The sequence below is a fragment of the Lissotriton helveticus genome, chromosome 9 (genome assembly GCF_964261635.1).
Source record: "Lissotriton helveticus chromosome 9, aLisHel1.1, whole genome shotgun sequence".
NCBI lineage: Eukaryota > Metazoa > Chordata > Amphibia > Caudata > Salamandridae > Lissotriton > Lissotriton helveticus.
In genome coordinates, this window is record NC_136070.1 from 74,953,674 (window position 1) to 76,107,106 (window position 1,153,433).

Below are 1,153,433 nucleotides of genomic sequence, written 5' to 3' on the forward strand. Positions count from 1 at the left end.
ATTATCACATTGGCCATGTTCTGTATGCAGTCATTACATGAACTAGTTGGTTGGTGTGCTGTATGACATGTCCTTACATTTCCTATCTACATATCGCATCATGCATTGGCCCTGTATATTGCTAGCAGTACTGGACTTGGGTTCACTTGCCCACTAAGAGTACAGGTAAGGGTGTTGGTATTGGGGGGAATGCAGTGCATTTGTCTTACCTTTTTTGCTTTTAGCTCTGGCCGAGCTGTCTACTTCTCCCAGTCCGCAGACGCTGTCTGGTTCTATGGTTGAGGCCACCATCTCCTCCAGGTCAGTCAGGGGGGGTGCTGGGTTCTTGCCTCCGCCTGTTTTTGATGCCTGCTTGTGATGTTCTGCCATTTTCTTTTTGGTTTGGCTCCTCAGGTCATAAAAACGTTTTTTAAGGTCCTCTGTGTCCCTGGTGGTCACCCCAACGGCATTTACTTTCTCCATAATGTCCAGCCAGATTTTTCTTTTGGCTGATTCAGCCACAGTGAGGGACTGCCTGCCAAACAATTTGTGGTGCACCTTCACCACCTCCTCCACAAGGACCTGCAGCTCCATGCTGCTGAATTTCAGTTTCCTCCTCCTCTCAGGCTGCTCTTTTTCTTGGCTGCTTGTCATTTTTCACTTTTAAAACTGCTCAAAACCCTTTCTGCTGCTCCTGCACTCTGCTCAGCTCCAACTGCCTTTCCAGAAGCTTCTAATTAGTTGCAGCTGCCTGTGTAGCCACCTCCTGGTAGGGAGGAAGAGGGTGGTAGCACCTGATTGGCTGCCTACTTGAGTTTCACTTTTGTTTGCGTTCCGATTCGATATTTACCGAATCGGTATTTACCGATTCGGTATTTACCGAATCGGTATTCCCTATTCATTGCTATGCCCATAGGAATGAATAGGGAATACCGATTCGGTAAATACCGATTCTGTAAATACCGATTCGGTAAGTTCCGATTGTCCGATACAGAATTTTACCGAATCGGTATTTTTTACCGATTTTTTTCCTACATACCATTTTCCGATTCTAAAATACCGGTTCGGTAAAATTCGGTATTTTAGAATTGGTAACATCGATTTACCTACATCTGGCCCCCAGTCTCCTATGTGCCTGCAGTTATTATTGAAGAACTTCCATGATTTTTGTGTATCTAAGGGGCTGGAAATTATTAATGCTTCAACGACAAACTACATGGTAATCAGGCCCCATAAGTCCTTTAAGGGTTCCATATCTTTGGACAAGGGGAAACTGGAGGGAGCTTTCAGATTTGAATACCTTGGCATTATGCTGGATTGTAGGGTGTCCTGGTCCCCACATATTAAAAAGCGGAGGACTGTGCTTCAGCTATTTACAAAAGACAACAGGCATCATTTACACGAGCCCTACTCCCTGCCTTGGAAGTGTACACGTTAAAGGCCCACCCTGCACAACCCTATGGTGTTGAAATCTGGGGGCATATGAAAACTAAGTTATTGACCCTGAGTGAGAATATGTTTGACCGCTCTTTCTTGCACCTCCCCAAGAGTAACCCCCTTATCCCAGTGTTTTTTGATGTGGCAGGTAAAAGGGTGGGCTGTATTGCCCGGTTAAGACCCCTTTTATGCAGTTTGAGGCTCTAGACTACAGAGGAGCTGCTGCCATATAGAAATGCTGTGAAGGTACTGCTAGACGTAGACAAGAATATCACCTTCCTGTGGTTTAGGCATATTCAACAATGGCTCTTAAGGCTGGGTCTTGGTAGTTTCTGAACAGACCCAGAAGACCTAACTGCATCTTCTAAAAAGCAATTGAAATCTATTTACTGGGACTATATTACAGCCAATTAACTTCGTAATCCCACGCTGGGGCGATTATCCGAAGAGTTCTTGTTCATAAAGGATTCCCCACCCTTTGCACCTTTTCTGGAAATACCGCAACCACAGCTGGCAAAAAGTCTGTACTTAAAGTTCAGCTATCGCTCACTAGAAATAGGGTCCTTTACATCTTTGTGGCTTGCAGGAAGGCCAACAGATCCCATTGATATACGCCCAATGTGCCGCTCATCTTGCAAGGAAAATATTAGTCACCTATTGTTCTATTGTTATACCTATGCAAATCCAAGAGCAAAGTGGATTCGACCAATATGCATTCGGCTTGGCTTTAGACACTACAGAGAAGCTCTAAGGGCTTTGAAGGGTGACACATCAACCAACACTGTGTTTCCCTTGAGCAAATATGTATATGCAGTGGGGCTAATGAGAAAGCATAAAAATCTAAAGTTTTAGCCCAACTGAAATTTCTAGTTTGGGTTTTATGCGCCAACCTTCTATGCATTAGATTTTAGCCAGCATTTTTTAGTGTCTTTCCATTTGCTTTCAAATGCTGTTGACTATTTAGAAACAATAAAGATGCAGCCACTAGACGGTACAAACTTTGCAGTCGCAGCAAATTGTTTTATGATGTGTAAGCTATTTTACCCTTTGATTAGGTTCTGATTCTAAGGGCTGCACTAGCACTTTACTATGAATGCTATTGTTTTTAAAACCGCAAGAATTTTGTCTTTTTGACCCACTTCTTGCTTGTTTGAGATTTTGTAGGTAAATACCCATTTTTGCATGGTTATTCCCTAACGTTATGGCAGATAGCTGATGCTAACTTGACTGAGTCTGTGCTGGGACCCCGCTAACCAGGCCCCAACACCTGTGTTCTTTCCCAAAACTGTACCATTGCACCCACAATTGGCACATCCCTGGGCCACATACAAGTCCCTTGTAAAAGGTACCAGTGGTACCAAGGGCATTTGACTAGAGAGGGTCTCTTAGGGCTGCAGCACGTATTGTGCCACCCTAAGGGGCCCCACACCAAACACATGCACTCTGCCATTGTAGGCTATGTGTTGAGGTGTAACTAAACTAAAAGAGTCAACATGGCACACCTTCCTGGGTGCCATGCCCGCCCACCACTGCCTGTGGCCTAGGTAAGTCACCCCTCTGGCAGGCCTTACAGCCCTAAGGCAGGGTGCACTATACCACAGGTGAGGGCATAGCTGCATGAGCAGTATGCCCCAACAGTGTCTGAGTCCATTCTTGGACACTGTATGTGCAGTGAAGCCATTTTGAGTGCCTGGGCTGGGAGTTTGTCAGCACAAACTCCACATGATGCCTTTACTGAAGACTGAGAAGTTGGGTATTAAACTTCTCAGTATAATAAACCATGGCGACATGGCGCTACCAACGATGATCTGGTACGTATTCAGTGTGTCTCCTGTGAAATACTTATACATGTCCATAATAGCCCTTACACCTTACACTGAAGATGTCCGTGGTGTTGGGGATCAATCCTCAACAGTATTTTAGGAAACACCTAATTTTTTCTGTTGTTTGTTGGAGCTTGAACCTGTAAAAGCAGTACCCATTATTGTGTTGACACTTTGCTTCCATTTCTGTTTTGATCATTGCGCAGCCACAACCGGTCCTTATTGCAGACAATTGCAGGCCTGCAGTTCATGCACACGCAACTTTACATGGCCTTACAAACGATGGAGGTCACTTTATATTTGTGGTTGAAGCCCACGATGGCTATCGCTTGATAGTCTTTTATTCACGGGTACATTTTCTGACTGTGGATGCTAATACAAATACATTTCCTGAATACACGAATGTTGCTCCACCACAAGTATCCAGAGCATATGTGCTCTTAGAAATACTATTATCACATTGGGAACATTAAAATTGGTTCTGAGGCGCACTTATACATGGCCTTGCACCAGTACACATAGGTCACCTTAGTAATGCATGGGCCACTTGGCTAGCATTAGCTGGTTATACACCAGTCCCGAATATAGCACATCTCAGTGCTCAAGAGCCACAACAATTGTACAATGGTCTAGTTAGACTACATAGATGCTTGACTCAGTATGTTTCAAGCACCTTGTTAGCTGTCCCAGCAAGGGCTTGCCTGCGAGGGCAAGCCCAGTTGCCTTCAGTGCCAATCATATTTCCTGTGATTATTTATTCAGTAATGGGCAAAATTCCCACAAATTGTGAGGAAATTCCAATTTGGATCCCCCAAAAAATCAATCAACTTGAAGCTTTGTTTCCCCTTATGGGACCAGAAGACAAGAAAAGAGTATTGACTATATGCTTACTCCATGGAATGGTTCCAGGAATAAGGGCCATGTGTATCAACCTGTTGTTTTGCGATTCTCAAATTGCGATTTTCAGCGAATCGCAATTTGAGAATCGCAAAATGCAATGTATGTGGGATTTGCTAATAATTTTGTGAATCCCACATATTCCTTATTTGCGAATCGCAAATTGAGATTCGCAAATAAGGAATACTTTCTCATTCATTCCTATGGGCTAGGAGGCCCATAGGAATGAATGGGAAGGCATTCTCAATTTGCAATTAGCAATTAGAGAATCGTAAATTGAGAATGCAATTTCATGGGTGGCAGGGTGTAAAAAGGACACCCTGTTGCACCCCTGAAATGTGCATGTGTGCACATGTGGCACACATACATGCCATAAGGGCATGCATGTGTGCTACAAGGGCATGTATGTGTGCCACATGGCACTTAAAAAAAAAGCAAAATAGTGAATTTTTAAGTGAAATCGCAATTTACCACCGACTTGAAGTTGGTGGTAATTTGCGATTCCTTAAGGCCAAATCGCACTTTCTTTTGTGCATCCTACATTGCATTTAAGGAATCGCAATTTGCGATTCCTTAACTCCAATCGCAAAATAAGGAATCGCTAAATTTGTGATTCCTTATTTTGCAAGGGGGTTGTTGTGTGCTACATTGCATACTGCTAATTTGCGATCGCAAATGCTGGAATTCTGCGAATGTCAGCGTTTGTGATCGCAAATAGGCTTCATACATATGGCCCTAGGTGACTGTACCTCTTGGGGCACATTCTTTGCTGCAGTCTATACGGTACTCCGTCCATGTCAGTCTTACCGCATGTGGTAAAGCAAATTCAGAATGAATATTGGGCAGCTGCTGCCCTGGATTTGTGGATGAAACTAATGGGACATTTTCCTGTAGTGCTGCAATGACTTTGTCTAACATTGAAGGCGAAGCAGCTTCTCTGGCTGTACGAAAGTGGCTCGTAGGGGTTGCACCAGTCGACCAGAAACGTGAGCAACCCAGAATTACTGCTGAAGTTTATACTTCTATAGGTCCCAATAATTTGGGAACCATACCTAATAAAACGCAACTTGGCAAACCTGGTTCCCACAAGGACATTGCCAAGTAGAACCCTGAGTTTGTTAAAAAACCAATGTGGCAAACCCAAATCTAAACAAAAGGCTAAACCTCGTGGAGAGTCTCCGCTACCGGAGCCCTCTGAGAGGCTCTATACCTTGTGTGATTGCACACAAATTAAGGTACCAGAAAGCTATCAGATTTCTGGTACTTGCCATTCTCGTTCCTTTTAGGACTCACCAGAAAATCAATACGAGAGAGTAGGGCGTTCTGACGGCAGGCAAGAAGAGAATGTGATACTGAAGAGGGACTCACACTGCTCGTCTGACATGAAGATAAAGAAGGAGGAAAAGCCTCCTCAATTTAAGTCCCAATTTCCAAAAAATAACTATAACCAAAAAATATGCCACAAACACTGAGAACTCTTTTCCTGGAGAGGAGGTGGGCAGTGGCTTTCTTCTATAGAGCGGCAGAAGTCACTATAGTGCGCTGGAATCTCCAGGAGTTTCTGGCAGCTACAGCAATGAATAACTTTGTTACACTTGAAACTGCAGACAGGCGCGTCACCCCTCCTGACAGATTATATAATTTGGATATACAAATTAAGGGTGACATAGATACATCATTAGGGTAATATTCTGGGAAAATTTGACAGTGCCATACGACATCCTCTTAGGGGAGTTCGATTTGCCCCTGCAGTGTATCCAAACATCCCCGCAAGGTGAGGATGTAATAATTCCTTCTTTTTCTGTGCTTGTCCCTAATCAAGTCAAACAAGCTTATGCAGCAGAATGGACTCTTGCACAAGCACCAGCTTTATATCGCAGTCATGTCGGCTGGGATAAGGACTCTCCTTATCATATAATACCCATACGGTCCAGCCCTCAAGTGCAGGTACAATATTCCATAAAATGGGATTCTAAAGCACCTGTTACAGAAATACTCTCCTAATAAGAGTGCCAGGGAGTAACTAAACCCTGTGTTTCTCAAATGAATAATCACCTTTTTCCTGTTTTAAAACCGGATCATTCATATCGCATAGTCTTAGACTGCAGACATTTAAACAGTCATACACACACATTTGCAATACAAAATACACACAATACGGCACTTATTAATAAAATAGTCTGGAAAAAATATTTTAAAACCCTAGATATTTACAATGTTTTTTTCTGCCACAGTCTAGCACCTGAAAGCAGGGACTACACTGTCATCTCAACGCTCGCTTTTCAGCGTTGCTTTTCCCGAGTTCGTATGGACAATAAGAACAGTCCTGTTTGCTGCCTGTATAGTATCAATTCTACATGGGATTGACCCGGACGCATTGTCCTATGTGGATGATATCTACCTGACGGACGATGAATTTGGCACCCACTTAGCCTGAGTGGATCGCATAATTTTGGGATTAACTCAATCTGGCTTAAAGTTCACCTTTAAGAAATCTGATATATAATTTCTAAGTGTCCTCTTTTTGAGATGTGAGCTTACTCATGAGGGAAAATGCCTTGCACCACAGAGAAGTGTGCTTTACTGCAAACTCCAAATACTCTTAAGAAGCTACAATCCTTGTTAGGATTCTTCAATTTTGGCCATCAGAACATACAGACATACTCAGATCCTTACAATCGGACTTACTTGCAACACGTCACTTACATACACTTGTAAATACTACAAATCTAGTCATCTGTATAATTGTGGGTGCTATTGGCGATACCTATATCACCTTTAATGAAGGTGAATCAGTGATGATTGCATATAAATCATATTTACATTCCAAGTGGAAATGTGTTTTGCATCCACTGAAGAAATACTGACTGCTGTGCACATGGCTATTCTTAAGGGGCGGCCCCTTGCACAAGGGAAACGCATTCTTGTCATTACTCTTGTTCCAGCTTTAGAGGCTGTCACAAAAGCTAGTGTCCCTAATGCTAAAGCCTTCCATACTAGATGGATCCAGTGGGCAACATCCTTAACAGCTACAGATATAGACTTTGTATTTGATCCGTCTTTACAGACAAAGAGTGTCTTCAATATGAGCATGTTTGTCCCTGCTACGTGCGACCGTGGGACGGGTAGGTGCTGAGATGCCTGCCTTCAGCGACGCTTGAGGAACCCCTCACTCGCTGTTGGCCCCACCTGGACAGCTCGTGAGGCTCCCGGATCAACAATAGCGGTTTCCAGTAGGTCTCCCGCCTGGAACCATTCCAGTACGATACTATTCAGGTCGTATATGGGGGTCTTCACAATCTAGCAGACACCCAGCAATTATATGAGCACTAAGGTCCTGACGAATTGCCCTTACGGCAAGAAACATGTCGACCATTTTCACAGGAAGGGTTGAATAAGGATTGGTCTCATTGCCTATCACTCCTTAATACCCCTTAATTTTAACAAAGCAGCGAGCCTGATCATTAAAGTTATTCTTAATGGACTCGACTGACTTCTTTTAATTCTACACATACACCCCCTTGCTCACTATTGCACTCCCTAGGCCCCTCACACACATACACCCGCTGGCTCGGAATAAAAGATCTCCATCAAAGTGCGGCCCTTCGGGCTGCCCGACGGGCATTGCACCGCCAGCCTGCCGCAGGAGCAGGATACCAATGATGACGCTGGACGGCCACCGATTGGGACAACAGGTGTTGGCCTGTCGGTGACATGTGTGAGGTATCCTAATATTCTGAAAAGGGTCTACACCATGCACTTGTCCCGCCACCACAACTGAGAGAGAAAATTGACTGAGCTATATCACTAGCTCTCACTGGGGAACTCTGTACAACACTCCTTGTTTGCTCATGTTTATCCCATGCCCAACATTGTCTTACCCCTTGAACAGTATAAATAGGTTATTTATACTGATGGTTTAGCTCACCCTGCTACAGGCAACAAGCACCAATATTCAGCGGTGTGCACCATAGTTTTTGCTGTGATATTAGATGGAAAATTCTAGCCACAAAAAACTTGCACAGTCCTTAGTGGACTGCACTGCATAGTTGGCTGAACTGAAAGCACTACTTCTAGCACTAGAACATACGGATCCTGTATTTCTCACACTTATAAGGTGTGATTTGTATTACTATGTCCAGTCTTTTAATGACAATTTACATTATTGGCGCCAGAATAGAATCAAAGACTCTAAAGGCAACACAATAAAGCATAAAACACTTTGGGTGAAGGTGGCAGACCTGAAAGATAGGTGTCCACAGACTCACATCATATATATGTTAAATCATCAACGTGTAGGAACACACACTGTAGGGAATTCTCTCGCTTGTGAAGCGGCCAAATCTGCAGTTGAAACAGTTGCTGTGATTACTCATTCTCATACAAGGATAGATAATGACATACTGGCTGCCGTTAATGTTGAGATGCCACCCCTTTACCTAAGGGCTTTCCAGCTAAATACACATATAATTTAAGTGAACAAAAAGTTCCCTTTGTTACGATACTAAGGGTTGGTGACAGTTTGATTCATAACCAAGACTGCTGACTAGCTTTTGTGATAGCTGCACATGATGGTGTTGCTTCTGTACATGCAGGTGTGGCAGACACAATTTGTTATTGACGGCTTGTCTTAAATCAACAGGCCAAAATTTTTTTACTTTGTTGCGACATTTGTCAACAAATTAAAGCTTCTACTGTGCAGAGGGGTCATGCTTCATCATAGGGGTGCCTCCTCACATGAAGACCTAGTCTTCACATGGGCTACAACCCCTCGCTACAAGTGAGGAGCTCAGTGATGTTTTTATTGAGTCAGGGCGGGTGTACTAAAACCCTATGTGAGTCTGGCGTGTGCATAAGAGTGCTGTGCTCTGATGTGAATAGTTAAAACTGGATACAGGGTTAGCTATGCTGTGACTTTATTCAGCTACCTGGTGTCATGAATAAAAACAGTGAATAGCCGGTGACACAGGTGCCGACATTAGAAGCAGATGTGTCGATACTAGACCAACATGTTTTGGCCAGAAGGAACTATAGTAGTGTAACGGCCTTCTTCAGGGTCAGTGGTTCAGCTACTGCAATAAATAGGTGCCATAAACGTGAAAAAAACATGAAAAACACGTGCAAAAGACAATAATGTAATACTGAACCAGTAAATTGACTGTTCAGTATACTCTGCATACAACCTATAGTAGAGACAAAAGGCAACATGTCACCATAACATACATATATACTAGGAAACTGTAGCACAAGTACAACTCACAGTTAATCCTCACCGCCTGCTGCCTTTTAATGAGGCTCTCACTGACATCCTTCTGGGCATTGGGTTCAAGCCCAGCACACATGCTCCTGTGGACAGGATCACCCACTTTCTCCTCCAACACCCTACCCCTGAGAGCTTGGTGGTCCAAGCCTCATCCTCAAAAGGCACATTCCCGACTGCTCCCCCAGATAGGGAATCCAAGAAGCTGGACCACCTTGGGAAGAAGATATTTTCTTCCACCAGCTTAGGACTGCGGTCGGTGAACACCGCATGTCTCTTGGGCCGTTACACACATGTACACACACACGGTGTGGGATACGGTTGCGCATGTGCTGCCGCAGTGCCCGGAGGAAGCCCGGGCCGTGCTCATCCGTGCTGGTGCTGAGGGGCGAGACACAGCGAAGTTCACCATCCGGTGTGGGCTAGATGCCTTCGACTTGCTGGGTAGAGTGGTTTCCACGTTGGTAGCCCTGAGGCACTATGCCTGGCTGAGAACGTCTGGCTTCTCTGGGGATGTCCAATCTATTCTTTTGGACATGCCCTTTGATGGCCGTCGCCTCTTTGGTGACAAGGCGGACAATGCGCTTGAGCATTTCAAGGACTCTAGAGCTATGGCCAGATCCTTGGGCCTCGCAGCAACTTCTCGCCCCATGCAGTCTGCCTTTCGCCCCTTTGGTGGCTACGGAAGTGGTGCCCCACCACGTTCCACCCAGAGCCACAGGGCTGTGCACGCAACCCAGCCTCTGCGTGGCCAGGTACATGCCACCCAGCGTCGTGGGTCTGGGGTCCAGCAGGTGGGCCAGTCCACCAATGTCCTCCCTGCAGCAGCCTCCAAACCTTCGTAGTCCACCAGATGCCAATGGGCAGCAGGATCTGCCATCAGCTCCCCCACTAGCACCACATCAAGTCGGACAGGTGAGTTTTGCAGATTGGCCGAAGGGGCGACTCCCTCCCCTTCGAAACTACACCTCCCTCCATGCCACCAACACTCCATCGCATTTCGGAGGCCTCAGAGACGTCAACCACTCCCTCTGGAAGGAGAAGTTCAAGATGTTAACCGTGGCTCAGGTCTTGTCTGCCCTCAACCCTGGAGACTGGATGGACTTGCAGGACTCTTACTTTCACATCCCCGTCTTGCCGGTCCCCGGCGTTACCTACGGCTCACAGTAGGCCAGGAGCATTTTCAGTTTACCGTGCTCCCCTTTGGCCTTACCAGCGCCCAACCAGTGTTCACGAAAGTAATGGCATGGTCGCAGCTCATCTGCGCAGAACAGGGGTACCATTTTTCCCCTATCTCGCCGACTGGCTGTTGAAGGCGGGCTCGACCCAGGCTGTCGTCTCCCACCTCCAGACTACAGCGGACCTCCTGCATTTGCTAGGGTTCACAGTCAACGTGCCGAAGTCGCACCTGATTTCCTGTCAGACGCTCCTTTTCATCGGGCCGGTTCTGTACACAGTGCAGTTTTGGGTCTATACTCCACAGCAGCGAGTCCAGGATATTCGGGCTATGATACAGATGTTTCAGCCTCTATCCCGGGTTTTGGTTAGAATGACCCTGAGGCTGCTGGGCCGCATGGCTTCCTGCATCCTGCTGGTGGATCATGCCAGATGGCATATACAGGCTTTGCAGTGGGACCTGAAGTTCCTGTGGGCGCAGCCCCAGGGGAATCTTTCTGATGTTGTCCAGATCTCGGAGGGGACTGCAAGTCAGTTGCAGTGGTGGCTCACAAACCAGGATTGGATCAACTGCAGATCCCTCTCCCTTCCCCAACCAGAGTTCACAGTGGTGACAGATGCGTCAGTCACTCCTGGGATGGTGCGGCCACATGGGAGAGGCGGAGGTCAGAGGCCTCTGGACTCCGGCGCAGTCCGGGCTCCCCATCAACCTTCTGGAGATTCGGGCGATTCGTCTTGCAGTGAAGGCATTCCTTCCTTCTGTCAAAGGAAGAGTAGTGAATGTGTTCCCCAACCAGAGTTCACAGTGGTGACAGATACGTCACTCCTGGGAGCGGGCGTCCACATGGGAGAGGCAGAGATCAACCTTTTGGAGCTCCGGATGATTTGTCTTGCACTGAAGGAATTCCTTCCTTCTGTCAAAGCAAAGAGTACTGCAGTTGTTCACGGGCACCGCCATGTGGCACTACAACAAACAGGGCGGGGTGGGGTCGTGGACCCTATGTCAAGAGGCTCTTCGCCTTTGGACATGGCTGGAATATCAGGGCATATCTCTGGTGGTTCAACACCTGGCAGGTTCCCTGAACGCCAGAACGGGCGACCTCAGCTGCCTGTGCATGATGGATCACGAATGGCGTCTTCACTTGGAGGTGGTACAAGGTCTCTTTCAGCAGTGGGGAGAGCCTTGGTTAGATCTATTCGCCAACGAAGAGAACGTGCAATGTCAGCAGTTCTGCCCATTAGAGTTTCCAAGGCGGCAATCCCTCTGCAACAATTTCCTTTGCAGGTGGAATTGAGGCTTTCTGTTTGCCTTTCCGCATGTATCACTTCTGCCCAGAGTGCTTAAGAAGATCAAGCGTGACCGGGCCCAAGCCATTCTTGTGGCTCCGGACTGGGCATGAAGAGTCTGGTAACCCAAGCTCTTGAGCATGACCATTCATCCTCCGATCAGACTGCCTCTTCGGGAAGATCTTCTGTCGCAGCAGCAGGGGATGGTCCTCCACCCGAACCTGTCCAGCGTCCACCTCCTTGTGTGGAGATTGAGCTGCAACAGTCGACAGCTTTCGACCTTCCTCCCAAAAACTGTAACGTCATCTTGGCAGCCAGACGTCACTCCACTAAAACAATATACGCCGGTAGATGGAACAATCTTGTGGCATGGTGCACAGCAAAGGCTGGGGATCCCCTTTCTGCCCCTCTTTCAGAGGTTCTCCTCTTCATTCTTGTTTTGGCCCAGCAGGGCTCTGCTCTGGACACTCTAAAAGACTATGTTTTGGCCATGTCGGCCTTTCTTCCCCTTCCTGATCAGCCTTCTCTTTTCAAGTCCCCTCTTGTTAACAGATTTCTGAAAGGCATTACTCATCTCTTTCCTCCTTCTCCTTTCGTAATGCCCGAGTGGGACTTGAATCTTGTCCTTACTTATCTTATGTGTGCTCCCTTTGAGCTAATACATAATTGTTATCTTCGTCTCCTTACTTTGAAAACTGCTTTTTTGCTTGCCATCACCTCTGCTCGCAGGGTGAGTGAGCTTCAAGCCTTATCTTCCTAACCTCCCTTTCTTGCTGTCTGTGCTAGGCCCTCTTTTCTGCCCAAAGTGGTTACCTCTTTCCACATAGGTCAGATCATCACATTACCCACCTTCTTCCCGCCTCTGCACCCTTCCAAAGAGGAGGACTCTACCATCTGGACCCAAAACGTGCGCTGTCCTTCTACCTTGATCGCACTAAAACCTTCCAGGTGGACGATCAACTCTTCGTGGGTTATATGGGCGCCAAGAAATTTCGGGCAGTGCACAAATGTACCATGTCTCAATGGGTCGTCCGATGCATTAAGATCTGATATTCTTTGGCTAAAAAGGAACCTACAGTAGGACTGCGCGCCCATTCTACCAGAGCGATGGCAGCTACTACTGCTTTGGGACGTGGAGTTCCACTGGTTGACATCTGCCAGGCAGCCACATGGGCATCCCTGCACACATTTACTAAGCATCACTGCCTGGACAGCCAAGTCAGGAGAGGCAGCTTTTTCAGCTGTTCTGTTCTCCAGGTCTTCATGGTGTGAACTTGGTTCGCAGACCCACCTGCTGGTATTGCTGAGGTATCTATTCTAAGGTAAAGAATCTATAACTAATAGTCTCTTTCAGATAAACAAGTTACTTTCTTTCGGTAACGATGTATCTGTAAGAGACATATATTAGTTATAGATTCCTTACCGCCACACCCATCCTCCCCGTTCTGTGAACTGACTTCTAGGGATAGGGACTCCCTTCCAGGGCCCTAATTTGGTCCGCCGAAACGCGTCGATGCAAGAATCAAAGAAGGAATATGCTATATATCACTTAGAGAATAATTCTGAAGTTTTCGCTGAATCAATTTTCTGTTTGATACCTTCTTTTTTACCAATAGGAATTCCACTGTTTCCTTATCCTATGTGTCTGTCCCATTCTTTTTAATCATTTTTAACTTTTTTTATTGTACTGCATTTGAATAAACTGTGTAACATTTTTCTCATAATTTAGTTGTTGTTTACATTGCTTTATAAGTATTGTTGTCATGATATTTTGTGGGTCTGTGAATGTATCTCAGTGAGTGTCTTCTACATTAAGGTGTCCCAAAGGGAAATTACTTGTTTGACGAAACCCTAATTTGGTGCACCAGTGGTCAGTGTCTTGCATTGCTCTGTGCTTCTGGCATGGAGAGTCGTGTCAGAACTGATGTCAGTGCGCAGGGGCGTCGTCTAAGTAGACACCGCAACGTCATCCCGGCGACCCCGACGATGGACGCGGAGTGGACCAACTCCACCTACCGACGCGCATGGGTACTGCTAAGAAACATTTCTCCGGATCCAGTCTGACGCCTGGGGGTAATTCTAAGGTAAGGAATCTATAACTAATATAAATCTCTTACAGGTACATCGTTACCGAAGGTACTTTGTTCTTTAACAAGCTAAGCCGACTCAAAGCCGTACTGTTTCAGAAAGATGTAGCATTAAAACCTGCCCGAGAAATGTTTGAATTGCAAGGACGTCCAGTGAAATACAGTCCTTGCTAAACACCAATCTCCCATAACATTTTGGCGAGCTAGTGCTCTGAATTTTCAATACGCTCAATACTGCCGGATGTAGCACAATATTTTTTAAGTTATTGGGACTGGCTTAGTCAGCTCCTTCCAGAAAATCTTTGGAGTAATACTGGCCTTAGTTCATTCAATATTTTCCAGTGTGCTTGGAAGCATACCTTTAGTGTTTCTCCTCATTTGTGGCATTTTGGTTCTATTTTTGCTTCTCCACAACGGATGTTCCATTTTGAAGCCCACTGGTAATGGAACTGCCACCGGTCCAGCTGTGCTGTGAGCGCTTGTTACTATCCTTTGGAATTTCCTTGCGCCAGGAACTGATCACGGACTGGTTAGCCATTCCGACTCGCCAGGGTTACCTGCGTACAACCTGTGTTTCATTGCCTGTGGTGCCCCTTCGAATGAGCACTGGATGTCTGTCTAGCTCTGCAAATGCCAGTTGTTTCTGTGGACATGTAGCTGCTGATGAATATGTTTGTTGAAACCCACTTTCCACAGATTATGGTTTAAACACTATATAGTTTTGTAAGCAAAACTGTATGCTAGTGGGAAAGTTTTTGCCATTTTAATGAAAAATGTGCTGTCTGGAAATGACAGTGCACTACCACCTCATGCATCAGTAATAGATTTATTTAAACTGAGCTTTTAAAGATGAACTGAGAAACATTCCTGCCCTGATGGCAATGCATTAATTAAATAAGAGGCAAGTCAAGGTTCATGTGTATCCTATTATATGGGCTAGATTCTTGTTATGCATGGAGAAAACGTTTAGTCTATTAAATCAAACCAGATAGGTTGTTTTTGTACAGCAGGAATGCTGAACTCAAATACTGGAAGGTGCTCTTGTATGTGTTAATGAAGAAAAAGATGGCTTTGCAAAATAATATATTTGCATAGGATGACATAATAACACCAGTTTATGGGTAAGGGTAGGCAGAATTCACGGAGTTTCACTTCGTGGAATTTTGCAGAGCTACATAAAAACTCGGCGATATTCCGTGGTGTTCCGTGAGCAGGCGGAATTCAGCATGTTGCGCTGTTTGTGCTGATTTTTAGCGCTGGAAGCTTGTTCTGCGCTGTAAAGTCAGCATGAACGGTACCACGCGGCGCTCCAGAGGGCGCTGCTTCTTTCTGTCGCTTGAGCAGATTTTCTACTCAAGAGTGAGTTTTCTCAATGTGAATGGTCGTGATCTGCAGCGACTGCCCGCATTGAGAAATCTCGCCTGGAGGCATTCTAGTGACCAAAATTGCGCTAGGGGATGCAAATTCTTGCTCGCTAACTTAACATTGGTGAGCGCCTACGAGAAAAAACTCTGCCATGCAGCGGATGATGAACGTGGAGTGGGCAAAACTCTGCAAACTCCACTGGCGGAGCGGAGTTTATTGGCCACCCCTATTTATGGGTCAAGTATATTACAGTTAAGTTGAGTAGATAGTTCACGTTTACAAGACCTGCAGGTCTAGTTACATTTATATGATTTTTTGAAGCCTGCATACAAGTACCACAAATCCTACAGCACCATCATTAGACTTTGTGAAGTACTAGGCAACAAGCAGGTTACTGTGCCAAGTGATAGACAAGCAATTGGGATAGCCCTTTTGCCAGACCTCAACAACACCAATGTCACACCACCGCAACTCAGTGAATAAACCATAACCAAGCAACAGACCAGAAACCAGTACCCAACACCCATTACCACATAAAAATCCAGAATCTGATCTGCAGTGGAAACTTCTAAGATCTGTTAAATACCATATCCAGACAGATAACAGAACTAGTAGACCATACTGATTGTTAGACGTGGGTGAGTCACTGATACTTTAAGCGAGGCTCGAGTCAGAAGTCTGGCTCAGCTTGAGGTCCCGATGGAACCTCAAACTAATAACGAGCTTAGCTTTCAAGCGGCTTTTGCCTGCCACTCTTGCTCTAAACACATGTACAAAGAGGTAAAACAAAGCATTAACATTTGAGGTAAAAAGGATAGACAAACAAACACCCATTTTGTGACTGATTTGTACAAAATGTAACCAGAAAACTGGGATTAATCATGGCTTCCCTACATAACCAAACTGTGTGATCTTAGGTAATTATTTTATGTATCATATCCTTCTTTTTCTTCACTATTGCATATGAAAGCACCTTCAAGTGTGTGCGTTCATACCAGAAGTACAAAAACATATTGTGTTTAATTTAATAGACTATAGAGTTGCTCTGTCTTTAAGAGTCTGGGCTGCATACAGGGTTCATGTGACAAGTGTCTTGCCTCATAATTCACTAAAGGCACGGTCACCAGGGTATAGGGCCGGTGTAGAATGGTTCAAAGTTCATGTATTGTATTGTATTGTATCTATGCTTTATATAGCGCTACTGCCACCCTACGGGTATCCTAGCGCTCAGATATAAGAACACTTGATCAACATGATGGCGAGCAGAGAGATATAACATGCGGATCAGAATTTTGGAAAGAGTCAAGTTTTCAGGCTCTTTCTGAATTCAATTAAAGAGTCAATCTGTCTGATCTTTTGCGGCAGCTCATTCCACAGCTGAGCCCCTACCACACTGAAACCCCTCCTCCCCATCCGGGAACATTTAAATCTTCTGGTTGCCAGTAAACTGGCACCAGAGGACCGGAGCTGTCTCTGCGGGAGATACCAGGAAAACCTTTCCTGTAATGGAATTGGGCCCAGCTCGTGTGCTGCTCCATACACCTGACAGAGTGATTTAAAGAGAACCCTTTCCTTGATTGGTAACCAATGGAGCTCTCTCAGTGCGAAGGTAGAAGACGAGTTACGCCGCAAATTCAGCACTAGTTTTGCCGCGGCAGACTGGACTCTTTGCAACCCCTGGAAGATGTACTGAGGGGCCCCTAAGTACAAGGAGTGGCAATAGTCCAGTCTGCTCATCACTGTGCTGCTTACTACCAAGGAGCACAGATCCTTTGGTAGAATCGGAAGTATCCGGCGTAGCAGACCGAAGCAGACACTAGCTGTCTTAATTGCCTGTGACTCCATCTGGAGGTTCTTATCTATTAGGACCCCCAGATTCCGTACCGCGCTGGCCGGAATCAACGGATCCTCCTCGGGGCTAAGCCTAAACTCCGTCTGAGTATACGAGGACAACCTCACAGGAGAGCAATATAGCACCTCAGTCTTCCCCCCCATTAAACTGTAAAGAGTTCCTCCGCAGCCAATCTGCGGTGTGACGCATGCACTCTTGGAAACGGTCCATGGAGACTGCCTGTTTTCCTTCCAATGAGAATGTCAGCTGCTTATCGTCCGCATAGTAGACCAAGTCAACCCCGAACGATTTGATGATAGGGAAAAGCGGCTGCAGATATACATTAAAAGGAATAGGACTGATGGCAGAGCCCTGTGGGACCCCATAGGTGATAGGTGATTTACAGGATGTAAATGATGCCAAGGTGACTGTCTGTTCTCTCCCTGTCAAGTAGGACCGTAACCATTGCAAGGCCCGTCCCTTCACTCCTATTCTCTCCAGTGTCTCCAGAAGGATTGAGTGTCTCACTGTGTCGAACGCGGACGACATATCGAGAAGCACTAACACTGTGCCATTCCCGTTGTCGGCCCGCATTCGTAAATTGTCCATCATAGTGGACAAGGCTGACTCCATCCCATGCCCAGGCCGAAACCCGAACTGATCCTTATTCACTTATTCAGCAAATGATGTTCCTCCAGAAAGCCGGATAAAGATCGGCTTACAACCTTTTCCAAGATTTTAATTGGAAATGGGAGCAAAGAGATTGGTCGAAAATTAGCCGGATTTGTCGGGTCCAAGGTGGGCTTCTTAATCAGGGGTGTTACCACCGCCTGCTTCCAACCCACCGGGACGGTGCCTTCTTCCAGGGACTGATTGCATATCTGTCGAAGCCAAGAGAATGTCGTGTGGTCATACGTTTTCCACACTTTCTGTGGCAGAGGGTCAAGTGGGGACCCTGAGGATATACTTTGCACCACAATGTTAAAAGCAGGGTCAGTAAGAGCCTGAAAACTATCCAAGGTTTATAGCTGACCCGGAGCCCCTTCCGTCTCCTGTAGGTCATGAATCTGGACGTCAGTGTTATTCTCCGCAAATGAGCTAACAATCTTCCCCACTTTATCCAGAAAGTGCGAAGCAATTTTATTGCATAATTCCTGGAATGCCACCAGTTTATTACTCAAACAAGTTGGAGCCGATATATCTCTGACTATCTTGAAAAGTTCTTTAGTTCCGTTAGAAGTGTGTAGGATAGAATTAGCATAAAAATGTGCTTTACATTCTAGGATCCGTAGCTGGTTGTGCCGACCTCAACTCTAGCTTATCCCCCTCTAAATATCCCTTCCTCCATTTTCTTTCAGCCTTTTTACATAGCAGGCGTAGATGTTTCAATTTGTCATTATACCATGGTGCTGAGATTTTATTTCTAGTTCTGATTTTTTTTACCGGGATTAATTGATCCAAAGCATCCACGATATATTTCTGATAGATATTATAGTTCACCTCTACCGTGGCAGAGGCGCAGAAGAGATTATCAGTTGGTGGTGTTAATAGGGCACCCAACCTGCCTAATTTCGCCCATTCCCTACCTACCCGATAGACCACAGGCATATTAAATTGGTCCCTCAGGCCAGGTATTGTGATTCGAAAATGAACTAAGAAATGGTCTTTCCAATTCTGAGGTATATTATTCTGTACCTCCGTATCCGTACCATTAGCAAATAGCAGGCCAAGAATGTGTCCTCCCCGATGGGTCGGGAATTTGACTAGTTGTTGAAGGCTAAAATTAGCACAGGTGTGATTCAAGTCTCTCAGTTGATTACCCAGGGTAGCATTCTCCCACAGGTTAAAATCACCCAGGATAATCATTCTGGAGTGCGCTAGGGAGAGATTAGTAATAGTGTTTAGAAAAGATTGATACTGAGTGGCACTCCCTGGCGGTCTGTAACAAACCAGACCCGTAAATTGGCTGCCTTTAGGTTCCTGCATCGAGAATCCCATGAGCTCCATCCCGTCAACCTCATCCACTTTTAGAGGAGCAAAATTCAGCCTCTCTCTATATATCACTCAAATCCCTCCTCCTCTGCCCTCTGTACTAGGGTTATGCAGAATTTTAAACCCCCCCCCCCCCGGGCAGGCAAGTCCTATTTCTAACACGGACTCAGCTCTGATCCAGGTTTCTGTTAAAAACAATGCATCCAGATTCATATCTTCAATCAGCATAGAGATTTCCATGTGGTGCTTAACCAGCGACCGACTATTAATCAGCCCGCATCTCAAAGTGATGTTCCTAGCAGTACTTGCTTCCTTCTCAGAGAATCCCGGATAGGTGATGTCAAAGTCTGCCCTCTTACCTAGTTCCAATAGCTGTTTCCTTGTGTAAACAATGCGGTGTCCATCGCTACCCAAACGGGCAGCATGACTAGCACTAGGCACGTCCGAGGCGCGGACGGGTGCAGACGGGCTTGCCTCTGGCGCGTCAGAGGCGCGCCCACTGCGCGCTTGCATTGCCGAAGGTTATATAGGCAAGCAAGCCTGTCCCCCCTTGCCACTAGTGCGCTCACCAAAATGGCGCCCTCGCAGTGCCAAATCCTCACCCAAGATTGCGCTAGTCGAAGTGAAGAACAGCAACAGGACCCACTCAAGCAGCAGGTGTGCAAATTCTTTTAAAGTGCGGGTATGCAAGAATACAAGGCCAGAAATCTTTAATAAACAATACAATTTTAAAACTCTATCTACGAGATAGAACTATTGTGCTACAAGCGTTCCCAGCGTCGGCTATCCTAGCGCGAACGTTCCAATGTCCCCTCTCAGCTCAGCACCAAGAGTGACCAAGCGCTATCGTATCTTATCAATTGCGCGCTTGCATTGCCCAAGGTTATATAGGCAAGCAAGCGTGTCCCCCTTGCCACTAGTGCGCTCACCATAATGGCGCCCTCGCAGTGGCAAATCCTCACCCAAGATGGCGCTAGCCGAAGTGAACACCAGCAACAGGACCCGCTCAAGCAGCAGGTGTGCAAATTCTTTTAAAGTGCGGGTATGCAAGAATAAAAGGCCAGAAATCTTTAATAAACAATACAATTTTAAAACTCGATCTACGAGATAGAACTATCATGCTACAAGCATTCCCAGCGTCGGCTATCCTAGCGCGAGCGTTCTAATGTCCCCTCTCAACTCAGCACCAAGAGTGCCCAAGCGCTATCGTATCTTAACTATCACTTCTCATTGCAGTGCTATAATGTGACGTACTTTTAAAGCTTCCACATGTAAAAGAAAAGCACATATTTTAAGTGATGGCTAGTTTATGATTTACATGGTAAACATTTTCGGGGCTTGGCTTAGGCATGGGCTCTTAGACCCTTGGCTCCCCCTACTAATTTGTCAGCTCTTCTACCCCTACTAATGGCAGACTGTGCAATATTTAAATTTCAAAAGTTATTTTATGAGGTTATCCCATGAAAAGCTGACATTTCTGAAGAGTGTGATGTGCCACAAAAAATCACTATTTGTTGAAAAGGATGAATAATGCCTTTTCTTTGGCAAGGTCTGTGATACTTATAGAGAGGGTTTATGTTCTTTCAGACGGGCTACTAATTATTCAGATTGCTGCAAGTTATCTGCAGCGAAAAAAAAGAGACCATGTGGCCCATTTCAGAAAATCCTTACCGTGGTTGTGCTTGGCACATACAACTAGAATTAGTAAAGTCAGCTTAGCTGTTCAATAGCCCCTCAAACTGACCCTGGACTACTCTCATGAAAAATAAACCTGTATATACAGTACAGTGCGTCTTGCACTCGACTGATGCTTCTCCGGGGATAGTAGGTTACCCTATATTTTGAAAACTGGTACTACTCGATCGACAGTCAATTTCTAGAAAAGTAGCACACGGGCATCGGTTTTTTATTTGTTTTTGTTTGTAAGCGACAGGTATTAAGTTTTAGATGCACGGATGATGTGTCTGAAAGTGGCCATGGAACCTCGTAAAACTTGTTCACTGTTGGGCAGCCTTGGTAAGATACAGCAGAATGCCTCAGATAGATGCAATATTCCCATTAAATGATATCATATAGCTATGTTGCTTTTGAGATGGTGGCACTTGCACTTCAGAACAAATTGTAATTGTTTCTTGGAGGGTTTGAAATAGTTGTCTAGAATTGCACAAGTACTGGATTGCATCTCTACCCTTTCCCTGCCTGTAACTCCAGCAGCGCACGCGTCCCATTTGTAATGTCATGACTCATGACAACACCGTCACGTTGCGACGTAAGGGTCATGTGACCCTGAGTTAATAAAAGTACGGGGCCATGCTCACGTCGGGCAGTTGGCGACAGAGACGAACCCCTTTAAGTAAGCCACTAATTGAGCCTCCTGTGGTTATTGTGTGCAAGGCCCCCAGCCCCCAATATCCTGGCCAGTGCGCCCGACACAACATTTGGCGACAAGGGTGGTTGTGCCCTCGCAACTCGGTGAGGCGGCTGGGAGCGTGTTGGATTCCTCGTGGCGCTCGTGCCCTGTTGGCTGGTGCCGTCTCTGCCCGGCGCGCCGTGTGGTGCTCCTGTCCCGTGCGGGGACCTGGACTCGGCGCAGCCGTCAGGTGAGGTTGCCGCTGCGAAATGGCCCAAGGTGCCGCCTGACGCATGTGCCGTCCACGCGGCTGTGTGCGGCTGCGCCCATGTGGCACTCCGGCAGCAAGCGCGGCCCCGCCCGCCCCAAACACCAGCACGGCCCGCTCCTCGAGGCTGGAGAAGTCCCAGCGTTTGTGCCTGCCACGTGGGGGGGAATACTAGGCCCCTTGAAGGAGACCGGGAAAGGCCGTGTTACAGGCCCCGCCCCCAGCAAGCTCCAAGGCGACAGTGAGGAGCGCAGAGAGAGAGGCCGCAGGCAGGCCAAGGTCCAGGCCCAACGTGCAGCGCCTTGACAAGTGCACAGAGCGTCATTACTCAGTCGGGTGTCCCCTGCCCTGACGAAGAGAAAAAGGGATTCACATTGCAGGCACCTTTATAACGGGGAGCAGGACCAGACTTCACCCAGTTAATCTGAGGGCCTGCCTTTGCTCCTCAGATACCATTCAGGAGCCCACGTGAAGGTAAAGCGCCCGTCACAGCCAGGGGCTCAGCATTGGAAGGATTTTGGAGAGTGACACCATTCAGTGAGGGCCTAGTTGCCCGTGTGTGAATCAAAGATCAAAGGCATGTCACAAATACCTCAGATAGAACCCTTCATAGTAGAAGGTTCGCCATCCTCCCTTGCGCCCAAATGGAAAGACTGGGTGGATCGCTTACAAATCTTCTTTGAAGCCACCAAGGTGCACAAAGATCAAAAAAGAGCAATGTTGTTACACCTAGGAGGAAAGGACATACACCTCATCGCCAAAACACTAGTGGAAGCGACGCCAGAGAGCCACCATACCCTAATAAATGCGCTCAATGGACATCTCGAGCCGATGGCCAACCAGGACTATGAGAGATTTATATTTCGACAGGCGCAACAACTTCCAGAGGAATCCTTGGACACGTACCATGCACGGTTGAAGAATCTGGCCTCAACGTGTGGGTTTCAGGACGAGACGGAAGAGATAAGGGGTCAAGTGATCCAGGGGTGTGCCTCCGCCAAACTTCTGGAACGCATCCTCGAGGAGTCTGGCAAACCTCTCGCCCAAATTCTGTCCCTGGGGCGCACCAAGGAGTTGTCCAAAGCCCGCGCAGCTCACATGGTGGCGGCCCTCCAAGTCCCTGTGAAGACGGAACCGGTTAACGCTGTAACCACTAAGCCCGCGACAAAATGGAACAAGAAAGGATCCTGCAATGCTGCGGCGGCGACAGCCACAACGTGTGGATACTGTGGCGGACCGCCACACCAGCCAGCGGACTGTCCTGACAAAGGGAGAAGATGCTCTGGATGTGGACAATTTAATCACTTCGAGAAAGTATGCAGAGTCAATACCGCAAGCCACGTCAGATGGTCAACGCGGTGCCTGAGGGTGACAAAACACCAAGTGATATGGACGATGATGAGGAGGAAGAGCGGGTAATTCATAAAGTGCACATGATTGGCACCGCCACCCGCAAAGCGTTACGCCTGCCCCAGTGCAACATCCGGGTAGGGGATCAAGAAGTCATGGCGGTAGTGTATACCAGGGCCACCATCAACATCATGGCCGCTGCCCTCCATCGAACATTGCGACCCGCACCCCTGCTACAGCCATCAGCCATCACAGTGTTTGCGTATGGTCAGGACACCCCTCTGAAGATCCTGGGACGTTTCAAAACATCAGTGACTCACGAAGAACGGACCGTCCACACCAACATATATGTCACCGAAGACGGCCAAGGTATGCTCCTGGGATGTCGGGCCGCAGAAGACCTTGGGGTAGTAACATTTGCCTTCAGCGTACATCATGAGTCCATACAACACCTACTCGAAGAAATCCCTGAAGTATTCATGGGCATGGGAAGGTTCAAGGGAAAAGAAGTTCATCTACATGTTGACCCCACGGTCCAACCTGTCGCTCTACGGCATAGAAGAATAGCATTCCACTTACGGCCACAGGTCGAGCAGGAACTGAAGAAACTGGAGGCCGCTGGGATCATTGAGAAGGTCACTGGTCTGACGCCCTGGGTATCCCCCATTGTGGTCACCCGGAAGCCAAAGCAGCCTGGCGCGATACGCATCTGTGCTGACATGCGCCTACCCAATGCCGCAATCAAGCACGAGCGCCATATTACCCCAACAATTGACGATATCATCGGCGAGATGGCTGGAGCCTGCTGGTTCTCCAAACTCGATTTACGATCTGGATACCACCAACTGGTCTTGATGAGGCGTCACAAAACATCACCACATTTTCAACTCATGTGGGGCTACGACGTTACACTCGTTTGAGTTTCGGAGTATCCAGCGCCGCGGAGGTGTTCCAGAATGTCATACAAGAATTAACCATGGACATCCCAGGGGTAATTAATGTAAGTGACGACATCATGGTCCACGCCAAATCGTTGCCTGAACACAACGCCCGACTCACGCAAGTACTGCGACGGCTGCGAGATGCCGGTCTCACGTTGCATAGAGAGAAATGCGAATTCTTAAAGAAGAAGCTCCAATTTTTCGGTTACACCTTCTCCACGGAAGGAGTAAGCCCGGATCCTGAAAAGGTGCGGGACATCAAAAATGCTGTTGCCCCTGCCAGCATAACGGAAGTTCGTAGTTTCCTAGGTATGATCAACTACTGTGGAAGGTTTATCAAAGACCTTACCACCCTCACACTGCCACTACGAGAGCTGACCAAGGATTCTGTTCCGTGGAAGGGGGGTCCGACTCAAGAGAAGGCATTCAAGGACATTAAAAACGCCCTCTCGGAAGCAACCACACTGGCTTTCTTCGACCCGGAGAGAATGACCCAAATTGCTGTCGATGCAGGCCTAATGGGCCTAGGAGCTGTGCTCTTGCAGAAACAACGTCAGGAGGAAGACTGGGCCCCTGTGGCATTTGCAAGCAGATCCCTCACAGAGACTGAGCAGCGTTATTCTCAGATAGAGAAAGAGGCCATTGCCATCCATTGGGGATGTCGCCATTTCCACTTATACGTATATGGAAAACCGTTCGTGGTCACGACAGAGCACAAGCCTCTGGTGGCCTTATTTGCAGGGACATCCACGAAGCCTCCGCCAAGAATCGAAAAGTGGATGCTCCAAGACTATAATTGTCGAGTGGAGTACCAACCCGGATTCCGCAATCCGGCGGACTATTTGTCCCGACATCCCCAAGCAGTTACAGACAAAGAGATGGAGGACGCTGCTGACACCGAAGAATACGTTAAATGCATCACAGCCCGGTCCTGTCCAATTCCCCTGTCCATGCAGGATCTGTCTGAAGCCACTGCCAGAGATGTGTGCCTCCAAAGAATCAAGCGGATCTTGCAACATGGAAACTGGCACAAGGCCAAAGAAGAATGGAAAATTCTGACAATTCCTGCTCAAAGGATTAATGAAAGTTTACATCATGTGAAGGATGAACTCACTGAAGACCCTACGGGTTGTTTGTTAATTGGGCATCGCTTGGTCATCCCCACGGCGCTAACGGATCGATGCTTACAATTGGCCCATGTGGGGCATCAAGGCATGGTAAAAACAAAGTTACGACTCCGCACCAAGGTGTGGTTTCCCCTCATGGACGAACTGGTGGAGAATGCGGTTCGATCGTGTCCGGCATGTCAATTCACCGGAGACCTGCCTCCTCCTGCTCCAATCATTACAGAACCTAGGCCGCAATCACCGTGGTCCTGTGTCAGCATGGACTTTGGCAGCTTGCCCGATGGCCGTCACACACTGGTAGTAATTGATGACTGTTCCAAATATCCAGAGGTGGAAATTGGGATGTCTCCTAATGCTGCTGAAGTAATACCTAAAATAGAGAAAATTATGGCCACCCATGGTTTGATACAAGAGTTACGCACGGACAATGGGCCCCCATTTCAAGGACAAGAGTTGGCCACCTACCTCACAGCCCTGGGTATACAACACCACCGAATCACGCCACGTTGGCCTCAAGCCAATGGTGAGGCGGAACGATTCATGAAGACACTCAACAAGGTTATTCGAATTGCCCATGACAAAAAACAATCCATTGAGCTGGCTATCTTCACCTTCCTTCGTAGCTACCGGCAGACACCCCATGCTACCACCGGGGTAGCCTCTGCTCACTTGCTGATGGGTCGGGTAGTCACTGATTCCATACCTTATCACCCCCAATGGCAGCCGGAGGCCCCTGATGACCCTCGGATTAATGCTCGACGGAGAAAGGCTTATGCCCAAGTAATTATAACAAAGAAATGTCTGTGGGTCAGAATGGGATCTAGACTCCAAACAAATACGGAGAGCAAACTTACACCGGCGCCCCTCCAAATTGCTCAGAGGGACGCCCGGTGTACCGACGGAAAGGTCAGTGATTAAATGGCGGGAGATCGGAACGTTTCCTTCAAAAACGCCTGAGCTCAGGATCGCCATGAGTAGAGAGATCTCCATCCTTTCAGCGCTAGATCATGGCTTTTTGTTCTCCTGGCACCATGGCCTTTTCTTGTTTTCTTGTTTTCCTGGCAACAGGGCCCCTTTTTAAAGGGGGATAGCTCAGGGAAATGGCATTTGCGTTCTTACACAACAAGTTCTGGTTGTATTGAAGGTTTGAACTTGGCATACCTTCTCGTCATTGTACCGTAAAGATGAGTGTAGCTCGATGCTAAAAAAGTTGATTTCTATTTTTCTGTTAACAATAACGAATGGGGCTGATTAATTCCTGAATAGTCGCCATCAGTTAGGCACCATAAGGCTGTGAGATCAGTAAAGACCGTCCTTCCACATAATGATCTATTTACCTGTGATTTGTGAGTGTGAGTCTTGTTTGTTTTGTCTTGTTTATTCACCAGAGCGGTGCTCCACACACCTGAGCTGGTGCTAGGTGGGGTGATGCAATTTTCTCCTACCAAATAGGTAAGCGAGCTTCAATTAGAATAATGGAATTAATTACCATATTCTTTAGATATGCTGTGTTAACGACACTCAATGGATGATCTAAATGTTAATGGTCAAACTGTTTTATTTCTTTCTGTTCCCTGAGTTTCCTGTTTGGGCGTAACTTCTTCCTTAGCCCGTTGGAGGAGACTGAGTAAGACCTGAAATTATACAGGTGATATCTTTCTTAATTTTTTGCAGTAGCTGTTAAATCTAGGTCCTGAAGAAAGCAGTGGCGTATTTATAGTCACAGATGCTGAAACATGTTGACCCTATTTGCATGCGGATATTTTGTTAAATCTGCCAGCTTATTACACATTTTTAATGTTGGGAGAATTGAGAAAAATCATTAAAATTGTTTACCTCTACTCAATTTCTACCCAATTTTAAAACACTATATCATTTCTTTTCACCACACATCTAAGCACTGCAATTCAGTTACCCAGATGTACTAACTTTTTCGGTCACCCACCACACAACTCTTTTATTCATCTTGAGTTGTTTATCTGTCATAACAATATCTAGTGACAGACCACACTCTCTCCTGGGTATGGAGAGCCCAGATGTTGAATAGGGCGGTACCGAATGGGAACTGATGGGCACTTTTTTCCAATTAAGGAATTGAGTTCTGTTTGTTGCACATTTTGCACTAATTACTTCTTTAGTCACACTCCTGTTGTCGGGCTCGGAATGCGTCCAGGCAGGAATCCAATAACCCCAGGAGCGAAGTCAATGCCTCAACGTTCCCTAAAGGTGTTTCCCTCTCTGGGTTACAAAGAACTCAGCAGTGAGGAAAAACTCCTCCAGAAAAAAGAGAGACCAAGGGCAAGTTGTCCGTAGAGCTGGGCCACCAGGAAGAAGGGCTAATGAGTTTTGGTAGAAATTATGTATCACACCTGCAGCGGGAGAGAGATTAGAGCAATAACACAGCTATTAATAACAGGAAAATACAAATGGGCAATATTCTCTTTAAAGTGTACCTATGACCGTGTGTCATCCCAGACTTACCATACACAGGTGAATGAAAGAATGCAGTTAGACAACTTGGTCTCATAAAAATGAAGGTTCAGGGTTAAGTGCACCTAAAAGATAAGTTGTAGTGTCTCTCCAGCAAAACACCGTAAAGTAAACAAAATCCTTGTATGACAAGGTCCAAGGAGTGCACTGCTACCACGAATCGATAGCTCTATGGACTCCACAATTTGTCCAATCTCAGGTTATCACAGGGTCCAGAATAAAGAAAGCAGGTTCCAACAAAGGGTTCAAAATGATCAGACCTTCAAACGAAGATTCCGAATAAGCAAAACACTTCAGAGAAGGCGATTCCTTGAAGACAGGATTCCAGGAAAATACTAAACAACGATATCTTCAATATTCTCGGTAAGCAGCAATTGCACGGACAAATGAAAACAAAGGCACAGGGAATGCTGCAGGAAGAGGATGTCCGTGAATAGAGTTTGTTGCCAATAAAGTTTTGAAAAAAGAAAAAAAAAAAGGAAGGAGCGTCCACCCGTTACACCACGGGACTTCCTCTCAACAGTAGCGGTAATGAGCAAAGCAAAGGGGACCAAACAACGAATATCGGCAAATGCCGAGAAACAGGAGCGGAGAAGGCAGGGGTCCGAAAGATCACAATCTCTCAGGGGAATTTTCCGGGAGAGATAGATAGAGCCGCAGCGTAATGAACGCTACACACCAAAACGCCTGATCCTCGGAAAACAAAGGTGGAAATAGTTAGCAAGGTCGGCAGCTTGACTCGAAGGGAACTCAGGCGGGAAACAGGGAATTTAGGAAAGAGAAGACTCCGGTCAGGGCGGGAAAGCCAAGCGCCGCCATCACTCCTTGGATAGATTAAGAACCTCCCTCCGACCAGGTGACACGCTGCAAGGCAGTATGGGACAGCACACCGTCCAGATACATTATGGGGTTTATAGTGTATGTGTGGTGTTTCTGCGTAGAGATCTAACAGTTCTCCCCCCTAAAGGTCTTCTCACCGGATGGGGTTTACTGGGGTGTAAAGCGTGGAACCTTCTGACCAACAAAGAGGCATGTACCTGTTTGGCAGGCTCCCAGGTTCTGTCCTCTGGAGGATATCCCACCCAGTCTATTAGGTATTGTAATCTACCTCTCACTCGCCGGGAATCTAAGATACGTCGTACTTCATATTCCAAATTACCATCTACATCAATAGGGGGTGGTGGTGGTTCTTGACAAGAGGGAGTCTGGTATGGTTTTAACAGGGAAGTATGAAAGACAGGATGGATTCTTATTTCTGGGGGTAGTTCTAATTTGATAGCTACAGGATTGATTATCCTAGAAACTGGAAAAGGACCTAAATACCGGGGTTGCAATTTACGTGGCCCTGCTAGTTTAAGGTTGTTAGAGGCTAACCAAACAAGATCAACTACATCATAAACAGGAGCAGGACGTCTATGTCTGTCAGCTTGTTTTTTCATGTTTTATTTGGCCTCTAGCAAGTGTTGACGGGCTTGTTTCCAGATAGTTACAAGGTGTGCATGGTGATCAGCTACTGCAGGAGTGTAAGATACAGAGGGAGGTAGTTCCAGAGATAGAAATTTAGGATGATAGCCAGAAGAAAAATAACAAGCATTTACAATGCAACGGTTTTGCCTTTGACAATGTTAGAGTTATTGGCTTTGTAAATGTTAAAATCTTTTTTTTGTTTTTTTGAGTAAACAGATAAATAAATGGCGTTGTTGTTTACTAGTAAATAGCTTTATGTGTAGCAAATGTTAGACGTATTGCATTTGCACTTATACACACACCTAGGTATATGTCTACAGAGACATACACACACACACAGAGCTCTCCTTCTACACATATTGACTGGCTTTGTATAGACAACTACACACACACAGCACGATACATACATAGTTATACAGACATACGCAGTTACACTGTATTATATATACATAGCATTAGAACAGGGACCCCCTGAGTGAGATCAAAATCCTGGATCAGGGCAAAGCAATTGATAGCAAAAGAGTATATCCAGGCATTAACAAAGTAGACAACTGGCACAAATAAAACATATATTCTAAAACACAAGTAAAGAAAAAAATGTACTAACTAGAAATCATGATATCATAGAATTTAATGACAATGATAAGAATTGATAAGCATATTCAATTAAATACACGAATTGATAAAAGAATAATAAAAAAAGAGAATGCAATATTCAATTATCATATTCTCTACAGATTAAAAAGGAGAAGTGAATGATGGTTTCCCCAGCTGATTGTCAAAGTTGATGAAATATCTGCCAACGCGTTTCGACACAGCCAGTGTGTCTTCATCAGGACAAAATCAGCACATTCTACAATTTAAAAAAACTGAATTATAGAATATCTACTTGTGTTTTAACAAAAACATTTTCATTTCTTTTTTCCTTTTACAAACTGCCAGACATGTCTTACAACAAGGACAAAATATACCACAATTATGGAGACACAAAAGCATAGTGAGGGCTAAACAATCAAAATTATAAGCAACTCTTCATTATCTTTCCCATTACTCTAGCCAAGCACTCTATAACGCATTCTTAAAAAGGACTCATAATCAGGCCTCAAAGTTATAGATCCGCCTAAACAATGTATTGAGACCATTGAAGATGATACAAAAAGCAGAGCATACAATGGTAGAGTCAGTAATGAAACCCAAAGACTAGTTAGACATTGAGATCAATGGTGCTAATTTTCTGCCTAAAAACAAAAGCCCTGTATGTTAAATAGAAGGAGGGGACCCAAAATGGGTTTAATCTTAGTTGTTACATTTCTACAAAGAAGCTCCTATTTATAGAGGTAACAGCAAACTCCTTGATATACTTGATCTATATACTACATCTGAATGTATGAAACGTACCGGTATTATATTGTTATGTTCCTTCAAACATTCATTTCTCAAGATTCATAGAGTAAAAATGCTGGTATAGCATATAATGTGCGGTACTGCTGTTACTTCGCTCTCTGCAAAAGAATTTATGGAGTTGTTAGATACCAGTAACAACTCAAATTCCTACACTACCTATTAAACACTCTTAGGTATTACCTCTTAGCATGTCATGTCACGAAGTATAGCGTCTCTATTAACTTCTGTCATGGTAAAAAATATATCTTGCTTTAGACCGTATTCAAATGCACCTTTGAAAAAAGCAGAAGAAGGGATACTCTTTAGTATTTAATCGTTGTATACATGTATCTGCATGCGAGTTCCATATTGTAGAACATTATGTCCTTACCTCAATTAGTCAGAGCAAAGTCATTCACGGCAGCATACAAGATTAATAGGGTCTGATAGCCAGAGAACGCTGTCTGCAAACGATGTCAAAGAAAGCCCAAAAAGAATAAGAATGAGTGAATATTATCGTAACAGTGTTACTTAAAACGTAAACTGGTTTAAAGTGTAAATACGAGTGGGCACTATGCTTCAAGTACACACCCATAAGGTTTAACAAGTATAGCTTACTTAAAATACGCTGTTCGAAATACTTAGACAGCGTCCAGATTACTCCGAGACAATCCTCAATGCTCGTGAAGCGTCTGAGATTACGGCGCACAAGATGTATAATTTCGCGGCTTTTGGTTCCCAATATCGAAACCTTTGAATACAAACAAAGATACCACTCACATTACCGAGGCTGTATTTTTCATGCTTCTCATATGTATAACCTAACGCTAGAATGAAACATATATTAGGGCGTGCGCCGCATCGTAATCTAACAAAATCTTTTGGTTTTAAAGCTATACCATCATTTCCCTAATGTAATCCTAATATTATTTTGAAAGCGGGAGTCCGGCACCCATAATCTTAGATTGCAAAGCGCATACCTGTTGTATACGTGGTATCGCGGCGTGTTGAATGGCGACGGTTGAATTCGTAGAGAGAAGCAAGAGATTGTAAGGTTTCACTCAATAGGTGCATTTATAGCGACTTCTCGTAGGTGGGATGAAAAAGACTCCACCCTCGCTTAAAGTGAAAGTCCATGAATTGAAGACTGTAATTAATAATCAGTGTCTTCATGAACTAGAAGCATGACAATTAACATAAAAGATAAACCTTAGTGCCAAAACGATTCTAAAACATAACAATTCTATGTGGAGTTTGGATCATAGAGTAAACATAGTGAAAAACGACGGCGCTCTCTAGTGAATCACTACATGGAATACAAACATTCACCCATTGAAATGAAGTGGTGTATTCTGGAAAGAATACACTTGTCTGATAACAAAGGAGGCGAGAAAATAAGAAAGAAAAAAGAAGTGTACTGGATCTTCATCTTGGGTACTTTTGACCGAGGGCTGAACTTGGAATTGCCCTGGGAAAATGCCATCACCTAAATGAATCCATGAGTGAAAAACTAAAGGGGGCCTTTTTTGCGTGTAACAGTTATGTAGAATCCTTGAGCGCCGTAGTTTTTCACTATGTTTACTCTATGATCCAAACTCCACATAGAATTGTTATGTTTTAGAATCGTTTTGGCACTAAGGTTTATCTTTTATTTTAATTGTCATGCTTCTAGTTCATGAAGACACTGATTATTAATTACTGTCTTCAATTCATGGACTTTCACTTTAAGCGAGGGTGGAGTCTTTTTCATCCCACCTATGAGAAGTCGCTATAAATGCACCTATTGAGTGAAACCTTACAATCTCTTGCTTCTCTCTACGAATTCAACCGTCGCCATTGAACACGCCGCGATACCACGTATACAACAGGTATGCGCTTTGCAATCTAAGATTATGGGTGCCGGACTCCCGCTTTCAAAATAATATTAGGATTACATTAGGGAAACGATGGTATAGCTTTAAAACCAAAAGATTTTGTTAGATTACGATGCGGCGCACGCCCTAATATATGTTTCATTCTAGCGTTAGGTTATACATATGAGAAGCATGAAAAATACAGCCTCGGTAATGTGAGTGGTATCTTTGTTTGTATTCAAAGGTTTCGATATTGGGAACCAAAAGCCGCGAAATTATACATCTTGTGCGCCGTAATCTCAGACGCTTCACGAGCATTGAGGATTGTCTCGGAGTAATCTGGACGCTGTCTAAGTATTTCGAACAGCGTATTTTAAGTAAGCTATACTTGTTAAACCTTATGGGTGTGTACTTGAAGCATAGTGCCCACTCGTATTTACACTTTAAACCAGTTTACGTTTTAAGTAACACTGTTACGATAATACTCACTCATTCTTATTCTTTTTGGGCTTTCTTTGACATCGTTTGCAGACAGCGTTCTCTGGCTATCAGACCCTATTAATCTTGTATGCTGCCGTGAATGACTTTGCTCTGACTAATTGAGGTAAGGACATAATGTTCTACAATATGGAACTCGCATGCAGATACATGTATACAACGATTAAATACTAAAGAGTATCCCTTCTTCTGCTTTTTTCAAAGGTGCATTTGAATACGGTCTAAAGCAAGATATATTTTTTACCATGACAGAAGTTAATAGAGAAGCTATACTTCGTGACATGACATGCTAAGAGGTAATACCTAAGAGTGTTTAATAGGTAGTGTAGGAATTTGAGTTGTTACTGGTATCTAACAACTCCATAAATTATTTTGCAGAGAGCGAAGTAACAGCAGTACCGCACATTATATGCTATACCAGCATTTTTACTCTATGAACCTTGAGAAATGAATGTTTGAAGGAACATAACAATATAATTCCGGTACGTTTCATACATTCAGATGTAGTATATAGATCAAGTATATCAAGGAGTTTGCCGTTACCTCTATAAATAGGAGCTTCTTTGTAGAAATGTAACAACTAAGATTAAACCCATTTTGGGTCCCCTCCTTCTATTTAACATACAGGGCTTTTGTTTTTAGGCAGAAAATTAGCACCATTGATCTCAATGTCTAACTAGTCTTTGGGTTTCATTACTGACTCTACCATTGTATGCTCTGCTTTTTGTATCATCTTCAATGGTCTCAATACATTGTTTAGGCGGATCTATAACTTTGAGGCCTGATTATGAGTCCTTTTTAAGAATGCGTTATAGAGTGCTTGGCTAGAGTAATGGGAAAGATAATGAAGAGTTGCTTATAATTTTGATTGTTTAGCCCTCACTATGCTTTTGTGTCTCCATAATTGTGGTATATTTTGTCCTTGTTGTAAGACATGTCTGGCAGTTTGTAAAAGGAAAAAAGAAATGAAAATGTTTTTGTTAAAACACAAGTAGATATTCTATAATTCTGTTTTTTTAAATTGTAGAATGTGCTGATTTTGTCCTGATGAAGACACACTGGCTGTGTCGAAACGCGTTGGCAGATATTTCATCAACTTTGACAATCAGCTGGGGAAACCATCATTCACTTCTCCTTTTTAATCTGTAGAGAATATGATAATTGAATATTGCATTCTCTTTTTTTATTATTCTTTTATCAATTTGTGTATTTAATTGAATATGCTTATCAATTCTTATCATTGTCATTAAATTCTATGATATCATGATTTCTAGTTAGTACATTTTTTTCTTTACTTGTGTTTTAGAATATATGTTTTATTTGTGCCAGTTGTCTACTTTGTTAATGCCTGGATATACTCTTTTGCTATCAATTTCTTATACATACATAGCATCACACACATAGCATCACACAGAGACTGCATTACTCAGCTCCTGGACATATATCTTCACACATACACAGCTACAGACACACACAGCCACACATTGCTACATAAACACACATAGCATCATATACACATAGCATCACATACACAGTATCACTTAGCTCTTGTATACATAGCTGCACACATACACTTGTACAGAGGTACACAGTTCGACCTTGCTATAGACACACACAGTATCACACACATATAGTATCACACACACATTGCATCACACATACATATAGCCTCACTCAGCTCCTGTACACATAGCTCCACACATACACAGCCACACACAGCATGACATTCACACACATAGCATCACTCTGCTCTTGTACTTATAGCTCCACATATATACAGCCACAGAGACACAGTCAGACATTGCTATAAACACACACATTACACACATATAGCATTACATATACACAACATCACACATACACATAGCATCACTCAGCTATTGTACACATGGCTCCACACATACACAGCTACACAGTCACACACTGCTACACACACACATCTTATAACACACATAGACAGCATCATATGCATACAGCATCATGCACACACAGCATCACACATATAGCATTCCACACACACAGCATTGTACACACACAGGATTACACACATACAGCATTATACAAACATAGCATTACACACATACACAGTAACATACACACACAGTTGTACACACACAGTACTACACATACAGAGCCTCCCTACACATTTTAAACACAGAGTTTACACACATACTGAGTTCTACACTTATACATAGAGTTCTACACACACAATGCAAGCTTAGATGATGGTGTCATATAGCACAGTAGAACAACATCCTCAAATAATGGGTGCATAATAAAAAGTAGAGTGCAGTTAAGCAAGATAATGCTAGGAAAGGCATATGGAATAGAAAGAAGTGAGCATTGTAAGACAACACATAGTAAAGTAGAGCAACAAGTTAAGCTAAGGTAATACAGGGTGTATTGATATTTTTCCTCCTTTACTGTTTTTGAAAGTATACTCTTGAGGCTTAGTGTTTGTTTATCAATTGTTATGGTGATTATTAGGCTTCTTTTCTTAACATTGTATTGATATACAATATTAAATCAAATCAATAGCTACATACATGTGACTGACCTTAATTTGTTTGCACTAAAGTCTACACGGAGCATCTTCCACCTACCCAGACCCAAAATACCTACATATACTACTTAGACATGAGGCAAAAAAAAACTTGCAAATCAATTAAACGAAGTAAGAATATGTCATGAAACTCGCGCTTACCTTAAAAGCCCAAAATGTATAATAAATTACAATTGTGAATAAAACATCAACTCAAAGGGAACTTTATCGAAGAAATCCACCATAACACGGACCCAATACCCCCAAATCCCACTAAAGACGACAACGACAGACGACACGAAACACGCAGCTGCTTACTTGATTCCAAACGCTACTACGAGGCAACACGGAGCATCTTACATCTACAAAATAAAAGAGAAAAAGATAACATTAATGCAAATAAACAGGTAACAGAGGGACGTAACATTCACAACGACGGAACACACAAAGAGGTGATCGCTCAACAGTCAAGACACAGGGCATCTTAAACCTACAAAAATAAAAAAGAAACAGATCAGATTGATGTAAATAAAGATGTAACAGAGAGACGTACCATTACATGGACGAAAACGACACACGACACGAAACACGCAGCTGCTTACTTGATCGCAAACGCTACTATGAGGCAACACGGGGCATCTTACACCTACAAAATAAAAGAGAAAGAGATAACATTAATGTAAGGAAACAACAGATTACAACGACGGAACACGCAAAGAGGTGATCGCTCAACAGTCAGGACACAGAGCATCTTAATCCTACAAAAACAAAAGAGAAACAGATCAGATTGATGTAAACAAAGATGTACGACAACAACAGACAACAACAACCACACGCAGCTGCTTACCTGATCCCAAACGCTACTTCGAGGCACACGGACAGCGGGAGGAGGGGGGGAGGCTGATCGCAAACGCTACTACGCGCAACACGGGGCATCTTACATCTACAAAATAAAAGAGAAACAGACGACAACGACGGCGGAAGGGGGAGGAGAGGCGAGAACGGCCAAAAGCACTCATGTGGACCAAGACTTCCTCCGGCGGCGGTCGGCCACAGAATGAACAAAAGAAACATGGACGCGACAAAAAAATAAACACCGCCCACCGCCGCATGACGATTTCGAAAGGGGCGGAAAGCCTAAAATTTGCAGGAACGCCCCCGAATCTGCTCTCAGGATGACGAGCAGATGTCTGTTCCAATGGCTAGCCTCTATTTATGGAGCTAGCCAATGGAAACAGAGGCGGGGACCAAAGCCACTCTACTCTTCTCATAAGGTTTTCCCTGCAGCTGCGCAGTGCGCAGCTCGCTAGGCAAAACCTAAAAAGGAGATACTTTAGTAGAAGAATGAGTTGAATTGTTTTTTTTTTTTTTTGAAATATATTTTTATTGCAGGAATCAGCAAACTGTTACATATATGACCAGCATCAAAAATCCACTGAAATCAATTAACTGCACCCCGCCCACCCCCCTCAGCACGTTTTCATACATAATCATGCAGCCCACAATCCAAAGGTCGGGCGATAAAATCCAGTGGGGGCTCAGCAGTAGAGCAAGGCTGGTCCGGATGATCCACTGTCCGTCATCTGCTTTTCCAAACAAGCCCCAAAACCCAAAAGAAAGTCCCACCCATAAAACACTAAAGTACAAAGAAATCCCTCCCCAACACCCCCCCCCCCCGCCATCAGTGTGCGGTAGCAGCCGCAATGGGATTCGTGAGAGGACCCAAGATGAGCGTATCAGAGACAGAAAACGCAATCGCCTATCGGGACTCAGGGCGCTCTGCAATCTCACTATCAGAATCGCTGGGGGCGCAATAGTCTCTGAGGGCCTGCACTAGCGTCTCCCATTCTAGCGCTGCCTCCTGTGTTTTTTCGTTACGCTGCCTCCCAGCTAGTTGGTATCTCAGCGTGCTTTCTATGAGTTGAATTGTTATAGGCGAATTCTGCCAAGGGTAAGGCCTGTACCCAGTCTCCTGTACTTGTAGTGATCAAACATCTCAATAATTGTTCCAGTGTCTGGTTTGTTCTCTCTGTCTGCCCGTCTGTTTGTGGGTGATAGGAGGATGACAATCGATGGTCTATATGGAGGGCTGTACATAAAGTCTGCCAGAATTTTGAGATAAATTGAGGGCCTCTGTCCGATATAATTACAGAAGGTAACCCATGTAGCCGGACAATGTTCTGAATGAAGGCTTCTGTTAGTTCTACGGCTGTGGTATCTTTTTCAGCGGGATAAAATGAGCCATCTTGGATAATAGATCCACCACCACTAATATAGTGGTGTTTCCTCGAGTCAAAAGAAGGTCCGTGATAAAATCCATACTAATGGAAGACCATGGGCTATTGGGCACGGATAAGGGTAGGAGAAGACCAGCCTGGACGCAATGTGCAGATTTCTGTCTAGCACAAGTGGGACAAGCGTGTACATAAGCGGCGATATCTTTAGTCATGCCTTTCCACCAGAACCATCTCTGACACATTAATCGGGTTTTTGCTTCTCTAGGGTGTCCGGCTAAAGGCAAGGCATGACACCATTTGATCACCAAAGTCTGTGTTTCTTTTGATGGTAGATATAACTTATTGCCAAGAATCAAAAGGGACTAGCAAAGTTTGAGAGACTCAAAGGAGTACGTGTGTCGGCAAACCAGTAGGTTTTTTCAAAAAGCCCTCACCCACCAACCTAGTTGGTGGCATGCTTCATCATCGGGCCCACCACAGTGACACCTAATGTATCCCGGGTGTGCTTCAACGCCAGATTACTGCGGAGCTGGTATACTTGCTGAGTGTGCAGTGTAGTGAGTGAGATGGTGAAAGTTAAAAAACCATACAGTGGGTCCCAGTACCCGAGGGTAAAACAATATTTTAATTTACTGGGCCCCTGTTGGTTATTTAAAAGGCAGACGGACGTATTGGAGTATGGATTATGACCTCCAGCGTCCTGTGTGGTCTACATGTTTCAGCCTGGCCTTTTTTTAATTTGAAACAGGCTTTCCTCAGGACCAAGTGAGTATGTGAAAGGTGTAAAATAAAATAAACTAAATTATAGTGGTTGTGTTGTTTTTTCTCTATGTGTAGCACTCTCTAAGGTGCTATATGGGTGAGAGGGGGATTCCCTCTCGCTTCGACAGTCTTTTTTCTGTACAAAGCTTCCTTGGGTCACCTGGCAGAGAAAAAGACCGAAATTGCCGGTCTGGTTCCTCCTTGGACCTATCGTCCTTCTGCGGCGCCCGAATGTGACACATTCACATTCACATTCGGGCGCCGCAGAAGGACGATAGGTCCAAGGAGGAACCAGACCGGCAATTTCGGTCTTTTTCTCTGCCAGGTGACCCAAGGAAGCTTTGTACAGAAAAAAGACTGTCGAAGCGAGAGGGAATCCCCCTCTCACCCATATAGCACCTTAGAGAGTGCTACACATAGAGAAAAAACAACACAACCACTATAATTTAGTTTATTTTATTTTACACCTTTCACATACTCACTTGGTCCTGAGGAAAGCCTGTTTCAAATTAAAAAAAGGCCAGGCTGAAACATGTAGACCACACAGGACGCTGGAGGTCATAATCCATACTCCAATACGTCCGTCTGCCTTTTAAATAACCAACAGGGGCCCAGTAAATTAAAATATTGTTTTACCCTCGGGTACTGGGACCCACTGTATGGTTTTTTAACTTTCACCATCTCACTCACTACACTGCACACTCAGCAAGTATACCAGCTCCGCAGTAATCTGGCGTTGAAGCACACCCGGGATACATTAGGTGTCACTGTGGTGGGCCCGATGATGAAGCATGCCACCAACTAGGTTGGTGGGTGAGGGCTTTTTGAAAAAACCTACTGGTTTGCCGACACACGTACTCCTTTGAGTCTCTCAAACTTTGCTAGTCCCTTTTGATTCTTGACATATAATATACGGGGATTCGGACTAGCTTACCTAGTCCTCTCTCTCTCCTTTGATTCAATAAGATATAACTTATTGTCATGAAAGAAGAGGTTATCCTTGATGGAATGGTTGGGGTCTGTTAACCACTCCTCTTTATCCAACGTGGAGTATACCTGTTCAAGGTGGGTCAGAAAGGAGTGTGGATCTACAGTCTGCTCACCTACTGCTATGATGCGTTCTGTGGGAAAAATGGCAGTGGGAGTTTCCATGGTACATTTATGTTCTTTGCCTAACCGTGATAAGGCATCCCCCTTACCTTGTCTGACCCCTGGACGGAAATGAATTTGAAAGTCATATTCTCCAAAAAAGGAGACCCACCGCATTTGTCTGGGTGTTAAGGCCTTAGCTGTTCTGAAGTATTGCAAGTTGCGATGGTCTGAGTAAATGGTAATGGTGTGGGGGGAGCCTAACAAGTAGTGGCGCCATTCCTGGAATGCAGGTTTTATGGCCAATAACTCTCTTTCGCCTATGGTGTAATTCTGTTCTGCCTGTGACAAGGTCTTGGAGAAATAGGCCACTGGATGTAGGATTCCACTGTTAGGTTCTCGTTGTGATAATATACCCCCAACTGCATATTGGGAGGCATCTGCTTCCACAAAATACGGTTGTGTCTCATCAGCGTGTTTGACAATGGGAGCAGAGGTAAATTTCTGTTTCAGGGTTTGAAAAGCATTTTCAGCGTCTGTGTCCCAATTAAACTCGACTCCCTTTTTCAGAAGTCTCGTAATGGGAGTGATAAGATCCGAAAAATGGTCTATAAACCTTCTGTAATAGTTAGTGAAGCCCAGGAACGACTGCACTTCTTTTACCCAGGTGGGACTACTCCATTGAGTAATAGCTGAGACCTTGGCAGGATCCATATGGATTCTCTCGGGATAGATAATGTATCCAAGAAATGCTACCTTCTGAGTGTGGAAAATGCTCTTGTCCAATTTTGCAAAGAGATGATTGTCTTGCAATTTTTTCAATATCAGATTTACATGTTTCACATGTTCTGTCATGTTCTGGGAATAAATCAGAATATCGTCGATGTAGACGATCACAAATACGTCCAGATACTCTCTAAGGATTTCATTTATGAAAAATTGAAAGGCGGCAGGCGCATTGCATAAGCCAAAAGGCATTACGCAATACTCGTATAGTCCAAACTTGGTACGGAAAGCCGTCTTCCACTCATCTCCCTCTCTGACTCGGATCAAGTGGTAAGCCCCTCTTAAGTCTAGTTCTGTAAATACGGTGGCTTTACGCACCTGATCCAAGAGGGTGGAGATGAGCGGAAGAGGGTACTTATTTTTGATTGTCACCTTATTGAGGGAGCGATAGTCAAGACAGGCTCTGAGGCCTCCTTCCCTCTTTGGGATAAAAAAAGTGGGGAGGAAACAGGAGAAGTTGAATGCCTTATGAAGCCCTTCTTGAGCATGTCCTGAATGTACTCCTGAAGGTATTTAGTCTCTGGCTCAGTAAGGGCATATATTCTACTCACTGGTAAGATGGCCCCAGGTATCAGATCAATCCTACAGTCGTAGGTCCGATGGGGTGGTAATGCCACTGCTTTCACCTCATCAAAAACGCCTTCGAATTGTTTATAATCTTTTGGGAGGGAGGCTCCATCAATAGTAGTCATAGCGCAATATAAAGGCGTAGGCCAGTGAGCGATGTCCCTATAGCAATGAGTTAAACAATAGGGTGATCTTAATGTGACCATCCTGGCCACCCAGTCAATGAGTGGATTGTGTCTCTGAAGCCATGGAACCCCCAAGATAGCCCCAAAAGCAGGGGTATCAATGAGATAAAAACGACACCGCTTCAGAATGCCCGTTATCACATAATAAAATGATGTCAGGGGTATGGTAGAGTATCAACCCAGAAGATAGTTCTGAACCATCCACCGCTCTAACCTTCTCGGGATGTTTTTTAGGAATAAAGTCCAACCCCAAGGAGTTGGCTATTTTGATGTCCAAAAAATTTCCAGTGGCCCCTGAGTCCAATAAAACCGTCATGGCATGTCGTAGTTGTGAGGGCAACAAAAATACAGTATTAATGGAAAACGGTTTTGGTGCAGGAGCCCAGGTATTGGCCAAATATTGCGAGGTCTTTGGAACCATCTGACTTGGAGAAGCGACCTGCTTACTTCCCAAGTCCTTTAGTTTTCCGCTGATCTGATTCGATTAACTTTACCAGAAACCAAACGTGAAGAACTCTTAGGTTTGACGGGGCATTCTTTGGCGAAGTGTCCTTCTTTGCCACAGTATAAGCATAGATTTAACCTTCTACGCTTTTCCTTTTCTTCTTAAGTTAAAGGACCTCGGATCCCTCCAATTTGCATGGGTTCGCTAGTGTCTTGGGGTTCTTTCTTTTCACTTTTATTCAGGAACAGTTTAGTGTAGTCTCCTTTGGTCTTTTCGCCTTTTCTCTCATTTAATCGGTGGTCTAGTTTGACTAACAGATCCATGAAAGCAGAGCATTCTTCTGGGGGGGTCTACAATTTGTGATAATATATCCTTGAGATCATCTTTTAATCCTCTATAAAACAAGGATGTACGCTTGTCTTCGGGCCACTGAGTTTCCGTTATTAACCTTTCGAAAGTGGTGATATAGGACAAAAGATCTTTAGAACCCTGTTTGAGGTTCAATAATTCGTTGTCGCTAGCTTGCATATATGTATGCCTAGCAAATAAACTCCTCATCTTTTCTTTAAACAGTGTTAAATTATACAAAACAGGGTCATCTTTTTCAACCAGCGTTACCGCCCATGATGCAGCATTACCACTGAGGTAGGAGATTATAAAGGCCACTTTAGCGGCATCATCAGGGAAGGATGCAGCTCTACACAGAAACTGCAAATGACATTGATTCATAAATATTCCGTATTTATGACTGTCGCCGGTAAAACGTTCAGGCATGGCTAGGGGTGTCTGAGGCGGAGTGACTACAGTAACATTCACGGGAGAAGAGGCAACTCCTATAGGCACTGAAGCAGCGCTAGCTGAAGGGACCTGAAAATGAGCGGGCTGTATGTAGGTACGTTTAAATCTAGGGGTCGTTTCGCCCTCTTTACTCTCTAACGGTCGCTGTGATTTAAGCACTGATAATTCGGATATCAAACGTTGATTCTCTCCTTTGACTACCTTTAACTCCGTTTGTAAATTAACTACCGCTGCCGCTAATTCTCTCAGGGTACTATCCTGTTCCTCTCCAGTTAGGGTGACGTCTATGGTTGCTCTTCGCTCAGGGGTTACATTTAAACGTGGGCTTGGCTTTCTGTCGGGCTCGGAATGCGTCCAGGCAGGAATCCAATAACCCCAGGAGCGAAGTCAATGCCTCAACGTTCCCTAAAGGTGTTTCCCTCTCTGGGTTACAAAGAACTCAGCAGTGAGAAAAAACTCCTCCAGAAAAAAGAGAGACCAAGGGCAAGTTGTCCGTAGAGCTGGGGCACCAGGAAGAAGGGCTAATGAGTTTTGGTAGAAATGATGTATCACACCTGCAGCGGGAGAGAGATTAGAGCAATAACACAGCTATTAATAACAGGAAAATACAAATGGGCAATATTCTCTTTAAAGTGTACCTATGACCGTGTGCTATCCCGGACTTATCATACACAGGTGAATGAAAGAATGCAGTTAGACAACTTGGTCTCATAAAAATGAAGGTTCAGGGTTAAGTGCACCCAAAAGATAAGTTGTAGTGTCTCTCCAGCAAAACACCGTAAAGTAAACAAAATCCTTGTATGACAAGGTCCAAGGAGTGCACTGCTACCACGAATCGATAGCTCTATGGACTCCACAATTTGTCCAATCTCAGGTTATCACAGGGTCCAGAATAAAGAAAGCAGGCTCCAACAAAGGGTCCAAAATGATCAGACCTCCAAACGAAGATTCCGTATAAGCAAAACACTTCAGAGAAGGTGATTCCTTGAAGACAGGATTCCAGGAAAATACTAAACAACGATATCTTCAATATTCTCGGTAAGCAGCAATTGCACGGACAAATGAAAACAAAGGCACAGGGAATGCTGCAGGAAGAGGATGTCCGTGAAAAGAGTTTGTTGCCAATAAAGTTTTGAGAAAAAAAAAAGGAAGGAGCGTCCCCCCGTTACACCACGGGACTTCCTCTCGACAGTAGCGGTAATGAGCAAAGCAAAGGGGACCAAACAACGAATATCGGCAAATGCCGAGAAACAGGAGCGGAGAAGGCAGGGGTCCGAAAGATCACAATCTCTCAGGGGAATTGTCCGGGAGAGATAGATAGAGCCGCAGCGTAATGAACGCTACACAGCAAAACGCCTGATCCTCGGAAAACAAAGGTGGAAATAGTTAGCAAGGTCGGCAGCTTGACTCGAAGGGAATTCAGGCGGGAAGCAGGGAATTCAGGAAAGCGAAGACTCCGGTCAGGGCAGGAAAGCCAAGCGCCGCCATCACTCCTCGGATAGCTTAAGAACCTCCCTCCGACCAGGTGACACGCTGCAAGGCAGTATGGGACAGCACACCGTCCAGATGCATTATGGGGTTTGTAGTGTATGTGTGGTGTTTCTGCGTAGAGATCTAACACCTGTACACACAGTGGAACCCTTATCCTCTGACCCACAGACATTTCTTTGTTATAAATACGTAGTATTAGGGTATGTGTCTGTTTGGGTCGTTAATCTAGCCCTTGGACCCTTCCTCAAACGTTGGTTTATTATGCCCAAGTAAGCCACCGACGGAATGCGCAGGAGAGCCGGATCAAAGAAGGGGACTTAGTCTTGCTTAGAAATCGCTGTCATGCTGGTAAATTCCAACTCCCCTATGAAAAGGCGCCCTCGACTGTGGTGAACATTAAAGGGACCAGAATCATTGTCACTAGAGGACGGGAGACCATGACCCGCAACGTGTCTCATTTCAAAAAGTTTCACCCGGAACTGCTGGCATCCCCTGCCGCCACATCAGGAACTGAGGACAGTGGCCGTGAGTCCATGGAACCTGATCCTGCGGAAGATGCATGTGGTACTGGTGACGTGGATGACTCTTGGGTTGGTGACACTTGTAGTGCGGAGAGTGCCAGCTCTTCGGCTCCGCTAGAAGATCACCGCTGTGAGGCAGTTCCGGAGACGCGTCATTTCTTCCTCTGGTCAAGGTCAGTCTCAATACCAGTTGCGGAGAAATTCTGAACCGTCGGCTAGACTGCGGGACTATATCACGCAAGACTGTTCTATGTATATTATAGTGTCTGTTGTATAACAATGCCCTGGGTGGGTTTAAGTTGCACTATGTAAAGTTTTGATTGGTTGCCAATGCAGTTTTTTTGTTGTGTTGTTTTGATCATTGTTGGAGAGGAATGTAATGTTGTGACTCATGGCGACACCGTCACGTCACGACGTAAGAGTCATGTGACCCTGATTTAATAAAAGTACGGGGCCGTGCTCACGTCGACCAGTTGGTGACGGAGACGAACCCCTTTAAGTAAACCTCTAATTGAGCCTCCTGTGGTTATTGTCTGCAAGGCCCCCAGACCCCAATATCCTGGCCCCCATCGAGTGTCGGCGCTGCCCAGTGCTCCCGACACAACACCATTTGTAAAGCAGTGCATTCTCAGCACTAGTCACTTGTGCTATCGTACGGCCACAATAGGACCTTCTCCACTAAAGACTACTCTGCCCTTAAAGGTCTTTGGTAGTTTCACCTTTCATCTGCAGTCTCTTCTCAGTTGGATATTAAACATTTTGCAGCACTACCTCTCCAGGTCGAATTATAAACCATTAAAAGTGGTTATAACTAGGCCTGGGTGAAATGTTGTTTACACAGGCATAATCTTGCGTAATTTCAAGCATGCAATACTTTTTACGTGAAATTACGAAATGTCGCATAATTAAACGTCATCAACTTGGGCAAAATCCCTATCGCTGGATCAGGTGGACCAAGCTGCAAGTGCATCACATCACATGCAAAAATGAACAGAATAGTGCATTTTGCAGGGGGGGGTCGCGCCAGATGCTGGATCAGCATTTTTACCCTCCTACAAGGGAATTCCACGCATGTCACACGCCCTTAGTGAATAATATCTGTTATTTATAGCAGTTGGAGACGGTAAAAGTCCCGTATGAGGCGCTATAAAAAGTCAACTTTCTTCTACACACTGCCAGGGCCCGGGCAGTGCGGTACTTGAAGGAAGCTGGATTTATGGTCGCTACTAAAGCCGGCAGGAGGGAGTCCTTGCGCCCACTGCCCCCCCCGTGCGCATCCCTCCTGCTCCAGCCCTGCGTGGGTCTGGGTGAGGGGCCCCTGGCAGGGCGTCGGTGCGCGCACCGGCGGGGCCCCCGGGGAGCGCTCGCGCATGCAGACCCGCTCCCGGGGCGGCTGCGCGCGGCCTGCGCGCCTCTGCTCCCCGCACTGCGCAGGCTTGGCATCCGTCCGGCGCACTGCGAGCGGCTGGAATGAGCGCAGCGCCGGCGCAAGCAGCCGCCACCGGGGGCCGGAGGCGCAGCGGGGCCCGGAGCAGCAGCAGGCGGCGGCGGCGTGACCCGGCCCCGGCCCCCCGCGCTGCGCACCCCGCATCCATGGCCGGGGAGGGCTCCCCCAAGAGGCGCAAGGCCAACTTCACGGAGGCGGAGACGGAGGCGCTGATCGCGCTGGTGCTGCGCCACGAGCCGCTGCTCTTCGCGGGGGGCGCGGGCCGTGCGCCCCCCGGGCAGCGGCGGCGCCTCTGGGAGCACATCCGCCGCCAGGTCAGCCCGCTGGCCGCCTGCCCCCGGGACGTGGAGGACCTCAAGAAGCGCTGGCGGGACCTGAAGCGACGGGACCGCGCAAAGCTCCGGCGCCTCTCCGGCGAGCTGCAGGAGAGGGAGGAACAAGCCCCGGGGGAGGAGGGGGCGCCGCCCACCCCCGGGGGCACCCAGAGCCCGCTGGGGGAACCCCACGGTGAGTGCAGCACGTGTGGAGGAGGCCGGGGCGGTGTGACGTCATGGGGCAGCATGAGGGGGGTGCACGAGGGTGGCCACACATGGAGTGGGCATCAGAGGGGCTGCAGGGTGAGGAGGGCATCCGCAGGAGGAGGTGGCGAGCTTTTTTAGGGTCACCATGGGGCAGAATATGGGCATGAGGGCATTATAAGCAGGGCGCTTTGTAAGGGGTGCCACATGGAAGAGCCCCAGAGACGTCACTAGGAGGTGCTGCACGATCGTCGTGCAGTGTGAGGTCTAAAAAGTTCAAATATTCACTATCCCAGAGTACAATTTTGCTACCGAGGAGTGTTTGCACTTGCCCATTAAAAAGTATTGCAGAGAGCTGAGAAGTGCATGTTTCGTATTACAGAAGTCCCCGCGTCATGACCTCTGAAAGAGGGCACCGCGAGGGTGGCATGACACGGAAGGAGTAGCATGAGTGGCATCACTAAAGTATCTTGGGTTATATCACCTGCTAGTTATGGATTGTTAACCTGAGGCAGCGTGGGCATTGTCGCACAGTGAGCTACGCAAGAGACTGCCAGGGAGGTTGAATGAGGTAGTGAGAAGCCTCCTAATTACAGCGCAGTATAAAGTATAAAACAACATATTTGGGGGCTCTGTGTGTGGGCGTCATGGATGCAGAGCTTCGCAAATGGGTCCATGTCAGTGGCCTGCAGCGCTCACCTCCCACGTGACTAACTTTCACCCAGTTCTAGAGTCGGTCCAAAGGTCACTCGTGATTGTTTTTACAAGTGAAGTAAGATCAGCCCTAAGCTGGTTCTAATTTGTATCTTAACGAGGCCCAGCTGCCAATGCCTGACATGGTTACTAGACCTACACGACTACTATATATTACGTGACGGGGCTTATATATTACGTGACGGGGCTTTAATCACTGCTTCACCCTCTTAATTATGCCCATTCGTATTTTGACTACCAGCTGTAATGTTTTGATTACAGTAGCCATTTTTTAATAATTACCAATGACAGTAAGTTCGTACTGCACGCGTAATGAGCATTACAGGGACTTTAAAGCGCTGCATAGCACTACACCCCCGACAGGCTCGCCCACCCTTTTGAATCCAATCAATCAGGGCATTTGTATAGCGCGCTACTCACCCGGAGGGTCTCAAGGCGCTTGGGGGAGGGGGGGTCCGCTACTGCTCGAACAGCCAGGTCTTGAGTTGCTTCCTGAAGGCGAGGTGGTCTTGGGTCAGGCGGAGGTGGATGGGGAGGGAGTTCCACGTCTTGGCAGCCAGGTAGGAGAAGGATCTTCCTCCCACGGTGACTCTTCGGATGCGGGGAACGGCAGCGAGGGCGTGGCTGGTGGAACGTAGTTGGTGGGCGAGAGCGTAGAAGGTCAGGCGGTCGTTGAGGTATCTGGGGCCTTGGTTGTGGAGAGCTTTGTGTGCGTGGGTGAGGAGTCGGAACGTGATTCTCTTGCCGACGGGGAGCCAGTGCAGGTCTTTCAGGTGTCCGGAGAGCTGGCTGTGTCGCGGGACGTCCAGGATGAGTGGTGCTGAGGCGTTCTGAAGGCGCTGGAGCCTTTTCTGAAGTTTGGTAGTGGTTCCGGCGTAGAGGGTGTTACCGTAGTCCAGGCGGCTGGTGACGAGGGCCTGGGTGACCGTCTTCCTGGTTTCGGTGGGGATCCACCGGAAGATCTTCCGTAGCATGCGAAGGATGTTGAAGCATGACAAGGAGACGGCGTTGACTTGTCTGGTCATCGAGAGGGAGGAGTCGAGGATGAAGGCCAGGTTGCGTGCGTGGTCCGACGGTTTGGGTGCGCTGCCCAGGGCAGGGGGCCACCAGGAGTCGTCCTAGGCGGAGGGTCATGATCCCAGGATGAGGCCTTCCGTCTTGTCTGAATTCAGTTTCAGGCGGCTGTTCGTCATCCACTCGGCTACGTCTTTCATCCCTTCGTGTAGGCTGGTTCTGGCGGTGGCGGGGTCGTTGGTGAGGGAGAGGATCAGCTGAGTGTCGTCGGCGTAGGAGATGATGTTGAGGTTGTGTTGGCGTGCGATGGCCGCGAGGGGGCTCATGTAGACGTTGAAGAGGGTGGGGCTGAGCGATGATCCTTGTGGTACGCCGCAAATGACTTTGGTGGCCTCGGATTGGAACGGGGGGAGGTGGACTCTCTGTGTTCTTCCGGCGAGGAAGGAGATGATCCACTCCAGTGCCTTCTCCTGGATTCCGATGTCGCAGAGGCGCTGCACTAGGGTGCGGTGGCAGACAGTGTCGAACGCTGCGGAGAGGTCCAGGAGGATGAGTGCCGCTGTTTCCCCGTTGTCAAGCAGGGCTCGGATGTCGTCTGTGGCTGCGATGAGGGCGGTCTCGGTGCTGTGGTTGCCTCTGAAACCGGACTGCGAGTGGTCGAGGGAACCATTTGTCTCGAGGAAGGCGGCCAGCTGTCTGTTGACGGTCTTCTCGAGCACTTTGGGAAAAGGAAGGAGCGAGATGGGACGGTAATTTTTGAGGTCGGTGGGGTCCGCTGATTGTTTCTTCAGTAGGGCACTGAGTTCGGCGTGCTTCCAGGTCTGTGGGAAGGTGGCGGTGTTGAAGGAGGTGTTGATGATGTCCTGGAGATGGGGTGCGATGATGGCGTCGGCCTTGTTGAAGACGTGGTGAGGGCAGGGGTCGGTTGGTGATCCAGAGTGGATGGAGTTCATTGTGCGGATGGTGTCTTTGGTGTGGATCGGGGTCCAGGCGCGGAGGGTGGTGGTGGGGGGCGTTGGTGTGGTCGTCGGGTGCGTCGGCTGTGCGTTGAAACTGTTGTGTATGTTTGTGATCTTGCTGTGGAAGAACGAGGCGAGTGAGTCGCAGAGGTCTTGTGAGGGAGTGATGTCGTTGTTTCCGGCACTTGGGTTGGAGAGCTCTTTGACGATGTTGAAGAGTTCCTTGCTGTTGTTGGCGTTGTTGTCTAGTCGTTCCTTGAAAGCGGTTTTCTTGGTGGTGTGAATCAGCTGTGTGAATTGAGTTGGTGACTCAAGTTGGTTCATGTTTTGAGTTTATTTTGCGTCTGTAATGCAATGAATACATTCGAGGACACCAACGTCCTGGATTAACTGTTTTGTAGGGATTATTAGAGGCATACAATGATTCCCAGACACACTGTCATTGTACGCCCGCCTGCCACAGATTGCAAAATGCCACTGGCAGCGTGAGGAGGAGGTCACAGCCCTATGCACAGGAGGTCACTTGGCAGTCCCTGACATGCATCCATGACACCATCGAATCTTGAAACAAAGGCCTGCTTTTTCTTTACGCCGCCCTTATTGTTCTGTCTGCCACCCTGATTGTTCTCTCTACCAGGAAGCTCTGTGTTTGGCTTCACCTTCTTGAACCCTTGACAGCCAACACAAAAAGATTCCGTATATGAGGCGAAAACAGAAACCTGATGGGCAATCCAATTTGTCAGAGGAAAAAGCCTGGAAACCAAAGGGGATGAATCTCTAGACAGTGGCAGGGTGATGAAGGTCTAAGGTCAGGAAGCAAAAAGAGGAAGGCGAGAGAAGATGTAAACAAAAGATGGAGTCCCGAGGCATCCTGAGCAAGGAACTGAAGAGAATTCAAGTGGAGATTAAACAAATACAAGGATTGCCCTCCTTTTATAGTGCAGGTAACTTGAACACTGGGGAGAAAAGTGAACATATTCAGGAAGTATTCAATAGTTGGTTTCTGAAGAAACTCATGGGAGGAAGTAGGGTTTCCTAAAGTAAGATATGGAACTGGATTGCAGGAACAGGACAACAGCAAGAAGAAACACTGCTGAGAGAAAACATGGAGGATGAAGGTACAAGCTCCCCTCATACAGTAAGTGAGAAGAATGATGTGTTGTAGTCATGTTGCTTCATGGGACCGGAGGAGGCATCGCCATCATCCACAGAGACACCATCCGCATCACGACCAACACCGACGACACCCTCACCACCGCTGAACACCTGCACTTCCAGATCCACACCAACCCGAAGACCACCCTCAGAGGCACCCTGATCTACCGACCCCCGGGACCGCGCACACGATTCAGCGAGGACATCGCCGACTTCGTCAGCCCGCACGCTCTCCCCTCCGCCGACTACATCCTCCTGGGGGACCTCAACTTCCACCTGGAGAACAACAACGACCGCAACACCATCACCCTGCTCGACAACCTCGACAACCTCGGACTCAAGCAACTGGTGACCACCCCCACCCACCTCGCCGGACACACACTCGACGCCGTCTTCTCATCCAGCAAAGACGTCACCTTCAGCCACGCAACAGGACTCCACTGGACGGACCACAGCTGCGTCCACTTCACCTTCAAAAGAACGACGATCCACCAGCTCCAGCAACAGGTTGCTCGAAGAAGCTGGAACAAGATCACAGCCGACCAGCTCACCGCCTCCCTGAGCCAGCACCCTCCCGCCAGCTCAGCGAACCCCAGCCAGGCCGCCGACAACCTCACGAAGTGGATCAGCAACTGCGCGGACGAACTCGCCCCTCTAAGGACCCCGCCCAGCAGATCCTGCAGCAGAAAAACACCATGGTTCACCGACGAACTCAAGTGCTCCAAGAAGAACTGTCGAGCCCTCGAGAAAGCCTGGAGAAGGGAACCAACGACGGACAACATGACCACCCTCAAGCTCGCCACCCGGAAACACCACCAACTGATCCGCGCCACCAAGAAAAATGCATACAAGGACCGGCTGGACAACAACGCACACAACTGCAAGGAACTCTTCAACATCGTGAAAGAGCTCTCCAACCCCAACGCCGGAAACAACGACATCACACCGTCGCAAGACCTCTGCAACTCCCTCGCGTCCTACTTCCACAACAAGATCACGGACATACACAACAGCTTCAACAACCAACCAACGCAAGCCACAACCGCAACGACGCCACCATCCACCACCCTCCGCACCTGGACCCCGATCAGCACCGAAGACACCATCCGCACCATGAACTCCATCCATTCCGGATCTCCGACTGACCCCTGCCCTCACCACGTCTTCAACAAGGCCGACGCTGTCCTCGCACCCCACCTGCGGGACATCATCAACACCTCCTTCGACTCCGCCACCTTCCCTGAGAGCTGGAAGCACGCCGAACTCAGCGCTCTCCTCAAGAAACCCACAGCAGACCCCACCGACCTCAAGAACTACCGTCCCATCTCGCTCCTCCCGTTCCCGGCCAAAGTCATCGAGAAGACCGTCAACAAACAGCTGGCCGCCTTCCTCGAGACGAATGGATCCCTCGACCCCTCACAGTCCGGCTTCCGAGCGAACCACAGCACCGAGACCGCCCTCATCGCCGCCACCGACGACCTTCGAACTCTGATGGACAACGGAGAAACAGCGGCCCTCATCCTCCTGGACCTCTCCGCGGCTTTCGACACTGTCTGCCACCGCACCCTAGTACAGCGCCTCAGCAACATCGGAATCCAGGAGAAGGCACTGGAATGGATCACCTCCTTCCTCGACGGAAGAACACAAAGAGTCCGCCTACCACCGTACAAGTCAGAGGCCACCAAAGTCATCTGCGGCGTACCCCAAGGATCCTCGCTGAGCCCAACCCTCTTCAACGTCTACATGAGCCCCCTCGCGGCCATCGCACGCCAACACAACCTGAACATCATCTCCTACGCCGACGACACCCAGCTGATCCTCTCCCTGACCAACGACCCCGCCACCGCCAGAGCCAACCTGCACGAAGGGATGAGAGACGTAGCCGAATGGATGACGACCAGCCGCCTGAAACTGAACTCAGACAAGACGGAGGTCCTCATCCTGGGCTCCACGCCCTCCGCCTGGGACGACTCCTGGTGGCCCCCCGCCCTGGGCACCGCACCCAAACCGACGGACCACGCACGCAACCTGGGCTTCATCCTGGACTCCTCCCTCTCCATGACCAGACAAGTCAACGCCGTCTCCTCGTCATGCTTCAACATCCTGCGCATGCTACGTAAGATCTTCCGGTGGATCCCCACCGAGACGAGGAAGACGGTCACCCAAGCCCTCGTCACCAGCCGACTGGACTACGGCAACGCCCTCTACGCCGGAACCACTGCCAAACTCCAGAAGAGACTCCAGCGGATCCAGAACGCCTCGGCGAGACTCATCCTCGACATCCCCCGACGCAGCCACATCTCCGGACACCTGAGAGATCTGCACTGGCTCCCGGTCAACAAGAGAATCACCTTCCGGCTCCTCACCCACGCGCACAAAGCCCTACACGACCAAGGCCCGAGCTACCTCAACAACCGGATCAACTTCTACACTCCCAAGCGCCTCCTCAGATCAACCAACCACGCCCTCGCCGCCGTCCCCCGCATTCGAAGAGCGACAACAGGAGGAAGATCCTTCTCCTACCTGGCCGCCAAGACCTGGAACTCACTTCCGACCAATCTGCGCCGGACCCAAGACCACCTCTCCTTCAGGAAGAAGCTCAAGACCTGGCTGTTCGAGCAGTAGCGGCACCCCCCCCCCTCCCAGCGCCTTGAGACCCTACGGGTGAGTAGTGCGCTCTACAAATGACCTGATTGATTGATTGATTGATTGATTGATTGATTGGGGGCCTCCAGATGTTTTACTACTGGGCATCAGCACGTGTTTGAAACACCCCGCCAATAGGAAGGTGGAGACGGCACTGCCCGCCTGCCTTCCTGATGGCGCACAGACTGAACACTGAAAGTGTAGTGCTGGCAAGGAGTGCAGCTTTGTGCAGGTTGGCCCATGCAGAACCTGCAGGAATGCATTTGCAGCTTTGCTGTCTGCGCCTTGGGCGAGTGCTGTAAAACAGTGCAGGGAGACTGCCAAATTGCATCACCAATGAACCTAAGGTTGGCTTCCTCCAGGGAGGTATTGGGTGTCCGCTCTGACACTGCCCTCCCCATTTTTCCAAATGAAAGCTCAGCTTGTCAACATGTATCATGGAAGCATCTGACGAGTACAAGGCCATTAAAGGGAAGGGCAGGCTTCTGGGTCTGGTCACAGGAATTGCATTTGTTTCCTATTAGGCAAAGAACTTGAAACAAATGATTAATGATTTGAATAGAAATAGGTGAAGGTGTTGGTTGGAAGGGAGATATAGCCGTACCGCGAGAGGATTCATTATTTTGGTTAACTCAAAAGACCCAAAATACGTGGGACTCAATTTTGAAAGCCAAATGGAGGAAAGTAAATTAGCAGCGGACAGGCATACCCTCCACTTACATATGGAGGGTGGCCACTCCCGGCACTGCCTCTTGCTGTTAGTGAGAAGGATCAGTGCACCTTGGTGGAATTCACATAGTTTCTCATGTATGGAATACATTTGGTCTTCTGTATCGTAGACTTCTTTAAATGCCACTTGGACGATTAGATAATTATTAAGATTAGCCTGTGAGACCAAAACGTGTCTCCAAAGAAAAGGCGCCTCCCACCTTATTTCTAAAGATAAACTCCATTGGACCCTGTTTGTAGTCTAGAGGCTTGTTCCCTTGCACCTGGTGATGCAAACTAGAACTTTCTATTTAATCCATGTTGTATCTTTAATGCGAGACGCATTGATGTTATAACCTGACAACGTTGCTCATAGAATAGACATTGTCCTTGTTTACTTCTCTCAAATTAAAGGCCTGCTCTTTCCCTCGCCAGCTCTGTAACCTGGGCAGTCAGCATAAAAAGGACTGAGAAGGATAAACTGACACCAGGTACACAATCCATTTTCTCTGAGGACAATAACTGGTAACCAGGAATAAATCCCCCTAGGCAGGGATTAAGATCAAAAGCCAAGCACCAAAATGAGGAAGGCCAGAGGATGACTAGAAGATACAGCATCAGTCCTGAGGCTAGCAATTAACTAGGGAGATTTCAAGTGATTGTAAGACGCACTGAATGCCAGGATTGGTTTTCTTTATAGTGCGCGTAAGGTGGAACATGGAACTAAATGGAATATAAATAGAAAGTAACTATTTTGTGTAATAAATAAATAAAGAAGGCGTAGAAAGTCATGGAAGAAAGAGGGGTTTCCTGTATTGAGATGATAATGAATTGCAGAGACCGGATAAGCGCAGGAAGAAGGGACCATCCACAGAAAACATGATGGCTCAGACTGTAAACTACATGATGCAATACCTGAGCAGACTGAGGGTTCTAGACGAAATGTTTTGTGGGGCTTATGGATGCTTAAACCTGGCTGAAGGCACATGTACAATGTCTGGGTGATGGGACAGGTAAACTGTCTGCCTGTCAGCCTTTCTGAAGGTGAGTGGGGTTCCAGCACGGAAGGTGGCTTTGTGAAGGCAGACCTTTATGGAACATACGTAGAATCAGGTTATCTACGAATGATTTAGCACCGGGTGCCCCACGAACATGCGGTGCACTGACGGCGATGGAGGCGGCCCCCTTCCGTCCGCGCTCCGGTCCCCAAGCAAGCTGCTCTACGCACCGCCCCCCCGAGAGAGGCCGGCTGTCCCCGATAGCTGCTCCGTCTCCATTACGTTCAAACGGCAAAGCTAGCCGGACCAACAAAGGGTGGGACAATGCAAGAGAGTTGCCACAGAAGTTCTACAGATGTGCTCTAGATATGTTGGATTCCTGCAAGGAAAAGAGTTTAGGTGACTGATAAATACTGTATTGAGCAGTTGTGTGGAGTGAGCTCATGCCAAGTGGCTGCCAGGAGCACAGAGAATCACTTGACTCTGATGTTTCCCTCCTTGAAGCCGTCTTCTGAACAAAAGTTCAAACACTAGTCCATCCATGGTCGGACAGGCCTATAAGGCAAACTTTTAGTGCCCTACAAACCGAAGGCGCATGACTGGCAAAAATGTGCCCAGCAGGGCAAACGAAATTGCAAAGATTTATGTTCTATGGTTAATTTTATTTTATTTTGCCAAGTCGTCTTTTCTCACTTTGCACTCATGTTTTCTTTTGTTATAGCTCGTGGGCGCTGTTCTCAAAAGATGAGGACTATTTTATTGCAAAGCGGCATTATTGTTTTTTCTTTGTGTAATTTCTGAAATGCTTTAACACATAATCGTGCACCCAGTCTACCTACACCAATCTGCCCCACTTCAATCCACCCACCCTAATCAGCCCCACTCAATCCAATCCACTCCAGACCAGTCCACCCACCCCACCCCACTCCATTCAAAAACAATCTGCCCCTCGGAACAAGTTTAAACACTAGTCCATCCATGGTCGGACTGGCCTTTAAGGCAATCTGGCAGTGCCTGACGGGCCAGTCTGACAGTTTAGCATGTGGAACGTTTTTTTGGGGTGTTTGTTGTCCTGTTTTCTGGTCTGCTGGGACGGTTTTTACTGCTGATTTTCCTGCAGCAAGGTCAAATCTATGCTCTTTCAGACCTAGCAAAACAGTCTTTACAACCTTACAACTGCCCCAATTTGCAAAAATTGGCTACTTGTTTATCTTTCAAATTCAGAAATTTGGGGTAACTTTTATTTTGGTGCCCAAGTCTATTTATTGTCTCAGTCCGACCCGGAGTCCCTCTGTCCCTGGACGAAGGGAATGGCCTGCTCCGCTGTCTTCCTGACTCCACACTGGCCCACACTTCTCGAGTGATGAAACTCAAGTGTCATCACAGACCTGAAGAAGTTCCACCACCTCTCTCCAACCCTGAAGGCACTACACTGGCTCCCTCTCCAGCCTCTATATCATCTTCAACACCAGCTTCTTTACAAACAAGGCCACCATAAAAGGCTAGAAGCCAGGACACTGTCAGGCTGGAGCCAGAAAACTGCAAAAAAAACTCATAGAATCAGTAAACTATCTTTTTGCGCCTGCACCCCATTGAGCTGGCATGACATTCCCACCAACATCCGTTCATTCCACTTGTGTTCAGTGCTCTGTTGCTCTCCAGGTGGGTTTGTGCTTCACAAATCTACAAACATACATTTGTCCTTACCCCACACGTGTTCTTATTGCTGGTGACATGTGGTCTGTCAGGCCTATGTAAAGTAGTATTTGTGGTGCTGTATTTTGCACACACTAGAACCTTTCAGCAGGTATGGAGGGAGTGCTGAGAAGACTGCTTTGGCTGGTCCAGTTATGATGGGACCAGTGGAATAGCGTCCCACAGGCTTTTGGCTATGTCAGATCCGAGAATACAGTGTGGAGGAGGTAAAAGCAGATTTGTACGAATTTGGTTGCAGTTATAGCCACACTCTAGGTTTTAAACTGTGTGTTGCAAGTTTGGTGGAGCTGCCTGTTCTAGATAGCTGGGTTGCTGGACTAGGGCTTTCCGCTCTTGCCTGTGAGCCTCTAGGGCTTTCTGCCTGTGAGTATTTCAGGTTGTTCCATGCCTCCCAGTGGTTTATATCATGAAGATATTTAAGCAGGTCGGGTAAGGCATTAGTCGCGGCTCGTTTTGTTTGTGTATCATCAGCATGATGTACATGGGAACTAGCGGAGTCACCATACAGTCTTCGGAACTTGCGTAATTATTATACAAAGTGTTCCAATAAAATTTCTATTCATTGTGCAAATTCATTTCTGTCATAAAATGTATACCAGCAAGCACAATAATCAATGCATGGATATATTCGGAAGTCCGTTTTTTGAAAAAATGAGAGAAGAAAACAACGACTGCAGGCATGTTATCTTCAATATATGGGATTGTGTTTAGAAAATTGGCAATGTGCTAATTCTCGTAGGCAGCAAGGGTGATATGTAAAAGTGGATGGTGAAAGTGCAGTGCGTATGTGAGGTAAAACCAGTTGATAAATAATGCAGTGTGTAGCACATGAAAGAAAATACAAAACAAACGGTTGTGGTGTTTCTAGAGTACAAAAGTGGGGCTCAGTCAGCTGTAGAAGTTCATGACCTCTGATGGTTATAAAACCACAGCCCAATTGATAACAGCCTCTATTAAATGACTCAGAAGGGGTTTTCTTCAGGATACAATTCTGGAGACTCTTATCTTAGCTACATTTGGGAGGAAGAACCTACATCTATAGTAAACAGATGAAACCTCACTAAGGAAAGAAAAGGGCAGATCTGTGAAATACTCCTGCAAAGTGGTGAAATGTTTATTGCACAGCGACTGGGCTCCTCCATCCCTTTCCACCTACAGAGAGGTAGAGACGGGCCTTGTGTCCAGATCAGTACAGTTATTAAACATCAAGAGATGGGGATGGAGTTGTGTTTTGTGTGACCCTGTGAGCGGGATGGTGCATCCATGGAACGGCCGGGGGTTGCCAGTTGAGCGTTAAAAAGTGAATATTTCGAGGCTGGTATTCTGAAATGAAGCACAGCGTTTAAAAAGCAGATTCCATTGTAGTCGGTGTCCGCCTTATTTACACAGAATATTGCTTTGAGGCTGTGCTCAGCGGGGCCTTGAAAGGGATAAGGTTACTGCAGCCAGCGCTGGGGCCAAGGCAGCGTGGCTGAGGTCCGAGCCTTCCTCAAGGCCTACCTCGAGGGAGCCGGGAGAGACTGGGACCGAAAGGGACTGTGATTATTTGTAGTGCCTCAAAGCTATGTTTAAACAAGGAGAGCGCTTTTACCAGCATCCTGCAGGATGCCCGTGGTCCCTGCAGGGGACCCCATAGGAGGGCAGGCCCCGTAGTATCTCGAGGACGCAGCAGCCAGCGCTTCCGGGAGGGGGGGGGCGGTGCGAGGGACAGGGGAGAGGGGTGAAATGAAATGAAATTTGATTTGTAAAGCGCATGGCTGCCCTAGAGCGTCCCAGCGCTACCTAACTGATAACAGAAAACTCTAAAGGATCTGGAAATTAAGGGGTTTTAGGAAAAAAAAGTTTTAAGTGATTTTCGGAATTTAAGATAGCATGGTCGTTTTTTGCCGCATTTATAGAGAAGCGGCGGCCTCCGGTACGGGCCTTCCTCACTCTAGAGACTATGGCAAGATTATCCCCGTCCGATCGGAGGGCCCGGGCGGGCCTGTAGGGACGAATCAAGCTCCTCATGGCCGGAGGACCTTTGCCTTGAAGTGTGTTATGGGCGATGCAAGATGATTTGAAGGCGATTCGTTCATGAACTGGAAGCCAGTGGAGAGCTCTCAGCAATGGTTTGGCCGACGCTCTTCTTGGAGCCCCCATAAGCAATCTAGCTGCAGCGTTCTGCACCCGCTGCAAGATATTAATTGTGGCTTCCGGTGCTGCCAGGAAAAGAGCATTGCTATAATCCAGTCTGGATAAAATTAATCCCTGGATTAGTAGCTTCCTGGACTGAAAAGGCAGGAGGGGGGAGAACTTTCCGTACTGCCCGGAGCAGGCCGAAGCACCCACCAGCGACTTTCTGGGCATGTGTCCTAAAAGTTAGTTCGGGCTCAAACCAGACCCCATAGCTTTTAATTTTCTCCTTTGGCTGGGGCAACTCGCCCATACAGGGCGGCCAAAAAGCTTTGGGCAGAGATGTAAATTGATGGCCCAGGATCATGATCTCGGTTTTAGCTCCGTTCAATTTGAGCTTTGATCCGGTCATCCAGGAGTAGATTGCAGTTAGGCAAGCCGAGAGGTTATCTGAGCATCCCACTTGTTGCGTCAGCGAGACGACTAGTTGGGTGTCATCTGCGTAGGTGACGGATTTAATCCCAAAAGGGGCTACTACCTCCTCCAGCGGGGCCATATAAGCATTAAACAGGGTAGGCCTCAAGGACGAGCCCTGAGGAACTCCACACTGGAGGGGAGTAGATTTAGACATGACACCATTTTCCCAAATCCTGAAAGATCGTTTGTTCAGAAAGGATTCCAGCCAACTAAGGGCTGATCCTGCAATGCCCAGTCTAGCAAGACGGTGGACTAATATTTCATGGTCCACCGTATCAAATGCAGCGCTCAGATCCAGGAGGATCAGAGCCGCTGATCCTCCTGAATCTAAGATGCACCTTGCCTCCTCAGCCACCACTATGAGGGCTGTGTCAGTGCCCTGTCCTGGGCGAAAACCCGTTTGAAAGTCGCTCAGTAGGCCATTACTTTCCAAGAACCCTGAGAGCTGTTGATTAACTATCTTTTCAGCAATTTTGCCCAGACCAGGTAACAAAGAGATCGGGCGAAAATTAGCTAAATCGGTAGTGTCAAGTCCCGGCTTCTTTAGGAGTGTTTTAATTCTGGCCTGCTTCCAGCTGGGGGGTACTACCCCATTGGTGAATGAGGAGTTTAACAACTCTGTTGCAAGGGGGGCAATGGTATCTGCAATTTGTTTGAGGATGTACATAGGCGCCGGGTCAGATGGGGTTTCAGGTATATAGGCGAGGCCCCTCCTCACACGCGCCCTCTTTGCCTGCTGCCCCCTCTCCCGCCAGGTCGCATCCTTTGCTGCCACCAGGCCCTTCCAGCCTCATCGACGGTAGCCAGTCCCCCACCCCGTCCAGGTCCCTAGATCCCCCCCCTTTTTCGTCATCTTGGCTGAGAGACATTAAGCATTTTTGATAAAGCGCAGATCTGTTATTAAAGTTTTTCCTTTCTCCAGTGGTTGCTTCTTTCTCAGCAGAGAGTTCAGTTGTGACTTATTGTGGTACAGAGTAACATGCGACATGCAGAGTAAGTCATAGCCGACAGTTTATTTCAGTGGTACTTCTCATGCCTCTATCAACCTACCGCTAGGCGCTGTGCCCCTGCGGGTCACTCCCATTGCACCAATACATCGGAGCAGATACAGCACTCAGTCAGCCACGCACCTCCCCGAGGCGCCAAGTAAACTCTGCAAGGCGCTACATTACGCGTTCCAGTTAATAGCGGTTTTCAGATGTCCCTCGTACTAAATTTCCCCAAGCTCCGGCTTCATACCTCGTGCATATTCTGCACGCTACTTGAAGGTTTATAGTTAATTGTAAAGAGAATTGGGGAATTTTCAGTTTATTCCATGCAGTACAGTGTTCAGGAACTATTGTTTATCTTTCAGTAGAGCTGCTCAGCCATGAAACCCAGTTTGCTTGAGAAGAGATTTTGCAAGCGCGGTTTTGACTTATTTATTTATTTATTGTACTTGTAGAGCGCGCTATCACCTCAAGAGGCATCTTGGCGCTGGCAGTCACAAAAGCAGAGGGGAAAAGGCAGTTAGAGGCGGCTGAAAATTAAGGCAAGCGTGGAAAAAGCCAAGTTTTCAGCTGCCTTCTAAAAGCAGGCAGGTAGTCAGTCTGCCTTAGTTCCATGGGCAGAGAATTCCACAGCTTAGCCGCAGCCACACTAAATGATCTGCCTCCAGCTCTAGATCTTTTAAACCTCGGGACAACCACCGCCCTGGCCAGGGAGGAGCGCAGATTACGGGCTGGTACATACCATGAAAACATCCGTTGAAGGCAAGCCGGACCCAACCCATGAAGGGCTTTGAAGGTCAGACATAAGGACTTAAAAGTCACCCTCTCCCTCACTGGGAGCCAATGTAGCTGCGCCAGAGCCAAAGCAGAGGAGGATCTCGGAGGCCAACCTAAGGCCAGTTTGGCAGCTGCAGACTGAAGTCTCTGAAGCCTATCCAAAAGATAGCTCGGGGACTCCAGCAGAAGGGCGTTGCAGTAGTCTATCCTGCTTAACACAGTGCAACGTACCACCTCTATCCGTGCCATAGGTGGTAACAAGGGCAGGATTTTTCTCAGAGGGCGAATAATTGCCATACAGCTAGCTACCACCCTAGAGACCTGCGCCTCCAAGGAGAGGTCACTATTGAACATGACACCCAGGTTCCGAACTACCCTCACTGGCTGGACTAATGAAGTGAAGTCCTTCGGCCTTTGTTGGGTACCAAGTTGATCTGGAGTGAGATGAGCAGAAGATCGAGTAGCAGGGGGGGCAGAGAGGACAGGACACCTTTGAAGGTTTCGCCTTGCATGGATGCAAAGGGATCCTGCATACTGTTCTATCCTAAAGAATGGTCACTGTATATGGCGTTCAGCTATGGAAGCAGCATTGTTTAGAAAAAGCTGTGTGTGTGTGTAAGTGCATACAACTTCACTGTGAGGTATGAGAATGTCTTAGCAATGTGTTGATTCGTATGGTGCATTTTGGTTTAAAAAAAAATCTGGATATTCTTTGCCTGGGTCCTGCAAAAGGATCAAAGAACATGGGCATGGCTGTGCACAAATCTTTCTTGCATTTGTGTATTGCATTTCTACAGTGTGTTGTTTTATGTTGTCTTGTTTGAGGATGGTCGACCTCCCAGTTTGCTCACACAGGTGGTTTATCATTTTTAGTCTGGTCCATTTAAAATCCGATTGTTGCTCACCGTGGGTGTATCATTCAGTCTTTTGAAGCTAACTATGGCAAGAACAAACACCTCTGTGGGTCCTTGGTCTCTTAAAGCGTTTAATGATAGTTTGAAGACCTGGTTCATCCAGAGGGGCAATGAATTCACAGATAAATGCATCCATATCCGTGGTGTTCTGCCTAGTCATAAAGTGCAGGGCGCATTTAGTATCCCACAAACAGACTAACTCAGATATGCCGCAACGACACACTATCTAAAAAATAATGGTTCTTTCTTATTTAAATGCCCTCTAGAAGGCTGGTGCAAATTGAAGCAAAGCTTATGTTAAGCCACACCCCGTTTGAAGGTTTGAAAGATTGAAGGGTACCTGGAGTGCCCTGGATTCTCCATTCATTATATGGAGAAGGAAGCATTTTCTACCTGGAATACTTAAAATCTCTGTAAGGAACCCTACAGGCTACAACTCTTTCTCTCCCTGATTTTAACTGCCTACTTACTCTTCTGGGTTCTGTACTTGCTTAGGCCTTCCTTTGTTATACGAACCCTCTATGTTTTTAAAGTTGAGCCTGCCAGCCCATGCACTAGCGCAAACGTCACGCTTGCGAGATACTGTTAACAAAAAGGGCTCGCAGCTACCAGTTGCTTAACATTTGTTGGTTTGCTTGGAGCTCTTCTTTACAGCCTCGTAATTTGTCAAGGCAGACCTAACATCATTGCCCTTCCTCTCTGAGGAGCAGGGAACAAGCACTGATTGATTCAACTTAATCAGTGCCCTTCCGATGCCCCCGACGTGATTGAGGAACTATTTTGTTCTGGTTAACTTTCAGTGCCCTGCAAACAGAAGGCACATGACTGGCAAAACGTGCCCAGCAGGACAAACAAAATTGCAAAGATTTATTTTCTATGGTTAACTTTCTTTCATTTTGCCAAGTCTTCTTTTCTCACCTTGCACTCGTGTTTTCTTTTGTTTTTGCCCATGGACGCTGTTCTCAAAAGATGAAGATTATTGTGTTGCAAAGTGGCATTGTTTCTTTCTTATGTATAATTTCTGGAATGCTTTAACACCTAATCGTGCAGTACACCCCGATTCACCCCACCACACTCCAAACTACCCCACTCCAATCCATCCCACCTCACCCTACACCAATCAGCTCCACTCAGTCCTATTCACTCCAGATCAATCCAATCCACCCCACTTCAATCCAAACCGCCCACCCCAATCCGGTCTGTCTAATCCAATCTAAAACCATATGCCCCACTTAATCTTCTGCACTTTAATCTGCCCCACTTCAATGCAAAATAATCTGCCTCAGTCCAATCCAAAACTATCTGCCCCACTTCAATCCAAAACAATTTGTCCCACTCCAATCTGCCCTGTTCAAATGCAAAACAATCTGCACCACTCTAATCCATTCCATTCCTCTCCAGTCTGCCCCACTCCAGTCTGCTTCACCTCACCCCAATCCACCCACTCCATCCTAATTCACCCTGCTCAAATCCAATCCACCCACCCATTCCAATCCATCCCACTCCAGTCCAATCCACCCCACTCCAATCCAAAACAATCTGTCCCACTCAATCAAACACAATGTTCCCCACTCCAAGCCAACACAATATTCCCCAGTCCATCTAAAACATTCTTCCTCACTCCAATCTGTCCCACTCCAATCCAAAATAATCTGCCCCACTTCAACCTAAAAGAATCTGCTGCACTCCAATCCAAAACAGTCCGCTCCACTCCAATGCACCCACTCCAGTCCACCCCAATCCAATACCTCACCCCAATCCAATCCAACCACTCCAAGCCAATCCACCCCTCCCCTCTCCAATCCATTCAAATTCAATCTACCCCATCCCACTCCACTCTAATCCAATCCACCGCACTCAGTCCAATCCACCGCACTCCAATACAGTCCACCCCACTGTAATCCAATCTACTCCACTCCGATCCACCCCACCTCACCCCAATCCAATCTACCCCTCCCCTTTCCAGTCCAATCCACCCCACTCCAATAATCCTAGTCCACCCCACTCATTTCTAATTCATCAATTCCTGACCACCCCACTCTACCCCAGTCCAATACACCTCATTCCATTTCAGGCCACCCCACTCAATCCAATCCATCCAGACCACCACATTCTAATTCACCCTACTCCAAACTGCCCTGCTCTAATCCAATCAACATCACCCCATTTCAATCCACCCTACTCCATTTCAACACACTCTAATCCAATCCATCCCATCCAGTCCACCCATTTCAACCCACTCTGCTCAATCCAACCCATGTAACACCAGGCCAATCCTCCACACTTCCTCAATCCACTCCATCCCGCCTTATTCCACCCCCCTCCAATCTACTCCACTCAACTCTACGACACTGCCCCCCCCACCCCCCACTCCACTCTACAACCAATCCAGTCTACAGCACTCTACTCCACGCCAGAACACTCCACATCACTAACTTTTAGCCATGCTAACAGCAGCCACACTGGTGTACAACATGGCAAATCCTATTTGCTTTGCCAATGCTTGTTTAAGAAATTTGGGAATTGCCCCAGGTGAATGTGGGTTGGTGTTACCAGTGTTCTTTTGGCACCAGTGGGTGGTATAGTTCCACAGATACATTTTTTTCGAAATTGGGACCTACATTGTAATCAGTCTTTCATGTTTCAGTTTAACACAATCTTTGTTTTATTATTGTCAAACTCGAGACTGAAACCAGATTAATATGCAGGTAGATTAGATGTTTTTTGATAAATAAGAATCCCTGCAATCTGTAAAATGTCTCCTATGCCGGACAGTAGTCTCCTCCCTCATGGGGTTAATGATGAGATTAGTAAAGTCTGGAAAACCGAGTATAGACTATGTTTCCTGTGTGATGAAATTATCAAAATGTTAAGCGTTGATCAGTTACCTTTGCGTTATAACATTTTCCCTTTTATTTGTAGCCTTTTCGAAGACACCTGTGCATGTAACCATGCACCACCTGAAATGAACATTGGGGGGGGGGGCGGGGTGGCATTTGTTTTATTAAGTCCATTAGGGTTTTCTATTCTTCCCTTAAGGAAATTAATTTTATCGGGTAATATCCTCGCCCACACTTAGTAGAAATCACAGAATAGGGGCTAGCTAAGTCTCTTGTGTGGGCATTGGCTGCTTCAAGACCTGTCAGTCACTATTAAAAAGTGTTAACTGACAACTAATAGACTCTTTCTGGTGTCCAAGGTGAAACAAAGAAGCCTCTAATTGGATTATTAGTCTGTTATTTAGTTGAATAGTGAGCTATTTTGGTTAGTCATCTTTAGCATATCCAGATATTATGGGCCTCTCCATTGCCATCTGCTGGAATGATCCTTTATGAACAGCAATCTCAGCCACAATATGTGTTTTGTTTTTATCGGTGTGTCTGATGGGCGGCTGACAATCAGTGGATTAAGAACTCTTGCCAAAATACTTCTTCTAGGGGTAGTGGAAGAGCAGCTTTTCTCCATAATGTAGATCCCGCTTAGTATGTTGTTAAATATTAAGGGGGTTATTTCTGAGCTGGTTTGCGTCGCTCTTGCACCACGCAAGAGCGACGCAAACCTTAGGTCCGATCTATGAAGCCGCGCGAGGCCACTTTGTGTGGCCCTTAGTGGCTCCATAAATCTGGAGTAAGGCATCGAAGCGCACATTTCTTTGTTGCCAAGGTTGTTCCCGCGTAACTCCCATGGTTTTTGAAGCATTCCCAGATTCCCCAGAATCAAAAAGATATGTCTTCCCAGGAGACGCATAACGAGGAGAAATATCTTTATTTATCCTCATTACTTCCTTCTTCAATGTGTGCTGCATTTTGCAGTACACAGAAAGAGGAAAATGCCTCTCAGGATTGCGTTTGTGCAGGAAGGTGTCCCTTTCTGCTCGAAAGCAATCCTGCATGCAACGCAGGCACCTGTGCAAGGGTGCCAGCGTTGGTGCTAGGCTGCCAAAAGGGCACCAGCACAGAGGAAAAGGCAGGAATGCACCATCTTGCCCTAAATATGGCACATTCCTGTCCTTTCCCTGTCGTGCAGTGCAGCAAGCTGACTTTCTGCGCTGCACTGTGTGACTTTTTCATAAATAGGCCTCTGTGTATACTATAGCTAACTACCTTCAGATTACTACTGTTGAACAAGTTACTTATCTTCAGTAACGCTCTTTCTGGTAGAGACTCTAACCCCAGATTCCTCACTGTTTGAATATTCCTCAGGCGTCAGACTTGATCCGAAACTTTGCAGTAGTACCTCTTTGCGTTGGTAGGTGTCGCCATGCGGCACCACATCAATGCCATTATGTTCCGGAAATGATGTGCGGAGCCTATATAGATGCCACTCCGCACACTGACGTCAGTTGCTTTTGAGACTCGGCTTTTCCAGTAACAGAACCCAAAATCACATTGGTGTGACCAGTGTGCAGATTCCTAGACTTAGGGTCCTATTAATGAATATAGTCCAGCTGCAGAAGTGGGAGTGTCGATATGGAATCTGCAGCTTGATAGAATCTCATCCAAAGAGAGCATTATCGAAGGTAACTAATTTCTTCTGATAGAGACATCTAGCCACAGATTACTCACCTTTTGAATCCATACCAAATCACTACCTATAACGAGGTGGGTCTGTGAATGGACTGAAACCAGAAAGTCCTGCAGGACCTAGCGGGCAAAATACCCCTCTTGGCAAACTGCGACTGTCCAGACAATAATGCTTTGTGAATGTATGGCGGGACACCCACGGAGCCGTCTGCCAAATGCCCAGGTCAGGGACTTCACATGCTGATGCAGTGGTAGCAGCTTTGTTTCTGGTTAAATGAGCACACAGTCCTTTTGGGGCCTTTTTTTTTTGGGCCAGTGCGGTGCAGATCTAAATGCAGAGCACCATCTCGTGAGAGATGGTTCTCTTCTGCACAGCCTTGCCTTTTTTCTCTCCAGTCGACCCCTTTAAATAACTGATCGCTCACCCCGTGATCTTTAGTACAATCTATGTTGAAGCTCAGCACTATCTTGGGGTCCAAGCAATTGAGTATTTCCTCCTCTTTAGAGGGGTGAGGCAGAACATAAAATGTCGGCAGAGTGATGGTTTGACCGACATGGAACGGCAGCACAACTTTTTACAGAAAGAATACCAGAGTACGTAGAACCAGTTTGTCTGGGGACTGAAAAAGAGTGCACTTTAGTAAGGCGAGGCCCATGTTAGGATCTCCCTGTGCCCTGACGAATGTAGAGGGAGGAAACAAATGAAACCCTTTCAAAAATCTCATAACAGGAGACTTGAACAAAGAGGACTGATCCAGCAACTGCAAAGCTGAAAGGTACCCTTTAACTGTCCCCATGGTTAGACCTTGACAGGTAAGGACAAAACAAACAAAATGTTAGATAACTTGGCCTCAAGGAGGTCAATCTGCTGAGTGCCACACCAAGCCACACATTTGTCCCAACTTCAGGTGTACACAGTCTTTGTTGAGGGATGCTTGGCTGACCAGATGACATCAACCATCTCTGGAGGAAGGTCAAAAGTGTTCAGCTGTTGCAGTTTGTTCTCCATGCATGAACATAGAGATTGCGAAGGCCCGGATGCAGAACCCAGCCCTGCTACTGCAATAGAAGGTCTTCCTGAAGGGGTAGCCTCAGCAGAGGACATATGCTTAAGCCCAAGAATTCTGAAACCATACTGTCTGTGCCCAATCCGGGTCCTCTTGCATAACTTGCACCCGGTTGGTTTTGATATTCTTGAGAGCTTCTACTCCCGGAGTGGTATCTGTGGAAAGGCATACAAGAATCCTGAGTTCCACTTAAGGTGTAATGCATCTCTGAGCGAGAAACACCTTGGAAAGTTCCCAGAAGAGCTGATATTGCTTGCTTTCGGCTGTGGCGTACAGTGCTCCCCATTCACAGAAGAGACCCTACGCTGACTTTGGCTGTAACCGACACTCGTGATCCGCTAGGCGCTGAGTGCATCTGCCAGCCAGCTGTTCCTCAGCTCTAGAAGGTTGACGTGGAGCTGGGACTCCGCCAGAGACCACAGGCCTCTGGTCTCCACCTTTCGTAGATGGCCATCCCAAACCCAGAAGCGACGCTTTGGCGCCACTGTCAGCTCGGTGTGGGCAAGGGAGAGGGCTCTGCCGCTAGCCTAGTGGCACTCCAATAACAACACTGCAGATCTTTTGCAGCTTCCGAAATCTAAATGTAGTCATAGAGGTATGCTTGATGTTGGCCCACTAAGACTTCAGATCCCATTACAGAGACCGCAAATGCCGCTTGGCGTGCTGCACCAGCAGGAGGCCATCAGTCCAGCAGCCTTTGAGTGGACTCATTCCAGGACCAAGGTTGAAAGATCGGGATCATAACCTGAATGCCCGGACTCTCTTTCCAGAGGGAAAGGCACGAAACTGGAAACAGAAGAAGGGGACTATCCTACAAGGAGCAGGTGTGACTTTGGCATCTTGATATTGAATCCCAAAGATAATTGGAGATTCAATGTAGTCTAGAGTTGGTGACAACTGCCTCTGGCGGGCCTGAAGTAGGGGAAGATTGGCACTCCTGACCTCTGAAGATGCACTGCTACCACCGCCATCACTGTTGTGGACACCAAGGGTCACTGGTGAGACCAAAAGGGAGCCCAGCAAGCTGAAAATGCTCCTGTCCCACCACATCCATAGGGAACACCGGTGGGGCATCTGGACTGTTATATGGAAATAGGCATCCTGCATGTCCCATTCTAACACCCAGTCTCAAGGGTCTAAGCCAAACAAGACTTGGGCCAATAAGAGCATTTTTAATTTTTCCTTCCGGGGAAGGCATTGAGAGGCTGCAGGTATAAAATATGCCGGAGATCTCTGTACTTTTTGGGTACCAGGAAGCAGCATGTATAACAACCACACTCTACTTTCGATGCCTCGTCGGGGGTAGTATGCACTGTATAAATGTAATTATAATGTAATACAATACTTCTGGTGCAGGCACCCTCTCGATAGGCCTTAGGCCAAAAAGGCTTGCACTTCCTGCCGCAAAACGGAAAGACGGTCCTCTGTCACTCGTTGGGGAGATGGTGGAAGTTGCAGCAGGGCAGAACCCTTTCAACAATTAGCAGAGCCCAACTGTCTGTTATGGCCTGCCAACCCGGCACAAATCCTTGTTTCCTGCCTCCCACTGGGTGGCTGTGCTCCACTAAGGGCACTCTAAAAGACATTGCCTTGAAAACTAGTGGACCTCATCTAGGCGTGGCGGCGAATGGCAACACTGGTGCCGATGGCCCGATTGATGGAATCGGTGGTGTCCAGGCCACAATTAATCATGAACCTGGCAGCATTACGGCTGTTCCGAATGGCCTGCGCAAGGACAGGTCGGAGATCTTCGGGTCCACCTGGGAGGACTTGAGCCACAGAGTGCCAAAAGGACTGAGGAATAGTGCCCCAGCAGGAACCTTGTATTTACTGTCCTTAGCACCAAGCTGGTGAAAATACTAGTTTGCAAAAGGTTTTAACACCTTTTGACTCCCTCTTTAAGGGAGTAGTTGGGTATGTGTTGGGATTGGTATTCCTAGCGGAGAATTGTACCATTAAACATTCAAGGGAGGGCGCTGAGATAGAAAAGCAGGTTCACTCGGGGAAGGGCAATGGCATTGCGCAGTTGACTGGTGGAAGAAAGCAAGTTTTGGTCCATGCCCCCAATAAGGTGTTTGTTAAGGCCTTGTTAAATGGCGGGAGGGGTTCAGAAGATGTTTGCTCCTGCAAGAGAAATTCTGTTAGTCGGTTAGTCTTTACTTCCAAGGGGGGGAGCTGGAGGTCACCGACTTCAGCCGCCCTACTGATTACCATGGTGTAGGAAGTGTACTGCTCTGTTGGTGGTCCATGGGGTGAGAGAAGGCCTGTTTCTGTGGGCGGTATCAAGACCACTAGCCTCCGACAAGTCATCACACCAGTTTTCCTCTTGATAGGGCTGAGCTAACTCATTACCCACATCATAATAGTTGTACAAGTCCATGCCAAATAGTGATGGTAGAGCGTGTTGTCTTCCCTGTGGAGGTAACCGTACAAGTGGAGAAAGCAGCACCACAACTGTTATTGGGTGCAGCGTCAGGGAGGCCAGGCCGGCGCTGTCTCAGAGTTGGACAGCACTCTTGGTCCGGAGTTGATCGACTCCATACTGGCGTTGAAGTCCCAGGGAACAGTGTGGACCACGGTGCCAGAAGCAGGTTCTGGACTGGGGCCAGAGATGTTGTAACGGAGTCAAAGGGTCCAGCTGTTGCCGAGGTAAAAACTGCCAGAGGCCCCTCTCGGCTTCTTGGGGTTCAAGCACGCGCTGGAGGGAGTCGCCAAGGATCTGTAGATCCAAGGCATGGCTGCGCAGAACTCTGATCCATCGATCTGTTGCTGAGTGGCAAATAGCCATAGAAACTCAATGTTGGATCGACTCTAAAGCCAGCAAACTCTGAGAGCGAGGTCTATGGCACCGCACCCTTGTCTGCAATTGGCGAGAGGGAGCTGAGCTTCATTCTGATTTCTTTTCTTTTTAGACTTAACAGACAATTAGGATCGCAACGAAGACCGCCCTCGCAAGCGGCTTCTGCGACTCTTTTAGCGGGAACGGGACCGAACCTTGGATTTGGATGATGACTTAGAGCAGTTTTGTCAAGGAGTCTTCTTATATTTGAAAATGTAAAACTTCACCTTGTGGTCCAGGAGAGCCATCAGGCTCATTGATGCACAGTCACTGTAGGCCTTGGAGTCTTGGCTCGACCCCAGATACCCCGATAGGGATCTCTCAGACATTTGCTTGCGACAGTCCCTGTAGGTCTTAAAACCCTGCTTTTGAAAATATCGAAAAATATTGAGGTAAAGAGTCTCTTAGAGACGAGTAGGAGGTCCAGATCCACGACAGGAAGCGCAGAACAAAAAAACTGACCTCGGTGCCTAAAGAGGCGCTGCCCACCATTCCCAGAGCGGAACGGGGCCAGTGTGAAACTGCAGAGCACCACTTTCTGGCACACAGAGGTACTGCTGAAAAGCTTCCGGATCCACTGTGACTCCTGGGGAATATTCAGAGGGGGAGGAATCTGTGGCTAGAAGTCTCTATCATAAAACAAGTGATACAATACAAATGACCAAATAGAAATGCAATCAGCATATTAAAAAAGCTATAAAATACCGAACTAAAATATCTATAACTCGAACAATAAGCATGCAAAAGAATAACAAAACAAACAAAAAATACTACTAGAAACTGTATTTAAAAAAAGTAGAATGAACATTCTGCAACCTTAGAGCTCATTGTATAGACACAAACATTGGTACATTATTTGATTCCTGACGTAAGATCTTATTGAAAAGCTGTGTGTCTCATCCTTTGGTAACTACAGAGACTTGTTGAATGAGTGAGACCGGATCTAAAATGTAATCCTTTTTGTCTCCCCAGGGTGTATTGAACAACCTAGCCAAGACAGCCAGCCCGGCTTTGCTGAGATGAAACTCAAAGAAGAGATTGTGGTAAAAATTGTGGAGCAAGAAGACGAAAGGTCTGTACACTCTCCAGAGGAGCCACCAAGCCAAGAGCATTTTCCATCAATTGAAACACCTTACTTGAGTCCCTTTGGTAAAGCAGACTATAAAACAAGCTTTCAACGACAAGCAGAGGAAGGTGACAGCTCAGGACAGGACTCCCTTTATCTACAGCAGCAGCAAGTCCGGGTGATGCAACTAGGATTTGAAAGTGTCAACCACAACTTGTGTCTCCTGCAGCACAGTGTGCAAGACTTGAACAGCAGCGTCCGGCTTATGGCACGGACACTGGAAGCTATTAAAAATGTTTATGTGAAAAACAACGGTGGGCCTGTATCCTCCTCAAATTCTTGCACCCAGACCACAGCTGGCTATCGAAGTCCTGCATCTCCAGCCGCTGAGGACAGAAGCAGAAGCCATGTAACTGAGAGCAGCAGTAGAAGCAGCAGTCGCAGCTCCAGCGGCACCTCGCAGGAACGCGGTCCAAGCCTACCGCTGAAGAACATCAAAAGAGAAAAAAACTAACGGAGACTACTACACCTTGGGAGATGCCTGATATACATAAAAACTGACACTCTTATTTTGAAGGTGTGAGTAATAAGTCATTTTTTTCAGTTTTTTAAAAATCCTTTCTAGAGCATGTGAAGCGCAAGTCGTGATCCTTTGGCAGCGGGAACGCAGTTAGATATTGGGAGAGGTAAAATGACTTACAGATAGATACACAGTAGATAATGTTTTTCCTTAATGTTTTCAGGGATAACCAAAAATAGCCCTTCAATCAGGATAATTTCAGAAATAGAATAAATCTTGTTCTGAATAAATCCAGCTTGCTTTGGAGACCTAAGAAGGAAAGGGGCCCCCTTGCAGCTAGTCAGATTGTACCCTGAAGTCTATCGGCTTCAGAAATATCCAGGTGTTAGTGCACTTTCTTAGGCTTATCTAATCAAGATAAATATTCCCACATTTGGGAACAGGTGTGGAACGACCTTATTGCTGAACCTGTATGGCTATGGTTAAGCACAGCAAATAGCAGTGGCTTTATACCTAAATAAGTTTTCATTTAGAGTTCGGATTACGACTTTGGCAGTATGATGCTGGGTCAGTCTCACCCCGCACCACCGCCGAGGTCATACTACCTGCCAGATTAAGAGTTTCCTACTGTCTGGCAGGCTTTTTTTTTGGCTTTCCCACGGCAGGCCCTCTAAAAACAGGAACCGAAATGGGAACGCCAAAAATAGTTCCTGCATGGCATGGACTTTTTAGTCCATGCCATGCAGGAACTGGTGTGTATTCACACAGGGGGCACATTTTGTGCCCCTGTGTACTTCCACAGGATGCAGAGGGCCCTGTAGGGCTTTTTTTGTTCCCTCCCCGCCAGCATTTTCATGAAGGAGGAACCGCCATGATGCGGGATTGGCGAGATTGCGGCAGTCCCACTAAGCATACTGATGCCATACACCGCAGCAACACCGCCAGGGAACGGCGGCTGGGGCGGTCCCTCCACCCAACTCTTAACGCCTTAACGGCAGCCACGATTTTGCGGAAGTGCGGCACTTCCACAAAACAGGCAGGGCCGCGTCGGCCATTGGCCGACGGCAGCACTGGGGAGGTAGTGCTGCCGTCGGCCAATGGCCGACAGCAGCACGGAACGGGTTAATAGGGCAGTGGGGATACTGCCGCCGCCACTCCCCCGCGAGTCTGGCAGTCTGTAGACTGCCAGACTTATAATCGGGGCCGTAGTGTGTTTTGTTTTTGTTTTAAGCCCTGCCCTTCATCCCTGCTTGCTGTCAAGGAACCGCGACTTTTCAGTAGATAACACCAAAGATGGAATTGTATTACTTTTGAAGATTTGGCACTACTGGTACCAAACTCCGGGGTAGTTCGGTATTGCAGTAAATCCTCCCCTTTTTTGTTAATCAGTAAAATGAGACCCACTGTAGCTGAAAGATCATACATATACTCCAAATGCAACCTATGCAAGACGTAACATCTTGACCCCCAAAAAATAAGTGACTATAACTCTCTCATGTTGAGCTATAGGTGTCGTTCACAGTCCAGCATTCACCAGTTCCTTGGTAATTTCTTTGTAGCTGTTGTGGGAAGTTGCACTTAGGGCTACGATCAGTCACTCAAACTTGGAAAATCAACTGCTTAACAATACAAAATTGGGGCTGTCAATACATACTGGAAAGCTGATGGTCAGGCCTTATTGTAAATAAAGACTTGAAACCACTGATGATCTGGTCCTTTTGGCTGTCCTACATTTATTGCAGTATTTGGTACTGCAGAGTTTGTGGTGTTTTCTTGAGGGTGAGGAACTGCAGCAGTTTTGAATTATTTATTGCCCTAAGAGAATTAGTAATTGCAGATCATGTTCACCAGTTTATCCATTCAGTGATTCAGTTCTGTATGTCCCAGAACCTTAGTGTGAAAATAGCCAATAGAAAATGTGTCCTACAGTCGAGGTCATGTGATATGTTGCTGCTCTTATCATTTTTAGATTTCAGGTGAAGACCAAATATATATTATAAAATAAACTATTGAAGCAGTATTTGTCCTTTGGATTAACCAGGGTAACCATAACTATAGGGCTGTTGTTACTGCACTCTGTAATGCTGGGGTGTCCATCCTCTGTCAGATTTTTATGAAATCCTCATATGCTTTTTTTTTATACAGTGAATAAAAGCTGACATTCATTTCTATAGTCAGTCAGTTCTATCTGGATGATATGGCCACACCTTTTTATTTCCTAAAAAAGTATTCCGTTGCTGTTAAGCTAGAGAACTTTAAACTGCCCCATCTCACGCGACATGGCATCGTGGTACTCTTGGCTATCTTGGTTGCATCTGACATCTACAAGTGGTGGGTTGAGTTTTGTTTGTCATAGCTCATCCCGTCGAAGGGAGCTTACAAAATGAGCTGTGTGTCTTCTGACCGCATTCTGAGTCTCTGTGAAGTTTGTGGGTGGTCCACACGTCTCGTCTACCCCATGTGCATGGCGTCCTTTGGTCTGCACATTGTGGGCAGTCAGAACAGAGGATGCTCCAGAGTAGGTATTGCCTGCTACCTTACTGTGAACCAGAGTGTGTGTGTGTGTGTGTGAGTGAGTGAGTGAGTGAGTGAGTGAGTGAGTGAGTGAGAGAGAGAGAGAGAGAGAGAGAGAGAGAGAGAGAGAGAGAGAGAGAGAGAGAGAGAGAGAGAGAGAGAGAGAGAGAGAGAATATATATATATATATACATACACATTTCAGTGGCATAACTAAACTTGAGGGGTCCCCCTTGCAAGGTACATGGAGAGGTCCCCCTCCGGACTCAATCGGGAGCTCTCAGGCCACGGTACTGTGCTGTGGGAGCCCCTTGCAGCTCGAGGTCCCCGTGCGGGGCCTATGTTACGCCAATGGAACATATGCACAAATATTTCTGTAAACCTAGCAATAATTACACCTTGGCAAGATTTTATCAATACCACTCAGTCAGAAGTCAAGAACCAAAACAGACCCCCACTGGCTGTGGATTGATCTGTTTATACACCACAGTACATTCATTCTGTATGTAAATCTATATGTTTCTTATTTAATTTTATTTAACTCTCAATTTCTATGGACTGGAATCTAGAGATGCTAAAGTGATTCTGGTATTTTACTGACCTTTGCTGGGATTTTTCAATCAAGAAAGTTGGATAGAGGCAGTTGTTAGAAAAATAAAAAAATAAAGTCTCTCAGCAGAAAGCAATTCTGATATTTTACTGACCTCTGCTGGTTGTTTTCTATCAAGACAGTTAAATAGAGGCTTTTGAACAAGCAGAAAGCGATTTTAGTATTTTACTGAACTCTAGTGGTCGTTTTCTATTAAGACAGTTAAATAGAGGCAGTTTGACAGGAATTAAAAGTCCCTAAGCAGAAGCAGACAAGTCCTCGGGCTGATCTCCAGAGCCCACAAAGTACATACACATATAAGTATATACTGAAGTATATACAAGAGGTCTCGAATGCTCGACCTAAAAAAAAAAAAGGGGGGGGGGGAAATCGCTTCCTTCTTTCACTGATGTTCAATAGCATTCATCATGTCAAGTTTTGCCAGCACGTTTCGATCTCATGGGACACAGGGCGTACTAATTTTTTAGGTCATAATCAGGACCACAACTGCTTCCTCTGGGGTGGGACTCGTTCCTAAATGTAGGAGAATTCTTGGAGGAGGAACCGGCACACCGTTTGTTACGTAATAACTTCCTTTCTTAAATCTCTTTTCCTTCAAATTACTACAACTAATGAGTCATCATGGCTCCGTATTACTTGGAGTCATTCCGGCACCAGGATTCTCAACACTTCACTTTGGGAAAGAGATGCTCATGAGGTGTGGAATTCCACAGGGGTCCGTTTTTTCCACCCACCTGTTCAATACCTATGTTCAGCCTCTGGGAGAACTGATTAGGTCCGTTGGCTTCAAGGCACTCTTATATCCCGCTAAAATACAGTGAGTGCGGAGGTTTGATCATTGGGCCTCGACGGGATAGTGCACTTTGGATGCTGCTGCTGTGCAGGAGTGGATGGATGTCCCAGAATGTTTTTACCCTTTCACTGCTGTAGTGTTTGTGCACCTGTGCCAAAGTTTTATTTTTTTATTTTTTGTGGCTTTAACGCAAGTACAACTTTCTTAGCTACGTGCACCCATACAACTATATGTTTTTATTTCTGGCATGTTCAGGGCTATGTATTGGTGCAAATATCGCATTGCAGCCTAACGGAAACATGAAAAATGTAAAGGTATTTTCATTTTTGTAATAAGTTAGCTAGATATTTTCTTGCATTTCTCAAATGGACCAGCATAAATCTTGGAACACTAACCAAGGAAATGTTGCTTTGAATGTTTGTAGTTGGGCAATGCCAGATATGTGTGCGTTTTCGTAGAGAAGTAGTCTGCTCAATGTTTTACGTAACATTGGTGCCTATCACAAAACTGTGGCAGAGTTGCAATTTATAGAACACTGTTCTTTTGAACACATCTTTCATACTTAGCACTATATGGAAAGTAGAAAAACTTTATATTTTCTAATTCGGTACAACCTAAAGAATATGTTGAAGAAAACCCAACCTCCCTTACCCCGATTGGCTGGGTGGTAGAACACGTAGAACAAGATGTAAGATTTTTACCATCTTTTTTCCAAAATATAGTAATTCCCTCCAGCCTCCCTCGTGTAAGAACATATCCTTGCCAAGGCCTGACCCCCCAACTTTGTTTCCAAGGGTCTCCTGGGTGAGTACTAGAAACGCATGGATTTTCTATGGATTCAGTTTGCCTAAAGGTTTTTTTAACAGTATTTTCATAATGATATGCTGCTGGGCATTAGCTTGTATCCCAGCCCTCAGTAGCCAGTAGGAATGGCCTGAGCCTGTGCTCAAAGGGCACAACACATAGCATGTGGCGGTGCCCAGTGTCCACAAGTGTGGTCCTCAGCTAAAACGTGTAGGAAGGTGGATATCTGACTATGGTTACCCCCAACTTTTTGCCTGGTGTTTTGCTGGTTTTTGACTTAGTTGGCCTGGGATCCTGCTATCCAGGACCCCAGGCTTCCTGCTCTCTCTGTTAAAATGGACTCCATGTACCCTAGGTACATATCTAATTGGATACTGAGTCACCTTATCAGTCCCTGTACAGTATACCTTAGGTATCCAGGGCATAGGTGTACCCAGGGCCTACCAGGGGCTGAAGCATGTATTATGCCACCCCTGGCTGGCCATCCAAACCTGACACAACTGGCTGCATGACAGCTGGGGCAAGGGGGTGTAAACACCCTTTGCTGTAGATATAGTATACCTATATCTAACCCTAAAATGGACACATATATTCCTATCAGTCACTCCTATGGGAGGCCTTATCAATCCTAAAGGCAGAGTGCTTGGAATTATGTGAGATGGTGCTCTGGCATGAGCTGAGCCCGTTTGCAGCTTGCGGAACCAAGTCCTTATAGCTGTTCCATGATAACGCTATACCAAGTGCATTATCAACCTCGCGGTTAAATGCTAACTCTGGTATAACATTATCAAAACATGTCAAGTAAGGTGTCATACGATTTGGAATACTACCCCCTCGCCAATTCTGGCGACGGGGGTAGCATTCCACCCTGCTAGAGGGACACGACATGTATGTAACTGTGAACCCCGGTTAGAGTTAACTCGAGCCTCAGCATCACAAAATGGATGCTGCCACCACAGACACAAGTCTGACCTCCTGCTGCTGGGAGTCCTTCCAGCGAGGATGGCTTGGACAAAGGGTTTCCTGCCTTGGGAGGTGCTAGCACCACCCCAGACAGGATTTTGTGTATTGAGGTAGGGAGGCCTGAAAGGAATGAGACATGCCTGGGGCACACAAGGTGCCCTGTGCATACACCGGTTCAAACCTGTTGCTGGGGCATCCCAGCCCCAGCTCTGGCGGGAAACCGGACAAAGGATAGGGGGTGTAACCACCCCAATTCCTGGTCCCACCCAGGGGAGGGACCTAATCAGTAGTGCAGCCCCCTTTAGGAGAATAAAGGTAGGAGCTGGTCCCATTCCAAATTAGATTATCCTGAACTATTCAACAAGAAGAAACTCTGGCCTTCGACGTTCTGCTCCACAGAAGACTGAAGAATCTCCCTTGTGGACAAGGAGTGTCCACCCTGCAACTGCAGGCACCATCAAGCGTCCAGCGGCTTCACTCTGTCGTCTTCCCTCGAGGATCCAGACTTCAGAGCCCGACGAGACCCGGATTCCCAGACCTCTCCGACCTCAACCTGCATCTACAGCAAAGCTGAGACCCGTGGGTGCGACGAGACACGTGGGACCGGTCATCTTGAACGAACCTGCACTTCGCTTCCAGCACGACTCCCGAGGTAAACTCGACCAAGTGCTTTGGGGACTGAGAAGTCCCAACCCCGAGCAGCCCCTGCACCGAAGATCAGCCCTCCAGCATCCACGAGATCTGCGTGGGCCCCTTCTGCTTTGTTGCTGCTCGACGCGTTGTCTGGTCACTTGCCGGCTGGCTAGTGGCCTCCTAGACGACGACCCTTCGAATCTTCACTGCTGGTCTGGTTGCTCCAGACTGGCCCTTGCTCCCTTCCAAAAGAGGGGCACCCCGGACTCTCCTAGTCCGCACCAGACCCTTTCTTCACTCACCGCGTGGGTTGCCTTTGCCAAGGCCTGTTGCCTCCAATCCCGGATCCAACACCGCCGACAGCGAGAGCCTGCGTGGGACAGCTCGTGCCTCCATCCTGGTCGTCGAAGACACCTCCTGGTCCACGTGGCTGCAGAGTCAAGCGTCCACTCTTCACCTGATCGCGACGACGACATCTGGTTCCTTCCTGGTTCCAATCCAGTCACTGGCTAGTGACTGTGAACATTGTCCCCTCTGCTTTCAGGTCTCCTTCTTCAACAATCCACCCTTGGATTGCAGCGGACATCTTCCTCCTGGTCACCTGCAGCATCTTTTCTTTCAGGCTCCATTGACTTCAACGCGAGAACCCGACGCACTTTGACACCTATGCACCCGCGGCCCGTGGGTGAGGTAACAAGAGCATTTCGGTGCTCAAGGGTAGTTTAACTGTCCTAGTGTCCAGTTCCACAGTCGTTGTAGTCCTACTTAGTCAGGATTGTCCGTACTCACCTTTAACTTGAACTGTACTGTCCATAGACGTTGTTACGCATCTCGTGTGTGAGTTCACACTCTGCACACGCGTTCCGTGGGCCTCCTATTACTTACCTGAAGTTAGTATAGCGTGGTCCCCTCGATCCTTCAGCCTCTGGACAGCTCCATTTCTTTTATCGACTTTCACATTCCACTTACTTAGTATATGGTTTGTCGTGCCCCTAGGGCACCATTGTCATTTTGTGCGACTTGTAGTATTTTTCGTAAGAGATTGTCATGTGCTTAGCCCTCTGACCTCATAAAGAGTTCAGAGGTGTTGTTATTAATAAATATACTGTTTATTTTCATAACAACCTGTGTGGTGTCCTTTCACTTGGTATTCAAGGGGTTATATGGTGGTAAAACAGCTGGCTTCACATGCCAAAAGAGTTTAGCCTAAGACTGCTTTGTCCATGCTACCATTAGGATAGCTAGTGTATAAGGTTGACTTACAACCAATCACCATAAGGGTTGTTTGGACTGATACAAGGTGATCACTAGAACTAGTGAGCATCATATATCAGGCCAACGTCTCACAAAACGTATGCACAGTACCTTTGTACTTATTTGGCATTATCTGTAGCCGTGCCAGCAGGGAGAGTCCATTGGTCGTGCACTGTACCCACTGGGCGCAGGCTGTGGCCTAAGGCCATGACTGTGAAAGCGAAGACTGAGAGGCATGAGATGAAGTAAAATGTCTTTATTGGAGCCTGGGTTCATAGAACGAAATCCGATGCAAGAGCCTGGGCAGATCAGGCTCAGGTCGGCAGCCGACCCTACGATCTGAGCACTACAGTAATGACGGAGCTGGAGCAGGTTCCACAACAAATGACATATTACAGTTCCATTAATGACAGGGAAAACACTACAAGACGATGCCAGGGCATGGCACCTTTTTAAAAAACTAAAAATGCAACACAAAAAAGGGCAAACCAGAACATAATTCAACCTCTTGAGGAAAGAAGTAACCGCACATTTATTCGTGCCACTTTTTTCTATGCTGCTGGGCCTGGGTATATCTTCAATAGCCCCTCTTGCAGAGATATGTCCCAGATGTTCCACTTCTGCCTCTGCAAAAACGCATTTGACAATACGCGGTTACAACACTTTTTTGTAAGGTTTATAACATCTTGTCCTGCCTTTTACTCTGCTCAGACACATATTCCCCAACAACCTGGATGTCACTCAAGACCTCTTCCACCTCCTTAAACAAACTGCACGTGCATTATGCCTTGAAAGGGAGCCATGGCGGAGATCAGGCCAAATGACATCTTTTAACATTGGAACACAACATCTGGTGTGAAAAAGGCAGTCATATGCCATGACTTCTTATACCAGTGTCACCAGCTGGTATATGGATTGTAAATCCAGCTTAGAGAACATGTGGACAGGGCCTGGCATCACCATCAGCACCCATATCTTGCATAGATTGATGCATAGGCTGACCTCTCATTTACGTTTGCGTGATACAGTAGGGCGCACACAGAAGATTCTGTGGGCTCAATCAAACCCCCATGAAGCTCACAGTTAGCATCCTTCTATTCATACGTACGTGCAGTTCTAACTCATCCATCACCAGATTTTCTCCAGTCTTTTTAACTGGATTTCGTTAGACCGTGGCAAAATCCTCGTAATGTTACGTTTTCTGCTCTCTTTTCCTCCTTTCGAAGTGTGCACCACACATAGCTCGTCATGTTTTGTTCAGCACTTTGGGTTCCCCCTGTGAGCTCTTAATACTAGTGTTTATCTCCACAATATACTAGTGTTTATCTCCACAATTCAGTCCAAGAGGTTTTTTTGCGTGTGAGGTGTTTCTCCTATAAAAACCCTCCTAACTTAAGTGGAAGCGGTGAGGTATTTTCCACACATAGTAAATACAATACCCTGGAGTGAGGTATTTACCACACGCGGTAGATACATCCTATTCCGACTTTTTAACTTTCAAATGAAGCATAACATGCTGAATCTGTATTTAACACACCAAGTTACACATGTTTTGCCTTATTTACAACCCTTTTACCCCTGATACACTCTGGCAGGTTAATGTATCAGAGGAACACTTCGAGGATGTGATAATTATGATACAACTCGTAGTTCAGATCACTGTGCAAACACGTTTGCACTGAGTGGAATTTAGCCCTGCCCCTGTAATCAGGGCCAAAGTGTTGTAATACCTCTTCAACAGAAATGGGTCATGAAATTACCAGGAGAGGCTGTGGTCAGGGAAGGCTGGTGGGGAGGGGAATGGGGGGAATGGGGGGGTGGGAGGGGTGACAACGGACAATAATAAAAATTAAAAAAAATACCTCCTACCTGCCGCATTACGCTCTTCTGCTCCTCTCCACTGCAAACACAGGATCCCAGATTCCCTACGGGCAATCTTGATGCTGATCTCATGCACGGGAGCAGCGTCAGGATTGGCTTGAGCGCCCTCGATTTGCGCTCCCAGAGAGACTGGTAGCCTGTGCCTGCACTCTCCCACTGGGCAACACAGCTCGGGTTGGAGACAGCTTCAGTGTGCTTGCCGGTTTAGCTGTCCTGAGACGGCCGGCCAAACCCACATGCGCACTGATAACAGTGCCCACCACTCCCCCTCATCATTGTTACTCTGATGGCCCCGTCCCCACAGACTCTCCCCGGGAAAGAAAAATAAAACGATAGTAAACCTGTTTCATTATTGTTTTTATTTCTCACGTCTTTAGGGAGCTGGTGGGGGGGTGAGTGATGCTCCTCCGCCAAAGGGGAGGAGCCGCCACTGGAAATACCTTGTCTTTATAAGTCTCAAATGCATAAGGTGCTACCAGGACTCTCAAAGCAGAAACATCCATTTCTACTGATGCCCCCACTTATGGTTCCCTCGTGAAAACCTGTGCATCTTCACTAGTATGCTTCCCTGTACATTGAAATATATTTCTAATTTAGCGGTTGCTTTTTGTAATTAATCCCTAATTATCTTCTCTGCCGCTGGTGTCACACATGGGTAGAATTTCGAACACACCAAGCTTTTCCATCCCCAGTGAGTATTTGAAGGGGCTTTCTTCCTCTTGGATTTTAATAATTGCTGCTAGGTATTAAGTAACACTTTCACTGACGAGGTGTTTGCGCAGGGGCGTGGCATAGCTGCCTAAGATGGCGGCAGCACTGGACTAGAGCTCCATTGGGCCATAGCTTAACCTGACAGATCGCCTCATTGGCTGGCAATTGGGCGACAGCCCTGAGTGAAAAATGAGTGGGGAGGTACCTCCCTGCAGCTAAAGCCAACATACACCCTGGACTACTGCATGCCACTCCCCTGTACCATGATGCCGAATAGAGGCCTCACAGTGGCCTACCAGGTACTGCCGACCTAGAATCTGTCCCTGCCATGCCTCCTCTCCTGTGGGCCAGACGGCACAGCGGAACAGAGAGCTTCCCGGACTATGGTGCTGAAAGTGATGGAGGTCATATCGGGCGGTTTGCGCCCATGCTGATCACGGCCACTCCCTGTGCGGGATGCCAAGGTGCACTGAGGGAGGAGCTATGGCTTAAAACCCTGCCCTTGTCCCTACAATTTGTACCTGGCTTGTTGGCCAGTTTGGCGCCGGTAGGGGAAGCACGGGCCTGGCCGGACGCTTGAGAGTTTCTGTATGCTGAAGAAGTGGAGGACCTGTGCCAGAGGTCTCTACAAGTAACCTGAGCACAACAGGAGCCGGGAAAGCAGCGAAGGCCGGGAGCCCTGCGGCCTACACCCTGCCTGCTGACCTGAGAGACACCCTGTAGAAGGCACAAAGACCTGCCCCGGCCTGAGCCAGGAGACAGTACTCGAGAGCAAAATAAGTGGAGGTTCTGCATCCATCAGGGTGTCTCTCCAGCTCTGGGAGGCCCATGCCCTGTTGAAACCCTGAAACGGAGGCAGAGCTTTGTCTTTCACCCCCTCCACTTACAGGTGAGCGACTAGACTGCTTTGGCAGGGCCAGTTAGTCTAGTTGGGCCACTAGAGAGCCCATATTGGTCATCGGTCAGTAAGGAGAGACGGGCAGATGTGTCAACCCATTGAGAACCTATTGACCCAGCACAGACCAGAGGAGACTGCCGCCGACTGTCCCTTGCTTACTGGGTAGCCCACGGAGATTGGACCTGCTTTAGCCCCCAGAGACCATGGGACACACCCACCCACCCAAGACACCGAGCAGCGCGTCCATGGCAAATCATACAGTGTTAGTGGTGGGTGGCCATGACAGGTCTCCGGGCCCCAAATCCCCCACCCCAGCCCTGGAGGGAGCATCTAACACCCAGACTAAAACTGGAACAAACTAGGCGGCCATTACCTACACCAGAGAAACCTTTGGGCACAAAATTGACTCGGTCGTGATGCATGTCGGGCTGCTCCATGACAGACATAGGAAACTCTGATAGTGTGAAACAGGCAGAGACCCGGGTGGATTCCCAGGCTACGAATTTCATCATGATCTTTACGAAATGATGGATCATATACATTTTCTGTAATGCAGAATTGAAGGCATGTCCAACCAGAACAATATCCACCTGGTAAATCACCTTGTGCTCCAGAAGAAACGAAACATAGTGTCCTACCTGGAGAACTGGATCCACAATGACCTAGCCCTGCCCTGCGCGGCTCTTGGTCATTTTTGTAATAGAACAGACCCATAGGGTACCCTCTACCTCAGATGCACAGCCGTGTCCAGTTCTACTCCGAATCCGGAGCTACAAAAATCGAGATGCCATCCTGCAAGTATCTAGGGCAACAGACAGTCTAACCGTGGGCAAAGCAAAGATGGAGTAGTTTCTGTCCTGTAACTCCAGTTCTGTAGTAGGGGTATCTCTGTTATAGTCATAATCTAGTGAATAGTCCCGCCCATGTGCGAGGACCCCGGCAATCAAAAATAATCTCTTAAGTTGTCAGAAAATTGCAGAACTGCAAAGACACTTAAGAGAAAATTTAAAGACAAATAATGCAGCCTATATCCACAGGCTACACTGTCCAGTACTTCAACTAGAAAATTCCACCAAAAATCCACAAACAGCAAAGCCTGTCCAGATTTCCCTTGCTTCAACAGCAAACACCCTCAGAAATGATAGAGAGGAAGGCATGGACAGACAAGCCCCATAGACTGCCATTATGTGGCTTAAATAGGATACTGTGCCTTTAAGAGAACTTTCCAGAACTTCTCCCAGTATCCAAGAATGCATAGCAGGTCCCTCTCACTTTCAGTTCTTTTTGAAGGCGTAACACGCCAGACCTGTCGCATTCCTTAATTGAACATCTCTCTCCACCGGGGAGGCGGGAGAGCGCTTATGACTATAACAGAGATACCCCTACTACAGAACTGGAGTTACAGGACAGAAACTACTCCTTCTGTAGTAGGGGATCTCTGTGTGTAGTCATAATCTAGTGAATAGAATGGCAAGCCAATCCCCACACCAAAGCGACGGTGGAGAAAAGAGAATTAACACCACTATTGTGCGAACAGATTTCGCAGCGAAGCCTGCCCAAGCTGAGCGTCTGCCCTGGCATCAGTGTCCAGGCAGTAATGCTTAGCAAAGGTATGAACTGACTTCCAAGTGGCCGCCTTGCAGATTTCTGCAATCGGAACATTACGGAGCAAGGCTGTCGTGGCAGCTTTGCCCCTGGTGGAATGAGCCTTAGGCTTACCTCCTAAGGTCTTATTAGCTTTTTGGTAACATAACTGTATGCAGGACACAATCCACCGAGAGATAGACTGCTTAGAGGTCGCAAGACCCGTCCTGACTGATCCATAATTGATAAACAATTGGTCAGACCTACGAATATCTTTGGTCTTATCCAGATAAAATTTCAATACCCTCCTAACATCCAGGGAATGTAACGACCTTTCCGCCGGAGATGAAGGATTCTGAAAAAACGTAGGCAAAGTTATGGTCTGGTTGACATGAAAATCAGAAATAACCTTGGGAAGAAATTTACGGTGAGTACGCATAACAACCTTAGCAGCATGAAATACAGTATAAGGTTCTTGGCAACACAGAGCCTGAATTTCACTCACCCTGCGGGCCGATGTAATGGCCACGAGGAACGCCGCCGTCCAGGACAGGTGCTGCAACGAAGCCTTATGAATAGGTTCAAAAGGCTCTTCATCAGTCTGGACAGCACCACATTCAATTCCCATGAAGGCGAAGGAAGCCTGACAGGAGGGAACACTTTCTTCAGGCCTTCCAAAAAATCTTTGATCACAGGGATCTGGAAGAAGGAAGTCTGTGAAGGACATTTCCTGTAGGCAGTCAAAGCAGCAAGATGAACCTTAATGGAATGGACATTAAGGCCAGACTGCGCCAACTGTAGAAGATAAGGAAGGATGACATCTTCCTTACATGTCGTCGGATCATAGTTCTTGGACTTGCACCAGATACAAAACCTCTTCCACTTGTACGCATAAGAAGTCCTAGTGGAAGGTCTCTTAGACTCCTTCAGTATGTCCATACAATCTGCAGGGAGATTCAAATGACCATATTGCACTATCTCAGGAGCCATGCTGCCAAACTCAAAGATGAGAGGTTGGGGTGCAACAGCAGCCCCCCGAACTTCGTGAGAAGGTCCGGCCTGCACGGCAGCCGAATGTGAGGAAGGAGAGACCGGTGAAGCAGGTCCGTGAACCACCACTGCCTGGGCCATTCCGGGGCAATCAGTATCATCCGCGCCCTGGACCGCGACAGCTTGATGAGAACCGTCGGAATCAGGGGAATGGGTGGAAAAGCGTACAGAAAGCTGTTCGACCAGTCGATCCATAATGCATTCCCCAGCGTCCCCGGCTGGTAGTACCTGGAGGCGAAGGCTCGGCATTTGCTGTTTTCTGCAGTGGCGAACAGATCTACGTCTGGAGTTCCCCACCTTGCGAAGACTTCTCCTAGTACTTCGTCGTTTATGACCCATGAGTGGTTTTCCTGGATCAGCCTGCTCAGTGCGTCTGCCTGAACATTCTGCACACCTGGCAGATGGGTCGCCGTTATCGTCAGTCCTCGAGCCAGAAGCCAGTGCCAGATCGCCTGCGCCTCCTGCGACAGAGTGCGTGACCTCGAGCCCCCCTGCTTGTTGAGGTAATAATTGTGGTCTTATTGTCCGTCTGTACAAGTAGAGAGTTGGTCTGGAAGGACGGGTGAAGGGCCTTCAGTGCCAAGTGAACCGCCCTGAGTTCCAGGAAATTGATGTGGTACGTGGACTCCGTCGGGGACCACGTCTCTTGAATTTGCAGGTCTCCGGAGTGCGCTCCCCATCCCTGGAGAGAAGCATCCGTCACGATAGTCTGAGTGGGAATGTCCTTGTGGAAGGAAACCCCCCGAGGAGATTCTCCGCTGAACACCACCACCTCAGAGACTGAAGAGCATGCAGCGATAGACGTATCTTGTCGTCCCAAGATCCTCTTCTCTGATCCTCCAAGTACTCTTGCAACGGTCTCATGTGCAGCCGTGCATGGGGCGTGAGGAAGATACACGAGGCCATCGATCCCAGAAGAGAAGACACCGTCCTCACCGTCGTAGATGGAGTGGTCATAAGAGCCTGAGCCTTCCGAAGGAGTGATAAACGTCGCTCTTCCGAAGGAGACACGCTTGCCGACAGCGTATCGATGGAGGCTCCCAAGTACTGTATGCACTGGACTGGAGTCGGTACCGACTTGGACATGTTGATGTGCAACCCCAGCTTGATCAAGAGAACGCACGTCTTCTGGAAGTGCGCTTGCGCTTCCGTGAAGGAGGAGGCCTTGATCAACCAGTCGTCCAGGTATGAGTAGACAAACACCTTGTGTCTCCTTAGGTGTGCGGCTACCACCGCCATGCACTTTGAGAATGTTCTCGGCGCAGACTTCAGTCCGAATGGCAGTACTGTGTATTGATAGTGATTGGCGCTGACTTGGAACCGCAGGAACTTCCTGTGTTTGTGTGCAATGGGCACATGGAAGTATGCATCCTGGAGGTCTATGGCACACAGCCAGTCTCCCCGTTGCAGCTGAGGATAAATCTGATGCAACGACAGCATGCAAAACTTCTCTCTGCGAATCCACTTGTTTGCTTGTCGCAAATCCAGAATGGGCCTGAACTCGTTCTTGTCCTTCTTGCGAACCAGAAAGGACCGGGAGTACAGACCTCGTCCTCTTTGAGACAGAGGTACGTCTTCTATCGCCCTTTTCCTTAACAGGATATCGGCCTCCGCCTGGAGCTCACGCAGTTGATACTGTGAGCTGACCGGAGGGATTGATGGAGGCGGGCTGGTGAACCGAAGACTGTATCTATTGCAAACAATATTCAGCACCCACTTGTCCTGAGTAATTTTTCTCCACTCTGCCAGAAAAGATTGAATGCTTCCCCCCACCGGAGCGGGTAGCAGTCGCAGGGGAAGTAAGTGCTCAGGGCCTAGACCCGGTCTGGCCTTTAGTCGCTGGAGTCGACTGATGGCCGCCTCTGCCTCTCTGGCGCTTCTGGAACGGTCTTCTGATCTGCTGCTGTTGTTGTTTCTGCTGTTGTCAGTAAGACTGACCACGCCCTCTGCCTTGACCACCGAACCGACGTTGGAACGGACGGTACGACTACTTGGTCTCCTTGGGTTTCTCCAAACCCACCGCTGTGAGCGTTTCGGCCTCCGCCTTCATGCGGGCCATTTCATCATCAGCGTGCTTCCCGAACAGGGTTTCGCCAGAGAATGGGAGATTGGCAACCCTTTGTTGAGCGTCCAGTTTCAGAGACGTAAGGCGGAGCCATGCATGTCTCCACTGGTTAATTCCGTGGCAGAAACCATGCGCCACCAGCAGAGAAGAGTCGGCTGCAGCACTGATGACTTGATTCGCCACCAACATCCCTTCGTTCATCACCTCTTGGAAGTCTTCCCGCTTGTCCCGCGGTAGGAGCTCCACAAACTGTTGAAGGGATTCCCAGAGGGCTCTGTCATACCGACCCAACAAGGCAGTGGCACTAGCGGCCTTCATTGATGTCGCCGAAGTCCCACAAACTCTTTGCCCAGACGAATCCAACCACCTAGATTCCTTATCCGGTGGAACTGTGGAGGAAGGCGTGGTGGCATGCTGTTTGCGCTCCGCCGTCACAATCACCGAATCTGGAGGGGGCTCCACCCTTAGAAAGGCCGGGTTTGAGTCCGGAGCCCGGTACTTCTTCTGCAATCTCGAGGGCGCCGCCTTAGTCACCGCAGGGGTGAGAAAAAGATCCATGGCCGGTTCCTCCAGGTCCCGCACCAGTGGCAGTAACGGCCGAGACAAATGCTTCTGGTGTAGCGTCTCGAAGATGACTGATGTCTTGGGAGTGGGCACCGTCAAAGTAATGCCAAATTTCGCCGCACCACGTAACAGCACGTCCTGGAAGGACACCAGATCATCAATCGGTGAAACCCTCGTGTCTGGCGAATCCGACAAGGTCGGGGAATAGTCCCTGGTCCCTGACGACCTGGTCCGGGAACGAGACCTGTGCCTCCTGTGGCGCCGTCTAGATCGTGTGGAAGACCTGTTGCGCGAACGGTCCCTTCTCCTGGAATGGGAGCGCGACCTCCCAGCATGTGGGCGCTCCACCGGGTGCTTCGGAGTAGGTGTCCCCTTAGGAGGTGTCGGAAGCAGAGGCAGCGACACCGACCTCGGTGGCCTGACAGGAGGCCTCTACGGCAAAGGCGCGGGCCCACGAGGTGGGACCGGCGGCAGAGGTAGCCCCGCAGGGGGTAGCGGAGGTAGCGGCGGATTAACCGGAGGAACCTCCTTCGGTAGAGGTGGGGCAGTTGCAGGCCTTGACGGTGTATATACTGCCGAGTACACCGAGCCCGGTGACTTCTTCGGGGTAGGAGCCTGTGACCCAGACCCTCCAGAGCGTGAGCGACGCCTCCGACGTCCTTCCCCAGATCCAGCGTGACTTTTCGCGCCAGAATCCCTTCTGCACCGCTTAGGGGAGGCGGAGATCCTCGGGGACGCTGACCTCTTCCTGCTCGACGTCGAGCGTAGTTTTTCAGGTGTGGAACGACGACCCCTCGACTCCGGCGTCGAACGCCGTCTCCTCGACGCCGAGTGCTTCTTCCTCGACGACGACCGCCGTCCCCTCGACGACGAGCGGTCGGACCTCGACGGCGAGCGTTGAATCCTCCTTCTCGTCGACCATTTCTTCACAGTCCTCGACGTCGAGGATCCCCTCGACGGCGATCTGCTCGACGGCGACCGGCGGTGCCGGTGCCTCTTAGACGGCGAGCGCTGGTGCCTCCGTCGTCGACGGCGATGCCTCGACGACGACGACGAAGACGCCGTCGGCGGTGACCTCGACGGCGGCCTACCCAGGCCTCTCGACGTCGATCTCCCACGCTGTCTCGACCCGGAGCCCCGGGGAGAAGGGGAACACACCGTCGTCATCTCTCTCGACGTCGTCGTCGATGCAATCGACGTCGACGGAGACCGGGACCTTTTGCTGGTCTTCCTGCCACTGCGGAGCCCCCCAGAGGCCTCAGCAGGGGCAGAGGGAGCCTTCCCAGCCTGCCCAGACCCACCTGCAGCCTGCAGTCGCCTCTCCTCCAGGCCTTGGAGCCTAATTCTCGGCCTTTCCCTCAGGGTCCTTGTAGAAAAGGTCTGGCAGATGTCACAATCTTCAGGGACATGCTCTTCAGGGAGGCAAAGAATGCAGACGTCGTGTGGATCAGTCTTGGCCTTCTTCCTTCCACATGCTGGGCACTTGTCGAATAAAGCAGGCATTTTAGGTCCCTAAAAAGCCTGAACAAACACACAGAAGTGAAAGGAAACACCAAGTAGCAACTGAAAACACTTTTAAATCCAAAAAGTGTACAAAACTCCAATAAACCCTTGAAAAAGGGAGAGCTCAATGCACCAGGGTCCTGTAAGCAGGAGCCGGAAAAAAGAACTGAAAGTGAGAGGGACCTGCTATGCATTCTGGGATACTGGGAAAAGTTCTGGAAAGTTCTCTTAAAGGCACAGTATCCTATTTAAGCCACATAATGGCAGCCTATGGGGCTTGTCTGTCCATGCCTTCCTCTCTATCATTTCTGAGGGTGTTTGCTGTTGAAGCAAGGGAAATCTGGACAGGCTTTGCTGTTTGTGGATTTTTGGTGGAATTTTCTAGTTGAAGTACTGGACAGTGTAGCCTGTGGATATAGGCTGCATTATTTGTCTTTAAATTTTCTCTTAAGTGTCTTTGCAGTTCTGCAATTTTCTGACAACTTAAGAGATTATTTTTGATTGCCGGGGTCCTCGCACATGGGCGGGACTATTCACTAGATTATGACTATACACAGAGATCCCCTACTACAGAACATGTGTTTTCATGAGTAAATCTTGATGTTGCAACGAAAGACACTAACATTTTTGAAAGTCAAGCAATGCCTCAGATCAGCAGGCATCAAGTATGACCTAATTTTCCTTATGAAACCAAAAAATCATACATGCAGGAGATACCCTGTTCTTGGATGCTGCGGAGGAAGCTTAAAACTGGACCAACAGCCTCACAGGAGCCAACCTGAATGGGCTACCGCGGAGCAGGGTACTTGGGTGCCGAGATCCACCCGGCCATGAGTGAAGAGTCGACAATTGGCTAAGCATTACAACACAGCACACATGCTTTATATGCCTAACTGCCTGGAGCCTGGACCGGCCCAGGCACACACGAAAGATACTCCAGTGAGTCTGATCAAGCCTTCCCTAGTACTGTCAAGTCAGATACGGATTGGCCTTCATTGACGTCCAGAACGGCAGATAAACTGGGGTAGATGGTGCCCCCTACACCTTCCTTCCCTCCCTCCTGCATGCATAGCCATGCAAACTCTCCTGGGCTGTGTCCGCAAGAGAGAGAGACCACCATCCTTCCTCAGGCGACAATCACCCTGTGCACAGGGAATGCACTGTGTCAACCACCGGACTATGTTATTCCAACAGCATTTCCGTTTAGCTTCTCACTCCCCCTACGCATTACGTTGAGTTAACCCATAGGTTTTTACACTAATGGGATTGAGTAAGTTTTGAACGGGCAGGTTCCACATCCCTGTCCCAGGCTTGGTAGTTTTGTTTAGGAGCTCACCTAGTCAACTGTTTCAAACCGGCTACTACGGGATCTTGGGAGCGTTGGTGGGATCTCAATGGGCAATGGGGGAACGGATGGCCTGGGGAGGGTACACTCATGGGCACACATTGGAGGGCTGGCCCTCTCACTCCCTCTCAGCCACCACACAATGGTGCCCAACACTGACCCCAGGGTGGAGCGGTTGTCCCACTACTTAATTCTAACATGACACATGAGCTGCCTCAACAGGTTCCCCAAGCAAAATAATATATATACTTATCTACCTCGGAAGGCCATAGAAATCGCCCTCCGACAGGAGACACATGTTGCTCTGTGGGAACTCGCTAAATTTCGCTGTCGGAAGAGAAGCTAGCTGTTTAGCACCACTGTTGGAAATGGGGGTTGCCCAAGTCTCAAAGGGGGTAGCATGGCATCAAGCGGGCAGGCCAAACTTCGAGGACATGTGAAGCACTCACGCAGTACCCTCAGTCAACACTCCAGGCACACCACAAAAGAGGCAGGACACCAGTTTGAGTTGGAAAAAGATACGTCGTTTAGTAGGGTTTCCAACCTGCAAGGCAAAAGAATGCAAAACAGTAGTGTCACACAGGACGCCAAATGGCGCCAGAGCCAAGTGAATAAAGGGGGGAATTATTTACATAGGAAGTAGTCCATGCTGAAAGAGAAAAAGGATGGAATAAAAATGTCATTAGATCTGGAGCCCAATCTGGCGTCCTGTGTGACACTACTGTTTTGCATTCTTTTGCCTTGCAGGTTGGAAACCCTACTAAACGACGTATCTTTTTCCAACTCAAACTGGTGTCCTGCCTCTTTTGTGGTGTGCCTGGAGTGTTGACTGAGGGTACTGCGTGAGTGCTTCACATGTCCTCGAAGTTTGGCCTGCCCGCTTGATGCCATGCTACCCCCTTTGAGACTTGGGCAACCCCCATTTCCAACATTTGGTGGCAGCGGTGGGATTGGCTGCCGGCCGGCAGCCCGGAAAGAGGAGCGTGTGGGAGCCCTGGGTCCCTGTGAGGAAAGGGGGGGGGACCCAGGTGAAGCACCGTTGCGGGGCCCCCGTGCCAAGGAGGGAGCCCCGAGAGGAGCGACCGGAGCGGGAGGCCACCCCGCCGGTCTGTGGCCCCACGCGAGGGACCATCGAGGTAGGCGGGGCCGGGGCACACTGTCGGTGCCAGCCCCACCTCCCCGACCTGAGGCGGTCAGAGCAGTGTGCCGGCGGGGCTCCCGTGAAGACGAGGGAGCCCCACTTGGACCGCCCAGAGGTGCAGTGATCCCCCCCGGGCCCCGTGAGAGGAGGAGGGGCCCGAGTGACGCCGCGGGAGGGAAGGGGCTTCGAGGTACCTTACCAGTACTTGCCCCTCCCCTGGAAAGGAGCCCTGCGTCCTTCAGTGGAGAGCCCGAGACCAGCAGGAGTTGTGTAGCGGGGCCCCCATAGTGAAGAGGGAGCCCCGGTTGCGACGCTGAGGCCTGAGTGAGGCCTTGTGGGCCCGAGTGACCACGAGTGACCACACAGATCACCGGAGGGTCCCACGACTCGAGGCACATTGTCGGTGCCTGGACCCCCCCCCCCTGCAGAGGAGACCCAAGAGGACGCCTGCAGAACCTACTGAGCCCCCGCAGGAGCCATCGAGGAGAGCCCGGTGAGTGGGGCCTACATTTAACTGTGTGGGGGATAAAGAGGGCAACGGGGTACATTGCCGGTGCCCGCCCCGGGGACTGTGTTACTTTATCAGGCGGCCCGTCTGGCAGAGGGCACCTGCAACCTGGGCACGAGAAGTATTGAACTGCCCTACATTGCCTGTACCTAACTGTCCTTCTAGACAACTCAGGAGCAAGCCGGTTGTCCTTACTGCATATTTTGGGGTAGAGAGTTTTATTCTCCCTTAGTGCAAATATAGGTCCCTGCTGTACGGGTTGCCCTGAGGTCCCCAGTTATTAAGGAACCCTGAGGAAAGAAATGTCTAAGGGAGTCCCGAAGTAAGGAGGGTTGACTGCTGTGTACACCCTGATGTTGATACCCCTTAGTTGATGGTAAAGGGAGCCTAGTTGAGTCCTGACAGGTGTTCCTGATCTAGGAGGAGGGCCCCCATCTGATATTCATGCTGGGTGAGGTATGTTCTGCATAATGTTGGTCAATGGGTTGGCCTGATGTGTTATTCCAGGCCCTTGTTTATGTACCAGATTGATGGGCCAGATAGGCTGATTTATTGCAGGTGTTCCTGCCCATGTTATGCCGTGATGCCCTAATGTTTTCTTTCCCTAACAGGGGTTGGGTTGGTGTTAATGTGCATGATGGTTAACTATGCTAATGTAGAACTTTTACATTTACAGCCTTCCCTGTAGGATGAGAGTCTGAGTTGGCCCCGCCAGATTGGGCTCCAGATCTAATGACATTTTTATTCCATCCTTTTTCTCTTTCAGCATGGACTACTTCCTATGTAAATAATTCCCCCCTTTATTCACTTGGCTCTGGCGCCATTTGGCGTCCTGTGTGACACTACTGTTTTGCATTCTTTTGCCTTGCAGGTTGGAAACCCTACTAAACGACGTATCTTTTTCCAACTCAAACTGGTGTCCTGCCTCTTTTGTGGTGTGCCTGGAGTGTTGACTGAGGGTACTGCGTGAGTGCTTCACATGTCCTCGAAGTTTGGCCTGCCCGCTTGATGCCATGCTACCCCCTTTGAGACTTGGGCAACCCCCATTTCCAACATTTGGTGGCAGAGCGGTGGGATAGGACTTGTGTTTGCGCAGTACCACAGCGGCCACAGGTTACACCACAGGTAGAGCCTTGTGGTGGGGATTATTGTTTGAACATTGTTTTTGATTGCTTCCTCCTGAAGAGTATTTTGAATTGTCCCCTTGTTCCACTGGGAGGGTGTGTCCCGGGTGTACCTCGCCACGATGGGGTTGATTTACCAGGAAGTGGAACTGATGGAGTACACCGAACAGGAGGTGATAGACTTCCTCCTGGAGAGAGGGATACCCCCAGTAGGGAACATTAGGAGGAATTTGTTTCTCTATGAGGCCCTCAAGAGGGGAGAGCCCTTAGAGGTTAATGGGGACTTGTCTGACTACCCCCCCGAAGTGTTGAAGGGTCAGTGGGTTAGAGACCAGAGTGAGGGCTCCCCATCCAGAACCCTGGGAGGTAAATGCTCCGATGAGGAGGAGGAAGAGTCTAGCAGGGCAGAGACGCCAGTAGCTGTGGAGGACACCGAAGATAGGGAGTCTCGCACTGGGTCCAGTCCCGGGGGCACTGCCCCATCCCTTTCCCTGTCCCCAGAAGAGTGGGTAGATAGGAGGGAGGAAAGGGAGTATCAGCTGGCGCTGGCAAAGCTCAGGCATGCCGAGGGCTTAGCGCAGCTGAGGGTAGAAGAGCAGCGACTAGAGACTGAAAAAGTCCTAGCGCTGGAGAGGATGGCAGAGGCGGAGAGGGCCTTCGCCAGAGAGAGATCAGCTCAGGTGGGTAGGTTGTCCCCTGAGAGTGGTTTTAGGAGTCTGGATTCACCGAAGAGGGTGGGATCCAGTGGTGGCAGCGAGTGTAGGTCCAGTGCAAGGAGTCCCACTCCCGAAGCCCAAGAGACTGTGCCTGATTCCCCGGAAGAGGAGGACGGGTTAGTGTTTAGGGGCAGGGGAAAGCTGTTCCATCAGTCCTGGGGAGAGTTCGAGGAGGAGTGTTGGACTGTACTGGAGGATTGGGTGGTGAGGAGAGCAGTGAAGGATTGGGAAGGGCTGTGCCATGCCGTTATCCGGGAGCACATGCTAAGGAGTTGTGTCCCAAGACTGCGTCACCATCTGTTGCGGTGCGGGTTCTCAGACCCCAGGGAACTTGCACGGGAGGCAGACTTCTGGGTAAGTGCCAGAGCGTCTGGGAAGACATTGGGGAGTGATCCAGAAAGGAGAGGTGCAGGGATCTTCCGACCCAGCGTGGCGGGAGAGGTGAGAAGCCCAGCTAGGTCCCAGGATAGTGGGCGGGTTGTAGGGCCTCACATCCCATCTAAAGGAGGGAGTGAGACGGGGAGGTGTCCCGAGATGCCCCAACTGCAGTCACAGGGACTGGAGAGTTCTTTTAGGGAACCCCAGGTTGGGAGTCTAGGCTGTCCCGGTGTGCCTTCTCGTGGAAAGGATCCCCTCATGTCAGGAGGACCCGGAGCATCATTAATTGGAGCTCCAGTGGTTCGGGGGTTTGACCAGTCACAGGGTTTAGATCCTGGACTGGGGTTCCAGGTTAAGGGGTTGCCTGACCTGGAGGGTGGGGTACCTGTAATTCAGGTCCCTACCAATTTGACTCCCAGGGGTACTACTCCCAGTGGGAGGGTGCGGAACTCTGGGAGGGGGTGCAGAGGGAGGAAGGTCTCTTCTCTGTCACCAGCTCAGCCACAGGGCGCAGATCCTGGGTTGGGTGGCCAGGGACAGGGTTTGCCTGCCCTGGTGGGAGGGACCTCTGTAACCAGAGTCCCCCCGGAAGTGACTCCCAGGGGTACTTCTCCAGTTAGGAGGGTGCGGAACTCTGGGAGGGGGTGCAGGGAGAGGGAGGACTCGTCCCTGTCACCGATTCAGCCTGTGGGTTTTGGCTCCAGGTTGGGGAGAGAGTTATGTGAGGGTGTCCCCCAGCGTAGGAGATGGAGGAACCCTTGGAGGAGAAGTAGGGGGAGGAGAGCCTCGCCCCTAAGGGCTGGTCAGTCTGAGGGTGTAGACCCCAGATGGGTGGACCAGTGGCAATTTGGAGAGAGAAGAGTGGTCCAAGAGAATTACAAGCCTGAGGCTAGAGCCTCCCACTCTAGGAAGGAGAAACGTCCCACTAGGGAACACCAGTGGGGTGGTTTTGTTGGTGAAAGGAGGGATGCGAAAGAGAACCATTGGGTTCCAGAGTGGAGGAGAGACTGCAGGTGCTCCTGTAGTTGCAGGCCTGCGTCCACCTTTTTCCGCCCCAAGCAGGGAAGCCCATCAAGGCATTGATATGTCTACCCTGGCTTGTGGCTGGGGGGGAGTCGTGTTGGACTTGGCCTTTTTCCCCCAAAATTTTTCGCTTTTGACCCCCTCATCTAGATTGTCTCCCCCATGGGATTAAACCTGTATAGGCCATGAGTGGTGTGAGACACCTTGTGAAAATGTAATTACCTGACATAATGTGAGCACTTGTAAAATCCCCCATTTTAAAACTGCACCCCCATTTTGGAAATGTACCTGACTGAAATGTATTGTTTTTAAAATGGATGCCATGGCCATGGGTTTTGCCACTGGACTGACATAGGTCAGCGGTCTAGATAATATTACCCAGCTACCCCTAGTTTTGGAGGGAAAGCCTGGCACCCAGGGTGCTCACCCCCTCCCCTAGAACCAGTTTAGGCTAGATGTGCCAACATTCTAGAAGGTCCTGGCACTGCCTGGGAGGAGGGTATAAATAGGGTGAAGTGTCACCAGAGAGTCAGTCAGCGCTGGGACAAAGAAGAGAGGGGACCTGCTGTGAGGTGCTACCGCCACATGGGCCTGTGAGCTGGGCCCTGCACCCCTATAAACCCCCCCCCTCTGCTGTCCCCCATGGGCCCCTGACAAGGGAGGGCCCCTATCCAGGTCACTGACGCTATTTGACCGGGTACCACGCCAGCGCTGTGTGAAGAAGCGCCCAGGAGGTGAGGAGTGTGCCCCTGAGGAATTGCTGTGGGACTGTCTGCCCCTCTGAAGCACCCTGGGGAAGATTGTGCCCCCAAAGGAAATGTTGCTGGCTGAGGTGGTGTGAGGCCCTTTGGAAGCGCTGGGCTGTGAGGTGCCTAAGGTGAAGGGCTGCGGACAGCTGACTGGCGTAAACTGTAGTATCGCCCCCTAAGCGCTGGGTGTCTAAAGACTGTTGCTGCCTGGGGAGGATTGTGCCCCCAAGGGATTGGTGTGGCCCCCGAAGTGCTGTTGGCCCTGAGGACTGTGTGGGCAGAGGGAGGAGCAGTGCGCTGTGAATAGCGCCATTCTCCTGAGGAGAATCATGCTGGAGGAGCCTACCCTCGTGTCAGCGCGCTATCTGCTATATAAATAATTAATTTAAGAAGGGAGCCTACCCCGTATCGCAGCCGGAGATCACCGTCACAGCCCGGGTGCTGAGGAGACTGTGAGGAGATTGTGAGGGGACTGCTTATCAAGAAAGGGAGTCTACCCCTTGTCCTGTCCTCGCGCTGTGTGGTAGCGCCGAAAATCACCGCCGCAGCCCGGCGCTGCGAGGAGACCCCCCACTGCTGTGGGCATCGTTGCGGCGGCCCCCGGTGCCAGGAGAGGGCCGCCGAAGTGGAGTGAGGGCCGCGCTAGGCCCTGAAGCCGCCGTCTACCTCGTCACGTGATGGGGGCCTGACCGCGTCATCGGCCCGCCCCCGCCACCGCCGCGAACGGATTGGCCTGCGCGGCCGTGCCCTGAAGGCCGCGCAGGGATTGGCTGCCGGCCGGCAGCCCGGAAAGAGGAGCGTGTGGGAGCCCTGGGTCCCCGTGAGGAAAGGGGGGGGGACCCAGGTGAAGCACCGTTGCGGGGCCCCCGTGCCAAGGAGGGAGCCCCGAGAGGAGCGACCGGAGCGGGAGGCCACCCCGCCGGTCTGTGGCCCCACGCGAGGGACCATCGAGGTAGGCGGGGCCGGGGCACACTGTCGGTGCCAGCCCCACCTCCCCGACCTGAGGCGGTCAGAGCAGTGTGCCGGCGGGGCTCCCGTGAAGACGAGGGAGCCCCACTTGGACCGCCCAGAGGTGCAGTGATCCCCCCCGGGCCCCGTGAGAGGAGGAGGGGCCCGAGTGACGCCGCGGGAGGGAAGGGGCTTCGAGGTACCTTACCAGTACTTGCCCCTCCCCTGGAAAGGAGCCCTGCGTCCTTCAGTGGAGAGCCCGAGACCAGCAGGAGTTGTGTAGCGGGGCCCCCATAGTGAAGAGGGAGCCCCGGTTGCGACGCTGAGGCCTGAGTGAGGCCTTGTGGGCCCGAGTGACCACGAGTGACCACACAGATCACCAGAGGGTCCCACGACTCGAGGCACATTGTCGGTGCCTGGACCCCCCCCCCCTGCAGAGGAGACCCAAGAGGACGCCTGCAGAACCTACTGAGCCCCCGCAGGAGCCATCGAGGAGAGCCCGGTGAGTGGGGCCTACATTTAACTGTGTGGGGGATAAAGAGGGCAACGGGGTACATTGCCGGTGCCCGCCCCGGGGACTGTGTTACTTTATCAGGCGGCCCGTCTGGCAGAGGGCACCTGCAACCTGGGCACGAGAAGTATTGAACTGCCCTACATTGCCTGTACCTAACTGTCCTTCTAGACAACTCAGGAGCAAGCCGGTTGTCCTTACTGCATATTTTGGGGTAGAGAGTTTTATTCTCCCTTAGTGCAAATATAGGTCCCTGCTGTACGGGTTGCCCTGAGGTCCCCAGTTATTAAGGAACCCTGAGGAAAGAAATGTCTAAGGGAGTCCCGAAGTAAGGAGGGTTGACTGCTGTGTACACCCTGATGTTGATACCCCTTAGTTGATGGTAAAGGGAGCCTAGTTGAGTCCTGACAGGTGTTCCTGATCTAGGAGGAGGGCCCCCATCTGATATTCATGCTGGGTGAGGTATGTTCTGCATAATGTTGGTCAATGGGTTGGCCTGATGTGTTATTCCAGGCCCTTGTTTATGTACCAGATTGATGGGCCAGATAGGCTGATTTATTGCAGGTGTTCCTGCCCATGTTATGCCGTGATGCCCTAATGTTTTCTTTCCCTAACAGGGGTTGGGTTGGTGTTAATGTGCATGATGGTTAACTATGCTAATGTAGAACTTTTACATTTACAGCCTTCCCTGTAGGATGAGAGTCTGAGTTGGCCCCGCCAGATTGGGCTCCAGATCTAATGACATTTTTATTCCATCCTTTTTCTCTTTCAGCATGGACTACTTCCTATGTAAATAATTCCCCCCTTTATTCACTTGGCTCTGGCGCCATTTGGCGTCCTGTGTGACACTACTGTTTTGCATTCTTTTGCCTTGCAGGTTGGAAACCCTACTAAACGACGTATCTTTTTCCAACTCAAACTGGTGTCCTGCCTCTTTTGTGGTGTGCCTGGAGTGTTGACTGAGGGTACTGCGTGAGTGCTTCACATGTCCTCGAAGTTTGGCCTGCCCGCTTGATGCCATGCTACCCCCTTTGAGACTTGGGCAACCCCCATTTCCAACAACCACATATTCAGCATTCGCATGTGGACGGCTGATCTGTATCAAATCCATCATTCCAATCCATTTAAGCATCACTCCATAGACCCAGAGGGGCAATTCATCTTCCTCCTAGGTCTTTTTCAATCGGTTAAAGTCCTCTTAGGCAGCATTTAGGCCCTGAACATAGGACCGTGGTTTTACTATTCCTTTTCAACCGCATTGGCCCTCTATCCAGACTCCCCAATGATCCTGGGCGGGAATTACAACTGGTGGAAGACATTGAGCTTGAGAGGTCCCAACCATCCCTGACCTTGGCCCTCACAACCAAAATAGCCTGAGCTCTTAGACCCTGGGGAAAGCTTCGGCATGATCAGACGCCTGGTGCAATAAAAAACCCAGCGCTGGTTGAACATTCCTTTTACTATTCAGGGTTGCAAATTGAGGACACTATGGCCAGGCAACTGTAGTGGACCTATATGTCAATGACCACCCAATGACCTACGAGGAGATAATGTACGCTTATGGCTCACCTGCTCTCTTTCTAGCATATGGCACACCAATGGTTACAATTCATAATCTATGGGGCCCAACAGCGCTCTGAACCACTCAACACGCAACATTGACCATGCTACTCACATTGGGATCCAGGAGGAAAGATGTTACCATCCTGTACAAGGCACTGCATGAGGTCCTAGCTGGGACCCTCAAGATGCTGTGGGATAAATGGACCTGAGATATAGGTCAGGACATCACTAGCAAGGAATGGGCCTCAGCATTAGAATACCCCGCTCAAGTCTGCAGGAACCCGAGGCTCCGCTTATAGCAATTCACCTTCTTACACACAGCCATCCTCACCCCAAAGAAATTACTGCTAAATCACCACCAGCCTATTCCATCATGGCGCAGATGACACAGGCTCCCCCGCCACATGGTCTGGTCTTGCCACGTAGTACAAACCTTTTAGGATGCAGCTATAACTCACCTCAAAGAAACAACAGGTCGCACTACTTTACTGAACTGAAAAAGCTACCTCCTGGGTCTATTCCCGATCCCAAGAAGGTAAAGATGGACACCCGGTTTATTAGTCACTAGCTATTATCCTAGCTAAAAGGAGTATACATACACTAACTGGAAATCACCCCAAGGCCTCAGTAGTCCACAGTGGATAGGCCTAGTGAGCTAATGGGTGCATTAAGAACTAGAGACCCTATGTAGAGAAAGCTGCAGAGGCTTGGGAACACCTGAACACATGCAAACGTAGGAGACCTAACTTATGAGCTTCCTACTCCCAGCAGACACCACTGTGTCCCAGCGCGACACCAACAGCAGCCCCACAGACTACCAACACGGGAACCCCAGATCATACTTAGCTCCCATAGTACCACCCCCCCCCTCTACAACCTAAATCCCGAACAAACATACTGGTCCACTCTCGCACCAGAGGATGGAATATGCCCCTCCCCCACGTTTCACTCCAACATGGGATGGCTTGGCATGCCCCGAGACAAGTCTGGGTCGGGTTACCCCACCACTCCTTCCCTACCCCACCCCATGCATCTCAAAAAACATATACCACCCTACTAACTTGAGGAAGAAACACCTATGACCATGATAGGCCCTGTGGGTTCCCCCAATAAACAGTTTCAAGACAGATTTTTATAAGATATTTTATGAAGTTGTATGTCAGTTTTGTTGTGCCCTGCAAGTGAAAATGCAGTAAAAGCAAATGTCAACAACAACAAAAAAAGACAAAGTGTTTGCGCTTTAGGTTGTTTAAACACATATACCTCTTTAGTCTCTTTTTGCACCCAATACAAACTACATGTTTTTTTGCTGGCATGCTCAAGGCGGTGTATTAGTGCAAACCTAGCTTTAAAAGATGACAGCAGCTGGAACATAAAATGAAAAATATCTCCATCATATTTTCATTTTTTTTAAATGAATTTGCTCGTTATTTTGTTGCATTTCTCAAATGGACAAACATGAATCCAGTAATGCTAAGCAAGGAGATGTTGCCCAAAATGTCTGCTTCCCGCAGTACTAAATATGTGACAATACCAACTATGTGCAGTCTGCATAATCAATTATGTACTGGTAGCACAGATGATTAAATTGTGGCAGAATACATTTATGGTGCACTGTTCAATTGATGGCATATTAAACTTGGAAGTATATAGAAAGTATAAAAACTATAGATGTTCAAATCCAATGTGCCATAAATAATCTATTAGTGCTAGCCACACCTCCCTTACCATGCCCATCTAGATGATAAAACAAGTGACTATGACATTTGTCAGTTTTTTTGCAATTTCCTTTCCAGTCTTCCTTGCATATAAACACATCACTGCCAAGTCTTGACCACAATTTGTGTTCTCATATGTTTTCTAATAATTAGGGTGCTACACATTAGTTTTGTATGGGTTTTGCTGTAGTCGCAGGCAAATAGACTGCATACACTGTATTCAGAAATGTGGGAAGGAACTGAAGCCACTTTAGGCTACCTCTCTTTTGGTACCAGGTATCACTACTGGGCTGTATGGAAACAAAGCTCCACCACATAATTTTTAGAATCTACACATCCTAATATTTCAATCGCTGGGTGCCAGCCCTCCCATACCCTATTGGCTTGGAGATCACTCTAAACAAGTCGTTAGTCAGATTTTTGGCATTTTATTTGCAAAATATGGTAATTCCATCCCATCACCATTGCGCATAAACATATCCCCTTAGCGTGTGGGTTTTAAGGGTAATCTAGAATTCAAAGTAGTTCCAATGAATCCATATGCCTAAACTCAGATACTTAGGGTAATTTAAATCATACATTTTGGTTCACCCTCAATTTAAGTTCATTAGAATTTGGATCAAATGATGCGTGGTCAGTACACGTTGAAAAAATTAAACCACAGCTTGATTGTTGACTCTGGGTATTGGAGGCTTTTGAACAAACTACAAACCCCATACATGTCTGCGACGATCAGACCAAATAGTATATTGTGTTTGAAGCTTCTGTGCAACTGATGAAAACTGAGTAAGCCGTTTCCCACTTGCAGTTGATATTTTGTGTTCTCAACAGTTAGTTTATTTGAGAAATACTTGATGAATCTACACAAATGGTACCTTGATTACTGAATTATATCTATTTTTCAGCAATGTATCGCTTTCTCGGCTCTCCCATGTTCCCCACCTGTTTCCTCCACTAATGGCTGTAAAGAGACACAGCTCTTTCCTATCATTCGCTTTGTGATTGGAAGGCCCGGTTTGTACCTGTGCTCCAGGAGGAAGCCAGGCACTGTGTGGGGTTGATGTTTCGGTGACTATTTTTGTGACACAAAAAAGAGCCAGCCGATTACTGGATTGTTGCTTAGGCTAATAAAAATGCAAACAGTTTCTGCCTTTTTGCTGGCGCACGGCGTCCTGTGCATGTGTTCCAAAAAAGGCTATTAGGCTAAGAAAAAAGTATCTTGCTCATTGTTAGAACACAGGTATGCAGACAGATATCCGATTGTGTGCATTCCAAAATACATAATGTCGCTGGGGAACAAAAAACAAACATAGTTGGTAGTCCGAGACCTTCCCTAGATAGAAATGTCATGTACCTGGCCCTCGTGCCTGGCTTCCCCAGTAACACTAAAGTAATTTTTTTTTATCACTTTCCAATGCTAACTCATGCCAGAAGTTTCCTTGATACTATGTTCACCTTTAATAATTGACGTGGAAACTAGATCCAGGATTGCTACCCATCGTCTGATTGGTAACGCGGGCACCCGGGCAAAGCCCGAGGGGCCGGTGTGTCCAGTTCCAGCTGTGGGCTGCTTTTTTGAGCAGTCTGGGGGCGATTTGGCGGTTTCTGTGTTCTTCGGATGCCACCAGTGGTTGCTTGAGTGGCCTTTTGGAGGCAAATGGGCCTCAATTACTTTCCTTTTTATCAAAGGGCAGAGGTTTCACTCCCTTTCTATTGCTGGGGGCGGCCCATTAACATAGGCTTATTGAGTGGGGGCAGGGGGCCTGAGCAAAAGTGGCCTCACTTGTATTCAGGGGTGTTTCACCAGTGCAAGCTAATCTGTGCATTTTTGTTTACCCCCCCCAAAGCAGTGTTTTGCAAAGGCAATATGCAAATGTGGGCCACTTTTTTTTATATCGTGCCCGGGCCGATTTTGAATCCCAATCCAACCCTGTTGCTACCTCATATATTACACCAAACACATCGTGTTTTTGCTCCTCAGCGCCAGTGGGCCCAACACGTGATACGTGCTTCACGGGGAACATTTCTACCTCTGCTGCAGCAGAAACTGATCAGCGGAAAAACGCCTTCTCCGAGCATGTTTAAGAACATCCTGAATACCATTACTCGAGGCGTCTCAGCCTTCCTCACTGCTCTGCAAGGTTATTTGGGTTTAGAAGCGGGCTGCACGTGCTGCCAGTGAAAAAAGGAAGGCTAGGAGGCATCAAAGTAAATTCACTTTAAACTTCTCCAGTGAAGGTTTTGGAAAGTATCATGGAGAGTCATCACCCACAGCCAAAGTTACAAGTAACCCAGTGCACACTTCTCATGGCTGCAACACTAAATGGAAGTGGAATACATAGCATGTTGGGTCATGTGCTGTGCAAGTTAGTAGCAGCTCACATTGAGTTTAGCAGAAAAAGATTGGACCACAAATCAGGAGAGTGGAAGAGAGGGAGGGAGAGAGGGAAGAGTTTTTTTCCTCCAGTATTGGATCTTTCATAGATTCACATGCTTGAATCATTCCCCGTCATCGAAGTGGAAGTCCCACAGTACCATACTAAAGCAGTATGTATCACTGTCATAGCCTATAATGGCAATGGAAAAAGTCAGTTTAATAGCCTATGTCCTTTTTAAAAAGGGACCAAACTTGAACTATAACCAATCAGGCGACAGCACCCTCTAAAACACTTCCAATAGAGGCTGAGTCCCTCAGATGTTTTACCACACATTGTGTGAAGGACGTCTTCCTGAGCTCTGCTCAGTTTCTTCAGCTATTACCTCTTTTTGGATCACTCAAGATTATATTTCATGTTTAATTTCTCTGATCCTGGCACTAATATGTCAGAGTAGCAGAAAACAAGGTAATAGGCTACAAAATATGTCTAACCTGGTCTCAAAAACTCACATTCAGAGAGATGAGGCTACATTATTGGGACTACAGAAACTTACACCTGTCACTTCTGCTGAGGACAGTGAGGATTCCTTCACCTAGTAGGAGAGGTCGAAGGGGGAAAATTGCACCAAGGGTCTCCGGAGGGCGCGCAGAAAAGCCATAAAAAGACTTAACACGAGTCTTGATAAGGCACTTCTCAAAGAGAGAGGGAGACAATTGGAAAAAACGTCCTCAGAGGAAGACCCTACATCTCCCTCTTCAGCCCTGACACTACATCAGGGAAATCCTCTTCACCTGACAATGAGGCGTCTGTGGCAAAACTGCCATGAAATTCATTGTTAACTACCATGTCAACTATTACTGCCTCACCAATAATGGCCTCATCTATGACGTTCGTCTACAATGGTCATCTACAACAGCCTCGTCTTCGACAGTTGTCTACAATAGTCGTCTAAGACAGTCGTCGACGAGACCCTCATCTATGACGGTCGTCTACTATTGTTGAAATTTAAAATCTGATTTTCTCGTTTTTTGATTGAGCTATGCATCATCCATTTTCACCCCTGCCCTATTTTCAGCCCCGGCTCTATCCTTGGCACCCCACTTGCATAAACATTGGTAAAGAATCTAGATTAGGGTATTGTAGACTATGTATACATGCGGAGTCAGCGCAAAAGAACAGCTGGCGTCTGCTTAGGGTTTTTCAGACAATGGTAAAGCCTCAAGTAAAATGTACCCAGATAGCATATCTTGTTGTGCAGCTTTAGGATGCGACGATTGCACAAGGCACCAAGGCTGGCGATTCTTACTGTTACCTCATTTGTGTGTTTTTCCCAAAGCCCTATTTACCTCTGGGCATCACTTGTTTGTGATCTTTTGCTATAAAAACCCGTGTAACAATCATTCAGTGTGCTTCCTCCTTGAATATCTCTATGGTGCTTTCCGGATGAGGCCCCATTCATGAATGCTAATAAATGATCTTTGGTGGTTGTTCACTCCAGTGTCGATTCCTCCTTACTTGTTTAGAAACCGTGGACGAAAGTGACCCTGCATCAGTGGGTTTTAAATAATCTGCTTTCACAAATCGGCGCCCAAACGTAGGGCCCCATCGAAGGCCTACAGTCAGACCAGGGAAGGAGATTGTGTTGGTAAGACGAACTTCACTGAGGAGCTCACCACCTGAAGTGACTAGTTCTCATGTCCAAGGTGATTTTTCAGCTCTTCGACTCCGATTTTCCCGGCGGCTGCTAACCGGGACTGAAGCCCTCGGACACTCATTCTTCTGGATCAGGGAGGATCAACAGGTGGGAGTTGACTATGAATAAGGTAGATTTGTATTGAACCGGTTCTTTAGGTTATTTGGAATTTGTCTGGAACTTGTTTGGCATTTATTTGGAATCTCTTTGTAACTTGTTTGGAATTTGTTTAGAACCTTTTTTGGAACTTGCTATTTGCATTGATTAACATATTTTCTTACAGGCAAGGGGAGATTTTTTTTTTCTCTCTGTTTATACGTTTTTTTAATATCTTATGTAACATGCCTGTAATGAGTACACTTTGGAAGTTTTGTTGCTGCTTCTGCGATAAGCAGAGCATTTTGGAAGCAAGTCAGCCGGCTCCACCAGAAGGTACGCCGAATTTTGAGATGTACATCAAATATGGTATTTGTCCCATTATGTATAATGCATTGTTTAACAAATATAGAAAAGGGGATCCCCAATTGCAGAGGCCATTAGAGGGAACAATGGACCCTCATAAACTCTAGTATTTAGAAAAACGATTGTTCATAAAGAAAATTAGGCCCGCTATGTTTGACAGTTTGCGTATGTGGAAGAAAGAAGTGAAGGAGCAGCAGCTCAAGGCAGAGAAGGTACAAAGGAAACAGGAAAGGAAGACAGAGTATCAGAAATGTAGGGAATTGAAGGATAAAGAAGTCCAGGAGAAAAAGGAATGTTTAGATCAAGAGCATAGATTTCTAGTATCTAAGGAATATATAGTCAGACCGACAGTAGCAGCTCAGATTCACCAAGAAGATGTGGATTCAGATATTGATGGATTATTGATCGAACGACCCCCATATGTACCTTTAACACCCCTTCTCCCTGGACCACCAAATGTCATTCCCCCTGTACCTCAGGCTCCACCACCTTTACCTGCGGTTGCCCAACTCCCTATTTTTCAACCAGTACAGGTACATCCTTTACCCTCTCCATCCCAGGCCACTGCGCCCAAATTGGTTGATGATTCCGTACCTCCTGTACCGGTCCTGACCCCCAAATTCTTCGTTCTACTGTACCTCAGTCACATCAGGACGCAATAAGGCTGATAGTATTAAATTGGTGAGGGCGAGCTTCTTTGCCTCGTGAATAAGCTTTCTCATCAACTCATAGCCTCATAATTGGGGAGAAGAGTTGGCCTAACGGCTAGGGCGGTCAACCTCAAATCTGGGGAACTGGGTTCGAGTCTCAGCTATGACACTGAACATCCTGTGATTCGGGGCAAATCACTTAATCTCCCCGTGCCTAACAATAATGAACGTGTCCTCATGTAATGCAACTGGTGATATGTAAAGCGCTCTGATACCCGATTCGGGTCAAGTTTGCACTATATAAAACTTTGTAAAATAAAAAAATAGTCCAATGGGAAATGACTACAGAACAGAATGGTCCCGATAATGTTACAGCCATTAATCGACAGTGTCAGATAGGAGCTTTCCCTGTAAGTAGAGTTAACACCGCCATTACAACAATGATTGGATATCGTAAAGAGGGAATGCAGATAATGATGACCCCAAGAGTACAAATGCTAGAGCCCACTTTATGTACAACTGGATATATATACCCTGGAAAAGGACATATGTACTCACTTTAAAAGCCTCCCTACCGGACTTACGGAAATACCCTAGAGGATTTTATGACAACCTACAGGCAGCTATTGAATACTGCGTCATGAGCTTAGCTGATATTGATATGTTTTTTGGTATGATCCTACCACCGGATATGTGGCAACTTACTCGAAAACAGGATCATGCTATTGACTTACATGCTGTTGAAACAGACTATTTGAGACGTATGGAGGCGAGACTGTTCCTATATATTTTTCAACATTTCTTTGATGTCTCTGAGCGCATGACACCAGAGTTGGTGTGACAGCACGCTGTGCCCACCCCCGATTAGTATTTATGAGCTACTCACTAGCTATATGAGGAAGCCATTCAATAGCCATCTAATCATCTGATTGGATTCCATTCGGGACCATATTCACAAGGCTTTACACAGACTACCTTTTCTTGTCCCGAGGAAGACCCTAGTTTGATGCTCTCATATTACACAATAATTTAAGGGTTGAAACGTTGACACATAACTAGAAGCACTATAATCCAATCTGACCATCACAAATAGAACAAATATAATTCCAGGTCATCTTGAGATTATCACTATGTTTCCACGCTGTGCTTAAATGTAGTTGTATTCATGTATTATACTACATTGTGACATATGTATAATTCACCTCACTTTCCTTGTTTCACTTTCATATTTACATCTATATGTCCTGTGCCGCACTGATACATGTTTTTTTCATATAAAGTGTAAATACACTTCTAAACAGTACAATTAGTTTGTATCTTTTTCAATAATATGTGACTAGACAGATTTGTTTAAAAAAATCACAGACTCACACAACAAAGCACACACAATACACAAGGAAATCCTACGTACATTCAAAGAATTCTTCCAGGAACTCTATAGAAACGATCAGACCCTACACCTGGGGGAGTGCGCAAAATACCTGGACAGACTTGACCTGCCGAAATTAACGAATGAAGAAGCACGGAATCTTGGCCAAGAAATCAGCACGGCTGAGATTGAGATGGTGGTCAAGTCGTTGAAAGACAACAAAGTACCAGGCCCTGACGGATACACAGCCACCTTTTATAAAGCCTTTCTCTCTCACCTGAAACCCACCATGAAAAAGGTATTCAACCACTGTGCGGAGAATGGAGTAGTATCCCAAACCATGTCTGAGGCCAACAGAATTGTAATCCCAAAAGAGGATAAGGACGCACTACTGCCAAAAAACTACAGATCCTTATCGTTAATTAATGTGGACTGTAAAATTTACTCAAAATGCTGGCTACAACCCCTTCCTGTCCAAACTAATAAGTAACTCACAGGTAGGCTTCCTAAATACCCGTATGTCAAATGACAACACTAGGCTCCTATGTCATATACTGGAGCATACCAACAAACGAACAGAACCGGCGGTGGCTATCACCTTAGATGCCGAGAAGGCGTTCGATAGAGTCTTATGGGCCTTCCTGGAACAGTGCATGCACACATTCAACCTTGGGGAAGCATACATACGTAAGGTACTGGCTATCTACGGAGACCCCAGAGCACGCATTGTTGTTAATGGGTCACTCTCCGAACCCTTCACACTACAACGCGGAACGAGACAGGGCTTCCCCTTATCCCCCTCACTATTCCTCCTGGCCATGGAGCCCCTTATAAGAGATATCAAATCCAACGAAGTAGTGAAGGGGGTCAGAATTAATGACGTGGGAATCAAATTAGCCACCTATGCGGATGACATACTGATCGTGACAGAGCAACCCGGGACCTCCATTGGAGGCCTGATAGACACTATAGATACATACTCAGGATACAAACTCAACAGGGACATATCTGAGTGTAAACCCCTCAACATCCACACCACCAGAGACATCCTAGGGAACTCAGGCCTGGCCTGGCCTGGCAAACAGGTTTCATCAAATACCTAGGGATCCATTTTGGAAACGACCTTAGACCCACGCTAGAACAAAATGAGAAGCTTTTACTAGGGAAAACAAAGACTCTCTTGGAGTCCTGGTCCCCCAAGTTCATAACCTGGTGAGGCAGAATAGAAACGATCAAGATGATGATTACCCCAATGATTAATTACTTACTGAGCATGCTACCACTCCTCCTCACAGACGTATTCCACCACAAAATGGATAATCAGATTAACAAATTCCTATGGCGATGGAAAAAAGCGCGTATAAGTATAAGCTAAGGCTAGACAAAAATCTGGAAGGATTAAACTTAGCAGACTACAGAACCTTTCGAACCACCTTCCTAGTCAAGCAGGGAGCTTACTGGTTGACATCCCCCCCAAGTGTACACGCCAGTATGGCTATCAATCGAGTGAGCCATCATAAAAAACCTCAACCCACTGTCTCTACTAACAGCTAAGAAACACACACACGCCTCCAACCCAATTTTTAAAAACACAAAAATTGCCCTACTCAAAATAGACAAGAAAATGGAGGCCAGTGTAAAGAACTCGAAATAGGAGTCCCTATGGGACAACAGCAAGGTTAAATACAGTGCCTGTCCATGGACGCATGGAAAATGAAAGGCATCTCCTGCCCAGCCGATCTGGAGGATGAAGGAAACCCCGTCACTTTCTCTACGCTAAAAGGCAGACATGGGTTACCAGATATCGAGTTCTACAATTTTCTAAAAATCAGAACAGCGCTTACAAAAGCCAAACTAGCACAGCACACACCATCAATTATCCAATACATGACAAAACTCAACAGATTCGGCCATCAAGTGTCGCACCTGTATAAGCTGCTACGGCCAAGCGCCACAAAAATTAACGATAAACAATCAAATTACTGAGCAAAACAACTCAACACCCCACTAAGCGAACAGGACCTGGCTCAACTCTGGGCCTCTCCCTCACATAACAAAATCCCCCCAGTACTATCCCAGACAAAATGTTGGCTTCTTCACAAGACCTACTGGACCCCGGCACGGCTAGCGGCGATAGGCCTCAGGGAAAACGACACTTGCTGGAACTGCGACAGTGAAAAGGGGGACCTAGCCCACCTCATCTTCTACTGCCCCAAAATAAAAAATGTCTGCGACAAAATATTCGTTTTCATAAAAAAAGCGATGGGGTGCACACTCAAGCCAGAGTTCTCTACCCTTACCACCGCATTCATGACCATGACACTTGATTTTCAACACGACAGGGACCTACTATTGACCTCGGCAGTGAAAATGGTCCTATTCAACTGGAAAGATACAGTAAAGACATCTTTCAAGGGCTGTCTCAATTGGGTGACATACCTCAGGGGCGCGGATAGCATCGCACTACAAAACTCACATTGGAGACCAGCCTCTAGGGGGATGTGGAAACTGCTGGACGAGTATCTGGATACCTATGAACCCGGTGAGACCCCTTGGAGGGGGGGGCGGGGGGGAGGCTGGTGCCCACAAATCAAAAACGATACAAGCCCTGTGTAGGCCGTTGCGAAAGTAGTCTTCTTGTAGCTATCTTCTCCCTCTCATCTCTACTCTCTCCTTCTATTTCAGCTGTCCTTAATCTTCTAACAAGACATCAGAAGGGGGTTCAATCTAACATGTATATCACCTACCTGTAACCAAACAGCTATAACAAAGAATGACTTGTACCCTGTAACAGAAAAGCGATTTTACCTGTATGAAAACTCAATAAAATACTTTGAGATAAAAAAAAAATTACGTTGAATTTTAGCAAGTGTGATCTGGATAATTTCAGCTGGCTTAGAAGGCAGCACTGGTAGTGACTCGGCCCTGACACCAGCTCTGGAAGCAACATTAAGGATGGCACAGGGTCAGCAAGGGATGGGCCCACAGTCCAAGACTTCTTAGGTGCTAAAGCCAGAGCCTGAGGAGATGCAGATTCAGGAGTTAAGATGGAGCAACCAGAGTCTCAAAGCCCAAAGCAGTGGGTCTGTCCTTGGGGAATGGCTCAGAGGGTATTAGAACCATCCACAAGCTGTCCAGCATGGCGTGATGAAAGACTTCAACCTGCGGGGGTCAGAAGATGCAGTTGAAATTCCATCTGAATCCTCTGCAGGTTCAGAATTGGCTCCAGTGACATCCCTGGCATCCAGGAAAGGCACCGAGACTCTGAATCTTCCTGGGAATGGGAATGCAAGGAAGAAGAGGATTTCTCCTTCCTATGGGACTGTTTTTTTTTTATAGGGATAAACTTTCAGGAAATAATTCCCTCACAGAACACTTACATGTAGGAGAGGGTTTATGCTTTGGCATGTTCTTCCGGTTCTTGGCCAAGAATAAATTGGCCTCCTGCAGCCCGACAGCTTTCAGGTGTACCAAGGGACACAAATCTCAGGCCTCTGCTTCATTTTCGGATCCAAGACACCAAATGCAGTGTCATGAGGTTGTCATAGAGACATCTGATTGCAGCATTTACAACAGGACTTGAACCTGAAACCTCAGAGAGAGGCATCTGACCTAGCTGCTGCTGAAGAGGCGTTGGTGAATATCATATCTTAATTAGGCAACAATCATGCAGTTGAATAAGATATCCATGTCTTGGCACTGGATATTTTCCACTTTGACAATCACTGTAATTTAATCTGACATTCCACCCCTTCCTACTTCTGTTCCTAGAGGCAGGGGCATTGCAGGCAGAGTAGCACATCATATTCCAGCCTCAACCCAGCACATCACACAGAAAGGGACAGATCGTGATAATGCTGTGCTGGTCTGCTAAGTCTTCAAGCATAAAGGTTTAATAATAGACAGAATCCTGAAAAAAAAAAATATTTATAAAACATTTACCATACGAGTCGCTGTTACGGAACCAATGTTGCTGTGAAAAAGTGGAGATGCTGTCCTGGCCCACAGCAGTGCCACATATGACAAATCCTTCTTCGCTTCTGGTGGGCTCACATCCGGTGCCCCAGCAATCAAAATCAATACGGAATTACCATTTTGTAAAAAATCTATTTTTCAGCAATTGGTAAATTTCTCAATGAGGAATTTAGCTTCTTCGTATCACAAGAGTCCAGGGGTATGACATAAAATTGGTCCCTCGATGTAATCTGCATGCCTAACCCTAGGAATGGAATCCCCTGCCGAATACGTGAACCCACCCCAAGATTCTTCTGTGTTAAAGATATCACTGTGGTGCTCTACCAGTGTCTGAAATGGTCATGTCTACTTGACATAACAAATTTCACACTTTAAGCCTTTAATGCAGAAAATATCGGGAGAGTGAATATTAGTTTCTTCTGATATTCCCAAGTATTAAAATATCAAATTACTTAATTGAAGAGTAGTTCAGAGTTTTCTTAGAGATCGGGGAATATACACAACATGAAACTTTAAGCAGGAGGTCTCTTAAATGGATACTATTCAATATGTCTGTCCAAGGACCAGTATTGGAAAACACAGGTGTGATATGCGGTATCTCTTTCCCTTCATAGATGTACCCTTGTCCCAGTTTACGATTATTGCATTATTCAATCCTTTGTCTGTTGCTACTATATTCTCTGCTGCTGCAGAGAATTCTATGTGGAATGAATATAGTTGAATGCCTTCTGGGGAGTGGCAGTTTATTCTGGATGCTTCCTGTTCCTTTAAAATGGTTGTCCTCCAGAGCATCTCCCGCAGCTATAGTACTGCGACATGATTGCTTTTCTAACAGCACTCACTTTGTCAGAGGCACTCACGGCACTCCTGCATTGCGCCTTACAACCATTAGCTCTGCCTTAATCTGTCCTGTAACATTCTTCCTGTTTTAGTAGTTAGGTTATGACATGGGGTCCTCCTCCTTTTCTTTACAGTAAACTACAACGCAGCAAGTGAACCTCCTGGTCTATGCTAATTGGTTGATATTGTCTCGGACTTTTACAGGCCAATCAACTCTATCCTCAGAAGGTTTGAGGTCTTTCATGTCTTTACTTCTTTTTTCATCCTAAATAAGGGTGACTATCTCTGATGGTACTTTATTCACATTACAGGTGCCAACCCTCCGCTCTCAACCAAGGAGAGCCTACGGGCCCCTTTTCTTTTCGAAACGTTGACTGTGTTGTCGTTCTATGCCAACCATTAGCAACAGAGATTTGTAACTGTGATACTTTCCTTGTTATGGCAATGTTAAACAGACTATTACTCTTTGTGGCTTACACATGCCACTTTTATTGCAATTAATTTCATAATTATGACGATGTCACCATCCTTTTCTTTCACCTTTATGACCCTCACTTGATGCACTTTTAACTCACCTTTCCTTTCTCCCACTGCTGTGGGGCACTTGTGCAAAGTGTTTGGAATTATATACTCACTAACCAATACTTATCACTGTTCAATGTGATTAAATAACATTGAACCAATTTCTTTCTAAAGCACCAGTTAGATTTTGTTTAAATTGTTTTTAATGTGTACTTGTTCCTAATGTGTTTTCACTGGGACCGCTCACTTTTGTACTGTTTGATACCCAGGTCCAAGTGACTGTTTTGGGTCTACCCTTCGTTTATAACAGCTTCCTGTGTTCGTGGCTGAAGTTTCTTCATTGAGAATAAAACTTCGTTTTCAAGAGTACTATACCTTATGGATTTATGAGTGTACCAACTTCACATTGGCGACGATTGTCTCTTCATATCCACGTGTTCCAGAAGACACTTCAACACTTGATTGCTGGTTTGAGTAAACTTATCCTCACTATTGACTTTCTACAGGGGGATCCGGCTTATTGGGCGCTTTTACACTTTTGGCCCCTTCCCCCTACATCATTGACATTTGCAAGCTCTGGCTACCCTTGTGCTCTACATGTTTTGGCGAGAACTCTACTCTGTTGATTGCCATATTTACTGCTTTGCCCTCCTCTGCTCGTCGTGGAACATTGTTTTTTTCCTCGTTTTATTTTAACCTTATTGGGCGATTGCTATTTTTTTCTTCTTCTATAATTGGTGCCGTTACGGGTGTGTACTTCAATTGCGCACGGGATTCTCTCTCGAGATTTTCCTCGAGTCCCGCATGCGATATCAATATTGGTTGGCTTAAGCCTCTCTTTGCTCGCATCTTCTATTGCCAGCGCGCCCGAGCCTCTCGCAAGCTCATGACAGCTGAGATACGCATTTCCCTTCACGTGTTTCTGCTGCTTCGCCCGAGTCACTGAGCCACTAGCATAGCAGTGCTCATTTACGGGCTTACCTTTATTCTGGTTTTGGCTGCCTCCTGGTTCGCTTCTTCACTTATCACTGGCACGTTTTCTACTGGATTCTCCTTCAACATCGGCATGTCTGCCTCCAAACGACTCTAACCTACTGTTGGAACTTGGAAGCGTGGAAGTACTGGTTTACACATCACAGAAATTGAAAGGAGACTTGGAGTACAACTTCTTTCCACTTCGTGGAAATTAAAAAAGGACTTCAAGAACCTTCAATGCCCATGATCCTTTAAGAAAGGAAAAAAAGAAAAAAAAACGTTATTGATTTTCACTTAAATGTAATACTGTTTCTTTCTTATCTTTCTCTATTTTTTACTCTTACTTATTTCTCCTTGCTATTTACCCTGTCTTCTTTTTGTTTTTTTCTCTCTTTCTATTTTATCTTACAGGAGGATTCGGGTATCACTTCGGATACCGGTGTGATTCAGTTATTTGTACGTTTAGACACCATTACAGTTACATTTGCTATTTAGTTATACAATTTCTATTAAGTGTGTCACTATGCAACATATATCGCCTCCTTCTTTCTTTCTTTCTTCTCCCGGTAACCTGCCTTTGATATGGTCCAAGTGGAAAAAGGTATTTCTAAACTATGTAAAAGCAACTGGACTAAATGTGTTGTTTGAAAGGAAAACTTCTTTATTGCTCCACTGTTGAGGAGTTGAAGGTCAAGAGGTTTACGAGAACCTACCTGAGTTAGTTGGAGAGGGGGTTGGTGATGGTCTGAGTGAATTTGACAGTGCTGTAAAGAAATTGGTCAAACACTACCTGCCACAGGTTTCTATAATATTACAAAGAAAACAAAATGATGGGGAGTCTGTTGACGATTTTGTTACAGCTCTTTGAAAATGTGCTGCTCTTTGCAATTTTGGGGAGAATACTGAAGAAAGAATTTATGATCAATTAATGTTGGAATGCAGGAGTGATAAAGTCCAGGAAGAATTATGGGGTAAGAATGATCCAAATCTTATTTAAGTACAAGTTGAGCATTCTATGGAGTGTATACTTGAGCTGCAAAAGTCCCAAAATGAGGGTAAGGGTGAGGCTAAAGGTGAAACGTCCGTTGTTATTGTGGTCACATCCTCCAAGAATAAATTCAATGTATCTTCCAGGCCCACGGGGTGTTGTTATAGGTGTGGCAATCCCAATCATATGGCAAATTCCAAGGACTGTCCGGCTGTGGGTGTGTGCCGGTTGTGTGGGAAGAAGGGACATTTCGCGAAGTGTTGCAAGTCTCCTAACGGCAGTAAAGAGATGGTTAATGTCGTTGGTGAACTTGAACCTGACATTTTGTTGCAGATTTCAGATGTCGATGTCAATGATTTGAACTAAGTGGCTTGCTCGCCTCCTTCTGACGTGGATGGTGTGAAGGGTTTGAATGTTGTGATGATGATGATGATGGACTCGGGCCAGGCTGTCTCTAATTTCTGATAGAGGTTTTGATAGAATTTTCAGGTGAAAGGTTTCTCTTGTGGTACCTGACGTCACTCCGTACAGCTATGGTGGAAAACCTATAGTTACATGGGTATTTTGAGGCCGATTTTGAATTTCGAGGCCACAATGCTATGGGAAAGTTATATATACACCTGTGAGGGGATACTCCATTTTGAGCTGGCAGCAATAGAAAATGTTGGGAATCTATTTAGATCCGAACCTAGATCCCATTGTACAGGTCAGGAAAGTAAATACTATGGCTGAACAGTTACAGAGTGAATTTCCTAGTGTGTTTGCGGACAAAGTGGGTTGTGTAAAGGGGAATGTACATCGTATTAGGATCAAGGATGGTACTACAACAGTTGTGTGCAAGAGAAGGAATGTGCCTGAGTCTTCATGGCGCTGTGCAGGAAGAGTGTAAAAAGACTTGCGAATGAAGGAATCATTGAACCTGTGGAGGCCTCAGAATGGTTGAGAATACAACTTAGTTTTCAAGAGCACTACGCCTTATCGATTTTAGTGTACCAACTTAACAGGTCCTTGGTATATTTAGACATAAATGAATGTTTATTTCAGATTAAAGGTCGAGCTCCAGTCAAAGGGGTGGGCTGGATTCAAATAATATTTCTACTGTGTGACTTATTATTATTCTTGAATCTAGCGTATCTAATGTGGCCCACTCGCACTAGGAATATGTGCTATAGAGTTATGACAGGTAATATTGGGTGCTTCCAACGAATGAAAATGTAACCTTATTTTTATAGTTTATTTTTTATGGACAATTTGCAGAACACCCAATTGCTCATTTTGGAGTAATGTTTCCAATAACTAATGTCTAATCTGCTCCACCCCCCTTGGAGGCAGGCAGGTTTACAAACAAGACCTGTGCCCACATACCGTTAAGAGTGCCCAACAGTCCTGCATGTATCTCAAAGGTGCACGTCGCAGGATGGCTTACAGGAATTTACTGTCACCACCTGCCACAATATCAAAGGATAAGAGGTTCTAAGAAGGAAAACTTTGAATTCATCCCTTCGATCTCACCTAAGACTGTATATTTTTGTCCGTCTTTGCGATCCCAGGTGGCATGTGTGACCTGTCGTAGATTTTAGTTTATAGTGTACAACACAAACATGTAAAATGAAATTAAATGAATGCATTTAATATAGCCCACAACTACTCGAACTAGAGTGTCCTTTTGCAAGTAAGCGGGAAAAGTGGTGGAAAAGTGAGGAAGGGCTAGTTTAAAAAAAACAGGTTTTAAGATACTTTCCTGAAAGTTAACAGGTCTGTGGTTAATCTCAGAGGTTCTGGAAGACTGTTCTACATCTGTGCAGCAAGGAATCCAAACGATCTCCCCCCACACGAGCAATGTGTGTTTTGGGAATGAGGGCAAAGTTTTCATTTGAAGATCTATGGGGCCTAGTTGGAATATAGCGGTTTATGTGTTTGTTTAAATAGCTGGCTCCTATGCCATAAAAAGCTTTGAAGAAGATCACCATAGCTTTGAAATTGACCCTTTCCTTCATGTGCAGCCAGTGCAAGGTCCTTAAGATGGGGGTCATACTAGATCTCGGTTTGGGTCTCACAATAGCTCTGGCAGCCTCATTTTGCACCACTTGCAGGCGCTGAACAAGACAATTGGGCAATCCGAGGTACAAACTGCTGACATAGTCTAGTTTTGATGTCACCAATGCTTGCACCACAATCTTTCTACTGTCTGGTGAAAATAGAGGCAAGAATTTTTTTTAGTATGCGTATTATGCCAAAACAGGCGCCTGTTAAAGTTTGGATCTGTGAATGCATGGAGAGAGTATGTTCGATGACAATACCTAGGCTTTTTACTTTCTCCTTGGCTGAAGGCGGAGGTGACAAGTCTTTTGGCCACCAAGTGCTCCAGTTAAACGTTTCAAGTTGTCCAATGAATACGACTTCTGTTTTATCTGGGTTATACTTCAAATGATTTATCTTGAGCCAATTGAATATCTTTGAGAGGCAGGATCTAATATTTACTCCGTCAAAGTCAGTTCCTTTGTCACAGGTAAAAATCAGTTTTGTGTCATCCGCATACGAGACAATTTTAGAGCCTTCTTCTTCTACCAAAGGTGCAAGGGTTGATATATATTGAATAGGGTGGGACTGAGGATAGAGCCCTGGGGAACTCCCACATTCATAGCAGATATGGGCGATGAAAAAGGGGGTAGCCAGATGTCCTGTGATCTATTTTCCAGGAAGGAGGACATTCAGGTTATTGCGGTCCCACCGAATCCGATGTTCAGTAGTCTACCAAGAAGCCTCTCATGTGTTCATGTATTGCAGTGACATAATGCAACTTCACCAGAAAAATAACCATTGAGGACTTAAAGGAACACATCAGTCATACAATGAAAAACCGATAACCACAGCCAATTTTCCTTTTCTTTATTAGTACACATTTTCAAAAACAAAGTAGGTACCTGAATTGATGGCACTCTTTGCATCTGCATAAAGCGAGTGCCCAAATGTAAACACGCATTTGTGCGTGCCATTCGCACGCCCAACCACACAGTAGCTGGAGGACCTAACTTTGTAAAAAGAAGCGGGGCCAGATGGGAACAGGGCGTTACTGGAATCACATTAATGTGGCTGCCGGTGTTTTCATCATTCTGAACTTTAGACAACAGGGTGGAAAGAGAATACAGACTACAATAATGGCACAAGTAAATGCTCATGCGTAAAATAAAGTTATTTTTTTCAGCTATAGAAAAACTAAAGCCCATGAAAACTTAAGAAAGGCCTTCAAATGTTCAAATTGGGCAAAAAAAACCTTAAAATACTGCAAAATATTTGTCCTGTGATGTAGAAAATAAACTACTGAAGACAGAACTGTGCTGGTATACCAACAGTGGGGTGGGTAGCACAAACAAGGGACTTCACAGTGGCATTGGCCACTCATTTGCAGCAGGATACACCTGCAGGGAGTAAGAAAGGGGCAAGAGAACAATGAATAAATTTTTTTTATAAAACTCATAGTCAATTTGTTTGGTTTCTGGGTCTGCTCAGCAACATTCATGAACACAGATGCAGCTTTTCAAGTCACAATCAGATTTTGACAACACTAGAACAATCACAATCAAAGGTGCAAGCTTTATTTTTTAAAGACTGTTCCCTTTGACCAGATTTCAACTTACCACAAAAAAGAAAACACAATAAATATTATTAAATTAAAAAGGTCCATACAAAAATAAGATACTGTAAATAAAAAGCTGGCTTGATGAGAAATGACCAGCCCTTCATCTGGTCGATCTACACCGCTGAAGACAGTTCCATCTTCTTATGAGGCATGACGGACGGACAGTTCGGTTGACATGCCAGGAAAATACTTGAAGGAAATGAAGATGCAAGGCCAAGAGTATTTCAGGCACACAACAGAAGTAATTCCATAGTCCTCAATCCATAAATTCAATGCAGAATGAGAAATCGTATGTGAATTCATATATGCATATGTATATATATATTTATAAATATTTATACTTTATAATTTACCATCACATGCATTTATTGGATAGCACCTATTTTACAATATAATACAGAGGAAGATAAGTTTCCAATGCTACAGTTTCTGAACGATCAGTTAACAAGGGTGCCTGATTGCATCCTTCTGTAGAGCTTGAGTAGCCCAGATTCAACAAAAGACAACAATTCACCTTTGCATATGGGATGTAGTATTCACGCTAACGGGTAGCCCAGAGTGACTGAAGAAACAGGTGCAGATCTGGGCCAATTCCCCGTGTTTCCATGGGTCGAAGGGGTGCGGGCGTGTCCTTTGAAACCCAAAGGAACTGCTTTGGCAGCAAACAGAAAAGCTTAACAAAACGCACAGGCAACACTGGCCAGAGAGGCAACTGACTGCAGCAAGCAGATCAAATCTTCCAACCGACCCAGCCTACTTGTAGGTGTGGGAGATGGAATTCAATTCATGGGTTTGATGTTCGCGATATGTCTACTGGCCCTGCTCTTGACCACACACGGTAAATATATGTGCAACACTTCCCACAGGTGGCAGTACTTTACAGCCAACTGGGATGTAGGTAAGACGGGGTGCCTTTTTCAGAGGTGCACTGTTTTTTTCTTCTCTACTGGCATTATCATAAAATGAGATGGACTATCCCTTCTCTTTATAGACACTGTTGGCAGTGAGTGTGGGGCCAGATTTTCTTTTTTTTTTAAACTTCTACTGTGTTTTAGTAGTTAGTCAAACCGGCCATTCACACATCTGGATAGTCCTAAATTCCAGTTAGTGCCTTAATGCCAAAGCATGCTGGTCAGCTCTATATTTTAATGGCAGTTCCGGGATTGTGGCCACCTAAAAATGTAAATTGTACAACTATAAATAACCAAATAGAGGGCCAGGCTGTTTTTCAATTGTTAATTTACCTGCTGCGTAGCTTTCTTATACCCTAAAGGCATTTAACAGAATGGAGCAGACCTAACAACCGCAGCGAGTTATAGGGTGCACATGCGGAGTGAACTGAACATTAGAGATTGAAGGAAAACCACAGAGGGTAGCTTGCCAAAGATGAGCCAAGAAAGAGTAAACAGCACCTTTATGAGCTGAATACATTTCAAACAGAAAAACCAGGACTAGACCAACTGCCCTCAAAGATCTCACACAGACACCCACACGTTAAAACACACACTCTCCCTATCTACTATCCTCTGTATCAGAGACCACCACTGAAACACAACGTGTTGTGCAAAGAATGCAACTGGGACAGCAAAGGTCATAATCACTATTACACTTTTTTAAGGACTACTGGATGCAAAAGTAAGGGGAATTAGAACAGCAATTAGGTTTATGTACTTTGGGTGTGCAGCAAGGAACTATAAATATTCTTAATTATGATACAAATACTTACTCGGTATAATAACATATAAAGGGGTGTGTCTGTCCAAGTGGGGGAGTCTCACGTACAAAAAGCTCCGAAGAGTAATAAGAGAACCACATAGGAAGAAGACCTACATTCTTCCAAGATTCACACCACTTCTCATAGCCAACAATTTCCAAGTCATCAAGGGGACAACTTCTGAGGCAGTGAGTAGTTTGTAACAAAAACAAAAATACTCATGTCCTGGTTTCCTTTCTTTACAGCGGCCTTCAATAAGTGGCCGGTATTAACATACCAACAAGCAACAGAATTCTGTAAAATTATTATTGGGATGAAAATATTGTGCATTATTTGTACTTTTGGTGAATCACCACGCTATATACTCTTGTACAAAACTGTAGTGATCTGCTTGCTGCTTTCTTTTAGGCAATTCTTGGCCACTGGTTTACAAGTTTTAACAAAAACAAAAGGTTAGTGTAAGCGTACTTTCTTTTGATTGTGAAGACCAACACTGATTTTTTTCCAGGAATACAGTATAAAGACACAACATGCTTCAGGGTAGGTGGCTTGAACGCCCCATGGTATATGAATCAGTGCCTAGCTACTATCTGCTGAGTTTACTCGACACTTTAGTCTCCCTTAAGGAGGACTTCCCACGTGTGGCTTTACTACTTGTTGAATGGTGAGGGCTGCCAGTCCCCTTCAAGCCATTTTTGTTCTGTTTGCTGCAATAGTGCTCTTGTTGACAGGACCGTCTGGAGGAAGATGATCCAGAAAAGCTGGGAGGTGATTTACTCCGTCCAAGATGAGGGGACGAACTCCTCTGGTCATGATGAGGCCGCCCAGCTCGCGATGGAGATGAGCTGGCAGTGCGTGGCAGGGAATTGCTTCTTGGAGAGGCACTGGGGCTGCGTCGCGGGATAACTGGACTTTTGGGTGGTGTTTTGGGGCTGTGAGATCCTGGACTTTTTGACTGGGAAGAGCTCCTAGTCTTTTGCGATCCATTCTGAAGGATTTGAGCAAGGCGAGAGAAAAGATCTGAGTCCGAATTGCCACTTCCCAGAACTTTGTATCTACGTAACCTTAAGAAAAGAAAACATAGTCAATTTTTCCCATACAGATACAATGGAGCCAATAACAACATTCAAATAGATACATTTAGGCAAGACATATATTTTTTTTAATTAATTAAACGCAGTCCTACAATCTCTTACTAGAATTTGATGTTAAGACAATCTTTCAGTATAACAATAAATGCCTATTTGGCAAACATAGTCCTACCCTAATGTGACCATAACTGATCATGAGCGTAACGCTGAAAATAACCTATCAAATGTTTAAATCAACATATCGTGAGCAGTCTCATGCAATAAACATCTATATTCCCTTTCAAAAGCAATACAAAACATACAAAAAAGTTTATGTTGTAGGTGCCTTTAATATTAACTATTGGTAATGGTGCATGCTATGTCGGATACCTCAATCCGTCTATAACCCCTTCGCTGCGGGGTGTTTCCCCCCCACTGTGCTGGGGGGGGGAGGGGGGGGGGGGCGCGTGCAGCGCCGCTGTGCTTGTGACGAGCTCGGCTCGTCATGAGGCACAGTGCAGCTGCACTCATGACGAGCGAAGCTCGTCACAACTACACCCGTTTTGGAACGTTCAGCACAACAGAGGGGAAATTATCCCCGCGTGTGAACATTCCAACGGTCATGACGAGCTAAGCTCGTCATGAGTGCAGCTCAACCGTGACTCATGACGAGCTGAGCTCGTCATGAGCATGGAAGAGGTTAAGGGCATCTGTATACTAAGCGGTTAATCAACAAGCGCTATATACAAACCTTTGTCCTCCTCTATCCTTCTGCTATCATTCCAAATCCCTGACTAACCTACCCACCACTTAAAATGTACTTGCATGTTTCACTATACTAATTCAACACTAATCCTCTATGGGTCCCGGAGTGGCGTGCTACTCGCCAAAAAAGTGCATTGACGCCTCGTCAGGGGTAGTAAGCGCTATATAAATGCAATTACAATACAATACAATACTAAGAAGGCAAGAAAACAAACAAGTGTGGTCATCTTATAATATCTAGAGGTGACCAAACAAGATCCCCAGAGGAAAAAAAAAAAAAGAAGTGCAACAACAGTAAGTCTTCCTCACACATCATTAACTATTCATTCTGTGGTCCATGACGAAACTGTTATGGAGATACAAGCAAAGATGAAACAGCGATTGATAATAGTAAAACAAAAGCCTAGATACTGTGGTGAACCAGTATCACAGGCAAATGAAGATAACAGTTAAATGGATCGCAATAAACATTAATGGCAATCTGGTGTGTAAAAGAAGCCTGAAAAAGAGAGAATATGGAAAGCTGTTGATTACTTTAGCTGTGGGTTGCTAACTCCTTAGAAATTTGCAAATTCAAATAATTTGATCGCAAATTCTTCTAGCGATGATATGCTTCTCGTACTGAACTTGCAGATGAGATATAAGTAGCAAAATGCGGAGGGAAGCTCATGAGGACAAACATAACATGACAAGATTCTTCTGGGATTCTGCCGAGGATAGAGCTATGTGTGATGTCTGAAGGCTTATGCGTTAAAAGATGTATAATCTGGAAGCGGGATCAAGGTTCCTGTGCAAATCACGATGAAGACTGTAACCACTTTTTTCTTTTCCACCTAAGATTTTCTAGTAGGGAATTCTACCTAACCTAATTTAGAAAATCATAGGAAAGTTCAGCTCTTTAAATCATAGCGTTTCAGAAGTTCCTACAACCAAAAATGTTAGCTACGAACATAAAAGTCTGCCTATTAATACTGGAAGAAAATCATAACATACTAGACAGAGAACATCTGGTCATAGTCAACAGCTTTCAGGATCACCTGGGAAAGGCTGTCACTGACCTTCCTGACCACCATGGTTATCATGGGCAAAGGTAAGCAGGGGCATTGTAACTAAAGGCGGCAGCAGAAAGTTCAGACCTCTCCTCATCTGAGAACAGCGCAGATGCTCCTTGGCATCTGCCATCCGACTAGTCTTTGCTGGGATGCTCAAGCTTGAAGTTCCACTTGTAGGAGTTCTTTACCTTGACTCTGAGAACCCAACTGTAATTTGTTAATATCTATCAGATGAACAATAAGAAGGGTACAATAATGCTCCACAGCTTAACCACACCTGAAAAATCAACACCATACACAGAAACTGGGTCTTGACCCCCGCCCTTTAACAAAAACCATACGACTAACTGATATCAAGACATGCGCTTTTTCAGCCAAAGAAGTAAAAGGCTGATGAGAGAATAACTCTGAGCACCAAAATCCATACAACAATACAATTGTGAGGTTTCCTTGATGAATTTGGGCAGTATTAAAAGAATGTTTCCCCAGACTTTCGGGCCACAACATAAACAGTGGAATCCTTCGCTGATTGTGTATTTCAACAAAGTGAAGGAAAAACCGTATCTACTACAATAGTTCTCCTGTCGGGAACCAATTCATATATGTTGAGCAAATCCCTGTAACGAGACTAGTCTCGGGAAGCTTTATTAAAATGTTTTTACCCTTATTTTAATTTAATGAACTCAAAGAATGAAAGGGAAAACTCACATTTAGGGGTCTTAAGAAAAATAGGACTCAGTCACTTTCAATTTCAGAGTACAGCTGGCTACCAAGAAAGCTCATGATCAGTTTGTTTTTAATTTACCTCTGTGGTACCACCAAGGCACCAACCGATAGGCGGTAGAAAGGGTCATATATTATCTGGGGATGATACCATCAATGGTAAGTAAATGTTTTTTCTCCAGCAATGGGATCTCCTCAGGTTACCCATTCCATTCCATTTCCATTTTATTGTTTCTAGAGCACAAACATTCACTTTAAGAAGCTTTTTGACACTGAAGAGGCCACGACTGAGCACCGGGCACAGCGATTAAATAGGTGGATAGGGCTTTACATAAGATAATACGGTTCTCGAATTTGGAGCAGAAAAGCAAAGAAGAAAGATCCACAGTTTGGGCCCTAGATGCGAGGCCGGATTGGTCAGTTATTCTATCCGCATTACCTCTGGGGGATCTATTGAATGCAGGTTTTTTTTTTGGAAGGTGAATGTCCAAAGCCTCCATTTCTAGCTACCCGGGTTTATGGCAGTACGCACAAAGAGATTGGAAAGAAACAGTCTGGAAAGGAATGTGGGCTAGTTTGAACAATTTAGTGGTGGCTGATTTTAACTTTTTTTTTCACAGCTGCTTTTGATTCCTAGACCGGCCATGCCTACATAGGTCATCCGTCACCCATATTGGTTAAGTTCATATGACTAACATACAAAAAGCAGGACACAGACTATAAAACTCTCACAGGAATATTTAGAAAATATTTGCACAAGGCAAGAATCATCTGGCCAGTAGAAACTGTTACGTGTACGGCAGGCAACTTTGAAAGCTATTATTGGGTTCACTGGACACCAGTGGAGAGTCAGCATGGTCTGCGTTACATGATTGCATTTTCTCAACCCAACTGCTTCTCTGAACGTGAAATATTATACATGCCGAAAATTAAATAGTGCGGATTCTGAAACACGCATGTAGATGTGGTAAAATAATTGATTTTGGTGAGTACCGAGGCTGATACAGTTTTGCAGTAATGGAGCTAAAGGAGAAATTGTACAATCTTCCATAGAAGGTGCGTAGTCTGAACTCAAACTGGTGAAATGAATGGCAGTAATCTGGGACATAACTGATAAATCTTCGTCCATCCTCCCACAAATATAACCTTAGGAGATGGAGTGGGTGAAGAACTCAGAAAAGTGGGCCAGAGAGCCTTTGCCATAATTTGTTGTTTTTTCCGTTTAGTCAGGAGGGTTGTAGAATTAGCAGCATTTGGAAGACCGTATCTAAAACAGGAGACTTTCTTCTGTGAATCGTCAAATGTTTTATTTCACTAGTAAAGGAAAATGTATCATTCCATTTTCATGTAAAGTTAAACCCTGTTGTGGGATAGAACCTCAAATAATGAACCACACAACAGCAATCCGCCCAGTCGTCATTAGTATAATTGAAAGAAACAGCATCTTCATCATCCTCCTCTTGGGACTCAGTTCTACCTTCATCTAATCATCCTTCTCCAGCTGCGTCTTACTGCTCCTCATTTTTCAGAAATGTTGTGCATAATCTAGGAGCTAGACAAGAAAAAGCTTGCTTAGATGTTTTGACTTTTCTAGCTTCAGGAGTTTCCACTATTAGAATGCGAAGTTGCAGTCTGTCATTCAGGTGAGTGATAGGCCAGTGTGGACTGCTTAATGAGTTATACAAGCCGCCCTGAAATCAATTCTTACATCTAGCAGGAGTCAATGAAGCGGTCATAAAATGGGAGTGATATGGCTGGATACTTGGCTCAAGTAACCTTGAGCCAAGTATCCAGCAGCATGGCGGATGGCTTTTAGGGGCACCATCACAGATATGAGAAGACCAACCACTGTTGCACTGCCTTCTTTAGGACGGGTTAGGACAAGGCATGTACTGATGATCTGTAGTTGAGTAATGGCTGTATTGTTTCAGCTTTCTATGTAGATGAAGCTGACAGGTGCAAGATTTTCTCAGTTTGGCCTGATGATCAGTTAGACCCAGGTTTTGTAAATAATAAAGCCAAGTGACTTGTTATGTTGGACCAGTGTTTTTCGTACTTCTGCTTTATTAGTGTGAGATGGAATAGGACAGCAGAGGCATGCTGACCAAGCATTTACCCATGAGTTGCTTTGGGTGGCTAAAATTAAGATTACATCTCAAATGCTCCGAATTCCACGAACTTACTTGTCCTAGGTAAGTACGCCTCTTGCGACTCTCTTCGCTATCATACAATCTCACCCAGCCACAGGGCCTCTAATCCCTCAACTGTAGGCTCTAGACACTTTCTTGGATATAACAGGGGTGTGTGGGGGAGGTGGGGGAGGATGGGGGGAGGGTAGGGTCCAGGGGAGGATGGTGGTGGGTTGTTTCTTTTCCCCTTGTTGATATCGTTGTAAATGCACTATGTAGCTTTTCATCGAGTATGGCCCACAAGCCGGGCTCTTTGCAAAAAGCATTTTGTTCTGTCTTGTTTATTGAACTAATAAAAATATTTAAACCTAAAATGAAGATTCCAGTCCTCTTGGGCACATTAGGAAGGGCACTCTGGGCCTAATATTAGGTTGGAATATGGAGAGGCTGCACCAGACTGCAGATGGTTCTGCAATTCATTATCCAATTTTGCAAAAAATACTTTATTGCCGCACATCATCCCCCTTCGGGCTGCGTAATTCAGAAATCAGACTGAAAGTAGAAGGAGTAAGGGAGCGGCTGAAAACTACAAAGCACTGAAAAAGTAACAAACACCAAAACTGCAATATGCAGGGGTAAACATGTGATGGCAATTTTTCATAGAAGCTGCTCTGATAGAGTGGAGATGGCTTTCTATGTGCCAAGCATTCTTCGGAGCCCTCGGACATAGACCCTCAAACTTAAAGCAGCAAAGTCCTCTCCTCACCGCTTTTTTGATCGGATTAATAACGAAGATTTTGTTTTTGTTTTAAGTAAGCGCTTTAGTAAATGCAGGTTATGTGGAATTACTCACCACTTAGGAATTTTGGGAAGCTGCGTAAAGGGAGAATTCAGTTTGGAAAAGCATGCAATTAAATTGTAGAAACATTACTTACCTTTGGTAATTGTAGTTCTGGCAGATACATAATCATCCTGTAGATTGCTCACCTTATGAACAATCCTTCCCAGCTTAAGAATGATCTGGAAATGTTTTCGCTAGCAATATCTCCATAGTGATGTCAGGCAGCGCCATACAGCATCAATCGTAACTTCACCTCTGAACAGGAAAATGCCAGAGTATATTAGGTGGCAACCGCTTCTGTGATGTCAGTTCCAAACCTTTTTCCATGCCCCATCAAGGCATGCAGAGAGGAACCGAGAGAGCAGCGACAGTGAAAAATACAGGACATAACATGTCTGCATACCTTTGAATCTTAATAGTCACTGCACTGGCTCATCAGGGTAGATGAAGACGGGGTGGAGAAGAATCTGCTGGATGATTATGTATCTACCAGAAATAATGCTACTGAAGATAAGTTAAATCTCCTTCTTATGGATACATGATCCTGCAGATTCCTCACCTCATTGATGAGTCTCAAAGTAATACCTCCCAGGGAGGTGGGACGAAGTAATAATGGTTAACCAAGGTTGTATGACAACTCACGCATAGAACCCATCAGTGAGTCTATGAGATATGAGGCAGCAGTGTTTGGCAAAGTATGCAAATAAGACCAGATGTCTACAATCAGAACACATCTGGGGAGAACTACAGAGGCAGCCATGGCTCCAGCGGAGTAAGTACAAATGTTCTATCGAGGATCTTTTTTGGCTAAAGCACAGTATATTTTGATACAGAGGATGACCCAACCTGAAATAGTGTGAAGTATAGTATATTTTAGATAAAGAGGATCACCCAACCTGAAATAGTGTGAAGCACAGTCTGTTTTGATAAAGAGGATCACCCAACCTGAAATAGTGTGAGGCACAGTCTGTTTTGATACAGAGGATCACCCAACCTGAAATAGTGTGAGGCACAGTCTGTTTTGATACAGAGGATGACCCAACCTGAAATAGTGTGAAGCACAGTCTGTTTTGATAAAGAGGCTCACCCAACCTGAAATAGTGTGTTTGGTCACCACCTTGCCCTTCTTGGCTCTGGCAAAACCAGCACACAGTTAATCATACACTCTGTTCTGCTGAATACAGTAGAAGTGGTATGGCTCACCACCTTAAGGCAGAAAGATGGGCAGGCGAGGACTAACGTATCTTGGGAGAAAACCTGTGAAAGTAAGTCTAGCTGAGAGGGGCCTGAATTTGTTATGTAGTTATTGCTAGAATCAAAACTGTTTCCTGAGATAGAATAGGCAAGCAGCCGTGTTTTGCCTCGAATCATTACCAACAAAAAAGTAAATACAAGATTCAGATACCACTGAGGTAGAAGAAATAAACCTTTCAAAAAAAGCACCACTAGTGGTGATCTAAACTGGGAAGATTGGCAGGAAGACGCAAGACCGCTAGACATCCCTAGACTGCGACCACTGCCCGACCCCCACTGTGTTAAGGACAACATGGAATTGCAAAAAATTGAGAAGGTAAGTTTTAAAGAGGCCGAGGCCTTCTGACTCGCACCAACGAATTAACTTGTTCCAACAGCCTGGGCAGATGGATTCGGTAACAGGATTCCTGGCTGCCGAGATGACGTCTACAACTTCACCTGGAAGACATGACTAACCGGTATGGCTCACTCTCCACACCTGTAGCTGCAGCTTTTATGCTTTGTTATGGATTATCAGATCATACTGCTGCGCATAGGATCCTATGTTTAGGAGTAATTAAATGTACCCTATTGTGAATGCTTTGGATATCTGTTCCTCCACATCACACTGTCTTTTGAATAGATTGCTCACATCTGGCCTGGAACTGAGCACTGATACTCGCATACTGGGAGGAGGTTTTCCTCAGTCTAAACTCACTCCGACCCAAATGTTGGCGTTATTAGGCTATGTTAAACCACTGCCTGCGGGAAATTGACGCTATGCAGTTATTGCATTCTTTTTGGCTAAACATCAGGTGTCCTTGAATTGGGGCAGCACATCAAACCCAACAGTGAAGGGGTGGATCTGGATTTGATGTACTGCGACACCACTAATGACACTGATGCTACATTACAACCACCCACTTCCAGACCCAAAAACATATGGCAACCACTGTGGAACCAAGTACTGGTCTTTCCGATCGAGAGGGACATGGTTGAGGTTCACCTCATTACATTACATGTGTCTGCAAACATACTCTTGCGCTTCATAATGTCACTATTCTTTACAGCACCAGAGTCGCTATCACATATGTCCTTGCGGCTGGAGTCACAGGCTTGCAGCTTTTTTTCCTTCCTGCTACGCCTCATTTTTTTCCCTTGCTTTATACTCTTTTCTCACTGGTGTAATTTATTTCATTTCCATGTTCATTAATGTGAATTATTTCCAGAAGTGTATATGCTGATCACAAATTTGTGTTTCTTTTGATCCCCTGTGCATGTATATCTTTTTAGATTCTCTTCTGTGCAATTTTCTTATAATAAAATCTAATAAAGTAAAAAAGAAACCTCAGATTATCTCCTTAATACCTGCGGTCCACTGAGGAGTGGGGGTGAAGACCTTCTTGCAGGTCCTGTCTAGTACGGTCCTCTAATGAAGATCAGCCTCTGTATGGGTATGAGAGGTGGGACTTTGGGATGTTGATGCTAAAACCTAATTTGAGAAGGCGAGTCATTGTCTTCTAAAAGGGTTTTCACTTTCACTAACCAGTCATCCAAGTATGGAAATACATGGTCTCCTGACCATTGCAGTGAAGCAGCTACAACCACAACCACCCACAAGCTTTTCAAAAAGCTGTGTGGAGAGGTCGGTCATCAGACAAAACTGTAGAATGTGAACTGTTGGTGCTGGGATCCCACCGTATGATCATATTTCAGTGAGAGGGGTAACTGAAAGATGTAAATAGGTGACCTGAAAGTCCATGGATGCCAACCAGACTTCTGCATTCAGGGCCAGTAAGACAAAGGGACAGCATTTTGAACTCGTTCTCTTGAACAGGTTCGAAAGGAGAAGATCCAGGACAGGTCTAAGACCTTCATCCTGTTTAGGGAGCACTAAGTAGAGGGAAACAAATCATGTGCCCCTTTCTTCCAGAGGCATCATCTCTCTGGCCTCCTTGAGCAAGGGTAAGGACTTCAAAACTGAGTCATGTGCTACAAAGCACGTACTGGTGGGCAGTCCAGAAAGAGGGACATGAACGTCAGGGTGCAGATTTTCTGGATGACCCATCTGTTGGTTATGATCACCTCCCAATTTGTGTTAGAATGGAATAAATTCCCCTGCAGCGGAAGAGGATGATTTGATGGGGAGGAATGGAGTGAGATATTTTGAGGCAGCAGGCATGGCAGAGGATGGCAAAGACAGCAGCAGTCCGCAGAGCTTAGGCTGCACTTTAATATATGTTTAAACGCATCCAAACCATCACTGACCAAGTCTGTAAATGGCTTTTTCATGTGGTATAGCAAACTGATCACTGAAAGTTTCATCAGTTTCCACAAGGCATAAACATATCGGCCCATGAGGCAGGTGGAATTGGCCGTATGGCGGGCGAAGCTGATAGAAGCAATTACTTTTTGGCCTATAGAGTCCAGTTTCTTTGACAATCGGGAGGTGCTACAGGGAAGGCTTTCAGTTTCGCTTCGAGACAGATGTTTAGATAACCAGAACTTATGGTGACAGGCAAGAGGACAAAATGTAGGTGTCATCCAGAGTAGCCGTCCTATAGCATCTGCCTATCCTGCCTATCCGCCTGTGGACTGCTGGGCGCAGAAAGAGTTTTTCCCATGCAGCCTTGACCAAGAGAGTCAGTCTAATTGAATGGAAGCAAAGGCTCTGCCACTGAGGAGGGTTGCAAGACCTCCGTCAAAATGTGATTTTCATACAATAGTTGTAACTTAGTAAACTTCCACTGAAGCAAGGCAGAGGTGTATGGAATGTCCCCTTCTAGTGAAGAGTCGGGCCACTCGCATTTTATACGGCCAGATGTAAGCACACATCAGTATTATACTGGATCTTCATACTTTGCTCAGTCATAGTCCTTATAAGGCACTACTGTGACGGCATCAGACTGAGCCGAACTACTCCTCCAACTGGGTGAATCATTGGCATTTGTCTTAACCTTCTCTCTTGCCACATGAATAATTTTATCAGACGTCAAAGACTTCGAATGGCGTCATAGTCAGCTTTGTAATGTTGGAGGCCCCAGCCAGAAAAGGAAATACACTTGAGAGGATTCAACTTCTTCATCACCGTCCCCACCCCAAGAGGCAGTGCATGGGGATCAGAACCCCCATGCGTGCAGCAATATGATTCCCTTTGGGTGGCTGTCCAGAGGCTATAGAAGCCGTCTTGAATAGATCCGACATACACAGCTGGCAGGCCTTGACCTGCGCAGGGTCATCCAATGGTCCAAAAACTCCAATCTAATGTTTGTGAGGGTCTGGATCTAATTTGACGATGAGGGAGTGTTTGGTGTCAGGGATCAGCACCAAGTTGGAATGGTGCCGGGAGCAAGCATGAACAACACTTCTTCCTATGGGTCTTTACTTGTGCTCTGTATGCAAAGATCTCTTTGGAAAGCATTCCCTGGCAGGTGACTTAGCTGTGGGCGAAGGAACTTTGTTGGGCATCTATCTGCAGACCTTAACCAAAACTAGCCTGGCTTAAACTCCCTGATTACCTGAGGTTGCATAGAGGCACAAGATTTTGCTGGCTGGAATGTTGTGCTCCAATCCGAGTCACAATACACAGATGTTGTGTGGTTCTAGAAGGGACATCTTTTTGTGGCATATGAAACAAAGCTTGAATCCTGATTCTTCTGCAGGAGACTGACCTAGTTACTGCTGAAATGTTGAGGAAATGTATTGGTAACACACAAAGAGAGCGTGAGAGAGAGCGCTCTGGACCCACGTCGATGGGCTGAGGAAAAACAGGAACTGATGCCAACGCACCCATTACCGCCCTAACATACTCCAGGGACATCCTGTCTGGAGGCAGAGTCGCGGCTTGAGAGAGATTGCAGGGGAAAAGCTTTTCCAGACCAGTATCAAGCCTGGAAGGATGATTTATAATATGAGGAATATGCTGGAAAATATATCCAATAGAAACATTGCCTCCTTGTCACTAGTGATCCAACTTGCTGAAGTGGTATGGTTATTCCACATATACACATATTGCAAAGGTCAATTTGTACATGAAATCTCTATTTGTTCTTCTCTTTTTCCAAGAGCTCCAATCTATGCAGTGAAATGGAAACATTAAAACATGGTATGTTATCAAACAGCAAACATATGGCAAAACTGTAGAGGGGAGCAATACATTTCTGAATGCATGGCAGCATGGGAAACACAGCAAAGCAAAGCAGGACTTAATATGACATCTACGCAGAAGATGAAAGGTGCAAAAGCAGAAAAGCTATTTGTCTAGTGTGGTGCAATATCACAGTAAGCAAATATGTTACACTCAAGTTACTTTGTGCCTTTTAGTCAACAAAATGTATTACTCAGTTTTTGAGTAGCCCTCTGCTCTGCGCAAGTGTTGTGGAAGCCTGCTTATACAGACAAATATTCTTTGGATGCAGTGCCTGGCCCTCGGTCCTTCCCAATATCCAATGCATTTTATTGCCTCAGTTTGGACAGTTGCCCTCTATCTCACGAGGGTTTCCAAAACAGTGCATTTTTTACATGTTACATATTGTAGAGATGCAAAACTATATAAACACCAAGTTCTTGGTCAACTAGAATATTTTAACTCTGTTTTCATATATGCATGATGTATATCATTTTGATCAAGTACAACTATTTACAACGAAACAGAAAATAAAATACGCCTTACTCTACAGGCTAAAATAAGGTGAGAGAAGATGTGTGGGTAATCCCATTTTGCGCAGGCTGTGTCATTAGGACATCACGCATTCATTATAGATACAACTGTGACCAAAGATGATGTGCAAAGTGTTTAGGTAGTAAGGTTTGGTTCCCTTAAGCCGGAAAGTTTGAATGATTAACCTGGACTAGTAGGTTGCGTACAGTCATTACCACCATTCTCTGGGGCCCCTACACAATGAATACTAATCTAGTTTTTATCCTTCAGATTTCACCTTAAAGTCAGGATTGATACACTGAAGCTCCATGACATACACACCATGCATGTTTATCTAGTAACAGGATATCAATTTCCCAAAGGACACAGATGGCATCCAGGGATAGGTGGTGCTGAAAAGAGATTGACGCTGTCATTCTGAAATTAAGGAGATCATCAAATGAATAATTAATATTCTGGAGGAGTGATGCCCAGAAGACAAACCGCCTGCTGGATAGTCTAATGCTCTTACTCTTGCTCTGGTTGAATGTAAGGCAATGTTTAACATCCAAAGCACAACGAGTCCTCGGAGGATGAATTGGAGAACAATAAAGGAAAAACAGAAACCTGGTTGTCCTGAAAATCTGAGAGGATAATAGGGTGGGATATGGGGGTTAGAGGAAACGACACATTTATCCTTATAAAAACACCATAGGGCTCAGGACAAGAAAAAGGGAGTAGGTCACCGACTTTCAAGGAAGTACCAAAAAACAAAACTTTCATGGTCATCAGACGGGTCTCACTGATGGCCAGTGGTTTGAAGGGCTTATAGGCCTTTAGTAAAAAGCAAATGAGTCTGTATGACACTATATCAATGCGATATAGGTAATATATTTACTGTTCCTAACTTATCCTGACATAAGCATGCAATATAGTGACCCACATCTGCAATGAAGGGCCCCAGCCAATGATGTCAATTCACCTTGATGACATCCCAGGTCCCATATCACTAGTCCCTGAACAGTCTCTTATTTGCTACTGTGAGGCTGGAGGACATCCAAGGTTTAGAAATGACAGATATTAAACGGGACCACAGAAGCCTAATCTGTAGCAGACATGTTTACTTTCTATAGTTTCAACTGCCTTCATAACCCCAAAATCAGAGGGCAAGACAGAAGTATCAGCTGCTGTGGCCTGTGAACTGCAGGAAACAAGTTCAACAGAAGCTGAAAGTCGTACTTAAAACAGTGATTTACTGGGCTGTGCTACCTTAACATCGCAGTCAGTGCATCACAGGTTTTACATCAAGGTTGAAGATTGTTTTTTGAACCTTTTCATCATGGTCCTGTACATCGCAGGTAAGTAATTTTTTTAATGTTTTTAAGTGATATAATGTTATATATTTAAATATATATCACCCAGTGGCAGTCGCCGCTGGGTAATTTTACTTAGGTCAGATGTTCTTTGGAAAAGCTTTTTATGTGTTGCTAATAACTTTCGCTGTGTTTGACGAACCTCGACAAAACTTTCCAAAAAGGTGCTACGTTTTGACTATAATGTGCATGGAAAGTTTTGGGTTGTTCCGTTAAGCAGGGGCCGAGAAAAAAGGGGTGGGGGGGTTTCCAAATCGCAAACACCACATGCATATTTCATAGGACTTCTTTAAGGAGGAATGATGCAAAAACTGCTAAACGGAATAATACCACATTTGGCAGGAAGCTAGACCTTGGTCCACAGATTGTGCTTTCTGTGATTTGGTGTAAATCAGTACAATCGTTTCTAATAGAAATTAAAGGTAAAACATATTTGATATCTAGACGTTTGGTTCAGCTCGAAAAACTTCTGTGGGAGCACCAATTTAAAAATGGAGCGTTCTGATTGATCCAGGGACCTTTTTTCCTTTGGGCCATTTCGCATAAGAAAAATGTTGCTGGCAGCAATTACAAGACTTGGGGACCTGAGTCCTGATGCAATAAATAAAAAATATATATAAGAGGGTAGGGATACCCTGCCCATCTAGGCTCCAAGGGGGGGGCCCCAGATGGGACCCCACCTCAGCCCCCGGGTCCAAAATCCTCCCAAACAATTGCCAGTTTCTGTCATGATCCCACAGGAGTCCCTTTTTAAATACAAAGGGTTCCGGGGCTGAAAAAGGCTTGGGAGGAGGAACGTGTACCCCTATCTGACTTACTGAAAGTATTTATAAAGCGCGCTTATGCCGAGGTGTCTTGGCGCTAGGTGTAAAAGATTGATATGTCTGCGCTAACATTAACCTTGTAGGAAAAGCCTGGTTTTGATAGCTTTCCTAAAGATGGTACGAGAAGGCTGGAGTCGGAGCGTTGAGGGGAGAGAATTCCATAATTTGACAGCCAAGAATGAAAAACGTTTACCTCCCCATCTGACCCTTTTTAACTTAGGAGGAAGAACCAGCCCAGTGTCCAATGACCTAAGGTAGTGCGACGGAATGTAACAGGGGAATAGTGATCGTACATCGTGCGCACCACCCCCATAAAAAGCTTTGTGTACTAGACATAAGGCTTTAAACTCCACCCGACGTCTCACCGGTAGCCAGTGGAGTTGTTTGATGGTAGCTGAAGTGGGGTGATGCCTAGGTATATTGATTGTTTATACGTCACTAGGTCGCCTATTTCCAATAAAACAAAATGTAAAATAGAAACCTCCTGTTTTCTATACACTATTACTTCTCACTTTAGTAGTATAGGTTCGTTTTACATATTCACTTGGGACACACCATCACTTTATTATTTGTATGTATGTAATATTGCAGAAGCTTTGTAAAAATTGTTTACTTATATTTACATAAACTATGCGAATTTATGATCAGATTCAAAAAGTGTATATACAGCTTCTTTCCTTGACATCCACATACCACCCACATTGCCATTGTGCTTCATACTTATCAAAAAAGATATATATTTATCCACAGGAGCCGCTGTTGTTTTCTTAAAACTTTATACCCAGGCTCCTAGTGAGTAGGGTTCCCTTGTTCCCTATCCCAGTAGGTAGGCCACACAGCACTCGGGCTGCTGCATTTTGGAGGGACTGAAGTTTGCTGAGTTGTTTAACTCCAAGAGAAAGTGGGATGAATGGGAGGATTTTGCGCAGTAGTTTAAGTGTGAAAAAGCAGGTGGAAACCACTTGATTGATCTGAGGGGCGCAAGTAAGCTCTTTATCGATGATAAAACCGAGATTTCTGGCCTTCGGTACTGGCTGTGGACATATTCCCGCTTCAGGAGGCCACCAAGACTGGTTCCAGAAGGAGGATTTCTTGCCAAATTCCAGAATCTCGGTCTTCTCAGTGTTGAGTTTTAAAAAAGTTGACATGCATTCATGCTATTACAGAGGACAGGCAGTCCCGAAACCGCTCTGCTGACGTACCAGTATTTTGGTTCAATGACACTATCACTTGCGTGTCATCGGCGTAGGATACAAGCGCCAGGCCATTGCTTTTGATTAATCTGGCCAGCGGTGTTACGTAAATATTAAATAGAGTGAGCGAGAGTGCCGAACCTTGGTGGACTCCTCCAGGGAGGGTAAACCTTTCAGATCGGACTTTCCCAGTAAATTATTTGCTCCCTGGAGTCGAGAAAAGAGGAGAGAAGGGACAAGGCCTTACCCTTGACACCCACGGACTGCAATCGATTTACTAACACTGTATGGTTTACAGTGTCGAAAGCTGCCGTGAGGTCAAGCAGTATTAAGGCCGTCCTACCCCCCTCGTCCAAAACCCTCCGTATCTCCGCAGTGGCCATAATCGGAGCTGACTCAGTTGAGTGCCGAGCTCTGAAGCCGTGCTGAGTGGAGTCAAGAATATTGTTGGCCTCAAGGTAGGCAGTTAATTCCAGATTAATGGCTTTCTCCAAGACCTTGGAAGGCAGAGGTAAACAGGAAATAGGTCGATAGTTTTTTGCCTGCAGGGGACTGAGTGAAGTTTTTTTTAGGATAGGCCTAATACAGGCCAATTTCCAGTCTTCAGGGAAAATCCCTGTACCTATTACCAGATTTAGTAGCGGGGTCAGTGAAACACCTATCTCCTCTTTTGCCAGATGTAGAATGAATGGAGGACAGGGGTCGAGAGGGGACCCCGATTTGGTTTGGGAAAGTAGATCTACCACTTGCTTTCCGTCCAGACTGGAAAATTGAGTGAGGTTACTTTGACTGGAATAACTTTACCATGTTTTCAATGGGTTAGTGCTATTAGCCTCAGCTACAGTTTGAAGTTCATCATAGACCAATTGAACCTTAGTTCGAAAAAAAGATGCCAAATTGTCCACGAAAGCTTGGTCCGGGACAAAGACAGAGGCTCTAGAGCATCGGGACAGAGCTGTTACGGTTTTAAATAATTCTTTTGGGGAGTTTGTGGTCTACAAGATCTCAGATGTAAAGTATGCTATCTTGGCTGATATTATTGCTACCTTACATTCTTTTACCGCTAGTCCATATTCGATCTTATGATCTGAACTGTAGGAGGATCGCCAGATACGCTTCTTAAGTCTGCATTTGATTTTTATTGTTTTTAGCTCCGCAGAATACCAAGGAGAGGAAACCAGTCTTTTTCTAGGCGTCTTAATAGCTACCGGGGCTAACGGATTAATTGCCTGCGTTACCCAGTTGTTAAAATCGGTAGCAGCCTGATTAGGATCTGTACTGCAGTTCAGGTGTGATTTCAGGGCCATAGTTGGCTCTTCTTGTGATATTTTCTTCCAAATCCGTGCTTTACTCGAGGGAGGTCGGATTCTACGTAATGTGTTAATGTATGAAAGATTGATCATGAAAGTAACAGCATAATGATCAGACCAGAGTAATGGCAACAAGCTGGTGACTTCGATGTGAGCACTATTGGTAAAAATACCATCCAAGGTATGGCCTGCCTGATGTCAATTAAACTTACGGTGTCTGGGTTACTCATCATCTCCAAGTGGAAATTAAAATCCCCCAACAGCGAAAGGAGCCCTCCTTAAAGCATGACTCCAAGTGAGTTTGTAGCATGGTAATAAAGGCTTGTCTAGGGCCTGGGGGTCTATTGATTAATATTCCTTGGAAGCATTCAGTGTTGTTAAGTTTCATACTTTGAGACATTGCCTCTGCGTTCAGTTGCGGCTCTAGTGTCATGGTCACCTTGTAACATGCACAATATATCAAGGCTATCCCTCCCCCTTTAGACCCCATCCTATCCTAGTTAATGACAAAGTAGTCAGATGGAACTACATAGTTCCAAGCCGGGTCACTGGAGTTATTTGCCCATGTTTCCGTTAGGAAAATCAAACCTGGATTGTCGAGTTGGATAAGGCACTCCAGGTCAGTTTTGTGTTTCATTACTGACCTGGCATTAACCAGAACGCATTTGATGGCCTTAAAATAATTAGCAGTCTGCTTTTGTAGTTGAGCATTATGGTACAAGTCCAACTTGTCCTGCCCATTAATTAGTGGTTTGATGTTATTATATTGACTGACATACCCTTAGCGTGCTGGAGTTAGAGGGACTTGACTTTACCTTACAATAATTATTAGGCTGAGTTTTAGGTATCCGAGCAGAACACTCACCAAGATTGAAACGCAAAAGCTCGTCGCGGTAGTAGGTTATCCTGGGAATTTGTGCAGGGGTCCTGGAGCTGGACGCGCTCCAGGTACCGACGGGCTTGCCTTTGGCGAGACGCCAGCGCGCCCGTATCGCGGACGCAGCATCCGGGGTTTTATAGCGGAATTCAATATTATAGCAGCAAAAACGATATAACAATTAAAAAGTCATTTTTAAAACACACAACAAGGTGAGAAACAAGTTCATTCGTGCTGCAGCCCAATCTTTACACTAGGCGCGGACGTAGAATCCGGTGTTTTATAGCGGAAGTGATGTGCAAGGGAGAGAGGAGAGGCTTGAACGCTAACCACTGCACGGGTCCGCTCTAACAGACGGGCACCGTGCTTAGCGGGACCTATCAACAACAGTAGGCAAAGGGATTCTTTCCTAACTCGCAATTCAATATTTTAGCAACAAAAACGATATAACAATTAAAAAGTCATTTTTAAAACACACGGCAAGGTGAGAAACAAGATAATTCGCGCTGCAGCCCTATCTCCATATTAATTTAACTGGGCCCGGGAGAGGGGATCCCCAGAACCAAAAAGAGCTTGGGGAGGGGACTGCCCTCCCAGTAGTTAAAGTTGCCTTGGAGGTGGGCTTCCGGGGCCTATAACAGCTCAAGGAAGGTGACGCGCGTCTCCCCCTTCCCTTATAAAATGCAGCTCCGGAGTGGGCTCCCTGGGGTTTATAATGGTTTGGGAAGACGTACTTTATGTAGAGGCCCTGGGTCATGGAGTCCCCAGGTCCATTTCAAGGGTCGTGGAGCGCGCCTGCAAGGTACTCCTTCCCCTAAGCAATGTTTTTGTCCCTAGGGGATAGAGTGCCCAGGGCTGAATACAGGTCGGGGAGGGGAAAGGGGGTGGGCACGTGCTTCCAGGTGGGTTGACCACAGGCAAGGCACTGTAGTCAACCCCTTGCTTTGCACAGCTGAAAGATGTGCGCACCTAGGGGTTTGTTTATGTATGGTAATAAACTACTACTTTATGTTAAAAAAAAACAAACTAGAAATTCACTGAAAAAAACCAAAGGTTAAAGTAACGTTATAGTTAAGTGAATAGGTCAGTGATAACAAACAAGTTACTTACCCTCGGTAACAACTTAATTGGTTGAGACTATCTAGCCGCAGATTTCTTATTTTAGAATTATCCCCAGGCATCAGACTGGATCCGGAATTTTTTTCAGGAGCAGTATTCTTGCGCGCCAGTAGGTGGCGTTTTTCAGCTCCGCGTGGCGTCATCCATGCCGGAAGTGACGTGTGCGGTACCTATATTGGTGGAACCTAAGCATGCTGACATCCGTTCCTTTCTCTCCGCGCCAGTCAACGCAGATTCGGAGAGAGCTTCCCTTCAGTCACTTTCTGACTGCTTTTACAACACTTTCTCAAAGCTATTTTGAGAATACTTCTCTTGGTGTGGCAGGGATATCCACTAGGAAGACCGGCTTCAAGCTCTGTGGCGCAGGTAATCAACAGATGTCGGTGACGGACCTGCACCTTGTATGCTTCTGGTACTTGGGACGTGACCAAGACACAAAGACCTGCACCGATTGCTCTGCTATGAAAACCAAGGCCTTGAGGGAGGGGTGCCTCATGTTCTTTGCCGCCCGACAAGCGACGCCGTAATGCTCTCAATCCAGCTGGAAAGAAAGGTCCCAGGATCGGTCGTGGAGTCAACAATCCTTGTTGCACTTCAAGTCTTCGGGTCACTCGGGTAAGTCCCACAAAAAGAAAAAAAAGTATGAAGTCGAAGAGGTCTTCAACATCACTGTGTATGTTGGCCGACAAAAAGAGGGAGCGTAGACACTCGAAGCCTGGTTTCACGGTTAAGCCAGTGCCTGCGTCGGCTCCGCGTTTTCCCAGAGCGACACTTGCCCAACTCCATGAGTTTTTTGAGGCCATGCGCCTCATATTTGAATGGCTGCTCCTGCCGGGGCGCCTTTGGGCCCCATGGGTTGATAAACATTTTTTGAGTTTGCCATGCTACTAATCTCTATCTCTACCTTGTTTCCAACCCATATTTCTCCTTGCTTTGTTTCCAATCTGTAGAAAATACTCCCTTGTCCCAGTCTGATGGTCAGACTGACCATTCTGATGGTAGACTGACTTGCCCCTGTAGAGCAGCTTTGCCAGTAGTCTTCTGGTCTATTTGCATTATCACTGGCCTGCAGTATTCCCTTTGTTGCCTGGCATTTTCTCATATTTGCCTCCAGCTTACAGTTTCTGGCTCAATTCTATGAACAGTTAGGCCTCTCGTCTCTGAAGCTAACTCACCTTAAATGAATACTTCATTTGCAGCTCAAGAATCCTTTTTACATCGATTTGTCCACCACTGAGTAGATCTAAAATCTGTTAGTTTGCTCTTTATGTAGGGTTCTTTTGTTTGTAAAATATTACGGATGGACATCTACGTATGTCACCTACTCAATTTTAGGGAACACATGGGAGCAACCTGCACATTATTAAAGTCACCTAAGGGCCAACATATTTTGTTGACAAAATGCATTATAAAAAGTCAAAGAAAAATTGTTTTAAATTTTAATACATGGTAATCAATGGTATAAGGAACCAGGCTGTTTGTGTTTCACCAAGTTAGAAGTGGTCTGCAAAGGCAACCCTTCAGGAGAAGCTGTTAGAGGTGGAGGCAGGGAAGAGCCTCATGTTATGTCATCATCCATCTGATCAAGTAGATCTCATGAGCGAAGAGTGCAAAATGCAAAATCCACCTGATCAAGTAAATCTCATGAGCGAAGAGTGCAAAATGCAAAATCCACCTGATCAAGTAAATCTCATGAGCGAAGAGTGCAAAGTGGAAAATAAAAAAATTAGAGGAAAAAACTCGGAGTTAAAACAACAAAACAGCAGTGTCAGCTTAATAGAGGCTGGGCAGAGGTGCTGACATTACTCCTCCAAAAAGTAAAGCTATATAGGCAGGCTTCGGAGTGGTCTGATCTGGCCGGATATATCCCAGAAAGATCAGAATGTGATTATGTAACACATGAGAAGAAATACTATGTACAATGCCTGGATGATTGAAAAAACATGCAAAGCTTGATGGCAAAGAACTGCTCATGCAAGGTCGAGTGGCATGCTAAGCTGCGCAAACAGGATCTAATGTCAGAGAGGTAGTACATACATGGCCCGACGACAGAGAGAGGCAGCACATACATGGACTGATGATATAGAAAGACAGCACATACAAGGCCTGATGATATAAAGACAGTGTATATTGTTTAAAACATCACTGTTAGATTCCCTCACCCTAACAATAACATTTTAAGAAGTAAGACATTTAGGTTCCCCATGTCAGGGGTGGCTTGGCAACTTAGACATGCTATATTTTGAAAATACATATCGAATGATCTTATTTTAGTAATTAATTGTGATTTGTGTGAAACTGTCTGCTTGACACAAGCAGGGAAATAGTCACTGTATGAGGTGTGCACTTGTGCTGATGACAAGAAGAGCAAATGCAATGGTTTGTGCAATTACTGTTCAGGACCTCTTCTAAAAGCCAAAGAACAGACACATGGCACAGTTGCCCCACAGTCCCGAGGACAGTGGACGAACCCAAGTGCTACTTCAAACATTTATAAAACGTAATGAGCTAACAAAAAGAGGACATAGAACCATGTAAAAGTGCTCTAGACACACAATTAGTTATAATGCTTACTAATGGAAGAATTTTAAAACCAATGTTTATAGAGATCTACATTTTGTTGAGTTTTGTTCAGTGATGAAAGGAAAATGAAAGGGAACAGCTGCATTGTTGAGAACTGTTACAATTGTGCAAAAGTAGAACGAGGAACAGTGAAAAGAAAAAGTTGCCCAATTTTAGGTTCTAAATAATCGGCTGATTTAGAAGAGGCAAACAGGGATCCTCAGTTGCGATCCAGAAAACTTGGCTCCATCTGAGCCATATGCTGTGCATGCATCAACTGTTAAACAATGAAGGCCTTTTTATCCAGATGACTTGAAGCACCCTGTCCTCGGGACCCCAGTTGAACCCTACCCAGGTAAGAGGTAAGGGGTAAGAGGGATGACACTGAAACACAAAGATGCTAAATGTGTTGCAGAAGACCCATGATCCATGGCACATCTCAGCGGTCCAGGCCAAGTTGGGAAAGAGGAGAATGCAACACTTCCTTCCTGAAGATAGGTGGGTAGAGAAGCAATCCCAAAAACTGCAAATACTGCAAGACTACAGCACTGTAGAATACAATTCACCGACTGGCCATTCAATATGACCCAGGGACAGACCCAAAGAATTTTAATGCACAGCATCAGGTCATTCTAGTTCTCTGCAACTCGGTTGCTCACTGGGTTTTCAGTACAGTAAGATACTGAATTTAATGGTAAGAGCCAAGGTTCATTTTCCAAAGAAAAGACCCAAGGACTAAACACATGCTGATTTTTTGAAGCCCCAAAGACCCAAAAGGTAGAATGGACTTTTCAGGGCTAATACACTTGATCCTTCACTGCCTCATCTGCATCGGGGAATTTAATTATGGAAATATTCTAAAACATTGTATGAACTGCAATTACGATTGATGGTATGACAAGGTCTGTCACACCTCCTCTCCTGATCTTTAAACACCACAGGGTGCCAAAACCAAAAAGGATAGGACTAAGCAATAAAGAACTCTAAAGTGAGGCATTTATGGACCAAATGGAAGGAGATAAGACATCAAATTAAGACTGTCATTTGTACAAAGCAAAGCAAACACAAGGAGATGGCTGGGTGTGAACTGGGGTGGCAAAGTGAGCTAAAGAACGATGATGGATTCAACCCAGATCTGTGACTGGGGGCGAGTGTCTGAAAAGTTTCAGCACTCTGGCCATCATCTCCTTGTGTTTGCTTTGTTCACCCTAAGTTGTCAGGGTATGTCAAGATGTGCTCCCTTTGCCACTGGATTCAAGCTAGCCTGGCTGATAAGTGTTAGCCCGAAACCGGTCCTAGGATGCTTGATTCCAGTCCAGGAAAGACCTAGCTTGGCAGTTCAGGCTGGCCTGTTTCCGTGATGAACAGGGTCAAGACTGATTTGCATATGGCTGGGTCTGAACTGGGGTGGCGAAGTGACCTAAAGAACGATGATCGATTCAACCCAGATCTGTGACTGGGGATGAGCATCTGAAAAGTTTAAGCAGTCTGTCCATCATCTCCTTGTGTTTGATTTATAGAAAACACTCATCGCAGTTTTCAGTCTCCAAAATATATATACCTTATTTGCATATTCAATTCTCAACAAGGCCAACCATACAAAGCCTGCCATACACAGACATTTTTCCAAGATGCCCCAGTTCTGTTTGATGGATTAACTAATATCAGGGTGTAGCAACACTTTAATATCCTTTCTATAAGTCACTAAAAGCACAGTTACACACACACACAATTGTTTGATTGCTTTATCAATCAAACAATCAATAGGCATGTGTAAAGCACACAGCTACCTCAGCCAGAGGTGTCCAGGTGCTACGCAGGCTACAGCAAGAGAATAGCCAACCAAACAGAAATACCCCTGCCGAAAGAGCCAGGTTTTTAGAATCTTTCTAAACTCATGTTCCGTTTCTATCTGACGCAAATGAATTGGCAGAGAGTTCCACAATCTTGTGGTCCTGACCGAGAAGGACCTGCCACATCGTCAAGTCTTGGCATATCGAGTGACGCAGAGAAGATGCTGGTAGTCGGATCTCGGAGTCGGTTCTTGTCGATATGGGCTGAGCCTTAGCTTAAGATAGACTGAGCCCATGTCCCACATGGCTCGGAAAGCGAAGGTCAGCGCCTTAAATTTTATCCTCCAAGCCACCGGGAGCCATTGTAACTGTCTCAAATGGGGGGAGATATGATGATAGAAGGGAACCCGATGAATTAGCCTCGCCGCCGCATTCTGACCCACCTGTAGTCTATGAATCAGGTAGGCTGGCAGCCCCAGATATAGACTGTTGGTGTAATCCAACTATGAGGTCACCAGAGCATGCGGCTCTCCTCCGGTGGCAAATGTAGAAAATCGATTCAGTACTAGTAGTAGGAATGGTGTTAGTAGCAGAGTAGCTGCAGTAGTAATGGAGTGGTGGCTAGCAGAAGAAAGTGAGGAAACCATAGCAAACACTAGAAAACTCTGCAGCACTGGCGAAGAATTTGGGTTTTGCTCATGACAAAATATCTAGTTAGTTATGGTTAGTAAAAGAGTGAATCGAAGCCAATGTGGAATGCTTGATCAATTATAGAATGCGCAAGGATACTTACACCAACCTCCTCTGCCAACTCACAGTAGGTTTTGATGCGTAAAACAACTCATTTTAAAAGTGGTGCCTATTAATCAATTTTCCCCTGCTTGGATCAGCAAACACTGTGAAATATTGATCGATCCCCTCTAGCGCTGTGTTGCAGTTTAGTCAATTACATTTCTTTATCTTAGAGAGTCGAGAGGGAAAGAAGATTGGTAAATTAATCTTTTGAAACAGAAATCCCTTGATAAGACTTGCTGGAAGTACTGGTCTTCATAGCTCACAATAGTAATTGGCAAGAGTGGATTAACTGGAAGGGAGCCATAACAAGAAATGTAGCACCATGTTGAGGGTGCAAGTGGGAACAATAAGCAACTTTGTTGGAAACATGTTGCCTTTAGAAATGCTAACACTGTTTGAAATGAAACATAAGCCTATTCAAACATTCTCTTAAGGAACTGGTTGCCACATAATCTTTAACCATATAACATTACGGGTTCTCAGGCTACTGACACTTTAGGACTGCCCGTTTAGTCTTCAGACTAAGACATTATGTTGGTTCTCTTACCCCCTGCAAAAACTATAAACCTCTTCCAGCAGCTGGAGCAATTCACTTTTGAAAATGGCCAGCTTTTTGGACAAGTCACTTTTCTGGTATATCATCCATTCAACAGCTAGATCAAGTGGGACAATCTATTCTTCTGTCTTCTCACTTTTTTGAATGCATATGATGGTTTCTCAAAAATCGCTAAGATGAGAATATTAGCAAGTACACCGTCTATAACGGGGTTCTCCAGTGGATAGCTGGACAGCCACTGATAGCTCAACAACTGTCAATATTCAGGATCTTACAGACTGCCCACATTGTTTTACTTCACTTGAGTGCGGATCTAGAAGAGAAAGAATTCCTCTAATTCCACATTGGGCGGGTAAGAGAGATGATACTGAAACACAAAGATGCTGAATGTGTTGCAGCAGACCCATGATTCATAGCAAATTCCAAAGTCAAGGCCAAGTTAGGAAAGAGGAGAATGCACACAGCAACATTGGGTTTTTGAGGTCAAGTGGATGGAGCATCAATCCCAAAAACTAGCACTGATGAAATGGCAAAATCAGATAAACATAGTTAAGTACTAATGCAGCCCTATTTACAATACAGTACACGGATTGGCTGTTCAATATGTAATGTAACGTGCACTTGTATAGCGCTACTGTCACCCTAAGGGTATCCTGGCCCCAGGGCAGACCTAAAGAATTAGGTATTTCCGGTTGTGTGCAACTCAGGTGCTAACTGGGTTTTCAGAATGGTAAGATCCTTAATTTAATGGTGAGATTCTAGGTTGCTTTTCCAAAGAAAGGACCACAGAGCCCAGTACAGTGCATGATTCAGAGGGTCTGGAAAATAGTAATGCTGCCTCATGCGTATGGAAGGAGATAGCACTGATGCGCTACAGACTCGGATAGTGATAGCTAGCCAAACCAATGGCAAAGCCACATGCTTGAACACGTATACAGGGACCGACAGCTGACAGGTTACTAAGCTGACCTGCGTTGCTAGTCACACTTTATGTATGAGCACAGTGCTGGGAAGAAGAGCGGAGTAATAGAAGTGCAGGGCTGTAGACGCCTGAGTGAGCTTAATGAAGAGCACAATCTGAAGACCTTGTCTCAGGTGGTATTACTCTAACAGCTATTATATTTGTTAGTAGTTCAGGATAAAGTTAATTGATCAGCAGTAGCTCTCACTACAGCAGAGGATGGAGGCCGCTGCTTTATGACTTTATTCCATGTAACGACCCCGAACTTTCTGGTGGGGAAATTAAATGGCCATTCACAAATATATTCATGCTGTGAAAGTTTTCCATTGCTGTATGCTAATTCTGATTTGCATGCATAGACTGTATTTATGAATACAAATTTACTACATTAATAATTTATCATTATTTGGCTCCACTCAGCTATATGTAAACGCCTGCTAATCAATTTATCATGTGTAAGAATAACTGTATCACATTGTTCTTTTAAATTCTGTAATTTTCCCAATACTACATGACTGAATTCTGAACAATGGAATGATATAGGGTACACTCAGCAATGCTCACATACAGAGAGGTATGAAAGGGTGTACATTTCCACTAAATCGTCAGATATTTAAAAGCAGGCTCATTGGCTCTTAATAAAACTGTTAGGTATTTTCTATTTGTTTCCATTTTTAATTTTCGCTGGTGCTAACTTGGTTCTAATATTTACTATAGCATTGTCTAGGATAGCATGAAATAAAAAATAATGTACAATATAATTACAATTGTGGTTGCCTTCCACTTCTCAGGGCAAAGTGTGAACTCCACAGTTCTAAATGTACCCTGCAGAGTTCCTGCCAGGTCTGAGGGCATGTCAGTTCTCATCTATCCCTGTGACCTGTGCCCACAGCAGGTTATTTTTCTCACTCTGGATTCACAGTCTTGCTACAATGTTCTGAGGGCTAAGGCAAATCTAAACAGGTGGACTAGGAGCTCTTTTGGCAGGCATCTGTGGGCTCAAGTAAGGCTTTGCTGAAGGATAACAGGAGAGTGCTTTCAGAAAATGATTCAAGGATGAACTTGTACTGCTGTTTAACCATAGGTGATTCTGAAACCGTAAGGGTGTTTTTCGCCATTCCCAAGAATTTCTGACAAGGTGCCAAAGTCATCTCCTGGTACCTCAACAGTGAAACCTAAAACAAAACCCACACAATTACAAATACTGACTTTAAACAAAAAAAGCCACTTCCAATATTGATTGGAAGTGGCTTTTTTTAAAGGTGTTTCCTGCAAATGGGTGTAGAGTTGAGGTGGGTGTTATATCGTAAGTGTATACCTTTGAAATCTCTGTCTGTGGTTGAGTCAATTTGTTTACATCATTTCTTCAGACCTTTAGACCACACATTCTTGGAGCAAATACAAAATCATGGAAACGGTGAACAACTAAAACCTGCACCAAATTAAATATTTATACACATAGCTCTTCTCTCCCACTTAAGCATAAACATCTTTTTTTTTTAAGCAAACATGGATGACATTATGTACTCCTTTTGAAAATCAAGAAATAGCAAGCATCTCTCCAAATATCTTACCTGGCTTCTACCCCAGGACGAGTCGGTGGTTTGCCTGGAGGGGGACGAGGGAAGAACTGCGCTCCAGCAGAATTGCCCACTTGGTCACTGCTAGTCCAGGACACTGGTCTTGGAATTTTACTCTTTCTGGACTGAGGGCTGCCCGGTGACAAGGACACATCCTCAGCCTGCCTGCCATTGAGTTCTGCTGACAATCTTGAACATGAATGCATCTCCTCTTCAGACAATGGTACACCTGCTGGAGGCGTCTTTTCTTGCAGTGACTTGTCCGAGGCACTTGGGAGGTCACCAAGGAAAGATTTTAACTGTCTTTTTTCACCAAGTAACCTAGCTAAGTCTGTCTGGTGAGCCTTTTTCTGGAGAAGTTTCTCTTTTGCAGAAACTGGAGAGGAAGACTCAGATGCTGAATCGATCTCTTGTGCTAAAACTGGGATACGGCTGTGTCTTACTGAAAAGGGTGACCGTATAGAGTCCTTCTTCAGCTGTAGTGAACTATCATTCTCAGAAGGGCAGTGAAAGAAATCTCCATTTTGCTGAACATGCTGCTGGTGCTCTCCTCTGTCTTGCAGTGGAGTACCCTGGTCCTTATGCTCACCTGGAAACTTATCATCAAATGCCTCACTACTGTCATGGAAGCCATTCTCGTGCACTGCCACTACTTCTCCTTCTGATAAAACAGCATGACTGCTAAGGACTCCTGTTTCAGATGCTTCAACATTCACTTGCTTCTGGGCTTCATGATCAGACCTATTATTTGGCACCAAATAGCATGTCCTTGGCATGGAATCTTCACCCAATCTGCTGGCAGCTGTGGACTCCACCTCTATACATTTGAAGTGTTCTAGGGAAGCTGAACTCTCTATTAAATATTGGCTTTCATTTTGATTCTCAATGGCACTCTCCGACATTGGGTTGTTCATTTCAGGTTCCAATGGAGTTTTCTGATGTTCTTTTTCCAGCTTCGGCTCACTGCTCAGATCAAGTAACACTTTTTGGCCACCATTTTCGTTTTTGACACATTCGACTGCCTGAGCTTCCTTTTGCAGCATCTCCGGGTTGAGTCTGTTAAACTGAAGCACCAAGTCTGACTTCCTGGCACTGCTTGGCAGAGCGGCCTCAGATGACACAAAGCCTGCCAGTTGTTCCTGAGGAGATGCAAGCTCTACAGTAAGCTCCATGGGTTGAAACTCACGGTCTTTCTTCTCCATATGCAAGCCATAATGAAAGCTTTCAGAAGCAGACTGTGTAGACATCACCGAAGGTCTTGGTATGGTCATCTACAATGATAAAAGAGGAATGCACATTAATTCGCGAAGGAATAAACAGAAGTACAGTATCGTATCTTCCACGCATTCAGTACCTGCGCCAATTGAAGTGGCACAGTTCACCGAACACTCAGATTCATTAAGCATCTGAGTAACTAATCCATTTATGAACTGTAGGTTCTTGAAACTGGCCACAAAACATGTAAATAAATATAAATTGCTTTCGGGCACTAAAAAACATAATGGCAACAACCTAAAATTATTTACTATTTCAAGCTAAAGCTATCCAGACGTTATCTTATGAAAGTATATTTGAAGGAACAGTTTCAGGGATAATTAAGTGGCAATGCGGTACACCCATTCATCAAGATTTATTTATTTAAGGTATTTATAAAGTGAGGCCCTAGCCACTGCGGCGTTTTGACAAACCATTATAGAGACATAATACATCAGAACACAACAGAGGAGTAGAGGTACCAAATGAACTGGAAGGGCTCAGGAAAGATACGGAAGCTGGAGTTTAAGAAGGGCATTTTGATCTTGTTGTGGAAGGTAAGTAGTTCAAGGGTGGTTCTTATACATTTATTCTCAACGTTTACGTGCTATGCATGAGAAGGAATGTCTTGCAGTTTTGCTTTTATTTTGTTTAGCAGTAGGAAGCTATAAGAAATGTCGTTCTGTCCCACTTGTTTATTTCTTAGGGCTCCAGATGTGTCCAGGTTGTAATTTAGGTATGACACAATCTCTGTGTGAACAACTTAGTAAGCTATAGAGAGAGTTTTGAAGGTTACACATGTTTATAAAGGGTACAAGTAGAGTTGCTCAAGAGACAGCATAACATGGTTCATGTTTCTGGAGTTTGCTACCAACTAAGCTGTGGAATAAAGAGTAGCTTTGAGAGGGTGAGATAGATGATTTAAGAAGACAAAGTAGGATACTGTTCCTCTGTCAGTGAGAGAACTATTCCTTCTACTGCAGGTCTTCTGGCAATATGGACCTTTTCATTTTAAGAAGGTACATTGCCCCTTTTTTAAGATTTATGATGTGAAATATTAAGATTAAATAAACATTTATTTCATCAGTGTCAATGTGATTTTTTTTAAACATCAATTATAAAGGTAAATTGATATTATAGGGAACATATATGTGAATGGCTGTTTAGGTGGCAGAAATGTTAAGTGTTGAGGGAATGAGTTAATGCTTCAATGCCCAACTTAAAACAAGAACTGTGCTCCATTTGAGCACAATGTAACACAGAATACTATGCATATGGCAGTCATACAGACCTATAGATCCTTCCTCTATGAATAGCTTAATCCGTAGGACTAACGGGGAGAAGCATATGTTACAAGTAACACTATCTAGTCTATGCCTACCATGTACAACTAAAAAGTCAAACATAAGGACACGTGTCCTAACAGCATGTTTTCTCAGTGTCAAAGCGTGACATCTATTTAGCTCAGCCACACTGAACAGCACGTTCTTGACTGTAATGCAATACATACACAACACTTTTACAAGATGTATACATGTAAACAATGTGAAACTCACGGATGTGAGGTAGACTCCTGTGTTATGTGCATTGTCTCTTAGTTTGAGAGTCAGCCCTGAGGGCTCAATGACTCAAGTTTCAGTTCGGCTTCAGAAGACTTGAACATTGTCTTCGTAAATTCCCACTTGACACTCAGCCCATGGAGGGAGTAACCTTCAATAAAATGTCATAGGAGGCTATCTGTAAGTAGTGCTTTACTTCTAAAGCGGAGGACAGTCTGATAAATATGAGGCTGGTAGATGGCAGCCAGATGTCTCTTTTGGATCAAAACGTGTGTGTGATAACAGTGAACCTTCTTAAGGCACATATACTCGAATGGACAACACATCGTCCGAAGTCTTGTCAAAACATCCATATGCAAAAGCCCAGTTCTGTGCAGTCTAAAGAATCTGTAAATTATTACAAACATCAGACACTGATGTTTCTATTTGACTGACCAACATGGCAATTGGATATACAGTAAGAAATGCCTAGATTTACACTGATCCTGGACTGGCTTAGCTGTTTATAAGATAGTGGATTTCCTTTGGTAGCCCTTGGATACTGAATACTATATTTGTCTTCCCTGACCTTTGGACTGTGCATATGTCTTATATGGCACAGGTGTACTAAACTGCTAAGACAGCCTTGAAATATGGGTTGGTATATATGGTGATAGGAAGTTGAATTTGACTTAGAAGGTCTTCAGATATTAGATGGGTTTAGATAATCATCAGTATGTAAAAGGCAGTCAGAAATGTCTTGGAAGACAAATGCTAAAGACCAGAACAATGAACCCAATTGCTAAAAGTTACTATATGAAAACATCGACTTGAAGGCACACACTGCAGGTTGAAAAGTATTGATGTCTCTGTGCCTGACCTCGTTTCAATAAAGACTTTATGGTCCGGTTCAAATTTATTTGGTACATCCTCCATGTATTCAAGGATTTGTGGCACCTCCTGCATTCAGTGTCAATGTATATACATAGCAAATCACAACTCACATATACAACAGGGGTATTGTAAGAGTTAGTAGAGTTGGGAATAAAGCTCATAGTATAAATATCAAAACTGCAGAAAGCACTTTCATTGCTATTACGTTTCTGGAGGGTGCAGAAAAGACAAACTGAAAGGGCTACATGAGGACAAGGATACCAACCTTGTGCCTTAAAGACTATCACTATTAGGCTAGGTACTGGAACTGGTACCATTGGTATCTGAACTATATAAATAACCTATGCAAAGCACTGCATGTTGTCAGTGATAAGTCAGTAAGTATATACCTTTGCACTCTGGGGTCTTTGTGAATTTAGAAATTGAAGATCTTTGTTAGTATTGCTTACTAGTTAAAATATGGGTTCTTTTTAACATCGGGTCTGCTAAATACAACACGCTCATGAAAAGGAGTTCCCTTGTTTTGTGCATGGCCAGAGAGATGGATTTTAATGTTACACAAAGAAATGTAAATTAAATAAAAAGTCTGTAACAATTAAACATTTAGGAGCAACTGTACATTTTCCAATAATTGTATTCACAAACAGAGATGATCTAATAAACTTCATGAGAAAGGTAACTGTGTAATGGGGTGATGTAAACATCAGGTGGTGCTTCTTCCAACTAAGGTACAACAAAGAACAGTTGCCAGAGTGCTGGCTAAGCTGCAGTTTTAAGGCACTCATAAGAAAAAGCGAAACTACATTTTCGTTTTTTCGCCAGGGATGGTCACAGCAGGAAATGTCAATCTACCACATACAAAGATCTTCTAATTTCCTGAACGAATTAACCATCTAAAGAGGACCGTATTTACATTGTGCTCTCGGGCTGATCTTCTAACCATTTACACCACTATTGTTTTTATAAATCTTGGGATATGAAGCAATAAAGTTCTCCGACCTTCCCTTTAATAATAAACAATCTCTCTAGTATTATTCTCAATGCACAAGCTGCTTCGTAGGCTTCCATTGCTAGAAGGTTAAACTGTTCTCAGGCTCCACGTTGCTAATCAAATAGAACCCAAGTTTCCAGAAAAGGTGCAAGGAAAATGGTGGAGGAGAATTCAGCAGGGTAGCAGCAATGCACATCAATATGTTGTCCTTTTCATCAGTTTATTATGCGAAAGATAATGTCATCCTCAAGGCACAACAACCAATGGCATCAAACAATTGCCACTCAATTAACTACAGTTACACTAAAATGTAACGCCTCTTTAAAAAAAAACACACAAAATACTCTGTTCACCATCAGCATACATTAAATGCCATGTGTCATTTATTCTAATTAAAGAGGCAAAGGATAAGTTGACAAGGAAAAAAGGCTGCACTTTGGCGGGCTTCAAAGGGCGTCAAGCTATAAGAGGCAGAAACTGGCCTTATGATCTTCCTCCTCCATCTCAGAGCCTTACCGATTTTCTGTCTCTTACAAATGACCATAGACAATATTGGTGTAAATGCCAACGGATTTAGTAATGTTTGCAATGCTTGCTATCATGAATGTGGCTGTTTTCACACCCATGAAGTATTACCACCATTCAGGACAAAAACCTGATTGTACCTCCAATAACTAGATATTGGTCACCTGCGCTTCCATAATTCTTGCAACAAATGGTAACCAGGAGTTAAGCTTAAAACAGTTTGCATTTAGCGTAACAGCTGCTGGTGTTTTAGGGAAAAGACCACATCGCCTCTTTGCAAAAAAGACATTAATAATGCAGCAAATATATCTTCAGTGCCACTACATTCGTCGTGGCCACAGACGCCGGCCATGCACCTCGATGGGTGCATTACAACGGCTACATCCACCCCAACTTGTTCTCACACAAAAGCAAATTTGCTGAATTAATGTTCTTGTAATAGTTATTTATAGAAAATCTACCAAATGGAGCACTCCATTCTCAGCAATTTTCTGATATCTGCCGATTTTTAGGGTAGAGTATATTTTCAAATACAGACCCATTTATCATCATCTCGTTCAATACTCCTCATCAATACTCCTCATAAAAAGATGTGTTTGTTCCCCCCCCCCCTTTTTTTTCCTTTTCTCTTTTCTCTCTTTTTTCTCTCTTTTCTTCTTTCCACTCATGTATAAGCCTCTTCCCTGTATGTAAAATTATATTTTTATATATACAATAAAGAATTTCGGAAATAAAAAAGATGTGTTTGTTACTAATTTATGCCCTCTAATTTGCTTTCAACTGTATATGTTTTCTCCAAATATACACTTAGATTACAACCAGGTGTATGTGTTGTCACCATCAGGAGAAGCAACAGAACACAAACTTGGAAAGATGGAGAGAATATGTAGGCTATTGTGAAAATGACACTGCAATTTACTGTTCGATGGCTAAACAAGCAAACTCACAGCTGGTATAGATCTCGAAGGGTGGTTTTGGTTGGTTTCCATTCCAAAGTCCTTAACAAACATTTGGATTACCTGGATGTCACATCAGAACTATATGTAATCCAAAAAATCTTGCCAGGCAACAATAAAGGCACACTGTGGCCAGATGCTCCCTATTTGATGCACGTCTAGGCAAGATATATATATATATATATATATATATATATATATTGTAAACACCGGAATCCCCCAATCCTCGGGATACACCTTCAACGAGAGCACACAGAGCCAGTATCTCGTGGTTAAGCCAGATTTATTAGAATTTCTCTGCAAAAGCAATGAGCTCACAAACGCGTTTCGGCGTTGCCGCCTTCGTCAGTGTGAGCGCGCGTTGGCATTACACCATTTTTTAAACACCAGCACAGTAATCATCTGTCACGTGTTGATCACTCAACAACACAAAAGAAGGCACATGAAGTTCGCCGAAAATTACACGGCGGCCATCTTATAATGGTAACAAAAAAAATTGTATGGAACCAAATTATAAGACGATATCCATAATACCTTGGATAACGCTGTATGAAAATAACATTCAAATTATTTATATGTTAAATTCAAGCTATTTACAGATCAATTAGAGAAGTATTGCAAATTCATTCATTCTCTTTGAATACATTTCAACTCATAATATAAAGTATACTATGTGTGTCACATAAGTAGGTTCTGATTACACCTTAGATGCCTTCTCAACTCATATTAAACCATACATCGGTATACTCAGGAAAGGTTCACACATCAAAATTTCACGTGCGTAACCTGCACCGTTGTCATGCCCTGAATGGGCTAAGAATCATAACAAATTCATTCACAAAATATATTTACAGTGTAATGGAGAGAAGTAAGCATTCCTCAATGAATATATACAACATCCAGGATCCAAAATTCTAAGAAAACAACACCTAGAGTAAGGTGGGGTGATTAGATATGTGTCCACATCTCTTCCTCATTATTCATCCCACCCGGGGCCTTGGTCTGAAGCTGGATAATGAATCTTGATTCCAAGGTTCTCAATTTTTTCACCCAATTGCCCCCTCTCTCTGTTCTGACCAACTGATCCAGTATGAAATATGTCAGTAGGTTGCTGTTGCTATTGTGTTTCTGCTCGAAGTGACGTGCTACAGGGTAATTGGGGTCTTTTGTTGTAATCGCCCTCATATGTTCGAGAACCCTCAATTTAGTAGCTTTTATAGTGCTGCCTATATATTTCAGTCCACAGGGACAAATCAAGCAGTACACTGTGTAGTCAGAATTGCAGTTGAGTAATTTGGTGATCTTACTCTTTGTAAAAAAAAAAAAAATATATATATATATATATATATATATATATATATATATATATATATATATATATATATATATATATATATATATCTAGTTACTCATATCATACATATGTAGTCTGCTTGTACACAGCAATCTTCTGAATGTGTCTGAAGTATCATTTGGAAAGTGTAGGTTTGAGTTCATTTTCAGAAATTCCTTACTCAGAAATGAATCACAATACAAAACAAATAAGGTACTTCCCTTAGAATGCTCTTTCAGATGGATACTCTATCTAATCACAAATTCCTCATTTTAGAATAATCTTCAGGCGCCAGATTGAATTTGTAATCTTTTCTCCAGCAATGCTACTGTTCGCCACTAGTAGTTGCTGTGCAGCTCTGCGCTGGCTTCACACCGCCGTGCAAGTGGCAGAGCCGCACAAGCACCACCTTTTCACACAGACGTTAGCTTCTTGTCTTTTCCATATCCACGATCTAAGATGCAGAGCATGAACAGTTGCTGGTACCAGTTTGCTAATTCCTAATTTGGGACTTTTCTAGAAGGTAAAAAGAGACCACTTTACACAACAGGAAGATTGGAGGCCAGTGAGGAATCTGCAGTCAGACAGAAAGAGCATAATCGAAGGTAAGTAATTTGTTCTTCCAATGGATACTTCTAACCAAAAATTACCAAAGCAGTACCTAACCAGGTGGAGGGTCTATAGAGTTACGGAAGTAAAGCTTTGTGAATGTATGCACTGACACCCACTTTGCAGCCAAGCACTCTGTGTGCCAACACAGTGACAGTAGTCTCAGAGATGGGAGATGGGCTCGCAGAGCTTCAAGAGGCTGCTTCTTGGCCAGTGTGTAGCAGATCCTAATGCAGAGGACAATCTACCTTGACAAGGCCCTCTTCTGCACAGTCCTTCCACTGTTTATGCCAGAGAACTCCACAAAAAGCTGATCATCCACAAGGCATGCTTGGTACATTTCTATAGTGCAACTGTGACCTAAAAGGTATCATGGCACTGAGAGGTAAGAGACTAATGGCACCATCATAGTAGCAGTAGGCATCTATTGCGAATAGAGCCAGTTTTTTATGGCTTTCGTAAAAGAAAAGCAATTATGGGTCTTGCACAAGGATAGGGGGATTGAATTTGAGCGGGAGACCACTCCAAGAATGACTGGGGGGCACCAGGCAGCCCGGCTGTAAGATGGCTGCCATGTAGTGAGGCTCTGCGGGCTGGAACAGTTATTTTTCATTTATCTGCGCCCATCGGAGAGGTTGGAGGTGGCCGAGCTGTGGAGAGGCTTCCGCTGTTGGAGTGCAATATCATCGGTGGAGCATGCGCGGTTATACAATGGCGCCATTGCTGCCTGTGAGTTGGATGCTGGGCCGTTTGCAAGTCCCTACAGCACACTGGGTGAGTGCGGCTTCACCAGCCGAGTGTGAGGTGGGCAAGGTGGATGGCGTAGGATGGCTGAGGAGTTGCGGTCCGCTGAGACGGCTGGTGACAGGCTGGACAGTACCTGTGAGTGAGATCGACACGCTCCAGGACAGATTGTTGCTGGTGCTGAGACTGGGTTCAGAGACTGCCGGCGGAGCTGAGCCTAAAACAGGCGGAAGACTAGACTGCAGGACGGCGTCGTACTACGGGGGCTCTCTTGTATGAAGCAGTGACCGTGGAGGCGGGCAGAGGTGCCCTGCAGTGTTGACTGTTGCGTTAGCCCGCCCTCGATCCTGTACCGGGCCCCCTCTGCAGTAAGGAAAGGGGTACATGGGCCTGTGGAGGCCAGGGAGCCAAAAAACTGGCTGGAGATGCTGCTACATTATGAGATTGAATGCCGGCCCCCTTGAAGATAAGAATCCATGATTCACGAATGGTGCGTGGAGCTGCTCTACCATGCTCCACCGTGTGTTTAGGCCTAGTGAGGAACTCCCGTGGGAGCACTGTGTAAGACACAGTGGAGAGGGAGAGCTGCTGGGGCCGGAAAGGCTGCATTTCCTGGGAGTCTGATGTTGAGTGGCAGAAGGAGGCGACCCTGAGCACCCGCTATCTGGAGTGGGGTCAGCGGGGATTGTGGACTTCCAGCAGGGCTGGGCCTCGGCGCACACCATGCCCTACCAAGGGAAAACGGTATCCTTTTATCCAGATTTTATGCTTACTCTTCAGTCTGCACAGCGCTCATTCACCCTGTGAAAGGTATCCTTAAAAAAACAGTAACCAAGTACTCCCTGCTCTATACCGCGAAGCTGCAGATCTTTCATGCTAGTTAGACTATATTTTATGGATCCAAAGGCGGCTTCAAAATTTGTGAAGGGCTTACCCCTGGCCAGGATTGAATCAGCACAGACCGAGGCTGATGAGGAAACAGGCCGTACCAGTAATCAGCACTAACAAATTCCCTTTTCACTTATGTTTACTAACCATAAGAGATGCTGTTTACAAAACGGTAGTAAAAAGGACCAACCTATTACCTAGAAGACACAATTCTGTGAAATGCAATTAAAAAACCAATTCTATAAGTTAAAATAAAAACAATAAAAACAAGGGGACATTAAATTACAGTAGTTCTAAATAATAATAATGAAAAGCCACTTTTCACATGACTGTATAGGCATATATTTTATTCTTTAACAATTAAAATCCCATTGATACACTGAAGAAATGTATACAGAATCACAATTACATTCTATCAATGTGAGGTAGATTGCAAAAAGTGCATGTGCATGTATTTAAAATCTTGGACATAACACACTACTGCAAAGAACTCATATATATATATATATATATATATATATATATATATATATATATATATAAATATATATGTATATGTCATTCATATTGCAACAAAAACAATAGAAATCAATTATCACAAACTTGTATAGAAGAAACATAACAAATTAATCAAAACGGTTGTTCAAAACCAAACTACTTAAGAGCTATCTGCATCAGAACTGTTGACGCAGCGTTTCGGTGAAAAATACAACTCTCATCATCTTCTTCAGGACAGATTTAAAGTGTTTCATAATGATCACTGTTTTGAACAGGATAAATCCTTCTTGGACGGAGCAAAAGCCTAAATGGCATCCGTTGTATATTAAAGCCAGTAAAAATCTTGGTTGGAGCAGTGTGCTTTCCAAAGATTTTATAAAATTACAAGCCAACTGGTCAATGCAGAGTGGTTTAGAATTTGGAGGTCTGCTAGCGGATTCATGTCAATCTTCCGTCTACAAGTTATCCTAGTAACACGGACCAGGCTATAATAAAACTCAGAACTCTATTTCTGAATAAAGATGATAACTGAACCATGCGAGTACCCTCAAGTTGCTTTTAGCAATCTATGTAATTGACTGGATATTACTTGGTATCAAATTGGGACTCTTCCGTATTAGGGGCCTCCACATACAATCCGAGGTCATAGAGGTACCAGTGATAATGACTAAGGATATAAGTGACAACACTTATTTATTTAAACAGTTTTATATAGTGCTGGCTAGACCTAAAGGTATCCGAGCACTTTACAAGCGTTGGGGAGAAAAAAAATTACAGTATAACATTATTACGTGGAGGTAAGATGCAAGACAATGATAATAATAACAATATGTCAATGACCATAATTACATTAACACGAAAATAAGGAATACATTTAGGCAATAACCGATCTTGAATAATTAAGCTAGCTTGGGTGATCAGGGCTGAGGCGGTGAAAGTGTGGGGGTATGGAGGAAGTGAGGCGTGTGATGGGAGAGGTGCAAACATGAAGGCGTAGGCAGTGATTGAAAGAGAACTAGTAGGGGGAGGGTGGGAGTATAGGAAAGGAACAGAAGAGGGGGGTAGTAAGTTAGGTCTGAAGTGGCGGGAACATAGCACCATGATGGGCAGGTTTAGAAACCCAGATTGGTGGCAGGATTAAGGACCCCAGAATTTGTTTAAAAGGTGCAGCTTGAGGTCTTTTTTGAAGCTGAGCTAGGAGGGGTTGCAACGTAGATCTTTGGGGAGTGAGTTTCAGATAGTGAGAGCATTTCCAGAGAAAGAGCGTGACTGGGTAGCTTTCTTGTTTACCAAGGACGGTACTAGCACAAAATGATTTGTGCTCCTCAGTTCTCTAGCACAACCCGCTTTGTGGAGTTTGTCTGAGAGATATAAAGGGGTGTGCTGATACAAGGCTTTATGCTTAACGCAAGCATTCTTGTAGGTGGATCTTTCTTCGATGGGAAGCCATTTGAGTTCTTTGAGGATGGGGGAGATGTGGTCGAACCGCTTACAGCAGAAATAAGTCTTGCCACAAGGTTAAGGTCACATTTGATTGGGGCTAAGTGGGCTTTCGGTGTTCCAGAGAGGATGGCATTACCATAATCCAATCTAGAAAGTACTAGTGATTGAACAACTAATTTAAAGTCATCAGCAGGAATGAAGGGTTTAATTTTCTTGAGGTGGAGAAGAGTGAAGGGAGCGCTTTTGGACGTATTTTTTATGTGGGGAGAAAGGCTGAGTTTGTGGTCAATGCTTATTCCAAGGGATTTAACTGAGTTAGAAGTGGACAAAGAGCAGTTGAGAGCTTTAAGGTCAGAGATCCAGAGTTGGATGGAGAGCTGGTTATTTTTAGGAGCGAAGAGAATAACTTCTGTTTTTTAGGGTTGAGTTTAAGGTGATTATGCTGGAACCAGTGTTGAATCTTAGTCAGGGCATCACTGAGGTGCAAAATGTCAGCTTGGGAATTGATATTGTAGTAAATCTGGGTGTCGTCAGCATAGAGGTGGTAGTTGATACCTGCTTGCTTGAGAATGAGGAGCAAAACACACTAGATGATGGACGGAATGTTGCATAATGGCAAAACATTCACCCCCAGTCACAGATCTGGGTTTAATCCATCGTTATTTTGCTCACCAAGCCACCCCAGTTCAGACATGGCCATATGCAAATCAGTCTTGACCCTGTGCCTCATGGGAACAGTCCAGACAGAACTGCCAAGCCATGTCTTCCCTGGACCGGAATCAAGCATTCTAGGGCCGGTTTCTGGCTATCAGCCGCCTTCAGCCAGGATAGCTTGACTCCAGTGGCGTAGTGAGCACGGGACCCACGTCTGGGCATACCCTTCCCACATAGGGTGAACAGCAAAACACACTACATGATGGACGGAATGTTGCACAATGCCAAAACATTCACCCCCAGTCACAGATCTGGGTTTAATCCATCGTTATTTTGCTCACCAAGCCACCCCAGTTCAGACATGGCCATATGCAAATCAGTCTTGACCCTGTGCCTCATGGGAACAGTCCAGACCGCACAGAATCAGTTTGATTTTTGATAATGCTGAAGAGTTCCCTAGAACGATTTTTGGTCCGGTCAAGTTGAGAGCAGAAGAAGGCGGCGTTTTCATTGAGGATGTGCTTTTTATAGTAGCCCTTGCTGTTCTGAGGAGAGCTAGATTCGGGGGTGGTGATGTCTCCACGTGCGTTCAATCAACCTAAGAGAGCGTCTCTCATTGTTGAGATCAGCATTAAACCAGGATTTGGCTGGGTTATTTTTATGCAGTTTTAATTTGGCTGGGGCAATATTGTCAAGGACCTCGATGATGGATTTGTTGTAGTGTTCGGTAAGGTCATTGGCATTTTGTGAGGGAGGTATAAGTTGAAGTTTTGCTTTAATCTTGGTCTCCAGTTCCCCTGGCGGAATAAGGTGATTTCTGGTTAATTTCCTATGCTTGTTGTTCCTAGCGGATGGGGGTGGTACAGAACAGGTAATCATGAGGAGGATAAGGTGATGGTCCGACCAGTCAATGGGGAGAATGCGGGAAAGAGAAGCCAGATCTTTGCTAGTGATGATAGCATCAAGCGTAGCCCTTTTGGAATGTGTTGGCGAATGGCAGAGTTGATTAAAGTCAGAAAAGTCAAGTCATTGAGGATGTTAACCGAGGGGTCATCTTTATTGTTTAAGTGAATATTAAAGTCACTGAGGAAGAGGTTTTTGGAGTTGGAAATCGAGACTTGGGAGAGCATGTCAGATAATTCCTCCACAAAGGGCAAGGGGTCCCCGGGGGGATGGTAGATATTATGAAGTCTAATAGGAGGGGAGCCCTGAACTTTAAGATTGGCTCCGATGTGTTGGAAGATGGCTCGATCCGAATTCTGAACAAGGGAGAGTTGAAGTTCATCTTTAAAGATAATGGCTAGGCCCCCTCCAGTTTTGTCAAGCCTGTCTTTTCTGAGGATGGAGTAACCTGGGGGTGAGAGCAGGTCAAGAATACATGAAGAGTGAGCCTTGAGCCAGGTTTCCATGAGAAAAGTGATGTCAATGGCTTCTCTAAGGATGGTTTCTGAGATTTCAGTTGCATGTCGTGAGGCCGAACGACAGTTGACCAGCATGAAGTTGAGGGGTTGAGGGCTAATTTTAGGGAGGCTGCAGGCATGCATTATCGTGAGTTGCGGCGGGGGTCTGGGCGAGTCAGGGGAGGACGGGATACAGCTTGTTCCCAGGATCACCAGAATGTTGGAGTGACGTGTAGGCGGGTCAGTAGTCATGTGGAGTTGCAGGGGAGGTCTGGGTGATTCCGGAGGGGTGAGTGAACGGCTACTCCCAAGGTAGTGGAGTGCAGTGTGAGAGTATCAATAGTCCTGGAAATAGGGGGGTAGGGGATGTTTAAGTCCCTGGGACCCGGGGAGGAGAGATGGTTCAGGGGTTGGGGTGGTATAAAAGGACTGTTACCGGGAGGTCGACTGGTTGGACTATCGGGAGGTGTAGTATTCCCATGATGAGGGGACGTTGTGTTCGTTTATACGGAGTCTCTGGATAAGGAATAGTTGGCAAGATTGGTTTCACGGAGGGGAAAAAAGTCTTTCGTGAGGGATGAAAGTTTCAACGTCAAGATAGAGAGGTGGAGTTCAATGTTAAGGAGAGAATGAGTTAAGAGCGTGGAAGAAAAAGAGGCAAGGAGGTCAGGGGAGAGAGTGGTATGTTCCACATTAGACAGGGAGAGAGGAATAGGAAGAAGATGCGGAGGGAACCTCGGTGGTGGGCAGTGAGGGGTGTTCAGGATGTTAGACTGAAGATGACTTGTGGAGTGAGAGCCATCATTCCCAGGGGCCTGGTAGGTGCTATGAGAGGAGGGGGTATGGGGCGAGTGAGGAGGGGGGCCATCTTGTCGATGGAGGTCAATTAGGTTGTGAGAGTTTATTGTCCTGAGTGGAGTCGTGAGGGGGTCAGAGTTAGGGAGCGCAGAGTGAATGGGGGTCGGAGTGGGAGGGATTAGGGGGAGGGGGCTGGCAGGAAAGGGAGGAAAGAGGTAGATTGGGATTGAGTGGGAGAGAGTCAAGCATGGGGGAGAGGGTTTGGGAGGACGAGTGTGCCGGAAAATCAGGAGAAGGTGCAGAGGCAGATGAGGCAAAGGGATGATGTGGGAGTGTCAAGCGCAGGGGAGGATGTTAGGGAGGCAATGGGATCAAAGGACGGGGATTGTGAGAGATCAATGGTAGTTGCAGAATCAGTGAGCAGAGGGGTGGTGTCAGAAGAGGCGAAGCCTGAAAGACTTCCTGAGATTGAGAGGAGGAAGAGATGTAGGAGAGAGAAGTTAGTTGATCGGATAGGGAGCTAAAGTGGTGCTCAAAAATGGCAAGGTGGTTCTCAGAGGCTGGAATCAGGATATTTCCGGACTTAAAGATAGAGATGTCAATGTCGCCTAAAAAAGTAGAGGAAGGGGTGGTGGGCATTTTCAAACCATATGGGATTTTGCAAGATTTCGTTATGGGGAGGTGGTTGAGGAAGATACTCTTCCATTTAGAGGGGCTTCTGGAGTAAAAGATGTAGTTAGTGTTAATGATGGAGGTGAGGCAAATATAATTATCGACAAATAAGGTTTCTTGGTTACGAATTAATAGTTTGTGTTTCAAGTTTTTCTTCACATTTTTAGAGAGGTTGGGAGGGTAACGGATGTTCCAAGAATTGGGGCAATGCCTGTTGATGAGTATCCGGAGCTGTAAGGGAACGATTGCAGGGAGGCATGGTACTTAAGCTAGATTGATCAAGGGGGGAAAGAGCAGGTAGTACAGGCGGGAGATTGGAGGGAGGCGAAAGGTGGGGGGAGAGTAAGAGGGGGGTAGGAGAAAAGTCAGAGAATAGGAAGTTAGCCCCGAGCACCAGGGCAGGGGCCTTATAAAGAGGAGGCTTGAGATGGAGAGGTGAGGGAAAAGAGGGGAATCTGACGTTGGGACCGTAATCAAGTCAGCCCGAAGGAGAAGGAGTGGATCTAACATTGAGAAAAATCAAGGCAAAAACATCATGTTACAATTCCACCTAAATTACAGCTAGACTAACACAGACAAAGGCAACATATGAATTATACTACATAAGAATGAGGTAGATAGATTTGGGTGCACATAGCGTAAAGGTTAGAATTATCGATAGGTTAGCAGCGGGCACTATAATCTTTGAAGTATAAAAGCTTCCAGCATCTAACAGTGACATAAATCAAGGCAAAAACATCCTGTTACAATTCCACCTAAATTACAGCTAGACTGACAGACAAAGGTAACGTATGAATTAAACTACATAAGAATGAGGTAGATAAATTTGGGTGCTCATAGCGTAAAGTTTAGTATTATCAATAGGTTATCAGCAGGTGTGCAGCACTACTGGGGCGCGCCATGCTCCACCAGAAGGATATGGTGGGAGATACTCCTTATGAAATTTTTTACTCTAATGTCTTGGACGTGTCATGCAGTGAGGCGCCTTCGTTTGGCCGATTCTAATGGTTGTAGGGTCTTTAATTGGTCCGGCCAACCGATCTTCATCGACTGGGTAGTGCTGGGGGACTGGTGTTCCCCCAGGGGATGACTCCCTTTCTGTCATGCTTTACTAGTATTGTGGGGCTTTGGTCGGGGTAGGTGGCTAATATTCAGCAGGATTGGGGGGCTGTAGTGGAGGGGGATGTGGCTCTTGTTTTTTCTTCCTGTTATCCTTTATTTATGGCTTACTGGTAAGGCTTCTACCCGGATGGGAGGGTTTCATGGCACTGTTTTGCAAGCGCTGAAACTATCCACATGGCCCCCTTGAAAGTTATCACTTGAAACACACGCGGCTAAAATGACAGGCATAAAGCGAGGCTGGTGCTGGCGCACCTGAAGCAGCATGGCGCAGATGTATGCTTCCTCCAGGAGCTACACTTGACCAAGCAGACTATTGCGCACTGCAGGCGGGATGGATTGGAGAGGAGTATATAACATGTTACTCTAATTATGCAAGTGGGGTTGCTATTCTTATCAGAAAGGGACTGCACTGGCGCACACGGATTGCTATGTGTGACCAACAGGGGAGATTTGTGATGGTGGCGGGTACCCTAAAAATGCCGGAGCCGTGCTTTCACTTGGCGATTCCCCCCTGGAACTTTGCAGGACCAGGTTATTCCGTGAGGCTATTCATGCTGCGCTGGCTGACTTCTTCAGCCATTATGTGGGCACCTTGGAGTTTCCTTTGGTGCTTCGGGAAGCTTGTAAGTCAGTTATACAGAGAGAATGCAAAGCTAAGCAGGCTGGTATTTTACTGGACCTTCAAAGGGACTTGAAATGCTTGGAGGGTAAAATTCACGCCTATGAAACTGAATATTTCGCTACACGAGGTGCGCAGGTGTGGGTGGAATGCATAATAAAATATATGATTTTGAGGAGGCTGCGCAAGACACACTATCTGGGCAGGGATGTACAGGCGAGGAGATATTTGGAGGGAGATAGAGCCGGGAAGACACTTGCTGGCCTGCTACTGAAGCCCTGGGCTGCTAATTATATGGCTGAAGTGCATACTAGTGGGAATGAGTTCATTATTGGGCAAGAGACGGTACAGAAAGAAATGGTGGCATTTTACACCGCTCTGTATAGCACTATGCAGACTCAAACTCCCCCTGATCTTGCAGCATGTTTCGAGTCGATTCAGCTGCTGTGGCTCGAAGAGGGTCACCATAGTTTTCTCGACAAACATTTCACCGAGGATGTCATTGGTGTGCTCCTAGCAGTTAAAGCCCTGGATCTAGAAGGGCTATATTTTATAAGGAGTATGTTTCCTTTCATGCTCCGCATCTTCTAGATATGTTCAATAAGTCTTTGGAGAGGGGTAAATTACCCCCATCGCTTAGAGAGGTGTTAATTGTCACTATCTTGAAGCCGGGTAAGGACACGCAGTATTGCAAGTGGTATAAGCCTTTATTCATGATAAATGTGGATAATAAAATCTTGGGCAAAATAATTGAATCAAGGCTCCTCCCAATGCTTCCTCTTATTGTGCGTACGGATCAATCGGGCTTTGTTCCAGGCAGAGCCACCACATATAATTTGAGCACCTTTTTGCCATTCTCCATGAGATAGAGCCCTCGATTAAAGCAGCAGCAATTTTTCAAATGCCACCAAGGCTTTGGATTCTCTTGATTGGTTGTACCTGCTTGCCTAGCTGCAGTGATTGGGACTCAGCCCTAGGTTCCTCCAACTGATTGACCTTCTCTATGCAAACACTTCGGCCAGACTCCAAAATAATGGAGTGGTTTCCCCTTCATTCCGAATTTCTCGAGTAATGCGGCAGGGATGCCAGCTCTCCCCTAGACTTTTTTCCATTGCCATGGATACTTTGGCTGCGCAGTTAAGGCAGCATCATGCACTACGTGGCCTCGCCTTCAGCCTCATGTGTTACTGGTTTCTGTGTATGCTGATGACATCACCCTGTATGTTAAGCATCCAGCTAGATCCTCTGATTAGGGAACTCACTCGCTTTGGTGGGTTTTCTGGAATTTCCATTAATTGGGATACGTCTGTGGTGTTTCCTTTAACGGAGGCGACCAAGGAGTTCACCTCGGATTTCCCCCTTTGGTGTGTGGCAGAACCAGTTCAATATTTGGGCGTTTGGTTGAGTCTGGATGTGGATGTACTATGGTGGGCCAATTATGGATGTTAGATGTGGCTGGAGAGTAAGGTGGCTGCTTAGTTGCGCCTCCCTCTGTCTATGGCAGGTTGCTGGCTATTGCCAAAATCGTTATCTTGCCTACATTTCTTTACTTGTTTCACAATCTCCCCCTCCCGCTCACGAGCAGCTTCAGGCAGAAGATGAGGTTCTGCCTGGTGTCCTTAGGATGGGCTGGCAGGAAGGCCAGAATCGCACCCGAGATCCTTACCTTACCATTTGAGCAGAGTGGTTTGGGCGCAACAGATTTCAATCTATATTACAGTTGAGCACAGGCGCAGTTTGCATTCTATTGGCTGTACCCCACACAGTTCATGGTGCACACTGTGCCAGAGTATGATCATACGACACCTCATCCACTGCATATGGTTCTATACAGACCATAGACACAGCTGAGAGCGACCCTTGACACGATTGCTTGCACTGTATGGCCTTGGTATATGAACTGTGCAGATGCGCTCAATAGGAAGTCATGTATGCCCCCTCGGTGCCATTGGCCAGAAATCCAGCCCTTCCTTTCACCCAGGATGAGGGCACATGTGACCTTCTGGGGAAACTTCAGCTAGCTAATATGGGGCAGCGTTTCCAGATGGGTTCTTCATAGACCAACAACAAGCTTTGGAGGGGGGAGGAGAGGGAACAACATTGCTTGACCGGCTCACATATTTTCAACTTGGGAATTTCTGCTGCGTACAGGCAAGGGCGCCATCACCCAATTACAGGCTGAGATTGATTCATTTTCATTTAGTGCATATATTGTATCGTACACCGGAGTGGCTGTGCAGGAGTGGGGCTTGCGGAGGAGGTGCGTTGTGTCTGAAGCTAGGATCCCTGCGCAAGTTTTCTCCATCTAGCATGGAAATGTCCTAGCGTTAAACGATATTGGGAGGCCATTATAGATGCTATAGAAGAAATGCTGGAGTTGCATCTAGAGCGACGCCCGCTCACGGCCCTATTCTGCTGTGTTAGAGATGCCCTACCGAAGTCGCAAACTAGCTGCACTACTATTGCTGCTGTGAGAGCAGTGAGTTGTGATGTGCTGGGGCCGCCTTCCTAGTCCACGCATGGATGATTGGCTAAAAGACTCTGCGTATTGTCAGAGTCAGCTGGCAGGTTACTTGGATTTAATGGCCCCTGGTCTCGCCCCTGAGATGTGGGGGCAGGATGGCTGGTGAATTTTGATAACTGTTTTGGAATTTGAGACAACCCTTCTGGGTAGCTGTTGCCAAGTTGAACTACTGCTGCCTGACTCTCCCTGACTGAGATTTGCGGATGCTTTTAGGTTCTCATCTCAGTCTTTTCCTTCTTTCTTACTTCCTTTTTTGCTCATCTATCTTTGTTTTTCATAATTTGTGTTGCCTCTGCTTTAGACGGGTATTCTGTACTGTACAGCCATCAGTGGCTTATGTAAGATGTACTTGATTTGCATCGATAAAGGGTTGTCAAGTTGCACAATGTAAGATCCTGTTTTTAGTTGAAGGAATACGCAGGACTCAGATTTAGATGGTTAAATCCAAGGTTTAATCCAAGGCATAAAGAAGCACATCCAGACCTCAGCCTGAATAGGATAAACTGTCAGAGGTTTCAAAAGATACATTCCAACCCACAAACTGTGATGTCACACATTGATGTCATAGAAAGAGACATAACTAGCAGTAGAATAAATGCAGAATACCACACACCTTCCCCCCATAAGAGCAAAAACAAGGTTAAAATATAAAAGCAGAAAAACAAAATTACAATGTAATCCTTCAATTGTAAAGGTTTCTTAACAATTCTAGTAAAACAAAATCACAAAATGTAATCCTTCAAATGCGAAGGTTTCTTAACAATTCTAGTAGAAGAACGTAGAGAAGAACCTCCCTCCAGACCAAGAGAAGAGCTCTCCTTCCCAATAGGATCCTTGGTCACAGACTTCTGAAAATCACACAGACCAGAAAAAACACAAACCCTGTTCAAGTTCCAGATTCTGTGATCCAAGGTCTTGACCGCATTCTCAAAAACCTTAATGACCTTGATGGGCGAAGAATATTTCACCTTAGCACCAGGAAGCCTCACCACAACTAAATCCCCAACCTTCACAGGAGTCTTCTTAACAGAATGTCTGGAATCAAACTGTACCTTCCTCTCCAAACATTTTTTCTCCTCCTGTTCTCGCCAACTCAAGTCTAGCTTCTGAGGAGAATCAGCATCAATGTCAGAGCCAACAAAGCTTTTGCTTAAGTCTCTAACCCAAGTTGGTTCTAAAAACGTACAAGGCAGCCTACCTTTAAAAAGAACAAAAGGGGACTTTCCAGTCGAGGAATGGGGAGTAAATCTATAACACTCAACTTTTTTCAGAACTTGCTCCTTCCAATTTAAACCCGCACCCTTAGCCCACGAAATGGTCTCTTTTAACACCGTATTAAATCTTTCCACCATTCCATTGGTTTCAGGGTGATACAGTGAGGATTTTTTATGTAAGATACCTCTTTCCTTTAGAAATGTCTCCATCTCTCTAGAGACCAATTGCACACCATTGTCGGTAAGTATAGATTGTGGAAGACCCTCCCTTGTAAACACAACTTCAAGGAATTTTATGACAGAGCGAGACTCTATACATGAAGTGAAATGTATTTCAGGCCACCTTGAAAACAAGTCTAGTAAAACCAGAATGAAGATCTGCTGCCCATCAGAATAAACCGGACCTAAAATGTCAAAAGAAATATCGGTCCAAGGACCAGAAGGAAGATCCCTAATGCACATAGGTTGGACTCTTACCATCTTAGACTTATCACTCAGACTGCAAATGCCACAATCCCTGATTATTCTCTCTACATGCAAATCCAACCCAGGCCACCAGTATGAGGAACGAATACGTTCCTTGGTTTTCGACATACCGGAGTGGGATTCATGAGCAAGATCAATGATATTTCCACGCAGTTCAGAAGGAGGTATGAGTTTAGTCCCCCGGACTAGCAAGTCATTACAAATGGCTAATTCATCTTTGACACCCCAAAACTTAGCACATTCCACAGAGGCTTGTTTCTTAGAATGCCAACCATCACGCACAAGAGCAGAAAGCTCACTCAAAACAGGATCAGAGTCCAGTTTAAGTCTCCATACCGACTCCTCAACACCTACTACAGAGACTGGACAAACCATAAAATTATCCATTTCACCATCCTCAACATCATCAACCTCATGTGAAACATCCACCAATCTTGAAAGAGTGTCAGCAACACAGTTGTCAACACCAGGAATGTACAATATTTCAAACTCATACTCTTGCAAGGCAATGACCCATTTAGTTATTCTGCTGGAAATAAAATCAAGTCCTTTCTTTGTAAATACCTCACACAACGGTTTGTGATCAGTTTTAATCACAAACCTGGTGCCCCAAAGAAATTTTTTAAATTTCCTAATCGCCCAGAAAACCGCCAAGGCCTCACGTTCAATCACCGAATAACGTGTCTCAGGATCTTTAAGACCACGTGAAGCAAACAATATTGTTTCTAGTACCCCATCTACATGTACAATATTTCAGCATTTCCTGCCGACTACGCCAATGTAAGATCCTGTTTTTAGTTGAAGGAATACGCAGGACTCAGATTTAGATGGTTAAATTCAAGGTTTAATCCAAGGCATAAAGAAGCACATCCAGACCTCAGCCTGAATAGGATAAACTGTCAGAGGTTTCAAAAGATACATTCCAACCCACAAGCTGTGATGTCACACATTGATGTCATAGAAAGAGACATAACTAGCAGTAGAATAAATGCAGAATACCACACACAATCTGATCCAATGTCGATGTATGCGTCTCTATGTATGGACCTTGTGTTTCTGTGAAATATACCTTATAAACAGATTTTTTTTTTAAAGTGCAAGAAAGAAACTAAGAATGACCTACGCCCTAGTCTGACCCTCTGAAAGATGGGAACTGCAGCTATATGGACCTCTGACAAACGCAGCTCATGTGGCAGAGCCTTGCCAGCAGACAGAGGAATAGAGAATTGCAATAATTTAAAGAGCTTAAAATTGTCGCCTCTGCCACAAAAGGAGGTGAATGTTATAGTTTAAAGCTCTTTTGGGGGGTTTAGCTGATGGAAACTCTTCTCTTCTTTCGAGAGAAGGATGGGGGGCAAAGAACGCTGGTAGGGTGATCGATTGCCCAATGTAAAGCGAGTCACGTATTTCGGCAAGAAGGTTGCCCAGGTCTTCAGCATCAGTTTGACTGAGAACAAGATGGTGTAGGTTGGTTGCAAAAACAGTGCCTGAAGTTCACTCATGCGACAAGCTGATGTAATCACAATGAGGAAGATGATCTTTAAAGTCAGGATATGCTGCAAGCAGCTATACATCGGTTAGCAGGGTGTGTACATGAGAAACATCAAGACCAAGGTACGGTCCGACTGTGGCACTACAAATAGGTTGCAAGGAAAAATGCATGTCAAACATTTTATAACTCATCGCAACAGGTGAGTTAAACAAAGGCGGTTGGACCAGCAAATGTAGAAAGGCCAAAGGGCTGACCAAGTGCCAAAAATAACCTTGTCCACTGCAAAGCTTTGCCTATCAAAAATAAAACCAACAAAAGAACATCCACCCACTTTGGTTGTAATGGGTCAGTCTTCTGGATACAACACCAGGCCACATATTTTTCCCAGAGCCTGGCTATAGGGAGTTTGTGGAAAGGAGTGTGGCAGCAAGGATGTCATCCACTACTTCAGTCGACAGATCAAACACAGTCAACTGCCGCTGCTGTCTTGCTGTGACAGAAGATCCTCCTGAAGTGGTAGTCTAATTGGAGGATGGATTCTCATGTTTAGAAGTTCTGGATACCACACTCTCCTGCTCAAATCCAGAGCTACTAGGATAAATTGAGCTTAGTCGATCCTGATGTTTTTCAGATCACAGGCAGGAGAGGTAGGGGCAGGAAGCATTCATGAGTCTTCTTGCCGGAATGCATCTCCAACTTCAACTCTAGACTCTGCATTCTTAACTGTGGTAAAATGATTTATCCAAGGTTCTCTCCACTGCGGGAAGGTGTCCTGTGCCACCTTTGCATGTAGACGCCATTCGTGATCTGCTAGACGCCATCTGCTGAGAGCATCAACTCTGGCATTCAAGGACCCTGCCAGATGGTTTCCGATCAGTGAAATGCCTAGACACTCCGCACAACTAGAGGTGCAGAGACTCCTGGCACAAGACCCTGGACTTCACTCTGCCCTTGTTGCGATAACACACAGTGGTAGTCCAATGCAGGGCCTGCACAAGCCACCTGCCGCAGCTGACAAGGAGAATGCAGGAGGTTAAGAGGCAAAAAAAGTCTTTGAGCTGCTCTCACCATGATCCAGGACTGAGGATGAAACATCGGGATCATAGCGCAAATGTTCTAGACTCATTAGGGTGAAGGGAAGGCCCTGAACTTCTCTGTGTCTAGGACAGATCAGAAGAACAGGAGCCTCTGCAAAGTAGTCAAGTGCAACCCCAATGTTGTCAGAAGGTTCGGCGTCATCTGGAGGTGGTCTACGACTTGAGTGTGGTGAGCCCAATTTCAACAGCCTTTTGGAAAGGTAGGGAAAAAGTGGTATCTACGAGCTCCAAGGTTACTTTCATTAACAACTGAAGGGTACTGATGAGGTAGAAAGAAGTAGTGCAAACTGAAAATAGTTCTGCCAAACCCTGAACAGCAGATGTCGTCTCTGGGACAGCAGGATGGGTACATGAAAACACACATTCTGCAGATCCAAAAACATTTGCCTGGGTCGAAAGCACGCAGAATGTGGGCCAGCGTGAGTATTTTGAACTTGTCCTTCTGTAGGAAGGCATTCAAAGGTCCAAAATAGGCTAGAGACCCTCTTAACTTCTTCAGCACAAGCAACTAGCGAGCATAGCAACCCGCTCCTCTTTCTGAATCTGGAACCCTCTCAATAGCACCTATGGAGAGTAACACTGGCACCTCTTGTAACAGAAGGAAGAGGTGTTCCTCTGAAATTAGCTAGGGAAAAAAGAAAGGGGGCATAGCCATGCCAAATGATTTGCAGGACCCATCTGTCAGATATGATGGATCCCCATGCTGGAACGGAGTACTGAATTCTGCCCCCCAAAGGATAGGTAGCAAAATAAGGAGGCTTGGAGGCTGTTGCTGCAAGCAAAGCAAAATAGGAGGATTGATGGTCCTAGCCAGTTGAAAATATTGGATGCAATGGTGACAAATTTCATCAGCAAAATGTTCAGGGCTGTGTTGTTGGGATTTAAGGAGGCGATGAAGGCCTGCCGACATATGCAAACTCCCAGTTTGTTCAACTCTCTCCATAGACTGGCCCAGCGTTTGTTCACCAGACGCATATGACATGCTTGAATGATTCTTCGCAGCCACCTGCTGACCTGTACGCTACCTGCCAGACCCACATCCACAGCCTTGACAGGACTGCGGTGACTGGTGTACTGTTTGGGGAGACTGTCTTGGCCAAAACGCCAGCCCTCTGAAGTAGGGTCACAAGCAGCCAGTCTGTGACGCCTGGCCATCCGAGGGAACAGGGATTTAACTAAGTGCCCATCAAGGTATAATGAGGGCCTTGTGAAAGGGGAGCAAGGGCACAAACAAGACTGGCCCAGTCGGCAACATTTTGGTACAGACATTTGTTTTGGTGTCGACTGAATGCATCAGTAAATCTAGGACCTGAGCAGCTCACAGGACCATTACTGGAAATAATGTGCTGTCTGTTAGTGACCGAAGTGGAGACTCAAACCCTACAACAGGGCAAGTTCCAAGCCCATTGACCTCTTGTAAATCCATTTAAAAGTTAGTTGTCAGTGGTGTAGTGAAGGGTGAGAAAATCATCCCTGTCCTGGGGTGTCCCATATTCAGAATCAAAGCCAAAAGGTAATGGAGCCTCTCCTGGCTTGTCCACCCAGGTAGAGACAATTTGCACCAGATCACAGGCTATATGGCAAACGTTTGCACATTTGTAATCTCATAAGGCAAAATCTGTCTACATCAAGCCAAAGTTAGTTCTGTGTCTCACATCGGAAACCGCACCAGATCCTCTTAAGGTGCCAGTGTTGTCAGTACCGGCATCATAGTGAAAGGGCTCAACACAGGTCTTGGAGAGCCTGTACCGAAGTCGGTATGAGGACCAAAGCACATCCCAAGAGGGTCAAATGGCACCACAGATGGATCTGTCTGCGGCAACCCAACTTCTTCTTTGACACAGACGTCAGCACGCAAGTGTGGCGCTTATATGTGGCTCCTCTCCCTAATTTCTAGGGCAGTAAGGAGCCAGTGCAGAGCGGCACAGCACGCCCAGAGGCGTACAACAGCATTACTGAATACAAGTTTACAGATCCAGTCTGGTGCCTCACAAGTATTCAAAAGTGAAGAATCTGCAGTTAGAGGTATCCATCAGAATTTCAGGGTGGAGGTGAAGCAGAGCTGAGTTCAGAAGGTGTGGTGCATCTTGCTTTTACTTATTAATTGTAGAGAGACCCACATCCTGCAGAACTTAGGGGTCTGTAAAAGAAGTTACCCAATAACTGCTGAGACTATTGATCAGATGTGGTAAGAGATTTCGAGTAAAGTTTTTGCTCAGTCTACTCTAGATTCTAGAGCAAGAAAAATAAGCACTGGCAAGCCAAGAGGCCTGGCTTTACTTAAGAATTGCTTCTTTGTTCTTTTACAATTTTTGTATGTTTGAGAGGATTGGTGAGTGGGAAAATATGGGAATGAGTCCGTGAATATTTAACGAATGGATGGATGACTGAACCCATGGAAGAATGAATGGGTCTGCAAATAACCCATTGGTTAAGGCTTACATTCCTACAGTGTGTGATTAAGTGCAGTGTGATACTTTTTTATCAACTACCTAAAACACTTATACAGAATGATATTTTTCACTTGGATGGGAATGAAACAACTGCATGATGCATAAAACGATGTAGCCCCTCAGAGACGGTAGGTTTGAAAGGCTTTAGCTGTGTTATTAAAGTGAGCGAATATTGCCAGGCATATCTGTACTGCTTACGGCATACCTACTACTGAGATGTCCTGGCTTGCATATAAGCGAAAATCAAAGGTGCCTTTATTTGGGGCATCAAGTCTCTAAATTGACTGGGACAAAAAGACAGAGTGCATAAAAGCACAAGTTACTTACCTTCGGTAACAATATATCTGTAATATACATTAGCAGTGATAGATTCCTTACCTTAGAATTACCCCCAGGCGTCAGACTGGATCTGGAAAATTTTTGTCAGCAGTACCAATGCGCGTCGGAAGGCATCGTCATGTGGCTCTTCGTGTGTCGCCATTGCCGAGACGACGTCGCTGGAGCTACTTAGACGCTCCCACACGCGCTGACGTCAGGTCTGTACACGATTTCTGCGCCAGGAACGCAAAGCCACGCAAGAAACGGACCACTGGTGCCTTGAAACTAGGGCCCTGAAAGGGATGACCTTAACCCTAGAAATCAGTTCGCAGGACGGGGAGAATGGGTGGGGCACTAAGGAATCTATCACACCTAAAGTTTCTGACAAATATATCGTTACCAAAGGTAGGTAACTTGTGCATCTGAAAGAACCACGTAGTGATAGAGTCCTTACCTTAGAATAGATACCCCAGCAATACCAACCCCGGAGGTTGGTCTGCAAACCAAGATCACACCAGAAAGTCCTGGAGAAAAGAACGGCAAAAGAAGCCGTCTCTCCGGACTTGGCTGTCCAGGCAGTAATGCTTGGTAAACATGTGCAGCGTGGCCCACGTAGCTGCCTGACAGATGTCATGCAAGGGAACTCTCCATCTCAAAGTAGTAGTGGCTGCCGTCGGCCTGGTAGAATGGGCACGCAGCCCTACCCGAGGCTCCTTTTTAGTCAAAGAATAACAAGCCTTTATGCACGGAACCACCCACCGGGATATGGTCCGCTTGTGCACGGCCCGAACTTTCTTGGCCACCACGTAGCCACCTGGTCAGCCACCCGGACCTGTTGTGTGCGGTTCAAATAGAATGAGAGCGCACGTTTTGGGTCCAGACGGTGGAGCCTCTCTTTCTCTTTCGAGGGATGCAGAAGCGGAAAGAAGGTGGGCAAAGTGATTGTCTGTCCGATGTGAAAGGCAGTGACAACCTTTGGCAGAAAAGAAGGACGAGTCCTTAGAACAACTTTGTCCAGATGGACAGAGAAAAAAGGAGGTTTAAAAGAAAGAGCCTAGAGCTCACTCACTCGTCTGGCAGAGGTGATGGCAACCAGGAAAGCTGTCTTTAAAGTGAGAAGATGAAGAGGACAGTTTTGAAGTGGCTCAAAGGGAGCACACATCAAATATGTCAGAACCAGGTTCAAGTCCCACTGAGGCATTATGAAAGGAACAGGAGGGAAAAGATGAGTAATGCCTTTTAAGAATCTATTTAAAACAGGGGACTTGAAAAAGGAAGGCTGATCTGGAAGTCGTAAAAAGGCTGAAATGGCCGAGAGATAGCCCTTGAGAGTACTCAGAGCAGAGCCCTGCTGGGCCAAAGACAGGAGGAATAGAGAGATCTCTGAAACAGGGGCAGAAATGGGATCCACAGCCTTTGCTTTGCTCCATGCCACAAACGTATTCCACCTGCAGGCGTATACCGGCTTAGTGGAGGGACGCCTGGCTGCCAAGATTACATCACAAACTTCGGGAGGCAGGTCAAAAGACATCAACTGCCGCCGCTCAATCCTCAATCTCCACGCAAGGAGGACGAGGCTGGACAAGTTCGGGTGGAGGACCATCCCCTGTTGCTGTGACAGAAGATCCTCCCGAAGAGGCAGTTGGATTGGGAGATCGATAGCCATGCTGAGTAACTCTGGATACCATACTCTTCGAGTCCAGTCCGGAGCCACAAGAATGACTTGGGCCCGGTCGCGCTTGATGTTCTTCAGCACTCTGGGTAGAAGTGGTATAGGCGGAAAGGCGTATAGTAGATCGCAACTCCACTCGTGACGAAAAGCATTGCCTAGGGAGTGCTGCCTTGGAAATTTCAAAGCGCAGAACTGATGACATTGCGCGTTCTTTTCGGTGGCGAATAGATCTAACCAAGGCTCTCCCCACTGCTGAAAGAGACCTTGCGCCACATCCGAGTCCAGACGCCATTTGTGATCCTTCATGCACTGGTGGCTGAGTTTGTCTGCCCTGGCGTTCAGAGAACCTGCCAGGTGTTGAACCCCCATGGAAATGCCCTGATGTTCCAGCCATGTCCAGAGCGGTGGTGTTGTCAATGAACACCTGCACTACCCTTCCCCTGCCTTCAGTGCAAGCTGGATCGCCTGAAGCTCCAGAAGGTTGATGTGGAGCCCGGACTCTGCCGGAGACCAGAGGCCTCTGATCTCCGCCTCTCCCATGTGGCCACCCATCCCAGAAGGGACGCGTCCGTCACAACTGTGTGTTCCAGTAGGGGAAGGGAGAGGGATCTGCCATTGACCCAATCGTGATTCGTGAGCCACCACGGCAATTGTCATGCAGTGCCCTTCGAGATCTGGAACTGATCGGACAGGTTGCCCTGATGCTGTACCCACTGGAACTTCAGGTCCAACTTCAGAGCCCGCATATTCCATCTAGCATGATCCACTAGCAGGATACAGGAGGCCATCAGGCTCAGGAGTCGGAGGGTCATCCTGACTGAAACCCGGGATAAAGGCAGAAAGATCGGAATCATAGCTTGAATATCCAGGACTCGCTGCTCGGGAGGATAAACCCGAAACTGCGCCGAGTTCAGAACCGCTACGATGAAGAGAAGCTTCTGAGAGGGAATCAGGTGCGGCTTCAGCACGTTCAAGGAGAACCCAGCAAATGCAGGAGGTAGTTCGTATTCTAGAGGTGGGAGACGACTGCCTGGGGTGAGCCTGCCTTCAATAACCAGTCGTCGAGATAGGGGAAGACTGGAACCCCTGATCTGCGCAGGTGAGCTGCGTCCACCGCCATCACTTTCGTGAACACCTGAGGGGCGCTGGTAAGGCCAAGGGAGCACAGTAAACTGAAAATGCTTGTGGCCTACCGTGAACTGCAGGTAACGCCATTGGCCGGCAGGACGGGGATGTGGAAATATGCGTCCTGCAAGTTCAACGCTACCATCCAGTCTCCAGGGTCGAGGGCAGACAAGACCTAAGCTAGGTCAACATCTTCACCTTCTCCTTCCGGAGGAAGCGGTTGACGTTACTGAGGTCCAAGGTAGGACGCAGGCCCTTGTCCTTCTTGGGGACCAGAAAGTAGTGGGAATAACAACCACTGCCTACTTCTGGCCCAAGAAGGCGCTCAATGGCCCCCTTGGCAAAGATGGCCATGACTTCCTGCTGCAGAAGTGCAAGATGGTACCCCGACATGCGGTGGTACTGAGGTGGCATGGCTGGAGGGGTAGTCTCAAAGGGGAGGGAGTAGCCCCTTCGGAGTATTTGCAGCACCCACCTGTCCGAGGTGATGTTGTGCCAGTGGGGTAGATGATGGCGTATTTTGACGCCAACTGGCATTTGATGGGCCCGAAAGTTCGAACTAGGAAGGCTTCGAAGTGGATGTTGCGTGGGTGGAGGAGGACTGACCCGCCCGCTGGCCCCCAGAACCACCCTGGCAGTTCCCACGTTCGCAGCCGTGCTGAGATTGTTACTGCGCAAAATTAACGTGTTGGGTCACCCCTTCCGTGGCCACGAAAAGAGCGAAAAGCAGAAGTTGGAGGAGGCCAAGTGGCCGACAGGCCCAAGGACTTGGCCATAGCCCGTGAGTCCTTAAAGTGCTCCAACGCACTATCCGCTTTGTTGCCAAAAAGGCGAATGCCATCAAAGAGCATGTCCATCAAAGTGTTCTGGACATCCCCTGAGACGCCAGTTGTTCTCAGCCAGGCATGGCGCCAAAGCGCCACCATCATGGAAATCGCCCTGCCTAGCGAGTCTGCGGTATCAAGCCCACAACTGATGGTGAACTTAGCTGTGTATCTCCCAGCTGCAATAGCCTGGGCGAGTACTGTCTGGGCCTCCTCCGGACAGTTGGGCAGCACCTGTACAACCGTGTCCCACACAGAGTGGGAGTAACAGCCCAAGAGGCATGCAGTGTTCACCGACAGCAGCCCTAAGCTGGCAGATGAAAACAGCTTCTTGCCAAGCTGCTCCAGCTTCTTGGATTCCCTATCTGGAGGTGAGGAAGGGAATGCGCTCTGGACAACTAATCTCTCAGGAGTGGGGTGTTGGGAGAGAAAGAGGGGGTCGCCCGGAGCCGTGCGATGGAGTTGGGACACGTTCCTGTCCACAGGAGCCCCTGTGTTGGGACTGGACCAAGTGCCCAAAAGAACGTCAGACAGTGCATCATTAAAAGGCAGCAAGGGCTCCGAAGAGGTTGCCGCCGGCTGAAGCACTTCAGTCAGGAGGTTAGTCCTGACGGCCACTGTAGGGAGTTTGAGGTGGAGGGCCTCGGCCGCACTACGCAACACCACTGTAGAACTTACTCCCTCCTCCGTAGCCACAGAAGGAGGAGACAGCATGCCAAGGTCAGGCGAGCTGTCTAGACCACTGGCAACACCCAAATCCTCTGCCCAGTCCGGTTTGTAACCACACTGTTGTGTGATAGGGTCCTCAAGCCCCTCCCAGTCCTCCCCTTCCTCCGAAGTCTGTGAAACAGGCTGAAAATAAGGAGGACGGACGTAGGGGTAGAAAAGCCCCACCGGCGTCTGAATCAGCATTGAGCGACGCTGTTCCGGCGCCGCGTCCAGCTCAGGGCTGAAACCGGGGACGACGTCGACGGTAGTACCGGACGACGTCGGAGGTGGTGCCGGAGGAGGGGTCGACACCTGTGGAGGTGTTATCAGGTCAACCGGTGTCACCCAGGATGCGCCGCCGGAGCCACCGGTGTCCGAAGGGCAGGGCGATAGTCAGGCCCGCGGTGCCCGAAGGTGTACCGGTGGGGCCAGACGGCCCAAAGAGTCAGGCCATAGCAGCAAGAAACTCTTGCACCTGAGCAGCATCGCCGATGGACCCAGGCAGGGCAGAAAAGGCAGGTAGGCCGGCGGCGACGTCGAAGGCTCCGCCAGAGCCGCAACGTGGCACCACCCGCACCTTAGCCACAAGGGGAAGTCGAAGAGCTTAGACTTCTTCTTGGAATGCTTTGACTTACCTGACCCTGAGTGCGAAGATTTAGATCCAGAGGAACGATGGTGACCGGCTCTGCGACCTGTCTCTCGACCACCCCCCGGGACCTTGAGCGGCGCGGAGCCGACTGCCGGACTTCCAGCAACTTTCGGGACCGCTCCTGCAGAGTCTTCGGCGCCATAGCCCAAAAGTCGGGGCGCGACTTGGAGTCATGGTCGCGCCGCAGGCAGTAGAGACACACGCGGTGCGTGTCCGTCACCGACATCATGCTGTGACAGTCCCCGCAGTTCTTGAAGCCGGGCATCCCTACGACACCAAGGGTCGATGGACTCAGAAGAAATGAGGTAAAAGACCTAAAAAAAACTCAGTCAAAAAAAGACTGGGAGTACGTGCTCTTCCCGGAGCGGAAAAGAAAGAACTGACGTCAGCGCGCCAGAGCGCTTCTAAGTAGCTCCAGTGACGTCATCTCGGCCACAACGACGCAAACGGAGCCGCACAACGACGCCTACCAACGCGCAGGGGTACTGCTGATGAAAAACGTCTGGGGGTAATTCTAAGGTAAGGCATCTATCACTACATGTTTCTTTCATATCTCTACATTTAGGAAGTACTATTCCCAAGCTATGATGGGAATTCCTTTTTAAGTTAAGCTGGCGAGCTGTTCCATCAATCAAGACATCTGCTGGGGGAGCAGTCACAGATCCTAGAGAAACTCCTGCTATCTTGGAAGTACTGAGAGAACCACAGGAAGTTTGCACAGGCTTCAGTTAGCCTTCGAAACCGCATAGTGTGCCAGTGATTGTCCTGAGGCGGAAGCCGGGACTTGTGTGCTCGTACTGCATTGTCTGCTTATGTATTTTAAACTTGCACCGTTTATTTTGCTTTTGAACAAACCTTGTTTTTAAACTTGTGGCATTTGTAAAATTGCTAATTATTCTTGCGCAGCACTGACCTGCCTTTCCTTGACCGGCTACCCGGTCTCTGCTTCCTTAGCCCCACTGCAGCCGATTAGGCGCTGCCTGGGGTTCGGTCCCTCAGCGCCCACCATCTTGGGTGAGGAGCAGGCGAGCGGACTAGGCTCGGCCCCTCCCGCATCAGCAACTATAAAATGGTTCCCCCTCACAGGGAGCGCAGTGGACGGGCGCAGCGGGCATGACGGTGGCGAGCCGAAGGCGCGCCAAAGGCAAGCCCGTCTGCGCCAGGCCGGGCCCAGGGGTCAGTGGCGCTGGACGATTTCTCTCTTATCCTGCTAACATCCTTAGACAGTTACAAACCACGCACCCGCCGCTCTCCCCTGGTGCAGTGGTGCGTATCAATTCCGCTGGCATCGCTTGCAGGGCGCCTAGCGCCCCTGATAGCCGCAAGTATGCAGCGGTACCCGTAAGGAGTGACATCCGTGCGTGTGATTTACTTGAACACACGCTCTTTGGTAAAACATCAATTAGACATCTTCATCCTTCTCACCACAGAAAAACCCGATGTATTACTAATTACGGAGACATGGCTCACCACTGACTCCCACCCAGACATTCTGGTGGCCCTCCCCCCCAGATTAATACATCCTCCACGCTGACCGCCCCTCAGGCCATCCTGGGGGCGGGGTGGCAGCCATTATACTGAAACAATTAAAATTTATCTCCACGGTCTCCCTTGCCCTCCCAGAGGTGGATAACCTGGTCATCAGTCTGGAAACGGAGGCTGGCGCCCTTACGCTTATACTCTTATATCGACCCCCTCATCCCATGTCCTCGTTCCCTATCTCCTTGAGTGAACACATCACGCCAGAATTGCTCTTTTTGGTGACTTTAACTACTGGTTTAATGATGACAAAGCTGGCCCTCATGCTACGGAACTGTTTGAAGCCCTAACCAGTCTTAATCTTGTTCAACAAATCTCCGTGCCCACCCATATCAATGGTCACACCCTTGACCACATTTGGACTCATGACCTAGCATTATTCTGCCCAGTTATCTCCCCCAGTATTTGGTCGGATCACCATCTTATCGACACCACCATTACTGTCAGTGGCAGGGTCAAGGTCCCTACCCTGGCAGGTGGACTATCGCGTAAATGGAGTTCTTACAACTCCCAAGGCTTCCTTGCTTCCCTGGCCAATACTCGACCCGCCACCGACGTCGATGCCAGTGTCGAGGCAATGGAAGGCGATATCTTTAACTGGCTACAGACGGCCAGTGACCAGTTTGCCCCTCTTACTAAATTTTCACGCACTAGATATAGCAACTCACACAGATGGTTCTCCAGCGACCTTAAAGAACAGAAATTGAAGGTGCGTCAGCTGGAACGGATTTGGAGACGCAATTACTCCGATTCCGATAAACTGCTCTTTGTGGCGGCCCGCAAAGACTACAAAGGGGCGATCTCCTTGGCCAAGTCCACATACATCTCTGACAGAATCCTCTCTGCTCATAATAAATCTAAGGAAATTTTCTAAATCATGAACGAGCTTACCACGGACGACAGAACCCTCCCCACTCAGGCTCCAACTCAAGAAACGTGCAAAGTCCTGAATTCCTTTTTCAGCGAGAAAATAGTCAACATCAAGAACTCCATTCCTCCCCTCACCCCCGTGAGGCCATTGGATGCCTCTCCTATCAATCAACTGTCCTTGACCCAGCTTCCTGCCCTTAACCCCAGCACGTTGGCCGAGCTCACAACCCGTATCAAATCAGGCTCCCCCAATGACTGTTGCCCTCCCTCCGTTCTTCGGGACGTTTGTCTCACTCTACCGGATTGTATACTACCCTTGCTGAATGCTTCCCTCAACATTGGCACGGTCCCCAGCTCTTTTAAGGAGGCCATCTGAGTGCCCTTGCTGAAGAAACCAGGAGTGGACCCTGCTGATCCCTCCAATTATCGTCCTATCTCCCTCTTGCCCTACCTGTCCAAGCTACTTGTGGCCCACGTTACCTGATGTCTCTCAAACTTCATCGAGAGCTCCCGCTTCCTTGAACCTAATCAAGCTGACTTCAGACCAGCCCACTCTACCGAGGCCGTCATCTTGGCAGTATTGGGCGCCTTGAGGGGGAACGCAGACAAAGGGACTCCTCAGGCCCTTGTGCTACTGGATCTATCTGCTGCCTTCGACACGGTGGACCATAACAACCTTCTCCACCGTGTCGAACAGGCTGGCATCCAGGGCCCTGCCTTTGAGTGGATCGAGTCTTTTCTCTCGGGCAGAGCACAAGCCGTTCGTCTGGGCCCTTTCACGGCAGCCAAAGCACCCACGACTTGCGGAGTCCCACAGGGCTCCTCTCTCTCCCCCCTTCTATTTAATTTATACCTTCGGCCACTGATCCACTCGCTAAAGAGGTGGGATATCACAGTGTTTAATTACGCTGATGATTTACAGATTATCTTGACTCCCCTGATGCTGCTAACAGCTTTCAAGCTGTTATGATCCACATACAGCAGTGGATGAACCATAATCAATTAAAATTAAACCCAGGAAAAACTGAGCTAATTCTACCTGGAAACAGCCCGGCACATTGGGGTCCCCAGTTTTGGCCGAATGAGCTGCCCCCTCCTCCCCCCCCCGGTCCCTGTAAGCTCGGTGAAGAGCCTAGGGGTGGTCATTGACGCGGAGCTTTCTCTCAAGGCTCAAGAAGGGGCTGTGATCTCCTCCAGTATGTTCCAACTGCGCAAAATCCGTAAAATAGCCCATCTACTATCGTACGCGGCGCTGGTCCAGGTTGTGATCTCCCTAGTACTATCCCGCCTCGACTTCTCGATCTCCCTTTACCATGGACTTCCACAGTTTCTGCTTCGCCGTCTCCAAATTGTACAAAACCAGGCTGCCAGACTCATTCTTAAAACCCCGAAGTGGCAATCTGCGAAACCTCTGCTGCGCAAACTGCACTGGTTACCAGTCGAACAAAGGGCGGCCTTCAAGATCGCTGTCTGATTTTCAAGGCTCTTCACTGTACCAGTCCTGACTTCATTAAAACCCCGATTATGCAGCACCGCCTGGTGCGCAATCTCCGGTTGGCTCATCTTCACTTGCTGGTCGCCCCTACAGTAAAACTCAAAAAGTTTGGCGGCCGCAGGTTTGCCCATCTGGCCCCTAAACTCTGGAATCTTCTCCCCCTGCCAGTTAAGTCAAGTCGCTCTCTACTGAACTTTAGGAAGCTTCTAAAAACTGGGCTTTTCACTCAAGCCGGTTAGCCTGCCCACTCGCAATCCCTGCACTCTTTTTTTTCAGCGCCAGGAAACTTATGGTGTCAGTGCGCTTTATAAATTGCGCCTAACATAACATAACATAACATAACATAACATAACATAACACTGAGCAACTTAAGAAGTTGTGTTAAGGGGGGTAAAGCTGGCAAGGCACCCTGCCTAAGTTCTTAATCTTTCTTAACATAAACACAGCCAACACTCCACTGACACGACTAAACCACCTCAAAAAAGGAAAACACTAATCTTCCATGTTCAATGCTTTTTTATCATCATTAGAAGGCCATACAGATCATCTTCAGACACAGCACCTCCAAAAATAATTGAAGATATGTCTTGAACAATCAGAGCATGGGAGGTAGCTAGGAGCTTACTCAATAAGTCCCTAGAAGTAGGTCCTGTCCAGCTCGAGTTGAAAACCTCCTTAGACCACTCAAGAAGAACCACCTCAACATATCCAGCCCAGCAAACAGACAAATATCTAATGGCATGTTTCTAGGTAAAATGTTTGAAGGATCAGTTTTTACTACGCTTTCCAAGGTTAGTGAGGGAAATGACGAAGTCAGACCAGCAATCTGGATTCCAATTAAGTACAGGCACATATTGAGCCCTAGTATCCATATGGGGTGGCTTAAAACTCACTGTGTTCAAGAAAGGGGTGCTTGACCTATCAGCCTCATTGCCTCATAAATCCAAGAGAGACGAAGCTTACAAACTTTCTTTTCAGCCCCACACAGTCAACACAATGGCATTCCTCAAAGGTCCAGCATTCTATATGCATTCTTCAATCAAAGTGGCCCTCACAATGCAAAGTTTGAAACCTCGCATTGTGAGAGCCCATTTGATTCAAGAATGCACGTAGAATGCTTTTGATGCCATATGAAACTAGGGGAGCTGAACTCTTTGAAGTGGTTTTCTGTATTTGAAAATTGATAATGAAACTGAATTTAGCCACGAAAAGAGGTGGTGCCTCAAAACGTGTTGGCTTAGTGGAATTATTTTGTTTCAAGATTGATTTTAAACTGAAATAAAGGTAAGAGAAATTTGAAAATAATAGAGCACATTGTGGTTGAGACCTTTTTTTAATCATAATTAAGGAGTATCTTCCTATGAACATAAAATTAATTTGGAGTAAACAAATGAGGGTTTGGTGCTGGAGCAGTGTCGCGCCAGGCAATTTTCTCCTGAATCTCTTCATTTGTCGAAGTTGCAATGATAAATTTACCCTTTAAGGTAGGCGGTTTCTGCAAATGACACTGCTCTGATGTAATGCATAGCAAACGGCCTCCAAAAGCTATTGGGGGCGTTCACTTCTTGTATGAAAAACATAGACCACAATATTAGCTTGAGAAAGACTTTTACAATGGTCTATGGCCCTAAAACTACTACGTCCTGTACATATTGGGTAGAGGATGCAAAGGTGGGTAGAATTGCAACTTGTTTGTACTTGGATATAGGACTCTGAGCTTGGTACTTGGTCAAACCTAAAAAAGATTAGAAGCTAGTTTGAGATAACTTTTGATCGTTTATTTAGATTTGCATCCAAACTTGGTTAGAAGCCAATGAAAAGCTACGTATGATTCCTGTAGCAAACAGAGGGGCTGTTTTACGGGGATATGTGGGTTATGGGGCCCTTCAAATTGTGGAAAATGCTTTTATGAAGTGAATATCGTCTCTGAAGCTCCTAATATGCCAGGAGGAATTCGGCAAGGGGTTTATGGACCACAGTATAATGCTTAGTCCCCTTCTTTTATGGCATACAGTTGAAAGGAACTACATTCAATAGAGTGATTTTACAAGATATTTTAACTTTAGAGAACACTAGTTGCATTCTGTGGATACGATCTATGAAAATGAAGTGCACCTATTTGGGCAGAGCAGACTTATTTAATAACCCGGACCTACTTGGGAGCCCTTGATTTGGTGAAGAATGTGAAAACTATGTTTTTGACATTCTTCTTGGAATCAAGAACTATGTTAGAGTTGTAAAAGAAAAGTGTATCAGCCTGCACACAATTTTTAATTAAGGAGGGTTTGCTTTTTCACTTACAAACCGTGACTAATGCTAATCATAGAATTTTGGTGCCACATGTTTGTTTTGAGTTGTTCATTTTTGGTTGCCATTCCAAACTAGAGTGTCTAGACAAGGAAGGCACCAAGCTGCCCATTTTATGGTATTTCAGCTAATTTTTTTACTCTGGAAAAATTAATATGACTTCGAGGAAATTTTATCTTAGTCTTCCTCTAAATAATTCCAACTTAACCCCTTCGATGCTGGTGACGGAACCGTTCGGTCATCAGTCACGGCTGAGCTGTGCTGATGACGGAACGGTTCCGTCACGACCGCGCCCTGTTCTGGAATGTCCAGCACAGGGGCGGAATCGGCGCCGCACGGATGCGGTTAAGGAATTGCAAGCCTACACTTTTCACTCACAGCAACTAGACTTAGTTGAAATGTCTTGTGGTTGTAGTGTTTATCATATATACTATAACGATTCGAAAATTAATTTGTGTAGTAGAATGACTGATACCGTTCACTTAAAAAAAATCTATTTTAAGGAATTATTTAATTATGTCAGATGCTGTTAGATACTGTGTTTTTAATAGATGTTTTATGGCCTCACAGTCACAAGCAGCACCCTCTACAAAATAAAAACACTGCAACACATCTTCTCATATGTTGGATTCCAACAAAAGCTACCTTCTATCCTCACATTTGAAATATGCAAGCTCTGCTATGCCAATACCCTATACCTAGGGGTCTCAGTTTCCTAATAGAAAAATACAACTAATCGAAAACACTGCACAAGATTCCTTCTCTGTCTTCACCCCACATAAGTCATGACACCAGTCCCACAAGAACTCCACTGGCTACTCGTAGCGAGACAGGCAATGTTCAAGGCAGTTTACATTGACTACAGAGCTTCCCAAAAAAAAGGGCCACTATAAGCACAACATAAATTCAACCTGTAGAAACAAAATAGGGCACTCTGCTCCAGGCTTGAACCACAGAACATAATACAGCTAACCCATAAGAAATGCACACTCTGCACAAGCTGCCAACAGCTAGAACTCACCACAGCCAGATGCTTAGCACCTAGGAGCATTTACAGTTCAGAGGAGAGGTGAAAACAAGGCACAGATTCACAACAATAATTTCTCTATCAATTACATTCTACAGATCACAGAGAAGAAACACCCTGAACAGTAAACAACGTTCTATGTCCAGGTAAATTATGAAGAGCTGACCGGTGTCTAACCTGGGTACTAGATAGTCGGGTAAATTCCTGCATAGCCCTTCTGGCTCTCACTAATACTAATATTATATTGCTCAGCGGTCACATAGTCAATTGTAGTTCAAAGAAGCAGCATAATTATTCTTTTAAACTGACTGGATCTGTTAAACTCACGTAAGACTGAGCCACACTACAGGTCATGTCTACCACCCTCATCAGCTGAAAACGCATGGAATAACTGGAGTTCTGCCACATAAGGCTGGACATTGAAGGACTCCAATTTAGCCCACTGCTGACCGTCCCAACTTACTACGACTGCTTCTTGACTTCACCCAATGACAATCATATAAAAGATGACTGTAACAAAGTCCACCTTAGTAGATCTCCTGACCACCTCTCACTCCAATCTATGCTTGCTCACTAGCATAAACAAAAATCCCAGAATTGACAATCCAGTTCAGTAACCAGCTTAGTGGGCCACGGTCACAGGAAATACCATAAATGGACCCGCAAAGCTCATCGACACTGCCAGCTTACTGAAAAACAAACGCTGTGTGTTTCTCTTACACACTTCTGCATCCATCTTACTGCTAAGGGCTGCATCCCATAGCACAACAGCTGCACTTCCAAAGACAAAACCCGTCCAAACAAAGTTTGTACACAGTGTACTGTGCTACCCATGTTGTCAAGCACCTCAGTACGCAACACAGGGGTAAGTAGGTGATGTATATATGGACATGTTACTCAGGGAGCACCTTTGTGATATATGAAGCGCAGCATAGTAGCAGTTACTCTGGCATCTGACAGTGTGCCCTGTTGGCTAGCTGTGTTTGTCATGTATACTGCACCACTAGAAGCAAACACCATCTGCTTCAGCCTGGCAAAAAATATACCACCATTCAAAGTGCTACTTAGCTCAAAAGGCATGACTAGCTGAAAAGTACCACACCTTATATGAGGCCGCTCCAGCACTGCTGCCCTGTTACAGAAAGGGATGCGCGCAGGTGCAGTCTGACACATGAGCAAAAGAACATGCAAGCTCTGGAAAATAAAAGCTGGCTTCATATGTCATTTCTTTACTGGAGCTGAAGAGACTGGTGTAAGGTACCGCTATATTTAATACCCAGCACTTAGCCTAGCTCCTGGTAGGCTCTAGATGGCACTGCTACTTTGGTGAGAGTTACGTAGCTAGCTAGCAACCGTTGGGCGATCTGTATATAAGCTGTTTTCAGCCCTTGCTGCCATACAAATTAGCAACGAGAAGAGCCATGGAGGGGAAACACCACACTGCCCTGAGTCTCTGATATGGCTGCCCTCAGGCAGGCTGTGCCAGTGGTCAGAGAAAGCGCTTGATGGATGGAATGGACTCATCGCAAGCTGAGAAATGGTTTCCCTGTAAACAGGCACTTAAATGAGCCAACATGAAATGGGCACAAGCTAAATATTGCCACTCACAAAGGGGGCGGGGGGGGGGGGGGGGAGGGCAGAGGGAGACAAATGGGGCTGATGTACAGCCTTATCGTATATGTTGTGGTGAACGGAAACAACATTTCAATACCACTGCAGACTAATGGATGGAGAGGGTTGACTGAAAGACCTCTAAGCGTGCATATGTTTGTATGTTTTTAAAAAATGTGTTTAGAAGAAACAAAATGGCTAATGGAGACCTACAAATCAATCACAGAGACCTTTTTCAATGCTTTCAAGACCCAGCATGATCAACTTTTTAGAACAGACGAAGGTAGACCCGCTTTCAAATCTTAATTTTCTTTTTAATTCTCTTGCTAATTGGGGATGTTACTGATAAATGTTTACATTTATTCCGTTTGAATCAGCTAAATAGAGTTCCATGCAAGAATTGTTTAGCTCTGTCAGTGTATAGTAGAGATGAAAATGATATTAGAATGCTGTTCACTATTCAGTTTTATTTAGTGTTCATGTCTACAGCTGAGCACATGCAGAATGCTCCCTCTCTGGTTTTGATGAGCTAATGAAAGGACCGCTATCCCTTGGTTATTTACATATTATCGTAATCCAGACAGCCCCACAACACCTAAATGCTACATTTTTACTGGCTCCTGGCTGGTAGATATCTACTCAGGAGACTCATCGCCAGGCGCAGAGACAATTCTCAGTACAATATCAACCCACATATTACACCGTCTTGCTCTCACAGCAGTTGCCTGTGAAGATCATAGAATACTAATAAAGAACTAGTGAACTCCTACACCTCACATTATGGGTCAGCACTAGGAGGTACCCTCTGGTTCAGACAGCAGTAGAATCCTTCATCTTCCTGTGCGGACGGGTACATATATGGAATCCCTGAAAACAGTTTTTCCCTTTCCCAATCTTCTATGCTGAAAGTGCTCCCAGTCTCTGGAATCCATGACCGTAGCGTAGCACTTAGGACCTCATTATAATGTCGGATGGTCGGACCGCTGGCAGCTACTACGGCGGTTGGGAGACCACCTGACGAGCATGCAGCGGTCCAACCGCCGTATTTCAATGTGACCACCTGGCTGGCGGTTAGTAAGTCGTTGGAACCATGGCGAGGGCATGCTGCAGCCCTGTAAAAGGGACGCAGCACATGTCGTCTCATGCAGCATCTCCTCCACGTCTCCACGCACCATGTCGTGCATGGCACAAGGAGGTAAGTGGGGGCACTACATGTGGCCCCAGGGACACTTTTCATTGGCCTACAACAGCTGGGGGCCTTTTATGGGTACCCTGATCTCTTTCCACCAACCTTTTCATGGCGAGGTTCACGCCATGAAAAGGTTATCAGAAAGGAATATTGCAATCCCGACGGCAGTGACTGCCTCGGCACCGCCGCCATCTGGGACGCTCCTCCGGCTGCTGCACAGTTGGGATCTATGACAGTGGCAGAGGTGGCAGTTTTGCGCCTGACAGCTGTGGGTCTGACCATCAGCATTATAATACGGCTGTCAGACTGAAGGGCTGTCGGCGGTTGGACCACCACCAACGGGCTGTCGGTGGTCTGACCGCTGACATCGCAATCAGGCACTTAGTGTTAGAGATTGTGGTCTTAAAAACATGATTTAAAAAAAAAAATTACAACATCTTTCCGTTACCTAGTCGAAGCATACTACAAATTCGGAAAATAGTAGCATGTACACAAGTATCGAGATATTTACAATCTTGTTAAACCAGGAGCATCTTTAGTGCTTAACAATGTATGTGAAGATAGCAGTAAATGTAGTCAGCTTGGTACTATGAAATACAAAACAGTACAGCAGGAAGGAAAATTAAACTGACAGTGTTAAGGATGACATTTCTACCGATTGCTTGCAATGGAGTCAAACCAGAAACAGCTTCAGGCCAAACCAGAAACAACTTCAGGCCAAATCAGAAACATCTTTAGTGTTTAACAACCAGAAAAAGCAATATTTATGTGTACTAGTCATCTTAGAACTATGAATTACAAAACAGTACAGCAGGAGGAAAAATAAACTTACAGTGTTACGAACAATATTTCAACCACTATGAACAAGTACTTGCAATTGAGTAAAACCAGAAACATCTTTAGGCCAAATCAGAAATATGTTCAGTATTTAACAACCAGGGAAAACTCTGTTTATGTGTAGTAGTCAGGCTGATAATGTGAACGATAAAATAGCACAGCATGAGGTAAAATAAATCAGACACTGGTACAAACAGCATTTCAGCTTCTATGAAAAAGTACTGGCAAAGTCATAAACTCAGAAGAAAATAGTTACTTACCTGTAATTGCAGTTCTCCAGTGTTGGGATTTTTCATAGATTCACATGCTTGAATCATCCCCGTCTTCGAGCTGGGAGTCCCACGGAAACCTCTCAATAGCAGTTCTATGTTAATGTAATCCTAGGGCTCAAACACAGACTGTTTAGTAGCCTAGTCAGATCATTCAAAAATAACCAAACTTCAACCAATCAGATAATCACCCTCACGACAACACCCTGAGACCATATACTTCCTTAAATTTGCTCAGCTACCACAGCAGAACCTACAGCTCACATCCTGAGACAGGACAAATGTGGCACCTCTGCCAACAATATTATGCCAGGTAATTAGAGGCTACCGGTGTCACCAAGCAGTAGTTAGTATGATGAGACCGAAGGGATTTCAACCTCAGGTCTCAGCCCTTTTTCAGTTGTCTCACCTGAGAGCCATCCAGTGCGCCACTGCAACTGAGCTGGTAGGTAGCGCATCTAAAGATCTGGTGCATCCCAACCCACTCTTAGCAAACAGCAAGCCTTTCCTTGGATTGAGAGATGTGCAGAGAAACACTGTTTCGAGTCAAGTGTAGGCAACTACACACCCCTATGGTGAGGTGGATGTCCAGATCATATGTAAAACCCTGCTTGTTCCTCTAACCATCTCAGACATTCTCCTGCACAAACCTGGAAAATCATGCTTAATTTTACTAAGGTCAAGAAGACTCCGTGTAGGCAGTTTAACTGCAGTAGATTGAACCTGGCATTGCTGGGTATTTGTTTGACTTCAGGGCAGGCTTTCTCCCATTCCATGTCGGTGGGACAGTCTGATTGCCACTTATCTTTGGCAGTCAGGGATTCCCCCATTTTGTTTTCTTTTAACGCTCTCCATACAACATGGCCATCAGTTTGCTTCCACTGCTGGTTATCAGCTTTGCCATCAGAGCTAGAATTCCCCCCCACAGCAGTAGAGAAAGTGGTTCAGATTTCCCTAGCATCTGTGGTGAGTGTTACAAACTGTAAGAATTGTCAAGGACGGACTCCAAATCTTTCTTGAATTTCCATAAAGTTAATGAATATGACATTAAGGTACAGCTCTACACTTGTTTTACACCTTTTTTTTCATCCTCTTGACTACTGTCATATACTATTTGTATTTGTATTTACATTTATAAATCCATCTTGATGGCCTGGAGCCACCACAACTGCATTGCCAAAGCAAAGGGAGGTTGTTTCAAAACTGTGTTGTTGCCCTTTCCCCGTATTGTCGCTATTTGTTGAGTAACAGGGAATTTCTGCCATGGTGTTATTTCCTGAAAAGAGTGATATAGCAAGCTGCATAACCTTTTCCACTTGAAGTCAGATGGGAGAGACATTGGCATCCTTTAAAATGCCCAGTACTCCTGTGGCAGTTTTGGATGCACATACATGAGGCTTTGTAGGGATCTTGGCAGGTAAGTTCAAGGAGGATATCATGTGGTAGAAAAACTGACCCTGAAGAGGCAATCTGCAATGCTGCTTCTTAAGTGGTCTCTTCAACATGTGGACCACCACTATTGTGGCAACTCTGGCGCTAATGGGATCATCTTGCATTTGGAGCGCTTCTTCTTAATAAAGACTGTATGAGTGGTACAAGGAAAAAGGTAGCAAAATCTCACTGACCATTTGGTCACATTGCCACTAGCCTTGTCCCAGATTTCAGGGACCTAGATGCAAATTTGGGTCATTTGTTATTGAGAGCGAATATCCACATCTGTGAACTATATTTTGCAGAACTTTGGCATTTAGAATATTGTTCTTTTGATAAACTCTTACTTATTGTCTCTGTCTCAACACTGTCAACATCTAGCAGGTGGATTGCAATGAACTTGAGGCATTGCACAAGTATCCAGGATTAAATTATCTGTACGGTGCTCGAACAAACAAGCAGTCACATTGGTATTGTGTCTTCTGTTTGAATCATGATGGATGCTTTCTTGATTGATGGGTAGAAGGACTTTTTGGCCAAATGCACCACTCTTGAGTTCCAACAAATGTATGTGCACAAAGCTTGTATCGGGAGCTGTCAAATAAAGTCAAGGGTCTATTACGATGATCTGTGATCAATTCTGATGGAAGATGACCCCCATCATGAGATTTTCTACTGATATCACCAGACAAATAAGTGATGCGTTCAGGGGACAGAGATGAGCTGTCTTCTCAGTTTCCCGAGAACTTACTCTACTGGTCCTCTAGAGACTGCAGAACAGCTTGTGTCCAAATTGGTGTTGAAAACAATTGTTGGAAGGCATGTTGTCTGAAGAACTTGATCGGTTAGGTAAACAGAAGACAGCCTCATCTTGGAAATAATTTTCAATTCAGAGTAGGGAAAATTACTGCAAGAGAAAGAATGATTTCCAGTGCAACTAGGGTAGACTTGGGACGATTGATCTAGAACCCTAGACTTCCTTGGGTAGAGTCTGTCTCTTGAAAATCCTATGGTACCGTTTGGAAATAGGATAAATATATCAGTCAACCACCCGTAGGTGACAGATTAATATTCTTTTTCTTTTTAGATGTGCTTACTCACTGCGATGCACTTGAAGAAGGTGCATGAATTTTAGACAGAATAGAAGTACACTGCTCTGGCGATAGCTTTGGCCAGGAGGAATACCAGGAAATTGCAGTGCATCTTTGCAACTGTAGATGAAAGTACAAATCTTGGCAATCAGTTGTGGCTGTTCAGTAGTCCTGCAGGAGCAGATGCAAGATTTGGAGATCAACTAATATTCACAATTTGTATGCAGCATCCATTTGCTTTCTGGGCTTGAACTCCTGCTTCAGGCATTCCTTTCATACCAGAAAGTAAAGGAATAGATTCTTTTGCATTTCTGGCACGAAGGGGGTGCCTCCACCACCTACTTCTATAGTATAAAATGCAATTTAGTTCATAGAAAATTAGGCTAGTTTTTCAGTGGAATTTCAGGAAGTGCCTTTAGACTTGGACTATTTTTTACTCTTAAAATTGAGATGAGTTTATGGCAGGGTAGTTTCAGAATTCATACCTTTTTGATGTTAATGATTTTAGGAAAAGGTAATTATAAAAAAAGAGACTGTCTCCTACCCCACCCGTCTCACTCTTTGTCATCCTCAATTAATCCTGCACTTTGTCAATTGGCTGTTAACATGCTGCCTACCTCATTTTGAAAAACAAAGGGGCAAGATGGCTTTCTAATCCGTCTTCTTTTTCCATTGGCATGGCTAGTGTTTGGTGTGAATAACAATAGTAAAGTATCTCATTATTTGCTATTCCCAAAAGAGGCCACTGATCCTTTTATAATATGTTTGTGGCTGAATGATCTTCTTTTCATACAGAAATATGTCTAAAGAGTATTACTATCACTCTCTAACATTGGTAAAAAGTAGAAAAGATGTTAGTGCAAGCGTCTCTATACAACGTTCATTCACATATTACACAATGGTGTGCATTCAGCACATCAGTGCTTGTTGTCCACAAAAATAGAGCTTGCAAGTTTATCTAGGCTGCAGGCTGATCCGTCTTCAGTACTCAGTGGCTTTTGTCATGGTTGCCTTAAAAGAGTTAGTGAACGTCTGCTGCTCTAAGCTGATACCAAGCGCCTTCTTTGTGATAGTGAGAAAATGTTTTGAAAAATACCTGATGAGTGGAGTTTTTTTGGGCAAGGAAAATCCTTAACACCACAACTACTATTAAAAAACTCAGTTGTGAAGGAAAAGCTCTTGGTGATAAAGCAAAGAAACATAATCCAATCGTTCATACAAAAAAATTAAATAAAAGAAGTCAAAAAAATCCAAGTATGTCAGCTGACACAGTCTAATGATGGGAGCAATACAAGTCAAGAAAGGCACCATTCTGGCACTTAGAATGAACGGAGGGAAGACTAGAAGACGCTCTGTTTTGATGTTTAGAATGAGAAATAACATCTAGAATTTGCAGAGAAATGTTATTTAATAACTGTTACCCGCCTCCATATATCAACTATGATCTGTACATGCTGATCATTTAGGAATGTATTTAATTATTTCTCACAAAAAAACGTTTACACCATCACGTCAACAACTTAACACCTTTGTCAAAGACACACACACACACACTTGTCACGGCTGAGGACGACACACATGTATTCACCTTCTGCAGTTGTGCTTTTGATATGCGAATGACAGGGGGAAACTTGCTGCCACCAGGAATGACAGGAAGCTGCCTACGGCCAGTTGAGCGGGTAGAGGAGGACAGACTCTCAGCTGATTGACTCTTGGGGCAGCCAGTCTCCTTCTTTTGCAGGGGATCCGAGTGACTACATAGAAAGGCTAAAGGGCTCTGGGTTCGGATGATGGGACTTGGAAGTCTTGAGGTGTAGGAATGCGGCTTGGGATGTGTGTTGAGCTGTGAGAAGAACATGATGGGGTGGGGGAGAAAAAAACATTTTTGGTTTACTTCAAAATTGAATGTCCTGTTTGGGGAACAAAGTTTTTCATTTATTTTCCATGCCTGTTTTCATTCATCTGCAATTTAGCATACATTCGTCCCAGGTTCAAATATTGCTACAGTCCAAACAGTTGCTACACGTTTCACATTGCTCACACTCGTCTCTTCAAATAAAACCAATCTTTGTGCTTTTCACGGTTTTCAATTTGCTAGGAGGCATACTTCTTACAATCTTGGCCAAGATTTTAGGTCTCCCATCACTGGTTCTTCTTTAGTCTTATTTTAGTTCCAGATGCTACAAAGATACTTTTGAGCCTGGATGGTAACAGCATCAATCGGGATAATCACACTGAGAAGGATGCAGGCATACTTAAGAAGTGCTCTGGTATGTATTCCAATTAGCTCTATATTTGACTTTCAACGCACAGTCAAACATGTCCACAAGCATTTTTACATCATGTACAGTGAAGAAAAGAAATAATTTCCCAATGAGAAAATCTCCAGCATCATACATCATTGTCTAAGTATTTGCCTTATTTTGAGCTATTTATCCACAGAAAAAAGGAAAACCTAATAGTAACAAACTTCACACGAAAACAGATAACATAGAACACTGTAAGGTAATTCAGGAGAGAATATATGTCAATTACAGGAACTTCTGACTCAATGTATTGGTCCTATGGTACTGCAGAAGCAGCATTCAAATCAATGCTTGCGAGTGGCCTTAAATCATCAGAACAATTTGATCTCTACGATCTGCAGCAGCATAAGTATCTTTATATTAAACCAAGTCTCCCTAAAGAGGAGACCTAATAATAAAGTCTCAAGACATAGCTGATGAATCAGTCTTCAAGAGGGACTTTCGTCAGATTTAGCATCCAGAGCTTTGTAGACTGAAGTCTGTGCATGAAGAAATCTCATCAGTTTACAGAAATACCGAATTGTTACTTGAACAGGACTCCAAGTTTGGACGCCTACTGAGATGAATGAGTGGGTGGTAGACTTGAAACCAAACCATGAACATTTGTCAATGATACGGTGGTAAGGTTTAAAAATATATACATTTCAATTAAAATCTGACTGAAAGCGAACCTTGCACTTGTCTTGGGAAGCTGTAATGTTAAATCTCAAGAGCAGTCGTTGACATAAGCACAAACTCTCTACAGTTCAATGATCTTGACCTGCATCGAATGACTGGCTCATGGCCAACTTAAGAGCAAACCAAGAAAACCAGTTCAAAGTGCCTAATTACAGCTGTTGACATGTTTAAGGAGGCAGTGAGGTGAAGGCAACAGAGACAGGAAGCATCCAGAGAAAGAGGGAGATGAACCTTTAATAATTCTGTTGTGGATTCAACTTTTAATTGTTTTAAGGGTAAGTGCAACCCGTTTTGCTCCAGTCACTAGCCTATATCATCATTTAAATGAAATATATTAATTTCATCTTGTCCTAAAGCAGAATGCCACATGGCAGAGCTTTAAAAATAAAATTTAACAAAAAAGACTTGAATGAATTCTCTTTCACATCTAGCCACTTGATTGGGTAATATAATGCAGGTGTGCGCAGACATTCACGCAGGCTTACAGACTTCCAAAGATATTTTTTCTGCTGGAGGGAACATGTGAAGTAGGGTTTAGGTAGCAAGCTCCTTTGCAAGCTGCAGCATCTACTGACACAATTTACCATCATCTAGAGACATTATCCGTATGTATTCCAATTAGCTCTATATTTGATTTTCATCTCATAAACATGCCCACAAGCATTTTCACATCATGTACAGTGAAGAAAATAAATAATTTCTCAATGAGAAAATCTCCAGCATTATACCTCATAATCTAAGTATATGCCTTATTTTGAGCTATTTATCGACAGAAAAAGGGAAAACGTAATAGTAACAAACTTCACAAGAAAACAGATAACATGGAACAATGTACGGTAATTCAGGAGAGAATATATGTCAATTACAGGAACATTTGACTCAATGTATTGGTCCTATGGTACTGCAGAAGCAGCATTCAAATCCAGGCTTGCAAGTGGCCTTAAATAATCAGAACAATTCGATCTCTACGATCTGCAGCAGCATAAGTATGTTTATATTAAACCAAGTCTACCTAAAGAGGAGACCGAATAATAAAATCTCAAGACATGTACCAGATGGGGGTGCGCAGCTTGAAAAAGTCCAATAGGCCAATGTAAAAAGAAAAATACCTTCTTTATTTGAAAATGTTTCTTATAAAGATCATTGAGTTTAGACAATCCAGCCAATGCATTTCATTCCCATATAGGGAACTTCCTCAGGGCAAATGACGTATCATGGGTAAAAGTACACTGCGCAAGGTGTATCAGCAATGGTTGATGGAGCTCGTTGTTATAAAACGGTGGCCCTTCACAGAGAATAATATACTCCTGTGTAATCCTGTTTAGTATAGAAAAGAAGTTCCAATCAAATTCTCGATTAAAAAGGAACGGGATCAGACCATAATAAATTGATCCCACCGGTAAGAGTCAACGAACAGGAGGTAGCTGCCGTGATCACGCTCGGCACTTCAGGGTTGGGAGGAGTACCGAATCGATATGGCGAAGATGAGCCACAGGTCAATTGGAAAGTGCCTCTTATGGTTTCATCTACTTATAAATAAGTTGTCCCAAAAAAAAAAAGAATCTTCTTAGAGCCAAGTGTATTGCATCATGACCCAAAGTCTAGTAACTCGAAACGCCGTGTTCCTCAACGTCTAGAAATGTATCGTCTGTCTTATAAGACAGACGATGTTCCTCAACGTTCAGAAATGTATCGTCTGTTTTATAAGACAGACGGTACATTTCTGGACATTGAGGAACACAGCGTTTCGAGTTACTAGACTTTGGGTCATGATGCAACACACTAGGCTCTAAAAAGATTCATTTTGTTTGGGACAACTTATTCATAAGTAGATGAAACCGTAAGAGGCACTTTCCAATTGCATAAAAATCAGCCTGGGGCTTCCAATGTCGCTGTCGGAGGCTGCTGGTCATATCCTGACTATTCTGACAGTAGTCAAGTAAGTCTGGTTTAGATAATTAATTTGTGTTTACTTGAGCTGTTGATTCTAATTGATTATCCTAATTTATTCGAGCATCCAGTACCCTTCTTCATTGGAGGCTAGTCTCCCATTTTCTCTTCACAACCTCAATTCAGAATAAATGCCAACACTGCTCTCTTACCTAACCCGTTACTCAGCAACATCAGGGCATCATTCCTTTGCGGATCATCCACTTGGTTGCCTCCAAGCTATTCTCACAGCACTCGTCAGGGACCTGGTCCCAGAACCTAGGTCAACTGCACTTGCAGCGTTTCAAGGAGCAAAGAGCCCCATCTTTATATCACACGGAGGGTAACCCAATAACCCACTAGGAGCTTGGATATCAACCTAACTGAAAGTAATATGCCAACAAAAGTATCTTTTTGAAAGATATAAAAAGGTAAATCTAGATAGAAAGCCTCTGAATGGTGACAGTATAGAATGAAACAAGAGGCAGAAGTGTCATGCGACTGATCATATGAATTAATCAGGCAGGGAAAAGGAATATGCAATATTTGATTTAACAAAATATATATATATATATATATATATATATATATATATATATATATATATATATATATATATATCATAGAAATAGGATACATGAGATATAAACCTTGTATACATCACATAACACTTCAGTAGAATTGCTTAACTATAGGAGTGTTCTAAAGATGGGGAAATCGCGATATAAAGGACGGAGCAGAACCGGAGCTCTCACCATCAATTCCACAGCAGACATAGCTTCGTCTGAAATTACGTCCCCATCAATTAAAGTGAAAATCCCACAGGACAACTGGTCGAGCGACTTGGATTTATAATATATATTAAAGCTATCATTTAAGGTTAAAACTATAATGCACAATCAGAAGCCTCCATCATCGCCATTAAGGGTTTTTTCAAAACAATGCTAAGAGTAATTTTAAAACCCCCCACATCTCCAGACACAGAAGTACTAGTAAGGTCTGTTAATGCCTTCCACCAACAGACAACTCAGGGAACTGCCTAATCATACTTGCCTTAGAACTAACCCTAGCCTCAATGCAACACAAGTACACTGGTTTCTGCAACACAGAAAGTGTGGGAAATAGATGGCTTTTTCAATTTTAGCACAGCTGAGTTGTACTTCTTAGAAAGCAAACTATCTCACCGGGGAGAACACTGTACTCAGTGCCTTTGACTCCTGAGCAGAAATTAAGTAAAAATACTTAGGGTTCTTTTATTATGACATTATTGTTTCAAGTTGAACGGTATAGTAAAATCCAGTTTCAGAAGAAGCTGGAAAAAAACTCATACCATACAAAAGGCCAACAATTAAAATGAGTAAAGAAAAAAACCCACAAAGAATAACATGCAAAACAGAAAATGGGTGAGCAAACAAGTTCTCAATGGAAGGAACCTGAACATCATCTCTGAAAAATATTGAAAACAACGTGGTAATTACTGCCCATAGTGGAGGAAAAATGAATTATGGCTATTTTCCAAAGTCATACTTTAATAGCAATGGAAAGAGACGAGAGAAACCACATTTTAGGGCATTTCAAATGCACATGATGTGGAAGTTAACAATGAACAATCCGCAAAAAGGTTTTCATTTATTACGGTTTCCTCATATAAGTACTTATTTAAGCAAATGAGACTGAGAAAACATGGTGTGTATGCACAATGTGGAAGTGGAAGCTAACAGGAGACACAATGAAAATTGATCCAGTAGGTCGGAGCAGAAGAAAAATGCTCATTAAAGACTCAACAACTTAAAGTTGAGCAACTACAGCATATGGCAGACCACCACAAATAAAGGACGATTCATCACAGAAATAAATAACTACACATTTCGACAAAAGAATAGAGGAAAGGACCTCACACATCAACAATTAGCAGGAAAGAGGATTTACCTATCATGCATACACTAGTGCGGTGCCCTGCCTCGACAGAGTGATATATAGTTATTTATCATTCTGCTGCATATACAGCTTCCAGTCACATTGCACCTTAGTGAAGAGTCTCAAAAGTAAAGGGATGACATAAATCAAAGAAAGAATGTGCTGCTGATTTACCTTACCACATCTTATGACTGCATACTTAGCTTCCAAGAAATTCTATTCAGAATGTTTATTAAACTTCATTTAAAAGCCAACCTCCTACCCTTATTTTTTATCCAGCTTAGAACATTCATTCAAAATGTTATTCTCAATCCATTAAAAAATCCCAGCTTGATATGTTTAGCCTTAAATTTGCTACCAGGTTTGTTAAAGCATCCTAAGCCCCCCACACAAATATACATGGATATACTAATAACAACTGCCTTACCGGTGTGAAGGCTCCTTCTGCTTGTGCCTCCAATGTACTACTTGGTGTGGCTGCAGGTAGCTGTCCAGCAGCTCCAGCTATGGGGTCCAATCTGCCTGTACTGGGCTCAGAAACAACTTGACACCCAACACCAATTTCTAAAATGGCTCCAGACTGGTCCTTCAAATGCTGCCCACTATTTGTCCAAGTGTTCAGTCTACATTGCTCTTGTGGAGACTCTTCCAGCCCTTGCAAGACCTCTGGCTCCTCCTCAGACGGGCTTCCAGTTAATTTTTGGCCTTGAATCCCACTGCTTCTGAAATCCTTCAAGTCATGTTCCTTATCCACGACGACCCACTCCTTAGAATCAACTTCTTGCCGACTAGAGCCCAAGTTAACCGCCACAAATCCATTGCTAACCACAACATCAGCATGCTCTGGAGAGCTAACGGAGCCAGGTTTGGATCCTTCTGGGGGATATTCCTCATCATAATGCCAATTGTGGTCAGTTGCGGGGAGAGCAGAAACAGGAGCCCCAGTTTTCTGTGGATGCGAAGGGAAAGCTGGGCCAGCAGCAACAAAAGCAACAGCAACAGCTTCTTTCTCAAGACCCTTGTGAATCCTCTCAAGGCTAAACAAATCAGGAAAACAGAGCAGCGATTACACAATGGAGTTATTCTGTCACAAAGTCTAGGATCAGAACACAATCAAATAAGACTCCTAACTCTTAAACTCAATTAAATACTGTGTAGAAAAAGCAGCAGCAGGAAATGCTCAGTTTGGGCAGGATTAATTACATACTCATGTTACATAAATTCGATTTTCATTAGAGCAAACTACTGTCAGAATATATGTAACACTGAAGATACAACCTTTGATGATTAAAGATTACTTCCTGGTTAGAAACAGTCTCTCAGGATAAAAGCATGACCCACTGTCACATTCCTCTAGTGTTTTAATGCGACACTGCAACATTTTGACAGTGTACTAGTTCAGTACTTGTATTTTACTAATATTTATATTTAAAACGCTTGGTAAAACTGAACATGCCCTTCCAAGATCCACTTGACTTGTTGATACTATCAACAGGATAGTATGTTGGAACTTTGGACTTGGCTGTCAAAAATGTGACTGCGTTGCAAGTGAGTCACAGTTTACTAATGAACACATATTTTGCGGATTTGCAAAGATGAATGTAAGGTCGTGAAAGGTCTACAGAAACATAATAGAAAATGACAATGTAATGTTGGCGAGCAATTGTTTTAAAGATGTAACTTTGTCTCTGAATTCCTTACTTTAAAACCAATCATTACCTGCTCATCCATCCTCGTCCCATTTTTGACTAGTAGAGGTGTCTTCACCTCCAATGACAGAAACCTCCTTTTCCATTCTCCCTCGGAGCCCAAAGGACTATCCCCACTCGAAGGTCCTCCTGGTTTTTTCTTTGCCGGTTCTGCCAGAACAGATGGCTTGCTTCACACCGAACTTTGGGGGGAGGGATAGAAGAGTCAAAACAGATTCTACCCTCTGTAGGATTGTCTGGTTTCTTTTTTCAGGGTAGCACTGATGAGCACCTCTGGTGGCCCCAATTCAGGTCCAGGAGGGTTAATTTAATGTGCTCGAGTTCCCGAAGGTGCACTATTTTTCCACACTCCCTGAGCTCCACTGTGCCGCCTGCGACCATGACTGGACAGACACGGGATTGCTCCGCAATACCACATTATTGCATGGAATGGGCCGGGTATAGCCACTCCAGCCAAACGCTACTGCATGTATGCATATCTCAAACGTCGACGTGCCCACATTGCCGTGCTCCAGGAGACTCACCTCACGGCACTTGTACTAAATGGAGAAGGAAGATTTATGAGACCACAGGGTATTCTCATTTGGATTGTACTAGGGGTCCCCTTTACTCTGGGTACACAGCGGGTGGACGCAAATGGGAGATAAGTCATACTGGAGGGACACCTGGACTGGGTTCCCTTAACCTGGTGGCTTAGTATGCTCCCAACTCCAATCAAGCGGAGTTGCTAGATAGTCTTACCTCAGTGCTCCTTCATGACCCACTCAACCTGGGATTTGGGGGGGGGGAGGGTTATTGTAACTGTGTGCCTGATTTATACATCGACCGTTCTACTCTACCCTTACATGCAGCAGTCAGCATCTTCACCACCCGATACTTTGAACAAAGGTGCACGTGTATGCGCCTACGTGGCGCATGGGTTATCCACATGACAGCGAGTACGCTTTTTATTCCATCGTACATGAGTTACACACCAGGATTGACCTCTTTTTGTACACCGCTCCTCTGAGCTCACAGGTCTGCTCGGAATATCTAGCGCGCTTTCTGTCGGACTACTGCCCATGATGCTCACATTGAGCTGGGGCAGGCAGCGCACCACTATACCTACTTGGAGACTGTAGGTTGAAGCACGTTCTGATCCTCCCTTTTGGGATGATCCGACACTCTGCCTCACTAATTATTTTGCAGAGAACCAAGGTTTTGCCTCGTCACGCGCCCGGGAATGGGATGCACATAAAGTTGTGGTCCGTGGACACTGCTTGGCAGCCTCCTGGGGCATCGGCCGCGGTTACTCTAGGAACTTGTGTCCACTGAATAAGGTCTTCGCTGGATGGAAAAACAGGTAGCCAACTGGATAGCATTGCCTACCTGGCTGAGGCAATTGCATGCACAGCGTAGTGAGGTGGAGGCGGCATTGAGTCGCCATGATTATCGTAAGAGGACAGCCCTGGAGCATGCCTACGGTGATCGCTCCGGCAGAATGAGGGCATGGCTTGCTTGTGAGGAACAAAAATGCACCCCCATTGCGGCACTTCGTGGCCATGATGGTGAACTCATTACTTCCCTGACAGCCATTAATGCAGCTTTCTACGATCATTATTGTGGACTGGATTCAGCGCCTGCCTCTCAGTTCTTGCAAGGACTCTCTCTCCCTAAACTCAACCCTCTGCAGCGGGCTGATCTGGATGAACCCCTACAACTGGAAGAGATCCACGCAGCTATCTCTCAGATCACCCTGAATAAGACTCTGGGGACAGGCGGCCTGCCGAACGAGTATTATGCCACCTTCTCCACAGACTGCCCACCATTTATTGATTATGTTTAATGAAGCCAAGGACTGTGGCGAACTCCTGAATTGCCTTCGGGAGACCCTGAGCTACCTAGCCCAGCCGTGGCCCGCTGGATGTTAGGTCATATCTCCCCCTTTCGTTATTGAACCTGGATAGCAAGATTTTGGGTAAGGTCTTGGCGAAACTCTAGCTTCCAGTCATCCACATGCTTGTGCATGATGACCAGTCTCATTTTATGCCGGGTTGCAGGACGTTTGTTAACGTACGTCGATTACTGCGTTTCATGCACAACACCCCTCCCCCCCGATGCTTACAATCAAGTGGCTGTATCACTGGACATAAAGGAAGCCTTTGATTTTCTCTTCTTGACTCTCACCACTATGAGGTTTGGACAGGGGTTCTTAACCCCATCCATGCTGATGACGGCCCCCAGCCGTCATGGCACACAGTGCTCGTGTGCTGATGACGGCTGTGGGCCGTCATGACCACGCCCACGATCGGAATGTCCAGCACAGGAGCGGAATTCCGGCCGCGGGCAAGGGGTTTAGCTGGGTAAGCACTCTATATACAAACCCAACTGCAAGGGTGAAGACTGGTCTGGTGATATCAGACAGTCTTATTATCCAACAGGGTACCTGCCAGGGTTGCCTGCTGTCCCCACTCAGTTTTGCACTAGCAATGGAGCAAATTGCTAGCCGCCAGCTGGGTAGTGCACGTCTGTGGGTGAACTCCACGTCATTTCGCTATAGGGAAAAAATATAGTTGTAAATGGATTAAACATGGCCCTTCCTCTTAATTCTTTGCCTGCCACAAGAGGAGCTGAAGGCATTATCTCAGAAGGTTAGAACCCTGTGCCAGACAACTTCTCCTCAGAGGATGCAGTACTTCTAGCATCCTGCACCAACTTCCTGTCAGAAGGTAGAAAGGGGATGCATTCCACTTCTGTGCGGTGCCTACAGAGTTTCTCTATGTACTCCTTCCCTTAACCCTTATTCTTTGGATATTGTCCTGCAGCAAGAGGCAGGCACTACTTGTGACTGCCATATATAGAACTTCCAGATTCTGCCCCCACCACCAATAGGCTGCTACTGTCAAGTGGATCATTGCATACCCCCTTCCCTTCTCAGCTTCCCTCCTCCACCTCTATTTATCCTTAGGAGAACACACACACCTTTTGGTGTTGAAGTTAAAATGCTAGACCTGTTGCAATAGTATCTCCTCCATGGACTGGCCTCCATCTCTCAACTACTCTTAGACACACCATTGAATGGCCACATCCAGAGCTAGTGGAAGCAGAAAAGCATTCATCACTACTACGATAGTCATTCAGTGGTGCATTATCATCACCTACCCAAGTCCACTGGTGATCATTCAGAGACTCGCAGAGTGGTCTAGGGTGTTCAAAAATTTCCTTGCCACACTCCTCCTGAGATGTTTCCTTTCTCACCCGGTGGTGTAGTGCGAAATCTACAGTATTGATTTCTCAGGTCTTGTGGTTTCTCCTTTTGATCCTTCGCAGGGGGCATTCTTAAATATGCTTATGAACAAAACAACTTTTTTATGGTGGTTATGACTTTGTCCAAGAGGATGAGTGATTTAGTTTCTTTGATCACCAGCCCGCCTTATTGGCATATCTTTAAGGACCGTATGGAGTTGAAATTAGGACAGGGTGTGTATATCCAAGACCGCTGTGAAATTCCATAGGGAAGAGAATATTGTGCCACGTTCTATTATCTTTCCTCTCCTGGGAAATTGTATCTGCACAGGGGATATGCACTGCCTCTTGTTTAATTTCTTCTGGCAGCAGCAAAGCTCGTTCAAGTGTGTCCTCCAATAGTAAGGACGAAATGTTTTGATTCCTCACCACTAATCCCAGAGCTTCAGATCCTATTTACTCTCAGTACTTACTTTCCTCTACTCATCCTGGACAGGTTGCAGATTTCAAGACAGCTTGTTTAGTTTTTGCAGGAAGAGCATGGAGCATTCTCTCTTCTTTTTGGACAACCATTGTCTGTCATTGAAAGTGTGGACACATCTAACAGTATGTACTAGGACGAGGAGTAAAAATCAGAATAATGATCTAGCTGATAAATAATCAAAATATTTATATGCAAATCCAAGCTTACACATTCAATATTAATTCTTCTACTAACCACAGTTAGGCATATAATGGTGCTAAAGATAATTAGGAAACATACAAAATAGTTATTAAAATGTTTAAAAATAGTTTTGGAATAGGAGCATAGTACCAGTTCTCCAAAAACTTGTCAGTATCTGGCTTTGATTCGAGTGTTAGACGTTTCTCCAGTTCAAAACTGTGAATTGTGCGTAGTTTCCGCAGCAAAGGGACATCTCTGTCAGGCTGGAGGGCCTCTGAACGCACATGAATTGGAGAGCCAAGACTTGGCACATTGAGGATACCATTTGCTGGTCCATTACTATTCTCCTCTTCTGTAGCAGCCTAACAACAGAAAAACAGAAAATATAGATTACTCACAAAACCTCATTATTAAGATTACAATTAGTATTATTACTAGCAAGGTCTATGTGTTAGAAGTAATCTTTCTCTCAAGTACCATTCTCCATGGATACATATTGATCTGAGAAAACTCTAATACTCTTTTGTAAATGACTACAAAAAGCAAAACAATACTGAACATGGGCACACATTTTTCAGCACTATGAACTGTGTTTTACATACCATTAATGGGGAGTTCAATTCACAAAATCGATGTCTTTGATTTACATTAATTTTCACAATTGGAGGCACTCTGAATCAGTATATTTATATTTATATATATATATATATATACACAGCGATACTTAGCAGGCAAATGGAAGTTTGCTAAAAATGTAAGAGGCACACGCGGAGTCTGGTTTTCAAAGCAAGGATGCTTTATTCGGTGCTCAAGTGTCCTCTCCCCTCCAGTTCGACAGACGCGTTTCGCCTTCGCGGCTTTTCCAAAAATATATAAATATATAATATATATATATATATATATATATATATATATAAATATATATATATAAATATATATATATATATATATATATATATATATATATATATATATAGTTGCTCCCAGGAATACACCAGCCTGCTGCACTCGCGAGCGGGTGCTCTTCCAGGTGGGGGTGTACCCACCTAATAGATTCTCGCTGCACAATCCAATCACAATCCTGTGAAATTAGAAACGGCACTCACAGGGGGGTATAAAGCCAACACTTCTTTATTTGGCTACCAGCACAGACAAGACGCGTTTCGGCGATGAGCCTTCGTCAATTGCAAATGTGAACGCGCCGCCATTGCATTTAAAACACACAGTGCAATCGTCACAATGAGTCATGGCATCAACATGGACAAAGGACTAACTGATGGCTAAAATCGCGCCATCTTGAAAGTACTTAACATATACAGAAAACGAGAAAATATATATCATTTCATTTTCATGTGTAGTTCGAAGTCCGGGTACAGAGAGTACAATTCATTATTGACTCAATTGGCTATATTCATATGCCAAGAAATCTACCCATGCATTCAATATAGCCCTGGATGGGCACATTGTCTCACCAATTTATCTTGCCCTCAGATGGGCTCTGTCATGACAATGTTCATTGTGACATGATTACATAGTACAACTTTAAAAAGCGGTTCATGAAGCAGATATTTGATATAATCAGCAAAAAATGTTCAAAAGTAAAGTAAAGAGAAAAGAAAAGAAAAAGGAAAAGAAACGCAAACCAAATCATACAGCATATGTTGATCAAAGATACAGCACGGTGGAATATCTGCAGCATATTAATATCCCAAGTGGACTGCTAAGTCTTCATGTATATTGAGTCCCAAAGGACTCTTGCTCTGTAAGTCTATGATGTAGCGTGACTCCAGCCGCCGTAGTTTTTGTAAGCGGTCACCACCACGTGGTAAAGGTGGCACACTATCCAGACAAAAATAGGCCAACAGATCCCTGTTGTGTCCATGAAATTTGTCGAAGTGTCTCGCCACAGGGTACGATTCATCTCTATTGCTGATGGCACGCATGTGCTCCAAAATACGTAATTTGACGGGATTGATGGTACTCCCGACGTATTTTAGTCCACAAGGACATATCAGACAATAGATGACATAAGGTGTTGTACACGTCAGAAACTTTTTTATGCTTTTAGGGATTTTTAGACCTGGAATATCATAGGTAAGGGTCCTTTTACTGATTTTACAGGCCTTACAACGACCACATGGGAAGAAGCCATTTAGGGGGATTTTATTGGATACACTGGATTTCACCGTGAGATGACTATGAACTAGATCATCTTTCAAAGCTCTCGCTTTTCGGTAAGTTATCAACGGATTGGAAGGTAAATCTTCCTTGATGACATTATCCGTTAATAATATGTTCCAATTCTTTTTCAGAATTTTACGGACCTGTTCTGAATTCTCAGAATAGGTCGTAATCAATCTGAAAGTTTTCTGATTCTGTCCCTTCGTCTCTTTAGATTTCAACAATTCCAGTCTAGGTCTTTTACTGACTTTATTCAGGGCTTGTTCCAGCACTCCCTCTTTGTATCCTCTCACCTTGAATCTGTTCACACACAGTTTAGCTGCTTTATCAAATTCTTCATCGGTGGAGCTATTTCTTTTAAGTCTTAAGAGTTCCCCGTATGGAATACTCCTAATAAGTTTCTTGGGGTGATTGCTCGTTGCGTGTAATGTGCAATTACCCGCTGTGGCTTTTCGATATAATTTTGTGTGCAATTGCCCCTTTTCCACAAATATGGTGAGATCTAAAAAGTTTACCACAGAGTCGCTTATTTCACCGCTAAATCTCAGATTCATGTTATTGTCATTCAACACACCCACATATGTTGTAGCTTCCTCTACTGTCCCTTCAAAGATAATTAACAGATCGTCAATGTAACGATGCCAGGATTTGATTTTACAATTCCACATAGCATTCCTGTCATTCCAGGCTACTTGTTCCTCCCACCAGCCCACGCACAGATTAGCGTAGCTGGGGGAGGAGCAAGAACCCATGGCTACACCTGATTGTTGTTTGTACAGTTGTCCTTTAAAGACAAAAATGTTATTATTGAGGCCAAAGGTTATGAATTCCATGAGCATCTTATTGTGCTCAAAGTATTCCACATCTCTTGTTTGTAGAAAACTATGTATGGCCCGTAAACCATCAGTGTGTAGAATGCTAGTGTATAAACTGGTGATGTCCATCACCATCATACAATAACCTGGTTTCCATGTAAACTCATTTAGTACATTCAAAAGATGAGTAGTATCCTTCAAGTACGATTTCAATGCAATAACAAAAGGAAACAAGCATTTGCAATGCATAAGGTCTCGCATTAGGAAAGTTTGAGCTATTGGTATTGTAAATGACACATTTGTTATATATGTGTTGGTTTTGAAAATAGCAAAAATAATAGCTTTGTCATTTACAATGCCAATAGTTATAACTCGTGACACCTATAGCATTTGTAATGCAATATGTGTTGTATTCACGTGACTTAGATGTATTGATATTACAAATAACAATGGCTTTGAATTTTTTTAATAATTAATACTTAAATTAAAGTTATTGTAATTTATAATGGCAATAGCTTAAACTTTTGTAAATAACTTTTGTGAAGAATATGTTCAGTGTATTTTATTGTGACGAAAATCCAAGAACAGAAGTGCAATACTAACCTCTTTTTGTGACATTTGTAATAAAGCTTGAAACATTGAGAGATCATATTTGACCCAGTTGTTGTTGAATGGTTGCACAGATTGATGCTGTGGTGGCGCTGAGTGATGTTGTGGTGGCGACTAGTGATGCTGTGGCATTCAATGATCCTGTGGTAGCGCATAGTGATGTTGTTGTGCCCCTTAGTGATGCTGTGGTGGTGCTGAGTGATGCTGTGGTGATGCGATAGATAGAGTGAGTGGGATAGATAGATAGAGTGAGGGCGATAGATAGATAGAGGGAGGGCGATAGATAGGAGTGAGGGCGATAGATAGCTAGACAGATAGAGTGATGGCAATCAGTATCTAAATAAATAGATAGAATGAGGGAGATAGATAGATAGATAGAGTGAGGGCGATAGGTAGATAGATAGAGTGAGGGCGATGGGTAGATAGAGTGAGGGCGATGGGTAGATAGAGTGAGGGCGATGGGTAGATAGAGTGAGGCCGATAGATAGATAGCGTGAGGGCGATAGATAGATAGCGTGAGGGCGATAGATAGATAGCGTGAGGGCGATAGATAGAGTGAGGGCGATAGATAGAGTGAGGGCGATAGATAGAGTGAGGGCGATAGATAGAGTGAGGGCGATAGATAGAGTGAGGCCGATAGATTGATAGATTGATAGATTGATAGAGTTAGGGCGATAGATAGATAGAGTTAGGGCGATAGATAGAGTGAGGGCAATAGATAGATATAGAGTGAGGGCAATAGATAGAGTGAGGGCGATAGATAGAGTGAGGGCGATAGATAGAGTGAGGGCGATAGATAGAGTGAGGGCGATAGATAGAGTGAAGGCGATAGATAGAGTGAAGGCGATAGATAGAGTGAAGGCGATAGATAGAGTGAAGGCGATAGATAGAGTGAAGGCGATTAGATAGATAGAGTGAAGGCGATTAGATAGATAGAGTGAGGGCGATAGATAGATAGAGTGAGGGCGATAGATAGATAGTTGTGTGTGGTTGTGTGTGCGTGGTTGTGTGTGTGTGGTGTGTGTTATGCTTTGTTTTGCTATGTTTTGTTATGCTATGCTATGTTTTGTTGTGTTTGGTATGCTATGCTATGTTTTGTTATGCTATGTTTTGTTTTGTTTTGTTATGCTATGCTATGTTTTGTTGTGTTTTGTTGTGTTTTGTTAAGCTATGCTATGCTTGGTTAGGCTATGCTTGGTTAGGCTATGCTATGCTTGGTTAGGTTATGCTCTATGCTTGGTTAGGTTATGCTCTATGCTTGGTTAGGTTATGCTCTATGCTTGGTTAGGTTATGCTCTATGCTTGGTTAGGTTATGCTCTATGCTTGGTTAGGTTATGCTCTATGCTTGGTTAGGTTATGCTCTATGCTTGATGCTTGGTTAGGTTAGGTTATGCGCTATGCTTGGTTAGGTTAGGTTATGCGCTATGCTTGGTTAGGTTAGGTTATGCGCTATGCTTGGTTAGGTTAGGTTATGCGCTATGCTTGGTTAGCTTAGGTATGCGCTATGTTATGCGCTATGCGTTATGCGCTATGCGCTATGTTATGCGCTATGTTATGCGCTATGTTATGCGCTATGTTTTGCGCTGTTATATGTTATGCGCTATGTTTTGCGCTATGTTATGCGCTATGTTATATGTTATGCGCTATGTTATGCGCTATGTTATGCGCTATGCGCTATGTTGCGCTATGTTATGCGCTATGTTATGCGCTATGTTATGCGCTGTGCTATGTGATGCGCTATGTTATGCGCTATGTTGCGCTATGTTATGCGCTATGTTATATGTTATGCGCTATGTTTTGCGCTATGTTTTGTGCTATGTTATGCGCTATGTTATGCGCTATGTGCTATGTGATGCGCTATGTCATGCGCTATGCGCTATGTTATGCGCTATGCGCTATGCTATGCGCTATGTTGCGCTATGCGCTATGTTATGCGCTATGTTATGCTCTATGCGCTATGCTCTATGCGCTATGTTATGCGCTATGTGCTATGTTATGCGCTATGTTATGCGCTATGCTATGCGCTATGTTATGAGCTATGCGCTATGTTATGCACTATACGCTATGTTATGCGCTATGTGTTGCGCTATGTTATGCGCTATGTTATGCGCTATGTTATGCGCTATGTTATGCGCTATGCTATGCGCTATGTTATGCGCTATGCTATGCGCTATGCTATGCGCTATGCTATGCGCTATGCTATGCGCTATACGCTATGTGTTGCGCTATGTTATGAGCTATGCGCTATGTTATGCGTTATGCGTTATGTTATGCGTTATGCGCTATGTTATGCGCTATGTTGCGCTAATTATATGCGCTAATTATATGCGCTAATTATATGCGCTATGTTATGCGCTATGTTATGCTGTGTTTTGCTATCCTACGCTTTGCTGTGTTTTGCTATCCTACGCTTTGCTGTGGTTTGCTATCCTACGCTTTGCTGTGGTTTGCTATCCTATGCTTTGCTGTGGTTTGCTATCCTATGCTTTGCTGTGTTTTGCTATCCTATGCTTTGCTGTGTTTTGCTATCCTATGCTTTGCTGTGTTTTGCTATCCTATGCTTTGCTGTGTTTTGCTTTGCTGTGTTTTGTTATGCTATGTTTTGTTGTTTTACTATGATATGCTATGTTTTGCTATGCTATTTTTTGTTTTGCTATCCTATGCTTTGTTTTGCTATGTTTTGTTATGTTCTGCTGTTTTGTTCTGCTGTTTTGTTGTGTTGTTATGCTATTCTATGTTTTCCTATGCTATGCTATTCTATGTTTTGCTATGCTATGTTATGTTTTAAGTTATGTTATGCTATGTTTTGCTATGCTATCCTATGCTTTGTTTTGCTATGTTTTGTTATTTCCTGCTGTTTTGTTCTGCTGTTTTGTTGTGTTATGTTATGCTATGCTATGGTTTGTTTTGTTTTACTATGCTATGTTTTGTTTTGCTATTCTTTGTTATGTTATGTTTTGTTTTGTTATGCTATTCTATGTTATGCTATGGTTTGTTTTGTTATGCTATTCTATGTTTTGCTGTGTTATGCTATGTTTTGTTATGTTCTGCTGTTTTGTTATGCTATGTTTTGTTATGCTATGTTTTGTTATGCTATGATTTGTTATGCTATGTTTTGTTATGCTATGTTTTGTTCTGCTATGGTTTGTTGTGTTATGTTATGCTATGTTTTGTTGTTTTACTATGATATGCTATGTTTTGATATGCTATGTTTTGTTTTGCTATCCTATGCTTTGCTATGTTTTGTTATGTTCTGCTGTTTTGTTATGCTATGTTTTGTTATGCTATGTTTTGTTATGCTATGATTTGTTATGCTATGTTTTGTTCTGCTATGTTTTGTTCTGCTATGGTTTGTTGTGTTATGTTATGCTATGTTTTGTTGTTTTACTATGATATGCTATGTTTTGCTATGCTATGTTTTGCTATCCTATGCTTTGCTATGTTTTGTTATGTTCTGCTGTTTTGTTCTGCTGTTTTGTTGTGTTATGTTATGCTATGCTATGTTTTGTTTTACTATGCTATGTTTTGTTTTGCTATTCTTTGTTATGTTATGCTATGGTTTGTTTTACTATGCTATGTTTTGCTATTCTTTGTTATGTTATGGTTTGTTTTGTTATGCTATTCTATGTTTTGCTGTGTTATGCTGTTTTGTTATGCTATGTTTTGTTATGCTATGTTTTGTTATGCTATGATTTGTTATGCTATGTTTTGTTATGCTATGTTTTGTTCTGCTATGTTTTGTTCTATGTTTTGTTGTGGTATGTTATGCTATGTTTTGTTGTTTTACTATGATATGCTTTGTTTTGCTATGCTTTGTTTTGTTATGCTATGGTGTTTTGTTGTGTTTTGTTATGCTATGCGTTGTGTTTTGCTATGCTATGTTTTGTTGTGTTTTGCTATCCTATGCTTTGTTTTGTTATGCTGTGCTTTTGCTATCCTATGCTTTTGTTTGTTATGCTATGCTATGCTGTGTTTCGTTATGCTATGCTATGTTTTGTTATGCTATGCTGGTAAGGGTGTGTGTGTGTGAGTGTGTGTGAGGGTGAGTGAGGGGGGTGAGGGTGAGTGAGGGGGGTGAGGGTGTGTGAGGGTGAGGGGGGGTGAGGGTGAGGGGGTGTGAGGGTGTGTGAGGGTGTGTGAGGGTGTGTGAGGGTGTGTGAGGGTATGTGAGGGGTGTGAGGGTGAGAGTGTGTTAGGGTGAGAGTGTGTGAGGGTGAGAGTGTGTGAGGGTGAGAGTGTGTGAGGGTGAGAGTGTGTGAGGGTGAGAGTGTGTGAGGGTGAGGGGGTGTGAGGGGTGTGAGGGTGTGAGGGTGAGGGGGTGAGTGAGGGTGTGTGAAGGTGAGGGGGTGTGAGGGTGTGAGGGGGTGTGAGGGTGAGAGGGTGTGTGAGGGTGTGTGAGGGTCAGTGAGGGTGTGTGAGGGTGTGTGAGGGTGTGTGAGGGTATGTGAGGGTGTGTGAGAGTGAGGGGGTGTGAGGGTGAGGAGGTGTGTGAGGGGTCAGGGGGTGTGAGGGCGAGTGAGGGGGATGAGGGCGTGAGGGTTAGTGAGGGTGAGTGTCTCCAATGAATGTCGCTGCTTCGCCTTCTTTGAAAATGTTCAGTGCTGCAAATAGAGCATGCCGCCCTAATTATCACAGCATGAGGCCCCAAAGTGATAATTATCACAGCATGCAGAGAGCCGCCCCACACTGCTGGAGCACTCAACTGCACATTAATTATAGTTGAGTGCTCCAGCAGCCTGGGGCGCCTGTTGACATGCTGTGATAAGTGGGTCTCATGCTGTGATAATTGTTGCAGTGCCTGAGGAAGTGGAGACTCCTGCTGGGATAATTGGTGTTGTGGCCTCAGGAAGTAGAGTTTCATGCTGGGATAATTGGTCTGGCGGCGCCTGACGTCCAACAAACGTGCACAAGCTGCTCAACCTTGTAGCGCGTTCACAGACCTGGGTCGGCTCGTGCCCAGGTCTGTATCGGGCTCGTTCACAGCTGTTACTCCCTTGACAGGGATGAAGGCGGCTATAAGTCTCGTTGGCGGCAGGGCTTCGCCCTGCAACGCCAGCGAGACCTAACAAAAATGAGTTTACATATATCGAGAGATGTTCTGTAAGCCCCCCTAGAGAGGACACAATCGGGCGTCCCGGAGGGTTTGTGCTGTCTTTATGTACTTTGGGAAGATGGTAGAACGTGGGTGTAATAGGGTTCATGCAACGAAGGAACAAAAATTCATCACTGTTCAGCATGTCTTTATTGTACCATTTAGTGATGGTGTCATGATAGTCTCTAATACTGTGTTGGTAATCCATATTTGTGATTTTAAGGTAGCATGTAGTATCATTTAATTGTCTAAAAGCTTCCTTTTCATATTGTGATACTGTCATGAGTACTATATTCCTTCCTTTATCAGATGGTTTGCATATCAAGGAGGAATCATCACAAAGTTTCTTAAAAGCCATCTGTTGTTGTCTACTAAAGTTAGTGTTTCCATTTTTCTGATTTTTTTGATACTGAACATCATGTCTTAGTTTTCTTAGATCTCTAATCACTGTTTCCGAGAATATATCTATGGCATCCGTCATTGTTGGGGGCATAAAGACCGATGCTGGTTTGAAAGAGGAGATCCCTCCTTTCAGTTGGACATCCATTGCAGAAACCATCTGTGTATTCGTCATATTAATACTTTCTTCTCCCATGCTTTCTGCTCTTAATTCTTCCATGGTGATAATACCACTTAGATCTTTGCATAGAAGGCCTTCTGTGCACTCTTGTCGAGCTTTTTTGGTATTGGGTTTGGTTAGTGTAGGTTTCTGTTTGTAAAATTTATGTAGTTTTAACTTTCTCACAAACTTGAATAAATCAATACGTGTCTGTGCAAATTCAAATTTTCTCTGCGGACAAAAGGAAAGACCTAGTTTTAATATGGTTTCTTCCTCCATTGTTAGGGTTCTCGTAGTCAGATTAATGATGGATAAGTCTTCTATCCCCTTTAGTTCCTTTTGTTGAAGGTCTTTTTGCTCCTGGTTACTGGGGGTGAGCTTACTACTTTTCTTGCCCCAGCCCCCCCTCCGCGTTTTCCTCGTGGCGCTCTTTGTTCTGGGGGTTTTCCTCTGCCGCCTTCCTGTTGTTTCCTCAGGACTTGGAATTCCACGTAAAAATGGGAAGAAGTGGAAGCTCCCATTCCTTCCTCTATGGAATCCTCGTCAGGTGTCACTTCAGATTCTGAGGTTTCTTGTACTGTCGGCGGTGGTCCTGTCTGTTTTTTCTGAATTTCTTTTCTTGGATTATCGTATTTTTTTGAAAAAGTTAGAACTCTGCCCAATCTGTAGTCCTTTTCATCTCGATCGAATTTTTCTTCTTTTCGTTGCTTGATTTTTTGTTCATATGCTTTTAATCGTTTTTTCATTTGGTCTCGCTTTTCTTTTATACTCTCTTGGTCCCGTTCCTTCTGCAGTTCCTCTTGCAAATCTTTTATGGCAGCTAGTGCTTTGTCGCGGTCACTCCATGCGAAGCGTATCAATATTACTAGCATTCCTTGACAGGAGTCCGCTATGTGTTCTGCCCAAGCATCTAGCAACAAGGGATCCGGGTTCTCGTAAGCAGGTATAGTGTAAATCCTCAACCCTCTGGGTACACGCTTTACCTCCATGTAGTTTTGCAAGGAGGTGGCCTCCCACCACTTACGAATTTCACGTTCATATAAGCGTTCAAGGGAGGTTAACTTTGCGTTTAACGTGGAAGTCGTTTCGCTAGGACCCGCTTTGTTAGAACCATTATTATTCTGCTTCTTTTTGAACATGCCTTGCGCGGCTTCTTTACGTTCTGTTTCGCAAAACATGGTTGGAATATAGGATGCCGCAGCCGCAGCTCCTTCGAATGTAAGTGCCTAGCCCCTTCGCTCTATGTATTTGAGAGACGTGATAACTTTTCTGAGTCAAAATGTAGGGAAGAAATGTTTGTTGCCGCTTACCGGAATCTTCGCGGTTTTTCCACTCGTCGGCTGTCTTTACTCACAGATGATACCCAACGTGAAGGCAGAAAAACAACAATCCCGGTGATTTCAATCTTTGATCAACATATGCTGTATGATTTGGTTTGCGTTTCTTTTCCTTTTTCTTTTTCTTTTCTTTTCTTTTCTCTTTACTTTTGAATTTTTTTTGCTGATTATATCAAATATCTGCTTCATGAACCGCTTTTTAAAGTTGTACTATGTAATCATGTCACAATGAACATTGTCATGACAGAGCCCATCTGAGGGCAAGATAAATTGGTGAGACAATGTGCCCATCCAGGGCTATATTGAATGCGTGGGTAGATTTCTTGGCATATGAATATAGCCAATTGAGTCAATAATGAATTGTACTCTCTGTACCCGGACTTCGAACTACACATGAAAATGAAATGATATATATTTTCTCGTTTTCTGTATATGTTAAGTACTTTCAAGATGGCGCGATTTTAGCCATCAGTTAGTCCTTTGTCCATGTTGATGCCATGACTCATTGTGACGATTGCACTGTGTGTTTTAAATGCAATGGCGGCGTGTTCACATTTGCAATTGACGAAGGCTCATCGCCGAAACGCGTCTTGTCTGTGCTGGTAGCCAAATAAAGAAGTCTTGGCTTTATACCCCCCTGTGAGTGCCGTTTCTAATTTCACAGGATTGTGATTGGATTGTGCAGCGAGAATATATATATAAAATATATATGTAAAAATATATATATATTTACTGTATTTACACACACACATTATGGATTTCAATGCCTATACATGATCGACTATGCATATTCTAGTAGAGTTTCTGAATGGCAGGCATGTGGAAAAGTATAATTCATTTTAATAAATTTCCCTTTGGGTAAAGTATAGTTTATCATGGGAAAAGATATCTTCCTCAGCCCCCATGCTTTTGAAAAGTATTCCATGGTGGAAAACATCTCTGAACAGACAAAAGATTGTTAGGTTGGGGAAATGCAAACACTTCTGGTTGGAAATCCAAGTTCCTTCTTGGACTTTTTTATGCACACAAGTGTAAATGTGATCCGTGGGTACAAACCTCAATTGCCCTTAATTTTGAAACCCACATTTTGGTGCACACAAACACGTGCATTAGGTTTGTGAACTGGGTCCATTGCTGTGCAACTCACTCTCCTGTTTCCTCAAGAACTGATGATGTGAGCCCACAATCAGAAGAGATGGTAAAGTTTGCAGCACCCAGCTGTAAGAATAATAGCTTTAGGACATTTCCCAAAATTTTTCATTCCCAGGTTTTGATGGCGTGAAATCCACCTCGATGCAGACCCGCATTTAGAGACGATTCTTTCAGTGTGGTAAGCCACAGAAGTGTACTCCTCAACAGAAGCAAACTGACAATGCTTTACTGGTAATCGTTTTAATTCTTTCTTTCCGTCCATTACCATCTCCAATTAGATCATCACCTTCACTCTAATATTCCAGGAAGTGCCCGGCCTTAAAAGTGCAAATTGTACAATATCTATAATTCAGTGGGGGTATTAGCGACATTTGCGCTTTAGGAGACTTAAAGTGATTTAGTGCTAGATAAGCGACAAATTATTATCATGTGTAAAACAAGCCAAGAATGAAGTAGACAAAAAAGTGTCTTTATAACAAATTCAATTTAAAAACGTTCTGTTGGGCAATTTTGAGAAAACATGGCCACCATTTCCAGAACTATAAAGGTAATATTCATGTAGTAACTGACATATACACAGTCTATCTTTAAAGTAGTTTTTGGATGAACACGCCATATTGAGTTATTTGAAACAACATGCTGTTACATCCCAGAAAGATATTATAGTGTTGAACATATCAGTGGAAGAGTGTTATGTCTAGTTTTATATGTGTTTGTATGTTCTATTTTTTTTAATAAAAATCTATTTATAAATATACCTTTTGTAGAGCACCTTTATATCAAAACAATGTAGAATTAAAGAGAACAAGCCTAGTTTGGAGCTTCTATAGATCCTGCGTCTGAAAAAGTCACTTTAGGAGCCTTGTGTTTAACTGCAAAGCAAAGCCACCATCATATGGAGTCCTTTGACAATTCAAAGGAATTCAACATAGAAGGCAGAGAGCAAGAGAGTGAAAAAAGTTGAAGCACAATTTATTCAGCAAAGGTAACAAATTAGAAGTACTTTCTCAGTGTCACCAAAAACTACATGAGTCAAAGTTCTTTCTTCATCAAATGCATAAAAAACATTTTCAGCAGTGAAATTTTGCAACTTAATCAAGGACCATAAGAAATACAATTATCTTTAAAACAAGCATTCACTGCAATCTTAAGCAAAAACCAGAGAATAATGCAAAGCCCCACTGCTTGTAATGGAATTAAGAATAAGGTAATCCGACTACTTCCGGACCCTCTGGGAACAATGGCAAAGAGATGTGGGGCCGCTGGACCAAGACGACTGGCAAACGGCATTAATGTTCCCCAGGGAAACAGCGATAAATCATCGCTTTCGCCTCATCCAATTAAAAATCCTTCACTGGGTCTATGTTTCGGGGGTACTTCTAGCTAGGATAGGAAGTCTGCCTTAGGCGATGTGGATAAGATGGCACCTTTTATCACATATTGTGGGAATGCCCCGAAGTTCGCCCTATATGGGATAACTCTACCCGGAAAATGAATGATACTTTGGGTAAACAGCTTCAACTGTCGCCAAAGTTAGGAATACTGAATATATATGGACTTCACTGACTTAATAGATATCGAGCAACAATGGGTGGCACTGGGGTATTGTATTAGTGAAAAGGACCGTAGCTATGTTCTGGGGATCTGATAAACGACCCTTGACGATTGGGTGGGTAGCAGAGATGGCCCGCTGCATGATAGCAGAAAAGGAGGTCTATAAAATGCGGGGCTGCCCCAAGAAGTGGGATAAAAAATAGGGGGGGGGGGGGCGATGGAACACATTCAGGGGGGAGATCTGTACATCACCTACGGAAGATGGAGAAGTGTGGCTCAGGGGTTAGAGGCAGCAGACCCGGAAGCTGAGATCGGTCCTGGACCAGGGTTCAATTCCCCGCCTCGGCGGGGTCTTGGGCTAAAAATTCCACGGACTCGATAATTCTCGCCCTGGTGCCTCCTCGACTCAGGGGTTCACACTCTGCGACTCTGGGCAATAGCTTGCTTAATCTCCACAACGGCCCCTCGCGGCGGGATGCCTGACTTTCACCTTGTGGATACCCTGCTATCTCACAGGGGAATACCAGGAAGGGTTCCCTAAGCAAGCGCCGGGAAACCCACTGCGGGTAGCTGTGCGCTATATAAGCTCAACTACAACTACAACTACAAGATATGGCAATGCACAGACGGATTGACCTATAACTTTTATGTGTCTGGATTATGTACCAAATGACCATTGATGTACTGTGGTTTACTATGTTTGATGTGTAACATGATATTGCCAGGATGGCTCTGTACTTTCAATCTAATACAAATTATTATAAATCAGCTCATAACATTCTATTGACCCCTAATGTTTTGACAAAAGACAAATTCATTTTCCAGAGTTCAAAGTTATATATGCTCCTTTAACAAACTATGCAAGTGGGGATGTCATGTTCATTGCACTCCTCCTGGCCGTTGATGACCAAATGTCACTGATTTGAGATTTTGTGGTTGGTCTCCTGACAGGCCAGGCAGGTTTGAAAAAAAAACATCAGTGGAAGGCTCCACAACAACTCCTAAAATTGAAGTATTTCTGCACTCCAGAGTCTACAGGGTCACAAATAAAAATATGGTAGGACTAGTTCAGCTTGGATAGAAACCTGCTCAGCATCAGACTATATATTTATGAAAAGGATTAGATACAATCTAGTGGAGGTTTCTTGGACAGCAACCCTTCACTTTCTTTAATTATCCCAATCAACTTCTTCATTAATCCCGGCTTATCCCAGAGGTGACTAATTACCAATTCTGAGGCCCATTTATGATATATTAGGTTAACTTTATCTTAGACAGCGCACTATAGCCTAAAGGCCTTTTGCCACTGAAACTCAGTCATAACAGTCATAAGGAGTAGTTTCTTACCTGTAACTCCACTTCTGTAGTAGGGGTATCTCTGTTATAGTCATAATCTTGTCCTGCATAGACACTTAAGAGAAAATTAAGACAAATAATGCAGCCTAACATATATAAGGCTACAAAGGCCACCCCTTCATCTAAACAGTGAAAAGGATAGCCCACCATGTCCAGTTTAACACTATTTTACCAAGCTTTCCTCACAGGAAAAACTCCCCTTCACCAAAATCCTTGAAATGATAGAGAGGAAGGGTTGGACAGACAAGCCCCCATAGGCTGCCATTATGTGTCTTGAAAAGGGATACCACGACATTAAGGAACTCTCCAGAGACCCTCGGTTTCCCATAATGCACAGCCAAAGTCCTTTTACTTTCAGTTCTTTTTGAAGGTGTATAAAGCAAGGCCTGTAGCATACAGTACAGTACCATTTTCTCCACCGGGGAGGAGAGCGGGCGCTTATGACTATAACAGAGATACCCCTACTACAGAACTGGAGTTACAGGTAAGAAAAGGGATACCGCGCCTTTAAGGAACTCTCCAGAAACCCTCGGTATCCCAGAATGCACAGCCAAACTCCTTTTACTTTCAGTTCTTTTTGAAGGTGTATAAATCAAGGCCTGTAGCATACAGTTCAGTACCATTTTCTTCACCGGGGAGGAGAGCAGGCGCTTATGACTATAACAGAGATACCCCTACTACAGAACTGGAGTTACAGGTAAGAAAAGGGATACCGCGCCTTTAAGGAACTCTCCAGAGACCCTCGGTATCCCAGAATGCACAGCCAAAGTCCTTTTACTTTCAGTTCTTTTTGAAGGTGTATAAAGCAAGGCCTGTAGCATACAGTACAGTACCATTTTCTCCACCGGGGAGGAGAGCGGGTGCTTATGACTATAACAGAGATACCCCTACTACAGAACTGGAGTTACAGGTAAGAAACTACTCCTTCTGTAGTAGGGAATCTCTGTGTATAGTCATAATCTAGTGAATAGAATGGCAAGCCCATCCCAACAACCAATCCGGCGGTGGAGGAAAAAGATAACACCACTACTGTGCAAACAGATTTCTCAACGAAGCCTGCCCACCCTGAGCATCCGCTCTGGCATCAGAGTCCAAACAGTAATGCTTAACAAAGGTATGGACCGACTTCCAAGTGGTAGCCCTGCAGATCTCTGCAATGGGAACATTACGAAGTAAAACTGTTGTAGCTGCTTTGCCTCTGGTAGAATGAGCCTTAGGCTTACCCCCTAAGGTCTTGTTAGCCTTCTGGTAACATAACTGAATACAGGACACAATCCACCTAGAGATGGACTGTTTAGAGGTGGCAAGACCAGTCCTGACCGACCCATAATTGACAAACAATTGGTCTGACCTACGAATGTCCTTGGTCTTATCCAAGTAGAATTTCAACACCCTTCTGACATCCAGGGAATGGAGAGACCTTTCCGCTGGAGTGGAAGGATTCTGGAAAAACGTAGGTAAAGTTATGGTCTGATTGACATGGAAATCAGAAATCACCTTCGGAAGGAACTTAGGGTGAGTACGCATCACAACCTTAGCAGCATGAAATACAGTATAAGGTTCTTGGCAACACAACACCTGAATTTCACTCACCCTGCGGGCTGATGTAATGGCCACAAGGAAGGCCGCCTTCCATGACAAGTGCTGCAGAGAAGCCTTATGGATGGGTTCAAAAGGCTCCTTCATCAACCTGGACAGCACCACATTCAGCTCCCATGATGGCGAAGGACGCCGAACAGGAGGAAACACTTTCTTCAATCCTTCGAAAAAATCTTTAATCACAGGGATCTGGAAGAAGGATGTCTGTGAAGGGCATTTCCTATACGCAGTCAACGCTGCGAGATGAACCTTAATAGAATGAAAATTAAGGCCAGACTGAGCCAAATGCAAAAGGTATGGAAGGATGACGTCTTCCTTGCAAGTTGTCAGATTATATTGCTTGGAATTGCACCAGATGCAGAACCTCTTCCACTTGTAGGCATAGGAAGTCCTAGTGGAGGGCCTCTTAGCTTCCTTAAGTATAGTCATGCAATCTTCAGGGAGATTCAAGTGTCCATATTGCACTATCTCAGGAGCCATGCCGCCAAACTCAACGGTGAGAGGTTGGGGTGCACCATCTGCCCCCGAACTTCGTGCGAAGGTCCGGCCGACACGGCAGCCGCATGTGGGGTAGGAGAGACCGGTGAAGCAGGTCCGTGAACCACCACTGTCCGCCACTCCGGAGCAATGAGGATCATCTGTGCTCTGGATTGAGACAGCTTGATGAGCACCGCCGGAATCAGGGGAATGGGTGGAAAAGCGTACAGAAAGCTGTTCGGCCAGCTGATTCATAGCGCATTCCCCAGGGTCCCCGGTTGGTAATACCTGGAGGTGAAGTCTCGGCATTTTCTGTTTTCGGCGGTGGCGAACAGTTCTACGTCCAGAGTGCCCCACCTGCCGAAGAGGTCTCCTAGCACTTCGTCGTTTAGAACCCACTCGTGGTTTTCTTGCACCAGCCTGCTGAGTGTGTCCGCCTGAGAATTCTGCACACCTGGCAGATGGGTAGCCGTTATCGTCAGTCCTCTGCCTAGTAGCCAGTGCCAGATCGCCTGAGCTTCACGTGACAGAGTGCGCGATCTCGAGACCCCCTGCTTGTTGAGATAATACATTGTGGTCGTATTGTCCGTCTGCACAAGCAAGGAGTTGGTCTGGAAGGATGAAGGAAAGGCCTTCAGAGCCAAGTGAACAGCTCTGAGTTCCAGGAAATTGATGTGATACGTGGATTCCGCCGGGGACCACGTTCCCTGGATCTGAAGATGGTCTGAATGCGCTCCCCAGTCGTGGAGAGAAGCATCCGTGACGAAAGTCTGAATGGGAATGTCCTTGTGGAATGGAACCCCCTTGAGGAGATTCTCTGCGGAGCACTACCATCTCAGGATCAAGCTGTCCCTCCATGCTCAAAAGTCCCTGTCGTCCCAGCTCCCCCGCTTCTGGTCCCACTGATCCTCCAGACATTCCTGCAACGGCCTCATATGTAGACGTACGTATGGCGTGAGGAAGATGCAAGAGGCCATCGACCCCAGTAGAGAAGACACCGTCCTCGCTGTTGTAGATGGAACAGCTATGAGAGCCTGAGCCTTCCGAAGGATCGCTAAGCGTCTCTCCTCCGAAGGAGACACGCTTGCTGAAAGAGTACCAATGGAGGCTCCCAAGTACTGCAGGCACTGGACAGGCGCGGAACAGACTTGGACATGTTTATGTGCAACCTCAGCTGGTTCAACAAAAAGGCCGTCCTGTTGAAGTGCAGTTGCGCTTCCTGGAAGGTGGAGGCTTTGATCAAACAGTCGTCCAGGTACGGGTAGACAAACACCTTGTTCTTTCTCAGGTGTGCTGCCACCACTGCCATGCATTTTGAAAACGTCCTGGGTGCAGACTTCAGTCCAAACAGTAGTACGGTGTACTGATAGTGATTGGTGCCGACTAGAAATCGCAGGAACTTCCGGTGTTTCTGTGCAATGGGCACATGGAAGTACGCATCTTGCAGATCTATTGCGCAAAGCCAGTCTCCCCTTTGCAGCTGAGGATAAATCTGGTGCAAAGACAGCATGCAAAACCTTTCCCTGCGAATCCATTTGTTTGCTTGTCACAAATCCAGAATGGGCCTGAACTCGTTCTTGTCCTTCTTGCGCACGAGGAAGAAGCGAGAGTAAAGACCCTTTCCCGTTTGAGACAAAGGGACGTCTTCTATTGCCCTTTTTCTTAACAGGGTATCCGCCTCCACCTGAAGCTCGCGCAGTTGGAACTGCGAGTAAACCGGTGGAATCGCTGGAGACGGGCTGATGAAACGAAGACTGTATCCATTGCAAACAATATTCCGCACCCACTTGTCCTGAGTAATTTTTCTCCACTCTGCCAAGTAATGTTGTATGCTTCCCCCCACCGGAGCGGGTAACGGACGAGGAGGAAGTAACCCCTCAGGGCCTAGACCCGGCCGGGCCTGTGGGCGTCGAGGAGGACTGTTGACCACCTCTGCCCCTCTGGCGCTTCTGGAATGGCCGTCGCTGGTACTGCTGCTGCTGTTGGTGCTGCTGGCCAGCTTGACGACCTTGCCCTCTTCCCTGCGCACCAAAACGTCTCTGGAAGGGACGGAAGGTCTTCTTCTGCTCTTTTGGCTTTTCTAACCTGACAGCCGTCAGAGTTTCTGCTTCAGCCTTCATGCGGTTCCATAAAGGTATAACACCAACAACAGTTACCCTCATTACCTAACAAAGACTAGGTGAGAACACATTTCAAAGTTCAAGCTATAATCTTTTTTACCAAAGGGATACTCACTAATGTGACCTAAACTACATTTTTGGATGAATGAGAACGTATTGTGAAATATCTTTACTATATTAGATCTGTACCTCACAGCCTGATTACCTATGATGTAAGGTGGTGCCTCACAGTAAATGTACGAAATTGGTATGATAACAAGAAATGTAGATTATCGTAAATGACCTTCTTTTCCAAATTAAGACTTAGGTATATCACACTTTGTTTGTAATTTCAGGTACCCTGTATACACACAAAGAGGAAGGATTAAAACTATTTACCCTGGTCCTGAGGAAGGCGGTTCCAATCCGCCGAAACGCGCGTAGACCTGGCGTTTAACCACACATAAATAACAACTGTGTTTCCTCAATTATAGGATTTGTTTATGATTGGGAGAAGATTGAGAGGAGTACAAGTGTGATTTTGTATGATTGTGGTAGTGTGAATGGTGATTGATGTGTATATATCAGGGTCATGTTTTGCATTTTAGATTTTGATACATGTAGACATTACCAATGTCTTTTTGATTAGATAAATTGCACTTTTTATAAATTGATTCAATCTTCATTACAAGTCATATCACTATTGTATATGGAAGAAAATGTACTAAAATAGAAAAAAGGAAAAAAAATATAGTTTTTATACACTACAGAAAAAATATAAACTAATAAAATGACAAAATGAAAATTGTGGTTGGTGTTATACCTTTATGGAATAGAAGGTCAATGTAATAATTCAATGAGATTGATCGCATGTTAAAATAATTTGTGGCCACGGGGGAATTCTTCATAAGTTGTGTTATTTTTTCCTCTCTTTTCCCTGGCCCTGAAAGTATCCCTAGAGGGGGTCCCATTATCTATGCTATCAGCCTTCATGCGGGCCATCTCCTCATCCGCATGTTTACCAAAGAGCGTCGCCCCAGAGAACAGCAAGTTGGTGACTCGCTGCTGCGCCTCTGGTTTCAGTGATGTCAAACTCAGACATGAGTCCCTTGCTCACTGCTCCATCAGGATTCAAGCAAGCCGGGCCGACGAGGCTGAAATGCCAGAAACCGGTCCCCGGTAGCTTGTCTCCTTTCTGGTGAAGAATTGGCTTGGTAGTTTGGTCTGCCCTGTTCCCATGATGCACTGGGCCAGGGACAGACTAATTTGCATATAGCCAGGTTCTGAGCTGGGATGGGGCAGTGAGCTAAATAACGGTGATGGATCAAGCCCTGATCTTTGGACTGGGTAAGAGTGGTCTGCTTAATTCAGACACTCTGTTCATCACCACCCCCTTTTCTGAATCGTTTTTGGCCACTATAGGTGTGGCAGGGTATACTCAGACATGAGTCCCTTGCTCACTGCTCCATCAGGATTCAAGCAAGCCGGGCCGACGAGGCTGAAATGCCAGAAACCGGTCCCCGGTAGCTTGTCTCCTTTCTGGTGAAGAATTGGCTTGGTAGTTTGGTCTGCCCTGTTCCCATGATGCACTGGGCCAGGGACAGACTAATTTGCATATAGCCAGGTTCTGAGCTGGGATGGGGCAGTGAGCTAAATAACGGTGATGGATCAAGCCCTGATCTTTGGACTGGGTAAGAGTGGTCTGCTTAATTCAGACACTCTGTTCATCACCACCCCCTTTTCTGAATCGTTTTTGGCCACTATAGGTGTGGCAGGGTATACTCAGACATGAGTCCCTTGCTCACTGCTCCATCAGGATTCAAGCAAGCCGGGCCGACGAGGCTGAAATGCCAGAAACCGGTCCCCGGTAGCTTGTCTCCTTTCTGGTGAAGAATTGGCTTGGTAGTTTGGTCTGCCCTGTTCCCATGATGCACTGGGCCAGGGAAAGACTAATTTGCATATAGCCAGGTTCTGAGCTGGGATGGGGCAGTGAGCTAAATAACGGTGATGGATCAAGCCCTGATCTTTGGACTGGGTAAGAGTGGTCTGCTTAATTCAGACACTCTGTTCATCACCACCCCCTTTTCTGAATCGTCAAACGCAACCAGGCATGGCATCTCAGATGAATCCCATGGCAGTATCCATGACCCGCCAAGAGAGAGGAATCTGCAGCCGAGCTGATAACCTGATTGGATACCATCATGCCCTCACTGATGATTTCTTGGAAGTCTTCCCTCCTGTCCCTTGGAAGGTGCTCCAGAAACTGCTGAAGGGTCTCCCACAAAGACCGGTCATACCGACCCAAGAGAGCCGTGGCACTAGCGGCTTTCATGGACGTAGCTGCCGTACCACAGACTTTTCTCCCCGCTGAGTCCATCTGGTGGCTCTCCTTATCCGGAGGCACCGTAGAAGACGGGGCAGTAGCGTACTGCTTCCTGGCCGCAGTGACGATCACTGAATCCGGCACTGGGTCCGATCGAAGGAACGCCGGATCGGAGTCTGGGGCCCTGTACTTTTTCTGCAGCCGGGAAGGAACGGATTTCGTTGACGCCAGAGTCTAGAAGAGCTCCATCGCCGGTTCCTCCAGCCCTGGCACCAAGGGCAATAAGGGTCGAGACAACTGCCGCTTGTGTAGGATCTCGAAAATCACCGATGTAGAAGGTGTGGGAACCGTTACCGTAATCCCCAGCTTCGCTGCCCCTCTCAATAACACCTCTTGAAAAGACACAATGTCATTGACCGGAGACACCCTCGTACGGGGGGAATCCGATAAGGTGGGCGAGTAATCCCTGACACTGGAAGAATCCGTATGCTGAGACCTTGATCTGTCCCTCCGGTGACTGTGCCGGGACCGTGTCGAAGACCGACGGTCACTCCTTGACCAGTGTCTCCGCCTGGACCGTGACCTCGATCTCATGGGCCCCGGGCGATCCACTGGCCGTACAGGAGGCGGAAGCTGCAGAGGCAGAACCGGAACCATAGGTTGTGGAGGCCTCGTGGGTGGTGACGGGAGGCGCGGCAGAGATTGAGACCGCGGAGTAGGCCGCGGTGGAGGAGGAGGAGGTTGATGAGGGGGAATTGGAGGAGGAGGAGGAGGAGTAGGAGGACGAGGAGGAGTCTCCTTAGGCAATGGAGGAGGCGTAGGCGACCTGGGCCTAGAAGGCGAGTAGGTCAGCGAATATTCAGAGTCCAAAGACCTCACCACTCTCCTCTTTTTCTTCTGCGCAGGCCTTGACAATGGTGTCTTCGAGGCCGACCTCTTAGCAGCCGAGCGCCGGCGCCGCCACGACCGTGGGCTCTGGGATGCACAGGACAGGCTGACGCTGATTCGCCCTGGGACGATGGGGAGCATATGGTGGTCATTCCTCTCGACGTCGAGGCTATCGACGTCGATGGAGATCTGTACCTTTTCCTGGCCTTATCTTGACTGGGGAGCCCCCCAGAGGCCGAAGCACGGGCAGAGGATGAAGTCCCTCCATACCCAGACCCACCATGGTCCTGATGTCTCCTTACCTCCAGGCCTTGGAGACGGATTTTCTCTCTGTCGGTCAGGGTCCTCTTGGAGAAGAATCTGCAAATCTCAGTCTTCAGGGTCATGAGAGGATGGTAGACAGAGGATACACACTCTGTGAGCGTCCGATTTAGCCTTCTTCCTGGAACACTCAGGGCACTTGTCGAACAAGGCAGGCATATTCGACAGGAGAGTGGCCAAAACTGGATAAAAACCCCAGCAAAAGGAAGAAGAAGCAGTCAGACTTCGAGTGAAACACTCCAAACACTTGAAAAGTGCCAAAAAATTGAAAAAAACACCCAAAAAGGGAGAGCTCAATGCTCCAGGGACCTGCTAGCAGGAGCCGGAAAAAAGAACTGAAAGTAAAAGGACTTTGGCTGTGCATTCAGGGATACCGAGGGTCTCTGGAGAGTTCCTTAAAGGCACGGTATCCCTTTTCAAGACACATAATGGCAGCCTATGGGGGCTTGTCTGTCCAACCCTTCCTCTCTATCAAGGATTTTGGTGAAGGGGAGTTTTTCCTGTGAGGAAAACTTGGTAAAATAGTGTTAAACCGGACATGGTGGGCTATCCTTTTCAGTGTTTAGATGAAGGGGTGGCCTTTGTAGCCTTATATATATGTTAGGCTGCATTATTTGTTTTAATTTTCTCTTAAGTGTTTATGCAGGACTGCAATGAAGACAGTTTAAGAGATTATTTTTGATTGCTCCGGGGTCCACGCACATGGGCGGGACTATTCACTAGATTATATACACAGAGCTACCCTACTACAGAACAGTAACAGTCACAGTAACAAGTACAAGAAAACTATCTGCAGTATTGCTATACCAAGATAGTCTGCAATTAGAAACATTTCATAGTTGTGTTTTAAAGTTAGGAGGGCAGAATATTCCAAATTGAATTGCTCTGAGAGGCCCTATATGTCTTTGTTTCACCACGGCTGCTGCTGCTACACCTGTGTTTCCCTGACAAGCAGCACTGAGACCATCAGGGCCTGCGTACCTCCTCACCACCCACTCCAACAGTTTTCCTATGATGAGGGAGTCAGAGAGTGATTCATACCCACCTATGCACCTTTGCTCAATAACAAGCAGCGATAGACCTCAGTTTGTGCCTCATACCAAGGTCGCAATTTCAAACTCTACACTGGCAGTGGAGCACACACCCTGAGCTAAAACGAAATTGAGATCAGAAGAAAGCACAGCCGACCCCCAGGATAGATGGTGCTCGAGTAGCAAAGTTCCACTAATGCTGCCTGACAAGAATAGTGTGTTCCATCCGTAGAACCAAGAGAGATATAGCCTTATAAAACCGTGCCCTGAAGTTGTGCTTTGACACAAAGTAAAAGGTGCCATTAAAGCTGGATTTCTGTCATAGATGCTCAGACAGCCTACAGGCTAGTTTTAGCTCCAAAGTAACCAGATTTAGTAGTCAGGGTTTGCACTAGTCATTGCATGAATCCAATACAGTTCTCATTTTATAGCCTCAGTCAAGGGACGTACAGCTTTACAAAACTGGGCACTAGCTTATCCTAGACAGTAACACCCAAAACAGAGAACTAACGAGTCTGGAAGATAAGAATCAGATGATGCTAACAAACTAGCGATGGAAAACAAAATTACACCACAAAGGCAGGAAAGGAGATGTTGCCCCAATCCACATGAAGGAGACAAGGATGAAAATAAGTCATCTAAACACAGCCCCATCTCCCAATATTAAGTATCACCAGAAGGGACCCTTGTGGTACAAACAGAAGGCACGACTATCTGCCATACAATGAAGTTTCAGCCATCCAAGAACAAAAGGAAACAGAAGAACCAAATGAATGAAGGACAAATGAATCAGTAAACCAATAAAAGGGAAATTAAGGATCATAATTAAAACCCCATGCAGCAATGATGGAAATAATCACGGAGCTAGAAACTGAAGCATTCAGCAGAGGCCAGAGGCACCAGGCAGATCAGTACATGTAGGCAGAACCTGGGACCTGTTATTAGGGGCTGGCTGATTGTTTTTACATTATAATTGCTTTAGAGCTGGGGCTGCTAAGGAAGGGCCAGGTTCCTGGTTTAGGAAGGCCACTCTGAGCATGGGCACTCTCTGAAACAAGGAAATAAGATAAGACCTTGAAGGCATCCCAAAGGCAAGCCCTTCTACGCCCTGTCGCACCTGGCCAGGACCAGAAGGCAGTCGTTATGCTGGTTTTGGGTCATATTACTATGAGGACCTTCTTTCTATGAGAAATGCATACTCTAGTTTGTCAAAAGAGATAAGTGTTACCCTATAAAGGAATGCTATTTTTAAAGATTATGCTAACGAAGGTTAAACCCTAATTTAAGGACTGAACTGTAAATAATGACTTTAACGATTTATTAAAATTCCTTCCCGAGATGTGTTTGAGATGAATGATTTTATGAGGACTAACAAATTAAGGAACCAGATGTGCAAAACATTATTGCTATCGGGCCGTTTGCATTTGCGAAAAAGCATTTTCTATGTGCAAACAACAAATTGAGATTCAGAAACAAGCTGTTGAATCGCAATTTGAGTTTGTTACTGAAACAGTATTTGGAAAGGGCGTGTTTAGGGCATCCCTATCAGATATTAAATCAGATTAGAATCTATTCATGTTTTGCAACTGAATTCTGGTTGCAAAAATTGTATCGTTCACTAACTCCTCAAAGGCGGTGGCAAGCCTTTGTGAATGTAGACAAAAATATTTTTAACATACTGCCTATTACTGAAAAACGAAACTTTCAAGCTTAATTTAAAAATAAAAAAAATGTATCCAGTTTTTCTTTATGGAAAACGGGTTGCATTTTTTTTTAACTTTATTTAAAATGAATCATAAACATGGTGATCAGCTGACCTCACCAGGCCACCATGCCTGTGATGGCTGTGATTTTTAGTGGGTCGCAATTGGCAACCTACCTCGTTAATATTAATGAGGTAGGTTGAATTGCGAGGTAGGTTGAATTGCGAGGCACTAAGAATCGGTAATTTGTGAACCGACCCATCAGTACATAGGTCAGTTTGCAAATTACCACACTGGTCGTAAAAATACTGGTCACAAATTGCAACCTATATTTTGCAACCATTGCTTTATACATTTGGCCCTAGATGTTTTGATCTTATAAGAAGCTTGGCTATGAACTACGTAGGGCCCAGATCTGATTAATACCGTGCCAAGAGGATATAAATCTGCCAGTCAGAATCACAAATCAGACAAAAAAATAGAGCAGGTGGCGTTAATTTATAAACCGGATTTCGTAATTAATGTCCAGTATGACATTCATTTAGGAGAGTGTGATAAAAAACTATATTTGTTTTATAAAGATTGTTCAAAGCAATGTCTTACTTTTAGCAACCTATCATCCTCCTGGACATTCTTCTAATTTCCCTATAGATGTTTTTGAATTGATCAATTAAATTTAATTAGCGTCTATATGATTATTAATTGTGGGTGACTTTAATTATTGGGTTAATGATCTAAGAGTTTATGCTAAAGCGGCTGAATTTCATTACGTTTTCAGTTCATTAAATCTAATTCAGCACATTATCACCCCTACCCATGTCCAAGGACATTAGATCAATGTTTGTGTTCTGTCCTACAACCTTTTGATATTTTGGTGGAACCATGTCATTCCTCAGATCACTTCTCCATTAAATGGAATTTAAGATCACTGAACCTTCATATGCATACCTAAACATAAACCAATGGTCACTTATTAAAGAAAAGCACTTAATAGAGTGGAAATTATTCAAGGCGCTTAGAGTCCTACACTACTCAGGCCAATCAATGTAATTCCTCAGTCAGTTGGATTGCTAATTCTTTTATTGATTACCTGCCAATAAAGACTAATCCAGTTTTGTCTAGGACAATGTTTGCCCCCAGGTTTTTCCCAGGATGAGAAAGAAACAAACTAGATTGAGGCGAGCAGAATGTAAATGGTGCTCTCATCCCTCTAATGACATGGAGTAATACTTTAACATTCTATTCAAATTATATATACAAGGTACTCACCTTCAGTAAGGCTATTTCTATTGGATACACTATCTAACAGTGTATTCCTCGCCTTTAGAATATCCCAAGGCATCACACTGGATCCAGAGGATTTTTTAGCATAGTCCTCCGGCACCACTGGGTGGAATTGTGCTGCTCCGAGTCGACCTGGCTCCACCCTGGAAGTGACGACTGGAGCTCACTAGAAGTGCCACTCAAGTGTGTGGACGTTTCTTTCTTGACACAGTCCGTGCCTCTCGGAAAAGAAGCTCAAAGGGTCACCACTATGCAGATCTCTAATTTGGAAACTTTTTAGATGTGAAAACAGTCCATTCCTCAGAATAGGGGAGGTGAACGGTTATTGATTAATCTGCAGTTAGATAGAGTATCCACCAGAAGGAGTGTTACCAAAGGTAACTTGTTCTTCTGAAGGATACGTCTAAGTGCAAATACCTCACCTTTAAAATAGGTACCACAGCAGTACCTCCTCAGGTGGTGGGTCTGTGGAATGGCTAAGGCTCAAAAGTCCAAAAGGACCGAATGGCCAAAATGCCCTTCTCATCAGACCTGGATGTCAAGGCAGTAGTGCTAGGTGAAAGTATGCAGTAATGCCCATGTTGTAGCCTGACAAATATCCAAAACAGGCACTTCTTGTGACAGTGGTAGTAGCCTTGACCCTGGTGGAGTGGGTTCTCAATCTTTCTGGTGGCTGCTTCTAGGTCAATACATAGCATATCTTAAATCAGACGACTATTCACCGGGAAAAAGTCCTCTTCAGAGCTGCCTTGCCCTTCTTTGCCCCAGAGAACCCCACAAAGAGCTGATTGTCCACCAAATAGTCTTTGGTATAATTGATGTAAAATCTGTTTTCTTCTGGGGTCTGAACGATGGAGTCTCTACTTCGCTTTCAAAGGTGAAGCAGAATAAAGAATGTTAGAAGTGCGTTAGGCTATCCAAAATGAAAGGCAGTACCAAACTTTGGTAGAAATGCTGCTCTAGTCCTCAGAACTAGTGTGTCTGAAAAGAAGGTTATTTAGGGTGCTGGACAGACAGAGCTTGAAGCTCACTCGCGCGTCAAGCTGAGGTTATCATGATGAGAAAGACTGTAATCAGGGTCAGTAGATGCAGCTCAGCATGTTAAGCGGCTCAAAAGGAGTGCAAATGAGACAAATAAGATCCAAATTTAAGTCCCACGAAGGGTTTAGGAGGAATATGTGGATTAAACCTTTAAGAAATTGCATCACAACAGGCGATTTGAAGAACGACGACTGGTTCGATAAACGCATAAAGGGTGAAAGGGTTGCCAAATAAGTTTTAACCATGCCCAATGCAAGTCCTTGTGGGCTAAAGACAACCGTTTGGCCTGCAAAAGGTCCCCATTATAGGTGCCAAACTAAGCTACAAACTTACCCCAGTATCCAGTGTAAACAGACTTTGTAGACGTATGTCTTTCTGCAAGAATTACATATAGTACTTCGGGAGGAAGATCAAATGCAGTTGCCTGAATCTGCTCTATCCTCATGCTTGGAAGTTTAGCCTGCAACGACCTAAATGCAAAACCTTGCTCTGCTGATGCGGCAGAAGACCCTTCTGATGCGGCAGAAGACCCTTCCAAAGCAGCAGTCTGATTGACCTAAAAAAGGCTCATGCCCAGATCTTTCAGGTACCATACTCTGCTGGCCCAATCTCGAGCCATGAGGATGACTTGGGCCCAGTCATTCCTGTTCATCTTCAGAACTTGGTGCAGGAGAGGTAGGTGGGAAGGCATACAGGAAACTTCTTCTCCACTCTAGGTGGAATGCTTCTCCAAGAGAGAGCCATTCTCGGAACTCCAGTGAGCAAAGGTGTGGATACTGCATGTTCCCTGTGGTGAAGAGATTGAGCCAGGGTTCTAACAATTGATGGAAGTCTCCCTGAGCCACCTCTGGGAGTAACTGTCCATCTTAATCCACTATACGTCTTCAGCAGTGTTTTTCCACCCAGGTGTTTAAAGATCCTGCCTGGTGGTGAACGCTTGTGAAGCGTTCACCACCTGCCAGGTCCATAGGCACAGGGCCTCCTGATAGAGGCCCCAGGAATCCACCCTGTCCTTCTTGTTGCAATACCACATGGCGTGGTGTAGTTCATGAGGACCTGAACCAGCTCCTTTTATGGGCACTTGGAAGGCTTTCAATGCCAAGCGAATGGCACACAACTCTAAGCCTCTATCAGAAACCCGTGACATCTGATCTATACCTCCCACAGATGACATCCCTAACCTAACAGGTGTCCGTTACCGCTGTCACTTCTGATGGGGTAGGGAAAGAGGGCCAGCCACTGGTCTAATTGCAGTCAAGCATCCACCACTGCAGATGTCTTGCAATCTCCTCTGAAACCTGGATGGCGTCTGCCAGGATACCTTGCTGGGCCCACTGATACTTCAGATCCCACTGCAGAGTCTACATATGTCACCTGGGTTGGTCAGCAAGCAGGATGCGGGAGACCAATAGTGAAGAAGCCTCATAGCCACCTCACTAATACCCAGGACCAAGGCTGAAAATCAGGATTGTAGCCTGAATGTCCTGGACCCTCGCATCCAGAGGGCCGCTAATGCACTAAATCCAGGATGGCTCAGATAAAAGGGAGATTCTGAGAAGCAGTCAGGTCTGACTTCAGCATGTAGGAAGTGAACCCTAACAATGTCCGGTTTGCAGGCCCTACTTGTCCGATGTTATGGTATGCCACTTGTGGCGAAAATGAGTGGTCACATCTACTATGGGCAAACTAAATTGCTAGGAAGTTGCTGCCAGGAGTGTGGGAGACAGGGAGGTTCCTAGCCCTGGTAGCACACTGTATTGAATCCCCTACCATGACCCTAAAAGGACTGGTATGCCTGTCACTGGGATGGTGGTCCTTTGCATTGTCAATAAGCAAAACCACTGCCTATGCCTCAAAAGGGGAAAAACTATTAGGGATACTGCTTTGCGGAGGCAGAGAGCCTGAATAAGCATGCAGTGGCCCTACATTATTTACATCACTCTAGGGTGGAGTCTGCTATCTCGCTGTCAAAGGACCTATCTATGAGTGATGCCTGAACATCACTTGAGAAGCACATGGGTCTCATCCTCATATGTTGTCAGAGCACCATGCTAGTCCCGAATTCTCTCTTAAACAGTCGCCCGCATCCGGGCCGTCCTGAATGATCTGTGCCAAATTTGCTCGTAACTCCTCCGGCCACTGGCAAGAGCTCTGCAACAGAGTTCTATAATGCATGGGGCCAACCAAAGGGTGAGGATAGTTGAAGAAAACACTAATTTACCCAATGGACTATTGGGTAAATTAGTGGAGTGGAGTGAAGGGGTCATCAGAAAAGAGTATCAGTTGATCCTGCTAGTGGAGGCATGAACTATTAGGGTCTCCAGGGTAATATGCTGATTAAAAAAACAGGTTTACTTGAATCATGTCCCTGGTTGGGTGCTACCTATCTATTGACAGGTGGGCGGGCAACACAGTTTAGCATGAATGCCTATGAGGTTATCAGTGGGAACTTCACTTAAGAAGCAGCAAGAGCTCACATAAGGTCTGCTCAGGCTGCAGAACTTCAGTGAGTACACAAGTTTTGACGTCAACAGAAGTAATTCCAGATCATCTGCTACCTGTCTGATGACCATGGCAAATGAGGCTGTCTTTTCTAGTAAAGGACCGGGGTACAACCAAGACCCATGTCAGTAGAAGTGTCCAGTCCATTGGCCTCTTTTAGAACCAGTTGGAAACTGTTGTCGTCATATTGTGGGGAAATTCATCCCCATCATGTCCATCGTCATCAAACGTTTGCCGGCCTTCGTCAGAATTTTTGGTCAGAATCCATTCTGAAAAGTTATTGGAGCTCAGGAAGTCAGTCCCTAGGCAAAAGTGCAGTTTTGTTTAAGTTAGAAGGAACACAGGTTGCATCTGGACTGTTCCAGGATGCAACGGGTTCTGTTCGGAGTCGGACAGGACAATAGGATCGGTGTCCTACTCTGGTTATGGCAACATTGGTTCCAGAGTCACCAAGGCAGGAATCGCCATAGATGTTGGTGTTGGAAATGAAGTTAGCTCCAGAGTCAGAGTTGAGCTCGCCACAGGTTTGGGAAGCACAGATGGTTCAGAGGGAGGATCTGTAGCCCGACTGAAAGGCCTACACGGATCCTTGCGGCACAAAGGCATGCCAGAAAGAGCCAGAAGGGTGCCAAAGATTATCAACATGGCTTCCTTGAAGACCTCAACCTGTTGTGGCATCTCCGATGGACCCAGCAGCATCAGGATCAGCTGTGGAATCTTCTCCTCACCATGAGACTGCGCACGAGACTGCGCAGGGGCACCTTGAGATCCTTCTCAGAAGCTCAGATTGAGAGTGGCCACATTGGGACGAGGTCGTCATGGACTTCCTGTATTTCTTTTTAGACTTACCCGAATTCTTGGACAGCAAAGAAGACTGGTAGTAAGAGCGGCCCTAAGAGCTGCAAAGGGTCGGCACTCTTGACTTCAATCGGGAACAGGACGTACGCAACTTCCTCTAGTGTTCAATGACCTACAGCTGGACATTGTGTCCCCGAATCAAATTTAGGTGCATAAGGGCACACTCCTTGCACAACTTTGAGTCATGACCCATGCCCAGACACCAGAGCCATACTTCGTATGGACCAGTCACAAACCTCTTCTTACGACATTCCCTACAAGGCTTAAACCCTGTAGTTTTAGGAGAGGGCCTGTTCTCTTGCAAACTGGAAAGAAATGAGTCATATAAAAACACTTCAGACAAGATGAAGCCTGGACCTCTAATATCACAATCACTCCCCCGACCATCTCTCCTTGTCCCTGGTCCGATCACTTTATTATTTCCTTTGTTATTACCCAGATCCCCTATGTTCCCCCCACTCCTGTCAACAATTTTTTAGCTCGCAATTAGACACGAGTGAATGAGACTGAATTTCATAGTCTCTTGATCTCCTCAGCTCCTAAGGAATTGCCGTCCACTTCCGCCCAAGCCTCTAATATCGTTAACTGGCTGGAATCAGCATGTGATGTAGTCGCCCCAATGAAAAAAATAAAAACTAAGTGCCCCCACGACGCTCAGCACTGGTTTTTCGAGGACTTAAAAAAGGAGAAACTGGCCCTACGGCAGGCTGAGCTCCGTTGGCGGCGCCAGTATACTTTTGAGGAGAAAAATATCTATATTTTCTTACTAAAACAATATAAAAACTCTATTTTACAAACTAAATCCACATACTTCTCGCAAAAAATCATTAATTCCTCGTCTAAATCAAAAGATGTTTTTTCCATCGTTAATGAGCTCTCCCTACCTGATCGGGTTTGAGCCAAACCGGCTCCCTCTCAGGAATTGTGTAATTCATTAAACACCTTCTTCGTCGAAAAAATTGCCCTCATTAAAAATAATATTTTGCCCCCAACCCCAGGTTCGACCCCTGTTTCCATTTCTGCTAATCCATTGGTGTTAGACCACATCCCTCCTATATCTAAACCAGAATTTCTGGCCCTCTTAAATAGAGTAAACTCTGGATCCCCAAATGACAGCTGCCCCCCTAAGGTCTTAAAAAAAGCCTTTCTAGCCTGCCCTGATCCCCCTCTTTCTCTACTTAATAGTTCTTTGACCTCTGGTATTGTCCCTGATTTTTTTAAATGCGCCGCAGTAACGCCGATCCTTAAAAAACCTAATGCGGATCCTCTAGTACTGAGCAACTTCCGCCCCATTTCCTTACTCCCCTTTCTTAGCAAAATTTTAGAGGCTCATGTGACCAATTGTCTTAGTGCCTTCATTGAGTCCTCCCAATTCCTGGACCCCCAGCAGGTGGGCTTCCGGCCGGGACACTCGACCAAGGCGGTTATTGTGGCTGTGATGGACGAGCTCAGGAAGGGGGCCGATAACATTCCCCAGGCGCTTGTGCTCCTGGACCTGTCGGCTGCCTTCGACACGGTCGATCATAATCTTTTGATCGACCGTGTCGATAGAGCCGGCATCCGGGGCGCAGCGCTAGGATGGATTAAATCCTTCCTGCTCCACCGCTCCCAGGCTGTTCGCCTATCTTCCTTCTCGGCCACCCCTGTAAAACTAACCTGTGGGGTCCCTCAAGGGTCGGCCCTCTCACCGCTGCTATTTAACCTGTATATGCAACCCCTGATCCAATCACTACATAACTACCCCGTCACTATTTTCAACTATGCTGATGATATTGTGGAGAAGTGTGGCTCAGGGGTTAGAGGCAGCAGACCCGGAAGCTGAGATCGGTCCTGGACCAGGGTTCAATTCCCCGCCTCGGCGGGGTCTTGGGCTAAAAATTCCACGGACTCAATAATTCTCGCCCCGGTGCCTCCTCGACTCACGGGTTCACACTCTGCGACTCTGGGCAATAGCTTGCTTAATCTCCACAACGGCCCATCGCGGCGGGATGCCTGACTTTCACCTTGTGGATACCCTGCTATCTCACAGGGGAATACCAGGAAGGGTTCCCTAAGCAAGCGCTGGGAAACCCACTGCGGGTAGCTGTGCGCTATATAAGCTCAACTACATTTACATTTACATATTCAAATGGTTTTCAATCTTAACTCTACACCTACATCGCTAACTTTCAGTCCACCATGTCCTTTATTGGAGAATGGATGTCCCAAAGCCAATTGAAATTAAACCCCAACAAAACGGAGCTGGTTTTAACAGGAGGCCCTCTCAATCCCTGGAACTCCAACTTTTGGCCTCCATCTTGGGGCACCGCTCCTTCCCCCTCTGAATCTGTAAAGAGCTTGGGGGTTATCATCAGCAGGGATCTCTCATTGGTACCCCAGATTAAGGCAGTTTCTTCATCATGCTTTTTTCAGTTACGACGAATTTGAAAAATCTCCAGGTTTTTGACCACTGAGGCCCTTATACTGGTGATTATGGCTCTGGTCATCTCCCGTCTTGATTATGCCAACGTTCTTTACGTTGGCATCCCGGCCTACCAACTCCGCCATATTACAACTGGTGCAGAATCAAGCGGCGAGACTCGTATTTCGTCAACCTAGACATCAACATGTCTCCCCCATACTGAAAAAGCTTCATTGGCTACCAGTGATGAAACGTGGTCTTTTCAAACTTGGTTGCACCGTCTTCAAATCCTTGACTGGCCATGGCCCGGGTTTTATTACTTCCAGGATTCATCGCTACGTTCCCTCCCGTAACTTGCGCTCCCTGCATCACAACCTTCTGTCAGTCCCTTCCTTTAAGCAGAAAAAACACGGCGGCCTCGGGTTCTCTTTTCTGGCCCCTAAAACTTGGAACTCTTTCCCCCACGAAATTCGATCAACCACCTGTTACATGCCCTTCAGGAAACTATTAAAAACCCACCTGTTCCGACAAGCATATAAGGACTGATCACATGCTCCTTCTCCCTGTCTCTCCCTCCTGAGTTTATCTGCCCTATAGCGCCATGAAACCAGTGGTGTCCGAGCGCTCTATAAATAATTTTTACAATTACAAGATAAAGCTAGCTCCAGATCTATGTAGGAAGACACTGGAAGAATAAAAATGACATCCATGCTCTTATTTAACATCTATGTCATTCTTCTAACTACCCTTTTTGAAAAGAGAGGGGAAAAAAGCTTAAATGTATGCTGAAAACACTATTAATAGTGCATCTAGACAACAACATCCTGGCTCAATTGGAGTTCCATCATACTTTGCAATTACTTTGGAAGTACATCCCTAGAATCTGCAAAGGATGAGAAGAACTGCCATCTAGATACGATACCGATCTAGCTTTCAAATGTTTTCATTGTCTCTCGAACTGTAACTACTTCTTAAGGATACCTGCTGGGGAGGAGATCTATTCCTGGTATTCTACTGACGGAACAGCCAACACCTGGAGAACCCTGCAAGGGTCCCAATAGCAAAACACTGGTCAAGGACATCAGCAGCAGAAACCTCCTACAGAGGGGAATATGATGGGCCCAGAAGTTCCTTTGGGTCCTAAAGTTCATCAGAGAGAGTTGGCGGGAGCTGAACTCTAGCAAGCAAAGCCAAGGTGAATAATGCTATTTGAGCTGGGTCAGCACATGTGGTAGATAAACTGGGAACTGATCTGGGAGTACCTGGCAAGTTGCTGAACAAAGCAGAGCTCTGGTGCTGTGTCTCTGCCCAACATGGCAGGAGCAGAGTCCAAAGAGGACTATGACGTTCAGGTCAAAGTCAAGTGGGTACTCCAAACAAGTGACATGCCCTGAGAAAGAGGTCAGACAGGAGGAGCACCTAGCAATCGGATTGATGTAAAGGGTCTTAGGGAGGGTGACTGGCAAAGGACGAGTCTTCAAAAATACCTTTGGAGCTAGATCAAGAGGAAATAGCTAGGCTGGTAGAATCCTTGCTGGCCTATGCAGTCCATCAGTGGAAATAATTTCCGTCCTCCGAAGTCTGTGGAGATGAAGGTCTCAACCAAACAAATTCAGAAATCAGATAAACCTAAAGATACCAAAACTGTGCCACACCAAAAGGGGGTTAAAACGCCCAGATCTACAGCACTGCAAAAACTTCTACAGAGCAGAAGAAAACTGCAGAAGAGAGCACATCAGATCTGTGTTGAAAAGCCTGTAAAGACAAAACTGACATTAGAACCTCAGGTGGCACCATATATGGCTCTGTTAATCACATCCTGGAGAAATCTGAGCCGACATGGAACCATGGTGCCACCTATTTGCACTGGAGAGGTATTGCAAATTTTACGGATCCTGTCTGGTGCCTGGAGGATATTCAGGAGGTGAGGAGTTTGAAAGTAGAAGTTTTTATCAGAAGTAAAGTTTAGGGTTATGGTCCAACCAACTGTGACTTTAAACTGAAACAGTTCTGGAACCATACGGGGAGAGGAGTTGGCCTAACGGCTAGGGCTGTCGACCTCGAATCTGAGGAACTGGGTTTGAGTCCCCGCAATGACGCTGAACATCCTGTGATTCTGGGCAAATCACTTAATCTCCCCGTGCCTTACAAAAATGAATGAGTCCTCATGTAATGCAACTGGCGCTATATAAAACTCTGTAAAATTAAAAATTAAAATAAGGCATAGAAGGATAGTTCAATTGGTGACAGAATAGGGACAGTTGACTGTAGTCAATGGAACGTAAAACCAATAGTAGTGTGGAGTGTAAAGAATAAAGAACGCCATCACCTTCTGGGGCTGGAGTGAGGTACAGCACGTAACAGAGTGCAGGCTCATCACAGACAAAGGCAGAAAAGACCCTATAAATATACATGACCCTGATGATAAGCTTGAGGTACTTCAATTACTAGGCAGCTGAGCTTCAAAGATTTTATGGTGGCTTGGTCCACTGAGGCAATCTGTCAGGACGATCTGCAGTTGGGCCTTGTGCAGGTCTTGAAGCTTTCAGCTATGTTAATATCATCTCAGTATATAACAAACCACTTCTTACAATCCCCAGTGTGTTTGTATCTGCTCCTCTTCGTTTACTTGTGTGTCAATAGAAGACAAAATAACCTCTAAGTATGTTGGGCACTCAACAACATGTTGACACTGTCTGGTAAATCATTTTAGGAGTGTCAGCAGTACTGTGTGCCCAGTAGAAAATGTTTGGTGTGCTGGAGTTTGGCTTGCTGAAGTAAAAGATAGCCACTTCTCTGTGGAGGTCATATAACCTGTTCCTCACCTTTGCCTGGCAGTGCGTCCCAAAGGGCATGGAGAGATGAAATAGGCAGAAGAAAGGGTACAAAGTCACATAATCATAGTAGAATATTGAAATCAGCTTCTAACTACAGCCTCTCCACCCCTACACATCGCCCATCCTAATCTAATCACTGGAAACCGCAGAGTGGCTGTCATAGGGGGGTTACAGAAGCACATAGACCAATTTAAGTTATTCTACTTTTATTCTCACAGCCAATTAGAGAGAATATATAATATATACAAGAAAACAGTTCCCCAGCTATGGTCTTCTGGGTCCAGACATAGAAGGGCATACTTCCATCTCTATCTTCCAGAGTCGTAGAAGACCTCCTAGCTCCTCCTTGATCATCCTCAATCATTTACGTTGTCCCTCGCCCCTAGGAGAGAAAGGACAGAATTTCCAGAAAACAGCCTCTGCATGTTGCCAGAGTCTCTACCCCGCTTATAACTATGTCTTAACTACATCTGTTATAGGGTTTAAGGTTTTAGCAAGTCCCCCAATCACTTCATCTCCTTCTCCTTGGGGCCCACCCAGAGTTCTCCGGTCACCTCTTTTGCCCATACAAGAAAAAAGTGCTCCACCAATATATTTGTCTTAATGATACCGATATAGACTTACCCATTCCTACTATGAAGAACTACCCAAATCCCAGAAAAAAGAGGAGTAAAGGATCTACTGATGCATTCAGTGTATAAAAGAGATGCTTAGGAACTGTGCCGGATGTTCTGGAAGCTACCCAAGGAATTGCAAAAGAATGGAATGGGAGTTGAAAAGAATTAAATGAATGATGCAGACACAGTGGTATAACTGAGCGGTGACTGCAGGAGCTGTATAAAAATGATTTGGGTGTGGGTGACTGGTGCTGCGGTATATGGAGGCCAACCCTTATATACAAGTTTCCACCCTCAGATTTGTCACCTCTGCGAAAAAACTGAAAATCTCCTTCACAAGGAATCTACCTTGGTTGGCAAATTATTTGTACCAGCAATAAGAGAGTGGCAAGTAAAAATTAGGTATGTACCAATAACAGCCTTGATGATACGACATGCATGCCAAAAGAGCCTGGTCAAATTATGATGAAAAAGAATCCCTCTATGGGCAATATTCCGAAAGATTATGTGGCCCACTTGCAGCCTTCCGATGACTGAGCAGGCACTTTCCCTCTGAACTGTATTTGGCTTGGATAAAATATTAGATCTTCAACCCTATCCTTTACTTGAGAGTGGACTGCCCTGTCCCTTATTGGAGCCATCTGTTTCTAGCAGTCAGGCAACTAAAAAACTGGCGACATTCTTTGCAAAAAAGCAACAAAAAAAGTTTAGCACATCTTAACAATTATTTTGCACTGTAGAAGCCAAGCGAACATTGCTAGCACCTTTCGTTTGCATTCAATAAGTGAGGCTATGCAGAGTAGTTGGCCAGGTGGGGAAGTGCGGGATAAATTGAAGAAAGGATCAGACAAAACTTACAATGACATTCAACTTCTTTTCTGGGTTTAGTCTTCAAATGTAGTATCATACGTTTTCCTGAGCGGACAACTTTCCTATATTTTGGTACTAGTGAGAGCCTTTTGGGACGCCGTCTGTATGGAACTCCTGCGAGTGACGGGTCAGAAACAGCTGAACACAGCAGACACCTGCGTCTTTGGTCTTCATAAGGGGCATCAGGCGGGAGCAATCACCGCTCGATTCATGAATCTGGCTCTAGTGTTGGCTAGACGTGCGATTGCAATGCGCTGGTAGGCAGCATCACTCACAAGGTTCACACATTGGCAGGCCAAAATGATTAAATGGGCAGAGGTAGAATCTGTGGCATTGAGGCGGGAGGAAATGCATGGTTTGCCCAGACGTCTCATAGAAGCGACATGGGACGAACTTATTTATGCACTCCGGACAGATCCAGATGAAGATACCTAGCTACTGCTTTCGAGATGGGGTCTCCCCCACCTCATCCCCTCCTTTAACGCGGTTGTGCCTCGCTAAGGACATGGAGTGGAGGTGTCCCTTACATCATGCTTTAATTTCTTCATGTTATTTTCACAGGGGTGGCACTCATCTGGGATACTGGCACTCATCTGGGATACCAGTGATAGCTACATATCCCATATTACGCAAACCCACATCAGGGTATATCGGCTCTAATTTGTTGTCTATTGTTTTTTTTTTATCTTTTATGGTATGCCACCTCCATTCTCAGTATACTTTTGACTTATTTGGGGAATCTATGATGGACAGTATGAGAAAGTACACAGTTACAGTGTGTCTCATGTTTATTGTGATGTAACAGCATCTTCCTAACCTCTCAATCAGATCATCATGTCTTGGCATGGAAAAATGGCTGAATTAACATATAGCATATATCACAGGAAATATGTGCCAAGACACATGCTTATGCATGAAGCTAACAGATTACTTCTAGTCACTTTGTTATTATTCTAGAAATGTTAGTCTGCAAAATTATCTAAAGGTCCTGTTTTACCGCTAATAGTTGAGGTAGATGTGGAGTCTATGTCGAACACTTATTCATTTTGAGGTTTGCATATCATAGCATACTTTAGCTGTCCAAACCCAGAGGTAATGAAAACAAATAAAAAAGACTTTAGCCAGTGTGTGAGCTACTGATTTTCTTTGGACTAGCCTCTGAACAAGTCTAGAGCAGATAGGGATATTTGGGTGTATTGTTATCCACCTAGCAGGTGAAGAGAATATTCAGTTCCTCAGGACTGTTCTATGTCAAGAGATGATTATATCTAAAGTATTTGCTCACACCGCCTGCATCACTGTGCCAATCTATACACACCGCAGCCATTAGATAAAAAGCCCATCCACTCAGCTAGCAGTTTACTGGCAGTGATAGGCAGCAGAACTGACACTTCTACCAGCAAGGGAATCAATAATGTCCCATTAAATATTGTTCTATCAGGTACTTTGTGTACATTTTAAATTTGCTCGTAGCAGAATCCTTGCTTTGGGCATTTTCTCACAAGAAGACTGCACCTACGGTACACTGTATTCTAAACAGCGTATATCTTTTCTCGTTATTTTGTTTTCAAACCAAATGAAGGCCAACTCCAACTTATATGGATAGCTGGGCCCACTGTTTGATAGCAACCAAATCCAAGGAAACCACTCCTCCCAGTGACTTCCTTTACATTTCAGTAGAAGTCCTTGAATAGTAGTAGCCAACTGGACAACTACCTTCATTAGCCTAAGCCAACCAAGCTTGATGGCTTTGCAATGCACACTATCTAACATCTTTGAGGATTTTAAATTAAGTTACTCTTATGGCTTAAAATATCCACACTAGCTCAAAACAATGCTGACAATTTCATTTAGATTGCCTCAGAGCCAGATTGATCAGCATCTTTGTTTTTTTACCTTCTTAGGTTGGGTGTCTAACATAATACTAAAGTTTTGAGCAAGTGTGCAAACATTCATAAAATTTTTACGGCCTAAATTTAGCAGAACAAAATATTTTTTTCCTCTACAAGTTGATAAATTCAGGGATTTCCAGCTGTGCACGACTGAATGGCATCTCTTTTTTATTACTCTCTGCAGCCTGGAACAAAGACATTGCCAGGGAAACAGGGCATTGTGATGAGAGATGGATATGGGAGTGTTAGAAACCATCACATGAATCAAACATTTCCATAATTCTCTGCGATTCTTTCAAATTTCCACATGTGAACTTCTTCTGATTTTACAGGATACCCCACACTTTTGAACACTCGGAGAAAATGTAAAATTAAATTTTCTTCGCCAAACAAGACTTTCTACAAAAAAACTTGCATAAATAAAAAGGGTCCTGCCCCCAACAGGGAGATCGTATATGCTAGAATCCTAAAAAGAGCCTAGAATACAATGTAATGCAATTAACTTTGCACTAAAGTAGGATCCCTCTGCCCAGAGCAAAAGTAGCAACCCTGCCCACTACTGTTATGCCAGATTTAAATAATAATATAGCTAAACTGTGGGAATCCTGTGCACTCAGAATCTCTGGAATGACATTTTCAAATAATTCCCCATTGTTAAAAGAAATCATTGGCTTTACACCCTTTACAACAATCTGCTGTCTATTTAGTGAATCCTGTGAATAATAAGCATGCTACAATGTTGTGGAGAAGTATAATGTGTAAATGAGTGTCTGAGTGAACAGCAGGAGAGACCTGAGTGAGAACAAAGGATTCCAAAGTTGTATTATTGTAACATGCTTGTTCAACCCTTTTAGTTAGGAAATGATTTTCGATGTAGGGCCAACCCTCGTCAGAGCCCCATACTTGAGGGACTTCCAATCCTGCGCATAACCTCTCCCCCAAATGAAGTTTCGCCATCATTTTTCAGCTTTTGTTGCTTTAGTAAAGTTGCAAGGGCTTCTTCCTGCCCTCAACCTTACCTTTTATTCGCACTACAGCGCGGGTAGAAGGCCAAAACACAGCAAAGAGAGCGTGAAAGGACAAAAGCTGGGGATACCATTAACACTGGACACTAGGCAAGGATCTCTCAGAAGGTTTTGAGGATGAGAAGACACATGTGAACTGAGTGAAAATGGAGAAGTAAATATACATTGGTTGGAATCTAATGTCCCCTTCAAAGTGAGCTTTTGTGCATCGCTGCCATGAATTACCCGCTTGCAAGTAAAACGCTAATCTAGCATGTGCTCGGAGGACAAGGCATGTCCATGGTAATTCCAAGGTCTAAACCCTGTTCTAACCTAGAGGGACACACCACATGTGCCCTCTTTTTTGACATTGGTTTGCCCATGTCCCGGGTCACTGACAAAGTGGTTATGGCAGCCTAGCAACATTTTTGTGGTATGATGAATAAGTTACTTACCTTCGTCAACACTCTTTCTGGTGGATACTCTAATTTCATATTCACCACCTTGTGAATACCCCCAGGTGCCAGACTGACTCTGGGAATTTTCTTTAAAAATTCCTATGAGTGCTGGCAGGGGGAGTCATGTGGCTCCTGTCAGATCTATTCCACTATGGATATAACATGGGACCCTACATAGTCATCACCTCCATGTGCTGACGTCTCGGTTTCAGAGAAACATAAAAAGTTGAAGCACGGCTGAAATTGTGCCAGTGTCCAGATCTCTAAGATAGAATCTTATTAGCATGGACTAAAAAAAATCTGTGGTTAGATAAGAATACCCATCGAAGTAAAAGGTTACTTACGTTTAAAGCATCTGCTCATAGTGTGTAGTGCTATAGATTCACAATCTATGCATACTCCTGCCATCTAGTGTTGGGGTTGGATGTGTGCAAGTTGTTTTTCTTTGAAGAAATATTTTGAGGCACAAGGTATACAACGACTCCTCAGGCCTCATGTTAGATTGTTTTCACAAAGCAGGCAAGAGTAGCATGGAGTGGTGAGTAGACAGTGTGGTGCATATGTGTGTTGAGAAAACACGCTTAACTTGTAAGGTGAAGAGATCTGTGATCAGTGCCACTAGTTTCTAGGGAGGAGTTTGGGCATATGTGAAACTACAGTGTTACCCTATAAGCATCTGTTCTTAGCATGTAATTAATATTTTCCATTCATAGCACGGGTTGCTGTACACAAATGTATGATGTTACAACGCATACATTTACAATGCATGCCTTCACAACACAGTTTTTACATCGCAACATCCTTTACAACGCATTATTTTACATTGCATGCCATTACTTTGCATTTTCAGAAACTACCTTTACAATGCATTCCAAGTCAAGTCAATATTCTTTATTGCGATTCTTCATCATAAAAGTCATTCTAAAACAGTAATACAAAATCCATACAGGATAAAATCCATCATATACAAACTATGAAATTAGATTTTACTTAAAATCCAGTGATACAGCGGTACTTAAATATTTAAAATATGCTAAAATTGAATTAAATGTGCAAATGGCAATAGACTTAGACAGAGCTAAAATATCTCGGATTTAAAATCTCAGTGTGGGTCACAAGACCTGTAGTAATGCCCAACTATAGTTCCTACTTCGGATAGGCATAGAGTCAATCAATCCTACATCTAAGCCCCACCCATTTTGATCCGAAGAACCCATGCCCAGCTCAAAAAGCTTGCTACACCAATTACAACTGGGTTGGCGGTATCATTTTTCAGTATTCTGCTTGCAACCTGTGCTGATCTTGTTCCAATAGCATACAAACAGGTTTTAACCATACGCGCCTGGGTTGTTGGTACGTGGGGCAAACAAATAAAAAATGGTCGATTGTTTCAATGTGATCTAAACAGAATACACATTTATTACTGCCAATAGGGTTCCATCTACTGGATAAACAGTATAATGGTAGAGTGCCTACTCTGAACTGATGGTACAATTTGCGATCTAGAGGCTTCGTAATGATATCCCAGTACTCCTCCAGGCAGGGTTCGTCCTTAATATCAAGAAAGATTTAAGTCAAGGAACTACCTATCTGGGAAGAGTACCTCTTGGTTTTAATCATGTCCCAGTACACAGCACTATAGATCTGTTTAGATGGAAACACAGCTGTATCCGGTTTAGCCCAAAGTTCCCCCATCCCCGTATCTGTCAATAATTACTTAATTTCGGCGAGCCAGGAGATCTTATGGAAACCACCCTGCCCTTTAACTTCCATCATGGCTTTAGCATATAAAAAAAGTTCCGGTGTGGTCCAAAGACGTCGCCAAAACGCCAAGGGTCTGTAGTGTGCCACATCCTCGACTGCCTGACAACCAAGATCTAACAGTAGGGGAATGCGCGGGGAAGATTGGGGCAAGCCTACAGCTAACCTCAAAAATGTATTCTGTGCCGCAGTAAGTGGGGACAGATTACTGAAGCCCCACAATTCAGCACCATACAAAATTGCGGGCAAAGTTTTAGAGCCATAGATTTTAACGAGTGGGGCAATTGGCTTGGTTAGAGACTGCCTATGCTCTTTGATCATAGCACCACCTAGTTGGGTGTGTTTTAAAGCTAGCATGTCAATTTGTGGCTTCCAGCTCATTTTATCACTATAAGTGACACCTAAATACGTGCAAACAGGTGTCTGCTCCAGAGGGTCACCTCCCATATGGACACTAGCTCTAACCAGCCTTGACCCATGGAGCACCATGAACTTAGTTTTCCCCACATTGACCTCCAGCTCATGTTTGCGGAAAAACACCTCAAAACGAGACAGTGCTAGTTGTAATCCCTGTCTCGTCTTGGATATAAGCAGGGTGTCGTCCGCGAACATGAGCAGTGGGACTTTCATGCCAGCAAGTGTTGGTGCGTCAGTCGGGTAGTTAGCAAAGTACTGGACCACCCTGTTAATATATAAAGAAAACAGGGTGGGAGCCAGCACACACCTCTGTCTGACTCCTTTGCACATCTCAAACCCATCGGTTACCTCCCCTGGTTTACCCCAGCGAACCTGAGCATAGGTACGTTCGTGGAGTTTGACCAAGATTGCAACCAATTCCTTGGGCATCCCCTGCTCCATAAGTACTTCCCAACGTTTTGCCCTTTGCACAAGATCAAAAGCAGATCTTAGATCCACAAAGGCCGCAAAAAGCATGCCCTCTCCTAGAAACACATCCTTCCAATACAAAAGCACAAATCTAAATGCCTGATCCAGGGTCCCTATATGTGACCGAAATCCCGCCTGAAGAGGAGTTAAGATATCAGCTTCGGTCATCCAGCACTGTATTCTCCCCAGTACTAGTGCTATTATTTTCTGCACTGCATCGATTAAACATATTGGTCAATAATTGGCCGGGGAAGAGCGATCGCCTTTCTTAAAGATCGGTAAGATCTCTGCTCCGAACCAGGAATCCGGAACCGATGTGCCACTAGCTAGGGCATTTGCCAGTACAGTTATATATGGGACCCATATTGCATGCTCGTACTTAAATAGATCTGCAGGAATGCAGTCAGGCCCGGGGGCTTTCCCACATAGAATCATTTTTAGCACAGTCTCCACCTCACTATGTGCAAATACCAACGAGGCATCACATCTGGGGGGCAAAACAATCTTGGCATTTCCATCCAGGATCTTAAATTGGTTTTCAAAATAAGTTACCCACTGCTGAGGCTCAACGTGGTTGGTGGGTGTCAATAGTTGCGGGTACTTCCCCCACTTAAGTAAGTGCCAGAAGTTGGTCATATTACGCCCTTCACATGCCTCTAGCAACTCCCTCCAGCGATATTCATCCCACGATTTCTTGGCGTCAATCTGCGCTGCTTTATAGATAGCCCTGCATCTCTTGATAGTATCAGATGATCTAGATTTAATAGCTACCACCAGGGCTTGTTGGGCCTGCCTACAGTTATTATTATACCATGTGTTAGGCCTCAGCACCTTATCTTTGGTGCATGGTAGATTTTTAATAAAATACTTTTTGAGACCCAAAAAAAGATCACTGTGGGTGCTCAACATTTTGTCGTTGAGAACCTCTTGTGATTCACAGCTATTAAGTTTGCACATGGAGCTTGAGCCCATGTCCCGGATATCGTCCCGGATCCTTTCATTAGTGGCTATCTTAGGCCACCGGACCCTTCTTTGATCATTGGTAATGATTACCCTCTCCTGGGCTATTGCAGCCTCACATGCAGGGGAACTACTAAAACTACTACCAATAACTGACAAAATCAAGGGGTTGTGATCGCTTTCCGGCCTACTCACAACCACCATATCTAAGATATCCAGCCACATCTCCACATTAACTATGATGTAGTCAATACGGCTACCAGATCTACCATTATTAAACGTTTGCTTTCCCAGCCTATCAGACTGTGTCCTACCATTGACTGCCCTCATACCCTTATCCAGACACAACCCCTTCAGTTGTAGAGTAACCATGGACCATTTCCTTATGGGCTTTAAGTCCAGCTGTGGAATTCCCCACAATGCATCCTCAGCTTCGGGTAACACGTAGAGCAAAAGCAGAGCGTCCCGCGCTGCGGGAGTCCGCCGGTCTATTTGAGCGCCTTCTGGCGCTTGAACTGTGACACGCTTCTCGCGCGCCACCAGGAAGTCTGGGAGCTGTAGTCTCCCCCGGTACAGGCAGCAGTGGCGGCGCGGCAAAAGCGGCAAGATGGCAGGAGCCGCTTGCGGGCAACAGCAGTCCCCCTCCAATGTCCCAAGGTGAGTGGGAGGGTGTGCAGTGGTCCAAAATAAGGTAACACGTAGAGCAAAAGCCGAGCGTCCCCCAATACATTCCATTACATCGCATTATACCTTTACAACGCATACCATTACATCGCATTTAAGGTAAGTGTTGGATAGTATAGGGGTAATAATTACTATTCTAACTCCAGTGAGTGCAACAGTAGGGCAAGTGTTGGATAGTGTAGGGGTAAAAATTACTATTCTAACTCCAGTGAGTGCAACAGTAGAGTAAGTGTTGGATAGTGTAGGGGTAAAAATTACTAGTCTAACTCCGGTGAGAGTAACAGTAGGGTAAGTGTTGGATAGTGTAAGGGTACTATGCATTGTAATGGTATGCATTGTAATAACTTGCGATGTAATGTCTACGTTGTAGTGACATGCGTTGTAATGACATGCGTTGTAGTGGCATGCAATGTAATGGCTGCGTTGTAATGACATGCTATGCAAAGGATGTTGCGATGTGTAATGACTGCTATGTATATTTAGTGCGATGTAATAACTGCGTTGTAAAGCTTGTTTCCCACTGTACACACATGAAGTGGCGTAGCAAAGTCAGGTGGTACCCGGTGCGGAACATTTCATGTCACCCCCGGCTTGCCAAAATGGCAAAAATATGTGTTTAAAACACATATTTTTGCCATTTAGTCACCCCCCTCAGTGATGACACCCGGGGCGGCCCACACCCACCTTCCAACGCCACAGCACACATGCTCTGCACAGATTGTATAGTAGAACCCTTCTACAAGTGTGGCTAGTGTGTGGATGATGCAGGTGTCTGAAATAAGGTCCTTAGGAATGTCTGCCCAACAACAGCCTGCTGTCCATCAAGGATGTCCACATACTAGTGTTGGATGAACATATGCGTTGTTGTCCAAGTGGCTGCTTTAAATATATCAAACAGAAGGAGATGAACGACAGAGGGCTGAAACTTTTCAGACAGTCACACCCAGTCACAGATCTGGGTTTAATCCATCATCATTCTTTAGCTCTCTTCGCCACCCCAGTTTAGACCCAGCCATATACAAATCAGTCTTTACCCTGTTCCTCATGGAACAGTCCAGCCCGAACTGCCAAGCCAGGTCTTAAGTGAAACGGAAATAAGCATCCTGGAACCCGTTTCAGGGTAACACCCCTCAGCAGCCGAGCTTGCTTGAATCCAGTGGCAAAATGAGCAAAGGACCCACGTCTGGGCATACCCTGCGAACTTAGGGTGAACAAAGCAAACAAAAGGAGATGATGGACGGAACGCTGAAAAATTTCTGATGCTCACCCCCAGTCACAGGTCTGGGTTGAACCCATCATCATTCTTACCTTGGATTTGGAATACAATTCAATAAACTGACAAGACGTCTATGGTTTTTGTCTACAAATATGTTCTAACTGGCAGCTTTCATTTTAGTGGCCCAATTCAAACATTGTCCTTATATCTGGACTGTTTTTTGATTCCCTGACAATTTTTCAATTCCTGTATCAGCCAACAGGTCCAGCATGTGTTGTGGGAAATGTGTGTATTTGAGTTTCCCCCCCCCTTAAAATCAGGTGCAGATTGAATAAGTGCTTCCAATTCTTTGGACTGATCAGTCAGTAATATGTTTTTCAGGTTCTGACACTCTATGGATGCACCAAAATCTAGGTGGGGTATAGGTACTATAATCCTTGGTCTAAACTATCCCATGAAGATTTTTCAGTTGAATATAAAGAATCTGTTCTCTCAGAAATTGATGACCCTCATACGGGCACATCTCTAGAACACTTGGTTTCCAGTAGCCTTTACTTCAATATTACCCTAAAAGAACCATCTACCCTGTGGTTTACCCAAGGCTTTCACATTTAAAAATATGCATTTTTAATGATGAATTCCAATGACCCAGTAGCTTCGATCCCACCCTTAAAACTAAATATAAAACAGTCAAAGGAATACAAGAAACTTCTGTTCTTTTCTACATGTAATCTAGATTTATGATTGCATCTATAAGGTACCCAACAGCTGCAAATCAAATTTTTAAGTAGTAAATTGACTTAGCAACCTGACCTATCACATCTTTACAATCACACAGTCTACGTTCAAATGTCTTATTACTTCAGCTTCAAAGCAACAAGCTACTTTCGCTAACGTTCTTTCTGGAGGATACTCTAACTTTTTCCATAGCAGTGCTCCTGCATGCTGCTAGGTGGGGTCATGTGGCTCCATGCAGACTCCGCTCTGACCCGGAAGTGCAGAGCCATATATAAGCGCCACCCCTGCGCACTGAAGTCAGTTTCTTCCCTTTAGTCTTTTAGTCCCTCAATGAGCAGTGTGTAGTTGGGAGTGTGCTGAATACTAATGTAGGACGTTGTTAGATGTTAAAAAGTGGTCACTCCACAGAACAGCAGATGGGAGGGCAGTGAGGAATCTTCAGTTATACTGACTATCTACCCAAAAGAACATTAGAAGTTAGAAGTAACAGTCAGAAGAACCGCTTAGCTATCTTCTAACCGCAAACTCCTCACCATAGCACAGATACCAAAGCAGTAACAGCCCGAGTGGAGGGCTTTGGAGTGGACTGGATATTTGCAGTACCGAGTGGACAAAATCTTCCCGCCAGATCTGGCTGTTCCAGACAGTAGTGCTTCTGAATGTTTGCACTGACACCCATGCTGCACCCTCGCAAATGTCAAGGACAGTGTGTTAGAGTGTAGAGTTAGCAGCCTGTGCCATCGTAAAATAGGCTCTTAGGCCTTCCTTTGGGGGTACACACAAGAAGCATCAAGACCAAGTTAAGACCTCACTGTGGTATCACACATGGTTTGAGAGGGTATATGTGCACACCTTTAGTATACTTAATCACAACAGGTGGTTTACACAAGGGTAGTTGGTCCCACAAACGTAGAAAGGCCAAAGGTCTGACAAATCCCTTTAATTGTATCCATGCTGGAACAAAGATAAAAGAAGCATAAGTACATCAGACAGCTTTGCTTGTCACAGGTCAGACTTGCGAACAGCACACCAAGTCACAAATTTGTCCCAGCGCCTGGCATAAATGAATTTCATGGAAGGGCACTGGACAGTAAGGATGGCATCCACCACTTCAGGTGGCAGCTCAAGCACAGTAAGTTGCTGCTACTCAATCTCCACACAGGTAGGTGCAGATTTCACAGTTTGTGGGTGACCCTGCCTTGTTGCTAACAAGGAGTTCCTCACAAAATGGCACCGAGAACGGAGGAGAGACGCTCATGCCCAAAAGGCCTGTGTACCACACTCTCCAGGGCCAATCCGAAGTCATTAGGATGACTTGAGCCTAGTTGTTGCTGATCTTTTTTTTAACTTTGGGGCTGTGTAGGCAGATGCAGGAATGAGTGCAGAAGTTCTGCGTTCTATTCCAGCTGCAATGCATCTCCTAACGAATGTTCTTGCAGAAATACCAATGTGCAACGATTTCAACACTGTGTGTTGTCAACAGTTGCAAAAAGATCTAACCATTGTAAGTTTCTATTTTCTTGGTGTCTGTATTCGAGAAAAGTCTGGCGGAAAGTTGTTGAAGGGTACAATGACTGTGAGAAGCAGGACCTATAGGTCCGAAGTCAGTTGTAGCCTGTGCTCTAAAGAGGTCATACAAGTGATTTTCTTAGATCCAAAAACATTTGTGGTCTTTCTCATGTGTTTCTTCCCTTTTCCAAGGCATTTGTAAGGAAGATGTCTCTGAAATGTTTGGTCACCATCAATTGAAGGTTATTATGGAGCTTAAGGTATTAACCAATCCCAGTCCACTTGAACCGGTTTAACTTTTATAAAGGTTAATTCACTCCATCATATCTAAAGGTTTAGAATTGATGTCAGATGATGACCATGACAGCTACACCACAAAACATCTCATCGTAATAGAAGAGGTAGTCATAGTGCTTGCATACGAATATACCAAGTTCAATCCGGACAGTCATTACTTACTACTGGGGTTTCTGCATGCATATGATCAATTGCATTCTCAACAAACTGCTATGGTAAATATGGCCAGTTCAATCAAGAACTTCAAGGATTCACTTTGCCATAGCATAAATTTGCTTAAACTGCCTGCCTAGTGTCAGAGTCAGTAGCATTACGCAACCCCTGTAGATTGCTGCATGGTTAGAAAGGTAGAAGATATAATTAGCTAAAGGCCTGTAAACCGATAAGGAGTCGCACATGGATTCTACCAAATATTGGTAAAATGTTTTTCAAAATGATGAGCAAAAAGCAAAAATAATGTGGTCTCCTCATTTGGTCCTCAGTATAGGACGTTTGGAACTTTATCATGCACATTCATTGCCTTAAACAAGAGGTTTCAAACTCAAGAGGAAGATGTTCTCTACGGAATAGTATATATATATATTTTTTCTTTATTCGGTTTTACGAAATAGAAAACCATAAAAGCAGTGTTACAATCAGATAAAAAAGCTTATTAACAATTAATACACAATCATTACAATTTAAAAATAATCTTTCCACACTAGCATTGAAGATCACAGTTTGGACAATGATAAAAAAATTATCCAATTCATAAGTCGTAAGAGTACTCTACAGATTTGTTATGTTTAAAAATACATTTCAAAAAGTTGACGACATGATAACAAATGCATTCAGACTCTTAAAACTGTAGTCGCAACATAGCTGGGCGACATTGCCTAAGACCCCACTGTTTTAACAGAGGTAACAACCAAAGTCTCCGATGAACATGATAAAATTTGCAGAACAGGACAGTGTGTATAGTCGTCTGCTCTGATGTATCATCGCAGGGGCAAGGCATGAGAATCAAATCCCAGCTATTTCTCATTGGGAATGCTACTAAACGATGGAAGAGATTTAATCTGAATCTCGTCAAAAGAAGTCGCTCGAATACTTTAAACTCATATGTTAAATAGGGCTGAATAGACAGGTTGATCTGAACAGCAATTACATGTTGGGCGGAAGGTTTCGTTGCTTCACTAGCAAGCCTTAAGCCTTCTAGATGGCTCAGTGCCCTTGCTTTCAGGTCCTTTTTCGAGATTTCACAAATCTTCTCAGGTGTTGTATAATAAGACTCAAACCCTAAGTCAGTAAATAAGTTTTTCACATAGAGGAGCCAACTAATATTCAATGAGTAGTCTAATTCCATGCAATCTGCCATGATTTTCTTTGTTATTAGGTTCTTTTCAGAAATCCATATTCGTCGTCAAAGTAAAAGTGGTTGGATTTTTACCAAGTCCCCTAAATATGGTGTCCCCAATTCCAAATGACAAGCTAATGTGGAAATTCGTTTGGGTGCCGCTAAGAGAAACCTTACAGAATAGTAATGAATAAAAAATAATAATCCAAAGTAGTTGTGGGATGTACATTAAAGGGCACATTTTTAGGGGTATATCTATTCTACTTGCATTCTGTAAATCCTGAGAGCAGCATTCACTTACACACCACTTTAAAACTCGGTAAACAAAAGCCTATTTCCCGAAAAATGAGTCCTTCATTACTAATGTCAACGTAGTCTTTTGGATGAGAAGTAGTACCATCACACCATTTTTTTCCTCTCTGATTGCAGAACATCTGGCACCGATTTGCCGTCAGTCATGATGCATGTCACGCCAGGGCCCTGGAACCACATAATTAAAGTTTAAAGAGGCAATCGTTTTCCCCCTCTTGAAAAAGCCTAGTGCGGATCCGCAAACTTTAACAAACTATCGACCAATCTCTCTTTTTCCTTAACTAGCGAAGGTTTTGGAAGCTTATGTCACGAGATGTCTCACTGATTTTCTAGAAGAATCTGAATTCCTCGATTCTCATCAAGCGGGGTTCCGCCCGGCCCATTCTACCGAGGCGGTGATCCTCACAGTATTGGACACTCTCCGCGGCAGGGTCGATGGTGGCTCACCGCAGGCCCTTGTCCTGCTTGATCTCTCCGCGGCCTTTGACACGGTCGACCATATCTTCTGGTCGACCGGGCTAGAGACGAAGGAATCACGGGCCCTGCCCTGATTGGAGCACCTCCTTTTTAGAAAACCGATCGCAGGCAGTCTGCACAGCATCATTTACCGCCCCAAGAATCAGTATTCCTTGTGGAGTCCCTCAGGGTTCCTCACGTTCTCCCCTGTTATTCAATCCCCCTTGTCCGAGCCCTGAAAGAGCGTCAAGTATGCACATTTAACTATGCTGATGACTTTCTACTCATTCCCTATCAGCAACTCTCCCGAGTCGGTCTACGCCTTTCAGTCCACCATGCTGTTCATCAGTCAGTGGATGAACAGCAACCATTTTAAGCTCAATCCGAACGCGAGGGAGCTGGTTCCAACCTGTGGTATTACCAAAAATCCCTGGGGCCCTCATAACTGGCCCCGGGAATTGGGCCAGTCCCCTTCTCTATCAAACTCGGCAAGAGCCTTGGGGTAATCATCAGTCAGGACCTCACAATGAAGCCACAGATAGGGTCAGTGATTTCTACCTGTTTTTACCAACTCAGGAAAATAAAAAAGATCTGCAGATTTCTCACCTACGAAGCCCGGACTCAGGTGATTATCACCATGGTCATGTCCCATATTGACTATGCCAATTCGCTTTACTTCGGCATTCCCCTCTATCTATCCAAACACCTACAGCTGGTTCAAAACCAGGCTGCTCGCCTGCTTGCTCATCAACCCAGGCACCTCCATGTCACTCCTCTCTTGAAGAAACTTCACTGGCTTCCGGTAGTCCAGCGCTGTGCCTTCAAGCTTGGGTGCCTTATTTTTAAGTCACTCAATGGGAGAAGTCCTAAATTTGTGAACCTGATTAACAAGCATGTTCCCACACGCAATCTTCGCTCGGCACACAAGCTACTTCTGTCCACCCCCTCTCCTAAATTGATGCGCACTGGAGGTGCCAGGTTTGCCATTCTGGCCCCCATGTTCTGGAACTCTCTTCCCTCTGAAATACGCCTCTGTACCAATCTTCGCAGTTTCAGAAGTCTCCTTAAGACCTGGCTTTTCCGTCAAGCCTTCTAAACGTGCATTAGAACTTGGGTATCAAATGCATCTGTATATAACCTGAAAGTATATATCTTTTTTTCTCCTCTATGTTTTTTGATTACCACAAACCTGGGGTGGGGGAGGGGTGGCTTGGTTGATGAAGTGGTAAAACCTGATTTTGTAAACTGTTGGAAGATATAAAATAAATTATAAAAAAAAAAAAAAGAACTTGGGTATCAATCAAAGTAGCGCCATGAAACCTCCTCAGTGTATGTGCGCTTTGTACATTTTTTAACATAACAAAGTTGTAAGTAAAGGCCTCAGTGCCAAGATCTTCCCTGAGTCTTGAAGATCCAGGTATTTCACCATGAAATCACTCACAGCAAAACAAGCAGCTTTTAAAAAAACTCAGCAACAGTAGTGGACTTGCTAGCCCAGATCTGTGCACTGAAAGAAGCACGCTGGGGACAGAGGAAGTATAGGCTGATTCCTATTTATCATCATCTGCAAGATATCACCTTAAAAGTTTCAAACTGCCTGAGAAGGTCTATCAGAGCAGCAGACAGAACAGTTACTCTGGAATTTGCCGTAGTACCCAAGTGTACTTAAACCGTACTCAAAGCCATTCTCTCAAAATTTGCCAATTCTGTTCTTTTTCATTTTTTCAGATTCCCAGGAGTGTAGCATCATAACTTACTTGAAAACCTATACCATTTCTTGTTATATTTTTAGTGTTATTGTGGTCTTGTGACTGGACAGAACAAGCCTAGCTCTAACTCAGAGAGGTCGGTCGGGTACCCAGGGTTAAAATATGCTAGGCATCAATCTTTTCTTTATGTAATTAAAAAACATTTTTTATTATTAAGGTGACACATTCTAAAGCCAGAGAGAGAAAAAGCTTCACAAACAATATTATCACATAATTAAAAACCTGTCCCACAGAACCGTATATGTAAGACAACAGACAAGAACTGATACAGTTCTTGGACTCACGATAAGGTAGGCTCCTTGTTAGAGAAACCCATGATCATCAAACAGATCCAGGGAGGTAAAATGTAGGATTTTGTACCCTCCGCACTACTTTCAGCTTGACTGGTTCTGCCCATATACATATGATCAAAGGTTCCTCTGAACATACAACAGCTTTCTCTTAGGTTACAAGTCCAAGTTGAAATCGGGGAAAATGTAAAATCGACTTCTTATTCTCTCAGAAGTCAGATTTCCATGAAACTGATTGTTTAAAGACTGGTTTCTGCCATTGTAAAGCCCTCAGTATCACCATGACAGTATTATTTGTCAACTCAGTTCATGGCCTGTTCTCCCTACAGGAGATCTTGAGAGCCCAGAGAAGGTAAAAAACAAACTGCATCACCTAAGTAACATCCTTGGCACCGTCAGCATGGGATTTTTATATCAAGCTCATTTTCAAGTAACAAATCATCAGATGTCTTGTCCCTCTTTTTACCCCATACTGCGCACCTCTCATTTCTCTGCATTCCCGCCTCAACCTCTATTAACGTGGCTTGCATCCTTGACAGGTTCCATCTGCACCATGGCACTGACAGGTTTTTCTATTTTGCTTAATTTCTTCACCATGACATACAAAGCTGCTGGCACCTCTTTACTTTTTTTCCTCTCATCAGCAACTGCACCATTTTCACCTCACTCCTGGACACATTTTTTACTCCTAATGAGGAGGTGAAAACCATCTAGTTTCTCTATTCTGAATTTCTCATTGCAACTTTGTCCCTGGCTAGATGTGGCGCCGCTGCCGCCTCAGGGTCAAAAGCCACAGCATATCTAGCCAGACTGCTACGTTTGAGAATAACTTTGATCCTCTTCACCCCCTCACCACTGGCTGGTCAATGCTGGTCCCACTTAAGTTAGCACTTTCCTGAGGATAGTGGGAGGGGCCTCCTTCTCTCTCTCGCATGATCACCAGCATGTCAGTGCCTGGATACTTGTGGGGTGCTGCTCTCACTAGCAGTGCTTAGGCACCAGGACTTCCTCTACACTGCACCTGCCATTGTGCTGTGTAGTAGCTTCCAAGAGGGTTGACTCTCTCCACTTCTTGCCTGTTCACAACAGAATTGCATTTCCTTTATATGGTACATGTCACCACACCATCAGTTGCGCTTTCAGAGGTGAACATTTCATGTCCATTTCATACCTGCTAGCATCAAGGACAGGGAGGTGAGAGGAAAAGTCACCATTATGCCATGAAGAATAATTTGGAGCTCCGCCCAAATAGTATTGTAATTCAGGCTGTTATGACACACTTCCAAGCAGCCGATACAGTGGCGAACATATGTGTGGTACTAACGCAAGTCAATCCTAGCTAGAAAGCAACAGTGATGTACATGAGTTGGAGATATAAACAATCAGATAAAAAACAGACTTAAACAATAACCTCAATGTAGGTGACATGTATTTTTGCTTAGTGCACAGTAGCAGGGTGCAATTAGTCACTTATTTGCAGCTGAGATGTTCCTTAAACAGATGTGCCTCCAACGCTGCCCACCCACAGAGACCTATAGCAGTTTCTCAATGGATGCAAGTAGAGTGGAGTGTGGGTCCTAACCGATCCTACAAGAAGAACAGTCACCCAGGCCCTCGTCAGCAGCAGACTCGATTACGGAAACGCCCTCTACGCAGGAGCCCCGACCAAGGTCATCAAACGACTGCAACGCATCCAAAACGCCTCGGCACCACTGATCTTCGATGTTCCACGCCACGGCCACATCACCCCCCACCTGAGAAATCTACACTGGCTGCCCGTCAGCAAGAGGATATCCTTCAAGCTCCTCATCCACGCACACAAGGCACTCCACGAGACCGGCCCAGCCTACCTCAACAGACGACTTTCCTTCTACATCCCTAACCGCCAGCTCCGCTCCGCCGACCTCGCACTCGCCACCGTTCCGCACATTCGAAGAATAACCACTGGCGGGAGATCCTTCTCCCACCTCGCGGCCAAGACCTGGAACACCCTCCCACTGAGCCTACGACAGACCCAAGACCTGTTGACCTTCAGGAGGCTTCTCAAGACCTGGCTGTTTGATCAGTAGAGCCCCCCCCCTCCCCTCCCCTCCCCAGCGCCTTGAGACCCTCACGGGTATGTAGCGTGCTCTACAAATGGTTGATTGATTGATTGATTGATGGACAGCAGAGTTTCAAAAATCTGCATGGCCACAAAGTCTCTACTGAAAGCAGAGCTTGGCCTTATAAAATATCCTTCCCAAGATAGTGGTTAGTTTATTGGGAATTGTGGAAATACCTCATTCCAAATTGTGGCAAGGGAAAAAGGAGAAGGGGTCCCAAAAGGACCCCTTCCCATTTGCGAATCGGTTACCAGCAGATTGAATCTGATGGTAAACTGCAAATTTTTTGTTACTGGTATTTGGTCACAAAACATTCATACATACCACTGCGATTCGTTATTTGGAAGCGCCTAAACACGCCCCTTCAAAATACTGAATCTCTAAATAGAGCTTGGTACATTCGAAAAGCCTTTTTTGTGCTCCCAACGGGGTAGATTCTGCAAATCGGCCTGTTGCGTAGGCAAAATAGCTTCATGCATGTGGTTCGTAGTGTGTTTAAAAACGCCACCATGAAATCACTGACTTGCAGTGGTGAAATTGATACCATATGTAGGTAGTAGTGAATACCCTGGACTTGCCGATCGGGAGGATGAGCCTGAAACTGCACAGTGCCCGGAACAGCTCAGAAGAAAGGGAGCATCTAAGATGGGGTCAGGTGTGCCTGGGACGAGCCCGCCTTCAAAAGGCAGTTGTCGAGATATAGGAAGAATGGTTAACATCCGAGGGGTGCCGGTAAGGCCCAAGGGCAGCATAGTGAAATTAAATTGCTCATGGCCTACCGTGAACCACAGGTAACATCTGTGGGCAGGCAGGACAGGGATGTGGAAGGGTCCAGGGCAGACGCGACTAAAGTGAACATTTTGAATTTCTCCTTTTTCAGGAAGAAATTGAGGGGGCACAGGTCTAGGATAGGACTACGGTCTTCATCCTTCTTGTGCACCATAAAAAAGCTAGAATAGCAATCACAATCTACTTCTCATACTGGCACCTTCTCAATGGTTCCCTTGGCCACCAGAGAGCCACCAGTTCCTGGTGGAGTAAGGAGTTTTGCTCCTCCATCAGCCTGTCGCTAGTATGCGGCATGGGTGGATGGGTAGTCACGAAGGGGAAGGAGTAGCCCCTTCAGATAATCTTGAGAACCCAGCAGTCGAATGTCATTAACCTCCAGTGGTGCAGGTGATGGCGTATACTGCTTCCCACTGGGTGCCCATGATGGGCGGAGGGCAAGCTTGGAGGCTGCAGCTGCCAGGGAAATAGTGGACTGGCCTGATCTCTGGCTACCTGACCCACGGGATCTGTGGGTACCGTGTCCTCCGCAACACAGGGGCTGGGAAGCTTGCGTGCTGTGGAGGGTGGGTGGGTAAAGATGCAGCTGGAAGTCCCTTCAGTCCCTTCACGCCACCGGACTACACTGGACGGACCACAGCTGCGTCCACTTCAGCTTCAGAAGGACCACGCTCCACCACCACCAGCAACAGGGTCCCCGCAGAAGCTGGAACAAGATCACAGCCGACCAGCTCGCCGCATCCCTGAGCCAGAACCCTCCCGCCACCTCAGCGAACCCCAACCAAGCCGCCAACAACCTCACTAGGTGGATCAGCAACTGCGCAGACGACCTCGCTCCACTGAAGACCCCTCCCAGCAGACCCGGCAACAAGAAAGCAGCCAGGTTCATCGACGAACTCAAGAGCTCCAAGAAGACCTGCCGAGCCCTCGAGAAAGCCTGTCGCAGAGACCCGACACCAGACAACATGACCACCCTCAAGCTCGCCACTCGAAAACACCACCAACTGATCCACGCCACCAAGAAAACCGCATTCAAGGAACGACTGGACAACAACGCCCACAACAGCAAGGAACTCTTCAACATCATCAAAGAGCTCTCCAAACCCAGCGCCGGAAACAACGACATCACCCCATTGCAAGACCTCTGCAACTCGCTCGCCTCGTTCTTCCACAGCAAGATCGCAGACATACATAACAGCTTCAGCACACAGCCGACGCACCCTACGACCGCACCAGCGCCCCCCACCACCACCCTCCGCGCCTGGACCCCGATCAACACCGAAGACACCATACGCACAATGAACTCCATCCACTCCGGATCACCAACCGACCCCTGCCCTCACCACGTCTTCAACAAGGCCGACTCCGTCATCGCTCCCCATCTACGGAACATCATCAACGTATCCTTCGACACCGCAACCTTCCCAGAGAGCTGGAAGCATGCCGAACTCAGCGCCCTACTGAAGAAACCATCAGCGGACCCCACCGACCTCAAAAACTACCGCCCCATCTCGCTCCTCCCGTTTCCGGCCAAAGTCATCGAGAAGACCGTCAACAGACAGCTGGCCGCCTTCCTCGAGACGAATGGATCACTCAACCACTCGCAGTCCGGCTTCCGGGCCAACCACAGTACCGAGACCGCCCTCATCGCAGCCACCGACGACATCCGAGCCCTGCTCGACAACGGGGAAACGGCGGCCCTCATCCTCCTGGACCTCTCCGCGGCGTTCGACACAGTCTGCCACCGCACCCTAGTACAGCGCCTGCACAACATCGGAATCCAGGAGAAGGCACTGGAGTGGATCATCTCCTTCCTCGCCGGAAGGACACAGAGAGTCCGCCTTCCCCCGTTCAGATCAGAAGCCACCGAAGTCATCTGCGGCGTACCACAAGGATCTTCACTCAGCCCCACGCTGTTCAAAATCTACATGAGCCCCCTCGCGGCCATCGCACGCCAACACAACCTCAACATCATCTCCTACGCAGACGACACCCAGCTGATCCTCTCCCTCACTAACGACCCCGCCACCGCCAGAACCAACCTACACGAAGGGATGAAAGACGTAGCCGAGTGGATGAAGAACAGCCGCCTGAAACTGAACACAGACAAGACGGAAGTCCTCATCCTGGGATCGTCGCCCTCCGCCTGGGATGACTCCTGGTGGCCCCCTGCCCTGGGCAGCGCACCCAAACCAACAGACCACGCACGCAACCTGGGCTTCATCCTAGACTCCTCCCTCTCCATGACCAGACAAGTCAACGCAGTCTCCTCGTCATGCTTCAACATCCTACGCATGCTACGTAAGATCTTCCGGTGGATCCCCACCGAAACCAGGAAGACGGTCACCCAGGCCCTCGTCACCAGCCGACTGGACTACGGCAACTCCCTCTACGCCGGAACCACCGCAAAACTACAGGAAAGACTCCAGCGCATTCAGAACGCCTCAGCACGACTCATCCTGGACATCCCCCGACACAGCCACATCTCCGCACACCTGAGAAACCTGCACTGGCTCCCCGTCAACAAGAGAATCACGTTCAGACTCCTCACGCACGCACACAAAGCTCTCCACAACCAAGGCCCAAGATACCTCAACGACCGCCTGAACTTCTACACTCCCACCCGCCGGCTTCGATCGACCAGCCACGCCCTCGCCGCCGTCCCCCGCATCCGAAGAGCCACAACGGGAGGAAGATCCTTCTCCTACCTGGCCGCCAAGACGTGGAACTCCCTCCCCACCCACCTCCGCCTGACCCAAGACCACCTCGCCTTCAGGAAGCAACTCAAGACCTGGCTGTTCGAGCGGTAGCGAACCCCCCTACCCCAAGCGCCTTGAGACCCTCCAGGTGAGTAGCGCGCTATACAAATGCTTGATTGATTGATTGATTGATCAGTGGGCCCGAAAGGCGGGCTGGGGTTGGCCAGGGTCCATGGAAAGGCATAAACACCTGGCCGCAGCTCTGCTATCTTTGAAGTGCTCAAGCGCGTTGCCTACAAAGAGACGGGAGCCATCAAACGGCATGTCCATGAGCGAGGCCTGGACATCCCCTGAAAAGGTAGTGGTTCTCAACCAGACATGCAGCCTAAGGGCCACCGACAAAGATACTGCTCTGCCTAGTGAGTCAGTCGTATCCAACCCACAGCGTATGGCGAACTTAGCTGCGTCCCTCCCATCAGCAACAGCTGTGGAGAGTATGGCTCGGGCCACCTCTGAGACCATAGGCAGCATCTGCGCCACAGAGTCCCAGAGCGAGTGAGAATATTGGCCCAAAAGGCATGCTGTGTTCACCGATCGCAGTGCCAGGTTGGTGGAAGAAAACAATCTTTCCTAAGGTATCAAGCCTCTTGGATTCTTTGTCCGGTGGAGTGGTAGGGAATCTGCCAGGATTTAGTTTGGAGGTGGAGGCTTGGACCAACAAGCTCTCCGGGGTGGGGTATTGGGTGAGGAAGCTGGGGTGCCCTGCGGCGGGGCGATGGTGGCAGGCAATTGTCCTATTCACAGGAACCCCTTTATAGGGCTTGGACAAGGCCCAGAGTAGGCGTCCGTGAGGGCTTCATTAAAGAGGAGAAGCGGTTCAGTAGGGGTGACTCCCGGAATCAGCTTCGGACGACATCCATCCAGCTCTGTGTCGGAGTCGGGAATAAGAATGGGGGCGGCGCTGGTAACATAGGCAGTGGGGCCGGTGCTGGGGAAGGCCGAGGTAACTCGACCAGCATCGGTCCTGATCCATCCATAGTTCCAATCGCTTAACTGGCTCTGGGGGCTAACCCGTTAGCTAACCAGTAAGGGCCCCTCCTAACCCAGCAGGGCCGAGGGCTCTCTAGCAGAGATGGGCTGCCCAAATGGGAGGTGTATGGCCTCATAAAACTCAGAGTTGGGCGGGTGAAGCTCTGGCTCCAGGAGCTTCAGAGAGGCACTGGCTCAACTGTGGAGCCAGGCCATGAATGCCTACGTTCCCTTATCTTGTCAGTTTACTTTGACGGACGGGGCGAAGTCAAAAACCTCTTTGACTTCTTGTTTTTCTTCTTTTTGTGGGGCTTATCCGAACGTCCAGATGACGTCCTGTGACCGATTCCAGGACCTTCTGCTCGACCAGGATCAAGACTGTCGCAGCATCGCATGTCGAGCGGCAAGGAGCTTGAGGGACCACTCCCTCAAGGCCTTGGGGTGCACGGAACCACAATCGACGCAGGTCTTAGGGTTGTGGTTGCGCTCGAGACACCAGAAGCAGACGAAGTCTGGGTCCATCACTGACATCTGCTGGTGACAGGCGCCACAGGACATAAAACCAGCTTTCCCCATAGACATACCTGGCACATCCAGAGACAATGTCCCAAAAAATCTTTGACAATCTTGGGGAGGGGAGAGGAGGGGGGGGGGGCTGTTACGAGTTATACATTGCATTGTTCAACAATAATGACATTGTGGTAGCCTCCTAAGAGTGACCTGATTATGTATCAATACTGTGTCATTGTTGAATTACTAACATCAATTAAAACTCCAAAATATATACATTGACAAAGCCAGAGCAGCGAAACGCGACATCAACCCTGAGGGGGGGGGGTCTAGAAATGAAACAAATACATTTTTTCACTGGCCTTCTTTTGAGTGTGCTCCTGCTTGTGTCGGCTGACACAGCAGTGGGCGTCTCTCCGCGACTGGCACAGCCGCTAAAATTCCACAACAAAAGGTACCTGCCTGTGGCGTCTCTCCTTGGGGCTACCTTTTGTTGTGGAATTTTAGAGGCTTTGCCAGCCGCGGAGAGACGCCCACTGCTGTTTTGCGCGCCTGTGCTGAAACCAGGAGGAGTCGGCACTGGGGAGGCAGTATGACGGCGCCATGCCTGTGCTGTCAGCATGTTCGTGTTTTGGCAGTTAAAAAGCAGGACAGACTTTACAGCATTGACTGTCACCAACCCACTGAGGTTTTGAACATTGCTTATATTTTGTGCACACAGGGCAGACCCACTTGGTGAAAACTCTGGCATACTACGAGAACCAGAAGGCCATGAGGCCACGCCCACTGGGGCAGGTACTTTAAATACACGTGCGCTAGATATCCTGCTCTGTTGTTCACAGCATTTGACCCACTGAAGAAAGGAAGTGTGATTCCTGAAACGCGTTTGTCTATCTTCACGAAGCGCTGCCAGTCATGCTGTTAATCTGTTTGCAAGCTGCAGAAGAGAAATAAAAATGAACGAAATTTACCTGCCTGTGGCGTCTCTCCTTGGGGCTACCTTTTGTTGTGGAATTTTAGAGGCTTTGCCAGCCGCGGAGAGACGCCCACTGCTGTTTTGCGCGCCTGTGCTGAAACCAGGAGGAGTCGGCACTGGGGAGGCAGTATGACGGCGCCATGCCTGTGCTGTCAGCATGTTCGTGTTTTGGCAGTTAAAAAGCAGGACAGACTTTACAGCATTGACTGTCACCAACCCACTGAGGTTTTGAACATTGCTTATATTTTGTGCACACAGGGCAGACCCACTTGGTGAAAACTCTGGCGTACTACGAGAACCAGAAGGCCATGAGGCCACGCCCACTGGGGCAGGTACTTTAAATACACGTGCGCTAGATATCCTGCTCTGTTGTTCACAGCATTCGAGCCACTGAAGAAAGGAAGTGTAATTCCTGAAACGTGTTTGGCTATCTTCATGAAGCGTTGCCAGTCATGCTGTTAACCTGTTTGCAAGCTGCAGAAGAGAAATAAAAACGAACGAAATGTACCTGCCTGTGGCGTCTCTCCTTGGGGCTACCTTTTGTTGTGGAATATATATAACCAACAGACTCCGATGGGAGTGGACTATCACATATTTAAAACAGGCCCCCAGGTGCAATGTGAACACGGAAGTGAAATGGGCACTGAAGAAAGGCGATTGCCTGAAACGCGTCTGCCTAGCGTTTCGCTGCTGTAAATACTTGTGTTGTGCGCTGATGGAAACTGGCAATTAAAAGTCTCTTACCTCACCGAGCATGTGTCGGCCCCTTCTGTCAGAGGAGAAGAGGATTGGTTTTGGTGTTTAGCTCGTGGTTGCAAGCACCGAGCACCTGCACGCCCTCTCGTTCAGGAGCTTCGTGACAGCTTGCAAAACTTTATGGTGATTTACTAAAATACAGCGCGACGCCCCCCTGGCAGGAAAGAACATCCACTGTGATCGTAATCACTGTTGGGGAGAGAGGAACCCGAATGGTTTGGGAATAAGGTGTGTGTTTTAGAGACTTTCCAACAATGCCTCCCAGTGAAGCTGTCCTGCGAGTTGTGTGTCCGTGGCCAGTAAGGTGGGGCACCACATGGTGTTCGGGAGCCTAATCACTGTATATAGGTTCCTGCAGCGGTTTCTACAAAACCCGGAGTGGACAGGATCAGGGACCTGCGCTTTTTGCAACCAAGAGCAGGGGGCGTTTCCAACAGACTCCGATGGGAGTGGACTATCACATATTTAAAACAGGCCCCCAGGTGCAATGTGAACACGGAAGTGAAATGGGCACTGAAGAAAGGCGAATGCCTGAAACGCGTCTGCCTAGCGTTTCACTGCTGTAAATACTTGTGTTGTGCGCTGATGGAAACTGGCAATTAAAAGTCTCTTACCTCACCGAGCATGTGTCGGCCCCTTCTGTCAGAGGAGAAGAGGATTGGTTTTGAGAGAGAGATATATATATATATATATATATATATATATATATATATATATATATATATATATATATATATATATCTATATATATCAGGTATCGCCGGTCCGAAAAACGAAAGTTGACCCAGGCTGAGGTGAATAAATATTTTATTTAGATTTTCAGAATCGCCACCAGCATAACGTTTCGGCCTTCTCATATATATATATATATATATATATATATATATATATATATATATATATATATATATGCGCCGATGCGGTGAGGTGTGGGCGGCTTATTCATTTGTTGTGCATCAGTCCCCTTCAACCCTGAGTTTGTACCTGTTTTAAGCTGATTTTTCATGCTGCTGGTTAATTCTGACATTGGAACTTCAATCTCTGGTCCTGGTTTAATTCATTCATGGCACTGACTTTGTGCATCGGAATATTCGCTGGTGAACATCCACGGAACATTTCTATCATCATAAGGCATTATGGGATTGGTAGTCCCTTTGGTTTTCAAGCATGCGCTTAGAGTTTGACATTAAAGTCATTTAGTTCAAAAATGGTGTTTATTCTAATCCCGTGGGATAACTACCATTATTTTCGCAATGCCTTTCTATATTTGCTAAGGGATTGTGGCATTCCCAACAAGATTGAAGTTAACACTGCTTCCGTGCAGAGGTCAGAGGTCGTAAACTGGGAGGATTTGCCAGGAGCCTCGGCAGACATCTCGGGTCAGAGGCAGTTTTTCATTTTGACAAATTAGTGACTTTCAGCAGCATGCAGTTTTAACACATTTATATATTTTGTTTTAATAATTCAGGTGACACGAGATAAAATGTTTGGCATCGCATTTAAATGTATATATCTTCCCTTGAGTGTTGAGTTATACAAGTCATGTATGCAATCCAATTTTAGTTATGCTGGTTATGGCAATAGTACATTTTGTCAATTTATAGTTGCATTATGCAATTTATTAACAATTATCTTTACCTGCAACTTTGCTGACACGTAATTGCTGAGAGCTTTCATATGCCATATGGGTTGCATTTTTTTGTTACGTACTTGACAGTATGTTTTCTCTGTCTATGTATACCTTTCAAGGGGGAAGGTCTCTATATAATGCTGTAAGTTTTGGCGCCAAACAGATTGATAAAGGCTTCCAGTAAGCCGAAACGCGTCTCTTGTGTCAAGGGTTGAGGGTGACCTATGACATTAAACTAATGCCGTATCCTGACAGCCTGAAGTCCGTGCCTGTTTTCATGGATGTTTCTGTGTGAGCTGGATGTTGTTCTCATAAATATATATATCACCACAAAATAAACGCCTATTAGAGGAACCTCAGGGGATAGTTGGTGCCTTTATTCACAGGATGTTGGCAGCACAAAACAGCAACAGGGTCCCTCTTCATTAATCAAACCCAACACGTTTCGAACTGAAAAGTTCTTGCTCATGGGCTAGGGCAGTGCTAATGGCAGGGTTGATTTGGAACTCCGTAATAAGTAATCCTGGCTGCGCCTCCATTCTCGAGTGCTGCTAGGCATGCTGGAGCCTGTAGCTCCACATCATTTTCCCAAGTGGGGACTGTCCTTAATCACCGAAGTAATCCAAGTTTAAAAACCTAAGTAGGTGAAGGTAGACTCCGAGGTACTTGGGCTGCACTTTATTTCAGGCCCGTGCGCAGCCTATCCTCCCTGTGCGCTCAAAAACTTCCCCGCACTCGATCTGCCCCAGATTCAGCAGCAGGCTTCCTCGCTTTGACAAAAGGTCAGTCAAAAAGTGATGTCTGCATGCTGGGGAGGTGCCTATATATACTGTGGACGTTGCTTACGCAAGGACGACAACACTGATTCCATGCGGAGCTGAACAACGCCACCTACAGGTGTGTAGGGGTCCTGCTCACAAAAAAAATTCCGGATCCAGTCTGTCGCCTCGGGATAATTGTAAGGTAAGGAATCTGTGGCTTCAAGTCTCTATCAGATTCAATAATTTAAAAAAGGTTGGGTTTTCAAAAGGCTCTATGTGACCTTCAACTAGGATATGCTTTGTGATTTTAGAGATAAGTAACCTTGTTTTATCCTTTCACAAGGAGGAAGGCTCTGTGTTAGCTATGGGAGTTTACATCTTTTCATACTGGACTCTTAACCCCTCGGCTGCGCTGCCGTTTCCACTTCCGCAAAACGGGCGGGGCCGACGGCAGCACCAGCGAGGTAGTGCAGCCATCGGCCAATGGCCGACGGCAGCATGGAAGGGGTTAAAATTTCCGGCTATAAAACAATAACCAAATATATTACTGTGGTGTAGTTCCTACTAATCGGTAGGATCAGCGCATTGTTTGGACAACAAAAACTATGGGCCTGGTGCCAAGACTGATTCCGGACACCCCAGCAGGATATGTTGGCCTATAGACCAGCTAGCTCACAGGGTCACTGTATGACCCCCTAACATACCAGGAAGCATATGGTTTCTGACACCCACTGAACATGACAACCCTGACCCCTCAGAGATCGTGTAAACAGTACTGATCCTTTCGCTCAGTCACTCCTACTCACTTATTATCAGAGTAATATAGAGAGAATACAAAATGGGACATCAATGAATGTATTGAACCAACGTTATTCTTACATAAAATACATGTGCTGCAATGATTAACAGACAGAAGCAGATAAACGTGATTACATGCACCAATAGTGGAAATAGTAGATATAGTTTTACCATGGTGCTAAACCAATGTATATAGGGAGCAATTGAGTGTACTCCTACTATGCAAACCCTACTCTAAGTGTACCTAGAGTGTGTGTGTAGGTGTACAGCCATGAATCCCCCCAAGGGATGCTACAACATTGCCTGATGGGAGAGAATGAAGGACCCCGTCTTGGTCATGAACTGGACACCCCTCACGAGATGTCAGGCAGCTACATGGTGAATTCTCAGCATGCAAGGACCCTCTGTGTCGGCTGAAGTGCCTCCTCTACTAATCCATTGGGATGCTCATTATTTATAATAGAAAGCAGTCTTACGATGAAAACATTAGATTAGCAATGTTATAGATATGTAGATAGCCCTGTTGCCCAGTGAATTAAGTTAGGATGACTTTTGTACATAGTGCATGAAGAGTCCTAGTACAATTGTTCAAGGCATCGTGATAATGTTGTGCAAAGCTAGATATGTAAACAAAGTCGTTTTAGAGAAATTAATCCAACTTTGTCACGCATGCAAATGTGTGCAAAAGTTCACAGCTGAAATGTTATACTCTAGGACAATGTAAGATATAAGCTGTCTCGCTACATGGGCCCAATCCTGGAATATAATATCACCACTAATACAATACATTACCAAGAATTACTATGGGAACCTGCAGCTAGTTTCAGAGTAACCACAAAAGCACATATGAGAAAGTAACTCTGGGACATTATTTTATTAATGAATTAAAGACAAACCTTTGCACATATTGACAGTATCTAGCAAGACAGTATAATATAATGAATTTGTAATGTATAGATGAAGAATTTAAATAAATCTGTGTTAGGTGGTTGTTCGGGAGGCATTTGGCTAAATGGGAACCAGAGCGATTAGGATTTAGAGGGAAAAAAAGGCTGACTGCTATCAAGCAGATATTTCACACTTCACAAATGGGTGGAGTTAGAGTGGTGGAAGTGAGGAATTCACAACCAATCTGATGTTTACATTATTAACTTTATTATGTGTGCCGAGAATTGCTTAAGTGTACTGAACAAGTGTTAAAAAATTTCTGAAAGGGAAGACAATAACGAAAACACTGTACTGTTTGTGAGTTGCCTACCTTACACATCCCTAGTTTGATCTTGTTTCTGTTGGCATCCATCTCCTCCCAAACATCTCTTTCTTGAGGTCGCAGATGACCAGGTGACCCAGGTATCTTCTCTGGAGAAATTCCAATTGGGATGCCATTATCCCCATCACTAAGGTGCTCATCAGGAAATACTTCATCTGTGTTCTCTCGCAATAAGTCTCCAGGGATGGGGGTGGCGTTGGCAATTCTGAATCAAAACAAAGTCGTGAACAGTGAAATACTGCAGAGGGAAACAATTTGGTAAGTTTGTACAAAAAAGCTAGCAACATGAATAACTAGAGATTGTATATTAGCATCGTACTTAAATATAAATAGTAAACAAACACCTGGTTTACAAAATATTTACATCTTTTGTTGTTATTGATAGCCCTTAATTTAGCATGAAAATATTATTTGAAGAGTCATTAAATTCTAATGTGTTTCCTTGAAAGATGTTTCTATAAATTCACAAATATGTCTCAGTATAATTAAAGGAATACTGGAGGACTTGTCCATTAGAATAAAATGTGTGACCATTTCGAGGCATTGATCCTGAACGTTTAACTACATTGCAAGACATATAAAATGAACGGTCTATTCCTTTTTTGGAGAAAGTCAAAAGAGGTGGAAATAAACCTAGTCAAAGAAGAGAGGACCACACAATCAACAAAGAGGCCAGTGCTGAAAATGTTTAAAGAGGAAAGAATAATATTTTCTTCTGCATCACTTGCCTAAAACAGTTCATGTTATGAGAATCGCAACTCATTTAGTATGGAGGAGAACCAAGCCTGCTAAATGAACATGAACAACCAGTATAATTGCAACTCAATAAGAAAGTAGCCACAGCCCTCACGGGCTAACACCAAGTTTTCTATGAAGATAAAGTAAAAAAGTAAAGTCCACATTTGTAAAGCGCACAATCTGACACCGAAGTTTCTACGAAGGTGCCCTTGCAGGGTACCACTGGCCTCACTCCAAGATGTCCGCATATTATTAAATTTGTACTTTTGCCTGTGGTACTCGTTGATGCAGTTGCAATCCACAACAAAAATGCAGAGCAGTTTTTGGGGCCCTCCAAGAGCCTCATGTATGTTCGTATATTTAATTATTTCTCTATGGATTTGTTGCATATGGTCCTGGATTGTCCCATACCAGTATCAAATCCCAGATGATATACAGATTTGTAGAGCACACTATTACCCTGGATAGTATCCTGGTACTGAGCAGACATGAGTTTAGTCACACCTAGGGCCTAGTGGGCCAACACAAAAAGCCAGGTCTTCTGCTTCTTGCTGAATTCAAGAAGTGAGGAGGAAGCTCCTATGTGCGACGGCAGGTTGTTAATTGCTTTAGGAGTGATGCAAGAGAAGGCTCGACTGCCGGATCTGGTTTTCCATATGCGTAGGATTTGTGCAGGTTGGAGTCCGAATGAGCAGAGGTGCCTGGAAGGTTTTTGAATGCAGATGCGATATTTGAGGTATGCTGGGCCAGTGTTAGTTATGTAGTGCCTTGAAAGTGTGAGAGAGGAGTTTGAATTGTGCTCGTTTGCTAATGGTGAGACAGTGGAGATCATTCAGGTGTGGAATGATGCAAGTGCAGCGTGGGAGGATGAGAGTGATTCTGGCCACAGAGTTCTGAATGGTCTGCAGCTTTCTGCAGTTTTTTTTAATCCTGACACAGAGTGTTTTCACATAGTCCAGCTTGCATGTGACGAGAGAGTGCATGACAGTATTTCGGGTGCTGATTGGTAGCCATTTGAAAATCTTCCTCAGCATCTTCAGGGTGTGGAAGCATGAGTCGAGGACAGCACTGACGTACGCAGTCATGTTGAGTATGCCGTTGATGATGATAATGGGGTTATTACCAAAGGTGCTGGGGGTTGTTCCTAGCTCTGTTAGGCAACAGGTGGAGTCCTATGGTGATGTGCTCTTCCTGAAGATCACGATTTTAGTCTTGATGGTGTTCAGATATAGACAGTTGGTCTTCATCCACTGGGTGATTTTAGTCATGCGGGCACTGAACTTGATCCAGGTAATGGGCGTCTTGTCAGTGAGGGACAGAATGAGTTGCATGTCACCGGCATAAGAGCGGATGTTGATATTGGGAGAGGAGATGAAGCTGGCTAGAGGGATCATGTACGCGTTGAAGAGAGTGGGGCTCAGGGAGCATCCTTACAGAACTTTACATATGAAGTCATTAGTGTCGGAGTTGTGTGGTGCCCGGCTGCTGAATGGATTCTTCCAGTCAGGAAGGAGTAGATCCATTAGAGTGTGTGTCCTTGGATTACAATGATATGTAGGCACTGGAAAAGGAGAGGAAGGTATACAGAGTCAAATACTGCGGACAGATCCACAAGGATGACAGATGCAGTGACTCCTCTGTCCAGAGCCATGTGGAAGTAATCTGTGGTAGCAATGAAGGCAGCATCTGTGCTATGGTTTGGTCCGAAACCAGAATACGAGGTGTTGAGGAGTTGGTAGTCATTGAGGTATTTGGTGAGGTGTCTGCTGATGAGTTTTTCTAAGACCTTGACCAGGAATGGTAGCATGGAGATCAGTTTGTAGTTGGCAAGCATTGATGGGTCTGCATGGATACATTTTCTTCGGCCATGGAAGGATGCAGAAGAGGTGGAGGCATTCAGAATGGGCGTGAGCATGGCGCTGATGAGTTGCAGTCCTCTGAAGTAGGCGTGGTAGGGGCATTGTTCCGATGGGGCCTGAGTGGATGGACTTCATGGTGGCAGAGGTTTCTTCTGGGGTGTGAAGGGCCATGCGCTTATCATTTGTTCTTTGGATAAGATTGGGAGGCGTTTGGCAAGGTCTGTGGGGTCCGGTTGGGAGCTGAAGTTGCTGTAAATGGTGGTGAGTCTGAAGAATTGAAAGAGATTGTTACCGAGGTCCTGTGAGGGGCTAATTGATTTGGAGGCAGCTGATGGCGAGATAAAAGCTTTCAAAATAGCAAAGATTTATTTGCTTCTGATGGTGATGCTATCTATGTGGTGTGCTAGATTGGTGAGTCTTAGGGCGGATATGAATGTGCTCCTGTTTGCATTGTCCTGGCTCAGTCTCCATTTGTGTTCCAATCATTTTAGTGGCGTTGTATCAGTCTGAATTCCTCGATTTACCAACTGGCTAGGTGATTTATTGTTTTGCTGTTTTAGGAGGGCCAGGAAGTCAGCACAGGTGAACCAATTGTTGAAATTCTTGATGGCTTTGGGGAGGCTGTTGCTGTGTTCGAGTCAGTGGGTGTTGACCGCGGCGTTCCAGTTCTGGTCAGTGATGCGCTTCCAGTTTCGTTGGGCTGGTCTATTGGTAGTGCGTATGCTTTGGAACAGAACAGGGATGCAAACTTGACGAGGACATGGTCTGTCCAGGGGACTGGTGTGGACTTGTCAACTTGGATGTTCTCGAAGATGTTGATAATAGGGTCCAGGAAGTGTCAGGCGATGTGGCAGGTCCCTTTACTAGTTGGATGAGGCCCAGGCTCTTAAGGTCTTCAAAGTGTGCTCTTAAGTTGGACTCAGGGTGATCTTACAAGTGGAAGCAGGTCTCCGAGTAGAATGTAATTGCTAGGATTGAAGGTGAGTGGCTCGACAAAGTCCGTGATGGTGCCGCTGAAGGTCATGCTTAGTCCTGGTGGTCTGTCGATGAGAGTGCTGCTTAGGGTGAATTTGGCTGTGACGTGGAGCTTGAAAGTCAGGTGTTCCATGTTGGAGGATGATGTGTCCGTGGATGTGGGACAACTGATGGTGTTCTTGTGGATGATGGTGATTCCGCCTCAAGTCTTGTGAAGTCTGTCTTGCCTGGCAATCTTGTAGCTGGGGGACGGCTGTGGCGATGTCAGGTGCCGATGAGGGGTTCATCCAGGACTCTGAGGGAAGAGTAGTCAGGGTCATTGTTGTACAGCAGGTCTCGGAACTGATGAGTGAGTGGGTGTTGAGGAGCATGCATGTCAGTGTAGTGTTGTGTGAGTGGTGGAAGCGCTGTGCGAGAGAGTGGGGTGTTGTTTGCTTTCAGCGTTGGGAATAAGTGCATTAAAACTTGCAGAAAGCTCAGGAGCATGCTTTCTCTGTGTTGAGTGGTGAGGCAGTAGCATGTGGAACATCTGTCAGGTTTGCGGGCACATAGGGTCACAGCATGATAGCGACAGGAGAGCTGAGGACCAGAGTTCCTAGCACTGGACAAGGTCTAGGTACGGATGGCCACAGATGTGCTTGCCTTTGGGGCACCTACTGAACATGTCCGTTTTGCGGCAGCCATTAAGTAGGTTCTGAGAGGGGAGTAGAGTGATGTCACCGCCTGTGCAGATCGATGATGGAAATGAGCCCTCTTGCTTGGCTTATTCTTTTAAAGACCTTTATGGTAGAAAACTAGTGATGTCCCTACCTGTGCAGCTGGATGATGGGAAATCCAGTGATGTCATTTCCCGTGCAGAAGGATAATGGAAATAAGTCCTCTTGCTTGGCTTCTTCTTTTAAATATGTCTACACATTGAGTGCCAGACCCTAGCTTTGACAATTTTCACCCTAACACATAATTTTGTTTACTCTGTAGGTTCTAAGAAGGGCCCTAAAAATAACTAATCTGTTTGTGCCTGGACATTACTGATTATTTGGAAGAAACTGAAGCTGCCAGGCTTTGGTGCACAACTCAAAGCCTCTTAAGCATTCAGTGACTGGAGGTTTTGACTAGAGGGTACTGCCCTGTTCACAAGAGGTCTCGACAACGACTCCACAAGACCAATGTAAGTACATCCATCCCCTCATCCGAGAGCCAAATTTGTGGGTCTGTTTGGCCCATTCTTGTTATATGACAGATTCACTTCTGGAGAGGAGCCTCATACCTCAAGTCTCTTTTTTTGGTAAACTCAAACCATTCTGCCTTCTGTGTAGGCGGTTGGAACCTGGAATGGTAACACCAACAGCGATTCTCAGCTCTTGCTGCCATCCCTAGTTCCTCAGAGCTGCTATTATCTAGGCTCAGTGAGGCTGCTTGTCGCATCTTCATTGCCTTCTTATTGGCTACCAGTGTAATCTCCTCACCCAAAACGACTTTTTGGAATGATTTTTCGAACAGCCATATATTCCTATAGGGCCCTTATGTAGAGGTACCTGCTTGACCTCCTCTTCCGACTCCAACCAGCCTCATGCTTTAGCACCAGGATGGTTGAGGACCTTGACCACTGAAAACTTTAATTTGCCCAATTATGACATCCTGAATGCTAGATCTAGTTTTCAAAAAGGTCTGTGGAGAATGCATTTAACACAGGAATGAAGGCCAATGTAATGCGAGATCACATTATACTTTTTAGCAACAGACTATTCAGCAATTCGTAAGAAGTCTAGCCAAGGGATTTTTTAACATTCTGGCTGAAAAAGGAATCCCACAAATAAGAAATGCAGGGTGTCATTAGACACCAGGCAATCTGGCCAAGACCGAAGCCAATCAACTTCAGAAAAATGGAATCCTCAAAGCTTAAACTCTTTAAAGCACGTGCCCTTTGGCACAAGCGAGCATATAAAATATTAGGAAGCTGTAAAAGTACAACTGAAGCAGAAGAACAATCTGCAAGAACTATGCAAGCTGTTTACATTTCTACTTTACTGCTGTGGAAAGACAGCTCTGATGTCAGAGTAACCTGGCAGGCATGTAGACTGGTGGTTTTCAGGCTGGGTCATGCAAGCACCCAGGCATCAACATTGATATTCTACATTTCACTGTGCAAAGTACTCATGTCCCCTTTCAAGATAGAAGACATTTCCCAAAAGTGTGGGTGAAGTGAGTTTGAACATAGTACTATGAATATGTTAAAAAAATAAACAATAGAACCATGGCTACAAAAAAATACTTTTAAATTACAAGAGTTCCCTTGCGCTGCACTCCAGTGATCCGCATTTTATGGCACAACCTACCATCAAGCTGTGGTATTAAAACACTTATATTTCATATTTAGGGTTATAAAAAAGCAAAGGCCCTGTATTTTCAGTGGGTATAGGAAAAAGTGGCACTGTACTTCCTCAAATGATGTTCCTGTAGTGCAAAACTTGTCTATTGATACTAACCCTCTCCTAGGTACATCAGGCCAGAACCGCTCCTTAATCCCAATTCGAAACTGACAGTCACTCTTTCATGAAATGAACTATCAGTGTGTCCCATATGGTGTGCTCTCTTCCAAGCACAAAACATAGCATTCAATAGTAAGTGGCTGCAGAATAGCCGTCTCTTATCATTTGTCTACAAGGTTCTGATCCCTCCTATACAGCCCGACAATGTGTTTTCTAACTTTACAAAACATGGTTTGTCTAGGGTATTATCCATGTGGTAACAGGTTTGCCCTATTTGGAAGTATAACCAGTATGTCTCACAGTGCAGCAGTCTATGGAGGCGTGAAGTTTGTAATGTCTTTAATCTGGGCCTCTTCTCTGCTCACACTAACAGCTTCACCATTGTGGATAATTCTGTTAGCATTTTCCTAGGGATATTGAGGGGCAACATCACAAAGACATAATTAAGACAGGTTGCTATGTTACTTTTCACTACTCTGGCCCTTCCGCAGAGCAATAAGTAAAGGGTAGAGTCCTTTTCGGATCAAAATAGCGACCACCTTCTTTACAGTAGGCCTTGGATGGATGCACTACTCCATGCTACTTGTTGGTAACTTTTAACATGCAGAATATTAATAACAAACTAGCCCCCTTTAAGCTACTCCATTCTTGTTAGTTTGGGAGGTTTGTCTTATAAATCAGTGCGATGTCCGGCTTGGTACTGTAAAGTAACTATGGTATTTGTTTTTAAATTTTATGTAATGGGTAAGCCCATTGACATTGAGAACGATAAGCACTAAGTCCCTTGAGGTAAGCCTGGTGGGGAAGCAGTGGCTGTTGAGCTTATCCAAGTATTGTTAGTAGGGCTGTGCAGCCCTGATGGACCCCCCCCCCCGGCCAATAAATAGTAGTTGTATGCCTGGTATGGGGTGTTGTAAAAAGCCAAACACTTTTACACTTAATTGTCTGGTGCACGGGGAGCCAGTGAAGTTGTTGCAAAAGGGGAGAGAGGCCTTCCTGGGTGGCATATTCTGGACTAGCTGGGTAGCTGTGTTCTGTACCACCTGAAGTTCATTCAGTAATGATTAATTAGCTGCAACCAAAAGAGCATTACAATAGTCCAGGCGACTGATGACCAAAGCCTCAACCAGGGTTTTGCGCACACACAATGGAAGGAGGGGGAATACTCTATGCAAGGGACTCATCACATGAAAGCAGGTGCCAGCGGTAGCCACTACATGATCCTTCATGGAAAGGGCTGGATCCAGTCGCACAGCCATATTTATTTTACCACTGTAATAGGGATAGGGACTTTGCCCAAGTCACCACGCCACAACTCTGCAGACCAAAGTGTATTGGAACTGCCAAAGAGCATAATCTCAGTCTTTCTAGCATACAGATGGAGACAGTTTTCTGTCATCCAAGAGGAGATTGCTTTTATGTCATCCGAGAAACGGGTTCTAGTAGACAGAGTGCTATTATTAAAAGATAGGACAAGTTTGGTATCGTGGGCATAAGAAATGGGGGTGGGACCAAATGCTCTGATAATCTTAGCAAGGGGGGGCACATATATGTTAAACAAAGTAAGGCTAAAACAGGAACCTTGAGGCACTCCTTTGGTGAGTTCAATGATACAGGATCAGAAAGGTCCTAGATTAATGTGCTGTGTGTTAGAAAGCTAGTGAACCATTGTAGAGCTCGTCCACAAATTCCTATCCCCTCCAATTTTTGAAGGAGTGTACAGCGTGATACTGTATCGAAAGCTGCAGACAAGTCTAGCAACACAGCCTGGTTGTTATTAAGAGAGTATCTGATATGATCTGCTACCATAATCAGTGTTGATTTAGTGCTTTGCATAGGTCTAAAACGAGACTGTGAAGGCACCAGACAACCAATAGATTCTTTGTATTCTGTGAGTTTTTTGTTAATATAGCCTTCTAGTAATTTGCTCATCAGAGGAAGAAGGGAGATAGGGCGGTAGTTGGACAGATCTGAGGCTTGGAGATTCGCCTCTTATGAATAGGGATTACCTGAGTGACTTACACTCTAGTGGAAGTTGACCTTCACATAGAGAGAGATTTAATATTGGGCAGATAGATGGGGCAAGCAGAGTGGTTAGCAGCGAAGAAATCTTGGCTGGTACAATATCAAGAGGCGACCCAGATTTAGCAAACCAAGGCTGCCTCTGCCCCAACTCTGCATTGTCGAAAAGGAACATCCGTTTAAGGAGCTGAATTCAAGTGGGCAGGGGATCCAGACAGATATTGGCATGGTACGGAAATATACCTTAACCTCTTCCATGCGCATGACGAGCTGAGCTCGTCATGAGTTGCGCCGCTCGCATGCTCATGACGAGCTCAGCTCGTCATGTAACGCTGCTTTTGTAAAAAAGCCGCACAGCGCGAAAATCGCGGCCGCACGCATGCGGTTAAGCAGGCATCAAGTGGAAACAGTATGGCCCCAAAACAGCACCCACAACTCTCAGCAAGCAATGAAGAATAGCTATTGTACAAAAGTAAAAGTCAAGAGGTGTCTTCTCAGAAGGTATTGTCTGAGTAGGTTTCTGATTATGGCCAATCTTGGCATCAGTGACCTGAAGGAGGCAGGTGGCAAATACATCAGTGCCCAATCCAAGATAGCCACCTCTGTTTTCACTGTATGCACACAGCTAAGGAAGCAAGATTGAAAAGTCTGAAGGTGAGAGCTCGATGAGAGTTAGATTTGTAAATAGGGCCCTGAGTGCATTGCTGCTACTGTGCACTGAATGGAGCTGAGCAGTGTCTCAGCATTCTTGTTCATAACGTTTAATATCAGTGGTATTACAGATACTCAGTGGCCCTCACCACACGGGGGGAGGAGATATCAAGAACCTCAATTGGCTAGATATTCCTGCAGTAAAAGCACTGTGAGCCAGAGCCGTTTCGGAGCACTAGAATGCCGCCATTTCCTTAGGTGCCATATATGGATAAAGTGATAATTTTTGTGTGCAGATAAACACACATCCCTAAACATAGAGAGCAGCTGGGCTGATGTGTCCATCTTTGGGTCATTGGTGCTTGATGCATTTTCCGCACCATATAGGGAAACAATAGGGAGAAAGCACAAGCAAATATCCCAACCCCACTTTTCTATAGAATACTTCTCCGTGCCCATGGGCATTGGTACCTGGAGGCAAAGCAACAGCAAAGAAGTACATTGCTGGAGTTCCATAATGGTGGAATTACAGACTGAGAATATGGCATCTGATCTTCCGTTTGTGTATTTCTTCTTCTGTGCTGAGGAAGTCAGCAAAGTCATTGTCCACGCCATAACTCCCAATGCCAATTTGTTAGGGCAAACCTGGACAGGTGTGGAGACTGCATTTCTGTATGTTTTACATGATGGGCATATTGTCTGTTTAAATTATGAGAACTTTCTTTAAAAGTTTTTTGGGGGGGAAAGCCCAAAGTGCTAATTGCAGTTCCATGAGCTCCAACACATTGTGGAGGAGTTGCTCTTGTGGAAAGCACTGAGTCTGTGTGTCGAGAAACAATCTGCCCAGTGATAGTTTAGCCTCAGCTTTGCCTTTTGTGCTTCACACTGCCCCCCCCCCCCAACACTAGATCCTCCTAGTTCCAAGTTGCTTGTGATCACTGTGGCTATCCAGACACACTAGCAAAAGGATGCATGTGTAATCTTGCGTAGGGATTACAACAATATATGATGCCATTATTCCCAACAGTTTAATTGTAATTTCTCTTTCAGAGGATACAACATCTGGTAAAGGTATATCAGCCAATATAATGCTATCACACTTGCTTGGGTATGTTTTTCCTGCGATTGCATGGAGTGTGGCCCTGGAAAGCCTGGGTCTGTTGTGGGCTCAGGTGTATTTTTGAATTTTATGGTGAATCCTAATTCGTGGAGAAGGGGAATGACCTACTGAGTATGGCTAAGGCATTGGGGTTGACTTGTCCCCTTTACTAGCCAGTCATCCAGGTTTAAAAGCATATGAATCTGGCTGTATCACAAGTGCACTACCACTAAAGTTAGACATATTTCAACTACTCATGGAGCTGTAGGTGGCCTTGGAATTGATGTGTTCCACCTAAAACAAACCTTAAGTACTGTCTAAGTACCTGATATATGGTGATGTGAAAGGCAGCATCTTTGAGGTCGAATGTCACCATGTATTCTCCCATAGCCAGCAGTGGGATGACGTCTTGCAGGGTGACCATCCTGAATTGATTGGAAGTGATCTAGCGGCGAGGACTCTCAAGTCAAAGATCGGGTCATGGTTCTGTCCTTTTTGAGAGAGTCTGCTCCTTTTCCCCTCTGACGTGTTGGCACTATTTATATTGCCTCTTTTTGTAAAAATGCCTGCCCATTTTCCATCAAGAGTTTGAGGTGGACCTTGTTGATTTTGTGAGAAGTGGGAGAAGGAGATTAAGAGAGAGGTATTGTGAAACGCCAAGCAGTAGCTGTGGGCAAAGATGCATAACACGGACTGATCCAAGGTTATGACATCTCAATGCAGATGGTATAACCTCAGCCTTCCCCTAAGATGTATAGAGTGGTCAGTGGCCATGAGAGAAAGGTCATTGTTTGGTGGCTGAGGTGCCTCTTCTTGTGCACCTCTAGCCTTGAAAAGACAATTACAACAAAACTTTCCTTCAGAATACTACCCTTGCATGGCACGCTGGTATCTAGACAGGACTGCTGTGGATGGTGTGGCAGCCTGGCACTGTACAGCTGATTATGTGGGCAGATTTGTGCTTTGCGGAAACCTGCTGCATGTTGTTGGTGCTTTAAGACACCTATTGCTTTTGCGGTGTCAGTGCCCTTCATTATTTTGCCCAGTAGGTCATTCCCCTAAGGTCCTAATATATGATGTCCACCAAACGGCAGACCATGGAGGTGCTGCTGGACTTCAGGATGGAATGCTGAGGAGCATGAAGCTCGCTAATGTGCCTGAGTGAGGTGATTTGTGATCAAGAAAGCCACCTTCTAAGACCAGAATGGCAGTTAAGAGGAGTAAAGGGGTTCAAAAAGAAGACCCCATGAGTCATGTGAGGACTACATTGAGGTTCCACACAGGTGCAAGAGGTATTTTTGGAGGTGATACCACCTAAGAAGGATTTAATGACTGGTATCTTAAACAGCAAGGAGAGTTGCCTGTTTTGAAGATATGCTGCAAATGCAATATAAGCATATAGAGATGTAGGCATGGACTGCCTTGTATAAATGTAGAAAGAAAGAAACATACTCCTGAATAGTGACTGTGGGAATCAAACTGCTTGTAAATGCCGTAGTACATGAACCTTTTCCACTTAGCAGCATAACAGGCACAAATAGAGGGCTTGCAGGCTCCCCTCCCCCAAGTAAAACAATGCATTCCTATAACAGACTGAAGTAACCAACTTCTAGGAACTCAGGTGCCAGATTGCAAGGTTCAATTGTTTGGGACCTGGGTGTCTGAGCTGACTTTGATGCTGAGTGAGAAGATCTGGCCTGAGCAGCAGCTTTGCCTGAGGACTGACTGACATCTCTAGGAGCACTGAATACAAGGGATGTCTCACCCAGGTAGGTGTCACTGGGCTGAGGGTCATGAACACCTATTTTATCCTCATCACCACATAGGGAATAAAGGGCAGAGGCAAAAAAGTGTAGCAAATTATCCCAGAATAGTTCATCCAGACTGCATTGGCAAAGGACTGTGGGTGCGAGTACCTGGAGGTGAAGTTTATGTATTTTGTGTTTTCATCAGGGGCAAACAGGTCTATTGTTGGAGTCCCCCACCGTTGGAAAAAATTGTGAAGGGCTTGTGGGTGGAATTGCAACTCGTGGGCTTCTTGATTTGTCCTGTTGAGCAGGTACGCAAACTTGTTCGCCACTCCCACCAAATGCTCTGCCAACTGATTAATGTTGTCACGGGTTGCCCAGTGTCAAATCTGCTGAGCTAACACAGAGAGCTAGGGGGGAGCCGGTGCAGCCCTGATTTAGGAAGCAGAACATGGCAGTAATGTTGTCTGTCGTTATTAGTACTGTTTTCCCCTTCAGAAGTGTGAGAAATGCCGTCATGGCTAGCCAGATAGCTTGAAGCTGCAGGTAGTTTTTGTGGCATCCCTGGTGCTGAAGGATCCAGTTGACTTGGACAGTTATCTCGTGGAGGTGAGCTTACCACCCCAGGTGAGACGCGTCAGTGGGGATGGTCATCTGCGGAACGGGTCTAGAAAGAGCCTGTCCAGCGACAGGTTGTGTCTGTTTCACCAAAGCAGAGAGTGCTGAGCCATGGTCATTACCAGCACTAGATCATGCCAGTGCTCTTCCGCCTGTATCTGCTGCCTTGAGAGGCATTCTTGTTGAGGGTGTACGTGTAACCTGGTGTGTGGTTCAATCATTATGTATGAAGCCATCTTCCTCAACAGTTTCATGACAGTTTAAAATGTAATGGGACGGTGTGTCTAGAAAAAGGCAGCAGCATTAAGACTGAGCCGAAGAAGGGCTGAACCTGCTGTGGCTAAAAATGTGGGATTGTTTTTTGCATAGATGGTGAATGCTAGGCTGTGAAATAGAGACACTTCTATTTGAGTGTATGATGATGTTTGCTGCTTATCTTGATCTGTCATCTAAATATTGGAAAACATGTATGGCATATCTGCTCAGGTGTGGTGCTACTGAAGCTAGGCACTTTGTAAACATTTGTGGAGCTGTAGTAACTCCGATGGGTAAGACTGTGAACTGGTAGTGCTGTCCACTTACCATGAAACAAAGATATTGGCTATATGTTGGGTGCACATCTTTCAGATCCAGCACTGAAATGAAGTCCTCTTAGTGTAGCAGCGCGAAGATGACTTGTAGAGTGACCATATGAAAGTGTTCAGAGAGAATAAACCTCTTCCACAGCCAGTCATTCTTCTGGGGATCAAAAAGTACTGGGAGTACACCCTACACTGCGTTGGAGTGCAGATACTGGTTGATTGTGCCCTTTGCTAAAAGTACACAAATTCATTCCTTCAGAAAGTGAAGGTGGAATGAACTCAGTAAGTGACGGCGGGGTGAGACGTTGGGATGGGGTGTGTGGAATTCAAGGTAGTACCATTTACACATAAAGCAGAGACCCCAATCGTCTGTGTTTTCCCACTGTGCTAGTAAGTGCCTCAGTCTTCCCCCGGCTAGCACAATGTGGTTGGAGGAGGGGGGGCGTTGGAGTCTCTAATCTTCAATTGAGGCGCCCCTTGCGGAGCCACCTCCACTGTTTCCACACCGATTTTCCCTATTGTCCCCCCTAAGTTGCTGGGGGTCTTCAAAGGTCTGCTGGTAAGGGGTTCTTTGACCAGGGCACCTTGGTTTTGCCCCTTCGCTGCTTTTCTGACCGCAGAAGGAAATTTTGGGAATGTAGGGCACACGTTCATTTGTGGCTGTCGGTGTACTTACTGATTTTCTTCAAGCATCTGGGTGACTAGGAAGCCAAACAGATCTCCCCCTCAAAAAGGACATTCAAGAGGTGCTGTTTCATCTCAAGCGAGAACCCTGACAGGTATACCTGTGAAGGAGAATGCAGTATTAATACACCTTGTGGCCTTATCCTCCGTGTCAAGGACACATTTAATGTTGGAATTGCTTGTGGTTTTCCCCTCGGCATCCAACTCTTGTTGCCTCTTAGCAATGGCCATTGGAAGGTGCTTCACAAGCTCCTCAAACCTCCTCTCAGTAGCACCTGTCGCACCTGGAGAGTTCAAAATGCACCAATGCATGGCTGTGCCAAGCACTATCAGCTTCCAGTGGAGTTAAAGTGCTTAGACTCCTTTTCAGGCACAGGGGCACCTTCTGTGGTCTTTTCTGAATCACTTTTATAGGTGGTGTGAACAACAAAGGAGCCCGGAAAATAAAAGCCACAGCATCATGGGCATGGTGATACAGTTCTTTCACTCAGGGAGTAACCAACCTAGCCTTTCCTGGCTCCTTAAAGTTATCAGTGGCATTCCCGTCAGCATGGAGAGTTAATGCAGCGCATGCTCAGTCTTCTATAGGGTTTCAACCAGGAAGTTATCTTAGTCCTGCACTATGTATAGTTTCACCTGACGATGTTGCGCAGCCCTTTGTATTACTGCATGACAGTAATATCATCTGGTGGGAATGGTGTGGTAGAGTCTGCCACATGGTCCTCCCAGGGAACCTCTACTTTCCAGGGCCTAAATTGCTTGTCACTGAATTACTGTGGATTGCAAGGACTTCCTGACTCTGAGTCAGTGTCCTGTGGCTCAGGTGGAGGAGAGTGTTGGGGTAGTAGAGATGATGGTGAAAGCGGTGTAGGTGGCTGTGGTGGGAATGGTGTAGGGCTGGTGGTCGAATCCCTGACCACCATTTTGGGTTATGGAAGTGTGGAAGGGTCAAATTGTGGTTTCTCTTCCAAGGCCAACAGGCATTTTTTCTGGAACCAGTTGAGTCCTTGAGCTTAAAGTTTGGCAAGTAGTTTGCTGTTGTCCAGGTAGATGAAGAGCTTTTTCTGCTTTCCATCCAGGACCTCCAAGAGTTTTTCAAAGATGGACCCCTCTGTGGTATCAGACTTCAGCTTCGAAGGAGCAAAGAGTAGGTGCTGGTTGCTGAGATGCATTGTATGTCGATTTCGCCTCTGAGTGTGGCTTTTCAGGACCTTGGGGCTGATGTAGTGACGATTTTTTGTAGTGTGCAGGTTTTCATTGCCTCAATGCAGAGACAGCATGGAAGCGTGGTGGGATTTGGATGGGGACTTTGCAAGCATCGACCAAATCTCTTGAGTTTGCGGCACCCCAGCTGGAGGAGCAGAACCCCCAAAGGTTTGTGTTGTTTCTAGATTGATGCTCAATCCCTGCTGGTGTGGGGCTCTGCATACATCAATGTGCATTTTGGAGCTCGAAACAGACCTTGAGGTTCTGTAGAGTAGTGTGGCATTCAGCCCTGTGTGCCAGACTGCTCGTTTGAGGAACTCAAACTACAATTTAATGTCAGAAACCTTGGAAAAGACTGCTTCTGGGCTCTCCTCTGCCTTATCTGTCAGAATACCAGGATATAAGAGGGCCTGGTTTCTTCTTTCTATGCTCCACGAGGCCCCGATGCAGAGCCGAAGTTCTGGTGCCACGGACTGCTAGATTTTCGCTGTAGTTGTGCTTTTAATGCTGTTGAAAGGTAAACTGCTGGGAATGGTTTGAAAGAAATGGTGTATAATCACTTGGCAACTGAAGTAACGACAGAGGCCTATTGCGGAAGAATACAATCAGAGGTGGGACCAGTGTGTGGGTGCATTGTCGACCAAGAGTGAAGTCACAACAAGTCAAGTGATTCTGTTTTTTAGAAGAAAAAGAAGTTGCAAACATCCAAGCTCAGCACTAGATGGCAGGAGTATGCAGAGCATGTGCATCTCCAGCCACATACGCGATGAACATATCTTTTTTTGGTCTACCCTCTGGCTCTTCAGTATCTTCCTGGTGCAGCATTGTGGGCTGGACTTCTTGGAAACCGATTTTGGCACCAATGTGTGATCTGCTTCTTCTCGGTTTTGAGAATTCTATCCTTGACCTTGAGTGTCATATTGCAAGCAGCAGCACTGACTGTTGAGCTTTTTTTCTGAGGAGGTTCTTTGGACAAGGCATGATGTGTTCCTTTCTGTGGAGTAGAGACTACGTTCTAAGTCGATCTCTGGAGGACATATGCTTTGTAAAAGTAGGTGATGTGTCTTTTTGAGACTGGGATTTTTGTGGCCGGTCCTCAGCATCGATCCCTGAAACCTAAAGCATGGATTTAGCGTTGGGTGCAGGTTTTATTTGGGTGCCTGGACCATCTGTATATACCCAGTAGGAGTCCTTTGGAACTATAGAAATGGGCCTCTGCTCTAAATGATCCTCTGGGGCTACTGTAAGGCTTTCCTGCTTCAGCAATGTGCTTAACGAACCTCGGACACTGCGCCAGACTGGGCTCAGTAGACTTGTGGTACTACATCTCTGTGTAATGGGACTAGTTTATGTCTCATAAGTGCTGAAGAGTTTTCTTGGATTTGGTTCACCTTGAAACCGAAACACCTTCTTTGAAGAAAAACAAATTATAACGTTACAGGTCCATCTCAAGATGGTAGGAGTGCGTACAGCATGTGATTTACAAATACACATTCAGCAAACATATTTTACTGAGGGCTATTGCTAGACCTCCATGTCCCCAACATTTCGATCTTACCCCTGGCAGGTGCCACTACGATGAAACTAAATATCAATTTGTGGTACCTTATTCTCAACACACATCTTCCTAGAAAATGATGTCTTGTGAACAATGTAAAAAATGCATTATTTGATATACTTTGCAAAGGGTTTTTGTATCTTTAACATTTGAAATTCTCCAATGAGTAGTAATCTACAGTGCTTTTTAAGAGAAATGCAAAACTTAAGTGTAGGCCCGATGAATGGTGAGCGTATAGACTAGTTTTGACTGTTAGTATATTAGTACCAGTCACCTATTGGCATTAGACTGCATCTGATCTCATCTGTTTCAGAAAAATCTGGTGTGGTGGGGAGTGGGATTGTCGGGGGTATCAATTTGTTAGAAAGGACATGTAAGAAGTGAAACCCTTTTTTAACTATGTGACTTGTGCAAACTTGTACTTTAATTATGCAGCTAAAACATTTTGGAGGGCATACCACTTCCATTGTTAACTGCAACTTGATCAACTGAACGTATAACAATACATGCCAATACTGTACTAACAGAAAGAAATGTCAATAGGATACTGGGGGTTGCCTTCTTTCTAATACACATTTTGAACCCCTACAAGGCCTCTTGGATGGCTTCTCCATGGAAGAGGATGGTAGGTGGCCGGTTCCGCCTGTAGTGGCACCGCCTCCGAGAGCCTGGTCACCTCTAGCCTTACAGATTACTGCCCTGACCCTTAACCATGGAGTTAGAGCTTGTAATGGGTGCATTAAATCTGGCATACCGAGCAGACACACATACAACAGAGTGGGAAGGGAGTCCCGCTTGGATTATGTCCTTGTCCAACTTTCCGAATGGTCGCACATCATAGACTTTAGGGTGGTGGAAAGAGTGGACAGCGACCATAATGCTCTTGAACTAGATTTTGTCCATCCTGGTACAAGAGTCGGTGACCAAAGCATGGCGGCGACCAAACCAGAGCTTCTCCTTGAAAACAACAGAAGGAGAATTAGGTGGGAAAAACTTGTGGGTAGCCGAGAGAAGCTTCCAAAGCTCTATGATGGAATAATTCCAATTTTGGAAAAAGTGGGCGTTCTAACTGATGAAATCCGCAATGAGGACACCCGCAAATTAATATATCAGGCTCATGAGGATCTTACTAGGACCATGGCGGATGATCTCTTTTCCAAACCCCAACGTAAAAGGGGGGGACCATACTGTAAGTCCTCATGGTACAATGCTGCATGTCGTAAGGCAAAGGGAGAACTCCTCTTATGTATCAAGGAGGGCAAAGGCAGAGGGGAGGTACAGGCTAGTAGATGGGCGTATAAGAAACTGGTTGCCCAGGCCAAGATCGAATGGGAGGAGGGCCAGTGGGAGGAACTCTCTAGTTCCCTAGCTACTAGGGATTATCGCAAGTTTTGGCGAATTGTAAATGGGGGTTCCGAGAACTTACCATCAGCAATCGAACCAAACATTGCAGCGGGGGTGTGGCAGGCGCACTTTCAGTCGCTCTACACTTCAGACACCGGGGATACTTGTAATCTATTCCTAAGCACGTCCATTCATTGCAGGGGCGACTTGTTTACACTAAAGGAGGTGTGAGCAGCCATTGAAGGATTGGCATCTGGTAAGGCCCCCGGTTTGGATGGCATTCCGGGTGACCTGTTTAAACAGGAGCCTGACGTTTGGGCCCCCTATCTGGTCACAATATTCAACGCTGTCCGGTTGGGCATGGAGATTCCCAGTACTTGGCTGGGGGCAGAGGTGGTTCCCATATTCAAGAAGGGCTCGCCTCTGCTCCCAGCCAACTACAGGCCAATTAGTTTAATAGATGTGTCCCAGAAGCTTTTTGGTAGGATTGTGCTGGATCGCCTCCAGGCCTGGCTGGTGGAGACTGACACTCTTAGTCCCTACCAGGCGGGATTTAGAAAGGGGGTGTCCACAGTGGATCAGATCTTCCGTTTAAGTCTCATCTACTGGAGGACGGCGTTACTCGAGGGGGGCAGCTTGTACACGGTTTTCGTGGACTTGCGAGCCGCCTTCGATTTGGTGCCCAGAATGAAACTGTGGAGTGTGCTAGCTGAGATGGGGGTTCCACCTGACATTCTTGAAATTCTGCAGAGACTCCACCAGAACAACTTTGCACGCGTCAGGTGTGGAAGAAATGGCGAACTGACAGACAGATTCCCCGTTGACAGAGGGGTGAGACAGGGCTGTGTGCTTGCACCGACCCTTTTTTGCCTTTTTGTCAACGGGGTAATCGCCTACCTGAATGGGATTGAACACACCGACGCCCCCAAATTGGATGGCAGCAGGGTGCCAGTAATTATGTTCGCGGATGACACCCTGCTGCTGTCCAAAACCCCAATGGGGATCCAGCGAATCCTTGACTCCTTCTTGGTATTCTGCACGGAGAGGGGCTTGGAGATCAACGCATCAAAAACTAAACTTATGATCCTAAACCCCACTCCAAGGACTCGTCCAAATTCATTGCTTGGCACATTACGATTAGAGAGCGTTTCCACGTTTGAATATCTAGGTGTAACTTTAAATGAGAACATGACATGTGGGGAACATCGGACTAGGGCCAACTTGAAATTGGTCCAAATTGCGGGAGGCATTTCAAGGATGATGACCAAATCAACACATCGCCCGTTGGGCCCAGTCATCCAGATCTACAAAGCCCAGGCCCGGGGTGCTGTAACTTACGGGGCTGAACTCTGGGGACATACACCAGCCCCAAACCTGATGACAACCGAAAACAAATTCATCAGACAATTGGTTGCACTTCCACCAAGCACGCCGCTGCTCCCCTTGAGGTTAGACCTAGGACTTAGACCAATCACAGAGGAATTGGGTCTGAAACCTTTAACATTCTGGAGAAAGATATGGAGTAGCGAGGATCTTATCCAGTACAGGTCCGAGCTTAAGGAGTTTTTAACCCAACCAAAAGTTATGCAGATTCCTTGGCTGAAATACATAAAGTCATCGTGTGAGAGTCTAGGGTTCTTAGAACTATGGACCGACCCAGCCAATGCGTCTGCCAGGATACCGCGTAAAGTTCTGTCAAGGGCGTATTATGACCGAAAACTTGCTATTGCTTTAGATAGCAAGCGTGAGGGTTCCTTGACGTCTTTATTTACCCGAAGCAAAGACTCCTACTGCCTGGAGAAGGTTCTAGATGGGATGACCCCCGTGTTGACCAGGAAGCTATTTCTCCAGTGGAGATATGGCACATTGCCCCTTAGGTCTTTCACCAGCACTTGGACAACGCCACCAACTACAAACCAATGCCCGGCATGTGCACTTGCCGTGGAAAGTGACTTACATGTGGTTTTATTTTGCAAGGCTTACCAAGACATCAGAAAATACTGGCTTGTCCCCCTCATCAGAAACTTTGGTTGCAGACAGTTTTCCCCCATGTACAGAATTTTAAAAACCGATGTTTCACCTTTAACTGCATTGCACTGGCGAAATACCTCACAGCCATGTGGTTTATTCGTACCCGCATTTTGAAAGCGGAGTTGGGCTTATAATAATTTTATCACTTTTTTATCTTACTTTTTTAAACCATGGCTGATGGACTACTCTTATATTGTCTGGCCTTATTCTTAATCAATGTTTTAAATGATTGTGTTTATTTGTATATCTTTGATGGTCTAATCGATCGAAATAAAGATTGAAACTAAAAAAAAAAAATACACTCAACATCTAAACCAGAAAAATCCTCATCGCATTTATTGTTTGTTTTAGTATTGTCAGAGAAAAACATTTCCAAACATTTACAACTTCAGCTTAGCATTATGACTTAGCTATACATTTTAAAAGAGAATCATTTGCAAAACAAACACTTTTCCTCTGTAATGCTAATTCATAATTATCGGACAGCACAGCAACTAAACACCAGAAAAGAGGTGGAGCAGTTCATATACTAGTCATCCTTAGCCCATCACAAACCAATTGTAAAAATAAGCTTTCGCATTCAGTAAATGGGCCTTTTCAAAGCACAGAACGTTTTCCTAGTTCCCCAAAATGTATAAAGAAATTATTTGGCAGTATATTGTATCACCTGCCAGTACTCAATTAAAAGCAAATCACGTACCCAATGGCAGCAGGGGTCAAACGGGTATGCAGCTGAGGGGTAGTAGAAGTAGTTGTTGTTGTTAGAGAGCCATCTGTTCCACTCTTCTCCCAGTCAAAAGGATCACTGTCTATTACGCCAAATGTCTTCATGCTGCTGTCAAACACCGAAGTGAGGAGCTGTAGAATAGACAGGAAAATAAAGTTGAAGAAACAAGTTACTTACCTGCAACTTAGGCATTTTTCATAGATTCACATGCTTACATTATTCCCCATCATCAAGCTAGAAACCTTCATTAATCACTGCGAAAACTGCCCATACACTCATTTAACATTTTTTTAGCAAACACACTTACATGCCCTCTCTCCACATCATTATATGGCTGGAACTCTTGTGAATGAGGTGAACATAAAATGTAAGCTCTATTTTCAACAGAGGTACAATGAGGTAATGTCCCAGCTGTTCACCGATCTTGCCAGAAGCCAGAAGCCACACGTTACTCATCAACCTGGGCCTTCCATTTTGAGTACTTCAATCATCTTTAAGACGTCTGAAAGCCTACAAGCCCAGCTTTTCTAATTTACAGCCAGAAGCAATATAGCTGTTTCTACTGGTGCCCACTCCCCTACCCTCACCGTGGTCCTGATGAAGACCCCGCCCAAAATGTGTGAAATTGGCTGTTCCGATTAGGGGTCGAAACATCAACACCTCTATATATATTTTTGTCTGACATTTATGAAGGAGAATGTTTATCTGTAATTGTGTTATGACTTGACATTCAATGAGTTGACAGTAAAACTGTTGTGATAGTTTGCAATTATTTCACTGATGTTGTATGTACGTACTACTGTACTTTTTCACAATCCTTCCCATACACCTATCACCTCACCCCTCTGTGCACCTGTTTTTCAAAAAATATATCCATTTAGGATTTGTTTTGTACTTTATAAATTGATTTATTCAAATACTATGATGCAATTAAAACACATCCATTGTTGGATATACTGTATGGTGGGTCTGACTCTGATTAGATACTATTGATTAATTCCTGTACTGATTTATCTGTTTCAATTGCTCTCCACTAGAACATTACCTCATTGTACCACTATTTACCCAGGCCCAGTGGCTTTTGGGTCGCCCCATTGCTATATAACTATTTTCAACAGAGACTTCTGCAATTCAAATTTTCTAAGCAACAAGTGTAAACATAAGGTAGCCTCAGAGAAAAGGGGTAGAAGAAGGGGATCCATGTGAATCTATAAAAGAATCTATAAAAGAAAGCTAAGCTGGTGGACTCATCTACAGACGAGTAACTTCTTTCTTTTCTAATGGCTCTTTCATAGATTCACATGCTTGAATTACAACTACAAAAGCATTATCACGAGATACAGAAAGTGCAAGGTTTGTATGGGTCTCACTAGCATGATCTTTCCCATAACAACTCAAGCTGTTGATTGGGTATTAAGAGTGTAGTGATTTGTAAATATATGTGGCCAGCAGCAAGTTGCTGCCCTTCATATTTCTGCTGATTGGAGATCTGCAATATGGGCCATAATAATCGCAATGCCTCTGGTGGAGCGGTCACCTACTCTTCCATAGAGCAGCCGACCTGCAATGGAGTGACCGAGGGAAATGCATGTTGCCAACCAGGGAGTTCCTTTTTGTTTTTAAAATGGCTGTCCCTTGTTAGAAATGCCAAAGGTAATGAGCAATTTGTCAGTGTGCATAAAACATTTGTTTCTATCTACACAGAATTTTACACAACACTGTACATCCAGGGAGTAAAAAGATCTCTCTACCAGCAAATGCTAGAAGGTGTGCTTTTTCCTAAAGGAGAAATGCCCTAGATACTTTAGTTAGGCATGACGTGTGGATTTCGACTGAGAGTAGCTTCATATTTATATAAGTGCATGAACAGTTTACTAATGGAAAATGCTTGAATTGCCCCAATCTGCCTTTTCAAGGTAATAGCCAGTAAGACTGCAGTCTACCATGACAGCATCTGCATTGAGTCATAATGAATGGGTTTGAAAGGTCTTTATGGGTTTTCAGAAGACTGCAAGGAGCTCCCACTGGGGGCATGAGGTTAAAGTCAAGTATGCAGGACCATTCTGAAAAAGTTCCCTTTATAACTTCTGACCACTCTAGTAGTGAGGAGGAATCATTGCCTGCCAAGCATAATTATTTTAAGTTTGCTGCTAAGTGTACTCAAACAAAAATAGTTTGAAGCCTCAAATCAATAGGTGTAAGAGATAGCGTTGTATTTCATATGGCTGCATGCACATGTTGTTGGTGTCTTTAGATCTAGTCCAGGTGATAAAAGTTTCCATTTGAGTGCACAAGTCAGGGTAAAGGTGGATGCAAATGTCCTCAACTGAGGAATCAGAAGAACTTCCCTTTGCATTTCTGGGTATCACTACCTGCTTCCAAAGGACTTGCATTTCCTCCTTCTGTGGTGCGTGTCACAGACAGGCTAAGTAGGGGTGCAGTAGATCTCCACTTCTGGAACACCAGTTGAGGTTGCATTGATTCCAGCTCACATTTATGCCAGGTAAAAGTCTCTTCACCTGAGGAAATATATACAACTATTTTCTAGATGCGGCATATGCTCCACTGTCAGGGTAATGTTGTGAGTTAACAGTGTCAAAGCTTCTCGGCTTCTTGTACAGAGGTGGCCACTTCATGCTCCCTCTCTTCTGAATATAGAAAATTATCCTTGCTGTTTTGTGACCTACACCTGGTGGTCCCAGATACCTATAGATGGCATCCAGTGACAGTCTAGATCCTCATAGAGTGACCCATCAAAGACAGCTTAATGGAACAAGACTGTAGGAGGACAACACCAAGCGGGCCTTTTAGTCTCGAATTGTACTCTCATTCTTGGACTTTATCAAGGCCATCAGAATTAGAAGTCAGAATCCCCGCTCATCAAAAGGCTATGCCTTTAACTGCATAGCTCATATTTTGGCTACCAGAAACACAGTCTTACCCCCGGCCTAGAGAACCTCACGGGTAAGTAGCGAGCTCTAAACCCCCTGATTGATTGATTATGCTGGGAGAAAGAAGGGACCCTGGCGTTCTAGCAGCTAAATGCAGGTCACTACCACTTGTGAGATTCATGCAGTAGAGTGATCCTTTAGTGAGACTTGAGCACAAGAGCATATGGATAACAGCCAGTCAAGCACGTACTTGAACATACTTGCACTTAAATAAAAATGGCTGCCACTGGAGCTATTCACTCGGTGAAAACATATGGCGATAATTTGTGGCCAAAGGGAAGTGCCTTGAGTTGTTAGTGTTAGGCATCTACCACAATCTGTAAGCACTGCCAGTGGGAAGGGTGCACATGCATATGGAAATAGTCATCTTCCAGATGAATGGAAGTGAAGTGCTCAGAATTCATTAATAGCAAATGTGTAGAGAAATCATTTTGAAGCCTTTCTTCTTGACGTACTTGCCGAGGGTCTCATGGTCCAGCATAGATGGCCAGCGCACAGATGTTTTCTTGACCAAAGAATTGAAACCATTGTTTATATGGGCTTTGGACAACATATCCATACCAGTCTATTGGAGCCAGTTCTGGAGTGCTTTGAGGTTCAAGTCATGTTCACCATGAGGGATATGATAGAGGCGTTTGAGGAACTTCTACAGAACGCCCACACTAGACTATGTTTAGTGGTGTGATATGATATGTTGTCAAGCTGTGATAAGAGTCTGGATCCTGCCCGTCTGGTATGGGGGCCACCAGGGGAGACAATGGGCTAGGGAGTGAGATTTGTCTTCTTTGGTCTTGGCTTAAAGAGGAAGAGGCTCCCCTATCCTACACCAGGTCCTAGCATTTGGCTGATGCTGTTGCCGTCTTATGTGTGTAGGACTGGCCCTGGCTGTAGAAACCCTGTTGTAGGTAGGGTTAAAAAACATTTACTTCTTGCTGAAGGGGCACACTGACCTGGCAGTGTCAGTTGTATTCGTCTGTAAGGCCTCATACACACACACTTTCTAAACTAATTTTGGCCTTATAAGGACATGATTAGACAATATGACTGCACTTCAGAGCAATGGACGTACTTTGCAGCCAGCCATATCTATGCATCACCCACTCCACTGGACATCTGTTAAAGCCAATGGTATCAAGAGATTTTGCAACACAGTAATATAAATCTGCTCAACACCCTTCGAAATAGCATTGATGTGTGCTTGGCAGTATCCTGCTAGTTCTTTCAAGAGAGAGAGGGTAAGCCATGGCAGAGTTGCCTACTGAATCGGACTAAGATGACCATAGCATAACACACCTAATGTGCGTTATGGGAAGTGATCTTTTTCCTCATTCTCTCTAACTTCTGGCTTTCATGTTCTGATAAACCTGTATATAGGAATCAAATCTCCTTTGCACTGTAGCAGAAATCCCAGGGTCAGGTTTTAGCTGTTACTGAGGCAACCAGAAATGAATCTTTGTCCCATAACTAAAATTTCTTATGCAATTAAGGCCCTCTCACAGATGGAGAAGCAGTGGAATGGACTTGGTAAATGTGTGCAATGCACCTTTGGAATTGACAAAAATACATGCCTTCCTGGTGTAGGAAATAGGAAGGGTGAACTTCAGTGAAGAGTGGTCAATCAGTGTGTATTTTCACCATATCACCCCTGGAGGAAATCCCTTGGCAAGGGATTAATCAGACTATCATTCATCAGCAATATAAGCATCCGATTCTGGAGACGGAGTCTCCTGTTTGGATTCATTTCCGCCATTTAATAGTATTGCCATCAATGTCACAGGAGGAGGTTGCATGGCTGGAGGATGTATAAACAGAACAGGAGAAAGAACAGGCACTGGTTGAGACACAGTCACTGGAGTGCCTGGAAATTAAGGCACAATAAGTGGTGCACAGTGGAGGCCAGTTATGTGCATAGGGGATGCTGGTGGCAATACATGTTAGACCCCTTGCACTATATCTTCTGAGTCAGGCTCGAAATGTATGTCGTGGTTTTGAGGACCATCTTGGTCACTAGATAGCACCTGGGGTCTTCCCCTGAGCCATCATCATCCTTGTCCTCATTATTGCCAAATACCGCTCCCTTTTTGACTAGATGAAAGCTCCTCCAGGATTTCTGTAGGATATTTTGGTGCCACTTTAAGAGGTGAGGAGTGGTGGGAATAGACGGTGGTTCCTCTATGTCAAAATGACTGTCATCAATGAGACAGGTATGACAGATGTGGATGACATCAAGTTCACTGTTGAAGGGGAAGTAGAGGGTATGCATGATCAGAGCTTGGCAAATGAAATCTACTAGCCTTAGCCATTGACAAGAATAATGAGAAGAAGCACCTCAGAAACAGGCACTGAGGGCACATAGATGAACACCTACTTCAAGATCATCAATGGGGACTTCACTATTGATGGCTATGGTGCAGTTTTGGTCACTGGTAGATATTTGGCGACAGGCAGGGGTTTGGCTGGAGACAGAGGTGTCACCTCTACCGAGAAGGAACACGACTTAGACGTTTTACTCTTTAGAGGTTTTACCTTCAAACCAAAAGTCTGCTTCTTTAAATCAAGGACAGAGGGTTTGAAAAATGAAAGTGCAAATGTTTCAGAGGAAGATGCTCTAGTTGGATCCTTTGAGGAAAGCATCTCAACTTTTGTAAAAGCCCTCCTGGCAGACTCCGCCCCTGACAAGGCAGTCTATAAGCAACCTCTCAGTTTTGTAAGGTCTTTCTAGAGAAGAATTTACATCTGCCCATGTTTTAGCTGACTGCTAAGATGTCCTATTAGTGGGATTGTTGGCAAAGATCTTTTTTAACCCACAAGTCTTGCATGTCTTGAGGAGATGCTTCTTTTTGGATGCACTATCATTCAACTCTCGCTCTTAGGACTCAGCTACCCAGACACAAAAGGGTAATCGTACCTACTACACATGTAGTGAGATATTCTAAGGGAAGAACTGACTGAAATGCAGATAAAATCAAAAGATAGAACAGAGCTCGATAATTCCTTCTTGGCATTCTGTAGAAAAGTTGGGCTAAGGAGAGTTGAGCTTAAAGTCTCTTAATCTCATTGGCCAGTGTTCAGCAACATAATGAGGTAGAGAGACTACACTTAGTAGATGGGTAAAACAATGTTTAAGAAGTGAATGCAAACAATACTTTTTAAACAGATTAACTACTGAAATAAGTTAGATGTCAAATCAATGAAAAACCTAGTGCTGGAGATATGCTGGATATTCATTGAAATAAGAGCATTCTAGGAATCGTAATCCTAAATCATATTACGATCTTCTGACTCACTCAAAACTTGTCAAAATAAACTTGTTGAAAGATGGAAAGACAAAAGATCTTATGCTTTCAAGTACTTTACTTTTACATTAGAATTACTAGAGAACCATGAAATCTAACTACCATCATACCTGGATTACATTAGACAAATAGAAAATGTGGTATTAATGGCTGCGGGAGCTCTAGATCAGCTGCCAGAAACTGACACTCCAACTAGTTTTGTTTTCATTCTTTTTTTGATTTTCCAACAGATTTGGTGCCTCACTAAGTTGGACCATCTACTTTGCCTAAATGAATTGGCCACCCCTTATCAATGGATCCACCTAATTATTATGGCCGCAAATAAGTACTATTAAAACAACTCTCTAAAAGCCTGTACACTTTAATGCCTTGCCCACCACCCCCACTGACAAAAAATGTGTTTCGAAACATACATTTTGTTTGTAAATTTCTCTTGGGGAAGGAGGATATGGGAAAGCCAAACAACCACGATCTTCATAATAGGTTCAAAACATCAAAGCTTTAGCTATCTTGATTTTAAAATATAGCATCAAGCCTATTCTTTAAGAATAATCTATTAACTAAGCACTCACGAACAGATGGCTGAGTGATAGTTGCGCAGGGTAGTAATTAGTAGGTCACAATCTCCAAGCTCAAAGGATAAGGTGATGGCCATCTACCATCAACCAAATAGCCTGGAAAAATCTACTACTATAAACAACAACACTCTGATATATCCTGAGCTAAATTCCACAACAATCAATGTTCATAGTAAATCAAAGTCGACGCAATCTTCTTGTATCCTTCATTTATTTTTCTTATTCAATGATGATCTTCACACTCGAGCCTAGCCAACAAGTGTTTCGTCTTTCATGGTAACAACCACAGACTTCGTCAGGGCTAATTGTTTCAAGGAGTAAAATCATTAAACAGAGACCATCCCAGTCGTCACGATTTTGTACTATGCCGTATTCACGGAGAAGGTGTGTGGCCTCTCCTAGTAGTATTCTCTCGATATCAGAGTCAACATCGGACCGGTGAGTGTCCCGTTTCCAGCATGCACGTGTGAATCGGCGTCTCGAAAGACGAAACACGTGTTGGCTAGGCTCGAGTGTGAAGATATTCATTGAATAAGAAAAATAAATGAAGGATACAAGAAGACTGTGTCGACTTTGATTTACTATGAACATTGATTGTTGTGGAGTTTAGTTCAGGATATATCAGAGTGTTGCAACCTATTAACTAGTCAATAATGATTAGGATGGTGTTAGTACGAGTGGTGAAGGAGCAGCAGTAAGGCTTTGTTTTAGACCCGTCAACAATGATGGTCGAATTGAACCCTGGTGCTGCTGCTTCTGAAGACTTGAATACTTTCAAAAACTGAGAAACGGGCTACGAAGCTTGAATGTGAATTACTTGTTAAAAAATGCTCTCCACTATGGAATAATCCTTCCTTTGAGACAAACAATAGGAGGTAATATTGGAATGCATGGCTAAACGTACGTATTAGGAAGATGGGTGATCTTTGGGCTGATGTCTGATGGATGCATAAAAACAAGAAGATCAATTCTGAGCAAATGTCCCAACTCCTTGACCGGTTTACTAAGTGCCTAACAAAAATGAATGTGTCCTCATGTAATGAAACTGTGCTATGTAAGCGCTCTGATACCCAATATCTTCGGGTCTAGTGTGCGCAATATAAAACTCTTTAAAAAAGAAAGTGGTGTGTACCGAAATCTCGGAAATCTCCATTGCTCAAAGCTTTGAGAGAAAAATGCTTCCTCATTATTAGGAATACCAACTATCAAATGTGTGTAGGGATGGGTAAAAACAAATATAAGTGAATAAAGGATATGGAGAATGAGAATTTTTTTTAAAGGAAACATACACCACATAGGATCTTATTTGAATGTAATGGTCTCCACTGCAATTGTTTTACTGCACACTGGTTGACAGGCCAAATTCTGCATTCAAACTGCATATGAGCTCTTTGGTCGTGTCAAATCGTTCAGCAGTTTGGGGATTAAGTAGCCTTGGGAACCCCTTTATAACTGAACTAATTCTTCACAAGTCCTCTCTGGTCTACATGTACAGGTAGGAAAAAGCTACTTACCAGTATGCATCTGTTCTGGGCATGTAGGGCTGCAGAACTACACACTATTGCATTAGATCACCATCTGGTGGTGGGCCTGGATGATTACACTTTGTTGTTGTCTTGGAAGAGTCTTTGTGTGCTGAATGACTCCTCCCTTAGATCGTAGTGCGCATGGGCATCGACTCCATCTTCAGATTGTTTTCGCCACCCGGCAAATGATGGAGTTGTATGAGTACATTTAGAGATGACCATGTGTTGTGTATCTAAATAAGATAATACTGGAACAGATACAGGTAGCCGGGGAGGTGGGTGGGCATGTGTGGTTCTGCAGCCCTACATGCCAAGAACAGATGCATACTGGTAAGTAGCATTTTCCGTTCGAGGCATATGGGCTGCAGACCACACACTATTGCATAGATCGCACAGCAGTTTCTCCCTCTGCGGCGAACACCCGTATCTCTTGCAGTAGTTTGAAATAATGTTTTTAGTACAGCCTGGCCCACACTTGCCTGTTGTTTTGCCTGCACATCTACACAGTAGTGTTTTGTAAATGTGCGCGGAGTAGACCATGTAGCTGCTTTACAGATGTAATCTAATGGTATATTTCCTAGGAATGCCACAGATGCTCCTAACTTACGGGTAGAATGAGCCCTAGGAGGAATGGATAGAGTGTGTTTTGCTTTCTGGTAACAAATCTGAATGCACTTAACAATCCACCTTGCAATGCCTGATTTAGAAATAGGATTGCCCTTATGTGTAGGTGAAAAGGACACAAACAGTTTTTTACTTTTACAAAATGGTTTTGTCCTATCAATGTAGTAGAGAAGTGCTCTTTTTACATCTAATGTATGTAGAGCTCTTTCTGCAACTGTTTGCGGTTGGGGAAAAAATACTGGCAACTCAATAGATTGGTTGAGGTGGAACGGTGAAAATTACCTTTGGCAGAAACTTTGGATTTGTTTTAAGAACCAGTTTATTGTGATGAAGGTGTATAAATGGTTCTTGAATTGTTAATGCCTGAATCTCACTTACTCTCCTTAGTGAGGTAATTGCTACTAGAAAAGCAACTTTCCATGTAAGAAACTGTAATTCACACTTATGTAACGGTTCAAAAGGTGGACCCATAAGTCTGGTGAGGACAATATGATTCTTTGGAGTCCTTCCATAAACGCTTTGATTGCAGGTACTCTAAACAATGACAGATGTTGTCTGTTTTGGAGATATGTTGCTATAGAAGCAAGATGTAACCTGATTGAAGAATACGCTAAGTTAGATCTTTGCAGATGTAACAGGTAGCATATGATGTTTTATATGGAAACATCAAATGGGTTGACGTTGTTATTTGTGCAATACACCACAAACCTTTTCCACTTTGCTGCATAGCATGCTCTAGTGGTAGGACGTCTTGCTTCTTTAATGACATTCATGCAATCAGGGGGTAAATTTAGATATCCGAATTCTAAGACCTCAGGAGGCAGATAGCTAGATTGAGCTGCATTGGGCCTGGATGCATAATCTCTCCATGGTTCTGTGTCAGTAGATGTGGGGAGCGTTTTAATTTGTGATGTGGTACTACTGAGAGGTCTAGCAGTGTGGTGTACCACGGTTGTCTTGCCCACGTTGGTGCTATGAGAATCAATGTGAGAGAATGTTGCTGTAGCTTGCGTACCACTAATGGAATTAGTGGGAGAGGTGGAAAAGCGTATGCAAATTTGTTTGACCAGTTCATCCATACCGCATTGCCTTTGGATAATGGGTGTGGGTATCTGGCGGCGAAGCTTGGGCATTTGGAGTTGTGATGCGTAGCAAACAGATCTATCTCTGGTTGACCCCACATTTGAATAAATGGCTGAAGACCTTGACGATGAAGTTCCCATTTGTGTATCTGTTATTTCTGACGACTTAACAGATCTGCCACTTGATTGTGAACTCCTGGTAGATGTTCTGCTAGCACAAAAATGTTTTGAGGAATGGCCCACCTCCATATGCTCTGCGCCAGCCGGGAGAGCTGTAGGGAGTGTGTCCCTCCTTGCTTTTGAATGTAGTACATTGCTGTCATATTGTCCGTTCGGACTAGTACAGCTTTGTTTGACAGGTAATGTTGAAACGATTTTAGAGCTAGAAAAATCGCTAGTAACGCCAGATGATTTATGTGGAGTAGTTTTTGTTGCAGTGTCCATGTACCTTGTACTGTGTGTCTTTGTAAATGCGCTCCCCATCCTGTGAGAGATGCGTCTGTGGTTAGTATCATTTGTGGAACAGAATCTATAAACGGCCGGCCCTTGGAAAGGTTTTTGGTGTTCCACCATTGGAGAGAGCGATATGTCCAGTCGTCTACGACCACCAGATCGGTTATTTGTCGCTGAGCCTGATTCCATTGACTTGCCAAGCATTCTTGTATGGGACGCATTTGTAGTCTTGCGTATGGCACTATGAAAATGCAAGATGCCATCATTCCGATTAGTTGCATGAACACTCGAGCTTGTAGTGAGTGTTGTGGCTGGAATCTTTTGATGAGATACTGCATATATTGCATTCTTGTTGGGTTGGGGTATGCTATTGCTTTGGAAGCATCTATTGTGGCACCTAGATACTGTTGAGAGAGGGACCGTTGGAGATGTGACTTCTTTTGATATACTGTAATCCTAATATGTGCAGCAGACAGATCGTCTGATGCGTGTGTTGTACACATTGGTTGTACGATTTGGATCTTATTAACCAGGCGTCCAGATAAGGTAAGACATGAATGTTGTCCCTTCTTAAGTGTGCTGCTACTACTGCTAGACACTTTGTAAACACTCGAGGTGCTATAGTTACTTAGAAAGGGAGTACCTTGAATTGGCAGTGCTGACCTTCTAGTACGAACCGTAAGTACTTTCTGTGAGATTGATGAATGGGAATGTGAAGTAGGCATCTTTAAGGTCTAATGTGGCAAGGAAGTCGCCTTTCTTTAGCAACGGTGGAACCTGTTGTAGTGTGACCATATGAATTGGTCTGATTGTATGTACAGGTTTGGGGGTCTTAGATCTAGAATAGGTCTGAGGGACCCGTCCTTTTTGGGTATGAGAAAAAAAAAGGGAGTAAACCCCTGTGTTTTGATGCTGTTTTGGGAATGGTTCTATTGCATTCTTTTGCAGTAGAGATTCCACCTCTTGTCTTAATAGTATGAGGTGTTCCTGTGACATGGGACGCTGTCTGGATGGTATTGTTGGAGTGGAGTGGAAGTGAGCTCCAGGCGATAACCTGACTGAATTATTTGTCTCACCCACCTGTCTGTGGTGATGGAGTTCCAGACAGGTAGGAACTGTTGTAATCTCCCCCGACAGGAGTGGAATGGTCTGGGGGGATGGGAGGGAAGTCACTTATTGAGGGTAGAGGAGTTACGATTGTTGTTGCCTCTACCTCTGCCCTTATTGTTGTTTCCTCTATACCCAGCTCTCTAATATCCCTTACTGGGTGAGGTTTGGTTGGGCGCTTTGTAAGAAGAGGAGGTGTTATCAGTTCGGAAACCTTTAGAGGCGCCCCAATATGAGGAGCGACGAAAGGAAGGTCTATGGGCTTGCGTCTGTAAAGCTCCCATTGATTTTGCCGTATCCATATCTTTTTTTCATCTTTTCTAGTGCACTGTCCACTGCTGGGCCGAAAATATGCTGTTGGTCGAATGGTTGGTTTAAGATACTGGCTTGTACTTCTGGTTTAAACCCAGAGATGCGTAGCCATGCATATCTGCGCAACAATACCCCTGTATTTACTGCTCTAGATGCTGTGTCTGCAGTGTCTAGTGCACATCTTATTGTTATAATCTTGCCTTCCTGCATTAGGTCAGAAGCCCTAGTCTTATATTGTTCTGGCAAGTGTTGCATGAGTGACTGTAACTCATCATAATGAGCTCTGTCATATCGTGCTAACAGGGCTAGTGTTAGCAATCCTCCATATATTGGCTGCTTGTGAGATGGTGCGTTTTCCTGAACCATCTCAAAGCTTAGACTCTTTATCGGGGTGGAGCATCCCCTGTTGTCTGCCAGTTAGCTCTCTTTCTCGCATTTGACACTACCAGTGAGTCTAGTGGCAGCTGTCCTTTAATATATGCTGGGTCAGTTGAAGCCGCTTTGTACTTCTTTTCTAGCCTGGGGTTAATTACCCTGGCTCTGACTGGGTCTTTAAATATTTCTGGTGCGCGTCTTACCACTCCGTTAAGTATTGGCAATGTGGTTGTGGTTTTATGTGACGATAACAGTGTGTCCATTAGGAAGGCTTCTTCTACTGGATCTGTATGTAAGTCTACTCCATGGAAAGTAGCTGCTCTATGAATGAGCTGTGTGAACCCAATGGTGACATCTGGGGAAGATGGCCTAGACGGGTATGCATTGTCTTGTGGTAGATCTGATGCATCTGGTGCATTATAGTCTTCCCATGGGTCACCTGATGGCCCAGCCATATCATCTGGATCATGAATATCATCCATTTGATGTTCACTCTCTACCTCTTGTGAGTAGGTATCTCCATAATCCTTATCTTGCGGTATAAGGCTATGTGTACTGACTGGAGAATGTACAGGAGAGATATCTACTGTTATTTCTACTTCTGGTGAAGGAATTCTTATAGGGGAAGTTTGAACATGCTTTTTAAGAGGAACTGGCGGTGGTTTAGGATAGTCCATTTTCCTCTTTTCAGGCACTGTGTATACATCTTCAGTCTTTGGATGAATTTTTAAGAGTCTTTTGCCTTGCATCAGGTAGGAAAAGCTCTGCTATTGGCAAATCTTTTTTCGGCGCCGATTTATCTTGTTTGGGGCTGAAATTTTTAGACTTTGCAGTGTCTATTGTCTTCGGAACGGTTCTTTGTTTCGGTTTCGAAGGCTTTTCTTGTCTTTTCTTTGGATCTGTGCTTTTTGGATCCGAAGCTTTTGTTCCTGTGTGTCTAGATTCATCTGCCCTTGGAGCCGAAACATGTTTCGATATTGGAACTGTTTTCGGGTCCACTTTTTTCGGAACTGGGGTCGTCCTCGGTTCGGTAGCTTTGGGAACCTCTTTGGGGGCCGAACTTAGTTTCGGTCGCCTGTTTTCGGTACCGATGGATGTCTCGGTGCCGGTGTTGACTTTGGTTTAAGCACCTTCTGTTTTTCGGGATCGACAGACTGACTCGAGCCCGAGTCGAATGGAGGCTTTTTAGTACTCTTCGCTGCCGAGCCTGAAGGCGGGGCGTCGGAAGGTTTTGTTCGGTGTGCACCTGGACCCGAAGTTGGAGGTGGAATCAAAGCCTGTCCCGGTATGGTGGGGTGAACAGGGTCGACGCTCTTACTCACGACATTTTGACCAGCTGGAAGAAGATCGTCATCTTCGGATTGATCCTCGGCTCCGGAAGCTGAAACCTCTGCTTCTGAAGCGACGTCTTCTTGCTGCTCTTCGACGTCTACCTCGATCGGCGCCTCGTCGATGATGAGGTCTGGTGTCGACGACGATGACTGCTTCATTGCTCTTCGAGCTCGACGGTCCCTGATTGTTTTCTTGGACAGTAACGAAGCGCAGGCCTCACAGTCTCGACTCTCGTGCTCTGGAGACAAGCACATGCTGCAAACCTCATGAAGGTCAGTGTGGGGAAACTTGTGTCCACATTGAGGGCACTTCTTGAAGGGTGTTCTTTCCATGAGCCAAAGGCACAATGGTGCAGTTGGGCCCGACGGCCCGACGAACTTTGGAATCGAGAAGTGGAGCCTTTCTTCGACGCGGGTAACCTGAATCAGTGTCGAAGACAATGTCGATGTTGTAGATTGATTTATGGATTCGAAAAGAGATCGGTAACGGGACCGAACAATGAACACATCGAGCGCGATGGCGGAAAAAAACAATCTGAAGATGGAGTCGATGCCCATGCGCACTACGATCTAAGGAAGGAGTCATTCAGCACACAAAGACTCTTCCAAGGCAACAACAAAGTGTAATCATCCGGGCCCACCAGCAGATGGTGATCTAATGCAATAGTGTGTGGTCTGCAGCCCATATGCCTAGAACATAACTGTTTTCATGAAGCTTTGTTTGGAATATCTTAGCGATTCCTTTGTTTATCCTGTGATTTACTTTTATGAAGAAATATATTAATACTTAAGTTCTTGAAGTTATGCTATAGAATATGGTCCATGAAGTAGTTTGTTATATGTACATTCCTCAAAAATTTAATTCCAGCAATATGCAAGTCTCTACTTCTCTGTATTAGCATGATTTTAGATGTTGAACAATAAAGTATTTCAAGTGCTATATGGTGGAATTTAACACTTAGGATGACCCAAAGATTGAGGTTTTGGCACACTACGATTATAGTGTAATATTTAGAATTCGCCCACATATTTATTAAAAGCCAAATCTTAAAGTACAAATAAAGCAGGAAGTCAATGAGATACACAGGACACAATAATGTATAAGGATATTTTAGAGTGTCCCTTCTATGGTTCTGTGAAAACATAAGACCCATTCAACTATTACCTCTGTGAAGTCATAGCCAGGTTCACAACTGTTTCCAGATATTTCCTAGTTCCAACCACGCACACCACTTATCATAACCAGTTAATCACAATGGTTTCTCTCACAAATCAATCCTCTAAGGATTCCTAAAACCTGCTGTACTTACTCAAAAACCTTTTCCAGGTCCACAAGACATAATGTTTATTAGAGCAAAATTGGATGAAATCATTGTCTTACCTGGTAATCGGGTTTTGTAAAATAATCCAGACTGAGGATATGATCTAAGAAAATGTTGAATTCAGGAGGCAGGTGTTTCAACATGAGCCGATGTTCATACCGTTCTTTAATAGAGCCCACTTGTTCCTAGAAAGAAGCACATTGTGATGAGCATTTATAGCTGTATGCCATTAGGCTTGCTAGACATCTCTGCGCTTTTAAATGTTTAAGGAGAGCCATAAAGAATACAGAAGAGTTAATCTTGTTGAGAAAAAGCTAGGAGAAGCTTTTCTACATAGAGAACTTTATCGTAGAAATTATTTAAACTGGTCATTTTTATGGCATGGTGTTATGTACATTAAGACAAACAAAGTTAACAGAACAAATCAATTTTCGTAGGCTAAATATATTTGTTTAACAAAACCTTGATAAAGAGAGAGAATTTACATTATGATGCTGCCGTGCATCAAATAGGCTGAGCCTTTTGGGAAGCATTTTACCCAAAAAATCACTGGTAAATTTGATATACCCCTAGTTCACCTGCTTAAATAAGCATGATAGCCTGTTTTTACCACCTCATGATTGCATAACTAAAGGAAAGGTGAGGAAAACGAACAGCTGATTGAGGTAGACTAGGGATGTTTTTGGATTAGTATGACCCATTTATGCTTTTTTAGTGCTAATGGTTCAGGCTGCCGCAAACAATCCTCTTATATAAAAGACCTTGTCATCCCAAGTGGGGGATCGTCATATCACTCTGAAGTAAGCCAGACATCAATCAGATTTATCAGCAAGGTCACTGTGTTAAGCAAAACTCGTAATGGCAGAGTGAGATATATATATATATATATATATATATATATATATATATATATATATTTATGTGTAAAGAAGAAGATGCAGAGGCCTCTTCTTTCAGGACAAACTTGTGCTTTATTCAGCATTAAAAGCGGCAGGATCATTCTCCATCCTGATGCGTTTTGGCTTTCCTGAAGCCTTTTTCACAGGTGAGCCATTTATATAATGCCATGTGACCTCCTGCCCAAGTGGGCGGACTGCTTGATGATTCCGTAGTCCCTTGGTCATTCGTTTACCATAATGCACCTCGTTAATCACAGTACAATACAAATCCAGGCAGCAGTGTGATATGTTTTAAATCACTGTAAAATAGTTCAAAGCACCGTAGTCTCATATAGTTCATTCTATTTCAGTGCATTGTGCTCAATATATACAGAGTGCTCCCGCACTCATTTCAATGTCTCTTGTGGCACCATTGTCCTGAACTGGCAAGAGAAGGTATAATACCCCTCTCGCTCCCTTGCACTCCACCACTTACTGTATTTTTCTCAGGTTAATCCTCTTTCTGAGTTGAGGAGGTGGGTCAGTCTCCAAAAACTGTCTCCACAGCACCAAAATCCCCCACAATGAAAGGAGACCAAGACCCTGTCAGGGCAGCATCAGCCAGTGCGGGAACAGAGCCTCCCGCTATTAAACATAAGAAGAAAATGCTGACACCTCTTCTTTCAGGACAAACTTGCGCTTTATTCAGCATTAAAAACGGTAGCACCTCTCTCCATCCAGATGCGTTTCGGCATTCCCTGAAGCCTTTTTCACCGGTGAGCGTTTTATATAATGTCATGTGACCTCATAGTATATATATATATATATATATATATTCGGTACGTGGACGTCCTTCAGCAACCAATCGATCGGTCAAGAACGAGGCAAACCCAGAATCTGGTGCATGTAAATTTATTTAAAACCCAACACCACTGCTGCCATATATATATCTCAATGGAGGGCATGATTATATCAATGTGAATTAGTCTTTCCTGCCAACTTTCCACCATTTGTTCCACTTTATAGTAATTTAAACTAAGGTCCACTCAGAAATGCACCAATAAACTATGGATGTGGCCATACTGCAATCTCAACCAATATAAAAACTCATACAAGTTTACCAGTTTACCTTGTCTTTTATTTTTCTCCAAGGCAGCTGTCCAATAACAAACTCCACCAGCATGTAAAATAGGGACCAGAGGTCATCGTGCCGTCCCATTTCCTGTATTAAAAAAAATAAAATGAATTGTATTGTAAAGTTTGTACTGACTTCGGCTGTTAATAACTTATAAGACCTTTTAAATGCTTTTTGTACAAACCAGAAACTTGATTCATAAAATAAAACGTTAAAAGAACAGAAAGATATTTACATCTCTGAAAAACATGCTTTAATGGTTTTCTTTCAATTCACAATCTACGCCTGCAAAGTTATACCAGGCAGAGGTTTCAAGGCGTACTAGTTGAATGGAAGGAAGTAGTCCGAACTCCAAATTAATTTTTTTTTACCCCCTCGGCAGAGAAAACATTTTTCCCCTTGGAGAAAACCCTTCTACAACCGCACCAAATCTGGAGGTGATCCATTCCAATTCCCATTCTGTAAACGTAGTTACTCTAACACATGCCTGGAGTAAATCCCTGATGATGTCCTCGGTGAGCAGCGGTTGGATCAAAGTTTGAGAAGGCCTATGAGCATTTCCAGGCCTCCAAAGCGGGCACGCCTTGAGACACCCATTTTCACACTCATGTCAGAGATATCTGCAGTGCAAATCCATTGTCTCCTGCCAGGTATCCTTTTGTGAGTTACTGGCAATGTAAATTAGGTTTTCTTTCTTTTTTGATTTTTTCAAAATATTTTATTTGCAGTTTTATTGCTGCATTTGTGCAACTGTGCAACCATGCAACAGTGTTTCATACGTTAACTGACATTTGGAAATCTAATCCCTTCTAAAACCCTTAACGCCACCTTGCCTACATTTCCCCATTTGTGAGATCAGACAGAGAGCGTGTATTACAGTTAGTTTAGTGATATTCCGATGCACATCCCCTTAGCGTAACCGGGCATTATAGGTGACGGTGCTTTGATTGTCTACTGGTTTCTTTGCTATTGCTTTCTATTCGGGTCTGTGGTGCTGTGCCTAAGCAGGTATGACTGTGGTGGACCCCAGAAATCCTTGGATCTCTGTCAGTGCTATAGTGGTGTAATATAGCTCCAGTTGTAGGACTTCCCCCAAACACATGCCACCCTTTGATAAGCCAACAACAAAGCTACAGATATAAATCTTCGCATCGGGCAGGCATCTCCTTGGTATATCCCAGCAGTGCCAGTTTTGGGACGGTAACACCTGTTCCCTGGTCATCTTGGCTAATGCTATAAATACCTCCCCATACAGTATCTGCTGGTTGGTGGGCAGAGCCATGACAAGTGCAGGAAGTCGGCGGATGGCGTCGAACATCTTTCGCTCATAGAAGTTGAGCCTTATAGAGTTTGCGTGGGGTGTAATAGGTTTGGTGTAGGTATTTGAATTGTACCAGCCTTAGCCGGCCGTTGGGTGGTAGGCGACCTTGCCATTTATAACAGTAGTTCCACTGTGTGTTTGTGATATCGCTACCCAAACCTAGCTACCAGCGTTTCTTGGCCTGCGGCGCTAATCCAGAGTGCTCGTTATGCATCGCGTAATACAGTTTAGTAACTATGTGTTTTTGTGCGTCTGTGTTGAGGCATAGTGTTGATTCTTTACTAGTGACAGGTTCCTGTGGAAATGTTGGGTAGTGGCTTATACAGTGGACTCTGGAATATGCAACTGGTCCCGAAAAGTTGAATATGGAAAAAGATCACCCATCTTGTGTATACCCAACTGTTGCAGGGTTTTCCCACTACTTTTTCTGCTGTTATGTTTGCCAATGGATATTGTTTGACTGATTGTTCCGGAGTATATACTACTAGATGACATAGTTTTTTCTGAATCCAATCCCATGCACATTGCGACAGAGTTAATATCCGACCTGCTATGCTTGGGCCAACTGCAAGACTGCAAGATAAGCCATATATGTGGGTGAGTGAAGCCAATAGTGGGCACAGTTTTAATAGAGCTGAAAGTTTGGTGCGGCCATACTTCCTCGCTCATGTGACAGAATGAGGGTTTCCCTGCGCACTCTGGGCTGCCTGCCCATCCAAGCTATTTTGCTGTGTATGGAAAAACTGTGTTACGCACTATTCTGATATTTATTAACAGGTAGAGGAGTCCAGGCAGAACTGCCATCTTCATGAGCATTGTACTTCCCATTAGAGACAGGGGTAGATGTATCCACCTGTTTACCCGGTCTTCTATGTGCGACATAACTTTCCTGTAATTTTCAGTTATCACCTCACTTCTGTCCCTACTTATCCATATACCAAGATATTTTATGCACCTTTGGCACTCGTGTCGCCTGCATTAATGGAAATATGGTGGATTTATTATAGTTCATGATTATTCCTGCCAGCGCTTTGAAATTGGAGAACTAGCATGTCACTGGGCTCATGTTATTTGAGGGGTCTCTTAAATGTAATAACATGTCATCTGCTTACAGTGCGTTTGTTAGAGTGCCCATTCGGTTTAGGACCAAAAAATAAAAATTTCTCATTCTAGAGAATCAAACGCCTTGGTGGCATCCAGGAGGACTGCACCACCTCTAAATCAGGCCTCAATTGGTGCAGGACCATAAATATGGTCCTCAGATTGTGGGCGGTAGAGCGGCCGGGTATAAAGTCCGCCTGGTCCAGTAGCACCAGATTTGGTAAGAGGAGAGCCAGACGGTTAGCCAGGACTTTGGCTACTATCTTGGGGTCTATATTTATAATGGACTAAGGCCTGTAAGAGTTGCATTGTGTGGGCGCATTTTATGGGGTTTCAGCAGTGCGATTTATATAGTTTCACTGAATGAGGGTGGCAGCATGTCGTGCCAAGGCTGTCACTCCCCGGGGCTTTAGATGTGAGAACGACTGATGTTGTTCAGCGATCTTGTCCAGAGTGATAGGTGACTACAGCAGATGCGTCACGGGCCCCTCCAGCTAGGCCAATGCTATACGATCAAAGTATGCAGACAGATTTTCTGCATTGGGAGACGTGCAGGATGTATATAGGTGTGTGTGTAGCAGCTTACAAATTCGAACAATATTGCTTCAGCTTCATGTTTACGTTCCTCATCAATTCCACGATGTTCTGTGGCGGACGCCTGGGACAGTATTATTGATGCTAGTGTTCTACTAGGTCTATTGGCCGCGCCATACGCCTGGGTCGCAGCGTATTTATCTGAGTGTTTGGAGTTTATGAGGGTTACTTGCTACATATGTGTACTTTAAAAAGTGTGTAACTGCTGCTCAATTTTGTTCAAGCACAATCCTAGGGATCAGCGAACCCTTGATAGCTTCTTAGCTATACAGATTCCTCTCATATATGGTTTGTATGCCTCCATACTATGCCCACTGCCGTCACTGACTGTTCGTTGGTCTGGAAGTACAGCTCTTTTTCCATCCGAATTTAGTCTCTAAAAACGGTGTCGAGTAGGGCAGAGAGAGGCAGGTGCCACATGAGTGCTCTTTATTTTGGTGCAGGAAGTTCAACCTCCAAGCACACCGTCGAGTGGTCTGATAAAGTGCGCTGTAAATGGCTGAAAATAAATTTCTAAATGGTGCTCAAGCTGTCTTCTTTACTATAGGCCCACAACAAAAAACTAAGCAGACAATACAAGATAAGAAAAGACAGCATATTCTGAAGGATTTATTTTTTACATCGGTCAAAATAAAAATTAATTAATGAGAACAAATAACAGTGGAACAGAACCAAAGAATCAAATAATGTTGATTTCATCCATTCTGAGCCCATTAATGACCTAATAATAAAGATGTTTCATTTTAACCTGGCAAGAATGTATTCCTCCTAAACCAATTGCACGTAAACAACCAACCAGCAACTTGAAACTAATTGAAACTAATTATCTGTCAACTGTCGATTTTGATTGTGAATTCCCTTACTAAAATTTGGAAGCAAAAGTTCTCAAACTTGTGTAATCTAACAAATAAAACAGAAGCACCAACAAAGAGGGCCCTCAAGACTGGAAAAGAGGCAAGCTAAAGACTAAAGAGTTATAGAAACAATAAAATGAAATAGAACTCCTTAAATGATTTTTTGTTTTCCCTACTGCCCATCAAGTGATATTTCTCTACGGCTACTAACCTGATCTGCTGAGTCCCATAGGGATCCTCACTCAGCCAGACGCTATTCAAATATAAATGACTCAGCTCACTAGCATCATCCAAACCCACAGAATCAACATCACACAGGCAGACAACACCCAAATAGTCCTCTACCTCTGAGATGACCTGCCCAACATTTGAACCACCTGCATGTCCGAAGTTGCCTAATGGGTGAAGATCAACAGTCTTGAACTCAACTCAGACAAGATGGAGGTGGTACTCTTCGGAAACGACATCTCTTTGTGGTCTCTGGCCAAGTGGCCAGCTGAACTGGGACGATAACCCAACTCCGCCTATCAAGCCAGAAACACTTGCATACTGGTCAACCAAATCAACTCGTGGCATCATCCTGTTTCCACACCCCCCCAAGCTACTCCAAAAGATCTTCAAGTAGCTCCCTCGCGACACCCGAAGAACAGTCACCCAGGTCCTGATAAACAGCAAACTGAACTAATGCAATGCTCTCTATGTTGGCATCATCGCTCACTTCATCGATGTCTCCAGGTCATCTAAAACAGAGTAGCCAGACCCACACTGCAACTCAACCGCCATGCACACATCATCAACCACCTCAAAAACATACACTGGCTCCCAGTACACAAATGTGCTCTCTTCAAACTACTCACTTAAGCATACAAGGCGCTACGCAATTTTGTCCTTATCCACATTAACAGCAGCATCCGCTTTCACACTCTGACAAGAAAGCTCCACTCAGCCAGTCTCCTGCTAACTCACATTCCCCACGCCCGGAGAGCCAGCGCCAGCGGTCGAGCTATCTTGTATCTAGCTTCTAAAGCCTGAAACAACCTCCCCTTGCAAATCAAAGCTGCTAGCTGTGTCCTTGTGTTTCTCAGGAAACTGAAAGCCTAACTGTTCAACTAGGCCACAGCCAGGTTATGGCACCCCTACTTCTTCAGGTGCCTGGATACCCTTCCAGGTGATACGTGCGCCATACAAATACACGTAACATAACATAACACAATAACAATGATCTTAGATGATATTTATATGGAAATCAATCCCTTAATCATACAGGAACAATCAAGCAGTAGTCATTTCTAATCATATGAGAACATTTGTTTAAAGTGGAGGCGTGAAATGCAGCATGAAGGTGGAAGTTTATGGTTCTGTGTTACCAAAGATAAACAACTGTAGTTGTGGCAATGTTTAAAGTACATGGTCCCCACTTCTCTTATATATCCCATACAGTTTGTTATACATGGGACAAAATACACTCTGCTGACGTTATAAGAATACTGCAAGTATTGAAGGAGTTCCAGTATCAGACAAAGGAACTCGGCTTTGTGATATACTTCCTTTATAAGGTCAAGGAATTCTGAGGTCTTCTCACGTCTGCATCTACCACCAATGGTCCACAATTGGGTGTCTTGAAAACCTAGCCACATAGCACATTTCACTCAGCATCACATTCTGAATCAGCTCATCTTTCATTCTGACCTAGCTTACACTCAGTATCATATATAACACTTTTATAGAGTATGCATTCATTCCCAAAGGGGTCCCATGGGGTAACCTGAGAGATAACAGAAAATGATTGCTATCCATATAGATGGTACACGAACTAAGCAGGAAGAAAGGCTGGGTGGACCGGGTAGGATTAGAACATGTGAGCATAGAATCAAGCTCACATCCCTGAAGTGGAAACACCAGTTCAGTGAGAACCTAGACCTGGTCCTAGCAAAAAACAGAAAGAAGATAATTCCATGCATCCCAATCCACATCAACAAATAGTTTGATTTTGGGCAATACACTAAACATCTGGAAAAAAATACTTCAGCACAGCATCCCTAAACCTGGCACCAGTCAATGCAACAGGTCAAGGAAATGTTACCAGCTGTAACCAACACCCATGTCCTGAAAATAAAACACATGCACAAACATAAAAAAATCTGATTCCCAGCAACTTCTGCTCAGGAATCATCACGTAACAAATGGGTGCTCCCACAACAAAACAGGTACATAATTGCATAGCTGCATTTCAATTGTGCTTTCTTACCCTTTGACAAGACTCTGAAGCACTTTCTAGATGGTCAAATAAGTACCTACCATGTTTGTTCTGTCAGGTTGGAAGAGGGAATTGGTCGAGGTGTCAAATATAGGAAGTATACTTCAGACTAGATGAATAGCCTGTAGTAGTGGCTTATGCATGAAATGTTATGCAAATATAGTGTGAGGCATAATTTAATGAACTACGTATATAAATCATATACAAGTAGTATACGGTCTGAGAGGCTTTGCTTCAAGATTTTGAGAACAGTCAGATCCTTTTTGCTTTTCTGAATTATAAAAGGTTGCTGATGGTCTTATTGTTTTAAGAAGCATGTTCCAGAGCTGGAATCCCTGAAGAGAGAAAGATCTCTTTTAAATGTGTATTTTTTTCAACTGGAGGGATGATCAAAACGGGACCCATTTTGGATCTGAGGTATCCCCTCAAAGTGTATAGCTTGAGTGTTGACTGCAGAAAGATAGGTCCTGCCCCCAAGGATCGCCTGCTGTGCGATACTGAGCACTTCTGCAAGAGATTCTTCTTGCTGTTGGTAACCACTGTAAAGTTTTTAGGGACATCGTAACATGGTCATGTCTACTATGATTAAGTTGGCTGCTGAGGTCTAGATGTGTTACAGGTAGCCTTTGCTGTTTTTCTTTAGATGTGTGATTTAGAGGAATCATCAAGACATGGTGACATTAGGGTTACTGATGGCTGAAAAGATTTTTGGCGCTGAAAGTCAAAATAAAATTTTACAGCTGAAGATCTCCACATTTTCTAATCACAAGTAGCTTTTGGTGCCTTTTCTTGTTATTTTTTCTGCTTATTCGGAGGGGGCATAACTTCGGGGGTGGGGGAGTGCGGGGTGTGACACCCTCCAAATAAATACATAATTTGCGTGGTAGTTGGACCTGGGGCCCTGAGTTGGGTTCGCTAGGTCGGTTTTGGCGTTTCTTGTCATCCAGCTTTCACTATAAGATTTTAACTGGTTAGTATGTGGATCAGGAATGTAAACATATTCATGGCTAGATTTACAGAGATTTTGCTTTGGGGTTGTGTAACTTTTTTTAAAGCAACCATGACGCAACCTTTTTGGTATTTATAAAGCCAAGCAAATTTCAATTTGCAGCCCTTTGTAATATAAAGTAAAATAAACCAGCGCATTGGCTGCACTGAATTACCTTGCATCAAGTAGGCGTACCATGGGTGGTGTACAGGTAATCCATTTATGTCAAATTATATTTTTGTGGCAGACTATCAGTTCCTGGGTCTGTAGGTGGGTATTCTCAAAATAACCCACTGTTTCAGCTTCATACACGAGTTCCCCAATTTATACAGAGTTGCAAAGAAATGAGTAAATAAATGGTTACCTCTACGTTAATTTAGTATTAACGTTCCAGGTGCTCCAATGCTAGCCAACTCTCAAGTGTGTTGCCCATTGCAGCTGCCTGTAGTCAACCTTGCACAGTATATCTTGAACTTCCTCATCCTTCATTTTAGCAGCATGAAGCTATTCGGTGTTGGAGGGGGTTCTTGATGGTGCTCTCTCCAGGCCCTTAATCTAATTTTCTAGAACAGTAAGATTACCTTCCAGTGCCAATCACACTACAGGAGCAGTAGAATTACATCATCCCTTATCACCACCTTAAACGCCTCCCACTCCTCAATTCTGCAACAAGCTGTACCCCTGTTCTCTGCAAAATAACTTTTAATTCCCTCCCATATCTTTTCCCTGTATCTACGGTGTTCGAGCACTACAGTCCTCATCCACTAGTGTTGGGATGGCTGTGTAAACCCTTCCACGTTGTGGTGGCAACACAAGTGGTTTATAATCCGACAGTTTTACATAGGTGATTCATGATATTCAAAATATTCATGATTGTGGTAAGCACACAAAAGAGAAGACCAAACCTCAGATCACTGAAAGACTCATCCATAGGCAATGACGCCAACACCCTTCCACACAACTTCAACACTTTTTGTGGAAAATGTTAACATCCACATCCCAATTAAAACAGATAATGCAAGCCAAAGCCTTCAGCATCCGACGTTTCCATGAACAGGAATCCATCTATCCATCCATCAGGGTACAGGAATGCAAATGAAAGAAAAACAGAACTCATAATGACCTCATGATACAGAAGTCCCTCGCTCAGACTGCTCAGCACAGTAGCAAAAGCTAAGTACTATACCAACACCATCAATGAAACCACCAATAGAAGCAGACTGCTTTTCATGACAATCAAGCACTGCTTCAACTCCCATGCCAGACTAACCTATTCCTCACTCCACAAATGCCATTTTCTTCAACCTCTTCTTCACCGAAAAAATACAGATGATCCTACAGCACATTAACAACATGAACACTGCTTTATCACTTACCCCCACTCCTCCCCAGAGTATTCCGCACCAGGCAGCCTTCAAAACCTTATCTTTTGCAGATTTCACAAATTTCTTCATCAAAGCCTTTTCTTATGAAGATTAGGTCTCGCCCTCATCCTTCATCACAGTCCTCACTAAGATGATCTTTCACTTCTTCTCGCCATTGTCACTGCCTCCATCTCTCAAAGAATTTTCAAAACATTTTCACAGAAGCTCTCAAGACAGGCCAGATCCTCATGCTCCTAAAGAAACCTACACTAGACCCTAATGACCTTGCCAACTACGGCTGATCACTTTTCTACCATTCATTTGCAAGATCACTGAAAAAGCAGTCCATGTTCAAATCCAAGATGACCTCCATTTTCACCATCTCCTTCTCGACTACCATTCTGGCTACAGATCAATCTGCAGCACAGAGCCTACTACCTTACACATCATAGATGATGACCTCTTGACCACAGAAGATGACCCCTATCTACTGACTTTTCTATCTATAATAATAATAATAATAAAGGGGTTTATAAAGCGCCTGGTGACGCCATCCCGGCGTATCCCCGCGCTGTGGAGAGAGAGTCAAGAGAGCAGAAAACAGCAATCCCTAGAGGGCAAACAAATGTGTTTTTAAAAAAAGCAGCAGGCAAGCAGGCTCTGAAACAACATCCCCATATCCATCAAGACTGTCCCAAGTCTGCTCCTACTTAGGAGAGAATTAGGAAAACTCACCAGGTGTAAACTTCACTTCTTCATGAGCTTATTCTGCAACAAGGCAAAGAGAGCACTATTCTTCTTTGAATAAGAATTTATCCTGTAATGCTTAGCAGCATTATTCACTCGCCTTACATTCCAGGGAACATACTTTCAACTGTTCATGGCCTTTGCCCTTGATAAGTGCTAGTGTGTGCCTGGTTAGATATTCTGTTACTAATCCAGTCGTTCTTTCTTAGCAGCTGCATAGTGTCACAGTCACCCTCCCCACACCCGCATGCCCTCCTAGCACTCACCTACTTTCCACAGCTTTCAGTGGCTCGGCTCCCCTTGGAACAATACCCATTACTCCCCTCCCTGAAAAGGTCAGGGGCATCTTCCTGACCAAAGCCACTAATATACCTACAAATAGAGCCAATGTACAAACAAAAGTGAGGGACGGCCCCCAGCCTGAGGCCCTCTATTCGCAGCCCCTGCATCTACTGGGATGTCTTTCTCATCATTTGGAGTATCTCACTGTTAGACCTGGCACCTTGGCGTGAGTCTCCCTTCCACTTTTTGCTGATGTGCCTCAGATGTTTTGTTGGTGTTAGCTGCTCAGGGCACTGCGCCACTGCCAATCAGTGCCACAGTGCAAGTCCTCCCTATGAAAAGTGTACATCTAATTGGTTTCCATGATTGGCTTATTTGATTTACTGTCAGTCCCCAGTATAGTGCACCAGGAGTGCCAGGGCTTGAAAATACAAATGCTGCTAGTGGGCCTGCAGCACTGGTTGTGCCACCCACAGAAGCAGCCTCTTAAAATGTGTCTAAGGTCTGCCATTGCAGAACCTGCGTGCAGTCTGGTACTGTCATGCTGACTGCGCACGTACACCTACTTGCCAGCCCCTAAACCTTCCCTTAACTTCATATTAGTCACCCCTATGGTGGGCCCAAGGGCAGGATGCATTGTAAGCATAAGGTAGGACAAGCCCCGATGTGTGTGGCATGTCCTAATAGTGAATTAGGGGTGCCGCTCGTAGGCTTGGACCTTGTGCATTCCTGCCATTTCCTCGCTCACGGACCTGCGGAACAATCGAAAGGATAATCGAGCGCTAGAGGGGCAGACCAATTTGAAGTGAACAGCCGGGTCGGGACTGCGAGGTCCAGCGGGCCTTGCAGTGACATCATTGCCGCAGCTGGGGCCTCTTCCCGCACCCTCCCCCTACTGCACATAACGCCTCGCGGCCCCCGCTTTGCGGGGGCCGCTCGTAGGCTTGGACCTTGTGCATTCCTGCCATTTCCTCCCTCACGGACCTGCGGAACAATCGAAAGGATAATCGAGCGCCAGAGGGGCAGAGCAATTTGAAGTGAACAGCCGGGTCGGGACTGCGAGGTCCAGCGGGCCTTGCGGTGACATCATTGGCCGCAGCTGGGGCCTCTTCCCACGTCCCTCCCACCAACTACTTTAGGCACGCCCATCAACGCTCTAGCGGGACGCGTGCGGGACGAAGACCGGGGCGAAGTCCGGGCAAAGGGCGGGCCGTCTAAGGCCGTCCAAGGTCGTGTAGGCCTGGCTGGGCCTCCTCTCTTTCACTGGTAACTCGTTCAAGCTTCGTAGGTATTTGCTCATCTAGTGAACTTGAGCGCAGAACTGGTACAATTGAGATATTTGTTGTATAGCATCTACGGTAGATTGTGGCTGTATTCACCATGTCTTTACGGTCCGGAAAGAATCGACATATCACACTCTACCTCTGGTGGGGTGGCCACAGGTACTCTGGATCACTTTTTTAAGAGAGCGTCCACAATACTTGAAAAGGAGATCGCTTATGCTGAGAGGCGATTGTCTCTGGATCTAATAACGGGGAAGCGTTTGTCCTTAGGTCAAATAGGGTCGGCGGCTTCCCCGGTACCCACACATGCTTTAGGGGATGAAATTAGGTTGGTGGATATAGGTGAAGATCTAGATAGTTCTAGTATAATCTTGTCTCCCTCGAGTCAGACTTCTAGTGGTAATACTGGTTTATACAATTCCACGAGGATTTCTACCATATCCCCCCCCACTCAGACCCAGGGGACATTAGTTAAGAATAAACCCAATAGTAAGAAAAGAGGGGGTAGCCCTTTGAAGGGCAGTCAAGCTAAGTTACAAAAGAAGTCTTCTAACTCGGTCCCTTCAGTTGCTGCCCAGCCTTCTATTCCGCTTAGGGCTCCCATAGTAGCTACTCACACCCCTAATTGTCCTATTGATGAGGGTGGATTTCTGGGGAAAATCGAAATCTTGGTGAAATCTTTGATGTTGCCTCTTTTAGAGAGAACCAGGATGATCAATTCCAAACTAGACCAGATTGAGAAACAGGTCGGAGGCAACTCACTCTTACTGGCCGACCTGGTAAAAAGTACGGCCAGCCCTAAAACTACGGATACTACCACAAAAGGTACGGGCCCTAGTACTATCGTTAGGGCGACCACTGAGGTATCAGGTAAAACATCCAATGGTCTAACGATACAATCATGCCCGAAGATCCAACCAGTGGGTTCTTCTAGACCTGGTGGGAGGGTGACGGAGTCGGTGCCTATACCGAATCCTGCAACTAGTGGTTTACCAGCTGGTAGAAGGCCGACCAGGCAACCACAGCAGGATAAGGAAGTTTGTAAAGATCACCTCCCTAGATTAGACCTTCCTCCTGAGTCAGCTCCCTATTCGATCGTACTGGTGGGTGTACGAGCCCTAGGGGCAGGAAAATCGGAATCTTATAGGGAGTTGAAAAATAAGGTGATTTTTTGGTTAAATAGGAAAAGGACCCTTCCCCCCCCTCTTCGAACACAAAGATTTTGGGAGTCAGAAGGGTGAACTGGGTGGGTAAAAATCCTAAAGACCTAGAGGGGGACTGTATTGTAGTGAATTTTAGGGACCCCTGGGTGGTAGATCATATTTGGAGAGTAGCTAGGTTTGGTCGGGAAGGGGACGTTCAATCTTTGGGCCTTGATTATTTTTATTCAGGTACAAATGTTGGGCGCTACACTCCCAATCCTAACTCTCGTCAGAGGTCTAATGGGCCCAAATCTGCACCATAGGATTGTGTATCCCCTCCCAGTGTTCAATAGGTTTGACCCCCTCACAGATCTGGAGGGTGTAGATTGACTTCCTAATATAGCTGGCGCTAATAAAGATGACAATGATCAGTTAGAATGTCCGGGTAGTATACATTCAGAGATTGAAAGTCAGGGAGAGTCACTTATAGCAGGCGGTAGTAATATTGTGCGGTCTGGTAGTGGTATCTCGAAGGAGGTAGTTAGTAACAGTGATTACAATGAAACCTCTTCCCAGTTGACTAATCCGGTCGCCCCTCTCAAAATAGTCTCATGGAATATCGCCGGGTTGAATAGCAGGTTGGATATTGCTGAGTGGGAGACCTGGGCAACAAAACCCCTATATCGCCTAGGCTATCTGAACTTTCATAAACCCGCTATTAGGATGAGTAAAGGAAGGGCCTCAGGAGGTCTTACTATTTGGGTAAAGCAGACAGTTAGTCATAGACCCACTGAGGTGACCGTGTATAGCCCTGATATTATTGGGTTAAAACTCACTAAATCAAACCATAGAGATATTTTCATTATTTATGTTTATGCCTGTGGGCTACCAGTGGGGCGGTGCCCGACGATTATCTTAAAGGAGCTTGATTCCCTTCTTAGTGTAATAGGGAGGGAAAAGTTTGTTATTGTGGCGGGGGATCTTAATTGCACCTTTGAGCCTTATGTGAGTGGTGGGGTTGTTTTAACTTCGGATGAAGATAAGCTCTGGAACATTCCTCCCCTAGAATTGTCACCAATCAAAAAAGGGACAGAAGCTGCCTTACATTGGTTGGGATTTTGCCTAGAATGGGGGTTGAGAGCTGTAAATGGTCGATCACTCTCAGATAAAATCGGTAGAGTTACTTTCGACAATAATATTAGATCAAGTCGAATTGACTATATTCTACTAAAGGTTGAGTGTTGGTCATCCCTGGTGGACATGTCTGTTCATACCCGCCCGGAGAGTGACCACAACCCCCTGGTGCTTACCTTGAAGCTTGAAAGCAATCCAGTCCACACTTCTGATTCCGAGTGTGTTACAGCTGAGACCCTTCTTACTAATGACATGAGACGGGTGAGATGGAGTAGGATACTGGAAGACCAAGCAGTTTTGGCCAAGATATCCCAGATAGTCCTAAATACCTTACATGTTATGCAAACTCTGGTTGATTCTGTGGATAATTTGGAGCAACTAAGTACACTGCACGATCAACTTTTTAGTTCCCTGAAAGCCCTTTTCACAAAAAAAGTCAAACCCATAAATACCTCGATAGTAAAATCAGGCCACAAATGGTATACGAAACAGTGCCGTCTGGCACACAGAGTCCTGATCTCAGCCTTAAAAAATCTTGTTAGCCTAGATATTAGGAAGGCAAGGACAGACTACAAAAAGTCATTGCTTGAGGCAAAGAGAGAGTGGGACGATCGCCATTGGCAGGACCTATACGAGGCTAGTTTGTCTACTGACCAGATCAAGTTTTGGCAGATTGTCAAATGGGAGAGTGGTCTAGAAATACAAACCCCTACTAACCATGTTGCTCCAGATGTATGGGTAGACCACTTTCAGTCGCAGTTCAGGGGTCCTGATATTGCTGCCACTGAAGGCCCGGAGAATTGTGCCCTTTTGCCTATGGTTCTGGGTCATCCCGTTGTTGTTTTTGAGCACAGGGATGTTGAGATTGCTCTGGGGTTAACTAAAGGTGGTAATGCCCCAGGTATGGGCTGTATCCCGGCAGATTTATTCAAGCATTCTCCCGGAATATGGGTGCCATACATATCCATTCTTGCGAATGCAATAGCAGAGGGGGCCCGATCCCGGATTCTTGGCAGGGGGCGGAAATTCTTCCTATATTCAAAAAGGGGGACTGATCAAACCCGGGGAACTATCGTCCTATTAGTTTGATAGACGCCATCCAAAAAATCACATCTAGGATGGTGTTGGCTAAAATCCAGGCCTGGATGGACACTGAGAACATTCTATCTCCTATGCAGGCCGGTTTTAGATCCTGCGTCAGTACTATCGACCAGATTTATCCTCATCTATTGGAAGGTGGTTACCCTGGGTGGAGGAACTATATATGCGGCGTTTGTAGACTTAAAGTCTGCATTCGACCTTGTCCCCCGTGCCAAGCTATGGGAGGCTTTGGGCAACATGGGTATGCCAAGTGATCTTTTGAATCTGGTCATAAGGTTGCATGGAGCGAACTTCGCTCAAATCAGATGGGGTAGGCAGGGACAGGTTACCCAGAGATTTCCAGTGACCCGCGGTGTCCGCCAAGGGTGTGTCCTCGCACCCACTCTCTTCTTATTATTTATTAATAGAGTGGTGCAGTTTTTTGAGGACACCCCGACGGATGCTCCGGTGCTAGGAGGTACAAAGTTCCCTCTTCTTATTTTTGCCGATGACACCCTCATCCTGTCCAAAACCCAAAAGGGCTTACAACTAGCATTGAATAAATTTGAGTTATTTTGCAAGAATAATGATCTTCAGATTAATGTCAGCAAAACCAAATTTATGGTGCTAACCAAAAATAGACCTAAGGGGGGTTGTGTTAGCCTGAATGGGACAGGACTTGAGGAGGTGGAATCAATGACCTATCTGGGGGTTGTTCTTGAAAATAGAGCTAGCTGGAAAGCCCAGATTGATGTACTTTCCTTGAGGTTTGCCCATTTGACTGGCTGTCTTATCAAGGAACAGAGAGCCTCTTTAACAAAACGAATTGGTCCAGCACTTAAAATTTATAATGCAAAAATAAAGTCGGCAATTTTGTATGGTGCGGACCTATGGGGTCACTCTGATTTGTCCCCTCTAGTCAGAGTGCAAAACAAATTTCTACGTTGCTTGGTTGGTTTGCCCCAATCTACCCCATTGAGACCTCTGTTATTAGATCTTGGTTGTGAATCAATTGAGGATGTGGCACGCTTTAGGATTGTTGCACTTTGGAGGAGGATTTGGACAACCCCAGAACTTGCTTCCTTTGCAAAGGAAATTCAGGATGTGAGATCAATAGTGGGTTCTGGAAATATACTGTGGTTCAAATGTCTTAAATCTACATTGGAGTCCATGGGCTTAAGTGAGCTGTGGCTGGACCCCGGAACAAATGTTTTTCCTCCTAAAAAGGCATTTATGGAACTTTACTGGCCGGCTCTAAAAAACCAACTTGTTGTCCAGTCAGATACTGTTTCCTTGACTGGTCGGTTTTTATTACACAAGCTCGATCCCCTGTTTGAAAAGTACTGGGATACTATTACCAAGAGTTTAGATAGGAAATTGTATCACCAATTCAGAGTTGGGGCATTACCTCTAAGATCATTTACACATAAATGGGGGGGGGTGAGTCTATGGCCTAGGATGTCTGTGGTGTTGCGACGAGATAGAATCGACAGGCCATGTCTTTTTTGTTTGCCCAGCATACCTGGCCTCCAGGAGAAAATGGTTAAAACCGATTTGTAAGAACTTGAAAACTCGGGTGGGCCAGGAAGCGTTGTGGAAGCTGAGCTCTTTAACATCTATTCCGGTGGCTGTAGCGGTTGCCAAATTTTTGGGTTGGACCTGGGTTATTAGAGCTAGGCACCAAATCATTACTTGAGAGTTAACTAGCAATGTGATGTTATTAATTGCACTGTATTTTTAGAACGTCTATATATGCTAATTTAATACTGTTTTATGTATTTAAATTAATGTGTGTTTTAAACCAGTATTATTCGGATGACTATCTACTCTATGTTGTAAAGAAGGATGTTGTATGTAGTCTTTTATGATGAATTTTATCGTAATAAAGACGTATGAACTGAACTGAATTACAGCCATTTTCGTTTTTCACTATTGTAAGGCTACCTGTTCTCATAGGCCAGAATGGGCTGCTGGAATTATTACACTCTATAATCCCAGCAGGCTCAGGGAACATGGTAGAAAGTCAAGTCTAGTATGCCTGAACTCAGAATAATAAAATACTTCTTTTAGTAAAGTCTATTTTAATATCCTGTGTTTGCAAATGCTACTTTTAGAAAGTTAGCATTTGCTTGCCTGACTATTTCAGCCTGCCTCTGCTAGGATGTGTATCTGCTGTCTGGTTTTTGTGAGTGACAGGGCAGGGGAATTCCAGGAGACAGTCTGGGCTGCCAGGTGGAGAATAGAGGGATTACCCCCAGGATAAGTGGGAGGAGTGCCCCTTGACTCTGAATAGGGCTGTGCTCTGCCACCTCAATGCTGGCTCCACCTCCTGCGGAGCGTCTGATGTCTCTGCCCTGCACACTGAAAGCAGAAGGCAGCTTCCTGTAAACAAAGTGCTCCAAAACTGGGTTGAACCAGGCTCAGGCCCCCTGGCCTGCAAAGACAAAAGAAACTGTGTATAAAAGTAGGAGCCCTGCTCCTAAACATTAGATCCTGCTTGTGACCCAAGAAGAACTCTCTGCCCGAGGAGGAGGAACCAGGAAAGCTGAAGGAGGAAGACTGTCCCTATCCTGGGGGACTGGCCTGCAGTGGTTGCCTTGCTGCCAAAGGAGAGGGGGAAAACCTACAAAAACTTGCTACTTTTGAAAGACTTGCTTTATGTGCTGCTAGAAAAGAACTTGGACTCAAAAGCAATCTCCAAAGGCCTGGGAGCGAGCTGGCCCCCTGACCGGAGACCCAGGAACATTGGACTCTGCCTGCCTGTATCCGGGCTGAGAGAACATTGCCAAACTCTGCCCTAGCTGCTGGAGCCGCCAGCCAAGTGCGTCCCGCATTCCTGGACCGATGTGAAGCTGTCCCTGTGGCCGCCCGCCCCGTATGAACCGCTCTGACTGCGCGCCGTATCCACACCGTCCCGCTGGGCCGATCACACCCGCTTCGCCCTCCTCTGCCGCACCGCTCGCCGCATCCCCGCTGGAGGAAGAACCTACAAAGGGAGCGCATCACACATTCGGCCCGTACAAGCGTACCGGCCTCCCCTGTGCGATGCGCACCTAAGACCAGCAGCCCTTTAAGACCGGAGATGTCTCGTACACCGAAGCGTACCAAGCCCCGAACATCGCACTGCTGAGAGAAAGGATTCCCCGCCCGGAGAGGTACGCCCCGAACCAACGCCACGTACGCTGAGGACTTCACAAGGATTTCGCCCGCTTCCCTCCCCGGGGGCACCCCGCTCGTACGTCTCAGACGGAGACGCCTGCACGAGCCGGACGAGCCCCATCGGGAGGAAAGCCGCCAGATTGCCCCAAGGAGCCTTGCCTACGCTTGCCTCATCGCGTCTACCGCCCACATACAAAGGTACTGTAACGCTGCATTTTGACCTGTGCGCACCGGACTCGAGAGTCCGCACGTGGCCTACCCCTTTCTTTTGTGCAATCTAACCCCGCCACGTCCCGCACAATCAGTACGCTGCGCATGAGAGCAGAAGAGACGCTTTGCTGTTAAGAAAAACGCATATCCTCGCCTAAAACGAATTGTTGGCATTTTAAAACGTTATTCATGATCTAGAGACACTTTTTAAGAAACAGCACCTATCCCAACATAAAAGTATTGTGTGCCTGTAAACCACGTTATTTATGGTCTTGTAACTAAGCTTGAATAAGAGTTTATATTTTACATAAAGCCTACGTATTTTTATAAAACCTAGACTGGTGGGCAGATTACAGGGGCCTTCTTTTAGACCCTCTGGCGCCACGAGCCACAGACATGGACCACATCCGTACTGCCCCTAAGTGAACTGAAGCACAGGCTGTTACTATGCTGCTTAGGCTACTGTTTCTGACAATGTAAACACCGTGCAGGGTGGGGGGTGGGAACTGGGTTGGGTTGCGGGGGGTGGATGTAGGGAAATGTTGATTGAATATCTCGACCTTTATATGCTCACTGTCTTTCTGCCACTATGGAAGCAGTGTTTCTTTTGTATTCTGTCAACTACCAAAACCCAATAAAATTTTGTTCTGAAAAAAAAAAACCTAGACTGGTGTCCATTTGTGGTGCACTTTTATATTACTGTATGTGGTCATAAATGCTTAACTAACTAAACGCCCTGAAGATTAGCCTTGTCTGCTCGCGCCACACTACCTAGAGGGTGAGCAGGGGTTATTTTTAAGGAGTAAGTCCCTTGTCCTGACTAGAGGAGAGGGTCCCTGTTTGTCACAAGTGGTATGCACCCGTTACAACGCAACTTTTACAACGCATGACTTTTACAACGAAATTTTTACAACGCATGATCCATTACAACGAATACCATTACAACGCATTTTTTTACAACGAATATACCTTTACAACGCATACCATTACAACGTAAGTATAGGTAAGTATGGTTTTTGGGTAAAGGGGTATTTTTAGGGTTCAGGGCTAGGTTTGGGTTTTTGGGTAAAGGGGTATTTTTAGGGTTCAGGGCTAGGTATCGGTTTTTGGGTAAAGGGGTATTTTTAGGGTTCAGGGCTAGGTATGGGTTTTTGGGTAAAGGGGTATTTTTAGGGTTCAGGGCTAGGTATGGGTTTTTGGGTAAAGGGGTATTTTTAGGGTTCAGGGCTAGGTTTGGGTTTTTGGGTAAAGGGGTATTTTTAGGGTTCAGGGCTAGGTTTGGGTTTTTGGGTAAAGGGGTACTTTTTAAAAATTACATTAAATTAAAAAAAATTAAATTAAAATTAAATAATATTAAATTTACTAACTTACATTTTTTTAAAAATTATATACTTACCTATACTTACGTTGTAATGGTATGCGTTGTAAAGGTATATGCGTTGTAAAAAAATGCGTTGTAATGGTATTCGTTGTAATGGATCCTGCGTTGTAAAAGTTGCGTTGTAAAAGCATGCGTTGTAATAGTATGCGTTATAACGTCATACATCCGTCACAAGTGCATACCTGTGCCAACCAGAGACCCCCAAATCTAACACTCACTGTTTCTCGCAGAGCTGAGAGGGAAGTAGCACTATCACAGGCCCATTCAATGACCAATCCAACCCCATTCTTTTGACATCTTCGGGATCACAGGCAGCAGTTCCTCTAACATTGAGTTATGCTCATCTGTGAGCACTTCTGAGTTTAGTATACCAATCATCATTCAGGCCTGAGCTCGCCTTCCTGATAAGTGGCGTCCCCGCCATCAGTGCTGTCTCTCTTTCCTGCTAAGCATAATATATGCTAGTCTTCCTCCAGAGGCTGGTCCAGTTAATCTTCTTTCTTCTCCTCTTGGCTCTGCCTTGCACTTCATTGGACTGGCTGGCAGAACGTTCAGCAGTATCGGCCACAGTTTCAGGCCTGTTGTGATTTCACTCCAAACATACCATGTGCCCTAGCTCTCTGCTGTATTGAGTGTATCACGAGAATTCAAGAATTTTGCAACAACAGGTCTCAGTGGTGCTTTGTGTGTGCGTTTGATGGAGAAAAAGTCAAATAGGCCCGATAGCGCCACAACAGTAGTACAGATAAAAGCTTTGGCCCGCCACTTTCTCTCACAGTCCCACTGTAAGCACATTGTTCCTCCCCGCATAATCCGCTCTGTACTGAAAGAAAAAGCTAATGCATTCTGTCAGTGTACCATGGAAAAAAGGAATAGCCCCCTATCTAGATACTAACCACTTAAGGCATTAGCCAACTGCCAGTGTTCAGTTGACTCCCTTAGTATACTTGCACCACTAGAGAATTGTGAAGTGGTAAACATGATCTCTTTAGGAAAACATCGGCCACACAGCTGTAGCCTCATACAGCCTTGGGGATGCCCCTTCAGAGTGCTCTTAACATAACATAGACCTTGTCAAGTCATGATAAGCCTATTAGGTTGCTTGGACGGTGTGGTTATAGCATAATTTAAAATAGCTCAAGTTCCATCTTAATAAGCTCATTTGGAGATGGGGTGGCGGGAACACAGCCCATGTTATGCGACAAACTTTTGAAGTTGCCTAAGGATGAGGTACTCATAACATAGCACAGCTTTATGCAATGTCATGCTAAGCCTATGGAGTCATTGAGGAACGGGGTGGTTGTAACGCAATATACCATGGCACATGTTATAGCATAAGCGTACAGTCATTTACAGATGGGTTGCTATGCCTTATGTCTGCTATCTCTTTAGCAAAAAAACCTGCCTATTTCCATTTTTCTGCTAAAAAATATATCCTCTTACACTGTACAGCAATTATTTATATTTCTTTGTGATTTTATACAAACCTAACTCACAACGTCGGAAAAAGCGCCCTTCTTTTCTTAAGGGTCGACATCGTTGCTGCTATGCTACCATATGCCACCATATATTTATAACACTATATTTTATTCACACATCGTTTCAAAATTTTGGTATGAGATCTAAGGTAGGAAACACTGCAGGCTACAAGGTTTGCTAGCAAGACCTGATGCTGTATTTGACGTTCTTGCTAGTGGTAAAAGGTGATTACAGTAAAATGGCAAGAGCTTTTAAAAGTCACCAGGATTACACAGTGTCGAACAATGACAACATTCAGTTTGCTGTAATGCAAGAGACAGGTACTTACTCGGTTCCTATGAGCGTTGACAGATGCGTACCGTACTGTTCCCCGAAAACCAGCTACTGCTCGTGGCTGCAACAAAAGCAAACGAAAAATATACCAACTATAAACAGAATCATGGTTTCAAAATGTGTAAAATCTAGTCAAAAATGGAAAAAAAATGAATAGTTTAATATAGCATAATCGGATATTGTTAAACCATATCTAGCACATAGGGGTCGCTCAATTTTGTTTATCCAATTAAGTAACAATGCAAATCATCAACACAGTTTAGACATATTAAATATATATATTAAACAAGCTGAAAAAAGGATCTCCAAGATTAGCAGAGCAGAAGCTCTTTTCAACCCACTCAAGAAAAAGAATAAGAAAGGGAAATACAACAGCAATCCCATTAGAGTCATCACCAAATTCAGCATTCAGGCTAATGATCTGAGAAAGATTCTCAAAACAAGCATTTACAATGCAATGGTCTCGGCATTATTAAAGGTAGAGCTATTGGCATTGCTCATGACATTTTTTTTCCATTTTTTTTTAAAAACATAAATAAATGGTATTGTCATTTACAATGGCAATAGGTGAGCATTAGAGAGTAGTAGAAGTATTCGCGGACACAGAGCCACACACACAGAAAGCCACACACACACGCCGAGAGCCCCACACGCAGAGAGCCCCACATACACACAGAGCCCCACACACACACACACACACACACACACACACACACACAGAGCCCCCCCACACACACAGAGCCCCCCCACACACACACACACAGAGCCCCACACACACACACAGAGCCCCCCCACACACACACACAGAGCCCCACACACACACACACACACACACACACACACACACACACACACACACACACACACAGAGCCCCACACACACACACAGAGCCCGTCACTGACCCAATTCAGGAAGGGTGTCAAGACCTGGCTCTGCGATTAACCTCAGTGCCCCGAAGGAAATGTTGCCCCCCACCTCCTTGAGACCCTCACAGGTGAGTAGTGGCGCTTAACAAATACTGACAGATTGATTAAAGAGCTGAATGGAAACTGCATAGTACAGGTTAGAACTTCAGGTTTCCCCCAGTCTTTCGTTAGCCTAATGTCGCAATATGTTCCTACATTATGTTGTAATCTGTGACGGAGGGAAGGTACATAATTTACAAAGATATATCAAGTTCTGTACAAATCCATAAGGCTAAAAAGACGGACCCCATAGCCAGTGTTTGGCTAAGAACCAAAATCAACACTGAGGAAAACGATCACTCTAGCCCTACCCCGCGGGAGGTTGCTGCTAAAATAAGGCCATGGTTCTCGGGAGCTCTTCCACCTCTGAAAGCAACCACCTAGCCTGCTGTCTGACGTTTAAATACCAGGGCAGCAAAATGGTCAGTGCGGATCTGCCCACATAGTCAAAACACATCTAAATTACAAAACCCGACTCCGGCTGTCCGAAAAAGCCGCCACGCCTAGTCAGGGACGATGTTACAAAATGACTTCTACTTGAGCGTACACAGGACTTAAAGGTCCATGGCAGCTGACAGCACGCCTGACCTTCTCGTGTGACTCCACTTTACCCCCAGAGTTTGCCTGCATCTTAGTCTTAAACTTGAGTCAAGCCAAGGATCAAACAGCGTGCTGTACATGCGCCGGATGTCAGGACCGCAACCAGCCCCTGTGGCTTCTGAACATCCTTCACAAACGGTTGTTGCTTCACTGTGGTGCGGAAACATGAACTCGGGGGCAAACCTGAGTGGGGGCAGAACCCAAACAAACGACAGAAAGGGTGTTGCACGCCTCACAAGCGCGGGATTTGCGTTCAGGAAATGATGAGCCTCAGAGGTCACGAGGGCTAATCACTACAAGTACGGCATCAGGGAGGGGCCAGGGGGCGGTGACTCTGCTGCTGCCAATGACCTCCTGCTCAGATCCCGGTTTACACTAGGCCGCGCCGCCTGCTCGCCTGCAAGGGGCTGGCTTTAATTAACGTGAGAGCGCCCGGACCACTGGGGGCCTCACACTTGTTTTCAGGTCATCCTGCCCTAATGGGCTCTCGCTGGGAGCAGTAAAGACCTCAAAAAATTGCTCCACTACTTGCCTACTCCACCAACAAGCAAACAACCTCTTAAATCTCCATACAAGCAACGTCTCACTCTCCACCTACGGAAAGTGTAATGAGAAATTATAATGTTAAGTTGGACACTCTTTTAGGTGTGTCCCTGGGGAGCCGCAAGAGGACTCTGGGCTGTAGTTGTCCTGGTGGGTACTGTGCCCTCTCCATGCCATAGTGGGTCCTCGCTTACTCCGTTCACTAAGTGCCAGTGGCAGTAACCATGACCTCTGTTCCTTTCTGTTAGGCTCAGTGCCCTTGTTAATACTCGCTTGGAAGGCTCGGGGACCCTCGCCCTCCTCTGGCATGAATTATGCTCCAGACTGACCAACTGATGTGGAGGCAGGCTGTACCACCTGCTCCCCGGCGCTGTCCTCGGTGCCTCCGGCTTCCCCCATAGTTGCCTCCCCTCCCGTCCTCGGGTTTGGCCTGCTCGCAGAGTGCACCATACGGGACGGCCGTGATGGTAGCGGCGGGGCCAGGCAGACGGGGTGCTCCTGGGGGCCGAGCAGCGCAAGCAGGGCCGCAGCCGGAGGGACAAGCGCAGCATGGCGAGACAGGGAGCGAGACGCTACCACCTCTCCTTCCCCGGTGACCTCTCCAGCTCTTCCACTCATTCTCCTCTGGGGGCCGAGCTGCCGTAAACCCGCGCAGCCGACGCGCTCTATGGCACACTTGCATACTAGCAATAGCAAATGTCGAAAAAGTACAGACGTCCAGGCAACACAAACGAAGGACAGGAATAACGGGACTGGTAGTACTAAACCAGCAGAGACCAAAGGCGGCCATATTAGAGTCAGGCAGCCGTAAGCCTGCTAGTGCCAACTCGAACGGGGGACTAGAAATTACCCTTCACGATTAGATGACAGGGTCGATTATGAACCGACTTGCCTTTGCCGACGGTGGTGGTGCCAGGTATAACATTCCTGATAGATGAGAAGGCGGGAATGGCTTGACACTAAGAAACGAGAAAAAAATAAAAACTTACCTGGAATGGCAGCGGGGCTGTTCCTGACGACAACAACAACAACAACAAAAAACGGCTGCCGCAAAGGTCCGAAATTTTCGGGATCGGGGGTGTGTTTTTTGCTGAGTGACGGATGATGTCACAGATAGAAAGACCGCAAAAAACACGCCGCCGAATCCGAAAAAGCTGGTGCTTGAACCGAGTGACGCCTCTCCCCTCCAATAGCTGGCCAGCATTTACTAGACCAGCCAATGGAGAAGAGTGGCGGGTTCCAAGCCCCCTCTAAGAAACATTAAATCTCGGGCTCCGCCCACTGCTACGCAGTGCGACGGTCAGAGACCTAAAAAGATGGGACATATTAAGACAAGATCATATTTTAAGAGACAAAGTAGGACAGACACCGCCCATTACTTATCAAAAAAATGTATCACTTAGAGACATGTTAGTGCACAGCCATCTTGCACCCAACAACACAAACTGGCTGAGACAAAGTAAAGGTTTCTTTAAGTTTGGACGATGTAAGGCCTGCAAGCACAGCGATTACATAATAGAGGTGACATTGAAACGAACAAATCAAAAATAGCGAGTCCCCAAGTTAATCAACTGCAACACAGATTTTGTTGTTTATGCTGTCACATATCCGTGCAGCAAATGGTGCATCGGCTCAACGACGTTTCCAGTGAACAAACGTATCCTGGAACATTGGATGGCCATTTCCAATCATGACCGTACATAGACTACAGCTAAGCATTTTCAGGAGACAGTTCAGAGTGACTGGACTAAGGCCAAATATTTTGACCTAGACTCAGTACAGAAGCATCCCAGAGGTGGTGACCGCATCTCCACTTTAAGAAGGATGGAATCCTTATTCATCTCATCTTAAAAGCAGGGTCCATGTTTCCCCAAGGGATGAATAATGATGAGGAGTTACACTCACACCTTTAATAATGATAAAGCCCTCAGCCACTCAGCCCTTAGGGTCAGTATTTAGGTCTTTTATAAGTACATTATGCAATTCATAGGTTTAACAACTATCTAAGATTAGTAGGGTACAAATATGCTTTTTCAAGTGTTATACAAACATGCAAATATTAAGAAAATGTCTAACTAATGTTTTTATGTCATTGTTGGACTACAAGAAATAGACATTAACGAAGAGTGCTGTATGTTTCCACAATTAGCCACAGCTAACTTAAGAGTTCCGGAGTACGGCAATGTTCTACGATCACCCCTCCTTTTATACATTTTGCTTATCCTTATTTGATAGTGATACGTAATGCTTCAGATTTAAAAGTCCTGGAAAAACTACTTTTGAGTGTAATTAACTAACATGTTTAAAATGCTAAACAATGATCTATATATATATTTTCCATTCAAACCAAAGCTAACAATAGAGCATGCATCAATCAATATACACAATTATTTTGTAACCTTCTTAATGTTTTGTCTATTATTTGGATATCAGATCATTTGTTTTAAATGTCAGCATCTTCATCCTTGGTTAGCATATGTCTTGAGGCATTCTAAACTAAAATTAATCACTCATTTGGTACTATACCACAAGAGTTTTATAAATCAAATCGAATGTGCAGTACTCCCACAATTACCCAATATCAATGGGAGTTAAATCAATGATAAGTATGGCATGACAAGTATGGCATGAAAAAAGGATTTGAAATGAATTAACCACTTGTATGGTACTATACCATGATTTTCTGATAATGAATTAGAAGTGTATCACTTTTGCAGTAATTCCAAACAAGTGAATTGGCAAAATGACGGGTATAAAGCAATTTTTGTCCCACTGAGTCACTGATTCAAAGTATACAATTTGATGGAACCAAAATTATATAAATTGCATAGTGTCTTTTTAATTTAATGTTTCGAATTGTCACCTTTGCACTGTATTATAAACATTACACTGTTTTCTACTTCCTTTACACATCATGTCATTTCCAATGGGTATAAAAAGACTGCAGCAGTTGTAAGTGGTCATGTGACCAAGACCCGGTGTGTGGTCGAAGCTTCTCTTGTTTCGTTGATAAAATAAACTTTTGTAAGCAGCACTAACTGGTGTGGCTCCTTCCTTACCATCCAGGGAGAGGGTTGTTGATTGATTGATATATACATATATGAAATCGCTGGGGGGAGCATGAATAATTTTTGGTTACAGTGTGCAAAATACTATTGTGTGACTTTTTCAGATGTTAAAAAGAGACCACTACACAGAACAGGCAGTGAGGAATCTGCGATTAGATAGAGCATCCCACAAAAAGCGTATTACAGAAGGTAAGTAACTTGTTCTTCCGATGGATACTCTAATAGATTTCTGACCTTAGAGTAGATACCAAAGCAGTAGCTCACCAGATCAGTGGCGTGGTCTCAAACCAAAAAGTCTGGCAGAATCAAACAGGCAAAGTGTATGTCCCACTGACCTGGCTGTTAAGGCAGTAGTGCTTTGTGAACATATGCACTGAGGCCCACATTGTAGCCTGACAAATGTTAAGGACACTCTGTGTGTGACCGCCATGGTAGCAGCCTTAGCAGGCTCACACACATTCCGGAGGCTGCTTCTTGGCCGGTGCATTGAAAACCTTAATGCAGGAGACAATCCACCTTGATAAGCACCTCTTCTGCACTGTCTTCACTTTCTTTGATCCAGAGAATACCACAAAAAGCGGTTCACTTGATGGACCTTAGTATTATCAAAGTAAAATCTTAATCCTCTTTTGAGGACCAACCTATAGAGCCTTTCCGCCTTTTTTGATAGTTCAGAGTGTGCAAAGAACGTGGGAAAATTGATGGATTACCCAGCATGGCTGGGAGTCACGAATTTCACCGGAAGGCGGTCTGAGTCCTCAGCACCAATTTTCCAGGCAAAAGGTGATGTACAGTGGTTGTCCTCAAAGTGCCTAAAGTTCAGTCATGCAACTAACTGACGTAATCCCAATGAGGAGAACAGCCTTCAAGGTCACGAGAGGCAGTAAGCAGCTACGCATAGGCTCAAAGGGTAATACATAAGAAATGTCAAGACCAAGCTTAGGTCCCATAGACCCATCACAAATGTCTCAGGTGGAAACGTGCGCATGTCCATCAGGGAAGATTAGGCATCCCCTGAAAACCTGGTCAAACTCAGCTATGTGCAGCAGCAGAGTGCCACTGTGAAGACCCTGTCTAAAAAGTCAGTGACGTGCAGTCCACACCGAATGGTAAACTTCCCCTTCTTCGAGATGGCCCAGCCCTCTTCCATGAGCATGGGCAGCAGCTGTGCAACCAAGTCCCACAAGAAGTGAGTGTCCACAATGCCAGACTGGTTAAATAAAAGGTCCTCTTTTCAAAGGTGGCTGGAAACTTTGATTCCCTATCTAGTGGGGTGTTAGAGAATGCGATCGGGTTCATTTTGGCCATCGAAACCAGCACATCAGGCGCTTAGGAGAGAGAGAGAGAGAGATCCTAGTACAGAAAGACCGGGTCTCCGAGGGTGGGGCGATGGTGGCGGGCAATCATCCTGTGCATGGGAGCTCCTGTGTAGGAGTTTGGTCAATGCACACGGAGGACCGTCGGTGAGGGCCTCATTAAAGGGGAGTAGCGGATCTACAGAACTTACCAGCGGCTAAAGCACCTCCTATAAGATGTCTTGACCTTGACTTAGGGGAACTGCAGGTCGAGGATCTCCACTGCCATTCGCATCAACATAGCAAATACCACGTTCCTTCCTCTATGGCAGGGCCTGGGGGAGCAACCAAGCCATGTAACCGTAGGAAACTCCAGTCAGGAGATGTATTCAGACCACTAGCGCCCCCCAGCTCCTCATACCAGTTTTCCTACTAGCAGGATTCATCCTCCAGAAGGCCATAGTCCTCCATCATCAGAGAGGGTGGGTCTGTCGAAGCGTGGCAGGTCCATGGCGGGTTGACACAGTCCGGACGGTGCCAGTGTAGACATCGAGTTGCACTGCGTCGGTGGAGAAAACGATAGGTTCCTCTTTATCACATGGCATTGGTGGCGGTGCAGAGGGGACTAGAACAGAGGTGGGTGTTTCAGTCCATATACAGGAGAGGATCAAAATGGCTCACTGTGTTAAGGGGAGGTAACTCAGCAGGGTTCTCTTGGCTCTGTGGGGCCAGAAGGCACACCAGAGGGAGCCACTGGCTCAAGTATGGAGTTCATGGCATTGTAAAACTCCTTGAGTTGGACAGGGTTGCTCCAGTTCCAGGAAGCTTGGGGGAGCATGGAGCAGACCCGGCTCCGTAGGTGGAGTGCTTTCTAGGAGAAGCCAAAGAACGGTTCACCTTCTTCTTGTGCTTTTTCAACTTATCAACTTAGACAACAACTTGGAGTGGAATGAAAATCACCTGCAGGGAAGGCTCCGAGAATGGGCCCAGAGATCTCACCCGGGACAGAGACCAAGCAAGGGCACATAGCCTTCTACATCCGCACCGCCAGGAGCTTCATTGCTTGCTCGCGAATTGCCCTGGGATGCATTGACCCGGAGTCAGCGCAGGCCCTGGAGTCGGGGTTTGACCCCAGGAAACACAGGCAAATAGAGAAGGGATCATATACAGATATCTGTCCATGACATTCCTCATATGGTTTAAATCCTGTGGGCTTGTTGGGGAACATATTACTCACACACTGGGAGCAGAGCTCAACAAGAATCAACAAAAGGTTATAAAAAGTGGTCTCACAACAAGCGTTTTTAAGGAAACTCGAACATGCAAAATTGCTGACACAGCACATTCTTGATGGTGGCTAAAAAAGCTAGCCAAGGTTACGGCCACTGTTGGAAGACGCCCTGCACCAACTCAGGGTGCAGAAGCCCCTCGTGTTCTGGCAGATTACTACTGCTCATTTTTTCTGCTTTGGCATTCAGGGACCCTGCTAGGTGATTCACAATAAGGAAGATGCTGTGGCACTCAAAACAACTCCAGAATCACAAAGCCTCCTAGCACAGAACCAAGGACCCCACTCTACCCAGCTTGTTGCAGTAGCATGTAGCAGTTGTGTTGTCCATGTGAATTTGCACCAGTCTCCCTTGATAGACGGCAGGATGGCCTTCAGAGCCGGAAGAATGGCCGACCGCTACAGCAGATTTATGTGGAGTCGGTCTCCGCAAGAGATCATAGTCCTCTGATCTCTACTCCCCACAGATGATTTCCCCAGGCCAGCAGTGACTCATTCGTCGTTACCTTCAGCTCTGGATGGGGAATGGAATTGGGTCTGCCATTGGAATAATTGCAATTGAGGAGCCTCCACTTCTAATCTCAAGCCGTCTCGTACGAGACCTAGATGGTGTCAGAAAGGTTGACTTAATTCTGGTGCCACTGGAACTTCATTTTCCATTGCATTGCACTCTTGTGCCAGCTCCCATAGGTGAAGAGGTGGATGCACGAGGCCAAGATGCCTCAGGGCTGCTCTGACCGTGTCTCAGGACAAAGCCCGAATCTTCAGGATCATCGCCTGTATATCCTGGAGATGTTGCTGCAGAGGAAAAGCCTGACTCCACTGAGTGCAGGATCACCCCAATGCATGGAAGCCTCTGCAAAGGACTCAGGTGGAACTTTGGCTTTTTCTAGTGAACCCCAATGAAGTCAAGGATTGTGCTGTCACCAGAAGTGGTTTATGTCTAACTGCGGTAAGCAAGCCTTCAGCTGCCAGTCATCAAGGTACAAGATTACAGATATTCCTGAACTCCGAAGAGCCAGCAGCGACCATAGCCATCACTTTTATCAACACTTAAGGGACTCTAGTGAATGCTTATGGCACACTTTGAAAGGCAGATAACGTCTGTGGAACTGCAGGACTAATATGAAAATATGCATCCCACAAGTCCAAGAATATCACCCAATTGCCAGGGTCAAGAGCAGACAGGATCAAGGTCGGTGTGAGCATTTTGAATTTGTCCTTTTGCAGGATGGCCTTCCGGGGTGGAAGGTCCAGGAAAGCCATGATGGGACTAATCTGTCTCACCAGGCTAGGTTATGTGCTATTATCATCAATGAAAAACAAGCCGTTTCACAGGGAAAGGTTAAGGGGACAACTTACATCTTCTTACGATAAACAATCCCAAACCCGGAGTAACAAATGAGCATAACCAGCTCAGATCGATGGCAGAAAACATATAAAGAGATGCCATGGTCACTGCCCCAAGTGAAGGTCAGATTTAGACTAGGGCCAGGCCTCCTGTAATTTATCAATACTGTTCAAGAAAAACCCATGTTCACACAGATTTTAACATCCCTCAACATGATGAGGAATAACATTGCAGATTTTACTTGGCTGAAATTAAGACCTTTTAAAATTGGTAGTAAAATTGTCCTTCTTGGACGAGTATATAGTGAACAAAACAAAAAATGAGCCACGGGTTGGGCCGAAAAATTGTCATACTCACAGCGAACAAGAGTACCCTGTTCGGCCCAGCCTTTTGGAAAACCAATTGGCAAAAGGAGGTTCAATCTAAACCTGGTAAGAACCTGGCGGTGGTATGCGTTGTTGACCCAGGTCGAATAAGGCTCGATTGAGGGGACAGTTTCAACCAAACAATAAGCGCGGACAGTCGGTTTCTGTCGTTCGATCTCTTCTCTATTATCCATACTGTGCCCCAGGAAATTCAATTTTACCCAAGTGTAGTCAGCTTTGACAATGCTTTCAGGGCAAAAGATCAACCTGGGTCGACCCAAGGCTGTCAGTTCGTGCTTAATATATTTCAGGCAGGAAAGCACACTCAAATTATCAAGGAAGAGACAATCCCTAATGCTCAGCCTATTCAATATTGGCTCGTTTTTATACCAAACAGAAATCCAGCACAGTAGGGGTCTCGGTTTTATGGTGTTAAAGATATTTAAGGCCAAGTTCTTCATGAACAGTGTAGGTGGGGGTGGGTGTGAATCAGCCAGAAAGCGTCTGACAATTTTATTTTCTTCAACCTTAATAGCAACTCAGTCCTGATATCCACAAATGTCACTATCATAGCAAGTAGCCGAGACACATTAGGCTTTATAAATGTGGAGCAAAGCCTTTAGTGGTTTCCCATCAACCTGAGCACTAAAGTCCATAACCGTCCGACATGATTGAGCTAACATAAGCCTTTTGGAAAAAATTAAATGTCCAAGGTGTTCTGATCATCAAGGAGAATACCTAGATAATTAAAGGTGAGAACATGACTAATCTTAGTGTTATTGCAGAAATTGACTTTTGGTTTGGATGTTTTGTCTCCTGTGACCAGGATAAAGGATTTTGTGTTAATTATTGACAGGTCCAGAGCAGCCATAAAATCTGCAAAGGTGTCAAGCAGCAGTTGGAGCCTTAATGTCGTCTTTGACATAAGGGCGGCATCATCTGCCATAATGGTTGGGCCCCAGCACAAGGGCAGTCCGATTATTCACCCCTGAAACTCAGCCTCCAGGCCATTCACATAGATGGTAAATGAAAAAAGGTCCAGGAAACACCCCTGCCCGACACCTTGAATTAATGAATGAATGAATGAGCGCATTTATAGAGTGCACAGCTACTCAGCAAGTGTGTCCCGGCACTAATGGTCTCCATCTACCTTTCCAGGCACCCTTAGTTGCGGCATAATCAGGCTTTAAGCAGTTTCTTAAAGACAGCCAGGTCCGTTACAGATCTGAGGGTCGCCGGGAGCAGGTTCAAAACTTGGACTCCCAGGAACCTAAAGGAACTTTTTCCAGATCGGGCTCGGCGTATTCTTGGAATGGAGGCCAGTCCCATAGAAAATGACCTCAGAATTCTGGCAGGCATGTACCTTGAAGAGCTTTGAAAACACCAGAGCCTTAAATCTTACCCTCATTTCCACTGGAAGCCAGTGTAATGCCTTCAGGTGTGGGAACATACAAGTTCTGGGCTTAAGCATAAGTACCAGTCTTGCTGCTGCATTTTGGACCTCCTGCAAGCGGTTGAGAAGACACTCAGGTAGGCCTAGCTAGAGGACATTAGCATAGTTCAATCTAGAAGTAACCAACACCTGGACCATGGTTTTCCTCGTATCCAGTGATAGTTGGGGAAGACATTTTCTCAGCATTTGCAGTAGGCCAAAGCAGGTACTTACTACCGACTGGACTTGAGATCTCATCGGGAGAGCACTATCAATAGAGATGACCAGACGTTTTACTGTGGTTTGCGCTGAGAGTGGAGGTGACATATCCCCAGGCCACTAACGTCTCCACTCTTCCGAGGGCGGGGTGCCAAAAAAGATAATCTCCGACTTCTCTGGATTACATTTCAATTGATTACTCCTTAGCCAATTGAACATCTTAGTGAGGCATATTCTAATCTTATCACCCTCAAAGTCTGCTCCCTTATCACAGGTGAAAAGCAGCTGGGTATCATCGGCGTATGAAATTATTTTTGCCCCGCATGCTTCTACCAGTGGTGCCGGGGGGACATATATAGATTAAAAAGAGTAGGGATCAGTACAGAGCCCTGCGGACCCCCACTTTCAAACTGGGGAAGGAGGACACAAAGGGAGGAGTCCAAACTTCCTGACTTCTGTCCTCAAGAAAGGAGGTCAACTATTCTAACGCAGAGCCGCCTATTCCAAGTTCCTTCATCCTGTCCAGGAGCCTGTCATGAGGGACGGTATCAAAGGCCGCCGACAGGACCAATAAAATGAGAATGGCTCTACCCCCCTGATCTAGCTTCTCTTCAATTTGTTCAGTAACATCCAGCAGTGCTGTTTCTGCGCTATAGTTAACCCTGAAACCTAACTGACTACTGTTCAAAACGTTATTTTTTTCCGCATAGTCAGATATATTTATATTCACATATATCTCTAACACCTTAGAGAAAGACGGCAGTAGCGATACGGGCCTGGAGTTAGCTAGCACATTAGGATAAGCTGAAATTTTTTTAGTAGTGGAAGAATTTTTGTGTGTTTCCAAAATGGAAGACATACAGCCAGATGATAGAGAGGTATTAAGAACCTTATTTACCACTAGGTTATGGCCGTGGACACCAAGGCCACCAATTTTGTTGGGCAAGGGTCAGCAGGAGAGCCAGTCTTAAGACCATTAATGATATTCAGGGATACTTCAGGCTGCAGCTGAAGTATCTGCAGGAGAGTGGGGATTTCTCCTGTTGGCAGCTCCACATCAGGGACTAACAAGTCTGAGTGGTCATCAATAGGCCCCCTTTAGAAGGAATTCTGAATAGTAACGATTTTTTCGTGAAAGAAAGTCACCAAATGGTTAGTCCATTCTGTAGAATGTGGGAGATCCCTGATGACGGCCGGAGTAGCGAAAGCTTTCACAATATTAAAACTCTCCTTTCCTTTATTGTTGAAAGTCTTAATTGTATCTTCCAGATAGCTTTTCTTTACATCATTGACGTTAGTATAGTAGGACTTCATGGCCGACTTATACTCAAGTTTGTCATCCAGACTATAGTTTCTTCGCCACTTTCTTTCCAAGCGTTTACATGCACTTTGACTAGTTCTCAAGAGATCATTGAACCAGGGGGGCGAGGGCCTTGCTTTCTCAGTAGTACATATCGTCAGCGGAGCGAACTCATGGCCATTCTGCTTCAACCGAGCTTCTAGTTGAAAGGCATCCCCTTCTGGGTACCCTTATAGAAAAGGGACAGAGGATTCAAGGGCGTCCCCCAGAGCTGACGGAGAAACTCTTTGAAAGGCTCTGTACTTACTATCCACCCAGGTACAGTAACAGATAAATTATTGGTACTTGAGCCATTGACCCCGAATCTGACTGAGGTGGGCATATCCTGGTGAATGCACGCCAATAAAGATACCAGTGCTGGATCAACACCAAGAGACATCAGCGTTGCCTAAAGTTGAGATCAATTCACCCTGTCAAATGCAGACGGGAGATCCAAGAATCCCAAGAAGAGGATACCCTTCGTGGCTATGGTATACTTCTGGATTAATAAATGCAGGTTCAGGCCCTGGTCGATGGTACTGAGACCAGACCTGAACCCGTACGGTGAGTCTGCTATGATCTTATTCTCCCTAGCCCACTGGATTAACCTCCCCAGAACCACTTGGCTCAAGACCTTCACAGTGTGGTCGATCGATCAAGGAAATGTGCTTGTAGCATCTAGGATCGGCCCATATCACACTTTTTAAATATTGGGACAATAAACGAGTATGCCCATGAGCTAGGAGAGCCTGACAACAGAGCAGCATTTAAGATGTTAGACAAGAAACCGGCCCAGGTAATTACATCACACCTGACGAGGTCTGCTGGTACACCATCAGGGGCTGGGGCCTTGTTGCAGACTAAGCGCTTGATGGCGCATCGAACTCTTCGATTGAAAAGGAAAGACTAGTGCCACCTAGACCTCCCTCGCAATATAAAAAATTGCCGGTTCAAAGCTGCCTATGAATGAATAGATTTGGGAAAAATAGTTATATCATTTGTCTTCTCTAATTACGGAGGATATGGTTGGACCAGCCTCGCCAACTAAAAAAGCGTGGTTAAGGACTTTCCAAAAAGTGGCAGTATTGTTACGGTCACTTGCTCTCAATAGCTGTTCCCATGCTTCATCTTTGAGAGACTCCCTTTTCTCCCTGGTGGTCTTCTTATAAATAGCACTGAGGTATTTACTCTCCCATTTGACCACAGGAAAGCGTTTAAGGGCCACAATGAGAGCCTGAGGAGCTTTCTAACAGATCTCATCAAACCATGGGGCCTTCAGCAATAGACACTCGACTAGGTGAGGAGAGAACAAATCTCATCCCTGCACAGAAATCAGAAAAAGCATTAAACATCAATAGGGGCGGAATTGGGGTTTCAGGCAACATTCCAGCTCAGACAACAAGGCCAAGTCCTTAATTTTAATCACCGGACGGAAAAATAGGAAGGCCCCAAGCTTTTATATAGATGGCCAAAAGGTAGCTCAAATTGATGCTTTTTCTTATCTGGGGTGACTTTTGATAGACAACTAACTTGGGCTAATATGATTATTACAAGGGGCTTAATCTCAGAAAAAAGTATAATCGCTCAATATTCTTTTATAAAAATACTAGTAGGAGTGAAATTGTTGATATTGTGAAAAAAGTCTACATTGCTAAATCTGTTCTGGTAGCAACTTATGAAGCAGATATCTGGGGTTATTCGAACTCCTCAGCTCTCAGGTTATAGAGGATATCTTCTGGAAAAAACAAGTAGGCCTCCCTATACGTTGCTCAAACTTTATATGTCATGCAGAAATTGATGTTCCATATCTAATGGACATAATTAGCCTGGCGTGAATCATTTTATTGCATTCTATCTGGAGAAGAGAATCTGTTCCCATTACTCAGAAGTTCTTAGAAGACTGTATCTCTCTGGAACATGCCCACAGGATCCCATGGACAACATATATCAAAAATAGTCTCTCTTCCCTTGGATTAGCGCACTTATTTGTCTCGCCAAGTGACTACTCTAAAATTTCAAAACAGGAGACTAAAACCCGTTTTCTCACAAAGCGGGCAAATGACAGATTTAAAACTAAGTGTCTAAACGTATCAATACACTCTTATTTAGAGGGACCGATTGTCCAGGTAGGAACATCCTCATATTTATTCACACTGACAAATTTACGTCACAGGTTTCTCTTACTTAGGTTTCTAATTAATCGTAATCCCTTGTATGTTGGTCCATCCATTGGCAATGTTTTTTATCCATGATCTTCCGTTCCGTCGCTGTGATGGTGTCTCCGCTCATTCAAACTTACCAAAAAATTTCTTTTGTAAATTATATGTAGTACACCGCAAAAAATTCATATTTCCACTCAGGCGCAAATATAATTTTACTCAATGCTATATAGGAATTTATTTTTTACAATCACCGCCCGATCCCCTTGTTTTTTACCCCGTGGCGTCTTTGTTATCCTTATCATGGAAAACTAGGCGGCTGTATAATACCAAAGAATGAATTACATGCTATGTTTTTAGGAATTGCTTTAAACCAATTGTTCAGTCATCGTGAATGCTTTGTATGTTTTAATGGATATTTTTATATGACTTAACATTTTGTACTTGGATGGATGTTTTTATTTTCGCACATTTGTACTTCTATGATCTTATAATATAAGTATTGAATAAAGTGAATTGACTGATTGACTAACTAAAGAACTAAGATGGGGTAGAAATTTAGTCCACGAGTGATTCCGACCCTCTACCCACATAAGTGGGAGTTATCTGCACGCTTGGTATAAGCAAGTTCGGTGACTGAAGTAATAGGTTTGCCAGGTCCCCCTAGGCGGAGTGCTCGAAGAGGATGAAATGAAAATCATCAACAAGAGCAGTGTCCTGGATAATTGGAGATGTTGCTGAGCAGGGAACTATATTAAAGTCGTCCAGAACCATGATCGGGAGGAATGAGGTGGGGGCTTATGCCCGGGGCCAAGGAAGTCCTGTGCTACTCCGTAAACGTGCCTAACATAGAGATCATTTCAAAATTGGAAATATAACTATTAGGGTTGTAGATATTTATATTCAACAGTTCAAAGATAAGGATATTAAAATACACAGCCCCATTTTGACTCGCCCTGAGGGGGATGGAATGAATCACTTGGCAAAAAAAGAGGGCATATTCATCTAAAAAAAGGTGAGGTTTTGATTGACGAGCTTTTCCTGAAAGGTAAATATATAGTACGATGTGATAAACTCTCGTCATGACAATAAACATGGAGGGTGAGCCATACAATAGAATATTTTCCTTGATCCATGATTTTAGTGGAGGGAAGAGTGTACTTCATGGTGGCCAGGGTTCTCTATTCTCTATGTATGGAGAACAGCAAACTTTAAACTTTCTCAGATTAAAGTCTAGTTGTAAAATCAACACTCCTTTGAATAGGAAAGCTTTACTATGTTGCTATGTGTAACAAATACCCAAAACTGTGTCAATCACACAACAACATAACATTTCCTTAGGAGAAACTATGCAGCGACTGTACACGCGAGGTTCTTCATAACCAATGCAGCTCATTGAGAGACTACTAAAGAAAAAAAGCAGTTTTTAAAGGTGAGACTCACTTCACCTTGATGTTAACCAATGAGAGGAAAACAACTGGCCCATGAGCACTAAATCCTGGCGATCCAAACTGGTGACATGGAGTCTGCGTGTACACAAACGCCTTTCACTTTTGACACTGCTCAACATATGCATGGAAACCCAAAGTGCTGCCCATGCCTTATACTTGATAGGTAAACTGCTAAAGAAAGGAAGGTTTGGAGCTGTGTATGCTCAGGGGACCAATTACAGACTGGTTGCTGGTAACTCAAGGGATTAACTTACTCTCTCGGAGGAAGCAAAACAGCATGCACCCTTCATCCCAGAGGACATATGTTTCCAAACTGCAAACAATAATACGTTGCGCTCATCATTAGCAACCACTAGGCCATGGGAAAAACGTGCAGAACTAATACCATTACTGGTGTTCCTAGAAAATAAAGATGCTCAAAGAAGCTTATTCCAATGCTCTCCTTCATACAATATTCAGATACATTTAGCGACTCAGTAATTGTCTTGCACTGGGCAATCCAACTAATTGTTAAATAAAAATAAATGAAAATTAATAAACTACCAAAAACTGGTGGGAAAAAGGCAGAGAGTTAAAGGTTTTATGCTAGTTATCCCGGTGAAAACGGGAAGAACAAGAAATGATTTCTAGATGTCACTTTAATTACAATGGAAGTGAAGTATTACCTTCAAATGATGTCAATCAGTGCCTATAACATGCTCTCTTACATCTGGTCAGTGCTTTTAATGGGCTTAATGTAATTTGCATATCATAACAAATCTGTTCATTGTTTAATAAGCATTTGGACTACATGCTTTATTTTCACACTCTATTCTGATTTAACTACAAAGCACTGACTTCTTACTATTTTACAAAGATTAAAATGCAAAGATCAAGCGCACTATGCAAGGAGCGAAGCCCCTTCACATACCAAAGCTGGTATCATCCAGTACACAGGTTCAGCCTTTCTCCCCTCTAAAGATTAGACTCTGAAGATGGCAGGGAAGGAGGGGAGGTTTCGGGTGTGAAGGGGTTCCTGAGTAGTCTTATGATGATCAATAAAAGACCACTGCTCAAAGATCACTGTTCATTTGGTCTGCTGTTTATAACTAGATTAACACAAAAGTCTTCTCCTGAAATGTGACTGTCTGGAGACACATGCAAAAACAATCCATCTTCTGAGGTCCCTGGATGGTAAGTGGACACTGGTTCCAGTAATCCAGAACACTGGCACCAGCTACTGTTTGTCTGGTTCTAGGTTCAGTAGCAATGCCTAATAACCTGTGTGGGGTGAGATTAGGGGATGGGTGTTAGTAGCCTTATTGCCCTCATGTCGCCAGGACTTAACCGCGGTCCCTTCATTAATCGGCTAATAACTGCGGGTCTCTGTGACGCTCAATAACACTTAGATGGTTACTCCTCAATTAAGCACAAAGTAAATGTTCTAGACACTAAAGTAGAAATTCCTTTTGCAACTGTGACCTTTCCACGGAGGATTCCCCAACAACATGTATAACTAGGCGGTGCTCTATAGACACTGCCAACGTACCTAAAACTGAAGAGTCTGGCACATATTGAAAGTAGCAACCACATGGAGATAATGGACGGAGCACTGAAACATTGCAGACACTCACCCCCAGTCACAGATCTGGGTGGAATCCATCATCGTTCTTTAGCTCACTTCGCCACCCCAATCAGACCCAGCTATATGCAAATCAGTCTTCACCCTGTGCCTCATGGGAACAGTCCAGCCCGAAATGCCAAGCCAGGTCTTCCAAGGAGCAGAAACAAGCATCCTGGGACCGGTTTCTGGCTAATCAGCCGTCATCAGCCAGGCTAGCTTGAATCCAGTGGCAAACTGAGCAAGGGACCCAAGTCTGGGCATACCCTGCCAACTTAGGGCTAACAAAGCAAATAAAGTAACCTCTTTCACTGTGCATTCTAATGTCATGTTCCATTGCCTCGAACAATTGAGTTGACAAGCCAAACAAACAACAACCCTCACCCAAACTAAATCTAGTTACTCAAGTTTCAATTCTACTAAGTACTGTATCAAGAAAATTGGGCACTTACACAAAGCAACGTTACTTTGTTAGCACAGGTACAAAATGCCTTATTTATAGGATATACAGAGAGAAGGGGGAGGTTTTTAACACATTGCACATACTGGCAAGCCTGATCGAAGAGACGCAGTTTAGAACACAGGGAATCCGTAAAATAAATGTGGATCTACTCTCTAGTATATTTAAAATGTATCAGAGCAAAAACACTTCCTGCAATTATAGACTCGTGTGAGAAATAGGTCTCAGGAAGGAAGACTGTCTGTAACCGCAGAACCACAAACAGGACCCAGTATTCTTACAGTAGAACCGGGGACCCAATGGTGTGTCAACCAAACAAGATGGGTCAGCACCAATGATCCAGATGCCTCTCATGCTGGAGCGGTAAACCCCGTGAAGTGACGGTTTAATGACTGTTTAGTTCCCGAGTTAGTCACTGACAAAGGATCACAGTTGATGGTGTATTAAAGTAAATTAAAGTAGCTGCTGCGCTAACAACTGGAAACTGTAACTAAAATAGAAGACAAAAGTAGGGTGCAATCTTGTATCTTAAAGAAAGTGTGTGGCTTCACTTGAGCAATATTAAAAAATGAATTGAGAGTGTGGCTGTGGATGGTGTAGGAAAGTGGCTGTTTTTGACATGGTCTCCTCCACTATTTGCCACTTGTGCGGATGTATTACGACTGATGTGCACTGGGTCCTTGCTAACTGGGCCTCAGTGCCCGTTCCATAAAACAAACCACATGTTCAATGGTAAATGTTACCACTGGCACCCAGAGCATGGATACTAAAGAGGATCCCCAAGGGCTGGAGCATGTATTCTGACACCCTTAAGGGTCCTCACACAAATTGCATGCAGGCTGCGTGAAATTGTGCAAACCTTTCGGAAAACATAACACTGCACACTTCCTGGGTGCCATGCCAAAGTACAGTGCATATACAATATGTAAGTCACCTCTACAGCAGGCCCTAAGGCAGGGTGAATGATATTACAATGAAGGTCATATCTGTGATGCCTAGTTCCATTACTAAGCATTGCGAGTGATCAGGAATCCATCTTAAGTACATGTACTAGGCACTGGTCATTCCGAGATACCCGGCTACATAATGGATTCATTGAAAATAATGGTGTTTGGTATCAAACACCTCGTCTTAATAAATGTGTACTGATGCCAGTACTAGATTTAGTATGACATGCACCCAGAGGGCACTTTAGAGGTGCACCCTGAATCCTACTGGTCTTTTAGTGTGCTGGCTGACGACTATCTTCCAGCCTGCCACCACAGACGAGTTTCTGACATCTTGCAGGGCAGAGCTTGCTCTCTCCAAGGTCAGAAACAATGCCTGTCGGTAGCAAGGCGATCACACCTCCTCCAACAGGATGGCTCGCAAATTTAGAATAGCAAGGCCAGAGGCTTCAAAGCCTCCGCTGCCTTTGACGTTGACCCTGGCTTCTCCCCTGACCTGGGAATGCCACCCCATGCCCAGGGGCTCACTTGGCACCAAAGTTGGAGGGAAAATTAGTCAGGAGGCGTGTCACACTTACAGGCTGGTCACACAACTAAGGTGGGCCACCTGAAGTGGACAGTCAAGGAAAGGTTTCACTATCTTGTTTTTGGTGAAACTAGGAACTCTGGGTCAGGATTATGTCCACTCTCCGCAGGAAGTGGTCATATAGGGGGTGTAGTCACTCCAGAGGTAAGTAGCCCATTGACTACTACCCGATACTCCCCCTTAACGCCCCTAAATTCGGTTTTAGGGGCTTCTCTGACACCAGGAACTCAGATTTATCTACCTGGGAACGGAAGAAGGACTACGAAGAGCTGACAGAACTGTGAACCAGTTCCCAAATTGGCAACAACCCCTGCCTGGCTGCTGCTGTCCTGACAATTGAAAAGACCCGACTCCTCTAGCAGCTGTGCATTCTCTTGAAGCCTTGGAGGGCTGTTAGCACTTTGCCAACCACTCAGCATCTGCTCTGGAGTGGAGGAGCCACTTCCCTGCAGCCTCTGACCGCATTTGCCTGGTTCACCATTTTGCCAATCATCTGGTCCACTGAGGGAGTCCAGGAGGTGATCACCGTCGCTTCTCCAAGTCTCAAGACACTGAACCTTCCCAGAGCCTCCCTGCACCAATGCTCAGTGTACCAGAGGCCTTGCAGCAACCAAGAGTTGTGAAGTGTCCCGCCCAGACACCAACACCGCCAAAACCGACCTACCGACAAGGGACGTCAGCATCAATGAGGCCATCACCAAGAGTGGACCTGCTGTCTTGTTTTCCCCCTCACCAGGTCAACCCCAAGAAGTGAGAGTCTCCAATGCAAGCGACCCACTGGAAAAAACACCTCTGCACCCAAGCTGAAGAGCCAAACCCCTATTTGGGTTCTGGTGGACTGCTCCCCCAGACCCCACTTGCAGCCTTTTTTTGTTAAGGGTAATCTCAATTGACTTTACCGCATAACGCTCAAGGCTACCATAGTGAGCAGCACCTCTACACCCGGACACACCAGGGCAGGTGAAACCAAACTGCTGGCGGTTCTATCCACCTTGGCGCCTCAACACCTTAAGTTCAAGAGATCAACTGTTTGCAAGTATTGCTATGCAGTTTATGTTTCTCCCATAGGATAATGATACAGCATTAGAGGCTCATACCTCAAAACCCTTATTTCTGCATTTTTTACGGTTTTTCTGTAAAAACAATAACTCCAAAAGTACTTACCTGATTCCGATGATCTTGGGATCTAAATTAATTTAAAAAATAAAATGTATCGGTGTTATTTTTTTTAATTGCTCTTGAATTTCTTCTTGAGTGTGAGTCTCATTTATTGACTCTGTGTGTACAACAAATGCTCTCTGTGTGTACAACAAATGCTCAACACTCCCCTATGATAAGCCTAAGCTGCTCTTCCACACTACCACAAATAGAGCACCTGAGATTTTTAAAGAAAACCCCTGTAAATCAATACAGATCGTCTGGACTATTTGCAAGGTGTACCCCTACATTAGTACGCTGCATAAATAGCCAGCTTCCTAGAGATAGTCATTGAGATTGTCTCCCGCACCCTTCCTCCCGTACTTCCTCCTTTCCGCTTCCCTTTTCTTTGTTTCACGTGTACAAAATATATGTTAAGTAGAGCATTAATAAAAACAAAACCTACACAGCTCCAGCACTCTTTCACAAACCAACAAGATTAAGGGCCTGCTTACGATCTTGGCGAATGGGATACTCAGTCACAAAAGTGATGGATATCCCGTCCACCGTATTACAAGTTCCATAGGATATAATGAATTGTAATTTGGCGGACGGGATACCCATCACATTTGTGACGGAGTAACCCGGTCCACCAAGATTGTAATCAGGCCCCAAGTCTTTTGTCATTCTGTATTATCAGAGGGCAGCAAGAGTTATTGACCAGCTTCCTGTGTATTACTTTGTAAGTACTGAAGCCCTGACTACAATCACGTATGCTGCCCATCGAATGTTCACTGTTGAGAAGTCATGGTGCATACTGAAGGGAAGTGGAGAACTTGATGTATGCAGAGCTGCACAGACACCTGTCAAGCAGTAGGCTGGCAGATGCTGATCTGCTTCCTCCACTCCCTTCTCCTGCCTCCTTGGAGCTCCACAGTTCCAAAGAATGTGGGGGAACCATGACGGCTCCTTTTCTCAGCTGGTGTCTAACCGATCTGTGACAAGCAGCACACCTCTGCTTCCTTCTGCAGCACCTCTACCCAAGCTGTCAAGCCAATTGGCTGCTCTCTCCTAGGGGAAGCAAGGGAATAACATTTCCAGAGAGTGAAACGACAAAGCTAGAGGAAGGTGGGGTTGAGTGGCAACACACTAGGTCATTTTCACACATTTAAATGGAAGGCGATAAAAGGAAGTCTCAATGGAGGTCAGACCAAGCGGCAGTGTGCAGGTAATTATTTATTCTGAGAGGTGGTAAGGACAGCGATGGTTGGGTATTTTTGGCAAGAGCCTGATTTTGTACGAGTCGCTCATGCATGCTATCCCAACTGGTCAATCACATCACTTTGGGGAGGGAGACATCAACATTCACATACACAAGTTTTCCACCTTCAGGCTCAAAGTGAGACACCTTGAGCTTCACTCTTGCTGTCTATGGTGTTACTTTGAATATTTTTGTGAATAACAAGCCAGTTCATTCTTACCCATCTACAGCTCCATGTTTTTCAAAGACTAACTTCCAGATAGCTTTACTAGACAGCAGTGTGTCCTAATGATGTCTGTCCTGCGATCTTTCGTTTGTGGGAGAAATGCAACTAAGGGCAAAATATACAAGAAAAACTCATAAAAGAAAAAGTGTGAAACTAATGATTTATCTTTTTAAGAGTATTTAAGTATTTCAGGTACTAACAAGCTGCTGGTATGTGCCACCAGCTGGGAGAGGGCAGATGTCAAGTAAAGGTGCATACTGCTTTGTGTTACTATTGCTGAAACATTTTCTTCACTTACTTTTTAAAGGTATTGCACCCTACTTATCTTTTGCTGGCTACGTTCAAGGAATATAAGATGTAAATTGTGGCAATTGCATTAGCAGAGATATGGTTCAAAGATTGAAATTGAGACTGAAAGCACTGAGACCATCCTATGACTTTAATTAGTTTATCGGTAGGAGTACATTAGGTAAATAAATTATCTCCCAGAGCTAGCCACAGTGAAAGGTGAGGTTTCCTTTGTCAGGCAGAAAACAGAATCTCACTCACCTCACTCAAGAAAGATGGAGGATTCTGCCATTCAACCCTTCAAGGGAAAGGAAGGAGTTAGGCAGTTATTCAAATCAGGAAACTTCATAATTATGCTAGGAACCTGTACATAGTGTTTCCCTACGCTGCATGTGACAGAGCTGAGAGGGGGTAAAATTGAATAACACCATTTCAAAACAGAATCAATTCCTTCAAGAGTCAAACACAACACACACCTTCAGCAAGCTAACGGTATTTATTAATCTGAACAGAATTTCGTTGAAAAACAAATTAAATTAACTGAATACCAAACTAAATATTTTACGTTCAAAATCAGGTTGAGTTGGGAAGGGGAGTTGAGAGATGCCTGTTCATCGACCAGAGTTCTTTCGCAACTATACGATGTGACGCATACCAACAGCTTGCGATTGTGGGGAGGCGTGAATGGGGAGAGAGGGGCGAATGTTGCTAATTGCATGACTGTACTGTTGAGTTCTAAACAAAATGCAAATAAAAATATTTTTTAAAAAAATTTCAGGTTGAGTTTTTTTGATGGAGTCAAAGATTGTAGACCTTGATTTGGTATACAACTCAAGCCTTTGCTACAAATCAAGCATTTTAATAAATACAATTGCAATAATGATAGTGAATAGCTTTCTTACAGGTCTAACATCTCCACATGAGTTGGTGAACTGTCGAGCTAGGCCAAAATCGAGCATGTAACACTTCCGACACGTGCTTGGAAACCGACCCATCGCAAAGTTGGACTAGAAGACAAGAAAAATGCATATAAATACAAATGAATCATCTGTTTTATGGCTACATATTAAGCACTTCATTTCAGTAGATGTGGCTACGGTCACAATGTTTAAATTTGCTAAGACAGTGTTTTCACAAAACTTTAGAACGACTTCCTTTACCCTCTGATTTCTAAGCGCTACATAAATAAATATAAGTAGAAAAGTAACAAATATACTGAGTATGCCACAACAATACATAGAAAATAACAAGCTACTTCCCTTCAGTAATGCGGTTTTTGGTGGATACTCTATCTAACCAAAGATGTCTCTCCTTTTGAATATCCCCAGGGGACAGACTGCGTCCCTAAAATAATTCTGCACAGTCCAGCATGCAGGAAGGTGGTGTTGTAAGGAGTTACTTCAACTCCACCCCAGACTCCACTCCATCCCAGAATAGAAGACTGGACGAACATGTAGGCACCAATCAAGTGTACGGATGTGAGTTTGCGCCCTTGGACGTGGAGCAAAAAACGCATATTCTGTGCCAGTGTGCAATTCTCTAATTCTGCAGTTAGAGTATCCACCGGAAACATTGTTACCGAAGGTAAGTAACGTGTTCTTCTGCTAGATATTTCCAACTGCAGATTCCTCCTCTTTAGCGTAAATACCAAAGCAGTGAGGTAAAGTCCCTAGGGCTAGACTCCATCTTGATCAGCCGAGACTACATTTTCTCTATTTTTGCAGAATCATCATGTCTGCCTTTGACGCAGAGATAGTCTATACTTATCTTTTCAAGAACCTGTGAAAGTGTCAAGTCATTCAGACAAGGAGATTGATAAGATACCCGATGCGCAGACAATTACCTCAACAAGACACCTGATGCGACATCAGTCTGGAACCAGTACCTTGTTATCTCCATCTCAAGGTCAGATAATAATGACAAACAGTGTATTCTGAATCAACATGTTTTTACCTTATATCTTTATAAGAATATGTCTAAGACTAGCATGTTGATGAACATAGGTTATGTCAGATATTCTTAAGGATAGGTCAGAAATTCTGATCTCAGATAGAACCACTTGTCAGGAGAGGTCCTTCGCCCTAGGTTATTGCCCAACATACTGCCAGAAGACCTTCAGATTGCTGTGACGCTGCTGCATCCCGTTCTGCAGGGAAAGCGGATTCTAAGCCAAGTCTGAGAGGAGAAGAACTATTTGCAAGGCATGTTTTCCTTTCAAGGGAATACTTGCTCCAGACTGCTGATAACTACCGTGTTTTGCTGTAAACAATAGGATCCTACATTTGAAATAAAAACTTTTTAGTTTAAATGTATTTTTCCTGGTGCAGTTCTTGAGTGGGATATTGTAAAGAATGAAACTGGGCTTCTAAATTATCACTCGGTACCTAAATACCTGTTTAGGGACTGTTGGCAACCTAAGACACGGACATCGCGTCAAATATGTATCGAGTGAGGATGTGTGGGGCAACAACAAACAGTTTTTTCCCATTCGATCACTAGTGCATTGAACTTTTGCTCGTGACATCCATGGGTGTGAAAGTAAATGTTTTAGAGATAAAACAGAGTCTTAATTTACATAACAACAGTACTTCTCCAGTTTCGAGTCTGCGGGATGACTGTAAAAAGACTGCCTTCCGGGTTAGGAAATGTAGGGAACAACTGTTCAACGTCTCAAAAGAAGTACACATAGGGAAAGTTAAGGACTACATTAAGATTTCACTATGGTATCAAAAAAGGTATATGTGGGGGGGCGTGGCTAGCAGCCGATCATGGCGGCAGCATAAGGGACGAGCTCCGCAGCTGAAGCGGCCTCTTCAACTATCCGACCCATCATTCGCCACACTTTTCGAGCCCTACAGGAGGGTTTCAGCACCCAGGACCGGGCGGAGCAAGTAGCGAGAAGCGGCGTTCGAATCCGAAGCCCGGGAAACGAGGTACGCCGCAGCTACGGATTGGCCTGCCTCACTCGCTTAGACCGGGACCTTTCCTGAACGAGTGGCCGACAGGAAGTGCAGTTGATCCGGGGGACCTGGTCCGGAAGTGCCCGCAGGCTGCGTAGACCGGCTGACGACACGGAAGAAGCACGGCCAGACTGAGCGCCGCTGGCGACCCGGTGAGAGGTGACTGGCCGGTTGCGCTGTGAACGGTGAATCCGGCACGAAAATCGACCGGCGGCCACAGCGAAGGGGGAGCCTAAGAGGGCGAGGGGCAGCCGCCATCTTCCGAGCCTGCCGCGTAACTACTTTACCGCCGGCATACTCCGCCCTGCGGAACATCCTGCAAGTGCCTGAATTGAGGGGGTGTGCCCGGCAAAAGTCTTCACCCGGTCTGGGGCTCAGACCCGATCCCCTGGGTGCACGGAGGGAGTCACCCGGTCCTTATCGGTGAGTGCGTGGGGGACGCCCCGGGTTGGCCTCAGAGTTGAGGACTCCGCCACCACTCTCTGGCCGACGTGGGTGAAATACTTCGGACAACCTGGAGCTGAGAGGCCTGAAAAACGAGAAACCCACTGGCATGGCAGGAAAAGGAACCAAAGGAGGGGCCACCCAGATCCGTATGGACCGGTACACGTCCGAAAAATCGCCCGCCTCCCCAGTGACGGGGAGAGACGCGGGGGGCAAACCGACAGATACGCCGGGAGGTAAGAGGGCGACGTGGAAGACGTGATGCATGCACTGGCCCTGCTACAGACGACGGTGGGGTCAATCTCCACGGATGTCACTTTGCTCAGAGCCGACCTTCATAAGATGTCGGAAAAGGTCAAAGACATGGAGGTGGTTACAAAATCCCTAGTGGAAGATGTCTCAGTACTTCAGCAGGCGATGGGGAAGCTGACACAGGACAACAAACTGCTGCGTGGGAAGCTTGATGAGCAGGAAGGGCGTTCTAGGCGGAACAACATCCGTATTATCGGCGTGCCGGAATCGGAGGGCACAAGAGCTATGGACTTGTTCGTGGAGAGCTTAATCACGGGCGAACTTCAACCGAAAGGATTGTCCACCTTTTTCTCCGTGGAAAGGGCCCACCGCGTGCCGGGTTGTCAGCCGAAGCCAGGGGCAGCCCCACGACCCATTGTGGCCCGCCTATTCAACTTCCGCGATCGGGATGTCGTCTTGCAGGCAGCAAGGTCATCCCCTCCCATTAAACTCCAGAACTCTACCATTGCCTTCTTCCCAGACTATACGGCAGACGTCGCACGCAGGCGACGAACCTTTTTTGAGGTCAAAAAAGAACTGAGGTCACGAGAACTACCATACTCCATGCTCTTCCCTGCGAGACTCAGGGTCGTAGCAGAAAACAAAACTTGGTTCTTTGACGATCCAGAGGCGGTGCAGGAATGGCTGGAGGGGTGGAGACCGGGACGCCACCCTCGACGGACCAACCGGGTACCAAAGGGCCACAATGTGGGAAATCATCCGGACTCCCAGATGGCGAGTGGGGACACAGAAAGCGGCGCGTCTCGAGGTGCAGAGGGCGGACTAGAGGAAAATGAGGACCAATAATTTCCTGGCTTCTATAACGTACTGGACTAATGATGCTTCAACGCTCTTCCCGCCATTGGACACTGGGTGATGGACCTCCGAGGGTGTGATTGAGAGGCCGCTGGCAGCGGAGAGTCCCTCACCCCAACGCGCAAGTATACTGTTTAGGGGTAGGGATAAGCACTCTGCTCAGTTGGGGGGGCGGGCAGTTTGGAGTCCGTGTAGCAGGGGGGCAGGGAGGGGGGTGGGTGGAGGTTCAAGACTGGTTACAGTTTGGGACCACTTGGTCCTGCATGTTTTAGTACTGTACGCACACATATTCATTGGCATGACGCAACACATGGGAGGTATCGCACGACACCGGGACAGTCACACGACGGGAGGGTGGGAGAGGTCGCTTCAGCCACGCACTCGTCCACATACGCCACCTCACTCATAGAGCGAAAGCCCCGCGGTCTATAGTGCTCCCTCCGTTACAATGGTGTGGGACCTTGTCCGACGGGCTCCCCTGGGCCCACCCTCCGACCCTTCCTATGGCCGGAACTGACCAACACACCACGCCAACCCCGCTGCAAATCATGTCATGGAACGTTAGGGGATTGGGCGATAAGATCAAAAGGGGCCTGGTTTTGCAAGGCATTAAGAGGCGGGGACCCACCCTGATTCTCCTACAGGAGACACACTTGTTGGGGGCGGCCACGCGGGCAATGGATAGGAGGGGGTACCGAATGATAGCACACGCTGACTTTACCTCAGGGTCTCGGGGCACAGGCATATTGCTAAGGAAATCGTCCCAAAACATAGTGAAATCGACAAAAATAGATGATCAGGGCCGCTTCGCGGCCGTGCATGGCCAATGGGAGGGTAGACTGCTAAATGTGGTCTCAGTTTATATTCCGCCGGCGCTGCACTCAGTGGCCCTACCGGACCTCGGCAAATTCCTGCTGGAGCTCCCTGAAGGGAACTTGATTGTGGGCGGAGACTTTAACATGACACTCACAAATACCCTCGATCGGTTCCCCGCACGTCCGCAAGCACCTGGCCCTAGCAAACTACAGAACTTTCTAGAAGCACAGGGTTTGGTGGATGTATGGCGTGCACTACACCCAGATCAGCAACAATACTCCTATTACTCAGCGACCCACAACAGTCTCTCCAGAATAGATTACTTTTTCACATTGAATAACGGTCTCCTCAGCATTGGCGAGGCAGCGATACAGCCGAGAGGCATCTCGGATCACTCGCCAATCACACTAACCGTAACTTGCGAAGGCATCAAACACAAGCGAGTGTTTCCGATCTTCCCGGGTTATCTCAAAGCTCCGCTGGTCTGTAAAGACCTAAAGAAAGCAACCCGGCTTTACTTTGAAGAGAATCAGTCCTCGGTGGACTCCCCCTCAATATTGTGGGAGGCCTACAAAACAGTGTTCAGGGGTCAGGCTATTGCAGCGATAACGAATAACAAAAAAACGCACAGGAGGGAGGCATTGGAACTGGAGTTGGGCCTCGAGAGGGCCAACACTGCCCATATGGCAGACCCATCGGAAGACACACTTCATGACCTGCAGATACACCAGCGTCGCCTCAAAGATCACTTGAGGAGAGTGACGATGGCGGACATTGCTGCGACCAAGCATAGGGTATATGACTTAGGGGATAAAGCTAGTGTACTCCTGGCATGGCTGGACAGGACACATGGGGGGGGCAGAAACATACTACAGATTGCAGACTCTTATGGCAACGTGCACACACGACCGGAAGATATTGTGGAAACCCTGGCTGACCACTTTCATGAAGTGTACACTCCAACGATAGAAGTGTCGGAGGATGAGGCCCGAGACGCCCTCGAACATGTGCCTCTGCCGTCCTTAACGACTGAGGCGGCAAAGGATATCGATGCACCCTTAACGATTGACGAAATTAAATCGGCCATTGATTCCCTCCACTCAGGTAAGGCTCTGGGTCCCAATGGGGTGCCCATTGAATGGTTTAAGACCATGTCAGAGTCGCTGAGTACGCCCCTTCTTCACATGTATGAGAAGAGTAGGATGAAAGGGATTTTACCCGCAGACCAACGGATGGCGACCATTGTCGCGATCCCGAAACCGGGAAAGCCGCCCAACGACTGTACATCATACAGGCCTGTCTCCCTTCTTAACCCGGAGGCCAAAATAATAGCGAAAGTGCTGGCAAACAGACTTATGCCATGTTTAACTCAACTGATCCACCCGGATCAATCCGGCTTCATGCCGCATAGAAGCACGGCCCTTAACCTTCGCAGGGTACACGGAGTGGTGGCACGACTCTCACTGTTACAAGAACCGGCAGCGATACTATCGCTGGACGCCAAAATGGCGTTCGATTTAGTGGAGTGGGGCTACCTCTTCGCGGTGCTGGCACGGATGGGCTTTGGCCCCGTCTTTATCTCCTGGATAAGGATGCTTTATAAGGATCCTATGGCCAAGATATTGGCGAATGGCCACACTTCACGGACCATATGTCTAAAACGGGGTACACGACAGGGATGCCGACTCTCACCTCTCCTTTTTGCTTTGGTCCTGGAACCGCTGGCGGTCACTATCCGCACTACGCCACTTCTGAAGGGGATACGGTGGGATTCGCAATGGGAAGACAGAGTGTCCCTTTATGCGGACGATATGTTGATATACCTCACAGACCTAGAACATAGTTTGCCCCACCTCCTAGCAATTTGCGACTCGCATGGGCGAGTATCAGGATATACCATCAACTGGGCGAAGTCGATACTTTTTGAGCTCAGGGGGCCGCTCCCGCCAATGCCGGACTCTTGTCCACTGAGGATAGCTCCCTCTTCCTTCAAATACCTGGGAATCCACGTCACTCGAGATGAAGCGGAGTTCACTAGACTAAACTTGTTACCTCCCCTGTCCCGACTCCGTAGCGATGTGCAACACTGGAAAGAACTCCCGCTGACATTGCTGGGCAGGGCAGCATTATTTAAAATGATGGCCCTGCCGCGATTTCTGTACGTTCTCGAAAATGCCCCGTATTTGGTGCCTGACGGTTACCTGCAGAAAGTAACAGCGCAGATCTCGAGTTTGCTCTGGGGGAACCGGCCAGCTCGGATTTCGCACGCAACGCTGAATAGGGGCTGGTATGATGGGGGCATTGCACTGCCTAACGTGCAATTTTACTATTGGGCGGCCCAACTTAAAACCTTAAACCAATGGCTGCACGCCCCACAGGAGGACCCGGCTTTCAAAGCAGACAGGGTACAACTGGGCACAAATAGCTTACTGGCACCTCTGTATCACCGGGGCATTGCGGCGCAACTCATAGGGCCCACTAAACACACCGTTCAACTGTGGTACAAGGCACAAACGAAGTTACAGTGGGGAGGGATCATCACAAAGCTCACGCCTCTGTGGGACACCAAGGCACTGGGTCATCTAAGACACACTAAGGGCTTCACTCAGTGGGACAACATTGGGATTTCGACCGTGGGAGATATGTGGACTGGAGAGGGAGTGGTCTCGTTCGCGACCCTACAGGAACAGTACGATATGAGGGATAGCGAACTGTATAGATACATTCAGATCAGACACGCCCTGCAGGCGGCATTCCCACCTGATACATCTCCACCTGAATCCTCCCCATTAGAGGACCGTCTCCTCACAGATTTCATGCAGGAAGGCGCAACCTCATTAACATACCGTAAAATACTCAACAATGTACCTGACCCGCTGCAGAAGTTGAAGGACAAATGGAAGACTGACGTCGGAGACTTAGATGAGTCTGACTGGAACGCAGCCATGGCGTCTCCACGTGAGGCGGGTATATCATCTAAATTCCGCTTGGTACAATTAAAAATTTTACATAGGATTTATTACACCCGCACAACATTACACAAACTGCAGAGAGCGGATCATCCGTACTGTCTTAGGGGATGCGGGGACGAGGGCACGTTCATACACACACTATGGGAATGCCCGCGCATTGTTGGTTTCTGGCAGCGAATAACGCGCACTATCGCACAAACACTCCACACCTCACTTACAATGGACCCAAGGTTGTGCCTACTGAATGTATGGGGACCTACAGATCTTACTTTCTATGAGAGGGCGTGGACCACAATAGGATTTATCACGGCCAAACGAGATATCGCTCAAAAATGGGGGACGGCGGAGCTCCCCACGCTGGCACAGTGGATCAAGAACATGGATATGCTTATGTTGACAGAAAGGGCAGTCTATAAACTAAGAAATAACCCGCGCAAATGGAATGGGGTTTGGCAACCGTGGAACTCATATAGGGGGGATATCTGTGAGCCACTGACAGATGAGGGCCTCGAAGGATCTGATGATGAGGGAGATACTGATTAGAGGTTGAGATCAGTGGTGGACGACATACATGCACAGGGAGAGATTGACCAAATAGTGGTGGGACTTGATGGAGGAGGGGGGCGTGGGTGGGATGTGACTTTGAAAGGTTCGTCAGATTGGTCCCTTACAAGAAGTCTTCGAGGCTAGATAACGTGCTGAGAGTAACCCATTATAATGCTGAATCTTGTGTGCAGTATTGTATAGTTCTAATTTGGTTTTTGTTTCTTGGTTTAAGTTTACGTTGGTAACAAACACAAAAAATATAAAAAGCAAATTATGTTTTAATTGTGAAGTACATTCGGTCTAAGCGATCGATCAACCTGTTGATTGAAGCCGTCTCTACAACCGAGCGAGGCTATAAGGTCTCAGTTATGTTTTCCTTTGCCCTATGATGCAAACCGGCCTCAGGGTTGTAGGTGATATACTGTACTGCGATGATAAAGACATATAATTTTGCAATAAAAAAAAAATAAAAAATAAAAAAAAAAGGTATATGTGGAAACAGTATCACAACAGATTATTTGAACAAGGATGGTTGGCCTGGTAAACACAAAAAGGCCTGACAAATAACCGCTGACTGTGCCTATTTTAAATACTTGCTAGGCTAAAGACAGAACAATAAACAACACATGACCGTTTAGCGTGCAGTGGGTCCTTGTTAGAGATGCCACACCAAGCCACAAACTTGTCCCAGTGTCCTACGTAAACAGATTTTGTATAAGGATGGCTGCCCATCAGAATGCCATTTATTATTCAGGAAGTAGACCAAATGCAGCCAACTGCCGCCACTCAATCACCATGCATGAAGGAGTAGAATGTGCAGGCCCCGGTGCAAGACAGAAGTCTGCTGTGACACAAGTGGCAGCATGATCAGAGGACAGATGCTCACAACTAGAAATTCCAGATACCACACTCTCCTGGTCCAACCCAGTGCCACTATAATAAGTTAGGCCCAGTTGTTCCATGATCTTCTTAAGAACTCAGGGTAGAACAGTCAATTGCAGAAACTCATGCATTAGTCCCGTGCTCCACTCTAGGCAGAATGTGTCTCAAGAGAGAGGGTCTTCTTGGGAACTCCAATAGGTAAACACGTTGACACTCCACATTGTTGGCAGCAGCGAAAAAAAATCAAGCCAGGGCTCTCCCCATTGACGCCCTGCGCCAGCAACCTCCAGGTCTAGCTGCCATTTCTGATCCGCAAGGCGTTAACAGCTAAGTTTGTCTGGACTGGCGATCAAAGATCTTGCCAGTGGTGTACGATAATGGTGCAGGGTCTCTTGGCACAGAACCCATGCTCTCACTCTACCCTGCTTACAGCAATTTCATATGCTGATGCTGCTATCTATGAGGACCTGAACTAGCATTTCCTTGATGAACAGCACAAAGGCGTTCAACGGCAAGCGAATAGCTTGCAACTCCTAGAGTTTGATGTGGTGGTGGGTCTCTGCTGGAAACAAGATAACCCTGATTTCCACCTAACTCAGAACACATCCCTAACCCAGCAGTGATGTGTCTGTCACCACCATCAGTTTGGGGTGTGCTAGTGAGAGGGGTCTGCTGCACGTCCAATTACAATCAAGAAGCCACTCTACAGATCTTTTGCTGCCTTCTCTAAAATCAGGATAGAGTCTGACAGATTCCCTTTGTACTGGGTCCACGGACACTTCAGATCCCACTGCAGTGCCCACCTATGCCATTTGGTTGACGAACAGGACACAGGAGGCAAGTAGGCCAAGAAGCCTCAGAGTCTCGATCTCAAGGACTGAGGCCGAAATATAGGGATGTTAACCTGATCGTGCTGGACTCGTTCCAGAGGGAAGGCCTGAAAATGCTCTATATCCAAGATGGCTCCAATGAAGGGGAACCTCTGCAAAAGAGTCAGATGTGACTTCGGCATGTTGATCATGAGCGCCAATTATATAAGGAGGTTTGCCGTCATCTAGGGGTGGTCCATGACGGACTGGTGAGCCCACCTTCAACAGTCAGTCAGCAAAGGAGGACCCCTGCCAACCTCTGAAGGTACACTGCAACCACCACCATCATTAGCTTTGTGACCGAAAATCTAAAATAGATCTAAAATATAGCAAAGGTCTCCACACTTTTTGATAGTAGCTAATTATGTTCCAATCTCTGAGGTAGGAACCCTCTATATGGCTTCCTTTTCCAAACGAGCCTAAACTTCCCGTAGCAAAATGGACAACTGGTCCTCCAAAAGCTGCTCTGATGTAGGTGGAAGAGGCGGCGACATGAAAGGAATGGTAGGGCGTAGCCCTATTGGACTATCTGCAGGGCTCACTTGTTAGATGGTATGGCTTGCCACACAAAGAAAATGAGTGATCCTGCCTCCCACAGGCTGCTCGTGTACTGCGAATGGCAAATAAAAGCAGCTTGGATGCTGGTGTGGTCTTATGGAAGGTGTCTGCTGGATCCCCTACCCTGGCCCTGAAAGGATCAATAGTCTTTTGGGGTGGTCTCCTTGAAGCTGTCTGAATGTGAAAACCCTAGCGATGCTTTGAAAGTGCTTGAGGATGGAGTTAGTCTTCTCGCCGAAAAGGCAAAACCCGGCGCAAAGCATATCCATGAGCTACACCTGAACCCTATGAATCTCATCTTCCCTCTGGTGGCACTGGAGCACCACACTGATGCTGACTACTCTGCCTCTCAATAACAACAAATTGAGAGAGAGGGAAGGAAAAGGGACACTCTCAGTCCCCCGGGTTAGTATATGTCAAACAACAGAGGAGTGTCGTGAGAGGTAAATGTTTCAAGCACAGTAGCAGAGAAGTTTGTTTTGGGTATTTCCACTTAAAGTGGGGTCCACTTTAAGTGGAAATACCCAAAACATTGTTTGGTAGATTTCCCGACACATATATTTTAATCATGTCTGGCTGCCCATTGAATAAAAATTTTGTCTGGTACAGCTTTCAGACATTTTTAATCCACATTCTTTTCACACTATTGTCACGAAGAACCAGCTCCGCAGTTTTCTGGCGTTGTAGCACACCAGGGAGGCATTCGGCTTCTCCTGGTGGGCCCGATGATGAGTGAGGGCTTCCTAAAGAAATCCCTAATGATTTCCAATGTAAATTAATTAGGTCATTTTCTCCTTCTCTGCTACTGTGCTTGAAACATTTACCTCTCACGACACTCTTCTGTTTGACATATACTCTGCCTCTCAGTCTGTTGTGTCAGGCCTGACCAAATGATGTACTTGGCAGCATTCTGGGCATCTTGAATAGTGTGTACCAAATTGGGACAAAATTCTTTTGGGACTGCATTCTGTAACATACAGGTTGGCTTCGCGTTTCCGGATCACCTTCATGTGCATCAGGGCACACTGCTCAGACAACTTAATAGTCATGCCTGACTCCAAATACCAGAGACTCGAGTCATTGACATTTGTTTGTGACAGTCACTATAAAGGCTTAAACTTATTCTCTTGCACACTGTGAGAAAGTTTGAGAGAAAAATCTCTACAACTCACCAGAAAAAGTTAGGAGTTAGCTCCTGATTCATGCACAAAGACAAAGAAAGAAAGGAACCAACGTCAGTGCGCATGGGTGGTGGCTATATGTGGCTCTACTCAACAGCCGTGGAAGAGCGGAGTCGACGCGGAGCCGCAAATCCCACGCAAAGGGGCTATACTGAAAAATCGTCCAGATCCAGTCTGGCGCTTGGGGATAGTCTAAAGTTGAGAACACGGAGTTTATAAGTATCCATCAGAAATAATAATATTGAGTCATCTGCAGTTTCTCTTCATTTATTGTTATATCTTTAGAGACAGGATTTGACATGATTTATGGTTAGCATAGAGTAGCCTGAAGAAGGCACACAAAGAATTATTTTGCACTGGTAGAGAAGCAAAAAAATTTACCGGACAGTTTTACAGCTTCTCCGCATCACATTATCAGTAATATCATCAACTCTAACAATAAGTATTGCCTACGTTTTGCAGGACCTGAAGTTTGCCAGTAAATACGTTAATTACATTTGGAATTGCTCTTTCTACAAAACCAGGTGGGATGGTTGCCTCTGTAAATAAGCCAACCATGTGGAGTAATCTCTGAACTTATAGACCTGGTGGGGAAATTGTTTTGCTGAGGTCAACATTTCTATGAATCAAGTCATGGCTTGACGGTCTTTGAATCTCTCTAGAGTCAAGTCTGCCTTTTCCCCAGAAAGTATGGACCCACCAAAAGGTATGAACACTAAGAACCATGGTACATCACCTATATATCCAGTAAACCTCATACATGTGTCTCTCCTCAAGACTACGCTGGCACCAACAGTTCTACCAATGCTTCCTGTTGGACCAGGTCTGCATGAATCAAAAAATTCCAGCCTTGTGTGCTGTTTGCATTAAACAGTCTCTAAGATCTTCTGGGACTGCCAGTAAAATCTCACTGGCTATGTCCCAGAGAGCATGTGTGTATCGGCCAAGTAAGCAAAATGTATTTTAGAACCTCAGGGCAAAACTTGCACATGGAAACATCCTCTTGCCGAAAGCATCAATTAATTTGGATTTCCTGTCCAGGAATTGGTCGTAAAAGAGTTAAGGTTAACCCTGCTAGTGGAAGCCTGCACAAGGAGGCTTACTGATGTTGGGTGTTTAGTCAAAAATCTGGGTCACTAGATGAGGCACAGGTCTATGTCAGCAGGATACTGTTGTGCTAACTGGTGGGTAAGAACAGTGTTTTGTCAATATGGCCATTGAAGCGATGTTAAGGTACTCATTACAACGCAACAGTGGTGTAGGCCCTGGCAGAAGAATCTCTATGAGAACACTTGACTTTCTGTCGACAAAGGGCAACTGCAATTCTAGCACTTTATCTGTTGTCCTGAACCTCTGCGCAACAAACAAATTGTGTTGTTGCACTGTGTAAGGCAGCAGCAGATATCAGTATCAGGCTCCCAATGACCAGCAGCATATTAAGAACTTGTGTAAAGCAGCATGTCAAGGTCCCTGTTCCTACTTGACAAAGGATTCAGAGTGTGGCCATTTGAAGACAGTTCCAATTACCTATAACACACTAGGTATGTACTGTCACAACTAGGAAAGCTGTATCCCTGACAAAGGTAGGACACCTGCGTGATGACCATGAGACATATGACGTTTTTTTCAACAAACTGAGCCCAGAAAAAACACGCCGAGTCAGTCTGAGCATGCCACCTAACTGCCACATGAGGGATGCAAGAAAATGTATCAATGGACAGAGTCAGCTTCCCCGGATGAGGAGAACAGCACCTAGAGCCCTTGAAGGCCTCCTTTCCACTTTGGTTTGTGGCATACAAAAACCTGAATGCATTAGCTTGGTGGAACATGTCCACAGGATAAGAGGAAATCTCAAAACGGGAGAGGATGCCAAGAAGATGTTCTACGCTTGTCAATCATGCAGCATCAGCATTTTGCTGTTCTCAACGGATGCGATCATTACAGACACCCACTGTACGCTCTTTCACATGTTCCACTGGAACAGGCTGATGCACTGCCAGATGTTATGAATCAAAGAGACCCACTGTATGTCATGGCGGCCCCCTTCAACATTTGAAAGCAGGGTTTGACCATCGACCTGTTCACTACCACTTGCAAGTACTCTGTTTGGAATCCTGCACCCACAAAAACCTCCCTTTGCTTGACTAACATGTGTGGGATTACAGGAAAAAGAGCTATATTAAAGCAGAGCAGCGCTTAGGCCAGGATCCTCTTGCACTACCACTTTCCTGCACTGCTGGAGCACAGTTATGGGACAACTTGTGAGACCTGTGGATCAACTCACAGCTTACTGGTGCACAGCAAAGCTCCTAAGAAATAGAACATTGCTTCATGAACTACTGATACTTCAGTACCAAAGCAGATGCTTTGCTAACAAAATACAGGACAAGGATGGGGTACACCGCACTTTTGTAGGCAATGGGGAGTTGTTTGGGCTTTAAGCAAAGAGCTTGCTTTATAGGTAGCAAAAAAGTCATCAATCTCATGAGTGAAGACCTGTCTTCACAGAACGGGGATTTGTCTAAAAGATGGTACAGTAGTATTTAAAAACATCAAGGATGCCCAGCACAGTGAATGCAATTTTCATTAAATCCCTTGACTAGAGCCTCTGATTTGTTGGCACTCATCATCAGCTCAATTTAAGGAGATCTGTAATTTTTCATACAGGGAAAAGAACTGTCCCTTACGATCTCCAAATAAGATGCTTATGTACTGTGTGCAACGTTCACCAAACATTTGAGGGTACTATTTTCTATGCCGCAGTTGACAGCCATGCAAACTGATTCTCCAAAATTTCTATTTCTTCTTTCACTAGTTGCTTGCACTAAATATTGCAAACAAGCTAACTAATCAGCTTATATTTTAAGTTTTCCTTAATTTATTAGAGCCTGTATATCTTTCTTTACCCTTATGCCCATCTACTCTGGCAACTCTGGTTCAAAGGAAATCACCAATGTAATTTCCTAATTAACCCATGGACATGCCTCCTTTTCTTCAGGGTAGAACTATGAGGGTACGAGAATTCCAAAGACTGACCTACCATGCCCCCTTCAAACCTTCAGACTTCTTCAGTCACATCTGATGGAATAGTTTCAAATGCAATAATATAATCTTTGGAAAAATAAAACTGAACCACCTGTGATAACTTTAATTTGTTTTGTGGACCCTCTTGAAAGCCCCTGTGTTAAGTGCTCATTACCTACCATCCATCGCAGTATGCACAATGTTGAATCCTTTGCACTTACACCACGCTTGAGTAATTCTCTGATAAAAAAAACACTTACAATTTAGACACTTCACTTAAATGAAATGTGTAACCGGAAACTGAAGAAACTCCTGCAAAGACACCTTTATTCCTTCCACTGAGACATTTACATAGTTTTGCTAATATCTTCTGTCTAACATTGAATCCAAAAACAATTGATCTGCACTGTGCAAGATAATATCAAATTCCCTTGTACATTCACCCACCTTCCATTCATTGACGGGTTTTGCACTGAAACTGCTGATAATTTTGCACCGATTTATTAATTATGTTCTGACCTGTGACATGCAGCAAATACACTTCAGTCCTTACCACTGACTTCACTGTCATGAAAATTCCCCATTCCTTCACAAAGGTTGAAAGTAGTTTTCTAACCAAACAGACTTCCAATAATGATTCTCATTGACATCAACATAAGTCATTTAATTACGGTCTTGCAGTACTATACTACACTTTAATCTAGACCACAGGAATGTTGTGAGTTCCACTGAAGACAGCGAAGTGGCTCAGTACCAATAATGGCTGGTAGAGACCATTTCAATGTTTGTCTTTCTGTTTCTCCATTATTAATTTATAATTGTACCCCCAATGGATGGAATGTCAGAATAGCTTTACAGACGTTCTGTCTCGATCTATAAGGGTTGTTAAAAGACCTCGCCCTTGTTATAAGCCATCGCCTGCACTTTGGGCCTCTAACTCGAATTCAAGGCCTTTAACACAGATTATTGCCCAAAGTAGAACGTCTGTAAAGTTAATATGACATTCCATCCAGAAGGCTATAGTGTTTGCTTAATTATCTGTCCCCAGCTCATTTGAATTGAAGATTAAAGTTAGAGTTGTGGTGGCTTTCATTCTGACTCAAGGACATGCTCACTCACCGGTTTAATGTCTCGGTGTAAAAATCCCACTGAATGAATGCTTTCAATAGACTCCAGGATCTGTTTTCCCAGCCGCAGAGTAGTACTGATGGTGAAGGTTCCTCGAGACTGACTTCGACGAAGATCTGCTAGGTTCCGGCCCTACAGAAAAACAATGGGACTTAGAAGGTTTCATTCTAACTCATTTTTTACAAGTGTTCCCATCTAAGCACTTTAATTTATATGGTATACTTTAATTGCATCAAATTGAAAAAATACTGGTACTTCTTCAAAACCTTGTATGCCTTTGTGTATAGACAATACCAGATATACGCAGAGAGATGAGCACAACAACGCCTCACCGTTACAGTCAGATATTGGTCCATTGAACAAATGAGACACTACATGCAAACTGTGCTAGATGTTACTCTGAACGTTTACAATCAACATTACATGCAGATTATTTGTTTCCTTTATGGGTCAGAGCATGCAATTCCTTAATCAATACACCATAGTGCACAGCAAAATAACATTATTTTCTAATGCAGAGGATCTGACCTCCTCAATGTGAAACAGCCATGGAGAAAGAGTGTTAAGCAAATCAAATGACTGCAGGAAATTTGTGATGGCAGTATTTGCAGACAAGGTACACAGGGTATACTCTGTTTATCCTTTGAACTCCCATATCAAACACTGATATTGTATGCGGTTAAATGTTGCTACTAGAAGAACAGTCTTCTCTAAACGGTTTGATTTTATGCTAGCAAATTACAAATTATAAACTCAGACACCTAAATGAGGGCGCAGTTGAGAACTAACATGGGAAGCAACCACATGGCCCCTATGTACTTTTGGTCATGTTCACTGGCAATGTTATCTGTGGATTCTTGATGATCAAGCTTCGACAAGCGTAGTTTAGGCATGGTTTGACCAGGTAGCTATTAGGGGGGAAGTTATTAGACACCTGTTTTCTTTTATACTCACTTATGTGGGTGAAATAATAAGTGACCAGGCACCTCAAGTTACTTGATTGATGTACGCTGCTTTTGATTCCACAAGTGTGGAAATCTCAAGATGGTAATATTCACTAATGGCAGCGAGATGAGGAAGCGATTGGCACTAAGCAGCTTGCAATTCGTCTAACCACTGGCAATCTCTCAGGATAGAATCCCAACTCACTGTTCTTTTGAACACCATGCCACCTTAGTTTGGACCCATCCACGTGCAAATCAGTGGTGACCCTGCTCCACACGGGAGCAGTACAGCCCAAAACTACTAGGTCAGGTCCTCCCTGAACTGGAACACAAGCAACCCAGAACCAGTTTCGTCCTAGTTATGGGCTCATCAGCCAGGTACAGCTTGAGTCCAGTGAGCAGGGGACCCACATCAGTGTATACTCATACCACTTAGGGCTGGAAATGAAACACAAAAGGTGATGGGAGGAATGTTTGCAATCTGTCTAACCACTGACAATCGATTGGGGAAGCATCCTAACCCATAGATCTTTTGCTCCCCATGCCACTCAGTTTGGACTCAGCCAGCCGGGTACAACTTGGTTCCAGTTGCTCCCTATGGGCCTATGGCAGTAAAGAACAAGTTACTTACCCTTGGTAACGCCTTATCTGGTAGAGACTATCTAGCCACAGATACCGTATCTTAGAATTATCCCCAGACGTCAGACTGGATCCAAACATGTTTTTTGTGAGCAGTACCCCTGCACGCCAAGAGGTGGCATAGATTGGCTCCGGTTGGCATCATCCGCACCAGACGTATCGTGCGTGGTGCCTATATAGGCGCCACCTCAGTGTGCTGATGTCAGCTTCTTTTCAGAAATTTCCACGCAAGGAGCACAGAGCCACGAAGAACACTGACAACTTGTGTGCAAAGCTAGGGCCCTGAAAGTGGAAAAACCCTGTCCCTAGAAATCCGTTCGAAGAGCAGAGAGGATGGGTGAATCAGTAAGCAATCTGCGACTAGATAGAGTCTCAACCAGATAAGGCGTTACCAAAGGTAAGTAAATTGTTCATCTGATAGAGACTTCTAGCTGCAGATTCCTTCCCTTAGAATAGATACCCAAGCAATATCTTCACACCAAAACGTCCCGCAGGTCTGAACAGGCAACATGCCCGTCCCAACAGACCAGACTGTCTAGGCAATAGTGCTTTGTGAACTTGTAAAGAGAAGCCCACGTTGCTGCTTGGCAGATGTCCAAAACCGGAATCTCAATCAATCAATCAAAGCATTTATATAGCGCACTACTCACCCGGAGGGTCTCAAGGCGCTTGGGGAGGGGGGGTCCGCTACTTCTAGAACAGCCAGGTCTTGAGCTGTTTCCTGAAGGCGAGGTGGTCTTGGGTCAGGCGGAGGTGGGTCGGGAGGGAGTTCCAAGTCTTGGCGGCCAGGTAGGAGAAGGACCTTCCTCCTGTGGTGGCTCTTCGGATGCGGGGGACGGCGGCGAGGGCGTGGCCGGTCGATCGAAGCTGGCGTGTGGGATTGTAGAAGTTGAGGCGGCTGTTGAGGTATCCTGGGCCTTGGTTGTGTAAGGCTTTGTGTGCGTGGGTGAGGAGCCGGAAGGTGATTCTCTTGTTGACCGGGAGCCAGTGCAGGTCTCTCAGGTGTCCGGAGATGTGGCTGTGTCGGGGGATGTCGAGGATGAGTCTTGCTGAGGCGTTCTGGATCCGCTGGAGTCTCTTCTGGAGTTTGGCAGTGGTTCCGGCGTAGAGGGAGTTGCCGTAGTCCAGTCGGCTGGTGACGAGGGCCTGGGTGACCGTCTTCCTGGTCCTGGTGGGGATCCACCGGAAGATCTTACGTAGCATGCGCAGGATGTTGAAGCACGACGAGGAGACGGCGTTGACTTGTCTGGTCATGGAGAGGGAGGAGTCCAGGATGAAGCCCAGGTTGCGTGCGTGGTCTGTTGGTTTGGGTGCGCTGCCCAGGGCGGGGGGCCAGCAGGAGTCGTCCCAGGCAGAGGGCGAGGAGCCCAGGATGAGGACTTCCGTCTTGTCTGAGTTCAGTTTCAGGCGGCTGTTCATCATCCACTCGGCTACGTCTTTCATCCCTTCGCGCAGGTTGGCTCTGGCGGGGTCGTTGGTGAGGGAGAGGAACAGCTGGGTGTCGTCGGTGTAGGAGATGATGTTGAGGTTGTGTTGGCGTGCGATGGCCGCGAGGAGGCTCATGTAGACATTGAAGAGGGTGGGGCTGAGCGAGGAGCCTTGAGGAACGCCGCAGATGACTTCGGTGGCTTCTGATCTGAACGGGGGGAGGCGGACTCTCTGTGTCCTTCCGGCGAGGAAGGAGATGATCCATTCTAGTGCCTTCTCCTGGATTCCAACATTGCAGAGGCGCTGTACTAGGGTGCAGTGGCAGACAGTGTCGAATGCCGCGGAGAGGTCCATTAGGATGAGGGCCACTGTTTCTCCGTTGTCGAGCAGGGCTCGGATGTCATCGGTGGCTGCGATGTGGGCGGTCTCGGTGCTGTGGTTGGCCCGGAAGCCAGACTGCGAGAGGTCGAGGGATCCGTTCGTCTCGAGGAAGGCGGCCAGCTGCTTGTTGACGGTCTTCTCGATGACTTGGGCCGGAAACGGGAGGAGCGAGATGGGGCGGTAGTTTTTGAGTTCGGTGGGGTCCGCTGATGGTTTCTTCAATAGAGCGCTGAGTTCGCCGTGCTTCCAGCTCTCCGGGAAGGTCGCGGTGTCGAAGGAGGTGTTCATGATGTCCCGCAGGTGGGGTGCGATGACAGAGTCGGCCTTGTTGAAGACGTGGTGAGGGCAGGGGTCGGTTGGAGATCCGGAGTGGATGGAGTTCATCGTGCGGATGGTGTCTTCGGTGCTGATCGGGGTCCAGGCGAGGAGGGTGGTGGTGGGGGGCGTAGGTGCGGTCGTGGGGTGCGTCGGTTGTGAGCTGAAGCTGTTGTGTATGTCTGCGATCTTGTTGTGGAAGTAGGAGGCGAGGGAGTTGCAGAGGTCTTGTGAAGGGGTGATGTTGTTGTTTCCGGCGTTGGGGTTGGAGAGCTCTTTAACGATGTTGAAGAGTTCCTTGCTGTTGTGTGCGTTGTTGTCCAGTCGATCCTTGAATGCAGTTTTCTTGGTGGCGTGGATCAGTTGGTGGTGTTTTCGGCTGGCGAGCTTGAGGGTGGTCATGTTGTCTGGTGTTGGGTCTCTGCGCCAGGCTTTCTCGAGGGCTCGGCAGTTCTTCTTGGAGCTCTTGAGTTAGTCGGTGAACCATGGGGCTTTCTTGCTGCCGGGTCTGCTAGGCGGGGTCCTCAGAGGGGCGAGGTCGTCTGCGCAGTTGCTGATCCACTTCGTGAGGTTGTTGGCGGCCTGGCTGGGGTTCGCTGCGATGGTGGGAGGGTTCTGGCTCAGGGAAGCGGCGAGCTGGTCGGCTGTGATCTTGTTCCAGCTTCTGCGTGCAACCTGTTGCTGGTGGTGGTGGATCGTGATCCTTCTGAAGCTGAAGTGTACGCAGCTGTGGTCCGTCCATTGGAGTCCGGTGGCGTGGCTGAAGGCGATGTCCTTGCTGGATGAGAAGACGGGGTCGAATGTGTGTCCGGCGTAGTGGGTGAGGGTGGTCACCAGTTGCTTGAGACCGAGGTTGTCCAGCAGGGTGGTGGTGTTGCGGTCGTTGTTGTTCTCCAGGTGGAAGTTCAGGTCCCCGAGGAGGATGTAGTCCGCGGAGGGGAGGGCGTGCGGGCTGATGAAGTCGGCGATGTCTTCGCAGAATTGTGTGCGTGGTCCCGGGGGTCTTTAGATGAGGGTGCCTCTGAGGGTGGTCTTGGGGTCAGTGTGGATCTGGAAGTGCAGGTGTTCGGCGGCTTTGAGGGGGTCGTCGGTGTTGGTTGTGATGCGGATGGTGTTCCTGTGGATAATGGCGATGCCTCCTCCCGTCTGGTTGCCGCGGTCCCTCCGGGTGATCTTGTATCCGTCCGGGATGGCGATGGCGATGTCGGGCGCTGAGGAGGCGTTCATCCAGGTTTCCGTGAGGAAGGCGACGTCTGGAGATGTGGTGTCGAGGAGGTTCCAGAGTTCGATGGCGTGTCTGTGGACGGAGCGGGTGTTGAGCAGGATGCACTTCAGGTGGTTGCTGATGGTGCTCGACTTTGTGGGTGCGGGTGTCGTGCAGGTCCGGATGCAGGAGAACTTGCAGGAGTGGCAGCTGAAGTGTCCGTGGGTGCGTCTCGGGTTGGCTCGGCAACATCCCGGCGTTGAGTGCTTTGAGGTCGGTGGCGTCGTAGGTCCGGCGGGTGGGCTGGTGTCTGCGGGGACCAGGGGTCCTGGCGCTGGGCGCGGTCCAGGCGCGGACGGGCGCAGACGGGCTTACCTTTGGCGCGCCTTCGGCGCACAATCGGCGTTAACGCTGCGCGTGCGCACGGTCGCCATTTATGGCGAAGTGCGAGGGAGGGAGGAGCAGCTGGGAGGCGGGAGCGGGGAGGGCACAGAAAGAAAAGGGGGCGTGTCCGATCTCTCGGCGGCGGGAAGCGGGGAGCGGGGCGGGAGGGCACAGGGGGCAACAACGGTGAAAGACAACACAGGGGGGGCACACAGAAAAGAGAAAAAGGGTCACAAATGCCTAAATATGCAGTAAGGCAACAGAAAATCAGCTCAGCACACACAGACTGCAGGAGACCACGCCGAGCGACGGCAGGGGGCGTGGTCAGCAGGCAGCAGGCCGGCTCAGTGAGGCAGGCGGGGAACACACGCTACAGCTGCATGTCAACGCAGTGGTCACAGACTTTGATCTGGTAGAATGAGCATGCAAGCCATCTGGGGGTTGCTGCAGATGTAAAAGCAGAGCATGCTCCATCGGGAGATGATCAATTTCTGCACGGCCTTCCCTTTCTTGGCTCAGACATACCCCACAAAGAGTTGGTCATCCACCCGGAACTCTTATGCGGTTAAGGTAGGATGACAAAGCTCCTCCATTTCCAGATCCAAACTAGCCCCAGGACCACGCTATGCGGCACCCTCATGTACAAGCTGCCAGGACCTTGCACACACCACGCAACCACGATCGCCGAGCTCACCACACCCCACGCCATCACCTCTACGGACTACATGCTACTCAGGGACCTGAATTTCCACCTCGACAACAGCAACGACCCCGACTCCACCACTCTCCTCGACAACCTTAGACAAACAGCTCGTCAACTTGCCCACCCACAGAGCGGGTCACACCCTCGACCCAATCTTCGCGGGAGGAACTAACATCCGCTTCAGCCACACCACCCAGCCCCACTGGACGGACCACCACTGCATCCATTGCACTTTCAACACCACCACCGCACCCAAACCCGCCCTGCGCCCACCACGACAGAGCTGGAGCAAGGTCACAGAGGAACACCTCAGCACCACCCTCCATCAAACCCCCCCCTTTGCTACGAACAAAACCAACTCTGCAGCCATGGAATTTCACAACTGGATCTTCTGCTGCGCCTACAAACTTGCCCCCTAGCCAAACAACGCCCTCTAAAAGCCGCCTGGTTCACCACAGAACTTCAAGAGGCCAGACGCTCCTGCAGACGCTTAGGAAAAAACCTGGCGAAACCTGAAAACCACAGAATCACGGAACAACCACAAGAGCGTCCTGAAGGAATACCACCAACATATAAGAGACACCAAACGGACCTTCATAAGGGACAAGGGCCAGACCAACGTAACCAACACCAAGGAACTGTGAAACATCATAAAGCAGTTCGCCAAACCCACCTGCGAAGCCACGGGCGTCACACCCTCCAGGGAACCCTCCCAGGAACAAGCTCAGCTCCTACTTCCATCTAAAGATCAAGGCACTCTACGACAACTTCAACAAACCAAAGACGAACACCATCCCCCTACCGACCAACCCCGACAAGCCTACCATCACGTCCTGGGACCCCGCCACCATCGAACTCATCACCGCGACCATGAAGAAAACCCACTGAGGAGCCCCGATGGACCCCTGCCCACCGCACATATTCCAAAGGGCTGCCACCGTCATCGCACCCAAACTAGGGAGAACCATCAACGCCTCCCTCAGATCAGGCATCTGCCCAGACGACTGGTAACGGGCAGAAGTAAAACCCCTCCTCAAGAAACCTACGGCCGACCCTACAGACCTGAAAAATTACCAGCCCAACTCTCTCCTCCCCTTTGCGACCAAAGTCACTGAGATAATCGTAAACACCCAGCTGCCCACCTTCATAGAAGAGAACTCCATCCTGGACGCCTCCCAATCTGGATTCCGTAGCAACCCACAGCACCGAAACCGCTATTCTCGCCACCACCAACAACATCCGCATGCTACTGGATCAAGGACACACCGCAGCCCTCATCCTTCTAAACCTCTCCGCAGCATTCAACACCGTCTCACACCGCAGGCTCGCAGCCAGACTACACGGCGCGGGAATACAAGGAGCCGCCCTCGTCTGGATCCAAACCTTCCTCTACGACGGAACCAGAGGATCCCACTCCCTCCCTTCCTCTACAAACCCATGGAAATCAGCTGCGGAGTACCCCAGGGATCATCACTCAGCCCCACACTCTTCACGATCTACATGGCCCCCCTCGCCGCCATCGTCAGACAGCAGGGGCTAAACATCGTATTCCACGCCGACGAAACTCAGCTCATCCTCTCGCTCACGAAGAATCCTGAAGACGCTAGACTATGCTTTCAGGAAGGAATGAAGAACATGGCAGCCTGGATGAAGGACAGCTGCCTGAAGCTCAACTCAGAGAAACCGAGATTCTCATCCTCTGACCTTGCACCTCCACTTGGGACAGCACCTGGTGGCCCTCGGGAGCCCACCCACCACTACAGGCCACGCTCAAAACCTCTGCATCATCCTGAATTGGCCTACATGAAAGGCCAGGAAGGAAGAAAGCCTTAGTGTGAAGGACCAGCTTGATGCTGAGGTACAGAGATTTAGGTGACAAAGCCTGAAAATACCTACCGCTCCAGGCAGATGTTATGGCCACCACAATGGCGGTTTCAATGGTAAGAAGTCCAGCTGGTGGAGTCGCACCTCTTCCTTAGAGCAAAACAAGTAGGCAGGGTTATGAATTGGCCTACATGAAAGGCCAGGAAGGAAGGAAGCCTTAGTGTGAAGGACCAGCTTGTCTGCTAAAATGCTGAGGTAGAGAGATTTAGGTGACAAAACCTGAAAATAACTAACCCTCCAGGCAGATGTTATGGCCACCAAGAAGGCGGTTTCAATGGTAAGGAGTCTGGTAGGACTATTGTGTAGCAGCTTGAAGGAAGCGCACATAAGAAAAGTGAGTACCAAAGCTAGGTCACACTGAGGCATGATAAAAGGGTGAAGGAGGGAACATGTGTTAGAGACCTTTCAAAAACCTATGTACAATTGAGGATTTGACCAGAGATGCCTGCTCTGTTAACCACAGAAATGCTGAGATGGGAGAAAGATAGTCTTTTAAGTTGTCCGATGCCGAGCCCTGCTAAGCAAGAGAAAGAATAAACAGAAGAACTTGAGAGAGGGGAGCAAAAGGGGGATCAACCGGATTCTCTGCATACCATGCCACAAACTTGCTCCAACAACAGAGGTTTACCATCTTGGTGGAGGGACGCCCGACAGCCAAGATAACATTGTTGACTTCTGGTGGAAGGTGGAAGGGATCAGCCAGGCCTTGGTGCTCCTAGATTTGTCGGCTGCCTTCGACACGGTCGACCATGATATTTTGGTCGGCCGTGTCGGAGACGCCGGCATCCGGGGGCCGGCCCTTGGGTGGATCCGCTCCTTCCTAGGCAACCACCATCAGGCTGTTCGCCTCTCCAACTTCTCAGCGGATAAAGTTAAGTTGACATGTGGCGTCCCCCAGGGTTCCTCCCTCTCTCCCCTTCTTTTTAATCTATATCTGACCCCCCCCTCATCCAGTCTTTACCGGGTAACAATGTCATTGCATTTAACTACGCTGATGACATCCAGCTAGTCTTTGACATTGACTCTTCCGACCAATCAATTTATAATTTTCAGTCCACCCTGTGTCTTATTAGTAACTGGATGGAGGACAATCACTTAAAGCTCAACCCCGACAAGACCGAGCTGGTCTTGGTCGGAGGTGCCTCCAACCCGTGAAATTCGAATTTCTGACCCTCCGGCTTTGGTTCCCCCCCCCGCCCTGTCAACCCAGCAAAAAGCTTAGGAGCAAGGACCTTTCCATGAAGCCCCAGATCAGTGCCGTGGTATCCTCTTGCTTCTTCCGATTTTTAACCACGGAGGCCCTGACCCTGGCTCTGTTGGCCCTTGTAGTCTCTAGGATTGACTATGCCAACTCACTTTATGTCGGCTTTCCAGCATACCAGCTAAATCGCCTACAGTTGGTACAGAATCAGGCCGCAAGACTAATCTTCCATGAGCCCAGACATCTTCATGTCCGCCCCTTGCGCCCTTCATTGGCTCCCAGTGGCTAAACGCAGCGAATTTAAACTTGGCTGCATCATCTTTAAAGCCCTGGCTGGTCTTGGCCCTGTCTTCATCTCTTCTCTTCTTCACCGCTATCTTCCCACGCGAAACCTTCGCTCTTCTTACTTGGCCCTACTTACAATTCCTACCTTCAACCGCAAAAGGCATGGTGGTCTTAGATTTTCTTTTCTTGCCCCTTACCGTTGGAATGCACTACCCTTGGAGCTGAGACTTACTTCCTCTTACCCCTATTTCAGATCCCTCCTGAAAACTTTATTGTTTCGCCAAGCCCATGGATAATCACTTTCTTTCTTAAACTATCTACACTGCTGAATGCCTGTTTACCCTGTGCTCACAGCGCCATGAAGCCGTTGGGTGTAAGTGCGCTATAAAAGTATTTTTAACATAACATAACATAACAAGGTTCAAAGCTGTCAACTGCCAATGCTCAAGCTCCATGCAAGAAGGCGGAGCATAGACAGGCTCGGGTGGAGTACCCTCCTCTGCTGCTGGGGCAGAAGATCCTCCTCAAGTGGCAGTCTGATCGGAAAATTGATAGCCATGCTCGACAGCTCAGGATACTAAACTCTCCAAGCCAAACAAAGGAGCCACAAGGATACATTGGGCACTGTCATTCCTGATTTTCTTGAGAACTCTGGGCAGGAGTGGTATGGGTAGACAGGAGTACAGGAGGCCTTAGCTCCACTTGAGATGAAACATGTCTCCAAGAGAGAGCCAACTTGGAAACTCCAGCACGCAAAAACGCTGACATTGTACGTTCTCAGCGGTGGAGAATAGACCTAACTAGGGCTCTTTCGACTCCGCTGAAAGAGACCTTACAACACCTCCGGATGGCGATGCCATTCATGAGCCACTAGGCATCTTGCGCCTGAGTTTGTCCACCTTGGCGTTCAGAGAGCCTGCCAGGTGTTGAACCACCAGGGATATGCCCTGATGTTCCAGAAATGTCCAGAGGCGCAGAGCCTCTTGACAAAGGGTCCAAAACCACACCCCGCCCTGCTCGTTGCAGTACTATATGCCGGCGGTGTGGTCTGTGAACACTTGGACTAGCCTTCCCATCGTAGAGGGTAGAAAGGCTATCAATGTCAGCCGGATCATTCTCTCTAGCAGGTTGATGTTGAGTCTGGATTTTAATGTAGACCATTGGCCTCTGATCGCCACCTCTCCCAGATGGCTGCCGCATCCCAGGAATGACATATCTGTCTCCACTGTCAGATCTGGTTAGGGAAGGGAGAGAGGTGTGCCACTGACCAGATTGTGGTTTGTTAACCACCACTGTAGATTTTTTGTAGTACTCTCTGCGATCTGGACCATGTCGGAGAGATTCCCCTGATTCTGTGCCCAATGGAACTTCAGGTCCCACTGCAGAGCGAGTATGTGTCACTAGCAGGATGCAGGCTGCCATGAGGTCCAGCAGCCTCAAAGTCAGTCTCACCAAAACACATAATAGAGGCTGAAACATCAGTATCATAACCTGATTATCCTGGACTGGCTGTTCAGGAGGATATGCCAAAACTACACAGTGTCCAGAAAAGCTCTAATGAAAGGGAACATCTGAGAGGGAGTCTATCGTGACTTTAACAGGTTGATAGTGAACCCCACCAAATGCAGAGTCTATTGTGTTCCGGAGGTGGGAAAAGACTGCCTGGCGTGAGCCTGCCCTCAACAGCCAATCGCTGAGATAGGGGAAGACTGGCACCCCTGATCTCCGCAGATGAGTTGCAACCAGCACCATCACCTTGGTGAACACCCAAGGGGCACTGGTAAGGCAAAAAGGGAGCCCGGCAAACTGAAAATGCTTGTGGACCAACATGAACTGCAGGTAACGTCTGAGGGCAGGCAGGGCGGGGATGTGGGAATATGCGTCCTGCAAGTCTAACATTACCATCCAGCTTCTACGGATCTGCTTTGACTGGCACGGAAAGAAAAGAACCGACGTCAGCACACTGGAGTGGTGCCTATATAAGCACTGCCCAAATCACTTTCTGCATGGACGACTCCACGTAGAGCCAAATAACTCCACCTACCGTTAACATTTCCGGATCTAGTCTGATGCCTGGGGATAATTCTAAGGTAAGCAATCTGCAGCTACAATTCACTATCAGATAGTGCACATATACTAGTGGCATTGTAATTGTTGCAACCATATTAGTCACACAGTTATGGCAGCCTCCAAATGTAAGGATGTCCTTATTTTTAAAGCTGATGTTTGATTGCACCTGCACCACTCAATGCAGGCACACAGTATTTTATACATACTCTAAGGAGCTTTCCTACAGCCGCTTTCTGCCCTCGCCTTTGGTGCAAGAACCTGCAGACATTGGCTTGGCAAACTGACAACTACATCTTCAATCAGCCAACAGGACAATTGTAATTTCAGCATGTTTTCTATTGGCTGAGTGGGTGTATCCATTCATGGTAGCCATGAGTTTTTATTTATTGGTTTTAAGGTATTTATGTAGATTGTATGTATCTACTGCGATGACTTTGGATTGGCAGCAGTACTTTGAAGCAGCCTTTCAGATCTAGATATTCAATCACACTGTATCAAACCTAAATCATTTTTAAGAGGGCTATATTAACTTTAGAGACTATGACAACTCACTTGAAAAATATAAACTGAACAAGGCTAAAACAAACTCTTTAAAGTGGATTACTCGTACAAAGCAAAAGAAAACCCTCCTTCATCCACAGGACTTTCTAGAGAGGAAATCTCGCCTGAATGACATCAGAAGGAAATCAACAACGGCCAGAGAATCAATGGATGGTCGACTGTGCCTCCCCATGAACCTGTGTGAGCGCCTTTTACATCCAACTGATTTTTTGGTAACAGAAATAGCTAAAGATTTTCCACGCAATTGGCTACTTCTACTTATTCAAATTCTATGCCTTATGCTCAAATTGTCTGCCAGTAGCTTTTCTGCTATGTCACAGGAAAATAAGAGCACCACTTGGTGTTGGGCATCTTTCGACGGATACTTGGCTCTCTACACAACAGTCATATTGGAGTTTAGTTCTTCCAGTTGTTACTCAATGTTCACAATCACAACTTAAAATAGATGATTTGATGCCTTTAACTCCTTCGATGCTGATGACGGAGCGGTTCCGTCATCAGCATCGGTTGGGCTGTGCTGATGATGGAACCGCTCCATCATCGGCACAGCCCTCGGGGGGAGCGCTGGCGCTACCCCCCCGCCGGGGCATCGATCTGTGTATTTCAAGCAGGGGTGGCAGCGGAAGACTTTCCGCTGCCACCCCCGGGTCCCCCACGCTTCCTGGTGACGTCGCGCGCGCTGAGGTCATTAGGAAGTGCTGGACGCGCTGGAAGCCATTTCTTTCCAGCGCGTCCAGCGAACAAATAAGGTTTGTGCTCTCCGGTGGGGCGGGGGGGGGGGGGCGTTTCTCGGTGCCTTGAGGCATCAGGGGGGAGGAAACACTGTTTCCTCTCCCCTGATGTCCCAATGCAGGGCATTCCTGGTTCAGGCTCGCGCACAGCGTCGCGATCCTGAACCAGGAGTGCCCCCACTAGACAACAGGGATGTTTTTTTTAAAAAAAGGAAGCGACCCCTTGGGCAAGGGTCGCTTCCAGGGGGACAATTTAATTCTTCAGAGGCAGATCGCGCGTTTTTTCGCCGAATCTGGACCCCGGGGGGGGGGGCGGGGGGGGGGGGGGGGGAAGAGAACAGAAAAGCCCACTAGACACCAGGGATTCTTGTTTTTCTGAAAAGGGTCGTTTCCTGGGGGAAAAATTATTATTTTAGACTTTTCTCGCCCGTTTTTTTGGCCAAATCTGGACCCGGGGGGGGGGGGGGGGGTAGAAAAGCCCAGTAGACACCAGGGATTGTCTTTTTTTTTGCAAAGGAAGCGACCCCTTGGGCAATGGTCGCTTCTTGGGGGCAAAATAATTGTTTCAGACTTTTCTGCCCCCCCCCTGGGGGCAGATCGGCCCCTTTTTATGCCGAATCTGGACCCGGGGGGAGGGGGGGAGGGGGGGTGGGAAGAAAAGCCCACTAGACACCAGGGATTGTTTATTTTTTGCACAGGAAGCGAACCCTTGGGCAAGGGTCTCTTCCTTGGGCCCATTGTTTTTATTGAATATATTCTGCCCCATAATTCTGCCTTTCTGCCCTCAGGAGGGAGCAAAAAACCCTACTAGACACCAGGCAAATCTTTTTTTTTTTAAATGGAAGCGATCCCTTGGGCAAGGGTTGCTTCCAGGGGGTCCAAATTTAAAAACCGATTTATATTCTGTCCCCTATTGGGACAGACACCCCATTTGTGACATAACCTGTGACATAGCCTATTGTAATGTGTATTGTTTTTGTTTTCTAAAGTGTAATGTTTTCTTTTCTCTTTAGACTGTTGCAGTGTGCGGTTTCATTACTGGTGGTTCTGCTGTTTGTGTAGTTGCATGTGTTTGGTAAGAGACCTTTTTTGTACAATTTTAATGTAAATGTTTTTTTTGCAAAGTGTGTAGTAATACGAGTATGTTTGGTTTCTGTTTTTTGTGATTGTGAAACATGTTTTGCATTTGTGCTTGATGTGTATTTTGCTTTTTGTAGATGTAAGTTTTTTTTTCTTCTTTCTAGTGGGATATCGTGGACTATTTGCTGTGTCTTTGCAGAGTAGGTGCTGGTGAGTGTGGCTGTATTTTGTAAGTGAATTGTATAGTTATTCAGTTTATAGATCTTTGTGATGAAGGCTTACATTTTTTTACCTACTTTGCACAGTGTTGGTTGTTGAGTTGTTTGTGCAGTCTCCTTTCTTAGTGAGGATAATGGCTAGCCGCCGGATTACCGCTCAGCAAGTTGTTGGAATGCTTTTTGATTCTTCCTCTGACCATGGTGCTGAGACTGACTCTGATTCTAAGGCAGAGGTGGGAGGTGAAGATTCTGGTAGTGCGTTTTCTCTCCACATGGCATCGTCTGCTGATGAAGCTACTTTTGGTGTGGATGAAGTGCCTGTGTTAGAGGAGGACATTGCTGTGCCGATAGTGCGGCAAGAGGCATCTGGGGTGCAGCCGGGGGCTGCTAGACTTCACGTTGGTTTAGTGAGACAAGAGACAGCTGGGTGGCAGCCTGGGGCTGCAAGACTTCCTGTTGGTACAGTGAGGCAAGAGGCAGCTGGACGGCAGCAGGGGGTTGCAAGTCTTCCAGTTGAAAGTTCTGACCTCTGGGTTGCCCTAGGCATGGTGCAGCCGGCATTGCCAGACTTTACTGGTGTTCCAGGGTGTAGGGTGAACACTGAAAACTTTTTGCCGATTAATTTTTTTCAGTTGTTTATGGATGATGTGTTTCTGGCAGAGATTGTTGAGCAGACTAATTTGTATGCAGAACAGTTTTTGAGGGAGAACAGTGCCAGCCTTAAGCCCCACGCTAGAGCTACTCGGTGGACTACCACAAATTTGGAAGAGATGAAAAAGTTTTTGGGTTTAACTTTTTTGATGGGCTTGCTTAGGAAACCATCAATGGCTTCATATTGGTCTACTAGTCCCTTGATGGCAACAGCTATATTTCCGGCAGTCATGAGTCATGATAGGTATTTGCTTCTGCTTCGGATGATGCATTTTGTTGATAATGGTTTAGCTTTGCCACGAGATCACCCTGATTGTGACCGTCTTTTCAAGATTCGGCCTGTCATTGATCACTTTGTTGATCGATTTCCTGAGATCTTTAAGAAATTGCAGTGGATGAGTCTTTGGTGTTGTTCAAGGGCCGCTTGGTATTTAGGCAATACATTCCTAGTAAGAAGGCACGCTATGGTATTAAGATTTATATGCTGTGTGACAGTCGGAATGGATATGTCTCTAATTTCAGGGTGTACACCGGTAAGGAAGACAGGATTAACCCCCCTGGTTGTCCGTCCACTTTTGGAGTGACTGAGAAAATTATGTGGGAACTTGGTAGAGGATTTTTTAACAAAGGCCATCATTTATATGTAGATAACTTCTACACTGGTGAGCAGTTGTTCAGGGAATTGGCCAAAGTGGACACTGTTGCTTGTGGCACAATCTGCTCTAACCGTAAAGGTTTCCCAAAATAACTTGTTTGTCAAAAGCTTGCTCGGGGACAGTGCAGTGCATTGCGTTGTGAGGAGCTTCTAGCTAAGAAGTTTTCAGACAGGAGAGATGTCTACATGTTGACTTCCATACATGCTGAAAGCACTGAACCGGTGACTGTTTGGGGTCAGGTTGCAGAAGCGCGCAAACCTGTGTGCATTTTAGACTATAATAGGCACATGGGTGGTGTTGACAGAGTAGATCAGAGGTTGGAACCGTATGCTGCTCTTCGTAAGGCTTACGTGGAGAGGTGTGGCGCCGCGGCCAGGGCGACTGACGCTGGGATCTGGGGACCACGGTTCGATCCCCGGCTCCGGCGGCAGGTTAGCCCAGCACCATGTGACTCTGGGCAATAGCTCGCTTAATCTTCCCGACGGCCCCCAGCGCCTAGAGACCCTTACGGGTGATTGTGCGCTTTACAAATGTGGACTTTACATTTGGTACAAGAAGTTGGCTATCCATCTTTTCCACTTGGCAACCTTTAATGCTTTTGTTGTGTTCCAGCAATCTTGTCCTCAGTCAAAGATGACTTTTGTAAAGTTTCAGGAGTCTGTAATAGGCAGCCTTGTTTTAGTGGAACAGGCAAGTGTTCCTAGAGTTGGAGTGGTGGAGGATGTTGCCAGATTTAAAGATCGCCACTTGGGGGCGTGGCCAAGATGGCGGGCTGAGAGGACGCTCTCCTCGTGTGCTCCCGAGACCCCGGAGCCCCTGTGCCGCCTGGCACCGCTGATCTCCCCCAGATCGAGCGGCGAACACGGCCGGAGCGAGCAGACGAGCGACAGCCCCACTTTGAGCCCCGGTGTCTCCTTGTTCATAGCGGCGCTGTGCCGGAGCGGCCCCCGGAGCTGGGTTGGCCTACCACGCGGCGGAGGGCTGTGGAGTCGGTGTCCGGATCCAGTCGGGGGTCCGACGTGGAGCTTCGGTGACGACACGAGGCCAGGCGCATCAGAGACGCACCCTTTGCCAGCGGCCGGTGAGACGGTCGGACGGAGTTCCCCAGCCGGTCGGCGACGCGCCGGCTCCCGGACGGAGGAGGCGGGTCCAGCGAGGAACAGCTACGACAGCCTGGGGACCGGGCGGAGCGGGAGGCCTGGGCCTGTGCACCGCCCTTAGTGCCTTCTTTCTGGAGCCCCGCAAGATCGGAGGTAGGCGAGCCGCAGTCCGGCGGTCCAGCGGAATCCCCGGTGACCCCCTGGGCGCAGCGAGGTTGCACAGGAGCGGCCCCTGGGGCTGGGGTAGGCCGCCGAGCCAGCAGAGATCGAGGGCGGCCGTGGACCGGGGCCCACTGGTGGTCGGAGGTGGGGCCCCGGCGACGCTAAGGAGGGCAGACAGACTTGGTGTGCACTCGGCACGCGCTGCCAACGCGGCTGTGAGACCAGAGACCCGGCGGGACAGCATCGCGCTGACCGACGACCCAGGGGGCTGGGCCGGAGGGAAGCTCCTACGCCAGTCCGGGGATTGATTGGGCCGGAGGGCCTGTACCTACGCGCCGACCTCGGTGCCTCCCCCCAGGGCCCCACGTGACTGGGGGTGAAGACAGGAGGTGGAGAGACGCTCGGAAGAGCCTCGCTGTTTCTGCAGGCGACCAGTGACCCCCACCCCTGGCAAAATTCCGAAGAGATCCTTGCTGGGCCTGTAGCGTGGAGGTGACGAGCGGCCTGTGGCCCTGGCCGGGGGGGAGCCCCTGCCTCCTCGTCCTTCTCTACACGGGCACGGGGGCCGACTGCTGCACTGGGCGCCCCCAGGGGTGGCACCCTTGGAGAAGCAGGACCCGCCTAGCCCCTGCATCGTGTGCCTTTAGACTGTGGTGAGGTCCGCTGACCTCGTGGGGATCAGGCCCGCGACGCCTTTTACTGTGGTACGGTGGTAGCGATCTCGACCCCTACAGACGTGCTGTGCAGCGGACGCTGGCCCAGAGGTGAGGAGGGTGCCCTGACAACGTGGTGCATTGGTTCTGCTAGGAAGGGGCACATCACACAGTCTTCCCCTGTGGACTTTTCCTTTTGCTTTACGGAGAAGGGGGGGTGCCCTGCGGCTGGAGAGGGACTGCTGCGCCCATCCTAGAGACGACACTCCTGAGACACAGGTCGCTCTCTGACTAGGAGTTGACCGTCACGAGCCGCAGCGGAAGGAGCCTTTGCGTGACTCTCGGCCAGACAGCGCCCAGCCGTTCGGAATTCTATAGGTGCCCTCCCTGTTGCGGCAAGCACCCCCCCTCCGCGATGGCGGGCAACAGAGGGGGAAAGAAAGGTGACCGCACCTTGCCCGAGATGCTGAACAGGGGCGCCCCGAGGCAGGACAGATCCCAACCAGTACCGAGCCCCTCGACCGGCTCTCGTGGAGCAGAGGGGGGAGAGCCCCCGGTCACCAGGTCCTTTCTGGAGTCACTGTTTAGCACGCTCAGGGAGGACTTTCAGGCGCTGAAACAGGAGGTTGCTGGCGAGGTCCGAGAGGTGCGGAGGGAAGTCGATTCGCTTGGAGAACGGGTCGCCACCATTGAAGACGCTCATCAGGCCAGGGACGAGGAGATCACGCAGCTGCAACAGGAAGTACTACGGCTCAGGGATCAACAGATCGACCTGCAGGCCCATGCCGAGGATCTTGAGAACCGGTCCAGGCGCAACAACATCAGGGTCAGAGGCGTCCCGTCCAACGAAGAAGGGGAGGACGTCGCGGCCTACCTGCGGGGTCTGTTTCGGGATATCCTTGGAGAAGCGGAGGACTTTCCGGTGAGGATTGACAGAGCGCATAGGGTTGGGCCGCCGCGCCGAGCTGCGGCGCCGCCTCCGGATATCTTGGCCTTTCTGCCGGACTTTCCTCTGAAGGAGAGGATCCTCCGTGAAGCACGTCAGAAACAACCAGTGAGCTTCGGAGGTCACCAAATTGCTTTATATCACGATCTGTCCACCATAACGTTGCAGAAACGCAAATCCTTCAAAATCGCAACGGATTTCCTGAGGGAGCATGGCACGCAGTACTCCTGGGGGCACCCCTTCAGGCTTATTTTCCGGTGGAACGGAGCGCTGCATCAAATGAGATCCCTCCAGGACACGTGTGGAGTGCTGGGTATCACCGATACGGATGAAGACACACCAGCGCCTCGCCGACGCACTTCTAGGGAGGGCTGGCAGACAGTTCGTCGGCGCCGGACCACACCTCAACCATCTAGGCCGGACTCTCCTACGATCAGGGCGGACATGGACAGCGCCATCAGGGAGGTATCCGGCTCCACTTCGCCTAGCGGGGTGGCCTTGACGGCCTGAGCATCATCCGGGGGGAGATCATCTTGGCGTCACCGGCGCTGCAGGTTTGAGGGTTCCGGGGGGGGGGGGCTCCGGGGGAGCATTGAAGGTGGCTGGACGTCCACTCGGACACTTTACCACAGACTTGCCCGTTAGGGGCTGGACTGGGACACTGGGGATTTCCGTGAAGTTGGGGTTGTTGTTGTGGGGAGTGGGGGGGGAACTGGGTAGGTCTGAGGGGGTGAGAAGTGGGGAGTTGGGGTGTTTGGGGATGGTTTGGGGTGTGGGGATGGGGGGGGTTCGGGGTTCGGGTTGTGCCTCAGTTGTCTCATGTTGTGCTACTTGTGCTCTTCTGCCGCTTCACAGGGGTGGGGGGGGGTCCACTCGGGTGGGGATTCGGTCTGGAGGCTGGGTGCCCGCTGAGGTTCCATGTAGCTGTTACTGTCTTGTCCTTTCCACGCTGGGCCGATGGGGGAGCTGTCGGGCTGGCTCTGCAGGGCTTTGGTTCCATCACGTGCTGCCTAGCTGGCTGGGACCTTCTGATGCTTCTGGCCCACCTGTCACCGACCTGTTGCTGCCCTTGATTGGTCCTCTGGGGCGCTTGTTTCGACCTGCTTTCCCGCCTTGTGAGGTGATAATGCATTCGGGCCCATTTACCGCTGTGACTCCACTGTTTGTTCATGGCCCTGAGGATTGTGACCCTTAATGTAAAGGGGTTGAATAACCCGGTCAAGCGCAGGGCGATACTGTCCCTCCTTGAGAGCACCCAGGCGGATATCTGCCTTTTGCAGGAGACTCACCTCTTGGCCCGTGACTGTCCCAGGTTGAGGTCTCCGAAGTTCCCGGTTCAGCTTTTTTCCTCTGGGGCGTCTAAAACAGCGGGGGTCGCCATCTTGGTGTCTGGGAAGTTCAAAGGGGAGGTACTGCACAAAGTGGCGGAGCAGAAGGGGAGGCTCCTGGCTTATAGGGTTAGGATAGGGGGTTTCTTTTTCACGGTGGGCTCAGCATATAGCACTAATGATCGCCAGGATTTGTTTTTGCAGTCTGCCTTAGCTGACATCGCGACTACCCCAGACAGGCACATACTTATTGGCGGCGACTTGAATATGGTCTTTAATTCATCTTTAGATAGGTCCGCGCAGCGTCACCCCCAAACTGGGGAATTCTCGCAGCTTAGCGCCTCACACTTGGGGGACCTGGACATGCACGATTTATGGAGACACCTACACCCCACTTCTAGAGCCTACTCCTACTACTCTCACGCACATAGGACTTACGCCAGACTGGACTACCTCCTAGTGTCGGGACCGCTGGCTGCGCTGGCAACTGCTTCTGACATAGGGGTTCTCACGCTGTCGGACCATGCTCCGGTGTCGGGCTGCTTCCAGCTGCCGCCGGTAGCTCCTTCGCGCGGGGTCTGGCGCCTCCGAGATACCCTGTTACATAGGCGAGACGTACTGGCTAAGATTCGGACTGCGATTACTGGGTACCGGGAACACAACGAGAACGATGATACCTCCCTGGCGACGCAGTGGGCAGCCCTGAAGGCGGTGCTCAGGGGTGAGTTCATCTCTATCTCCTCGGCTGAGAATAGGGACAGACAGCGGAAGAGGGACGAGCTTACTAACTCGGTTCGGGAGCTAGAACTGGTGCACCAGAGGACGGGGGCCCCCAGAGTCTGGAGGCAGCTCAAGGCGGCGCGGAAGCTTCTCTCTGCCCTGGACTTGGACAGGGCGGAATATGCTGCGCTACGCCTGAAACACGCATATTATACTGGTGGAGACCGCTGCGGCCGGTTGCTGGCGAATAAACTTCGAGTGCGACACCAGCTCCAGAAGGTCAAGGAACTGTCAGTGCCCGGGGGAGGGTTGGCCTCTGAGGACAGCCAGATTGCAGACGGCTTCCGCAGATACTATGAGGAACTATACGCCGGTGAGCCTCCCTCGGCCCAGGCCGAGACCGAATACCTCGCATCGGTCGACCTTCCTATACTCACGCCGGAACAGGCGGATCACCTGGAAAGGGATATCCGCCCGGAGGAGGTGATCGGGGCTATTTCCCGACTCAAACATGGGAAGGCCCCGGGACCCGACGGTTATACTCCACTCTTCTACAAAACATTTTGCCAGGAACTATCCCCATTACTGACGCACCTTTTTAACTCCTTTGCAGAACCCGGGGCTATCCCCCCGGACCTACTGGGGGCGACGGTTTCGGTTATCCCTAAACCGGGGAAGGACCGTACTGAATGCGCGTCCTATCGACCGATCTCGCTGCTCAACGTGGACCTCAAGCTCTACACGGGAATTCTGGCGGCGCGTTTAGCGCCTCATCTCCCGGGATTGGTGGACCCGGATCAGGCCGGGTTTGTCCCGGGTCGGCAGACGGTGGACAACACCAAGAGGGTGATCCACGTTTTGGAGAAGGCCTCCCGGATCCCTGGGGAACGTATGCTGCTCTCGGTGGACGCGGAAAAGGCGTTCGACCGCGTGCACTGGCCCTACCTTGAGAGGGTGCTTGGCAAACTGGGGATGGGTGAGAAGTTCCGTACCCTCATCTTCAACTGTTACAAATCTCCTACTGCGACCGTGAGGGTCAACGGTTGCAACTCCGCCCGATTCGCAATAGAACGGGGAACCAGACAGGGGTGCCCTCTATCCCCACTGCTCTTTGCTCTGTACATGGAGCCGTTTGCTCAGAGGATTAGGCGGAACCTGGCAGTGACGGGTGTCCGGATGGGGGGTTACATTCACACCATCAGCCTGTATGCGGATGACGTGATCTTCATGTTGGACAACCCGAAAGACGCGCTCCCTGCTTGTCTTACTGAGCTGGACGTTTTTGCGGCAGTGGCGGGGTTTAAAATAAACATGAGCAAGTCTATGGCCCTTGACGTCTCGCTGGCCTCCGCTACCAGGCTGGAACTACAAGAAAGATTCCCCATGCAGTGGTCTAGAGACCTGATCCCGTATCTGGGAGTACTGCTGGCGCCATCCCTACCTGCCATGGTCACCGCTAACTATGCGGCCCTAGGGAAGAAGCTAAAGGAGGAGTTGCTCCGTTGGAGCAAAGGTACGCTCTCGCTGTTGGGGCGCATCGCTGCTGTAAAAATGACTCTCCTACCGCAGGTGCTGTACCTATTTCGGGCCTTACCGCTGCAACCGCCGAAAGGGTGGATACGGCAGACCCAGGCCGACATCGCAAGATTTGTTTGGCAGGGTCGTAAGCCCAGACTCCGGAGAGCCCTTTCCACGCTGGCGCCTGAGTCTGGTGGCCTTGGCATCCCGGACTTGCACAAATACTTCCAGGCGGCGCAGCTGAGATACTTGGTAGAGTGGAGTAAATGGGAATCGGACAGACACTGGCTGTTTCAAGATCAGGCGGTGGCGGGTAGGACTCTACAGGAGATACCCTTCCTGCGCCAGACTCATCGACCCCCTAATCTCTATGCGTCCTTAGTCACGCAGACCACGCTTCGGGTTTGGGATGTCGTGAGTGTTAGGAATGAGCTCACCACCTTCCCGTCGCCGCTCACGCCGTTGGCAGGGAACCCCGACTTCCGACCCGGGACGGAACCTGGAGCGTTTTCGCTCTGGCAAGCGGCCAGGTGCTGTGCATTGGTTCATATTTATGGCTCGGAGGGCGCTGTGCCGTTTGATGACCTGCGCAGGGAATACCATTTGCCCGAGACGGAACGTATGCGTTACATGCAGGTCCGCCATTGGGCGCTACAGCCGCAGGTGCGGGAGCTGGCCGATCGCAAACTCACTCCATATGAGATGTGGCTTGCGACACGTTCTTCGGACGCCAAGCTCATCTCGGACATTTATCGGCTCCTACAACCCCCCGCACACCACTTTTATAACCCCGGGAGGGCTCGCTGGGAACGTGAGCTGGGGAGGGCGTTGAGTCACAAGGAATGGGACGACATCTCCTATAGAGCACGGCACTCGGCATACCACACTGGTCTCACGGAGACCTTTACGAAGGTATCCACGTACTGGTATTACACGCCTCAGAGATTGCATGACATGAACCATAACATCCAAGACACGTGCTGGCGCGAATGTGGGCAAACAGGTACACTCACACACATTTTATGGGATTGCCCGTTGCTGGGTCCGTACTGGCAGGAGGTCCTAGATGAGCTGGACCAGTGCTTTGACATCGAACTGCCACGCCTTCCTGCCTATGTTCTACTGGGGTTACCCAATGGTTTGATGTACCCACTGCGATCTAGAAGGGGGAGACACATTGCGATCGCTTTAGGCTCCGCGATCCAAAACATACTGATATTCTGGCGCACCACCACTCTTCCCACTATCACGGGCTGGCTGCACAGGTTGTGGCATGTTTTGGGGATGGAAAAGATGTCCCTCACGGTGGCGGGGGAGGTGGACAAATTTGACGACCTGTGGCAACCTTTTAGAGTCCTGTTACAATCAGAGTTCAAGGAGATCACTTGTCCACGATATCTCAGGCTGATGCGATTGACTGCCCCGATCCCGTGATTGGTGAGGGGGGGAGGATGGGATGAGGGCGGGGCTTCTTGGAGGGTATGAAGGGCTATTGGACACTAGCACAGGCACGGGGAGGGTGGGGGGAGTTTGGGCAGGGGGGGAAGGGAGTTGGGGGGGTGTTTTCTACTTTAGGTTTGGGATGGGTACATCATGTCACTTTTGCTCCTGATGGGGCTCTGTGGGGGTATAGTTGGTCATATTTTATTGCTGATGGCGTCTCTGATGAGAGTCTTTGCTTTGCATTATCGTGATTACCGTATTCCTTGTATGTATTGTTTTTCTTTGTTGTGGAAACGATAATAAAATGCTTTAAACCTAAAGATCGCCACTTTCCTGATCAAATTCCTCCTACAACCTCAAAAGACTTTCCCAGGTGGAGATGTAGAGTCTGTTGGCGAAGAGGTTTGCGGAAGGAGGTTCGTATGTACTGCCCCGACTGTCCATCTAACCCTGGGCTGTGTGTACCTGCTTGTTTTAGAATGTACCACACGCAAAATAATTTTTGGGAGCATCCATGAGTGGTAAAGTGAACTGGCTGGTCTCTATTCTTTAAAACCTATTGTTCAGTTTCAAAGTTGGCATTTGTGTAGTGTATTTAGTTTTAGTTGTTGTGTTAGTAGATTTGTATCAATTTGCAATTTGTTTTTGTTTTTTATTTATATTGGAAAAAAACGAAAGTATGATGTTGGTTTGCATGTAGTGTCGATTGTCTGACGGTGTGCATGGTTTGGCGATTGGCTGGCGGTGTCTGTGGACTGGTGCTTCGCTGGCGGTATCTGTGGACTGGTGCTTGGCTGGCAGTGTGTGTGGACTGGTGCTTGGCTGGCGGTGTGCGTGTTCTGGTGCTTGGTTGGCAGTGTGCGTGGTCTTGCGCTTGCCTGGTGGTGTGTTGGGATTGGTGCTTGGCTGGTGGTGTGCCTGGGCTGGTGCTTGGCTGGCGGTGTGTGTGGAGTGGCGCTTGCCTGGTGGTGTGTGTGGACTGGTGCTTGGCTGGTGGTGTGCGTGGTCTGGTGTTTGGTTGGCGGTGTGCTTGGTCTTGCACTTGCCTGGTAGTGTGTTTGGAGTGGTGCTTGGCTGGTGGTGTGCCTGGACTGGTGCTTGGCTGGCGGTGTCTGTGGACTGGTGCTTGGCTGGCGGTGTGTGTGGACTGGTGCTTGGCTGGCGGTGTGCGTGGTCTAGTGTTTGGTTGGCGGTGTGCGTGGTCTTGCGCTTGCCTGGTGGTGTGTTTGGATTGGTGCTTGGCTGGTGGTGTGCCTGGACTGGTGCTTGGCTGGCGGTGTGTCTGGAGTGGTGCTTTCCTGGCGGTGTGTGTGGACTGGTGCTTGGCTGGCGGTGTGCGTGGTCTGGTGCTTGGCCGGTGGTGTGCGTGGACTGGGGCTCGGCTGGCGGTGTGTGGGAAGTGACTTAATGCTGATTACTACACAGTGCTAGCTGAGCGCCACTCCATGCAATCCATGAGTTTGTGTAGTTGCTGTGTCAGGAATGTGGACGTGTGAAAGTGATGGGCCCTTGATTGGCGTTGTCTGCTGGTGGAAGTGTAGTAATGTGATGGGTCCGCGGCTGGCGGTGTGAATGTTTTGTATGTGTCACATGTATGAAAGGTGTATGAATGGCCTGTAAAGAGGTTGGTGCCTTGTCGTGGCTTTACAGCTCACGAGCTGTGAGTCAATGGTTCAGTTTCTCATCCTTTCCATTTTTAACAGTGTATTTCATTTTTTGTGAAATCACTCGCTAATACAATAGTATACACTGAACCATCACTCACCCTCGTGCCAAATCCAACCAGTATGTGTGTGTGTTTGAGGACTTGATGTCTGTGTAGTTATTTTATTATTATTATTTTTTTTGAAGCAGGACGCACCTTGTCACTTTTTTTGTAAATGTTGTGATGTGTTGCTTTTGTGCCTGTGAATGGTCTTCTGTGTGTCAGGTATGAAAGGTGTGTGAATGGCCTGTAAAGCGGTTGGTGCCTTGAAGTGGCTTTACAGCTCACGAGCTGCGAGTCATTGGTTCAGTTTTTTTTGTCCATGTAATTGACAGTGCATTTCATTTTTGTGAAATCTCTTGTTAATAAAATTATATATACTGAACCATCACTCGCCCTCGTGCCAAATCCAACCAGTATGTGTGTGTGTTCGAGGAATAGATGGCTGTGCAGGGATCTTGTTTTTTTTAGTCTCTCTGTCAAGGTGTACATTCCACCTACGAATAACCTACCAACTGTAGATATTGTTGAAAACCCAAGGGACAACATGGTGATGTCTCTCTGCTGAAATCTAACAATTAATTTTATCCACAATATCCTGCAAAACTCACAATGTCCGTCATATTTTCCTTGCAATATTGCGCCCAAATTTTCACGCTGCACAAGTAAACAACTAATTTTGTCAAAACTAATTGGTTTAGATAGGGGGGGTCACATGGGTTTTTCACACCTTCCTCGGTTGCCATCTAGGGAAACCTAGCAAACCCACACATTTCTGGAAAGTAGACACCTGGGGGCTTTCAAGGGGGTATGGTTTGCATGGATCCTCCAACGTTCCTTTTCCCAGAATCCCTAGCAAACTTTAAATGTAGCTGAAAAAATTTGTTTTGTCAAACATTTTTGTGTGTAAAAGTGTGGCATCACTGGGCTCATACAAATTTCCATCCACCCAGCGTTCCCCCAGGTCTCCCGATAAAAATGGTACCTCACTTGCGTGGGTGATTCAAGGACCCGCAACAGGCAAGGGCCCAAAACCTAATGAGGCAACATCAAAATTACCTATCACAAAGCAATCTGGTTTTGCAAAGGGGTTCCCATGAGTTTTTGGCCCGGGGCTCGGCGGCCATGTAGGGAAACCTACCTAAACCATACATTTCTGGAAACTAGACACCCGCGGGACTCCTGCGAGGTATGGCTTGCTTGGGTCCCTCATCATTCTCCTACCCAGAATCCACTGCAAAGCTAAAATTTCACCAAAAAAAAGCTTTTTTCTCACATTTTTGTGTGGTAAAGTTGTGGAATCTGTGTGGATCCTCAAATTTCCTCCCACCCAGCGTTCCCCCAGGTCTCCCGATAAAAATTGTACCTCACTTGTGTGGGTAGGCAAAGTGGCTGTAACAGGAAAAGGCCCAAATTGTACGGTGGAGACTTAAATATTACCTATAGCAAAATTACCTTATTTTGGGGGGGGGGGGGACCTGAGTTTTTTGCCCCGTGCTCCGCGGCCATCTTTGGAAACTACCAAACCCAAACAGGTCTGAAAACTAGACACCCGGGGGAGTCCAGGGAGGTATGGCATGCGTGGGTCCCCCAACGTTTTCCTACCCAGAATTCCCTGCAAACCTTAAAATTAGGTTAAAAAAACACTTTTCCATACATTTTTGCGTGGGATCTCCATGCCGGCACAAATGTCCTACCACCCAGCGTTTCCCTTGTTCTCCCGAGTAAATGATACGTCACTTGTGTGGGTGGGCCAAAGCAGAACAGGCCAAAAATGTATTTTTAAAAAATTGTATAATTCGGTATTTACAAGAAAGCACCGAGAATTCTACTGTTTTTGGGTCATCTTAGTCACAGGCCTTTGGCCCACCCACACATGTGAGGTATCATTTTACTCGGGTATTGCTTTCAAAGAACAAACAAAATTACAAGAAGTTACAGGTGAAAACGTTGAGACAAAAGGTTGTTTTTTTCAACTAATTTTCAATTTTTCCAATATTTAACTGTCAATTTCTATAAAGAAACCTTCATGGATTTAGACAAATGACCCCTTTCTGAATTCAGATTTTTGTCTACTTTTCTAAAATGTATAGCTTCCCAGGATCCATTATTGCTTTCGAACTAATTTCTACCATTAACTGGAAGGAGGTTGAAAGCACTAAAAATAGCAAAAATAGTCTATGTCCCAGGAAAATGCCAAAACTGTGTGAAAAATGTTAGTTCTCTGACAAAAGACTGTCATTTCCTAAAAGCTGAGAAAATGCTGATTTCAGCCCCAGAAACCCTTTTTTGATAACATTTGCAGGGAAAAACCCAGAGGCTTTCATTTGCAACCCGTTTTCCCCATTTTTTTTTTTTACTGTATTTTGCTTAATTTCTGGGACCCCTCCAAGGGAATCCACAAACCATGGGTATCTTTAGAATCCCCATGATTATTGGAAGAAAGGGTAGCAAATTTGGCGTGGATACCTTATGTGGTCAAAACATTACATGGGCCTAAGGGCACACTGACCCAAATCGCCAAAAAGTGGCTTAGCACAGGAGGGGAAAAGGCCTAGCAGCGAAGGGGTTAAAGTCAAGTGCAAACAATACAATAATTGGTTGTGATGCTCAAGATATGATTTTAGTTGATTACTAAATTAAGTAACTTAAATTACTTAATGGCAAAGCAATGTCCTTTCACCCTAGAAATGAATGTGCTGGGATCGGTCCTCCTCTGAAGACTGAATTCTTCCTGGAGTGAGTTCCACAACCATCGCATAGGCAAATTTAAACTTATTTGACCTGGGTGTCCTGAGACAGTGCTTTCTCTACCACACCAGGGAAGACATTGGTTGATTTGAAATCAAGATTTTTAGACTTTGATAATGTATTTCTCAGAACTAACTAAGCCCATGGTACCACTTGATCTTTCAAATCAGAAGCAAAATTGAAGGTGGCATTAAAACCAGTAATCTAAGAAATGGTAGCACTGTCATTTAGCTTACTCCCCAGTTTCACCTGTAAGTGGATGAAGAAAGTAAACTTTAAACCTTGAGCAAAGGGTCTTGCTACTTTTATGTGTAGCAGAATCCTTTCACTCCACCTCACATAATATGGCCACAAGGGCTAGACCTACCAAGAACACTGGGGTTCCTGTACCACCAAAATATGCTGAAGGTCTAGGTCCTGTCCTGACCTTTAATGAGCTAGCCATCAAAGAGGTGCACTGTACGCTTCACTGCAAAGCAACAACAGACACCACCAACGCCAGTGTACTTTGTGAATACAATTGGACCAATTCAGTAATAGATTTGGTCTATCTTAACCCTTTGCATATTAATGTTGGACTAAAGAGGATCTGAGGTAAGAACCCTTCATTTCAAGGAAGCACAACTGGTTTCCTATTATTATGACCAGACTCACCATCCTTAATATTCATTTCATCGAAGAATTGAGATTAACCAAATGTAGAGTAAGCATTAAAAAACTTCTACATACACACTAACAATTAGTGTCCCCATAATTTACTACTCTATGTGGATGTGCTCTGAACAACAATGGGTTCCAGTGGTAAACAAGCATCGACAAAGCCAATAGGTCTCACCTATGCAAGAGCTATTGGCTTTGGCAATGTGTTTTAGCCACATTGCACACCTGTGTGGCTGCTGTTCAGCATGGCTAAAGGTGAGTGGGTGTGGTGGATTTGAATGTAGTATACTGAGGTGGGTACACTGGGGTTGGTAGATTGGAGTGGGGTAGGTTGGGTGGGGAACACTGTGGGGGGCAAAATGAGGCTGATGGGGTAGGTTGGGGTGGAGTCGATTGGAGCAAGTTGCGATAGACTGGGGTGGGTTAAATTAGGGTGGGTACATAGCAGTGGGGTAGATTGGGTGGGGTAGACAGGAGTAGATTGGAGTGGGATACACTGGATTGGGGTACATTGGATTGGGGTACGTTGGATTGGATTGGGGTACTTTGGAGTTTTTAGAGTGGGGTAGACTTGAGCAGGGTAGATTGTTGTGAAGTAGACTGGAATGCAGTAGAATGTGGTGGATTGAAGTGAGGTAGATTGGGGTAAATTGGAGTAGGCTAGATTGTGGTAGACTGAGGTAGGGTAGGTTGGGTAGAATGGGATACATTGGAGTGGGGTAGATGGGGTAGACTGGAGTCGGGGCCACTGATGTAGGATTGGTGTGGTAGATTGGGGCGGGGTAGATTGGGGAGAGGTAGACTTTGGTAGTGTAGATTGGAGTGGAGTAGGTTGGATAGATTGGGGTGCGGTAGCCTGGAGTGTCCTAAATTGGGGAGGGGTAAATTGGGTGTGGTAGATTGGAATGTAGTAGATTGAGGTAGGTGGAGTTGACTGGGTGGGGTAGATTGGGGCAGATTGGGGTAGGATGGTCGGGGGTAGATTGGAGTGAGTACATTGGAGTGGAGCTGATTGGAGTGGGATAGACTGGGGTAATTTGGGATCAGGTAGATATGAGTAGAGTAGACTATAGTGGGGTAGAAAGGGATAATTGGAGAGGGGTCGGTGGGGTAGACTGGAGTGGGTGGGGTAGACTGGACTGGGGTAGACTGGAGTGGTGTAGATTGAAGTCGATTTTAATGGAGAGGATTGGTGTTGTATAGATGATGGGTTAGACTGAAGTGGGGCAGATTGGATGGGGTAGACTGGAGTGCGGTAGACTAGAGTGGTGCAGATTGGGGTAGGTTAGGTGGGGCAGATTGGAGTAGGTAGACTGTGGTATATTAAGGTGTGGCAGAGTAGGATAGATTGGAGTGATTTGAAGTGCAATGTGATGAAGAAGAGGAGCAATACCATATGGACGAAAGGGCAGAACCAGTCCATGAAGAGATTGTGAGACTGAAAAGCCGCAACATAAATGTGGGAAAGGAGGAAGTGAAAACACAAGAACTGATATAGAGTGCATAAACGCAATTCAAAATGTTACTCCAAAAAACAGGAGTTGTGGATGTACGTAAGTACCGTATTTTCCGGCGTATAAGATGACTTTTTAACCCTTTAAAATGTTCTCGAAAGTCGGGGGTCGTCTTATACGCCGGGAACCACATTTTTGGGAGTGGAAACAATGCTCCACCGACTTTAAAATTGGAGCAGAGATCAACTTGGACCGAGTCAGCATTGCAGTTGTGCCCACAGCTCTCGGTATTTTGCAACGTTACACCTCGCAGGCCCCAATAAGCTGACTCCGAGTCTCACGAGCCCTCCAATATGGCCTCTGAGCTCTTGCTTCACTCTGCGCGTGTTCGCACTCCCTGTGCCGTAGCAGATTGGGGCTCGGTATCGGAGTGCCCCCTGTCAGTGCCCCCGCCGTGTGTCATGGCTAAGTCATGGCTAAGTACCGTAGGTACCGTCCCTGGGTTCAGCTTTTCACTTACCGGCTTTCACGACCCAGGCGCTAATGCCACTCAGCCGGGCCACAGGATATGGCTCCGCGTCGGTACAGTCTCTTACAGCCCCCGTAGTGCCGATGGGGGCAGGCTCTCACGGGGAGGCCCTTGTTCAGTCTAGAGCTGACAAAAGACACAGGGGGCAAATGTGTGGATCTGGCGTCTCTCTCTCCTTCCGATGTGGCCATACATCTCATGTTCATCGGAAGGAGAGAAGCGTCAGTACGTGATCTCCTCATGGCCATAGAAAGGGGACTGTAGAATGTTCCCGCCGGCAATACAGTATCGGTACATTCATGTTTTGCTGCAGTTACCGTATTTCAGAAGGGTGATTACGGTACATTCCTGATGATCACAAACACACTGCATTTCTTTTAAAGATGTTGAATTACACACCTTCTTTTGATACACTCGCATAATACCTGAAATGCACTGTTCTGCATGGCTGTTTAATAATGAAAGGAGATGCTTGGAGAGGGCCTGTAGTGTGAGCACATAGTAAAGATGACACTAACAACACGTTTTAGAACATGAGAGGTACTACAAACCTCCAAATCCAAGCAGAGTTTGTATGCAGTGTGCACAGGAAATACCGGTACCAGTACCAGTACATCGCTTGCCGTGATTGGCTGGTTGTTGTAACAGGAAAGGCAGTCAATCTGGTGAGCAGATACACGTGGTGGTGAAGACAGTACAGCACAGCACCACTATCTGTACTGGTTCATACAGTACAGCACCAGTACATACGGTACAGTATGCAAATGGCTAACAGTCAAGAACCCATCATGGCTCCAGCAGCAGCAAGAATAAAGAAATATGAAGCCAGTTACAAACTTAAAGTTGTAAACTTTGCCATGGAACATAATAACTGTGCTGCTGCAAGACAATATGGAGTAACAGAAAAGATGGTTCGGGACTGGAAAGCACATGAAAAAGCATTAAGGAGTATGCCAAGGGGTAAGTGTGCATTGAAAAGAGGCACCACACATTGGCCAGAGCTCGAAAAACATGTAGCAGACATGGGTGAATGAGCATCGCTAAAGCGGTTATGTAGTGACACAAAATAAAATCCGTTTGTTTGCACTTCAGTGGGCCAAATCTAACACAGATCTCAGCAACAGATTTAAGGCCACTGTATCCCGGTGTACTAGATTCTTGGGAAGGCATAATCTGGTATTGAGATAAAAGACGAAAATTGCACAAAAATTACCTGCAGATCTAGATGCCAAAGTACATAGTTTCCATCGCTACGTAATACAGCTGCGCAATAAACATGGCTATGCGTTAAGCAGCATCGGAAATATGGATGAAACTCCAATGAATTTTGATATGGTTGCAAATAAAACTGTCCATCCAAAAGGTGAAAAAACTATTCGAATAAAAACAACAGGTCATGAGAAGTCCAGTTTTACAGTGGTACTAGCATGCACAGCTGATGGCGCCAAACTGAGACCAATGGTTATTTTTAAAAAAAAACAATGCCGAAACTCAAGTTTCCTGTTGGTTGTTTTGTACATGTGCATGAAAAAGGCTGGATGGATGAAGAAGGGGTAAAACTATGGCTTGATAATGTATGGAGCAGGCGACCAGGTGGACTTATTCAAAAACGTAGTCTACTGGTGTGGGATATGTTCAGGGCTCATTTAACTCCCAACACCAAGGAAAGGCTGGCAAGAATAAAAACAGATGCTGCAGTTATTCCTGGAGGATTGACATCGTTGGTACAGCCACTGGATGTGTGCCTAAACAAGCCATTTAAAGATCGCATTCGAGAACAGTGGAATGAGTGGATGGTTAGCGGCGAAAAGTCATTCACAAAAGGAGGAAACATGCGTGCTCCACAGTTGGATGTTTTGTGCAAGTTTGTCATAAAAGCCTGGAATGATATTGATGCTGAAACAGTCATCAAGTCTTTCAAGAAGTGTGGCATATCAAATTCATTAGATGGTATGGAGGACGACTACTTGTGGGAAGATGAATAGGAAGCCGAAGCCGGGACCACTCCATCTGATACGGAATTAGATCCATACGATGACTGCTTTACAAATGTACCACAAGATCTCATTGATTTACTTATGATATCAGATGACGAAGAGGAGGATTTTGAAGGCTTTTAAAGGGAAACGGTCACACCAGGAAATCCTGTAAAAATAGCTTGGAGTTATGAGTAATCCACTTGCAGTGTTTTATGTTTACCGTACATGTTTGATGACAAACAGCCTTATGTTTATAAGTGACTGTTTTTCATATGGTTCTAAAACAATTGTGACTAAAGCAATATTGTTTATACAAACAATTGGTTTGAGTTCAGTCTTTGAGTGTGTACAATAAATGCTTAACACTGTCCTCTGATAAAGCCTTACTGCTCACCCACACTACCACAAACCGAGAATAAGGTGCTCTCTACTTTTACCTCTGCCTACCCTTGGGGTTCCACTGGAGACTGTGCACACTATACCTCACTTTGGTATAGTATATACAGAGCCAGCTTCCTGCAATTGCATGTCCATCAACAAGACAGGATTGAAAGACAAGATCCAATGACACACGGTGCTAAAACTACGATAACTCCAGAGACCTCCTTCACCCGCTTTCCAAATCTCTTAATGCTAGCAAGATCACGGGTAGGAATTTCCTCATGAAGGTTCAAAAATAAGGGCCATAATCAGAAACATCCATTGTCCCGTACTAATAAGTCCAAAATAAATTCTCAAAATGGCTATGCAGGACTGCGTTGGAAGAGGGGGTAGTCTTATACGGCCAGTATATCACAAAACCTACATTTTATCAAGAAAAGTAGGGGCTCGTCTTATACGCCCAGTCGTCTTATACGCCCGAAAATACGGTACTTGGCTCAGCTTTAGGGCAGGGCTAAAAACAAGAAAAGGCATGACGTATGCATGTCATGGCAAACTGCAACGAAGGATATGACAGCAAAGTTGCAGCTAACAAATAGTAAGCCTGTGGGTGGGCTGTAGCCCACTGACTGCAAACAACATGTCTCGAAGAGACAGCGAATGTGCTGTCTAGCTGAGACCTAAAAAAACCAGACATTTAAAAAAACGGATAAGAAAAATAGTACCAAGCAGAACCAGGCCTTTCCCTCTTGAGTTCCCCATCTAAAATCGTGATGTAATACCACACATTCGTAACTGGTATTCGAACCAGAAGCCAAGCAATTCAAATTCAAGGTATATTGGGGTGGTCGGAGTAGTATATGTTAGCTGAAATTTTAAATAAATGGTACATTATCAGTACCCAGAAAATGAATATACTTTCTTCGCTGTTTGATGGACTACTGATTTAACCAGATGCCATATGTTAATTCGGAAGCAATTAAATGTTCAAATTTCATCTACATGGTTTGTATTTTGATGGTTTGCGTGAATAGATTTTTTTGCAAACATAACCACAGAATACAGAAACTTTGGAAATGAGTGATCTACATTTGGTTAGAACTCAGTCTCTGTTACCCCTTGGTACACTGTATGCTGACAGAAAAGCTCAAAGTCCCACGTGACCTGTATTGCTTCCTATGTGCCTATCAAGTGCTATTTGGTTCTTCCCCCCCCCCAAGCAAAATTAATTTCAATGTATAAGTTCAGTTATCAAACATAATTTATTCTTATATCATATTTTTTCATACTTGATATTACCATTGGACATACACAAAACTAATCCAAAATTGATTTCACATACTTTAGACAAGTTTGTACCGTAAATTACTTTTTTTTTTAAAGCTATTACAGCTATTACCACCTGAACAACCACGACGACCCCAACACCACCGCCCTCCTAGAGAAATTCACCAACATAGGACTGAACTTGTCTCCGCCCCCAATCACACAGCAGGACACACACTCGACCCAGTTTTTGCAGGAGGAAACAGCATCTTCTTTAGCCACACCGCAGAACTGCTCTGGACTGACCACCACTGCATCCATTTCTTCTTTAGAAAACCCACCGCACATAAGCATGTGCGCCATCTCTTACGCAAAATCTGGAACAAAGTTTCAGAAGAATATCCTCACCTCCGCCCTCACCTGCACTCCAACACCAACTACGACAGACCCCAACACCGCGGCAAGCAACCTCCACCAATGGATCGCCAACTGCGCCAACACACTCGCCCCTTCCTCGAAAGGACTACAAGACAGCGCAACAAGAAAGCAAACTGGGTCGCCACGGCACTCCAAGAATTCAAGCGCTACTGCCGACCACTGGAAAAGACATGGAGAAACAGCAAAACTCAGGAAACACGCACCGCCTACAAAACAGCCACCCCGGCACACGACCAACTCATCAAATCCACAAAGAAGAACTACCTCCAAGACAGAATCCTCTCCAACGCCCACAACTCCAAGGAACTCTTCTCCATCATTCAGGAATTTGCCAAACCCAACACCTTACTTGGACCCCACTCATGACAGAAAACACCCTAAAGACCATGAAGAGCATCCACTCTGGAGCACCTTCAGACCCCTGCCCGCCACACATCTTCCACAGGGCAGCCACAACCATTGCACCCGAGCTATGCCGAACCATCAACTGCTTCCTCGAGACCGCCACATTACCCGACAACTGGAAGCGTGCCGAAGTCAACCCCCTCCTAAAGAAACCTTTAGCAGACCCGACAGACCTCAAGAACATTAGGCCCATCTTGCTACTTCCTTTTGCAGCCAAGGTCATCGGAAAAGCCGTCAACACCCAGCTGGCATACTTCATCAAAGCCAACAACATCCTAGATACCTCCCAATCCAGGTTATGTAGCAACCACAGCACTGAGACCATCCTCCTTCCCGCCACAGACGACATCCGCGCCCTCCTGGACCAAGGCCAAATGGCAGCCCTTATCCTCCTGGACCTATCAGCAGCCTTCAACACCGTCTCCCACGGCACACTAGCCACCAGACTCCATGACGCCGGTATCCAAGGAAAGGCCCTAGACTGGATACGCTCATTCATCATGGGCAGAACACAGAGAATAAGGCTCCCGCCCTTCCTCTCAGAACAAACAGAGACCAGATATGGAGTAGCCCAAGGATCCTCCCTCAGCCCCACCCTCTTCAATGTCTACATGGCCCCCCTCACAACCATCATCAGAAACCATGGGTACTACATCGTCTCCTACACCGAGACACGCCGCTCATCCTCTCCCTCACCAAGGAACCACACATTAAAAGTCACAACTTCCAAGAAGAGATGAAAGCCGTTCCAACCTGGATGAAGAACAGCTGCCTGAAACTCAGCTCAGAGAAAACAGAAGTCCTCATCCTTGGCTCCACCCCCTCCGCATGTGACACCTGGTGGTCCCCCACCCTTGGAAACCCATCCACCCCAACAGACCATGCACGTAACCTCAACATCATACTGGACTCATGGCTCACTATGAATCGCCAGATCAACGCGGTCTCCTCTGCATGCTTCAACACCCTTCACACAGTATGCAAAACATTCAAATGGATACCCTCTGATTCCAGGAAAACGGTCACTTATTCCCTTCATCACTGGCAGACTGGACAACGGCAATGCCCTATATGCTGGAATCAACAAAAAACTCCTCCCCAAAATCCAGACCGTCCTGAAACGCCGCAGCCAGACTACTCCGCGATATTCCGCGGCACAACCACATCACCCAATACCTCTGCGACCTCCACTGGCTCCCCATCGAAAGAATAATAATTTTCAAGCTGCTCACGCATGCTTACAAGGCCCTCCACAACATCGGACCACAATACCTCAACAACTGCATGCCCCCAAGAGAAACCTCCGCTCAGTCGACCTCTCTCTTGCCACTGTCCCACGCTTCTACAGGAACAGAGCGTGTGGAAGGTCCTTCTCTTACTGCGCACCCAAGACCTGGAACAATCACCCCCTTCACCTCCGGCATAGCCCGACACTGCACCAATTCAGAAAAGACCTCAAGACCTGGCTCTTCGAATTACCCCAACAGAGCTGCACACCCCCCACCCGCTCCTCCCCTGCCCTTTCCCCCTCCCCCTTCCTGCGCCTTGACTTGAGACCCTAATGGGCGAGTAGTGCGCTTTACAAACCCCTGATTGACTGATTACAATCAAAATATTGGATACATTATATGCAAAAAAATAAAATAAGCGATACTCCCACACGTCAATCCTCTCACTCCTATACAGATCCAGAATCACCACCAATCATACTTTACATTCAAACCCAGACCCAGCCACTCTACACATAAACAGCATGAAATCCAATGAAAAAACAGTTTTGATTTTTTAGAGTATGCTGGGTGGTGATTCTGGATGTGTGTAGGAATGAGAGGATTGAAAGACGCTAGAAAACACAGTAGCATAAGTTCCAACTTGTTTGGGGGCATTATGGAACATGCTGGCCAGACAAACCGGTGAAACTACATACAACCATGACCATACCACCAACAGCCCCCTGAAGCCAGCATGCTGAAGCGGCACTAAACCATTATTACATCCAAACAAGGACCTATAAAGTACTAAGTACTTTTGACTGGTGTTTAAACAAAATTGAATGTTTATCCTTAAATATAATGTTGCATATATAGTTCTTCAATACAGGTTTAGAGCCACTGCTATTGTTTTAAATGTATCCCTATTGCGATGCAGGGTCTGAAAAAGAGAAATAAAATGTGAATAGGGATGATCAACGAGCTTGGACAAAAACAATGATTTCACAAATCTGTTGTCTCAAAGTGTAACTACAAGACCGGAAATGTACTTTTAGTCATATGTGTTTCTCAATTCCCTCTCTCTACACAGTTCTTGGAATTCTCTATGAATCACAACTAATGCAGGCTTCTTTTTCTGCTGAACAATTTGCAATATTTCTGAATTCATTATTATTTTTTGGTACAACCAAAATTATTGCTAAAATCTTTGCATGTTCTATCTGAAGAGTAATACTGTGAGTAATAATCTTTTTAAATACATCAGGCTTAGAATACAATAACATGTCTGACATTGCTTAAGGCAATTTTAGGATATAGGATCACGCTAGACGTGCTGCCGAAGGGAGGTGTGTTTGGAGAAGACAGCGAGACACTGTTTCTCTGATGGCTGCAATCATCTTTGATGGTGGGCAGACTATGCACTGGCTGGCATCCAAGTCCCTATGAGCTGAACATAGTGAGAGGACTGCAGGAAGAATTTAGATTACCGCCAGCCAATGTCTAGGACAGCAAACAAACGTCTGTCTCCCTTAAAGCTACATTTGAAGCCCAACTTTTACCACACACAGCTTAAGAAATAATTGCAAAAAGACTTCACACACAAACCTTAGCAGGATCAAAAAAAATACAGCACAGAGTGAGACATGAACATATGAGACAGTAGCATGCAGGAAATATGAGCCATGTATTCTCTGGAAACAAAATGTTTTAATTTCTTAGTAATTCTTCAGTTTCTGATCTTTTGGAAGGCAGAACCGGGAACACAATCCCTTTGCAAACTCTACCTTTTCTAGACAAGCCATCACAACACTATAATCTGTTCAGAAAGGACAGGATTTAAGCCATAGCAATTAATGCTATAATTACAAAAAATAAGAACACAGACCATAAACAGTAAGTGAAAAGTAGGTAGTGCACCTCACCTGCAACTGCATGACGACATAGTTGAATCGGTCATTCCTTCCACACCCTATGAATCTGCAGACATGGTCTTTCCCTGTTCCAAAGACATATAACATTAGCACTGAGAGCAGCAGGAATACAAACATTTACAAAGTATCAATGTACAAAGGTAACATGATAACAGCTAACGTTTTCATTGTTACAACTATTTGCATACATTTGCTTTATTAATCATAAAAAACGTATGTATAATGATATGCGAGGTAATTAGGTTGTTCGGTACATTTGCTGCCTATTTGCTAGAGTTGTTGGTGCAATTTTAACATCTTCGGTATACCGACTGACATTTTAACAGCTTTTTAGACATTTACTGCTATTTTATGTACCTATTGTTAAAGTGTTTAGAGGCAGATGTACCAAGCCTTTTCCAATTTGTAAACATCCCGATTTGCAGAATAGGGTCGTTTGCAACAGCAAAAAGGCATTTTGATATGTAAGAAAGCCAAATTATTATTCAGTAACACATTACTGAATCGCAACTTGGGTTTGTGACTACATAACTATTCGGTATTTGGAAGGGGCATCTTTAGGGTGTCCTGTTCAAATACTGAATTGCAGTGAATGGTTTGGAACTGAAATCTGGTTGCAAAACAATACCATTTTCCTGACTTCTGAAAGGAAGCGGAAAGGCATTCGTAAATTGGACAAAGTCCCAAAATGAACCCTTCCGCATTGTGAATGCTAAAACACATATTTAAAAATATATATATATGTATATATATTTTTTAAATGTTAGAAGTTTTGTCTTGCTTTTTTAAAGGCATCCCGTTTTCCTTTAAGGAAAGCAGGTGTCACTTAAAAACCAAATCTTTAAAAGCATCACAGACATGGTGGTCAGCTGACTTCAGAAGGCCCCCATCCCGGTGATGGCTGCAATTTTGCAACCTTCCTCATTAATATTCATGAGGTAGTTCGAACAGCGATCCACTACAAATCATGTCATTGCGACCCACCTATTAGCACATGGGGGTCAGTTCGCAAAAACAGAATGGATTCAGTAAAGGACTGGGTGCCGCCTGCAAGCTCCTTTACCAAATCCATTCTTAGTACATCTGGCCTTTAATATCGTCTAGGCTCAAAGGTTGAAGATAATCTTTATTTGGTGAAAGAAAAACTTTAAAAGCAAGTTAAAAACAATTACAAACAGATCAGACGCATTGAAATCACCAAAGTCAATTGATGAAATATACGTCATCATTGCCCTTCCATGGCATCAAAGCTGAATCATGCTGCATATTTTTTCCCTAAGATCCTCGCCTGAGTAATACAATTCAACACTGCATAACAGATTATCTAGGCATTGAAGAGACACAGCAAACACACACAGTGATGAAAGGATAGCTTGCAATAAGTCTAACCACTAGCATTCACTCGGCGTAGGTGCTAAAGGTAGGGGTGCAGGGGGTGCTGCAGAACCCACAAAATAACCATACTGGAGCTCCGAAGCGGAACAAGTTTTAAAAGCTTACCTAACATTTTGTTTTTATCTTGTCACATTTGCTTTGCGTTCAAAGACAGGTCAAATGTCAGTCTAGTCTTCTGACAAATTGCTGCTTATTCTTTTAACAGGGAGCCTTGGTGTTTACTAGTCTTTCTCTTACTGCTAAGTGTGAGTATTTTGTAAAGTGTACTAAGGTTGTAGGTTGTCATTTTCTTCTAACAATACAAAAAAATGTAAACCCCTATAAAAGAACTGTACAAATATGTCAAAATATATAAACAGTTAAGAAAGCGCAATTCAATTCTGAGCTTCTAATCCTGAAGTGTGATGGAAACAAAGACTTTAATACAATCAAAACAAATCACAATACTTTACGTGGTGATACAAAAATGACATTCACTGAAACCAAAATATTCAACACATTATCGTTTGTGCACTATTCGATATAGTTTTATCAGTAAAACTGCACGTCTGAGCAAATGTAGGGGTCATTTCAATGGAAAATGTACTGTCTGTAAATGACAATATGCTGTTACACCACGCTCATGTAATATATTTGTGACACTGTACTCCTAAATGCAACACCAGTTACATATTACACCCTTTCCACTCTCCTGCAGACTGGGCGTGGCTCATTTGCAACACGTGTTCTTTGTGTGATGCTTGAATTTTCAAAACCTCTAGGAGTTCAGAGATTTAACTTTGATGGTAGTACCCTCCCTTTGAAAATGGGTCCAGCACCACTGTACTCGGGGTGCATTTCACCCCATCATTCTTTGCCCACCACGCCACCTCAGTAGGATCACTCTGGCCTTACAAAATATAGAGAACAAACAGAGGCACACAGGGTTTAAAGGTCCATTCCAACCTGCTTTTATGTTAGAATACCCTTATTTGTGCTAGGAAAGTCACTTCTATGAAGGAAACTTGAGATGGCATGGCTGAAAGCTTAAAGTGGGTTCGACAAGAAATATAACAACATTTACGAACCAAGTGAGGAGAACAATGGATGAGGCAGGTGTTTTTTTCTGAAATAATTTCTAGTACTGGTAATAAAAGGTAAAAGAAATAAAGAAAGTAATCAGGTAAGATGCATTCTGAAACAGCGGCTAAATACCATTTAATCATACCCACAAATGTGGCACCTTGCTGCTTAAAATAAAAATATGGACTGTTTGCGCGTGAAGTGCATCCAATGAGTTACCGTCTTACTGAGTCTACAATATGGGTGCTCTATTAGAGTAGGCTGCAATCACAGAAGGTTTTCTGGCAGCTAAAAGAACTTCTAAAACTTCAGAGAGAAGATAAGGTCCCTGCGTGATGTGCTCCTTGACACCAGGTGTTTTTCTTTGAATTCTGGGTCTTGTAGCCCTATTTCAGAATGTAATAAACAAGACTGCAAGTCCCAGAATTCCAATGAAAACGTCGGACGAAAGCAGCACATCATGCATGGACCTGGGAAACATGGCAGGTCTGGAGTAATGTGGAAACACATTATGCAGCCTGAATCTGTTCAAACAAGTCTCATAGAGAGCCCCTTAGAAAAATGACGCCTTGAGCACAGGAAGTGACACTTCTTGTAATAACCTGTGTCACAGAGAACTATTTCCAGGATCTAAACTAGGATTCCCGCAGGAAGTCCCATTCATGGTTAAATGAAGATGTTATGCTCAGCAAGATCGCTTTTGTATCACACTTTCCAGCTACCCGAACGAGTGATAGAGCAATTCCTCCATTTATGGCTATGTTCTAAAAGGATAACGTTCTTGCAAAGATCTATTGCCCCCACCCTGCCCTGTTTGATCACATAAATCATGGTTGAAATGTTGTTCATTAAGACCTGAACTGGGCAGCCTTGTAGTTGAAGGAGAAAAACCTTCGAGCACCAAAACCAACATAAAGCTCTCAATTACAGAAGACTGGAGAGGATTGATATTCAACACTGTACACCTTTAACCCCTTTGACGCTGATGACGAGCTGGGCTCGTCATGAGGTAGCCTCCTGCTACGCTGATGACGAGCCCAGCTCGTCACGTAAAGTGCGCTTTGAAAAATCTCAGCGTACGAGCGGAATTCCGCCCGCACGCATGCGGTTAAGAAAATGAATGGTACACTAAGTAGAGTCAGTTCTAGGAGAATATAAATGACATCCATTAGACAGCCATACAACTGGCTCCACTGGGATCTCAGTTACAAATCGAGCTGAGACATACAGCTTGACGTGTGGGACTAGGACAATGTGGGAGGGCAGTAGCTTTACAATGGAACAAGCAAACACGGTGGGAAACTGATATGAGATGGCCGTTAAGGGGAAAGGAATGGGAGCAGGCCAGGCAACGGGTCCACAGTGTGCCACGGAACACACGCTATAAATACGCACAATTCAACTTTTTACACCATACCTACTTCACCCCACATAGATTAACTATCATGATGCAATCCAACGTCATGCTTTGCAAACTTTATACACATGGTGTGGAGCTGTCCTATAGTGGTGAGATTCTGGAACATGGTGGTGAGAGATATGGAGCGTACATTAAACAGACGCGATCTTCAAACTCTTGAGACTGGCATTCTGGGCATTTACACAATGCAGACAAGCAAAACAAGTTGTCAACAGATTCCTTGATTTGGCTCTGGTAATTGTTAGGAAGAACATAGCACGACAATGGCAGTCTCCGGTTGGTCCACCCTACAGTAGGTAGAAATATGAGCTGGTGAACTGGGCAACGGTCGAGAGGGCCACCAGACAAGCTAAGAAACTGAGGAGGGTCTGCAAGAAACCCATCAACCTTTGGACAAAAGTCCTCATTGCCTTGTCAGAGGTAGACTGCTAAAGACCTCTGCGACGCCTTGCTCCACAACTCCTGCAGAGACACACTCCTAACAGACTCCATACTTCTGGGATGATTACCAATCAAATAAAAAGTAGTTGACCCGTGTATCTGCCATACTTAAAATAACCCTAGCGGGTGGGCAATTGTTATTAACAACTATATTGGAATATGTGGGCAGGCAAATTGCTCTGGTGCAGTTCTAAGTTATTGAAGTGAGATCATCTTCAGCCATACAACTAGTAGGCATTGCTATTTTATATCATGTCTATACACTGAACTCCAGTGCATGAAACACAAATATGTACTGCTTAGTATTTTGTACTCCACTATGAAAATGTTTGTTACATAAGCAAAAGGCTAATACAAACATTAAACAAGCATTTACAATGCAACTGTTTCGCCTTTGCCAAAGTTAGAGCTATTGGCATTGTATCCCCAGCTACTATAAGTGATGTGATAGTCCATCAAAGACTGTCAGCAATGGTCGGTTAGCTTACTGGAGGATTGGCTTTGACATATACTCTGGTGATATGCAGCTCGTGCTTTCTTTGACTGGAGATTACCAGGCTGGTGTTAAGCATCTGACTAAGCTATTTGAGTACATTTCTAATTGAATGAAGGAGAGTTAGCTGGCGTTTAACACCAACAAATCCCAGCTGTAACCAGTGCTTTCAAGGTCCGAACCAAAGGAACTGCTGGTTACCCATAAAGTGATGCCGATAAGGATTGCGCAAACTGTGCTCTTCGAAAAAGACCATGTCAACTATCTTACAAAATGTTATGGCTTTTATCTTCACGTATCCAAACTTTAACTATATCCGTCTGAAAGCATCTGCGAAGCTCTGACTTGGACTGTATTACTGCTGCTCTTGTTCTTTTGACCTATTAAGAAAGTCTTCAGAAGACTCCCAAACTTTCCACACTGCTGCAAGACTGGTAATGGATGCAGGTGGGTGGGAGCTTATCAGCCCTATATTAAGCAGTTTACATTGGCTCACAATTGCTGTTTTTTTTACTACAAGCTGCATCAATGAAGTGCAAGGAGCTCGTCAGAAATCGTAATGGAGTGGTTCGCTTACATCCTGCATCAGTTCATGCCATGCAGAGGGCCGCATTGATGACAGCACACATTAGCACCCTGTGCAGCGCGAATGTAACAAGACCCGTTATTCTGTGTAGCCCAGACCAAAAAATACCGACATGCCGAAAACCATTGACAAAGCCAATGAATTTCGTATAGGCGACACCTACTGGCTTTACCAATGCATGTTAAATATAGCGCAAACTCGACCGAGCGATTTACATGAGCAACTGTTATGTTAAACAAGGTCACGAGCATTATTTATAGGCGAGGAGAGGCTTAAATTGTGGACATCGAGCCAACCGGCGGCTCTGATCTTAAGGCCACACGTCCTGGATAGAGGGAGGCAGGCAGAAAGTACACGAAAGCTCGGCTCGTTATGGAGCCAGAGACAGGCTCGATGTTTCATGGGTTCGCGCAGCTCTAATCAATATGTTAGAGGAGACACTTGCATGTTGATCTCCTAGAAATCGTTTTTCCAGTCAGATACTGTAACAAAATATTGAAAAAGGTTACCACAATTTATTATTTATTTAATGCGTTTTTATATAGCGCAGACTTTACCCGAAATCTCAAATATATTAGATTGTTGGGGGTTGAAGTCACGGTGCACCTCCGGCGAGCTAACACCTAAACACGATTTGACCCAGAGCAGGGAGACCATATCAAGGGAGTCACCTACTAATCCATATTTAAACCCAACAAAATCCTGCTCTTCAGCGGCATACAAATTAAAAACGTAATTAGAATTGTACACAGTGGTATGCGGGGAAGCAATAGAAACCTGCAAACGGTAATTCTGTACGGTTACAGAAACGAGGTTGCGCACGCAGAGGCAAGCTCTCAATATAACTCAAACGCCGGGCCGGCAGCCAATCACAGCGCGGCCCGGGACAAAAGGTTACCACAATTTATTATTTATTTAATAACAGCGCGGCCCGGGACAAAAGGTTACCACAATTTATTATGTATTTAATGCGTTTTTATATAGCGCGGACTTTACCCGAAATCTCAAATATATTAGATTGTTGGGGGTTGAAGTCACGGTGCACCTCCGGCGAGCTAACACCTAAACACGATTTGACCCAGAGCAGGGAGACCATATCAAGGGAGTCACCTACTAATCCATATTTAAACCCAACAAAATCCTGCTCTTCAGCGGCATACAAATTAAAAACGTAATTAGAATTGTACACAGTGGTATGCGGGGAAGCAATAGAAACCTGCAAACGGTAATTCTGTACGTTACAGAAACGAGGTTGCGCACGCAGAGGCAAGCTCTCAATATAACTCACACGCCGGGCCGGCAGCCAATCACAGCGCGGCCCGGGACAAAAGGTTACCACAATTTATTATTTATTTAATAACAGCGCGGCCCGGGACAAAAGGTTACCACAATGTATTATTTATTTAATGCGTTTTTATATAGCGCGGACTTTACCCGAAATCTCAAATATATTAGATTGTTGGGGGTTAAAGTCACGGTGCACCTCCGGCGAGCTAACACCTAAACACGATTTGACCCAGAGCAGGGAGACCATATTAAGAGAGTCACCTACTAATCCATATTTAAACCCAACAAAATCCTGCTCTTCAGCGGCATACAAATTAAAAACGTAATTAGAATTGTACACAGTGGTATGCGGGGAAGCAATAGAAACCTGCAAACTGTAATTCTGTACGGTTACAGAAACGAGGTTGAGCACGCAGAGGCAAGCTCAAGCCAGGTCCCGGGCCGGCCAGCCAATCACAGCGCGGCCCGGGAATGACGTCATGGGGGTGTCCCGGGCCGGCAGCCAATGGCAGCGCGGCCCAGGACAAAGGGGCGGGACTTAAAAAAGACAGAGAAACGCCTCCGAATCGCGTTTTCACGAGAAAGCGTGATTGACAGCCTCCGTCTCCCAATGGCTAGCCTCCATTTATGGAGCTAGCCAATGGGAGACAGAGGCGGAACCAAAGTCCATATGTAGGATCATGAGGTTTCGCCGTGGGCGGAGCAACTGCTACGCAGTTGCAACGCCCAGGGCGAATCCTAAAAACAATGGTATTGGCAGTCTGTTGAGGTCTGTCTGCGAAGTTGGAAATCATCACCTGAATGCTGTACAACTTTATTATTTTTAAATCAGATAGGCTCACATCTGACATTTTCTGAGCCCTTCCTCTATCAACTGAAGCTTCTGTGCAAGTACTAGATATAACTTCTGCTTGTTCACTGAGAACCCCAGATTGCACAAATGATGTAATGGTCTTTCTGTGGAATTTCTAGGCTGAATAGGGCAAAGACAAGTCATCCAGAAAAAGGGTAAATATTAGTGCTCTTACAGTGCAAATGATGAACCACAACCACCAGCACTTTGGTAAAGACTTCAGATGCTGTAATGGGACCGAAACAGACGAGAACTGGAAGAAATCCTACAGTGAGCTTCAATTCTTTCCTGCGTTTCATGGAAAGATATGACATGAAGGCCCGAGGAAAACATCCTATCCAGCGTTTTCAACACAGAAACGATCTGTAGTGATCATCTGAACCAGTCGTACTAGAGGAACTTGATTAGGAATCTAAGATAGAGTCGTCCCTCTTTTGTTGGCTCTTGGAGATACCTGGAATAGCAATCCTTTCCTTTCAACAAAGAAACCATCTCCACTGCTCCCTAGCAGGCAGGAAGTTTACCTTGCTTATCAAGATGTTTGTGTAGGGGATTGACAGATAGGGTGAGGTGGGACAGTGTGAGGATCTCTAGAAAAGGCAGGGAGTATCCGGAACGTGTTACCTAAAGGACCCATTGGTTTCAAAAAAGGTTTTAAGGATGTAGGGGTGGAGGAGGATAATGCCTCCACCTTGCTATTTTCCCCCTCTATTGCTAAAAAAGTGGCGGTGTTAGCTGTTACTGGAAATGATGAACATATGGTGACTATTGACAGTGCATTTCCTGCATTACTTGTAGAATTTATTGGAGGGAGAAGCCAGGACAGAGTGCTAACTGTGCCTCTATTCTGTTTGTTTAAAGCACTCCAATGAAGAGTCTCTTTTCTCTCCAAAAAGGTATACATCCTGTGGAGGCTTCTGCAGTGTCTAGTACCTTTTGCAGAACTTGTTTGGCAGCATCCATCCTATCCAGTAATAGCTCACTGAAAGGGTACCTCGTGTGCAGTTAACCAATAAAGGTCATGTGTGTATTAGAGAAACACCGACAGGCTTCCTAAAGCAAAGCCTTTCGGGCCTTTTTTGATTCCCTTATGTAGTAATTCCAGGAAACAAGTAGTTGAATCAAATTGGATTTAATTCTCAAAATCCTACACAGCTCATCATCTGCTAGTCACATCTGTCTTAGTCAGTTTGCCCTCTGTATTGAAACATAACATTCTACAGTGGACCAGATGTGATGACCTCACAAATGCAGTGGCAGCAGAACATAAGAGTTTGATTAAAGATACAGTACATGACTTAGAATGTAGCATACCTCCCTTTCCTCAAAAACATAATAAAACAAAACAAAAACAAGAAAACAAACTTAATACATTGTACCTAAACTTAAATATAACATTGCATCTGTAATAATTTCTGTAAACAAAAAAAATACATACCAAAGCAGAAATACAACAGTACTTAATCACGATATCTACGAGGTAAAATGGAAACTCTAGTACTCTTCCTACGGGATAAATTCATGTTGCTATCCCGTCCATTAAGATTATCAGAAAAGGATCTTGTTCTCACTTTGACAACTTTTGAAAGATTCCACCAACACCCACCTTCTACCTGGACAGCATTGTTACCAATTCTTGTAATTTTGATAGGTTCACTAAATGTACACTTCTCTTTCTTGGTGTGTACAGACTCTTAATTTTAACAAAATCACCCACACACAGCGAAACAATCTTTACATTTTTTTTTGTCAAACCATTCTTTCTCTTTAACTTGTGTGATTTCAGAATTTGTTTTAATTGTCTCCAAAAGTGATTCAACATCAACCAACGAATCAAACCACTTGCACATCCATCCAGGTCGAAAACTAGTATTCGCTTTTCTTCCCCTTAGCACTTCAAAAGGCGAAACCTTAGTGGATGAGTGAGGTGTTGTTCTGTAGGACCAAAGCATGCTTTCGATAGATGCAAAAATATCATGCCTACGTTTTACTGCCCACCTAATGCAATCACCAATAACTCTGTTCATTCTTTCCACAAGACCATTGGTCTGTGGATAGTACAGCGAGCTTCTAAGATGCTTGACACCACTGGACTTAATAAAAGTTTGAAATTCATCACTTAAAAACTGAGTCCCATTATCTGAGACAATATACTGAGGAAATCCTTCCCTTAAAAATACCTCTTTAAGAAACTTGATTACACTAGATGAACTAGCTTCCTTGACAACTTTTATTTCCGGCCACTTAGATGTGTAATCTATCAAAACCAAAATAAACTTCATCCCCAATGGTAAAACTTCATAAGGACCCATGATATCAATACCTACTTTGAGCCATGGTCTAGATGGACATTCAATTGGAGACAGAGGTGGAACAACAACCTTCAGTGTTTTTTCAGAAAAACTGCACACAGGACAATTCTCAATAAACATTTTGATTTCACTGTGCATACTTGGCCACCAAAAGTCTTGCCGTACACGACGTATAGTAAGGGAGATACCTAAATGCCCTTCATGAGCTTCTTTGACAATGATGGATGTAAGAGAATGAGGTGGAATTAATTCCTCACATCTCATTATTAAACAAGTCCTCAATTGAAATTTCTGATTCAACCTTCCAGTACGGTTGTAATTCAGAAGACAAAGACTTCTCTTTTGGCCAACCATTCTTGATAAAGTTTAAGACCTCTTGTAACACCCTGTCCTTCAAAAGAAAAGCTCTCCAATCTTCCTCAGACCTAACTGCTAAAATGGGTACATCTACTGATGCCACAAAACAATCCTCCTCATCTTCATCATTTAAATCTTGAAAGCTTGTCCCTTCACTCAGATCACCACTCTGGGGATAACGCGATAAAAACTCAGCCCGTGTGTTCTTCCCACCAGCAATATGTGTAACTTCAAATTGATATTGAAGCAACTTACTAACAATCCTAGTGATCCTGGGTGTACAACATTTGCTCGGTCCAGCAGACAAAATAGATACCAGTGGCTTGTGATCTGTGATTAAATTAAAGTGTCTTCCCCAAACATAAGGTCGATATTTATCAATGGCCCACACACACGCCAATAATTCTTTCTCAATAACAGAATATTGAGTTTCAGCACTCCTAAGAACCCTAGACGCAAACACAACTGTGTGTTTTTGATTACCAGAACGTTGAGTGAGAATAGCTCCTAAACCAACTTTGCTTGCATCTACAGTTATGAAAAATGGTAAGTCAGGATCAAATGGTGTAAGTGCATCACTTTTCTTCAAAACATCCTTGACCTCCATAAATGCACGTTCACAGTCTGTTGACCACAAAAATTTGGTTGAAGTCTTGAGAAGGTTGCTAATGGGTCTAATCATTGATGCATAGTTAGGAACAAATCTAGAATAGTATTCTAACAAACCTAGCAATGACTTAACTCCAGATTTGTCTTTAGGTACAGGTGCATTCATGATAGCATCAATCAAACCTTGCCTTGGCTTGATCCCTTCACGAGAAAGCAAATGACCAAGGTACTCTATTTCATTGCATCCAAACTTGCACTTTTCAGTTTTCAGTACAACTCCATTTTTCTTGAATATTTCCAAGACCTTTCTAATAATCTGATCATGTGTCTGATCATCTTTGGCATAAATCAACACATCATCTTGGAAAACAAGAACACCTACTACATTCCTCAATAAGTTTTGCATAACCCTTTGGAATACTGAAGCCGCAGAGGCTAAGCCAAACGGCATCCTTTTGTAGCGGAAAGTTCCAAGTGGAGATACAAAAGCCGTCAAGGAACGTGATTCGGGGTGAAGCTCTATTTGATGATAGGCGCTAGCCAGGTCCAACTTTGAAAAAATGTTTGCGCCCTTGATACTGGTAAATAGGTCCGTAATTTCAGGTAAAGGGTGGGAATCAACCCAAATCTCCTTGTTCAAAGATCTGAGATCCACACACACCCTTAGCTTACCATCTCGTTTGTGTGCAACCACAAGGGGAGACAACCATAATGATGAATCAGTGGGTTCTATAATTCCCTTCTCACATAACATTGACATTTCTTTGTTAAGATCCTCCCTGATGCTGAAGGGTACACTCCTAAGTTTATGCTTAATAGGAGTTGCTCCATCCTTAACTATGATTTTATGTTTGAACCCAGTGATCTTTCCTAACTCATCACTGAAAACAGAAGGAAATTCATTGATCCACTTAGTGCTTTCTTCTTCACAAGAGACCAGCATTACCTGTTCTTTGGTGCCTGGTTTAAGTTGCATGCCAAACAGGCCTTGATGAAACCACCCTAGTATATTCAATCCTTTGACTGCTACAGAAACTTTCCCCCTAATTTTCCTAGGGGGAAAGTTTACCTGACCCTGACCCTGACCTGACCCTCCTGGAGATAACGAATTGATAGATGAATATCAAATTACGGTCACTAAAATCAAGCTTAGATTCGATAAGCAACCTAATTTAATTGTTCTCAGGCACAAGTTTTTCAAGAGAAAACAATCTGAGAGTGAGGATGTTGATGCTTATATTTCTACTCTCGGGAAGTTAGCTTCTGTCTGTCTCTTTGAGAATTTTACCGAACAATTAATTTGTGACCAATTTGTTGGCGATTGTAAAGAGAAGCAGATTAGACAGAAGTTACTTTCCATGGACAATCCCCTGCTTGATGAAACCATTAAAGTAGCAAAAAGCCTTGAGACATCTCACATTTCCCTTAAAGAGCTGGAAGACAAACCACCGGATAGCATCAATTTTGTTGGTACTTCGAAGAACTTTAAAAAAAAGTCTGAAGAACGGGAGCAATTCTTCCTCAAGATTAAAAAATGCTAATCCATTGTGCTTTGCACGCGTGGGTTTGTATCCCATCCTCGTCGCCAAAAATATGTAGTAATTCCAGGAAACAAGCAGTTGAATCAAATTGGATTTAATTCTCAAAATCCTACATAGCTCATCATCTGCTAGTCACATCTGTCTTAGTCAGTTTGCCCTCTGTATTGAAACATAACATTCTACAGTGGTCACAAATGCAGTGGCAGAACTTAAGAGTTTGATTAAAGATACAGTACATGACTTAGAATGTAACAACTATTCAGAGGAGCAGACATGCTATTATTCTGATTTAGCAGGGTGAGGCCTGCAACACTAAGATTTCAGATCATAGCAAAGCAACAAATATTGGGGCGCGGGGGTTTAGAAGGATGGCCCTGCATTTTTGGTAGACATCAGAAAAGTTGGTGTCTGTTGTGCTATATCCCAGGCCCCACATACTCCTTTCATTAAAAGCTTCAGTAAATGACAATGCCATTTGGAAACTGCTATGTGTCACAATTACTGTAAAGATGTTCATTTTTAGGGCTTTGCTACCTTTTCAATCGCTGCAACATAGTGAGGCTGGTTTAGTGTAAAGGGACCTTCCGCACTATGGAATTCTGCTTCTGGCAAGGTGCCTAGCTCACACCCGAAGATGTGTATTAATATCAAGAGGAGGCAGCAGGCTATGAGGTCATACTCATCTACTGCCAGATGGATGCAGGAACTGAAGTGCATCAGAATTATAACCCAACAGGCCTGGAAAATGGGAAACTCCATCCAGTATCCTGAATCCAGGGAAAAGGAATCTGTAGATATTATTATTCCCTATGGTAGTGCTCTGTTTAAGCTCTGGCAGACTGAACAAACGTTTGATGAGACATGGAGCATGACACCAAGAAAGTCGGCTGGCATCGTCATGACCAGAGTGGAGCACTGCAGTGGGCTTTCATCTTGGTTTTGGGTCTGCAGTCTTACTCTGTTTCAGGGAGCTTGAGACGATGGGCTTTTAAAGACTCAGAGTCAGGACTGCAGTTGCCGAAATTAATGGACTTATGGGAAGATCCAGTCCAACTTCAAGCAGACTAATAGAAGGTTTAATAGCTATCGGATCGCAAGGTGGAGCAAGCACAGATATAACCAGCGGATGCGGCTTGTTCATCTATTGGTTTTGAACGTGCGGTTTGAGTTCATTAACCAACAATACAGACACTGGTTGATATAACCGTCATTCACCATCATAACTAGAATGCTAAAATTAATCTATAAATCTTCAAACACAGTTTGCTGCAAAATGATCATTACACATAAACCTCAATCATTTTATCACATTACAAAACATACCTTAACTTAAATGAAATATAGATCCAAACAGCAATCACTTCCACCAAACTGCAAGTCAGTTAATTAAGGATTAGTTCCTTTTCACCAGCATACAACTATTTCAGTGGTAGATTATCTGAAACTAGCAAGAGCCCCCATCCTGAAGTAAGAAACACAATAACCTACACTCCTCTGCATGGATGGCCGACTTACTTTTTTATCAAATAAAACTCAGATAGTCTTCTTTTTAGCGAGGAAGAAGTGTCCCTCTCTCTCTTTGCAGACTCACACCCTGAATGGAAAAGTGAACTCCCAGGAAAAGGATATGTTTCATCTTGAATGGCCATTAGAAAAAACAAAACCTGGGGCAAAGGAAGTATGTAGAAGCCATACTATCTTTTAAAAGGAGATTATTTCCAAATCGGGAGACTTGTGCTCCTAAGGGCACTAAACAAAATCTTCAGTTTTCTGAAAAGCCCCACAGGACCTGAATATCCTGCAAAGAGAGCAGAAGTGATGATGAAAACGCTGGCCAGTCTGAGAATGAGCAGGCAGAATGCCATCCACCAAAGCAGCAGCATGTGAAAACAGGACATGCTTCTCGTTTGCTTGATAACTGGCTCCAGCAAATTATGCTGGACCTATTCCAGGCTGATAAACAACACGGGGATGTTCTTCGTCAAACAGCCTTGGGTGTACCTTAGGGTAGTTCCCAGAGCCCATTGCCACTGAAGGAACCTGAAACCATGATCTGGGAACAAGGGAAACATTAGGGGGTAAGGCGATACTGCACACCTTGGCATGATGGCTTCTGACTTTATCCCTGTAAAGCACTGGGGAGATGATCCATTAAATTAATATCTTGTTCGCAACTGGGAATGTGAGGCCATTCAGGAGACTTTGTGGGACCATAATTAGAGGTGCTGTCCTTGCTTTAACACTGAATCTGTTGTCCAAATAGAGCAACTCATCCAGTTGCAGAACCCACTGAAGAATGCTTTGGAGTTAGGTGAGTTGAACTACAGCATACACAGATTCCCTGTGAGGTGTGCAATGATGCTGGAGAAATGGAAAACTTTGTATGCTGGAAAACGGTATCTCAGCGCTAAAAATCAAAAGTGCAGCTGAAGCTTTGGAACTGACAAAAACAAAGCAAACGTCGGCCGAAAGGAGTGAAGAGACTGGGCAAACAAGGGATCTGCCATGGGAAGAACGATAAGCGTGAGTGCAGCCATACTTGAAAATGACCAATGTTTATGCTTGGTATAAATGCACTATGACAATCTTACCCCCTATATCCAATGAGAGTGCCGGGTGGGAGATAAGATGTACCTGTAAGAACCAGTTACTAACCAGTTACACCAACCCACTCTTCATACCATGCTCCCTCTAAATACGCCTTCAACAACATGATTCAAACTCAACTGGGATATCCTCCCTACGGCATGGAAATCGCAGTGGGAGCAGGACCACAATCATCTTCGAGGAAATACGTTATCAGATTATTGATGCTGCCTGCTTGACATTTGGCAAAAGGTCTCCTTTCCCTCACCAAGGTCAACTTAACCAGTGAAGGAGTTCCAAGCGTTTCAAGTGAAGGTGGGGTACGGTGCTCCTGCGGTTAAGTCCTAACCTGCTTGGAAACTTGCACTACTGTGGAAGATCTACACCCAGAAGAATCTTGAACTCCTGCTGTTCATGTCCTACGTAACCCAAGGGTGTAAGAGAAGCCTGTTCTGCTCTTTCCTGTGCATGCATAACCTGTGTGTACAGGGAAACCTGCTGCCTGTGATGTGCCTGCTTTTTGTGTGAGGGAAGCTTTCATAGCAGCTGGCTGTGTGTGTGTGTGTGTATGCATGTGTAAAGGGCCCATCTGTGTGCACGTGGCCAAAACCGTTTGTATGTCTGAGGTGCTGTCTGCGCAGTAGCTAATATGTGCGCCTTAAACGGGCACTGCAGCTGCTTTTGCAGTACCTGCAATGCTGGTGTACATGTATCTGTAATGTATGTTGGTGATGCGTGAGAAAACTATTTCAATATTCAGTAGCCAAAACCAGTGGTTTTATCACCCTTAGCTTGGTGGGGTAGCTGACTGGCAGTCAACATGCCCAACAGACTGTAATTTCATGCTTGCACCAGCCTTTCCATGAATTACTTCCTTATATTACTCACAAGGCACAAGCAAAGTCAAATAAAGGCCAAAGCCAAGGTCGAACAACAGCCCTCTATGGATAACCACGCGCAATCACGTTTAGTGGCGCATCGCCATTGAGCGTCAGCGCCATATGCTTTTTGTACTTTCTATATGACACGAGGTGTGCTGTACATGTCTCTGTCCAAGGGAGTTCTGCGGCAGACTGTCAGGGACACCAGACTGCAGCAGCAGCAGCATTCCCTCCACTAATGAGGCTGCAGCTCACACATTCATGCCAGGCTTTATTACTGCTATGACATTTGAGAGGAACACGCCTCCAGATACGTGCATTACTGCAGTCTGCTCTGCCAGCAGCACAATGAAGCTGTCCAAAGCCCTGGAAGCGCGGGGAGCCTGTTTAATTGAAGACATAACTCACTTGCAGCCAGCTTGACACAGCATTTATGCAAGGACCTTTTACAGCACTGTGGGGAAATACAGTGCAGCTCTCCTAAACAACAAGCAACTTTCAAAAACTCTTAATGTGCTGCTATAAAGGAGCAGGGTGGCTGTCCTAGTTTACCCTCCGCATTTATATTATTCTGGAAAATATCAAGAGCTTGTTGTCCCTGAATCTGAGCAGCCCCTCTCCAGGCCTCAGTTGCCACCACCACTGTAAGGGCAGGTTGTACCACTCTTCTTACCTGTGGCTTCAAAGATGTAGCCACATGGAACAGAAGTCCTGCACTTTGTACCTTTTCGTTTTCTGCTGGCGTAAACTTTAATCCACGTGAGCTGGGAGGTTCAGGGGCAGCTGAGTGATCCTTACTGCCAAAGATCATAGGCTGGTATAAACTTTAATCCACGTGAGCTCGGAGGTTCAGGGGCAGGGCAGCTGAGTGATCCTTACTGCCAAAGATCATAGGCTGGTATAAACTTTAATCCACGTGAGCTCGGAGGTTCAGGGGCAGGGCAGCTGAGTGATCCTTACTGCCAAAGATCATAGGCTGGTATAAACTTTAATCCACGTGAGCTGGGAGGTTCAGGGACAGCGGAGTGGTCCTTACTGCCAAAGATCATAGGCTGGTATAAACTTTAATCCACATGAGCTGGGAGGTTCAGGGCAGCTGAGTGATCCTTACTGCCAAAGATCATAGGCTGGTATAAACTTTAATCCACGTGAGCTGGGAGGTTCAGGGGCAGCTGAGTGATCCTTACTGCCAAAGATCATAGGCTGGTATAAACTTTAATCCACGTGAGCTCGGAGGTTCAGGGGCAGCTGAGTGATCCTTACTGCCAAAGATCATAGGCTGGTATAAACTTTAATCCACGTGAGCTCGGAGGTTCAGGGGCAGCTGAGTGGTCCTTACTGCCAAAGATCATCGGCTGGTATAAACTTTAATCCACATGAGCTGGGAGGCTCAGGGCAGCTGAGTGATCCTTACTGCCAAAGATCATAGGCTGGTATAAACTTTAATCCACATGAGCTGGGAGGTTCAGGGGCAGCTGAGTGATCCTTACTGCCAAAGATCATAGGCTGGTATTAACTTTAATCCACGTGAGCTGGGAGGTTCAGGGGCAGCGGAGTGGTCCTTACTGCCAAAGATCATAGGCTGGCGTAAACTTTAATCCACGTGAGCTGGGAGGTTCAGGGACAGCGGAGTGGTCCTTACTGCCAAAGATCATAGGCTGGTATAAACTTTAATCCACATGAGCTGGGAGGTTCAGGGGCAGCTGAGTGGTCCTTACTGCCAAAGATCATAGGCTGGCGTAAACTTTAATCCACGTGAGCTGGGAGGTTCAGGGGCAGCTGAGTGATCCTTACTGCCAAAGATCATAGGCTGGTATAAACTTTAATCCACATGAGCTGGGAGGTTCAGGGGCAGCTGAGTGGTCCTTACTGCCAAAGATCATAGGCTGGTATAAACTTTAATCCACGTGAGCTCGAAGGTTCAGGGCAGCTGAGTGATCCTTACTGCCAAAGATCATAGGCTGGTATAAACTTTAATCCACGTGAGCTCGGAGGTTCAGGGGCAGCTGAGTGATCCTTACTGCCAAAGATCATAGGCTGGTATAAACTTTAATCCACATGAGCTGGGAGGCTCAGGGCAGCTGAGTGATCCTTACTGCCAAAGATCATAGGCTGGTATAAACTTTAATCCACGTGAGCTGGGAGGTTCAGGGACAGCGGAGTGGTCCTTACTGCCAAAGATCATAGGCTGGTATAAACTTTAATCCACGTGAGCTCGGAGGTTCAGGGGCAGATGAGTGATCCTTACTGCCAAAGATCATAGGCTGGTATAAACTTTAATCCACATGAGCTGGGAGGTTCAGGGGCAGATGAGTGATCCTTACTGCCAAAGATCATAGGCTGGTATAAACTTTAATCCACGTGAGCTCGGAGGTTCAGGGGCAGGGCAGCTGAGTGATCCTTACTGCCAAAGATCATAGGCTGGTATAAACTTTAATCCACATGAGCTGGGAGGCTCAGGGACAGCGGAGTGATCCTTACTGCCAAAGATCATAGGCTGGTATAAACTTTAATCCACGTGAGCTCGGAGGTTCAGGGGCAGCTGAGTGATCCTTACTGCCAAAGATCATAGGCTGGTATAAACTTTAATCCACATGAGCTGGGAGGCTCAGGGCAGCTGAGTGATCCTTACTGCCAAAGATCATAGGCTGGTATAAACTTTAATCCACATGAGCTGGGAGGTTCAGGGGCAGATGAGTGATCCTTACTGCCAAAGATCATAGGCTGGTATAAACTTTAATCCACGTGAGCTCGGAGGTTCAGGGGCAGCTGAGTGATCCTTACTGCCAAAGATCATAGGCTGGTATAAACTTTAATCCACATGAGCTGGGAGGCTCAGGGCAGCTGAGTGATCCTTACTGCCAAAGATCATAGGCTGGTATAAACTTTAATCCACATGAGCTGGGAGGTTCAGGGGCAGATGAGTGATCCTTACTGCCAAAGATCATCGGCTGGTATAAACTTTAATCCACATGAGCTGGGAGGCTCAGGGACAGCTGAGTGATCCTTACTGCCAAAGATCATAGGCTGGTATAAACTTTAATCCACATGAGCTGGGAGGTTCAGGGCAGCTGAGTGATCCTTACTGCCAAAGATCATAGGCTGGTATAAACTTTAAACCACGTGAGCTCGGAGGTTCAGGGGCAGATGAGTGATCCTTACTGCCAAAGATCATAGGCTGGTATAAACTTTAATCCACGTGAGCTGGGAGGCTCAGGGACAGCGGAGTGGTCCTTACTGCCAAAGATCATAGGCTGGTATAAACTTTAATCCACATGAGCTGGGAGGCTCAGGGACAGCGGAGTGGTCCTTACTGCCAAAGATCATAGGCTGGTATAAACTTTAATCCACATGAGCTGGGAGGTTCAGGACAGCTGAGTGATCCTTACTGCCAAAGATCATAGGCTGGTATAAACTTTAATCCACATGAGCTGGGAGGCTCAGGGACAGCGGAGTGGTCCTTACTGCCAAAAATCATAGGCTGGTATAAACTTTAATCCACATGAGCTGGGAGGTTCAGGGGCAGATGAGTGATCCTTACTGCCAAAGATCATAGGCTGGTATAAACTTTAATCCACATGAGCTGGGAGGTTCAGGGGCAGCTGAGTGATCCTTACTGCCAAAGATCATAGGCTGGTATAAACTTTAATCCACGTGAGCTGGGAGGCTCAGGGACAGCGGAGTGATCCTTACTGCCAAAGATCATAGGCTGGTATAAACTTTAATCCACGTGAGCTCGGAGGTTCAGGGGCAGCTGAGTGATCCTTACTGCCAAAGATCATAGGCTGGTATAAACTTTAATCCACATGAGCTGGGAGGCTCAGGGCAGCTGAGTGATCCTTACTGCCAAAGATCATAGGCTGGTATAAACTTTAATCCACGTGAGCTCGGAGGTTCAGGGGCAGCTGAGTGATCCTTACTGCCAAAGATCATAGGCTGGTATAAACTTTAATCCACATGAGCTGGGAGGCTCAGGGACAGCGGAGTGATCCTTACTGCCAAAGATCATAGGCTGGTATAAACTTTAATCCACGTGAGCTCGGAGGTTCAGGGGCAGGGCAGCTGAGTGATCCTTACTGCCAAAGATCATAGGCTGGTATAAACTTTAATCCACATGAGCTGGGAGGCTCAGGGACAGCGGAGTGGTCCTTACTGCCAAAGATCATAGGCTGGTATAAACTTTAATCCACGTGAGCTGGGAGGTTCAGGGGCAGCTGAGTGGTCCTTACTGCCAAAGATCATAGGCTGGTATAAACTTTAATCCACATGAGCTGGGAGGCTCAGGGCAGCTGAGTGATCCTTACTGCCAAAGATCATAGGCTGGTATAAACTTTAATCCACGTGAGCTCGGAGGTTCAGGGGCAGCTGAGTGATCCTTACTGCCAAAGATCATAGGCTGGTATAAACTTTAATCCACATGAGCTGGGAGGCTCAGGGCAGCTGAGTGATCCTTACTGCCAAAGATCATCGGCTGGTATAAACTTTAATCCACATGAGCTGGGAGGCTCAGGGCAGCTGAGTGATCCTTACTGCCAAAGATCATAGGCTGGTATAAACTTTAATCCACATGAGCTGGGAGGTTCAGGGCAGCTGAGTGATCCTTACTGCCAAAGATCATCGGCTGGTATAAACTTTAATCCACGTGAGCTGGGAGGCTCAGGGCAGCTGAGTGATCCTTACTGCCAAAGATCATAGGCTGGTATAAACTTTAATCCACATGAGCTGGGAGGCTCAGGGCAGCTGAGTGATCCTTACTGCCAAAGATCATAGGCTGGTATAAACTTTAATCCACATGAGCTGGGAGGTTCAGGGGCAGCTGAGTGGTCCTTACTGCCAAAGATCATAGGCTGGTATAAACTTTAAACCACGTGAGCTCGGAGGTTCAGGGGCAGATGAGTGATCCTTACTGCCAAAGATCATAGGCTGGTATAAACTTTAATCCACGTGAGCTGGGAGGCTCAGGGCAGCTGAGTGATCCTTACTGCCAAAGATCATAGGCTGGTATAAACTTTAATCCACATGAGCTGGGAGGTTCAGGGGCAGATGAGTGATCCTTACTGCCAAAGATCATAGGCTGGTATAAACTTTAATCCACATGAGCTGGGAGGTTCAGGGGCAGCTGAGTGATCCTTACTGCCAAAGATCATAGGCTGGTATAAACTTTAATCCACATGAGCTGGGAGGTTCAGGGGCAGCTGAGTGATCCTTACTGCCAAAGATCATAGGCTGGTATAAACTTTAATCCACATGAGCTGGGAGGCTCAGGGCAGTTGAGTGATCCTTACTGCCAAAGATCATAGGCTGGTATAAACTTTAATCCACATGAGCTGGGAGGCTCAGGGACAGCGGAGTGGTCCTTACTGCCAAAGATCATAGGCTGGTATAAACTTTAATCCACATGAGCTGGGAGGTTCAGGGGCAGCTGAGTGATCCTTACTGCCAAAGATCATAGGCTGGTATAAACTTTAATCCACGTGAGCTGGGAGGTTCAGGGGCAGCTGAGTGATCCTTACTGCCAAAGATCATAGGCTGGTATAAACTTTAATCCACGTGAGCTGGGAGGTTCAGGGGCAGCTGAGTGATCCTTACTGCCAAAGATCATAGGCTGGTATAAACTTTAATCCACATGAGCTGGGAGGTTCAGGGGCAGATGAGTGATCCTTACTGCCAAAGATCATAGGCTGGTATAAACTTTAATCCACATGAGCTGGGAGGTTCAGGGGCAGATGAGTGATCCTTACTGCCAAAGATCATAGGCTGGTATAAACTTTAATCCACATGAGCTGGGAGGTTCAGGGGCAGCTGAGTGATCCTTACTGCCAAAGATCATAGGCTGGTATAAACTTTAATCCACATGAGCTGGGAGGTTCAGGGGCAGCTGAGTGATCCTTACTGCCAAAGATCATAGGCTGGTATAAACTTTAATCCACATGAGCTGGGAGGTTCAGGGGCAGATGAGTGATCCTTACTGCCAAAGATCATAGGCTGGTATAAACTTTAATCCACATGAGCTGGGAGGTTCAGGGGCAGCTGAGTGATCCTTACTGCCAAAGATCATAGGCTGGTATAAACTTTAATCCACATGAGCTGGGAGGCTCAGGGCAGCTGAGTGATCCTTACTGCCAAAGATCATAGGCTGGTATAAACTTTAATCCACGTGAGCTCGGAGGTTCAGGGGCAGCTGAGTGATCCTTACTGCCAAAGATCATAGGCTGGTATAAACTTTAATCCACGTGAGCTGGGAGGCTCAGGGCAGCTGAGTGATCCTTACTGCCAAAGATCATAGGCTGGTATAAACTTTAATCCACATGAGCTGGGAGGCTCAGGGCAGCTGAGTGATCCTTACTGCCAAAGATCATAGGCTGGTATAAACTTTAATCCACGTGAGCTGGGAGGCTCAGGGACAGCGGAGTGGTCCTTACTGCCAAAGATCATAGGCTGGTATAAACTTTAATCCACATGAGCTGGGAGGCTCAGGGACAGCGGAGTGGTCCTTACTGCCAAAGATCATAGGCTGGTATAAACTTTAATCCACATGAGCTGGGAGGTTCAGGGGCAGCTGAGTGATCCTTACTGCCAAAGATCATAGGCTGGTATAAACTTTAATCCACATGAGCTGGGAGGCTCAGGGACAGCGGAGTGGTCCTTACTGCCAAAGATCATAGGCTGGTATAAACTTTAATCCACGTGAGCTGGGAGGCTCAGGGCAGCTGAGTGATCCTTACTGCCAAAGATCATAGGCTGGTATAAACTTTAATCCACGTGAGCTGGGAGGTTCAGGGGCAGATGAGTGATCCTTACTGCCAAAGATCATAGGCTGGTATAAACTTTAATCCACATGAGCTGGGAGGCTCAGGGCAGCTGAGTGATCCTTACTGCCAAAGATCATAGGCTGGTATAAACTTTAATCCACATGAGCTGGGAGGCTCAGGGCAGCTGAGTGATCCTTACTGCCAAAGATCATAGGCTGGTATAAACTTTAATCCACATGAGCTGGGAGGTTCAGGGCAGCTGAGTGATCCTTACTGCCAAAGATCATAGGCTGGTATAAACTTTAATCCACGTGAGCTCGGAGGTTCAGGGGCAGCTGAGTGATCCTTACTGCCAAAGATCATAGGCTGGTATAAACTTTAATCCACATGAGCTGGGAGGCTCAGGGACAGCGGAGTGGTCCTTACTGCCAAAGATCATAGGCTGGTATAAACTTTAATCCACATGAGCTGGGAGGCTCAGGGACAGCGGAGTGGTCCTTACTGCCAAAGATCATAGGCTGGTATAAACTTTAATCCACATGAGCTGGGAGGTTCAGGGGTGGCTGAGCAGCTCCCTCGCCCCCTTACTGCCAAAGATCATCGGCTGGTGAAAACCTTAATCCACATGAGCTGGGAGGTTCAGAGGGTGGCGGAGCAGATCCCCCCCTTACTGCCAAAGATCATCGGCTGGTGTAAACTTTAATCCACATGAGCTGGGAGGTTCAGGGGCAGAGTGGTTCTCCCCTTAGTGCCAAAGATCACCAGCTAGTGTAAACTTGTCTTACCTATCCTTTCTAGGTCGAGCCTACAATGCAGTGTAAGTTTTCCAATTGGACCATCCTATTGCCGCTCACCAGATCCGACAGTGGATAAAGCCCACCCATTGCTTACCACTGGTTGGCATTATGGTCTCTCTTATTTGCTTGCTTCTTATTCGATGGCTCGCCTTGTCCATCTTGAGTCTGTTCCTCCCCTGCAGCATTAACCAGTGTCCTTCCACAGCTTACTTTCAGGCAACTATTGACTTTTTTCTTTTTTCATAATAACTCCATGAGAGAGCATGCATTTTCTAGCTGTCTACCTCGTGTGCTTCTCTCCCCCACTCCGTGTTGCTCTCTCCAATCGATGTACTTTTCTCCCCACTACCTTGCACTGTACTTTCATTTCCTTTTTGCGTGAGCACTTTACGGGCGCATGTTTTCCAGCAGTCTCCCTTATGTGTGTATCTCCCCCTCCTGTGTTGCTCGTCAGTGTGCTTCTCTGCCATCCCTACACCACGCTGCCCTCTCTCATCCATGTGCTCAGTGGCGGCCTCATGACATCTGGAAGTGGTGGGGCATAAAATTTGTGGTGGAGTGCACAGTGGCGAGCGAGCGTGCCCGAACACCCTTATGGGTGTTCGGAGGGGATGTCCGACTGAGAATTTTTTTTAAAAAGAGCAGGCAAATGGTGCATTTTCAGGCAAATTTGACAAAGCAAGGTTAATAAAGCAATTCAACTGTTTGTCTGCATTAAGAGCCACAAAGTTGTAAAAGTTTACTTATTTTACAAAAGTATTTAATCTGCTTTTTTCCCAAAGCACTAGATAGAATAAAGAGCACATTAACATGAACAAATACTTATACACATGAAATTAAAGGACAAAAAAGTGTATTATGCTTTTGCATAGCCACAGCCTATGCATGGCATATAAATTGTTTACCTAAAAAATGACACCAGCTACTTTTACAGCAGTTGCAACTTTTCTAACCGAAGAACGCATGGATGTTGAGCCACAGACTGATTGACATTAACAGAGAAAGGCAATTCACCCCGTTGGGCCGTCAGCAGACAGAGGAGTTTGATGCCTGAGAAGACACTTCCTTTGTTAATTAGTAAATCTACTATTATGTGCGTTGGGGCAGGCACAGATCTGCTAGCTGCTGTCTGTATTCAGACCGGCACCATTTTTGCCTTTCCTATCTTCCCGCCGAAATCCGAATTAGTCTGTTTTTGTTGTTTGAAGAGACGTGTTAACAGCCTGAGGTTTTCTGCCCAGTAGGTCTGTCCACTTTGCAGGAAATGTTTCCGGATCAGTCAATACAACTGTAGGGTTTTCTGTACAGGGCAGGGATTTCATTTCTTATTATTCAAATCTACAAAAATGGGCATAAAAATAGAAAAGGGGATACCATTTTAGGAAATGAAAAACAGCGGTGTTGAGACCTACATAACTAAACAAAAGTCCACTATATTAATCAAAAAGTAGTGCTGAGCACATACTGTTGTGGATATGTCTCTCACAAAAGAGGTGAAAAATCGTGAAAGATATTAAAATGGACAGGATTTTCGGTTGTCATGTTCCCAATTCCGAAAGTTCAATCCCTTCGGGAAAAATGTGTGTGTAATGACAAAGGCCTTGAGGAAAAAGGCAAGTGTACAATAAGCTCTCAGTGCCATGGGAAAGTTGATGATAGTGGGTAGGAAGCAAATGGGCGATCCAGGGCATATTAAACCAGTTTTTTAATTCTATGTAATTCTATGTGGTAAAGGCATGCTCTGTGTGAAACACCATAAAAAGTTGCAATTTTCCAGGTCCAGCCTTCGGAAAAAAATGGGTTGTTATTATTACATAAGAATGTTAACGTTTTTCAACACAAAATCAGTGCTTTACCACATACAAGTATGAAATCATCTTTAGTAAGGGTGCTGCATCCAAGTGTAATGAACTCTGTTGAATTTTCTGTCCCTTTAGATTAATGTCCTCCTCGTCACTGCTCTCTTGTATCTGCCCCATGGCCCTTGCCTGGCTCTACTCATCTCTTCCCAGCTCGCTCCTCCTTTAGCTTTTTCCATCCCATGTCTATCCTTTATTCCCCACCATTTCCCCGCATGTCTCCCTTTGTTTCACCCATCTCTGTCCGTTTCATTCCCTTTCCCACAATAAGGTCCCCCCACGTCAGCTCCTTTCTTGATGCCCTTCCCCTGTCCCATTTTCCTCGATTTTCTAATTCTCAAGGTTTCTGAGTCACTTCCCTTATTCCGATGCCCTTTATCTGCCCATCCCCCCACCTCGTATATACGCTTCTTTCCCCTACTCTCCCCGTCAGCACCATGCTCCTCCGCCGCCTTATCTTTTTCCCCAGCTCTGTCTCTCTCTGTGCCTCCTGCCATGTCTCCCCCTATCGTTCCCCCCTTCGTCTTCATAAGTATTACCTTCCTACTCTCCTCCTTCTCCCAAAGTACTCTTACTCCTTTCCTCCCCTTGTGAGCAGGGGCGTAGGAGACACTAAAATTCTGGGGGGGACAGGGACAACCTTGTGGACTTCCCAGTGACCCTATACAAAGCATTATGGTTTGAAAAATACCTGCTGCTGCATTCCTGGTCTCCAGCAATTTTCAGGCAACAATAAAAATGTGAAGATAACTTCGGTGATTAATGTTCTTTATTGAGAGAGATCAGAGGTTTGTCTAGTGGACGTTTTGATTCTTGGTAAGGTAGCCACAGTGGGGTAATATGCCTGCGCAAAGAATGTGTACCACGCAGATCACAAAATGCATATCATGTAAATAGGTCAGTGAGTTACTGCTGTTGTTCAGAGCTTCACGTCCCCGATGGCTCAAGCAAGTGTGTCGCTATCTTCACCTTCTTGGTGCAACACCCTTTCCTGCTGTTTTAGGTATAAGATTCAGGCTATCCAAGCAGCATTTATTCCTCGCAATAGTACTATGGAGATACCTTTAGAATGTCATCTGCTGGTCTAGTTCCCACCTGGTCCGTATTCAGCACAGTGGACCCATTGGTGTGTCATAAAATTTTGAAGGTTCTGAAATCAGGCTTACCTTCCGACCCCTGCCCAGCAAGGACACTGGCAGCAGTTGTCGAGGTTATCAACACTGAGGTTAATACCATTATCAATCTGTCTCTTCAGAAAAGGGTGGTCCTGCGGACTTGGAAGGAGGCCAAGATCCTTCCTTTTCTAATAAAAAGCCGTTGCTGGACACCCTCTGCCTAGGAAATTACCGACCTATCTCCCTCCTCCTTGCTGTGGCGAAGGTGTGTGAGAAGGTGGTCAATAAGCTGTTGACAGGCTTTGTGGAAAGGGAGTTGCTTCTGCACCCTGCTCAATCAGGGTTCAGGGCATCCTACAGCACAGAAACTGTGCTGGTGGAGGTGGCTGAAGCCATCCGGGAGTGCTTTGTTGCTGGCGGGAGAGCAGCATTAATTTTGCTTGACCTCTCGGCGGCTTTCGACACGGTCCCACACGTTCTTTTCTCTCATGTCTGGCTAAGATCGGTCTGTCAGGCATCGTGTGGGACTGTTTTAGGTCATTTCTGGATGGGTGTGCCGAGCAGATCTGGATCCCACCATCCTCCTCCTCCCCTCAACCGGTAACAAACGGTGTTCCACAGGGTTCCCCACTTAGCCCCCTTCTTTTTAACATCTATGTGACCCCGCTGGTCTATTTGGCAGAGGAATTGGGGGCTAAGGTGATGGCATATGCAGATGATATCCAGCTGCTTTTTACCTGGGACAAAGAGGCGGACACGGTATTACCGGTTCAACACTGTCTGTCCTCGATTTTTAAATGGCTGGCTGAGGCGCAGCTTAAATGTAATGTAGAAAAAATCGGAGGTTCTGCTCTTTGGCAAATTTCCCCTTAATTACAGAGAGCAGCTCTGGCCTCCTGAGTTTCCTTCACCCACCTCATCAAGGAAAGCAGCAAAAAACTTGGGGGTTTGGTTTAATGAATGTCTTTCCTTCTCGACACACATCAACAAGCTGGCTGGATGTTGTTTTCGGCCTGCTTAAAACCCTCAGAAGATTTTGCCCACGCCTCCCTCTAGCAGCGAGGAAAGCTGTTGCCTGTGCTCTGATCCTGTCTAGGTTGGACTATGCGAATGCCCTCTATGCTGGTGTTTCTAGGTACCTGCTGAAAAAACTGCAAGTGGTTCAAAATACAGCAGTCAGACTTTTGTTGGGCATTCCGGCTAGAAACAGTATCCGACAACAGCTATGCTCTCTTCACTGACTGACCATATTGGAGCGAGTCAAATTTAAATCCTTGATTTTGGCCCACCGTGCCCAGCATGATCGTGGTCCTCTCTATTTACAGAGCCGCTTTTCTTTTTATGTTCCTGCACGTCCTTTGTGGTCCTCGTCCCTTTGCTATGCTCTGACCCCTCGCTTTAAGCTTCAGAGAATAGGGGGCAGTTCTTTTACGGTGAAGGCGGCGGCTGCCTGGAACGCCCTTCCTCTTGCTTTACGCACTATCCAGGACCCTGCTGTTTTCAGGAGGGAACTGAAAACTCATCTATTCTCCTGCTAGTACTCCATCTCCTCCCCTGCCTGGCTCCGCGCCGGGATACTCATGAGTAGCTGTGCGCGCTTTAAATTTATGTACCATAACATAATAGAGATTCTTTTGGTATTTGCAGTTTATAAGTTAAAATCCTAACATTGAACAGTGAGCTATTAACCGTCATCAAAGAACTGCATGAAAACTTCAAGGTATAGATTAGAACGTTTTGATTTTTCCCCAGTCTTTCCTCATCCTAATGTTGGAAAATTGATTAATTAGGATAGAAATCATTTCTGGTTAATAAAGAGAACCCCCCAACCATGGTGTTATGTTTTAAATTCTGAGTTTGTGCTTCTTTAGTGTTGCAAAGTCATCCTGTGCCCTGTACACTCCCCAAAGTTTTGCTGACTGGTACTGGTGGTACCTGACTGACTGACTGACCCTGGCCTCTGCCTGAACAGGCACAGGGCCAGTGCTATTCTGAAAGAGACACTTAAAGATACTGTGAAAACACCTACATACACTAGGGTGCACTATGGGTTAGGGTACCTGTTAGACGGGGACCTGGAGGGTCGGCCGAGCACAAGGGGAGAGGCCTCCGGTGAGGGCCGTCTCCAGCGATCGTACAGACCAGTAACTTCCCCCCCACAGATTGACACCACACGAAGATCAGAGTAACACCTTTTATAGGCAGTTCTTAAAGTAAGGTAGTACGATACAAGGAGATCAGGACACGATGATCCTCTCAATTCTAGTCTCTAGTAGGGAAGGGGGTAGCGGGACAGTCTTGGTACCTACGGGTACTGAGGTGCAACGGCGGTGGCTCACAATCCTAGAGCTCGGGGGTCGGACGGGTCGGACCGCGGGAGCGCCAGCAGGTCCCGAATAGGTCGTAGGTGGCAACGGGCCGCGGCAGCGCCAGCAGGTCCCAACGAGGATGGAAGTTACAACGGGCCGCGGCAGCGCCAGCAGGTCCCACGAGGATGAAGGTTGCAGAAGGCCGCGGCAGCGCCAGCAGGCAGGACGATAGTTCACAAGGCAGGGCTGCGGCAGCGCCAGCAGTCCGTCAAGGATGAGTTCTTCTCTGTGTCTCTCGACTCCAGGATACAACTGCCTTCCTGCTCTGGGGCTGCCTCGGTTATAGGTCTGGCGCCCTTTGATGTCCGGACCCTCGCACTGGGAGGTCGGGAGGTCCGGGATGAGGGAGTCCAGACACCCAGCAGGGGGGTGGAGCCAGCACCCGGGGAGGCTGGGGGCGATCGGCACCTGGCGGGGGAGAGCCATCGACACTTCTTTCTCCCATTAGCCTGCCAAGTGGTCCGTTCATCTCCTGGATGGATGGTGGTGCCGGGATGGCGGGGCCTGGCCGGGCCCAGGGTTGGGGTCGAGCTGAGGCCACGCGGCCGCGTGGTGCAGTGTCCAAGATGGCGGCTGGGCCGGGCAATGGGGCTGACGGGGGCCCGGGCCCGTGACACAGAGATATCCGGGAGCAGGCGTCCCGGAGGGGACGGGTTGCGGGTTGCTTCTGCGGGTAGCCCTCGGAGAGCCGGTGTCTGGGCCCTGTCATGCGGGGAGGGAGCGAGCCCTTCGTGGGGCCTGTCCAACATGCGTCCCCCCCAGCTGAAGGCGGGGAGAGTCACCCGTCCTCTTGGGGACTCTCCTCGTCGAGGCGGAAAAAGCGGGACAGGACATCCGCGTTGGCGTGGTCTTGGCCAGGGCGATGCTCCACAGTGAAGTCCATCCCCTGCAGGGAGATGGACCATCGCAATAGTTTGGGGTTCTCCCCCCGCATTTGCATTAGCCATTGCAGGGGCCGGTGATCTGTTTGTACCCGGAAGTGGGTTCCGAAGAGGTAAGGCCGGAGCTTCTTGAGGGCCCATACTACTGCGAAGGTCTCTCGCTCAATGGTGCTCCAGCGCTGTTCTCGGGGCAGGAGGCGTCTGCTGATGAAGGCCACTGGTTGGTCGACTCCCTCGGGGTTCAGTTGGGAGAGGTCGGCCCCGATGCCATGGTCTGAGGCATCAGTCTGGACGATGAACTCACGGCTGTAGTCGGGGGCCTGGAGCACAGGAGCGGTGCACATGGCGGCCTTCAGCCTCTCGAAGGCCGCTTGACAGTCGGGAGTCCAGTTGACTGTTTTTGGGTTGGTCTTGGATGTGAGTTCCGTGAGGGGCCCCACAATGCTGCCATAGTCCTTTACGAACCGCCGATAGTATCCGGTGAGCCCCAAGAAGGCTCGGACCTCGGTTTGGGTTACGGGGGGGTGCCAGGACTGGATGGCAGCGATCTTGAGCTGGAGGGGGGCCACCAGACCGCTCCCCACTTGGTGTCCGAGGTAGGTCACGGACCCCTGGCCGATTTGGCACTTGCTGGCCTTGATTGTGAGGCCGGCCCGTTGGAGGGCCTGCAGGACCCCTCGGAGGTGGCGGAGGTGGTCTGACCAGTGGCGGCTGTACACCGCGATGTCGTCCAGGTATGCGGCGCTGAACTCTTCGAGGCCCGCCAATACCTGGTTCACAAGTCGTTGAAACGTGGCTGGAGCGTTTTTCATGCCGAATGGCATCACTCTGAAATGGTAGTGTCCCTCCGGGGTGGAGAAAGCGGATCGTTCTTGGGCCCTGGGGGTGAGGCCGATCTGCCAGTAGCCCGCCGTCAGGTCGAAGATGCTTAGGTAGCGGGCCGCCCCCATGCGGTCAACTAGGTCGTCGGCTCGGGGGATGGGGTGAGCGTCGGTTCGGGTGACAGCGTTCAGACCCCGGTAGTCGACGCAGAACCGGAGCTCGGGTGTGGTGCCCGGGGCTGCAGCTTTGGGGACCAGTACAACCGGGCTGGCCCAGGGGCTGTCCGAGGGTTCGATGACTCCGAGTGCGAGCATCTTGGAGACTTCTTCTTGGATGCAGGTGCGGACCCGATCTGGTACTCGGTACGGCCGGTGTCGGATAGGAGGACTGTCGCCAGTGTCCACGTCGTGCAGACACCAGGGGGTGACCCCGGGTGTGAGGGAGAATAGGTTTGCAAATTGCAGCAGGAGGCCCCGACAGTCTTGGCGCTGCTCCGGGGTCAGAGCCTCGGAGAGTTGGACCCCGTCCACTGAACCATCTTTTTCCCCGGCCCCCAGTAGGTCAGGGAGGGGCTCGGAGTCCTCTTCCGCCCCACTGTCTGTAGCCATCAGCAGGCTGAGCTCCGAGCGCACGAAGTGGGGTTTGAGTCTGTTGGCGTGGAGGACCCGGAGGGGGTTCCGAGGGGATTCCATGTCGATGAGGTAGGTGACGGGGCTCTTACGCTCGATCACCTTGAAGGGCCCCGTCCATTTGTCCTGTAAGGCACAAGGTTCGATGGGGGACATCACCCATACCTGCTGGCCAGGCTCGAATTCGATGGAGGAGGCATGTTGATCGTACCACTTCTTCATGTCCTCCTGACTGGCTTCAAGATTGGCTTTGGCGAGCTCTCTGAATCGCCGGGTCTGATTACGGAGGGTCAGGAGGTACTTGTAGACGTCTGGAGGGGTCTTCAGGGGGGCCATTTCCCACTCTTCTTTAACTAGGCTGAGAGGCCCGCGAACAGGGTGTCCGTACAGGAGTTCGAAAGGGCTGAAGCCGAGGGACTTCTGGGGGACTTCTCGGTAGGCGAAGAGGAGGCACGGTAGTAGCACGTCCCACTGGCGGCGTAGGGGTTCTTCCAGCCCCATGATCATCCCCTTTAGAGTGCGGTTGAATCGCTCGACCAGTCCGTTTCCTTGCGGGTGATAGGGGGTTGTGAATTGGTAGGTGACTCCGCACTGTTGCCATAGGGATTTCATATATTTTGAAATAAAGTTCGTGCCCCTGTCGCTGACGACTTCCCTGGGGAAGCCCACTCGAGAGAAGATCCCCATTAAGGCTCGACCCACCACTGGTGCTGTTACAGTTCGAAGGGGAACCGCCTCAGGATAATCCTGCAGAAACATTCAAAATAGGGATGGGGACAGTGCGGTCTCTGGTAACATTTCGTTCGATGAAAATCTGAAAGTATTGAGTGGCATTAAAGTCTTTAAAATCATACAGTTCATCTTGTAACCAAGTTTTGTTCATTGCCGCTAAGTACAGCTGTATACAACCTTGTGGGTCAATTATCACCTTATCCCCATGTCCTGTTCTATTATAAGCATAGTGTGTTCGAACATAATCAAGAATAATATTATGCTCATTGACATCTAGATCCCTGAAATGCTCACTCCCATGCCGGTATATCGCCAGAAACAGTTTGTACCATGCTTCACAACTACCTAGATAAGACAGAGGGCGGGAGAGAAATAGATCATGATTGCGCACTACAGTAGGCAGGAGTCCACAAACCCAACAATCCGTGGCGTTAGTAACATTGTGCGTCTGATGCAACATTTCTATGAATACATTTTTAGCATATTTTTGGCGATGCCTTTCTTTGTGGGGCGCTAGGGTAAACAGGAAATGTTCGGGAGGTGCGGCAGTAGTGGGCAAAAACCTTTGTAATGGGTATTTATGTTCTAGGTATACAAACAGACTCATGAACACAGCTACTATAACAGTTATAGTTACAACAAAAGCTATTTTGACCTTCGTGGTCCATGTGGAAAACATTGGCTCATAAAAAGGTATGCGTCTAGGCGCGATAGGAAACTCTTCTTCTAGGATTACGCGACCAAAAGGGTACATTGCTAGCTAAAAGTCCAGAAATAGGCCTAGCAGTCCGACCTGCCAGAGGGTTTCTTCGTTCCTGCGTCCGTCAGAGTCTCACAGGCAGACTCGTATCCCTATTCCAAGGTAGAAGCCATATCCGTTTGAACAGAATCTTCTTTCTGAACAGAGCACAATGATTGAAAAGTTCCAGCTCTCAACGAGTTCAGTCCAGTGTCTTGCTCAGCGCTCAGACCGGTAGTCTAGCAAACCCTATCTTATGCAATGAAGTCCTTCCCTATCTCCTGACAATGTGGTCTGAGGCGCCGTGTGTCGGCCTTCTGGGCCGAAGATTGTATCGCTCACGACCCAACACTTCAGGGTCAGAAAAGAGCACACCCGGGGCTTTCCGTACTGGTGATGTTTGGTCGTCTGGGGTACTTGAAACAGAATTCAACACTATTGCACGCTCACTTGCAACTTCAGTGGAGACCAAGTCATCTGATCTCGCCGATCCTTCCTGTAGCCTCCGCTCAATCTCGCAGGCGTCAGAAAAGGGCACAAATGCATCAGCTCTTTCAGTTTCCTGTGTTAGAATTTCCCCTGGACGTGACCGCTCACCAGGGAGTGGAAGTGGTAGCCGTTTCAGATGCGAAACATGTATCCAATGTTTGCGGCCATCCACTTTAACCGCCGTCCGGGTGGCCAACAAAATCTGCCGTGGCTCAGACCATCTAGGAGCCAAGCTGGTGTCCCGCTCGAACTTTTTGACCAGGACCCACTGGCCGGGCTGTAAACGATGACCGGGGCCCTCTGGCAGTGGCTGCAGTACAGAAGCTACCTGCTGATGAACAGAACGAAGGTCTTTAGTCAAAGCATACAGGTAATCAATCAACATAGGATATTCAATATCTGCAAAAGAACGAGGTCGAGGTACCCCCCACACGTTAGCAGGTCTCCCAAACAGTATCTCATATGGAGAGAGACCCGAACGTGAGTGCGGGGTGACACGTAAAGACATAAGGGCTAGAGGTAAAGTGTCAGGCCAGTTCAACCCCGTACTCTCCTTTATTTTTGCCATTTTCAATTTTAGAATGCCATTGTACTTCTCCACGAGCCCTGCTGATTGGGGGTGTCGGGCAGCATGGAATTTTTGTTGTATGTGTAAGCCCTCGCAGATATGCCGCACAAGGGCCCCATGGAAATGTTGCCCGTTGTCCGACCAGATCAAGCGAGGCAATCCGAAGCGAGGCACAAACTCTTTCAGGAGAGCTTTTGCAGTTGCCAATGCTGTGTTCTCCTTAGTAGGGTATGCCTCAACCCATTTGCTAAATGCACAGACTACAACCAGTACATATTTGAGATTATTGACGCGGTCCATATGAATATAATCCATTTGGAGCACTTCAAAAGGCAATGCAGGTGGTGCGAAATTCCCGGCCAAAACAGTTTCTCCTTTTCCTGGATTATGCTGCAAGCAGACCATGCAATATTGGACCAAACGGACAGCCGTCCGTTGGATATTCGGATTATTCCAAACTGGATCTAAGATCCCACAGATACCTTTTGCTCCTATGTGTGCTGGTCCGTGTGCCATTGTTACCACAGCCTGTACTAATGCATTGGGCAGTAGCCATCTTTGCTTTTCAGTCAAGTCGATCCAACAATTATTTTCATCCAATCTCCCTATCTCTTGTTCCCATTTCTCTAGTTCCGCTGAGGTGGCTTCCTTCTGTAGTATTCTCACACTTTCCATAGTATTATCAAATAATCCACAGTCTCCCCCCACCCATCTAGTAGAGGAATGGACGTACATGGGTGACATCAGCGACTGTGCTGTCTGCTTGGCCACCTGGTCTGCAAAAGCATTGCCTTCTCCTACCTCATCCACAATCACTTTGTGAGCACTGCATTTGATAATAGCCACTTTCTTGGGGAGAGTGAGAGCATCCAACAACCTCAAAACCAGCTGCCCATTCTGTATTCTCTGACCGTGTGAAGTAAGGAAGCCCCTTTCTTTCCACAGCCGCCCAAAACTATGGGCTACGCCAAAGGCGTATTGGCTGTCCGTGTAAATGTTGACCTCTAGTCCCTCACTCAGCTCACAGGCTCGTAACAAGGCCATAAGTTCAGCGGCTTGGGCTGATCGGTGGGGTAGTCTAAGTGTTTCAACAACTGTTTTCAGGGTCGTGATCGCATATGCAGCTGTCGTTGTGCCATCTGTTAGTTTGAAACAGGAACCATCCACATATAGCTCTCCCTGGGGTTGATCTAAGGGCGTGTCTGTGAGGTCAATTCTACCCTTGGTCTCTTCCTCTGTGCGATATATGCAATCATGTAAATTAGTGTCCTGTTCACTCGTATGGAGTGGTAACAATGTGGCTGGGTTCAGTGTTGCACATCGAGTAATCGTAATATGTGGTGCAAATAAGGTCAGCTCATACCCAGTAAGGCGTGCACTCGTAAGATGCTGCGTTTTTATTTTATTTAGCAAGGTGTCTACTGCATGCGGCACCATTACAGTCAAATTGGAATTTAAAACGAGTCCTTCTGATTGTCGGATGGCCACTGCTACTGCAGCCGTAGCCCTCAGACAGCTAGGAAGTGCTCTTGCAACATTATCCAATGTTGCTGATAAATAGGCGCACGGTCTTTGCTTACCTCCAAAGGCCTGCGTTAAAACAGATAATGAACAACCGTCGACCTCGTGTACATATAGTACAAAAGGTTTACGATAATCTGGAGTACCCAGAACAGGGGCAGAGCATAAAGCAGTTTTTAGAGAGTCAAAAGAGAGCTGACATTCATCCGTCCAGGGTAGGGGTTCATGCACATCTTTGGTAGTCAAATGCAACAAAGGTTTAGCCAGAAGTGAAAAATTAGGTATCCATTGGCGACAGTAAGATGTGATGCCAAGAAAAGCGCGGACTTCACGCTGCGTGCAAGGTACAGACATGTTAGAAATGGTAGCAATACGTTCAGGTGTTAGTCGTCTACCCTCCTTCGATAAGAGATGACCTAAGTAGGTCACCTCCTTTCGACAATACTGAAATTTAGATAAGGATACCTTGTTCCCCTTGACAGCCAAATGGTGCAACAATTTAACCGTAGCTTTTTTACATCCATCCTCTGTGTCAGATGCAATGAGTAAGTCATCTACATATTGCAAGAGGACATTGCCATCCGGCAATTCTAAGTCATCCAACAGAGCCTTCAGAGCCTGGCTATATATACTCGGACTTTCAGTGTAGCCTTGAGGAGCGCGACAGAAGCGGAAACTGCGTCCGGATATTGAAAATCCGAAGATCTGTCTGCTATCAGGGTGGATAGGAATGCTGAAGAAAGCATTTTTCAGGTCAATGACCGAAAAGTACTGTGCAGTCGGAGGGATCATGGTGAGAATGGTAGTGATATCGGTCACCACAGGATACTGTGGCACCACAATTTTGTTAACGGCTCGCAAATCAATCACAAAACGATAGGCAGCACCCATCTCCCCTTGGTCATGGTTCCTCTTCAAAATCGGGAGGATCGGGCTATTGCAAATATTGGCGTTTGTTTCTTCTACAACCCCTTTGTCAATCAGTTCCTGGATGATGTGCAATAAAGCCCGTTCCCCCGCCGGTGCTATTTTGTACTGTGGGATGCGTGGTAGTTTAGCGCCTTGCTTCAACGTGATGTGAACTGGGGGTATGTCCAGTTCACCCACATCTGCGTCCCCTATCGCCCAAAGGGAGGTTGGGACGCCATCGAACTCCGGTGGGAGTCGTTCATTTTTCGTAAAACATTGTTTAACAGGTGTTACAGAGGGACGTATAGTTAAATAGACCCCATCCGCAGAACAATGTATAGTAGCATTCAATCTTTTCAGCATATCCAATCCCAACAGATTCTCTCCACAATTCGATGTCAATAAGAAAGGAGTGTCCATAGTGGCTGGACCAATCGTAAAGGGGATAGGTTTAGAGATGGGGCTTACAACGGGGACTCCGGAAAAACCCACCGAAACATTGTTTTGCCCGGACAGAGCTGCCCCTGGAACCAATGATCGAGCAACGGAACTGTTCATTGCTCCTGTGTCAATTAGAAAATTTTCAGATGTCCCCAACACTTCCCCTCTGATGTAGGGTCCCCTCTGATTGACCGGAATTGACACATGGCCCCCCCTCTGTCCCTGGCTATCCTATGCTGGGGCATATTCATCATCATTCCCTTCGGCATAGTCACCATGGTAGTATTGTCTGCGTTGGGGGTTATCAAAATGATTCCTTTCTGACCTGTCTTGTTGAACGTCTCTGTGCTCGTCTCTATGCATATCACCTCGGTCGGGGCCCCCTCGTCCTCTACCTCGTCCGCGAATCGCTGCGTTCTGGGCGGCCAAGTATGGACACTGAGCCTTCCAGTGTCCCTCCTCTTTACAATAGGAACACTGGTTGATGCCGATTGACGGGGCTCCTCCTGAACCCCTTCCTGTCCCCGCCCCTCTCGTCATTGGGCCCCGACCACCTCTACCTCCTCCTTGCCCTCGAACCACTTGCTGTAACAGTACTCGAGTCTTCAGATCCTTAACCTTTTTATCCACCTTATCCTTATTTTCATTTTCTCTATGCTCGTAGTACTGGGCCATGCTGAGGATTACAGACGGGGAAGAGGTAGTCCAGGTACTCTCTGCCGCCTCCAGTCGTGCTGAAATTTCCGGAGCCAGGTTCGTAACGAACCTGTTAACGAACAACCTTGTGCCCCCTTCTGTGGCCAAATCTTGCCCACTAAAATCAATAAAAACCTCTTCGAACCTGGTAAAGAAGTCGGACACACTTTCGTCCTTCTTTTGTCTACAGGCGGACAGTTTATCCCAATCGACTTTTCGGGGTGGGATCAGAGTATGCATAAAAGTTATTATTTTCGCTGGAAGAGAAGTTATTTCCACTCTTGGTTTGTCCCCTGGTTTGCGATCCTGGTCCCAGCCCCTTAACTCCTCCCACGTGCCACCAAATTCAGCATGATTAGAATCGTGCACCTGTCGCCATATATCAACCGGTACTAGTAGTCCGAAGAACAATTCAACATCGGCTAAAGTCATTACAGCGGACGCAGCTGCTTCGGTCAATTCTTTGTAGTACGCAGTAGGATTCTTTCGGGGATCTGGCAGCTGAGATTTCAACGCCAGTACTTCACTTCTTTTCCATGGGGTATAAACCCACTGTTCCTGGAACCGAGCCGCCACCCCTTGTCGTATGATCGCCTGATTACCATCTCGTTGTTCGGGGATTTCGGGATGATAGATTGGGTGTACTTCTCGCATAGGGTGTTGCGTAGTCCACTGTGGACTTTTCAAGAATAATCTGTCGCGATATTGTACCAAAGTGTCTACATTCTTAAATACTTCTTCCGGTGTTAGGCTAAATTTATGGGCCCAATCTCTGATAGTATACAGGATCTGGGGGGCTGTCCCGTCCCTAAAGTTTATTTCCCAAGACCCAATGAGCGAATTGGACATCTCGTATAGCACATGTTGTTGTATGACCGGCTCTAAATCCTTCACAGTACTCCATATGTCAATCAGGGTATATACTTCATTCCGTACCCACTTGATAGCCTGGTCTCCTAATGCTTCTTTTTCGCCATATTCTACAGATGCTCTAGTGAACAAACGCTTGCTATCTAGGCCCCCTACAGCTCCCCTCGGGGTCGGGTCAAACCCCCTGGGTGTAATACAAACTCGGGGGGAGGATATCTCCGGCATAGGGAGACTCAAGTGCGTCTGAGGGGATGTGATCAATTGTGTAGACTCGGGGACAAGCGTAACCAAGGCCCCACCTTGAGGAGAGGAAACACCGTTATCTTGTTCATGGGTAACGGAGCCCCGTTCCTCGGGCGCAGATGCCCGTGGTCTAACTTCTGGCTGGACAGGTATTGCAGGGTATATACGCTCTGGGGCATATGGTGGGGGAGGCCTTGCATTTAACAATTCCTCAATCTCATCTTCCGCCCCTTCTCTGGCTACATAACATTGGTCTACCTGAAGTTTAAACCGCCTGTCTGCAATTTCAATATTTTGTTCTACCTTATTTTTATCATATGCGATAGCCTTCTGGGTAATAGTCTGTCCCTGCTCTATCTTCATTAATTTTTCAGATCGAATGCGTCGTCTCTTTGCTTCTTTCTGCCATTTGTTAAGGGTGTCGAACATCGACTGCCGGCTGCGTTTAATAAAAAGACGTTCTTGTAAATATGCCAGTTTTTGTTCATCGAAAGACCCGGTTTTTGGCCATTGCAATTCTATATTGTCCTTAGTGTATTTATGCCACAAAGAGTTAAAGATGAGGGGGCCAATACCATGCTTACAATACATAAAGTGGCTAGGTGTCCCTTCTGGTGGGTTCGGCTGACTCTCGTCTAACCTCCCCTCGTCGCTACGGACACAACCAAAACACAATTTGCTAAGGCACGGCATATCGTATTATCTCGTTTCTGGCTGAAAAGGAATTTCTCCGTTAGTACAAATTCAACGAACTTAAATATCACGTTATCCTTGTACTTTCATTCTCATGGCCATGACACCCATCATCCTCACATCCGTATTTTCCTTATACATCAGACAAACGTAAAACGTAACATATAAATTCCAGCAATTGCAATCAAAGAGTGGAGCCCGTCGGCTCCCACTTGTGGAGAACTCTTCTGCTAATTTATTCAAAAGGCTGCAAAAACACGTCCAACAACAGTCTCGTCCTCAGACTGCCTAAAGATAGTTACACAGGTTTTAAACCACAGACCGGTCTACAGGCCATCCGACAGCATTCATGGTTCACCTCCCGAACTGTTCTGGCTAAGCCCGCGTTTCAGCGCCGCTCCAGATTTGTCCGGGTGCTACCCAATCTCAACCATCGGCTTTCCCGAGAACAGTCCGGCCGAGCAGGAACCGCAGTTCCCCTAGGCGTATAATCCTTATCTTTAGTGTACCCAGAGCGTTCGCACGTGCAGTTCCACACTGCCCCCGTCGAACCTCCGACCAGATCCTCTCTGTGACAACTAATGCAAAGTCAGAGTTCCTCCGTGACCATGGGCCACCAAATGCTTAAATCCCGTTATTTAAATCTGCATATGCAATTCAACATATAACGAGACACAACACTCACCTGGTGCACGCAGGTTTGCCGGAACGTTCTTCACTGCCGACGTTTGCCCAGTATCAGCGCTGCAGGTTCTCGGGTTGCACCCGAAGGACTCCGGCGTGGGGTTACTAGCAGCTGAAGCCCTCCGGACCGGGAGGGCAGAGCAAAACCCCAATTTCTTATGCGTCTGGTCTGCAACTCTCCCGATCAAGAGGACCCCTTTCGATGTCGCCTGTGGCTACACAGGGACGACCCCAACGCGGAGTCCCGGCGGAGTCGCCAACTGAAGTACCGAAAATTATATGATCCCCTCCCAACAATAATCATTACATTACCAAATCCCCTTACCATTACCAATAAGCAGTCGGTCGGCAGTGTAGAAGGTTCAAGCGTTTATTAGACAAACACAAAACTCTGCCAGAGGAGCTCCTTGCGACCTAACCCAAAAGGTCCGCCAAGAAGACTGCTGGCACATTGTCAGCACATCACATATATACAATTGCGTTGGCACCGGCATGGCCTAACATGGAAAAATACAAATTGGTACAAGCTAGTACAGTAATAGGAAAACCCATATAAGGCACACAAAGAGCTCCTGATTTCGCTCAGGCAGCAAGGTCAGACGGGTGACTCCCTTCTGTCTTCTCAGAGACAAACCACCCTGCACCCCTCCCGGAATGTGCTTATCGGCCCTTCCTCGGCTAACTACGACCTTGCCGAGCCTACCGAGCTGAAACAGCAGTTTCTGCAACAGTTGGTTTCTTTCCCAGGAGCAGGGCTTTTAGAGCTAAGGGAGAATAAGGCCTGTGCATGTACGATACAAAAGAAGGCCATAGTATGGTATTCATATAGCGTAACGTGGCATGAAGCTAAGTGAAAGTAAATACCGTAAATACTAATTATGCATGTCTACAGTGTGAGTTTAGTGACACCATGCTAATCCTAACATATCGATTATCAATACTACGTGATCAGGAATCGATTCTGGTACCTCAGCGTGGTCCACCAGGACCAGGATGAATCGATGCCCTTGTGCTGTTCGGGGGTCCAGGGGCCCCACAATGTCTATTCCCACCCTTTCGAAAGGGGTGGTCACAACGGGGAATGGTTGCAGAGGGGCCTTGAGTTTGCGGCCGCTCTTCCCGCTGGCCTGGCAGGTCGGGCAGGACCGGCAGTGGGTGGAGACGTCATTTCTCATTTTCGGCCAGTAAAAGTGAGTCACCAGGCGGTTGTATGTTTTGTCTTGCCCCAAGTGTCCAGCCAGGGGGACATCATGGGCCAAGTTCAGAAGGAAGTCTCTGAAACGGAGGGGCACCACCAGCACTCGACCGGCCCCCAGCTCCGCTATTCTTTGTTCGCTGTACAGTAGGTCATTGTCCCAACAGATCCAGTGGGCCCCTGCGGTGTCTCCTGCGCCCTGGGCGAGCGCTTGCTGTCGCAGTCCCTCGAGGGAGGGACATGTCTTTTGCTCTTGCCGGAATTGTTCTTGGGTGGGCCCCCCTTCCTGACGCCACTGAGCCAGGTCCGGGAGGTCTTGGGGCTGAGCGGGCTCCTCTGGGGTTTGTTCCGGGGTGTCGGTAGGGATGGAGTCTCCCTCTGGAGCGATCGGGGGAGGAGGTGCTGGCCATTCGGGTTCTTCAGATCTAGGGATGGTGTCGGCGGCCATGGACCGGGTTGTTACGCACGCCCAGCCCGGGAGGCCTAACATCCCCAGGTGCTCTCTTCTTTCAACGGCTGCCCACGGGGAACTCTCGAGATCGTTCCCCAGGAGGCAGTCCACGGGGGCATCGTCGCGGACAGTCACTTTTAACATACCGGAGACTCCTCCCCATTCGAAGGGGACGCAGGCCATCCGACACAGGCTCTCCGAATTGTCGGCCGATCGGACGGGGCAAAGAACGTTTGGCAGAATTTGTTCTGGGGTCACCAGGTGACACCGGACGGCCGTCACACTGGCCCCTGTGTCACGCAGGGCTTCGGCCTTACGCCCATTTATGTTCACCCACTGGCTGTATTTCCGGGTGTTGGCTGGTAGGGGAGCCCGCGGGATCAAGTCTCTTCCCCCTAGGCAGGCCAGGGTCATGGCGGCAGGTTCCCACTCGGGCTGCTCCTGCTCATACTCTTCAGGCTCTTCGGAGACTTGCTCTTCTCCTAGGGCGGCGGCAGCCACCTGGCGGGGTCCGGAGGTCTGGTTCTTTGGGCAGGTCGGGTCACTGGCATAGTGGCCGACTCGCTGGCATCGATGACACGTAACGTTGGCTCGGAACCCCGAGCGTATCGGGGGGTTGCCCCGGCCGGCCGGGGGAGGGGTGTTGTTGGCGGGAGCGGCCGGGACAGCGTCTCTGCCCCGGCCCTGTCCTCCTCCTCCTCCTCGGGGACGATGATGCCCTTGGTTGGTTCTGTTCTGCTCGTTTGGCCCACTCCGGGTCACTCGGGTGCTCTCCCATCGGTCAGCCTCGGCGGCGAGCAGCCGTGGGTCAGTCAATTTACTGTCGAGGAGGTGCTGCCTGAGCTCGACGAAGCAGTTGTTGGAGAGGTGCTCCCACACAATGAGGTTGAAGAGTTGTTCGTAGGTTGTTACGTTGCTACCCTTGATCCATCCCTCGAAAGCTCGGCTGAAATAGTTCACATATTCTATCCAGGTTGTACCCGGGACCCGGGTGCAGTTTCGGAACCTCTGGCGGTACATCTCGGGCGTCAGCCCATATTGACTGAGGAGGGCGGCCTTCATGTGGTCATAGGACGTCATTTGATGGTCCGGAAGCTGCAGCAGGGCATCCCGGCCTTCATTGACGAATCTCGTGTAGTCTATTTTTCTCTCGTTCTCGGATCTCTTCCCGGGAGAGATCCGTTCTCCTTTCTTCTGTCAGGGTGGTGTTTGTTTCCGGGGCTTCGAGGTCCTGGGGTCCGGCGGTATTTGTCTCTGCCCAGGATTCTAGGGCGTGTTTGAAGTCCTCTTTCGTGCTCAGACCGGTGGTAGCAATGCCTAGTTCTATGCAAAATTGTTTTAGCTCTCGGTGGTTGTACTCTTCCAGTTTTTCCATCTGGAATTTCTCTGCAGTTCCGCTCTCTCTGGTCGTCATTGTGGATTAGTCATAGGGTGAGTTACTCTCTGTACGGTACGCGTTGGTTCGGATCGCGCCGCTGGCCACCAATGTTAGACGGGGACCTGGAGGGTCGGCCGAGCACAAGGGGAGAGGCCTCCGGTGAGGGCCGTCTCCAGCGATCGTACAGACAAGTAACTTCCCCCCCCACAGATGGACACCACACGAAGATCAGAGTAACACCTTTTATAGGCAGTTCTTGAAGTAAGGTAGTACGATACAAGGAGATCAGGACACGATGATCCTCTCAATTCTAGTCTCTAGTAGGGAAGGGGGTAGCGGGACAGTCTTGGTACCTACGGGTACTGAGGTGCAACGGCGGTGGCTCACAATCCTCTGGGTCGGACGGGTCGGACCGCGGCAGCGCCAGCAGGTCCCGAAGAGGTCGTAGGTGGCAACGGGCCGCGGCAGCGCCAGCAGGTCCCAACGAGGATGGAAGTTACAACGGGCCGCGGCAGCGCCAGCAGGTCCCACGAGGATGAAGGTTGCAGAAGGCCGCGGCAGCGCCAGCAGGCAGGACGATAGTTCACAAGGCAGGGCTGCGGCAGCGCCAGCAGTCCGTCAAGGATGAGTTCTTCTCGGTGTCTCTCGACTCCAGGATACAACTGCCTTCCTGCTCTGGGGCTGCCTCGGTTATAGGTCTGGCGCCCTTTGATGTCCGGACCCTCGCACTGGGAGGTCGGGAGGTCCGGGATGAGGGAGTCCAGACACCCAGCAGGGGGGTGGAGCCAGCACCCGGGGAGGCTGGGGGCGATCGGCACCTGGCGGGGGAGAGCCATCGACACTTCTTTCTCCCATTAGCCTGCCAAGTGGTCCGTTCACCTCCTGGATGGATGGTGGTGCCTGGCCGGGCCCAGGGTTGGGGTCGAGCTGAGGCCACGCGGCCGCGTGGTGCCGTGTCCAAGATGGCGGCTGGGCCGGGCAATGGGGCTGACGGGGGCCCGGGCCCGTGACACAGAGATATCCGGGAGCAGGTGTCCCGGAGGGGACGGGTTGCGGGTTGCTTCTGCGGGTAGCCCTCGGAGAGCCGGTGTCTGGGCCCTGTCATGCGGGGAGGGAGCGAGCCCTTCGTGGGGCCTGTCCAACAGTACCCCTATGACATCTCCTATATGGCCTTAGTACATAATAGGGCACGGGGATTAGAACTACCTTTAAGTCCCTAGAATATAATAGGGCATGGCAGTTTAGAGGCCAGAAGCCCTTTCTGCGTTTGCATGTGTGCAGTGCTGAAGCGAGAGGTCAGTTTAAAAGTAGCCCTGTGTTGTAGGACTGCTTTTAAAATGCAAATTGTGTCCAAACTCGACTTTTGGGTTTGGCGTACTTACAAATTGATCAACTACAATGCTGGAACAAAATTCAGTTAAGTGGAAAAATGTTTTCCACTTAACTATGGCTGTGTCATATTTGCCACATAATACATCATCTGCTGCATAATCTAACGATTTTACCCAAAACAATTTTGTAGCTCAAACGGATCAAAAACTACTAAAAGAAATGTGACTTATGTTGCTGTGAAGTGTAGGGCCCTTTGCAAAGGTTGACTGGTCACCTTTCCCACTGCTGCATTTGTATGTTACACAGGTACTAATGATGCAAAAGCTTTGCAGAGGCTGTTAGTATGTATAAATATATCAAAATAAAGTATCATAAAATGCACCACATTACGCTGCAGCCTTTTTATTGTTGCATAATTTAGTCAACACTGCAACATCTTTTTGGCCTCCATTGCTGCATAACTCCAGTGGCGCGAAAGCAGGCTGCACATGTTAAAAGTGTTTGTGAATGAAGCAGAGGCCATGAAGTTTGCAAAAGTAGGGGCTGATTACGATGGCAGGCGGACTTCAGTCCATCCGCCATCAAATCGGGGAATGGAACCGCTGGCCTTCAAGGTGGCGGCCCCACGATAGTAATTACAATGCGACCGCCAATATGGCGTTTGCAGTGCCTATCTTTTACATTGCAGCAGGTGCCGCTGGCTGCATCATCCGCTTGCAATGTAAAAACTGACATGTTACATATATCACTGCACTACGTGGCAGGCACAATGTGGTGCCAGCCACATGGTTCAGTGATATGTAGGGGGGCATCTTAGATGCCCCCGGGTCCTATGCCTGGGGGGAAAGGGGCCTGCTATGAGCCCCCAACGTCCCTTTCCGGCTTGCGGGTAAGAGGTATCGTAATCCCTAGTGCGGTGCCTGGTAGGCACCACTAGCATTGAAGGAACCACGAGCCCCTCCGCCGCACTGGAGGGCCCACTGAGCCAGTCGGGTGCGTGGCGATTGGTCTTTCCAACCGCCAGGGAACCACCCACCATTGTAAAATGGCTGGTGGTGATGCAGTCACCGATGGCGGTGGGGCCACCACTGACTGGGTGACATGGCGGTCCCACCTCCATTATAATCACCCCCTAAGTTTGGTGTGCATGCAAATCCTTCATTGCCTTTTCCTGGTGAGTTGCACTACTACTGCTGAAAAAGGCCAATGAAGGTACCAATGGGTGCGGTGGACTGGCCTCAAGGATCTTGTGACCTCAGTGTCACTGTCGATCTAGGGTGTGCTTCTTCGTATACCTGCTCACAAGACTGGCGGTGAACTGTAGTATGGAATGTGGTAGACAGGCCTTCAAGGTTAACTCACACTTGCCACCGTTAGGGTCCACCTGCGGGTGCTAAGACACCAGGGCTTCTAAGGTCTATTGGGCCTTCTAAGGTGTAGCATCAGAATCAGTTCTCTCAGGAGTGCGGTCTGGTGGACTGGTCATGAAGGCTGAAAATGGTGCGCCAGTTCCAAATTCAGCAGCTCTGGCCAGAGTGCCACATCCTCTCCCACACTGAACACCATATTGCCCCACTGAGAGAAGTTTGCACTGCCTTCAGCTACAACTCAATTGTGCTGCGACTAAATCCAAATTATGCACTAGACAACAGTAAAATGCTGCCTGAAAAAAATGAATCACCCTGGAAAAAGTAAACACTCATAAGGAATGCAAGAAGAAGCAAAGCATGTGAAATGTATTCAGGAACAACATGGTTACCGTAACAGTTTTAAACTCATTATTCAGAAATCAGTAAGTGATTTTGCTTGAAAAATTCAGGACAGGACTACAGGATTAGGAAGGGACCCATTTCAATGTCAATTGCTTAAGTCCTTTCAAAATGTAAGCAGTTTGGTTTAAAAAGGACCACATCCTCGGGCACAGAGCCGCAGTACACATTTTATAAGCTAAAATAATTAAAATAGTTGAAAACGATCATATTAAACATTTCCACTCCACCCATCAACCAGGTATTGCAGTCCCTTTAGGAATGGTGCACTTACCCACCCTGAAAAAACAATGTTGTTCAAAGAAAGAAGAAAAAAAAAAGAAAGTAGCGTTTTCACTGGCAAACTCTGTAAAGTGGCTATAATGTGTGTAAATAACAATCTGGTCTGTCTACTGACCACTCTGTGACGCTTTCTTTAGATATTTAATCATTTTTTTCTCTCTGTCTGAGGTTTTTCATTGGAATTATACAACAGTCAGCAAATGTGGACATTTCCAGCCAAAGTGGTCTGCTCATTTTTGGATCCATTTCACAGGGAAACAAATAAGGAAAAGGTGAAGCAAGAGAGAGTACTTAAGAGCTGTCTCTAGAAATCAGAACTGAAGGAGGAGGGAGACCGAGACAGAAAGAGATGGAGGAATAAAGAGAGGGAGGGGGGCGGAGGGAAGCTGCCAGAGGCAGATCAGGAGTGGGCACTGTCCTTGCCTTCCCTGGGCATGACGGAAAAGAGACAGAGTTTTTTTTCCTTCTCTGCCCTTCCCAGACCGCAGAGCCTTCATGCAGCAAAGGGCAGAGGGCGGGTGGCCTCTTTGAAGACTTTGACTCCAGGCAGGTCAAGTGCAGGGCCATTAGGTAGCACTTACACGTGCTAATGGCCCTGTGAATAACAGAAGGCAGAGGGGAAAGTCTTTTGTCGCCTCGTTCCCCCACCCTTGTCCCCCGTGTCCCCCCCACTCCAAAATCTGGGGGGGATATATCCCCCGCGTCCCCCACGCTTCCTACGCCCATGCTTGTGAGTGCAAGCAATAGTCCATATCTTTAGCAGAAGTGCACCCTTCCGATAGCCGTCATTGCCTCGAGGCGCAAACAATGCGAGTGACGCTATAAAAGCAACGTATTATGGCTTCTTATTTAGCTTCCCGATATCTGCACATTTCTCATTTTTTTCAAATAATCCCATCTCGTCTCTTCCTCCCATTATCTCCTGTATTTAACCCGTGCCCAGTCCCCCTCTTCATTTTTCTCGCCCCATACTCCCTCTTCTCTAAATGTCTAAAAATCGCTCTCCTTATTCTTAAACTCCCAGCTCTCTGGAAACGTATCTAGTTTAAAGATCTTTCCAAGTCGCCAGTGAAAAAACAGCAGGGGAAGATACGTAAATAGTGTAAAATATATTTCAAGCAATTTCTGAAGTTTCCAGTGCGGTGTAACAAAGAAAATTGTATCCATCCAATCAGCACAGTAGCATTTGATGTAGAATTCCGCGGACATAGCTCAGAAATCAAGGGCCGAGTCCGACTGACGGAATATTGGATTACAGGCCAAGGGAGATGGGATATGAAACTGCACTTCTCTGAACCCTCCTGGTAACAGCGTACTGCTGACATTCCAGTTTTTGTCACCTTCTCTTAACGCCCAAAAACATTGTCGGCCTCTTCCTCTGTCCACCCAATTTGTATCAACCATTTACACAACTGATCCATCAGGTAAAGTTTGCTCATGATTTGGGTAACTACCACAGTACAGCAAGTTTGTAAAGGTGTAAAAACAGCAAAAAACAATAGTAAATAAACAGGTTAAGTACCAGAATAGGCCGTTTTATAACAGATCTCTACTTTTATACACTTGCCTTCTGAGGGAGGTCTGGCATACAACAGCCTGCAGTAGCTGATCGCTCAGTCTGGAAGTTTAATCGGGGCTCCAGGTTTGGCGGTATATTTTATTAAAAGCAGGACGGGAGAAGGGGCTAATAAGTCGGGGCTCTTCGGGAATAGGGGCTCTCCTTCGGGGTGGTTAGTATGTAAATAATGTTGGCAAACCACTCTGGGCAGATGAGCCTGCGGGAAAACAAAGGTGCTCCGAATACAGCACATTGGACGGATTACCGCCAGCAGGTGCCAGGCGTGAATATTTAACGAGGGCCCACTAGTGGAAGATGAGTCACACCCAGTCACGGCTCGCAATTCACGGGGGCGGGTAACATAAAAAACTTACCTGATCCCGGTCTGCACTGCCTCTGCATCCAGTTCCTGGGCCGGTCGGGACTCTGGAGCAGGAACAGGTCTGGGCCCATCCGGAGGAGGATTCAGAGATTCACAACTTCAAACTGCGCGCCCTGTGTTTCACTCAAAGCCAATCCAGACGCTGCATTAGCAGCGCCAGGATTGGCTAGGGCATGGATACAGCCCGCCCACTAGGAGACCAGGGGGCTGCGGCGGCCTCTCGGGTTCCCCCCCTCCCTCGCTCTCCTACTGAAGGCATATTAGTGGCTGGACGTGCGCATGTGCAGGCTGGTCATAAAAATGACCAGCCCAAGCCCAAACATGCGCACTAAGCACGGCTGTCAGTGACAGTCTGACTGTCACTCAAACCCCGGCGTTGAGTGCTACACCAGCCCCGCCCCCACCCCCTTCAGCGGCCGATTGCCATGTGCGCGTGCGAAAATGTAGGAGTTGGGAACTCAATTGCTTCATTTGCTTGCAGGACTTTAGGGCGATGTGGTTAGTGGGGCAACGCCCCAGCGCCCCCAATGGACGAACCGCCACTGCGATGTGCTACTCTCCCCTTTACTCCGTGCTCCGTGCTCCTCTCACTCTCGACTATGTTGACCTATCCCAGTTGGGACTCCTCCCCCTCCTCGCCGTCGGTGTGCTGCTCTCCCCCCTCTTTCCACCAGCTCCTCGTTTTCTCCCCAATTCCTCCCCAGAAAACCCACAGTTCTTTTTTTGTTTTATTTGGTGCTTTGTTTTAATTAGTGCTTTTGTGCTAAAATAACATGTTTTTATTTACCGGTCAAAGTGGAGTCTCCCATCTTGGATCTGTAAATAAAATATAAAGCAAATTGCGCCTACGTCATTCTGCTGCAGCGCTCAGATATTCTGATGCATAAACGAATCAAATGGAATAACATCTGCCATCACACCCTATTTTTTGTTTTTGACTGTAAACAGTAAAAGCAATTGACAAAGTCAGTAGGACCCAATGACAAAACGTATTCAATGCTGATTGTTTTATTTATTTATTTTAATGTTTTGTATAGCGCGAACATGACCCGTGGGTATCAGAGCGCTTTACATTCAGAGGTAGGTAAACAATTAACAAAACTAGTAAACAGTTTGAAAATAAGAAGATATGAGGTAGGTACTAAGCAGCTATAAGGAGGTGATACCAATATATCTATATACCTTAACGTGAGCGCTAGATATTAGGAGGTAGGTCAATGATTAACGTATATATTATATAATTTAAAGGTAACACACGTGAGGTAGATAATTCTATGGCATTATATTGTTGCGTAAATATATATATAAATTCAAATTAACAAGAGGTAGCAGTAAGGATACAGCTTGGACTCGGTAGTCACGTTTGTCCCGAATCATCGTTCATCCTATATCTTTGTTCATGTCGGCTGTTTTTCCTTATAATGATCTTGCTGCTCTAAGTCGGGGCAGCAGACGGGTCAAATCTGTGCTCAGTAAACTTCACTATGCAAAGTATTTACTCATCATGAGGCTCTTCACTTCTCTCTTAAATGATACTGTATTTTTAATCTTTCTAATGTTTAATGCTTTCAGGTGAGGAGAGATATGGTCGAATTTCCTGGATCCAGTGATCAGTCTTGCCGCTGCGTTGAGGCATGCTTTTAGCGGTGCTGTGGTCGTTTTTGGTAAACCGGCTAAGGTGGTGCACCCATATTCAATCCTTGAAATTACTAAGGACTGGACTGCCAGTTTAAGATCCGCCTCTGAGATGAAAGGTTTCAATTTTCTTATGTAGTTCAAGTGGAACCGTGCACTTTTAGCCATTGATTTAATGTGGACTTGCATGTCGAGGTTCTCATCTAATGTGATTCCTAGCGATTTCGCTGAGTTAACTAGGGTTGGGGTGCAGTTTAGCTCTGTCAACAGCTTGGTCCATTCCTTAATTTCCGTTTGGCTCCTTGCTGGTGAGATTAGTAGAAACTTTGTTTTGTGGGCGTTTAGCTTCAGGTGATTTGTTGTTAACCATTTCAATGTCATATTTAATGCCTCATTCATCAGTTCAATGTCTTCCAGGGACCCGATCTTCATGTATATTTGCGTGTCGTCCGCATACATGTGATATTGTATCTGTGCGTTTCGGAGAATTTCTGTGAGCGGTTCGACATATAAGTTGAATAGTGCTGGGGATAGTGTCGAACCTTGAGGTACTCCAATTGAGTTAGGACATGATGGTGATAGTTATTGGTTGACCAGGAATCTTTTTGTTCTGTTCCGCAGAAATGATTCGAACCATTTCAAAACAATTCCAGACAGTCCCATCCTTTCCTGCAGCCTGTTCAATAGTGCTTCATGATTCACTGTGTCAAATGCTGATGACAAGTCTCGGAGAATCAGTAGGCATGCTTGATTTTGATCCAGGGCCTGTAGCGCGTCATCAGCAATATGGAGGATCGCTGTTTCCGTGCTATGCCCAGTTCTGGATCCTGATTGGCATTCATCTAGTAGGGAGAAGTTGTTGATGTGTTGGTTCAGTTGGCTTTGCACGCATTTCTCCATTAGTTTGGCCAGTATAGGGATGTTGGTCACTGGTCGAAAGTTATTCGGATCTGTTGCATCCGCTGACGTTTTTTTGATTAAGGGGACAACTTGACCTGTTTTTAGGCAGTCTGGGAGGCTCCCTTGTGCTAGTGATGCATTTATTATTGTGGTCCAGATTGGAACCACAATATGGCTAATTTCCTTTAGGCATTTCGCGGGTAGAGGGTCCTGATAGTGGTTGTTTGGTTTGATATCCGAGAGCGTTTTGGCAACGGTATTTTGGTCATATAGTTTGAAGTTATCCCAATGTGCCTTGTTTTTAGACTTATTTCCTTCTGTTTTTGAGCTGGTATCGAGTGTAGACAATGGCTGGTTAGTTAGATTATCCGCTGCACTTTTGAGCTCTTTCTCAAGCGAGTTGGCTTTCTCTGTGAAGAATGTCGAGAATTGTTCGCAGCTTAGTGAAGTTTTAGTGTTCTCTTGTGCAGATTTGGCTAGTTTATTTGATTGTTGCTTTTAGATTTCAAATAGTTTCCTTGGTCTGTTTTTGGCATTGTCCAGTTCTGATCTTATAAATTCCTTTTTGGAGTTAATGATCTTTTTGTTATATTGGTTTCTGATTTTTCTGAGGGATTCCAGCTCAGAGGGTGATGGGTGTTGTCTCCATTTTCTTTCAGCCGATCTCAATTTTCGCCTATCTTCGTTCAGTGCCCCACTAAATCATGGATTTTTTGTCTTCTCTGTGACTCTTTTCCATTTTAGTGGCAAGGTGTCGTTGACAATATTCGCAACTGCCGTTGTGTAGTGATCTGTCAACTCTTTTACATTCTGCAGGTTGCTAGGTAGCTTCAGGTCTCTCTCACATCTTTCTACTAGTCGCCCAATATTCTCCTCTTTTGTGTCGCGCATCCATTTTTTGACCTGACGGGTTGCGAGGTCTTGCTCTTTTTCCATGTGGGTATCATGAATGTTATGGCATGATGATCTGACCAGTCACACGGTGCTATTGAGAGGATTGAAGTATCTTCTTTTCTTGATATTATCCAGTCTAACGTTGCTCCTTTCAAGTGTGTAGGTTGCGTGCATGCTTGAGTGAGGTTTAGCTCCGAGAGGAAATCTTTAAGCGCGTTGACCACTTTGTCATTGCAGTCATCCCAGTGTAAATTGAAGTCACCTAGGTAAATGTTCTTGGTATCGGTGTTATAGTTGGCTGTTATGATCTCCATTAAATGTTCTGTGAACTTGGCGTTCTCTCCCGGCGGGTGGTAAAGCGCATGCAGGTTGCATCTTTGATTGTCTGCTGATCTTATATTAATGAAAGGGGGTGGTGATGGACAGAGCATCTGAATTAAACAGAACACTCATACCCAGTCAAAAGATCAGGGCTTGATCCATCACCGTTTTTTAGCTCACTACACCATCCCAGTTCAGAACCTGGCTACATGCAAATTAGTCTGTCCCTGGCCCAGTGCATCATGGGAACAGGGCAGACCAAACTACCAAGCCAATTCTTTACTGGAAAGGAAACAAGCTTCCGGGGACCGGTTTCTGGCATTGCAGCAGTCTTCGGCCTGGCTTGCTTGAATCCTGATGGTGCAGTGAGCAAGGGACTCATGTCTGAGCATACCCTGCCACTCCTATAGTGGCCAAAACGATTCATGAAAGGGGGTGGTGATGGACAGAGCATCTGAATTAAACAGAACACTCATACCCAGTCAAAAGATCAGGGCTTGATCCATCACCGTTTTTTAGCTCACTACACCATCCCAGTTCAGAACCTGGCTACATGCAAATTAATCTGTCCCTGGCCCAGTGCATCATGGGAACAGGGCAGACCAAACTACCAAGCCAATTCTTTACTGGAAAGGAAACAAGCTTCCGGGGACCGGTTTCTGGCATTGCAGCCGTCTTCGGCCCGGCTTGCTTGAATCCTGATGGTGCAGTGAGCAAGGGACTCATGTCTGAGCATACCCTGCCACTCCTATAGTGGCCAAAACGATTCATGAAAGGGGGTGGTGATGGACAGAGCATCTGAATTAAACAGAACACTCATACCCAGTCAAAAGATCAGGGCTTGATCCATCACCGTTTTTTAGCTCACTACACCATCCCAGTTCAGAACCTGGCTACATGCAAATTAGTCTGTCCTTGGCCCAGTGCATCATGGGAACAGGGCAGACCAAACTACCAAGCCAATTCTTTACTGGAAAGGAAACAAGCTTTCGGGGACCGGTTTCTGGCATTGCAGCCGTCTTCAGCCCGGCTTGCTTGAATCCTGATGGTGCAGTGAGCAAGGGACTCATGTGTTCTGATTAACTCAGATACTCTGTCCATCACCACCCCCTTTTGAAATTATTTTGGCCACCATAAGTGTGGAAGGGTATGCTCAGATGTGAGTCCCTTGCTCACTGCACCATCAGGATTCAAGCAAGCCGGGCCGAAGACGGCTGTAATGCCAGAAACCGGTCACCGGAAGCTTGTTTCCTTTCCAGTAAACAATTGGCTTGGTAGTTTGGTCTGCCCTGTTCCCATGATGCACTGGGCCAGGGACAGACTAATTTGCATATAGCCAGGTTCTGAACTGGGATGGTGCAGTGAGCTAAAAAACGGTGATGGATCAAGCCCTGATCTGTTGACTGGGTAGGAGTGTTCTGATTAACTCAGATACTCTGTCCATCACCACCCCCTTTTGAAATAATTTTGGCCACCATAAGTGTGGAAGGGTATGCTCAGATGTGAGTCCCTTGCTCACTGCACCATCAGGATTCAAGCAAGCCGGGCCGAAGACGGCTGTAATGCCAGAAACCGGTCCCCGGAAGCTTGTTTCCTTTCCAGTAAAGAATTGGCTTGGTAGGTTGGTCTGCCCTGTTCCCATGATGCACTGGGCCAGGGACAGACTAATTTGCATATAGCCAGGTTCTGAACTGGGATGGTGCAGTGAGCTAAAAAACGGTGATGGATCAAGCCCTGATCTGTTGACTGGGTAGGAGTGTTCTGATTAACTCAGATACTCTGTCCATCACCACCCCCTTTTGAAATTGATCTTATATTAAGACTTAGGTATTCACAGGCCTCTAGTGGGTCAGATTGTATTTGGTTAATCTCTATATCCGATTGGTGAATGCAGGCTATACCTCCACCTGACTTTTTTAGTCTATCTAGTCGCACAATGTTATACTGAGGTGGTACTAAGAGATCCATGTTTGGAGAAGATGACTCCGATAGCCACGTTTCTGTCAGGATTGCCACATCAATACCCTTGTTGATGATGAGGTCTGCTATGTCCGATGCGTGTTTATTTGCAGATCGACAGTTGAGTAGAAGGCATATCAGTGGTTTCCCCGAGTTGCTAAGGTTCAGATCAGTTGCATCCGATGTTAGCTGGATTTGTTGTAAATTGTTGAGGTTAGATTTTCTTTCATTCCGTCTGAAAGATCTATTGGGGTCAATCGGTACTGTTTTGATTCTCTCCCCTCTCTTGCGGTCCGTTGGTTCGTAAGTTCTGAGTATGGCTAGGGTATCCTCATTCAACCAGGACTTCGTCCTAACTGGTCGGTTGTGCCTGTTTGATAGTGGCATGGCCATCTCGTTGCTCTTTCTTTGTGAAGAATGTACCAGGTTTTGGATATGTGTGACCTTGGAGTGGGTGCTTACCGTCATTTCCAGTATTTTTTCCATCGCTAGTAGGGTATTAAGTGTGTCTTGAGCCATGATGCCAATTTGTTTCTGAATCTCTTTGATATTTTTCTGGTTATTGTAGAGTGTTCTCTTCGTTATGGATAGCCTATCTATCCGTGCTTTGCATTTTGCTTTTCTATGTGTTTGATCTGATCTTTTTGCCGAAATATTTTCCTTTTTACCCACTGTTTGGTTGTTATTTACGATTCTATTTACGATGTGGTATGTGTTATCTGTGTTTAGAGATGTTAGCAGTGCATTTGTGGGTAGGGTTCTAGGTGACTCTTGCGTTGTACTAGCGAGCTCTAAGGATTGGTCGATACCTTCTAATATATCCGTGTCCCTGTTATCATTGAGTGGCTCACTCAGAGGAGATGTCTGCGCTGAGTGAGGTGTCTTTTCATTTGGAAGCCGCGTCGTCTCTTCCTTTTGTAGTTGGTCCTTTTCCTTGTTCGCCTGACTCGTTAACCTCTTTAACCCTTCTGTCTTCTTCTCAAATGTTGTTACAGACAGCTGGATTTTATCTCCTGATCTTGTAGCTTGATCCTGCTGACCTCCCTTTCATTTGACGTCTCTGGTCACAGATTTTTTATTGTCAGTACTGTCTGCTGGTGGAGTCCGGTGTAGTTGACATCTTGGGCCCTCTAACTGTGTCTCTTCATTTGGGAGCGGTGTCGTCTCTTCCCTTTGAGGTAGGTCCTGTTCATTGTTCGCATGTCTTTCCGGCCTCTCTGTCCTTTCTGACTCATTCTCCAATGTTGACGTTCCTATTTCGATAGTGTCTCCTACACTTGTAGCTTGTTCCTGATGTCCTCTCTTCCGTTTGATGTCTCTGGTGGTTGTATTATTAATGACCGGATTGACATCTGGTGTAGTCCGGTGTGGTTGACTACTTGAGCACTATAATGATTCCTTTAAGGACGGGAAAACATTGTCAAACTTCTCTAGTTATTGTTATTATATAATGCTTGTTATTATTAGAGGTTCTCCACCTGAGGGTATACACCTCCACTCATGAGGGAGAATATTTAGGGCACACCCTCATAATACTGGAATTACTTACTATGAAGCTGTAACTGGGATCTATAGATAATTTTCGGAGACACCCTCAGAATTACATTTATGACAAATGCAAGGGTAGAAGAAGGCTTATTTTGCCTCGAACTGTTAACTCACCCAAAACTTCCATATTTATTTATTTATTTATAATATTTCTAGAGCGCACTGTTACCCGGAGGTGTCCTGGCGCTGGCTGATTGCTAGTGGGGGTGGGCGGGGGCATTAGTGAGAGAAAAGCCACGTTTTGAGAGCCTTCCTGAATTTGAGTAGGTCAGGGATCTGTCTTAGATTGGCCGGCAGCGCGTTCCAGGCCTTGGCGGCGCCTAGGGATAGACTTCTGCCTCCCCAGCAAACCTTCCTAAATCTAGGGATGACAACCAGCCTCTGCTCGGCTGATCGTAATGCTCGGGTTGGTGTGTACCACTGGAAGAGAGGAATCAGGCAGTGGGGGCCAGCGTTGTGTAGTGCTTTAAAAATCACGCAGAGTGATTTAAACAGGATTCTTTTCCGCACTGGCAGCCAGTGTAGTTTGATTAAGTCATGGGAGACTGAGGCGAACCTGGACGTGCCTGTGATCAGCGAGCTGCTGCATTTTGCAGGATCTGAAGTTTGTCTAGGAGACCCTGCTGAGCATTTAGAAGGAGCGCATTGCAATAATCTAACCGAGACATCACTAGTCCGGTCACTACTGTCTTTTTATGTTCTATCGGAAGGAATGGCAAGACCTTCCTGATAGTTCTAAGCACAAAATGCGTAGCAGAGGATAAGGCATTGATTTGATGCCTGAAGGAAAGGGAATAGTCCATCAGGATCCCCACATTTTTTACCTTAGTTACTGGGGTAGGGGGAGGCCCTATTTCTTCTGGCCACCAACGGGGTGACCAAAAGTTGTCTTTGATCCCAAACAGTAACACCTCTGTTCTTGTGGAGTTGAGCTTAAGGCAGTTATCTGCCATCCAGTTGCTCACTTCCCGCATGCAGCATCTGAACCGATCTGCGGTGGTGTCTAGTCCTCCCTGGCGCAGCGACACCACAATCTGGGTGTCGTCAGCATAGGAAGAAAGATTAAAACCGAAAGACCTGATAACTGGCGCCAGGGTGGAGACGTAGGCATTAAACAGAGTTGGACTCAGGGAGGACCCCTGGGGGACCCCGCAGGGGAGCACAAATGGCTCGGATTCGAAGTCCCCCAAGGCCACTGATTGAGTCCTCCCAGCCAAGAAGGCCTTTAGAATATCGAGTGCCTTTCCCTGAATCTCACTGGCCCTCAACCGGTCCACCAATAATTTATGGTGGACCGTATCGAAGGCCGCTGATAAATCAAGCAGGATCAGGGCGGCTCTGCCCCCGGCGTCCAGCACCATTCGAATCTCTTCGGTGGATTTTATCAGAGCCGATTCTGTGCTGTGTCCGGCTCTAAAACCGTGTTGAGATGAGTCCAGCCCTTTTCCAGAACCTAGAAAGTTGCTGAGCTGAGTGTTCAGTATGCCCTCCATGATTTGGGCGGGGAGGGGGAGCCTGGCGATGGGACGAAAGTTATTTAAGTCCGTGTGACGGGGTCCCTCCGCAGGACAAAACGGACACTGAACTATTATATAATTGGTGGGACGCCCCCACCCTTTTACCTCCTGCCTTTGGTTCTCAACAGCTGCCGGTACACGCATGGACAGAAGAACAAGACTCCGGTTGGCCGAGCGAGAAGGAGGACGACGGTCCCTTTAATTCGGCAGCCTGGGTTGACGACGCCCGCCCCACACCCGGCCGGAAACAGGAAAAGGAAGAGCGGCCCTGTGGAAGACGGACGGCGTATCCCTGGAGGAGCGAGAAGGATCCAGAGCCGACAGCCGAGAAGAGACCCGGAACGACGACTGAAGACGGGAGGAGTGGAGTGGAGAAGCAGAGACGAAGCCCGGAGGCCAACGGACCCACGAGTCGCCCTGCCACGCACCCAGGGGAGGGGCGTGGCTGCAACAGGTACGGGGCCGGGTAGCGGGTTGGGTGGCCCAGCACGTATCTCCGCCTCCGCCTCCCTAGCTTGCACAGACCCGTGTAAATAACCCTCAGCCTTACCCTCCCTACACGAACACACCTTCACTGCGGGTAGCGAAGTGCACCTTCACCTGTTGTGTCCCTCACCCCCGGCCCTATCAGAGATTTGTATATATGGATGCCTGACTCCCGTTTCTACTTTGTTTTTGGGGCAACTGGAGCGTCGAGAGAAGAAGAGCCTCCGGCTGTCCCGTGGGTCCGGTGAAGCAACCTGGAGCCACCGAGGAAACCGCCCTTTGACCCCGCCGCATTTGCAAGGGAGCGGATAACCAGTAGACAGAGACGTTGTTACACTAAAATAAAACCTTCCCTAAAAGCATTAATTAAAGACTCTGGCTCTATCGTTCCTTCTGCTCACTTGGGTAGTACCTCCATACTCGACGCTACCTTTGAGGGTTCCCCTGACCTGGGACACGTGGTGTCAGAAGTGGGATCGGTTACATCCCCCATCTGTGATACAAAGATGGATACCCTAATCGAGCACAGCATCAAGGGTCAACAGAAACTAGAGTGGGCAGTGGAGCAGCAGTTATCCGCCGCTCAGGCAGACCGCGAGTTATTCAAAACTTCAATAGCTGCCCAGATAGAAGGGCTAAAGAGTGTGCCGCCTCCCCCTACACTGTTTTCCGGAGACGCTCGCCCTCACACCCCGCATCCTTCTGGCATTTCCCTACAAAAATACCTTCCAGGGGAAGACCCGGATGCCTTCCTGTTGAACTTCGAGAGAGCAGCTAGGGCACTGGGATGGCCCGAGGACAAATGGCCGTTCTTCCTTGCCCCCCTCCTCACTGGGGAAGCCCAGTCTGCTTACCAAGCAGCGAATGCTCTAGGAAATACTCCGTACACTGTGGTGAAGGAAGTCATTCTCGACCATCTAGGCCTGGATCCCGAAGCCTATCGAGTGAAATTCAGGAAAGAAAGAAGCCTTCCTGGAGAAAACCCTAAAACGCTGTTCTTCCGGTTAAGGATGGCTGCCAACAAATGGCTTAAACCAGAGACCTGTAGTAAGGAGGAAATCCTCAATAAAATATATCTGGAACAATTTATGGACGCTTTGCCATATGCTACTCAAAGGTGGTTGCGCCAACACGTAGGATTGGAGGTAGACCAAGCAATTGAGATGGCGGCCCAGTATGCCCGGGCCCAGCCCCGCCTCGGTACCGGAGAGGCAGAGAAATTTAGCAAAGGACTGCCCCCACCAAAGAACGAAAGGAAACCAAGGCCTCCAATAGAATTGCCCAGAGCACGGCCCGGCGGATCGCTTCCCCCTATGTTTAAGGGACCCCAGTGTTATGAATGCGGAGAGTGGGGACACATAGCCAGGATGTGTCCCCGCAAAAGACCAATAGAGGAACCGATGGAGGTGGGATACCTCCCAAAGACAGTGATGTATTCCGCTGAGTTGGGCAGCTCCTTCCACGTGAGTATGGGGATGAATGGTTTCCAAATCAAAGCCCTCCTTGATTCTGGGTGTAAGCAGTCGGTAGTACAGGTGCGATTTGTCCGGCCCGACCAGTACCTACAAGAGACCCAGGTGTACATCCGTTGTGTCCACGGAGATGTGAAACCCTACCCTGTGGCTTCCGTCCCTGTGGAACTCCCGAATGGGGTGAGAGGTAGGGTAAGGGTAGGGGTGGTGGACAGCCTACCGGAGGAGATGATATTGGGTACTGATAACCCGGAGTTTCTATCCCTTTTTAAAGAACAATTAAACCTGAGTACCTCCAAAAGGGACAGCTCCTCCCCCCGCATTGCTAACTCCTGATCCTTGGGTGATAGACAGGAGCTTTTGGTTCGCGCAGGGCGAAGATAGAACTCTCATGAATGCGTGGGACAGTGCCCACCACACTCAGGATTCTCCCTCCCTCTCGTACCCCAGATTCCTGATTAAAAATGACCTGCTCTATAGACAGGCCACCGGAACCAGCTGCTGCCAACTGTTGGTACCTACTTCTTTCCGAGACCAAGTGTTGTTTTTCGCACACACCCATCTCACGGCAGGACATGCTGGGAAAGAGAAAACCACCGAGAGCATAACCCGCCATTTTTTCTGGCCTGGGGTCTATAAGGATGTGCAAGACTATTGTGCCAGATGCGAGGTGTGCCAACGGAAAAATACCCATCGACCCGGAGCAGCCCCGCTACAACCCTTGCCTATAATAGGGGTTCCCTTTGAGCGCGTAGGCATGGACCTTATAGGGCCCCTACCCCGATCCACGAAAGGAAATATATATGCCCTGGTCATTGTGGATTACGCCACTAGGTTTGTGGAGGCGTTCCCCTTGAAGTCCACTACCACCGCAGCCATTGCAGAAAGATTTGTGGAACTGTTTGCTCGAGTTGGTTTCCCGAAGGAAGTCTTGACGGACCAGGGTACCCCTTTTACGTCCAAACTCATGAGGGAAGTATGTAAGTCCCTAGACATCAAACATCTAAAGACATCAGTGTACCACCCTCAGACCGACAGTCTCGTAGAGAGGTATAACCAAACATTGAAATCAACGCTGAAAAAGATGTTATCCTCAGAAGGCACGAACTGGGACCGATTACTACCTTTGGCTCTTTACGTGATAAGATCACAGAAACAAAGTAGTCTGGGGTGTTCCTCATTCGAGTTATTGTACGGACGTCTACCCAGGTCCCTCTTGGAAATTACCAGAGATCTGTGGGAAAACGAAGAGCTCCAAGAACAAAAAGACATGCTGGAGTACACCACCCAGCTACGGTCCAGGCTGGGAAAACTACAGAACCTGGCACATACCAGTCTAGAACACCACCAAAATCGTCACAAGAAAAATTATGACAAAGGAAAAAGACTAAGAACTATTGCCGTAGGGAAGTGGGCGCTGGTACTTCTCCCCTCCATCAGCAGCAACGCAAAGAATGAATGGAACGGACCTTTCCAGATTATAGACAGCATAGGCCAGACCACCTACCGGTTACGGATTTCCGCCAACAAAACGCAGACGTACCACATCAATTTATTGAAAGAGTGGTTGGGGCCCGTACCCCAGGTATCCCATTGGATGGAAGCCGCTTCCCACCAGGAAGCGTCCACGGTGGATCAGCTGGTAGTAAATCCGGATGTGACTCCTGAGATGCAGACAGACCTAAGGGCGGTCCTCACGCCTTATTCCGACATCTTCTCAGACCTACCTGGGAGGACCAACAGAATAGAACATTGTATAGACACTCCCGCAGGGAAAACGATAAGACAAAGACCCTACAGAATTCCTGCGGCTCGCAGAGAAGCAGTACAAAAAGAGGTACAGGACATGCTACGATTGGGGGTGATACGCCCTTCCACAAGTCCATGGTCCTCCCCGATTGTTATGATACCCAAGCCGGACGGATCCAAACGCTTTTGTATGGATTTCCGAGCCTTAAATGCCATCTCTACTTTCGACACCTATCCGATACCCAGGGTTGATGAGATGATCGAGAAAATCGGAGTGTCCCAGTTCATCACGACCATCGACCTCACGAAGGGGTACTGGCAGGTGCCTCTTTGTGAGGAGGACCGCAAGAAAACGGCCTTCGTCACCGACAGCGATCTTTATGAGATTACCGTGCTTCCCTTTGGCCTTCATGGAGCTCCGGCGACGTTCCAAAGACTCATGAACTCGGTCCTGCAGCCCTATTCCGCTTTCAGCTCGGCCAATTTGGACGACATAGTGGTCTACAGCAAAGACTGGGATACCCATCTGGAACACCTACGACTCATATTTGAAGCCTTGCGACAGTCGGGATTGCACATCAACTCCAAAAAATCAAGCGCAGCGTTCACTAGCGTCCGGTATCTGGGGTACCTGTTGGGAAAGGGAACTATAGCTCCCCAAAGTGAGAAGGTGAAAGCCATAGCCGAGGTCCCCTTCCCTAAAACCAAACGAGACCTCAGAGCCTTCTTGGGGCTGATATGCTATTACCGCCGTTTCGTCCCCAATTTCGCCGAAAGGGCCGCCCCTTTAACGGATCTGTTAGGGAAGGAAACAAAACCCCGAGAGCTAGTACACCCCTCACACGCAGCTATGCAAGCGTTCCAACAGCTGAAGGAAAACATAACCACAGCCCCAGTACTTAGGTCTCCCGACTTCAGGAAACCATTCATCGTGGCTACTGACGCCTCTAATGTAGGCATCGGGGCTGTATTATCCCAAACAGGGGCAGATAGGCAAGAACATCCCCTTCTGTTCCTCAGCAGGAAGTTGTTTCCCAGGGAATGTAGATATTCCACCATAGAAAAGGAAGGCCTTGCTATTAAGTGGGCGGTGGATAAACTACGCTATTATCTAGAGGGGAAACCATTCATCCTGCATACCGATCACGCCCCATTGAAATGGATGTACCAAAATAGCAGCAAGAACGCTAGGGTCCTGAGATGGATCCTGTCGTTACAACCCTACTCATTCACCGTCCAACATCGGAATGGACGGGATAACGGTAACGCAGACTTTCTGTCCCGTGTCTTTCCTCTCCCCGAACGGGAGAAGCCATGGGGGAGGTATGTGACGGGGTCCCTCCGCAGGACAAAACGGACACTGAACTATTATATAATTGGTGGGACGCCCCCACCCTTTTACCTCCTGCCTTTGGTTCTCAACAGCTGCCGGTACACGCATGGACAGAAGAACAAGACTCCGGTTGGCCGAGCGAGAAGGAGGACGACGGTCCCTTTAATTCGGCAGCCTGGGTTGACGACGCCCCGCCCCACACCCGGCCGGAAACAGGAAAAGGAAGAGCGGCCCTGTGGAAGACGGACGGCGTATCCCTGGAGGAGCGAGAAGGATCCAGAGCCGACCGAAGATGGGAGGAGTGGAGTGGAGAAGCAGAGACGAAGCCCGGAGGCCAACGGACCCACGAGTCGCCCTGCCACGCACCCAGGGGAGGGGCGTGGCTGCAACAGGTACGGGGCCGGGTAGCGGGTTGGGTGGCCCAGCACATATCTCCGCCTCCGCCTCCCTAGCTTGCACAGACCCGTGTAAATAACCCTCAGCCTTACCCTCCCTACACGAACACACCTTCACTGCGGGTAGCGAAGTGCACCTTCACCTGTTGTGTCCCTCACCCCCGGCCCTATCAGAGATTTGTATATATGGATGCCTGACTCCCGTTTCTACATTGTTTTTGGGGCAACTGGAGCGACGAGAGAAGAAGAGCCTCCGGCTGTCCCGTGGGTCCGGTGAAGCAACCTGGAGCCACCGAGGAAACCGCCCTTTGACCCCGCCGCATTTGCAAGGGAGCGGATAACCAGTAGACAGAGACGTTGTTACACTAAAATAAAACCTTCCCTAAAAGCATTAATTAAAGACTCTGGCTCTATCGTTCCTTCTGCTCACTTGGGTAGCACCTCCATACTCGACGCTACCTTTGAGGGTTCCCCTGACCTGGGACAGTCCGTAACGTCCAGGTTGTTTTTTTTTAACAGGGGCAGGATAGAGGCTTGTTTCCAGCGTGAAGGAAATTCCCCCTTGTCTAGCATGATGTTGAACAGGGGAGCGAGTCCAGATGCAATAGTGACATGGGCCATTTTGGCAATTGAGGCTGGGCAAGGGTCATGGGGGGAGCCGGATTTTATTCTTATTAGCCGACTTGATACCTCCTCCTCAGTAATGGGGGAAAAGTTGTTTAATAATTCAGAGTTCCTGCTGGAATCTACGTGCGTGGTAGGGGTGAGGTCCTCCGAGACTGTAGACATAATTTTGCTGTTTAGCGGAAGGAAGATTTTTTCTACTTTGCTCAGGAAAAAATTGGCTAGGTCCTCACATAGTTGGCGACTAGGAGGTATGTCTATCGGTTTAGGGGCTGCCAATGAAGACAGTGTGCTAAACAATTCTTTAGGGGAGTTAGTAGCTTCTTTAATGCGATTAGAAAAGAACTCGCATTTGGCCTGGTGGATCCTTTCCTTATAGGCTCTCAGTTCTGCATTGAGCAATTTCTTGTCATCCTCCCTATAGTTTTTCCGCCAAGTTCTTTCTAATTTCTTACAGCGTGTTTTATGGTCCCTGATTTGTTCCGTATACCATGGGGCCAAAGGGTTGGAACGGGCGGAGCTAAGCGTGACTGAGGGTGCCAGCTGCCGACAAGCATCATCTAGCCATCTGGAATAATCTGCCGCTGCTTCCTCTAGATTGTTTGGGGGGGCTTAAAGGATGATGTCAGCAGGTCTGTAAGCGTTGTGCCTTCTATTTCTTTCCATTTCCTGATCTTTTTACGTATGGTTTTGGCCTGCATGGGGTTGGCACTAGGGGCTGAGGTGATATTAAAAAAGACTGCCGCATAATCCGACCAGGAGAGCGGCTGGACTGCCGTCACATCTAAATTAGGAAGGTGGAAAAATACCGTCCAGGGTGTGGCCTGCCTTATGGGTCGGGCCGTGGACCAATTGTGTTAAATCAACCCCCTGTAGTGGATCTATGAGTGCCTGCGTATCCGGGTCAGAGTCCTTTTCGAGATGAAAATTAAAATCTCCTAAGAGTGTAAAGGAGTTGGCACAGATGGCTTCCTCTAATAGGCTGCTCAGAGCTGTGAGGAAAGGTGCTTTCGTGCCAGGTGGCCTATAGAGTAGGCAACCTCTAAGAGTGAGGTGGTCAGAGAGGGTAAAGTTAAAGATCATTGTTTCTTCTAGATTGGCCGCCCCAGAGTTTATTGTCGCTCTGAGGGATTTATGATAAATAATGGCCAAACCTCCTCCTTTTTTCCTTTCTCTGTTCATGGTGAGACAGATATAGTCCTGGGGGGTAGCCTTAACGATGTCTGGACCTGAGGCCGCATCTGTCCAAGACTCCGTTATGAAGGCGATCTTAACTTTAGAGTCCTGTATGAGTTCCGCCAATTCCGTGCTGTGTTTTACCAGGGATCTGGCATTAAGGAGCATACAATTGTTAATGATGGATTTTTGTAGCTGGGTCCGTGCGGGTGGCCTTAGGGGAAGGTAGGGCATGCCAGAGTAGCTTGGGAAGAATTTGTTTGCAATTGATGCAGTGATGGGGAAGGGGCTGCTGGTCGTCCTCTGGTGCAATGGTGATGCACCCATAGGTACCAATATGGCCGCCCAACGACAGCAGAGTATTACGGTTGTAAACTCGCCGAAGGGTGGACGATGAGACAGTATGACCAGGATCTCCTGCACTGGGCGCGGGTCCGGCGCGGACGGGCGCAGACGGGCTTGCCTTTGGCGCGCCTTCGGCCAGCTCGTTTTCTTCACCAGAGATGGCGGGTTTGTGCAAATGCACGGTTAAAGTTTTAAAATCACCATAAGACACACATAGGCAGTAAAATGATATTAGCAGCAAGATTAGCAGCAAAGTTTAAAACATGCAATTCACGAGTCCCGGCTTCCGCCTCAGGACTGAAAACACACCCTCACTCGCAATCAGCGGGGATGTGATTGGCCAGGGTTTTTATGCAGGCGGGGGGCGGGCGGGGCGGAGCACTAGACTGCTCGCCCAGCTCGTTTTCTTCACCAGAGATGGCGGGTTTGTGCAAATGCGCGGTTAAAGTTTTAAAATCCCCATAAGACACACATAGGCAGTAAAATGATATTAGCAGCAAGATTAGCAGCAAAGTTTAAAACATGCAATTCACGAGTCCCGGCTTCCGCCTCAGGACTGAAAACACACCCTCACTCGCAATCCCATAGAGCTCTTGTCAATAATAAATTGATTTTGCAATTCTTCTGCATCAAAATCGGAGTCCTCCTTTTCTAGTGCTCTGTGAGGAGCTAGCCCAACTCTTTGGCAAAGTAGCTGGTATTAGATCTTTGCTCACCCTAGAATAAACTGCAAAAACGATGGCGGTCCTCTCATAAGTCAGTAGAACTCCATTCAGGGCAGTGTGCTCCTACCCTGCCCGGCGCCTGTCCTCTCTAGTTTAAAGATTTTGCGAAGATGTTGACTTCCATTAAAAGCTCGGTTCCTGCACGTATTTCTATATAAACTGCTTTTGATGGTCTGCGGACCTGTATTTCGCTCATCTATATCGCCAATCGAATACATCTTCAAATTGGGCCTTTCTCTCGGATTTCCTTAAAACCGCTGTGGGTTCACACCTGCTGGGATTTCAGGCCACGGCTGAACATACCTCTCCGGCTCTTAATCAGCTTCTCGGGCTCCCGGGGAGGAAACGCATCCAACTATGCAATTAACAAACAGAATTTAAACTTCTAGCCTCTGTCCAGAGAGCGCTGTTTGATACTATTCCAAAGATCATTACAAATACATTTAGAAATTCTTCCCACTTGCGCTTTATGCTCGTTATCAGGCATTTCTTCTACTTTGTAACAATTATTTTTCATTTGCGCAACTAGTGTTTCAAATGGATCAAATGCTTCTCATAGGTACATAAATGACGTTCATCTAAGGAGAAATGATGCTTTTAGATTCCATCTCGGGCCCTGAAATATTAACTTTTTCCAAGAGTTCCCTTCAGAATGGTCTTTAAAACCCCTGAATTACCCGGTCATTCGGCTTTTTTATCTGAATCTCAGCCTGCACAATCAGCCTTTCCTTTCCACAAATCAATACCAACAATGTCATTGCGAGGAGTGATGTTAAGCATCTTTCATTTGCCAAGAGACCCAGGTTAAGAGTTAAGTAAAGCAGGCTTGCTGAGAGGCGTCAATATTGTAATATTCAATATGTGGCCTGCACTATGACAGTGGTTGGCATTAGTGTCCGAATGGCACTTTACAACTATGGCAGCTGCCTGTCACAGTGACCAATGGAATGTACAAAGGAACACTTAACTTCAACTGCAAGCCTTACATTGCGAGGTGTGCTAACAATATTTATTTATTTATTTATTTAACTTATATAGCGCGTTATAACCACCGGGGTCTCTAAGCGCTGTTTGTCCAGATTTACATGATGAGGTATAGCATTCACTTGATCCCATTTCTGCACCTAGGAACTGCTCCATGCTTGTTTAAAGAGTACAGTTTTTAATTTTCTCCTAAAGGATAGTAGATTACTTTCCTTCCTAAGCTCTGGAGCCAATTTGTTCCACAGGGCTGGGAGGGTGTTAGAAAAAGCACGACCCCCCACCGTGGTCAATTTAAAGCGGGATTGGGACAGAAGGGTAGCATCCGACGAGCGCAAAGTCCTTCCAGGTATGTAAGGGAATAGACGGGATTTCACATAACTTGGAGCTTTGCCATACAACGCCTTGTGTACGATGCACATTCCTTTGAAGACGACCCTCTGGCGGATCGGGAGCCAGTGTAACTCCTGCATCAGGGGGGAAGAACGGGCAGATCTGGGTTTTTTATAGATCAACCTGGCTGCATCGTTCATAACCCCCTGTAATTTGTCCAGCAGCCGCTGGGGTAGGCCTATGTATAAGGAGTTCCCGTAGTCCAGCCTAGCCAAAATTGTGGCTGAGACCACGTGCCTCAAAGTGGAAAAAGAAAGTAAGGCAGAGATCTTCCTTAATTGTCGTAGCAGGCCAATGCAGGTGCCCACTACCGAGGTGACTTGTTTGTTCATGGATAGTTTGTCATCCACGTAAAGGCCTAAACTTTTAACTGCGGACGCCGGTTTCGGTGGCACACCCAACTCCACAGGCCAAAATTTCTCGCTCCAGGGGTTGCCCGAGATGGAAATGGGCAACACTTCCGTCTTGTCCGGGTTGACTTTTAGATGGTTCTCGGACATCCAGTTGACCGTAGCTTTTAGTATATCCTGCAACCTGGTGGACGCTCCCAAACCATCGTCCAGCCGAACGATTATTTGAGTATCGTCGGCGTAATTATACACCAGGCAATCCATCTTGTTCAGGAGAGCGATTAATGGCTGCAGGTAGATATTAAAAAGTAGGGGTGACAGGGCAGATCCCTGTGGAACCCCACAGGTGATCGGAGCAGAGGTGGAAAGTAAATCTCCCAACTGTACTCTTTGCATCCTGCCCTGCAAAAATGATGTGAGCCAAGCATGTGCTGTACCCCTGACACCAAAGGATCTCAACCGCGACAAAAGTTGTTCATGACACACGGTATCAAAAGCCGCGGAGAGATCCAGTAGTATCAGGGCGCTCGGTGTTTTTACATCAGCCCGAATTCTCAGCTCATCCAGGATGGACAACATAACATGTTCCGTGCTATGATTAGCACGGAACCCTGCCTGATTGGTCTCCAGCAGGTTGTTACTCTCTAGATGGCCCGAGAGTGATGTTAACACATGCTGCTCAATCACCTTAGCCAAGAAAGGCAACTGGGAGATAGGCCGGAAGTTTTTCAGACACTTCGTGTCTGATCCAGGCTTCTTTAGTAGGGGGATCAGGCAGGCCTCTTTAAAAGCTAAAGGGACCTGTCCTGTGCGAAGGGAGGTGTTCAATAAATGCAAAACCTCTTCTTCAATTCCTGGTACAGCCAGCTTAAATATATCAGGAGGGCATGGATCCGCCCAGGAACCTGATTTAACTCGGTCCATGATTTTAGATAGTTCCTGTGTAGAAATTGGGGAAAACTCCACTAATGGTGGAATATCTAGCGGAGCAGTGGGGTCCGGTGGACAGGGACATTCGAGAGGTATAGTCGCAGCAATGTCGCCCAGAATATCGGAGATCTTATTTATAAAGAAGTCCCTACAATACACAAAATAATAATACTTCTATTGTGTCCTAAGTGATATTTTCTACAGGACAACAGGATTTCAATTGATAAACCACTCGAAGAACAAGTTACTTACCTTTGGTAACAATGAATCTGTAAGAGACATACATCAGTTATAGATTCCTTACCATAAAATTACCCCCATGCATCAGACTGGATCCGGAGAATTTTTCTGTAGCAGTACTCATGTGCGTCGGTAAGTGGCGTCGGTCGACTCAGCGCCCGTCGTCGGCGTGGTGGTCGCTGGGATGACATTGCGGTGTCTACTTACATGCCACCCCTGAGCGCTGACGTCAGTTCTGACACGACTTTCCAGGCCAGAAATGCAGAGCCATGCAAGACACTGACCACTGGGGCACAAAACTACGGCCCTGGAAGGGAGTCCCTATCCCTAGAAGTCAGTTTGCAGAATGGGGAGGATGGGTGGAGCAGTAAAGAATCTATAACTAATGTATGTCTCTTACAGATACATTGTTATCGAAGGTAGGTAACATGGTCATCTGAAAGAGACCATAAGTTATAGATTCCTTACCTTAGAATAGATACCCCAGCAATGGTAACCCCTGAGGTGGGTCTGCGAACTAAGTGCACACCAGAAAGTCCTTGAGAACAGAACAACCAAAAAAGCAGTCTCTTCAGACTTGGCTATCCAGGCAGTAATGTTCTGTGAACCTGTGCAGGGATGTCCACGTGGCCGCCTGGCAGATGTCAATCAACGGAACTCCATGTCCCAAAGCAGTAGAGGCTGCCGTTGCCCTGGTAGAGTGGGTGCGCAGTCCAACTGGAGGCTACTTTTTCAGCAAAGAATAGCAGATAGTGATGCACAGGACAACCCATCGAGAGATGGTACGTATGTGCACGGCCCGACCTACCTTGGTGCCCACATAACCTACGAAGAGTTGATCGTCCACACAGAAATCTTTAGTGCGGTCAAGGTAGGAGGACAGCGTACATTTTGGGTCCAGACGGTGAAGTCTCTACTCCTTTTTGGAAGGGTGCTGAGCCGGGAAGAAGGTGGGCAATGTGATGGTCTGATCTATGTGGAAAGAGGCAACCACTTTGGGTAGGAAAGAGGGCCTAGTGCGAAGGACCACTCTGTCCAGATGAACTGCAAGAAAAGAAGGCTTGGTGGAAAGAGCCTGAAGCTCAATCCCCCTACGAGCAGATGTGATGGCAACCAGGAAAGCAGTCTTCAAGTTAAGAAGACGAAGAGGACAATAATGTAGTGGCTAGAAGGGAGCACACATAAGGAAAGTAAGAAAACGATTGAAGTCCCACTAGGGCATTACGAAAGGAGAGGGAGGAAAGAGATGAGTAATGCCGTTTAGAAATCTATTTACAATCGGAGACTTGAAAAGAGAAGGCTGATCAGGAAGGCGTAGAAAGGCAGAGATGGCCGAAAGGTAGCCTTTGAGTGCCAAGAGCAGGGCCCGGCTGGGCCAAAGAGAGAATGACGTGGAGGACCTCTGAAAGAGGGGCAGAAAGGGGATCAACAGCCTTTGCTATGCACCATGCCACAAATTTGTTCCATCTACAGGCGTATACAGTTTTAGCGTAGGGACGACTGGCTGCCAAAAAGACATTATAGACTTCGGGAGGAAGGTCAAAAGCTGTCAACTGTTGCCGCTCAATCTCTACGCAAGGAGGTGGAGGCTGGAGAGGTTTGGGTGGGGGACCGTTCCCTGCTGCTGCGACAGAAGATCCTCCCGAAGAGGCAGTCTGATCAGAAGATCGATGGCCATGTTCAAGAGCTCGGGATACCAGACTCATCGTGCCTAGTCCGGAGCCACAAGAATACTTGAGCCCATTTGCGCTTGATCTTCTTCAACACTCTGGCCAGAAGTGGTACAGGCGGAAAAACGTACAAGAGGCCGCAATTTCACTCACGAAGAAAGCATTGCCGAGCAAGGGCCGACTTGGAAACTCCAAGGCACAGAACTGCTGACATTGCACGTTCTCTTCGGTGGCGAACAGATCTAACCAAGACTCTCCCCACTGCTGAAAGACACCTTGCACCACTTCCGAGTGAAGACGCCATTCGTGATCCATCATGCACCAGCGTTCAGGGAACTTGCCAGTTGTTGAAGCACCAGGGATACGACCTGATGTTACAGCCATGTCCAAAGGCAAAGAGCCTCTTGACATAAGGTCCATGACCCCACCCCACCCTGTTTGTTGCACTACCACATGGCCGTGGTGTTGTCTGTGAACACCTGCACTACTCTTTCTTTGACAGATGGAACGAATACGTTCAGTGTAAGACGGATCGCCCAGAGCTCCAATAGGTTGATGTGGATACTGGACTCCGCCGGAGACCAGACACCCCTGATCTCTGCCTCTCCCAGGTGGTCGCTCCATCCCAGGAGTGACGCATCCGTCACTACTGTGAACTTTGGCTGGCCCCAATCCTGGTTTGTGAGCCACCACTGCAATTGATGTACAGTCCCCTCCGAGATCTGGACGACATCGGAAAGATTACCCTGAAGCTGCGCTCACCTGAACCACTGCAGAGTCTGCATATGCCACCTGGCAACATTCACAAGCAGGATGTAGGAGGCCCTGAGGCCCAGCAGCCTCAGGGTCATTCTCACCATTATCTGGGATAGAGGCTGAAACATCGGTATCATAGCCAGAATATCCCGGACTCGCTGCTCAGGAGGATAAGCCCGAAACTCTCCAGAACTGCTCCGATGAAAAGGAGCTTCTGAGAAGGAATCAGGTGTGACTCCGGCACGTTGATAGTGAACCCCAGCGAATGGAGGAGGTCCCCCATAGTCTGGAGGTGGGAGACGACAGCCTGGGGCAAACTCACCTTTATGGTTCAAATGTTTTTATTGATTTGATTTAAAACACACGCAAAGAATGCCATTTGCATTTAGTCATTATCGAGCTGGCTCACTACCGAAGAGTCGGAAGGTGCCAGTCGAGAGCCCGAGGCCAGACCTTAAGCCAATATCCGCTCATTTCGTGTGTCTAAAAGCAACAACCTATAAGAAAAAACAAAAAGTACCGAAAACCCTACCCCTCCCACTTCCCCCTCCCTCTCCCCATCCAGTGCTCCCAACCTCTCACCCAACTCTTCCCCTCTCGTTAATCCCTCAGAAAACTTTCTAACAGTCTGCCTTTCGGGGTTCAGTGAGGCGCAACAGCCTTAGGTTCCGGGGACACGTAACTTCTCGGAATTCGGTGGCCAACAGTGATAGGAAAGGCTGCCATAAGTTATCATAGGTGGAACCCTCTCCTGCCATAGTGAGCGACAGTTTTTCCATCCCAAGTACATGCCATAAGCGGTGGAGCCAGCCCACAAAGGAGTGTGTAGTGGAGGTACGCCAATGTGTAAGGATATTCTGAACCGCTGAGCCTAGCGCAATAGCCATCAACCTGCCCCTACGGGATTTTAGTGGGTACGTCAGGGCGTTGGGGAGGCCCAGAAGCACATAGGCTGGGAAGCATGGGATTTCCGTTTCGAAGTGTTTGTCTATTTCATCCAGCACCTGAGTCCAGTATGGTTGGATCTGCGTGCATTCACACAACAGGTCTACTAGGTTGCCAATCTGTCCACAGCCCCGCCAACAGGTTGCTTTTCGGTCTATCGCATGTAGTCTGTCTGGGGTATAATACCAATATGTCACAATTTTCGTGAATGTTTCTGTGAGCCCCATGTGGCATGCCGAATGTTGGGCTCTATAGTAGATCTCCCCCCATTCTTTGTGGCTGAGGGTCCTGCCCAACTCCCTCTCCCAGCGCTCTCTGCCTGGGTTGTGAGTGTGTGTCTGTGTGTTCTGTAACATCTGGTATAGATCGGATATGAGTTTGGAGTCCTTTGTGCATGTGATGAGCCATCGCTCGTATGTAGAAAGTCGTCTATCTGCGCTAGCGCGGACCTGAGAGTGTAGTGCCCAGTGACGTACTTGTAAGTATCTCAATCGCTCAGTCTCTGGGAAGCCGTACTCTTGCCAAAAGTGTGAAAACAGGATAACCCCCTCTGTCCCATATATGTGACTCAAAACTCTGCAGCCCGCCTTCTGCCAGTGTGTAAAAGCCCCCCCTTCCGTGCCTGGGTGGAAGTCAGGATTATCTACCAGTGGGGTGAGGGGTGACGGGAAAGTTGTATGGTCGTGTGTGATGTTGGTATCATCCCATACCTCCAAAGGGACCCTAGTTATGTGGGAGGCAAACAAGTTGGGGGGGTCTATGGGACTTGCGCAGGAAAGGGATTTCCTGCAGTGGTCGCGCCACCACTGCCTAATCTTGAAACAACCAATGTTTCTCGGATTCCCATCTGCTCCATTCAACTAGATAGTGTAATTGCGCCACTTTAAAGTACAGGTGAAGGTCAGGAACACCTAGTCCCCCCATTTCTGGGGCAAGCGTTACCAACTCTCTTCGCATTCGCGGTTTCCGGCCATTCCAGATAAACTGGGCCAACTCGGATTGTGTCTGACGGATCCAGCCAGTTGGTGGTCGGAGAGGGAGGGTGCGGAATAGATATAGAATCTGGGGCAAAACGGTCATTTTTACCGCCGCAATCCTGCCTAACCATGAGAGAGGGTAGTGCTTCCATCTACCGACCTCGCGTCGAATTTTCCCACGCAGGGTGGTGTAGTTAGCGGCTACTACGTCAGGGAGTGAAGTAGCTAATTGGATCCCTAGATACTGGACTGTGTCAGACGCCCATTGTAGGGAGAACTGGCTCTGCAGGAAGTCCCGAGTGGTAGTGGACAGTGAGAGGTTTAAAGCTATTGATTTGTCTGTGTCCATTTTAAATCCAGCCCCTTTGGCAAAGGCGTCCAACTCTGCCATGCATGCCGGCAAAGCCGTCTTTGGATTAGTTAGCGAGACCAGCACATCGTCGGCATACAAGCTAATTTTGTGTATATAGCCCCCAAATTTGATCCCTTCAACTGCCGAGTTCTGTCTGATCTTCTGGGCTAGAGGCTCCATGTAAAGTGCAAAGAGAAGGGGCGATAAAGGGCACCCCTGCCTCGTGTCTCTCTCAACAGCAAAGCTAGTGGAGGTGTATCCATTTACCCTGACCGTGACGGTAGGGAACTTGTAACAGTTTAAAATAAAGGTGCGAAATTTCTCCCCCATCCCCGCCCTCTCCAGTACTTGTTCTAAATAGGGCCAATGAACACGGTCAAATGCCTTTTCGGCATCCACGGCTAACAGCATATACTCCCCAGATACCCTAGAGGCTTTCTCTATCAAATGAAGAATTATTTTGGTGATGTCGGCTCGTCTGACGTCCGCAAACTCACCTTTAAAAGCCACTTGTCGAGATAAGATAAGAAAACTGGAACCCTTGATCTGCGTAGATGAGCTTCGACCACCGCCATCACTTTTGTGAACACCTGAGGGGCACTGGTAAGGCCGAAAGGGAGCACAGCAAACTGAAAATGCTCGTGGCCTACCGTGAACCTGTGGCTAGCAGGACGGGGATGTGGAAATAGGCGTCTTGCAAGTCCAACGCTACCATCCAGTCTCCAGGATCGAGGGAAGACAGGACCTGAGCCAACGTAAGCATTTTGAACTTCTCCTTCCAGAGGAAGCGGTTGAGGGCCCTGAGGTCTAAGATAGGGCGCAGGCCTTAGTCCTTCTTGGGTACCAGAAAGTAGTGGGAGTAACAACCACGACCTACTTCTGGCACAGGGACCCTTTCGATATCTCCCTTGGCCAAGAGAGGTGCAACTTCCTGGCAGAGAAGGGCCAAGTGATCCTCCGACATGCGATGGAGTGCTGGTGGTATGGATGGAGGGGTAGTCTCGAAGGGGAGGGAGTAAGTAGCCCCTTCGGACTATCTGAAAAACGACGTGATGTTTTGCCAGTTTGGGGGTGGGGTGATAGCGAATCCTGCCGCTCACTGGCCTCTGGTGGTCCTGAAAGGTTGGACTAGGAGGACTTGGAGGCTGCTGCAGGGGGGGCATGGGTAGACAGGCTCGCCCGCTGGCCGCCAGACCCACGTCCGTGGCCACGCAGATGCAGGGTAGCCTGCGCTGCCCTGTGGCCTAATTGGGTGGAATGTGGTGGGGCACACCTTCTGTAGCTACGAAAGGGGTGAAAGGCGGACTGCATGTGGCGAGAGGTTGCAGCAAAACCTAACGATCTGGCCGTAGCCCTAGAATCCTTGAAGCGCTCGAGCGTGGAGTCTGCCTTGTCACTGAACAGGCGACCGCCATCAAAGGGCATGTCGAAAAGGGTGGATTGGACATCCCCAGAGAAACCAGTGCATACTCAACCAGGCGTAGTGCCTCAGGGCTACTGACGTGGAAACCGCTCTGCCCAGAGTCTCGGCGGTATCCAGCCCACACGAATGGTTAACTTAGCCGTGTCTCGACCCTCTGCCACTGCGCGGGTGAGAATGGCTCGGGCGACCACCAGGCCCTGTGGCAGCACTTGTGCAACCATATCCCATACCATATGGGTATAACGGCCCAAGAGGCATGTGGCGTGCACCGACCGCAGCAATAAGCTGGCGGAAAAAAACATCTTCTTCCCAAGGTGGTCCAGCTTCTTGGATTCCCGAGCAGGGGGAGCAGTAGGGAATGCCCCCTTAGAAGACGAGGCTTGGACCACCAAGCTCTCGGGGGTAGGGTGTTGGGAGAGGGAAAGTGGGTCGCCCGGGGTCAGGCAGCGGCGTCGGGCAATCATCCGGTCCACAGGAGCCCCTGTGCTGGGCTTGGACCAAGTGCCCAGAAGAACGTCAGTGAGGGCTTCATTAAAAGGCAGCAGGGACTCAGAAGAGGCCGCTGCCGGTTGAAGTACCTATGTTAGGAGGTTAGTCTTTACTGCCACCGTAGGAAGCTCCAGGCCCAAGGCCTCAGCTGCCCTATGCAACACCACTGCATACGAGGCTCCCTCCTCCGTAGCTATGGTGGTGGTGGGGGTGGGGGGGGGGGAGAGCATACCAAGGTCTGGGGTGGTATCCAAACCACAGGCATCACCCAGGTCCTCTCGCCAGTACAGCTCTTCAAGCTGGTCAGCTAAAGGGTCTACAGAACCCTCCCAGTCCTCCTCACCCTCCTCTGGCTGACACTCAGGGCAATAGGGAACGGCAGGCATGAACAGCGGTACAAAAGTACCCTCCGGCGCCGGTACCGACGTCGGTCTGGTACTCTGTCCAAGTCAGGGGTGAGTCTGGGATCGACGCCGGTAAGGGGAACAACAGACGTCGGGGGCGTCATTACTGGAATTGGCACCCGCGGAAGGTACCGCGAGGACAACAGACGTCAATCCAGACCCAGGCCTGGATCCTCGGGGGCTCTCTGGCACCAGGTCCAGAGCCACCAGCATCGAAGGCCCAGGGGTCCCAGCCGAGTCCGCGGGACCCGAAGGCGCACCATTGGAGTCGGGCTGCCCAAAAATACTATGAAGTGCTTGTAAAAAGCTCGAAGCTGGGCTAGGGTCGCTCCAGGAAAGGGAGGGAAGAGCTGAACCATCCCAGAAGCGGGCTCCGGAGAGCGACGATGCTCCGGGTCCCTCGTCACGTCAGCCGATGGACGTGGAGAAGGCGAAGAGTGACAATGCTTCTTCATCTTCTTCTGCTTCGACTCACCTGAGGAGTCCTAAGACTTCAATGACGTGGTGGTGGCTCTGGGACCGGTACCGAGACCTTACTCTCGACCGAGACCTTGAATGGCGCGGAGCGGACTACCGGGTTTCCAAGAGCTTTTGGAACTGCTCCCACAAAGACTTCAGTTTTATGGCCTGGCAGTCGGAGCACGACTTCGGGTTGTAGTCGCGCTTCAGGCACCAAAGGCACAGTCACAGACATCAATTTGTGACAGTAGTCACAAAGTTTGAAGCTGAAATGAAATGAATGAAATGAAAATAACTCTTTTATAGCGCATGGCTACCCGGAGGCATCCCAGCGCTTGCAGCTACAGAAGATGGTCCGACGATGGGACATCCCTTGTGCTACCAGGAGTTAAAGACTCAAAAAGACATCGAAAAAGTTTTAGTCAAAAAATGACAAAGGGGCAAGCTTCTATCCGGATCTAAAATGGGTGGCACGCAGGGTCGACGTCTAAGTAGACACTGTGACGTCATTCCAGCGACCACGACGCCGATGACGGACACATAGTCGACCAACGTCACCTACTGACGCGCAGGGGTACTGCTACAGAAAAAAATCTCCGGATCCTGCATGATGCCTGGGGGTAATTCTAAGGTAAAGAATCTATAACTAATGGTCTCTTTCAGATCTATAAATTAGAATTCTCACTATTAAATACAGACACCAACATTCTAGCCAAGGCTTTGGCTAATAGGCTACAGGGAGTGATATTGGACTTGGTCCATCTGGACAAAAATTGACTAAGCTCTATCTTTGTAGGCTCTATAATAACATAGCTGTGGCAAGGGGAATGTCAGTGCCACTCAACTCTGTGGAATGGCTCTTTCAGTTCACAATCCTGGGTAAAATAGCTATTGGGCCTAAGTTCTTGGCCTGAGTCCAACTACTATACTCTAACCCCAGGTCAGGACGGGATCAAAATAAACTAGATTCTCTGACAAGAGTTCCGGATACGAAGAGGAAGGAGGCAGGGCTGCTCGCCATCGCCAATGCTATTTGCGTTGATATTTGAACCGCTGGCAAAATGGGTACAAATTGACATCCAAATAGAGCACTGGAGTTGGGAATATATGTCGGAAGACCGCATATCTCTATCTGCCGATGATATTCTGTTTTATCTGGCAACCCCTGTCCGATCTTTGGTAAGACTAGGGAAAGTATTAGGAATCCATGTGAGGAACTCTGGCTAAAAATCAACTGGGAGAAGTCACTAATATTCTAAATGGGTGTATGGATGGCACACACACATCTCCTCTTTATTAGGATCCTTGCTCTGACAAGATGGCCCACTGAGGATAGCACTACCATCCTACATAGCTCCACTAATGAGGGGGGCATATTGCTCCCAAATGTTCCAAAATGCTATGAGGCGGCAGAGGTCAGCATAGTTAACGAGTGGGCGTTTACACCGCTTGGCGGCCCAGCATTCCAAATTGATTGGGTGGCATTAGGGGATAAATGGTACCTATAAGATATATATGGAGGCAAATTAACCACAGATACCCCATCAGCAACTGTAACTGTAGTCACCACCTGGCATACACTAAATACAGCACTTGGATGGCCCAGGCGTCTCAAACCAAAACCCCTTTATGGCTGGGCACAAAGCTTGGCCCAGTGACGAAATTACTGGGGTTAAAAAAATTAAACTCCACTGGCAAGTGGATGTTGGAGACTTAAGAGGACGATGATTGGAGGGAAGCATTACAAATCCCCAGAGAGGTGGCAATAAGAGTAAGCTATCACCTAATACAATTAACTACGCAGAGTATATTATACCAGAGTCCTTCTATATAAAATGGGGAAACTACAGACAAGCGGTGCTTATGCCGGAGTAGATTAAGGGGAACATTCTACCACACATTATGGGACTGCCTGCAACTCTATCAGTTCTGGGAAGGGGTTGTACATAGATTGGAAGATGCCACCGGGACACGCACAGAGCCTAGCTTGTCTCTGATGCTGCTGGGGATATGGAGCGACTCAGATTCTACCTCTTATAAGAAACTCCTTATTAAGTTGGGCTTTCTAATTATGAAGGGGCTCAGAAGACAGAGTTCAGAAGGCTGCCAGGGCATGGGAGGCTTTGGTGACAGCATTGAAGCACCCAGATTCCTCCTCCCTTGAAGAGGCGCTAAATACCCACTGATATTGTACATAAAACATCTATTCCCTCTGTTAAATCCTGCTCTGCAGCCACATAGTTTGCTCTCAGCATGCGATGTTTGAGGGGGGTCTACAGGACTAGAAAATATAAGTCAGCATAGGTCACTACCTCACACCACAAGTATGTTGCATCTCATACAGTGCCATTAGACTCAGCCATGGCACACCTAGAGGGAGGGGGGGAGGGGGGGGAGTTTAACCATTAGTTTGATTTGCAATATATGCCACAGAGAATTTTTACCTAGCTATGGATGGAAGGGTACCTTCATATGTACCTAGATTTCATTATACAGGATATGTATTCATGGATGGACTAACACTTCCACATACCCAGCCTAGCCTAAAGGAGGCAGCCCTGTCCATCGGAGGATTGGAATCCCATATGTATTATTGTTTGATTGTGCATTGCCACATTTGTGACTTGGTCTCGTTTTGTAAACAATAAAATCTGTTTAAAAAAGAAAGTTGGCCTTTCTACTGGCTAAATACGAACTTGCGCTTAAATGGGGCACCACTACGGCGTCGAACTTATGAGACTGTGAACAAGAAATTAATTTATGCTGTGTGAGAGAAAATGTGATATATAAAGGTAGAGATTGCCCCAAGAAATTTGACAAAATATGGAGCAGATGGGTGCGAGAAGTCCAACCGGGGTCCCGTCATTGAGGGATCTTGCAGGAATCAAGCGGGTGTCTAGCCCGCTTGATTCCCTATTCTATTGTATGATCCTTGACTCTGTAAAGATCACCGTGTTATAGTTTTCTTTTTTTTCTTTTTATTTTGCCAGCCTCGTAATGTAAAGCACCCATGCACTTTTCTCCCTAATGTATGACCATATATTCTGTAAAATGTTCCGATGTACCTTTTCACCCCCTCCCTCCTTGCACATACCCCTTTGATTCCCTGCCTACCATATGACCCTTGTTTCTGCATATCCCCCCGATTTATTGCTATTATTTGTCAACTGATCTTTCTGTATTACTCTTTGAACCTGTAAAGCGCTCTGATACCCTCACGGGTCAAGTCCGCGCTCTATAAAACTTTAAAATAAATAATAAATAAATAAATAGCAGTGCAGGTGGTGTGCCATTGTTGCTACCTTCCCCCCCCCCTCCACCCCCCGAGACCCATGGTGTAGTTATTGATTGCACCACAAAAGAAACTCTGTTCCTCTCAACACGAGGGATACCAGCTCTATTTTTAATTTTTCACATTCATAACCTCTGGTTAGGGTGGGCCTTAGCGCGCCCACACTGCCGAGGTTTACACTGTCCTTACGGTCCTAACGAATGCCTGTTTAATTACAACACATAGGCTGAAACATGTTGACCACATCCTAGTGGAATCTGCTGAACAATTTATTCAGTTTTAATGTCCTACACTTTGTTTTTATCCATGTCTGATTGTGTCAAATAATACATTTTATTAGGAGCCAATCAAGAAATTTTTAATAAATCACTTTCACTATTCACAGAACACAAACTACCAGCTCCACAGTAATTCTGGCGTTGAAGCACACAAGGGTGGCATTCGGCCTCTCCTGGTGGGGCCCGATGATGAAGCATGTCACCAACTAGGTTGATATGAGAGGGCTTTATTAAGAACCTAGTTGGACTCTACTGTTGTGCTCCATTTCCAAAAAAAGGCACACTCTTTCGTTGTTATGATTATTGAAGTCCAGCTAAAGACTAATTCATGAATGAGGGCCAGGGATGGCACACAGGAGTGTCACCGTCTGCACATTGATATCTAGGACGACGATATGGACATGCGACAGCCAAAATCAGACTTGCATAGCAGTTACTACCAAGTCATTGGACATTAATAAGGTAAGAGGTTATTATTAGGTGGGGGGATGGGGATACATGGACCTTTTGTATGGGGTTGCCAGTGTGATACAAGGGGTTATGATAATCTCAATAAAACAATATACAAAAAAAGAAGATGGGATAATACTCACAGAAAATGGTTGCTGTGTGCTTGGTGATCGCAGGTAATCTTTCTTTTACATGTTTGTACCGTATGCTGAAGAATGTTGAATTCTATCAAGAGATCAATTAAAATCCGCTACGAGTCTGTAACTCGGCCCACATTTTCTAATTATCTCCAATTTGGATGCTCTCTGCTTCTATCTAAAACAATTACAATGGCTCTGGCTGATTGCTTCCAGCTAGAAGCCTTGATGTCTCTCTTCGTCTTTGGAACACAATCTGTTTGCAGCGCTCTTTGGGAGACAAGTGGGTGCTCTTCACATATCAGTATTGCGATCACATCCAGATCTCCCAGTCATTATGACGCAGACCTTAAAACATATTCCCTTAGCAGTCACTGCAGTCGCTATTCGCGGCCTCTGTTAAGTGAAAGCCGCAGAGGCTGCACTACATGGTAGCAGGAGGCAATGCATAGCATCATTTTATTTTATAGCATCATCTGCCTGCAACGAAGGCAAATAAACTGAGGTGTGCCATCTAGGTTTTTTGATCTAATCTAACCTTTAGGTTTACGGAGCCTTCACTATAAAGATGTCTGATGATTTTGAGCGAGTTGCTAGAGTGAAGTAGAACGCAGACAAAAGGTTGCTCTCCAATGGCGATGCCACTATTGTATAAACAGCAGGTAGGATAAGCCGATATATAGATGGAGGACAGGCGGAAGTGAGAGGTTACGCACCTGTACCTAAAAGGTAGGTTTATTACTTCTGTAGAGGCGCAAGAATAGTTTGGAACAGGAGTAGGTCAGGGCTTGCAGTATGCATGCATAGCTCACGGACACTATGGTAGCTATGATCAGAGCTTTAAATATACAAGTACTGGTACTCACAATCTAGAGCACATGTCTGCTCCTGCGAAGTGTTGGTACTCTCCACTGAATGTACTGCAGCAGTGGAGGTACTCTCCCTTTCACATTAAAGAGGTGTCGCTACTCCGTAGCGGACAGTACCTGCCCATTTCAAGCACTGGCTATGATGGACTTGGAGCAGCATAGGAGCCTAGGGTGAATAACATACATAAGGATAAGGGGAGCAACAATGACAGGAAAACAAAAATGGGTTATTGAATTACTGTTCAGAGCCACTCCCAGATGAGGGGTTAGGCGGGGCTTGCGTCCAAAGAAAGAAAATATCAAGCAACACCAGGTTCAAGGTAATCCAATAGCACGGAAAAACCATGTTACTGCTCAGTTAGATGCTGCTGGCAATGATTCTAAAGTTTTATATCAAATTGTCAACACGTTCATAAAACCAACAGCTTGTGAAAGTGCTGACATGGCTTCACAACCCCTGTGTGATAGTATTTCCTGTTTTTTCTCAGAGAAAATTGATGCCATTTATGATAAAATAAAAGCACTGGGTCCTGACTTAACTAGTCCAGATACTTGGACCCCTATCCTGACAGCTCCTATCAATACTTGTGCTTTTAACGAATTCCCTGAAATAACATTGTTGGAAGTTCAGAAACTATTTTCTGATATTAAAAGTGGACGCCCGGCAGACTTATTACCAGCCAGACTTATGGGTCCGCTGGGGAGTTTACTAGGTCCTGATGTGCAAAGACTGGTGAACCTATCACTTGTATCTGGAGTGGTCCCATTGGCCTGGAAAAAAGCCCTAGTTAGACCTATTAGGAAGAATACATCCATTCCTTGGTCTAACATGTCCAACTTGAGGCCCATTTCCCTTCTACCTTTCCTAGGGAAAATCATCGAGAGGCACACCAATAAGCACCTATCTACCTACCTAGAACACTCTGGTAGTCTCGATCCCTCGCAGTCAGGTTTCAGACCTAAATTTAGTACTGAAACAGCTTTAATGTCGGTAACTGACGATCTACGGTTGTACCAGGACAGAGGTTATTCTGTTGTCCTGGTGCTACTGGATTTATCGGCAGCGTTCGATACGATTTCCCACACCATCCTGATCGAACGACTGTCTGCGAGTGGAATCGGCGGAAGGGCACTGGACTGGATCAGAAGCTTTCTCTCCAATCGCACCCAATCTGTCACCATGGGCGACTTTAAATCGGAGGAAGTTAACATTTCCAAGTGGGTTCCACAGGGCTCATGTTTGAGCCCAACGTTATTTAACACCTATGTGGCCCCCTTGGCAGGTGTTACTAGAGCTTTTGGTTTTTGTCCAGTGTCCTACGCAGACGATACGCAGCTGCTCTTCCCTTTTAAAACTCTTACCCCGGAAATTTTACAATCCTTTTCCGATGGGATGAAGGCAGTTGCAAGGTGGATGTCATCCAACTTTTTACAATGCAATGTTGGAAAGACAGAGGTGATGCTCTTTGGTGAAGCCAGGATTCAATGGTGCCCTGATTGGTGGCCCTCTGATCTGGGGCCGGTCCCTGTGCCAAAAACAATAGTCAGGAACTTGGGCGTCAGATTGGAACCAGAGCTAACCATGAAGCAAAACGTTAACATCACTGTAGGATCTTGCTTCCATGTGATTGGCCTTCTTCGTAAAATCTTCCCTTTCCTCCCTGACTCTCATAGGAAAACCCTTGTTCAGGCTCTAATCATCAGTCGGCTTGACTATTGTAACGGGCTCCTGGCAGGTGCAAGTGAGGAGGTTTTGGACCGTTTGCAGGTGGTGCAAAATACGGCAGCCAGGCTGGTGCTAAATGCACCCCCTAGATCTCCCTCCAGACCGTTACTTCTTAAGCTCCACTGGTTGCCAATACGTCAACGAGTGAAGTTTAAGACTTGTTGTACTATCCATAAGGGCCTCAACCAATTGGGACCTGAGTACTTGGCGAACAAATTTATTCCTTATGTTCCCATCCGTGCCCTTAGATCCAGTGACCAATTGTTACTAAATGTTCCCAAGATCACTAAAACCAGGTTGGGTGGTAGAGCCTTATCTGTCGTGGGTCCCAAATTATGGAACTCACTTCCGTTGTCATTAAGGCAATGTAATGACCACCGTCAATTTAGAAAACATTTAAAAACATTTCTGTTTGGTTCATTTTAATTGTTTCCTTGCTCACAGTATTTTAATGATCTGCTCCTTTTTTAGTTCTGTACCGGCAGTTACAGCGCGGAGATACTCCCTTGGGAGTTTATTCAGAGCGCTATATAAGCCTATAAATAAATTATCTGCACAGTACCTATTTGACGACACTGCACCTAGCTGAAGTTGTCCCAGAGTAGACACATTATGGAAAAACATGAACAGCTTCAACCTACTACAAGGGCATCCCCCAAACTCACTCTCAATCAATGCTTTTTAGGAATAGTACATAAACCCAGAAGGTAAAATTACACATACATTTACTGCCTATGGGGTGGTAACAGCAAAAAGCAGCATAGCAGTTCACTGGTTGAGACCCCCAAGCGCTGCAGCTAAGCAGCTGGATAGGAGGTGTGATGGAATGGGCTATTACTGAGCAGTCAGATGAAACGTGCAGCTACATAGCTGGATAACAGGCAAGATTAAGTGAGCTACTGCTGAGCAGCCAGATAAAACCTGCAGCTGGATAAGAGGTGTGATGGAATGGGCTACTGCTGAGCAGTCAGATGAAACGTGCAGCTAAGCAGCTGGATAAGAGGTGTGATGGAGTGGGCTACTGCTGAGCAGTCAAGATGAAACTTGCAGATAAGCAGCAGGATAAGACATATGATGGAGTGGGCTACTACTGAGCAGTCAGATGAAACGTGCAGCTAAGCAGCTGGATAAGAGGTGTGATGGAGTGGGCTACTGCTGAGCAGTCAAGATGAAACTTGCAGATAAGCAGCAGGATAAGACATATGATGGAGTGGGCTACTACTGAGCAGTCAGATGAAACGTGCAGCTAAGCAGCTGGATAAGAGGTGTGATCGAGTGGGCTACTGCTGAGCAGTCAGATGAAACATGCAGCTGGTTAACAGGTGTGATGGAGTAGGTGACTGCTGAGCAGTCAGATGACACATGCAGCTAAGCAGCTGGATAAGAGGTGTGATGAGTGGGCTACTGATGAGCAGTCAGCAGGCTAATACAAATAGAGTTGGCTACTGCTGAGCAGTCAGATGAAACATGCAGCTAAGCAGCTGGATACGAGGTGTGATGAAGTGGGTTACTGCTGAGCAGTCCGATGAAACTTGCCGCTAAGCAGCAGGATAAGACATATGATGGACTGGGCTACTGCTGAGCAGTCAGATGAAACGTGCAGCTAAGCAGCTGGATAAGAGGTGTGATGAAGTGGGCTACTGCTGAGCAGTCAGATGAATCGTGCAGCTAAGCTGCTGGATAAGTAGTGTGATGGCGTGGGTTACTACTGCGCAGTCAGATGAAAAATGCAGCTAATCAGCTGGATAAGAGGTGTGATGGAGTGGGCTACTGCTGAGCAGTCAGATGAAACTTGCAGCTAAGCAGCAGGATAAGACATATGATGGAGTGGGCTACTGCTGAGCAGTCAGATGAAACGTGCGGCTAAGCAGCTGGGTAAGAAGTGTGATGGAGTGGGCTACTGCTGAGCAGTGAGATGAAACGTGCAGCTAAGCTGCTGGATAAGAGGTGTGATGGAGTGAGCAACTGCTGGCCAGTCAGATGAAACTTGCAGCTAAGCAGCAGGATAAGACATGTGATGGAGTGGGCTACTGCTGAGAAGTCAGATGAAACGTGCAGCTCAGCAGCTGGATAAGAGGTGTGATGAAATGGGCTACTGCTGAGCAGTCAGATGAAATGTGCAGCTAAGCGGCTGGATAAGAGGTGTGATGGAGTGGGCTACTGCTGAGCAGTCAGATGAAATGTGCAGCAAAGCAGCTGGATAAGAGGAGTGATGGAGTGGGCTACTGCTGAGCAGTCAGATGACATGTGCAGCAAAGCAGCTGGATAAGAGGTGTAATGGAATGGGCTACTGCTTCTGAGACTCATGAGGAGGGATGACAAGTTAACAAAGGACCTGGAGGGTTGGGTAGCATTGATCCAAGAACGTTCAGACCCCTTGGGCACAAGATGGCCATAAATGCACGCAGGGTGTTATCTTGATGTTGTTTGGAGGGAAGAGGCAGTGGTAATATTAACTTGTAAAATGGGGAGATAAACAACAGAGGTGTAAGTCATGGAGGGTCTATAGAGGTAGACTCTAGGCTTGCATGCCTGTACATGTGGTGGAATGGTGCTAATAGAAGGATTGGACGAGGTGGGCTCACTCGCGTAATGTCATATGCTTCATCATAAGCCACCTTGTCTCACCCTGGTAGGACAATACCACCAGGAAGGAATCGACCCCAGGTTGGACTGCCCCAAGGGAGTTCTTACATAGTCTTCTCTTTTCTGGATAACGGTGATCCTATACTAACTAAAAATATCTCAGGGTATACCACTAAGTATCCTTTTATTAGGTCTCGCTGGTAAACTGCATCCGAAGGATGCGTGTCCAGCTGGAGACGTATAGTTGCCTGTCTCGGGGGAAGGAAGGACAAGAGGGTGCCACGCGCTTCTCTTGTCCTGGATTTCACTGCATGCACGCGCACCCACACTCACGCATGCGCACATCACAGCCACACGCATACACAGCCAGACGCACACACACACACCCCCCCCGTCGCCGCACCTACACACACACCAGCGCACCTACACACACGCACGCACACATACAAAAACCCCCCTCCCCCCGCCGCCGCCACCCCACTCACCGGCTACGCAGGATTTCTCTTTTCTGGGGCGGCGGTAGCGGGGCTCTCCCGATCCCTGGGAGCCCCGCCCGACAGCGCCTCTGTTCACCCGGTCCCCCATCTCGGGACCGGGACTCAAGGTCGGGACCGGGACTCAAGGTGGGGCGGCCCCGGGGCTCTCCCTAGCTCACGGGAGCCCCGGGCCGCGGGAGGACTCGGCTTCTTTGCTCCATCCCGGCGGGCAGCCAATCATAGCCCAGCAGCAGGCGGGACTTCCTTCTCTCTTCTGGCCCGGGCCACGTCTTCTCTACCGTTGCCTGGCTTCCTGCCTCAGGGGTCCGCCAATGGCAGCGCGGCCCCGAGCAGGGAGGCGGGCACAGCGTTTCCTCGGGAATCCCGGGCCCGTCGGCGGTGATAATTTAATTGGGGCAGCAGCCCCCCCCCCCCCCCCCCCCCCTCCCGCGCTGAGCAGATGAGAGTTGCTTGGTGGAGGGGGTGTCTTGTGGAGGGTGGGGCTGCCAGTAGTATGTTTTGGAGACAGCTACTAACCTATTCCTTGCAGACTGGCCTCACCCTACTGCTTTCAGCGTCACCGCATTTCAGAACCACAGGGGCCAGTTTGGAACAAGGGCGTATTGCAGCCCCTGTGGCGCAAAGCGAGCCAAACTCTTCAGGTGCTCCACAAGTCGGGGGTTGGGGGGGACACCTCTAAGCATGCTGAGATAGCTCGGTGGGTTAACGCACACGCTGCGCTGAGTTGAGTACAAGGTATAAATACAATCGTAATTCGTTTGTCGTTCTATCGACTGATGCCAACAGAAATCAGTACTGTTCAGATACTTGTAGCATTTGTTAAGCAGCTCCGAGAGCACTGCAACTTCATGAAAAGCAATTATTAACTGAGTAGCAGATACAGAATTTCCGTATAGTAACAATGAAAGCAATCCAAGTTCCTCAACTGATTTTGTCCCGGGTACCTGAAATCGTGATAAATAAGGCATCCTATTCCAGGCCTCTCCTTAAAAGTCTATTGTGCTAAAATAGCGACCTGGCTCTGCCGCCATCTGAAATGTATGAATATATAGGTTTGTCAATGAAAGAAACTTGTCAGTTGCTTACTGCACCGGATTTATGATGCGATGCGATGCGATGTTATGTCTTTTTTGCTCCTATTTGTATAGCACATATATTGGTATGGCCTCGCAGCGCTGTGCGCTGACTGGAATGTGCGTCTTGTATGTGAAGAGCTGTCAAAGCGCCATGTTCATCTTTCTGTAATTCGTGGTAACATTTTGCTGAAGTAGCTCACGGTGTCCATTAATGCGCCTCTAAGCGCTCTACTCCCAATCAGTGCGAAACAATATACACATTGCTGTCCAGTGTAATCGTGCGGGCAGGGTGGCGTGCTGGCGCCGCTTTTAAAAGTGCGTCACAGTGCCTCACGCCCACGTGACTGGACTGGGGGTGCCGACACCCTCTGACAGGAGGAATCCCAATTCTAGGGTTTCTCAGACTATGCGGCATGGGAGGACAGTGTGCAGCTACCGCATGGGCGCCCTGCCTTGTTTACATAGTTACTCAAATGTTGTTGACAGATAAGAGCCGGAAGCCATTGCCGGTCTGCCAAATTTCATGCTTTTTGCAACACGGCAGTCCATGTAAGGCCTTCAGCGCTGTCTTTGCCCTCACACCATGATTACATTATATACATTGAGCAAACCTTACCTACTCGAGGAAGGGGGTGCTCAAATGCTGTAGTGCAAATCATTTCTTCTCTAGGTCTATCTATGTGTCTCATATTTCGTGGCTCTGTCCGTTGTATGCAGGCACTGGTGTTTGTGTGCGCGTGGTACAATGTTTATGTGGCATTTTCTAACAAAGTTAGGCCTTTTAATAGCGTTGCATGCAATAAGGCGCTACGAAGCGCTAGGGACCACAGAAAAGCGATCTCAAGCGCTAGGGGCAAGATAAAGCGCTCCCAAGCGCTAGGGCGACCACCACCGGGTCCACGCTCCTGCAGCCATTCAGCAACGCCGTGCAGCTGCCCATAGACCAGGTAAAGACCCCCTCATTGTGGGGCTACAAGGCTCAGCCTAAGTCGATTGTTCTGCAGGTCTCTCAGATAGGGGGCGGGCTAGGGGCAGACAGCGAAGGGCGACCGACCTAAGCGAAGGAGGGAGTTGGCTCTGTAGAATGTCATCAGGGAATGTGACTGGGACATGAGTGTACATACATCAGGCGATATGCATACCTCGAAGCTTCTCTTCTCGAACATTATTAGTATGCTGGGGCATATGTGGGCCGAGCCATTCAAATCTCTGCAGATCTGTTGTCAGTCACTAATAATCTATACTCTGATTCGTGCTGTGGGATGAGTGTGTTACAAATCACATGCGAACATAACAATAACGGGTGCATTCGAAAACAAACAAGCACATCAGCACACACCCTTTTGCATTATTCAGCTGCATGCGCTTTGTAGTGTGAGTGTGTTACTGCTGCCTATAAGGGCATCCGAGTTGCTTCTAAGCTTATGCATTGTTCGGCCATTGCATAGTCTCTTTTACCAGTCAAGTAAATAGTTTGACTACCTGTAGCATTTGTGTTCACAGGGCAAGGATTGAATGACTTTCCGAACTAATGCTTCTTGTAAAAGGAGTGTAAATGTTTAAAAACAAAAACATAAATAAAAGGCATTGCCATTTACAATGCCAATAGCTCTAACTTTAATAATGCGAGACCTATTGCATTGCAAATGCTGGTTAGTGTGGTACCTTGGATATAGATACAATAAATGACTGTAAGGTAATGGAGGGGTATGGCCTCGGATATTATGAACCTTGCCTCCCCATAGTTTTTACCAACATGTTTGTGCCATTCCTAAAATCCTAACAGGTCTTGGGCATTCGTCTGGGTAATGAACTTTACCCCTACCCTATCAATAGGTGAATGCCAAGGAGACATAATTACACAACAAAGAAAATTAAATCATAATGGTCTATTGAGGGGGCACCTCCTGTAGTCATACATTCGTCAAGGAACAGTGCCCTAGAGGTGCCCCCCCCTCAACAGACCATGATGCTAGAAGCTACAAAAGTATAGGTGTTTACGTCAGATGTCTTGATCTCAGAGAGGTAGGCCCTCCCTGGCTTGATTTTCTTTGCTGTGTAATTACGTCCCCCTAGCCCTCACTTACTGATAGGGGTAGGGGAAAGCCAGGCTATTTTAGTCTCTTTGGGGCGTTATTTAAATGGCCCAGGGTGGGAACAAAACAGTGTCATTAAACTAAACAGCCGGGGCAGGGCAGGCCGTGTGAACAAAGAAGATGTGGGTGTGTCTCTGACCTCTGCCCCCTTCATTGCTACCCAGCAGCTACTGTGGGCCATGACTCGCATTTGATTCGTGGCTTGGGCGGGAGAAAGGGAATAGCTTCCTTCCAGCTTAAGTAACCGGGTCGGAGGTGGTATGCTCACAGGTCTGAAACTATTTATCTTATTCTAGTTCACGTCCCCTGAGCTCTTGTATCCGGGCCAGCATGTAGTGTGTGATCCGTGCTCTAAACCCCAGAGCTCCGAAAGCAAAACTACAGAGCAGCAGTAAGGTGAGAGCCTTCCTTGCAGTCTTTGATGTGAAATGGTTTTAATGGATTTTCCATTTGCAAGGCATGACGCGTGTTGTGTTTGCGAAGTTACAACATATGGAAAACTAACAATGCTGTAGTGTGTGAGGCACACACCTGTCATACTGCAGGTCGAAATCATTCCCTGTGTCTGCCCTGGTGCAATCCAAATCTTGTTCTTTGAAATTCCTAAATGCTGAGAACAATGTTCTGATAACTCGTTTAGCTTTGTTGGTGCTCTAACCGAGCCGACTGTGGCTCTTACATTCCACACTCGCCCAATACACAATTTGACACTGTACTCTGATAATTTCCTGTAACGTAAATGCCAAACAGCACATTAAAATGCATTAGATTATAATCTCGCTTTGGAGAATATTATTATGTAAACAGATGCACCTATTTAAAATATTCAGAAACACTTTCTTGGAATATATTCTATTTACAGTACTATGGCTGTTTATTTTGTTATTGACAAAATATCTCCGTCATGTCCAAATCATCTATGTGATCACATTCTAAGATCACTCCTTACATGAGAGAATGCTTAACACACTCGGAGAATTCCCCAGTCTTGATCTCTGGAGGGCAGGAATATGCCACTTTTCAACTGAAAAATACAGGCATCTGTTTGGGATTTAAAAATCTGCAAAGCCTTGTACCGGACTCTTAAGTAGAACTGTATACGAAATAGACTGTATTACTTTTTAAAGTGATTGGACAACAAAGGGGAGCCCCTCCCCCCCCCCCCCCAAAAAAAAAATTTATTCATACAGGCATAGGACCGGGGGAAGGAAAGAGAACACTAAGCAGTACAATAGGGCCCACTAGCATGTTTAAGTATTCACAAAAGGAATAAATCCTAAGAGAAAAAGACCAGATTACACTCTATAACATTTTCAATGTTTCATCATTTTTACTTTTTATTTGTATTACATACCATACTTTTTTTACTCTCCTGATACAACTTATATTTAATTATTTCTATAAACTTATTGTCACAAAGTACAAATTTACATAAATTAACACACATTTGTTATCACAAATACCATCTGTTGTATGAATACAGCAAACAGATCGGCCGCATACTGGCCTTGCGAACAAGGCAGGAGGCTACAAAGGGCGACATTGCCGAGGTAATGCTTCAGGATGGCAGTATGGTTACAGCACCAAGGGATATATGTGTCAGATTTCAAGAATTCTATCAATTACTATATAATCCTGATCAGGGGGGTGGGAAGTATGAGATAGAGGAATTTTTGGAAGGAGCTAATTTAGAACAACTGGGAGCTGCTGACAAAAGAGCTCTGGAATCGATGGTTAGTCGAGGGGAAATGCATAAAGCAATTTTGGATCTTCCAGCAGGGAAAGCTGTTGGTCCTGATTCTATACCACTAGAATTTTATAAAATCTTTTTTCCTGAAATAGAAGAGGATTTTTATAATTTAATAATTAATATTCAAAAAGATATCCCTCCCCCTGAGTCATGGAGTGAAGCAACTATGATAGTGTTCATAAAAAAAAAATAAACCACCAACTAATCCTGGGTCATGCAGACCAATAAGTTTAATGAATAGTGATGCGAAAGTATATTCGAAAATTATGGCAAATAGATTAGGGAAAGTAATAGGCAAGATAGTATCCCCTAGACAGCATGGGTTCATTCCTGGGAGAGGCACCACAGAACATATCAGGAGAGTTGTAACCCTGTTTGATGGAACGGCAGCCTCACGAGACCCTATGTCATTAATATTATTAGATGCAGAGAAAGCATTTGATAGGGTCTCGTGGGGATTCCTCTGGGCAGTATTAGAGAAGGTAAATCTAGGGAGTGGTTTCATAAAGGCTGTCAGGGCTTTATATGTCAATCCAAGAATTAAACTTAAAATTATGGGCGAATTGAGTAAAGAGATAATGATTGGGCGGGGAACTAGACAGGGATGTCCTTGCTACTCTTCGCCCTATATATAGATGCATTTATTAGGAAAATAGAACAGAATATAGATATAAGGCCAATAGTCTTGAACGGACATGAAACAAAAATTTTGGGGTATGCGGACGATCTGGCGGTTACCTCTTGCGATCCTGAAACCGCATTACGGGCAATAGAAGCAGAAGCAGCTATATATGGAAGATTATCTGGATATAAGCTAAATGTAGATAAAACACAAGTTGTAATAAATAATAAAATAACGTTGGCAGATCAAAGAGTCACTGAGACTGCGATATATTTAGGGGTTTCAATTTCCTCCGATTGCACAACTATAGTAGAGAAGAATTTAGAACCTATAATACGTAAGGCTAAAACTGATTTTAACCGATTAAACAACCTACATTTGACTACAATCGGCCGATGCAACTTGATAAAAATGTCCTTTCTGCCTAAAGTGCTCTATCTTTTTAGGTCCATTCCCCTACTATTCGACAATAAATGGTTCAGAGAGTTAGAAGGGGTAACAAACAGGTTTATATGGGCAGGAGGAAGAACGCGACGCAGCCAAAAAATTTTGACGTTGGCCCGAGAACGTGGTGGGCTGACACTCCCTGACTTCAAAACTTATTATTGGGCATCAGTTTTACAATTTCTAAGAGGGATGCTGGGGGGAGATATAACGGACAAATGGAGAGGGAGGGATATGATTCCGGATGTATACGAGCTTTTGGTCAAGGATTCGGATAGCTGGCTGCTCAAATATGATGAGAAAAGCTATTACAAGAAGGTACGATTTAAGACCCTGGGGGCTGCCATTACCATATGGTCTATCCTTAAAAAGAAGCTAAAATTGGGTAGAATGAACTGTTATACACCACTATATGGGAATCCATCGCTTCCAGGAATATTCCATGATTCCATAATGAAAGATTGGGACAGGCAAGGGGTAAAAACTATAGGAGATCTTGTAGGGCCTACAGGGGTAATTATCACTTACGAAAACGCGCAAAGGCTTTATAATTTAAGGCACAGAGATTTTTATAAATATTTACAAATTAGGTCAGTCCTATCAAGAAAGAGGGGCGGGGAGGTTGATATGCAAAAGGTAGATTTGATGGAAGACTTAAGAAAGGAGTCAGGTTGCTCCATATCGCAGCTGTATGTCGAAATATGTAAATTTAAGAAGGATGACTCTGAAAAAATGTTTGAAAAATGGGGAACTAAACTAGGGTTGATAGGGAATGAGGCTGAGAAGTCGTTAATAATGTTAAATACCGTGTTGAGAACAACAAATTTGCAAACACAGCAATATAAAACATTGTATGAATTGTATCATACCCCCCACAGGGTGGCACAGTGGGGTGGAACAAGCGGGATAATCTGTCCAAGATGTCACTCTACCCAAGCTGATACGATTCACATGTTTGCTTCATGTCCCAGTTTAGATAGTTATGAACAGGATATGGAAAAAAAAAGCATAAATCACTGGGAATGAATATTTCACTGTCAGACGAAGTTATGATTTTAGGAGTAGCTAAGGATGGCGTGGTAGTTCCTCACTATGAGTTTTTGTATATAGCCATGGTATTAAGTAGATTATGTATAGCATTGCTATGGAAAGATCCTAGTCCACCGACAGTACATCAATGGGTTTCTAGGTTGCTGGCAATCTTTACCTTGGAACAGGCTCTATATGAAAAAAAGGGAAGGGTAAGAAGAGAAGTTGCGAGGCGAATATGGGCTCCAATAATAGTATGGAAGCAAAAGCTGGGGGAGTTATAAGCATACAGTAAGACAATTAATAATCTGTCTTAGGTATTAAACTGAATTTGTAAGAACTATTATGGATAGAATGTATTAAACGTAAGTACGAATTAAAAAACAAAACAAAAATAAATAAATAAAAATACCATCTGTTGTAGAAAAACCACTGGTTATCGCTTCAAATAAATACGTTCTGCCGCATGCATCCCTCCTTTTCCATTCTCATTTCTATCACACCACTCATACCACATACACACAGTCTACAACCACCACTTCAGAAGAGTCGTACACCCCCTCCCACACACACAAGGGGTCATGCCTTCTCTCTCCCTCCGATATGATGTCACTGAACTGGGTACAACAGCAGTTAATGCACGTTTTGGTGGATTTACATTGATTTAACCACCTTCTTCAGGACCATAACACCGTTATCTACGTATAAAACCAGCAGGACAAACAAGGATATATTTTAGCACTAATTGAAAGATTTTATCAAAGGAAATTGTCTTGGGCGATATGTAGTAGCACTCTGCTATAGCGGGCACCGTCCCAAATGAGGAAAATACTTGTCCTAGCACCAATACCTTTGTGTACTGGCCTCAAATGTACCAGTTATAAATGGGAGTATGTTTCTCTGAACTTTCCTTCTGGAGCTAATTCGGTGCCTTTTCTGCTCACAAGCTTAACAGTACAGGCCCCATCTCCAATGGTCCTCATTGTACCGGGACCACCACCACGGTATGGCCAAATCCAAGCACTATCCACAGCTGCCTCCGACTTCAGTCCCACATTAACAAACAGAACTCCCTCTTAGGTAGGATTCATTCCTTCTGTGAATACTTCAAACAGGCTAGTGGGACCTCTTGTTTTGTTTTTTAATGTGGCCTTTCTGTCTTGGTTTACTTTAATTATCAGCCAGGGTTCATTAGGCGACTGTAGAACACATTTTAAAGTGTTTTCTTCTTACATTTACTGTTTAAAGTATGCACTGATAAGAGGAACAAAAGCAGCTCGAGGAGATTTTCCTAGTTTTTGTACTGGTAGGTAATTAAAATACTGGTCGCGTTGCTATAAAACCAGCCAGGTGGCCACCCTTTTGGAGGGGAGGGTGCTTTAATCAGAGCTGTGCATGCATGCCTCATAGGTTGATGCATTGTGGGCATTATAACAAAGGCATGACAGGCCACTGTTTGGTAGGGAATGTTAAGGTGGCAAAGTTATAAAGGAAAGAGGATAAACACTGTTCTGGAATTGTCTCTATTAAAAGGCAGATTTAAAGAGCAATGTTTGCACATTTTGCTAAAATGTGTGATCTCGGTGTTTATAGAGTCAGGAATGTGTTGTGAATGAAATGCTTTACAAGCTAATCCCAATCCTCTGAAACCTTAATGTCTCCGTCTAAGCCCTGCAATCAAAGCAAAACCCAATATTGAGGGTAGTGGGGTTTGTCCTCGTTTTTCCAACACTAGATGCACCCATTCCTTGCCTTCCAAACTTCCTGAAGGTATCTCAAGAAAACACTTGAGGTCTTCAGGTGTGGCAAATGTGATCTTGCACCTTTAAGCTGAAATTCAATTTGGCTACGGGTTATAGTTTGACGTTTGTTCAATATTAAGGCTGGTAGGCCCACATAGAACACCTTTCTAAAGCGTGTTTGCAAATGAATTTAGAATGTGACTACTGATGAATGAGACTGGTTAGCAGAAGTGGAGTGCTCTCTTAACAAATCAAGACATTGTCTGGGGCTGTCTTCCTAGTTTCTGGAACAGTCAGAAGACTCCAGTTATAGGCAAGGGATCTGGAATCTACTTGGCAGGGCCACGAGGCAGCATGGGAAAAGAAGCGAAAAACATTGTGATGTTGTTGCGATTTAAAACAAAATTACCTGTAATATGTATAGTCCTTTATCAAATCGTTACGAAAATTATGCTGCAAAATTCACTTTTTCATCACCATTTTTTCATAGTTTTCTTAGAGAAGATAAAGGTCACCTTTTGGAGGATAAGACGTGCCTAGCATACCGTAAAAGTATTGCATTTATTTCATTTGTACCCTTCAGCAGGAACCCTACGGATTTTTGTATAAGTTGTGTTAAATATAGGCACCAAAATGCACCATTTGGCCATGCAGTCTTGAAAATGTTCTCTGAGAGGGAAAATTCGTCACTCAAACCCACCTAATGGAAGACAGATTTGCTTGTTTCACTGGCTTGATCAAATTGGATGCAGACCAACATGGTGGTTATGATCCACCGTTTTCAAAGTTCACCAGCCACCGCTGAGAATGGTATGACCAGAGAGTGAAGCAAACTGATAGCAGTAAGGTCATGGGGTGTTGGTGCTGAAACCCATTCATCCTAGAGCTTTTGAGGATAAGTGATATCAGGGATACACAGTAGTACCCAGCATTTCTGAGATTAACTACTTGAAGGGCACAGGTGGCTCATCAGAGCCAAAGAGTATGTTCCATGTGAACTAGCTAAAGCCATACCTCCAGAGTTTACAGATAACATCTTGGTTATGACAGCAGAGGTTGAGGAGGATAGAGAAGCCTTCCTTGCCTATTGACAGTACTGAGAAACATGGTTCTGTGGAAGGGGGTATAACTTTCCCCTGAACTGACTCTTAAATAGCAAAAACAGCGTTGAGAGGTGCTGAGGCAGATTTCCCAACTCTTTTCATTGACCCGAGGGTTTACACCTCTTTGTGTGCCTTACAAGAGAAAAGGGAGATAACATGCCAGTGAAGAGCAAGGTTTATAGGATGTCAGACCAAGTACAGGAATGCATCAAAGCAGTTTCCGTAGTTCTTGGGCCAGTAGTATTGGTGTCCCAGCATAGATCCACAGACTGTAACTTTTGTGCGGACTACCAGGCCCTCAAAGTGGTAACCAAGACCGAAGCACACATGACTCTCCGAGCTGGTCGACTGGCCTGTGTGCTGCTCGCTTCTGGAGTACTTTTGATCTGGCCAGCGCTACTGGTAGAACGCATTGGTCCCTAAAGCCAAGAAGAAGACAGCATCTGCATTCTCTTGGCCACAGGGATTATACCAGTTAAGGCAATGCCTCTTTTACTCAGGACAGGAATGCACTGACACTTTCAGCGCCTAACAAACTATGTTCTCTCAGGGCTGGATGAGGTGTATCTGGCCTACCTTGACAACGCTACCAACTTTAGCTATTGATAGGGCTACCATTTAAGGTACCTTGAACAGGTATTGAGCTGGTAACAGGGAGCGAAAATGACCATCGAGAAAATCAAGTGAAATCCTCTGTAGTCTACCATGGGCATAAGGTGGGAAACAAAAAGATCCGCTTGTTGGATGTGAAGATTCAGTCTGTGTTGGAGAGGGAGGTTCCATCACTCAGACTCAGGAAAGAGACTTTTTTACAACGCCCTGGATTTTACAGGAATATTGTGGCCAACTATGAGACCTCAGCTCCGACCTTGACCGCCCTGATCTCCAAAAAGAAGCCTACAAAAGTGATTTGGACTGAAGTTCAACAAGACCTTTGAGGATCTGTAGGCAGCACTATGCAAAGCTTTTGTGTTGAAGGCACTTGACTATGGTCAGCCTTTCATTATGCACATTGACACCTCAGATAAGAGAGCTGAAGTAGCGTTGGCTCACCTTGATGACAATGGTAGAGGGTGTTCAGATGCATTTATGTTGCAGACTGAGCCTTAGGAACCAGAACTTGGCTGCCACTAAAAAAAAAAAAAAAAAGGATGCTTTGCGATAGTGTAGGCCTTGAGGAGGTTCCAGCCTTACTTGTTTAGTACCAACCCACACAGATCCCAAACCACTCAAGTGGATGATGGCAATGAAGATTGAGATTCCCAAGTGGCTGAGATGGTGTGTCTCATTCGAGGGCCCAGATTTCAAAGTGGAGCCCAAAGCCGGAATGCAGACGATTTTTCCTACTGGTTTTGCCAACCCCCTGACCGGATTCCGCCAATGGTGGAGTAAGGTTCTGAGGAGTCTGATCTGGGAGGGACTTCTGTTGGGACAGGAATGTCTCCTACTAGGTAAACGGGAGCATACCACTACCCTGAGTGCCTGACTATGTGTCAAAGTGGTATGCTGGCTTGATGTATGAATGAATGAATGAATGAATGAAGTTGGATTTATATTGCGCAGACTTTGCCAAGAGGCATCAAAACGCATAGGATGGAATAGCCGAAAACAGTGCAAAAACCAAGGGGAGGCCTATAAGTAGGCTTCTGTGTAGAGCCAGGTCTTTAAGGCTTTGCGAAAAGGAGCAAGAGACACAAGACCCTTGAGTTCGTTGGGTAGTGAGTTCCAGAGCTTCGGGGCAAGGGGCAAGGGCGAAGAAGGCCTTCCCTCCCCATCTGGCCTTCATCGTCCGCGGAACTGACAAAAGGTTCTTGTTGGCAGGGCGCAAGGCCCTGCCTGGGGTATAGAAGGACACAAGAGACCTGATGTCTTTCGCACCGGATCCATGAAGGGCACAGTGGGTGAGACAAAGAACCTTAAAGTCTATCCTGGACTGCATCGGGAGCCAGTGAAGATGTTTTCTGATAGCAGAGCCAGAGGATCGTCTAGGGGCATTGACTACAAACCTGGCTGCAGCGTTCTGCACAACTTGCAAACGTTGAACCAGCCTTTTGTTTATGCCCAGATAAAGGGTGTTACAGTAATTTAGGCGAGACGAAATAAGGGCAACCGCAAGTTGTTTTCTAGAGTCCAGGGAGAAGTAGTTAGAGAGTTTTCGCAAAATCCTTATGACCCCACAGCAGGTGGAAACGGTTCTATTTACTCGTTTGTCGAGGGAAAGTGTAGTGTCAAATATTACACCCAAGTTGCGGGCTGCAAGAGTGGGTGTGGGGCAGGTTCCAAGGGCAGATGGCCACCAGTCAGCCGATCTCATGTTTACCTCCGAAAACAAGAACCTCTGTCTTTTCCCCATTTAATTTGAGGAAGTTTTTTGTCATCCAGCCTGCTACAGATTCCATGCAGGTCCTGAAATTAGATGCCTCAGTCTCCACAGATTGAGTGAGGGAGACCATGATCTGGGTGTCATCGGCATACGATAGTACTTCCAATCCGAATGATCTTACTAGCCTGGCAAGTGGGGCCACATATATGTTAAAAAGGGTAGGGCTCAAAGATGAGCCCTGAGGGACCCCACACTGCACAGGCTTAGCGGGGGAGAGGAAGTCACCCAATTTAACCATCTGCTTACGCTGGTTAAGGAAAGAGGCTAATAGGCTCAGGGCGGGCCCATCCACTCCCATCTCACCAAGACGGGAGACCAGGATAGAGGGGGACAGGGTGTCAAATGCAGCTGTAAGGTCGAGCAGGATCAGAAGGGTAGTCTGACCACTGTCGACCTTAGCGCGGATGTTGTTTGCCACCACTGTGAGTGCTGACTCCGTACTGTGCGACTTCCGGAAGCCATGCTGAGAAGAATCTAGCAGGCAGAAATTGTCCAGGAAGGCGCTAAGATGAGAGTTAAGGTGGGCCTCGAGCATCTTGGCGGGAGCAGGGAGCAAGGATATCGGACGGACGTTTTTTAAGATGGTAGGATCTAGGGAGGCTTTCTTCAGGAGTGGCTTGATAGTGGCCATTTTCCAAGATGCGGGAAAGACACCCTTGGAAATTGCGTGATTCATTATCTCCAGAAGAGGAGGTAACAGAACCTCTCTACACTCTTTTAAGGTTTTTAAAGGACACGGGTCCAAGGGGGATCCGGATTTGAGTTTATCGAGGAGATGGTTGAGAAGTTCCAGGGTAAGAGGAGGAAAATGTGTCATACTGCCGTGAGGCGAGGTCGCAGGGTCCTGACACGGGAGGGTGATAAGGGGGGGGGGGGGGGCATGGGGGGGCAGCCTCAAGGTTGAGGTTGCAATCTTCTAGAGCTGTGTAGATATCCATGATCTTAGTGTGAAAAAAGGTGGAGATCTGATTACACAACTCTTGAGTTGCTACAATGGGGTCAGGGAGTTGAGCAAGGGATAAGGCATCAACGATTTTAAATAACTCTCTAGACGAGCTGAGAGAGAGAGGCCGTCAAATTGGTAAAGTATGACATCTTTTCAGCTAGAACAGAAGCTTTATATCTTTTAAGCATGTCCTTGTGTTTAGATCTTTCGTAGGGATCAAGATGGGACCTCCAGAGTCTTTCTTGCTTCCTGCAGTCCTGCCCGAGTAGTCTGAGGGAGTCAGAAAACCAAGGGGCCGAGGGGCGTTTCCTGGCAGAGTAACGCAGTTTAGCCGGGGCCAAAATATTCATGGCATTCGAAATAGAATTGGAAAGCTCCAGAGCAGCCAAATCAGTGTCCGATATGGAAGAGAAATTCAGGTTGCAACAAAAGGACCTAGGGACTCGTTATCCAGGCCCCTGTCGTTCCTTTTAAGGGCCTGATGGTTAATGTTTTTAGAGGGTATGGCAGAGGGGCACAAGGAGAGCTCAAAAGGGACTGCCATATGGTCCGTCCAGGATAGAGGGAGGGGAGGGCCAGTATATAGCCTGGAGTCATTAGAAAAGATTCCGTCCAGAGTGTGTCCTGCAGAATGGGTAGGACCTTCCACTTTTTGTGAGAATCCATAGGATGCTAGTGAGTCTAGCAAAAAGGTAGTATCAGCCAAGCTGGAGTTTTCTAGATGAAAATTAAAATCACCTAGGATGGTAAGGTTAGGTTTATCAATAAAAGGCTCTAATATTTCTAAGAGATCAGGACTAAAGGCAGCCCTAGGGCCTGGAGGCCTGTAGATAAGGATGCCAGCAAAGGAGACCGTGAGGGTGGGGTTTAGCATGAAGTGCAGAGCTTGGAAAGAATCATGCGGGGAGGGGAGGGGCTCAATACGGTATTTATAGAACATTTGTGTAAAATGCCAATTCCTCCCCCTTTTGCCTTTCTCTATCTAGTCTCGCGAGGGCATAGCCCTCGGGGATGGCATTGGCTAGCTCAGGGCCGGAGGAATCAGAGGGCCAGGTTTAAGTGATAAAAACCCACGCGGGCTTCCTTTCCGAGATGAAATCTCTGAAAGTGATGTTATTTTTAACTAAGGATTGGGCATTAAATAAAAAGCCCGATTCCTTATTAGGGGAAGGAGACGTTTTTATATCCTTTTTAGCTGAAGGTACTCGCGGGATGCCTTTGCTAATCCCCTCTGTGCTACAGCAGTTAAAAGAGTCTCGGAGCCTTTGGGGGGTAGACCTGTGGTGACAGGGCTTCCAAGATGGTCTTAAGGCTAGAATGTAATGTAAATGTAATGTAAATTGATACTTGTATAGCGCACTACTCGGGAAACATCCATTACAACGAAACTTTTACAACGCACTTCCATTACGACGCAACTTTTACAACACAAACCATTACACCGCATAGCGCTGGGGGGCGCTCTAGGATAGGGAATGTATTTAATATACTATCCAACACCTTCCCTACTATCCACGGGGACTCGAGTTGGAATAGTAAATTAAATAAATCACTATCCAGCGCCTAAAAGCATTATGCGTTGTAATGGTATGCGATGTAAAAACCGCGTTGTAAAGGCATGCGATGTAAAAGTATGCGTTGTAACGTCATACATCCCACTACTCACCCGCAAGGGTCTCAAGGCGCTTGTACGAATACCGCTGTGGAACCCATCCTGGCTTTCCCTGTGAGGTGTCCACTCCTGGGCACCCCCAAGGTGGAGGCCAGGCATCCTTAGCGTTGTGGGGGCCGTTGTGGAGATTAAGCAAGCTATTGTCCAGAGTTGCAGAGTGGGACTCCATGATTGGAATAGGCACCGAGGCGAGAATGATCAGGTCCGTGGAATTTTTGAGCCCAAGACCCGCCGAGGCGGGGAATTGAACCCTGGTCCCAGGCTAGACCTCTGCATCAGGGTCTGCCGCTCTAACCATTGAGCCACACTTCTCCAGGAGTGCATTCTGGGAGTAAAGAGGGGTTACGGAATCAGGAAGGTTTCTATCAGCATTTTCCCTAGCCCCTGGCGCTTCCTTGGCGCCTACGGGCGCAGACGGGCTGGACTCTGGCGTGACTCCGGCGCTGATGCGGCGCGTCCGCTGATCGCGTCCGCTGCGCGGAGGCATGCCCGTATTCTTAAGTAGGGAGGGCTAGAGCGCTAAAGGTGCTGGCACCTCCCACCCAAGATGTCCGTGCCGGAGTTCACCGCCCTGGTCTCGGTAATCAGCCCCAAAATCGGCTGGAACCGTCCAGTGTGCGGGCAAACGGGAACGAAACAGCCGAAAGATCAGCAGAGAATAATGGTGAGTAAAAGGGGAAGTGAAATTAGAGTTTTAAAAATCGCCGCTTAAAAGTGCAAATCACGCTAGTAGTCAGCACAATACACAGAATATACAATATCACAGCAGTCTACCTCCCGGCTTCCGCCTCAGGAGGGAACAGCCCTTACAGCAGTGTTACAGCAGAAATCTCGCGTCTGCCTCTAGCATGCTCCTTAAGTAGGGAGGGCTAGAGCGCTAAAGGTGCTGGCACCTCCCACCCAAGATGTCCGGGCCGGAGTTCACCGCCCTGGTCTCGGTAATCAGCCCCAAAATCGGCTGGAACCGTCCAGTGTGCGGGCAAACGGGAACGAAACAGCCGAAGGATCAGCAGAGAATAATGGTGAGTAAAAGGGGAAGTGAAATTAGAGTTTTAAAAATCGCCGCTTAAAAGTGCAAATCACGCTTGTAGTACGCACAATACACAGAATATACAATATCACAGCAGTCTACCTCCCGGCTTCCGCCTCAGGAGGGAACGTATGGCCCTGGAATCATGCTAATCTAGTGTGTGCAGAGTTCTAGGCCTGTCAATGGTAACACAATGTCCGGAACCTGTTGTGTGACCCAGAAGACACAATAAATGTGCCGTCATGGTAAGGGTAGGACAAGTGTCCGTGCCTTAGGCAAGTCACAAAGCAGTAGACGCAAAGTACTGATGTTTTGTGAATCTTTAGTTCTACCAGACATTTTTCTCTACTTAAGGAGAGAGTGTGGTCTCTTGACAGCTCCTGTGTAAAGTTTAACTTTAATATGAAGCCCAGACATTGGACTTACAGTCTGTGCATGCTGAGTGTGTGTATTTGCTGCAGATGTACAGCAAGTATATGGTAGTAGGACTCTGTGTGCTGAGAATCAGTACTGCGAACAGTAGGATTAATTGTAAATGTCATCTGGATTAGCAAGGTACAAGATGGAGGGTGAATACAGCTTCCCGCATCAGTGGATGCATTCTGTTAACAGAGGGGTGAATACCTTAACTCTGAAGTGAGGGAGGACGGAGATAGGGCTACCCTTAGAAATTCACTTAGGTCCTTATTAACAGAAGACTGCTGACTTGTTCTTACTGAGCACTGCCGTCTGGTAGATGGTAAGGGTGAGGGGTGGGGCAGAATTTTCTGTTGTGCAAGGTGATGACATTTGAGGCAGGGACTGTCATTCTGTATGTCCCGGATTACTAGTTCAGAAAGGTTTAGGACAGAGATGTAGAGATCTCACACTTCACTGTGCCCTGGTTTTCGATAGTCCTGCTTCGAGCCCGTATCATTGCTAGTAGCTGTAAGAGCCATCACCTTGCACAAAGGTTGTGCCCAAGAGGTAGCCAGAAAATGTCATTTGAAAGAGAACTCAAATCAGTTCTGAAACCGTGGTTCCACATGCCTGTCTGGAAAAGGAGGATAAAAGTGGGCTCCAAAACACCGCACTGTGTTCCAGTTTGTTGTTCTTCTTGAACAAAGAAGGAAGTGCTCAGCAGAGTACTCAGAATACGGTGGGACCAGGGATGGTGTCTGCATGACAGTCAATCTTGTAGCGGTGAGGGGACATCACCTGAAGTCTGCCCTTTCTGATTAAGGAGCAGAGAGGGTCTGCTTAGAGCCTAGAAGCCTGCCTACCTGCTTCAAGGAGAGTGACTGGCAATGCAGGAGGAAAGACTATCTAGGATAGGGGAAGAAGCACAGAATATTGTCAGCATTAAGAATACCCACAGCGATCAATGCTATAGGAGTGATGCAAGGAGCGACCAGTGTTGTGAAGGGGGATTCCCTAGTTCCCATGAGCAGTTCCTGCAGTGAACTGTGCCTACACTTGCCACTGTGCCAGAGAGACTGGTGCTGCCACTGCCGATGTCTAGCCAAGGATCACACGTCGCTGTCGATGCAGAAATCCTGACGAGCTAGAAGGCTGCAATTATTGAAGAAAAAGACACACAATTGATGGAAGGAATGCATAAACAATCAAAACATTCACCCCCAGTCAAGAGATCTGGGTTAAGTCAGTCATTCTTTTGCTCACCATGCCATCCCATTCAAGCCATTGAAGCTAGCCTGGCTGATGAAGGGTGATACCCTGAAACGTTCCCAGGATGCTTGTTTCCGGCCCAGGGAGGACCAAGCTTGGCAGTTCAGGCTGGACTGTTCCAACAAGGAACAGGGTCAAGACTGAACTGCATAAGCTGGGTCCAAACTGGGGTGGTGTGCATCGGATGTGTCCACGCCCTCTCTCCACAACTGGATAGGGAGGTCATTATTTCTGAAGACAAGCTTTACTGTGTAAGCATGCTGCGGTGCTTCCGCTCAGTGGCTTGTGGTCCGAATGAGGTCTGTCCTGCAGCCCTCCGAGCGGGGCGTGACAGAGCCTTCGTCTGCTCTGCGAGCGGGGCGTGACAGAGCCTCCGTCTGCTCTGCGAGCGGGGTCTGACAGAGCCTTCGTCTGCCCTTCGAGCGGGGTCTGACAGAGCCTTCGTCTGCTCTGCGAGCGGGGCGTGACAGAGCCTCCGTCTGCTCTGCGAGCGGGGTCTGACAGAGCCTTCGTCTGCCCTGCGAGCGGGGTCTGACAGAGCCTCCGTCTGCTCTGCGAGCGGGGTCTGACAGAGCCTCCGTCTGCCCTGCGAGCGGGGTCTGACAGAGCCTTCGTCTGCTCTGCGAGCGGGGTCTGACAGAGCCTCCGTCTGCCCTGCGAGCGGGGTCTGACAGAGCCTCCGTCCGCTCTGCGAGCGGGGTCTGACAGAGCCTCCGTCCGCTCTGCGAGCGGGGTCTGACAGAGCCTCCGTCCGCTCTGCGAGCGGGGTCTGACAGAGCCTCCGTCCGCTCTGCGAGCGGGGTCTGACAGAGCCTCCGTCTGCCCTGCGAGCGGGGTCTGACAGAGCCTTCGTCTGCTCTGCGAGCGAGGCCTGATGGCTGAATAGTTATTACACTTACAGTGCCCTCCGTGACGTAAACACAGATCCGGAGAGGGCAGCAAGGGTTAACTATTAGAAAGTTTACGAGGCTGCGAGTATTTAGAGATAGTCCAGCTATGACAGACTTACATGAAAAGAATACCAAGAGAGAATCTAATGAAATACAAATACCTAAAGTAGGGCCATTATGAGGTCGTGCCCCTTCCTCTTAGCAGGCGTCGGTGGCTCTGAAACGCTGGACAGCATAGATGGGTTTTGTAGGGGAGGGGTGCGCTTACTGAGGAGAAAGTAAAAGGAACTCAGACACAGATCGTGGATCGGTTGGACAGGAAGTCCCGAGCGACTTCCTACCGTTTATTTATAGCCTTCCGGCCACGCCTGGCCAGAAGGTGCTACATTGTGTGCAAGTGGTTCCGGGGCTCAGCCGAGACCCTCGGACCACTAGAACGCTACATCCCTTCCCAAGTTAGTTCTTGTTTGCTGTGTTCACACATTTTCTTATTTTACGAGTAGCACATATATTCTGCTAGTCTCTGACTGGGCTTAGGGTTAGGCCGGAGATGGTACATCTGTCTTCCTCTCACTGGCGTTGCTGTTCGCACAGGCGATTGCACTGGTGGTACTGGTGCCAGTGGAGTCGTTTCCCCTTCATGTGGTGTTGTCCTGGGTTGTTCTTCACATCGACCAGCTGGCTGGACATCATTGTGGCTTTCAAAGCTTTCTTCAGCTTCTTCAGCTTCTGTTGATTCCGCTGGGATGCGTTTAAACCAGGATACATTGCGGGTCACTTCCTCTCCATCTCTGTGTGCAGTGACTGCAGTGCCTTTGGTGTCCTTGATGACCCATGGTTCGGGCTCATATGGCGTCCTGAACTTGCCCCCTGGTCTTCGTGTCCTCAGTAACACTGTATCTCCCGGCGCTAGGTCTCTACTCTGTGCTCTCCTCCTTTTTTTGATCCGTTCATTGTTCAGTCTTCTCCTTTGCTGGGTCTCACTGGACTTATAAGGTTCTGGTGCCCAGCCTTCTGTCATCGGGAGACTGTCTTGCCGATTCCCTGCGAACATCAATGACCACGGTGTTCTCTGTGTTGTGCTGTGCGGCGTGCTTCGATATTCTCCCAGGAACTGTTGTAGTGCTGATTCTGGGTCGCTTTCCTCAATACTTGCTATCCTTAATGCCTTGTTGATGGTTCGCATGAATCTTTCGGCTTCACCGTTGGCTTGCGGCCACTGTGGTGTTATGCGGTGATGTTTGATCCCTAGTGCACTCATAAAGTCGCGGAACTCACTCCCCTGGAAAGGAGGCCCATTGTCCGTCTTGAGGATCTGGGGGCGACCAAACATGGCGAATATTTTGCTCAATATGGGCTGAACAAGAGGAGGAGCCTAGCTCGCGACAGAGATGGCCGCGCTTTAGCTCGGCTCCGTTCGCCCGCCTGTGTTTTCACATTTATCCTGCTGTAATCCTGCCCCGGGAAGCCCTGTTTGCTGAGTGGTAGTGCTACGACGCCTTGCAGGCACTTACCTCTTGTGCCGGTTATCCTGGCTGCTGTGGATCCGGTGCAGTGGCCCCGATTGTTTTGGGGTGTCGGAGGCGGACTGGCCTGGATCTTCTTGCCGGCTCCCGGGCCGGACGGAGCCTGCGGATCTACCCTCCGGGGCGCGGAGGAGGTGGTCGGAGGGCCGTTGTTCGTGTGGGCCGGAGGTCCTTCCTGGCTGATTCCTGTGGGGAGGAGGCCTATGGTGGAGGCGCTGCCTTCCGTGGTCGGAGCTCCTCGTGTGTCCGGCTTGCTCTCCCTTTGTTCTCCGGTCCGGCCATTTTGATTTTGCCGCCCGGACTCGGAGAACGGGACCGGCGGCATTGGGTGGCCGGCGAATCCCTCTCTTCTGGTGGCCCCCCTTCCTGCCCGGGGTGCTCTGTTGCCGGTCGGCGGGACTTTGTTTGCCTTGCTGCCGCCCCGGCGGAGATTTACAGCCGCGCTGCCTTGTCGGACTCTCAAAATGGCGACCGACCCCGGGTGTCTTGACCGGGCCTGGGCGAGCGCTGGAGGCCCGCCGCATGGCCCGGGTGCCGGATACTGTAAAGGTTTTCCTACACTTAAGGAGGTACTGGACACCCTGCTCTCCTGGCGGCTCTGTGTGACCGCGCCTGTCCTAGCTTCGGAGATGATTCCTCACGGCGGGCCTCCTGGGCCCCCACGGCCAGATGTGATTGTGCCGCCGCGGGGTGCGGCTGGAATTATCCTGGCGGAATTGGCCCCGGCTCCGACCGCGTCTGCTGCTGTACGGAACTTGATGGCGCCTCCTCCTCCTGCGCTACCTTCTTTTTCTCAGGCCCGGGAGCTGGATTTTGCTTGGCCTGGCCTTCATGACTCTCCCGCTTCCTTTCGGTCACTGCTGCCCGGCGATGTCTCCTGTGCTGGCCCAGATGGGTCGGTTCTTCTGGACATATCCTTGGACTTGTGCCTGCATCGTTTGCTACACTTCGTGACTTTCCTGGATCTTCCGTGTTCCACTTTACGTGCCTTTTCCGGACTGCCGTTGGATCTTCCTGCTGTCTGTCTCCTGTTCTTCGTAACCTGGTCCTCGCTGGATCGGACCGTTTCCACTTTGGACAGACAAGGACAGGGCTGATGTATATTGGCATCTGTGTGCGGTAGTCTTGCACTGGTTTGGATGGTCAACCTATCCCGGTATGGTTCTGTGTGATTGACTGGTGCTTCTGGACTTTAACCCGATGTTCTTTGGCTTCCCGGGGACTTGGCTCCTCGACTCAGGCGGGTGGCTGGGTGCGTTTACTCCTGTCTCCCGGCCCTCCCCCGTGTATGTCTGTGTGTGTTTCCCATCCCTCGTTTCCTTCTCTTCCCTTCCCATTTTTGTCTTTGTTTCCGACTTAACTTTGCTCCGCTATATTTCGGGTTCTAATTAGGGCGACAGGCACGCTGCGGGGGGGTAGGCCGTAGCCTTCTGCAGGGGTGCAGGGTGGGCTTTAGGGGTGGGTTGGGGGGGTCTGTCCGTATTGGGGGGTCTTTTTCCTCCCTTATTTCCTCTTTTTCTGTTCTATGGCTCTTGTGTGTTCACTTTTTTCGGGACTCCGTCTCCTCCTGTACCCCCCTGGGGAGTTTCTGTGACTTTCGTATTCCGGTGTGTATCTGATTGTGGCTCGCTGGGTAATTCGGTATCGATTTTTTGCTATGTCGTTGCCGGACTCTATTATCCTGCTTTCACTCCTGGGGGTGCGTGGTTTGGTGGGAGTCCCTTCTTTCGTTCCCTTTTTCCCTCTCCCCTTTTTCCTCCTTTATGGGGGTCCTTTATTTTTGTTGGGGTGCGTATCGTATTGTCTTTTATTATGTGGGCCTTTTTGATCATGTCTCCTCAATTTGGGCGGGGGCGGCGACGGGTAGGTGCGGTTTGATTGATGCCATTGTCGTTTCTTTATATTCCGATTATGTTTATACTCTTTGATAGCTATGTTGGTATGGCCTCTTTTGTCATTCTGTGATCGTAAGATGGCGGCTTGCCGCGGCCCCTCCCTGGTTGTTTTTTGCACGGCCCATGATTCTTCTGTTTCCCCACCCCGCATTAGAAAATTAACCTTTTATTGTCCTGTTCTTGCTGATTGCTCGATGCCTTTTATTGTTTCTCCTGTGCTCCTGGTGACATATCCTGTTGAGAATTTGTTTTTCGTTTATTACGTTATCTACCATGTGGTGGCCAGCCCTCGTGGGTTGTAGGCCCGTATTTGTGAGCTTTCTTTGTACAATAAAGGTTTTCAAAAAAAAAAAAAAAAAAATATGGGCTGAACATTTCTGAAGCTGGTGGATTCAGCTAACTCCACAATGGGATATTTGGAAAATGAGTCTATTAGAACAACCGTTGTTCTCCCATCTGGGAAACTCCCAAAGTCCATGCTTACCCATGACCAGGGTGTAGGGGCATGTTCCTCCGTGATGACAGGCGCTGGGTTTTCAGGAGTGCTGGTGAGTTGGCACAGTCTGCAATTCTTTACTAGGGTGTCGATGCTGTTCTCCATCTCTGGGAACCACACCTGCTCTCTCATTCGGCTCTTCATCCGCCGCGTTCCTTGGTGTCCTGCATGCGCCAACATTGTGGCTTGTTCTTGCAAGCTGAGGGGTAGTACTATGCGGCGTCCCCTGAGGATCAGTCCGTTTTTTGCCATGCTTAGTTCGTTGTGAATTTTCCATATTTGACCTATCCCAGAGCGCTCATTCTCTGACCAGTCATTGTTGTCCTTTAAAAATCCATTCCATGTTCCTGTTCGGATGGTGTTTGCCACCTTTTGTAACACTTTGTCTTGAAGGTAATGTTCGATTATCGCTGGAATGGACATGGCCTGAGGGCATGCGCTCTGAGCCAGGAGAATGATTTCTTCTTCAAACAGGGTCTCTTGTTCTTCGGGTACCATTCCATCTGCGGCCGGATGACGGGACAGAAAGTCGGCTGGGTTCTTTTCTCCAGGTCTGTAAATTAGGTCCATTTGATACTGTTGTATTTGAATTGCCCACCTCTCTATCCTAGGGGGTGGATGTGGAGCGGTTCCTCTGAACAATGGTATCAATGGCTGGTGATCAGTGACTAATCGAAATGGGCATCCCGCCACATATAAATGAAAATGGTTACATGCCCATTTTACTGCCAGTGCTTCTCTTTCAATTTGTGAGTACCGGGACTCTGTGGCTGTTAGTGCTTTGCTGGCAAACGCCAATGGGGTCCATACACCTAGCTCTGCTTCCTGCGTCAATAATGCTCCGAGCCCCACCGGGCTAGCGTCGACTAGGATCTCCGTTTTTCTGGAGGTGTCAAAATATGCAAGCGTTGTGGTGTCTAACAGAGCTGCCTTAATTTTTGTAAATGCTTTCTCTTCTTCTGTACTCCATTTCCACGGTGCATCCTTCTTCGTCAGGTTGCGAAGCGGCTCTGCTATGGTGGCTAGGCCTGGGATGAATCGCGCACAATACTGCGCCATACCTAGAAAGCTCCTCACCTCCGACGCTGTGGATGGGGCTGGTGCATGTTTTATGGCGTGTGACTTGCGGGGATCCACCTTTACTCCGTTGTTGTCGAATATGTACCCAAAGAATTCCACTGATTTTTGGAAGAACTTGCACTTTTCTTGATGGAGTGTGACTCCATGCTCCGACAGCCGTTTGAGTGTTGCACGTAGTCGCTGATGGTGTTCCTCACTTGTTTTTGAGTGGATGAGAATATCATCGCTAACGTTCAGTACGCCTTGCAATCCCGATAAGATCTCTTTGACAGTGTTTTGGAAAATCTCGGCAGCTGACGAGATGCCAAAATTCAGGCGTTTGTAGCGTCGCAGGCCCAGGTGCGTGGAAAATGTTGTGATATAGCGGCTTTCCTCCGCTAGCCGGAGTTGATGATACCCGGCATTGAGATCGAGCTTAGAAAACCATTGTGCTCCGTTGAGGTCAGCTAGAATGTCATCGACTGTCGGTGTAATATGCCTCTCTCGTTTGATTGCCTTATTAGGCATGCGCATGTCTATGCAGATGCATATTTTCCCAGGCTGACGGGGTTTTTCAGCGATCACCATTGGTGAAACCCATGGGGTTGGGCCAGTGACTTTTTCTATTACGTCTTGCTTTTCCAGGTTTTCTAGCTCCTTTTCTACTGCTGCTCTGAGATGGAAGGGTATTCTTCTGTGCCTGAGAGCGATGGGTTGTATTGTTTTGTCGATATGTAATTTTATTGGCGGTCTTTTTATCATGCCCAATCCTTTGAACAGCGATGGAAATTGCTGTAGTAACTCGTCAACTTGGATGCTTTTGACGGCATTTGCGAATGCAATGAGGTGTAGGTCTTCGGCCGTGTGGCTTCCAACAAGGTCGGCTTCTTTGTTCACCACGTGGAATGTTGCAGTGACTTTGTGTTCTTCCGCTTTCACCTGTACTACCATCTTGCCTCGCAACGGGAGTGGCTCCTTCCCGCCGTATGTGAATATTCGTACCTTGGATGGAACTAGTTTCGGTTTAGGATCTAAAGCCTTATAGTGCTGGATGCCCATGACATTCACTGTGGCGCCTGTGTCAATCACCCAGGTTGCCGGGGACCCATCTATGAGTATGTAGCACTTGGGTTGCGGCCGTCGTCTTTGTTTCAGCTCATTTGTGAACGAGACGAAATAGCACTCACCATCTTCATCTTCCGAGGATTCGTCGAGCCTGTCGTATCTTTGGTATGTTGATTTTTCGCTTCGTGGTGATTGTTCTTCTTCAATTTCTAGCTGGCGGATCGCTCCAGATAGTGATTTCTTCCTGAACGATCCCCTTCCTCGGCCTCTTCCTCGGCATACGCTGGAGAAATGATTCGGGATCCCGCAGTTCGAGCAGGTCTTCCCGCGTGCTGGGCAACTCCCTGCCTCATGTGCTTCACGCCCACAGTAGCCACATTGTGGTTGTCTCTGTGTTCTGGTTGGCCATCTGCCTCTTCCACCTCGTCTGGACTTGCTGATTGCATCAACCTTCTCTGCCTTAATTGTCGCACCGTTGTTCGCGTTGGCGTTCAAGACTGCTTCCATTGCTGAGGAGCGTACATCCGACAACTCATATGATCTTGCCAGTAGGAGGATTTCCTCTAAGGTGATCTTCGGTTGGCGGAGGATCAGCGTCCTTAGGGGTTTGTTTCTGCACCCTTGTATGAGCTGGGCTGTGACTTCTTTATTCGAGTCATCCTCTGTGCATGTGCTGACGAGTTCGCGTAGGCGGGCGTGGAATGCATCCATGCTTTCACCTTCCCTTTGCTTGGATTGCCTAAATTTGAATCTCTCATAGTGTGGGTTAAGTTGAGGATCAAAGTGTGCATTAAGTGCTTGCACTGCGGCATCGTAGTTGTTCGATTCTCCGGTGTTCGGGAGGTGTGCAAATACTTTGTATATTTCCTCACCACCAAAGTGAAGTAGTAGTGAACGCTTCACTTCATTGTCTTTTTCCCTGGTGGCTATAAAATAGTTATTTAGTCTCCCTAGCCATATAGCCCACCTAGGTGCCGCCGTCGACGGGTCTGCCAGTCCACTGAATGGCGGTAATGCTTGCACCTGCGCGTGTGACGAATGTTGGGTTGATATTGGCGCTAGCACGTGTTGTTGGGGTGGAGGCTGCACTGCTGCATTTTGTGGAAGCGCAGCATTATCTGCATTACTTGGAGGGCTTCCTCCCGCGTTTTCCCCTGGTTGGTTAGACATTGTGGGTGCTGATGGTCCCTTTTGGCTTTAGTATGATGTCTTTCAGGTGATTGGTGATGCTTTGCCAATGCTTTATTGTTTTAGTATTATTCGTTTTTTTTTTGTTTTTTTTTTCTTCCTGTTATGTGCCTGGGGCAGCTGGGCCTTCTTTACGCTTGAAATCGGCTTCGCCGATGCTTTTTCCCGCTTGCTGGTGAGAGCGCTGCTCTGCGCTGCTCTGCGCTCGTGTTTCTGTCAGTTTCTGCGTGTGTGAGGCCTAGTCGGGCGTCAGACCCGCTTCTGCGCATGCGCAGGCTCTGCGCGGCTCCTGAGGCGTTTCTGGGCCTCGATTTCGCTTTCTTCCTCCACCCGGTGCCTGACGCAGCTCCCGCTCACGCTGCTTACCGGGATGTCTTTCTCGCGTGCCTTCTTCCTTCGTGGGCTGAGGAGCGCCACACAGCCTCAGGTGGGGACAGCTTCGACGCCCTCAGGGAAAACTTCGTGTGCCACGCGTCGCCCCGGTTGCGGACTCGCCACAGACGTCGCCTGCTGGTAAGGATATGTACTATCCCACCCTCGTTCGCCAAAATGTAGGGGAGGGGTGCGCTTACTGAGGAGAAAGTAAAAGGAACTCAGACACAGATCGTGGATCGGTTGGACAGGAAGTCCCGAGCGACTTCCTACCGTTTATTTATAGCCTTTCGGCCACGCCTGGCCAGAAGGTGCTACATTGTGTGCAAGTGGTTCCGGGGCTCAGCCGAGACCCTCGGACCACTAGAACGCTACAGGTTTCACATGTTGACCATCGCGACAGCACATGTTCATGCAGATGCAGAAGCCGGCCTGAGCGTGTCCTCGGGGGATCCTATACTCACCGGGGGGTTCAGGCTGTGACAGGGAGTGGAGCCCGAAGAGTGATTGATGCCGGCCCGGACAGCCGTGGATCGATGCCTTGAGCGCGCATGCTCGGATTAATCACCCTAAATGCGAGCGCACGTGAGTCTTCGCGGCAGCCGGGCGCTCCATCAGGCAATAATGCCCGTCGAGGCAATAAAGCGCTCGAGCCGGCATAACGAGATGAATGATCCTATCTGTTCTGGACGTCTGTGTACAGCGAGCGGTCTGAGGCATGCGGCCGTACAGACAATCCGTGAAAATAAAGATAAAACAGAACCCTCTATCACATGGCAGTCATTGCTGCTTAACACCACGGCCTGCAGATTGTGATGGAGACAGATTGCGCAGCATGTGACTGCACAATGAGCACCGAGTGGGCCCGTTTCCCCAAGTGACAGCAGGTGGCGCCCTCACATGGCTGTCACATACCAGCAGTGCGTGAGGCATCAATCTGTGCTCTGCCAGGGTCCAATCACCGCACAGATTGTGTGCTCATCCACATGTTCGCGCTATATACAACTTTATAAATAAATTACGCCCCGGCGTCATCAGCTTCTGTGGTTCATAGGCGTTAAGTCTCAATCAAAGCATTTGCAAGGCTTGTGCATGCTGTATTTCTTCTCTATAACCTATTAATAACTTAATCTAAAATATATCCTCCTGTTAAACGGATTACGTATAAACAAGCTCATCCAGCCCAGGAAGACGATGCTGGGTAATGTTACTTACTCGTGATCAATACGGTGATTACCATGCTTTTAGAAAGGGACCAAAAATCAATAGTTTCCTTCAGCTAAGAGCTCGGCGTTTTGCATATGCTGGGAATAGTATTCGAAGGATGTCATCCAATCCGTCCCTCGACATTCGGCCTTGTCCCACCACGGGGCGTAGAAACTCCCAAGCGAGAAGCTGAATTCATCCTTGTGAAGCACATCACCCTGTGCAGCCCCAGCCCAGGTGCCTGAATGATACATTTTCTAGATAGGAAGCTGCTGTGTGAAATTCAGCATGACTCGCCAAGAATGTTTGCAAGTATATTATTAAAAACAGGTTCTGCTATAGTCATCTGTGGTAGAAATATGGTTAAGAAATACATTTACACACATTTGTACAAATTGTGAAAATACGTTTTAATAAAAACTATCTTTAAGTTGTCCGAATGACCTCTTCTAGGATAATTAACGGCTCCAAAATTCAGATAACGCACAGGACACTTTAATATTTAATAAAAATAATCGGAATATTGTACACGCCCCCAGTCAATCAGGGCTACGAGAATTGAGCGTCTGGACAACGCATTCACTGCATTTCCAAGAGGAGAATCTATTCTCACTTTAATGTATGGTGAAGTTTCTGAGATCACTTATGCAAAATCTCGCCCCAAGTCCTTCTTTTGGTAGCTATGCTCAGTGCGTCACATCCGGCCATGACGCAACACACACATCATTCAATTACAAATGGCCACCGGCACAGGACATGGATTGCGCAGAGAGGAGCAGGGCCGGGTACCAGTACCAGCAGGTGCGGTGTGTGTTATGTCATTTCCTGCTTGCATTACAGAGAACGCCAGTCTCATGGAATGACCCCTCATTACACGCTCTCTTCTTCAGACGTGTAACTCAGTGGGCATCAGACACAATAACTCGCTTGGAGTGGATAGCAATGCTCGATTACAACGCAAGCCAGAAACCGACGATATTCAATCAAGTTTATCAAAGGGATTATTCTCGTTCAGGGCTGGCTCTAGGGCGGTGCGACCGGTGCAGCCGCACCTTGCCCTAACCTCATGGGCGCGGTGCTTAGAAATACCCAAGGTTTAAAAAATATCTGCTGCAGAGTTCCTTGTGTGTCCAGCAGTTTTCAGGCAGCAATAAAAATGTAAAGATAACTGATTAATGTTGCTGCTGCAGGAGAGATCAGTTCTGTCTAGCAGTTTCCACTCACGATAAGGTAGCACATAGTGTTAATATGCCTGCTGCAAAGAACATGTACCACGCAAATCCATGAACTGTATTTTATGTGGATCACTCAGGTTTATGCTTTTGTCACATAGATCTATTGTTATTTGCAGTTCATAGGTTAAAAATCCAATATACCAAAGTGAGCTTATGCACCGTCATCAAAGAGCTGCATGCAAACTGCATGGTATGGGCTAGAACGTTCGGTCTTCCCCTTAGACTTTCTTTATACTGCTGCAAAAAAAATAGGTAGAAACACAACTGAATTTTCCTCCCTCGCCACCGCATTCATGACCACAGAACTAAGAACAGAGCATGACAGAGACTTACTAGACTTGCTGCTGACCGCGGCGGTAAAAGTGGCACTGGCCAATTGGAAAGACACAAGTCAGACCACATACAAAGGCTGGGCCACGCACCTCAGAGGGCGGGTAACATTGCACTACAGAACTCACCCTGGAGGCAAGCAACCACGGGGATGTGGAAGTCACTGACACGTACCTAGACTTACGAATCCCCATGAAACCATTTCCTCTTGAAGACACTTCCCCTGCCCCCCTTGCCCCCCCCCCACCTCGCTGGGCGGTGGGGCGAGCGAGATAGAGCGCTACTAACATGGCCCTGCGGGGCGTTGGGTGGGCTGACTTGGCTACCAATCTTGCCACAAGCAAGCCAGTGCGGTGCCGGCTTTGTCACGCGGCTTTAAGTCCCACGAGTCTCTTTACTACACAGAAGCTTCTATCACCCTTTGCCTATTTTCAGCCAGTCAAGTCAGAAGGGATTAGTTTAACATATATTTCAAAGTGCTTTAAACACTGCCCTACAAACCACGTTTCGGCTAACCCTGTAACAGAAATGCTAATGTATTTGCTTATAAAAAATGTATTAAAATACTTTGGAAAAAAAGAAATACATTCTTCTTAGTAAAGCCAACCTTAACCCTTCTGTTCGGTTTTAAATCCAGAATTTGTGCTACTCCAGACCAAACACTCTTTAAGTACACTGCCTACTAGTATGGATGCCATGTGACTACTACACCTGTAATCCTCATTGTTTTATGTAATATTTCCCATACACTGATTTACACACGTACAGTTCATTAGCTCTGTACAATGTGTGTGTGATGTAAAGTGCTCCGACTCGTAGAAGAACACTATAAAACAAATTAAATGCATTTGAGAAAGGGGCTATTGAGAGATGAGGGGCACTGATGGAGCGTGGTAGTGACGGAATTCATAAAGAAGCCGGATTTTTTTTTGGGGGGGGGGGGGGGTGAAGGGGAAAGGGACAATAAAGACTATCCCACTGGGCGCCACCAGCACTGAAGCCGACCCTGTTGTCGCTTCTCAACTAACTAGGAGGGGGTATTAAGGCAGTAGATGCGTAAGACTGCACGCGAAGACTTTATGTTCAGTGATAGAAACACAGTGCTTCATTTTATAAAAAGCATAATATGCTAAGTGTTTAAAGGGTTTTTATGATATACGGTACTTTTGGAAATAGCCGAAAATCATAAAATATTTACAGCGCCTGACAAGATGGCCGACAGGCTGTGAAATCTGCAGCTCAGCGAGCCCTTATAATAGCCTGCATTGCATCATGTTCGTGCTGCGGGCGGCATCAGCCAGGTTAAATGGCCGCTACGGGTAGGAAGCTATCCCTGGGCTCGGGTACAGTCTGCAGCTCTGGAATTTCATCCCGTCATCAGAGATCGACGTGTGCTTGGCCGTCCTTGTGCAAGCAACATACGAAAATGGCAGCCATGAGATAGCGGCCTGCACCACAATGGCGGAGGGGAAACATACTACTAGCCTAATATTTGGCACGAGGGGTGGACATGCTGCTCTGGTGCAATAAATGCTCAATTGTGTGCAACCAGAGTGGTGGCTGTGCCAAAGTGGCCCCGGCCGATGCTAGCTCCCGGATGCGCAGATCCAAAGGGTGAGCGGAGATGCAAACGGTCGCTCCAGCGCCTTGAGTTGGCACGGGGCTCTGGGTGTGGTGTGGCACTGGCAGACATGATGCAGCTGTGATGCGTAGCCGCGAGTGGGTGCAAGGTGACCGAGTTTTGTGGCAGTGCCGGAAGACAACAAGAGTCTAGTTGGCAGAACCAGAAAGCCATTTTGAAGTTGCTCCGCTGTGTGGCGGCTGCATTTTGGAGATTCTCAGGCCTTAAAACTAAATGTGCCAAATCCTGTATGATCCTGCTTGGTGCGTTGGTCCATTGATTGCAAGTAGAGTGGACTTCAATCTATTGTGGCAGCGTAAGGCACCTAAATACGCTTGTGATCCATTTTGTTCATAAAAACCTATGTACTAATGTTCTATTGAGTACTGTTAGAGTGCTGGAGGAGTTTGTTAAAGTGTGGTCATGGTTAAGATGGCGGAGCCGACTCACCACCTTTAAGTGCTTCAGGAAGCATTGTGCCACGTCCAAAATTCAGAATCATACAGGTTGGTGTCCTTTTTGATACGTCAGCACATGCCCCAAGATCAAATTGGCCACACTCAAGCTACCTTATGATTGGTATGGTCTGGTACTACTAGAATTTTAAAGTTACTGTATCTCAGCTCAGCTGCAGCATTTCCCTTAGGAGTTAGAAGAGAGATCAGTATCTGTTGGCTGGTTGTGCCAGTGACTCCTTGAGCACACTGCACATGACCACAGCAGACATGCAGAGAGAACCCGAGATTTAATGAAGATGATGTCTCAGGTGTGGAACGTAATGTATAAGAAGGCGATACAGCCTGCGCCCTTCATTGAGGTGGAAATGTGGGGGATTCCATGTTTTGCATCCCTGAAAAGTGAGAAAAGTGTCTGGGAGTGAATTATATGTAGTTGCCACAATATGACTGATTTATATGCTGGGGATAGGCGGAGGAAGCAAAGGATCCGTTTGGGTTTCATCTGTTCCTGGGCTATGCCAGGACTGCGTGACCCACTTGGGGACGAGGTTCACTGGCAACCTGCACTCTAGTGGCGATACACACCCTACGAAATGGAGGGAGGGTTATTTAAACAAATAGGCTGTGCTGCAGAGATCAGCCTGCCTGAGTCAGACCTACACATTTAAATCAAATGGAAGAGATATTTGGGAAAGAATATTGAATTTTAAAGAATGCTTGTTTATAATAATGCAGCAACCAATAACGCATGGTTCTGATAGGTTCTGTTACATGCACCATACATTCTTGAATAGGACCTAACCTACTTACTTGTGTCCGGAGTAAGACCAACCCGACTCCAATGGATAACTTCCCAAGATGTTTTGCAGATAAAGCATATTAACTACACATGATTTCGGGGTATTTGTACAAAATATCAGATTAGAAATATCAAGTTGCAGAAATATCACAAAACAAGCATTTGCAATGCAATAGGTCTCGCATTAAGTTTGAGCTATTGGCATTGCTAAATATTGCAACACCAATTGCAACAAAAGTCTATAAATTGTGGGCCAAAAAAAATTGTATTTATTTTTGTAGCAATGGTGGCATGCTGCGCTTTAGATAAATATGTTTAAAAGTGAAGTGCGCCATACTGGGATTGCTACAATAATAATTGTGGATGCGTTAACAATTGATGTGTGCACTGATGGCTGGTGGTGTATGTGTCTGTAGAAATTGTGCAACGATGACTGGTGGTGTGCATGCCTGGTGGAAGTGTGCACTGCCGGCTGGTGGTGTGTGTGCCTGGTTGAAGTGTGCACGGACGGCTGATGGTGTGTGTGCCTGGTGGAAGCGTGCACTGACGGCTGGTGGTGTGTGCCTGGTGAAAGCGTGCACTGACGGCTGGTTGTGTGTGCCTGGTTGAAGCGTGCAATGACGGCTGGTGGTGTTTGTGCCCAGTGAAAGCGTGCACTGACGGATGGTGGTGTTTGTGCCCGGTGAAAGCGTGCACTGACGACTGATGATGTCCAATACGGTTTCAGATCCAAAAGAAGTACTGTGGATCAGTGTCTTAACTTACAATTGTTAGTGGACAAATATACCGTTGCCATGGATGGATTACTATATCTGGGGTTTATGGACCTTTCGTCTGCTTTCGACCTTGTAAACCGATCGAAACTGTGGAAGATATTAATCGGTTTGGGTCTTGATCCAATCTTGGTAAATTTCTTGGCAGACTTACATACTGGCCTACGGGCCTCTGTCAGAGTGAACCTCAGCGGAACGTTGTTCTAGCCATTTCCACCCAGAAAGGGGGGTCAGACAGGGGTGCATTATGGCCCCTCTCTTGTTTACAGTCTATATAAACGCTCTTGAACCTGTACTCAGGGAGGCCATGGCAGACATACCGCATATAGGAGATCTGGGTATACCGGTTCTCCTGTATGCGGATGACGCTGTGCTTCTATCACGAACTGGGGTGGGGCTTCAATGATTGTTGGACGCATTCGGTCGTTTTATGAATTCCCTAGATCTTAAAATAAATGTAAAAAAATCACAAATAATGATAGCTGGGAGAGGATCTCGAAAGAAAAATATAAAAACTTTTTTCTGTTGCAATGAGGAACTTAGCAGAGTCCCCACCTTTCCGTATTTGGGTATTATTTTTGAGGAGAGGGGGAATTGGGGCCCACAGATTAAAGCAAGAAATATTGCTTTTGCTAGAACCTCTATGGCAATCATGGCCTTTAGCAAAAAACTTGGGGCTGGGCCCATATCGGCTCTGTTAAACATCTACAAAGCCAAGTGCTTGGCAGTAGCCACGTATGGCTGCTCACTTTGGGGACACAGTACCACGGACTGCTTGCAAATCACCGAAAATAAATTCATGAGATCAATCTTATCGGTGCCGCAGTCAACCCCTTCTTTTGTAGTGCATTCAGAGTTGGGTGTTGGTTTTATTACAGACATGTTGAAGGTAGCCCCACTAATAACTTGGCTGAAGACTTGGTTGAACGATGAAATCTCCCTGAATCATACCATTCTTAAGGATTGTCTTAGTTTAGACAACCTAAATAAAATTAAGTGGTTATCCTACATCAAACAGGGTTTTCAGAAAATTGGAAGACCTGAGCTTTTTCACTCCCCAGAAAGCGTAACTCGTAGAGACATAGCATTTACGAAGGGGAATATGTTACAGATGCTATCTCTCGACAGGGAGGAAAGGGAGCTCAGAAAAACCACTGTTAGATCCTTCATTATGGTTGCTAATCCCCCTGGTCCTGAACTTTACTTGGTTTTAGTGAATCGACCCTATCATAGGTTTCTTTTAACGCGTTTTCGTTTAAATTTGATTTATTTAACATTGGGCCAACTCACGGAATAGAACACTTCTGATCAGGCACCGCCGTGTTCCTGCGATAATTTTTCAAAGCAGGACACAATGCATTTTGTAATGTTCTGTGGCCATTATATGGCCGCAAGGAGGAAGTTTCTTGTGCCTATCCTTAAGGAGGCAGGCTTCGTTCAAGTGAGGCCCGCACTCCTATACCTGCAACTACTAGACAGTCCGAGGGTTATTTCTCATGTCGCTAGTTTTTTGGTGGGGGCAGCTCGGGAGAGAAATAAGATAATGAAACTTCGTGCTAAAATGTACTTCTATAAAAATGCATTTTCTGTATATATTGTCTTTTTTTAAACAAATGACCTATCATGGCAGCTACCATTCTGTGAACTGATCGTTTTTAATGTTTTTGAATTTTTAACGTTTTTTTAGATTTGGCTGGATTTTTAAGATATTTAAAATGTGTGATTGTAATTGCGTGTTTTCTTTTTTAAAAGTAATTGATTGTACTTTGTTCATCATTGTCTTTTTATGATATTGAATTATCGAATAAAGTATTTTGACTGACTGACTGACTGACTGATGTTGTCTGTGCCTGGTGAAAGTGTGCACTGACGGTGTGTTTGTGTGTGTGTGTGGTTGTGTGTGTGGTTGTGTGTGTGTGTGATTGTTTGTGTGGTTGGTTGTTTGTGTGGTTGTGTGTGTGGTTGTGTGTGTGGTTGTGTGTGTGGTTGTGGTTATGTGTGTGTGGTTGTGTGTGTGTGTGGTTGTGTGCGTGCTTGTGTGCTGTGCGTTACGCAGTGGTATAAATACTGTGAATTCATGAGCATAACCTCTGATGTACGAGTTATGTGTTGCATGGCTGTTGTGCGAGTTATGGTTTGTACAGCTAACCATAAATGGTGAATTTCAATGGTTTTTAGGTCTTGTCTACGGCAATTTAGAGATTTTTTGCTAATATATATATATAACCACACGAGGTGCCTGTTGTAGGAAGAACCTCTCGACAGGTAGTTGCTTTGCCAAAATTATTTATTTGCAGGGAACAGCGTTAGTCGAACCTCATAGCCAACAACATGATGAGTCCCAAATTTTCCTGACGCGTTTCGTGGACGAACCACTTCTTCAGAGGTGCAGGACTTTTTGAAGCAAAGGCACAACAGTTTTTAACCACAGTAGTCCCGCCTCTGTGGGCGTGGCCACTCACGTGGCATGCTGGTTGTTGAAGTCTCTCACCTTCATAGCTTCCGTGTTTAGTTTTACTCCAGTGAGTATTCATGCCTTCGCATTCTACTATGAATTATAAATCCCATGTGGGTCGTGGTCAATGAGCTCCACATTCGCTGCCACTTGATATCTGCAAAAATTCAGCGCCTGTCTCTTATGCAGCGGCGCCGTTTGACGTCTCCGCAGAAGCACTGCAAGCAGCACCGGGGTTCCTCCTGCGGCTCAGGCGAGACCGCTTACACATAACCACACGAGGTGCCTGTTGTAGGAAGAACCTCTCGACAGGTAGTTGCTTTGCCAAAATTATTTATTTGCAGGGAACAGCGTTAGTCGAACCTCATAGCCAACAACATGATGAGTCCCAAATTTTCCTGACGCGTTTCGTGGACGAACCACTTCTTCAGAGGTGCAGGACTTTTTGAAGCAAAGGCACAACAGTTTTTAACCACAGTAGTCCCGCCTCTGTGGGCGTGGCCACTCACGTGGCATGCTGGTTGTTGAAGTCTCTCACCTTCATAGCTTCCGTGTTTAGTTTTACTCCAGTGAGTATTCATGCCTTCGCATTCTATTATGAATTATAAATCCCATGTGGGTCGTGGTCAATGAGCTCCACATTCGCTGCCACTTGATATCTGCAAAAATTCAGCGCCTGTCTCTTATGCAGCGGCGCCGTTTGACGTCTCCGCAGAAGCACTGCAAGCAGCACCGGGGTTCCTCCTGCGGCTCAGGCGAGACCGCTTACACATAACCACACGAGGTGCCTGTTGTAGGAAGAACCTCTCGACAGGTAGTTGCTTTGCCAAAATTATTTATTTGCAGGGAACAGCGTTAGTCGAACCTCATAGCCAACAACATGATGAGTCCCAAATTTTCCTGACGCGTTTCGTGGACGAACCACTTCTTCAGAGGTGCAGGACTTTTTGAAGCAAAGGCACAACAGTTTTTAACCACAGTAGTCCCGCCTCTGTGGGCGTGGCCACTCACGTGGCATGCTGGTTGTTGAAGTCTCTCACCTTCATAGCTTCCGTGTTTAGTTTTACTCCAGTGAGTATTCATGCCTTCGCATTCTATTATGAATTATAAATCCCATGTGGGTCGTGGTCAATGAGCTCCACATTCGCTGCCACTTGATATCTGCAAAAATTCAGCGCCTGTCTCTTATGCAGCGGCGCCGTATGTGTAAGCGGTCTCGCCTGAGCCGCAGGAGGAACCCCGGTGCTGCTTGCAGTGCTTCTGCGGAGACGTCAAACGGCGCCGCTGCATAAGAGACAGGCGCTGAATTTTTGCAGATATCAAGTGGCAGCGAATGTGGAGCTCATTGACCACGACCCACATGGGATTTATAATTCATAATAGAATGCGAAGGCATGAATACTCACTGGAGTAAAACTAAACACGGAAGCTATGAAGGTGAGAGACTTCAACAACCAGCATGCCACGTGAGTGGCCACGCCCACAGAGGCGGGACTGCTGTGGTTAAAAACTGTTGTGCCTTTGCTTCAAAAAGTCCTGCACCTCTGAAGAAGTGGTTCGTCCACGAAACGCGTCAGGAAAATTTGGGACTCATCATGTTGTTGGCTATGAGGTTCGACTAACGCTGTTCCCTGCAAATAAATAATTTTGGCAAAGCAACTACCTGTCGAGAGGTTCTTCCTACAACAGGCACCTCGTGTGGTTATGTGTAAGCGGTCTCGCCTGAGCCGCAGGAGGAACCCCGGTGCTGCTTGCAGTGCTTCTGCGGAGACGTCAAACGGCGCCGCTGCATAAGAGACAGGCGCTGAATTTTTGCAGATATCAAGTGGCAGCGAATGTGGAGCTCATTGACCACGACCCACATGGGATTTATAATTCATAATAGAATGCGAAGGCATGAATACTCACTGGAGTAAAACTAAACACGGAAGCTATGAAGGTGAGAGACTTCAACAACCAGCATGCCACGTGAGTGGCCACGCCCACAGAGGCGGGACTACTGTGGTTAAAAACTGTTGTGCCTTTGCTTCAAAAAGTCCTGCACCTCTGAAGAAGTGGTTCGTCCACGAAACGCGTCAGGAAAATTTGGGACTCATCATGTTGTTGGCTATGAGGTTCGACTAACGCTGTTCCCTGCAAATAAATAATTTTGGCAAAGCAACTACCTGTCGAGAGGTTCTTCCTACAACAGGCACCTCGTGTGGTTATGTGTAAGCGGTCTCGCCTGAGCCGCAGGAGGAACCCCGGTGCTGCTTGCAGTGCTTCTGCGGAGACGTCAAACGGCGCCGCTGCATAAGAGACAGGCGCTGAATTTTTGCAGATATCAAGTGGCAGCGAATGTGGAGCTCATTGACCACGACCCACATGGGATTTATAATTCATAATAGAATGCGAAGGCATGAATACTCACTGGAGTAAAACTAAACACGGAAGCTATGAAGGTGAGAGACTTCAACAACCAGCATACCACGTGAGTGGCCACGCCCACAGAGGCGGGACTACTGTGGTTAAAAACTGTTGTGCCTTTGCTTCAAAAAGTCCTGCACCTCTGAAGAAGTGGTTCGTCCACGAAACGCGTCAGGAAAATTTGGGACTCATCATGTTGTTGGCTATGAGGTTCGACTAACGCTGTTCCCTGCAAATAAATAATTTTGGCAAAGCAACTACCTGTCGAGAGGTTCTTCCTACAACAGGCACCTCGTGTGGTTATATATATATATATATATATATTTTTTTTTTTTTAAATGGCTTAGACCCCACCAATTACTTACCACAGGTTAGCTTCAAAGTCACCAATTTGTTTTCTTCTCATAATCAACGCCTAACAGTTTCATATTCTCTTCCTGCGTTTCTGCTTTACCTGTAGGTACCTTCATTGCGGAGGGTCCTTCCACTCACGCTTTTGGAGGTACTTCTTTTTAATATAGGCATAGCACTCCATAAGAGTGCATGTCATCTCCCAAGCTTCATGTCATTGGTTGGCCCGCCCCTTCCCACAGCCGAGTTGCTTGCCACCCTCTCCAGCTCTCAGTCATCGAACTCCTGTCTCCCACCCTTGCTCCCACTCTCCATGCTTTTGTGGTCCCCTCCTGCCCTCTCCTCAATCGTGGCCTTGCTGATCCCTCCCGTCATCCCCCCACTCTCCATGGTCTTGCGGACGCCTCCCATTCTACCCCAGCTCTCTGTGGTCTTGCTGACCCCTCTGCTCTCCCCACGCTCTCTGTGGTCTTGAGGGTCAAGGCCCTCTGTAGCCTTGCTGTTCCCTCCCCCGCTCTCCGTGGTCTTGAAGACCCCTGTCTCTGCTCTCTGGTTTTCTTGAGCACTCCCACACTGCCCCTGCTCTCTGTGGTCTTGCTAACGACTCCCCACTTCCCGGCCCTGCTGATCCACCGCCATCTCCAGTTCTGTTGACCCCTCCCAATGTTCCTCTCATTGCTTACACCCTCGCACAGTCTAGGTTGGTCCGCCCCCAACCCCATAACAAAACAAGTATTGGCAAAACCCATAGGTCACTATTGGCTTTGTCAGGGGCCTGCAGAGCAGCTCAAAGTTGCCAGCTACAGGAAAATCATGAACAGCACATCCCTCTCACACTAGTAAGCACTGCACCCCATAACAAGATAAAAGCACCCCGGTGCGCCCCATAACACGATAAAAGCACCCCGGTGGTCATCACGCAAGGCATGGAACTATTTCCCACACAGAATCAAAACAAAGATAACCTAGTTCCAACAACACACCTGATAGGGCGGAGCATGCTGTCCATGTACGCAAGCTTTTCAGCATCCCATACAGGGGTAGCAAACGCTATATAAATGATGCAATACAAAGAAGTGACAGCAACAAATAACACCACCTCATTGTTGACCCAGAGCATGTCTATTATAAAATGTAAACATTTGGACAGACGAATAGGTTTCGTGATCGATAGGCTGGAGACACCGGCAGATAACATAAATAATTACGCAAGTGGAGCTATTTAAGATAAATATAAGCGAAGAGACACAATGGCGAGCTGTCCTGTCAATGCATCTCCCTTTCTTTTACCGGCTGCGAAGTGCAGAGGGGTGCTCTTCCTGCCTGCCATATCCTTGGCATTTACTTTGCTTGTGTCCACCAGTCGCTTAACTCGGGACACATCCCCATTCCTGCAAGCTTCGAAGAGCTCTCGGAAGGGTCCGGACACACCAGCGGCCTCGGCGGGGCTATCCATAGGACTGGAGCCGGAGGAGGGGCAGCTGGTACTGCCGCTACTGCTGGAAGACTAGCAAGAGCCTGAGGCGACCCCCAGAGGAGAGGGATCGGGGAGCCTAGGGCCGCAAGGAGCACCAACCAGGACGGCGCTAGGGGCTGATCCGCTGGCCTCCCCCTCGGGCTCTGCGTCCAAGCCGCGGCGCGGGGAGGCTGGGGTCCGCAGCGGGGACCCCAGCCCCCCCAGCATGGGCAGCTGGAGGTACCACTGGGGGCGGCGGGTGGTGCTGATGCTGAGCGCGACGAGACGCCACCATCTTCCCACTGCCCAGCACTTGTCACTGCGGCAACGCAGCCGTGACCGCTTCCTGCCTAGCACTGAACACGGGTGAACGTACAGCATCCCATCCGCTGTCCAATAGGCGCTGTTCGCAGTCTAGTACTTTTTCTCTGTCAACTAGCTGTTATGTACACAACGATGCGCCGACAGAAAACAAGCGGCACTGGAAAAAAAAATAATACACGCCCGCGAGCGGTGCGCGCGCGCCACAGCTAGCCATATGTGTTTTCAATTATCGCGCCCGTGTGGGCACGATAATTGAAACCACATGGGCTTTGGTGCGCGTAACAGACACCAATAGGCAGTGGGCGGAGCAATGCACCCGCCTTTGGCCTATTGCGTGCTCTGTTATCAAAATACACGCACGCAAAACCCAATGTCAGAAGAGCAGACAAAAAACACACGCACAAGGTTGTGTGATTCCAGGGTCCATTTCTGAACCCCGGACAAAAGGACTCTTGCCTGTGAGAGCACTGCTGCGCAGTGCAATGCAGGTCGCGAGACCTAAAAATATCATGATTCAAAAATATTGTGACGCAGAAATACCGTTGTCAAGAATATCGATTTTCAGTTAAATAATATTGTTTTAAATAATATAGTTGTACTTAATATGGTTTTCAATAATATAGTTGTAAAATATATCGTTTTTTAAATGATATTTATGTGTTAGTCCACATATTATTTCATGTTATTATTTGCATATTGGTTAATAATATTTTGAAATATAGTTTGTAATTTTAAGTGACTTCTAAGTTTTTTATTCAATTGCTAATAGTAATTTATATTGTCGTAGCGGGTTGCTAGGTTTGAAGGGGTGTAGGGTGGGAAGTTAATTACAATTAATAATTAAGTATTAATTTATTATTTGATTAATACATATGTAAATTGTGTAATAATTATATGTTTTAAGTTATATATTAGGTGCGGGCTGCTGGGTTTGTAAGGGCACAGGGTGGGAAGTTAATTAAGTAATAATAAACAATGAATTAATTTATGAATTATTTAATTGATTAATAAATATGTGAATTGTGTAATAATTATATTTTTTAAGTTATATATTAGGTGAGGGCTGTTGAGTTTGATGGGCAATAGGGTGGAAAGTTAAATAATAATTAATGAACAATGAATACATTTATTAATTGATTATTAATAATCTAAACTGTGTGATAATTCTATGTATTAGGTTATATTATAGTAGGTGCGGGCTGATGGGGTATTTAGGGGTAAAGGGTTGGAAGTTAACTATTAATTAATTCAGAATTTATGGCGGTCGGAAAGTGTATTTTTTCTATTATGGCTTATGGTGCCGGCTGCATCACAAGCCGCAATAGGAAACATACACTTCTAAAACATCCATGCACCGTGTGGCAGGCATCATGCAGTGCCTCCCACACAATGCATGGATGTTTGGGAGGCCGCAGTGGAAAGGGGACCCTGCTAGAGGCTCCCACAGTCTGTTTCCGACAGACTTTTGAAAGGCTGTAGGAAACGTGCATCGTAATCCCCATGGCGGTGCCTGAGCAGGCACCACCTCCATTTTTGGGGATTACGATCAACCCTCTGCCCCGAATGTCTCCTTTAGCCTGTCGGAGGCGGAGCGGACTGCCTCAGATGTCGGGCGGAACACCACAGACGAGCTGTCGGATGGCCTTCCGTCCGACACCGTAATGGGGCTCTAAGTGGTTGAGGATTTAGAAGATTTAAAGGAAATGTACTGGTGACAGCTGGATGTTCAATCATAACAGGAACAATCTTTGTGATGGGTGGGGTGATAGTCTGGTGATAGAGGGAATGCTATCTGGTTGTAATATTTATGAAAACGCACTGTATACCCACTTCCACACACTAAATCACTGTTTTCAAGTCATGTTTTATTGGACCTAGAGTGTCCCGATGACCACTATAGTTGAATTTCTTAAAAACAACAACTATTAAAATGTTTTGAAAAATATTTACAGGTGGTGTTCCAGAGGTCTAGAAAGTCCCATGATCACACATGGAATCCAGGGTAATTGTAAAAATACTACAATGGCTAGAAATCAAGGGACTTTAAAGCATCTCATAACACGGACGTACATCAGCATTTCAAAAACAGGATCACATCTAAATGTAGGTTATATTATTTATTTTTTTAAAACATTTTTTATTGCACACACACAGAAAGATACCAGTAATCAATCAGTATTCCAGCTATTCACCAGTAATAGTGCACCGCAGAGTCGGTAGAGCAACACACGGCCATTTAGCCCACAACCCGAAGGTCGGGCGGCAAATATCGTTAAGGCGCTGGAAATACAAACTCAAACAAGGGTGAGCATCCAATGAGCGTTCAGAGTATCTGCTTTTTTTTTATCCCTTCCCTCCCCCCAATAAACCAACTAAACAATACGCAGAAGAAATTAACATAAACAAGACAGTCACGAAAATAGCAGCAGTTACACTTCCAATTCCCCCCCCCCCACCCCCTTCAAAGCCAGTAGATTCTTTCACAGTTCGAAGCCTCAAATGTCCAGTGCCCCATGGCACCCTTCGAGTTCATCTTGTCTCATCTCATCCATATTAGCAGTGTAAAATGGTCTCTGTGTGTTGGCCTATACCTCACAGCCCCCCATCCAGCCCGTGATAGTGGCGCCATTTGGACCAAACTCTCCGGAATTTTTTGGGGCACCCCCTTGCCTTATAAGTAACTCTCTCGGCTGCCATATAAAGATCCAGCCCCCTCCTCCATTCTTCCAGTCCTGGAGGTTCCGGCGCCCCCCAGTACTTTGCAATGTCCCTTTTTGCTACAACCAGTGCAAGAACTAGGAATGTAAGAAGTGGGTGAGTCAGGTCTACCTCATTGGTCATGCCTAGCAATGCCAGCTTGGGCTCCTGTTGGATCGGAACCCCCAAGACCTCCTCTAGTTCCTTGAATACCTGTGTCCAGTACGTTTGTATCGTGTCGCATGCCCAGATAGTATGATAGAAGTCCCCATCACATTGGTGGCATCTAAGGCACCGTGAGTCTTCTACTTTTCCCCTTTTACTAAGTCGTACTCTATCGTAGTAGGTTCTATGGAGCACATTAAATTGAATGAGTCGCAGTCTGGATTTGATTGCCACCTCCCGGGGATGCATCAACACTATCTCCCAATCCAGGTCTTCCATCTCTCCCACCTCTGCCTCCCACGTGCCTCTGAGTTTTGCCAGGTCCCCTAGCATATTATTAGTTAAGGTTTTATAATTTAAGGAGACCGCCTTCCCCGTTATCTGCTCTTGGAGAAGCCGCCCCTCCAATGATGCATATTCTGGGATATCAGTGAGTGTGACGTTTTGGGCTCGCCAAGCGTGCCTTAATTGGATGTATTTGAACTGCTGTGTATTATGTAGGCCGAACTCTGTTTTAAGTACTTGAAAAGATTTCAGCTCCCCTTTGGCTATCACATCTCCTATAGTGGAGATGCCGATATCGTCCCACCTTTGGAAACCTCGTAGCTTGTTGAGTTCTGTCAACCACTTGCAGTGCCACAGTGGTGTCTGGCGTGTAGGCTTCTTTCCCCAACCCATGCGTCTTGTGGCCTTAGTCCATGCATTAAGTGTGAGAGACGTTGCCGGGAGGAGCATTGCCCTGCTAGCGCCCCCATGGAGAGAACACAATAGGTTTTTGGACGACATTTTAACTCTCTCCAAGGCATAAGTCGGGTGGTCCGCTGGGGCATGGAACCAATCATTAATTGGCGTCAGATGTTCCGCCCCGTAGTAGGCCTCCAGGTTAGGGAGCGAGATCCCCCCACTGTATTGGTGTCTCTGGAGCGTAGACAAGGCCACCCTAGCATGTTTGCCTAGCCAAAGAAAGGATCGCAGGTCAGCATGGATCTTAGCGAAGACCGCAGTCGGTAGTGGATAATATTCGTTTTGTAAGGCATAGAGGAATTTGGGTAGAGTGATCATTTTGTACATGGCCGCTCGGCCTAGGAGCGTGAGTGGGAGCTGTCTCCAGCGGTCCATATCCGCCCCCGCGTTCAGTATGATCCGTTCCAGGTTTCTTTGGAACGAGAGGGTCTCACTCAGGGTTATATAGATCCCGAGGTATTGGAAGCCTTCGGTAGTCGTCAGTAGTCTCTCCGGTAGCCTTCCCCACCTGTCACATCCCCCAGGGTCATAGAGAATAGACTTGTGGCAATTTATTTTGTGTCTGGCCTGCCCGCCATATTGCTCTAATTCCCTGAATAACTCCGGGATGGTAGTCTCTGGTTTAGTTATATATAGCAAGACATCGTCTGCATAGAGCGAGATCTTTTCTTGCGTCGGATCCGTGTCATTGCTTGTAAAACCAGAGATGTCCTTGTTCTGCCGGATCCTGGCTGCGAGTACCTCAATAGTGAGTGTAAAGAGGAGGGGAGACAGGGGACAACCCTGTCGGGTACCTCTCTGAATCCGGAACTCACGCGACATTGTCCCGTTCACCCTCACCTTGGCTCTCGGGGAGGTGTAGAGAAGCTGGACCCACTTCACGAAGTTTGGTCCGAAACCAAACCTGTGGAGCACTGCATAGAGGAATGGCCAGTGTACCGCGTCGAATGCTTTCTCTGCGTCTAAGGAAAGGAACCAGTGAGGTTCGCTCCGCCCACGCACTTCCTGCAGCCAGTTATGGGTTCTTCTAAGGTTCAATTTAGTCGCCCTATCTGGTAAAAAACCTGATTGGTCTAGATGTATAAGGCCTGGAATAACCGCTCTTAAGCGAACCGCCAAGATGGTTGCCAACAGCTTTACTTCCGTATTAAGTAAGGAGATGGGGCGGTATGAAGCACAATTGTCTCGTGGCTTGCCCTCCTTGTAGATTGGTACAATCGTTTCCATAGCGAGATCTGGGGGGAGTTCCCCCTCCTGGTAGGCACCCGTAAAGAGGCCTTTAAGATGGCGTGTCAAAAGGTCCGCCGAGCGCTTGAAGAACTCGGACGGGAAACTATTCGGGCCTGGGGTTTTGCCCGGTCTCAGCTTGGCAATGGCTTCCGCAATGTCATCAGTCGTTATGTCCGCCTCCAAGTCCACCAGGGCCTCGGGGGGGGGGGGGGGGGGGGGGGGGGCAGCACCGGCAGGTCCGTCTGTTCCATGTATTGTAATGCTTCCTCGCAAGTGACAAGATCACGAGCTGCGTAGAAATGTTCATAGTCCGTAGCAAAGGCTTCAGCTATCCCGGTGTCGGTGTTAACACTAGTCCCGTCTGCGGTATAAATACTATCTACCCATCTAGCCGCCCGCTCCTTTTTACTGAGCCACGCTAAAAGTTTGCCTGACTTGTCACCCACATCGTATAGGCGGTGAAGGGTGGCGAGGGATTGGGTCTTCGCCTCATTAGTTGCCAATTCTCTGTATTGTCGCTGGGCATCAAGTAGCCTTCGAAGAGTCTCGCTGTTTTTATGTGTCTGGTACTCCCTCTCCCATCCCAAGATAGCCTGTTCCAGGGCAGCAACCTCAGCCTGGAGTTTACGTCTTTCCTCATCCAGTCTGCCTTGTATCCTATCTCGCAACACCGGCTTTAGGGCTTCCCAGAAGGTGACACTCGACTCCACCGTACCCTCATTTTCTGCGATATGGTCCTTAATGTCTGCTCGAATGCCTCTCAATATGTCCGCGTTTTGAAGGTCCCAGGCCGCTAAGCGCCAGGAGCCTGTGCCCCTGCCCTGGTTGTGTCCCACCCTTACGAACAGTGGCGAGTGATCCGATATGCCTCTGGCCTTATACTCTGCAGTATCATCCACCCTCAGGTACTGTCGGGACATGAAAACATAGTCCAATCGCGAGAACACCCTGTGGGCCCCAGAATAATAGGAGTAGGCTTGCTGTGTTGGGTGTAGCCATCTCCAAATATCCGTGAGTCCTATATTGGACATCTGACTGAACAGTGTGGTCTGGTGCCCTCCTTTCCCTGCTTCCCCGGAGCTGTCTTGTTCTATATTCATAACATCATTGAAATCGCCTCCCACCACTTGTATAGTGTCTGCTGTGTCTAAAAGGATGTTCGCAAGCGCTGTAAGCGTACGGGTCTGTAATTTGGGCGGTGCATAAACCGAAATTAGCGTGTATGTGCGTCTATTCCAGGTACCCTGTACTCCAGCGTATGTCCCCTGTGGATCTGTACAGGTGCGTGTGGTGCAGAATGGTGAGGACTTTTTAATGATGACCGCTACCCCTCTGGAATCCGATGTGTAACCCGCATGAGCCAGAACTCTATATCGACCCCTAGCGATGAAGGTACACTGTGTACCCTTGAGGTGTGTTTCCTGTAGGAAGGTAACATCCGGGTCCACCCTTTTGATGTAAGCGTTCACTAGACCTCTCTTGACTTTGGAGCCTAATCCGTTGACATTCCACGTCAGGATGCTCATTCCCTTATCTCCCCAATGTGGAGTGCCTAAGGTACTCGCCACTCAAAGATGTGGTGGCTGTATGGGGTTAGTCTCTGGCACGTATGCGTGGTGTGGAGGTTCAAAGTGCCCTGCTGTATTATCCCAACTGTTGACCCCCCCTCAACTCTCCCCATCCGTTCCCCAACCTGAATGAACGAAAGCAAAAAAGAACTCCCCTACCCCACCCCACCCCCCACCTCCCTCCCCTTCCAGCCGCATCCCATCACAAGACAGAACTGGTCATAGGAGAAGGCCTGTCGCCCTCCCTTGTACCCCCCTTTAGTCTGCTCTAACCACTGTTTCTCAAAACATGCAGCGCCACTTTCCCAAAACAGACACTGCTATCAACAATCCAGGAAGTCGTGTGGATGGGAACAGAACCAGTGGGAACAGGAAGTATAAAACATAACATAAAGGGGCGTGTCAACTTGCGTGCTCCTCAGCGGCGAGCTGCAATAACCGTAGCCAGTTCCACCAGTGGTCATGAGTGGGAGTCTTGAATGTCAGTATCAGGGACACTATTGCTCCCCGGCATGTCATGTTCCAAAGTCCAGATCGCCTCTACCAGCGGGTGAATCGAGCGCGACCCCCCCTCTTCCTCTTCACCTCCAGAAGTACGGCTCCCCACCTCGTCCTCATCATCTCCCTCCGAACGAACGTGGCTTCGGAGACAGCTGTACCTTGATCCCTTCGTGGCGCCCCCCCTTGGCGAGGCCGATCGCCCCTGTCTTGAGCCTCCCGAGCCCTGTCCTTGGTAAGGTGTAGCCGAGGTTTGTCTCTTTATCCGTCGGGACTTCAGTCTCTGAGCTTTCGGCTGTTCCCTCTGGGGTCTGCGTGACGGCGACCTGTCCATTGCCCTGCGGCCAACAGTCTCTCTGCTATTGAGTATAGGGCGTTCTTCTAGCCATTGCCAGGCGTCCTCCGGATGGGTAAAGAAAATTGACTGGTCTTTGTAGATGACCTTTAGTTTCGCAGGAAAGAGGAGCATGTAGGAGATATGTAGGTCCCTCAGTTTTGCCTTGACTGCATCAAAGGAGCGACGTTGCTTCTGCACCTCCTGACTGTAATCCGAGAATATCATAATGTTCGTATTTTCCAGCCGGATCTCCCCCAGTTTTCTCGCTTCACGTAGGATCAAGTCTCGGTCCGCAAAGTTGAGGAAGCGTGCAATAACCGGTCTGGGTCTCGCCCCCTCTGGTGGCTTTGCCAGGAGGGCCCTGTGCGCCCTTTCGATGATGAAACAAGTGGAGAACTGCACCGTTGGGAAGGTTTTAGTAAGCCAGGAGTGGAGGAATGCTGCCATGTCCGCCCCTTCAATTCCCTCTCTAAAACCCACAAAGTGTAGATTGTTGCGTCGCGCCCTATTCTCGGCATCATCCACCTTCAACAGTAGTTGGCGATGAGAGGCTTTAAGTTCCGCCATGTCTTTTCTCAAGGTGGAGATCGAATCTTCGGCTTCTCCTATCCGCGTCTCAGCGGTGGTCACTCTGTCCGATAGTTTGCGGAAGTCCTGCCTTAATAGTGTCACCTCCGATCCCACCTCGCCGATTTTGGTTTCTAGAGCCGCCCTGGATTCCTGGATATCGGTCCGTGATGCCTGAATGGCGCCCATCAGCAGCTCAGTGTCCAAACGCGCGCCAGAGGCAGGTGGGAGGACGTCTGTTAACTGTCTAGGTGCTGCGAAGTTATCCATAGGCCCCTGTTTTGCAGGTTTAGGAAGAGGGTCTTTCTTCCCCACGGCTTGCGTGTCTGTGGATGTTAGCCCTCAGGGCAACTTGAGTTTCACCCCGCCGCGGGCTATCTGGCTGCCGTCCGGGACCAGCTATCTTCATAGTCTGTAGCAAGGTAGGGCGATCCCGTCACCCCTTGTCGCGGTCGCCGTGGGTCAATTGCGTCGCTCTCCCACTTCCCGAGGGGCCTCAGTTCCTATGCTCAGCAGTGGGCCGGTCTCGGACAGCGGTCCTATGCTCGCCTCATTTCAGGGGTATGCGTCGTGCCGGCTGTCTCATCCAGCTGCCAGGTCTGCCGTCCCGTCGATTGTTTTTTTTTTTTTTTTTTTTTTTTTTGAATATAAAGGAGTTAGGCCCATAAAACTGTGGGGCTGGCTGGACCATATATTCATATATTATGCAAAAATGCCACCCCACCTTACTTTTGAACTCTTACTGATAAGCAACACATAAATCTTAGTTAGACATGTGCGGTATATTTATTTACCTCTTTTTTAAATGTTTTTGGAAGACAATCTTTAGTCATATGTCAGAGTAAAAAACACAACATATATAATATATATACACGACAATTCGACAATTAAACAAAAGAAAAAAATCACTAGTACATAAACAGTGCAAATTACTATATGCAATCACTATACACAACAACACATATAATTCTGTTACCACTCGTTCAAAAAGGCAAGTGACAATCCATTGCCTAAATAGCCATAAATGAATAGAATTGAATGGAACAATAGTGGAAAAACACAGTTAGAAGGAGATATCAAGCCTTATTATTTCTGGGATTCACTAATTATTAGTAAAGGATTTTTAGACTCCTTCTTTGCCGACGCGTTTCGAACTCCATACAGCTGTTATGGGTTCTCTTCAGGGCCTTGTCACTTCTATCTGTATGTGTGTAAGACAAAAGAACACTCTTTTAGTGTCTATTTCTATAGCCTCGTGTTAGCATTCCGCTTTAGCCTTCTTAAAGGTCCATATTACCTTCACTGTAGCCAGTTTGGATGTTCCTATCTCTGGGGTTTAGTTTTGCGCGCTGCAATCTAGGGGACATGTAAAGATCACATTTAGTCTCAAGTCCCACTAGTCAGCCCACAGTTACTTTCAACAATAACACTGCAAGACATACCTTCAATATCGTTTATGGGTCCGGACCCGGACGTCTCCCTATGGTGCGGGGTTGTTTAGACCTGCGGAGGACGCAAGATCCAGTTAACACTAGGGGCATGGGTAGGGTGGTCACTCATAATCGTTATCCCTTATTCCTTTCTCAAGTTAGTACCTTAAGGCGCACCCCGCTTGCTTCGGGGACGGTTTCAATCTCCGCCTCGCTGGAGATGTCTGTCACCGTGCGTTCAACGCACTTAAGTCTGTGTGGTGACTCCGAAAGTAATTCTGCCCCCCTCGCTCGTGGTCTTAATCACGCGCTCTGATTCCAGGTGCTGTCCGGGGAAGAATTAAACAAAAGCGAATTTTAGTTATCTTGCATATAAGTCCGGCGGTGAAAGCGTCTCAGCGCCCCCATCCCAGCTTACCCTCTTTGGCAGCAACCTTCGCTCGTCAGTCTGTCTAGTGTCTCTAGTAGCAGTTCTGTCCCCGCTCGTGGTCCTAATCTCGCGCTCTGACTCCGGGCGCTGTTCGGGGAAGAGTTAGACAAAAGCCGGTTTTAGTCGTTCTGCATGCGAGTCAGGCAGTAAACGCGCCTCTGCGCCCCTGCCCCAACTTACCCTGTTTGGCAGCAACCTCCGCTCGTCAGTCCTCCCGTAACTGTGGAGGATGACGGCTGGTATGTCAGATGGTTTTAAACGGTCACATGATACTTTGCCTTCTGGGATTTGTAGTTTTTGAGTACAGGACATGAAGAAATGCTTTGATAGAGCCTCTTCTTCTTACAGTCTTGTCACCTCTGACAGGGCATTCAGCCCGTTTTGAGTACTATTAAATTTCAAGATGAGGTACGCCTCTTTCCTGAGTAGTGTATCCTCAATGTCAATAGGACACTTATTGCTTGGTTGCACCACAGTACATAACACGGTCCATTTGAAATCTGTTTCACTATGGTTTGAATCAATGAAATGTTGGACCATTGGAGCGCTTATGACCTTTTTCTTAATCCTGGACCAGTGTTGGGTGATTCGACTGTTCACCTGCTGCGTCGTTTTCCCAATGTATATTTTTTGGCAAGCGCAGACTACTGCATAAACCACATTACGTGTCCTGCAGTTCGAAAAACCAGTGCTTTTGCATTTCACTCCCCTGTGCTCAAACCCTGATCCTTCAATTGTGGAGTCACACGATATACAGTTTCCACACTTGTGGTGCCCCTCTATTGGTTTGAGCCCCCATTTCGAGAGTAAATCGCTCTTTGGTTTAGGTGTTAAAACATCAGCTCTTATTACACATTGGCCAATGCTCCTGTTTTTCTTATAAGCGAACAAAGGTCGCGGAAATGAGCAGTCCAGTTCCTCTAACAGGTGCCAATTTTTGAGGACCATTTGCCGTATTTTATGGGTGTCCGGTCCAAAGGTCGTGACACAGACCAACCTGTCCATGTCTTGTTTCATTTTTCTTTCAAGTAAGCACTCCCTTGGTGTATAGTGTGCCCTTTTCTTGGAGTGACTTAATAGTTTCTTGGGGTACCCACGACTCTTCATTTCCTCACAAAATCTAGTTGCATGTTTCTCGTACTCGGACATTTTATGTACTGTGGTGCAACCAAGCAATAAGTGTCCTATTGACATTGAGGATACACTACTCAGGAAAGAGGCGTACCTCATCTTGAAATTTAATAGTACTCAAAACGGGCTGAATGCCCTGTCAGAGGTGACAAGACTGTAAGAAGAAGAGGCTCTATCAAAGCATTTCTTCATGTCCTGTACTCAAAAACTACAAATCCCAGAAGGCAAAGTATCATGTGACCGTTTAAAACCATCTGACATACCAGCCGTCATCCTCCACAGTTACGGGAGGACTGACGAGCGGAGGTTGCTGCCAAACAGGGTAAGTTGGGGCGGGGGCGCAGAGGCGCGTTTACTGCCTGACTCGCATGCAGAACGACTAAAACCGGCTTTTGTCTAACTCTTCCCCGAACAGCGCCCGGAGTCAGAGCGCGAGATTAGGACCACGAGCGGGGACAGAACTGCTACTAGAGACACTAGACAGACTGACGAGCGAAGGTTGCTGCCAAAGAGGGTAAGCTGGGATGGGGGCGCTGAGACGCTTTCACCGCCGGACTTATATGCAAGATAACTAAAATTCGCTTTTGTTTAATTCTTCCCCGGACAGCACCTGGAATCAGAGCGCGTGATTAAGACCACGAGCGAGGGGGGCAGAATTACTTTCGGAGTCACCACACAGACTTAAGTGCGTTGAACGCACGGTGACAGACATCTCCAGCGAGGCGGAGATTGAAACCGTCCCCGAAGCAAGCGGGGTGCGCCTTAAGGTACTAACTTGAGAAAGGAATAAGGGATAACGATTATGAGTGACCACCCTACCCATGCCCCTAGTGTTAACTGGATCTTGCGTCCTCCGCAGGTCTAAACAACCCCGCACCATAGGGAGACGTCCGGGTCCGGACCCATAAACGATATTGAAGGTATGTCTTGCAGTGTTATTGTTGAAAGTAACTGTGGGCTGACTAGTGGGACTTGAGACTAAATGTGATCTTTACATGTCCCCTAGATTGCAGCGCGCAAAACTAAACCCCAGAGATAGGAACATCCAAACTGGCTACAGTGAAGGTAATATGGACCTTTAAGAAGGCTAAAGCGGAATGCTAACACGAGGCTATAGAAATAGACACTAAAAGAGTGTTCTTTTGTCTTACACACATACAGATAGAAGTGACAAGGCCCTGAAGAGAACCCATAACAGCTGTATGGAGTTCGAAACGCGTCGGCAAAGAAGGAGTCTAAAAATCCTTTACTAATAATTAGTGAATCCCAGAAATAATAAGGCTTGATATCTCCTTCTAACTGTGTTTTTCCACTATTGTTCCATTCAATTCTATTCATTTATGGCTATTTAGGCAATGGATTGTCACTTGCCTTTTTGAACGAGTGGTAACAGAATTATATGTGTTGTTGTGTATAGTGATTGCATATAGTAATTTGCACTGTTTATGTACTAGTGATTTTTTTCTTTTGTTTAATTGTCGAATTGTCGTGTATATATATTATATATGTTGTGTTTTTTACTCTGACATATGACTAAAGATTGTCTTCCAAAAACATTTAAAAAAGAGGTAAATAAATATACCGCACATGTCTAACTAAGATTTATGTGTTGCTTATCAGTAAGAGTTCAAAAGTAAGGTGGGGTGGCATTTTTGCATAATATATGTCCCGTCGATTGTAGCACCTCCTTATCTTTCTTGATCCCCGACGTTTCCAGTTGTCCCTCTCAGGTGGGGCAAGGGTCCAAACGCAAAGCCCGGGCCGAAGGAACACCACCAGGAGATCCACACGCAGGCAGGGGCGAGGCAGGGCCGGGGGCGTTAGGTTGCCGCTCTAGGCAGGTGGCCGTGGAGGATGTAGTGGGTCGCAGGGCACATGTACAGCTGTGAGCCAGGAGCAGGTCTACAGGATTCTCAGGCCCCACTATACCCGTGGCAGTTCAGGAGCGCGTGGCGTTCCGGCTAGCTCCTCCGACAACCATAGGTGCCCTCCTCTCTCAAGGTCTGTGGGTCACGGGTTAGGACTCTCACGCGTCTTCTCGACCCCCGATGTTTCTGCGAGTCCCCCTAGGGGCGGCGGAGGCTCCCCAGCAGGTTATGGGGCTTCAAGGACACCCCCGAGAGACCCCCACACCGTCAGGGCAACGCAGGGCCGGGGGGGCCCGATTCCAATCCCAAACCGGCGGCAGTAATATACCTGGAGGGCTGCGGGGCATAGACACAGCTGGGGGGCCCGGAGCAGTCGCGGCGCTCTCAGGCACTACTTTGCGGCCCCGGCCGCCATCTTGGTAAAGTTCCCGGTGGCCTAGGAGGTCCCGACGTCTCCTTAGGGGGAGGCCTTCCCCGCTATCTCCGCACCCCACAGGGCCCTCCAACTGCTCCTCACCGTCTCTCCTCTCGATCGGCGGGTCCGGTGCGGATTGGTCTCCGTGGCGGCCTCAGCCTCGCAGCGCCGCTCCGGCCGCCATGTTTGTTAAGTGCGCTGGTCCTGACGAGGCCCCCAGACACCGCACCGCAGTCTCCAGTCAGCCCGTCTCCTCACAGGGGCTCCTGTACTCGGGCCAGACACCGCTACTGCCCACCACCGGACCCAACGTGGACCCGGTCGCCCAGCTTCAGCGCCAGTCCCGGTTCCCTGTCGCAGCAGCCGCCATCTTGCTGCCGTCGGATCTCCCGATGCCTGGGAACAAAGTCAGTGTTGTGGTGTCTATGGTCGTGGAAATTGCGGTAGAATAGTCTCCACGGGGTCCGATTGCTCCGCGGCGGCTTTTACGTTATTTTGGTGGTTCTGGGGTAAGTATTTTGACGGATGTTGAGGCAGCTCGCCGGGAGCTCTGGAGAGTCACGTCCTAGCCAGTCATGCTGCTGGCCACGCCCCCCCAAATGCAGGTTATATTCAATCTTGGAGCGTTGATCAGAAAGCCATACCTTCAAAAAAGCCTCCAATTCCGGCTGCTGAGTCTGCAACATATTTAACTATCTGATACCGGTCATTGTGATTGCAGTGTGTAAAGATGCTGAACGAACAGCCTCTCATCTATGATCCCGCTTTACTGTGTGACGAACACTAGCCTGCCAGGGTGGTCCACCAAGGATTTACATTTTTTGTGCAGTATATTTTTATTCCCGTTTGATTTATGGTCTACAAATGTATTATATTTGTTTTAAATCTTTTTTCGGGAGCACTGACATTGGTTACCCAAGAAAAACTTTGAGTAGACAATCTACTTTGAAGAATAATGCAGTTAACGAAGGAACATCTGAGACCAGCTTTTTGTAGACGGATGTGGTGCACGCTTTATTAAAATGGATCTGCTTTTTTTCTGTGTCAATAATGTTTATTAAGGAATAACAGCCATAAAGGTGGTCATTCTCACTTGAGGCCTTACACATGCATACTTCATCACTCATCCATCAACTGTACCTAAACACATATTTAACATTTCCCAGTAATTATTTTTTTTAAACATGAAGACACCTTCCCATGAAACCAGAAGCCAAAAAGACAAGTAGGATGATAAGTGGGGACAGCAAAGAGACCAGGGGCACATAACAAGGAAACATCCCATCACAGCTAACTCCAGTCTTGTCTACCAAAAACGGCACCACCTCAAGTACAGGCTAGAATCGATCCCCACATCCACACAAATATAGGACCCTACATTGAGAAGAAAACAGTCTGACCCATCTGATATTATCCCTTGCGCTTCCAAGTTCTGCAAAAAGGAACATACAGTGAGTGGCACTTTAGGAGAAACACACCATTTGCCCATATAGTATACTTTTAGTTGTACTTGGAACACAACTGTAGTTTCAATGTCCTTGCCATCAATTATTTCCAGATATCCATAACCCCTTCTTTCCTCTCAAAGTAGTGGGGCACACATCTGGAAAGAAGAGAAGACCGCGATTGTCATACACAACTATTTTTCATCTAATCGCTGTTCCAAGCATTTTCGATCTACTATCTGGAGAGTTTGGCACCACACTTTCCTTCAATTACCTACTTCCCCTTGGCTGTCAATCTGAACAGCTTACATACTGCCCTGTATATATTGCTGCTTGAACAGCCCATCAGGTCACTCAATACCATCTTAATTGATGGTTGCAAGTCATCAACTGCTGCCATCCGAGCAACTATCAACACTTCTCCTAATGCTGTCCAACACTTCACAGAGTTTTGCAAATCTCACAACGCTGTTAATGAAGAAGTCTCGGAATTTCACCAGACTGCTCAATATTATATTTTCAAACACTGACACATCTTCAAGTTCTGTACTGCACATGCTGCACAAGAGTTGCTAAAGATATTCTGTCAGTTGCCAAAAGTCCTTTCAAATCTATTTTAGGAAAGATAAATTGATATTAAAAATTCATAGCAGAGAAATCATATTACAAAGTTCTTTCATTCACAGCGCCTTGATGCCTACGGGTTAAGTTGCGCTTTATAAATCTCTAAATAAATAAATAAATAAATTCCTGTCAATGCCCGTTTCACCCCTGGGATGGCCATTCTTTACAGTTTCACAAGAACACAAGCAAAGCTCCTTTCCCTTTTCAAATAACACTTGGCAATTTAGTGTTGATAGTGACTTATATGGACACAGTCATCTCTTTTTTTGTTTTTAAACGGCCATTGCTTCATTCGAGAGTGCAGCTTCATCACACAAAATGGCAGCTGTTGCAGGGACCAACAACAACTGCTCTACTACATATGCAGCACGTGTTTAGGCACTCAATATCAGAAAGTTCCTGTGCTTAACATCCAGTCCAGTATTTACAACGCATGTGCTGACGTCAGGGCTGAGGCAGACGCAAGCATCCGCAGATCAAGCACCAGCACAATTTGAGGCTCTGTTTTCTTTCTCTGCACGAAGATTAACCATTGACATGAGGCAATTATTGAGTGAAACGAGCACAGAGTACACATTTTAGGGCTTTTTGGAGGTGGCAAGTTATATTTAGCATTAAAACTAATGATGAAGCTATTATGCAATACTTGTAGGAATTATAAATCGAAATGAAGCATTATGCATGGAATTATGCCCACTTTCTTTGTTCCATATTAAGATGTAAGGGGAATACTGCAGAAGTGCGTTATCTTTCTAAAACAAACGTATTGGGATATTAAATCTATGTACGATTGTACTTTCTCACATAAAAGTAACATAGGAGGACATGGGACAGTGTTGCCGCCCAATGGCCCACAGCTGGGAGGCTCTACTTTCTTGAATGATCAATATGCCCCTAGACTCTTCATGGTATGTTATAAGGTTTTTTTAGGCGCAATATCACCCGGAGGGGTCTCAAAGCGCTGTTGCGGATTCAAATGAAGGTAAAGGTTCACAAAATAAGGAGAAGACCAAACGTTCAGAAGAGTCAGGTTTTAAATTTTTTTTCTGAACTGTTTGTGATTAGTGATCATTTGGAGTTGTATGGAAGCTCATTCCAGAAAGAGGGGAGCTAAATGGGAAAGGATTTGCCATAATTTCTGGCAGTACGGATCCTGAGAGGGGTGAGTAGACGTTTTGTTCCATACCTAAGATTCCTATTTGGTGTGTACCAGTAAAGTTGCTTGGTCAGGTAGCAAAGCTCATTTCCATGCATGGTCTTATGTACCAGGCAGATGATGTTGAAAGGAACGAGTTTCCTGACAGGAAGCCAGGGTAGAACTTTTGAACTGGGGGCAGACTGAGACCGCAATGGAAGATTCAGCACCAGTCTAGCAGCGGTGTTCTGTAACACCTGGAGTTTGGTGTAAAGCTCTTCATTGATAGAAGCCATCAGTTTATTTCCATAAACCAGACGACTGATTATTAGACCCTGGGAAAGAGTGGTTTCCTTGATTCCACTGGGATCCAATGGAAGATTTTACATAGGGTTCGCATTGTACCATAGCATGTGCACAGGACATGACTTACTTGGTCTTTCATGGACAGTTTGTCATCTATTTTTACTCCAAGGTCACGTACCATGGGCTTAGGAGATAGAAAGGGGCCAAGGCTCTCAGGCCACCAGTCACTGGACCAGAGTTCTTGTGCTTTCCCAAATAGTATTACCTCGGTCTTACTGGCGTTGAGCTGAAGGTAGTTAGTTTGCATCCAGGTGTTTATGTGTGTCATACAGCTTTTAAATCTGATTCTGGTATCTAGTGGGTTTGGTCCGAGAGTGATTAACAACTGAGTGTCATCTGCATATGACACTACATCAAACCCACAATATCTAATTACCTTGGCCAAAGGTGCCACATTGAGGTTGAAAAGCATTGGACTAAGTATTAATCCCTGGGGGACTCCCTTATCTACCATCCCACTGAAGGAAACTATCGCGCCCATTTGTACAGCGGTGGGTCAATCTTTTAGGTAATTTCTCAGCTAGTTAAGGGCCTTTCCCCCAGACTCTCGTCTCCTGTAAACTTTGTTCTAAAGTTCTGTGGGAGATGGTGTTGATGGCTGCCGACAGATCTAATAGGACCAGCATTGCTGACTTCCCGATGTCCTGGACGAGTCTTATATTATCAACTACCTCTACCAAGGATGTTTCGGTACTATAGCCAGTTCTAAAACCTGACAGAGAGATCTAACAATTGATGGTTTTCTAGATAGGTTGGTAATTGTTTATTGACCAGCGACTCAAGTACTTTCCTAAGTAAGGTAGTAAGGAAATTGGCCGACAGTTACTAGGCTCTTTGGGATCTGCCAACTGTTTTTTAAGGATTGGTTTGACCTGCCTGCTTTCAATTTAATTAGAATGGTCGCTAGATTTAAGCACATGTTCAAAAGGTCAGTAAGACCATTAAGGAGAGCAGGGGAAAGGGCTGACAGAATAGAAGGTGGGACGGGATCGACAGAGGAACCAGATTTGGTCCCGAGGAGGGCTGCCCTAACATGTTCCTGGGTAAATTTAGTAAACTCTTTTAGAAGTATTGTGGCGGGTATCTGTGTGAATTCAGACTTGTTACTTTGCTCTACGGTGTTATGTTTAGGGAAAGTGTTATGAATTATGTCAATTTTTTCATCAAAGACGGTAGACAATGTGTCTACCCAGTCTTGTGAAGATGGGTTGTCTGTTTGGTAGGAAGAAGGGTTTGTAAATCCTTTCAGCATTTTATGTAGTTCCTTGTGTGAATTTGCAGCCTTGTCAATTCTGTTAATGATATAGTTTTTTTTAGCTATCTTGATATTATCTAAATAATGTCTATAGATGTGATTGTAGGCTAGTCTGTCCTCAAGACTTTTAGTTGTTCTCCATTTGCATTCTGCTTTCCTGCTAGCTAGTTTCTCAGTTTTTAGAGATTCAGGGAACCAAGATGACACTTTAGACTTGTGTTTGACTTTAGACAGGGGTGCGATAATGTCAAGGGCCTCTATAATTGCCTTCTCAAAGACGTCCACTACATGGTCAATATTACCTGAGCCTGTAAGGAGAGGAGGACATAAATTGGGAGAAAAGGCTGCTAGGCTGACCTTTCTCTAGGGCCTGGTCCATTTCTATTCGATACTCAGATTTTCAAGGGTGGTAGCTGTTTGTAAATGGAATTTTAATAGACTGTGGTCCGACCAGATCAGAGGGATAGGAGGTTTCACCATAGAGTTGGCTTTGTTTATGAACAGGAGACCCAGGGTGTGGACAGCCAAATGGGTGGGTCCAATCACTTGTACTAGTCCCAGTGTGTTTAAGTTAGAGATCAGTTGACTGGTATCTGTGTCAGAAGATACTTCGGCATGGAAATTAAAATTGCCAATGAGAAGAAAGTTGTCTGCCGCTAGTACACATGGGGCAATGATATCAGTCAAACGGTAACCGAAATTAGTTTTAGGACGAGGAGTACCTATCTTAGATCTTGCCCTAAAGGCTAATTAGTTGATATTCAGGGGTGAAAGGCAGTTGCCACATCAGGAAGGGCTGACTCGTGAAGCCAGGTTTCAGTTATAAAACATAGGTCTGGCTTCTTTGAGTCTAGAAGACTTCTTACCTCAAGTGCATGTTTGGGGATTGATCATGCATTAAAATAGAGTCCCATTCTTTCTTCTGCTCAACAGTGTTCCCACCTCCAGTGCTTGTCGACTATGGTATAAGGTGGGAGGTGGACTCGCTTTGACTGCTTTTAGTGACAGGCTTAGGAGTAGATGCTAAAACAGAAGGTGCCTCGGGAAGGTGAAAGAATTTGGCAGTGTGTTGGTTGTTTAATAGCTTAAGCTCTGCACTTGAATAGTGATAACCAGCCATAACGCTGGGTAAATTGACAAATTATTAAAATACATGTGAGATAAAGAAAATGGGCAGGGGTCCTGGTGGCTGGCGGTGGTTAGGCATGGACGGATGCAGACAGGCTTGCCCTTGGTGCGCCGCTGCGCGTGTTCCTGCCTTTTACTGCCCTAAATAGGCTGGGGGAGGTGAAGGAAGAATCGGCAGCTAGAGCGCTGACCCGCCAACCGGGAAGGAAGACTGTACTCAAATTCCGGTTATAATGAGCAGGTCCCTCCGCTCAAACTGCACCAGCGTGGCGGAACAGGGACAGCTCACGAGTGAAGGTTGAAAGGGTAAGGGAGGAAGGTATTGCTGTGCTAGGGTTAAAAAGCACTGACGAATGCCATAAGAATAGCAGCAAAGAAAATAGATGCAAAGATTAAAAAAACACATGTCATGAATAAAAACAAGGTATAATCTTCTCTTAATTAAGAAATAACCGTTGCCGGTTAGGCCGTTGAAACTGGCCTCCTTTCTAGAAATGGAATCCGCTCCGACTCGAACTGTGGAAATCCAGCACCCGCCTCACGCTGCAGGGTGAACCCACCACACCTTCCCACTAGGCCTGCCACTCACAGCAGGCATGTACCAGAGATCATCCCCTCCAGGCCCAGCCACCCACAGTCCAATACTGAGGACCCTGTGCCCAAAACCTCCTTTGACCCCTCCTGGTTCTCCCCTCCCTGCACCGCTCCCACCCTTACACATTGTGAGCAGACAGAGTTACCTTGGTAATCAGATGTTTCTTTTTCAGGGAGTTGTAATAGGCACGCAAAGCATCAGTGGTAAGACAGCATTGCCTGTATGCCGGATGCCTATTTGCATGTCTTTGCTGCATTCATGTTTAATAAAAAAATGTAAAACTAATAAATAAACGTGTTAAAAAAAGTAACATTTATATTTGGCGAAGGATTGATTTAAGCTTTTAATCAGCTGCAATATCAATTGTTGAGGAATGATTTGTATAGTTATTTTTTTGGTAACCCTGGGGAAGCTAAAGATGTCAGGCGACGTGTCCCTGCAAAAAAGTGAGCTTTGGCTACAAACTTACTCTGTGTTCGTATTTCATATTGAATATTATCAACATCTGTATCAATTTAATAACGACCTTTGTTTACTAAATACTTAAATTGATACCTCTGTCTAGAGAACATTTACGCACAATTGTATACACAATTGGAGACTACAGAAAGCATAAATAAAGAAATACATTTATACCCACGAGCAAAACCTCTATTTGGCATCTAATTCTTTCGAGGCATATTCATTAATATAATTAATAGCACAGCACATTTAAAGGAGGCTGCTGCCTTCACTCATACTGGTCTGAACTAGGCATTAAAGCTCATTAAATCAAGCCATCAAACATAAAAAGAATTCATTCTAATTGAGAATATAATACATATAACAGAGCTAGGTGAACAAACCCCAACAAAAAGTGCCTAGGACAAAAGCATCAAAGGAGAGAACACACCATCCAAGAGAAAATGCAGTAATAACATCACAAATAATTGCAGTGGACTGAAATACTCCATTGATGAAGACACTGGAGTTGTGTTCTTTAGTCGTAGACATGTAAATGTTTGTAGTGATATAATGCTGAAATGCTATAGAACCTCTAATCACCCCAGACTTCCATGTAATTAGAGTTATGTGGATGTGAGTACAGTGCATGCTGACGGCTGTACCATAAAGTGATGTTTTGCTGGTTAGCGAACAGCATGTAACTTTCCAAGTGACTGCTTTCTGATCATTGTTTACTTATCAGCTATTCTCGACTTACAGCTAGCTATGATATTAGGAAGCCAAGGCTTTCATTCAGGCAACTCTATCAGACACAAGCATCAGGCCTAATTGTTGTGCACGTAATCTGCATGCTGTAACTGTGGAAACAGTTTTACAACACTGAATATATCTGGTGAACCAACATCAATGAAAACAAAACTATAAAGAGCACAGGAGAACTTAAAGGTTTTTAATATTCCCTATGCCTCCTAATGTTGTATTTTGTCAACATAGTATTGTACAGTTTTGTATTTTCTAAAATGGAGTCTCTTTCAGGTCTTCTGGGCAGATCCACAGGTCCAGAAGTGTACTAAAGAGTTGGTGTCTGAGGTCCAATATTTATACTTGGGTCTTCCTTTGAGGAGGGAGAAGCTTTTGAGGTTTCCCATTGAAGTGCACGTTTACTGCCTCCCCTGCCTTCAGACTAAATAAAGGTGGTATATAGTCCTTTGCGTAGAGGCAGGCCACAGCCTATTCAAGTGTAAGAGGGTCTGAGCTCAGCACTGCCCTTCCATGCTGCCAATGATGGCCCATCCAGGTACACCTAAGCTCTCTATGGTATGTGGCTATCTTGGAGGAATACAAAGTCTGTCATCTACAGCCAGTCATGTGACCCAGAGACAGGCTGCAGGTAGGGAAAGGCCAACTTTTTAAAAGTGGTATTTTCAAAACTGTAATTTAAAATCAGACTTCACCACGAGAGATGATTTTTCATAACAATTCCAAAGACACCAAACATGAACTGATTATTTGCTCTCATTTGGAAATGATCACTTATTAAATGTAATATGGTAACTCCAATGTTATCCTATGAGAGAGGCAAACCTTGCAGTAGTGAAAAACAGCAGGCAACGGAGGTTTCAACTACCAGGACAATTAGAACCTAAAACATGTCCAATTGTTTAAATACACTGCACCCTGCCCTCTGGGCTGTTCAGGGCCTATGGTAGCTGTGGCTTATATGTATTAAAAAGGAAGGTTTTGCACACACTGGCTGCAATGGCAGGCCTGACATGTTTGAAAGGGCTTCGTAAGTGGGTGGCACAATCATTGCTGCAAGCCCACTAGTAGCATTAACCTTAAAGGCCCAGGGTACAAGTATTACCACTTTACTAGGGATTTATTAGTAAATCTAAAGCACCATATGGGTGTAAGCCAATTCTATCACATTCCCCCCACCCCTCCTAACCCCCCGTTGCTCAAATTGTTTTCCCATCTATGTTGTCCCAAATGAAATACGGACTTTGTTAGCATTGTATACACAATTAAAATGGACCTATTCACTAGTCTATAAGAGTACTCTTGTTGTGAGAATGTGGGTATTATAGTCCCTATGCCAATATGTTCCTACAAAGTTATACATATCTAAAGAATGAAAACCTAATTCAAATGAAACCTCATATGTCACCCAGTCTGTAAAACCGAGTCCTATTTCAGAAACTCATTAAACTCTAAGACCCTAAGTCTGCATCATATCCAGAGGGGGCTTTTGTCTGGTAATCTTCCATTCCAACTTATCATGGGGATGACTGCCATCCAAGTCTCGTTATCAGTGAGTTCTGGGAACTTGGCAGCAAACTTTCTATTGTCTGACAATTATAGGTGCGTTTTGTCACCCAATGTCAGTCTGTTCAGCTTTTATGAGAGTTGTTCAGTTGGGCAAATTCACTTTTATTTAAAAGAGCAAGCTGTAAGATCCAGTAATAATTCTGAACACGGGCAATGTTATGCCCTGTCAAAAAACTTCTGTAGTGCAACGCCTAAAGTTTTCTTCCATCCCACACGTGTGACCACAGGACCTCATTTGCCTTGTAGAACGATTCTCTTAGGAGCCAGAAAGAAGTACTTTGTAGAACATGGAAAAAACAGAACCATTATAATTTCGAACAGTGTAACCTCCCTAGTAGTAAGATTGGAAGCTTCTGCCAGTGTTGTAGGCCATCCCTGAAGGAGAGTAACAATATCTTCAGATCACAGGGCCCTTATTTTGTTTTCAAGTGATAACACTTCCCATATCTGAAGCCCCCACTTGCTATCTGGTTGGGTCAATCAATATGTGGCCTCCTTCTTCATCCTCAGACCGTGAAGAGAATCCATTTCCTCCAACGGATCTGCTGTCTGTAATATCGCCTATGTTTCCTGAACATATACAGCAACCTTAGCATTGTGTTCCAGAGGTTTTACCACATATAAGGAAATGTAATCAGTATAGAGCTGGATCTTATTATCCTGTTGTCTGAACCAGTGAATTTTACAAAGATACGATTACCCCAATCCAGCAGGCCAAGAGGTCGCAGGGAGATGAAAAATAGCATTGGGAACGGATGTAGACCTGTCCCATTGGAAAGGGTTCTATTGGAAACTTTGCAACACCACCCATTTACTCTCACCCCTGCGATGGGGTCAGTGTATAACAAGCTTTGCCCCTTGATACTGCGAACTGAAACTCATTGGCTAATACTTTTTTAAAAAACATGCCACTTCATGGAGTCAAATTACTCTCATTAGCAAGACACGGTTCTGATCCGGTGGTTCAGTATTTTTGGTAAAACCCTTGGTTTAGCATTCAAAAGGGATATTGGACAATATGAGGCACATTCATCTGTCGACTTCCCTTTTTTGCTTCCTTCAATGTAGATCCAAACATGGTTAGCATATGTGTCACACATGAGTGCCCAGTTTCTAATATATCCCAGCTGGCAGACTGTTACAACCAGACATTTTATCAACCAGTGTGGGTCAGCGCCACAGTTATTTCCCCCTCTGTGATGTCCTCATCTAATGCCTCCCTATTTGGTTCACTTAAATTGGAATGGATTGTTCTCTCATAGCTGCTGAATGGACCTCCTCATTTCTCTCCTCTTGACTTTGAGATAGACTAAGAGCACTCTTCAAAACCATGAATAATTACTGTGCCTCCCTACCGCAATCATTCCTGAGTTGTCTTCACTTGTCGCCACTTACCTACAGGCCTCGTCCTGCCAATCTATGATGTTCACGGCATTGTTTTTAGGCAGAATAGTAGCCAGGCTTTACTAGGCCTTTTCTTGACATTTAATAATCTTTTGGTAAGAATGAGTTTTTTGGTTCATTTACATTCCTGATCTCTCCCCCTTTACACCCTCAACCACTTTAAGGAAACCGTCTTGGAAATCACCTAACTCTCGAGCAAACAGAAGGATTTTTTTTAATTACAGCATGGTTTCTCATTTAGTACAGCTAGTCAATGCTCTGTATAAAACTGGCGTGCTTTAACTACTTCAGTACACAGGAAGAACAGTGCAAATAAACAGAACGTCGACACAGCTTACTCTTGACATATTTTTGCCCAGCAGGTCATCTAGGAAACATTAACTTGTAGAATCATGGGATATAGGCATGAGTAGAGTATCAAGTATGGTGAAATACCTTAGTAGACAGGTAGGTTTTCCAAGCCACTCTTAAGAAAAAATTGGACTAATTTACAGTTATCGAAAAATGTAACAAACAGTTCAAAATAAGAAACGTGTTAGGGTGTATGAGTATTAACTCTTACTTAAAAGGTTTAACTGGAAAATGTATAAAACTAAGCTTAAATGGTTATTATGATAAGCTTAGAGTTAACTCAAGGCATGTAGAACAATATAAATTGTATGTTTAACAATAAATCAAGATAGCCAAGACAACATAAGAAATGACTAAGGGTTTAAAAAATGTTTGCGACATGAAAGATCTGAAATACTGTGGATCAGAGAAGTGGTAGGAAACAGGACGTGAGATTTGGTAAAGAGGATAACCAAGGGTTGATTACCAACACCACCAAAAGCTAATTTTCGTATTGCATGGTTTTCTCTAAGCTCATGTTCTTTCGTTGAACACTCAGCTAAGAGCAGCGCATCCAATATATTCTTATTGTAGTGCATACACAAATACTTCCAAACGTACTTCACCAACTATGCGAATCAATCTAACACTTGGTTTCATTCGTAGCCTAACATCTCGGCACACAGCATTAGTTTTAAGTAAACTACTGTAAGCAAATTAAATGTTTATTGCACATTTAGTATTACTTCATTTACAGATTATTTTTGTGGTGCACTAACCTAGCCAATTCAGTGGGAAAAGTCATATACGTTAGCAAGCTTTGCAGTAAAATTCTTAATAAGTTAACATGCAATAAGACTACATAGCATTACAAAAGGCAAAGTTAAAACAAACTAATGAAATAATTTTTTACTCAAAGCACATCTATACAAAATCTGACACCCAGGTATCAGGAATAGTAAGCAATACATAAAGCCTTATATTCCAGGCAGACTATGCTTTTCCCGCACATGTTCCTCTCAGACATAGGCTGTTTCGTAGTTGTCACGTCTAAGTACTGAAACGAGATGGGTGGGGGGTGGCGGGTGGAACTTTTTTTCTTTGTTAATATATAGGATATGTCACATGTACGATAAATCATGGTCTTATTATATGAAAGATTGAGAAGTTCCTACACTGTCGGTTTCACATATGTACTACTACGAATTGATCATGCTGTAATGTCTTGTATCCGTCTTTGATAATCTCAAATTTTGTGGCCCCCCCCTCCTCCCCCCAAAAAAGCAATACAGAAAGCCTCAGACTGCAATATACACTTGTGCTCCACGATGCCATCAAGGGGTCTGAGTAACAATAAAAGAACCCTTCCCACTAGTTGATAAAAACATTTGTTAAATGAAGGTTTTATAAAAATAGTGTGTCTTAACGAACCGCTGGCCACACACACAAGAGTCAAGCGTCTATGGTGGTATACCACTAAACCATAACATGAACACTAACAATCTCATCAAAAGGAAAACTAGCTCGAGTTGAAACAGGGCAATGATCCTGTGTATTGCATGTGCATTTCATACAGCACCAAGATACCTTCTTCTGGTCAATGCAGAGGGTAAATTCATTGATAAGACTAGGATGTATAAATATAGGACATATAACTGGATACGAATTACAAAAATTGAACACAATAAGGGTCATTACCCTTCACATGAAACACACTAATGAGGATAATGTGGTGCGCGGGGGAGGGGGGGGGCATTTATACTGAAATAATGTCAATGTAAGTCATCCTCATAGCTAACAGATGATGTTACCTACATCATAGTATTTAATGCAAACATTATATAGGCAAGTAATCCTTATTGATAACATAGCCCCCTATTAGTCAATAACATTGTTCAAGTGGCTTCATTTTACCTTGCAGTTTTTTTAAGACAGCAACTTCCATTTTCAGCACCTGCTTTGGCTGCTGAGCAGATTCCACTTTCAGTGCAACATTTTCCCTGGTGAGTAAATCCAGTGCATCGTAGATTTCTCCAAAACCTCCACCGCCTATCTTCCTTAACTGCAAGGGGGCATGTAGATGAGCAGAGAAACACAAAAATAAAACGGTTACTGATCCTGCCAATTTATTGCTCTCTAATCAACAAAGTATAATCCCACAAGGTGGGACAAACAATCACAGAAAATCTATGTTCTTATGCCAGGGAAAATACAATTTAAAATTCGGGACACCGGTAATGGAGGTCACTAATTAATAGAAGGACAAAACTAAGTGCTGATGTCCAAAGGTGTCCTTCAATACTGTGTGCATATATTATTGATCACTACTTTCAAACACTGCCATGCAGGGGATTTATATTCCAGTCCATACATGTCAGATTCAAGATCCCAAACCTCCTTGTATGTGGGATACTAAAACCAAATAAATGTTCAAAGGGGACAAATGTATTTTTGTTATTTGGGCGAAGTTTATGATTTCTATATTTGCTACATTCAGAACATCCCAAATCAATGCACGCACATGAGATTAAGGAATATTTTTAAAACAAAATGAGTAGTAAAGCACCCGAGAAGGAGAAGAAAGACATTGACTTTACTTGGGTCTGAAGAGGATAGTCAAAAAAAACAAATAGGACATTCCGACGAAATAGACATTGCTGAAATCCACAACCTATGAGAATGTTACACATTTGCTTCATACAATTATGGCCAGTTTTTTGCAGTGCGATCCTGGTGAAGTCAGATATAATTGTTAGCATGCCCAACATGACCTCTGCGCACCCCTGCAGTCGCTACCTTTTCCCTTTATGCTTGCCTTTGTCTGTTCTTGTTGAATAAAATTCAGACTATCCACAACTTGTAAATATTTCTCTAAACAATAGAGCCCGAGGTCTGCAACTACGACCTTCATTTGTTCATTGCTTGTAATTGTTCATTGATACAGATTGATCATGACACAGTCAAAAGTGTAGTATTATTGGCCTTTGTTTGATACCTAATCACTAGAAAAAGTCAGTACCTTAAAAAATGATCTGGGTAGAATATGTCACTACAATCTGTTTTACATGAAGATATAAACCGTTAGACAGAAAAAAATATTAACCACTAATCTATAGGCCTTGAGGTGCTCTGCTGACACACTGCACTACACAAATATGATCAACAAAATAAATAAAATTGTTAAGAAGGACATCATTTAGTGATTGGTCGACGGGCCATAAAAGCAATGAGGAATCACTTCTTCTAACTCAGGGCAGCCCACTTACCAAATCAAGAATTTAGTTATTTGGGTGGAGATCTTTTTTGACCAAAAATTATACTACCAATAAAGCAACAGCAGTTTTGAAAAAAATGCACAACACCAGCCAGACCACCATCCCATGACAGCATTTTTTCTTTTTCCAAAGGCAAAACTTCAAAGGTGGGTTTGATTTTGGAAAATGCTAAATCAGAGTGCATGACAGACTGGGAGTTTTCAAAAAGTGTTAGAGTGGCGTTCTTCAATATGCAGGACGACCATGGTCTAGAAAAATAATGTCGGACATGGAGCCAGAAAGATCATTCTAAGTAGGGCAAATATTCCATGCCAGGTGTCATCCGACTTCACTAATACTCCCCTCCCTCTGCCTTGGACGGACCATTTTCTTATCTCCATGCGTCTTGATAAGGCAGGCACTACCTTGAGGTCCCCTATGAAGCGTCCTTGGCACAAATTGGATGAAACTACTTTTTTATCTGCCTTAAATACGTCCCATCCAGAGTGGCCTACTGACGCAAAGCAGGTGGTGATCAGTGGAGTGTAATGATCGCGATGGAACATATGAGGTGCATAGTCCCAAATCTGGCAGGGACCTCATATGTTCCATCGCGATCATTACACTCCACTGATCACCACCTGCTTTGCGTTCCACTGGTTTGCCGGTGTAGAGCGAGGGAGTCGCTCCTTCAAAGCTCAGGCCCCTGCGTCATGAAACTGATTAAAACTTGGCTTTTTTCCTCTATCTAGCCTATTTCTTCTTGTCAGCTGGGACACCCTGTTGCTGGTGCAGCCATGCGCTTTATAAATGACCCTAACATAACATAACATAACATAACAAAGAGGGTATTTCACGATTGGTAACACACTGGTTTTAACACCTTTTTCATTATAAAGGCCTCAAAGCCCAAAACCGAAACGTTCTAAAGAAGGGTGGAGTAAGGACTATAATCCAGGAAGTAAATGTAGTTCTATTGAGGCCGGGAGAAAATATTAAAAAATGTTATTAGAGAATCTAAAGCCACGTTTTGTGCCACCTGAATTACTGGGGTGAGTAATAAATCGGTCAGAAGTTTTCAAGAATTAAGAATGAATTATCCAGGGAGGGGTGTGCCTAGGTGCCAGGGAAGATGACAGTGTTCTGAAGAGGCTCTGCTAGGAAGTGCCCTCCTCTTATCCTTGCTGGGTGCACGGCCTGGGGTGAGGATTTCTGACTGTCTCTCGGTCCCTGTCCCTGGGTCTCCCTCCTCTCCTTCTTTCTACCATACTGAACCATATACTTTAGATACCGGATCGGAATTCACATTCAAGAGGCCAAAATAGACAGGCCAGAAGGCTATGGCCTTTTGAGGTAGGCTGTGAGGAGTAACCCTAGCAACAATCCGTTGCACGAAGGAACACATAACCTACAGTGACAACTGCGACCCTCTTGTGGGTGGATATAGGAGGGAGTGTACTATCCACTCTGCTGGGGGCGGGAGAAGATCCAAGGAGTGTAATATGGGCCAAGAACGAGAAGCCAAGAAGTTCCAACAAAACAGCTGACAGAGCCTTCAGGGGCTGGATTAACAACACGCTTGACCATTGCATCATGAAGAAACTGACAGGGGCTAAGAGCACGCAAACGAACGCTTGGTACAATGAGATCCTCCGGGCGTAAAAGAAAAAATGTAACATTTTGGAACGAGCTTGGAGGCATACTTATGACGCTACTGCTAAGAATACCTATAGGAAGGCTATAAAAACCTACCACGGCTTAGTTCAAAAGACCAAAGCTTCGTTCTACGCCAACACGATTTGATCAAGCTCCAACCCCTCCAAAACCATTTTTTCTCTTATGAAAGATATGTTAATATCCCGGACAGGTACCAATGTAACCATATCTTCCAACACTCAATGTGATTCATTGGCAAGGTACTTCATTAATAAGGTAGAATGTATTTACAACGCACTAGATTTGAGGCCGAGTACCTCTGAACCTATGGTGACCCCTACCTCAAGAGCGCCCCGCCCCCTTAGTCCGTACAATTTCTGCCACCCATGTCTCCTGAAGACTTAGCTGTCCTGGCAGCTAAAGTCAAATCAGGCTCTCCCGACGACCCTATAAAACCGGACATTTTTAGGAAATGTTATAACTGTCTTATGATTGAGGGCCGGGAACTCATCAATTGTTCTCTCCTGTCGGCAGTGATTCCCAAGTCATGGAAGCATGACAAAGTCGTTCCATTGCTGAAAAACTCCACACTAGACGCATCTTTGCCGGAGAACTTCCGATCAATCTCTCCGCTTCCTTACCTGGCCAAGATTATGGAGTCCCATGTTAACATCACTCTGACCAAATATCTGGAGGTTAATTAGATTCTAGACAGATCCCAGAATGGGTTCCGCTCCAGACACAGCACGAGCGGCTGTGGGCAACTCTAGATGAGGGTAATACTTCAGGACTATTTCTACTCGATCTTAGTGCGGCCTTTGACACGGTCTCCCATAAGATTCTTCTCCAACGGCTAGAGGAGATCGGGGTAAAAGGTAGGGCTCTGGCCTGGTTTGCCTCGTTTCTATCAGAGCGCTCCTTTTAGGTACATGCCCCCCCTTATCTGTCTAGTAACTACCCCCTTAGCTGTGGTGTTCCTCAGGGCTCTGTCTTGAGCTCCACGTTGTTCAACGTGTATATCCGCCCTCTAACCCTCTTAGCCAAAGAACCGAACATCAAAATGGTATCTTATGCGGACCATACCCAGTGGGTATTCATCTTTTCCAACAATCCTGCTCAGGACCAACTGAAATTTCGTGCGGATGTTTTGGCCATTTCAGACTGGATAGCAGACAATTATCTACAGCTTAATTCTGCCAAGATGGAGGTGCTCTTGGTAGGCCGTAATACCCATAAATGGGGCTAAAAATGGTTGCCCGCGACCTTATGCACTCCTCCCCAACCGAAAAGCGCAGTCCAGGATTTAGGGATCTTGATTAAAACTTCCATCTCTTTTGAACCTCATGCAAAAAAAATGGCCGGTACATGTTTTGGCCTCCTGTGCGGCCCAAAACCCATCCTGGGGCTCTTTGATGCTCCAATCCGCCAACTGATAGTTCAATCAGCTGTTCAATCGCGCCTAGACTACTGCAATGGGCTTTTGCTTGGGGTATATAAAATAGTTACTGCAAGACTCCAACGGGTACAGAATGCAGCAGCACGTACTCTTTTTGCCCTACCAAAGCATTGCCTTACTTCCAATCTTCATCATCATCTTCATTGGCTGCCAATTAAACAGAGAATCCAGTTTAAAACTCTCTGTACCACACATAAGATTTCACATGGCCAGGGTCCCCAAATCTGGCAGGGACTATGCACCTCATATGTTCCATCGCGATCATTACACTCCACTGATCACCACCTGCTTTGCGTTCCACTGGTTCGCCGTTGTAGAGCGAGCGAGTCGCTCCTTCAAAGCTCAAGCCCCTGTGTCATGAAACTGATTAAAACTTGGCTTTTTTCCTCTATCTAGCCTATTTCTTCTGGTCACCCGTCCGCTAGCACTGGGACACCCTGTTGCTGGGGCAGCCATGCGCTTTATAAATGACCCTAACATAACAACATAACAAAAAGGGTATTTCACGATTGGTAACACACTGGTTTTAACACCTTTTTCATTATAAAGGCCTCATAGCCAAAAAACAAAACGTTCTAGAGAAGGGTGGAGTAAGGACTATAATCCAGGAAGTTAATGTAATTCTATTGAGGCCCGGACAAAATATTTTAAAAAGTTATTAGAGAAACTAACGCCGCGTTTTGTGCCACCTGAATTACTGGGGTGAGTAATAAATAAGTCAGAAGTTTTCAAGAATTAAGAATGAATTACCCGGGGGGGGGGGTGCCTATGTGCCAGGGAAGATAATAGTGTTCTGAAGAGGCTCTGCTAGGAAGTGCCCTCCTCTTATTCTTGCTGGGTGCACGGCCTGGGGTGAGGTTTTCTGACTGTCTCCCGGGCCCTGTCCCTGGGTCTCCCTCCTCGCCTTCTTTCTACCATACTGAACCATATACTTTAGATGCCAGATCGGAATTCGCATTCAAGAGGCCAAAATAGACAGGCCAGAAGGCTATGGCCTTTTGAGGTAGGCTGTGAGGGGTAACCATAGCAACAATCCGTTGCAGGAAGGAACACATAACCTACAGTGACAACTGAGACCCTCTTGTGGGTGGATATAGGAGGGAGTGTACTATCCACTCTGCTAGGGGCGGGAGAAAATCCAAGGAGTGTAATATGGGCCAAAAACGAGAAGCCAAGAAGTTCCAACAAAACAGAATGGACAACTACTCCTTCCTATGGGTCAAGTCGGATGGGGGCGGGACAGGTGTGGATCAGGGTTCCCACAACAGCATGGAGGAAAAAACGACAGCAGATGATAAGCCAACACTACTGGATCTCATGTTGACACATAATGACACTAAAATCATTTGGGGGATTATGACTGACTTAATTGAGGTAGGGTTGGTTCTCACCAATCTCAGAAAAGTCTTTGACAGAGTGAAACAGGCAGAGATTACTGTCATAACACGGCTGAAGGCAGGGGCATTGTTGCGATCCATGGTGTTTAATCTCAAGAAAGACAATGGGGTGACGTAGACCAGACTTGAAGATGCGGAAGGATGTTCATGCCAGAATAATATTAGAGTGGTATGAGTCCCCGAGAGAGAGAGGAAGGGCCAAGCGCAGATCTTTTCATGGAGGACTGGGAATGCAACCACCTGAAGCCAAAGCATATTTCAAAATTCTTCTATGTAGGAAAGGCACATGAGGCTCTGTAACCCCACCAAAGCCAGTACAACCTGCCAGCCCCCTTGCACAATCATAGCACAAATATTTAAATTTCAGGATAGGGAGGTTATCCTACAAGCTGCCTGAAGCCAATGAGACTTTGTATATGGAAATTCTGACATTAAAATATAACCTGACTTCACGCTGGCCATACAAAAGCTAAGACACACCTTTGACCAGGTAAAAAGACTCCAAGATGCTAAAATACTGGCACCAGAGGAAGCATGGGATCAGCACACATCCAATAGACACAAGGAGCGCGGAAAGCCTATACAATGAGACAGCGTAACAGTGACAGGGAGGGTTACCCCATTAGGGGGGAATTTACAGCCTTAGCCCTCCCGACAGGTGGAGGACACATGGAGTACTGTCAGAAAAGGCTGCTTACAACTCCACTGACATATCAACAGCCTCATCGGGTGCGATGAAAATCAGGATATTAGCAGGGGCAGCACCTCCAGCCTGAAGAAATACAGTTTGTTGATCATGTGTTGATGTGCAGGTGGGGAGGATGTCATGCCTTCGTTGGTTAATTTGCTAAGGTCACTGGATGTCATTGTTCATAGGACTTAAATGCTCTGCACAGATAACATTATAGAGAATGGGGATACAGAACACCATTAATATTTTGCCATATTCATTTGATCTTTACGGAACACCATTATTATTTTGCCATATTCATTTGATCTTTAAGTGTTGCTATGGGTTGTTTCAGTGAGAGTGAGTGGGAGAGAGAGCGAGACAGAGTGAGAGAGAGTGAGAGTGAAAGAAAAATATACATAGTTTTGGGGGGCACCTTCTTGCAGAGAATATCAGACGCTCAAGCCCCATGCAGTGGTCCATGCCCTTAGCCCATGTTTCCAGCAGAGGGGCCGATGTGTCCTTCCAGGCCCTCACAATATCTTGTTTAGCAACAATCAAACCTTGCCAGAGAAAGGTTCTATAGAATCCTCCGACTGTATGAGAGTGAAGAGTGTGCGCCGAAGTTGCAAAAAAACAGTGTTCGATGCAGCTCATACTCACGCTGAAAGTCTTCAAAGGACTTCAACGCCATTCCCGTGAAGAACATCCCCCAATGTGGAAATGCAGATGGTGTCCCCGGTAGAAAACCCCCGAAAGGCCATGACCCGGGGAGCCTGTTACCCCGCCACAGTGGAATATCCAGCATTGGCATTCCAGCCCAGCTGTGGCCTTCAGTGCAGTCGTCCAAACCACAAACACCACAATTGTAGCAGAGGATAGAGCCTGTGGCACGGCGCCACCATACAAAAGATGCAGAAGGTTCTGACGACCCATCTCCCACCCCTCTGCTGCATATGCCAGATTATCAAATCCCCTGAACCACCTGTCATTTACAACTAGGAGATGCGCCGACCAGTGATACCCAAGCATGTCAGGAGTAGCTATACCTCCCTCTTGGACCAGGCAGCAGCATTTTTCCAGGGCTATTCTTGAAGGTCCTCCGGCCCAGAGGTGGTCTTAATTCAAGACACTCCTCTCATGGCGACAATTGCCGAATATGAGGGAGTACTGACTGGCTGCTCAAGCCAAGTTTACGTTCAACTGTAGGGCGATGGCCATACTACTGAAGAGATCATTTCAACAAAGTGGATTGGGTAAGGAGGGACCAGAAGGGAAGTTATGTGATACTGGTAGGCAATTGGGGAAATACATGTTACATAATTGGGTCTGTTTACCTAATACTCTACCTACAGATTAGGGGTCCAGGAGACTTTGAAGCCGAAATCCTTCAATTACTAGACATAATATCATTCATGGGGCGATTTCAATTTCCTTATAGATGAGAAGATGGATCGGAAACATCATAGAGGAAACAATGGAAGAAAGTCTACGGAGGTAAACGGATTGGTAGATATTTGGAAGCGCCATAATTCGGGGTTGACAAATTCTCCTTCAACTCAGGAGCCCATGGCTGGGCTGGACTATTTGAGCACTCAGGGTCTGCACATATATATTGTTGGGGCTGCCAGATTCCATACTAGGAGGAATTTCTGACAATTCTCCACTTCTGGTAGAAATAGTAAATCAGAAAAAGAAGGATTATCACAGGGTGGAGTATGGACAACCGGCAGCAATGGCAAAGGGAGGTGGTGAAGCGGATTCAATGCACCAAAGAAGATTACTTTAAAAAAATGTTTTAAAAACAGACACAGTTGATTCAGAGGTGGTTCTATGGAAGGCATGTAAGACCATCCTATGAGGTCAAGCAATCTCCTTAATGTCCGACAGGCATAAGAAACTGTTGGAGAAAATACAAATGGTGGAAGCTCATAGTCTAAAATTAGATAAAACATAACACAAGTTGACACAGACCTACATCATCAATTGAAAATTAAGAAAGATATGCACTAGCTACAGGAAAGGCCATAAACTCTATATTTGACGATCCAGCGGAAATTGTATGATGTGTGTAATAAGGACGAAGAAACGAGATGAGTGACTACTGTTTAACATCGAGGTGGGTGAGATGGTAGCAGGGAATGAACTCATAGCAGAGTATTTTCACACTATTTACACTTCCTATGGGGAATGGTCGGAAACTGATGTGAGAATTGTTGGCAGACATCCACCTACCATGTCAGTGAAGCATAGATAGAAACACCCAGAAGGAGAATACCAGGGAAACAGAAATAAAAGAGGCTATACTAGCATTACAATCAAGGAAAGCTCTTGGGCCTAATTGCTTAACAGTAGAGGTCTATAGGAGTCTGTTTTCCAGTTATCAAAATATCTACTTGAATAATGGAGCAAAACATGACTGGAAACTATCTGATGACCTTAGGCAAGCCATGATTGTCAAATCTAATAAACTCTCTGAGGCCTGCCCACCGTACAGAACGATCCATGTTAAATATTGAAACTAAGATATTGGCTAAGGTGTTGGCGATCAGACTCACACAGGTGATCAAAAGCTTGGTCCACATGGACCAATCAGGGTTTGTTCCAAGGAGAGGTACACAGCTGAATCCGAGGAGACTTTATGGCTGCCTGGCACATACTGAGATGCTGATGGATCTAGCCGTAGTGTTGTCATTGGACCCTTCCAATGCCTTAGACTCCTTGGAATGGCGATATTGATTTCTGGGTCATGGAAAGAACAAACTTCGGGCCTAAATACCAGACATTGGTGAGTTTACTCTATCGGAATTCAGCGTCCTGCTTTAGGGTCAACGGGGTATAATAAAGTCCTTTTCCACTGGGTAGAGGCACATGAGAGGGATGCTCCCCATCCCCATTATCTTTGCCCTGGCAATAGAACCATTTGCCTACGGAGTATGAGAGGACCCCCTGGTAAGGGACAGTGATTGGACATAGGCTGGAAGGATCAGATCTGAATGCATGTGCAATAGAACATTCTTCATAAGGTATACTACACTAGGGTACTGATGGCAAGGATTGGATCGGCTAACTCTGATGATTGTCCCTGGATGAGGGCTACTGGAAACGTTCATAAATACCATATGGGAATGTTGGAAGATACGAAGATTCTGGGAGGAAGTTATCAAGCGCATCTCTGAGGTGACTGAGATGCAATCAGTCTCTACCAACAAATTATGCGTCCATGGAATATGAGGGTGGAGGGATGAAAGGTGTGGCAGGTACGGTACCAAAAACTGTTTCATAATGTGGGTCTTGTAGCACGAAGAAATAATTGCCCAGTTACGGGGTGTGCCCTGTTTTCTCTCCCTCGAAAGTGGGAAGAAGATATGGAATGGCTTATGGGTGTAGAAAAATCTGTATATGAGGGGAGTGGATGTCCCCCATAAGTTTAAAAAGGTCTGGAGTAAATGGAGAAGACACCATGGGTATATATATTTGGTGCTCAACTTGATTTTATGTCCCTCTTTGTGGTGAAAAAGGACTATGATGCCTAGGTATGGTACCTAACGTGCAAACTTTTTTGTGGAACACATTGTGTGCATATAATCAGATACGAAGTTGCATGAAGAGGGATACGTCTCGCTGGCTGTGTTATTGCCTCTTTATGACTTGTAGTTATCATAAATCCAATGAAGCATTTAAAAAAAAAGTTAGCCAGAACTAACTGCTGTATTGCTCCAATTATTTCTAAATTAGAACTATGTTTATCATTGGCTGAGCATTGCTCTTACAAGATTAAAACAATCTATGATACTTTTCAAACACCTACAGTTGAGGCTAATGCTTTGCTTGGTTACAAGTCTCCTATAAATGCAGAAAATAATGAAATGCAGATGATACAATTTGCCTCAGCAACAGAAGGCTTTTAATGCTTTTGGAAGAAGGCTATTGTTAGACAGCTGTTCGAGAAATCATCTGCAAATCCTCTAATCTTCAGCACTTTCCAGCCAATCTCCAGGCTCCCGTTTATGTCAAGTGTCACTGAAGCTGACCAATAACCAGCTTTTAAGGCTCATCAGTAACTATGCTACACTTGATGAATTTCAGACTTTTGGCCGTGATGAACAAGCTACAGATAATCCAAGATAGGGTTTGAATGTCTGCTCTCATCTATCTGCAGCCTTCGCCATCATGTCACACAACAAATTATTTTCTCCACTTATTGACATAGGACTGAAAAATCCAGCCTTGAAGTGGCTGAAATAATTTTTTAATAAATCAAAGAAAAGCAGTTATGTCGCCACCCTAGAAATCCATGTATACTAATTCGGAGTATCATGTCTCGCAGGGGTCTTCCTCGAGTCAAACTTTTTTCGGGCTGTACGTGGCCAGTCTGATGATCCGTCTTATTAGATCTTACAGATCGGACGTCATAACTTATATGGATGACATTCCAGTAGGAATATACAGAAATGGGAATGCTTCCTTGGCGCAGACCAGCTTCAATATTGTATGAAATATGAGGCGAAATGGCTGAAAAATATTTGTCTAGAACCTATTCTAAATAAGACAGAAGTGCTGAATCTAGGCGGTACTCTGCTGTTTTGACAGTGGTGATGTTCAACTTTCAACATTAGGAGAGTGTCCATCAAATGTAAGCTCAGTTCCAAACCTTGGGTTTACTTTTGATAATAAACTAGATTGCTAAATACAGATTACAAAATTATCATCAATACTCCCATTACTGCAAGGAGATCAGAAATTCACAGTGATCTGAGGCTAGTATAAGGTCCACCTTGATTATTGCAATCTATTATAATGGGATCCTTCTAAAAATACTATAACGAAACTTCAGCTATTCCGAATATGGTAATGATAGTTCTGCTGGACCTCTCAGTTTTTCATAATTTCACACAAGTATATAGTTTGGCAATTGAGAAACAAATCACATATAAAGAACTCTGTATCTGCCACATTGACAATTATGGTTGACTTCAGCTTTTATTAACTTCTTAAGGTAGGGGTGTTGCCCAATGGCGAACACTAGCACTCCTTCCCCAGTGCACTGCCGGCCATTGGCAGAGACTGGGGAGGGCTTGAAAGGATCATCTGGTGCTTGTACCAAAGAAATCCTTTTTTTTAAAACAATTTTTTAAAAAAACAAGGTTGAGTGCGAGTTCGACTGGCTTCTGCTTCAGCACCAGCACACTGTGACGTTAGCGAGCGTCCCTATCCCCCACCAAAGCGGCGAGGAGAGCGGAGTGTTCGCCACGTCCAGTGGGGATTTTAGCCCTAAAGAAGCCTCCCCAGTTTTAAGGTAGGCATCAGTAGAAAGAGGGGAAAGTCATCCCTTTCCTGGGGTGCCCTTCTCAAACTATTTCCTGCTTGAGGTTCGCAGATGGGCAACGATCCACAAGCAGGAACTGCTAGACCTCAGGGATTACGGATATGGACATTTTGGGGCTCAGGCACATGGGCTGACTCCCATTGGGAGGAGGTGGGGGGATATATCTTTTTAATGTAAGGATTTTTTTTCCGTGATGGGTGCAATCTTTGTTTTGGGGGTCTGCCCGCAGTATAAACGCCAACCCCCATGGGGAACATTTATTTGTTAAAAAAATTAATTTGTTTTCACCAGGGTGTGAGATTGTGCCTCCAAGGGAATAACAAAATGACTTTCATATTTTAATGTTCTGTGGGGGTAGTCACTCCCCGTCCATGTGACATTGGTAGACCCCCACTGGGTGGATTTAAAAAAAAATTAGAGAATTTCTTTCCCCTGGGTGGTGCAATTGCGCTCCCATGGCTGGCACAATCTTGAAAACGGAGACAAAAATGTCCTTGTTTTGGGGGTCGGGCCCCTATTTGGGGGGGTCATTATTTTTTTATGGAAAACAAGTTTGTTTTCCCCTATGGGGCTTGATCGCAACTCCCAGGAAAAATTAAATAGCTGCCATATATTTATGAACTTTGGGAGGGGGGGTGTGGAAGGGGGGAGAGGGGTCGACCCCGACAGGTTTTGTCCTGTACTAGGGGCGATAGCGACTCCAAGGGAAAAAATTGGAGACAGAAATGTCTTTGCTTTGGGGGTCAGGTCCCCTGGAATAAAAGCGAGCCCGATGAGGGTCATTACATTTAATAAAAAATATGTTTTATTGGTCTTTATTGGACTCCACAGGAAAAGTAGTTGGCAGAGTAATTCTGGATCAACTCCAGCAATGGGCTGATGACAGTAAGATCTTATCGGACCTTCAATTTGGTTTTAGAGAAGGGTTTGGAACGGTGGAACAGGCTCTCAACCTAAGTTTAATTATATCCAAGTATATTCACGCAAAGCAGGGGACAATGTACATGGTATACGTGGACTTGTCCTCTGCTTTCGATTGCGTTTCTCATTCAAAGCTATGGACTCTTCTGCAAAACATGGGGGTAGATCCCCCACTATTGGACTTTCTAAGGGAATTATACACGGATGCCTCTGCGCGAGTGCGCTACGGGTTAAAGGGAGAGCTTACTGCGTCATTCAAGGTAGAGCGAGGTGTCAGGCAGGGGTGTGTCTTGGCCCCCTTCCTTTTTTCCCTATATACAAATGGGTTGGAAGAGAAGATGCTGAGAGGGGGGCAAGACCTCCCAAGACTAAAACAACGTATGATCCCGGCACTGCTATACGCGGATGACGCGGTAATCTTGGCTCGTACCCCCATAGAACTCCAGAAATCCCTAAATAAATATGCTGGTTTTATGGGTGCACTAGATTTACACATAAATGTGAAAAAAACGTTTACAATGGTGGCCGGCGGAGGGAAAAAACGAATTAAGAACATTACCCTAAATAATCAAAACCTCGAAAGAACCCCACAGTATCCTTATTTGGGAATAATGATCGACGAGAAACTAAACTGGAAAGCGGCTATTGAGTCGAGGAAACATTCTTTCAGGAGAGCTAATACTGCCCTGATCAGTTTCTCACAAAGACTTGGAAAGAAATCACCAATGGAGATGTTACAAATCTATTCTGCAAAATGTCTGGCCACTGCCTTATATGGGGCCGGCGTCTGGGGTCATGCTGACGTTGGATCTCTCCAAATAGCTGAGAACTCGTTTATAAGATTTCTTCTATCTGCCCCCAAGTGTTCATCAACCTATGCATGCCACATGGAACTAGGAATCCCCTATATTGAGGATCTAATAAAAGTCCAGCCACTGCTATTATGGAGGCGCATATGGATATCCGATAAGAACATGCTGACCAAGGCCATTTTAGAGGATTCAATGGGCCTGGACTATGCACACAGGATAGCTTGGCTTACTTATGTTAAACGATTTTTTACGGATATGGGCCTAGAAAGATTTTATACTACTCCACAAGCTTTGATTGAGATAAGCAAGAAAGAACTGAAACAGAAAGCAATGAGCCATTTAGAGTTACTCAGAATCACCTTGCTATCAAATAAACAATCTGTACAACATGCAAATATGGTGCAGCTTACCCCACGAATTCAGCCCTATCTTGCATTAGAGATTAACTCATATGAAAGGATGCTTCTGACCAGGCTCAGATTTAATTTGTTTCATAGACTGGTAGCCTTCCCGCAAACGAACACCTGGGATAGAAAATTGATTTTATGTCCTTGTGATGAGACCTCGGAACAAACTTGTATGCATACGATACTGTTTTGTAAATATCACCTCCCTCATAGAAAAATCTGGCTATTTCCATTACTAAAAGCTTGGGGTTTCAGACAATGCCGTCCGGCCATGATATCCTTGCAGATGTTGGACTCTGAGCGCACCTGTTACCATATATTGAACTTTTTAAAATGTATTATCAGGCACCGAAGGAATCTGTAAAAACCTTAATGTGTGATCTATTTTTATGCTGTATAATTTTACACCGTTGCTTTTATGGTTTTTAATGACAAAAACCGAATAAAGAAATTATTATTATTAATAAAAAATATGTTTGTTTTCCTCTTGGGAGTGGTGGTGAGGGGGTGGGAGAGTGTGTGTTCGCGCCCCCATGGAGGCAGGGGAAAAGAAAATGACAGCCAGGTCTTGATGCACTTTGCGGGAGGGTCTGCCCTTGTGTGACGCAGGTTGACCCCAGGTAGGGGGTCCATAAATACATTTCTAAATAAATGTATTATTCCCTGAGGGTCGTGATTGACCATCCCGTGGGAAAAGAAAATGGCTAATGATAGCAGGCAAGTTTCCCTGGTCCATACATGATGTGCTGCTCCAGTACAGAATACTTTGAATTTTGGGACTTGCAGCCCTGTGTTACAATGCAATAAACAAGACTACAAGCCCCATAATCCAAAGAAAAAACATAGAACAGGAGCTGCACAGCACAAATGGACCTTGGAAAATTGGCTGGTCTGAGTATGCATTCTTTTGATAGGGATAACAAATTGCCAGGGGAAAATAATGTTTAATGAAAGAAATGTGGTCTCTATTATTTAGTTGGGGGAAAAAAAGTGGAGGGCGACATTTACAAATCAGGACACTTTGTATGTGGTAAATAGAACCTGTATGAGTGTTTAGCAAGGTATGGACTCCATCTGTGCCGTTTTTGGTAAATTTAGAGAAATCAATAGTAAAAACAAGCCCACAAGCAGAAAAAAGCCAGTCAACATACCGACCTGTCAGACCACCCCTTGGACATGCCAGATTCCCCTATAGGCCAGTCCGTCCATGGCACTCCCACATTCTGGGGGTGGCTCTTCCAAGACTTGCTCCAACCCCCCTTTGGGGCAAGTATATCTTTAAAAAAGTGATTGTTTTTACCTGGTGTGAGGCGCCGAAGATGTTGCAATTCCTCCCGCTAACCCTTCCCCACACCTCAAGGAAAGAAAAATGGCCCTTTATCCTCTGGACCTCTAGGGAGTTTGTGGACATACGTGATAACCATGTTGTTAGTGTTTATTTCACCTTACAACAAATATTGCCTGCGCAAGAACGGATGCTTTCAGTCTTCTACACCTACACTTCTCATCTTCAGTAAATAAATATGGACCAGACATTCAGAGAAAATAAATATGGAACAGACATACAGAGTTTACATCGTGTTTGTGTGACTTTGTTCATACTATGTTCGCCCTAGGTGGCCAGGGTATGCCCAGACATGCGTCCGTTGCTCACTTTGCCACTGGACTCAAGCTAGACTGGAAAATGAGGGGTGATACCCCAAAACCGGTCCAGGGATACTTGTTTCCGGTCCAGGGACGACCTGGCCTGGCTGTTAGAGCTGGACTGTGCTCATGAGGAGCAGATTCAAGGCTGATTTGCACATGGTTGGGTCCTAACTGGGGTGGCTCAATGAGCAAAAGAACAATGATGGCTTCCACCCAGATCTGTGACTGGGGGTAAGTGTTGCTATGTTTGCCCTAAGTGGATAGGGTATGCCCAGATGTGGGTCCCTTGCTCACTTTGCCTCTGGATTCAAGCTAGCCTGGCTAATGAGGTGTGGTACCCCGATACGGGCCCCAGGATACTTGTTACTGGTCTATGGAGGACTTGGCCTGGCAGTTCGGGCTGGACTGTTCCCATGAGGAGCAGGTTCAATACTGATTTGCATATGGCTGGGTCCATACTGGGGTGGCTTGGTGATCAGAAGAACGATGATGGATTCAACCCAGATCCGTGCCTTGGGGTGAGAATCTGAAACGTTTCAGCACTCAGTCTATCATCTTATCGTGTTTGCTTGTTGCGATTTCGCAAAGCAAATGGTACTTTGTGCTGCTTTGTAAAAAAAAAAAGATAACTAAATAGCACAACGCAGTGTGCTGCCCTCCAGTACCGTTTGTCTGGGACGTGTTCTGTGGGTGGTCCATGAGCATTTCCGTGCAGCTACCCTTGTTTTTTGTGGCACATCCATATCTACAAAGACTTATAAATGGACTTGGGGCAAAATCTGGCGCCTATCTGAGGCTGGCGTATGAAGGAGAAATATCTTATTGTTTGAGGAGGAAGGCTTAAAGGATACTTTTTATGCAAGTAAAGGAACAAAAACCATCCTAACCATAATGCAAACACCTATGCATTACTGCACAATGATGCCGCCCTTGGTGCAGTGCAGCATTTAGTGAGCCAACACATGGAGAGAGCAGAGCTGTGCCTTTTTTTAAGATATGGTGTAGTTCTTGTCTTCCGAGGGGACACAGTGGAGCAACTTTGTTTGCTCCGCTACAATATTTGTCCCATGAAGTATGTTGTAGTACTACATATGTGGCACGTTGAAGTGTTTTTTTTGCGTATTAGCTTTGCCACACACCTCTCACAGATGCACACAACTGGTTTAGAAACATACTTCGATCTTCTACGTAGGACCAAGAGTTTTGAAGAAAGGTTTCACACAGGTTTTAGGGGGTCAGCTGAGTTGATTTCTTGGCGGATGATTGCGGCCCAGGCCTTAACTGAAGTTAAGGATGATAGCTCTGAGGCAGGAACAGAAACTGAGTCAGCATCTAAGGGAGAGGAGCCTGGAAGCAATTTTTCCATCAGCGCAGTTCCATCCGGTGACTCACCTAACAGCTATTCTGAGGAACATGTTCATGACAGTCATGATGTCCCTTCGCAAGCACAGTCCGTACAGCAGAGCGACCACAGTAATGTAGGCCAAAACAGAGAGCAGACAAATGTGGCAGCAGGGATAGATGGAGTGCTCTCTTGCCAGTCCCCTAATTTAGAGGAGCTCCAAATTCCACTGTTCCCTGGAGACGCAGGAAATTATTTGTCAACTGTCTGCGTCCATCTCTTTTTGCATGACAACTTCCTTCAGGAAATTCTGCAGGAAACAAATCTGAGGGAGCAGAAAGGCACTCATGGTCTCATTCTAGGGTACACCGGTGGACTCCCACTTCACTTGAGGAGGTGAAGGCATTTCTGGGCCTTACTCTCAAAATGGGGTTAGTGCACAAAACAAGGTTTCAGTCTCACTGCTGTGCTCGCACGCTTTGGGTAGCACCTATCTTTGCACCGTACATGAGAAGAGATTGCTTTTTTGCTACTGCAGCAGCTGCTGCAGTTCAATGATAATCCTGCTGCATTGCAGTACAACAGCAACAGAACGGGGCGAAAAGGGATACAGTGCGCTGGGAGGAGAAATAAAAGTGCAGTCACAATATTTGGTAAGCTTCAAAGGATCAAAATTCTGGTCACCCCACCAGAATCAAAAACTGTGACACCAGGGCGCCACAGTTAGTCAGTACAAACATAAGCCAGATCCTGAGCTGTAAGAAAATTTAAATCAATTCAAATCAGCAAGTCCCAATATTTTAGGTGCTCTTCATTTATTCTTCATAGAAAAGTGTTTCATTCCTTCATATCCTGCTGCATTGCCCCAAATCCATCCAGACCATGACCGGTTGTTCAAAATTCGGCCTTTTGTGGAACATTTGTCTGCTCGGTTTCCAGATATATACGCTCCTGGAAAGAATATAGCCTTTGAGGAGTCCTTGACACTTTACAAAGGGGTGGCTGCTGTTCAGGCAGCACACTGCAAGCAAAAGAGTTTGCTATGGCATCAAGTTGTATATGCTACGCTCAGCTGATTATGTTTGCAGCTTGAAAGTATAAACACTCTACACCCTGTAGCATACCCTCCCACACGAGGCATCACGGGAAAGATTTACGAGAACTTGTCTAGCCACTCCTTCATAATTGTTATAACATTTATGTGGACGTCTATACAGGATTAGAGCTGTTGAGTGAGCTGTACAAAGCCTGGCACAGTGGCATGAGGTACAGTTTGTTGTCACCGTAAAGGATTCCTGAAGGAACTTGTTTATAAGAAGCTCCCAAAATTCCAGAGCACTGCGTTGTGTTCCAACTAACGGCTCGCATTCAAGTTCTGTGAGAGGCGGAATGTGTATGTGCTCACTACAATTTATGATGAGAGCGCTTACCACATCATGGTTTGGGGTAAGATGGGAGAAGTTCACAAGCACACCTATAGACCGGAATATAATAAGTACATAGGTGAAGTGGTTAAGAATGACCAGGACCTTCAGCCACACAATAAGAGTTGTAAAACTCACACTTAGTATAAGAAGCTGTTTACCCACCTTATCCAGATGGTACTATACAATGCATAGGTCGTTCACCATCAGATCACCATGGGAAGACCCATGCCTTTTTGTGACTTTCAGGTGACTGGCAGTGAAAGTCTTACTGCTACAGAAACAGCATCCTCCACTTCACATGCTGTGGAGGACGGGGCAAGGCTGCAAGATCGCCACTCTGCCGCCCTCATTCCTGCAACGGTGACAAACACTTGACCATGCCCTTGTTGCAGTCTGTTCTCAAGAAAGGAAAGAGGCAGGAGAGTTGCTGTTACTGTCCCTAGTGCCCATCTCAGCCTCAGTCCTGTATTTTTCTAATGTTGTACCATACAAAAGTGAAGTATTGGGAAACTGACTGAGGTGGAGCTGCCATAATATGTACCTTTCAATTGCTATGCACGGATCTATACCTCCCAAGGGCCCCTTATTCACTAGACAAGCAGGCGTAGAAATGTTTTCCTCTACTTGAGGAAATCATAAACTTGCTTAGGGCCCGCTATTCACCTTTATCCGCCATCAGAACATGGTTTGCATGGGTTATTCGGTATCTCTCAAAGTAGTGCTTTAGGAACCATTTGGGGCTTTTTCTTGTCGCGGGTACCAGGCCTACCCACACAAGTGAGGTAACATGTTTAACTGGGGACTTGGGTGCAATGCTAGGTGGTGAGTAATTTGTGGCTTCCCCACAGATTCCATACATTTTCCTCACAGAAATGTGTGTTTTTAGTCAAAGTTTGAGGTTTGCAAAGGCTTCTGGTAAAATTACCTGGTGAAAGCCACACAAGTTACCTGGTGTCTAATTGCTAAACATGTACAGGTTTAATAGGTTTCCCTATTTGCTGGCTGAGCCAGGGACCAAAATCCAAAGCTACCAGCACTGCCCCAAAAAAAGGTCATTTTAAAGTGGAAAAATGTGATGTGTTCATGTTGATTTTTGACCAGTTTCTTCTCGCAGATACTATGCCTACCCACACAAATGAGGTACCATTTCTATCGGCAGACCTGGGAAATGCTAGGTTGGAGGAAGTGTGTGGCTCCCTGAAGATTACAGAACTTTCCATCACAGAAATGTGAGGAAAATGTGTGTTTTGTTATTCAAAGTTTGAGATTTGCAAGAGATCATGGCAAAAAAAAGAAACAGCTGATGTGAGCCACACATGCCCCCTCACAATGGATTCCCACAGTTGTCTAGTTTTAAAAAATATGAGGGTTTGAGCGGATCAAATTTGGGTCACTCTGGGCCTGATGTTGGCAAAGCGTAACATAGCATGGAGCTAGGTGGCTGAGACTGCATCAACCCTTCAGGATAGGAAGAGAGACATGGAATGGTGCATGGTGGCGAAAAAATCAGTCTATGTAAACAGAGGGTGTCCTCAGAAATGGAGGAAAGTTTGGGACAAATGGAAAACATATAGAGACCGTTGTCTGTGTGTTGCTCAGAGGATGGGAGCAATTCACTCCCGGACAAAAGAAGACAAGGAATAAAAGGAACCCCAGAGGGGGGAAATGTATGGTGATATTCCCGGTTAAACTCAAGATAGCCGATACTGTGCAATTGCTATGTAATCTTGCTGTACGATTAGAATGTACTGTATTGTGGTGCAATGTTTTCGCTTTACTGTCTCAAGTAAATAAAAAGATATTTACGAAAAAAATGTGAAGGTTTGCTAGGCCTCCCTAGTTGACAGCTGCCTGAGGCCCAAACTCTATGGATACCCACTTTGCAAAAAAATTGTAATTATTCTGTGACAAACTGTGGTATGTCCATGTTGCATTTTAGGCCATTTCCTGTCACAGGAACTAGGCCTACCCACACAAGTCAGGTACCAGGAGACATGGGGGAAAGCTATCTGGTAGGTCTCAGCAGATTCCCCAACTTTACTCCTAGAAATCAGAGGAAAATGTGTTTTTTAGACAAAGTTTAAGGTTTGCAAGGGATTCTGTGTAAGAAAACCACAAGGGGAGCCATGCAAGTCACCCCACCCTGGATTACCCTAGGTGTCTTATTCTGAAAACTGTGCAGGTCTGCTAGGTTTCCCTAGGTGCCGCCAGAGCTAGAGCCCAAAATCACCAGCTATGCACACTGGGGAAAAAAGAGTCAGTTTTCAGTGGAAAAATATGACGTGTCCATGTTTAAATTTGACTAGTTTCCTCTTGTGGGTACTAGGCTTACCCACACGAGAGAGGTACCATTTTTTATCAGAAGCCAAATGGAAAATCAGAATAGTAGAACATGTGTTATTACAAACTGGAATTCGCTCGATTTTTGTAAGCCAATGTAATACATAGAAGATATTTTGAAAGATGCCCTCTGATTCACATGCTGGTATGGGTACTAACAAATTTAGAGATATACAAATGACCACTGTTCCTAACTCCAAATCTGGTGTCCATTTCAGAAATACATAGGTTTCTTTGATACCCATTTTTCATTCTACATATTTCTTCATATGTATTGGTCTATACCATTGTAAGGTGCAGCTCAGTTGGTGGCTTTGGGTACTTCGGGGTCATGGACAACCTACAACCCCTATCTATCCCCGCAACCAGAAGTGCCTAACAGATGTAATGGTATATTGCTTTTATAAATCTGCCATCGTGACAAAAAGTTACAGATGACAATGTTGTGACAAATGGCAATTATTTCCTAAATATTTCTTGATGTCAACAGTTCATTTCTTTTAGAAAAGCTTAAGGGATCTACCACACATATGAGATTGTTTTACACCACAAACTGGAAGTAGATTTAAATCACAAAAAATAAAAGGATGCATGTAGGCAGATATCAAAGGCAGTGCATGAAAGCATCGGATATAATAGAGTATGTTAATGTCATAAAACCTTTAGATATTTCTACTGAGCGCACTCTAGACCACTTCAATTACTGTGATCACTTCAAACAAATTCATATTTTGAATCATGAAAAGTATGCAGTATGTTGATTACTTTTGCATTTTTGTTCACCGCTAGCACATTGTAATGCAAAATTATCACTTAACAAAGAAAAAACAGTTTACAGTTAGAAAGTTACCATAAACTAATTGGAGAGAAAACATAGAACATTTACTTTATTAACCGTCTGTCATGTTTCCAGGATGACTAGTGTCCTGAATCACAACAAAAATCCCTTGCTAAGTAACTCAAGATCACTTTACTTACAAGCCCCCCTATCATAATACATATATATAGGATGGCCTTTCCCTGCTGGCTAGAACCAAATCATAAGTCACAGTACTGTAAATTATTTCCATGTGGGTGCTCAGGCCCAGTGCAGACATCTACTGTCTTCTCCTTTACCGTGAATCTTGGGTAGAGACAATGACTGACTCTGCAAGAGGAACTTGCATCCAAGTGAAAAGATATGCTTTTCAAAACCAACGAAAAAAGCACAAGGTTTGGTTGATTCCTCAAGGTAATTATTTATTCCATGCCTTATTTGCAGTATTATAAAAGGTTTTCAGTTTTTTAAAAAACAGATGAAGAGCGCAAACTGCGCCTAGGAACATTACTATGGGATTTAAACCACAAAAAGGCTGGGGGAGGCCATTATACCACCCAATAACGGATCACAAGGCATTTAAATAATGACCCGTTAACAATAGGAAAACAGTGCCAGTTGTTTTAAACTCTGTTAGAAAAAAAACCCAAAATAAAGCATACTGCAGAATTAAGTATTAAATGTTGCCATAAATGTTAAAGTCCAAGCGAGAAATTACTAATGCAGCAGTGGAAGAATTTTGCATTCTTTTAGCATTAAGAAGCATGCTTATAACTGCTTGTTAATCAGAGGAATTAATGAGAGATTTGAATCAATAATAAAACCCAGATTATATACCAACGTACTGGTGTCTAATCCCATGGCAGCGGGAAATATACTCACTGACACAGATTAAGGGACAGACCGACACAACAAGTGACAGAGTGACAGTCCCACGTTAATCAGACAGCAAAGTGCATGAAATAGCAGAACCCTGTGGAACTTCAAAATCTATATAGCCTGCAGCACCGTGAAGCAATACCAAGAGCAGAGGCATCTCTTGCAGAATTGTGAGGCCTTGTGTATCTATAGCAAGGTTTGAATTTGTGTCATTATGGTGAAAAGAGAGGCAGGGCTTCGGATAGGATATCACGCCTCAAGGTATATTCACTGTTGCCATCTTTGTCAGGAAGGACTGTGTAAGAAGATGTAGCGGTTTGTTGTGCCTTTGCCCAGGGCAGCAGACAAAATTGAAGATTAAACTTGAAAGTATAAAAGGTGCGGAATAGTTCATCTATGGGGTCTACATACATGGGAACTATTAGTTAGATAACAACGGTCAAATATTTTCAGAAAACAAATTTTGCCATGAATTAGTAAATGAAAAATACATCTATAAAGCACACAGGAATGATCCAATTAACTCTAGGTGCTGATCACCACTGCAAGTCAGTTTTTAAAATCAATGAGAATGGCTGTGCTTTGCACTGTTTTTAGAACATTTAAATGGTTTGAAAAGTGGCAAAGGCAGAGCGCCCCATATGAGGGGCGCTGAAAAGAGAAAAATCAAAGGCATTATAAGAAATGTAGTTAGGGGTCCAGTAGGTTTTGTGTAAAAGCCAGAATTTTGTCTGGGCCTGTGCTGGGGTGATCTTGTTCCTTGAGGGGGAGGCCCAGAGGAGCTCCAATTCATGCTCAGTGTGAAGCCATGTTGTTTTGTCCAGTATTCTGCTGGTTTGTCAGTGATTTTGGTGGCGCTAGGGCGTAGCAGCTTGTAGAGGTGAGATACCTGGTGCCCTACTCTGTTGAGCCTTGTCATGTATTGTATGATTGACGGGTTGTGTTGTGCTAAATTTGCCTTTGTAAGAGCTGTTCTAATTTTTAGGAAGTTGTAAAGCTCGATGTCTGGTAGGTTATGTTTCTCTTTTAGCGTGCTGAATGTGGTAGGGTTGCCTCCTGCTTCCAGCTGGGCTGGGTAGGACATTCCCATTTACTTCCAAGTCTCTATGGATAGGGGTTTCCCCCTATATTTAATCTTGGTGTACAGCTAAGGCGACATTCAAGGGGTGGCTCAACTGGGTAACGTACCTCAGAGGCGCAAACAGTATCGCACTGCAGAACTCACCCTGGAGATCAGCAACCACGGAAATGTGGGCATCACTGGATGAATACTTGGACCCCTACGAACCACTAGGAACACAACTGAAGAAGGTCGATTGCTCACAACGCACTCTCCCGCAGGCCAAATTAGCCCCACAAGTGTGAACAACTTCTTGTGCACTATCCTCTTCCTTCTCTTCTCTTCTTTTCTTTGTCTTTCCCCTCTCACTCTCTATCATTCCTATAGTAAGACAGTGGAAAGGGGAACAGCCGAACATGTGCACCACTTACCTGTATCATTGGCAAGTACAGCCAGTTTGTGTTGTTAACCCGCGATGGTAAAGCGACGATAATTGTATGTGTAAAAACATTTTCTTAATAAAATACTTTGAAATTGAAGAAAAAAAATGACGTTTGGTCTGTTTCCATAAATGGCCTTGGTTGTCAAAACAAGAATACCTGGGACTTAACAAGGAGGCAAGGCAGTGCTGTCTGGAATGTTGAAACCGTATCACACATCAGCAAGGCCCCAACCATGAATAAAGTTAGACAGAATGCCAGTCAGTAAAACAGTGTAGTAGTCTATATGTACATTTACAGTAGTTCCAATAAACATGCATCTGTTCTTCGAGAAAAAAGGTGGAAAGGTCCTTTTCAAGCAAAGCATAGGTGGATTAAGCATCATCTTAATATCCTAGGTAAAGTGGAGGTTTTTTTTTCATTCATTAAGAAGCATGCTTATAACTGCTTGTTAATCAGAGGAATTAATGAGAGATTTGAATAAAAAATAAAACCCAGATTATATACCAACGTACTGGTGTCTAATCCCATGGCAGCGGGAAATATACTCACTGACACAGATTAAGGGACAGACAGACACAACAAGTGACAGAGTGACAGTCCCACGTTAATCAGACAGCAAAGTGCATGAAATTAGGGTTCCCCATGCAGACATGCAGATGGGTGAAATACATTCTGGGGAGGGATCCTAACTTAAACAGAATGATGTATTTGTGGTACTGAGCTGGATACAGATTTTTCTCATCCGTAACAATATATTTCAGAATCACTTTCTGTCAACACCTAATGCAAATGGAACCTAGCTATAAACCTGAAGAGTGAAACCAAATTACAAGTTACAAATCAAGACCATGAAGGAGTCCCACATGGCAACTGGAGCCTGATGGCAAGATGGGAATTAACCTGAGATAAGTAAATATATGCATTGTCCAGAAAGGGGAAGAGTTACAGAGGTTAAAAGAGAGAAACGGTATACAAGGAGACATTTGTATGAGGTACAGAGAGAAACGGCAGAGAGTAAGCAAAAGAGGCTAGTCCAGGTGTACTTTAAATAGACGTTTACTCCTTGGCAGAACTGAAGGTCTATAGGGCACTCTGATCAACTGCCTACAAGTTCCAGATGGAAGGGGCTGCTCCACATAAGGGCTGTGTGGTAGCTTTTCGGGATTTTAAGGTTTAGATTTCTCGTCTGAGCTTGTCAATACTCATCAAATTCATGGTGCCACTGAAGAATTTGAGAGCGACTCCGAAGCAATCCAGGTGTTGATTGTGCATGACCTTGAATGTGATGCACACAAACTTGAATTTGATTTTGGTTTTATGGGGAAGGCAGGGAAGTTTTTTCTTTTTTATTATAGGCGATATTTGGTCCAACTTTCTGGCTAGTGAGATCAGTCTGGCTGCTGAACGTTGAATGTTTTACACAGGCGTTACGGAGGAGCTAGGAATTTCTGGGAGACTAGAGTTGCCATAGTCCAACTGAGCTAGAACAATGGCCTGAAGAGCAGGGTGGAAGTCCTTAGGATGCAGGAGGGGTTTACATTTTTAGAAGAGTGGAGGGAGGCTCTTGCAGATCTAACATAGGAGTAATTTGTGCGTTCATGGACAGAAGATTTATTGATCCACCAACAAGTACTTTAACTTCATCCACCAGTATGGATGAGATGAGAATTCATCGCTGATCAGCTCAGCTAGCCTGTGCATTTCAGATTTGGATTTGTGAGGGCGTCTAATGAGGATCACTTGGTTATTCTCTGGAGTTCGTTGACAATACAGTGCCTTGTGGGGAAGATATTTTTAAATTCAATTGTGAATCATCTGATTACTGCTGCATTGCAACACTTTCTTCCGCCATCAAGATTTGTACCACATCCATGTACAAGTTTTACAACATTGGCACTATGATAGATCCCCACGGGACTCCCTAATTGAAAGAGGTAGTGTTGTCATGAGAACAACCCAAGGACCTCATTCTCGAGGTCCATGCAGGATGTAAGGAATGAAAAGAGCAGGTTCTAGTCTATTGTGTTGAATGCTGTGAGTAGGCAGACATTGCTATTATCCAACATGCAATGAAATTGAAGTTTGCAATTTAGGTTCTACATCATTTGTAAAAGACGGACTGGTAAGGACCAACAATTTCACATATTTCTACAACTTTGCCCAACCAGGGTAGATTAGTTGCAGGACAGTAGTTAGAAAGTTGGTTAGCATCATCCTGGATTTCTTTAAGAGCGGAGTGATTGAGCCAGTCTTAAGCCCTGGCGGTTTAGAACAGTTGTGGGTTAGGATTTTTTGACGGATGAGAGAATATTTCTAATCTATAATGTACTGTAATATACGGTCTGTGTGCAGGGCTTATAGCACAGACACCAGCAAGGAGAATGTATTTACCAGTATTAATCCAGCAAAATGTAAAGACTCAAGGAAATACTCACCACTTTCCATCGTTCTTTAACCAGGATACCCACACAGAGGATGTCAGGCTGCTCACCTCCCCCACTCATCGCAATCTGCTGTGGCAAAGCCCCTATGCAGAGCACGCGTCAGTGGAGATCACCCGGCTCCCAGGAGTGGCTTCCATTTAACCCGAGGCTAAGAAAAAGAAAAAGAAGAGAGGCATGTCAGATTCTTCTAATTAAAGCAAGATCCGCGTGAACACAAGAAACTGTTGTACTCCTAATCTTATAAACTAATTAGGATTCATGTGTTCGAATGAAAGATGGACAACCTGACAATTAGACTCTTTCTTACTATACACATAATTGGGGACTGGAAAACTCTAAGCACCTTTGTAAATCATTTCTGTTGGAAGCAAAGTGGCATATGTGAAAAAACCATGGACTCCCCTCTCAACTGCAACCAGCTAATCTGGGATCAAGCATGATATAATTAGATGCAGCAAATAGACATTACAGGTTCCAAATTGCATTTGGTTATCAACCTTATTACATTTGTTGGTTTCTATGTCTGTTTTAAATGATGCATCAGGACTGTGTTTAACATTTGATAGAGAATCAAAAGTTATATGGTCAAAAATTGGGATGGGAGATATTTCCACGTTGACTTAAGTTATTAACCTTGTAATTATCGCAGTGTTGCAATACACTGCATGTTCATGGGGGGTGCAGCTAAATTGATGAAACCCCAGGACTTCTTTACGTTGGAAGACTTTCTTCCAAATTGATATAACTGTAACAATGCACAGGACAACTGACTGATTGAGAATGATAATCAGTGCCTGAAGCTCAACTCGGAGAAGACGGAGGTCTTCATCCTCGTACCCTCCACCTCCACCTTGGACAACACATGGTGGCCCTCTTCCCTCGGGAGCCCACCCGCCCCTACAGACCACGCACAAAACTTTGGAATCATCTTCGACTCCTCCCTCAGCATGACTCGCCAGATTAACTCCGTCACCTCCACCAGTTCCAACTGTCTTCGCATCCTCCGCAAGACTTTCAAACGGATACCCCACGAATGCAGGAGGACCGTCACCCACACACTCATAACCAGCAGACTGGTCTACGGCAACGCCCTCTACGCCGGAATCAACAGAACTCTGCTACACAAGCTCCAAACAATCCAGAACGCCGCAGCCAGACTCGTCCTCTGGACTCCACGGCACGAGCACATGACAACACCTACGAGACCTCCACTGGCTGGCTCCCTGTCGAGAAGAGAGTCACCTTCAAACTTCTCACCGACACCTACAAATCCCTCCACATCAGACCCAAATACCTAAACGAAAGAGTTTCCTTCCACAAACCCAAGAGGAACCTCTGCTCCGCCGACCTTGCCATGGCAGAGACCCTCCCCGAATATGCAGGATGAGGGCAGGCAGAAGAACTTTCTCCTACATCGCGGCCAAGAGCTGGAATGAGCTCCCTTTGAACATTAGACGCTCCCCAACCCCGCACGCAGTCAGGAAGAACCTCATGACCTGGCGCTTCGACTGACCGGAGCTGCACCCTCCTACCCCTAGCACCTTGAGACCCTCACGGGTGAGTAGCGCGCTTTATAAGCACCTGATTGATTGATTGATTGATTGATGAGCTATGTGATATACTAGGGCAACATTATTCTTACTTAAATCCTTTAAAAAATTAATCCAATATATTGTAACACAGTCTATGGTGTTATGGGCTGCATGCACTATAATAAAACAATCTATTGATTTTAATATCTGGTGTGTGGTATCGTTGTTGGTTTTTAGTGGTACATGTCTTTTGCGAGCTTGTGGTTTCCCCTCCTCTCTATCGCTCACTCTCAATGTTGACCTCTCTCATGCTCTCTCAATTCTGGAGTCAGAATTAATTTGCTTTCCAGATGCCTGGTTAGGTTTTCCACTTATTTTGCACAAGTTTTAATTTTTCTGAATCACTTCTTCTAACTCTGCACAGTTACCAAATAAAAACCAACCACAAGAAAAACTGTACTTTAAAAGCTGATCTTACGTGCAGTGAAAGAAGGAAAGAGCCAGGCAGCGATAGAGAATGACTAAAATAAAAATAAATGGGTATGGCAGAATCAAGAATTTTACAGTAGGACATTGATTAAGAAATCCCAGGAGCCTCTTTCTGAGCATTGGAACCCATTTGTACTTATTAGAATCTAATGTAATCAAGTGCAAGACATTTTCATGCACAGTCTTTCACCAACAATTTAGATTATAAGGTTTTATTTCAATACAGAAACTTCTAAGTGCCAACAGTCAGCAGATTGAGCCATAATCTCATATTTAGAGAAAACATTGTATACATAAACCAAAAAAGAAATAAAAATGGCCAGAACATCTACGACGAATCTAACTTTCCCTTCACTGCGATGTAAAGGGTAGTAACCACAATAAAACAAAAATAACACCAAACCTGAATGAAATATACTACTTAAGTCTTAATAATTTGAATGTGCAATCCTAATGAACCAAGATTCTCAAAAGAAAGAAAAATTATCATACATTAAATGGCTATTACAGCAAGACCAGAAAACAGTTGACGAGAAAATGTGGAATGCGGGCGTAGTTTTTTGAAGGGCGGTATGATGTAAGGTGAAGACAGTTAGGTATTCATCAACAAGAAAATACACAAAATGTGATCCTGTTTTCGAGAGGTCCACTCAATGTTCTAAGTAGGTGATATTTAGATCATTGCACATTACATGAATATGTTCCAGTTTTTATGAGTATTACATTTCAGTGATCCAATCATTATATCAGTGATCAGCATTATACCATTTCAGCTTAATATTCTTTTAAGCAGTCAATAGAACTGTGTAATATTAAAACCAGCAGTCAGATTAATCGTTAGTGCAAACAAGGCAGTGTATGGGGGTATATTTGGCACTTTACCCATGTGCATTGCGTATACTCTTCAAAATAAATTGCTAGTAATTTTGAAGTTGTGGGCAGAGCCCCAGAAACACCGTTTTTTAAATTCCCTACAGAAGAATCACATCAGAATTGCCTGAATGACATACTCCACTGCAGTTTAAACAGTGTTAATTATGCTGTAAAAGTTTGCAAATCATATTCATTATTGACAGAGCTAGATTGCTTATGCACTCTGTCAGCCATATTAGACTGTGCCTGCCGTAGATGTTATTTGGGGCCTCCTGCAGCAAACGTACTATCAACTAATGCAGGATAGAGAATTAAAGTAACACATGCTTGTACAAGGGCTCACATTTAGATTTTCCAAGCATTAGATTTTCTAAGTATTACATTTATCATCAGTCATTTGCTGTAACCTACCTGAACATAATAAGAACATTCTTGTTCCAATATGTTTCATTAAAGAATGCTTGCCTCTAACAGCCAGATAAAATAGTGCAAGAGCTGCTAAAGTTGCCTGCTTTAATGTAATTTTGATTTTCCATATAAATAATACCAAAGATGAACTGCGTACTGGCCTTTTTTACACTAATAAAAGCCAAAAGTATTCCCAAGAGAAAAAAAAAAAAGAGTAAAAAAAATACACCAAAGTCAGCAACACCTTATATGTGCATCCTCCTACATCTTCAAATCAGGAAGATGTGACATTAATGGGCTCTGTTGCTTCCTGTATCAAACAACAAGCATTGGCAATGTCAATAGGTCTGGCTTTTACAAATATAAATGCCTTATGTGTCATTGATTAATTTTGGTACTCAATACATTATCATATGAGTACTCGGTCATTCATCTTTGCACTAATACATCCATTCATCCACTGACTCATTCTAGTACATCAGGTACAACATAAGAAAATTACAAATATGTAAAACATTACAGCTGTCAAAACAATTCAAAATCCCCAAGGGAGCCTAGCAAGGATTATCGTTGGACCTCATGTTTTTTTCGGTAGGATTCTGCACCAAAACCCATGCCTACTAAGGTAGTCTGTGAGATTACTTGCCACAAGTAACCTCTTTATAGCCTGTCACACAATGTAATAACCACCCACTGTTAAAAGCCTACAGGCTTTAACATATGCTTTTCACAGTAACTAAGCTTGGCATAATTTTCATAATTTCCCTAATAAGCAGAAATATGACATCAGATATAACTTTTTCCAGTGCACCAATCCCAGGCCTATACCTTGCCACCATAAGCAAATCAGGCCTACTGTTTTGAGCGTAAAAAGTCCAATTTGGCAATCATCAATTATAAAATTACAATGGTAGGGGGGGCGTGGTTTGGACGCCGAGAGAGATGGCGGCTCTGTGATTCTCTCTGCCCGTGCGGAGATCGATAAATGAAGGTGAACGCATCTTACCGCTCCAACACCGATGCATGTCGTGGAATCGGTCTCCGGAATGTGAGGGGAGCATTTAGAGAGTATGCCCGTGGATATCTGTGGCTGGGAAGTGGTGTTTCGGCTGCTCCGAGTGCTCCGTCCCGAAGGCTGCAGCGAGTGAGGCGGACGAGAAGACCACGTGGCTGCCCAGAGTGTCGGCGGATGAAATACATGATCCTGACTGGAGTCGGGAGTGATCACTGGGAGCAGCGGTGGAAAGGCTGAACTCAGGGGGAATCGTGAGTAAATACAACCGCTAACGGGAGACATTAGACCCGTGAGAAAACGCTAGCGCTACTCGCGCACACAAAATGGCGGCTCACATTACTTCTTGAGCGAGGACTCCCTGCTCTTCATGGGTATGCATCGGCACACGAGGAATAGACCGTATTTAGCGCCGATCTGCAGCCAGGGAGCGAAATAACAGCTGTGGGCCGCTAATGTCCAAAGGAGGGTGTCCTAAACGTGGGAAGGATAATGTCTGATTTTGGCGCTGCTGTCTACCGGCGCCCGCTGTGAGGAGAGGAAACAAGGTCGGCTCGCCCTTCCGATCAGTAACGGCTGGCGCAAACACATTCATCGCAATGCAGCAGTGTGGTATTAAAATGGAAACGGCTCCATAGTAAATGGCTGTGATTGTTGTGGCACATGAAAGCAGGGTCTGCCTTGCTGTATAAATGGTTGCTGAATCAATGATTGGGAACCTGTAAACCTATGTCAGAATCCTGGGCTGCACCATGAAGTTATAGACTTAAAAATCAAGCTCTTCGTGCCGCAATTTACGTTAATTACAATAAGGGAGCTGATAGCGTGTCTCCATTAGTGCAAGGCTCCACGCAAATGGTGGCTTCCAAAATGGCGGTGCAAGCTTACGGCATCATTTGAATGTGCGCACTTCCTCACGGCGATTAGCAGCCACTGGAGCGAACAGATAGAGCGACCATAATATCAGCTCTTAGGCGGTTTTATCTGGTAACTGTTCATCTAATTGTATTAAGCTAGAAGAAGGTATCGGAGTGACCAGCGAGTGTAAACAATCCATAAAGGGCGGCTGGCAGTATAGGAAGACCAACCACTACGCTTAAAGGAGTCTACGCCACAAACAGCCATGGCAGATAATAAAAAGCTAGCGAAAAGCTTTAAGAGGCTTAAATCTGACCAGTCGAATCCGAATTCGCCCAGCAAAGGGGGAAAGAACAACCCTGATCCGATTGATCTGATACTCAGCAGATTGGATGAGGTAAGGGACCTGGCAAAAGCGACCAAAGAGGAAGTGGCGGCGATCAGGCAGGATAACCGAGACACCAATGCAAAACTGCTGGAAGCAGAATCGAGGATTAGCAAACTCGAAGACATGGAAGTCAAGTCATGTGATGCCATCAAACGTCTGTGCATAGCTGTTGACCAAATGACACGGAAACTCGCGGAGTTGGAAGACAAACAGGAGGGGGAATCTACGTATTTTTGGGATTCCGGAAGGTTCGGAGGCTGTGTGGCCTTCTTAGAATCCTGGTTCACCCAAGCTACGAACATGACCTTTGTTCACCCGTTGGAATTTGATAGGGCGCATAGAGTGCCGGGCAGGATAAATAAGACTCAAAAAGGCCCTAGAGCTATTGTATGTAAGCCACTACGCTACCAGCATGTAGAGCAAATTCTCAGCTTCATGCGGGAAAACAACCATATCCTGTGGAAATTAGCTAAAATCTACATCTCGCAGGATTTTAGCAAAGAGACAGTTGATGTTAGGAAAGCGTTCTTGGCACTCCGACCGCTGTTGAAGAAAAGAGGTTTTGTGGGCCCAGCTAAGTATCGTGTGATTATCCAAGGTTCTCCACACATCTTTTCAGACCCCTTAAACTGAAACGCATGTTGGATGGCCCTGGAGACCTAGACATGGAAACGAGCAACCCCGAAGGCTCAGCAGACCAGGCTTCGGCCTCAGGTTACAAGTGATCGATCTTCATCCACGTTTTTCCATGCAACTTTCATATGTGTTCCTTTCCCTCAATATGGAGGGGTATTGAAAGTACTACATTTTGCTTAAGTTCTCTTACAACTTAGTGGCTTTTGCGATGTTTGCAATTGCTATTGATCTTTCGGATAAAGAGAATGTTCTATCAATACCTGCTAGTATAATGTTCGTCAGGTAATGAATATCTGCTCACAAGTTGGTACGCTTACCATTTAGTATTCCGAAGGGCTATGACAGTTGATATTGTTGTTGTTTTCTTAATTCGCCCTAAGATCAACAGGTAACTAGGATAATCACGCTTCTTTCTCAAGAAGTCCCTAGTTGTTGGTCCCTAGACCGTTGCTTTGCATAAATTGCCATAGTTAGTAGCAATCCGCAGTTCGGCTGTGGGAGTTAATTTGTTCCATACTTGTTCTGAAATGTACACGCACGGAGAGGAGGCACTGCAATCTCTCTTCAGTCACCATGCCTACTACGTACAGGTGGGGTGGGGAGGGTGGGGGGATGAGGGGACTCTGGGTTGGGATGTGTGTTCTATGTTTTTTGCTTTTGCTTCTTTGTGCTTGCGTATTTTTTATTGTCTTAATGCTTGGTGGTGGGGAAGGATGTGGGCTCTATTATCGCACTATTGTATATATGGGCCTTATAGACCTTGAGGATCTCTGTCTCTCTGTCATGCTACTGTTTGTACCATGTGAGATATATAATTTTCACTATGATGGTACGACCTGCTGATGTCACATAGTACAATTAATACTCCGTTGGGGGTATGTAATGTGGACAAGCTGAAGATATTATCTCTTAATGTTAAAGGACTGAACCAACCTGTCAAGAGGCAAAAGATTTTAGACTATATACGGAGATTGAGAGGTGACATTGTTTTGTTACAAGAAACGAAACTTGAATCTAAGCAGTTTTACCACCTGAGGAATAAGTTTTATAATGAGGTTTTGGGTGCAGAGGCTGTGCACAAAAAGAATGGTTGTCTTGATACTTGTGGCAAAGAAATCTAAGATAGAGCTTTTGTCCTCCGAAGCGAGTGATGACGGGAGGTGGGTCACGGCCAAGTAGGGACAATACAGAGTTTTATGTCACGAACATATATGCTCCTAACACTAGCGACCTTACTTTTTGGGAGGTTCTGAATAAGCATATTGAAAATATCCCGGATAATGCTGTTCACATACTGGCCGGAGATTTCAATCTCCCTATGGATGCAACGTTGGATAGAGACTCCCACTGTCCCTTCAAAACAAATAAATCACATAAAGCCTTTATCAATTTATGTCAACGCTTTCACTTGGTAGATGCGTGGAGGCTTCAAAATCCCACAGGGAGAGACTACACTTTTTACTCCGCACCACATGATTCGTACTCCCGAATCGATTACATCCTCATATCACAGAACGGAGTCCCTAGAATTGAGTCTACTACCATAGAACCCCGAGTAATGTCTGACCACTCTTGCATCTCCTTATCCATAGCTAATGTCAAACCCTCCTCTCGTCAGACGTCTTGGCGCCTGAATGACAAAATTCTCAGTAATGATCAGCATCGGGCCACAATACAAGAGGCGATCTCTTCATATCTGCAGGACAACAAAGAGGGGGACACATCTGATCTCATTAGATGGGAGGCCTTGAAAAGTACCATATGGGGGGTCTGTATCAAAATCAGATCAGCAATGAACAAAAATTACAACGCAAAACTGGAGTCCTTGGAGAGTGAAATTGTAAACCTAGAGAGTAAACATTTGACAGATAGAGATGATGTGTCTCTTCATGCTTTGGCAAATAAAAAATACGAATACAATAAAATAGTTAGCGAGAGAGCGGGAGTCTGGCTTGATAAGAGAAGGAGGTTTAAGATCTGCGATTCTAATAAAGCTGGTAAGAGTCTAGCCTCATACTTGAAGTTTAAAATCAAAAAAAATTCGATTAGTGTCATTAAAGATACCTTAGGATCCTCACATTCGGATCCGGATAAAATAACAGAGGTGTTCAGAGTATTCTATGAAGACCTTTATGCGAAGAATAAAACAGTGGAGGAAGACAAGATTAAGTGTTACCTAGATGAATGTGATCTTCCACGACTCTCTGCTGAGGAACAGACCAGTCTTAATGGCCCGATTAGTGCTCTAGAAATAGGAAATGCAATTAAAAGTCTGAAATCAGGGAAGGCACCAGGTCCGGATGGGTTCACGGCTAAATTTTACAAAACCTTTCCCTCCCTACTAGTGGAGCCCCTCCTACATCTATTTCAAGAAATTAATGACTCCGGCGAGGGCAGAGGCACACTGGCAGAAGCAATAATTGCAGTAATTCCCAAAGATGGGAAAGACCCGTCGCTCCCGAAAAATTATAGACCTATTTCACTGATTAATATAGACTGTAAGATCCTGGCTATGATACTGTCCGCCCGCCTCCAGAAGGTCCTTCCCCAGTTAGTCCATCCATCTCAGGCAGGCTTTCTTAAAAATAGGTTGTCCAGTGATAATACAAGGATTCTGGCACATGTTTTAGAAAAGGCGAAATTACTAGGTACACCCACAGCAGCAATAACACTGGATGCTGAAAAAGCCTTTGACAAGGTTGACTGGTCCTTCCTTGAAGCAGTCCTTCACAAGTTTAACTTAGGGGAAACATTTACAAGACTAGTAATGTCCTTATACTGCTGCCCGTCAGCGAGAGTGAGGGCTGGTGGATCTTTCTCTTCCGCCTTTTGTCTGAAACAGGGCACGAGGCAGGGATGCCCCCTATCTCCCTCATTGTTCTTATTGGCAATCGAGCCGTTCTTATATCATATAAGAAATGACCCTAACATCGTAGGCATTCCATTTGGAGACTGCACGGTTAAATTAACGGCATATGCAGACGATGTGCTTGTCCTGTCCGAGAGAGCTGGGGAGGCAATACCTGCGCTCATGTCTGACATTGAAGAATTTTCCAAGGTTTCTGGGTATAAACTCAATAAAGACAAAACGGAGGTTAAACTCTTGAACAATATTGGTGATAAAGGAATCATTGGGGATTCCGGTCTTACATGGCAGCCTAAGTGTTTTAAATATCTGGGGTTAGACTTTGATAAAGATTTGATCTCCACCCTGAAAATAAACGAAGAACTGACTCTTAAAAAGATATCCACACTACTCGAAGGGTGGTCTCCAAAATTCCTCTCCTGGTGGGGTAGAGCGGAGAAGCTTAAAATTATGTCTACTCCGTTGGTTAACTATCTAGCCAGCATGCTCCCTATGACGTTCTCGAACAACTTTGTCACTAAGGTAGATCAGCTGTTTCCTGTGGCGGGGTAAGAAAGCCAGGGTATCATTAAAGAAATTGCAATTAGCCAAAGACAAAGGAGGCCTGGGTCTGCCTTCGTTCAGGAACTATCAGACAGCCTTTCTTTGCAAACAAGGAGCTCAATGGTTAACTAAATCACCAATCTACAAACCAATATGGATTAATATTGAGGAATCACTAGTGAACCATGCTCCACTTGAAACCCTTCTCACTATGGACCTATCGCATTTACCACACTCCAAATACATAATGCTAAATACTAGGCGGGCTCTGCTTAGACTTGACCAAACACATAAAACTAAGCTTACATTCGCTAAGTCATCTTTTATGTCCCTATGGAGAAATCCATATCTCGAGCATAATGGCAGTAGACTTTTTTGGGAATCATGGTCCAAGAAGGGCATTAACTTGGTGGGGGATTTATACGAAGAGAAGGATACACTCCCGTTCTCGACTTTGCAACGGAAGCATGACCTCACTCCGATGGATTTTTATGATTTCTTGAAAATCAAGGCGATACTAACTGCACGTAACTTCTCTCCCTATACACCATGGTTAATAACTCATCTTCCACGTCTTATGTATGCGGGTCACTTCATTTCTAAGGTGTATAAACTTTTATTGCCCTTGCCCAAGAAAGCTCACAGAAAGGTGGAATTGAAATGGGAAGCTGAACCAAATTTAACAGGCATAGATTTTGACTGGGAGGTGATTTATAAGACGGCCCTTACCCACAAAGTCTCACCCATCCTATTCCAAACAAAGTACATGCTAATTAACAGGGCATTTTGGACTCCAGATAGGCTCTTCAAATGTAAATTGAGGGATTCGCCTACATGCTGGAACTGCCAGTCAGGCTCGGGTGATCTTGCCCACATGCTTTTCAATTGTCCTTCTCTACGTATATACTGGGGGAAAATATTTGACTGCATTTACCACGTATTCAAGATAAGGCCTGTACAGGACTTCGTATATGTAATCTTAGGGGCGCTTGACCCACAGTTATCGAATGATCAAGACCGCCTGCTTTTGGACTTAATGCTAACACTGGCGTGTAAAGTGATTCTATGTAAATGGAAAAGCACGAACGAGGTAAACTTCAAAATCTGGCAGGAGTGGTTATCATTCCTGAGAGGTGCCAATAACCCAGCGCTACAAGCAGCCTCATGGAGTCCGTCTAATAGAAAGATGTGGAAATCGCTAGATGCATCCTCATTTCAATATGAGCCGCCTTGATGCACTATATGTGATCCTGTTACATTGGCCTGTGTTATCTGAGAGTACTTTGTTGTCATCCGCTAGAGCCTAAACCGCTACCTCCACGCACTGAGTGTTATGTATGTATCTGTTTTACGATGATGCAAGCAAGAGTTGATTTATTTTTTATTAATTTCATTTTTGTAAATGTCTATCAATAGATGAATCGAATAATTTATGTAATTGAAGAATTACTGTACTGTCTTTCCTTTTGTTTTTCTACTTCAATAAAAATGACTTGAATTAAAAAATAAAAAAAATAAAAATTACAATGGTATACGAAATTACAGTTGACAAAGCAAAAGACTATCTCTCATAAGAAGCCCTAATAAGGATTTTCACAGAGCAAATCTTTTATATCCACAGTTTGTCAAAGAGGGTAACCAACACGAAAAGCCTTGCTTACCACAGTAATCTGTGAGATTCTATTTAACACAAGCCTTCACTGCAGACTTTCATAGAGTAGCAACAATCCAACCTCAAACTGTTGGAGGTTAACATGTGCTTTTCATAATATTTAGGCCAGGCCGACTGCCTTTATTGTAACATTTCATAATAAGATCAGGCCGTTAGCCATGATAAGTTGCTTGGCACCATTTAACTGGAATTGAGTACACACCTCAGCTGGTGTCAGATGCAGAGGGGAGTTGAAATTCAAAGAGGAGTACAAGCAGGGTTTCGGTGCTTGCTGTGGCCAGCCAGAGTGACTGTGGCCAGGCGGTGACTGAAGCCCAGGCACAGGGAAGGTCGCCAAAGACGCCGGAGCTGTGCGGCGCTTGCCGCAGAAGGTCAAGCAGCGATACTGTTCACCCGCAGCTTCCATCCTACAAGCCCACAGCACCCTTAAGACACGCTTGCTCCTATTGTGCTCACCGTTAGTTTAGTTTTTCGGAGTGCCGTCAGCCCACCAGCCAGCTGAAGAGCCCACAAGGAGCTCACGCCGTTGAGAGCGCATAGCCTGGCGCTGGTTACTACGCGGGTACTACTCCGGGTACTACGCGCAAGTAGCATGAGCTACTGACACGGTAAACACCGCCAGCGGCTCAAGGCTTGTGGCTCAAGCCACTTTTCACTACCAGAGAGATATGGCAAGGAGCATGAAGAAGGCTCTAGGACCACAAAGACAGAAAACCACACTGATAACCTCTCCGGGAACTGGCAATTTCAGCAATGACCCCTTAGAGTTGAGCAGTGAGATGCGGAGTGCCACGGTCATGAGGTGTGGCTGCTGTGTTAACACTGCTGCAGCAGGGTTGAGACTGAGGGGTAGCAGAGATGGTCAGAATAGGTTCCGGTGCGGTTTGCCTCTCTCCGTGTGCTCCACCGCCTTCACTATCCGACGCACCATCCACTACTTCGACCAAGGAGCAAGTGAAGAGTAAAGTGGTCGTCATTGTTATTGTTATTGTTATTTCCGGTTTATATAGCGCCAACTCACCGGCAGGTCTCAAGGCGCTTATGACCGAAAGGCACAGCTACTTATTTGGCAGGATGAAGAAAATACCAGAGTAGTTAGACTGAGCTCAACGACTCCCTAAATAGAATTGTTTTTAGGGTTTTCCTAAAACGAAAGAGGTTACCTTCTTTATGGAGGGGCTCAGGTAGTTTGTTCCAGATTTTAGTTATCAAAACAGAGAAAGATCTCCCGCCTTTTGTGGCCAATCTGAACCGGGGGCACACCAGCAACTGTGCATCTGAAGACCTTAGTCTTCGTTCCGGTTTGTACACCTCCAGGCATTCCTTAATATAGGCAGGTGCTTGCCCATAAATTGCCTTATGGGCTATACATAGGCTTTTGAAATCAGACCTTTGCCTAATAGGCAGCCAATGTAGGCTCTGTAGCAACAGAGAGGCATGGGATCTTCTTGGGAGCCTGAAAATAAGTCGTGCAGCGTCGTTTAGGACCACCTGCAATCTGTTGATCAGGGTTTTTGGAAGACCTAAATAAAGCGCATTTCCGTAGTCCAGCCTCGAAATTATTGTAGCAGAAACTACAGTGCGAAGCATGGATCGGGAAAGAAGGGGGACTAATTTGCGCAGCTGTCTGATTAGACCGGTACAGGTCCCCACTATGGAGGAAATCTGACTGACCATTGACAGTTCACTGTCAATCTTAATACCCAGGCTTTTCACCTTATCCGCTGGTTTAGGGGTTGGACCTAGTTCCTGGGGCCAGTACAAGTCACTCCGTGGGGAGCATGTAGATGATACAACTAAAACCTCTGTTTTTTCAGGATTAATCTTCAGAAGGTTCATGGTCATCCAACTGACTATATATCTAAGAACATCCTGCGCATGGTTCTGCGCCGGCACTGTGTTATCTATGCTCAATAACAACTGGGTGTCGTCAGCATAGTTAAATACACGACAACCCATCTTTGCCAGGGAGTTAATTAATGGTTGCAGCTACAGGTTGAATAGGAGTGAGGACAGTGCAGAGCCTTGAGGGACCAGGCATGTCAAGTTCCCCACCTCCGATACCTTATCCCCCAGCTGAATCCTCTGTGTCCTCCCTAACAGGAAGGATTCCAGCCACCGGTAGGCTAAGTCCCGAATCACGAAATTGGCCAATCTATCCAAGAGCAGGGTATGGCTGACAGTATCGAACGCCGCTGATAGATCTAAAAGTATCAGGGCACTCGGCTTCTTACTGTCAGCCATCCCTCTGAGCTCATCCAGCACCGAGAGCATCACCAACTCGGTGCTGTGATGTGCACGAAACCCCGCCTGCAGTTCATGGAGAAGGTGGTGTGACTCCAGGAACGAGGCCAGGGATTTCAGCACATGTTGTTCAAGGATTTTGGACAGGAACGGGAGTTGGGAGATAGGCCTATAATTCTTCAAAGTCTTAGGATCGACTCCTGATTTCTTTATTAAAGGCTTCACTCGAGCTTCTTTGAAGCTGGCTGGTAACCGCCCTGTTTCTAATGAATTATTCAGAAGAGAGGATATGGTCTTCTAAAGTAGGGCGTGCTAGGCGAAAAACACTAGGGGGGCAGGGGTCCGCTGGAGATCCTGATTTGATTTTGCTCATGAGTTGCTCGAGACTCATCACGTCAATCAGTGGGAAATTTGAAATGTGGACTTCCGCAGGGATCAGGGCAACCTGTGACTTGATGGATCCAGTCACGGTACCATTCCTAATATCCCGTAAGATAGTATCTACCTTCTCCAGAAAGTAGTTCTGGAAGGTGTTACAGCTAATTGTTGTTTCCATATTTTCGTTTTTTTTGCTCAATTCGGTTAATATTTTGAAAGTTTCCTTCTGGACATTTTCAGCCTGCTTTATGCGATTTTCATAGTATTTTGCTTTAGTGTCCAGGATGAGCTGTGAGGATTTAGCTAACTGGTTCCGTTTGTACTCAGCTGCTCCCCAGCGTCACACCTCAAACTTCCAACAGTGCCTATAGTGCCTCAAACAACTTGCACAATTCGTAATAACCCTCAACAGCAAGCTATAGCAGGCAACAGAAATTTGGTAGCTGTCAAAGCCTGCTGGGCATTGCAAGCCTCCCAGCCACACGAAGCATGGGGGAGCACAGGAAATTAAATTCCAGCAAAATGCAAAGAAGGAAACTCTTGACTTGGTCAAAGTAAGCAACTGAGGGGAAAGCTTTTGCCACACCGACAACCAACCAGAGCACCCGGAGTACAGAGGAGTCCCAGCAATTTAACAAGGAACACAAGTCTCCTCATCAGGCAAGCCTAGCCACTAAAACAGTGCAACTCTAAGACAACAAGCCTAATCACAAACTATTTTCAGGCTTCACACGCCACCCAAGGCAACTCAAGCTCTTCAAGTAATGCAGTTGGTAAAGACGCAGTGACGCTAAACAAAAAAAGTCTGAGCAACTCCTCAGCATTAAGCAGGCAACGAGCTCCTTCAGGGAAACACAAGTTGTGTTCTGCCTTAACACCTTTTACGGCAGTCCCCCAATATTTATGGCCATCTCATTGATCTAGAAGTTCCAGGTCAAGAACAAACCCCAAGAAAAAATAACACCTGATAAGGTGCACACCTTTGATGCCCCAGCAAAATTTGTGCACACCTTTGATGCCCCAGCAAAATTTGTCAAAGTTATTGCTGCACAAATCCACTCGCCCTGCCTTCCTGCATCCCATGACACCCCACTTGACTTGATTATCCCAAATTCGATCATGAAGAGCACAACAGAACATAACAGAAAAACCGATTGAGTCCATGCCGAAGCTGCCCAGAGAACCGGACGCAACAAGAAAAGCTTCTCCCAAAGCTTATAAAATGGTGGATCTGCAAATTACCTCTATTTGTGCGTCACAAAACGCAATGGGTAGAACACAGAAATGGCAGTCTTCCGAAATGGAACAAAAGATTGACCTTTTACAATCGTTTGCACATGGTCTTGAAGAACTGAGTGCCAAGATGGATCTCATTGATGCCAAAATCCAAGGCAGCTCAGAAGACTGGTCGTTTTCATGCTTGTGCGCACCTATCATTGACAAGATGCCCACTCTTCCGAGGATCTTAATAGAACTCGTTGGCACAGTCACTTGCAAGGTCGACCCCTTCGCGGATAATAGGCACTCTTCACATGCTCATAAAAAGAGCGCTGTTAAAGAAATAGACATGACATCCCACAGTACACCAATAAACACAGCAGAAAGGCCCTGAACTACACTCCTGCAATCAGAGCCCAAAGTTCCCGCAAAATCAACTACCTTCTAACATCCCACAACTATGGTTAGTCAGCAGTAGAGGACACTAAGGAGGCAGCAATTCGGTCAATACAGCCAGCTGTGCCACTCTCCAGGACAACGTAGAAAAAGCTAAAGAAACAGCTTAACAGGACCTCAAAAACTGAAAAAGCAGCGTCATTGATAACCAACAACAAAAATCGGAATCCTTCTGCTGAACGTGACACTGTCCAGTGGTATCCGATATTCACTCCCAGAGTGGGCGCTGACTGCATGAAAGAGCTCGCCGCAGCAAGATCAGTCCTTAAGACAACTCCTCCTCTGCCAACAAACAAGGAAAGAGTGGACACAAGTACCTAAGCTGCACTGAACAACGAGCTATGCACACATCCCATCGGGCACCCAGACCAGCTCTCTAACAACACAGGCTCATCTTTAAACTGTGAGTCCACTGACCTGTCCAACACTGAAACCATTCAAAGCGTGCCCTTAACTTTGGGAATCGACCTGCTCAATTCTTCACTTGCACCCTGTACCAGAACACCGGAAGCAAACCACACAAAGGTTAGAATGGGCAACTAAGAGACAGTGCTAACTCCCCGATATCACATTAACGTCCAACATGATATTCTAAACAGAGGCAATATTCTTCACCTACTCAAACATGTACTACCTTTAGCGCACATACGCTCTGAAGTCCTAACATGGGGTTAGGTTTCAAAGACTCTCCTGCGATACTCATGGTGAGTCAACAATAGTGGGCATGCACCAACAACTACACCACCAGGTGGCTATGCTTAAGGAAGCACCCTTTCTTTCGGAATGGGAATAGATATTAAAAAGAAAACACTGGGAGAAATACCCATATGTGCTCCAGGCAGTCCAGAACCCCCCTCACTCCCCCTCCCGAAGCAAGGGGTCAAATCCGTACTTTGAGGGACAAATAGCACCCACCAGATTCACGAACATCAAGCCGAACTTGATAATTATATATTCAAAATATCATGCACAAATGAACAAAGGGCGGTGCCTCCTGGCTGCTAGTGAAGAACGGGAACGGCTGGCACCATTCACACCAAGTATCCCCCCCAACAGTACTTGCAATACGACTAAAATCAAGACGCAAAGCAATAACTCAGAGGAGTCTTCCTCCAGCCCTCAGCTAACAATCATAATGTGGCAGGCCTCAAGAAAATCAGAGAGGACAACTCAGTTCTTGATTACCTCCACACATGAGATATCCTATGTTTACAGGAGACCTGGGCCACAGGAACAAGTACACTGCCAGGCTATAATGAATATCATTCTCCAGCAATAAAACGTAATATCTTTGGACGTCTGTCAAGAGAGGTTTCAATTTATATTGAACAAGACCTAGACATAGAGGTCAATGCAATAACCACTAATTTGCATACACTTCAAGCACTGCTTACGAAAGTCCTAAAATGCAATCTCAAACCCTCTCACTACTGCTAATTAACTGTTATTTCAACGCTGCGCAGCATCAGAAAAAGGCCTCAAATGCCCAGATTACTGCATTTGAAGAGCTGCTAAACAAATACTACACTTACCCTCTAACCATGGCTGGAGACTTCAACAGCCAGGGCTTGGGCTATCAAACGCAAACAACCAGTTTAGCCAGTGAGGCTGCTTAGTTTCAGAGCCTTCTCAACAGTCAAAAGTTAACCTCCTTGCAAACCCTAAAAGAATCATGCGAGCCACACTGCGACATTCTTCCCACATTCAGAAATATATCGACTATTGATTATAATTTCATCAGCGAACCTTTGACAGCTAAAATCAGCACACTCCAAGTAGACGACGGGGCAGAAAGTGGCCACAGTTTTTTGCAAGTGATTCTGCAATTAGCCACCAAGGACTCGCCTCAGTTACTCCTTTTGGACAAACCAACCAGGGAAGAACGTCACAAAGTCCTCCCCAGAATTAAATGGAAAGACAGTCTCAGAAAAAAGTTTAAACATTTGGATCGCATCAAAACAGGCCACTGACATGCCATCTAGTGCAACTCCACTATTGAAGCACTGAGACGAATTCATGGCAGAGCTTCGTACAGCCCTGAGGGGAACTGGGGCTCGCTCCCATAAAAAGCCATCCTACTCGACCAACAGCCCCAGAGATATCTTCTGAGAAACTGGTTATAAGCAAGCGTAATCTTCGAAGAACTTGAGTAGGCAACAGACGAGGCGAGAAAAACACCCTGTGACAAGTGGTCACCACATACAGAGCCTGGAAACAACAAAAAAACAAAAATAATATTTTATGAAAGTCAAGGTATTTACCATTCTACAAGAGAGTTCAATCCCTCTTCTGGAAAAATATATACGGCCTCAGCAACTTTGCACAGAAAAGGAAGGCAGAAAGGAAGTAGATTGCTTATGCAAAGTTACTATACACGGATGATCAGGTGAACAAAATAACGTCCAGTCAGACAGTTCCAGCATTAAACAGCCATACACAGTCATGCTTTCCTCTCTCCGAAGCCTCCGTTGTGACAACTGTAACACGGAAAATGAGGAGAAATGGTGGCCCTGAACCCAACCGCCTTCCAGCATCCGTTTTTAAAGCAGCACAAGACTTCTAGGCCGAGATATTGACGCTGCTCTTAACCATGCTTTCACCATTGCCACGATCCCGATCTGGTGGAGATGGTTCATCCTCTTTCCAATTCATGAAAAGGGTGATTGTTCAAACCCTGCAAACTACTGGCTTATTGCCCTTCTAGTCTTGGAAGCAAAGGGATATGCAAAAACCCTACTAGAGGACTTGGGCGCCTAGGTAAAAGAAAACAGCATTCTTCCATATTTCCAATCAGAATTTAGACCGGCAAGCTCCACAATCAAAAACATCACGGCATTAGTCTACTTGCAGCACCGTGCAACATGGAGAAAGCAGCTACCGTTGTTCAGTTTCTTAGTCGATTACAGCGCAGTTTTTGGCAGGTTGGTCCGCGGCACACTGGGGGGGAAATAGAACAGCACAGGGGTCCGCCCTTGCTTCTTGAAAGCAATAACCTCCTTACACCAGGCGTCTAGGGTCCAGATAAAAACAGGCCCCATCACAGCGACTGCCAAAGCCCCAACCAATAATGGCTTCATACCTGGCTGAGTGATGCCCCCTCTTCTTTTCAACCTTTACACTGCCAGTCTGGACAAAGCATTAGAAGGTGCCAGCCTAGTTACACCAAGGGTAGGACTGTCACGATTCCCAATCCTGTGGTATGCAGACGACATAGTGATCATGGACCACAAAAAAATACAAGCCTACCGAGAGCCCAGTGAACCAGGGCAAGACTAAAATCATCATTTAGGGAAAATATCCCCACAAGAAACAAGCACACTGGTAGCACGGGGAGCTATAAATAACACCAGTCCCATACTACAATAACTTAGGCGTCTAGTTCACAGAAGGGTCCAAACCAACGGCTCACCTGAACCACCTCAAAACCAAGAGCGCAAGAGTCGTTCATAGTCTAAAATGTCTCAACAGTTGCCTGCAAACCCTAAATCGATGAAACCATGCTGAAAGTCCTGAAAGCGAAACTGATCCCAGCACTAAATTACGTCACCTAGCCTTTCCAGCTGCATTGGTAACATAATTAAAATTCATCCAAATCTCAGTATATAAAAAAGAATGGAAAGAGAAAAGAGAATGAATCTCAAGTCTCAAGGGAACCTACTAAAATACTATATTAGGATTCTGCGGGCCCTCAAGAACACATTCAAGGCACTACTCAAAGCAGTCTTCAAGGCAGGGGGACACTCCATGGCAAGAGTACTTAACTCAGGCAATTAAGAATCTAAAAATAGAAGCCACCAACCTTCACCGTCCTGACATACCTTGTAAAGTCTGGAAAAAGATAGTGAATTGGCAAGTCAAGAATATCTACCCAGAACTAGATACCGAAAGCCTCTGCTGCTCTTTGATCACTGAGGCACTAAATGCTTCTTACACGACTGGGAAAGCGCAGCCTTATTTACATCAAGCCCTAGCAGCTCATACTCTCAGGAAAATCTTATATATTGGGCTCCGCGTCCCACCAATTACAGTCTTCAACCCCTCTTGGGCAAGGCAGTGCGAGGCAAGAACAGGCAGACTGTGCAATTACCACAATGAATCATGGCTTCACTTATTGTGTTGCTGCCCTAAACTTGCCAGCGATCGTCATTGCCTGTCAGTTCCCTAACTTCTAGTCCATGGAATAAGAACTTGCAGAAAGGCCTCAGACTTTTGCTTCCTTAACAACACCTTAATGATCCTTGCAATGCTGGGGAAATTTACTGACGTTATCCATTCTAGGTCCAAAGACTCTGACCGTTTCCAGCCAGCTAGATCCCTGCATTAGCATTTTTCATCAATGGGTCCACTTCCTACGTTCTTAAAAACTCATGTAATGAAAATGTGGACTCTGCTGCCCACTAAGACGTTTCAACAGCAGTTTGCACTTTGAGATGCCACCCCTTTCATTTTTTAAGTATATTTAACTTTGACAGTTTTTATAACTCTGATTTTATACCTCTACGTTTGTATTCAGAAAATAGTGTATGCTGCTTTATTTAATGATTTTAAGTAATTGATCATGAATAAATTAATTTCATATCCAACTCAGTCCAACTGCAGTGAGTTAAAGTGTTGCCACAATTCAAAAAGTGAAATGCAAGTATTCTTCTCAGTTTAAGCACACACACAACTTCAATCCCATCAAATCCTGTATTCTGAAAGACCCACTTGTGGGTGAAGCCTAAGTCTCTCCCTCTCTCTCTTGAAGCTCTTTTTTGTTGAAGTCATACGGTTCAACAGCTGCACTTTCAAGACAAACCTAAAATGCATGCAGGTTAGTGTAGCCCTAGAAATCCCAAGCTGCTCTTAAACACACATGTGTACTCTGAAGAGTAAAATTAATGTTTGAAAAGGAAGGGATTTGGGTCTGGAATTCAACAATGCATTTTTCTTGAGTGCCATCCTCTCATCTGTGCTGCTGCCAGGGAAAGTAAAGTAAATTATCTACTTATCTTAGACACCTTCATGGCATTACAGTACCATGTGTGTGCCCCTAAAATAGGCCTAGCTCCATTACACATACGTTTGATACGTTATGTGTGTTAGTGAGCCTTCTCTAGGCAGTCACTGCTGCTGGCTCAGGCAGCTAGATAAAGAAAAAAAGAAAAGCAATTGCATAGAGGTGAAGTTCTTTTTCTGTCAACGTTCACAACTTCTGCTCAATCAAAACAAGTAATCCTCCCTGAAGTGCCATCTCTGTTTCCACTGTAGAAGATGGGGTCCTCTGCACAGCCCTGTATTGGTTATCATCACCCCACTGAGGGGGTCTGGTCCATGGGACCCTGTATTGTTAATGTTGCTGAATGTGGAGTTGAACCTTGTTGAACTTCAGAGAACATTCTTCAATGTACACTCCTCGTTGCATTTCTTGTCCTTTCGCTGGCACTGTACAGGTAATATTCAATAAAAAAAAGTTGCTAAAAAACCCTGTCCACCAACATGTGGGTGAAACCAAAGTCTCTTTCTGTAGTAATCCTGAAAGCTCTTTTTTAGGTTGATCACATAAGGTACAGCAACAGCTTCACTGTGGAGCAATTCCTGAAAACAAGCTTTCAAAGGGAAACATATATTTTCATTTCTGAGTGCGAACAATAATGTTAGACGGGGACCTGGAGGGTCGGCCGAGCACAAGGGGAGAGGCCTCCGGTGAGGGCCGTCTCCAGCGATCGTACAGGCAAGTAACTTCCCCCCCACAGATGGACACCACACGAAGGTCAGCTTAACACCTTTTATAGGCAATTCTTTGAGTAAGGTGGTACGATACAAGGAGATCAGGACACGATGATCCTCTCAATTCTAGTCTCTATTAGGGGAAGGGGGTAGCGGGACAGTCTTGGTACCTACAGGTACTGAGGTGAAACGGTGGTAGCTCACAATCCTCGAGCTCGGCGTTCGGAAGGGTCGGACCGCGGCTGCGCCAGCAGGACCCGAAGAGGTCGTAGGTGGCAACGGGCCGCGGCAGCGCCAGCAGGTCCCACGAGGATGAACGGTGCAGAAGGCCGCGGCAGCGCCAGCAGGCAGGACAATAGTTCACAAGGCAGGGCCGCGGCAGCGCCAGCAGGCAGGACGATAGTTCACAAGGCAGGGCAGCGGCAGCGCCAGCAGGCAGGACGATAGTTCACAAGGCAGGGCTGCGGCAGCGCCAGCAGTCCGTCAAGGATGAGTTCTTCTCGGTGTCTCTCGACTCCAGGATACAACTGCCTTCCTGCTCTGGGGCTGCCTCAGTTATAGGTCTGGCGCCCTTTGATGTCCGGACCCTCGCACTGGGAGGTCGGGAGGTCCGGGATGAGGGAGTCCAGACACCCAGCAGGGGGGTGGAGCCAGCACCCGGGGAGGCTGGGGGCGATCGGCACCTGGCGGGGGAGAGCCATCGACACTTCTTTCTCCCATTAACCTGCCAAGTGGTCCGTTCACCTCCTGGATGGATGGTGGTGCCGGGATGTCTGGGCCCGGCCAGGCCCAGGATTGGGGGTGGAGCCGAGGCCACGCGGCCGCGTGGTGCAGTGTCCAAGATGTCGGCTGGGCCGGGCAATGGGGTTGACGGGGGCCTGGGCCCGTGGCACAGAGATATCCGGGAGCCGGCGTCCCGGAGGGGGACGGGTTGCGGGTTGCTTCTGCGGGTAGCACCCGGAGAGCCGATGTCTGGGCCCTGTCATGCGGGGAGGGAGCGAGCCCTTCGTGGGGCCTGTCCAACATGCGTCCCCCCCAGCTGAAGGCGGGGAGAGTCACCCATCCTCTTGGGGACTCTCCTCGTCGAGGCGGAAAAAGCGGGACAGGCCGTCCGCGTTGGCGTGGTCTTGGCCAGGGCGATGCTCCACAGTGAAGTCCATCCCCTGCAGGGAGATGGACCATCGCAATAGTTTGGGGTTCTCTCCCCGCATTTGCATTAGCCATTGCAGGGGCCGATGATCTGTTTGTACCCGGAAGTGGGTTCCGAAGAGGTAAGGCCGGAGCTTCTTGAGGGCCCATACTACTGCGAAGGCCTCTCGCTCAATGGTGCTCCAGCGCTGTTCTCGGGGCAGGAGGCGTCTGCTGAGGAAGGCCACTGGTTGGTCGACTCCCTCGGGGTTCAGTTGGGAGAGGACGGCCCTGATGCCATGGTCTGAGGCATCCGTCTGGACGATGAACTCACGGCTGTAGTCGGGGGCCTGGAGCACAGGAGCGGTGCACATGGCGGCTTTCAGCCTCTCGAAGGCCGCTTGACAGTCGGGAGTCCAGTTGACGGTTTTTGGGTTGGTCTTGGATGTGAGTTCCGTGAGGGGCCGAACAATGCTGCCATAGTCCTTCACGAACCGCCGATAGTATCCGGTGAGCCCCAAGAAGGCTCGGACCTCGGTTTGAGTTACGGGGGGCCGCCAGGACTGGATGGCAGCGATCTTGAGCTGGAGGGGGGCCACCAGACCGCTCCCCACTTGGTGTCCGAGGTAGGTCACGGACCCCTGGCCTATTTGGCACTTGCTGGCCTTGATTGTGAGGCCGGCCTGTTGGAGGGCCTGCAGGACCCCTCGGAGGTGGCGGAGGTGGTCTGACCAGTGGCGGCTATACACCGCGATATCGTCCAGGTAGGCGGCGCTGAACTCCTCGAGGCCCGCCAATACCTGGTTCACAAGTCGTTGAAACGTGGCTGGAGCGTTTTTCATGCCGAAGGGCATCACTCTGAAATGGTAGTGTCCATCCGGGGTGGAGAAAGCGGATCGTTCTTGTGCCCTGGGGGTGAGGCCGATCTGCCAGTAGCCCGCCGTCAGGTCGAAGATGCTTAGGTAGCGGGCCGCCCCCATGCGGTCAACTAACTCGTCGGCTCGGGGGATGGGGTGAGCGTCGGTTCGGGTGACAGCGTTCAGACCCAGATAGTCGACGCAGAACCGGAGCTCGGGTGTGGTGCCCGGGGCCGCAGCTTTGGGGACCAGTACAACCGGGCTGGCCCAGGGGCTGTCCGAGGGTTCGATGACTCCGAGGGCGAGCATCTTGGAGACTTCTTCTTGGATGCAGGTGCGTACCCGCTCTGGTACTCGGTACGGCCGGTGTCGGATAGGGGGACTGTCGCCGGTGTCCACGTCGTGCAGGCACCAGGGGGTGACCCCGGGTGTGAGGGAGAATAGGCGTGCAAATTGCAGCAGGAGGGCCCGACAGTCTTGGCGCTGCTCCGGGGTCAGGGCCTCGGAGAGTTGGACCCCGTCCACTGAACCATCTTTTTCCCCGGTCCCCAGCAGGTCAGGGAGGGGCTCGGAGTCCTCTTCAGCTCCACTGTCTGTGGCCATCAGCAGGCTGAGCTCCGAGCGCACGAAGTGGGGTTTGAGTCTGTTGGCGTGGAGGACCCGGAGGGGGTTCCGGGGGGGATTCCATGTCGATGAGGTAGGTGACGGGGCTCTTACGCTCGATCACCTTGAAGGGCCCCGTCCACTTGTCCTGTAAGGCACAGGGTTCGATGGGGGACATCACCCACACCTGCTGGCCAGGCTCGAATTCGATGGAGGAGGCATGTTGATCGTACCACTTCTTCATGTCCTCCTGACTGGCCTCAAGATTGGCTTTGGCGAGCTCTCTGAATCGCCGGGTCTGATTACGGAGGGTCAGGAGGTACTTGTAGACGTCTGGAGGGGTCTTCAGGGGGGCCATTTCCCACTCCTCCTTAACTAGGCTGAGAGGCCCGCGAACAGGGTGTCCGTACAGGAGTTCGAAGGGGCTGAAGCCGAGGGACTTCTGGGGGACTTCTCGGTAGGCGAAGAGGAGGCACGGTAGTAGCACGTCCCACTGGCGGCGTAGGGGTTCTTCCAGCCCCATGATCATCCCCTTGAGAGTGCGGTTGAATCGCTCGACCAGTCCGTTTCCTTGCGGGTGATAGGGGGTTGTGAATCGGTAGGTGACTCCGCACTGTTGCCATAGGGATTTCATATATTTTGAAATAAAGTTCGTGCCCCTGTCACTGACGACCTCCCTGGGGAAGCCCACGCGAGAGAAGATCCCCATTAAGGCTCGCCCTACCACTGGTGCTGTTACAGTTCGAAGGGGAACCGCCTCAGGATAGCGGGTGGCGTGGTCCACCAGGACCAGGATGAAGCGATGCCCTTGTGCTGTTCGGGGGTCCAGGGGCCCCACAATGTCTATTCCCACCCTTTCGAACGGGGTGGTCACCACGGGGAATGGTTGCAGGGGGGCCTTGAGTTTGCGGCCGCTCTTCCCGCTGGCCTGGCAGGTCGGGCAGGACCGGCAGTGGTTGGAGACGTCATTTCTCATCCTAGGCCAGTAAAAGTGAGTCACCAGGCGGTTGTATGTTTTGTCTTGCCCCAAGTGTCCAGCCAGGGGGAAATCATGGGCCAGGTTCAAAAGGAAGTCTCTGAAGCGGAGGGGCACCACCAGCACCCGACTGGTCCCCAGCTCCGCTACTCTTTGTTCGCTGTACAGCAGGTCATTGTCCCAATAGATCCAGTGGGCCCCTGCGGTGTCTCCCGCGCTCTGGGCGAGCGCTTGCTGTCGCAGTCCCTCGAGGGAGGGACAGGTCTTTTGCTCTTGCCGGAATTGTCCTTGGGTGGGCCCCCCTTCCTGACGTCACTGAGCCAGGTCCGGAAGGTCTTGGGGCTGAGCGGGCTCTTCTGGGGTCTGTTCCGGGGTGTCGGTAGGGATGGAGTCTTCCTCCGGAGCGATCGGGGGAGGAGGTGCTGGCCATGCGGGTTCTTCAGATCTAGGGATGGTGTCGGCGGCCATGGACCGGGTTGTTACGCACGCCCAGCCCGGGAGGCCTAACATCCCCAGGTGCTCTCTTCTTTCAACGGCTGCCCACGGGGAGCTCTCGAGATCGTTCCCCAGGAGGCAGTCCACGGGGGCATCGTCGCGGACAGTCACTTTTAGCATCCCGGACACTCCTCCCCATTCGAAGGGGACGCAGGCCATCCGACACAGGCTTTCCAAATTGTCGGCCGATCGGACGGGGCAAAGAACATTTGGCAGGATTTGTTCTGGGGTCACCAGGTGACAACGGACGGCCATCACACTGGCCCCTGTGTCACGCAGGGCTTCGGCCTTACGCCCATTTATGTTCACCCACTGGCTGTACTTCCTGGTGTTGGCTGGTAGGGGAGCCCGCGGGATCAGGTCTCTCCCCCCTAGGCAGGCCAGGGTCATGGCGGCAGGTTCCCACTCGGGCTGCTCCTGCTCGTAATCTTCAGGCTCCTCGGAGACTTGCTCTTCTCCTAGGGCGGCGGCAGCCACCTGGCGGGGCCCGGGGGTCTGGTTCTTTGGGCAGGTCGGGTCACTGGCATAGTGGCCGACTCGCTGGCATCGATGACACGTAATGTTGGCTCGGAACCCCGGGCGCATCGGGGGGTTGCCCCGGCCGGCCGGGGGCGGGGTGTAGTTCGCGGGAGCGGCCGGGACGGCGTCTCTGCCCCGGCCCGGGCCTCCTCCTCCTCGGGGGCGATGATGACCTTGGTTGGGTCTGTTCTGCTCATTGGGCCCACTTCGGGCCACTCGGGTGCTCTCCCATCGGTCAGCCTCGGCGGCGAGCTGCCGTGGGTCAGTCAATTTACTGTCGAGGAGGTGCTGCCTGAGCTCGACGAAGCAGTTGTTGGAGAGGTGCTCCCACACAATGAGGTTGAAGAACTGTTCGTAGGTGGTTACGTTGCTACCCTTGATCCATCCCTCGAAAGCTCGGCTGAAATAGTTCACATATTCTATCCAGGTTGTACCCGGGATGCGGGTGCAGTTGCGGAACCTCTGGCGGTACATCTCGGACGTCAGCCCATATCGACTGAGGAGGGCGGCCTTCATGTGGTCATAGGACGTGATTTGATGGTCCGGAAGCTGTAGCAGGGCATCACGGCCTTCATTGACGAATCTCCCCCATAGACCAGCTCCCCAGTCACTTCGAGCGATCCGGTGGGCAGTCATGGCGATCTCGTAGGCCTTGAACCACTGCTGTATGTCGTCGTTCCGGACATATTCCCGGACCACATCTTTGGGGATGTGGACCTTCTGTTCGGTAGTACCTGGGGGGCGCGGTTGCTCGGGCACCCCTAGGTCTTTGTTCTGTTTGCGCATCTCTATCTCCGCTAGCTTGCACTCGTGTTCGTATGTCAGTCTTTTTTCTTCGAGTTCTCTCTGTCTCTGCTTCTCCTCTCGCTCTTCTTGGAGCCGTAAGTGTTCTAAGTTCATCTTTTGTTCTGCCAGTTTCAATTCTCCGTCTAATTTGAGCCGTGCCAGCTCTAACTTGTGAAGTCTATTTTTCTCTCGTTCTCGGATCTCTTCCCGGGAGAGATCCGTTCTCCTTTCTTCTGTCAGGGTGGTGTTTGTTTCCGGGGCTTCGAGGTCCCGGGGTCCGGCGGTATTTGTCTCTGCCCAGGATTCTAGGGCGTGTTTGAAGTCCTCTTTCGTGCTCAGACCGGTGGTAGCAATGCCTAGTTCTATGCAAAATTGTTTTAGCTCTCGGTGGTTGTACTCTTCCAGTTTTTCCATCTGGAATTTCTCTGCAGTTCCGCTCTCTCTGGTCGTCATTGTGGATTAGTCGTAGGGTGAGTTACTCTCTGTACGGTACGCGTTGGTTCGGATCGCGCCGCTGGCCACCAATGTTAGACGGGGACCTGGAGGGTCGGCCGAGCACAAGGGGAGAGGCCTCCGGTGAGGGCCGTCTCCAGCGATCGTACAGGCAAGTAACTTCCCCCCCACAGATGGACACCACACGAAGGTCAGCTTAACACCTTTTATAGGCAATTCTTTGAGTAAGGTGGTACGATACAAGGAGATCAGGACACGATGATCCTCTCAATTCTAGTCTCTATTAGGGGAAGGGGGTAGCGGGACAGTCTTGGTACCTACAGGTACTGAGGTGAAACGGTGGTAGCTCACAATCCTCGAGCTCGGCGTTTGGACGGGTCGGACCGCGGCTGCGCCAGCAGGTCCCGAAGAGGTCGTAGGTGGCAACGGGCCGCGGCAGCGCCAGCAGGTCCCAGCGAGGATGACGGTTACAACGGGCCGCGGCAGCGCCAGCAGGTCCCACGAGGATGAACGGTGCAGAAGGCCGCGGCAGCGCCAGCAGGCAGGACAATAGTTCACAAGGCAGGGCCGCGGCAGCGCCAGCAGGCAGGACGATAGTTCACAAGGCAGGGCCGCGGCAGCGCCAGCAGGCAGGACGATAGTTCACAAGGCAGGGCTGCGGCAGCGCCAGCAGTCCGTCAAGGATGAGTTCTTCTCGGTGTCTCTCGACTCCAGGATACAACTGCCTTCCTGCTCTGGGGCTGCCTCAGTTATAGGTCTGGCGCCCTTTGATGTCCGGACCCTCGCACTGGGAGGTCGGGAGGTCCGGGATGAGGGAGTCCAGACACCCAGCAGGGGGGTGGAGCCAGCACCCGGGGAGGCTGGGGGCGATCGGCACCTGGCGGGGGAGAGCCATCGACACTTCTTTCTCCCATTAACCTGCCAAGTGGTCCGTTCACCTCCTGGATGGATGGTGGTGCCGGGATGTCTGGGCCCGGCCAGGCCCAGGATTGGGGGTCGAGCCGAGGCCACGCGGCCGCGTGGTGCAGTGCCCAAGATGTCGGCTGGGCCGGGCAATGGGGTTGACGGGGGCCTGGGCCCGTGGCACAGAGATATCCGGGAGCCGGCGTCCCGGAGGGGGACGGGTTGCGGGTAGCACCCGGAGAGCCGATGTCTGGGCCCTGTCATGCGGGGAGGGAGCGAGCCCTTCGTGGGGCCTGTCCAACAAATAACTACAACAAAATCATGGACTACAGAAAAAGGAATGGTTTCAAATTAGATTAGGTTTTTATTTTTAGCCACCTAGAAACACCCGTATCAGGAATGAGGATTCACTTTTCATTTCCCAACAATAATTGTACTCCAACTTTAAAAAGTGATGCAGTGTGTTGGCGTGCATCACTTTACCACCATTCTGTGCAATCACCCAAATGCATATTCATTCTTTGATGTCAAAATAACCGTAGTTAAAGAAATATTAATTTGCTTGGTTGGGTTGGTATAAATCCAGAACATTTATCACTCTCATTCAGTTGCCTGATTATGTACTCACTGGAGTTTTCATTCCTGTACCTTTACTTTGCCAATCTGCTATGGAACGCCCATCTCTATGATCTTGAAAGTTGTCTCATGGTATCTCTCTCCAAAGACTGCTGGTGTGGGTGATTTATGTTTACTGGCAATACACAGGTCTGGTATGATCCCAGCTGGAGCCAGACGTGTGAGTGGCATGATGGAAACCAACTGAGAAGAGCAAGCTGAGGTTAGTCCCAGATACACTGGCTAAAGGCAAGAAGCTTGACGGTCACAGCACTCTGACACTATGAAACCCCTTTAAGAATCAGGAGATGCTTTCCTGTGGAACCCGCCATCGCTCCTGGATGGCAAAAACTTGAGACACAACCCTGCAAGGCAAGAGACCCACTGACCCTTCGATAGAAACTGGTAAGGAAAAGTCCAAGAAGTGTTTCCATCCCTTCACCAGGAAAGTGAAGTGGAAAATGTAAAAAGGGAATGAAAAAGTAATTTTTGTTTAATTAATCCAATAAATGTAATTTTAAATTCATTTAATGTTTAGTGGTTGTTTTATCTTTAGTCTTTGTAACCATACGTTTCATGGTCTTGCAGTTGTGCAGGTAACGTCACCCACATCTCAGCCTAGGGACAGCAAATCAGATCATGCGTTTCATCCATTAGGAACAACCTACAGTCAAATACCAGATAGCATACAACCATACAGAGTAACAGTGAAGAGCTGGGACAAGAGACAAAGTTCAGTGCAAAGTGGTGGGTTATGAGACTTTCAAATTATGGATAGGAGTGAAGAAGAAGTGAGGAGTGGGAATTCATAAGTAGGACATGACCATGGTTAAACAAATGCATTTTTTATTTAGATGCTTTGTAAGGCGCCAAGTTCCATCTTGTAACAACTGTGAAATGCTGAAGAAGAAATAAACAAACAGGGCAAAGAGTTTATCATGTGTGTCTTGTCAGTTACCATAGATGGAAAGAAATGTTTAATGCATGAAGCAACTTGTTCTGACTGCAAGCCTAATTGTTTCTTCTTCTGTCAGTGATTGGTGTAGGATAACTAAAACAGAGTAGAGCGGAGAAGGTGATGGTTGAGGATTAAAAGTGCAGAACAAATCTTTATTCTCAATTAAAATCCGAAAATCTTTACTGTGTTAGGGCATTAGTACTAGTGCTGAATTGGTCACCTACACAGGAAACATGTAATGTATAGGAACTAGTTAGCTGGGGGCGTGGTTAACTGCAGAACATGGTGGACGGATAGTTACGGAGCTCCCGGCCCGGATCCCGTTACTCCTTCCAAATTATCCATAAATGCACAATATCGGCCACCACTTACTAGCGCGATGACCTACAGGACTCAGAGGATTGCCTGGGATCACCAATAGCGCCAACATCCATCGCCACACCTAACTCCATGGCGTGGCACTGAAGACGAGGAGGCAGCACAATGGCAGACCCCTTCCTTCCTGAAGCGCAAGAAATACTAGCGCTGCGCTGAGGTACCCGTAGGGCCCACAAAACTTGACAAACTACTCACTGCACATACCGCTGTAGCGCGGTGTCAAAGAGGGAGTGGTGCACCCCTCGCTGCTGACTTCTGCTGGTTTGGCTGTATGGGGGGCCCGAAATAAGCACCCCTGCACTCGAGCGTGGGGATCATCGCGCTGCTGGACTTGTGCTGCCATCTGTGATGGTGGAACTGCTGCATGGCCTAACGCGACTTGGATGGCCTGGAGGTGCAGCACGAGTGGTCCAGTCAGACAGACGGATGGCTGACTACAATTGCGGAGACCTGCGTCACATGACGATCACCGGAAGTCTCATCAAAGCGGTAAGGGGGTGGGGTAGCCACGTATACTGGCTGACGGACGCGAACCCACCCAGAAAATAGGAGCACAATAAGCGTTGGGATACCCCTGACCAACAAGATATCACTGGGAACCAGGAAGAGAGGCCCAGATAGGACGCACCAACTATAATTCCTACCCCCGCACATAGAATATAAACTGCGCATTGATCGGTGTAACTACGCAGCAGTGTCGGGCGCGACAGGGACAACACGATTAATGAACAGTGAAGAGGCAAGAGAGGGGATGAGCTGCGGCCGATTTCCGTAACAAAAACAACAGGCATTTACAATGCAATGGTCTCGGCATCATTAAAGGTAGAGCTATTGGCATTGCTCATGACATTTTTTTTTTCTTTAAATCATAAATAAATGGCATTGTCATTTACATTGTCAATACACACCACTCTGCACTCAACTGCACTCACCTGCACTGCACTCAACTGCACTCACCAGCACTGCACTGCACTCACCTGCACTGCACTGCACTCACCTGCACTGCACTGCACTCACCTGCACTGCACTGCACTCACCTGCACTGCACTCACCTGCACTGCACTGCACTCACCTGCACTCACCTGCACTGCACTCACCTGCACTGCACTCACCTGCACTGCACTGCACTCACCTGCACTGCACTCACCTGCACTCACCTGCACTGCACTCACCTGCACTGCACTCACCTGCACTGCACTCACCTGCACTGCACTCACCTGCACTCACATGCACTGCACTGCACTCACCTGCACTGCACTGCACTCACCTGCACTGCACTGCACTCACCTGCACTGCACGCACTGCACTCGCCTGCACTGCACTCACCTGCACTGCACTCACCTGCACTGCACGCACTGCACTCACCTGCACTCACCTGCACTGCACTCACCTGCACTGCACTCACCTGCACTGCACTCACCTGCACTGCACTGCACTGCACTCACCTGCACTGCACTCACCTGCACTGCACTCACCTGCACTGCACTCACCTGCACTGCACTCACCTGCACTGCACTGCACTCACCTGCACTGCACTGCACTCACCTGCACTGCACTGCACTCACCTGCACTGCACTGCACTCACCTGCACTGCACTCAGCTGCACTGCACTGCACTCACCTGCACTGACCTGCACTGCACTCACCTGCACTGCACTCACATGCACTGCACTCACATGCACTGCACTGCACTCACATGCACTGCACTGCACTCACCTGCACTGCACTCAACTGCACTCACCTGCACTGCACTGCACTCACCTGCACTGCACTGCACTCACCTGCACTGCACTGCACTCACCTGCACTGCACTCACCTGCACTGCACTGCACTCACCTGCACTCACCTGCACTGCACTCACCTGCACTGCACTGCACTCACCTGCACTGCACTGCACTCACCTGCACTGCACTCACCTGCACTGCACTGCACTCACCTGCACTGCACTCACCTGCACTGCACTGCACTCACCTGCACTGCACTCACCTGCACTGCACTCACCTGCACTGCACTCACCTGCACTGCACTCACCTGCACTGCACTGCACTCACCTGCACTGCACTGCACTCACCTGCACTGCACTGCACTCACCTGCACTGCACTCGCCTGCACTGCACTGCACTCACCTGCACTGCACTCACCTGCACTGCACTCACCTGCACTGCACTGCACTCACCTGCACTGCACTCACCTGCACTGCACTCACCTGCACTGCACTGCACTGCACTCACCTGCACTGCACTCACCTGCACTCCACTGCACTGCACTCACCTGCACTGCACTCACCTGCACTCCACTGCACTGCACTGCACTCACCCGCACTGCACTGCACTGCACTCACCTGCACTGCACTCACCTGCACTGCACTGCACTCACCTGCACTGCACTCACCTGCACTGCACTCACCTGCACTGCACTCACCTGCACTGCACTCACCTGCACTGCACTCACCTGCACTGACCTGCACTGCACTCACCTGCACTGCACTCACCTGCACTGCACTCACCTGCACTGCACTCACCTGCACTGCACTGCACTGCACTCACCTGCACTGCACTGCACTCACCTGCACTGCACTCACCTGCACTGCACTGCACTCACCTGCACTGCACTCAGCTGCACTGCACTGCACTCACCTGCACTGCACTCGCCTGCACTCACCTGCACTGCACTCGCCTGCACTCACCTGCACTGCACTCGCCTGCACTCACCTGCACTGACCTGCACTGCACTCACCTGCACTGCACTCACATGCACTGCACTCACATGCACTGCACTGCACTCACCTGCACTGCACTGCACTCACTGCACTGCACTGCACTCACCTGCACTGCACTCACCTGCACTGCACTCACCTGCACTGCACTCACCTGCACTGCACTCACCTGCACTGCACTCACCTGCACTGCACTGCACTCACCTGCACTGCACTCACCTGCACTGCACTCACCTGCACTGCACTCACCTGCACTGCACTCACCTGCACTGCACTGCACTCACCTGCACTGCACTCACCTGCACTCGCCTGCACTCCACTGCACTGCACTCACCTGCCCTGCACTCACCTGCACTGCACTGCCCTGCACTCGCCTACACTGCACTCACCTGCACTGCACTCACCTGAACTGCACTCACCTGCACTGCACTGCACTCACCTGCACTGCACTGCACTCACCTGCACTGCACTGCACTCACCTGCCCTGCACTGCACTCACCTGCCCTGCACTGCACTCACCTGCCCTGCACTGCACTCTGCACTCACTACTCTGCACTCACTACTCTGCACTCACTACTCTGCACTCTGCACTCACTACTCTGCACTCTGCACTCACTACTCTGCACTCTGCACTCACTACTCTGCACTCTGCACTCACTACTCTGCACTCACTACTCTGCACTCACTACTCTGCACTCACTACTCTGCACTCACTACTCTGCACTCACTACTCTGCACTCACTACTCTGCACTCACTACTCACTACTCTGCACTCACTACTCACAACTCTGCACTCACTACTCACTACTCACTACTCTGCACTTACTACTCACTACTCTGCACTCTGCACTCACTACTCTGCACTCACTACTCTGCACTCACTACTCTGCACTCACTACTCACTACTCTGCACTCTGCACTCACTACTCACTACTCACTACTCTGCACTCACTACTCACTACTCACTACTCTGCACTCACTACTCACTACTCTACACTTACTACTCACTACTCTGCACTCACTACTCTGCACTCACTACTCTGCACTCACTACTCTGCACTCACTACTCTGCACTCACTACTCTGCACTGTGCACACCACTGATATCATGGAATCTTCCACCACACTTTCTAAAACTCTATAGTCCGAAGCATAATAGGCACAGAACCAAAAGAAGGGTAGACATTGCTTAAAATAATCTTATTGTATTTATGAGAAGCAAAAGCGAGACTGTGAAATGTGCTGAATATCAGTTTGTTACGAATCAACAGAGTGGAGTTAGAGAACCAAGAAATAGTAATTTAGAATCCGGGTTAGAAGGAGTAGTAATCACAAACTGAGGATCAACGGGCGCGAAACAGTGTGGTGGGCGCGCAGGAGACGCAGCGTGAGCGTGCACATCAGCTGAAGATGGCCGGAGAAGACACCGAGCCTGCCTGCTGCCGTGACTGACCCGCTGCAGAGGGAAAGAGCCCGGTGAGTGGGGGTAGAGGGGGGCGGCAGAGAGGGAGTGGGCAGAGAGGGAGGGTGTGTGTGTGTGTGCGTGCGTGCGTGTGTCTGTCTGTCTGTGTCTGGTGTGTGCCTGCCTGCCTGCCTTTGTGTGTGCGCGTCCACAGACCCTGGTCGGCTCGTGCACCGCTCTGTACTCCCTTGCGAGCTTACTCGGCGACAATAGTTCTCGTTGCCGAGACCTAAAAAGGTACTTCATGTAACAAAAACACGCCTGCTTGTTGCAAGTGCTTCGGTGTGAATGCAAAAACGTCACCCCCTACGGAGAACGATCACCAGACAGCTGCCTCCACGACCTCCAAATATCCATCCACAATTTGCACTGCAACTGATCAGAAGTGCAATATCACAATGGGACGATCAAAAGGAGGGAAAAAATCTTGAAACTGAAGAGACCAGCGCATCCTCAAGTGCTGCATCTACGAATACGGTCCCCCCTACAATAGAAAATTCACAACCAGATAAAACTGGACATTATTCTTCAAGAAATACGACAATCCCGTACATCAATGGAGCAACAAGTGGGTTCACTTGCCACAGAAATCGCTCTAATCAAAGACGACCACAAAAAACTCTCAGATAAAGTAAATACTAATAAAGCAGCTCTGCAAGAATTGATCCCGAAACAGAAGGAGCACTCTGCTTATTTGGAGCGTGTGCAGAACCAGATCACAATCCTACAAGAACAAGTAGAATATGCAGAAGGGCACTCATGCCGTAATAACATTTGCATTATAGGAATGCCTGAAAATGTTGAAGGACAAAAATCGAAACATGGTTAAGCTCACTGATGCCAACAGGAACACTGTCAGACACCTTTTGCAGCGAGAGGGCTCACAGAGTTCCCACCAGGCGGAGAGTGCCCAGTGCACCACCTCACCCAATTGTTGCCAGTGTGCCTAATTATAGAGATTGACACCTAATTCTACAAGTGGCACGTGAGAAAGCCCTGAGAATGAAAGACAGTGTGCGGATGCACTCCAAGTTCAACAGCAAAGGGCATCATACCAAGGGGTTAAGAAACACTTACAAAGCATAAATCTGAAATATGCCCTTCTATACCCCACCAAACTCAAAATTTTACATGATCAAAAACACCCCGGACGAAGCGCAGGAATGGCTTGAACATACCTTCCCTGACTTCCCTATTAACTCTGTGCACTGACGAAATGAAGATTTACTGCCCAGAAGACGGACGCAACAACAACGCAGGAGAACAAAAAAGCCAGAAGAGGACCCAACACCGACACCCGCACAGGTACTGGAAGCACAACGACGAACCATAATATCTGCAGCCACTTTAAATGAGAACAGAGCAATAACAGATGAGGAACTTTCCATGGCTGACATAGTACACTCGGAGCAAAACAACAGCCAACTGCTCTTTTCATCCATATCTTCTCAAACAATCACTGACTTGCTTAATTGAGGACTGGGTTACTACAAACGTTTGTAAGCTCAGCAGCAGACTAGTATGTTGGCCATTGGAAGCACAGGAACGGGTGGCTACTCAAGACCTCAGCAGCCACCCATGACACTGCTTAGCACTTACCTACTGATGGAAAGAAAGTGAGATACCCAGTGAGCTGTAAAATGAGCCTCACTGAGATAACCAGATGCTCATCATACAGGTTGCAGGAAACCCGCACCAATTAGGAACATTACACAGGCCCTTTGAAGAATAAACTGTAACCCACGGCCTAAAAACTTGAAATCTGACAAATGGCAGGGATCGGACGGGTGTCCGGGTCAGGGGCCCACACTCCTAATAAACAAACCAATGGGATTTAATGAGAACCCAGTATACCATGACATCACCATGACCCCTAATGCAATAGCAACATGTTTGATTGTAGAGTTGTTAGGATTGGTTTCTACAGTTTGGTTGAACAAAGTTCTGAAGTTGGACCGAGTATTGGGTAATTTTACAGGGAAGCTGACAAGCTCTAATTTGTTTATTTATAGGCTGGATAAGTGATTATTGTGGTACAACAACACACAAACTTAATACAACACTAGAAATGTCTCACCAGGAACATAAGGGGAATGGGATCACCACACAAAAGACACAGAAAACATGCCCAATTAACTAGGTGTAAAGCACAAATAGTGCTGTTACAAGAGACGCATTTATATGCAGGAGAAGCTACCAAATTACAAAAAAGTGGAGTACAAATCTATAGTACAGCTTGCTCAGCTTTTGCCCGAGGAGTGACAGTGTGGATAGGATCAGGAGTGCCCTTTGTATTTCAAGAAAAACAAATAGACAAAAAGGGCAGATATGTTTTACTATGAGGCACACTAGACAGTAGTCCTGTATTGATAGGAAGCTTATATGCCCCTAATTCAGACCAAGAACCCTTTTACACTCAGGTGAATTCTGTACTCACAGGATGGACCAAATACCCCTGGATCGTAGGCTGTGATTATAACACAATCCTAGATATCACACTGGACCAATCTCATCCTCCCCTGGTCGGGAACCACACAAAACGATTATCTAATTTACTGCAAAATTGGGCACAGGGCTGGTCACTAAGAGAGAGATGGCGAAGTCATAATAAGGAGATGCAGGAATATTCTTATTACTCACCTGCACACAACTTACACACTAGGATTGACCATATATTTTGCAGTACATCACTGATAACACAAACCACACGCTCTGCTTATGTGGGCAACACAAACCACACGCTCTGCTTATGTGGGCAACACAATCTCAGATCACAGCGCACCAGAAATTGCAATTGGGTAGGGTCATGTCTCATCTCCAGTACCCACGTAGAGATTGAATACACAACAACTGGAGAATGGAGTGTTCAAAGATAGGATGACTAATACCATTATAAATTATTTTACAGAAAATGCAGGCATGGCCACTTCAACTGAAACAGAATGGGAGGCATTCAAAGTGGTGCTGTGTGACGCCTCCATCAACACCACTCCAGGAGCCCGTCAACAAACCAACAGGGATTTGAAATAAATTGAAGATAAATTAGGCACACTGAAGGCAAAAGCGGCGCTTGATCCTGCTGTAAAACCGGCATTACAAGAAGTCAGCATACAATATGCAGAACTATTAGATCAATTATGAGTCATAGAGTATCGTTCCTATATGCAGAGAGTACACACAGAAGCAGATAGACCAGGCGCACTGTTTGCATAAATCATTAGAGATGCTCCCCTTACAACACCAATAGTAGAAATTATAACCCCACACAACACCCGAGCAATGACACAGGCAGACATTAATGAGGTCTTTTATAACCACTATTAAGCACTATACACGGCTCCACAACGAGCAGACCCGCAAGAGTCCCACTCATTTTTAGGGACAGTGAAACTACCCCAAATAACTGAGGATGCCCAAAAAACTCTAGTTAACTTCATTAAAGAAGGAGAAACACAAGCAGCAATAAAAAGCCTTCCTAAAAATAAGACCCCAGGATTGGGTGGCCTACCAGCAGAGTTCTATGTTGTCTACATGCAACAATTGACTCCTCAACTTAAGAAATAATATATGCAGCAGTATATGAAACAGGTACCTTATCCCCCTCAACTGCACATGCCCTAATAACTTAGTTACCCAAAACTGGAAGCGACCAAACTAAATTGAATGCATATCGCCCATTTTCCTTATTAAATACTGAATATAAAATCCTCAGCAAAATTTTAGCAAACCTACTACAGCCCCTTCTAACAGGTCTAATTCATGCTGAGCAATATGGATTCGTCCCAACACATAATACATCCCTCAATATACGCAGACTTTGCAATATAATGTTTCCTGTACCAAGGACCTACCAGAGGAAGGGTGTATTTCAGTCGACATAACCCAAGCATTCAACACTTTAAGCTGGGAGTACATGCTAGCCACGCAACAGACATTCGGAATACCCTAGGAACATATAAAATGGATAGAAATTCTTTATCACCTCCGACTGCCAGGGTGCGCACCGGACAACACATATCAAAGCCCCTCCAAATACGAAGAGGCACAAGACATGGCTGTCCCCTCTCATCTACGTTGTTCGCACTAGCACTAGAACCATTAGCTCACAAGATATAAGCAGAATGTGCTGAATGGGACATTACGCTCAATTATACACATCATGCCATATCACTTTATGCCGACGATATTATACTTTACACTAGCAACATGCCGGATAACACAATCAGCGCAGCACAGACCTTTGCACAATTTGAATCTATTGCAGGACTGGCCATAAACTATGAAAAATCCTACGCATTCCCTTTTGGCAACAACGTTGACGCGAAGACCATCCCTTCCGGAAGCAGGAACATAGCAATAGCACACATCACCTTTAGATATTTGGGAATACAGGTATATAGGGACCCACAAGACATTACTGAAGGGAACCCCCAGAAGGCAATAAGCCCACTAAGAGCACAAATCTCATTCTGGACTTCTCCCTCTCAGTTGCAGGCAGACTGGCAATATCAACAATGGTAATGCTACTGCGTATATTATATTTTTTCACGAACCTGCGAGTAGTGTTCCCCAAAACTATTTTTTAAACCCTGAACACATTATTATTTAGGTTAATATGGGGCACAGGCAGTTGACGATAGACCTTAAAGAAGCTTCAACTCCGATCAAACGCAGGAGGGATGGGAGCAAAGGGCTTTTATGCATATTACCTTGCAACACAACTACAATGTCTCTCCTATTGGGTAGAAGGTCGAAATTTACATGAAATAGCATATACACCACAAATCCTTGAGCAAGGTAGATTGCACAGTTTGTTATGCCTGTATGCAGCGCCTCCACCCTTGTCCCAAATGTTCCTAAGAATTGCAATAATTACTGGAAATGAGCATTAAAGTACACAGCAGACACACCAGCCTAGGCGCCCGACATACCATTATTAGGCGTCCCCACCAACACTGGAATGTTAACCAAGCAGCAGCTGGAACCCTGGACACAGGCTGGAGTGAACACATTAGGCGATCTATTTGGAGAGGGTACTTTTAACACATATCGATTTCACTAATGAACGAGTAGTGCCAGAAACACTGTTCTTAACTCATGCAAGCCTAGTAGCTTATATTAACAGAAAATGGGCTCCTCATGGAACAGAACCCACAACAAATGAACTAGTTCATTTAATGTACCTTATGGGAACAGGTAGGCGCCTTACGCGATGGTTTTACCAAGTGTTACACACACACCAACCATCCCCACTGAATTCCGTGCGCAGTAAATGGCAGCGAGATATAAACAGACCGCTACTGGACAAGGAGTGGAGTACTGTACTAGAATACCCACAACGAGTATCCCGCAACACAAGTTTTACATTTATCCAATATATAATAACCCTAAGGGCATATTTAACACCACATAAAATAGATTCCATATATCCAAATGCCACAGCATCATGTCCCAGATGTGTTAAACAAGACGCAGACCATATCCACATACTATGGACTGGGGACAAACTGCGTGGGTACTGGGAAGGGATATCCACTGTACTGGGAGAACTATTGGATGATAGAGGATTCTAAACAGTTAAAGCTTGTATTTTAAGGCTATATAAACGACGAAAAGGTCATGAGGTACAAGCTAAGTTTGCAGACCTGGCCCTACTATTAGCCAAGTGTGGCATAACTAGGAGATGGAAATCACCAACAGCCCCTACATTACACGACTGGAAGGAGGAAGTGGAAAAACAGGGACTACCTGAAAGTGTAGCCATTCGCAGAAAGTATTGTAGAGGACTATGGAAAAATCCTATAGCAATGTGCTAGGACATTATAGTGACGTCCTTTAAAGCAACTGAGGCCCCCAATCCTGGAAATTATTACACCGCGCAGATAATAGACGTGGCCACAGAACTTAGTGACTCTCCAAAGCACACACACCAGGGTAACCCATATGAATCTACACAATACTCTACAACAAGAATGATATGAGGATTTGCATATGGCTGGGCCCAGACTGAGTTGGCACAATGGTGAAAAAAACGATTGGTTGTGGTGCTACACCGAGCTATAGCCAGCAGTTAAACAAATTACACGCATTCCTCCTATCACTTTCTGTGTGTTTGATATACTTCCCTAACTGACAACAGTATGCCCAGACGTGGGTGCTGTGCTCACTGTGCCACTGGAATCAATCTATACGTGGCTGATGAGGGTAAATTCATGTCTACATTGTTTGTGTTCCGGTTCGTTGACGACCTGGACTGGCAGTTCAAGCTGGACTGTTCCCAGGAGGAGCAGGGTCAAGGCTGATTTGCATATGGATGCGTCCAAACTCCGGTGGCATGATGGGCAAAAGAGCAGTGGTTTGGAATGCTACCCCAAGCAATTGACAGTGGTTAGGCAAATTGCAATCATTCTTGCGATCACCTATTGTCTGTTTGATAAACGAACAATAACAAAGCCCATAGATCTCGCATAGGCGAGACCTATTGGCTTTGCCAATGCTTATTTTCCCTATGCAACTACATAGGAATTCAATGTAGCTTTAAAATGTACCAGCCAAATGGTGCACCTTAGTTCAAACTGCGGACTGCATCAAAATTATTCTTGCAATATTATAAATTGGCTTGTATGATTAGATGGGCTTCCTCTTTAAACAAATGCCTATGAAAACAACATTTCTTAAACTACACCAGATGTAGAAGCTGAAAAGACTACTCTGTAGAAAATAGAACTAATATGGCATAAAAATGAATACCCTTAAATTCCTGGCTGCCATACATTGCAACCTTTGTTACACAGGTGTGAAATATCTTGCCCAAATTTCCAACTCCAAATTACAAAATAAAAATGACCTCTCTAGTGAACCCATGACTAAACCAGCACTGTTCCCAATGTACACAGAGCCAGACACTGTAAAACCGTTTGGTAAATCCAAGTCCTGAAAACAGCAGAATTGTTGGTCTGTCAGTAAACCACAGACGTTCATCCAGTGGTTCTCGCTCCTGTAAGATTCTTCTTATGATAAAGGAGGAAATGAGTCCACTGCTACTAGAGTAGTGTGAATTTACTAATGAATGAATCTTTGTTGGATCCTAGTAAAATGGCCAATATTAGATTATATAGTTTAGCTGTATGCCTATCGTCTAGAATGCTGGAGAGAGCAGCTGCCATAAACCTGCAAACCTTTGCAGAAAACAGTGGTTTGTTAAATAGTTATCAAGCAGGCTTTTGTCTATAAATTGACACAGAGGGATCTGTAGATCACTTGCTAACGTGTATATATATATATATATATATATATATATATATATATATATATATATATATATATATATATATTGTTCTGCGAAACAATAAGTGTTGTTTTAAGACGGTACTGTCACTTGTGTTGCCTTTTTACTTTTCTTCTTTTTTTTCTGTAGTTGTTGTTCACCAATCAATGTTCATGTTTTAATTGGGACAACAGCAAAACATTGTAAGAGCAAAGAGGAAGCGGAATCCTCTTATCAATCAATAAACTCATTCTGAACAGAATACATTTAAATAATGTTGATGGTAACGTGTTTCTAGTGTGAATTTTACAATTTAAGAGACTGGGACAACAAATTGATCGTTTTCAACATTCAGGAAAGTAAAGAGAAGGGGAACTCTTATCTTCTTCAGGCACTTTCCTATGATAAACTTTCATCTAATTATTTTTCTCTCGTTTGATCTATTTTAGTAAAATAGGCATGAGTTAACAGCAGCAAGAAGCACACAGAGAGGCAAGGAAAGGGCACAATCTGTAATCAGGCCTGTGTCATTGTTCAAGCGTTCATGGTCTCCCCGTTCTAATGGTACATCTTTAGCATCTTGATGGAACACCATCAAACTAAATAAATGATGCCTTTTCCATTTGAGAATATTCGGTCAATTTCTACAGGCCCACACTGCCCTCATCACAGTTCTCTTTCTCAGTAATTAGATAACCACGGGGCACCAGTGTGTCTGGAGACAGGACTGAGCAGTCACAAAACAAGTAATTCACCAAAATGAGCGAAACCACCTCATATTTTCAGCAACAATTACACCGGACTTAAAATCTCAATCATTTCAAATGGAAGGCGATTGATTTGGGATGCAATTGAGCGTCAGTCCTTTTTTGGCTGCCTCATTTTTGTATTATAGTATAACTTTCAGCGAACAATGAGCTGCATGCAACAATAACAGAATTTACACAAGGCAGCAACCCGAGTCAGCATTAATATCCCCAGGAGACAGTACCCTGTCCTGTGAGTGTGCTCAACTAGCAGTTTTGGCCTCTGCGTCGAGGCTGATTCAATAATTTAGAAATTGATTTTCATCAAAGCTTTATTTCGATATGCACAAGATATCATAAAAGCACATACAAAGATTAAAAGAAAAACCACAATTCATAAATCTTACATTTTGCGGGGTTAGTTACAGTAAAAACATTCATGTTACAATAAATAGATTAAGAGGCATATTAAACATTAGCAGCTTTGTGGAATTAAAAAATTTGATTAAAAACTAAGTCATCTCATAGATTTTGCTCTAATTACCCATACCCAGCTCAGAAATTTGGCAACCCCACAGACTAAGCATGTGCTAGTGTCAGTCTTAAATATTCTCAAAGCTACGGAATGATTCCTGGTTCCGAGCAATAGACATGCAGGTTTTAGCCATTTCTGTCTCGGTTTTGCGTAGGCTGGGCATGCAAAAAAAAACATGAGGTATGCTTTCAGTGACGCCTTCACAAATTGGGCAGTCAGGTGTGGTTTGGTACGGGGCTTCCACCTACAGGTGTAATCGTGTAAGGGTAGTTTTCCCAGCCTGAACTGGATAAAAAGCGATCTATCCCTTGGTTTTTTAATGAAATCCAAGTAAGGCTCCAAGCAAGGCTTGGGTTTATGCTGTTTAAACTCTTCGGTCAGCCTTCCTTGGTTTGGGTCCCTTAGATCTTGCTCGTCCACCCAATTCCAGTAGACTCGCTTAAGTTCAGGCTTGGATAAGGGGACTCGAAGCTCCCAATTAATTGGCAAACCAATGTTGTTCAAAAGCTTCTTAATGTTACGGATCCAGCTGACTTTGTGGGAGCCATTAAGATTCATAACCTCCTTCAAACCATCAAGGTACTTAGAGAGCTCGGGGGTCCGCCATAGCCTAGCCCAAAATAAAAGAGGTCGTAGCCTGGTTAGGTCCCGGATAGAGCGGCGACCCAATCGCTCAATAATGGTTTGATGGGGGTGCCCATTGGAAGAGATACCAGCTCTCTAAGAAACTTATTCTCAGAAGTGGTGAGGCCGCTAATGCATTTGAAGCCCCACAGCTCTGCACCATAGAGGGCACTGCACACAGCCTTTGCAGCATATATATCCAGGGCAGGGGCAACGGGCTTAGAGGTGGACATACGATGTTCCCGCCCCAAAACACCAGCCACCCTTTTATGGTTCAGAAGCATTTTATTAATATGGGGCTGTCACTTCAAGTTTTGAGAGATTCTAATTCCCAAGTAGTCAAATTACACACTCCAATGGTTCTCCATCAAGAAGGAGCATAGACCTGGAGGACTTACTGGGATTGAAATAGAGAAGCTTAGTTTTCGAGGTGTTAATCACAAGGCCCCTAAGTTCACAAAAAAGACTGAAGCGATTCAACAACTTTTGCAGGCCCACCGGGGTTTTTGAGACCAACAACGTGTCGTCTGCGAAAAGTAAGGTGGGCACTTTATCGCCCGCCAAGACCGGGGCGTCTGCGTCTATTTCAAGCAGAAAAGAAACCACACCATTCACAAACAAAGAAAAAAGTGTTGGGGCTAACACGCACCCCTGTCTGACCCCTCGCTTCACAGGAATCCTATTGTTTTTTTGTCCTTGGGAGCCCCATTTAATACGGGCGTAGGTACCATCGTGCATACGTGCCAAAAGGTTTAGGGTTGGAGTCGGAATCCCCATCTCCCCCAGTGTAGTCCACAGGCGGTCTCGGGGTACCAGGTCAAAGGCGGTCTTCAAGTCAATAAATGCCAAGTAAAGACCGCCTTTGCCAATGGTGACCACCTTCCAGTGAAGGAGTAACAACCTAAACGCTTGGTCAGTTGTACCTGTGCATGCCCTGAAGCCAGCCTGGTGAGGGGAAATTATCTTGTTTTCCTCTGCCCACGAGAGGATCCTTTCAAGGAGAACCCTGCCAACCAATTTCTGTCCAGCGTCTATTAGACTAATTGGACGGTAGTTGGCAGGGTTTTCCCTATGGCCCTTCTTATAGATGGGAATGACCTCGGCCGCCTTCCAAGAATTAGGGACCGGTGAGCCTGCCATCAGTGCATTTATCAGGGTGGCGAAATACGTTGCCCAACCATCAGGGTTAGCTTTAAAAAGATCACCGGGCACACCATCCTGTCCAGGGGCTTTGGCAGATACTATTTTGGCTATTGCAGCGAGAACCTCTTTCTTATTAACTCTAGTTTGCGCGAGCTGCCCGGAACCATCAACCAGAGCACCGCTCAAATGCCCAGGCACTCCGGTCAGATCATTCCCACCATAGAGTTTAAAAAAGTGTTCAAACCAATCCCTGCCCGTGATATGATTTGAAATTTGGTTCGAGCTGCACCCAGAGGTTACCATCCTTATTTCGGCTTGCATCTCTAAGATTTTCCCAATGGGACTCTTCCCAAGCCCTTTTTGCGGCTATAATTGCCTTTCTATAAGACAATCTAGCCGAACGTACAGATACTGGAATTGAGGATTTGATAGCAGAAATTAAATCAGTTTTCCTCCTTCTACAATTACTATCAAACCAGTCCTGCAATGGCTTGGTGGTTGCCAGGCTCTTCTTTACTGGAACCGTAAACAACTTGCCAATCAGATCCATAGTGGCAGTATAGATGTTTTCTACCTCTGCTGACCCAGCCACCTGATCGCAAGCTACAGATAGCCTTGCTGACTGTTCTGCAAGGATTCCATCCAGCTTGCGCAGACTAGACTCATCTTTAAATGCGTTTCAAGGGATAAGAACCTCAACACACCGAGTACCATCATCTACAATGAGGTAGGTGCCCCAAAACCAAGGTTAAATTACTCTGCTTTGTGAATAGGTACTATTCACCCCTGAACCCCTCTGGCCCTCCCCCATCCAGAGAGACACTGGCCCTCCCTACTCCAGAGAAACGATACAAAATACAACCACATGACAACAAAACAAACAAACAAAGTCAACGCCAAAATGTCCTACCTTGGCTAGGCCAATGGTTATTTAATGTAATATTTTCTTATTTTATTGAACTATATGCCACAAAAATAAAGGGAAGGAAAAATAAAATATCCCTTCTCATCTGGAGGTAGACATTCCCTAAAGATCTTGATACCATTAAAGTAAAACTTGCTGACTTTTTTTTTACATCCAATTTAGAGTCTAGCCTGGAAAGCAAAATAGCACTTTCCAACTCCTGGTTGACAGGAAACACTCTCAGGAAAAAAAAACTGGTAACTCAAGATCACTTTGAGGGATTTTACATCACACAGAGGAAACGACACTGTTTCAGTGATGGACCACAAAAGATCATTGGAGGATGTTTCAGCCTCTTGTGTATGAGGAGGCTCTGGTACCAAGTGAACACCCAAACTGAGGTCATATCATGCAAAGCTATTTTAGCTAGTCCTGACTTTATAAGCAATCATACCATACAGTTTGGGCCGGTTAGCTTCCAGTGGTGAGGGTTAACGTGCTGGCATGAAAAGCATTGTTGGCTAAGAAGCTAGGAAATGCTGCCGGTGTGACAGACAATATGTGGGTCATAGTCTGCTATGTCAATGAAACAAACTTCAGCTCACAGGATATTATTGTTGGTTGGAAAGGATACACTAATCTTAGAACATTAAAATCCATAGAAAATGTTAATTGTATGAAAAGGGAGAACCAGTAAGAAGTTCATCAAAATCTTATCTTTCTATATCTGGCCTTTTCTGTTAAAAACGTTGGTAGGCATTTACTTGCATTCCTACTTTAATCACGTAACAATTAAAATTAAGATACTAAACGTACCTGTAATGATATATTCCAGACCTCTGTTTTTCGCACTGGCTGTCACCATCCTGAATATATACCCTGTTAAAAGAAGGAGAGGTCAGTAAAAATTCCAAAACCGATCAAGCCTTACTAGACTCATTCTACTCCACCCCTATTACCCTCCTTTCCCACATAGATTTATGAAACAAGCCACCGTCACCAAACAGAATTTAGTGGTGCCCACAACAGGTGTCAGACAGATGCTCATCATAGCCAAGGTGGAGACAGTGGGAAAGATACGGTGGAAGGAAGCACAGACAATAGAGGTCGAGGATACAATACAAAAATTAAGTTCGATTTTTAATAAGCAAGTTATATTAGCATTTTAAAAAATAAAAACATAATCGACTTATTTTCAAATAGTGACATCATATTATCGCAGCAGAATTAACTATCTTATCCTGTCCTACATCCCAAATCACTGAGTGGAACGTACAATCATTGGCCAGAAGCGTGGCGAGGCATTTTCAGGCCACACTTCATTCCTCAAGACACAATACCTCTATATTGATTTCACTCGACCACACTTTGTGTTGTTTCTGTGGACCACGTCTGGCTTAATAAATTGGAATCTCCAAAGCAATAAAATAATACATTCCCCGGTCCCAGGTCCCATGGCGTGATGCTTTGTCATTTTCTAGCAATGTCTCTTTTAGGGACTATGAGGCCTAAGTGCTGGAGAGGCTAACATAACAGGTGTATTTGTAAATCACACATTCACCCCAGCACCCTCAAGTGTGTCTTAGCGCTGACTGAAAGAAGAGATGTATGTTACCAAACTCAATGGTACTCGTGTTAGTGCCCTCGGAAGTACCAAAGGTTGAATGGATCCATCAATATTCTAACCTGTGACAATGTGGTCAAACAAAGGTTCCTGAAGTGGATGCATTAGTCCACCAGTCCCAAGCGTCTGTGCACAGCATTTGGCATTCAAGGTTAGCGAGATTGTTAATCAAGTTTCAATCACCCATGCCACCACTGATGAATGAATAAAATGTATAAAGCACAATAGCTGCTCCAAAAGGAGCGTTCCGGCGCAGGTTATAGTAATACGCAGACCGGCCCATATTAGGTCTCTCTAAAGAGGTGGGTCTTCAGTAGGGTCTTAAAAGAGTCCTCTTAAGTGGAGCACCTAATATGCTCAGGGAGAACAATCCAATGTTTTGGGGCTAAATAAGAAAAAGAGCGACCTCATACTCTTGCTTTGTTGATCTTAGGAATAAATAGCAAATTGTGATTGGCTGAGCGAAGCGTTCTGCGAGGATGCGATCTTTTAATTTTATTGCAGATGTACGTCGGGCCTTTTTTTTGGGGTAGTCCTAAACGTTATTCTCAAAGCTTTATATTTTATTCTTTGGTTAATGGGAAGCCAATAAAGTATTTTCAAGGCATTTCTAATTGAATTCCGTTGAGGAATATTCTAAACCAACCTGGCTGCTGCTTTCTGAACTCGCTGCAGTATATTTGCCAATGCTTGAGGAGATCAAAGATGCAGCACGTTGGCCACATCGAGTCCTGATGCAACCAGCGCATTGATGATGATTTTTCTAGTGTGTTCCGGTAGGAATTTTAGTGTCTCTCTTAGAGATTTGAACAGAGAATAGCAGACTCCTGCGGCCGCATTGATGTGTGGCTTAAAGGATGGTGCATTGTCTAGTTTAACCCCCACATTTCTGGCAGTAGTGGAAGGTGCAGAAGATTGGCAAAGTTTGGTAGGCCAAGGATGAGAACGGTTTAATATGGGGGATAAACCAAATGTTAAAACATCAGATTTTTGCTGAATTTAAGAAAAGACAGCTTACATGCATCCACTCTGCCACTGCTGACTAGCAGGCCTGAAAATTCCCTGAGAACAAGACATCCAAATATTTGAAGGCAAACCTCAACTGGTTGTCATCAGCATAGGAGACCACATTGAAGCTCCAAGCTTGAACACTGGTAGCAAGGGGAGCCGTATAGATGGGAACTTGGGCTCAAGGTTGAGCCCTCTCGTACTCCACAATTGACCTCTCTGTAATCAGAAGGTAAAATGGGGGATATGAATTGCTTGTCTTGGTCTCAGCGAAAAATATGACCTGTGCTTTTTGAAAAAATGAACTTAAAGCTGTGAACTACTGTGAAGGAGTCAACAAGTTAATAGTAGCTTGCGATTAACTGGTTGGAGACACCTGGTGTAGACTACACATTTCAATGCCGGAGGAAGACTGGAATGATGTACTGGAGGACCACAATAAACTACTTCGGGAATCCAGGTTGACATTTAGCTAGCTTAAGGTTCTCCAACAAGAGCAACACTTTAGGGCACACATGCAGGTGAATTCTAAATGTTGGAGGTGCAATTCAACCATTGTACGTGTCCTGTGGGATTGCCAGGCACTCTCGCACTATTGACGTTAGGTTTGGGACATGTTGAAGGGCGAATTTGGGGTTTGCAGTGCACGTTGTCGCACGATGTGTCAATACTCCCAGACCTGTCCCATATTGAAGAACACTGGCAGCCCAGAGCTTTGGAAACAGTAAAGGTGGAGATCCTAAGAAACTGGAAATCTGCCATACTGCCATCCTACGATACATGGCTGTCCAACCTGCATGTCATGGCTACTTATGAGCAAATGATATATAAATCCAATTACCCAATGCAGAATTCTGAGGCAGTCCGGGGCTCCTGCTTGTGTCTGTGACAGAGCTAGCCCGATCGATGGGCGGCACCAAGGAGAGGGCCTACAATATTGCAATATATTCTTTTACAGACATAACTACACTTGGGTCATAATAAGAGTCTCTGCCTCTCAAGACGTCGCACATACATGTCAGAGGTCATGGACTGGATTTGTGGTTTCTTGCTTGGGGCCCTCAGGTAAAACCAATACACACGTGCATGCATATGGGTTGAGAAGGATGCTGCCACACTCCGCAAGACATCCTTAGACTAGATAAATCCAAGTTTAAAGTGAGCCACTACAACAGTGGAGTGAGTTAGGACTCCCAGTAGTGGGAAACAGGCTGCACTTCTACCCTACCACACAAAGTAGGCAGACTTTACAGACACTAGAGCATTTGGGAAATATTCCACAGTGACTGACAGGGGAACCACCCCTCACCTTTCCACCCACTCTATCACCCCCTCCCCAGCACCCTATTTGACCCAACCCTCATTTGCTGTGTGATAGGTCATTTGCCTCACCTCCCATTCTCCAGTGGGCCCGCTATTTGAGTTGATACTCATTTTCCCACACGCAAAAGTTTGATGTTAATAATGTGCATGTATATCTTTGCCTTCAACACGGTTGTAGATGTGAAAACCCGATATGGAATTGAAATACAAAAAAAGGGAATTATTTGGCACTCTTGCTGGAGTACAGGAAATGTGAAAGAAAGGGCTGTAGGAAGTCATTATTTTTGCAACACACAATAATATTTAAATACCTTTAAATGAATTGTATGCATTCAGCAGTTAGGAAAGCAAAAATAAAGCTTTTTTTTTGTAATTCTGAAGTGTTCTAGAAATAGAGGACCACAGCAAATCAAGATATTTTACTTGGTGATGCACACATGATAAATATTCACAGAAACCCAATTTCCACACATTATAATTTGAGCCCTGTATTGTTTTATCAGTAAATCTGTATGTCTGTGTAAAGGCAGTGGCCTTTTGCACTAGCATACAATGCTTTAGTTACAGAAGTAAAACTCGCCCCTCCAGATGTCCATTAAAGGTTGGTGGGTTGGGAAAGTTTGTTGTTCTAAAAGGTGGGTTGTGGTTCCAACAAGCTTGGAACCCACTGAGTTACAGGTTCATTGGGCACGCCTTTGCTAATATCCATACAAGAAGTAGCAATCAGCAACTGTATATTAACTCCTGCGAAAAGTGAACATGCTCTCCCCGGAGCCCCTTTAACAGTTAGGAACATGAAATATATGTTAGCTGGGTGTAGATATCTTCCATGCACTGTCCACAATACATAAAAATATATTACACCACCAATAAAAAAAAAGTACAAGCAACATCCACTTTTCCCCACATTATCCTTAACAACAAGTAAAAGGATATCTATTGTCAAGGCCCATTCATGGTTTGCATTGTGGTTGTCCCCCAATCATCAACACAGGGATGGGGTAGCTTCTCTACATTGCCAAACCATGCAAGTCCCTACAGTCGAAACAAGATCTATTGTCAACTATCAATTCTTGTGCCCACACAAGGAAGCCACTCATAAGGTTCTATCCAGTCCCACCATTACTAAGATCCAAGCTGGATATCGGGGCAGACCGCAGGATTATGTCACAAGTCAATTTAATGCATTTTTCCATGGCATATTATTTTTCTTAAGGACAAGCACTATTTCAGCAGTGTCGAGGCCTTTTTTTCTGATCAGAGCAGGCCAGGACAGAGTTTGGCTCGAGTTTGCGCTTAGGTGTCATCAATTTTGTCTCAATCACATCTTGTCCATTTTGCCCATTTACCAACATGTCACATCTCTTTGGGTCTGGCATCAGGTATACAAGTCTGGTCCAAGGGGTACCGCTGAAGGGAAATTTCAGCTGACTAGTCCCACAACCCTTCTCCAAGGTGTCAAAGAAAAGTTTTATCCTTGGACTTTGCAAGACATTGGAGCCTAAATTCGATTTTCTTGGATCTCAGTTTTTGGTTTATTCCACTGAAGGTCTTACATGATGGCTGTACTTGTCTTGTGTAACCTGGGAAGAGGAGCGTGCTTGCAGATTTAAAAAGCATGGGTCCCTTACTTTGTGCAGCTTGAGCAATTGCACATGTGACAATGATTTATGTACTTTTGTTCAAAATGTTAATAAATATACATTTAAAAAGAATTTGGGGAACTGAACCAGAAGTTGGAGAGGGATTAATAATAGGAATAATAACCTTATTAACAATTGGAATTCCACAATGAATGATTTGAAATGGAATGGGATTACTGGGCGCACCTGATTTACACTTCCTATTCAATAAAGATATATCTTAAAATGTTAAGTTTCAAAAGTTATTGAACGAAATTGTAGAAGTGCATTCATTACTGAACGGATTATTCAGTAACTGAGAACGGGTTTCAATGGAGAGGTGAATAACACAGATTTTATCTAGAAGTTTTGGGCCAAAGAGAGCTGTTAAATATAGAAGAGCAGGGATTGTAAGGGCAATAGTAAGCTACTTTGTTATTTCAATTGCTTCACTTTGGTCTTCTTTTTTATTCTTTATTTCATTACAACCATAAGATTAAAAAAAGACAGCAGAGAGATTACAGGCATATATTTCTTTCTATTAAAAATTTTGTGAGAACGAACCGCAAGGCAGAAAAACATATTACATACAGTACCGATTCCATGTCGGGGAAGGAAACGCTATTCAAAGAAATCAGCAATCAAGGTAGGAGAGGAGAGGGGGGAGGGGGAGAGTAGGACAATAGTAAAGCAAGTATAGAACAACGAGCGGAATGTGGGGTTAGGGGGAAGGTGGGACGTCAGGGATATCTACAACAGGCGGTGTACATATATCTCCACGATAGCCATTCCAGGGTCCCCTTATTCTGCACCATTTCCGAGGTCGGCCTCGGGCCAAATACACAGTCTTTTCTCTAAACATACACCAGTCCATGTTTTCTTTCCATGCCAAGACCGTGGGCGGCCTCGGGGACCCCCACAATTGAGCAATGTCCCTCTTAGCAATCATGGCTCCCAGGGTCACCCACTGAGTTTGCGCTACATTTTGGTCAGTAGGCTCCCACACATTCAATAAACAGCGTCTCGCCTCCGGCAAGAGGGCAATCCCGGTCACTTCATTCATCACCTCATGCACTTCTTTCCAGAAAGCCGCGACCTCACAACACTCCCAAATAATATGGAGGAAAGTCCCCACATGCCCATATCCTCGCTTACACAGACCATCATCAGAATAACCCATGTGGACAAGACGAGGGCCCGTGACATAAATCCTGTGCAGGATCTTCAATTGAACTAACCGGAGCCGAGCTGGGATCGCGACCTCCCTTGGAGAGGAGACCACAGATTGCCAGTCCTCGTCATCCAGTTCAAGACCGTCACGTGTCCACAAGTCTCGAAGATGTAGCAGGAGGTCCGATCTATCATTAATTAACTTTTTATAGACCAAGGAGATGGTGCTATCAGGCACGTAGCCATCCAACAGTCTTAACGGCATACAAAATTACAGACTTTCTTCAAGACCTAGCTGCCCCTCTAACTAATAACCTCCTAGCTCAACCACCATCACGTGCTAAATGAGGGGGTTGAAAAAAAGAGACAAGTAACCCGATTGTCTGCTTATTCTGCTCTAACTATATGGGAATATAAGTAATTTTGCTCTGAAAAGCACAAATTGCATCAATGTGCTACAAACAGAGCCACATTCTTGTAGGTACGAATGAGCCGCTTAGCATACCTAGCACGCTCACACACCCCATACAACTGAACACACAACAGAGTGTAGAGCATCTTATTATTTCATAGCACTCACCTATCCTATTTTCATTTCGTACATCGTCAGGTGGAAGTAGGCAAGCTGCTCGATGTTGTTAGATTATCTTACTGTATGGCGAGAATAGATTGTTTTGCAAAATTCGGCTAGTCTTGGAACAGTGAATTTTTCACACACCCCTGGTTTCAGCAATGAATCGTCATACCTCCTTACAGGTGGTGCCATACAGGAACCTTGTGTAGCGTTCCCCATTGCTGTGCCCTTTTAAAAGGCACCGCAGCCTTTTAAAGGGCATTGCAGGGGGAACAGCCATGCCGCCCGCCTGTCAGACCACTGTAAAGTCATAATCTGGTGGGCGTCCTTCAGCGGAACGGTGGCATGGTAGTTCGCACTGCCACCCCACCACTCTGCTGGAAGGTCGTTATCTGGCCCTTAGTGTCACAGCATGTTCAATTTCCCTGAAAGCAGATTTGTTTTATGGAATATTTTCGGTCTCAAAATTGTGTACACAAAGGTTTGCCATACTTGGGAACAGGAACTGCCCACACTATCTCCCTGGAGGAAGATTATTTTCTCAAAATGGATATAGTTTTAAATAAGAATGATGGTTGAATATTCAATAGCTAAATTTGGCTGAGTGTGATATGGAAATTCAGAATTTCACGAAAGAGTTTCTATTATCCACATAGTTGCTTCTTAATGGAATGTTAAAGTGCAATGCCTTCACATTGAAAGATATAAGTATTTGTGATCCTTGCTCAAGCTGTATGCCTGTAAGGAGGATGAGTTTTCTTAGTATATTTTAGAAGCTATGGCATTTTTGTCACTAGAGGTCGTAGACAACAAAATCAAAAATGTGTACAAGTGGTTCCAAAAGGGAACCACTGCCTGACACTTTAGGCCTATCACATGTTGATGGATTCTTCCTCTTCTGGGCTTTTGGTAAACTGTAAAAATATTGCAATTTGAGGAAATTCTACTATTCAATTTCTTGTTTTGATCTTCACTACCAATGGCACTATTTGTCACCTAATATTTTCTGTGGGGCACTCTTAGCATCTTGTAACTATTTATATTGCATATAGTCTAAGACACTTATTTTAAGTTTAAGCCATAAGGTCTTATATAATTATTCCCCCTTTGTCAGCTTACTTTATTATAACCGGATCACTGTTTGCTAGTTCTGTAAGCGCTAGTCTTTTTCTCCTTTGTCAGATTATTATAATGAGTATTTTTTGTTTCAGCTGTTTCCAAAGTTTCCAGTATTGCCTTTTTTTAAAAACGAAAATCCCAGGTGGTGTATTAGCTGCATGGGGATAGATGTTGGACTTTTTCTTAACCCCTTCCATGCTGCTGTCGGCCAGTGGCCGACGGCAGCACTACCTCGCTGGTGCTGCCGTCTGCCAATGGCCGACACGGCCTCACCCGTTTTGCGGAAGTGCCGCACTGCTGCAAAACGGGCGGCGCAGCCGAGGGGTTAAGGCTCTCTTCATTTTGTAAGCAATCCTTATCAATAAAAACATATTTAGTCTTTAGTTTTTCTGAAGAACTGATGTAATTCTATTTTTATTCGAAATGGATCATGTCCATTAGTAGAGACAAAGCACGGTCCTTTATACAAAACTCTTATAAATCTGCATGGCCCAAACTAGATAGGTTGACAATTATATTGGGGTTGGATTTTCCAGTTACCTCCCACAATTACATCTCTTTTACTTGGGCAGCTGTCTACCTATGGGTCTTTTTTTCTTACCCTGTGCAACCTCTTCAAAAATAAAATGTTGGTAACTTGTATCCATTGCTCTTACTGGGAACATGTCTGGCCAAAACTGATGAAGTTGATATAAGCCCAATTGATGGTTTGGGCCCTTGTTGCTATTATTATTAATTACCCTTATAAAGCGCTCAGCTACCCAACAGGGTCTCCTGGCACTAGACATGTGGAGGCCGACACAGCTAGACAAAGACAACTACTCATTTGCTACTCATTTCCTCTCCTGAAATAAAGGTCCAGTTTACCCTTTTCCTTTCTTTGAGTTGCTTGGTGATTAATTTAGAGTTTGTGTAATAGCTATCCTTAGCAAAATGTTAGGTTGTTTTTGCAACTAAACACATCTAGTTATTTTAGTATTAGTCAGGTATTCTTTAAAAATCTGAGTTTATTTATTCAGGCATTTTGTGTGCTGGCTAATAAGTTGATGCCGCTTTTAAAATGCTTTCCTCTTCCACTATTTCTATCTACACAGCATTAGAAACAATTTTTGTGGTATTAATTATTACAATCAACCAATCTCTGGTACACTTACAGACTATTAAACTCTATAACCTCTGCAACATTAAGTATTCTTGAAAAATGCATGACTTGGCCTTATCCATCAGGTCCCATGGGGCTGCCTTTCCTTTAAATTGTTAGGCCATGACAGCTCAGTGTAAGACACTTTCACTTGATACTCCTTTCAAAGTGATAAGGCCTGGCAATCATCAACATATGTCACTGCTTTTAATGTTGGTATTTCACAACAATGATGGTCCAGACAGAACTGTTTCCACCATTTCATCCATAAAAGATGGGGCATGCTCTTCTGCCATAGAGCAAGGGATGGGAGCTGTGTGGATTGACTGTAGAAGTCAAAAGCCAGATCTGGTTCTTTAAATGTTGTCTGAGGGTATATACCTTACTGTCAGTTAAATGTGGCTCCCCTGTCTTTTTTCCAGTAGGCCGTAAACGTGCACAGTTCTATCACGAATGCTGTTGTTAGCTGTCAGATATGCAGTCGGGAAGGTCTGTCTGCATAGGCAGGAGAATTGCTTGGAGGTGTGCATTGGCTGCACAGGATTGTATAGCTGCCTCAATCGAGCACTAAAAATAAGTGTTCATCATGTGGACCACGCCTCCCAAATGTGATTTTTAACTTCCCAATTCAGTGTTGATTTTCACTGTCTTGAAAGTTTAAATGGAAGAGGAAATAAGTAAATGCAGAGGTGGAAAAACACAACCAACCATGTACCCAACAGAGGAGATTGCAAAGGACTACCCTGTTAAACCTAGAATCAGCAGTCTGGATATGTTAATCCACATATCATTGTGAAAAAAAGTTCACAATCAAGTCCAAGTGGCTGTAATCACATTTTCAGAAGTTGGATTGTAATAGTTGCCTTCAACTCGGTACAGTGGCCCTTAAAACGTTTAGGGGCAAATATCTTTTGGAAAGGCTTAACAATATGATTGCGCTAAAAATTCCCAAATTCTTAGAATTGGCCAGTAAGAAACACAACCTTTTTTGACCCTGCGAATAACCTAGAAATGACTATTTATGCAAGAAACAGATCATGGCTGTTCTGAACCAGAGGAGAAAGGCCTGAACGACCACCATGCCTTATATTGAGCTATTGCACAATAGAACAACGCCTTTTCCACTTGTCACAGGGAACAACCAAAAAGGCCTTCAAAGGGGAAGCCCGTCCCAGCTTTCATGTTGGAAAAATCTGCCATCAGCAACTTCAAAACAGGCGTTTTTACTAGAAAATAAGATGGCCCTTTGAGCACCACATCAGGGGATTAACTGGCTCTGGAAACGCCATAATTGTGCTCAGATTATTTCACTTCAGGGACCACCTTTTGCAGAGAAACTATAAACGCTGACCCATATTCTGTGTGGTTGCAGGTACCGGGCTACATACAACGAAAGGTCAAACTTGAACAAAATAAATCTTTCTGCCAAACTGTACAGAGTATAGACCCTGGTGTACTGAGAGCATGCGGCAGGAGTCAATGAGAGGCTCTCATGAAAATTTAAATCATATTTTCTTGGCCACTTTAAAAAAAATGTTAGTCTGGTACAATTTGCTGTCACAATGCTATGCCGAGTAGGGCTCCTTTTCACCACAGTTGTATGAGACATGTATTTGAGATCAGTCAATGCAGGCAATCACTGCTGGCCCGAAGAGGCAAAGGGTGGATGGACAGAGCAAAAGCTTATGGGCTGGGTAGGTGCAAGTCTCTGAGGATACAGGACCCTTTAGGAAGAGTAGGAAGAAAATAAATCCTGGAAGAAAAGTGCTGCTGACTTTTCCTTTAAATGAAAACGATAGAGATAGACATGGACTCTTGATATAGCAATGGAGCAGAGAGTGAATCTTTTAAGCAATCTCTCCACCCCAGGATACTACTGGGGCTTGCATTAATAACGCATGCAGTGTTGTATTTCAGTCCATGCATAGAACTCGCCATTGCCCGTTGGTTAAATCCGGAAGCTAACTGAAGCATTTTAAGGTAGACCAGTTACATGAGCTTTAAGGATAGGACGATATTTCCACCATGCTTAGAGAGATGTACAGAAGACAAATAACTTTCGTGTGTGAGTCTGTACACTTTTTTCATGACCTTTTGTACTATTACATGTTAGAGTGAAAGTAAACATTTGTATAGCAACACAAATAAACCTTGCCTCTTGGTGCCACACAGCCACACTGATTTTATTTTTGTGGCTAAAACCATATTGTCGCCACAATTATAACATGCTTCTTCAATCGAACGAAAAAACAAGCATTGGCAAACCCAACAAGTCTGGCACTGGCTGCAAGCGTATGGCTTTGTGAAAGTTGTTTTTTCATGCCTGTTTGCAAAATGTTATTGTTGGGGAAGAAGCTAGGCCCTTGTCCATCAAAAACAAAACAAAATCAAAAAGACATTTGTTAAAAGTTTTTTGGGCCTGAAAAAGCTCACATTGTCATAGCAGTCCCTCACACGTAAAGGTGTGTGTGAAAGGGAAAAATGCCGTCACTCACAATGAAGTTAGCCAATGGCTGATGTGAGCTAACTGTGCCTCATGCTGTAGCGGGTGGAAGAAGAATGTGAACGACAATAACAGATAAGTGGGTGAAGAGCCCTATAGCCAAGTATATTATACATATAGTTTTAGTATAACCAAAACGTTTTAGCTAATGCCAGACCGAATTTCTTTTTTAAGAAAAACAATTATAATTTTATAAAGTGAGCAAAAGTGTAAAAGTGAAAATAAAAGAAAGAATTAGTCCTACCATGCTGTACTGCAACTGAAGTTGACTGATTTTTGGTTCAACGATTTCCATTTGAAAATCTACCACAGTCATCAGTTTGAAGTTAAGCACTAAAGCAATCTCTCAACATGCAATAACCCGTCCGACAAGACTCACCTATCAGCACTTGGCGGCAATTAATTTGCCCCTCCAATGGTTTTTAAGTTGCAGCAGCATGCACCTTCGGTGATGTATTTCTGCATCTTGTCAATGTGGCAGTGGAAGATCACTATAGGTGCCAACTGCAAGTCCCTGGAGTTTTATGAAGCACGCCGTATACAGAACACCTCTCCTCACACGGATCAATGCGTGGTCATTTCCATTTCTCAATAAATAAGATTTCCTGATGTCGACCCAGTCTAAATAACCGTTGCACTAGCTATTGGTGTAGTTATTGCAGTTAAGATACGTTTTGTTGTAAAGAAACAAAATGGGGACTTAGACGCTCAATTGGTTTTTGCATCCGTTTTGCACAGTCAAATGCTCAAGTTTTAGATGTGCATTGACAGCACAGCTATCGGTCTTATGTGATAATACAGAAAAAACGTGTTTTGAGGATTACTACAGAGAGGGGGCGTGGCTCTGCCCACATGTTGGGTATCCTGAGTCCAGATTTTGGTAGAACAGAAGTTGTGTGATTTCGCTCAAAAAGAGTGGTTGTATTGCAGTTTTTGCCATGTTGGAAAACTTATCCTCAACATAGCAGGACTGAGTTGGTTATTGTGACGAGCCAATGATCAAGGATGAAGGTCTAATCTCTTTATTATAAAGAATTCAATTACGCCAAAGTCAGCAGGCCTGACATATTTTTGTGAAAAGTATATGTAACAGGCAATAGGCCTTTGAGGTGGAATGTCATTACACCACGTTAAAGCTTGTAGGTAGGTATTTTATTACATTGAATCTAGCAGATTACTGTAGTAGCCACAGGTTTTAGTTTTTGTTATCACCTCTGACAAACACTTAGAGCTGAAGATTTCAATTTCGTTATTCTTGTTACACCCTTTTCATAGGGGTTGGCAACTGTCATTTTGCATATATTTGTTATTTTAGAACTGTTCCTCATGGTTGTTAGATTATATGCCATACAGATGGTCTCAGGATGCTATGGCAACGGGGGCTGTAGTGCCCGATTAGTTAATTGAATTGTAACTAGTTATGCCAGATGCCGTAAACCCAATATTATGAAAAGTTACATAATATCTGAATGCATTTATTTAAGTGAATTGGCCCTTTGGGGTGAATTGTTATTAAACTGTGCTGAAGGCAGTAGACTAGTGTTTTGTTACACTGCATCTCACAGATCCACTTAGTAATGATGGGTTTTAGTGTTGGGGTACCCCTTCTGGTATGAAAAGTTGTGCTGCGTTAATCCTTGTTAGACCATAAGTGGGACAGTGTCTGCCAGACTCTTCTTTAAACCCCCCCCCCCGATCCCCTCCCCCCACAAACAAAAAAAACTCTACATACCCACAAAGGGGCACCGGGTTATATATATGCCCTGTGAGTAGTGGCATTTTTCCTGATGCACATCTGCCTGAAAATGAGCAGGCTTCACTGTCTGGGCTCGTGTCCAGTCATTAATTTTTCATTTTTACCTTTAATAGGTCCCCTTTCATTTTTTTGTTTTGGCGTGTCCTGCAGTTTCTCAGATAGCCCTTCTGGGCTGCTCACCTGCCCTTCATTTGATCTGTAGTGTGCTGCATCCTTTGCAGTCACTATTTTTAAACTGGATGGCCATTTTGGAACGGTATTGCCTATTATGTATCATTGTTTTCTGTTCCTAGATGGCCACCATGTTTAGAAACATTCTGTTGGCCACCCTGGCTTAGTACAACAGGAAATAACTTTAAACTTCAGCATTTGAAGACGGCTGCCCAATGTGAGGTCTACTGAGCGCCTACCTTGGAATAGTATGGCATTGACATAGTATTGTGCACATTGTCTCATTGTTTTTACCACTCCAAAGTGAGACAATTACCATTTCTAAATGTGGCACCTTCTCTGGAACTTTAAAACACTAAAACAATATGTACAATATGTAAAACAGCTATCCACTACAATGAGTATTTTTTTTAGAGCAAGCATACGCCTGCCAGTAGGTGGCAGCATGTTTTCTCTTTTCTATATGTATTCTTTAATGTATCTTCTGTGCGTGTGGGAGTTTGCAAATCTGTTTTGTTGTAGTAGTGTCAAAGGATAAACTAAACCAGTGGGTTGATGAATGGATGTACGATTGCAAGGATGAGAGAGAGTGCATGCATAATGATTTACTGAGTGCCTAAACTCGCCAGAGACTAGAGACACTTTCGGTTATATGCCAGTTCTAAGACTTTTTTGGGTAAATGTGCACTTCTGGATAAAATGTAACTCGCCCGAGGTTATCACAACATCTATGATTGCAATAGGGACTCCATGGGGAAGAAGGGAATATATATTAAATGGAAGATAAATGGATATCCAAAAGCATAGGGAGAAGTACATTCTGCAAGGGAACAAAATCTATTCTAATTAGAGACTGGAACTTCTGAAGAAATCGGCTTAGTGAAAATCAAGGAACAAAAAGACATGCTAGAATTCAAGACTTCGATATCTCCAAGAGCCCAACACTGTAGCAACGACGTGTTTTCAATATTGGGCAAATACCAGGACAAATTTTGGCATGGACAGGACAAAGAAGGTAAGACACAAGGAAGCTTAGAAATAAAGGGGGTACAAATTTCTGTCACCACACGTGGTCACACTAGGGACGGAAAATGGTTGCAACTAATAACAGGCTAACTACAGTACAGGATTCAACACTCGGGAGTGTAGAAGAAACATATAACAGACGGTAGACACGATGTTAAATTGAAAAAAATGTGGGAATATCTTGAAAACAAGTATAGTAGATTGAACCTACAAATTTACAGAGAATCAAATCTACATTGCTAAAATAAATGAACAATAAGTATGACTAGAGAAAAGTAGTGAAAACGTTCTTGCAACTTACTATACAACCAAGCAAGAGCCCACAAGTAACAAACCCAAGACCAACATACACATTTTGGGATTTTTACATTAAAGAAACAGTCCAGACCTAATAAACCCATACAGTGAGAATAACGAATATTTGTACGATATGTTGTTGTATTTACTTTATTCGATATAAAATATCATAAAAGTATGAACAAGAGATATTTTGGAAAAAGAAATCCAACAATTCATACGATAATGGCCCGATAAATTAATACAACAATTACAGGATAAAAGCGTCTGAAAGACTGTTAAAAAGAATTTTACACTATTTACAATAAAAACAATTGCATATACAGTTGGCATATGGACAGCATAGGGAGCCTATAGGTGCTAGTTCTTGCTATTTTTTAACATCTTTGAGCGTGACAGCCAGGCATTACCCATGTACTTTGCTACCGTACAGATCATACTGAGAGAGGAAGTATCAGGTTTGAATATGCGTAGTGCAGCCCTATAGTCGGTGAACCCAAGATTTTTGCATATAGGCTTCAACCATTTCCTCCTTGCAGCCCTGTAGGCGGGGCATGCAAAGAGGAAATGTGGGAGCGATTCAGATGGTGCATGGCAACCTGGGCAGCTCACAGAAGCCAAGCTATGCTTCCGCCAACCTGCTACCATAACATTAAGTGGGAGCGTTCCTAGCCTAAGCTTCATGTACAGCAATCTATCGCGGGAAGATTGTATAAAATCGAGATAATGCTCGAATTTACCAGCTGGCTTATGTTCTAGAAACTGAGCAGTAAGGGTCCCTCGTTTAGGATTTCGTGCCTCCATCCCTTTTATCCATTCCCAATATGCCTTCTTTACAATTTGCTTGGCAGGCACATTCTGGGTTACCCAAGCTTCTTCCAGCCCTATTTCTTTTGCCAACTTTCTTAAATTGCAAATCCACTTGATCTTGTTTCCTACATCTAGGTTAATGATCTCACTCAGTGCGGCCGCGTAGTTTGCCAGTTCAGGTGTCCTTCTTAGGCGCACCCAGAACAATAAGGGATGTAGTCTAGCAATGTTTGTAAAGGACTGTCTTCCCAAATCGCTACGAAGTGGGGTCAGAGGGGTGGGGAGCGGCAAAGATACCAAGCCCCTAAAGAACGTATTTTCAGATTTCTCAAGCTCACAGACATCTTCGAAACCCCATAGCTCCGACTCATAGAGAGCCGAAGGTAGTGCCTTGCCCTCGTAGACCATGAGGGCCGGACCTACTAGTCTGCTAACTGAGAGGCACTGTTCCCTTAATATAGCTCCCTCTACCCTTCTGTGGTTAAGGAGCATTTTTGCTAGGTGAGTGTTTCATTTCATTTGGTTGTTCATCCTAATCCCCAAATAATCAAACGACTCTACGGTTTCCAAAGGGGTACCATTCAGGTTAATACTAATCTTCAAGCGTTTGCGAGGGGAAAGTGCCATCAATTTCGTTTTGTCAGTATTAATCGATAGGCCCCGTAAGTTACAGAAAAGGCTACACCTGTCTAAACGTTTTTGTAGGCCTGCAGGTGTTTTTGCGACCAAGAGCGTATCATCTGCGAATAGGAGGGTGGGGGTTTTCTCCCCGGCCAGGGTTGGGGCATCAGATGGAACCTCTCTCAAATGGTCCACCACCCCATTTACAAAGAGAGAGAACAAAGTTGGAGCCAAAACACAACCCTGGCGTACCCCCCTATTCACTGCCACCCTACCTGGTAGCTGGCCTTGGTCACCCCACCTAATTTTAGCATAATTTCCCTCGTGTAGACGCTTGACAAAGTCAAGAATCATGGGGGGAATCCCTAGATCATACAGGACTTGCCATAGCTTGGCCCGGGGAACCAGATCGAATACGGTTTTAAGATCGATGAAAGCCAGATATAGGCTACCCTTCCCAATGGATACCAATTTCCAGTGTAGAGTACAGAATCTGAATACTTGGTCAATCGTCCCTACTTTCTTCCTGAATCCCGCTTGAAAATGCGAGAGGACATTAGCATCATCCATACACAACCTTACTCTCGTTAGGAGGACCCTGCCAACCACTTTTTGTATTACATCAATCAAACTGATTGGCCTGTAGTTGGCAGGATCCTCCCGGTTGCCCTTTTTGTATATCGTGACCACCTCTGCCCCTTTCCAGGAGTCCGGGACAGGGTGGCCTCTGGCTATCAGGTTCATTATGAGGAGGATGAAATCTGCCCATACTTTAACTTCGCGTAGGAGTAAATCACCAGGGAGGCCGTCAGGACCAGCTGCCGTTCCAGGTGCCAGCCCAGCTATGGCAGAAGAAAACTCACTGAGCTCAAAAGGTTCATCTAAATTAGCCCCCTCTATTCGGTATTCAAGGCTAGGAGTCCTGTCAGATACTGGGATAGGTCCATTAGACTCTACTGTAGCTGTTTCAGCATCCCAGTACAGGGCAAAAAAATGGGCATGCCATTCGTGTTCCGCGATGTGGTTCGGAATCGGGTCAGTCCCCTTTCAGCTACCTTTGTTGAGTATTTCCCAGAATACTGCAGGGTCTTTTAATAGAGAAGCGGCTTTAAGTTCTTGCCAATGGTCTTCTTCCCAGATACGTTTGGCTTGCTAGACTGTCCTAGCGTACTCCCTTCTTGCTAGTCTTATCAGGAGGGGGTTGTTCCCTTTTAAAGCCAGGGAAAGACTCCGCCTCATTTCCCTGCAAACGTCTGAGTACCACAAGTTAGAAGACCTGGAATACTGTTTCCTGTTGGTACTCTGATTGCTAGGGTCCGGAACGGTGAAGAACTCCCCCAACCCATCAATTGTCCTTTGATAAAAATCGGGAAGGGGAGAGGGCACGATGATCTCCGAAGCAGCAGTAATCGCCCCAAGCTCCAATGATTTCTGCTCGACAAGTTTTCTAATGTCGACCAATTTAATCTCCTTATTCGCAACTTTATGCCATTTAAGGCGTCGGTTAGAATGGGAGGGGACTAGCTCTTTTGTCGTGGTCCTCACCAAATTTGCAGACTTAGAAATCGTCCAGGTGTTTCTTAGCTGCATGCAGAGTGGATTGTGGTAACTGTCCTGGGTTGGTTTCACCTCTATATCTATTAGATCTCCCCAAAGTTAGATGTCTAGAAAAATGTAGTCAATTCGCGATGGGCAGCTATGCCTGTTATATGTATTAGCACCTTTGAGATCAGAACGTGTACGCCCATTAACAGCTCTCAAATTGAACTCCACGGATATGGCGTTCAATTGAACGGCTCGTTGTGTCCACTTTTTAATTGTGGGAGTGGGGGGCGAGGTTAAGCAATGGAATGGCAAATTTACTATCCTGCTCCCCGGTACCCAGCACATCCTCCTAGCTAAGCGGCTCGAATGTGCAGTTGAAATCTCCTACCACTATATAATGACTGAGTTAGGGGGTAAGATGGACAGTTCAGATTCAAGAGCTGCAATATTAGCCGAATGGGCATTCCCCGGTGACATACACATTAAATATCTCCAAGTTGGGGCTATTTGGTGGGCCTTTCACTGTCAGATGTAAGATATCATTAGATGGGGTAGTATGCACAGTTGTACACCAATTTAGAGCGATGTTAAGCCAGATATGGAGACCCCCAGAAGGTCGGCCCCTCCTTGTGCCTAGCGCTAAAATGGAGTATGTTGCAAATCCTGATTTGTAAAGAGGGACCAGGCTCCAGGTCTCTTGGAACAAATATATATCTTGTTCCTGAATAAAGTTTTTCCATTCTGGTAGAAGCATTTTTTTTTCTAGCCCTGCAATGTTCAACGAAAGGAGTCTGATTGTGCCTATGGTACTTCCATCCACCCTGTGTATGTCTTCAGCCCCCCCCCGCAAATTTACCCATCTCTAGAACACTGGGGCAGGCAAGCTCGTCCTCGCTTGATCTATCATCTGCTTCCTGGGTGGGAACCATAATGCGAGGCTCAACTAGTCAATCAACCAATCCTAGGCCAGACTCTATTCCCTCCCCCTCTGTTGACCATTGGGGGGAACAGCGAAACTGGATTGGAGAATGGCCTGGAGGGAGGGTGCGAAATTCAAGTTCCACTAGATTTTTAGCAATGACGGCACTGAATAACTGTATCTCAATACAGTCTGTCTTGGAGCTCCCCAGGCTGACCCTACTTACCCTTGCCAGATCCTCTCTAATCACCGACCTGCAGCCCCTAACACGTCTCATCCAATGTATCACTTTGTTTTTGAGGGAATCTCTGCTCTCATAGATGTTGTTACATACTAACCTTGGAACCGGAGTCATATATATCTTGGGAAGAGGGTTCTCTATAGGAGTAGTTCCCATGCGTAGGCCTGGTCTCGGATGGCTCCCCTGACCTTCCCTTATCGGGGCACTACTATGGGCGTTATCTGTAGGGGTCTATTTTTCTGGTATTGATCGCCTAATTCCTGGAGATAAATCTCTGATGTTCCATGGAATGGCACCAGATTTACCGGGGCAGTTAGGTCTATCCTGGTATGCCTGTGCTTTGATCTTGTGACCTGGTGCTGACCTCAGCCCCGCTCCCTCAATTGCCCCTGACCGCGGTCTGTTGTTTATACTATGGGGCGTGGGGAGTGAAGAGGGGACCACAACTGTATGGGGTCTTTGGCCATCTCTAAAGTCAGTTACTAGGGCGGTGGCTGGAAAGTTAGTTCGACTGTATCTTAGAACCTCCACCTCCTTACTGAGTGAAGCTAATTCTTTTTCAAGAAGAGCTACTCTTTGCAATATGGTGCTGATGTTGGTAGAACAGGCATTACAAATCTCTCGATTACATAGAGGTTGCATTTCTTTACCTTTAGTCGGGGGCTTAGGAAAATTATCCTCACCAATAAATTCTAAGATGTCATATCTATTGGTACACGGGATTTGGGCCTCAGCTAAGTCCGCATCTAACCTTCCTTTGGGGGTATCACCTGCAGCTGACAATCTGAACTAAGGGGAGTGGAACTGGTGTATCCTCCTCTGACCTATGTACCTCTCCGATGGCGCTAGGTAAAGTTGTTCTTTTACTAAACATTACTGGGATTACTTTTCTCTTTGCTCCGCCTGGGGCCTCGTCCGGTGGCTCATTAGTTGCGGCTGGGGGAATGAACTTGTTAACCCCCAAAACTTCCTCGCATTCACTTACAATTGCCTCAATCCTTGTTAGGACGCAATTGCTGGCCACGTGTGTAACATTCTTAAGTTTTTTCCCTCTTTTTGGGGTAGGGCATAAAGGGAAATGCAATCAGCATAGAATCACAGTTCAGAAACCCCAAAGGTAGATGCCAATATTAATCAATCCAGTCTATTGTAGCTCAAACATTGTCCCATATTAAATACTGCTACAAGTATTGTCCAGCACCCCGCTGCTCAAAAGTAAGGGGGGTGGCCCAGCCCAGCCTCCTTTGGCCCCCGACATTGTCCCGGGCTTCGCCTGGACGATACCCGCGCGCATCCCGCGTTGCGTGGTGCGGGAGCGCTAATGAGGGAGATCCCGGGCAGACGCTGGCGTCACCTCTCAGCGCTGCCTGGGGGTGCTGGGAAATGTAGTCCTTGCCTTGTTGATGGCCGTTCCCCTCACGGCGGCGATGCTGGAAAGTCGCAAGCCGTTTCCCTCACGGCGGCATCCGGGGCTGGGGAGAGCTCACGCCGTTTCCCTCACGGCCGGTAAGTGGTGGTGCCCCCAGTCAAGCGCTTCCACAATATGACTTGAGAGGCAGCATAATGGTGGGAAATTAAGCCATTTTTCCACTTGTAGAGCTAATACGAACTGTGGTATTTTTATACGGCCCCACAGGACTGAATATGTTTTGGAAATGATGACATTCTGCACCAAAAGAATCCATACAAACAAAATATCTCAGATCTAATAGCACTAAGTAGAGATCGATGAACAAGTCACAATGGACTAGGTAGATGAAAAAGCTTCAGAAAAAACCACAGTATGAAACCGCCCTCCTCGCTGCAACAGACGACATACACACCCTACTGGACAAAGGAGAAACAGCAGCCCTCATCCTCCTTGACATCTCAGCGGCGTTCGACACAGTCTCTCAGTGCACCCTAATACGCAGACTGCACGACACAGGGATCCAAGACAAGGCCCTCAACTGGATCTGCTCCTTCCTCTCTGGCAGAACTCAGTGGGTCAGACTCCCCCCTTTCCTCTTCGACCCTACAACTACCACCTGCGGAGTCCCCCATGGGTCCTCCCTCAGCCCTACACTCTTCAACGTCTACATGGCTCCGCTCGACCCCATCGTCAGAACCTATGGACTCAACATTGTGTCATATGCAGACGACACCCAACTCATCCTCCCCTATCCAACGCACCCAATACCGCCAGACAGAATTTTCGAGAAGGCATGGAAGCCATCGCCAAATGGATGAAAAACAGCTGCCTACAACGAAACACCAACAAAACAGAAGTACTCATCATGGGCCCAAACCCCGACGCATGATCGACACCTGGTGGTCCCCCGCCCTCGAAAACCCGCCCACCCCCACGGACCACGTCGGCAACCTGGGAATCATCCTGGACTCCGAGCTCAAAATGGACCACCAGATCAACTTCGTCTCGTCCTCCTGTTTTCACACCCTCGGCCTCCTACGTAAGACCTTCAAATAGATCCCCCTCAAACACAGAAAGACCGTCACTCACGCCCTAGTCACCAGCAGACTTGACTACGGCAACGCACTCTACGCTAGAATAAACAAAAACCTCTCCTGCCAGCTACAGAACATCCAGAACGCCGCCGCAAGACTGGTCCTCGACCTGCCAAGACACTGCCACATCTCCCAGCACATGCGCACACTCCACTGGCTCCCCATCGAAGCTAGAGTCACCTTCAAGATGCTCACCCACAAGGCCCTCCACGACACCGGACCAGCATACCTGAACAGACGTCTCAAATTCCACGCACCCCAGAGGACCCTACAATCTGTCCAGCTCTGTGGTCCCCCACACCAGTAAGACCAGGTCGGGATGCCGCTCTTCTCCTTCCTTGCGGCCCGAGCCTGGAAAGCCCTGCCGCTCCACCTCAGACAGACATCGCTCCCCATCTTTGCAAGAAACCTCAAAACCTGGCTCTTCGACAGACCCTCCCTTGATGTACTGGAGCCTGGAGCCTGGACCCCCCCCCCCCCCCAGCGCCTTGAGACCCTTACGGGTGAGTAGTCGCGCTTAACAAACGCCTGATTGATTGATTGAAAAGCGAAATGTCAGATAATATTTACATTTTTTAACTGAATTAATTAGACAGAGAGAAGTACAAGAAGCAGTACACAAAAGACACTAGATCTGTTCAAGTAATCATAAGCAATAATCCATAGTCAGAGCATGGTGTAAAAAGAAGACGATAGATTAAAACATGACGCTTCAAAGGTAGGTTAGGAATCTAATGTCTGAACCAAGAGGCCTGATTGACAAGTTATTAAGATCAGGAACCTCAAAATAGCTGCAGAAATCCCTCCATCAGAGTGAGTGGACTCCAATAAGGAAAGGAGAGTGTTGGGGAATAGAGAAAGAGAAAAAAAAACATCAAAATAGAGGAGGAGCTTCGCGCGCAACCGAGATGGTCGCGTGAGCGCAGGGCTCCCGGACCTTCGCCACCTCCGGCACTTATCCTGACTATAATCCTGGATATGACTACGGACCATCGCAGATGAAACCCAGCTGATATGATAGCTGCTTTCAAAATTTGAATTGGTCCAAGAAAACCGATTTTATGGTGATTTGAACTTTCCTGGCCTGCTCCACGGTCCTGCCCCGGGCTCGAGTTGGTGAACTGCCTGGATGGTAATTGAACAACAGCGGCTTCCCTGGTCCCACTTTCGACCCTGGACTTGGCTTTCGGTTTTGCTTTTGGCCCAGACCCCTTTATGCAGCAGATCTGGCCCCGCCGCTCCCGGATCACTTCACTTCCCGGTCCCACTCAAGGACCGGGATTGTATATCACCGCTCGGTGTGTGACTTGGAACACGCCGTCCTTTGGTTGAGCGTCTGTGGGTGATTTTGACGTAGCCATTTTCACCAGATCTCAGGGTCCCCTCGGTGGCGCAGCGTCCAAGATGGCCGGCAAGCCCGAGGTTGACAAGCGAAAGACCAAGGCTGTTCACCGTGGGGGCTCCGTACAATCTAATGTCATGGACCGATACACTCATCCCAGGGGGTCCCCCAGTGGAACAGGCAAGCCTCCAGCGGACAAGGGAGATGACCTTCCGGCGGACGAGGACCCGACTCTGCACGATATCATGGGCGCCATTGCGAGTATGCAGGCCTCTATCGGTGCGCAGTATGAAACTCTGGCGCAAAAACTGGATACAGTGACGATCGATGTCACCTTGATCAGGGCGGATTTGGCTAAGACGAACGAAAAAGTCAAATCCCTGGACTTGAAGACTTCCAGCCGCACGGCGGATGTCTCAGATTTACAAACGGAGGTCTGCGATCTACAGTCCTCTAATGACTCCTTCTCCCGTCGCTTGGAAGATTTTGAAAGTCATTCTAGGCGGAACAACGTTCGTATTGTGGGTGTCCCTGAGAATTCAGACAACTTAAATGTCGATCTTATTGTAGAGGACCTCATCGTCAACCATCTTGCACCCAAAGGCCTGAGTAAATTCTTTGCAGTGGAGCGGGCTCACAGAGCGCCAGGCGGTAAACCTAAGCTGGGTGCTGCCCCGCGGCCCATCATCGCCAGGATATTTCATTTCCGTGATCGGGATGCTATCCTGCAGGCATCGCGTTTGGGTGGCCCCATGAAATTTGAGAACACGACGGTGAGTTTTTATCCCGACTTCACTCAGCTGGTACAGAAGCAAAGAACAGGGTTTCAAGGAGTGAAGAGACGATTGAGAGACAGGGACATGAAATACGCGATGTTATATCCAGCCCGACTGCGTGTGGAACATGGGGATCGGACGTTCTTCTTCGATCGCCCTGAGGCTGCAAGTGACTGGCTCGACACGCTGCCCAGGCAGCAGGAACACCCTGAACATTCTGGTGGAGCTGAGGGTGGACTGATGGACCAGGAATAGTACTGTGACTTGGTTCGCTGGACTGCACATAGATCTTTCGGCATGGTTTGCGGATCCTTTAACTTTCTTTAATTGCGGTGGCCCTCCAGGGGTGGCGGGCGGAGTGAGTCTCTTCCTCCTCTGGGGTTTCTTTTCGTAGATTAGTTATTTGCTAGGGCGACAGGCACACTGCAAGTTGGGGGGCCTTTGAGTCTAACGCAGGGGTGCAGGGTGGGGGGTTCTGTTTATTGGGTAGGTTTGCGGGTGGGAGGGAAGTTGTTCTTGTTTTGTTCCCTTCAAGGCACTATATTGATGGACATTTGGACTTGGCTGCTGCGACTAATGTGGTGTGGATGCTGCGACTACGTTTGGGATGGGGGGTAAGGGGCTAAAATTGCTTTGTTGGAATGTTAACGGGTTGGGGGACAGGATAAAACGGGGCGTGGTGTTACAACTCTTGAGACGTCTTTCCCCTGATGTGCTGTTGCAGGAAACACATCTGATGGGCAACACATGCCAGGCTATGAACCGTAGGGGCTACCGTCTCCTGGCACACTCCGGCTTCACCACTGGCTCTAGGGGGGTGGGTATCGTGGTTAGAGTTTCCCTCCCCCTTGAGATCGATGCTGTCATCCTTGACGACAGGGGGAGATATGCTGCCATTACGGGACGGTGGGAGGGAAAGGTCGTCACTTTGCTTTCCGTTTATGTCCCGCCTGGCCTTCAAACTACGACCTTTGCTGACCTGGGGAGGGTGATACTGGGGCTCCCGGAAGGCATCCTTGTGGTGGGTGGCGATTTTAACTCTGTGGTCTCCGGACATGTCGATCGCTACCCACCCAGGGATCTTGGGAGGTCACAGTTCTGGCTGGGTGGCTTCCTTGACACTCTGGGTCTAATAGACTGCTGGCGGCTGCTGCACCCTGGACATTTACAATACACCTTCCACTCTGGTGCACACGGTAGTCTATCCAGACTTGACTATATCCTGATGCCCGCAACACAGGCCCCTCTTGTTAAGGAGATCAGACATTTGGCTAGGGATATTTCAGATCACTCCCCCTTATGGCTTGTAATGGAAACAGGTCCGGGAACGGAGGGCCGGGTAGCCCCGGTCAACCCTTAGTATCTCCGTGACCCTAAGATCCGTATGGAACTGATCAAATCACTCGACCATTATTTTGTGGAGAACGTGGGGTCTGTGTCATCGTCCGTCTCGCTATGGGAAGCCTATAAGGCGGTCGTCCGCGGCCAGGCCTTATCGTTAATTCATAACGCTAAGAAACGTAAATGCGAGGCAGTGGTCCGACTTAAAACTGAGATATCAGACATAGAAAGAGAGCTGATGTTACCCAGGACAGGTTACACCTTCTTTGCCTCAAACAAACTGACTATAGAGCATTGGTCACTGATGCCGCCAAGGTGATGAGTAGAGAGCAGCAAGGCCGCTTGTATGATGTGGGTGAGAAGGCCGGAAAATTGATAGCTTGGTTGGACAAGAAGGAGAGGGCTAGTCGTGTGGTTCCTTTGATTGTTAGGGCGGATGGAATGAGAGTGACTGACCCGGTTGAGATCGTGGAGTGTTTTTCTGAGTATTTCTGAGTATTTTCAAACCGTATACTCCCCTGTATCGGACAGACCGAACAGGATTCGCATTTGCTTCTGAGAGACATTGCTTTGCCCTGCTTGTCAGATCTGGATAGGGAACTGATGGACGCGACACTCTCTGTTGAGGAGGTCGCGACCGCAATCCGCTCTGTGAGATCGGGAAAGGCCACGGGTCCGAATGGTCTCCCCATCGAACTCTATAAGCTGCGCCCAGACAAAATAGAACCACATCTTCGCTCGATGTTTTTAGAATCGCTTGACGCGGGTACCCTTCCATTTGATCAGAGGCTTGCGTCTATCGTCGTGATTCACAAGGAAGGGAAGCCGCGAGATTGCTGCGCGTCGTACAGGCCCATCTCGCTTTTAAACGCTGAGCCTAAGATCCTTGCAAAAGTACTTGCGAATCGCTTGATCTGTCGTCTGCGACCTGATCCATCCGGATCAGTCCGGGTTTATTCCGCACCGGAACACGGCGCTGAACCTTCGGCGTCTACATGGCGCCCTTGCGAGAGCGTCTTCGCTGCGTGAATCGGCCATTTTGGCTTCTTTGGGCGCCACAATGGCGTTTGATACGCTGGAATGGCCATATCTCTGGGCTGTCCTTGCCAAGTTTGGTTTTGGCCCAGTTTTCATCAGTTGGGTGAAACTATTATATCAAGACCCCTTGGCTCAGGTGGTTGTTAACGGTCGTGTTTCTGGCTTATTTTCTCTCGGAAGGGGTACTCGCCAGGGATGTCCGTTGTCTCCGCTTCTTTTTGCTCTTGCTTTGGAACCTTTAGCGGCTTGGCTGCGCTGGGAGCCGTCAATGAAGGGAATACGCTGGACCCCTGATTTCGAGGACCGGGTATCACTTTACGCTGACGACATCCTGTTATATCTCATGTCGCCTCGGAAGTCGCTGGTGGTGCTATTCGATGTCTTGACTTCCTTCGGTAAAAACTCTGGCCTTGTGATCAATTGGTCCAAGTCCTGCATGTACGTTCTCTCTGCGGATCCTCCTCTCTTGCCGCGTGGGTGCCCAATACAGGTGGTACACGCGGGTTTCAAACATTTGGGGGTGTTTATCACCTTGGATCCTGTAGTTCGCTATGAACGTAACCTGCTGCCCCCACTTCAGCGCTTGCGATCCGATGTTGTGGCATGGCGTAGGCTTCCGTTGTCCCCGCTCGGGCGTGCGGCTCTATTTAAGATGATGTCATTGCCCCGATTTTTATATGCCCTACAGAATACTTGCGATACCATCCCGGCCAGCTATTTTCAGGAGATTGAAAGCTTGCAGCGACAACTGATATGGGGTGGACGGTCTCGCATAGCACTTGCCAAGTTGACACTTCCTTGGTATGACGGTGGAATTGCTCTCCCGGATATTAAGCGATACTACTGGGCCTCCCAACTGGGGGTGATTAATCACGGCACGTATGATCCCGCGTCGAACCCCGCGTTCGAAATGGATAGATGGTTGCTGCCTGGTGGTGACTACAATAGGGCGCTTTATACGAAATCTGCAGGGAGGCTGCTCACTGGCCCTACCAGGATAGCGGTTCAAGTGTGGCATCGTGCGAATGATGCCATGGGATGGAAGAATAGACTTACACGCGCTACTCCGCTTTATGCCTCTGAGAGGCTGGGCTCCCTATGGCAGACGAAAGGCTTTGATAGATGGGACGTGATTGGTATATGCAGGGTGAATGATGTGTGGACTAAGGGTAGGGTTAAAACCTTCGACGAGTTGAGATTGGAGTATGACCTGAATGACAGGGAGTTTTTTTAGATATGCTCAGATCCGACACGCGCTGATGGCGGTTTTCCCTCCGGGTACTGCTGTTCCGGAGGCGTCACCACTTGAGGATCGGGTGCTGGATGGGCACGTTCCCGACAGTACGATATCGCTTATTTATAAAAAGTTGATAAACGATAGGACTGACCTTTTACAGCGACTCAGGGATGCCTGGACTGGCGATGGTTTGGAGTTAGATGACGAGGACTGGCAGACGGCCATATCCTCGCCGAAAGAGGTCGCAATTCCGGCCCGCCTTAGGTTTGTGCAGCTTAAGATTCTCCACACGATCTATCTTACTGGTACGCGCTTGGTCCGTATGGGTTATGCTTCGGATGGGCTGTGCAGGCTTGGTTGTGGCCTTCCGGGCACCTTTCATCACGTACTCTGGGAATGCCCGGCGGTTGTTCGTTTCTGGAATCGAGTGCATGCTGTAATGGAAGAGGTCACGGGTGTCGCGTTGTTGCCTGAAGCTAGACGATGCTTGTTGAATGTGTGGGAACCGAATGACTATGATTTGTCACAGACTCGGTGGGTGACCCTTGGCAACATGATTGCCAGGAGGGATATCGCCCAGTTGTGGGGCTCCCAGAGGCCACCCACAGTTCTGGCATGGAAGGAGAATATGGATTGGTGTATGTTCAGGGAAAAGACGGTGTATGTGGCCCGTGGCAGGCCCCGCAAGTGGGGTAAGATTTGGGGTCAATGGAATTCCTACCGGGGAGATATATGTACACCCCCTTCACACACTTGGTGGCGGATCCTCCCTCCCCTTGACCAGACATTCCTGCTATCATGTTGCTTTGATTGTCTCAGGACTTGCTGTATCCCTCAATCCTCCCATCCTGCAATGTCATTGATTGTATTATGATCTTATGCTTTCCTCCCCGCAGGACGCACCGCCATTCGATTGATTGTACTGCCTTGATTATTTCTTTTTGTTCCTGTTAAAAGTTTCAATAAAAAGAAATATAAAAAAAAAAACATCAAAATAATAAACAAAATAAATAAAAATGAAAAACACTGAAAACAAGACAGGAAGGCAAGACAAGAGGAACAGGAGTTATAGGGCATAGCAGAGGATGACAACATATCTCAACAAAAAAATAGAGGCAAACTTTACCAATCCACTACTTAACCACTTGGATGCTAAGGCCACCTCTGGCTCTTCAATGTTATTTCCATTGAAATGAATGGGCACTCCATGACGAGTTACCCTTGTCATTAGCATCCAAGTTTTAAGGAAAGATTACAGGCACCATGGCCAGAGAACATATTTCACACATCGGAAGTATGGGTATTATGTCTTTTGGAAAATACATTCATATAGCAAAATCATCAGGAGAGAAACAAAGGGTTCCAGTATTATCAAGCATTTGAACTAAAGAAATGAGAGGAGCTTCCGGCTATGGTCCATGTGTGAATGACACAACCGTTTGAATGAGCTATGCGTAGCAACACCGGCATTACCGGTTTGCCTGGTTTCCTATATCCTGGCAGGAAGATGTATTTCTATAATTATACCAGTTCTAAGTAAACCAAGATACTCAAAGAAAGACAGTATTAGTAGAATATAAGGTCTAAGAAACAACTGCACAATGTCCGCAGTATGTAATCTCCGTAATATTATCAAAACCTCTTTAAAGGCACCATACTGAAAAACAGCAGTGATAAAGTGATCAGAAACCATGACATGTGTTGGATTTATAACACCAACTTTAAGTATATGGAATAAGGAAGTGAAAACTAGATTGACTTTGATTAAATCCTATTACGTGATTAGTTTTGTTAAAAAGAAAAACAGAAATAGAAAAGAAAGACAGTAGATTTATTTGGTGTAATCCTACATTTAAGCCTCCACTAAACTGTATGGGTACATGCAAAGTCTATAAAAGAGTGTTGATTACAATCTATGAAACTGGAAAGGATGGGAACAAAGAAAGAATAAGAGCGGATTCACTCGAAGGAAGACAGCGGATTTATAAAATTAACATGTAAACTACCATGCTGTGAATGATCAGCAAGTGGTTTGAAGGAAACTATAACTAAAAATACTGTGTTTACTTTAGGAATGGATCTTAAAACATAGTGAACATTCTTTAAGAACAAACATCAGAAAAATATGCCGTAACTAATTTTAAGAAGAGGCACGCAAGTGGCTCTATACTAGTATGGAAGGAAATTACAAATCACTAGTATAATGGGCAATTTGATTATTTTCTGATATGTTTACATGGACAGACATGACAACAGGCGCATTTGCATACTTATATAAATATGTGTAGAAGGAATAAATCTGAGATCGAAAAGTTTCTGAGCCTGCGAGAACCGACTAAACACACCTGGGAGGAAGGACACATGCTAGAGGCACAATTCAATTAAATGCAATAAAGAAAATTTTAAAGAAAGTGTAAAAGAAAAAAAAAGAATTCTTGAAACATATGATCTGCTCTCAGAAGAATATAAAATGTTTTGCGTTCTCTTGAACTGCATTTCACAAACAAACATCTACAGGATTACTTCACTAACAAAGCCTCCTAATAATGAGATGCCATATTTAGGGTAATACTTGAACCTTAGAAACCAGACATTTAGGGTAAATGCACACCTGCATCACTCAAACTTTGATAGGAATGTAAATGGGAATTTCGATTACACCGGAGTAATTTCGCATTATCCTTGCATAATTAGGAGTAATTTGGGGAGAAAAATCCTACTGCAGGAGCACATTAATGGAGCGCGAGTAGCCGCTCGCTATTTGTGTTCTGCTGCATTTAGCGCTATTTTTTTCCCGAAAAATGCGACCTTGCATCCATTTGGGATGTGGAGAGGCCATTTTTGCTCTATGAAATAGCGCTAAGAACAGAATAACTCTACTTGCTAAATCTCACATAATTCTTGTGTAATTCTGCGTGATCACTGTACACAGACATAGAGAAGTTACGCCCAACCCTAGTTTCGATCCACACTGTTAAGATAGCCACATTTCCCAGAAAATAATACAGGCTCATTTGTTAAAAGTATTACAGTTCCAGAAAGGCCCAGATAAGATGCTTGAATAGAACTTTATAGTAATATGTCTGCATTCATACTTATCATGAACTTTCTGTCTTCGTGTACTTTAATTGTCGGACAGGGGTCATTACGACAGCTCTAGAACAAACGTACAGTGCTTTAGTTTGATATTTACTGCTTAAAGCATGTTTTGCTAAGTGGAAAAATACAGGTTGTAATAGACTGTATTTAAAGCATCTCCAGCTTCCACCACAAGGTGGATGGGGTACTCACAGGTTGATAATGGGAAAAAGACCAGACTAAAGAGTAACAAGCATTGGCAAGCCAATTGCTATTGGCTTTGTCAATGTGTTTTAGCCATATTGTACACCAGTGAGACTGCTATTCCAATCCAATCCAAAAATTCTTTATTTCGGCCACATGGGCCATAAAAGAAGCAATAAAATACAATACAGATAAAAGGCAATATGTACAATAAAAACCCAACTGAACCTGCAGTCTTTTTGGGAAGCGTGGTAGAGGAAATTTAGCCAGACATTTTCTTTCTTATTATCCATGCTGCCATTAAGAATTTGGAGACCGCAAACACAATGTGGCCCTGGGTATTAGTTTTCAGCACCCTGTAGGCTTGTGGGTAGTTGTTGAAGCCCAAGTTTCGACATAAAGGGGCTAGCCAACGCCTCCTCGGGCTCCAGTAAGCTTGGCAACAAAACATTATGTGCAAGTCATCTTCTTCCCTAACTTTACAGCATGGGCAAAGCTTATCGCCCCCTAGCGACCACTTGTAAGTAAAGACTTTAGTAGGGAGCGTGCCAAACCTCCATTGCAGGAAGAGTTTCCTCGCCAGAAGGGGATGAATAAAATCCATAAAAAGTTCAAAAAGATAAGAATTTTTGGATGCAATAAAACGATCCGTCAGGGTGCCACTATCATGTGCGCTGTCCATGTCAGCAAGGGTTTTATTCTTGTAGAGCTGTGCCAAGGTTTTACGTGGGATCCTTCTACAGGCCTGAGCAGGGTCATCCCAAAGGTCTGGCAAGTTCAGGCTGGAACACTCCGATTTGATGAGCGCCAGCCAAGGGATCTTGCCGTTAACATCCAGCCTCAGGACATGTATGAGGTCCTGTCTGTAGTGGTGCAGCTCCTCAGTTGACCATAACCGGTGCCAGTACTTCACCGGCTTCGACCGTAGATCCTCTACGATTGACGGGAGGCCCAGGTCAAGTCTGAGGGGGAGGAGTGGTGTGCCTTGCGGGAGAGCAAGAAGACGTCGAAGGAAACAATTTTCCACCCCTGCCATGGCCTTCCCAGCTTTGTGGCCCCACAGCTCACTGCCATACAAGGCAGCTGCCTTCGCCTGGGTCCTGTACATTTCCAGAGCCGGGCTAACAGGCTTAAAGGTGGACTTGTTGGATACCCTCAGGAGTGCGCCCGATATCTGAGAGAGTTTCAGCCTAGATCTTGCCACCTGGGAATCCCAAGTCAGATTTTCTTGGAGTGAGACCCCCAGGTATGTAAAGGTAGAAACCCTTTCCAGGCTGGTTCCCCCCAGTTTTGGATTGGGTCTGGTCTTGGCCGGTGGGTTGAAGATCATGAACTTAGTTTTCTCCGTGTTCACCTCCAACCCATGCTGTCTACAGAAGTGGCCAAAACCATCCACTATCCTCTGGATCCCCATAGGAGATTTGGAAAGAAGGAGGGTGTCATCGGCAAACATAATTGCCGGAACCCTCCTTCCTGCCAAAACCGGGGCATCGTTGTCCCCGACAGCGTCAAGATGTTCAATGACGCTGTTGATGTACAGACAGAAAAGTGTCGGAGCCAAAACACAGCCCTGTCTGACACCTCGGCGGACCGGGAATTTCCCCGAGGGCCTGCCATTCCTCCCACACCTCACTACCGCAAAGTTGTTCTCATGCAGTCTGATGATGATACCAAGGAGATGGGGGGGAACTCCCAGCTTCTGCAATACCTCCCATAACTTCCCCCTCGGGACGAGGTCAAAGGCTGACCTCAGGTCCACGAAGACCATGTACAATCGACCTCCCTCCAGCGTTACCGTCTTCCAGTACAGAAGAAGGAGGCGAAAGATTTGGTCCATGGTCGACGTGTTCTTTCTGAAGCCAGCCTGTAAAGGGCTCAGGATGTTATTGGCCTCGACCCAATCTAGGAGATGATCCAGAATGAGGCGCGCAAAGATCTTTTGGGGCACATCTATGAGGCTTATAGGCCTGTAATTGGAAGGGAGCAGAGTGGAGCCCTTCTTGTGGATGGGCACAATCTCTGCCCCCAACCACGACCCAGGGATCGCCATACCTCCAAGGATGGCATTAAATAGAACAAGAAGGTATGGGCCCCAGATGTCCGGATGGTGCCTAAATAGATCCCCGGGTAACCTGTCCAGGCCTGGCGCCTTCCCCACTGCTAGACGTTCTATAGCAAGCTCCACTTCCCCCAGGGAAAGTTCCATTCCGAGCTCCCTGGTACCCAAAGGCAGATGCAGCTCCGCGGCCGAACAGGAACTGGCGTCTAGGTAGAGAGCCCCAAAGTGGGACTCCCATACTTCAGGGGCTATATTAGGCTCAATTGCTTTGGATAGTTCCCCTGACCCATTGTTAACAAGGGCCCAGAATTGCCGGGGGTCCCTGGATTTAAGGGCATCGTGGAGGTCATGCCAGTGCTTCCAGTCCCACTCGGCCCTTGCAGCCGCCAGCACTGATTTATGGTGGTTCCTTAGGTCACGCACTTTGGCCTTGTCTAACCCCTCCTTTATGGCTGCAATAAGGTCAGATTTTGCTGCCCTGCAGTCTGGGGTGTACCAGGTGGGGAGGGGGGTCCTTTTCTTTCGAATTGGGACCTCCGGATGAAATATCTCGGCCAAGTCCCTCACTAAGACCTGGTGGACGTTTCCCAGTTTCTCACAATAATCAGCAGTTCTTGGTTCGTTCAGGAGAGCCTCCACCTCCATAAGGCTTGGTAGCGCCAGCTCATATAATTTCTTAATGGACTCTTCCGACCTCACAAGCTTTCCCCACTTGACTCGGCGCCTGTTTGTGGTCAGAAGTAAGTCCCCCATTTCAGTCCCTTGACCAGCTGGGGATGGGTCCGTCAGGGGCGATGGGCACACAATATTTAAGCAAAGGGCGTTGTGGTCGCTGTCTGACCTCTTAATAACCCTAAAATCCAACACTTTAGGCCAAAGTGAAATGTCCACCATAATATAGTCCAGCCTCGACTCATGGCCCCTCCTGTTGAAAGTGCACACCGAGGGGGTGTCGGAAGGAGTACGACCATTACACGCCCTCAGCGCGCTATTCAAGGTAAGGGACAGGAGTTGCAAGGCTAGAGGGGACCAGGCCTTAGGGTGAGGAGAAGAAGAGGGTGGAACCCCCCAATGGTCGTCCTCAGCCGTAAGAGCACCATCAAGTAGGCCTTCCAGGGGCTCAAAGTGGCAATTGAAGTCTCCTCCAAGTACCACCTTGTAGTCACCCGGAAGTTGGCCCAGGAAGGAAGCCAGATCATTTAAAGTTGGTGATTCACTCGGCGGGGCAACCGGGCGCGAGTAAACGTTGACAATGGCCCACGGAGTTTTGCCAGGCCAAGTGAGCCTCACACACTGGATGTCCTGCGAACCCGTGCATACTTGCTCCGCCTGGCACCCAATGTGACTCGCAATCCAGATTGCCAGACCACCAGATGGCCTCCCCCTCCCAGCCCATTTAGCAGGGATTTCAAATACTTCAAACCCTCTCTTAACATGAGCGGCCCTCGCCCAGGTCTCCTGAAGAAGAAGGATGTCAGATCCACCTACCAGGGAGTCCCAGTCAGGAGAGCCCTCCTTGTTCGCAATTCCCGCCACGTTCCAGGAGAGAATTCTCAATCCTGGATCAAGTGGCAGGCTGCCCTGGTCTCCAACATGAGAATGCGCGGTAGCCATGGGGAAACCGACATCTATGGCGCCAGTTCCGGTGACAGCGGCGGCAGCACAGGGAGCCTGCTCTGCCGTCCCTGTTTGCGGATTATGGACTGGCCCGATATCCAGAGGGGGACTCAACTGGCACAAATTGTCAGTTGTATCAGGCCCGCGCTCATTAACAGCCTGGGGCCGGGTTAGTTCCAACAAAGGGGTCACCCCCAAACCCACAGGGCCTTGCACCACAACCCCCCTATTCTCAGGGCGAGACAAGATTGGCCTAGTTTGTGGTCAATCGACCTGATCCAGACAGGAAAACCTATTATGATGTGTGAAGTTTGCCTGCACAGTTGATAGGGGAGGCCTTGATCTGTAGCGTGAGCCATCTACTGCAAAGCCCACCCTAGTCCATCCCTTCTCACTCTCTCCCACCGTGTTGCTACCACTAGGATAGAAGTAAGAAAGGGGTACGAGTTCTATTGCGGACTTGTCAGGCCTTACAAGCCAGTTGCAGATGTAGTTTGCAACATGTGGGCTCCTAAAGCTTAGGACAATGCAGTCCCCTGACCTGTTCTTTTTGGTCGGGCCGATCCACGGGATCCTCCTTACCATCAGAACCTCACCCTTCAAGTTTGGGGGCAGCGGTCTGTTGATATTGAGCCAGCTTACAACCTTGTTGCGTAGGGAGTCTTGTGACTCCCTTCCACCACCCGCTAGCTCAGGGACTCCCACCATAATTGCCGTATATGGAACGGCTTCTGGCGGCAGATTGACCACCCTACGTCTGTCTGGGGGAGGAACACCACCATCACTTGGGGCATTTTTTGGACCCATTGTTACCCCTGTCTGCGGGACAGGCCGCGGCACAGGGGGTGGCTTAGATCTCCTAGGGGCCGGAACAGGGGGACCAGGTACTAGTGGTAGCAAAGTGAGCGTCTGGGGGATAGACGCACCATTTGCACTAGGCACTACCCTGCTACAAGCCTGGGGTAATGTGGAAAGAGGTAAGCTATCCCCTATTAATTCCCTGGAGGTTACAGGAACGTTAGAAGCTACACCAAGGCTACTCCTAGCGAGGACATTTTCCCGGGACTGGAGTAGGTTCTCTATAGCCTCTAATCTAGCTGTGATGGGGGTTAACAAGTTCTTAATAATAGCTGCGAGGGAATTAATTACTACATCTGAAGTATTTGAGGATGACCCACCTAAAATAAATGGGCCTGCCGCCACTGGTGATAGCACAGGAGTTGGCGAGGCCCCAAGATCCAACCCAGACCCAGATGAAGTGAGCTCGGGGGAGGCCGAAATATCAGTACTATCTCCGAGGGATGATGCAGGTGCAATAAATCTTGCCCTTTTTGCACTCTCTATTTCAGCTGGCCTTTTCCTTTTTATGGGCTGAGACACACCACTATCTGCAAGGACTGTTGGCAGAGCCGGTTGGCCTGCTTCCAGCGTGTTTATGCCCATATTGTCCAAGACAGCAGAGTGGTCGGCAACCCCCGATGACCCTGGGGAAACCCGATCCCTCTGTGTAACCGGAGTTCTTAACTGCCGGAGCACCGACTCAATAGTCTGATCGATACTATCCAGCAGAGACATGTGGGTAGCGTCCGTGGTAATTGGTGTACTGACATCATTAGAGGCAGAATCTCCAAGTTCCAGGAACACGCTTTCAGGTTCCATCTCGTGGTGAGAGTCCGTGGATGAGTGGCACTTGCTGATTTGAGAGCATGCCTTGGGAAAGAATTTTTCCAGGGTGCTTGCGCCATGTTGCACCGACTTGCTCCTTAATGCTCTGGATGCCATGGTGAGATGGGTGTGGGACAACTTAGCGTGGGTGTTAGAGGGGTGGCCCGGTCCGGTCTCTCCCGGCCTCTAACGGCCTAGAACGGCCCGCTCTTTGCCCGGTCTTCGCCCCGGTGACCGCCCCGCGCGCGTCCCGCTGCGCGTGTGAGGCGATCCTCCTAAGTATAACAGGGGGGCGTGGCACTGGGAGGGGGCGCGAGGCGCGGCGGGAAGAGGAACCAGCTGGCGCTGCCAGATGGACTGCTGGTCCTCGCAGTCCCGCTCGCCTCCGCCTCTCACCTCCGCTGCGGCCGGTCGGTCCAGACAACAGGAATCCCCGTGGTAAGAGCGCCCAATCAGTCCTGGTGCAAGGGAAGCAGGCAAACAGTTCAGACTCCTTGCGCGAGCGGCTCCCGCGAAGCGGGGGCCGCGAGGAGTAAAGTACACCTTCAGGCAGGGGGGCGTGGCACTGGGAGGGGGCGCGAGGCGCGGCGGGAAGAGGAACCAGCTGGCGCTGCCAGACTGCTATTCAGCATGGCTAAATGTTGGCGGCATAGAGGAGACTGGTGTGGAGTGTTGTAGAGTGGAATAGCGAAGAGTGGAGTAGAGTGGCGAGGTATAGAGTGTAGTGGCATAGAGTGGAGTGGCATAGAGTGCATTGGTGTAGAGTGCTGCAGAGTATAGTGGCGCAGAGTGCAGCAGCATAGAATTTAGCGGCACACAATGCAGCATCTTGGAATGTAGTGGCATAGATTAGAGTGTTGCAAACTAGAGTGGAGTGGCGTACACTTCAGTGGTGTAGAGTGCAGTGGCCCAGAGTGCAGTGGCGCAGAGTGCAGTGGCGCAGAGTGCAGTGGCGCAGAGTGCAGTGACGCAGAGTGCAGTGACGCAGAGTGCAGTGACGCAGAGTGCAGTGACGCAGAGTGCAGTGACGCAGAGTGCAGTGACGCAGAGTAGAGCCTAGTGTGCAATGGCATAGAGTGCAGCAGCGTTGAGTGAAGTGCTGGAGAGTGCAGCGGCATAGAGTGGAGTACTGCAGGGTACAGTGATGTGGAGTGATGCAGAGTGGGGTGATGCAGAGTAGAGCGTCAGAGTTCAGTAGCGTAGAGCAGCGTACAGTAGTGTGGCGTTGACTAGAGTAGCGTTGACTGCACACTAGAGTGCTGTGGCATAGAGTTGATTTCTGTAGAGGGATGCAGAGTGAGGGCGATGGCGTGGAGTGGCATAGAGTAAAGTAGGTTGGTGTAGAATGCATAGAGTGTTGCAGAGCATAGTGGAGGAGAGTGCAGAAGCATAGAATTCATTGGCGGACAATTCAGGGTCGCAGAATGCAGTGGCGAAGATTGGAGTGATGCATAGTAGAGTGCAGAAGTGCAGAGTAGAGTGTCATAGAATGCAATGTTGCACAGTGTCAGAGTGCAGCGGCATAGAATGTTGTAGTGGAGGAGAGTAGAGTGGCGTGGAGTAGAGTGGCAAATTAGGTAATGGCAGAGTAAAGTGGTGCAGAGTACAGTGACATAGAATGCAGTGGTGCAGAGTAGAATGGAGAGGCGTAGAGTGTTATGGCATAGAGTAAAGTGGTGTAGAGGGCAGTGACAGAGTGCAGTGTTCCAGAGTAGATTAGAGTAGCGCACAGTGGATTGGCGTATAGTGCGGGGCATAGAGTTGACTAGTGAAGTGCAGTGGCTTAGAGTGTACTAGTATAGAGTGCAGTGGCGTACAGTGCAGTGTTGCTGAGTGGCATAGAGTGGTGTAGCAACTCCGGAGTTGTGCAGATTGGAGTGGCCTAGACTGGAGTAGTGTAGAGTACAGTGGCGAAGAGCGCAGTGGTGTAGAGTACAGTGCATTGTATAGATTGGTGCAGAGTAGAAAGGCATAGAGTGCAGTGGAGTGGAGTGATCTACAGTGGAGCAGAGTGGAGTGGAGCAGAGTGGAGTGACGTAGAGTGGAGAATGCATGGTATGGAAGCACATTACAGAGAACCCAGTTTCAATTGAGATGATCATTACATTTGCTCAGACATACAGTTTTACTAATAAAACTATACAGCGCACAAACGTTGTTTGGAAATGGCTTCACCTAGTGTATTGATTTGTTTTGATTATATCAAAGTATTTGTTTCCAACACATTTCAGAATTAACAAAAAATTTGCTTTATTTGTGCTTTCCTAATTCGGATATATTCTGAAATACTTGCAGTTCATTTAAATGTTGTGTGCTTGGGGGGCCCAAAAACTTTCCTAACCCCAGTATCCATCATGGTTGTCGCATTAATTCTCTCACTTTTAAGCCAGAGAACGAAAAGTAAACACCAAGCTCCCTCGGAATACAAAGCCTGACGTTTAGACCCCTGTCTTTGACTGCACAGCAAATGTCGCAAGAGAAGAAAAAGATTTACAAGCCCGTTTACAGAAGGAAGTAATTGTGGAAGAATACATGGAGAGATACTGTGAAAAGACTAACCCTGGGCGGAGTTCGCGGAGTTGAACTACGCGGAACTCCGCAAAGCGCAGAAAAACCCTGCTGCGCTACGCAGAGCTCCGCAAGTGGCAGAGTATGATAGAAAAATGCCGTTTGTGGTGATTGCACAGTGCCGGATGCTTGTACGCACTGTGCAATCATTGTGAATGGCATCATGCACAGCGCAAAAGGTCCCTGCTTTCCTTTTCTGCCGCTCAAGTACATTTTTATTCGAGCTGCAGTTTTCTCAACACGAAAGGACTGCTTCTCAACGCGAGCAGTCGCGTGCATACGCGACCACTCGCAATGAGAAACCTGAAGTCCCGCGTTGAGAAATCTCGCTGGGAGGTTTATTTTCCACACTCACACTTGCCAACTTGATGTTGGCGATCGCAAATGAGGAAAAATCTCGAAGGGGGTTGATTTTCCTCGCTCGCAGCAGCCAACTTGACGTTGACAAACACGGGCGAGGTCAAAAACTCTGCTCCGCATTTTTCGGAACTCCGTGTAACGCAGGGGGCGCTACGCTCGCGCAGTTCACCGCCCAGGATTAGAAAAGACTTTGCTCCTTGGACAGGGCATACTCACGCTAGATAGCCTAAAACAAATAAATCCAGCAAATAGAAAGCCAGAAAATGTGAGTTACAAACCGTAAAAGCCAATGCTAAGCAACAGGTGAAATGCATTCCCAGGGAAGCTTTCCGAATGTCCCCAAGATGTGTCTGTTAGGCTTTGACGTAAAAAGATGGTAGTGCTACTTAAATGGTTCTTTTCACATGATGGATAGAACATGGTGAAGTTTCACATTACATGCATACAAAAGAGAGCGAAGCATTTTACAAATGACTACTGTTTTGTTCTCACCAAATGTATGCTATCTGGCAGCCGAGACTATGATGTCCGGATCAAATTATAAATATTTTCACAGTCTACTGTCCACGTCCGAACAACTAAATAGCGACTGTTTAAAGCAGACGTTTTAACTCTATAGTAGTGCTATACAGAATTATAGATGATTATTGAACCCATGCCATGAACAACTCGGGAATAAAATTTATAAAAATGTATGTTAAAAATAAGAAGTAACTTGAGATAAGAAAAATGTATTACAATATAATTTATATATGTCATTGTCACAAGTTTGTTTGAAATTCCCATGAAGACGGGACAGCATCCTAAGGCTCAAATTGTTTTTGCTGGTTTTGTTACTGTAGTTTGGCCTCGACGGGTGCATTCCGTTGGTTTCAATGTGAATATCTTCCAAGGCTCGTCCTTCCTCTAACTTTGACGATGCACCTTGGTTTTCACAACATGGGTCTGGTAATTCTGGTTAGTTCAGACCGGCTACAATTAACGGCTTGGGGTCTTGCCATGTCTGTCCAGTCCAAAGCCTTAGGGTTAGTCCGAACTGGAATCTGAAGTACAATGGGGCCACTCATGTTCAGTAGAACTTAATTGTCACGTAGGGCTTCCTTTTGAAACCAACAGAGACAATAGCACAATATGACTCTTATGTTATTCCTGTGATGTCAAAGTAGTGAACATAAATCATGTTTTTTTAGAACCCCACTGACCCGAATAATGTGAAGTGCTGGGGGCTCTGTCTCCAGGTCTAAAGCCTGTGTGCCTAAGAACTTAGGGAAGAAGTTTAAACATGCAGTGTAATAGGCTGCCCTTCAGGCCTAGCCTATATTTCATAGGTCTCCACACATACAAAGGAAGCTACAGACTGCCGGCCATTCTCTGGTATCATTAGCCACCAGCTCCAATGCCAGGTGCTGTACAAACTCAAGTAAAGCAGCAGATTTTATGTGCTCGTAAGTAGTCTAATTTGACAGTGCGGTGAGAGCAATTAGGGAGATGAGGGGGGTAAAAGCACTCTTGGTATGCACTCCTTCAAAACGAAGTGCATTTCTGCCTTCTAGTTTCTCTGATTTGTACGATAGAACCACCACTGCAACGCATGTGTTTAACCAATTTCATAGCAAACAGTGGATTTCTTTTCTGCAAGGCAAACAACGTGCAAAATGGGTGTAAACCTCCAATAGCAAATAGAGAATGCTGCCCATGCTGGGAGCCAACCTGCAACATGGCTAAACTATGTAGGGGAGGAAAACAGCTGCCTACCATCCAGTTACACAAGCAACATGACTCAAAGGCGTGGAACGTGAGCTGGAATACCATGGTAGCAAGAATGATCATGTATTGCTGGGAAACAGACTGTGGTGTGCCAGCTCCCTGGGGTTCTTCAGAACATTAGGACAGTAACTGGGTCCTGGGGTCTCTGACAACATAACATTGTACCAGTCCTGGTGAGACTGTACTGCCAGACCCACCCTGAAATGGTGACTCAGGTTAGTTCTGGCACCATAGCAGCTGGGGTGGCCCAACTGTGGAAATTCAACCCTTGCTGATACAGACCTGGCCTGTTATTATCGTACTAAACACTAGTAACACAATAGAGACGTTTAATTGTCTTGACATCGGAATTAAACAAAAAGGTAATCACATTTTTTAACATATAATGTGGATTAATTCTAGGTGTACAGAAGCAGGGCGATGAAGGCGGACCCTGAATAACCATGTGTCTATGAGAAGGCGAAGATGAAGTAAAAGGTTGTCAAACAGGTTGTACCACCTTGATGGCAAAATTAGTGAAGTTTTAAAATACTGCAGTCCTATTGATTTTGTGGAGACCCATTTCAGTGAGAAGACTGAGTATCAATTAATTGTTGGGTGACGTAAAATAACACATACCAGGAAATTTTATATTGAAGATATTGGAGGCTAAACAAGCAAAGACAATAGAATGATGCTACAGGGTTCTTACCACACACCATCTAGTGAATCTCAGTCAGAAAGTCTAGCAACATTACAGAAAGTACATGGATTGGTGGAAGGGAGCAGTGTGGTTTGTAACATGGACTTGAGGCAGCTCATCCTTACCACAGAGTAATGAAAGAAAAGGTATATATATCAATTTTTAAGTGATACTTTTTAGCAAGTCATTTGCATGAACATATGATTGAGTTGAATGCTGGAGCGTGATGGTCAGATGGCTGAATAATCTGCCCAAACAGAAATGGCCCAAGATGAAAGGATACAAGGAGCAATTTTTCAAACTTGGAGGACAGGTCAAAAATGAATAATGTGCAGCCTCTGGGGTAGCCAAAATGTACTGAAGAACTCCTGATAGAAGCATCTTTGAAAGGAGTTATACTTTAGCAGTTCGAAGACCAAAATAAATTGAATGATATGCAAGTACAGATTAGAACACCGTACTCCAAACCAATGTGAATCTCCATCGACACTGCAGAGGATTATCATAATTCATTTGGAAAGGTCTAAGAAGAAAGTAAAAATATAGACAGTAGCCAGGCAACACTGAAAACTAAAACATACATGCAATAATTGTATTTCTACCCGGGCTCAATCGTGGAAACATAGAATAAATTATACTGCTGTGATAACAAATGTCATCTCAGGGAGAAGAAAAATGCTGCCTATGTCCCTCTAATGCCAGCTAATTTACTCTAATCAAAGGCAAGAAACATATTTTGAATAACCAGAAATGGCAATTCCCTACATTAAAAACAAGCATTTACAATGCAATAGGTCTCGCAATGACATTATTTTGAGCTATTGACATTGTAAATGGCAATGCCTTTAAAAAACTTAAAAGCCATTGTTATTTACAATACCAAAAGCAACACCTATTACATTGCATAGCACGGTGTCCGTGTACATTGCATAGCGCTTATTAAAGTTAACAAAATAATAATAATAGAAAGTGCGGTTTTTCCCACAATATCTTGTTTGAAAGAACGATGCAACCCACCAATGCTTTGCAAAATGACACCACTTTCTGTGTATTTGTACATACTCTTTTAGGACAACACGGTCTACGAAACTTTTTGTATCCACACATGACCTGTACGACTCATGTTCTACTGGTGCTGTGGCCTGCACCTGGTTTTACTAGCGCACAAAGTCATACCTGGCACAGATTCGCCACTGATGTATGTAGACTGTTATGGTATGTTACTAATGCAAATTTTGACACCCCATTGCATCCATCCCGGCAAGGTACCATGGAGGTCAGAACACCTGTCTGACTGGTTAGAATACAAAGACTACTATAAACCAGAAAAACACCTCTATTCAAAGTGAGAATCTGTCTCGCTTGGGGAGAGCATAGATGAAATTTGTGATGGATTTGGTGGGCCCACTAGCTGTTATGTTATTGGTTCTGCTCTGGTATGGCGCTCTCTGCTCATTATTGGTGAGAACTCCAAGGAAGTGAACTGCAATGTATGTGGTTCCCGTTCTTTATTGGTAAGAGTGCCTCTTGTTGATTTGGTGCCACAGGAGTAAAAGACCATGCAGCTTGAGCTTCCGTATTTGCTGCAGCAGCTTGATCCACACTATTCACCAGTCTGAGAAGCTGTTGTTGCGGAGAACTTCAGGCTTCAGTGCTGACACCACCTGCCTTTCAAGAGCATCAAGACCAACTCTTGAAATCAACACAAGACAAATATCATGTTCTTGAGTGAGAAATACTCACCGGAGGCGCCTTTACAATTTTTGGAAGTAAGAAGCAAATTCTTCAGGGCTAGACACCTCGTCACAGCACCCAAGTTGGACACACCGTTCTACAAGGACCTCACTCAGCTTGTGTCTTTCATACCAGCTTGTGAGGGGATACTTAAGTCATCCAAACTCCTTTTGTGAGTCCTCCTTTCCAATTGACCTTTCTATCGTAGTGTCAATCGGTTAAGGCCTCACGGAGCGCAGGAGTTTGGATGACTTAAGTATCCCCTCACAAGCTGGTATGAAAGACACAAGCTGAGTGAGGTCCTTGTAGAACGGTGTGTCCAACTTGGGTGCTGTGACGAGGTGTCTAGCCCTGAAGAATTTGCCAAATAAAGCAGGCAATGAAACATGTTGGCATGTGATATTGGCATGCATGAATAGCAACCAGCACACATTTTTAATTTGACTGTTCACTCCTAGTAAATAATAAAGCAATTGCGAGAAAGGTGTGCCTGTCAATTTTAACCACACTCTGTCACCATTATAGAGTGGATTTTCTCGTCACTCTATCACTTTCACACATTTTTGTTTGGACACTTTCTTTAGGACAAAGTAACCACCGATGATGAGAAAAGTGGGCTAATCTGGTGAGTACCTGCCAGTTACCCCTTGGGTTGTTCGCCCGTGAGGTGTTACTTTGTCCTCCCACACTTTTTTCACACATAGGCGGTGGTTTTTTGCTTACTAAGAAGTTTTCTGATGCACTGGATAAATTGTAAAATATTGTAATTCAGGCATCGTTTTTCCTTCTGGTGGACTGTCAGTGGATTAAGGGCAATTTTTAAGTAATAGGCAAGAGAGTGTTGCAAATAACCACGAAAACAGAAGACGGTTTTTGCGACGTGATAGTGATGTGTTGTGTACACTTCGCACAGTATAAAACCAAAGCGACTATTTTACTCTATGTGAAAACATTGTTGCCTTAGAGAGCAGGTTTTTTTGTGTTGTAGACTCCATGTAGCACCTGTTGAATTATATAAAATGTAAAAGGAGTATCCGACTCCTAGGATGCTAAAAGTAAATAATGAGGGGCTGCACTATCTGGCACCAGACATCCCGGAAGGATCTAATGGAATGCAAATCCTATACACCACTCTGAAAGATAAATGTTAAAAATAATATATAGCAGGCATTCTAAAGTTACTTTAATTAATAAAGATCAACCAGGTTTTTCCTAACCCAGTACCACTACATACCATAAACCTGCAATGCACTTCAACTGTGGCTACTCATGGATTATATGAAAGGTAAACATGAACCCTATGCCTTAGCAAGTATGGCACAGTAGACTGCCAATATGGGAAAGAAGAATGCAAAATGTTATTGCATTGAATACAGGGATCACAGCAAGGGCCGAAAAAAACAGCTTGATATATGGATCATGGTCAGTGCATGGCACAAGAAAGGACTGAATCTCTCTCACCTCAGATTTTTCTATTAATATTTAGACAGATGGCACGGCTCATGACGATTTGACATACGCAAGAAGGACAGTAATAATGGCGCGTCACATGTCATTTCCGTAGAAGAAATGTAATCAGGATCCATTTAATTAACTGGTTACACAGATCAAATAAGATAAGGCTAAAATGTGTATAAGGAGGATAGAAGGGGCCAGGTGATGGTCCACAAGAAGTTAGTTACCTTCTGGCTTAAGTTCCTCGTGTCAATAATGTTATGGGTGAAGCTATCAAAAATTATTATGGTACCGAAGATTATTTTACAGAGTAGTTTACAGAATATGTTTATGCACAATCCAGGCCTTAAGAAGGGGAGGCAAGATGGCGCCTGTGTAGGTGCGCGACTAGTCGCTCTCCTCTCCCTGCCTCTTTCACCAATAAGAATTCGGACAGCAGCTGCTACAATCCAGGTCTTAACATATTAAAAGGATACCTGCGAAGGATGAGGGGAAAGTAGCAGTTCTCCTGCATGAGCGGACCCAAAGGGGACGGATTGGCACGGCGGCTCTTCCTCAAGCCTGCACGTCTCGGAGGAGCGGCGGCGCGAACAGCAATTGGGCAGATCTGCTTGACGTGCAAAAGAAAATCCTCAGCACACGAAAAATAATGTTACAATAATGATCACAGTGCAAAGTGTGAGAATAAAATTCAACACGAGAAGGTATATTCTTGTCCTTTTCTTTATTCCTTAGATATTCAAACAGCCGACACGTGTTTCGTCGCTTACATGGGAAATAGTACAGCGACTTTATCAAGGCTATGTTCTTTGTATGATTTCCTTCTATTGTGGTGATAATTCCAACCCACAATGGGGTTCTGTTTCTCGCGACATCTACTATAATCTTGCTTATATCCAAACTGTCCAAGTCTGACACACCGTCTGATTTGTGATGAGTGGTGATTAGTCTTAAAACGTCGCTCCTCGTGTCTCTCGGAGTACAGAGCACGAGCAAGACTTTACGATAACTGCCCTAATAAGCCTATATCTGCTCGACGTGTTTGCCGGAGTGCTTCTGCCGGCAAACACGCCGTTATGGCCCCCAAAGCCTCCAAGCTACTCCGGGAGAAGTTAGACGCAGTATGTGGCACGACACACACTGTGGCAGCTAACAAGGGACAAAGACCAGAATCACCAAAAGATCAAACAGGCAATGGTGCAGGTAAGCACTTAGTTCCTCGACCTGCTAAACAACTGCCTGATAGCGTTGTGGTAGAACGGAGGAAGAATTTGTCAGACTGCGCAGCCAGTACAGCAAGTAAACCTCGGTTTGTGGCTACTGTAGTGCCAGAGGATGCACCTCTTCCCCAGGCTATACCACAACTAGCAATTACTGAATTTTTTTAAGTCAAAATATACGATCTGGTCCCGCAAGTCCACCTGAACACCCGGGATGAAGGAGAATCATGCTCGGAGATCCTGGAGTCTGGCCAGGTGCCGCACGAGTCTTTTCCGCAACCGCATAACAACTTTAACAGCTGGCCTTCAGTCACATCTGGTACATGTGAGCAGTCCAGGCCTCCCTCCTACGAATTATTGAAACATTGTTTATGTGTACTGTACCTTACTATGCTCTTGTATCTGATGCAACTTGTAACGCAACAGTCCTAAATGTAAAGCACTCTGATACCCTCTTGGGTCAAGTTCGGGCTATATAAAACTTTATAAATAAATATAGGGCCAGGAAATTGGTGAGATGGTGCAATAAAAGCCCCAGTAAGGGACACATGACCCCACCACAGTCTAGCACACTAGGAAGAACCAGGGCTTGTCCCGGCTATAAAGCGGAGTATGGGGCTTGTGGTTTGTTGGATGCTACAATTGAAGGGGCTGATAACTGTTTTTCCCGTGACGGATGGCTCGGGCTCAGAAGCCTTCAATTCATGCCTGAGCGATGTTGGGCATACTGCTTCTCGGTCTGATTCAAGCACCTCAGAAGCAACAAAGACAGCCCTTAGGCGCTTAAAATCTCGCAAGGCCAATTCCGATCATCGCAAAAGCTGAAGCAAACTCTTATCGGGGGCAGGATTAAAGTGGGAATAGTCAGATACCAGGATAATTTGAGAACCTGAGAACTCTGCAAAATCAGGGGTTTCAGTCTGACAGACGACGGTCGGAGAGACCCCAACAGCATCATGCCGGGCATACAGTGTAAAAGCAAGGCAGGTTTTGAAAAAACTTGAAGGGGCAATAAGAAAGGTTGGCAAATCCTGCATCGAGATTGGGGAAATGCTTAACAGTATAGAGAGGACCCCGGCTGTTGAAAACTATATCACTATGAATGAACACAAGGCGCACAATTGTTGGGTGTTATGTGGAAATTTGAGGATTTGGAAAATCATTTGAGACTAAATAATCTTTTCTTCCTTGGGATTGAGGAAGGACTGGAGGGGGTGATATAAGAATAATTATGTTGGACCTTCTCAGGAGCGCATTTCCTGAATTATCATGGTGGAGTTGAGAGTCAGAAATACAGAGGGTACATAGATTCCCAATAAATCAGCATAAACATGGCATGGCTAATGGAATTCAGAGTCAGCCAAGGCCCATATTGGTATTTAATGGCAATTTTTTGCTTTGGCAAACCATATTTGTAAAAAAGCCCGCCCTGAGGCTAGGAGAAAGTATAGGGAGTCTTCTTTTATTGTACGTCCAGATTTTTGTCATACAAACTGTTTAACACAGATGGTATCTTTGTGAACTAATTAACCCTTTCAGGATGCAGGGTATGAAGCCTATTTGTTGGCTCCAGCTCGGTTAAAACCCCTTCTCAAGGGTACCATTAGGTTTTTTACCTCAGAGATCAAAGCCAAGGAATACCTGTGTGATCTGAGGGTTAATAAACATAATGTATAAGCTATAGGCCTTTTGTTGAAGTAATTTTCTCTGGTTTGCTGATGTTTTACTTCTTTTCTGTATTTTTCCCTTACATTTTTTTTTTCTCTGGGAAGGTCAGATAAGGCCACTAGGTATAGTAAATACTCTATAATGGCTTGGTAGTGTCTTTTTGGTGGGGGTGTCGGTGGGAGGAGATGAGGGATGGCTGCATCCTGACATACGTCATCACACAGACCATGGGTGGTCTGGCTGCCTCTATTACGAAGGGGAGGGGCGGAGGGTGGTTTTTGGGGGCGGTGCTTAGGGGGGAATGGTGAGGCAAGCTTTCAGCATGGTGGAAAAGGGGCAAGTATGCACACGGAGTGTAAATTATGAAAAATGATGGTGAGAAAAATGCAAAAACTGCTGGGTTACAGGCAAGATGAGTCACGAAAGATGAGCTATACAAGGAGTGGTATTAAGTACTTAGGTTGTGTACCGTATATGGGGGAAGGCTAAACATCGTATTGAAACTGTTAATATTCGTGGGCTAAACAATATGACTAAAAAGAGAAGGGCACAATAGGACCTGACATTTTTATGAGCAGATATCTATTGTCTGCAAGAAACCCATATTGCCTGGAACGATAGAGGCTTGCTGGAATCCTTGGCATTAAATGTTCTCAGCTGCACGACATAGGATACCAGAACTAAGGAGGTGACCATATTAGCCAACGAAAAGACCATTATCCATGGCTGGAAAGCAGTAGATAAGTATGGGGGGTGGGCAACTGTGGAATGTAAATATTATACGGGTCTTTTAGGCTTTGCTCGATATATGTCACTGTCGTGGACAACCCAGCGCTGCTTAATTTTTGAGCAATAGAGTTACCAACTTGGCCAGCCTCGTATATATTGCAAAGGGGACTTTAATCTGAATAGCTCCAGAGGAGCGTTAAGTGATAGGGAAGGGTGTCATACGGCGGGGCGTAAAGCATAGTCTTTTAGATCCTTTAAGTATCTCGTAAAAGAAATAGGGCTAATAGATATCTGGGTTAATTTGAAATCTCCAGACGCTGGTAACACTTACTATTCTTTCCCCCCGGCACATTTGCAAGACTGGATTACTTCAGACTGATTTGCATATGGCCAGGTCTGAACTGGGGTGGCGGAGTGAGCTAAAGAATGATAATGAATTAAACCCAGGTCAGTTGACTGGGGGCGAGTGCATGCAATGCTCCACACTCCGTCCATCATCCCCTTTGGTTTTGCTTTGTTCGCCCTAAGTTGGCAGGGTATGCCCAGACGTGGGTCCCTTGCTCACTTTGCCACTGGATTCAAGATAGCCTGGCTGATGACAGCTGATTAGCTAGAAACCTGTCCCAGGATGCTCGTTTCTGGTCCAGGTAAGACATGGCTTGGCAGTTCGGGCTGGACTGTTCCCATGAGGCACAGGGTCAGACTGATTTGCATATGGCCATGTCTGAACTGGGGAGGCGGAGTGAGCTAAAGAATGATAATGGATTAAACCCAGATCAGTTGACTAGGGGTGAGTGCTTGCAAAGCTCAACACTCTGTCCATCATCCCCTTTGGTTTTACTTTTTGGTGATGCCATCATTGGTTAGGGTACTCAGGTAGAGCTTTTTCCCAAAAGTAATATCGGACCATAACCCTCTTGTTTTTAGATCTTTCCATTGAGGGACTTAGAAGAGTGCCTAGAAGGTGGTCTTTTGAGAAAAGCCTCTTGTTGTATTGCAGAATTGTTTGAACTTAGTAATGGTAGTGCTTCCCCTGGGATAGTTTGGGATACCTCTAAAGCAGGCATAAGAGGGGAAACCCTTAGGTTTAGCATTGCTAAACAGAGGCATTGCCAACTTATGATTAGAGAACTTTACCAAAAGATGGGTAAAGCAGAGGCAGACTTAGTTGTAGCCGTCTCATCTGAGTAAGAAAGAGCGTGTCCCTGTGCTTAATGACTTAGCCATAACTAGAACATGTCTGAATGAATTTACAGTTCAGAAGACTGCCGGGAAAATTGTGCCTAAAACGCAAGAGTGTTCTGAATAGAACAAATGGGTGGGGCGTGTTTTAGCAGTTAGGGTGAGGCAAAAACAGGCAGCAGGGCATATTAATAAAATGAGGAATGAGCTTGGTGGAAGTGTGACAGATCCGGTTGAGGTTAGAGATGCCTTTCCAGTATACTATACTGGTCATTCCCAAGCACCAGCAGATGACAGCCCGAGGACTTAGAACAGTATTTGGCTACAACAATATCTAATAAAGTATACCAGGAGGAGCTTTTACTCCAAGGGGTAGAATGTTTCTCTGGCGGAAAGCCAGCTAGCCCTTCAGCACCTCCCCTCTGGGAAGGCGGTGGGAACGATTCGATACCCATGGAGTTTTATAAGGTTTTTTCATTAGAACTTCTGGGTGAGCGGTCTGAGATATTCAGGCAGGTTAGAAATGGAGAGCATCCCGCGAATTCTTGGGCTACAGCCAATATAATAGTTTTTTTAAAGAAAGGAAAGAACCCTTATAACCTGGGCTCCTATAGGCTGATCACATTGCTAAACAGCGATATTAAACTTTATTCTAAGACCTTGGCAAGTAGGCTGGGTGGCATTATACATAGATTAGTACCGGTTTGGCAGCATGGGTTTATTCTAGGGAGGGGGACCTCGGATCATGTGCAACGTGTACTTTGCATTGTTTGATGCTACCGAAATTGGGGAAGAACCTATGGGGGTTGCCCTGGAAGATTCTGAGAAGGCATTCAACAAGGTGTTCTGGGGGTATTGTGGAAAGTTAAGGAGGCCTTTGGATTGGGGGGCATTTTATTCAAGCAATCCGGATGATGTATTCCAACCAAGTAGCTTGATTTCAGATTATGGGTAATGAATCGGAGCCCTTCCGTATAGAAAGGAGAACGAGGCAGGGATGTTCCTCCTCTCCCTTTCTCTTTGCCGTGTATATAGATCCCCTTCTATGGAGATTGGAAGCCTCCATTGATGTCATACCAATCCATCTGCCGGGATGGGAAACGTAAACATTGGCTTATGCAGATAATAGTCACAAGAGATGCAGATAATGCTCTTTGTGCCTTTGAAAACATAACTGAGGAATTTGGGGTTTACTTCAGGTATTAGCTAATAAAAAAGGCAAAACGCAAGTAGTGGTGAATAGTTATATGGCTTCCCATAATTATCGGGTGGTATAACACAACCTCCCACCCTGCCCATGGCCGGGAGACCAAACAGAGCGGAGAAAGCCATGACCAGGGAAGAGGCGCTCGAAACGGCTGCCTCTTACACCAACATCCCTACCCGGCCCACGCCCGAATCGGCTGCCTCTTACACCAACCTCACCACCCGACCCTCCCAGTCCTCTATTCCGGTAATTACCAGTCTAAGAAACGATAATCCCCCACGCAGACCCCCTAGACCCCCGATCTTCCTCATCACCGTTCCCACCGAACCTACAAAAAAAGACCCCCCCGGGACCAACTGCCTGCTCATAAACTGCAGATCGGCCACCAAACACTCCACAGAGCTAGCAGAGACCATCCTCAACCACAACACAGACATAGCATTCATCACGGAGACATGGCTCAATGACTCTTCACCACCTACCCTAGATATGCTTGTCCCACCAGGCTACTCCATCATCAACAAAGATAGAAAGAACCATAAAAAAGGCAGAGGCGTGGCAATCATCCACAAGAACGACCTCTCGGTGGCTGAAGTAAACGCCTTTGACTACAACTCCTTTGAATGCCTGACAACTAACATCAAAACCAGCGACAACCATTTAACGCAATGCCACCTACTATATCATCCCCCAGGTAACAACGCCACATTCACGGAGCAACTTTCAAACCTGATCGCCAACTGTTCTCTCAAAGATTCCAACACCCTCATTCTGGGGGATCTTAATCTACACTGGAACAATGAGAACAATGCCACTATTAAATCCCTAAACGATCTTCTGCACTCCAACAACCTCTCCCAACACTGCACAGAAGAGACCCACTACAAAGGGGCGATCCTAGACGCCATCATTGCCCGCCATGATGCAATCTCCATCGACCACATCCTCCCGGTAGACTGGTCGGACCACCACCTAATCCTATTTCAACTTTCCCAAGGGATCCAGTCTTGTCCCCCCACCGAAACCCCCCCACATGGTCCAGAAACCTATCACAAATTAACACCTCGGAACTAGAAGAAAGAATAGCCTCCGCCCTACCAATCTCCACAGAAGGACTATCAGCTACCGAACTCACCTCACACTACAACACGACCACGTCCAACATCCTAAACCAACTGGCACCCCTTAAACGGAAAAAACAAAGGAACACTCCATCAAGAACTTGGTTCAACAAGGACATCAATAAGGAGAGGAGGCTGCTCAGAGCCACAGAACGACACTGGAGAAAGAACCCCTCCACCATCCACCGCAGGGAACTTAGGGAAGTACGAAGAAGGTACAAAAACCGTATCAACAACGAAAAAACAAACTTCTTCTGCAATGCGCTGGACAAGGCTAAAAATAGACCCAGAGAACTCTTTGACATCATCAAAAAACAAACATCCAAGCCAACAATTGCCCTTGTACAGCCCTCCAAAACTCTATGTGACAACTTCGTCACCTTCTTCAACGATAAAATAGACAGGATCGAACTATCACCAAACACCAGCACTCCCTTGTCGACCAGCATGATTCCAACTACTACAGAAACCATCTCCACTGACCACACCGCTAACACCTGGTCTTCCTTCGACCTTGTCCATGAAGCCGAGATCCTCAATCTAATCTCATCCTCCAAACCCTCCTCCCACAACCTCGATCCCATCCCCTCACAAATGGCCAAAGACCTCAAACGCACTCTCGCGCCACTTTGGTGTGATATCATCAACAGCTCCCTAAAGACTGGCACCATCCCGGACTGCCTCAAAGTCGGCCAGGTGACTCCCCTCCTGAAGAAACCAGGCTTAGACCCCAACGACCTCAACAACTTCAGACCAGTCTCAAGTCTGCCTTTTCTAGCCAAAATCCTAGAAAAATGTGTACTACGCCAACTCAACAACCAGCTTGATAACATCAACCTCCTGGACCATAATCAATCTGGCTTCAGAAAAGGATATAGTACTGAAACCGCAATCCTGAACATAGTAGACGACATACGCAACTCCCTCGACGCAGACCAGTGCTGCCTACTCATTCTCCTCGACCTGTCAGCGGCATTCGACACGGTTGACCACAAGCTCCTCATCAAGTCCCTCAAGGAAAGAGTAGGTGCAAACGATATGGTCCTGCAATGGTTTGACTCCTTCCTCCAGAACCGCTTCCAAAGAGTCAAAATAAAATCCTTCACATCCGACCCCCTCCCCGTCACCAGAGGGGTTCCCCAAGGATCCGTTCGCTCCCCGCAAATGTTCAACATATACATGGTACCCCTCACCATCATACTGAAGAAAGAAAACATCCCCTTCCATCTTTATGCAGATGATACACAGATCTACATAGAAACCACCTCCTTCAACGACATTCGAAAGCTCAACAACACGCTCAAAGAAATCCAAGCCTGGCTTGGGAAAAACCATCTCAAACTCAATCAAGGAAAAACAGAACTCCTCCTCATCTCCAACAAGGACGACAACCCCCAAATCACAGAATGGATGAAAGCTATCAACGCTCTCAGTGGGAATCTCACTCTGACTAACTCAGTAAAGTCTCTCGGAATCACCCTTGACCATAAACTTTCAATGGCAAACCACATAAAGAACTCCGCAAAGAGCGCCTTCCTTAATCTGAAACTCCTCAACAAAATCAAACCTCACATCCCGCAGAGGGATCTCCAAATAGCCACCCAATCCCTGGTGCTATCCAGACTGGACTATGGGATCGCAACCTTAACAGGCACAGCCCTATCACACCTAGCGCCAATGAAAACAACCCTCAATGCAGCCGCCAGAATGGTCTCAGGGGCAAAGAAATTCGACCACATTTCCCCAGCACTAAAAGACTTAAAATGGCTCCCAATGGAAATGCGCGCCAGCTTCAGAACGGCTTGTCTGACGCACAAAGCCTTGCACACAGGGAAACCGGAATACCTAGCCTCCAAGCTCAGGAAAGCGGGCCAGTCCAGAAACCTCAGAAGCTCGAACACCCTACTACTCATCCCCATGAAAACCCGGAAACAAAAAACCGCAACGGGCTCGTTTGCCGGCAACGCTCCAAAAATCTGGAACTCCATCCCAGTTGACATCAGGACTACGACCTCATTTCAAGATTTCAAGAGACGCCTCAAAATCCTCTACCTCAACCGTGCATTCCCGAACTCTATCTCAGCAGCTCACCCTGCAACTATGACTAACTCTAACCCACTACCTCAAACTCGCCACTCAGGCGCCAATTAACAATGTTAATCCTTGATCTTACATGAATCTCTTTTCCTTGATGTATTACTATGCAACCGCTCCCTCCAGCTCGATTGTAAAGTGCTCCGATACCCTCGGGTCTGGCCAGCGCTATAGAAAACTCCAAAAATAAAAAAAAAATAAGTATAACAGGCTATTTGGGGGTTATTATTACTGCTAAAGTGAAGCATTTAGTCATTATAAACCCCTCCCCAATCATTGAAAAAGCAAAAAAAGATTTTATCAGATTGGTCAATTTACATCTCGCTACTATAGGGAGATGTAACCTCGTAAAAATGAACTTCCTCCCGAAGCTACTGTATATGCTCCAAACAATTCCTCTGGAATTTCAAAATGCCTGGTTTAAAACAACAGATACGTTGGCAGCCAGATTTATCTGGTCATATGGGAAAATCTGGAGGGCAAATAGGTTTTTGAGTTTTCCTAGGGAAAGGGGGGTGGCGTATAGGCACTGCCTAATTATAAACTATACTACCTAGCGTCCGCTTTGCAGTATCTTTACCCTCTCAACAAGGGAGAAGAAGAGGGGAATAGGGTAATGCCCCATCAATATTAGAGTATGGGATTGGGGCTGCTGCAAAGGGATGCTTGTTGAAAATCTTTAAGCTGAGTAATTAAAAAAAATAGGTTTCAAGACTCTGATTGTAGCGTTTAAAAACTGGTCCTGGATACGCAAGAAACTGGGATTAGGCAGTATACTCCTATGCATCGGACTAGTCAACTACCTAAAATATTCCACGATGGTGGTTCATCTAAATGGGAATGAGTTGGCTTAGGAAGGATAGGGGATCTGCTCTCGGGGTACCATATGGCATCATTTGAAGAGATTCGGCCCAGACTCATCATTGGGATCCGAGATTTTAAAAAATATTTGCTACTTAGGGATTTTCTGTTAAAAAAGGAGGGGGATAACAGGCTTTTAAAAAAAATTGAGCCCATGCCCGGAGGTCAAAAACATTTGGTAAGCGGGAAGACAGCCTTATTTGTACCAATTACGTCTGCTAAAAGAATATGTCAATCAATCAATCAATAAATGGTGTGTGAGGTACAACTACTCACCCGGGAGGGTCTTAAGGCAGTGGGGCTGGCGGGGGTAGGGGGTGGGGTGTGAGGAGACTACAACATTGGGTGCTGTGGTCATCTGAAGAGCCAGGTCTTGAGGTCTCTCCTGAACTGGATCAGTGTCCAGCTTTGCCAGAGGTGGACGGGGAGGTTGTTCCAGGTCTTGCCTGCGAGGTAGGAGAAGGACCTTCCCCTGGTTCTGGTCTTGTAGAGGCGTGGTATGGTGTCATCGCCACCACAGACAACATCAGGATCCTACTGGACAACGGCGAGACGGCGGCCCTCATCCTTCTGGACCTCTCCGCCGCCTTCGACGCCGTCTGCCACCGCACACTACGCACACGACACAGGGATCCGAGACAAGGCCCTGGACTGGACCTCCTCCTTCCTCAGAGAGTCGGCCTCCCCCCGTTCTGATCCGAAGCCTGCGAGATCATCTGCAGCGTCCCACAAGGATCCTCCCTCAGCCCGACGCTGTTCAATGTCTACATGGCGCCTCTCGCATGCATCGCCCAACATAATCTCCTACGCCGACGACACATAACTGATCCTCTCCCTCACCAAGGACCCCCTCAACGCCAAATCCAACCTCCACCAGGGAATGAAGGCCATCGCCGACTGGATGGAGGATAGCGGCCTTAAGCTGAACACAGACAAGACGGAGATCCTCATCCTCGGGCCCAACCTCTCAGCATGGGATGACTCCTGGTGGCCCGCATCGCTGGGAACACCCCCCTCACCTACCAACCACAAACACAACCTGGGAGTCATCCTCGACTCGAAACTCACCATGACCAAACAAGTCAACGCTGTCTCCTCCACCTGCTTCAACACCCTCCGTATGCTCCGCAAGATCTACAGATGGATCCCGACATACACAAGGAAAACAGTCACCCAGGCCCACTAGTCAGCAGCAGACTCTAATTCCTTAACACCCACTACGCCGGAGCCCCGACCAAGCTCATCAACGGACTGCAAAAAATCCAGAATGCCTCTGCACGCCTGATCCTCGATGTCCCACGTCACGACACACATCACCCCCTACCTGAGGAACCTGAACTGGCTCCCCATCGACAAAAGAATTTCCTTCAAGCTCCTGACCCACGCACACAAGGCACTCCACAAGACCGGCCCAGCCTATCTCAACAGTCGACTCTCCTTCTACGTACCCAACAGGAATCTCCGCTCCGCAGACCTCTCCCTGGCCACCGTCCAAAGCGTCCGTAGAACCACAGCCGGAGGCAGATCCTTTCCCCACCGTGCCGCCAAGACCTGGAACACCCTCCCCTCAACCTACGACAAACCGAAGGCCTTCTAACCTTCAGGAGACGACTCAAGACCTGGCTGTTCGACCAGTAGCAACGGCACCCGCCCCCCACGGGTAAGTAATGCGCTTTACAAATTGATTGATTGATTGTCCAGAGAGAGGTTGGCTGATCAAAGGTTTCTCTTGGGTACGTGGAATGGCGGCGGTTATTTAAGTATTCTGGTCCGATGTTGTGGAGGGCACTGTATGCGTGCGTGAGGAGCTTGAAGGTTATTCTACTTTCTATAGGGAGCCGGCGGAGGTGTTGGGTGATGTGGTAGTGACAGGGGATGTCTAGGATCAGTCTGGCTGCGGCGTTCTGGACAGTCTTGAGCTTTCTAATGAGTTGTGTGTTGATTCCGACATAGAGGGGCGTTGCCATAGTAAAGTCTGCAAGTGATTAAGGGCGGGAGCGAACGTTTTTCTGGATTCGGAGGGGCTCCATCTGAACTTTTTTCAAGAGTACAATTTTTAAAAATATAATTGGAGGGGCTGTAGCCTTACGGCTAGAGCGATCGACCTCGAAGCTGGGGATCCGGGTCGAGTCTCTGCAACCACACTCAATATCCTGTGATTCTGGGCAAATCACTTAATCTCCCCATGCCTAACAAAAATGAATGTGTCCTCATGTAACGAAACTGTTGCTCATGTAAAGCGTTCTGATACCTGAAGGGTGTGTGTGTATGTGTATGTGTATGTGTATATATATATATATATATATATATATATATATATATATATATATATATATATATATATATATATATATATATATATATATATATATATATATATATATATATATATATATATATATATATAAAATCAGAGCCACTCGGCGAGGGATTCCACAGCACGGCAAGTTTCTTTCAAATAATTATTTCCTATCTGACACCATGTGCAGAAAACAAAAGGACGGTCGACGCGTTTCGGCAGATGCCTTCAACTGGACCTTTTGGCAAAAGACTTTGTTAATTTCTATCACGGCGTGGATAGCACTGTGCTAATCCTATGCTTCAAAACTTTGATAGAAAAGCAGACATTTGAGGTGAGCAGATCTAGAGTGTCGCTGGTGTTGAGAGTGCTCTATACAGGAGCTGCTTTCCACCTAAACTTGAGAACTCCCAGAGTTCTCTGCTTCTTTTTTGCATAATTCATTCGTCACTCTATGCCTGAAAGGGTATTTTTTTTAACTTATACTGGGTGCTCCCTTGTGTCTGGACAAAGCTATACCTCTCTGAAGAGCTCTAATTAAAGCGAAACATTGTGTCACGGGTTGCTTTTACTCATTTCAGGTTGGCTTGGTTAGTATTTTACCAATTCAAAGCTGTTATACTGTGCCTGTATTGGTAAATGGCTTTTGTCATTGTACAGCTCGGCAAGGACAGCACTGTGCTAGTCCTATGCTTAAAAATGTTTCTGTAGAAATGGCAAAAGACTTTGTTCATTTCTATCTCGGTGTGGATAGCACTGTGCTAATCTTATGCTTAAAAACTTTGATAGAAAAGCAGACATTTGAGGTGAGCAGATCTAGAGTGTCGCTGGTGTTGAGAGTGCTCTATACAGGAGCTTCTTTCCACCTAAACTTGAGAACTACCCAGAGTTCTCTGCTTCTTTATTGCATAATTCATTCGTCACTCTATGCCTGAAAGGGTGTATATATATATATATATATATTATATATATACACACATATACATGAGATTCAGGAGTCTCTAAGACCACTTCAGTGGTGTGAGATGGTGGGTTCAAGGAAAAGTATTGAACTAGATGACTATGGGGCAGATGTCCCTTCCTGTCTACCCCTACCCATTTAAATTGTAGCCCAGTTGGGATTTCCTCAGATGTATGAAAAATCTCAGACTGTGCAGTGATGCATACAAGACCAAAGCTCTTCAGACAAGGTTTTCACCAGCAAATCATCTAGGTTGCAGATGGGTCACCCAGACTGTTTATTCTTTGTATATTCTCAGGTTAAATGCTTTAGGCCAAACTTTGAACATCCATGATGGTAGTTTTGTTTTTCAATGCTTCAATTTTAAATGCTGTTCCTTGAATGGCATTTAAAGTATGCATATTGAGAATCCACAAATGGCCTCCGGCCTCCTGTTTGCCTGGACTCCAAGATCTGTGTTAATGCTAGCATGTGGAAGAACTCCATTTGTAAAATTCTAGATCCACTAAAAGCCCCGGATTTTCTTGGGCATAAGAATAAGGGGAAAAATCATAGACCTTATTTGTTTTCTAGAACCAGTTTAATCGCTCTCAAAATATATTTCTGAGTTTCCTATAGAAGCTCTAGAGTTGCTTTGGGACTATTTCTGAGTTTCCTATAGAAGCTCTAGAGTTGCTTTGGGACTATTTCTGAGTTTCCTATAAAAGCTCTAGAGTTGCTTTGGGACATCTTGAAGGACAGTCTGCAGGTAGATTCAAACATATCCCTCCTTGGCAATGTTTAGTGCACATTGATCTGGGACAATCAGTGCTTACTGATTTTCTGAAATTGGGTTTGAACTCAACAAGGACTAAAAACCTTCTTGCACACCTAATGAGACGTCAGTCTGACATCTTGGAGGTGTCAAACTGTGTGTGAAGAGAAGATTAACTACTTTGGGCCATATGTATCAAGGTACCCTTTTGCGATTCTGAAATAGCGATTTTTAAGAAATCGCTATTTCAGAATCGCAAATTGGTATGCATGTACAAATTAGCATTTTTTTGCGAAGTCTTAGTCTTTCTTAATTGCGATACTTTCCCATTCATTTCTATGGGCCAGGAGACCCGTACGAATGAATGGGAAAGTATTCTCAATTTTGCGATTAGCAATTTGCAAATCGCATATTGAGAATAATTTCAAGGGTGCAGGGGTGTCCAAAGGGCACCCTGTTGCACCCCTGAAATAAGCATGGGTGCACATGTGGTGCACATACATGCCCTAAGGGCATGTATGTGCATCACATGGCACTTTGAAAAATGCGAAAATGGGCATTTTTCAAGGAATTCGCAAATTACCACCAACTTGAAGTTGGTGGTAATTGCTATTCCTTAGGGACAATTTGCAAATTTTTTTGCTTCATACATTGCATTTAAGGAATCGCAAATTTTGAGATTCCTTAAATGCAATTGCAAAATAAGGAATCGCAAATTTTGCGATTCCTTATTTTGCACCAGATTTTCCTTTATACATACCATTTTGCAAATTCGCAAACAGCGAAATTCTGCATACGAATTTGCTTCATATGTATTATGGCCCTTTATTTTTAAATGAAAATGTATATTTAGAAACAGACTGTGCCATACTTATCACGTGGTCTGGAATTAAAAACCTATGAAAGCTGGTAAAAGCTTTGCTTCTGAGAATCTGTGGTGTCGAAGTAATTTCACTTGGAGAATTTCCTGATAGCACCACCAGTCTTCTATTGAATCAACCATGTAGAGTGAAAACAATGTCTTCCTTCCAAGCATTAGGGCCATAACCTTTTCCTATATATATTTATGGAAATACGATGCACACAATGATACAAACTCTCACATATAAAGCATTCCATTCATTGTTCGCAGCATCATGTCCACCAAGACCGTATTATTTGGAACTGTTGTAATGCAGCTTCATGACACGCCTACAACCAAACAGAAACATTTCCACAGCATCAGAAAGGAGAACCTCAGCAACCAGGATTTCCCTGTGATGCTAGTTATAAACACATAGTCAGAAAATAAGCATAGGCCAGCCCAAGTGAGAGAGTGAGAGTGAGAGTGAGAGAGAGAGTGAGAGATGTGGTTTGAAAATAGATTCTCCTAGGCTTCAGATAAAGTTAGGTCTTTTTCTTTCCAGAGGACGGACCTCACAATCTCAGACTGTGCTGTATGTTTTTAATTACAATGCTATGTTCATCTGCTCAATCAAAGGCTATTTCAACAGGTTTTACAGAGATAAACTGTCCTCAAAAAACACAAAGCTTCTCAGAAGAAAGAACATCCAATGCATCGATTGTCTTCATCACAACCAAGAGGAACTGTTTAAGCTATGTAGAAGAGGGTGCAGGTGAAAATGCTGGCGGCAGCAAAAAGGCATCTTGTCTAATACATTCTTTGGAAACTGGACCGACATGATAGAGTTGCGGACTCTTTCAGCCTTGTTCCTACTCAGATGAGTACACACACAGGTCCTGGCAGATCAACCTTCTCTCCGGAAATGCTGCATTACTGTGGTTACAACCCATTTTAAAGTAACAGGTCTAGGTTCTTAAATCATTTTTAGAATGGTTTTCTAGGTTTGTAAAAGAAGGGAAGGTACAAAGAAGGGGAGGACAGAACTCTGCTAAAGAAATAAGGACTGTGGCTCAATTGTGGTGAATATCCTAAAACATCTTGCATAGATGGAGACTTTGGAATTTCAGTGGCAATGCAAATAACCAGTCAGGTGGCACGTAGATGGTCACCTAAAGAATGTATTATGTATGGTAACATATTCCTAAAGAGAAGACACAGAAGGTTAAGAGAAGGCATTGGAGGGTGAGATAAAAATTGGGACCACAGAAAGCGCACTTAAAAAAAGTTCCACTGGTTCCAAATTAGTTTTCTAGTCTATATTTCTACAGCAAATTCCGTGTTTTACAAAAAGGATGCTACCAAAATATGTCTGTACATCTGAGGTAGCTTTGATAACTTTATTCTTTGCTCCCTAGTTGGCCTGGCGGCAGGGATGTCATTTTTCCAATCAAAGTGGTCAGTGCAATCACACTATCCCTATGCAACACTGATATGGATGACTGCTGCTGTATCCAAAACCCCGGAGAAGGAAAAGAGCCAGGGTGGACTCCTGACAGGAGAAAGTATTGGTTTAGCTACATATTTGACGGATTTGTCTCGGAGATGCCATCATCCTTCCCAGAGCTGGAGTGCTCACATTTCCCTCAGAATATGTGTTCCTTTACATGAAGCCTGTGGGGCAGGAGAGATTGTTAATTAATCTTGAAAAAGATCGAAGAGACGTCTCAGCCAATCACATATTAACTTGGTTAATTATTTGGGAACCAGTTCACAAACCCATCTAACAAGAAAACCATTAAAATAAAAAAATGGATATCTAAGAAGTACCTTAAGGCCAGGTTTTGGCTAGTTCAGTCTAGCAGCAGTTAAGCAAAACAAGCCCCAAGTTGGTTTCAATGTAAAGTACACACTTTAGGGAGCTCAGATACCAAATTCCACCAGGTATCTAAGGAAGCATTTCAAGATTCATCTCGTGTGCATGTGTACCGAGGAATGTGTTTACACAATTGACAAACAAGAACAAAGGCATCCACAATCGAAAAGGTATGTTTCCCAGTGCGCTTAATCATAATTAGAGCAATTATCGAGACTCTTAGACACAGTGGACAGAAGTCAGCCATGGTGATCTGACTAGCCCATGAAACAAATGTAGGTAGTAATTTTTAAATGAAGAACATAAAAATATATGTATGTAAATTTAATTTAAGGAGCCTTTTCAAACCTTAATTGTAAAATGTCACTGTTCTCTAATGAATGCTATGCCTGTTTCAAGGTTCAATAACATTTTCCGAAGCATATTACACATAGTTTTCATTTTTTCCAATCTCATCATTTTTATCATCTCAAGAGATCTACATCTATTTGTATAGTGTTGCACTTATTTTAAGTACAGCTGTTTTCTTGTAATAGGAACCGCGGTGTCCCACTGTCTGGGGCTTTTCTTGCACTTGTAGAGGTGAGAAAAAGCTCAGAAGCTGCGAGGAAGCACCTCGCTCTCTTGTGACCTAAGAGCAGTGTACGTGCGTGCAGAAGGTTTAATTGATGCCATCACTTCCATTGTTCACTCTTCACAGTAAGCAAGGTGATAATTTAGTCCATCACACTACTTAGATTTGCACAAATGATAAGTGGGGTAGAAGGACATTCTGTGGAGACTTGAGCACTACAGGAGACGTCAAATTCAATACTAAGCAGTTCCCAACAGACATGACTTTAATTGGAAAGAAGATTAGATGGGGGGGGGGTCTACATGGTGATGCCAAGGTTGTTCGAAAATGCAGTATTACAGGTACAAGAACCACAGGGGAGGTTGAGCTCTAATCAAGAAGGAAAGTGCTTCCCTAGTAAAATCGTTCAGTTTCAACCAAAGGCGGAGGCTACGCAACACTGAAGATTGTGATAGAAGAATGGACAACAGTAGGGTGATCCCCAATATCCCTACAGATTATGAACTATCCAAAGGGGATAGTACAATCTTAAAATGGAACCCCTTTGAGTATGTATAAGGCTTTTCTGTCTTATAGATACCAACTTGTTGGCGCTTCAGTACAAAACCAAAGCATTCTGTTTCTGAAGAGTGGTAGAGAAGAGGTCGATATCAACAAAAATCATACCTCAAGCAATCAAGACCGGGGGAGGTGGTTCCTCTTAACTCAGGTTTTGTCCCGAAACTGTGACAGGGACAAACCCTACTAGACCTAAGATGGGACAGCTCTGGCTTACTAGCTTTTGCTACAGATCAGGTGGTTTGCCTATACTCTTATTTAATCACATATCAATTTTACAAATGTGTATATAGTGTGCTTACTGGCACAACTGTCACTGGAGATGTCAGGCCTGCATTTACATTTCACACTATTGCAGAACACTTTGTTTCAGGTCTACTGCTGTTCTCACGTGCACATAAATTTGCTTTCCCTGAACATGTGATGTAGGGAAGTGTTTTATCTCCAAGAGATATAGAGATACGTATGTGTATATTCATATACATACACACACGTATACATGCACATATAAACACACACATGTAAGTTGCACGTAGCTTTCTACTTGGAATCAATTAATCACACTCATTGTTGTTATTATAAATGTAATATGGTTGCAATTATATGAAATAACTGAGGTGGAACTTTAATTGGATATATATAGCGCTTACCCCTGAACCCAGCAGGCTACCATCCCTGTGATGGTAGCGAATCGTAGTGGGTCACTAATTGCGACCTGTCTCATTAGTATTCATGAGATAGGTCTATTTGTAACCTACTACGAAGCACTATCGATTAACAAAAAGGGATTCGCAAAAAACTATTTTGTAATCGCTATAAGTATTATTCGTACATCTAGCCCCATATGCAGTAGTTTGTTGAACTGTTTAATTATATGGTACCAAACTAATGCATGCCTCTATACGACTAAACTACGTTTCTTTTTCAGATCACAAAATGGTGTTCAAAAAGGAGCAAGAAGAGCCTAATCCATAATGAAGTTGTTGGTCAGGCGGTCATTGCGGGCTTAATGAGACTGGGATTAACAGAGAATTGTAGTTCACTCTTCACTCTTTCTATGGTTTGCCTTCATGTTTTAAGCAGTACAGTAAAGGACAAGGAGAGGAATCCCTTAACATAACGCCACTATTTTGATTTGGAGGACAGGGTATACAGAACCCTAAGGTGAGACAGAGAGATCCATGCGCTTCTAACCAGAGGGGAAAGAGACATGAAAATGGTCTTACTATATAGGAGCCTCCTTAAAAGCTTTTATCAAACCGGAGATTGAAATGGGAAAAAACGTTGGGTAAAGAATTATCAGATTAAGAATAAGAAAATCTTACTACTTTCACTCAAAAGTGCCTAGGAAAGTTGCTTTAGGCTGATTCAGTTGAATTATTTGGTGAATATATAGTGATGGACTGAATAATTGCCCTAGATACCGAACTCTATCTGCAGGTTAAATCGTAGGATGAGAATAGAATGAATATTATGATATATTTATAAAAATAAAATGTATTTTTTAATTTTTTATATAATATATATATTATATATATATATAATATAAATATATATAATACGCCGATTTCCTGCACATCTCCTCTAAAGGTTAGTGGTTTATTTTTATAAATATATTTTTATTTTTTTAAAAATTTAAAAAAAAAAAAAGCGTAGGAATGTTCAAAATGAATACCCTTTTGACACACAATTTTCCAGGACATAATAAGTGCAATAGGCATCACTTTCACAATAACACTGGGAAGTATCAGTTGGGAAGGTTTTCGCACTCAGGTAAAATCAAATACAAAAGTAGATTTGTGAATCTGGGTCATATATGAGCATAAAGATTACCTAAGAGTCGGAAGGCCACAAACCACCCTCATCGAGATCCTGGCAGCCAGATGTGCTCAAGTGGACAATGTCAGTGATCGCGTTCTACGCACCGCCTCTACTAAAAGGCATGCAACGCACGGCATTAGAGACTTGGGAAGACACACTAGATATCTTCATAAGCACACAAAGCAGACTACCTTGTGACAAGAGAAGTGAGGACCCCACCCCATATAATGGTATACAGAACCAAAACTGACGATACCCCCTCTTCTCCACCTCTATGTCGAAAAATTTGAGTATGTTTAGAAAGACTGTACTTTGTATACACTAGAGTTCTGCGTGCAATTAGTATCTATATATCCGAGCCATGGCCAATACTAAGCAAATGCGCATTGTATTTCTCATTCTAAATTAAACGTGACTGTGTATGAAAAGTACTTTCCGTCCATTACATTTTTTTTAAAGATTTTAATGAAATATGAATTAAAAAAAATATGCCACCATTGCTTTGATAGGAGTGGTAAAAAAAATACTAGGGGTTGAACTAATCCTGATTAATGCACAGACCCGAGATGGGTCTTCATGGCTGCAGAAAAATATTGACTGGCACAAGGGACACCAGACCCCTCCGTTATTGCTTTTAATGAGGTCAACAGGGGGTTCAAAAAAGAAATGGCGGCTCTCCTTTATCCATTTCTAATCATTTACAATATTCCAGGCAGAGCCCCCTCCCTCCCAAAAGGAAAAACTATCATAGGTGGGAACTTCAACAGGATCCTGAGGCAAGCTCCCGACAGACACCCACACTGGAGTTGCAGGCTCGCCCAGTATGGTGTAACTTTATCTGAAATACGGTAACAACAACACATCAACGTAAGGGCTATTCTTTCCTCTCGAGGTAAAGTAAATGCTTTCCATGTATAGAGTATTTCTCTGTTCCATTAACAGGTTGAGCACTTGGTGATTTAAACACATCCAAGCCGGTGATTTAAACACATCCAAGCCGGTGATTTAAACACATCCAAGCCTATGGCCTCTGTGATCATACCCCAATTAGTCAGTTCCTCCGCATGGTCACAAACAGGAAGTAAAAAATGTGGTAGCTAAATGCATGATGGCTTTTAAATCCAGAGAGAGAAACCCTAAGTGCTGAAACCACAGAATACTTCCTTCAGCTCAGCAAAGGCTCAGTGAACTCACCTATGGTTCAGTGGGAGATTCTTAAACCTTGTATTAATGTTAGAGCAATGGCATTCATTGCACATCACATACAAAGTTTTTTTTTTTTATAACTTATGAGGGCTGCACAAATGGTACTAAATCTCGAAAGTAGATGCAGAGAATTAGCCACTGAATAGCTCCAATGTGAAATAGACAAATCTAAGTTGTACTACCGAGGTTGGGTTTAGACAAACACAGAAAGCATGTTGAGCTTCTCAAAGCGTAGTCTATAGACAAGGTGAATACGTAGGCAAACTTATTTTTAGGCTCAGAAAGGAAAATGAACAATCCACTTAGTATAAACATCAATGGTAAGGAAGTCACTGATCCGGTGGCAATAATTCAAAAATTCATCCAATTCAAAAATAGTGTATTGTATCAGCAAGGACCTGTTATCACACTAAACACGCTCCAAAATTACATCTCCGAACTTCCAATCAGTTTGATACAGACGTCAGAGAACAAGTGCCTTCACCAGTAAAATATAACTTCTGAGAAAATTATTGAGGCAATAGTGCTCCTAGAATCCAGCTGCCAAGTAATCTGGTCAGTTGCCAGAAGATGTTAGAGAGACAGTAATTATGCTTATCCGCAAGAGAAGCAGACGACATTATAAGTGTGGTTTTCACCCCCCTATTTCTCTGCTGAATACAGAGGCCAAGATATTCTCAAAATTTCTAGTCAATCATCTAGTAGCAGTGATTGAAACACTCCTTAACTGAGACCAACGTGGATTTATGCCAATGTGGATTGATGACAAACAAGTCAACTAGACATCGGCTTTTTAACGTCTGCTTTGGCATATAAACTGAAGTAGCCAGCGGTCATTATCCAAATTTACATGCGAAAGTCCTTTGACTCTAGACTGGAATTACTTATTTTTGCTACTTGACTTGGGTCTAAAGCTCTTCAATTATCCTTCTACCTGTCACTTATCTACCAAACGTAGAGCATGAGAATTGGTCAATGAGATTATCACAAACCTTCCTCATTGTGCAGCGGACCAATTAGTGCCAACCAGTCAATGATTTTCCATTTGCAGTTGCAGTGGAGCCTCTGAAGACCGTTATTAAGACACGCAGTAGAATTAAAACCTTTGAGTGGAGCACAGCTTCCATAGATCAAACTTCATTATAGGCTGATGGTCTTATAAACCTGCAAGACACCAAAAAACATAGGCCAACAGCAATGAAGGCTTTGAATGATTTTGGTACTTATTGAAGCCTTTGGGATAAATGTAATTTGTATACAGGTGGTGCAAGGGTCTCTAGCGACATTTAGGTGGCCTAATACCCTCTTATAAGAGTTTCAGAGAGGGTTAGATACTGATAAATATTGATCTAAAATTTCCAAGAACATGTATGGGGCAGGAATGTCTTCAAATGTAGAAAAACTAAAACAATAACACTCATTTCAGGATGCCCCTATCGATTTAATTATTCGGTGGCTTTAATCAAAATAATAGTTTTTCCCCCCCGAGTTTTCTATACCTTAAAAATATCCCATTTAAGACTCCCAAACAAATTTTCAAGAAATTCACCTTATCAGATTATGATAAAAAGTAATGACAATGAAGGAAACCGGAACATCTCACATGGTAACGTCAATTGACTAAGGGAAGTACTTGAATAGTAAGTTTTCCCCAGCACTTAAAACCAAAACTGGACAAAAACAGAAGAAGTTCAAACTTACATTTCATTGTTATTAAATCTGTTGGTCTTATTCGTGGTCTGTGGGTAGCAACTAATGCAAGCATTTGAGCAAAGCTAGCTGCATAGCAACACTGGAAGGTCTGGAAACATCTTAGCTTGTGTCGAAGTACCCAACACTTCAAAATGCAGTTCTTATATCTCCATTTACTTTACTTAGAAGTACCTCAAATCATTCAATTCCCTTGTGGCTCATATATGGACAAAGTGTCTCTAAACAGCCATAGGCAAATGTTTTTACGTACTGGATTTACAGATTCACTGCGAAATTTCTTATTGCAGCTTAATAGTATAGATATACCATGGAGTAAGCGTTCAAGTCTAGATTATATATATATTTTTATAAACTGCATTATCTCAAATACTAAGTAAACCGATCTACACCAGACTACACATAACATTTATTCTGGTCTCCGGTCTGTGTTCAAACAAGGTTTGTTGCAAGATTATCTTCAGGACTTCCTAATTTATAATGCGAACAACTGAAACTAAGTAGACCAAGTCACTGCCGAAGTTAGTGCAGATAAGAATGGCTCAAATATGCAAAAAAGTGCATTTACTACGGAGTCACTATCTGGACCATCATTCAATACAAGCTACTGTTCTTCTGTAGCATAACAATTCATATACATACGGTCTCAGTTACAGAAAACCTCAATTGTTGAGACAGCATAGCTGTGGTTAAAACCAAAACATCAGTGAAATTCTTCAATGCCCTCCTCGTGCTTTAAACAAATGCGTACATGAGCACAACTTACGTTCACAATTAATTTAAAAAATGCAATCATAGAACGTGTTTAGAGGAGAGATCTGTACCTCCCCCACTGTGGAAATGACAATGGATAAGGCTGGATTGAGACGGTGTAATGATCTTTAAAGTGCTTTTTTCTGTATATGCCTGATATATTTGATTCTGTATTGCACTGCATGATTATTGGATGATGACTCTGCTGTTGGTCTTCCAATAAAATATTAAATAAATTAAAAAAAATGCAATAATAAGTGAGTAAACTCTGAAGTGAGGCTGTGCGTGAGAAAGAAGGATTGGAGAGTGGCAAAGTGAATTATTTCTGCTTTTTGCATAATAACAATAATTAAGTTCCATAGTTACCATACCAATAGAATTCCCTATTTGACACAAACCTTTAGCTGTCACACAAGACTCATATTTTAAGATTCAGATTAACAAACCAGGCATCAAATACCCATCAGCAATAGCTTGAGTGCGGACTTCTTTAATGGGAGATATATGAAATTGTCTTTCTCCTCAGGCTTCAGAGATACATTACAAATGTCTTTAAATATGAATGCATCTGGCGTATGCCCAATTTCTTTCCAATACTCCCTTTCCAACAATGCTACATGCCTTTCTTGACAATTCTAAACCAGGCTTCAGCAAATTCTAGTTAATTTCCAGTAGCTCCTCAAAACTCAATTCTGCGCAGGGCAGCAAAAGGTAATTTTTATGTAGCAATGGCGAAAGACTATAGCATCAAGTTCACAAAAGGTGGTGGGAGGAATGTTTGCAAAGAGTCTAACCACCCCCACTCTACACAAAGTCCCACCTTCTGCAAATAAGTACTGACCAAGCTCTTCGCGGTAACAGATCATCCAGATCTACCTTGTAAGGTTCCTCCAGAAGGGTCCAGAAGCAACTTACGACAACAAACTATAGCATGCATGATGCCATTCCATTGTCATGCACCGATGGTGATGGTGTTTCTAATTTAAAGTTATCAGTCTGAAAAGAGTGCAGTGCTGGAGATGAAGTGGCTCAGCATCTCTCTAGTAAGCCATGATCATATCAACTGAATTCCTGAAAACCTGCAATTGCTCCTTACAACAGTCAGTCAGTGTGCTATTGCACATCATCATTATGCATGAGATGAAATTATTTATACTGCTTAAGAGCCCTTTCTGAGTGCAAATACAAATTCTGCTCAGCCTTTTTAGGGCTTGCTGGTGTTGGAGCGCGAAGCGCTCCCGCCAGCAAAATGTATTGTCACCGTGACGGCTTGCAAGGGAGTACAGACCGGGCCACGCGCAGATTGTGGAATGTGAACGCGCAGATTGTCAGCTTGCGCGTGCTCCCTTCCTGGCTCCGAACGCGTGCTGCTGCTGGCGCAGGGGCTGCAATTCCACAGCCGGCCACTGGGGACAGGTCCGAGACCGTCAGGGGAAAGCTGCGTCTGAGGTAGGAGCGAGGCATCACCGCAGAGGAGGAACCAGGCCGGCTGCTGGGCACTGAGCAGTGAAAAACCCCGGAGCAGCAAGGCCCCACCTCCCCCCACACCTCCGGAGTCCACTTCGTTTCATTCTTGTTTTATTTGCATTTGTTTTAAAAAAGATATTTAAGAGGGTACGTGGGCAGTACGTTAACATCACACTGCAGTAGCCTAGTAAGTATTAGGAGAAATCTTCCCATGTGCAAAGCAATTGTAATATGCAACGTGTGAACCAGTAAACAGTGTTTTTCACAAGCCGAGGTCGCTCTATTGTGGCAATCAACCGCAGTAATGAATTTGTGTTTAATATTACAGTTGCTCTACATAACAAGTGTTATTAGGTCACATTCATTTTCACTGCCGTGGCATAACTGTAAGTAGTTATTCAATGGCACAAATAAATCGTAGGTTACAATCTATATGGTATGGACACAGCCTTTCAACCATTCAGATTTCTTAAAATGATTACCGTTTTATTTATTTATTTTTTACCATTAGCATATCTCCACATATCTTGAAGCTCAAATTATTGCATTGGGGATACATAGGGATCTTCCGGTGCTTTTCTTAAGTGAAAAAAATCGGAGAGCCACTTTAAAAAAAACATATCACTCAAACACAATGACCATATTGAAAAATGCAACAAAGAAACAGGGCTACACACGGAGTTGGCCTGAGACAGAATCTGTGGGACAGGTCTGTTTGCAGAAAAAACTAAAAAGTGATGGATGGAATAACTGAAATAATCTCTGCCAATGGTAATTGCGCTGGAGTACATTAATGCTCATCATTTGTTTGCTCATAGTGCCAAGATGAACAGGGACCATCCATGTTCAAATCAGGTTGGTCCTGCTCCAATAGGAATAGCACGGACATCTGAGTGGGAATAGGAGTAACACATGATATTGTGTCAGCACTGTCAGATCTCCCCACTTGGGAACAGTTTAAGTCCTATGGCATAATGTACTATGAGACCCGGAGGAGACAATGCAGCTGTGGCTCCTCTTTAAACAAGCATGGAAAATGCAATAAGTCTCGCCTTTGATTAAGTTAAAGCCTTTTGCTTTGCTAATGGCATCGTATAACAAAGCAAATGGCTTTAACTTAATGAAAGGCGAGACCTATTGCATTTTTAATGCTTGTTATATATGCCTTCAGATAGGAGTGTTGTAACCACATAACCATGTTTGTAGTAATATGATGGTGAAATAACTTGGTTCAACAGGGTACACTGGCAAACAGATGATTTATAAGTAAGGACTTACTAATTATGCCCTAAACACTGGGAAGAATTATGTTTTTTAATGAATCTATGAAGTTAGCTGAGACAGTCTTAGTTGCTGTCCTCCTCCAGAGCACGACCACACACAACTGTAGACCTTCCAACCATGAGAGCTTATCCCACACTTTGAAGATTACTATTGTAAAGGACAATGGCTATGTCACAGACGTCTCAGAAAATTTGGTGTATCCTGGTTAGTTTTTGTTCTACTTTATTAAGAGAACTAATGTGGTATTTTGCAGAAATATCTACTGACAAATATAGCAGAGATATTTGGTTTTGACGTTTTCGCAGGTTAAATAAATACTGGGGAGTTCAGAAACAGACAACATGATGTTAAGGAGGACAAGACAAATTAGCTTTCTTGTAGGAAACAGTATGCTCTTTAACAGATATCCTTCCACATAAAATGTAGCAAGTCAAAGATAGCACATAATGTCCTATTCTAGGAAAAATTAAGGTTGGCTCAGGCACAGTTCTGAAAAATAATTTGGAGGGATGTCCGCTCCAGAGCCTACAATATGAACAGGATTTAGCCAAGAAAATCAATACGTAGAAGGTGTAGGTTTCCAGTGGATCACTCCCACTTTCAGTAATGTATATTTTGATGTACTCCTAGGTGTGCTGCCTTTCATATATTGAGTGCATGTGAGCAATAGTATTTCTGTACCTGGAGGCAGTATGGGTGTCATGTGATCTCCCCGTTAATACCCAAATCAGGAAAGGACTGCAATCCAATCAACACCTAGAGCACTTCCACTCACACCTCACAGCATCTTATGCTAAAAGGAACTATGGCACACTGGAATTGCTAGATTAGGAAAACAACTTAAACTCTTGCTGAGGGGCCAAGAAAGTGGTATACACCTGTCTGCGTAAGGGGAACAAGATCTAGGGTCTGTGGAGGTAGTACAGAGGTTGTTGTACTTTGGGGTGGCTCTGAAAACATGAACACTATCTGTGGCTAGCTGCTGGTGTGACAGGGGAGGGGGGCAAGCGCCCCAGAAGCAAAAAACGTGGCCTTTATATAGGAGGGGAAGTGCAGAATCCTATCATCCTAGTCATTGGGAATGGATGTTTTTGCTTACCACTCCAGCACATGAAAAGAGGGGGACTGACTAGCAAAAGATCACTGCAATGTTTGCGAGGAGGAAGAGGGGACTGACACCCTGGATACGCACAGGAAAGTGTCTGGTAACATAAAGGGGCAAAGCAAAACCAAAGGGGATCATGGATGGAGTGTTGAACATTGCAAGCCCTCACCCCCAGTCAACTGATCTGGGTTTAATCCATCATCATTCTATAGCTCACTATGCCACCCCAGTTCAGACATGGCCATATGCAAATCAGTCCGACCCAGTGCCTCATGGGAACAGTCCAGCCCGAACTGCCAAGCCATGTCTTCCCTGGACGCGAAACAAGCATCCTGGAACCGGTTTCGGGCTCACAGCCCTCATCAGCCAGGCTATCTTGAATCCAGTGGCAAAGTGAGCAAGAGACCCACGTCTGGGCATTCCCTGCCAACTTAGGGCGAACAAAGCAAAACCAAAGGGGATGATGGACAGGGTTGAACATTGCAAGCACTCACCCCCAGTCAACTGATCTGGGTTTAATTCATCATCATTCTTTAGCTCACTCCCTTCGCCACCCCAGTTCAGACATGGCCATATGCAAATCAGTCTGGCCCTGTGCCTCATGGGAACAGTCCAGCCCGAACTGCCGAGCCATGTCTTTCCTGGACCAGAAACAAGCATCCTGGGACCAGTTTCGGGCTCACAGCCCTCATCAGCCAGGCTATCTTGAATCCAGTGGCAAAGTGCAGATGGTGGAGGAAGGGAAGCATCAATGGGATTTCCTATAACTGATGTATGCACTGTACAATTGCTTTGCTTGTTACACTGGCTGTATGCTGAGCAGACGTTAAAAAAAAGTTTAAAAAAGAACTATAGCAAAGAACCCCCTCGAGGGGTCCGCTGGGTGTTGCAGCGTCAGCCCCACGAGGAGCTGCCCGATGATGAAGCATGACACCCAACTGGGTGTGTGAGGGCCCTTGCTTCTGAGCAATCAGATACCCGATCTAGTTTCTCAGTTCTCAACCCGACCTCTTACCTGTTGTCGTTCCCCTACTATAGGAACTGCATACCCTTTGCATCACATCCAGATTGCAGCAAGGACCCATTGTCGACAATGGTTTCTGTCTTTTGTCTATTATCACACTATTTCGTCTAGTAGGGAAGCCAGGTTGACCCCAGATTGTCCTGTTTTGTACTGTGCAATTTAGTCATAATAGTTAGATGGACATCCAGATTTGCTGGGAGCCCTGTGTCTCACAGGGTGCTAAGCCCAAGGATTCGAACCTGGCTGGTTTCCCGTGCTGCCAGGGCACAGCACAGCCAATGGTTTCCTCCGCTTACCTGCTCCATGAGGGGTGATCAATTAACGTGTGCAGACCAGATGGGTGTCCACTACTCATCACTACATGCTTTGTCAGTGCCTTTTGATCAGCTGATCCCCGTAATGTTTCCTTTGCCAAACTCACCATTATGCAAAGTGGTCTGACTGGAGTTGATGGTGGTGGGCAACAACCACAACAACAAAGGTGGAATTACAGCCTGCCATTTTCAGATCTAGTCAGCCAGGTGAGCAAAAGGTACATATGTACTTTTAGTTTGCTCTTAATGTGCGGCACCTTACTGAACATTTTGCCCTGCACTGTCTCAGACTACAATTAATTAATGATGTTGGTCTTCATTCCAGGCAACCGTGCTGACATCACTAACGTGATGATGCACATTCATCTGGACTACGGTGGGACAGTCAGTGAAAACATGTGGACACAAAGAAAAGGGGGTTTTGTGATATGTGCAGCCGCCTGCTCATGGGCACTTATGGGTATGTGCGATATTCAGTAACCGACCTACGGTGCTACAGGCAAAGGGATAACCCTGAACCCCTCAAACAGACACAAGGCCTACAAATTAATATTTACAAATGCCTATGCACACGCTGTATTGCAACTTGCAGAAAACAGTACTGCACAGTCTTAATTCACAAATAGTCGAGTAACAATTTACTATTCATAAAACAACAAGAAAAATTTAAATAACAACCGAACACTCCAAGTGTATCATGTTCTTTTGGTTTAATGAGGATCAATTGTCCAGCCAACACGTGTTTCATCAGGGTATGAACCCACGACTTCTACAGGGCTAGAGGATGTACAATAACAAGGTTTCAAATACTAAAACCAACATATATTGCAGTTTAGGCGACAAGTGACTTAAGTGAAATTGCACCCTGGGTGACAACCCAAAATCCTGCATATCACTATTACTGCTGCGTCGGTCCTATGTGTGACGAGTGGCCCCAAGTGATGAAGGAGTGTCAGGTGACATACTTATTTAGTTCACATAATTCCTAGTGGAAATATCTCACTTCGGCTATATCTAGTATTACAGTTTGCCGACTGCCATACAATCAGCACACACATGATCAAAAAATCTGATTTTCCAGTCTCACTGGATACAACCTCACACTCATACATGATCAAGTTATTGAAAAAATACATATAGAGTGTGCCGATCAAACAACCCTCGAAGCGGGCAAATAAGGAATCGATGTGTTCAAGTATTCGGAGAGTAAACAAATCAAAAATAAATAAAATACGAAAGACGGGGGAGGGAGGGAAAAAGAGCAAAAGAGAGATAATAAGAAAAACCGATATGATGAGGGTCCTGGGGAAAAGTTAGGCATAGTACATCATTGTTGGGTACTCAAAGTACTAAGGATTTATTAATATACCAACCATCAAATGTGATGTTACAAATACCAATGTGTCTTTGTTCTCTTTATTTGTTTGTCTGACACGCTGACCTTTGCCGCATGGACGCCATCTCCTTCAGTAATTTGGAGGACAGTTACTCAACAAAGACGTCCAGGTGACATTTTTGTGTTCATTTAACACTTTAGAGTTTGTCAAGTTTTCTAACCACAATGCAGTAGTGAAGTTACGGGCCTGAAGAAAGTAGCGGACACCTGTCAGGGTCCACTAACTGCTGAAACATGTTGACCTTTTCAATCAATATAGTAGATATTTGTTTAACCACTTCGACGCTAATGACAAAGCCAGCTCGTCATGGGCGTTACCTGCCCTGCGCTCATGACGAGCTGGCTTTGTCACAAACAAGCCATTTACTCCTTTCTCAGCGCACAGCAGGTAAACGCGGTAGCGCTGAAGCAGTTAAAACTGCTATGATCCCGCCCTGGTCTTTTAGTTTTGGAAGTACGAGAGGCATCTAATACATTTCTTTAGCTCTCTACTATCCAATTTTATATTATTCACCTTTTCACACACACTTTCACGCACTGCTTCTCAGTCATCACAAGAAGGTTACCCCACCCACATCTTCAGTCACATAGGGGCATCCACTTACACACTTAGCACTTGCAAACAATGCAGCAGCTCCCTCCTTGGTGAAAGGAGTCCCAAATGATGACAAGGGCGGAACGGAGAGATGACTGATGGGTACTTTTACATCTGAGATGTATCACGCATTTTAGTAATTCGTTTTTGAGATTATGCTTTAGTAGGGATAAGGTTGGCGGTCAGACTCTTTCAACAACACATTTTTAGACCCACAGTCACTCTGTGTTTTTCATGTAGTACAAAAGAGAGATAGCCAGAGCAAGTCCAGAGTAAGGATCCCTTGATCTACCTTTAAAACTATCAATAAGATAAATAGTCGTACCTCTTTGGCAAATACAGTGAAAACAACGTCCTGAAAAAACAAGGAGTAAGAGGGTGTGGAACAAATTTGAATCCAAACCCCTAGGCTATAGTTAAAGCAAGGCTAGTGCCTGCACAAGAACTGAAGATCAATGTGAGGGTGGCTTATCACTCCGCCGGTTGTACTTCCGTGCCGGCTGGCAAGGGAAGGAAATCAAATTCCCAAAGACACTCAAAATATAATGTTCAACTCGAACGAACCACACATTGTGGACAAAGGAGAATAAAAGTCTAATACAAGGAAAAAAATCAAATGATGCGTGCATAAGACCTATTCGAACACTTTTAGTGAAGAGAACCTGTGCACACACATAATATTCAACATATAATATGACAATTTGCGAGATTTAGAACAGAAAAGCAATTGACGCATGTAGATCTCGTAGTTTTTAATGCGCCAGCCGACACGTGTTTCGTTGGAGTACAGTACACTCCAATTCTTCAGGGCTAGATCCTAATAGATAAGAGAAATCAATCCTCCAAAACTGGTGATAATTCCAACCCAGTCAGGGTATCTGTAGATTGTCCGGCAGGTGAGGAAGAACAGTCAAGAAAGAACTCTGTAGCGGTGTAGTCGCTAAATCAATGCCGATATGATAGGCCTAGACAGACGTGGCTGTAACGCCCACAATTGGTATTATATACACTAAGACTTGAGTAAAGTCGCTCGAAAAGTTCAAATCGCTCTACAATGGCCTGTATGTCTGTCCAGTCCCAAATACGGCGTCCTCCTCGAGGTGAAGTGAAACCCCGGTGAACACTGTACACTTAGCAAAAAGGGTCAAACATCGATAATGACCTCATGGGGCTAAACCAATTGCAAGAATCCTGGGTATCTAGTATCACAGTGGGCCCCAAACTACCAAGCCATTCAATATTCCCAAATACAATGAACATTCTCCATTAGAGAGTCATCAGTCCAAAATACAACTTATCTAGTGTCCCAATTGAAGCCACATAGCAAGGCAAGTACAGCGTGTCCTGAGGATACTTTCTAAGCACACTAAGTCAACCTCAGTCTGTTAAAGTCGTCATTATACAGACAAGGTCAAACACATTGACGTGATCGGCAACACATTAACGTAAAAAAAACACCCACAGGTCCTTATATGTTTCTGTGGAATGCTATATTAAAACACAATATTAAGTTACCTAGGAATAATTCTGGCGGTGTGACGTGGTTCTAGAAAGAAGAAAGGGATGTGTTCGGATCTATCCAGCGTCCGTAAAGCTGTGTAAAAAGACATGCAAGGTGCCAATAAGTAAGGGTACCCCGACCTTCTACATGTATAATGCGGCAAACTAGGTGAAAGTTATTCTTACCCCACGGGGATTCGTAACACCACAGCCGAGTACGCTGCTTCCATATGTGACTTGCGGTGAACACCAAAAGTAAGGTGACGTCGTGGATCCTGGGTTAAATGGGCTGCGCAGATGCACTCGGCAATGGATCGCTTACCCCCGTCAGTAAGTATGTGTGCGCGCGTCGCCCCATGTAAATAACTAGACTGTCAACCTCACAAAATATAATCCTTTAAAAGACTACACTCTGTCAAGGAAACTCCATACGTGTACGCACAAAACACAGTGTGACCGTTAGACGCGTCTGCTAATAAATGCAGTTATACATTAATGCAGCAGATATTATTTTTAAAAAGGAGACTGTTGGACCCGGCCTCGTGGCGTCGTCCTACCCCTCCCGCATGGCGGGCCCCGGACGACATCGGCCCTCCATCCAGCCCTGGTCTCCCTCGGGCACACCTCTGCACGCCCTCCAAACCACCAGATCCGCCACCCGGCGGCCCACGACCACCGACACGGACCCCTCGGGCCGCCCCAGCAATACCGGTCCGGTGTCCACCCCGGACCCTCATTCCAGGCCCGACGCCATCTTGGGCCCATCACGTCACAGACACGTGGTCCCGGACCAGCCACGGCCCCAGCGAGCCCGCCATCGAGGCACCAAGAACCCTCCGGGTGGTAGAGTGGCCACTCCACCAGAGACAAGGAGAGGGGAGTTTCGATGGCTCTCCAACCATCCCCGGATGCCTGGTTTCGATCACCCTCCGGCCTCCCTGGGCTCCGGCTCCACCCCCCTGCTGGGTGTCTGGACACCATCATCCCGGCCCCTCTGACCCCCAGGCGAGAGGGTCCGGACATCAAAGGACTCCAGACCTATATCTGGGCCAGCCCCGGAGTAGGACGGCAGTTGTATCCCGGAGTCGAGAAGCCCTGCTGACGCTGTCGCGGCTGACCCTGAGACGAACTCCCCTTGCTGCTCTACCTGGAACCTGCTGGCGCTGCCGCGGTCCCTCTTCGCTGTAACCACCTTGGAGCCTGCTGGCGCTGCCGCGGCCCATCTTCGCTGTAACCACCTTGGAGCCTGCTGGCGCTGGCGCGGTCCATCTTCGCCGTAACCACCTTGGAACCTGCTGGTGCTGCCGCGGTCCACACTCGCTGAACCATCTCGGAACCTGCTGGCGCTGCCGCGGTCCATCTTCGCCGTAACCACCTTGGAACCTGCTGGCGCTGCCGCGGTCCACACTCGCTGAACCATCTTGGAACCTGCTGGCGCTGCCGCGGTCCACACTCGCTGAACCATCTTGGAACCTGCTGGCGCTGCCGCGGTCCACACTCGCTGAACCATCTTGGAACCTGCTGGTGCTGCCGCGGTCCACGCTCGCTGAACCATCTGGGAACCTGCTGGCGCTGCCGCGGCCCAACCTTCCGAAACCCCCCAGCTCGAGGATTGAGAGCTGTGCGTAGGGTCCCCTTGCAACCGACCATCTATAAGACTGTCCCGCTACCTTGCCCCTTGCCACGAGACTTTCCAGATCTCTGGATCTGCTGTATATATTGAACCGATACTTATTGCCCGATAAAGATTGAAAACTCTATCTACGTGTGGTGTATATTTGTAGTGGTGTGGTTACTCTGCTGTACGATCCTAGGAGAGGGCCCTCCCGTCGGAGGCCTCTCGACATCGCTCGGTCCCTTCTCGGAAGGAGGGGTAGACCTAGGGGTGGTCAGTCAGACACCTTCTGCCTCCCCCGGGTTCGCCTTTCTAACAGAGACGGATAAACATTAAAAGAAAGACTAAATACAGGAGCAACTGGAGTAAAGAATGAGAAGAGTTCTCCAATGAGTGTGCAGGGAAGACAGACATGAGGGTAATGACATGAGTTAAGGACCCAACAAGGGAAATTATACTCTTTCAAGTCAGTGCGTACTAACGAACAATTATAACAACGTTGGACTAATATATCTAAAGTGAATTCATTGTACGATAAAAAACAGTAAAAAACTAGCATATTTCAACAGTGCAAATTGTGTATACATTCTGATGTTATGCAAAAGGCATTTGGGAAAATAATACCCGTCATGTTTCAAAGACAAGAGATCATGCTTATAGTACACTTCATTCTAAACCACAACAATATATGATCCAACTCTTTGTAACATGGCACAGAAACATTCTCAAGTGCATATTACAGTTGGAGGTAACCACACATCAATGCTACTAGTCCCAACATTCCAGAGAATACTATGTCACATCTGGATAAGAGCATATCTTCACTCTATTTATGCGCGATATGCCATTCCGTCGTCTATCATATACCTTGGGTAGATCAAACCCAAGTATAGGAAGTGGCTAATAGAGCACATCACAAAAGATATATATAACAAAAGATATAACACCCACTTTCTTTACTTGATGCCAAACACCACTGTCAATCTCCTAAAATGAATTGTAGCTCATGGTCGGTAATTAGCCCGATCTCTACAGATTTCAATCTCATTATCCAGGTGGCTTCCACCCGGAGCAACATGAGTTTCCTATTCCTGCCTCTCGAATTTTGTGGAACATGTTCTATCCCATAAAATGCAAACTGCAAACAGTTGAATGCATGGGTGGCCCAAGGGGTATCTCGCATCCCCCTGTTTCAGTGCCCGTGCGTGATCGCTAATCCGTTCTTTAAGCATGCAAATAGTACTGCCTACATATTTCTTCTCACACTTGCACACAATTATGTACACAAGGTAACATGTCATGCAGTTGATATTCCGTCTGATTTTATATTCTCTCCCGTCTGGACCATGGAAAGATGTGACATTATGGCAGGCCCATCTACAGACCCCACAACTGCCACACTTGAAGAAACCCAAGCTGCGGTGCGTTAACCAGTCTGTGTCTGGACTATTTGTGAATTAAGACTGCGCAATACTGTTTTCTGCAAGTCAGTGAAAACATAATAGCAGCCACCCGAAGGATAGATACATTTATTTTTAATAAATATCAGGCCCACTGTCAATGGAAGAAAAATGTTAGAGCCACGGCCCTGTTAAATAAGTGATGATGCTGAGCACCGGAAACCACCGGCACAAATTAAAATCTGTATCACTTGTAAATTGCAACTGAATCGATAATTTAATGTGAACTTACCAAAAGCAAAAGGTAGACCTACAACACAGTAAAAAAGTTATGGGGACACGCTGTTCTAAATTACAGTCCAGTTTTATTTATATGCAAACACAATCAGGGACAGTAGTCAACCACTGAGGAACCTTAAAAGGTTAACCCTTGAAGAATCATAAGAAACTGTGGCACTTGCTGCCTCTGATCAGCTGTCTGCTTTGGTCTGAAACCCTATTGCGCTTGGTGTTCCTGGAGCAGGACCTATGAAGATCAAATACCAGGCTAACTGTTGCCCGATGGCTAGCTCATGATGTAGCCTTCTACATTCCAAACAAATGTTACCTAACTGTTAGAAGTAGGCTATATATGGTTTTTTTTTGTTTTTTTAATCAAAGCAAACAGCAAAAATAATCTCTAGTAGTCTACCCACAAACTTTGCTTTTTTCCCAGGATAGGTTAGGAACTGTTTCATAGACATCAAGTTATTACTTCTAAAATGTTTAACAGAGTTTTTAGGTTTTTTTTCCAATTACACACCATTTAGGCTGTCATCCAGATAGATTTCTTGCTCAACAAAGGGCCATAAGAAACTCCACCTAACCTCATTTTTAATCCCAATCTCAAACTATCTTGTTTCAAGTGCCGCAAGACTCATCTCTCCACTACCTTTTCTTCAATATTTACTTGGTTCCCTCAAACTGATTTAGTCATGTAAGCTCAAACTGATACACTTAAGCAGATGACAAAGCTCTTGATAAAACTCCAAACTCAAAGCCAAGGCAGCATATGAGGATTCAGTAGCCTGCTTGTTAGCAACTGTATGCCAGGACAAACTCAACAGGGGGGGAAACAAAGACTGAGATAATTGTGGTCATAGCTCCTCGGGGCTTTTGGGTACAGAACACTTGGCCAAATATCTTAAGGCAGTATTTGGTGGATTGTGAAAGTCCAAGCAATAAATAACAAGCATCTGCAATGCAATAGGGCTCGCACTTATGTGAGTTTGAGCTATTGGCATTGTAAATGATAATGCCTTTTATTTATGTTTATTTATGTTTTGGTTTTAAATAAAAGGCATTGTCATTTAAAAGGCCAAAAGCATAACCTCTTGCAAATGTGAGACCTATTGCATTCCAAATGCTTGCAGACATTGCAGAGTTGCCCCTACTGTCTCCCATGGCCCCAGTTTGCTAAGAGTTAAATAAACAAACCGGTGGTTAGAACTGCGCACAATAGACCTTACTGCATTAAGAGAAATACATTAAAGAAAATAGTGCTTACAGACTAAAGATGACGTACTGTATAACAACCGAAGTAAAAGGGCCAGTCCTCATGGGAGGTTACAAATGAAGACAAGGCGGTACTAAGGAGGCACTAACAAGCCAAATAACGAATCAGAAACCAGCATTTACAAAGGACAATGAACAAGCCAATGACAAATATGGGCAGGGAGTGAGCAGGGCTTCAAGTACATATTCCAATACAGCATGGCTCGCAGAACAGTGCATGTGCTGACCAGTCTCGATCTAAAAATGACTCAGGGGGGGGTGGACTTTAATAAAATATCTACTTGCTCATGAGACAGGTTGCTTCATAAATCTACTTGTCCTGTAAAAAAGTCCACTTGTCTCTATGGTGCCTCGTAGGTTGGTGACAAATTATCTCAGTATTTTGGCAGCAATCACAGTATATAAGAGTTATGATACTAGCCTCTCTGATTATGCCAGGGTTCATACCATAGTAGGATTTGCATACTAGTAGTTTCCTAATTTTGCCATCTTTCCACAGATCTACATACTGGTGTTAGATATAGCAGTAAGCAATAGTTCCAGGGTTGAAATGCCCTTTTGAGTATGTGCAAACCTACTAGCTTGCATGTTTTGTGGGTTTTACTAGCTCTTCTGTAATCTGGTCGCATGCTTAGAAAAGCTGGAACTTTACTCCTGGCAAGGGGAGAAGTGAAACTTCATCTCTGGGTGGGAAAAAGTAGTTGGAGGGAAAGTGAACTTGTAAACGCTCAACAGATTTACACAGATGTGAGCAAATTTACACATGCATACTTGTTTGTGTTAAAAAATGCAGTTCGCAAATGTTTTCTAGGAGGTTAAAAATGGTCTACTTCTGTAAATTCTTGTGATTTCATTAGAGCAATAAATCTGTACTAATGCAAGGACATCTACTTCGGGTGCACTTTTGTGACGTTCTTTTAAAATTGGGCCCCTAGTTAGGTCTGGCATTAACCAAGACCATTTGTTTTTCATAAAATTGTCTCTTTCTCCATCTATTTATTGACTGGCTTCATTGTGAGTGACAGCATTATGCTCTTTCACAAGGAGCATATCGGCACATAAGTGCCAGAGACTACTGCAGCAATGTGTGCTTTTTGAGACAAAAAATATTTTTACCATGGTTTGTTATAATAGCGAGGACCCAGTAGCTCCCACAACAATAAAGTTTTACAAAAATCATGTCAAAACAAGACATGTATTGGCAAACCGAAAAGGCTGACCTTAAATTTCTGACCTATTAGCTTTGCCAATGCTTGTTTATTTTCATGTTTCCCATAATCTTGTTGAAAATGGTTACACTGATTTTCTATTTTGAATATTTCAGAGAGCATTCTGGGATCATTATACGAAGAGTCATACTGTTAACCCCTTCGACGCTCATGACGAGCTGGGCTCGTCATGGCGTAGCCTCCTCGCACGCTCATGACGAGCCCAGCTCGTCACGTAAAGTGCGATTTTAAAAAACCCAGCGTACGGGCGGAATTCCGCCCGCACGCATGCGGTTAAACTTCATTAACGTTTATACACATTTTTACACTGGAACCACTCAGTAGTGCAGTTCGAGCTTACATTTTATTAGAGCGCTCACTCTAATCATTAAGGCTTTGTGTTAATGAACCATAAATACAAGTTCCAACAGCATTAACATGTGGACACAAATATCTTAATTGACGGCAATGCCTTTCCCTGATGGATAAACTGGCAGCCAAAGGGTTTGCACTGCAGGGGGCTGAGCCTACTTGTCCCGAGGACAAATCGAACATGAAAACGTGTTGTCCCTGACCGCAAACAATACGTCTTAGGTGTCCAGCTATAGGATTTAAAACCCTGTGACTTTAAATTCTGTTATCATCTTGTCCCATTTGTTGTGATTCAATGACAGAGGTCAAATGTCAGGCTGTGTCATTTGGCAACCTGCTGCATGGAGATTGGCATTTACAAACTCCTCTCACTTTGCAGGCAGAGGAAGTAAAGTGAATTGTGTGACAATCTTGCTGGAGTACAGCGAGTGTGAAAGCAAAGGCTGTAGGATATACTTTTTAAGTCTCGGCCTGCGTAGGCTGCGCTTGTGCAGTCTCGCTGGCGAGATTATATGTTTTCTAGTACGGAGGTAAACAAGCTAGCTCCCTAAAAGCCGGCCAGACATTGGAGAAGAACTCTGTCACTTTAAGCCCCGTCCGTTTTGGATTGAGGGGCGTGTTTTTTGCTGTCCTTTCTCTCCGTGACGTCTTCAGCCACTCAACAAAAAACACGCCCCCAGTCTGAAAAGGATGGGGCTTACAGACTCCGGCTGCCCGTCTCGCTAAAGCCGTCCTCTACAAGGAACAGTAAACCCCTGACCCGGCCTCCATTTGGCAAGAAGTATTGTCCGAATTCACCGCAGCGGGCCAGGTTCGTGAAGGAGACAAGAGCAGAGAAACATCACAGCTGTTGGCCCGGATTCCTACACCGTCATCGGTGTGCAGCGTTGTGGTTGATTCCTGCCCTCAGGCGTCATCGTCCTACCGCGCTGGGATTGGCTCCCACCTGCAGGGACTCCGACCACATCATCGTGGGGCCGCGCTGGGATTGGTCCCAGCCTCCGAGGGCTCCCCCTCGCTCATCCAGCAAGCGGAGCTGCTGCCAGAGGCCGGGGAGCGTCCCGAAAGAAAAGCCGACCGGGACTGAGACCGCCTGAAAGCCTCGCCTGCCAAGCAGATTCCAAGGTAACCGGCGCTAGAGTGCTCTGCTTTCATCACTGAGGTCTAAACTTATCCATGAACTTTATATGAGTTGGTAAATATTTCCACCGATGTTTGAGCCTGCATGAAAACATAGCCGTTTTGGCTCTGGTGGAAGCCCTTCTTCGCTATTTTATCCCGCAGGTTTCCTGTCCGCCTCAGCCAGAGAGGTCCCCATGCAGGAGGAGGTGGCAGAGGTGGTGGCGGCGCCGGGGCCCGGCTGTCAGATTAGGGCCACGGACAAGAGGCAAGCCTGGGCGCAGAGCACGGACTCCTGGCAGGCCTCAGAAGACCCGCCCGCTGCCTCGCTGCACCCGTGGGAGCTGGCTGGCCTGGCTGCCGAAGCAGATTCCATCCACCCTCTCGGCCCCCCTCAAGCACTTCCTGTCACTAATGCCCAGCTCTTTCTCTCCAAAAGGGCACGTACCCAACGAGAAGATCGCGACCTGGCTAGAGGACTGCAGGTAAGTCCCGACTTTGGAAACTTTTTGCTGCGCAACCCTTACGCGCCAGTGTATGGGGACAGACATCCTTCCATCAGCAAAAAAAGAGGAAGACATGTATTGACACGTGCTTTGCAAGACATGTATGCAAGGAGGAGGGAATGAAATGCAAATGGCCTTCAAAGTTTTGCGTAAAAAGAGTGTGTGTGGGGGGGGCGTGGCCAGCAGCCAACGATGGCGGCAGCTTAGAAGGCAAGCTCCGTGGTTGAAGCGGCCTCCTGGACAATCCGACTAATAATCCGTCACAAAATCATCGCAGGCGGATAGGTACTGAAGCCCAGGACCGGGCGGCACAAACGGAGACCGGCGGATTTTGGATCCGACAGCGAGAGGTGGAGTTGGCGGAATAACCCGACCAGGCCATTGAAGCAGACGTGAGCCGGGGTGTTGACTGCAGCGGTGAGCGGGCAGGAAGTGCGGCGAGCGGGGAGAGATCACACCGGAAGTACCCGCTCGAGATCGAGGCCCGGAAAATACAAGACCCATCTAGACGGGGCCACCGCCGGAATAGAGGTACTCAATTGTGGAGGACAGGGGATCGTAGGCGAAGGCTTGAGGAGATTCGGGAGCTCACCTGATTCACCCGAACGGACCTCAAAGGCGGAGATATCCAGGCGGACGCGGGGATCGCGGGCGCCATCTTGAAAACGGAACGTAGTGAGGCCCGGGGACCCAGAAGGTTTGGCGGCAGCACGGGCCGCGGCGAGAACCGGCCGTCGTTCTGGACCACAAAGAACCGTCCAACAGAACGTGGCCTCCCCGGTGGGGAGGAAGGCCGATGCAAGAACGCTTACCAGCCGGCGGGGGCACGAGCAAGAGGAGAGACGCACTGCCGCCTGGCACTTTCTAGTCACCAAACGCAACACACTGTCCTCCGAACCCGGACCCGATATCTTGGAGCCCCACATCACGTTGGGAGTTAGGGTGCGCAAATGTGCCTTTGCCTCGACTGCCGGGGTGGAGGTGTGCGCAACACTGCGCTTTGGCACATCGTAGGGTGCGACGCACCTCGCAGCACGGCTTGAATAGATTTGTGGTGGCATCGCGGTGATACATGCGACACAAACAGTACAACGGATCCTACTGTTAACAACGCACGACATTGGGGGATAGGAGAAGAAGTGGCGACCCGGGCTGCACGCCCCGAGGGAGCGAGACCGGAGGGGTCACAGCGGCCCACCGATTGATGCCACCCCGCCCTCAGAACCTTCCACGCTAATTTCATTAGGTGAGGCGAGAAGTGAGGGCTTCACCAACCGCTGGTTCAACGGAGCAGTAGTTGTACAGGGGCGACCCACGCAATTCCAGAGGGGTCTACGCAAGGGTGGTCTCCCATTAGCCTTCGTGCCTACAAAGACATTGCGCACTAAGAACTTACCCCTGAACACCAGAACGAGGGTAACCACCAGGATGGCCGGGAAGGGGACGAAAGGTGGAGCCGCACAAGCCCGGCTGGAAAAGTATGCCTATGATAAGGCTCCCTCCTCTTCACCTGATGCGAAAACGATGCAGGGCAAAACAGTGGAGGCGGTGGGAAGCAAGAAAGCGACAATAGATGATGTCATGAAGGCCCTGGCTCAGGTGCAAGTGACGGTGGGATCGATATCGACCGACATCACACTCCTACGAGCGGACCTCCATAAAATATCAGAGAAAGTGCACTCGATGGAAGTGGTAACTAAATCCTTGGTGGAGGATGTCTCAGAACTACAGATCAGCATGGAGCGGATCGCAAAGGAGAATAAGGATCTACGTGCTAAGCTGGACGATCAAGAGGGACGCTCAAGAAGAAATAACATCCGTATAATCGGGGTTCCGGAATCGGAGGGCACGAGAGCCATGGACCTCTATGTAGAGGAGCTAATCAAACAACACCTGCGACCAAAAGGCCTCTCTGACTTTTTCACAGTCGAAAGGGCACACCGGGTTCCCGGAGGCCGCCCGAAACAAGGCGCGAACCCAAGGCCGATCATCGCTCGCCTCTTCAATTTTAGAGACAGGGATGCGATACTACAAGCTGCGCGGAAATCGCCACCAGTTCGAATCCAAAACTCCACACTGGCGTTCTTTCCGGACTATACGGCGGAAGTGGCACGGAGGAGAAGAACCTTTTTTGAGGTAAAGAAAGAACTCAGGGCTAGAGAACTTCCTTATTCAATGCTCTTTCCAGCCAAACTCAGGATAGTAGCAGACAATAAAACATGGTTTTTTGACACTCCGGAAACGGCACAGGATTGGCTGGAGGGGTGGAGAACAACAGACCGACCGTACACAGCAACGGGGAATCTCACCCGAGCTCCCAAGCGTCAGGAGGGGAAACAAGCCAACGCTCACCTCTGCATGGAATTCAAGAAGCGGAAGATACGGAAGAACTATGATTTCTCCAGACTGCCATTATGGCTCATGTGAAGCGCTGCCCGGGCGTGCCGCCATGGACACTGGGCGGAGGACCTCCGTGAATGAGAAGGGAGGCCGCTGACTCCGGAGGGTCCTTCACCCCAGCGCGCAAGTACTATGTTTTGGGAAGGGTTCAGGCACTCTGCTGAGTTGGGGGGCGGGCAGTTCTGAGTCCGTTGAGCAGGGGGGCAGGGAGGGGGGGGAGTTGGGGGATGGGGGGTTCTGCATTTTAAGAACTGTTCTATTGGTATAGATTGGACATATATGGCATGTTCGCACCACATAGCAGGGATCAGGCACAACAGTCGAGCTCAGTTGGGGCGACACAATGATACATCCACGCACGGCACCTATGGCACACACAACGTGAATTGAGACGGAGAGGGAGGATCAGGGACTGAAGCGGGTATCACCATTGTGCATTATGACATGGAATGTACGGGGATTGGGGGACAAGATTAAGCGGGGACTGGTACTACAGAGTATAAGACGTTTTAATACAGCCTTGGTCCTATTGCAAGAAACACACTTAACGGGCACAGCTACACGGGCCTTGGATAGGAAAGGATACAGTATGATCGCCCATTCAGAATTCACGAAGGGGTCCCGTGGCACGGGAATCCTCATGCACCGTTCATCAGGGTTCATTGTTCAATCCACAAAAACAGACACACAGGGTCGTTTTGTAGCTGCACATGGTCAATGGGAGGGGAGGCCGCTGAATGTAGTCTCGGTATATGTTCCGCCGGCACTGCATGCAGTGGCTCTCCCTGAATTGGGGAAGTTTCTGCTAGAGCTACCGGAAGGAGATCTTGTCTTGGGGGGGGACTTTAACACTGTGGCACACAACACACATGATAGATTCCCGGTACGAACTCAAACACCCGGGCCCTCACGCCTGCATGGCTTCTTGGAGGCACAAGGTTTGGTGGACCTATGGAGACAATTACACCCGGAGGCTCGGCAGTATACCTACCACTCGGCGGTCCATGACAGCCTGTCACGGATTGACTATTTCCTAACACTAAGACACGGCCTCCTCACTATCGATGACGTACAAATTAGACCTAGGGGTATTTCAGACCACTCTCCGCTAACACTGACTCTCTCCAACCCTGAAAGGACAAGAAAACGTATCTTCCCGATTTACCCGGGCTACCTTCAAATACCACAGATAACCAAAACACTGAAGGAGGGAACGAGGTCGTATTTTAACGAAAACGAGGGGACGGTAGAGTCTCCCACTATCCTACGGGAGGCCTATAAAACGGTTCTTCGGGGGCTAGCTATCTCAGCGATTGCGCAACATAAACATACACAAAAACAAGAACTTTTAGACCTCGAAAACAAATTGGACAAGGCCAATAGAGACCATGAGGACGAACCGACGACGACCACACGACACGCACTCCAACTGTACCAGCAGAGTCACTCTGACCATATACGCAGCAGGGTGGTAAATGATATAACAACCACGAAACACAGACTGTATGATGTGGGCGACAAGGCGGGTAGACTCCTGGCCTGGTTAGACAGGAAAAGGGATGGACAAAGGGCCATATTACATCTAAGAGATCATACGGGTGTGTTGCAGACCCACCCATCACTGATAGTTGAGCTCCTAGCGGATCATTTTCAGGCAGTATACACCCCCGATACCGAGGTGACTCGAGGGATGGCGGAGACATCTCTCGTAGACATACCCACTCGCGCCTTATCGCAGGCCAGCATCGATGACCTAGAAGTAGACTTAACCGCTGAGGAGATTCAAATAGCTATAACAGCATTACACTCAGGGAAAGCCGTAGGACCTAACGGAATACCGATAGAATGGTACAAGACATTGTCAGAAACGCTCTCCACACCCCTATGCAACATGTTTAAGGATAGCCTAGAGCAGGGACAACTGCCGCCCGACCAGCGTGCGGCGACTATAGTGACGATCCCAAAACCTGGCAAGCCACCGGAGGACTGTGGCTCATACCGCCCAATCTCCCTCCTCAACGCCGAGAACAAAATCTTAGCGAAACTACTGGCAAATAGGCTACAGCCCCATTTGGTGCATCTAATACACCCGGACCAGTCAGGGTTTATGCCACATAGGAGCACGGCGATGAACCTCAGGCGGCTGCATGGGGTGATGGCACGGGCTCCGCTGTTAACGGAGCGGACGGCAATCCTCTCACAGGACGCCAAACTGGCATTTGATCTGGTAGAATGGCACTATCTTTTCGCAGTTTTGGAACACATGGGTTTCGGCCCGAAATTCATAGCATGGATTAAGCTGCTGTACCAAAAACCGACGGCGCGAGTGACGGCAAATGGCCGTATCTCAAGAGAAATATTGTTGAGGAGGGGTACGAGACAAGGCTGCCCGCTCTCACCGCTACTGTTCGCCCTGGTCCTGGAACCTTTAGCTACTGTCATTAGGACTACTCGGTTGCTACGAGGAGTGCAGTGGGGTGATGGTTGGGAGGACAGAGTCTCATTATATGCCGATGACATGTTAATCTACCTGATGGATTTACCGACGGGGGTGCCGGCACTGCTGGCAGTGTGTGAGAGACATGGGCTGACCTCGGGTTATAAAATAAATTGGGCGAAATCAGTGCTCTACATGATACACGGCGCACCACCGGTTCTGTCCGCTGACTGTCCATTGCTAGTGGGAGACGTCTCTTTCAAGTATCTGGGGATCCATGTTACACGAGATCACGATACATTTCAAGAACTGAACTTGCGACCACTGCTCGAGAGACTGAAATCAGACGTGCGGCACTGGAAGACTCTCCCCCTGACTTTGCTAGGCAGGGCAGCACTGTTCAAAATGATGGCACTGCCCCGCTTCCTCTACGTCTTGGAAAATACACCGGCGACGGTTCCACCACCATTTTTCATACAAGTCTCGGCGCAGCTGTCGGGCCTGTTATGGGGTAACAAACCAGCGAGAGTGGCACATCTAAAGTTGATCAGGGATTGGTATAGTGGAGGGATAGCTCTCCCAAACCTGGAACTGTACTACTGGGCGGCGCACCTTAAGGTGATCAACCAATGGTTACATGGGCCACGTGATGACCCGGCATTCGTGGCGGATAGGCAGCAACTAGGCACTGCCACCCTTTTGGCTCCGCTCTATAACAAAGGGATGATTAGGAAACTGAGAGGCCCCACTAGGCATACCGTGACAATATGGCATAGAGCCCAGACGCGACTGAAATGGGAGGGTGTGATTACACGCATGACACCTTTATGGGACTCCAAAGTCTTGGGTAATCTAAGGAATAGCAAGGGCTTTGACCAGTGGGACACCATAGGGATCTCCACGGTTGGGGACATGTGGACAAGGGGTGGAGTGGTGCCATTTGAGACCCTCAGGGAACAATACGAGTTGAGAGTTACTGAGACCTACCGTTACATACAGATCCGGCACGCATTAATGGCGGCATTAGAACCTGGGATGACGATCCCGGAGTCGGCTCCGTTAGAAGACCGACTATTGGCAGAATACATGGAGGCTAAGGCCACTTCTCTCACTTACCGTAAATTAATAAATAACATGCCAGACCCGCTGCAAAAACTAAAAGAAACTTGGGAGGAGGAGCTAGGTGAACTGAATGAGGAGAGTTGGAATGCCGCACTGGCATCCCCCAGGGAGGCCGGCATATCGACACGATTTCGGTTGGTGCAGTTTAAAATACTGCACCGAGTCTATTATACACGTGTTATGCTACACAAAATACATAGAGCTGATCACCCACACTGCCTGAGACAATGCGGAGCACAGGGTACACTATTTCACACTTTGTGGGAATGCCCTAACATCATGGTTTACTGGCGGAGGATAACACGCACGATGGCTCAAACCTTACAAATCCCCATCACACCTGACCCCAGGATCTGCTTATTGAATGTATGGGGCCCGAACAACTTGACGACATATGGGAGACAATGGGTAGTCGTCGGAATGATGTTGGCGAAGCGCGACATAGCGCAGAAATGGGGTGCACTGGAAACACCTACCCTGACACAATGGTGTAGGAATATGGACATGGTAATGATAACGGAGAGGGCAGTGTATCAACAAAGGTCTAACCCACGTAAATGGAATAAAATATGGCTCTCATGGAACACATATAGGGGGGAAATATGCGAGCCTCTACCGGAAGGAGAAGAAATAGATAGTGAGGGGGAGGGTGAAGAAATAGAATAGGGGAGGGAAGGGAGGAGAGTTGATGCTTGGCGTGGGAACGCTATAAAATGAACACGACCTCTTGCCAAGGCCACGGATTACGTAGGTCGTAGTATGATACACACATAATGTGGAGTAGTTCCTAATTAAGGTGATGATGTCTATGATGGTCAATGCCAAATATCCATTCAATGAAGTTCTCAGTTACTAGTTAATGCAATAAAATGAAAGTTGCGATATCGGAGGAGCGTGGCTGAATGTTGAAGCTACACTTAAGAATGTATATGAATGTAACCTTGATAACGAATATGCAACAATAAAAACAAGTTTAAAAAAAAAGAGTGTGTGTATGAAATAAGTTTATAATGCAGTCGAGGTTGTCTTCTTTCTTCCGGCATCCTTATGGGGTGCAATGCGTTTACACGTTTCAGCTACCTGCATCGTTGACTTATGGCTCTTCGGCTAATGTCAGGAGCATACTCTGGCTTCTGCGTGGGTTACTCACGAACAGCTCTATCTGCTTGCGTAGAGGCTTGCATTGGAAAAAGTAATCTCTCGCTAACCTGAGAAGTAACATCGGCTTCCTTAGAAACAGTCAATTTTATGTTGCAGTCCATAGGCTGACAGATGCTTCCACGGCTGTTTTTGAAACCATTTATGAATGGCATTTTTGTAGAAAGTCTTAGCTTCCGGAAACGTGGGCTTTCGAACTGTGATTTCGCCTTAGGTTTTGTTTCCTTAGATGTGAGGCGAGGTTTGCTGGCATTAGGCCTTGCTTAAAAGGAAGACCATCTAATCTAGATGGGTCTAATCTAGATGAAAATGCCGATATCTTTCAACCAAAAAAGGTCAAGTCCGGAGAGAGATTCCAAGCCAGAAAAGCGGTTTTACCTGGGGCAGGCGCGATTAAAGGCACCCAGTGTTTAGTTCTGCATGCCTTGACTGCAGACCAAGATTCCCAGGCAGAATATGCACCCTCCCCCCATAAGCCCTGATATCACAGCCCTGCTGTTGGCTCACACACCTGAAAGGCTTCTGTCGACTGTAGTGTTACATTTGTTGCGTTCTAGGGTCTTGGTAGGTGGTTGCAACCAACGCACGGCGTCACACAAGGATGCCCTGAGTTGTTACTCTGAGACCGATGCCGTTCTAAACGTGTGTGTTTCAGTGTCAAGTTAGTTTTGTGGGTCTGCGTCTGCCTTTTCTGTGTGTGCAAGAATCTGCTTGTTATTGTTTTGCTTTCAAAAGCCAGGCTTCGATCTAGCTGCTCTAATTTGGACCATCCCATATATTTATCTGGGATTTACATGTTACTTATTTCAAGGTTACAATCCACCTTCCTTTCCACTGAAGCAAATGTTTCCTGGTTGGGCGCATCTAAACACAACAAACAAGAAAATGGCCGCCACTTCTCCCTCCTTAGGATTGTTAATGAAGAAAGCAGTCACCATCCTAGATATACATGGCTTGGCCACCCTTTATTTCAACATTGTGAGGTGCTTTAGGAGTATTCCTTATTAAAGTTGAGTTGTAGCTTGTACACTATAGGCTGAATATTCTCGGAACAGGTAAGCAGAATTTGTTAGCAAAACTTCTTTGCTTTAAAATTACCGACTGCCTGGTTTGTATCGTTTTAATGTGTTTTTACTTGTAATTGATTTTCCTTATTTAAACAGTAAAATACAATCGTTTGCATAGCGAATATACAGCCAGCAATAAATGTCACGTGATTTACAAGTAATCAGTTCCTCCAGGCCATTGCATGCGTCGGTACATATAATTACTGGGCCGGAAGGAGGCCAATTTTGGTAGTGTTAGAAGCTTTATTAGCCAGCTATATATATATATTTTTAATATCTTTATTTATAGTAACTTGCAAATAATCATAGTTTACAATCATGTTCCCAATCAAAGTCAACACCAAGGTACAATTTGCTGTCTTAATGGGCTCTGTATATAAAGCAATATTAATTATACCATGACATGCAAACAGAAAGGTATTCGTGGCTTTATAGGGTTCTTCTCATCCCAGGCTTAATAATAATAGGTGCCACTGGAATCAGGCGGCAAGACAAGACAAATAATGCATCAGAGTTGAGTAAATTATGCTTGTTTGGGGCACCCAATCCGGAGCACCCCCCTTCACTTTTTGCGGGCTTGTGGGGTTCCCCCCCTTGGGAGGCGTTTGACACAGGACCCTATTGGGTCTGGATACACCTCCCTGGCCAGTGTTTCCATGATGCACTTCTAATATGGTGTCCAGAATTAACGTAAAAAGTCTGAACAAGTCAGCAGACTCTACTGTTTGCTATTTAAAGCAGTGCCGGACTACGAAAGAAGTTTTCTAGAGGTTCTGAGGCAGTCATTGGTTACCATGCGTGCAGTAACCTCTGTCCGTGGTACTGTCTCTCCATGGTGTCCCACAGTACTGGCGCTCTCAGGTGCGTAGCTGAGTGACTCACCTTTAGCATTTCATTTACTCATGTGTTCAGAGTAGTAGTAAGAGTGTCCATTATTAGTACAATTAGGCCGGCTCTGTCTGTGTGTTTGTGTGGCTCTGTCTGTGTGTGTGGCTCTGTCTGTGTGTGTGCGTGGCTCTGTCTGTGTGTGTGCGTGTGTGGCTCTGTCTGTGTGTGTGTGTGTGTGTGTGGCTCTGTCTGTGTGTGTGTGTGTGGCTCTGTCTGTGTGTGTGTGTGTGTGTGTGTGGCTCTGTGTGTGTGTGTGTGTGTGTGGCTCTGTGTGTGGCTCTGTGTGTGTGTGTGTGTGTGTGTGGCTCTGTCTGTGTGTGTCTCTGTGTGTGTGTGTGTGTGTGTGTGTGGGGGGGGCTCTGTGTGTGTGTGTGTGTGTGTGTGTGTGTGTGCAAATGCAATAGGTCTCGCATTTGCAAGAGATTAAGCTATTGGCATTGTAAATGACAATGCCATTTATTTATGTTTTAAAAACAAAAATAATGTCATGAGCAATGCCAATAGCTCTAACTTTAACAAAGACGAGACCATTGCATTGTAAATGCTTGTTATTGTCTGGCTTGAGAGTGTGGTTGTGGCCAGACAATTATGTGAGCATTACTAGAGAGGAGCTTTGGCTCCACCCACAGGTTGGGAGTCAGGTGTACATCCTTTAATTGGGCAGAAGTTGTGTGTTTCCACAAAAAAAAGTGATTGCCCTTCACTAGATAATTGATGGTGTTGATCTCTGGCAGCAGGGTGGATGAGAGCAGGGCAGCATTGCCAATGTGTGTTTAACGTACAGCAAAGTGTATATACCTGTAAATTAACTGAACACATTCAGCAGTTCAGAATTACTAAAAATGTACTTCCTTGTGCTTTCTGAAGTGTGATGAAAGCAAAGATTCTAATAGGATGAAAACGAACCAATACTTTTCTGCCCAACACATCATAGGGCATGGTGTAAGGGGTTAACCCAAACAAGCCATTGATCTGTTATTGTGATATTGACATTATGCTTCCCCCACCACAGCATCAGGCAGTGGGTCAGCCCACTTCAGCCTTCGATGTTTTATTGACCTTCACATATTTCTTCTGCCCACCACGTCAAAGGGCATGGGGAATTGTTCAGCCCACTAGAGTGATTGATCTGTCATTATGACAGTCACGTTATGCTTACGCCCACCACATCATAGGGATAAGTGTCAGCCCCATCAGCCACTGATGTTTTTGCATCATTCACATTTTGCTTTCGCTCACCACAGGATACATCACAGGGCAAAGGCTCAGTGCACTTGAGCTATTGGCTAATTTCAGTTTATATGATTGCATTGTTCTTTTTTACAAAGTGAGTATTCTCACACAAAAGTTGTTCCCTTCAGTGTCAGAGACTATTACGGTACTGATCTTTACTCCTGAGGCACAGCCGGGAGCGTTTGCTATCGTACTTTGTGTTTTTAAAAACATTGTGTGTGTGATTTGATCTTTTAAAACCCACCACCCTCCCTTGCCTGCACTCTGTTTGGGGCACTTTCCTTACCTCGTGTGATCCGCGCAGCTGAGACAAACGCTGCCGCGGGATTGCAATTGACATCGCCGCCATCAGCGAGTGAGTCGGTCTTGTGGCCACGCCCACTCTCTCGAGGCCACGCCCCCACCGCCTACATAACCGAGCTGATTGCTAGCTCAGTTAGATCTTTACTCCTGAGGCACAGCCGGGAGCGTTTGCTATCGTATTTTGTGTTTTTAAAAACATTGTGTGTGTGATTTGATCTTTTAAAACCCACAACCCTCCCTTGCCTGCACTCTGTTTGGGGCACTTTCCTTACCTCGTGTGATCCGCGCAGCTGAGATAAACGCTGCCGCGGGATTGCAATTGACATCGCCGCCATCAGCGAGTGAGCCGGTCTTGTGGCCACGCCCACTCTCTCGAGGCCACGCCCCCACTGCTTACAAAAAGATGTGCATTCCACGTACGCGCAGCGGACGGGCGCAGCGGGCGCGCCGGCGGCGCGCCTAAGGCAAGCCCGTCTGGGCCCGTCCGGGCCCAGCCGGACCCAGGCCCAGTTACTCTGCCCATTTCTGCTAATGACCGAGTGGTCTATTCGAGGGACAGGCTCCTAGCACTCCATTCGGCAAAAAATCCGGAGTGCAGTTACTTATACGCAGAAGACAAACCCTACATCAAGTGTGAACTATGTAACCCTGACACCATCACCGCAGGTAATTCCGGATTACAGATGGGCCTTCTCAACTGTCGGTCCCTTCCTAAGCATGCTGATGAAATTAACCTGCTGATTCAGGATCAAGGCTTGGACATTTTGTTCCTCACAGAAACATGGCTTACTGCTTGGTCAGATGCGGATATTAGTAACACCTTACCCCCAGGATACTTAATCCAAACCTTACACAGACCCCTTGGCAGAGGGGGTGGCCTTGCGATTATCCACAGAGAATATTTCGCTTGCAGATCTGGTAATGCTAACATTGAAGACTGTGAAAGCTGCCACTTTGCTCTTCAAATATCCCCTGCATACTCCCTCTCGGGGCTGCTGATTTATCGCCCGCCGGGTACTCCTGGGAAATTTATAAGTGCTCTTATCGACAATGTTTCTCAGACAGCAACCTCCTCTCCCAATTTTCTTATCGTGTGTGACCTCAATCTACACCTTTCAGACCCTAAAGATCTAATTGCGTCTGAACTTCTTCTTGACCTTATGTCTTTTGACATTCGGTTAGTCAACACAGGACCCTCACACAATAAGGGGCATCTCTTGGACCCGGTCTTGACCAACATCACGGACATTACGACTTGCTCCCCCGTTCCCCTGCCTTGGACAGACCACTTTTTAATACCCATTTCTTGGCACCTCCACATTCTTCCGATTCAACAGACCAAAACCCGGGTCACCGACCGGCGCTGGCACAAACTTGTGCCAGATGAATGGATCACTATTCTTAGGACAGCTCCTCCCTCCCCAATCTCAGACCCAGCCAATGCTGATAAACAGTTCAACTCCTGGCTTACCTCATCATTGGATAAACTTCTCCCTAAAACTACCATCTTTAGGCGAATCAAAAGAGTGAGCCCTGCCCCTTGGTACACTCCTGAGCTTAATCTTTTACGGAAAGAGTGTAAAAGAACGGAGCGCTCCTGGAGAAAGGATAAATCGACAGATAGGAAGGATGTCTACCGTACCTCCTTAAAAAATTACAAGCTCGCTCTTCGTAATACTAAAAGTATATTCTATCAGGAAAGGATAGAAAACTCTTCTTGCTCTAGCAAGGAAACTTTTCTCATTTTAAAAGAACTACTTAAAGCCCCTGACCCTGGACCAAAGATTCCGCCAGACCCCAAAGCAGATGAAGAAAAATGTCTTAAATTGGCCAAATTCTTCGAGGAGAAGGTTCAGAAAATCCTTGCCTCCATTCCACCCATTAATCCTAGCGTGGAAGATGGCACTAATACGAATCTTACCTCTCCCCGTTTAACTTCTTTGGGACCAGTAACTGCCGAAGAGGTCGCAACCACGCTAGACACCATCAAAAGCGGATCCCCCAGGGACCCTGTTCCGCTTCGCATCCTTGAGAAAGTTGCCACTTCCATCGTTCCCCCACTCACCCATCTCATGAATGCCTCTTTACTACAGGGAAAAGTTCCCTCCAGTTGGAAGGCGGCCGTCGTCAAGGCGCTACTAAAAAACCCTCTCTGGACCCCTCGGATCTGGCCAACTACAGGCCAATCTCTCTCCTCCCCGGAACCAGTAAAATCGCTGAAAAGCTAGTGAACAAAAAACTCTTGCAGTATCTGGAAACTAACAATCTACTCAGATACTCGCAGACTGGATTCCTTCCAGGGCAGGGCACTGACATCGCCCTTCTCGCAGCGGTGGAGGAGGCCAGAGCACTTTTGGATGCAGGAGGATCAGTGGCAGTGATCCTCCTGGACCTTAGTGCGGCCTTCGACACCGTTAACCACCAGGTCTTAATCCAACGACTTAAGAACATCGGTGTGGAGGACACCTCGCTGACCTGGTTCACCTCCTTCCTTGGCGAGCGCTCTTTTCAGGTCTGGGAGAATGACACCCGTTCCCCCAAATTCCCCCTCCAATGCGGCGTGCCCCAGGGCTCATCCCTAAGCCCGACATTATTTAATGTCTACATGTCCCCATTGGAGGAGGTTGTCAACCCGTTTGGAGTGAATATCATCAGCTATGCTGATGACACGCAATTAGTGGTGTCTCTATCCCACCCGAACCAAAAACCATCTGATCTATACAACTGTCTGACAGAAATACAAGGATGGATGAATTGCTCGTCTTTGAAACTTAATGGCTCAAAGACAGATATTCTCCTCCTTGGTCAGAAGGGGCTTTCCCTCTCTCAGAATATCTGCCCCCCTTGCTTGGGCGAACCCCCCGCTCCTAGGTCTGAGATCAAGAGCCTAGGAATCTGGCTTGAGAAAGATCTGTCCTTCAGGACGCAAGCCAAGAAAATCGCAGGTATTTGTTTTGGGCTCCTCAAATCGATCAGGAAGATTCTGCCCTTACTCCCTCCGGCCTCCCACAAACTGTTAATCCAAGGCCTTATCTTATCAAGGCTGGATTACAGTAACACCATCTATCTGGGCGCTCCCGAGGCAACCCTTAACAAATTGCAAAGGATCCAGAATGCCGCGGCCCGGATCCTTACTAACACCCCGGCCAGATCCTCGGCCAAACCATCCCTGAAACTCCTTCACTGGCTCCCAGTGAGAGAGCGGGTGAAGTTCAAGGCTCTCTATCAGTCTCACAGACTCCTACAAGATAAAGGCCCCCCTATTTTGAGAAAATTCATTAGGCCCTACAAAGCCCCAAGATCCCTCCGTTCTGATCAGGAACACCCTATCATCATCCCCAGAGTTAAGAAGGTGCGCACGGCGCTTTTCTGTTAATACTGCCCGTCTTTGGAACTCCCTCCCCCGTGACCTTAGGACGGAACCAGACTATCTTCGATTCAGGAAGCGGCTGAAAACGCACCTTTTCCCCCTCTGCCCTGGTTGACCCTCTGCTGTTTGGATCTTAGCGCTGGGATACTTACGGGTGACTATGCGCTTTATAAAATTTATTAATAATAATAATAATTAATATGTACTTTTGCCTTATTGCATGAGTTGAAAATTGAACCAATACCTTTGTTCTCTTTTCTCTTTAGCTTCTTTGGAGAGAGAAGTGCCTGGTTCCTTTTTATTGAGCTGGCTCGTTTTCATTGCTTCATTTTAACATGCACTACATTTCACACTATATCTCACACAATATTCTCTTCTAAGAGTCCCTCTGCATTCTACCAAGAGCATGAGGAGGAAATTCTTACACTTAACTGAGATGGTATCTTGGTCTATTACTACTAGTCACGCACTATCTCAAATAATGGAGGAGAGCTCTAAGGCAGGGTCTGATACAGAGACAGCACCAGATGGAGAGGATCATGGAGTAAAATAGGGAATTGATTTTCAAGTTGGTCTAGTGCCATCCAGTGAGAACTCATCTTCCAGTGACACTGAAGGAACATGCCCATGGAAGGTGTGATGTTCCTTTGCAAGCACACACTGTGCAGCTGAGAGACAATAGTTAGAATAGCCCAATCGGTAGTGCAGGTAGGTACTGCACCGAGCACAGGTAGAATGCTCACTTGGCAGCTCCACAATTTAGTTAAGTTACACATTTCCTCACTTACAGCAGATGCTATATGTACAGTCCATACAGAAACTATTTACCTATTGACTACTTCCATCTTTTTCAGCATAATGACTTCCTTAAGGGGATTGTGCATAAAGTAAATATGAGTGCCTAACAGTTTCTGAGGCAGCATGGAAGCACTCTGGCACTTCATTCTACGGCACAAAGGCGGACTCCAAATTCAACATGGAAATCATGCACAAACCAGTCCTATAGATAGTTCTACTGGTTTACTTGTACAGCTTAGGCAACACCCAGCTTCGCGCCAATCTTCTCACCAATCATGACTTGTGGCACGTTTTTGATCCTGCAGCATTACTTCGGGACAATCTAGACCAGACAGGTTGTTCATAATCCTGCCTCTTTTAAAACATCTGTCCACCTAGTTTCCAGATATTTATACACTTGGGAAAACTATAATGCTGAATGAGTCATTGATCAATGCAAAGGATGGCTATTGTTCAACGAGTATTTATCAAGGAAAAAAGCTTGTTATGACATCAAAATGTACATGTTGCAGGAGAGCTGCAATGGTTATGTATACAGCCCAAGAGTATATACAGGAAAGGACTCCACTGTAAAATCTGCAAGTTAGTAGAACACATCAGGATTTTGCTAAAAGACTGTGGAAGCTCACACAATCACTCCTTCATAAAGGTGGTCACCTTTGTGTGACAACTTTTATACAGGACGGCCGCTGTCCAGAGATCTGTATTAGCAGGACCAGTAAGTAGCTTGTGGTACCAGCTGACGTCATTGGTAAGGATTCCCCGAGAAGTGTATTTGTAAGAAGCTCCAAAGAATTCAGAGCAGTGTGTCGCATTATAATAAAGTGCTAGTTGTCAAATTCTTAGATAGATGGGATGTACATGTGCTTACTACAATTCAAGAGGGGAGCCCTCCTCTACCCACTGTTTAGAGTCAGTTAGCAGACGTTCAGAAGCCCAGATGGGCTGAGTGGATAAAAATGAGCAGGTACTTCAACCATATAATGACATTTGTAAAACTCGCACATGGTTTGTTTAAGAAGTTTTCAACATACAAGGATTATGTTGTCTATTATCAGACCACCACGGAAAGACTACTGTCTTTTTTTGATTTTCATGTGCCGTTATTGAGAGTGCTACCACTGTAAAAGTAGTACTCTCTACTTCATCTGTTGTGGAGGACATTGCAAGGCTACAGGATCAACATTTTGCTGACCACTTTCCTGCACGTAAGAAAAGGAGTAAACCATACCGTTAATGTAGTTTACTAATGCAAAGGAAATAGTTGGAAAATACTTTTTACCATTGTGGGTCCATCACAGCCAAGGCTGTGTTTGCCAAGTTGCTTCACTTTTATATCCCACTAAAGTAATTCTAGGAAACTAATTGAAGAGGGGTAGTCAAATTAATAATTATGTGCCTTTAAATAGCTGTGCATGGATATATAACTTCCACAGGCCATTTATGACTAGCTAATCAGTCCTTCAAATTGATCCATGTAATTTAGAAAATCTTTCTATTAGTTCTCCACTAAAGAAGATCCATAATCCAAGACTGTTTTTCTTCCTAAATTAGATTTCAGTCAGTCTGCCTTTACTGACGCTAGTAGTACGTAGGTACAAATTAGTCTTGCCGAGGGCCTACTTGACACCTTCATAGTCAGTTCACATTTGGTGGATGTTTCATCCACCCTATTACCAGTGCAGTACAGTCAATGCACTACTTATAAAGATGCATGAGATATACAACATGTACCCTGTCCTCCAAACCCTAATGCCCTTAGTCTTTCTGGATGTGCTCTTTGGGAAACTTAGGTGAGTCTGCCCCAGCATATTCACCCCAGAGTTCAAAAGAAGATATGTTCACACAGTGTGAGGAATGGGCCACAAGTATATCCAGAGATGCCGCCTGGCTTACTTACACACACACACTGGAAGGAGTTGGAATTAGCACAGTGAGTGTACTGAAGGAGCATTAAAGACAAGTCTTTCTCAGCATAAAGAGGCTGCCATGGGGAGGTGCTAGGGTGGAGCTCCTAGCACCTGTACAGTATTAGTCAGAACTCCCAAGTGAGACAGCGACATGAACTAACAGTCAAAGCTCGTTTTCATAGGGATCTCATGTGGGTAGAATGCAGATGGTCAAGATAGGAGTGCCATGCAGAAGGCAGCTTCAATCACAACATTTGGAAAAAGGTGAGGGAGTAGTGGTGATAGACTGTTGGCTGCTGGTATGTGTAGCTGCTGGCTGGGGGGATGGGTTGTTAGCAGAAGGTATAGGAGGCTGTTGCCTGGTGGTATGTGTGTAGTGATTTGCTCAAGGTGTGTTTGTATGAAAGCTGCCTCCTGACTGGGTGAGTGGCAGTGTGACTGGTGTTTCAGTCCTGTGTGCATATGAATGTGATAGGCCCTTGAATGGCTGCAGTGTGTTGATGTGAGTGTTGTACTGTCCCCATGGTTGGTGCTGTGAATAGCTGTGGGTGGAAAGTTGTGTGTATGAATAGCAAACAGTTGATGCCTTAGTGTTCTTTTATTGCTCACTACCAATAAGTCATGGCCTTAATATCCTGAGATTGTTATTAATATTTACACTTTGAATCCATAACTACTGGTAAAGCCAAAATCAAATGGTTTGAGTCTGTACTTGAGTAGCAGGTGGGCTCCAAGAACAATAACACTGAAGACCAAGAGGAGTCCAGGATGGTGGCCCTCCAAACCTTACACTTTGGCAAAAATCATTCATTTTCCCTCACATTTCGGTGACAGAAATGTCCACAATTTGCTGGGAGCCATACAATTCCTACCACACAGAGTTCCTAGTCTTTTTCCAATAAATGTGACAAACCACAAAAGCATAGTATCATTTTGACTTTGAATGTACGTTTTTAAAATATCTGCTGGCCTTAACGGAGCAATACATTCAAAAATGGCCACCGATACATCAAGAGGCATGCATATGCATTGGCAGCCATCTTGGAATAGCTTTTCTTTATATAACATGCATTCCGAGATGGCCGTCCACGCATCTGGATGTGTGCACAAGCGTCATAATGCACTGGCGTCCATTTCCGTTAACACCAGTGAAAACAACCATTAGCCAAGTCAGTTCAGTTCAGTTAGTTTTTATTTCGACAATTAAAAATCATCATAAAAATACATCATATCAATACATTTTAAAAAAAAAAATACACCTAAAATATCATTAAACTCTATTTCTGAACTTACAATAGTGTTTTAAAATACAATTAGATAAAATTAGATCAAGTTGACTCCCAGTAGCGGAACATGTAAATCAGAGAGATAAAAGTGGGCATTAGTTTACATTCACAGTTAGATCAGTTTCTTGTGTTTCTCAGTCTAACCGCTACTTTTAGGAAACTTGAAATGGCACACAAAGTGTACACATCACTTGCTTTCTGTAAAAATAGGAGGGCTGCTTTCGCATGACGTAATTTCTGTTTCCTCAAGATGTTAAGCAAGAATTGACGCCTCGGCAATTGGTAAAATGGGCATAAAAATATAAAATGAAGGGTGTCCTGCGGAGACCTATTGTCGCAGCCGCAGGCACCCTTCTGCTCAATCGTTAAGGTAAAACCAGAAGGATAAGCTAAAATGTTAGGTAAAAGATTGAGCCTAAAACGCAACATTAAAAATCTCGCATGTTGGTTATGCATCAAGAACAAGTACGGTTCCATGCCTACCCCATTAGCTACTATATCATATGCCATTACTGTCGTTTTAGCCTTTGCCGCTTTAGCTCTGGATCTATGAGATTTTTCTAAAAGCAAATTCTTAATCATAAATTTACAATTGGTCGTGATTTGCGAGACGTCAAAGAACAAGTGGGACTGATCAATCTCTGTCAAAGTGTTTTTAACATATCTTAGCCAGGGGATTTGCATGGCATTGTCCCTTTGCAAACAGTCTTTGACAATTTCCCTTGTTAATTCAGCCTCAGGATTGGTCCATATTCTGATCCAGGCTGTGATTGGCTTGATGTTAACTTGATCCGTAATGTATTGGATCCCCAGTTCTGAGTGGGCTATCTCAGCGGCAGTGGAGGGGGGGGCTTTCAGAATTCTCCGAAGAAACTTGTCTTCTTCGATTTGTAGTTTTTTCCCGTCCCTGAATCCCCACACCTCTGCACCATATAGTGCCTTTGGCATTGTAACTGATTTGTACAGGGTCATTATTTGTTCAGGGCACCATCGACCCAATCTGTGGCAAAACTTAGGATGGCTCCATTTGATGCGACCAATTTAGAACAATGATCCTCCAGTAATGGTTTAAAATGCATGTCGCCATCCAACAATAGGCCCAAATAAGGAAAGGTGTTCACTATTTCCAGCTTGTGTGTCCCAATTTTAAAAATAGGCTTCTTGGTTGGTTTCTTGCCAGCCATCATGACAAATGATTTTTTTAAATTTACAGACAAATCCAGGTCGGCCATAAACTTCACAAACCCGTTCACCAGATGTTGTAAACTGTTCGGTGTTCGGGCTAGGAGGACCGCGTCATCAGCATATAACAATACTGGAATCTGGCGCGGTCCTACTCTCGGGCAATCCACGGCAAGGGAAGTAAGATTATTTTCTAAGTCATTGATATATAATGAGAAGAGAAAAGGCGCAAGGATGCATCCTTGCCTTACACCCTTTGAGCAGGGGAAAGATTTCAGTTTGCCCTCCATCATTGCTGTAACGCACCCTAGCCGTGGTTTTCCAATGGAGCTCCTTTAAGATTTCTATGAGCTCCCTCTCAATTCCCATTTTATACATCATAGCCCATAGTTTATTTCTATTAACATTGTCAAAGGCAGCAGCCAAATCCATAAATCCCATGTATATGGTGCCACTACTTGCTTTCGTATATTTAGCCGTTAAAAGGTACAAATTCAAACACTGGTCACTGGTGGATCTGCTCATTCTGAAGCCGTACTGTGTCTCCGCTAGGGTGCCATGTTCCTCTGTCCAGTTCATTAAACGATTTAGGATCACCCGTCCCAGTATTTTCGCGGAGACATCAATTAAAGAGATTGGTCTGTAACATTTGGGATCTTCTCTGCTACCCTTTTTGAAAATGGGCACAATCAGGGCGGAGGACCAAGAACGTGGTAGACCTGACCTGATCGCTGCGTTGAGGGCCATTGTTAGAATTGGTGCCCAGAGATCTAGATTACTTCTGTAAAAGGTCTGGTGGTATACTATCGGGCCCTGGTGCTTTATTGGGGGTGAGACCTTGAATCGCCGTCCTTATCTCTTCCAGTGTGAGGGTTACTTCTATGCTCCTGTCTCCCACCCATTCTCCCTCCTGCATGCCCGTGTTAGTGTTGTTATATAGGCCCTCAAAGTGGGTGACCCAATCTTCTGGGAGGATTGTGAAAGCAATGGTTGGTGCTATATTGTCGTGGAAACAAGGTCTATTCACAATTCTCCAAAATTCCGAATAATCCCTGTTTTCACCTGCCTCTATTAAATCTGCCCAGACTTGTGCTTGCAATACTGCTTCCCTTGCCCTTACAGAAGCCTTGTAACTTTGTCTACAGTTAGCTACATGTACCATGTTCCTAGGTTTGGATTTGAGGGCTTTTTTTAAATTCCTCAATGCCTTAGAGCAGGTGGTGTCAAACCATCGTGGATGGTTCACTTTTGGCTTGGCAGAATCTTTCACTTCCAGTAATTTATCTGCTAAATTTGTTAAAGCTTCAAACGCTGCTACTACCTCTATGGCTTCTATTTGGGTGTTCAGGCATTGATCTATGTATTTCTAGCCTTTTTGGACTAAGGCTTTATAAAAGTCATGGGGGTTTATTTTTGTCCATTTTAATCGTCTCCCCTGGGCTATCGGTTGCAACCTACCCTCCCTTTTTGTGACCTTTTTCCTATAACCCATATACCTTAGTTCTAATACTAATGGGTTGTGATCACTAAAAGAACTCCACTTTGTAATAACCTTTGTGATGCGGGGTGTTGCAAAAGCTGATATAAACATATAGTCAATTATTGATGAACACCCTCTCCCCTTAAATGTGGGGACCAGGGTGCCCCCCTTCTCCCGTCCTGCCATATCCATAGTGTGGACTAGTGCATGAGTCTCTATTATTGTGGATAAGCTTGTACCTTCCTGGGTATGCTCAAAGTGCGGCCCCTTTTGTAATGGGCATGCCTCCCAGTCTGGTAATATAGTGGGAAGGTTTGGGCAGAGGTGGGAGTTAAAATCACCCATCAGGAGTATTATTGGGGTCCCCGCCTCTTTTCTCTCATCAACCTTTTCACTTAATCTTTGACTTAGCTCTAATATAGCAGCGTTCTCCCCTTGTGAGGGCCCTGGATTTTAGATGTTAAAAAGTTCTAGTTTCAATCCTCTGCTTTGGAGTGTTACTAACTGCAGGGTATGTGACACCCATGATGGGACTACCCATTTCCCTTCAATGGATAAGTGAACATAAACAGATAAACCTCCTTTCGCTCTCCCTGATCTGCTTTCCTGTGCTGGGACAGCAAAGCACTTGTAACCCTCTAGCTGGTACAATGCCGGGTTCAATGCCCAAGTCTCTTGAAAGGCAAGTATCTGGTAGTCTTCAATTTCCTTCCTCCATTCTGTATTTTCAAACTTAGCAGCTAACCCTGCTACATTCCAGGATATAATGTTTATCTTGCCCTTCTTCTCATCTTCTTCAGTGGGGACCTGGGAGAGTGGTTTGCTCTTGCTCACTTGAAAGTTCCTTTCCTCGTTTCTTCCTCTATCCCTAGGGTGGGAGCAATCTACTTCATTAGGTGGGGTGCAGTCTACCTCAGTAGGTGAGGTAAAATCTCTCTCCCTATCTATAGAAGGTACTATATCTAGCATTCCTTTGCCCTCAGTATACTTACTTACTCCCAAATCCTTATTCGGGGTCCTGTTACTCTTGACCGGTTCAGTCTTATCTAATACCGCTAGTCATTCATTATTGTCTAGGGTCAGTAAAGGGCTAAATCTATTGGTCCACTGAGGGTGTGGCTGATATTGAAAATTCTGGGTAGTAAGATCATTGTACCTAACCCAGTGGTCATCTACTATTCTGCCTCTGTTACCCTGTTTGGGGGGTATGTATCTGGTGTTCTAGGGTAAAAGTAGCATAAAGGCATGGTCCTAATTGTGCTTGTGGTGTTTCTGTTTTGGTTTTCTAGAATATATTGCACTAGGTTTGTGTTTTTGAAATTTACAATGATACAATTGCCTTCTCTATCTTTTCTCCTCCTCCCTACCCAGCTTACCCTCCTTACATTTAGAATTTCCCCCTGTTCACCCCCCTGCAATGGTCTATGAATATTTAGCCATTGGATAATCTTGCCTTTTAGTTCCCTTTGCGATTCTCTCTGCCCTAGTCTAAGTTCAGGAACCCCCGTGAATATAACTGAAAAAGGACTGGCTTCTGGCGGTAGGTTTACATAAGGCAAGTGGGCTTGGTGTCTTTCATACTGGTCATTACCCGATTGCGGGTTAAGCTGTTTGGAGCTAACCAATAGTCCTCTATTCGGGTGTTCAAAGTCTCCCTGTCCCGGACCTTAAGTGTGTTCCCAGTTCCCCGGGTGTTTTGTTGTGCCCTCGTGCCCCTTATTGGCAGTAGGCGTTGGTTCGGGATGCACCTCCGCTATGATGCATTGTTCATTACTCACGCAGTTGTTATTAGCCAAGCGAGTTAGTTGGGGCGGCACAGCAACTTCAGGGTTTGCCTTAGTGACCGTTTGCACCTCCATAACCTTACCCAGTTTCGATATTTTATGCGCCATTTTATCCAGTTTACTAGTCAATGGTTTGATTTGGCTTATGATGAAGGTTTCCAGATGCTTTTGAAGATCTAAAATGATATCATTTACCCATCCCGGCGGTATAAAACGACCTGTCTTTTCTGTTGTATAGACCTCTTCTCCCCTATTTACTGGTTTTTCGCTCCTAGTGGGTTTCTTCCAGTTATGCATATTTGGGTACTTCCGCCCCCCTTTTCTGCTTTGTTTGTTAGATTTTTTGGAAGTTCCTACCATACTCGGGGATTTGTCTTCTATCGTTATCTGAGGACATGGAACGTCATCGATGGAATCGTTTTGGGTGTCATTTAAAGACAACAAGGTACTGTTAGTGTCCTCAATTGGCATGGGCGAGAGCGGGACAGTGGTTAATGTCATAGAAATACGTCTTTCAGTCCTTTCTATCTCGCCCGCCACCTTTTGCAGCATTAAGTCTATTGCCGTTGGGGTGTTTTTATGGGGTGCCATATTAGTAGTCAGCGTTCCTGGCTTTTTTGCAGTCTGAGGAGTGTCTGACTTGCTTTTAGTGGAACGAGTTTTAGGTCTTGTAGCCATGATATTTATGTGGTTTTTCGTTTACTACTCGTTCCTCTTCAGGGCCAGACACCTTACTCCGCTTTGCTATAGTAGTAATCAACTCCTTTATAGGCTTTAGCTAGGGACACTATTTGTATCGTCTACTGCTTCACAACCCCAGCGTGTTAGGTCTTAAGTGACAATACCTTATCGTGCAGCCAAGATGTGTTGCCCGTCCCGTCCCTGGACGTCTCCGGACGGCCACAGACGGCCCGCCCTCTGCCCGGGCTCAGCCCGGCGTCGCCCGCGCGCATCCCGGAGGGAGCGTCCTGTTTTTGTAGCGCCTCCGGGCGCGCACCGTCAGGCAGCAGGAAGTGGGCTGAGGTGTGCGCAAGGCTCCCTGGGAGCTGTGGTCTCCAGCCGCAGGCCGCGCGATGGAACTTTGCGGCACGGCGAAACCACAGCGTTGGAAGCCCAGGAGTCACGAGCGCGTTTCAGGCAGATGAGGGATGTTGCAGCAATGCCCGTGATTTCCAGCTATGGACCCCCGCTCCACCGAGGGTGCGTCCTGTTTTTGTAGCGCCTCCGGGCGCGCAGCGTCAGGCAGCAGGAAGTGGGCTGAGGTGTGCGCAAGGCTCCCTGGGAGCTGTGGTCTCCAGCCGCAGGCCGCGCGATGGAACTTTGCGGCGCGGCGAAACCACAGCGTTGGAAGCCCAGGAGTCACGAGCGCGTTGCAGGCAGATGAGGGATGTTGCAGCAATGCCCGTGATTTCCAGCTAAGAACTACTTAGCCAAGTCAATTGTTTGCCTGTTTACAGAGGAGACGTTTCGGTTTTAGCATGGGACAGTCTCGTTTCTGGTTGAGTCTTCAAGTGCCTGATCCTTTCTGGGCACCTGAAAAAGCCACAACCCGGCAGGCCAGTGCTCACTTTCGGGCCGCCTCACTGATAAGCGTCCAACATCATACACATCTCAAGAACCTGGGACGGACAAAACAGTACCTCTCATGTGCGAGTGGACCTACTGTAACAGACTGAAACAAGCAAAAACTGGGACCACTTGAAGTCAACAAACTGTCAATGTGGTCAGTATTTTTGTCTATTCTTGTCTACGGCAATAGGTTTACAAATATAAACGGGCCAGCGTTTTTATCAGGAAAAGTGCGAAACATCGGAGAGAATAACTTTTGCCATCTGCAGGAAGTTCTGGAGTGTGCTGTCGCCGACAATTTAACAAATTGTAAAAAAAAGAATTGGCAGCGGCTACTCACAACCACCTTCATGGTCTCCCATTCTACCTGGTACAATCCAGCCATGCCTCAGTTACCCTCCAGAAGTCCATCAAAGCTTGTGATAGTGTGTCATTGCCCACTGCATCTGTCAGGAAGGCAGTCAGAGCCACCATAACCCCAGCCACCATAACCCCAGCCAGCCGTGCTCCCAAGAGCCATCTCACAACTCACTGGTGAATGATCCAATAGAAATCGTACCAGCATAAGTCACTCGCTGGAGATCCCCTGACTGCACAGCTGCCAGCAAGATCCTACCTGGCCTACTATAAGTGTGAAGTGCAGGTGAGTAGCAGGTGAAGCCCTGATCATTTATCCAGCGGGCCCTTCAGGCATCCCACAGACCTAAATTATCCATCACCTCTTGCAACACCTTCGACATGCAAGGTTTCGTGTCAAGCTTAGGTGCACATCGGTCTTCCTCTCCATCCAGGGCACAAGTATAATCCCCTAACCACAGTATCAGACCCTCCAGCCCCAGCCCCGCCCCACAGCTTCCTGAACCTTATAGCAAAATTTGGGATCGTCTACATTGGGGGCAGACAAATTAACCAGAGAGACAGGCCTTGCATCCTGCCTCCCCTGCAGACCCATGTATTGCCCCTCGACATCTGTGTAAGTAAGTGCCAAGGTGGTCCCCGAGGCCACCCATGTCAGCACCCCCCTTGCATAAGTCAAATAGGAATCGTGGAAAACCTGCCCCTTCCATTCCCTCTCAAGACCCTCTTCATTTAGGTGCATTTCCTGAAGGCAAGCTATGGACACCCCATGGTGTTTCAAAAAGGTCCCCGGACATTCCAGGTCAAGATTTTAAGAACCCCCCCCACTCATACATGCATCCCATCTGTAATCTGCTTGTTGCCCTGCAGCGACATATGCAACAATCTGACCATGCATCTATGCCAATAAGAACCAAAACTACCAGAACAAATCAGGAACAGTTCACCCCTCCTCGGAAAACCATAGTGAAAACTTTTTGCTACTAATGTTCACCTCACATGTGCCAGGACCACATATAGGTATCCCAAACTATCCAACCAGGATGGCAAACTCCACACCACCTATGTCCTAGGAAAACATGGAACCGGAGTTCCATCTACATGACCACAAGATGATCAGTTTTCTGCAGCCCGTTCCCAATCAGGCCACAACACAATAATGCGGGATCAGTCTAGTCCAAGTCCACCTGAGTGTCCGACACCAGGACCTCCATTGTGGGCAATTGCTGACTCAGTTCTGTGACCTGCCAATCTCCTGACCCTGCCACCTGCATGGTACCATCTTCCTGGATCATGACACTCTACACAGTCGACACAGGATCTGCCAGTCCTGAAGCAGCCCTTCCAATTGCCTGCTCCAACTATGACCTAGGACGTCCCTCAGTGCCCGCACTTCAAGCAGGAACCTTGTCCCACACTTCTAACCAGTCCCAGACCTCCTCAGGTTTACTCTAAGAAGCGCGCCTTTCCTTTGGCTGGGGTCTTGCATTAGGAAGGACAGAGCATCAAGTATTTACAGTTTACGTTACACAGTTTCTGCTTAACCTCCAAAAACTATTTGCACTGTTCCTGCACCTTTCTTGTGTAGTCAGGGAAAATAGCGATTGAATGATTCTCAAACTTCAGGACTACCAGTTCCCGGGCATAAGAATCCAATCCCTGTCCCTATAGTTGAGGATCTTCTATGAAGGCACAAAGGGGAGCCCCAGATGGTGGCGGAGGCACCAGCGCCCAGTGCGCTCATTCAATAACAAAAAGATCTGATAGGTTCTGCTGTTTCAAACGCCATTGTACCAACTTTTCCAGAAGCCTTCCAAGTATGCGCCTTCCACCCTCTCCGAAACCACGAAGATACAAATATTGCTGCGGTGGGAGCGGCCCTCCACATCTTCCACATTAAGCTCCAGAGCCCCAGTTACCATGGTCATTCGGGCCATCTGCTGCTTATGAACTGCCACCTCCCCACGGAGCATCACAGTGTTTCCCTTTGCTGTGGTCACTTTATCCGCTACCTTACTGAGGTCCACCCTGAGCAAATTGACATCAATGGACACGGTCTCGACCTTATGTTCCAGGACGGTGCGTTACCCATGAATGGCCACCAGCAGATTGGAGTGAGAGGGATCCCCCTTGTGCTCTGGCGAAGTAGCCGCGGACTCCACCCCCACCTGGTGGGCAACACACTAAGAGTGCTGTCATGCGTGGTGTATTAGGTGATAGTATTAGCGGCTGCCATCCTTATGGGCCTGTTCTTCCCCATCAAGAAGATTTGCCCAGGGCCTTTGGCTCCTTCTACCTCTCAGCGGCCCTTCACAGTTCCTCTTGGGCACTCCTCCATCACCATCGCCAGGCACACACACACACCCACAAGAGCCCCCAAGGGAAAGAAGGGACCAAGAAAGCTCAGGACTGACCCCTCCCCTCCCCCTCCCCCTCCACCTCCCCTTCCCCCCTCCAGTAGCACAGCACACCAGAATGTGCCCAGTCAACAAATGGGAGTTCAGGGCACTTGCCCGCCCTGCGAGGGCCTATCACTGAAGGTTCTCCTGCGATCCATGTCTCGCTGATCAAAGGCTCCAACAGTGTGCTCCTACAGCACAGCACCTCAGCTATCTATTCCAACCTTCCCAAGCATGCCCACCCCCACCAGCCAAATCGGAAGAGCCCTCTGGCACCACAGCACTCACCGTGAGAGGCAATCGCTGCCCCCAGTCGGGCTGCATCCCTGCGCCCTAGCACTACCCTCTCCGAAGGCCTCAGTGGTCTGTGCTGTTGGGCAGGCACCCCCAACTTTCCATGGCATAGGGGAGGGGCCATCCTCACTCCAGTCCGATCGCAAGATTCGGATGCTGCCTCAATCCACCTAGGCCCAGCACTCCTCAGCACAGTGTCACCCACCTAACCCTTGCTCAGTGTTTGCTATGGGCAGTAGAACATCAAGACTCACTGTGTATTACCTTAGGGGAGGTCAAACATGCAGAAGCACTGCTGAGTGTCCTCAGCAGACCACAATGGACAGAACGGAGCAGCGGAAGCCCAGGCTAGTCCACTCAGGCTACTTAATCTGGGGCAGTCTTACGCCATGCCGCCGCTCAACGCGATTGCCCAGGGAACAACGCAGGCTTCAGATTACACGACGGCCCCCCGGACATAACCTAGCATGGACCAGGGATCCCCGGCTTTCCTCTCAGGACCCCGCAAGGTGCCTATGCTGCCAAACTCCTCGGGGTCCAGCGACCTCCACCGCCGCAGGGCTGTCCAAAATCAGTTGCCCCCACTCAGCCGGCTGATCAAGCGGACTGTGTCAGCCCCACATGCCTCCTCTAAAGGGCAGCCACTGCCCCCCGACCAGATCCCCCCGCATTGGGGCCACCACATTAGGGCCTCTCAACTCCCGATTGCCCGCCGGGGATGCCTCCGCCCATTGGCGTCCCTTTTGCTAGCAGCACCCAGGCCCAGCTTGAGTCGCTACAGCCACCAGTTCCGGAGCTGCTGTGTTCCACCTTGCTGCCCCCAATACTCGATGGCTGCCGCAAGGTTCAGGCACGGCACCACAGGGGCTCGCAAGGCAGATTTTTACCCTTTAAGGACTACAGCAGTGTCAGGATTGAACAGGATTCCAGGCGGGTCGGCCTTGCCAGGTCACGCCCCCCAGGTAATACATAGTTTTATGCTTTCCATAGAATTCTGAATTTGATATCAATCATTAAATGGCCAGCACACCATAAAGAGTGACTGCCATAATTTACTAATCAGCTACTATATTATCAACTGAATGTAAGGAGTACATTCCCTACACAAACCCACATATATTTTGTATTGCCAGACTTCAGACATTATGGCATTCAGCTTTGTCTATTTCAGAAATAGAAAACAATATTGAGCATGTTTATTAAAAAATGAAATATAGCTAGATTTTTCAAATATCTTTCAGCTGCAATGATAGTGATGTGAGGTTTACACTGACACATAGCCCTGCGTGTGTCGAAAAATTACAGATTATGGGCGCACAAAGAGGTGTATATGATGTAACAACTTAAAAACTATTCTTTTAAAAAGTTCTCTGGCAGAGGTATGCAAACATCCGAGAAGTTAAATGATAGCAGGTCATCAACACTCTGCATACGATGAGCCTCAGAATATAAGAGTGACTTATACAAATTATGTTGATGCTAATGAGATGTTTAGCAAAGCAAATGATTGACACACTGGACTTTGCATTTGTTGAATGGATTTAAAATCTGTACATTTATGTTGCGTGGGCCTTCTGCAGCATGCATTTTTTAGTGGCCCCTGTCCAAGAAGGGGGCGCAAGCAGTTCAATTCTGACATTCCCGCTTCAAGTGTATCTCGTGCTCCATTCTTTAATGCCAGAAACAGTATACCGATTAGCTTCACTCCAGGCTAAGAAATATTTTGCAATTGGAGCACGGAAGGTATGATAATAAAAATACAGTATATCTGGTCTTTACTTGTAATTTGCCACCACCTAATGGCAACACACTAACCTTGCTGCCTGACCTTCCCCTCTTAACTCCCCCAACCCCCAAGAAAAAGCCATCCCTCAGATGTGAAATGATTAACATTTATAGACTAGAGATATCAGGGTCTTCAGAAAGTACACCGAATGCAACTGTTAAGTGACACCATGTTTTGTCACAACCTCAGTTTGTTCTAGATTGTTAGAAATCCTTACACTGCATGCTCACACTTACAGTAAGAAAAAGCTAAACAAATGCTGGAAAGCTAAGTGCTGCTGGAGAAGACGCCAAGAGTGCTTGAATGTAGTATGCACAATGCACATTATAAATGTAGGTTAGTGAGTGTTGTAAATGACTTTATTCAACGTACATTTGTTTTGGAATACCAGTACTTGTATATCACTTCCTGTGGTGTCATGGAGATCAGTTCCAACTGGCAGGAGGCGCTAAAGGAGGCGCTAAACTGTATTTACATAAAAGGAACCATAAAGTGTGGAGTCGGCCCATCATCCAAGGTGATTTTGTGAAGGAGTTGCAAGAGGGGTGCGGCAGTCCCTAAAAAAGGAGGATATAATAGAAAAGGTCTTGGTGGATACATGCAGGTTTCACACTTTTTGTGTTGGCATTGGAGGTGCACCCAGTAAGCCTAAATAGATGGATGGGAAAGGTGTCAGTACATACCGGACTCCAAAACCACGTGTCCATTTTCATTCATTTGATGCAAAAGAGATTTAACTGCATCCATTGCTAAAGGTGGAACATGCAACTAGCTGCTTTGTACTATTTCCCATGTTCCGCACCCAGTTTAAAAGAGAATCTAAAGTTAATCTGGTTACATGTGGAAGGCAATGGTGCAACACTCCAGGACATGGACAATCACGGTGGAAGGGCTGATCCCTCTAGAACCCCGACGCTAAGCGGGGGAAGGTTCTGAAAAGAATGGTTATCAACTTGATTTGGAACACGAGGAAGTATATCTGTTTTGAGCAATTGATAATGTGAGAACAAACCGATCCTCTCAGTTCAGTGCTACTGATTTTAGATTGCTGTTGAATGATTTTATTGTACCCCAATTCTTAATGTACGCCGACGACACCCAGCTGATCCTCTCCCTCACCAACGACCCCGCCACCGCCAGAACCAACCTACACGAAGGGATGAAAGACGTAGCCGAGTGGATGATGAACAGCCGCCTGAAACTGAACTCAGATAAGACGGAAGTCCTCATCCTGGGATCCTCGCCCTCCGCCTGGGACGACTCCTGGTGGCCCCCCGCCCTGGGCAGCGCACCCAAACCAACGGACCACGCACGCAACCTGGGCTTCATCTTGGACTCCTCCCTCTCCATGGCCAGACAAGTCAACGCCGTCTCCTCGTCATGCTTCAACATCCTGCGCATGCTACGGAAGATCTTCCGCTGGATCCCCACCGAGACCAGGAAGACGGTCACCCAGGCCCTCGTCACCAGCCGACTGGACTACGGCAACGCCCTCTACGCCGGAACCACCGCCAAGCTCCAGAAGAGACTCCAGCGGATCCAGAACGCCTCAGCAAGACTCATCCTCGACGTCCCCCGACATGGCCAAATCTCCGGACACCTGAGAGACCTGCACTGGCTCCCGGTCAACAAGAGAATCACCTTCCGCCTCCTCACCCACGCACACAAAGCCCTACACAACCAAGGCCCAAGATACCTCAACAGCCGCCTCAACTTCTACACTCCCACTCGTCAGCTCCGATCAACCAGCAACGCCCTCGCCGCCGTCCCTCTCATCCGAAGAGCCACCACAGGAGGAAGGTCCTTCTCCTACCTGGCCGCCAAGACTTGGAACACCCTCCCGACCCAAGACCACCTCGCCTTCAGGAAGCAGCTCAAGACCTGGCTGTTCGAGCAGTAGCGGACCCCCCCGCCCCCCTCCAAGCGCCTTGAGACCCTCCGGGTGAGTAGTGCGCTATATAAATGTGCTGATTGATTGATTGAATGTTAGTTGGTTTGCTCCTTTTTTTTAGCTGCATGGGTTATGCTTAACTGGTGTACTAGAGGCCGGAAGGGCAAACTGTCCTTTTAATAAAATCCTAGGTACTTAAGGTGTGCTAGCAAGCCAGCAAAAGAAGAGCGCCAAGTACCAGAGACACCCATTAAGGTATGGGGAGACTGGGTGAAGGTTGCTTTGGCCGCAAGGAGGACTACCTATTCCAACTTCATGAGCATGGATTCTACTTACATTATAAAAAGTACTTGGATGAAAAGAATGGGAGAGCGACTTTTGCTCATTTCATTCACTCCAGCCAACTCAAGGGAATCGTCAAGTGGATATGCAGTAACAAAGGTAGCTAAACTTAAGAGCGGTACAGAATAAAACAGTAAACAACCCACCTAAAGAGCCGTGAGATGCATGCATGAAAAGCAGTTATTCTACTTGCGCTAGCTAGAGTTTTTTTCAAGAGAAAAATGTTAGATATAAAAGGCATCAAATTAAGAAAAAGACAAAAAACGATTACAAGCTCCTAGATTAACCATTTCGATCGATCGCAAATTTCCAAAATTACCAAAGTCTAACACTGTTTAAAAAATGAAAACATTTAATTCTCTACAGCTCGGTTGGAACGATGAATTCAGTATGGGACAACAGTAAAACATTATCTTTTGTCAAGAGAAAACTCAAGACTAGCTGCCAATACAAAGATCTCTTATTATGCTTTTTGTCATAATCAGCAATCCCCCATTCGCTCTGATCTACCAATTCAAGCCAATTTGCCTTTTCAGCGTGCAGCACGCGGAAGTATAACACATAGTATTCGACAAAATGCCATCACTGCTTGCGATGCTTGTTTGGTGGAGAGTACTTTTTTATCTACTTTGACACTTGAACAGCACCATCACCTTGGGAGCCGGTTATCAAAGCAAAACATTTTCTTTCCATTGTGCAAGGACACACCCTATCAGAATATTGCAGGATGGAAAGCTTGCATGCATGCCTGGTACGTGCAATATGATACAGCAGTCTCAAAGCAGCGGCTCAGAATAGGCAGCGAGACAAATGCTACAGCACCGGCCTTGGGTGTGTGCTCTAAATCTGAGAACGAAGGCCTCGATCGTGGATCAAATACAAAAAATATAATTTTATAACAAGGCACAAAGACATTTCCAAAACAATATTGAAGCATTGTTAGTTTTCCAAACGACCACAGGCCCTCGTTTAACCCTGGGCGTTGTATATCACATGCAGGGATGAACCTATGAAAATGGAAGCTCGGCACACGAAGGACGGCCTCGTGTTACTACGGGTTTTTTCAGTCCCCATGCAGAGCAGCGCATTTAAAGAGCCCGTTCTGCAGCCTCTGCACACAGCTAAGAGCATCTGACAGCAGCGTTCACCTGATGAGCCCAGAGTGACGGGTGCAGGGAGGGCCACCGCTACACTGTCCTCGCGGGATGACTGACCTCAGTCACTATCCGCCAGAGATGTACCAAACACTGCCCACAGGCCGGGAGATGCCCTCCGCAGACTGGCGCACTGCCAGGTGCCAGCGATGCTTCCGCACGCGACTGATACGAGTCTAGATTCTGACACAGGGACAACACAGGCAAGGCACAGTCTGCACGGGGGCCATATCTGATCGAACCCGTCTCCGTAAACTGAACCTGCAGTCGAAGTGCGATGGACACACGTCTAACTGCAGAGCAGCCTCAGACAACCGCAGCGCCCAGCTCGGATGCCCAGTCCTAACAGCGCCTCGTTTTTATTTTTAAAGATGGGGCAGCTATCCTCTTCCAAAATAACAGTCAGCCCCCTCCCCCGGGCGGATTCATAACCAAAGCAAGGACCCTCTGTTCTTTGCCATCTGTCTGTGGGTGAGCAGCGCGCTGGCTGTGGTACGTACACTGCGGTGTGTGCGTCTCTGCAGATGCAGGCTCCGCCGAGGCGCTAGCTAGCCACCGCTGCGCCGCGCACACACCCTCAAGGTTAGCGACTAAAGCCCATCTTTGTCCTCTCCCTCCTCCCACTGCCTCTTCTGACACAGACATCAGGAGCGGCAGGGGGTGGGATGCTCTCACACACACACAGAAGCCTCTACACGCACACACGCACGGCACGTTTCACTCTGACAATCCCCCGAGCTCAGCTAACCCCGGCCTATCAGTATTCGGGTGCTGATGCAGCCGCCGTGTAACATCTCCAACGTGAAAACACTCGGGGTGTCAATGGCGAACATTGCACAGAGATGGTACGCTGAGCACCTCGGGGCACACGGCAGAGGGCTGGCTCACGGTGCACGCACGCACGAGATAATTAGCCAGTGCGGATAACAACAAAAGGGAAGAGGGCGACTGACAGCATGAAAACAGGCGGCATATGCATGGAACAAGCCCCAAGTAATCCTATGTGACCCCAAGAACACCACCCATCATGGATGCTTTGATAAAGGAGCACGCGCGCAAAATGAATGGCATGTAAACAGAGGAGTGACTGAATAAACAAAAACCTTAAAAAACACATTCACGAATCAAATACATATATGCTTAACAATTACAAAGGGGGATAATGAATGCAGGAACACTGGTGTGATAGTGTGGACGAATGCGAGCAATAAGTGAGTTTATGTGTCAAACAAACGAGGACATGTTTGCAATGAAAGAATGATCTCGAGGAAGGTGTAAATGCATGGAGGGAGGTGGGCATGATGGAGGAACTGCTGGAGGGATGAACACTTTAAGGAAGACATTAAGAAGCAAGGACGAGAGGGTTTAATGCATCAATAAATAAACTGATGGTGGAAGCATCCATGAACCAAGGCAGGAAGACTGGTGAATTTAAAAAGGGTGAATGTCTGGGAGAAGGCACACGTGTACACACGAGGAAATACGTGCTCTAAATCAATTAGTGCATTAAAGAATGCAATCAATGAGAAAATAATTAATGTAGGGATGAATGCAGCAAAGGCTGCATGAAACAATAAAAGGCAGTAAGAAGTTAACGCATGTAGGGAAGGAATGATGACTGCATCCCAGAAGGAAATAAGAAGTAGGGCATCAATAAAGGAGTGCATGACGAGGAATTATGGACTGGATGAAGAAGCACTGAGTAAACGAAGGGGTGTGTGTGTGTGTGGCAGTGGTAACATGAAAACTGCTAACATTACATAATTAATCGCTGCACGAAGAAAGAAGTAGATTAAGTGAAAGCATGAAGTAAGGAGCGACTGCAAATTGAAGTAAAGCATGAAGGGAGCAATAAGGGTCATAAAGAAGGGGTGACTGCATGAAGAAAGCAAAAATACCAGAAGAAAGGGAAGTAAGCACTCAGAATGGGGAAACATCAGTAATTCACTCTACAAAGGATGGGGGAACTACACGAATTACTGTATGCAATAATGAATTAATTACTACAAGAGGGAAGGACTGCGAGAATTAAGGGATGCATGTAGAACTGCAAAGCACGGGAAATCAATGCATAAAAAGTAGACACACTGCACTAATTCAATGCATAGCGAGGGGAGGAACTGCATGAATGGCTGAAATCAAGGATGAATTAATGGCTGCATGAACGAAGGCCAATGTGAATGAATGACTGCATACAGGGAAAAAAGACTACATAAAAGAAAACTGAATGAAGGGATGCAAAGCCTCAGATATACAATAGTGGAAGAATTGCATCAAGGGTTGAATGTAAGGATGAATTCATGATTGCATGGAGGAAGAACTGCATGAGGAATGACAAGCCTGGGGAACTCAATGCATAGAGCATGGAAGAATCGCATGAAGGACTGGATGCAAGAATGACTTAATGAAGGAAGTAATGACTGCATGAAGGAACGCAAAGCCTATTGTTTTCAATGCATAGTGAGTGGAAGAACGGCAAACAGTGCTGAATGCAAGAATTAATGAAAGACTGCCTGGAGGCAGGCATGCATCAAGGGGAGGCATGCATGAAGGGGAAGCAGTGCACCCATGGAGGACAGGCAGGGGGTGCAGAGGTGAACTCGTCTGAATGACAGCCTCCTGGTCCCCGGTCCAAGTTCAGTGCTCGTCACTTCCTCGGCACAGGGCATCCACGCCCATGTGATTTAATTCTAGGACCTCCGAGACCGCTATCACACTGTCGGCCTCCCATCAGACACTCTCTTGTGACGCTGCGGCTTGGGTGTGTGATGCAGTCGGGGGTTGGGGGCTATGAGGGGGCCTGATAAAGAGATGTCCTTACCTGGAGGTGGGCAGCGCATCCCTGCGCGGAGCCTCAGTCCACACAGGCGAAAGGGCAGCGGCCCTTCATTGCCCTCCGTGTCGTTCGGGAAGGCAGAGCTCCCTGGTCCTTCCAGATAATTCTCCGGTGGATATCCCTCTCCCCATTTAACCCCGCTGCCCCTGCCACCGTCCCTGCTCCATCACTGCGGTACATGCGACGTCACTAGCCTACCTTCGCAACAAGACTCAGCGCAACCTACCCTGATGCGCCGCCCACCTCCCTAGCCACGCCTACGGCCACTGCGTCTCCTGCCCGGTTCCGCAACCTGATTGGGGCAAAAGGCGGTCCGTCACTGTCTGTCAATGGTGAGGCTTCGCGAGGCATTTGTTCCCCACCCTAAATTTCTTTGAATGCTGCTGGATTCAGGGTTGGTAGAGAGTGCGGTTACCTGGGTAAAGCGTCACAGTGGTCAGTACACATGCGCAGTAAAGGAAAAGCGATAGACATGCCGGGAATTGTAGTTTTACGTTCAATACGTGAAGGCGCCGCTTGAAGGTATCCGAATCCTGTCATTCTCAAATTGGTCAGCAGTGATTTGTGATGTTGATAGTGCCTGTCTGCGTGAGCTTGTTTTCTTCTTTTTCAAACATGACCCTTTTTTCGTTTTAAGGTACGGGTCTTGTAAGATGAGAGCGTCTAACACTTTGCAGTTTAATTTTTATTTTGTACGCTTTATAATGTTAATGTCCTAAATAATTTTACTTTCCATAAACACACCACACAATAAACGATGGATGACCCAGCCAAAACGTGGTAACAAAGCAGCATTTATGCATGCCAAGCATTAGCATATTAAATACAGACCTTTTGGTTAGTTTAGCAATGTTTGTCTTATAGCAGTAGCTCCTTAATTAGAGGAGGTCCGATGATGTAATTACTATTCTTAAAATTTATTTTTTATAGAAAACAAGTTATGGTGCCAGTAGAGAGAACCACGAAAATGTAAAATATGATGAGACAGGCAGGATCGGACTGGGACAGAAAATAGGCTGGGGCACCAAAATAAAAGCAGCCTCCGTTGGTGAAATAGAAAGCTACAAAAGTGGCCCAGGTTTGCAAATTAGTGCAGTTTTGAACATGACAGTATAGGGGGTTTTCAAGATAGGGAAGAGGACTGCATAGCTTTGAGCTTGATGCAGGCAAAGTTTCTTTTAATATCAAGAAAATCAATAATAAAGATCGTCCCAGCAGGCCATAAAGCAGGGTTATAAACATCCAAAGAACTAGCCACACTGACCTGTCAGATCAGTATATTGGGTACTGCCTGATTGCTCTGTAGGCCAGTCCGACCCTGGAGGCACGCTGGAACCAGAGCAGGGGGAGTCATATTTTTTGCATTGGTGCAGTTGTGGAAGAGGGACTATGAAGAAGACAAAGTATTTACACTTCTTTATCAATGTATTGCACTGCCAGATTCATGATAAATAAGAATGTTGAACCTTTTTAATCAGAGCTACGGAGCATAGCACTTAGAGCTATCAAACTTCGTAGAGTCTAATTTAATTCATGGTAATCTCACCACTGTCTTCCTTCAGTGCATTTAAATGTTCAGTTATATAGCACCCAATAGCAACAGTTAGCACTTAGCTACCAATTTTATCAGGTAATGTTTTTTTTAAATACAATTTTATTAACTTAGCACAGTTAATTAAAACCACTTCAATAGAGTGTCATCATAGCGCAGTTACCACGTTAAAAACAAAAACTAAGAAAACCATCAAGTTTAAGTTCATATACATATAACTAACAAGACAATCTTGTAGTTACCATTATAATCACATAACAGGTTTCCAGAGCCAATAATAACATTAATTAGTACAGGAATACTAGGACAGGGGGCGAAAAAAGTCAGTGATAAGTTTTTTTGGGGGGGAGGAACAGATGGGCAGGAGCCAGAGAGGGTAAAAAGAGATTGTTCAGGAGTCTCACATATTTTCCAGTCCTTGCAAGCACTTGAGGGTCTAAGGAAGTAAGGCAAAGGGCCAATGCCTCCCAACATGTTCTGATGCCCCATTTTAAATATAAGGGTTTTAAAAGAAGTCTTCTGGGAGCGTCAAGGGCGGAACAACAGCACAGAAGATGCAACCATGATTCAGACCTTTAGTTGCACAGTCTGCTGGCCCCCTCTTCACTTGTTGGAGCCCATCGGTTGAAGGCAGTGGAGCGCAGACCTAAGAGACGCATGAACATTATGTTTTTCCGGGCCACTGCGATGAGATTTTCCAGGAGGTAAGATTGAGGTACCCCAGGGAGCTATGAGTTATTCAAGGGAAGCAGGATAGTTGATGTTTCTAGAACCTGGATGTCCATCCGGTAGGAAATTTGTCTGACCTGCTTATTGATAACCCTTTTTCAGACTGTGTATGGAATAGTGTCTGTGGTTAGTAATGCGTTGTCGATGTCTATGATTTGACGATTCCACGGATTCCCGGAGCTGGCAAGAGTTCTTTTAACCGGGCTTTTAGGGTGTTGTCTGCGGCTTTTAGTGTCCTTATAAAGTATTTCAGGGTATCAGCCTCACAGAGAATAGATTGTCTTTGAAGGCCCAGCTCCAGTCGTAGACTTGCACTGTGGATGAAATTCGGAAGATGGAAGATTTTTTTATAAATGAAAACTTGGGCGTGGTTGAGACTGGCCGAGCATGCGCCAGGAAAGGCCTGATGCCCATAGTTTAAGGCGGGGAGAAGAGTGGCTTTAATCACCTTCAAAATGGGTTCTGCAGAAGGACTACTCAGGGACTGGTTGAGTCGGGTCAGAGAGTATGTTATTGCCCCAGCTCTCTTTTTCAAGGCGGCTAGGTGAACTGATGTTCTGGAAGACTCGCTAAACCAGACCCCCAGCTAATTGTATTTTGATGTTGTTTTGATCTTTGCGGGCCCAATGTTCTACCTTAAACTTTTCTTGTTCTTGCAACAGCCGATTATCAAAACCTTCATCTTTTCCTGGTTGATTTTTAGAGCGTTAGCAGTATTATATTTGTGGAGCGTGCATAAGGCTCGTTGGAGGCCAGATTTTGCCTGGTCCAATGTAACAATATCGTCGGCATATTGCAAAATGTGCAGGTTCGTTTTTGCGAGGCCCAGTTTTGGTAATGGAACTAGGCACAGGCAAGTAAATGGTATGTTCAGAATTATACAGTGTATTCAAGAGCGGAAATCCGGTATTTAAATATATCTCTTGTTTCCACTGTAATGTGTTTCTTTTTTGTGGTGATTAACACCTCAACTATTTTGTTTTCAAGTACAGTGGATGATTCAGATTTTCCACAGCTAGGGTGGGTAGAAGATCATGATTTTATGGAAGACACAGAGGCTGATATTATGCATTCCTCTTTAATAGCAAATGCACAGCAGCAACATCACAATGAACGGAACTTAGAACAAGAATCCTTTAACGTTTGTGACGGGCGCAGGAGAAATAGGTAACCAGCGAGTCTTTGTTAAAGTAGGTTTTATTGTACTATAAAGAAAATCAGTACACGTTTTTCTTATAGGTACTGTCCGGCGTGGTGAACGACTCCTTTCGGACCTCCGAATACGGGGTTTTAGGTGGTCAGCTCGACGAGGTCTTTCCGGGCTCCGTCGGGGAAGTACTTCGTCCGGTTCCGTCTTGGCTCTCGGAGCAAACAAAACAAAACAGCGTTTTGTGAGTGGAGTATTCTGTGAGATATACCGATGTCGGGGAAAAGGAGTGAGGAGGCAACAACCCGTGGAACATGTCTATGTACAGTGACAATGTGAGGGGCAGTGCTCGGGGTAGGGGTAAACCGGGACAGGGGCATACCAAGATTAAACAGTGGAACCGCCCTTACGTCCGACCCAGCTCCTGATCTTGTTTCGTACCTGGGTGAGCCACACACCTCCCCCAGGTGTATGGCTGGGCGACTCGTGAAGACGTTGGCCTCCTGGCTTCTCCTCCGTCGCACACGCCACTCCTCCTCCGGTCTCAGCTTCCTCGTACTCTCTCAGGTCTTCCTCCGTTCCGCTTCGCTCCTCCGCTACGCTCCACTCGCCAACTCTCTCCCTCTGGGTGAACAAGCACACGTCTGATTGGCGTTCGTCCGTATAAGACGTCTCCACGTCCTGGGATAGCCCCGCCCACTCGTCTGCCGTGTCAAAGTTAAAGGGCCAGTTTATCATATCATTCTCTTGAGCTCGCAAGTCATTATCGATGGGATGTGGGAAGCAGAAAAGAGGGGAGGAAGGAGGTGAGAGCTGATGAACTGTCCCCTGGTCATGAATAGGAGTATACGGCGGTCCCACGCCGTTACACACCCCCCCCTCAGGACACTCACGATTGGGGAGTGGGTGACGGGATAAGAAATCAGCCCCAACATTATCCGAACCCTTTCGATGATGTATTGTAAATGCATAGGGCTGTAGAGACAAAAACCATCGCAAAACCCTGGCATTGTTCGATTTATTGCGTGCCATCCATAGGAGGGGAGCATGGTCAGTATATAGGTCAAAGTGGTGTCCTTCTAGATAGTAGGCCAGTTTTTCGACAGCCCATTTTATGGCAAGGCATTCCTTTCCGATCGTTGCGTATTTAAGTTCACGAGGAAACAATTTGCGACTGACATACAGTGTTGGATGTTCATGGCCATCTGCCGCCACTTGTGAGAGTACAGCCCCAATACCATAGTCCGAAGCATCAGTGTGGAGAGAAAAGGGGCGGGAGAAATCGGGAGATGAGAGGACTGGGGTAGACGTGATGATGGACTTCAAGTGGTGAAATGCATCGAGCATTCGCTCCGTGGGTCGAATAGGAATGGAGGACTTCCCAACGTTTTTCAGGGAATCTGTAAGAGGGGCAGCCAAGTGTGCGAATTGAGGGATAAATCGGCGATAATATCCGACCAGACCCCAAAATGACCTCATTTCTTTACGATTAGTGGGAAAACAGGTGTCAGCAATGGCACGAACCTTCTCAATCTGGGGCTCGATAAGTCCGTGTCTCAGAATGTAACCCATATATTTCACTTTTTGGAAGGCCACCTTGGATTTCTTCGCGTTTACCGTGAGACCAGCTTTCTCAAGAGCCTCAAACACTGCATTCAAATGACAGAGATGGGTGGGCCAATCGGGGCTATAGACGACTATGTCATCAAGGTAGGCGGACGTAAAGTCCGATAAGCCTGTCAAGACTGTGTTCATCAGGCGCTGGAATGTAGCGGGCGCCCCGTGCAGCCCGAAGGGTAGTACGGTGAATTCAAAATGCCCCTCGTCTGTGGAGAAAGCAGTCTTTTTTCGATCTTCCAGTCTGAGGGGGACCTGCCAATACCCCTTCGTTAGGTCCAGGGTTGTGATATATTTCGAGTCCCCCAATTTTTCGATAAGCTCATCCACTCTTGGTATAGGATATGCATCAAAGAGCGATATTTCATTCAGTGCTCTAAAGTCCATACAGAAGCGCCGGCTCCCGTCGGGCTTAGGAACCATAACAATGGGGCTAGACCAGTCACTTTTTGAAGGTTGTATCACCCCCAGGTGGAGCATTTCGCTAACTTCTTTCCTGATAGCTGCTCTTCTAGCTTCTGGGACCCGATATGGTCGTATTCTAACTTTCTTGTCGGGGGGAGTTTCTATACAGTGTTCAGCGAGGGATGTTCTCCCTGGTATACTAGAAAAAATGTTGTCATGCGTCCTCAACGTTTCCTGAAGTTCTTTCTGTTGCTGTGAACTCAATTCATCGTTAGTAATGAGCTGGTTTCGTGTGGAAGTGGCTGGTTGAGAAGCCGTCGCAAGATGTACTTCGGATGGGGGAGGACCCAACCACTTTTTCAGGAGATTAATATGATAGGACTGCTGTTTGTGCGCCGCTATTTGTAGCTTATAGCTAGTCCTACCTATTGTCCCGATCACTTTATAGGGCCCCATCCACTCCGCTCGAAATTTTTGGGTGGAGGATGGCAGAAGGACCAAGGCCCAGTCATTAATCTGTAGTTGCCTCCATTTCTTACCTCGATCATATGCCACTTTTTGGCGATTTTGGCTCGCTTCAAGGTGGGTATACGCCAGTTCTCTTAGTTTCCCGATTTATGATCTGAGATTCCTAGCGTAGTCGAGTGTCGCAGCGGTTTCTTCTGGTGTTTCGTTTTCCCAGGCGTCTTTAGTCATCTCCAGGAGGGAGCGTGGTTGCCGTCCATATAATAACTCAAAGGGTGACACTCCCATACTGCTTTGTTTCTGGGCCCTTATGGTATATAGTGCCAGTGGTAACATTCTATCCCAGTCAGCCCCACTGACTTCCATCATTTTTCATAGAGTCGTTTTCAGGGTGCGATTATAACGCTCCACCAGACCGTCCGTCTGAGGATGGTACACGGAGGTACAGATCTGGTGGATGTTTAGGGTGTGACATATGTCTTTCATGAGCTTTGAGACAAATGGGGTACCTTGATCTGTTAAGATCTCCTTAGGGAACCCCACTCGACTAAATAGTTCCACCATCTTTTCACCGACCTGTTTTGAGTTAGCGGTAGTTAAGGGGAAAGCCTCTGGAAATCTCGTGGCATAGTCGACAATTACCAATACGTGTTGGAACCGCTTTCGGGTTTTAGGTAGTGGCCCAATGAGATCCATGCCGACTCTCTCAAACGGCTTGCCAATGATGGGCAAAGGCTGAAGCGGGACTGACGGTGGTTTTGTCATGTTCTTCTTTTGGCATATCTCGCACTTGCTACAGTATACTGAAGTATCTTTATATATCCCTGGCCAAAAAAAATGTTTGAGGATGTTCTGGGTAGTCTTTTCGGCCCCTGCATGTCCGGCTATTAAATGGCTGTGGGCAAAAAATAGCACCTGTTCTCGAAAAGAGACGGGCACTAGGAGTTGTGGTGAATCTTCCTGTTTTCCCTTTGGGTAAAGCAGTTCATCTTGTATCAGAAACCTAGGATAATTGTTGTTATCATTTTGCACTTGGTGGGCTTGTTCCCATGCGTTGTAGAGCGTGGGATCGTTAGTTTGTGCAAATCTGAAACTCCTGTCCATAATCCAAGGATCTGGTGAGAGCAGGGCGGGAAACGGCCCGTTGTATTTGTCAGTGGACCCAAAACCTCCAGAGCCACATTCAGTATTGTCTAACCTATCTAGTTCTTCTAGAGAGGGGTAAGATATGCGCTCACAAATTAGTTGGGCCAAGCGATCTCCTTTTTTACTTGAAATGTTTCGTTTCCTAAATTGAAAAGGACGATTCCTACATTCCCCCGGTAGTCTTCATCAATAACACCGGCTCCTACATCGATGAAGTATTTGGCGGCTAGACCAGAACGGGGTGCTACTCAGCCATAGCAACCTGAGGGCACAGCTATTTGGATGTCCGTTTTTATTAAGGCCTTCTCTTTTGCAGGAATTTCGTAGTCATAGTTACTATACAAATCGTACCCTGCTGCTTTCGTGGAGCCCCGCGTCGGTGTAGTGGCATGTTTTGAAAGCTTGGCGAATCGTAGTACAAGCGATTTCGTGTGGTTATTGTCTTCCCTGACTTCTATCTCTGAACGACCATTACTTGGGGATTTGCCGGGGGGATCCTGTTCTAATGTCTTTTTAAACATTTGTAGAAAACCTGGAATGTCCGTCCCTATGATTAGGTCTTCGGGTAGAGAAGAGAGCACCCCCACCCTTATAGTATGGAGTTTTCCTGAGGCAGGTTTTATGGGAACGTTGGCCAGGGGGTACGGTTTGATATCTCCATGCACACATCTAATATTCACTTTCTCCCGGGGAATATATTGTGACAAGGCCACATGTTGTGATTGGATAACTGACTGACGACAGCCGGAGTCTAATAAGGCATGTACCGGGGACCCATTTACTCTAACACTTACTCTGTAAGAGCTTCCCATCTCAGCAGAATAGAGAACGGCTTTGGGGAGGTAACCGACCTCCATGGGTTCTTCTGTGTTTCTTCTTTTAGGACACATTCGAGCTATGTGTCCCCAATTTCCACAATTGAAACACTGTGGTCCTGATGCCCCCCCATGTTCGGTCCTCCATGTACGGAGTCGATGGGGTTCTACTAATCTAGGTAAATTTTTCTCAGGCCTTGGAGCTCACTTAATAGATTTCTCAAAATCCCAACTGGGATTCTTGGGTTGAGCTCGAGCAAACGAAGAGGCCATTTCTACTGCCAGAGTGGTGGTAAGGTTGTGAGGCTGTCTGAGCCATTTTTGAGTGGCATAGGGGAGTGCCTCGAGGAATTGCTCTAGATATACACGGTCTAGGATTTCTTCCTTGGTGCTAGTCGAGGGAGTAAGCCACTTGTCTGCTGCCATTTTCAACCTTACAAGTAGTGTTTTAGGGTTTTCTCCTGCTGTGCCTCTCTCTTTGCGAAAGCGCAGTCGATACGCTTCGGGATCCAGTCCCAGATGATCTAATATAAAAAAAAATTATGTCTGCATAAGGTGTATCTCCGGTAGGGTTGGCTACTTGGTACGTGGCCTGAGCTTCACCTCCTAGTAATGGTGCTAGGAAGAAAGGCCACTTACTTATGGGCCACCCGCAGGCTCGAGCGGTCCTTTCAAAGTTTAATAGGAAAGAGTCGGGATCCTCTCCTGGCTGATATTTCTGGAGGGAAATAGCTGGTGCTCCGTGTGAGATGGGTCTTTCTATTGCTCCTCCCCTAACCGAGGGATCGACCCATGATTGCTCAGGCTTTGCTTCTAAAGCTTTCTTCAAGATTTCTCTGTCGGCTTGTGCTGACGTCAAGTGTTGTTCCATAACCCATTCAAGTCTCTCCTGGCCTTTCACTAGTTGTTCAACGGCAGTTTCCATCTTTTCGGCAGAGATGGTGTTTATGCCCGCATTCTCCACCACTGTGACGGGCGCAGGAGATATAGGTAACCAGCGGGTCTTTGTTAAAGTAGGTTTTATTGTACTATAAAGAAAATCAGTACACGTTTTCCTTATAGGTACTGTCCGGCGTGGTGAACGACTCCTGTCGGACCTCCGAATACGGGGTTTTAGGTGGTCAGCTCGACGAGGTCTTTCCGGGCTCCGTCGGGGAAGTACTTCGTCCGGTTCCGTCTTGGCTCTCGGAGCAAACAAAACAAAACAGCGTTTTGTGAGTGGAGTAATCTGTGAGATATACCGATGTCGGGGAAAAGGAGTGAGGAAGCAACAACCCGTGCAACACGTCTATGTACAGTGACAATGTGAGGGGCAGTGCTCGGGGTAGGGGTAAACCGGGACAGGGGGATACCAAGATTAAACAGTGGAACCGCCATTATGTCCGACCCAGCCCCTGATCTTGTTTCGTACCTGGGTGAGCCACACACCTCCCCCGGGTGTATGGCTGGGTGACTCGTGAAGACGTTGGCCTCCTGGCTTCTCCTCCGTCGCACACGCCACTCCTCCTCCGGTCTCAGCTTCCTCGTACTCTCTCAGGTCTTCCTCCGTTCCGCTTCGCTCCTCCGCTACGCTCCACTCGCCAACTCTCTCCCTCCGGGTGAACAAGCACACGTCTGATTGGCGTTCGTCCGTATAAGACGTCTCCATGTCCTGGGATAGCCCCGCCCACTCGTCTGCTGTGTCAAAGTTAAAGGGCCAGTTTATCATATAATTCTCTTGAGCTCGCAAGTCATTATCGATGGGCTGTGGGAAGCAGAAAAGAGGGGAGGAAGGAGGTGAGAGCTGATGAACTGTCCCCTGGTCATGAACAGGAGTATACGGCGGTCCCACGCCGTTACACGTTCTAGTCACTTTATAGTTCCCTGTGTGGCAGCCATATTCCTTCTATTGCTGCGAACAACCTTAATGGTCCAACTTAAAACAAATTTTATGGCAAGGCATGGAGGCCAATATTATGCAAGTTTAAAGCCATGCCATAATATTCCTCACAGCACATTCCACAGGTTTAAAATAATATTTCTTAAATATTGACTCGGATGACTAATCTGCAGCCACTCAAATTCCAGTAAAGCCTTCTCCTAACAAATAAGCTTTGGAAGCCCTAGCAGCCCTAGCAGAATGCTCCCCAAACTTAGAGATATCTATTCCTGACCCTTTCATTATCTCTATTACCCATCTAGCTAATTTGGGTGTAGACACTGCTTTGAACGATTTCTTGAAAGAAATGATTAGTTACAAGTTTGTCACATCTCTTAAACACTCTGTCCTTCTTTCATATTCTCTCAAACATCCTACCACACACAGCTTCCTACATTCATCCGAATTCCAGTAACAAATCGTGTGTAACATAGTCTTCGTTCTCCTTTTAAGGTGAAAACATACGGCTTCTGGTAGATATCTACATCCCGTGACCTACAGAGCCTTAACATCCAAGACCCCCCTCGTACGATATCAGGCAGAGAAGTATCACCAGCTTCAGAGAACGACCTTTTAAATCTAGGAACTCATTCTCAGACCAGGATGCCAGTTCCTGCAGAACAACATCCACATCCCACAAAGACAAATATTTAGCTCCTGGTGGGACCCTTAATCTTATACTCCTCAATAGTCTCTTCACTACCTCCAGTTGTACTATTGGAATACTACCTACCAATTCATGACTAGTTGAAATTGCTGACCTACAAATACAGCACTGTAGGACCTGCCAAACAAGAAAACCTATGTTAAAAAGTTTACCACCTCTACCACAGGTGTTGGTATGGGATCCAGACTCCTCGAAACACACCAACAAGCCCATCTTTTCCAAGCCAATCTATATGCCTTTGAGATTCCTGGTGCCCAGGACTCCTTAATGAGTTTTGAAGCCTCCAACGATAATCCTGACACTGCGATGCTCTCTCAAAATTAACCAAGCCATCAGTCTCAGTTGACCTCGGACTAACCAGTGCCTGTCCCCTGCTGTATTCACGAATAGATCTAGGAAACTCAGAAAAAGTACTGGGTCAACAATTCCATCACATCTGGATACCACACCTGAGATGCCCAAAAGAGGGCAACCATCACCATTTCCGCCTTGTCCCTTTTTACCTTCAATAGTACTCTCTGAATCAAAGCAAATGGAGGGAAGGCATATCCTCGAATTTTGCTCCAATTCTGCAGGAATGCATCTACTGCCTCCGCTTCCGTGTCCGGCCTCCCACTATAAAACTGTCTTAACCCTTTAGGTGCTGCCGTCGGCCAACGGTCGTCACGGGCACTACCTCCCCAGTGCTGCGTGCGACCGCTGGACGTCCAGTTCAGCACTGGATAATGGACAGCGCAGCACTGGGGAGGTTTGTTTACGAAGCTCCTAAGGTGTTAATTGGGCATTCACTCTGTTTGCAAACAGGTCTACCATGAACGGACTCCATCTCATGTCTATCAAATCGAACACTTCTTTGCACAGTTTCCAATCGCTGAAATCTTTCAACTCTCTTGAATTCCAATCTGCTATTGTATTGTTCATTCCTGGAATGTACTGAGCTTGAATCCTGATATCCCTGCTTAGACAAAAGTGCCAAAAATCCCATGCTAGATCTGCCAAAGCCTTAGAGCGAGGGCCTCCTAACTTGTTGACATAACGCACTGCAGAGATGTTGTCCATCTTTAAGAGTACACAACAAGGAATTCGATTCCTGAGGAATTTTTGTATTGCAAAGGAACCTGCCAACAACTTTAGGTAATTTATGTGCATCTTCTTCTCCTGATCTGTCCACTTTCCCCCTGTCGCCAACGAGCCACACCTTGCACCCCAGCCCTGTAGATTGGCATCCGATTCTACTATTACATCTGGAACTGGCCCAAATATCGCCCTTCCATTCCATGCTTCCAAATTTTTCAACCACCAACCTAGGTTCCTCTCTTGTTTCCAGATTTAACTGTACCTCCAGAGAGCGAGTCACCCCCCTGTGTGAGAACCTTATTTTCAGTCTCTGTAGTGCGCGAGAATGTAGTGGAGCTGGGAATACTGCATGAATAGAGGCTGACAGTAGTCCTAAGACCCTCACTATTTGTCTCAAACTTATCCACGCGCATACCAACATTCTGCAAATCTCTCTGCATATCTTCTTTACCTTTTCCATCAGCAACTTCAATGTACAATCCAATGACCAGATCTGAAAACCCCAAAACACAGTTTCCTGTGTGGGCTTCAGACACGATTTCTGTCAGTGTGAGACCGAAAGGGAGACTCTTGACTCTCCACATAACTCATTTACAAAGGAACTTTAGGTAATTCCTCTGATCTGAACACACTGGGACTGTAAGATAAACATCCTTCATGTCCAAACGTGTCAGCCAGTCCCCTTTCCTCAACAGATCTCCGAACATATGGATCCGTTCCATCTTGAAGAGACTGTACTGCACCCATTCATTCAACTCTTTCAGGTTTATTACGGGTCTCTTACCTGTGTCCTTTTTCTCTACAAGAAAAAGTTTGCTTACGAATCCCACTGAGGCACTCTCCACTCTCTCTATTGCCCTTTTCTCTTCTAACTCTTCCGCCTCCGTATCTACCATATTTTCCTCCTTTTTTGAAAAATGTAAGACCCTTGGATGCCTTACCTGTACTGGTTTCTCTATAAAATCTATCCTGTATCCCCTTACCGTTTGTAAAACCCAAGGATCTGAGGTTATCCCTTTCCACCTGTCTAAAAAAGTGTGCGAGTCTGCCACCCAATTTTTGAACAATGCACAAAGGGTCTTTTTCCAAACAAACCTTGTTGTCTTGTCCTCCTTTCTCCTCTGTATCTGCCTCTTCTCCTCTGCTTCTGGGGGAAGAAGCCGGTATTGGAACTAAATCCGTAGTTCTGGTAACCACCGGGTCTATAGCCACGAGAGAAGGAGCTTCATGTTATCCCAAATCCACGGCCGAGGAATTGACCCCGCATTCTCCCGCCCCCTCCAAAAACCTTTCTAATGTTCTGCGGACCCTATTTAATGGAGTTGAATGCCCCAGCATAACAAGCCATTTCTTTAACAAATTCCTCTCCAAAAAGGAGACCATTGGCCTCTTGGCCCAATTCTTTGCATGCCAGCGTGGCCAACTTATGGTCTATTTTCATCAGTAAATTTTTCCTGCGCTCTGCACCCAAAGCTGCATTCAAATTACCTAACAGGCACACTGCCATCTGGACCCATTGTCTCAACTCTAGAACATCTACCACTGTTTCCTGCAGGTATGCCTCCTCGCATAAGTCAAAAATCTTTGTCAATGGTCCAAAGACATTGAGTAGTCGATCTTGGCACCCTTTTAAACCTTTACGTAGTCCACGCCTGGGGTCCTTTCCAGACTTATTCTACAGAAACAATTGAGCGTGTAATGAAAAGAGGGGGGACATTTTTTTACAATTTTACAATTGTGTACACATATACAATACGAGTATTTCATCAAAATGAGGGAAGAGGAATAGGTGTCCTATCTGTTCCCCATAACTAGGTAAGTTTCATCAAAAAAGATAGGACACTTGTAACCACTTACTCCAAGAGATATATTGAAATATGATGAAAAACCCTCATAAACGTTGTGTTTTACGAGAAGCGGTATATGTTGTTCTCCGCCCCACACAAACGTTATGGCAACAGTCATTGGGTTTTTGCATTCAGTATCTTGCCAGCCTCACCGAGGCGATCTCTGGTTTTATCGTGGCAGTGTCCAGAGAAAGTTTGAGTGACCCCACTGAAGCTGAAAAAGTGAGTAAAATAGTTTCCAGGCGATACTGTATTTTATTCAAATCGCTGGTCCACTAATTAAAATGTAAGGGTATGCTCTGGGGATAATTAGGAATCCTTAGCATAGGTCATTAGGACAGAAAAAACGTCAACATGTTTCTGCTCTCTTGGCCCGTGGGTCTAAGAGCATTCGTCAGGACAACAATAAACACACACAGTTAAAAGTATATTGTCACTATTTTGTGACAATAGTGGGTCTATACAACATAATAGTCTTACCCATGTAGGTTCTGAATAGTCACCTAGAGGATTAGAAAGGAAAAAGGGGGGGTGACAGGTGGCATTTTAACAGTTTTCTGTTAAAAAACGTGGTCATTAAGAACATGCATTGTGATTTTTCAAAAGTTGTACGCTCATGTTAGAGACATATGCAAGTTTTAGGAAACAAAACAACATAAATTACATCATGGCGAGTTAAATCAAGGAGTGGTGTATCAGCGGTACGTAGTGCACAAAAAGCTAAATCATTTGTGACATTGTATAACTATTTTTAAATCATACCTCTATTTAGGGTGTACACAGAATGAACCTGGATAGGGAAAACGGAAGTATTATGAAAATACTACTCGTACCGAGTGTTTGGTGCTCAATTACCTCATGTGAGGTCTTACCTTTAGGTAATTGTTACCATGTCCCGTCAGGAGGTACGGACTTTAAGTCCCAGGCTATAAAGATACCAAGAGGGGGTAATTGTGAGGTTGCTGTCTGCCGGTGGCATTGGGGCAGCGAGCGGTAGGGGAAACACTCACCCGCGTTGGAAGCGTGTTCCGCGTCTTGTGCTGGCTCTGCCTCCTGGACGCTGGGAGCACGCTTCCGATGGCGTTTTCTTCGTTATCGGCCATTGCGCTAGAAAGAGGACTGCTTTGCAAATGATCGAGTGACCTGATTAAACTCAAAATTAAGCGGTTTTACTTTCTTCAAGTGCAATAATTTTCATTTTAGCGTTAATAGGGGAAAGTGTTTGGTAATTACAAACACTTTCCCCTATTAACGCTAAAATGAAAATAACACGCTTCCAACGCGGGTGAGTGTTTCCCCTACCGCTCGCTGCCCCAATGCCACCGGCAGACAGCAACCTCACAATTACCCCCCTCTTGGTATCTTTATAGCCTGGGACTTAAAGTCCGTACCTCCTGACGGGACCTGGTAACAATTACCTAAAGGTAAGACCTCACATGAGGTAATTGAGCACCAAACACTTGGTACGAGTAGTATTTTCATAATACTTCCGTTTTCCCTATCCAGGTTCATTCTGTGTACACCCTAAATAGAGGTATGATTTAAAAATAGTTATACAATGTCACAAATGATTTAGCTTTTTGTGCACTACGTACCGCTGATACACCACTCCTTGATTTAACTCGCCATGATGTCATTTATGTTGTTTTGTTTCCTAAAACTTGCATATGTCTCTAACATGAGCGTACAACTTTTGAAAAAACACAATGCATGTTCTTAATGACCACGTTTTTTAACAGAAAACTGTTAAAATGCCACCTGTCACCCCCCTTTTTCCTTTCTAATCCTCTAGGTGACTATTCAGAACCTACATGGGTAAGACTATTATGTTGTATAGACCCACTATTGTCACAAAATAGGGACAATATACTTTTAACTGTGTGTGTTTATTGTTGTCCTGACGAATGCTCTTAGACCCACGGGCCAAGAGAGCAGAAACATGTTGACGTTTTTTCTGTCCTAATGACCTATGCTAAGGATTCCTAATTATCCCCAGAGCATACCCTTACATTTTAATTAGTGGACCAGCGATTTGAATAAAATACAGTATCGCCTGGAAACTATTTTACTCACTTTTTCAGCTTCAGTGGGGTCACTCAAACTTTCTCTGGACACTGCCACGATAAAACCAGAGATCGCCTCGGGTGAGGCTGGCAAGATACTGAATGCAAAAACCCAATGACTGTTGCCATAACGTTTGTGTGGGGCGGAGAACAACATATACCGCTTCTCGTAAAACACAACGTTTATGAGGGTTTTTCATCATATTTCAATATATCTCTTGGAGTAAGTGGTTACAAGTGTCCTATCCTTTTTGATGAAACTCACATATACAATACGCCTATGGGCGTATTGGATATGTCTACACAACGCTCATGATTACAGTCCCAGTTGTCAGTGGATCCTGAAGCATATGTGCTAAAATAATAAGGACATTCATATTTATAAAATCTTTCTCCCCTCTTTTCATTGCACGTTCAATTGTTTCTGTATATAGTGTACTGTCCTTATCACCAATCACCACTTGTCACTTATTCACCACAGTCACGTATTTCATATTGCAATTGAAATTGTAAATTGCGACAGCCATGATTATTTGATTTTCTCTGAATACATTATTGATTTCTAATTTTGGTGTGTGTTATATCTTTATTTCTCCTTTGCAAATCATTGATATGTGTTATAAGTAAGCTGTTGCTACTTGCCCTAAGTAATGGAAAACCCTGACAGAACCATTTTTTACTTTAAATTAATTAGGGAGACGGCCGATATGAATCTGGGGTTTGGTTTGACTTCAGAATGACCTAGATGGTGACCCATTTGGGCAGCTTCATTGACTAGCACCAGGCAGTATGGGATTATTAATGAGGTCTGTCCCTGAAATAATTCAACTGTGACCCTGTGTCTTTCCCATTTGCACCTCTGCAATTGGTTTCTCTGCCAAAGGTGTGCCTTGGAGCTCCTGTTTGTTTTGGGACAGCGCGGGGAATGGAAGCTCCAGAGTCAGGGGTCACTCACTCTTTTAGGATAGGGATCACACTGAGTACAGCCGGTTGCAGTAATTAGCAACATTGGAAGCATCCTGATCACAACTGATAACTGCTCTGCAGACTCGTCTAATATCTTAGCTATTGTTTTAGTGTCCTTCTCCTGGCCTGCCAGCCAATACAGAAGTTTACCTGATATGTTGCCCAACTCTTATACGCATCTCTGTGAGTTAGTCAGGCCACATGGGCCACCTCCAGTGCTATGCTGCTCTTTAAGCTCCTGTGTTGTCACTTTGAGTTGACGAAGTGTAGACACCTACTTAGTGGCAATGTATTTGTGTTGCAGTCCCACCATTTTCCCTTTGCGTTCTACCCAGGATGCCTCCCTGTCTCTGAACTGCCCATTTTAAACATGACTGCGACCTTCCACCCAGCACACCATCTATGCCTCCCACAATTTTCTTGTGTTCAGACTGGGACTGTATGTATCTCAAAGTAGTTTTTAGTTTCCTCATGCAGCAATTTTACAAAGGCACCATTAAGCAAGCACGCTAATTTGCAATACCTAACTCCACATTTTCCACCTGCCTTAAGCCAACTCCAGTGGGGAGTGGTCAGAGATACTACGTAATGGGATCGCAATGTCCAGGACATACTATAGGTCTACAGCTGAGAGTAAAAAATAATCAATAGAGGCGAGAGATTGTTACACATATCTTCCTAATATCTTCCTAAGCATCCACAAACAGATAGATCGCATTAAGGATAGCATTACTCGCAATTCAAGATGGCTATGACTTCAGCATGAGTGGCATCTGGTCTTGGCTATGGGGAATATTTGGGAATTGGAAATTTAGAGTTTAGAAATTTTGTTTGCAGCTATTCTTGTTGTAATAACACTATTTAGTTTTGATTAGATGGAGTATGTGCATGCTTGCTGTAGTAAAGGCGTTGCCAATGCTTAGCCGCTTGATACTTTGGAGGATGATGAAGCATATGACAACAAAGAATTCAAAACTAAAGTCATATTAACGTATGAATTGTTGTAGGGGTTTCACCTCTTAGTGAAGAGTGTGATCCGTGAAGGAAATTAATGACAATGAGGGATAAGATGACAATGAGAGTAAAAAATAAAACATTGCCCTGAATCAATGTGGTGTATGTTGCCAAAATCAATATTTAAAAATCAAATTCCAAGCATCAAACATTATTCTTCATCCTGATGTTCAAAGAAAGCAACTAAAATCGTAACATACATTGAAGCCCCTGGGGCTGATGGTTTCCATGTGGTTAATCCAGTGGATCTCCCTCTGTAACATGAATTGTGTATTGTTCCGACCCTGTAGGAATGGAATTTGTTCAAGGATCAAAAAGCGACGTTGACTTATCCTGTGGTTCATAGAATTGAAATGCGCTGCCACCGTAGATTTGGTGTTGTGGGTGCGGATGTTATTTTTGTGTTCATTCAGTCTTATGCAAATTTTGCGTTACATCTTGCCAACGCAGGCCAGTCCACATGGACATTTAAGCATGTAAATTACATTCTGACTATTACAAGTTGCGTTGACTTTCAGTTTGATGATGGTTCCTTTCCTAGGGTGTCTTGTCTTGTTGTATTTCCTTTTATTATGGAATTACAGTTACCACAGTTAAGGCAAGATGTTGTTCCCTTAAAATGTAATTCTTTATGACTCATGGTTGTGGTTAACATTTGTTTCAAATTTTTTGATCGCTTGTAAGTGAATCTAGGAGGTGTATCAAATATGTTCTTGAAGTGATTTTCTGCACTCAACATAGGCCAATACTTTAAGATTTTTTTTTATCTGGTGGCTTTGAATAGAATATTTCGATATAAACACATGCCTTACTGATTGCGGTTTTCAAAACGGCATCAGGGTACTTCCGTTTCCTAAACTTATCAATGCACCTCTCTATGCTTTCTTGATATAAATGGTCACCGGACGATATCCTTTTGAGTCTAATTAACTGTGAGTATGGCAAGTGTTCCTTCAAAGATGGCTGATGGAAACTATGAAAATGTAACAGATTGTTTCGGTCTGTAGGTTTTGTGTATACTTGGGTTATTAGTGTGCCATTGTCATTAGTGATACAGGTATCCTAGAAAGTGATTTGGTCCTTACTAATGGTTAAGGTAAATCTGTTGAATATCCCCGCCATAGTACGAATATATCGTCTATGTATCTTTTGTATAGAATCAAGTGTTGTACCCATTCTTTCTGGTTACGTATGTGATCTTGCTGAAAGCGATACATAAACAGATTCGCATAAGTTGGTGCGGCGCAATTGCCCATGGATGTTCTGGAGCATTGAATGTAATATTTATCCGACCATTTAAAATAACTGTGGTATAGTGTGACGTGGAATAGTTCCATGAGGAAATTTTTTAATGATTGCTCTTTGTCACTGTTGATTAGAAATGATTCAACTGCCTTAATGCCCATATCATGAGGAATGGATGTGTAGAAGGATTTCACATCAATAGTGCAGAGAACGGTTTCCGGTGGTATTAGAGTTTTAATTGTCTCCAATATGTTAAGAAAGTCTGTTGTGTCCCTGATGTACGTCATTGATTGCACCAGTGGTTGTAAATGTTTGCCAAGATACTTGCCTATTGGTTTGTGTATGAAATTGATGGTTGAGACAATCGGTCTGAAAGGTGTAAGAGTCGCATGTTTATGAATTTTCGGGATCATGTAAATGTATGGTACTGCTGGGTTGGTTTTGATAAGGTACCTCTTGTCTTCTGGGGTAATCGTGCCGTTGTTGACGGCGTCATAGATGATTTTGGTGAATATGCGTGCAAATTCATTCGTGGGATCGCATGTCAAGGGCATGTATGTGTTGGTATCCTGTATGTGTTCCTTAACACATTTCTCGTAGAAGTCAGTGCCTATGAAGACCATTGCCCCTCCTTTATCTGCCTGACGTATGGTAATCTCTGTTCTCAGTGCAATCTGTGATAATGCTTGTCGTTCTTTTTGGGTGATGTTCGAGTTTTTTTACATGTTTTGCGCAAATATTCTCTGCAATTCTTTTTGTGTTACCATCTCAAATGCATCCAGTACTTTGTGGCTTACAGGAGATACCTTTTAGCGATAAATTTGGCCAATGTCTTATTATCAATGTTAATCATCAATAAGGGCTGTTACAACTCAGAGCACTGTGGGGGCTTGTCAGGTTTTAAAATGGTAACTATCAGAGCCTCACAAAGGGATAACTGAAGGGTCCTAGACTCTCTGGTTTCCTCATATACTTCTAGGAGAGGGACCATGATATGTGCATATTTGTTGTAGAATTGTGTAGTCAGACCATCGCAAACTGGGGCTTAATCCGGAGGCATGCTCTGAATTACTTGGACTATCTCCTCCACTGAGAAGGGGATGTTGAGATACTGCTGATGGGCATTTTCTAGCCACACAAGTGGAATAGAGTCAAGCTATTCAAGGATCTCCTATGGAGTAGGGTCGGCTATCGAACTATACAGCTTAGGATACAAGTCGGTGACAATGCACGTAACTTCACCTGAATCTGAGTGCAGGTTGTCATGGCCATCTCGTAGTTCCATGATATAAATATTAGTCCAGGGTGTAAGGAGGATGCACACTAGCATCTGACCTCTTGCCCTCTCCACAGCGGCACACTATGGCCTTATGCCCAAGATCATTAGTTTCTCTATCCGCTGCCTCTCTATATTCCTGGAGCTTCGCGCTGATGTCTGCCAGCAGCCCAGTGTTGCCAGGGGCGTATTAATCTAATTCTGGGGTGCAGATGTCTCTCTCCAGAGCCTCCAGAGTACGTCCCAGCTCTGTGGATGCCCAACTGCTTAGCAAGGCAAGCCTCTGTTATGACTACCTTGTAAGCCTCCCAGAGTGTACTGGCCCTGGCGACAGACAGCATGTTCAAGGTAAAGTATTCCATAATTTCAGATTGGATTTCTCTGCAAAAAACTGGATCTCCTTGCATCCCCAGTGGCAAACATCAGGTGAAAGCTTGATTTTGCGTGCCAGACAGGACTATTTCCAAGAGGACCGGAGCTTGGTCCGAAAGGGTTCTGGACAGATGGTCCACATTTACTGACCAGGTAAGGACATCCCTGGTAACTAACAAATAATCAACTCTGGACCAGGTTTTATGGGTAGATTTAATGCATGTGCCTTCTCCAGCATCTACGTGCTGCTCTCTCCAGATGTCATTAAGCTCATGTTCAGCTGTAAATGTGCCTAGTAGGCATGCTGCCTGTGGGTGTGATCGTCTGCACGGAATGGGTCTATCCAATGAAAGATCTAGCGTCACATTGAAGTCCTATCACCATATAACTGTCTGGGGATTCATCAAAGTTAACTCATTCCATAATTTCAGTGAGAAATTGGGCCTGTCAACATTGGGCCCATACACAAAGATAATATCACATGACCTCTGCACCTAACACTGTAAATAGCTAAATAGTTTGGTGATGGTGCTTGACAACCAGAAAGTGCACCCCTCGGGGAAAATCCCAAAAAGCATATACAAAAGAATGGAATCCGCACCCATCAAATCACAAAAAATATTTCTTAATTCCAATAAGAGCATATTATACACAGCAACTTCGGCTTGAGAATATTAATCTCTAAGGAATAAAGATGTATCATTTCTTAAAATCCAATAATAAGTGTTTTTTCTACACAAGCAGAGACGATTACCGCTGCCCACCCTGACGATTATTGATGATGTTACCTTAGTCAACATCACTTTAAGATTAATACTTCTAAATGAAAACATATGCCTTTACAAGTCCACTTATTATTGGATTTTAAGAAATGATACATCTTTATTTCTTAATATTCTCAAGCCCTAATTGACCTCTTATGTGTTTTTTTGTCAAAAACTCGCTTATCATTGGATATCAGACACGATACATCATTATTACTTAGAGCCCTGAAGAAATCTCTTTGGAGACGAAACGCGTTGGCTAAATGGTGTAATGGATTTTATGGATATTGGCTTTTGATGATGTCACCTATTTTTCAATAAAAACATAAATTCTTATCACAAAGAACAATCTGGACCAGACACCTTTTTTCGAAGTCGCTGTGTATAATTTTTGTGAATTGATGGGTGCTGATTCCATTCTTTTGTATGAGTCTCAGTTATCAGGTCTGCGTTTAGTACCTGCAGCAAGGTGGAGTTCCTGCAGTATGCCAAGTCTGTCTCAATACCCAAACACCAGTTTTACACAGGTAGTTTAAGCTACATATATACTAGGACAGGGGTCTGATCATTTAAGGTATGCCGCCGGATCGCAGCAGGGCACAGTCAGGGCAGCCTGGGGATGACTTGGGATCATGCCATTATCACCACAGTCAGTAGTGCAAAACTGTATGGTCTGGGGTATTTTAAGCACAATTTACAACTCAAATTCTGAAACAACAATCCCATATGAGATGCCGCCCCCAGCACCTACTCCTACATCCTAGACTTGTTTGAGAATTAGAAGAATCCCACTCATCCCCACAGTGAGACAACAGGGAAAGAAGAACAGATGGAGAACTGAAAGGGATCATACCTCCGGTGGCCAAGCTGCCGAGTGGCGAACTCCTCTCCGGGAGGAAGTGGGTGGGTGTAATAGTATGCCAACCAGAGTTACCATAGCGTTGGGGAGATCAAGCAACTAGCATACAGAAATGCAGCTTTAACAGCCGTGAGTACATTAGAGGGGCCTGCCAAACCAAAGCTTGAAGGGCCTGGCAAGGGTATGCCAAGAACCCCTCTTGAGGAGGGGCTTGCATTCTGCAGCTCCCCCCACTCCTCAGAACATGGAGGGTCGAGGGAACAAAAACATGGGGTCCTCTAGCATCTAGGCATATGTGTTGAATGGACTACTCATTAGTCATTGTTGCTAAGGTGGCTATTTGGGCTTTGCCCCCCCCCCTCCCGTCTTATGGCCTGAACATGCTGGCAGCAAAACTTAGCAGCTAGCTTCTGGTCATTGAATAGATGAGCCTTTCTGCCGATGGTGATGCAAAGTTTGGCTGGATAGAGTAGCGCATAGGCTATTCCTGCCTTCATGTGATCCTGTTTGATCGGAAAAAAACTCCCTGCGAGTGGCCTGCACAGCCAGTGTGAAGTCTAGATGGATGGAGAGTCAGTTGCCTTGATATGAACTCCTCCCATCTATGGCGCAAGAAGGATTGTATCTCAGTACTTAAAATACAGGAGGCGGTCAATGATAGGGCGAGCAGGGCTCAGAGGTAGGGCCATGATCCAAATGAGCAATGCGCTCACTCAACCAAGAACATTGGTGTGAAGGCCTTACTGGCAGCAACATATTGTCTACATACAGATCCATGAGCTGCTTGCCCGTGGACTCCGGGGACCCAAGTCACAGACATTATTTTGGCACAATTTCGCCTCTAAGTCCTCATTTTAAGACTTCCTTACCTCCAGGACCTGCTCCATTTTCAGCAATTGTTAATTTCTCTTGGTTGCATCATCTTCTGCATCCGACACGCCATGCTCAGGCAGGCTGAAGCAGTCATCATGCTTGTTCATATATTCCTGCATGCGGTTGTGCCTATTGGTCAGCATATCCATCTTGGAGTCGATTGTAGCAAGACAAGCTCACTTGGCGTTAGAGCCTGAGAGGAGCCTTGGCTCACATCCTCAGTCACTTATCTCGCTGGGCGCTTATTACCCAAGACCACCGTGGTTTGCTTGTGGTTGTGTTTACCTATGTCTTCACTTTTCAATGGGAAGTGTTGAAGAGATGGTTCATTGGCAGATCAACCATGTGTCTCAGGAGACAGAATACGGCCTCAGGGAATCCCAGCATTCAGGGACCACCTCTCCCCTGACATGACAGGGGCCACGAGCAGACCAGGGTTATAATGCAACACATTGTTGCACGATATGATACTCTCACAGAAAGAATGCCAAGAGTCCTTGAGTTGCAGATAAAGATAAACATACTCCTGAATGCACTGTTTTCTGAAAATCAAACATCTGATTGCCAATATTCAAAGTGAGACTACACTTCAGTACGAGATGCAGAAAATATGCAAAACTAAATAAAGTGGCTTCTCTGACTAAAAAAAGCATGAAAGTTAGCCTGAATATTTAGGCTAAAGCAGGAGCGATGTTAAAACTTGATTATGTAGTATATCATGTATTTTTGTGTACAGACGCCTTGGTGTTAAGGCAGAAAGTATATGTGGATCTGCTTTCCCACTATGGAAGGAAATGGAGTAAGAAACATCTATTAGTGGTCAAGAAGACAGAGAAAGATGTTATTGAGGTGCATGAGAATGTAGAGAAAGACGGTTAGAGCAGACTCAGGAAGGGAAGAAGATGTAAGGGAGGTGGAGACTGTAAAAGAGAGAGTGGCAGTCATTGTTGACTTGGAACAATACTAAAGAGGAAAACAGCCAGGAAGTAAGAGTGATTAGTGACACTGACAGCAGGTGACAATGGATGTAAAAGAGGGAAGAGAGCCTTTAAAGGATGGGAAATGATACAATTATTATTATTATTGCATCTTGTAAAGCGCATGGTTACCTCCAATGGAGGTGTCCCGGTGCTGACAGCGGGTGCAAAGTGGTAGTACCTGGTGGGGGTAGCTCTAAGGTAAGCCAAAAAGCCAGGTTTTCAGAGTCTTCCGAAATAGAGGCTCTTAGTTGGCCTTTCGTAGGTGCTCCGGCAAGGAGTTCCAAAGAGAGGCGGTTTTAAGAGCAAACGATCGACCACCCAGCCTGGCTTTTCTGAAGCGGGAGATGGCTAAGAGTTCCTGGTGATTCGACCTCAGAGTCCTAGTCTGAATGTATTTGGGAAGTCTGAGCTTCCAAGGGTCAGAGCCTTAAACGCAATCTTCCTTTTAACAGGCAGCCAATGCAGGCTGCGCAAGTGTGGAAAAATGTGGTGGCGGAGTGGCACATTTCTGATGAGCCTTGCGGCCGCATTCTGAATGACCTGCAATTTTCCAATCAGGTAGGCTGGGAGACCTAAGTATAGGCTGTTGGCATAATCTAGCTGTGAGGTGATCAGTGCTTGAACCACCTTGGCATAATTCCAACCCGGTCCTTGTCGGGTTTAGTCCAAGACGAAAAGCCAAAAATGGCAGACAGTGAATATGATGTGGCAAGAATATCAAGGTCTGGAATAGAGGCGGGAACAACCTGTTCCCGTATCCGGCAACACAACTCGCTGCTCATTGAATCCTCGGCTCAAAGCCCTGATCGCTCTACAGAAGGCACTACCCGCCTCTATTCCAGACCTTGATATTCTTGCCACATCATATTCACTGTCTGCCATTTTTGGCTTTTCGTCTTGGACTAAACCCGACAAGGACCGGGTTGGAATTATCACCGGTCCCCCGATACCGCCTCATCTTACACGTTTCAGCCTTGAAGAGTCACGGGTTAACTCCCGATCTGACGAAACACGTGTCGGCTGGTTTCATGCTCCTTGTGTCTCCCTTGATAGGAAGACCATTTTTTCACGTATAAAAAGCAACAGAAAGAACCCTTTGTGTGCGATCTTATCTTTATCAACATACTGTGATCACCCTTACAAAAATATTTCTTGTGTGCTCTGGACTTTGTTGGCTTAGCTTTAAACAGTTGTCAGTCATCCAGGCTGAGTTGGTAATCAGACACTGTTTGAAGTTGGTGAAAGCATTCTCAGAGTGATCCCTAAAAGAGAACACCAGCTGGGTGTCGTCAGCATACGAGAACACCTTTACACCGTATTGCTCGACAAGTGAGGCAAGTGGGGCGAGATAAATATTGAAAAGGGTCGGGATTGGGGCAGTCCTTAGGACAAAGATAGAAAATTAGATCAAGAAGGAAAGTCAAGCAGTGGTTGGGACAATCATGAGTAATAAAGGGCACTCTTAAAAGATGTGTGTGTGAGAAAGAGAACGTTTAAAAGAAAGAGATATCCACAGAGTAACACTGGTAGAAGTGAGGGCCATTCGCAGGGCATGATGGAGGAAGGAGCGGGAGGCACAGAAGACAGGTACATCATAGTGGCAGTCTCAAAGTAGAGAGGGAGACAGGAGTTTGGAAACTGCATGTTGATAAAGTCAGGAGAAGAAGTACCACAGAATTGAAAGTGGAGCAAGCAACAGGCAAAAAGATGATTGTTGATTTGGGAGTAATGATTTACAAGGGGTAGAAAAGACACCAGGAGTAAGGATGTTGAATGTAGTATGCAGCAGTGTTAGTATGGTATTTTAAATATATGCTCTATGCTCAGTAGCAGAGAGAGCTAGTCAATAATCTTGTTGATATTGGGGTTTACTGTGACTTCTTTGATGTGAGTTGCCTCAGTATTTTGTTTTGTCTGGGTTTAATGTGTTCTCCCAACTAGAGGCATGGAGCCTTTTTACTCAGTGGCTGTATTGGCACAGAGACATTTGCTTTGATGCGTTCAATTTTGTGTCACATGTTTGCATACAGGATACCATGCCTTATAGTAATTCTTTACTGGAAAGATGTTGGTTGAATGGGTATCTCCTGTCGAGTTTTTTGGGGTATTTGCATGGGCAAATAGGTGAGGGTTGTATTCTCTGAGTCGTTTGGATGTTTGCATGTGCTGGGTTGCAGATGGATTTTTAGAATGTCCAACTGGGTGTAAGTCTCGGTCGCTTAGTCCATTGCACATTTCTCAGTTTGCAATGCCATTTAATTATGTCTCTGTTGCATCTAATAGTGTGACTAGTGCCTGGTGTGTGATACAGCTTTGTGGGATTCAGGACAGAGTGAAATGCGAAGTGTCAGCAGTTTACAATAGTTTCTTACATGCCTTGTACCTTTTTTCTTGGTTCCACAATAATGGTGTTGCTCTCATTTTAAATGTATCATGTGCTGTTATGTTATGTCTATTTGCATCACGCACTAATCACCTATTAATGTATCCAGGCACTTGAGCAGGTGTTTAGGTGAGTGTACCCTCAGAATCATTCGTAGAGCCAAGCCTTCAGCTACTTGAGGAACTCAAGACGTGAGCCACTGCTGTTTCATCTTTGGTGAGGGTTGTCCATTCGGTCAGGTGAACGTCTTGGTTTGTGATGGGTATGTTGGCGATGAGATCCGCCGCGACTTAAAAACTGGGATATGATTTGTTGTCCTTGAGTTCATGTGGACTTGCCTGAATGAGACTGTCTGTGAAAGGCACACATGTTTTTTTTTACAAGCACTCTGTTGTAGTTCTAGGGACATCATTTTTAGGTCTCGCTCTCGAGACCTATTGTCACCGAGATGCCTGTCAAGGGAGACAGATCGGTGCACGAGCCGCTCAGACAGACCGGTGCACAAGCTGCTCAGGGTCTGTGCACGAGCTGCTCAGGGTCTGTGCACGTGCCTATGCAGGCCGGCCAAAGGCACGCACGCACACAGAGAAAGACGCGCAAACAGACGCACACACACACAAACATATGCACACACGTCGCCCCCCCCACGCACACACACAGACACGCAGTGTAGCTTTGAAGTGTCCCTTCTTGTCGTCCTTCCACTGTATCCGGCAGTCCAAACCAGGGATATAAGGGGACAGGCAGTTCTGGTAGGACGCAACAGTTGGAGCCGAGCAGCTCCGGCTCAGCTCCGGCGGGGAGGGCTACGAGCTCAGTCATGCTGCAACTTCCCACTCTCAGCCTCTCTCCGCCCAGCACCGGCGTGATTTTTAAGGAGGGCCGAGGGATGGTCGCATAGGTCTTCTGTGGGGTGGGCACCCTCCCTATTCAGGTATTAATAGGCAGACTGTCCCCGCATGACCTATATAAGAGCCCCGAGCCATGAGCTAGCATGACGAGAACTCGGATCCCAGCCCGCGATCGGTCAGATGGGCTACTGTGAAAGTCTGCAAAACCTCGCCCGGCCAGCCACGTACAAGCACCCGTTTCAGCAGGACTGTGCGCACTCAACGAGGCTCTCTTACCCATTTGCTCCCGCAGCCCCTTCAGGATTGTGCTCGTGTCCGCCATCTTCCGTCAGCCTGGGCCAGGCGTTCACCCGTCTCTGCAGCCGCCAGCGCTTCAGTGGCGGGTCACACTGCGCAGGAGCAAGCGGGCGCGCAGGCAGCGGATGCTGCTGGCTGTTGCCAGGTGCTGCCCAACCCCGCCTTCCCCAGCCTAGCAGAACCGTTATTCTGGAGCTGGGCCAGCCAGTGTCGTACTGTCACTGGAAATAACTTGTTTGTCGTGATTTTACCGCCGCTCTTTCCCATAGGAGCGGAGGGGTGGTCACCTTAGAAACGTATCAAAGAAAATACCTGCCTGGACCACGGAATACAGATAGTCGTTCTGCATGGGAACGGAACTTGAGAATCTTCCACAGGTGTCCTCGCAGGGAACCTCTGTCTGAGCCCCAGCGGCAAACACTTGAAAGGAGTGATGAGGAATCTGTATGAGCATGGAGGAGTCAGTCACTCAAGATTTATATGAGACTAGGAGCCCGTCCCGACGTTGTCCGGGTATGAATTGCTGCCGGCCAGTAGTATATTGTTTTGTAGGATTTCGTTTTGATAGCATTTCTTATCTGTGACAGGCCTGTGAAACGCTCCGATTCACAATGCACTGCTGATGCATTTAAGAGTGCACGTTCAGTAGTGTGTGAACTCGAGTTTCCCTACTCTATTTTTCCTTGCAATATTATATAGCGCGAACTTGACAACATGGCATGAGCACAATTTACATTACAGAAGTACACATTCATTTGTGGTAGGCAGGGGTGACAAAGCGATTTGCCTGGAATCACAGGATGTTGAGCTGATGCCGAGATTCGAACGTAGCTCCCCAGCTCTAAAGTTCGCAATTCTAGAACTTGTGGCGGGAGGTGTGTCTAAAAGTGTATGTCGGTGCTGGCCCTCAATGAGAGAGACCTGTGCATTTTCAAATCGGTGGTGAAAAAATATAAGTATGTCGCTGGAGATGTGGGCCGCCGTGACACCAATGTACTTACCGGGGGAGGGTAAACACCCATTATTCTGCAATTTTCTTTCCGCATACCATCACTCCGCATACTTTCATCACAAGTACCATGACTCCGCAATGCCATTATAACGCATGGCATTACATTTGATAGGCTTTACTACGCATACATTTACAACGAAATTCGTTGTAAATGCATGAATGGTAAAAGCATGTTTTTTTAATGTTTGGATAAGGTAAGTATGGGTATAGGGGTATATGTTTTGGGGTACTGAGGTATATGTTTTGGGGTGTTTGGGTATTTTAAGGGTTCAGATATAGTTTTGGGTTATGGGGTACCGGGGTAGTTTTAGGGTTTAGGGATAGGTATGGGTTTTGGGGTACAGGGGTATTTTTAGGGTTCAGGGCTAGGTTCGGGTTTTGGTTTTTTTTTAGGGTTCAGGGGTAGGTTTGGGTTTTGGGCTACAGGGGTATTTTAAAAGTTTAAAAGTACCATGACTCCGCAATGCCATTATAACGCATGGCATTACATTTTATATGCTTTACCACGCATATATTTACAACGAAATTCGTTGTAAATGCATGAATGGTAAAAGCATGTTTTTTTTTATGTTTGGATAAGGTAAGTATGGGTATAGGGGTATATATTTTGGGGTACTGAGGTATATGTTTTGGGATGTTTGGGTATTTTAAGGGTTCAGATATAGTTTTGGGTTATGGGGTACCGGGGTAGTTTTAGGGTTTAGGGATAGGTCTGGGTTTTGGGGTACAGGGGTATTTTTAGGGTTCAGGGCTAGGTTCGGGTTTTGGGGTATTTTTAGGGTTCAGGGGTAGGTTTGGGTTTTGGGGTACAGGGGTATTTTAAGGGTTCAGGGCTAGGTTTGGGTTTTGGGGTACAGGGGTATTTTTACGGTTCAGGGCTAGGTTTGGGTTTTGGGGTACAGGGGTATTTTAGAGTTCAGGGGTAGGTTTGGGTTTTGGGGTACAGGGTTATATTTATGGTTCAGGGCTAGGATTGGGTTTTGGGGTACAGGGGTATTTTTAGGGTTCAGGGGTAGGTTTGGGTTTTGGGGTACAGGGGTATTTTAAGGGTTCAGGGCTAGGTTTGGGTTTAGGGGTACTGGGGTATTTTAGGGTTCAGGGGTAGGTTTGGGTTTTGGGGTACAGGGGTATTTTTAGGGTTCAGGGGTAGGTTTGGGTTTTGAGGTACGTGGGTATTTATAGGGTTCAGGGCTAGGTTTGGGTTTTGGGGTACAGGGGTATTTTTAGGGTTTAGGGATAGGTTTGGGTTTTGGGGTACAGGGTATATTTATAGGGTTAAGATGGGTTAGTGTTTAAGGGTGTTGGGGTATTTTAAGGAGTAAGGGTGGGTTATGATTATGGGGTGCAGGGTATTTAAGCACACAATATGAGACATGGCATGAAGGGTGGAACGTACCACACGCCCCCAGCGTTTGTCACGCTCCCAGCACACGCCCACAGCACAACGCAGACACGCCCACAAGGGACTACTTTGCTGGCACGGTTCTTTTACCTTTTAAACATATATGGTGGGCGTCTGCATAGTGTTTGGGTATTTTAAGGGTTCAGATATAGTTTTGGGTTATGGGGTACCGGGGTAGTTTTAGGGTTTAGGGATAGGTATGGGTTTTGGGGTACAGGGGTATTTTTAGGGTTCAGGGCTAGGTTCGGGTTTTGGGGTATTTTTAGGGTTCAGGGGTAGGTTTGGGTTTTGGGGTACAGGGGTATTTTAAGGGTTCAGGGCTAGGTTTGGGTTTTGGGGTACAGGGGTATTTTAGAGTTCAGGGGTAGGTTTTGGGGTACAGGGTTATATTTATGGTTCAGGGCTAGGTTTGGGTTTTGGGGTACAGGGGTATTTTTAGGGTTCAGGGGTAGGTTTGGGTTTTGGGGTACAGGGGTATTTTAAGGGTTCAGGGCTAGGTTTGGGTTTAGGGGTACTGGGGTATTTTAGGGTTCAGGGGTAGGTTTGGGTTTCGGGGTACAGGGGTATTTTTAGGGTTCAGGGGTAGGTTTGGGTTTTGAGGTACGTGGGTATTCATAGGGTTCAGGGCTAGGTTTGGGTTTTGGGGTACAGGGGTATTTTTAGGGTTTAGGGATAGGTTTGGGTTTTGGGGTACAGGGTATATTTATAGGGTTAAGATGGGTTAGTGTTTAAGGGTGTTGGGGTATTTTAAGGAGTAAGGGTGGGTTATGATTATGGGGTGCAGGGGTATTTAAGCACACAATATGAGACATGGCATGAAGGGCGGAACGTACCACACTCCCCCAGCGTTTGTCACGCTCCCAGCACACGCCCACAGCACAACGCAGACACGCCCACAAGGGACTACTTTGCTGGCACGGTTCTTTTACCTTTTAAACATATATGGTCTGCATAGCCTATGTCCTTCTGCTGCAACTGCCCTTTCCATCGCTGTATTGGGTGTTGTGATTGGTACTGTGGTTCCTGAGATTACCCGCCTCAAAGGTTTGGGCTCTCTCTTTATTATATTAGTATAGATAACTATGCATACGATAGTATGTAGGGCATATTCACAAAAATATACACGTGAATGCCTATCTATTACACTCTTCTGTAGGTAGGGGTGTCACCTGGCATTGTCACCTGTCTGTTTTTTCCGGGTTAAGTGTTATGTAATGCGTATTGTATCAAAACTTTTTATTCGGTTATCACATAGCAGAACCATAAAAAGTACATAAATATAATTGCAATACATGTTTAAATCACAATGTTATAAAACAGATAAAAACTATTAAGCATTTAAAAACATTTCAAAAAAGGGATTGTTAAAAAATGGTGTACGAGAAAGAATGGCATCGTGTAATCAGTAGCTCAAACTTTACAACAAATTTTTAAACAGGATTTTAAGAAGCAGGCTACACATTTGGCGACGTTTTAAGAATCTAGTAACTGCAGGGCCAAGTAAGCAGGCCGACAGGTTCTCAAGCCCATTTCACGAAGGAGGGGGATAATCCAGCGCTTGCAGGGCTGCTCGTAATATCGGCAGAACAAGGTTACGTGCATTGTGGACTGGGATGATATTCCGTCACAGGGACATTGAATCAAATCATGCGACCAGTTCGATTCATTGGGGAAAGTAATAAGGCGAAAAAAAGAATTAAATCGAAACCTGGTCAAAACATATTTTTCATGGTTGGTTAAGAAAAAAGTTAAATATGGCTGAATACCAGGAGACGATTGAACCATTAGGATCTGCACATTAGATGGTTTAATTACTTCTTGAGATAGCCGCAAATCTCTGAGATGGTTTAAACAGAGATTTTTCAGGGCCTTCCTGGTGATGTCTGATGATGAAATAGGCTCAGAGAAGTAAGATGTGCAGTTCAAATCCTTGAGGAGATTGGAAACGTAGAATAGCCAAGGAATTTTACGCCAATTTGTCAGGGATAAGCAATCAGTTATTAGTGAATGGGTTAGGTGGCATTGCGGTTTATTCCAAATACGGTGCCATAACAGGATCGGCTGGCATCTGATGTTATCTGTCAGGTAGTCGATGCCTAGCTCGATGTGGCAACCGTATATTGGAGCACTTTGAGGAAGTGCCAAGATGTATTTTAAAAACCCGTTTTGAACCTTTTGTAAGTTATCTGAAGGAGCGTAGCCCCAGACATCTGCGCCATAAGTTGCTACACTATGGTATTTGGCGTGATAGATTTTAAGCAACTCGGCTGGGGCAGGTTTACCCAGTTTTCTCGAAAAGGAAACAAGAGCTGAAGTTGCTCTCTGATAGAGCAGCTTTTTACTTAACATAGCTTGTTTCCAGGATAATTGGTCGTCCATTAAAATTCCTAAATAGGGATATTCCCTGTTATGTAATGCACCAACTGGCATAAAAATTTGGAAAATCACCTACAGTAGGTATTTTTCCCACTTTAATTTTGTTTATGGAGCAGAAATAAATAAATACAGAGAGCTTCTTTGAATAGAAGAGGGAATTACATCAACAAATGTCCTTATACAGGTTGTTGTACATATATTTCAGTTATTTATAAACCCTATGGTTGTTACAAGGAGGCCACTCTGTAATATATTTGCTCTCTGGTTTATACCTCTGTGTTGTGTTTACATTCTTCGAGTTTCTAGTCTGTGATATTCTTCGTGAGGTATTAGTGGAGTTTCTGTATGTAATTGCTAGAATGTTAATTAGGTCACGAAAAGAACATATTCTTTTGTATGTAGACAGTTACAACTTATGCTGGAAGCCGGATGCATGCTGTATCTGCTCTCCGATTAAAATAAAGGAAAGTTAATCTTATTGTTCAAGAATCCTTTATTACACTGGCGACGGATTCGGAGAGAAGAGAAACCTACGCAAGCTGCCTCATTCAGAAGAAATACTCTTGTGAATTCTGGATTACAGTGCATACGTCTAATTATTGTCAGAAGTACCAAGGATCCACTCGACGATTGCGAAATTGACTTTGCTGTGAGTAATTAATATCACGAATGCTTAGTGAGTAAACAGTGAATTTGTCTATTTTTTTGGGGAGTACCGAGGTTACGCTCGACGATTCCGAAAATTGGCGTTGCTGTTAATAAGTGAGACTGCGAATCGACGCTCTGTTAATAAATCAAACTGTAAGTGCCTTTCTAGTACCTTACGAGAGACTAAGATGCTTTATCAGTGACTTTGATGCCTTATTTTTATTTTTTTTAAAAGGAGTTGCACTTTACCTTCTTTGCATCGCGCTCCTTCTTCTGCTCGAGCATCTAACTGCCACTCTCTCGACTTCTCCCTGGTTACGGTAACCAAGATCTATTGATTGGTGTGTTCTGAGCTACGTGTTCGTATGTGTACGCGTTTCGTCAAATACGTCATCACGCAGCGGCCCTTTATTAGGTCTCGCTCTCGAGACCTATTGTCACCGAGATGCCTCTCAAGGGAGACAGACCGGTGCACGAGCCGCTCAGACAGACCCGTGCACGAGCCGCTCAGGGTCTGTGGACGGGCCTTCGCAGGCCGGCCGAAGGCACACACACACACAGAGACAGACGCGCAAAGAGGCACACACACACACACACACACACAAACACACACACATATACACACACGTCGCCCCCCCACGCACACACACAGACACACATACACACACCGCCCCCCCTTACCCGCCGCCATCTGTGCATGGAATGACCCACATCTTTCTCTCCTGCCTCAATATCTTGCTCTACCTTCTTCGCCGGCGGCAGTCCCAGGGCCGGTCCTCGGCATGGGCGGTATGGGCAGCTGCTCAGGGGCCCCGCCGCAGGCCCCGCAGAGAAGACCGTAGATCAGTGGGCCCGGCCCGACATGAAATCCGGAAAGCGCTGCAAGTTAGTGGGACTAGTGGAACTAGTGCACTGTAACAGTGCACACACCTAACTTAGTGGTGGTGCCGTGCGCGGGCGGCAGGCGTTTAATGATGTGGATCCCAGGGCCGTCAATCTGGTAGCGCTACCAATGACGGACCTGGACATCATTTTGGCCAGCCCCCACTCAGCAGTGACGCAGCACGCCCGCCGCACGCGCTCCCTGACCTACAGTCTCTACTCTCTTCGGCCAGAAGCAGGGTGGAGTCGGTTCGGGCGCGTTGGTGTAACGTCTTAGATGAAGGTAAGACTACTGTAAGTTTACTGTCTGGTTCTGCGTAGGGTTCCACACTGACAGTAATCACATCAAGTATTCCAAAGTGTGCGTCACAAAGACTTAGAAGTGTACGCACGGATTATTTTACTTGAATAGGGCACACCCTTTCTAATGAATTCCTCATGCTTTGGAAGGGTTCAGAGTGTTTGATGTATGCAATGCTGCGCTCCTTCAAATATCCTCCCTTCCCCACGACTTTGTGTTTGACAACCTAATTGTTCCAAAACCTGCGCAGAGTTAGATTTTCTGATATTCGGAAAATGCACGTTTATATCTTCATAGAACATTTTCTTCTGAAATCGCACAGTTTACATATGTTATCCTCATAACAAAGTTTAGCTTTGATTGTTGGGGTGTCTTTCCCAGGTGAGTTGCATAGTGGCCGCTATAGTACTGCGTGACATGCTTATGTGTTCGAACTCCTGGTTCAGGGTTCCAAAGACCTGGTGTATTAGGCCCAGCATCATTGTGTGATCCTGGAAAAGTACTAAAATCTCACTGACCTTCAATTCCCGTGTGCCTAGAAACATACCAAAAACTATTAGTAAAAGCTATGTGAAGTACTTAAAATTGACATTTGCGCACCACTCCGACTCGGTTTATATTCAGTGCTTCCTATTTTTTTCTCGTTTGCTGCCTTTTTAGGTCTCGACCTCTGCCAATGCCTCTGGCATTGCAGATGTCGAGACATATAGAGGTGAAACTCGAAAGCTAAACCAGGCGGATTACGCCGAGTGCATGTGTGCCCGTGCACGAGCTTGCTGCCATTTTCTCCCCGAGCCGCCTGCATCATCGCATCGGACCCTCGACAGCAATGCCGAGAGCTTCACACTTCAAAGGAATGCTCTCCCCCGCCCCAATCTGCGCAATGCCTCGCTCCCATTTGCTCCCCGTCTCTCCGTGCTAATTGCATTAGCCTTTGTTCTTAGTTCATAGAGTCTAGGCTACAAATCTGTTAAAAACGAGCTTGTGGATGCACAATTGTGTTTTTGTCGGTAAATTCCCGCATTTGGATGTTTGCTAACTTGTCTGTTCATTGAGCGTGCTTGCTAGCATCATTTGGTCGGTTGCTCCCATCATTTGGTCTGTTGCTCCCAGGGTAATGTGCACTCTTGGGGATTGACAAGCAGTCTCGATCTTTGCTGCAGCCATAGGTATTAACAGGAGACTTATCCTTTCTAAGAGAACTCAGGAAGATTTTATTAGCTTGTGGCATTAGGGGTATAAATATAATGGCCTCCCTTCATCTGTCATCAAAACATGTAGTACGTTGCCATTCTCAAGAACACATAGAAAAAAGTCAACTTGCTATCTGAAATATTTCTAGGTGACCTAGCACTGGCGAGGCCCTAGAAAAACCAGAAACCAACAATGTTTAGCCCAGGCTAACACACAACAGCAGAGTGCAGTATTAAGCACTAAATAAAACCAACACAATCGCCAGCCAATCGCTCTTATTTGCTCCCCGTCTCTCCGTGCTTACTGCAATGTGTCCCCCCCTATAGCGCTGTTTTGGAAGCTTCCGACTTCAAAGGCTAACGCTCCCCCGCCCCCTCCCTACCACGCCACAGCAATGCCGAGGGCTTGTTTCAGAAAGTCGGTGTGCTTGATGCAGTCTCCCTGACGGGGTTTTTCAAGCACTATGGCATCAAAACTATTTCTCTTGATGCAAGCACTTACCTCCATTGCATACATTGCTTTCGCATGAGCATGAATCAACAAAAAGCACTTTTAAATTATTTTGCTTTACGAGGTGAGGAATGGGATGCTCGTACAATTATGTGCATTATGCATACTTGGTTGTCATGCAGGCTTGCAACCTTTGTTTGTTGAGATGTTCGAGATGGTGCATGGGTACATGGAAAGTATGCATAGATGTGATAATAAGAGGAGCTGTAATGCTGTGAGTTTTGTGGTGTTAGACATGGTGGTTCTAGCCCATATCTCATTAGAAAGTTACCAGGCCCAAATCGGCGCAGGCAGGTGATGCCCTTCTCTACACCCACCCACTTGTCTCAGGCATCTAGACGAGTCACCCAGATTGAATTGGTGAGTGAGTTGGACTGGTTTTTCCTTGGCTGTGATTGGCTTCATCGTGGCAGCCAGGTTACGTGGTCTACTGTGATCTGAGCCGCAGGCTAATTGGTGGCAAGGCTTCCTCGCGTGCCATGTATCTCTCATCTTCCTCCTCTAACTCTCTCGTCATGTATCTCACATTCACTGTCTCGTGCACTAACTTTAACAGTCTCTCATTCATTGTATCTCGCATTGAGTTTCTCCACAGCCTTCCTCTCCTTGTCTCTGTCTCTCTCTCTTCATGCATCTCACATTCTGAACGTTCCTCTCGTCCTGCAATCTCACTAGTTTCTTTCTCTCTCTCACCCTTGCTCTCATAACGTATCACAATCCTAGTCTCTCTTGCCTTCTTCGGTCTCGTTATCCTTGTATTTCACACTCAGTGACTCTCCCTCCTTACACTCTCTTTCTGTTCAGTGGCCTTCATTCATGGCCTCATGTTCAAATCTCAGGTCGCGCTACAGGTGCAAATTTTGTGCAGCATCTGCAAATTATTTGTTTGCAGAGGTACATGTAAAAGATGCTCACAGCACAAAATGGCATTCAGTAGGATTCAATATTCATATTAAAGAGGCAGAAGTGTGCTTTGTGAATCCTGCCGAATGCCTGTGAATGCAAGGATAGAAGCCTATAAAGGGCAGCAGACTTAAGTCAATTTTCAATTTTCAATCTTTATTATGTTTTGGAACTCCGTAGAGGTCCACATAAAGAAAACACATAATACAAACTCCATTCATTACAAAAAAAGAGAAAAACAAATTATAACAATTACTGCAATACAAAGTAGCTCATAGATACATACGCCATCCTTCAGTAAATATCTAAAAAGCATTTAAAAAAATTAAAAATATTAAAACAGAATCTCTCATTTGGGGGGTTATATAAGGCAAACATAAAAGAGTTAACATTTAAGATACCCATTTGCAAACAGATTTGCCTTAACCATTTACAACGATATGGACGCAACACTGGGCATATAAAGAGTACATGCATTCGATCTTGAGTGGACAGTTGACAAAAATTACAAATTGCAGGGACTCCGTACCATTTAAACAAAAGATTATTTAGAGGTAACAAGTCCTGCCTCAAGAGTAACCAGAATCTCCGGACCCCATGGGGCAAATTCCAAGTAACGTAAGGTTGCACAAATTTTCTTGCAAATGAGTCTATAAGGGGATCAACACCTTTCCTAGCAAGGATTGAGGCACTGTCTAGTCTATAGATAAGGTCCCAGGAGGCCTCTTTCAAGACAGACTTTAATTGGGATGCGGATAAGGAAAAGAGAGTACTCTCTTCCAACTGCAGAAGCGATACAGCCTTTCTAAAATTATTAACAATTAAGAAATGTTCTCTTAAACTTCCCAATAATTCTGCCTTTAAGAGGAATCTCATAGTCCCCTCTTCTCCTCTGGCTATGCTTGCGACCCAACGTACTACAGCTGCCAGGCCCTGCACCCAACTGCTGCGCAGGCCAAACTCAAGTCTGCAAGCGGCCACTGAGCAGGCGGAACTAATGGAAATTACACTTCTTAACAGTTTTCCCTCAACCGTATTTAAAAAATCCCAATGCTTTATATCGATTAATTCTAATCCATACAAAAGTGTAGAGGAAACTTTTGCCCTGAAGACCTCCAATAAATATGAAAAATGCCTTCTTCCCATTGCCGAGTATAATGCACTTAAGCTTCTCCCTTGGGATAAGGCTTTCCGGGCGTTATTATCGGTATGGGGTTTATCACTTAAGGTGTCCGAGATTAATTTTCCTAGGAAAACATAGCTCTTTACCACCTCAAGTTTATCACCTCCCACAGACCAGATAAAGTTCGCAAACTTATGTTTTTTCCGGCCTGAGATGCACATAATTTTACTCTTAGATGCATTAATTTTTAAGTAATGAGTTTCTGCATACTGATGTAGGGCATGGAGGCGTTTAGCGAGACCTTTAGGCATAAGATCCATTATTAAAATATCATCCGCATATAACAGACATGAGATGTGCTTTCCGCCCAAGACTGGAGCTATACCATCACAAGAGGAAAGAGAGGCAGATAAATCTGCAATATATAATGAAAAAAGCAGTGGGGCAAGGAGACAACCTTGCTTGAGGCCATTAACTGAAGGGATAATCTTAGATAGTCCCCTATCACCTCCTTGCAAAACCTGACACCAAGTGTCTGTATGTAATGCCTGGATCATATCTAGCAATTGAGGTGGCATTTCCAAAGCGGATAGCTTTCTCCACAGCAGCGGGCGATCAACCTTATCGAATGCTGTGGAGAAGTCTATAAAGGCCACATACACTCTTCCGCCACGTAGCCTTATGTATTTATCAGTAATAATCTGAAGGGCGGAAAGATTATCCAGGGTTCCATGCCCTTTACGAAAGCCTACTTGTTCTAGTGGTAAAATTTGTTTTAGAACCACCCAATCGTTAATTAGGGACAATAGGCATTTAGAGAAAACCTTCCCAATTGCGTCTAAGAGGGCTATTTGACGATAGTTATTGGGTAGATTTCTATCGCCCTTTTTAAACATGGGGACCAAAATGCTCCCCTTCCAAGAGGATGGAATAGATTTTTTTAATGTAACAGATCCTGAATAGAGGGAATAAAATTTTACTCCAGGATACTGGATCTTGTTTCAGGACTGATATCGGGAGTTCATCCGGGCCCATAGCACCTGATGGCACATATCCCTAATGGCCGATTCTATGGATAATTCTGAAGGGGATTCAATTGTGGAATTAGTTTCTTCCCCAATTCCCCTAAGTTCCACTTGCAGGTCATTCTTGGCATACAAACTTAGAATATAGTTGACCCAGGTTTGTTCTGAAATAGGAATTGGAAGGGGACGCACTCTTGAGCCACAACCCTCCCCAATGAGAGTCCAAAACTGTCTAGAGTTCCCTTGAACAGCGGCTTCCCGCAAACCAATCCATAACAAATCCTCTTTTTCTTTTTTCATTTTTTTCTTTATCCTACTTCTCCTTCTTTTGAGGAGAGATATTTTCTGAGATCTGTCTGCTGCTCCACATATATATTGTTCCCTCACCAATTTGTTTATTTCCTTATTAAGGGAGACAACTGCTTTAGGGAGGATATTTTTTTTCCTAATTAAATTGGATTTTTTTACAGCGGAGATAATCTCCTTCATAAAAGCCTCGAAAGAGGACAGTTCCGACCCCTGCCAATTATTTAGGTTGGATAGAGTTTTTTCAAGGATAGGCTCCAAACCCTTCATAGCTTTAAAATCCCAGAAACATCTTCCTGTTTTTTGAAAAGTGACCACGTCACCGTTAAGCGACCAAGGGTCAGAATTAGGGGGATCTACTAGAAGAGTTAACATAATAACATTATGATCACTGAGGGTTGTTTCTACAACAACCAAATCCCTTAAAAGAGAGAAAATACAGTGATCAACAATTATATAGTCCAGAATTGATTTACTGTTGGGGGAACTATGTGTATAGTTTGCGGGGACATCGGACGGAAGCCTACCATTGGCTATGAGCCCCTCCGTAATGTACAATTCCTCCAACAGTAATTTACCCCGTTTATTTGTTTTTATATTAACTGGAAAAAGGGCTTGGGGGATCAACAGAGCCTCCTCTTTTGCTTTATTTCTGTAGAGCTCCAGACTGTAATTGGAAACTTTGCAATTTAAATCACCAACTAACAAAAAATTGGAGGAAGGAACTGTCTCCTTAATTTGTCTAATAAAAGTGAAAACTTGTTTCAATACAGTATTAAAATGATCGTCTGGCGGTATATAGGCGTTTATTATCACAAAGGGGTGTCTTTCTCCCATATTATCTAGATTGGAAAGAGTCACTACCTGAAATAGCTTACTGGAGTCTACATAGTGGGAAAAATTCCACTTTATTCTATTGGTTAATAGGCACACAATTCCCCCTTTTGCATGTCCCCTACTAGAAGAGGTTGCTGCCGCCTCCAACACAAAGTAATCTCTCCCTACATTCAATTTATCAATACACCATGTTTCCTGGATGCAAATTACACTGGCATTCAAGGAAGAGAGATTCAATAGTTATTCAGGGTTATTGTTAATGCCGGCGGCATTCCAGGAAATAACAGTGAAGGAGCTGCTAAAGGTGAGAAAACAGTTTTGGGTTGTCTGTCACCTTGGACGACAAGGCACCAGGTAACCAGTTCCATTGCTGTTCATTCTCAGTTATACCCCTATTTATTGTTATTGGAGCGGGGATAACATGTGAAACTAGCCTTTTCGTTTTTAAGACACGAATCTTTAAGTCTTCGAAAGGCTGAGAAGAACCGGCTTGACCCAGGCCCCTATGATAGCCGTTCTCATAGTGGTTATTAATACATGTAGCTGTAAAGGGCACCACATCAATCCCCTGACTCTGGAAAGTTTCTGCTTTATTTAGAATAAGATTCGCTATCAGATTGGAATAGAACCTTACCCTAATAAAAGACATAGACCCTGTTCCTAGTATTGTTACTAGATCAATATCATTTGATTTGATTAGTTTCAGGCCCTCTATATCCTTACAACATTTCAACAAAAAAGATCTATTCAATACCAAATCAAGGTCAAATAATGGAACAAAATCCAAAATCAGTGAATCTGTATGGGTTTCCATCATCTTAAAAGAGAAGTTTTGACCAGAGACTACCCCTTCTGCCAGTGTATGGAAAGGAGGGGCAGTAGGGTTAAGAATGGTTGATACCACAGGAACAGGATTTCTTATTTCCACTGCAGGAAAGTGGACCATGGGCCTTTCTTTTTCTACACCCGGTTCTCTCGAAATTGGATTAGAACCACTGGTAATAATTTCATCAGTATTAACAAGAGGCACCACAGTTTCGGATGACAAAATATTTGAATCATTGCCTCGAAATTCCATAATCAATCTCAACCTTAGCAGGGGAGGAATTATGACAGGCTTGGGACTCCTCAAAGAATATTTGTCTCTGCCTCCTCTTTTTGAATCTACGGAGAGGCTTCCTCTTTTCTCCTTTACACTTTTTTTGTTTTCCCACTTTCTCCTCTAGCTCCATCCCCTTAAAATCTGGAACAAAAATGGGATATAGTACCTTTTCGGTATTGGCATCAGACAATACAGCACTATTTTCCTCTATAACAATACCTGGTTCAAAGTCACTTATACAATTATAAGCAGACGTTTTGAAAACAGAGCATAATTCCTTCATCACAGGAGCAACTGGTATATTCTCGGTTGACAAACAGGGTGCATTAGCTGGTGTTTTTTCAGGAAGTGTTATAATACAGGGATCTAAACCGCAGCTCTTTTCTGAGGTTTTTGATAATAAAGCCTTTAAAATTTGAGTAACAGATTCCAATACACAATCTGAACTACCCACACATTTACTCAGTAACGTTAGAATTGAAGATAACAAATGTTCCAAAGAGATCAGAAATTCTGATATAGGTTTCTCTGATGATTTTGAACTAGGATCATTAATAACCTCAATCCCCGTTATATTGAGCATTGGACTCTTTGACATATTAGTCTGAAAAGATAAATCTTGAGACTTGAGGGAGGGAGTACTACTATAAAGATGTAGACCAGAGGGGGTAGCGCCAATTGGGGTCTTTATAACGTCTAGTAGTTTCCTAGGATCATCTACCAAATAACGTTCACACAACTCTAAGTCAATATCCAAAGGCTGTAAATCCTCGTTAGTAACCTCCCTCAACTTGGAGTGATTTAATGAGTCATTGGGCGTAACATTTCCAGGTGTTAATGGGACCTTGGTTTTTTGAGAATTATCCAGATTAGAGGCTGTACACTTATCATTCTCAGAGAATATAGGAGGAGAGGATAAGACACCCAGACTAGAGTATAAGCTTACATTTAAATTTCCCGATTCCGTTTCCTTCTGTACTTGATTGAGCAATGGGTTATGCAAGGCAATTGAACCGGCGCCCTTATTAGAAACAGACTTTTCCGGGGGCACCTTATCCACTGTTTTCTCCCATAACTGAAATATCTGATTTTGGCCCTTCAATTGAATAGTTGAGACATTCTTGTTTCGAAGGGGGTTGGATCTAGTCTTAGCCGACGATCTTACCCCCAACAGTCTCCCAGATCTGAGCTTTTTTGCGGTCATATTGCAAGCTATGTCAATAATGAAGGGTAAAACTATATATAGTGCCAATAATCAGATTCAAATATGCTCAATACTTATTATCAAAATAAAAGGCGAAGCAGATGAGCGTGTCTGTTGAGTCACAAATATTGCAGCAATTGCCAAGGTCTGTAAAGGTTGAATGGATACCAAATTAAAATGAAAATTAAGTCCCTCAATTCATATTCACAAAATTGTGCTTTTTTTAATTTTGTTTTCTTATTGCAGTCGCTGTCTATCAAAGGGACAAGGGCTGGAAAGAAAAAGAGAGTTCATATGATGCCAAGTGCTCTGTGGAGGCATTTTTCTTTCCAATGCCAGAGCTGCCTTCACCCTCACACACCCTCTCACCCCCTCACATCCCCTCACCCTCACACCCCTCAGCCTCACACACCCTTTCACCCTCATACACCATCTCACCCTCACACACCATCTCACCCTCACACACCATCTCACCCTCACACACCCTCACCCTCCCATCCCCTCCCCTTCCCATCCCCTCCCCCTCACACACCCTCACACTCACACCCCCTCACCCTCACTCACCCTCTCACCCATACCCACCCTCTCAACCTCACACACCCTCTCACCCTCACACACCCCTCACCCTCACACACCCCTCACCCTCACCCCCCCACACCCCCTCACACCCTCACACCCCCTCACCCTCTAACACCCTCACACCCCCTCACCTCCCTCACCCTCACAACCCTCTCACCCTCACCCCTCACCCGTACAACCCTCTCGCCCTCACCCCCTCACACCCCCACACCCCCTCACAGCCCCACACACCCTCTCACCCTCACACCCTCAGTCACCCTCACTCACCCCCTCACAACCCTCTCACCCTCACTCACACCCCACACACCCTCATGTCCCCTCACCCTCACACCCCCTCACACCCTCACCCTCAGACACCTCTTCTTCCTCACACCCCCTCACTCTCACACCCTTTCACCCTCACACCCCCTCATCCTCACCCTCACACCCCCTCATCCTCACCCTCACACACCCTCTCACCCCCTCCCCCTCACACCCCCTCCCCCTCACCCCCCCTCACCCTCACACACCCTCACCCTCACACACCCTCACCCTCACATCCCCTCACCCTCCCTCACCCCCCCTCATCCTCACCCTCACTCACCCTCACACACCCTCTCACCCTCACACATACCCACTCTCACACCCCTTCACCCTCACACCCCGTCATCCTCACCCTCACACCCCCTCATCCTCACACACCCTCACACCCCCTCAACCCCTCACACCCCCTCACCCTCACATCTCCTCACCCTCCCTCACACCCCCTCATCCTCACCCTCACACCCCCTCATCCTCACCCTCACACCCCCTCATCCTCACCCTCACACCCCCTCATCCTCACACTCACAACCCTCTCACCCTCACACCCCTTCACCCTCACACCCCCTCACCCTCACCGTCACACCCCCTCACCGTCTCACCCTCACATCCCCTCACCCTCACATCCCCTCACCCTCCCTCACACCCCCTCACCCTCACACACCCTCACCCTCACACACACCCTCACCCTCACTCACCCTCTCACCCACCCTCGCGCACCCTCACTCTCACACACCATCACCCTCACACACCCTCACCCTCACACCCTCTCACCCTCTCACACACCCTCACCCTCTCACACACCCTCACCCTCACACACCCTCACCCACCCCCTCACCCACCCTCTCACTCACTCTCACACACCCTCTCACCTTCACACACCCTCTCATCCACCCTCACCCACACTCTCACCCTCACACCCCCTCACCCTCACCCTCACACCCCCTCACCCTCACACCCCTCACCCACCCTCTCACTCACCCTCACCCTCACACACCCTCTCACCCTCACACACCCTCTCACCCTCACCCTACCACTCTACTGCCCTCACTCTACCGCCCTCACTCTACCACTCTACCACCCTCACTCTACTGCCTTCACTCTACCACTCTACCGCCCTCACTCACTATACCGCCCTCACTCACTCTACCACCCTCACTCACTCTACCGCCCTTACTCACTCTACCGCCCTCACTCACTCTACCGCCCTCACTCACTCTATCGCCCTCCCTCTATATCGATAGCCCTCCTATCTAGCTATTCCCCTCCCTCCCTCTATCTATCGCCCTCCCTCTATCTATCGCCCTCCCTCTATCGCCCTCCCTCCCTCTATCTATCGCCCTCCCTCTCTTCCACCCACCTCCTTCTCTAACTCCCTGTTCTCTTTTGCTGTGCTGATCTGCTGCTCTCTTCCACGCCGCCTCCTTTAACTCCCTGGTCTCTTCTACTGTGCTGATCTGCTGCTCTCATCCACCCCACCTCCTTCTCTAACTCCCTGTCTCTTCTCTTCTCCTGTGCTGAACTGCTGTTCTCTTCCACCCGCCACCTTCTTTAACTCCCTGTTATCTTCTCCTGTGCTGAACTGCTGCTTTCTTCCACCCCACCTCCTTCTTTATATCCATGTTCTCTTCACCTGTGCTGATCTGCTGCTCTCTTCCACCCTGCCTCCTTCTCTAACTCCCTGTTCTATTTTCTTCTCCTATGCTGATCTGCTGCTCTCTTACAACCAGCCTCCTTCTTTAACTCCCTGTTTTCTTCTCCTGCGCTAATCTGCTGTTATCTTCCACTCACCTCTTTCTCTAACTACCTGTTCTCTTCTCGTGTGCTGATCTGCTGCTCTCTTCCACCCGCCTCTTTCTTTAACTCCATGTTCTCTTCTGCTGTGCTGTTATGCTGCTCTCTTCCACCCACCTCCTTCTCTAACTCCCTGTTCACTTCTCTTCTCCACAGCTGATCTACTGCTCTCTTCAACCCGCCTCCTTCTCTACCTCCCTTTTCTCTTCTCCCGTGCTGTTCTGCTGCTCTCTTCAACCCCACTGCCTTCTTTAACTCCCTGTTAACTTCTGCAGATCTGCTGCTCTCTTCCACCTCACCTGCTTATCTAACTCCCTGTTCTATTCTCTTCTCATGTGCTGATCTGCTGCTCTCTTCCACCCCACCTCCTTCTTTAACTCCCTGTTCTCTTCTGCTGTGCTGATCTGTTCCTCTCTTCCACCCACCTCCTTCTCTAACTCCCTGTTCTCTTCTCTCGTGCTGATCTGCTGCTCTCTTCCACCGTGCCTCCTTCTCTAACTCCCTGTTCTCTTCTCTTTTCCTGTGCTGATCTGCTGCTCTCGTCCACCCCACCTTCTTCTTTAACTACCTGTTCTCTTTTGCTGTGCTGATCTGCTGCTCTCTTCCACCCCACCTCCTTCTTTAACTCCCTGTTCTCTTCTCCTGTGCTGATCTGCTGCTCTCTTCCACCCCGCTTCCTTCTTAAACTCCCTGTTCTCTTCTCCTGTGCTGATCTGCTGCTCTCTTCCACCCACCTCCTTCTTTAACTCCCTGTTCTATTTTGCTGTGCTGATCTGCTTCTCTCTTCCTCCCACCTCCTTCTCGAATTCCCTGTTCTCTTCTATTCTCCAGTACTGATCTGCTGCTCTCTTCCACCGCCTCCCTCTCTAGCTCCCTGTTCTCTTCTCTTCTCCTGTGCTGATCTGCTTCTCTCTTCCACCCCACTTCCTTCTTTAACTCCCTATTCTCTTCTCCTGTGCTGATCTGCTGCTCTCTTCCACCCCACCTCCTTCTTCCACCCCCTTTTCTCTTTTCCTGTCCTAATCTGCTGTTCTTTTCCACCCGCCTCTTTCTCTAACTCCCTGTTCTCTTCTCCTGTGTTGATCTGCTGCTCTCTTCCACCCGCCTCCTTCTTTAACTCCATGTTCTTTTCTCCCGTGCTGATCTGCTGCTCTCTTCCACCCGCCTCCTTCTTTAACTCCATGTTCTTTTCTCCCGTGCTGATCTGCTTCTCTCTTCCACCCGCTTCCTTCTTTAACTCCCTGTTCTCTTCTCCTGCGCTGATCTGCTGCTCTCTTCCACCCCACCACCTTCTTTAACTCCCTGTTCTCTTCTCTTCTCCTGTGCTGATCTGCTGCTCTCTTCCACCGCCTCCTTCTTTAACTCCCTGTTCTGTTCTCCCATGCTGATCTGCTGCTCTCTTCCACCCCGCCCTTTCTCCAACTCCCTGTTCTCTTCTCCCGTGCTGATCTGCTGTTCCCTTCCACCGCCTCCTTCTCTAACTCCCTGTTCTCTTCTCCTGTGCTGATCTGCTGCTCTCTTTCACCCCGCCCTTTCTTCAACTCCCTGTTCTCTTCTCCCTTGCTGATCTGCTGTTCCCTTCCACCGCCTCCTTCTCTAACTCCCTGTTCTCTTCTCCTGTGCTGATCTGCTGCTCTCTTCCACCCCGCCCTTTCTCCAACTCCCTGTTCTCTTCTCCCGTGCTCATCTGCTGTTCCCTTCCACCGCCTCCTTCTCTAACTCCCTGTTCTCTTCTCCTGTGCTGATCTGCTGCTCTCTTCCACCCGCCTCCTTCTTTAACTCCCTGTTCTCTTCTGCTGTGCTGATCTGCTGCTCTCTTCCACATACATCCTTCTGTAACCGCACACACACATACATACAACCACGCACAGACACACATACAACCACACAGACACAACCACACAACCACACACAACCACACACACACAACCACACACACACAACCACAAACAAACATCACCCCACACACAAACACACATCACCCCACACATCACCCCACACATCACCCCACACTCACAACCACACACACAACCACACACAACCACACACACAGCCACACATACATCCAACCACACACACAACCACACCCAACCACACACACACACACACACACACACACACAACCACACACACACACAACCACACACAGAATCACACATACACACACACACACACACAACCACACCCAACCACACCCACAGCCACACATACAACCACACACACAACCACACACAACCACACACACAACCACACCCAACCACACACACAACCACACACACACAACCACACACACACACTACCACACACACACAACCACACACATATATCTATCGCCCTCACTCTATCTATCTAACTATCGTCCTCACTCTATCTATCTAATCTTGCCCTCACTCTATCTATCTAACTATCGCCCTCACTCTATCTATCTAACTATCGCCCTCACTCTATCTATCTATCGCCCTCACTCTATCTATCTATCGCCCTCACTCTATCTATCGCTCTCACTCTATCTATCACCCTCACTCTAACTATCCCCTAACTCTATCTATTGCCCTCACTCTATCGCCCTCACTCTATCTATCGCCCTCACGCTATCTATCGCCCTCACGCTATCTATCTATCGCCCTCACGCTATCTATCTATCGCCCTCACGCTATCTATCTATCACCCTCACGCTATCTATCTATCGCCCTCACGCTATCTATCTATCGCCCTCACGCTATCTATCTATCGCCCTCACGCTATCTCTCTATCGCCCTCACACACTCTATCTATCGCCCTCACGCACTCTATCGCCCTCATGCCCTCTATCGCCCTCACGCACTCTATCTATCGCCCTCACTCTATCTATCACCCTCACTCTATCTATTGCCCTCCTCTATCTATCGCCCTCACTCTATCTATCGCCCTCACGCTATCTATCTATCGCCCTAACTCTATCTATCTATCGCCCGCCCTCACGCTATCTATCTATCGCCCTCACGCTATCTATCTATCGCCCTCACGCTATCTATATATCGCCCTCACGCTATCTATATATCGCCCTCACGCTATCTATCTATCGCCCTCACTCTATCTATCGCCCTCACGCTATCTATCTATCGCCCTCACTCTATCGCCCGCCCTCACGCTACCTATCTATCGCCCTCATGCTATCTATCTATCGCCCTCACGCTATCTATCTATCGCCCTCACGCTATCTATCGCCCTCACGCTATTTATCGCCCTCACTCTATCTATCTATCGCCCGCCCTTATGCTATCTATCTATCGCCCTCACGCTATCTATCTATCGCCCTCACGCTATCTATCTATCGTCCTCACGCTATCTATCGCCCTCAAGCTATCTATCTATCGCCCTCACGCTATCTATCTATCGCCCTCACGCTATCTATCGCCCTCACGCTATCTATCTATCGTCCTCACGCTATCTATCTATCGCCCTCAAGCTATCTATTGCCCTCACGCTATCTAGCTATCGCCCTCACGCTATCTATCTATCGCCCTCACGCTATCTATCTTTCTATCGCCCTCACGCTATCTAGCTATCGTCCTCACGCTATCTAGCTATCACCCTCAAGCTATCTATTGCCCTCACGCTATCTATCTATCGCCCTCACGCTATCTATCTATCGCCCTCACGCTATCTATCTTTCTATCGCGCTCACGCTATCTAGCTATCGCCCTCTTGCTATCTAGCTATCACCCTCACGCTATCTAGCTATCGCCCTCACGCTATCTAGCTATCGCCCTCACGCTATCTATCTATCGCCCTCACGCTATCTATCTATCTATCGCCCTCACGCTATCTATCTATCTATCGTCCTCCCTCTATCTATCTATCGCACCACCACAGCATCACTCAGGGGCACCACAGCATCACTATGCGCTACCACTGCAACACTGAACGCCACCGCATCACTCAGCGCCACCATAGTATCAATCTGTGCAACCATTCAACAACAACTGGTTCAAATATTTTCTCTCATTGTTTCAAGCTTTATTACAAATGTCACAAAAAGATGTTAATATTTCATTTCTGTTGTTGGATTTTCGTCACAATAAAATACACAGAACATAATCTTCACAAAAGTTATTTACAAAAGTTTAAGCTATTGCCATTATAAATTACAATAACTTTTATTTAAGTATTAATTATTTAAAAAAATTAAAAGCCATTGTTATTTGTAATATCCATACATCTAAGTCACGTAAATACAAAACATGTTGCATTACAAATGCTATAGGTGTCACATTTGCAAAAGATAAAAGTATTGGCATTGTAAATGACAAAGCTATTAATTTCGCTATTTTCAAAACCAACACTTGAATAAAAAATGTGTCATTTACAAGACCAATAGCTCAAACTTTCCTAATGCGAGACCTATTGCATTGCAAATGCTTGTTTAAAGTGTACTTGGATAGTGCAATGTTTCTGAGTTGCAGAGGCATGACTGTTGTGCATTTTCTACTTTGTTTCTAGTGGTTTGTTTCATGCTGGATGTGCTTGTGTCCTTATGCGTTAGGAGGTGTGTGAATGTTGTGACTTCTTCTGTCATAGTTAGAGCACAAATACATCTAGAGCATCAGAGCTAGCATACCTTTGCCATAATGAGAGCCCTGGCAGCCTGGTAAACTCAGAGCTCTGAGGGAACACAAGTAGAATTCGGGCTACTGGGTTTATTCGAGCCCTGGTAACCACAGAACGGTGGCTTAGCCAGAGCAACTGCACCAGCAGAAAGCAGTTATAATTTCTCTCTAGTAGTTATGACAACTTTGCTAAAATCCAGACTATAGTATAATCAAAACAATGGCAACATATAGTCCCCAAATATGATCAGAGTAATACCATACAGCCGTGAAGCATTCCTAGTCCTGGTAAATTCAGAACCTTGCATGTTCAAGACCGATTTTAGCTGTGGAGACACAGCCCTGGACTGGTATGTTGTGAAGCTAACAGCATTGAGCTGTACGTAAATGGTTGTTAAGACAATTGGGCATATGTCGAGGAAATGCTCTGTGTGGCAAATTTTGCAGCACCATGCTGCTTCATTTCCAAAACGCAGGGATGTGCTGCATTTACAAGAACACAGCACACCCCTTTGTTTTCACTAGCACTGGTGCGGCAAATACCTGCCTAGCGCCAACAAAGACACCCTTGGGCCATAGTGCTAGGGTGCAGGCGTTGCAGGGATAATGGTTTATGAGCAGGAAGGTGGCCCTTCCTACACATAAACAATCAATTATGGTGCTGTGTTACTTCTATGTGTGCTGCATTCAGCAGCACACATAGAAGTAGCAAATCTCCATTATTTAATTATTGTTTTTGTGCACAAAACATTAATTAATGACATTTTGTACTTTCATTCTTGCAGAATGCAGCACACATAGAAAAGCAAAAAATAGGAGAAATAATAATATTTCTCCTTGTTGAACCAGTCTAATGCCTGCTATTGCATGGCGTTAGTTTTTTGCGCTGCTTCAGATTTACAGACCCTCGTAAATGTGGGTCAGCATCAAAAAGCAATGGGTGTTGCGGGGGAACGCCCGCAGCAACATCCACTGCACGCCCCTTTCACGCAGATTCCTGAAGGATAGGGTTCAATATTTACTAAGCGGCGTTAAGCAATGCGAAGTGGCTTAACTTCGCTTTGTAAATATGGAGCAGGAGATTGCGCCAAAGGAACATTGAAAAAAGTGATTTTCTGGTGGTGCAATCCCCTTGTACATATGCCCCAATTGTCATCCATCCTTTGTACGTGATACGACAGACCTTGTCTTAACCTAATAAAAGATTGCATTTTTGACACCGCCAATCGGACACAGGTGACTTTAGATACAGAGGCATTTTCTACCTCTATCTCAGAGATTGTATTGTATTGTAATTGCATTTGTATAGTGCTTACTACCCCTGACGAGGAGTCAAAGCGCTTTTTCGGCAAGTAGCACGCTACTCCGGGACTCCGGGACCCATAGAGGATTAGAGTTGAATTAGTATAGTGAAACATGCAAGTAAATTTTAAGTGGTGAACATGTTAGTCAGTTATTTGGATTCGGAAGGATAGCAGAAGGATAGAAGAGGAAAGAAGGTTTGTATTTATATAGCGCTTCTAACCCCTGATGGGGTGTTGAAGCACCTTTTTTGGCGAGTAGCACGCTACTCCGGAAACCCATAAAGGATTAGTGGTGAATTAGTATGGTGAAATACAAAAATAATTTGAGTGATGGATATTAGTCAGTTATTTGGAGTGAGAAGGATAGCGGAGGGATAGAAGGGAAAGAAAGGTTTGCATTCATACAGTGCCTGTTACCCCTAATGGGGTGTTGAAACGCTTTTCTGGCGAGTAGCAGGCTACTCCGGAACCTTTTATGGGTTCCGGAGTAGCCTGCTCCGGACACTTCAGAAGCAGTAGTGAGAGCTCTCTTAGGCAGAGCGGTTCTAAGACACTTCACAGACTCTTGTCCACAGTGTGTCGAACTTGCTCGAGCTAGAAATGTGTTTGTATTTGAGGAGCCAGTCAGTATAGCTTTATTCGATTTTAGTTTAAAATCATAAAAGCGTACAATTAAAATAGATAAAAACATACATACAATAACACATAATATCTGAAGTTAAAAAACTTATTCTCGACCTGTGGGGATAAATATCTTAATTATAGTGTATTTTCCGCAGGTTGGGCTTAAATCAAACAGTAATTAGTAGGGATTCCAATACTTAGGACTATAAAGCAGTGTTTCCTGTCTGGTATAGCTGGGAAAGCTACGGCCACTTGGTACAAGGAGACCTCTGCCCATTAACATGTTGCAGCCTACCTTTAGGCTAGATGTGGGGATGCACGGCATTCTAGGGTAAAAATCATGCAAATCCCAGACGGAGATTGGGCCGTTTCCATCTTGGGGTGCACAGGTACGCAGATATGGGACAATGTGCCTCTGCCTAAATCTAACGAGTACTAGGTCACCATCGATGTCTTTTGGGAGGGAACCCAGCCAGCCCACCCTTCTGACACTCATGATTGTACCCTCGAAGTTAGGTGGCAGGGGTCTATTTTTTGACAGCCAAAATGTAACCTTGTTCAACAGATCATGTTGTCTCTCTGTTTTCCCAGCTGTAAGCGATGGTACTCCCGCGAGGACACATACAAAGGGAGCTGCCTCCGGTGGGAGTTGGATATGGACAACTTTGTTATACTGTGCTCTAGGAGCAGTTCGCTGTAGCAAAACGGCTTTAGAAGAATTTTTGCGGGCTATTGGGGCTGATGCATTAGCGACTATTGATTGGGTTGGAGCCCTTTTGTCTTGCGTAATTGGCTTGGGGCATTTGGGGGTAGTTGGTGGGTGGGAACAATTAGGTGTTATAAGGGATTTATTGGCTAGCAGGTTTGACTTGATGGTTTCCTCCAATCCAGTCAGCCTGTCCCCTAGTGTGTTTATTTTATCTATTAGTGGTGATATAATAGAGCTGACCAGTTGTTCAATAAGGGATAATAGATCCGGCTGTGTAGGAGATGCTAGGACAACTAACCTCTCAGCAGCCTCAGGAGTCGTGGAAGGATTACTGACTGGGACTGTGGGGCTTGAACACAATTTTTGGATTTTTGGTTGGTTCCCAATGTGATTAGCCCCAGTATATTTCCTTTTAGCAGATAAGAACTGGGGAGATGCAATCCCTTGGGTGTTTTCAATGTTGACGTTTTTGGATAATGGGAGGGGTTGCAAGGGGCTGACAGAATCAGGTAATAGACAGGAGCTTTTGACGGGAAGCGGTGATTCCACTAAAACATGTTTAGTTTTACACAGGCTGTTTAAATCATCTAACCATGTAAAAACGTGCTCTGTGTCTGCTGTTTGCATGGGCTGAGGGGCTATGCCTTTAACGACTTCTCTAACAATGGACAATGTTGTACTATTGATTTTATCCCCCTTGCGAGTCATGGTGTGATTTGAATGTAACAAATTAGTTATCAACAATCGTACGCGTTGGAAGGAAAAATGTCCTTGGAGAAGGGCAAAGTCAGTAAGCGGAAGCCAAGGAAAAAGCAGATGTCTTTCGTTATCTTCTCTTAACAAAGAGCCAAGGGGGGTAGCCCCGTCCTCCTCAGGCCTCGACGCAAACCTGCGCGCGATCCCGCGACGCGGCGTCTGTGCAGGGACTTATGCGCCTCTTGGCGCGCAATTTGCAGTCGGCGGCGTCTTCCACCGCTAGGTAGTCTGGGGGGTGTATGTATGTAGTTCCTGTCCTCCCTCCACACAGCGGCCGCTCGAGATTGAAAGTGCGGCGGCGGGAGGGAGACAGGCGGGACACGACAAAATCAAGAGTTGCTGCTCCACAAGGTAACCCCCATTGCAAGGTGTGTCCCCCGCTCCACCGGGTCTGTGCAGGGACTTATGCGCCTCCTGGCGCGCAATTTGCGGTCGGCGGCGTGTCCATAGTACTCAAATAGCACTCAAATAGCACTCAGCAAGAAACAAAAACCAGAATCAAACAAAGTCTAATCAAAAAGCAAAGTCTCATCCAAAGTCCGATCCAAAAGGGGCAAGAATCCACACTCCCAGCGCTAACAAAAGCTTTTTACAGTAGCGGCATGCAGCGCTTGACTTGCTTAACTGACCAGGCTGCTTACATTAATCGTAGGTCGCCTCCTGCAAGAGCCGCCACTGCTGAGGGAGCCGCGGTCTCTGGCACAACTTCTCTCCCCGTCTCCTCTCCTCTGCTCTGCTCTCACCTGCCGTGACCCCCGTGTCAGTAAATAGCAGCACTCAGACTCCTGGGCTGGACTTCGAGATTTTTTTTTTTTTTTTTAAATCCAACAAAAAAAGTTTTCCGAGCAGCCTGTAGAGTCGATCAGCCTCGGCATATGATTCGAGCCTGAGATTTCGAGCATTTCGAGCAGAAAACGCTAACTGATCCAGGACGACAGCGGCGACTCCTCTCCCTCACTCTGGGCTCCGAGAAGTGAATTAACATCAGCAGCGCTTCTTTTGGGTTGCTTACTCAAAGCGCATCTAAGAATGGTGAAGAATCTTTTAAAACCATCTTTTAAAACCGGCAACTTGAAAGAAAAGAATCGGTATAGCATCTGCTTTGTTATCTCCGTTTGCTCCGAGCCCTGTTCGGTTTCGGCGTTTGAGGAGCAGCTTTTGGGCAGACATTTTGTATCTCGATGGCAGCTACAGTAATCCATGGCACAGATAACATCTATGTAGAAATGTGTACAAGTAAAGCAGGATGTGTGAGTCAGGCAAACATCCTACAAGGGAAATTAGCACACACAGCAAACATTGATTATCCCAATACAAAGCTTAGTAAAGCATATAAGTAAGCATTGAGCATTGTTGGAAACTCACAAACTATACTAATGATGAATTCATGGTTTTTGCAACTTTTGCAAATCACATTAGAAAGCTTATAAGAACATTATGAAGGGGTTTAGAAATAATCCCCCTCTCCACGCTTTGCATTTAAATAGGCTAGACACCATAGAGATTGGGTTGTAAAAACAATACCAACAAATACAACAAATCAGACAGGCCCAATTTTTAATCTTCGCTCTGTGATTGGCCATCATCCCTGTGTAGTTGTAAATATGTGTCCACTTACACCTTCAAAGGGAAACACCCAAACTGGACACGGACACACACAGGACACGGACACGGGGAGACAGTGTGGAGAAAATGGCTATGTTTTGCAGGGTGACAGGAGTGGGCTGATCCAAGGATAACGAATAAAACATAAAATAACAATTATAATCAGCAGGGAGAGATTGCAATAGAAATACTCTCAGGAATAAGCTAACACCCACAGTGTGAAAAGGATATGACTTTCACACTGCACCCTAAGACTTGGACACAGGGTTAGGCAGATGGTGACAGGAGAGGACACTTCTGGTCTCAAGAGAACGCAACACGCACTCAGGGACAGGGTATCTCTAGGAGAGATGGACACCTACACTGGGACAGAGTGACACTGACAAACACACTGGGACCATGTGACCTGGACACAGGGGTCAGGCAGATGGTGACAGATTAGAGGACACTCCTGGTCTCAGGACACAGCAACAATCACTCAGAGACAGGGTTGGCTCTAAAGTAGGTGAACACCCACACTGGGACAGAGTGACACTGACAAACTCCCTGTGAGCCTGAGACTTGGACACAGGGTCAGGCAGATAGTGACAATAGGAGAGGACACTCCTGGCCTCCTGAAACCGCAACAAGCACTCAGAGACAGGGTAGTCTCTAGGATAGATGGACACCTACGCTGGTGCAGTGACACTGACATACACACCGTCACCGTGTGATGTGGACACAGTGTCAGGCACACATGGATAGAGGAAGATGGCATTCCTGGTCTCAAGGCGCCAATCACTCAGAGATAGGGCAGTCTCTAGGCTAGGTGGACACTTACACGGGGACAGAGTGATACTAACATACACTGGGACCGGGTGACGTGGACACAGGGTCAGGCAGATACTGACAGAAGTAGATGATACTCCTGGTCACATAACATAATACTTGTGGATGTCTGGGCCGGGACCAGGAGGCACCTGTACGGATACATGTGGGTGTCCATGCCAGGATCAGGAGATACCATCATGAATACCTGTGGAGGTCCATGCCGGGATCAGGAGGCACCGACATGGATACTTATGGATGTCGAAGCCAGGACCAGGAGACACCTACATTGATACCTGTGGATGTCCATGCTATGACCATGAGAAAACAAATGGATACCTGTGGATACCCATGCTGGGACCATGAGACACCAACATGGACGCCACGCCACAAATACCGCATATGATGGGAGCACTCTTCTGAACGATTGTGGACACCATTTAATATGTCATTCTTAACTTGCATTTATTTTGGACTGAGACCAATACGTAGGGACCTAGAAGCGCTACATGGAGTGCTATTTTCAGTTAGATTAGGAAGTCAATAAGATATTACAAAGCCCTGACAAAGTCCTGTTCTATTGAACGGATGAAAAACGTGTTGGCATGAGGCATGAAGCTGTTGTTGACTAAGAATATGTGCAGAAGAATTGTTGCTAGGAACAAGAAGCATAATCTCCGAATAAAAGACATTGGATATCTACGTACTAATACAAACTCGTGATTTGATTTTGGAGTTCTTGGAGTTTATTGGGAAGGATGCCTGTGGATGTTTACGCTGGGACCTGGAGACACCTACGTAATTTATGTAATGTAAGGGAAACTTCTATAGCGCGGCTGCCACCCAACGAGTATCCTGGCGCTGAGATTACCAAGAAAGACACTTTATGTAACTGAGTTTAGAGAACCGGACTGATAATTAATCTCTGGGGAAAGGTTTAGTTTTCAATTCCTTCCAGAAGTGTGACAGTGTATCCATTTGTCTGAGCTCAATTGGCAGAGTGTACCAGAGCCGGGAGGCTACAAAACTAAATGATCTGCCCCCCAGTCAAACTTTATTGACATGAGGACTGCATATCAGACTGGCTGAGGATGAACGCAGACTTCTTGCTGGAGAATACCATAAAAATGTCTTCTGTAAGAGCTTCTGCCCCATTTTATGTACTGCCCTATAAACGATACAGAGCGCCTTGAACTGGACTCGCTGTACAATGGGCAGCCAGTGGAGATCTTTTAAGGCAAGCGAGGCTGATGCTCTACATCGATACCTGTGGATGTCAACGCTGGGACCTGGAGACACCTACATGGTACCTTTGGATGTCCAAAATGGGACCGGGAGGCACCTACATTGATACCTGTGGATGTTTACGCTGGGACCTGGAGACACCTACATGGATATCTGTGGATGTCCACACTGGGACCTGCAGACAGCTACATTTATACTTGTGGAGGTCTAGGCCGGGACCAGGCTACTAAATGGATACTTGTGGATGTCCAGGCCGGGACTTGGAGACACCTGCATGGATTACTGTGGATGTTCAAGCTGGGACACTGAGACACCTACATGAATTCCTGTGCATGTCTACTCACGCACCAGGAGGCACCTTCATGGATACTTGTGGATGTTCACATTGGGACCAGGAGACACCTATATGTATACCTGTGGATGTCCAGGACCGGGAGACACCTATGTGGACAATTGTGGATGTCTTCGCTGGGACCTGGAGACACCTCCATGGATACCTGTAGATGTCCAGGCTGGGACCCGGAGACACCTACATGGATACTTGAGGCTGTTCATGCCGGGACCTGGAGACACCTCCATGGATACCTGTGGATGTCTAGGCCGGGACCCGGAGACACCTACATGGGTACTTTGGATGTCTACGCTGGGACCTGGAAACACCTCTATGGATACCTGTGGATGTCCAGGCCGGGACCGGGAGACACCTACATGGATACTTGAGGCTGTTCATGCCGGGACCTGGAGACACCTCCATGGATACCTGTGGATGTCTAGGCCGGGACCGGGAGACATCTACATGGCTACTTCTGGCTGTCCATGCAGAGACCGGAAGACACCAACATGGATACTTGTGGATGTCTATGCTGGGAACAGGAGACACCTACATGGATACCTGAATAGGAAGACACCAGTGTGTCCAGTGGGATGTGAGAAACCCAAAAGCCACTGATACAAACAGATACCATCTGCTTGATTGTAAACCTAAATCTCAGTGGCTTCTGTTGCTGTTGAGGAATTTGGGCATTAGGAAGTAGTGGGCCTCCCATTGTATGCTTAACTCAGATATTTCAAAAAGTTTTGTCTTTGCTACATCTCGCTTTATTCTTTTTTTGCTTGGAACTTAGGTCTAGTTACCTACCAATTAACTGCTTTATACACCATTGTACAAATCCATAAGACGGTTAGAAGTACGTTTAAGCCTCTTTAACTTTATGATGCAAAGTACTGATGCCACCATTAGAAACCATTGATCTTGCAACACATAAGCCACTGGACCTTAGGGTCACAATCTCTGGGACCATGCACTGATTTTCCCTGCCAAGCCCGCCATGCAAGAAGACATGATATACTCATACAGGGACGAATATACAACGGCCACAACATGCAGGATTAGACTTCCTGGATGGCATGGCCTTTGTTTTTTGGGGTTTTCTCGAAGAAACTCCACCCTCTTTTGACATTTGTTTGAAAAAAGTAAAACAAACGTGAATTCAGAGAAGACAAAAAATAATGTAAGTTGTAGGCGGAGAAATCCCTGACAGGCAAGTGGGGGTCTCAAGATAAGGCGATGTCTCTACTGACCCATAGGCCAATTTCCTGGGCCTAATGAACCCCACAGCCTGATTCCAACATGAATTCTCTATTGACGTTAACTTTGAAAATACTGGGGGGCAGGGACAGAAGGGAAACAGTGATAGAAACAGAAGGGATTGGCTATTGAATGGAATCACACGAGTCCAATAAACACATGGAAGAGGACGCACCGGAAGCGTGAACAGCTGCATACGGGTTATACACATTGGCGACTCCTCCGCAGTGACGCAGGAGCGTCCCCTGGCAAACAAAAAATAAGACATGCTGTAGCAGCTTGTACGGGGGGTGGGGCCTGGGAGGGTGGAGGAGGAGTTCTTCCGCACTCCCTAAGTGCTCATGTGTGTTTGGCCGGCTGTTTCAGGCCGACCAAGGCACACATGCTCACTTAGGTTTCTCCAGCCCGTTGCAATCAGCAGCTGGGCTGGAGAAACCCTACAGACTCCTTGACCTGAGCAGGGCGTCTTTCCTGCCTGCTCAAGGCAATCCCCGTGCTGTTCTGCAGCACAGGGATTGGCTAGGAGTCTGTACCAGGGGCTGCTGGGATCCAGGAAGAGCCCAGCAGGAGCGACGCCTCGCGGGAAGTGGCCGGCGGTGTCTGGTAAGTTTTATTTTGTTTTTTATTATTAGTAACATGCTCTCCCACCCCAACACCACCCCCGCGCTCTCTCCTCCCCGCAATCCCTCCACCCGCCCACCACCCTTTGTTAATGGCAGCTGCCGCTGGTTATGCAAATGTACAGTCCTATTATTTTATTTTATTTTATTTTTGGGCTGGTGAGACATTTCAAAAAGTCCATACTTCCAATTTACCATTTGATATTCCATAATATTTTGTAGTTTTTTTCTCTCGAAACTCTCTGCTACCTAATAGGGGATCAAAGATTCCCTCACTGAGACAATCTTTTTGACTAAGGAAATATAATTAGATTTTTTTTATTCTAGAATTAAACAATATTGTTTGTTGTCACAGAACACTTTGGGTAGGAAACAACACAACCCCTTTTGCACCGAAGCCAAGACTGCCATCTTTGCCAGTGGAATCTAGTGGAAACAAGTCCTCCTGCTTTATGAGATCCTCAATGCCTTTCCACCAGGCTGAGGCAACGGTGAGACCGCCTCGATTCATAGGCGCGGTATCCAGAAGTATACTTTTTGCAACTTAAATTCATCACTGACCAGAATATAAGAGAAGTAACAAATAAATATGGATAAATAATGCAAACAAACTGCAAAAAATATAGATAATTAACATAAAACTGAGGGCCCTTGTCACAAGGAGCAAACCTCCTTCATGTCTGACTCCTAACGACCGATCAGCAGATCAGTTTTAGGCTGCGTTTCGAGACATCTTTTGGTGTCTGTTGTTGAAGACTTCTTGATAACCATACCCATTGTGGACTTTGGCCCCCTCATTGCTTTCCACTGGTTGGCTTTCATGTCACTCTCATTTTCTTGCAGTGTGGGGCATCGTCTGATGCTGAAGGGAGAGTTTGTTCCAAGTCTTGGCCGCGATGTAGGAGAAGGACCTTCCTCCCGTTCTGGTTCTGCGGATGCATAGGAATTTGGCTAGGGCAAGGCCGGCAGAGCGGAGGTTCCTCTTGGGGGCATAGAAGGAGATATGTTGAGGTATTGGGGTCTGGTTTTGTGGAGGGCTTTCTAGGTGTGTGTGAGCACCTTGAAAGTCACTCTCTTTTCGAAGTTTTGGATAGTAGAAGTGTTGTATAGAGCATAGAAGGATGACTGAAAATCTTCAGCAATCGCCATAAGCTCATCATGGGACTTACAGAGTGAGCTCACCCGAGCTCTCAGTTTATCCTTCCTCCATCACACTGCAAAACACTGCAATCCAAGACATAATGAGTGTAACTCTGGCCACTCACAACATCAAAATGTCTTCTACAAGGGCACAGAACAAGTAGAACACCCATCCAACCACACAATCCACCAAGCTGACGCATGCTACCTGTAATCTACTTTGGCTCTCCTGCTATAGGATATAAGTGACATACAAATTTAACTCAAAACAAAGGAGTATGCTGTTCCTATGGGTGGATGAAAGGAAAGAGGGAGAGAGGAGGGACGGGTGTGAAGTCCAGGCACTAAATAGAGAGTGTGTGATAGCACTGGGAGTGTTCCATTGAAGAGCAAGGGCCCTCACACACCCCAAAGTGTGTCATGCTTCATCATAGGGCAGCTCCTTGTTGGGCCGGTACTGCAATGCCCAAGGGGCCCCATAGGGGAGCTCTTTGCCGAAGTTCTTTTCTGGTTGCCGTTGTGAAGCTAGGTTTTATGAGGGAACTTGTGTGTCGTGAGTAGAAGTGGAGTGAATGTGATCTAAAAATAGCTACAAGAGACTCCAAGGGTAATTGTAGTCTATGGGTTCTTGTGCTATGTGTTAAAAAAATTGACTATTAAGTCGTGGACTGAAGGGGGGAGAATTATACTTGCTTCGGTCTAGAGTAATGTGTGTGGTGTGTGGATGGTCGACATGCTTCATACCCTATATTGTCCTCCCTGAGTGGCCTTTTGGGCATTGCAGCGCTGGCCCAATGAGAAGCTGCCCTATGATGAAGCAAGATACCCCTTGGGGTGTGTGAGGGCCCTTGCTCCTTATTGGAACACTCCCAGTGCTATCAAACATTCTCTATAGGCGCCTGGACTTCACACTCGTCCCTCCTCTCTCCCTCTTTCCTTTCATCCACCCATAGGAAAAGCATACTTCTTTGTTTTGCCTTATTGGTTGGGGGCTGTGTGCTGAACCTCCCAAGCCCCTGTCCCTCCACGTGAGATTCATACAAATTTAACTACAATACAATAGCAAAAGTTGTATTTTTTTATGTCAGCAGTTGTTACTTCAAACATGTCAAAGAAACAATTGATGGACGGAATGCTGGACAATGCAAACATTCACCCCCAGTCACAGGGATCTGGATTAAATCCATCATTCATTTGCTCACCACTACCAAGCCAGGTCCTCTTTGGACCGGAAGCAAGCATCCTGGGACCGGTTTCAGGGCATCACCCTTCATCAGCCTGGCTAGCCTGAATCCAGTGGTGTAGTGGGCACAAAACCCACGTCTGGGCATACCCTTCCCACTTAGGGCGCCATATGCAAACGAAACAATTGATGGACGGAATGCTGGACAATGCAAACATTCACCCCCAGTCACAGTTCGGGCTGGATTGTTCCCATTGAGCGCAGGGTCAAGACTGATTTGCATATGGCTGGGTCCACACTCGAATGGCATGGTGAACAAAAAATGATGGATTTAGGCCCGGATCTCTGTACTGGGGTAAATGTATGATAGTGTTCAGCATTCTGTCCATCAATTGTTCTTTTTGCATTTGTCACCCTGAGTGGGACGGCTATGCCCAGACGTGGGTCCTGTGCTCTCCAAGCCACTGGAGTCAAGCTATCCTGGCTGATGAGGGGTGAAACCCTGAAACCGGTCCAAGGATGCTTGTTTACAGTTCAGGGAAGACCTGGCCTGTCAGTTCAGGCTGGACTGTTCACATTGGGCGCAGGGTCAAGACTGATTTGCATATGACCGGGTCCAAACTGGAATGACGAGCAACAAAACGATGGCTTTAAGTCCAGATCTCTGTACTGGGGTAAATGTATGATAGTGTTCAGCATTCTGTCCATCAATTGTTATTTTTGCATTTGTCACCCCGAGTGGGACAGCTGTGCCCAGACGTGGGCCCTGTGCTCTCCATGCCACTGGAGTCAAGCTACCCTGGCTGATGATGGGTGAAACCCCGAAACTGGTCCTAGGATGCTTGTTTCCAGTCCAGGGAGGACCTGGCCTGGCAGTTCGGCCTGGACGGTTCCCATTGGGCGCAGGGTCAAGACTGATTTGCATATGGCTGGGTCCAAACTAGAATGACATGGTGAGCAAAAAAACAATGGATTTAGGCCCAGATTTCTGTACTGGGGTGAATGTATGACATTGTTCTGCATTCTGTCCATCAATTGTTCATATTTCAGACAGACCACACTGGATTACATCTGGGTCTCAATAGCCCACTTTCACACAATCCTAGAATTTGCTGTAACTCCATCAGTAATAAGCGACCTCGCAATCATCTCATGCAAAATCTTATATCCACAATGCCACCAATTTGGAACCAATTAAAAAAATAAGGTGGTCGACAGAGCATCAAAAAAAGAATTAATGAAGATATTTAATCACTCCTGAACAATGCAATCCAGGAAAATGGCGAACTATCTAACTAAGACAAAATCTTGGGGATCTCTAGTGGAAGAAATAAGAGAAAAATTAACCTTCGGGATGAAGCCAAGATTAAACAAATTCTCCTTAAAAGACAATTGTCTAAAAAAAACAAAAAGAATTAATGATACTAACAAAACGCAAATTAAACATGCTTAAAAACACCAACAACCCTTTTGAACATAGAGAGCTACAGGCAAAGGTTTCATCAATTCGTCAGAACTATAGGGAAGTAAGATTCTCCTACAGGAGAATGATGGAAGAACAACACTGGATGAAAGCACATGAAATCATAAAGTCACAAGACCAGAAGCGTTTTTGGAACTGGATGAAGAACTGCTTCAGATCAAACCTGCGACCTACAACAACTAACATCTCGCCTACAGCTTGGGAAAACCACATAGAAGCTCTCTATGTGGAGCTATCTAGTGATTATGTCGCAAAGACTGATACAAGCAAAATGAACAACATACCTAGGATCAACAAATCACAAGAGCAACGCCAAGATCGAAAAGAAATAAGCCCCGAAGTAGTTATGCACTTCATCAAAAAAATGCGGTCAGAAGGGACGCCTGGTCCAAATGGCATCCCACCCCGGTGTACAAAGGTACGGCACAGAAATGGGCTTCATTAATGGTTCCTCTATTTTGGGAGTATAGGTCGGGAGGAAGTATCTACGAATCACGGAGGGGCTCCCTCTTGGTTCCAATATACAAGAAAGGATCGCGATCCAACCCGAAAACTACCGGATGATCACACTCCTAGACGTAGATGGGAAGTGCTATGCCAGCATATTACTACAGGAACTGACGGCTTGGGCAGAAGTGTAAGTTGATCCTGTATACGCAAACAGACTTCCAAAAGGGATCTCATAATGAAGATAACTTAGTCTGTATGCTCCACCTGATTGAGACTACGATCGCAAAAAAAGAGATCTCTGTATCTAGCATACATCGATTTCCAAACAGCCTTTGACAGCGTGGCCCGTCCGAGATTGTAGTTAACATTACAAAACTGGGATTTTGGCAATACACTACTAACATAACAAACAAAAAGGTTGGGGAGGGCCTAAGGGAGTTTAGAGACCAAACAGAGACACATTCCCTAATTAGACATGAAAAACACAAAAAATGTCAAAGGGTCTAAACCAAAAACTATGTGTGGTACATTAGACTAGAAGAGGACTGTGTCAACCCATTCAAAGACTAAGTGAAAACTTAAATGAAAACATAAATGAGTGTCCTGTGAACCCTAACAGGATACCCATCAGTCACCACTCGGAACCGCCCTTCATCATTTGGGATTCCTGTACTTCATATCTTGGGTCCACTATCGGAAAAAATAAGAGGTCAGATGGTGTAACCTTTGATTAACCTGATAGTGACCGATATGTTTAGAGAGTCAAAAAGTGCCAATAAGTAGATATGGGGGTGACTGATTTGCAGTGCTAGTGAAAAAAATGTGTTTAGTGAAGATAAAATTGGGTGAGGGAGCAACAATGAAAAATATTTATTCTGTTTTCTTGCTCGCTCCTCCAACATTAAAAAAGAGCAGCAAAGGTAGATTTGAACAAATATCTACCTGAAAATGGTCAACATGTTTCAGCATTACAGAGGGACAGATGAGTCCAATGCTTTCATCAGGACCTAGATAACTAAAGATGCTACTGCAAAGGTGTAGTGAAGAAATAAATTAAAAAGTGACTATATCATCGACATACTGCAACATGAAAAAAGATCACCTGGGTTCCTAGGTGTAGAATTTGCTTGCAGGTGTATTATATGTCACATTTTAGTCGAAGTGTTTGACCCCACCTCACCTGGCAATGGCTCAGGGATCAAGGGAGGCCCCGCTCTCTCCGTCGGTACCTCTACGCCGTCTTCCAAGTTGGTTGGGGAGGTTGAAACTTGTTGACCATTTTCAGGTAGATATTCTCTAAACATATTGGTCACTATCAGGTTAATCAAAGGTTACACCATCTGACCTCTTATTTTTTCCGATAGTGGACCCAAGATATGAAGTACAGGAATCCCAAATGATGAAGGGCGGTTCCGAGTGGTGAATGATGGGTATCCTGTTAGGGTTCACAGGACACTCATTTATGTTTTCATTTAAGTTTTCACTTAGTCTTTGAATGGGTTGACACAGTCCTCTTCTAGTCTAATGTACCACACATAGTTTTTGGTTTAGACCCTTTGACATTTTTTGTGTTTTTCATAATACACTACTAACAGCAATGGTTGCCCTATACTTGTAAACCTGGCTCAAGATAAGAGTCTCCTCCGGCTGGTCGATGACCAAAAAAATATTATCAATAGGGGACTAAAGCAAGGATGTATATTGGAAAACTACTGCGAAGGGTCAGAGCTAAAGGAATCCAGCACTAAACATCACTATTGTATGAAACCGGAAGATTTGCTGAACTCGGAGGGCTACATACGCTGCCCACAACCAATGGACCGTACCTTGGTCATCTACCTATCGTGATATGAATGGACAAGGAGGGATATTCCTTGTATGAGATACAACGATGATAATACCTGGCGCCCACTCTTTTTACAAATAATTTTGAGGACGCTATTACTGACGAATTGTCTTTTGTGGACGCTGGGAAAGGATCTATGATGTTACAACGCACACTTTTACAACGCATACCGTTACAACGCATTTTTTACAACGCAAAAACTTTTACAACGCATACCATTACAATGCATGTTTTTACAACGCAAGTACTTTTACAACGCATGCCATTACAACGTAAGTATTGGTAAGTATATAATATATTTTTTTTAAATTAATTGTAATTAATATAATTTAATTTAATTTATTTAATTTAATTTTTTTACCCTGTACCCCTGTATCCCCAAAACCCAAATTAACGCAGAAACCTAAAAATATCCCTGTACCCCAAAAACCCAAAACTGTCCCTGAACCCAAAAAAAACCCTGTATCTCATAAACCCAAAACTGTCCCTGAACCCTAAAAATACCCCTGTACCCAAAAACTGAAAACTAACCCTGAACCCTAAAAATACCCCTGTACCCAAAAACTGAAAACTGACCCTGAACCCTAAAAATACCCCTTTACCCAAAAACTGAAAACTGACCCTGAACCCTAAAAATACCCCTTTACCCAAAAACTGAAAACTGACCCTGAACACTAAAAATACCCCTTTACCCAAAAACTGAAAACTGACCCTGAACCCTAAAAATACCCCTTTACCCAAAAACTGAAAACTGACCCTGAACCCTAAAAATACCCCTTTACCCAAAAACTGAAAACTGACCCTGAACCCTAAAAATACCCCTTTACCCAAAAACTGAAAACTGACCCTGAACCCTAAAAATACCCCTTTACCCAAAAACTGAAAACTGACCCTGAACCCTAAAAATACCCCTTTACCCAAAAACTGAAAACTGACCCTGAACCCTAAAAATACCCCTTTACCCAAAAGATTAAAACGTAAAAAAAACCCAAACATATAAATTATTAAATATAATTATATACTTACCAATACTTACGTTGTAATGGCATGCGTTGTAAAAGTACTTGCGTTGTAAAAACATGCGTTGTAATGGTATGCGTTGTAAAAGTTTTTGCGTTGTAAAAAATGCGTTGTAATGGTAGTGCGTTGTAAAAGTTGCGTTGTAAATGTTGTTTCCCCTGGGAAAACATCCGGTTTTAAAATTGAACTGTCTCATGGTGAAGGACACGGATTACGATAATTTTGTGATTAATACATGGTTTCATCATTGCTGTTGCTTTTTGCATGTGGCATGAACATCCGTCAAAATATAATGACCAAACCCTGAAGAAGTCCCAAGAGGGATAAAACGCGTTGGCGGCAAGCAATTCTGTGATGTTTTAAAGGAATAAAGTGTCTCTGAATAAAAAGAATAAATTATCTTCAATCAAATTTTGAGATTGCTTATCTTGGTCAACTGGGAAGCTACTTATTGTTACATTGAGCTCTTTGTTGTGACTAGACGTACTAGGGCATCTATATACATTATTTACTTGTTTACTCGGGTGCGAGGTCAATTCTGCTTTTTCAAGGATGTATATTGGCCCAATGCTCTTTTTTTAATTTTAAACTTCTTTTTTATTAAACTTTGTCAGTTCCAATATACAACATCTTGCTATGCACTATTCATTAACACATTGTTATTTCTGTAATACATTTTCTGCTACATACGTTCGTTAGGGCATACTCAGTTATTCAGTCCGGATCGCAGCCCAAAACCTCCCCTGCTCCCCCGATGCCCTTTAATCTATACTTGGCTCATTTACCTGACTTTCTGGCTGACGCCCGAGCTTTTCTCCCCAAACTTGCTGGAATTGAAATAATTCAATCGCTGCAATAAGTGGATGACACTATATTGCTCGATCAAACTCTGATTGGGCTACAGCGGCTCCTGACAAAATTGTCATCATATTGTAATGCAAACAACTTGATAATAAATATGGCAAAAACAAAGGCAATGATTATCTCGAGACAATTAAAGAGGAGAGGCTCATGGCATGTTGAAGGAAAACCAATCGAGATAGTTACTGCATATAAGTACTTGGGAGTATGGATCGACCACAAAGGAAGGCTGTCCACCCATCTCACCACAATGCAAGGAATGGCACAGTCATCAGAGGGGACCTTCTGCAGAGTAAGGAAAGCCATGAATTCACCTGATCTTACGGCACTAATTCGAGCTATGGAGGAAAAATTGTTACCATTGGTGGCACATGGCGCAATAGCCTTCAAAGACAAAATGTCACCATGGTTGGACAGGGCTCAGTCGGCCTGCTTCCGTAGAGTATTTTTTCTACCAACTTCTACCTCCCATGCGCAAATTTGTACGGAATTCAATTTGAAATCCCAAATGTGGATGTTAAAAGCCAGGTTCATGGCCTACTGCCTGAAAGCCAAACAATCACGGGACCACACGCTAAAGAAGTACATCCGGTTAATTATAAGCAACCCTGTATCAACCTGGAACGAATTCTTAACACACTGCGTGGAAGTACTGGAAGTTCGCTAAATATGGTCTGCCTCCATACCTACAATGGCAGCAGCTAAACTATTAACCAAACAAGCAAAGATAATGTCGGTTGAAAGTGATGAATTAACCGTGAAAGACATAAGTCACGGAAGTTGGGCGGCTAAACTTTACAGTAGTGGGGGCCTGCCACATTATCTGTTGTCTCCCTTGAAGCCAACAATGAAACGCCAACTAATGAGACTACGGGAAACATCCATAACAACGCGGGCATTACCCCGCACTGCTATTACAACGCTGCTATTACAACGCAAGTCGTTACAACGACTTGCGCTGGAGGACGCTGTAGGATAGGGAATAGTTTAATTTTCTATTCCAACACCTTCCCTACTGTCAACGTGGGCTGGAGTTGGAATAGAAAATTTAACTATTCCACTATCCAGCGCCCCCCAACGCAAGTCGTTGTAACGACTTACGCTGTAAAAACAGCGTTGTAATGGCATGCGGGGTAAAAGCCCGCGTTGTAATGCCGTACAACCGAGACTACGGTTTGTCTTGATTCTGCTGTTGGCATACAAGTATGGCCAAGGGTATAAAAGAAATGTAGCCACATAGTACCACGCATGCGGGCGAAGAGGAAACACTAATTCACATATTGTGCATCTGTGAGAAACTGCGCACCTTGAGAATCTATTGGCTTTGCCCCATATGGCGCCTTTTAAATGTGCGGACGTGTCAAGAAGCGCTCGTAGAGTGCATGAAAGGCGATTCAGTGCAACTGGCAGCACGCTTCATGAAATTCTGGAGAGCAGTAAAATCTATGCCGGACTTTGACAATCACACAGATCTGTAGGCATAACGCCACGGCAATTGTTTTTACCCTCACGCCTTTACAGCTGAAAAATGGTGTCCACATTTTTAATCTCTTCAACCACTGGGTGTCAAACTGTTAAGCACTTTTCTTTTTTTTCATAAAATATAGAACATTTTGCAATTGATCTTTTATTTTAAATTCAATATGATTGCAATAATTTTAATTAATTGTGCAGTAAGTCTATCTATCTATCTATCTATCTATCTATCTATCTATCTATCTATCTATCTATCTATCTATCTATCTATCTATCTATCTTTTATTTGACAGTCATGATTGGTGCAGTAAGAGTATGTAATTGTGCTCTGCATCTTTAAGTAAATGTTGTCACGAGCCCCTTTGCATCACAGAGCGGTATTTTAGTTTGTTTTTCGGTATTTTAGCATGTTTATGGGTTGCATAATCTGGAATTCTCTCCGCCTACTGCTTAAATAAGAAAAAACACTGCTCACAGGTAAATTAATTGCACAGTCAGTTTTTGTCCTCGGGCGCAGGTTTAACGAGCCCACATGGCCTGCAAATTTATAGAACATTTTGTTGCAGTAAAGCTACAGCTGTAAATTTGCAAAATAGCGCAAAATGCAAATGAGATACTTTCAGATTCCAGCCAGATAGGTTTGTTCCAGCAGTTTCCCCAGCTGTATCTGACTACCAAATCATTAGCAGGCAAATGTAAAATGAGCCAAGAGCATTAAACTCGTCACGCTGTCATGTTCTCTAAAGTGCAAGTCATGCTTGAAACACTGTTTAATAAGCACTGGCAAAACCCATGGGTCTGGCTTTAATGTGCTTACGTATGCAAACACAGGCAGAAATATAGACTTGCGCATGTGTTTCTTCGTTGGTTGGACTTTACGTCTGCCGAGGAATTTAAGATTGGCAGCAGAATGGTTGTGTGCTGCATTAAGTAGCACACATAGAAGTTACAAAACGGCATTTCAAGATTGTTTATGTGCAGGAAGGTGGACCTTCCTGCACATAAACAATCTTCCCCTCAACACAGGCACCCTTGCACTATGGTGAAGGGTGCCTGCATTGGCGCTAGGCAACTAAAGTTAGCACCAAAGCAGGGGGGAACGCAGGGCTGCACCATATTGTAGTAAATTTGGTGCAGCCCTGATTTTCTAAAGCGACGAAGCGCGTCGTTAGCATTCGTGGCGTAATGACACGCTTCGCCACTTTCTTGTAAATATGCCCCTTGGTGTTGTGCCCCTTCTGCCATATATCGGTGCTGGGTACCTTTCTTCTGCAATTATGCAGAGACATTTTAATGCATAGGCAAAGTGGACGGTTGCCCATAGTCCCCATTGTTTAAGGCCCGCTGGTAAAGAGGCCTTTTTCTAAATTTCACTTACTCTCTCACTTTTATTGATTTATGTATGATAATCTCTCTCTCTCTCTCTCTCTCTCTCTCTCTCTCTCTCTCTCTCTCTCTCACTCACTCACTCACTCACTCACTCACTCTCTTTCTCTCTCTGTCCAGTGTCATTTTGAGGATTTTTGGGCCGAACAAGAAATGAATAGTTTTATTCTTAGATTAATTAAATTCATTGTAAAACCCTATCGACCAATCATGTAGCATACAAGTGTTAAAACCGAGTCATAATATCGTACTGCAACCAAATGTAAGTTAAAGCACAACAAAGGCACTCTGTCATTACAAGTAACAAAATACATTCCACGTATCATTTAAAAACATGCTCTACTGATAATCCCTTTTAATATACAGTGCAGTTTAGTTTAAAAAATATTTTAAAAAGCTACTTCAACCAAATATCCAATTAAATTCATTTGTGCAGACTCAGGCAAAGGTAGTAAGGAATTGTAAAGTGCTACTGTGCTACCGACATCCCACCATCACAAGACCTGTGCGACTCGCTGGCCACCTTCTTCCATCGCAAGATCACTGACATCCACGACAGCTTCGACGCCATCACCACCACGGAGACCCTCGCTCCCACGACCACCACCCGCACCAACCGCCTGCTCACCTGAACCAACATCACCGACGACGACACCATCAAGATCATGAACACCATCCACTCCGGATCCCTGGAAGTCCCCTGCCCACACCACATCTTCAACAAAGCCAGCAGCACCATCTCACCCCATCTCCGGAAAACCATCAACATCTCCTTCGAGACAGCGACCTTCCCGGAGAGCTGGAAGCACTTAGAGATCAACGCCTAACTCAAGCGAACCCAAGACAGACCCCAAGGACCTCAAGAACTTCCGACCCATCTCCCTGCTCCTGTTCCCGGTGAAGGTCATCAAAAAAGCCGTCAACAAACAACTGACCAGCTTCCTCGAGGAGAATAGCATCCTCGATCCGTCCCAGTCCGGGTTCCGCTGCAACCACATCACCGAAACCGCCCTCATCGCCGCCACCGACAACATCTGGACCCTGCTCGACAACGGAGAAACCGCAGCCCTCATACTCCTGGACCTGTCAGCCGCCTTCGACACGGTCTGCCACCGCACACTACGAACACGCCTCCACGACGCCGGAATCCAAGAGAAGGCCCTGGCCTGGACCACCTCCTTCCTCTCCGGCAGAACTCAGACCGTCCGCCTCCCCCCTTCCGCTACAAAGCCACCGAGATCATCTGCGGCGTACCCCAAGGCTCATCCATCAGCCCAACATTGTTCAACGTCTACATGGCGCCACTCGCCCACGTCGTACGAAGGCTTCGCCGACGACACCCAGCTGATCCTCTCCCTCACCAAAGACCCTATACTGCCAAAACCAACCTCCATGAGGGAATGAAGGCCGTCGCCGACTGGATGAGAAACAGCCGACGGAAGCTGAACTCGGACAAGATGGAGGTCCTCATCCTTGGATCCACCCCCTTGGCCTGGGACGACTCCTGGTGGATGATGGCACTAGGAGCACCCCCCACACCCACCGACCACGCAAGCAACCTTGGGGTCAGCCTCGACTCCACCCTCTCCATGACGAATTAGGTCAACACCGTCTCCTCCTCCTGCTTCAACACCCTCTGCATGCTTCGCAGGATCTTCAAGTGGATTCCCACCGAAACTAGAAGGACAGTCACCCAGGCCCTCGTCAGCAGTAGACTGGACTACGGCAACACACTCTACTCAGGAGCCCCGGCCAAACTCCTGAACCGGCTCCAACGCATCCAGAACGCCTCCGCACGCCTGATCCTCGACATCCCTCGCTGCAGCCACATCACACCCCACCTGAGAGACCTGCACTAGCTCCCCATCAACAAGAGGATAACCTTCAGGCTTCTCACCCACGCACACAAGGCACTCTACGACACCGAACCAGCGTACCTCAACAGCCGACTCAGCTTCTACACCCCCACCCGCCAGCTCCGCTCCGCCGACCACGCCCTCGCCACCGTCCCCCGCATCCGAAGAGTGATCGGTGGCGGCAGATCATTCTACCACCTCGCCGCCAAGACATGGAACACCCTCCCCATCCACCTGCGGCAGACTGAAGACCTCCTAACCTTCAGGATTCAAATTGTGGGGATGAGATTTTTCTTTAATCACTTTTAATATTGGAGCTAGTGACTGGTTAAGTCTTTTGCATAGTAGTGCTTGAAAGCAGGGTCGTTTTAAGGCATGGGCAAAGTGGCCAATTGCCTAGGTCCCCCTACCTTCTATGGGGGCCAGAGAAAGTAAAAGTACTTCTCTCTAGCTCAACTCTGACTTCTTCTGTATCCAATCTTCTCTTTTTCTCTCTGCCTACTTCTATCTATCTCTCTTTGTGCAGTGTCTTCTTAAGGAATTGTGGGGTCCTTGAAAAGACAGATTTCAACTGTTGTCGTGCGACAATTAGCACAGAAGTGGTTGATAAAATTCAAAGTTGTTATGAACTGGTGGGCCACAAACGGGTCTCCCCCAAGGCCCCAAAAAATCCTTGAAATGACGCTGCAAGAAAGGAAAAATAAGTGAGGTAATCAGTGGTGCAGCTAGACCTGCTAGACCTGCTACCACCCGGGGCGGCCCCTAAGTTTGTCGCCTGGTGCACATAAGAGCGGGGGACGGGCTAGCTACCAACAGACAACTTGTTCCAGCAGGTAGCGGCTGATGGATGACTTGTTCTGAGGTGGGAGAGGAGGGAGGGTGGTGACCGTCAGGCAACTTATTTGCGGTGGATGGTGGTAGTCGACAGACACAACTTGTTCACCTCCGCTGCGCCCAAAACGAGTACCACCCAGGGCGCACACCGCCCCCTTGACCTCCTCCTCCCCAGCTACGCCACTGGACATAATCCTAGGTTTTAACAAATTGAGGCGTAGCAGGTAGCTCCCTGATCACGTGCCTGGCTCTCAAGCATTTGCATTTATTATTTTGATAAAGAGCTTGCCTTCCAGGTATCAGACCCCTCTCTTTTTCATCTCATTTTGTTTTGCCCAAGTTCACTGCCATTGGTTTTCTTTGCAGAAGTTGTCCAGGACCTTAAGTAGTTTTAGAAGCCCAATGCCTGTTGAGTTCAAGAGAACCACCTCATCGCCATATTGTAAGAATGTCAAGTGCTGAGAACAAATGCTGGGCACATGAGACATGCTGCATCCAACTGTTCATTGAGGCCGGAGATGAAGAGGTCAAAGGTCATCGGAGCATGCACACCCTTGCTTCAGCCGACTCTCAGGGTAGATTTTGGGTGAAAGGGCCTGGGTTGCACTAGTTTAACTTGAGCCCTGGTGTCAATTTTAATAACTTGAATGACATGTAACAGATTGGCGGGTATAGAGTTTTTTTTTGTTTATAGTTTTTTCACTAATCATTTATAGTGCATTGTCCGCAGTACTGGAGATTGCTTTAAATCCTGATGGAGCAAGCAAAATTTAATTTCCTTTATGGGGCCAGTACTGTAAATCGGCTAATATTAGACTTACAATATATTTGGGAGCAGATTTACAAGCCCCTTGCGACATGTTTACGATTACGTTGCTTCACTTCTGTGATGCAGCGTCGTCGTAAACAATTCGCCACCATGAGTCAGATTTACAACGTGACGCATCTAGTGAGAAGTGTCACGTTGTAAAGCCCCTGCGCTACATTATACCTGCGTCAGGTATAATGTATGCAGGGTGGGCGTTCCTTTGCAAGTAAGCCCCGTAAAAGTGACGCAGTGAAATCTACAAGATTTGACGGAGTCACTTTCATGTTCATGCTGCGTCAAAACCTTACGCCTGCTTGAAGCAGGCGTAAGGAGTGACGCAGCATGTTAGACATAGGGCGCCCCGGAACATTGCGGGAGTTGCATCACACTTGCGACACAACTCCAGCAATGAACTGCCCTAACGCCAGAAGATGCAACACGCATCTGACTATACTTGCGCAACGGTGTGTCGCCTTGTAAATGCGACACATCCGTGGTGGCGCAATGGTATTCCTGCGTGTCACATCTTTACTGGCGCATCCCTGCTAATATGCAAGGATGCCCAGTCCTTGTAAATCTGCCCCTTAATGTTTACTAGTGCTTATTGCTACTTGGGCAGGAGTGAGGCCCGCTGTTGTAAATGGAATGCAATTGATCACGCCTTGATGGAGGTATGTCTGTGTGGTTAGGCAAAATTTGAATAAATTGTAAAGGTCTCTGCCCAGCAATCTGGCTGTTGTGTGAAGACAGCAGCTGCTGGTCCCTTTTGTCCAGGGCCTCCATCATCTCCCCTACTTTTTCTGATGCATTCCTTTATTTTGATTTTTATGATGCTGTAGGAGTGACAAAATATGAACATACAATATACTGTTTACTTATTAAGAGCTGCTTTTGATTTTGGGCTCTGTATTGCTAAAATAAGTAGATAGAATACATATAAAAAACGAACAGGGCTGTATAGTTAGGGACCTGGGCAATAAATAGCTCAAATTGTCGTGTATTTCAATAGGTTCTGAATCAGTCCCCCTATTCCTGACCCTATTCTGGTTAAACTAACTATCAAGTTAACTAACAGTCAGCCCATGAGGCAAGAAAACCCCCATGACGCAGATACCGTTATCTGACGCAGTCACACTCCGGCACAGGAACGTGTTATCTGATTAGGTCATAACGCTTGAGATCTAATTAGACAAGCGACATTCCTCCAGCCCCTGATAAGGCATACGACGTTCTCATAACAAATCAAACCTATGACAACCTGGAAAATCCGTGCGGCCATTGTTTTGATTTCACAGAGAACTTTAGTAAAGAATGTGCTAACGAGCAAGTCGTATGACATCTTTATTGACGTATCTATGTCCATCCTTACGTCAATCTCGGCACCTTTAAGGTATAAATATTGCCGACCTTGCCCTATGCAAACACACGCGTGGTGACAAGACGGAGCAGCCATACTTGCCGAAGCCGAGAGCAGAAGCAGACCCCGCTGGCAGCAGCCCCGCCTTCCTGACGCGCTGAGAGACGCACTGCTATCTCAAGCCGAGAGACCCAGCACCGGCGTTTCTGGGCAGCCCTCGCAGGCAGCCTGGAATATCGAGAGCAGAGAAAGAGATACCATTCCTCATTCATCCTAAATTCCAGGTACAGAACTGAATAACCCCTCACAGAGAATTCTTTAGTTATTCACTTGGCAAAACCAAACTTAACTTAAACTGTAACTTTCTATTCCCGCCCACGCATTAGACTTAGGTCAGGTACACGGGGTAGGCGTATTTAGAAACACCAGTTGAGTACGTTTAGTCAAATGTATATGTGTATGTAAATATATTTTAATCATTTTAAACATCATATGGCTCAGAAACCATATCAATGTTTTTACAGTATTATTTTATACTATTGCTTTTAATGTATGCACTTTACTTAACTATAAGTATTGCAATAATATCGATCCATTTCTCTTGTACGAGAAAAGAGACTGATCAATAAATAACACCTTTTTATTGAACACGCCCTTCTCTTCCTTTTTCTCTACATTCTGATGAGACTAAGAATGCACGTACTGACTGAGTAAAATAATTGCCTTGTGCTCACACGACTCTCGAGATTGACTCTTGATTAGGGGAGAGCAAAGTTGTCATGTTCTATGGTTGTCAGAAACTAAATCCCTTCTTGTCTAATCAGGGGAGTTAATTCCTTCCTTGAACATTCGAGAAAGTTTCTAGCGAACTCTGAGCTTAGCTGGCAAACCCAAAAATTAAGTCTAGTATCGACAGTAGTAGACCTAGTTAACGTCTGGCCTAGGCCTTTACTGCTGTAGGTACTATTCCAATGCGCAGAGCCTATTGGGAAAATAGGAGCTACACTACATGGCGCCCAACGTGTTTGGAAAGGGCGATAAAACTAACGTAAGACATTTAGAGTAACTCAGTCGTGCTTTCTCACTCAGACCCCTTTTCCCAAATACTCCAAAGACGTCTGGAGTGGGTGAAAGGTAATATCCTCCAAAACCTCGCAGGAGGGAACTCCTATGTATGGTTCTTGGTCAAGTCAACGTTGAAGGATAAACAGTTCCAAAACATTGTGCATCTAATCTTTGTTCCATAAAGAAACCTGATCTGCAAATAAACATAAGACCATCCTGTCAGTAAAATGTCTGACAATGAGGATGAAAGAGAGGCAGTTAGATTAGCAACTGAACTCGCAGATGCTGATGCTACCATGCAAGCAGCAGACCCGAATATAACACTCATTCCGGTCATTAAAAGGAGATCTATAACCTTAAAACTTATAGAAAATGGACTGACACCTAGAGGTGGCACAGTCATATTCGTAATCGAGGCACACGAATATCGGCAGACAGAGGTATACTATTCATGGATACATTTTCCAGCAGCAAATGCTGTAACAAAGTACTTCCACTATTACAAAGTAGAGGAACCTCCTGAAATGTACACTCCTTTCGAGGAGGTGGAAGTACCACTCAAATTCCAAGAGCATTTGCTCTTATTTGATGGCGCCCTAAAACATAACAATCACATTACAAGGCTCGGTCCTTTAGGAAGACCAGGAGCAACGTGGCCGGTCTTAGCCGGATACACACCACATCCAGACATCGAAAGAATGCCTGCAGCAGAGCTGTTAATACAGCTAAAACAACTACTAAAAATTCATAGACAATTAGTTCAGTATGTAATGCGGACTTCAACAATTCAGCCAGCGATTAAACTTCCACAGCTGACCCCTCACCAGGGGAACACAAATAAAATTACACCACAGAACATCCAATCCTGCCTAGGTAAAGTTCCAGCTAAACGGGAACAGATACCATTCTGGTTGGCACAGAAAATTACCCAAATAGAGGCGGTGTTTCCTGACACCACCCCATTAGAAAAACACAGGATTCTGACTATATGTCTCCCAATGGGAATCGCACCACACATTGAGGACTGTGACACTTGGGGTACAGTCTTTGCTTCCATCTACACAAAAACGCACGGTGTTCCATCCATTTCGGTAATACCAGATGTGCTAAAACAAATTCAAGATGAATACGGTCCAGAACCTGCTTTAACTCTTGGTATGAAATTACTAAAAGACTTCAAGCAGGTCTCGGCTATATTATTAGCCAACATAAAAGGTGAGGCAGCAAACGTGGCGATCCGCCAGAGGTTAAAAGAGACAGATATAGCAGACCAACCAGCTGAAATTGCCAGAATCATAGAAAAATCCTATGAAGAACTAGGCAGAGATAGTCTAGGTGGAATACCAGTAAAACCGCAACTGACTACAAGTCCAGAAAAAATATTTTTTAATAATAATAATTCACCAAAAAAGAACTGGGATGGAAACAAACAATCCAATCCTAAAGAAAAGAAATTCCAGTCCCGAGGAAGGTCTCCTAGGCGAAGAGAGAAATCTCCAAACCAAAGACAGAGGTCACCGCAGAGTGACCCCTCGGGGAATAGATATAACCTTAGAAATAGGGATAATATTAAAAAACCTGATAGATATCAAGACATTGATACACGTCCCTCTCAATCTTTTCAGAATTCCTCGCAGAAATCGGAAAGAAGAGGACGATCAGAAGAGCACGCCAAGTCCAAAGACAAGGAACCTGCTCAGCTAAAAAAGAAATTACAATTTCCAAAAAAGAAGGTAGCCAGTATCAAGGTAGTTAAAAATGCCGAGAATACTGAGGACACAACTGAAAAACGGAGAATGGGCTCAGACAATGCTAGACAGCGCAGCAGAGGTGAGCATAGCTCGCAAAGTCCTTATGAATCATCTGGAGACAGTGGACACGAATGAATACCTTCAAGTGGAAACTGCAGACACCAGAGTTAGCAAGCCCCACAAGATATACGAGATAACATTACGTATAGAGGGAGATAAGACTAGGAAAATAAGGGGACTATTTTGGGATAACCTCTCCAAAGGCTATGACATCCTTCTAGCTGAAAAAGACTGGCCACCAGAGTTTGTCAGGGAGTGCCCTCATGGCGAAGAAGTAATTATGCCTGCCTTCTCGAATCAAATACCGATTCATAAAAAATATACACTTGCTAGAAAGTGGGCAGTGGCCTTAGCACCTGCTTTATATAAAAATCATGTAGGATGGGATGAGGATTCTCCTCCTCACAAAATCCAGTTAAAATCACAACCAACTGCACAAAGGCAGTACCCAATTAAGCAAGAAGCTAAAAAACAAGTAAATGAAATACTAGATCAGCTAGAATACCAGGGGGTGATTGAAACTTGCACCTCACGAATGAACAATCCTTTGTTTCCGGTCTCCAAACCAGACAATTCGTACCGTCTAGTTTTGGATTACCGACACCTTAACACATGTTGCAAAACCTTTGCAGTACAAAACTCACACAGTGCTGCACTAATGAATAACATAGTGCGCAAAAAATACAAAACTACCTTGGACATCTCCAATGGATTCTTTTGTCAAAACATAGCACCGGAGAGCAGATATTTAACTGCATTCTCAGTAAATGGCACTCAAAAACAATTCTGTCGGTTAGCCCAGGGGTACAAGAACAGCCCGGGGGTATTCTCAGCGAGAGTAACAGAATTACTACAACTATATGATGATGAAGCATTATCTTATGTCGATGACATTTACTTAACAGATGATGACTTGGAGACTCACTTGAAAAGGGTGAACACCATAATACTTGGGTTCGCTGCAGAGGGTTACAAATTCAACTTCAAAAAGTCCAGAATTGCCCATCTGACAGTCCTATTCTTAGGATATGAGTTATCAAGTGAAGGCAAAAGCCTGGCAGACAATTTCCTAGAGAAATGTGCCATAATCCAAGCTCCTAAAACACTAAAAAACCTACAGTCAATTCTAGGCTTCCTAAATTTCGGAAGAACATACATTGCAAATTACGCAGAAAGGGTCAAACCCCTTTATGATCTAATTAAACCAGACTTTAAAAGATCCAATTGGACTCAAACACACACAGAAATTTTGAGATCCTTACAAACAGACATGCTAATTAAAACAAAATTAGAAACACGTGATAACACACGCAATCTTGTGATTCGAGTCATCCCAGGGAGATGCGGATTCACATACCTGACCTCTAATGAGGGAGAAACGGTACCAATTGCATTCAAATCACACATGTACACAGAAGCTGAACAGAAATTCAGTAATACAGAAAAAATAATTCGTGCAGTTCAAACCGCAATAGCTAGAGAAAAAGACATAGCTGACGGTAGACATATCACAGTCAGAACAGCAGAATCAGCCTTTGAGGCACTAACAGCACCGTGTAATTTACCAACAACAACATTGAATCCGGAATGGATACAATGGGTGAATTCAATCACAATGGACAAAGTATACTACTTCTTTGATCCAGAACTAGAAGAATTAAAAAATCTAAAATATGAAAAGACGTATCCTCTGCCAATCGACATTCTGCCTCTACGACATTACGCCTGTGTAATCTATACAGACGGACATGCTCAACCTTCCGTTTGGGGAGAACATGCATACAACCCCACATGTGAGATTACAAAAGAAGTGTGGCGCGGAGGTAAACTAAGACCTCTATTAACAAAATCACACTCAGTAGAAACTAATTCAGAACTACAAACTGAAATAATAGTTTTGAAAATGGCGCTAGATAATACGGATCGCGAATTCCCGACACTTATAGTGTCAGATTCATATTACTGCGTCAAAGCATATAACAAGGATTTGCAGACATGGATTCAGAACGGTTACAAAGATGACACAGATGCACCAATAAAGCAGAGACTGCTCTGGGAACAAGTAGCTCTTTTGAAAAAAGAACTACCAAAGACTCACGTGACTCACTCACTGAGTCATCAACGTGATGGCGTTCACGTTGTAGGGAATTCATTGGCTGAAGCAGCCGCAGCGGCAGCCACTAAACCGGCTCCCGTAGATCGAAAAAAGCGTACATTAAAATACATTGACGGTGAAACAATGCTGGCGGTGAAAACGTCATCAAAAGGCGACTGCTCAGCGTTACCGATCAACTATCCACTCAATTATACATACATAATCGATGCAAACTCCGTCCCTTTTGCTCGAATCCCTGGAGTGGGGGATAGAGTGATTCCAAACATGGACAGGAGAAACTTGTTAATCGCAGACGCACACATGGGCGAGGGTCACAGACACCTTAAATTAAAAGATTCTCTGGAAGAATTACAATCACGGTACTGGTGGCCAGGCATGAGCCTGCACTACACCATGTTTGTAAAAAACTGCCCAAACTGCAACAGAGATCGCAGTGGGGAGAGAAGCAGTTTAATACCTCGTCGTATCAAGGCAGATAATATTACCAGCAAAAAGAATGGCTTGTGATTAACATATACAGGCTAGTTTCCACTTATAATGTAGATCACCAGCACTCGGCTGACGTCCGGACTATTATACAAGATTTGCGAGTCTAAATGGCATATACGCTAAGAGCATGCTACGTTCGACCATTGTTTTCACTCAGGCAATCCAGCCTGGGGGGGAAACATGGCCAAATGAGCACAGCCCAGCGGGAATCTTCTCACTTCCTTCCTGAGGGTACGGGATGGTGTAAAGAAAAAACCAAGGCAGAAAGCAATCTATAATAGAAAGGATATTAGGTTCGGGAGCTGGGTGGGTCAAACATCTAATAAGTGTCCAACATAGTCTAAATAACTTGCCAAGAAATTCTCTGAAGGGATTCAGTCCGTACGAATTATTATTCGGAACTAGGATGTTGATCTCTGACCTTGATAGTCAGACTTCAGTGGTAATAGAAAAAACCTTTGATGTCAAAGACCGTTTGGCTATTTTGCAGGACTTAAACAAAACAAGAAAAGACCTGAGCAACATACAGTTGAAACAACAGCCAACGACCACTGAAGAATCACCACCTGTCCCAGCAAGACCTGTCTGGATTCCAAAAGTCGGGGATCTAGTCAGGGAGAAGATCGCGGTAAAGAAGGAACGGGCCTTCATACAGAAAAGCAGTTCCTGTCTTGTCTGTCAACGGGACAAGATCAGTTGTACTACCGCCACTTGCTGGTAAAAAGGAGAACCGAGTTGTATCCATCGACCTGGTAAAACCACAACATGTGGCCGATAACAAACAGTAGGCCAAGTGGACTCCCAATAAATAGCAGAACACCAAGGTTTGCTACCAGTACAGAGGTCCTAACAAAAAGGCTCATCACATTCGAAACGCCTGCAGAAGAACAAGAAGGACTATGCAACAATGCAATAGAACTAAGACCTCTGAAAACCCAAATAAAGACATTTAGCAGAGACACACCAATCTATACTGAAGTACCAAGTGAAAATGCAAGGAACAAAAATCCTGAAGCAATTGGAACAATTGACAGAACTGCATCCGGGTACTTCATCAACTTCGATGATTCCTCTGACGGCTTCAGTGAATCAAAGACACAGCCATCATCAAAATCCTTTAAAGACAAAGCTAAGGAACTTTTGAAACAACTGAAAGAAACATATCTGGTTTCTCCATGGATTGAATTTTGGGTGGGTTTTGGTGCATTTATCCTCATACTTTGGCTCATCATGGTATTTACTTTGGGACGCTTCATTGAGGGAAAATATGCTAAAATGGACACAGCAAGTCAGAACATCAACTTGATCCTCAAACCACACACATCTTCACACGTCGAGAAAAGAGAACTTTCTTCAGAACTTTCTTCAGCCAACTTCACAGCCAATCCGATACCTGGTGGGGTAGCCTGGGACAACACTGACTATGAAATTTATGGTCGGGTCGAGATCCTGAAATATCCACACCAAATCAAGATCTCCTTGAGTGACTTTGCAAAACCAAACTCATTTGCTGATGATTGGGACTTCGAGAGTATTAACAACATGATGTCTGACTTAGTAATGTCTGCTAAATTTACAAAACATGATTATTTGCAAGGTTCTACAAATTATGATAGTATGTATTGCTATAACCATTATGGTAACCATTTTTTACATAAATCTGCACAACCTAGAAATGTTTTGAATTACAATCAATGGGAACATTGTGCTACACCTCCAAAAGGAAGCTCTAGAACCGTTTACGACAAATATTCATATTTTTCAGGTTTTAACATAAATAATGCTGAAACATTTTATTTTAAATTGTCAAACAAGACAGGGATGAAAACCATGATAACCAACACAAAATTGATATATTCAGATTCATTCTTCGAAAAAATGAATACTTTTGGATTTCATTATTGGGACAAAAATGTTGATTTAAAAAGTGTTTGGGGTACAAAAGAATGGCAAGTACAGGGTTTAGAAGCTTTGTTTAGAGCCTGCATGATCCCAGAACAAATGATATTTTTAAATGACACTGTTCAACAAACCACCTGTCTTGGCTTAGCCAAAATCAAAGATTTAATTAAACCGTCTATTCCAAAGCCAACAATGTTTAGCAATAACTCTGATACAGATGAAGAGATAGACGTAAACCATATATTAAACCAAAACAGAACACATCCTGATTGGAAACAATGGTTGATCTGGCCCACAGATACAAATTACTGTCAAGATAGATTCCTGAATAAAACACAGGGTTTCAAAATGACCAGGCCAGACCCTAGATATCCCCAAAGACATCACCCAGGGATAATAACAACCTACAGTGTGGGCAAATTATGCCTTCAATGGCTACAAACTTCCACACTGCCTGAAATTAAGCTACACCTAACTTTACTTACTGATGGTGCTGACTTGCGTGATTTCATAATGGGACCACACAAACAGCGTCAAAAGCGTTTCATAGCAGCCTCTGTATATGCAGCATACAATGAGGCCTGGAAGGTTACTCAAATTGAGACAGCAGAAAGAATACGGGAAATTGACCATATCAATTTGGAAAAATCACTTTCTGTAGTGGACAATGGGTTAATGACTCTGTCCTCCAGAATTTTTTCATTGGACAGCATTGTGTCTTCAGCAATCGATATATTATCGCAAGACTTACTGTTATTACAACATGGTCAGTCACAATTGCGTTCCATTGTACAGCTTGGCTGGACGTTACAAAATCTGCGTTCAGGCTATGTGCCTTGGCGTTTAATCAACACAACGTCACTATTCCAAATCTTTAACCTTACTGATAGACAAATCGGTATGGCGCAAAAGGGTGCTGATTATACAATCTTGAGCATTGAAAAACTAGAAAGATTACCGTTGACAATGTCAGAACGACCTGTCAGTGAATGGATAATCCACGGAATCATAAATATTCCAATCTCAACCTTCAGGTTTCAATACTGCCAAAAATATATACAGGCTGGCATGTACGAGAAATTGGGAAAGGGGTACCTTAAAACAACTTGGAACCTGCCCTATTCACATGCATGTGTCAGTAATAAAGGACAGAAAGTGTTTCTTAGTGGCAACAATTGTGCTATGTCACTAAGCGGCACGCTTCTGTGTAACGGAATTAGTTTGCATGGAGCCTGTGAAGGGAATTCATACAACCTTTCATGTCACCAGCAAGGCGCACCTGCAACTGAAATAGAACCATTCTTTCAAAGACTCTATAATGGGAGTTACATTCTTATTGTAGACCGCAGATGTTGCAGTCTTATGCCCGGGACTCCTTATCTAGTAACTACAACGGCGAAGGTCAAGTGCTGTGGACGTTCTTTATTCCCCAGCTCCTTTCCAGACAGGGAGGCAAGGGCATGGCCCAGTTTGAAAATTACTTCTATTCGAATAGATACTTTAAGCAGAATGAAAACAGTGCTTCTTCAGACGCCTACAAGGCTCACGTCATCAAAAGAAACGTATGATCTACAAGTCGCAAGGACGACTGCAGAGATACATACATTATTATCAACTAATTCCCCCGTACATTTTGCGGAAATCCTGAGCGAAATCTTAAATATTTCTGATACCAATGGGATCTCAGGGGTATTTAAGAAAGTATTTTCGATGGCATTAACACCATTCAAAGCCATACTGGGTATTTTTCCAGATTTCGTCCATTCGATTTTTGGCGGACTTCCCCTGATCCTGGGACTAATTGCAGGAATCCTATTCCTAGTCCTTATTTTTCGTTATGGCAACCCATGTCACAGATCAAACTCTCGCGACAATGGAAGATACGATCCTAGCCATTGGATACCGGGACCGGATATCAAAAATCCTGGGACTCTCCCGGCTTAGAGACCTAAACATGACTTGGTTTCTATCATTTCGACCAATGTGGCAAAGGTGTGTTTTACCTGTACTAAGGTATCTGCTATGCGGAGAAGAATGCGTGTTAGACACCTGTCTGACGCTACAATCGGATGCGCCGGTGGATGCAGATACACTGTTGGTTCCTACCAAGGTTCACGCTTTGTGCTGCCCTCAAAGGCTGCCAATCCTGATGACGGCATTCCTGGAATCTTCACCACTGCGATTGAAGAGTAGTGAAGTTCAAGATGAAAGCAGCATCGAACAGGTACGACCTTCTGTCAGCAATGCGAATCAGAATGTCAATGGAGACAATCATGCGCACGAATGCATGGTTACACCTATTTCCGACTTAGTGGAACTTTCCCATGAAGCTGTTGACAGTTTTTTCGAAAGCCTGAATGATATGATGTTCTCTCCAGAACAGAAATAGAGACTTTTGAGTAAACTCGCACACGGCGTTCCCTGAATTCGGCCTTCAACTTTAAAAATAAAGTCACATGAACAATTTCACTCCAGTTCACGGACAGCAAATTTTTCAGCATGCCCCTTAAAATATTTTTCTACATATTTTTTCCCGGGACACTGATCTTCTGCTTAAAGTAAGAAACTATTCCTAGAGAACTAAAATTTCTATTTTTAGATACTTTATAGACTTTAGCTGCCCGCTGGTAGGTTCACAAATATTTTATTATGTGATGAAATGGTCTCGGACTTCCTTTCTGTATAGCCATATTAAGAGCCATTTCATGTGTATTTCTCATATACCAATAAGCAATAATGCATAAAAATGCGTGTTTACTTTTGCATTTAATTCATAGCTTAAGTGCATACAATATATATGACTGCAATTTTTCAGTATATTTGAAAATTTCGAAATGCATTTATGTATTTTGGGGTGGTAAGGTATACACTATACTCTATAGTATGTTGTACTATGTTATACTATGCATAGATTAGTAGATATGACCATAGTTAGCGTGGAGTGGGTGTCGTGTATTTCTATAGGTTCTGAATCAGTCCCCCTATTCCTGACCCTATTCTGGTTAAACTAACTATCAAGTTAACTAACAGTCAGCCCATGAGGCAAGAAAACCCCCATGATGCAGATACCGTTATCTGACGCAGTCACACTACGGCACAGGAACGTGTTATCTGATTAGGTCATAACGCTTGAGATCTAATTAGACAAGCGACATTCCTCCAGCCCCTGATAAGGCATACGACGTTCTCATAACAAATCAAACCTATGACAACCTGGAAAATCCGTGCGGCCATTGTTTTGATTTCACAGAGAACTTTAGTAAAGAATGTGCTAACGAGCAAGTCGTATGACATCTTTATTGACGTATCTATGTCCATCCTTACGTCAATCTCGGCACCTTTAAGGTATAAATATTGCCGACCTTGCCCTATGCAAACACACGCGTGGTGACAAGACGGAGCAGCCATACTTGCCGAAGCCGAGAGCAGAAGCAGACCCCGCTGGCAGCAGCCCCGCCTTCCTGACGCGCTGAGAGACGCGCTGCTATCTCAAGCCGAGAGACCCAGCACCGGCGTTTCTGGGCAGCCCTCGCAGGCAGCCTGGAATATCGAGAGCAGAGAAAGAGATACCATTCCTCATTCATCCTAAATTCCAGGTACAGAACTGAATAACCCCTCACAGAGAATTCTTTAGTTATTCACTTGGCAAAACCAAACTTAACTTAAACTGTAACTTTCTATTCCCGCCCACGCATTAGACTTAGGTCAGGTACACGGGGTAGGCGTATTTAGAAACACCAGTTGAGTACGTTTAGTCAAATGTATATGTGTATGTAAATATATTTTAATCATTTTAAACATCATATGGCTCAGAAACCATATCAATGTTTTTACAGTATTATTTTATACTATTGCTTTTAATGTATGCACTTTACTTAACTATAAGTATTGCAATAATATCGATCCATTTCTCTTGTACGAGAAAAGAGACTGATCAATAAATAACACCTTTTTATTGAACACGCCCTTCTCTTCCTTTTTCTCTACATTCTGATGAGACTAAGAATGCACGTACTGACTGAGTAAAATAATTGCCTTGTGCTCACACGACTCTCGAGATTGACTCTTGATTAGGGGAGAGCAAAGTTGTCATGTTCTATGGTTGTCAGAAACTAAATCCCTTCTTGTCTAATCAGGGGAGTTAATTCCTTCCTTGAACATTCGAGAAAGTTTCTAGCGAACTCTGAGCTTAGCTGGTAAACCCAAAAATTAAGTCTAGTATCGACAGTAGTAGACCTAGTTAACGTCTGGCCTAGGCCTTTACTGCTGTAGGTACTATTCCAATGCGCAGAGCCTATTGGGAAAATAGGAGCTACACTACAAAATAAAGAACAATGGTTCTTCTGGGGTTCATTTTAGAGCAATTCATGCATGTAGTAGGGCAACTACTCCATACTTACTGAGTAGTAGGAAGCACAAAGCACACACTTAAACAGGACGTAACAACATAAAAAGGTAATAACTGTGTATATGGGATGGCAAAAAATTTAAGTAAATCTGATTTTGATTTAAATCAACACAGGTGCTATGTTGAATAACAAAGATAATGGCGTAGTGCTTGTGAATGGTGCAAATGTTTTTTTTTTGCAGTTGTCTATAGCGCAAACTCGATCCGAAGGTATTGGTGCGCTTTACATGAGCACCAGTTACGTTACACAAGGATACATTTATGTTTTGGTAGGCACGGGGAGATTACGTGATTTTCCCAGAACCACAGGATGTTGAGCCAACACTGAGGCTCGAACCTGGTTCTCTAGTTCCAAAGTCAGCAGCTCTGACCATTACTCCACATACTCCTCTGAAAACTAAGAGCAAACAAATATTTTCAATGGTATGTTAGTGAACAAGTTATTGGTTGTATCATTTAAGAATCAGGCGGCACAGTTCATTTACAACAAACTCCTTTTCTGACTGGATACCCCTTAAAGGAAAAGACAGTCCAACACCATAAGTATGTATGTATGTATTCCACACTTATAAAGCGCACTGCAACCCCACGGGCATCCTGGTGCTGAAACACAGTAAGTTGGAATGATCCGCAATGCTGACTACCGGTTACCCTCTGGGGAACAGCCAGGTCTTAACTTTCCTCCGAAACGACAGCAGTTCCTGTGTCTGCCTCAGTTCCAAAGGGAGGCTGTTCCATAGGCGAACAGCTGTCACTCCAAACGCTCTTCCACCCATAGTGGTTCTCTTGAACCTCGGGATGGTTTCCAGGCTAGCCGCAGAGGATCGCAAGTTACGTACATGGACATACCAACCAAACCTACCCTGAAGTGGCTTGGGCCCGGTACCGTGAAGTGCCTTGAAGGCAATACACAGCGACTTGAACAGTATCCTTTGGCTCACCGGGAGCCATTGTAGCTCAGCTAATGCCTGGGAAGTTGATGAACCACGAGGTCTCCTCAAGACCAATTTTGCTGCTGCCGCTTGAATACTCTGAGCAGTTTAACAAAACAGGGTCTTGGCTCCTACCACAGCAAGGCTAAGCCAGATATATGGAATAAACAAAACAAATGCCAATACTGCATTTTACTCTCTAAAGTCTGCTAGAACCCATATGAATAAAACATATCGGTCTGTTTAGTATAACGTCACTAGTTTATTGGTTTATTTATTCCACTAGTTCGTAATTGTTTTTGACTTTTTTTTCAAGACAAAAACTTTTTTGTGCATATACAAAGGTTTATAGTTGAATACAATCTATAATGATGACAAACAATCACTGTATATATTTACAACTCATCCACTCCGAGCTTACAATCCAGTGCATTCATTCTACAGTCATACCAACCCTCACAAGCAAAGTGAAACAATAAAATGTGGCCCTGTGTCAAAACAAACGGTTTTCTAATACACTTAATGTGCCCTAAAGCCCGTTTCAATGCAACAGTGTTACATACAAATATTCAATTGAAAAAATATCCTGAATTTTTTATAACAACGTCCTTCTAATCCTTTATTATTGACACTAGGCCACCTACAGTCGACACGTTTCGAACTCCCTAATTGCGAAGTTCTCCTCAGGACCAAACAGTTCTCATTACTAACAGGGCGCGAATCCCAGTGCGGGAGTCGTGTAGTGAGGTCACAATATTCTTATTAACGCAGTGTAGTCAAAACAGTCTTATTCCAAATGTATGGCCACGGTCCCGGTGTCATTCGTTAACAGTGAAATCCGAGCTAGAAGATTGCTGCTGTCGGCAGCTTTTTACTTGGTCATAATTCCATGGTTTCATCTCCGTAAACGGTTCCAAGCGTGAATACTCTGAAGCCTTGATGTTAAATACCTGGGGGACTCCAGCAATAAGGCATTACAGTAGTCCAGGCGGCTAAGGATGACACTCCTAACCACTGTCCATCTAGCCTGAGGGGGTAACAGTGGTTGGACCTTCCAGAGTCCTCTGATGAGCATGAAGCAGTTCCTGACTACTTGATTAACATGCGATTCCAGGTTAAGTTTGTCGTTAAAACTGACCCCCAGATTACGCACCATGCTCACCGGTCCCATAGGACCATCTGTGGGGAAAGGCCAGAAATCCGAAGGTAAAACTGAGGGCACTCTGCCCACCCCACAGTGCAGGATCTCTGTTTTGTCGCTGTTGGACTGCAGTGCATTGTCTCTTAACCACGACACCATTTCCCGCATACACTTGTGGAAGGTATCCTGGGAATCCGCCTGATCACCATCCAGGGACACTATTAATTGGGTGTCGTCAGCATAGTTAACCACACTAATATTGTGGGCTTTGATGACATCCAAAAGCGGCCGCATGTACACATTAAATAGTATCGGGCTGATAGATGACCCCTGCGGTACCCCGTGGCTATTATTAGTAAAGTCTGACTGGAAAGGAGGGAGGGCAACGGCCTGCCGTCTATCTGCCAAGTAAGACTGGAACTAGCTCAAAGCCGTATTTGTCACCCCCACCTCCTCCAGTCTCGACAGCAGCGTGACATGGTTTACCGTGTCGAACGCGGCGGACAGATCTAACAAGATCAGAGTCACAGCATGTCCCCAGTCCGCACGCATCCGAAGATTGTCCAACACGGTAACCAGTGCTGTTACAGTCCCGTGTCCTGGTCTGAACCCAAAATGTTCATCCCCCAGCTTATTATTGCCTTCCAAGAAGCTCGAAAGTGCGCGGCTGACCAGGCGCTCCACTATTTTCACCGGATATGGCAGTAAGGAGATTGGCCTATAGTTCTTAAGACATTTGGGATCTAGTGAAGGTTTCTTCAAGAGGGGTGAGACCACCTCCATCTTCCAACAGGGAGGCACCACTCCACTGCTAAGTGATTGATTGGATAGCTAGTGAAGCAGTGGAAAGACCTCAGGACCAAGCTCTTTCCAGAGTTTCTGGGGAATTGGGTCCAGCGGTGAGCCAGAGGAAACCCCCATAGCCACCTTAATAAACTCTTCTTCCGAAGGCAGTTCCCAGTGATCGAGGGTTATTTCCTGACTCCTTGATTCATCCCCCATATCCCTGATTTCACAAACCTTAGGTGTTCTAAATTCAACATTTTCGGTTGTGACCAAAAGCGTATCAGATTTAAGGCCTTCAATAATCCTATCTATCTTTTCCTGAAAGTACACTGCCAATCCGTTGCACAACTCTTGTGAGGGTACGATCTTATTCCTTGTGCACTCAGGATTGGTCAGCTCTCTCAGTATATTGAAGATACATTTGGTACTATTGGAGGACTTGAGAATAAGGTCTGCAAAATATGCGGCCTTAGTCCTGGTTATAGCTTTTTTTGTACACGGCTAGAAGTTCCCTCCATCTGATTTTAGCCTCACTGGCGTACAAGCTTCGCCATTGCTTTTCGGCGTGCTTACATTCCAGCTTAAGCATACTCAATTCATTAGTATACCATGGGGCGGATGGTTTTCCCCGCAGCCTAATATTCTTCAGAGGAGCAAGCTGATCAACCAATCAGGTTAGGTGATCACAAAAACCAGAGCAGTTCTCAATGACTGACTTCCCAGGGTCAAAAAGAGACTCTAAGTTTAAGTGCCCGACCTGAATTGGTCTTCCTTATAAAGGCCTTCCAGTCCCTGCCTAGAAAATACCTTTCCTCAATCGATGTGGGTCTGGTCCTTATAACATGGATGACTCTAAATTCGACCAAATAGTGGTCTGACCAGCACACTGGTAGGACCCTGTCCATAATTATTGAGTTTTCGCCAGCAAATATCTAACACATGCCCCTCTATATGGGTCGCATCTTGGACCCATTGTTAATGGTGCAGGTTGGCACAAGTTTGAATGAGATTAGAGTAGGCGGTGTCCAACCTCCCGTTGGGCCACAGATTGAAATCGCCCAGTATCAGCAGTCTATGATGAGTAAGGGCCATGTTGCTAACCACGGCGACAAACTGCTGTTGCTGTTGCACAGTGACATTACCCGGGGGTCTATAACAGACCATACCAGTCAGAATGTGCCCAGGCGGGTCTTTCATAGAGAACCCTAAAATCTCTATGTGAGCAACAACATCAATATCAAGCAGGGTGATGTCCCAGGAGTCCCTAAAAATGACCCCAGTCCAACCACCTCTACCACCCTGCCTTGGCTTGTGGAATGCTTTAAACCCTGCTGGTCAGGCTAGCCCTAACTCAAGCTCCATCTCTGTCCATGTTTCTGTTAAGAACAGAGCATCAAGTAATAGTCATTGTATGTTTTGACCCCTTAGAAATCGTTTGGGGGTCTTCATCAGGACAAAGCAACTGGGCCAATAAGTCATAGCACCCAAAATTCAAAAGGAACACCTGTGTATCTCAGGTATGTCACAACCAATCGATGGGAAAAGACTTTGCAATTGAATAAACAGTGGTGAATAAACATCAGCAAAACTCAGAGTGCTGGAAATGCTGGGCATACGACCCTGTCATAAGCACGTAGAAGGATCAGCTTTAAATAGATCCCACCATAGGCCCCAATGCTGATTCATCATGTCTGTTTTTTTTTTTTCAACACAAACTCAACGCTGCTTTGTCTTGATTTCATGAGCATAGCTCAAGATGCAGCCCTTCTGCTGCCTTCACTTCCATGCACCGACATGAGGATTCAAAAGGTCCCCAATGAAGGGGAGCAGCGGCATGGTGCCACGCCAGATGGCAGAGTGCCTGTGGACAAGAAAATTCAAAGCTGCCCCAGCCCTTGTACTCTTTATGGCCTCCCTGTACACTTATAATATCTCAGAATAGACTGGACATTGTAGGGGCATGTATGCTCATGCTGATATGCATTCAAATAGGATATAGTGCACCCTGCCTTAGGGCTAAAGGCCCCCAGTGTCCCTTCCTCACCACCAAGAGTTCAACTCACCTAAAGAGGCCACTTTGGCCTATGCTGGAAAATGGTGGCACGTCTGAGCACCAAGAAAGGGGGGGGGGGAGAAGTGTACTGCAAGTCCACACTGGTGAGGCTCAAGACTGTTCCTGCGATGGAGAAGATGTCTTTACACACCTTAAGAGCACCACCATGATTGACTCATACCGCTTGCTGTGAGTGCATCATTCAATTCACAAGTACAGTGAAAACAACGCGGCAAAGTCCTAGCTGGAGAACCACAATAAGCTACACACAGTCGGATCAGTCTCTACCCCTGTCTTCCCACAACACTGTTCAGACTCCATCACTGGCTGCCCCATACACTACTGAATCCACCCAAGCAGAATCACTGATGCATTTCAAAGACATTCATCCATCACCTGTGATTCTCAGGCCACCTAGATATGAAGCCCTTCGTGTTACCAACACACAAACCCTCTTCATGATCAAGAGAAAATTCAACACACCATGAAAGACCCAACTCAGATCCACAGGCAGGCTGCCCACCTCCAAGAAGTTACAAGTTGAAGTTGCAGCTATTTATACTAAAGTTTACAACAGTTACAGCTCACCTACAACGTCACTGCCCTGGCTGACCCACACCCAATTGGTCCTGTCAACATCAACTTAGAAATCATCCAAATATACGTTGTAAGGGTAACTGATCTGGCTGACCCCACTCTTCCAGTTCCTTTCAGAAATACATGGATGATGACACCTACAGGGTGACTCATGATCTGACTGGAGTCCCATCAGTACTACTCCAGGGGAGAAAAATGATCAGGGCGCTCTGAAGCAACAGCCGCCAATGATGATCAATCTGCTTCTCCCATTGGTATCCAGAGAAAGTCTTCAGCACATCTTGAACATAGTCCATGCGGTGTGCACTCACAACTCCATCGCGGCCCACACACCGTCCTCTGGCGACACATCCGCACACTCACAACCACACCACAGCCCACACACCATCCAACGGTGACGCATTCACACACTCACAACCCTCACACAGCTCACACACCGTCCTAGGGCGACACATCCAATCACTCACAACCCCACCACACCCCACACACCGTCCTGTGGCAACACGTCCATACACTCACAACCGCAACACAGCCCACACACAGCCCTGTGGCGATACATCTATTCACACACAACCCCAACACAGCGTTCACACGGTCCTGTGGTGACACATCTACAAACTCACAACCCCACCACAGCCCACACACCGTCCAATGGTGACGCATTCACACATTTACAACCCGACCACAGCTTACACACCGTCCTGTGGTGACACATCCGCACACTCACAACCCCACCACAGACCACACACCGTCCAATGGTGACGCATTCACACATTTACAACCCGACCACAGCTTACACACCGTCCTGTGGTGACACATCCGCACACTCACAACCCCACCACAGACCACACACCGGCCTGTGGCGACACATCCACACACTCACAACCCTACCACAGCCCACACACACACCGTCCTGATGTGATGCATCCACACACTCACAACCCCCACACACTGTCCTGTGGTGACACACCCACACACTCACAACCCCACCAAAGCCCACACACTTTCCGATGGTGATGCATCCACACACAACCCCAACACAGCTCACACACCGGCCTATGGCGACCAATCCACACACTCACAACTGCAACACAGCTCACACACAGCCCTGTGGCGACACATCCATTCACTCACAACTCCAACACAGCCCTCACACAGTCCTGAGGTGACACATCTACACACTCACAACCCCAACACAGTCAGCACACCGCCCTATGGTGACCAATTCACACACTCACAACTCCAACACAGCCCACACGCCATCCTGTGGTGATGCATCCAGGGCGACTACGCGAAAGGTGAAGGACACCAGATTGGAATGCGGCCCAGAGGAATGCTGCAGTAACTGGTTGAAAAGCTTGCAGGTCTCTTGAAGGCAGTCTTTGGCAGGTAAGTACTGCCACCACTGTGACCACGAACTCTCAAACACATTAGCAAGGTGAACTTCTTCCCCGGCTCACCAACAGGTTGCCCTATGAACTCTAGCCCCACGCCCAGTTGCAGCCCACATTTTTACCCAGCAGCTTCTTCTTTACTGCTGATTGACTCTGAGACTGATAGACTTTGTCCTTGTCCAGTTTGTTTTGTTTTTCCTTGTTGGACTCTTTGACCTCATGCTGGTTTTTGGGAGTTATGTAGTGTCCTTTGGGACAGGACAGCAAGCCCCGCCCTCTCCAAGGGGGCTGTACCCTACGCTTTGCCCACACCGATCCCTCACAGGCGCCACCCGCAGGGGCGTTATGCAAGCCCCTGCGGCGCTAGCGCCTCACACACCTCAAGGGGCTCCCGTTCAGACCAGGGCCAATTAATATTTGTGACATGTGGGAAACTCTGGGGGCCCTCATCATGTTTTGCGTAGGGGGCGGGATCATTTTGTGTTACGCCACAGGTCACCTGTAAGGTAACCACGCCTACTAAAGGGAGTTGAGCTAGGGTGACCAACTGGCATAGGTGCAAATTCAGGACAGTGAGTGTAAAAATTCAGGACAAAGGGACAAAGTTCAGGACAAAAGGTCAAAATTCAGGACAAAACTTTGGGACAAAAGGTAAGTTTTACAGACACGTCAGAGGTGGTCACTCAATAGTATATAAGTATGTAAATAGACAACCATCTAAGTACAAGTCAAAATAAGTTTATATTAGGTTGAGACAATCGTGCACTTCACGTTTTTTCAGTATGGTCGCAGCTTGCTACCTTGGACTATTCAAAATTCGCATCTCACTCCAGCAGGTACATTAGTCACCAGACAATGGTGAACCACGCCTGAATATAAGTGAGCCGCTTTTATTGTTGATTGAAAATAGTGGATATAGAAGGAACTTTGCAGTGCCAGCCACCAGTAACAAAACCGCTCCCCTCCCTTTCCAGTCTCCCAGGGAAACACCCGATGCCCGGTCCGGCCAGTCCTGCCTTGCTACCACCCTTCAATGGTGCCCCTCATCTTCACTTAGACCGTCTCTCATGTGTATTTAATTTCTCTTATAGTGTTACTCATCCCAATTATGTAGGGCAGGGTGTCGGAGTGCGTTACATCACACACATTATATAGAGACAATGACTCAGATTAACGTGAAAGTCAATGTATAGGAAATGTTACTTAAGATAATGGGTGCTACAAGGTGTAATCATTCGTTTATCTATCATTCAGTCTTTCACAATTCATTCTGTCCTTCCATTATGTGCCCATTTATATCCAAACATATTCAACCATTTGCAAACCTATCCACCATATATCCTTCCATCCATCATTTCACTCATCCATCCCTCCATCCACACTTTCACTCATCCATCCATTATTCATCTACCCACCCTTTATACCCCATGCATCCATCCAGTCATCCATCCACTCTTCCACCCATCCATCTATTAACTCATCCATCCAGCCATTTACCCTTTCACCCATCCATTCACTTACTCATCCATCCACCCAGTCACTTATCCTTCCACCCATTCACCCTTTAAGTCATTCATCCTCCCTTTCTCTCTCCATCCCATCCCCCTTTCACTTATCTATCCATCCATCCACCCATCTACTCATCCATTCATTAATTCCATCCATTGATCATATTACTCATCCATCCTTTCACTCATCCATCCATCCATCCATCCATTCTCTCATCCATGTACCCTTTCACTTCTTCACTCATCTATTCATCCTTTTGTCCGTATACCCCCTTTCACTCACCCATCCATTCACCCTTTCACTTATCAATTCAATCCATCCATCCTTTCACTCATCCATCCACCCATTCACTTGCCCATCATCTAAGCTTTCACTCATCCATCCTTTCACCCACCCACCCTTTTACCCATCCACCTACCGCTTTCACTCATCCATCCATACACCCTTTCACCTATCAATTCAATCCATCCATCCTTTCACTCATCCATCCACCCATTCACTTGCCCATCATCTAAGCTTTCACTCATCCATCCTTTCACCCACCCACCCTTTTACCCGTCCACCTACCCTTTCACCCATACATACAACTATTTACCTTTTCTCTCATCCATACTTCCACTCATCCATCCATCCATCCTTTCTTTTATTATCTATCCATTCACCCTTTCATTCATCCATTCATCCTTTCAGTCATCCATCCAGTCATTCACACATTCCTTCACTTATTTACTCACCCACCTTTTCACATTATGAGCTGAGCCTTTGTCTACAGAGTTGCAGACAGAAGAGGCCCATCAAGAACTTCACCTTGCTGTAGTTCCTAAAGCAAGGGGCGGGGTGAGGGAAAGTTCACTATGCCCCTGCACATAGGCAGTCTGAAAACGTAGAAGTCATGAGTCATGCATGATGCACAGTGCCGGGATGTGAGGTGACTGTGACACGGTGTTGTTTCCAAGGCTTTAAGTTGTGTAAAAAATCTGGGGGGGTCTCTTCTCTTCAAAGGGGGTGTTTGATGTAATTAAGGGTGTGGTTTAAAACACCAAGGCGGAAAATCACCGCTTAGCATAGTGTTCCGCCCGACTAGTATTATGTGGTTTATGTCATTGCATCCAGCTATATAATACTGCAAGTATCATTACACCAACAACAGGCCAGGACTATTGGCTTTGTTAATGGTTGTTAGTTGCTTAAAATAAAAAAGCAGCAACAATGGCTTTGTTGAATATAATATTTAAAATACTCCAGTTCAAAAATGATGAGACAGTGAAAGAAGATAACCTGTTCTTTTTAACTTATTTTACAGGTTTCTTTATATAAACTGTTATATAAACTGTTTTCTAACGTTGCAGCATTAGCTTTTTACCTTTTTTTCTAACAGAATGCCCTGCTGTACACTGAGGCAGGAGGAGGCAGTTGCTTTACCAGCCCAGACTGCCCCATTGTCATTCAGTATGTGGCAATCAGCCGCATTCAGAATGACAATGGGCGGGGAGGGGCTGCTCTTGTGCTCCAGGAGGAGCGCGAGGCGCCCCCATCAGGGAGGTAAGGCCTCTGACAGGGGAGCAGTGCTGCTCCCTGTGATGGCCAAAATTATGGACAAAAGGCGTCCGTAAAAGGTATCCTCACGGACAACGGATGTGAGGTCCAAATCACGGACACTCCATTCACCAGCCCAGCACTTTGGCTGCGTCATCCACGTGCAGCGCGACCTGCGCGACTCAGGACCCTTCACCTATGAATTTAATTACAATAATGCAGTTGTAAACATATAAACTGTGACGTCATTGATTAACTCAAAGTTATACTGATCCATTGTTAGGCGCTATCTAAGCAAACTGAATATATACAGTTTTTTGCATCCCACAGAATAGTCCGTGGAAAGAAAGTTTATATGGATTGTTTACTCCGATAACACAGCGAGAGAATGGAACTGGGACAAAAGCACGGTTTTGATACATAGGGAGAGGGCGCTCTCTAGTGGTGAAAGAGAAAACTGCCCGTGCAGAAATTATAAACATCAGATCAGGTTAGTGCAGCAGGTACATTTAATAATATTGTACATGTATAGGGGGGGGTGGGGCTGAACTCTTCAACCCTTCAGGGGGTCCCATTCAGTCTAAGGCCAATGAATATCTGTGGGATAGATATGGGAGACAAAGGGGCCCCTCTTCACATTCTGCCGGAGGGCCTATTCTCTTTACGCTATGCCACTGCGCACACCGCACACTAAGTTGTGTCCTAGTGCCTAAAAATAGGTGTTATTATTTTGAGAGTAAATTGGTAAAAGTAAATAAAGTATTTCTTCTCAACAAGTATTGGGGCATCTAATGTTACTGACTCTGACCATGTTCACTCCTTTCTCTTTCCTTGTCCACTCCTCTTCCCACCCCCTCTCAATCCCTTCATTCTCTCACTCCCCCTCTCTTCACCCCCCTCTCTCTCATAACTTTTAATATTCATTTTCCACTTAATTTTATCTCTCTGTTTCTCCCCCCCCTTAGCCCTGTTGAATGCATTATCATACTGTAACTCTTTTCGCTTAATTGTTAATTTGATCTCATTATGTTCACCATCCTTGTAAAGCGCTCTGATACTCTTGGGTCCAGTAGCGCTATATAAAACCTTTGAAAATAAATAAAATAAAAATCTAAGATGGCCAGGGTGGAGCCTGTGAATTTTAGCCCTTGGTAGTGAAGGGAGTTACTTTGTCTGAGGTTGTGAAAGGGAAGAATGCCGTCACTCACAGTAAAGTTAGTCATTAGTTGAAGTGGTCTGACCCATTGGCCCATGCTGTATGATGTAGTGGGCTGAAGAAAATGTGAATAAAACAATAAAAGACCAATAGCTGAAAGTCACTAAAAGTAAATATGCTATAATATAATTCTATTAAAGTCAAAAGGTCTTGGCTAATTCTGGGGAAAAATTGTCACAGATTTGTCTGGTGAAACATAGAAGTGGCCGGGCCAACAAATTAACAGGGCGACCCGAGCCATGGGTCAGGCTTGACTCTAAAAGCCTGTGCACGACCCGAGCCCTTAAAATATTTGGCATGTAAATCATTCAACAAATATCCTGTAAGAATATGACAAAGTCCAGTCAAAATTCAGAGAAGCGTATGTGTTCAACATGGAGTAGCATTCCACTTTACTTTACTACATGCCATTATATTGCTACTTTGAGATGCATTTATTAAAAGGGGTAGTTTTTAAACATTGATTTAGAAACATTCCTGCCCCTCCGCCCAGACGACAATGAACAAAGAGGTGAGCCAGTTGTCATGAGCTGGAGTCTTATTATAAGTCTAACAAGAGTATAGTCAATTAAATCAAATATGAGAGCTTTCTGGACAGTGCGCTTCCTGATCTCACATACTTGAGGATGATCTCATATGTGTTAATGAAGAAAAGAAGGCTCAATGAAATAGAATATTTGTCTAGAATCACACAATGTGGTCAAGTGGGGAAGCTGGGGTTTGAAACTGCCATGCAGCCAGTAGATGTGCATCTCGTTCTCTCGCCTGTTTTACATCAAAGGTCACTACACTACATTGTGTTTTATTCCTGGTGCATGAGATTAGAGTGTGATTGTCAGGCACTAGTCAAATGAAAGTTCTTCTTGTTTTGGGCTCCTGGGTCCAAGAGGAACATTATGTGAAGCCAGAGACAGATCCAGCTATCTGTCTCGAGCCTTCTGTGACTCGCCCACCTCTAGCGAAACATACCCTGAGGGTGAGCGACTTTCTCATGCACAGATTGTATGCGCCCAACAGAAAATGATCATAAAATCGGCATGTACAATTTATCTTATTTGCATATAAAAAATGGGAGGGTCCTGGGTCTGGAAATGTAACTGAACACCCACAAATGTGCCAATTGCACAAAGATAGAATTCTGCTGCCTAAATCTGCTTCATGAAATGGGATTTACCACTGCTTATATGTGACAGTCTTACCACCTGTATTAGCAGCCAACACCCATTATCGGTACCATGTATCACAAAGTGCGGCTGAGGTTTGTGGCCTGACTGACTTACAGCCTGATGACTCCCATACCTCGGAATTCATTTTACAGCATATTCTGACAGAGCAACAGACTTGCATGGTCAGCCACTTCTCACTGTGATGTATATTTGCAGTACGGAGGGCAGCCGCGGCCGGTAGTTGGAGTACCTGCCGGGCTGTGATGTGGGGAGGGGGAGGGGAAGGGGCAGGGTGGGGGGTAGTAATGTATGGAGTATGGAGCTTTACAGGTAAGTAAACATATAAATAAATAAAACGAATTTCGTTGCGTGCACTGCACCACCAAATGCGATGCAGTGCACACAACGAAATTAGTTTTATTTATTTATATGTTTACTTACTTGTAAAGCTCCATAATCCATACATTACTACCCCCCATCCTGCCCCTCCCTCTCCCCACGTCACAGCCCGGCAGGTCCTCCCACTCCCAGCCACGGCTGACGGAGGGGTCCGGTACCCAGCAGTGATCTTGCACTTTGAAATCCAGATCGAGATTGTGCTCTAAACTGAAGATTCAGTCTCACTGACCCGACAGGGCCACACTGAAGATTCAGCCACACTGTCTCAGCAATGCCGTACTCACTGACTCAGCACTGGCATTGTGAGAAATTGGGTTGTTGATTGACTGGGGTATGCGCCATGGTTAAGCAACAACTACAATCCCTGACAGGGTGAACCAGGAAAAGACACAAAATCAACCTGTGCTTAACCCTGGCTAGCTTGGCGCAAAAAGGCAATTAAGCTTAACTTAGTGGCAATGTGAAAAGTATTTATGTGGCAATCAAACAGTGATGAAGTGAAAACACAACACAAGAATAATCCTGCACTAATTTTGAAAAATAGAGTAGGTTTTAATAAATTATTTGACACTAAAACAACAAAAATCCAACATATAGAATCGGAGTCATGAGTTTCCAAAGTTTTTAGTAATAACTAGCAGCCAAAAAAACAAAGCACCAACCATGGACATCTGGTCGCGTGAGACAGGATTAAAGTCGAAAAATATCACTGACCGCAATGGAGCGCAATTCGGATAAAAGATGTAGATTGGGCCCGGTCGGTGGTTAGAAGAATTTTCAAGAAAAATGTTTTGAGAACGTAAAGTTCAGTGGTGCAAGGCTGCAGGCGGTGTCTGAGGAGAGAGTGTCATCGTCAGGGAGCTGCTGGACGAAGTCTCAGTAGAGAATCCTACGTTTGGCCTTTTTTTTGGAAGTTGAAAATCTCCAGCAGGACAAGGCAGACGGCTGTAGCCAAAGACAGTTCCAGGAGGTCAGATACCCCTTTGGCAAAAGAAGGCTGAACAGCGAAATCAGGCCAACCGACTTAGCACCTGGCGGATCGACAAGCAGGTGGGCCCTGGTCTTCTCTATAATTCTCTGAGCAGTTTATGGCCAACATTTTTCCACCCCAAGTTTTAGATTTTGGATATCAAGGCACCTTAAGCACCACAACCGAGCGTCTAGGACTGGTGGGAGACCACTTGGGGGTTCAGGACCAACTCATACTGCGACCAGGCACAGGTTCAAGGCTGTGGGAGCCTTTTATGTCCCTGTGGTTCTGAACAGGAGGCCAGCAATCTAGCCCTTGGAGTCATTTTGGTAGTCCTGGGTTCAGGTGAACATACAGGGCTCAAAACGTAGTGCTGGCATTTGACGGTTCAAGGCAAGCTTCAGACAGCAAAGCAGTCCTTCCAGGTGTGGCAAAGCAGTCTTGTGGAGTACACAACAGGCCACAGCAGCAGGCAGTTCTCTGAGAGTCCTTTTACAGATCCAGAAAGTGAACTTTCTGAATACCTTGTGCCTCCTTAGAAGTTGGGAGAAGTTTCTCTTTGAAGTGCTTGGTATTTATAGACTCCCCTGCCCTGGCTCCAAACAGCGCTGTCGTGACACTTTATATGTGACAAGCCCTTCGTGTGATGGCAGAGCACAGCCTATGCTGTTGCAAGTGGGGCTGTGCCCAGCTACACCCCCCTAAACTACCAGCAGATGGCTCATTCAGCATACCTAATCCCTCTATTGTGTGACTGTCTTTTAGGAATTCACAATGTCTGTCAGTTATACCCAGTCATGTGACCTAAGACAGGCTGCAGGCACTAAAAGACTCAGGGCAGGAAAATGCTCAATTTTTAAAAGTGGCATTTTCAAAATGTAGTTTAAAATCTGACTTTACAATTAAAGAGGATTTTTGAATTACAATTTTATTGATAGCAAACATTACATGCTTACTCGGTCCCTATCAAAAGTTAGCACGTATTAAATGTAATAAGGCATCCCAATGTTATCCTATGGGATAGGTAGGCCTCACAGTAGTGAAAAACGAATTTAGGAGGTTTTTTTTACTACCAAGACATGTAAAACTTAAAAGTGCATGTCCAACATTTAAATTACAATGCACCCTGCCCTGTGAGGTACCTAGGGCCTACCTTAGGGGTGACATATGTAATAAAAGGGGAGTTTAAGACTTGTCATGGTGTTATATTATTTACAACAAGGGGTGGTGAGGGACAGAGTCTCTGAATTAAGCAGAATACTCTCACCCAGTCAAGAGATCAGGGCTAGATCCAACACCATTTTTTAGCTCACTGCACCATCCCAGTTTCAGAACCTGGCTGTATGCAAATTAGTCTGATCCTGTCCCAGTGCATGATGGGAACAGGGCAAACCAAACTACAAAAGCCAATTCTTACACTGGGAAGGAAACAAGCTTCCGGGGACCGGTTTCTGGCATTACAGCCGTCTTCGGCCCGGCTTGCTTGAATCCTGATGGTGCAATGAGCAAGGGACTCATGTCTGAGTATACCCTTCCACGCTTAGGGTGGACAAAAATATTTACAACAAGGGGTGGTGAGGGACAGAGTCTCTGAATTAAGCAGAATACTCTCACCCAGTCAAGAGATCAGGGCTAGATCCAACACCATTTTTTAGCTCACTGCACCATCCCAGTTTCAGAACCTGGCTGTATGCAAATTAGTCTGATCCTGTCCCAGTGCATGATGGGAACAGGGCAAACCAAACTACAAAAGCCAATTCTTACACTGGGAAGGAAACAAGCTTCCGGGGACCGGTTTCTGGCATTACAGCCGTCTTCGGCCCGGCTTGCTTGAATCCTGATGGTGCAATGAGCAAGGGACTCACGTCTGAGCATACCCTCCCACACATAGTGTGGATAAAAACGATTTTGGAAAAGGGGGGTGGTGATGGACAGAGTTTCTGAATGATGCAGAATACTCTTACCAAGTCAAGAGATCATGGTTTTAATCCATCACCGTTTTTTAGCTCAATGTACCATCCCAGCTCAGATCCTGGCTATATGCAAATTAGTCTGTTCCTGTCCCAGTGCATGCTGGGAACAGGGCAAACCAAACTACCAAGCCAATTCTTATACTGGGAAGGAAACCACCCCTTGTTGTAAATAATTTTGTCCACCCTAAGCGTGGAAGGGTATACTCAGATGTGAGTCCCTTGCTCATTGCACCATCAGGAATCAAGCAAGCCGGGCCGAAGACGGCTGTAATGCCAGAAACCGGTCCCCGGAAGCTTGTTTCCTTCCCAGTGTAAGAATTGGCTTTTGTAGTCTGGTCTGCCCTGTTCCCATGATGCACTGGGCCAGGGACAGACTAATTTGCATACAGCCAGGTTCTGAAACTGGGATGGTGCAATGAGCTAAAAAACGGTGTTGGATCTAGCCCTGATCTCTTGACTGGGTGAGAGTACTCTGCTTAATTCAGAGACTCTGTCCATCACCACCCCTTGTTGTAAATAATGGTGTTATATTGACAAGTTAAATGGCAGTTTAAAACTAATTGAGGCTGCAATGGCTGGCCTGGGACATGTTTTAAGGGGCTACTTTTGTGGGTGGCACCATGTGTTGCAGGTCCACTAGTAGCATTTAGTTAACAGGGCTTGGGTATGTGGCATACCACTCTACCCTACTCTAACTTATAAGCAAATTAAATATGCCAATCAGCTGTACGCCAATGTAGCCATGTTTCGGGGAGTGAGCACAAGCACTTTAGCACTGGTCAGCCTATGGCCAACAAAAGTCCTATGCCAACAAAATTGAGTTACAGCACCAAAAATGGAGGTAAGTAGGCAAAGCTTTTCGGGGAAGTCTACCCCAAGGCTGACAGGTCTAACAGCCATACTGTTGATTCAGTCTCACTGACTCACCAATGCCAAATAAGCTCACTGACTATTTGTCTTACTTTAGAGTCTATTCAGATTTCTTATGGCCTTGGTCTGGCAAATAGAACCACTCGCAATAAGCCATGTTCCTCCAAGTGAATAGAGAGAATACTGTCAGCAGACATCAGTTTCACCAGCAGGAACTGACACCATCTTCCAGTGTTTCCATGAGCAGCCACCGACCCCATCAGGAGGAATCGACATTTCACTTGGTACAGACTTGCCCACTGTGCACCAACACCACCACTAATCACTGAAACCAAACAAGGAACCGGCTCCAGCAGAAGAGACCAACACACTCCCACCAGGGTCAAATTTACCACCAGGCACCACCTCCACCAGCTGACACTGACTAAACCAGGCAGTGACATCCAATAAGCAGTGACTCCAACAGAAGGCAGTGAAGCTTTTAGGTAGCTACACTCTATCACGCATCGTCTTCACCAGCAGGCATGGACTCCACAACAGGCACGACACATCCATCTGTACTGACTCTCGCCAGGCATTGACTCCACCAGGTGGCAAAGACCACATCAGCTAGCACCACCTCTACTAACATGCCCAACCTGTACCAGCGGACATGACCTCCAGCAACTGGCCCTGCTTTCACACGCTGGCACTGACTTCCCAAGCTGGTTCCACCAGCTAGCAATTACTCCACCGACTCGCACCAACCCCACAAGACGCAAAGACCCCTTTTTGGAGATAATTCTCCATTGTACTATTCGAAACTTCGCATTAAGTGAAAAAACTGATTGTAAGCAGTCTTTTCCTGGCCCTTTGTTTGCACTCAGTTCTGACACGCACTTGTACTCCAGCCTAAGTATATTCATTCCTTCTTTCTTAACCAGTATTCGTAGATTGTGCTTTTGTAAGGAAATACTTAATTTTGACAATAGGTCTGAATGCCTAAATTTCTGTCATCGTATTGTAACACTCGGCTACTCATGATTAAACTAATGTCTCAAAAGACTTTGCTACATGAGTAGGCGTGGAAATCCAGCTTAACGTACTTCATCTGAGTCGTGGAAGATTACAAAAACACTGCTCAGAAGTAATTTTTTCAACAAAACAGACTAATCGTCTTTATTTATCTAAAGTAACAATTTTCTGAATAGAGTACAGCACGTTGTCTCACAGCACCAATGAGTGTTATGCATGGAGTTGTCCTTTTTTTTGATTCATGTTTTTTTATTTTTTGGGAGGGAAGAAGCTGAATCTCTTTTCTTTTTCTTTTTTGCCCTCAGCAGTAGAGGTTGAGGGCAGAGGTAGACTCTGTGTCATTCTTTGGGGATGCGCCAATGCGATGGCCAACGTCAACACCTGGATCCAGTGCTCCATCTCGTCCTGCAAAAATCAAAATATTCATGAGAAAGTACTCATCTGTTCTTGAGCACTGAGATTAAAGATGTTTTATTTATGAACTGTAGGATATAACTGAGAGGTCTACTTCCAACATGAAAAATTCACCCAAAGTAGAAATGGATAAGCATTTGTTATGCACTTATTAGAGTTGAATTGGTCTTGGTGGCACAGTTGTGGAACATCCTGCTAATACAAGTGAGAATTTTAATGACCGTCGGTTCTAAACTGCTACCAGTGCCCGTGCTCTGAGAAGGACTTCTAAATGATGTGGGACTCTGAGGGGGGTTAGGCAATTATTTATGGTCCCCAAGGCCAGAAACAGGCTCATTCCTCTGTCTCAGTCCTCTGCAGATCTGAACCTCTCTGGAGTGCTATTTGTGCATGCTTAGCTCCAGTAGACTGTTGTTGAAAAACCACCTGGATAGTGTGGGATGCTGGTTGTGAGATCTGTACCCAGTCCGGGGTTCCCTCTAAGTCTATCATGGAGGTCTTTTGTGAACCTCTAATCATCAGGAGGCTAGGAGAGTGGGATGAAGTCTAGACATTCTCTGAACCCTCAAAACACTGCCACTGAATGAGGGGAATGCTGTTCAGACATCTTCAGGTCCTAGATCTCAAGCCTCCTATACTACTGAGTGCAGAGCAACACTAAGGAAAGGGAAATTCTAGGTGAAACTCAGGATGGAGAAGACTCAGAAGTTCCTGAGTGTAAAGTTACACTTGAGGAAAGGGAAACCCTAGATGGCCCTGAATGCATGAACCCACAGTAAGTAGAAACCCTAGGAATTTCTCTGTGCAAAGTGACACTCGAGGAAAAGGATACCCGAGAAGATCCTGAAAGCAGATGACAAGAGGAAGGAGAAACCCTTGGCTACTCCTAAGTGCAAAGTCACACTTGAGGAAAGGTAAACTCAAGCCCCTGAATTCGGGAGACTAGAAGAAGAAACCCTGGGTATTCCACAGTGCAGAGTCACACTTGAGGAAAGGTAAACTCTAGAAGCCCCTGAATGCAGGAGACTGGGGAAAGGAGAAACCTTAGGCACAGAGTGAGCCTTGAGGGAAGGAGCTGCCTAGAAGCCACTGAATGTAGAAGATCATCGGAAGGAGAAACCCTCGGTATTCCTCAAAGCAGACTGAATCTCAAGGGTGGAGGGCATCATAACTCACTTGAGGCCTCTTGTGAGCTACTCCTGAATCTAGGAAACTAGAGAAGGGAGAATCCTCAGTGCAGAGTGGCCCTTAAGCATAGGGAATCCGTAGATGCTCCTGAATGTAGAGCAGGCTTGGGATAAACTCATATATTTTTTAGAGCAGAGATAGGGAGACCAAGGTGTCCATGAGAATGGGGTAAAACTCTTAATTGGGGATGCCCCAAACATTCCCGAAAACGGAATGAGATGTGGGGAGGTAGAAATCTCAGATATAGTTTTTATGAAGCCACTCGTCAGTTATGTATGTGTGTGTGTGTGTATATATATATGCAAAAAAATTAATATATATAGATATATATATACACACACATATATATATAAAGAAAGATTCCTGGTATCGAATCCCCGACAACAAAACAGGCACGAACCACTCCGTGTAAGTTTCAAGTTTCAGTGCTTTATTCCTCTTTCACTCTGGCAGCATGACGCGTTTCGACCGGGACAACCCGGTCTTGATCACATGACATATATATATATATACACACACACATATATACACACACATATATATTTATACTGTCAACTTCCCCCCCTCCTGCCCCGCCCAACCGCGTTTACCTGTGCAGGCCGCCGTCAGCTGTAGTCAGTGTATACCATAGTAGGGCCCGGTTCTCAAATATTCTGTGAACCCTGCGATGTGCAGGTGTGTCTACACATTGCACAGATGTACAACACCTGATCATCCAGTGGTATTTTACGTACCTTTATTGCTAGCGCCTGGCTTCCCTAATCATATGGACCTTATTCATAAAGATTTGCTATGAGGAGGTGTGATGTACTCATGCAGTGCTCCTTTTTTACTTGGGGGATCTGGGACTCAGGAGTAACTAAGAGTAGGACAGGCAAAGTCATCAGGCCTTATGGGTGGGGAGTTTCTACCATTCAGGGATTTTCACACGTGAGATTCTGGGAATAGCGCAATTCTAAAAACATCTTTGTTGTTCCTACTCACCCCTCACTGTACAAATGGAGTATCATGGTCCACTTTCTCACACTGGTAACAAATTCTTAATTCAGGAGTACATTTAAGTGTGCAGGTAAGTGCGAGGTGTAATCTTTTCAAACACATTCGCATCACTGGTTTCTTGGCCTATTATGCCTTATTTGCTGTTTGCATTGATTCACAATTTAGCAAAACCTTGCAAACTTAATTTAATCAGACATTAAAATCTTATGTTACAAGTAACACATATCTTAAATATGAATTAATTACCTCATCCTTTCCATGGAACAGCCACTGACTGCCATTGTCCAGTCTGAAAAAGAAAACATGTTTTCTGTAAATTCCAGCAATCCAGCTATATAAATGTAACACTCTGTATTTAACACTGGGACTATAACTCTTCCTTCACCCATCACGGATGCCCGCTCTGTGCTCAGTGCTGGTATTCAGTACTGTGGGGTAATGCAAATGCAGTTAAAGGGCATAGACAGAGTATTGACTAGCATCAATCACCACCGTGCAGTCCAAATCTTTACATGAGGGATTGGTCCCATTCAAGCCACAAACCTTGGTCTGAGTTTGGGGCTAAATTTGAGTCTAATGCAGTAATAATATTATCTGATGAAATGTATGAATTGATATTTGTAAGAAATTAGGTTGTTGGTTGACTAGGGTGCGAGCCCTGGTCAAGTAGCAACCACAATCCTGGTTATTGCGAGGAACAAAAAAACTCAAATTAACTTGTGCTCAACCATCTGGTAGCTTGGCACAGAGCAGTCAGGATTAACTTAGAGGCAATATGTAAAGTTTTTGTGCAACACTTCAAACAGTAATAAAGTGGAAACACCACACAAAAAGAATAACATACCAAATAAAAAAATAGGAGTTCCTTTAATAATAAATAAAACAAGACCAAAATGACAAAAAATCCAATCAGTAGAACTGGAGATATTCAAGTTTAAAGATTTTAGTAAAAATAGATTCAAAAAACACAAAGCGCCAACTGGGGTTATCTAGTCGCACTGGACCGGGACAAAGTCACAAGTTCAGGTCAACCACGATAAAGCACAGGCCAGCGACAGAAACCCAGTTAGGCCCGCTGAACAAAAAACCTTAAATCCTGGTTTGTGGAGTGTTGCGAGAATCCGCATCAGAACGATGAGTCAATTCTGAGGTGAAGCAAGGTTGTGATGTGAGGGCCTGCATCATCACAAGGGTCCTGTCCATGGGGCCTGTGATGCGAAGCCCTGGGTCGAGGATGCAGCATGCAGTTGGGGCGATGTATCCTTTGCGGTGAGTTGCAATGCTGCGGTGTGGTGTCGACGAGACTCCTGTCAACAAGCGGTGCGAGGACTTGTACCGAGGATGAGTTAGGCAGCAACGGCTCCGAAAACATTGCAGACTGTGGGTCTTTCTGATGGGTTCAATCCACACAGCAGCAGAGATGTGTCGGTTCTGCTCGGGGTTGCACCGTGCAACAGAAGAGATGCGTCAATCTGTTGGATCCACATAGGCTGGCAAGCAGCTTAGGCTCACTTTCAAGGGTAGCACAACTTGGCAGAGTACACTCACAGATGGCAAAGCCCAGGTGCAAGGCTGCTGGAAGTCTATTGTGTCCATAAAGCTTCAGACCGGGAGGTCAGCGAACTAGCCCTAGGAGTCACTCTGCGATCTGGGTTCAAGAGGTGCAGGTCCAGGTCTTCTCACTCATGCATGAGGGCAGCAGGTCAGCACTGTAGGGCAGCAGTTCTTTCAGATCAGCAATGCACCAGAGTGGCAGTCTTTTCAGTAGTGGGTTAATACGGACCTCTATCCCAGATGTGCGTACCTTTATGCACTCAATCACAATATAAATCATGCAAATATTCTTTAGTCCAGTTTTTCAGGAAATTCTTTCTTTATTCAGTAGTTCAATTTCTCGATACTTTTAGTTGCTTGCATCCAATGGATGTAATCATGTGTTATTACATCATAACATTAATCATTCATGATTGGACATTTAACTCTGCACAAAGCATTTTGGGGGAGTGGCCCTTCATCAGGGGCTCCGTAGGTTTGTAGTTGAACCATGCTTGCCGAGCCTGTAAGCGTTCTCTGAAGAAGTTAGTGTCTCATATGTGGTTATCCGAGTGCACTACACTGAACGAATCCGAAGTCTTTTCAGTAGCACATCAGCCCTTCTTCCTGTATCCACAGGCCCAGAGATGTACTGAAGAGTTAATGTCTGAAGTACAGTATTTATACACAGTGATACAGAAGTGGGGAGAAGGTTTTAAAGGCTTGCCTTTGAAGTGTACAGATGCCCTGCTTTCCTGACCCAGGTTCCACACTAACTAAAGTGGGTATGCAGCCATTGCGTGGAGACAGAACACAACCTATTCAAGTGTAAGTGGTGCTGGATCCAGCCCCTCCTTCCCATCCTGTTAGTGATGGCCCATGCAGTCACACCAAAGCTTCTCAATATGTGTGGCTGTTTGGAAGGAATACACAAAGCCCAAATGCCACCTACACCCAGGCATGTAACCCAGAGACAGGCTGCAGGCACTGAATGGCTAGGGCAAGAAAATGGCAACTTTTTAAATTGTTGAATCCCACATGGGGACTGTGCCAGGGCCCCATGTCGGATTCATGAAATGTTTCATAGTTCAACTTCATGGCCAAATACAATGCTCTTTTCCAAGGGAGTAGTCAGAAAAATAATAACCCCCCTAATTTTAACCATGTCCCAAACAGCTCTGAGCGACTGGGTGAAGCAAGTGATCCAGCAGTCTTTTAGGTGATTGTTCACCTGAGGGAATTCTGAAAAGTCCTTCCTTCTCTCTCTGCTTCTTGCAGTATTTTGTCCTCCTTCATTTCCATCCTTCTTTCTGTATTTGTTCTTTCTCTCATCTTTCTTTATTTGTTCTTCTTTCTCTCCACCCTTCTCTCTTGTTTCTATCTTGATTTCCCATCTCCTTTCTACTGTTTCTGTACCTTTTCATCCATCTGTCCTTCTCTACATCTTTTTTATCCTTACTTCTCTCCATTCTTTTGTCTTATTCCTTTCTTGCTTTTTGGCCATCATCCATCCTATCATCTCCCATCCATACATCTTTCCAACCATCATTCTTTTTTCTCCATCCGTTCATCCTACTCTCCATCCATCATCTTTTATTCTCTCCATCCACCCTTCTCTTCATCCATTCCTTAATCTTCCTCTCCACCCATTGACCCAACGTCCTTTTCTCCATCATTGCTCTATCCATCTCTACATTTACTGATGCATTCTCTCACCACCTTTCTCTCTGTCCCTCCTGTCCATCCCTCCCTCCCTCCCTTACACGAGAAGATATCATGTTTATGGGCTTCTTGGACACCAGAGTCTCATATCAAAGTCAAAGAACCCGCAAACAACTTAAATGTTTCCAGTTCCACAGAACTGTCAAGTGAAACTCATCCCCTGCTCAAGCTGCAAACGTGGGCAGTTAATGATGGACCTGAACTTTTCCATCGTGATGCCTTTGCTCTCTCATCTTACCCTTCTCTCTTCCTCTTTATCTGACTCCCTATCTGGATGTAGACATGGGCCATCCCTTCACCCAGCATAGTGTCCCCAGCAATCAGCAATGCTGTTATAATACACCCTTTTTCAGAACTGCAGACCTGTAAAATTCTTTGAATACAGCATTGAGGTGGGGAGGCTTAGTAAATAGGATTATGAGTATTTTAGAAAATACACAGTTTTCAAGCTGCATTGATGATCCTTGGTCTAGCCTCATAGTAAAATGTGTTTGTGGTCAGTTTTGTTCAATGTTGCACTGTCTGAAACCCTGTGTTTTCTCAATGCATGTTACTTGTGGCCTACTTAGCATAGTAGAGTATCACATCCTTTCAACAAAACATACACAAACACTGCATCTCCAGTCTTGTGGTATGTCACCACAACCTTTCACGATAATGCCATAACAGCGCCTGCGTGTACAGTATGGCTTAAACCTCTAAATAGAACACCAGGGGAACTCGGGTTCGGTTCCCCTTCGAGCAACACAGTCTACTTTACTTGAATGAATCCAATCAATCAAAACCTTTTGTTAAACTTTCAACTTGTTCATTTTTTCAAATTACTCTTCATCTCTTTCGTTTTAATTATTTCAATTCATTTTATCCATTCAAATTCAATGTGAAGATGTTTCATGCAAACACAGGAGACAAGATGGTTTCCACATGTCACGTCTTTTATTTGAAAAACACCCGATGCATTTTGGGATTGACCCTTCCTTGGGGGTGTCTATAATACAAATAAAACAATCCATGTATGAGACCACCATCACAGTTGTTTACTCATTGAGTGCACAATTCAATAAAAATTAGCACCATTTATGAAGACGCAAAATATTTACCATATAAGAGTTAGCCATGTTGCTATTGTTACCATTTGTCTCTTAAACACTAATTATACATATCATAAACAATCGTAATCCCCTCTGCGAAACGCACACATCAATATACAATTGCAATATCACGAGAAGCGCAGGAGGGGGCATTCTGGGATGTGTAGGATATACTCAAATCACGCTATGCAGGATGGGTTTCTAACACTGAAAGTCCATTGTTCAATGGAATCTTGCAATCAAAACTCGTGACACACCACCTGGCTGTAGGAGGGGAGGAGTAACCTAAAGGTTAAATAGCATGGGACAGTTGACTAAAAGGTTTACGAGTAACAACATGTAAGCTGCGGCTATGAAGAAATTTTGACGTGATATAAAGATTGGGTGCTTGTGTAAAACGAGTTGGCACATCGATAGCCCGGGTTGTGAAATAATGGATATAGATCAGATGGCATGGTAAGGGTATTAGAAGGATGACCCATTTATGGGATTCCAGAGGAGCGTTAAATGAAATAGGGGAACAGTATGGTATTGTATATTGAAGTGTGCGTTTCGCAGAGGGGATTATGATTGTTTATGATATGCAAAATTAGTGTTTAAGAGACAAATGGTAACAATAGCAACATGGCTAACTCTTGTATGGTAAATATTTTGCGTCTTCATAAATGGTGCTAATTTTTATTGAATAGTGCACTCAATGAGTAAACAACTGTGATGGTGGTCTCATACATGGATTGTTTTAATTATATTATAGACACCCCCGAGGAAGGGTCAATCCCTAAATGCATCGGGTGTTTTTCAAATAAAAGACGTGACATGTGGAAACCATCTTGTCTCCTGTGTTTGCATGAAACATCTTCACGTTGGATTCGAATGGATGAAATGGATGGAAATAATTAAAACGAAAGAGATGAAGAGTAATTTGAAAAAATGAACAAGTTGAAAGTTTAACAAAAGGTTTTGATTGATTGGATTCATTCAAGTAAAGTTGACTGTGCTGCTCGAAGGGGAACCGAACCTGTGTTTCCCTAGTGTTCTAGTTATATTGTAAAAATGAGCGCAATGGGACGGAGCGCGAATCGGGTATGCACGCCCTCACAGTTTATAAACAAGTTTAAAACAAATCAAGTTTCAGGATTAAAGTGGGATTACTTCGGTTTGCATTTTACCCCCTTTTGATGTTCTTTAAACCTCTAAATTCCACTTGTCTTAATATAACCAGGAATATTTCACTTACTTCAGCCTGAACACATATTTCTTCTTCTTGTAATCCCTCGCTGCTTCACACGTGGCATGGGTGAGTTTGAAGGGTTCTTCTCCGTGGAATGGTGCACTGGAGTCTGAGCTCTTGGGGTCCTTGAAGAATGACAGCTCGTTGTGTTGGAGCACACAGTACAGAGTAGTCCAGGACCTACAACCATTGCAAGTACACAGCTTTGTTGAGTATGGTTGGCAGTTTTCATGATATACAAAGTTCAAATTCCTAAGTTCTTCAGCATCAATTCAAAAAAGCATCAATGAGCCAAGAACAATTCAGAGGGTCCTTCTCCTGTCGCACAATTTTTCACCCAAAAGCATACTATAAATAATACCAAAGAGCAAAGTATAATTAATAGCAAAGAGCATTGTATAATTAATTCTAAAGAGCATAGTATAATTAATACCAAAGAGCATAGTATAATTAATACCAAAGAGCATAGTATAACTAATACCAAAGAGCATAGTATAACTAATTCCATAAATCATTCTCAGAGACATTAGACAGATGGATATTTCAACTGCTTTCACAAATATATATAATTTATGTGTGTGATCAAATAATACAAAGTGTACACGAGACCTGTTTGCAGCCCTTTTGTTGGGCCCTTCAAGATCATGTTTGCGCCCAAGGTAGCCTTTCATCTGGATGCTGTGGGAACTTTCTGGGAGAGTGGACGCCTCTTGTTTTTCGCTTGTTTGTACTTGCAATGTGCTGTGATGTATTCCCCCTTCTAGTTCTTCATGACCAGTCAATCCTTCAGTCTCCATTTCAGCGTCTTCATCTGACTGGCCGAACTCCACTAGATCGGTCTCTACATCTTCTGCCTAATAGTGAAAAGATAATGGCTATTAAGGTATGAAAATAGCACCCTGTCCTGGATTCTGTGTTAGTAATCATGCAAACAAGGGAACCTAAGGAAAGGCAAGTTTGATGTGCCCACTTTGGATTCAGAAGTCAGCATCAGAAAGTAAACAGAACGCAAGTAAGATATTGTCAGGTGTCCTCTGACCACAGCTGTTGGGATTTAACAGAGGAAAAGTGTATGCACCTCTGCAGAGGTAAATAAAAGGGGCATCGGTACCTGTTGATAATCTTTTACCACAGGCACCTGAAGAAGCACAGGGCCAAAAGATGTTTGAAGGCTGCAGCCCTTTGCCTCCAACCTCTGCAGAAATGGGGAAGACTTGGGGTCTGATTTAGAACTTGGCAGAAGGGTTACTCCGTCACAACGGTGAGGGATATCCAGTCCGCTGAACTTTAAATCCCATAGAATATACTATATTTCTATTTCAGTGGATGGTATATCCGTCACCGCTGTGACTCATCCGCCAAGATATAAGTCAGACCCTAATTTTGGTATAAGTCAATTCTTTGCCACCAGGAAGTGACAGAATCCCATGTTTGTGTGAGTGGTAGTCAGGGAGCTGGAGGTATTACTAAAAGGGCCTGTCTAGAGCTGCTTTTCAGAGACTGAAACATGCTTGATGGCAAGACAACGCTACTCACCACTAGGAATCTACTAACATCAGCCTCTCTCTGTTCAGTTTCCATTAATATAAGTGTCATTGGCATTCATAGAAAATGTAAAACTACCAGATACTGAGAAAATGTGGGTAAATACAGACACTGTGCTTTATCATTTTCAATGTAATTGTTATTTTGTAATATTTTTGATAATACGGTATGATCTAACTGTGCTTTACCCATAGAATAAGTCAATTGATGGGGGACAGAAGCATTATATTTATGCTTTTCAGAGTTTCATAAAGTGTTGGTTGTCATCTTGCGATAAGATTGGAGCAAGGAGATTACAGATAACTATGGATTATATATAAGCAGTACAATAGAGGTAAATATCTAGTCACATCACACCCAACATTCCTTGCGGACCAGGTGCCGTATTAGTCAAAGGCTTTCTGAAAGCTTGCAGTTTTGAGAAGTTTCTTTAGTAGGAGGTAGCTTGGTGCAGCTCTGGGGACCAGGTCACTATTTATTTCAGTCTAATCATCAATGATAACAATTGTGATTGGGGCTAATACAATCTAGACAAAAGGGAAGACATTGAACTCAACTGCTTTCTTACTACACCAACAATGCTATAATATTGTCCATATGCAGTTTTACAAATGATATCCTGTAGCAGTTTGGGGTGGTTAGTATAAGTAAATGTCAAGGAGAGGGAAGAATTCACACATATAAGAAACCTATTTAAACCATGGAAATGACTTGCTAAGGCGCTTACTTACTGTTGGTTTTGTACCATTGTAATGCTTTTATCTTTTGTGGAAGTCATAAAACCTTTGCATGTTACTGTGACTAGCTTGGTTGCATTATGATCATTTGAGGTGTAGGCTGCTCACTCCCTGCACTCTGCTTCATTTTGCACCAATCTGAATCGATTTTGTGATATTTGTACCAATCACCATTGAAAAAGCGACTGTTTCTAAATTTCCTGGTATCATCACAACAGTGCCTGGTGCAGCTGCAATTAACGTGAACTTGGGCCCAATACTTACCCTCATTTGACAAGTGCAGACAGTTGTCCTGTAAGTTGTCCTGTAAGTACTGTACTTTATAGCTTGAAACCTTCTAGGTTAACCACACTTTTCTGGCCACAGGATGCAGCCTTGGGCTTGCAGAAGCATGCCCTCTCCATAAAATCTATTAATATTTCAGGAAGGGAGCTTTGTAGTGTCGGAAGCTAACACATTATTGTATTTTTGAGTCCATATTGTTGGTCCAGTGACACAACAATTACTTTATGCACTGCAACCCAATGATTTATGGTTATGTCTTACATTTCTCTGCCCAGCTGTAAAACAGTTCTCTTTGTGAGGGATCCCTTTTCAACAGACCCTCTTGAAATCTAGTGGTGTACCATATGCCTTGCCTCCTCGAAGCAAACTTACTCTTAATTATTTCCGAGTCCGATCCCGATATTGTATTTGAGGATGACTTTGCTTGACCTGCGCTAACAAGTATTTAATCTATCCTGGCGCCTCCATATGATGCCTGAGGACTTGGTTATTTCAATTCTGATTATTATTTGGACTTGGCATGTAGTCACACTAGTGGTTGGAAACAGATGTTGTTACTTTTTGTAAACCTGGCACTAACTGAATCTTTATGTTACTATTCAACCACTAAAACTCTGACTTGCACCACCCCGTGCCCCGCTCATGCACTTCGATGCGCCATAAATATCTCTTGATCTATCAAAGGTTTTTCTATGGAGTCTAGCGGTGTATTTTCTAATTTATCACTGCGACAGAATTAAAATGTTACAACAGCACTCCATGCACAACCAGATCTTAAAATGCCAACAGACTAGTGTATCCTCTTCAAATCCCTAAAGGACCCCACTTTCGTCAAATCAATAGAGGATATCTAGATCAATTGGGGGTACTGTTTCTGGCACAGTAGGAATGGTTACAAGAGTAACATACATGCATTCAATACTCAATTTGTTTGTAGATTCTTACAGAGGCCGGCGTTAAACTATGAGTTCTTAAAACATCAATGTGTATTTTTATACAGTGTATACTATATTTTTCTGCAAACAACAATACATTGAATTGTAATCGGAAACTAACCAGTGTGGGCAGCTCTGTTGTTTGTCGGCTATGTTGTTCTGAAGCATAAGTATCTCTGTCTTCTCCATGTCTGCAAAAACGTAAATAAAAAGAAGCATTAGTTCATATAATAAAATAAGCTATTCCTCTAAGTTCTAAATAACTCAATTTAGCAATTCAGACATAACAGAGCCATTTTGAAAGCCCCACAGGGCATAGACTCCTTTTTAGGTCTCGGCCTGCGTAGGCTGCGCTTGTGCAGTCTCGCCGGCGAGATTTTATGTTTTCTAGTAGGGAGCTCTTCTCCATTGGCTGGCTTTCTAAACGGCGGCCAGCCATTGGAGAAGAGCTGTGTCTGTCACTTTAAGCCCCGTCCGTTTCGGATTGAGGGGCATGTTTTTTGCTGTCCTTTCTCTCCGTGACGTCTTCAGTCACTCAACAAAAAACACGCCCCCCCAATCTGAAAAGGACGGGGCTTACAGACTCCTGCTGCCCGTCTCGCTAAAGCCGTCCTCTACAAGGAACAGCAAACGCCTGACCCCGGCCTCCATTTGGCAAGAAGTATTGGCCGATTTCACTGCAGCGGGCCAGGTTCGCGAAGGAGACAAGAGCCAAGAAACATCACAGCTGTTGGCCCGGATTCCTGTACTGTCAAAGGTGTGCAGCACTGTGGTTGGTGCCTGCCCCCAGGGATTCCGGCAGCGTCATCGGCCTGCTGCGCTGGGATTGGCTCCCGACTGTAGGGACTCCCACCACGTCATCGTGGGGCCGCGCTGGGATTGGTCCCAGCCTGCGAGGGCTCCCCCTCACTCATCCAGGAAGCGGAGCTGCTGCCGAGGCTGGGGAGTGTCCCGAAAGAAAAGCCGACCGGGATTGAGACCACCTGAAAGCCTCGCCTGCCCAGCAGATTCCAAGGTAACCGGCGCTCGAGTGCTCTGCTTTCATCACTGAGGTCTAAACTTATCCATGAACTTTCCTGGCCGCTCCCTTTTCCTTACTCTTACCCTCCTACTGCCCGCCTTTACTGCCCCCTTCCGCCGCCTGGTTCCCGTCTTCTTGCTCTACTTTTCCTTTCATGCATCTCCCTTCTCTTCACTTATTTTCCTCCGTCCCCCGCCCCCTCTTCCTCTCTGAGCTCTGGGTGCCCCCTCCCTCGCCCCCTCTCTGCCCTCCCTGCCCCTCCTCCTCCTGGGTGTGGTGCTGTACTTTTCAGGGTGGGGTCAGCTCCGCGCGGCTGTGAGTTAGGCGGGTGGGGCTGGGCTCACTTCCCTCGCAGACCTCACTTCCCTCTCTCCTCCCCCTGCTCTCGGCCCTCCCTCCCTGTCTCTCTCGGGCTCTCCCTCCGGTCGGTGCCTCCTGCCTCCAGACGCTGCTCCCCGGGACCCTCAGGTGAGCCTGGCCTCCGACCCCCTGCCAGCATCCCCCTGGGGGGGGCTTCACTTCCGGCCACCGTGGGAGAGTGCCTGGGTGGGATTGGAACTCGGGGTGGGTGTGTCGTGGGGGCCGCCGGCCTCTGTCACTGCTCTTCCGTGTCTGGTGATTTTGAGGTGGTGGTAGTGATGGGTGGGGGAGGGGTCGTGTTGTTGTAGTGTCTGTTCTTTTCCCAGTGGGATTGGAGTGCGTGAAGTTGCCATTTTTGTTTGCGTTCCCTGACTTGTGTGTGTGTGTAACTCTACAGGCCCGGGTGGGAACTATGGCGGGGCCTGTGCAGTTGCAAATATGTCTTTTGGGCGTGTTTGTGCGGCAAGCGTTGGCAGGGTGTCCTTTCCCAGCGTGTGATTAATTGTGTACACAAGTCAGGGATGTTTCACGAGTTAAGAGAGTTGTGTACAGTATCTGTGGCTTGTTGCTCTTCGGCAGTGGGGAGTGTGTGGCCGGGTTGTGTTTGCAGGGTACTGTGTGCGTGTGGTTGTAATGTTTGTAGGCTGTGGTGTGTGCGTGTGGCTGTAATGATTGGGGGCTGTGGTGTGTGCGTGTGGTTGTAATGCTTGGAGGCTGTGGTGTGTGCGTATGGATGCTTGGAGGCTGTGGTGTGTGCGTGTGGATGCTTGGAGGCAGTGGTGTGTGCGTGTGGATGCTTGGAGGCTGTGGTGTGTGCGTGTAGCTGTAATGCTTGCACAAAGTAATGGTGTTTTCTCAATTGCGCGTGTTCATGCTCCTCCATCGGCACCGAGTGAAACCCGCCTCCAGCTTGTTTTGGATGTGATTGTTAAAGTGGATGTTCTGGAGAGGACGCGGCCCCTGGTGCCGGCTGACAGGCGTTGAGACCTGTGCCTGTGGGTGGGCCTCGGCTGTCCTCGTTTACCCCTCAGCCTGAGGTGTGTGCTTGGAAGCTCTTTGCATGACAGCAGGACGTTGTGTCCCCAGCCTAGTGCGAGTCACGGGGCATTGCGTATCACACACTTTTTGAGTGTAAAGACATCATGGTGTTCACTTTTCGTGGGGAGACATGCGTGTATGCAGTCTGCTGGTGTCTCGTGCGCGTGTGACGATTGATTGTGGTTTGCACACCAGGCCTTGTTCTGCGCCGTGTGCTGGCCAGGGCACTACACAGCATTTCAATATCTGTGTAAAGCATGCCCCATTTACGGAAAAGCATGTAGCATGTTGTCTCCCCTGAGCCCCCAGGTTTCGGGACCCCCTCATGCCCCCCAGGGGAGAGTGCTGAGGAGCCGCAGCCGGTGCGTGAGCAGGCTCCTGAAGCCGGAGTCATAGCCCGTGATGAAGACCACGCGGCCCCGGGGGTCAATGGGGTGCTCCGTCCCGCACCAGCCAAGCTAGGGCAGGCACCGCCAGCACCAACGTGGCACACAGCGGGCCCAGGCACCAGCAGAGGAGGAGCAGGAGCAGCGGGAAGCCGGCTGGTATTTTTCACTTTTCTTGCCTCTGTTCCCTGCTTGTGCGTGATTTTCTTGCCTCTGTTCCCTGCTTGTGATCGTTTTTTCTTGCCTCTGTTCCCTGCTTGTGATCGTTTTTCCTTGCCTCTGTTCCCTGCTTGTGATAGTTTTTTCTTGCCTCTGTTCCCCGGGGTGTTACTGGGCAGAGATGGGCGTGTGGCTGACCTAGGCTGAGGGAAGCAACGGGTGAGCTCTGGGAGTTGGTGGGGGCCTGGAATAACCCATTTGTAAACAACGAGACTCCCCGGGGTGAGGGTGAGGGTGTGTGTGTGTGGCTCTGTGTGTGTGGCTCTGTGTGGATCTGTGTGTGTGTGTGTTGGGCTCTGTGTGTGTTGGGCTCTGTATGTGTGTGTGTGGATCTGTGTGTGTGGCTCTGTGTGTGTGTCTGTGTGTGTGTGTGGCTCTGTGTATGTGTGGCTCTGTGTGTGTGTTTGTGGCTCTGTGTGTGTGTGTGTGTGTGGCTCTGTGTGTGTGTGTGGCTCTGTGTGTGTGTGGCTCTGTGTGTGTGGCTCGGTGTGTGTGTGTGGCTCTGTGTGTGTGTGTGTGTGTGTGGCTCTGTATGTGTGACTCTGTGTGTGTGTGGCTCTGTGTGTGTGTTGGGCTCTGTGTGTGTGTGGCTCTGTGTGTGTGTGGGGCTCTGTGTGTGTGTGTTGGGCTCTGTGTGTGTGTGTGTGGGGGGGCTCTGTGTGTGTGTGGCTCTGTGTGTGTGTGGGTCCTCTGTGTGTGTGTGGCTCTGTGTGTGTGTTGGGCTCTGTGTGCGTGTGGCTCTGTGTGTGTGTGTGTGGGGGGCTCTGTGTGTGTGTTGGGCTCTGTGTGTGTGTGTGGGGCTCTGTGTGTGTGTGTTGGGCTCTGTGTGTGTGTGTTGGGCTCTGTGTGTGTGTGTTGGGCTCTGTGTGCGTGTGTGTTGGGCTCTGTGTGTGTGTGTTGGGCTCTGTGTGTGTGTGTTGGGCTCTGTGTGTGTGTGTGTTGGGCTCTGTGTGTGTGTGTGTGTGTGGCTCTGTGTGTGTGTGTGGCTCGCTCTGTGTGTGTGTGTGGCTCGCTCTGTGTGTGTGTGTGTATGTGGCTCGCTCTGTGTGTGTGTAGCTGACCTAGGCTGAGGGAAGCAACGGGTGAGCTCTGGGAGTTGGTGGGGGCCTCGAATAACCCATTTGTAAATAAGGAGACTCCCCGGGGTGAGGGTGAGGGTGTGTCTGTGTGTGTGTGTGTGGCTCTGTGTGTGTGGCTCTGTGTGTGTGGCTCTGTGTGTGTGTGTGTGTGGCTCTGTGTGTGTGTGGCTCTGTGTTTGTGTTTGTGGCTCTGTGTGTGTGTGTGTGTGGCTCTGTGTGTGTGTGGCTCTGTGTGTGTGTGTGTGGCTCTGTGTGTGTGTGGCTCTGTGTTTGTGTTTGTGGCTCTGTGTGTGTGTGTGTGTGTGTGGCTCTGTGTGTGTGTGTGGCTCTGTGTGTGTGTGGCTCTGTGTGTGTGGCTCGGTGTGTGTGTGTGGCTCTGTGTGTGTGTGTGTGTGGCTCTGTATGTGTGACTCTGTGTGTGTCTGGCTCTGTGTGTGTGTTGGGCTCTGTGTGTGTGTGGCTCTGTGTGTGTGTGGGGCTCTATGTGTGTGTTGGGCTCTGTGTGTGTGTGTGTGGGGGGGCTCTGTGTGTGTGTGTCTCTGTGTGTGTGTGGGTCCTCTGTGTGTGTGTGGCTCTGTGTGTGTGTTGGGCTCTGTGTGCGTGTGGCTCTGTGTGTGTGTGTGGGGGAGCTCTGTGTGTGTGTTGGGCTCTGTGTGTGTGTGTGTGTGGGGCTCTGTGTGTGTGTGGCTCTGTGTGTGTGTGGCTCTGTGTTTGTGTTTGTGGCTCTGTGTGTGTGTGGCTCTGTGTGTGTGTGGCTCTGTGTGTGTGTGGCTCTGTGTGTGTGGCTCGGTGTATGTGTGTGGCTCTGTGTGTGTGTGTGTGTGGCTCTGTATGTGTGACTCTGTGTGTGTCTGGCTCTGTGTGTGTGTTGGGCTCTGTGTGTGTGTGGCTCTGTGTGTGTGTGGGGCTCTGTGTGTGTGTTGGGCTCTGTGTGTGTGTGTGTGTGGGGGGGGGCTCTGTGTGTGTGTGGCTCTGTGTGTGTGTGGGTCCTCTGTGTGTGTGTGGCTCTGTGTGTGTGTTGGGCTCTGTGTGCGTGTGGCTCTGTGTGTGTGTGTGGGGGAGCTCTGTGTGTGTGTTGGGCTCTGTGTGTGTGTGTGTGGGGCTCTGTGTGTGTGTGTTGGGCTCTGTGTGTGGGTGTTGGGATCTGTGTGTGTGTGTGTTGGGCTCTGTGTGTGTGTGTTGGGCTCTGTGTGTGTGTGTGTGTGTGGCTCTGTGTGTGTGTGTGTGGCTCGCTCTGTGTGTGTGTGTGGCTCGCTCTGTGTGTGTGTGTATGTGGCTCGCTCTGTGTGTGTGTAGCTGACCTAGGCTGAGGGAAGCAACGGGTGAGCTCTGGGAGTTGGTGGGGGCCTCCAATAACCCATTTGTAAATAAGGAGACTCCCCGGGGTGAGGGTGAGGGTGTGTCTGTGTGTGTGTGTGTGGCTCTGTGTGTGTGGCTCTGTGTGTGTGGCTCTGTGTGTGTGTGGCTTTGTGCGTGTGTGGCTTTGTGTGTGTGTTGGGCTCTGTATGTGTGTGTGTGGCTCTGTGTGTGTGGCTCTGTGTGTGTGTCTCTGTGTGTGTGCGTGTGTGGCTGTGTGTGTGGCTCTGTGTGTGTGGCTCTGTGTGTGTGTGGCTCTGTGTGTGTGTTTGTGGCTCTGTGTGTGTGTGTGTGTGGCTCTGTGTGTGTGTGGCTCTGTGTGTGTGTGTGGCTCTGTGTGTGTGTCTCTGTGTGTGTGTGTGGCTCTGTGTGTGTGGCTCTGTGTGTGTGTGGCTCTGTGTGTGTGTTGGGCTCTATGTGTGTGTGTTGGGCTCTGTGTGTGTGTGTGTTGGGCTCTGTGTGTGTGTGTTGGGCTCTGTGTGTGTGTGTTGGGCTCTGCGTGTGTGTGTGTGTGTGGGGGGGCTCTGTGTGTGTGTGGGGGGGCTCTGTGTGTGTGTGTTGGGCTCTGTGTGTGTGTGGTGCGCTCTGTGTGTGTGTGTTGGGCTCTGTGTGTGTGTGTTGGGCTCTGTGTGTGTGTGTGTTGGGCTCTGTGTGTGTGCCTCTGTGTGTGTGTGGCTCGCTCTGTGTGTGTGTGGCTCGCTCTGTGTGTGTGTGGCTCGCTCTGTGTGTGTGTGTGTGTGGCTCGCTCTGTGTGTGTGTGTGGCTCGGTCTGTGTGTGTGTGTGGCTCGCTCTGTGTATGTGTGTTTGTGGCTCGCTCTGTGTGTGTGTGTGTGGCTCACTCTGTGTGTGTGGCTTGCTCTGTGTGTGTGTGTGTGGCTCGCTCTGTGTGTGTGGCTCGCTCTGTGTGTGTGTGGCTCGCTCTGTGTGTGTGTGTGTTTGGCTTGCTCTGTGTGTGTGTGTGGCTCGCTCTGTGTGTGTGTGTGTGTGTGGCTTGCTCTGTGTGTGTGTGGCTCGCTCTGTGTGTGTGTGGCTCTGTGTGTGTGTGTGTGTGGCTCTGTGTGTGTGTGGCTCTGTGTGTGTGTGTGGCTCTGTGTGTGTGTGGGGCTCTGTGTGTGTGTGGCTCTGTGTGTGTGTGGCTCTGTGTGTGTGTGTGGCTCTGTGTGTGTGTGGCTCTGTGTGTGTGTGGCTCTGTGAGTGTGGCTCTGTGCATGTGGCTCTGTGCGTGTGGCTCTGTGTGTGTGGCTATGTGTGTGTGTGTGGCTCGCTCTGTGTGTGTGTGTGTGGCTCGCTCTGTGTGTGTGTGGCTCGCTCTGTGTGTGTGTGTGTGTCTTGCTCTGTGTGTGTGTGTGAGTGTGTGGCTCGCTCTGTGTGTGTGTGTGTGTGTGTGGCTTGCTCTGTGTGTGTGTGGCTCGCTCTGTGTGTGTGTGGCTCTGTGTGTGTGTGTGTGTGTGTGGCTCTGTGTGTGTGTGTGGCTCTGTGTGTGTGTGTGGCTCTGTGTGTGTGTGGGGCTCTGTGTGTGTGTGGCTCTGTGTGTGTGTGTGGCTCTGTGTGTGTGTGTGTGGCTATGTGTGTGTGTGTGGCTCTGTGTGTGTGTGGCTCTGTGAGTGTGGCTCTGTGCGTGTGGCTCTGTGCGTGTGGCTCTGTGTGTGGCTCTGTGTGTGTGGCTCTGTGTGTGGCTATGTGTGTGTGTGTTTGTGTGTGGGTGCAAATGCAATAGGTCTCGTATTTGCGAGAGATTAAGCTATTGGCATTGTAAATGACAATGCCATTTATTTATATGTTTTCAAAAAAATGTTGTCATGAGCAAATCCAATAGCTCTAACTTTAACAAAGACGAGACCATTGCATTGTAAATGCTTGTTTACTTTCTCGATTGCTTTTGTTGTTTGTTTATGTGTTCATCTTTTGCTGCCCCTGTGTCTCTTGTTCCCCCTCTTTCAACCTCATCTCTTGCATTATAACTCCCTCTCTTTTTGACTCTCTCTTCTTATCCAGGTGTCTCACTCTTGCTTACTTTTCTCCCTAAGCCTCTCTATCTCTTTACTTCACTTCCTTCTTTCAACAGAATCAGTCAAATGAACACTACCAACAGAGTTACATGGACATATCTCATTCATTTGTGGAGGTTAAACTATGAAAACATCAGATTCACCCCATCTCCCCCCACAGCAGAAACCTTCATGCAACTATGAAAGCTCCTGATCCAGACATCAGCCAAAAACCTCTCTTGGCAAATATGAATATGCTCACAATTTCACTAGAACCTATCTACATGCTGAGAAAAGACAATGTTTGTTCTTCTTATTGAACTTTATTTCTATGAGTGGGCATTGGGGGTTAATTACATTAAGATAATTAACCTAAGATATTGATTTCCCAATGTTGAGCCTGTCAGCTGTGTAAAAAACATGCAACCTACTGTGTCTGATGCGAATGCCCTGGTGATGTCTCATGCTCATGGACGACACCTTGCGCCACTTTGACTCTTGCAGCCTCTTGATGTTTTCGCATTTCCAACAGCTCAAGCTGAAAAAGAACAGTGTACAATGTAATAACAATCTGAAAACCAATTTGCCCAATTGATTATGAACTGACTATACTATGTATATAATTCGTATGTGACAATTTATAGAATAGAGTAGTTACATGTATTTTTGGTCCAAGGAAATTGTCTTTTTTCTTTAGATCTTGTGACAAAAATAAATCCCTTATGTATAGCAAGCAGAATGAAGAGAATTTGTGAATTCCGATGTTTCTATAAAGTAGATGGGACAAACACTTTTTAAAAGTCGTTTTAAAAGTAAATAAAAAGTTTTGCTTTTGTGTGTTTCAACTATGTCTTCAGGTTACAGTAGTTCAGGGTCAATAGTACCCTTTCTTTCTACTGATAAGAATCATAGTTTCCTGTAATGTACATTAAAGTTTAAATGGGTGTCTACACCTATTATAGTATCCCTGCATGCTAGGAAGTACCCATACCATTCTACTGAAGTAATACACAATGATTATTATTTTTAATGCAAACCTTTTATTACAGGCACATGGCTGCCATATTTAGACAAAGATATTTTTTCTTTGTTCTTTTTGTGCTTGTGGCATATGACCCCAATATATAAATATATATGTTTTTAAGGAACCAGCTTAACAAGTCTAGACCTACAGGCTTAGTTTAACTATTGTTATTGCCAAAATAGTAACAGAATAATTAGAAAGTAAATGGTAAATGGGGGTCTAATTGGCTGGAGAAGCAAGGCACTACTTTTTTTTACAAACTCTTGTGAGATGTCTGCTTCTTGTGACAAAGCCATACTGTGGTGGATGTCAATGCCTTTGTTTCATGTTTTTACTCACAATATTAGTAGTAGAGCATATAAATGTATGATTAAAACATCTATCTTTATTTGCAGTGATCACAGGTTATGTTCGCGTTTTATAAAACTCTATAAATAAATAAATAAATGTTGTGTTTGTAAATGTAAACAAAACATGATCAGTCTGCGGAAGTCCTTGGGAATACACTTACCGTAGTGAGCCTCTCCAGAGCCGCAAACCTCTCTTCCCAGGTGGCTGTAGATTTCTCAAATGCTTCATGCCTTTTGATCAATTTCTCGACGTCGTGAACGCTGTTCCCAAAGTCGCAGCTCGCGAGGTAGGACTCTTGTGCGATTAGCCAGGCTTCTGCCACCGAGGCGTCCCTGGCAAACTGGCACACTTCCAGAACTAAAATTGAAGACAAAGCGAACTTGGATAAAACTCAAAAAACAAAAGGTATTTGTTCCACATTTTGAATCCTCCTATTAAAAAAGTAGATATCATATAGCATAGGGTCTGTTTAAAAAATCCTAAAGAGAAGGGTACAACTCACTTGATGACTTCATCACCATGTGTGAGGTCATACGCTCCAAGTGACATACATTATTTTGTAGACCACATATGGCTTCCCATCACTATGTGACATCATTATATCAAAATCACAGAGGTGGGGAAAATGGCATGGCACACCCTCTGACCTCTGGTGCTATCACATGACCTTTGACCCTGACGACTACCATTGTGCGGGAACTTATAGTCTTTCTCAAAAACGCAAGTCTCCAGCATGTTAATAAATAGAGGTAGACAACAAACACAAACAACAACATAAAGGTAAAATCATTTTTATTTCCAAAATATTAGTGGCAAGGGAGGTTAAATCTCAAGGGCTGCAAAAGAGTCTTTAAGTGTTACAGGCAGCAACAAAGGGGACCGATTTCCATTTTCCTACATTTGCTTCAACTGCCAGCGAGGTGGTGCAGGCTAGTGACTACGCTGATCACTGTGGATTCTGGAGACCAGGGTTCGAATCTCCTGTGGGCCCGAATCACATAGACTTTGGTCTGTTAAAGGATGACTTCGAATTAAAGTACTTCGAGAGTAAGTCAAATCAAAACGTTTGTGAACCTGGCCTTGTGTGATTCTAGGAAAAATGTGTAAAGTACATTATATGTTATGTACAGTCACTCCACATCCGATATATGTAACCATACCATGTTGCTATACACAGTGTTTCCGGTAGAGATGCTTAGTTTACCAATACATTAAAAAGTACTATGGCACGGGTCTCCAACCTTTTCTGTAGTGAGAGCTAATTCTGCTCAAGAAAAGTCCTGCCGAGCTACTAGCATATTTTATCACTGTAAAATGCTGATGATATGTATTAACATTACACTATGACCACCCTAAGAAAGATTTATCAGGAGTCACCACCCAAACATTCCAGATGAAGTTATAAGCAGAATGCTAGGAAAACGTTTATCAATATTGAATGCTTATAATCAAGTAAAATTCGAATCATCACATGCTGTGTGCCACAAAGGGTACTACCACAGCAGTAAGTCTCCCCAACTCAAATAGACTTATCATTCAGCTAACAACTTTAAATGTGTTTTAGAATTGTAATATTTTGTCTTCATTAGCATATTAGTTTTTAAAAATACACATATTTTTCTATCAAAACCACTTTCCACTTTCCAGCAATCAAACTCAATTTTCCAAAAGAAAAACCTTTTAGGATACAGCATAATTCCTTTCTTTAAAAATCAAATCAGTTTTCATTGTTAGACAATACACAGTCCCTAAACATCAGCTTTTCGTTTTCATTGAGTACTGCCATGTAAAAATGCCAGGGATGGACAAATTCTGCTTCAAATACTTAGGACTTGGAATCATAGGCCATGCTTGCTCACCATAGCACTATTAATGCATCTGTTATGCTAACAATGCCCACCATTAAACCGGGGCTACCACTGTGCCACAGCTGGATGCCCAACATATATCAGTTATGGACATTATTATGGGAGAAGCGGTTGCCACTCTGTCAGGAATGGCTAAAAGCAGGCCAGTCATGCTCTTAATATGTCAGTGATGGCAGCAAGTATGTTATTAGTAGACTTATATGCCCAAAATAGTCAAGGATGTAATAATATGGCAATGGCACAATTATACCATGAGCGAGCACAATTGAGTCAGAGATAATACTCTTATGATGGGGACCAGCATACATATTTGGCAGCCCTTGACACTAGGAGTAGCTTTAAGGAACCAACACTGTCCATTAGGGAAGGACACAATGTAACACACCCACACAAAAATTAATATGATGCTTCTAATTTTCTCTGCCCTGGATGTATCCCCTCTTCCCTCAGCTCTTTGGTTGATCCTACTCCCAACTAACACATTTTCCCTCTAGTTCTTGCAGTCACACACTTTGGTGGGTCAGCCCTGGTTACTGCTCCCACTATTCTTTGATGTCACACACAGTGTGACTGATAGAGCAGGGCTTATTACATGGCCAATCTCCTTCTTAGGTAGATTTAAAGTGGATAAAGATGGTTCATGTGACAGACCCATAGGCCAACACCGTAGCCTACACATGCTTCAACACCCTTCGCATACTTTGCAAGACCTTCAAATGGATCCCTCCCGAATCCAGGAAGACCGTTATCCATGCACTCATCACCAGCAGGCTGGACTTCCGGATTGCCCTCTATGCCGGAATCAACAAATCTCTGCTCCACAAACTCCAGACCGTCCAGAACGCCGCAGCCAGACTCATCCTCAGCATCCCATGACAAGACCACATCACCCAGCACCTATGGGACATCCACTGGCTCCCCTTCGAAAAAAGAATGACCTTCAAGCTGCTCACACACACCTACAAAGCACTCCACAACACCGGACCCCAATACCTCAATGAAAGAATCTTCTACGCCTCCAAGAGAAACCTCAGCTCTGCGGACCAGGCCTTGGCCGAAATCACCTGCATCCACAGAGCCAGAACAGGAGGCAGATCCTTCTCCTACATCGCGGCCAAGACCTGGAACAAACTGGCCCTCAGCATCAGACAAAGCCCCATACTGAAAGCATTCAGGAAGAGCCTCAAGACCAGGCTTTTCGAATGACCGGAGCTGCCCAAATGTCCCACCCCCAGCGCTTTGAGTCCCTCACGGGAGAGTAGTGCACTCTATAAATCCCTGATTGATAGGCCAACAGAGTGTGCGTTTGAGTGTTATCAAGAGGTCCTGCCATAGGTTTGGCTGTCTGTAACTCTTACGGGTAATGAAACGAGCAGTGCTGCCTTCTTTAATATACACAGAATCCCTGAAATCAGATTGGTTTGGCTTTACCTCTTAGAGCTACTTTGAGGGTGCTGGTGAGCTACCAGTAGCTCCCGAGCTACTGGTTGGCAACGCCTGTACTATAGTGTATAATTTCCAGCCATATCAGCCGACAAGCGTATAGTGCCAGTATCGTAAATTGGAGTGGTGTTGTCAGAAAGACTTCGTGAATTACGAAAAGCAAGGTAGCAACAAGCTCTGAACTTAGATTCTTAATCATCCAAATACACAACCTGAGTGGAGCCAAGTACTCAGCAGAAATAATAGGAATGAGATACCGACTAGAATGAAACTGAGTAAGGAAACCACATAACAAGATCAAACTGGCGTCATCTCCCAGACTGGCATCCCAGGAAACTGGAGGTTTTTAGAGTACACAAGGAACTATTAAAGGAATTTATTCTATAGTGTGTTGGGTTAGGGTGACGTGTTATTAATTTATTATATGTATCCATATCTCTGGTGGAGTGAGCTTTGTAGGCCATGTTTACATCTTTTCTTTAAATTCATAGCAAAAATATGCGCACAGTTGTATCCAATGGTTAATGAAGCATGATTAGGCCATTATGAAGGTTTCTTCTTGTTTGTTAATTGCCTGCCTTGCAATTACAAGATTGAGACAAAGGTGAGAGCAAATAGTGAAGGGAAATGGCAATTAACAGTTGCTTACACCAGGCAGAAAGTGGGAAATAGCTACAAGTACGGCCGCCACATCTCACACCCTAGAGCCATATAGATAATCCAACTTTACCTATCTTCTTCATGCCCCTGCCCTAGACTTTCAACAAACTTAGTATGCAGACAATCTCTAGAAGCTCATGCCAACATTTGAAGTAATCTGATTGGCTGAATCAATCTCCGCCTTCTATGTGTGTGTATGTTATTTCTATAGCGTGAACTTAGCCAAAAGGCAGGGTCAAAGACAAGGTTAAAATCAATGGGTAATTAGAGAGGAAATTAGGTTGTGGACTATTAATGCATTGTGATGTAGTGTTCTTTAAAAAGACGAGTCTTCAACTCTTTTCAACATTGGAGCAGCTTTGGAGTGGTCCGTTTGGATACAGGGATGTTGTTCCAGATCTTAGATGCATAGATGGAAAAGGCCCCTTGTCTTGTTTTTAGGTCTCTGCTGAGACAGGGCCTGCGCTGTCGCTTGCAAATCTATTCTTTAAAAAAATATATCTAAAAAGGGCAGACAGCCCACCCATTACTTACCATTGGTTGCCTTCTTCGTCGCTCTCATTTATCTTCTGTTTTCATTTGTCAGCGGCAGCTGGTATTATTTTACTGGTCCAAATGGCTTTGGAAGGATTTTAGTTTCATCTCTTTAGATTTGACTCACACACTACGCTTATTTAATCTACGGATCCATCTCGAATCAGTAAAGTTCATTATGCCATGGCCGGTATTTTACCATGGTAGACAATTTCCCATGGATGTCCACAAACTGACAAGAAATACCACCATTTGACGAGTGTCAGTATTTTACCAGGGGCGGGCAAAAGGTATCTTCCCCTTGCTATCATTCTGCCAGACTTAGCCTTTTACCATAGAAGTAAAGAACATGAATACCTGCAGGTTTCTACACATTATCACCATTGTTGTAAGGCCAGAATGTTTGCCCACCCCCTACTGCAGCGGTGGGCATCATGCCTTGCATATCACACAAATTGCCAAGACTCACCTCCATGATGTGATGGCCACCAGCTTTTCCTGGGTAGACCATGGGCATCCTCAAATGGATGCCCACATGCTGCATAATTTACCACTAATATGCAAGGGTTACCATGTTACCAGGCTGTGCATTGAGTATCATCATAGAACCGCAAGTTGCCAGGGATTATCTTCATTACTTGAAGTTCAACATTTTGCCAAGGGTGGTCTGTCTGGTACTATCCCACAAGTTGCCAAGAATTACCAGCATTTTGTGAGAGCCAGGATTTTACCCAAAGTGAACAATGGAGCTTCATTTCATGGATGCCCACAAGTTACTAACATTTACCGCCATATGTCAAGGCCAGCATGCACGTGCACTCTCAGACAGACAGATACACAAAAAAACATATGCACTAGCACACAAACCACAACATCAATACTTTTAATGATCTTCTGCTGCCCCAGCTCCCACTGCTACCATTTTTGTCCCTTGCATAGTTGGCTCTTTCACCTGATTGGTGACCTAGGGAGGAGTGAGAGACCAACAGGAATGCCTCGGGCAGGCTGGGGAATGAGGCAAATGGGAGTGCCTGATGGGGAAGAAGGAAGCAGTCCGGTGTGCCTGGGTGAAAAGGAGCACATGAAAAAGACTTACCTGGTGAAGGATGGGTAGGAGCCATAAGGTGTACAGGTAGAGCCATGAAAGGGGCCAAAAGGCAGTCGGGGAGACTTGGGCTCTCAAGCTTCTCTCTGTGGAGGAATTCCATTTTTCCACTTGCTAGAAAGGCTAGCAGGGGGATCATTTATTTTGTATATTTTGCTGTGCATGTGGAAATTTCCTCTACCTGCGTAGCAACAAAGTAGCACTCTTTCCCTTGACAGTGTGTGAGGAGTAGTTTAAGTAACCACAGTACATTCCCACTCAAGGCACTGCGTGGTGATACCAGTGATGCAGAAACTAAAAATGGGGCATCAAGTCAATGCTCATGCTCAATAAATAGAAAAACAAAGGGGACTCAGTGCTGCAAAAGCAAGAGATATAGCTGGTTTGTGATCCGGCAGCTATTAATTGAGCCAGGTCAGAGATCCGGACTGACCGGAGTGAAATATGCTAACTATCCCTTGCAATTTGCTAGTCAGCAGCACCCTACTTGTGTACTTTGCATTCAGAGCAGTCGCTTGCAGGGGCTGAGGAAGGTTCTTATTTTAAGTTTTCCCTAGGTTCAACACAAATGCCTCACTTTAGGGCCATTAGCACTCCTTTTGTTTGAATCTCATCCTGCTTTGGAGATAGCTGGCGCCGAAATCCTTGATACCAATGCCACATATGAACCAAAGACCACTCAGCTTGTCACTTTACAGGTGCATACGAGATAAACTATTCATTAAACTAGGAAAGATTTAGAATTTTCCAAGCACTATGCATAGTATGAATGTCAGATTTATCTGTCTATATGGATAATTAGAACATTGGAATGTTGAACACTCCATTGCAGACAATGGAGTGCTCCGTGCTTCTACGGGACGGTAAAGGCTTGCAGAGCAACATTCCAATGTTGTTTAAACAAAGGTCTCTCGGAGCTTGAGGCAATTTCAATCCCCACGGGCTCCGAGTAGCCTTGGTTTAATTTGTTAGAACATTCTGCCCTCTAGTATAATGTTATAATAGCCTTACAGCCCTTCGTAGCTGGGCTATACCGGCTATTAAAATCCCGCTCCCTTGTTAAAGGCCAGTGCCGAGCGGGCCTTTAATAGGCGGTGTAGCCTGCTACGGAGGGCTATAAGGCTATATTACACCAATAACCATGTATAAAGCACTTATAATAAGTATTTATTACTACCCAAATGAATCATATTAGCAACCATAGAATAACAAAGCGGTAAGGTTCTAAATTGATGTCTTTCAGTTTGCATGCATCTCCTTGATTACTGTTTATAACTCACCACGTTTACTGTGATATATGGTAACACAATTGTAACTTTTGACCTGTGAGTAATACAAGTATCTCTGCTATAAACGCAGTAATCCACTCAGCTACCTACATAACACAAGCCTCTTTGTGCTGTTTGTTACATGCTGTGCTTTGAAGCAGCGACAAAAACCCTCTATGCAATTTTATGATGAGTTGTACCTGTGACTTGATTGCACACAGATCTCTCCACCAAGTGCATTAATCTTCAGAGCTAACATACCTCAGCAGCAGGTGCCTTAACCCCTAAAACAATGGTTCCCAAATGTTTTATATCCACAACCCACTTTTTAGAACAACCACCCTTTGTGACCCTCCTACCTTTAATGGGCAAGAGTCGGGCGATTTTTGAATGTAACTAAATCATCGTGTGGCAGCGCATTGTCATTAACAGACAGCACACTTTCCATCGAAATAGCAACTACCTACTTTGCACAGACACACAGGTTTACTGATAAAACGAAATACAGCTCAAATGATAATGTGTGGGGACCGGGATTTGGGCATCACCAATAAAAGTGTCTTGATTTGTTTTGATGCTATTAAATACTGTTTCCAGGACACTTCAGAATTGAAAAAAAAAAGAAATGTGCTTCATTTTTCCTTTCCTAACTGCTAAATGGGTACAATTCTTTTACAGTTAATTTCGTTTAGTTGTGTGTTGCAAAAGAAAACAACACCCTAAAGCCTTTCCACACATAGTACTCCAGCAAGATTGTCACATAATTTGCTTTTAAAAAAAACCTCTAACTTTGAAGCTAGAGTAAGAAAAGTTAACACCAATCTCATCTTAAGAGAATAGATAGCAATTTGTCAGAAGACTTATGCCCTCATTAAGATCCGACCGTCAATGCCGCGGGCTGGTGTCTGGCTGACTATATGCCATTGGTCCCACCTGCCCGATTACAATGCGACCACCGTGAGGCTTTGAGAAAACTGCACTTTTCCATTGCGGAACACGGTGCATGGATGCTTGGGGGGTACCACATGTGACCCTAGGCCACATTTCGGTGGTCCACGGGGCACCGAGACCCTGCTCGGGGCCCCCAAAGTCCCTCTCTGCCTGTCTTTACATGGCGGTGCCTCCGCAAGGCACCACCCACATTGCGGCTAGGCTCCCTGAGCCTGTCGGGGTAGCGGCAGGGCCGGACTGGGAACAAAACCTGGCCCTGGCAAAGTGTTGGGGGGGGGGGGGGGGGGGGGGGGGGGGTGGAGGTGCCGCGAGCTCTTTTCCGGGGACGGTTTTCGGACGATTTTGGTACAGGGCCGATTTTGCAGAAACGGCCCTGTAACAATAACGGGGCCCAAAACCGGCCCCCACCCGTGCGGCGCACCGGGGGATTGCCCGGTGCCCGCTATGTAGGTAGCGGTCATTCCCCCTCCCCAAATCGCTCCGACCGCCGGCATTGTCATCCATTGGTCTAACCGAGATACACTAGATGTCGGGTGGACTGCCACAGATTGCCTGACGGTGACAGTCTGTCCGACATCGGAATGATGCCCTGAGTTTGATATTCAAACTCTCTTTGAAACACCAAATGAGACATGTTAAGCGCAGAATTAAAACGCATCTTTATTAATTGCTCTGATTTTTCGGACCCACCAAAAATCAGTTAGACGACCCACCGTTTAGGAACCGCTGCTTATGAACAATGAAATAAGCCAGAATACATTTATTTCCTTGTCCTTGTTTGCAATTTCATTGAGCGTTAAAAAAATAAATATATAAGATGACTGTCAGACTCTGCTCCTCAGGACATCCCCCCTTGCAAGTTTATCCGCTTTCTGCTCCCACCCCTTGAGCCCTTATTTATGGGATCCTGGAATATTGTTTTCCATTTCCAGCACAGAGGAGACTTCATTGAGTACAGCCACCACACCCTCACTGTACCTGAAGATTGTGTTGTCACCAGATGCCAAAAGTGAAGCAGCTGTGCTGTTCCTAAATAAATTAAACTTTGATAAGTAGCAGAGGCAATTGGTAAGGGAAGAAGATAGCCTTGAGGGAGACACTTGCATCTGGTTATATAGTTATGTAAATAGAATTTTTAGGCAGGCGCATAAGAACCATTAAAGGCAGTCTGTTGAGATCATTCGCACTAATTCATCTACTTTGGCCTGTGACAGAAGAGTGACTGAACTGCAAAGACAATTTCAGATAATACATATTAAGAGTTTCACTCACGCAACTGGAGCCACTCCCATCGCTTCTCCCATTTGTCTACCATTTCTGTTCTCTTCTCCATTATCTGGACAAGCTTTTCTTTAATCTGAAAGGTAAAGAAAGAGCAATAGTCAATTTTCACAGCCCCTCTTTATCTTGACATACACAAAGAGGTACATTTATTGGAAGAGTGTTGAAAACATATTTTTCTCAAGAGTGCTAACATCTGGTGCAGTGGTTGATGATATCACTTGTCTCTGCATGCATGTAAAGTGTAAATAGCAGCCTGACATTGAGAAGGCCCTTGCAGTTATCTAGCATGGGCGCAGAGACCTAGGGGCATATTATCAAGCAGGGCGATAGGCAATTATCGCAGCTTTAGCAGCCGTTTTCGGCCTCTAAGCGGCGATAATTCTATCGCCCTATTAGCAAGCTGTCGCTAACTGATGTTAGCGATAGCTTTTATGCGATAGCGAGCGGTTTGGGGCCCGCTTTGCATGTCAGCGATGTTTATCACTAATGACAGGCAAAGTGGGCGTACCCAGCCAGTTAGCGACTGAAAGCAGTCGCTAACGTCGCTATCGCCTATTAGCAAGGCAGGCGTAGCGATGGAAATATTCGCGCTAAGCGCGAATATCTCCAAATACTAACACCTGCCCATACCAGTTCTTAGCCATGTTATCCAATGGGAGGTGGATAACATGGCTAAGAGCATTTCGTAGCTAATGCGTGAATATCGCTGTATTCTCAGCGATATTCACGCATTTCACCGCTATCGCTGGATATTTTAGCACAATGGCGAAAACGTTGCTAATAGCATTATGTTCTCCGCTAACATATGCAGCGATAAAAATAAATTAGCTAAGCGCATTTAGCGATAAATATCGCTATTCCTTGGTAATATGCCCCCTAGTCTTCTCCATGGTGATACGAGGTTGAGAACCTGTTCTGTAACCTGGAGAGGTGCATAGCATGTGCTGTCACGGTGTCCAAGTCCTGGTTGTATCACATACAGTGGTTGTGACAGCATGCCATGTTATGTGAACTAATAATGTGACCAGACCTTTTTTGTTTGCGCCAGAGAGAGACAAGGCCACTAGCTGCTCTCATGTAAACTTCTGCTATTATGTGAAACCCAGAACCTTCCACCAACATCGTATGTGCATAGTGTGTGTATGTACAGTGAGTGTGTATCAAATGTTTGGTAGAACTGTGCGTGATGTGTGAGTCTAAGTGCAGTGCCAGTGGGATCTATTGTCGATGCCCCTGATTAAGCTTGGCTAAAGAGAAGGATGATGGCATCTTCCCGAGACACTGGAAGTGTATTGCCTGCATTCCTCTGGGCGGACAGTGGAGATCCATACACTTCAGAGAGCGGGGATGGAGACAGGGCTACCTCTAGAAATGCAATGAGGGCCTTATTAGCAAATGGGCGCTGATTAGTTCTATGTGACGACTGTAATTTGTGGAGAAGTGTGGCTCAATGGTTAGAGGTGGAGAAGTGTGGCTCAATGGTTAGAGTGGAAGACCCTGATGCAGAGGTCTAGCCCGGGACCAGGGTTCAATTCCCCGCCTCGGCGGGTCTTAGGCTCAAAATTCCACGGACCTGATAATTCTCGCCTCTGTGCCTATTCCAATCATGGAGTCCCACTCTGCAACTCTGGGCAATAGCTTGCTTAATCTCCACAACTGCCCCCACAACGCTAAGGATGCCTGGCCTCCACCTTGGGGGTGCCCAGGAGTGGACACCTCACAGGGAAAGCCAGGATGGGTTCCACAGCGGTATTCGTACAAGCGCCTTGAGACCTTTGCGGGTGAGTAGTGCGCTATACAAGTATCAATTTTTGTTTTTTTTGTTTTTTTAATTTGGTAGATGGTAGGGGGTAGGGTTGGAACTGAATTTTCTGTTGTTCAAGGTGAGGTCGTCTTCTAGATAAGGACTGGCTTTTAGCCTGTGTCTGATAGCTGCTTCAGGAAGGCTGATGACAACCATGTGCAGACATGTCACACTTCAATGAGCCCATGTTTTGGATACTCCTTGGAGCCAGTCCTGCTGCTACCTGATATGAGAGCCATCATTTTGCACAGAGGCTGAGTTTGAAGAATATCACGAAAATAACATCTGAAGGAGAATTGACTCAAACTAGTTTTGAAGCCTTAGACATTGGATCCACATCCCCTGTTTGGAAATTCTGTATAAAATTGGGATTTAGACCAACCCACTTTGTTCCAATCCAAATTATTCTTGACCAAGGAAGGGAGTGCTGCTCAGATTACTTGACGAACGGATGTGTAACCGTGGCTGGTGTGTCCCACACAGCTTGTCTACCAGAAGTGAAAGCACATCATCTGAAGTCTACACTTTCCACTAGAGGAGCCGATAGTCTGCCTAAAGTGCCTATGAGCCATTCTGCCTGCTGGGAGCCTGAAGGACCATGTGTGGTTTGCTGGAGGATAGACTGTACCGAAGGAGAAGCCCATCCTGTTCCCGGTACATGGAGCACCCAAAGAAAGCCGACTATTCCGGAGAAGGAGGTCAGGAGTGACCCGTGCTGTGAAGAGTCCTCCTGGTCTCTGCATGATTCCGCTGCGAGCCACAGTACGACTGTTACAGAGCAATTACCACCATGATGCCTAGCAGTCCACTGCGGCTTGTGCTGCACTGCTGATGTAACAGAGTGAAACCGCGTCGCCAAGTGGCAAACCCTGATTGGCTTGAAGGCTACAGCTGACAAAAGTCTGTTACCGCAGATGAATTTGCTGCATCTGAACCCATCTTCAACCGACTGGGAAGGCGGTCACTGCTGAAGGTGTAGATTACTGCGCTGAACTGCCTCAGTCACTTCCCACGAATGCCGTCTCGAACCTGCCGTCGCGACCTCCGCAGGAGTAGAACGATTGACACGAGGGCAGGAGCATGATCCACATACTCCACACTGCTAAAGCTGCATTGATAACCAGCAGATACACACAGTACTTACCCTGCATCTGGGACAAGAGACTAAGGTGTGCAGACGAGGCTGCCGCGTATGCTTGAGACTTTTGCAGCAGGGGTAAAAGCCACTGCACAGATGTGCATTGGACCTTTGAGAGAAGTTGTTGCTATCTGCACCTCTCCCGGAGCAGGCATAGAATTGCTCGTGTCTCCCATATTACCTCCATGAGAAGCCTTGAACTGCTCACCCTCGCTACCCTGAGAGTCAAGTGGGGAAAAGGTTGTACTTGGCTCAGTTTTCAGAGTCATAGTATGACATTGGCCACTGTGGATGGGGTCCAGTAGCATCTGTCTGCCCTGAGGCTACCAAATGGGGCAGACAGACGGTAAAAGGAACCACAAATGCCCAACAAATTGGCTATTATTTTTGACCAACCTTGGAAAAATGAAAAACCAAGCCAGCATTATCCAGCCAGAAATTTCATATAACTGTTGCAAACTGTTATACATTATCAGCGAATGCACAGTTTCAATATGCATACTTTCTATACCACTGAGTTTTCCATGCAAAAAGGGCACGTTTAGTGCACCAGACAATTGTTGAATTTCAGAATATGTTTGCATACGTCCCTAGAATCCATACTTAGTATGAGTTCCTCAAACAAGTTGTCAGGTTTCTATGATGCAGAAGTCATCTGAGGTCTCCTGCATGTGATGCAGATGTTTTTCATGCTTAATGCACTACGGCATGTCATTTTGCCAGTTTCACACTGGAGACTGGATATGCTAATGTGCTGCAAATAGGATTTGGCATTAGTGCATCCAGACAATGGTTTGTGGGATCAGTGGGTGTGCAGAAGTCCAAGCATCCTGCTGCATGAAGATGCATTGCTCCGATTGACACACACTGTACCAGAGAAACCGCCTTGAAAAGGTGGGCCCTTCTGTACTGAAACTTTTCACTAGACTGGGAACAATCACATGCGGCGTTAAGGCCTCTGTAAAAAACTGCCTTGCGTCACCACAATAGTTGGCCACAAGAGGGTGCCAGGAGCCTGTAACAAATTGCTGCAAAGATCAACTTGTTGATGGGGAGTGGAAGTGTACAAGTGGAAAAGCTTTATATTGTCTAGGACCTCAAAAATCTACGCACTTGAACTAAGGTTAACTTGGTGCCCAACGGATGCCACTAGTTTGCTTGCTCCTTAAAGAATCATGGTGCACTGTGTGTGATTTAGGTGGTGACCTATAATGGCGCTATAGTTCAGGTTAGCAGCCACGTATAAGCAGCATGATGTCCATGTACCCCAGCGGTGATCTAGACTAGGGACTTGTCAGGGGATCACTTTTGGCCAGGTTTAGGCCATTTGACCAGTTAGGTGCTAGACTTCTGACATAGCTCTTGCACTGTGATGTCAATAGTTAGTGTTAGAAGGAATTACACATTTGCTATGGGTTGAAGAGGTTGCAGTGGCTATGAAGGCTCTAAACAATAGCTTGTTTGTAGCCCCCAATTCAAGCCTCACCTTGTACTTTAAACTTCCGAATATTTCTGGCATGCACATGAATGTATAGGTTGGTATTTACATATATCAAACCTAGCTGAGAGTAATGCTGTATGTTGAGGCTTCAGGATTGAGCATTGGGAGGTTAGACAATTCAAGACCATGTACATAGCTGGGTTAGAGAGAGAGAGGGAAAAGAATTAGAGAGGGAGGGAAAATAACCCATATTCAAGCAGGGAAGGAGTAAGATATTTTCATTATATTCTCCCTAAACACTGACTGAAGAGCTGTGCCTTCAGATCTTCTCTAAATTGGGTCGATAAGTAAGGCTGCTATATGGAGGATTTCTACATCATGCATGCGTAGAGAGAGAAGACTTGGTTTTCAGTATTTTAGATTTTTTATGCAGTCATTGACTTCTAATCTGGTAGTGCCCTGGCTTCTTGTGATGTGTTGACCACATCACACTAGACATATTCAACTTTTCTCTTTGGTGGAGGGTGGATTGTACAGTTGATTTTTGCTTTATATCTGCTGAACCAGGTTTTGAAGATGGTACTGTCTTAGAACGGCAGCCAGTGTAGGTTTAAAAAAATACATTTTCTTAAGTACAAAAGTGTTCACAATGCTCCAGTTTGTACCTCTTTTCAAATCTAGGTTTCATGGGATACAGATGCATAACATAGTGTCGCTCGCCACTGCATTGTAATGGTTCAAGAAATGTTTTGTTTTGCTTACAAGTTTTTTTTTTCACAATACATTTTGTTTGTTTTTAAAGATAAAAAATGGGTGGGGCCCAACAAGTACATTACATATAAAGCAAAAGACATAATGTAAATGATTTTATCGTTCCATAACAACTTTGCCTGTAGAACACCAGGCTGGATAATTAACAAACTACACCGAACCCTGCTGATTATTCGTAATTGCGTATTTTTAAAGGCGTGTCTTTTAGCTATCAATTTTGTCTGTCTATGGTGAGTTAATATGACCCATGTTATGCCTAGCGGGATTATGAAAGATCTGAATGTGGCCGGGGGGGTGGGAGGGGGGGGGGGGTTTAGGTCGATGCCCCGATATGTCGCCCTGCGGGACCATATTTTCCTGTGCTTCTGTGGGCATCCGGTGCTTGAAAGACTATGATTTCGGCACCCATGCACCTATCCATTGCCTTTTTCCATCCCCCTAGGCTCGGCAGTCAGGTCGCTTTCCATTCCTGAGATATGTCCCTTTTAGCTAGAGTTAGGCCCAAAAACAGGAGGTGCCGCTTATAACGGGTTCCTCCAATCTCCTCTGTGCTATGGAGGAGCAGCATTCTGGTGTCAAGTTGGATGGTCCAGGCCAGCACCCGGCCCAGGCAGGACGTCAAAACAGCTGTAACACTACACAACTCCACACCGAGTGGAGAAAAGAGCCCTCTTCATTTGTACATCGAAGGCATTAGGGGGACTGGATAGCTCCCATCCTCCATTGCCGGGATCGAGTGTAATATTCCCGGTGAAGGTACTTAAATTGTATGAGGTAGTATCGTGAGGAATGTCGGGAGCTGGCTGGGGCCTCCGCCCAGTCGTCGTCTGTCAAGGTCGGCATATGGACTTCCCACGCTGCTCTGGTCTTATGTAATGTGTTGTGTGTGTGAGTGATTAATGTCTGGTAAATTAGTTTGATCTTGTGTGCCCCAATGTCCCCCATAAATAAAAGACCTTCTAGTAGGTGAAACTCTGGTAGGGTCCCCAATTGACGGATGTGATGGTTTAAAGCATGTTGCAGTTGCAGATATCGGTGGAACTGGGATTTATGTTGGTGGAACTCAGTTTGCAATTGCTGAGGACTTTAGTGTACAGCCATGCATGATGTCTCCTAAGGTGGAGATTCCAATGAGGTCTCATTTACGGAAGCCGGCCAGAGCACAGGCTGAGCGTATGTATGTGCCCTGCCAAAGGGGAGTTGTTTGTGTTAGTCTCTCCCACCAGCCCATGAAATTCACTATATGTCTTCATAGTTGTATGACGATCTTACTAGCCGAAGGGAGGGTGTCTAGATCAATCCAACTGTATAGGAATTTCTGCAAGGGGGTGTCTTTCATTGCCAGTCGCTCTACTGCATACACTGGATCTGACTGAGATCCGTACCACCACTTATTAATAACTAAGAGATGGGATGTGGAATAATATGCTTATATATTTGCTGCCGCAATACCGCTGCAGTAGGTTGATTGTGTGCACGTGTGAAGTGCTACCTGAATCGCCCCTCCTTGCCATAAAAACTTATTTAGGATCACATTTAATTGCGTCATAAATGGGGGATATTGTATGGGAAGTTCGGCAGCCGATATAATAAACGAGTTAAATACATCATTTTAAAAATGGCTCAACGCCCGTATAAAGATAGAGGCAATTGGAACCATACTGTAGTTTTGTTACGGATCGCGGGGAGCAATGGAATGATATTATGCGTCCACGAAGTCAAGGGACGCGGCGATATGAATACTCCCAATAATTTAAAACCATCTGTGGCATGGGATAGTTGTGAGGCCCAGGTCTGACGTTTCTGGTCACCGCATACGGGAAAAAGTATAGATTTGAAGGGGTTGGTTCATAGCCCAGTAGTTTCCCCAAATACTCGAAGGATCTGAAGGATGCGGATTACGGGGAACCACGTCCTTTAAGAAAAACAGGCTGCATTAAAAAAAAAGCTGCTTTATTAGAAAGCAGTCCCAGACATGGTGGTCTGCTGAGCCCAGCAAGGTACCATTCCTGGGAGGGCTGTCATTCCCAATGGGTTCGCAAATTGTGAGAAGCTCATTAATATTAATGAGCCTTGCAATTTGCGACCCCATTGGGAAGCGCAAACAGTGTGAAATATACTGTTGTACATCGGAAATTGCAACTCGCAAATTGCGCCTTGCAAAAGAGACGCAATTTGCAACAAGCAATTTTCTTGGTCGTACATCTGGCCCCACATCCCCAAGTGTAATCTCAGATCAGCACGGCCTCCATCTAGTAGAGGCTCCCAAATTCGATAGGAAAAGACTGGTGGGATCCAGGTTTGCGGTGCTGGCTCCCGGTGTTTGGAACTCTCCCGGAAAACGTAAGAGCAGCAACCTCTTATGTGCAGTTCAGAACCTTGCTAAAAACATGGGGCCTCATTTATGAGGCTGTGCGTCACTTTTACGCCGCGCCGGTGCATCACTTTTTGTGACGCACCAGTGGCGTAAAAAAAGCACCTAGTTGCGTCATATTTACATAGTGATGCATCTAGGTAGATGCGTCACTTTGTAAACCCCTGCGCCACATTATACCTGCGCCAGGTATAATGTATGCAAGGGGGGCGTTTTGACGCAAGAAAGGGTCATGGAAGTGACGTAGTGAAAACTATAAGATTTCACTGCGCCATTTCTTGGCCGCTAATGTGTCAAAATCTTACGCCTGCTTCATGGCAGGCGTAAGACTGACGCAGGCACTAACGACATGGGACTTGCCCATGTGAAAGTACACATTGCTGGAGTTGCGTCACTTTTGTGACACACTCCAGCAATGCGTCACTTTTGCGCCTACACATACGTCAGAAATACTGACGTACCTGTAACTCCTTGCGACATGATGCGTCATATTATAAATATGACGCATCAATCATGTCGCAAGGAGTGCGTACTGAGAAGTGACGCATCGCTGCTTTCACGCAGAGATGCATCATTTCTCATAAATGAGGCCTATGGCTTTTCAGACAAGCCCACGGTTAACTGCATTCCTGCTTTGCTGTTAGTGCTCCCAGCGCCATGAAACCGGTCGGTGTACGAGAGCTTTTTAAGGTTCTTATAACATACCATTATATCTTAGGGCTGTTAAATTTGATATTTTATAACATCTTAGTGCTTGCAAATAATTTTTTTTATTACATCTTAGTGCTAGTAAATTTGAATTTTTATTATGTCATTTGATTTCTTGCATTTCTGTTTCAAACATTTTCCTACAGTGTTGCCCTCTATGAGAGCTGCAAATAACTAGCAACTTGTGCCACACTTCCTGCAACACGTACAACTGGATCTCCGAAGTGTAATTTTAATGTGGAAAAGCGGTGGGAAATGCAGTAATGCTTATTTGTACCTGCCACTTTAAGCTGGGTATCTAGTCACATTTGCATAGGAGTACCCTACTTACTCTAACGACTTACCACTGGGAACACACAATGGTAAATATTAAGATTAAAACTACAATTGTTTAATCTATTTATGATTTAGCAGAATGTGTGGTTGCAATATTGTGAATTTACACAAGTATCATTTGTGAATCTAATATAAATTACAGCCGCCTTTTCCTAGTGCCTTTTCCTAGTGTAATTCAGAGAACCACAAGGAAGCTACCTCTGGGAATCAGGCTCATTTAGGAAAAAAACTCTCACCTCTTCTGAAGCCGGGTGCTTGCGAGCCAGCAACAGGTTCCCAAGATCTACGCAACTGGAATAATTCGGATTTCTTGCCTCTATCTCTGCTTTGAGTCCCTGGTGGTATTTCAATAAGAGCTCAACGGACGACACATCTCTGTTTAGAGAAAGGAGAATGTAAAATCATTGATCTGAAATATTTCATAAAAATAAAGATGACTTTTCATTGGGTCAAAAAATATTGTCAATGATCTGCTAAAGTAATTTACAGAACGGTTTCTAAACTTTAGTTTTACATGTATCATTTTCCATTTCCACAAAGAGGTTGTAGAGACATACATTTGTAAAATAAATGATTCAAAAACATTGTTTTCTTTTATTCTTTTTTTACTCATCTCACCGCCTTTAGAGCTTCCCTGCCCACTCTTGACATACGGTTCTTGTGGATTGATAAGATACTTTTGTAATAAAGGAGGCAAAATTGCAATATTTTAGAGGGTACCTCAATGACAGAGGGCGAAAGAAACACTAACACAGGAGAATTCATGTAACATTTTTATAAATTTTTGGACCAAAAGCAATATAAACATAACATGTAACCAGAATGTAGATACCTATCTATCTACATTCTGGTTACAGTGAATTGTCACTGGTTAATATTTACCAAAGGGATTTCCCCCGCTACGGCTGTAGCGAAGTACGCCCTGAGCCCATCTGGCCGCATTCCAATCATTTTACTGGCAGTTTTTCCTCATATTGAGTACCCAGATGGGTTCTAATGTGAGTAACTTCTTTTCTTCTATTTTTCCACGTGTGGCACACAATTCACGAGACTGCCCAGTTACATCCTCAGATGTCGCTTCATCGTTAGTCCTGAAGAGACCCTACATTGACTATAGGGTCGAAACGCCGTCGACACACAGAAGAAGCGAACCCTTACACAGCGCATGTCATTGCATATTGCTGCCGTCTACATAGAGATTATTCTTGTTAATGGTCGACTTAAAAAATTGTGGAAACCTTGTATATAGAAATTCACACTGTCACTTAACTTTGGGTTCCTGTTCTCACTTGGGACACAATGCACTAAAGTTTTTTGATTTTCAAATTATGTTTATATTGCTTTTGGTCCAAAAATGTATTAAAATGTTACATGAATTCTCCTGTGTTAGTTTTTCCTTCACCCTCTGTCATTGAGTTACCCTCTAAAATATTGCAATTTTGCCTCCTTTATTGCAAAGGTATCTTATCAATCCACAGGAACCGTTGTTTTTCCTTATATAACTATTACCCTGGTTCCATAGTGAGTAGGGTTCCCCTGTTTTCCTTCCTTCACTCTTCACATACAGCCCATCAATGTGGTCTGGACATACTGCTCCCGTATTATGTATACAAAGTTGGATAACTGCAGCTTCCTTGGGTGTTTGCAAGTTTTCACATTTGAAAGGGGAATAACATTGTGCAAGTGGTAACACTGTGCCATGTACCCCCTATTTTTCAAGAATTTTGGACTTTTTGTGAGAATGTTTCAACCTGCCTTTTGCAGGTGTTAGACATGCCAAGAAATACATGGACACTTATATTCCATTTTTTTTTATTTTTTACAACAAACAGGAGTTTTTCTGTCAAAGCAGCACTATATAGTGCTCCGCTCCCCATCATATGTCTTACTCCTACTTCTTCTCCGAAAGCAGAGTTCCCTCCTAAGACGTGAGAAAGAAGGGGCTCCAGAGCAGGAGTCTACACACCAGGTCTCTGGATTCTGAGAGCTGGGAACAGTGCTGTGGACTTCAAAAGGAAAGCATTTGCTTATTGTTGTGGGGTCAAATAAGGCTTTTGCACCAATCCTGTGTACATTCTGAAAACACGAGCACGTTCATCTTTCATTTGATTATATTTAAATTATTAGTATTGTTGCTTTCACAAGTTTAATAGTTTGAGGTAAAAAATCACTACCAGTTAAGACACAGTCCATGTAAACTGAATAAGGGATTATTTTTGAGAGCACCAGGATACTGTGGATATACATCGGGGTTATGATAATGATGTTCCATGTATTACACCATGCAATCTTTGCTCTCAGTTAAATGAAATGAAACAGATATGTGCGGCAAACAATTTCTTGCAATACTTGCAGTGATACAGCTGCCACATTCCATAAGAGAATAACTGTTTTCTTACAGAGGACACAAATCCTGCCTTCCCTGACCTCAAGTGCCTGTTGGTCAGCTTCTCATCTTTTGCAGGCTCAGGACTTCTTTCAGTTTATTTTGCTTTATAGCAGAAGACTACTTTAATTTGTTCTTTGACATCTTCCCATGTTGGCAGACGCCGCTCTCTTCTATGTTTTCTCTTGTTTGGAATTCTACGGATATATTTTACACTGACCGGTTCTACAATGCGTGTCCGCAAATTCTTTTTTTGGGCAATCTTTCTTCGATGACCCTTGTTCCTGCAAAGCCTGCCCCAGAGGTGGACTTTTTCTGTAATAATTTTCATCCTTGACAGTAAGCTCGCCAGTGTATTTAGTTTTAACATAAGGTCAACGCGGTTTGACCTGTCTGAGGAATGTCTCTTCCCTGCAGTGCCAATCATTGTCTTACTATTTTAAGATCATGTCTTTTGACTGTCCCTTGGCCCATCTTTCCCCTTAGCCAGCTATGGACTGCAAGAAAGGCCTTTCCACTCAGGCAGTAAATCTTGCTATATTTGAGATGACAAACTTCCAGATCATTCAACAGTCCCTTAAAAGTGTTGTCCATCGCAGGAGGAAAACTAATAATCTCTATCAACAATTCACTCAGGCTCAGCATGAATTCTTCTTAACATGGGGATTATTCAGCGCACCCAAGAGAATCCAGTGTCACTTCACTTTCCTTCACTCCGATCAATGAAATGTAGCTTCCTCTTCTCCATCCCCTCTTTTTAATTTCCCTGCCTCCAGTAGATCTCTAACAGTACATCTTGCGATCCAATATTGAGACAGTTCAATTTGATTTGCCTTATGTTGGAGCCTCCAGGGGGCTAAATCTTTCCCTTTAGGACTTTTCTTGCAGGTGGACTGTGCACCTTTTATGTACTTTACTAACCTAGATGGTTCTGGTGCAAGTGTTTCCTCTCATTGTATTTCCTTGACTACCCCCGCCAAGCTTTATTACTAGAAGGAAAGTTCTCATTACACAGCCTCAGCAGCTGTTTGTTGTACTCTCTTCTTGAGTTAATGCTGATGGTCACGATTCCCAGACCTTACAGCTTGCCTTGCAACTCTCCCCCAAAGTCAAGTTTCATGACAGTCTTTCCACTTTTGACAAGCAAATGTCTATCATGATCAAAATTTGTGAAACTAAATTTCCAGAATGGAGAGTCAGCATCTCATTTTCCTCTAACCAAGGGGACCTCAGAAGGGTGTCAAACGGCACAGCAGGGGGTTTCCTCAAAAGTGTGTCAAAGCACATCAGAAAAATGAACACCAAGAACAGGAGATGTCAACAAGCACTTTTTAAAATTACAACATTAACACTGATACACACTATGGACAGGTTGATGACCAGATAAAGCAGGAAACAAGATAATCAGGGGGCAATGAAATGATCACTGACTCCACAATGTATGGTTACCGCTACAATTTTGCCCGGTTTCACTCCTCTATATCTATGACTCCAAGAGAGGCGAGTTCTCTGTTTTCTTTTTTAAAACATGCTCGCTAGATTATCTAGGTTGTCGCGTACTGGCCAAGACGCGAGACACCCATTGAGCCGAGGAGATGCTGCTCTAGCTAGCGGTCCAACTTTGAGAGGACCTTTGAGGCACGTTGTTTTATAGTTAAAAGCATCAATACGCCGTGATTTGGAGAAGGAAAAAGTCCAATTAAATCATCCCGTGCAACCTATTGAACAGGGACCTCACCGCCTACTAAAGAGAAATCCTAGAGTGATCCTTCCTTGTGGGCGACACCACCTTGTAGGAGATAAGGAGGACACCTCATTAATTGACAAAGAAAAAAGAATAAAAACACTAGAACTACCCCCGTCGTGAGGGGTCATCCACAAACTTAAGGTTGCCCGTTGTTTTATAGTCCTGATGAAGACTCGCATGGCCCAGGCTTAATTCACCATCAGGCCCCAAGTCGAGTCGAAACGTCGACGCCTTATTGATATTTGACCTGGACCTATATATTCCAACTTTTCTGTGCATTACAATTTACCAAATATATGGGTTTCCAAATATATTAATACCATGGATGAATTGATTTATGGCCAGGTCTTACAACATGGATGATTGTTGATCCGTCTTGTAATATATAAAAAAAACAGTGGGGCATATTACCAACAACTAGCGATAATTATCGCTATGTTGGCTTAGCGGTAATATTTTTATCGCCGAGCTGCGGCGATTTTTATCGCTTAGGAACCTTGCTATTATCAAGGTTTATCTCCTAAGCGATAAAAATCGGCCGAAATGCCTGAATATCGCTGAAAAGTCAGCGATATTCATGCATTACTGAGCTAATGCTCTTAGCCATGTTATCCACCTACCATTGGATAACATGGCTAAGAACTGCTCAGGGGCAGGTGTTAGCTTTTGGAGATATTCGCGCTTAGCGCGAATATCTCCAAAAGTTGGTAATAGGAGATAGCGATGTTAGCAACGGTTTCCAGTCGCTAACATCTTGGCACGCCCACTTTGCATGTCATTAGTGATAAATTTCACTGCCATGCAAAGCGGGGCCCAAGATGGTCGCTATCTCCTACTAGCTGTCGCTAACTGGTGTTAGCGACAGCTAGGTAATAGGGAGATAATTTTATCTCCGCTTTCTTGGCTTTTAAAGCCAAAAAAGCGGAGATAAACCCCTTGATAATATGCCCCAGTGTCTTTTTTTTATGTCACCAATTTCCGTAATTCTTTTCTTCTCTTCATCACTCAACACTTTCTAATTCACATCTTCCTATTTTTGCACGCTCCCCTTGGGGCAACCACTATGACCCTTATGTATTGTTAGTCGTTTACATTTTCCAATAGTGGCGATAAATTAATAAATTGCCTTTGACTATATGTTTTGCTGTTGCGTTTTGTGATATTGATGCATTTCTTGATTTAGAGTAGATTTTCATACTCGTGAAAGTTTAATTATGAAGCACTGACTAATTGTGACATTGAGAGGTAATAGTCTATGGACCATTGTTTTGTACTACCGCTAGATTATCTGGCAGTGGTACCCGGAGTTTCTTTCTTCAGGTCTCCCACCTGCCTTGTCTCTCACTGGATTCCTTCACAGCCCTCCCTAACTCCACTGGCTCCCCCTCTAAACCAAAAACCTTCCTTTCTTATCTGACATAAGTTCATAAACTGGCTCCCTCTGATGGTTCACCAGTGCTGGTATGTTGAGTACATTTCACAGCAGTGGACAACTGTGCTGCTTTCCTTGCTTACCTTTTCTCTTAAACCTCATGACAGAGTGTTATTGGTCTTTCTTTGGCTGCTTGTCTCAGGTCTCGGTGCTACCTTCATGGGATCTGATGTTGGGTTCGGAGGTTGTACCAGGCTGGACCTCTTCAGACTCTAAGCCCTCTGTTTGTTAGGTTTCTGCGGAGATGCAAACTAAGGAATCTAATGCTACTGCGATGAGTCAAGATTGCTGAACACCCACTTGCTGTTATCGGTCCAGCAGTGACTTGTCCACCAATCCCATTTAACACATACAAGCAGAGGGCCGTATAGGTGCATGAGGAGAGTGGGGCTGATGGAGTAGAGCTCTTAACAAGTATAGTAATTAAAGGCGAGTGCGGAGGGAGCTGCATGCAAGTTGCTTCTGCCCCAACAGTTTTTCTGCAGGTTTTCCCCATATTTATCCAGAGAGAGGTGACTTGTTTTCCACCACTGCCTCACATCTCCCTACACCTCACGAAGGTTCCTTAGACCCTATTGCCTCGCCATGAAGCAGTCACTTGCAGGCACTTGTGGGATACCACTACCAGCAGCTGCATCAGCCTCCCACACATCAGGAGGTCCAAAGAGAAAGGTGTCAACGCGCCGGGATAGAAAAGTCTTGGCAGAACTTAGTTGAGTCTCACACAGATTTCATGCCCATCTCAGGTGGGCATGGAAGTCTTGTAGTTCATCAGATTAGACGGGACATCGAGTGTGCGATCAGCAGGTTGTCATTGCAGCAATGGGCTGGCAGTAAACCGTACCGCGCGTGCTCAGGTGACTACGCATGGCCGCTTCCACCATTCCAGTCGGGCAATGAACAGCTCCATCATGTATCCTCTTACCTTGTCCCTTCCCATCTTTTCCTATTTTTCTTTCATCCTCAAGTCAGCATCGACTTGGTAAACTTCATCTCCTCTTTACCATTTCGACTACAGTCTAGGGTAGACTTTAGCCTGGTCACAGACTGACTCCCCCGCACCTTGTAAATGGATAACTTTCCTTAAGCTTTCTTCTAATTTCCCACACCCACAAAAGTTGAACCATGGTGCATTTATTCTCTGCAAATCATAGATTTTAAAAGCTGTTTTTAATTTACTATTAAGCTACTGGTCAGCCTTCAGAGTAATGTTAGAATATGTACAGTTATTGTTAAGGGAATGCTCACTTTGGATTGCTATTGTCAAATTAATCTTAAGCTATTTTTAAGTAAACACATTGTTAGTCATAGGGTATTTTATAGTTGTTTCTAAATTGTAAGCTATTCACCTGAAATGAATATATTCATAATGCATTTAAAGATGACCAAGATTTTATTAACTGTGTGTTTGTTGCTTAATTGGGACTTATAACGGCATCTGTATACACAAAGAGATAAAACAGTAAACATTTCTAAACTTTAGATTAAAACAAACAAATTTACCTCGGTTTTTCCTGAGTTTCAATTTGTCTAATAATGCTTTCCATCCAAAACATCAGGTCCCGCGCCATACTGAAAAAGCGGTATTTCTCAGCAGTGGTGACGAGCTGTGCGCGACGTCCCTCACAGGCGTCCAGGAGCGCTTTCCAGGCATCAACCACTTCCTTCTCCTTATTGTGTATCTGTACGGACTGGTCGCCTGCATATGCTGCCTTGAGCCGTGCCGCGATATCCTGGTACCGTTGAACCTGTAGATATGGAAAGGTGTCTTACTGGCCAACATATTTACTGAAGCATAGTTCTAGGGCTCTTCCTACTTTATGCTTTGATGCAACAAACAATTTAGATGAACTAGAGTTGTTGAAAATTAAATGTAGATTTGGTTCTGGGTTTCCAACACACAATGGAACATGAATTATGATATATTGTTGTGTACTACAAACAATTATATGTAGCCGTATGGCTATTGAGTGGGAGAGTTTTCATAAGTTCTATAACAGTGATTGTGGAAGTTGCATATTATGAAGGAAAAAACATACACAAGGAAATGTTTTCCTGAAAAACTTTCTCAACAAACCTGTTTTCCTGAATTGTACCTAACGAATGAAATTTCAGGGTTTGTTAAATACAGCCTGGTGAATGCCCTGCATCTCCGAAAAATTGACTCCAGTCTGTTTTTTCCAAGATCACATAGATCTCTTGTTGCCTTTTTGAAGGGGAAAGACCCCCAATTCCTACCTCCATAATTCTGCCTTCCTATCTGCCCTCTCTGTCTCATTTGTGAAACATGCCCCATGGAACTCTAATCACCTACTTATCTCCCTGCCGCTCAACGGAGTACTGTCAGTGCTAATCGCTTGCACAATAGTCTGTAACTTGTTCTCTTGCTGGCAGATTAGCCAGGCATTAGCCCAGCCAATAATGGACATTCCTCAAAAGAAACAGGAAAGCTGACATCACTTAAAATTAGGAAATCATCAGCTTCCGCCATCTTATGGAAGGCCCAACACACATGGCTTATCATAGACTGCATCTAAAACTCAACCAAAATACCAAAGTATTTAATAATAGCATAAGGCCCAGCTGTGGGCAAATCATTCACACATTGCTTGCCTTGTATCTAAAATGCTCCCCAAGACCCTGCAACCATCCACTGTCTCTGCAAACCATAGTTGAGTAGCTTAAAAAAGTCAATAAAACTTTTTTCCAGAACATGTACAGCACAATACACCAAAAGCCCACCTCCTTCACCTATCCTAAAGATAGACAGAGATGCCCTTTTCAAAAAGAAAAACTAAAAAGCAGGTATAGCAACCAATATGCGAAGAATTAGATGAATCCTAGAACGCCAGCGGCATTGACTTAAAAAGTGAGATTGACTTCAACGCTGAGATTATAAAACCTGGTGCAAACCTCAAAGGAATAACTAAGGACTAGTGATGGGGAAACAAAGAATATTATGCAAATCCCATCAACCATCCTATTGGTCATATAAGCAACCATGGTGCAGCTGCACTTATCGTGGACCTACTGTCGTTCTTCCGAACAAACAAATTAAAAAAAGAGCCAATATTCTTACTGCCATATCTTGATGTGCACCTTGGAGCCCTCCTTCTCCACCTATGCCGGACTCGTACATGGTGCTTGTTTGGGACATACATGGTGTGTGGAATACTGATGTTAAATGCATGAGATCATATGTATAATGTCAACACCTTACAAAACGACATGAATGGTGTATATATCCATTGTTTGAATACATTATTGCTGACTGTTGCCTAAACTCTGAGTTTTCACAGCACACACAAGCAAACAGGTTGGTTAATCAATAAATTCACATGGTCTACCCAACAGGTACTCCCGCAGAGCACTCTTCATATGCTATACCTGCGTTCCCATAGAATGCATGTCACGTTCAAATGCATTATGCATTCGGTGGAAAGACTCGACGGTGTAAGCATCAAGCCCAAGCTCCTCCGGCAACTCCTTGTGCTTATCTTTAATGAGGATCAGGAGGTCGGTGCCATCGTCAAAGTACTTGTGAAGCTCGTAAGAGGCGGTCAGAAACTGCATGCGCGTATCAATGAGCTCCAGAAGATCCGCCCAGCTCTCGTTCAGGTTGTCTTTCCATTCGGCGATGGAAGCTGCCTCAGAATGCCCAGCATCGATCAGTTCCTCAATCAACAGGTTGACATTATCCATACGCTCTTGCCCCACAGCTCCTGTTTCTCTGGCAAATTCACGGAATCTATCTCGAAGCAACTGTTCGAAAAAGTTATAAGGCAAATGTTACATCAGTTCTTTCACACCAGCAAGAAATGTATTAAGCAAATCTAGTTAGTCTAGTAATCATGCATGAAGTGCTCTTACTACTAAAACCAAATAAGTAAAAGTTAAAAATCATTAGAAATGTGGGTTAGAGTTTGAAAAGTGCTATATTAATAGTTAAAATGTTCAGTAATATGTTTTCAGAATGTCATATAGGTGAAATGCTGGAGATTATTTCAAACTTGTAATCTATCAAAACGTTGTTTCAGACCCATGAACATGTTTGCATTGATAGCTACATAATTCTGAATCACAGATTAGGATTTTTACATAGTTGCAACTAGTGTTTAAAATTGAAACTGCAGTCATGCTTCAGGCAAAGTTGTTCTACTTTGGCTTTATTGTTTGTCTACAGTCTCACGCAGTGACTTCTTTTTATTTTTATTCTTTTAGTACCTCGCTCCTAGTGCCCTTTATTTCCACTATGCTAAATAAATTTGCCAATTTCAGCTGTAAATCTTGCATACTGTTCCTCATTTCAAAAGTGTTGAGGTCAAGTGTTTGAGGTCTGCCAAACCTAAAGATGCTGTTTGCAAAAATAGACACCTGAATGTGCTCATCCGTTTAGACATTCCTTAAAATGTCAAGATTCCAGTAGCTCTTTTAAAGGACTTCTGGCAGACAGCAATAAAGTGAAAATATACTTTTTTTAATTGTGGTTTTCAATAGCACAGCCTTTTTTCATAGCACATTTGTGTGCTTTAGAATAGGTGCACGGACCCATATGATAAACAAGGGAGAAAGGTGCCTCGTGTAGGGAGTGACTACAGTGATGGCGATGGGTGACAATATTTAGGAGTCGCAACATATATACCAGGGATAATAGTATCAGGGGCATTGCTGAATAGCTGACAGAGGGAAGAAGGTCAGGATAAAGGCTACAAGTGGGTGTGTGAAGGAGAGGGAGCTACATTGTACATGTTGTCAAGAGATGGGGAGAACTAGGGTCCACACATGACCAAAGTAGGAGTTGAGGAGTAAATCTGTGTTCGATATGTTAGATAAGATGTCTGTTTATGCACTTTGTAGGTGTTATTTGTAGCAAGTGATCCTCAATGACATTTTTGAGAAACACAAAAGTGGGTGCGAGTCTCATTTCACTTGGCACATCACTCCATATCTTAGCAGCATGGCAAGAAAATGAGAGAGCCTGGGTGGATTTCATTTTTGCAACGTGGGGTTGCAAGACATATTCATGTTTTGCTCCTTTTGGCTTTCTGCCTCAACATATGACCGGCTTAAGATCTCAATCTGAAAAGAAGTCATTATAACTTACCACATAGCCTCTGCCACTGCTCTACTAAGCAATCTTTTAGTCTGCCTTTTCCACTCATTGAATATTTGTTAGAATGTCTCAATAGTCCGAAGGGCTCACAAAACCCATCAGCCACAACCGAATTGACCTCAGACTCATAGAGTCTCTTAATACCAAGAATGTGATATATTTTCTGTGGCAAGGTTTAGGAACTTTTGGACTTTTCTCAGTTAATCCTGTCCGCATGTTGTAGTTAACACGGAAAACCAATCTCAATGCTATGTCGTTCCATTGTTGAGTAAGAAAAGTAGCGGCTCTTCCATGTGGGCACTTACAGTTACGTGATCCAAGTCTTGCCCCAGTTCTTGCGAGGATGCCACCACATCCCTCTCTGCTATCCACTGCTCTAGATCTTCGACTTCACGCTTCAGCTGGAACATGTGGTACATGTTATTCAGGTTCTGTCGCCGCTCGTCAGCTAGATCTTTAAGGCCTGCATACTGCTTGTCTATTTGACCCTGGTGTCGAATTACTTGTTCCCTGTAAGTAAAACAAAATGGGTAAGTGAAAACATTACAATTGTTATAAATGTTCAAACTAAAGGGATTAATGGTCTATTGCATCAGCATAACTAATGACTTTACACACAGTTATTTAAAGTTATGAATTCCATCTTTGTATAAAGAAGCACATGAGGAGCATGACACACATGAGAAAAGCCTCTTGTAGTCTGGTGTTAGCCAAGATCTTTTGATTTTACTAACATTATATGTACAATATACTTAGTTATAGAAGCTTTCAAATAGCCCTTTTCATACCTTGGTCTGTTATTGTGTCATTCATATTTTACTCCCACCCACTACAGTGTACAGCATTGGGAAGTAGGTCAGCCCAGTTCATCCATTGGCTAACCTCACTGTGAGTGGTTGCATTCTATCTTTTCACAAGGAGCACATCCACACACATAGTAGTACCTTTCCGTGTCCAGGATTACTATGGCAATGTGTGCTTTTTGAGATGAAAAAGATTTTTGCTCTTAGCCAGTTCTTTTTAGATTGATGAGGGCCCTAAAAACTTCTCCTACACGAACTTTTGGCAAATAAAATGACAAAACAACATTAGCATTGACAAAGCTCTAAAGCAGGGGCCTCCAACCTTTCATGTAGTCGGAGCTATACCCCCACGCCCATATTCATTGACTAAAAACCAAATGTCCATAGAGCCCGACACTATGGTTTGAAAGACATACTCTGGCTAGGAGCACTATGCCAGGGCTGCCATGTGTGTCAGTGAGAGTGTGGTCCTTGGGGAGGTATGAGCATGTGTGCATAAGAATGGGATATATGTGTATGGGTGAATGAGAGCCTGTACAGGAATTGTTATAGCGCAAATCACCGAGTGGTTTCTAAGCGCTTGCTTAGGGAACCCGTCCTGGTATTCCCCTGTGAGATAACCCCGGCAGGGTATCCGCAAGGTGAGAGCCAGGCATCCCGCCGCAAGGGGCCATTGTGGAGATTAAGCAAGCTATTGCCCTGAGTCGCAGAGTGTGAACCCGTGAATCGAGTAGGCACCGGAGCGAGAATTGTCGAGTCCATGGACATTTTAGGACTCAAGACCCTGCCGAGCCGGGAATTGAACCCTGGCCCCGGGCTGACCTCTGCTTCCAGGTCTGCCTCCTCTAACCAGTGAGCCACACTTCTCCTGTGTCATATGTACTTGTGGCATGGGACATACCTTTCACCAAATTATTTTTTTTCTTCACCAAATTATAAGGAAGTGGCCATCATTCAAGACATAGTAGAAGCTTGTAAATGTTAATTTACAGTCCATGCAGTTTGGTTGATGATACATTGAGGATCACCTGCATAAAATACATGGACAACTAGAAATTGTGCAATCAGATTAAATAGGGGGTAATGCTGGATATTAAAGAGCAGATGGGGACCATGTTATGCTGTGTGTGATGGAAAAAAGAAAAGAGAAGGGATCCATTATGATATATTGAGAATTGTATGGTGGCTCGGCTCCCCAAATGGGGTAATTCAGAAGTCAGAATAGCTTTACCAATGTTCTTGCCCCATTTTCTCTTGGCCACAGGAAATATATTCAGTAGGCAGTTATTTCAAGTATTTTTCCAATGGACATACAACCTCATCATTTTACTTTCTAAATAAAAAATTGTAACTCGAAGCCTCCTCCACTCCAACATCAAATGCTTCAAACACTACCTGCACCTGAAGGTCTATGTGCCTACCTGAAACACAGCCCCACCAAGAAATAATTTATTTTATTTCCAAGAACAACACGCAAAAAATAGTACAAACCTTGTTCAATGATATGAACCTTGACAGCTTTGAACTTCAACTCCAACCTCAACCTCAAGAATGATATTGCCAAGACAAACAAAGACGGCCTGGTGCCAGCTCTCTCTTCTAAAGATAGTGAAACTATTTCTTCCAGAAAAGCAACTTCAAAACTGCTGTTCGAGCCCCCGTACTCATGCATCTGGATGATGGTAACACTCTGCACCATGACGTACCAGACTTCACATTGACCACCAATATGGGCAGCCTATCATGACAGCATGTCTCATCCAGGGTCTAAAGAAATATGATCACATCACTCCCATCCTGAAGGAACTACATTGTCTCCCCTTTCGGGCAGTACTGATAGAGCAAGATTTCGCATCGCGACTTGCTCGATTCATGAACCTCGAAACTGTTGTAACCTCGTAACGAATTGTACGTTTTACTAATATCTTTTATTTTTGATATATATGTATGATAGAGAAGCTTGCTTATGTGTTTTATTAATACAAATAACTTTTGTAATTCTAAAATGGCCGCTGCTTGCATTTCTGCTTCTGCGCATGCGTCAGGCATAGTCACGTGTTGTGACGCAGTCACATTTTTGGAGGGAAAGGGTGCGCATGCGTAATAGCCTCAAGATGGCAGCGCTTACTAGTAAACGTGATGAAGCTTACCCCGCTGCTCTTGTGATTTTGTCCGTTGCACTTACTATTAACTGCATAGTATATTCTTATGATGATAAACGTGAAGTACGAAATTATGACATGTAATACTTTCATTTATTTCTATGTGCTAATTTGTTTTCGCTTACTTTTCATGTATCGCGGGAAATGGGGGTCTGACTGAGCCAAGAACCATTTTGAAAGTCCCTTCTGCGCATGATCACGCAGCCGGGGAAATTCAGCCTTGAACAGTGGAACTCAGCCAGCTGGCAGAGACGGGCAAGATGCTCCTGAGAAAGTGACCTGCGACCCAGCAGGACGGAGTCGAATGTACCCATATTGAAACAATTGTTAATGTTTCATTGTACTCCACTGGCAGGTCTCATGAGAACCCCAATCTTGCTAGGCGGTGCCCAAAGATGTAAATAGGGGCTTAGAATAGTCTGTTCTGATTGGTGTGTTAACCAAAGCCTACCTTAGGACCAATCGAAATTGGGGATTCTGACACTTTGCAACATCTGGGGGGTGGTGCACTGTCCCAGAACAGTATAACTAGCCTAGGTTCACCTAGGGAATTTGTCCGACTTGTCTGAATAGCTGACCTGTCGCTGACCCAACGCACTCAATAGGTGACTTGATACAGAGGTGCTGCGGAGCTCTCTGTCCGAAATTTGACCATAGACTCTGAAGGTTCTACTGAACCTTAAGTGCTGGCGGAGCACTTTCCTGGGGAAATTCGCTGACCCAATCGGGGTCCTGACTGATAGCTGCAGAGAGGGTGGAGCGCTGGCGTTGCTTCCAAACTGCGGGTGCTGGTCGTATCCTGGTGGTCCTGTCCTGATCCTAATCTGGTTTTCCTGTCCTGTCCTGGGGTGTCCATTCTGCACCTGCTGTCCCACTGAGGGTTATTCTTCCTTGAGGGTTTTCCTGTCCTTAACTGACCCGTGGCCAGGGTTGGTTTTCACACCAGTCTAGGTAAATATCGCTCTGAGTTCTTAAACTGCACCTTTCTATTTTTCTGTCTTTGCTTCAATAAAGACATACCTTTGCATATGATAATTTTCCATGCTTTTCGCAACTATTGCATATCATAAAGTTATTTGCATTTAATTTCATAGCGTGTTCCTATGTTACCCTACCTTTTGGAAATCATTTTCTGCATTGCAGTTTGCAATTTACTGTTATGGTCCCTAATTTTCTCTCATAAAACTGACTAAAGTAATTTAGAATTATAGCGTGTTGCACTTTTCTACCCCTTCTATAGATGTATAGGTCTCCCTAGTGTCTTACCCTCGCAGTATGTCCCAATGCTAAAATCCTGATACGTGCATAATAATCCCTAGCATTTAGTACACTCCCTTGAATTTCATTTCCGTTATTTCTGATTTTCCCTCATTATAAGGTTAGATGGTTGCCTGTATACTCTTCCTATATGGTTATGTGCTCTTCGTTATTTTGATTATAGATTGCCTTATTGCTATAAACTGTATGATTGCAGAATCTGAAATCTAAGATAAACTTTTAAAACTTCCCAGTTGTCCGTGGTCATTTCATGAAAAGTAAAGTTTATATGTTGGGTTTGTATTTTTTCTGCCTTTCTTTTTACAGCTAGCTCCCTGACCCATCGTGGTCATAGGTACCCGTATCTGTGGATGGTAAGTCGGGTACACTAGGAAATAGTAGAAAAGGGACTCACAATTGCTGGTAATAGGTTGCAAGGTCATCTGATCAATGTGGATAGTGTAGTAAAGTATATGGGCCCGAGACCGAAGTTGGTGAAAATATTGGTCGGGTGACCTGCGATCTCTATCAGTAATTTTCTGGTAGCAGAGGAAATGGTTAGGGACTAGTTAAAGTCAGGTAGGATTAGTTAAGCTAGATAAAGTTGGATGCTGCTAAGTCAAACGTAAATGCTGCTAGAAGGGTAAACCACTTCACGGGAATTTATCACTCACGTGGAAATGTTTATTTTGAAAAATTATGAAATGTTTTAAACTATTTTTCTTATTATTATACTGATATATGTATTAACACACTTGTGAGTTTTGTTAGATGTTGTTGGGAATCCCCTGGGGAATTGAATAGCGAATGGTGAATAGAATCCATCCGTGTTGAGGTCACTTGCTCGAAGGAAAGTTAGTGCAGGTTAGGTAGAACTGGAAGCACTGACTAGGGTTTTCTGAATGTATGATTGAATAAACGTTAGCAACGTGGTTCATTGGCAAAATTCCTATTGTGGCGTAACCTAGTAAGGGTCACATCGGAGGAGTAGCGGGTTCACCGAAGCTTGGCTGAAAGCAAAGGGGTTCGCGGGTGAAACTTTAGACTTAGCAAATATCCCAGAAGGTGGATGAGTCTGAGGAAATAACAGGTTCCCCAATGCTAGAGTGAAGGATAGGCGGAAGAGATCTATCCGTAGTGTGTGAAAAGTAAATGGAAGTAGTTTACTTGCAGTGAAATTCTTTCTGTCTAGACACTTGAGTACAGTGGCGAATGTGTATTCGTTGTGAAATAACCAAGCACTAAGCACTTTAGAAAGAAAGAAAGTTTCCGTTACCTTGTGAAGGAGGGAGTCAGTCGCGAAGCTGCTCTGACGTCACTCTGTGCCGCGCTGGGATTGGTAGACACAGCGGGCTGGTAGCGGAGCTGGAATTGTAAAGGAGGGGTGAGTGCCGGAGCGTGAGAACTGTCTCGCGAAAAGGCCGCGCACCCATTGGTCGAGATTATTTGAATTCGTGCATTTCATTGGTCGCACGAAAATAAGAAACGCATTTAGATTGGAAGTGATTTTGTAAACAGAGAGTCGCTTGAAGGAAATTATATGTGGCATACGTACAGACCGCATACTAGACCAGATCCTAGGCATTTAGGGTTTGAGTACGATCAGTGGAAAGGACATAACACCGACATTATGTACGGAAATAAGAGGAAGTTGTCACTTGTGAACAAAGTCAAGAATTATTTCAAAAAGGACAAACCAATTAGGACTCGAGAAGGTGTTGTCATTCCACCGCCAAATACTCCCGCATCTTTCATGTTGTTTGACAAAGGGTACCACACCTGCGTATGGTTGGAGAATTGGGTGGAGTACACCAAGGATGACGGAGTATTGGCTTTTCCGGTAGACGGTACATTTAATGGCAGAATTTTGTTTAATTTGAGAACCAGAATGAATGACTTGCATCCCAGACCTAGATTAACGCAGTATGAAGCACTAGAATTATGGGAGATTGAAGCTTTTGAAAGGGACAAACCACGAATGGATAAAGGATTAACGAAATTTTATCCCAAACTAAAACAAGAAACCCGAGATAAAAAGATGAAACAGTGGAGACAGAATATGATGGTTGAGGGATTGTTTCCAATGATGCCTGCGGGTGGCCCTCCCGGGGGGGAGAATAGGACAGAAAAATGTAAACACTGGGTGCCTCTGAGTGAGTAGGATGATGAATTATTAGATGACATGTGTATGAGAAGTCCACCTCCTTATAATGAAGGACACCGACCTTCCAGTGCAGGAGATATTTCCTGAAGACTTCCTCCTCAAGAGGAGGCTAGATCCGCAAGTGTAGGAGGAGGAGGTTACCAAATACCTCCCTATACCGAAAGTCTAGGACCCAAAGAGCCCAGAGAGATTTACCCAAAAAGACCCACTAGTGGAGAGACAAGATACTCACGTAAAAGGGGGTCTTGTGCTAGACTTCCCTATGAAGGTGAGGAAAGACCACAAGGTTCAGGAATGCCGATTTTAAATCCTCTTTATGAGGAAGAACCAAGATCCCTAGGCACGGGAACTTTATTTCCAAGACCTAATTATGGTGAAGGACCAAGAGAGACACATCCCACTGCCCAGAGTTATGCTCCAGTTTTAACTCCTCAGATAATACATGACAATCCAGTTGAGAGAATTTTTGAGGACAGGGAACGAGATGCTCTAGCTAAACAGAGAGCTGAAATAATTCAGAAAATCTCCCAGTTAAATACAAGTCCTGAAGCCTTGACGATCCCAGTAACTATCGGACCAGTAGTTACGATGTATGGGGACCGTCAAGGGAGTCCGAAAACTCCAGTCATTACTCCAGTGATAGTACCGCCTAGAGCAGAACCCTTAATTGTAGATGACCAGACAAGTGAATGTGAGTCCGAGGTCTCGCTACTGGACCTACCTACTAAACCCACAGGAAAGAGAATGCAGAAAAGGCATAACCCTTTCAACGCGAGGGAGATTCAGATGGAATCGACTTCGGGTACCAGGAGTGTCACGTTGGTAACTCCTGAAGAAATCGAAAGATGGAGTCAAGAATTTGATAAACAACCACCACCAACAAAACATTTAGATCTATATAAATTGAGAATAGAAATAGAAGAACTAATGGCAGGAAACGTGGGATTAGACAGGTTAAATACCTACTCTGAAGAAGAGATGCTGTTTATTTGCAAAAGTCTCACCCGAAATACCCGAGTACTTCATGAAAGATTGACAGATACTGCTGCTAGCATGGGAATAGATATCTCAAAATCGAAGCCCTTACAGAAGCCGTACCGAGCAGATTTCTCAGACAAGGATTTAGAAAACTTGAATGTGTCAGGGAAAAAGGCCCAGGTCAAAGAACTATTGTCAGTATTGCAGAAATGGGGAGATGTGGAAAAGTGGAAAGCAAGATGGGCTAGAAAGAAAGATGAGGCCAGGTCTAGGCAGGTAACTCCCGAATTCGCTCTAAGAGAAGCTGAAAAGCCAGAACAACTATGCCCCATGCGCGAAGTGCCAGGGGGAAAATATGTACATGTTCCATGGTCCAGACAGGATATTGTGTCCTTTACTAATGATTTCCCAAAATTACGAGAAAAGCCTGTGGACTGGTACAGGCAAGTGGAAAGATTTGTAAAGGTTCAAAAATGCCTGTGGAAGGATTTGGATGGGTTCTTTGACATTGTGGTCCTGGTAGATCTGTGGACAGAGTGTAAAATAGCCATAGCATGGCCTAGTGAGGAGTACCCGAGGGACTCAGCGACAGGAGAACCCTCCATAGAGGTGATGAAAAAATATGAACAGGTAATTCAACACCTGAAACAAAAGGTGCCAGCAAAGGAAACTGATTGGACCAAGATAGATAGAACCACGCAGGAAAGGGACGAGACAGTGCACTCTTTTTATGAAAGGCTGTTGCAGGTGTTCAAAACATACAGTGGTATTGATAACATCGAGATGAAGGACATGACCCACTTCATTTACAGGTTTGTAAACGGTTTAAGGCCCGAAATTTGTCAGTGGATAAAAGATAATAAAATCTGTTGGCATACTAAAAAGATGGATGAGGTCCTGCGATACGCAAAGTATTGTGAGGACGAGATGGCAGAGAAGAAAAAGGCCCTAAAGGAGAAGGTGATGTGGGCACAAGTAAAACTAGCAGAACAGCAAGAAAAGCAACTGAGTAAATTAAATAAAATTACTCAGAACCAAGGTCCTGGGGGAGGGAATGGAGGAAAGCCCCGACCAAAAATGAGTAGAGAAGAAGCCAAAAAGAAATTTCCCTGCCATCAGTGCGGAGAAATTGGACATTCGCGAGACGAGTGTCCGTATTTACAAGCTGATAATGCCCAAACACCTGATTTAATTCCACAGACGCAGAATGAAAAGCAAAGAAAGACCCAGCAGCAGGTAAAAACGATTCAAGTGCCCCGAGCACCAAAACCTATTTTTAAAGGGAAATCACCGCAGGGTGATGACGTAGAGATCTGGGGAGGCGATGAAAATAGAAATGCAGCAACTTCGCAGTATTTACTAAGTGATACCTTTTTCTGTGACGACCAATACTGACGGGGCCTGAGAGGGGAGGACAAGGAGTGCGTACTTGGCACCTCCTTGCCGGTAGACCAGTCAGGGCCATACATTGAAGGAAAAGTTGACGGAAACGATGTCACTTTCCTGTTGGACACTGGTGCTACCCGTTCTACTGTGAGAACAGCGGACGTTCCAAACCTACCCCTCTCGGGAGAAGCAATCCAGGTAGTGGGTGTATCTAATCAACTGATTAGTACACCTGTTACCGAGCCCATGGAGATCTCAATAGGGAACTTTAAAGAAATGCACAGATTTGTCGTTTGCGATACCAGTCCAGTGAACTTACTGGGACGTGATTTGCTGTGCAAAATGAACTGCACTATCTTTTGCACACCAAAGGGCGTCGAAATTCAGACACCAGATGAAGATGGTATCTACAAGTTAATGTTAGTAAGACCTGACTCAGAAATAAAGCGAATGACTATACAGGATTTACCTGAAGAGCTTCAACAGACAGTGAAACAAGACGTGTGGGACTTTACTGGAAAGGATGTAGGATTGATGAAAAATGTAGATCCCATACAGATAACAATGAAAGAAAATGCAGTTTACCCTAACACTAAGCCTTACAAAATGAGTGCCGAAGTGAGAGCAGGTGTTGCCATTGAAGTACAGAAATTGCTAGAAGCAAACATCATACAGGAAGTAATGAGTAGCCCGTGTAATTCACCCATTATGGGCATTAAAAAGCCTAGTGGCAAGTACAGAGTAGTGCAGGACCTGAGAAAGGTAAACAAAATTGTGGTTCCTTGCTATCCCATTGTCCCAAACCCAGCAGTCATCCTGTATCAGATTCCCTGGGATGCTGAATGGTTCACTGTGATAGACCTATGTCACGCATTCTTTTCGATCCCATTGCATCCAGACAGCAAATTTCTTTTCTCATTTGCTTTCAACAGTCACGTGTATGTTTGGAATAGGGTCCCCCAGGGGTACACAGAAAGCCCCTCTATCTTTAATCAGATCTTGAAAAAATGTCTTGAATCTCTAGTCTTACCTGGAAAGTCTGTTTTGGTGCAGTACATTGACGACCTATTGGTGGCGTCCAAAAGTCATAGGGATTGTGTAATTGACACCATTGCACTACTGAATCACCTAAGTGAAAAGGGACATAAAGTGGCCCCTGAGAAATTGCAATTCTGTTCAAAATCAGTAAAGTATCTGGGGCACCAGATAGAAAAAGGCATCAGAAAAGTGACATCCGAGAGAGTCAGAATAATTCAAAATATGCAGTTACCCCGTACACAGAAAGAAATCAGAATGTTCCTCGGAGTTGTAGGTTACTGCAGGCAATGGATTGTGGGATTTGCAGTATTGGCAAAGCCTTTGATAAGCATGACAAAGAAAGGAGCAAAGGACCCAGTGGAATGGAATGATGAGAGCTTAACAGCCTTCACACAATTGCGAAATTGTCTGTGTACAGCCCCTGCTCTAGGGATGCCTGACTATTCCAAGGAATTTGGCCTATTCTGTGACACTCGTGATAACTGTGCATTGTCAGTCCTGACTCAGGAGCATGGGTTGAACAGAAGGCCCGTGGCATATTTCTCTGCCACTTTGGATCCAGTGGCTGCTGGATTACCTGGGTGTCTGAAGGCAGTAGCTGCAATTTGCACAAGTTTAGAGCAAAGTGAGTCCATTATCATGGGACATCCTGTAACTGTGTATGTTCCACATGCGGTAGTGATCCTATTAACACGCACGAAAACTCAGTACCTCACCCCTAGTCGGCTGACTAAATATGAGAGAATTCTCATGGGTGCTGCAAATATAGTCATCACCCGGTGTAATATCTTGAACCCAGCAACCCTACTCCCTGATTCAATGATAATGGAAGATATGGGAGAGAATGAGCATGACTGCATTGACCTAACAGAATTCAGTACTAAACCCCGCCCAGACATTAAAGAAACACCTTTGCCCGTACATGATGATGAATGGTTTGTGGATGGCTCATGCATGAGGCACGAGCATGTAGGCCTAAGTGCTGTATATGCTGCGGTCACATTAAGCAAAGTTGAAGAAGCATCCTGTTTATTTGGAGTAGGGTCTGCACAAGTAGCCGAATTGATTGCTCTAGTAAGAGCTTGCAAATTGGGAAAAGACAGAAAAATAACAGTGTATACTGACAGTCAGTACTGTTATGGGGTTGTGCATGACTTTGGCCAATTATGGCTACAAAGAGAATTCCTGACTTCATCAGGTACCCCCATTCGAAATGGAAAAGTTGTACAAGACCTTCTAGAGGCAATCCAATTACCAAAAGAATTGGCAGTGGTCAAATGTGTTGCTCATAAAAAGGGCCTTGACCCTGTATCTTTGGGAAATGATTTTGCTGATCGAGTGGCAAAACAATGTGCTATGGATCGCATGTCAATAAATATCAAACGGGGAGGGATTGGAAACAGCTGCCAACTTATGGTGTTTGAAGAAGTGCCTACCTGGGATGAAATGAGAGAATGGCAGCATGCTGTGCCCTGGGAAGAGAAAGAGAAGTGGAAGGAACTTGGTTGTCGACCAAGACGTGAGGATGGTGTCATTGTGGGCCCAGATGGTATGCCTGTGTTACCCAGACACCTGCTTGCTCCTATGGCCAGATTAATACATGAAGGATCACACATTGGTAGGGACGCCATGGTTCTGGTTTTCCAACAGACATGGTATAACCCAAAGTTCAGGAAAGTGGCAGAGTCACTCTGCCAGAGGTGCTTGACATGTCAGCAGTTCAACGCTGGGAAAAGAACAGTAGTTGAACTGGGGAAAATTGGAAAATCAGGGGGTCCCTTCGTGAGAGTACAGATTGACTTCATCACCATGCCCCGTTGTGAAGGAAAAAGATATGTCCTTGTCATTGTTTGCCTATTTTCAAAATGGGTGGAAGCTTACCCTACCCCACAGAATGATGCCATGACTGTAGCCAAACTACTGCTAAAAGAGTTAGTACCTAGGTTCGGGGTTCCAGTCACTATTGAATCAGATAGAGGCAGCCATTTTCAGAATGAAATATTGGCTCAACTCTGCAAAGCATTTGGAATAACACAAAAGCTGCACTGTGCACATCGTCCAGAGGCTTCTGGAGTGGTAGAGCAAGTGAATGGCACCATTAAAAACAGATTGGCAAAAATGTGTGACTCTACTGGCATAAACTGGGTAAATGCCTTACCTCTTGTTCTGATGGGACTCAGAAGCATTCCAGATCGAAAAACAGGCCTGAGTCCCCATGAGATCTTGATGGGAAGAGTGATGAGACAAGCATGGGTACCAGGATACAAACTGTTAAGCATTTCTGATGATTTAGTACTTGAGTACTGCAAGCAACTGGGTGACCAAGTGCGTTCTATCTCTCGCCAGATTGGGGCAGACGCCGTCGCCAACCCGACAACTCCAGTTCATAAATTGGTTCCAGGTGACTGGGTTAAAATAAAGAAACATACTCGTTCGGATTGCCTTGCACCAAGGTGGGGACAAAAGCGCCAAGTGATACTGGTGACCACGACAGCGGTGAAGTGTGCAGGCGTTCCCAAGTGGATCCATGCCAGCCATACCCAGAAGGTGACACCAGACGAGGAGCCTGGAGCGGAAGGTTGTCCAGCTGAGGGGTCTGCGGATGTCGGTCCTGAAGTAGCTGATGACGTACAGCCGAGCACCAGTCCAGATGAAGGTCCTGTAGACGTTGGTCCGGAAGTAGCTGATGACGAGCAGCCGAGTACCAGCCAAGACGATTGGATACCATTAATCGATCTCATCGAAGACCCAATCAGAACAAGAGAGCGACTTATTGAAGATAGAGAGTGGAATAGAGAGGTCGAGTCAGGCACAGGCGAAGACCCTCAGATTATTGAGATTCACATCAAATCTGAGGACGAAGAGGAAGGTCAGATAGGGACAGAACAAGTGATTGACACTCCTCCACTGACTCCCGAAACAGAAAAGGGACAGACTAGAACTAGTGTAAAAGTTCGAGCAGAAGAAAATCAAGGGATCGAAGTGCTTGAACAGGATCAGACAGAACTAGAAGAACGTGTTCAGGAAACAGAAACAGAGACATTTGAAAGCCAAAATCAAAATTCACCTGAACCAGGCCAGCTTAGTAACCAGGCAGAAGAAGTAGATACAAGACCTGGGACTAGTCAGACAGGAAGGGAAGAAACAGAAGTGCCACAAACAAATGAAAATAAAAGACCATTAGAAGAAAACAGAATAACAGTGCCAGCTAAAAGGCTCAAGAAAAAGAAGCATATTGAGCCCAGATATATTAAGAGACTGAGACTCAGAATAAAAACAGTACAAGAGAAACTTGCAGACAAAAGAAGAGCAGCCTGGAGAAAGTACCAAAAGAAGGAGTGATCGAATAAAAAGACTGAACGAAAAATACCAGGATCCTGAGTGGACCTACTTAATCTTGGAAAACTTTGAGGATCTTGATATAACTGACGAAAGTGACGAAGAACAGATTGCTGATTTGTCTACTGAAGAAGACGAGCTCACCTGAATTTCACAGAGTAAGATACCTGTGTAAAGTTACAAAGAGGGGTTGTAAAACTTCTTCTGAGCCAAAATGTCTGATTCAAGAGTGAATGGAAGGCCTAGTCGCAGTTGTTGCAAAACATGCTACAAAGTGTGTATATGTAGTATAGTTATAGTTATATTAGTTTGGATAGGATTAACAGTTTTCATTCCTTTTATGGTTAGCAAAAATACTAACATTGACCCTACTCAGACTACTGACACTGAAGAATTGACAACACAAAGTGTAGAGAGACGTGAGAAAGCACTCAGACAGACAAAACGAGACTTAGAAGCATCAGATGAGGAAGGACTACATTACCATGGAGTTAAGAACCAGACGAATTTAAACGTTTTCGCAAACTTATTAGTGCATTACGTAGAAACTATGGAAGTAGAAGATTGCTATGTCTGCATGAAGCTACCTACTTCTGTAGCTGAAGGCGTGACATACCATCACCTGCCCTTGACATATGGAATTTCCTGTAGCATTTTAGCAAGCTTGTTTTATAAAAGAGGACCGTTACAGTACCGTTACAGTACTATTACTCTAACAATGACGTGATCTTTTCTGAACTTCCCATACGTGGAAATCTAAATCCTGTACATACCAAAAGTGACGTTACACGTTATATGGGAGAATACTTCCTGACTATAGGTACTATAGACTTAAATGAAGCACACAGAGACAACTTGACCTGTTCATTACATGAACAAGAAAATATATTTTTAAACATGGCAGAGAAAAGAAGGGAGAGTTTCCAAAGAAAGGCTAATGACAAGAGACAGAAAACTCCCAAATGGGCTGAGAACATGGAGAGCACCTCAAGTAGTGGGGCGGGTCCTGCCTTGTTGCTGGATTTTGAAAGGAAAGGGAAACTCTGTCTTCACTGCGAAAGAACTAGTTATCATAATAACATTTTCATTGGTTCCAGTCAATGTGAGCACAATTACAAGGTAATTGGAGGTTGGGGATTCAAAAATGGGTCAGAGCCTGTGTTTCCTGGAATTTATTATATATGTGGAGACAAGGCTTATTTCAAATTGCCGGATCACTGGTATGGAAGCTGATACTTTGGCATTGTCTTCCCGAAAATATACCATGTGAATGAAATTTCTGGAAGCAATGAAAAAACTAATGGCTTAGTGCGTAGTAAAAGAGAAAGCGTAGGTGAAATAATGGGTAGTATTTTTAGTGCACTGATACCTGGAGTGGGAGTGGTTCTGAACACTCACAGAATTTGCAAATTGTCCACTATAGTGGATGTGCTGTCTACTGACACAGCTCATGGATTTCTGTTGGTCAATACCGAAATGGTTGCGATCAGATCAATGGTTTTGCAGAACAGACTTGCTCTTGACACCTTATTAGCAAAAGAGGGCGGAGTCTGCCGGATGTTGAAGGCGCAACATTGTTGCACTTACATTCCGGACAAAAGTGTACAGCTCAAAAGATATGTGAAAAACATTACTAATTTGGAAAAGGAACTCAAACCACTCGAGGTTGACAGTGCCTGGAAGAGACTGGTTGATGGTCTCTCCAATGTAGGTCATTGGTTTGCTAGCTTAGGTAAAAGCTTATTGTTTAAGGTACTGATGCCAATTGGAGTGATAGGGCTCATACTATTTCTCATATTCATCGGTTGTAAATGTCGAAAACACACGAAAAAGTACCAAGTGAATGCGAGAGGTGTGAAACGAGGTGCGGATGAACTTGAATTGGAAGAATTTAATAATCAGATTTATAAAAAGGTGAAAAATTCTCACCCTACCAAAAATGAGAAAGAGAAACTGAATCGCCTGTTGGAGGAGATTGAGATGTACAAGGTGTGAAAGTTGGCATCTGTTTCCATTTTAGTGATGATAGTAAATATCAACAAAGAGGGGATTGATAGAGCAAGATTTCGCATCGCGACTTGCTCGATTCATGAACCTCGAAACTGTTGTAACCTCGTAACGAATTGTACGTTTTACTAATATCTTTTATTTTTGATATATATGTATGATAGAGAAGCTTGCTTATGTGTTTTATTAATACGAATAACTTTTGTAATTCTAAAATGGCCGCTGCTTGCATTTCTGCTTCTGCGCATGCGTCAGGCATAGTCACGTGTTGTGACGCAGTCACATTTTTGGAGGGAAAGGGTGCGCATGCGTAATAGCCTCAAGATGGCAGCGCTTACTAGTAAACGTGATGAAGCTTACCCCGCTGCTCTTGTGATTTTGTCCGTTGCACTTACTATTAACTGCATAGTATATTCTTATGATGATAAACGTGAAGTACGAAATTATGACATGTAATACTTTCATTTATTTCTATGTGCTAATTTGTTTTCGCTTACTTTTCATGTATCGCGGGAAATGGGGGTCTGACTGAGCCAAGAACCATTTTGAAAGTCCCTTCTGCGCATGATCACGCAGCCGGGGAAATTCAGCCTTGAACAGTGGAACTCAGCCAGCTGGCAGAGACGGGCAAGATGCTCCTGAGAAAGTGACCTGCGACCCAGCAGGACGGAGTCGAATGTACCCATATTGAAACAATTGTTAATGTTTCATTGTACTCCACTAGCAGGTCTCATGAGAACCCCAATCTTGCTAGGCGGTGCCCAAAGATGTAAATAGGGGCTTAGAATAGTCTGTTCTGATTGGTGTGTTAACCAAAGCCTACCTTAGGACCAATCGAAATTGGGGATTCTGACACTTTGCAACATCTGGGGGGTGGTACACTGTCCCAGAACAGTATAACTAGCCTAGGTTCACTTAGGGAATTTGTCCGACTTGTCTGAATAGCTGACCTGTCACTGACCCAACGCACTCAATAGGTGACTTGATACAGAGGTGCTGCGGAGCTCTCTGTCCGAAATTTGACCATAGACTCTGAAGGTTCTACTGAACCTTAAGTGCTGGCGGAGCACTTTCCTGGGGAAATTCGCTGACCCAATCGGGGTCCTGACTGATAGCTGCAGAGAGGGTGGAGCGCTGGCGTTGCTTCCAAACTGCGGGTGCTGGTCGTATCCTGGTGGTCCTGTCCTGATCCTAATCTGGTTTTCCTGTCCTGTCCTGGGGTGTCCATTCTGCACCTGCTGTCCCACTGAGGGTTATCCTTCCTTGAGGGTTTTCCTGTCCTTAACTGACCCGTGGCCAGGGTTGGTTTTCACACCAGTCTAGGTAAATATCGCTCTGAGTTCTTAAACTGCACCTTTCTATTTTTCTGTCTTTGCTTCAATAAAGACATACCTTTGCATATGATAATTTTCCATGCTTTTTGCAACTATTGCATATCATAAAGTTATTTGCATTTAATTTCATAGCGTGTTCCTATGTTACCCTACCTTTTGGAAATCATTTTCTGCATTGCAGTTTGCAATTTACTGTTATGGTCCCTAATTTTCTCTCATAAAACTGACTAAAGTAATTTAGAATTATAGCGTGTTGCACTTTTCTACCCCTTCTATAGATGTATAGGTTTCCCTAGTGTCTTACCCTCGCAGTATGTCCCAATGCTAAAATCCTGATACGTGCATAATAATCCCTAGCATTTAGTACACGCCCTTGAATTTCATTTCCGTTATTTCTGATTTTCCCTCATTATAAGGTTAGATGGTTGCCTGTATACTCTTCCTATATGGTTATGTGCTCTTCGTTATTTTGATTATAGATTGCCTTATTGCTATAAACTGTATGATTGCAGAATCTGAAATCTAAGATAAACTTTTAAAACTTCCCAGTTGTCCGTGGTCATTTCATGAAAAGTAAAGTTTATATGTTGGGTTTGTATTTTTTCTGCCTTTCTTTTTACAGCTAGCTCCCTGACCCATCGTGGTCATAGGTACCCGTATCTGTGGATGGTAAGTCGGGTACACTAGGAAATAGTAGAAAAGGGACTCACAATTGCTGGTAATAGGTTGCAAGGTCATCTGATCAATGTGGATAGTGTAGTAAAGTATATGGGCCCGAGACCGAAGTTGGTGAAAATATTGGTCGGGTGACCTGCGATCTCTATCAGTACCATCTTAAAAACCAGTTGCATCATTGACAAAGCTGACAAAGCACTCCAGCTTATCTTGTAAATACATCTTCTTTGGTGGCCTTTGGTCCACCCACAGCTAGGCCATCACCATACTGGAGACTAAGAAGTGTTAAATAAGTGTTAAATAAAAAAAGCCGTACAAAAGGGGGTGGTGATGGACGGAGCATCTGAATCAATCAAACACTCACACCCAGTCAAAAGATCTGGGTTTAATCCATCACCGTTTAAAAAACAAATCCAGCAGGACCTTTCCATCTATGTACCCAGGATCTGGAATAACATCCCTGTATCCATCAAGACTGCCCCAACGCTGCTCCAACGAAGGAATAAGTTGAAGACTCACCTCTTCAAAGAATACAACATCACTGCATTAACTACCCACAACCCAACTACCTATCCTATTACTTGCTGACTTTATGCTGGTCGCTAAAGCTGGGCGTCCCTCCACTGCAATTTGTCGCTATTCAAATACAACACCAGTTTCGTAGCTAGACACTTCGCCGCCCGTGGCGGGTCTTGCCTTTGATGCCCTACATCGGCTGCATGGAAGAGTGGGGGGGGGGGAGGGGGTAGGCCGCTGTTGCTACAAAAACTTGTGCTGCCCCCTTGCTACACCACAGTACAACACACATACATGTCAAAATATAGAAACCTTAGCAGTACCTTGTGTAAACAGTATAGTTACATCCTTCGTACGTACCCTTCGGGGTGCTCCAGTACCAGGATTCTCTGGGCCTGGTCTGCTAGCTGCTTGACATTTTTTCCATAGTGCTCGATGGCCTGTTGCTGATTGAGATGTCTCTTAAGCATCGCTATGCCGCATTCTTCATCCTTTTCCCAAAAACAAGAAGCATTGTATTATTGGTTTTGCTCCCCTTACCAATCAACTGTATCTTTTTAATACTGGCTAGGCCAGGGGTCTCCACTCTTTGCTATACTGAGAGCTACTTCTACTGAAGGAATATCAACCTAAGCTACTACCAGATTTTATTGTAGTACAATAGTGACTACTTCTGCTAATAATACACTAGTCACCACTCAAGATTTCAGGCAAGATTACCAGCAGAAATGTCAGGACAAGCATTAATAATAGGAAATACCTCCATGTGACTAATGAAATAACAGCTGAAGCAGCATGCGCCTTCTGGCACAAAGGACATAACCACATCAAGGAATCTCCCTAACTTTGAACTGCCATTCAAATATTGCTTAACATTTGTTTTGCATATCAGTTTCTAAAAATAAACTTATTTTTCCATCAAATACATTTTCCATTTTGGGCAAACAACTCAATTTCCCAAATTTCTTTTCTGAAAGAAACATAATTTTTTGCCTTCAAAATACTAGTTTTCATTTTAAGTAAATACACACTCCTCAAACATCAGCTTGTCGCTTTCCATAAAATACCTACATGTACAAATGTTTGACATGGACAGAAACTGCTTACAATGTAAAGGCTTTGCAACCACATACCATGGATGCCGGCCATCACATGAAGGGTGCTTCTAACATTACCTTTGGCCTGGCTGACTGTCACTCTATAAGGTCTTAAGATGAGCCGTGCTCAATCAATCAATCAATCAATCATAGGCATTTATACCGCGCACTACTCACCCGGAGGGTCTCAAGGCGCTAGGGGGGGGGGGTCCGCTACTGCTCGAACAGCCAGGTCTTGAGCTTCTTCCTGAAGGAGAGGTGGTCTTGGGTCAAGCGTAGGTCGGTCGGGAGGGAGTTCCAGGTCTTGGCGGCCAGGTGGGAGAAGGACCTTCCTCCTGTTGTCGCTCTTCGGATGCGGGGGACGGCGGCGAGGGCATGGCTGGTCGAGCGGAGATGGCGTTTGGGAGCGTAGAAGTTGAGGCGGCTGTTGAGGTAAGTCGGGCCTTGGTTGTGTAGGGCTTTGTGTGCGTGGGTGAGGAGCCGGAAGGTGATTCTTTTGTTGATCGGAAGCCAGTGCAGGTCTCTCAGGTGTCTGGAGATGTGGCTTCGTCTGGGGACGTCGAGGATGAGTCTCGCCGAGGCGTTCTGGATACGCTGGAGTCTCTTCTGGAGCTTGGCGGTGGTTCCGGCGTAGAGGGCGTTGCCGTAGTCCAGACGGCTGGTGACGAGGGCCTGGGTGACCGTCTTCCTGGTCTCGGTGGGGATCCACCGGAAGATCTTACTTAGCATGCGCAGGATGTTGAAACAGGACGAGGAGACGGCGTTGACTTGTCTGGTCATGGAGAGGGAGGAGTCCAGGATGAAGCCCAGGTTGCGTGCGTGGTCTGTCGGTTTGGGTGCGTTGCCCAGGGCGGGGGCCACCAGGAGTCGTCCCAGGCGGAGGGTGAGGAGCCCAGGATGAGGACTTCCGTCTTGTCTGTGTTCAGTTTCAGGCGGCTGGTCGTCATCCACTCGGCCACGTCCTTCATCCCTTCGTGTAGGTTGGCTCTGGCGGTGGCGGGGTCGTTGGTGAGGGAGAGGATCAGCTGGGTGTCGTCGGCGTAGGAGATGATGTTGAGGTTGTGCTGGCGTGCGATGGCTGCGAGGGGGCTCATGTAGACGTTGAAGAGTGTTGGGCTGAGCGAGGAGCCTTGAGGGACGCCGCAGATGACTTCCGTGGCTTCTGATCTGAACGGGGGGAGGCGGACTCTCTGTGTCCTTCCGGCGAGGAAGGAGATGATCCATTCCAGTGCCTTCTCCTTGATTCCGACGTTGCTGAGGCGCTGCACAAGGGTGCGGTGGCAGACAGTGTCGAATGCCGCGGAGAGGTCCAGGAGGATGAGGGCCGCTGTTTCTCTGTTGTCCAGCAGGGTTCGGATGTCGTCAGTGGCAGCGATGAGGGCGGTCTCGGTGCTGTGGTTGGCCCGGAAGCCTGACTGAGATGGGTCGAGGGATCCAGTCGTCTCGAGTAAGGCTGCCAGTTGCTTGTTGACGGTCTTCTCGATGACTTTGGCTGGAAACGGGAGCAGCGAGATGGGGCGGTAATTCTTGAGTTCGGTGGGGTCCGCCGTTGGTTTCTTTAGTAGAGCGCTGAGTTCGGCGTGCTTCCAGCTCTCAGGGAAGGTGGCGGTGTCGAAGGAGGTGTTGATGATGTCCCGCAGGTGGGGTGCGATGACAGCGTCGGCCTTGTTGAAGACGTGGTGAGGGCAGGGGTCGGTTGGAGATCCGGAGTGGATGGAGTTCATCGTGCTGATGATGTCTTCGAGGTTGATCGGTGTCCAGGCGTTGAGGGTGGTGGTGGGGGGCGTTGGTGTGGTCGTGGGGAGCGTTGTTTCTGTGCTGTCTTCTTCGATGTACACAAACCCTCTGAATGATGCACAGAGCTGAAATTCACTTTGGAGAGTTACTTCAAAGATATTGGTAAGCTACCAGTAGCTCTCAAGCTACTTGTTGGAGATGCAAGAGCTATACACATGCTAATGAGGCTGGTGAGCGCTTCAGTGGCATTGAGACACTATAGGCCTGATTTAGATTTTGGCGGATCGGGTACTCTGTCGCGAACGCAACTAAACAGAAGTGGAGAAGTGTGGCTCAATGGTTAGAGCGGCAGACCATGATGCAGAGGTCTAGCCCGGGACCAGGGTTCAATCCCCCGCCTCGGCGGGTCTTGGGCTCAAAATTCCACGGACCTGATAATTCTTGCCTCGGTGCCTATTCCAATCATGGAGTCCCACTCTGCAACTCTGGGCAATAGCTTGCTTAATCTCCACAACGGCCCCCACAACGCTAAGGATGCCTGGCCTCCACCGTGGGGGTGCCAGGAGTGGACACCTCACAGGGAAAGCCAGGATGGGTTCCACAGCAGTATTCGTACAAGCGCCTTGAGACCCTTGCGGGTGAGTAGTGCGCTATACAAGTATCAATTTACATTTAAACAACTCTTGGTCCGCCCAGCTCATTTAGAGACAGGCAGAACCTAAGCTTTCTGTTGAACGAAAGTTCATCCGATGGCACTCAGGGGAAGGACATTACAGGGTAAAATCCTTTTTTTCTGCCTGTCACTGTCAGGTAAAACCTGGTGGTGAGGCACAAAAGAAACAATAATGGGGGAAAAAAACTCCCTTGGTGTTGGGGTCAATAGTTTGGAAAGGTTTGGTGAACAGCTGTCAAAACTGATGGCGGCCGTCCTCCAAACTTCTTGTACACTGAAAGGAACTACTGTGAAGCACTATTATTGTCATACGGTTTGTGTATTCAGACACACATACAAAGAGGAAAGGTGAGGACCTATCCTGTTACGCGTAATGATGTCTTTCCAGACTTCTTGCCATGTGATATAATGTCTTTACTGTCTTAAATGTGTCTCGTGTTCCAACGTTACATATATGTTGATTCATAACTTGCAAAATGACCAGATGCCCAATACTGGAGGTCACATGATGCTACTTCACAGCAGGTAGGTTTTTAGGATGCATGTGTGTGCAGTGCTCTTATGTGTGCATAGAGTGACGCGTTACTGAACGGAGCAGAATAAGTAAAAGGGTGCAATACTGATATCTCAAGTGTAGTTTTTCACTGCATTCAGGCACCCCAACTCTAGTGCTTAAAAAAGAAATCAAAATGACAAGTTCCAGAGTGCAAGGCAATAAATGTGAATTGTCACCAACTGAGACCTCCCACTGTGCATCAGTGAGTCGACCCTTGTCAAGTCCCAGCCTACTTTCTTCTTTGTGATGTAGACATTTGTACATTTTTAGGACAAAGAGCGAATACATTCTGAAATGGGTTTTTTACAACATTTACTCAACTTGGATCTACTTGGGATTAAAAGGGTGAGGTGAAAGCTGTCGATAATACCTTTGGTTTCTCGTCCCCAATCATGGACAGCTGCTGTTCGCATATCCAGGCCTCGGTGTCGGCGGCGTCCACGTAGTACTGCTGCACCTCGTGGCCTTCCTGCAGGCGTTTCTTTCTTTTGGCAGTTTCCGCCTGTAGTCTGCCCCACAGCTCTTGCAGCAGACCCATCTGCTTGTCAATGTCTCTGACGTCAACATCCGGTTCCGCCTTCATGTCTTCGGCCCTCCTGAGCACGTCATTGATCCGTGGCTGGTGACCTGTGATTTCATTCTGCAGCGTCTGCACGGAGAAGGAATTTTTCAAGAGGTTGTTATTATTTGGAAATATTTTTACTAGGGGCCAACATCAACTTTTAATTTAATTACAACTTTAAAAAAATTATAATTCACTTCAGCCACTCCTACTTCCAAGAAAGATACAATAATTGTTTGTACTGCTTTAGTGAAGTGCTCCATATACTCCTAAAGAAAGGGCATTGTATGGACCTGTTGCTGTAATATGGTGCTGTCAAAAGCAGGAGTACTAGGCAGTGCTTAATTTGTGGAAACAATAAGTGCCATTACCCCTTCCAGCACGGCCAATTTCTGTTTCAACACAACTACTAACCCTCACCCTCCTACAAGTGTGACAATTCCAGACCCCCAAAGCTATAAGAATGGCTTTGGCAGCCGGTCAAAGTCAGTTTTAAAGTATATTTAATTAATAAACAACTGTTGTTGTTATTTGGCTCTAAATTAGACACACATCGCCGCCGTCTGGCAGCCTGTCATAAGCGCAGATGAGGACAATTAGGTGCCGGTGCCAAGCACCTAAAACCACCGGCTCAAATTAAGCACTGATACTAGGGCTACTACCTAAACTCTGAAACACAAACCTGATGGATTAAATGCTTGCACAAGTCTCAGTCACTTGCAGAGGCTCAGAGTCCATTGTGTTTCTGCCCACCAGGCTATCCCAGACAGGCCATATGCACATCAGACTTTGTCCTTTTTCAATAACAGTCGGGTCCGACCTGGAATACCAGGTGACTAAGTGTCTGAAACAACCACGTTTGTGTTTTACTGCCTTACCTCGCCATGTGAAAGGGGCGGCCTTTCTGTATCATCAGTCCCTTTTCCCTGTGATAATAAAATGTAGGAGTCCCGCCCCACCCCTAGATCTAGAATATGGGACCACACATTCTAACCAGATGGAAAATTAAGGCACACATCGACTTCTAAAATTCAGAAATGATAACCCTAAATTGTAACCAGAAGAAAAAATAGGGGCAGGCCCATCCTCCTCAAATTAGCAAATGGAAACATAATAATAACTAGAAGGAAATTTAATGGCAAGACCCCTCTAAATTCAAACCATATTGAAATGTCAGTGTCAGACATTCTCCCAAAATATAGAAAATGGACCAGCCCAGTAAAAATGCGATGAAAATTAAATGCCAGAACTCGGAACCCGAATTACAACCAAATTGAAATTGAAAGAAAGTCGTCTCCTTAAATTAAAAGGACATTATCTCCGGAAAGTTACAAAAAAAAAATAGAACTTGAATATAACTAGAAATATAAGTGGGTGGTGCCAGGAAATCTTGGTGGGACACTAAACACACGTTCTCCACTTGCACACTAAACACACGTTCCTTTTAGTTGAGCTTCATGGGTTCCAGAGGCAGCATGTTTAGTGTGAGGGAAGTCAGTGAAATATCTGTACATACAAATAAGGGATTTACTTTACTAACCTGGTTCTTTTTCAACAGTAGCTGGACCGTCTGTAGATTATTTCCGTGATCTGTGGATTCGGCGAGCGGCAATCTTTCCTCCACCCAGAGCTGGAAAAAGAAGGACCAACAATATTATGGGAGATCCATTTCTTCTCAAGCAACATCTCAACCCATCGGCAAGTACCAGGTCCACCTATGATGGGTAAGCATGGCCTCATATACAAAACAGCTTGTCATGATCCCTACAACTCTAAGATACATCTTTGATAGATGTCAAGCATCCCCTAAAATAACCAATATATGCTCAAACAAGCATTGGCATAGCCAATAGGTCTCGCCTTTGGGACCTTATAAGTGCTTAGCCATGCAACAGTTGATGTTGTTGCACCAAGGATATTATGCTGCATAACTAAACACTTATAAGGTCCCAAAGGCGAGACATATTGGCTATGCCAATGCTTGTTTTGTAAAAAAAGGACAAGCAGTGCTATCAGGCTCCGGCAGCCACTTAGTCCACCGCATCCCACGTAGACGCTGCAGCCATCTTTGAATGGTTTTAAAGCCAATTCAAAAGCGCCCGCCAGTAATTGTGAATCCCTATCTCAACTGTGAGACTGTTCTCCTGCTTCCTAATTCTATTAAATACAAATTATGTCAAAAGAACATCCCTTTTTGAGCTGCACGGCTCATCCTACCCACGTTTCACGCGCAGATTTGAAATACTGATGGTTTGGGCTTCCTGGAATTCAACTGGTTGGGTCCTGACTAAGGGGAGCGTAGCTATGATAATTTAATTGACTGCACAAAAAACGCAGCGTTTCACTTAGAACAAAGCACACGCAAAAGAACAAACGTCAAACATCAGTGCTTTTATTCGGATTGGTGAAAAAGCTTCAAATGAGTATTTGAAATAAGTGTGCATCAGAAGACGTGTTTACGGCAAAATGGCGTGACCAGGACACTGGGGCGACCCCTGTTAGGCAGGGATGAGAATTGTAGATGGGCGCCTTGCTGTGTAGTGGCTACAAAACTCCACTGCTCTCCCTAGACTCGGTGCGGTGACAGAGGCATGGGCCTTTCGGTACCCATGCTGTCTGTGTAGATTTCCCTCACTGCCCCCACTCATGACAGCGGAGTCAACGACTGCCCCAATGATGCTCCGGGTGAAGCATGCCGCTCTGCTTTGGCCAATCACAGTGATGACCCTCCGCGCAGACGCACCAGAGGGTGGACTCCTACCTTCACCAGGCAGCGCCAGGGACCTCAGTAAAGAGGTCACAGTTTCCGGTTCATAAACCTCTGGAATGCCACATAGCCTGGGCCGGGCGCCCACGGGAGCACAAAGCAGCGCATGGGCATCAAAGCCCAGGAGGCTGCCCAGTAGTGGACTAAAGCAGAGCGGACTAGCGTGGCCTGCGCGGGGGATAATCCCAGCTGCAAAGGAAAATGTTTTCCTCAGGTGGCCTGAGACCGTGCATTGACGGGACGGGCTTCCAGACAAGGGATGTCTGGCTAAATTTAAACAAGCATTTACAATGCAATGGTTTTGCCTTTGTTAAAGTTAGAGCTATTGGCATTGCTCTTGACACTCTGAAGCTCCACTCTGAAGCTCCACTCTGCACTCTGAAGCTCCACTCTGAAGCTCCACTCTGCACTCTGAAGCTGCACTCTGAAGCTCCACTCTGCACTCTGAAGCTGCACTCTGAAGCTGCACTCTGAAGCTGCACTCTGAAGCTGCACTCTGAAGCTCCACTCTGAAGCTGCACTCTGAAGCTCCACTCTGAAGCTGCACTCTGAAGCTCCACTCTGAAGCTCCACTCTGAAGCTCCACTCTGAAGCTCCACTCTGAAGCTCCACTCTGAAGCTCCACTCTGAAGCTCCACTCTGCACTCTGAAGCCCCACTCTGCACTCTGAATCTGCACTCTGAAGCTCCACTCTGCACTCTGAAGCTCCACTCTGCACTCTGAAGCTCCACTCTGAATCTGCACTCTGAAGCTCCACTCTGCACTCTGAAGCTCCACTCTGAATCTGCACTCTGAAGCTCCACTCTGCACTCTGAAGCTCCACTCTGAATCTGCACTCTGATGCTCCACTCTGAATCTGCACTCTGAAGCTCCACTCTGCACTCTGAATCTGCACTCTGAAGCTCCACTCTGAAGCTCCACTCTGAAGCTCCACTCTGAATCTCCACTCTGAAGCTCCACTCTGAATCTGCACTCTGAAGCTCCACTCTGAATCTGCACTCTGAAGCTCCACTCTGAATCTGCACTCTGAAGCTCCACTCTGAATCTGCACTCTGAAGCTCCACTCTGAATCTGCACTCTGAAGCTCCACTCTGAATCTGCACTCTGAAGCTCCACTCTGAATCTGCACTCTGAAGCTCCACTCTGAATCTGCACTCTGAAGCTCCACTCTGCACTCTGAAGCTCCACTCTGAATCTGCACTCTGAAGCTCCACTCTGCACTCTGAAGCTCCACTCTGAATCTGCACTCTGAAGCTGCACTCTGAAGCTGCACTCTGAAGCTGCACTCTGAAGCTGCACTCTGAAGCTGCACTCTGAAGCTCCACTCTGAAGCTCCACTCTGAAGCTCCACTCTGAAGCTCCACTCTGAAGCTCCACTCTGCACTCTGAAGCTCCACTCTGCACTCTGAAGCTCCACTCTGCACTCTGAAGCTCCACTCTGAAGCGCCACTCTGAAGCGCCACTCTGAAGCTCCACTCTGAAGCTCCACTCTGAAGCTCCACTCTGAATCTGCAGCTCCACTCTGAATCTGCAGCTCCACTCTGAATCTGCAGCTCCACTCTGAATCTGCAGCTCCACTCTGAATCTGCAGCTCCACTCTGAATCTGCAGCTCCACTCTGAATCTGCAGCTCCACTCTGAATCTGCAGCTCCACTCTGCACTCTGAAGCTCCACTCTGAAGCTCCACTCTGAAGCTCCACTCTGAAGCTCCACTCTGAAGCTCCACTCTGCACTCTGAAGCTCCACTCTGCACTCTGAAGCTCCACTCTGCACTCTGAAGCTCCACTCTGAAGCTCCACTCTGAAGCTCCACTCTGAAGCTCCACTCTGAAGCTCCACTCTGAAGCTCCACTCTGCACTCTGAAGCTCCACTCTGCACTCTGAAGCTCCACTCTGCACTCTGAAGCTCCACTCTGCACTCTGAAGCTCCACTCTGCACTCTGAAGCTCCACTCTGCACTCTGAAGCTCCACTCTGCACTCTGAAGCTCCACTCTGCACTCTGAAGCTCCACGGCCCTACGTGTGCCTTGTTTAATTGGTCTTGTCGTTCTTTGATTTTTATTGGATGTTTTTATGTGTTGTCGATCTAATATTTGCAGTTTGTCACACACATCGTGCAGGTAAGCAGGATCAAGGGCAGGACGTAGATGCGGGGGGGGGGGGGGGGACCAGCGCGGGTGAGCCCGAGGGATCAAGGTCAAGGGCAGGATGACAAGGGACAGAGGGCGGCAGGCAGCAACGGCGGGTGAGCTCGGGCAGAGAAAGGGCAGGATGAGGTGGGTTGGGTAAGCGCTGACCAAGCAGCGCCAGTGCACCTTAGCGGGCCCCGCACCTTTCACGAGCACTGACTCAGCTCCCTGGGGTCTTCACTCCCGTAGGTCACCACCACGCGTGCTCTCACAGCCCGAGCTACCTGTCACACACGGAAGAGCGAGGGATCGTGGACTTTACTCCCCCTTTGAGCCCGGGGAGAGCGAGAGCCGCTCTTGGCACTGATGCCTCCTGCGTGATCATTGGGCTATCAGGAGCAGCCCCCGTGATGCTGCTGTCACTGACTGATCGCCCCCACACCTGATGTGTGGGTTGCAGAGTATTTTGTTGTGCACGCTTAACATTCTATGGTGCATAAATTGATGTGTTTTGTTTTATTTCTGACTGTTTCCGTGTAATGAAGACTCTCGTTAATGTTGCATCAGAGAGAAGCGGGAGGGGGCGGGAAAGGGGGAGGAGAGAGCTGACGACGGCCGGCCGGAGCAGAAGACGGGCACCAAAACAAGCGGGAGGGGGCGGGAAAGGGGGAGGAGAGACGCTGACGACGGCCGGCCGGAGCACGAAGGCGGGCACCAGGAAACAAGCGGGAGGGGGAGCAAGGGAGGTGCCGGCAATGCCGGAACAGAATCGGGGGCGTTCCCGGCGTCGCGTGACGTCGGCAAAAGCCAAAGAATGTCGGGAACGCCCCCGAATCTGGTCCGGCATTGACGGACAGGCCCCTCGTCCAATGGCTAGGCTCCATTTATGGAGCCAGCCAATGAATGACGAGGGCCGAACCAAAGCCACACTACAGATCTCATCAGGATTTCGCCTGCGCGAAAAAGATGCGCAGAGCGCATCTTTTTGGCGAGGCAAAACCTAAAAAGGGAGCCCACGAACCCAACAGTCTGGAAACAATCATCGCGTCAGACGAAGGACTTAAGAAAAGCTTGAAACAGGCCTTAACGGGCCTCAGCTTCAAATAATTACTTGCCATGGAAAAGCTTCAGATTGGCGTTAAAACATCCCTGTTTTAAACTTCTACCCAATCAAGATTATATATGAAGTTGAAATTAATTGTAGCAGTTGGCAGCTGCTTCTGGATGCACATGACCCTGGGTAAACAAACTTTTTTTTAAATTAACTTAAATTAATTCTGCGTTGAGTCGGAGAACAGGGCCCCGGAGGCAGAGCAGCGCCTACTCCCCACCAGCAGCCCAAGTAGAGAGAGAGATAGAGATAGAGAAGGGGTAGTAGAGCGGTAGAAGAGGGGTAGAGGGGTAGAAGAAGGGTCGAGGGGTAGAAGAGGGCTAGAGGGGTAGAAGAGGAGTAGAGGGGGGTAGAGATGTAGAAGAGGGGTAGAGGGTTAGAAGAGGGGAAGACGGGTAGTAGAGGGGTAGAGGGGTAGGAGAGGGGTAGATGGGTAGAAGGGTAGAAGAGGGGTAGAAGAGGAGTAGAGGGGTGGTAGAGGGTCAGTTGATGGGAAGAAGAGGGGTAGAGGGGTAGAAGAGGGGTAGAGGGATAGAAGGGTAGAGGGGTAGTAGAGGGGTAGAGGGGTAGTAGAGGGTAGTGGGGTAGAAGGGTAGAGGGGTAGTAGAGGGGTAGTGGGGTGGAAGAGGGGTATAAAAGGGGTAGCGGGGTAGAAGGGTAAAAGAGGGTAGAGGGGTAAAAGAGGGGTAGAAGGGTAGAAGAGGGGTAGAGGGGTAGAAGAGGGGTAGAGGGGTAGTAGAGGGGCAGTAGAGAGGTAGAGGGGTAGTAGAGGGGTAGAAGAGGGGTAGAGGGGTAGAAGAGGGGTGAGGGGCAGAAGAGCGGTAGAGGGGTAGTAGAGGGGTATGTAGAAATCAAAAATCCACTTCTCAGGGGTTCCACTGATACTTAGTCCTTTTAAACTCACAAAGAAGAACTTGACACAGAAGCTGGAATATAAAAGTACATTTTTATTAACCTCAAATGAGTGAGACTATGTCACACAGAAGCCTTAGCAACTGAATGAGGCAGTCTGCTAGAATGGTCTTACTTCACGTCTTATATACTCTTTATCCTGCCCCAGGCATGTAAGGGAGTTGTACCAATTACATTCCTAAACAAATGGAAAATCTGGAGGGTCAGCAGGTGAGTAGCCTTTGGGGCTTTAGCAGGATATGGGCAAAACATTATATTTACATAGTTCACAAAGGTTAATCTGATTTAGATGGCACTGCAGGGCATGGCATGATTACATGTACAGTATCCCAACCCAAAAGTTAATCATTAAGAATGTCCCAAATTCAACCTCCAAAAGCCGGAGAAACCTATAATTGAAAGCATAACCCATGTAATGAAGAAACATAAAAAGAAACAGTAACAGATGATGAACAAGATAAGGCATGTGCAAGGAAACTAAAAGTTAACGATGTCCTGAACATTGATTGGCAATCTCAGACAAAGATCGATCAGGGAAATTGGCTTTGCGAGGTCAGTTTCAGGGGAAGAGGTCAGTTTCTTACATTTCATTTCAGATTCAAAAAGAAACCTGAGTTAATGTATGCATGAACTAAGAAGGCCAGGCCACTTTATTCGCCAGGCTACCTTCACAGGCCTACGTGAGGGCAACACAAAATGGTGGCACAGAACAAAATGGAGTCAGACTCGAGAATTACAGAACCTCAGGTAGAAGAGGAGTAGAAGAGAGGTAGAGGGGTAGAAGAGGGGTAGAGGGGTAGAAGAGGGATAGTGGGGTAGTAAATGGGTAGAGGGGTAGTGGAGGGGTAGAGGGGTAGAAGGGTAGAAGAGGGGTAGAGAGGTAGGAGAGGGGTAGAGGGGTAGAAGGGTAGAAGAGGGGTAGAAGAGGAGTAGAGGGATAGTAGAGGGGTAGAAGAGGGGTAGAGGGGTAGAAGAGGGGTTGAGGGGTAGAAGATGGGTAGAAGAGGGGTAGAGGGGTAGAGGGGTAGTAGAGGGGTAGAGGGATAGTAGAGGGGTAGTAGAGGGGTGGAGGGGTAGAGGGGTAGAGAGGTAGAGGGGTAGAGAGGTAGAGTGGTAGAAGAGTGGTAGAGGGGTAGAAGAGAGGTAGAGTAGAGGTAGAGGGGTAGAAGAGTAGAGGTAGAGAGGGAAAAAAAAGAGAAAGGAAAGTGTGGGAGAGGGAAGGCAGTTTAAGATGAGGACGGGCATGTGACAGGAGGCAATAAACCAAGTGGAAGGGTTGGGGGGAGTGCGGCCCAGAGCACACACAGCGTTTACCTTGTGGGAGCGAGCAAGGCCACCATCTGTTTGAAAGTTAATTATAAACAGATGGTTTTAAAGCTCGCTCCCGCAAGGGAATCGCCAAACGTGCACTTGTTTCCATTGAAAGCAATGCAATGAGTGCACGCTTTTGGCCTCAAAACCGAATCGATTACAAGAGGTCTCCTCCTATGCAGCGCATGTGCGCTTCGTAGGCGAGACCTAAAAAGGACAGTAGAATTGGCTTTATTTTACATATAACCAGTATTTCAAATATAACTACATATTATACAAAATGCATTCAAAATACAGATTTAAACAAAGAAGCATTAAATATAAAGGAACAACATTATACTATTTACTACCTGTTGCTCAGTATAAACATGACTACTCCCACATTTAATGGGTTGTCTTGTAATCCCCAGAAAGTGTATACTTGATTCCATGGTGTGTAGCTTGAAAGGCTTATAAGAAATGACACTATCTTCCAATATTTTTTTTAAGTAACCAGCGTACAGCGCACTATTGAGACACACTCCAATGGGGGGCGTCCAAGACCATGCGGGTCCCTGATGCACCACCAAATCCGACCCTGGTACTCCTGTAGATCTGTGTAGAGCAGTGGTCTTCAAACTTATTAATGCCACGCCTGTGTAAAAGACAATCAATCATCGGGCCCCCATCAATTTTTCATAATTATTCTGTTAACTTGGCAATGCTTAAAAATGTCTAAACATATTTAAACATTGCAGTTAAGCTCTGTTGCCTCTTTTACTAATACTCCCTGTCAAGATATAAATGACAAAAGATGTTAGTGGTGGCCCATTACAAAGTGGTTTACTGCCACTAATTTTATATTACTTAAGACAAAGCACAATGCTTCTCTTGGTTAGAGCCTCACACTCCCCCTGGGATCACTTAAGGCCCCACTGATATGGGCCCATCCCTAAGTTTGGAGATCTCTGGTGTAGAGGTAGTGTCCCCAACTCTCCTAGAAGCCCTGCTAGTCTCTGCTGCAGCTCTGCAAGGAAGTCAATAAATGTAAGTTTGAGCTCCCAGTCTCAGAAGCTCCCACAATCCTCTGAAAAGTATCAACACTTAAGGTCAAGCGCTCATCAGACACCAGGGTCCATGGTTGCAGATCTATAAAATGTAATACATCAATGGATAGAGGTCAATGACAGTGCCTCTGAGGGATGCATGAGAGATTCTTTTCAGTGCCATAACTACTGTATTCGGTTAGCATCACTAGGGTGAGTTAGAATCTATGCTTTGGTGATTCCTGCAATATAGGGTGGCGCTGCAGGTCGGGCAGCACTATGTTTCGTATTTGGTCTAGGTAGGTGTTTGGTGTTTATGGCTACTACTTGGGGCTTCACTATAAGTGTTATGTCTGTGCCGCACACTGTACTGGTGCTGAGGGCTGTGCCAATAGCTTACCAGAGCTTACAAAAAAAAAAGGGGGGGATTTGCTATATCCGATCTGCACATCAACACTTGTCTCTTTCCTATCCAAGAACAACACCATATGACTGTAAACATAGACCAACTTTTGAGTGCAGCCTTGATGTAGAATGCTTATCCTCCTTACGCATTAGCCATAGACAGTCTGCCCACCATTGGTGTTACAGAGTGTCACATCCATATACAAAGAAAACACCAGTGCACATCATATATAGTCACTATAATCCATGTGCATTCTGCACCATTCTTCAGTTTGAATGTCTGCACAGACACTCCTTCTCAATCCAAAGGAATCACGTAGTGTAGACAAATTTCAGATGTTATTTCTTTTAAAACAAAGTGCTTCACAGCCCACGCGCGTTTTGCCCCCCACAGGCTTCCTCAAGGCTGAAATCCAATTTGATCAGCACTGTATCTACCAACGCTTATACAATTCAATATCCCTTAGAAAAAACTCCGCCCAACGTGTATTTCAATCTAGTTGCACGCCAGTAAGAATAGCAGTCTTCCTCATTTACAAATACAATAAATGAGGACGACTTGAGGTTTCTTTATTTGATTTCTTCTTAAACCGACCGTAACCAACGCGTTTCGTCCCTAAGGACTTCTTCAGGGCTACAAATAGGTTCCAATAATATACATCTCAGTGTCCAGTCTTTGACAGCGAGTCCCGCAGTATTTCAGGGCTATGTCAAGTAATATCAAAATGTGAAATTCTCGGAAGGTTACTGAAAATCCACTGTGCTTGAATTTTAAGTGTCTTAATGTGTTTTGGCTGGAATCATTCTTCAGGAAGAATTACATTTTCTTTTTAACTATTTTGTGTGTTTTTCTGATTTCAGAAGAGAACTGTATTTCCTGGATAGGTGGCATTAGCTTATGCTAAAGGTCCCTGCTGTAACTGCCAGTTATTAAAGGAAGATCAAAGACTTTGTTGGACAGAGGAGGGTGGGAGGGAATGGGTTGTAGGGGACAATGTCTTCATGACTGTAATGGGGTTGTTGGGCTATGGAGATAGCACCTAGTCACAATAAAAGAGAGCTGTAGACTCATTAGTTGCAGACACCGGCAGGGGAATAGCACAGTTACTGCTAGAAATACGCAAATAATGCATTTGATATCTTTACAGGAACAATTGTGTCCCTGCAGGATTATATTTTAATTAGGTAAGCTTTTTTACATATAGCAGGCCAATGGGAATTATCCCAGATGATTCTGTAGAATGTTGATAGGTGGAAAATAAATCTCACAGTGATTACTTACATCACTAGTTGAATTTTACATTATTTAAGTACTGACTGGGAATTACATATTCAGTGGCACAGATTGTCTTCTTTTCCATAAAATGCTCAGCAGCATTGGAGAAGTGTGGCTCAATGGTTAGAGCGGCAGACCCTGATGCAGAGGTCTAGCCCGGGACCAGGGTTCAATTCCCCGCCTCGGCAGGTCTTGGGCTCAAAATTCCACGGACCTGATAATTCTCGCCTCGGTGCCTATTCCAATCACGGAGTCCCACTCTGCAACTCTGGGCAATAGCTTGCTTAATCTCCACAACGGCCCCCACAACGCTAAGGATGCCTGGCCCCGACCTTGGGGGTGCCCAGGAGTGGACACCTCACAGGGAAAGCCAGGATGGGTTCCACAGCGGTATTCGTACAAGCGCCTTGAGACCCTTGCGGGTGAGTAGTGCGCTATACAAGTATCAATTTACATTTACATGTATGTTAAAGACTAGAAAAAATAAAGAACATGGAAGATGGTTCTTGTACACATCTGTGGCAAAAAATGTGCCAGTTCCTCAACCTGAAATCCTTTGCTGGAGAAGGTGTTATGCGGCTGTAAGGTGTCAGTCTCCAGAAGCAGACTCAAAGGCATTTGACCCTGCGCCCACTTAGGAATTTTTGTTTGCCCACTGTGAATTTCTGCTCCTGGCAGTTAGCTTACAGAGGGTCCTATGTCTCTAGAGAAAACTACTGAAACCAGTTGCAATGGGCAAAATAGAAACGCGTGTGCAGGGTTCCTGTGGCAGGATACCCTTAAAAGATGGTTTCCAAGTGTGCAGGGTCAATAGAAATTGATGCAGAAAATGTCATTACAGCTAGAAAACCAGTCTTCTTCTAAGGAGGTAGTTACTCTTTCATTCAGACAAGTTTGCATTAAACTAAGGTCACAAGAAGTGCATTTCTCCCACTAAGAGCATTTTGAACTAAAATACCATAGTTAACCAAGGACTATCACAATCCTGTAGCTAGCCCTGCGGAACGTAAATGATATGCATCCTGTGGGTGGGTTCCTCTAAAGTTTTGTGAGGTCCATAGAAACCTTTAAGCACCAAGGCAAAATCCTTCACTGATCCCCCCAACATGTATCTGATTGCAAATGTTTGAAATTCAGCAACAAGGCTTGTTTAGATGCTGGACAACCTTATCATTGTTTAATATAATATTTCCTAACCATAACTTTTCAATCGTAATACTGTTAATTATGGTTGGCCCGACTGACATTCTGTGTTATAGTTTTACCATTAATTGCCATTTGTTTCATTTTGCATAGCTCATTAATATTTTGTTTAAGTTTAAGGTAAGTTAATATTCTTTTTCCTTTCTGATATTTTTATTTATTTTCAATGATACCTTTTTTGCCATTAAATGTCAGTTGTCATATTTTACAATGTTTTTGCTTTTTCACTAGATAGTGTACCTACACATTTTACCAATGTGCATTGTAGAAATACTATATACACACACATACATACATAAATACCATGTATTTGTTCTAGTGATATTAAAACTGGGTTTTAATCAGTTTTGAAAGCAATCTCTTATTGTCTTAAGGCTTAGTGGGGGTATTTTTATTTCCTCTTTAACCATGAAACCCTTGCATATTAAGAGATCCTCCTTCAAAGACCGCCTGGATAACAACGCACACAACAGCAAAGAGCTCTTAAGCATCGTAAAGGAACTCTCCAACCCCAGCGCCAACAACATACCGCCCTCACAAGAACTGTGCGACTCACTAGCCATCTTCTTCCACCGCAAGATTGCTGACATCCATGACAGATTCAACACCATGACCGCCCCGACTACGCCAGACCCCACCTCTCCTGTGAACACGACCAGCGCCATCCGCCTGACCTCCTGGTCCAACGTCAACAATGACGAGACACGCAAGGTCATGAACTCCATTCACTCAGGATCTCTGTCAGACCCGTGCCCACACCACGTATTCAACAAAGCAGATGCTGCCATCGCACCCCAACTACAGAAGGTCATCAACATCTCCTTCGAAACAGCGACATTCCAAGAAAGCAGGAAACACATCGACAACAACACACTCCTCAAGAAGCCCAAGGCGGACCCCAAGGACCTCAAGAACTTCCGGCCCATCGCCCTGCTCCCATTCCCGGCGAAGGTCATCGAGAAGATTGTCAATATGCAACTGGCCCGCCACCTGGAAGACTACAACATCTTAGACCCGTCCCAGTCCGGATTCAGATGCAACCACAGCACCGAGACAGTCCTCATCGCCGCCACAGACGACATCAGGCACCAACTTAACAACGGCGAAACATCAGCCCTCATCCTCCTGGACCTGTCAGCCGCCTTCGACACGGTCTGCCATCGCACTCTAAAGACACGCCCCCTAGAAGCCGGAATCCAAGAGAAGGCCCTTTACTGGACCACGTCCTTCCTCTCCGGCAGAACCCAGAGTGTCCACCTCCCGCCCTTCCGATACGAGGCCACCGACATCATCTGCGGCATCCCCCAGGGCTCATCCCTCAGCCCGACACTGTTCAACGTCTCGCACAAGTGGACCGCCAACACGACCTCAACATCATCTCCTACGCCAACGACACCCAGCTCATCCTCTCCCTCACCAAGGACCCGCACAACATCAAAACCAACCTCCACGAGGGAATGAAGGCCGTCGCTGACTGGATGAGGGACAGCCGTCTGAAGCTGAACTGGGACAAGACGGAGGTACTCATCCTCGGACCCACCCCCTCAGCCTGGGACAACTCCTGGTGGCCGACCACACTGGGAACAGCACCGACACCCACCAACCATGCACGCAACCTAGGATTCATCCTCGACTCCTCCCTCTCCATGTCTAAACAGGTCGGCGCCGTCTCCTCCTCCTGCTACAACACCCACCGCATGCTCCGCAGGATCTACAAGTGGATCCCGACTGAAACAAGAAGAACGGTGACACAGGCCCTCGTCAGCAGCAGACTGGATTACAGCAACGCACTCTAAGCAGGAATCCCAGCCAAACACCTACGACGACTACAACACATCCTAAACACCTCTGCCCGACTGATCGTCAACGTCCCCCGCCGCAGCCACATCACCCCCCCACCTGAGAGACCTACACTGGCTCCCCATCGACAAGAGGATCACCGTCAAGCTCCTCACCCACGCACACAAAGCACTCCACAACGCCGGACCAGCCTACCTTAACAGCATACTCAGCTTCTACACCCCCACCCGCCAGCTCCGCTCTGCCAGCCTCGCCCTCGCCGCTGTCCCCCGCATCTAACGAACAACCTCCGGCGGCAGATCCTTCTCCTACCTCGCCGCCAAGACCTGGAACACCCTCCCTACCCAGCTACGGCAGACCCAGGACCTGCTCGCCTTCAGAAGACTCCTCAAGACCTGGCTCTTCGAGCAGTAGCGGCACCCCCTCCCCTCAGCGCCTTGAGACCCACATGGGTAAGTAGCGCACTTTACAAGTACTCTGATTGATTGATTGATTGATTGATTGATTGATTAATGCCAAATATAATGATTGCCTTGCAGCTTTCGGGTACTTTTTGAATGATTGTTCAGCTTAAACACACAAACAAGTTGAGTTTAGTAGAGTTCATATCTTACTCCATTATTACTTTCTGTTTGATTGTTAGCTTTATTTGCAGATTTAGGACACTGTTGTCAGTTTCTACTTTGCACTTTTCTTAGCAAATCTGACAATGGGTGATTAGGGGAATAATGTGACAAAGTATGGTGCATTGGAGCATGTTTGTAAACAAGCAGCACTCTTGTTTAGGTTAACATAGATGGTTTGTTTTTTGTGAAAAGTCAGTTAAATATTTTATTCATTATTGGAAAGAATTAATACAATTGTTACTTGATAGTTAAATATCAGATAATTCTATCTTTGAATTAGTTTCGAGGTTTAAAAAAGTATGGGAATAAAATTGTTACCAACATGGTCTGGAAAAGCATATCCTACAACAGCTTCTTACATACTAAAAATGTGCATCTGCCTTTCTTGCTTCATGGTGGATCTAGGGGTGACCCAAGAGTGCCATTCCTAATTAAACATTGTTCCTCACTATGGGAGTGTGCAGTGAAGTTAATACTTAAACAGCCCTGATTTGCACGTGAATGTATCTTTTGGGACCTTCTGGCGTGTGCTTGCTATCAAATGTGGTGGATGTTAATCCATGGAAGGATTCTGGGTGACCTCTATACCAACAACACTTTTATTACTTTGAGGCTGCACAGAAACATTTTGGTCTGGGTTCGGAACAGTTTTTGTTGTATGCAAACATACTAGATATAGTACAGGACATTTGGCCCACGTACCCCGAAGCCCCGCTCTCTTCAGACTTATTTAGGACAATACTGGCATTTGGTGGGGGCAGACTTTTTGTGTTTTCGTGTTTCATATATACAGAGCTATGATAGCCGATCAACCAAGGGTATTGTTCCGAGATAGAGCCGAGTGGGCGGAGGATCCAGGGGCACCATTTGGAGACACACAGTAGAATGGCACCCGCGTCCTAGTAAAACAGGGGCTGTGTAATGCACAGTTTAAGTTATTCCAGTTCAATTATTTACATAACTCTTCTGTCACTCCAGTGTTTCTTCATCCAATAGATCCAGCCAAACCTGATGGGTGTCATATGTGTCAGGTTGGCCCTGTTGGGTTCCTTCATTTGGCTTGGCACTATCCTCTGGTGTATGCCTACTTGGAATTTGTGGTGCGGAGGTTGCAGAACATTGAAGGGGTACCAATAGAATTGGACCCGGCCATTTGTCTTTTGAGGAATCTAAAGAAGTGTAAGGGTAGGAAAACGGTATGAAAATGTATGCAATTGCCCTTCTGCTACCAAAATGGCAGGTGGCCATCTCGTAGATGAGCCCACAAGGCCCAGGAATACAGGGATGTAATAAAGATGTTACAGAGTGGGCGGTTGCTGAAGGAGGGCACCTGCGGCACTGTAGAAGAGACAAACGTGATGCTGGGAGTATATACATACATGGCAGGTGATAATTGATAGCTTCAGGGAGCTAGACAGGACCGCAGAAGAAGATGCACAGGACACTGAGGGTTGAGATTCTTCGGTAACTGTCGTGGGTGGGGTCGATACGCAGGAGGGGTAGAGGGGTAACAGGTAATGATTGCCGCTTAACTAATTTGATTAAATTGGTCCCTTTATATCATTGCAATGATACTGTATGTCATGCCTGAGATGTTGCTTTGTCCCTCCGGGTTTGTTCAAACCACACTCTTTGTACTGTATTATTGTACTACAATAAAGATATCTAGGGTGTATCCCAAATGACCTATCAGGGATATCTGGCTGCAAGAAAGGAGTGTTATATCTGATGAGCACCAGTTAGACTGATTTGGCACTATAATAACCAGGTATGAAGAACAAGGCAAGTTATTAGCAAAATACAGCTACTTGCTACAAGAGGATGACAACTGAAGAGATGTATATTTTAGATCAACAAGAATCCTAGGTATGTGCCTTTTTTATAGCATGCAAAGGTAGACAGAGGTAGTGTTCTTTGCTTTAAACACGAAGCCATTAATTGATGCACATAAACATACATGGAAATATAGTTGACACATGTTCTAGCCCTCAATATCCATGACTGTTTCATGAGTTAAGGTTTATTTATGTAGTCAGTGGTTTACAAGTTTATAATGTTCTAGCCCCTCTTATTATCTTTTATTTACTGGTAAGTCCATCAAATTATGTACCATAGACTAGTAAAATGCATTATTTATATAATTCCTATTTTGTTCCATGGTTTGTAGAAACATTCTTCGCAGCTAGTGCTAGCAGTCAAACAGGTTTGGCTACGGAAATCTGTCCACTCCTGCCCTCATATTTGCGATGAATTGCAAGTGGATAGGCAAGGATAGAGTGGATTATTGTGGTTAGGATCAGCAAAGTAGGAACCATGAAAGGGAAACAGCCTTTACCACGCAGTGTTTACCACCCAATGCCTTTCCCACACCTAATTTACCATACATGCCTTTACACGCATATGCCTTTACAATAAATGCCTTTACCACGCGTATGCCTTTACGATACATGCTGTTACCAAGCAGTCTTTACCACACAGTGCCTTGCCTTTACCCACTGGCATATATATATATATATACCTACTTACCTTGGGTGTTAAAGGTGTGCGTGATAAAGGCATATATGTGGTAAAGATTGTGGGCGAACTAGGCCCCAATAATAATGACAACTGGGTGGACCGGATCGGAAGATCAGGAGAAGATACTATAGCAGTTACCTGTTTGGAAAACTTCCAGGCTCCATCTGAGGACCGGTTTAATGAGTTGGCCCTGAGCATTACATCTGGCTCCCCCCGGGACCCCTTACCTCATAGAATCTGGAAAACATCTGGTAAGGAGACCCTCCCTTGGTTGCGTTTAATTTGCATCCAATCCTTAGAAGAGGGAGACGTCGCGGAAATATGGAAGAAGGCAATAATCACGCCTCTGCTCAAGAAACCCTTCCTTGATCCCCTGGTTCCAGCCAATTTTAGACCACTATCTCTCCTATCCTAACTGATTAAAAGTCAGTCTGGATACCTGGAGGACAACCTCCTACTAGACAAGGATCAATTTGGCTTCCACCCGGGCCACAGTACTGAGACCGCCTTGGTCACCATTAGCGACAATCTTTGGATGTGAGCAGACAAGGGAGAATCTTCCGTTTTAGTATTACGTGATATGTCGGCCGCATTCGACACGGTGAACCATACAGTACTGTTGGAGAGATTAAAAACGACGGGTTGGTAAAAGGATGTGCCTCACAATGGCTATGTTCCTACCTAACCGGAAGGCAACAGATAGTGTCACTGCCTCCATATGAGGCGAGCCAGTCGCTAGATGCGCATGGGGTTCCACAGGGATCGGCGATCAACCCCATCCTCTTTAATATCTATCTGCGTCCCCTACTCTCTCTGATCAAGTCCATCGATATCGATCTGGTAAACTACGCAGATGACACCCAACTGGTGTTTTCCCTGAAAGGGAATGGGGGGGTACCGATGGATAAGTTTCAAGAGTGTATGCGCCAGACAGCAGGCTGGCTCAGGCAGAACTCTTTACAATTTAATGGGGGGAAAACAGAGGTGCTGTTCTGTCCTTCTCCTAGTGTGCACCAATCGCTAATGTCAGATTTCAAGCTCACCCCAGAGGACGACCCCTTGACACCGGCCAAGATTGTGCATAACCTGGGGGTACAACTGGAGGGTAATCTTCAGATGGAATCCCAGGTTAACAGAACAACCAACGTATGCTTGATGTTGTTCCGAATGCTACGACAGATCCTTCCGCTCCTGCCCAAGGATACTCGCTCCCTTGTGGTACAGAGTGTAATTCTCAGTAGACTGGACTACAGTAATGCTCTGTATTTGGGAGCTCCACAGTACATCATACGGAGATTACAGAGAGTCCAGTCCATGGCAGCTAAATTGGCTCTAAATAGGCAACGTAGGACCTCTACGACTGCAGCCCTGAGAGATCTACATTGGTTGCCCGTTAATGAGAGGATCCGTTTCAAGTCTCTATGTATAGTGTACAAAGCCGCACACGGCATGGGCCCTATTCCACTACGGGAAAGACTCTCTTGGTGCAATCTGGAAAGGCAGCTCCGCTCCTCCAATGTAAACCTGGTAAAGACCATCAGCTTTAAGAGAGTAAGGATGGGCGGTAGAGCCTTTGGCATGGCGGCGGCTCAACTCTGGAATGATCTCCCCAGTCCATTAGACAGTCCTGCACGTTAATCGGCTTTAGAAAGCAGCTGAAAACATGGTTATTCCCGAGGGGCGACATCTAGCTCCCCTGCTGTAATGATGGATTGGTTCAACCATTTTACCGTCTGAAGTTCAAGCGCCAGGATACCCGAGTTTTGCGCTATAGAAATGCTCGATACAATACAATACAATACAATGCATGGTAAAGGCATGTGTGGTAAAGACATGCATTATAAAGTCTCACAATCCTCAGAAGGGACGGTACAAGCCCAATAATGTTTGGTGTGCTAATGTGGCATTACCAAAGGTAACTAACAAATATGATCAACACTGTGATATAACATTCGGGAAATGGAAAAGGCTGCAAAATGTATGGTGGCCTCTCTGACACCATTTCCATTAGGCCTCTTTTTATTTGAGACTGGGTTCTGACAATTTAAAACAGAGTAACTCTAAAAATATCCTCCATGTTGGAGATATTCAGTAGTAGGGGACACTTGGTGTTACATCATGAAACATGCAAGTGTTTACAAAGATTCATATGAGCTATCATACGGCACCAATTTGAACGAGTATCAGGAAAACGACCTTGTTCTCTTAAAATCTACTAGACTATGTAGAATACCTCATCATTTTAAGAAAGGTATTAGTAAATAACTGTCAGAAACTTGGGGGCTAAAATGAAAAACGTATTAGATGCCAAGGGCTGTATTACAAAAGTACCCAGGTTACGCATAAGGTGTTTGCGCAGGCTTTGTGCGCTCTCTGGGCACTTTCATGCCACAAACACATGTAGCACCAGCACTATCAATAAAGGGTGTTTCCTCATTTGCATGGAGGCGTGACCCCATGCAAATGAGTAAATCTCTTTGCCTCCGCGACCACGCCATATTACTAATGTGTGAAAAAACACACAAATGCTGGACACAAATCAAACATTCACCCCTATCATAGATCAAGGTTAAATCCATAGTTTTACTGATGTGGGCACCGAGGCAAAGATGCCTTTAGGAGGCGCACTGAAAGTGTGTCACAAAAAAGTTAGTGCACCGAAAGTGCACTTCCTAAGGGCGGCCCTCTGTAGGGGACAAAAGGGGTCCCAGGGACCCCCCCAGATAACCCCTTGCAGGCGGGTCAGTCACTCATTGCACCCACCTGCAAGGGGATCTCTAATCCCTCTTAACCCCTTGCATGCCGCGCGAATTTTCACGCTGTGCGGGGATTTAAATAAGTGGGCGGGTTTCAGACGGCTGGGGGCCGTCCTGTGCACATGCCCACCGTGACTAGTGACGCGTGACGGCCATCATGAGCATGCAAGGGGTTAAAAGTGCAGGCGGGTTGCCCTCTACACAGACAAACACAGACCAATTTTTAAACAGCTACTCTGTATTTCTCTTGACTACCCAGCCTGTATGCAGCGCAAGTTTGCGGCTTCCCTGAGGGCAGCACATTCAACATAATAAGCCTCACTTTCCCTGTTTACACCTGGTGCACCTGATTAAAGGTGCACCATGGCACAAACAGGAAAGGTGCACCCTATCTGTAATAGGGCCCTAAAAAAACAACTTGAAGGATTATAGAGTAGTATGCACATGTACTAATTTGCCAGCTTGATTAGGACTATGCATTTGACTAAGATTTAAATGCAAAATATAACTATATGAGGTTCAATGCATAATCACGTTTTGACAATAGACTATCTATTCATTTTATCTTATGTTAATATACTTAGACTTATTGTGATGACTCATATATTCTTCTCTCCGATTCAATGTACATTTTACTCGATATTTATGAGACACACATATGATTAGTTGATGCATTTAATCAGAGTTCAAAGGACTTTGAATGATGAATTTCTTATCATGCAACAGGCTGAACCTACAAATGTTTGATATGAGTATTTTAATTTCTGAATTGGATCCATACTTAGCTGGTGCTTAACATTTCAGCACTGAGTTGGCCCATATGTTTGGAATTATGCTTCTGTCTCTTTAAAAGTATATCAAGGATCATGCTGGTCAGTTACATAAAAGTTCAATGTCTGCAATGGGGAGCCATTAGTCTGTTTACAGCTTGAGTTGGTGCACCTCTCATTACACAACCTGTAATTCTAGAGCTCCCTCTAGAACACCATACTGATGCCTAACTTGGCACGGACACCTGATCAACACAGCTGAGTGCAGCCCAGAACCCCTGAGCTCAAGCAAACCTCCAGCATCAGCCTCCCAAGTAGCTAGGACAACAGACACATGCCACCATTAGTCATTTCTGGGAAAATAAATGTGGCAGCAGGAGAAACACTGCTCGTCTCTCAACATCTGAACTAATAAACATGACTATTTTTTATCATAATGGTTCGTTGACGAGTCATGGCATTAAAGGTTATTGGTCTGCAACTGAAATGCAAATCGTTCAAACCTATGTATGAGGAACAGTGTTGCTTTTCTATAAAGTTTAGGTTTTACAATACTTTGCAAAGTGACTTTGTTGATCAACAGGTCAGATGATAGTCATTAATGACTATAAAAGGATTTCAAATCTCACTCACAGTTTCATCAGCCAGGTCTCTGTGAAGCTGGCACAGAGCTTTGGACGACAGCAGCTTCTTCCTTCTGTTCTGCAGTGGCTGCAAGAGCTGCACAAACTTGGCTTCAATGTCCCTCTCCTTGGCATCCGCCTGGTCCAGTGCATCCTTCGGTACAGGAGGCGCTTGGGACAAAAGCTCTTGCACTTCCATCTTCCGCACACTTACTTGATCCTCCAGCCTCTGTAGATAAACATAAGTTACATTAATATTTTACTTATCTTAGCAGTACACTAAGGTCCATATTTATGACATGTGTGTCTCATGGCAGCTCAGCAAGTCACCTTGCTGCGCTGCCCTGCGTCACAGGGAAAGGGCAGAAATGCACTATATTTTTCCAATATAGCTCATTCCTGTCCTTTTCCCCTATGCTGGTGCCAATTTGGCAGCCTACCGCCAACACTGGCACCCTTGCACCATGGTGCAAGGGTGCCGCCATTGCAGGCGGGATTGTCTTTGTTCAGAAAGGGGCACCTTCCTGCACAAAAACAGTCCTGAGGAGCCTTTTCCTCTTTCTACGTTGTGCTTAATTTATTGGTTTAACTTATGTACTAAGGTTCACTTTTATTATCTGTACATCTATGTGGTACTTGTGTTCAATGTTTTGAAAAATATACATAAAAAGGGCAAAAATATACACACAAATAAATACATCTAAAAGCAATTGACAAACGTGCTTACTTAATAATCAAACTGTCTTCGTTATTATAAAATAAATATTTAAGCATTTCACGGGCTTCCATTATACATCATGTTTCTAATAATAAAAAAATGATATTATAATAAGTATTATTACATGAGATTCCTATAGTAATAATGGTAATCATATTCATTAGATTAAGAGAGTATTATGATTTTCTACACTGTATGGACAACACATTTATTTATGCCAACAAGCTTGCATCTTCTAAATGTTTTGAGCCATAGTTGTTATTATTGTAGCAAACAGTGGTACACAAGATGAAAGATCGAGTGGACCTACCAGGGTTGTAACTTGTGTCTTACTTGTTGTGTGCAGGCTCTAGCAGAGGGGAGGGCCAACCCAATATACTGCTCGACCCATGTCATTTGACTCTTGTTTTGTTTTCATATGTTAGAAACAAATAATTCTCCAAATCAATTTTTCTGACCTTATGATTGTTCAAAAGCTTGTTGACGCTTGTTAGATCCTTCCCATAATCTGCGGAGTTGAGCTCGTCTTCCATTTGGCTGATCCATTGCTTTATGTCAGCGTAGCTTTGCGCGTGCAGCTCGGAGCGGTTCGCGTCAAAGAGGCGCTGTGCCTTCTTATTTGTCGTGGACTCGAGCTCCTCCCACAGTCGATGCAGTTCATCCAGCCTCTCAGTGACGAGTGGCTTCAACTTGGGTTTCCCAGCAGCTAGAGTATTCCCCTCCTGGTTTTAAAAATATGGAAAAAATATATGAATTAACTTGTCTCTTTTGTCTTTAAGGTTATAAGAAATTATGCTAATGTAACTGATAATGTAAATAATGACAATACAAGGAATGGAAAAACTCTAATAAAATATCTGTGGGCATCTGAAATATAGTTTGAAAGGCACTGAATAAATTCTGTTTGTATCCATGTTCAGTACAGCCACCAAGATAATGGCACTTGTGATGTCCCAAAGCAAAAACAGCAGCTTCCGCCTTATTTTTGAACACTCAGTCGAATCTTCAGGTTGTGATGGCCAATAAGCTTTCAGAGAAATCAGGCACTAACTAGCTAGAAATGCCCAGTTTCCACAGTTCTGAAGCTTGTAAAGCAATAATGCTCCATTAACTAATCTGGATATGACTCTCACAGTTTAGTTTTTAATAAAAAACACACCTTATGTTAGGTTATTATAAGACTAATTCCAATTAATGAACATATTCTTGTAGCAATGATGAATGGTCTAAAGGTATTATGATGGACATAATACACTGTCACTCTGGTTATATGCCCTTGCCTTTAGTTCATAATTCAGGCAGCAGCAATTACCCCATGACAATGCCCTCTACATTCATTCAAATAAATAGGTGAATAAATAAATACATAAATAAAATGCAGAGCATAAGTTGAGTAATGGAACTGGTTGGACAGTAACATGTGACAATACCAAGATCTTTTAAAAAAAATCTTTGTATTTAAACAATGAAAACAAACAACAGACAATCAGAGAATCAATGTATATTCAGTGTCATGTTATATGCTGCCAAATCAGCACCAAGCTGGTGTTCATGTTAGCAGGATCATACATTTTCAGGACATCGTTGGTCACATCCTCAAGCCTTCCCCCTCCCCCATATTTCAGGCCGTTACTGACTCATTACTTTGCCTTTATGGTGTTATTCGGTACAAAAGGGGGTGGTGATGGATGGAGCTTCTGAACCAATCAAACACTCACACCCAGTCAAAAGATCTGGGTTATGGTGTTATTGGCGTACATATCATGCCTCGATATTCATTGCACAGCCCCCAAACTTTTGTCCATTTGTCTGGGTAGCCGCTGCTCTCATGTATGTTTTTTTCTGCCACCATACACCAATCCATGTCACTTTTCCATTCATTGAGCTTAGGAGCCATTGGGGCACTCCATAATCTAGCAGTGTTACGTTTTGCCAGTATAAATCCCAGTGCCACCCAGAGACGCTCTTTGCTTGTAAGGTCAGTTTTGCTCCAGATATTCAGGAGACACCATTGTGCCGATTTCTGTGTCGCTATAGAGTGAACCTCTCACATGCAGGTAATATCTCCCAATATGGCTGTGTATCTGGACATTCCCATATTATGTGGAGGATGGTGCATATCTGTCCACACCCCCGGATACAGTTTGGAGAGTCAAGTCTACCCATTTTCATCAGAGTTGTGTGGGCAATATATGATCTGTGGAGTATTTTTAATTGTACCAGCCTAAACCGCCATCGGATGGTTACCTCCTTAGGGGAAGCTAACGCCGCCATCCAGTCCTCGTCCTCCATCTGTCCTAGATCTTGCTCCCAGCGGGCACGGAGGATGAGCGAGGGATCTGGAGTATTGTTCACGACCTTGCGATAGATCAAAGATTTTGCCTTCTTTTCAAGACAGTCGTCCAATAATCTGTCTTCTAATGGCAAGGAGTCTGGAAGTTCCTCTCCCTTTGGCAACACTGCCCTCAGTGCATGTCTAACTTGCAGGTACCTAAAGGTTTCCGATGGTGCTAGCTGATATACTTGCTGTAGTGTCTAAAACCGCCTTGCTTTGCCAGGAGTCCCAAGCATGCAGAATCCCACAATGGTGTCATCTGTGTGAGTCTACCCTTCCACCCAAGAGCTGTGAGTGCCTCTTTCATACCTGCAGTGTAGTGGAGGTTGGCTCAAGAAAGGACTCTATTCTGTCACCCCCTATAAATAGATCTCAAGTATCCTCCTGGTTGCATGTTATAGCGGTCCAGTTTATTCCGAGTGATCCTGATAGTAATGCATCCAGTGGTTAACCACTGTTAGCTGGGCCGCCCAATAGTACTTTTGCAAAGCCGGGATGCTGCTCCCTCATAATACCATCCTCTTGTTAACTTCTGCAGAGAGATACTTGGGGAGCAGCCATCCCACAGAAGTAGTCTCACTGCTGTTTCAATTGCTTAGAAATATGTTTAGAACAATTAGGGAGTGTTATGTAGCACGTAAAGGAATCGTGGCAGAGCCATCATCTTAACTAGCGAGGCTGTACCCAGAAGCGACAATGGGAGAGTTCTCCAATGCTGCACATCACTATGTAGGCTACGGAGTGGAGGTTCTAAGTTACTTTTGTAAAAGACTTTCTGATCTCCAGTGGCATATATGCCCAGGTACTTAAACCCTTCGGTCACTATGGGTATCACACACACTCTAGGTAGGACTGGTGGAGTTCCAGATACCAGGTACAGCACCGACTTCTCCCAACTTATTGTATATCCAGAATATTTTCGGGAGAGTTTGAATATATGCAGAATTCTATAGAGGGTGGCCCTTGGGGCCGCAATATATAATAGGATGTCATATGCATATAGCGAAATTCTATCTTCCCTATCTGGTGTCCACTTCAGCCCTCTGAAGACTTCTCTAATCCACACAGCGAAAGGTTCTAGCACTAGTGTGAATATCAATGGGGATAGCAGGTATCCCTGCTTTGTTCCCCGATAAAGTCTAAAATGCGTTGATGCGTTATTGCTAACAGTCACCTGGGTAAGTGGGTGGGAATATAACAATCTTATCTAAAATAGAAATTGTGTCCCAAAACCCGGTTTCTCTAGCACCCCGTACATGAAAAGCCATTCAGTGGTATCAAAGGCCAAGTCCGCATCCAAAGAAAGCACTGCTGCGTCCTCCTTTATTCTGTACACTCTCCCCAAGACTCCATAGATCCTTCTCAAATTCTGTGCTGTATTTCTCCCCGGCATAAAGCCAGAATGATCCAGGTGAATCAGGGATTGACAAAACTTGGTCAGATGGTTTGCTAGTAGTTTAGCCAATCTTTTCACTTCCGCATTCAAGAGTGAAATCGGTGTAAAGGAGGAACAATCCTCCTTGGGCTTGCCTATCTTTTGTATAACCACTATATTAGCTATTCTTTGGTATCTGGGTAGTGTGCCGAGACTACAACTCTCCTGAAACATCTGGAGGCGCAATGGGACCACTTTTGATGCTGTCTGTTTGTATAAGTCGATCGGTATGCCATTAGGGCCCCCGCTTTCAGTGCCCAAATTGCCTGAGCTATTTCACATTCAGTCATTTCTTCGTTTAGGGCATCTCTGTCTTCCTCTGCAAGTCTATTCACTGGAAGAGTGACAAGTAGTTTCCTAGCTTCCTCTATCACCACTGTGTGTGAGGTCTTATAAACCTGAATATAGTGCGGCACAAACTCCTCTGCAATTTCTTGCCCTGCCTTGCCATCGTACCATCTCTCCGCTTGATCTCACGGACCCACCATGCTGCTCCCTCCCTTCTGTCTAACCATGCCAGCAGCTTCCTTGCCTTGTCTCCAACCTTGTAGAGGTTATGTTGTACCGCACGATGTCTAGCCTTAGCTGCTTCTTCGGCTGTATCCCGAAATTCCCTCTGTTTAAGTCCAAGACGGTGTTGTACTGAATTTTATTCTCCTGTATCAATTTTGTTCCTAGATCATGAATCTCATGTTCTAGACTTTCTAGTTTGGTCCCTTTTTCTTTCTTGTGGCATGCTACTAGGGAAATCCCTTGCCCTCTAATCACTGTTTTGTAGGCTTCCCATAATATGCTGGCGAGTCTACGGTGCCCTCATTTTCTGCTATGTAGTTGTCGGTGGCCTCTTGGCGTTTAGTGCGGATTTGGGGTATTTTGAGCTAACACAGGTTTAACCCCCATCGGTGAGTGTGGTTGGTGGAGCCCAAGTCGTAATGTATACGCACTGGGGAGTGGTCGGAGATCCCACGCACCAGGTTGTGTGGCTCATGAAAACGCGGGAGTAAGTGAGCCAATGGGAAAATATAATCTATATGGCAAAGGGTACTGTGGGCCCCTGAGTGATAAGCGTACTGTCGTGTGGTGGGGTTAAGCACTCTCCAGATATCTATGAGTCCTAAGGCTGACAAGAAATCCCCCAAACTAATACCCACTTGTTCTTCTGGCCATGCCGGCCTGCGGTCTATTTGAGATGAGCGAGCTGCATTGCAGTCCCCTCCCACAATCAGGCTGCCCATAGGGAATTCAAGGAGTAGGGCCCCCAGTTTGGAAATAATTGTGTCGATAGTCACGGTGGAGCACAGAGTGAGATTATGTTAAATAATTGGCCTTTCCAAATTCCTGTAACGGCTACATATCTGCAGCTATCATCATGTATGGTCTTATGGATTGTGAAGGAGGAGCGTAGTAGGATGCCAACCCCCCTGGAACCTCTAGTGTATCCCTCATGTGCTATCAGTTTGTATCCCCACCTATTTAGCACTTCATACTGTGTTCCGTAGATGGGGGTCTCTTGCAACAGGACCAGGTCGGGGTACATCTCTTCAGATACTGTAAGACTACCCCTCTTTTTATTTTATCCCCATGGCCATTAACGTTCCAGGAGAGAATTTTTAATCCCTTGGTTGACACCATCCTACGTATCTAACCTCCTATCGGGGGGGGAAATCCAACCACCCATTTGTGTAAGCAGAGTTTCGGGGGGAGGAGAATATATCCCTTCCCTTCTGCACATGCTACATTTCCCAACAAGTGTCTTGTTGCTCAATGACTAAAAAACAACAGTCTGAAACAATACTGACAAAAACGTAACTCCTTCCTAAGCTCCCTGCCTCCCTGTATGACGGACTAAGAACTGACCGCCCCCAACTATGCAGAGTCTCTTTGTACCCAATAACAAACATTAGCCTATTCAGCGGGGACCCCAATCCAACCTTTAATGGCGCCACTGCTACCTTCTATTCAACAGTATTACGTTGTCCCAAAACAAAGTCTATAATAGTTAAACACGACTTCTCATATACCCCTCATATCCCAGAACCCCTTAGGGAAAAATATTCAAATTAATCACAGAAACTTATCTTTATACTAAGTATGGCTCTCACTGAGTGGCATTATCATAAATAACCGATTCTAAATCTAGTTATTCATTGCTATGACATAGCAACTGTGGGAACCAAAAGTTGTTTCTCACAGTTACTATGCCATGAAACAATTTCAGGCTGCTCTGAAAGAGCTCTCTGACAGTGTCAGTGTAGCGTGTAGTGCTGGCTCGTTGCTCTGACGGACAGCAGAAAGCAACAATTTGGACAGCGAGTAACTTGAAAGGCACAGAGATAGCTGATGGGGCAGAACATTTGGAGGCTATGCATAATATAAAGTTATAGATGGGTAAAAAGGCTCCGAGTAACATCATAGACAACTCGAGTCATGGTTCTGAGTGACTTTATACCTTCACTTTTGTTGTCTGTTTGATGTCCCTCTGAACCCTCTGTGAACAAATACCCCTCTTACTCACTGTTACCCTAAGTGTGGCTCTCACAGAGAGCAAGTAGCCCGAATACCAGGTTCTAAATCTGGGTATTCACTTCTAGGATGTAGCAACAGTGGGAAGCAAGAGTTGAGTCGTTTCCCATTGTTGCGACATCATGAAGGAATTCCAGGCTTCGCTGTCAGGGTTCTTGGACATTCGGTCAGCGCTACTCTGGCTCTCTGCTCCGAAGGAGATCAGAGAGCACAGTTTAGGCTGGAAGTGCTAGGGAAGGCACACAAGGTGGTAGGTAGGTAGCAGCAGACCATGCATTCTTTTTATATATTTGGACAGGTGAGGGGTGGATTGAAGTTGTGTAGTGTGTTGGTGGCAAGACACAAGGTTGTTGTTAAAATGTGAGTGGGATGGGGATGGAAAATGCAGGAGGGTGGTTGGCAGGACACCAGACTCATTTTTAGGGCTCGGCCTACGTCACCACGAAGTGGGGCGGAGCTCCGAGCTCCTATTGTTAAAGAAAAAAAAAAGTTTCTTTAGGGCTCGGGAAAGAAACATTCCTTAGTGCGCGAGCTTTTTTTTCTTATCTGAATGGTGATTGGTCGTCGCGGTGCTGTTTTTGTAGTAGTCTTGATGCCATAGGGCATATGTGATATTAGGCGGCCATGTTGGCATTTTCTGTGCGGTTACGCGCACGGCAGACTATTAATCTTAATTAGGAGCTATCAGAGTGCCCGTGTAATGCAATCCAGGTGGTCTGAGTGGTGAGCGCGTTCAATGTAAAATGACGAGAGGAGAGGCAGCAGGCGAGGCTCACAGAAGATGACTCATACATGCTCGTCCACACTGTAGTTCTTGTGTTTCCTGAATACTCTCATTTCCAAAGGGCGCCATTTCCTTCTTTTCCTCGCACGCTGCGCTGCACTATTTTTGTATGTGGTTTAAAAAACGGGGTTTAAAGCTGTTTTATTATAAAACATTTGGATTCTGGTTCTGTAAGCTTTGTTTTCCGAATTTTAATAAGTGCTGACATGCAGACTACTGGTTGAATAAATGATGAGGGTTAAAAGTGACCTTCGTGACACGTGCTGTCGAGCCTGACTCGCAGAGTTAACATGCAGTCATCATTATTGTAAAGTTTGTGGAAAAAACGTGAATACGCAATAATCAGGGAAAACAGAGCCTTCCCGCGGTTACAATGGGAATTCACAAATGTCTTGTGTGTCTCACGTAATGCCAATGGCTATTTCATTAGGAAAAATTAGACTCATTGATACATGCACCACCACCAGCATTACTACCAGTACTACAGCCACCAGTACTACCACTACCACCACCACCAGTACTAACAGTACCACGACCACCAGTACTACCACTAACACCACCACCAGTACTACCAGTACCACCACCACAAGTACTACCACTACCAGTACTACCACTACCAGTACTACCATTACCATTACCACTACCACCACCACCAGTACCACCACCACCAGTACTACCACCACCAGTACTACCAGTAACACCACCACCACCAGTACCACCACCACCACCAGTACTACCACTACCAGTACCACCAACACCACCAGTACTACCAGTACTACAGCCACCAGTACTACAACTACCACCACCACCAGTACTAACAGTACCACGACCACCAGTACTACCACTACCAGTACTACCAATACCAGTACCACTACCACCACCAGTACTACCACCACCAGTACCACCACCACCAGTACTACCACTACCAGTACTACGGGCAGCAGTACCACCACCACTAGCACTACCACTACCGGTACCACCACCAGTACTACCAGTACCAGTACCACCACCACCAGTACTACCACTACCACTACCAGTACCACCACTACCAGTACTACCACCACCAGTACTACCACCACCAGTATTACCATTACCAGTACCACCACCTCCAGTACTACCACTACTACCACTACCAGTACCACCACCACCAGTACTACCAGTAACACCACCACCAGTACTACCACTACCAGTACTACCACCAACACCAGTACTTCCAGTACTACCACCATCAGTACTACCAGTTCTACCACCACCAGTACTACCACTACTACAGCCACCAGTACTACCACTACTACAGCCACCAGTACTACCACCACCACCAGTACTACCAGTACCACCACCACCAGTACTACCACTACCAGTACTACCACTACCAGTACTAGCAGAACCACAACCACCACCACTACTACCAGTACTACCACCATCAGTACTACCAGTACTACCACCACCAGTACTACCACTACTACAGCCACCAGTACTACCACTACTACAGCCACCAGTACTACCACTACCACCACCACCATCACTACCACCACCACTAGTACTACCAGTACCACCACCACCAGTACTACCACTACCAGTACTACCACTACCAGTACTAACAGTACCACTACCACCACCACCAGTACCACCAGTACTGTGAGTAGCGAGTAGTGAGTAGTGAGTAGTGAGTAGTGAGCAGAGTAGTGAGTAGAGAGTGCAGAGTAGTGAGTGCAGAGTAGTGAGTGCAGAGTAGTGAGTGCAGAGTAGTGAGTAGTGAGTGCAGAGTAGTGAGTGCAGAGTAGTGAGTGTAGAGTAGTGAGTAGAGTAGTGAGTAGAGTAGTGAGTAGAGTAGTGAGTGCAGAGTAGTGAGTAGTGAGTAGAGTAGTGAGTGCAGAGTAGTGAGTAGTGAGTAGAGTAGTGAGTAGTGAGTAGAGTAGTGAGTTGTGAGTAGAGTAGTGAGTAGAGTAGTGAGTAGAGTAGTGAGTAGTGAGTAGTGAGTAGTGAGTTGAGTAGTGAGTGCAGAGTAGTGAGTAGTGAGTAGAGTAGTTAGTAGTGAGTAGAGTAGTGAGTAGAGTAGTGAGTAGTGAGTGCAGAGTAGTGAGTAGTGAGCAGAGTAGTGAGTAGTGAGTAGAGTAGTGAGTAGAGTAGTGAGTAGAGTAGTGAGTAGTGAGTGCAGAGTAGTGAGTAGTGAGTAGAGTAGTGAGTAGTGAGTGCAGAGTAGTGAGTAGAGTAGTGAGTAGTGAGTAGAGTAGTGAGTAGAGTAGTGAGTAGAGTAGTGAGTAGAGTAGTGAGTAGAGTAGTGAGTAGTGAGTGCAGAGTAGTGAGTGCAGAGTAGTGAGTGCAGAGTAGTGAGTAGTGAGTGTAGAGTAGTGAGTATAGTAGTGAGTAGAGTAGTGAGTAGAGTAGTGAGTAGAGTAGTGAGTGCAGAGTAGTGAGTAGTGAGTAGAGTAGTGAGTGCAGAGTAGTGAGTAGTGAGTAGAGTAGTGAGTAGTGAGTAGAGTAGTGAGTAGTGAGTAGAGTAGTGAGCAGAGTAGTGAGTAGAGTAGTGAGTAGTGAGTAGTGAGTAGTGAGTTGAGTAGTGAGTGCAGAGTAGTGAGTAGTGAGTAGAGTAGGTAGTAGTGAGTAGAGTAGTGAGTAGAGTAGTGAGTAGTGAGTGCAGAGTAGTGAGTAGAGTAGTGAGTAGTGAGTAGAGTAGTGAGTAGAGTAGTGAGTAGAGTAGTGAGTGCAGAGTAGTGAGTAGAGTAGTGAGTAGTGAGTAGAGTAGTGAGTAGTGAGTAGAGTAGTGAGTAGTGAGTAGAGTAGTGAGTAGAGTAGTGAGTAGAGTAGTGAGTAGTGAGTAGAGTAGTGAGTAGAGTAGTGAGTAGAGTAGTGAGTAGTGAGTGCAGAGTAGTGAGTAGAGTAGTGAGTAGTGAGTAGTGAGTAGAGTAGTGAGTAGTGAGTATAGTAGTGAGTAGAGTAGTGAGTAGAGTAGTGAGTAGTGAGTAGAGTAGTGAGTAGAGTAGTGAGTAGTGAGTGCAGAGTAGTGAGTAGTGAGTAGAGTAGTGAGTAGTGAGTGCATAGTAGTGAGTAGAGTAGTGAGTAGTGAGTAGAGTAGTGAGTAGTGAGTAGAGTAGTGAGTAGAGTAGTGAGTAGAGTAGTGAGTAGAGTAGTGAGTAGTGAGTGCAGAGTAGTGAGTAGAGTAGTGAGTAGTGAGTGCAGAGTAGTGAGTGCAGAGTGAGTGTGCAGAGTAGTGAGTAGTGAGTGCAGAGTGAGTGTGCAGAGTAGTGAGTGCAGAGTAGTGAGTAGTGAGTGCAGAGTAGTGAGTGCAGAGTAGTGAGTAGTGAGTGCAGAGTAGTGAGTAGAGTAGTGAGTAGTGAGTGCAGAGTAGTGAGTAGTGAGTAGAGTAGTGAGTAGAGTAGTGAGTAGAGTAGTGAGTGCAGATTAGTGAGTAGTGACTGCAGAGTAGTGAGTAATGAGTAGAGTAGTGAGTAGAGTAGTGAGTAGTGAGTGCAGAGTAGTGAGTAGTGAGTAGTGAGTGCAGAGTAGTGAGTAGAGTAGTGAGTAGGGAGTAGAGTAGTGAGTAGAGTAGTGAGTAGTGAGTAGAGTAGTGAGTAGTGAGTAGAGTAGTGAGTGGAGAGTAGTGAGTAGTGAGTAGAGTAGTGAGTAGTGAGCAGAGTAGTGAGTAGTGAGTGCAGAGTAGTGAGTAGTGAGTAGAGTAGTGAGTAAAGTAGTGAGTAGTGAGTAGAGTAGTGAGTAGTGAGTAGAGTAGTGAGTAGAGTAGTGAGTAGAGTAGTGAGTAGAGTAGTGAGTAGTGAGTGCAGAGTAGTGAGTAGAATAGTGAGTAGAGTAGTGAGTAGAGTAGTTAGTAGTGAGTAGAGTAGTGAGTAGAGTAGTGAGTAGTGAGTGCAGAGTAGTGAGTAGTGAGTAGAGTAGTGAGTAGAGTAGTGAGTAGAGTAGTGAGTAGTGAGTAGTGAGTAGAGTAGTGAGTAGTGAGTAGAGTAGTGAGTAGAGTAGTGAGTAGTGAGTGCAGAGTAGTGAGTAGTGAGTAGAGTAGTGAGTGCAGAGTAGTGAGTAGTGAGTAGAGTAGTGAGTAGTGAGTAGAGTAGTGAGTAGTGAGTGCAGAGTAGTGAGTAGTGAGTAGAGTAGTGAGTAGTGAGTGCAGAGTAGTGAGTAGAGTAGTGAGTAGAGTAGTGAGTAGTGAGTAGAGTAGTGAGTAGAGTAGTGAGTAGAGTAGGGAGTAGTGAGTGCAGAGTAGTGAGTAGTGAGTAGAGTAGTGAGTAGAGTAGTGAGTAGTGAGTAGAGTAGTGAGGTGAATAGTGAGTAGTGAGTGCAGAGTAGTGAGTAGTGAGTAGAGTAGTGAGTAGTGAGTAGAGTAGTGAGTAGAGTAGTGAGGTAAATAGTGAGTAGTGAGTGCAGAGTAGTGAGTAGTGAGTAGAGTAGTGAGTAGTGAGTAGAGTAGTGAGTAGAGTAGTGAGGTGAGTAGAGTAGAGTAGTGAGTAAAGTAGTGAGTGCAGCGTAGTGAGTAGAGAAGTGAGTAGTGAGTAGTGAGTAGAGTAGTGAGTAGAGTAGTGAGGTGAGTAGAGTAGAGTAGTGAGTAAAGTAGTGAGTGCAGCATAGTGAGTAGAGAAGTGAGTAGTGAGTAGTGAGTAGAGTAGTGAGTAGTGAGTAGAGTAGTGAGTGGAGAGTAGTGAGTAGTGAGTAGAGTAGTGAGTAGTGAGCAGAGTAGTGAGTAGTGAGTGCAGAGTAGTGAGTAGTGAGTAGAGTAGTGAGTAGGGTAGTGAGTAGAGTAGTGAGTAGTGAGTAGAGTAGTGAGTAGTGAGTAGTGAGTAGAGTAGTGAGTAGAGTAGTGAGTAGAGTAGTGAGTAGTGAGTAGAGTAGTGAGTAGTGAGTGCAGAGGAGTGAGTAGTGAGTAGAGTAGTGAGTAGAGTAGTGAGTAGTGAGTGCAGAGTAGTGAGTAGAGTAGTGAGTAGAGTAGTGAGTAGAGTAGTGAGTAGTGAGTGCAGAGTAGTGAGTAGAGTAGTGAGTAGAGTAGTGAGTAGAGTAGAGTAGTGAGTAGGACATCACAGGCAGCAGCTGTGCAAGCTTCTTACACTCACAAGGAGACCACAAGCAGCTGAGGTGCAATCTTCTCACACTCACAAGAAGGACATCACAGGCAGTAACGGTGCAATATTCTCACACTCACAAGGAAATCACTGGCAGTACACACCACATGAACACACTCCATAACACATAGCAACAATACATTGGCATTTACAATGCCATTAGCTCAAACTCAAATAAATCCGAGCCTGATTGCATTTCTAATGCTTGTTATTATTTGGGTTGAGAAGATAATGCAGAGGGTGTTCTGTGGGAGGTTTCAGGGTGCTAGGTATCCTGGGTGGAAGGGGAGTGAGGGCCAGAAGGTGCTGTGGGTGGGTGGGAGGACACTAGGAGCAAGATGGAACATTTGGCTGAGCCAGGATTGGCCACGTTGTGTCCGGCTCCCACCTTACTAGTCTCCATCTGTATAGCTGTTGAAAACAGGAAGAGGTGAATTGGGTAGGCCATACATCAAAACAATTGTACAGGGACACAGAGAATGACAGGAATGGTTTTTACCTTGGGCTCTGAGTGACATCATAGACAGCTTGAGATTCACTCTGCATCTATTTGATGTCACCTAGAACCACTAAGCATAAAGCACATCTACATTATTCACTTTTTTTACTGAAGTTATCTAACATATATTCATAGCTTCAAAGTGAGCGTGTTGTTTTGTAAGCACATTCTGATTTAACTCTTCTTTTTTGATTCACACATTTCTTAAGTGGGAGAACAAATGTGGTGGAAATTAGAACATGCAGAGTTATAGATGGATAATTATCAGAAGTGGGTTGATTTTGATTGAGGGGCTTCCAAGTGTCGTCATAGACAATGAATGTTTGAGTTATGATATCAATTGGAAGCCCAAGCAGCAAAGTTCCACGTCATTAACATCTACCAGCTACAGTTTGATGTTGTCTATGGCCGTCCTCCAAGAGAACACCGGAAGGTGAATCCATTGGATCCCTCGTACAGGGTGAGAGAAGTCATGGGGTAGCCACACACAAAATGCCCTTTCACACCCTACTTTCAACTCTCTTAGGGTCCCCACTAAATATAAACCTCTCACAATCTCTGGTATCCATGCACCTACATTTCAGCTCTTTTCTTTATAACTCTCCTCAGGTACACCCAACAGAGAAATAAACACATTTTTCACTGCTAGAACTATGACTAAGTATATTGCATATTCAGAAGTCTGGAAGTGTAGTCTCGAGATCCATTCCAGCAGCAAAGTGCAATGTAAAAGCATGTGGAACTTTTCTGTTGTACTACACAGAACACTGCATTTCCTGCCTTTCTCTGATGTAATTTCCTGTTTTAAGGTATGAATTCAATTCACAAAATGGAGTCTAACTTAAATAGGGAAAAAACACTTAAAAAGGTTAAACATTGCAAGAGATTTTGATCCTTAAATGTGGTACAGATTAAAACAATAATATTAAGGCACAATACATTTGATAAAAGGTGTATCCTTCTTTAAGGAATGTAGGGAAAGTCACTGAATCAGGTCCTTGTGGCCACAGAATTCAAAAGAGATCAAAAGGCACCGATGTAAATTAAGAATGGGTTCTTGGTTTGTGGCGAAGTGCAATAGTGGGGGGCAGGAGGGTTAGGAGGGGACTGATGTGTCTTTAAGCTAAATGAACATTACAGTGATTCATAATGTAAGATGAAGGCTACATGAGTTAAGGGAAATGTGTTACTTAGGCCAGAGGAGGAAGCATTGCAAAATCCCATACCTCGTCCACCTTGTCCAGCCAACCTCTGTTGGACGCCAGCTCCGCCATGAACGCCTGATGCTTCAGCCATTTGCTGTGCAGGTTATGAGCTTCATCATAGGACATGTCCTGGGCCGTCAGCAGTTTCTCGTTGATCCAGAAAGTGAGCTGCAAGTTTATCAAGGAAACCATTTACATCACAGCTTAAGACAGAATCAATTTTCCACTGCTTTTCATGATACATTCCATACTTTGTTCCATTTCCATAATTATGGCACTTGTTTTCTGTGTGGTAGAAGGAAGTGTACTGTTTCATATTCATATGTTCATCTTCTCACACACATTACATACAACACTACACTCTCTACTGCACTTCCACAGTTGACTTGTTCCACAGTTGCCTTGTTCCGTTACTCTCAGAAATCTCAGCAAACATCTTGTCCTCCAACTAGCTGCACCAGATTCATTAAATGCTTGTGGAAACTACAGCACTTTGCATAAACCCTGAGATCTTTCTATTTCTGTTTTTTATCTTATATATTAAAATAAGTAGAGAGTTTGCTGATGTTCTACACCAGTCTCCACACTCAGTCCCTCCATTTGTGTGTGTGTTTATATAAAGAATTAGTTGTAGACTCTTTTGTTGTTGAAAAAGGGAGGAAGACAATCCATGTAGTTCATAACACAAAACAAATTTTTGTTGGCACCAGAGACAGGCTGGTCACTTTGAGAATCAGAATAATTCCCAACAGGCAATGCTTCTAAAATGCCAGAGGGGCTTTCAAAAGTGATAGCCCACCTGAGTAAGCCTGTCTTGGCTTTTTCAAAAGGATAGCCACACCACGAGCCGACACAACCACGAGAGAAGAAATTAACTAAAGACCTTGTGGATGTCCAAGCCATGGGTATTGCAGTCTAATTGTCTGGTGTACTTAAGGCTGTTATAACATATGTAGACTAACCTAATTATAGACCAAAATCTCATCGTATTCTAGCCACATGCCTCTACAGAGCCTCTATATATGTTGCATATTGAGACCAGCGAGCCTCATCCCGCAAAGGCATAACTATACCTAACTATAGTTCACTTAGAGCAGACAAACATACTAGGTATTGATGTAGATATTACATCCAGTCAAGTGAGGTTGTGGCTCCTCAGATTAAGCTCATTCTAAGCCTATCTATGTTGGTTTCTGAATATGACCAGTAGAGGATTAGTTTCAGGGTGGTATGGCCGTCTGATCAATTTAGAACCTCAAATCAAAAACGCTTACATTTGTTTCTACTATTAGTAGGTGCTGTATGGTCAACTAGTCAAAGTTAGTTGACACAAATAACCACATTGAGGGACTATTTCCCTTCCACCAACAAAACACTGAATTTAGGACTATGAAAATGTAAGATGTTGCAGACAGTGAATAAGGCATATTTATTAGACATGTGTTTTGCAGGCGTGTGACATATGTGGAGATAAAGACATATTTCCTTTCTTTCTGAAACGAAATCATAGAAATATAATTTGAAGAAAGGAAATAATGCTACAGGTTTACCTCTTGACAGTTCTGTAAGAAGCTCTGGAGGTCTCGGTTGTCCATTAGCAGCAATGACACCTCTTTAGCTTTTGCAGTATTCGCTTTGTTTCTGGAAAGAAAGATAATTGAGACTGAAGAGTAAATCCTACTCATATTAAGTTTAAACTTGATCTAATATGCCTCTCCATACAGTCATCACTTGTAACACACTTCCCCTCTTCTTCAAAGCTTTTGCCTGCATAAGTCACTTTCGACCATGTTGCTGTTTGCTTTATATCCCATTGTTGAGTCTTATTACACAGTTGCACCTTTGCCTCGGAGGCCTGTCTAGTTGCAGTAAAATAGACTTGTACTCTTGTTTGAACAGTACAGATCAAAACTGATACAGAAAACATTTGCACCAATTTTGGTCACTGTCAAATCTTTTTTTACCCAACCACCTTGTGTGCCAGGAGCAGTTTTTCGCCTCTTAGATGCTCCTATGAGTTACCCAGACATGTACGAATAGATCAAAACAATCAATTACTTCACATTATTACTCTTATTGCTTTCCTCCTACCATACTAGACTGTACCATCACTGACACATGCTTCCCTCCTCCACTGTATGCATAGCTGTGACATATTTAACTATATCTGTAATGTCACCGCTCTCTATCCTCAACTCCAAGTTGTAGATACTTCGCTGCCACCGTCTCTCATTATTGTAATTCCCCAACACATCTTGCACGATCATCACAGCTCTGCTATAGCCTTGCTTCTTATAGACTTCTGGGGAAGCTGACTTGAGAAACTAGTAGAATTGCCCAAGAGTGGATGGCGAGAGCAGCCTACTCTATCAATTTACTGAATTTGTTCTCTGCCGTTTATGATGTCCACACTTTTAGATCCAGAATGGGCCCCCGTCCACTAACTGACAATCTTTAAGGTTTTATGTGTTTGTTGTTTACCTGCACAACTCTGGTCATCTGTTTCTTTGAACCTGCTTCTACCGATGCTCTTCTCGCCCGAATTTCAGATTAATGCAAACGTATTTAGTAGGCATCCTTTGTGTTTGATGGTTTTAGTCCAGAGGAGTTGTTTTTCTTTCCTGGCTACCAATAACTTTGAATTCCCAGTCCCTCCATCTTTCCTTGCTCTAAGCACTTAAAACCTGGTTCTTTATTTATTTATTTTAACACTCTCATAGCCATTTGCCTTCATCAACCTGCCACATATTATAGTTGAACATGTTTTCTATTAGTTAAGAAATATTCTGGCAGATTTATAATTGTAAATCAAAGCGTTGGACAAATGCAAAATCACAATTTCAAAAGTCAGTTATCAGAACCAGTCCTGAACAATTGCGTAAACGAATGTAACACAAACTTGAGATTTCACAAACACCAAGAAACCTTGAAAGCATCCCACACGTTTTATATATCTAAATAGCACCAAACCAAGTGATTGAAAATATACTAAGAAGTCAAGAGCTTTGTCAATGAAGATAAGTGTAGAACTTTTAAATGGATGGATTGAATGAATGTCTTCTGTGAAGGCCTTTGCAACACATCTCCGAGCATTTTCACTGTTCCAAAATACCAAACTCTTTGGCTTCCTACAACTACTGAACACAGACGGCTAAGAGGTCAGTGTTCACCACATGCCAAAATTACCTGTCTTCGATCGAAAGGACCTTCTCCTTGATTTTATCCGAATACATATTTTTTTCAGCTACCAGTTGGTTTCCATGAGCAATTGTTCCAGAGATCTTCTCTTCGTTGTTTTCCATGGTCGCCAAGAAATCTTCATGTTTTCGGATTGCAGCTTCAGCGGCTTCGAGGGTATTGGGTGGTTCAACGTGAGCAAGGTTGTATTCCTTTAAAAAAATACCAAAGAAATAGAGAGTACTTTGATCAGTGGTATCCAACAAATGTCCAGAAGGGTCTGACCCATGGCAGGTTTTCAGGCTAACCCTTTTATTACCGACATTTACATTTATTGCATGTAGATTGCGTAGATATCCTGAAAAACATGCATTGATCCAGCCCTCCTGGACTATGATGTAGGGGCATCCCTATATTAGATCAAGAGTGCAATAGCCCGTGTATGAGTTTAATCCCTAGTGTGGCTATAGTGCCACTCATGAATTATATATAAGGCTCCCTGTTTTCCGTTTTTACGGATTTTTAAAGATAAATACAGACAGAAAAACTTTGTGTTTCCTGTCTGCATTTAGTTTTAAAAGTGGATAAATACAGACAATTTTGCTTCTTCTAAGTGACTCTCCGTGCTGTCTTTCATGAATTATAGACCAGCAGCTTAACAGATGGACAGCATGGGAAATTAAAAAACAGGATGGCATTTCTTTAAATATCAGCATATGTCAACATACATTTATGGTATAATGCTAGTATTTACCAGTGGATGTATTGTTATGTAGAATTTGGCAGCTCAAATAGCTATAGCATGGCAGACATCAAAGTATGAGTGCGAGTTTATCAGCTAAATAGATATGGAAATGTACAGTTTTACAACTTCATTTATTAGCAAAACACAAAATAAATATGGATAAATACAGATAAAATGGCCCAAAAATAAATATGGATAAATACAGACGAAAATGGCCAAAAAATGAATACCATAAAACCAGGAGCCCTAATTATATATTGTAGTCATGCAATACCTTGTATATTATAACAGTGTCTATGAATGTTCACATGAACAGGGTGTTTTGTTTAACAGGCTCTAATTGTTTGCCTTTTTATACTGTACAATGTGATAAACTGGTAGTTAAAATGTCAACTGGTCATGTCAGTGGGTTTAAAGTAAATCCAAGACATAATTGAAAAGGTATGTGTTAGATCTACGAGCCAGCCTATGGATCTGGCCAGCAAAACAGACAGCTGGACTCTCGGCACTAATCTAATGGGTTTTAGCTGTGCTTTTTTCTGACTATCCCATATGCGTCTGTCTCTCTTCTTCTTACTTAGAACTTACTGAGCTCAAGCCTTACCGTGAGGATCTCGAGCGCTTTACTCCATATCCTCTTGATTGTTAGTAGTGTTATATGCATGTCTTCCACAACTTGGGTGTTAGTTATTTTGAATGTTGAATAGCCTCTTGAATACCTATTCTTTCTGAGCTTTGACTTCTTGTTACCTTGAGCAGGGCTTTGCAATTGGTTCCCTTTTCTCCATTAACTCCCAGTGAGATCTTGAGCAGGTCTGTACCCCAGATTCTGTTTACTTTCTCCACCCTGCTACCAGTGGCTGGCTAGAATCCCTGATAGATCTGCAGCTGCGGCCCGTCCAATTGGCTGATGGGCCATGTCCCCTCACCTTTTGCCTGCTATAAAGAATGTCTGTCAGGCTGAGCAAAGGTCAGTCTGACAGACATTCTTTATTTTCAGGTCAGGCAGCCAGGAAGTAGATAGGTGCGAAATGTGCAGGCTCCTGGCTGCCTGAGCGGAACTTTGCTGTGCTGAAGAAGTCACAGCTCCTATTGGCGTGACAGCCTCAGCCTGGCAAAACACCTCATGGCCCTTCCCCTCATGATGAGGGGAACCGTCACTGATTGCCCTGAAGTGCCCAGGGCTGAGTGACACCTCGTCACAGAATGGGAAGGGGTCCGCAGTCTGACTGACCACATGCCACTCTGTGATGAGTGAGGAGAGCCTGCTGCCTTCCCTCATTGGCTGGTCTAAGGTCAGCCAGTGAGGGTAGGCAGTAGTCCAAACTCTCCTCGTATCTCCAAGGTAGAGCTAGGCAAAGAAGTGCGATTTTATTTTCAATGTTTCGTGCTTGCGTGCGTTCGTGTGTGCATGAATATATGGAGTGCGTGGTGAACAACCTTTACAACTAAAGTTTTACAACGCACTACCATTACAACGCGGTCATTACAACGCAAACCATTACAACGCATTGCGCTGGGGGGCGCTCTAGGATAGGAAATAAGTTTAATTTTCCATCCAACACCTTCCCTAGTGTCCACGGGGACTGGAGTTGGAATAGAAAATTAAACTTTTCACTATCCAGCACCTTTAAGCGCTATGCGTTGTAAAGGTTTGCGATGTAAAAACCGCGTTGTAAAGGCAGGCGTTGTAATAGCCTGCGTTGTAACGTCATACATCCGGAGTGCGTGCTTGTGTGAATGCACAAGTGTGAGTGAGTGTTTATGTGTGCGTGTGTGCCTCAACCATCCCCTTCCCTGCTAATAGTACAGGCTGTCACTGCAGTTATGACACTTTGGGCACATTTCCTCTTTTCTGAAGTCAGACTACAAAACTGTGGTTTTTCTTTGGAAAAAACAATGTCCTTCACCTACTCAGAGGTTTATCCCAGGCATGTGGGACATTTGTTCACTTTTTCTTATGGGTAAAAAGTCAGATGGACAGTGAATGGGTTGGCCTAATTCGAGTGGCTGCTCTGATTGCATTTTCACTGGCACCGCCTCCACTGACTGTTCTGGTGTTGATCAAGTTGCTATCTGCTTCACACTAAATGAGGGAAAGGAGGAAAAAAGGTGAGGGAATGGGTCATCCACCATTTTTTACGTATGTCCAAAACCAGCCACCTCTAAATGAGGCGACTGTACTCCATTATATATTTGTAGCCTTCCCTTGACTAGTCAAGTTTAAACATGTATTGGTTCACTGCTCTATAACGATGAGTGGTTGAAGAGTTTATGTTCTGTTGTTCATATTGAGTATCTATTTACTGTCATTATCAAGGAGTTAGGGGAGGTGGGTGTTGGGGCCTGAACATTTATGGGTAAAACAGAAGAAGGGGGCACAAATAGGAGAATGTAGCAAATATTTAAGGAGCTGGAAAATGGTACAAGCAGTACTTAAAATATAGACAGAGAAAGCAGATTGAGGGGCATAACCAGAGAGAAAGAGTAGCATAATGCATAACTGGAATAAAAATGGGGAGAGAAGAACAAAGGTAATAAGGATGCTGTATCCACAGAATAGACTCCATACATGTACCAGTAAAGCTTGACTTACCTGATTGCTGAGAATAGCTTCTGCCTGCTTTGCCTCCTTTAGGAACTGCTGGAATCCAAAGCACTGAGACAGGAACTTTTCTTTGCTCTTCCACATCTTAATGAGGTCCTTCCAGCCGGTGTCCATTCCTTTGAGCCTTTGGCCCAGTTGCTGGTACTGGGGGTCTGTCTGTCCATAAGTCACTTTGTTACCCATCTCCATGACGTTATTGTAATTATCTTCATGCTCTTTGATGTCTTCTTTGATGAGGTGATGCTTTTGAAGGAGCTGCTCAGCTTCGGTCAACGTGTTGGGTATATCATCGGAGGCAATATCCTTCTGAGCTTTGAAAAGCCATGCCTGCAAATCATCCAGATCCTGTAAAAACTTGTGCAGTTTGCTGGCCTCACCAAGTGATGCCTCTTGGTTTTGTAGAGTTCTTTGTAAATCCGCCCAAACATTGTTGACATCTTTCAGTCTATCGTTGATCTCCTTAGTGTGACTAGGACGGTCTTCGGCCAACCTCTGGGCGTCTTCCTGTAGACTTCCAAGTTTGGACTCAATGGCTGCTAGATCTCTCTCTATGCCATACAGTTTCCTTTGGATAGCAATGACTCCAGCAAGATCTTTCCCCAGGTCCTGGGTTGATACGATAACCCTGTTCTTCTCAAGAATCCAGGTTTTAGTTTCATCGCAGTCTATGAAGTAATTGTGAAGACCGAGCGCTGAGTCAACAGCCTTTCTCCTCTGGGCGACCATGTCTTGGAATCGTGCCCACCTTGAAAGAGAAAAAAAAGAGAAACTTAATATTCTGATGATAGTTTAAATGTATTATTTTTATCTACTTTGAGCCACTCACCCAATCAACTTAGAAAAACTAGATTATTAGAGTCAACCTTAGCTTACACTACTATTGTGCCATTCTCAACCACTTGACAAATTCACCATCCCACATTAAAAAATGTAAAAAGGGCACACAGGAGGCTCAAGCCCCCAGGCCCATGTGAGGGGTTCCCAAAGGGACCCTCCATTAATTCAAAATTGTAAAAAATGGGTTCAGACCATGCACAATGGTGGTTGGCTGACTGCTGTGGTTTGGGAACCCGGCCAACCCCCAGCTGCATAGGTCCGAATGCCCACAAGGTTGGGCAAAGGCCCTGACCCTAGGCCAGGTCATGTGACTACCAGCCTGGCTGCACATAGCTGATGGGTGTGTGCGCAGAGGGGGCTTGGGTGCAGGTCACTCATGGAGGTTGTCAGTATACTGTGGCCAGAGGCCAGCCCTGCACTTCAACCCTGCTGCACATGACGGAAGGCCGTGAGCAGCCGGAGGTTGGCTATTAGGGCGGACTTGGCCGCAGGGACTAGCTAGATTGCACAGTTGCCTCAATGATGTCATCAGTCATGTCATCAACGATGTAATTGAGAGGCCATCAATGATACCATTAATGATGCTATTTATATGTTGTGAGTGACGTATTATGTGTGGTCTTAAGCAGTGTAGGACACACACCCACACACACACACACACACTCACCCCCTAAATATGTAAATAAAATATATGTTAATTATTATTAGGTGAAAAATAATGTAATTTATTTGATGTAGTAATGGGATGGGTAGTGTACTGGGGTAGTGACAGTTTCTTAGGACTAAGGGATGGGTTGCTTAAAAGAGTAGTAAGGGAGTTTTACAGCTCTGAAATGGGTAGTGTATATGGATAGTGGGAGCTTTTAAAGCTTAGGGGTAGGAAGGAGTTTTTAGGAGTCATAAATGGGTAGTGTATAGGCATAATAAGAAGGGACCTTTTTGGAGGTCAGGGAGGTGTAGTCTATAGGGGTAGTAAAGAGTGTTTAGGATTCAGGAATGGGTTGTGTATAGGGATAGTAAGAAGTTTTAGAGCTTCTGTATGGGTATTATTAAGGGGTAGTAAGGAGTTTTTAGGACTTTGTGATGGGTAATTTATAAGGGTAGTGAGGGGTTTTAATGTTCAGGTTTGGGCAGAGTTATTTGATAAAATTACTACATAGTTATATTAACTCAGGTTGTATTATGATCTGTTTGCTAACTTTTGATTATGCCATTGAGTTTGAATGTTTCAACACAGTAAAACTATAATTCCCATAATGATGCATTAGAGGCAACATGGGTGTAATTGTATATAGCAGACACAAAGAAAGTGCTAACTAACTTGACAAAGACTGTGAAGGTCGAAACGCGGAGGAGGAGCTGTTTGACAGCACATAAGCCTTGAAATCTGTATCAGTTTAGTGTGGCAATTTTTTCTTCTTGTCGGGATTATTCTGAAAGGCACGGTCTGCTTTTCTCACCGGCACCAGCTGCAAGTGCCCGCCACCCGCTGAATTCTAACAGACCTCTTTGCTATATATATATATATTCTCCAACACTCCTTGTCACAGGACACTTTCCCTCGTACACGCAGTACCAATAAACGCATACTCCAACAATGCCTAAACCATTGATTTATTCTCAGTATGCCCGCTACCCCTACACGTTTTGAGGCTACATGCCTCTTGATCACGGGGATCAAACAAACACCATTAGCCGCAGTACAACCATGTTTATAACTAGGATGACATCATTTCCTTAGTGTGCAGCTAGGCATTTTGGTAATGGTAGTTTTAGCACTTATTTTTATATAAAAACATTTCAACTTCATGTTAGATTCATTTTAAGCGTCACATTTTTGATCAAACCAATACTTTCCTCTTGATATTATATTTGTTATCCTTTCACAATTATAATTATCACAATTTCATTCAGTACTTATATCCATATCACAAATTCCATCGTTTGCTTTTCATTTTAAATTTTGTTTTAAGTACGACAACCCTCCAGTAGGTAATGACTTGCAACTTATTGTCAATTTCTAAACATGGAACCTGACCTATTGTATTATTTACATATATCCTGCCCTCCGTAGGGTGTTTTCTGTATCCTAATGATCATTGCCATTAAATTAGGCTAAATTATCATGCCGATACTATTTAAAATATTCTCTATGCCAGTGACGCAATGACCTCAACATAAGTCAATTCAGAATGAAAAGAACATTTTTAAAACGGAAAATAATACTATTTCAAAAGAAAAAAGGGGGAGGGGAAAAAGACAAATATTTAACCACATTTTTTTCTCTTTTTTCTTTTCTTTACAAACTTTTATCATTATTCGTCTTTACCAGTCCTTATTTTGAATTACACAAGCGATTTCATTCTCCTTTTCCCTGGAGTAAGTTCAGATTTATTGAGTACTCATATATCCTATTTATAAGTGTGAATGCAGTTCTTCGTCCTGATTCAGGCCCATGGGGGTCAGTGTTCTAAACTTTAGGATATGCTTAGACTCCTTTTGTCTTAAGATATTTTCATGGTCTCCCCCCTCACATTTATGGGCACTTGTTCCACTGCATAGAATATGAGATCCCGCCAATTACTTGCATGATTCCTCTCCATGTGTTTCGCAATGGCGTTGCTTCTATCATTGTTGGTTGTGGCTCTGGCATGTTCTAAGATGCGCTTTTTTAACTCACAAATAGTACTGCCCACATATTTCAAGACACATGGACATTCCACAATGTAGATTACAAACTGGCTTCTACATGTTATCAATTGGTTGATTTTCCACTTTTTCTTGTTAGCCATCTCAATTTCCTTAGTATTTTTTGCAATTGCACACACTTTACAATTTGAACATTTAATAAACCCCACTGATTTCACCCATGTCTTTGTGAAAGGTGTGTTTGTGAAGTGACTATGGACAAATTGATCCTTCAAGTTGCTTGCTCTTCTGTATGTTATTTTTGGGAAATCTCCAACAATTTTTGCCACTGTTGGATCCAACTGTAATATATTCCAGTTTTTGCATAATATTTTGTTGATCTGTTTATTTTCTGTGCATAAAGTTGTTATCAGGCGGATTTCATTTTTAATTTCTTCTTTCTCCTGTTCACTTTTGGGTTCAATTAATTCACTTCTTTTCATCTTTTCAATTTTTTGGTGGCTTGAGCGTATCACTTGAGTTTTGTATTTTCATTTCTTAAATCTTGCACACATAGCTTCGCTGTTTTTTTGCCATTCCGTATCCTCTGAACAAATCCTTCGAACTTGCAAAAGTTCCCCAAATGGGATGCTATTTATTGTACTTTGGCGATGAAAACTTTCAGCATGCAGAATGGCATTTGTAGCGGTGCTTTTCAGGTGCAGAGTGGAGAGGACTTGATGTTCATGGATATAAATCTCAGTATCTAGGAAGATGGTTCGATCCTCACTAATGGTGTATGTAAATCTTAAATTACATTGTGTGTTGTTCAACACTTCAAAGTACTCTGCAAATTCCTCCCGGCTTCCATCCCAAATAATAAATAAATCGTCTATATAGCACAGCCATATGACGATTTTATTTACAAATTGATCATTTTTTGTATTCCAAGCATAGTTCGACTCCCACCACCCCATAGTGAGACATGCGTAGCTGGGACTGTAAGCAAATCCCATCGCTGTTCCGTTAACTTGCCTGTAAATTTCCTCTCCGAACATGAAAACATTTTCTGCCATACAAATTCGAATCATCTCCAAAAGCATTTGATTATGACTGGAAAATTGGATGTTGCGTTCCTTCAAATAATATTCACAGGCTGTCAGACCAGTTGCATTGTCAATATTCGTATACAGTGATCCACATCCATGGATATTAATTCATACGATTCCGCCCAGGGTATTTCTTGAATATGGCAAAGCAGATCTCCAGTATCCTGTAAGTAAGATGTCCGTTTTTTTACGGGTGGAAATAAATAGATATCCAGATAATTGGCCTTGGGTTCCAAAAGTGCACCTTTTGCCGAGATTATCGGTCTTCCCGGTGCTTTTGTAAGGTGCTTATGAATCATCGGGAGAAAGTATATAGTAGCAGTTTTTGGGTGGTCAGTGGTTACAAACTTTACTTCATCATCATCTAGGAGGTTATTGTTTTTCCAAACTTGTATTTTTCCATCCAATTCTGCTTTTACATTTTTTTTATATATATGTAAATAATACAATAGGTCATGTTCCATGTTTAGAAATTGACAATAAGTTGCAAGTCATTACCCACTGGAGGGTTGTCGTACTTAAAACGAAATTTAAAATGAAAAGCAAATTATGGAATTTGTGATATGGATATAAGTACTGAATGAAATTGTGAAAATTATAATTGTGAAAGGATAACAAATATAATATCAAGATGAAAGTATTGGTTTGATAAAAAATGTGACCCTTAAAATGAATCTAGCATGAAGTTGAAATGTTTTTATATAAAAAAAAGTGCTAAAACTACCATTACCAAAATGCCTAGCGGCACACTAAAGGAAATTATGTCATCCTAGTTATAAACATGGTTGCATTGCCGCTAATGGTGTTTGTTTGATCCCCGTGATCAGGAGGCTGTAGCCTCGAAACACGTAGGGGTAGCTGGCATACTGAGAATAAACCAATGGTTTAAGCATTGTTGTAGTATGCGTTTATTGGTACTGCGTGTGGGAGGGAAAGTGTCCTATGACAAGGAGTGTTGGAGAATAATCAACGGCGAGGCTCTGCCGTATCCCTTGCGCACCGCCTTAGAGCGCCCGGAGACCGGAACAAGGGGCCACGCTTTGAAAAAAAAAATGTATATAAATATGTGTGACCAAGCTCCGTCCGCGGAGTGAAACGCGTCAGGGAGAGCACTTGCTCTGCTAATATTGCAATACATTTCTGCACTGCTACACTTTATGGTGTTTTGGCGTCTCTTACTTGATCCATAAGTGAGAGGCAAGTGACGAGGAGAAGGAGGTCCGTGCCCGTTCATGACCGCAGCCATCGGCGGTCGGGATTCCTTTATATATATATATATATATATATATATATATATATATATATATATATATATATATTGCATATTCGTTATCCTCCAGACGACGCCCGTAGTCCAGAGCCATCACACCAAAGGAAAAACGGAAGACCCAGATGCAGTGAGTTACTTTATTTCTTAGCACGCCACGGCAGTATAACGTTTCAGCCTACACAGAGGCCTTGGTCACATGGCGCACTGACAGAGTTGCGTGAAATTTAAAGTGCACATGCATTCTAAAAACAACAATTTGATTGGTTAACTGTTTTCAAACCAGGGGAGTGTCCTTAAAGCCATACACAGCGTAATGCATTATCTATTGGACTACAAATTTATCCTTTTATAGCAGCTATTGCATTGATAATTGTTTTAAATACAATATATACATATTCGACACACCAAAACATTATTTACATATAAAAATATACTATCATAATAGAAAAATATATATATATATGTCTATCCAAAGTTTTTCATATATTTACAACTATTTACATAGTGCACAATTAATGATTACTTTTTAAAAAAAATAAGTTAATGTGTACATTTCATTATCTCCATTGTTCGGATATGTGTGCAAAATACGCTGTTTGCTGTATTAACGGCTTGTGCTAAACCTGACAAACTAGGAACCCATTGGTAAAACCTAAAGAATGCCATTTCAACATCAATGGTTAGCACAAAACAAAACCCCTGTTACGTTGTAACATTAGAATGCATTACTAAACAAGTGATTAAAAACAAATGTTTTAGCTCAGTTCGTTTTTTGCTTTGTATAATCAACCAGCTATACCTCCAGGTATGGAACAAAGTTTTTTAACAGATGTGGATCAAACAACTAGGTTCTTTCTTTCATGTATGTTTGTCCTGGCCAACTACAATTAAACTTATAAGGAACAGGATTACTGAAGCCAATGTCCAGATTGGCGAGATGGAAGAGGATAGTCTGAGAACTAGAGGCATGTATAAAAATCCTCAGTGGAATTGAGGCCATTAGGGGCTTATATATATATATATATATATATACACTGAAAAAACCATAGGTTATAGACCATATATAGTTAGGAATTAGCATTTAAAAAACCTTATTTTACTCACAAAACCATTGAAATTCCATATATAGTTAGTTGTACTAACTACATATCGCGCACCCGCAATCCACTGCTGATGATGTCACATATTACATCATTCATGACATGGTCAGTGACATCACTGATGACATCACTGATGACATCTCAAATGACATCACTGATGACATCACTGATGACAACATCCAGTGACTGTATGTTTCTGTAAAGTTAAAATATGTCTTATATATTGAAGAATGAGTGGATGTATAAGTGTCTGGATGATGTATTTAGTAGGTGCATGACTGACTGCATAAGTGAGTGATTAAATGTGTCTCACTGAGTGCATGGGTTAGTGACTAAACTGTTTTAAATTGTGCACCATTGTGTCTGTTGTTTTGTAATCTGATGCAATTGTTGATCATTAGCTATATGACTAACTATATGGGTTATTGATTAGTTGGCCAAGTATTTGTATGGGAGACTGAGTGTGTGTGTGGGTGTCTGGGAGGTGTATGACTCTGTGCATATATGTGTGAGCAGTTGATTCACTAGATGTATGGGTTCAAAAGTGCATGTGGAAACAGCTGTATGGGCGGTTTACTGTGTGCATGAGTGTATTGGTGAGTGAATGGATATCTCAGTGCTACATGTCAAAGTAAGTACATATGTAAAACACAGTACATGTGGTAGTTGACATATATAAATAACTGTGCATAAGAGCCAGTGAATGTGTGAGTGGCTGTATGGATTATTGTGAACTTGTATCAGGGATTGTATAACAGAGTAAATATGTGTTATTATATGTTTCAATAAGTAAGGTGTGTTTAACTATATAGTTGAGGAAATGGAGGTGTGATTGATTCTTTGCAAGACTGATTAGGTGTGTGAGTAACTCCATGGATGAGTGACAGTCTGTGAGTGTCTGTTTACACTGAGTGTATCTAAGGTTATATTAGAGTCTGAAGAGGTTCATCGTATCATCACATGAATGATGTCATGAGTAATGTCAAATGAGATGTCATCAGTGATGTCCTCAGTGATGTCATTTGAGATGTCATCAGTGATGTCATCAGTGATGTCACTGACCATGTCATGAATGATGTAATATGTGACATCATCAGCAGTGGATTGCGGGTGCGCGATATGTAGTTAGTACAACTAACTATATATGGAATTTCAATGGTTTTGTGTGAGTAAAATAAGGTTTTTTAAATGCTAATTCCTAACTATATATGGTCTATAACCTATGGTTTTTTCAGTGAATTTTCAAGGTTTTGTAAATGCTAATTCCTAACTATATATGGTCTATAACCTATGGTTTTTTCAGTGAATTTCATAGGTTTTTTAATAGCAAATCTTTATAAAAATAATACATTTTAAATCGAATTTTATATTTTATAATTTTTTTATTTTTTTTTATATTATTTTTGGTGCGCTCCCGGGGCGCGGACAGGTGAACGCACGGGTAAGCGCAATCTTGCGGCGCGCCCCGGGGCGCGTACTGATGCGCGTCCCGGAAGCGCTATTGCCGCGAACGAAAACAACATCGTGACGTATCGCGTAGCCGCCACGCCTTGCGTCATAAGACACCTATCGCGTAGCCGCGAGATGCGTCTTATGACGCACCGCGTAAGCGCACCCGGAAGCGCATACGATTGCGCAACGTAAGCGCCCCGATGTGCTTACGATACACGCCCGGGACGCGCCCCGGTGCGCGTAGCGTAAGCGCGTCAAACCATGTGACTTTAAAATAACACTTTTCATTGGTTCAGAACTTTTTTTTTTCCAAATTGTGTGAAACCCACCCATTTCTCTCACTATTGCTTTGTACTTGGAGAGAGCAAGAGCTGTTCTGTCTACTCTATCTCCTACTTTTCTGATCTCCAGCAATGGCTGCAAGAGAGTCATCCAGCAGTGATTCAGATGGATTTTTAGATGAGGACCCTCCTCAGCAAAAGAAAAAAAACCATTTCATCTGGAAATTTTACGACATCCCTGAAGGACAGAAAAAAGTCAACGCTCCCAAAGTAACCTGCAAAATATGTGGGAGTAGTTTATCCAGAGGCAATCCTCTGAAAAAATATAGTTTTGGGAATGCTAATTTGATCAGGCATGTGAAAAGAAGACACCCTAACAACTTTGCCAGGGAGAGTGTCAGAGAGCTGGCACGGAATGTACCAACAGATGGCGGCAGCACCTCCACTGGTGGAGCAACACCTTCGGGACCACCCCGTGAAAGAATGGTCCCTAACATTCAGCCGGTGTTTGCAGGCATCAAATTTTTGTGCACGGAGTGTGACGAACTGCTCTGCTATGGGGAGCAGAGTGTTGAACTCATTGCCCTAAAGAAACAGCAACACCGCTGCTCTTCCAGTCCCTAAATTTTCTACTTTTTTTGCTCCTTTTGAGCAGTTTTGGAATCCTTGTTTTTGTTTTTCCCTTGACAAAAATCCAAAAAAAATATAAAATTGTTTTAAAAAGTCTAAAAAAAATATAAAACAACAAAAACAAAAAAAAATATAAAACAACAAAATCAAAAAAAAAGTTCTTTTCAGAACTACCTCCAATTTATAAATAGAAGCTTTTTTTTTTTTTTTAAAGTCTGTCATTATTAATCTCCATGGTACGCTCCCCCGTACGCTCCCCGGTGCGCGTACCGGGCGCTCCCCCCGCGAAAATTGAATTTAAAAAAAAAAATATTTCACCCGCTGGAGCCTTTTATGGCCCCCACATCAAAAGTAGGGGGTCAGGGGGGTGTACCCTGCCCCCTTTTGCTCATTTCCCCCCTTTGATTCTTGCCACCTCTTGTGTCTCAATCCTACCGAGACACAAGATGGCGGCCGCTGCGGACTGTTTCGAATGTTTACAGACACCCGAGAACCAATCAGCTTGCCGTGCGCAAGTCGCGTGGCGCGCCTGGAGCGCTCCCCGGTACGCGTACCGGGCGCGGCTCTACATATATATCTTTTTTTAAACCTAATTTGCTCAAAATTCACAGGACCACATATCTTGAGACCTAGCAAAGGCACATCGGGCAAACAATATCTACAATTTTGCCAAGTTTCGTGGAAATCCATTCAGCCGTTCGAGCTAAAAGTGAGGCCAACCGCCCTATGGAAAATTGCATGGCAAAAACACGTTTTGGGACCCCCCTTTTTTCTCGGCCCCCCCTTGACGACCCCCCCCCAAATTTTCAGGGGCTACTCAGAAACAAAATGTTCCATTTTCCTGAAAATTTCAGCCAATTCCGTCCACAAACGCCAAAGTGATTAGACATAGAATTTTCAAAAATCCCATAGAGAAAAAATCCTAACTATATATACCTACTGGCGACCGCCAGTAGGTAATATATATATATATATATATATATATATATATATATATATATATATATATATATATATATATATATATATATATATATAACCTACTGGCGGTATATATATATATATATATATATATATATATATATATATATATATATATATATATATATATATATATATATCCAGAGTTTAAGCCCTGACATGAAGATGCCACAGGATCGGCATATTTGGCTCTATTTCATTTTCAGGAGCAGCAGCAAACAGGACGTGCAGACACTGGTTCACCAGGTAAGTAACTGCCAGACCGGTTTCGGGATGGTGATCCCTTCATCAATGGCGACCGTTGGTAATGCTGCGTGGCGTGCACTCTATATGAAAAGAACCTGCTGCAGTGGGCGTGGCCGCGAAGCGGCATGCTGGTTCTTGGAGTCCACGCAAAAAATACATACTCCAGTGAGTTCATCATTTAAAAACGGTTTAATAAAACAAGTTCAAACCCCAGTGGGCCGGTGAAGATAGTGCTGTACTGTCCAGTTTTTCCTCATTCTGCTGCACCAGGATGGTCGGTCCCCCGCACCACGATAGAGCCTAGTGGACCCCATCGCACGGTCCGCCTCAGAGCGGCAGGCATTGCTTCCGCGGCTGGGCTTTAGCCGCAAGTATTCAATCCAGAGTTTAAGCCCTGACATGAAGATGCCACAGGATCGGCATATTTGGCTCCATTTCATTTTCAGGAGCAGCAGCAAACAGGACGTGCAGACACTGGTTCACCAGGTAAGTAACTGCCAGACCGGTTTCGGGATGGTGATCCCTTCATCAATGGCGACCGTTGGTAATGATGACTGGCGTGCACGCTATATGAAAAGAACCTGCTGCAGTGGGCGTGGCCGCGAAGCGGCATGCTGGTTCTTGGAGTCCACGCAAAAAATACATACTCCAGTGAGTTCATCATTTAAAAACGGTTTAATAAAACAAGTTGCCTAGATTGCCTGAGGTGGAAGCCCCCGCGTCGAACTTCCCTCGTGTTTGTTGTCTTTGTTGTGCTTCTGGTGGTTTGCCTTTTGTGCCCCTTTGTTGCGTTTGGCGCATGAGCTGGAACTCCTCGCGAAAATGGCTCTGCGAGGTAGATAGGCTTGTGATGCTTGATGTCGAGCTTGTGGTCGTAGATCTTTCATCCCCCGACTGCTCTGCGTCAGTTACATCTGATTCTGATGTGACGGGTTCTGGTCACCTTACTTCTTAAGGCTTTTCGTGGGGCATCGAATTTGCGCGCAAAAGTTAGGATCGCCCTTGTGCGTAATCTCTGGCATCTCTTTGAAATTTCGATTGCTTGCGTTGTCTTAATTTATTTTCGTATGCCAATAATCGCGTTTTCATTTCTTCCCGCAGGTTGTCTATGGTGGTCACATCTGGGTCCTGTGAGATGAGGGCTTCTAGATCATCAATTTCCTTTTGGCATTTAGCTCTGTCGCTCCATGCAAATTTTAGGAGTATTCGCAGCATCTACGTGGAATACGTTTGACTTCCAGGTATTTTTCAAGGGAGGTGGCCTCCCACCATTTGCGGATTTCACGCTCATATAATCTCTCTAACTGCGTGAAGGAGGTTTTGAGCGAACTGGCTATGTTATCATTGGGTTTACTGGCTGTGGCTCCTTGTGCTGAATCGATTTTGAAAAGGTCGTCTGCTGTTTGACGCCGCTGGTCAGAATACATCTTGATGGTGCCGGTTCTCAAGAAATTATTTCCTGTGTTGTACGAGTTTTTTTTTGGTATATACGTAATTGAGTTGAACGCCCCAACCGAGTTACGGCTACTGCTAGCACTAGCGTTTGTGACAGGCAAAGTTCATTGCAAAGTTAATTGCTGCAGTATGTAATGCGTGGGACAAGAGACACGGAAAACGAACATGAAACGGGCCAGCCGTCAGACTCACCCGTCCGCGTTGTCTTATCCGCGCTGTCACTCCTCGTCTCTCCACGTTCGTCTTCGTTGGTATGCAGTTACTGGGTCTCAGCGGTGCACGGCGATATTAAGCAAGCTCCAATTCCATCAGGAAACGCCATTCTGCACTCAGGGGCGGGTGCACGTCAGAAAACGCGGTGATGGTGACCGCGGATAATATCAACTCTCCGAATTCCCTTACTGCTGCGGCAAAGGAATGGACGGCACTCCACAACTCGATATCCAGGATTCAAAATTTTTATTTCACAATCAAATAAACAGGACGCGTTTCGGCATCACGCCTTCGTCTACTGTTACTCAAACACAGTTCATCAGAATTTAAATAAAGTTATTTCGTTGATGTCAATCAATTGTTACATGAACACAAAAGAGAGACTACAACTATCTAATCAACATTGCGGCCATTTTGTAGTGGTCAATGTTAAACCAACATTATGCAAACAGACGTTATAGATATATATATATATATATATATATATATATACATATATATGTATGTATATTACCTACTGGCGGTCGCCAGTAGGTATATATAGTTAGGATTTTTTCTCTATGGGATTTTTGAAAATTCTATGTCTAATAACTTTGGCGTTTGTGGACGGAATTGGCTGAAATTTTCAGGAAAATGGAACATTTTGTTTCTGAGTAGCCCCTGAAAATTTGGGGGGGTTTCGTCAAGGGGGGGCCGAGAAAAAAGGGGGGTCCCAAAACGTGTTTTTAACATTGAGTTTTCCATAGGGCGGTTGGCCTCACTTTTAGCCCGAACGGCTGAATGGATTTGCACGAAACTTGGCAAAATTGTAGGGACTGGTAGCCCGATGTGCCTTTGCTAGGTCTCAATATATGTGCTCCAGTGGATTTTGAGAAATTAACGTTAAAAAAAAGATATATATCTGTAACAGCGGACCGGGCAGCGCTCCAGTTCGCGTACTTTTCGCGTTATGGAGCTTTGTGAAGCGAAGCTGATTGGTTCTCCGGCGTCTGTAAACATTCCAAACAGTCCGTAGCGGCCGCCATCTTGTCTCTCGGTAGGATCGAGAGACAAGAGGAGGCCAAAGCGAAGGGGCAAATGACCATAAGGGGGCATAGTAGATCCTCCCTGACCCCCTAGGTTTGATGTGGAGGTTTTAAAAGGGCCCCGCGGGGCAAAAAAAAAAATAAATAATAATAATCGAACGGCTGAATGGATTTGCACGAAACTTGGCAAAATTGTAGGGACTGGTAGCCCGATGTGCCTTTGCTAGGTCTCAATATATGTGCTCCAGTGGATTTTGAGAAATTAACGTTCAAAAAAAGATATATATCTGTAACAGCGGAACGGGCAGCGCTCCAGTTCGCGTACTTTTCGCGTTACGGAGCTTTGTGAAGCGAAGCTGATTGGTTCTCCGGCGTCTGTAAACATTCCAAACAGTCCGTAGCGGCCGCCATCTTGTCTCTCGGTAGGATCGAGAGACAAGAGGAGGCCAAAGCGAAGGGGCAAATGACCATAAGGGTGCATAGTAGATCCTCCCTGACCCCATAGGTTTGATGTGGAGGCTTTAAAAGGGCTTTTTTGGTGGGGTGCGCCCGGTTAGCGTAACGGGAAGCGGACTGGGGAGCGTACTACAAGGAATGAAGAATGATTGACTTTTAACTTATTGTATGTTTATAGACTTTTTTTTTACTTTTTTTTCTGCTGAGTGACGTCTTGGCCTATCTTCACGGGATGCAGTCCCTACCATCTCGGCGTTTAAGCCCAGGGGGACCGGTAGTGTGGGAGAGATAACGGGGCATATTATCAAGGGGGTTTATCTCCGCTTTTTTGGCTTTAAAAGCCAAGAAAGCGGAGATAAAATTATCTCCGTATTACCTAACACCAGTTAGCGACCGCTAGTAGGAGATAGCGACTATCTTGGGCCCCACTTTGCATGTCAGTGATATTTATCACTAATGACATGCAAAGTGGGCATGCCAAGATGTTAGCGACTGGAAACAGTCGCTACCATCGCTATCTCCTATTACCAACTTTTGGAGATATTCGCGCTAAGCGCGAATATCTCCAAAAAGTAACACCTGCCCTGAGCAGTTCTTAGCCATGTTATCCAATGGGAGGTGGATAACATGGCTAAGAGCATTAGCTCGGTAATGCATGAATATCGCTGACTTTTCAGCGATATTAATGCATTGCGGCCGTTTTTTATCGCATTTGCGATAAACCTTGATAATAGCAAGGTTTATCTGCGATAATTTCTGACGATGCTTAGCGGTAAAAAATTAGTTGCTAAGCATCGTTAGGGTAAATATCGCTTAACTTTGGTAATATGCCCCAACGTCTGTTAACGTTCGATTCGAAGGAAATCAGGAAGTGTTGAAAAACATTGTCTGCGCCATCTTGCCTTTTTTCAAATGCCACACTTTTGTCGTGCACGGCGGCCATTTTAGATGACTTGACCAGACCCACTCTCTGCACGCTGTCGATCCTTAGCATGGCTCCCCACCCTCGCAAGCATCTCCCCCAGGCACTGGTCACCCCCGCTCTCTGTCTTATGCATGGGCAATAAACCTCCCTCCATCTGCGCTGCTCTTCCCTGAGAATCACACCCTGTGCCCGCCCGACACCTCCCTTTCGCCCTATTCACTACCGCACCCTCTGACACTCCTCTTCCTCTGTGTCCGATTGTCCAGGCCGGTCCCAGGCTATCAGCTAGCCCTGCAGATGTAGTTTATGGCCCCAGCTGTAAAGAATTACCCCTCTTCAAAGGAGTTATAGTAGATCAAGGCCCACACCCGATGAGATCCGTCACACCACACGCGTTCCTACTATCTGAAAACCATCCTGTATTGTGATTGGGGAGGGGACCGAGCCTGAAGCGGAAGATTCCAGGGATGACTCTTTGTACATCAAAGTTTTTACAATTATGTGTCACATTAAAAATATATAGCACTCCAACAAAGTAGTAGGATTATAAAACTTTAATAACTTATAAATATATACAACAAAACAAAAACAGTAAAAACATTTAAACATTTTTAGGGAAAAAGAAGGAAGTAGCGGTCGGTTGTGCGAATAGTCCCAAGGCAGCATAACGTCCAGATTTCTGGACGGCACCCAGGTGATGTTGCCTGGGTGCCGCACTGATTTCGGTATCCGGCGTGGGGCGTCGCGGGGGGTGGGTCATCAGTAGCGGTCTGTTGTGCAAATAGTTCCAAGGCAGCAGAACGATGGCACCAAGGTGATGTCCAGTAAGTTGCCGCCCTCCGAATAACGGCGTGGGGTGCCCCGGGGGGGGGGGGGAGGCGGCGTGAACGGGCCTCCCCAGGTGGAGCCTCGTCTGCTGTAGTGGGGCGCCCCTTTACCGTTTCAGTTGCCATTCCGTCCGCTTTTGGTCCACTGTGTCAAAATCCGCAATTCAGCTGAGTTGCCGCCCTCCGAATAACGGCGTGGGGCGCCCCGGGGGGGGGGGAGGCGGCGTGAACGGACCTCCCCAGGTGGAGCCTCGTCTGCTGTAGTGGGGCGCCCCTTTACCGTTTCAGTTGCCATTCCGTCCGCTTTTGGTCCACTGTGTCAAAATCCGCAATTCAGCTGAGTTGCGCCCACTCTTGCGGTGCAGCGATAGGCGGCTGTCACAGGACTCTCAAAATGGCGGCAGGCTCTTTCCTTTTTGGGCCTGGTCCACTGAAATGGCCCTGGGACACCTTGGAAATCGGACGCTTGTCTGCTAGGTCTTGGACCCCATTCTCGAAAGCGTCCCCTCCGCCTTGAGGATTCTACAAAAGTCTTGGGGGCCCCCGACTCCTGTAGGCTTCCGGTGGGGAGCGGCTGCCATGATTGCTCGCGGAATGACCACGACGGAGCCACGAGATGGTGGTGCTTTCATGCTGATGCCAGCTTCAGTCTGAAACATCCAGAAACAAGGTGGGGCTTTCATCGTTTGGAAAAAAAAAATAGTTTTCATCCAATGAAAAGTGTTATTTTTAGGTCATATGATCAAGCCTTCCATCATTAGGAAACCAAAAGTAAAATGAACCAATGAAAAGTTTTATAAACAAGTCACATGACCTGTTATGCGGCATAGGGTATAAAAAGCGTAGAAAATCCGTTGGCACGTGAGGCGGCGTCAGTAGCGGACCGATGTGCGAATAGGCCGAAGGCAGCACAACGCGCCAAGATCCGGATGGCACCGAGGTGGTGTCCAGCAAGTTGTTGCACTGGTGTGGCCATCCTACAATGCTGAAAGTCGGCGTGGGGCGCCCCGTTGGCCTGTGAGTTCGCACCAGTAGCGGACCGATGTGCGAATAGGCCGAAGGCAGCACAACGCGCCAAGATCCGGATGGCACCGAGGTGGTGTCCAGCAAGTTGTCGCACTGGTGTGGCCATCCTACAATTCTGAAAGTCGGCGTGGGGCGCCCCGTTGGCCTGTGAGATGGCGGCAGTAGCGGACCGATGTGCGAATGGGGCCAAAGGCAGCGCAACAATATTTTCTGAATAGAAGACACCACAAGGCGCTGAGATGCCAAGGTCCGGATGGCACCGAGGTGGTGTCCAGCAAGTTGTCGCACTGGTGTGGCCATCCTACAATGCTGAAAGTCGGCGTGGGGCGCCCCGTTGGCCTGTGAGATGGCGGCAGTAGCGGACCGATGTGCGAATGGGGCCAAAGGCAGCGCAACAATATTTTCTGAATAGAAGACACCACAAGGCGCTGAGATGCCAAGATCCGGATGGCACCGAGGTGGTGTCTAGTAAGGTGCACTGGTGTGGCCATCCTACAATGCTGAAAGTCGGCGTGGGGCGCCCCGTTGGCCTGTGAGATGGCGTCAGTAGCGGACCGATGTGCGAATGGGGCCAAAGGCAGCGCAACAATATTTTCTGAATAGAAGACACCACAAGGCGCTGAGATGCCAAGATCCGGATGGCACCGAGGTGGTGTCTAGTAAGTTGCACTGGTGTGGCCATCCTACAATGCTGAAAGTCGGCGTGGGGCGCCCCGTTGGCCTGTGAGATGGCGTCAGTAGCGGACCGATGTGCGAATGGGGCCAAAGGCAGCGCAACAATATTTTCTGAATAGAAGACACCACAAGGCGCTGAGATGCCAAGATCCGGATGGCACCGAGGTGGTGTCTAGTAAGTTGTCGCACTGGTGTGGCCATCCTACAATGCTGAAAGTCGGCGTGGGGCGCCCCGTTGGCCTGTGAGATGGCGTCAGTAGCGGACCGATGTGCGAATGGGGCCAAAGGCAGCGCAACAATATTTTTGGAATAGAAGACACCACAAGGCGCTGAGATTCGGTTAGCACCGAGGTGGTGTCTAGCAAGCTATGCAGCTGAGTTGCGTGCGCACTTGCGGCGAATAGGTCGAAGGCAGCACAACAATGTTTTCTGAATAGAAGACACCACAAGGCGCTGAGATTCGGTAGGCACCGAGGTGGTGTCTAGCAAGTTGCCGTACTGGTGTGGCCATCCTACAATCCTGCTCCGAATAACGGCGTGGGGTGCCCGAAGGGGGGGGGGGGGAGGCGGCGTGAACGGGCCTTCCTAGGTGGAGGCTCGTCTGCTGTAGTGGGGCACCCCTTTACCGTTTCAATTGCCATTCAGCTGAGTTTCGGCCGCTCTTGATGCTACAGCGACAGGCGGCTGCAAGAGGACTCTCAAAATGGCGGCCTGTTCTTTGGATTTGGGCCTGGTCCACTAAAATGGCCCTGGGACACCTTTAGAACTCGGACGCTCGAATTTTTTTTCCTTTCCTCTACATGCAAAAAAAGGTAAATGCCCGGTACGTTACACGCTTCATCTGCCACGATGTACTCTCCAGAGGAACCGAAAAAAAATATAGTTATGGTAACTATACCATGCATCGTCATATGGAGAGGTGGCACCGATTAATTATAGTGCTGCATAAAAGAGAGATTTGGAGGAGAACCCCCGACCTGCCAGTACATTCATCAAAGAAGTGGCACTGACAGCATCAGAGGCAAGGGAAACGGTCCCAAATATTTAGAAGAACTTTGGAAAGATTAAAATGACATGTTTAGATTGTGGCAAATTAATTTCATGTGGACAGATGAGTGTTACTCTAATAAATACAGCATATGAACATCATCATAGTCGATGGTTGGTAGAGACATTTTGACTATATCCTGGACCTGCCCGTCCTCGCCCAAAATGGCGCCGGAATAAATGGGACTCGTAACTCCTTGTTGTGTACTGGTTGCACAACCTTGATATCACGAGATACGTATGCAGTTTTGAAGCACATGGCGGGCGGGGACGAGAATAGATTGAATATTTCGATATCCCTATTGATATTAAGTTCTGATGTGTTATTGATTACTGTACTATTGAAAGTTCGAATTAACGTCACCCATGGTACTTGTCCGCAAATGTATATCTAGATAATTTTATTGTAAGTGGCCCTGTCGTATTTTAATTATAAAATGTACGTCCACCGATTCCGCAACTGTTAGACACTTTAGTTCTTGCAACCTAATGGCCCGCCCGTTACGTTCCTCTACAGTGTAAATGTCTACTCATCATATAAGATTACAGTTTGCTCCGTGGCCGGCCCACGTGGTTATAGGCCCGTATTTGTATAATGACATTTTCACAATAAAGGTTTTTAAAAGAAAACATGGTAGTAGTATATACATTGGTAAAGTTTTTAATAATAGTCACTGTTTTCGAATCAGTAAAAGGCAAGTGAAATAAAGCAGTCCAATTACATGAAGGGTAAAAGGTATAATACGCAGGAACGCAGTAAAGATAAATGGTCAAGGGCTGTTGTGTTTTCTACTCCTGCAACATAAAGTGATCGATAAGAATCTGATATTCAGGCGTATCGGCGACTAAGACAGCAGGCCGACCCTCTTTTGCTCAACGGCTCCGTCATGGAACGAAGAAACGCCCTTTTTCTCGAAAAAGGAATATATTTTACTTGCAGGACAGTTGTAAATTTTCCGGGAAAGTACATTAGCCTGGAACATTATAACATATATTTAAGAAAAAATAATGTTCGAAAGCATCATTAGAATAAGAAAAGTAAAATGAACAAATGAAAAGTTTTATTAACAAGTCATATGACCTGTTATGCTTACGTTACGCGCTGCGCGTCGCGCCCCGGATCACTTCCGGATGCGCTAACGCGGCGCGTCATATGACGCATTACGCGACAACGCAGGTCTAGAATATAGTCAAAATGTCTCCACCAACCAGCGGTCGGAACACAACCCCTTTCAGCAGGCTAAATAGTTCTGTTAAATGACAACAGAAGGGACAGGCAACAAGAACCATCAGTCAAAGAGGGGAGGGCTAGTTCTTCTTTACCGGGTCACGTTGGGGCGCTACCGGAACTGATCGAATTGGTAGTCTACAGTGTTTCTGGATGTTTCAGACTGAAGCTGGCGTTAGCATGAGAGCACCACCATTTCGTAGCTCTGTCGTGGCCATTCGACGAGCAATAATGCTAGCCGCTCTCCACCAGAAGCCTGCGGGAGTCGGGGGCCCCCAAGACTTTTGTAGAATATTCAAGGCTGAGGGGACGCTTTCGAGAATGGAGCCCAATCTCTAGCAGACAAGCGTCCGAGTTCCAAGGTGTCGCAGGGCAATTTTAGTGGACCACGCCCAAATCTGAAGAGCCGGCCGCCATTTTGAGAGTACTGTGGCAGCCGGCTATCGCTGCACCGCAAGAGCGGGAGCAACTCAACTACATGGTGAGCGAGACGCTGTAGTCGAAAGAGCGGGCGGTAAACAGCTGAATAGCGGAAGAGGCACAGTGTAGCAAAAGCGGGCGGAATGGCAACTGAAATGGTAAAGGGGCGCCCCACTACAGCGTGTCTTTAGGTGAAACGGATTGTGGGACAAGGTCAAGAATGGAAGAGTTACCAAAAGGCAAAAAGTTCCGCTTGATCCCGGGAGCCGGCCACCTATGTCGGGGGCGATCTCAGGCTACACCAGGAGAACACGACTTGGGGAGGGAGCCGGAGCCAAGCGCCCCCTCCGAGTCCGCGCCATCACACCGTCCCTCGGGGGCCTCCGTCAAGCGGTTCAGGGTGGCACCGCATTACATTGTTCACAAATGCAGTCACGTCCTCAAACAGTCCCCACTTTACTTTGACAATAGTGAAGCTGAAGCAAGTGCAAATAGGCTTCAGACAGTGTTACAAGCACTCCTCAAAACTTTGAACCATCAGAGTGTATGAGTTTCATGCTCGATCGATTGAGCTAGCCGGATCGGGCAACAAAAAGTATAAAATAGTTATGTAAATAGTTGTTTAATAAAATGTTTTATCCTGTTACTTTGCTGGTGTGTTGTATATATTTGTAATATTTGCATAGAGTTTATCGTTATTTTGGGCGGGGTGGGTGGCGGAGCCGAGCTGTATTGCAGCCATCATGGTGTGGAGTTCAGTTCATCTCAATAGTTTCGTGTTTGTCATGAGGGGTTGTTCCTAATGTTTCTATTTTAGCGAGGTCAAAAAGAGATCCCATTAGTGGCCTACTGATTTTGCTCGATTCCTTTTGTTTTTTTACACGATTTTTCGCTATCTGCAAAGACTAAACAGAGTATTGCGACTCTGTGCTTGTTTGTAAATAGAGAATGAACCAAAGAGAACCAATTCTAAAACAGTAAATGCTTGGATAACAATCAATCAAATAGAGAGAGAAGCAGGCACGACGGATTACAACGGGGGCAAAGGCCTGCGTTAACTACCCTTCACTATCTGCAAAGAGAGAGTACTCCTAATAGAAATGAGGGGCAGGGGGGGGGGCAGCATTCAAAGCAGATCAGTGTGCATAAACACGAAAATGTTTTTACTTACCACGTACTTGACATTCGACAGCTTATGATATTTGCTATTAAAAAACCATTGAAATTCACTGAAAAAACCATAGGTTAGAGACCATATATAGTTAGGAATTAGCATTTAAAAAACCTTGAAAATTCACTGAAAAAACCATAGGTTATAGACCATATATAGTTAGGGCTTAGCATTTAAAAAACCTTATTTTACTCACACAAAACCATTGAAATTCCATATATAGTTAGTTGCACTAACTATATATCGCGCACCCGCAATCCACTGCTGATGATGTCACATATTACATCATTCATGACATGGTCAGTGACATCACTGATGACATCACTGATGACATCTCAAATGAGTGGAAGTATAAGTGTCTGAACAAAGGATTTAGTAGGTGCATGACTGAATGTATGAGTGAGTGATTAAATGTGTCTCACTGAGTGCATGGGTTAGTGACTAAACTGTCTTAATTTGTGCATCATTATGTCTGTTGTTCTGTAAACTGCTGCATGTGTTGATCAGTAGCTATATGATTAACTATATGGGTTACTGATTGATTGTCCAAGTATTTGTATGGGAGACTGAGTGTGTGTGTGGCTGGCTGGGAGGTGTGTGACTCTGTGCAGATCAATGTGTACTTGTATCAATGATTGTATAAGAGAGTAAGTATGTGTTAGTATATGTTTGAAAATGTAAGGTGCTCTATGTTTAACTGTATAGATTAGAAAATGGAAGTGTGATTGATTCTTTACAGGACTGACTAGGTGTGTGAGTAACTCCATGGATGAGTGGCAGAGTGTGAGTGTCTGTATAGGTGTATGAGTGCATATGATAGTGTAAAGATGAGTGATTGTATGTATGAATGATTGTATGGGTGAATGAGTGAATGTGTGTGTAGACGTAGGAATCAGTGAGTGCGTATGTAGTAACTAGTATTGGTGTGTCAATGGTTTCAAAAATTATACTCTGTATTTAACACTGGGTGTAACAGAGGTTATATTAAAATGTGAGGAGATGCATTGTATTGTCACATGAATGATATCATCAGTGATGTGGTCATTGATGTCAAATGAGATGTCATCAGTGATGTCATCAGTGATGTCATTTGAGATGTCATCAGTGATGTCATCAGTGATGTCACTGACCATGTCATGAATGATGTAATATGTGACATCATCAGCAGTGGATTGCGGGTGCGCGATATATAGTTAGTGCAACTAACTATATATGGAATTTCAATGGTTTTGTGTGAGTAAAATAAGGTTTTTTAAATGCTAAGCCCTAACTATATATGGTCTATAACCTATGGTTTTTTCAGTGAGTTGTCAAGGTTTTTTAAATGCTAATTCCTAACTATATATGGTCTCTAACCTATGGTTTTTTCAGTGAATATATATATATATATATATATATATATATATATATATATATATATATATATATATATATATATATATATATTTATAATGATATATATATACACAGGTATGCAGATGTGTATATATATATATATATATATATATATATATATATATATATATTACCTACTGGCGATAGCCAGTAGGTATATATAGTTAGGATTGTTTTCCATAGGGAAATCGCAACATTCTATTGGGAATAACTTTGGCGCCGGTTGAGGAATCTTCCTGAAATTTTCCTTAACTTTGCCTCGCGGCGCTCCGCTCCTTCCCTGAAAGTTTGGGGGGGGATTCGTCAAGCGGGGGCCGAGATAAAAGGGGGGTCCCAAAACATGTTTTCCCCATGTTAATTTCCGTAGGGCGGTTGGACTCACTTTTAGCCCGAACGGCTGAATGGTTTTCCACAAAACTTGGCAAAATTGTAGGGACTGGTAGCCCGATGTGCCTTTGCTATGTCTCAAGATATGTGCTCCAGTGGTTTTTACGAAAATTAACTTTGAAAAAATATATATTGGGCTACATTGGGCTATATATATGTTAGAGCCCAAATGTAGCCCAATGTAGCCCAATGTAGCCCAATGTAGCCCAAAGATGGCCACCAGAGACTAAAAAAAAACAAATGTAGCCCAAATATCAGCCAGATGTAGCCCAACTATAGCCAATGACAGAATGTCCCAGAGTGTTCTAAAGAACAACTAGAGCGCTAATAGTCTTACTTATGACAAAAGTATGGCACACCTGAAGTCATCTTGATTGGAATAAAGTGGTAACACTTAATACATTTAATTTGAAAAGGAACAAAATGAGGGGTTTCATTTTGCTATAGAAATTATATATATATATATATATATATTCACTGAAAAAACCATAGGTTACACACCAGTCATAGTTAGGAATTAGCATTTAAAAAAACCTTTGAAATTCACTGAAAAAATCATAGGTTTCACACCAGTTATAGTTAGCTGGAAATTTTACTCGCATAAAACCATTGAAATTCCCACGTTATAGTTAGTTGGACTCACTATAACTTGCACGTCTGCAATGCACTGCTGATGACGTCACATATTACATCACTCATGCATATATTTAAATATTTAAACATTACTCGCTAATATATGTATTCACTAAGATACACTTAATAGGCCAGTTAACCAATCAATTTTTTTTTTTAAAAACACTGAAAAAACCATAGGTTTCAGGCCTTATATAGTTAGGAATTAGCATTTAAAAAACCTTTGAAATTCACTGAAAAAACCATAGGTTTCAGGCCTTATATAGTTAGGAATTAGCATTTAAAAAAACTTTGAAATTCACTGAAAAAACCATAGGTTTCAGGCCTTATATAGTTAGGAATCAGCATTTAAAAAAACCTTTGAAATTCACTGAAAAAACCATAGGTTTCAGGCCTTTTATAGTTAGGAATTAGCATTTAAAAAAACCTTTGAAATTCACTGAAAAAACCCAAGGTTTCAGGAGTTATATAGTTAGGAATTCGTTTTTAAAAAACCTTTGAAATTCACTCAAAAAACTATAAGTTTTAGTGGTGTTATAGTTAGCTGGACATTTTACTCATACAAAACCAATGAAATTGCTCCTATATAGTTAGTTGTACTAACTATATTTCGCGCACCCGCAATCCACTGCTGATGATGTCACATATTAGATCATTCATGACATGGTCAGTGACATCACTGATGACATCTCAAATGACATCACTGATGACATCACTGATGACATCATCCACGTGACAATCACATACACCTTTTCATACACTATTACAATTTTTCATCACTGTTTGTAAAATACAGAGTATCATATATAAATCCATTGTCACAGCAATACAAGTATCTAAAAATCCACTCAGTGATTCATAGATGTATACACACATCTAAACACTTACCTATGGATTCACTCATACATGCTGTCAATGAACAATAGAACACTATCAAAAATACTTATACATCTATATCGACATTAAACAACAGCACGCATCCTATTCACATATGAAGTCATCCTACTCACTTATGCAAACAATGGATCATACTTACATATTTACTTAGCAAAACACTTATACAAACACCACTTCTTCTATTCATTTAGATAGTAAGTCATACTTAGTGAATTATAAAATCATTATTACAAGTATACAGTTATCCATACAGTCACTCACACAATCATTGTGTCTTATGTATACATATTTATATACAACAACTGACACATACACTGCCTTTTATTTTTCTAGTTTGTTGGACCTGTACCTTTGAGAAATATATTTGCTCATCACCACACCCATAAAGAGATTCCCTCACCCAAACTGTTAGAACATGTAGTTTTAACTTCATAGATCTACTGAATGAACTATTGACACATCTTTGGACAGTCACACACCCCCCACCGAACCACACACACTTTCACACTCCCATACAAATACTCAGTTAACTAATCAAAAACGAATATAGACTTTCACATAGCTAGTAACCAACTGTAGAATCAGTTTACACAACAACTGACAAAGTGATACAGATATTCACACAGTTTAGTCACTATCCACTATATTTAGTGAGACATTATAAATTGGTCAAGTAAACAGTCAATTACACTGCTACTAAATCCTCCATCCAAATATTTATTTATATATATCCACTCATTCTTCAATGTAAATTGCTATATATATAATGCATATTTAAATAACGAAGCAAACCACATTCACTGGATGATGTCATCAGTGATGTCATTTGAGATGTCATCAGTGATGTCACTGACCATGTCATGAATGATCTAATATGTGACATCATCAGCAGTGGATTGCGGGTGCGCGAAATCTAGTTAGTACAACTAACTATATAGGAGCAATTTCATTGGTTTTGTATGAGTAAAATGTCCAGCTAACTATAACACCACTAAAACTTATAGTTTTTTGAGTGAATTTCAAAGGTTTTTTAAAAACGAATTCCTAACTATATAACTCCTGAAACCTTGGGTTTTTTCAGTGAATTTCAAAGGTTTTTTTAAATGCTAATTCCTAACTATATAAGGCCTGAAACCTATGGTTTTTTCAGTGAATTTCAAAGGTTTTTTAAATGCTGATTCCTAACTATATAACTCCTGAAACCTATGGTTTTTGCAGTGAATATATATATATATATATATATATATATATATATATATATATATATATATATATATATATATACATGCATACATGTATCGATATAGAACAAGACTGGCACTCACCCGTAGCCTTCAAGTGAAACTAGACTCTGTACTCCTCACAGTGCAAGCTAGTGAATATGGTCCATCTTTGCAAAGTTGCAGTTCTTCCAATGGACAAAGCATTAAATCTGGCGATTTCTTTCAAATATTTCATTTTATTTTTCTAAGCCCCATACACATGAGTTTCACTCTTTATGAGTTCCTAGGTGGAGCACAGTAGGTATTGAGCACCAAACTTCTTTCCACCATACCATTCAAAGACTAGTGTCTTCTTAACTGTCCAACAAACAGAATCTAATTGCAAGGGCAATCCCTTTCTGGTGCGAACTATTGGCCCTGGGAACCATTTTGTGCTAAACAGCCTCCATGTGTTTACGGCTGGAGGTATGGTTGATCTATGGTTTAAAAATGGTTAAGGTGATACAAAACGAAACCATATGATACTATGGTAGTATGGCATTGACTGTTTAGGAATTAAATTGGTTTGATTAATAGATACCACTTTCCTCCAACTCGCTGTACTCATTGTATTGGCCTTGAAAGAATCTAAGGGAGAGTGACCACTGCTGGGGATTTGACCCTGCGATCTTCAGGATATACACAGAGTTCTGCACCAGACCTCATAAGAGTAGATAGATCCAGAAGGCCTTATAAATGTACCCATCACTGGCCATTCCAAAGTTGCATCATTCAACTGTCCAGATCCTGGTTACAAATAAAGGCTCAGCTTTACACACAGCTAATGCAGTGCAGCACAGCAAGGCAAGTTGCTGCACTGCATGACTGGGAAAGAGTTGGACTGTGCCATATTTACAAAGGTATGGTGCTGTTCAGCTTTCTCCCTGCATTGGTGCACTTGTGGCTACCAAGCACCAACGTAGGCACCCGTCCGCCATGATGCAAGGGTGCCTGCAATATGGGCAGGACAGTTCTTGTGCAGAAAGGGGTATCCAGGGCCCACTGGCTGTAGCGGCATCGGTCGTTTCCCCAGGAGGCAGGAAGTGCGGGGACTGGTTCTGCAGCAGTCAGGGCCGGTTATGTACTGGTGGGCGGTTTTACACCGTTGCTGCAATATCGGCCTCCAGTAACAAAAACAGCAGTGCCTCACACTTGCTCATACCCCCACCATTGTTTGTCTTCCTATGCAGGTGCTGTCCACGCTCTATGGTATATTGAATAGGGAAGAAGGAAGTTACCTGAGGAGATTTTGTTTGCTCTTCTTACCCTTGTGTTTTCCACATACCTTTTTCCCACCCTCTCCCGGTGCCCCAGTAATTTGTTCACTGTGTTGCTCTCTCACTGAATGTTGCAGGGGTATTGGAAGGATGAATGGGGTAATCCTCGCTCCCGCAGTGTTGGGCATAGTCTGATGGTGTGCTCTTGACACTGGGGGTGGGTGGAGGCTGGTCTAGCAAAATTGTCAGGGCTGCTTTGGGTTCCAAGTCCGGCCCTTGGGGTATCTTCCTTGGAGGGGTATCCCTCTTTGTCTGTGTGCTGCATAATGCAGCACACATGGAGAGAGTAAATACCCAGGAGAAGTAAATATATTTCTCCTTACACTAGCCTAGAAGAGTACACCATTTTGCTGCAAACCCTGGTGTGCAGACTGAATATGCTATGTATCAAAATACATGGGTGGATACATGGGAACTCCCATTCTCCACCCATGTTACGCCTCCCTGACGTAGGGTGAATCAAGGCTGTGCTATGCACCGCCTTGTGCTACTTTTATTTTTTCATACACTGTCATGCAAAGCCTCACAAATTTAGTTTTGAGTGGCTTTGTGAGTACCCAAATAGATTTTGAGCTAGGCTACGCCAAAAATAGTATCGCAGTCTAGACGTAAACGTTTAGTAAAACTGGCCCAAAGGTCCAGTACAAAAAGTCTGGGGGCTATTGAGTTACTTCCTACACTCCTCCTTATGTAATAATTTCCCCTCCTCTCTGTCTTGATCCAGGCTTGTCAAAGCTCAGAAGAGCATTGAAGACCCACCTCTTCTATTTAGCCTTTACATACCCAGCCCCTCAACTACTTTAAGGACACTGTTTGACGTCTCACCGGATTCTTTTGAAGCGAAAGCAGCCACTTAGCGGCATAAGTGATTTATTAAAAAACACACAAATTCAGATCTCATTACTCACATTTTTCTGCAGCAGGTTCATTAGCCCACAATGCTACCCTATCAGATCTTAAACAAAGTTACCTGTTGTTCAGGTGGTCTTGGCACTGTTTTACTTCGAGGCTGCCTGGATGTCCGGTCTCTATTAGATGTTGGGAAGCTTGATTGACACCGTCGATCCGAGAGGCCAAAGTGTTCATCTCTTGATCCAAGATTTCAAACCTACAAATACATTCACAGCATTGTAATGACCTCTGTTAAACCATAAGCTGCCCATAAGTTTCAACCTCTGCACATTACTACTACACCTAAGCCCCCCTTTGGAAATAGGTCTTTCTCAGTGGCAGGCTTAGCGAACAAAATAGTGGGACACTGGGTGCTCAACCCTCATTATTCAGTTTTAGGAAACAGCAGAACACCTGGCTTTACACACTTAAAAACCTGGTTTTACGTTTGTAATTTTAGTTGTTCTAACAATTTATGAGTGTTGTGGTCATGCAGCACCATGAATCTTCCGCATCAGTACAAACTATAAGTAACGCATAACATAATGTAACTTACCATTACATATCAGAACGTATCAACAGAGCCACGTATGATGTATGGTGCCTTACTGTCATAAGAGACCAACCTTCTATTCCTGTTGCATGATGCCATCACTCCCTTCCCACAGGCACTGTATATATATGTCATTTTAAATAAATAATTCAGTTAATTTTGCCATTAGTTCTCTGTAGTTCAGGACTTCTCCAAACCAATGGAGGAAAACAAGACCCGCCCCTCTCAATTCACAAAGAGACCCTTTTAGGTAAAAAACAAAAGTAAAAATATGGGCAGAGATTTACATCTCTGCCTGAACTTATTTTAATGTTTTCCCCTTTTCACTAATTTTCCAATTGGGATGCCTACAAAGCTGCGCTCAGTGGATGTTTCTAGGAGCACTACTGGGAATGTCCTATGTTTATTCCCATAAAAACCTGTTCCTACTATATGGAGTTTTATAAAGCATAGAAGTCCGCCCAGGAGAAATGGAGTCTTCTTTGAAAAGACACACTTTACCCCTATGGTGAAAGCCCTTCCCCAGCACCACCAGTAAGTATGGGAGTGATAGCTTCCACTTTCCATCCTGGAAACGCGAGTTACTCCAGCCCTTAGATGAAGAAAATCTCTCATTATTTGCAGGTGGAAAGAGGTGGGAGAGCAGGTTAGGAAGGGGAACCGAACTTCTAAGTAAACCATGGCTTGGAATACCTACTTCCTACCCCTTCAGTGGGAATTACTACTGCAGATTTCTGTGCTCCTGGGGAGGAATTGTGGTGGAGAAATCAACAGTAGTAGATTCAAATAGACCTGCCAAGAATCCCTTTGTGAGATCCATACAGGCGTACATTAGGTATTTTCATCAGTAAACTTATGTTTACGGCCAAAAACATCTTTGTGAATAGGGACCAAAATATTTGCAGTATAGGTTATTGAACAGCCCCAAACTTAACTAAGGACCTAATGATTCTGCAAGATCGGATTGATTGTTTTTGTAATCAATGACCTCTATTTAATTTTCACAGCCACTCACACTGGCTTCATTATTGTAGGTAGTTCTTAAAGTCCACAGGCACTTGGCAGTTGGTTGAATTGGTCCAGTGAATTGTTCTGGATAAAATTATATAATTACAAGTATCCCAACCACTCCAAACCCATTAAACTTAGGAAATTGTAATGGATTGCCATTAGATGCAAACCTCGCCCAACCCATCAGTTGATGGTGCAGAGATGGATTACTGAGGTGGAACTCCAGCCACAGTGTAGTTTAGATGATGCTGATGGAGTGCAGTGCTGTGAATATGAGAGTGAAATATAAAATTGACTACTGGGACAAAGAAATAAAGTTTAATGAGGATTGTCCTAGTGCCAAAGTTTAAAATAACGCCAAATAGTGTGAAATTATGACTATGTTGTGGCGCTGTGCAATGAGGTCAACATGTTTCAGCCGTATGGAACAACCTGTCCGGCTTTCTTCAGGACCCAGATGGAATAGCTACTGCAAAAATTATATATAAGTGAGTGAAATCATAAGAATTCGAATATTGTGCATTAATGATTCAATTACTCCTACCAGGAACTTGGATCCCCAATGTTAACTGGTGGGATTGAATTAGATGTCCTTTCCTGAAAAAGAGAGGAAAACAGTGCACAAGAAATCTAGTATGGTTCTATACAATGATCCCAAAATGACAAAAAGAAAGACAGTACAGACAACACAAAAGTAACGAAGAGAAGTCTCTTCGTTTAACAGAAGGCTCAAGTCCTTCTGATATCTAATCTTATTCAGATAGTAATTTTATTAATGTAGTACTCACCCAGCATTGTGTGGGAAGATACCTCACTTCACCCGGCAACCGCTCGGGAGAATGAGGCCCCGCTCTGTTATATAGAAATGAGAAATTAAGGCCACAGTCAATATTGCATTTGCTGTGTCCAACTGTATAATGCAATCATTTCTATGTTATTTGTAATAAATAAAAGAGGAACCCAGATGCTACAAAAAGACTCTTCCCCCATGGACCAAGAGGCTGTGACCCCACTAGGGGCATGTGACAATTCTCATGAAGCCATGTCAGGTAAAAAACAGAGGTAAAGAATAATAATAAAGAGTCCCTGATCCTAATGTTAGTCAAGACAATGGAGGATTGTTCAAAAATTGGTCAATATAAGGGGCTCAAGGGTCTCTAGGTGCCGATCCTGCTCCTTGAGAGAAAATGAAGAGCCTACCTGACCGTCGGTACCCCTCTCCGACGTCCGAGTGGAAGGGGAGGTACCGCAAAAAAGCGTCAGCGCGCTTTTTATAGCGTGCTTGACTGGAAAACGAACTCAATAATGCTCTTAATTGTTAACAGATGCCGGCCGCCTAATGATAGCTGCAGTTGTGTAGAGGACCGGCCGCTATTCTGTTCGCGCATGCGTGGTCTCCAATTCTGACGGCGCATGCTTAAGAGTGTGTTTAATTTAAATCGCGCATGCGCGAAAGTATAGTAAACTCAGCTCGCGTATTGCAGAGGCGCACGCGCATGAAAAAGTACACACCTCTCGTGCTTGCATGCGCTCTAAGGATTGCTTTGCTGAACCCTTGATTTAATAAAGCCGAGGCACGTTATGTATCAAGCAGATCAGCCTGTAGATAAGCCTGATTTAGTTGTAAATGTCTCGATGTTAAGTATTATTAGGAGACCACAGGACACAACAAAGCGACAGGTCAACACAACATTGCTTCGTGTACTACAGCTCAACCCGCGTGTAACCCTATATTACACATCATGCCTCAAGATACCTTAATGAAGACAGATGTAAAATGGTGTCCTGCCCATAGTGGGCTAATGGATGGACTAATGCTCTAGAATTACAGGCAGGCGTAATTTACCAGGTATAAATGTAACTGTACAGTACAAAACATGAATGACATAATGATTATCTGGCAGACATAAATGGTGTCTGGCAGAAAAAGTTACCATCATGTCAATCAGAGAATGATGATGTAACACAAAAGCACATATATAGGTCGAATGTGACTTACAATGATGTCCAAGGTATGTCATCATTCAATCCCTTACTGTCACTTTTAAGCTTAAAAATCCATTTCTGTTCCTTCACAAATAGGAATCTAGACACATCGCTGATGTGAGGTGGAATGTAGGGGTGTTCAAGGATCACCCACCTCATGTCTTCAGCCGTATGTTTCTGGGACAGAAAATGATTAGTCAATCTTGTAGATTGCTTGTGACATCGAATGGTGCTTTTGTGTTCACCAATCCTTATTTTGATTTTACGGGTGGTGTATCCAATATATCTAAGTGAGCAAGGGCAGGTGATCATGTAAATGACTCTCTCTGAGTTGCAATTTGTATGGTTTTTAAGAAGCCAAGTTTTTTCTATACCCAAGTCCACTCTGTCTGTTTTGTACGTCTGCGGACAGGCACGACAAGAGCCACAGGGGTAGTGGCCCTGTATCGGGGGCAGATTCCAAAGTGTGGTAGTCCTGTCCATAATTTGCGCTCTTGGTCTTGTATGGACCAGGATATCCCGTAGGTTTGGTGCTCTTTTGATGGAAAATAGAGGAAGTGGAACGTTGGTATCCGCTATATTCAATATCTTCCAATGTCTTCGTACTGTTTTTTGGATCTTGTTAGAGAGCACACTGAAAGTACTAACGAAAGTAATCCTACCCAATGGTGGTTTATCAGGTCGCCTATCCAGAAGCGCCTCCCGGTTGTTATTGGATGCGCCTTTCCGTGCTTTTTTGACAAGGTGTTTCGGATAATGTCGTTCCTGTAGCTGTGAAGAAAGCTTGGTCGCATGTTTCTCAAACAGCTCTCTGGAGGAGCAATTCCTTCTAAGCCGGAGGAACTGACACACGGGAAGATTCTCACGCAATGCTCGTGGGTGATGACTGTTAAACACAAGTAGAGAGTTTCTTGCCATTGGTTTTGTGTAAAGTTCACATTGTAATCTACCTTCTTCTGGAAAGATTAAAACATCCAGGAAGGGAAGTTGCTCATGACTGAACTCAACGGTGAACTTCAGATATTGATTCTGATCATTGAGCCACCTATGGAATGATTGGATCTCTGAAGGGGAGCATCGCCAAACCAGGAAGATGTCATCAATGTATCTCTTCCATAGCAACACCTGGTGGAAATAAGGGTTGCTATGGTTGAGTACATGCTCCTGTTCAAATTGATGGACATAAAGGTTGGCGAGGCTCGGGGCAAAAATACTCCCCATAGATGACCCGGAGATTTGGAGAAAAAACTGATCCTCAAATTTAAAGAAGTTTTCCATCATGGCTAGTTTCGCACATTCCATAATCAAATTGACAGGAGTGATGCTGTCCAGATCACGCGAGGATAGGAGATGTCGAATGGTTTCAAGGGTCTCCTCCTGCGGGATACAGGTGTAAAGGGATTCCACGTCAAAACTGACCAGCAGGTCAGTCTCGACATTGAACTCCACGTCAGGTAGGAGTCTAAGGACATCTGTTGTATCCTTTCGATAGGTGGGCTTTTCTTTGACGAGGGGTCTGAGAAAGAAGTCCACAAATGTAGAGAGTGGTTCCAAAAGGGAACCAATCTCTGAGATGATAGGGCGTCCCGGTGGTGGTCTAGTGGCTTTATGTATCTTGGGGAGACAGTAGAAGCCAGGAGTGACCGGGTTTGGTGTCACCAAAAATCTAGCCTCATGAGGTGTTATCCATCCTTCTGTACTGCCCTCCTCTACCAAAGCCTGAATTTCAGTCAGCAATCGTGGTGTCGGATCGTTATACAACCGACGATAGGCTTGGGGATTGTTCAATTGTCTAAGGCATTCTTCACGATACATGACCATATCCAAAATCACTGTTGCACCTCCCTTATCCGCCGGTTTTTTAATTATAGATGGATCCTTGGATAGACTCTGGAGGGCATTCCTTTCTCTGATAGAGAGGTTTTGGAAACTTTGGCAGTTGGTATCTTGTAGGGCCATGATGTCATGTGTAACCGCTTGCTCAAAAGTGATCACTTGCGATGGAACCTGATGACTCAGAGGAGTAAATGTGGATTTTGGACGTAGCCCTGTGTTAGTAGGGCTCTCGTCCAATGTCTTATCGTCTTGGTCCTGGGGGCAACTACCACAATCCTGGCCCATGGTGGCCCCCAGTACCTTGGGGTTTTCAGCCACCACCCTTTGCACAACAATTGCACCCGTACCCACAACACCCTCAATTCTTTTCAGATCCGTCTTTTTCTAGAAAAAGGACTAGGTTTTGTCCCTACAAATAAAGGTGACCACTTTGAAACAAGACTTGAGCTTGAAAAATTCTTCAGGAAGGTACGTCTTCATTTCTTCTTTGAGAACAAGGACCAAGACGATAAGACATTGGACGAGAGCCCTACTAACACAGGGCTACGTCCAAAATCCACATTTACTCCTCTGAGTCATCAGGTTCCATCGCAAGTGATCACTTTTGAGCAAGCGGTTACACATGACATCATGGCCCTACAAGATACCAACTGCCAAAGTTTCCAAAACCTCTCTATCAGAGAAAGGAATGCACTCCAGAGTCTATCCAAGGATCCATCTATAATTATAAAACCGGCGGATAAGGGAGGTGCAACAGTGATTTTGGATATGGTCATGTATCGTGAAGAATGCCTTAGACAATTGAACAATCCCCAAGCCTATCGTCGGTTGTCCAACGATCCGACACCACGATTGCTGACTGAAATTCAGGCTTTGGTAGAGGAGGGCAGTACAGAAGGATGGATAACACCTCATGAGGCTAGATTTTTGGTGACACCAAACCCGGTCACTCCTGGCTTCTACTGTCTCAAGATACATACAGCCACTAGACCACCACCGGGACGCCCTATCATCTCAGGGATTGGTTCCCTTTTGGAACCACTCTCTACATTTGTGGACTTCTTTCTCAGACCCCTCGTCAAAGAAATGCCCACCTATTTACAGGATACAACAGATGTCCTTAGACTCCTACCTGACGTGGAGTTCAACGTCGAGACTGACCTGCTGGTCAGTTTCGACGTGGAATCCCTTTACACCTGTATCCCGCAGGAGAAGACCCTTGAAACCATTCGACATCTCCTATCCTCGCGTGATCTGGACAACATCACTCCTGTCAATTTCATTATGGAATGTGTGAAACTAGCCATGATGGAAAACTTCTTTAAATTTGAGGATCAGTTTTTTCTCCAAATCTCCGAGACATCTATGGGGAGTATTTTTGGCCCGAGCCTCGCCAACCTTTATGTCCATCAATTTGAACAGGAGCATGTTCTCAACCATAGCAACCCTTATTTCCACCAGGTGTTGCTATGGAAGAGGTACATTGATGACATCTTCCTGGTTTGGCGAGGCTCCCCTTCAGAGATCCAATCATTCCATAGGTGGCTCAATGATCAGAATCACTATCTGAAGTTCACCGTTGAGTTCAGTCATGAGCAACTTCCCTTCCTGGATGTTTTAATCTTTCCAGAAGAAGGTAGATTACAATGTGAACTTTACACAAAACCAATGGCAAGAAACTCTCTACTTGTGTTTAACAGTCATCACCCACGAGCATTGTGTGAGAATCTTCCTGTGTGTCAGTTCATCCGGCTTAGAATGAATTGCTCCTCCAGAGAGCTGTTTGAGAAACATGCGACCAAGGTTTCTTCACAGCTACAGGAACGACATTATCCGAAACACCTTGTCAAAAAAGCACGGAAACACGCATCCAATAACAACCGGGAGGCGCTTCTGGATAGGCGACCTGATAAACCCCCATTGGGTAGGCTTACTTTCGTTAGTACTTTCAGTGTGCTCTCTAACAAGATCCAAAAAACAGTACGAAGACATTGGAAGATATTGAACATAGCGGATACCAACGTTCCACTTCCTCTATTTTCCTTCATAAGAGCACCAAACCTACGGGATATCCTGGTCCATACAAGACCAAGAGCGCAAATTATGGACAGGACTACCACACTTTGGAATCTGCCCCCGATACAGGGCCACTACTCCTGTGGCTCTTGTAGTGCCTGTCCACAGACGTACAAAACAGACAGAGTGGACTTGGGTATAGAAAAAACTTGGCTTCTTAAAAACCATACAAATTCCAACTCAGAGAGAGTCATTTACATGATCACCTGCCCTTGCTCACTTAGATATATTGGATACACCACCCGTAAAATCAAAATAAGGATTAGTGAACACAAAAGCACCATTCGATGTCACAAGCAATCTACAAGATTGACTAATCCTTTTCTGTCCCAGAAACATACGGCTGAAGACATGAGGTGGGTGATCCTTGAACACCCCTACATTCCACCTCACATCAGCGATGTGTCTAGATTCCTATTTGTGAAGGAACAGAAATGGATTTTTAAGCTTAAAAATAACAGTAAGGGATTGAATGATGACATACCTTGGACATCATTGTAAGTCACATTCGACCTATATATGTGCTTTTGTGTTACATCATCATTCTCTGATTGACATGATGGTAACTTTTTCTGCCAGACACCATTTATGTCTGCCAGATAATCATTATGTCATTCATGTTTTGAACTGTACAGTTACATTTATATCTGGTAAATTATGCCTGCCTGTAATTCTAGAGCATTAGTCCATCCATTAGCCCACTATGGGCAGGACACCATTTTACATCTGTCTTCATTAAGGTATCTTGAGGCATGATGTGTAATATAGGGTTACACGCGGGTTGAGCTGTAGTACACGAAGCAATGTTGTGTTGACCTGTCGCTTTGTTGTGTCCTGTGGTCTCCTAATAATACTTAACATCGAGACATTTACAACTAAATCAGGCTTATCAACAGGCTGATCTGCTTGATACATAACGTGCCTCGGCTTTATTAAATCAAGGGTTCAGCAAAGCAATCCTTAGAGCGCATGCAAGCACGAGAGGTGTGTACTTTTTCATGCGCATGCGCCTCTGCAATACGCGAGCTGAGTTTACTATACTTTCGCGCATGCGCGGTTTAAATTAAACACACTCTTAAGCATGCGCCGTAAGAATTGGAGACCACGCATGCGCGAACAGAATAGCGGCCGGTCCTCTACACAACCGCAGCTATCATTAGGCGGCCGGCATCTGTTAACAATTAAGAGCATTATTGAGTTCATTTTCCAATCAAGCACGCTATAAAAAGCGCGCTGATGCTTTTTTCCGGTACCTCCCCTTCCAATCGGACGTCGGAGAGGGTTACAGACGGTCAGGTAGGCTCTTCAGTTTCTCTCAAGGAGCAGGATCGGCACCTAGAGACCCTTGAGCCCCTTATATTGACCAATTTTTGAACAATCCTCCATTGTCTTGACTAACATTAAGATCGGGGACTATTTATTATTATTCTTTACCTCTGTTTTTTACCTGACATGGCTTCATGAGAATTGTCACATGCCCCTAGTGGGGTCACAGCCTCTTGGTCCATGGGGGGAGAGTCTTTTTGTAGCATCTGGGTTCCTCTTTTATTTATTACAAATAACATAGAAATGATTGCATAATACAGTTGGACACAGCAAATGCAATATTGACTGTGGCCTTAATTTCTCATTTCTATATAACAGAGCGGGGCCTCATTCTCCCGAGCGGTTGCTGGGTGAGGTGAGGTATTTTCCCACACAATGCTGGGTGAGTACTACATTAATAAAATTACTATCTGAATAATATTAGATATCAGAAGGACTTGAGCCTTCTGTTAAACGAAGAGACTTCTCTTCGTTACTTTTGTGTTGTTTGTACTGTCTTTCTTTTTGTAATTTTGGGATCATTGTATAGAACCATACTAGATGTCTTGTGCACTGTTTTCCTCTCTTTTTCAGGAAAGGACATCTAATTCAATCCCACCAGTTAACATTGGGGATCCAAGTTCCTGGTAGGAGTAATTGAATCATTAATGCACAATATTCTAATTCTTATGATTTCACTCACTTATATATAGTTTTTGCAGTAGCTATTCCATCTGGGTCCTGAAGAAAGCTGGACAGGTTGTTCCATACGGCTGAAACATGTTGACCTCATTGCACAGCGCCACAACATAGTCATAATTTCACACTATTTGGCGTTATTTTAAACTTTGGCACTAGGACAATCCTCATTAAACTTTATTTTTTGTCCCAGTAGTCAATTTTATATTTCACTCTCACATTCACAGCACTGCACTCCATCAGCATCATCTGAACTACACTGTGGCTAGAGTTCCACTTCAGTAATCCATCTCTGCACCATCAACTGATGGGTTGGGCGAGGTTTGGATTTACTCTTCGTATCCCACATGACGAGACTCCGCCATAAGGGTGGTCTGATGGGAGTTTCTCAGCCCTGTGTTATTTCATTTGGATGCCATACGATCCCATCGTGCCCTTAGTTTTCAGTACAGCACACATATTTATTTTGACCAGACATCTCATTTCGTTGTTATGATATTTCAGTTGGGGTATTGAGATGTCGGGGTCGGTAAACTAACCCCTTTTGACCCTCCTTATCTCCTTTTTTCTTACCATTAGATACTTCACAGTGGATTCCTGGCCATCTTTACTTCCATAAATACACAAGTTCATAGATTTAACCCCAGAACAGTGTGTTGCACAAACATCACAAGAGCTAGTAGATTTCAGGTCTAGTGCAAGTAAAGGGTCAGTGCTGCAAGCACTGGAAGATAGTTTCACAGAGTCCTCTATCTTGGGGCTGTACAGCCTAATCCAATATAACACCATTGGCAGTGTTGTGGACCCTGCCAAGGAATTGTGGCCCTTACCCTGTATCTGTGTCAGAATGGGTCCACTATGGACAATTGCTGGTTTCTCAGCTATCCTTACAGGGATTGGCAGTCATGCCTGGGGCACCCAGCTGCCATTTTTTTGCAACCACAAGGATTTCTTTTCCCTAGCTGACAAGGCACTTTTTACATCTGGGGTCTTATGGTGATGCTCTCCATCCAGGTTTCTAAGTAAAACTGGGGGCTGTGGGTGGTTAAGGGACATACAGGAATGTCCCTGTTTAAGGGGACTAGTAGCTGCAATAAAGCCCATATAAAACCTGCAACAGCTGTGCACTATAATGCCTTTCTGTCTGAGACTGAAACCCAAAAGAGTTTGAAATGTGTAGTTGCTCCATATCCTTAATTCTCCTTACGTTCTCTATTTAACATTTTGGGTATTTGATTGTGAGTATCACAATTTTATATTGATTTTGTGTGTTAGAGTTTTCTACTGGGAAGTACCATGCAAAAACGAATCACATCTGAAAGGGTGCCTTGCCTACAGAGAGCAAAAAGAAATGTCTTTATTAGCTAGTAGCAAACATAGGAAATAGGTACATCATATGACTCATTTCTTGAGCACACATCGAAACAATACTGCCTCATTGTGCTTCATTAAAATGTGTTAGTAATACCAAAGTCAGTGGTACTCGAAATCTGTAGAGTGAAATTGTTAAGTAGCTCTTTCAGGGATTCAAATTGGTGACCTGAAGATTACTAAGTAGGGCAACCCAGTTTGCACTCAACCACTTGGATATGTGTGTAGATGGTACTTGCCTCTAAACTGTGCAAGGATAAGAAAAGGTGCATTACTTTCTAAATGCTTTTAAATGTATTACTGCTGCCCCATTTGCTCTAACATGTTTTTGGTTTCAAGCCATCCAATATTTTTTCAGACACAACTAAACTATAGAAACAATAACATAATTTTAATATGAGCTTATTAGAAATGAATAATTCACAAGTAAAGCATTAGAATACTCATTAATTGTCAATAAAAATGCTAAGGATGTATTAGCATTATAACATTCAGTAAATTAGAAAACTGAATACTAAAGAAATGAAAGAAGTATAACATTCACTAATTAGAAAATAAAATACAAAAAGTATAAGAACATCATATTGTTCAGTTACTAGAAATTAAAATACTAAACAATTCTGACCTTTATAACATGCAGTGATTAGAAATCTGAATGCTAAACAAATAAGAACATTACACAATTCAACAATTAGAGATCTAAATACTAAAATATTGAATGCATTATACTGTTCAGTAATTGGAACGCAGGATACTAAGCAAATCAGAGCATTTTACTATGACTAATTAGAAATCAAAATACTAAAAAGCGCATTCATAAAATGTAGTAATTAGAAATCTGAATAGATTAGTCAGATCAATATTATATCCAGTAATTAGAGATCTGAATACTCACCTATGCTGAATAACTTCCAGATCCTCCAGTTCATCAGGAATTTCCATTTGCTCTAGCCATTTCTCTTTTTCACTTATCCACAGTTCACATGCATCAGTCTCACTGAAAATTGTGTAGAGCGCAAGAGCATCTTGCAACCTTTGCCTCCGTTGCTCTGCTAACGATGCAACTTCAGCAAATGCTTCCTTCAGCTTCTTTAGCCTGCTTTCAATTTCTGGTAATTCTCTTAATTCCCTGGGAAGGCTTTCAACTTGTGAAATTAAGTTCTCAATAACTTTTTGATTATTTGCAATTTCACCCATGAGGTCTTTGTGCTTCTTGACCAGTGCCTGGGTAGAATACTCATCGTGGCCCAAGTCGCTGCTAGACATAATTCGATAGGTATCTTGTAACCAGACCAGGAGCTCATCCGCATCAACCTGAAACTGGAAGAAGCTTTCCGCATCTCGGAGTCTCTTCTCACGGAAGGCTGCCAGTTCTTTCAGCTGAGCCCACATGTGCATGACTTCTTCAATCCTAGCTCTAATATTTGGTGTCCCAAAATGTCTTCTGGCGATCATGCGGTCCCCGTCTTTTACAGTTTTCTGCAAGTGGGCCTCCAGGCCTTTAAGTTCGTCTTCAAATGTGTTGTGCTTCCGTTGTAGGATCAGGATGCTAGTTAAGTCCCTACCAAAGTCCATGGAGGAATAAATCTGTTCCTTTTCTTTGATCCACCTCTCTACCTCTTCCATATCCCAGAAGAACTTCCACATGCGTTTGGACTGCTCAAGGTGCGATTTACGCTCTGCTGCTAGAGCACCAAGCTCCTGGTAGCACAGTTCGAGGTGGTTTACACGATCCCTGATCACCTGGGGATCACATGGCTGATACCCTAAAATGGAAAAGAGACTTTTTAAATGCAGGCTTTATTCCACATTACTATTGCAACAAGTCTACACATAATTAAACAGTAAATCTTAGGATCCACAGGCACTTGCCTACACATTTGGAAATTTACAGTGGTTTGCACAGTTCAAAATTTTTCCAGGCAAACAAGTGCATAGCTCAGAACATTCAGAATGTATGTACTTAAACATGTGGTTTTCCCATACATTTGATGCATATGCTAAGTGTGGGCAGAGTTTGCGGACTGACCTCCACAAAGTGAAAAAAAACTCTGCTAAGCTACCTGGAGTTCCGCGAGTGGCGGAGTGGGTTAACTTGCGTTGTTCAAACAGATTTTTAGTTCCAGGTGTTTGTCTCATGCTGTAAAATCAGTGCGAACAGCATCTTGCACAGTGCAAGAGGGTGCTGCTTCTTTCTGCCGCTCAATTAGAAGTTCTACTCGAGCAGCAGCTTCCTCAACACACACAGAAAGGTTATCAACGCGAGCAGTAGCGACCATCCGCGACGGTCTGCGTTGAGAAATCCCACTGAGAAGCGGTCTAGCGTTGGATTTTATTTGCTAGTGCAAGCGAGGAAAAAACTCGGCTCTGCAGAGTGGAGTTTTTCAAAACTCCGCAAGCTATGCGGGCTCGGAGTGCAAAAAACTCTGCAAACTCCACAAACGGAGCAGAGTTCACCGCCCAGCCTTAGTATATGCATGTTTTTACTAAAAAGAATCTGGGTGGAATTTATATACTTCAGACAAGTTGCATGTGTTGGGTGAGGAATTTGATGGTATTTCACACAAAAAAGATTGTTTTCTTTTTCAGCGAGTACATCTTAGAAACATTGAACAGGTGTTACCTGCTTCTGTTTCTGAGCTGCACTGTTTCAAATATAGACCCGGTAAATGTTTTCCTAACTGCACTCTCGAAAAATAAAGCACTAACTCTGAAGAATATTGGGTTAAGTTAATTCATTTTACACACTACAGGCACATATAAACAAGCCTTAAGCCCCTCATGGTGTGACCCCTGGCTTGTGTATCAAAGGGACTTTGCGACAAACAGGTTATGCACAGTGCACATTGTTCTGACCATAATTTACACAGAGTCAGAATTGCAATTCTAGGGAAGACTTACTTTTTTCGGGTTCTTCATATTGAAGCTCATACTAGCCACTTGGCTTGGCAAACTTAGTAAATTCTTTATTGATATTTTATTAAGGCTTGTGTACACTTTTTCTTCCAACAGTTGATGCCTGACATATTTTGGAAGCTGGTTAACACAGCTTGTGTGTTGGCCTGATAGGGAATGGAATGGGGTACCGGAAGGAGCATGTTCTGCAGGAATTGTGTACTTACGATCACTCAAAACTTTTTTGTGGGCAAAGAAGAGTCAAATATACTACCAATGATTTTTACTCATTGGAATGGGACTGCTTATTCCTTCAAAGAGCATGGTTACACGGGGCTAAACGAAGACTTAGCTATGTTGTGTAGCAAATTCCTCTTTTGTTTTTGATCTATTCAAGCTGACAAAGATGTTCCTTGTTCAAGAAAGCATGTTCTACCAGCTTTTTAAGAAGTTGGACTGCCTCACAGGCCCAGTCTCTAATCATAGCAATACTAAATGAGATATTACATTGAATGTTTATAAAAAGTCACACTTACCATCCCCGTTCGCAAACTTCAATGCAGCTGCATTGACAGATCTCACTTTCTCTGCCTGGGCTGCGATATCCGCTTCCATCAGTGCGTGCTTTTGGAGCAGGTCCTCCACCTCCAGCAGGTGCTTTCCAATGTCTGGAGATAGAAGTTGACCCTGTGAAGACCCAAGGATAACGTGATGCAGGTCAGAAACCATAACTGGACAGGGGCTACATATCATGATGAGGGGTAACATTTGAAAAAAGGAATTATGGCACAGATCTTGGTGTAAACCATTTTCTTGGTGAAAGAGATTTTTTACTCGTGCAGAGCTGGTTGCTAAAGGCCTGTGAGAGTTGTTACTTATAATTAACCCAAAATCTGGAGTAGTAGATTTTAATGAACTATAACCTTTACCCATGAATGAATATAAAAGTTAGCTTTGAGAGTTGTGAGTACAATATTGAGATAAAAAACACCAGATGCCCTCCCTCATTTTGGTACTTTTGCTTCTTGGTTACCTATGCCTCCTAGTCCCACAGTTGTGCAAGTCAAAGATTCGGAAGAGCCCCGCATTGCTCTAGAAAAGAGCTGTCCTCATTGGATTTAGACATAAGGACAGTTATTCTCCCAGGAGAATAAAGGCAAGACCCATGGTCCCTACCTCCTATGCCACCACTGATCCAGTCAGTGCAGCACCTAAAGGCCAGGGAAGACTTGCAGAGGCAGATCACAGACAGGCACATGTCAATAAAGGGTTGCCTGCTGGCTTGCCGTGTGCTACTCTTGACATTGCTATCTCTTGTCTAAAGAGGTATGAAGAAAGTTCTAACAGTACTGCCTACCTCCTGCAGTATGTAGAGTCTTCCCATTCTCTGGCACTTCAGGAGCAAACAGAAGGTTATTTAGTGGTTAAGGGCAGGAGAAGTGGTTAACTGAAGTCATTGATGCTCAAAGAGTGTGCACGGTGTCTTCTACTACCCCTATAGTTTTGGTGACTCAACATCCATGCATCTACCTAACCTTCTCATCATGCCTTTTGAACCTAGAGGACATTGGGTAGGGTACCATCCAGAGATATTTAGCCAAGGATTGTGGCAGTGTGAGAACTCTGTACCCAATGGTTCTGATCCTCACATTACTCAGGCTGGAGGCTCATATCTACTAAACCTGGGGGCCATGGTAATAGACTGCATCATGGATATGGTAGATTGTGATGAACAAGTGGAGACATACACTATGTTCCAACATGCTATGTCCAGTCCCAGGGCACTTGTGGTCCATGGAGAGCATATATTGCAATAAGTTGGAGGAGATGGTGGTAGAGGCTGGTTCGGCTGTATCACAGCATCATTGTTTGGTAACATGCGACCTAGTTATTAATAGATTTTGGTTTAACGAGGTAGAGGCTTCTGATGCTGAGAACCACTTATTCCAGGTGGATCGCTGATGTCATCATATTGGGGGATGATTCACAAAAGGATTTATGACTAGGGGAAAGAGGCCAACAAGAGTACCAGTTTACATATTCTTACATTGCTTTGTGAATAAGCCCCAAAAGGTCCAACTTCCTACTAATAAAAGTTCATTGTGGGCACAGTTCTTTAACCTTCCACTAATTGTATATCAGTATTCCCTGAATGTTTACATGTTATTCCTATTGTAGATGCTCTGGGGCAGCAAGAGCACTAGAGGTGATTCCGTTTGGTGTGCTGCACTATGTAGGCCATCCTCCTTCACAGAGTCCGGGCGAGCCTAGAAAAGTGATACCAACTGCTTGCAGAGAAACATGTCTTGTGATGGAGCATTGTGGACTGTGAGTAGCAGGGCTAAAGTTCTGATTAGACACTCTAGTCCCTGGCACCACATAGCCGCGGAGAGATCACACAAGTTGCTTGTTCTAGTGCTGGAAGGACACGCTTTATTTGGCATCTCCCAAAGCAAAATTGATACAACCCAATGCCGGGGGGGGGGTGAAGCTCTTGCAGAAATCAGTAGATGTTAGAGTAGGTGTATGAGTGCCAGCTCCAGGAACATTGCAGTTCCTTTGAAGGGGCTGCCATTTTTGGCACAAGCCCCGACCCTGGTCATAGTCAAAATGCGCCAGTATCCACTGCAAACTAGGCTATTGCATGTAAGTATTTCTTCTGAGAACACAAGACAAACTCACTAATCAAAACCAACTAATTTAACAACTTTGGATTACAGAGAAACAATCAAACCAATTTAGAAGAGAGTAGTAACAGGAAACCTGCCAAAAATCAGCAGGTATCCTGTCTGCAAGCTTCTTTTTCCCCAACATCATTTACGCTTTGGGGAATGCAGCTTTCCTGATGGCAGAGTCATTGCAGGTTCCATTATTAGGAAAACCTCTATGCGGATCTGACTCCACTATAAATGGCACATAGAGATTGCAAAACTTTGGGTAGCCCCTCAGACAACATTTCCATCAGGTCTCTTTTTTGGGGGGGGATTGTCATGTAAACTACGATGATCCCAACAAGAATAACTTGGTAAATATCCTTCATGCTGAGGGAGAAGAAGCCAAGTGCATGGGAGACACTTAGCTGTGTCATTTATGAGGATGGACCTCTGCCTTTGGAACCATTTCAACACCATGTTGTTGCCTCACGAAATATGCAAGTGTTTACAAAGGTTGATTTGAGAAAGCATGTGTCTCTTTATCTGAGTATTACTACAATAGCTATTCTCTCCTAAAATCTGCTGGACTGTATAGAGTACTTGCTCATACCAGGAAAGGTATTAGAGAATTGACTGTTAGGAACTTGGAGGATAAAATGATTATCTTATTAAATTCTAAAAAACCAATTGGCCTTATTTTGGAGGAGTGTGCACATTCAATTTTAATAGACACATTTCCAGGATTGATAAGGACAAAGCACTTGAAAAACATTTACGTGAAAAACATAAATATAGAAGAATCTAGTTTTGACAATGCAGTATCTATTATTTTTTTCTTGACACAACTAAAAGCAAGTACCAGTGATTCCTAAGCATGGCAAGTGTGCACTAAATCCTCTGTGAGCCCTGAAATTGGTATTACTTACTAAGGCCACAGCAATAATGCTCGATCCGGGAACTAGCAACATCTCTTGGTTTTACATGTTGAGACCAAGGGGAACGAGTCCACTTTAAAAAGAAGCATCCCATACTGTTTCTGGTCCAATTTCAGTATGTTGCAACCCACAATCATGATTTCCATCTTGTGGTAATTGGCTTTAAGCAATACTGTTCCACCAATGCATTTCTTGATGAATAAAGGGTCAGCGTGGTCTGAATATGTCTTTTTCAGTGCACGTGAAAAAATATTGCTTGTCAAAGTGTTATTGTACTGATGACCTCTGAATGATATGTTAATATCCCTTAAGCAACCTTACAGAAACTTTGAAACTAAGGTTAACAGGAGCAACCCATCTGCCACTTAACCTTTGAGTTTGACAATGGAAACCATGGGCACCATACAATATTTGCCTTGTAGAAAAGAGAGGCCTTCTGCAATTAACACCAGCTACAGTGAACATCAGGTGTGGACATCTTAACGAGATAAATGTTGATTTTCTTTCATGGTTTTGTTTTATGTTGCTGACTATGCTTTAAACTAATTAAGCATTGCTGGTACCTAGACTTAGGAGTAGCATAGTGCCAAAAGCCCATACAACATCCATTTGCCCATATCAGTTGTGAAGACTGCACACCAGAAGCCCTTACATAGAACAATCTTCTTCACCAACCAAAACCTTCCCCCAAACAAAAAGGTTTAAAACATAGAAGTCAACATCAATTCAAAAATGACACACAAAGCCCAGCTTGCATCTCTGCTCAATGCATTTTACCATTACTTTTCCCTTCTCTGTTGTATGGGCCAGTGGCAAGTCCACTCATCGTGGGAACGAATATCAATTTGTCTTTTCTACAGCCTGTTGAAACATAGCATCTCTCATCTCCAAGAGATTCATGATGATAACAGAGTGGTAATGTCAGTGTAGCACTAGTATGTCATTCCCTCCTAGATCCTAGAAGTATCTAACTCACAATCCACTGGTTCCTCAACAAAGGCTTCTCTAGAAGTGCCCAAAATACAATAACACAAAACGGTGTGCCTGAAGACACCATCCATACACCAGTCCACACTTATAATAGATCAGCCTGACACTATGCAACTCCACAGCAAGGGAGTACTCCATATTCAAAGGATTCCTCTAGTTATTGGGTTCCAAGGAACCATCTGTTGAGAGAATAACCTACTAGTATAAATCCAATCCTCGCAGCTTGAAGGGCTTCCAAGAGATTAATGTCAAAGGACTGCACTATATAAAATTATTCATTCACTTACTTTAACCTCATCCATCCAGTTAATTATTTCCAGCATCTCCTGGAAGAGCCTCTGAAGAGTGAAGTTGATTTCCAGTCTTCCCCGCCGTGCCTTCAACAGCTCCAACAGGTACTCCCAAAGGCGCAGGATGTTATCTTTCCGTGCATTGATGCGCTTTACATCGTGATACCTCTCTCTTTCCAGATCTGCTGCAACATCCACAATCGCTTGCACTCGCTCACCATAGGCGGCAATGTCTGTTTCAATGGCTTCCTGTTTCTTCTTTGCTGCTTCCACAGATGGCAAATCATATCCAAAATTGTCCTACACAAAAGGGAAAAGGAGAAATAGTTGCACACTGTTTGTTTCAAGACATCATACCTTTCCCTAAGCCATGACTTCTTCATGGTCTTAGAACCCAATGTCTAGCTAGGCAGTTATATCTATGGGATCAGAGGTCTTATGCGTCCCTTGGCCTTCTTATAACTGTATATCACTTTATTAACGCATGGGTTGCAGCGAGGTCCTGAGCTGTGCACACATGCTCAAGCACACCAAACTCGCATTCCTTGGTGAATTCCCCATTCCCTCCCTTCACAACCGCCTTAACATCTTTTACCTGGCCAGCACAAAAATATATGGGTGTTATATAGATTCCTCAAATTATTCCTCTGGATTTAGAGAATAATTACATTTTGGATTCTATTCTGCCTGATTTGCACCCACCACACCTGCCACACTGTAGTGTTATTTCTATTGCTATGATGTAGTCTGTTCATGTTATATCTTCGGAAAAGGAGTGTTTTTAAAGTAATTTGATCTGTATATTTGATATTGATGTGATGGTAATGTGATTTGACATTGTGACAAGGTTTTCTTAACCAACATTAATTTAAAATTAAGAGCATCCTGCACTTCCTGAATAACCTACTATACTTGTGCAAGAACTTAAGAGCTTTCTCTTTTGTGCTCTCAGGTGTCTGTTGCAAACATCACTGTATACAATACTACATAGAAAGGGCCTTGGGTCAGCCCCTTTCTCATGCCTGAATGGCTTGCTTTTGCATTCAAATCCCTGCAGTTGATTCAGTATTCTTGTGAGTCCCTAAACCCACCAACGCATTTCTAATTTATCTTGGTTTGTAAGTGGATATGTTATATCCGTACACTGCTGATGTAAGGGGCTATTTTTCTCTTCTTACCCTGCTATTTGTGATTTAGCACTCTATGGAAGTGCATGTTCTGCTACTTTATCTTCTTTTTTCAGGCATGCACTCCACTCATTCCCTTGCTCCCACTCACTCTCATTCGCACCCAACCCCTCCCATTTATAATGTGTTCCACCCCATAGCCGTGCAGTGTTATTGCCATGCTCTCCAGCAATTGTGCTGTGGCTTGGTGTTCTACTGTCTCTTCCCTCCTGTGTTTCTCCCCCCCCCCGCCCCTCTCCTGGTGTTTCTTACACTGCTACTGGCTTTGCCAATGCTGATGCTTTTAAAATTGCGCAGGCACTGGCAACAATTTCTATACTTTCAAGATTGGCATCATGTAACGTGTGGATGCAAAATGGCAACCATCTTGAAACTAGAGTCTCTGATCTCTAATAAACCCTTCTAAATACACGTTAGCAGACTCATCTTCTCTTAAAATAAGTTATATGGTTTAAAATTGTATACAAAATCGCTCAAGGAAAACATTTAGAAATAGACATTTAGAAATAGTCTAATCTGTTCAAAAAACATTTCATTCAATTATTGCAACATATTCTCGAGTATATACACAGGGAAAATCAATTCTTCTTTTTATGTCAGGCATGTGTATTAAAATTCATTGTAAAATATTATCTAAGCCATGAACCAAACTTAAATACTAAAAAGTACAATTTCTTGTATGATGGGCCCGATTCACAGAACTAACTTAAGACAAAATCATAAACTTACTACCGTTTTGGTATTCACAAAAGGCTCTTACTCATTTTGGTATTCATAGAAGGCACTCACTCACCTCCGTATTCACAGAAGTTTAGGACTCCTAACTTTAGGACTCCTAAATGCCTTCTGTGAATAGCGAAAGTCTTAAAGTTAGGATTGTTCTCAGTTTAGTAGTAGTAAAGTTAGGACTCCTAACTTTAGGACTCCTAAAGGCCTTCTGTGAATACAGAAAGTCTTGAAGTTAGGATTTTTCTCAGTTTAGGAGTCCTAAAGTTAGGACTCCTAACTTTAGAACTCCTAAATGCCTTCTGTGAATACCGAAAGTCTTGAAGTTAGGATTTTTCTCAGTTTAGGAGTCCTAAAGTTAGGAGTCCTAACTTTAAGACTCCTAAATGCCTTCTGTGTATACCAAAAGTCTTAAAGTTAGGATTTTTCTCAGTTTAGGAGTCCTAACTTTACTACTTCTAAATTGAAAAAAATCCTAACTTTAAGACTTTCGGTATTCACAGAAGGCATTTGGGAGTCCTAAAGTTAGAAGTCCTAACTTTGCTACTCCTAAACTGAGAAAAATCCTAACTTTAAGACTTTTGGTATTCACAGAAGGTATTTAGGAGTCCTAAAGTTAGGACTCCTAACTTCTGTGAATACTGAAATGAGTAAGTGCCTTCTGTGAATACCAAAATTAGTAAGTGCCTTCTGTGAATACCAACATGGTAGTAAGTTTAGGATTTTGTCTTAAGTTAGCTCTGTGAATCGGGCCCGATGTGTCCATTCACATTATTATTAGTAATGATAATATAATGGTGGCCACTAATCAGGGCTCAAGTCAACGGTGAAGGCAAATAGGCAGCGTTTGGCAAATTTTTTATTATAAAGGAGGACTCATGCCTCTTACCCTGAGACAAAGGGAGGACAGGACATTCTATCACCCTGGACATTAGGGCATTTCTTTTGCATTTTACAGACAACATAAAATGTATTAATGAGTGTGTGGAAATATACCACGCAAGTGAAATTGACCAAGGCTGAGACACTGGGATCCATTGAATAGTCACGAGGGCTGGAGTGTTGTGTTCAAAGGGAACAGGCGTAGAAGTTGCTTATTAGCTAAATTTGGGAAAATGTGTAACTTATGCAGGAAAGAATTTTGAACCATTGGCATAGTCAAGGTGAGAGAGCATTAGCACAGTTACAGCTTGAACTCTGTATGAGCGGTGTAGTTTGGGGGAGATTCATTGTAACATTGTGAAGCATGTTTTTACTAGGGCATATATTAGCGGCTCCAGAGTATGATCCACATCTAAAGATACCTCCTAGACTTTTTTTGTGTTTGTGTGGGGGGGGGGGGGGGTGGAAAGTCTCATAGTCCTGCAGGTCAAGTTCATGTTTATTGTGCAGGTGTCCAATTTCCACATGTGAGGATTTTGGTTTTGTCTGGTTGAGTTTCAGGTGGTTTGCAGCCATCCACTCTTTCACTGTGATTATCCACAGTGCTAATCTTGATGTTGTGGTGTCTGTGAGCCTCTTGAATTTTAAAATTATCTGCCTAGTTATAACATGACATGCTGAAGGATGAACTCAATCCAGTCAGGGGCCTGAGGTGGATGTTGAAAGGAAGGGAGAGATGCCTGAGCCCTGGGAGATACCTACATCTAAGTGGTAGGGTTTGGATGCAAACGTAGGGAGTGAGATCACATGGCTCCAGTTGGATAGGAAGAAAACAATCAAATCCAAACCATTTCCTTGGAGGGCACATTTTCAAGTCTGGTCAGTAGCGTTAGGTGGTGGGCTGCATCAGAAATGACAGAAAGAGCTACTACAGTCAATGTGGTTGCTCATTAGCATCCACATGTGTTCTTAATCAAACTATTGGAGAGATCACAACAAATTCTGCTCACTTGAATAAACAGAAAAGGCTGAAACTGGCCCGGTACACATGGCAAAATTATTTCTTTTTTCTATGAATCCCTGCCTTTGTAGGTAGGCTGTTTTTTCAAATTTTTGCAAGTATATTCTGTTTGCTATTGGTCTGCAGTTTGCACTTTTATCTATGCTCTGTCCAGGCATTTTTGGAATTGGTTTGATAGAGCATTTGAGCACATTCAGTATTATACTCTGGTTAAAAAATATATTTATGCTGTTTCTGTGATAGTATTGTTAGATATGATTTCCTTGAAAATAGGGTTCATAGGTGAGCTGGTGATTCAGATTTTTTGCTATGTGCTACTAATTCTTTAAAGGACTTGTCAGATAATGGGGAGAAGGTGTTTCTTTCAGTTGTGGGGGACAGTGCTGAGGTTTCATGGTGCATGTTGGTTCTTTGAATCTTTGAATTGATAAGCCTGATGTAACTATTTGACTTTTTGTCTATGAAATGAGTGGACCAAGCTTCATGGAACATTTGTGAGGGAACAGATTGAATGAAAAAAGCAGTAGACCTCTTTTCCTGGGCATGATACAAAGACGAGACGAGAGCGTTAATATTTCTTTTTTTCCTTTCTAGTGGTTGCTCTGTAAATCTGGATTTAATGAGTGTATTGGGGTCTTCTGTCATGATGTAGGGTTCTCCTTCAGATGTTTTTGAATGCTCTATTAGTGGCTTGAGTTCTGCGAGTTCCTTACTAAACCATTTGGATGGCCTCCTGTGAGTTGAGTGTGGCTTCTTTTTCCTAAGATGGTCATTTTAAAGGCATCCGACAGCTGGCGTGATGACTGTACATCCAAATTATTTTTGGGTGGTCCATGAGCGTATGATGATTTGCATGATCTGTATTTTAAGAAGTGTATTGATCAACTGCTGTGGTGTGAAGTTTTGCCACCATCTTGCTTTCGGAAGGCATATGTTTGACCAATTGTATAACTTATGCATGTCCCTACTACATCAGGCAGTTGATATGCATGAACTTTTCTTATTGATGCTAGTATGACTCCTTTATGTGACAGTCTGGGTTAAAGCTCAAGCCGCCAGGTCCAACAGTTTACCTACTGGATCATATCTCCTCTTTATGTTTCATCTACGGTTTTTAATGCTACATGCTTTCATAAAGAAACCTGGCCTCTAAGACTAGTGCTGTACTAGCATAGTTTGAAGTGCTTTCTGAGGTCAGTGCGTTAGCTTAGAGTTAAGTGTGTACATGAATATTTCTCATTTGATCAAGAGTGTGGTAGCATAATGGCAATTTGATCTCTGTGTATTGTGGGATAGTACCAATGGAAAGTTCTGCGGGAGTGGTAGGTGTTCCGCTGAACCCAGGCACATGCAATGTTGACAATGATTGTGAATGGAATGGCATGTGCCCTTTAATCTGTACCACTCATAAGAGCTTTCTTAGAATCTATGTAATGGACCCTATTGATGAAACTGTCAGAGGTCCTGAGAATGGAGTCTTTGCAACCTTCCTCCAAACCCAGGTTATTTAGTAGGCAACCTAAGGCCAGCTAGAACAATGACTCATACACCCAAAGGCCAGAAATTTGAAATCAGTTTAGAAACTGCTAAGAGCTACCCTAAGTTTGAAAAAGTAAATTTAGTTAAATGTACACATTGCATTTTCTACTGATCTAGTACTCTGCAATGACTTTAGTAATGATTTTTATCTGTTAATGGTAATTACCTGTGAAACAAGATACTGGTTTTCGCTGATCCAGGCCTCTCGCATAGCTGCTTTGCGATCAAATCGTCTTGCCAACTGCTCCAGTTTCTCTTGTCTGATGAGTTCTTGTCTCAGAGCTAGTTCTCGTTCATGTTCAGCCTTCTCCAGGCACTCCCAGGCCTTTGAAAAAACAGTCAGCCAAATTTTCAAATTGATGATGACTAAGGTGTAGTGTGTATCTGTGCGTAGCTATTGGTATGTGATGGAGCTATTCAATATAGCATGGTTCTATGTTTAAATACCAGTCTACTACAGCATAGCTGGGTATCTGCACTTGTGGAAGGCATTACATTGCCCCACAGAGCAACAGAGAAAACAATTTAAAAAAACTACGTGAAATAACTTATAAGATCATGAAAAGCTTAAAATGCTACTTTTCACTGGTCATCGACGTGTGTTTGCGTGGGAGAAGACAGCAGAGCAGTGAAACTGCAAACCTGAACTGTGAAAATTGACTATATTTTAGTTAAAAGACATGGATATATTAAAACCATTTAAAACTCTGAAGTTGAAATTTCATCTACCAAAGAACGAACAATACAATTCAATTATATTGAAAAGGGTGATTGAAGAATACTTTGACATCTTGACAGTCAGAGGACATATTGGTGATGCCATATTTGAAAACATATTTGTGTGGAACCCATCAGGAAACTTAACACTCTGTGGCAAAAATAAACTTGAATAAAAGACTCAAAACAAATATCAAACAGTATTTTGAACTACTAAAACAACAATATGCATTAAGCTGCAATTTGTCCCAGGTAAAATGTGGAAACTAAAACTTGAAGGTGTAATAATAATAGATACATATCAGCACCTGCCAGGTTGAACAGCTTAGGGCTGATATACTACAAATAATAAATCTGATTACTGTTCTCACTCTCAAAAATATCATCAGACCATTATTTTAAATGTCTTAGAAATGCATCATTAATGTTCTTTACCTACAGAACAGTGGTTTAAAAAAGACTCCACCACTGGAGAGCATTAAGAGGTAAGAAGTTGGAAATCAACAAGGATGCTTAAAATAGAGATTTGGGTAGAACAAATGGGAAAGTTAACTACATTAGAAAGAGTTACCATGAATGCTGGGGGAAGAGAGTACAAGACCCAGTAAATTTGCGAAAACTACACAGACATTCATGTGGGTCTAATGAATTAACTGGGGGGATTGTTTGCCATATATTGTATCTGGTTGTTTCTGCAGGCTCTTAAATTCTTAATATACACAGTCGGTTTAATTGACAAAATAAGAATATCTGTTGTTAAAAAATATTTTTGGATAAAAATAGTCAAGTATTGTTGCTATTCTTCAAAACTTTTAGCTACATAAATGTAAGTTACAGATGCTGAGGTTTTGGTCATTTAGCTGCTTTGAATAGCAATGTTTGTAGACAATTGTTCGGAATATTTTCCATCAACGTTCAAATACAAATTCACATTGCTGGTGTTTGGACTTGGTGCCAGCCAAAATGACATTCAAACACAAAAGATGCACTCCAGTTCTGGTTATAACATAAGTCAGACCCGTGGAAGGCGAGTGCATTGACTCCCTGTTTCAGGTTCAAATAGAAGAATTGCACTGCCCACCTAACTGGAAGTGTGTTGTTTATTCACTCTATGAATGCAGAGTAACCTCTCAGAGATTACAGCTGACAAGGATTAGTTAATGAAAGTTCCATTCAGCAGCCATTGTACCAGGCATTCCTCTGTTTACTGAAAGCAGGTTTATCAGAATAGTTGGGCCAGTAACTGATTACCCAATGTTGCCAAAGTCATTTGCTTTCTACTGCCAGAGTACGCATGGAGTTGGAATCATACAAATCTCACAGACTGTATGTTGGTTAGTCGCTTTTTGTGTTGGGTTGTTATTCATAGCCGAAGATAGTTTAGTTCTGATCACCCAAATTTGTTACAGGATTTCTTCGCTCGCATAGAGGTTTTTGCAACTTTGAACTCGGACCATTGCTACAGGAGTAGCCAATCTGTTTTCCAGCCTACCCAGTGTCCAGCGTGAGGAGGAGTCATTCATCGAGGCCGCAGCGGAGGTGAGAGGCGCGGCACAGGGACTGCGAGGACCAGCAAGCAACACCAGCTGTGTCCTCTTCCCGTGAGAGCCGCGCCCCCTCCCAGTGCCACGCCCCCTCAAGCAGCGCTCTTTACCTCTCACGGCCCCCGCTTCGCGGGTGCCGCTCGCATAGAGGTTTTTGCAACTTTGAACTCGGACCAGTGCTACAGGAGTAGCCAATCTGTTTTCCAGCCTACCCAGTGTCCAGGGTGAGGAGGAGTCATTCATCGAGGCCGCAGCGGAGGTGAGAGGCGTGGCACAGGGACTGCGAGGACCAGCAAGCAACACCAGCTGTGTCCTCTTCCCGTGAGAGCCGCGCCCCCTCCCAGTGCCACGCCCCCTCAAGCAGCGCTCTTTACCTCTCGCGGCCCCCGCTTCGCGGGAGCCGCTCGCATAGAGGTTTTTGCAACTTTGAACTCGGACCAGTGCTACAGGAGTAGCCAATCTGTTTTCCAGCCTACCCAGTGTCCAGCGTGAGGAGGAGTCATTCATCGAGGCCGCAGCGGAGGTGAGAGGCGCGGCACAGGGACTGCGAGGACCAGCAAGCAACACCAGCTGTGTCCTCTTCTCGTGAGAGCCGCGCCCCCTCCCAGTGCCACGCCCCCTCTAATCAAACAGGAATTTAGGTGAAAGCAGTACCGCGCATCGCGGGACGCGCGCGGGCCGCAGCCCGGGGCGAAGCCCGGGCCAAGGGCGGGCCCGTTGTTGCCCGTTAGTGACCGGCAGAGACCGGACCGGGCCACCCCCCTTTCGACTCTGGTTCCACAGCCATCAGACCTCAACCATGCCGCCGAAAACTAGGAGTAACACAAAGACCAAATCCAAGAATGCCCAAGAGGTAGCACAAATAACTGGACCAATCGATCTATTCATCTCACGGACACACGAGGTAATCAATCAGAGTATCTCCCTTCTCGAAAAAAGAGTGTCACTGGACCTCATGAACGCAAAACGATCATCTCTGGGCACCCTAGCAACCGCTACTTCCCCTATTCATCTAATTTCCCCAAACTGTTCTCTTCCTGCGACTGTGACTGCTCCTGACACTAACACAGTCCCGTCTATAGTAGATCTATCTGTAACGCAATTCGAGTCTGATCTATCATTAACATCAGATAATCTAGAGGCAACCCCTGATTTAGCAGCCTGTCAAATACATGAAGGATCTCAGACTAATATAGCCATATATCTTCGAGGAGAAAGAGAAGGAGCCATTCCAAAATTAGGCAGTACAAACCCCACTGGCAATGTAGTAGGTACGGCTCCTTCCCCAGGTCATGCCATGGAGCAGTTAAAACATACAACACAATCTCTGCAACCAATCACTTCTTTCTTTTTAGAAACTAACCTCTCGCACTGCACAATCCCTAACGAGGCAATTGATAACCCCTGCAAAACATGCAAAGCCACCTCACAAGTATTAACTGCAACAAAAGACCTTTTGGTCCTTCATTTGAAACCCATCCAATTAAGCATTAGGAATCTTGAAGCCCAACTGGCAATTCTTTCTGCAACACTCCTTGATACCAATACACACTTAGCGAAAAATGGGCCGCGAAATGTCCCTCAGTCCTCTAAAATTCCTTTCCAACCACATCCACCCAAAGTAATAAAACAACCAACCCCAACTATTTTACCCTCAAAAAAATCCAAAACAAAACGTTTTGAACCACAATCCACAAAATGCAACCCCTCGAGCACAAAAGGGTAAAATCAACGCGGTGTTGAATCAACAAACACCCAACATAGGTTCGGCTACCCCAGTCATTTCAGGGCCTGCAACAGGTAACCTAAACAAAACTCAACCCACAAAAAAGTTAACACCTCTCCCGCCCAAACCAACGGTCTCTCAGTCACCTCCCAAAAAGTTTCCTAAAAAAGCAGCAGGACCCAGACGTCCAGCTCACTTGCCCCCAGAAGCCACCCCATATACATTAGTACTCACCGGTGTACCAGAACTAATGGACGATACACCGGAAACCGCCTGGTCACTTAAAAACAAGGTCATGCAATGGCTAAGCATCAACAGGCCACTAGAATCCCACCATTCGGGAGGGATCTCTACAGTCCGCAGGGTAGTATGGGTAGGTAAAACACCAAAATCGACCCGTGGGGACTGTATTATAGTAACATGCAGAGACCCCTCCACTGTGGATTATATCTGCGCGTGGCCCTCGCTGGAGAAAAAGGGGGGAATAGATGCTCGACATCTCTCCTTCTTTTATCCCCCAACGAGACAACATCATTACACCCCATCCTGGAATTGGCACCAGCCCCAAAATGACCAGTGGAAGCAGATGGAGTACTCCTACGACCACAGAAGCGCAAAAAAAAATCCGAGAGACTGGCCTAGGCAATATAGGCAAGATAGACCCTTCCAGTCATACGAAGGCTGGCAGGGCTTTCCAACACAAAATCGTTTCGATTGCCTTGAGATGGTCGATTGACCATTCAGGGTTGTACCTAAGAGTAAAAACTTCAATACCATAGACCAACCAGTAAATCAAAGTCAGCAGCGAGTGTCACTGAAGCCCATTCCTCATACCCACAAAAACTTAAACTCGGAGACTATCATTGCTTTCCTTTGTAATTCCACCAATGCAATCCATATCATACCTCCCGACCCTCTTGGAACTACCCCCGATTCATACTATCACCAAACCAAAATCCCTAAAGACCCTATTAACCTCCTACAGGCCCAGACAAACCACCTGACAGACACTCTGGCTGTGAGCACTTCGATAGAAATACCTCCCCTTCATGCCTCCCCCGATCCCACAAACTTGAGCCTTTCCATCGCTTATTGGAACGTCGCAGGTCTGTCCTCAAAAATAACACTGGAGCTATGACTTGACACAGCCAGGGAACATCAGATACTCTGCCTCCAAGAAACATGGTGTACAACCCCGTTACACCTTGCGGGATATAAAACTTTTTTCACCTCAGCAGTGCAGGGAAACATGGGCAGACCAAAGGGGGGGCTTACGATCTATGTTGCTAATACACTTCCCTTTCGAGTGAAACTATTAAAGGAGTCTCCAACTTTTCAAATCATGCAGATAACAACTTCCAAAGGTAATAATTATGTTCTCATTAACTACTACAATAACTCTTGTACCTCGGACTGTTGGATCAATTTAGAAGAGATCGCTATATTCCTATCCTTACTGCTAAGCAATAACAACTCAACTACAACCCATCTAATCTGGGGTGGTGATTTCAATTTCCCTTTGTGCCCAAACCACAAAAAGGGAATCTGTGGATTGCAAAATGAACTTGGCAACCCCATACCCCATTTTGCGCACTCGATATGCGGAAATAAACTGAATGACATCATATTTTCCTTAGACCTGGACTATGTAAACGAATTGGTTGACCCGCAGCAGGATTTCCTACCAACTTTCCATGGAAGAGGCTATTCAACAACGATAGATTACATAATAGCCTCCCACTCACTTAAAGGGCAACTAGGAAATTTCGAAACTGGGTCTAACCCAACAAGTGACCACTACCCACTTAGTATAAGTATCACCATCAAACTAGCAAACGGACACCCTGCAAAGCCGAGCTCTCTCAATCAGCAAACACTGTCCATGAACAAATTGAATGGTTATACAGTGAAATGGGCTAAGATCGACCCAGAAGAGACGATGCAGAGGGTCCTTGAAAAAACCAAACACTGGCTATCCGAATGCATGTCCTTGGAGACACCACCACATAAAGTCGTTAGCAGTTTCCAAAGCATTCAGGAAACAATAAGGGATGAACTATTTGTCAAGTTAAAAAAGAACAATAAGTTCCCCACCACGAGTTGGTTCGACACCGCCTGTCGGAAGGCACTTTCATCCCTTAAAGAAGCCCTACATAGACCCTCGAGAGATTCTCAAGAAATCTCCAACCTAAGAAAAGCATATAACTCTGCTAGGCAAGACCGTAAAAAACAAATCAAACAAGACTTTTGGTCACAATTACACGACAGCGCCCGAAGAAAAGACAGCACTTCCTTCTGGCAAGTCATAAGATCTCCTTTCTTGGCCAATAGTACAGAAATCCAACATCTTGACGTGGCAGTCACTGAAGAAGACTGGGTCTCCCATTTTTCAAAAATCTTCGGATCATCTCCGGATTCCGCAGAAGATAATTGTCCAGTAATAAACGATAACCATCCAGTGGGAAATAACACCTACCCGATAAAGATTCATTTCCACCTCAGCGAAGTCATAAAAGCAATCAGGGCATCCAAATCTGGTAAGGCTTCTGGCCCTGATGGCGTTCCAATGGACCTGTTCCTCCATAACGTAGACTTTTGGTCGCAGATAATCACCCGGGTCATGTCAGCTGTAACTTCGGTCGGCCTTTTCCAGTCATGGTCAACATCTATCCTTTTACCCATCTTTAAAAAAGGCGACCGCAATGATCCTGCTTGCTACAGACCAATCTCCCTTCTGGACTCCATGGGAAAGATCGCGGGCCGAGTACTCCTGGACCGTTTACAATCTTGGGCCCGGGAGAATAACATCATAACCGACCTGCAATATGGATTCCAGAGGGGGCTTGGGACTGTGGAGCAGGCCCTCAACCTCGTCCTCCTGGCTGGGAAATACGTTTCTGCTAAAGGAGGTAACATCTTCCTTGTCTATGTCGACCTAAGTGCGGCATTTGACTGTGTCCAACATGCAAAAGTTTGGCAAACACTCAGTGACCTTGGAGTGGACCCCCCAATAATAACTTTCCTGCGAGAACTCTATTCTAACGCCGTAGGACGAGTAAGATTTGGTACCAGCGGTGAGTTGTCCCGTTCATTTCAAATAACGAAGGGAGTAAGACAGGGATGTGTACTGGCTCCCTTCCTGTTCAATCTTTATACAAATGGGCTTGAACAGGCTATGCTGAAAGGGAGCCAGGACTTACCCCAGATAAACCACCGTCCGATACCCACATTGCTGTATGCTGACGATTCAGTCATTTTAGCACGGACTTTGAACCAACTTCAGATACAAATCAATAAATATGCAACATTCATGGATTCACTAGGCCTCAAAATAAATATTAAGAAAACTTTTACAATGCACATCGGTCCTAGGGTTAAAAACCCCAAATCGATAATGGTTGACAAAAAAACTGGAAAAAAACTCAGTTTACCCATACTTGGGAATCTTAGTGGACGAAGCAATGAACTGGCAAAAGGCAATTGACGCCAGAAATCTTCATTTCCGTCGTGCAACATCGGCACTGACCTCTTTCTCGAGGAAACTGGGGAAACCAGCGCCACCCGAACTCCTGACCATATATTATGCAAAATGCCATAGTGTGGCCACCTATGGAGCAGGAGTCTGGGGTTATGGTCGCACAGATCAGCTACAGGTAACTGAAAATGCCTTTATAAAATACATTTTAGCTCTTCCCCAAAGTTCCCCGATACTAGCTTCCCACCGTGAGCTTGGCATGGAATACATCACCGACACCATCTGTTGCCAGCCAATTTTACTGTGGCATCGAATATGGACCAACCCCGAATGTCACTTAACTCGTTCCCTTATCACAGACTGTCTAGCCTTGACGAACTGGCGAAAAATTCCTTGGCTATCCTATATATGGAACTTCTTCAAAGACCTGGACCATCAGTCCTACTTCAAAGATCCTGCCTCGGCAGAAGACATTTCCAGGAAACAGTTAAAATCAATGTGTCTGGGTCATTTGAGGGAATTACGGAACCAGGCAGAGATCTCAAAACCATCAAACGAAAAAATCTGTGCCCAACAATCTGGCAAAGGCATACAAGCCTATCTGACGTATTTTTTATCAAACCATGAAAAGTTTTTATTAACAAGACTCCGCTTTAACATCATTCGCTTGGTTTCATTTCCGGAAACCCATGACTGGTCCCGCAACCTGATGAACTGTCCCTGCGATGGAATCTCCCCACAGTCTACGATCCATGTTGTTCTATTTTGCAAATACTATAAACTCCCACGAAAAACGTGGATTATTCCACTTCTTCGATCTAGTGGCCACAGACAATGTTATACTGCGTTTCTCTATTTGCAATCTTTGAACACGCCTCATGAAGCCAAACTTATAGTAACTTATCTTAAAGCAGTCTTACCAATACGTCGTAATGCTCCAAGCTAATCTAGAACTATACAGAACCGAAGATTTTTATTTTGCACTAAAAATCTTTCATACTCTGACTTATTTTTAAACTCATTCATCTGCTGATAACCTTTTTGTATGTACTTTTTATGATTATATTAATTGATAATCGAATAAAAGTTGATAAATAAGAGTGCTAGAATTGTCTACCACTATTGTCGTTTTGTTTCAATCTGCATGTCTAGGCACATGTCAGGTACCTAAAAACCAAATCACTGTAGGCTTTTAATTCCACTTTACCAGCACAAATGTTCAGTCTATATTGGAGCTTGGAAATTTCAGAATGAGACACGTTCATCTCCAATTTGCGTGGATTGGGGTATCTCAACCCTGGCAAATTATCGAGGGTCATTGGCTCAGTTTGTCTGCTCGTTTCGCCATCACTTAGATGAAGTGATTACCATTGATCGGGTTACCAGTCCCTTTTTGTTGAAAAACGCAGGAGACAGCAACAGGTCAGATCATCTGTGTGTCTCTTTTCTGCAGTTCCCCAAAACTTGAATACATAAACTCTAATCTTCAGGCAGGAGTCATAGAGGGACAATCTTTGTGCCAACTAGTGCTTGTTTGAGGACGGCACAAGTTCAGAACTTTGTTACTTTGATGATGTAGTCTGCCTTTCAGCAGCTGGATGAGATCATTGAATGGACCAGCATTGAGATCTCTGAAAAGGGTAGCAAACGTCATTTAGGGCCTCATTTATCATGCATTTTACGGGTCACAAATTACACGATTCGCAGGATTGGGCGTTTTCTGACAGGTAAAATGCTTTTTGGTATGTATGAATTCCAATTTGTGATTCGGTAGCATGTTACCGAATCGCCACTTGGAATTGTGAATACATATTGATATGGTGTTAGTAAGGGGCGTGTTTAGGGCGTCCCATCCTAATACTGAATCACAGAGGTATGTAGGAATGTTTTGTGACCGAAATGCGGTCGCAAAACATTCACTTTTTACCATCTACTTCAAGTAGGTGGTTTTCCAATTGCAAATGGGAAGAGGTCCGTAAGGGACCCCTTCCCCTTTGTGAATGTTTGTAAATATGTTTTCAAGAGCAGGCTGTGGTCCCACGAATCACTTCCTGCTCTTAAAAACTTTTCATTTTATTTTCTAAACACAACCCATTTTTCTGTAGAGAAAGCGGGCTTCATTTAAAAAAAAAAATGTGATTGCTTTATTAAAAAGCTATGACAGACTTGGTTGTCTGCTGACCCTAGCAGGCCACCAATCCTGTGATTTTAGCAATTCCAAATGGATCGCAAATTGTGACTTGCCTCATTAAAGTTAATGAGGTAGGACAATTAGCGACCCATGAGGAAATGCTAAATTCATGGAGTTTCACACATTCAAATAGCGATTACCTACTTGCAATTCGCAAAAAATCGCAACTAGGTAATTGCTATTTGAAATAATGATGCATGTGGCCCATAGTACGGTGTAGAGTCAGACAAACTTTTTCAAAAATTGCAAAGTTCGAGACGATCCTGTCTTTGAACTACAGTTAAGAAAATATATGTTCTCAGAGTTAGAATTGCTCCTCCGAAACATGGAACTTAAACTCCTTAGCTAGAAAATCCATTTCTACATCGAGGTCTGAAGGGGGTCAACATCAAACTTTGTAGAGGTTCTTTCAGCATTATCAACACCCTTTGTACTAGTGCCCACCAGCCGCGGTCGGTAGGGGAGTACCTGCCGGGCGGTGACGTGGGGAGGGGCAGGGTGGGGGTTAGTAATGTATGGACAATGGATGTTTGCAGGTAAGTAAACATGTACATAAATCAAACGAATTTCGTTGCGCCATTGACAAATCCAGTATGCACCCAACGTCTTCTTCGACCTCCTTTTATATGCTTTAGTATTCCTAACCTGGTGTCAAAATAAAGGACCCCCTGCTACTAATAATAGATCCTAGGGCAGGGAAAATAGGGCTTTGGGAGGGGCGGCCGACCAGTGGGAGGCCTGCCCCTCCCGGGGGGTTTTGGACCGGAGGGGTGGTGGGGGGCAGCCAGTACATCAGTTTGGGCTGCTTGGGCTTCAATTGGGCTCCTTGAGCTGTGGTTGGGCTGGTTTTGGGCTGGGGGCATTTATAACCGGCAACTTCAGGGAGCCACCCACCATTTTGGTGGTAGTGACCCAACATCCGGTTGTGGTTTGTCCTAAGGGTTTTGCCTTTTGGTCTTGGCCTCTGGTTGCCTTGTGTTTTTAAACTTTCCTGCGCTGCTTATGTTGCTCTGTCGGGACCTTTCCTGCGGGTGGAGTTGTGTGGTGGCTTGCAGTGGGAGTTGACTGCTTGTGTACCTTTCCTGGTTGATGGCACGTATGGAGGATCCAAGGGTTTTGGAGGCCATCCGCCTCCTCGAAGACCCGGGCCGCATGGATATTTTGCGGCCCGACGTGAAGGTGAGACCGCTGCGACGCGCGCGAGCGACGCCGCAGCGGCGGTGCTCGCATGTGAGCCGCCGCGTGTGCAGTCGGGAATGGAAGCGGAGGGAGTGGGGCGCGGCCGGATGGCGGCAGATGGAGGGGGTTCGGCCGCATGACAGGAGGGAGCTGGGGGGCGACGAGGGTGAGGGACAGGTCAGCACCGAGGGCCTCTCAACGGGAGGGGGAGCGGCGCACGGCGGTCAGAGAGGGCGCTAAGCGGTACTGATGCGGAGCAGGTGGGCGGGGGAAGCCCACGTGCCGGAATATGTTGTGGGGCATAGCCCCAGCTAATTGAGAGCTCGGGGAGGGGGAGGGAGCAGGGGGGATTGGGGGGGTTCTGCAGGTACAGGAGGGGTGGTAGGGCCTTTGGGGGTGCCAAGCCGTCCGCACAGCCCGGGGGTGGGGCCGGATGAGGTGGAGCAGGGGGTGTTGTGCGAGGGGCGTGGGGGTAGGGGGTTGGCTAACGGGGCCCGGGGGGGGGGTGGGTTTTGGTGGGCAGATTGCGGGGCCCGGGCCGGCGCAGAATACGACGAAAAGGCCCAGGGGGGTGCCGGAGGGCCAGGGCGGCTGGGGGCCAGCCGGGGGGGTGTGGGGGGAGGCGGTGAGAGTGCTGGGGGAGGGGGCCTGGTTTTTTTGGGGGGGGAGAGGGTGGTCAGGTACGCCGGGAGTTGGAGCCTCTACTGTGGAGCGACGGGGAGGAGGAGGTGGGCGGCTGGGGGATGGGGGGTGGGGCTCGCTGGGCACCAGAGGGGAACTGGGTGCATGGCAGTCTACCCCTTCGTTGCGGGGGGGTCATTCGTCGGGGTGGGGAGGAGTGCGGGGGAGCGCGGTGGGCCACGGGTGGATCTGGCGGAGTGGGGGACCATTTTAACCCCGGCTTGTTGGACTCCACTTATTTCTTTCAACAGGAACACATGGTGAGGTGCTCGGGAGAGCAGCATGCGGCTCCAATCCACCGAGAGGATGGGCCAGCTTTGCCTTATGTGCGCGGTCGCGCTCCCACGATAAGTCCCCGCCAGCCCCACCCCAAAGGGTCGAGACAGCCGCCGGGGGACGGGGGCGGAGGTTCGTCAGTACTGATCGGGACCCCGAAGAGTATCATGAGGAGAGGAGGAGGGAGAGTGTAGATTTGGGGGAACTGCTTCATACTTGTAGGGAACGGGCAGGACTGAGCTGGCTGGAGCCCGCGGAGGGTGGCCGATGGCAGGACAGCATGGGTCCAGCTTGGTTGGACCACGAGGAAGGTGAGATGTCCCAGCTAGACTATGATGATGACAGCACGGAGGAGGGGGAAATACGAGAGGAGCGGGAGAAGGAGTGGAAGGGGGTGGGGATCGGAGTAATGCTGTTTCTAGTCTTTTGCATGCACAAAGAGGTGCAGAGCTGATAGAGTGGCGGCCCCCCCTGCTTTACTGGTTAGGTGTCGGGAACCGGTGCGGACGCCGACCTTGATGCCAGGTAAGGAAAGGTGCGGAGCAGGGAACGGGTCGAGCGGGGCCCAACGGGACAAGGTGTCGGTTGGCACAGATGCTAAAGGAGGGGAAGAGAGGGTGCGTCTAAATAAAGGAACGTATGTGCAGGACACAGGGTGGGACCCGACGAGGCGGGTGCCTGCGGGGGTGGGTCCGCAAACGCGAAAAAGGATGGGGGGACCAAGGAGGGTAAGGAGGGGAAAGAGAGTCACGATCTACCGGTGCACAAGCTACCGTATATGGGCATTACGAAACCCCTTGGGGCGCACTTGTTGCTTGCCACCAAGGAGAAGATTTGGAAAGGGGTCTATGTGGATATCTTAAAGCTCTTGCACCGTGAGCTGACGGCGAAGGAGGGGTCAAAGGAGGAGGAACAGGCGTTGGCTAAGCGGCCGAAGGTCCCCCTAAATATAGAAAATTGGTCGGCAGGTTTCTTGATATTCGCCAGCGTGTACTGCGAGAAGTACCCGGACCGGTCAGTCGCGCTTTTTAAATATATGGACGTGATCCGGAGGGTGCAGGTCACGTATGGGGGTTATGCGTGGTCGCATTATTATGAGGAGTTTCAAGCACACTTGGCTGTGGACCCGGAGGCAGAGTGGGGGGAAATCGACTCGCATCTGTATCAGCAGACCATGGGGGGGGCGAAGTTTGGGAAAAGGGTCTATACGTCCAGCGGTCTACCGCTCCTACCCGCCCCACCCGAAGGGGGGTGGGGCAAGAAGAGGGTGTCGCTGCTACCACGGTGGGAGCATGTTGTGACTACAACAAAGGTGCATGTGCCAGACAGTATTGTAGATTTTGACATGAGTGCTCCAAATGCGGGAAGCGACACCGGGTGGTACAATGCTGGGAGTACATCCAAACAAGGTACAATGACCAACAGTAATAAGGAAACGCAGAAGCAGGTTCTTTGGTGTGATTCTTCTTGTTACAGCAAGATGTTTAATTTTCTCCAGACTTAAGAATGATATCAATCGCCGATATCAATCGCCGACACGTGTTTCGTCGTGTACGGTTGAGTCAACACGACTCTTCAGGGCTGGTAATACAAAATAATGTAGGCAAATTGTAATCTAGACATGTAAACCTTGATACTGCATATGGTGACAATAGTGCAACCGACATGCAGTATGACGTGCGTTTGTGTCGCACAAGATAGGTGAAAATTGGTGAAGGTACTTGCATACTCGGGCAAGTGATCGATCTATGATGCTATTGTGCACGTAGTGAGTGAGATGGAATTAAAGACGTTAGTGTGGTCATGATTCACTCGTACACAGTGGTCCTAAACATTAGAGGGTGTCCGTAGTGATGGTGAATAAAACGTGAGATGTAATACATCTTAACTTCTAATACATAAGTGAGGAGGTGTTTGTGTGACCTCATAACGTGGTAGTGACAAGGTGCCTATATAGGGTAAAGATCCAGAGAGCACAAATTCATGCAAAACCTGATAGTCTATGGATGATAGGTATTACCTTCCACTCCCAATCCACTGTGTGGTTGGAGTAAGTCTGGGTCTTTATAAGCTCAGTTTCAAGCTATATAAGGTAAGGAAAAGAAAAAGAAAAGGGGACTCATAAGGAGGCTTCTAAAGGAAGAAATGCTTGTAAGACTTAACTCGAGTCTCGGGCAGCAAAACAAACTCTTTCTTACCAATGGGTATTCTGTGTGTTCATGAACAGACGATGCTGGTTGAAAAAGTGATCGGTGGCAGTATAGGGATAGAGTTATCGTATCCCATTGGTAATCTTGGATAGAAAGTATAGCGCTATATGCAAAAAGGAGATAAGGAAATCACGAGTTACTATCCTATAGCGCTAATCTGTTGCTTAAGACAACGTTTGCTGGCTGTAGGAATTTTGCAAAATGCTTGCCCAGTCGCTCTAGAAGGATAAAGGTTAAAAGTGAAATAAAAGGGGGGGGGGGTTTTACCTGTGTTTCGCTGTGATTTCAGGCGGGGAGCCGGGAGGGGATTCTTACTTTGCGCCGAAGAGAGGAAACGAGTATGTATCCTCTGCGGTGGTGTGCTGTCGAGTGAACACAAGTCATGGTAAGAAAGCTGTCCATAGGGACACGCGTTAGGAGCAGAGTGCACCCAATGCTTACTAAATAAAAAGCGGGTTAGTGGTGTGTCGCACAGCGGTATTGAAACTTGCGCTTACCCGCTATAGGCAATCCCTCCTCAGTTAGTTCCCGGCGGTCGTCTCTCGTGTACGAACACATGACCCCGGGAGAGGAGGGATTAAATCGAATTTGGTAGACATGGAAGACGTCCTGATGGCGATGCGTGTAACAGCGCCATTACTAAGAGGTAAATTCTATGAGAAAAGGAGGGCGTCTATGTGCTTTAATTGATTGAAAAGAAATTCCTTGTACATATTGATGATGTCTAACCAAGGTATAGGAAAGAGGAGCAATGGTAATACACTAAAGTGTTAGCGAAATAACAAAATCCCGCTATTTTCTGATAAAATTAATAACCTTATATTCCTGTGTAGGAATAGAATTACTAAACCGGTACTGGCAGCAAATATCAAATCCCTAAGTCCATTGTAATCTGTACACAATTAGAAAAAAACAGAAAAAAACGAAGAAGAAAAGAAACTATGGCGTCAAGCATGCAGGACCAACACCGGGTGTGGCTGGATCATTCGGAAATAAGGTGCATAGTCAAGAGAAAGTGTGAAGATTCGTGAGAAGATGTGAGAAAAAAAGGGGGACACATCGTACCCCCGTACATACGAAAGTATACACACATATTTGAACAAAGTCTTCCAATACAAGTGCGGGAATCAACAACTGTGCGTAAACAAATGGGTTGCGAATCATAAACATGTGTCTGTACTGATAGACTTTGTAACAAAAAACATTAAGCCCTATGATATAGTACAATATGCATAGTTGTTTCAATACATTAAAACACAGAAGTGGAATACATATAACTCCTAGAGAGAGAAAAACTCTCATATTCTCATCTATTGTCATCATCTTGAAGTTCAGAATTATTGTATAAAATTTTTTTTTCTTTTGTATTCAGTGTGCACCAAGGATCCCCCCGGTGAGATTCTAATCTCCAAGGAAATATTGCAGCTCAGAATCGTAGTTAAGCCCATGTTCTACGCTACGTAAGCGCATGATCCATGTTGCCTCCTTACGTCTGAGCATCAGTTCACGGTTGCCGCCTCTGATATTGAGGGGAATTAGATCGATCCCAAAAACACGTACTTTAATGTCGTCCTCATTGGGTTGACATTCTGCGATATGAAGGGCTACCGGGTATCTAGGGTCCCTCCTTTGTATAGCTCTCATGTGTTCAGCTATCCTCTCCTTGAGAGCCCTGATGGTGCTCCCTACATATATCTTGCCACACTTGCATTCAATAATATACACTACAAACTTGCTGAGGCAAGTAATGTTGTGTTTGATCTGATAGACCATTCCATCATGACCTGCAAAGTTTTTTGTGCCGTGTTTTCCCCATATACACATAGAACAGAATCCACATTTGTGGAAACCAAGGCCTCGTGTAGATAGCCAGTTCTGTGCTATGGTATTTGCTGGAACGGTAGGGCTCAGTTTATTTCTCAAAGTGAAACCTTTCCTGTAGGTGATGGAGGGTCTCTCTGAAATAAATTCCTTCAGTGTGGGGTCCCCTAATAGAAGTTTCCAATGTCTGTTAAGACTCTTTTTAGTGAGTTGGTTCAAGGCATTAAATTCAGTTATGAATCTGACGTGTTGGTCAGGGGATTTCATTTCAGTACGTGTTTTCAGACAATCAGGTCTTGTAATGGCTTTTGTTTTCGACTCAGCTCTCCTGAGGGAAGTTTTAGAATAACCTCTGTTTTGAAATCTGTTTTTCATGTTTGTGATGCAATTATCTAGTTCACAAGCTTCACTACAGTTTCGTTTGGCCCTGAGAAATTCCCCATAGGGGATTGATCGTATCTGATGTTCAGGATGAAAACTTGAAGCATGTAGTACGGAATTACATGCGGTGGGTTTTCTGAAAAGTTTCGAGTGCAAATGATTGTCCTTGACATAGAATTCCAGATCTAAAAACTCAATGTTGGTCATACTGTGCTGCATGGTGAAACTGATTTCCCAAGTATTGGTGTTGAGGTGTTCAAAAAAGGAATGAAGAAGTTCCTCAGTTCCGGACCACAGGAGAAAGCAATCATCTATGTATCGGCCCCAAAAGACTATGGAGTCAGTATATTGTGTCCCTTTGGTGCCCCAAATGAGGTCAGCCTCTAATGCTCCCATAAAGAGATTTGCAAAGGAGGGTGAAAATTTGGAGCCCATTGCTACTCCTTTCTTTTGTTTGTACCATTTTCGATCAAACATGAAGAAGTTATTCTCCAAAATGATCTTCATCATTTGAATCAACATGTTAGTATGTGCCCATAGTGAAGCCGGTCTATTAGACAGAACCTTGGTGATAGCTGCAATTCCTAGGTCTAAGTTGATGCTGGTGTACAGGGACACCACGTCCATGGTGACTAGTATGGTGTCTTTCTGCCAATCAATATCCGCCATGATGTTTAATATATGCTTTGAGTCCTGTATGTATGAAGGAAGGTTTTTCACTAACGGTCCCAAAAAGAGGTCTACGTATTCTGCGACTCTTTCAGTGGGACCCCCAATCCCCGACACAATTGGTCTGCCAGGTGGGAATGGTTTATCCTTGTGTACTTTGGGTAGAGTATAGAGCCAAGGATGTGTGGGTTTAAGAACCTTGAGATATAGATATTCATTGTCATCTAAAAGACCTGATTGTTTCCAGTGTAGCAGTTGTTCATTTATTAGCTTGGTAAGTGGACCTGTGGGGTTGTAGTTGAGTGATTCATAACAAAGACAATCACTCAATTGGCCAAGGATCTCATTGTTGTAGTCAACTAGATCCATGACCACTACATTACCCCCCTTGTCAGCCTCCCTAATGATGATACTGGGGTTCTTACTGAGAGTTGAAAGTGCTGAGCGTTCACCTCTAGTTAAGTTATCCTTATACTTGAACTTGATGTCTAGGTTTCTGGTATTAGTTCTGTCCAGGTCATCCAGAACACGTTTGTGAAAGTTATCAATGTTATTGCCCCCTGATAAAGTAGGTATCCACCTGGATTTGCATTTCAGACCACTCGTTATACTGTAGTCTGTTTCCACATCAAGTTCTTCCAGTAACTGTTCCATTTCCAATGGACTATCTTCCCTGTCCGTTAAAGAAAGAAGCAGGTGTGTTGCTTGTACATCTTTAATAGTCAACGGTACATCGTCAAATACATTTGGAACAAGAGTAGGTTGTCTTTGTAACTGTTGTGATCCCACAAAATGTTTTTTTAGTTTCAGGTTACGAGTAAACTTAAAAAGATCAATTTTAGTTTGACACAAGTCACCTGTGGCATAGGGGTTGAAGTTAAGGCCTTTGCTGAGTAGGGAAATCATATCTGGTGTCAATGATATTGAGGAAAGATTTATGACTTGGACATTATCAGCAGGTGTAGCTAGTTCCTCTGTGTCCCCGACCTTAGTTTCCTGCGATATTCTTCGCTTGTTGCCGCGTTTGCCCCTATGGGGTTTGGGTCTGCTGCGGCCTTTGGAGGTTGGGTTCTGTTGCCCTTTCTCACCCGCTCCACTTCTAAAAAAAAGGTGGAATTGCTCGGTTGTGCGTTGGCAAGAATCTCGTTCTCAATGTCACTGAGTCCAGTAGAACTCAGGGAGGTGGTACTAGAGTGAGCGGAATTGGAAGTGTCGGGTCTTCCGGGTTGGGAACTATTTTTTGGTCTGGGGATCAGTGAATCATATTTGCGGTCAAAGGTGTATACTCTCCCATTTTTGTAGTCCGCCTCGTCCCTCTTGATTTGGCGTGCCTTTCTATTTTTTATTTCTGTCTGGTGTTTGAGCAGAATTTCATCCAGTAGGGTGTAATTCTTTACGGTGGCCTCGGGTTTGTTCAGATCCTTAATCTCTTGTTCTATATTGGAGATTTCTGTCTGTAGCTTAGCGGTCTTCCGGTCAGCACTTTCAATAAGGATATCCATAAGTGTGGTAGAGTTCAGATTCAGTGAATCCTCCCACTTAACCATGAGATCTCGATCGAGATCATCATAGGTGGGGAAGATGTGGGACCGTAAACCCCTAGGAACTATCTTGAGTCTCAAATAGTGCTTAAGAGTGGCCCCATCCCACCATCTAGAATTTTCTTGTTTTTTTAGTTTCTCTAGTTTCAGAAATTTGTCTCTAAGACCCTCAACTCGTGCAGGACCCGCTGCGGCCGATGCCTGGTGTGTGGGCATGCCTCTGGCCAGGTTTTCAAAGAGATCTGCTGCTGCTTTGTCTCTGTCCATTCTGTACTGGACAAAAAGCCGCTATGTGAAAATTACTAAAGTAAAACGGTAACGTGGAGGCACCCAGTCCTAAGGCAAATCAGAAATACTAAGCAAGGGTTTTTTTAGAAAATTAGGACTGAGGGGGCGCACTGCCTGGGTTAAAACGTTACGAGGTATGTGAGGAGCAAGAGTATCGTTGTGCAGTGCGTAAAGAGCAGACGGCAAAACACCCTTAACCGTCTAACAAGTCAAGAGACAAGACAATTTAACAAAAAATAAGCTCTCGCAACTACATGTGTGTACATCCAAACAAGGTACAATGACCAACAGTAATAAGGAAACGCAGAAGCAGGTTCTTTGGTGTGATTCTTCTTGTTACAGCAAGATGTTTAATTTTCTCCAGACTTAAGAATGATATCAATCGCCGATATCAATCGCCGACACGTGTTTCGTCGTGTACGGTTGAGTCAACACGACTCTTCAGGGCTGGTAATACAAAATAATGTAGGCAAATTGTAATCTAGACATGTAAACCTTGATACTGCATATGGTGACAATAGTGCAACCGACATGCAGTATGACGTGCGTTTGTGTCGCACAAGATAGGTGAAAATTGGTGAAGGTACTTGCATACTCGGGCAAGTGATCGATCTATGATGCTATTGTGCACGTAGTGAGTGAGATGGAATTAAAGACCTTAGTGTGGTCATGATTCACTCGTACACAGTGGTCCTAAACATTAGAGGGTGTCCGTAGTGATGGTGAATAAAACGTGAGATGTAATACATCTTAACTTCTAATACATAAGTGAGGAGGTGTTTGTGTGACCTCATAACGTGGTAGTGACAAGGTGCCTATATAGGGTAAAGATCCAGAGAGCACAAATTCATGCAAAACCTGATAGTCTATGGATGATAGGTATTACCTTCCACTCCCAATCCACTGTGTGGTTGGAGTAAGTCTGGGTCTTTATAAGCTCAGTTTCAAGCTATATAAGGTAAGGAAAAGAAAAAGAAAAGGGGACTCATAAGGAGGCTTCTAAAGGAAGAAATGCTTGTAAGACTTAACTCGAGTCTCGGGCAGCAAAACAAACTATTTCTTACCAATGGGTATTCTGTGTGTTCATGAACAGACGATGCTGGTTGAAAAAGTGATCGGTGGCAGTATAGGGATAGAGTTATCGTATCCCATTGGTAATCTTGGATAGAAAGTATAGCGCTATATGCAAAAAGGAGATAAGGAAATCACGAGTTACTATCCTATAGCGCTAATCTGTTGCTTAAGACAACGTTTGCTGGCTGTAGGAATTTTGCAAAATGCTTGCCCAGTCGCTCTAGAAGGATAAAGGTTAAAAGTGAAATAAAGGGGGGGGGGGGTTTTACCTGTGTTTCGCTGTGATTTCAGGCGGGGAGCCGGGAGGGGATTCTTACTTTGCGCCGAAGAGAGGAAACGAGTATGTATCCTCTGCGGTGGTGTGCTGTCGAGTGAACACAAGTCATGGTAAGAAAGCTGTCCATAGGGACACGCGTTAGGAGCAGAGTGCACCCAATGCTTACTAAATAAAAAGCGGGTTAGTGGTGTGTCGCACAGCGGTATTGAAACTCGCGCTTACCCGCTATAGGCAATCCCTCCTCAGTTAGTTCCCGGCGGTCGTCTCTCGTGTACGAACACATGACCCCGGGAGAGGAGGGATTAAATCGAATTTGGTAGACATGGAAGACGTCCTGATGGCGATGCGTGTAACAGCGCCATTACTAAGAGGTAAATTCTATGAGAAAAGGAGGGCGTCTATGTGCTTTAATTGATTGAAAAGAAATTCCTTGTACATATTGATGATGTCTAACCAAGGTATAGGAAAGAGGAGCAATGGTAATACACTAAAGTGTTAGCGAAATAACAAAATCCCGCTATTTTCTGATAAAATTAATAACCTTATATTCCTGTGTAGGAATAGAATTACTAAACCGGTACTGGCAGCAAATATCAAATCCCTAAGTCCATTGTCATCTGTACACAATTAGAAAAAAACTGAAAAAAACGAAGAAGAAAAGAAACTATGGCGTCAAGCATGCAGGACCAACCCCGGGTGTGGCTGGATCATTCGGAAATAAGGTGCATAGTCAAGAGAAAGTGTGAAGATTCGTGAGAAGATGTGAGAAAAAAAGGGGGACACATCGTACCCCCGTACATACGAAAGTATACACACATATTTGAACAAAGTCTTCCAATACAAGTGCGGGAATCAACAACTGTGCGTAAACAAATGGGTTGCGAATCATAAACATGTGTCTGTACTGATAGACTTTGTAACAAAAAACATTAAGCCCTATGATATAGTACAATATGCATAGTTGTTTCAATACATTAAAACACAGAAGTGGAATACATATAACTCCTAGAGAGAGAAAAACTCTCATATTCTCATCTATTGTCATCATCTTGAAGTTCAGAATTATTGTATAAAACATTTTTTTCTTTTGTATTCAGTGTGCACCAAGGATCCCCCCGGCGAAACACAGGTAAACCCCCCCCCCCCCTTTATTTCACTTTTAACCTTTATCCTTCTAGAGCGACTGGGCAAGCATTTTGCAAAATTCCTACAGCCAGCAAACGTTGTCTTAAGCAACAGATTAGCGCTATAGGATAGTAACTCGTGATTTCCTTATCTCCTTTTTGCATATAGCGCTATACTTTCCATCCAAGATTACCAATGGGATACGATAACTCTATCCCTATACTGCCACCGATCACTTTTTCAACCAGCATCGTCTGTTCATGAACACACAGAATACCCATTGGTAAGAAATAGTTTGTTTTGCTGCCCGAGACTCGAGTTAAGTCTTACAAGCATTTCTTCCTTTAGAAGCCTCCTTATGAGTCCCCTTTTCTTTTTCTTTTCCTTACCTTATATAGCTTGAAACTGAGCTTATAAAGACCCAGACTTACTCCAACCACACAGTGGATTGGGAGTGGAAGGTAATACCTATCATCCATAGACTATCAGGTTTTGCATGAATTTGTGCTCTCTGGATCTTTACCCTATATAGGCACCTTGTCACTACCACGTTATGAGGTCACACAAACACCTCCTCACTTATGTATTAGAAGTTAAGATGTATTACATCTCACGTTTTATTCACCATCACTACGGACACCCTCTAATGTTTAGGACCACTGTGTACGAGTGAATCATGACCACACTAAGGTCTTTAATTCCATCTCACTCACTACGTGCACAATAGCATCATAGATCGATCACTTGCCCGAGTATGCAAGTACCTTCACCAATTTTCACCTATCTTGTGCGACACAAACGCACGTCATACTGCATGTCGGTTGCACTATTGTCACCATATGCAGTATCAAGGTTTACATGTCTAGATTACAATTTGCCTACATTATTTTGTATTACCAGCCCTGAAGAGTCGTGTTGACTCAACCGTACACGACGAAACACGTGTCGGCGATTGATATCGGCGATTGATATCATTCTTAAGTCTGGAGAAAATTAAACATCTTGCTGTAACAAGAAGAATCACACCAAAGAACCTGCTTCTGCGTTTCCTTATTACTGTTGGTCATTGTACCTTGTTTGGATGTACACACATGTAGTTGCGAGAGCTTATTTTTTGTTAAATTGTCTTGTCTCTTGACTTGTTAGACGGTTAAGGGTGTTTTGCCGTCTGCTCTTTACGCACTACACAACGATACTCTTGCTCCTCACATACCTCGTAACGTTTTAACCCAGGCAGTGCGCCCCCTCAGTCCTAATTTTCTAAAAAACCCCTTGCTTAGTATTTCTGATTTGCCTTAGGACTGGGTGCCTCCACGTTACCGTTTTACTTTAGTAATTTTCACATAGCGGCTTTTTGTCCAGTACAGAATGGACAGAGACAAAGCAGCAGCAGATCTCTTTGAAAACCTGGCCAGAGGCATGCCCACACACCAGGCATCGGCCGCAGCGGGTCCTGCACGAGTTGAGGGTCTTAGAGACAAATTTCTGAAACTAGAGAAACTAAAAAAACAAGAAAATTCTAGATGGTGGGATGGGGCCACTCTTAAGCACTATTTGAGACTCAAGATAGTTCCTAGGGGTTTACGGTCCCACATCTTCCCCACCTATGATGATCTCGATCGAGATCTCATGGTTAAGTGGGAGGATTCACTGAATCTGAACTCTACCACACTTATGGATATCCTTATTGAAAGTGCTGACCGGAAGACCGCTAAGCTACAGACAGAAATCTCCAATATAGAACAAGAGATTAAGGATCTGAACAAACCCGAGGCCACCGTAAAGAATTACACCCTACTGGATGAAATTCTGCTCAAACACCAGACAGAAATAAAAAATAGAAAGGCACGCCAAATCAAGAGGGACGAGGCGGACTACAAAAATGGGAGAGTATACACCTTTGACCGCAAATATGATTCACTGATCCCCAGACCAAAAAATAGTTCCCAACCCGGAAGACCCGACACTTCCAATTCCGCTCACTCTAGTACCACCTCCCTGAGTTCTACTGGACTCAGTGACATTGAGAACGAGATTCTTGCCAACGCACAACCGAGCAATTCCACCTTTTTTTTAGAAGTGGAGCGGGTGAGAAAGGGCAACAGAACCCAACCTCCAAAGGCCGCAGCAGACCCAAACCCCATAGGGGCAAACGCGGCAACAAGCGAAGAATATCGCAGGAAACTAAGGTCGGGGACACAGAGGAACTAGCTACACCTGCTGATAATGTCCAAGTCATAAATCTTTCCTCAATATCATTGACACCAGATATGATTTCCCTACTCAGCAAAGGCCTTAACTTCAACCCCTATGCCACAGGTGACTTGTGTCAAACTAAAATTGATCTTTTTAAGTTTACTCGTAACCTGAAACTAAAAAAACATTTTGTGGGATCACAACAGTTACAAAGACAACCTACTCTTGTTCCAAATGTATTTGACGATGTACCGTTGACTATTAAAGATGTACAAGCAACACACCTGCTTCTTTCTTTAACGGACAGGGAAGATAGTCCATTGAAAATGGAACAGTTACTGGAAGAACTTGATGTGGAAACAGACTACAGTATAACGAGTGGTCTGAAATGCAAATCCAGGTGGATACCTACTTTATCAGGGGGCAATAACATTGATAACTTTCACAAACGTGTTCTGGATGACCTGGACAGAACTAATACCAGAAACCTAGACATCAAGTTCAAGTATAAGGATAACTTAACTAGAGGTGAACGCTCAGCACTTTCAACTCTCAGTAAGAACCCCAGTATCATCATTAGGGAGGCTGACAAGGGGGGTAATGTAGTGGTCATGGATCTAGTTGACTACAACAATGAGATCCTTGGCCAATTGAGTGATTGTCTTTGTTATGAATCACTCAACTACAACCCCACAGGTCCACTTACCAAGCTAATAAATGAACAACTGCTACACTGGAAACAATCAGGTCTTTTAGATGACAATGAATATCTATATCTCAAGGTTCTTAAACCCACACATCCTTGGCTCTATACTCTACCCAAAGTACACAAGGATAAACCATTCCCACCTGGCAGACCAATTGTGTCGGGGATTGGGGGTCCCACTGAAAGAGTCGCAGAATACGTAGACCTCTTTTTGGGACCGTTAGTGAAAAACCTTCCTTCATACATACAGGACTCAAAGCATATATTAAACATCATGGCGGATATTGATTGGCAGAAAGACACCATACTAGTCACCATGGACGTGGTGTCCCTGTACACCAGCATCAACATAGACCTAGGAATTGCAGCTATCACCAAGGTTCTGTCTAATAGACCGGCTTCACTATGGGCACATACTAACATGTTGATTCAAATGATGAAGATCATTTTGGAGAATAACTTCTTCATGTTTGATCGAAAATGGTACAAACAAAAGAAAGGAGTAGCAATGGGCTCCAAATTTTCACCCTCCTTTGCAAATCTCTTTATGGGAGCATTAGAGGCTGACCTCATTTGGGGCACCAAAGGGACACAATATACTGACTCCATAGTCTTTTGGGGCCGATACATAGATGATTGCTTTCTCCTGTGGTCCGGAACTGAGGAACTTCTTCATTCCTTTTTTGAACACCTCAACACCAATACTTGGGAAATCAGTTTCACCATGCAGCACAGTATGACCAACATTGAGTTTTTAGATCTGGAATTCTATGTCAAGGACAATCATTTGCACTCGAAACTTTTCAGAAAACCCACCGCATGTAATTCCGTACTACATGCTTCAAGTTTTCATCCTGAACATCAGATACGATCAATCCCCTATGGGGAATTTCTCAGGGCCAAACGAAACTGTAGTGAAGCTTGTGAACTAGATAATTGCATCACAAACATGAAAAACAGATTTCAAAACAGAGGTTATTCTAAAACTTCCCTCAGGAGAGCTGAGTCGAAAACAAAAGCCATTACAAGACCTGATTGTCTGAAAACACGTACTGAAATGAAATCCCCTGACCAACACGTCAGATTCATAACTGAATTTAATGCCTTGAACCAACTCACTAAAAAGAGTCTTAACAGACATTGGAAACTTCTATTAGGGGACCCCACACTGAAGGAATTTATTTCAGAGAGACCCTCCATCACCTACAGGAAAGGTTTCACTTTGAGAAATAAACTGAGCCCTACCGTTCCAGCAAATACCATAGCACAGAACTGGCTATCTACACGAGGCCTTGGTTTCCACAAATGTGGATTCTGTTCTATGTGTATATGGGGAAAACACGGCACAAAAAACTTTGCAGGTCATGATGGAATGGTCTATCAGATCAAACACAACATTACTTGCCTCAGCAAGTTTGTAGTGTATATTATTGAATGCAAGTGTGGCAAGATATATGTAGGGAGCACCATCAGGGCTCTCAAGGAGATGATAGCTGAACACATGAGAGCTATACAAAGGAGGGACCCTAGATACCCGGTAGCCCTTCATATCGCAGAATGTCAACCCAATGAGGACGACATTAAAGTACGTGTTTTGGGGATCGATCTAATTCCCCTCAATATCAGAGGCGGCAACCGTGAACTGATGCTCAGACGTAAGGAGGCAACATGGATCATGCGCTTACGTAGCGTAGAACATGGGCTTAACTACGATTCTGAGCTGCAATATTTCCTTGGAGATTAGAATCTCACCGGGGGGATCCTTGGTGCACACTGAATACAAAAGAAAAACATTTTTTATACAATAATTCTGAACTTCAAGATGATGACAATAGATGAGAATATGAGAGTTTTTCTCTCTCTAGGAGTTATATGTATTCCACTTCTGTGTTTTAATGTATTGAAACAACTATGCATATTGTACTATATCATAGGGCTTAATGTTTTTTGTTACAAAGTCTATCAGTACAGACACATGTTTATGATTCGCAACCCATTTGTTTACGCACAGTTGTTGATTCCCGCACTTGTATTGGAAGACTTTGTTCAAATATGTGTGTATACTTTCGTATGTACGGGGGTACGATGTGTCCCCCTTTTTTTCTCACATCTTCTCACGAATCTTCACACTTTCTCTTGACTATGCACCTTATTTCCGAATGATCCAGCCACACCCGGGGTTGGTCCTGCATGCTTGACGCCATAGTTTCTTTTCTTCTTCGTTTTTTTCTGTTTTTTTCTAATTGTGTACAGATGACAATGGACTTAGGGATTTGATATTTGCTGCCAGTACCGGTTTAGTAATTCTATTCCTACACAGGAATATAAGGTTATTAATTTTATCAGAAAATAGCGGGATTTTGTTATTTCGCTAACACTTTAGTGTATTACCATTGCTCCTCTTTCCTATACCTTGGTTAGACATCATCAATATGTACAAGGAATTTCTTTTCAATCAATTAAAGCACATAGACGCCCTCCTTTTCTCATAGAATTTACCTCTTAGTAATGGCGCTGTTACACGCATCGCCATCAGGACGTCTTCCATGTCTACCAAATTCGATTTAATCCCTCCTCTCCCGGGGTCATGTGTTCGTACACGAGAGACGACCGCCGGGAACTAACTGAGGAGGGATTGCCTATAGCGGGTAAGCGCGAGTTTCAATACCGCTGTGCGACACACCTCTAACCCGCTTTTTATTTAGTAAGCATTGGGTGCACTCTGCTCCTAACGCGTGTCCCTATGGACAGCTTTCTTACCATGACTTGTGTTCACTCGACAGCACACCACCGCAGAGGATACATACTCGTTTCCTCTCTTCGGCGCAAAGTAAGAATCCCCTCCCGGCTCCCCGCCTGAAATCACAGCGAAACACAGGTAAACCCCCCCCCCCTTTATTTCACTTTTAACCTTTATCCTTCTAGAGCGACTGGGCAAGCATTTTGCAAAATTCCTACAGCCAGCAAACGTTGTCTTAAGCAACAGATTAGCGCTATAGGATAGTAACTCGTGATTTCCTTATCTCCTTTTTGCATATAGCGCTATACTTTCTATCCAAGATTACCAATGGGATACGATAACTCTATCCCTATACTGCCACCGATCACTTTTTCAACCAGCATCGTCTGTTCATGAACACACAGAATACCCATTGGTAAGAAATAGTTTGTTTTGCTGCCCGAGACTCGAGTTAAGTCTTACAAGCATTTCTTCCTTTAGAAGCCTCCTTATGAGTCCCCTTTTCTTTTTCTTTTCCTTACCTTATATAGCTTGAAACTGAGCTTATAAAGACCCAGACTTACTCCAACCACACAGTGGATTGGGAGTGGAAGGTAATACCTATCATCCATAGACTATCAGGTTTTGCATGAATTTGTGCTCTCTGGATCTTTACCCTATATAGGCACCTTGTCACTACCACGTTATGAGGTCACACAAACACCTCCTCACTTATGTATTAGAAGTTAAGATGTATTACATCTCACGTTTTATTCACCATCACTACGGACACCCTCTAATGTTTAGGACCACTGTGTACGAGTGAATCATGACCACACTAAGGTCTTTAATTCCATCTCACTCACTACGTGCACAATAGCATCATAGATCGATCACTTGCCCGAGTATGCAAGTACCTTCACCAATTTTCACCTATCTTGTGCGACACAAACGCACGTCATACTGCATGTCGGTTGCACTATTGTCACCATATGCAGTATCAAGGTTTACATGTCTAGATTACAATTTGCCTACATTATTTTGTATTACCAGCCCTGAAGAGTCGTGTTGACTCAACCGTACACGACGAAACACGTGTCGGCGATTGATATCGGCGATTGATATCATTCTTAAGTCTGGAGAAAATTAAACATCTTGCTGTAACAAGAAGAATCACACCAAAGAACCTGCTTCTGCGTTTCCTTATTACTGTTGGTCATTGTACCTTGTTTGGATGTACACACATGTAGTTGCGAGAGCTTATTTTTTGTTAAATTGTCTTGTCTCTTGACTTGTTAGACGGTTAAGGGTGTTTTGCCGTCTGCTCTTTACGCACTACACAACGATACTCTTGCTCCTCACATACCTCGTAACGTTTTAACCCAGGCAGTGCGCCCCCTCAGTCCTAATTTTCTAAAAACCCCTTGCTTAGTATTTCTGGTACAATGCTGGGAAGTTGGGGGCGGCACTCCGAGTCAGCAGTCCGCATCGACAAGGCCACAGAACGGGGGCAGGGGAAGAAAGGAGGGTCAGGGGGCACTGGCTCATATGCCAATTAAACAGGACCGGCTGGAGACCCTTCTAGCATCTTATCCACAGACCGAAGACGCAAGTGTGTTACGGCGAGGGTTCCGGGAGGGTTTCCGGCTGGGGTACGAGGGTCCGAGAATTGCCAGGTGGGCCGAAAATTTGAAATCAGTCAATGCACACAAGACAGTGGTACGGGACAAATTGGTAATGGAGGTGCGGGAAGTGCGGATGGCGGGCTCCTTTCGGGAGGCCCCAATTCGGAATATGATTATCTCTCCTATCGAAGTAGTGCCGAAGAAGGAGCCGGGTCAATATCGCCTGATTCAGCATCTGTCGTGGCCGGAAGGGGTGTCAATAAATGATTATATACCAGCGGACCTATCATTGGTGTCCTACTCTTCCGTGGATGTGGCACGATGGTTGGTGGCGTCAGTGGGGGCGGGCGCCCTCATGGCAAAATGGGACATCAAGTCGGCCTTCCGGCTCCTACCGGTAAACCCGGATGACTACCAGCTGCTGGGGATCCAGTTTGACAGAGCCATATTTGTGGACAAGGCGTTGCCTATGGGGTGTTCGATCTTGTGCGCGTTGTTTGAGCGATTTAGTACCTTCTTACAGTGGGCTTTTTCCTGGCACACAGGCAAAGAGATGGTGACGCACTACCTGGATGACTTCTTCTTGGTGAGATGGCCTGGTTCAGTGGACTGCCAGCAGCAGCTGGACAGTTTTACTGAACTCATGGGCTACCTGGGTGTGCCCCTGGTGCCAGAGAAGACGCAGGGTCCCAGGACGGTGCTGTCATTTCTGGGAATAGAGCTTGATTCCATGGTCATGGAAGCATGCCTGCCAGGGGACAAGGAGGTGCACATGCTGTCATTGGTGGACAACATGTTGGGGAAACAGAAGGTGACAGTCCGTGAGGTGCAGGTTCTTCTGGGGCATTTGAACTTTGTGTGCCACGTCGTACGGGCGGGGCATACATTTTGCAGAAGGCTGGGCGCTGTACGGACTGTCGCTGCCACATCACCATCTGCGATTGTCGGTGGGGACGAAGGAGGACTTGCGCATGTGGCAGGTCTTTTTGGAAAGCTTCAATGGTATACCCATGGCACCTCCCGAGGACTGAGAATGGGACGTGACCATCTCGTCGGATGCAGCGGGTGTGGGCGGTTTTGGTCTGTACTGGCAGGGGAAGCAGTGCGCAGAGGCATGGCGCCGCATTGGCAGGGCGGGGGGAGGAGCATTGCGTTCTTGGAACTTTTTCCGCTGGTGGTGGCGGTGAATGTGTGGGCGCAAGAGCTGGCACACAAACGGGTGATCTTCAAAGTGGACAACATGGCGGTAGTGCAGGTCATCAATAGGCAGTCAGCCAGGGACCCACAGGTGCTCAAGTTGATGAGGGTGTTTGTACTGAGATGTTTGGAACATGACATTTTGTTTCAAGCCTGACATGTGCCGGGGGTGGACAATGACATTGCGGATGCTTTGTCTCGTTCACAGTGTGGCAGAGGTTCCATGGGCTAGCCACGGAGGTGGACGAACGCAAGACGCCGGTGCCGTTGGGACTGTGGTCCGTGGGAGAGACCAGGTCATACAACTGGTGCGAGCGTTGGTGGCTGTTTCTACCTGGAGATCATACGTGCAGGCATGGTGGGAATTCTTGGAAGGTGGGGCAGTGCGGCAGAACAATCGCTGGCAGTGGAGCGAACAGGTAGTGCAGTTTATGCTGCAGATGATGGACAAAGGGATGTCGAAGGCGACGATAGCTGGCACGTTGTCAGCCGTCGCTTTCATGGGAAAGTTGTGGTGGGGTTACGCGCCGTCAGCGGGGGTATTGGTCGCGTGTCTATTGGAAGGTTGGGTGCAGGAGAGGGGTGCCAACGTTAGTCAGCGCCGGCCCATTACGGCGGGTATGCTTGTTGGCTTGATACAGCTTTTGCCGACGATTTGCCGCAACCGGGAGGAGACCATTCTATTTTCCACACTCATGTCGTGGATGTATTTTGGGGCTTTTGGAGTGTCAAAATTGGTGGGGCTCAGGGAGAGGCCGGGGGTCCGTTGGGAGGAGGTAGACTTGAGGTCCCAGGAGGTGGCCTTTCTGTTACAGCGCTCAAAGACAGACTAACGGGGAACGGGGAAGTGGGTCGTCATGGGTCTGGTAGGGGAAAGTGCGATGTGCCCAGCAGGTAGTGGGGGGGTTTGGCGTCCAGGAGGAAAGTGGCTACAGGGGAGGTTTTTGGCCGTGTCGACAAGGGAAGGGTGACGGCAGCTCAGCTGGTATGGGTCCTTCGGCATGCCCTGCATGCCATGGGTGAGGACCCACAGGTTTTTGGGACACATTCTTTTAGTATAGGTGCGGCGACGGATGCAGCCAGAAAGGGTTAGATGAGGGAGGAGCTCATGCGCTTGGGGCGTTAGAAATCGGACTGCTACAAGACATACATCAGGTTGAGGAGTATAGGGATGGAGAACAAGCTTGATTGCTTTTCCCTTGTCATACCTGTGTGTCTTTTCAGGTGCGGTGGCAGGGCCGGACGAAGCAGTCCTGTCTATCCTCATAGTGGGGCACTCCTTTGTGAAGCGAGCGGAACGTACTGAGTGGGCTAAGAAAAGGAGTCTAAATCTGGAATTTCGCGTGTCATTGGCAGGGAAAAGGGGGCATGAGGTGGCATGAGCTATTGCCGGTATTGAGTAAGGTGGTCAGGATGGGAGTTTGTCTGGATGTTTTAGTCATTCACCTGGGGGAGAACGATCTAGTGCAATGCAAGGGCCTAGCTTTGGTGAAGCAGATGAAATGGGATTTGCTGGAGGTCCGGCGGCAGTGGTTGGGTTGCCATATAATATGGTCGGAGTTTATACCCAGGAGGATATGGAGAGGAGCGGAGCGGCCGGCGGCCGTAGATAGGTCACGTAGGAAGATCAATAGGGACATGAGGGTTTTCTGCGAGAAGGAAGGTTTTGGTAGGATGGAACACCCAGAACTGCGCTATGCTGCAGTGTATTTTTTTAGAGAGGACAGGGTCCACCTCTCACGGTATGGGATGGAATTGTACATAGTGCAACTGAAGGAGGCTCTGGACAAAGTCATAGGGGTACGCAGATATCTGAAATGTCAGGATGCCTAGAGGGGGGTCGAAAGCCGCCAGGACGACTTTCGAGTGGCGTTTTTTCCTAAGTCCTGGGGAATTTAATGAGGTGTGGTTTACAGTTCGGATAAATATAAGAAGTTATCTAGTTAGGTAGGTAAGAAAGTTAGGAATTGCAAGTTTGTGTTTATAATTGTTGCGGGGGGAACCATGTTTAGGGGAGGGGGTGGGGGGGTATGTTAGGAAGACTATATTTAGCGAGGTTTCGTTTTGTACGTCACAGGCCAAGGGAAGTTATTTGTAAGGTGCAACTGTTTCCAATAAAGCAGCTTTTTTTCACACCAACAAGCTGGTCTGTGGTCTGTACTGCTCCCCCTTGTGGGCTCAATACAATTCTGAAAAATAACACCCCTAGGCAACAAATGGTCAAGTAACTAACAAGACCTATTCAAACATACTCATGATATTACAGGCTCAGTGTACATACAATTCATATTAAAAACTTAATTTTATTGATGCAGTTTCATATAGTAATGCCATAAAAAAGTTATTTCACAAACATGGAAACTATTTGAGAAAATAAAAAATGTTACCATTTCACCACTTCTGTAAACCTTGATGTATATAATTGTTTTTCTTTAGTGTCTAGTTATAAATTAATTTCTTAGTATTGTCTATTTTTGCACTTTATATATGTTTGTCTATTGTATACACTTGTGTTGATTTATCGTGGAAAGTATGTTGCATTGCTGTTTTCCAGCTTTCTATGTTTGTACATATGAAGTTTTTAATATGAATTTTATGTACACTGAGACTGTAATATCATGAGTATGTTTGAATAGGTCTTGTTAGTTACTTGACTATTTGTTGCCTAGGGGTGTTATTTTTCAGAATTGTATTCCTAACCTGGAACAGGTAGAATAAGATAAATAGGAAGTAATTTCAACCCATATGATGGGAAGCTAAATATCAACTTATGTTTAAACATACGAAATACCTTAAGCCACATGGATGTTATGAGCAAAAGAAGTAAGCATCTGGAATCAGCCTTCGACCATTCAGAGTCTGCCAACTGCAGTGCACAACGGTGTTGGAGGGCATAAGGGCAAGAGCAGCTGCTGTGCCAAGCTCTTCCAAATGGGGCACATGACCACATAAGAAGACACAACAGAAACAAGATCTGACTGCGACAAGTGACCACATCGGAAAATACAAGATTGGCTGGCAGAGGAGCTATGATCCAACTGCGACAGGAAACTTCCGAAGGACATAGATGCCTAGACGTAGTACTAAGAATGGGTCTTTATGACTTCATGGTTCAGATTTCGGGCTGTTCAGCATTTGAAATGGAGATGTAAAGGGCTGATTGTTGTGTACATTTATCATCACATCGCTGAGTTAGCAAGCTATAAAGTTAGTGGTCTGGGGCTCCCTTCATGCCATAACATGGGGTGCCCTGTAGACCCTGTAAGAGTCGAGTAGGGAAATATTATGAAAATCAAATACCTGTAAACCATTTAATTTCCACAAATTTCAAACCTCGAACCAGACAAAGGGTAAAACAGACTATGGCATAGCCCAAAAATTATGAAAAGAGTACAGGTGCTCTTCCTTGAATGTGTCAATAGGTCTGCACTGGGAAACTAGAATGCCAACAACAGGGAACATTTTAACTTGTAGTAACAGATCAGACTAGAATCTTAACCGCAGGGAGAATCTAACTTCAGGCGATAATTAGGTCAATCAAAAGAATACATTTTACAAAAATGTAACTACTGGTGATGAATAGGGATTATTGTCAATCAAAGGGGGAAGAGGAGTTGGCCTAATGGCTAGGGCGGTCGACCTCGAATCTGGGGAACTGGGTTCGAGTCTCGGCAATGACGCTGTACATCCTGTGATTCTGGACAAATCACTTCATCTCCCCATGCCTAACCAAAATGAATGTGTCCTCATGTAACGCAACTGGTGCTCTTGTAAAGCGCTCTGATACCCAATACCTTTGGGTTAAGTTTGTGCTATATAAAACTCTGTAAAAAAAAAGGGGGAATTTATTGCATTGGACTTCATGGTGATTATCAGGGCTAGAATAGTAATAAAAGGAAGACATTGGCAAAGTCTGACTTCAGGTTAACGATTAGAATGAAAATTATATGGATAATAAAAAAATCAAAAAAAAATCCATGCAATGATTATGACCACAGATAATATGCGATACAATATGATATATGAATAAATATTTAAGAACATCTGCCCTCAAGTCCTTCTACAACAATTGTATTTTGTTCCAACTGAGCTAAAATGTTATAACAACACAGTTGATTGTTATGTATGAGAGGGAGTATTATTATTTTATGTTTCGGATACTATTAGGAGTTTTAGTGGAATGCACAGATAAAAAACAAATGATCCTCTATATTTAAAAGAATAAAGGGCTAGATGTAGGTAAGCGTAAATTACCGATACGAAAATACTGAATTTTACCGATTTGGTATTTTCGAGTCGGTAATTGCTATGTAGATAAAAATTCAGTAAAAAATACCGAATCGTTAAGATTCAGTATTTACCGAATCGGTATTTACAGATTTGGTAATTGCCATTCATTCCTATGGGCCTGGAGGGAAATAGTCACGGGTGGCAGGGTGTCTCTTTGACACCCTGTTGCACCCCTGAATAGTGCTGGTGTGCACATGTGGCATACATACATGCCCTAAGGGTATGTATGTCTGTAACATGGCACAGGAGTAAATGCACAGATTTGCATTTACTGAGGAATTCCTTATTTATCACCAACCAATAGTTGGTAGTAAATAACGAATCCTTAAATCCTTAAAGCACAAAAGCACTCTTTAAAGTGCTTCCTACATCTCATTTACCAATTCGGTAAATACCGAATCTGTAAATGATGATTCGGTAAATTCCCGAATCGGTAAATGATGATTCGGTAAATACCGAATCGGTAAATACCGATTAGTTATTTACTGAATCGGTAAATATACCACCTACATAGGAAAAGCCTATTACCGGTCGGTAACAGCCGATTTCGGCCGTTACCGACCGGTAATAGCCTACCTACATCTGGCCCATAGAAACTAAAAAAGAAAAATAAATGTCCCATATATTTACCCTGTTGACATCGGATACAAGCTTCCCATCATTAGGCGTATACACCTTCTGGTTGTTGGCTCTCATTCTGGACTGAATTGAGAATAACAAAACTTCAAGATTTCCCTTTTCTTGAAACCTGTAAAACAGCAGTATGATTGAAATATTATTTATAATGTGAGGTACATATCGGATTTGCAATTGAGCGATATATATTTCGAGGTAATTAGGAAAGAAGGATCACCTCTGGGCAGTTGTAGAGTTAGTAAAGGAAGCAGAAGTGACATCACACAGTCTCTTGCCTCCTAATAACATTACAGAAAGTAGCACCATATAAGCATTGTTTCAGTAGCTTCACAGGAAGTGGTATCATAAGGCGTTGACTATGATAAAATTACAGGAAATGGAATAAAAACATATCAACTCATACAATAAGAATAAAAAATGCAATAATTGCAAAATCACATGGAATCAGTTAAAAGACAGGCATGGGCGCCACTGCGTGGAGGATGACTGGTGCATCACTTAAGGGACAAGAGCGTGTGGCTGTGACAAACAACATAGGGTCCCTTGGATGACTCATATGTATGCTTAAATGACAATCTTGATTCTACAAAGGGTACCGTGGCTATAGGTCATCAGTTAGATCCTTGGGCAAATTATGCGTCACCGTAGCTTTACACAATTTACGGCCAGTCATGGTAACCTACTTCTACTCTACACTGCACTGGATGTACCGGATGTGATGTATTCCTCCCTCCTTAGCGGAGTGGTGCCCCCTCTTTGTAAACAGACTAGGGTCAAGGCACTCTTAAAAAAAGACACATCTTGATCCGGAGGACTGGGCGAACTACCGGACCATTTCCTTGCTGCCTGGAATCAGCAAGTTAGCCGAAAAACATGTCAATTCGGTCCTGTCAACATTTTTGGAAGGGTGCACAGACATAATATCGACTCCAAAATATCGTTTGGACAGAATATCGAGTCAAAAATATCGTTTGGACAAAATATCGACAGGACAGAATATAGACAGCCAAAATATCGTTTTTAAGGTAAGTGAAGTAATATCGACTGTAAATAATATAGAAAGTGAAAATATGTAAGTATATAATATAGATAGTAAAAAAATTCGTTTTTTAAATAATATTTAATTATTTATAGTGTTTTTTCATGTTATAATATGTGTGAAAAGTGTCATTTTATGTTATAATTAAGTTTAATTAATGAATTTTTTTTTAAATTATTGTGTAATTTAATTCTGTAGCGGGTTGTGGGTTTATAGGGGAATAGGGTGGGAAGTAATTTAATTATAATTAATTAAATATGTAAATGTATTAATTGGTAGTAATATTTAATTAATTGTTAATTAAATAATATTTGTTAATTATATAAAATTTAATTGGTAATTAATTTAATTTAATTGATTAATTGCTAATTATGTTAATTTAAATAATTTATGTCATGTAGCGGGTTGTGGGTTTATAGGGGAATAGGGTGGGAAGTAATTTAATTATAATTAATTAAATATGTAAATGTATTAATTGGTAGTAATATTTAATTAATTGTTAATTAAATAATATTTGTTAATTATATAAAATGTAATTGGTAATTATTTTAATTTAATTGATTAATTGCTAATTATGTTACTTTAAATAATGTTTGTCATGTAGCGGGTTGTGGGTTTATAGGGGAATAGGGTGGGAAGTAATTTAATTATAATTAATTAAATATGTAAATTTATTAATTGGTAGTAAAATTTAATTAATTGTTATTTAAAAATATTTGTTGATTATTTAAAATTTAATTGGTAATTAATTTAATTTAATTGATTAATTGCTAATTATGTTAAATTAAATTATATATTTACTGTAGCGGGTTGTGGGTTTATAGGGGAATAGAGTGGGAAGTAATTTAATAATAAATAATGAAATAATAATATTTATTTTAGGTATACAACGTTTACCACGCAACTTTTACAATGCACTACCATTATAACGAAACTTTTACAACGCAAATACCATTACAACGCATGTATTTACAATAAATGTTTTTACAACGCAGGTACTTTTACAACGCATACCATTACAACGTAAGTATTGGTAAGTATATAATTATATTTAAAATGTTATAGGTTTTGGTTTTTGGGTAAAGGGGTATTTTTAGGGTTCAGGGTCAGTTTTCAGTTTTTGGGTAAAGGGGTATTTTTAGGGTTCAGGGTCAGTTTTCAGTTTTTGGGTAAAGGGGTATTTTTAGGGTTCAGGGTCAGTTTTCAGTTTTTGGGTAAAGGGGTATTTTTGGGGTTCAGGGTCAGTTTTCAGTTTTTGGGTAAAGGGGTATTTTTAGGGTTCAGGGTCAGTTTTCAGTTTTTGGGTAAAGGGGTATTTTTAGGGTTCAGGGTCAGTTTTCAGTTTTTGGGTAAAGGGGTATTTTTAGGGTTCTGGGTCAGTTTTCAGTTTTTGGGTAAAGGGGTATTTTTAGGGTTCAGGGTCAGTTTTGGGTTTTTGGGTAAAGGGGTATTTTTAAGGTTCAGGGTCAGTTTTGGGTTTTGGGGTACAGGGGTACAGGGTAAAAATAACGTAAATTTAAATTTACATTAAATTACTTAAATTAAATTAATTTAAATAAAATTATTTTCAATTAATTTACATTAATAAAAATATTATATACTTTCCAATACTTATGTTGTAATGGTATGCGTTGTAAAGGTATTTGCGTTGTAAATACATTCGTTGTAAATACATGCGTTGTAATGGTATTAGCGTTGTAAAAGTTTCGTTGTAAAGGTATGCGTTGTAAAAGTACGCTATTATTTTATTATAATTTGTTACTATATATATATGGTTTAATAAATATGAAATAAAAAAATATTTATTTAACTTTCATTAATTATTTATTTATTATAAGTTAATGTAAGTAATTTTAAGTATATTTTAGTAATTAATTATTAATATTAATTTAATTTAACACTGTTTTTAGTAAATACGATATTTTTTACAACTATATTTTTGTAAACGATATTTTTAACTCGATATTTTTGTACTTACCTGTTTGTAGATAGAAACTCGATATTTTGACTGTCGATATTTTGTCAACGATATTTTTGATGGTCGATATTCTGTCCCTCGATATTATTTCAGTGATCCTTTTGGAAGACAATAAGTGTCTGCATCCCTCTCAAACAGGCTTTAGATGCCAACAGGGCACTGAGATGGCCCTTATTGTTGTGATAGTAGAGACCAGGAAAATCATGGATGACGCAGGCTGCCCTGCTCTGATATTGTTAGATCTTAGCGCAGCCTACGACACTGTCAATCATCAGCTTATGATTCAGAGACTTAAGGAGGTGGGTGTGGCAGAAGCTGCATTAAACTGGCTTAAGTCCTTCCTTGAAAATCGCTGCTTCTGCGTCTTTGAAGGCGAAGTTGCATCAGAGCATATCCCTCTGCAGAGTGGAGTCCCCCAAGGAACATCACTAAGTCCCACCATGTTTAACATTTACATGAGTTCTTTAGCTGAATTGGTGTATCCTTGGGGGATCCAGATATCGTCACTTACGCCGACGATACGCAATTAGTGGTCTCCCTTAGTCAGAAGGACAAATCTGAGCCTGGTCTTATATCATGATTGGGAAAGATCTCTGAAAGGATGGATAATTCATTTTTGAAACTAAACGGAGCAAAAACTGAACTTATGCTTCTTGGGCGTACTGTCACTGCTAGTATTGATGCATCATGGCCCAGTTGTCTGGGTCCCCCACCGTACCAAAAACTAAGATTAAGAGAATATTGCTCGATTGTACGCTGGATTTAAAAGAACAGGCTCTTAAAGTTGCAACTAGTTGTTATGGACTTATCAGGATGATAAGGAAGATTCTTCCTCTTCTTCCTTTTGATGCTAGGCGGGTGTTAGTCTAAGCGCTGATACTCTCGGGACTGCAAATGCAGTGTACCTCGGTGCACCCCAGGGAACTACCAACAGATTACAAATCGTTCAGAACTGTGCTGCCTGCTTATTAATGAACATCCCTAAACGCAGTTCAGCCAAACCAGCCCTTATCAGCTTGCATTGGATTCCCATTCAGGCCAGAATTAGGTTTAAGGCGATATGCATTGTTCTCAAAGCCATCTCTGCAAAAGGCTTCCATTGATCCAGTCTATGGTTCAACTTTATCACCCTAATAGGATGCTGAGATCCAGTGGCGTCACTGGGGTTGGTGTCACCCGGTGCGGGTAACTCATGGTGTCACCCCCTCATGACTTACCGCATGGACCACCTCTGTCGGAAATGTACGGTGCTAGGTACTGTCTTACTCCCTCTAGCTCCCTCTCTCTGTCTAGCTCCCTCTAGCTCCCTCTCTCTGTCTTACTCCCTCTAGCTCCCTCTGTCTCCCTCTCTCTCTGTCTTACTCCCTCTAGCTCCCGCTCTCTCTCTTACTCCCTCTAGCTCCCTCTCTCTCTCTTACTCCCTCTAGCTCCCTCTCTCTCTGTCTTGTTCCCTCTAGCTCCCTCTCTCTGTCTTACTCCCTCTAGCTTCCTCTCTCTCTCTCTTTCTCCCTCTAGCTCCCTCTGTCTCCCTCTCTCTCTGTCTTACTCCCTCTAGCTCCCTCTCTCTCTCTGCCTTACTCCCTCTAGCTCCCTCTCTCTCTGTCTTACTCCCTCTAGCTCCCTCTCTCTGTCTTGCTCCCTCTAGCTCCCTCTCTCCCTCTCTTACTCCTTCTAGCTCCCTCTCTCTCTGTCTTACTCCCTCTTGCTCCCTCTCTCTCTGTCTTACTCCCTCTAGCTCCCTCTCTCTGTCTTACTCTCTCTACCTCCCACTCTCTCTCTTACTCCCTCTAGCTCCCTCTCTCTCTCTTACTCCCTCTAGCTCTCTCTCTCTCTGCCTTGCTCCCTCTAGCTCCCTCTCTCTGTCTTACTCCCTATAGCTTCCTCTCTCTCTGTCTTACTCCCTCTAGCCCCCTCTCTCTTACTCCCTCTAGCCCCCTCTCTCTTACTCCCTCTAGCCCCCTCTCTCTCTGTCTTGCTCCCTCTAGCTCTCTCTGTCTTACTCCCTCTAGCTCCCTCTCACTCTGTCTTGCTCCCTCTAGCTCCCTCTCTCTCTTACTCCCTCTAGCTCCCTCTCTCTGTCAAGAGCCCTCTAGCTCACTCTCTCTCTGTCTTACTCCCTCTCTCTGTCTAGCTCCCTCTCTCTCTGTCTTGCTCCCTTGTCTCCCTCTCCCTGTCTTACTCCCTCTAGCTCCCTCCCTCTCTGTCTTATTCCCTCTAGCTCCCTCTCTCTGTCTAGCTCCCTGTAGCTCTCTCTATCTTACTCCCTCTAGCTCCCTCTCTCTGTCTAGCTCCCTCTCTTGTTGTCTTACTCTCTCTAGCTCCCTCTTATTTATTTATTTATTTTATTTATTTAATTTATATGGCGCGTTATAACCACAGGGGTCTCTAAGCGCTGTCTGTCCAGATTTACTTGATAAGATGTTACATTCACTTGAAACCAGCTGTGCACCTAAGATCTGCTCCATGCCTGTTTAAACAATACAGTTTTTAGTTTTTTCCTGAAGGAAAGTAGATTACTTTCCTTCCTAAGCTCTGGATCCAGTTTGTTCCAAAAAGCTGGGAGCGTGTTGGAAAATGCACGACCCCCCACCGTGGTCAATTTGAAGCGGGATTGGGACAGAAGAGTGGCGTCCGACGAACGCAAAGTCCTACCCGGTGTGTAGGGGGATAATCGGGATTTCAGGTATTTTGGTGCTTTGCCATACCGAGCCTTGTGAGCGATACACAGTCCTTTGAAGACAATTCTCTGACGAATTGGGAGCCAGTGCAGCTCCTGCATCAGGGGAGAGGCATGAGCAGTCCTGGGTTTTTTGAATATCAGCCTAGCAGCATCATTCATCACTCCCTGTAGTTTGTCCAGCAGCCGCTGTGGCAAACCTAAATATAGGGAGTTCCCGTAGTCCAGCCTTGCCAAAATTGTGGCTGAAACCACGTGTCTCAAAGTGGGGAATGAGAGTAGGGCAGAGATCTTCCTTAGTTGTCTTAGAAGGCCTATACAGGTGCCCACTACGGTGGTAACTTGTTTTTCCATGGATAATTTATTATCCACGTATAGGCCTAAGCTTTTAACTGCGACTGCCGGTTTTGGTGGTGCCCTCTCTCCCTGTCTTACTCCCTCTAGCTCCCTCTAGCTCCCTCTCTCTGTCTAGATCCCTCTAGCTCCCTCTCTCTTGCTCCTTCTAGCTCCCTCTGTCTCCCTCTCTCTCGGTCTTACTCCCTCTAGCTCTCTCTCTCTCTCTCTTACTCCCTCTAGCTCCCTCTCTCTCTGTCGTACTCCCTCTAGCTCCTCTCTCTGTCTTCCTCCCTCTAGCTCCCTCTCTCTCTCTTACTCCCTCTAGCTCCCTCTCTCTCTGTATTACTCCCTTTAGCTCCCTCTCTCTCTATCTTACTCCCTCTAGCTCCCTCTCTCTGTCTAGCTCCCCCTCTCTCTGTCTTGCTCCCTCTAGCTCCCTCTGACTCCCTCTCTCTCTGTCTTACTCCCTCTAGCTCCCTCTCTCTGTCTAGCTCCCTCTAATGTTGGTGGAGTGCAGATTAAATTCCTGTGAAAAAGAAGCAAGAATTCAGAGGAAAGCCAGTATCTATTATCGAACAATCCACAAAGTCATGTTTCAGTACTACTTTACACACTCATAAATGCCTTCCTATATTGACCTCAAACTCTTTTCATGTTTGACTTAATGCAGTATCACCCTACTTCTGCCTGTGAATGATCTGCCCCATGTGGAGGCCATTCAAGATCTAAGAGTGTGGTAAGGTGTCAACTTTGTGACGTCACTGGGATAATATGGTGTGGGATGTCATGTCTGCTGCCCTGACCCCGATGAGAAGTCATAAATCCTTGTTTGTGGTACATTAAAGACAAGGAGCAGAAAAGACTACTTCCATTGATTAAGGGAATGTTTTAATTGAGTAATGTCTAGCATGAACCCCACAATGGTTTCTGCACCCAGATTTTTCCAAGATGCTACTTACTTAGGAGGTTTTTCCACAGTTCGGTACGTGCTGAACGATTGGAGCTGCTGTTGTACGCCCGTCAACGAGTTAGCAAATTTCCGACTTTGGAGGACGACAATGGTTTTTTCAATCCACTTCAGCAAATCAGACGCCAGCCTTCCGTACTTGTCAATCATCTTCTCTGTCTCGATGGCATGATCCAAAACCTTCAGTGATACAGCATGTGGTTATCTGATGTATAATAATACCATCTACCTGCTTATCACCCCAAATTCACTCCTTGAGACAACTGCTTTAGTAGTACTCACAATTTGACATCATATTATTTTTCAAATGATTGTTTGGGGTCTATTTTTCACAGGCATAGGACATGGAGCCTTGCTAATGGTGCACTGATTTTACTCAAACAGTAATACAGTTAGGAATCTATTAGGACTGAAGATAAGCACAACTGCCCTGAATATGAGAGTATGTGCTCTTATATTCAGGGGCAGCCACCATTGGGCTAGATGTACAAAGTTGTTTCTGGTATGAGTGCGACTTACTCCTCAGTAAATTATGCATGCATAACTTAAATGAAATTCACTATGTCATGCAGAAGAATTTCTAAGTTACTTATAGAAAATGTATGCAAAGATATTGAAACAAGCTCATAAACAGGAGTTGAGTGTGAAAGGTGTGAGTTAAAAGGTCCCTAACAATGAAAAAGAGAAGTGTCGGAGGAGTGGCAGGGGACATGAAAGCAAATGCTAATTTTATAAACACTCACAAAGTAGCATACTTTAGAACCCTGTGCAACAACTTAGAAGTGCACGTGATATTTTTATGGGAACACCCAACTTACATCTAAATGGGTAATCAAAGCAGGCTGAAGGGGGGGATAAGGTGCACCAATAGATCCGAAATGCCCAAGATGTGTGTAGGAATGTGTGGTACACGTGCAAAATGTCTTAGTTTAGAAGGCAGAACCTGGTATAAGATGGTGTCAGCGAAAAAGCCCCTTATTAGACAGATCATATCAATCATTCCAAACTTAAGAAGGAAGGTTTTGTTTCCTAGGGAAAGCCTCCTTTAGAGGTTCACATTTTCACCCAGATACATTCATTCTTTTAAGAGGCACTCACAATTCTTGAATCCTCGATGGGTGACTCGAGTTAGGAATTTAAGATCACCAAAGTTATTATTCATGAGCTATATATTCCCATACAATGGATATGAATGGGATTCATATGCATATTCATAAGCATAAGGGTGATCAATCAGTCTTTTACTACTGCTATTGAAGTGTAATAGACAGTGGTATAGTTATAGGTTATACGGCGCCTTAGGAACAATCGCACATATATCAGTTAAGTATTGAGTTACGGTGCTGTAAGGTGGGAAGTTGTGGCCAAAGCCAACATAGAAATTCACAAAATCCTCAGCACACGTCTGTAGAGTAATATTAAATACCAATGTACTCGAGGACCAGACAGACTGATCTAATTGCGGCTGTATTACGGCGCAGAGCAGTGTGCTTTTACCGAAAATTATGGATTTACTCACTTCTAAGCAAGGATACTATACTCACTTGCAGTCTAAAGCATGTGAGATAGAATTATCACCACATGAAAAGTTGCTACTAATGACATTAAAGCCTTGAGAAAGTCGCGGGACGATTTCCCAGTTTGTGCGACGAAACACGTGTTAGCTGATCAGAAAGTAAACAATAAAAGAAAGAGAAGATTTCTGAAACTGTGTTTATAATTTGTGGATACTTGCATTGGTATTTAATATTTCTCTACAGACGTGTGCTGAGGATTTTGCGAATTACTGATATTTAAATCCGGAAGTAATTAATGAAGTCAGTGGATAGCGTTTTGCTGCAATTGTTCGATGCTTTCAAGTGGAAGACTGTAGGGACAAATGGGAGTGGCTTGACCTTGAGGAAGGCACTATCTCTACACCTGGAGACTTGGTCTTGATGTGTACGGGAGGTGTATGCACAGTCTCAAATAATACATTGATTGGTGCCGGGACCCTTAGCATTAAGCCCATGATTTCGTGTTTTGGGAGCTCCCAAGGGAATCCCAACTGTTGTGGTCGTAGAATAAGGTTGCTGTAGGTATTGCTCATGTTCTTTGTAAAGTTGCTGCAATCTCCTATCCTGGTTCAAAGCCAGAGTAGAGCTATACAAGTAAACATAAGCTATAGGTACTAGGAACATTCTTTTTGCGGCAATCTCTAAAAGCTTAAAAGTAAGGTGAAATATGATTAATTCAGAATTATTGTAATGTAAATTACAATTGGGTACCAAGAGACTTACTTGGTTTATAGAGTAAACAGTGGAGTATTAGAAATGAAATGCCTGGAGAATCTAAAGCCTGGGTTTACTGAACTTGAGGTGGCATGGCTGCTTAATAGCCCACCTCCAACAACGAAAAGAAAAATCATAAACCAAGTACTGCCTGCCTTACCTTGCCAACTCGCTTGCCTTCGACAGCCAGGGCCTTCATCTTGGAGAAATAATGGTAGAACGCCACCACATAGGTGATGATGGACTTCTCATCTGGATTTTCAGTGAATACATCTGTAAAATAAGGTTTATTTAGCCAAACTGCTGAGGGGACAGAAACACATTTTAGTGAATAGATATGACTGTCCATGAAGTTTCACAGTGGTGATTCACATGCATATTTAAAAAGTCATTAAACTCCCAATTATGCTCAACCTCCTTCAATTTAAAGAACATTTCTCAATGTCTTGGGTTTCATAGCATCCCTAGGATTATTTCTAAAAACTCAATAAATTTCCAGGAGTACTACTCTACGTCTGTGCTAAGTTCTTTACTCTCAGTTTGCTCACACGTGGCAACCTTATATGGCATCAAGTGTAGATGAGCAAATTGAATATGAAAAAACACTGGGTAGGTTTCTGAATAACTATCAATTTTCAACTGTGTGGGTGCTCACCTTCTTTCCAAAAAGTGCGAGCCCTGCCTCTCCTGCCCCCACCCCTAGACATAAACTTGGTGATGTATCTTTAATTAACTAATGTAGGTGGCTGTCCACCAGACCAAGGCATAACTACTGGACATGACTAATCAAACATTTGAAAAGGTGGTAATACTAAAGGCCCACACCCTGATAATACTGAAGCAGCTGATACATTTGCTATAGTGTAAAGTGTGTTTACAGATAGGGGGTATGAAGACTGATGAAGTGGAAGAGGTGTGGCACCGCGGCTAGGGCGACCGACTCCAGAATCTGGGGATCACGGTTCGATCCCCGGCACCGGTGGCAGATTATCTCAGCACCATGTGACTCTGGGCAATAACTTGCTTAATCTTCCCGACGGCCCCCAGTGCCTAGAGACCCTTACGGGTGAATGTGCGCTTTACAAATGTGGATTATATTATATATGATGAATTATCAAAAGGATGTTTATTTTGCTTTTTTGGTGGTAAGCTTGCAGTTCCCTTTGAATGCTTGATAGTTTAGCTCAAGGAGGCTGGTGACATCTTCTAATTTCCAGCTGATTTTTGGAAAGTGTAATTGGGGGATATTCAACATATTTTAAGACTTCTCCGATAAAAATGATGTCTTACTATTGGCCTTCATCAATGTCCTTTCTAGAGAAGCCTTCTCACTCACCAGTGTCAATGTCCTGTTCACTTAAGTCATCTTCCTAGAAGCTCTCAAGACAGGCCAGATCCTCCCACTCCTAAAGAAACCTACACCAGACCTTGATGACTTCACTAACTACTGGCCCATCACTCATCTACCATTCACAGAAAAGATCAATGAAAAAAACTATCTGTGCACAACTTCAAGAACAAATCAACAACAACCATCTCCTGCACAACTACCAATCTGGCATCAGGTGAGGCTGCAGCATAGAGACTGCTACATTACAAAATATAGATGCTCCTGAACACAAATAAAGATGACTTATATCAACAACTTAGGGAAAACAAGGTGACTGCAGTTCCAGCACCATGAGTGCTCTCAACATTCAGCTCCCTTTCCATCAGAGATGCTGTTATTGTACAAATTGTTGACTTAAGCTGAGGTACCTTACAAAATACAACGATTCATAATTTCATATCTCATATTTCTTTTGGATTTACTGAGACTCTTCATTTTGATTTTCAATTAACGTGATTCTCCACGATTCAAACAATGTCCTTGTCACTGTAGCATATCTTCATTTTCTTTGTTAGGCTTATTCAAGGATATGGCCAGTCCTTTTTTGAGTTGTTGTTTCTCTTCCGTTTGGTGTATTCACGGTTGGCTACTGTGACATAAAGAAAAGGTCACGCATCTGGAACTAGAATAATTAAATTGATCTAATAAAAAAGCCCTGAAGAAGCAGGAGATCGTCCAAAACATGTATGAGCAAAGAAAACACACAGAGGCACACAAACAGTACATACTCAAGCAAAGACACACAGGCATTCACCCACAAAACAAGGATGGTTGAAATCCAGAAGGAGTGTGTGGGTGGATCAATAATTGATGAGTGTGGGTGGATAAACAGATAAAACAGATGAGTGGGTGTATTGATAGATACGGGTGGATGAATGTTTTCTTCAGCAGACTTACCCTCAGTGCAATGCCTTTTAACAGTGTTTAAGGCAGAAACAAGAGGTTCAACCAAAAATGAAATTACCACATGTTAATATTGTATTGTTTCCCTGGGACAAATCCTCCAAATTAAACCTGGAGTATTTTGAATCAGGAGAAAGGCCTGGAACTACAGGTTCACACGTGGAAACGGGTATTCTAGCTCCAGTCGCTGCCTCATTACATAGGGGCGTATTTGGAATTACAATCCTTTGTTAATACCAACATAGTCAATGTTAATTTGAGTTGGTGGTTGCTGGTGGAGCCACCGACACTCATTTTTAGTGACAGGTACTTATTTTTTCTCACTGGACATTACCGAGAGCAATAGAGGAAAAATCACACAAAGGGGAAAGAAGGAAGAAGAGAAAAAGTGAGATAAAGGAGCAGGGAGCTTTTGGTAGTGGATTAAAGAGGCATAAGGTAGATTCAAGACTAAGAGCTTTGGTGTTTGGTGTGCTGACATGATGGGAGGGGCGTCAAAGGAGATCTTTGGGCACCGACACTCCTTCTTTTACAAATTAAGTACTCGACCTAGTATTACTAATATACAAGGTATCTGTAATACCAGTTCCAAGATTACCACCGGTATTATCAGGACCAATAATGGAGCCCCTGGTGTATTTCCCGTAGTTAAGTAACTCGCCTTCAGGGTCAAGAAGTTGGGTGATGCCAAGCTGTCTCTCTGCCACATTGAAAGCGTTCTCCAGGTTGTGCCGGGGGTTCGATTTCTTCAGCGTCTCAAAATCTATCAGATCTGGTCTGAAAATGACAAGGATTTATGAAAAAAGCTTTAACTATGTGAACCAAGGCTGTAGAAAAACCATATATAATACATTGTTAATTTAATACTGCATTCAGAGACAAACTCACAGGAGATTTGATCTCGTGCACATGCGCCTCCCTAGCACACAGCACATTTCAGCAAATGCACAAAAGTATGGGAAACTTGTGTAGCTGCATCCCAAAATGAGAATTCCTGAAAGGGTATTTCATGCATATGTTTAGATTTGGGGCTAGATGTGGTATGGCACTGGCAAAGGGGAGGACTACCGCTGTGAAAATAAATTCTTGGAAATTAAGAGAAATTCTGAGACTGGACCTTCTTAGCTCTCAGTTTCCGCCTCTCAACTCCCCACATAGTCTGTAGAAGACCAACGTGTAGCAGGTGCGCACTAGCTCAGCTCTTGAATATTTGAGAGGTGGAAGGTGGATTTTACCATCAAATTGTGCAAATTCGCTTTGCAAATCGGAAATTTGCATGTTTTGAAAAATTTTCGTGGCGCATATTTTCGACACGCATTTGTCTTTGGGAATTGTTCGCTCCTTCTCTAGAAGTGGATAGAGCTGGAGATGCCTCTTATGATGCTGTAGGTGACCTTAACTACACACAGAGCCCAGACTAAACAGCTGTGTTATCTAGTCTAAAAAAGCAAAACTGAATTATTAGAGACAGGAAAATTCCTTTCCCATTCTTTTTAGGGGCAGAAGTTAGTCACAAAATTCTAAGTTCATAAATTTACCAAATCCTGGCCCCTCATTATAAGTGGCCCAGTTAACAGTGATATGTGTGGTAACACCTGTTACCACACATACCTTAATTAGGAGTTTGGCGGCTAACACAGCACTCCCGCAGTTTTCCACCTAATATATTTTTGTGGTCAAACCTGCTGAAATTTATAGATTAAAAAATGCCCAGTAACTATCAGGACATGCAGATTTTTTGGGTGTAGAGAATCAAAATCTTCATGTTATTCCCCTTTTTCGAGGACAGACTACTAATGGGGATTTATTTATCGATATTCCAACCTATCAGAGTTGGAATTTATCGGGTCTGATAAATATAAGCTCAAACACCAGGCCACTCGTAATGAGATAAATGGTATCATACTTCGTGCCATCTTTCTCCTCACATATCCTCTAGGTTATCAAATTCTTGTACTTTTTTATATCCACTTTTAGTGTTCTTTGGTCATCTTATGTTGTGTGTTTGTCTTTCTCCCTCATTCATGCACAGTTTCAGTGAAGCTGGCTTTGAAAAGGATGGATTCAATGACTACAGTACAAATTATTTTGACACCAAGTAATTTTGGTCATGATCCGGCACATCTCTAAGGGTGCCGCACAATATTTCTGAGTACCTTTGAGTTTTGAATTTAAATATGAGTATTCCAAAAGGGAAGAAAGACTTTCATGTTCTCGAAATCAGACTCTGCACCCACACACATTAGTGATGATTCACAAAAGCATTTATAAGTATGGGAAATAGTACTACAATAGTACTCTTTTAATATTATTACATACCTTAGTAAAATGTCTAACTCTGCACTACTAAAAGTGCTTAGAGGGCCCACTCTGTTATATTTATACTATTCATTTATGAATAATTCTTGAGTCCGATTTTATTTCCATGTTAAATGTTTTGGGGCATGTACTAGTATGTGAGAGTATGTAAAAGACCATTGCTGGAACACTGTATTACGTATTCCAAAATGCTGTTGAGAATAGGCCCCCATGTACTCTGATGCAATGCAGCTGCAGGCCAGAAGAATGCAGTAATATGCCAAATTCCGCTGGATTTGTTGACGCATATTTTGTAAAATCTAACTAGATAATTATCAAATACGTACAAATTCGCAAATTTGAATCATCTTAGGCAAATTTGTCATGCTCATATTAATTGTGAATATTTTTTTTATTTCTTTATTAGTTTTATACCTCCAAATCAGTAGATCAAGCGTAAATTCATTCATACAGCTTGCTCGCCTCTGCCCAGGTGGTTCGTGTTGCAGCAACAATACAAGTCAAAGTCTAGATCAATGGTTACATTCGTGGAGATTCAATAATCGTGAATATTTCAAAAACCTGAGTGAAGCTTACTATTCATGGGTGAATGAGCTCAGCCCTGGGTCCCGTGGACCGAATATTATCACCTCGGAAGTGTTCGGACTCATTCAACTAAACAGCAGCCTTTCAGCCCGGTCCAGTTAACTTCCACATTTATCAGGACTGAAAGTGGTCAAAGGGATTTGATGAAAATAACAAAAGTTGTTTTATTGAAGTAGCTCTTATTGGTTCTCCTGGTGTCTTCCTGCAGTAAGCAATAATGAACGCATCCAGCAATGATCTGAGGTTTTGCTTGAAAACAGGCAGATGTGAGATACAATGAAATTTAAGATACAGCGCCCAAGTTTGCAATACAAAAATGGTCATGTTTACATTTGATTTACATTTAGGTGCACTTATATGATTTTTCTTACCTATGCCTGTGTATCAGTGCATTAAATGCCAGGCCATCCTTCCAGCAAGATGTGAAGTTGGTAACGTTGACTTGTGGATACCTATAAAAATATCAAAAGAACATTAGCGTATGCAGGAGTGCACACTACATAGCCACACACATCTATGTGCATAACAACAATAGTGTCTTATTTTAAGTTTAGTATTAGTTGGGAAATCCTTAATTCTTGGGAATGGCACCATCCCTGCATATTAGCCATTTCAGGCAATGTAAAACTTGAAAAAACACAAAAATCAATACATAATAGGTAAGCATGCCCTATGATTTGTGGCTTAGCATAGCACTAAAACCCCAAATATATCATAGAGCAATAATACTTTACTTTGATTTCCCATACAAAAATCATTCCATCTTCATTTTCTAAGCAAGGCAATCCATTTGAATAATGAAGATTAAAGGTAATTGTGCATTGTGTTCAGCGGCGGCTCCTCCACAATGGCGGAGGGGCATCGCCCCACTGGCTCAGAGCCAGCAGGTGTAAAATAACATGACATTCTATTATCGTATTATTTTTTACCTGCTGGCTCAGCCAGAGTGTGTAGGAAGGGGTGGGCCTGGGGCATGGGGGTGAGGACTAGTTTGTGCACTTCTAAGTGCACATGTGTGTTTGGCTGGCCGTCTCAGGCCGGCCAAACACACATGCGCACTTAGATTTCTCCAACCCAGCTGTATTGAATAGCCGGGTTGGAGAAACAGCACAGACTCCCTGTCCTGAGCAGAGCGTCAAACCAGCCTGCTCAGGCCAATCCCTGCGCTCCTCTCATGCATGAGAGCAGCTCAGAGATTGCACAGGGAGTCTCTGCTGCTGTCCCAGTGTCTGCTGGGACCAGGAAGTAGAGTAACACCGCGGCGTGAAGAGCGATGTGGCTGGCAACATCAGGTGTTTTCAAATTTGTATTATTATTATAAACCCCCTCAACCCTGCGCTCCCCCTCCCGTGCTCCCCCGCCACCCCTCCATCCGCCCCCCAACTCTTCACTGTGTTAGCTGCCACTGATTGTGTTCATTTATTATTTTACCCATAAAAAAATAAACGAAATGCCAACATTCAGTGCAATCAAAAGGTAATGTGTCCTTGAGTATGTCACTACCTTTAAAGTATCAAAAAGATCACAATTCTGTGCAACAGCCATCCCTTCAAAAAAGATAAACAAGCTCTGACGATTCAGAGCAGTAACTATCTGAAGCTGCCGCCAACATCGCTTATGCTGCTTCCTGGTCCCAGCAGACACTGGGAAAGCAGCAGAGGCTCTCTGTATATAATGATCTGATAGGTTAGGCAAGGACCAGCAGCAGATCTCTTATGCCTATTCTACTTGATATATTTTTGGGGAAAGTGATTAAACAATATCTTAAACAGCGCCACATACTAATTTGCTGGTGGGTCGCTTACCCTGCAGTTTTCATCTGACACCAGAGAAGCAATGCATCCTTAGCTGAGCGGGTTTCATGACCTTCTGATGTCTGAACAATAATGTCTTGTATCTAAAAAACATAAAAAAGGTTGGAGACCAGCAAATTTAGAGGTTTATGAGAAAGATCCTTCTTTTGATTATCACACATGTTGTCACGGAAAGGAATAGGAACAAATTAGTGTCTTCGGTCTCTACACAAGTTGGATGGATAGCACAGACTACACATCTCTTTCATGAAAAAATAACTTTTGTTGATAAGATATACCTACTTCCATATCAACAGTTGATTGGGATGGTGACAAATCTACGGTGAGAGAATTTAACAAACAAGGATCATACGACCTGCCTCAAGAGAATGATAACAGTTTTGCAAGCGGTGTTTTCAAATATCTTCCCTGAGAATCTTAGGATGTGTCCCTTCTGGTATCACTGCTTTATCAACATTTGATTTTTCTAGGCCCAGTCTGAGCCTTTGTATGGCCTTTAAACCATCACCTCTATAGGTTCATTTTCAACTCTAGACAAAGATCCATGGTTTTCACTGGCACAATTACACAAAATCATTTCATCGATAACTCTATTTTCTCCAGTCGAACAATACTTTTTCTGTTCTCCATTCAGTCTGATAATCCCATATCTGCACTCTCCATCACAATAACTATCTGTAAAGTTTGTTTAGATGTCTGTACTATTTTTAGGGCTGGCTCAATAGCACAGCTGTCTTTAAGACCTATTATTACCAATGTATTACAGTACGAGTTGGTGTTGGCTCTACCCAGAGGAGCATTACTCTTTCCCTTTATGCTATTGGCTTTTTGGTGTATCATTCCGACTCCTACAGAGTGCTTGCCTTGCAATATGGAAGGATCTATTTTACATCTCGAAAGTAAACTGAATCATCATATATTACATTCTTTATCTTATAAACACAGAGCATACAAAAAGCAATCTTTTTTTACTGTTGCATGAGTGTTCAATGCTTTAGTCATGACTGAAAATGCAAGCCAGTCCTATTAGTTTTTGTGGAATTTCACTCACCTACTTGTTACCTTTGCCACCATCTCTTTATATAAATGAATTTCCCACCCCCCTGAAACTCCTTTTTTATTTTCACACATCTCCTGGATTCTGTGAGTATCAAGATAGTTTCTACCCCTTTTCTATAGTAAAAAAAATCACAGTGCACAAATAATGACTATGTTCATCTTTCTATATGCTTTACGCCATCTGCACATCCCCACTGTTCTCATACCCCATTAAAGCAAAGATATTTCTTTGCAATTTAGACTTTTCTAAGGTGTGGGGTCCTTGCCATTGTCTGAGCTGTCTCTGTCACTGTTCTCAGATTAATCAATTTAGTATCGTAGTCGTTATATAGGAATACTTTTGCATATCCCTATAACCACACATTTCTGATGCTTTCATTGCATGTTTCATATGCCCACAATTTTCACCTTGCTGTTCAGTTTCCTTTTATTTAGTATACCGGAGCATCGCTGTATCTCTCTCAAGCATTTATTCACGGACTCATGATCGGAAGCCGAAGATTGCCACCAGTCCCATCACTCTCATACCCAACACTGTTCATCTTTGGCAGCTGGACCGCATGTACCAAATTCACTCCCTCCTACATTGAATCCTAAGACCAGTGGAGCCAGAGCACATTTCATATATGTCTTGAGAAATGTCTCTTCACCCACCCACCCACTATTTCAACATTGTTTACACTGAAAGCATAGAAGAAATTAAAATGTGCCGCACTTTGGCACCCACTCAGCCAGTGAGCACTTTATAAATGCCTTCAGTCTGTCTGTCTTGCATGGAACCTGAGCTTAGGTAGGAACTGCGCTTACGCAGGAGCTGATCGTAGGCGGAAGCTGAGCTTGAACAGAAGCCAGTTTTGGGTAGAAGTGGATCTTGAGTGGGAGCTGGTTTTGAGAGGGAGCTACCCTTCGGGGGTTGGGTGGGGATGAGCTGATTGTGAGTAGGATCTGTTCATGGGCAGAAAAAGATTGTGGGTGGAAGCTGCTTGTGGGCAGGAGATGATCTTAAATGGGAGCAGATCTTGGGTGATAAATTATGTTGTGCAGGATTTGACAGAGGGAGAGCACACACTATTCAGCCGTATCATTTAAAAAGGGGTTAAACTGCTAATAATGAACACAATTCTGCTTTAAGGCTTGTATATTCTATAAGTCAGCCACATTTGGCCACATTTGCTGTACCCATGTAAAGTACTGACTTTCTATGATCATGTGTATTTATATTTAGTGGGTGGCATGGTCTCTTTGGTGGCCTCCTGCCTCTTTTTGGGACCCACCCATCCTGTTTGGGTCTAGATTTTGTTATTTGTTTTACTGTTTCTTTCTTGCTGACCACTTGTAAAGCATTCTGATGCCCTCTTGGGGCACGCTCGCACTATATAAAACTTTATAAATAACATAAAATACATGCAACAACGAACTATGGGCTGATCACCGCTAAATTCTTGGAACAAGGTCTGGATGGGGTCATTCTTTATAGACGTGGATCTATCTATATCTACTTGCCAGAAATATGGCCCTATTAACTTTTGTTCTGATGAAGGGCTTGATATCATATAATCTTAGACTATCACATTATGGGATGCAGAATGTGGATACCTACCTGGAATCGAAGAATTATGGTCCAGATAAGACCAAGCACCAGCCTGTGATTTCCATCGACAATGTCATGGGAGCCCATGTTTTCAAGGTGAACTCTTTGCTCTCTCAAAAACTGGAGCGCTTTGTCAACATTTTCCAAGCAATGAATGCGCATCCTTCCTTTCGTTGGTTTTGGCTGAAAAACAAATCACTGAAATTGATTAATGATATTCATGTTTATCTGCACTGTGCAATCCCATGATTCCTAACCCCTCTACACGTTCATGTTCACCTTTACACTTCCTCATCTCACACAGTGATCCCTTTATCACCTGATAGCAATCAAGGATTCATTCTCAGGCTGGATTGCTGTGGTCAGCGGCCAATTTGCCTTTCCATCAGAGCACTCCAGTTGGAATCACCCCCTCCTAGAAGTGAGCAATAGAGTAATTTTCTCCTCCAGATTAAAGCCACTCTGTGTAAGTCTGATACTATAGGGATTGGACATTGACTGGGACCAACCCCTGAATCTGATTGATCCTGGATTTCAGATAGAAGGTCATTCTGATTTTAAAGATGGGGAATGTCCAAAAAAGTAAAGCTACATTTAGAATAGGGCACGCAATCATAGTTTTTCAAGTTTATCCTGTTTGGGGGAGAAGACAGAATTTCAACAAGTTTTAGAATCTCTGAAGAATGTCCATTGTGCAGATCAGGGTGGGTAGAGATCCATAGGTTGACACCTGGTCCTGACTATATGGACATAGAGACTGGGCCTTGGCAGACCTGAGGGTATCACAAGACAGGTGGGCAGTGCATGGGGATGTGGCCTCTTGCCACACGCCATCCAAGAGCAGCTAGACAAGGGAGATGCTTTTTCCTTTCTCTAACATCACTGGGTGGGTTCCACTCTTCTTCCTGACTCACTGGAGAGGTGGAGACATGGTTAGGAATGCAGAGCTGTGAGAGGGAAACAACAAAGGGCAACCACTGCACCCACGTGGGAAATCACTGAAAGAGACTCACCCACCCGGAAACCAAGACCAATAGGAAAACAAAGCTGAAAGCTAGCTGAAATCTAGACTCTGCCAGCAAATGGTACAAACCCAGGGATGCCAGAAAGAAGCAGTAGCTCCCACAAAGGACCTGTGAGAACGAATAGGTTTTAGTGTGAAAAGGTACAAATGAAATGAAGAATTTGTGAATAACGAAAAATGAATGAAGAAAAGTGTTTTCGAAATGTTTGATTATAAATGAAGAAAACAAATCAAACAATGGGAAAAGGAATTTTTTCTTCATTAAAGATCTAAGCATTGTAGGGTTCAGGATGACTCGGAGGAAAGTCTAAAAGTGATGAACTTGAGACTCAGTCATCGCATGTTACATCTTTTCCTGGAGCAAGTAAAACTGTAAGATTGACCAGACTACCACATCAGAATCTCCCAGCTTGCTAGCAGGAAATCTCTAGAATATTTTGATCTTCTAAAACTACAGCTGAACTCAGACAGGCATCTTTAAAAGAAGATTTACTTGAGTAATTATTTTTCATATGAACCTGATCATTCAATAATGCACACAAATCCAAAGTAAATTAAGCATTTCCAACAGGATAAAGGAGCTAATTTAGAGTTTGGTGGACAGGGTATTCTGTTGCAAGGTTGCAAGTGTGAAGGAGTAACCTGTCTGCTACACTCTCAGGTCTGCCTGCCTCATTTAGAGATGGGTGGACCCTAAGCTTTCTGCCAGCCGAGCCCCCATTGGCTCCCTCAATGGAAAGCTAACTGAGATAGCCCTATGGAGTAGGGGCCTTCAGAATAAACCCATCACACCACATGTGCTATGTAAAGCAGATGGTGTGATTTTTTTCTGTCTGTCATTGTAATGATGGATAAAAACAATAACGTTGTTTGTTTTCCTGAAACAAATTTCCATTTTGGGAATTTGTTTCGGGAAAAAAAAAGGTAAATGTTTGGTGAATGGCCGTAAAAACCTTTTGGATCTTCAAGGGGAATCAGCATGTTAGTGCTCTCAAAGTAGCAGAGATAATGTCCTCTCCCACCCAGAGGGACTGTACTCCGTCTGTTAATCTATGAACCCACCCCTTAGTAATAGTCACAGAATTAGATTTTCTTTTGCATTGAAAGAATAAAACCTATTTCCGTAGTGCCATATTAAGGATTTTTGGGGTCCTGAACAAGTCATCTTTTGGGGCTCCACTTTAGTGCAACTTTAAATTTTTTTCTCAGTTTCCACTACTTCAAGCTATCTTGATCCCAAACAATACGTAATTGTGTGTTAACCTTTCAGAAATTGGGGCACGCAAAAACAGCGAAAGTTGAAGCTGCCCAGTTTCTGCCAGTCAATTGCTACCAAATGAAAGCATGACACAGTGTCGAAAAAGCTATTCATTTAAGCTTGGATCTTAATTTTGTGTCATGCAACATTTCAATTAGGATTCAGGGAATATTCACTCATTTTTCACACCATACATCATCCAAATTTGCTGTGCTGCATTGCACATGGGGAAAGACACAGTGCAGGGTCATATTTACTCTGATTGGCTGGCTACTCTCACCCCAATGCTGGAGCTCTAACTAGGAAGCATCGTGCAACGCGTAGCCAGGCACCAGAGTGCAGAACTAAGTGAGCGCTGTCTAGCATATCTGAGTTGGAAGTCTACCATTTCAATACAAATTCCTATATCTACACAAATTTAGGAGGAGCCTACAGATTAGATGTGTACTGTGCACTTCAAAGCAAGTCATGCATGTTTTTTTTTTAGGAATAAAAACATTTCCCCGTTTGAACACCTCAAGGAGGCATTCGTTTTTGAAGCAATGAAGCCTGGTCTGGCAGTTTCAGTACATAAATTGTGCCTTGCGTCAAAACCTCTGGGTGTTTGCATTGATCAGCCCAATTTAGGACTGAGTAATCCCCCTTGACACAAAGTGATGTAAAGTAGTGCAAAGCAATACATGCAGCACAAAGCACTTTTTTGCACTGAGAACAGGACACCTTTGCGGCACAAAATGCCTTTTGCGCTGGAAAGTAAATACCAGTGTGCCTCTTTGAGCCAATGTTTGTCACTTTGCAATCATACAAAGCCTCTGTAAACCTGGGCCCAGGTGTCTAACTAGCCTGTGGCTCCCATTAGAAGACATGGGAAGGGTGACTTGGTGGATGTTTTGTGGGCTGCTGCATAATGTTAAAGTAGATCACATCTACGTTGACCTTTTTTCTGTTCTTCGCCGACAGCCTTTGCTTTACAGTGACGGACAGAAAAAAATACACACCATCTGCTTTACATAGCACCTAGGGGGGGCTCAAGTAATCGGTTGGGAGGGGAAAGGGGGGTTGGTGGTAGTGGGGCCAGGCTGTGGCAAAAAGAAGCATTATGCTGATAACAGTGCTTTGTTTTCAGGGGTGGGGGGTGAGCAGCAGTAATTCATTCTGTATTTGGCTATCACTAACATCTTTAGCCATTTATATCCTGGCAGGGTGAAGGTGTCAACAGAAATGGACTCCAAATATTCTTCAAACCCCACATTTCGAGGTGAGGGCACAATTATTATTTTTTCCACAGGGGAGTTCACTGCTCAGGATGGTGAAATAAAGGGTGGATCACAAAAGCAGCATTTTAACTCCCATAGGAATCTTTGGTCTCAGCAGCAGAAAAAACCCACTGAATGTAATTACATCAAAATTGACATGAAACCAGAACTTAACTTAAGGTAGAGGTGCTGCTCGGTTTGCGTAGTTTTTGAGAAATTAGTGTTACAAAATATGCCCGTGGCTTGGATGGGCTGAATGTTAGTGACATCTGGACTCCTAGGGCATAATTTAGAGTTAGTTTGGTGGATGGGTTACTCAGTCACAAATGTGGTGAATATCCCGTCCGCCTAATTACACAGGCATTATATTCAATGGCACTTGTAATACGGGGAATGGAATATTTCATTTGTAATGTTCGTGATGGAGTAACCCTTCCGCTGAACTCTAAATCACGCCCTTAGACCACTGACAGTTGCTTCACTAGGGTTAGTCAGTCCACTGACAGTCCCTGAAGTACAGACTCAGATTTATAGAAAAAGCCCTCCCACTGGACAAGGTAGCTCTTTTCTCCAATGATTGTTTTTGGATAGTGGACACAAATCTGGTTCTACAGACCTGAAGGCAGAGATTGGCTGGCCAAGAGACAACGTTTTCTCTTGCTCTGTCAACACAGGATGTGGAGCACAGTCCCTGCACCCTGAAAAAACTTTAAGAGGCCACATAAGAGGGAAGGATGGGCACACCCTGACCCCTAGGCCAGGGTGGTGCGGTCAAGACCACCCAAAGATTTGAAAATAAAATGTGGGCTGGGGTCCAAGATCTCCACACAGAATTTGCTAACCCGCGATCTTAAGTTTGCAAACCCAGTCTATGCCACACGTTGGATCCTCTGCTGTAGTTTGCAGACTCTGTACAGAGTTATTGATCTTCGAAAGTTGTGGACCCATAATAGTCCCCTGTTGTAATTTGTGGATTCTGCATGAATTTCGAGGACTGTACTTATCAGTTGAGGGCGTTGAGTTAAGTCCCCCAACTAGTGACACATTAAGGCACCTCTTAAAATATTAAAATGCATTATGTCATCATTAAATTTGAGGTTTAGGAATGAGCTTGAGTCAGACTGGGCTTAGGGGCACTAATAGTGAACTCACACCGAGGGCACGGCTTCCTCAAAGGCCTGTGAACATGGAACTTTTTGTGGAGAGGTGGCTGCTACCTTTACTCACTGCTGCATTTTACTGAGCACAGCTGGAATGGGCCAGGCACGGTGGGTTGGCCACAGAACCTGCTATTAGGCAGTGCGCAGGAGGGGGGTGGCCGCAGATAATGGCCATTCACCAGGCCCTGCCATCAGCCCTCCCCTCACCCTCCTGAATGACACATTCCCAGTATTATTAACATTTCTATGAGTTTTTCATGGGCCAACATGTTGCTTTTCAGACGCTTCACAGTGATGATTTGATACACTACAAACCTACAATATTTGATGCAAGCAGATCAGTTAGATACGAACAGTCTTCATGGTCAAGAAGATTCTTTTTTGATTTGCATAAATCCAGTTATTATGGAATTTTTTATAAAGCGCCTGGTTACGCGCCCCGGCGTGTCCCCGCGCTGAGAGAGAAGTATGAAGTGGCCAGAACAGGGAGATTACATCAATACTGAGCGGAAGAGGTGGGTTTTAAGAGCTCTGCGGAACTTGACCTCAGAAGGTTCGAGGCGCAGCTCGATCGGAAGCATATTCCAGCTCTTGGCTGCAAGTAGCCTGAAGGATCTGCCCCCCATTCTGGCTTTATGAATTTTGGGGACGACTACTAGTCCGGTGCCATAGGATCTGAGCATCCGTTCCGGCCTGTACGGAGTGATAAGGCAGTGTAGGGGATAGGGCGCCTTGCCCCGATGATGCGGTGACACATACATAGTGCTTTAAAGGTAATCCTTTCTTTGACCGGAAGCCAGTGTAGGGACTTCAGAGCAGCTCTAGAGGCCGTTCTCCTAGGGAGCCTCAGCACCAGCCGGGCTGTGGCATTTTGGAGTACCTGGAGACGATTAAGGCTTCTAGCTGTTATTCCCAGATAGAGGAGGTTGGAGTAATCAAGTCTCGATGTAACCAAGGCATGCACCAGAGTCTGCCTGGCACCCACAGGAAGTAGGTCCAGGATCTTCCGTAGACTCTTGAGTATACCGAAGCACATCCCAACTACACGATCTATCTGGGGAGCAAATGACAGGTCAGAGTCAAACATCACCCCAAGATTTTTCGCCTGTTGACAGGGCACTGGAGTGGAGCTCAGGCATGCAGGCCACCATGCCGAGGACCACACATCCGGACCACCTCCCACCACGAGCACTTCGGTTTTGGACCCATTCAGCTTCAGGCAGTTGTTAGACATCCAGGATGCAAGCTCCTGCATGCAAGCACTGAAGCTGACTGCCGCAACATTAGGTGCCCGTGACAGCGAGATGACCAGCTGTGTGTCATCGGCATATGACACTAGTTGGATGCCATGACTTTCCACAATGGTGGCTACAGGGGAAGCATAAAGGTTAAACAGGGTGGGGCTCAGGGCAGAGCCCTGAGGAACCCCTTGATCAAGATTGAACATACGCGAGTAGTGTTCTCCTTGTCTGACCTGAAAACCCCTATTGGTCAGGAAAGATTGGATCCACCTCAGCGCTGACCCAGTGACTCCACCTTTGTTGAGACACTGTAGCAAGGTGAAATGTACTACAGTGTCAAAGGCTGCACTTAGGTCAAGTAGAATGAGGGCCATCGTATGTCCCTCATCTACCCCTTGCCTGATGGTCTCAGTGGCCATAAGCAACGCAGACTCAGTTCAGGTGGCAACAGAAAACTGCATCCCTTTTGCCTGTCCATTTCCTTATTATTATTATTATTATTATTATTACCACTTGTAAAGCGCACGGCTACCCCCAACGGGGGTGTCCCGGCGCTACTTACCTTACCAGTTGTAGCACATAGTGACCCTCCCTAGGTTCTGCATTTTATGGAATTACCAGCACAAAAAGTGATGGTTTGAGTAACTAACAGCAGGTAAAAATATTTCGAGCATATTATTCACCTATTTATTGTTTTTCTCATCCAGGTGCCTTTGATGAGACAGTCATCCCCTGATGTGGTGATGTAGGTCACTGTGCCATTGTGGGAAGCTGCACCCCACAGATGCAGCTGAAAAGACTAAAACCAGTCTGGGGCTTCATCTTTTCTCTTTCAGAGAAGACTTGGTCTAGCAGTTTGGGCTGCACTGGTCACATTGGGGCAGGACCAAGCCAAATTTAGATGCAGTTGGTCTCCATTTTGAGTGACAAAGTGAGCAAATATAACAATACTTCCCCAGAGTAAATAACAAGTGGGTAAAATTAAGTCAAACACTTTCACTATCAATGACCATCGGGACCATCCAGGTTTTCCTTGCAGTCGTAATCATATACCCAAGTCACCTCAATCACTCTTTATAAAATGCATTATATCCCTTGGGGAGGTGGGGGAGAAGGGCCATTGTGGAACCTCTGGGGTGACATCCAGGTAGATTTCCTAAGCCCAAAAGGCTATACTTACTTCCATGAATGAAATTAAAACAGACACGTATTGCCCACCCCCTCCTCTGAATTATGTATAGGGCTCCCGGTTTTATGGTATTTATTTTTTGGACATTTCTCTCTGTATTCATCCAAATTTATTTTTTGCTAATTTTATCTGTATTTATCCATATTTATTTGGGGTTTTGTGAAAAAATTAATCTGAAATTAGTATATTTCTACATTTATTTGACCGATAATTATGCACTCATGCCTGAACGAGTGAAAGGTTTCACACTCAGATGATAAAATATGCTCTTATGAGAAAACATACACATTTTAATATCAAGGTTGTGCATATGTATTGCTGTTTAAGGCTCTTTACTAAAATTACTTTATTGTTTTAATCCCCTTACTTTTCGATCGACAGAACTATTGGCCTGGTAGTCATGATTGACAGCATTTAGAATCACTCAAAAACAACCCAATTTCCATTTTTATCCACATTTAAGAATAAATACAGACAGGAAAATAAATGGTTTTCTGTCTGTATTTATCTTTAAAATTCGGTAAAAACGGGAAACAGGGAGGTCTAATTATGTATTAAAGAGTGTGTGGTCTTTAACTTCCAATGGACGCGCCACAAAAGATCTTACCATTGTAGGCTATAGATAAGGGACCTCCTCTGGTCTCAACACACAATCTTTGGTATATTCCTATAATTAGTATTTATTATCTTCTTAGCTAATATAAGTCATATGTATTAGAATTATCACCACAATAATATATTACTAAAAAATGATACCTTTTGTCAAAGTAAATACAACACAGACCCCAAACATTGTTTGGGGACCCTCATCAATTAGTCTAGAGCTCCCTATTTGCCTGGTAGCATTATACTCATATGCCCTCTGTAGCAGAGTCCCATAATACCCTGCATCCCTGCTGAGGGACAGTGGGTCTTTATTCAACCGCACTGAGAGGAGACCAGGTAACCCAGCATCGAGTTCCTCGTTCACCCCAACTTATTCAGGGAGACTTTATACACCTATAGCATGTCTGTGGAGTAAGTGGGGTCATGTCATCCCTTTTTAGGTCTCGCCTGTCAATGCGCATGCGCATTGAGCGGAGCGAGACTATAGGGGCTTAAACAGACTTTAACTAGACTGGCGATTTGGTGCAGTGCATGTGCGCTTTTAGCTCAATGCGCAAGCGCAATGAGTTAAAATGCGCGTGCACAGCATCAAATCGCCAGTCTTCGCCATCTGTTCCCCAGCTTGGTGCCGCCAGCACCTCCCCTCTCTCTCCCCTCACACAGCCTTGCTCGCATTTCTCCTCCCCCTCCCCAGCCGCCAGCACCTCCTCTCTCTCTCACGGCCGCCAGGCCGTGTTATTTTGCTCGCATTTCACACAGCCTTGCTCGCATTTCTCCTCCCCCTCCCCAGCCGCCAGCACCTCCCCTCTCTCTCACCGCCGCCAGGCCGTGTTATTTTTTCAGCCTCCCCTTTTTTTTCAGCCCCTGTTGTGCCGCCCAACTTGTTTCTGTTTGTTTTCGCACCTCCCCTCTCTCTCACGGACGCCAGGCCGTGTCTCCCTTTATTTCGAATTACCTGATAACAACGTTCATTTTCTTTCTTTATAGCATTACATGGCAGTCTGAAAATAGAATTCTTAATCAGTGTTGCATTCCAAATGCTATAGGTGTCACATTCGCAAAAGTTATAACAATTGGCATTGTAAATGACAAAGCTATCAATTTAGCTGTTTTAAAAACCAACAAATAAATAAAATATTTGTCATTTACAAGACCAATAGCTCCAACTTTTCTAATGCGAGACCTATTGCATTTTCAATGCTTGTTTTAAACATCCAGACATACACAATGTTTTTATTTAGAGCAAAGAGAGCAAAGGCATTAGTATATGTTAATTTTAGACCCCCGTTGAAGCCAAAGCTTCGGCAATGGTATTCTGCAGTATAACGTTTTACCTTGTAACTGCATCTGCTGGCAATGAAGAGCAGTGAAGAAATGGAAAATTCACCTTCAATTCAAGCAGTGAAGAGGTGGCGCATACCAGGCTTAGGTGTGACCTGAATGTGCATTTACTGCCCCATGGAAGCACCCGAGAGCTGGCCTATCACTGTTAGAATTGCCATGCCAAAGTCAGGCTCAGAAGAAGGACAACCAAGCTGCCATATCAGGGTCAGGCTCCATATATATCTACTAATCTAGCTACCATATCAAGTCAGGCTCCATATCTATCTACTAATCTAGCTACCGTATCTGGGTCAGGCTCCATATCTATCTACTAACAAGCTTTTTTCAGCAGTGTAGTCATTTTTGGTACCAAAGTATTTTCCAATCAATTTAAAGATTAGTTGGACGTCATTAAAAAATACAGCTATGATTCAGCTTTTTTTTTGCTTTCTGCACATGTAAATCTAATCAATACCCCTTCCATGGTCTGTGGTCTATCTAGCTCACAGTCTCATGCGCAAATGTTTCATAAAACTATAAAAATAAATCGAACTATAGAAATAAAATATAACACATTCATTTTTTGGGGAGCTGACTCACTGCCTCAGAGACTCACCAGGTTTATTTTAGCAATTGAAATGCTTACTGGTGCATGTTGCACATTGCAGTGTACTTATTCTGTTTGCAAGAACTCCCATTGTTGGTACATGAGGGAATTAAAATTAAGTCCTTTTTTGTAAGCAATATTAGGTTTACAATACCTCTTTTGTTTTTTTGTGGGTACCAACAATAATGGCAATGTAGTAAAGGAGGTACCTACAGAAAATTGCTTTTATATAGACATATATTTTTGAGCTGCTTGAAATATATTACTATATAGTTAAGGTTCTCTTAGAGATGACCAGATTTCTCCAGGGTGGAGCCCTCATTCTGCATGCTAAAACTCATCCTCAGGGTGAAAGTAGGTGACTTGTCAGTTTATGATTCTGTACAGTTGTTTAGGGCAAGTTACGATCAGGTGGTTCACTTGTTCACCATGGAACCAGAAGATATGAATTCTAAAGGGAGAGGAGTTGGCCTAACGGCTAGGGCGGTCGACGTTGACTCTGGGGAACTGGGTTTGAGTCTCAGCAATCACATTGAACATCCTGTGATTCTGGGCAAATCACTTAATCTCCCCGTGCCTAACAAACATGAATGTGCCCTCATGTAATGCAACTGGTGCTCATGTAAAGCGCTCTGATACCCGATCCGGTCAAGTTTGCGCCAAATAAAACTCTGCAATAAAGTTGGGTTATAATTGAATAACATATGTGATTGTGGCCAATAACCTTATTACTCTCTGCTTCATTTCCCCTGTCGGCCAGCATTGGAGGGCCACGGAACAGGCTTTCCACAAGTCTTTAAGCACTAGCCAAGGACCAGGACATTCACTTGTAAAAGCTAAAAAGGTAACACGGGTCAGATGGATGCCAATAATGGAATCTGTGGTGGCCAAAATCGGTTCCAAGAAAAAAAAGCTAATCGTACCAGCCGTTCTCCTGATAGAACCTCCAGCAGTTTGATGAGCATCCGTCCATCTCGTAGGTCCAGATAGAGGTCTGAAATACGACAGCTCACGCGGGCTAGATGGGAGTTCACCCATTTTGTAAAGGTCTTCTTCTGCACGACTTCACGCTCATCTGGAATTTACAGAGGAATCAATTACATGAATGATAAATCATAGCGATATCCATAAACAAATTGATCTATTACATTGTAGATACTTTTCAAAAAAGTAAAACTGCATAGTACAATTCTCCTCATACCTCTGCAACGTATGTCTCTATATTAACCACATACAGGCAAATATTTCCCTTTCTTGAGTTCACTTTAATAATAATTGGTCTTAATCTGTACTTGGCTCCTTTTTTCCACGCAGAAAATAATTTTCTGGTTGAATGCAGAGCCTGAATCCTTCCATCTCTTGTTGCTCACTCACCTCCTCTATTATGATGCCAGCAGGAGAACCAGCTTTATAGAGCCTTAAAATGCATATAATAAGTAAAAGGCTGAGAAGGAGGCTGGTCTTCCCTGTGTTTTTTAAAAAGTATGTGTGTGAAAACTGCAGTTTTGTGCCCTTTTAGGTCTCGCCTAGGCAGCACATACGCTGTCTCTTGAGACATGCTGTATCTATTGTATGGGCTCTCAGCACGCCCATCCATTCCCATTCGTTCCTTCTTGTGCTTTTTGAAAAATTCCTCTGTTTTTGTTGGGGAATAGTTTACATTTGTCCCTCATTTTGCTTTTTTGGTCACACCTTGGAGACTGGCCTTGTTACATGGATCATTTCACTATTGGCCATTTATGTTAGCTTCGGCGCACTACTTTTTCTTTTACCTCGGCTTGTTTGGCTTTCTGAAAGCACTCAGTCGAGGGCTTCAAATCAAGTCCTTATCTTGTTTTCAAATGTCGTTGGTTTCATGAGCGCTTTCTCAGCTGGAGACTATATTTTTGGTTTCATTAGTTCAAATGTCCAACCCTTACATAATATACTTACTTAATTGAAGAGGTAAACATGCAGTTATTGCTTCATTTAATGGAAATGGAAGCAGCTTTAAGTTGTGCGCTTTCAACTTTTGATGTTTTCTTTTAGGTTTCAATCATTGGTGAAATAAAACCAATATCAAGAGATGCCTTCTGATGCTCTCCAAATGTGGCATGCAATGTGAGGTTACTTAACAATATATCCTGCAAGTAGACAGTGCAACACCACCTCAGCACCTCCTCAGCACCACTGTAGCACCACCTCAGCCTCAGCGACGCACCACTTCAGTACCAGTCAGCATCACATTTAGCATCACTTCAGCAGCGCCACCGCAGCACCACCTGAACATCACTCAGCAGCACCTGAGCCCCACTACAAAAACAGCACAGTACCACCTCAGCATCATTCAGCCCCAGCGCAGCACCACCTCAGCACCAGCATAACACCACCTCAGAACCAGTGCACCACCCCAACACCAGCCCAGTACCACCTCTGCACCAGTGCAGCACCACCTCACTACCAGCTGAGCACTACCTCAGCATCAGTGCAGCACCAGCACAGCTTCACTCAGCACCACCACAGCATCACTAAGCACCACCTCAGCACCAGTGCAGCATCTACTCAGCATCACTCAGCACCACCTCCGCATTAGCACATCACCATCTCCGCATCAGTTCACCACCACCAGCACAGCACCAGCGCAGCTTCAACACAGCATCAGCGCAGTACCACCTCAGCCCCAGCACAGCACCATTTCAGCAGCAACTGAACACCCACACAGCAACACTGCAGCATTAGCACAGCACCACCTCAGCACCACTGTAGCATCACCTCAGCACCAACTCAGCATCACTCAGCACCACCTGCGCACCAACACAGTATCACCTAATTACCACCAAAGCATCACTCTGCACCAGCTGAGCATCATTCAGCACCACCTGAGCACCACCTCAGCACAAGCACACCACCACCTCAGCACCACTCAGCACCACCTCAGCACCAGTGCAGCACCACCTCAGCACAGCATCAGTGACCACCAACTCAGCATCAGCGCAGCACCACCTCAGCATCAGCACAGCACCACCTCAGCACTACCACAGCACAACCTCAGCATCAGCACAGCAACATCTCAGCTTCAGAACAGCACTACCTCCTCAACAGTGCACCACCGCCAGTGCAGCACCAACTCAGCATCCGCGCAGCACCACCTCAGCGCAGCACTATCTGAACATCAGCACAGAACAATCTGAACATCAGCACCACCTCCACATCAGTACACCACCACCACCAGCGCAGCCCCAACTCAGCACCAGCACTGCCCCACGTCAGCAGCAACTCAGCACCAACGTAGCACCACTACACAGCGCAGTACCACCGCAGTATCAGCACAGCACCAGCTCAGCATCACTCAGCACCACCTGAGCACTAACTCAGCCCCACCAGAGTACCAATGCCGCACTACTACCTCAGCATCACTCAGCAACACCACAACATTGCTCAGCACTACTACAGCATCACTCAGCACCCCCTCAGATTCACTAAGCACAACCTCAGCAACAGCACACCACCACCTGAGCATCACCATAGCACCGCTTCAGCATTGGCACAGCACCATCTCAGCATCAGCACAGCACCACCTCATCATCAGTGCATCACCACCAGTGCAGCACAAACTCAACATCAGCACAGCACCACCTCAGCACCAGCGCAGCACCACCTCAGCACCTGCGTAGCCCCATCTCAACATCAGCACAGCACCACCTCCTAATCAGTGCACCACCACCACCAGTGCAGCACCAACTCAGCATCCCTCAGCAGCACTTGAGCACCAACTCAGCACCACCTGAACACCAGTGCAGCACCACTACCCGCATGACTCAGCACTACCTCAGTATCACTCAGCATCACCTAAGCGTCCCCTATTCAACAGGACACCACTATCTCAGCACCACCTCAGCATCACTCAGCATCACCTGAGTATCATTCAGCATCACCTGAGCATTACCTCTGCATTTATGCACCAGCACACCACCTCCTCAATACCACCTCAGCATTACTCAGCATCACCTGAGTATCATTAAGTACCCCCTCTGAACCAGCACAGCACCACCTTAGAATCACTCATTACCACCTCAGTCTGTCCTCGGAATCTGGCATCTATTGATTCTCCCTTCGTGTCCATCCTCTGCTCATGTTGTAATTCAGGTACTATTTCCCAACCTCCATCCTTCTGTTGTTTATGTGCCCCCCCATAACAAAAAAGCTATAACAAACAAGCAATAGAACAGGCAGGAAGAAGTAGCCAGCATTGCAAGGACAAAAAACCTATAAGAAATGTTTTATGTTAATTCTATTTTTAATAGGGTCGTTCAGTTGTACTAAGGGCTCGATTAGGATCGCGATTTTCCCGCATCCTCCGGGCCGGCGGAAGCCACCGCCGGCCCGGAGGATGCGGGAAAACCGCTGCGGAGGCACAAAAGACCCACTGCCAAATTAGGATGGCGGTGGGTCTCAAAATCCATCTGCAGCTTTTCCGCCGCGGTCGCCTTCCGACCGCGGCGGAAAAGCTCTAACATGGCTGGCGGTGTCTGTCAGACACCGCCAGCCATATTAGGGTAGCGGAAATCATATGCTTTTCCACGGCGGCTTTTCCGCCGTGGAAAAGCATACGGACATTGACTTTGGGGGCCCGTTGCGGGCCCCCTTGGTGACGGGAGGGGTGGTGGGGGGTGCACATGGGGGGTACCTATGGTACCCCCCTGCATTTGCGTGGACAAAGCGGCAGGCACCGCGCGATGCCTGCTGCTTTGTGCACACAAATGCCGTGCATGCATTTTTAACATTGCGGCCGGTGCAGCTTGAAGATGCACCCGCCGCAATGTTAAAGATTGAGGATGTGACCGCCGCCCTGGCGGTCACATCCTAATCTGCACGGAGGGACCGCCGCAGCCCCTGCAGACGGTCCCTCCTACTCTATGGTGGCGGGCGGACTCAGGTCCGTCCGCCATCATAATCGGCCCCTTAATGTCTTCTTGGATACATATAAGGTAACAAAAATGCTTATAACACTTTTTCATTATAACTTTTCACATCAGCCACACTGCTCTACAACATAGCTTAAACACATTGTTAAAACCAATAGCTCTGGCTAAACACTTATAAGATCCCAAAGGCGAGATCTATTGGCTATGCCAATGTTTGCTTAAATAGGCTTTTTTTAAACTTCTGCAGTATCCTCTCATTTTTCATTAGCGCAAAAGAAAAGTGTAAACATTATAGCGGAAATAATTAATTCTTACTGGAGACACTGTTGCAGAGGATACTACTATAAAAGCAAAAATAGCAAGTACTGTGGAGCAGAACTATGGTCTACCAAATAGGTGCAAATGGCTATTGTCACATGATCTTTTGACGTAAGGAATGTTTTGTTGACTTTTTTACGTAAGGAATGTTTTCTTCAAGCAAAGACATTGGGAGGAGAAGAAGTACATACAGAGATGATAAACCTGAAATTATAGCATATGGTACAGTTTAGAAGAATGAAAACCCATTAAGACCAAATACTAAGAACAAAATTCATATAGATTTTGCTTTGACTTAATCTTGTTGTACTCCTGGCTTACTCCTGAATTCCAGAGTAAAATAGCTATACTCCTGGCTTACACCTAACTAGTGCATAATTTGTAAAAATATAAGTACCAGAGCCCAAGGTATTCCACGGCAGCTGGCAGCACCCACAGCTCCTGCAACTGCTGCTGGATGGCAGTGCTTGCATTACCTACTAACCATCACACTTAAACAAGTGTTGTCACTATTACAGGCCGCCCCATGCAGTTGGGATGGCCTGGACGTGCAAGTTAAGTATTTTGTAATACACCAAATTGCTAAACACTTCTGATGGGCTAAGAAAGTGCACTGGGAGCGCCACTGTGTAGTGTACTCTCATAAACAGGTACAAACAAGTACAAACACCGAAAAGAATTAAGCACTACATCTAGAGTTTAGGAATAATCCAGTAGCACCAAAATAGTAAATCACACCTACTCATTGCAAACCCTTTTTGAATTGGTCCCAAAGGGTTCAATTCACAAAGAGGCCGATTCACCAAAGCTTATATGTGTATGAGAACTAGTGCTTGGATTTCTGTGAAACCCTTTCTCTTCAAGAGAGGGTGAGTTTACCTTTCTGCCAAAGTGTCTGTTAGCAATGAAAATAAGGGCCTTGTTTATCTATTTCTGTCATTTTTTCAGAAGTTTCAGATGCAAAAACCTAGATTAGGCTTGAAATATCATGAGGAACAACAACTTATCTATAGACTGAAGGATTTCCAGAATGTATTGACCTTCCTTCCCAAATATCAATGTTGGACCCGGCCTCATGGCGTGGTCCTACCCCTCCCGCATGGCGGGCCCAGGACGATATCCGCCCTCCACCAGACCTCGGGCGGCCCCTTCGGCCCGATCCTGCACGCCCCAACACCACAGGGCCGGCTACCATCCCGGTCCACCAGCGCAGGCCTGACCCCAGCGTAGGCCCATCACGACCTCAGCATGAGGCCGTGCCCGACTCCATCTTGGACCCGCCACGTCACAACCACGTGGCCTCGGCCCCAGCCCAGGCCCCAGCGAAGCCCCGACATCGAGGCACCAAGATCCACCCAGGTGGTCGAGTGGCCACTCGACAGATCCCGGAGGAAGGGGAGTTTCGATGGGCCTCCAGCCGTCCCCGGACGCCTGGTATCGATCGCCCTCCGGCCTCCCTGGGCGCTGGCTCCACCCCCCTGCTGGGTGTCTGGACACCCTCATCCCGGCCCCTCTGACCCCCAGGCGCGAGGGTCCGGACTTCAAAGACCTCCAGACCTATATCTGGGCCAGCCCTGGATTAGGACGGGAGTTGTATCCTGGACTGGAAGCCCTGCTGACGCTGTCACTGCCGACACCAGACGAACTCATCCTCCCCGTAACCCGACGACCTTCCGAGAGCCTGCTGGCGCTGCCGCGGCCTACCCTGCTGAAACATCCGAGAGCCTGCTGGCGCTGCCGCGGCCTACCTTGCGGAACCTTTTGAGAGCCTGCTGGCGCTGCCGCGGCCTACCCTGCTGAAACATCCGAGAGCCTGCTGGCGCTGCCGCGGCCTACCTTGCGGAACCTTTTGAGAGCCTGCTGGCGCTGCCGCGGCCTACCTTGCTGAAACATCCGAGAGCCTGCTGGCGCTGCCGCGGCCTACCTTGCGGAACCTTTTGAGAGCCTGCTGGCGCTGCCGCGGCCTACCTTGCTGAATCACCTGAGGGCCTGCTGGCGCTGCCGCGGCCTACCGTGCTGAATCATCTGAGAGCCTGCTGGCGCTGCCGCGGCCTATCTTGCTGAATCATCTGAGAGCCTGCTGGCGCTGCCGCGGCCTACCTCGCGGAACCATCCTGCAAGCCTACTGGCGCTGCCGCGGCTCGACCTCTCGGAACCCCCCGGCTCGAGGATTGAGAGCTGTGCGTAGGGTATCCCGTCCTCCGCCCAGAGTAAGACTGTCCCGCTACCTTACCCCCCTTTTACGAGACTTTACAGATCCCTCGATCTGCTGGTACATACTACCAAAAACCCGCAACCTTTTTCTAGCTATAAAAGCGTAAGAACTTGACCTCTTGTGTGGTGTCCATCTGTAGTGTTGTGATTACTCGGCTGTACGATCCTAGGAGAGGACCCTCATTCAGGAGGCCTCTCAGTAAACGCTCGGCTACTTCTCGACGGAGAGGTGGACCTAGGGGTGGTCAGTCAGACATCTTCTGCCTCCCCCGGGGACGCCTTTCTAACAATCAAGTTTTCAAATAGTGTCTTTGTCATGATAACATCATAAAACATAAGTTGATTTTTCTATTGCGCTTCATACTGCAATTCTGCCATTTTTAAGTGCCACAAATAACAGATTTTACCATTATCAAATTTTTGATACTGAAATTACAAATCTGCAGAAGGATGGAAGGCTGAGATGGCCTTGCTGGCATGCGAACTCCTGATCTGCTGTTCACCGCATGCTTCAACAGCAAACGTTCAACTCACTGAGCTAACCGTGACATGTGATTGGAAAGCTAAATAGTATCCGCTTCAGATAATAATGTACAAAAGGTGGGTGTCTAGATGAGGGTAATCTCAACTCAAAGCCATATGATGTAGCAGCGCATACTGGGAACAGAGGTGGTTGTTACCTTTTCGCAGGAAGGAAGCTCACAGGCTTTGGCAAACATTTGGGGATACTGTTTGCTTTCTGATGCAAATAGAAAATGCAAGTGTTTTCTTTCATAGTTAACTACCCCCCATTTATAACCAGGTCCAGAAACGATGAGATGTCATTTTGCAGTGACAGCCGTGTCTTCTTTCATCCTAAAATGGGATCAGTGCTATTCATTGGCTCCAGAAGCCATAATAAAGTTGAAAGTGGAAACAACACTACATCTACAAGAGCCTGAGTACCTTCGATCAACCCTCAAGATATCTAGTGTCACTGACAACCTATGAAACCTTCATAACTGAAGACAGGAAACAAAACGAGTCAGAACTCATTCAGCGATGACACAATCCTCTCTGAAGCATCTATTTCCTGTAGAATCCTCTTCTAGTCTTGTTGAGACACTCAGAAACCCAAAGGTATTTAGAACAAGCATTTACAATGCAATAGGTCTCGCAGCATTAAAGTTTGAGCTATTGGCATTGTATATTACAATGTGTTGCATTAATTTGTTATCAAACTCTGAATTGTTGTATAAAGATGATTTGCAAACTGTCAAATGTTGCTGAATAGTAAGCAACGTTGTGAATAATATTGTTTGCTAGTCATCCTTGGGTACCAGAGTACTTCACTTGAGGCAGAGGTATTAGCTTTAGACTACAGGTGCCGGTGCCGCTTGAGCTAGAAACAGGGCCAGCTTTAGCAGTGGTGCTGCCCGGTGCGACATACTTTTTGGACACCCCCGCGTCCCTCTTCCCCCACCTCCTCCTTTGATTCCATCATTACCACCGGGTAAAAAGTGGACCTCAGCTTCCCTTAGGCCCTCTCTCACATACATTTCATTTGCGTTATAGTGCTGGTAAAGGCTGGCTTTACGAATCCGCTCAGATATCCACCCAAACACCAATCTGTTCTTTGCAGCAGATTAACCCTCTGCACTACTTTATGGTGAGTCAAACCTGCTACTAGACAAACCTCTGATCTCTCTCTATCAGGAACATTAATCACAAGTTATCATGACATTTTTATTGCTGCCTGAAACCTGGATTTACAAGGAACTCTGCAGCAGGTGCTTTTAAATTGCATGTTACTGTTTTAGTAAAGTTAGAGCTTCTTTGTAATGAAAAAAATATAAAAAAATCCGCTGAGTTTCATGGAAACAATTTAAAAAATAGAAAGTCAAAATGAATGAAGACCCCTAGAAAACTCCCACATGTTTAATCTCAGAGCACTTACGCCGGAAAAAAAAAAACACATGCATCCAATGCCAGCAATATGAGTATGAAATTCAGAAAACCGTTCTCAAGCAGTTAAGGTACTACAAAAAGACTTAACATCAGTAGAACATATAAAGATCTAAATACTGAAAAACAGGTTGCTGTGAAATTCATATTCAGCCCTACACAGGCAGCCATGCTTCAGCTACTCGGTACTGATCCGCAGAGGGCCTTGAGCAACATACTGGGTAGTATAAGGATTCTCTCTAGAAATGTCCTAGGGGAGGAGAAGAAACGTCTGAATACTGACATACGTTTACACTAATACAGAAATGCCCAGGGGTATGTATGGTTAGCAGATCAATACCATTATCAATGTGAATCAAGTTCAGGCTCTGGCAGTTCTAATTACTAAAACTACTGCAGTTTGTATGCATGAATGAAGTAGATTATATATTCAGATATCAGAACCTCGAGCAGATTTCTGCACTCACTACTCACTACTCTGCACTCACTACTCTGCACTCACTACTCTGCACACTCACTCTGCACTCTCACTACTCTGCACTCACTACTCACTACTCTGCACTCACTACTCTGCACTCACTACTCTGCACTCACTACTCACTACTCTGCACTCACTACTCTGCACTCACTACTCACTACTCTGCACTCACTACTCTGCACTCACTACTCTGCACTCACTACTCTGCACTCACTACTCTGCACACTCACTCTGCACTCTCACTACTCTGCACTCACTACTCACTACTCTGCACTCACTACTCTGCACTCACTACTCACTACTCACTACTCTGCACTCACTACTCTGCACTCACTACTCTGCACTCACTACTCACTACTCTTCACTCACTACTCTGCACACACTACTCACTACTCTGCACTCACTACTCTGCACTCACTACTCACTACTCTGCACTCACTACTCACTACTCTGCACTCACTACTCTGCACTCACTACTCTGCACTCACTACTTTGCACTCACTACTCTGCACTCACTACTCTGCACTCACTACTCACTACTCTGCACTCACTACTCTGCACTCACTACTCTCCACTCACTACTCACTACTCTGCACTCACTACTCACTACTCTGCACTCACTACTCACTACTCTGCACTCACTACTCTGCACTCACTACTCACTACTCTGCACTCACTACTCCCTACTCTGCACTCACTACTCACTACTCTGCACTCACTACTCACTACTCTGCACTCACTACTCTGCACTCACTACTCACTACTCTGCACTCACTACTCACTACTCTGCACTCACTACTCTGCACTCACTACTCACTACTCTGCACTCACTACTCACTACTCTGCACTCACTACTCTGCACTCACTACTCTGCACTCACTACTCTGCACTCACTACTCACTACTCTGCACTCACTACTCACTACTCACTACTCTGCACTCACTACTCTGCACTCACTACTCACTACTCTGCACTCACTACTCACTACTCTGCACTCACTACTCACTACTCTGCACTCACTACTCACTACTCTGCACTCACTACTTTGCACTCACTACTCTGCACTCACTACTCACTACTCTGCACTCACTACTCTGCACTCGATACTCTGCACTCATTACTCACTACTCTGCACTCACTACTCTGCGCTCACTACTCTCCACTCACTACTCACTACTCTGCACTCACTACTCTGCACTCACTACTCACTACTCTGCACTCACTACTCTGCACTCACTACTCACTACTCTGCACTCACTACTCCCTACTCTGCACTCACTACTCACTACTCTGCACTCACTACTCACTACTCTGCACTCACTACTCTGCACTCACTACTCACTACTCTGCACTCACTACTCACTACTCTGCACTCACTACTCTGCATTCACTACTCACTACTCTGCACTCACTACTCTGCACTCACTACTCACTACTCTGCACACACTACTCTGCACTCACTACTCACTACTCTGCACTCACTACTCTGCACTCACTACTCATTACTCTGCACTCACTACTCTGCACTCACTACTCTGCACTCACTACTCTGCACTCACTACTCTGCACTCACTACTCACTACTCTGCACTCACTACTCTGCACTCACTACTCACAACTCTGCACTCACTACTCTACTCTTCACACTCACTCTGCACTCACTACTCACTACTCTGCACACTCACTACTCACTACTCTGCACTCACTACTCACTACTCTGCACTCACTACTCTGCACTCACTACTCACTACTCTGCACTCACTACTCCCTACTCTGCACTCACTACTCACTACTCTGCACTCACTACTCACTACTCTGCACTCACTACTCTGCACTCACTACTCACTACTCTGCACTCACTACTCACTACTCTGCACTCACTACTCACTACTCTGCACTCACTACTCTGCACTCACTACTCTGCACTCACTACTCTGCACTCACTACTCACTACTCTGCACTCACTACTCTGCACTCACTACTCACTACTCTGCACTCACTACTCACTACTCTGCACTCACTACTCTGCACTCACTACTCACTACTCTGCACTCACTACTCACTACTCTGCACTCACTACTCACTACTCTGCACTCACTACTTTGCACTCACTACTCTGCACTCACTACTCACTACTCTGCACTCACTACTCTGCACTCGATACTCTGCACTCACTACTCACTACTCTGCACTCACTACTCTGCGCTCACTACTCTCCACTCACTACTCACTACTCTGCACTCACTACTCTGCACTCACTACTCACTACTCTGCACTCACTACTCTGCACTCACTACTCACTACTCTGCACTCACTACTCCCTACTCTGCACTCACTACTCACTACTCTGCACTCACTACTCACTACTCTGCACTCACTACTCTGCACTCACTACTCACTACTCTGCACTCACTACTCACTACTCTGCACTCACTACTCTGCATTCACTACTCACTACTCTGCACTCACTACTCTGCACTCACTACTCACTACTCTGCACACACTACTCTGCACTCACTACTCACTACTCTGCACTCACTACTCATTACTCTGCACTCACTACTCTGCACTCACTACTCTGCACTCACTACTTTGCACTCACTACTCTGCACTCACTACTCACTACTCTGCACTCACTACTCTGCACTCACTACTCACAACTCTGCACTCACTACTCTACTCTTCACACTCACTCTGCACTCACTACTCACTACTCTGCACACTCACTCTGCACTCACTACTCACTATTCTGCACACTCACTCTGCACTCACTACTCGCTACTCTGCACTCACTACTCTGCACTCACTACTCACTACTCTGCACTCACTACTCACTACTCTGCACTCACTACTCTGCACTCACTACTCACTACTCTGCACTCACTACTCACTACTCTGCACTCACTACTCTGCACTCACTACTCACTACTCTGCACTCACTACTCACTACTCTGCACTCACTACTCTGCACTCACTACTCTGCACTCACTACTCTGCACTCACTACTCTGCACTCACTACTCACTACTCTGCACTCACTACTCTGCACTCACTACTCACTACTCTGCACTCACTACTCACTACTCTGCACTCACTACTCTGCACTCACTACTCTGCACTCACTACTCTGCACTCACTACTCACTACTCTGCACTCACTACTCAATACTCTGCACTCACTACTCACTACTCTGCACTCACTACTTTGCACTCACTACTCTGCACTCACTACTCACTACTCTGCACTCACTACTCTGCACTCACTACTCTGCACTCACTACTCACTACTCTGCACTCACTACTCTGCACTCACTACTCACTACTCTGCACTCACTACTCTGCACTCACTACTCACTACTCTGCACTCACTACTCACTACTCTGCACTCACTACTCACTACTCTGCACTCACTACTCACTACTCTGCACTCACTACTTTGCACTCACTACTCTGCACTCACTACTCACTACTCTGCACTCACTACTCTGCACTCGATACTCTGCACTCACTACTCACTACTCTTCACTCACTACTCTGCGCTCACTACTCTCCACTCACTACTCACTACTCTGCACTCACTACTCTGCACTCACTACTCACTACTCTGCACTCACTACTCTGCACTCACTACTCACTACTCTGCACTCACTACTCCCTACTCTGCACTCACTACTCACTACTCTGCACTCACTACTCACTACTCTGCACTCACTACTCTGCACTCACTACTCACTACTCTGCACTCACTACTCACTACTCTGCACTCACTACTCTGCATTCACTACTCACTACTCTGCACTCACTACTCTGCACTCACTACTCACTACTCTGCACACACTACTCTGCACTCACTACTCACTACTCTGCACTCACTACTCTGCACTCACTACTCATTACTCTGCACTCACTACTCTGCACTCACTACTCTGCACTCACTACTCTGCACTCACTACTCACTACTCTGCACTCACTACTCTGCACTCACTAATCACAACTCTGCACTCACTACTCACAACTCTGCACTCACTACTCTACTCTTCACACTCACTCTGCACTCACTACTCACTACTCTGCACACTCACTCTGCACTCACTACTCACTATTCTGCACACTCACTCTGCACTCACTACTCGCTACTCTGCACTCACTACTCTGCACTCACTACTCACTACTCTGCACTCACTACTCACTACTCTGCACTCACTACTCTGCACTCACTACTCACTACTCTGCACTCACTACTCACTACTCTGCACTCACTACTCTGCACTCACTACTCACTACTCTGCACTCACTACTCACTACTCTGCACTCACTACTCTGCACTCACTACTCTGCACTCACTACTCTGCACTCACTACTCACTACTCTGCACTCACTACTCTGCACTCACTACTCACTACTCTGCACTCACTACTCACTACTCTGCACTCACTACTCTGCACTCACTACTCTGCACTCACTACTCACTACTCTGCACTCACTACTCAATACTCTGCACTCACTACTCACTACTCTGCACTCACTACTTTGCACTCACTACTCTGCACTCACTACTCACTACTCTGCACTCACTACTCTGCACTCACTACTCTGCACTCACTACTCACTACTCTGCACTCACTACTCTGCACTCACTACTCTGCACTCACTACTCACTACTCTGCCCTCACTACTCTCCACTCACTACTCACTACTCTGCACTCACTACTCTGCACTCACTACTCACTACTCTGCACTCACTACTCCCTACTCTGCACTCACTACTCACTACTCTGCACTCACTACTCACTACTCTGCACTCACTACTCTGCACTCACTACTCACTACTCTGCACTCACTACTCACTACTCTGCACTCACTACTCTGCATTCACTACTCACTACTCTGCACTCACTACTCTGCACTCACTACTCACTACTCTGCACACACTACTCTGCACTCACTACTCACTACTCTGCACTCACTACTCTGCACTCACTACTCATTACTCTGCACTCACTACTCTGCACTCACTACTCTGCACTCACTACTCTGCACTCACTACTCTGCACTCACTACTCTGCACTCACTACTCACTACTCTGCACTCACTACTCTGCACTCACTACTCACAACTCTGCACTCACTACTCTACTCTTCACACTCACTCTGCACTCACTACTCACTACTCTGCACACTCACTCTGCACTCACTACTCACTATTCTGCACACTCACTCTGCACTCACTACTCGCTACTCTGCACTCACTACTCTGCACTCACTACTCACTACTCTGCACTCACTATTCTGCACTCACTACTCACTACTCTGCACTCACTACTCACTACTCTGCACTCACTACTCTGCACTCACTACTCTGCACTCTCTACTCTGCACTCTCTACTCACTACTCTGCACTCACTACTCACTACTCTGCACTCACTACTCACTACTCTGCACACTCACACTGCACTCACTACTCACTACTCTGCACACTCACTCTGCACTCACTACTCACTACTCTGCACTCACTGCTCACTACTCTTCACACTCACTCTGCACTCACTACTCTGCACACTCACTCTGCACTCACTACTCACTACTCTGCACACTCACTACTCACTACTCTGCACACTCACTACTCACTACTCTGCACTCACTACTCACTACTCTTCACACTCACTCTGCACTCACTACTCACTACCCTGCACACTCACTCTGCACTCACTACTCCGCACACTCACTCTGCACTCACTACTCACTACACTGCACTCACTACTCTGCACTCACTACTCACTACTCTGCACTCACTACTCTGCACTCACTAGTCACTACTCTGCACTCACTACTCTGCACTCACTACTCTGCACTCACTACTCACTACTCTGCACTCACTACTCACTACTCTGCACTCACTACTCACTACTCTGCACTCACTACTCTGCACTCACTACTCTGCACTCACTACTCACTACTCTGCACTCACTACTCACTACTCTGCACTCACTACTCTGCACACTAAATCTGCACTCACTACTCACTACTCTGCACTCACTACTCACTACTCTGCACTCACTACTCTGCACTCACTACTCTGCACTCACTACTCTGCACTCACTACTCACTACTCTGCACTCACTACTCTGCACTCACTACTCTGCACTCACTACTCTACTCTTCACACTCACTCTGCACTCACTACTCACTACTCTGCCCACTCACTCTGCACTCACTACTCACTATTCTGCACACTCACTCTGCATTCACTACTCGGCACTCACTACTCTGCCCACTCACTCTGCACTCACTACTCACTATTCTGCACACTCACTCTGCATTCACTACTCGGCACTCACTACTCACTACTCTGCACTCACTACTCACTACTTTGTACTCACTACTCACTACTCTGCACTCTCTACTCTGCACTCACTACTCTGCACTCACTACTCTGCAGTCTCTACTCTGCACTCACTACTCACTACTCTGCACTCACTACTCACTACTCTTCACACTCACTCTGCACTACTCTGCACACTCACTCTGCACTCACTACTCACTACTGTAGAATCCTCTTCTAGTCTTGTTGAGACACTCAGAAACCCAAAGGTATTTAGAACAAGCATTTACAATGCAATAGGTCTCGCAGCATTAAAGTTTGAGCTATTGGCATTGTATATTACAATGTGTTGCATTAATTTGTTATCAAACTCTGAATTGTTGTATAAAGATGATTTGCAAACTGTCAAATGTTGCTGAATAGTAAGCAACGTTGTGAATAATATTGTTTGCTAGTCATCCTTGGGTACCAGAGTACTTCACTTGAGGCAGAGGTATTATCTTTAGACTACAGGTGCCGGTGCCGCTTGAGCTAGAAACAGGGCCAGCTTTAGCAGTGGTGCTGCCCGGTGCGACATACTTTTTGGACACCCCCGCGTCCCTCTTCCCCCACCTCCTCCTTTGATTCCATCATTACCACCGGGTAAAAAGTGGACCTCAGCTTCCCTTAGGCCCTCTCTCACATACATTTCATTTGCGTTATAGTGCTGGTAAAGGCTGGCTTTATGAATCCGCTCAGATATCCACCCAAACACCAATCTGTTCTTTGCAGCAGATTAACCCTCTGCACTACTTTATGGTGAGTCAAACCTGCTACTAGACAAACCTCTGATCTCTCTCTATCAGGAACATTAATCACAAGTTATCATGACATTTTTATTGCTGCCTGAAACCTGGATTTACAAGGAACTCTGCAGCAGGTGCTTTTAAATTGCATGTTACTGTTTTAGTAAAGTTAGAGCTTCTTTGTAATGAAAAAAATATAAAAAAATCCGCTGAGTTTCATGGAAACAATTTAAAAAATAGAAAGTCAAAATGAATGAAGACCCCTAGAAAACTCCCACATGTTTAATCTCAGAGCACTTACGCCGGAAAAAAAAAACACATGCATCCAATGCCAGCAATATGAGTATGAAATTCAGAAAACCGTTCTCAAGCAGTTAAGGTACTACAAAAACACTTAACATCAGTAGAACATATAAAGATCTAAATACTGAAAAACAGGTTGCTGTGAAATTCATATTCAGCCCTACACAGGCAGCCATGCTTCAGCTACTCGGTACTGATCCGCAGAGGGCCTTGAGCAACATACTGGGTAGTATAAGGATTCTCTCTAGAAATGTCCTAGGGGAGGAGAAGAAACGTCTGAATACTGACATACGTTTACACTAATACAGAAATGCCCAGGGGTATGTATGGTTAGCAGATCAATACCATTATCAATGTGAATCAAGTTCAGGCTCTGGCAGTTCTAATTACTAAAACTACTGCAGTTTGTATGCATGAATGAAGTAGATTATATATTCAGATATCAGAACCTCGAGCAGATTTCTGCACTCACTACTCACTACTCTGCACTCACTACTCTGCACTCACTACTCTGCACACTCACTCTGCACGCTCACTACTCTGCACTCACTACTCACTACTCTGCACTCACTACTCTGCACTCACTACTCTGCACTCACTACTCACTACTCTGCACTCACTACTCTGCACTCACTACTCACTACTCTGCACTCACTACTCTGCACTCACTACTCTGCACTCACTACTCACTACTCTGCACTCACTACTCTGCACGCACTACTCACTACTCTGTACTCACTACTCTGCACTCACTACTCACTACTCTGCACTCACTACTCACTACTCTGCACTCACTACGCACTCAGTACTCACTACTTGCACTCACTACTCTGCACTCACTACTCTGCACTCACTACTCACTACTCTGCACTCACTACTCACTACTCTGCACTCACTACTCACTACTCAGCACTCACTACTCTGCACTCACTACTCACTACTCTGCACTCACTACTCTGCACTCACTACTCACTACTCTGCACTCACTACTCACTACTCTGCACTCACTACTCACTACTCTGCACTCACTACTCTGCACTCACTACTCACTACTCTGCACTCACTACTCTGCACTCACTACTCACTACTCTGCACTCACTACTCACTACTCTGCACTCACTACTCTGCACTCACTACTCTGCACTCACTACTCACTACTCTGCACTCACTACTCTGCACTCACTACTCTGCACTCACTACTCACTACTCTGCACTCACTACTCACTACTCTGCACTCACTAGTCTGCACTCACTACTTTGCACTCACTACTCTGCACTCACTACTCACTACTCTGCACTCACTACTCTGCACTCACTACTCACTACTCTGCACTCACTACTCTGCACTCACTACTCTCCACTCACTACTCACTACTCTGCACTCACTACTCACTACTCTGCACTCACTACTCACTACTCTGCACTCACTACTCACTACTCTGCACTCACTACTCCCTACTCTGCACTCACTACTCACTACTCTGCACTCACTACTCTGCACTCACTACTCTGCACTCACTACTCACTACTCTGCACTCACTACTCTGCACTCACTACTCACTACTCTGCACTCACTACTCACTACTCTGCACTCACTAATCTGCACTCACTACTCACTACTCTGCACTCACTACTCTGCACTCACTACTCACTACTCTGCACTCACTACTCACTACTCTGCACTCACTACTCTGCACTCACTACTCACTACTCTGCACTCACTACTCTGCACTCACTACTCTGCACTCACTACTCTGCACTCACTACTCACTACTCTGCACTCACTACTCACTACTCTGCACTCACTACTCTGCACTCACTACTCACTACTCTGCACTCACTACTCTGCACTCACTACTCACTACTCTGCACACACTACTCTGCACTCACTACTCACTACTCTGCACTCACTACTCTGCACTCACTACTCACTACTCTGCACCCACTACTCTGCACCCACTACTCTGCACTCACTACTCTGCACTCACTACTCTGCACTCACTACTCTGCACTCACTACTCACTACTCTGCACTCACTACTCTGCACTCACTACTCACAACTCTGCACTCACTACTCTACTCTTCACACTCACTCTGCACTCACTACTCACTACTCTGCACACTCACTCTGCACTCACTACTCACTATTCTGCACACTCACTCTGCACTCACTACTCGCTACTCTGCACTCACTACTCTGCACTCACTACTCACTACTCTGCACTCACTACTCTGCACTCACTACTCACTACTCTGCACTCACTACTCACTACTCTGCACTCACTACTCTGCACTCACTACTCTGCCCTCTCTACTCTGCACTCACTACTCACTACTCTGCACTCACTACTCACTACTCTGCACACTCACTCTGCACTCACTACTCACTACTCTGCACACTCACTCTGCACTCACTACTCACTACTCTGCACTCACTGCTCACTACTCTTCACACTCACTCTGCACTCACTACTATGCACACTCACTCTGCACTCACTACTCTGCACACTCACTACTCACTACTCTGCACACTCACTACTCATTACTCTGCACTCACTACTCACTACTCTTCACACTCACTCTGCACTCACTACTCACTACTCTGCACACTCACTCTGCACTCACTACTCTGCACACTCACTCTGCACTCACTACTCACTACACTGCACTCACTACTCTGCACTCACTACTCACTACTCTGCACTCACTACTCTGCACTCACTAGTCACTACTCTGCACTCACTACTCTGCACTCACTATTCTGCACTCACTACTCTGCACTCACTACTCTGCACTCACTACTCACTACTCTGCACTCACTACTCACTACTCTGCACTCACTACTCTGCACTCACTACTCTGCACTCACTACTCACTACTCTGCACTCACTACTCACTACTCTGCACTCACTACTCTGCACACTAAATCTGCACTCACTACTCACTACTCTGCACTCACTACTCACTACTCTGCACTCACTACTCACTACTCTGCACTCACTACTCTGCACTCACTACTCTGCACTCATGACTCTGCACTCACTACTCACGACTCTGCACTCACTACTCTGCACTCACTACTCACTACTCTGCACTCACTACTCTGCACTCACTACTCACTACTCTGCACTCACTACTCACTACTCTGCACTCACTACTCTGCACTCACTACTCTGCACTCACTACTCACTACTCTGCACTCACTACTCACTACTCTGCACTCACTAGTCTGCACTCACTACTTTGCACTCACTACTCTGCACTCACTACTCACTACTCTGCACTCACTACTCTGCACTCACTACTCACTACTCTGCACTCACTACTCTGCACTCACTACTCTCCACTCACTACTCACTACTCTGCATTCACTACTCACTACTCTGCACTCACTACTCACTACTCTGCACTCACTACTCTGCACTCACTACTCACTACTCTGCACTCACTACTCCCTACTCTGCACTCACTACTCACTACTCTGCACTCACTACTCTGCACTCACTACTCTGCACTCACTACTCACTACTCTGCACTCACTACTCTGCACTCACTACTCACTACTCTGCACTCACTACTCACTAATCTGCACTCACTACTCACTACTCTGCACTCACTACTCTGCACTCACTACTCACTACTCTGCACTCACTACTCACTACTCTGCACTCACTACTCTGCACTCACTACTCACTACTCTGCACTCACTACTCTGCACTCACTACTCTGCACTCACTACTCTGCACTCACTACTCACTACTCTGCACTCACTACTCACTACTCTGCACTCACTACTCTGCACTCACTACTCACTACTCTGCACTCACTACTCTGCACTCACTACTCACTACTCTGCACACACTACTCTGCACTCACTACTCACTACTCTGCACTCACTACTCACTACTCTGCACTCACTACTCTGCACTCACTACTCACTACTCTGCACCCACTACTCTGCACTCACTACTCTGCACTCACTACTCTGCACTCACTACTCTGCACTCACTACTCACTACTCTGCACTCACTACTCTGCACTCACTACTCACAACTCTGCACTCACTACTCTACTCTTCACACTCACTCTGCACTCACTACTCACTACTCTGCACACTCACTCTGCACTCACTACTCACTATTCTGCACACTCACTCTGCACTCACTACTCGCTACTCTGCACTCACTACTCTGCACTCACTACTCACTACTCTGCACTCACTACTCTGCACTCACTACTCTGCACTCACTACTCACTACTCTGCACTCACTACTCTGCACTCACTACTCTGCCCTCTCTACTCTGCACTCACTACTCACTACTCTGCACTCACTACTCACTACTCTGCACTCACTACTCACTACTCTGCACACTCACTCTGCACTCACTACTCACTACTCTGCACACTCACTCTGCACTCACTACTCACTACTCTGCACTCACTGCTCACTACTCTTCACACTCACTCTGCACTCACTACTCTGCACACTCACTCTGCACTCACTACTCTGCACACTCACTACTCACTACTCTGCACACTCACTACTCATTACTCTGCACTCACTACTCACTACTCTTCACACTCACTCTGCACTCACTACTCACTACTCTGCACACTCACTCTGAACTCACTACTCTGCACACTCACTCTGCACTCACTACTCACTACACTGCACTCACTACTCTGCACTCACTACTCACTACTCTGCACTCACTACTCACTACTCTGCACTCACTAGTCACTACTCTGCACTCACTACTCTGCACTCACTATTCTGCACTCACTACTCTGCACTCACTACTCTGCACTCACTACTCACTACTCTGCACTCACTACTCACTACTCTGCACTCACTACTCTGCACTCACTACTCACTACTCTGCACTCACTACTCACTACTCTGCACTCACTACTCTGCACACTAAATCTGCACTCACTACTCACTACTCTGCACTCACTACTCACTACTCTGCACTCACTACTCACTACTCTGCACTCACTACTCTGCACTCACTACTCTGCACTCATGACTCTGCACTCACTACTCACTACTCTGCACTCACTACTCTGCACTCACTACTCTGCACTCACTACTCTACTCTTCACACTCACTCTGCACTCACTACTCTGCACACTCACTCTGCACTCACTACTCACTATTCTGCACACTCACTCTGCACTCACTACTCGCTACTCTGCACTCACTACTCACTACTCTGCACTCACTACTCTGCACTCACTACTCGGCACTCGCTACTCACTACTCTGCACTCACTACTCACTACTCTGCACTCACTACTCACTACTCTGCACTCTCTACTCTGCACTCACTACTCTGCACTCACTACTCTGCACTCTCTACTCTGCACTCACTACTCACTACTATGCACTCACTACTCACTACTCTTCACACTCACTCTGCACTACTCTGCACACTCACTCTGCACTCACTACTCACTACTCTGCACACTCACTCTGCACTCACTACTCACTACTCTGCACTCACTACTCACTACTCTGCACACTCACTCTGCACTCACTACTCACTACTCTGCACACTCACTACTCACTACTCTGCACTCACTACTCACTACTCTTCACACTCACTCTGTACTCACTACTCACTACTCTGCACTCACTACTCTGCACACTCACTCTGCACTCACTACTCACTACACTGCACTCACTACTCTGCACTCACTACTCACTACTCTGCACTCACTACTCACTACTGTGCACTCACTAGTCACTACTCTGCACTCACTACTCTGCACTCACTACTCTGCACTCACTACTCTGCACTCACTACTCACTACTCTGCACTCACTACTCACTACTCTGCACTCACTACTCTGCACTCACTAGTCTGCACTCACTACTCACTACTCTGCACTCACTACTCACTACTCTGCACTCACTACTCACTACTCTGCACTCACTACTCTGCACTCACTACTCACTACTCTGCACTCACTACTCTGCACTCACTACTCTGCACCCACTACTCTGCACCCACTACTCTGCACTCACTACTCTGCACTCACTACTCTGCACTCACTACTCTGCACTCACTACTCACTACTCTGCACTCACTACTCTGCACTCACTACTCACTACTCTGCACTCACTACTCACTACACTGCACACTCACTCTGCACTCACTACTCTGCACTCACTACTCTGCACTCACTACTCTGCACTCACTACTCACTACTCTGCACTCACTACTCACTACTCTTCACACTCACTCTGCACTCACTACACACTACTCTGCACTCACTACTCACTACTCTGCACTCACTACTCTGCACTCACTACTCACTACTCTGCACTCACTATTCACTACTCTGCACACTCACTCTGCACTCACTACTCTGCACTAATTACTCTGCACTCACTACTTTGCACTCACTTCTCTGCACTCACTTCTCTGCACTCACTACTCTGCACTCACTACTCTGCACTCACTACTCTGCACTCACTACTATGCACTCACTACTATGCACTCAATACTCACTACTATGCACTCAATACTCAGCACTCACTACTCACTACTCTGCACACTCACTCTGCGCTCACTACTCACTACTCTGCACTCACTACTCTGCACTCACTACTCACTACTCTGCACTCACTACTCACTACTCTGCACACTCACTCTGCACTCACTACTCACTACTCTGCACACTCACTCTGCACTCACTACTCTGCACACTCACTCTGCTCTCACTACTCTGCACTCTGCACACTCACTCTGCACTCACTACTCTGCACTCTGAACACTCACTCTGCACTCACTATTCTGCACTCACTACTCACTACTTTGCACTCACTGCACACTCACAGCAGCATTGAAAAACAAGGGTTTGCCATTATTGAAATAGTTCACTGCAATAACCTACTTTTCTTAGCCTTTGACATGTACTTTACTAAGAAACGGCATGTTAATAAATATATAAATACGTGTGACGGCAATAAAGCAGCATTGAAAAACAAACAACTCTTACTGCCCCCGGAATTCCGCCGCGGCCGCACCGGAAGTCAAGCAAGGTCGCCTGTGACGGGGGCGGAGCCGCGTCCGGACCTGAAGAGGAGGCAGGCGGAGGAAATGCGTCGAGCGGCCCGGGGCTCTTGTGAGCGGTGGAGAGCCCCGGGGCCAACAACAGGAGGTTGCGCACGTGTTGCGGGGCTCCCTTGACCAAGAGGGAGCCCCGGGAAAGGAGCTGCCAAGAGCCGCAGCGTCAACTCTGCCTGCCCGTGCTGAGATTCCCCAGATTGCCACAGTAAGTTTTAAAGGAGATGGGGGGGAGGAGAGGGGGAGGCGGTGCACTCGTGTGTGTGCGCGCGTGTGTGTATGCATGGGGGGGTTCTGTATGTATGTGCAAGCGTGTGCGCTTGTGTGTGTTTCTGTGTTTGCGCATGCGTGTGTTGTGTGGGAGCTTCGCGCAGCGCTCGTACTTGTGCGCATGCCAGTTTGGAATCGCCTGCGCGCGGCCAGGATTGTCTCCTGGAAAGCAGACACGGCAACAAAAGGTTCTCGGCGGAGACGCGCTTCCGCGCGCTTAGCCGAGACCTAAAAACACCTGAAAACCGATTTGTTCAAACTTTCCTTCGATCGAACCTTGCTTCTCCTTTACTCATCCTATCTCCTATCTGACTCTTTCTTCTTCCATCTCTTTTGGCTACTGCTCTTTTTAACTTCTCACTTTCTCTTCCACCTCCACTTCCTTTGACACTTCAACATGCTGCCTCCATGAGGTGGTTTTCACCCCTGTGTCTCCCTTCTGAGGGATCTCTCCCTAGTTATGCTCCCAACTTCAAATTCTTCTGGCTACTTCCAACCTCATACCTTGCAACTTTGTTCTCTTCTCTACACTGCTATGTCTCCCTCATCGATTATTTAGAATAATCTGCTGGCTGCTGTACTACTAAGGTGTGTTGAACTCCTATGTATTGGGTAACACACTTTACAATATTCCTTATAAAGGATGCCTGGCATTTCAGCTTGTTGTGCCTGACATCTTCTGGTTGAGCACTGCTCTATAAAAATGGAAACATTGCTAAAATAAAAATAGAATTAGTGCTCACCAGCAGCTCTATTGGTTACATATTCAATTCTATTATATTTGTCATATATTCGTTCTATTCTATTCTATAGGACATATTCTATTCTATAGGAAATGTTTTATTAAACTCGAACTCGTTTCTGTTTTTAAATACATTATAGAAATAAACCCCCTGACCCGGTTGATTCACAAGCCTAATACATGTGGGGACCAGTCATCTAACACCTATTACAAAAGGGTTCTTTATTCAGACGCTGCCTGGTATCATTGACATAAACAGATGTTTTTGCATTAACCGGGTATGACGGCATGCAGCTGATTATGCAGCGGAAATAAGTTCACTTCCTGTGTTTGGTCTGGACATTGCTGCATTGAGCAAGTAACTAACACCTGCTCCTGTTCAGCTTTCATCACCACCACAAATACACTCCACGGGTGCAGGCAAGTCCCAGCACATACACACAGGGCCAGCAGATGCTATAATTAGCTCTTACTTAAGAGAAGCCTTTGGAACAAATGCACGAGATAAAAGAGCATTATAAACGTGTTTCCATTGATGGTATCCAGGGTCATAGTATTAACAAATAATCTGTCTTTATATAAATAAAGGCACTTATTTTTTTATAATGTATTTATTGTATAGCTTTAATAATATTAATTATGATGAATATTTACCAAAATATATCTATTATAAGGATGAATTAGCCTTAGGACAACCCAAGCGCTCCCATTTTAGGTTTTGTACTTTCTCTTCCCTTTTCAGGACACCCCTATTTTCAGAAAACAACACTTTACTGTAAATTTCTCTACCAGAGATTCCTCAACGCAGACCATCTTTAACCTCACTTCTACTTTGGAGTCCTTCATTTTGCTACATTATCACATCTCCCTACCTGACTCGCTTTTAGGCAGGAGATGTTGGCGTCGCTGTCGACTATCCTTCGAGATAGGCTAAGCACGACTACAGGACGAAGGGCGAGAGAGCTTGAAAGACCACCCCACTTGAACGACAACTGCTTTAACTAGCGAGGAGGAAAGGGATGACCCACATGTTTTCCCCTTCTTCCCACCTCTTAAACATCTCCTGACATTTTTATAAAATACTTGATAAACTTCAAATGTTTTGAGAACAATTGCAAACTGGGTTTTAAAAGTAAGGAACCCAATGGAGGCAGGGAAAGATTAAGGCGATTGGCTGCGAAAAGTGCCATTGATGACGCTGCTCTTCTCGGTGTTGGAGATGCACTGTTTTGTTGAAGTATGGACTGTTAAAACTGATTAGACCAAGATTAATAAGTTCAAACTAAATAAATGGGATACTCCTGATGATTATCTTGATCATTTGAAAGATATGTTTGATTGTTATTCTGGTATTGCTAGTACTATGGAAACCACTCAAGAGGCTGTTGGAGCCGCTTTCATTCAATAGGTATTGCCAAAGATAAGGGAACTATTAATACCAATACCAATTGGTTGGAGAATGGAGGGTCTTTAAGAACTGGTTTTTGTTGCAAATCATTGTGCTGCTGTGCGAGAACGAGAGAAAGAGCCTACTGAAACTAAAACTAATGTCTTTGCAAGTGCAATCCATCCAGCTCATTCCTCACTTCGCATATGAGAGTGTGTGCTCACATTAGCGTGTGCTTATGCATGTCTGTGCGTGTGATGGTGTGTGCACGCTGTATTTGTTATTTTCTGGTTGCCGTTGTCCTGGATATTGACTTTAACTGCCTGATGCCTAACCTTAGGATGGCCACCAGTGTACCAGTGTACAGTACAGTCCCCTGCCTGACCCCAAGATGGCTTCCATAGTGGTCCCCTACACGTTGTTTTACTTCCCTGGGACAACAATTGGACATTGACCAGACCTGGAACCTATCCCCTAACCTGCCTACACACCAGGACTTTGAACCTGCGAAACTTACCCCTGACTGTGGAGACCTGAGCGATTTGGCTGATGCCCGGTTGAGCTACCATATAGCTAAAGAGAAGATGGGTTGTGGACTCCTCCTCCCTGCCGTCACCTACCCAACCAGGCCTTGGGCAGATTTTCCTCTCGTCTCTACATCCTGTCTTCCTCCTACCCCTTTACCCTATCCCCTTACCCTTCCTGCTCCATTCACCTTGTCCCCTATGTTCTTTAAATGCTTTTCTTGAAACTTATGTAACTTTTAACTGATGTACTTTGCAACATTATTGTCCCTCATGTAAAGCACTCTTATTCCATCAGGTCTAGCCAGCGCTATATAATAACTCATTAATTAAATTTGTTCCCATTTAGTACTCTTTCTTCCTGTGTCTACCTCCCTAGCTCCTATCCTCTCTCCCCTCCCCTGAATCTCTCACCTTGCCTGCTAGTCTGCCTAGCCCCCTGTCCTTTGTGCCCTTTGACTAAGCACTCCTTCTCCCCTTGTTGGGGAAAGATCCAATATTTATACTCTGGAGTCTCAGCGTACCCGCTGAGAGAGTCCACTGCGCCAATGGAGCAACTCACAGCTGAAGTATGGAATGGCACCTTTTGTTCTTATTGTTTATCTTGACCTTACAAGTAACTATGTTGCCATGCTCTAATAACTATGTAACCTTTGTAACTATGTACCCTGTAACTATGATCTGATGCTCATGTAAAGCGCTCTGATACCTCCGGGTCTAGCCAGCGCTATATAAAACCTTTAAAACAAAATAAATAAAATCACTAATCCTGTTTCTCTCTCTTTGGGTCCAGGGACGGACAGGTATGCCTTCCGCTTGAAGCGAACATTACCTACAAACCTGCTGAGGAGAGATCCTTTATGCAAATTGAGTTGTACAGTGTTTTGCACTAGTAATGGTGTCTATGTGAACTGTACTGCTCATTCTGTGATAAATAAGGACTCTCGTGAAATTCATCAGTCTGTACAATCTTCACAAAGATGTCGGATGTACTTTTCACTATATGGTTCGAACAACATAAAGTCACAGATTGAGCTTGTTAAATTAGGGTAAATCCCCTCAAAAATAGTCCCCGCTTGCCACAATACCCGTTAGGCATAGGTGGGGATCAGCCCAGTCATTGCTGCTTTGCTGAAGCGAGAGGTTTCAGTGCCTAAAGCAAGCATTTATAATACTTCCATGTAACACATCAATGCACCTGGTAAAGAATCCTATTGTTTTGTTCAGAATTTATCTGCCACAGATGCTGTTGTACTGCTGAGTTTTCCTGTTGTATAAAACCCTGTAACCATTCTGTCATGTATACCAATGACTGCTGCATGTTTTACTGTTGTAGGGTTGTATTTTGTCTTCTTCTCCATTCTCATACACACTAATATATTTTCACGTTCTCATTTTCTGGCGGCTCACTTGTTTGCTGCTAGTGTATGAAGAATCACATTCGATCTTCTCACTGGCAATCAAGAAAGATCTGGACAGCCTCAGCTTTCCCAAAACACTCACGACGGTTCAATTGGTTGATGATTGTTGATTGTTTCTAGCTCATTGGCTGGCTAAAATGGCTTATATTGTGTCATATAGCGTCTAAATAGAAACTAGAGTTTTGTTTGCATAATGTTTGATATTTAGGTTACAACATCTTGGCAGCAGAAAGACTCATGTCTGCCAATGGCATGGAAAATATCCATCAGCTCCCCAGGCCTGTTGCTGTCTCCCAGGTATGCACTCTTTTAGTGATGGCGGGGTAGTGTAGGCAGTGGGTTCTGGGGTATGCTAACATTGTGAGATCATTGTAAGATTTCATCTCGAAAGATACCCTGATCCTTTGCCTTGGACAAAAGAGGCAGAACAAGCATTTGTATCTCTGAAACAAGCATTGTCCTGTGAACCAACATTAAAACTACCTGATTATTTTTCTCCTTTGTAACTTTGCCTTGATCTCATCATATGTTAAGGATATTATTTTATTTAGGTTACTTTCATTGCATACTTATTTTCTACTATATACTTATTTTGTACTATATGTATTGTGTATTATTCTTTTGATAAAATCAATCAAAACAATTTAAATAAAAAAGAAATACCTGATTATGCCAAATCATTTACACTGTGTGGCCAAGAGAGGAAGGGGTTTGCTTTGGGTTTGTTGGTGCAAGGTCAGGACAAACCTAATTGTTTATTATTACTTTGCCCTCCACGTCATGAGGGTGGGGCTGCCATTGTGCCTGCGTAAAGTGGGTGCTGCCACCCATCTGGTGATGCATCTGATGACACTGTGTTTGGATCACTTCTCTTTATTGCTGTATTTCATGCAGCAGCTTTGTTGTTGTTGATCACTAAAACTCAGAACCTTTCCATGTCCAGTTTGTCAGGATACAAAATACTTTTACTTTCTGCTTCTCATATAACATTGTTACAATGTCCTGTGTTGAAACCAGCCGGGAAACATAGTTTACAACGTGTGTCATTACAACACATTTTTTACATCGCAAAATACATTACAACTCATGTCATTACACTGCATAATCCATTACAACGCATTCCCCAAAGTAATGCCCTGGCGGAGTTAGAAAAGTAATTGCGTTGTAATGGATTATGTTTTTTTTTTTTTTTTTTTTTTTAATAAGTAAGTAATGTTTATTGATTGATTATTTAAAATCTTTACCAAAAAAGAATGCACAATATAACATTTCAATTATAATAATACAATAAAATTATAGTAGTACAGTAAAAGGGCGATAACTTTAAAAATGTAAGTAGTAATTTAGTAAAATTTTTTTTTAAAGAATTTAAAAATACAAACAATATAATAATTAATGTATTAAAAATTCCTGTTTTTTCCATGCACTTGATACAAATTTTGAGAGAGCAGAGTTAATATGTATATCTTCTAGGCAAAGACACTGGATTAGCGCTTGTCTACATGTCCTTATTGATCTTTTATTGAAGTGCCTTTTTAGAAGTGTTATTCTTTCATTTTTTAGTTCTGGGCAAAGGCACAATAGATGTATGATATTTTCCTCTCCTGTGTTACACAGCCGACATGATGTATTATTTTCAAGCCTTTTCCATGGCAGTGCATGAGACTCTCCGGGCAGGATTCCGAACCGGGCTTTCATGAATATATTTTTATATTTCCAAGTCCAAGCTGTATTCAAATATTGTTGCGGACTCTTTTTTTTGTAACTGTTTATTATAGACCAAGCATGTTTCCTTTTGGCCAGGGACTCTTTGTCACTAATCACAGATAGGATATCAGTTGTCTTATTTACAATTTTTTTTAAAGATTCCTGAGGAATAGTGGTCATCCAAATCTCCTTAAGCCCAAATTCATCTAAAGCCTTCTCGAGATACTTCCAAACAGATAATTTGGTATTGCCCTCTACTTCTTTCCATAAAAGCTCTGAGATTAAGTTGTCCTTGTCATTTTTTACCCTATACCATACTTTAATTGTGTTACCCATCCGAGCATGTCGTTGATTGTTCAAGCCGAATTCTAGTCTAATTTGGGACTGTGAGGCATTTTTAGGTAGACAGAAAAGGGATCGAAAAGTTTTCGAAATTTCTTTATTTATTGTTATAGCATCCTTTCCGTTCAATGCTTCACTGCCGTAGGTTAGGGAAGGTAACAGTTTTGCAGATATGACTTTGAGCAGTGGCTGGTAGGTTAAGTTGCTGGTGGATTTTTTTATCATACCAAATGCACCTGTTAGGGAGTTTGCCTTCCGGGTAATATCCAATTTCTGGGGTTTAAAGCTATCATTGTCATCAAAAACCAATCCTAGGTATCTATACGTTTTAGTTTGTTCCAGTTTTTCGTTACCTAAGAACCATTTCATATTGTATTTCCTTCTTGGATTTTTTGAGACAACCATAACTTTAGATTTGGATTCATTTATTACCATTTTATTTTTTATTGAGTACTCCTGTATACATGTAATTAACCTTTGCAAGCCTATCTTTGTTCTGCTTAAAAGAATAACATCATCTGCATATAGCAAATTTGATATGTGCTTATCTCCAAGTTTCGATGGATGGGCATTTATCTTGTTCAATTCTTCGGTTAAATCAGTTAAAAACAGATTAAATAGTAAAGGTGCCAATACGCAACCTTGCTTCACACCGCTAAGCGTTGGTATTTCCTCAGTTAACGATCTGCCATTCCCAATTCGAACTTTGGCCCAGGTTTTAGTGTACAGGAGACTGATCAGGTATATTAAAGGCTGTGGAATCCCTTGTGCTTGTAACTTTTTCCATAGAAGATCTCTATTGATACAGTCAAAGGCTGATTTAAAATCAACAAAACATAGAAACAGTGATTCGCCCTTTAAAATTGCCTTTTCCATTAAAATAGATAGTGCCAGGATATTGGAGGATGTCCCAAGACCTTTAACGAAGCCAGTTTGATTTGGCGGAAGAATGTTATTCTTTTTCACAAAGTCAGATAAGGCAGATAAGGTTAGATAAGTCAGATAATGGATTATGTGTTGTAACGACATGCGTTGTAACAACATGCATTGTAATGGATTTTTCTATGGAAAAAATGCGTTGTAATGACATGCATTGTAACGCCTAAGTTGTAAAGTGTCATATTCAAACCACCCTCTCTTTTCTCAACGGTTCTTGATGTGCCCACTTGATCAACCCTTGTATTGACCTCACAGATGCACATTTAACAAATTGTGATCTTGTGCCTTACATTGATAGTTTAATTCTCAGAAATGATAAAGGAATTGTGGTTGCTGGATTTGCTGTCTGCACCATGAAGAACGTTGTGGCTGTGTTTTTTTACGATTCAAAAAAGGGGGTGGTGATGGACAGAGTATCTGAGTTAATCAGAACACTCCTACCCAGTCAACAGATCAGGGCTTGATCCATCACCGTTTTTTAGCTCACTGCACCATCCCAGTTCAGAACCTGGCTATATGCAAATTAGTCTGTCCCTGGCCCAGTGCATCATGGGAACAGGGCAGACCAAACTACCAAGCCAATTCTTTACTGGAAAGGAAACAAGCTTCCGGGGACCGGTTTCTGGCATTACAGCCGTCTTCGGCCCGGCTTGCTTGAATCCTGATGGTGCAGTGAGCAAGGGACTCATGTCTGAGCATACCCTTCCACACTTGTAGTGGCCAAAACGATTAAAAAAAGGGGGTGGTGATGGACAGAGTATCTGAGTTAATCAGAACACTCCTACCCAGTCAACAGATCAGGGCTTGATCCATCACCGTTTTTTAGCTCACTGCACCATCCCAGTTCAGAACCTGGCTATATGCAAATTAGTCTGTCCCTGGCCCAGTGCATCATGGGAACAGGGCAGACCAAACTACCAAGCCAATTCTTTACTGGAAAGGAAACAAGCTTCCGGGGACCGGTTTCTGGCATTACAGCCGTCTTCGGCCCGGCTTGCTTGAATCCTGATGGTGCAGTGAGCAAGGGACTCATGTCTGAGCATACCCTTCCACACTTGTAGTGGCCAAAACGATTCAAAAAAGGGGGTGGTGATGGACAGAGTATCTGAGTTAATCAGAACACTCCTACCCAGTCAACAGATCAGGGCTTGATCCATCACCGTTTTTTAGCTCACTGCACCATCCCAGTTCAGAACCTGGCTATATGCAAATTAGTCTGTCCCTGGCCCAGTGCATCATGGGAACAGGGCAGACCAAACTACCAAGCCAGATACTCTGTCCATCACCACCCCCTTTTTGAATCGTTTTGGCCACCACAAGTGTGGAAGGGTATGCTCAGATGTGAGTCCCTTGCTCACTACACCATCAGGATTCAAGCAAGCCGGGCCGAAGACGGCTGTAATGCCAGAAACCGGTCCCCGGACGCTTGTTTCCTTTCCAGTAAAGAATTGGCTTGGTAGTTTGGTCTGCCCTGTTCCCATGATGCACTGGGACAGGGTCAGACTAATTTGCATGTAGCCAGGTTCTGAACTGGGATGGTGCAGTGAGCTAAAAAACGGTGATGGATCAAGCCCTGATCTTTTGACTGGGTAGGAGTGTTCTGCTCAATTCAGATACTCTGTCCATCACCACCCCCTTTTTGAATCGTTTTGGCCACCACAAGTGTGGAAGGGTATGCTCAGATGTGAGTCCCTTGCTCACTGCACCATCAGGATTCAAGCAAGCCGGGCCGAAGACGGCTGTAATGCCAGAAACCGGTCCCCGGAAGCTTGTTTCCTTTCCAGTAAAGAATTGGCTTGGTAGTTTGGTCTGCCCTGTTCCCATGTTGTACTGGGACAGGGTCAGACTAATTTGCATGTAGCCAGGTTCTGAACTGGGATGGTGCAGTGAGCTAAAAAACGGTGATGGATCAAGCCCTGATCTTTTGACTGGGTAGGAGTGTTCTGCTTAATTCAGATACTCTGTCCATCACCACCCCCTTTTTGAATCGTTTTGGCCACCACAAGTGTGGAAGGGTATGCTCAGATGTGAGTCCCTTGCTCACTGCACCATCAGGATTCAAGCAAGCCGGCCGAAGACGGCTGTAATGCCAGAAACCGGTCCCCGGAAGCTTGTTTCCTTTCCAGTAAAGAATTGGCTTGGTAGTTTGGTCTGCCCTGTTCCCATGATGCACTGGGACAGGGTCAGACTAATTTGCATGTAGCCAGGTTCTGAACTGGGATGGTGCAGTGAGCTAAAAAACGGTGATGGATCAAGCCCTGATCTTTTGACTGGGTAGGAGTGTTCTGCTTAATTCAGATACTCTGTCCATCACCACCCCCTTTTTGAATCGTTTTGGCCACCACAAGTGTGGAAGGGTATGCTCAGATGTGAGTCCCTTGCTCACTGCACCATCAGGATTCAAGCAAGCCGGGCCGAAGACGGCTGTAATGCCAGAAACCGGTCCCCGGAACCTTGTTTCCTTTCCAGTAAAGAATTGGCTTGGTAGTTTGGTCTGCCCTGTTCCCATGATGCACTGGGACAGGGTCAGACTAATTTGCATGTAGCCAGGTTCTGAACTGGGATGGTGCAGTGAGCTAAAAAACGGTGATGGATCAAGCCTGATCTTTTGACTGGGTAGGAGTGTTCTGCTTAATTCAGATACTCTGTCCATCACCACCCCCTTTTTTAATTGTGTTTTTTACTTCATTTACATTCTGCGGAAGGAGCTGAACTGACCCAAAATGGTCTGTTTTCAAATGTTGCATCTTTTATCACATTTGGAGCTAAAATGAGCATGTTTAGAGTGATTTGTGTGCTTCCAGGGAGTCAAAACACAAGATTTGGGATATGGGTAAAAGTAAATAGAAATTGCCCATTTGCTCACTTTGAGCCCTTAACTCACTTGTGCTTGCATCTTAGCTGCCCAGAAAACTGTAAACATGTTCACTGACTCCTAATATGCCTTTGGAGAGGCCCATGACTTAGAACTCATGTGGATGCAACAAGAGTTTCTCAGTTCAGCAGGAAACCCCTTTTTAAAAAATCGGTATTATGAATTTTAATGTATTCAGGTACCTTCCAAGGTTGCTAATGTCAAATGCATGGCACAGCAATTACTCAGGATGCAGTGTCGAAGGATAATGATTCTGCTGATCAAACTGTTAAAATGGCTGCTTTGTCTCCCACACCTGAACTCACTATGTATCCCAGGCTGCTGAACCCCTTATATCACACTTAATGATCTCGCGGAGCTACAAGAATGTTACTCAGTGAAGATAGTGTATGACTAGAATAATTGTACAAAACAGACCCTGATTGAGTGTGGCATGACAAGCAAGGAAGAGTGGCATCACTGAAAGTATTGCTAACAACATTTTGCCCTTTTATACCACTATGTTGCCCATGTTAGTCGACAAGTCATGATTTGTGCTGCAAGTACCCACTGGTCTGCTTCTTAGTTCCTTTCCGTTGCCCAACAGTATTATCATACCTGTGCCATATGCCCCGCTGCCTATCCACCTCAATGGTGCCCCTTTGCCCATATACAAATAGATTTAATTCAGATGTCTCCATGTTGTTCTTGTTTTTACATTTTAATTGTAGTTTGCATGTTCTCTGAATGAACTGATGCCTACCTATGTTCCAGAGTTGATGGTATTACTGTTGCTAAGAAACTGCTCTGAGTTTCATCGCAAAGTTTGGAATCCCCCTCCGAATCGGAAGTGACAAAGGAACCCACTTTGTGTTCTGTGTACTTCAGAAACTGTGCAAAGCTTTAGGGGTTAAACAATACCTTCATTTTGCTTATTACTCTGAGTCATCTGGGAAAACTGAACGTTGCAAAGGTACTTTGAACAGCAAACTATCTATGAGGGTTGCAGAAATTGTCTGTGTACAGCAGACATTGAAAAGGGGAAAAGTTTTAAGACTCCATTTCATCCTCTCTTCCTATTTTCACCCGGTCATTGTTTCTGACTAAAATCCTACAAATATATTTCCCTAATTACAAGACCACGAAAATCGACTATAGTTTGCTGTCTGAACAAAAAAAAACTTTATAAAATGATAACTTGTCTAATACAGAAATAATTTTTTAGGAGAATGTCAATATGATGAAACCATAGCAAGGATAGTAAAGGGGTGTCATTAAAGCCTCAATTTGTATTACTATGATCTCTATAATTTTGAAAGAAAAAAAACACTTTCAAAGCTGAAATCAGTTTTAAATAATATGTACACATAAAATCAGGGAACTCAAAGACCTTCAAGTATTTATATACATGAACTATGATTAATATGAACGCTTATTAGAAAAAGCAGGTGTATGCATTCTGAAATAGAAAGCAAACACATTGATTGCAACATGGCTAGAAGGACAGTAACAACTGTAAAACCATGCAAAACGTTCAGTTCCTTAAAAGAAAACACAACAACTGCTCCCAATGAGAAAAGATCACACCTGAGAGATTGCAAATTTTTCTGTTTTCCCAAATTCCTAACACAATATTTAGATTGCAAATCAAAAAAATAAATCCTATCGAAAATTACACTCTGGGGGGTTTGTAGATTGCAGATGAAAAGCAAAATGATGTCCCTGCTAAATCCCTTCAGTTGCAAGGATGTCATTTACTGACTCTGTCTGGCCCTTAGTGCAAATCTCCCAGGAGGGTTGGAGAGTTGAGTGGTGGATTTATTATTATGGAACCTACTCACACATCACCCGCCCTCCTGAGTGTCAAGTCTGTCCCTCCCGACTTGCTTTCAGGAAAGCTGGCAGTTCTGCAGTTTTGCTGAGTCACTCTATGAACAGAATGTCTTCAAGGAGGATAAATATACTCACTGATCTAAGATCTGGTCTTGACCCCGCCACAGTCAATATATCACAAAACAAAATAATTAATGCTATATATATCTCTGACAATGAATTCCTATGCCACATAGCAACGTAACACGTTTTTATAAAGTTATGTTTTAAATAGCAAACAAAATAACCTATAAGAAGAATCAGAGTGATATCAAGGGAACTTATGTCCTCCCACATAGGGAAACTCCCTCTTCATGAGCAAAAGACAGAAAAATAACTGGGAAATGGGTGCCTGTGGGGTCTACATGGACCAGCACAGGTCATATGTTTGAAAACACACTACAAGAAATTCCTCTTCTACACACATTGGATGAAGACAACTGCCTTATAGCCGACATATCATCGACATTTCATATTTAGTTTATCTGCTATTTTTCCCATCAACTCCCATAACATCAAGATGCTGCCATTCAGTGTACACATACAATATAAATGTCAGGGAGACCCCAAAAAATGCATCCCTTAATTGGAGACAACAAATACAATGAGGTGAGGGGAGGACTAAATTAACTGCTATTCAATAGCGCACCAATTAATGGCCTTCGGACAAATATCTACATTTAAGTGAAAAATATGCTAGAACAAAAGAAGACAATTTTACTGTAGTTTATGGTGTTTACACTCGGTGCTGAAATCTGTTCTCTTTCTTCACCTTTCAAAAATCATTTGAATCGGCTTGAGATTAGATAGAGGAGGCAAAGACCTCTACTAGTAAGCTTTTTTTATTTTTATTTTATTTACATCATTTATAAAACGCCTGAATCACCCCGAATGGGGTATCTCCGCGCTGAGGACAGCAGTTGGTATGAGTAACAGAGTTAGAAAAGTAGCGTTTTGAGCTTCTTTCTGAAGCCTACGTAATTAGTGGTCAGACGAATCTCGAGAGGCAGTTGATTCCACAGTTTGGGGGCCAGGTAGGAGAAAGATTTTCCTCCCAACCTGGCTCGCCTTATGCGCGGGACAATGAGCAGGCCCTTCCCTTCGGAACTAAGGGAGCGAGGTGGTATGTATCGCATTAGCTTGTCTGCAAGATAGGCAGGGCCCATCTGGTTTATGCCTTTGAAAACAATGCAACAGACTTTAAAATGTATTCTTTTACGAACAGGCAGCCAGTGAAGCTTACGCAACAGGGGGAGTGAGGGGGCACGGTAAGGGGCACTTGTTACCGGGCGTGCGGCTGTGTTCTGAACCACCTGAAGACCTTGCAGTGCTGATTCCTTAGCGGCGATTAGCAGAGCGTTGCTAAAGTCTAGGCGGCTGAGTACCAGGGCATGAACCAGAGTTTTACGTGTAGATACGGGTAAAAAGTGAAAGACCTTGCGAAGGAGGCTAAGTGCGTAGAAGCAAGCTCTTTTGGTTGCAGCTATGTTTTCATCCATGTTAAGATCGTTGTCCATTAGCACCCCTAAGTTTTTAACAACTGTCTTTGGCAGAGGTGATGGCCCCAAATCATCAGGCCACCAACTAGGGGACCAGCTGTTGATTGCATCTTTGAAGAGTATTACTTCGGTCTTTCCTGCATTCAGCTGTAGGAAGTTACTGCTCATCCAAGATGTTATGGCTCCATCCCTTCCTTGAACATAATTTTGATGTCAGGAGTGTCTTTCTTGTAGGATAGGATAAGTTGGGTGTCATCCGCGTAAGAGATCGGGGTGAACCCTAACTTCCTAAGCAGCGCTGAGAGAGGGGCAATATATATCTAAACAAGGATGGGCTCGGGCAGGACCCTTGTGGTGCTGGAGCAGATTTAATCTGCAGTCAGGCAGTTTTATTTTTGTGCTTCAGACAGACTGCATTTAAATTGCCACGCACATTTTCGTACAAGTTAAAAACATGGCACATGAAAAAACATGAAAGTGAGGCCTATTCAGACTGAAATGCTTTTGCTGAATTAACATGTGGTTTTTTGCAATGTAGAGAAAAGTGGCCTTTTTAGCTTTGAAGATTAATAGAATGTGTTTCTCTCTTCCCAGCTCATCCCTTGCAATCTAAATGCACTATTTCTGTCTTAAAAGACTTTGACTTGTTGCATATTTTGATAAACATTTTCAGTTAATAACACCTCTTTTTATAATGTGTGTGAATTAATAATGCACCAAACACTACACAGGGGGCTAAATGCTTTTTTGCATGAAAAGCTATCTAAAACACTAAAGCATGTTGCTTTGTGCGCTATATTAACTGTGTGTGCTTTTAAAAGTTACACTAAAGCATAAAAATGCTATGTTGCATATTGCACATTTATTTTGCATGTTGTCATAAATAATAGAAAAGTTGCTTGAAACTAATAGCTTGACTAGGTAAACATTTATAAGGGGTATTAGCATGGAGTTGGGAAACATAATGGGCTGATTTACATGAAATTAATATTCTCTTTGTGTTTGTTTTATTTTTGGGCCTACCATTAAATGGCTGCCTGTGAATCCAGCAAGGCTATGGCTTGCATTAAAAGAGAAGAGAGCATGCGCAGACACCAGCTTGACTCAAACTGCGGAAGGAGTCAAGGACATCTTGAACTGTACATTCTTGTGATTATTCCAATGTACCAGTTAGTTAAAATATCCGTCCTATTGCGCTGTGAAAGGAAGGAAGAGAATTAGAATGAAACATTTTTCCTAGTAGATGTTGCAAACGTTTATAAATGTATTTATTCATGTATGCTTCTTTTGTTAAAACTGGTTTAGTCAGGATTTTAGAGTGAGTCAGGGTAGTGAGAACTCTTGCCATCATGACTGACCAATCACGTACAGGTTTTCCTGAAGATGCAACATTTTTGTGTAGACTGCCAAGAATTAGAGTATAAATAATGACCTCTCTGGGGGCGTGGCTAGATTTTTTGCTCACTGGCTGGCTTTCTTAGCTCAGCTGGCTTCTTGCTCATTTTGGCTTAGGCTTTGCTTCATCCTATGGGTTAGGTATGAGATCGTCATGAGTGCAGCCTTGGGCGTCTGAGGAGAGTCAGGTGGGCGGTTCCCTTGAGGAGGGGCTGTGAAGGAGGGGCTGATTTCCTCTTTAGACACAGACAGACAGAGAGTGCAGCTGATTAAGATAGAATTAGATGCTACACTTTAAGTTTATGCTTTGACTAATTAATTAGGTCTGAAAAGTTGTATTTGTCTTATGCATTTATTTCTCTTTATGGGAGATTTTTGCCAACTATTTAATTATTGATTAGCCTTACAAGACTATCAGCCTGATTCATGTACGGGCCGTTTTGCGTGGCCCTAATAGCGAATCATAGCGACTCGCTATTGAGGACACGCAAAACGGCATTCATGTAGGAATTGCTAAATCAATAGCGATTCCTACATGTTCTCTATTTGCGAGTAGCAATTTGCTACTCGCAAAAAAAGGAATAACTCCCCATTCATTCCTATGGGCCAAAAGGCCCATAGGAATGAATGGGGAGTATCCCTTATTTGCGAGTAGCAATTTGCTACTCGCAAATCAGATAGCGATTTTAAGGGTGCCAGGGGTGTCCAAAGGACACCCTGTAGCACCCCTAAAATGCACATTTGAACAGGTGTTGCGCACACACATGTCCAAAGGACATGTGTGTGTGCAACATGCAACTTAGAAAATGCTTTTAAAAGCATTTTTCTATGTTTTTGCTATTTACCGAGAGGTCTGACCTCTCGGTAAATAGCGGCCCAATTTAGCTAAATCGCAATTTTTGCAAGTGTCATGAATAGCATTTAAGGAATCTCTAATAGAGATTCCTTAAATGCTAATCCTCGCATATTTGCAAATTCCTCATTAGCGATTTTTGCATTTGGGATTGTGAATCCCAAATGCCAAAATTGCACTCGCAAAAGGCAAGATTCTGAGAATCTTGCCCTTTGCGAGTGCAATTTTGCTTCATGAATCAGGCTGTATTTTTCTTAGAAACTCTTTAAGAATTTTGACTGATATTTTTGTGCCACATTTTCTTTCCTACATGTAATGCTTATATGCAGACTGTAAATTGTTCTGTATTAATGCTATTTTTCATGTTTTCCAAATTCTGTAACCTGATTGATATTTTACTAATGAATAAAGGGTCAGAGAAAAATTTACTTTTGACTAGAAAATAAAACCCTTTAAAAAAATCAACAACTCTCTTTATTGGCTTAAAATAATATTAGCATTTTTGACTGTTCATCTTTATTTAAAGTCTCCAGACGGTAATACATGGTGTGAAGGGCCCAACACCTTTGCAGCGGTAAATTAGAGGTAGCATGAGGGTTTGGCATTGAGAAATTACCAGAAGAAATTACCACTCCATCAGTGGTACCCCTTAAGTGACTTGGGTAGTTTTGGAGAAGAAAGGGCCAAGGTTCACAGTTTGCGTTCTGTTGCTGAGGACATTTTGGAGCCTGGCCATAGCGGAATTCTGGATGTCTGTAGAGCGCAATCTGTCCAGCAGGATTTGATGAGAGATGGTGTCAAAAGCGGCGGACAGGTCAAGCAGTATAAGAATCACTGCTTGATTGTCGTCTGCCAGCATACGAATGTCATCGGTTACGTTCACCAATGCTAGTTCAGTACTATGCATGGGACGAAAACCTGACTGAGATTGGTCAAGGCAGTTGGAGGCTTCTATGAAAGCAGAAAGATGAGTATTAATATGCTTTTTTGCTATACAGGGGGAGTAAAGAGATTGGGCGATAGTTGGACACCTCATTAGGGGGCAGTTTTAGATTTTTTCTAATGGGCATGATCTGCGCATCCTTCGATTCTTTGGGGAGACGGCCCTGTTTGATGGAGCAATTAAGAATAGAGCAGAGGGGCTCTGCTAATTCAGGTGCTAGTTTTTTTGCTTCTTCGGTGGGTAGTAAATCTTTGGGCGAGCACGATTTAGCGGAGTTCAGTAAAGATTCCGTGTCCTGAGTAGTAAGCAAGGGAAATTCATTTAGAGTAGGCAAATTTTTTGGAGCCAGATCATGGTCAGTTGGAAGAATGTGATTGGTGTTAATGGGAGAAGCTAGTATCTCATTATAAATGTTCTCTATTTTTTTAGAGAAATGGAGGGCTATATGTCACACAGTAATTGAGTTGCTTCCTCATCTGAGTTGCACGCTTTCGGATTGATGAGAGAGTTAAGGATGTGGAAGAGTGTTTTTGAGGTATTGCCTGCTTGCTCCAGCTGGCTGGCTATGGGATTTTTTCGGGCGGATTTTAAGTTTTTGTGATAAATATCTAGGGCCAGTTTATAATGTTCCTCGGCTGTGGGAACTTTATTTCGGCGTCATTGTTGCTCTAGCCTTTTGCACTTACTTTTCTCTAGGCGCAGATTTACTGTGTACCAGGGAGTTGGTGTGCGAGTAGGGGCCACACAAGATTTCTTCTCAGGGAGTATGACATCTAGAGTGAGCTTAATTGTGTTATGAAAGGACGACAGTTGATTGTCGACTGTATCCGAAGCGGAAGAGTGATCAGGGGTGTAAGCAGCACGAAATTCGCTGAGGGAGAGTTTGTGCCACTGTCTATAGGTACGGGTTATTGGGGCTCTTTTAGTTACATGTTCACGAATACCAGTCACGTCAAAAGATATACACGAGTGATCCGAACAGATTAGAGGGGTAGTAACTTTATAAGAGATATCAGGTGAATTTGAAAGAATTTGATCTAATACATGACCAGCGGTGTGTGAATAGTGTTTCTTTTTATGAGTCCAAGGGCAGACATTTCCCTTCGGAAAGTAATGGCCTCCGGATCATCAGGGTTTTTGCTATGAACGTTGAAGTCGCCTAGTAATAAAAACTTATTAGTAGAAATCACATGGGGAGCAATCAGATCTGAAGGAGTGAGCTAGAGTTAGCAAGAGGTCCGGGGGGGGCGATAAACAAGAGCTCCATTCCAGCTTAATTGTGAGTGAAGATCGAGTCTGAATATGAGGATTTATATATTATCACTGAAGTATTGATCTAATAATATCGCTTTAATCGGATCTTTGTAAATAATAGCAACCCCACCACCGGTTTTATGTGGCCTATCTAGTTTTAGAATGTGATATCCGTCCGGTACTGCAATTGCACTGTCTGGGGAAGAGGAGGGTTTTAACCAGGTTTCCGTTAAAAACCCAATATCTAAAGAAGCAGAAGAAAGTAAATCCCATATGTTGGTGGAATGTTTAGGGAGGGAACGAACGTTTGCCAAGAAACACTCCCAGTTGGCTGCAAGTGGGCTGTTAGTGTCAACAATATGAGGGGGGACACTGGCCAGAGAAAGTGGCAGTCAGGCACTGGTCAATGTCCCGATAATCAAGAAGGCTAAATGGGGAGGTTGATGCCTCTCCTATCTAGCTCCGAAACTTTGGAACAAGCTGCCTCTGCACATCAGATCACAACCTGTTCGGTCAAAATTCCGGGGCTTATTGACAACCTGGCTCTGTCCCACTTACCAATGATCTGACCTTTCTGGGTTTCACCTCACTCGTGTGTCTCACCAGCACCAAGACGCCTCAGCAATTGAGCGCTTTATAAAACTCTTACTTACTTACTAATATATGCATTTAGAAATTTAGGCTTTAGAGGCACCTACATCTGGACATCATCAACAAGACTTCAGCACAAGAACTAAATGCCGGGTCTCTACATTTGTTTATCAATATGCTTTACAGAACAGTTATCATCAATATTTGACTTGCTGCTGAATGGGTTTATACATATGATTGTATCCTTATCGAGTCTAATATTTATGATCCGTTTCTCTGCACCGTCTTTCATTATGTTTAGGTTCCACTAATATCAATCTCCTACTCATATGTCTACCTTAAATTCTGCTTAATGTTGTATTGTTTTTCTGATTATGTATTATTCAAGTTAGACAAAAAAAGAAGCTGGGGTCTAAAAATAAATAGAAATACAACAGTAATGCATGCACTAGTTCCTTTTTCAAATGAATTAGATCTGAAATTGAACTTCATCCCAGTCACAATAAAATGAGCCATCGCTTGGAATTTGGCACAAAACAATCTGATGCCACTGAACAATCAAAAGGAGCATGTGTTAGATGTAATCCTCTGGTACATGACTGATGCTGGGTATGGAAAGTTGGAAACAAGACAACAGTAGGTCTGTACCTGCTAAAGCTTTGATCCTCGATCTCTCAAACAGCCGTGCTGAACTGTTGTCATTGTCTATCTCATCATCCACAATTTCCCAGCGCGTGTTGATGTGGGTATATTGCTGCTGGATCTCCAAGTTATCGAAATCTCTTGGGGTGGTCATCTTCTTCCTCTTTTAGGTCCTGAAGCTGCTGTGATCATGGAGAGGTCCTACAATACAAAGATGTAACTCTGTTAGGATTGATCTGTGTACATTGTCTTTTGTCATGTTTTTCTTTTTTCTACTATCATACTGCTAGTCATTTGTCTATTTATGCTGAATTTTATATTGTTTTTCTGATTATATAGTATTCAAATTTGACCATCAAAACAACTTGAGGAATTAAAAGTAATACAAGCATAGCAGTAGTACATTTATAACTTCTAATAACCTGTAACAACGTGGAGCAGCTTATTTTCCTAGAAAGACATTCATTCTGATCAAAGTTCATGCCCTCCTGGGTGGTGCACACCCAAAATGGCCATACAGAACCTAACATTGCAATTTTCTTGTGTCACCCATTTTGAAGGGTATTTCCCTAATTCATGTTTACGCCATGTAAATGGGGAGATGGCTGCTTTTCATGGATGTCAACTTGCATGATTATAAAAACATTTTCTCTGAATTTGCAAGCTGTGTTTGCAAGCAGAAACAAAATTGGAAGTACAACCTGGAGCTCTCCCCGGGCCTGGCCACACCAAGCCATTAAGAAGAATGACAAAGTGGAACTTCAGTAGAGAAAATCCAATAAAGACTCATGAAAAATGAAAATTTGTATGTAATGGGGAATTAACTCATATGATAGTTAAAGGGGAAAGTAAAAAAGATGAAAATTGAGTTAGAACCCATTGCATCTTATGAAAGTTTTAATAAAAGCAGTTTTGTGGTAGAAAATCTCACCAAAAGAATTCTGCAGTTAAATATTGTTTATAAGAAATTTCTCCTTCAAAAATTCTTTGGTACATAAAACATCTCCCGTGAATGAAGCTGGTCAAAATCGGTAAACTTATCAAACTTCACAAACTCTGCAAAGTGAGAAGAATGGCAAAATTGTACCCTTCTTCGAAAGTGAAAAATTAAACTTGGCCCACTTCTAGGTTTAATGTTTCACCACAAAAAAATTAGAATAAACGTTTTAGGTCAATTTTGCAAGGAGGGGAAATTTATGTAAAAATCTCTAAATTAATGGCCAGATCTAGTCTATGTGTGATAGAGCATTGTAACATGGGGAAGAACAACTCCTGAAGCTCTTGATGTCTGTGGAAAAGGCAGAGCTCACAATTTAATAACTTTTGTCAAAGCCGCACACCCTACCTGTCCATAGCGTTATAACGCCCCCACCACTAAACATTACCCTACCGCTATGGCTTTAACTTCCTATTTAGTTCTCCTAATTCCTAAATGTCCATTGACTTCCTATCCAGCATGCCCTCACCAGGCCCACACTGCCTCCAGTTCTATTCCTTGCTAAGTTCTTTGCCATACTTTGCGGATTCTAACTTCCCTGGTCTTACTTGAATGCTCTCTTTCTGCCACCAGGAGAAAACAAGCCCCGGGGTGTTATTTCTGCTCTTATTTCCATTCAGGCTTTCTTTCCTTACCAATCGTCCATCACCTCCATCTCCCTTGCCAAATACATACTGTTTCCGAGTACGGATAGGCGCACACAATCATGTCCAAAAATCCGATATTTATACTCAATATTGATATGTCTCACTATTCCAATGTTGTGTGCCTCACACCTCACTAGTCACATCTTTGTTAGTCATATTAATGGCCTCTGGCTTATGTGCTTTCCCTCCACAACCTTCTGGGATAAAACTGTGTGCAACACGTATCTGCTCTCTCTAATTTGTGCTAAATCACCTTCATGTTACTTTTAATACTTTTCAGCAGCGCTAAGCCCAGCTGTCGGTCATAAGACTGTCACGTCTTGTCTTCCCATGCCCAATTCCGAATGGAGTGGTTGCAAATCCATACCTCTTAGATCTGGGTGTCAGCAGTTCCCCATCCTGCCAAAGACAATACTCATCAGCACTCCTATGCCTCTGCTGACCCTCAGGCCTTACATACCACATATCCCCAGATTTCCCTGGACCTCCACCTGCCCAAGGTCCTCAACATGTCCTCCCTAACCCAGGCTGTAACCTGCCATTACCACTCCAATGCTAAACAAATGCATCCTAAACCATTCCTCTGCCCAAACATTTCCTCATTAAAGGTAACATCTGCTTGCCCGTTACTCTGCTACCATCCTCATGTCTGAATCCTCTAACAAGGCCATGCTCCATTGCCTCCAGGTACTGCCTAGGTGCTGCCAGTGGACATATCTCCCTCCTACCAGAGAACCATAACCTTCTTATTTGTAATCTCATCACTTTCCCCTTCTGATCTGTCTTATCTTCCTGGACTGTGCTATGTTACCTCCCTCTTCCACTAACATCTACCTCAAGTGCATGGATCCATGGCCCTTAGCTCTCACTACCTCAGAAATCTTAGACGCCCCAGAGAATAGATTTGCAAATATAACCCAAAACAACCCTACTTTCCAGCTGGAAGCACACGGTTCTCACCTGGAACATGATCAACATGTGCACTGTGATTGGTCACCTCCTGCCCTGTGACCTGCCCTTCTATCTGGTCCATTGTTCCAGCATCCGCCTCACAAATTAACCTCACTCGCTTTATACCCTAAAGCATTTCCCATAGAATGCTATCCCTGGCATGTTTACCAGACATAGTTCTTGTAAACAAATTCTTTTTCTATCAGTGTTATCACAAAATTCACTACATCAGCCCTCCTTGACATCATGCCTATCCTGTCTTTGCCCCTCCTTTTCATTCTACTCTTGACAATTTCATCCTTCAAGGATGGAGCTAAAGAACTTTCCACCAGCTGCAGCAACCTCAACGGCTTAGGTGCCGCATCTCCTAAAGAAATTACTCGTCATGATGGTCTGCTCTCAGAGCCAATCCATGAAATCTCGACCTCTGAAAGTGAGACAAGACATTGGCCACCTCATTGACTAAACCAAGGAAGTGTGTTGCTTGAAACTTATCATTGCAATGTGTCATCTCAACACTGATGCAAGTGACAGCCTCCAGTACTCACTGATCATTGACTGACAGTTTGTTGATCAGTTTCATCACTGACACATTGTAGATGATAAACATCATTTTCTTGTTTTCTAATTTCCTCCTCCATGATCTCATCACCAGCACTACTGGAAGAATTCCAAGAAAGGTTGCTGTGTTTGTGACTCCAGTCCTCAGGCTACTTCTCCACAAAACTGTCCTTCCATAAAAGTTGTAACCACCAGCCCCAGACAAATCCAAAAATATCTCTACCATTTAACTGACCGGGTTAATTTTCATCCACGTTGGAACTCATTATAGCTGTCCAGGGACTTAATTCATGTCACCATATCCTGTCACACCCGCTCCAATATCCTAAACCTAGGGTGTGCTTATGAGACTCGCATCATGGCGCTATGGGTCTGCAGGTAGCTTCGTCCAGAGTGACCACTCTGCAAGCAAAGTTTACAAGTTGAAGAACCTGCTGCATTTTTCTTATCTCACTTTTTTGTTAATCACTTCATGCAGTTTCTCCCTAGGTTGTCAACTTGTCAGTTGGCAAACGTGACAGCATGACCATGAAAGTCCAGGTCTATGTCAAAGTGGTTATTTCTGATGACGGGTCGTCAGTTTTTTACACTGCCGATGCCAGCTACTCCTACCAGCATTCTCATTGAGTGCATGTGTCCTCCTTCACTCCAATTACAGGCAACTAGCAGAACATCTTTGAGGTAATGCAGCACTTACACAAATACCAATACTGACTTTGCCACTAAAAACGTGCCGTAAGTTTTGAAAACTGCAAATTCCACTAAGCAGCCTATCAGCATTACCTTGTCAGCAAAAATCTGTCCTACAAATGGAATCCCTAATAAGATACAATTATATGGGTGCATGAGCAGCAGACAGAAAGTGGACTGAATGTCTGTCTTACCCATCTGGGCTTCAACTGTGAACCATGATAATGGCCTTGCCAATACTCGACTATGACACCGAGCACTTGCTCTCACCAGTATAGTCAATTAGCAACCCTCTTATTGGCCAACATAGTGGGTAAGTCAGCCTGTACTCACATTCTGCTTTTTTTGGTACCTCTCCTAAATGTGAGATGATCAGGCTTGGTAGGGGCATCTCGCCAAAGAGGACCGCCATCCTTCCCACCGTATTCTCTGTTGTCAATTTAGCAGTACAATCTTTACAACCTCTTGCACTGATCTCAAGTTATCAATCCAATGACCCAGCCGAAGTTCCGTCTGTAGAATCCTGAAACTTACAGTAATTCCTTTCCTCAAATGTCACTCCAGTGCTGTGTTCCGGTATTTTCTCACCCATGAATCTATCATCTCAAAATGAATTGGCCTACTGGAGCTTGCCCAAAGCTCTACTATTCTCCCCTATCCGGAAAGCTCTCCTCGCTCACCAACGCATTGTACTAGCTGGTGCTTCCCTTTGCATTTGGAACGTTTGTACCTGCACTAACACCACAATCTTTAGCTTGCACAATTATTAGAGTTCCAACATATTCCCACCATTCTGTTCTTCAAGTGGCTCCTCTCACCCCTTTCTCTCTTTAAGGTAGATCTGCCTGAAGATGGTACTTGGAAGAGAAGTACATCACTTGCCTCTGAAGCGCTGGTACCAACTGAGTGAATGCCATCAACTGGATCATTGTTGATTTTGCCCCCTGTCTTCAATAGATCTCACCTTAACCTTTTCATCATACCTTAGCTAAGCTAGTCCCCAAAGCTGATCTGGTGCCATCCTAATGAACTCAAACTATTTGAAAAGTTAGGTATTTCTCATAAAAATGGTGGCATAAATTCAGATCATACTGCTATGTTGGTGGGTACCTTTAGTTGCTTTGTAATCTCCCTTTTCACTGCCTTTGATACTCTTTGCTGCCTTTGATCCTTCCATATGTAAAAGCTTAAATCTGTCAATACATTCGCTCATTAAGTGACCCCCTAAACATTCTGTTTTGCCCATAAATGGCACTTTTACCTCTGCTCCTATCCCTTTATTGCCTGATTCCTTCGCATTGTCTTGCCTTTTCTTTCTCTGTCGTTTCCTCTACCACCGCTTTTCTACTGGTGTGCTTCTGTGTTCGCTAAAAATGACTGGCAAGCATTGCTCTGCAACTCACACTGGTGCTTACCCGCTCTTGCAGCCTTCTCTACTTCCTTGGCTATGATTGTTTGCTGTACCTGACCATGTCATACACCTTTTCTCAAAAACCTTGATCCAAAAGTCCCACCATCTCTTTGAAAGGAATTAAACACAATATCCCTATCTCTCTGTACTGCTGCATTGCCTTCTTTCTCCTGCCTCTTCCACAATTTTAGTCTCCTCCTGATTCCATACATCCCACCTTCATGCTCATGTTCTGTTAGTGTCTTCTGAGAGTTTAGGTCCGAGTCTACTGAGGTTCCATATCCCTACCTCTCCTCTCTCCAACCTCCTTATGTTCTCTTTCCATTGTACCATGTCATCGCTGAATTGACTGTAGCTACTCTTTCCTGTCCTCCACCCCTTTGCCTACCCAAAGTTTGAGGTACCATTAGTACGGGTGTCAAGGAATTCTTGTTCCCCAGGACTTTGCCACCTCTCACCTGCCCATCTACCTCCTCTTCTGACTGGTTTGCTTCTTCCTCCGAAGACCCATCAAGTTCCTCAAAGTCATGTCATCATTATCCACAACCAGGCAGCTCCTTGGCTTTCCCATGGCCGACCAAGCCCTGAGGGGCTCACTGCCTCCTGCCCCTTGCCCACCAAGAGCTCAAGCCTTAGCATTTCTCTTTCCCAAAGCACCTGCCCCATGACCTGAATTCCACCCAATTCTCCTTCTTCATCTTAGATATCGAGCTGTCTTGAGGTGACGGTCCACTTCCTTCTCTGTCCTCTTTTCCCTTGCAGTGGTGGCCACACATTTCCATGCTGCTGTGCCTGGTGCACAGGCAGCAGACGCCCTCATGAACCTGTCTCTAATCACTGGTATCCTTAACCAGAATTGGGCACACTCCCTCTCAGAGGTGCCCGCTCCTGTTGTCTGCCCAACCCTTTCCTGCTGTCGACCACTAACAGGTCTGGAACACTTTCCGCCTTGTGCCTCAATCTCATTATTGCATGTGCCCTCTGCTCAACCACTCCACGCTGCTGCTTGCCCTCTTTATGGGAACCTCTTGATGTCTGCCTTCTCACAGGGGCCCTGGCCCCTGACCTCCTGCCATCCCATTCCGCTGTCCACATTGCCATTGCTTCCTGTACCTGAGATTTGTGATGCATGTGTGATCTCACATGGCCTGCCCAGAACCTCTACAGTGCATCTTTCTCTACCTCCCCAACAGGAGCAGTCTAAGGCCTTCCTAGTACTTGGCCAAACCTGCTCTCCTCCTTTGTAATTTAGGGTCACTACCACTAAATTGGGGCACTACCACTGTTCTCCCTCTTAGGAGGAGGTAGGGTGGAAAGAAGAGCAGTATTGCAACCAGAACATCTTCAGATGCCACCTGCAGATGCCACACTCTGAAGACTACCTGGTCTCTCTGGCACCGCGAGGGTTCATCCCTGACGCAGAGGCCGTTGCCTGGTTGCTTTCAAGGACTCCAATGTTGCTTGCACAACATGTGTTGTTGGAGCCCTGCACCAAGCTGCCTTGCTGAATGTGGGGACACAGCAGTGGGAGAGCAACACCATCGTCTATCCCAATTTTCCCACACTCAGTAGGTGTTACACTCCCCTCCATGTATCAACGTAACAGCAAGCTAATGGAACAACAAAACCCAACAGAGCAAAATCAAAAGTGACACCAATACAGAGAAAACTAAAACATGGAGCCTATATGAGCAAAATCTACCAAGAAAGGCATGCACAGCAAACTAAAACAAGAAGCGGAACATGGGAAAATCAATCATGAACCCTATGCATTCTAAAATCAATATTAACACCAGGCTTAGCATAATCATACCATAACCAAACCAGAAACCTGATAGAGTGCCATGTTATTCTGAAAATTGTAGGGGTGTATCATAATCGCCGATTGTCAGCACCCGCATATTTAGAGGAATGTATTAATGTGTAGTCATTAGAAATGCGGTACTAAAACAGTATATATTAGTGTGGATAGTAATGCAATTGTGTTATTCATGCAGATCAATGTAGTGTTTAATCGAAAATGCATTTTAGATGATGCATAATGAATTAGTTCACGTGTAAAGTGATGCATTAGATTTAAACGTGCACCCTATTAAAGTCTGCACATGTAGTTTACTTATTATGTATGCAGAAATAATTAAACCAATGCTTATAGAGTGATTTAGAAATGTAAGTGTAAACGTGTAAAGGCCTAGCTGATTTTCTATGCTTTTCAATAAGAAGGCCTGTCTGTAATTTCTAATGTTAGCTAAATATTGTAGGCCTGAAATGTGTTTTTCCTTGGGAAGGGTTCTCAATAGAAAGAAGGTAGACAGTAGATTTTGTTTGCGTGCAAGGTTGCTTTGCTCACATGCTTCTTGTTGCAGGTGCAAGGACATACATCTCGTTAGGCAGAATAACCCTATGTTTTAGGAGTTAGGACTGTTGGAGAAGCTGCCATGGGAGTGCACAGGAATGCAGATATGATACTTTCAGCGGAGAAGGTGCCTGGGACCCATGGACGTCCAAACGGTGTTTGGCTCGCTTCTGACCGTATGGGACGCCGCCACTCTTAACTCAGGTATTGGATTGGAATACCTGGACCTTCGTTCTGAGCCCCGCACCTATACTACTTATGGCTTGACTGCGTGCCTTTGCTTGGACTTTGTGAACCACTATATTAGATCATGCAAACCTGAAAAATCCGATATTTACGTCACTATACTTTTACATATTCTTCCAGACTACGGGCAGAATTTGTGCTAATTTACACCTGACTGATTATATGTGATACAAATCTCTGGATATACCGCATCCTGAGACTCCTTGACTTTGGGTTCATTTTAAACGTTGAATTTTTTGGACGTATGGTGTGAAGGGCTGATAATTAACCTCTCAGCTTCTTCTGGAGTCTAACAGACGTCGGCGTTCTACTGTACCAGACTTCCTTATATATTTCCTGTATATTCTTCTTCAGCCTTGAAAAAGTTGTCAGTACACATCTAGTACTTACGAAACACGTGTCGGCTGTTCCTTGCTTTGTGAATTGAAGCTGCTGTTTTTTATACGATGTATTAAAGAATAAAAAGACAGAGAAGACTCTTTAACTACGAGGGATTGCGACCATTTCTTGTGTCCTGCATTACTCAATGCTATTGTCCGACTGTGATTATCAGATTACAATTGTGTGATATTGATTCTTAGGATGGTGCATACTTGATACAGCCATTTCTTTATGATACTTATTTGTTGAGAAATTTTCCCTTTTCCCAACTTATCTGTCACCCTTGGTAGTGAGTGACGTTGGCTGTTATTGCACTCCGCTAGTTTGATGATACTAGTTTATTAATTTCTGTCCTCTATTTTTTCTTGTGAACTACAACTATTTTTGTGAATGTGCGGATACCCCTCCCATGAGGGACACCACTACCCTGCTTTTGTCTCTTTCGGTGTTTGGATGAAGTCGAAGTTTCGGTGGAAAATTACAGAAGGAAGACCTGACAGAAGGGGCTTGAGAAGGGCGTGTTCTACTGTTTTGTGATTTTGTATTAGGGCCAGTGCCCCACGGGAGGAGAGTTAGTTCGAGGTTGTTGGAGTTAGATCGAGTCTGGTGGAGTTGGAGTCTGTTGGAGAGGCAGGAGGGAGACAGGATGAGTTAGGGAATCAGAGTGAAAACAGAGCAAGGAGAGGAGCATCTTAGAACGAGCTCAGTAGCTTTGGCTACTTACCTATGCAAGCGAGTGTACTTCTAAGCAGGTCCTTACCACTGACACCTTTTTCTCTCTTGCCTGGGGACAATGTTAAGTAGGGATGCCATCTTAGTGATAGTGTAGGGATAGATTAACTTTTCCGTTGTAGGTTAATGAGTACCAGGATCCATATTGGAACTGTAAGTGTGTGCTTATTGCTTCTAGAGTTGATGATTCTTTTGATGCTGAGTCGGATGAGACTCTTGTTTAGGATTATGTTTGTATTAGTGCCCATCTATTTCCTTAACCTTGTATTGAGGTGCTTTTATGTTCAGTTATTTTTGGCTTTGTAATTAATTCTCAAAATGTATTTTGTAGTCAGTGATCCTACGATTTGAATTGCATTGGGCATTTGTAAATTTTACGAATGCAAAGGTATTTCCCCTTTACACTTCTTAGCAGAAAAAACATCCTAACAGATAAGATAAGAATTTAGGCTTTATCAAACCCATGCATAGCAAAATCAAACAAATAGATAACAACAAAAAAACACTACATTCATTCCAAAATCAAACATGAAACCCGTAAATACAAAAACAAAAATCAAAAACAAAAAGAAAGTCTCCAGAAAGAACTTACACAAGAAACCCATATGCACCAGTTATAAAACAACGATAGCCTTATATAGCAAACTGAAAAAGGAGGCACATACATAGCAACATCAATAAGGAGACCCACACATTAAAAATTCAAACAAAACCCCATGTCCCTTATCTAGAAACCTAGGGCCTAATTACGAGTTTGGCAGTCCATCAGACCGTCAAACCCGCAGTGGAGGTGCGGTGGCGGTTGGGAACTGCCATATTACAACTACGGTGTCGGACCGCCATAGGACCACTGCAACCAATGGGGATCCAAAATCCCTGACGGTGGCGCGGCGGTCTGGGGCCGCATTATGCTTGCCGGTGATGGCTGTGATTCCTAATGGGTCTGAAACTGCAACCTACCTCATTAATATTCATGAAGTAGGTCGATTTGCGACCCACAAGAAATCCCTTAATGGAACCTAATGAGTTTCATACATTAGGAATACCGATTTCCTAATTGCGATTCAGAGAGAAACGCAATGAGGAAATCTCTGATGTAACGAAACTTGAGTGGTCCCCCTGCAAGGTACGTGGAGGGGCCCACTCCGGACTGATTAGGGAGCTCTGACAGGTGCTGGAACTGCCACAAAGAGAGAGGAGATCTAGCCCACCTCATTTATGAGTGCCCCAAGGTCAGGAACTTCTGGAACAAAGTACACAACTTCATCAACACGGTTGTGGGAGGGGACACACAACAGAGCCTAGGGGGGATAACCACCGCATTCATGGACCCAGAGTTAACATGCAAGGGAGATAGAGACCTAATTGACCTCCTTCTTACTGCCGCAGTCAAGACAATCCTAGCAAATTGGAAAAATACAGCCAAGGCAACGTTCAAGAGGTGGTTCAATTGGGTAATCTTCCTGAGAGGCGCAGACAACATCACCGCAAAATACTCAACCACGCATATAGCCAGAGCGGAAATGTGGACCGCAATAGACTCTCACCTTGAGACACACAGACCCCCGTAAACCCATGACAGGCCGGAAGCCATGCTGCAGATCCTACCTGAAAGACACCCCCCCTCTTCTTTCTTCTTCTTCTTCCTTCTCTCTTTCACACTCGCCGCAAGACCGCCGGGGCCAACAGACCCGCCGGCGATGAAGTACAGCAAGCAAACCAAATGTCATTGTATACAACGCGTAACCCTTTCACCGTCTGAAAATGCCCGACTAGTTACTGTACTGTACTGTATTGTATTATACCTTTTTCAATAAAAACATTTTTTGAAGGAGCTCTCTGGTCAGAGTACTGTGCTGAGAGGGCCCCCCGCACTGTGAGCTTATGTTCCCCCACTGGAGGAAATCGGTATTCCTAATGTTTGTACTTCTGTCGCATGCTCCCCTCATTCGTGGTAGTGAAGATGAGAATCCAGGTCTTGATGTTACCGGGTTTTACCCCAATTTGAAACAATCTTTTTGCTGCTAGAAACAGTCCTGTCTCGAGATTGGCTACTTGGCAAATAAATGTTTATAGTCATTACTCTTGCTGAAGTAATTTTTTACAGCAATGCTGTGGTGTGGTAAAAAATATCATAGTTAGAATATTATCTGTCATTAATATTGTACTCTTAGTATTGTTTACAGATATATCACTGCATTGGAGCTAATAATAGAAAATCTGCATCCAGTGCAGTGGCAGCTAGTAGAGAACATTAATGGGGGTGGGTAAAGGCGGGTAGGTTAGAAAAAAAAAAGAAGAAAACTTGCCTGCTGGTTGCTGATCGCCAGCCGCCACCTCTCCTCCGACACAGGAACCAGGAAGCACATAGGCTCCCGGACTCCCCTAGCCAATCACAATGCTGCATTACAGCAGCGTTGTGATTGGTCTGAGTGCCGTGGTTCGGCACTCAGAGAGGGACTGGGAGGCTGTGCATGTACTCCACCCAGGTTGTGCAATACAGCCGGTGGAGAACATGCAAAGTGCGCATGGTGGTTTGGCCGGCCCAAGACAGCCAGCCAAATAGTCATGCGCACATTAGGTGCAGCAACCGATCCTTCTCCCTCTGGGTCACGGTAGCCCAGCCCTGCCCCTCCCTAAGCTAACTTAGCTGCAACTTCAAGCTCAATACTAAAAATAAAATGATAATAACGTTCCATTATTATCATTTTATTTTTCCTTTGCACTGCTCACAAAGCAGTGGGGCGACAGAGCAAACCGATGTCGAATGGGATGATGTTTTTGTGAAGGATATATTAGACACAATATTTATGTCAGACAATATTTCTGTAAAACATATTCTGACAAATCAACTGTCTCATCACAGAGGTAAATTAGTTTCTGTACAGTAGTGTTCACTATTTTATAATACAAGGGTTTCTGTAATCCCTATATAAGCGGCAGTCACTAATGTCTTTATAATCGGTGACTTGTGATGCACCCTGTCACCAATTAGAAAGCAGATTAGTCAGAACTCAACTATAATAAGTTATTACAGTTGAGTTCTGACCTCACAACACCAGCTGTTAGAGCCAGCAGCTGAGGTGAAAGGCAGGTCAGGTCACATAGCATAACTGAAGGAGCTGCTCAAAGCAACAAAAAATGAACATTGCTTGTATTTCTTCTGCTCTATTTGTCTATCTTACAATGAGAGAGCATTTTTATTGTTTGCACTCCTTAGATAGTTAGAGAAAAGCTAGAATCTTTCTGCATGTTCTTCACATTTTACAGTGCTTAATTTGTAAAACAATTAGTGCCAGGGTTCTCACCAGGAGGCCACTAAAGCTTGCACCACACATTGCTCCGGCCATGCTGCCAATGATAGTAACAACACAACTACTAACCACCTACTGCACTCCTACAATTTTGGCAATGCGGACTATTTCAGGCCCAAAAAGCTATGAGAATGGCTTAGGCGGCAGGTAATAGCCATTTGTAAAGTATATAGACAAACCACCTTGTGGCAGACTGTCACAAGCACCAGTGTTGACATTTAAGTGCCGGTGCCGAGCCCCGGAAAACACGGACTCAAATTAAGCACGAAGTGCTCGATTCACAAAACTAACTTATGACAAAATCCTAAACTTACTACTTTTGGTATTCACAGAAGTTAGGATTTTGTCTTACGTTTGTCTTAAAACAGACTTAAGACAGACTTAAGTTAGGATTTTGTCTTCAGTCTGTCTTAAATTTGTCTTAAGGCAAATTTAAGACAAAATCCTAACTTCTGTGAATTCCAAAAGTAGTAAGTTTAGGATTTTGTCTTAAGTAAAATTCTGTGAATCGGCCCCTGTGTTCCAGGCTACTGTAGATTTTATTTTATTATTTAAACTGACTGGTATTGAACTGTTTCTAATATCTGTTTGCAACAAATAGCTAACAATTGTTTTAGGTGTTTAATTTTGCAATAAAGGTTTTATTTGTATTCTTCATGTTTGCAAGCATGCTTGCTCTTTCATGTGAAAGAGCTATGCACCAACTTTTTAAGGGGTTATGGTGTGATTTAGCACCGCGAGGCCCCAGCAGGGGTGACCGTGTGCTTTATAAGCAAACCTAACATAACATAACATGTAATATTTTGGATAAAGTACCCCCTGGCATACATGATAAGGCTATTGCAAGTGACCTCGGAGTTCCATAACCTTATAAAGGAACTCAGCTTTGTTCCTCCATATGGTTAAATACCGCCTTGGTTACTTGCAATATCCCTATCATGTACACCAGGGTACTTTATGTCGTATATACTTGCTACTTCTAGGATGGATTCTTGGAGAACATGACAGGTTGGACTCTTTCACAGAGCCTCACAAGCATGGACTCCTGACACACCACCCCCATGCCCCAGAGTAGGACAGGGACAAAAAATAGACACGGGCGCTAAAATAAAAGTGGCCTCATTAGGGATTCATATAGCTAAAATTACACATTGGGGCAGTTTTGAAATTGTAAAGAGACGTCATAAATATGTTTTGCAAGTTATGGAGGCTGCATACACTGCATTGCGCAGGCAATGTTTATAGTAATTTCACAATAGAAAACAGTCATAAAAACCAACCCAGCTAACTATAAAACAGACCCACAAACAGGCAAAAACCAGCCTTCAAACTTACCTGTCAAACGGCCCTTCTGGCACTGCCAGATTGCCCTGTAGGCCAGTGCAACCCTGCCACCCCCATTTTCCTTCGTTCACCCCTTCAGAGAGATCCCTTCAGATCCGATCTATGCCAAACAAAGTGATGCATATTTACAGTAAACATCGATCTGAGACTATGTTTGAGGCAGGATCCAAGAAACCTTAAATAAAAGGTAAAATAGTAAAAAGTCCAATTTTTTGTAACTTTTGGGATGTAAAATTGTGAACCAGTGCCACTGTGACAGTTAAAAAGTATTTCTTTCGAAATTCTCATTTTTTCCCTCCAGTGCAGGGGGTTCCTGGAAAGGCGTGGCCATCCGATAACTGCAAGGTTCCCTTGCTCGAGTTAAGGGTTTGGTATCTCTGAAAAACAGCCGGGCGATGGCTGGCCTCATTCTTTTGCTGCAAGAGTCAAGGGTTGTAGCAGACAAAATGGAGTCAGTGCCCTGGACTCAAGATCCAGGCGGGGCCTGAACAAACCCCGCCCTCCCTCCCTGCTTCACCCGCCCTGGGTTCAAGGAGGAACAGCTTCAAATAGCTCTGTGCCTCAAGTATCAGCTACAGCTGCCTTGTGCTTGTCCTCCGCCACCACCTATGCTGAGAGCTGTAAAAAGATTAAACAGAAGGTGACCCTGGCTAAACAAGCACTGGCAAAGCCAAAAGTGCAAGGCTTAGTTACTAGCCTTTGGGCTTTGTCAATGCTTGTTTTTTTTTTTTTTTTGTCATTTTTTTTGTAAATCTTTATTGCTGGGTGAGCTGTCAGACCATCACCACTATATAAAAACAAAAACATTGGCTAAAAGTTTTCTTGGACTAAACATGCACACACTACCATAGTAGTCCCTAGCACAGAAGGGAACTACTTTGTGTTTGGAGGTCCCCCTTGTGAAAGGCAGAATGACGTCATTTATCAGTGACGTTAGCCACTGGTGTAAGTGGGCTAAACCATTATCCCACGCTGTGTGCTGCAGTGAGTGGGAGAAAAATTTGAATTTATTTATTTATTTTTCTTTATTTATTTAATGCATTTTTATAAAGCGCGGACTTTACCCGAAGGTGTCAGAGCACTGTACAATAGAACCAGTTGCGTTACACGAGAGAACTGTTGCAGGAATAGAACAAACAAAAATAGCATTCCATAGAGTTGAAGCAACGCAGGCAAAAGAGTAGCAGTAGACTAATTGATGAAGAGAGCTGGCTGAAAGTCACTTTAAGTAAGTATGTCACATATATCATTTTAATAAAATCAAAAGCTCATGCCTAACACCAGACCTAAAAAGAATACCATTAAACTATAGCAATATCAATGGCCACTGATAAAACATGCACTGCTAAAGTCAGACCATCTTCAGGAGTTAATACTCAAACTCTACCTCCTTTCTGCATGTGCCCCGTTTGGTCCTCTTAACTCCTGGCTGTGTCCTGGTCTCCGCTCCACCCTGGTGTTCAATCTCTAGCTCCCTCTTTCTCTACTTGTGCCTGTCTATTCTATAAATGTTATGAGAGGTTGGGACGCTTGCTCTTCTGTTACCCTACTGCATCTGTTTTGTAAGAGATGGAAGCTTGCACTGCTGCTGCTGGGTCTGTAACGATTCCAGGAGGGAGGGAAGCATGCATAACTGCCCCTGGGCCCGTACCGATTCTTTGGGGGAGGGAAGTAGGCGCTGCTGCTGCTGGGCCTGAACCTATTCTATAAGGAAGGGAGGGAGGCATGCACAGCGGCTCCTGCGCCTGTACCGATTCTATGAGGGAGGCATGCACTGCTGCTGGGCCTGTATCGATTCTATGAGCAAGGGAAGCATGCGCTGCTGCTGCTGGGCCTGTACCGATTCTATGAGCAAGGGAAGCATGCGCTGCTGCTGCTGGGCCTGTACCGATTCTATGAGGGAGGGAAGCATGCACTGCTGCGCCTGTACCGATTCTATGAGGGAGGCATGCACTGCTGCTGGGCCTGTACTGATTCTATGAGCGAAAGAGGCATGCACTGCTGCGGCTGGGCCTGTACCGATTCTATGAAGGAGGAATGCACTGCTGCTGGGCCTGTGCCGATTCTATGAGCAAGGGAAGCATGCACTGCTGCTGCTGGGCCTGTGCTGATTCTATGAGCAAGTGAAGCATGCACTGCTGCGGCTGGGCCTGTACCGATTCTATGAAGGAGGAATGCACTGCTGCTGGGCCTGTACTGATTCTATGAGCGAAGGAGGCATGCACTGCTGCGGCTGGGCCTGTACCGATTCTATGAAGGAGGAATGCACTGCTGCTGGGCCTGTGCCGATTCTATGAGCAAGTGAAGCATGCACTGCTGCGGCTGGGCCTGTACCGATTCTATGAGGGAGGGGGCATGCACTGCTGCGGCTGGGCCTGTACCGATTCTATGAGAAAGTGAAGCATGCACTGCTGTGGCTGGGCCTGTACCGATTCTATGAGGGAGGGGCCATGCACTGCTGCGGCTGGGCCTGTACCGATTCTATGAAGGAGGAATGCACTGCTGCTGGGCCTGTGCCGATTCTATGAGCAAGGGAAGCATGCACTGCTGCGGCTGGGCCTGTACCGATTCTATGAGGGAGGGGGCATGCACTGCTGCGGCTGGGCCTGTACCGATTCTATGAAGGAGGAATGCACTGCTGCTGGGCCTGTGCCGATTCTATGAGCAAGGGAAGCATGCACTGCTGCGGCTGGGCCTGTACCGATTCTATGAAAAGGGAATACAATGCTGCTGGGCATGTGCCGATTCTATGAGCAAGTGAAGCATGCACTGCTGCGCTGGGTCTGTACCGATTCTATGAGGGAGGGAAGTATACGCTGCCAGCCTGTACCGATTCTATGAGGGAGGCATGTGCTGCTGGGCCTACACCTATTCTATGAGGGAGGGAAGTATGCGCTGCCAGGCCTGTGCCTATTCCATGAGGGAGGGAGGCATGTACAACTGCTGCCGGGCCTGTACTGATTCCATGAGGGAGGGAAGCATGCGCTGCTGGGCCAGTACCGATTCCATGAGGGAGGCATGCACTGCTGGGCCTGTACTGATTCTATGAGGGAGGGAGGGAAGCATGTGCTGCTGCGGGGACTGTACCGATTCTATGCGGAAGGGAGGGAAACATGCGCTGCTGGTCCCGTGCCACTACTATGAGGGAGAGAAGCATCCACTGCTGGGCCTGTACCAATTCTATGAGGGAGGGTAGCATGCGCTGCTGCTGCTGGGCCTGTACAGGCATGTACAGGTTCTATGAGGGAGGGGGGCATGCGCTGCTTCTCCTGGGCCTGTACCTATTCTATGAGGGAGGGAAGTAGGCGCTGCTGCTGCTGGGCCTGAACCTATTCTATGAGGAAGGGAGGGAGGCATGCACAGCGGCTCCTGCGCCGGTACCTATTCTTTGAGGGAGGGAAGTATGCGCTGCTAGGCCTGTACCGATTCTGTGAGAGAGGGAGGCATGTGTAGCTGCTGGGCCTGTACCAATTCCATGAGGGAGGGAGGCATGCACAGCTGCTGCTGGGCCTGTCCCGATTCCATGAGGTAGGGAGGCATGCTGCTGAGCTTCTAACGATTTCATGAGAGAGGGAAGCATGCACTGCTGTGGGGACTGTACTGATTCTATACAGGAGGCTTCTAGGCCTCTACTGAGTCTATGGGGGGGAGGGAGCATGCGCTGCTGCTTCTAGGCCTCTACTGAGTCTATGGGGGGGAGGGAGCATGCGCTGCTGCTTCTGGGCCTGTACTGATTTTATGAGGGAAGGAAGCATGCACTGCTGCTGCTGGGCTTGTAGCGGTTCTATGAGGGGGGTGGCATGCCCTGCTTCTGCTGGGTCTGTACCGATTCTATGAGGAAGGGAGGTATGCACTGCTGCTGCTGGGCCTGTACTGACTCTATGAGGGAGGGATACAGTACTGCTGGGCCTGTACCAATGATTCCATGAGGTAGGGAGGCATGCACTGTTGCTCCTGGGCCTCTACCAACTCTATGATGGAGGGACGCATGTGCTGTTGCTGCTGCTGTGCCTGTACCGATTCTATGAGGTAGGGAAGCATGCGCTGCGGGACTGTACCAGTTCTATAAGGGAGGGAAGCTTGCACTGCCGCTGGGCCTGTACCGATTATATGAGGGAGGGAGGCATGCGCTACTGCTGGGCCTGTACCAATGATTCCATGAGAAAGGGAGTCATGTGCTGCTGCTGCTGCTGTGCCCGTACCAATTCTATGAGGTAGGGAAGCATGCGCTGCGGGACTGTACCAGTTCTATAAGAGAGGGAGGGAGGCTTGCACTGCTGCTGGGCCTGTACCGATTCTATGAGGGAGGGAGGCATGCGCTACTGCTGGGCCTGTACCGTTTCTATGAGGTAGGGAAGAATGCGCTGCAGGACTGTAGCAGTTCTATAAGGGAGGGAGGCTTGCGCTACTGCTGGGCCTGTACCGATGATTCCATGAGGAAGGGAGTCATGCGCTGCTGTTGCTGGGCCTATTCCGATTCTATGAGGGAGGGTGGCATGCACTACTGCTGGGCCTGTACCGATAATTCCATGAGGGAGCGAAGAATGCACTTCTGGGCCTGTTCCGATTCTACGAGGAAGGGAGGCGTGCACTGCTGCTGCTGGGCTTGTACCGATTATATGAGGGAGGGAAGCATGCACTCTTATAGTCCAAGTGGAAGAATTGCATGTATTGCCTTTGTCATACATTGCCCTTTCCATGAGAGGCTGACGCTTACACTACAGTTTCTACACTGCAATTGGTCTGTGCTCAAATAAAGATTCCTGGATTGCTGTTGTTGCACTGTACCTGTTATGTGAGGGAAGAAATCTTGCATTGCTGGTGCCTATTCTGCATTTGTTTCATAGACAGAGAAGCTAATAGGGCTGTTATCCATGCTGCACGTGTCCTGTGAGGGAAGGAAGCTTGTACTGCTGATGCTCATGAGGTACCTGTTCAAGACAGGGCATCTTGCACTGTTGATGTCCATGGTGTACCTTTGTGAGGTAGGGAAGCTTGCTGTGCTGAGGGCCAACTGTAATTGTCCTGCTTGGAGGGAGGAGTAAAGTGCTGATGCTCATGCAGTGCCTGTTCTGTGAGGAATGAAAATGTACACTGCTCAAATAAGTGGATTCTTCACAGATTCAGGTGATGGATAGATGTGTCCAATGCTCATAAAAACGCTGTAAGATTCATGTCAGGTTTTAAATTCAAAGGATGGCAGAATGGGGGGTCTGAAAGTAACCTATAATTCTTCTACTCTACTAAGGGTCTGGTGTACAACATGGTAAACTGCTAAAAAAGACAGCGTGACACATGACACCATTGGCCAAAATGATGACCATAATAGCAGTGAATGCCAATGGCATCTACAGTTTTAAGCTTGAGCCAATTAAGCATGTGTGGCGCCAGCAGTGGGAACAGAAATTTGACATGCAGAGCCAGGAGTTACTTATTCATCATATCCCTCCAAAGTGCACTCAAATATATTTCCTGTATGCAGCTGCAGCTCCTCCACTATGGCGGAGGAGCGTCGCCCTACAGCTCACTGAGCAGTACAAAAGGGAAAAATGTAATGATAATAACTCAACATGATTGTAATTTTATATTTTCACACTGGCTCAGTTGGTTGGGAGTGGGCTGAGCTGCTGAGAGCTGGGGGAGGAGTGGTATACACTTTCTATGAAGTTTGGCTGGCCGTCTTGGGCCGGCCAACCAGTCATGCGCACTTTGCTTGTTCTTCACCGGGCTGTATTGCACAGTGTGGGTAGAGAACATGCACAGCCTCCCAGTCCCTCTCTGAGCACCAAACCACAGCACTCAGACCAATCGCAATGCTGCTGTAAGGTAGTGTCATGAGTGGCTAGGAGATTCTGGGAGGCTGCGTACTTCCTGCTGCTGGAGCAGTGGACAGAAGAGAGGAGGTCCTTTTTTAATTTTTATTCCCCCTCCACCCTACCACCCCCGTTCGGTAGCAGTTGCTACTATGCCTAGCAACGAATTAAAATATGTTACTGTAAAAAAAAAAAATCACCCTCCATCCTGGGATGATAGGGCAGACAAAAAGGAAAGGAGAGAAAGAGAAACTAAAGGAAATGAGAGACAGGTAGGGGAGCGGAGAGATAAACAGGGGAAGGGAGAGGAAAGACTGAATGGCATGAAGGGTTATGTGATAGATTGGTATGGGGTCTCCAACCTTTCCTTTAATAATAGCTGCTTCTGTTCAATAAAAATCACCCCGAGCTACTAATATTATTAGTGTAGTTATAATGACCACATATGACAAGATTACATTAGTGGACACCGTGTGCAAGATTACAAGCAGTGGTCACCTCAGTTTTCCAGGCAGGGTTGCCAGCAGTAACGTAATAAAGGCTTTGTCAACGTAGAGTGCCTCCATGTGAATAATACATAATAGCCATAGCAGTAGTGCCCCTGACATTAAGGTAATATTAGTAATAAGTCTTCCCAACACCACATGATTTATTACTCAGATATCAGCTTTAAGTATAGTTTGGAAATTCAGTCATTATTCTCCAAACATCAGTTTACAAGCTCTGAAAATAAACACATTTTTATCTTGAATGCATGCTTTCAATTTTGGTGTGCATATATTAATTCAACAAAGCAAAAGCTTCTAGTTGTGTAGGCTAAGTTGCATACAGGAGAGCTACTTATTGGTACCTGGAGAGCTACCAGTAGCTCATGAGCTACTCGTTGGAGACGCCTGAAAGTAAAGTAAAGTGATTGAAAGACGGGAAACAAAAGTGGAGAGAAAGGAGATGGCAAAGGGAGAAAAAGAGTGTACAGCAAACGATAAAACAAAACATTGATGGAGAAGACAATGTCCGAAGTTTCCTGGCCAGTGAGAATAAGGAACAGGCGGGTTAGTGCCTCATACACTGCTTAGTTCTCAGACAGTCCAGTAGTCTACGGCTTGATTTAGAAGTTGGCGGAGATATAGAGGAAGTGCTGAATCCACCTTTGGAAGACTGCAGAAATCAAAGTACTCACAAGGACCGAAATCCATTGAATTTCTATGGGAAATGCTGGTCTTCTGAAAATGTTAAGGTTTGCTAAAGCAGGTAGTTTCTGACTGCAGTAGTCATTGGTGCAATCAGGAGCCTTTAACACCTTGTGTGCTCAGGTCGGCCCCGGCCGTCCTACGTCACAGTGGGCGTGTGCTCAGGACGGTCGGGGGCAGTCGGAACGCCGCCTATTCACCAGTGCGGCGCAAATTCCCGACCTGTGCGGGAGACTTAATTAGTGGGCGGGGTTCGGACGGCCCCTGGCCATCCTCCGCACACGCTTACCGTAAATTAGGATGGCCGGGGGCCATCCTGAGCATGCAAGGGGTTACACCCCCTAATTAAATCTCCGCACCGCAGCGGAATTGTCACCACAGGGAACGGCTTAAGACATGAGAGTGAGCAAGCCTTTAGGTAAATGAGAGTGAGTATGAACCCCAGGAAGCTGAGATCTGGCAGCAAGGAAAATACACTGAAATATAAGCTTTGCAAAATCTCCTGGTGAACAGGGTTTTCAGTGAACTGGGCGTATATTGAAGCTTTTAGGTATGAGTGAGCTAGAGCTACTGAGCCTAAAGATAAACTGGGAAATTAGGTGAAGATGAGCTGGAATCGAAAGGCTCCTGAGAGTGAGCTGGAGCCTCAGATATCCGAGCCTGAGCAGGATCCTCAGGGGGCCAAAGAGTTGAAATGAGCTTAAGGGTCCTATTGGAAAGTGGACAGTTTGGAGATCAACTGATTAGGAGTAAGAGCCTCATGTCCTTAGGATGCACAGAACCCATGGGTCCTTGAGGTGAGAAGAAGCCTACAGACTTGAGGATGAGTGTGAACATCTGGGGCCATGGTGGTTAGAAGTTACTAAGTTACTAAGAATCCCTAAGGATGACCAGGAGTTTTAAGTCCTGACATGGGATCCAGAGATCCGATAGTGAGCAAGGGCTTGGGGATCTAAGAGAGAGCAACACATTCAGTGACCTGATGGTGAGAACTTTATTGACCTGAAGGTATGTGCCAGAAGACGTAGGTGATCTGTAATGGAATAACAGTGTTTCCAGTCTTGGATGACGGTACTGGCCTCTGAAACGCTACAAAACATAATTGACCACAAATTGCTCCCCAAAATCAGCCCCTTATGCTCACCACACAATGATTCATGAAAGGTTGCTATCCACAAATGTGGGTCACTTTTTTTTGGGTGCTCGGGCAACTTTTTCGTCCCAATCCGGCCCAGAGTTTTAGCCACAGCCTGATAGGTCCTGTTGGGGCTCCATTCTCCCTCCAATGTAATCAGCTCCCAGCCTTCACCCAGCAGACAGACATCAACATCCTGTGCATCTTCACATTTTTACAGTCAACATTATTCAGCTTGTCCACCTCAGGCCATTCAACACAGACGCATCACTACATCATCCCCTTTCTTTCAACACAGGACATGGCAGACACACCATGTCACTACGCCTGTCTAACAATCCACTCAGTGCTTCCTCTGAAAAAGTATCAGCATCCATCCCCCTGCTCCTGATGTTTGTTGGGTGTCCCACAGTTTCTTCAATTTGTAGGTGAAAAATCTGAGAAAATCTACAAAATTCAGGAAGACATTACATTAAGTAGGTACCACCCAACTCTATCTCGGTGTGTTCAGATGAGCGCACAGCCAACACTATTAGCGGAAACCACAGCAAATGGATTAACAATAAAGAACATCACACTTCTACTGAATCCACTGCTCTCAAGCGAACCCCAAGAAACAGCCTGATGACATTAGACTTGGACATGAAATACAAGAAGTACCAGGATGTTCCTAAATAGGGTGAAGGTTTGATATTGGTGTCTGCTTTATGTCGTGGATAAACACGTGGGTATCCACTATGTTGGATATAATGGCCTCACACACCCTTGCAGGTGTCATGCTTCATCATCGGCAATGCTCCTCGTTGGGTCGGCGGTGCAATACCCAACGGCCAACACCTCAAAGAGGGGCTCTTTGGCGGAGATCTTTTTCCAACTGCCGTATGGGTGAAGTGTGGGTGAGGGGCTAGTAGTGTGTAGACGTAGGAAAAGAGTTAAAATTGGAGTAAAGGGTACCAGGATCAGATTTATTCTAGCGGTCCCTTATTCCAAATTAAAAATGGAAAAATAGAATAGGCTTATAGGGAAATAATGTCCCCTAATGCAAGACTAGACTACAGAGTGTATCAATCGGTCGACATGTTTCTCGCTATTTGTCCTTTGACTAGCGATTCCTCAGGACCAAGAAAAATAAACAAAAAGTTTGTGATTCATTAACTATCTACATGGTGCCTTTACCTTGCTAGAGGACATTTTCCAAATAGTGTAAAGGGTCAAACATACCTGTGTTGCGCTGTAATTGCCTATCTTGGTTGGGTGAGCTACAACAACAGCACCCGGCAGGTAGAGCTACGGATATAACCTCTCAGTTTCCAGGTTGTGTCTTTCCGTGCTCCCACTGGTAGACCTACCCCTCTCTGCCGGGACCGGGTGACTTGGCCACCCACCTGGGCACCCACAGTCTGAAACAGCTTCTTCTTAAACACTTCTGTCTGCAACCAAAGAGTTCCTCTCAAAGGAACATGACTCACACAGCACCCTATAGATGGGCATAAAGAGTCAGACGAGGAAGCTACTAAGAGATAAAATTTCCCAGCTCAGCTGATCTCTGACCCAGAGAAAATACACTGATCACTGATTATCGAAAATCTCCACTTGCTACAAGCAAAACAAAGATGCCAGATCAAATGCCTCTTATTAAGTCAAACAATTGGTTCTGTGGGGGATTCTAAATTGCTTTAAATACTCAAGGAGTAAGGGCTTATTTATAACAATGGTGTCTATCTGTCTTGTATATAGTGTACTGTCATTATCACCAATCACCATATGTCACTTTTTTCACCACAGTCACCTATTCCTCACTACAATTAAATGTGTAAATTGTGACAGCCCTAAAAATGTGATATTTAATCTTGAATACATCATTGTTATAAATAAGCCTTTACTCCTTGAGTATTCAAAGCAATTGAGAATCCCCCACAGAACCAATTGTTTGACTTAATACTGATACCCAGGTTCTGAGGGACACCGGGTCGCCCCATTTTCTTTACTATAGATCACATTCCTCAGCATAATGTACAAAGCTGAGCACGGAAGGAGGTCAAAATACATCAAGTATCAAACACAACAGTCCTGCCCCTCTGTTGGAATCAGCTGCAGAGAACAAGTTGAAAAAAGCTCAAGTTACTTTTTTATTTCAATATCTTTATTTTGTTTGACAAACATCGGTGTCTTTTGATGAATACCTCCTGATGAATTGCGGTACAATGCAATATTTAACAATATATTAAGATCTTCCTTGTGTCATCATTAAACCACAATATATAACAAAATTAATCTGCCGTTAAATAAAATATGCAATATGTATATGGAAATCTCACATAGTACAATAAAAAAGTTTATGGTGGTTTGCTTTTGGCTAGGTAGATATCCAGGTCGTCCCATATATCTCGAGCATGAAAAATAGCCATACCTTCCATTTTTTACTTGAGATTTTTGAAAACACAAAATCATTTTGAATGCCGTAGTGAGGAAGGAACCCAAAAGATATGCATCATTTTTAGGGAGTAATTCAAGATTAGAGGGACCAATCAATAGAAATGAAAAGTTCCTGGTAGGAATTAAGTGTAAGACGTCCTCAATAAAACGAAATACATCTGACCAAAATGTGTGTAATTCTGAGCAGTTAAACAGCAGGTTAGTTAAATCCCCATTTGCATCAACACAGTTCCAGCATAGGAAGTTCATGTAATCGTTGGGGGGTCCTATATGCCCTATACAATAGAAAGTATTGTGTTTGTGCCAATTATGGGTGATTTTATATTTAACAGGTAGAGACCAGATCCGAGTCCTGTCGATGGATCCAGTCAATCCTCTGGGGCAGATTTACAACTTCTGGCGCATCTCTGCAAATCAGCAGGGATGCGCCAGAACCGATGCGTCACGCAATCCCCCCCTTGCACCACCACGGATGGTTCACATTTACAATGCGGCGCACCATAGTGGAAGGAGGTGGCAGATGTGTGACGCATCTTGTGGCGTACGGGTGGCTCATTGCTGGAGTCGCGTCGTAAGCGCGACGCAACTCCAGCAATGCACAGGGGCCGCCCATGCTTAATGTGGTGCGTCACTCCTTACGCCTGCTTCAAGCAGGCGTAAGGATTGGACGCAGCAGCATCGTAAAACTGACTCCGTGAAATCTTGTAGATTTCACTGCGTCAGTTTTACAGGGCTTTCCTGCAAGGGAGCGCCCACCCCTGATGCAGGTTTCATGTGGCGCAGGGCTTTACAACGTGACGCATCTGTCTAGATGCGTCACTTTGGAAATAAGTCGCAACGTGGCGCATGGTTTACACCGCCTCTGCATCACAAAAGTGACGCAACAGTGGCGTAAAAGTGTCGCATGGGCTTGTAAATATGCCCCGCAATTTCCATTGCTTTTCGATTCGGTTGAAAAACATACCCTAACATTTAGAGATTGTAATGTAGCAATGGAGGGAGGGAAATTAAGTTTGCTTGCCTTCTAATAGCAGTTTTTAGTCGTAAGTACCAATAGAAATCTATGTTCTCTAAAAGATATAGACTCTGTAAAGTGGTAAATGATATTGGCTCCGATCTTGTACCTAATTGACTCACCGTGAGAATACCTTTCGATATCCACTCTAAGCAGACAGCACTTTGTCCGTCTATTTTAATATGTTATTATGCCAAAGAGAGGTAGGTCCTGAGGAATTAAATTGGTTTTGTCCATTTTCAAGTCAACACGTAAAATTGCCTTTTTAGTGTCACTGAACATGGTATAAAATGAGGACATGTTACATGTGGGGATGTAAGAAGTGAGAGGTACCTCAAGCATGATCGCGTTTCATACTTCCACCCAAAGATGGCGATAGGAGTCAGAATTGTATATCCATCTTGATCAATGTTCAAGTTACTTTACTGTGCTAATTTAGACTATCGTTTTGTAGGTAAATTCTGTAATTCCGTTCCATCACATCTTTAGCCATAGCTTCAATGCTACTTCGCCTAGAACCATATTCACACTGCAGTTTCCAACCTCAATTCTCCTACAACTATAAGGTTTGTCCTTATAGAAAAGTACTCAAAACCTGGCGGCACCATGCGTTCTTTCTGGACCCCTCACAATCATCTTGGTCCTGAGTTCTGGCTCTGTTTTCTACCTCCCAGCACTTTAAAGCTTCGGCGAACTAGTGCCCGATGAAATGTCGAATATCATGGGTCAAAGATAAAAAATAAATAAGAAACGATGAATAAAAAAAAAAAGATGTCACATGTCAAGGATAGCAACTGACAAAGACCCCTAGCTCCGCACATGGGGCCATATGTATCATTCAAAATTGCAATAGCAAACGCCGAAATTCGCAGAATTTCAGCGTTTGCAATCGCAATTTAGCTAAGTGGGATGTATGAATGGAAAACAGCCTCGCAAAATAAGGAATCGCAAATTTGCGATTCCCTATTTTGAGATAGCATTTAAGGAATCGCAAATTGCGATTCCTTAAATGTAATGTAAGAGGCCCAGAAAAAGTGCAATTTGGCCATAAGGAATCGCAAATTACCACCAACTTCAAGTTGGTGGTAATTCGCGATTTCTTTGAAAATTTTACTTTTTTGCATCTTTTAAAGTGCCATGTGGCACACCCTTAGGCATGTGTGTGTGCCACATGTACACACATGCACATTTCAGGGATGCAACAGGGTGTCCTTTTGACACCCTGGCACCCTTGAAATTGCATTCCCAATTTGCGATTCTCTAATTGAGAATCGCAAATTGAGAATGTCTTCCTATTCATTCCTACGGGCCTCTAGGCCCATAGGAATGAATGGGGAGGTATTCCTTAATTGCGAATCACAATTTGCAATTCGCAATTAAGGAATATGTAGGATTCGCAAAATAATTAGCAAAACCTACATACATAGCTTTTTGCGATTCTCAAATAGCGATTCGCAAACAATCGCTATTTGAGAATCGTAAACCCAAAATTTCATACATATGGCCCATGATGCCCATATATCAAGTTACTTTCGGGTGTAAAGCATGGAGGAAGTGAGGCAGAGAGACCTGTTGTGGGGTCAAATCTTAGGGACGATGGCCATGTTTGGTGTGATAACTATGCAAGTTATGAGGATCTGCTGTCGCTTGTAGCTCACCCAGGCTAATAATTCTAAACCAATCTAGGCTAAAGATAAGTAGAGAGAGAGAGGCCAGCAAAGTAGGAAGGAGGAAGTGAAAGACAGCAAAATAGTGACAAAAGGAGAAAGCACGAATGAAAAAAGTACCCACAAGAGTGAAATAAAGACACAGGAAGAGTAGGGAACTAGAAGAAAGAGGCATGAGGTGGAGTCAAGATTAAGTAGGTTTGGTCTTCAGCAACCCGAACATTTGGCAGCGCCATTGGGGGGCTCCTATGAAAAATGTTAGGCCCTATGCACTTATTCTTTTACATATTGAGCATTGCTCGCGCACAGTATTATTTGTATTTGTATTTTATGTTTACTTCTGTGTAGAGGCTCTGGTGGCAGCAGTGACGTGCCCCATGCTATCTAAAACGTTAAATAAAATAAATACGTAATATAACCTTGAGATCTCAGTTGGCAATACATGTCCACTGTAAAGGCAGTGCATAATGCAAGCTCTCTGTAACCGGTGAAAGAAATCGCTCAGAAATCACTATCGCTTCCATCAGTTTCTATGCCATACAGAAGAGACATCTTGGCTGTGCCGTGGCCACAGGAATCCTGCAGGATTTTCTAGATCTAGGCGACATTGCATTTCTTCTTGCTTGGAGTGCTCTCCATACACTGAAGGCATTTTTCTGCCTTTTGCATTAATTAAGTTTCACCACTAGCAGGAGCCTTAAGGCTGATGATGCCTTATCTTGCCTTAAAAAGCTTTTTCTGTGGTGTGAGAGTGTACCACAGAACGCAGTGTGGCATCCTGCCACACCTCACTCACTGTACAATCACCTCACTAAAACCCTCACACGCTAGCAAGAGGCACATGATTGTAAAATATTTTTATGTTTGAAATACACATTATAGTAACAATTGAGAGCTCATTATACATTATTTCCAGGTACACTTCTTATAATACCCTACCCTGGGGGTAAGAGTGCTTCCAGCGGAGAACAGCCATAACAACGCAGGGATTACCCCGCACTGCCATTACAACACGGGATTACAACGAAAGTCGTTACAACGACTTCCGCTGGAGGGCACTGTTGGATAGGGAATAGTTTAATTTTCTATCCTACACCTTCCCTACTGTCGACGTGGGCTGGAGTTGGAATAGAAAATTAAACTATTCCACTATCCAGCGCCCTCCAGCGAAAGTCGTTGTAACGACTTTCGTTGTAATCCCCGCATTGTAATGGCATGCGGGGTAGAAGCCCGCATTGTATTGACATACAACCGCTTCCAGCGGATTGGGCTTTTTGTCATTACCAGCTGGACTCAAGCTAGTTAATATACTGGCGGATCTCTCTGGTGGATGGCAAAAACGCGTTCTATGTATGACACCGTCCACCCCTGAAGTGTGCATGTATGACATAGTCCACCCCTGAAGTTTGTATATTCACAGACTCTCTGAAACACTCCACATATATGCACATCAGGGGTTGATGAACCATGCATTCACCCTCAAATCCCACAAAACTCACACAATGGCCCATAAAGGCAAAACTACAACCAACACCACGTCAACCATGCACTCTGGAGGCACCCAGGAAGGTGATGCAAATTGGAGGGTTTCACTACCCCGTCTGGGGTATGAAGTGTATTGTAACTAATGAGACCAGAGTAACTACTTAATAAACTATCCAGAAAGTGCTTTAGGCCTCATTGGGGGTAAGGAAGCGCTATACAGATCGCGATATAGCATAACAATTACTCAATTCTTCTCTCTTTTTACTTAGTATTCTATTCTGCATTTATTATAAGGAGACCAAGGCAACAAGTACCAGAATACAAATAAGAAATCAGGACTAGAAGAAGTTCTCACCCCAACATAACACAACATGAGCACTCTGCCAGTTAGAATGTTTTACTTGGCATTCATTGTACGCTGAGCATATACAAATATACATTAGAATTTCAAATAGACCCAATAACTGAGATCTTGCAATGAAAGGATGCAAGACTGCTGAAACCAGTGTGGAGATGTCCACGAGGATGGGAT

The 1,153,433-nt window shown here is 45.4% G+C and overlaps 3 protein-coding genes across 3 annotated transcripts; 1 reads left to right on the forward strand and 2 right to left on the reverse strand.

Moving 5' to 3' along the window:
• The first annotated feature begins 45,457 nt into the window (after positions 1-45,457).
• Positions 45,458-72,432, forward strand: LOC144780945 (uncharacterized). Its single transcript, XM_078659514.1, has 2 exons — positions 45,458-46,238; positions 70,833-72,432. Exons 1-2 carry the CDS (start codon positions 45,755-45,757, stop codon positions 71,438-71,440), a joined length of 1,092 nt encoding a protein of 363 aa, XP_078515640.1. The 5' UTR covers positions 45,458-45,754; the 3' UTR covers positions 71,441-72,432.
• A 45,291-nt stretch (positions 72,433-117,723) lies between these two features.
• On the reverse strand, positions 117,724-749,208 carry TTBK2 (tau tubulin kinase 2). Its single transcript, XM_078659515.1, has 16 exons — positions 748,910-749,208; positions 629,903-629,965; positions 583,730-583,886; positions 557,352-557,499; positions 406,567-406,640; positions 368,652-368,792; positions 353,076-353,180; positions 329,588-329,653; positions 308,878-308,970; positions 306,930-307,055; positions 291,887-292,044; positions 271,572-271,788; positions 205,343-205,554; positions 200,022-200,631; positions 147,593-148,869; positions 117,724-121,267 (listed from the first exon to the last, which is right to left on the reverse strand). The coding sequence occupies exons 3-16, from the start codon at positions 583,796-583,798 to the stop codon at positions 120,790-120,792; spliced, it is 3,774 nt and encodes a 1,257-aa protein (XP_078515641.1). The 5' UTR covers positions 583,799-583,886; positions 629,903-629,965; positions 748,910-749,208; the 3' UTR covers positions 117,724-120,789.
• A 103,549-nt stretch (positions 749,209-852,757) lies between these two features.
• Positions 852,758-1,124,731, reverse strand: SPTB (spectrin beta, erythrocytic). Its single transcript, XM_078659516.1, has 35 exons — positions 1,124,537-1,124,731; positions 1,081,879-1,082,030; positions 1,071,301-1,071,474; positions 1,068,633-1,068,724; positions 1,067,199-1,067,279; positions 1,064,585-1,064,700; positions 1,061,791-1,061,903; positions 1,059,353-1,059,540; positions 1,052,358-1,052,475; positions 1,017,986-1,018,144; positions 1,012,462-1,012,764; positions 1,008,132-1,008,282; positions 1,005,596-1,006,466; positions 993,943-994,080; positions 966,108-966,864; positions 962,776-962,978; positions 961,140-961,230; positions 959,611-959,757; positions 946,201-946,464; positions 945,035-945,253; positions 925,335-925,424; positions 923,603-923,881; positions 919,530-919,660; positions 901,816-902,020; positions 899,785-900,159; positions 897,901-898,145; positions 891,069-891,207; positions 882,249-882,333; positions 873,308-873,504; positions 872,204-872,310; positions 864,446-864,515; positions 861,432-861,676; positions 860,829-861,002; positions 855,492-855,534; positions 852,758-853,049 (listed from the first exon to the last, which is right to left on the reverse strand). Exons 1-35 carry the CDS (start codon positions 1,124,682-1,124,684, stop codon positions 852,894-852,896), a joined length of 7,026 nt encoding a protein of 2,341 aa, XP_078515642.1. The 5' UTR covers positions 1,124,685-1,124,731; the 3' UTR covers positions 852,758-852,893.
• Positions 1,124,732-1,153,433: the final 28,702 nt, after the last annotated feature.

Excerpts from the sequence above, each read along its gene's own strand:
- LOC144780945 (XM_078659514.1), top strand. The coding sequence starts at position 45,755 with ATGAGCGCAGCGCCGGCGCAAGCAGCCGCCACCGGGGGCCGGAGGCGC. Across the intron at positions 46,239-70,832 it reads CCCGCTGGGGGAACCCCACG|GGTGTATTGAACAACCTAGC; the intron begins GTGAGTGCAGCA and ends TTGTCTCCCCAG.
- SPTB (XM_078659516.1), bottom strand. The coding sequence starts at position 1,124,684 with ATGACCACCCCAAGAGATTTCGATAACTTGGAGATCCAGCAGCAATAT. Across the intron at positions 898,146-899,784 it reads TGCATTCTATGGGAACGCAG|GTTCAACGGTACCAGGATAT; the intron begins GTATAGCATATG and ends CCATATCTACAG. Across the intron at positions 861,677-864,445 it reads CAACAGAGCTGCCCACACTG|GCAGAAGATGTAGAGACCGA; the intron begins GTTAGTTTCCGA and ends TTTCACTATTAG.
- TTBK2 (XM_078659515.1), bottom strand. The coding sequence starts at position 583,798 with ATGAGTGGGGGAGGTGAGCAGCCTGACATCCTCTGTGTGGGTATCCTG. Across the intron at positions 148,870-200,021 it reads CAGAAGGAGCCTTCACACCG|ATGACCATACCAAGACCTTC; the intron begins GTAAGGCAGTTG and ends TTATCATTGTAG. Across the intron at positions 121,268-147,592 it reads CGTCCTGGGGTAGAAGCCAG|GTTACGTAGATACAAAGTTC; the intron begins GTAAGATATTTG and ends TCTTTTCTTAAG.